Below are 877,254 nucleotides of genomic sequence, written 5' to 3' on the forward strand. Positions count from 1 at the left end.
ATATAATCTGCAAATACTCTGAATCACTATGCTGTATACCTGACACTAACACAATATTGTAAGTCAACTATACTTCAATAAGAGAAATAAAAAACCCAAACCATGCTAGGATTATGATTATGTAAAATGAATGCATGCAAATTCAGGGCATAAATGAAGCCTGGAAAATGGAACCCAGCGGACTTTTAGTGAGGTGGAATTGTGATGTCTTAACTCTTTAAAATTTTTAGCTAACATTGTGTTAGAGGAAACATTCTAAAGCACAAAATAATTTAGATTTACAACAGAAAGATCATTGTTAAAGATTGAGAGGAAATGGGAGAGAGAGTAGAAATAAAGTCTAAATCATCTTTAAGTCCTGGTGAATTCTACCTAATCAATTTTTCTTGCCTGGGAAAAAATGACAAGAAATCTATGATATTTAGAAATTACGTTAAAACAAAGTTCAACCATCTCTCACAAGTATGGGTTGTGTAATTAATTTCATTAAATGGGTATGCAGAAGGGAGACAGTTTCCTTTCAACCTAACAATTTAGATGTCTAATTTGAGGTCTGATCCCTTTTTGCAGAAGACTTTTTTTTTTGTCTGGTGAGTACAGCAAAAGCTGAGCCTCTCCTACTCGTCCTCTGTCTGGATTATTTGCTTACTCTGGGAAATGAAAGGATAGCATGGTTTGTGAATCAGGAGTTGTTATTCTTTGCCTGCATATCATGTTGGCTTTTTTCTGGTAAGAAAAATCACAGGAATATATAAAAGTTTTTGATGAATGGAACCCTTTATTTTTAGGAGAAAATGGATGGAACAGTTTGGGGCTTTGGGGCCGCCTGTTGCTTTAGTGTGAGCACCTCCCACTGCCTTGACTTTTTATTTCCCCATGTACTTGGTGCCAAGTTTTACATGGCCTCGGTGGGGAACAACTGGATTTAGCATAAGTAAGAATAACTGCTTTTCCCCTGGGGAGAGACAAAAAGGATAAGTGCGCAAGGTGCAGAGACAATATTATCAGGAGTTATATTCTTGTTCGGCTCTTTTATTCCTTCTGAATCCTGGATTCTGTTGCAAATAATAAAAGCAAGAAGCCAGTTGGCTTGGAGCCAAGGTCTGGGATTAGCAGAAGAGACTATTTTATTTGGGGCTAAAAATATGTTTGCCAGTGATGGCTCTATACATTACAAACATGGCCATTTGGATTAAAATTTCTTTCTTTCTTTCTGCAAATTGAGATTTTGCCAGGAAAGCACAAATTAGTAGCGATTTGAATTAGGCAGGGAAAGACGGATGGCTGTGAGTGCCTGGGAAGCCGCCCACAATCCAGGCACACCTGTTACTGCTTGCCACACTCTCTCAGTTTGCACTGGGTTCTCTGAATTTGGGCTGGGTTGTTATTATTCCCTTAATAACCTGCTTCTTGCTCTCTCCGTTAATTCAAATTGTGAGATACGTTTTATTCTAACACTCTAAACCAAACGATGTCATTTTTCCCTTTTCCCCCTCATTTCAAATGTTGCCCCCCCTTTCCCCTATAAAATACATCAAATTAGTTACAAGAACTTCATTTTGAATGCAGGTAGACCTGGGTTGGAATCCTTATTTCCCTGAAGGCTACCTATCTTTGTGATCCTAGGGAGATTAATTTTTCATTTCAGTTTCTTCATTGATAAAATGAGGAATACTGATAGTACACATCTCATTAAGTTTTGTGAAATTATATACAAAGAGCATTCTGTGTTGCACTATGTAATAGTAATGTTGGATAGTGATGGAAAACACTCAAAATTTTAACCTGAAGAATGAGATAAGCATTCAACTTTAAAAGTTAGGAAAAGACAAACAGAATGTTACAAATATGATGACTTCCATTTCTGGTTATACGGAAGACTAGATGTCCAGAGAAGTCTTCCCCTATGGAACTAAAAATTCTGCACAAAATAAACTTTAGTGAAAAGTGACAGTCGCTCAGTCACGTCCTACTCTTTGCGACCCCATGAACTATACATTCCTTGAACTTATCCAGGTCAGAATACTGGAGTGGGTAGCCTTTCCCTTCTCCAGGGGATCGTCCCAACCCAGGGATCAAACCCAGGTCTCCCTCATTACAGGCGGATTCTTTACCAGCTGAGCCAAAGGGAAGCCCAAAGGGAAAAAGTTGGGAAAAATCCTTAAAAGCACTTGGCTGGCCTATTGGGAAAAGGAGGAATATCCTTCCAATAAATAACAAGAAAGTAAAAATTCAGAGAAGTAAGCCTATGTGATGATGGTATTTGCCAGGAGGTGTCTGGCCATATGCCGAGGAGGACAGACAAAAGCATGAAGCCTGTAAAAAGCTGAGATGATAGACAGGAAAACATCCATATGAAACCAGAATTCCAGAAAGGTTGTTCTAGGTACATTCAAGAGTGTTGACCAGGGATGTGGTGGTGAGGGTGGGGTGCCGTAGAAAGGGAGATAGTGGAGGGAATTTACCTTTGTCCTTAGATCTAAATAAAATGTAAAAATGGGGAAAAATACTTGGAGAATATCTGACCACAAGTTTGTCATCACATGTGTTTGAGGCCAGAATTTATACCATCACTGTTATCCACCACCTCCCCCAGTCAATCTGAGCCCAATATTTGGTTAAAAGTGCCCCCAAATATTTGGTTAACAGGAACAGAATATCAGAATAATTCTTAAGAAGGCAGAAGGATGGAAATAATAAGAGAAAAAATTAATAAATAGAAAGTAAAGGAACAGTTAAGTATAGTCTTTTGAAAAGACTAATAGTAGTGATAACGGAGAAGGCAATGGCACCCTACTCCAGTACTCCTGCCTGGAAAATCCCATGGACGGAGGAGCCTGGTAGGCTGCAGTCCATGGGGTCGCTGAGGGTCGGACACGACTGAGAGACTTCCCTTTCACTTTTCACTTTCCTGCATTGGAGAAGGAAATGGCAACCCACTCCAGGGTTCTTGCCTGGAGAATCCCAGGGATGGGGGAGACTGGTGGGCTGCTGTCTATGGGGTCGCACAGAGTCAAACACGACTGAAGTGACTTAGCAGTAGCAGTAGCAGTGATAAAGCTTCAGAGTTGCCCAAGAGGAGAAAACACTAACAACATTAGCAATTGGAAAGAGGACATAATTTGCCAATAAATTTGAAACCAGGTGAAAGGCACAAACTCCTGCAACAGTGTTTCTCAGACTTCAGCTTGTATCACAATCACCTGGAAGCTTTTTAAGAAAACCGATTGACAGGACTCCTTCCTAGAGTGCCTGATTTAGGTCTGAGATGGAGTCTGAAAATTTGCAGTTTTAGTGAGTTCCCAGGTGATGAAACATTGAGAACACTGTCATGGGAAATATAAATTACCAAGCACATTCTGGAAGAAATGGAAGTTGTTTTCTAATCCAGTGCTTTCCTACCTTTTGCACATCGTGGCATGTACGCACAAAACCCAAGGACATCGTATGACACATGGGTAGAGAAATGAAACTGCCCTCGGCTGGCGACAATATGCTCTTGAATTCTGCTTATCCTGGGTGTGCCTTGACCTACCTGTTCTTTGCATCCCTGTGGATAGAAGGAGCAGTTTCTGGGCTCACTTGTAATCCACACTCCACATAGCAGTGTGCCTTGCTGCACTTGCTGGAGAGTGCTCTGCTGAGATTTACACTCAGATGTAATATTTATCTACTGCAGCATTAAAAACTACACCCCCCCTCAATTTAAACAGCTTAAAACAGCATTCATTTATTATCTCACAGTTTCTATGGGTCAGGAATCCAGATGTGGCTTAGTTGGGTCCTCTGGCTTGGGAATCTAACAAGGCTGCTGTCAAGGGGTGGGCCAGGAACCGCAATCGTCTTCTGGGGAAGAATTCACTTCCAACCTTACTCCACGTGGTTGTTGGAGGGAATTAGTTCCCCCGCAGGCTCTTGGGCTGAAGTCTGCTTGGTTTCTCTGTTCTCTTCAGGCCTTGGTTCCTTGGCATGTGGGCAGAGAAACTTTTCAAGGATTGTATATCAAGATGGATTGCCCAAACTTTCTTTGTTGGTCCTGAAAAGAATCATGAAAGAACAATAACTGTCATTCAAATTGAAGCTGAAAAGGCTGAATTATGGTTAAAGGAGCTGAAAGTATGAAGATTAATGCATACAAGAGGCAAGGGTCCCTGGTATCAGTATCCGGCCATTGATAAGGCATTTATTGGTCATTCTCCACAAGCAACTCCTGAAAACTAATATTTTATTTCTCTAAATACAAAATGTACTCTCTTTAGGCAAAAAGAAATCAATAAATATTAAACAAAACAAAACAAAACAAAACAACTTGCTTCTCGCAAGAAAACAAGAAGAGACAGAGAATAAGAGCTAGGCAGAAGTCCCGTTTCTGAAACCTAATCTCAGGATGGCATCCCATCCCTCTTGCTGTATTCTATTAGAAGCAAAGCACTAGGTGCGAGGGAATTGCACACGGCTTTGGAAACCAGGAGGTGGAGACCATTGGGAGCCGTCTTAGAAGTCTGCTTACTGCACGGGAAGAGATATCACTGGGTGGTAGCTTTAATGCACAGGCTCAGTTTTACTATTAATAGATAGTTCCAGATTACTACCTATCGCTGCAGGATGGCTGCCATTATTACAAATTCTCACCAACACTTGCCATTGTCAGACTAAACTTTTTGTCAATCTGGTGGGTATAAAACAAGAATTTGTATTTCTCTAGTAACTAATGATGGAGAAAGCAATGGCACCCCACTCCAGTACTCTTGCCTGGGAAATCCCATGGATGGAAGAGCCTGGTAGGCTGCAGTCCATGGGGTCGAGAAGAGTTGGACACGACTGAACGACTTCACTTTCACTTTTCACTCATGCATTGGAGAAGGAAATGGCAACCCACTCCAGTGTTCTTGCCTGGAGAATCCCAGGGACGGGGGAGCCTGGTGGGCTGCCGTCTCTGGGGTCGCACAGAGTCGGACATGACTGAAGCGACTTAGCAGCAGCAGCAGCAGTAACTAATGAAGTTTATTTACCATACAGATGTGTTCTTCTGTGCAAGAATGTTAATATTTGTCCATTTTTATATTAGAGTTTTATCTTTTTCTTATTGATTCAAAGGAGGTCATATGTCTGGTTACTAACCATGAGTCCACTACATGTGTAATGAGTATCTTCCTCCAGTTTTTGACCTCTATTTTCACTCTCTTGATATTGATATTCTTTGAGGAATAGCAGTTTTATTATTTTAATGTAGTTGAATTTATGCTTCCAGTTTTATGTTAAGAAATCCTTTGTTGCTTCAAAGCAAGAAAGGTAATGCTTTACGTAGTCTTCTGAAGTTTTAAAGTTCTATCTTTAAGTCCTGTTTCTCTGGAGAAGTGATTTCTGTGTACAGTTGTTAGATAGTTCACTTAACTTTTTCCCTTGTATGGCTAATCATTAACATTGAATAGTCCATCTCCTCATCCTAGTCCACAATGTCATGCATAAATTTTCCTTATATAAACAGATTCATAGGTCTTATTCTGTATGTGGTTTTGTTCCACTGAGCTATCTCTGAACTGATAACATGTTCATAATTATTAATTACTTTATAACAAATCTTCATATCTGGTAGTAGGACCATTGATTCTCTTGATTCTTCTCCAGGATTGTTTTGGCCATTCTTGGCTCTTTGCTCTCCTGTATCTTAGAAGCAGCTTGTCATGTTCTATGCATAGAATATCATTAACTCTATAGGTAATTTTAGCAAAATATTGTTTACTTCCTCACTAATGTCCTTTACTGATGTTTCATGATTTTTTTCCATAAAGGATTTGCCCATCACTTGTTAGATCTATTCCAAGTGCCTTAAGTTTTTTGTTTCTACTGTAACTAGTATCTTTCTTTTAATTGTGTCTTTTATATATTTATTGCTAAAGGGTAGATTTACAATTATGTTTTGTGTTTCGATCTAACAGTGGCCTGAAAACTTGTTTTCCCAGGTCTTTTCTGGTTTTAGTACCAAGGTTGTGCTAGCCTTAGGTAATGAGTTGGGTAATAGTCCCTTTATTTTTCTATTCTGCAAGATTTCATGTATGATTGGAACTGTCTTCAGTGTTCGACTGTGCTTGCCTTTAGAAATAGTGAGACCTTATGTTTACTTTGTTGGAAAATTTGTTACTACTAATTAAATTACTTTAATGATAATAGCAGAATGTTCTGTCTGGTGTGCCATGTAAGCAAACTCATGTGTTCTGAATGGGCATCAGTTTTTAAACTCTCACACCTGAGGAGGCCAAGGAAGCTAGGTAAGGAGTGAACATGGGCTGTAGGAGCCTCTGGCCTGGTTGTCTCTGGCCATAAGCATCCTCATCTCCTTACTTCACTGTGCCTTTGATGTATATTACTAAAGCTTTTTGATCTCTCTGTAAAGATCTTGAACAATTTTGTTAGATTTATTCCAGGGTACCATAGAACTTGTTGCCATTATAATTGGCATCTTTTTTCCAAGGCTGAGCCCCTTAGCTGTGTGACTCTGAGAAGGTTACTTAACCTCTCTGTGCCTCAGTTTATTCATCTGTAAAATGGGGTTAATGTACTCTTGCTTGACATGGGATAACTGGATATAATTATAGTGGTGTATTCATTTTTTAATTGCTCATGCTGCTGCTACTAAGTTGATTCAGTCGTGTCCGATTCTGTGCGACCCCATAGATGGCAGCCCACCAGGCTTCCCCATCCCTGGGATTGTCGAGGCAAGAATACTGGAGTGGGTTGCCATTTCCTTCTCCGATGCATGAAAGTGAAAAATCAAAGTGAAGTCGCTCAGTCATGTCCGACTCTTAGTGACCTCATGGACTGCAGCCTACCAGGCTCCTCCATCCATGGGATTTTCCAGGCAAGAGTACTGGAGTGGGGTGCCATTGCCTTCTCCATTAATTGCTCATAGACCATACTTTTTAAAAAGATTGGTACTTTAAAAATTTTTTTTTCTAATTATTTGTTGCTGAAACACAGATGTGCAATTTTACTTTATCAACTGATCTTATTTATGGCAAATTTACCAAACTCTCCTATTCTAATTATTTTTCTATGTAATAGCTTTTGTATGTGTATGCCGTGATAGGAGGAAGGTTAGGAATCATTGCCTTGGAGAAAGTTTAGTCTTGGTTTCTTCATCTATAAAATGCGATTGAAAAAGTATCTGCTTCATAAGATTGTTATGAGGATTAAATGAGTTAATCCAAGTCAGGCAACAAAACAGTACCTGGTAAATAGTAAGTGTTTAATTTCTGCTAGCTGTTACCCTGGGCTTCCCTGGTAACTCAGATAGTAAAGAATCCGCCTGCAATGGGGAGACCCAAGTTTGATCTTGGGTCTGGAAGATCCCCTGGAGAAGGGAATGGCAACCCACTCCAGTATTCTTGCCTGGAGAATCCCATGGACAGAGGAAGCTGAAGGGCCACAATCCATATGGTCCCAAAGGGTCAGTCCCCACTGAAGCGACTAAGCATGCACCTTATCCTGCCTCTTCCCCTCCTGCAGGCTTATCCTGATACACTAGGCTTTCAGCAGTGGTTTTGACGTTTAGGTCTGATACCCGCTTTTAGAACCTGATAGAAGTTTTGGATCCTTACCCCAGAAAAATGCAAAGATAGATAACTTTGCATGTAATTTGAGGAATCTCAAGATCCCCTTATCTTCCCCAACCTCTGAAAGGTTTATAGATTAAGGTTGGAAATCCTGCTCTAGAACATTTCTCCTGGCTTCCTGGAGGAGTTCAAACTATTCTAGTGGAATACCCTGTGCTGCTGATCCTGCTGCTAAGTTGCTTCAGTAGTGTCCGACTCTGTGCGATCCCATAGACAGCAGCCCACCAGGCTCCCCCGTCCCTGGGATTCTCCAGGCAAGAACACTGGAGTGGGTTGCCATTTCCTTCTCCAATGCATGAAAGAGAAAAGTGAAAGTGAAGTCGCTCAGTCGTGTCCGACTCTTATCGACCCCATGGACTACAGCTTATCAGGCTCCTCCGTCCATGGGATTTTCCAGGCAAGAGTACTGGAGTGGGGTGCCATTGCCTTCTCTGGGGATTAACCTGTAGATTGGGCTTAATGTACTCTGCTTCTAGTCTGACTATGACATTGTGCCCTGTCTGATTAGATGGGATGCCATCCTGCTCCTCTGACATGCGGCCCAGCTTGGGTAATCAGGGCCAGATCTTAGCTTCCTTTTCAAGCCTGTATCTTGGCAGACAGCTCAGCACCCCTGACATTGCTGAGATACGGCCCAGTGCTATAAAGGTTTATCTCCAGGGCAGGGTTTCTCTGTGTTGGCACTGTTGGTGTTTACGCTGGGCAATTTTCCGTTATGTGTCTGTGTGTAGGGGCTACTCTGTGCCTTCTAGAACATTTAGCAGCATCCTTGACCTCTACTCATTAGATACCATTAGCATCTCCCAATTATAATAATCTAAAATCTCTCCAGACATTGCCACATGTCCCTTGGTGAGCCAAAATTGCCTCTGGGTGAGTCACTATTCTAGGGTGCTTAAGCTTATGCCTGCTGCCTGGAGTCCTGCTGTCTGCTGAGAGACCTCCGCAATACCAACTGCAAGCCAAGTTCTGCAAAGACAGCTTGCTCCTAAGTTTCACAAAGCCATGTTCTGCCTTCCAGTACAGAGGCCACTGTAACTCTTGCAGCATCTTGCTGGTGCCAGTGGTTTGCCTGGACTACTAATTGTTCTGTCTCAAGATACAATTTTCTCTGGCTTGAGTGAATAGCTCTTCACAACCTACACACACCCCACCCTCCAGCCCACCTCCCCAACACCTGCTAGCTTTTCCACAGGGACGGGGTGGGGTTGATTTCCGTCTTTGAATCCAGTTGAGATCCGGTTAGTTCTTCTAAGAGTAGCTATGTTGTGAGATATGGCAGTGAGAAGTTTGTTTTCTTAGAAAAGTAATCTTCACAGTGGTTTTATGTGAGAGAGCCTGTCCTTTTCCCCTGTAAGTGGAGGCAGGGTTTTCTGAAGGCGATAAATTGCTCCATTCTATCGTGCCACAAGTCAGCTGGGAATGAAAAGCAGAACAACAGAATTGCAGCCTTAATAGATGCCAGCAACACAAAGGTGGTGAGCTTAATAACAGAGCCTTAGAGAGAGGGAGGAAGATTGATTGATTGACTGAAAGCTTAGAGCAGAGAACAGAACGAGAGAAAGAACACTGTGTAATGCTTTTCAAAGAGAACTTATCTAAGAACCCCAGGAGGGAGAGAGAAGAGAAAGAAAGTATAGAACAAATCGTACCTTGCAGTACCCCAAACCTGCCCTGGCTCATTACAGTGGGGCAGGGAGCACTGAAAGGTGTCCTCCACAGGCTGACACAGACTTTGACATGGGGAGAAAATCCATTCAAGCAGGCAGGAAGTGGTATCCAATGGCTTTGAGAAGTTAGAAGATTCTCTCTCTCTCCTGTGGAGTATAGTGACTTTCCTTGGCAAAGCTTTTCCCCTCTTGTTGCTCTGTCATCTTTTGGATGTTCCCCTCATCTTTGTGACCAGGATGGTTCGTTCTCCCACCCGTGTCCCTGCTAGTAGAAAGAGGGAAAGGGTAGACACACCCCTTACTCTTAAAGGCTTAACCCAGAAGCTGCACACAATATTTTGGCTCATGTCCCATTGGCAGAACCTAGTCATGTGGCTACACCACGTGGCCACACCTAACTGCGAAGGAAGCTGGACATTCTGGAAGGTCACCTGCCCAGATAAAATCAGATGTTCTCTCTGAGAGGTTTCTTCACCACCTCTAGCCTGAGGTCTTCTTGGCCGCAGACTTTCCTCCACATTTAATTTTCAAAATGCCCCCAAGAACCTGTCTGGGAGATCTATCCTCGGAAGACAGAAGATGGAGAGGCAAACAGTGGGCAAAGATGGAGTCCTCTTGAACAAAAATGGGGTGCTAAGCACATAGATTTTGTTTAAAAACTCCTAAAAGGGAGGTGTCTATAACGCCATCAGGCAGGCAAAGCCACCTCATCTTGTTAGGGCCCTGCTTCTATCAATACCCGAAAAGTTGCTAAAAACTGCTGTGAAACTCAAGAGAAGATAGAGGCAACGCTGTGGGCTGATAGCGAAGGGCACCTGCTTGTTGAACTAGGATCTGAAATGCACCCACTGTTCCAAGGCAGTCATCCCTGGTAATGTTCATCTTCCAAAGGAGTGAAATTTAATTTGTGGATGCTAGCACATTTCTGCTGCTGCTGCTGCTAAGTCGCCTCAGTCGTGTCCGACTCTGTGCAAACCCATAGATGGCAGCCCACCAGGCTTCCCCGTCCTTGGGATTCTCCAGGCAAGAACACTGGAGTGAGTTGCCATTTCCTTCTCCAGTGCATGAAAGTGAAAAGTGAAAGTGAAGTTGCTCGGTCGTGTCCAACTCTTAGTGCATTCTGAGACTAAAAGAATTCGAGACCTAGAGGGGGAATGTCTAGGCCATACTGGAAAAGATGCTTCATTATACTGAGAACCTCTGGATTATGCAGAATGTGGTCTCTTGGCTGGAAAATCACAGCAGTCTAGACTTCAGTGTCAAAAGATCCAGAGGTCTGTGGTTACAGGACGTCATAGGATTTGTAAAGCAGTGAAGACAGAAATGGAAATTAGGAAAGAACTATTTATATGAAAGATATTAAGGTCCGTCTAGTCAAGGCTATGGGTTTTCCAGTGGTCATGTATGGATGTGAGAGTTGGACTGTGAAGAAAGCTGAGAGCCGAAGAATTGATGCTTTTGAACTGTGGTGTTGGAGAAGACTCTTGAGAGTCCCTTGGACTGCAAGGAAATCCAACCAGTCCATTCTGAAGGAGATCAGTCCTAGGTGTTCATTGGAAGGACTGATGTTAAAGCTGAAACTCCAGTACTTTAGCCACCTCATGTGAAGAGTTGACTCATTGGAAAAGACTCTGATGTTGGGAGGGATTGGGGGCAGGAGGAGAAGGGGACAACAGAGGATGAGATGGCTGGATGGCATCACTGACTCGATGGACATGAGTCTGAGTGAAGTCCGGGAGTTGGTGATGGACAGGGAGGCCTGGCGTGCTGCGATTCATGGGGTTGCAAAGAGTTGGACACAACTGAGTGACTGAACTGAAGTGAACTGAACTGATATATAATTTTATGAGTTTTTTTTACATTTAAATCAACTTTTTAGAACAGTTTTAGATTTACAGAAAAACTGAAAAGATAGTGCAGTTTCCATACATATCTTATATATTAATTTTATTTTCAGAGATAAATGAATTTATTACAGCACAGCAGGAAGCATGGACATCTGCATATTTGTATCTTATATTTTTACCCGAAGACTTTCTTATTCTGAAATATTTTAATAAGGAAATAAAGAACAAAAGTTGGTCTGTAGTAGAAAATCAGAAAACGTACCATTTTCACTGTTTTGCCACTCCCTAAACGTGAGATTTTTTTAGCAAATCACTTAAACAACTTTGAATCTGAGTTTTGTCACTTATCAAACAGAAATAAAACTAGTGTTTCATACAGTTGCTATGGTGACAACATAATAAAGTACACCTGTGAAATGTCTGTATATGGACCTATTGTAAACTCTGGAACACTGGTCAAATTGTAGTTCTAGTAATTATTCTGCAGGGCCCTGTGATATTTTGAGTGATTGAATACAGTACGTGAGCTGACATTCAAGAGTTACTGTCATTAGCTTGTCGTAGTGTGGGCAGCTGACTCAAGTGAGGGTTGCTAAATTGATGTTGGAAAAATATTAAAATCATTAAACAATTGAATTTCTACTTGTAAAAACAAGTGAAGATTTTCCACTATGAAAATAAATATCATAAAATTTTAGGTGATCTAATAAAAATTTTCCCCAAATAAAACATTTAATATGAATGAAGAGTGTGAAAAAGAAATAGTCCTTAAGTGTCTCAAGTTTACTGTCCCTACCTCCTAGGATAAGGAGTGGAAACAATGTATCTGGAGGGGTTTTATGAACCAGAGGGGAAACAAGGATTTTCCTAACTTGCTGAGGGACTTGGGGAGGTTTGTAATAGATGGTTATCAATGGTTATCTCTGGGTGATGGGATTTGGAGGTAATTTTTTTTCTACTTTTTAACCTGCCTAAATTTCCTACAATGAACATGCATTGTTCTTTTGTAATAAAAGTTGTTTAAATGCTAAGTGTTGTCAATGTTCCAAGTAGATAGATGGTGGGTTACCTTACCCTGTTAAAACAAAAACTATGAATCCTTTACTTACTTTTTGCTGGCTAAAAAAAAAAGAGCTATGGATCTTGAAAAGCCCTAACAGCTACTAAGCATGTTCTTCACACTTCACGTTTCCAAGATAAGCCACCAAGAAGGTGGAAAGAGTCATAAAATCAGTGGACAAAGTGTACACTACTTCAGTCGCTTTTGAGATCCACAGTATCTCATCAGTCTCAGGTATACAAGCTTGAATTTTCTCTTTAATATAACAACTAGTCTTGAAAGAAAAGCTGCTTAACAGTCACCTGAAAATTCAAGAGAGCACTAAAAATAAAGAACAAATTTTTTTTTTTTTTTTTTTCAAAAGCACGGTCCACACAAACTGGCTTGAATAAACACATTATTGAAAGTAGATACCATAAGTTAACCCTGCCCTTTATTTGTGGAGGTCATTGTTTTACATGATTTGCTGTTGTTTAGTTGCAAAGTCATGTCTGACTCTTGTGTGATCCTGTGGACTGTAGCCCACCAGGCCCCTCTGTTCATGGGATTTCCCAGGCAAGAATACTGCAGTGAGTAGACATTCCATTCTTCAGGGGATCTTCCTGACCCAGGGATTGAACTGGTGTCTTCTTCATTGGCAGGCAGATTCTTTACCACTGAGCCACCAGAGAAGCCCATTTTATGTAATTGAAAGTGAAAATGAAAGTGTTAGTCACTCACTTTGACCCCATGTCTGACTCTCTGTGACCCCAGTGACTAGCCCACCAGGTTCCTCTGTCCATGGGATTTCCCAGGCAAGGATACTGGAGTACGTAGCCATTTCCTTCTCCAGGGGATCTTCCCAACCCAGTGATGGAACTCAGGTCTCCTGCATTCCAGGCAGATTCTTTCCATCTGAGCCAACAATTGGGAAGGCCCCAAATAAGACGCAGGTGTTGGGGATGTAATATTGGTCTTTGCTACTCAAGTGTTGTCCCCTGACCTTACCTGGGAGGCTGTTTGACAATCAAAATCTCAACCGCTACACCCTAGATCTGCATTTTGACAGGCTCTGCATGTGATAGGTGATTTGTAGGCACATTTAACTTTAAGAACCATTGATCTATTGTATGTTCAGCTCTTTCTGGGCTGCCCTATCTGATGGTATTGGCTAAGAGATCCAGCTGTTTTAGAAGCACTTATGGAATGTGGAGGTCAGTCATTGGTATCAGCACTTCCAAGAAGCTCATCTTTGTTGATTCATCTAAAAAAGCCTGTCCAAACCAGTCAGGAGTAAAGATGAAAGGTGGGGTAATCGTTTAAAGAAATTATCAGAGCTTTGTGCAACGCCCCCATATTTCAGAAATTCATTGTAATATTTTTAATAATAATTGAAAAGAATATAATGTTAATCAACAAGAAATTAAAGAAGTTATGGTGCATCTAATAGCTGCAAAGTAGCTATTAAAAATCATGTCACAGGAGAAAGTTTATTGGCTTGGGAAAATACCCACATCATATTCCTAAATGAACAAAGCTGACTACAAAATATGGCCTGATTCCATTTTCATGTTTTAAACAGTGGCTCAGATGGTAAAGCGTCTGCCTACAATACGGCAGACCCAGGTTCGAGCCCTGGGTTGGGAAGATCCCCTGGAGAAGGAAATGGCAATCCACTCCAGTACTATTGCCTGGAAAATACCATGGACAGAGGAGCCTGGTAGGCTACAGTCTATGGGGTCGCATAAGAGTCGGACAGGACTGAACAACTTCACTTTCATATGCGCAACAAGAAAAACTGAAAGAACATACTCCAATGTGTTAGCAATGGTTACAGATTTAAAGTGATTTTTTTTTCACTGCACTTTTCACATTTTCTGCATCAAAGCAATGTTCATTTTGTACAAAGAGAAAAAGTAAGTGTTATAACCAAAGGACAGAATCCTGTATTTCTGGCTATAAATGATAGAATTTTTTTTTTTTTTTCAAGTGGACACTCATTTCTGCTTTGAATCAACTAGAGCCAATATTCAATATTGACACTGACTTACTTTTGCACTAGAGCCATGGGTTTTCATCTTGGCTACATATTGTTGTCACCTGGGGAGCTTCAAAACAAACAACAACAAAAAAGAGCTGGTTTCTGCCCCAATACCCCTTGGCACTTGGAATTTTAAAAGTCTCCTCAGAGTTGAGAACCACTCAACTGGATGGAAGGATATTCATGGTTAGTTCATTTATGAAAACAACTTACTACATTATGTGTTTCAGTTATGAAACCCTAGGGTTATATATTTTAGGTTGTTTATTAAAGTATGGTTTTTAAAATCCTCCCACTACCATTTTATTTAGCAATATGCAACAAACATTTGGTGAACATCTAGACTATTTTGTCCCCTGTGAGTCCCACAGTAACCCAGAAGGTCCGTCGGAGAGGTATCAAGTCCATCGCATGGAGGGGATGGCTCGGATCTCACGGTTCTTTATGGAGAGGGCTCAAATCTGGATTCCCAGAAGCTGAAGCCACTGTTCTTCCTTCCATCACCACATGGTTCCTAGTGTTCCAAATTTATGTTCAGCTTTGAGAAGGCGTTTTTCTAGTTCACGGTTCTTTTTCTTTAAACACAGCTCAAGCATACTTAGTTTATATCTGAGGGATGTGCAAGAGTCTTACTTTACATTGAACATTAGGTTCTGTCAGCTCAGAGATTTCTGAGGACCTCTGTCATGATCATCATTTTGTTGCCAGAGCTGTCACCAGATCCTTGCTCAAAACTCAGCAACCCCCATCTTTAACAGGAGCCAATATAAATCTGTAAGTCAGAGAGTCTGAAAATAAGAAAGGAAGCTATAGGAAGAGAAAAACAAAAACCAGATGGAACCAACTGGAACCAAGATGGCAATGAATCTGACCCTCAACAGATCCTGAGTCTCATTACATGCTGATTTCACTACATTAGCATGTTAAATGACACACTTCCGGGTGTGGCACCAAAACTGGAAGTAAAGGACCAAAAAAGGATAAAAAGAGGGTGGCACCCCTCTTCCTCAGACAGCCCTGCCCCTTCCCTGGAAAACTACCTCGTGTACCTCCCCGTCATCAGCTTCACTCCTCCCTGTTTTCACTCTAAAATCAAATCCTTCTTGCCAGGAGTGCGAGAAGTTCATTTGTGAACAAAGTTCCCACTTCTCCATTCTCTGGCCATTGAATAAAGCTTGCACTGCTTCAGTCTCAGCTTTGGTTTTATTTTCAGCTGCACCAACCCTAACAGGAAAAGAAATTTCCCCACACAGGCAGAGGGCCATGGCCAGACTAGGGTCTGAGCAGGGTCCACAAGACTTAAATTGGTAACACTTTGGGGGGCTTAGGTGCTAAGGGGTTCAGAGCTGCTGAGTAAGACAACCGGAGACTTGGTGTGACATATCCCAGCTGAATTTGGATTTTAGCAATAGTGTTCTACAAGAAGAGTCCACTGGAACCAGCTGTAATTTACCTACTGTCAAACAATTCTGGTAGCTTAGCTGCTAAGTCGTGTCTGACTCTTGCGACCCTATGGACTGTAGCCTGCAGGGCTCCTCTGTCCATGGGATTCTCCAGGCAAGAATACTGGAGTGGGTTGCCATTTCCTTTTCCAGGGAATCTTCCCAATCCAGGTATTGAACCCAGGTCTCCTGCATTGCAGGCAGATTCTCTATCCACTGAGCTACTAAAATGCAAATTGTATAGAAGACTATTTCTCTGAATATTTTAGTAATTTTTAATGGAAAATGGTTACGGTGTTTTTCTAAATCCCAGCACTAAAAGAAGCAACCAAATCTGACTGAAACCACAAGTCCTCCCTGTTGGTGGTGAGTAGTCAAGGGCGGCCTTGGTTGCCCTTGGAGCCCGCAGGTTGACAGTCGTGCAGTTGCTGCCACCTCGTGGGCAGTTCAGATAGTGCAGCCAGAGAGGCAGCCTTGGCCACCCAAGGGAGCAAGTGCTCCACAACCCAGCTAGTCACTGACACTTTTATAATGCTTCAGCTGAGCTCACTTACTACGTTGGAAGCCGAAAAGCCTGTGTGGTTTATTATGGGTTTGTGGTGTTTATTAATCCACGATATTGTTTTTGATAGACAACCTAAGATTAAGACTAACAAAAGTCTCTGGGAATGTGGACTCAATAATTTTGTTGGCTTGGGAACAAAGAAGAAAGTCAGTAAATAGTACCTAGATCCTCCAGTAATTACTCCATCTTATAAATTACTGTTTTCTCTTATTCCAGCTCATAGTCTGTCATTCTAGAAAGTATGATATATTAATTTTTAGCTAAGAAATATCCACAGGGAGTAATCAGAGTCGGCACTGTACAGGTGTTTTTCCAAAGAAAAAAGATTACCATTGGAATTATTTATAAATGACATCAGAACACCGAATATTAACAAAGTGATTTTCACCTGCTTATTAAACATCCAGAGATACATACACACCGAATCATGTTGTTCTAGCTGACATATGAAAGGTTATATGTTATTCAAGAAAGAAACATCCACCTTCAAGGTGCCATCATGGAAATTCCTTCCTATTCTTTTTCTTTTTTTCCTTTTAAATTTTATTTAAATATTAATTATTATTAATAGTTAAGTCCTACACAATAAAAATATGAAATTGATCATGGCTGACCCCACCACTCAGCTTAAGAAGGGAAGTGAAGTCGTTCAGTCGTGTCCAACTCTTTGAGACCCCATGGACTATAGCCCACTAGGCTCCTCTGTCCGTGGGAATTCTCCAGGCAAGAAGACTGGAGTGGATTGCCATTTCCTTTTCCAGGGGATCTTCCCAACCCAGGGATCAAACCTGGGTCTCCCACATTGCAGGCAGACTCTTTACCCTCTGAGCCACCTGAGCTACAGCTTAAGAAACACAATGTAATCAACATGGGGGAACCTCTATGAACCACCACTGCGTGCTCTTCCTTCCCACCACTTCACACTCTCCACTCCCATGAACCCCTGAATTTGGTGTCTGTCCTTCCCATTTGTCTCTTTATGCTTTGTATACAGAGATATATAGTGTTTTCTATACATGTATATGTACATATATAGTGTGTTTTCACGTTTTAAAAACTGTGTTTAAATGGCTTTTTTTTCTGTAACTTGAATCTTTTTTCCTTCAATGTTATGATTTGTGAGATTCAGCCATTGCATTACCTTCCTAGGGCTACTGTAACAAGTTGGCATAAATTGGTGTCTTAAAACAATAGAAATTCATTCTCTCACAGTTCTGGGAGCTAGAAGCTGTAATCAAGATATCCTCAGGGCTTTCCCTCCCTCGGGACACGAAGGAAGCATCTGTTCGTTCCCTGCCTCCTCCAGCTTCTAACAGCTTCAGACGCTCCTCGGTTCGTGGCTCCACCACTGCAGTCTGTCTCCACCTTCACATGGCCTTCTGTCCTATGTCTGTGTCATTGGATTTAGGACCAATCCTATAATCCCGGATGATCTTCTCCCAAGATCATTACCTACCTGTGCAAAGCCTCCAGATATTATGTGGTGGAGGCAGGTTTCCAACCCACACATTTTGACTAACTCCTGATAGTTGGATTACACGTCTCTAAACTCAGGTGACTGGGACTTCTGGTTATTTAAATAAAAGGCATTTTGTGTGGCATTGGTTCTAAAGCTCAGCCCGAATAGGTGAAAACTAGTCCTGCGAGGTTACAGGTGGAAGCAATGGCACACTAGCTGGGGAGGCAAGAAATCTGGGTTCTGGAGTCAGTCCCCTGCATGCGCGCATGCTAGGTCACTTCAGTCGCATTCGACTCTTTGCGACCCTATGGACTGCAGCCCACCAGACTCCTCTGTCCGTGGGATTCTCCAGGCAAGAATACTGCAGTGGGTTGCCATGCTGTCCTCCAGGGGATTTTCCTGACCCAGGGATTGAACCACGTCTCATATCTCCTGCACTGACAGGCAGATTCTTTACCACTTGCGCCACCTGGGAACTCCCAGTCAATCCTCTCTTGACCCCAAAACTCAAAGGGACAGGAAGGCATTTTGTTCCTGTTCCTCTTCCAAACCATTTACCTGACTTAACTGGCAGGGAGGTTGAGAAGAAATAGCTACTGGCTCACTCCCTCAGTTTGGACTTGAAGTGCAGAGTGGGATTTTTAAAAATACTTACTTTTTCCTTTTTTATTACTAAAGTAAATAATCTTATGGAAATTTGAAAATGTACGGGAAAATTACTTTTAAGCCCACTACTCTAATCTATTTCTCATATGCACAGTTTTACAGTTGTAATCATTTCAATCTAATTTTATAACTTACAATAATATATCATTTTCTTTGTTGCTATATAATCTTCATAAATAATTTTTTTAAGACAAGTATTTTCATCTCCATTTTAAAGTTGCAGAAACGGAAGCTCAGGAGACCGACTTACTAAAGATCCCACAGTTAGTAAGTGATAAAGCTGAGGACCATAAAGAAATTGTAATTTATAGTGCCTAAAACCCTGTAATTGGTTCAAGGTTATATTCACATATGCGGATATTTCTAGTAACCATCCAGTAACATTTTTACAACAACTTCCAGTTGTCTATGGCCACATAACAAAGTACCTCAAAACTTGGTGCCTTAAAACAATGGTTGCTTTTATTTTCCTTGTGGATTTGTAATTTGGGTAGGGCTTGGCAAGGACAGTCTGTCTTCGCTTCCCGCGGCATATCTGGGGGTGGCTAGACTGGTGGTGGGACCACTCTGCAGACTTGCTTAGTCATAGGTTGTGGGTGATGCTGGCTGGGAGCCGGGACTGCAGCTGAGCTGTGACCAGCGCACCTCCACACAGCCCTTCCCTGTGGCTGCCCGGCCGCCTCCCACAAGGGGAGCTGGGTTCCAAAGGCAAACATGAAAAGAAACAAGGCAAAACTGCCTCCCCTTTTGTGGTCTTGAGAAGTTATACAGGATCACTTCTGCCATGTTGTGTTAATATTTGTTAGAAGAAAGCCATAGAGTTGAGTCATTTTCAAGAGAAGGGGAATTAGGCTCTATCTTTGGTTGGGAAGGATATCAAAGAATTTGCAAACATGTTTTGAGACCTCACAATCTGCCCATTGGACATGAATTATTTACATTTCCCACTACATGTACGATATACTCCCTCCCCCCTTTCTAGATCCTTCAAACATTGTCCCTATGGTAGCATCAGGTTTTAGGTCCGTGATCAGGTCCCGGGATGGTTGAGGCTCTTTGGGTTCTGTCCCCTGAGTGTAACTCCTCCCAGTCTGAAGATCTGTGAACCAAGAGAAAAGCTGTCTGCCCACCACACCCAATACACAGAGGTGGGTCAAGCAACGGACACTGATGTTCAAAACGGGAAGCACACAGCAGTCCCTGGCCCACAGCCATTCTGAAATCGCATGAGCCTGTGCTGCCAGTTCCCTCAGTCTTACTTTCTAGAAGTCGTTCGCGATAGCTGGACTCAATTGCACCCTCTGAGTCATTATTTTAGCTCATCTTTGCAGCTGAGTAGTTCTCTTAGACAGCTGATTCATTTTTTTTTAAAGTCTATTTATTTATTTATTTTTGGTCTTCCTTTCTGCGAGCGGAGGCTACTCTTTGTTGCGGTGCACAGGCTTCTCATTGCTGGAGCTTCTCTTGCTGTGGAGAATCGGCTCTAGAAAGTGGGCCCAGAAGTTGTGGTGCACAGGCTTAGCTGTCTGGTGGCATGTGGGATCTTCCCAGACCAGGGATCCGACCTGTGTCCCCTGCCTTGGCAGGCAGATTTTTTACCAGGGAAGTCTCCTCGTAGACTGCTTCTTGCCCTTTGAGGATTCGAAGGCCTGAATGTCTCTTTTGGCCTAAGCTGATAATAATTTTTTTTTAATGTAGGCTTCTTACCAATCAATTTATAACCAACTCCATTTAGCAAAAGCCATACACACGAATCTCATTTCACCTGTCTCTACCTTAGTGTATCCCAAACTGCTGTCTGAGAACATCCTTATGGTCTGCAGGTCTTTCGTACACTTGAAAGTATGTAGGAAGCAACACCTTAAAACTACCTGAGGTCTTTACCTGACCGCCTTTTTGGAGCAGTCTCTCAGAGCTATCTGAGGTGCTGCCTTCCAGGCTGCAGTCCTCATTTTGCCCCAGATAAAACTTAACTCACAAATCTCAAAAAAAAAAAAAAAAAAAACTGCCTGAAGTCTTAACAAAGAGCTCCATAGTCACACCCCTGGCTTATCTCCGGGCTGTGTTTCATGACCATGCTCCAGATTTGATCTTCACAGGAAGCCACTTTTGCTAAAAGGAGAGGTGAGGAAGAAGAAACTGTTAACCTAGCAATTCCTGTTTGCTAGATATTGAACAGTTCTTTCTTTAGTTTCTCTCTCCTCTTGCATTTTATTGTAGTAAGAACAACCAAGCAGCAATTCTTCAATTCTCTTCCTGAAAATCTCCTTAGGTCATTCAGGTAATTTGGTGTATTTTCTATCTTCCATGTTACCGTAAGTGTCGCCAAACTTTCAGTCACTATACATTTCCCCCAAGTAACATTTCCTCACTTTCCTGTCAGCCCTAACCAATAACATCTTCAAGAACCATGAGCTTCCCTCGGATGGTCTCTTGAAGACCCTCCCAAATTCCTGCCCAGTCTCGAAGTCGTTGCCATATATTTTCACTTTTTTTTTTGTCATGATACCAAAACCTGTTCTAGTTATCTGTTGCTACAAAACAAACCACCCAAAACTTTCATGACTTAAAACAGCAATGACGTTTATTTACTCATTAATCTACAATTTCAGAAGAACTTAGAGGATAGTTTCTCTCTGCTGAACTCAGTGTCAGCTGGGCCACCTCAAGAATTAGTGGCTAGATCACCCGAAAACTCACTCACTGATCTGTCTAGTGGCTAACACTGGCTGTCTGCTGGAAGCTCATTGCTAACCGTTGCTGGAATACCTACACTTGACAACGTGTGACCTGCATGTGAACTTTCCCTGCAACAGCTTGGCTTTGTCACTAAATGGTGAAGATATCCAAGAACAAGCATTCCAAGAGAGGGAGGCAGAGGAAAACTCCGAAGTCACTTAGTATTATTTCTGCCACATTCCATTCTTTAGACATGAGTCACTGAGTCTGGGCCATGTATAAGTGGAGGGGAATTGGACTTCACCTATTCCTGGAAAAGCAGTGTTAGTTGCTCAGTCATGTCTGACTGTTTGCAACCCATGGACTGTAGCCCATCAGGCTCCTCTGTCCACGGGATTTTCTAGGCAAGAATACTGGAGTGATTAACTATTCTCTTCTCCAAGAGATCTTCCCGACCCAGGGATCGAACCTGAGTCTTCCACATTGCAGGCAGATTCTTCACTGTCTGAGCCAGCAGGGAAGCCCACCTATTGCTGGGAGGAGTGTCAATTTGAGGACTTGCTTTAAAACCACCTATAAAATGGCATCCTTAACACCATTTTGCAGATGCAAAAGAGACTTCAGAGACGGATTTGCTGAAGCTCTTACAATTAGTAAGTGATAATATTTAGAACCATAGCGTGTACTCTCCATAGTTAATTGCAAAATACCTCATGTACAATCTGTAAAGTGCTATAATGCTACGCTTCACCTAGGAAAGCAGAGGTGTAGATGTGTGAAGGAGAGGGAGGCCATGGCAGAAACTTTCTAGTAGGCCTTTGCACACATAAAATACTCCAATAATGTTAGAATATACACAGAGCACTAGTTCATGCATGTAATATCTGTGAAAATTCTCAAATGGCACATTTCTGGTTTCATATGATTTCAATTGTTAATTGAGTGAACATTAAGATGATTTCAGTTGAACTTTTCTAGCTTCTTAACACAAAGATAATAACCCACCAGCCATATGGGTTATGAATCAAGGAACTTGATTATTTTTTGTGTGTAATGAAACAAGAATTTATTCTGCTGTTAGTGTTCTTTTTTAATATAATTTTTCTTTATTTAGATGGTTATTTTTGGCTGTGCTGGGCCTTCATTGCTGCATGGACTTTTCTCTAGTTGTGGCAAGTGGAGGCTACTCTCTGTTTGCGATGCTTGGGCTTCTCATTGTGGTGACTTCTCTTGTTGTGGGGCATGGGTTCTGGGCACTGGGATTTCAGTCGTTCAGGCTCCCAGGCTCCAGAGCACAGGCTCAACAGTTGTGCCGAACAGTCTTAGCTGCTCCAAGGCATGTGGAATCTCCCTGGACCAGGGATCAAACCCATGTCTCCTGCACTGGCAGGCGAATTCTTTACCCCTGGTCAGCTTCTTTTAATGATGTGTTAAAATTGTTCTTTTAGAGAATCAAACTGTCATAACGGCCAAAAACATCTTCAGTCCTGACTTCAGAGCACCTAACCAAGTTCTACACTTCTATCAACCACTCTCTAGTTTGATGTGCAATGCACTGGCTCCATATTGGGCTAAGTAACTGAACACAGGGAAGCCCTTTAATATGACACGATATTGGGCTTTTTGGATTCTCATAAAGAGCGAATATGGTCACCAACTTTTGCCCATTGGTAGTCTTGGTCTGAGTGATCAGTTTTCCTTGACAAATACCTCGTGTTTCTTTATCTTAAATGGCATTTACCTTTGTCTGTGTGTTTGCATTTGAACACAAGCGCATGTCCTTATGTGAGTGTGTTCCAGCTAGTTTCCCAGTTGTTTATTGCTGATAGGCCTTTGAATTTTCCTGGCAAGCCTGTTGTTTTGCAATGAGGAAAAACAATCAAATGATGATATATTAAATAAAGTGTTGTGTCCAGCAATGTAACTAAATATCTTCTGAGAAATAAAAATAACTTTCCCTGACACTATTATGTCCTTAATGATCATGTTTTGTCTGTGTAGTTTTTCTGGAACAAAACACCAGTGCTTATTGATTTTGGCTCATATTCCCTAAATTGGTCAAAATCTACAGTCTTAACCATTAGGTACAGTATTAAATCTCCAAGGACAAAGATATTTAGCTTAATCTCTCCCTCTCCCACAGCAATAGCAAACACAATCAGCATTGTTTGGTTCAGATTGTGGTTGCCTTAAAAGAATAACGTATTGTACCTCGAGGAAAGTAAGGCATTTAGACAATCTTGCTTAGGAATTTATCACCAGGATCTGCTATTTTCCCCATTGCTTTGGCTCAGGGTTTCTCCCTTTTGCTCCCTTCCTCCAAGCTGTTTTGAGACACATGGATTTGATTCTGGTCCATCTCTAACTCTTTCCTCCATTTATTCCTTACCCTAGTTTTATCTTTTCTGTCACCTTTACAAGCACCACTCACTTTGTCTCATTTCTAGAGTCCTCAATACCTAGATTACAAAGTTTTACTCCACCCTTGCTGCTGCTGCTGCTGCTAAGTCGCTTCAGTCATGTCGGACTCTGTGCGACCCCGTAGACGGCAGCCCACCAGGCTCCCCCGTCCCTGGGATTCTCCAGGCAAGAACACTGGAGTGGGTTGCCATTTCCGTCTCCAATACATGAAAGTGAAAAGTGAAAGTGAAGTCGCTCAGTCGTGTCTGACTCTTAGCGACCCCGTGGACTGCAGCCTACCAGGCTCCTCCGTCCATGGGATTTTCCAGGCAAGAGTAATGGAGTAGGTTGCCATTGCCACCCTTAAGCCTTGAGAATTCTAGATGATTCTGCTACAGAAAGATGGAAATGATTGTGTAAATTGAGTACAGTTTGTAAAATATCAGAGACTCACAGCATTCTAGCTTGAGCCTAGGGCTGTGCCTGTGCCCAGAGGAGGTCTTCAATAAGCAATTGGTGAGTGAATAAGAAGGACGCGTTTTGGGAGAGAATGGAGAGATCAAGTGACTTGTTTGAGGCTCCACTCATGGACAATGTTAGACTTCTTACCAGAATCCAGATCATCCTGTTTTATCCAGTTCTCACGCTTCTGCACTACCCAGCTTCTTGTAATTTGCATTACCTTTGCAAACTTCTGAATGTTTATGCCCTGGGGATCTGGGGTCAAGAGAGCTGCAAAGCAAAAGGACCCATGGGCCAGTCTCACGTCTGACCAAGTTGGGCTCTTAGCGGATGCTTCGGTTCCTCTTTCCTGGGGTTAAGAAAGCATTTATTTTACTTTTTAAAATATTGTCTCTGATTTCTTGTTAAATAGATTAGACCAAGATTTGGATAATGTCAACCAGGCCGAAGGATTTCTGACAATACATAATTTTAAGTACTTGTAAATGTTAATCTTAGTACAAAAGCAGCGCATGTTAATTATAGGAAATATAGGTAAAATAAAAATAGGTAAATTTTAAATGCCCATGTGTGCCTGCATTCAGTCATGTCTGACTTTTTGCTACCCTTTGGACTGTAGCCCACCAAGCTCCTCTGTTCATGGGATTCTCCAGGTAAGAATATTCGAGTGGGTTGCCATGCCCTGCTCCAGGGGCTCTTCCTGACCCAGAGATCAAACCCAAGTGTCTTATGTCTCCTGCTTTGGCAGGCGGGTTCTTTACCACTAGCGCCAGCTGGGAAACCCACCCATTATCCTACTCTGTCCCAAAGAGAACCATCATCAACTAATTAACTATTTGGTATATTATGCTTTGGGTTATATACTAATATATATGCATTTATATATATACACACACACACATATGTGTGTATATATATATGCACATTCACATTTACAATTGTTTTATATATTGTTTATTTTACTTCACAATATTTTTCCATATTAAGTACTCACCTACAACATAATTTTTGATGACATAATTTTTTATAGCATAACATTGTATTGGTCAAGCCTATTGGACATTGTTTCCAAAGACAAGAAAACTTTAAAGATGATTTGCATACAGACAGGGCAAGAATGATTCTCAGTTCCCACTTGCTTGCAAGCCAGTGTTCTGGAAATAAGAGAGTGCAGGGCGGCACGCACTGGGTTGCCTAAGGAAGGGTCTAGCAGATCGTCCGAGGAAAACAGCTCTTGACCATCCCATCCTCTGGGCCCCTCTTTTCTTCCTCCCTGAAGGAAGATCAAAGATTTTCACAACCTGCAGATCCTGTGGGTTTTCTTCTTGAAATCAGTCAAGTGTTTGCACTTGGGAAGGTCAGGGACCCAGGAGTTGAATGGGGAATGAGAAGAATAACTTCATACACTTACTATAATTATGGAGGGTGGAAATAGAATTTTTAAAGTCTTTTTAATGAAGCAAAGGAATATGTAGGCAGTTCTCCATGCTGATTTAAAATGACAAACTGCAGGTTAGGAAAGACATGTGTATGTGTATGTGTATGTGTGTGTGAGAGAGAGAGAGAGACAGACAGACAGACAGACAGAAAATGGGAGCAGAAGGCTAGGTAAAAAAGGAATGATTTTCTACACCATGGGAACTGAATCATAATCACTACTCCACACTCATGCACACATTTGAGTTATATTTGTTCTTTTGCTCCCCTGGGATAAAGTCACACTTGAAAGTTGTTACTACCAGGACTTCCCTGGCAGTCTAGTGGTTAAGACTTTACACTCCCAATGCAAGGGGCATGGACTCAGTTCCTGGTTGGGGAACCAAGATCCCACACGCTGCGTGGTGCAGCCAAGACAAACAAACAAACAGAGTTGGCCAATGTAGGTGCAGAAAGAAAATGAAACGGAGAAAAAAATAAGTTGTCACCACTCCCTTTATCTCAGCTCTCTTTTACTTTCCTTCTTCCATTTGAATGTTCTAGATAAGTTCACCGGGCCCAGAATCTTCCAGTCTGTCTGTTCAAAGGTCCCTTAGCTAGAGATTTGAGAGGAAGTCTGAGCTCTGATAGAAGAGGGTTGGGCTGAGAAGGGCAAGGCTGCTTCCAGCTCTCCGCCTGCACCCCGGCTGGGCCCCGGTAGAGGACGGAAAACCATTCAGTGGCCCCCGGACATCAGCTCGCCTGTGTTGCCAGGGCTAAGCTGGGGGCTGGCCCCCCGGAGTCGATTCAGTCCAGTTTCAAAGTCCTTGCAGTCCCTGAGCCACAGAACGGGGACATCACCTCAGAATCTTAACATTAGGGGAATCTCAGACCTAATCCAGCACAATGTTCATCCAACGCTTATGTTTCTTTCTTTCACTTTTATTCTACATGAAGGATATTGGTGACAAGTCTCAGTTTAGCCTCAATGTGATAGGTTCATATAAATAGCTATAAGCACACATTAGACACTGATTTGGACTAGGCTTCAGGCTAAATTTCAATCTTGTCATTTTGTCATTGTGTTCAGTTGCTCAGTCATGTTTGACTCTTTGTGACCCCATGGACTGTAGCCCCCAGGCTCCTCTGACCATTGGATTCTCCAGGCAAGAATACTGGAGTGGGTTGCCGAGCCCTTCTCCAGGGGATCTTCCCGACCTAGGGATTGAACCCAGGTCTCCCACATAGAAGGCAGGGTCTTTACCATCTGAGCTACCAGGGAAGCCCAAGAATACTGGATTGGGTAGCCTATCCCTTCTCTAGGAGTTCTTCCCAACCCAGGAATTAAATCAGGGTCTTCTGCATTGCAGGTTAATTATTTACCAGCTGAGCTACCAGAGAAGCCCAAATTTCAATCTTAATATTTACCAAATGGAGGAAATTGTTATTCAAGAGTCTGATCCTGAAGCTGAGGACCATATACCTTTCTAGTTGAAATAGGAAAACCTATGACCCCGCTCAGACTGGAAAGCTCCCAGTTATGTACCAGTGAATGAATCACTATCTACTTGAAAGTCAACCAGAAAGCCTCTCCCATTTCCAAAAATCCACCCCAATGACACACTCACCAATCAAATCCGTCATAAGATGTCCTTCTTTCACTCTATGTACCTCACTCCCTTTTCACACATCTTTGAGTCCTGACTAGGAGGAAATGATGGTAGCTGACTCCCCTCCTATAGTAAGATCTGAATAAACAGACTTGAAAGGAAAGCTATGACAAACCTAGACAGCATATTAAAAAGCAAAGACATCACTTTGCTGACAAAGATCCATATAGTCAAAGCTAGAGTTTTTCTAGTGGTCAAATACAGACGTGAGAGTTGAACCATAAAGAAAGCTGAGCGCTGAAGAATTGATGCTTTTGACCGGTGGTGCTGGAGAAGACTCTTGAGAGTCCCTTGGACTGCAAGGAGATAAAACAAAAGGACATCAGTCCTGAATATTCATTGTAAGGACTGATGCTGAAGCTCCAATGCTTTGGCCACCTGATGTGAAGAACTGACTCCTTAGAAAAAACCCTGATGCTGGGAAAGATTGAAGGCAAAAGGGGAAGAGGGTGGCAGAGATGAAATTTTTGGATGGCATCACTGGTTCTATGGACATGAATTTTAGCAAACTCCAGGATCTGGTGAAGCCTGGCGTGCTGTAGTCCATGAGGTTGCAGCATCGAACATGATTTAATAACTGAACAACAAGGTAATTTTATAGGTGTTCTTTGTCTTTCTGACAAAACACAAGTACACTCTTATCCAGATTTGCAATATAAATTAGCATGCTGGGCTCCCTCCAACATGAATAGACGTGGGCAGATTGTGGGGTCCAAGACTGTTCACTTATCCAGCATTCTCTCCACCCAAATTTGCCTGTCCCTCAAGAGGGTGGTCTTATGGGTCATACCTCTGTGGTAAGTGAAGGGAGCCCTTTTTCAGCATGCTCTCTCTCCTCTTCTTTCCTAGCTGCCTAAAGTCTAATGTTCTGTAATTAAAGATTTATTCCCTGGGCTCCAGGATTGCTCTTTATGACATTAGTAATCATGGAAGAAAGTCCACATCTCAGTAAGAAGAGATGTGGACCCAAGGAGGCACACAGAGAGAATCATCTTGGGTCTTATCTGGGAGGGCTACCAAAAAAGGTGTAAACGCTGTAGACGCCAACAGATTTCTAGGTGCTGGCTAAGGACAGAGGAAGTGCCTGGCTGACTGGAGATTTTTTTTTTTTTTTTTTTTTTTGCCCAACAGCTTCTGGAGCAGCAGGCCTCCTAGCCCAGCCTCTCCTTTACTTCCACCATTTGAGCAGCTGGCTAATTCATCTCTCCACTCTACACTTGCAAAGACAAGACTCCTTTGTGCTCCCCAAGGTCCAGGGACACATGTCAAGGTCTCTAAGTGGTCCGAGAAATTTCTTTCAGATTGAAGTGCCCTCTTCTCTGTCCCCATCTTGCCACAAGTTAGTGAGAATGGCTTTTGATAAGAGAAAAATGAAATGAGAGGTCACTAAGAAACAAGAAAGGCAAGACATGGGGGAAAAAAAGCAAGTAAAACAGGAAGGGAGGTTTAATGCAGCCCCACAACCCCCACTGTCCAGGCACAGAGGGGAGCAACTCTCAGCAGTCCTGCTCCCACGCCAGCTTCTCTTCCCCACCAACAGCTGTCTCTCTCACTATCTGCTATCTTTGTGATTAACCTTTCATAAACATCTGTCTATCTATTTGGCCCTACCATAAGCCTGGGGGATGCAAATTCCAACTCTCTAGCACTTAAAGAGATCAGGAAAAGTGAAAGTCGCTCAGATCAGATCAGATCAGTCGCTCAGTCGTGTCCGACTCTTTGTGACCCCATGAATCGCAGCACGCCAGGCCTCCCTGTCCATCACCAACTCCCGGAGTTCACTGAGACTCATGTCCATCCAGTCAGTGATGCCATCCAGCCATCTCATCCTCTGTCGTCCCCTTCTCCTCTTGCCCCCAATACCTCCCAGCATCAGAGTCTTTTCCAATGAGTCAACTCTTCACATCAGGTGGCCAAAGTACTGCAGTTTCAGCTTTAGCATCATTCCTTCCAAAGAAATCCCAGGGCTGATCTCCTTCAGAATGGACTGGTTGGATCTCCTTGCAGTCCAAGGGACTCTCAAGAGTCTTCTCCAACACCACAGTTCAAAAGCATCAATTCTTCGGCGCTCAGCCTTATTCACAGTCCAACTCTCACATGCATACATGACCACAGGAAAAACCATAGTCTTGACTAGACGGACCTTTGTTGGCAAAGTAATGTCTCTGCTTTTGAATATGCTATCTAGGTTGGTCATAACTTTCCTTCCAAGGAGTAAGCGTCTTTTAATTTCATGGCTGCAGTCACCATCTGTAGTGATTTTGGAGCCCAGAAAAATAAAGTCTGACACTGTTTCCACTGTTTCCCCATTTATTTCCCATGAAGTGGTGGGACCGGATGCCATGATCTTCGTTTTCTGAATGTTGAGCTTTAAGCCAACTTTTCACTCTCCACTTTCACTTTCATCAAGAGGCTTTTGAGTTCCTTTTCACTTTCTGCCATAAGGGTGGTGTCATCTGCATATCTGAGGTTATTGATATTTCTCCCGGCAATCTGGATTCCAGCTTGTGTTTCTTCCAGTCCAGTGTTTCTCATGATGTACTCTGCATATAAGTTAAATAAACAGGGTGACAATATACAGCCTTGACGAACTCCTTTTCCTATTTGGAACCAGTCTGTTGTTCCATGTCCAGTTCTAACTGTTGCTTCCTGACCTGCATACAAATCTCTCAAGAGGCAGATCAGGTGGTCTGGTATTCCCATCTCCTTCAGAATTTTTCACATTTTATTGTGATCCACACAGTCAAAGGCTTTGGCATAGTCAATAAAGCAGAAATAGAAAGTCGCTCAGTCATGTCTAACTCTTTGTGACCCCGGGGACTTAGCTTGCCAGGCCCCTTTGTCCATGGAATTATCCAGGCAAGAATACTGGAGTGGGTTGCCATTTCCTCCTCCAGGAGATCTTCCCAACCCAGAGATTGAACTGGGGTCTTCCGCATTGCAGGGGGGTTCTTTAGAGAGCTAAAAGCAACAGGTATGATTTGATAAGCTGGGCTTGTGGCAAGAGCAGGGTTCTGTGAACCCTCTGAGGGGAAATGCTCCACCCAGACCAAGGGGCGGTGGGAGCAGGGACATAGGAGGAGCAGGAGCCAGAGTGGGGCTGCCCTGGGTGATGCCTGACTCAGGTTTTATAGGAGATGCTGAATTTAGCAAGGCTCAGAAGGTGGGGTGATGTTTGGTCTCTTTTACCAGATGTTGACCATCTTGTAAGCTATTTCAGGGAGGTGGTTGGTGCTAAGCTTAGAAAGGAACCACTACTTAAAGCAGTTAATCTGCCATATCAGTGTAGTATTGTAAACCAGAATAGAGTTGCAGAGACTATTATGCTATACAATAGGACTTTAGGTACTGTGTGTACTTGATAAATTAGTAACCAGTATTATCTTCATAAGATTTTCCCATCTGTTTTTCCCTCTTCCTCTTCACAATCTTTTTATTCTAAAAAGAGATATTATTTCTGTACTAAAGGGGGAAATTAACTCATGCCAAAGATATCACCTGGGAAAAGATCAATTTAAAATTAAAAAATAGTGCTCGCTTCGGCAGCACATATACTAAAATTGGAACGATACAGAGAAGATTAGCATGGCCCCTGGGCAAGGATGACGCGCAAATTCGTGAAGCGTTCCATATTTTTGGGTTCGGGATGGGGAACACATGTATACCTGTGGCGGATTCATTTTGATATTTGGCAAAACTAATACAATTATATAAAGTTTAAAAATAAAAAAAATAAATAAATAAAATAAAATGTACAAATTGAGGAAAAAAAAATAAAATTAAATAAAATTAAAAAATAAAAAGTTGGGTTGCTCACTTGGAATAAAGTACTGAATTGGTCAGTAGTAGACTCCTTTCTCGGAGAAGGCAATGGCACCCCACTCCAGTACTCTTGCCTGGAGAATCCCATGGATGGAGGAGCCTGGTGGGCTGCAGTCCATGGGGTCGAGAAGAGTCGGACACGACTGAGCGACTTCACTTTCACTTTTCATTTTCATGCATTGGAGAAGGAAATGGCAACCCACTCCAGTGTTCTTGCCTGGAGAATCCCAGGGACGGGGGAGCCTGATGGGCTGCCGTCTCTGGGGTTGCACAGAGTCGGACACAACTGAAGCGACGTAGCAGCAGCAGCAGACTCCTTTCTGTTGTCCATGGGGTTGCGAAGAGTCAGACACGATTGAAGCGACTTAGCAGCAGTAGCAGACTCCTTCCAGAATCCAAGTAAAAAACGCCTTTGCTTTCACATGGTGCGTATCCTCTCAAGTAACCTGTCCTTGCATGTATTTGTTTTGTCTGTATTCCCATCTCAAAGTGTCAAGATGTTGGAATAAGATCTCAGATTCAGAATATTTATTTTGTCCAGTGACACAAACCTAGATGCTCAGACATTTTTAAGTGGAGATCACAATCCCTTAATATTCCCTTACAGTTCTTACCTTACAACAAAGGTCAAACTCTCACCTTAATTGCAGGCTATTTAAAACAGGTATGTTTTCTGCAGCATTTAGTTAAGTGAGAATTAAATCTAAGTGGATAATAAGCAAGGTCTGGTTTTGGCAAGAAGTTGTAAGGACACCTTGAATAAGGCTGTCCTCTGATCAGCTTTTCCCAACGCAAAGCAGTCATTCTGCAGCTATTCCATGAAAACAAACAGAAAAGATCTTTCTGGTCAAAATCAGTAAAATACTGCATATTATATACTCTGCCTTGTAGATTCACATCATATAAGCATGTTATAATGATATGCTAATTCATATCACTAGCAATGAAAGGGCTTCCCTGGTAGCTCAGCTGGTAAAGAATCTGCCTGCAATGCAAGAGACCCTGGTTTGATTCCTGGATCGGGAAGATTCCATGGAGAAGGAATAGGCCACCCATTCCAGTATTCTTGGGCTTCCCTGGTGGCTCAGATGGTAAAGAATCTGCCTGCGATGTGGGAGACCTGGGTTCAATCCCTGGGTCAGGAAGATCCCATGGAGGAGGACATGGCAACCCACTCCAGTATTCTTGCCTGGAGAATCCCCATGGGCAGAGGAGCTTGGCAGGCTACAGTCCATGGGGTCGCAAAGAGTCGGACACAACTGAGCAACTAGGCACAGCACACAGCACAGCAATGAAAAGTGTTGCAAAGTTCTGGTTTCTAGTAATGGAGGAGTAACTTCTATTAGACAAGCCCTTTCACAGATAACAGCTAAAAATTCTGGGAAAAAAAATTTTTTTAAACTACCTGAAGACACTAGAAAGCAATGAAAAGCAGGCAGAAATTTGAGTACAGCCTACATTTGGAAGAAGGGATTGGCACTAGGTAAGTTTCCATTTTTAGTTTTTCTGCTGAAGAGAGGCTCTGATCTCTATAAAGCACGGAGGCTGAAATTCAATAGAAAACTCTAGGCTTTATCTGCTTGAAGAACCAAAGGACAAAGTTCAGAGTGACCAGAGCAGCTTGAAAGAATGGAGAGAATCCTAGGCAGAAGAGAGGCTCTAAGGAAGAGTTTTAATTCCGCACAGAAACTCTAATCACATCTTTGGCTGCCCTTGAATTATATATGCATGAGCAGATGCTAAAAGAACTGAGCAGAAACTTCAGCTGCTGCTTGCTTGTCAGTCTGACCAAGTTTACTGCCTACTAAAGCAAAAGGTCAGTACTCTTAGAGTAGCAGTCCCCAACCTTTCTGGTACCAGAGACCAATTTCATGGAAGACAATTTTTCCATGAAGTGAGGAGTGGGAGGGGGTGGCTGCAGGATGACTGAGGCATGTTTCTTTTGTTGTGCACTTTATTTCTGTTATTATTACATCAGCTCCACCTCAGATCATTAGGCATTAGATCCCGAGTTTGGGGACCCCTGCTTTAGAGGAATATGATCCAGAGTCTCTTCAACCATTAACAGTGTCTAGGATACAATAAAAATTGGTAGACATACTAAGAAATACAAATGCAATCCACATTCAAGAGAAAAGGCAATCAATGGGAACTCATCTCAAAATGATCAAGACATTGGTATCAGTAGACAAAAGTTATAAAGCAGCTATGCTCAGGGATAGAAATGGAAACATGCTTGAAATGAATGGACACAGAAATCCATGCCCATACAAATCACAACCAAATTCCCAAAAACAAAAAACAAAGGAAAGGTCTTGAAAACAGCAAGAAAGAAAGTTACCTTACATATTTAAGGGAAAAACTATTCAAATGACCACAGATTTCACATCAGAAACCACAGAGGCCAGAAAGGAATGGGTAACATTCTCCAAGTCCTGAAAGAAAAAACAGTGAACCCAGAATTCAATATTCACTGAGAATATCCTTCAAGAATGCAGAGGAAATAAAGTCATTCTGAGATAAAAACTAAGAAAATGTGTTGTGAGAAGACCTACTCTAAAAGAATGGATATGGAGTGTTTCTTAAAAAGAAAGAAATCTTGGAACATTGGAAAGTAAGGAATAACAAAGGAGAGAGCAAATATTAATATATATGGAAAATGCAATGAATTTCTTCCTAATCTTGAGTCTTCTAAACTTTGGTTGGATGGTTGAATCAAAAATTGTATACTATCTGATGTGATTCTCAATAGGTAGAGGAAATACTTAAGACAACCATAATAAAATTTGGTGGGTGGGGGAAGAGAATATAAATGGTGTAGGGGAGAGGAAGTAAATTTGAATATAAGAGTTTTGTGAGAGAACTTTGTGGTAATGCACAAAGTTGGATCTTGATTGTGGTGGTGGTATCATGAATCTATACATGATAAAGTGGCAGAGAACTATAAGCTTGCATTGCACCATTGCCAGTTTTATATTATACTATACTTATGCAAGGGCTTCCCTGCTGGCTCAGTGGTAAAGAATCTGCCTGCAATGCAGGAGCCACAGGAGACCTGGGTGTGATCCCTGGGTTGGGAAGATCCCCTGGAGGGGGGCATGGCAACCCATTCAGGTATTCTTGCCTGGAGAATCTCATGGGCAGAGGAACCTGGTGGGCTGCAGTCCATAGGGTTGCAAAGAGTTGGGCATGACTGAAGTGACTTAGCATGCATGCACACACACACATATTTATGCATGATATCATCATTGGGGCATACTGGGTCAAAAGTACATGATACCTCTGTACCATCTTTGCAACTTCCTATGAGCCTGTATTATTTCAAAACTACACTTTTTTTTTTTTAAGTAGAAGAAGAGGGAATATAAAATACAGAAATATTCACTGACTTGAATTCTTACTTACTAAAAATATATATAATTTTAAAAAATGAACAGAGCCTCAGTGACCTGGGAGCAGTATCAAAAGCTCAAACACATTGTAAATGGAGTTCTAGAAAGAGAAGAGAGAATGAGGCAGAAAAATATTTGGAGACACAATGGCTAAAAATGCTCCAAGTTTGGTAGAAGACATACATTTATAGATTCAAGAGGTTCAGTAAGCCTAAAGTACAACTTTTTAAAAAAACATACACTTGAGTATATCATAAGTAAACTGCCAAAACCAAAGATAAAGAGAAAATCTTGAAAATGGCCAGAAACAAAAAAACACATTACATACAAGGAAACAATAACACGACTACTGCTGACTACTATCTTTTTTTTTTTTTTTTTTTCTCTATTATGCAATGTGCAGGATCTTAGTTCCCAGGGTTGAAACCCAACTCCAGCAGCAAGAGGGCCGAGTCCTAACCACTGGACCACCAGGGAACTCCCCTAACTACTGTCTAAACATCATAAGTTACTGAGGCAAAAACACAGTAGAATAACATCTTTAGAGTGTCAAAATGAAAAATCTATCAACCCAGAATTCTACACCCAGGGAATATATCTTTCAAAAATGAAAATTATATAGACTATTTTTAGAAAAATGAAAACAAGAATTTATCATCAGCAGACCCACACTAAAGAATTACTAAAGGAAGTTCTTCAGGATGAGGTAGAGGATGCCTGGTGGAAACTTAGACTTCAGGAGAGGATGACGAACACTGGAAAACTACTTGTGATTTCTTTCTTTCTTTCATAAGATTTTTAATTTGAAATATGGTCTAAGAAACACGAATGTAGTACATCTTCATTTCTTTAAAATACTTATGATTATATAAAACCAAACTGTAAACATTATATTGTGGACTTATAGTAATATGTATAATTAATTGTGACAGAGGAAATGCAGGTTGTGTGTGGTCAGTAAAATGGAGCTGCCTGGAGGGGCCAGGGCATGGTGGGCACTGTGACATGTCTAGACCACTTGGAAATTAAACTGAATGAGCTAATATATATAAAATTACATGACCATGTGCTTGAGTCATATATTTTAAAAAATGTCAAAAGTACTTGCCAATTAAGATCAATCTGAAATGAAATATGATATGCCTGAAATTGATAATATAAATCAGTGACAAAATATATAACTTATACAGATTCAATTTACCCAATATCATGGCTCTATCGCATAATAGGACATTCACAATTAGTGTTATTACACCTACGCAACATAAAATACCATTAACATTTCCCAGGAGACAAAAAGTAGGTGAAAAAGACTAAATGAACAATTAAATTAAGATTCAATGAATATTGACACTGCTCAGATGCTAATTATCTTTTTCTGTGTGGAAAAAATAAAAATCCAACCATTCATCCATAATGAATTATGTTTTCTCAAAGATTGTGTGTGTGTGCTCAGCTGGTCAGTCACGTGCAAACTCTTTGTGACCCCATGGATTATAGCCCACCTGGCTCCTCTGTTCATGGGATCCTCTGGGCAAGAATACTGGAGTAGATTGCCATTTCCTCCTCCAGGGAATCTTCCCAACCCAGGGATCAAACCTGTGTCTCTTGTGTCTCCTGTATTGGGAGGCAGGTTCTCTATCACTAGCGCCACCTGGGAAGGCTTTCTTGAGAATGAGTGAGTGAGTGAAGTCGCTCAGTCGTGTCCAATTCTTTGCGACCCCATGGACTGTAGCCCACCAGGCTCCTCCGTAGCCCACCAGGCTCCTCCTTCCATGGGATTCTTCAGGCAAGAGTACTAGAGTGGGTTGCCATTTCCTTCTTCAGGGGATCTTCTCAACCCAGGGATCGAACCCAGGTCTCCTGCATTGCAGTCAGACGCTTTAACCTCTGAGCCACCAGGGAAGCCCCCTTCTTGAGAATAATTTACTATAAATACAGAGTTCTGTAATAACTAGCAGTTTTATTATTTTTTAATATTTATTTGACTGAGCCAGGGGTCTTAGGAGGGGTAAGCGGGATCTGTAGTTGTGAAATGTGAGATCTAGTTCCCTGATCAAGGATTAAACCCAGGCACCTCTCTCCACGTTGCGAGCGTGGAGTCTTAGCCACTGGACCACCAAAGGAAGTCTTTTTCTAACTTACACTGCATCTGCTTTGATTGCTTAATTTTGGTTCCCTTCTATACTATAGAGTATGGTGCCAGCTTAGATCCTATATGGAGGAAAAACCATGACAGTTTTGAAACAGTCTCTGATCCTTCTGGCAATATAAAGGTACGGTACTCAGAGTACACGCTTTAGAGAAATCTGACAGCATTTTCAATAATAAACAAACTGTCGACTAAAAAATTAGTTTACAACCTGAAAGCAGAGAGTGTTTTATTCGGTGGGAGAATCTTAGGACTTCAAGTCTAGGAGACAGGATCTCAGGTAGACCTGAGCGACTGCTCCAAGGAGGAGGGAGTCAGGCTACACCCAAGTTTGTAACAAAGGGGGCAGGCGCTTGAACATCAAAGATTATTGTTAAGTAAGGAAAACCAGATAGCAAGGTAAGGAATTTATCATTCTTCTATGTATGGGAAGAAGCAAGAGTCTGGGATTTTTGAAGTCATTCCTTTCATATGCATCTCAGCTATCTGGGCCAGCGTCTGTATCTGTTTTTTGACTTTTCACTGCCCTCCTCCCCTCACTCCCACCCAGCTCCTTGGCAATCACCGTAGGGGGCATGGTGGCATGTGCTGGATTGCAGGTATTGTTTTCCCTCTTGGGAGACTTCATTCACACTTGGAGGCCTGAAATCGCTAATAGCTGTTACATCCTTATTTACTGATATTCCATTCCACAAAACTTAAAAAAATTCTTCCCCACTGAAAAACTAACAAAAAAAAACCTGGGAAAGAGACTTTCAGAACAATGTCTACAACACAAATAATATACACAAATAGCTTCCAAAATAACTTTTATTACTATATAAAAACAAGAAAAAAATAGATGCATATTTTTTCTACAAAATTACAAAATATTCAAGCTATTTAACATTTTTGCATAAATGTATTGAGATTAAAAAGGTAGATTTTAAACAGAGGAATCTTTCCCACTTAAAGTTTTCAGGTACTTTGTAGAGGATAAAGAAGTTTTCATTCTTCTATACTTTCCTATGTGTAGCTTGAAGACATAGCAGTTACAGTTTTCTGTCAGAGTTATCTAAAAAAGGACATACAAAGATAAAAATTCCATCTTGCTGCAATAAAATTAGCAAAAAGCTTTACTTCAGGCTTTCAAATTTGGCAGTTGCGGTCTATCAGTTTTGCACTGGAATTTCCAACTCAGCAGGGAAAGAGCCTAATTAAAAGCAAGACATCCTCTTTATTTTGTCCTTTAGAAACAAAAATCACTTGTCAGTATTCCTGAAAAAGCGCGATTATCTCCTTTGTCATTTGATCATAAGGTCTGAGATACTGTTTCTAACCCGCACAGCTTAAATGAAACCAGGAGAAGAAAGGGAGGAAGGTACTTTGGAGGGTGGATTCAGTTTGACACAATGAGCACAGGAATTTGTACAGTTTTGATAACATTAATTTAAAAAGTATAATCATCTGAGTTTCTCAATAAACCCTTCGAGACAAAAGGCTTTAGTGTTGATTTAGATGCGTGTTAAAATATAGCTTTTTTTCCTGAAATTATATTATGGGGTAAGGCAAGCCAGACTATCTCTGTAGATGATATAAGCTATAATTATTTGGGAAGATTTCAATCACTGTTTTGGAATTGACACCTAAGGCTTTCTTCTCCCGTGTTCTTTTTGAGGACTTTTTAATGAGATATTTTGGGGGGAGATGCTTTAGGTAGGAAATACCAGCTTTTGAAAGATAAAGGTATAATTATCATTAGAATAAAAGGTCCATTAAGAGAATCTCAAACAGAAAGGTTTCTAGATATATTTTACTATGCATTGTTTTCACAAAGGTTGAGAAAGAAAGAAAAGAAGTTCTTATAATATCTGTAAGATGAACCTCACATTAACCCACAAGAGGGATAAAATAAAGGGCTAAGATGAGGAGTGCTCCAATACTTCTCAATGGGGCAGCACAGCCTAGTGCCAAACCCATAATTAACTTTTCATTGATAACCTCTTTCCTGAACTGTAGGAAATGGAATGGCAGCTTCAATTCTTGGGGTGGTCATTAACCCCTTGCCCCCCAAAATACCTGGAATTTTGTGCACCTCTATGTAATGAAACATCCATTTACCAAAATATGTTTCTGTGTGACAATTCAATTCCTCCTTCCACTTAGGACCCAAATTGCAGCAGGCTCTACTTCTACTGAATTTATGTGCATATTGCATACATATATGCCAGGCACTGGGCTGGGCACTGGGGATCCCTATGACTATTGCCAAAATTTTGGAAACAGAATGAAGAAGACAACAGTGTTTTGGCGAGTGACTCGAATGATTATCATCAAATTTCAGGGATGTGATGAAGAGTAGCTCGTACTCAGTCTATGGGCATAATAACCAGTTACCCTAAAAGGAAATTTGCTAAACACCAAAAACGTTAAGTTTATTTGGTAGAAACAGTTTAAAATTGCAGGGAAACCAAAAATTAACCCTCAGATAAAAATGCATTGTTTCAGCATAGGCACCACTCTAGGTTTTACCAGGCCAGATTCTATACAGAGATCTCACGCATGAAAACTATCATCTCTGAGTCTTAATTCACTACTGAGAACCCAAAACACAAGATAGCCCCGAGAATTCCATCCAAATCAGGAAGGCCCTAGCTTTTGCTCCCTGGGAAGGGCAGACCATGAAATTCATCTCTCCTACCTCCAAACCCAAAGCTGTTTAGCAGCTAAGATTCTGAAGAACCGAATTGATAATTGATGAACTTTGAAAGCTATAGATGTTCTTGCCTAAACCTCTCTTTATTACCAAGACACAATTTTAAGATCAAAGGAGCATCAAGGTAAGCCATGGCTTGTTGGCAGTGGCAGGGTGCCCATGGTGAATCTCCAGGTAAGGGTAGGCCCTTTTCCTTGTTTATTTGAGGAATCTGCCTTGTAAACGGAGCCAGAAGGTAAATTTTAAAAACTCTACTGCATCCCACCAAATGAGGTTTATCCAAGGGTGGGTCAAAGCAGGTGTAAATTAGCAAGGGCTTCCCTAGTGGCTCAGAGAGTAAAGAATCCACCTGTAATGCAGAAGATCTGGGTTTGCTCCCTGGGTTGGGAAGATCCCCTGGAGAAAGAAATGGCAACCCACTCCAGGATTCTTGTCTGGAGAACCCCATGGACAGAGAAGCCAGGCAGGGACTTGGGGTCGCAGAGACACGACTGAGCAACTTAGGATGCATGCATGAAGACAACAATATGGTGAATCATGGACTGACCTGAGGTGCCAAAATGCCAGTTTTGGAGTCTCAGTTTCACTACTCATTAGCTGTGTGACCTTCAGGCAGGCTACAACCCTCTCTCAGATATCTCATCTGTAAAATGAAGATTTTAATGGTGCCTACTGCAAAAGTTATATCTGGGGATTGAATGAGCTAAGATTTATAAAGTGCTTAGGACAGTACTGGCACTTAGTAAGTTCCATGTTTAAAAACACCAGAAACTTGGGAGAAAGTGTTCTTTAAGGTTTGTAGAGCAGTTTATACTGCTTATGTATTCAGGTATATTCTCATCATAATTAGGTTTGGAATCTGGATCATAAAGTACACCAAACCCAAGGAAGCCTTGGGATTAAGTCAACTTGGAAAAACTTCTGGTCTGACCAGAGGAGACCTTCAGCTACCTACAGTCTTGTCACTGCTCCAAAGTGCCCTAAAATAAATCCTGCTCTCCAAGGCCAATCTAAGGACAAACCAGCCGGGGAGGGAGCAAAGGGCAGGTACAGGGAAAAGGGAGCCAGTTCCTTTCCTACATTTTTTTCTGGGCTCTAGTCATGATACCTGTGGAGCATTAACTCTGTCCCAGATAGTCATGATCTGATTCCAAAACTTTATAACTGGATTCCCAGAATAAACAGAAAATGACTACATGATAAGAGGCCAGGGAAACTGCCAGTTTATCAGATTTACCAACTGTAGACACATTTTGATCATTTGTTCTATGCAAGGCACTGTGCTAAATGCTTTGGTCCTCAACGAGAAAAAGGTAATATAAGCACAATTTATATCTACTGTTATTAATATTTACACTGATCATCTCCCTCTCAATTTTGGTAAGTTTATAAGCCTCAATCAATATAAACACTTTCAAGACATCCTATTTTTTGATTAGAATAAATATTGACTCTGTGGACCTCAATCATCTCACGGGTAAGTAGGAGAAGCTAAACTGGAGAGCTAGTTTTTTACACTGGAGTTATATGGCTACATTGCTACCCCATTTTACATGGTGGATCTCTGTCCAGCCTCATCAAGGGTGATGTTTCTTTTCCTTGCTGCTGCTTCACTGTTTAACTCTGAATCTGATTTGTCCACGTTGCCAAAGTTCATTGCCATGGAACTTTCCACTCCCTCTGGAGCACCTCCGTTTGGCTGAAGAAGGACAGAATTTGGTTCTTTAGGACGTTTCCATTGTGGTCTGGTGACTATCCAAAAAATGAGAGCCCCAAACACCAGAATCAGAAGGCCAAGGGTGTTTGTGAAAATACCTTCTGGTGGCAATGAACTGTATGAAGGATTTTTCCTATAGAAAAAGAGAGAGTATGTCCAGTTACAAACAGGGTGATACAGCAACATGCTAAACAGTCTTGAATTATTTGCTCAAAGGGCACACTGGTACAGTGTGTGTAAATTCAACATAAATTCCCTTAAAGCTTGATATTAAGAAATTCATATAATTCACTCAGTGGATTAGTACAAAACTGTTAAAAATTTCACAAAGTATGAAAATAATATAGCATCTAAAACATCTGTACCACTTAAAATCAAAAAAAGGATGATACAAAAATATGTATATCATAATTAGTTAACATAAAAACATGTATATCAAATTGTATATCATGTATATCATAAAACATGTATATCAATTGAAAGGGCATGTATAACTTCAAAGGTTGCTTTGTAAGAGTGGTACAATTTGTTGGACTGCTTGGTTTTTCTTTCAAGCATTATTAATGCTATATTACATGTATAACACATTTTTTAAAATAAATATTTAAATTTTTTATTTTCACCATTTAAAAAATTTTGTCACATTTATATTTGTCCAATGAGCAAGTATGTAATATTTTGTAGCTGAAGAATTGCATTTAGGAAAACTATGAAACTTACAGGGCAAAAATCAGTTTCTCAGTCAATCCCATAAGTACAGTTGCAATCACTGTTCCAAAGATGAAAAGTCCGGAATAGACGTGTATGGGCATGAGAAGTGCTCGGAGAGAAAGTGGAGCCCAAGGAAGCAGAAAGACAAAAAAACCTAGGAGAAGCTAAACATAAAAAATTCAGAGGTTATCAATTAATTGTAAGTTTTAACTGTTTTAAAATTATTGTTAGAGAAGCAATATGTGCACGAGAAAACATTTCATTTAGAACCAAGTTTCCCCATTCTAGTTCCACTCAAAACTGACACCTACTATGACTTTCTCAAGCATCTTTCCATAAAATTTCTATGACCAAACAAGCATGTGTGTGTGTGTGTTTAAAGAGAAAGTGAGTTAGACATAGAAAATGAACTTATGGTTACTAAAGGTTAAAGGGTGGGGAGGAATAAATTAAGAGGACGGGATTAAAACATACTCCCTACTATACATAAGATAGATAACCAAAAAGGCCTATTGTATAGCACAGGGAATTATAGTCAATATCCTGTAATAACCTAAAATGGAAAGAATCTAAAAAAGAGTGTGTGTGTGTGTGTGTGGCGCGCGCACACGGTCTCCCCAGGTGGCGCTAGTGGTAAAAAACCCGCTTGCCAATACAGGAGATGTAAGGGATGTGGGTTCGATCCCTGAGTCAGGAAGATCCCCTGGAGAAGGGCATGGCAACCCACTCCAAGTATTCTTGCCTGGAGAATCCCATGGACAAAGGAGCCTGGCAGGCTATAGTCCATAGGGTCGCAGAGAGTTGGAGACAACTGAAGTGACTTAGCACAGCACAGTACGTGTGTGTGTGTGTGTGTGTGTGTGTACACACACATATATATTTACATATAACTGAATCATCTTGCTGTATACCTGAAACTAACACAACATGTAAATCAACTATATTTCAATAAAAATTTTTTTAGAGAGAGAAAGAGGGAGTTTTTAAAAATGTAAGTGGGGTTTTATTGTACATATTTGTTCTGCATATTGCTTTTTTCTCTTAACAGTATATCTTGGAGATCTTTTCATATCAACTCATGTTAATCTAGTTTATTCTTTCTAATGGCTAATATTTTAAGACTAACAAATTATTCAGTTCCCTATTACTGGACATTTCTATTTCCAGGTTTTTGCAGCCATTAATAAGGCTACAATGGACATTCTGATACTTAATTGTTCTTATCAGTTTCCGTAAGATTGCCAAGTAGGAAGGGAAGTAAAAGACTTTTAAGTCACTAAATCTAAGTACAATAGTACACATTTTGTCAGTACAACCTAAAGAAAGCTATGTGGGAAAAACATGACAATTTTTGTTTTTTTTTTTATGAGGAAGAAATGAATTCTGCAGAAAATTCTCTCCATCTCCTCAATAATTAAATCCTTACTGGGATACTTCTCTGCAGTGAAGACAGTAAGATTCTTACAGAAACCAAAGTCTGTTAATGCTTTCACATTTGTTTTGTTGTCCCACACTCCTGCCCATTAAGGAATCACTTCGCCTCCAGAAAATAAAGATGACTTAATGACCACTGAGTTTAGAGGGGTATTGTTTTTTCAGCTATCTCTTTGGGATCTACCACCCTAACAAAACAACTATGAGAAGACACGAGAATGAGAAGAAACACTAGCATCACTGTTCATTTTTCCTGATTGAGATCAAAGGGGGATAGAGAAGAATGAAAACAGAAGGGGTTTGAAGCCCTAAAACACATTTAGAAATCAGCATAAAGGCAATAGTAATGAATGCAAAGTAACTGAAAATGCATTTTATAGGCTGGTTTGCATACTTTATTTTTCATTAACGTCACAAATGCCTGAATATATTAGAAAGGGTTCAGAGAGTCCTCCTTGGTGGTTCAGAGTGTTCCTAATCCTCCTTCAGTGCTCTTTAGTGATTGATTCTTTTAGTATTAATATCAAAGGGCAAGCATCCTAATGTACAGGTTGCACTTTCTATACAAAAATGGGGCTTAGGTGAGTGACTGCCAAGGATTTAGGACAAATATATTTCTATGAGTAAGTCACACTATCTTTTCTGTGACTAATCCATGGAAATATTTTTTTTTCCATATTCCTATTCTCCTGCCTCTTCTGAAATTTCTAAGATTCTTATTGTTTTAAATAATTCTTAATGTTTTCTCTTATTTCTTTCAGGATTTATCTTGTGTGTCTCTTATAATCCCATAAAGCTCAATGATCTAAGTAGATGGGACATCGGACTTACAGGACTCCAGGGTGATTGCGCTCTAAGTCTTACTTTTGCTATGAAAACATTTTTTTCAACATCAAGTTATTTTTAAAAGGAAAAGAAAAAAAATTACAGGATGCTTATCTTTGATTAAAAGTGTTCCAAATTATGCAAATTTATAACATAAAGATGTATAGTTTATATTAATCATTCTTTATTTCCTTTTTCTAAGCATTTCTCTTTGGGCCCATGCTTGTCTTATGGAACAATGTATCCCCCACAAGCTAGATAGGTATCCAATGCATAATTGGTATTTAATTCTGTTGAAAAATGGATAAGTATTTTTCAACAGAGTTAAATGGGGTCCTGTAAGCAAATTTCTGATGTCCCATCTACTTATATCATTGAGCTTTACGGGATTATAAGAGACACACAAGATAAATTCTGAAAGAAATAAGAGAAAACAGTAAGAATCATTCAAAACAATAAGAATCTTAGGAATCTCAGAAGAGGCAGGAGAATAGGAATATGGAAAAAATATATTTCCATGGATAAATCATGAATAAAATTTCAATGACATAAAATGATATTCTCAACCATGAAGGTGTTAATGATCTATAGCTGAAATGAAAAGGTCATCTTCAGGTTGTAAAGGAGCCTACCACAAGGCTTCCAGTTTTAATAACAACAGTTGACTTGTGTCATTCTAGTACGCTAAGCCCTAGTCTGAGCCTTTCGATGCATTATTTGTCCGTGGTTCCTATGATGTTGTGAAGGATGTATGAAAGTCTTACTAAGTGAGCAAACTAAGCCCAGAAAAGTTCAATAACAAGTCCAAAGGTCACAAATTACAAATGAATGAAACTGATTCAAACTGAGGTCTTCCGGATTCCAAGTCCTGTGTTCATAAATACTACCAGATATTTGGATGTAAGCAAGGAAAAAGTCAGGGACCACATTTTCTCCTGTTAAACAAAAGTTATAAAGTTGTGACGTGGCATTTCTGAGAAGCCTAGTTAGTACACAGATAAAACAATAAGAGATAAGAATCTGAATATTTCAGAGAGCAAAAGAGAATCTTGAAACAATTAAAAATGTTTTCAATTTACCCAAGTTTAATATTAGAATATCCATTGATGTAACTGACTACGTTAACAGATTAAAGAGGAAAAACCGAAGTCACATCTCAACATACACAAAAAACATCCAATAAAATTCTACATTCATTCATGATTTCAGGTCTTCCCTGGTGGCTCAGATGGTAAAGAATCTGCCTGCAATGTGGGAGACCTGGGTTCAATCCCTGGGTTGGGAAGATCCCCTGGAGAAGGGAAGCACTACCCACTCCAGCATTCTGGCCTGGAGAATTCCATAGACTGTACAGTCCATGGGGTCACTAAGACTCAGACGTGACTGAGCGATTTTCACTTTCATGATTTCAAAAGAAAAACAAAACCAATTCACAAACTGGAATAAGAGAAAATGTGAAGCATCTGTACTGAATAGTGAAATATTAGAAGTATCCTCTTCAAAAAAAGAACAGTACAAAGATTCTTATCTCTACCTCTATTTTATACCCTGTAAATACTTCTATATACTTCTGTGTACTTCAACAGCTTCCCTGGTGGCTCAGTTGTAAAGAATCTGCCTGCCAGGGCAGGAGATGTGAGTTTGATGCCTGGGTCAGGAAGATCCCTGGAGAAGGAAATGGAAATCCACGCCAGTATTCTTACCTGGAAAATCCCATAGACTACAGTCCATAGGGTTGCAAAAGAGTTGGACACAACTGAATGACTAAACGACAACAAATATATACTTTAATACTTCTATACTCTTCAATTCCACTGGCTTGGATGCAGAGAAAAAGAGACAAAACTGGCAGTGCAGATAAATGGCAAAGACAGGGACAATTCAATAAATGGTGCTGGGGAAAGAGCTTATCAATCTGCAGAAAAAATGAAGTTAGATAACAGTATCTCATCATGAACTAACAATTCTAGATGAATTAAGTATACTTCATATCAAAGACAAAACTTTAATACTCTTAATAGAAAACATAAAAGAAATTAATATTTCCAATAATATTATTGTAATGTAACCTCTTGGCTATTCATAGGTTTTTCTCTTCGACCAACTGTTCTCAAATATTAGTGTGTATCTGAGTCACTTTCAGGGACCATGAAAGCACATATTGCGGGGCCCACCCACCTTCCCCCTCCCCCACCCTCCATCGTTGAGTTTTTGATCTAGGAGGTCTGGAGTAGAACCTGAGAACTGGTTTGTTTTGACCTCACGGTACAGAAGGATTTCATAAACAAGTCATCAAAACAAAACAAAAAATGATAACCTAAAGGAAAAGATGATTAATTTGTTTCACTAAAATTAAGAATTTCTATTCGTCAAAAAATGCTAAGAAAAGAGAAAATACAAGCCTCAATGCTTGAAGATATATATAATACATATAAATGAACAGGAATCTGACACAGAATACCTACAAACCTTTAAGAAAAAGGAAAACAAACTCATTGTTTAAATGCACAAAAGACACAAACAGGTATCTTTTTTTAGAGGTGAACCCTGAGTAACCAGTGAAATAAACAAGAAAATCACAAGACATCATTTTATACTCACCACTTTGGCAATACTTAAAAAGTGAGAAGAGGATGCATGTTGGCAACAATGTGCCATATGTGAACTCTTATTTGCTGCTGACAGCAACATAATTGGAAACACTTTGGAAAACAAGTTGACACTCTTTTAGACTGAGCATACAACTGTTATTGTAAGAATACCGCCAGAGAAACCTTTGCATATGAGGGCCAAGAGATGTGTATGTGAATGATCAATTCAGCATTGTCAGAAACAGAATACAACTCAAAATCATCTAAAAGTGTAATAGCAGGAGAATAGATAAGTAAATGTGTGGCCTATTTATGCAGCAGAATACAAAAGTAGAAATGATTAAACTACAGCTAGAGGAGTCAGTATAGTTGAATCGATAGAATGAAAAAAATTGTAATCAAATACTTAATGATACTGTTTCTTAAAAAAATAAAAAATACAAAGTAAACAACATATTGTTCGGGAATTTACAGCATGTAGTAAAATTACAAAGAAAAACAGGAATGAGAAAAAGGTTCTGGAAAATGGTTACCTGCAGGAGTTAGGATAGGTAGAAAAATGTGGGATCAAGTTGAGGGGGAGAGGGGTTCTATGTTTTCTAAATTAAGGTGGATAGTGGAATTATGAGAGTTAATTTTATTACGATTCATAACTTCTACATACACACACACTGGCTTTTTTTTTTTTTAATCCCCCATAGGCTAGATGTCACAAGTAGAAAAAAAGAGCCTAAAATTTGAAATGCTTTGCAATTCATAGACAAACACAGGAAGCGTGAAGACTTTCAGCTTGTTTTGGTTGTATTGCTTTGTTGCTAGTCCCCTTTCTTGCTTCTTTTCATTTATTGAAACAGCCTGGACCCTGGCTTCATTTGGCCGGTAAATCTTGACTTTATAAAGTGGTTAAACCAAAGTTCAAGATCGCTAAGGTAATCTCTTGACAATCTCTTCCATGCTCTTCATACTCTGTGGTAGGTTTGTTTACTGAGTTGGTCTTGGGAAGAATGCAAACAGACCTCACAAACGTGGATGAATGGCCTGCACACAATTATACTTTGCAATTGAAGTGCACAACAGTTGGCGGCTGTGCAAGTGAGCAGCAAGCAGGCTGCTGTAGCTGCTCCAAGAGGGGGGGACTTCCTGTTCTCCACCTACAAGCGGCAGCTCTGAGAACCTCCACTTACGGAGAATTCGTCCTGATTCACGGAGAAAATGGTTCCCCTTTTTACTTCTAACTTAATCTGACAGAGGCACATCTCTGTCAAAGCATGTTTTTGTGGTTCATGAATTTTTACAACTAAGAATAGGGAGGGATCTTTGTAAATCTTAATAAGAAAGAGGCTTGAAAGTGAAAGTGAAGTCGTGTCAGGCTCTTTGCAACCCCATGGACTGTAGCCTACCAGACTCCTCCGTCCATGGGATTTTCTAGGCAAGAGTACTGGAGTGGGCTGCCATTTCCTTCTCCAGGAGGTCTTCCCAACCCCAGGAATCGAACCCAGGTCTCCTACATTGCAGGCAGACGCTTTACCGTCTGAGCCACCAGGGAAGCCTAAGAAAGAGGCTTAGCTCCTATCAAAAGCGAAGAAAGCAAGCTTAGAATTGGTTTCTTTCCATGGGGATAGGAAATATTCTTTCGTTTAATTTCTTCCTGAGAACATCTGGGTGATCTCTTCTGTCACTTCTTCAGGGAAGCAATGCAAGTAACTTAAAAACAGCTTGGATGCAATAACCGAATAAAGTTGGAATGTAGTCATCTTTCCCAGAAAAGGAATAGGAAGGAAATGGTTCATCTGGTCTCCAAACAACCAACCAGAAGTTACCACACGTGACATGAATATTCACAACCTGATTTGAGGGAACACTGTTTGCTTATTTAGTTTTAAAAATTGTGTATATATGATCTTTTGTGACATGTGATTTACTTATATTTTAAGACAAAAGAGCCACAAGTTCAAGCAAGAAAAACAAGATGCATTTAAAAATTTAATACCCTCCCCCAGAACAAATAATTCCCCAACAACCCCACAATAGTATTCTGGTATATTCTCCCATAACTTTCTTTACCCATCTACACATAAATGCTTTTTTCCCTTTCTTTCCTCCCCCCTTCTCAAATGACACTTTACTATACACATTATTCTTCAGTATTTTTTTACATTGAAGAACATATAGGAGATGCAAGAGATGCCGGGTTCAATCCCAGGGTCAGGAAGATCCCCCGGAGAAGGAAATGGCAACCCACTCCAGTATTCTTGCCTGGAGAATCCCATGGACAGAGAAGCCTGGCAGGCTATAGTCCATGGGGTTCACAAAGAGATACAACTGAGCATGCATACATATCACACACTAGACAGAACTACATTCTTTGTAATAGCTGTGTCATATTCAACAGATTTACCACAGGTTCTTATTGATGGTCATTTAGTTTGCTTCCCATTTCCTGCAAGCACTGCTGCACTAAAAATCCTTTTTTAGAGTTCCTTTTGTGACAGCATTTTATTTCTGATCTCCCCAAATGTGGGACTGCTAGGTTAAAGAGTAAGTATATATGTTACAATGTTGTGTAAAAGTATATACATATTTTTAAAAAAAATAATAGATATTAACAAACTACTTCCCTAATTTGGTGGCAATTCACTTTTCCATAAGCAGTGTAGGAGCGTACCCTTACCTCTCACCTCTATGCCAGCAATGGATATCATTATTGTTCTGTCTATTTCATGGGAGGAAAATTACATTTTATTGTTATTTTAACTTACATTTCTCTAATTTCTTAGTGAGGTTGGACATTTTCTCATATGCTCATTGGTGATTTAATTCTTTCTTATCTGAACTGTCCAAATCTTTTGTTCATAATTCTATTAGGTTGACTTTTTAATTATTGATTTTTAGGAGTTGTTTTGTATATTAAACACATTAAGCCTTAACACATAACAAGATTACTCCCCATATCTCCTTGAGCAGTTCCTGGTGATGGTCACATATACAAACAGTCCTCTATAGCCCCAGGTTCAGAATCCATAAATTCCACCAACCAGAGATAAAAAAAAAATGTTCAGAAAAATAACTGCAGAAAGTTCCGAAAAGCAAAACATGAATTTGCCATAGACCAGGAAATATTTATATAGGATTTACATTGTATTCACATAGCATTTAAATTGTATTAGGTATTGTAAGTAATCTACAGATGATTTAAAGTATATGGGAGAATGCATATAGGTTATATGCAAATATGTGCTTAGTCACTCAGTCGAGTCCCACTCTTTGCAACTCCATGGACTGTAGCCCACCAGGCTCTTCTGTCCATGGGGATTCTCCAGGCAAGAATACTGGAGTGGGTTGCCATGCCCTCCTGCAAGGGATCTTCCCAGCCTAGGGATCAAACCCAGGTCTTCCTCATTGCAGGCTGATTCTTTACCATCTGACCCACCAGGCAAGTCCTGTATGCAAATACCACACCAATTTTTACAAGAAGCTTGAGTATCTTTGGAATTTGGTATCTGAGAGGGTCCTGGAACCAATCCCCCAAAGATATTAAGAGATGAAAATAATTAAAAAAAAATTTATGTACCCATATATGTCTTTCTTTTCCTTCTAGATTTCTTGTCAACCTTATAGCCTGCCCTACCTCAGTATTATACAGATTACATACTTTTTAATTTTCTTTTTCTCTTTTGATTTTGGATTTTTTTATATCCGTATCTTTAATCTACTGTATCTGGTATCTTTTTTTTCTTTTGTGTGATATACATAGTCTTTTTGTTTGGTTTCCTTCAAATGGGCAGTCAGTTATGATGATAACATTGATTAAATAAGCATTCTTTCCCTGGTAAATTAAAATACTATAATGTCATAGAAAAAGTTATTATATATACTGTCTGTCTTCTGTGTTCTGGCCATGAATATATTTTGTTTATTCCTGTGGGAATACCTTGTTTTGAATAAAGCAGGTCTCCCTGCACTTCAAAATTTTCTTGGTTATCCTTGGGCACTTATTCTTTTGCATAAAGTTTAAAATTCTCATTGGGTTTAAAATTATAATAAAAATACAGTTGAAGAAGGAAGAATGTTTCTATATTAATTTTTCTCTCTCAGTAGCATGGTATTCCTCTCTTCATACCATATTTTCTGTTTTTTTGGTAGAATTTTATAGTACTGCACTGTAAAATTTACAGGATTCTACTTCCTATTCTAAGTGGTTATTTGTAGTATAGGGAAAAGTCATTGGATTCTGTTGGCTATCTTTTATCCAGATACTTTTCCAAATTCTTTCATAATTTAGTCATCTCTTGGATTTCTAGATATCATATGATCTGAAAACAGGAAAAAGGGTCACAAATTTTGTATTATTTATATGTATTTTTTTCATTAGCTGTACATTAGCTAAAACCTCTAAAATGAAATTGAATACAAAGGTTGCAAACATCAGTGTTTTATTTTTTAATGGAAATGTCTTCAGTATTTCAGAGTTTAAGCTTATGTTTGCTGTTAGATGTTGGTAAAGGTGTTTATTATTAAAGCCGCCTCCTTAGATATGAAGTATGCAGTACACAACGGGGCCAAGTTGAAGAAGAGCTTGTTTCCTCCCAGTGTACTGGATTGGTTTAAAGTATTAGTTCCTTGTAGGTCAAAGTATAAAACAATCTGGAACTGCTAAGCTGCTAAGTCACTTCAGTCGTGTCCGACTCTGTGCGACCCCATAGACAGCAGCCCACCAGGCTCCCCTGTCCCTCAGATTCTCCAGGCAAGAACACTGGAGTGGGTTGCCATTTCCTTCTCCAATGCATGAAAGTGCAAAGTGAAAGTGAAGTCGCTCAGTTGTGTCTGACTCTTAGCGACCCTATGGACTGCAGCTTACCAGGCTCCTCTGCCCATGGGATTTTCCAGGCAACAGTACTGGAGTGGGTTACCATTGCCTTCTCCTAATGTCTTTTTTAAATGATAGATTTCAAATGACCTGACGAATTGCTTATAATGTTATTGGTCTGCTTAGGTTTTCTAATTCCTCTTGGGTCAACTTGTTAGTTTATACTTGGCAAGAAAATAATCATTTTTTCTTTAAGATTTTAAAGAATATTACCATATTATTAAAATTTAATAAACGGTCCTAATTTTAAAATATTATTTGTATCTGTGATTATATTTTTAAAATTCTGAATGATGTGTATATTATGCTTTTTCTCAATCAGATTTGCAGTGGTTTATCTATTTTTATCCTGGGCTTCCTAGGTGGTGCTAGTGGTAAAGAACACACCTACCAATGCAGTAGACGTAGGAGATATGGGTTCAATCCCTGGGTTGGAAAGATCCCCTGGAGGAGGACATGGCAACCCACTCCAGTATTCTTGCCTGGAGAACACGATGGACAGAGAAGCCTGGTGGGCTACAGTCTATAGTCGCGAAGACTTGGACACAACTGAAGCAATTTGCTCACGTGCACTTTTATTTTATTCTACTTGTTTTAAAGAACCAGCTTTTCATTTTATCTATAATTTCTTCTATTTTTTTAAAAATTTATGGTTCTGATAGGCTAAATCATGCCTTTTCCCAAAGATGTCTACAGCTTAATCCCTGCAAGCTGTGAATACATTATAGTAGCAAAAGACACTTTCCTGATGTAATTAAGGTTATGGATGCTTCTGATTGGGGAAAAACCCTGGATTATATGGGCAGCCCAATCTAATCACATAAACCCTTTCAAAAGCAGAGAATTTTGGCTGGAGGAAGAAGAGATGAAGAGGAGAAAGAGGGAGAAGTCAGAGAGATTCCAAGCCAGTTTGATGGAGGGGGGCCATGTGCAAGGAACAGAGTGAGAAGCTAGGAACAGCCCTGAGCTAATAGCCAGTGAAAGACTAGCACCTCAGTCTTACAAGCACAAGGAATTAGATTCTGCCAACAACCTGACCTATTTTGCAAGTTGATTCTACCCTAGAGTCTTTCTATAAAAAGCCCAGGCCAGCTAACACCTTGACTTTGGCCTTGTGAGACCCTGAGCAGAGAAACCAGCCAAGCCAACATGGATTTCTGATGTGCAGAAACTGTGAGGTAATATATTTGTATTGTTTTAAGCCCCCATGTTTGTGGTAAATTGTTACGGCAACAACAGAAAATAATACAATTGTTCACAGATTTTTTTTGGATGGGAGGGAGGGGGTCTTTACTATTCCTTGTATATTTTGCTGTTCTTTTTTATTTCCTTTTTTTCCCTTGTTTTACTGAGATATAAACAATCTTTTATTTTCTTAAGTGAATACTTCATTTATATATTTTAAGTTTTTCTTTCCAATAAATAAACACATTTAAGCCTATATTCCTCTGAGAACCATTTTATCTAAGACCCCAAAATTTTAGAATAAATATTCTCTTTTTTGCTAATCCCGATATATTTCTTGCTGCTGCTGCTAAGTCACTTCAGTCGTGTCTGACTCTGTGCAACCCCATAGACGGCAGCCCACCAGGCTCCCCCATCCCTGGGATTCTCCAGGCAAGAGTACTGGAGTGGGTTGCCATTGCCTTCTCCAATATATATTTCCTAATCTTACATATTAAGATATAGAGCACAGCATAAAATTAGTTTTCAGAAATTCCAGTTTAAAAGATCTAGTGTAAGAAACTTTGTTTTCATTTTAAAAGCTTTTTATTGTTATACAAGAAATGCATCTATATTTAGAAGATGCAGAAAGTGAAAAGAAAAATAATCAACTAGAATACAGCCCCATAGAGATCATCAGCATTAACATTCTGATACATCTTTGCAAGTGTTCAGAGAATGCTTTGGTGTATAACTAACTTAGTAAAGGCATTTCATCTAATCCATTTTAACTTTGTACTCAGAAGCACAGAACCCTCTCACAGGGAAGCTACACAGAGTTGGGGTGGGTGGTTTCCATTCGGCTTCTCAGAGACACGGCCCTCCACCGAGGATGCTCAAACACAGGTGAGTGATGATGGGGATGTTGCGGAGGCAGCAGAAGCAAGCGGGGAGGGCTCAGGATTGGCAAGACCAGGACCTGAGTCCTAGCTCTGCCACCTGTTCTTCCTCAGTGACCGTAAAGGTTATCTCACTTAAGGGGTTACAGGAGGTAAGCAGAATGCTGTCTGCTGAATGCACAGTGGTATCTGCAGAATGCACTCTGGCTCTCTTTTACTGCGTCGTGGTGTGGCCCACAGGAGGTGAGGCAAAGTGAGGGGAACAGACAGCTGAAAGCAGAACAGCGAGCTGAGAAAGTCCCAAAAAGATGGTAGTAGGCCAAGGGGACCCCCAAAGCAACTGAGGGATGTCCCCTGCTCGTACCATCCTACTCTGAAGGGAAACGGCCCACTGACTGCAGCAGAGGAGGACACTGTTCCAGATGAGAACACTGAGGGAAAATCAACTTTGAGGGCAGGAGATCTGGGCTTGGCCCGGCCATCCAGCATGGCATCTTTTCCTTGTTCCTTCTTGATCAGGAAGATCATGTTTGATATAGGATTTTCCCCATGCTCCCCTCTTGTCTGGCACCTTTCAATCCCCTGATCCTTATCTCCTGGCATGCTGATCCAAATTAAATAATTAATAGTGTCCGTATAGCTAGCAACTTCTATTTAGTTAAAATTAAAGAAGACTTAAGGCTTTAAAATCCTTACTTAAGAAGAAGAAAAATGACAAATAAATGTCTTCTAAGAGATCCCTATTTAAAAAGGTCATACATTCATATATTCTAAGATATGCCTTGAGGCTTTACAAACTCACTCCCATTTCTTCTCCTATATCCACAGGAAAGTAAGTTCACAATGATGTCCCAATCAGGAGTTGGATATATGTACTAAGGAAGGGAAATGAATTGACATAGTTTACAAAGATTTTTCAACAAAATGGTTAACACCAAAAACTTAAAAAATTAACCTTTACTTTTGTGACCTTGAACAGCCAAATTCCTATCTCACTCCCTTAACATGTTTAAAAATAGTGCCCTCAAGAGTATGTGTTTTTAATAAATAAAGACATTTAATGAGTGAAATGAAAATAAAACAATCACTGAGCCTTCAAAATCTAACAAAGATGCAAAAATTCATCTCTTTACTCATAAACTTAGAAAATAGAAATGACAGGGAATGTGGGGAAGAAATATCGAGCTCTTGCCTGTGCTAGTTCATCCAGCACATGGAATTTAAAGAGCGAACGATGGCAGCCTAGAAATGGTGAGATGGCACTTTCTCAACATACATATGTCCATATTTGAAACCTCACAATCATGCTCATAACTGAATTCTGGTGCCCTCTCAAGGGAAAATACTTATAATGGAAACAAACTGAATGATGACTAGTGGAAATGAAATGATTTCCAAGAAACTATGAAAAACAGAAAACATCGACAGTATCTGAATTGTTTTACTTTTTGTATCTTGTTTAGAAATACACTGAGATACTGACCTGTAAGATGTAGAGAATGACAGCTGTCAGTCCAACCCAGCTGTGCAGACTGTACATATTGGGGATCTTCTTGGCATTGTGGAAATCAAAAACAGCCACCAGAGAAATAATTGCAAGAATGGCAGCAACAGTGTTTAGCCCTGCATGGATGGATTTCATCAGGAGCTTGCTGCATTTCCAGGTCCATGGCAGTCTGTATACAATGATGGCTGAAGAGAGAAAAAAGGGCACAGAATGTAGTGTTGCTGTTCTTTTAACCAACACGAGATGAACATTTTGACACAGTGAACACTCCCTTCTATGAAACCCTTTTCTGTTAACTTTGGCTTCTCCTCTCTTCCCTGCCTCTCAGTGGTTTCTTCTTAAGCTCTTTGCTGGCATCTTCTTTACTCCCAACTTACGAATGAACCTTGATGCCTCTCAGGCTCAGTCTTAGGATTTTTTCCTCTCTCTGTGGGTGATCTCATTCAGTCTCTCACTAAAATGCTACCTCCATGGTTGGGACTCCAAAATTCTCATCTCCAGCCCAGAACTTCTGAACTCCAGACCTACATATTCCAATGGCTTCTTGACATCTCTACATAGATGCCTCTCAAATATCTCAAACTCAACATGTCCCAAACTAAATTCCTAATCTTATGGTCTGGTTTCTTCATATAAGTGCCTTAATTTGACAAGAAAAAGACAGGCTAAAGAATAGAAAAAATAAGCGCAAAGATTTAAATAGACGAAAGAGTATTTCTAAGTATTTCATAAAAGAGTATATCCAAGTGACTAGTAAGCATAATAAAGATATCAACTTCATTGGTCAACAGAGAAATGAGAATACCTCTATCACACGTCTGAATGGCTGAACACGGAAAATACTGAGTACTGGAGAGGCTATGAAACAACAAAACTCTCATGCTCTGCTGCTGAGAGTTTAAAGGAGAACAAACACTTGGGAAAACTAGCAGTATCTACTTAAGCTAAACTTATGCATACCTTTTGTTGTTATTTAGTTGCTCAAGGCTGTATATTGTCTCCCTGCTTATTTAACTTCTATGCAGAGTACATCATGAGAAATGCTGGACTGGAAGAAACACAAGCTAGAATCAAGATTGCCAGGAGAAATATCAATAACCTCAGATATGCAGATGACACCACCCTTATGGCAGAAAGTGAAGAGGAACTCAAAAGCCTGCTGATGAAAGTGAAAGTGGAGAGTGAAAAAGTTGACTTAAAGCTCAACATTCAGAAAACGAAGATCATGGCATCTGGTCCCATCACTTCATGGGAAATAGATGGAGAAACAGTGGAAACAGTGTCAGACTTTATTTTTGGGAGCTCCAAAATCACTGCAGATGGTGACTGCAGCCATGAAATTAAAAGATGCTTACTCCTTGGAAGGAAAGTTATGACCAACCTAGATAGCATATTCAAAAGCAGAGACATTACTTTGCCAACAAAGGTCCGTCAAGTCAAGGCTATGCTTTTTCCTGTGGTCATGTATGGATGCGAGAGTTGGACTGTGAATAAGGCTGAGCGCCGAAGAATTGATGCTTTTGAACTTTGGTGTTGGAGAAGACTCTTGAGAGTCCCTTGGACTGCAAGGAGATCCAACCAGTCCATTCTGAAGGAGATCAGCCCTGGGATTTCTTTGGAAGGAATGATACTAAAGCTGAAACTCCAGTACTTTGGCCACCTCATGTGAAGAGTTGACTCATTGGAAAAGACTCTGATGCTGGGAGGGATTGGGGGGCAGGAGGAGAAGGGGACGACAGAGGATGAGATGGCTGGATGGCATCATTGACTCAATGGACATGAGTCTGAGTGAAGTCCAGGAGTTGGTGATAGACAGGGAGGCCTGGCGTGCTGCGATTCATGGGGTCGCAAAGAGTTGGACACGACTGAGCGACTGAACTGAACTGAACTGGAGTCATGTCTAACTCTTTTGCAACCCCATGGATGGTAGTCCACCAGGCTCCCCTGTCCATGGGATTTCCCAGGCAACAATACTGGAGTAGGTTGCCATTTCTTTCTCCAGGGAATCTTCCAACCCAGGCATCAAACCCATGTCTCCTGCATTGACAGGTGGGTTCTTTACCACTGAGCCATTATTATATATTAATTCTACTCCTGGGCATATGCCCCAAAGAAATATATACATACATTCACCAAAAGACATGTATTAAGAGTAGTATTATAGCACTATTTGTTGTGGCCAAAACCTGGGAAATTCCCAAATGTTCATCATGAAGAGACTGAATAAATAAATTGTGATATATTCATACCATGGCATGAATGATCTAAAACTAGAACTTAAAAAAATAAAATAAAATAAAAATAAAAAAATAAAACTAGAACTTCACTCAATGATATGGATCAATCTATAATGTCAATGCCAAGAAACTAGACATAAACAAATACACACTGTATGATTCAATTGATATGAAATATAAAAATAGGCAACACTCATCTTTGAAATAAGAAAAATCAAGACAGGAACTTCTCTGGCAATTTAGTGGTCAAGACTCTCCATGCTTCCAATGCAAGGGACATGGGTTTGATTCCTGGTCAGGGAACTAAGACCCCAGGTGGCCAAAACCTAATTAATTAATTGCCATATACTTTTAAAAAATAAATAAAAGATTTAAAAAATTGAAGAGTCAAGATAGTGGCTGCCCTTGTGAAGAAGGGGTATAGCAACCAGAAAGGAATGCACGAGGGATTTCTGGGCTCCTGCTAATAATCTGATTTTCAACCTGGCTTAATCAATAGATTATATGGCCACCCTATCCAGCAACCAGAAAGGAATGCACGAGGGATTTCTGGGCTCCTGCTAATAATCTGATTTTCAACCTGGCTTAATCAATAGATTATATGGCCACCCTATCCAGCATGCAATTAATTTTGTTTGGAAGGTAATATCCTGCCCCAACCTACCCTCATCCCACTCCTTATGTTCATTTCAGGGAAAATTTAAATATCTGGAAACGTATGGCAGGTTGAAAAGTTTAAAGAATACTCTCTTGGAAATAGGTCCCATTATATTAGCAATGGGTCACAGAAATTTCTTAATTCCAGAAAAGCAGCAGCAGCACAAGCTGCTGCCTTTTCCCTTCAAAGACATTTATATTTTGAGTATAAGAAACTTAATTGGATCATAAAATGTAAAAGATTATCTTGTCCATTTTCAGGCAGAAACACAAAAAACCTACAAAGATATTAATAGATGTGAATTCAGGCACTTTAAAGCTTTCAGCACAAGATGTCAATCTTCCTATTCTTTGGTTCCTTTCTAACATTTGAGAGGCAGGCACCACAGTTAGGACAGATTTCTTTTATCTAATCCAAATTCTGAAGGTTGACTACCTACTCATTTTAGTGCATATATGGCTATCTTATAAATGTTGATTGATTATATCAATATTTCCTTGAGGACATAGAAACTTTACAGGTAATCATTTCTATAGTCAATAAATCTTTTCAAGCCATTTAATACAACACCTTGAAAGGTATATGTTTAGGGGGTGCTTTGCCCTGTAGCTTCCAGGATCCTAGTTCCCCAACCAGGGATTGAACCCAGGCCTGATGGTGAAAGCACCAAGTCCTGGCCACTGGTCCCCCAGGGAATTCCAAAAAGGTATGCTTTTAAAAGCTAGTTCAGGAAGTTCCCTGGTGGTGTAGTGGTTAGGATTCCAGGCTTTTACTGTTGTGGCCCAGGTTCAATCCTTGGTCAGGGAACTGAGATCCCACAAACTGTATGGCATGGCCAAAAAAAAAAAAAATGAAATTAAAAAAATAAAAGTTAGTTCAACATCCTTTGTCATCCTACTTCAATGTCTTTGAGGGCAGAAATATGAGGGCACACACACACACACACACACACACACACGAAACCGAGCTCTTGTAAGGTAGTAGGCACCATACTAAGTGCTCTACTTGTTTTCATTATAATGATCAACTCAACTCTGTGAGGAAGGCATAGTTATTATTACTGCTACACAGAGGAGGAAGTGGAGGCACAGAGAGGTGAAGTAGTTTGCTCAATATCATTGTGTTTTTAAATTAATATCATTGCTATCACCAGCATCATCATCATCATCAGCATCATATCCTCCAGGCACCACCCAGGGGAAGGACTCTTAGATTGCAGGGCTTGAATGGATGAATCCACATGCATAAGGGAAATACTCAGGCTGTTTCCCTGAAAAGCAAATTATGAGCCATGAATCACGACAGCTTTTCCTCCCTAATCTGGGTCATATTATACCCAAAATTTCCAAAATCAAAACTAAGCTCAGATGTTAGAAATCAGGAATAGTTATCAAGGATGAGGAGAGTTCAAGGGTTACCAGGGGGATTCTGGGGTGCCTGGAATGTTGTCTCATGATGCGAGCATGAGTGTGCTCATGCGATGAAAACACGTCCCTTATGATTTAGGTACTTTTCTGCATGTATGTGGTTCTTGAACAAAAAGTACCTGAAAAATGTCCAAAATTCAAAGACAACTATGTTCCCAGTAAAGAACTTTCACTCTTCTCCATACTGCAAGAACCCCGAAAAATGTGTCAAATTTTTCACAAAACTGAAAGTCTACCCTCTTTGAGTGTCAAAACTTGATTTTTAAACTTTTCACATTTACCCAAATGATTTTCAAGTCAGTTGCCCACTAGCTTTCCTTCTCTAGCAATAGCAGGAGTGGGACACAATCCAATCTTTTATTGATGGTTTGGGGTTATCAGTAAAACATACTGTCCTATTGCTATGAAGCAGGAGAGGTACTTACCTCTGATCCAAGTGGGCCCAGATAATTACGTTTTTGTTTTCTCTAGTCCTTGAGTCTAGTTTTAGAATTTTCTATCTCCTCTTTTAGTTTCTTGCCCAGGTTAGGGTGCCTGCCTCCAACCTCTCCTCTCATCAGCCTGCACTATCTATTATTCCTACCAGCTTTAAGTTCTAGTTGATAAATTTTTAGGATGGCAAAACTCTTTTAACATCTTTAAATATGGATGGTGACTACATGGGGATCTATTAGTTTCTGTATGGTTGAAAGAGTTCATGAATAAAATTTCTGTAAGCCTGCAAACCTAATAGGCAATTAGTCTCACCTTCTAAGTAGGAAGCTTGTGGAAACCTCAGTGGCTCTCTCATAGGAGGCAGGCACGGAGTTTTCAGCACCTGTCCTGGTGATAGAGAAGTTCTGCACGGTAGCTAAGTTTCAAATGCTCTCTGGATAAATGGAGGATAACTCCAAAGTGATGCATTTGCATAATGTGTTTATGTGCCTTTTAAAATGCATAAATAACCCAAATATGGTGAACTTCAGGAGAAAGGGCAACCTTAACAAATCAACCACATTTCTTCAACAAGAAGCTTTTTTCAACAGCAGTAAAAACTGCCTGTAGAGTGGAATTTAAATATTTCTTGCTTCTCTGGCTTGGCACTTACCTAGACACCATTCCTGAGGTTCAGTGAGAAGGAAGAAAAAGTTCTCAGAAGCCCATGAGGAGGGGAAATGCTATCAGACAGCTACTTGTGACTGAAACAAGGGTTTTCTGTTACAGGTCCGAGATGGCAAAACCATTTGGGGCAAGAAAAGAAGGGGAAACATGAACACATGTATGAGAAAAATACGTTAAAAATTTTTTTTAACTTTAAACTTTTTATTTTGTATTGGTGTATAGCTGATTAACAACGTTGTGGTGATTTCAGGTGAACAGTGAAGGGACTCAGTCATACATATACATGTATCCATTCTCCCCCAAACACCCCTCCCACCCAGGCTGGCTGATGGTGGAACATGCTGTTGTGATAAACTTGAAAAGGAAGGAGGGAAGGCAGGCAGGCAAGAAGGGAGGGAGGGAGGAAGACCTGTCTACAATTATTCTTTCAATAATGAAGAGGGAAACGCAGTAACTTGAGTTGTATTTACTTATTAGAAATCTTCTCAGTTCCTAAGCAGCATAATCAACTCAGGGACATGTGAAATACATATTCTCCAAGATGTAATCTCTGGTTTGACACCAGCTTTCCATCCATATACCATTACAAAACTATCCACATACACAAATTTGTCTTGTAGCAAACAATGCAAATGTAGAATTTGTCAAAGTGAATGTGGGGACAAGGGCACTTAGAGGGAGAGAAATGTGCCCATACATATAAAACAATTTGACTCTAGTTCTTCTTTCTTTAAATCTTGTGATTTATGAAGATAGGAGCACATCTGTCTAGGTCACGGTCAGATCCCAGCATTTAGCAAAGAGCTCACAGAGCCTAGCACATAGCAGAAATTCAATAAGTATGTGTTGAATATATAAATCTTAATAAAGTACAGTAATTTATTATTTCCCAGAAAATGAGCAGATTCTCTTTTAAAATGCACAAATTAAAACTTCAACTGCCGACCCAAGTGTTGTGTGTATATGCTCAATCATGTCTGACTCTTTGAGAACCCATGGACTGGAGCCTGCCAGGCTCCTTTGTCCATGGGATTGTCCAGGCAAGAATACTGGAGTGGGTTGCCATTTCCTTCTCCAGGAAAGGCAGTCAGATCTAACTGCTGACCCAAGTGTTAGCTCATATAAAACCAAATGGTCCTTTCAAATCAGTAAAAAGTATTCTGCCCTTGGACCCACTTAATAGCTTTAGATAAGCTTTAAGTGAACCACAAAATAAGTTATTAAAAGTGAAGTACACTGGAAATTGAAGACCTTTATAAACTCTGCTTAAATATGGTGTGCCCATCACACTTTTCTCAACTTTTTGAATAAAGTATTATTTTGACCTCCTTGGTAGAATGTTCCAAACAGGACTATTAAAATTTATAATTTATTTCCTTGTGTACCCCAGAATGTAGCAGACTCAACCCAAAGGACCTCAAGTTTAAATGTACAAGCAGAGAACTCCCTTTAAGTACGCTTCCTGAAAAGATTCCTACAGCAACTATCAGGGCGAACCTGAGCTCTGAAACATGCCTGTGTACTCAGACTGTCTCACAGCATGAATGTCATGAAACTGAAAACCTCTGGAGAATCAGAATGAAGGAAGTGATCTGAGCGATTTGGAAGATTTGTTTTAGCATCTTGGTACTAGAAGCATCTCTTTGAAGTGACTAAAATCCTCACAAAGGTATCTTCTGGGTACCAAATAGTGTATGAAAAGAGAAAAATTCAATTAATTGGCTAGACATTTACAAATATTCAGAAAACTTGCATTGTTAACAACACCAGCCATATTTTCGCTATATTTTCTTGTGCCTCAATCAATATTATAACAGATTAGAAATAGTATTGGCTCTGATATCACTGTGGAGAGGGCGATGGCACCCCACTCCAGTACTTTGCCTGGAAAATCCCATGGATGGAGGAGCCTGGTAGGCTGCAGTCCATGGGGTCGCTAAGAGTCGGACACGACTGAGCGACTTCACTTTCACTTGCATGCATTGGAGAAGGAAATGGCAACCCACTCCAGTGTTCTTGCCTGGAGAATCCCAGGGACGGGGGAGCCTGGTGGCTGCCGTCTATGGGGCCATACAGAGTCGGACACGACTGAAGCGACTTGGCAGTAGCAGTTAGCTGATATCACTGGTGGTAAATTTAACCCTGGTCAGGCATTTGACCTCTAAAATTAGGAGCTGAACTTCAAGTCCTAGACAGCTCTAAATATTTAGGGCTCAGGTGGAGATAGGACTACATCTTACTCATTTGTTTTACACAGTGTCTGGCATACAGTAGTGGAGGTGATGGCATTCCAGTGGAGCTATTTCAAATCCTGAAAGATGATGCTGTGAAAGTGCTGCACTCAATATGCCAGCAGATTTGGAAAACTCAGCAGTGGCACAGGACTGGAAAAGGTCAGTTTTCATTCCAATCCCAAAGAAACGCAATGCCAAAGAATTCTCAAACTACCGCACAATTGCACTCATCTCACACACTAGCAAAGAAATGCTCAAAATTCTCCAAGCCAGGCTTCAGTAATATGTGAACCGCAAACTTCCTGATGTTCAAGCTGGTTTTAGAAAAGGCAGAAGAACCAGAGATCAAATTGCCAACATCCTCTGGATCATGGAAAAAGCAAGAGAGCTCCAGAAAAACATCTATTTCGGCTTTATTGACTATGCCAAAGCCTTTGTGTGGATCACAATCAACTGTGGGAAATTCTGAAAGAGATGGGAATACCAGAACACCTGACCTGCCTCTTGAGAAATCTGTATGCAGGTCAGGAAACAACAGTTAGAACTGGACATGGAACAACAGACTGGTTCCAAATAGGAAAAGGAGTTCGTCAAGGCTGTATATTGTCACCCTGTTTATTTAACTTATATGCAGAGTACATCATGAGAAACGCTGGGCTGCAAGAAGCACAAGCTTGAATCAAGATTGCCGGGATAAATATCAATAACCTCAGACATGCAGATGACACCACCCTTATGGCAGAAAGTGAAGAGGAACTCAAAAGCCTCTTGATGAAAGTGAAAGTGGAGAGTGAAAAAGTTGGCTTAAAGCTCAACATTCAGAAAACGAAGATCATGGCATCCTGTCCCACCACTTCATGGGAAATAGATGGAGAAACAGTGGAAACAGTGTCAGACTTTATTTTTCTGGGCTCCAAAGTCACTGCAGATGGTGACTGCAGTCATGAAATTAAAAGATGCTTACTCCTTGGAAGGAAAGTTATGACCAACCTAGATAGCATATTCAAAAGCAGAGACATTACTTTGCCAACAAAGGTTCGTCTAGTCAAGGCTATGGTTTTTCCTGTGGTCATGTATGGATGTGAGAGTTGGACTGTGAAGAAGGCTGAGCGCTGAAGAATTGATGCTTTTGAACTGTGGTTTTGGAGAAGACTCTTGAGAGTCCCTTGGACTGCAAGGAGATCCAAGCAGTCCATTCTGAAGGAGATCAGCCCTGGGATTTCTTTGGAAGGAATGATGCTAAAGCTGAAACTCCAGTACTTTGGCCACCTCGTGCGAAGAGTTGACTCATTGGAAAAGACCCTGATGCTGGGAGGGATTGGGGGGCAGAAGGAGAAGGGGACGACAGAGGATGAGATGGCTGGATGGCATCACTGACTCAATGGACGTGAGTTGGTGATGGACAGGGAGGCCTGGCGTGCTGTGATTCATGGGGTCGAAAAGAGTTGGACACGACTGAGCGACTGAACTGAACTGAAGTGCTTAAATATTGTATGCTAGTTAAATAAATAGGATAATATGTGAAGAAATTGAATGAATGAATAAACAGACTTAGAAAGGTACAGCTGAAGTCTGCAACCATTTTGAAGCCTGTTCTGACTTTTTAAGAAAGTTTCTATAGGAAAAAAAGTTATAACAAAGATATCTGGTCTATATTTCTTAAAAGGGAAGATTGTTCTACTTTTTAAGGGAAATGTTGAAAAGCCCACTAAGGCAAGACAGAAAACTCTAGAGGTCACTGGAAGATAGAGACTGGATTTGGTCCACAGAAGTGTTTTGTTTGATTAGCATGATGATGTGGAGGTTTTGGTTTTGTGGCTGGTTTACTTTTAGACTGAACCAGTTTGTTTTTTTTTTTTAAATCTGGATTCTCTTGGATAATGAGAAGCTCTGACCTCTGACAGGATCCCCACATTGCCCCAACCTGCTGGAGCTAAGAGCTTTCTATTTCTCCAGAAGGAGGCCATCTCTAGTTCCCTGCAGTTCCTACCCCTCACACAAAGCCCGTACCTATACCCTGTGGCCAAGCATCTGAACTTTGGTTAACTGTGCTCGTAAACACAGTGGCTTCTCCCGAGTGTTATTAGGCAACACTGCTCATAATAAAATGGACCCCTGATTGGTAACTGTGTCTGGACTGAGAAGAACAATGAAAAGTCTACACATACCTGAAGAAAATGCCATGCTTTGGGCTTCCCGGAGTGCAGTGTAACTGCCATATCCTGTATTGGTTTCCTAGGGCTGCCGTAACAAAGGACCAAAAACAGAGACTTCAAACAGAAATGTATTCCCTCACAATTCTGGAGGCCAGAAGTCTAAGATCAAGTTGCTGGCAAGACTGGTTCCTTCAGGAGGCTCTGAGAATCCATTCCATTCCTCCTTCTTAGCTTCTGGTATCTGCTGGCAATTCTTGGTGCTCCCCTGACTTGTCCACAGATGACTCCAATCTCTGCCTCCATTTTTACAAGACCCACCCCTCTGTGTGTCTGTGCCTCAAATTTCCTTCTCTTTTCTCTTAAAAGGACACCAGTTATTGGGTTTAGGGCCCATCCTAAACCCGGGCTGACCTAATCTTAAGATCCTTAATTACGTCTACAAAGGGCTTCCCTGGTGGCTCAGTGGTAAAGAATCCCCTGCTAATGCTTTGATCCCTGATCCGAGAAGATCCCACTTGCCATGGAGCAACTAAGCCCATGTGCCACGGTTACTGAGCCTGTGCCCTGCAGCCCGTGCTCCGCAAGGAGAAGCCACCGCAGTGAGAAACCCATGCACTGCCGCTGGAGCATAGACCCCCACTCACCACAGCTAGAGAAAAGCCTACACAGTAACGAAGACTCAGCACAGCCAAAGATGAGTAAAAAACAAAATTATATAAAAATATTACATCTGCAAAGATGCTAAGCCCCTTCAGAGGTCACTGAGATTAGGACTTGAACATGTTTTTTGGAAGTCACTGTTCAACTCACCATGTATTGTTTTCAGGGGCACTAGAAACCAGGTCCATAGAGCATTTACAAGAGATTTCGGTTCAGTAAATCTTAAGGTCCCATGCGGGCCATGGGACCTTAAGCCCCAATCCCATCAATGGAGATCTCATCTCCTGATGTCTGGACAGTCACCTGGGGACAGGAGAGCTGATGGAGGGATTTACGCTGCAAGGATGCCCACTAAGGAGCACCTGTCACTGCCCTGATAGCAAACTCCGGTTCTTGTCCTACATTCCTCCTGCATAGACTGGTGTCCAGTGTGGACCAGGAATTTGTGTGTTTGAATATTTAAAGCCAGGAAGACATTCTGGTGGGTGCTACACACCCAACCCACTTCACATATTCACTTTATATGCCATCCTTGTATCTATGACCCCCAGTTTAAAGGACTGGCCAAATTTTCATTAATTTAGTGAATATTTATTGAATGCCAATTACATGTTAGGTAATTTTCTGCCCACCATGGATACAGCAGTGAAGAAGACAGACAAAGGAGCTTACATTCAAATGGAAGATAAGAAAGAAGGGAGGAAGAGAAGTAGGGAGGGAGGGAGAAAATAGTCAGTGGTCAGAATTTGGTTAATATTATATTTTGAATTTAATATTATATTTTGAATTTGGAATTTATATGATTTCATATGGGCTGGATGAGAAGTATGGAAGAAGCAGAGGCATCAAGGATGACTATATAGTTCTGACATGAACATACATCTGGAAGGATGAAGTTGCCATTTAATGAGATGGGGAAGCCTATAGGAGGAGAAGTTTGGGGGGGTATGAGGAAGACGGAGAGTTGAGATTTGGACATGTCTATTTGACATACAAGTTGAGAGTTTGAGTAGATGGATATTTGAGTCTGGAGTTCAGGGGAGAGGTCCAGGTGAACATAAACATAGGAGGATTCAGGGGGATACATGGTGTTTAAAGCCACAAGACTAAATGAGATGACCAAGATTCTGAGTGGATCAGGAGAGGAGAATTGGTCAGAAAACTGAAGCTCAGGCTCTCTAACCTTAATGGATCAGGGAGATGAGGAGGAGCCAGCAAAGGACACGAAAAGGAGTAGGCAGTGAGGAGAGAAGAGCCAAGAGAGTCAGGGATCCTGGAAGCCCAAGTGAAGAAGTGTCCCAAGGAGGAATAGTGGGTCAGTTGCGCCAAATGTTGCTTTTTGGTCAAGCAAGATGAGGACTGAGAATTGATGACGGCTGGAATTAGCAATGTGGAGGCAATTGGTTATGTTAAGAGCAATTTTGGTGCAGCAGTAGAGAGGAAGCCTGATTGGAGTGGGGTCAAGAGACAATAGGAGGAGAGGAACTGGAGACTGCAGGTATTGACAAGTATTTCTAAAAGTTCTGTGATAAGGCAAGCAGGGATTTTAGGCAGTAGCTGAAAGGGGAGTAAGGGGTCAAGAGTATGGTTGTTTTTTAAGATAAAAGACATTATAACACATTGGAAATGATCCAATGGGGTGGGAACTTGATGCACAAGGAAAAAGGGAGACCTGCTGGAGTGAAGAGGTGCAGGCAGTAACACTCTAATAAGCTCAAGGCCTTTACAGTAGAGATGCAATTCCAATACACCATCATGCCCATTCTCCCCCAAGGCTGACTTAATCGGTGCTTCCAAACCAGCTATAAACAGCAGGATCACTGAGAAGAAAGGTGGGCACTTCTCCTTTAGATGCTACTATTACTATCCCTGAATTCCCAGGTGGTGCAGTGGTGAAGAACCTGCCTGCCAATGCAGGGGACACAAGAGACTGTGTTGAGGGTTCGATCCCAGGCTTGGGAAGATCCCCTGGAGTAGTAAATGGCAACCTGCTCCAGTATTCTTGCCTGGAAAATCCCACAGACAGAGGAGCCTGGCAGGCTACAGTCCATGGGGTCTCAAAGAGTTGAACATGACTGCACACACACACCCAACAATGCATTACTATCTCCACAAATGAGTGGCTGTAAAAGTGCATTGTTACAATTAACAATGGTACTGAGAACCATCATTCAACAGCTATTTATTGGCCTACTTTGTGCCAGTTCTAGGTGTTATTCTAGACACTGGGGACACAACAGTGAAATACTCATGTCTGAAACATTTTTATTAGTTACATCACAAAGAGATCTGTATGCACTTATTTTTAACAAAAAAGAAAAATGTGTTTGGGGTTGTCTTGAATATTTATGCTTTGTAAAAAGCCCCGTTTCTTTATGAGTGATAGGCTTTATTATCTATGGTGTTCCAAAGGCTGGTTTTGGAATAGGTATCTGAGGCACTTTCTCCACTCTCTGCCAGGTTTTACCCCAAGAGCCTTTCCAAATATATTTAAGTGGTCTTGGAATTTGGTCACTTTTAGGTACGTTAATAGATATCGCACTTGCCTTTTAAGAACCACTCAATTTCGTCTTGTTAGTCTTTTAAATGTGACTTAAATGAAGTTATAGTCTCTCACAAAACCAACCTGAGATCATTACACTATTGAATTTCTCTTCCCTCAGTTTATATAGTCAAAAGAGTTCTACACATGACAAACTAGGGAGTATAGGGTTGCTGAGACTTTTCACTACGTTTATATACCTGAATTTTCTACCTGTTTCTAAAAAACACTTTCCACCTTGCTGAACCTTTTAGAAGGTCAACAGCTACTTTGAGAGCATTTATTTGTTTCAGTCTTTTCTGTGGCCTTTTCAAGTTTTGTTCCTCTGATTTCCTGGCAGTATACTTATTTCATGGGAAACATTCCTTTCAGAGAAGCACAAAGCTCTTCTAAAGGTCTCTTTGAAACTTCCTCATTCATGTTTGCTAGATTTCCTACAAGTTTAAAATTTTATTTCAGCTTTAAATATCCTATAGTCTGTTATACTTTATTTTAGAACACGTATATTTTCCAAAAGACATACACAGACATTTATTTTGTAACTTTTGTATTACCCTTGCTTTCTTCAGAGCTTACTTCTTACAAGTATTTCAAAGGACATATACCAGTTCTCATACAGTTTTAAATATTGTTTGCTCTCTGCATTTGTGAAGCATTTCTCTAATCTCTTGGGCTTCCCTTGTGACTCAGCTGGTAAAGAATCCGCCTGCAATGTGGGAGACCTGGGTTAGCTCCCTGGGTTGGGAAGATCCCCTGGAGAAGGGAAAGGCTACCCACTCCAGTATTCTGGCCTGGAGAATTCCATGGACTGTATAGGGGTCGCAAAGAGTCGGACATGACTGAGTGACTTTCCCTTTTCTCATCTCTAAACATGTGTGCATCACAGAACTCAATTACATCATGTTCACTATTAGAGATCTGAAACAACATAGCCTAAAAATTTGCTCCTTGAAGCAATTACACACAGTACAAAAGGCTTTTATAATACGGATGGTCTATAACACGTGTGTCCCCTGTCCCCGCCCACCCCCCGTCTATAAGGTCAACTCTTTACTCCTACTCATTCTACGGGAGGCTTTCTACTGCGGGATGTGAGGAAGTGCAGGTGGGCCAAAACTTGCAAGAATTCATGAGGTCTATGTATGTGCCTATACGAATGAGAAAGTTTACATTCATGTCAATTAAATGTGTCATCTACATAGAGAACGGACTTGTGGCTGCCAAGGGGCAGAGGGTGGGGAGGGATGGATTGGGAGTTTGGGATTAGCAAATGCAAACTATTACATATAGAATGGATAGACAATAAGGTCCTACTGTATAGCACAGGATATATTCAACATCCTGTGATAAACCATGGAAAAGAATGTGAAAAATAATGTATATATGTATTACTGAATCATTTTGCTGTAGAGTAGAAATTAACACAACATTTTAAGTCAACTATACTTCAATAGAATACATTTTAAAAATAAAAAATAAATGTGTCATTTGATTAAAGTGTTTTGCATGCCTGGAATCCAAATAGTAAACAGGATGGGTAATGTTGATAGGACAAACATTCCAAAACTAATACAAATACAGCAGTTATGCTTAAATGAAGGCAGCAGATGAAAATTTCCAAAATATCCATGTTCATATTTTTGCTGCAAAGTGAATGTAAACAGACTTTTAAAAGCCCAAAGTTTAGACAAACTATAAATTCTTTTAGGAAAACTGTGATGGACTCCATCATGAAGAGTTTCAAAGTGTTTTTTAGATGAAGCTTTTTGCTTCTCTAAAAAGGGTATTTTACAGAGAATAAGCATATTGCCTTAAGAGTAGAGAAATAAAACTTGAAAATAAAACCACTGAAAACATGTATAGTACTTCTACAGGCAACTTACTTAGCTGCTCCATGCCTCAGTTTACGCTTCTATATATCTGTGAATTAATGCCCTGAGTGGGTGCACAGAGGCACTCAATAAACGATAGGCCATCTCCTTTTTAGAAGTCAAGAAACAAGTATTATCACCTGTTTCCATTACCTTAAATTATGAGAAGATCTTGTAGCCCCTCGGTAAAGTTTCTTAGTATTAGGTGCTGCTCAGAGGACTAGGTTGGAAGAGATGAAGAGTGTTTCTACTGCTTTGAGCAAACAGAAGATTTTGACAGCTCCAGCCAAACTTGAGGGCTCCACCAGGAAGGAAATAGTGCTTCTGCCAACAGTGACTTTGGAACTCGAGTATGTTTTTCTCATTTTAGTTTAGTGGCAAAATAACTTGAGACTTACGCAACGAACGACTCAGCCGTCCAGTGGTATTCACACCGGGGTGGATGCCAATCTCACACCAGGGAAGTCTCCATAGCTGGACACTGGCAGCAGCTTCCTCTACCTCCCAGAGTGGGAACATGCCACTATCCAGCCACACTGGCCAAGGCTGCTGCCCAAGTTTTAATCGGAAACAAAAATCTTTTCTTTAGGAATGAGGTCGGTGCTTTTTTGATCTCTTGTTTGTTTGGGGAAAGTTAAATACTGGTGGAGAAAAGGCAGCCTGCTCAGAGGCAAGGCTAGTGGTTTCAGCTGGTGGGCATCTGTTTCCCAGTCCTTTCCTCTCCTCTCCTTTCTTCTCTATGATATAACCCCAGTCCACTACTCCTGCCTTTTTCTAAATGCTTTCTCTGCCAAGGCCTTGACTTCACTTTTTGGAAAGTGGTTACAAATAAATGGCGCTTGCAGCACTAGCTAGAGGTTCCTCCAGCTCAACAACAGCTGAAAGAAAAGAAAGCTGTCAGCACATGCACAAAGATAAGAAGATCTGCCACTGACGAGAGAGGAGGTAGGCAGGGAAACAGTGAAGGTGGTCAAAAGGTACAGCCCTCCAGTTCTAAAGGGATGTAATGTAGCAGAACAGTGGTGACAAGTAATAATAATATATTGTAGATCTGAACAATGCTACAGAGACTATATTCTTTAGCAATGTTCTAAATGCTAAGTGAGATGAGATCTAGTTCTCATCCCATCTCAAAGGGGAAAAAATTGTAACTATGTGAGGTGATGGATGTTAATTAGTAATAGGTATTTCCATCTATAATCATGTTACACACCTGAAACGAATCTGTCAATTATAGCTCAAAACAAAAACAACCATCCACTGAGTCCCCCCTCCGTGCCAGGCTCATCCGAGAGAACGCAGGCCGGGCAGCAAACCCCAAAGAAGTCCCAAACATAAGCATTTCTCTCACTCAGCCAGGCGGCCACGGAACCCCTGCGGGCATCTCTGGCCCCATGATCCGGGCCAGTGCCCAACAGGAAGCCCTGCAGGGGAACTTTCGCCAGTCTGCAGCCGCAAAAACAAGTCGGGCTCAAGACTGTCCAGTAACCTGGAGATGCAGCGAAACACCGTTTTGAATCCTGGCAGCTTCTTGGGCTCGACTGAGTTTAACGCTCTAGGAGTGAAACCAGAGTTGATGCTTCCTTCACTCACTCGTGAGGCCACCCGCTGACGGGCCTCCCCTTCGCTCAGGGCTTTAGAGAAAATTAGAGAAGATGAGACAAGAGGCCAATTCTCCCCACTCCATTCGCCCCCGCCCCACCACCGTTGCCTTCCTCTCCTAACCCGCAGTCTCAAAGCAAGTTCAACGACAGGCCTAGACTAAAGAGATCTCCGCGCCCCTGATTGCGCAGGGTTGGTGCCACAGAGGGTGCTTTTCGGGGGGCTCGCGGGCTGCCTGGCTGCACCGCGCTCCTGCATCTCCCCCCTGCTCCCAAGCTTGGTGGAGTCTGGTGTAGCGTCCCAGCCACTCGCAGTACAGTTAACCTAGCCGGGTCGGTTGACCCAGCTACGCGTCTTCCAGCGAACCCGAGTCTCGCGCGCCCCGCCCCACCGCCGCGACTCCCGCGCTCGCCCAAGTCCGCTCGGCCCGCGGCCCCCGGGCGCCGGACCAGCCACCTCCCTCTGCGCTGCCGACTCGGCTCCCTGGCCCCCGCTACTCCTTCACCCCTTCCCTCGCCCAGCCTCACTCGGTTGGAACTGGGTCGGGAACCTCGGCCCCTCCTCCCCCGCCGCCTCCCAGGAGGTGCCAGTACCGATGCCCAGGATGAAGACGAAGCCGGTGACCACGAGCACCGGGTGCCAGTTAAACTCGAGCGCGGTCCCGTCCCAGCCGAGCCCCTCTCGGTGGTGGAGGACCCAGATGAGGGTGAAGATCACAGACAGGAAGCCGACCAGCAGCGCCGACACCAGCAGCGCCAAGAAGCCCCTGTAGCCCTCCATGGCCATCAACGCCCCATACTCCGCGCGGTGGCGGCGAAGGAACTCGGCGAGGCGGCGGCCCCTGGGTACTGGCCTGCGGCGGGACGCGGCGTCGACTTTTAGGAGCTGTCTCCGCCCCGGGGAGGGGCTTTGTCGCGGGCCTGCCTGGGATGCGGGGCCTCTGGGCGGGGGCAGCTGGCCCTTAGCTCAGAAACTAGCCCCACCCTGGGGATCTCGTGGTCGGTGTCTGCGCTTGCCGAGAGCTCGAGTAACCGATCTGGTTAGTTGTTGAGAGCAAGAGTCCAGAAGTTTCCACACCCACCACTTTAACTTTTCCCGTGTCTCTTCCTTCTCTGAGAGGAGGCTGAGTAAGGCAGTGGTGTGCACAATCGGTTAACAGAAGAGAGGGGTCCGTCGGGTGGCTTTGTGTGTGTGATTTTGACTTACGAAGCCTCCTAAGCTGCAGACCTAGAGGACTGGCTGTCTTTGATGCCAAGGAGGAACCTGTGAGACAGTGTGTACCTGGTCTCATCTAGCAAGAAAACTACTGGCAGTGAGCACCTAACAGAGAAAGCAGACACCTCTTGGACTCTCGACTTCCCCATATGTGATAAAAATGCATCTTAAAAGTGCCACCTGTTCAAACGTATTTGGACGAAAGCCTCATCTTGGTGGCCTGAGCTTACTCACTCCCTGCCCTCTTTCCAACACTCAGTTCACCCTTCTCCACTGGACAAGAAAAGCGACAGAATTATCATTCCTGTTGAAGAAGGCAGGGCTGTGGCTGCAAGGTCTCCCAGAATGCATTTGGGAACCTTAACTTCTAGCTCCTCCTGTGGCTCATCTCCAAAGAATTAATTGTTTACCATATTGTCTTGTTGCCATTGTGAAAGCCCTTAGAATGTGTAGGAGGTATATGGGCGTGATTTTCGATGGAAAAGACAGGTTTTAGGCAAGGAAGTAGGAGTGTCACGTACTGGTAGTGGTCCAAGATTAAGGTCTAAGAGTTAGAGGCTACAGACTTCACTGCTGTCACTAGTTTTCCATTGATGGTAAAAAGAAAGGAAGAAAAAGAGAGTAAACAAATGGGAAAAAAAGGACCCCTAACCACAGTATGGGGCTTCACCCGTGGCTCAGTGGTAAGAATCTGCCAGCCAATGCAGGAGACGCAGGTTTGATCCCTGGGTGTGGAACATCCCCTGGAGAAGGACGTGGCAACCCATTCCAATATTCTTGCCTGGAAAACCCCATGGACAGAGGAGCCTGGTGGGCTGTAGTCCATGGAGTCATGAAAGAGTCAGATGTGACTTAACAACACCCACAGTGTAAGGCTCTCTATGGTCTGGCCCTGTTGTCCATGGCTTCTCTCCCAGTTCCTGACCACTTCCTACGCATGTCCCTGCCTCTAAAATTGCCCAACACCATTTCCACCGAGAAACCTTACCTGTGTCTGCTTACACCCCTATCTTATACATGGACAGAGGAGTCTGGAGGGCTACAGTCCATAGCGTCGCAAAGAGTTGGACTAAAGTGACTTAGCATGCATGCACACAACCACCTCCCCATCCAGTGCTTCTCTGCATCACTCACCAAGGTGTGATATACCGATCTATTCCTGTGGCTGTCTCCACTCCCCAGACAGCCCCCTTGAGAGTACTCACTGTCTACTTTATCATTTTATCCTTCATTGACATAAAGTGGGAGAAGGAAATGGCAACCCATTCCAGTATTCTTGCCTGGAGAATCCCATGGACAGAGGAGCCTGGCGGGCTATAGTCCTTGGGGTCACAAAGAGTCAGACACGACTGAGCGACGAACACACTCTTGACATATAGTAGCTACACAGTAAATGTTGGGAGAAGAATGGGACTGACTGTGTCAGTCAGGGTGCTGGCAGGAAGAAAACGGCTCATTCCAGTTGGGCAATTTAATAATGAACAGGGCTATTTACAAAGTTGTGGGCAGGGTGTGGGAAACCACAAGGGGTTTGCAGTGCCCAGACCTGAATGGGAGAGGTCTGAAATCCAGAGAGAGAAAGAGAGAGACAAAGACAGAAAAGACACACACACACACACACACACACACACACACATGAGAATAGTGTAAAAAGGGCAGCCATACTGGGGCCATGGTCTTGAGTTGAGGGATGCAGCCAGCCTGCAGGGACCCCACAGGGAGGAAGAATGAGAAGGGGGCATGAATATTCCAGCCTTATTTTCTTCCCCTCCAGTCTCCTGCCTGGTCCCAAAGGACAGAAGCTAATCTGAAACCCAGAAGAAAGATGATGTAGCATATATAGGTCAGTATTCAGGACACAGCAGAGTGGAGAAAGGTGAGAGTAGATGCATAGGAATAAACAAATCATTGCCGCATCTTCTGGTTTTATTTTTTCGGACATTTGGGTTCCTGAGTGCTACAAAGATTCCCTGTTTAATTTTATACTGTTTCTCTTCCTCTTCGACCTTTAACTAGTACTTCTTTAACAACAATATCACTGTGTCCCTATTCTTCTCCCTCAAAGTATCTAGTTCTTGTCCCCAGGTAACTTCTTCACACCCTTAGCCCAGCACCTTCACTCCACTCTTGATTTGATTTTACTCTGCAGCAGCAGCAAAGAAGAATTCCAGATTCCATTTAACAAAACACCTTAGGAGAATGAAAACATGGCCAAATAAGATGGATGATGTTGAATCACGTTGAAGTTACCAGCTAAACTGAGAAAACTTTCAACTTTTAAGTTGTCCTTTAAAGACCTAACTTTGATAAAACTTGTCACTTTGATTGCTGTGGCTTGGTATGAATAACTTTTAAAAACAGAATTGTTGTCTAAGTTTCCCCCGGGGGTGAGTAACAGTTTGTCACCAAAGTACTTACTCAAATACTTTGTGAAGTACTTTATAAAGTTATTTTGTGTGCACAGACACGTGGTGTCCAACTCTTTGCAACCCCGTGGACTGTAGCCCGCCAGGCTCCTCTGTCCATGAGATTTTCCTTGCAAGAATACTGGAGTGAGGTGCCATTTCCTCCTCCAGGGGATCTTCCCAGGCATCAAACCCACACCTCTTACATCTCCTGCAGACAGATTCTTCTTTTTTCTATCTTTAAAAAAAAAATTATTTATTTATTTCAATTGGAGGATAATTACTTTACAATATTGTGATGGTTTTTGCCGTACCTTGACATGAATCAGCCATGGGTACACATGTGTCCCCCCTATCCTGAACACCCCACCTCCTTCCCTACCCCATCCCTCTGGGTTGTCTCAGGGCACCGGCTTTGAGTGCCCTGCTTCATGCATTGAACTTGCACTGGTCATCTGTCTTACATATGGTAATATACATGTTTCAATGCTATTCTCTCAAGTCATCCCACCCTCACCTTCTCCCACAGAGTCCAAAATCTGTTCTTTACATCTGTGTCTCTTTTGCTGCCTTGCATATAGGATCATTGTTACCATCTTTCTAAATTCCATATATATGAATTAATATATGTTGTGTATATATTATTATACACATATTAATATACAGAATGGGAAAGACTAGAGATCTCTTCAAGAAAATTAGAGATACCAAGGGAACATTTCATGCAAAGATGGGCTCAATAAAGGACAGAAATGGTATGGACCTAACAGAAGCAGAAGATATTAAGAAGAGATGGCAAGAATACACAGAAGAACTGTACAAAAAAGATCTTCACGACCCAGATAATCACGATGGTGTGATCACTCACCTAGAGCCAGACATCCTGGAATGTGAAGCCAAGTGGGCCTTAGAAAGCATCACTACGAACAAAGCTAGTGGAGGTGATGGAATTCCAGTTGAGTTACTTCAAATCCTAAAAGATGATGCTGTGAAAATGCTGCACTCAGTATGCCAGCAAATTTGGAAAACTCAGCAGTGGCCACAGGACTGGAAAAGGTCAGTTTTCATTCCAATCCCAAAGAAAGGCAATGCCAAAGAATGCTCAAACTACCGCACAATTGCACTCATCTCACACGCTAGTAAAGCATCTCACATGCTCAAAATTCTCCAAGCCAGGCTTCAGCAATATGTGAACCGTGAACTTCCTGATGTTCAAGCTGGTTTTAGAAAAGGCAGAAGAACCAGAGATCAAATTGCCAACATCCGTTGGATCATGGAAAAAGCAAGAGAGTTCCAGAAAAGCATCTATTTCTGCCTTATTGACTATGCCAAAGCCTTTGACTGTGTGGATCACAATAAACTGTGGAAAATTCTGAAAGAGATGGGAATACCAGAACACCTGATCTGCCTCTTGAGAAATCTGTATGCAGGTCAGGAAGCAACAGTTAGAACTGGACATGGAACAACAAACTGGTTCTAAATAGGAAAAGGAGTACGTCAAGGCTGCATATTGTCACCCTGCTTATTTAACTTCTATGCAGAGTACATCATGAGAAACGCTGGACTGAAAGAAGCACAAGCTGGAATCAAGATTGCCGGGAGAAATATCAATAACCTCAGACATGCAGATGACACCACCCTTATGGCAGAAAGTGAAGAGGAACTCAAAAGCCTCTTGATGAAAGTGAAAGTGGAGACTGAAAAAGTTGGCTTAAAGCTCAACATTCAGAAAACGAAGATCATGGCATCTGGTCCCATCACTTCATGGGAAATAGATGGAGAAACAGTGGAAACAGTGTCAGACTTTATTTTTGGGAGCTCCAAAATCACTGCAGATGGTGACTGCAGCCAGGAAATTAAAAGATGCTTACTCCTCGGAAGGAAGGTTATGACCAACCTAGATAGCATATTCAAAAGCAGAGACATTACTTTGCCAACAAAGGTCTGTCTAGTCAAGGCTATGGTTTTTCCACTGGTCATGTATGGATGTGAGAGTTGGACTGTGAAGAAGGCTGAGCGCCGAAGAATTGATGCTTTTGAACTGTGGTGTTGGAGAAGACTCTAGAGAGTCCCTTGGACTGCAAGGAGATCCAACCAGTCCATTCTGAAGGAGATCAGCCCTGGGATTTCTTTGGAAGGAATGATGCTAAAGCTGACACTCCAGTACTTTGGCCACCTCATGTGAAGAGTTGACTCATTGGAAAAGACTCTGATGCTGAGAGGGATTGGGGGCAAGAGGAGAAGGGGACGACAGAGGATGAGATGGCTGGATGGCATTACTGATTCGATGGACGTGAGTCTGGGTGAACTCAGGGAGTTGGTGATGGACAGGGAGGCCTGGCGTGCTGTGATTCATGGGGTCGCAAAGAGTTGGACACGACTGAGCAACTGAACTGAACTGAATATATATTAATAATATGTATTGGTGTTTCTCTTTCTGACTTACTTCACTTTGTTTAATAGGCTCCAATTTCATCTATCTCATTAGAACTGACTCAAATGCCTTCCATTTTATAGCTGAGCAATATTCCATTGTGTATATGTACCGCAATTTCCTTACCCATTCATCTGGGAGATGGATTCTTTACCACTAGTGCCACGAAAAATACTTTACTCAAGTGCTTTTACATCAGTGCTATGAAAGGGCTTCCTGATGTGTGGGAGATGAGGTGGGGCATGAACAAGATAGCCTTCCAAAAAGCCTGAGGTTCTAGAAACAGGTACATATTGGCACAGATTTGTATTGTCCCTGACAGAGTGAGGAGAGGTATGGAGGGCCGGGGAGAGAAAACCTAAACCCCAGTCAACAAAGAGATCAGGAACTAGCGCCCTGTTTGCAGTGTTGCAGTTCTGTGGTGTGTACAGAAGTCTGGTATTCTAATGTAAAGTATAATAAGCTGTTTGCTTATTACAAGCAGTAGCTTGCTTTGTGGAATAAGTGGACCATTTTTTTAAACTTCCAGATGTTGACCATGTGTTGGTTACTCTCTGTTTACCCCTCTCCGCCCCACCTTTCTTGGCCTTGCCCTGTGCCCCAAGAGGCTCTTGGCCCTTGGCTTCCAGCTGCCTTTGGTGGTGCTGGAAGATCAGAGGGCACGAAGAAAGAGGGGTCATTGACCCATTTATCCCACCATGCCCCCTTGCTGGACCGTGGTTTTTACAGTGCCTGTGTTCCTTTTTGCTGCCTTCCCCAACTACAGCTCTCCCAGGACCATTAACGCCAGGTCCCCTTGCTTCTACAGGCCGCGTGTGCTTGTATGTGTTCCTGGTCTTCACCATTCCTTGTGGGGTCCTTAACCTAAATGGACTGAAGAGTCTGCTTGCTATTTACCCTCTGTATTAATTCAAGTCCCTCTCTCGAATGAAAGACTGCAAACCAGCTGTTTCCTGCAGGACCATGACAGAGACAAGTGGAAAAACACTCTTGCCCAATACTCCTGTTTCCCCAGCCTTCCTGCCTGTGCCTTCTTAGGAAATGTTAAGAAAGGAGGACTATGCGAAGCAAGAAGAAAAATCACAAGCAGAAGTGAACTCCCACATCTTCGTCTCTCCTCTCCTTCTAGGCAAGAGATTTGGGAATCAAAAAGCTGTCTCAGATGACTAAAATAGAGTGACTCACAGCTGACACAGTGACTCATGGTATAACCCAAGCCCAGGCAATGGTCAAAGGCTCCTTAGCAAAAGAAAACTAGGGTTGCGGTTTTGAAAGGAACACAGTCAAATCCCTGTTATTGGGAGGAATATACTTTCCTCCTGTGTTGTCTTCAGGGCAAAAACCAAAGGTCTGTTTTTCTGAGGCGTTTCTGAAGGAACTGCTGAGGAGATTGGCCCTGACTCTGGCAGTGGAGCCGGCCCCTATCACCTCCCTGAGCCGAAGCTCCCAGAGTCCATCTGCACTCAGAGGGAAGCAAAGAAGGACTTCATCTGTATCTGGCACAGCCGAAGGAGCCCCAGTGTGGGAGGAGGCAGAAAGGAACTCTTTCCGAGGAAGCAGACCCAGGAGAAGAGGAAGATGTGTGGGGAGAGCAGAGGGAGTAAGGACAGCACCTGGAGAGGTGCCCAAGGAAAGGCTCAGCTCCCAAGAGCTTCTTCCCTGTGTCAGGGGAGGGAATGGAGGTTAGACCAAGGCATTGCTTCCACTCTCCATTGCTTTGTAAGATCTACCTTACAAAGTGTGTGTGTTCAGTTGCTCAGTCGGGTCTGACTCTTTGCAACTCCATGTACTGTAGCCTGCCAAGCTCCTCTGTCCATGGGATTTCTCAGGCAAGAATATTAGAGTGCATTGCTATTTCCTTCTCCAGGGGATCTTCCTGACTCAGGGATCAAAACTGCATCTCTTACTCTCCTGCATTGACAGGCAAATTCTTTACCACTAGTGAAAAATCTACTTAGGAAGCCCCAGATCTGCCTGACCCTTCACTTAATTTTTGAATTTGATAAAAGGAGCTGGGGGCTGGGGGATGGACTTCAAAGTAATCAGTCTGGACAAAAGGGCATGCTGGCAGGCAAATTATCTCTAGGAATTAGTTAACCCTGGGAGGCGTGGTTTCCAGTCTGCAAGGATCCAAATGCCAGTGAATTAAGAATACAGAAAAGAAAAGATGCTCAAAATGGCTAATTGTTAGAGAAATGCACATCAAAACTATAGTGAGGTACTACCTCACACTGATCAGAATGGCCATCATTAAAAAGTCAACAAAGAGTGAATGCCGGAGAGAGTGTGGCGAAAGGGAACCCTCCAACACTGTTGGTAGAAATGTAAGTTGGTGCAGCCACTATGGAAAACAGTGTGGAGGTTCCTCAGAAAACTAAAAACAGTAAGAGAGAGATCAGTCGCTCAGTCGAGTCCGACTCTTTTCGACCCCATGAATTGCAGCACGCCAGGCCTCCCTGTCCATCACCAACTCCCAGAGTTCACTCAGACTCATGTCCATCGAATCAGTAATGCCATCCAGCCATCTCATCCTCTGTCGTCCCCTTCTCCTCCTGCCCCCAATCCCTCCCAGCATCAGAGTCTTTTCCAATGAGTCAACTCTTCACATGAGGTGGCCAAAGTACTGGAATTTCAGCTTTAGCATCATTCCTTCCAAAGAAATCCCAGGGCTGATCTCCTTCAGAAAGGACTGGTTGGATCTCCTTGCAGTCCAAGGGACTCTCAAGAGTCTTCTCCAACACCACAGTTCAAAAGCATCAATTCTTCGGCGCTCAGCCTTCTTCACAGTCCAATTCTCACATCCATACATGACCACAGGAAAAACCATAGTCTTGACTAGACGGACCTTTGTTGGCAAAGTAATGTCTCTGCTTTTGAATATGCTATCTAGGTTGGTCATAACTTTCCTTCCAAGGAGTAAGCGTCTTTTAATTTCATGGCTGCAGTCACCATCTGCAGTGACTTTGGAGCCCAGAAAAATAAAGTCTGACACTGTTTCCACTGTTTCCCCATCTATTTCCCATGAAGTGATAGGACCGGATGCCATGATCTTCGTTTTCTGAATATTGAACTTTAAGCCAACTTTTTCACTCTCCACTTTCACTTTCATCAAGAGGCTTTTGAGTTCCTCTTCACTTTCTGCCATAAGGGTGGTGTCATCTGCATGTCTGAGGTTATTGATATTTCTCCCTGCAATCTTGATTCCAGCTTGTGTTTCTTTCAGTCCAGCGTTTCTCATAATGTACTCTGCATATAAGTTAAATAAACAGTAAGACAAAACTATAATTCCAAAAGATACATGCACCCCTATGTAATAGCCAAGACTTGGAGGCAACCTAACTGTTCATCAACAGATGAATGGATAAAGAGGATGTGGTGTCTATAGATACAATGGAATACTGCTGCTGCTGCTACTGCTGCTAAGTCACTTCAGTCGTGTACGACTCTGCTCGACCCCATAGACGGCAGCCCACCAGGCTTCCCCGTCCCTGGGATTCTTCAGGCAAGAACACTGGAGTGGGTTGCCATTTCCTTCTCCAATGCATTAAAGTAAAAACTGAAAGTGAAGTCGCTCAGTCGTGTCCAACTCTTAGCGACCCCATGGACTACAGCCTACCAGGCTCCTCTGTCCATGGATTTTCCAGGCAAGAGTACTGGAGTGGGGTGCCATTGCCTTCTCTGACAATCGAATGCTACTCAGCCATAAAAAGAAGGAAATAATGCCATTTGCAGCAACATGGATGCATCTAGAAATTATCATACTAAATGAAGTAAGTCAGAAAGAGAAAGACAAATACCATATTATCAGTTATATGTGGAATCTAAAATATGACACGAACCTGTCTATGAAACAGACTCATAGACATAGAGAACAAACTTGTGGTTGCCAAGGGGGAGGGGGAGAGCAGAGGAATGGACTGGAAGTTTAGGGTTAATAGATGCTAACTATTACCTATAGAATGGATAAACAACAAAGTCTTAAATATATAGCACAGGGAACTAAATTTAATATCCTGGGATAAACCATAATGGAGCAAAAGAATGTAGATAGGTGTGAAACTGAGTTACTTGGCTGTACAGTAGAAATTAACACAACATCATAAATGAACTATACTTCAATAAAATAAAGACTGTAAACTTCCAGTTGTTAGAAGAATAAGTACTAGGGCTGTAATGTACAACATGATAAATATAATTAACACTGCTGTATATTATATATGAAAGTTTTAAGAGAACAAATCCTGAGTTCTCATCACAAGAAAAAAAATTTTCTGTTTATTTAATTTTAGATCTATACAAGATGATGGATGTTCACTAGACATAATCATTTCATGATGTATGGAAGTCAAATCATTATGCTGTACACCTTGAACTCATACAGTGCTATATATCAATTATATCTCAATAAAACTGGAAGAAAAAAAGAATGTGGAAAAGAAGAAAATATAGTTAATACAGAGAAAAGGTTTTTAAAGACACACTCCTGGACAGACTGACAAGGTTAGAATAGAGAGCCTAGAATCAAGTCAGAGAATTAGCAAAGGAAAGAATGCTCTGGAACGCTTATGACCAAGCTTTCTTCTACATAAATCGAATTTTATAAGCATATTGGACTATTTGGATGGGACTTTACAGTATGTGAAGAACCAGGTTATATTACTATTAACGAGGAGCTAAAAACATTGTTTACTTTTGGAAAACTTAATGGGATGCTTCATTGTTTGCTTTGTAATAACAGGAATAAGTGCTCTAATTATAGTCTTCTCTCTCACTGATGCATTTTTTAAAGGGTGTTCACAGATGGAGTGTCTCAGAAACATATTTCCAGAATTTTGGCTCACAGATGTCAAGATTTTATTAAAGTATGAAGGGATCATACTTGTCCAAAACAGAACTCAGAAAGTAGACCAGACAGGATTTTTTTAATTGGCCAAATATTTGACTAAATAAATTTTATCTACAAATAGCTTAGACAGACCTCACTGAATCATGGAAAGCCTTGATTACAATTTCTGGAAGCAGGTAAAGCTCTATTTTAGAGAGAAAAACCAAATGGTGTAAATCCAAACTTTACTTTTGTTCAAGAATAATTTAGTATGGCTTCAGTTATTTATATATTGCTCCAAGTCTCAATCCTTGAAATTCCAGTCAACATGAAGCATTTTGGAATAAGGGAACATACACTGTTCCAGGACTTCAATCTCCTGTGTAATCAGACAATTTACATGGGTCAAAAGCTGGGAGACAGTTTGCTCATCTGTGACAGGATGGTTTCAGGCTAGATCAGGATTCTTAACTTGATGTCTATGGATAAAATCTGAATGGGAGAAAATTTGTACCTTTATTTCCATTCATTTCTAAGTGAAATTCAGCAATTTATTTCATTATGAATGCAGAGAGCAAGCTCAGTGGAGCATTCACAATGACTGTGATTTTGTCACCAACAGAAACCACTGTTAGCCTCCCATCCCATAGAGTGCTGTTGCAGGTATCTCAGCTCATCATTTGTGCTCAGCACTCTTAGAATAACAACAGTTATTAAATCCGTGGCTAGATCTTATAATGCATTAATAATGAAGCACCTATAGTGTTGTATCACAAACGCTTTCCTTTTTAATTTTGATACCCCCACTTCAATGTGACTGGTTTCCTTTGTAATCCCATGTTTAAAAATATTTATGCATTTTAAAACAATATTTGGAGGAGAGGTCCACAGACCTTATTAGGCCTTTTAAAGGAGTCCATGGCACACAGAGGTTAGAATCCCTTAGGTAAATGACATCTGAGGCTTATGTCTGCCCTTAAATCTATATTTTGAATAGTTGGATTCAGAAAGCCAGGGGAAGGCTATCAATTAAATCAACCTCACATCATACAAAGTGCAGTCACAATCTTTCCGTGATAGGAATACAAAAAACAACCCTCGAAGAACTTGATATATCTTTTGGAAAACAAACCTAGAAAAATCTTATATCTTCTTAATCCAGAGCTATTGTTAAATGCCAAGTTGTCCTGAATGCCATACTTCCTCAAGAATAAAAGTCTGTCTCTTGATTACTTTACATATTGATGGTCTGGTAAGTATGTTCTATAAGCATAGCCAATTCAGGCAAGAGCATCAGGCAGGCCCTGTTTGTTATGAGTATCCTGTTGTCGTTGTGTAGTCGATAAGTCATGTCCAACTCTTTTGCGACCCACCAGGCAGCAGGCTCCTCTGTCCGTGGGATTTTCCAGGCAAGAATACTGGAGTGGCTTGCCATTTCCTTCTCCAGGGGATCTTCCCAACCCAGGAATCAAACCTACGTCTCCTGCATTGGCAGGTGGATTCTTTACCACTGAGCCACTTGGGAAGCCCATGCCTCTCTAGTCTCCCCTACTTAGGCTGTTCTCCTTCCTAGTAGCTACATTTTGTACAAGAACGCCTAGTACTCAGACCTGCCTACTACTGTTAAGGTGCCAGATGAAGACTTGACCTTTTTTTTTTTTTAACCCCCTTTCAGTATAGGGGCTTCCCTTGTGGCTCAGCTGATAAAGAATCTGCCTGCAATGTGGGAGACCTAGGTTTGACACCTGGGTTGGGATGATCCCCTGGAGAAGGGAAAAACGTTTTTGTCAAAAACGACAGAATGATCTCTGTTCGTTTCCAAGGCAAACCATTCAATATCACAGTAATTCAAGTCTATGCCCCAACCAGTAACGCTGAAGAAGCTGAAGTGGAACGGTTCTATGAAGACCTACAAGACCTTCTAGAACTAACACCCCCAAAAGATGTCCTTTTCTTTACAGGGGACTGGAATGCAAAAGTAGGAAGTCAAGAAACACTTGGAATAACAGGCAAATTTGGCCTTGGAGTACAGAATGAAGCAGGGCAAATGCTAACAGAGTTATGCCAAGAGAACGCACTGGTCATAGCAAACACCCTCTTCCAACAACACAAGAGAAGACTCTACACATGGACATCACCAGGTGGTCAACACCGAAATCAGGTTGATTACATTCTTTGCAGCCAAAGAGGGAGAAGCTCTATACAGTCAGCAAAAGAAGACCAGGAGCAGACTGTGGCTCAGATCATGAACTCCTTATTGCCAATTCAGACTTAAATTGAAGAAAGTGGGGAAACCCACTAGACCATTCAGGTATGACATAAATCAAATCCCTTATGACTATACAGTGAAAGTGAGAAATAGATTTAAGGGACTAGATCTGATAGACAGAGTGCCTGATGAACTATGGATGGAGGTTTGTGACATTGTACAGGAGACTGGGATCAAGACCATCCCCAAGAAAAAGAAATGCAAAAAACCAAAATGGCTGTCTGAGGAGGCCTTACAAATAGTTGTGAGAAGAAGAGAGGCGAAAGGCAAAGGAGAAAAGGAAAGATATACCCATTCAATGCAGAGTTCCAAAGAATGGCAAGGAGAGATAAGAAAGCCTTCCTCAGCGATCGGTGCAAAGAAATAGAGGAAAACAGTAGAAAGGGAAAGACTAGAGATCTCTTCAAGAAAATTAGAGATACCAAGGGAACATTTCATGCAAAGATAGGCTCAATAAAGGACTGAAATTGTATGGACCTAACAGAAGCAGAAGATATTAAGAACAGGTGGCAAGAATACACAGAAGAACTATACAAAAAAGATTTTCACGACCCAGATAATCATGAAGGTGTGATCACATACACTCACCTAGAGCCGGACACCCTGGAATGTGAAGTCAGGTGGGCTTTAGGAAGCATCACTATGAACAAAGCTAGTGGAAGTGATGGAATTCCAGTTTAGCTGTTTCAAATCCTAAAAGATGCTGCTATGAAAGTGCTGCGCTCAATATGCCAGCAAATTTGGAAAACTCAGCAGTGGCCACAGGACTGGAAAAGGTCAGTTTTCACTCCAATCCCAAAGAAAGGCAATGCCAAAGAATTCTCAAACTACCGCACAATTGCACTCATCTCACATGCTAGTAAAGTAACACTCAAAATTCTCCAAGCCAGGTTTCAGCAATATGTGAACCGTGAAATTCCAGATGTTCAAGCTGGTTTTAGAAAAGGCAGAGGAACCAGAGATCAAATTGCCAACATCTGCTGGATCATGGAAAAAGCAAGAGAGTTCCAGAAAAGCATCTATTTCTGCTTTATTGACTATGCCAAAGCCTTTGACTGTGTGGATCACAATAAACTGGGGAAAATTCTGAAAGAGATGGTAATACCAGGCCACCTGACCTGCCTCTTGAGGAACTTGTATGCAGATCAGGAAACAACAGTTAGAACTGGACATGGAACGACAGACTGGTTCCAAACAGGAAAAGGAGTATGTCAAGGCTGTATATTGTCACCCTGCTTATTTAACTTATATGCAGAGTACATCATGAGAAACACTGGGCTGCAGGAAGCACAAGCTTGAATCAAGATTGCCAGGAGAAATATCAATAACCTCAGATATGCAGATGATACCACCCTTATGGCAGAAAGTGAAGAAGAACTAAAGAGCCTCTTGATGAAATTGAAAGAGGAGAGTGAAAAAGTTGGCTTAAAGCTCAACATTCAGAAAACTAAGATCGTGGAATCTGGTCTCATCACTTCATGGGAAATAGATGGGGAAACAGTGGAAACAGTGTCAGACTTTATTTTTCTGGGCTCCAAAATCACTGCAGATGGTGATTGCAGCCATGAAATTAAAAGACGCTTACTCCTTGGAAGGAAAGTTATGACCAACCTAGATAGCATACTCAAAAGCAGAGACATTACTTTGCCAACAAAGGTCCGTCTAGTCAAGGCTATGGTTTTTCCTGTGGTCATGTATGGATGTGAGAGTTGGACTGTGAAGAAAGCTGAGTGCCTAAGAATTGATGCTTTTGAACTGTAGTGTTGGAGAAGACCCTTGAGAGTCCCTTGGACTGCAAGGAGATCCTACCAGTCCATCCTAAAGGAGTTGAGTCCTGGGTGTTCATTGGAAGGACTGATGTTGAAGCTGAAACTCCAATACTTCTGCCACCTGATGGGAAAAGCTGACTCATTGGAAAAGACCCTGATGCTGGGAAAGATTGAGGGCAGGAGAAGGGGATGACAGAGGATAAGATGGTTGGATGGCATCACCAACACAATGGACGTGGGTTTGGATGGACTCTGGGAGTTGGTGATAGACAGGGAGGCCTGCCGTGCTGCCATTCATGGGGTCGCAAAGAGTCAGACACGACTGAGCGACTGAACTGAACTGAACTTCAATATGGAGTGAGTACAAGTCTCTTTCATGCTAAATATTGATGGCTCTTGATCATACTAACCATGAAAATTATTAAGTCTATGATCAGTTAGTATGTGCCAGGCACAGTTCTGTGAACTCTCCAGACACTTATAATTTTTACAACAACCCTATTTTATATATGGGAAAACTGAGCAACACAGAATGTAAGCTACCTGCACAAATGTCCATGGCATGGAAGTGAGAGGCTTGGGTTTCAAATCAAGCAATCTGATGCTACAGCCCTCACTCAGAGACACTGTGCTAAACTGCCACAATTTATTTAACAAATTCCCCATTTGTTGATATTAACATTTATGTTGCTTATAGTTTTTCACTACTAGAAAATGAATGATGTCTTTCTAAACAAATAATTTTATACATTTCTGGTTGTTTCTTTAGGGCAAATTTCTAAAAGTTAAACTGCTAGGTTAATTAAAAAAAAACAAATTGCTAGCTTACTTCATAAAAGATTATAGCTAATTTGATCAGAACTATTACTTCACTTTCACTTTTCACTTTCATGAATTGGAGGAAATGGCAACCCATTCCAGTGTTCTTGCCTGGAGAATCCCAGGGATGGCGGAGCCTGGTGGGCTGCCGTCTATGGGGTCGCACAGAGTTGGACACGACTGAAGTGACTTAGCAGCAGCAGCAGCAACATATGATCATCCATTTGCCTATGAGGCTTCCCATGTGGCTCAGCAGTAAAGAATCCACCTGCAATGTAGGACATGCAGGAGACTTGGGTTCTATCCCTGAGTTGGAAAGATGCTCTGGAGAAGGAAATGGTAACCCAGGTCAGTATTCTTGCCTGGGAAATCCCATGGATAGAGGAAACTGGCAGACTACAGTCCATGGGGTCTCAAAGAGTTGGATGTGACTGATTGACTAAAACACTTTGCCTTGACTTTGGTCTGTAAAAATACTGAATCACTATGGTGTATACCTGAAATTAATATGACATTGAACACTTGAAACTAATGATATTGTAAATCAACTATACTTCAATTTAAATATACATGTACAGAATACATACATACATGAATGGGGGAGAAAAAGAATGTTAGTTCTTCACTGAGCATGAGAAGACTGAGATTCTGCAACATCTGACAATGTTTTAGTGTGGTGAGACCTAAGGGATTATCTGGGTTACTTTAAGTCATCAACAGCATTCTCAGCTCTTTCTGAGTACCTCCTTGTTTGAGCAGGGAAACTCCGTTCCTCTGTCTTGTCCTTGAGATTCTCAAGTTCCTTTCTTCTGATTGCAATCCTGGATTGAAGAAAACAGGAAAAATAATTTCCTGCTATGCACATTTCTGTTCTCAATTTCCTTATATGTTGTAACTTTTTAGTACACATATGATTTTGAGAATCAAATGTGTCTCTTGAGAATCTCTTGAACTGCAAGGAGATCAAACCAGTCAATCCTAAAGGAAATCAACCCTGAATATTCACTGAAAGGACTGATGCTGAAACTGAAGCTCCAATATTTTGGCCACCTGATGCGAAGACATGACTCAATGGAAAAGACCCTGATGCTGGGAAAGATCGAGGGCAGGAGAAGGGGGCGACAGAGGACGAGATGGTTGAATGACATCCCTGACTCAATGGACATGAGTTAGAGCAAATTCCGGGATATGGTTAAGGACAGGGAAGCCTGGTGTGCTTCAGTCCATGGGGTTGCAAAGAGCCCGACACAACTGAGTGAACAACAAAAAATGATTACTATTACCCATGCTACCTAAAATTACACTTTGCCACAGAGCCTCAAATTTGCACACCATAAAGATCTATTTTCCATATGCTTCAGAAATCACCATGGTGAGGGTTACTTACCTGTTTTTTGAGATTCTCTCCCCTTATTAGACCCTACATCCGATTAATGGATCTATTCTACCCCCTTAGAAATCCATTCATTTCTCTCCATTTCACTGTTACTCTAGTTCCAGTCACCTTCATATCAAGCCTAGATCAGCAAACAACCATCCAATTGGTTTTCTTGTTTCTATCTCTTCCACGCAGTGCATTTCTCACATTTCATCAAAAGATAATCCAAAAATGTCCGCCTCAACACATTCCCCTGATTAAGTCTTCCAGTGGCTCCAGGTCTGGCAGTTTGGCATGACATGCAAGGCCTTTCTGACCCAGCCCCTGCTTATCCATCCCCCCAGTCTCACCTCTCATCACTCTCCTCCAGGAATCTCTGCTGCCATCATCCTAAATTATTTGGCGCCCCACAAATGCCGTTTTCTCCCTTACTTTCTGATCTTGCCTTTGCACACACTGCTGCTGCAGACTAGGATTTGGTGGCCACATGACCCCTTCTTCTGCATGATGACTCAGTCCAGCCTAGGAAGTTGCAAATCAGAAAAGCCATTAATATTGACTCAGGAATCTTTTGCAAATATAATCATGTTTGTTGCCACTGTAAAATTACACAGTTCTCAGGCCTATAGTAAAATAATCAAGGAAAAGACTGAGATGAATTTTCAGATATTTTTTGGTCAAAAAAATCAATTTGACATATAAAAAAAGATTTTAAGAATGATGAAATAATATTTAAAAGAAAAGAGAAATGAGAAGCATGATAAAAATCGTGCTGAGAGAAAAGTGTCCTTTAATCTCAGATCAGATTCCTTGCTTAATATGCATGGTGCTCACCCCAAACTCAGAAACAAAGAAATAACATTCCAGTTTCTCACAGGTTTGGGTTTATATTATGTTTATGATGGAAACTTGGGATAATTAACTACATTAAGATTTCAAAACCAGGTATCTGCAGAAGACGGGATATATATATATATATATATATATATATACATATATATATTTTAAATCACTCTGCTCCTGGGTGGTTGCATAATATATATTGAGCTGACATTTCTGAGTTTGGTTTGTTGGTCACATTTTGGTCAGTTACTGCATCCTATGCATTTTTTTAATATGCAAAATAAATTTATTCGTATTATAATTAGTAAGTTGTCTTATATTAGCATAAATTTGCAAAATATCAGTTATTCATATCTTTATGTGAACTTGAAGGACCTAAAGGTATATTTCAATGGGATATGTATACAGCCCAGGGCTTCTGAGACAAATTGGTGGGGAGGGTGTTATTTATTTATTTATTTTGAGAATTTTTTATTTTATTTTATTTTATTTTTAAACTTTACATATTGTATTAGTTTTGCCAAATATCGAAATGAATCCGCCACAGGTATACCTGTGTTCCCCATCCTGAACCCTCCTCCCTCCTCCCTCCCCGTACCCTCCCTCTGGGTCGTCCCAGTGCACCAGCCCCAAGCATCCAGTATTGTGCATTGAACCTGGACTGGCGACTCATTTCATACATGATATTATGCATGTTTCAATGCCATTCTCCCAAATCTCCCCACCCTCTCCCTCTTCCACAGAGTCCATAAGACTGATCTATACATCAGTGTCTCTTTTGCTGTCTCGTACACAGGGTTATTGTTACCATCTTTCTAAATTCCATATATATGCATTAGTATACTGTATTGGTGTTTTTCTTTCTGGCTTACTTCACTCTGTATAATAGGTTCCAGTTTCATCCATCTCATTAGAATTGATTCAAATGTATTCTTTTTAATGGCTGAGTAATACTCCACTGTGTATATGTACCACAGCTTTCTTATCCATTCATCTGCTGATGGGCATCTAGGTTGCTTCCATGTCCTGGCTATTATAAACAGTGCTGAGATGAACATTGGGGTACACATGTCTCTTTCCCTTCTGGTTTCCTCAGTGTGTATGCCCAGCAGTGGGATTGCTGGATCATAAAGCTTCTGCACAACAAAGGAAACTATTAGCAAGGTGAAAAGGCAGCCTTCAGAATGGGAGAAAATAATAGCAAATGAAGCAACTGACAAACAACTAATCTCAAAAATATACAAGCAACTCCTACAGCTCAACTCCAGAAAAATAAATGATCCAATCAAAAAAATGGGCCAAAGAACATCCTATGCATTTTCAGATTCATAGAGGGGAAATATAAATCTAGAAAAAGTCACTTCTTCACAATATGGTGATTAATTATAAATCTTTCTGCACACATGGCTGTGGAGCCTGGTGGTAGAGGACAAAGCCTTAGCTGTCAGGAGGGATCCTGGGTAGCAAAATCTCTCTGTATAGATTAGTTCCAGGCCCCAGAAGACTTCTGTCTGAGCTCTGTGGAGAGCATGGAGTGTGGAGATACAAAGTGAGCAAGACCTGTCTTTCCAGGGCACTTAGCAGCCACCTGAACAACTCAGTTCTGAGGGCAGGTTTGGTGCAATCCGGACTCCAGGCATCAGTATAAGCCTAGTGGAAGACTGCAGTACCCCCACAAGGCTGCTGCTAAAGTATTTGGTGAGAGATAAACTGCCTGGGAACTCCTAGAATTTGGGAGTAGGTAATTTAAAGGGGCTTCCCAGGTGGCACTAGTGGTAAAGAATCCGGCTGCCAATGCAGGAGATGCAAAAGATGCAGGTTCAATGCCTGGGTCAGGAAGATCTCCTGGAGGAGGGCATGGCAACACACTCCAGTATTCTTGCCTAGAAAATTCCATAGACAGAGGTACCTGGTGGGCTATAGCCCATGGGGCCGCAAAGACTAGGACATGACTGAGCGACTGAGCATGCAGGCATACACACAACCTTTGCATGAAATGAGCTCTAGGCAACAAAATTGAGCTGTTACTCAAAAGTAGATTGAGAAGGCCAGTAGTAGCTATAAATACTATAAGGAAGACTCTTCAAGTCATTTGGTATAAACCTAATGCTTTATTTTTCAGTTTTCCCCCTTTATTTTGAACACATAGAATTAGAACTCCTAATAAAGATAAAATTATATGAAAATGACTTTAAAAATTGAAGTATAGTTGATTTACAATATTGTGTTATTTTCTGCTGTACAGTGGTGGTTCAGTTATACACACACACACACATATACATTCTTATTCATAATCTTCCATTATGGTTTATCACAGAATATTGAATTTAGTTTCCTGTGATATATAATAGGATCTTGTTGTTTATCCATTCTGTATGTAATAGTTTGCTTCTGCTTGCATGCTCAGTTGCTTCAGTCATGTCCAACTCTTTGCAACACTAATAACTGTAGCCCACCAGGCTCCTCTGTCCATGGATTCTCCAGACGAGAATACTGGAGTGTGTTGCCATGCCCTCCTCCAGGGTATCTTCCCCCACCCAGGGATCACGTCTCATGTCTCCTGCATTGGCAGGCAGGTTCTTTTCCCCTAGGACCACCTGGGAAGCCCTTTTCTCCACTATCATGGGGCAAAAGCACCTCCTGCACATGTAAAGAAGAGATGGCCAGTGTCCTAGGTCCTTGCGACTCAAAATGTGGTCCTTGGATCAGCTTGTGAGAAGTATAGAACTTCAGGCTCCAATGCAATCTTCCTGAATCATAATCTTCATTTTAATAAGCTTCTCAGGTGATTCGCAAGCAATTTAAGTTTGAGAAGCGCTACCTTAGGAGAAAAGCACCACTTCAAGGAGTTTAACACCTAATAATCACAACCTAATGACCACAGTCTGGTCAGCTGTGACCTTCCCAGATGGTCATCTAGTGCCAGGTACAGGGATCTGTGTTTCTCCAAGGATCTGTATCTCAAATCAGTGAGATTTTTGGAAGGCTAGCAGTTATCCCGATAGGCATCGTCTAAGAAGCCTCTGTATAATTCTTGTATAAGTACTATCAGTTCAGTTCAGTTCAGTTTCTCAGTCATGTCCAACTCTTTGCGACCCCATGGACAGCAGCATGCCAGGCCTCCCTATCCATCACCAGCTACCAGAGTTTACTCAAAATCATGGCCATTGATTTGGTGATGCCATACAACCATCTCATCCTCTGTTGTCCCCTTCTCCTCCCACCTTCAATCTTTCCCAGCATCAGGGTCTTTTCCAATGAGTCAGTTCTTCACATCATGATGGCCAAAGTATTGGCGTTTCAGCTTCAACATCAGCCCTTCCAATGAATATTCAGGACTGATTTCTTTTAGGATGGACTGGTTGGCTCTCCTTGCAGTCCAAGGGACTCTCAAGAGTCTTCTCCAACACCACAGTTCAAAAGCATCAATTCTTTGGCGCTCAGCTTTCTTTATAGTCCAACTCTCACATCCATACATGACTACTGAAAAACCATAGCTTTGACTAGACAGATCTTTGTTGGCAAAGTAATGTCTCTGCTTTTTAATATGCCATCTAGGTTGGTCATAACTTTCCTTCCAAGGAGTAAGCGTCTTTTAATTTCATAGCTTAATTTCATGGTTAATTAATTTCATAAATACTATGGCTTTAAAAACAAACTGACTTACGTTGGAAAACAGGGTGAGATTTGGGGTTCCTAGTTTATCACCAGAGAATCACCAGAGAAATGTTAATGTTCTTGATGAAAATATATGCACGGGACAATGACCAACACACGGAAGCTACAGTGGCATTTTGCAACGGGCTGATTATAACCTGACAATTCAAAGCAGAAATCTGGTATGCTGAGCTAGATGATGTGAAAGGTTCTTTTTTCCTAAATTAGCCAAAGTATGCTTTGAGTGCTATGTTTCCACATTCATTCAATCAAAACAACCTTTCAATAGAAATATTTAGAGATTCTCTCTCTGTATGTCTCTATCTGTATCTACCTATCTCTATTTATCTCCCTATCTATCTATCTGTAATAGAGATGCCAAACACTATGTTAGGTGCTGAGAATATAATTAGGCAAAAACTGACAAGATCTCTGCCCTCATCGAACTCACAGTCCTCTCCAAGTACTAAACTTGAATCCTGGACCTGAAATCAGTTCAGATCTGAGGAAAGGTAGATCTAGTGCCTGCTTATAGCAGCAGGGGGATGGAGCCACAGGGTGAAAATGTAAAAGGAAGATACTTGAGGAAGGATCATTTCCTCAAAAACTGATATTTTACTGAGATTTTAACATCTGAAGCCTCTATTCCTAGAAATCTCAGCCTAGTCATTGTCCGGGTATCTGTCTAACCAGTCAGCAACTTCTCCTAGGGGAAGAGATAAAGAGGAAGGTTGAGAGAGGAATCACAGATGTCCTTGTCTAGAATTTAAAAATAAGAGATTTCTGTGTTGCCTATAAAAGACTAAGACATATTGTTCAATGTTCTAAGAGTATATTATTGTGCCAAGACCTTAGGACTACATCAGTGAACCGAAAAGGAAAAAAAAAAAAAAAGACCAATGCTTTATTAAAGCTTTATTAAAGCTTTATTAAAGCTTCTAGTTCATGATGGAGATTGGGGAAATACAGGTTTCTTCTAAAGAGTGAAATATGTTAATCTCCATGTTCCTGCCAAATACCTCAGGATCGAAGCCCTGAGTTAGAGCTGCAAGGCTGTCCCAAGCAGACAATGTCATAATTAAAGAGACTGTGTTGGCGTCCATCTGCCCTCTGGCAGGGCACAGGACAGCACCCTCCATGTGGGCACAGAGCAGAAGCTAGAGAATGAGGAGTCTGGGTCATGCCCCTGCTGCTAAGTCGCTTCAGTCATGTCCGACTCTGTGCAACCGCATAGACGGCAGCCCACCAGGCTCCCCCATCCCTGGGATTCTCCAGGCAAGAACACTGGAGTGGGTTGCCATTTCCTTCTCCAATGCAGGGTCATGCCCCTAGTAAGCTACATAATGGGATTGGAACAAGGCTTGTGAACCCAAGTCGTAAGACAGGTAGGATCATTATTATATAAACCTGGGTGACTTTTTTTTTTCTTGCGTCCTTTCCACAGTTTTAATGTTTAAATTGCACAAGTAATATTTGTTTATTTTGGAGGAAAAAGTCTGGGACGACAGACCGGTTCCATTGCAACAGCAGTTCTTCATCCTCTGAAACCAAAGCCGGTCACTGACTCATCTCTCTTGCTGTTTAAGTTTCCTGAGCCACAGTTAGACTTAGTCCTTTGTGGCCCTAAACTCAAGAAGACATACATCAAGCTCTTTAAGCCCTTCTAACTAGCCTTGAAGTGAAAGGACAGTTTCCTTCTGCCTCTCCTTGGAAAAGGAGAGAGCAAGTTTTGCCCAGCTCTGTCCAAAGAAAGCTTCCTCATAAAATGGTCTCTCTTCACTTCCACAGTCTTTGGACAGCTTCCTTGTGGGTTTTTGAGCTATATAACATGTCCTGGGTCACATACTTTGATATCTCTGGTACCACACTTCGGATTTTTCACATTTACTATTTTATGGAGCTGGTATTCATTTCCCACAGCTGCTGCAAAGAATCACCACACTCTTAGCAGCTTAACCAACACAAATTTATTATATTGCTATTCTGTGGGATAGAAGGCTGATATTGGTCTTGCTGGCCTAAAATTAAAGGGTCACATTTCTTTCTGGAGATTTTAGGGGAGGATTCCCTCTGTCTTGTTGTTTGCGGAACCCAGGGTAGGCAAGGTGCAAGCTAGAAAACTGGAAGAAGATGCGAGGAGCCATAGGAACTACCAACATGTTTATCCTCTCCCGGCTGGCACAGCAGCAAGGCAGCGGCAGCAGACATGCTGTCTTCTCTAGTGTTGACCCAGTGGACACAGCTGTGACTCCACACCACTCAATGCGACTGGACTCGACTACAAGAGCTTTTCAGGTGATGCTTACATAGGTCATTGCACATGGATGGTGCTATACATGATTTCAGCTGATGCATAACCATGTATCTACAAAACATGGGGCGAGAGCAAGAGGCCGTGGGGACAAGAGAGCCGTCTTGGCTACTTTGCTCTTTCCCTACACCCTTCCTGCCATTTCTAGCTTCTACCCGCTCCTCAGATTCCTTGGTTATGGCGCCCTCCTCCATCTTCAAAGCAAGCAAAGTCGTACGTCTCTCTGTGCTTTTCTCCCACCACCACATGTCTTTCTCTGACCCTCTTCTTCTGCTTCCCTCTTCTGCTTTTAAGTACCCTTAAATCTCCTATCTGGATAATTGAGCATAAGCTCCCAGTTTTAAGGTAGCTTTGTTATCAACCTTAACTCTATTCAGTTCAGTTCAGTTCAATTCAGTTGCTCAGTCATGTCCGACTCTTTGCGACCCCATGGACTGCAGCATGCCAGGTCTCCCTGTCTATTGGCAACCTCAATTCTCCTTTGCATGTAAGGTAAGGTAACATATTCATAGGTTCTGAGTGTTGGGATGTGAACATTTGTGGGAGGTTGTTAGTCAGCCTACCATAGAGTTTCAGTCAAAACTTTGTATTTATAAAACCAGATATGATAATAATTGTGTGGTGAACATAGGTTTATGGACATAAATATTCCTTTACATTTTTTGTAATAATTGTGTTCTAAGGGGTAAGGAGTTGGGCTTTCCTGGTGGCTCAGTGGTTAAGAATACACCTGCTAATGCAGGGGATACCAGTTCAATCCCTGGTTGGGAAAATCCCCTGGACAGGGGAATGGCAACCCTATCCAGTATTCCTGCCTGGAAAATCCCATGGACAAAGGAACCGGGTGGGCTACAGTCTATAGGCTCACAAAAAAGTCAGATATGACTTAGCAACTAAACAACAACATATTGGTATACCATAATGTTTAACAATTTCTGTATTGTTGGACAGTTAGGTCATATTCTATTGTTTATCGTAAATAACACTGCAGTGAACATCTCTGTTTAATTTTGGCACACATTCCCTGGTGACTTTTGTATTGTGTCAAGTAACCCACTCCAGTACTCTTGCCTGGAAAATCCCATGGATGGAGGAGCCCAGCAGGCTGCAGTCCATGGGGTCGCTAAGAGTCCGATATGACTGAAGGACTTCACTTTCACTTTTCACTTTCATGCACTGGAGAAGGAAATGGCAACCGACTCCAGTGTTCTTGCCTGGAGAATCCCAGGGACGGTGGAGCCTAGTGGGTTGCCGTCTATGGGGCCACACAGAGTCGGACATGAATGAAGCGACTTAGCAGCAGCAGCAAGCTGCTCTTACATTTCCCAGGACCCCTTTCCCTGCATGGTTTTGAGTTAATCAGAGCCATAAAACAAATTTTTTTTTTTTTTTTTTTTTGCATGAGATTTAGATGGTAGAAAGGAAGCAGCAAGTCATACGTATACCTGGAAGACTGGTGTAGGGTCAGACACTGTCACAGCTCAAGCATATCGTCCTGGCTCTGATAGTTCATCTTGTTAGAAGGGCCCAGCAGCCTGTGGCAACTCCAGTCAGTTCTTCATGGGACAGTACCTGGGCCTAACCGATCCAGCTCCCACCAGATCTCCTCTTTCAACTTCTCCGTGTATTGACCCAGGTACACATGCGCCCTGTGGAAACATGCTCTAGATCTTCTAGACGTCTTCCTCATCACTGAGGTAGGATGTTTGGAAGTTGTGAGAGGCAAACGCAAGTTCTGCTTCTGCTCTTTCAGTGTTGGCTCATCCTGCATGTTCCTCACTGTCTCCCATTTCATGTGCGTCTTCTCTTTCTAGCTGCTGCCCTGCTGACTGCAGGCCTGGCACCGGATGAAGAGCCACAGTCTTACACAAACTGCACAACCAGCTCCCACAACTGTGGAAGGCCTAATCTCTACACAGATCTCTCTCTCTATCACTCATAAGTGGTTCTGCTTCTCTGATCAAACCCTAATTGATGCTCATTCATAACTATTTTTTTTGGATAAATTCCTAGAAATCTGGGAGGAGATAGTACATTCCCTAAATATTTCTTTTTTGTTCATGTGTTTTATTTAGTGAAATCTTTTTTGGAAAAGTTCTAGCTTGTTTCTACTCTACTAGGAAGACTCAAAGAAAGGTATTTTTGTCCACACTTGCTTGCACCAGAACTTTATGGCAAAGCGTTGGACCCCTGGGCCACAGTGTGTATGGCAGTAGCAAGAATCTAGAGGAGATGAAATTCAAAAGGAGGTGGTCAGACTCACTTGCTGGATCACCCTTTGATAGCACTCCAAGGTGACAAAACCTTTACGACTCTCTTTTCTGTTAGAGACATGAATATTTCCTTTATGGTCTGTCTTCTTAGACTGGAGTCCTGTCTCTGAATTCTTAACTATTGGTAGACTTTGCTTGCTCCCACTTACTCCATATACCTATTTGGACAACCATTTACCTATTATTCCTGCATTCCCACCATCTGTGTTTGATTCACCTGCTGGGACATACCATTGACATAAATGGCATCATCTAGGTTTGTGCAGCACATGATCTGTACAACTATATTCATGAATTTTAAGTTACCCCAGGTTGTGTCTTCCTGTTGCTGACTTGATCTTTCTATTGTTTGTGGCCATAGCTTTTGGATACCATGATCTGTCTGCTGGCTGGACATTAATCCATGGCCATAATAAGTTAGGTCCATTCCCTCAGTGTCTTCCCCAGCTAGGAAGGCAGATTAACTCTAGGAACCAGTAACTATAAAATCAGCACATCCCAGACCACTGCAGGTTAGGCCACTCCAGGTCCAACTGTATTCCAAGCTATGACAAACTTAGCTTCTAGAAACTCCTCCAAATCCATCTGTTAGGTGATAAATTTCTATTTGAGCTGGGTCAAGATGATTATGTAAGTCTAAAGTGCTAAAACAAGATTCTAGTAACCTGCCTCCCCTTCAGTGACATTATAAAGGCTTTCCTTGCTTATGTAGAGAGTCATAAGAACCATTGGTTTGAGGACTTTGATTTGGCTGGCTATCTTCACTATAATAACAATTTCTGGCAAAGATATTTCAATTGTACCTACCAACTATGAAATGAGTTATAGTATTTATTTTTCATGTTTCTCATGTTTGCATTGACTCACATCTCCCCATATCTATCTTTGTGGGAATAGTCTTTATTTGGGGACAATTAGGTACAGGGGATTTTTTTAATTTGCATGATTCACCCAGGCTAAACTCATGGGAAAGTGTTTTATGGAAATATATAATGATCTGGAAGTCCAGTCTTAGCTCTCTAGTTTGACATGGACATTAAAACTGAGAAGAGGGTTTACCTGGTGGCTCAGTGGTAAAGAATCTGTCAATTCAGGAGACGTGGGTTCAGTCCCTGATTTGGTAAGATAACCACATGGCGGGGAGCAGCTAAGTCCATGCACCACAACTATTGAGGTTGTGCTTTAGAGCCCGGAAGCTACAACTACTGAGCCCAGGTGCTGCAACGACTGAAGCTGTGTGCCCACTTGTGCCCTGCAACAAGAGAAGCCACTTCAGTGAGAAGCCCGTGCACTGCAGCTAGAGAGTAGTCCTACTCACCACAGCTAGACAAAGAGCCTGTGCAGCAAAGAGGACCCAGTACAACCAAAACATAAATAAATTATAAAAATAAAAAGCTGAGAAGAATAACTCCATATACTTGGTCCTTAAATAGTTTTCCAAGATTAAACTTAGAACACTATACATTGATTCTAGAGTGGTATGATTTGGGGGGCAAGGATATTTGCCATCAAACTTAAAGTTGAGGAGGAAGTCTTTTAAGTGATGCTTTTCTATAAGTGCTAGAATGACTATTTTTAGTTGTTCAGAATGTTCTTCTTATCACTAAAATCCAGCTCCAAATAGATGGGGAAACAGTGGAAACAGTGTCAGACTTTATTTTTCTGGGCTCCAAAATCACTGCAGATGGTGACTGCAGCCAGGAAATTAAAAGACGCTTACTCCTTGGAAGGAAAGTTATGACCAACCTAGATAGCATATTCAAAAGCAGAGACATTACTTTGCCAACAAAGATCCGTCTAGTCAAGGCTATGGTTTTTCCTGTGGTCATGTATGGATGTCAGAGTTGGACTGTGAAGAAGAAGAATTGATGCTTTTGAACTGTGGTGTTGGAGAAGACTCTTGAGAGTCCCTTGGACTGCAAGGAGATCCAACCAGTCCATTCTGAAGGAGATCAGCCCTGGGATTTCTTTGGAAGGAATGATGCTAAAGCTGAAATTCCAGTACTTTGGCCACTTGATGTGAAGAGTTGACTCATTGGAAAAGACTCTGATGCTGGGAGGGATTGGGGGCAGGAGGAGAAGGGGATGACAGAGGATGAGATGGCTGGATGGCATCACTGACTCAATGGACGTGAGTCTCAGTGAACTCCGGGAGTTGGTGATGGACAGGGAGGCCTGGCGTGCTTCGATTCATGGGGTCACAAAGAGTCGGACACGACTGAGTGACTGATCTGATCTGATCTGATCTGAAAGACTGAGGGGATATTTTCTTTGGATGGTTTCCATCACTGGCATCCTTATAACATCAAAAGTGAAACTTAGAACAGAATGATAATTCTATTGATGTGTTGGAAGCAGATTTAATCAGAATATTTTGTGCGTTTGAGCTGCTTTTATCCATGGGAGCAAGGCACAATTTTCCTGTCTAACTTTTTATTTAGGATAAAGTAGGGGTTTAAAACAGGACTGAGCGACTTCACTTTCACTTTTCACCTTCATGCATTGGAGAAGGAAATGGCAACCCCCTCCAGTGTTCTTGCCTGGAGAATCCCAGGGACAGGGGAGCCTGGTGGGCTGCCGTCTATGGGGTTGCACAGAGTCAGACATGAATGAAGCAACTTAGCAGCAGCAGCAGTGGCAGCAGGGGTTTAAACCAGATATTCTTTGTAATTCCTCCAATCCTAAAATAGCTTAATCTTTAAAAATGGTATTCATCTGTGGCCCAAATATTTAAAATGTCTGGTTAGTGTTTTCAAGGGCAAGTGCTAAAAGAGTACATACGTTGCAAAGTCAATAACTTTAACTATCAGATTTTCTAACATAGTGTTAAGGCTATAGGTTTAGTTTGGATATATTCTATAGGATAAAAGTCAAATACTTGTCCAGTTTAATTAAACATAATTTAGTCAATGGCTCAAACATAAAAAATATAAGAATATATTCGGCTGGTCAAATATACATAAATTATCTAATCCCCAAAGACATTAAAAGTCTTTGAAGTAATGTGAGAGCGTGATTTGTTTTACTTTGAAAATATTCTGCATTTGATATGCTAGTGTCCTGAATTAGAAACCCTGATGATGTGAAAAATCATTTTCCCTTGTTTGCTTCCAAAGGAATTTACTACTGTAATTTTCAAACAAGAACAGAGTTCAGTTTCAATTAACAGTGTACTAAGTTAATGATTAGCCTTCCCAGGTGCCACAGTGGTAAAGAATCTGCCTGCAAATACAGGAGACAGAAGAGAGATGGGTTTGATCCCTGGGTTTGGGAAGATCCTATGGAGTAGGAAATGGCAACCCATTCCAGTATTCTTGCCTGGAAAATCCCAGAGACAGAGGAGCCTGGCGGGCTACAGTCCATGGGGTCGCAAAGAACTGGATGTGACTGAGCATATGTACACATGCACGTTAATGATTAGTGTTTATGTTCTTAAGTTTCAGCTGTTTTAAAGTTTATGAATCCTAAAGAAGCTGGGCTAATTTTCTATCAGAAAAATATCATTGGAAAGCGCTATTCGTTTAAAGTGCAGAGGAAATAAGATAATATAACCTGTTGCTCATTTTAGCCGTGTACCATGACATCTAGTCTATTAATATTAAAGAACTTCAGGCTTGCATACTTACTTAAATTAATTTGCAGTAAATGATTCACAAATTAATTGAGTAGATTAAAATTTTGGCAGCAATAAATCTTAATAAAGTTTGGTTCTTGATAGAGAAAGAAAAACAAGACAGTCTTTCATATGTAAAGAATAACACATGGGACAGTTGAAAACCAGTTTAGCTTAATATTCCATGTGTACTTACAAAGTTCTAGTTTTTCTCCAAACCCCATAAAATCTTCTTTTTAATGAGTCTGGTAAAATATCTAAATTGCAACACTGCATCTATATTTTGTCCAAAAATTTGTAGTATATTTCCTTTAAGTTTATAAAGCAAATATTCTGTGAACATTTAATTACTTATAAACAGTATTCTTTTGAATAGAAACATGGCAGTAAAGCATGAAGACCTTGCAAACTTCGGGATTCTTAAAAACCACCTGGAAAACAAGGCAAAGACCAAGATCAGAATATGGCTTCTCTGGTGGCTCAGAGGAGAAGGCAATGGCACCCCACTCCAGTACTCTTGCCTGGAAAATCCCACGGATGGAGAAGCCTGGTAGGCTGCAGTCCATGGGGTCGTGACGAGTCGGACACAACTGAGCATGGCTCAGATGGTAAAGAATCCACTTGCAATGAGGAAGACCTGGATTCAATCCCTGAGTTGGGAAGATTCCCTGAAGGAGGGCATGGCAACCCACTCCAGTATGTTTGCCTGGAGAATCCCCATGGACAGAGGATCCTGGTGGGTTATAGTCCATGGGGTCACAAAGAGTCAGACATAACTGAGCAACTAAGACAGCACAGCACAGCACAAGATCATAATAGTTCCAAGAAAAGGAAATACAAATTTCTCTTAGATGTATAAAAAGCATTGTCTTACCCTTAGTAAAAGATACAAATTGAAATTATGAGATATTATTTTCAACTATCAGATAGATAAGTATAAATGCATTTGGTGAGAATGTGAAAATATAGGCATGCTCCTATAGTTCTGGAGTTTAAATGGATACAAACTCTATGCTAGGAGTTGGGGGAGGGCATATGATCTAGTAATTCAATCTCTAGGAGGTTATAATACAGATATACTCAGGTGTGAAATGACACTGCACTATTGTAATGACAAATAATTGGATAGAATTTAAAGACCCATCTTTGGGGACCAGTTAAATAAATTTCATATAATAGATCCTTATGCAGCCTTTTAAAAGAATGAAAATGCTTTATATGTATGGATCTGGAACAATATGTAAACATATTATTAAGGACTTCCGAATGGTGTTATGACTGATTAGGTGCACAGAGGCCCCCTTTCTGCTAAGGAACAACTAGACCTTGGATAGGACCCAACTCTTTGAGGCATTGTTGGTCTCTCAAGAGATCGGGGAGGTTTCTGAAGACGCTCTCATTCCAAAAATCAAAATAAAACTAGAGTTGTTCTGAGGTAAATGATGATAGTAGTAACACTGTTATCAGGATACTGGGGCTTTGGCCAGTAGAGGATTGAAAAGAACGAACTGAACCAAGACCCTGAAGTGACCCCAGAATGATGGGTCCTTTGGCCACCCAAAAATAAGTTCCAGGTGGATTAAAACCTAAATAAGACAGAACTATAATGCTCTTAAAAGAATGGAGGAGAGTATATCACAGCCCCCAGACAGTAAAGAATTTATAAAAGATGATGCAAACAATTGCAAGTACAAAATAAAGATTGATAAATTTAACCACATTAAGATTAAGAACTTTTGTTCCTCAAAAGACTGTATTTTCAGTTATTGTTAGATATTATTAGAATAAAAAAAGAAAGGTCATGAGAAGGTATTTGCAGTACGTATAATCAGCAAAGCCTAGTGAGCATTACTATTACAAACTGATAGCAGAAACAGTCAAATAGAAAAATGGGTAAGACTTTAACAGGTACAAAAGGTGATATCCAAATGATCAATAAACATGATCCTTAGTAATTAGGGAAGTACACATTAAAACTACAATGGGCTACACACCTATCAGATTGGAAAAATAAAAGTCTGACAATATTAAGTGTTGGGGAGAAAACTTGGACAATAGGAACATCCAAACAATGTTGGTGAGATGTAAATTAGTATCATCTTCCTGAAAATATCATGTGGCGTCCAATAACGTTGAACATATTTGTAACCCCGGCCCAACAATTTAAATTCAAGATCTATACCTTAGAGAAATACATGCAGATGTGCATCTGAATATATGTATAAGAATGTTCACAGGAGTATTGTTATTAATTGGCCCAAACTGGAAGTAACCCAAAAGCCACCAACAGCAGAATGGATAAATAAAATTTTGGTACAACTGAATATTATACAGTAATACATATCAACTAAAATGCAGGCAAAAGGAATAAGTTGGAGATACATAAACAAATCTTACATACCTAATGTTGAGTTAAAAAAAAAAGCAGGATACAAAACAGTACATTCAATGTGATTATATACTTTAAGTTTAAAAAGAGGCAAAAGTAAGTCCTTATGTTTAAAAATGCACACAGAGGTAGTAAGGTAGTACATTTATAAAGAAAAGCAAGGAAATTACTAGAAGTCATTGGATGATGGTTATATCCTGGGGGATAGATAGAACTGTGATCAGAAAGGCACACACATGTGGGCTCCTCGAGTGCTGATAATATTCTATTTCTTGACCTGGAGGATGGGTTATGTGGTTGTTTTGTGGTTATTTTTTGAATTATGCTTTTTTTCCACAATGCATGTTATACTTCACAGTTTAATATTTCAAAAAAGAAACTAAAGGAAATCACCCACTAAGATAAACAAGCCACAAGAAAGAACCAGGAATGAATAGGCAAATTCCAGGGGAAAATAGAACTTTTCAAGTCTCCATGGAAAATTAAGGCAGAACTGACCAAATGCTGGACCACAACGCAAGTCTCAACAAATTTCAAAGTGAAATAATACTGAGCATATTCTCTGACCACAGTGGAAGTAAGCTAGAAATAAAATTATCAGTAGAAAATTCACACACTTGTAAATTAAGAAACACATCTCTAAATCGTCCATTGTTCAAGCAAAAAATCATAAGGGTGCTAGAAAATATTTTAAACAGAGTAACACTGAAAATACCACCTGTCACAAGTTGTGAGGTGCAGCAAAAGCCATGTTGAGAGGGATATTTACAGCATATAAAATGCACATATTAGGAAAGAAGGAAGATGGAGAAACTTATGGTCTAAAAATTTCTCATGAGATTAGAAAAACAGCAGAGGCAGGTGCAGAGCGCCGTGTAGCAGGCACGTGGTTGCTCGTGGGCGGAGGAGGCCAGGAAAGGCCCAGACATCCTCAGGGTGGCCTTCATGTCTGGTTGCACCACAACAGTCCCTCCTATCGGTTCCTTGAGGACACTCTAACTTGTCTGAGACTTGATGGCCTAGAGAGAGGAAGAAAATTTCTTCACTCTTAAAAATGCTAAAAGACTGAGACAAGAGTTGGGGGATTTACATAAAGTGAGGAAGATGAATGTACAGTTTCTCTCACTAATGACACTTCTACTCTGCAGCAGAAATTAGGATAATTGAGAGTATTCAGCTAAGAAACTTCAAGTGTCGTTTGATACTTAGACCTTTTAAATTTGGTTCTAATATCAACTTTATTGTTGGCAACAATGGAACTCAGCAGCTATCTCAATAACATTAAGAAACAGTGGAGGTGATGCCAAATGTGTTTGGCGACTCTAGCTGTGCGACATCCTGGCAGCATGGACAGAAAAGAAAGTCAGTCTTACAAACTAAAAAGTGAAACACGAACCATGGCTTCTACTAGGAAAGAACTGATTGTAGTTCTTGATCATTTCAACATACAGGTGGATAATCTCGTTTCAGTTTAACACAAGAGATAAGCAACCAGTTATAGCTGCCTAAATTGAGGGAAACAAATATAAATTCTCCATGAGAGCAACCCAACTTGAGCAGATGAAGGAAGGTTATTCATACATTATGGAAACAAAAGAAAGAACAAGGAGTAGATAGATCAAGGAAGAGTAATTTTTTGAGCTAAACCACCAGTATTTAAAGAAGAATATTTTCAAAGTACTGCTAGTTTAAGTACATTGAAGGCTAATTTAAAACTCTTGAAACATGAAATGGTTTGGGCAGTGGTCAATTAAACAGAAAAACAATGGACTGCTATGAGAGATAATATAAAAATTAGAGAAGATCCTGCTGCTAGACTTGACAGCAAAATGAAGAACAGCAGGTCAAACTTAATGAAGCAGAGAAAAAAAATACAAGGATATTCAAGATAAAACAGAAAATATTAGTGAAGAGACAAATGCATGAACACCAGAATGTATGGTATTGAAAGCAGATAGATGTTACTCCTAAGAAAAGAGCCTATAATGAAACTGAAGTTTTATACAATCATTCCCTAAAAAAAATCCAAATCCATATAGAACATTAAAGAAAGATGATGAGCAGCTTTTCAAAAGAATTGAAGAACTGAAAAAAAAGGTACAATCAATCTTTGGAACTTAAGCTGAAAGGCAAAAAAATTACCTTGGTTAAAAAAAGAGTGTAACCTAGTCATACTGAGTCAAGTAAATCAGACAAAGACAAATATCGTATGACATTGCTTAGATGAGGAATCTAGAAAAATGGTACAAGTGAACTCATTTACCAAACAGAAATAGAGTCATAGATGTAGAAAACATATTTATGGTTACTGGGGGTAAACAGAGGAAGGATAAACTGGGAGATCAAGATCGACATATATACACTGCTATATATAAAATAGATAACTAACAAGGACCTACTGAACAACACAGGGAATTCTTCTCAAAACCCCAACATGACTTATATGGGAAAAGAATCTTAAAAAAAAGTGGATATAGAAGCTCATACAGCATTTTAAATCAACTATATTTGAATAAAAATTATATATATATAAGAAAAGAGTGTAAAGGCCTTATAGGTTCAAAGAAGTTCAGTCAACCAAGAGATTGAACAGTTTCAGCAAGCCAAAGGAAACATACCAGAATTTAGGGAGAAGAATGAGATGTGAAGTATATACTGAACTATATAATCAGAGGCAACTGAAAGAAAGTAATAACGGTTGACTAAAAGGATTTGGCCCTCATGTTCTGACCCTTCTTGAAGCCAGAGATGATGCTTATTGATGTGAACATTTTACCTATAAACCTGTAGGCTCTTCAGGCTCTTTCATTCATCCTTGGGACACTGAGCTTGCTCTAGCTATTGAATCTTGCTTAAAGGACTTCTGCAAGCCTATTGTTGCCATAATCATGCTGAGGAAAGAATGCTTCAGGCACGGATGAAAAGGTTTTATTCACTAGGGACCTCACAGCCACAGACAATAGTTTCTGAGTGTGGGAATAAGATGTATGGTGTTAGATAGAGCTGCTTATCATCCAGTTTCCAACAGTTCTGACAGCTATAGAAATAGAAAATGCAGTTGTTACAAATAGTCTAACTGACATGAGAGATATAGAGACAGTGCTACTAATCAAAAATAATTGTGTAGCTTGTGCAGTAATGCAGTCCCAAAGCTACCCGAAAATTGTAGCTTTTATTGCTGATGGTGATCAAGTCTTTGTGGGATGTTATTATTTACCTGAAAATAAGACTTGAGTTTCTAAGCAGAAATGTGGGTTTATTTAAACTGACTTAGAGAAGAAGGTTGAAAATACATAAGCCCCGATAACAAATTTTCAGCAACACTTGTCTATTCCTGAAGAGTATATTAAACACAATGAAAGTTTTCTTAGAAGTTGCCAACTAGATTGTAAAGCGTTAGGATGAAATTAAGAAAAACTCTTTCTAAAATGTAGGAACTTGAGAATATAAAAGAATCCTAGTCTGTAGATGTTGAAACCTTGGAAGATGAAGTTCAAGAAAATAAAATGAAAGTGAAAATTGTTGAGAAAAATATGGAACAACAAAAGAAAGCATGGAGTCTCTTAAAAGTCTGAAATAAGAAGCAGAAAACAAGTATGTTGTAATTAAACTGAAAATTAAACAGTAGCAGATCCACTTAAAGATGAATTAAACCTTGCTGATTCTGAAGTGGCTAACCAAAAACAAGAGAAATGGCATTGTGAAGCAAAACAAAAAGAATGTTTGGATACTTTAAATATTTTTAAAGTTTTTTTTTTTCTATTCTTTGCAGCCAAAGATGGAGAAGCTCTATACAGTCAGCAAAAACAAGACCGGGAGCTGACTGTGGCTCAGATCATGAACTCCTTATTACCAAATTCAGACTTAAATTGAAGAAAGTAGGGCAAACCACTAGACCATTCAGGTATGACCTAAATCAAACCCCTTATGATTATACAGTGGAAGTGAGAAATAGATTTAAGGGCCTAGATCTGATAGATAGAGTGGCTGATGAACTATGGATGGAGGTTCGTGACATTGTACAGGAGACAGGGATCAAGACCATCCCCATGGAAAAGAAATGCAAAAAAGCAAAATGGCTGTCTGGGGAGGCCTTACAAATAGCTGTGAAAAGAAGAGGAGCGAAAAGGAAAGATATAAGCATCTGAATGCAGAGTTCCAAAGAATAGCAAGAAGAGATAAGAAAGCCTTCCTCAGCAATCAATGCAAAGAAATAGAGGAAAACAACAGGATGGGAAAGACTAGAGATCTCTTCAAGAAAATTAGAAATACCAAGGGAACATTTCATGCAAAGATGGGCTTGATAAAGGACAGAAACGGTATGGACCTAACAGAAGCAGAAGATATTAAGAAGAGGTGGCAAGAATACACAGAACTGTACAAAAAAGATCTTCACGACCCAGATAATCATGATAGTGTGATCACTCATCTAGAGTCAGACATTCTGGAATGTGAAGTCAAGTGGGCCTCAGAAAGCATCACTACGAACAAAGCTAGTGGAGGTGATGGAATTCCAGTTGAGTTACTTCAAATCCTGAAAGATGATGCTGTGAAAGTGCTGCACTCAATATGCCAGCAAATTTGGAAAACTCAGCAGTGGCCACAGGACTGGAAAAGGTCAGCTTTCATTCCAATCCCAAAGAAAGGCAATGCCAAAGAATGCTCAAACTACCGCACAATTGCAGTCATCTCACATGCTAGTAAAGTAAAGCTCAAAATTCTCCAAGCCAGGCTTCAGCAATATGTTAACAGTGAACTTCCTGATGTTCAAGCTGGTTTTAGAAAAGGCAGAGGAACCAGAGATCAAATTGCCAACATCTGCTGGATCATGGAAAAAGCAAGAGAGTTCCGGAAAAACACCTATTTCAGCTTTATTGACTATGCCAAAGCCTTTGACTGTGTGGATCACAATCAACTGTGGGAAATTCTGAAAGAGATGGGAATACCAGAACACCTGACCTGCCTCTTGAGAAATCTGTATGCAGGTCAGGAAGCAACAGTTAGAACTGGACATGGAACAACAGACTAGTTCCAAATAGGAAAAGGAGTACGTCAAGGCTGTACATTGTCACCCTGCTTATTTAACTTATATGCAGAGTACATCATAAGAAATGCTGAACTGGAAGAAACACAAGCTGGAATCAAGATTGCCGGGAGAAATGTCAATAACCTCAGATATGCAGATAACACCACCCTTGTGGCAGAAAGTGAAGAGGAACTAAAAAGCCTCTTGATGAAAGTGAAAGTGGAGAGTGAAAAAGTTGGCTTAAAGCTCAACATTCAGAAAACGAAGATCATGGCATCTGGTCCCATCACTTCATGGGAAATAGATGGAGAAACAGTGGAAACAGTGTCAGACTTTATTTTTCTGGGCTCCAAAGTCACTGCAGATGGTGACTGCAGCCAGGAAATGAAAAGACGCTTACTCCTTGGAAGGAAAGTTATGACCAACCTAGATAGCATATTCAAAAGCAGAGACATTACTTTGCCAACAAAGATCCGTCTAGTCAAGGCTATGGTTTTTCCTGTGGTCATGTATGGATGTCAGAGTTGGACTGTGAAGAAGGCTGAGCACCGAAGAATTGATGCTTTTGAACTCTGGTGTTGGAGAAGACTCTAGAGAGTCCCTTGGACTGCAAGGAGATCCAGCCAGTCCATTCTGAAGATCAGCCCTGGGATTTCTTTGGAAGGAATGATGCTAAAGCTGAAACTCCAGTACTTTGGCCACCTCATGTGAAGAGCTGACTCATTGGAAAAGACTCTGATGTTGGGAGGGATTGGGGGCAGGAGGAGAAGGGGACAACAGAGGATGAGATGGCTGGATGGCATCACTGACTCAATGGATGTGAGTCTGAGTGAACTCCGGGAATTGGTGATGGACAGGGAGGCCTGGCATGCTGCGATTCATGGGGTCGAAAAGAGTCGGACACGACTGAGTGACTGAACTGAACTGAACTGAAAGGATTTTTTCAATGTGGGTTATTTTGAAAGTCCTTATTGAATTTGTTACAATATTGCTTCTGTTTTACATTTTGGTTTTTTGGCCTCTGGGTATCTGAGATTTTTAGCTCCTGGCCAGGGATTGACCCCACATCCCCTGCACTGGAAAACAAAGTCAACCACTGGACCACCAGGGAAGTCCTCTGGATACTTTTAATAAAAATAAATGAAAACTAGATAGGAAAGAAAAAGAACTAGAGGAGAAAAAGAAGATAAATCTGCCCAGAGAAAATAGAAGAAAAAAAGTTTAGCTGTCATCGTGGTTAGCCAGCGGAATGTCCACAGTGCGCGGGCCTTCGCCATGAGCATTCCTGCGTTGCGACGTCAGTGAGGAAGATCAGGTTGCTGAGCTTCATGCTTATTTGAAATCTAAAGGAGCTGAAATTTCATAAGAGAACTCTGAAGGTGGACTTCATGTAGATTTAGCTCAAATTATTGAAGCCAGTGATGTATGTCTGAAGGAAGATGATAAAGTCCTTGAAATTGTGATGAACAGCGCAGTATCCCCCTGTTGGTCCTGGAACCAGATAAGCAGGAAGCTCTGATTCAAAGCCTGTGTGAGAAACTGGTCAGATTTCAGGAAGGTGAACGTCCATCTCTGAGACTACAGTTGCTAAGCAATCTTTTCCATGGGATGGATAAGAATACTCCTGTAAGATATACAGCCTCACTATAGTTGCAGGCTCTTGCGGGGCCATCCAGTATATTCCAACTGAGCTGGATCAAGTTAGAAAATGGATTTCTGACTGGAACCTCACCACTTAAAAGAAAAAAACAAAACACACTCTTTTAAGACTACATCATGAGGCACTTGTGGCTTGTAAGAAAAGTGATGCCGCATCAAAAGTTATGGTGGAATTGTTAGGCAGTTACATGGAGGACAATGCTTCCCAGGCTCGAGTTGATGCCCACAGGTATATTGTGCAAGCATTTAAGATCCAAATGCATTCCTTTCTGATCATCTTCTTACTTTAAAACCAGTCAAATTTTTGAAAGGCGAGCTTATGCATGATCTTTTAACCATTTTTTGTGAGTGCTAAATTAGCATCATATGTCATTTCATCAGAATGATACAGACTTCATTGATTCAGTTGGCCTACTACATGAACAGAATATGGCAAAAATGAGACTGCTTATTTTATGGGAATGGCAGTGGAAAATAAAGAAATTTCTTTTGACACAATGCAACAAGATCTTCAAATTGGAGCTGATGATGTTGAAGCATTTGTTACTGATGTGGTAAGAACTAAAATGGTCTTCTACAAAAGTGATCAAACCCAGAGAAAAGTAGTTGTCAGCATAGCACACATCGGACATTTGGAAAACAACAATGCCAACAACTCTATGACACAATGCCTGGAAACAAGACTTGAACAAAATGAAAAACAGCCTTTTGAGTCTTTCTGACACCTGAATTTTTATTCTGTATAATTTTGTTCTTTTTGGAAAATCTAAATCATAGTAAAACATAGGCTGAAATCTGAAAAAAAAAAGTTTAGACAAAGAAATGAATAGATTAAGACAAAAGATACAGGCTGAACATGCTAGTTTTGGAGATCACGAGGAAATAATGAAGCAGTACTGAGAAGCGTGAGAAACATATCTTGATCTAGGTAATAATGTAAAGACTTTTGAAAGGTTTATTAAATTACTAGAAGAAACAAGAACTCATAGATACAAAGCAAATCAATAATTTAGAAGGTCTTTGTAATACAAATTGTACTTTGACAATTTATCTCAGCCAGCCTATTTACAGAAAAATTAATTTTGTCCACAAGAATGACACTGTTACTGTATCAGTTCCGCCTGGGGAGAGAAACAAAGTTCCTTTCTATAACAGCAAGGCCTTATCCAGAGGTGAATGTTTTTGTTTTTGTTTTTTCCCATGGCTTGTTTCATTCTTTCCCTGTGGTCCATTGCTGAATCTCCTTTCAGATGGCTGGACAAGTCTGATGTTCTACATGATACAGTTAACTAAAGGACATAATGAGTATGATACTCAAGACAGCAGATTCCCAGTGTTTCAATTTATCTTGCTCACCCCTCAAAGCACAAGCTCACGTCTGTCAAGTTAACTGACAGACTGAGAATTCTTTGAATGTCTGATCCTGAAAGAGGGTAAATCCCATTGCCTTTGTCACCTGTAACTCAATAGGAACAAGACAAAAGTTGATTTGTAACTTAGATGCTGTGTCCTCATGTTGAAAGATTTGCAAAGGGAAAAAAATTCAGGACTATTTGATGAAATAAAATGAAACCAAAGATATTCTAAAATAAAAAACTCTTTTATGCATCTTACCAGAATAAAATATATAAATAAGCCTAGAAAACCAACTACAATCAGTAAATTAAAATTACTTTACAAAAATCAATTTCATAGTACTGGTTTTAAATCTTTTTTTTTTTAACTGCCTATTTTAAATTTTCTTTTCAGAAGTAAAATTTTGTACATACATTCATGTACATATCTGTTTGGTTTGGGTTCATTTCTATGATATTTTGTAAGAATTAAAAGTTTTAGCACCTGGAAACAAAAAAAAAAGAAAGAAAAATAGCAGAAATAAAACCCAAAGAAAATGAAAGAAGGATAAAATAAAGATAAAAGCAGAAATTCATGCAATAAAAACATACATTTGATGGAAAGAATCAACACAGCTAAAAGATGTGTGCTGTGTGATAAGTCCCTTCAGCTGTGTCCGACTCTTTGCAACCCTATGGACTGTGACCCACCAGGATCCTCTGTCCTTGGGATTCTCCAGGCAACAATACTGGAGTGGGTTGCCATGACCTCCTCCAGGGAATCTTCCTGACCCAATGATAGAACCTGCCTCTCTTATGTCTCCTGCATTGGCAGGCTGGTTCTTTACCACTAATGCCACCTGGGAAGCCCCAGCTAAAAGATAGTTCTTTGAAAAATGAGGAGAGTGAAAAAGTTGGCTTAAAGCTCAACATTCAGAAAAGGAAGATCATGGCATCTGGTCCCATCACTTCATGGCAGATAGATGGGGAAACAATGGAAACAGTGTCTTTATTTTGGGGGGCTTGAAAATCACTGCAGATGGTGATTGCAGCCATGAAATTAAAAAACGCTTACTCCTTGGAAGGAAAGTTATGACCAACCTAGATAGCATATTGAAAAGCAGAGATATTACTTTGCCAACAAAGGTCCGTCTAGTCAAAGCTATGGTTTTTCCAGTGGTCATGTATGGATGTGAGAGTTGGACTGTGAAGAAAGCTGAGCGCCGAAGAATTGATGCTTTTGAACTGTGGTGTTGGAGAAGACTCTTGAGAGTCCCTTGGACTGCAAGGAGATCCAACCAGTCCATCCTAAAGGAGATCAGTCCTGGGTGTTCATTGGAGGGACTGATGCTGAAGCTGAAACTCCAATACTTTGGCTATCTCATGTGAAGAGTTGACTCATTGGAAAAGACCCTGATGCTGGGAGGGATTGGGGGCAGGAGAAGATGGGGACGACAGAGGATGAGATGGTTGGATGGCATCACCAACTGGATGGACATGAGTTTGAGTGAACTCCGGGAGATAGTAATTGACAGGGAGGCCTGGTGTGCTGCGATTCATGGGGTCGCAAAGAGTTGGACACAACTGAGTGACTGAACTGAACTGAACTGAACTGAATGACCATAATAAACTTGTTATGAGAGTGAACAGGAAAAAAAAGAAAACATCTCATCTTACCACAGCTTGGATCAGCTGCGAACTGAACTTTTTGGTGCTTTACCTGTGGTTACCATTATTATAAATCTTTTAGATATTAAAAGATCTCAAAAGGATATTATGAGACTTTATAACTTTGAAAAATTAGATGAAAGGAATAAATTTCTAACAAGGCCCAGTTCTCCAAAATTGATACAAGAAGAAACCAGGTAATTCAATAACTCAAATTGCATCTGCAATTTAAAACCTTCTCAATGAAAGGAAGGGTTTGCTTCTATTATTAGTATTTTGTCTTTGTCATCGGTCACCTTTTCCTCCTTTACATGTCTAATAGTGTTTTATTATATGACAGACTTTGTATATAAAAGAAGGCTCCAGCTGATACCTTCCTTAGGCAGATAGATTGTAGAACAGATCATCTCAATCCAATCAGTGATTGAATTGATTCAGAGCTTCTAACTGAGAGTTTCTTTAATCTCTGTTTCCTCAGCCCTGTAGCTCTGTTCTTCATGTTTGAATTTAGCTCTTTAGTGTCCAACCCCATTATTAGAGACTAAATCGTGTCTCCCCCTGCCCTGCCTGACCACCCCCCACAAATTCTTATGCTGAAGTCCTAACTCTCAGTCATCAGCATGTGCCCGTATTTGGAGAGAGGGTCTTCAAAGAGGTTAAAATGAGTTCATCAGTGTGAGCCCTAAGGCAACGTGATGGGTGTTCTTATAAGAAGAGATTAGGACACAGACTCACACACAGAAAGAAGGTTGTGTGAAGACAGGGAGACCACCATCCATAAGCCAAGGAAACAGACAGTATAGAAACCTAACCCTGCTGACACTTGGATCTTGGACATCTAGCTTCCAGAATGGCGAGAAAATAAACTTTTCTAGACTACCCAGTCTGTGGTAGTCTGTTATGGCAGCACTTAGCAAACTTGCTGAGCTTCCCCAATGGTTCAACAGGAGACACAGGAGACAGGGGTTCTTTCCTGGGTTGGGAAGATTCCCTGGAGAAAGAAATGGCACCCCACTTCAGTATTCTTGCCTGGGAAATCCCATGGAGAGCAGAGCCTTGTGGGCTACAGTCGAAAGGGTTGCAAAGAGTCAGACACGACTGATGACTAAGCACAGCAAGCTACACACCCATGGACAGAAACCTGAGGGAGAGCCTCGTTGTGAATCTGTGAAAGCCTCTAGTAGGATTTTATCCCCTGTAGGCTTTTTCCCCTAAGCACCACAAGACAATGGAGATGAAAACCTGCCTTTCTGACCAGCACCCAGCCTCACATCACCCTCAGGAAATGTCTCAGGGGCAAAATTAGCCTTGCACTTGGGCTTTTCCAGTTTCTAATTGGTCACACCAGCTCTGTGTGACTGTCAAAAATTCTGCTGGCTTCTTTTTCTTCTAGTACAGTCTCCCTGCCTAAATCAAGCCCACCAGAGGAAAAAAAAAAGACAATCACTAGTTCACCTTGGATGGGTTGTTACTGTTGCAGAATTTTAGTTTACCCATTCCTCTTTGCTCCTCAACTCTCTGATAGCTTTACAAACATAAATTTGCAATTTACCCATTTTATTTTCTACTTGTTGCAACAAAAACATTGGGATACTGCAAATTAATATATCCTACTTAGAAGTTAAGGTTTTTATTAAACAAACCAACTGAATCCAGCAAAATATAAAAGGATATATCACAACCAAGTTGACTCTATTTCAGGAATATGACTGTTTCAACATAAAAAATTAATCAATGCCATTCACCATGTTAGCAGGAGAAATGAGGAAAACATGATTATTTTAATACTGTAAGCATTGATAAAATTCTATATGTAGGTATAAAAAAAAAACTCTTAGCAAACTATAGATAGAAGGAAACATCTTTAAATTGTTAAAGGGTATTTATGAGAAAGGGACTTACCTGGTGGCTCAGTGATAAAGAATCCACCTACAGTGCAGGAGTCGCAGGAGATGCGGGTTCTATCCCTGGATTGGGAAGATCCCCTGGGGGAGGGCATGACAACCCACTCCAGTATTCTTGACTGGAGAATCCCATGGACAGAGGAGCCTGGTGGGCTACAGTCCATAGGATCATATAGAGTTGGACACAACTAAAGCAACTTAGCATGTAAGTACACATTTACGGAAAAATGAAACTACAGGAAACAGTACCTAACAGTGAAATATTTCACTCTGAAACAAGGAATATACTGAAAGTCCTATCTAATACAATAAGGCAAGAAAAATAGATAACAGGGTTAAAGGTAGAGGAAATAAAATTGAATCTTTTGCATTCTTAGAAAATTAAATCCACAGATTGATACTAGAATTATTAGGTGAGGGCTTCCCTGGTGGTCTAGTGGTTAAGAATCTATTTGCCAGTGCAGGAGGCATAGGTTCAATCCATGGTCCGGGAAGATCCCATATGCTGCCAAACAACTAAGCCTGAGTGCCACAACTATTGAGCCAGCACTCTAAAGTTTGGGATCCAAAACTACCGAAACCCATGCGCTGCAATAAAGAGTAACCCCCACTCTCCAAAACTAGAGAAAAGCCAGCATACAGCAGTGAAGACCCAGCACAGCCAAAAATAAAAATAGATAAATAAAAAGAATTATTAGGTAAGTTAACAAATTTACAGGATACAGATTGCCATGCAAAAGTCAATGAAATTGTCCTTGTTGAGCATCAAACCATTAAAAAATGAAATCTAAAAAGATACCATTTACAATAGGATTAAAACATACCAATCACCTACAATAAATCTAAAGAAAGATGTGGAATACCTCTATACATAAAACCTAAAAACATTTTTAGAGAAATTGAAAATGATCTAAATAAATGGAGAGATATACTCTTTTGATGTATTAGAAGATTCAAATTAGTACAGATGTCATTCCTCCCTGGGTTTACCTGTAGAGTCAATGTGGTCCCAATCAAAATTGCAATGAGTTAATTTTTGTGGAATTGACAGGTAGATTCTGAAGTGGAATGGGCTTCCCTGATATCTCAGTTGGTAAAGAATCCGCCTGCAATGCAGGAGACCCCAGTTTGATTCCTCGGTCAAGAAGATCTACTGGAGAAGGGATAGGCTACCCACTCCAGTGTTCTTGGGCTTCCCTGGTGGCTCAGCTGGTAAGGAACCTGCCTGCAATGCCAGAGACCTGAGTTCAATCCCTGGGTTGGGAAGATCCCCTGGATAAGGGAAAGGCTGCCCACTCCAGTATTCTGGCCTGGAGAGTTCCATGGACTGTATAGTCCATGGGGTTACAAAGAGTCGGACATGACTGAGCGACTTTCACTTTTCTGAAGTGGAAGGATAAAGAATATGTCAAGGGTCAAAACTAACCGTGCACTCCTGTGAAAAATGTGTGAGGACAAACTCTACTGAATATTAAGATGTAAATCTAATTAATGCAGTATGATATTGGTGAAAACATTGACAAATAGATCACAGAATGGAGCAGAGGCCATATATAGACACCTGATTTATGACAAAGGTGTCACTGCAAAAGTGGTGATGGATTAGATTTTCCTATGAAAAGGGAAAGAAAAGAGACACCCTGCCATCTCACACCAGAAGCAAAAATCAATTCCATATTGATTGTAGCTTCAAACATAAAAGATAAGGATTAGAAAGAGATAGCCCAGAAACAGACTCAGAAAGCGGATGAGAGATTTGCTTCTTACTTTTGAACGTTTTTCAACTTTTGTGCTGGCAGTGGGATGGTGAGGTAGTTACCCTCTTACAACACATCTAAGTGATGCTGAGATTTAGACTCCTTTCTTGAAATACAGACCCAAACTTGGGAGAGACACCTTCAGAGACCACTTCAAAATAAGCTCCTTCCTTTGTGATGAAGACTTTGAGGCCCAGGAGCTTCAGTGAACTATGACACCCAGGTTTCTTCTCCTGAGTCATATACAAACACAGTCCTATCCCAAATGGAGCATTTCCAGCCACTTCCAACATCTTGGATCCTACTCCATTAAGGACATTCCCTACTGCTCTTTCATGAGTCTGTACTATTTTGCTGCTAAAAAAAAAAAAAAAAAAAGAATTTGGCAAATTCTCCTCCTTTCTAATATTTAATCTGTTGATTCTCCTTGGAGCACCAATATATTTTTGAAAACTTCAAAGGTGAGTAAATGTCCTAGGTATTAACTGTAGTACTATATCCCAACTGATACTGTTTATTAGAATGACTGTCAGTGAATATTCACTCTTGAATTCACCTAAATATAGGTGAATTCACCTAAATATTTCCCCTCATCAGAATTTTAGATTAATATCAGCAGATACACAAAGTCTTATTTCATTAATCTGTATGTAATTTTACTATTCATTGACATGGACATTTTATTACTAACTGCACTGTCTGGTCTAACATACGTTTCTTCTAGCAGGTAAAAGCACAATTAACAATGCTGTTCTTTGAAGACAGAGCACCTAATGGGTTCAACGATCAAACTTAGGAGATAGCCACAAAAGTTGCTGTATCTTAATGTTTCAGTCTTTATTTAGCAGGCACGTCCCTGCAATGACTCAAAAGCATTTTTAGACATGTCTGTGTAGTCTACTAAGTTTAAAATGGGTAACAGTTATTTATCATAACACATTATCAAAATTCGAAGATAGATTCTGAGACAGAAAAAGTTAATAATTGCTCAGAAAGCCACACAAGCCTCTATCACAGGCACTATTTGGCTGTTACCTATTAGAGTCCAGAACAGGCAACTCCATGGAGACAGAAAGTAGAGCAATAATCACCAGGGACTGGGTAAAAGGGAGAACGGGAATTACTGCAAATGTAGACAGAGCTTCTCTTTGGGGTAATGTAAATGTTCTTGAATTACATAGTGATGATGGTTGCACAATTTTGTAAATATACTAAAAATCACTGACTTGTATACTTTCAAACAGTGATTTTTTTAAATGATTATTTGGCTGCACTAGGTTTTAGTTGCATGACATGCAGGATCTAGTTTCCTGACCAGGGATTGAGCCTGGGCCCTCTGCATTGGGAGCGTGGAGTCTTAGCCACTGGACCACAGGGGAAGTCCCTCAAAGAGTGTATTTCATAGTATGTGAATTATAGCATAATAAAACTGTTATTAAAAGATCAATATCCTTTGTGCTACACAGGGAACTATATTGAGTATCTTATAATAACCTGTAATGGAAAAGAATCTGAAAAAGAATATATATGTGTAACTAAATCAATTTGCTGTACACCTGAAACTAACACAACAATGTCAATGATACTTCAATTTAAAAAAAATCAGTATCTCTCAACTGTAAAAATCAAAGAACTATCCAAAACTCAATCCTAATTAAATTAATTAATTAAAAATTGATCAAGGCTTAATCTTTTAGAAAGAATAAGTTCTGTTATCTGACATTATTGAGGAAGACTGGTCTATTAATTAAAAAGGAAGTCATTGTATAAAGATATATACACACTTTGTAAACATTTTATGCCAACTTAAAACATAAAAGGGTACACAACTATCTTTTATAGAAGGCCAGGAAGTTTCCTTTAGGTTTGATTTTGCTAATTGGTGTTCTGCTATCTTTCTGACATAGACCACACTCACAGATATAATTTCCAGAATCGGTATTTTTATTTATTTATTTTTATTTTTTATTTGAGGATGATTGCTTTACAATATTGTGGTGGTCTCTGCCATACATCAACACGAATCAGTCATAACTATACATATATCCCCTCTTGCCGCCCTCCTTCCCCATTCCATGCCTCTCTGTCATCGGTGGGCTCCCTGTGTTGTGCAGCAGCCTCCTGCTGGTTATTTATCTTACACAAATAGTGTATGCATGTCAGTGCACCCCAGTCCAGTACTCTTGCCTGGAAAATCCCATGGACGGAGGAGCCTGGTAGGCTGCAGTCCATGGGGTCGCGAAGAGTCAGACACAACTGAGCGACTTCACTTTCACTTTTCACTTTCCTGCATTGGAGAAGGAAATGGCAACCCACTCCAGTGTTCTTGCCTGGAGAATCCCAGGGACGGGGGAGCCTGGTGGGCTGCCGTCTATGGGGTCGCACAGAGTTGGACATGACTGAAGCGACTTAGCAGTCTGTTCTCCATGTCTGTGTCCCTATTTCTTCTCTGTAAATAGGTTAATCAGTACTATTTTTCTAGATTCCAAATATGTGTGCTAATATATATTTTTCTCTTTATGAGTTACTTCACTCTGTGTAATGGGCTTTAGGTTCAGACACCTCACTACAACTGACTCAAATTCCAGAAATGGTATTTTTAAAGCAGACCAGAACTCAGAGACACAGGTGGAGAAATCTGAGTTCAGAATCCTTCCGTTTTTTTTCAATTCCCCCTTTAGAAAGACACTCCGTGCAAAATCAGATTCTCTTGGCCTCACTCCTCTCTTGTTCCAGCCACTGCTCCCATCACCATTCTGTGTGGATGGACTCTTGCAGACTTTGTGCCGGCACAACCTGCCTAACAACCTCACTCATATCGTGTTGCTCTGAGTTCCCTTGCTTTCTGCCCATTGATGTCAAGGTGAACTCAGCCTTGTGCAGTCTGCAGACTCATGGGAATGATGTGCTGAGTGTGAGCTTTGAAGAATAGCAGATGATAAGAATTGGGAGGATAAATTATTATCCATTTCCCCCCATCTTGTCCCTCACTTACTGCCTCAGGGGTTTCTGTGACTTCTCAGAAGTTGATTCATGAGATTAAGCATTTAGTCACTCTTAGCCAGCTTGATATTAGGTTTCTTTCTGTGTCTCCTTCATTCCTCCTACCCCTCATTCCTGCAGGGATGTCACTCCTTATCACAGAAGCAGCACATAAGCTTTGTTTCAAGTTCTGTTTTTTAAAGCATTTATTTAGTTATTTTTGGCTGAGCTGGGTCTTCGTCACTGTGTCTTTTCTCCAGTTGCGGTGATAGGCTTCTCACTGCAGTGCTTTCCCTGTTGTGGAACATGGGCTCCAGAGCATGGGCTTCAGTAGTTGTGATGCACAGACTTAGTTGTTCTGTGGCGTGTGGGAACTTCCCTGATCAGGGATTGAACCTGTCTCCTGCACTGGCAGGCAAATTTTTATCACTGAGCCACCTGGGAAGCCCCAGGCTCTATTTTTGAGGGAACCCAAGGCTAAGACATCTCTCAATCTTTCACAGCTACTTTATCCACTCCTTATTTGACAGTAATTTTTAGTGACCTGATTATAGCAAGTCTTTTGAAAGTATATAACCTTTTTAATAGTAAAATTGAACTTTCCTTTTTTAATTGTTTCATGGATTAATTTAATAAATAAATTATGTAATGACAGTAACACACATAGCTGACAAAATGAGGTTTAGAAAGAGCTGGCCCTTGGTAGGTATACCCATGAATATGCTGGAAAGCAGTCATGAGTCTGCAGATTAATTTTTTTCATTTTTGTCTACAGAAATTACATTTTTAAAAACTATAGTTGATTTATAATATTGTGTTAGTTTCAGGTGGTGGTGTTCAGTCACTAAGTTGTGTCTGACTCTTTGTGACCCCCATGGATTGCACATACCAGCCTCCTCTGTCCTTCACTATCTCCCAGAATTTGCTCAAATTCATGTCCATTGAGTCAGTAATGCTATATAACTATCTCATCCTCTGCCACCCCTTTCTCCTTTTGCCTTCAATCTTTTCCAGCATGAGGGCTTTTCCAATGAGTCAGCTCTTCACATCGGGTGGCCAAAATATTGGAGCTTCAGCATCAGCATCAGTCCCTCCAATGAATATTCAGGGTTGATTTCCTTTAGGATTGACTGGTTGGATTTCCTTGCAGTCCAAAGGACTCTCAAGAATCTTCTCCAGCACCACAGTTCAAAAGCATCAATTCTTCAGCACTCAGTCTTTCTTATGGTCCAACTCTCACATCCGTGCATGACTACTGGGAAAAAACCACAGCTTTGACTACACAGATCTTTGTCAGAAAAATGATGTCTCTATTTTCTAATACACTGTCTAGTTTTGTCATAACTTTCCTTCTAAGGAGCAACTGTCTTTTAATGGTTTCAATCAGTGTCAAGCAGTGATTTTGGAACCCAAGAAAATAAAATCTGTCACTGCTTCCACTTTTTCCCTTCTATTTGCCATGAAGTGATGGGACAAGATGCCATGATCTTAGTTTTTTGAATGTTGAGTTTCAAGCCAACATTTTCACTCTCCTCTTTCACTTTCATCAAGAGGCTCTTCAGTTCCTCTTTGCTTTCTTCAATTAGAGTGGTATCATCTGCATATTTGATTTTGTTGATATTTCTTCCAGCAATCTTTATTCTAGCCTGTGATTCATCCAGTCTAGCATTTCACATGATGTGTTCTGCGTATAGGGCTTCCCTAGTGGCTCAGACAGTAAAGAATCTGCCTGCAGTGCAGGAGATCTGAGTTCAATCCCTGGGTCAGGAAGATCCCCTGGAGAAGAGGATGGCAATTCACTCCAGTATTCTTGCCTGGAGAATCCCATGGACAGAGGAGCCTGGCAGGCTACATTCCAGAGGGTCACACCAAGCCAGACGTGACTGAAGCGACTTAGCATGCACATGCATTCTGCATATAAGTTAAATAAGCAAGGTGACAATATATAGCCTTGTCATACTCCTTGCCCAATTTTAAACCAGTCAATTGTTCCATGTCCGGTTCAGGTGTCTGGTTTCAGGTGTACAACAATGTGATTCAGTTATAGATCTATTTTTTTCAGATTATTTTCCATCATATATTATTCCAAGATTTTGAATATAGTTCCCTGTGTTGTACAATAAATCCTTGTTGTTTATTGATTTTATGTGTAGTAGTTTGTATGTTGGAGAAGGCAACAGCAACCACTCCAGTACTCTTGCCTAGAAAATCCCATGGACAGAGGAGCCTGGTGGGCTGCAGTCCATGGGGTCGCTAAGAGTCGGACACGACTAAGCGACTTCACTTTCACTTTCATGCATTGGAGAAGGAAATGGCAACCCACTCCAGTGTTCTTGCTTGGAGAATCCCAGGGACGGGGGAGCCTGGTGGGCTGCCGTCTATGGGGTTGCACAGAGTCGTACAAGACCGAAGTGACTTAGCAGCAGCAGCAGCAGCAGTTTGTATGTATTAATCCCATACTCCTAATCCTCCTCTTCCCTTTGGTAACCATAAGCTTGTTTGTAAGTCTATGTGTTTTGTTTATAGATTCATTTGTATTTTTTTTAGATTCCACATATAAGGGATATTACATATTTGTCTTTCTCTGTTGGAGCTGTACTTAGTATGATATCCTCTAGGTCTATCCATGTTGCTGCAAAAGGCAGTATTCCATTCTTTTTTATGGCTGAGTACTATCCCATTGTGTGTTTCCTATATCTTCTTAAACCAACTGTCTGTTGATGTCTTGTTATTGTAAATAGTGCTGCTATGAACACTGGGATACTCTTCACAAATTAAGAGTTTTCATCTTTTCCAGGTATATGCCCAGGAGCGAGACTGCTGAATCATATGGTAACTCTGTTTTAGTTTTTTAAGGAACCTCTATATTGCTTTCCATAGTGGCTACACCAATCTACATTCTGACCAACAGTATAGGAGAGTTAACTTTTCTTCACTCTCTCCAGCATTTATTTGTAGGCTTTTTAATAATAGCCATTATGACAAGTGTGAGGTGATACCTCATTGTGGTTTTGATTTGCATTTCTCAAATAACTAGGGATGTTAAGCATCTATTCATGTGCCTATTGGCCATCTGGATGTCTTCTTTGGAGAAATGTCTATTTAGGTCTTCTGCCCATGTTTTGATTGGGTTTTCTGATACAAACTTGTATGAGCTGTGTGTATTTTGAATATTAACCCATCAGTTGCATCATTGCAAATATTTTCTCCATTCCATAGGTTGCCTTTTCATTTTTTTGATGGTTTCCTTCACTGTGCAAAAGCTTTTAAATTGGTTAGGTCCCACTTGTTTATTTTTGCATTTATTTCTATTGTCTTAGGACAATATTGCTACGAATTATGTCTGAGAATGTTTTGTCTATGTTTTTCTGAGTTCTATGGTGTCACATCTTATATTTAGGTCTTTAAACCAGGTTGAATTTATTTTTGTAGATGGTGTGAGGAAGTTTTCTAATTTCATTGATTTATGTGTAGCTGTCCAGCTCTGCCAACACCACTTGCTGGAGACTTTTTTCTACCTTGCATTTTCTTGCCTCCTTTGTTGTAGATTAACTGGCCATAGGTGTGTGGGTTTATTTCTGGGTTGTTTATTCTGTTCCATTACTCCCTATATCTAGAATGCTGTTTTGATAACCGTAGCTTTGTAGTATAATGTGAAGTCTGAGAGTTAGTTATGCCTCTAGCTTTCTTCTTTGGGATTACTCTGGCAATTCTGGGTCTTTTGTGGTTCCATATTATTTTAGGATTATTTTCTCTGTGTGAAATATGTCCCAGGTATTTTGATAGGGATCCATAAAATCTGTAGAGTGCTTTGGGTAGTATGGTCATTTTACTATATTAATTCTCCCAATCTGAGAGCATGGGATACCTTTCCATTCCTTTGAATCATCTTACATTTCTCTGATCAATGTTTTATAGTTTTCAGTGTACAGGTCTTTCATCGCCTTGGTTTAGTCGCTATGTTCAACTCCTGTGACCCCATGGCCTGTAGCCCACCAGGCTCCTGTCTATGGGATTCTCCAGGCAAGAATACTGGAGTGGGTTGCCATTTCCTTCTCCAAGGGATCTTCCCAACCCAGGAATCAAACCCGGGTCTCCTGCATTGCAGATTCTTTACCGACTAAGCTACAAGGGAAGCCCGTCATTTCCTTGGATATTCTTTTTTTTTCTTGGTGCAATTTTAAACAGAATTTTTTTGAAACTTCCTCTTTCTGATATTTCATTGTTAGTATAAAGAAATATAACAGATTTCTGTATATTATCCTTGTATCCTGCTACTTTTCTGAATTCATTTATTATTTGTAATAGTGTTGTGTGCTGGAGTTTTTAGGGTTCTCTAGATGGCAATGGTACCCCACTCCAGTACTCTTGCCTGGAGAATCCCACGGACGGAGGAGCCTGGTAGGGTACAGTCACGGGGTCGTGAAGAGTCGTGAAACGACTGAGTGACTTCACTTTCACTTTTCACTTTCACGCATTGGATTAGGAAATGGCAACCCATTCCAGTGTTCTTGCCTGGAGAATCCCAGGGACGGAGGAGCCTGGTGGGCTGCCGTCTATGGGGTCGCACAGTTGGACACGGCTGAAGCGACTTAGCAGCAGCAGCAGCAGCAGATAGAGTATTTACCATATCATGCAGAATAATTTTGTCTGGCCATTTAGGAAAAAGTCTGGAAGCTTCTTAAAAAGTTAAGCATATACCTAATATATGACTCAGCCATTCCTTCCTTAGTATTTAGCAAACAGAAATAACACATATGTCCATACAAATTTGTCTGCAAATGCTCATAGTAGCTTTATTTGTAGTAGCCAAAAAAAGGTAACAACTCAAATGTACATTAGCAGGTAAATATATTAACAAGTTTTGATTATGTAAGTATAATGAAGTGCTACTTAGCAACAAAAAAAAATCAACTATTGCTACATGCAACACAAATGGATATCAAAATAATACTGAGTGAAAGCAGCAGGAAAAAAAAGTACTTACAATGTAACTTCTAAATAAAATTCTAAAAATTCAAACTAATCTCAAGTGACAGAAATAGATTAGTGGTTGCCTTGGAAGGGAGAGGGGGCCCAGAGAAGCAGGAGGGAAGGATTACAAAGAAGCAAGAGGAGACTTTTTGAGGTGATAGATGTATTCATTATCTTGATTGTGGTGATGGTTTCATATACATTATACCTCAATAAACTTGTTTAGAAAATAAAAAATTTACACATGGGCAAACACATGAAAATGTGCTTACTGCCATTAGTTAATAAGGAAATATGAATTAAACCACACCAAATATAGCTGTTGGGGAAAGCATACAGCTTGTTTAATATGCTTTCATGTTAGCGTCAAAAATTCACCTGACTTAGAAATAACATGAACTGGTAACTGTTACAGGAAAAGCTCATATTCTGTTTTATTACAGTGTTTTGGTGCCATCCTGACCAGTACCAGCAGTCATGTGGAAGTCTAAAACATCTCTTCAACAACTCAGGTTTTTTCTCAGACGTTGGTCTTCATTATAGGAAAAAGAGTTCCTTGGTGAGTGATGTATTCCATGTTTGAGAAAGAATAACTCAAGCTGAGTTTTGGGTTTCTTAACTATTATCACAGAGAAAAAATGTTTTCAGCAGTTCCTAGCAGGAGGTGGTATTAAAAAGGATAAAGGGGTAGATCCGACAAGAGGGCTACTAGGCACAAGTAGAAATAGTCAAAGTATCGACTGGAAATAATACACCCACCACAAATACTAAGATGAAAAAGACTGACAAGCAGAAAGGTTGGAGAACATGTGGAGCGATTGGAAATCCCCATGGTTGCAGGTATGTAAATGGTACAATCCTTTGGAAAAAAGGTCTGGCAGTTTTTTATGAAACTATACACCTAATCAAGGACCCAATGATTTCATACTTAGATGTTTACTCAAGATGAATAAAGACATGTATTTACACACACACGTACAATTTGAATAAGAATGTTCATGGTAGCTTTATTCATAATATCAAAAAAAAAAAAATTGTAAACAGCCCAGGTATCCATCAACAGGAAAGTGGAAAAAAAGACAATACTCAGCAATGAAAAGAAATGAACCACTGATACAGGCAACATGAATTAATCTTAAAAACATGCTAAGTGCAAGAAGCATTATACTTTGTATGATTTCATTTATATGAAGTTTTAGAACAGGCAAATTTAATCTGTGAGGCAAAATAATCAGAACAGTAGTTTTATCTGAGAGGTAGGTGGGGACTGCCTCGGTAGGGGCATGAGGAAACTCTCTGGCATGATTGTACTGTTCTAAATTTTGAATAGGGTTTGGGTTACACGAGGTATATGGATTTGTGAAAAAAATCATCAAATTTATATACATTTGTGCGTTATGTTGCATGTAAATATACACTGAAAAAATTAAAAGCTAAACTATAATAAACTATATAATAAATATAAATGAAGTATTAGGGGGATGTATACTGATGTCTGCAATTTATTTTAAAGAAAGTGAAAGTGAAGCCCAGTCATGTCCGACTCTCTGCGACCCCATGGATTGCAGCCTAAGAGGCTCCTCTGTTCATGGGATTTTCCAGGCAAGAATACTGGAGTGGGTTGCCATTTCCTTCTCCAGGAGATCTTCCTGACCCGGAGATCAAACCCGGGTCTCCCGCATTGCAGACAGATGCTTTACCGTCTGAGCCACCAGAGAAGTCACAATTTATTTTAAATGCACCATAAAAATAACATGGATGGATAAATAATAAAACATGTAGAATAAAACAAATAATCCATGTGGTTGGTTATTTGGGTATTTACTATAAAATTTTGTCAATTTTGTTATATGTTTGAACATTTTTATAATAAAATGATGGGGGAAGATTCCCAGGTCTTATCTTCCTATTATATACCCTTGGCCTGGAATAAATTATTCTTTCCATAGGATAGAAACTCTATAGAAACTTAGGGACCAGAAATTAGCCCCTGCATACTTTCTGGGACTCTAAAAGGTAAGTCATACATGTAAACATTTTAAGAAAGGTAAGAAAATATAATAATTATTGAAAAGGAAGGCAAGTTACATTAAGAGTAATTACCAATACTGGTGTTTATTATTACCACAAAATCAGATGAGAGGATTACTTTTTGTACTTTTTAAAAAACTGACTTTTTCAACCATTGCAGAAAGAGCTATCTTTTATGTCAAGTTATATATATGAATTTCCTAAAGGAAATCAACCCTGAATATTCATTGGAAGGACTGATGCTGAAGCTTGGCCACCTGATGCAAAGAGCTGACTCATCAGAAAAGACCCTGATGCTGGGAAAGATTGAAGGCGGGAAGAGAAGGGGAAGACAGAGGACGAGATAGGTGGATGGCATCACTGACTCAATGGACATGAGTTTGAGCAAGCTCTGGAAGATGGTGCAGGACAGGGAAACCTGGCGTGCTGCAATCCATGGGGTCGCAAAGAATAAGACATGACTGAGCATCTGAACAACAATATATGAATAGGCCAATGTGACCAACTTTGCCCAAAATTTGGATATCTAATCATCATTTTCCTGTGGCGGATTCATTTTGATATTTGGCAAAACTAATACAATTATGTAAAGTTTAAAAATAAAATAAAATTAGAAAAAAAAAATAAAAAAATAAAAAAGACTTTTGAGCGTTTTTCTATATACCTAATATTATCATTGTTAACATGCTATATATGGGATAATATTACATCCTTTGCCTTTGGAGAGCTTTAGAGGAAATTTGGCGTAAGGTTGCACCAAACAAATCTGAATGCATTTCCCATCTCTACAGGACCTTGGGCAAATTAACTTCTGTGAGCCTCAGTTTCCTCATTTGTAACATGAGGAAGGATAATACAGGTCATACCTCATATGGTTAATCTGAATCTTAAGCGAGACACTTCATTTTACATGTATCACAGTGACTGACAGAAAGTGAAAGTCCCTCAGTCGTGTCTGACTCTTTGGGACCCCACGGACTGTACAGGTCATGGAACTCTCCAGGCCAGAATATTGGAGTGGGTAGCCTTTCCCTTCTCCAGGGATCTTCCCAACCCAGGGAGAGAATCCAGGTCTCCCGCATTGCAGGTGGATTCTTTACGAGCTGACCCACAAGGGAAGCCCAACTGACAGAAAACACCCAGTAAATATGTCATCATTAAGAGTAACGTATCACAAGAAACAAAACATTCAGCTGATGGAAAATGTAGAATACTTTAATTTGTTTAAACACAGCGGTATCATCTTAAGATAGTTCTCAGATGCCTTTGTGAACAGACGAGTTTCTATCACTTCCTCAAAAGAAGGCACTGACTTAAGCAAAGGGGAAACTCAACAAACCTCTTTTTAAAAAAATCTGATAGGACTGAAGTCTTAAGACATCCTTTTCTGAAATACTTCTGGAAATGGAGAGCAGGCTTTCTGCTTTTACATAGCACCGCGCCTGCTTTAAAACCCACACATACTGGTTTTTCTTTTCTCTGATTTTTTTAATCTATTTCCTCTTATCGGACTTGTTTTTGAAGATATACATTCACTGGACAGGACTGTTTAGATATAGCTCATGTTTTAGTTGGAAGGTTGGGGCAATGTTCTAGCACATTATAACTATCCAACCTCTTTGTAATCACAACTGTATCTCCAAAAGACTCTGAAAGCCTCAAATATTAAATAGTACTACTATGTATGCTATTGAGAATGGATTTTTCAACTAGTAGATATAAAATGATCAGAATTTAATAGATGAAGATAGTTTTATTATCTTGCTCATGAGGTAATCACTTCTACTTTCCCAAATGATTATACACAGGAGCAGATTCAGCAAGATTTATTTTTAGCCAACATATAAATACTTACCCCTATTCTAAAATGTTGGCAATCTTCTCTTCTATTGCACAAATGACACTTTTAAGTTTGCTCCCTTTATTTCTTTTAAATTTATGGACTCTTTTACTAATATCTTGACTTTTTGAATAGCTAACACCTTTCTCTCAGCAGCCCTCTTGAGCACAATAAGCTTAAAATTTATCCGCAAACTTCAAGGGCAGGGCAGAATTCATATTATTCTTAACATACCAAGCCAAAACTGAAGGAAGAACTGGATAATTTTAATATAAATCATCCAAGCTAAAATCCCATATTTTAACTTTACATTTGAATCAGCAATGATTTTTACTGCTGTTTTCTCCCCTTCTATTTTTACTTTTTTTTTTTTTTTTGAGTCTGAATCAGAGAATGTGCTAAACATGTGGCTTGCAGGCAGCTGGATTTCTCAAGTAGGAAGCACAAAGAAACATTTTCTCCCTTTACTTACTTGGGTTGCTTTTATTTACCATTCTTAAGAATGATTATCTGAGTTCAAGAATCATATTTCCATTGGTTCTAACAAAGAAGAAAAAAAATACTCATTTCACAATTAAGAGAGAACCAAAAGCTTTTTCTAGCTGTCAGTCAGTTTCCAAACTAATAAAAACTCCTGGGACTTTATCCATTCTTCCTACAGGGAGCAGAGCTGGTATAACCTGGGATACCTTTATCTTACTGCTTAGGTATAAAAATATTGCCTAAGCAGAACTGGCAGATTCACCAAATAAATAGAACGGTGAAATGAGTACAATATTCTTAGATGTATTAACAGCTAAACAGGCTATGTATGAGAAAAAAAAATCACTTAAAGCTTGCTTGAAATCTTTTAGATTAGTCTAACAGAAACACAAAAAACCAATGGGAACATCAAAGAGAAAAAAAACATGGAAAAGTCAACTTCTGCTACTACATATAATATCAAACACGTATACATATATCTATATTTTAAAAACCATGATGACACAGTTTTGTTTCCAAGTATGCTTTCATATTATAGATCTCATCTTCCATCCTTCAAGTCTGGTTGACAGGATACAGGATCTCCTTCTGTACGTTTTGTATCCTTCTGTCTATTCCTCCTAGTTTCACCAGTCAAAATTCCATGCCATCCTTTAATAACCATGCAAAACACCCCCTAATCAATGACCTCCAAATAATTAGAATTAACTTTCCTTCTCTGACCTTTAGTATTTTATATTTGCATCACCACCCACCTAAAAAACTGCAAAATGCTAGGCTTCTTGGGATGTTATTGTAAAAACCTTTATATAAAGTGAAGTCCTCACCACCTTGTATGGCCAGAGTTTAAAAAAGAAGTCACAAATGTCTGAAGTCAACACAAGACCTTTTCTGGAAAACACTGGAGAATATACTATGCAGATGATAAAAAAGAGGACTGGCCATGGCTCCTGGGGTGTTTGGCTAGAAGTCTCATAAGTTACATCTCAAAATGTAAAATTATTGTGATCTGTTTTATTCCTTTTGTCTGTGGTTTCTTCTTCTTCCCCAGGGTCACATACCATTTGGTAAACATAGCAGCTGAAGACCCTGCTGGGCTTCTGCTCTATGTGGAGCACCAAGTCTCTGTCAAAGTAGACTTCATGGCTATATGTCTGCAATGAAAACACAGGCAAATGGGATTTCCTCTTCACATAACCATGTTCAATACTGTTTCATTAAGACGTCACAGCATCTTTAGAGATGCTCAAATATATACTTGAAGGCAAAATAGTTGCCAGAAATAGTTTATTTTTCATTATTTATGGATATGCAGATGATTTATGAGAGAAGCATTACACAAAATACTAAGAATGAAGAGTTCTGGACTTAAGTGTCTGAACACCCAGATTTTACTGTCAACATTGCTACTGTGACTATGGGCAAGTTCATAATCTTTCACATTCTCCACTGACAAAACAATGACTGGATAAAGTAACATCTACTGTTCCTTACAACTTTTATATTCCATATTACTCAAAAGAGACAAATTTTCAAGAGTGCTTGAAAACTCTACATGATCAGAAGTCTCTATTAAGTAACTGTGGGGATTCAATACAGAAAACAGAATTTTTATTTTTCAAAACATTACCAAACTTATAAAATGGGAGAAAATCAGACTGTGGTCAGATAGCATGTCTCAGGAGAAAACATGAAGCTTCATCTTTAAGACCATTGGTAAGCAGGCATCCTCTACTTTCTAGGGGAGAAAGGCTAAAGAACTCATTTTGTCATGCGTGTAGGAAAATCTCTTTCACATGGTCATTGGTATAAGTGAACCTGGACTGATATGAACACAGTGGCATCTGTTCCAATAAAAGTCAGCTATAAAGAAAACTCTTACAACTTTGTATTCTGTGGACTCTACTCACCACATCCCATGACTCCATGAGTGGAATACTTTTAAGTAAAGTTCCATATTCATTACAGTGGAAATCCAGGTGAGCTTTTCCTTCAGCATCTATTTGAGTAACAGCTACCACAGAAAGCAAATCCAACTCATCTTCATAGTCGACAATTTTGAAAGTCTTAGGGAACAGAAGACAAAGTAAAATAAAAGAGGGGCAAAATCCAGTTTTGATTATTTCTACAGTTGTGGCTTAACTATTCTAACATTATAAAACTATGTAGAAAGAAAAAGAATGGGTGGGAGCATAGGCAGAAATGTATCTCCAAAGGCTGAGCTGATTTACCACACCCTCGCACCTTCTTCTTCTGGGCCATGAACACTGACAAACACATCTAAGTCTAGCAAGTGAAACATAAGGCAAAAGTCACAATCATCAGAATATAACTCAATAATTTTCTTAGAAGAGATTTCCCTAGGAAGCATACACATCAACACAACAAAAAAATAAACTAATAATTGTTTTTTCAAATTATTTTGGTCCTATGAACACTTCTACAAGCAAAATCTCATGAATAATTTCAGTATGAAAGGAGAGGATGATGGGGGTGCCCTGGTTCAAACAGCTTGTACAATTCTACTGACTAAGGTTGCATGGAGCTTCCTGACCTCTATCCCAGGGCAAGTTCATGCTAGTTTGGTTTATTATTTCTGGTTAAAGTCATACCGACTAGATGGACATGGGTTTGGGTGAACTCCGGGAGTTGGTGATGGACAAGGAGGCCCGGTGTGCTGCAATTCAGGGGGTCGCAAAGAGTCAGACATGACTGAGCGACTAAACTGAACTGAACTGAACTGCAAGTCATACCTCTTGTTCTGGGTCATCATCCAGAATGGTAAAACTTCTTTTTACCACCCGTCCAGAAGCTGTAACAGTGGGTAGGTTTTCATTCTATCACATGGAGAGAAATAAAAAGCTATGACAAGTACCGTTATATGTAGTTGATGGCAAGACTAAACAAATTTGTTAAAGCTAACCAATCCTTCTCCAACACCCGTAAGTCTTTCCTCAGTTGAGAAAATTCTGAATCAGGTTCCACATCCTCCAATTAGTAAAAATACTTTATTACAATAAAATCTCTAAAGAATAAAATACCAAAATAGGCAAAAATAAACGCAGAGGTTACAGATTTAGTATGTGACTTGCCCTTCTGATTTCTGCCTTAGTATAGTATACCAAATAAAAGAGTGGATCTGCTTTTTTCTCTGCATGATTTTCTTCATGCTCTTAATTTGTATGCTAAAGAAAAAGAATCATTTGGAATTAAAGAATGGTGTGTGATTTTTTAACCCAATTTACCCTAGGTTTGCATAATTAATTGAACCTAGAGGTCAATAACTTATCCAAAAAATTTAAAGAGAAACCCAGAAAGGAAACAGAAATAAGCAAAAGATAAAGTCAATATAATTGACTCTTTTCAAATCTCATAGGTATGTGGGGCTAAGACTGGCTACTCATATAGACAAAATGAACAGACTTTTACAGGACTGTGTTGTTCTTTTCAGCCACACTAAAAGGCAAACACATTTGCACATTATATTCTCCTATAGACAGTGATATACAAAGGATTTTAAAGTACTGCTGACTTACTTTGTTCCTCTCTCTGTTGGCCAAAATGACAAAATCTTCAGAGATCTGATGCTGGGCACTATTATTTTCTACTTCACTTAGCTTTAAAACTCTGAAAAGGTAAAAAGGATTCTAAGAACCTAAGACATCAACACAGCATCAAAGTGTCAAAGCTGATCTACTGAAAAGAAACTGAACAAATGAAACTTATACTAACAATCCTGAGTCAGTTCTCTTCTCATTACTCCAAAATATTAATATCTGATAACTTAAGTGTCCACAACTTTCTTCAAATTTAGAGATTTTATTAAACCAAAAAAACCACTGGACTTGTGGCGACAGGTGCCACTGAAGCAGCTTGCTGAGGCTTACACTAGCTTCCATGCTGAAAGTCATTCTAAAGAACCTCCTCTCTGCATCCTGCAGTAGGTCTTTAATGTTTCAGCTTTAACAGTGGCATTATAGTAGATACTTCATTTTTATTTCTGAAGATAGAATTAGTTATCAATGAACAACACTAAACGTTAAATATAATATAGACTGCATTAGCAACTTAGTCTAAGTTTTCATGATAGAGTAATATTTTAAAACTGCAAATGACTTAATACTTTTTTTGTCTTAGCATTATATTTAAAGACTTGGGTTTTCTGAGTGTAAATGGCCTCACAGATCAAGCTTGTTAAGCAAGTGAAAATAAAATAATTTTCTCACCACCCACACAAATCTTTTCACAGCATTAACAAGCATCAAAAGCACAATGTCCTCAAATCTTAGTCTCAAGTGCAAGTGAAGAGAGAACAGGGAGGAGCAGCCCCTGTGGCCAAGGAGAGCTGAAGGCCTTTGAGTTTTGCCGGAGACAAAGAAATCAGATTACATTTAAACTTCTTAATTAGTTATCTTAATTAGTGCCGATATTTAAGAGTGCCTATTTTTTAAAACCTGGCAAAAGGACAACACTCTTTGTGAAACTTATTTTCTTAAACTCAAACTAATATCAAAGATGGGTGGTAACAAACAGGAAGAGTAAGATTTACTAAAGCTGAACTATACTTTTTATGACATTCTGTTAAAAGTCAGTAATTTTTTTTCATTAAGTTCCTTCATCCTCCTATAAACTGACCCAGAGTAGACTAATTATCATGAGGCATACGAAATAAAGAATACAGACATTGCCCTTCTTATTCAATGGATACTCAGTGAGCACCTACTCTGCACTAAGACCTGTGCTCCATGCCAGAGTTACAGGTGTCAGCAAGACAGACCCTTTCCCTGTTACGGAGTTCATGATTCCAAAGTAAGATGTTTAAACAGAAAGCCAAACAAATAATTAGTTTAAATTTCTGTAAGTACTACAGAAGACTACATAGTAGACACAGTGAAAATATGATGGGGGAGCTAATCTAATGAAGGGCACCAGGGAAGGCCTCTTTGAAAAAGGGACATTTAAAGGGCCATAAAAGATGAACAAAAATTAGGCAGATAAGGGAAGCAGACTCCAAGCAGAGTGTACAGGTCCTCAGCTTTCTGAAAAGACTGCACAACTGAAGTAAACTGAGTGGGAGGAATCTTTCAGATTGGCTCACTATGTTGGTCTTTTATCTTAAGTGCAACAGGAAGCCATAAAAAGGTTAAACCAGAATTCACACGGTTAGGTTTCTGTGTTTGTTAATGTTTCTAAAAATCATTCTAGCTGCTAAGAAGAAAACAGACTTAAAGAGTAAAAAGTAGATTCTTGGAGTCTGGTAAAGAAGGCTATTACTAGTCTAGGCTAGGGATGACAGTGGTCTAGCCAAGATGGTGACAGTGGCCAAGGGTAGAAAGAGGCAGATTTAAGAAATGTTAGCATAATAAATGTTAGTAGCAAAATAAACTGGATTGATGGGATACACGGGGTGTGTGTGGTATGTGTGTGTGAGAGAGAAGAGTATACAGGCAAATGCAACTGAGTGTTTAAGTACATGTAAACTGATGAAAAACAATAAGGTAAGAAAGTGTTAAGAATGAGTCCGGACTTATGACATAAGCTCAGATGAGAGGTTTAGGCAAACATAAAAATTTTTTGGAGTTTTGGTGTATACATGATCTTTGAAGCCAAGGGAATAAACAGAAGAATCAAGCAGAAAGGGAACAAAAAAGAGGGGAAAGAGGGTCTAATCTTGAGGACATCTAGCAACTAAAGTCTGGGTTAGAAGAGGAAGAACATGAAAGGATATTAAGAAAGATCAAAGAGGGAGGGAAATATTCAGGAGCACCGTGGTGTCAGGGAAGCTAAATGAAGAGTGTTTTGATTATATGAAAGATGTGCGTAAACTAAATAAAATAAGGTTTACTTCAAACAACCTGCTACTTCTCCAGCAGTAAGACTGTCTTTTAGAACAAAGATAAATCATCTCTCATTAATCTTGGAGAAATGAATTAAGACCTGATGTGAAGGAACCAATCTGTGATCTCCTTTCCTTCATATGTCATCCCTTATCCATCAAAGAACTTACTCAAACGTAGTATTTATAGACAGTAAGGACAAGGTTGAAAGTATAAAGTAACATTTTCTAAATTGCATTCTCTGAGGAAGCACCCTACAAGCAGCTAATAATTCCCACAGTTGGCTCAGTAGTTAGCTGGCAAAAATAAAGTTGCCAATAAATACTACCAAAAGCTACTTTTAACTTTAAAGTAACTAAGGAAAATACTCACTTGACCTGATTTGGGCCAACATGTATTATTCTGCCAGAAGCATCAGGGTGGAAGTAGATCCAATCAGATTCTAAAGAACAACATTCCATTTCTTGGATCCCATTTTTTGCCTGAAGTTGGGACAAAATATTGAAAATAAAAATTAAAGGAAAATAAAATAATTTTCAAAACCAGTATCAGTGATAGTGCAGTAAGTTAAAGGTAAGGGAAGAGAAAATATTAACCAGCTGAACTGGGATGTATATTAGGGATAAATTAGAGGATACTCAAGCTTGAGAAATCCACAACATTTAAATACAGAAATTTCACAGGTGTACCATGCACCATGCCTCACAAATAATAACTTAAGTTACCATATTTCAAGCATCTAATTTGTGTCTGGCACTGGATTACATGTTTTCTACTCGTTATTTCTTTTGATCTCAGCAATTCTTGAAGCATATATTGCTATCCTCATCGTATGCATGAGGAAACCGATGCACAAAGAAGAAAAATCATTTGCATAATGTTCTGCACCTACTATTAATAAACAGCAGATTAGCCTTCAAGGTACATGCATTTTCCCTTGTTTAACTGTCATAATTATGTACTTGCAGTCTCCCTCAACTTTCTCCCTTTCCTATCCTCAACAGATTGTCAATCAGAAGAGTAGACAGCACAAAAATAAACATGCAATGAAACAGGTCGGACAGCCTCCCTGCGAAAGTCAGATACTAAACTAATGCTAAGGAAATGGTCTACTACTACCTAGCACTTAAGGTAAGTAGAGAGACTTATTTCATACTAGTATATTTAAACATTAAAATAAAGAAAACGATACTGCCATATGGATCACATATGTAACAAAAGTTTTACGTTACACGCAGGAGCACTAGGGACTAATACCATCATGGATACATTAACTTTACTGGCTTTATCCAAGTCATTCAATTTCTCCAATGTAAAATGAAACGACACCTTCTTTTTTATTAGATACTCAAAGCTTTCGACATATAAAAGTATTAATTCCACAGCATATACTGACAGGACACCATGTTCAAGGTACAACACTGGCTGTTCATACCTGACACGCACTGAACATAATCTCTATTATCCAGAAGCTCATATTCAAGAATGGAGACTGAAACAGAGTAAGGCCGTGGAGAAAACACAGTAGTCAAGCCATACACAGGTTATTATCAAGCATCCAAACCAGGTAAACAGAATTTCAGGAGCTGAACTCTGCCTTAAAATGAGAAAGTGGCTTGAAAGAAGAGATAGCACAATCAAAAGCACGGATATGTTCGTCCATATAGCATGCATGTGCAAAAACATGAGTAGCAGACAAAATTAAACTGAGAAGCAGAGTGTCCAGTCATGAGACTGGAGAGGCAGGCGAAGGCTACATCGCAAGCGCTTTGTATGCTGTGTTTTTTTAATAATCGGAATTTAGCACATTTTATGTATCAAATTAGCACAGGTATTTTAATTTTTCAAGAACCTAATGATTTCTAAGAGAAATGGTTGTATTATTGCATTTTACATATAAGAACGTCAATGAAATTAAACATCTTGGTCACTTTCACTGCAGGGGGTGTGAGTTTGACCCCTGGTTGTGGAACTAAGATCTTGCCTGTGTTATGCAATGTAGCCAAAAAAAAAAAGTTAATGTGTCCATTTTGGCATTATCTCCAAATGCTCCTTCATGTAACATAAAACTTTTTAATGTTTTTTAAAAATAAAACACACACATAAACATGCACACATAACCCATATCTTTCTTTAGGAGACCATTCTCTTTATTATAATATCTAAACACAACATGTGAAAGAAACATTATCTCTCTTTGTGTTAAATACTAGGCAGCATTATTATCAACTTCTGGAGTTATTATTTGCTCGAATGCTAGTTTAAGGCTCAGTTTAATAGAAAGTTACAGGTCATTTTCTGAATTCTTCAGTTACCCTGCACATATGTTTTTGGGTTGCCAACTTTTCTGCCTGACAGGTGCGGAAGTAACGCACATACACATCATTAAGGTAACGTCACTGCAATGAAGTTGTCCAGCAAAGTACTGAAAACTCCCCTGGATTCAGCAATTATTTATGAACATGCTAAAATACAGATCTGACTAAATGTTACAATTAGTAATTATACAAAGAGAGTACCAGATAGGCATGCCTGATGTAGATATTGAAGGCCATTTTATACACACACATAAGAGAATATATTACCAGTTCTTATTTGGGAAGAATATGAACTATGCAGGGTTTGACTGGATAGAAATTTCAACGAAAAAGCAATGTGACAGAGTCCTTGGTGGCTAAAGCAGTCCACTGCTGGGAGGTGAATAACCAAACCACAAACTCGTGGTAAACAGTCCCCAGAATCCACTGGAAAAGTGGATGTCACTGGGCTGAGCCAAACAGGAGGTGCCACACGTGACAGGCTGATGAGAAAACCAAAGGGAAGAATGCTTCTGCAAAAAAAATCCAAAGATACTACACACGATGTTTCCCGGTGGCCATGATCTATAGGGAAGTAGGTAAACAGACCCAAGACTGTGCCAATCTTTAGGGTGGTGAAAGGTGACCGACTGGTCACTCTCAAAGCCACTGGGTCCAACAGAGACTGACTGAGGAAGATTCTGGAAGAGAAGGGTGTGGAATAAGCTGAGTCTGTCTCACAAAAAGTTAATTTGATGTATCAAGAGGTTCCAGAACTAAAGTAAATCAACAATATAAAACAAGGATATATAAACAATATAAACCCCCCTCCTCTGTGCACTCCTTCTTCTGCACTCATCTCAACCACTGTACTGAATGGACTGCATTTTATTTAATCTACGTATCGGCTTTGTTTTGAACTTGTGAGAAGGGACTGTCTCCAGCCAAGTCTGGCATATAGTAGGTCCTCAATAATGTTTACTAAATGATAAATCAATGCCTAAATCATTTCTAAAAAGAAAACAAAGAAATTAATTCAAAGGGTAAAAATTTCTATTGTCTTGCTATACATCCTTTCTTCCCATTCTGCCATATATAACTTTAAAATATCCTTGAAAACTTGGTGTTTCAATGCTTATACTGTGACCAACAAAATACTACCTAATTCTGCTTGGAAAAACCAAGAGCAACAAACTGTGAAGAAGCAGAACCAACAACACATTCCACCAGCAATTTCAGGGGCAGCCTGAACACAATCCACCAATGATTCCCACTATGGAGCTTCTGAGATGCTTTACATGAGGTCAAGGAGATGGTAAGAAGAAAAACTAATACATCTTTGGTGCCCTGAAAATTTTCGAATGTTAATAATGTTTTAAATTCTGGGTAGTACACACAAGTGTTTGCTATATTCTTTGTGTTCTCCCGTACTTTACACTGTCTACAAATTACTGATACAAATTGAAAAGTAATTCCTGGGAATGTGGACCAATTAGAGAAAGTGAAAAGTGAAGTCACTCAGTCATGTCTGACTCTTTGCAACCCCATAGACTGTAGCCTACAGGCTTCTCCATCCATGGGATTTTCCAGGTAAGAGTACTGGAGTGGGGTGCCATTTCCTTCTCCAGGGGATCTTCCTGGCCCAGGGATCGAACCGGGGTCTTCCGCATTGCAGGCTGATGCTTTACCCTCTGAGCCACAAGAATAAAGAATTTCTGATATTAATTTACTACTAAAGCCTGACCACCATGATTTACCAAGGAATTGTCCTTTAAGGCACAAATATGGAAAACTCCTTTCTGTTTCTTCTTATTAGGTGTAATGATGTAGTGCCAAGGATGGCCTCCAATCTGAAAAGCATTCTCCAGCGAGGACACCTCAAAGAGCAGTGGCGGTGTATCTGCAGAGATGGGCGAGAGGAATTTGTTAGCTTCTTTGTTCTGGTAGCTTTGGAACATTCATTAACTGAATTCAACCTTTCTTTGCATGTATCATCTATTAATTTCTACCAATGAAAAATGACTATGTTCAAGGAAATAAAATACAATCTGGAAAGAGGCTTACTGATAAGAAAAGGCAAGTGGCAAACAGCTGTTACGTTATCAGTCAACTTTCTAGACACCCATTTTCAGGATATGTGTGACATGCAGCTGGAGGGCAATAAAGTGGGCTGAAGGTGCCTATGATGGCAAAAAAATGACAAGGTACACGTAATAAAAGCAGTTGCCATTTAATGAGTACCTTGGTTAGATACTATTTACAACTCTCATAAAAATCCAGCCAGGTATTAGGTCTAGTAATTTCTTCAAATGTGAGGAAGAGATCTTTCATATTCTAGACTAACAGGTTATATTTAGCAAACTTTACAAGAGAAGTATTGCTTAAGTTTATGCAGTAGAAGTGATATGAGTCATAATGAAAGTAACCACTTAGGATGGGTCTTGTGCAGTGGAAGTTTCATCAAAGGAGAGCCACTACTACTAGTATTAGACAAGTTAATTTTAAGGTTAAAGTACCTTATATATCTTGTCAGCAACTGTCTTTTGGAGGTTGACACCACAAAAGGACTATCTGTTAGTGCTTCCTAGTCCTCTTCTTTGATGATACTTAATTTTATACGGAGTGTAACAGACTTACTTTTGGAGACAAGCATAAACAGAAGGTGCTGCTGCTTCTGAAGACCAGAATTCTTTGGGGAGAGCCCTTATGAGGATACCGCTTAGCCTGTTTGGGAAGGTGGCTATTCTGAGTCCTTTGTTTCTAACTTCAGAGTCTAATCTTTGGTTTATGAGGCCACCACCATCTGTAAAGGGACTTGTCTTAGGAAGAGCATTCACTACAGAGTCACATGTTACATATAGAAGTGTGTGCCTGGTTAGTCCTCTGCATAAGGGCCACTTACTACTTAAAGCTACATAAAGGAGAAAAACAAATAATGAAATTTGAGTTCACAAACTGCAGTCTTCAGGAGAAAGAACAGACAGATACAAACAAATCAGGTACATTTAAAATACCCTTGAAGAAACCTTTCAAGAAAAGGGTGATATTCTTAATATATAAAAAGGATTTTTTTAAGCAATAAGAAAACTATTGACACCCCAATAAGATGAATGGGCAAAGTACATCAGCCAGTAAATTATGAAAGACATATAAACATCATATGTGATAACATGGTGGCTACCAAATGGTGGTGGATGAGGAAAAGAATTATGAAGAGAAAAAAGTATAATTAGTTTGAATTGGGGGTTAAAAATTTAAATAGGGAAGTTGTAGAGAATATAAAATAGGAACTCATAATGGAAAAAAATTAATGCAAAAAGATGTATTTAGGAAGAAATACTTTTCCCAGAAGTTGCTAAAAATGGCCCCAAAGTAGCATTAAGACTTGGCTTACTACAACTCTGGTGTGTCACCGTTAGCCCCAAGATCCCAAATTTTGATCTCTAATTCTATTCTCAATTGAAAGGGCTAGGAGTTTGCAAAGAATGGCTGATTTCACACCCTGTGATGAGGAAATCTCAGTATTATTAGTAATTACAGGAATATTCTTGTACTTTTTTATAAGCACAGAAAATTTTAAAAACCTAAATGTCCATGCTGCTGCTAAGTCACTTCAGTCATGTCCGACTCTGTGCGACCCAACCAGGGGTCCCAGCGGCAGCCCACCAGGTCCCCCGTCCCTGGGATTCTCCAGGTAAGAACACTGGAGTGGGTTGCCACTTCCTTCTCCAATGCATGAAAGTGAATGTCCATAGTAAACTGGTTAAATAAATTTACAGTTTATGCATATGAAAGTGAAAGTCGCTCAGTCGTGTCTGACTCTTTGTGATCCCATGGACTATTCATTCTATAGAATTCTCTAGGCCAGAATACTGGAGTGGGTAGCTTTTCCCTTCTCCAGGGGATCTTCCCAATCCAGGGATCGAACCCAGGTCTCCAGCACTGCAGGCAGATTCTTTACCAGGTGAGCCACAGGGGAAAGTTACACATATAATGGTTCATAAATTAAGTTCTTAAAACCTTGAGGGGCTTAATTAGCATGTGCACACATATACAGACGACTACTCTTTGGCAAAGATAATATGAGCACTGCATTCAAAAAGTATCAGAAAAAAATATAATGAAAACTAAGTTTTCCTTCCATGTGATTCCCTCAGAAGTAACTATCATTTATCATTTTTTCTGTGTGTCCTTCCAGATACTTCAAGCAATCCTCAAAGCATGTGCTCACATCTATATTTTTAACATATGCATATGAATACAACACAGATGAGGCTTTTTACACACATAGTTTTGCACTCCTTTTTTCACTTATTAATATATATTGGAAACTTCTCTATAAAGGAGCAAAAATAATTCCTATTTCTTTTTAATAATTAAGTTTATGACACAGCCAAACAATGAAAGAATACCAATGTCACCTATCAATATATACAGTGTTTCCAATCTTTTGTTGTTAGAAAAATGTTATAGTTATATGTTTGTCATTTTGTACACATGTGAATATATCTGGGATAAATTTTAAAAAAGGAATTGCTCAAGGAATACATGTATTTAAATTTTTGAAATATATTAACAAATTGTCCTCCACACGGGACTCCAACAATAAACAACCGTGTCTCTTCTATACTTTCACCAATCCTGTTACCTAACTTTTTGATATTTGAGAATCTAAATAGAAGTATCTCATGGTAGTGCTAACTTGCACTTCTCTTATCAGTGACATTGGGCTTTGTGCTCTCCTAATTAAAAGTCACTTATATTCCTCTTCTTCTGCACAATATCCTTTGCTCATTTTGTTGTTGTTGCTACGTTGTCATTTTTTCTTATTGGCCTGCAGAACTCATATACAGTGAGGCAATTACTCCTTTATAGTGTATGTTGCAATATGTCCCCTATTTGTTGTTTGAATTTTGGTTGGTTTGTGTGTGTGCTTTTATTTACTTTTGTTTTTAAACAAAAACATGAAGCACTTTATCTTTATGTAGCCAAATTTAGCAATCTCTTCTTTAATGGCTCTGTGCTTGGGTCAGAAAGGTCTTCTCAACTCTGCGATAAAAGGATTCTCTAAGTTTTCTCACAGAACTTTAAAATCTTTGATCCACCTATTGTTTCTTTAGATGTAAAGAGACAGGAGCCTAATTTTATTGTTTTCATAAGACCATCTATTAAATAATCCCAATGGAAATTAATATTTGTAATATATTAACATTTAAAAGTGGGTTAGGCTACAGATAACTATATGCAATGAATCTAAAAAATTATATGGTGAGTGAAAGATGCCAGACAAAAATTACATATCATATACTTCCACTTATACAAACTCTAGAAATCTAGAGTGAAAGAAAGTACATTCACTGGTTGCTGAAGGCTGGGGATGGAAGGAAATTGACTGGAAAGGGCGCTGGGGAACATTTTGGAGTGATTAAAGTATTCTAAATCTTGATTGTAGGAGTGGTTTCATGGATATAAATATTTGGCAAAACTCAAATTGTACAGTTTAAATGGCTGCATTTAAGTGCATGTAAATTACACTTCAGAAGAGTTGATTTTTGAAAAAGCAAGTTATGAAACAGTGTTCACAGTATGATTCTTTTTGGGTTTTAGGCATATATACATTTTAAGATTATCCAAAAAACACAGAGGTGATAGCAACTAATGCCATGCAGGATGCCTGTGAGTGTTTTAAACTTTCTCTATTTTTTTCATTAATTCCTAATTCTTCTATAATGAAAATGAACTGCTTTGCCTTAAAAAAGTTACTTAAAGTTAAAATAAGTATTTTGTATAGGTTTTACTGATCCTGAAAAACAAATCTAGAGAAATAAACTGGATTTCAGTCAACAGAGTCTGAAAAAATACACAAAGTTTCCAATATAATATGTTACTCCTCTAAGCTAAATGTCTAACAATTACTGTATTGTTTTACAATGGCACATGATTTCACAGATCATATTTTCAAATGTTATTATTTTAAAGCTGATAAAAGTGAGGCCCATAGAGGTTCAGTAATTGCTCACTACCATACCACCAATTAGTAGTGGAATTTCATTCTCATAGGAGCAGACCAAGACTATGATCCCAAGTCCAGTCTTCTCTCTGTAAACAGGGACCAAAATCACAGCACAATCAGAGGCTCCATGAGCTTTCTTTATCACCCTGTTCTTTGTTTTACTTGCTTATTATCTGCATTCCAAAGAGAACAATGCTACCATTTAGGGAAACTCTCTTCAAAATAATACATATTAGTTATCACTGGAGTCTGTAGTTTTCAGATTCCTGCCTTCTGTATTTGTATCAAATATAGTAGGAAACGGCAATCCACTCTAGTATTCTTGCCTGGGAAATCCCATGGACAAAGGAACCTGGTGGGCTGCAGTCCATGGGGTCACATGAGAGTCAGACATCACTGAGTGACTGAGCACACACACAGGAGGCATTGCGAAGGCTGAGTTTTTACAAAACTGCCTAATTCAGCTCGCCCAAGATGCCTCAAAATTTGAGTAATTTTTAAAACTTTATTTTGAGCTTCTTGGATAATTGGCTATACTCAACTCTCTCAGTCCTCATACTTTGTTATTTACTAATAAAAAGAACATTTCCTTTCTCACAATTAAGTCTTTCATTTGTTTCTTGATCTGTTGATGATGTAATATTGTATAACAATAGAAGAAAGTTGTATTTTGACCCATATTAGAAAAACCTTTGGAGTTTTACCTAAATATGTTTATTGGTTAGAAGTAAATGTCCGCAATATGATAAAAAATAATTTTTAATGAACTAAGAATAAAGATAAACAAATATTAGGATAACAAAATATATTTTCTTTTTAAATTTACTCATGATTTTTATATCTATCTGCATTAAGTAATCCTTGTATTGATGAGATGAACTCTGGTCAGTTATGGTTTATCTGACATACATTGCTCAATTTTATAGCAGTATTCTTTTCAACAAACTGCTGAATTTGATAAGCTAATTAAATACAGAACACATTTTTATATTTATAAAATTGTATATAATTTTCTTTACTGTGCCTTAATGATCTTTAAGTTGGATAAATGTCACTGAATTGTAAAACTTCAAGTTCTAAAGGAGCTAAGGTATTATCATTTGCTGCAACTTATTATTCTGTAGATAAGGAAATCAAGACCAGAAAGGTAAAGTCACTTGCCAAAGGTTACAGATCTCTGGCCAAGCAAGGCCCAGCATCCCCAGGCCTTTATTTCAGTGAATAACAGATTTCTGTGAACACTTAGACAAAAGCAAGGAATACTCTGCATAGGAGCAAAATGAACTGAATTTAGGAAAAAAACATTTGGATGATTACAATTAATCACTATCAATACGACCACTTAATTTTTAAGGTGAAAAAAGTACTATATTGTAGCCATACCTGTGATTTTAATATTACAAGGAATGCCAAAGGGAGCCTCTCCTACAGTTCCAGTAGTCCCACCCCATCTGCATGCACACCCTAAGTCAAGTTTCTGTTGCATGAACTAAAAACAAAACAAAACAAAAACGGTGGCTTTAGCACCTACTTATTTGCTGTCTGGAGAGAGAAAAAAAAAATCAAATTTACATGTATATGACAGAGAAAATGTCTTTATTTATTTAAGGGCTTTTCTATTTATCTTCCCACCCCTCTTTTAAAGGTTACTTTGTCTTTCTGCATTTGTACAGTTTTGTAGAGCTGAAATCTATACTAGAGCCTTATGTTAAAAATATCTCATTAAAAAAAAATCATACCTCCATCCAAATCTCAAGTTAATCTGAATATGGCAAATTTGAATTTTCTCTACCTGCTTGGTGATGGCTTGGAAGCTATAAAGTCTGACCAGTCCCGAGCTGTACATCACAATCAGTATTCCATGAGACAAGGTGGCATCCGTGACGTTCCCAAAAATCTGAGGGGAAAGGTAGACATCACCTGAGAAAAGACCAGAAGGCCAATCCTCTGAGTTTTCACCGTGGTATGTGTATCTGTTTAATATTCAGTTTACCATTACAATACTGCTGCCTAACATTCCAACTTCATTATAATTTAGGAACTTGCAGCTAATGTATTATTAGGGTGAGTGGTAACCTCCAGGGTCTCAAACTGAAGTACTAATGGGAATTTAATATATATCCTTCAAAATGATGCAGCAGCTTTCATTTACTTCCGTTTTGTAAAATCTTTTAATAACAAATCCCTTTCCTAATGGACATAGGTGTAAACTGAGCCCATTTAATTCTACCATGCAATATTTACATGGCTGAATAAGTACCGGGACCTTTTCTTTATAAAATATCGTTTATAAAGGGACCTTTTTCAGCCAGTGGTGAAAAGATTTGATCTAAGAAAGTAATTCTAATAAAAAACAGCCAACTCGAGAATTTTATCATTACCTTGTTCTTTAAACATCTACTACTATTTGATTTTTTAGTAAAAACCAAACATGTTAGAGACCAGATACACACAGAGACATTTAACCTAGCTGATCTTGATAAGGCTTTGGCTCCTTGTTCCCTGTCTCTGTTCTGTGTACTGGATCCTGTTGTGATGCTCCACAGAGCTCTGATAAAGAACTTGATTCTGTGCCTCTTTTAATATTTAACAAAAGCCAACCAACACAGACAAATACTCATAGCAAGGAAAGAACAAGTAGAAATTAAGTGAAAATCTGTTTCTGTTTCCACTCAAGATAAATCACTTAGTAAAGGTTTACTACCCCGGCAAAGAAAGAGCTTCAAGTACATTCTGAACCTGGCCCCTGGGTAGTCTTATTATGCATGGTAATTGAAAGATGTACTTTAGTTTCAAATAACTACAATCAAAATCAAATCCCTCAGATGATTATCTTGAACATGTAAGAATAAATAGAAACACTTTATGACTACATTCCTGTTGTAGACTGTAATAAGTATATACAATTACTTAATCCACAAGCACAAAGAGAACAATTAAATTCATGAGTTGTGTTTTTTTGTCATCTTTTAAAAGGATAATTATGGTTTGCTTTGTTTTTGACTAGCCCATGACTTTCTATTCCCTGATCCTTGTTCCCCACTTTGAAAAGAAGGATTTGTGTAATTCAAATGTATTTTCAAATAATGAATGCTAAAATAAAGTAGTCACTTTATTTTAAAATTTGGTTTAATCTCTGGAGTCAAATATAAGTTCAAATTCCAGTTTCTCCATTTACTGCCTTTAGATTTGGGCAGCTGCTTTTAACTTCTTAATTAAAAACTTTACCAAATACCTAATAAACAATTAAATAATAATATCACATCTTAATGTCAAAAAAATTAATATTATAATTAAATCAGAAATGAGTTCTTACCTTTTTGTTGATCTCCAGAATCCCTATGAGTGAAAAAGGTAGCACATGGAACACTGCAAGATACAGCAAAACAGGCTGTTGAATGCCTGCCTAAAAGGAAAGACTAAAATCACAGACCGCTCTCAAGAATATATTAACACCACTATTTTCCCAGTGGTTACCAGTGGGTAAAGAGAACAGGCAAGGGATAATACAAGAATTAGGGCATTAAGAAGCACAAACTACTATGTATAAAACAAGCTACAAGGATATACTGTACAACACAGGGAATAACCCAGTATTTTATAATAACTATAGTTGGAGTATGGGCTTCCCAGGTGGCGCTAGGGTAAAGAATCTGCCTGCCTATGCAGGAGACATAAGAGACGCGGATTCAATCCCTGGCGGGGGAAGATCCCCTGCAGGAGGAAATGGCAACCCATTCCAGTATTCTTGCCAGGAGAATCCCATAGACAGAGGCCCCTGCAGGGCTAAACAATCTATGGGATCACAAACAATCGGACACAACTGAGTGTCTGAGCACATAAATGGAGTATAACCTTGAAAAATCATGCATCATTACATTGTACACCTGTAATGTACACAATGCAGTACAACAACTATACTTCTATGAAAAATTTTTATAAAAAACTTTTAATTAAAAAAATAAAAACACTCTATTTTCATGAATTGAAAACCACCCTCTATCAAACTGAAAAGTTACTTAAACAGGAAAGCCTACATGTTCAAAATATGTCCACTAAACCTTTAGCCTTTCAGACACTACAAAATACACACACACACACAAAAATCTATTAAAACAAGCATAACAGTAAGCATTTCTTAACAACACATTTTGTAAAAAACATACTTTATAACAAAATGTATGTATGTACTATGTAATAGATCATGTTATAATATAAATTAATACATTGGATTATAAATATATTATAACACAATTTAATTTATATTATAAATTGGAATTCTAATCATCAAGAGCCTAATCAAAAGACACAGCATTATCATGGTCATATCATTTAGCATTACACTAACATGGCTAAATGAAATAGAAAAAATATCAACAGTTACAACTTGAGTGATTTCTCTGCTTGAAGAAGGTAGCTTCTTTACTTTGAAGAATAAGGTTTAGTAACTATTTTTCTGCTATGGAATGGAAAGTAATCTGTTGTACTTCCCCAGAGTGGCTTGAAGAGAATATTTTAAGTTCGTGGTAAACAATTTTGATAGCATGCTCCAGAAACCAAAGATCATTAGTTCTCTCATAACTAATTTTCAGACAAGTTCCTCTGGAAACAAATTCTTTATTTTACTGAATTTTTAAAGATGTCTACCTGTCGGGCCAATGTTGAACCTTTGTTCTGAGCTGACTTGACAGCAATGACTTCTTGAGGAGTGTCCCAGCTCAAATACCTTTTAAAAGAATAAAGAGAAGTTTACTCGTTTAGGTCAGGTCCTTATACTTCAAATCAAAATATAATAGATATTTTATAAGTGAACAGTTTTCCAGTTACTTAAATTATAAAAGTAACTTATTTTAAAAAATAAACAATTAAAAGAATTCCCTGAAGATCCTCATATGCATTTATTTGTTTATATATATATATAATTTTAATCCTTCTGGAGTCTCAGTGAATGAAAATTGTATTTGATCTGTCAATATTCAAAACTTAGAAAACGAAAAACCATTCCTGATGTAAAAAAGAAGTTACAAAAAACATTAAAAATATTACATTCACATTTTGCATGCTTATATTCATTCCAAAAATTTACATCTAATTTATAAAACTCTGAGTTTATAAGTAACAGTTCTTAGATTATACTAGGCAGGTAACTTAACTGCAACAGACTAGCTTTCAGAAAAATCTACCAAAAAAATACATCCCACATAAAAAATACTATTTGTAAAAAGTAAATTTTTTTAAAAAGGGTATCTGACAACTACTAGAGGTTAGTTACTTATGAGGAATACAAAGATAAATGACAAAGGGTCTCCATCCTTAGATCTTCAAAAGCAGTCATGAGGAGAGATAAATAGATTTATAACTGAGATCCACATATACAATGGAAAACTTAAAAAAAAAATCTTGAAATATCCTAGGCCATAAGTCTCAATTTTTCATAATCAAATTTTAAACAACAGAGTCACAGTTAATACCTGAATTTGCAATATGAAGCAAGATATATTTTCTCAAGGACTTTTCCTGTAGTTGCTGATATACGAAGCAGCCAATTATGAGCAGTCAGTGCTATGAGTGAAGATTTATAATCTGATGGACTGGGAAGCATTTCTCCCTTAAAAGAGATAAAACTGAAACTGCTTGATCATGAACAATCTACAGTAATCCATATCCAAAGAAAACTGCTAAACAGTCAAACAAGTAAATTTTAAAAAGAAATATTAGTGAGAAAATAAATAAGATGAGTAAAGATTAAAATTGTGAGAAATGATTTTCATTATTAATTTATTAAGTCAGCTTATTCACACAGAATGCTTAAGCAGTACCTGAAATAATTATTTTTTCATTTAGTCGCCAAAATTGTGCCTCTTTTGTGACCCCATGGACCGTAGCCTGCCAGGCTCCTCTTTCCATGGGATTTTCCTGGCAAGAATACTGGATGGGTCGCCATTTCCTTCTCCAGAAATAATTATTACTTATTAATTATTAATCATTAAGTATTCAACAAATGTTAGCCAATCATCATCATAATAACAACAGTAATACAAGTAATACTAATGATGCTGCTATGATAACAATAACAGTTCTTAAAACCAAGTATAACATTAGATAGCATAAGCAATTAAGAGTCATTTCCTAGAACAGATGTTTCTTTATTCCAAGACTTGTTTTCCTATTGATAGAAGTTAAAATGGGAAAAAAGCAATTTATCCCACTAGTCACTGTGGCTCTACTCTAACTCCAAATGGAAAGCTAACATCCAGAATCAAAGCAGCCAAAGAACAGAGATGGACCTACTTTTAAAGATAATCCTTGACTCCAATGAACTACCCTCCAAAAGGGCACATCTGCCACTTCCACCTCTAGGGCAGGAAGAGAAAGAGAAGCTAAGGGTTCTACTTTGATTTGCAGAATAAAAAGGAAGTTCAAAGATGAAAGTTAAGAATAGAGAAGTTAAAATTAATCTAATATTGCTTCGGCTGAAAAGGGAATAGAAAAGAATGCAGGCACATTTATTTTACTTACGTGCCTTAAGATTTGTCTCCTGTTTCAAATGTTAGGGAAAGAAACTAGGTTTTTGTGTGTGTTTGTTTCTTGGTTGTATGTGTGTGTTTTAACTTATTAGCTACTTAAGTCCTACACTAAAATCACAGGCAATGATGTAATTTTTTTTATTCTTTGATGTCTTACATAAGTATTACCTCAAGGAATTTTTAAAGTTTTAAAAAATGTATCACCTATATCTTGCCTATTAAAAAAAATTAGGTAGCAAACGTAATAGGTTTGAGCTATTTTCCTAAACTAAAAGTTGTATTTCACACACTGTCTCAGAAGAGAAGTTTAAAGAAGAGAAGAGAAGTTTAAATTTAGTTTCACAATGAGTATATTAACAACAATACTATATGCTTTGTTGTTTTTCTCAATGGAAAATCTTGGTTCACTTCAAATAAGACGAGCAAAATGTTCAAAGAGAAGTGAGATTAGGAAGTAGGTTACTAGAAACTTTATTTTTATAAAGATTGCTCTAAATTTTTGTTGCTTTGCATTGACATCTTTCAAAATTTTTCTCAATTAAGGAATCTGTCATCCTCTTCCCCTCATCAATGAAAGTGGATTAGAAGGCTTTAGATGTTGGGGGCAAAATAGTTATTTTTAACTTTCAATAAGGAGTTGGGGAAGAAAATGTAGATTTAAAGCTTCTTATTTTTAAAAAGGAAACTTCAATGAAAAGAGAGTAACTGTCCAGGAAAAATTACAATTTTATGTACAAACAAGTCTTTTTTATTCCTTTTAAAGAATTATAATAATAAATGCAAAGCATAGGCTATTAACTTTAAACATTATTTTTGGTGATACATCCTATTTTTCCTAAAAAACAAAACAGCCAGATTAAAAGACTGGATTAACTTGCTGCAGTACTCCTTAAATGTTTCTTACAACACTGATCCCATGGAAAATTAATATTTAGAAATATAACTCAAAATAGGAAGTTCTATGATCAAAAGAGTTGGGAAAATGGTTTGACAATAACCATCCACATTAGTATTATTATAAGTATTAATAGTATTAAAGGCTCTGTGAAGTAATTCTACAAATAAATTTGTTTCCCAACTCCTCTAACAAGGATAAGATGTTAATATCTTATGAAAAAAGTGTTCTGAAAAATACACACAGGGGCAATATGGATCTGATGGAATTAGCTTATCTGTTATTTTATTTTTCATTTTTATCTTATTATTTCCTAAGAAGATTAATAGAGGAAACCCATAAGAATCCACTCTCAGAGTCATGAAACATAACTCCTGCCCTAAATACTTATTGTCTCAATATATTAAGTAGAATAATCTCTTAAACATTGAGAATAACTGCAAACTAGCTTATATTGCTTATGAAACCTTTAATCAGTTCATAACATTTTCTAGTTTTCAAGATTAAAAAATGGTATTAAAAGTATATTCACAGTATTAACATATAATTTTTTAAGACAGAAGTTACTTCATGAGGAAAAATAAAAATAAAAAATATGCTCTCTTTTTGCTTCCTTTCAAGGTTTAAGAATCACTATGATACTTAAACGTTTTATTTCTTTATACAATATATTAACAATAAGCAGTTCTTCTAGACTACAAATGCTTTAGAAACATGCTACGAAAGCAAATCTTACCACTGGGCATTCCCATAATAAAGCATCTTCTATTTTTTCTGATTTGGAACATCTTGGCATTTCATAAAGTTTTCGTGGCTCTGATGCAACACTGGGGGGAAAAAAGATTATTCTTCTTCATAAATAAGATAGTGTTTGCTTGGATTTCAGCGATTTTTTTAATTCAGAGATTTGGAACACCAAAAATACAACCTGCTGCTTTGCTTTCCTCTTCTTAACTAAATGTCAACATTACTTTTTAATCACAAAATTCATAATACACAATCATAGAAAAAATATCAAATATGTAATAAATTATAATAGCACAAAACTATCCAATATTAATATTTTGGTTCAGTTATTAATATTTTGGCTCATTTCACTCTACTTTTTCTTTATACACTTATACCCACCTGCAGATCATTTTCCAAAATTAGAGCATATTGAATTGTTTCTTTTCCTTTTAACATTTACTACCAATATCTCTGTTGAATTTCACCTTCATAATCTGTTATTCCAACATTGTGAAACGAAAATTAAAGAGTTCCTTTCTTTCAACTAGTAGTAGAAAACCAGTAGATGAAAAAGATAAAAAAGGAAACTTCCCAAACCAGAAAGAAAAAAGAATTAAAAAAAAAAAGAACAGAACATCTTAGGACTGTGGGATAATTAGAAAACGTGTAATGTACACATAATGAGAATACCAAAAGAAGAAGAAAGAGAACAAAACAAATGTGGGAGGTATCAAACCAATTATATCAATGATCACTTTAAATGTGAATGGTCTAAAATATACCTGTCAGAAGACAAACTGATAGAGTGAATAAAAAACAAGACTTGAATATGTTATATACAAGTAACCCACTTTAAATATAAAGACACAGATATAAAAGCAAAGGGATGGAGAAAGATATACCATGCAAATACTAACTTAAAAAAAAAAAGCAAGCAAGCTGGAGTAACCATATTAATATCAGACAAAGTAGACTTCCATACTGAAAATTATCAGGGATAAAGAGTAGAATTATATAATGTGAATGCATCTAACAACACAATGTCAAAATACTGAGACAAAAATGGTGGAATACAAGGAGAAACAGACAAATCCACCATTATACTTAGAGACTTCAAAACAATCCATCAGTACCTGACAGATCCAACAAATAGAGTAGGTAAGAATATAGTTGAACTGACCAGTACCGACAATCAGCTGGCTCAAACTGACATCTTTAGACTACTTCAGCAATAATACATTCTCCTCAAGCCCATGTGAAGAGTTCACCATGACAGACTACACTCTGGGTCATAAAATACTAGAATTTAAAAGACTAGAAAAAAATATAAAATATGGTCTCAGACCATAATGGATTTACGTTAGATACCAATAACAGATAGCTGTAAAATCTCCAAATACTTGGAGCTTAAATGACACATTTCTAATTAACACAGGGGTCTGGCTTAGTGGTAAAGAATCCACCTGCCAGTGAAGGAGACTCAGGTTTGATCCCTGGGTAGGAAGATCCCCTGGAGTAGGAAATGGCAACCCACTCCAGTATTCTTGCATAGTCGGACATGGCTGAGCAGACTGAGCACAACTGAGGGAATGAGCTCGCACAAAGAAAAAAGTAGAAAAAAGTCCAGAGAACTTTTAAATCGAATATACAATGTTTCAACATTTGTGAGATACAGGAAAAAACCGTGCTTAGAGGAAAATGTATGGCATTTAATATATACTTTAGAAAAGGAGAAATGCTTCTGGGCTGGTGAACACATGAAGATTCAGGAAGAGTGATATGCTCAGAGGGCACAGAATTTCTGTGCTCCTTCCCACATACCTTGCCCTATGCATCTCTTCCATCTGGCTGTTCTTGTGTTATCAAGTTTTATAATAAACTGGTAATCTACTAAGAAGCCAGTCACCAAAAACAAGTCACACACACACAAAAGTCAAGTATTACATGATTCAATTTTTTGGAAATGCCCACAATGGGTGAACCTACAGAAACAAAGTAGTGTAGCAGGTGCATAGGGCTGAGGGTGGAGAAGGTACGCTGGTGACAGCCAAAGGGTAGGGTTTGGGGGTTTTGTGAGGTAAAGAAGTTGTTTTAAAATTAATTGTAGTGATGGTTGCCTATATGAACCATCAATGGTTCATCAAATCATTTTCACTGAATATGAATTTCAAGGATGCAAAAATTGAATTGTATGCTTTAAATGGGTGAATTATTAAGCTGTTAAATAAGAAAATAACCCTACTTTTTTAGAGGAGCAAACTTAAGTGCGGCATGTTTGGAATATGTTTTAAAATATTTAGCAAAGGTATAAAGGAAAAGGATATGGGGACAGATAAGCAAATGTGGCAAAAATCTTGATCCTTTCTGAGTCTAGGTAATGAATGTATGGGGGCTCACTATACTATTTATATATATACACTATATAGACTACATTAGCAAGTCTGAAATTTTTCTTTTAAAACAAAGGCAAGTACTTTCAAACCAAAATACAGAAATTCTTCCCTAAAACAGCATCTAATTAGTAGGTACTTGGATCTCCTGACATCTGGTATCCCTTAGGCAGAATAAAATACTACACTGTACTCAGCAATCTGTCATTTTGCCTACATTATAAATTCTCTTTAAATTGGTATTTACACAGATGAAACCTCAGCCTTTAGGTTTAACAAGATGTTAAATTACATGCATTTTATACCCTACCCTTATTTTGAACCCATTTTTCCATTGTTACACTAAGCACTAATGTAGACATGTGTTTCTATAAAAATTAAAGGTCAACAGTCAAATGAATTACATCAAAAATTTTCACCAAGATACCTGCTGATACAGCACCGATAATTGTTAAAGTATATTCTTCCTCTCTCATAGGCTATAGGTGATTTGGAATGAGTTGTCCAAACATTCTTAAATTTAGTACTTTCCTGAAAAACACAAGGAATTTCGGTTTAGGAAATAACTCATACGTTTCTACTGTGCACCAATCTTAAATTGGATATTTAAATTTACAGTTTTCAAAAAAACTTCAAGTACGTTCTTAAAAAATAGTATGTTCAATTATTCTTCACTCTGCCCTCACATTTCGGCTTAAGTGGGGTAATTAATTTTTAGAAAAATTGTTTGCAAGATATAAGAAAGTTAAAACTAAAAGCATGTGCTGCTGCTAAGTCGCTTCAGTCGTGTCCGACTCTGTACGACCCCACAGACGGCAGCCCACCAGGTTCCTCCGTCCCTGGGATTCTCCAGGCAAGAATACTGGAGTGGGTTGCCGCTTCCTTCTCCAACGCATGCATGCATGCTAAGTTGCTTCAGTCGGGTCCGACTCTATGCGACCCGTTAGACAGCAGCCCACCAGGCTCCTCTGTCCACAAGGCTCTCCAGGCAAGAACACTGGAGTGGGTTGCCATTTCCTTCTCCATAAAGCATGTGACGGTTCTGCTAATGGCTATTTACTAACCCCCAATTTCAAGGCCGTGATCACCCTGCCCATCACTTGCGATCTTCTTAAAAGGGAATTATACTGCGTAAAAACTGCAGCCCAGCAGCAAGTCTGCCTCTCCCCTACGCCCGCGACCCCCGTCGCCCCGCTGCTCTTCGTTCCCCTCCCGGCCGGCAGGCGGTCACCTGGCACACCAGCGCCCGCAGGATGCCCAGGTTCGTCCTCTGCACCATGCCCGCGTCGCGCGAGAAAAAGCCCAGCGCCCGGCGACTGAGCCGACCGCACACGTTGGGCTTCTGGCTTGGGCCCATGGAGGCGCGGGCCCGGCAGAGCGGAAGAGGGGCGCGCCCCTTACTCCCGCGCCGGGAAGCGGCCACTATCTCCGAACCTCCTGGCCCCAACTCCTCGAGGAGCCCAGAAAAACTGACACCGGGAGCTGGGCCCGGAAGGGCACAGCTGTGGGGCGAGGGACGACAGAGCCGGCGCCGCCTGAGAGCCGAGATTGGGCAAGGGAAAAAACCCCCTTCCGGGCTGGCCCGGCAAACGCTATACAGCTCCGGACCCAGCGGCAGACACTGCAACGTGCTTAACGCGCAGTCAGCCGAAGCCGTTCACTTGCCGGAAAACGTAGTTCCCAGTGTCCGCAGAGGGATCCTGGCTTGTACCCAGAACTACAATCCCCATCAGGCAGCGGGCAATGAGCCCTTGCCCAGGCCCCGCCTCCAACCCGCCTCGGCCCCGCCTCCAACCCGCCTCGGCCCCGCCTCCAACCCACCGCGGCCCCACCTTACCCCCCCTCTTCTGGCCGGCCGGAGGCTGCGCCGTAGGGTTGGCGTGGCTTTCCGGCTCTGTTCGCGACGCCTGGGGAGGATTGTGGGGGCGCTGTGCTGCCGCCTCTTGGTCTGTGTTCCGTGTTCGCTCCGTGCACTCAGGGGTCCGTCCCTTGCCGCCCCTGTGCCCCCACGCTTGTCAGTCCCCGACTTTCGCTCTGGGAGCCCTGGCTGGGTGTCGAGAGGGGGTCTGTGTCGTGTGCGACCGCCCCTCCCCTCCCCACAAGGCAGCGTCTTGTGAAAAAGAAAGGTACGCCCTCGGCTTTCCCCTCAGTCTTAACGTTGGATGTTGTGGATGGTTAAACATTTTGGGTCCTTGAACACTGTGCTTTGTAATTATGAGTTAGTGGTGAAAATACTGACATTACTACCGAAGTAGAGTTGAATTACTCTTCTAGAGGCCCGCCCCTCCGTGGCCCATGGAGACTCAGGCTGGTTTTGCGATAATTGCTGCATTTTCCTTCCTCTCGCCTTTTTCCCCTCCTCTTTATTGAGGAATGAAATATGAAATATTTACATTGTTTTTAGACTGCCTAAGATGTTCCACGTTGATTCCTCTGAGATAACTGTGAGTGGCCCTCCCGGTCGGGTCAATTTTCCTGTCATATCTTCAGGGGCTGTGTCACTGAGGATATGCCATTCCTACCACACTAAGTTTTCAGTAAGCATGTCCCAGACGAGACCCATTGCTTTGCCTGTAAGTCCCTTGAGCATGGTGCCTTTGCGTCTCCCACGTGGCCTCTTGTTCACACATGGGCTAGGGTGTGATTGCATCGGACTGACAAGGCAAAAAGTACAGTAACTCTGTGAGTGTGCTGTTTTTAAGCGTTTAGGATGAAACTTTTTAACCCTGCTAAATTTCCATCCTGCTAAATTTCCTTTGGGGCCTGGGCTTTTGCTGATTTTTCATGACTTATTTACAGCATACTGTGGAGTGCTTTGTATATTTTTAGAGAGCGCTATAATAGTTAATTTGGTAATTCATGAATGCAGCTGTCACTGAGAAAACAGACCCAGAAAAGATAACTGGATTTTCTTTGGCTGAAATGAAATTCAAATCACTGCTGAATTGAATTCATCTTTTTTTTTTCTCCTTTCCCTTCACCCCCATTTGCTTGTCTTTCAGTGGTCTCACAAACAAGTCACCCAAAGGACAGTCGTGCTAGCTGCCCTCTTTTCCATCACCTTCAACCAAGTACTTTTGATTCTGTTATCCATCTCCTCTTCATATCCCCCCTACCCCAAGTAATTTAGGGCCTCACCATTTTTTCACATTATTATGTTATGTAGCCTCCTCTCTGCCTTACTTAAATACTTCCAATTCCAACCCTCCACACTGCTGCCAGAGTGATTTTTCTAAAGCACAAATCTGTCATTTCCCTATTAAGTCTTTCAGTGGCTTCCAGTCACCCGGAGCAGAATTTCTCAAACCTACGTAGATACCTAGGATTTTCTATGGTGAACTTAAAATATGTTCAGTACATTAGATATATGCAAATATAAAACTGTATATAAACTCCTTATTGTTGTATCTTTTGAACAACTATAACGCTCAAACAGTTGTACATTAAATGAACTATGAAACAAACTCTGATGAATGCTTATTCACTGATACCAGTGAGACTGTTTGCCAGACCTGTCATGCTTCACTGTTCTTGGGGGCGTGAATTCCTTACAGAAAGACCTGTCCTTACTGCCCTTGCTGCTGCTACTGCTAAGTCGCTTCAGTTGTGTCTGACTCTGTGCGACCCCATAGATGCAGCCCACCAGGCTCCCCCATCCTTGGGATTCTCTAGACAAGAATACTGGAATGGGTTGCCATTTCCTTCTCCAATGCATGGAAGTGAAAAGTCAAAGTGAAGTCGCTCAGTCGTGTCCGACTCTTAGTGACCCTATGGACTGCAGCCTACCAGGCTCCTCCGTCCATGGGATTTTTCAGGCAAGAGTACTGGAGTGGGGTGCCGTTGCTTTACCCAGTGACTTCACCTCTTTTCTTTATTTAAACCACTGTAAAAACCTTCCTTTGTTCCTTGTGTAAAGATTTCATTTGACCTTCACTTGACAAACACCATTTACATAAAATAGTCTCCATGTCTCTCATTAACCTGTGCCAATGACAAATAGTCCCACTTGTTAGCCAGTGCAGTTCTAAACGCAAACGTGATTTGAAATCAATCAAATTTGATTGTGACAATGATTAATCAAAGGGATGATCCAGAGTATCCTTTTGTTCAAAAAAATTTTGTTTAGATTTTTATCAAATTGAAAATAAAAAGTATCCCTAGGGAAGTCTCATCATCTTGAGACTACATGTACCAATCCCTCATGGTCTGTATAGGTGCTTTATAGGACAAAGTCTGTAAGTCTCAGTGTAGTATACAGGGCACTTGTTATCTGCATCTTGCCCACATTTTCAGCCTCATCTTTGCCCATCCTTCACATTCGCTCCTGTGGTTCTGACACGTTTCCTCCTTGCTCAAGCCAGGGTCCCTTTACATTAAAATTTTTCTTTATCTGGATCTCCCTTCCTCTCCTCTTATCCATTTATCTCAAGACTCATGTCAGGTATCTCAGCTCCTCTCACTTGTCCTGACCCTTTGGTCTTAGTGATAACCTTGCCTCTTCTCTTGTGTTACTCTGCATTCACTGGCTGTAGCACTATATTAGAATTGTTTGTCTTTCCAACGTTTGTTTAGAGAGGTCCATTCATTCATTCAACATCCATATGCATTAGCCACATTTTAGGCACTGTGCTCTGGATTTCATATGTATGTTGGATGAATGTTAGTCACTCAGTCATGTCCAACTCTTTGTGACCCCATGGACTGTAGTCCATCAGGCTCTGTCCATGGGATTCTCTAGGCAAGAATACTGGAGTGGGTTGCCATTTCCTTCACCAGGGGACTTTCCCAACCCAGGGATCGAACCCAGATCTTCTACACTGCAGGCAGTTTCTTTACCGTCTGAGCTACCAGGGAAGCCATGTTGAATGAATGGGCTCTTCTAAAAACAATGTATGTATAGATTCTATTATCATTAACTAAATACTTTTAACATAGAACTATATTTAGTCTTTATTCTTTAAATGTAGGAAACCACAGAATTAATAAGAAGAAATGTTGTTTTATTTGCTGAATTGTGTCTGACTTTTGCAATCCCATGGACTGGCCTACCAGGCTCCTTTGTCTATGGGATTTCCCAGGCAAGAATACTGGAGTGGATTGCCATTTCCTTCTCCAAGGGATCTTCCTGACCCAGGGATCGAACCTGTGTCTCCTGCGTTGCAGACAGATTCTTTACACTGAGCCAACAGAGAAACCCAGCCAATAAGAAGAAATAACTTAAAAAAAAACTTTTATCCGTAACAGTTCTCCCTATAAAGTAGATATTTTCTTGTTGAAGGTAAAATGGCATAAACCCCTAGCTTAAGATTTGGAAATGACTTCTCTGGGAGGCCTGGCGTGCTGCAATTCATGGGGTCGCAAAGAGTCAGACACGACTGAGCGACTGATCTGATCTGATCTGATCTCTTAATTTGGGGCATAGAACAAACATTAATTCTTTTTTTTCATTCTGTGTCTATATGATGCTTTGAGAATACTTAACCATCCTTGCCACGATACTTTCAAGATGAAGAAGAGATAAGAGTTCAGAAGTTAATAAAATGCTTTTTGTTCATATATTTCGTTTAAAGAGGGCTAACGAATAAATATATAAAGCACTCTGATTATTAAACCTAAACATTTACTCAGAGACAAAAAAAAATTTGAACCAAGGCCACAAGAGGTCATTCATTCAACATGTAATTATTTTCATCTACAATGTGCTGGGAACTATTTTGGCATAGGGTTTAACTGATCAGGGAACAAGATCCTCACATGTCCAGGGAGATAGACAGTAAATAGATTTTTAAAATATTTTCAGGTAGTGATAAAGTACTGTGAAGAAGATAAAACAGGGGGATGTGCTTGATAGTGAGTGGTTGGGAGCCCTGCTGTACCCAGAATGGTCAAGAAAGGCCTTTCTGAAGAGTGGAGTTTTGAACTGAGCCTTGAATGAGGATGAGCCAATCTACACAGAACTAAAGTTAGAGTAGTTCAGGCAGAGGGATGTTCCAATACAGGGTCCCCAGGGCAATAACAACGTTGGATTGTTCTAAAACTATCAGAAGGCTAGTACGCCTTGTCAGGAGTAAGGAATTTTGGATTTTATTCTGTGGTGAAGGGAAGCCATGGGACACTCTGGAGAAGGAAAGTAACATGATCTGATTTGTTTTGATGAGATCATTGTGGCTATAGTGTAGAGAATAAACTGCAGGGGCACGAGAATGGAAACAAGGACATGGTGGCTGTGGCACTGGCCCAGATAAGCAATGGTAAATGAGCTAGAGTGGCAGGGGGAGAGGGAAAGAAGGTAACCGATTCAGGATATATTTATATTAAAAGCAGAATTGACAGGACTTCTGATGACTTGAATATTAAAGGTATTAAAAAATATTAAAGATACTAAATAAAAAGTGTCAGTTCAGTTCAGTCACTCATTCGTGTCCGAGTCTTTGCAACCCCATGGACTGCAGCACACCAGGCTTCCCTGTCCATCACCAACTCCCAGAGCTTGCTCAAACTCATGTCCATTGAGTTGGTGATGCCATCCAACCATCTCATTCTCTGTTGTCCCCTTCTCCTCCTGCCCTCAGTATTTCCCAGCATCAGGGTCTTTTCCAGTGAGTCAGTTCTTCACATCAAGTGGCCAGAGTATTGGAGTTTCAGCTTCAGCAAGCAGAACCACAAATAAACATCCCAAACTCGGCCCCCCCCCCGCAAAAAAAAAAAAAAAAATGGAAAGCAGGGAAATAGTAGATGTGCTGTCAATGAAGGAAACAAAGATTTTATTAAATTAACACATTAACATTGTAGACATTAATGCTGGAGAATGTTAGGATCTGTTCTATGGCTGGGGCATGTGGGAAGAGAGGAGTAAAATCAGGCCAGAAATAGGCAGGGGTCAGAGCTTGTTGGTCCATGGCAGTGTGATGGAAAAAAATTTCTATAGAGTGATGTGACATTCCCTTTAAGAGATAGTTGCATACAGCATCAGGGCAAGAGTGAAGCAGACCAGTTAGCAGGTTAATTGTGTAGTTTGGGTGAGAGTTTTTTTTTGGAAATTTCTTTTGAAATTAATTGAGGCTTTTTTAACTGTAAATTTGGTTCTTTTATTTTTCTCTGTATATTTTAATGATATGTAGTATCATTAAATGTACATTTAATGATGTACTACATTGTAGTACAAATATGTAGTATATTCATTCATATGCAAAATCCAGAAAGATTTAGGTTTAAAGGATTGGTAGTAAAGTTTGCAAGCTATTTATTTTAAAAATTTTACTTATTAAAAAGAATATGTATAGCTAACATGGCATAACATATAAATAATAAATAAAATGAATACCTAGATAGCTATCATTAACCTTAATAAAACAGAACGTTACCTAAAATTTTGACATGTATGTGCCAATCCTGGTTGTTGGATCCCTCTTTTCTCTTAATATAAATAAAACATTAAGGTTTGAATGTTTTTGAGCATCATGTAAATTGAATCATAGTGCATATATGTACTCTTATACAGGTTGTCTTTTTTTTTCTTCAACATTATACTTGACAAAGTACCTGTGGGTTAATTTCATTTATTTTTACTACTATATAGTAGTTAATTGTGTGAATTTTCTACAGTTTATTTATCCATTTTCTACTGACTGGGCTTTTGTTTCTTTTGGGCTTTTTGTTCCTAGAAAAGTGCTAAACCTGTCTTTTGGTCCACTCATTAAAGGTGTTCATTTTCTATTGCTATGTAGCAAATTACCCCAAACTAAGCACCTTAACTAACACCCATTTATTGTCTGTTTTTTTTTTAATAACACTGATAACTACTTGTCAGTATCATTTATCGAAGGGGGTCCTCATTTCTTTACAAATCTGTAGTGCTAACTCTGTTTATCAGGTTTACATTCATAGTCAATTTCTAGGCTCTATTTTCTGGTCTGTTTTTCTAACCCCAGGTTAATGAATACCTGACCACTTTTATAATAAGGCTTTCAAGCTAGTAGAGCAAGACCTCTATTGCTTTTCTTTAGGAGGGTGTTACTTTTCTTTCTTTTTTTTTTTTTTTAACCATTTGCACTTGCCCTTTCATATACATTTTTAAATCCATTTAAGTTCTACGGAAACCTTATTGAAATTTTGGTTGGGATGATATTAAATCCACCTGTCAATTTGAGGAGAACTGACATCTTTACCATATATCAAATTATCCTATCTCTAAAAACAGTATATCTCTCCATTTATTTGGATCTTTTTTAGTGTCTTAGCTCACTTCGTAAAGAATCCACCTGCAGTGCAGGATACCCCTGTTTGATTCCTGGGTCGGGAGGATCCCCTGGATGAAGGGGTGGGCTACCCACGCCAACATTTTTGGGCTTCCCTTGTGGCTTAGCTGGTAAAGAATCTGCCCACGATGTGGGAGACCTGGGTTTGATCCCTGGGTTGGGAAGATCCCCTGGAGAAGGGAAAGGCTACCTACTCCAGTATTCTGGCCTGGAGAATTGCTTGGACTGTATAGTCCATGGGGTCACAAAGAGTTGGACACCACTGAGTGACTTTCACTAATGAAATTTTATAATATTTTTTTACTGAATTGCATAATTTGCAACTTTCTAAGTACAGTGTATTTTTGGTCAGTGTTATAAATGGTATATTTTTAAGTTTAGATTTTCTAACTAAATTTTTGATAGTATATAAACATGCAGTTGTCTGTATATTGATCTTATATTTAGCAACATTGTTCTTCTATATTGATCTTTTGCTTGCCAATATTTATCTTTAATAGCAATAATTGTCATTTGTAAGGTTTGGGGGATTTTTCTACATAGCCAATCATGTCTTCTGGAAACTGTGACAGTTTTGTTACTTCCTTCTCAAGTCTTTTACCTTCTTTCCTCTTTTTTTTCTTTTTTTTGCTGTGTTGGCCAGGACCTACAGTGCAGTGTTGAGTAGAACCAGTGATAGTGGACCTCCTTGTCTTATTCATGTTTATAAATGGAATACTTCTAATATTTCACCATTAAGGATGACATCATACGGTTTTGATAGGTGCCTTTTGTTAGGTTAATGAAATTCTCATCCATTCCATATTTGCTAAAAGTCTTGTTCATTTTTTAAAAATATGAATGCGTATTGAATTTTGTCAAAAACTTTCTCTGTAACTGCTGAGGTGATATAGTTTTTTCCTTTAGTCTGATAATGTGATAATTACATGAATATATTTTCTAATGTCAAACCAAACTTGGGTTTAGATAAGTGTTTGTGATGTATTTTGTTTTTTAAAAACTGTGGGAGTTGGGCAACTACTGGCTTCATTACTCGCTCGGCTCCTTGGACCTTTCTGGCTCTGAGGGTTTCTCTTTCTATCTAGCTGGTTTACTGGTGTATTTAAAGTACTTGTCCAGCCTTTTAGGAATATTTTATAGCAGAAAGATTTTGGAGGTATCAGGTTCACCAAATTACCAGAACTAGAATTCCACTTCCTCATATTTTTAGTGTAAAAAGCTTCCATTAATGTGAAATGTGATCACCTACCACCGTTTCAGTCTTCTCTTCTTGTCTCTGTGCATAATCATGCCCTCCTTGCTGAAAACAAGGACGTAGAGTTGTACGGTAGAAAGCCTCACAGAAGGGTCAGAAGGCACGAGTTGCAGCACCAGCAGCATCAGTTGCTGAAAGCTTGACCAAGCCACTTACTCTCTCTGAATTTCCTTCAATCATCTGCTAAGTGGAAACAGGATTGGAATGAGAATCGCATAAATTTATAAATATGAACACATTGTTATGGAGAGTTTAGGGAGGAGAAAGTTTTGATTAAGTAGCACAGAGGATTTTTTTAGGGTGGAGATTTCGTATGGTACTGTAATGGTGGATACATAACACTATGTATTTCTTTTTTTCCAGTTGTGCTGCACATGGCTGGCAGGATCTTAGTTCCTCGACTAGGAATTGAACCTGTGCCCCCTGCAGTGGGAGTGTGGAGTCTCAACTAGTGGACTGCTGGGAAGTCCCACACTATGCATTTAGTAAAACTCATATAGCTTAACAGTGGGCTTCCCTGGTAGCTCAGCATTACTGAATACACCTGCCACTGCAGGAGATGCAGGTTCGATCCCTGGGTTGGAAAGATCTCTTAGAGAGGGAAATGGCTACCCACTCCAGTGTTCTTGCCTGGAGAATTCCACGGACAGAGGAGCCTGGCAGGCTACAGTCCACAGAATCACAAAAGAGTCAGACATGACTTAGCAATTAAACAGCAACAACAACATAGTTTTACAGCACAAAGAGTAAAGTTTAATGTATGCAAAATTTTAAAAACAAGAGGAAGAGGGGGTTCCAGGATATAATGCAGATTGAGACAAAATAATCTAACTGTATTACAAAAGTATGCAGTGGCCTACTGAAAGGGGTCCGGGAAAGGTGCTGACCTAAGGAACTTTGATACTGTGAGACTAAAAGCAGTAGGAACTGTCCTCTAGTAGTACTGTCCTCTAGTCGATAAAAGTTTCCCACCGATATGGGTTAATAATTCTGTTCATATGTGTACTGGAATTGAACAATTAATAATTGGTGGATGATGGCTGCCGGATTTCTTACTGTTGGTGTGGGCGATTAGAGACAACCAAGAGTGGAAGGCTAGTATGGTCAGGTGGTAATGGATTAGAGTCGGAGACATAAGTATAAGCTCTAGTTTAGCTTAACTGTAGATACAGATGGATATCTATGGAAACATTTGTAGATAAAGATATTTGCATATGCATGGTGTGGTATACACACATATATTTCCTTGCTTTGTCAGTTGAGAGGGCCCAGAAGTGAGGACAGCTTAAGAGCAAAGGGCACACCCAGCGCCCAGACCATTCTCCGATAAAAGGAACAAACACTCTGTAGAGAAAGGGCTGATTCTAGGCCTGGGTCAAGGAGTATGCAGGAGTCTGCAGCATCTTGTAGTGCCAGAAAGTAAGGAGATGCTCAAAAACACATTGATGAGAATGTGTCAAAAGGATATAGGAGGCGATTGAAAGAGGTTTTTAATGGCCACAGCAGGAAAGTTTGAACAACAAAATTAAATAGTATTGGGTTATAACCCAAAGTTTAAAAGTAAATATCTGTGAGTCCATACTGATATAAACAAGTGGTTGAATTAAATAAATGGGGAAGAAGAAACAAATCTGTGCAAAACATTTCCAAATAACTTATGTAGACACTCCACCCTTAAGAAGGTGGAGCATAACTCTCTCCTCCTTAAAGGTTGGCTGTGCATAGTAACTTCCTGCCTAAGAGTATGGTATGGAAAGTGGGGGAAGTAACTTTACAGTAGAAACCTGCCAGTCACTAACTCACCACTTTATCAAGGTTAACATCAGCAGTGGTAAGTCATGTTCATATCATGCACCCTTGATATGATGTGATAAGAATGACACTTTTTCCTCCCTAAAGCCTGTGCTGCTGCTGCTGTCACTTCAGTCATGTCCGACTCTGTGCGACCCTGTAGACGGCAGCCTACCCGGCTTCTCTGTCCCTGGGATTCTCCAGGCAAGAACAGAGGAGTGGGTTGCCATTTCCTTCTCCAATGCATGAAAGTGAAAGTGAAGTTGCTCAGTAAGTGTCCCGCTCTTCGTGCCCATAACCTCAGTCTAATCATGAGGAAAAATATCTGATGATGTTTTTCTAAAGATAACTGGGAGGCATTCTAAAGATAAATTGATCAATACTTCTCAAAACTGTCAAGGTTTTCAAAAACAAAGAAAGTGTGAGAAACTTTTAGAGCCAAAGAGGGGACTAAGGAGACCAGCTGACAAAGTGTCACGTGGTGTCGTGGATGGTAACCTGGAAGGGAAAAAGGGCTTTAGGGTGAAATGAAGGAAATCTGAATACGTTATGAACTTAAGTTCATAATTATGTATTAATATTGACTTGTTAATGGTAACAAATATACTGTACTAATTTAAGATTTTAATAATAGGGGAAACTATGTCAGCTATATGGGAATTCTTTGTACTATCTGAAACTTTTCTATAAATCGAAAACCGTTCTAAAATTGAAAGTTTACTTTAAAAATGCAACAGGACTATGGTAGATACCACTGAATAGAGGCAGCATTGCTTTAGTGATTAAGAAGATGAGCTCAGGTACCAGTCTGCCTGGGTTCACATCTGAACCTGGTTACCCTAATTAACTAGAATTACTTAATCTCTATGTGCCTCAGTTTACTCATCTGTTAGATTCTTCAGAGGACTAAATGAGTTAATGTATGTAAAGCACTTAGAATAATACCATACACATTCAGCACTATATAATTGCTTGAGTACATTTATTAATATCATTACTTCTTTACTTTCCAGTTTGGGGGATTTCTGATTATAGCTGAATTTCACTGAGTATCCATCAGCATACTGAGTTTTAGCTTGGCATTCTGACAAAACAGTATTCATAGTTTTGTTTGTAAGGGGGAAATCATCAAGATGGTAAGATTCCTTATTAAAATATCCATTTCCCTTGTTAAACTGGTGTTCTTTACAAAGCACTGCCCACAGCACAAACCCCTTAGATTTAGGCTTTGGCACCTAAAATTTTGGTAATATTTGAAACAAAATGGAATGAATGTATTATAGAAACATGTTTTTAGGCCTTTTACTTCTCTGCGTAGAATACATACCAACTCTTTAGAAAACCCCTTGTAGATCAGCAGTTCAGGTAGAATAGAATTTTGAGTAGAACATAGAATTTGGAATCAGGAGACCAACTTGGAGTGTGGGTTCTTGTAGCTGTGTAATCAAGGCAGCTCATTAATCCCTTTGAGCCTCTCGTCCCATCTGTAAAACAGTGATAACAGGAATGCGTCCTGCCTTCCTCCGTAGCTTATAGAATTGTTGTAAGGATTAGGTGTGAAAATGAATGTGAGAGCTTCTGTAAGTTGTAAAACCTGTACAAGTATTATTTGTTATAATAATCTCAGGTTTTCAACCAGAGTTCAACTCTAATGGAGTTTGATAGTCATATTAAGTGTTGGCGGTCATCTATATACCTTTACTTATTATGTAATAAACTGAAATCATTTGATTTTAAAATGCTTTAGATGGTATATTTTCTCACAGGACTTTAGTTTTTATGATGTTTTTCTTTGGTCTAACAAAGGAAGGCATTATTTTAATCTGGAGTTGTCTCTTTAAGGTGGCAGTTTGAGGATATGATTTCCAAACTCTTCGCTGAAATTGGCTATGTAGAGAACACAAAAGTGTGTCCCTGTGATTTAGGAAGTCTTCTACAGACACCTTCTTGTCCTGATGTGGAGCTGACCAGCAGAGGGTGCACAAGCTTTCCCAGAAGCTAGGCTGGGCAGACCTGACTGGAGCCATCTGTGATGATTAACAAGCACTACAAATGAAGAGGTTCTAGCACATCAGAAACACAGTTACCGAATGGAAAGAGACAGCCGCCATAATGTCACACAGCAATGTAGGAAGTACCTGCCCTAGTTGGTGAATAGGAAGTTTCTGGATAATTGGAATTTGACATTCTAAGTGGGTTATTTGTTTGATTGGCACCTCCTCCTGCTACTGTTTGTCATTTCAAAACTTCTCTTTCCAGGTTCTTTGCCTCACCTTCTCAGCATCTGTAATTATCTGCCTCACCCTGTCTAACAAGTTGGGGTTTTTAAAAAGTAACCTTTCCCTGGACTCCTTTGACCCTAAGGTATTTGGGTCCTGAATCCAGTCAGCTACAGCATCCTGTCAGGGTCCCTCTAACCAAACTCTTACAGAGTCCGTGGCATCTTTTTTTCCTCCATGGAAATGGGTGACCATCAGAAAATTTGTTAACTTTTTAGTGTTACCTCACTGCCCATATCATCTTTTCTCCTCTTCCTTCCCAAGAGTGGATAGTACATAGAATGTATATACTTGAAAGTGAAAGTGAAAGTTGCTCAGTTGTGTACGACTTTTTGCAACCCCATGGACTGTATAGTCCATGGAATTCTCCAGGCCAGAATAATGGAGTGGGTAGCCTTTCCCTTCTCCTAGGGATCTTCCCAGCCCAGGGATCGAACCCAGGTCTCCCGCATTGCAGGCGATTCTTTACCAGCTGAGCCCAAGAATACTGGAGTGGGTAGCCTATCCCTTCTCCAGGGGATCGTCCCGACCCAGGAAACTTACTGGGGTCTCCTGCATTGCAGGCGGATTCTTTACCAACTGAACTATGAGAGAAACCCATATATATACTTAATGGTTTTAAAAATATTTTTTTATTCTGATTATAAAAGTACTTTGAGTTTTCTTGAAAAGAATATTTAGAGACATTAGGAAAATGTAAGGATATCCTTGAGCCTTTCAATCAGAGGGAACTCCTGTTAACCCTTCCAGACTTTTTCTGTGCATACATATGTGTATGTATTGGGGGGTGTGTGTGTGTATACATATATATACACACACACATTGATTAACATATATATATTAATTTTTAAAGAGATATACCATAGGTACTCTTTTGTACCTTTTTAGCCCTACCTAATAAGTCATGTACTTCTTTCTATATCAACAAATTTAGGTTTTTACCAACATTTTAAGTACATAGGTCAGCCCTCTAAAGATGAGTATTTGGATTGTTTGCAACTTTGCACTATAATGCTGTGATAAATCCTTAATATATTCTTCTGATTATATTCTTAAGAATTATATTAAAAAATATATTTCTAGAAGTAGAGTGTCTATTAGATTTCTTATTTAAAAATGTTCACGTGTTGCCACAGTTCCCTCAGGAAAGGTCTCTTGGTGCAGTCTCCCTGACAGTGTTTGAGGATGCTTTTTACTGCACACTACTTATCACAACACCTTTTCCAGAATGATAGTGAATAACCCATTGCACCATTTTTAAAAAATTGGTGGACTTAAATTAATCTAAGGCAGTAGTTCTCAAGTTTTTTGGTCACAGGACCCCTTGACACTCTGAAAAATTACAGAGGACCTCCAAGAGCTTTTGTTTATGTGGATCATGGTTATCATTATTTACTGTATTAGAAATTAAACCTAAGAAAAATGTGAACATTTAAGTCATTTTAAAATAGCAATAATAAGCCTGTTACACATTAGCATGAATACCCTTTTTATTAAAAGTACCTATATTTTTCAAAAGAAAAAAATTAGAAGAGTAGCATGGTTTTATATTTTTGCAAATCTTAACGTATGGCTTAAAAGAAGATGATTAGATTCTTATATTTGCTTTTGCATTAAGTCTGTTATGATATGTTGTTCTGGTTGATATATATGAAGAAAATCTGATCTCACACAGATCTATAATTTTCTAGTTAAGAAAGGAGTGCTTGAATAGTCTATTCAGATAAATGTGAAGAATCTCCCTTGATCCTATACTGATCCCAATAAGTGGTAGTTTCTTAAATGTTAATTTCAATATAATATTTGAAATCATACCCATGCATTTTTTTAATACTCTGTTACATTAAAATCCATGGTCTACCTTGCACTTTGGATCTGCATGTTTTTGTGACATCATATGTTGGCCATCTGGAAAATACTGGTTCACTGTGTTGTGCAGGTCTTCCAAATGTTGACATGTTTCATTATACAATATCAAAAATACTTTATTCTCATAAGAACAGTGTTTTAAGTGTCAGTAAGCTCTTAAGCTCACAGTGGTGGACATAGGGTTTACAAAATTCTAATTTTTGCTTGGAAGTTTGAATTTTATCAGTGGCAACAAATGCTGTCCATTGTTTTCTTGACAGGTTACTTTGTTTCTGAGAAAATGCCAAAGTAAAAATGGTGTTCCATGAAAACAGTCTTTATTGCTTCATCAAGGATACGCTTAAGTAAAATTGGCCTTTTGGGTTTTTTTCTTCAAATGTATGGTTGGTGAAGAAGGCATGAAAGTGAAAGTGAAGTCACTCAGTCATGTCCGACTCTTTTCGACCCCATGAATTGTAGCCCACCAGGCTCCTCCATCCATGGGATTTTCCAGGCAAGAGTACTGGAGTGGGTTGCCATTTCTGTCTCCAGGGGATCTTCCCAACCCAGGGATGCCCTCCCCTAAAGTTTGGTGCTATTCCCTTGACTCTGACCAAGGTACTAGAAGTTTTATCTCATTGCCTATACACCATTAGTGCAAATGTCACCACAGTAAAAAGTGCAAATAACATGTTGATGGTATTATGAAAATATTTCCGACTTTTTGCAGACCCCCTTAAAGTGTCTTGGGAGTCCCTAGGGATCTGAGGACCACATTCTGAGAACCTCTCGTCTAAGATACCAGTCATAGTATCTTACCTGAGACTGGTTTAGAGATAGTCTGTGACCCAGTTCTGGCCAGTGAAATCTGAGAGCAAGTCTGTCTAAGAGCTTGTGAAAAAGTTTCTTCATTGCTAAAAAGAGACATAAGAAAGAGATGGTCCTTTTCTTCCTGTGGATATTGCCATGCCAGTGTGATGCCTGGAACCACTGCAACTATTTTGTAATTGACAAAGCCAACCAGCCTTAGAATGAAGGTGATGCTGTTCAGAGCAAGATGGAGAAATGAGATGAGCCTGGGTCCTTGATGATATTATAGAACTGAAGCCATACCTAGAACTTGCCGAACCTCTGGACTTACAGTTAAGAGAGAGAATATTCTCTTATTATCTGAGCCAGTTTGAATAGTGTCTTCTGTTACTTGCAGTCAAAAGCATCCCCAGAAGGTATTAATATTTATTAGTGATGAACATTTTTAAGTGTCAAAAATTAACATTTTTAGTGGCCATTTGCATTTCTTTTGTGAATACTTATTGATGGTATTAGCACATTTTCTACAGAGGTCATTTTTAATTATTTTCTAAACATTCCTTACATATTAATCATATTAACACATTGTAACATTTTATATTTATATCCACAAATGTCTTGCATAGTATGTTATTCTTATAAGCAATCAATTAGTCTTTTTTCTTTTACACTTTATGTTGGCTTTGGTGTCATGTTTAAAAGAGTCTTTTCTACCCTACTTTTTAGTAAGTGAAAAATTTCACATATATTTTTTCTAGGTCTATTAAAAAGTATTTTTACATTGAACACTCTAATTCATCTGGAATTGATTTTGGTATTGATGGAGTAAGGATATAACTTTATTTTTTCTAAATGTGTGGGTGTGTGTGTTAGTCACTCAGTTGTGTCTGACTTTTTGTGATCCCATGGACTGTAGCCCACCAGTCTCCTCTGTCCATGGGGTTTCCTAGGCAAGGATACTGAAGTAGGTAGCCATTTGCTTCTCCAAAGGATCTTCCTGCTTCAGTCCTTTAGTCTCCTGAATTGCAAGCAGATTCTTTACCATCTGAGTCACCAGGGAAGCCCAGGTAGCCCCTTTTCTTAATGTACTTTTTTGAATAGTCCAACCTTAACCTACTGATTTGAAATACTAGCTTTATTAGAAATGGAATTCTTGTATATAGGGAGAGGGAAGCCTGGCGTTCTGCAGTCCGTGGGGTCTCAAAGAGTCAGATGTGACTTGGCAACTGAACAACAAATTCTGACTAATTTTTGGACTTTCTGTTCTCTTCCAGTGCTTTGACTGTGTATCCTGGCACTATAGACATGGCTAGGACATTTTGCTTTGTAGAGTTTTGTAATGTCTGAAAGGACAAGGACTCCTCCCATCCTCCCTAACCCTACCCCACTACAATCAACAACACTCATTTTCCCTCCAGTATTTTCCTGATTCTTCCTATGTGTCTGTTCTTCGAGATGAAGTTTAAATTGTTTGTTCAGGTTCCCCAAACATTTTTGGAACGTTGATTGGAATTACTTTAATTTTGACCAGAATTTACATTTTTCACAATATTGAGTATTCAGTTCCAAAACCCACTGTCTTCCTTTTAATTATCTTCCATGCCCCTCTGTAGAGTTGTATAACTTTCTTCTTATCAGTCCTGTACATTTCTGGATAAATTTATTCCTAGATATTTCATATTTTTTTGTTACAATCGGAAGAAGGATCTTTTCCCCTGTATATTTTGTTTTGATTATCAATTTTAAAAAACCCTAAATCTAGCTCAACATTTCCAGATAGTTTTGGCTTCTCAAAACAGAATAAACAGAAAGGATACTATCATTTGTGGTAGTATAGTGTGGACTATGTGATTTATGAGGTATGACTGTAGAAGACTGTTTAAGGGAACAGAACTTCCCAGAAACTATATGCTAATGAATATGATCCTTCCAAGCTGGTTATGGTGGAAATCTATACATTTATGACAACAAGAACAATTTACTCTAAAGACAACAAAGGATATATATTCTTTAAAAAAAAATTACCACCACTGAAAAGATGAAAAAGAATTAATTAGCTTGCTATGAGGACGTTATCTGAAAATAATGTTTCAAAGATATTTTACTGTTATTGGAATAAATAGTAATCTCTTAACATGATTTATTTGAAAGGACAACCTTTATTTTGATGTAGAGGTGTAATTTTTAGTTAAGCAACATAACTTTGTAGATATGCCTTATGTTATCAGGTGTCAAAGAGATGGTTGACAGGTTTTATGTGTTTGCTGTTGTCGTTGTTGTAAAAGAATCATTTAATCAGTTTTTCTGTATTAAATAAGATTCCGTTGCCCCAGGCATTATGGATTGGCAATGTTTCAGCTGTTTGGGAAAATGGAATTTGGAATTTGCCAGTTTCCTAAGATCATTTAAAATAAACAAATTTCTTTTCATCTACATTATGGATTTCAAAAGCATGTGTAGTCTAACCTAGTATCTTAATCATCAATTAAAATGCTTCTGTAGAAAATGTGATTCTGAGCTCATAACACCTGACTTGTAGATGGTCTAAGAAATAAGACCTTTTGTATATTGAAGATTACTGAGGTTTCTCTACATGTTGTGGTCCTTGAAAGTTAAGACCATAATTAACATTCTCAATTATTCTTAAGCAACTTGCTGTGGCATTATTATTCATGGGCTATTTGTTTTAATAATTCTTAAGTGTATTGTTTTTTTTGTTTTTTTTTTTTTTTGGCTGCACCCTGCTGGCATGTGGGATCTTACTTCCCTGACCAGGGATCAAACCCACACCCCCTGCATTGACAGCATGGAATCTTAATCATTGACCTGCCAGAGAAGTCCCTGTATTGATGTTTTTGTTTATATGTAATTTCTTGGAATAAGTTTATTATATGTTAAGTAAAGAATGCCTGTATTCTTTTTTTTTGCCTTTGGGTGGGTGAGGAGTCTGGCTCTAGGTTGGAATTGGATGTGTGATCTTTCAGACCTGACTGTAAGCAATTATAAGTCTTTTCCTGCAAGGCCTCATTGAAAGAATTGGTACATACCAGTGTGCACACCAGAATCAGTACACAACCAGTGCATTGCCATTTTCTGGAGGGATTTCAGTCAAGACCTCCTTCCCTCTGTCCCGGGACTCACCTCCTGTGTGTGGCCATTGTCTTACGTACATCTGCATTCTGATAAAGTTGATTCATATATGGGGACTCATGAAATGGATGTTGCTTCAGTGGCCTAGTTAAGGTCACGTTTCTAAACCTTAGTCAGCCAGCACTTATAGGAAACACCTGTTGAGGAAACTTAACATACTCCAATCACAATCCTCCAACCTAATTTTAGCTTGCCGACAAAGGTCCCTCGAGTCAAAGCTATGGTTTTTCCAGTAGTCATGTATGGATGTGAGAGCTGGACTATAAAGAAAGCTGAAAGCCAAAGAATTGATGCTTTTGAACTGTAGTGTTGGAGAAGACTCTTGAGAGTCCCTTGGACAGCACGGAGATCAAACCAGTCAATCCTAAAAGAAATCAGTCCTGAATATTGTTTGGAAGGACTAATGCTGAAGCTGAATACTTTGGCCACCTGATTGAAAGAACGGATTCATTGGAAAAGACCCTGATGCTGGGCAAGGTTGAAGGCAGGAGGAGAAGGGGACGACAGAGGATGAGATGGTTGGATGGCATCACCAACTCGCTGGACATGAGTTTGAGCAAGCTCCAGGAGTTGGTGATGGACAGGGAAGCCTGATGTGCTGCAGTCCATGGGGTCGCAAAGAGTCAGACACGGCTGAGTGAACTGAACTGAATTGAATTTTAGCTAGCTTGCTGTACACTAGAAAACAGGCCCTGCTAGCCTTATAACAAAATCCCTGACCTCCTGGGCAGTCATGCCCTGTTTCCATATTGCCTCTTCTAATGTACTATAAAACCAGCCCTTCCCCAGAACAACTTGGGAAGAGTGCTCCACTGCTTGTGAGACACCGTACCCCCCAATCCATGTATGATTTTCCCTTGAAAAAAGACATCAATCTCATTACTGAATTGTTTTAGTTTTTTTCATTTGACAATTCCTAGACCAGATGCCTGCATTCAGAGGACTCCTTAGTGGGAGCCTCAGAGGAGACACTTCGGCTCTTTCCCTCTTCCTAACCCACCCCCTCACTGTCCATGGGCCCATAAAAAGGCATTAGTCTGTTTTTCAGGGGTCCTGGGCGGTGAGACAGTTTTTCCCATCGTGTTACATCCACTTGATCCTTCCCTAATGCCATTCCACTAGGAGAATGGAACACTGGGAAGGAAGCTAGGGCCTCTTTTTCCTCTTGCTTGCATTGTTATGGTAAGTAAAAGGCTTGATTGCTACTTTCCGTTGGTCTTTTTGTCCTAATGGATCACCTCAATACCTTGACTGCTTCACAGTGGGAAGTGGGAATGGTGTTCGTAATTCGTTAATTTGTTATTTTTTCTTTCCTTTTCAGGCTTTAAGGGTTGCCCATTAGAAATGTTTCTGGAATTCACTGAATAGTAATTTGACTTTACATTTGTGAAACACATTGTAGTTTTTACTGTTCTTTGTATAAACTTTGTGACTTAGGAATTGTCTCCATCTTACAAATGAGCCTTAGGCAAAGTATGTGACTTTCCCCAAAATCATAATTAATGGATTCACAGGACCATAGTTTAAATTTGAGGCTTATTCTTTTCTCAGTTCAGCACTTTCTACTCTACTACCCCACTTCCCTATGGCTAGCTTCCCTCATAGCTCAGTTGGTAAAGAATCTGCCTGGAATGCAGGAGACCTGGGGGTTCGATTCCTGGGTCGGGAAGCCCCTGGAGAAGGAACTGGCAACCCACTCCAGTATTCTTGCTTAGAGAATCCCAATAGACAGAGGAGGCTGGCAGGCTACAGTCCACGGGGTCGCAAGAGTCGGACACGACTTAGCGACTATACCACCACCACCACCACCCCACTTCACTGGTAAATTAGTCTTTCACTTTCTTAGGAAGTTGGGAATACTTTAGGGCTGTATAGTAAGCATAGTGGAAGACTTGACCCTCTAGTATTCATAAAGCTGTATGGAGATTGTAAGAAGAGCCAGACTAATGGTAGCAACAGCAATATCAACTATTGAGCACTTACCATGCACCCAGCAGTGTGCTACATAAATGCTAGATACATCACCTCCTATGTTGTTATTTAGTTGCTAAGTCGTGTGCAACTCTTTCCCGACCCCATGGACTGTAGCCTGCCAGGCTCCTCTGTCCATGGGATTTCCCAGGCAAGAATACTGGAATGGGTTGCCATTTACTTTTCCAATTGATTAACCTTCTCGTATTTTGCAGTAAACTTATTAGTCACATGTTACTGAGGAAATTGAGGTTAACAAAATTAAGTATCCTGTCAGAGGTTATGTGGTAGTAAGTGTCAGAGCCTGGATTCAACTTAATCCAAACCCTTTTTCTCATCATCTGAAATTGTTTTCAAAGGAGAATTGAGGTGATTCTGCCCGACTTGGAGCATTTCTGTGGTTAAGGAGAAGTGGGAGAAGAATTTTCTGGAACAGAATCTTCTAATACTATATTACTCAGTGTTGAAAATACATAAACCTCCATTTAAAGGAAAAATATTCTCCCTGAGTTGAGGTCTTGCATAAATCTGGATATAAGTTCCTTGTGCAGAGCTCGTATTCAACTATAAAGTCAAAATAAGCACAGATACAACCACAAAGCCAATAAAATTCAAATTAGCAACATTTTAATGTGACTGCTGATGTTTTACAGAACTAAATTGCAGCTCTCATTATAAACAAGGTACTGACCACCACCACATAGGCTCTCTTGACTTCAGCCTGTCTGTACGGTGTGCGCTCTGTATCTTCTTAATTCCCTTACCACTTGTCTCAATTCTGAATACTGTAGAATCTTTTTACAGTGTGCCGTGTACTCAGATGCATCATTTCCATCTGTGTTGCTTGTTGCAACAAGATCATAAATGCACATATAGGCCCTGAAATCAAGTAGCTTTTACACATTTGCTTGTATTGATTTTATTTTTGGGTTATCATAATACACAATTAAAAAAATTGTCATAGCATCTTAGATGTGTCTAGTGGGGATTGATCTTGAGGAGCAAAGGATGGAGATTTGTTATAATGACCTGCTAAATATTAAAATGAGGTAGTGGATGGGAGTCTGTATTTCAGCTTTTTGTCCATGCTAAAAAGTTTTTTTTCCCCCTAGGTGTTCATGACCTTGTGGTTCTCCCACACTATAAGAATCTCTCATTCAAAGCAATATTTCCATCTCCTCATTACAGTGTTACTGTTTTTGTTACTAGGTGATATCGGTTAACAGACTCAGAAGGCCTAATTACTAACCAGGACCTTCTGTCTGTCTTTGCTTCCCCTTGTTTCCCGTTCAACCCAGACTTCAGCCACATCTAGTCCTTCTTCCTCTCTCCTCTTTATTTTTAAATTTCCAGTCATTTTGGACTTTATGGTCCTCAGTTATAATCTCCCTCAATTCCACATCCTAAACCACCACTGCTTTCTGTACTACCAGCTTAGACAGGCCATAATATAGGTAAAACTGAATATTTTCCCTCAGACCACCTGGTGGTAGAGGAAATCACAACTGCTCTATTATTTCGGTTACTTTTGGTTGGAGATAACAGAAAATTCAGACTGCCCTAAACAATTAAGGGAATATATTGGCTCAATAACTGAAAAAGCCAGATGTGGGACTGGCTTCAAATGAAACTTACTCTAACTAACAGTGGGACCTAACTTTTTTCAATTTTCCCAGTTTTCCTTCTTCAGAGTTGGCTTCATCCTAAATTTGTACCATGCCATCATCGTTAGGCCACATAGCTTCAAGATAGCTTTTGTTATCTACTGAATTGTGTCCCCTCCCCCCAAAATCAGATGTTGAAGATCCACACCCGCCATGTGACTCTATTTGGAGAAAGGGCCTTTACAGAGGAAATAAAAGTTGAGGTCATAAGGGTAGAGCCCTAATCCAATAGAACCCTGTCCTTGTAAGAAGACTCGAGATATCTGAAATCTCTCCACAAGTGTGCAAAATGGAAGGCCATGTAAGGACACAGCAAAAAAACAGCAAGACACAGGATCGCACCAGAAATCAACCCTGATGCCACCTTGATCTTGGACTTCTAGCTTCTAGAACTGTGAGAAAGTGAATTTCTGTTGTTTAAACCAATCAGTCTGGTATTTTTTTAAGGCAGCCTGAGCTGACTAATACAGCTTTCAAGAGCTCCAGAGCTTCATGCTTCCTCTTTTATGTGTAATAGGTATGAGAAATCATCTTTGACCCAAAAGCTCTAGAACTAGACCTAAAAGATGCACTCTGTTGGCCAGACTTAGTCTACATCTGAACCAGCCTCAATGCCCCCAAATTTGGAATGTACTGATTGGCTTAGTGTAGGTTGTGCAGTGCATCTCTGGCTTTGATAGGTCCACTGTGGCTTCTCTGCAAACTCATAGATCCAGGTCTGTGAGCTCTTGCCAAGTCCATGAGCTCTTGGAATTGGGGAGTGAGTACTCAGGAGGCAGACAATAAATCATCATAATTTGAGTGGAGACTTCATATGGCCCAGTTATGTTGCTGACATCCTTTACTCGAGTGTTGTTAGTTTCCTTTCTCTCTCTTTTTTTTTTTTTTCCTGTTCCTTCTTTTCTCAAGTCCCATACCTTGTAGCCTCTTACTTCACAGAGAAGAGAGCTTTGGGAAAGGGCACTCTTAACAATCTGCCTTTCCACTACAAACACCTGTTCTCACTCATCAGAAGATGAGAATGTGCTTGACACCTTACATGGGTAGCTTGTTTTCTGTGTACTTCCCCTCCCTGCCTCCCGCTTCTTGAAACTTGTTTGTTAGCAATTCATCTCTTTCCAGTATCTTCCAGTCTGTTTTATTTCAAACATTGGGTAATTTTTCTCTCATCCTACTAAGATACTTGGGATTCTTTGTGTCTTAACAGATATTCTTCTATCTGCTTCCATTGTTTATTAAGGTTTTTAAAAACTTTTTACCTAATATCCTTCTTTGTCATAGGATCCCATTGAAGATACATTACATTTAGTCATCATGTCTCTTCAGACAGCTTGTGGCTCTGGCAGTTTCTCAGATTCAACTTGTTTTCGATGACCGTGACAGCTTGGGCGAATATGGTCAGGTATTTGGTACAGTGTTCCTCAATTGAGCTTTGTTTGATGTTTTTCTCAGATTAGATTGGAGGCAAAGTGCTGTTCTCATCATATAATGTGAAGAATGTGTGTGTGCTAAGTCACTTCAATCACGTCTGACTCTTTGAGACGCTATGGCCTGTAGCCTGCCAGGCTCCTTCCTCTGCCCATGGCATTCTTCAGGCAAGAATACTGAAGTGGGTTGCCATGCCCTTTCCCAGGGGATCTTCCCAACCCAGAGATCAAACTTCTGCATTGGCAGGTGGGTTCTTTCCCACTAGCACCACCGGGGAAGCCCCATATGAAGAAAATATACATATATATATATATATACACACACACACTATCAACCTGACTTATTGTTGATGTTAACTTTGATCACCTGACTGAGGTCGTGGTTGTCAAGTTTCTCCACTGCAGAGTTATTCCCCCACATCCCACACTGCTTTTTAGAGGAGGTAACTATGCATAGCCCACATTTAAGGAATGAGGAGTTACGTTCCACCTCCTTGAGAGTGGAATGTCTACATCAATTATTTTGAAAGTCTTGGAAGGTTTTTCTCTTCTTCCCCATTTACTTATTCATTTATTCAACCATTTCTATCAATATGAACACATGGGTATTTATTTTAAACCTTGGGTTATAAGCCAAAATTATTTCGTTGCTCAAAAATATTTCAGCTTTGGCCGTTGGGAGCACCTTCAGGTGGCTTGTGTGTCCCTTTGACACATCCTTTTTGTTGTGGGTTGTTTTTTTGTTTGTGTTTGAGCATTTCATTACTTTCTGGCACCATGCTACAGGCTCATTTTATATATTCCCTGCCCCAATCCCAGCATCAGCTATTTTCTCCAAGGAGCTCTGATTCCTTTTATTAGAGAATGGTATTAGAAACCAAGATCTGGGTCCCTGGTGTGCTTGTTGCTTCAGAACTAGCAGAATAAGGAAATATATGTGCTAACCCATGTTTATACACAAATCTCCAAATAGTTCTGTATGTAACATCTGTATTTAGATTAACCTAAATATGAATTCATACTGATGACTCCCAATTCTAATTCATCTCCATGTGAATTATTCTAGTTTTCTCCCCTCACTTATCTGTAACCTTTCACTCCTGGTGAGAAACCTGGTTCCTACCATCTATTTCTTAATAGTTCAGTTCCAGTATATTTGTATTGTAGCTTCTTCATACTGCCCTTAGTGTAACAGGTTCAACTCATTTCCAGACTGACTTAGCATCTTTTTTCAAATTATTTTGATTCCCTAAATATGTAATACTGTTGCAGGAAGGGGGACCCCTTCCAGGGCCCGAAACTGGGCTCTTGTCTAACACTCGGAAGTGAGTTGTCTGAGGAGACACGTGCTGACAAAGCAAGAGATTTTACTGGGAAAGGGCACCCGGGTGGAGAACAGTAGAGTCAGGGAACCCAGGAGAACTGCTCTGCCGCGTGGCTCGCAGTCTCGGGTTTTATGGTGATGGGATTAGTTTCCGGGTGGTCTTTGGTCAATCATTCTAATTCAGAGTCTTTCCTGGTGGTGCACGCATCACTCAGCCAAGAGGATGCTAGCGAGAGGGATTCTGGGAAGTGGACAGACACGCGGTGTCTCCTTTTGACCTTTCCCGAACTCTTCCGGTTGGTGGTGGCTTATTAGTTCCGTATTCCTGATCAGGCTCTCCTGTCATAAAACAACTCATGCAAATGGATACTATGGTGCCTGGCCAGGGTGGGTGGTTTCAGTCAGTGTGCTTCCCCTAACAACTCCCCCCTGAGAGGCTTTATATTTAAGATATTTTTTGGGAATTGGGGCGGAAGTCTCTTTTTCCTGTAACTTTTTTCTGCTGTGTATGGGCGTAGGCCTGTCTAGCAGAGCAGAAGTCTTTCTCTACCTGATCTAAGTTGGGGTGTTCTACATTTGAAACCAGCTTTTACCCTTGTAGTAACAGCAATTTAGTTTGAAGCTGTTGGCTCTTCTCAGAGATGAAATAGAAAGGGGCCAAACAGGAAACCTAACAGGATGCTCATCACTGGTCCCCAGAAAGAGGAGGCAACATTTGGGGTGAGGGCTGCAGGGTTTGTGATTTTTTTTTTTTTTGATTGGTTGGTGGTGAAGCAACAGAGCTATGTTCTAGGAATCTTGTGTTCAGTCTGAGGTTACCATCTTTCACGTGGGTGGGGGCTCTAGTTTTGTAGAACTCAAAGACATTGTTATGTATATTTTTTTGTGTAGGAACCAGGACCCTGTCTCAAGGCTGTACCACCATTTGATTGTTTTTCTTCTGTTTTTGTATCCCCTCTCTTCTCTGATTAGCAATTGTTTGAATCCACCCTTTGGAACTCAGGGAAGGTGAAGGAGGCTGAATGTAGTCTATATCTTATAGATAAGAAATGGAGAACACAGAACAGATCTCTACTCCAGAGCCCCACAGAGTCTTGTTCAGTTTTAATTTAGGGAACTAGGCAACTATGACTGTGATAACTTCCTGTCAAAATGGGGCTTAGGACTGCCTCAGCTTGGAGAATAGACACTGAATTGGAAGTGTTTTTGAGTTCCAAGTCGTAGATCTGAGCCTTGTGTGATTAAAATCTCAATCTCTTGGTCTGCCATTTTGTTGTAACAGACCCAATTAGAAGTAGCTGGAGGAGGGATAACTGGAATTTTAATAGACAAAATAAATTTAATTTTTTTTTAGAAGAATAGGCCTGAAACCCAGTCTGGACCTGGCACTTCGGGGAGACTTGTAGCCAGGTAGCCAGTTACCTAGTTTTATAAAAAGGTTGTTCAAAAAAAAAAAAAAGGTTGTTCAGTTCAGTTCAGTCGCTCAGTTGTGTCTGACTCTTTGCAACCCCATGAATTGTAGCACGCCAGGCCTCCCTGTCCATCATCAACTCCCGGAGTTCACCCAAACTCATGTGCATTGAGTCAGTGATGCCATCCAGCCATCTCATCCTCTGTCGTCCCCTTCTCCTCCTGCCCCCAATCCCTCCCAGCATCAGAGTCTTTTCCAGTGAGTCAACTCTTCGCATGAGGTGGCCAAAGTACTGGAGTTTCAGCTTTAGAATCACTGCTTCCAAAGAACACCCAGGACTGATCTCCTTTAGAATAGGAAAAGGTTGTAGTTACTAGCTTTTAGCAGACATTGTTTTGAGAATGGTGGCATCTAAGCCTGACAAAACTCAGAAAACTCAAGTGTTTAGCAATATAACGTCTAATCTGAAATTACACCCATAGTGTCACCTAGTTATTTCTCAGGATGTCTGAACCATAGCTATTTTATTTTGACTTTTAATTTAAAATTTTTTTTAATAGCCAAAGCAGATGTCACCATTAATGACGTCAGTGTTTTTTTAGGTATGAGAAGATGTAAGAATTGGAACTCGTAAAATCTTTTCCTGAAAAGATCTAACTATCTGAAGGCCTATTGTGCCAGTTTTTTCCAGAGCACAGAGTGCCTCATTTTTTATTTTTACCCTGAACTCTTTTTAGGGGCATTGAAAGTCACCAGTTGTAGTGGCCATGATTTAATCTTTGTAGATGTAGATGGCAAGTGTCAGTCTTTAGTTGGCAGAGCCCCTTTTTGTTCATAAACTTGACCATGATTTTGAGGGGGGCATTTTATGACCATTTTATCTCATGGTGTTGAGAATGTCCATCCTCAGGTTTGGCAGAGATTTTGTTGACAGGCCACTCAATGTGTTACTAGACTAGGCCATACAACAGTATCCAAAATTTTATGGACTACCTGTCTTATTAGCCTCTTGGTCCAGGAAAATATTCCTGCTTGTTGTTTTTTTTTCATATCTAGAGTTACACTGTTACCATTATCGATCTCATATGGGACTATATATTATTTTATTAGAGGCCTCAGACACACATTTGGCAGTGTAAGAAACAGCAATTTTGTAAAACAGGTGAAATATAAATAACATAGCCAGCAGTATTAGTAAAGTCACAAGTAAGACTTAAGAACTTTTATTAGATGTAGCCCAGTATATCTCAGCTCATCTGACTTGGTCTACTCTGTAGCATCTTTCTCTTTCAGGGAAATTATATATTGGCACCACCATCTATAAGGCACATAGACCAGTTTTTTAGTGTTACTAGCTGGTAGGCTGCAGTCCATGGGGTCGCTGTGGGTTGGACACGTCTGAGCGACTTCACTTTCACTTTTCACTTTCCTGCATTGGAGAAGGAAATGGCAACCCACTCCAGTATTCTTTCCTGGAGAATCCCAGGGACGGGGGAGCCTGGTAGGCTGCTGTCTATGGGGTCGCACAGAGTTGGACACGACTGAAGTGACTTAGCAGCAGCAGCAGCAGCAGACTGATTATCTTTAGTATGATTTAATTGTTTTTAACACAGAGGAGATTTTAAACCTAAATTACCACAGCCTGGTGTTATCTATATAAATCCATCTCATAATTGTGGGAGATTTTTTTTCTTTTGTTGAAACTTTTTTTTGTTGTTTTCGTTGAGTTTGAGTAATAGATAAAAGCTCAAATTTATGGCCAGAGTCAGAGCAGGCATTATTAATTGGCCTGGTGAGGGGATCTCATCTAGTAATATCACAGTGACCTGAATATGACTATAATTGTTTTTTAAGTAAATTTTTTCAGGGCTAACCAGTTAGAGTCTTGTAGTAGAGAAATTTACCAAGGTAACCCAGAACTAGACACAGGTAATTGGCCACAAACCCAACAATTGGATTGATTTTTAAAACTAGCACAGGATCAGGCCTATGATAGAAAAGTATTTGATTTATACGTAAAGGTCTAAGCAGTCAAGAAAACATTATAAATGATCATATGAATCAGGTCCAGCATCTTGGGCAAGTTGTCTACCTCTGATGTTGTCGTCCTCTCATCCTGGTGTAGTGTAGTTTTTTCTGATAAAAAAGTCTTTCTATCCAGGTTGGAGACAGTCCCTTAAATTATGTCTTTTTTCTGTCCTGGTTGCAGGTCATGAGGCATCTGATCTTTATCCAAAGATAGATTACTGAGATAAGCTTTAGAAATAAACTTAGGGTGTTCTTTAAGAATTTAATTAAATTTTACATTAATATTACATAACAGCAAAGAACTATCTAAGAAATGAGTCTTATTACATGCAGACCTCTATTAACAAACTGGGATTTAACATTTATTGAAACTTTTTTTTCTCTAAAATTATTTTTATTTTTATTAAATATAACCAAATTAAGGCTAGTTTGTTTGCAAAATAGGTCTGTTCTCACTAATTTTGATCTGATGGTTTATATAACCATAACTGATCATAGACTTTTTATTTTGTTGAAACATTTATAGAGTCTCAGACTGAACTTTTAAAATAAAACAGGGCTGGGAAACTCACACCAAAGGCTTATCAAAGATTTTGCCTAACAAATCTAAGTGAATTTTTTTTTTTTTTAAGGTCTTAATTTCTTGAGATTTTTGTATCTGTTAGTGAGATAACCTTTTTAATTTATTTGATAAACTTACTGGAAACCTAAGAGTTTTTAATTTCTGGAGGAGTAAGAGAGAAAATATAATTGTTTTGTTTGTAATGTATAATTTTACCAAAGTATTGTCATAATTAGTTTGAGAGGAAGGTTTTTCCCACTCCTGGAAAACAGAAGATTTAAACCCGTAATTTTTTTAGACAGAAACCATAAAAGTTATAAGCATATTTGCTGGTTCATTCAGTCCTTTTGTTAACTTTTGTGAAGTCATCAGGTTTTTCGTTAGAATATCAGGACATATCAGAATGTTAAGAACTCCATATAATTTTTAGGATATCTGTATTAGTAATTTTACTATATATTATGAGAGGATTTATTACTCATTTGATAATCTTTTTTATGTAATTTAACCAACCAAATAAACACAGTTTAATATCTCTCTTTGGGATGTTTTAGGGGCCCTCTGAAGCACCCCAAAGTTAGCTAGAGGTCAAAGGAACTTCAAAAGAATTCGATTCGAAGTTTTATTGAAAAGATCAATTAAAAGCATTTAGAACATTTGGTCACATTTAGTCAGTGTTGATGGGTATATCATTTAGCTTGTTGATATGTCACAATGGGCGTAAATACTAGGCTCAAGGTCTAGTGAAAGTCAGCTCCGCCATCTTGGACCTAGTTGGCTCTAACCAGTTTTTTTATGGCTGTGTCATTTCTAATAAAAATTAGATCTGATCTGATCTAATTACTCTAAGACATGTCTATATTAGATAGACATGTCTATCTAATATTCAGTATCAGGTATTTAATACTGAATATTTTTTAGTTTACATGAACCTGGAATTTATTGTTTAATTGTTTAATTTAGAATTATTTGATTTGTAAGCACTTACCTTTTTTTTAAGCCAATTAAATAGAGCTCCTTTACAAATTAACCTCAAAAATATTAACCAGAGATGAAGACATGCCAAGACATACTTAGACAGACACAGTGCAAGATCTAGCTTCATTTTTTTAAGTTTCAGATCAGATCAGATCAGTTGCTCAGTTGTGTCCGACTCTTTGCGACCCCATGAATCCCAGCACGCCAGGCCTCCCTGTCCATCACCAACTCCCAGAGTTCACTGAGACTCACGTCCATCGAGTCAGTGATGCCATCCAGCCATCTCATCCTCTGTCATCCCCTTCTCCTCCTGCCCCCAATCCCTCCCAGCATCAGAGTCTTTTCCAATGAGTCAACTCTTCGCATGAGGTGGCCAAAGTACTGGAGTTTCAGCTTTAGCATCATTCCTTCCAAAGAAATCCCAGGGCTGATCTCCTTCAGAATGGACTGGTTGGATCTCCTTGCAGTCCAAGGGACTCTCAAGAGTCTTCTCCAACACCACAGTTCAAAAGCATCAATTCTTCAGTGCTCAGCCTTCTTCACAGTCCAACTCTGACATCCATACATGACCACAGGAAAAACCATAGCCTTGACTAGATGGACCTCTGTTGGCAAAGTAATGTCTCTGCTTTTCAATATGCTATCTAGGTTGGTCATAACTTTCCTCCCAAGGAGTAAGTGTCTTAATTTCATGGCTGCAGTCACCATCTGCAGTGATTTTGGAGCCCCCAAAAATAAAGTCTGCCACTGTTTCCACTGTTTCCCCATCTATTTCCCATGAAGTGGTGGGACCGGATGCCATGATCTTAGTTTTCTGAATGTTGAGCTTTAAGCCAACTTTTTCACTCTCCTCTTTCACTTTCATCAAGAGGCTTTTGAGTTCCTCTTCACTTTCTGCCATAAGGGTGGTGTCATGTGCATATCTGAGGTTATTCGTATTTCTCCCGGCAATCTTAATTCCAGCTTGTGTTTCTTCCAGTCCAGCGTTTCTCATGATGTACTCTGCATAGAAGTTAAATAAACAGGGTGACAATATACAGCCTTGACGAACTCCTTTTCCTATTTGGAACCAGTCTGTTGTTCCACGTCCAGTTCTAATTGTTGCTTCCTAACCTTCATACAAATTTCTCAAGAGGCAGATCAGGTGTTCTGGTATTCCCATCTCTTTCAGAATTTTCCACAGTTTATTTTGATCCACACAGTCAAAGGCTTTGGCATAGTCAATAAAGCAGAAATAGATGTTTTTCTGGAACTCTCTTGCTTTTTCGATGATCCAGTGGATGTTGGCAATTTGATCTCTGGTTCCTCTGCCTTTTCTAAAACCAGCTTCAACATCAGGAAGTTCCCGGTTTACATATTGCTGAAGCCTGGCTTGGAGAATTTTGAGCATTACTTTACTGGCGTGTGAGATGAGTGCAATTGTGCGGTAGTTTCAGCATTCTTTGGCATTGCCTTTCTTTGGGATTGGAATGAAAACTGACCTTTTCCAGTCCTGTGGCCACTGCTGAGTTTTCCAAATTTGCTGGCATATTGAGTGCAGCACTTTCACAGCATCATCTTTCAGGATTTGGAATAGCTCAACTGGAATTCCATCACTTCCACTAGCTTTGTTTGTAGTGATGCTTTCTAAGGCCCACTTGACTTCACATTCCAGGATGTCTGGCTCTCGGTCAGTGATCACACCATCGTGATTATCTGGGTCGTGAATATCTTTTTTGTGCAGTTCTTCTGTGTATTCTTGCCATCTCTTCTTAATAACTTCTGCTTCTGTTAGGTCCATACCATTTCTGTCCTTTATCAAGCTCATCTTTGCATGAAATGTTCCTTTGGTATCTCTGATTTTTTTGAAGAGATCCCTAGTCTTTCCCATTCTGTTGTTTTCCTCTATTTCTTTGCATTGATCGCTGAAGAAGGTGTTCTTATCTCTTCTAGCTATTCTTTGGAACTCTGCATTCAGATGTTTATATCTTTCCTTTTCTCCTTTGCTTTTCGCTTCGCTTCTTTTCACAGCTATTTGTAAGGCCTCCCCAGACAGCCATTTTGCTTATTTGCATTTCTTTTCCATGGGGATGGTCTTGATCCCTGTCTCCTGTACAATGTCACGAACCTCATTCCATAGTTCATCAGGCACTCTATCTATCAGATCTAGGCCCTTAAATCTATTTCTCACTTCCACTGTATAATCATAAGGAATTTGATTTAGGTCATACCTGAATGGTCTAGTGGTTTTCCCTACTTTCTTCAATTTAAGTCTGAATTTGGCAATAAGGAGTCATGGTCTGAGCCACAGTCAGCTCCCAGTCTTGTTTTTGCTGACTGTATAGAGCTTCTCCATCTTTGGCTGCAAAGAATATAATCAGTCTGATTTTGGTGTTGACCATCTGGTGATGTCCATGTGTAGAGTCTTCTCTTGTGTTGTTGGAAGAGGGTGTTTGCTATGACCAGTGGATTTTCTTGGCAAACTCGATTAGTCTTTGCCCTGCTTCATTCTGTATTCCAAGGCCAAATTTGCCTGTTACTCCAGGTGTTTCTTGACTTCCTACTTTTGCATTCCAGTCCCCTATAATGAAAAGGACATCTTTTTTGGGTGTTAGTTCTAAAAGGTCTTGTAGGTCTTCATAGAACCGTTCAACTTCAGCTTCTTCAGCATTACTGGTTGGGGCATAGACTTGGATTACTGTGATATTGAATGGTTTGCCTTGGAAATGAACAGAGATCATTCTGTCGTTTTTGAGACTGCATCCAAGTACTGCATTTTGGACTCTTTTGTTGACTGTGATGGCCACTCCATTTCTTCTGAGGATTCCTGACCGCAGTAGTAGATATAATGGTCATCTGAGTTAAATTCACCCATTCCAATCCATTTCAGTTCGCTGATTTCTAGAATGTCAACATTCACTCTTGCCATCTCTTGTTTGACCACTTCCAATTTGCCTTGATTCATGGACCTGACATTCCAGGTTCCTATGCAATATTGCTCTTTACAGCATCGGACCTTGCTTCTATCACCAGTGACATCCACAGCTGGGTATTGTTTTTGCTTTGGCTCCATCCCTTCATTCTTTCTGGAGTTATTTCTCCACTGATCTCCAGTAGCATATTGGGCACCTGCTGACCTGGGGAGTTTCTCTTTCAGTATCCTATCATTTTGCCTTTTCATACTGTTCATGGGGTTCTCAACGCAAGAGTACTGAAGTGGTTTGCCATTCCCTTCTCCAGTGGACCACATTCTGTCAGATCTCTCCACCATGACCCGCCCGTCTTGGGTTGCCCCACAGGCATGGCTTAGTTTCATTGAGTTAGACAAGGCTGTGGTCCTAGTGTGATTAGATTGACTAGTTTTCTGTGAGTATGGTTTCAGTGTGTTTGCCCTCTGATGCCCTCTTGCAACACCTACCCTCTTACTTGGGTTTCTCTTACCTTGGGTGTGGGGTATCTCTTCACGGCTGCTCCAGCAAAGCTCAGCCATTGATCCTTACCTTGGATGAGGGGGTATCTCCTCACCGCCGCCCTTCCTGACCTTCAACGTGGGATAGCTCCTCTAGGCCCTCCTGCGCCCGCGCAGCCACGGCTCCTTGGATGTGGAGTTGGTCCTCCCGGCCACCACCCCTGGCCTCGGTCGTGGGGTTGCTCCTCCCCACTGCCGCCCTTGGCCTTGGGCTTAGGGGCGTGGGGTAGCTCCTCCCGCCTGCTGCCTCTGGCCTCAGGCTTAGGGGCGTGGGGTAGCTCCTCCCAGCCACGGCTCCTGACCTCCGACGCGGGGTAACTCCTCTCGTCGCCACCCCTGACCTCGGACGCAGGTAACTCCTCTTGTTGCCGCCCCTGACCTCGGACGCTGGGTATCTTCTCTCAGACGCCCCCCCGACCTCGGACGCGGGACAGTTCCTCTCGGCTGTTTCTGCGCCGTCACAGTCTGGTAGTCTCGGCCGCTGCCCCTGACCCTGGACGTGGGGTAACTCCTCTTGGCTGCTGCCCTTCGGGCATGGGGTCCTCCTGGCCCTTTTAAGTTTAGTCATGAATTAGTTATTACAATATAAAATTTACTAGTTTATTAAAAAAACAGTTGAAATAAATTTTTTAAAGTCTTTTTTTCCTTTTTCCTCAGTCTCAGGAGTTAAGAGATGGTCTAGATAAATGTTTCTGAGAGCCCTGGTCTCAAGGCACAGGGAAAGAAAATCAAGTTTTAACAAAATGGCGGCAGGTCTAAACCAAATGGTGACCAGACAAAGCAAAATGGCCATCAAAAATCACAACACAGAACACAGAGATAAAACACACACATACAAACCTGGCAGTCCTCATCAGACACTCCCTTAAATACAAGAATACAGTCTCTCAGAAGACTGTCTCCTATAGAGACACAGAACTTCAGATCCAAGTACTAACAGAGTAAAGGAAAATATCTCGGGTCTTCAAAGATTTCAAAGGGAGGAAAGGAAGCCAGGTTGAAAGAAGAAGGGGGAGGAGGTGGGAGAGGGGGCCAAAGGGGTGGCCTTACAGACGTCTCCTGCCACCTGCAGATACCCAGGCATTATGGGACTTTACCCTGGGCCTCCAGAGAAGGGAGGACTGGAACTCGGCCCTACCAGAAATCAGACCAGACCAGAACCAGGATTTGAGTTCTCTGCCAAGAGGAGGTGATCAGTCTCCAATCCTCAGCTCAGGTTGAGGCCCTTTGACCAGATTCCTGCATCTAGGACCGAGGGACTAGAAAAACAGGGAAGGATAGGAAGGGTTAAGGAGAGGAAAGAGAGAGGTCAATAAAGTCTCTTGTTCCTTACTGGTCGGGGCACTCTGGCCAGTTGTCCACGTCAGGAGGAGACCACGGACAAAAGGGTCCCAGTTGCGGCCGCTGAGTCTGGTCCATTGGCAGGCAAGCTGGCCCCTGAGTACCCCGAGTGGTCAGGATGTCAGTCTCAGTGAAGACGAGTCCCCACCAGAGTCGCCATTTGTTGCAGGAAGGGGGACCCCTTCCAGGGCCCGAAACTGGGCTCTTGTCTAACACTCAGAAATGAATTGTCCAAGGAGACACATGTGCTGACAAAGCAAGAGATTTTATTAGGAAAGGGCACCCAGGTGGAGAGCAGTAGGGTCAGGGAACCCAGGAGAACTGCTGTGCCGCGTGGCTCGCAGTCTCGGGTTATATGGTGATGGGATTAGTTTCCTGGTGGTCTTTGGCCAGTTATTCTAATTCATAGTCTTTTCCTGGTGGTGCACGCGTCGCTCAGCCAAGATGGATGCTAGCGAGAGGGATTCTGGGAAGTGGACAGACACGCGGTGTCTCCTTTTGACCTTTCCCAAACTCTTCCGGTTGGTGGTGGTTTATTAGTTCCGTATTCCTGATCAGGATCTCCTGTCGTAAAACAACTCAGGCACATGGATACTATGGTGCCTGGCCAGGGTGGGCGGTTTCAATCAGTGTGCTTCCCCTAACAATACCACACATTTTCACACTTCTTTGTCTTTATTTCTGCTAGTTCCTCTGTCTGAGGTGCCGTGGCTTTTATCCTTATCTCCTTGGAATGTTGCCACTCACTCTCCTAGACCCAGTACAGACGTTGACTCCACCAAGAAGCGTTCCCTAACCGCAAGCAAGAGACTTAATCACTCATTCCTCTGTACTCTAATAGCACTTTATGCTCACCTCTGTTACACATGTAACAGGACTCCGTTTGCATCTTTCTTCTTCACATGTTAGTAGGATTCTTGAAGGCAGGAACCTAGTAGACTTGTCCCTGGATTTCTAATGGATCCAGTAATGGAGATTATGTTTAGCTCCTCTTGGGTGATAATTACAGAAAACCTAATAGTGGCTAAAATATGTAAGGATTTATTTTTCTCATCTACTAGGAAATCCAGAGGAAAGTCATAACTATCATTGGTTTCCCTGTTCAGTGATACCATCAAGAACCAGGCCCTTTCTCTCTCCTATACACAGCATCACTTTCTTTTCAGGAAAAAGGCAGAGTTGAGGGTGCCAGCCAGCTGTCCTTCAACTCCTTTCTCTTCTGTATGGAAGCAAAGACTTTTGCCATTTAACAGATTTCTGTCATCTAGAACAAAACTGCAAGAGAAGATGAGACGGTGAATTTTTAGGAAGGCTAATCTTTTCAGTAAGAAGAAGATGTAGGAATTAAGCTCCAGGTAATCACACGGATTTCCCTGGTGGCTTAGACGGTAAAGCATCTGTCTACGATGCGGGAGACCCGGGTTCGATCCCTGGGTTGGGAAGATCCTTTGGAGAAGGAAATGGCACTCCAGTACTATTGCCTGGAAAATCCCACGGACAGAGGAGCCTGGTAGGCTACAGTCCATGGGGTCGCAAAGAGTCGGACACGACTGAGCGACTTCACGTACGTACGTAATCACAAGGCTACAAGGAAATCAGGGATCTGTTTCCTGTTGGATAAAAGGCCTGAGGGTGGAAGAAGACCAGGCTGAGAAAACTCTTGAAAACAAAAGGAGAAAAGGGGGTGATGCCAGTGGGAGCAACATCTAACTTTAATTGGTGGCAAGTGCAAGCATGCCTAATAAGGAATCTAACGTACTTTGTCCACCCACTCTATATCTATAGCATTCTGTATTGCTCCCTGGAAACTTGCAGCTTTTCTGTTTTCATGTAGAAGTTGTATCATTCTTGTGAATTTTACTTTCCATTCTCTGGCACCTTTTCTGACTGTGTCATGCCTCCTATGATGTGACAGTCAAAATTTTACCTGATAGATCATGGTGTATTTTGCCTTGATTTTTTGCAAGTTATAACTAATTATAGTTCTTTAAAGTAGAATTTACATAATGCTATAATCTCTGCCTACCTAAACCCCACATTCCTTTGAAATTATGGAAATACATTCATTTGGGTGCTTTTTATTCACTATTACCTTTCAGATTTTTTTTTATGGATAAAATTCACTTACAACTTGAATTCTTTATAATACTCCATTTTGTGCCAGGACAGCCTTATTGATACATTAGTCTAAACATGACTGGATAAATCTTGCCTACAGGTATAAGCATCTCCTGCTATCTAGTGTACTTAGGGTTAGAGACATTTGCAATTAATCAGAAAGGAGAAGCTTCATTAAGAGTAGAATTCCATTAACTTCATCCATGTGAGTTTTTTACTAGAAATTGTAAGGACTCATAACACATAAAATATGCATGTAACTTAACACCTTTTCTCAGTCCACCAAGTCTGATTACTACTTCCAGAAGCTACTGTAGTGCACAGAAATGTGAAATGCCAGGCGGGTAAGTTAAAACAGATTTCATTCTGGTCTCCAATTTTGGGAGACAAATTCCAGAGCAATTAGAACAGTATATCCTTCAGATATTGAGTATAAGGGCAGCTTTGAGATGGGTTTACGTGAAGTTCCTCATATAATGTGCGAGTCCCATAACCTCTTTGGGTGTGAGTGCGTGCATAGTGACACCTTCAAGGGTGGTCGTGCAGAGCAAACACAGCATGAGATTCCCATTTTGAAGCTGCAGCGTGACTGACGTCATAGTGTGATCAAAGTGCTCTGCAAATACTTACTGTAATTATTCTGTTCTTGCTAATAACCTTATTTATACTTTGAAATTATAATCATCCAAAGAAAGATTAAAACAAGATGTATGTGTTGCCTGAGCTCCTTGCCTTACAGATGGTCACACTCAGAGTTCCCTGAAATTGCTGGGGTTAATTGAAGCTTCAGTTTTCACTCAGGTGTAGTTGATACTTAAATGTTTCTTACCTGTCAGCTTTCACTATTTAAAACAGTACAACAATAGCCCTTTAATTTGCTTTCATTAATGGTAGCCTCTCAGGTAATGTTAGTGCAGGTTTGTCTAGATGATGTTTGTTCCTCTGAATGAAACCTTTGGACCAGCTTCCCAGCTGAGAAGAAAAGCTAAATAGTTACAGAGGTAAAAGCATGAATGTCTCACTAATTTATTCATTTAAAGGATGCTCAGAACCCAGGACACATCCAGGGGAAGTTAACTTTTAAACAAAGGGCAAGCATTTAGTGTATGATTAACGGCAGTTTCTTTCCTTGAAATTTCAGTGAGCTGAGACCGCAGGGAATCATTCTTAGGGAGGCAGCTCAGAGTCAGCCAAGTGCTCCAGGGATAATCATTACAGAGTCACACAAACAGCAGTACTATTTGCTCTAGTTCTTTGGTGCTCTTCCAGTAGTATTGAGATGTGAGAAAGCCGTATTAGGCTCAAGCCTAATAGCAAGGGAAATAAGCCCTTCTTTGCTTCTACTCCTCAGCTGTGTAAAAGTAGAGGGCCAGTGAAAAGAGCTGGGTGTTACAATCTTACGTTATTTAGGTGATATAAGCGTTCTTTGCCTGTATATTGAGATTTGAGTACTGAAAAGAGAATGACTTTGCTTTCCTACATCAGAGGACTGGTGTTTGCCAGTGGCATTGCTTGCTATTTGATTAAGGCCCAAGAGAAAAAGCACCCCACTCCAGTACTCTTGCCTGGAAAATCCCATGGACGGAGGAGCCTGGTAGGCTGCAGTCCATGGGGTTGCAAAGAGTTGGACACGACTGAGTGACTTCACTTTCACTTTTCACTTTCATGCATTGGAGAAGGAAATGGCAACCCACTGCAGTGTTCTTGCCTGGAGAATCCCAGGGACGGCGGAGCCTGGTGGGCTGCCGTCTATGGGGTCGCACAGAGTCAGACATGACTGAAGCGACTTAGCAGTAGTAGTAGCAAGAGAAAAAACAGAAGTGAGAAAGATGGAGGGAAGATAGTCTGGGCTTCCTTATGTCAAGTATAAGTTAGCAACCCCAATAAAGACTGGGGAATAAGTACTGTGATGCTTCTTGCATGTGTAGTACATAAAACTAGGACGCATATTGTATGTATATGCATAATAAAGATTAAAAATAAATAAAAGGTAAGTGTAGGTTCTCTCATTCATCTACTTGGGTTCAAGTTGAAGCCTTGTTAGTTTTTGATGGGGTAACTTTAAGCATGTTGCTTTATTTCATTCTGTGTGAGGTTTTCCTCTGCAATACAAATATAAAAATAGAACTCCTTTGATAGGGAAATAGAGATTAAGTAAGATAATACTAAATGCTTAGAACAGGGCCTCAAGCATGGTGAATGCTTAACTTTTTTATATTTATATTTAAATAAAAGATAAATGGGGATTGCTGATTTACTTCCTCAAATATTTGTTCAAATTGCAAAGTATGCTATGGAGTATTTCCCTTTACTAAAATAATCTTTTTTATTTAAAAAGTACTTAAAACAATTACTCTACAAAAATAATATTTTCAAGTACTTAGACACTTTTTCATGTTTGTAACATGAAATATCCTGTGTACCTCTTACCTAACTGGAAGAATACGATATAGTTTGTTGGTACGGTAAGAGCTGTCAGTCTTTGTGAAAAGGACTCCATTTTAGTGGCAAGCAAAAGCATTTAGCCAAAATTTGGAGGTAGGGCAGAGATCTCTTCTCAGCTGCAAGTGTAATATGGTATTAATGGTGAACTCAGAAAACGTATATTAACACCACCTTCTCCTTGGCATGTCATACGATATATATATGGAATTCAAGTCATTTTATATGTTTGGTCATTTCCTTGCATTCTAAAATGGATGCACCCTTACCTACATCTAATAGCTGGCAGGAAGTCTGTCAACTCTTCATGGCATTCCAGTGTAGTTATAGCATAATAGCTGCTGTTGATAATGAAATTCTGCCACTCTGACACCCATATGAGCTTCAGTTCCTTTCTGGATCTGTTCCTTAGTAATCGCTTTAGCCACTTGACTATTCATGCTCAAGTCGTGGTCTTGAGATCTCAGAGGACCGTGGCCCTAAAGCCGTATTCTTTCTTGGTTGTGTTTCGTTGTGACCTTGGCAGGACTTGAGAGGAAGAACTGTCACAGGATGGTAAGCTGCACGTGAGCACCCACAGGCAGGGGGGTCAAAACACGCCACGATTATATGTGGCCAAGAATTTAACATGGCAGAATTAGTTTGAGCAAAGTGAAGTGAAAGGTCAGGACCCCAAACCTTTTCAGGGGCTTCCAAGAATAAAGAAAAACACTCTCAAATACCTGACAAGGATTTGTGGAGATTCTTGTTGCCTTTGTATTTCTCTGCTCTGGACTTTTGTATCTCAAACTAAATATAAGCCTTAGCAATTAAAATTGCATACCAAGACATGCCTAGAAAACTCTTACCAGGCTTCCCCGTTTTGAATATCTGCAAGTTTTATTCCTGACAAACACTAGATCAGTTCAGTCACTCAGTCGTGTCTGACTCTTTGCGACCCCATGAATTGCAGCACGCCAGGCCTCCCTGTCGATCACCAACTCCCAGAGTTCACCCAAACCCATGTCCATCGAGTCAGTGATGCCATCCAACCGTCTCATCCTCTGTCGTCCCCTTCTCCTCCTGCCCTCAATCTTTCCCAGCATCAGGGTCTTTTCAAATGAGTCAGCTCTTTGCATCAGGTGGCCAAAATATTGGAGTTTCAGCTTCAATATCAGTCCTTCCAATGAACACCCAGGACTGATCTCCTTTAGGGTGGACTGGTTGGATCTCCAAACTATAAGTTCAGTTCAGTCACTCAGTCATGTCCGACTCTGCGACCCCATGAATCGCAGCACGCCAGGCCTCCCTGTCCATCACCAACTCCCAGAGTTCACTCAGACTCACGTCCATTAAGTCAGTGATGCCATCCAGCCATCTCATCCTCTGTCGTCCCCTTCTCCTCCTGCCCCCATTCCCTCCCAGCGTCAGAGTCTTTTCCAATGAGTCAACTCTTCACATGAGGTGGCCAAAGTACTGGAGTTTCAGCTTCAGCATCATTCCTTCCAAAGAAATCCCAGGGCTGATCTCCTTCAGAATGGACTGGTTGGATCTCCTTGCAGTCCAAGGGACTCTCAAGAGTCTTCTCCAACACCACAGTTCAAAAGCATCAATTCTTCGGCGCTCAGCCTTCTTCACAGTCCAACTCTGACATCCATACATGACCACAGGAAAAACCATAGCCTTAACTAGACGAACCTTTGTTGGCAAAATAATGTCTCTGCTTTTGAATATGCTATCTAGGTTGGTCATAACTTTCCTCCCAAGGAGTAAGTGTCTTTTAATTTCATGGCTGCAGTCACCATCTGCAGTGATTTTGGAGCCCCAAAAAACAAAGTCTGCCACTGTTTCCACTGTTTCCCCATCTATTTCCCATGAAGTGATGGGACCAGATGCCATGATCTTCGTTTTCTGAATGTTGAGTTTTAAGCCAACTTTTTCACTCTCCACTTTCACTTCATCAAGAGGCTCTTTAGTTCCTCTTCACTTTCTGCCATAAGGGTGGTGTCATCTGCATATCTGAGGTTATTGATATTTCTCCTGACAATCTTGATTCCAAACTATAAGGAGAAGTCCTAAGTCTGTGGGGAAACAGACTTAGGAAACATTGCAACAATGTTGCTAGTATTCAAAACCTTATTTCATACAAGTATACTGCTTTTCCACCGCACTATGCTGGTCTCATAAACAAATTGCGAAGTGTTTTCTCTAGTTTTTGAAAGAGTCTGTGTAAGATTGGTGTTATTTCTTCCTTAAACATTTGGTATTCATTAGTGAAGCCATCAGAGCTTCCAATTTTCTTTGTAGGAAGGTTTTTTGGTTTGTTTATATTGTGGTAAAATATACATAAAATTTACCATTTTAGCTATTTTTAGGTGTACAGCTCAGTGGCATTCAGCTTAGTCACACTGTTGTACAAACACCACAACCAGTCATCTCCAGAACTTTTTCATCTTCCCCAAACTAAAGCTTTATATCCATTAAATACTGAACTCCTCTTCCCAGTGCCTGACAATACCATTCTACTTTATGTCTCTATGAACTTTTGATCATTCTAGGAACTTCATATGAGGAATGATAAAACATTTGTCTTTTTGCAGTTGGCTTACTTCACTTGTCATAATGCCTTCAAGACTTATCCATGTTGCAGCATGTTCCAAATTCCCTTCTTTTTAAAGCCTGAGTAATGTTCTATTTTATGTGTGTATCATAAAAGGATGTCCATTCATCTTTGATGGACATTTGGATCGTTTCCACCTTTTGTCTGTTGTCAATAATGTTGCTATAAACATGATGTACAGTTATCTCTTTGAGTCCCCACTTTCACTTTGTTTAGGTATATATCCAGAAGTAAAATTGGTAGATTGTATGGTAAGTCCATGTTTAATATTTTGAGGAATTGTTGTACTGTTTTTCACAGCAATTGTACCATTTTACATTCCCACCAGCAACTCACAGGGACTCCAGTTTCTCCTTGTCCTTACCAACACTTGTTAATTTCTGAGCTTTTTAAAATGTGTTTTTGTTTAGTCACTAAGTCGGGTCCTACTCTTTTGGAACTCCATGGATTGCAACCCATGGGGCCTGATGTTTGTTTGCTTTTAACTATAAATTTAATTTACTTAATAAATTTAGGGCTATTTCTATTTTTTCTTGTACTATGTAAGTTATTGGTAAACTGTATTTTTCAAGGCATTAATCCCATTTAATAAAGAAAATAAAATTGTTCACCATATCTCCCTGTTACCTTTTTCCAGGCCTATAAGGTCTATGGTGATGTCTCCTCTTTCCTTCCTGTTATTAGAAATTTATATTTTCTGAAACACAAATGTTTAGTATCAGTCTTTCCAGAGGTTTATCAGTTTTATTCATATTTTCAAAGAATCAAATTTTGGCCTTGATCTTCCCTGTTTTGTCCATTTTCTATTTCATTGATTTCTGCTTTTATTTTTTATTATTTCCTTCATTCTACTTACTTTTCATCAGATTTACTGTTTTTCTAGTTTCTTGAAATTGAAGGCAAGATCACTGATTTGAGATCTTTCTTCCTTTCTAATAAAAGCATATAAAACTATAAAATTTTCTCTAAACATTGCTTTAGATACATCTCACAAAATTTGATATTTTAAGATTTGATAATTATTCAGTTCAATATACTTTCTGATTTGCCTTAAGATTTACTAACTCATGTAAATCTTAGACTCATAGGTTGTATAGAAGTACGTTGCTTAACTTCAAAACATTTGAGAATTTTTCTAGATATCTTGTGTTTGGATAAAAAAGGCAAGAATCAATAATCTGCTCCTTCTTTTAAACGTAAACACAGAATATTTTTTAAAAGACATACCCTACACAACACTACACAAGACAGCTGGTGGGGTTATATTAATATCAGACAAAATAGACTTCAATAAAATGACCGTTAATCAAAATAAGGAGGGATATTTATTAATGAGTATTAATGAGTCAGTTCATCAAAAATATTAATATTTTATATTGCTATTGTGGTCAGAAAGCATAGTTTGTATCATTTTAATACACTGGAATTGATTAGGACTTTTTTTTATACACCAGCATATGTGGTCTGCCTTTGCAAATGTTCCATGTTCACTTGAAAGAATGTGTTTTCTGCTGTTATTAGTTATATTGCTCTTTCTGTAAATGTCATTCAGGTCAAGTTGATAATGTTCAAATTTTCTGTGTCCTTATTGATTTTTTGATAATTTGTTTCTGAGTGCTGTTCTGTTTATTACCGAGAGAGCGCTATTAACCTAACCTAGAGTCTGTCATACAGATTGAAGTATGTCAGAAAGAGAAAAACAAATGTTGTGTTTTAACACATACATGTGGAATCTCAAAAAATGTACTTATGAGCCTATTTGCAGGGCAGGAATAGAGACACAGATGTAAAGAACGAACTTGTGAACACAGTGGAGGAAGAAGCAGAGTGGGGATGAGAGAGTAGTGTTGGCGTATATGCACTAGCATGTGTAAAGTAGATAGCTAGTGGGAAGCCACTGTGTAGCACAGGGAGCTCAGCTCCCTACTCTGTGATGACCTAGAAGGGTGGGACGGAGGTGGGTGTGGGAAGGAGGCTCCAGAGCAGGGGCTATATGTATACTTAACAGCTGATTCACATTGTTGTAGAGCAGAAGTTAACACAATATTGTAAAGCAATTATACTCAAATTTTTAAAAGTCTCAAGTATTGCTGTGAAATTAATTTTTTTTTAATTTCTATTTTTGCTTCATGTATTCTGAAGCTCTGTTATCAGGTACATGCACATTTAGGATTGTTATATCTTGATGAATTGGCTCATCATTATTAAGTGTACTAGTCTTTTTTTAAGTCTACTTTGTCTGTTATTATACCTCCACTGGTATTTTTCATGCAGTGTTTGGATGGTATCTCTTTTTTAATTGTAATATATTTGTATCTTTAAAGTGCTTCTCTTATAGACAGTACAGGTATGCCCTGCTTTTTGAAAGTTTGCTTTACCTACTTCACTTTGATGAAAGACCTATATTGGTACCTGTTTTCACTAAATGAAAGAAATCTGAAGAGGATTTTCACTTTTACAAAAAGAAGTGAAAAGTGGAAATAGCTTTCAGTGTTTGTTTTGCAGTGAGCTGTTATAGAGAGGCAGTGCAAACTCTAACCATCGAGAGTGGCATCTCTGAGCTCCTTCCCTGGGAACTACACTCAGCATCAAGCCACCATAACTTTGAGCACCTGTCTTTACCTTGATTTATTTTGTGCATCTGTTAGCAAGGTGTGTGCTACTTGCTTTTTTGCTTTACGCCATTTTGGCTTACAAAAGGTTTCACAGGAATGCTCCACTTTCAGATAGTGGAGGAAACCTGTATATGGTTGCTGCTACTGCTAAGTCGCTTCAGTCGTGTCCGACTCTGTGTGACCCCATAGACGGCAGCCCACCAGGCTTCCCTGTCCCTGGGATTCTCCAGGCAAGAACACTGGAGTGGGTTGCCATTTCCTTCTCCATGTATATGGTTGAGTCTTGCTTTTTTATACAAGTGAACAACCTTTGTCTTTTAACTGGAGTCCATTTACACTTAATATAATTACAGATATGGTTGGATTTAAATATGGCATCTTGCTATTTGTTTTTTCAATTGTTCCATCTTTAGTTTAGATCTCTAGTTTCTCCTTCCTTTCCTGACTTCTTTTGCGTGATTAGAATATTTTTAGCTGTGCTTCTTTGTGCTACTTCAAATAAAACACCACTTATCCATATAATTTCATTATGCATATAATATCTTAGTTAAACTTGTATTCAGTTTAGGGTATGCCAAAAGAGAGTTAATAGAGGGTACACAATGAGAGGGGACTCTCTGGTGGCAGAAACCAACATTCTCTACCATAATTCTTTTGGAAACTGACCCTGCCCTTCTTTTCCATCACAAAATGGAACCATGATCCAGTAAATGTTAAGCTAACACAATAGTCAAGACATTAAGTACATATTTATTTATCATTGCAGTGACTCTAACTGGAGTGTAGCCCGTGTACTGTGCACACAGTGTGCACTTAAAGTACACACTGTCACTTCCTTCTTCCTCTCTATTAGGATATAAGGAGCCCCCTTGAGAAATATGAAGTAACTTTCTTCCAATTAAATTTGTGTCAGACAAGCATCAATTTTGTGTAATCAAACAAGTAATTTGTGAGCAGCTTGATACCACCCTTAGATGTTTACAATTTAGTTGAGAAAGCATTTATGTAATTTTATTACATTTTTATGTTTATTATATAAATTTACTATATATTTAGGGCTTCCTAGGTGGCTCTAGTGGTAAAGAACCTGGCTCCCAGTGCAGGAGAAGTAAGAGACACAGGTTTGATCACTGGGTTGAAAAGATCCCCTGGAGGAGGGTATGACAATACACTCCAGTATCCCAAGGAGATACGAGAATCCCCTGGACAGAGGAACTTGGTGGGCTGTGGTCCATCAGGTCACAAGGAGTCAGACACGAGTGAAGTGACAGCATTCACATGCATGCACTGTATATTTATATAATAAAGATAAAGAGCAATGCAAGCTTGTTGCAGATAATACATAAATGAAATAGATAGATGTTTATGTGGTTAATTAGAGAAGCAGCTGCCTAAGCAGGACAAATTGCCACATGTTTAGGCGCTGGCCACATCATGTTTTTTCTATGGACTAGCTGTCTGCAAGGCACATGCTTCTCTGACATTTTCCTGAATTGCCTAATACCCAATCTGGTTATGGCTTTTTGTCTCCAGCTGTCTATAGAGGTTCCTGGTAATTTATAGTGAGAGAAACTCATATCTTTTTTCCCCCCTCTCTCCCTTTTCTATATATAGTAGATACAGATAAGTATCACATGATTATTTGAAGGATTGAAATTTCATTTTGATTTTTGCTTTCCTGGGCAGAAAACATTTATATCATTTTATACTTTTGAACATGAATTGCCTCTTTTTCTAGGTGTAATCCATTTCTACTCTTCAGCATATGGAAGATTTTATGAATAATATTCAGTGCAGAAAGAGAGCTCTAAAAATAATTGTGCTGGTAGGGTTTTGTTAGTCTTCTGTAGAGCAGTGGCAGGAGAAAAGAACAAAGGCACAGCAGAGGAAAGGTAGTGGTGGGCGGGGCATTGATTTCATTTGCCTCCACCAACGAGCTTGTATTTAGAGAAGGAAAAACAAATAAACAGAAAATCTGCACTAGCTATTGAATGTTTCATTTCTCATCACTGTTAGTCACATTTAAATGGAATCATTGCAGTCTTTTTGGTGTGTATAACTAAGCCTTTTTTCTCTGGAAAGAATATCTTGAATTTTATGTTTAAAAGCACTCTGAGATGTTTTTGACATTCTGCAGTTTGTTTTGAAATTCACAGTCTTAAAACCTTTTGACTTTTACAAGGTGGTAAAGGGTGTACAATACATGTCATTTTTATGCCTAATAGCACTTTGGATAGTGTCTAATGCATATTATATATACATACTTTTTAGCATCTGTTTCTACCTGACAGCTTACAGCATTAGGCTGAATATTGTAATGAACAACTGAATGAGGGTGAAATGCCAAGCAGTATTACAGTGGATTCGTACTAGACAAAATAAGCTCTCTAGAGTCGGACACGACTGAAGCGACTTAGCAGCAGCAGCAGCAGCAGAGCTTATTTTAATACTTTTCCATAAAGATTTTAAGCTGACATATATGCTGGTACATAATTAAAATAACATACTTTTTAAATGTTTAAGTTATTCTCCAGAAATGGAGATAGATTTGGCTAATCAAATGATTATTCTCCTTTTGACCTGGGATTTAAGCATGCTTTTTGTACAGGGAAATCTGTTTTGCAGATGGATTGATTATTCTTTAAAAATGTATGTATGTGTTATGACTGTTAGAATTAACTGATGGGATCTTAATATGGTATTCACTTGTTTATTTTACCAGTATTTATATTATTCAGCTCAACCCAAAGAATGAGATTAATAAGTTTGTTTTCTTATTTTGCTCCTCTACTTGGGTTTTTGGTCTAGTGGTCATCAAATATTTCCCAGAAATACATTTGCATAGAATTCCCAAAGCAAAATAATAACTTTAAAAAACTTTTTAATATACAAAATCCAGATTCTGGGCTTTCATGCTTTGGCCATGTGCTAAGAATTATATAAGCAAATACCAAGCAAAGCGAAGTTCGTCAAGGCTGTGACTTATAAAGAATGCCAGACAGTGTTGCACACTCCAGATACTCTTTCCCTTTCTCTTAAGTCTAAATACTTCAGGAGAGAAGCTACCATGCCCATCTTTCATTTAAAAGTGGTTAGTTTTCATGTCCTTTCTCAGTTTGTCATTCTTTTATACCAGTTTTTGGCTTTAGGTAAATAATACATTGTTTAATCCATATTGACTAATTAATTGTTTGAAACTTTCCAGGTACCTATTAGGATGAATGTGATTTGGAGAAATTATATTTCCTGTCCAAGGATGAGAAAAGTACCTCACAGATACCAAAGTGGTTGTCACCCAGTGGCCCCTCTGGGATCAAGGATTTTAACTGATCCAACAAAAGTTTTTGAACATAACATGTGGTGAGTTATCTTTTTAGGTGTGATATAATGTATGTACATTAAGTGTCAGCAGTGTTATTATTTTCATTTAGTGCCAGAAAAAGATTTTTAAAACTCAGCCCTATGTTGTTGAAGTCTAAAAGCCAGGGTAATTCATCCTTACTTGTATGCATGCCAAGTCACTTCAGTTGTATCAGACTCTTTGTGACGCTATGGATAGTAGCCTGCCAGGCTCCTCTGTCTGTGGGATTTTCCAGGCAAGAATACTGGAGTGGGTTGCCAGGTCCTCCTCCAGGGGTTCTTCCCTACACAGGGATTGAACCTGCATCTCCTGCATTGTCAGTTGGGTTCTTTTACCACCAGTGCAAGTAAGGATCTGGAGTGGCTCCTAACCCTACCTCTATCCCTCAGAAGCAATACTACGGAAAGATCAGCTGACAAATCATTACTAAACTCACTAGGCAACTCACTAGGCAAAAGTTGAGAACAAATCCTTGAAAATACATATTCTTACCTATTAGAGAAGAATTTTAGGTCTTAGCAGAGCAGGGGAAATCGTGGGGCTCACCATTTTCCAGAGTTCCATGCTGAATTGAGGGAACTGTCCAAAGCCCAGGGGAATCCCCCACTTAGGAATAGGGCACATCCTAACTAGGTAAAGTGAAACCTAGCATAGGACTTAATCTCAAAAAAGAAAAACGCAGACCCAGACCCTCATAAAGTCTGCCCACTACTCAGTAGAGTTTTCCCTTCTCCCCTACCTCTGACACCCTCAGATTACCAGAAAAGTGCAGAAAATACATAATACCCAGCCTTCAAACAGAAGCTTACTGAGAAAGATAAAAGAGAATTTATCTGCCAACAAAACATAAAGGAAAGAAGGAATGAAGGAGAAAGAACATAGCATGCATTATGGATTAGTTTGCATTTTCCAGTATTTTATGTAGAGGAAATCACAATATATGCTCTGTTTTTTGTCTGGCCTCTTTTACTAGGGATAATGTTTGTAGATTTATACATGTTGTTGCATATATCAATAGTTTGTTCATTTTATGACTAATAGAATATATAAAAAGCCCTCAAAATTCAGTAAACAAACAACCTTATAAAAATGGGCAAAATATTGAACAGACACTATACCTAAGAACATACACAGGTAACAAGCATATGAAAAGATACTCAAACACCATTAGTCATTGCTACTGCTGCTACGTCACTTCAGTCGTGTCCGACTTTGTGTGACCCCATAGACGGCAGCCCACCAGGCTCCCCCGTCCCTGGGATTCTCCAGGCAAGAACACTGGAGTGGGTTGCCATTTCCTTCTCAAATGCATGAAAGTGAAAAGTGAAAGTGAAGTCGCTCAGTCGTGTCTGACTCTAGCGACGCCATGGACTGCAGCCCACCAGGCTCCTCCATCCATGGGATCTTCCAGGCAAGAGTACTGGAGTGGGGTGCCATTGCCTTCTCCGCCATTAGTCATTAGGGAAGTGCAAATTAAAATCACAGTGAAATACCACTACATTTTCATTAGAATAACTAAAATTCAAAATACTGTACCAATACTGTTGGTGAAGATGTAGAGGAACTGGAATTTTCATACACTGCTGTGGGAACATAATACAATCACTTTGGAAAACAGCTTCGCGGCTTCTTTAAAAATTAAACAGGTACCCTGTATATGATTTAGCCATTCCATTCCTAGATATTTATCCAAGAGAAAAGAAAGCATATATCCATACAGATACTTTTACATGATTGTTCATAGCAGCTTTATTTGTAATAATCAAATTTGGAAACAATGCAAATAAATATCCATCAATAGGTAAATGGATAAACAAATTGTAATAGACAGTAAAGAATCGCCTGCAATGTGGGAGACCTGGGTTCGATCTCTGGGTTGGGCAGATCCCCTGGAGGAGGGCATTGAATGGAAGAAGCTAGAAATAAAGAATGTGTACTTTACTTTTACTAGACTAGAAAATGCAAACTAATCTGTAGAGGCAGACGACAGATCAGTGGTTGATGGTGAAGCAGTAGATGGGTGTAACAAGAAGGAGAAGGGTGGAAGGGAGGAGATACAAAAGGGCACAAGGAAACTTTTGAGGGTGATGGATAATAGTCATTATCTAGGTTGTGGTGATGGTTTCATGAAGATTACATTTGTCAAACTTATCAAATCGTACACTTTAAATATATGCTGTATGTCAATTGTATCTCAAAAAGGCCTTTAAAAATATGGTTTATATCCATACATTGGAAAATAATGTGGCAGTTAATAAAAATAAGAAAGATCCATGTGTATTGATATCAAGAGTTGGCTATGATATGTCATTAAACAGGAACAAATTGCAGAAGGGTATCTCTAGTATGGCCTCATTTTTATTAAGAAATTTCTATATGTCTACTACATGTATATTCATATCTTTGTTTTTAAATACTCAGAGAAATGTCTGAAAAGGTCCCCATCATACTGATAATGGTGTTTATCTCAGGGATGGGCATGGGGATAAGAGATAAGGTAGAGATAAAACTTTATAAGCATTAGTATTATTTGCATTTTGATTTTTTAAAAAGAATGCCCCCATATACCTATTCCCATCTTACTGTCTATCTTATAGTCTTTGTTTTTTAATAATCTGTTACAGCTCCTCATCGTTAACAATTCTGAGTTACACCAAATCTTCATCTTCAAATCCCCAGTTCACAGGCTAATAGATATAGGTTGTTAGTAAATGTTTAATGAGAGGAGTGAATTTTTTTTTCCAGCAACTGTGGACTCTATTACATTTTATGCAGAAATGAGAAGGCATTGGTTCTTTTGTGTATCTTTTGTAAATCATACCTTCCTAAGTGAGAAACTGAACTATTAATAAAAACAATCAATTTAAATGTTTATTACAGCCAAAAAGATAAGTGGAAATCCAGGAGTCAGAATTATAAATTAGTGTCAATAGTAGAAAAGATTTAATTGAAGTTAATTCAGTTATTGTCTGATATATCTATAACAGCTATCTTTTATCCACCCAAGATATTTTTTCACCAATTATCTCTAAAATCAGGATATTTCTTAAAATTGATAGCATCTTACTGTTGTAATTGGAAGTGTTTTTTCTTTCCTACTGGTACAGAAAATAATGGTATCTTAGATTTGATGAAATAGGATAATTATAATTTCAAAGTACATAATCTTAGTTGTATGCTGTTTTGAGAACTATTACACTTATTTTACTAATACTAAAACTGAGAGACACAGAAAATCTAAATTACTTTCCACTGCCATATATCAAGATTAACATTTGAGTATTTGTTATATTGTTAGAAAAGCATGAAAACCTTTTGTTATGTGGATAAATTGGCAACAGAAATAGAAAGTTGACCCAGAAAGAAGTACATGTGAACACATGGGAAAATATACAACAGTAAAAGAAATACAAATCAAAACAATTTGGTACCTTTTTAGATCTAGTAAACTAACGCCAAGAAAAAAAAAAGAGCGAGAAATTTAAGGTAACACCCAATCCTGGTAGCTTTGTAAGTTAATACAATCTGGTTATATTTCTGTTTATTTTTTGACTCATCTGTTCTTTTATTTTCCTCTACTAACTTTTTGACTATACATCTTAAAGTTATTTTTTAGATGTTATTTTAGAGCAACAGTTTCAAACATTGTGGTCTTAGGACCCCTGTACACTGTAAATCATTGAGGACACCAAAACTTTTTTTTATGTGGACTGTATATATTGATATGTTCCATATTAGAGATTGAAACTGAACATTTAAAGTATTAATTCATTTTAAAACAATAATAAATTCATTATATGTTCATATAAATTACATATTTTAATGAAAATATTTGTGTGTTCCCAAAAAATGTAGTTCAAGGAATGGCATTGTTTTAAATATTTGAGAGTCTCTTTAATATCTGACAATGGAAAAAGCTGGATTCTTATATCTGCTTCTTCATTCAATCTGTTATATCATGCTGTTTAGGTTGAATTATATAAAGAAAATTTGGCCTCACACAAATATGTACTTGTAAAGGAGAAGAGTTTTATAATAGACTTTTATGATGAGTTTATAAGCACGATAAGTTTATAAGTTTAGTAGCAGTTTCTTAGTTGCAAATATGGAATATGAAACCATATCAGTGAACTTCTGATATTCTGCTATATTATAAACCATTGTTGCACCATATACTTTGAATGAATCTTTTTTTAAACCTAGGTATCATTTTATAATATCACACATGGATAATTTGGAAAGTTTGGTTCCCTGTTTTATGTAGATCCATATGACACATTTCACTAATAATCAGAAATCACATTTATTAATACACTATTATTCCCATCAGGAAATATCTTTTTAAGTATTGAAAGCTATCAAACTCATGGCGGTGGACACAGTTTATCCAAGATTCAAATTTTTGTTTGAAAGCACAAAATTTATCTTTGACAGCAAATACTGTCCTTAAAGCTCATTTCATTTACTTTTAAGATGCCAAATACTCAAGTCTGAATAGCTGTAGTTTGTCTACGGTTGCTTTTTCAAGTAAAAATAGCATTCCATGAAAAAAGCACCTAATTCACTTCACAATGCAAACAATCGTACAAGTGCTTTTCTACAAGTCAGTCATCTGTCTTCAGTGTGCAGCTTTTTGCATGCTTCCCAACACATTCTCCAGTGAATTGAATTTTTTAAAACAAAAACTAGTACATTCTTTATCATCCCCTGACTGGTGGTATAGAATTGATGACTGCTAGTACAGATCTTCCTTGACTTACAATGGGGTTATGTACAAATAAGTTGAAAATATTGTAAGTCAAAAATCCAATTAATATATCTAACCTACCAAACAGAATTTAGCCTGTCCTACCTTAAACATGCTCAGCACATTTACATTAGCCTACAATTGGGCAATATCATCTAATACCACACATATTTTTTAATAAATTGTTGAGTATATTGTGTAATATATTGAAGGCTGTACTGAAAGTGAAAAACAGAAGGTTGTATTTGTACAGAATTGTTCTAAGTGTATTGATTGTTCATCTTTGTGATCACATGGCTGACTGGGAGCTGCAGGTCACTGCCAGTGCCTAGCATCATGAGACAGTATTATACCACCATGATTAGCCCAGAAAAAGACCACGATTCCAAGTACGATGTCTACTAAATGCATATCACTTTTGCACCATCATAAAGTCGAAAAATCACAAACTGAACCATCATAAATCAGAGATCATCTATACACTTTGGTGCTACTGCCTCGTTTCATACTTGGGCAGTTGCAGTTTTACCCATCGTTGCTTTTATACCATCAGTGCAAATGTTGCACAGTGAAAAATGCAAGTGACAGTATTATTATGAAAATAGTTTTGACTTAATGAACTACCTGAAAATGGGTCACACTTGGAGAACCACAATTCTAGACATTGCAGTGTGCTTCCTCAACTTCATACAAGTCCACTTAGAATTAATGTTTTACAACATTGTATGTCAGTAAAATGTAAAAACCTTACAACAGTGTGTTTCTACTTATTCATTCAGAGTTTGCTTTATTGTGGTTATATAGTTTACTGCTATAGCCCTCTAGTGGCTCAGACAGTAAAGAATCTGCCTGCCATGCAAGAGATGTGGGTTCAATCCCAGGGTCAGGAAGATCCCCTAGAGAAGGGAATGGAAACCCACTCCAGAATTCTTGCCTGGGGAAGGAATCTCATGGACAGAGGAGCCTGGGAGGCTACAGTGCATGGGGTTGCAAAGAATCAGACACAGCTGAGCAACTAACACATACTTTTACTTCTATACATGTCATAAACTTTGTAATTCCTTATTTTTGCTGTATATAGTTAGTAATTTTTAAGAGGAATTAAGAAAGAATTTTTAAAAATATTGTCTTTTATACTTCGTCACATATTCATCGCTTGTGGTCTCTTGAGTCTACCTCAGTGTCTATGTGGTACCATTCTCCTTTAGTCTGAAAAAATTTCTTGTCATGTAGATTCTGCTGGTAACAAATTCTCTCAAGTTTTATATACCTGAAGATATCTCTGTTTTTAAATTTTGAAAGATATCCTCACTGCATATATAAATCAAGGTTGACAGATGTTTTTCTTTTTTAAATTTTTATTGGAGTATAATTGATTTACAGTTTTGTGCTAGTTTCAGGTATACAGCCAAGTGAATCAGTTATACATATGCATATATCCACTCTCTTTTAGGTTCTTTTCCCATGTAGGTCGTTACAGAGTATTGAATAGAGTTCTCTGTAATGTATAGTCGGTCCTTATTAGGTATCTATTTTATATACAGTGGCATGTACGTGTCAGTGTCCCAGTTTATCCCTTCTCCGATCCCCCCACCCCCTCCCCCGGTAACCATAAAAGTTTGTTTTCTAAATCTGTTCTGAATCTAATGTGGTTCTTATTTCTATAGCGTGGCATTTTGGGGGTCTTAACTGAATACCCAAGGTGTTCAGAATGGTCTCTGGCTTAGCCAGAGGTCTAGCATCTCCAAGCACCGCACTGCACAATCTATGCAGACTTCAGTGGCCCTCCTCTTTGTCCAGCCCTCTCTTCTTCAGTATTCCGCCACACAAAGCCTCACCATCTCAGTGGCTCTGAACCCTGATTTCTGCCTTCTTAACTCACAAAGCTGTCACTCAGTGAGACAGCCAGGCTCTTCTTGGAGTCCCCTCTGTACCACAGTCTAGAACATGTCCTAGACAGAAAGCCAGAGTAAATTGGGGAATGACCTTTTGTCTTTCTCTTCTTTTAAGGATCACAGTCCTGTGCTGTCTGAAGTGTAGTCCAGTGCCTAAAAAGAGTTGCTTCATATACTATTTTATCCAGATTTATTATAGTTTATGCAGAAAGATAAGCCTATTTCTAGGTACTCTGTCATGGTCCAAATCACAGATCCTATACAACAGTTTTAAGTCCTGTTAATAATTATGAAGATTTTATAGCTCTATAGAAAAGTGTTTGTGTGTATCCAAACATATAGGAAGGGAACTTGAAAAATTAAGAATTGTTAATTGATTAGGATATTTAAACAAAAGGTCAGACTTCAGATTTTTCTGTTACTATAATTGTGACTACGTAATAAAAATGACTTTGTTATGAAATTAAAGATTATTGAAATAGTTTTAGGCTGAAACTATTTAACTTTATTTCTTCCTTTTACTTTAGAATATTTTATTTTTAATTTCACTAGGCACCTAATACATTCCTTAAATTTATCTTTAAATTATATTCTGTAATAACACTTTTACATACACAGTAAATGACAAAGACAAAACATTTTATATGCATAGCTTACACTGGGTACTTTGTTTTATATCTAACTGACTGTTAAAAATTATAATAGGAAGTGGCACCACGTTCAGCAGAGTTTTCTATAAGTAGGATCCTCAGAAACATTAGTACCCAAGCTAAGTGACTGTGGAGAGCATGTGTGTGTGTTTTAACTTTTTGAAACCAAACCAAATGCACGATTATTTAGATTGTTATTGTCATCAACTTAAAGCTAAGCAAGGAACCATCACTTGTACTCTGTATCAGTTCAGTTCAGCCGCTCAGTCGTGTCCAGCTCTTTGCGACCCGATGGATTGCAGCACACCAGTCTTCCCTGTCCATCACCAACTTAGGGAGCCTACTCAGACTCATGGCCATTGAGTCAGTCCAACCATCCAACCATCTCATCCTCTATCATCCCCTTCTCTTCCCACCTTCAATCTTTTCCAGCATCAGGGTCTTTTCCAGTGAGTCGGTTCTTCACATCAGGTGGCCAGAGTATTGGAGTTTCTGCTTCAGCATCAGTCCTTCCAATGAATATTCGAGGTTGATTTCCTTTAGGATTGACTGGTTTAATCTCCTTGCAGGCCAAAGGACTCTCAAGAGTCTTCTCCAACACCACAGTTCAAAAGCATCAATTCTTCAGCGCTCAGCTTTCTTTATAGTCCAACTCTCACATCCATACATGACTACTGGAAAAACCATAGCTTTGAAGAGATGGACCTTTGTTGGCAAAGTAATGTCTCCGCTTTTTAATATGCTCTCTAGGTTAGTTATTGCTTTTCTTCCAAGGAGCAAGCATCTTTTAATTTCATGGCTGCAGTTACCATCTGCAGTGATTTTAGAGCCCAAGAAAGTAAAGTCTGTCACTGTTTCCATTGTTTCTCCATCTATCTGCCATGAAGTGATGGGACCAGATGCCATGATCTTAGTTTTCTGAATGTTGAGTTTTAAGCCAACTTTTTCACTCTCCTTTTTCACTTTCATCAAGAGGCTCTTTAGTTCTTCTTCACTTTCTGCCATAAGGGTGGTGTCATCTGTGTATCTGAGATTATTGATATTTCTCCCAGCAATCTTGATTCCAGCTTGTGCTTCATCCAGCCCATCATTTCACGTGATTCATTCTGCATATAAGTTAAATAAGCAGGGTGACAATATACAGGCTTGACATACTCCTTTCCCGATTTGGAACCAATCCATTGTTCCATGTCCAGTTCTAACTGTTTCTTCTTGACCTGCATATAGATTTCCCAGGAGGCAGGTCAGGTGGTCTGGTATTCCCATCTCTTTAAGAATTTTCCACAGTTTGTTGTGATCCACATAGTCAAAGCCTTTGTACTATGTACTATGTATATAGAAGGAATATAAAATTGCACACACACGGACACATATGAATTGAACTCATAGGACTTATGACTACTCCAAAATTATGATTTTATTCTACTAGCCATGTTGTGAAAATTTTCTTTTTAAAAATCCTGTCTTTTTAAGATTTTTTTTTCTCAAATTCAAGTTTTCAGGAGAAATACTCAATATATTTTATATTTTCTTCTCAATTCTCTTATTTAGGAAAACATATTCTTTTTTATTATAAAGATTGCTGGGTTTTCTCCCAAAGGATAATGTAAAGTTTTAATGGCCATTGTTATATATCTTAAACATACAGTATAGTTTTTTATAAATATTTTTTAAATTATCTCTAATTGAAGCAGTTTTAAAATATTAAGGAAATTTTAAGGCAGTTAGTCTTTTTTTTAACTTTTTATTTTGTATTGGGATGTAACCAATTAACAATGTTGTGATAGTTTCAGGTGAACAGTGAAGAAACTCAGCCATACGTGTACATATATCCATTCTCCCCCAAACTCTCCTCCCATCTAGGCTATAAGGCAGTTATTCTTAATTCCATAATTCTACTATAATTGTTTTTATTTTACCCAGTGTGTGTGTGTGTGTGTGTGTGTGTGTGTGTGTGTAGTTGTGATTATAATACATTTACAGTTTGGGGACCTGCATTTTAACCTCATGCTATTTCATATACACTTTTCCATATTTTTAAATAATCTTCATATGTATCATTTTAAATGTCTACATAATATTCCTTTGAGTTACAATAATTTTTCCATTATCCTATCACTGAGGTTGTTTACAATTTTTTGCTATTATATTTGGTATTCCAGTGAATACTGTTGTACAGGTACTTTCCTGTTTTATTGGCTTCATTACAATAAATTCCCAGAAGTATAATTTGCAAGTCAAACAGTATAAACCATTTTATTCCTTTAGTTGTGGTGGTGGTGGTTGTTAAATACCTGATTATTTTCAGTTTGTTTGTTAGTTAGCTGTCTCTATGCTTAAATTGTATTATAGTTGTATTTATTATAAACCTGAATGATTCTTATTGCTGTCTGTTGGGCTTGGGTATACATGAATCAGAGTCTTCTAATATAAGAACAGCCATAAAGCAGCAGGTCTGGAGGAAGTCCCCATAAATACAGTAGAAACATTTTATAGGTTTCTGAGGGGATTCTGTAACTATATAGTGGAAAATCTGTTCTGTTGGGGCTTAGGGTATAATATTCTCCTCACTTAGCAGTTAAGAAAATGAAGCAACATAAAAAACAGTGTAAGGAAGTTAGAGAAGTTTAAGAAATAACTGAATCTATTAAATACTCAGGAAGAAGCAAGTTTTACAATTTAAAACAAATGTGTAAAGCTAAAAACCACATATACTCTCTTTGTCTCAGAGGTTGATTTTTTTAACAGGAAAATGGACTGTTCTATTTGCCTTCTTATATATTTTTAGAAATTTACAGATGAGAAACTTATCCCCAGCTTTAATAATACTATTTTTTTCAACAAATGATTTCTTGCCTTTAATGTCATAACTGTCATCTAATAATATTCTCTGTAATTTTTATGTACAGAATATAAAATGTACTTATCAAGTCCAAGTTATATATGTGATTGCTCACACATATTAAAATAAGTCAAAGGAAAAATTTGTTTCAATCTCATTCATTAAAGCAAGTGATAAAGCTGTTTAGTGATTATTTGGTTTGTAAGTAATTGGGTTTTTTAAATAACATCTGTGAAACTCTGATTTTTACATTATCATATACTTTTCCTAGGAACTTCAGTATATTGGTTCTGATTCGTCTAATAAGTAATTTCTCACCTTTCACTGGTGTATTTATAACCAGGTCACTAGAATATACCCTGTCATATCTGATTGCATAAGCATGACTTAAAATAGTACCAAGCTTGTCATCATTCCACCCAAAGCAACCCCTTATTCTGTCATTGGTGCCCCCACTTTCCTCAGTACTCAGTTTTAATACCTTAGAATCATTCCTGACTCTCAGTCTTCTCTCCCCTCAATATCTAGTTAATCTCCAGATCAACTCCCTCTACTCTTCCTTTCTGTTTTCCATTGCCACCACCTTAGTCCTGAGACTCATTACTCCTATACCACTGCAACAGACTTGAATTTTGCATATGTAATTTTATTGTTTAGAAAAGTGGTTTATTCCAGGAAATTGTATCACTTACTACTTATAGTCTTACCTATTGCAAAAAAAAAGAAATGCAGATTTTGAAAAACAAAACAAAAAATCACCTTTTTTGTATAAAGTTACTTATATTTCAAGAAAAGTATTTTGGTAGCAGAAAATAATATTCTCTCATATAGAGTAAATTATGAACCTGAAAATACTTATTTCTAGAAAGTGCCAGATCTTAGAAGGATGACCTTTTAATATGCTGTGTCAAGTAGTCTATCATTTAAACATAAGTAAATCCATACACAGAAATTAAGGCAGCTAATAAGAAAAGTGTAAAAGGACTATTAAAAAACTTTTAAAGAATGCTAATACATAGATTAACAAAAAGATTAAGCTTTAGAATAAAACACAGGAAACCATCATAGTGCTCCTGGGACATTACTTCAGCAATCAGTTCCAAAAGGTGGCTGGGGCTTGCAACACAACCAAATTTAAACAGAAGAACTGTAGGAGTTACAGGATTATACCAGCACTGTCAGAAGGAACATCTGACACAAAATACATTCATTTGGTATGGGATTTGTTTGTATCCTCTGTCTTTGACTAATCTAGAACGAAAGATGTATCCCTTGGCACTCTTTTTCTGCCTTCTTCAATTATAAAACACGTTTTATAATCTTTATTTTTTTGAAAGGGATCACATGCAATGGTCAAAAGAAGAAGAAGCAGCAGCCAGAAAAAAAGTAGAGGAAAACTCAGCTGTGCGAGTCCTTTTGGAAGAGCAAGGTAAGCAGCTATATGTAGCTCCTGGAGCCTGGCTTTTCTGTTTGACCTCCCACTGATTCAGTTCACACCTTAGTCTCTCTTCCTCCTGATTGCGTCACCATTTGTTCTTAGCTTCTGCCTATGCTAATTTACTTGTTCCTTTAGGATAATTCCCAGTCATTCCAGTGTGGTGAAACCAAAGTTAATGAAATAAATTACGTACTCACCCTATATGTACTTGCTCTTTTGGTAGTCATATTATTGCTTTCTCTGGGAGATAGGTAAAGGTGGCATTTCAAGCAAGATAGGAAAACACAATTTTAAAAATTTCCTTGTTGTTATGTATCTTTTAGTATGCTATTGTGCATTCAACTGCTGGGAATATTCAATGAATTCAAAAACTTTGAGCAAAGAAGGTAAAGTCATATCAAAATGTTGCTGGTCTTTTAAGATGAACACAAAGTTTCAATAATGATTTAAGTTATTTTTCTTGGAGGCCTTTGATATTTAGAGTTTAATTTAGGTAGGCCTTTCCAACCTTCAAAAATGGTCTCTAAAATATTGCCCTATTGTGTAATCACCAAGCCAGAAAATAATAAGTATGGGTGAAGATGTGGAGAAAGGAAACCCTTGTGCACTATTGGTGTAATTATAAAATGGTACAACCTCTACTGAAAACAATATTTAAGTTCCTCCAAAAATTAAAAATGGAACTACCGTATGATCTGGCAGCCCCACCTCTGGATATATAGTCAAAAGAATTGAAAGAGATACCCAAAAGGTCTTGAAGGAATATTTGCATACCTTTGTTCATAGCAACACTATTCACAGTAGGCAAAAGGTAGAAATAGCCCAAAATTCCAGCAGATAAATTGATAAACAAAATGTGGTCTATTCATATGGAATATTATTCAGCCATAAAAAGAAATGGAATCCCACATGCCATATAATCTGGATGAACTTTGAGGACACTATGTTAGGTGAAATAAGCCAGTCACAAAAAAGGCAAATACTATATGAGTCCACTAATATGAGGTATATCAATAACCTCAGATATGCAGATGACACCACCCTTATGGCAGAAAGTGAAGAACTAAAAAGCCTCTTGATGAAAGTGAAAGTGGAGAGTGAAAAAGCTGGCTTAAAGCTCAACATTCAGAAAACAAAGATCATGGCATCCGGTCCCATCACTTCATGGCAAATAGATGGGGAAACAGTGTCAGACTTTATTTTTCTGGGCTCCAAAATCACTGCAGATGGTGACTGCAGCCATGAAATTAAAAGACGCTTACTCCTTGGAAGGAAAGTTATGACCAACCTAAATAGCATATTCAAAAGCAGAGACATTACTTTGCCAACAAAGGTCTGTCTAGTCAAGGCTATGCTTTTTCCTGTGGTCATGTATGGATGTCAGAGTTGGACTGTGAAGAAGGCTGAGCACCGAAGAATTGATGCTTTTGAACTGTGGTGTTGAAGAAGACTCTTGAGAGTCCCTTGGAGAGTCCCCGCAAGGAGGTCCAGCCAGTCCATTTTGAAGGAGATCAGCCCTGGGATTTCTTTGGAAGGAATGATGCTAAAGCTGAAACTCGAGTACTTTGGCCACCTCATGTGAAGAGTTGGCTCATTGGAAAAGACTCTGATGCTGGGAGGGATTGGGGGCAGGAGAAGAAGGGGACGACAGAGGATGAGATGGCTGGATGGCATCATTGACTCGATGGACGTGAGTCTGAGTGAACTCCGGGAGTTGGTGATGGACAGGGAGGCGTGGCGTGCTGCAATTCATGGGGTCGCAAAGAGTTGGACACGACTGAGCGACTGATCTGATCTGATCTGATCTGATAAATGAGTTTTCACAAAAATCAGTGAATTTTCCCAATACCCTTATTAAGAAACAGAAAATTATCAGTAATCCAGAAACTTCCTCATGCTGTGTCCCAAATTACTTTCCTAAACCCCTAAGACTCCACATAGAGCACCCACTATTCTGGCTACTAATACCATAAATTATTTTTTCCAGAACAACTTGGTTCTGGTCACCATCATTTCTCAATCACTTATGTAGCAATATCAGTGTACCTGTTAGCTAGAACAAGAGGCAGCAAACTGTGGCCATGGGCCAAATTCAGCCCACTGTCTGTTTTTATAAATAAAGTTTTATTGGAGCACATACTCATTTGTTAACATTGCCCATGGCTGCTTTAGAGGTATATCTAAACAGCTGAATAGTTGAAAAGACTCTATATAGCCCACACAGACTACTTATTATCTGGCCCTTTACAGAAAAAGTTTGCCAACCCCTGAGATAGAATTTTGTTTCCACATTCATCAGCGGTCTTGAAATTCCCCAGGGAGAAATGTTTGCATTCCTCCTCTGTTCAAGCCAAGTATAGTAAAAATCACTAACCCCACTGGTAGTTAACTATTGTTCTGGTGACTTTAGTCTACACTTGAGGCTAAAGTTTGAAGCAAAGGGTGCTGTTGAAACTGAGCTAGTGAAACAGCCCTCATTAACTGTCCTTTACCAGTGAAGGGGGCAGTGTGGCCCTATCTTATCCTCTGCTATCATTTGCTGTCCCTCAGAGCTAGTTTTCCTTCCTTACCGTAAGCATGAATGTGTCCTGAAGGATGAACAGGAAAGGAGAGCACCTGATCCACAGTGGAACCATTCTATTTTTATGAGCTCCAGCCATGCAGTCCCAGAATGGGATGTGGCCAGGGAGTGTTGGGGTTGGATTTGAGAGTGCATACCAGTGGCAATTCTGCTTACAAATCAGCCAACATTGCATTCCTTTGCAGGAACTCTGTCACACTGTTTCTGAGGAAGTATAATTTTGCTTCTTTGCCAGCAGCTGCACAGACATATTTTCCACATTACTCAAGCTTCTGCTAGTGGCCACCTGGATATGACAGAGAGAATCAAGCCTAAACAGAATTAAAAGATATCAGTCATCTTAATTCTTTTCCAGGAAGTTAAAAATTATCCATAGTTTATTTCCTGAGAATATGAAAAACCAAGGATTTTTTTTCATGCTCTTTTGAATATTTCTGTTTAGAACATAAATAGATGAGCAGTGCTGATAATGTTCCCTTAAAGTGCTCTATATGTGGCTGCCTATTTTGGCCTATTTATGTTAACAATGAACTTGAGTGAGGCTAATGAGGAGGTTATTTTCAGGCCTTGGAAACCGCAGTAAAGGAAAATGACAGTTCCCACAGAACCATAATGTGACTGAAATAGAAAGGTGGTGACTGGCCCTTCTCTATAGAAGCAGGAAAAGCAAGCTGGAGAGGACTGATGATACTCCTTTGAAGCGTTTGGTTTGCGTATTAGCATGTCCAGTCTCTTTCTGAGCAAGTTTTCTGGCTGCTGTGGAGACACAGAACAAAAGAATTCATTTAAAAATGCCTCCCAGTGATCGAGGCTTCTGTTGGGTCCCTACCCCCATAACACTCCTCAGTGCAGTGGACTTTATACATGTCAGAGAACCGCTACAAGGAGAGGAACCCACAATGAGGGTGACCATTACATCACACTTAAGCAAGGTTGCACAGAGCAGCAACCAAGGCAACTGCTGCGCGTGGCGAAGAAAGAAAGAAAACTTCTGTCCTGAGGAACCATGTTGAGTGACAGGACGTTACAGTGAGACCAGATACATACCAGCCCCCCACTCCAGTCTCCACCAGGGATCATCAACCTGCAGGTCTGCAGAAGCCCTTGGTGAGGCTCCTAATTGGATATTTAATGTCTCTGATGTATATAGGTCAAGGTGAAGAGATCCATTTAAAAGCTCTATTCCCAAATGTTGTGAAAACCCAAAGGAAGCTATGACCCGGTTCTTCTCCCACTGCCCCTGTTAACCACTGTCTCTCTCTTTTTTGTATATATTTATTTTTATTTGTTTGGCTGCACGGGTTCGTAGTTGTGGCATGTGGGATCTTATTCCCCAACCAGAGATCAAACCCAGGCCCCCTGCATTGGGAGCACAAAGTCTTAGCCACTGGACCACCAGGGAAGTCCCTACCATCTCTTCTTATCCAGGAGGGTCCTAAATCTTTGAAAAAGCCAATTTTATCTCATCGCAAAGTATTCCACTTACAGAATAGTATATAGCATGAGCCTTGTGTATTGATTTTGTCTTACTTATTTTAATGCCACTAGGAGGAGGTGCTGATTGTTCTCCCATGCTGACCAGCTCTCTGGCACCTTCCTTTTGGTCTCTGTGTGTCAGTCTCTCCTGTCACTCCCATTTCCCATTTCTCGTCTATTGTCTCAGCTGTTGGTGAGAACTGAAGTCCGGAAACACCCTCACAATTCTGAAAGTAAGAACTTATCTGTCACGAGTGAGACAGTATTTTGCTGTACAGTGGCGGACATTTTCATTCCTGTGATTAAAACGTAAAGCATCTAGGCTATCATTAGCAATATTTCTTTCAATTAGATGCTCAGATTAATGATTTGTGATTCCACATTTCCTTTTGGTAATTTATTTTAAATTTTATAATAGTTCAGATTTCTTTTTAAAGCAGATTAATTCAGAGAAATGAGAAAGATACATTTGGCAGTTTTTGAGTTAATATGATTATGTTTTTAATTTCCTAAAAACATTTCCAGTGTGTTATATCTCAGCTGGTAATTTAGCAAGTGTAATGGGTTTTTTAAACTTAATAACAAATGCAGCTGCCATTTTTACTTTAAAATACCCTTGTAAATAACTACGTACCTAGGGTGAGTTACCTATGTCAAGAAAATTAGTAAAAGAATCCCACTATACCTTCCTTTGTGAATACCTTGCCACTTGAGAGTGTCCTGTGTGAGAAAAAATAAAGTAGCTTAAAGTTTTGTGTGCTGATAAATTTAGAGTACTTGTTTTTAGGTCAGCTTTGGTTGTTAATTTCATACTGTGCTCAGACTTTAAATTTCATAACTTAAGAGTTTTATTTTATTAGACAATTAACTTTATCAATGACATGTGGAAATTTCCAACTTTGACAGCTTAGGTGTTTGTGTAATTGCTGTACAAAAACAGCTTTAAAATGACTTTTGTTACATTGCAACTTAGAATAAATTTTCATAATTTGTACTAATATGTCAGATACATAGGTGGTTTAATTCACTTTTTTTAGTTGTGATATTCAGTGTGATTCAGAGTGAATTCTGAATATTTAAGTATGGTTAGTGTGTCATAGGCTTTCTTCCCCTCAGCAGTATTGAATTGAATAAATGAATAATTGAGAAGTTGTTTCATCTGACTGTGGTTAAACAGATCACTACACCCCTTTTATCGCCGTTGGCATAGAGCAATTAACTCTGAGTTGGTAACCTAAGAAAGTAAAGGGAAATTTTTCTCCTCCAGGAAAAATTGATATCCCTGTTTAAAAAGTCAGCTGGACAAGATATAGACAGGGCTGATTTCTCCACATTGTATTCTTTTATCATTATTGGATTTACCATGAGTGAAACAGAGGTTTAAACTAAACTTTTCTCTCATGGTCAGAAAAGTCGCTCATCCAGTTCCCCTGATACCACAGATACTCTTGCAGTTCACAAAATTAAATTAAACGTTGGATGTGTTTACCTTGTCTCACAGCCATAATTATGAGTTTGATTGAGCTTCCTTGGGGTCTCAGAAGCTGTTATACTTTGCTGGGAACTGTGGAATTGTCAGCATTGATTGAAGGTACTGCTGAAAGCACAACTTGAAAACACACACACAAAAAGAAACCCCCAAAACCCAGTTCCAGTCCAGTAGCCTTTATCCAAGCCCATTCTGTTTTGTTTCTGTTTTGTTGCTGTCCCACAAACCCATCTATTCTCATAGAACATTTTATGTTCCCATTGCTCATCATAATTTCATTATGCAGCCTTGCATAGTTTATTGTTTATATAATTCAAATGGAGTTTAATTAATTCTGTATTTCTGATCTGCCTTTATGTAGGTTCACTCCAATCAGCATTATTTTTACTGTTCTGTTATACTGATTATAAGTCATACTGAGGTTTTAATTTCAACTTGATGCTTCATAATATGAGGAAGTACAAAATCAGGAAAACATTATTTTCAGAGGTATTTTGGAGGAGGTTAATCTTGATTTTGTGTTAGAAGGCAATATAATGGTTAACAGCATAAAGTCTGATAGACTTAGTTCAGGTCCTAGCTCTGGTGGATGACCTTGGGCAAATTTTTTATCCCCTCTAACCTTGAACTTCTTTGTCTATAATAATATGTATGTCTGAGAGGTATTGTTAGGATTAAATGGGGAAAAAAATCCAAGTAAGACATTTGACATAGTGCCTGGCACAAAATAAACACTCAGTATATACTATTGTTGCTATTTTTAATGCTGCTGTTATTGGTACAATGATTTATGTGATTGTTTGTTTGTTTTCTCCTAATTCCTAAGTGGGAAATACTTGAAAAAGCTTGAAAGTATATATATTGGCAGACTGTGACCACCATCTTTTAGTAGTAATCAGATCCTTTTTAAAGATTGGATAAGCTCGGGTTGAATTTAGGTGCTTGATATATTTAGTATCTGAACCAGATTCTAGTCACCTCACTGCAGGTTTATTTTCATGATAAACTGTAGAAATTAAACAGTAGGACAAGCTCATATTTATGACAGCAGTCTGATTCAAGATTTTGCAGTTTGTAGAACTATAATGTTTGTTGTTTAGTCGCTAAGTCATGTCCAACTCTGTGTGACCCCACGGCCTGTAGCCCCCTCAGGCTCCTCTGTCCATGGGATTCTCCAGGTAAGAATACTGGAGTGGGGTGCCATTTGTTAATGTTCTCCATAAATTCATGGGATTTAATAGGAAAGTACATAGACTTTTTAGAACTTGAACATAGAGATATCTTTTAGGAAAGTAGAATGAAGACTTCAACCAAGATTCTTATCTTTGTATAAGATGCAGATAAAACTTTGCAGATATTACTCAGCCATAAAAAGGAATGAAATTGTGTCATATGTAGAGACATGGATATACCTAGAGACTGACATACACAGTGAAGTAAGTCAGAAAGAGAAAAATATCATATATTAATGCATATATGTGAAATCTAGAAAATGGTATACATAATTTTACTTGCAAAGCAGAAATGGAGACACAGACATAGGGAACAGACATATGGGTACCACGCAGGAAAGGGCGGGGGGCGTGGGATGAACTGAGAGGTTGGGATTGACGTATATATACCATTATGCATAAAATAGATAACGAATGAGAACCTACTATATAGCACAGGGAACTCTACTCGGGGTTCTGTAGTGACCTAAATGGAAAGGAAATCCAAAAGAGAGGGCATATATGTATACATATGGCTGATTGACTTTGCTGTACAACGGAAACTGACACAGCAGTAAAGCAACTGTACTCCAATTTAAAAAGCAAAAAAAAAAAAAAAAAAAAAACCTTTGCCAAAGAAGAACTACCTAATAATTGTTAAATTATTTTAACAATTTAACACTCCAGATTTCCATCTGATGGTTATAAATGAATATAAATTTTAAAATTGTAGTCAGTGCAATTTTAAAGATGCAGACCATTCTGTATGAAGTTTTTCTCTTAATATTATTATCCTTTAAATTTCAGTTGCTGCATAAGATTACTCTGTTTTGCCATGCATGGTTTGCTTGATCATTCCAAAGTTGAGGCTGTTTGAGTTATTTCCCATTTTTTCTTATAATAAGTAATACTGCTAGGAACATCTTTTCTTTCAAGTTACTCCCCTGCTGTCTATCTCTTCCTCTGCCAGTTAATTCTAAGGGGGATAGTGCCACAAATTAATCACTTGTAGTGTTAACATTCTAGTTACTAATAGGTTCAAACTCACTTCAAAAGTAGCTTGGTATTGGAAACTCAGATACTAGAGATTTGACTAAATATAGATCTTCTTAAGTGGGTTGCTTTTTATTAAACAGAAGAATCTTTTACCAGCACAGAGTGAGTTACAAAGAGAGTTTTTAAGATAAAAGGAAGAAGAGAAGGTATGAGAAGACTGGGGAAATTTGACAGTTTGCTAATTCCTCCTGAGTCTGATTTTCAGAATGTTGTTTTGTTTTCTTACACAGTATATCAGGCACACTCCCAATTTTTTTGAGTTGAGATAGAACTATTTTTAAAATATACAACAATTTTAGATTAACCATAAATAGCCTTCCTCCCATTATTCGGACACGGCTTAGCAACTAAACCACCACCACCACCCATTAGTACAGATGTGAGCGAGCATGTTTTGGACTTCAACATCACATAATTCTTTTGTTACAGAGATCTACTTTCATTTCTCAGACCTTAAATAAAGATAGGAGTTTCTGTCTTTCAAGCAGTCCTGCTGCCAGATACAATTCAGCCTTGATGGGAAGGAAGTCTTGTGGCTAAATGGGTGGAGATCCATGGTACAAGGCCATAAAGATAAAAGTGGAAAGAAAAGGAAAACTATAAGGGTTTCAGGACAGGGTTCTGTAACAAAGACAAAACTGACTGTAGGCAACTGCTTGTTCTCAGCATAGGAGCTTCTTTAAAATTATGAAAGAAAAGAGTCTGTTGTTTTTAGTTTTAGTTTAATTTTTTTGGGGGTGTTGAGAATAGATAATCAAAATTTACATGGATCAAAATTCAAATGAAAATTCTCTCTGAAACCCTGGTCCCCAACCACTCAGTTCTACTCTTCAGAGGCAACCAGTATGACTAATTATGTGATTATCCTGCCCAAAGACTTCTGTTCATGTAACACATGTGTTTTTCCTCCTTTTTTCCCCTAAAAAATAGTTTTTTTTCCCCTAAAAAATAGCATCATATACATACTGTTCTACATTTTGCTTTCTCGCATAACATTAAGTCTTGGAAATTATTCTACAACAACGGAACATTTTTAAAAATTTTTGAAAGCACTTTAAAAATGTCATGTGTCTCAGTTCAGTTCAGTTGCTCAGTCGTGTCCAACTCTGCAACCCCGTGGACTGCAGCATGCCAGGCTTCCCTGACCATCACCAACTCCCGGAGCTTGCTCAAACTCATGTCCATTGAGTCGGTGATGCCATCCAACCATCTCATCCTCTGTCATCCCCTTCTCCTCCTGCCTTCAATCTTTCCCAGCATCAGGGTCTTTTCCAATGAGTCAGTTCTTTGTATCAAGTGGCCAAAGGATTGGAGTTTCCGCTTTAGCATCAGTCCTTCCAGTGAATATTCAGGACTGATTCCCTTTAGAATTGACTGGTTTGATCTCCTTGCAGTCCAGGGGACTCTCAAGAGTCTTCTCCAATACCACAGTTCAAAAGCATCAATTCTTCAGTGCTCACCTTTTTTTATGGTCCAACTCTCACATCCATACGTGACTACTAGAAAAACCATAGCTTGACTAGACAGACCTTTGTTGGCAAAGTAATGTCTCTGCTTTTTAATATACTGTCTAGGTTGGTCATAGCTTTTCTTCCAAGGAGCAAGCGTCTTTTAATTTCACGGCTGCTGCACTGATTGAAAGTAATTCTTAAGCCAGGGTTTATGTCTGGTACATCATAGTATCCAAGAAATGTTTCTTGAATGAGTGTGTGAGAAAGTAAGCGAATTAGTGATTATGTTAATTTAACATACAGATAGAAAGAGGCAGAAAGCTAAGAATTTCTGGAAGGTCTGAGAATGTTGACCTGACCCTGATGCTGGGACCCAGGGTTAACATCTAAAGAATGACATCACAAAATGCATATCTGCTTTTAAATTGCATCAGAAATTCTCTTTAAGGCTTCATATTAGGAGATATCAATATGAAGAGATGCTCTGGAAGTGGCTGAAGAATGGAGTTGTGGGGTGGACGTGTGGTCCTGGTTCTACTATGACAGGGCTCCAGCACCCAGACAAGTGGGTTCATCTCTCTGTGTGTCCTTACTTCAAATGCAAAACAAGGAGGTTGGAGTAGATTATTTCAGTGCACCATTCTAGCTCAAGATTACATCATTTATTATTCCACAGTTTCCTGTTTGATTACCAGTTTGCACAGACATTTGTTATGTTGAAACTACATTTATAGTGACATAAAAAGTAAGGTTATCATTTCTCCAAGAAAATAAAGATACTTACAGGGTTATTGGTAAAAATGTGATTTTTTTTAATGTGATTATTAAGATTTCAAGATTACTCTAGAAAGTAGTTTGCAATTATTATATTCCTCACAAAAATTTATCAGCTAAACAATTGAGACAGAAGCAAATTTACCAGGAAAAGCCCAAGTACCCCACACATTGACACATTTTGAGAGGATTAATACTCTGTAGTTTTAACCTTTAAGAGGTTTTAAAAAAAATCAGATAAGTAAAAATTACTGTAATATTATTCAATAGTAAATATAATTGTTATAAATGAATAGTATATGTAATATATTCAATAGTATTTAATTATTAAATGCTTCCCAGGTGGCGCTAGTGGTAAAGAATCCACCTGCCAGTGCAGGAGATGCAAGAGACACAGGTTCGATCCCTGGGTCAGGAAGATCCCTTGGGGAAATGGCAACCCACTTCACTGTTCTTGCCTGGAAAATTCCATAGACAAAGGAGCCTGGTGGGTCACAGTCCATGGGGCCACCAAGAGTCAGTCACGACTGAGCGACTTTAATATATTTAGTTATTAAAATAATAACTAATGTTACATATAATTCATAATAAAATAAATCTTTGTTTTCCTCTTTATTTTAGTTAAGTATGAGAGTGAAGCCAGTAAATATTGGGACACGTTTTACAAGATTCATAAGAATAAGTTTTTCAAAGATCGTAATTGGCTATTGAGGGAATTTCCTGAAATTCTTCCAGTTGGTCAGAAAACTGAAGAGAAGGTGAAAGAATTATCATGGAATCATGTAAAAATTAATGCTGAAAGTTTTTTCTCAAAAATGCACTGCCCTACTATGCCTGAAGAAAAAAATCATTATAAAGAAAGTTCTGGCTCATCAGATGGTCAAAGCAAAGCAGGATCTGACTTTTCTAAACTGGACTCTGAAGAATACAGAGAAAGACCTCTGAAGACTGAATTGTTTCCTGGTAGCAATGCTGCTTTCAGAATCCTTGAGGTATGGTACTACAGGGGAAAAATTTTTTAATGTACATCACATATTACTTTATTAATGATCCAGATTCTTTAGAGGGAAAATGATCAAAGAACTGTATACTTTTGTGCATAAAAATTACGTAAGGGACTCATATCTTTAATCAGTCAGGTTTTAAGTTTGTGATTTATTCTTAAGTTTTTCTGCTTTAATTTCTAACTTGAAGGCAGTTTCTGTTATTACCCACTTGTAGATGAAATAGAAATAAGTGAAGTATGTAATTTGCTATAATCTGGTGTAGACCTTGATTTTCCATTTTAGAAAAAGAAAACTTTTCCTTCTGATTATAAACATAATAGATGCTGATTACAGAGAATTTGGTACAGAGAAAGAATAAACAATCCCATAAAGAAAGGATTTAACCACTGTTAACATTTAACTTTTTTCTCCCTTTGTTTATACTGTTTTATATAGTTGAGCTATACTATATCTGCATTTTAGGGTTTTTATTTGTATTTAACATAACATAAGCAGTTTTCCCTATCTTTAAAAATTCTCTATAAGCATTTTCATGGCTGAAAAATACTAAGTGAAATACTATGATTCTACTTATCTGTTTTCACTTGACTAGGCATTTAAATTGTTTTCAGGTTTTGTACAGCAAGTATCTTCAGGTGTAGACTTTTCTGTATTTTCTTTTATTATTTGGGTTCAATTGACTTGTTCATAACGTATTAAAATTTTTAATATTTTTAAAATATATTGCCATATTGCTTTCTAAGAAGTTGCACTAATACCAATTTACAGCAGTGTAGGTCTGTCTCGTCACACCCTCATTGATTAGAACAATCTTATTTTTAAGATTATTGTTAGACAAAAGCTATATTTTAATTTGCATTCCTTTGATTGTTAAATAGGTCATATAGTTCTTCAGATGTTTAGAAACCATTTGTTCTTCTGTCATCTACTTATTTCCTTTATTTATTAGGTTGTGTGTTTTTAATGAGCTCTGCCCTTTATCATATTTAATTCAAATATTTTTTTCACAGTGTGTTTGTCACCTTTTAGTTTGCTTCATTTGGGGGTTTGGTATGTAAAAATTTTAAATAGTCACATTTCTCAGTACATATTATTTTTGTGATTTATTCCATTTTGAGCTTAGACAACTCTCCTATAGACAAAGATTCAGAACATTTCTTTTAGTTTTTTTAAGTAAAAATCTGACATTGGTGAGGAAAATTTAACTTTATTTTCATGATACTTGTTTATTCTTTGATTTTAGGTTGGCTGTGGTGCTGGGAATAGTGTTTTTCCAATTCTGAACACTTTGCAGTGAGTTTTAGAATTTTCTCCTACAAAATTCTGCATATGTATGGAATATTGAGAAATTCTTGGAAAATGTTGTCATATATATACCAATAGTGTCCTTGTTCCCATATAAACAATGACTAAACCAAATTTCAAAAGAAGTGGCTTGGTCTTAGTATCTAATTTCATGTGAACTGAGAATTACTCTGGAAATAATATTTCACAGACATAGGTTGTCCACCATGAGTTGAAGTAATTTTTTAAGCTTGTGCTTATGTAGATGAGAGAGTAAGAAATGAGCAAGAGATTTGATCCTTCTGCTAAGCTGGGAGTTGCTGAACTTAGAGATTTATTTACTCCTCCAGGTTACTTAGGTGTCATTTTACACATAGAGAATTGAGTTTAAAGCTTACACTTTATTTTGTGTAAGGTTCAGACTCATTTTATTTTGTCATCACTTCTGGAGTCACACCAAGGATAAAACCTTCCTATAGAGTTGAAATGACTCTCTAGAGCTGAAATTTTTGGAGTTATAACACCTAACCCCAAGATTCATAAAGGGAGAAGTCCGTGATAGGAGCAGAGATGTTCTCTTGACCTGACCTTCCTGTTCACCACCTCACCAATGTGTTTTAGTAGGTGATGAAGAAGACACATCTTACAAAACTTTTACTCCTTTTACCTGTGGCTGGTCTGTCAAGTGCCTATTTTTTTTAAGTTTACACACTAGCTTTCTGATTATCATTTTTCCATTATAAAATTAACATAAGCACATTGTAGAACTTTCCCATTAGAGGAAAAGTAGGTGGGAAGGAATCACCCATTATTCCCACCATCAAAACATCAAAACATAGCTGCTGATAGAATTTACTATGCATATTTTAAAATTTATTAAAGTCTTTTTTTAACTTTCCATTGTGAACATGTATTTCAGAAAAATTGAGTAATACAGTATATTCTCCTATAGCTACCACCTTGTTTCAGCAGTTACTTACGTAAGGCCAACATCATGACACATTATTTTTATGAACTTATGATGGATCTCCAAAAAACAAGACATTCCTAATTGTTATTATAAACCTAACATAATAAAAAATAATTCCATAATATCATCAAATTACCAGTTAAAGTGTCTGGCCAGAAGTGATACTGGCCAATTTGCAGTTCTGAATGGCCTTTTTCTTTCAAGATTTATTTTCTTTGTTTTCCTTTTCCCATTTCTAGGCCAAAATTTCCTCTTCTTATACCACATAGCCAGATTCCTTCACCCTAGTGTTCTCTGAACTTGTAATACACGTAGATCTACTACATTGGTAGTTGATTATGTGTTACTCTGTGAAAAGCAAAGCAAAGTCGCTCAGTCGTGTCCAACTCTTTGTGACCCCATGGACTGTAGCCTTCCACGCTCCTCCGTCCATGGGATTTTCCAGGCAAGAGTAATGGAGTGGGTTGCCATTTCCTTCTCCAGAGGATCTTCCCAACCCAGGGATCAAACCTGGGTCTCCTGCATTGTAGGCAGACGCCTTACCATTTGAGCCACCAGGGAAGATATTACTCTATGACTCATCTCAAATTATTATTTAGCATATCATTTCCTTATATCTTCTTTATTCAGCTACTATTTATATATTTCTTGAGGTAAAGAGCATAACGTATTCTAATTTGGTTTTCCAGGTAGCCTAACAATGTAATATAGATAGATAGACAGAGCTCGGTACATACTGACTGGTTGATATCTCTGATTCCCCACTTGTTAGTTGTATTTTTTCCCCCTTCTGCTTCTCCATCTGACTAATAATTGCAGGCTCTTGCCTCCTCACCCCCTGACTCTTTCTTTTTGACTGGGTCTTTTTTTGGCCTCATATTCGTATTTTAGAAATCACTGTAACTCAATAACCTGAGATAATTGATTCATCTTTAAAAGGCAACTAGTGATTAACCTTCCAAAGGGAGGATTAAACTTTTTTTCCCCACCGAAGAAATTATGTTTTATTACTTTTGGAGATCATAGAATTAATATTTTACATTTTCAGAATATTTTACCATAATTAGATCTCCGGAATTGAGAGGTCATATCATTCTCCAAGGATCATTTAATTCTTAAACCTCCTGCCAAGAGAGTGCTTGATGGTGTGGTAGTAGTAGTGATATTTACACCTGTTTCCTGGGAGAAGGGCCAAGACAGTCAGCTGATTTTAAAGAAAAGCCCTGGAAAATCATTGAGTGGTCACAAGACCAACTTGGGCTGCTGATGCAGTGGGAATTCAGTCTCAGAGGTCATGTTGCTGTCTGGTAGGACACATGGCAAATGGCACAAGCTTTCCTTTAGCTACTAAACTGTTCTGTATCTTGTGGTTGTTTAATAATTTCTGCACAAGGGTAGATTGCATGCCTTTCATAATGAGCTAGATGTGCCAATGTCCAGAGAAGCATTTTGAGCTTTATGGAAGTTTTTACAAAAGCATATTAAGTTCTTACATTTTTAAGTTCCTGGAAGGCAGAGGCAGATATTCCTTTGATAATAATGATTGTGATGATGATAGCAAGAATAATAAAAATGACATTTTTTTTAACGTTTATTAGGTGCTTACTCTGAGTCAGGCATTTTTCTATAAACTTTACCTATCTGAGTCCATTCTATCCTCACAACCAACTTAGATGCCATATTTTATCTCTATTAGGAGTTTGGGACTGACATATGTACTACTACTATATTTAAAATAGCTAACAAGGACTTACTGTTTAGCACAAGGAACTCTGCTCAATATTCTGTAACAACCTAAAAGGGGAAAGAATTTGAAAAAGAATATATACATGTATGTGTATAGCTGAATCACCTTGCTGTACACCTGAAACTAACACAACATTGTTAATCAACTATACTCAAATATAAAATAATTTAAAAAATAAAGATGAGGACACAAATTACAGAGAGCTTACGTAACTCATCCATGGTTACCCAACTAAGTGGTAGAGCTGGGATTCAACCCTAGGCAGTCTGGTTTCAGAGCCCTTGCCCTTAGCCAGCATATCATGTAGTACTAATAATATATGTATCTAAGTATTTACTGAGACATTTCAAACATGTGTGACCACCCAAGAAATTACGAGTCACAAATATATGGGTTTCCTAGGAAACAATAAGGATGCATGCTGCAATAAAGCACTATTTTTATATGTGAAGTCACTCAGTCACGTTTGACTCTTTGTAACCCCATAGACTGTAGCCTGCCAGGCTCCTTCGTCCCTGGAATTTTCCAGGCAAGGATACTGGAGGGGGTTGCCATTTCCTTCTCCAGGGGATCTTCCTGACCCAGGAATCAAACTCTGGTCTCCTGCACTGCTGGCAGAGTCTACTGTCTGAGCCACCAGGGAGGCATTTTTAAATGGGTTGAATGAAAAAGAAAAGCAGCACAAGTTTTAACTTTGATTCAGTATTGGTTAACTTTTCATAACCAAATCCTATTCATCATATGTTCATTTATTTGGACAGATCTTAATTTGAATTAAAATTCCTAGTGCCACAGAGTGGCACTGTATGTGAATACTATACTGTATATGAGAATTCTATATGTTAATGTAGTATTCATCATTGAGTAGCCTTTAAGAGAGTAATGTCAGTCTGGGTGAGCTTTTGCTAAATGCATGTTTGGGCTTGTATTCCATATTTATTTAGAAATCCTCCTTGCCTAATATGCCTCCTGAATCAGATTAGAAGTTCTAATTATGTCCTTCAAAGCCCATATATCCTTCCTCATATTCTAAATCACCTCTGCTTCTCATCCCTGGTATGTGATTCCCACCTGTAAACCCTTCCCCTCTTCCCACTTAGCAATTCCATCCTCCCCCTTCAAAATTCTTAAACTTTGGCCTGACAGTGCCTGCCTTATCCACACTTCTATGGAAATTATGTCCCCAGCTAGGCTATAAAATCCACAAAAACCAATACCATACCTGTAATTACTGTTTAAGGACATACTAATCACTTGTCATTCAGACACAGTGTGAAGCAAGATGATTCAAGAATTCTTTTGATAGTAGCGTGTAAGATATGATCAGGAAGAGTACTGACGCACAAAATTCAAAGTCCAGTTGACTATTGAACACTGCAGGTGATTAATCCACAAAAATTTATACTCAACCCTTTGTATTTGTGGTTCCTCCATATCTGCAGATTCAGCCAACCACAGATCATATAGTACTTAGTATTTACTGTTATCCACGTGTAATTGACCTAGAAGTTCAAACTTGCATTGTTTAAGGGCCAGCTATATGTGCCGCCCGTTAGTAACCATGGCTCAGCCATCGTTAGTGAATTTCAGGCAAAACACTTACCTAAGTTCAGTGGAGGCCATTTAAAATTAGTCAAGATTTTTATATGGATAAATATCCCCCCTCAAAAAAAAAAACAACCCCTTAATTTACTTCATTTGCATATTCTAAATAAAGCACTGAGTCTTGGAGACGTTAAGTCTAATTCCGTGTTAATAAGTGGCAAATCCGGGATTTAAAAAGATGTACAATTGGCTGCCAAATCCCACACTCTTACTATTTTATTAGACAGTTTCATTTACTACTTTGTATTTTAATGCTTGGTCCATATATGGGGCTCAGTAGAAGTTTGAAAATCATTTGAAAAGATAACAAAAATTAATATACAAATGTTTTATTATTTTTAGAAGTTGTATGTACATGGTATTAATATAAACATATTTAATAGCATGTAACTACAACTGCTAAAATATATATATATATATATTTTTTCATATGTATATACATCATCTTCGGAGCATCAGAGCCTCTGTGAGAGACCCAGGAACAAATAAGTGTACACACAGGAAAAGGAATGAGGCGCCAACAGACATGGGGTTGAGGGTCCTTGGAGAGAAAAGAACTTGGCTAAGCTGAGAGGCGGAGAAGGCAATGGCACCCCACTCCAGTACTTTTGCCTAGAAAATCCCATGGACAGAGGAGCCAGGTAGGCTGCAGTCCATGGGTTTGCTAGAGTCGGACACGACTAAGTGACTTCACTTTCACTTTTCACTTTCATGCATTGGAGAAGGAAATGGCAACCCACTCCAGTGTTCTTGCCTGGAGAATCCCAGGGACAGGGAAGCCTGGTGGGCTGCCGTCTATGGGGTTGCACAGAGTCGGACACGACTGAAGTGACTTAGGAGTAACAAGCTGAGAGGAATTACAGGCCATGCCAGCTGGAGGCAGACAAGAAAGGGTGCCTGGAAGGGGTAGGAGCAAGATTGAGCACTGCTGATGGATGGCTTTAGAGGTTTCTCATGTGAGAGTATGCTGGAATATAGGGCAAGTAGGCCCAAGAAAGGGAGGGCTTTACAACCAGATCAGGAACTTGAAAGTTACCCTGTAATTGGTAAGTGTTTTGAGACAGTGTTGGTTCAGAAACAACATGAAGGCACTCACATGCCACTCTAGAGAACAGTACCTTAACAAAAGAAACAGCAAGCCAAGGTCATCCAAAATTCTGGTAAAGAGGTACTTATTAACAAGTTTCAACTACAGTTTCTTTCTTGTGTTGCTTCAGCTTATCTGAACTCTAGATTTAAATATTTCTTCCTTTTTCATAGGAATGTGCCGGAGTTCTTTCTTTATTGTTGTGATTTTGCTTCTGGAGCTGTGGAGCTAGTAAAGGTATGCCTTGTATTTTCTTTAAAGAGAGCTGTATTTTAAAAGAATCTTAATTTATTTACTGAAGTGATTTTTTTTAATGTAACTGCATCAAGTGTTATCTGTGACCATTTTTTTTTATTTTTGAGATGTGTCATTTTATTTTTTTATATTTTTTTGTTTATTTTTTGGCTGCACGGGGCCTTTGTTGCTGTGCACATGGGCTTTCTCTAGTTGTGGAGAGCGGGGGATACTCTCTAGCTGCAGCACGTGGGCTTCTTATTGTGGTAGTTTCTCTTGTTACAGAGCACAGGCTCTAGGCCACGCAGGCTTCAGTAGTTGCGGCTCCCAGGCTGTAGAGCACAGGTTCAGTAATTGTGGTGCACGAGCTTAGTTGCCCCATGGCATGTGGGATCTTCCACGACCAGGGATTGAACCCGTATTGTAAGGCAGACTCTTAACCACTGGACGACCAGGGAAGCACATCTGTGACCGTTTTTAACTGAGCTTTTACTATTTTGCAAATCATATCATCAAAACAATTGAAGTTGTTTGGGACTTAGAATTCAGGGGAGTGGCTCCTACAGGGTGGTATTTATATTTATACTGGAGAAGGCAATGGCAACCCACTCCAGTACTCGTGCTTGGAAAATCCCATGGACGGAGGAGCCTGGAAGGCTGCAGTCCATGGGGTCGCTAAGAGTCGGACACGACTGAGCAACTTCACTTTCACTTTTCACTTTCATGCATTGGAGAAGGAAATGGCAACCCACTCCAGTGTTCTTGCCTAGAGAATCCCAGGGATGGCAGAGCCTGGTGGGCTGCCGTCTATGGGGTCACACAGAGTTGGACACGACTGAAGTGACTTAGCATAGCATAGCATAGCATAGAGCTTTATACGTAGCCTGGCACATGGTAGGCACTCATTAAATTAAAAATTCTGCAAAAACAAAAAAAAAGGTCTGAAAAGGCATTATCACAAATCTAAAATGTCCTTGACTATAAGGAAAACAGTTGGCACTTGGTCTTATTTGACCAATTCCCAAATTCTAGTAAGCATTATCATAGCAAAAAGAGGTAATTTTAGAAAATTGAAAAGGAATGGAAATTCTGCTAACAAAAATGTTTGGTAAACATGGAACATAATTTCTGGTAATAAGGGTTACTAGTTTTTCATTGTAGACATTTTCTAAAATACTGAAAAGCCTAAAGGGAAAGATAAAATTTACCTATAGTCATGCTTTCTGGAGTCCTAGAGTGACTCAGAATTTTGGCATATATTCTTTTAGTATTGTTTTTATAGGCAAATAGTATGTGTGTACTCTAATGCATTTTTTTTTCTAATGCATTTTTAAAATAGCATCTTTAGTGAGATATAGTTCGTATATTATAATATTCACCATTTATAAGTATACAATCCAGTGATTTTTTTTCAGTATATTTACAGAGTTGTACAGTCATCACCATTGCCTAATGTTGATTACATACTATAGGATATTTACTGATTAAGCCAAAGGAGGCATGGAACAAGCAGTGAGAGAGAGTGCAGAGGACCATCTCAGTGCCTGCGAAGTAACATAGGGTGAGCTTCCAGCACTGCTGCCTGCTGACCCAGAAAGACTGCCCTACTCCACTTTTAAAGCTAAAGAAGGGTTGCAAAAGAATATTTTTTACCAAGTCCAAGTGCTAGACTTAATTTTTTATGACAGTTTGATATAAGCTAACAGAACACCTAATCAGAAAATCAAATTCATAGAAGAAAGGCTTTTGGGAGAAGTTAAATTAACCTTTTTGATTTGAAAAAAAAAAAAAATACTAGAAGTCTGCTAAAGACTTTGTCTTTTCATTCCTTTATCATGACAGTCTCATGCATCATACAGAGCAGCCCAGTGCTGTGCCTTTGTTCATGACGTTTGTGACCATGGCTTACCCTACCCTTTTCCGGATGGGACCCTGGATGTCATTCTCCTAGTCTTTGTTCTGTCTTCTATTCATCCTGACAGGTAAATGATGACGAAAGGGCAGAGCAAATATGTACAGCCCCTTTATCAGGAGTGGCTTTCAGATCTATCAAAGCAAAAATGACAATTCTTGAATTTATTATTTAGTGAACTACATTATGTGTAATATGCAGCCTTTTAAATGCAGTTTTTCCTTTCTTCAGACTTTTAGAAAGAAACTGGCCAAACTGTTTCATTAGTGAGCTTTCTGTCACTGTCAGAAAGAAGTGAGCATCTTCTGGCAAGACACATACCTATTAAAAGTGACAGTGCTTCAAGAAAATTACAAATTCAGAACAGCCTAATAGACTCCCAAGAGGGAAACTGTACTTGGTGATCAGAAACAAACATCTTTGATTTAGCTTCTTGCTGAATGTTCGTAATGAGGTGGGCTGTGAATCTGGCTTCACATAGGTCTTTAAAATATTTGTTTTAAGGAAGCCCACTAGGGAATTAGGATTTATCAAGATTTTCCAGATTAACCTTGGACCTTTATAATCTAAGGTTGGTCTAGTGCCATCATTTAAGTATTTATGACTTAAATATTTTTGTTCACATAGTGTTCTGAAATAGTAAATATAGCTTTTCTCCAAAGAGGAAGCACAAAGAGATATTACAGCAATTAAAATGATCACTTTTCTTAAAATTTTTCCACTCTGTATGTATTAAGACACAAGTGTGCTAAACGTCTGGGGTTGTCCCTTCAGAATGTGTCTTAAAATTGGGTTTTTGTGATCTTCTGGTTAGTAGGTGCAGACTTGGCATCGACCACTTTGGTGAGTGTTACTCTTTCCCAAAGAAATCAAGCACTGTGTACTTCTTTCTTTGCTATAAGATCACTAGGATCCTTTACAGGCCTTTTACTTCTCATTCAGAGATGTTCACTTTGATGACTTGTAGGAAAAAAAATTAGGTTTCCAAATAATGAATGAAATATGTAATTGCACCTAATGAGATCTATCAAGTTCCATGAAGTTACTTCCTCCCAGTTTCTGTAACCTATTTCTGCTAACCTGTTTAGGCTATTGGCATTATTTAGGTACTAGCATAAAGATGTCATCTATATTTTGTTTCACAGCTAAAAGGATAGAGGAGGTGGATAATGAACAAGATTTTCTATCTAACACATATAACAGGAAATGTTTCAATTCAAAATAAACCTTCAAAAAAGCTATTTATATTAGTTTAGATTATATGTTTTTTCATGATTTGAATTGAATGGAAAGGAGAAGGGGAAGCAGATATCTTGAAAAGATTGTTTTTATAGTACATATATTCATTCTGTTTATTATAAAATAGATTCAGATGTATCATGTCAGTACATTACATAGCTACTTTCTTACCTACATGGAAATGATCTAAAAATGAGGTAAGTGAGTAAGTTGGATAATAGTAAGTGAAAAGTGAGGCAGTATGTTTCAGGTCATCTAGCACTGTGATAGTAAATTTAGCCCCAGGAAAATTCTAGAAAAGTGGCTTCTTGCCAGCTTGGAAAAGCAATTCAGCAAGCCGTTGAGTCTAGGGGGTCCCAGCTTAAATGGGAGTAAACCATAGAAGGCTACAAAACAAGAAGTAACTGTCCTTCTTATCATTGAAATAAAAATATAATATATTTTCTAAAGATCTACACAGAGATTGTATAGATAAACAACTTTTTAAAAAATCTCTTCTTTCTCATCTTAAGAGAAAAGGGGCTTTCCCCATTCTTGTCTTGTCCCTGTCATCCCCAACCCACTCCCACCTGCATTTCTTAGGAACTGGCTCTGGAATTGCACTATGAGCCAAGATGTACTGATAAGAGAAGCAGTTCCCCACCCCTTGCCTTGACCCACATTGCAGACTTTAAAGGACAGTTGGGAGCAAAGGGTTTGCAAAAGGAGGCTATATTTTGAAGTATTTGACTCTTTGCTTTTCTGTGTTTTCATTTCATGCTTGTCTTGCTAATAATTGCAGAAAGAGATTTTTCTCTGTACATAAACCATTTATCCTAAAAGTGAATATTTTAAGCTTTAGATATGGTTTTAATTGCCAGATCCTAAGGATATAAGCACAGTGTGAAAATAACCTGTAATAAAATAAACAAGGAAAAATAGTTTTATTTTTCATGCACTTATGTTCGTTTGTTTAAATGAGATCTTCTCCTAGTCATGCCACTTTTTTTTTGTCTCTTATTTTCATGGTTACTTTCAGTTTCTCATTACCTACTTCATTACCTGACATACTCTTTCACCCCATTATTCCACTGAACAATGTTTTAATTGGAAGGAACTTAAAGATTATGTGATCCAAACCTTTCATTTTTAAAATAAGAAATGCTCAGAAGCTTTAAGTAGTTTGTATAAAGCAGAGACAGAAAGGACTTACTACACAGGCTGCCATTTACCATTCTCTGCCCAGGGCCGACATTGATAACTGATTTTGTAGATTGTCATTCCCAGCAAGTCTTGAGTCCTTAATAGAGCTCTGTTGGCAGCCAGTGTCAGTCACTTGGCTTGTTATGAGATCTGAAATCTTTGCCATCTCTGTACCATAATCACACGTAAGGCTTTGAACACTTAACCAAAAAACATTAAATCAAGAGCAGTCACAAGAGGTCATGTCTGATTGGGAGCCAGATGGGTAGAATAAACAGTAAAAGAAAGAAAGGCTTCCCAGTATTGAGCTGGGGCTTAGAGTGTGAACAGAATTTAAATAGGCAGAGAGTAAGGAGGAGAGAATTTTTTCAGGGGAAGCCACGTGAGCACAGTCATGGGCGGCTCAGAATGAAGCATGTAACAGTTTGGCTAGCGATGCTTCAGATTAAGAAGCAGTGGGAAAGATGTTGGAAAGATTAATTGAGGCCAGTTGTAGGTGATCTTAAGGATTCAACTAAGAAACTAAGAGAACTAAGATTTTTATCCTACGGATTAATATCATGAAAATTTGCACAAAGGGATGATTTGAGAAAACCATCTTTTTAAGCAGAATAACTCATCAATAATGTACAGGAAGGATTGGCAGGGAAAATAATACAGCTAGTTAGGAAGAAATTTTCTTTCCAGCCAGAGAACGATGGAGTTTGTACTAAGGGAGTACTAATGGAAACAAAAGAGAGAAAATACCAAATATGTAATAACAATAATAAAAAGACATACAATTTGATGATTGAATAGTTGTGAAGAGTATAATGGAAAAAGAGAAAAGTAAAAGAGGTCAAAGATTTTTCTGAGGTGTTACACTTCAGTGAATGATGGTACCTTTGAACTAAATAAAGAAGTCAGGAGGGAAAGCAGCTAGTTTTGGAGAAAAAGATGTCCCTGCTTAGGTATATCTGATTTGGGACAGCTCTGGCATATTTTTTGTCATGCAAGGAAAATGAAACGACTTCGGTTTTTTCTGCCTTGTAACTACCTGAATTTGCTGTAAATATCAGGAATGTCTGTGTGGTTTTGCTGTTCAGTTTTGACATCATACATCAAGCTACGTGAAGTTACCACTCTAGTCATCTGGGTGATTTCTTGATATTCTAGACTCTTTGAATCTGGTTATTGAGCAAATTGCCATCCTTTTTTCTTTCTATACAAAATACTTTTGTTTTTGGTGCCCTTATGTTTGTGGCTTAGATTTCTTTGGCCTTCTCAAGCTATGCTTATTTTATCATGAAGAATGTTAAATGTGGTGTAGAAAACAAGACTTCCACAGTCTCCTGCTTTGTCTTCAAAGGATGCAAGGTGTTATAAACCGACTGTCCAAGTTACTGAAACCTGGGGGAATGCTGTTATTTCGGGACTATGGAAGATATGATAAGACTCAGCTTCGTTTTAAAAGAGGTAATGATATATTCAGTTTGGAATTATTTTCATGTGTTTTAAATAATGCTGTGTTTACATTTCATGTCAGTTTTGTTGTAGGTGGTGGTTTTTTTTTAAGGAATACTAAGTTTCTCTTGTCACAATTTTTTTTAGGACATTGTTTATCTGAAAATTTTTATGTTCGAGGAGATGGCACCAGAGCATATTTCTTTACAAAAGGTATGCATATCTATAAGAGGAAATAATTAGCTGTAGAAACTTTTCTTGGGTATAATTTGCAGGGAGAAACTCAAAAGCTCTAAAATGAGGCTTCAGGAGCTGATTAAACATTAGATGTCTTTACACTTTAGTGATTATAACTGTTGTGTGTAAAAGCTTGAAAATGGCCTTTTGCCTTTTAATCTCTTTCCAATTGAAACTGCTTTAAAGAATCACTTGTTTCATTCTCATGCCCAAATGAAGTTTCCGTTTTGGAGGTACCATTAGCCCAGACATAAAAAAATTGATGACATGCCACAGTCAAAAGAGGAAGTTTGATTTTAAGAGTCCATAGAAAATTACTTATCGCTTGTCAATTTCTCATTTTAAAAAAAGCATTTAAAATGAATTCTGCATTCAAGTACTTTCCCCAAACTTACATGAGTACTTTTATAATGTGCCATTTGGGATCTCTGCAGACCAGCAAGAATTCAGACCTAGGGCATGTCTCAAAATATTGAAAGCTGCAACCAGTACTGTTGTGTATCTATTAATACCTGCTGTGTTCAGCTGTTTATACTTGGTGTGTTTGTGTGAAGTAGAGGAAGCCTACTTGGTGTCATAGGTTTCCTTCATCAATTTGTACTAGAAAATGTTTCTTGGTATAAGTGAAATTCATATGGTCAGTCATTCCATTAATGTTCCATTGTTCTTGACTGCCCCTCCCCCCGCCCCCAAGTCACATGTCATATATTTGATTGCCATTTTTGTCTCACAGGGGAAGTGCACAATATGTTCTGTAAGGCTGGGTTAGATGAGAAGCAAAATCTGGTTGATCGTCGCTTACAAGTTAATAGGAAAAAAAAAGTGAAAATGCACCGAGTGTGGGTTCAAGGCAAATTCCAGAAGCCATTACACTTGACTCAAAAAAGCTCCAACTTGGTATTTTCAGTCCTTTCACATGAATGAACTATGTATCATGTTAAGGTAAAACCAGAGGATTACACTATTCAGAGTCTTCAGTAAATCTTTCATTTTTGAAAAGACAGTCAGAAGAAGAGAATTTATGTATCCTGCTGTTTATCGTGGATGGACTGTTTTATGCATTTTAAGCACACAGAAGTGACTTGGAAGAGAGCACAACATTCTGTGTTTTCAAAACTTAATATGCTCAAGCTTGTTTGGATTTATTATGTCTTAACCATTTTGTTTGTTCTCTGAGTTTTAAAAGCATTTAGGTAAATTACTGATATAAGTCAGATGATTCTGAGAAACCAAAGCCTGCCATTTTTTAGAAGTGAAAAAAACCATCTCCTTTATTTATACATTAGTTGAACACAGCTGAACTCTCCTCCATTGTTAACTGATAGCAGAGTCAGCTTGCCTTGTTTCCAAGGAAAGTCACAAGACCAAGGCAAAGGCCTATTTTTTTGTTTTGTTATTGTCTGTTGTCCATCCCCAAACCTTTTTTTTTAAATTTAGAGACTAATGTCTGAAACAGAATTTTAATTTATCTTTCCTTTCCTAAAATAGGGGAAGTATGACTAATGCTAACATTATTTTCAGGCTATTCTTTGGTGTACAAGTTGAAAGCCTTCTTTAAGAAGACTATTTACCCAGGAACATTCTTAAATTGTAGCAATTAAAAATTTTTTACTATTTGCTGGTGGTCCAATAGTTAAGAATCTGCCTGCCAATGCAGGGGACGTGAGTTCAATCCCTGATCCAGGACTTAAGATCCCATATGACATGGGGCAACTAGACCTGCACACCCTCGTGCTCCACAAGAAGAAGAAGCCACTGCAATGAGAAGCTCGGGCACCAGAACTAGAGAGCAGCCCCAGCTCAGTGCAACTAGAGAAGGCCTTCGCACAGCAATGAAGTGCCCGTGTGCTGCATCAAAGACCCAGTGCGTCCAGAAAAATAAAAATGGTATTTACCACTTTGCCTCAAAAAAGATATAAATTGGCTTGCAAATTGCATTTAGTAAAAATGGAGTTTCTAAGACTGGGCTTTCATTTGTTACACAATGTATACTGAGTACTTACTTTGTGCTGAATTATATGGAATAATACAATAAATAAATAAAGTCCCAGCCCTGTGTTTTGAGAGCATAAGTAGGTTCTAGCTGGCAAAGCAAAATGTGTGCATCCCAAGCCTCTAAATCATGACCAAGATAATATATGAGCAAGTACTCCTGGTAGCTCAGTGGTTAAAGCGTCTGCCTGCAGTGCTGGAGACCTGGGGGGTTTGATCCCTGGGTTGGGAAGATCCCCTGGAGAAGGAAATGGCAACCCACTCCAGTATTCTTGCCTGGAGAATCCCGTGGACAGAGCAGCCTGGTGGGCTACAGTCCACAAGGTTGCAAAGAGTCGGACATGACTGAGCGACTTCACTTTCTTTCTTTTCTACTCAAATAGGGAGCTTTTCAGCTAACAGACTTTGATTATGAACCACAGAAATCTGAAAGACATGGACAATCTCTTGAAAGGACCTAGAATGATCATTCCAACTAGTTTTCCTTTTTGAACTCACTTAAAATTCAGCTTCCTGGCAGGATGTGATTAATCCAAGCTGGGTCATGGATTCTTTTATTGACAGACTGAGTCAGGGCAGGTTATTTGATGGTTCCACCAGACCATAGTGAATGGAGGAAAGTTCCTCAAAGGAAAATGAGGACACTGATCAAAAAAAGAGGGGAGGGATGCTGCCCAGTCAGACATTGCGTGGTATAGTAATAATGTTCTGAAGAGAGAGAAAGATTAGCTGTGGGATGGAAGGAAAGAATTAGGGCTGTGGGAGGAGGTGGTCTCAGACTAGTTCTAGAACGTACGCTCTCAGAAGATGGTGAGAAGACGAGTATGTTTGATAGGGCTGTTCATGGTTCAGAATAGTGGAGAAAAGATGGGGAGGGCATCAGCTTGTAGACAGCCTTAAATAAGAGGGTGCGTTGGGTTCTCACCTCTGGACTGGAGCCATTCAAGATTGGTTTGTTTCTGTTTTATCCTAGCCACAGCGTGCTTTAAATATATTTATAGAGAGATTGATCAAGGAGTCGTCAATAGAATGGAATGCAGTGAGGTCAGAGATGGGGGCAAGGAAAATCCCGAAAGGTATCTGCATACATTTGCCTTGGTAGCAAATCCTCAGAAGTACAATATCAAGGTTTCCATTTAAACATGCAGTAAATGTAAAAGTCAAAATTTGCCTGAGACTCTTAACTCAGTTGTTTTTCCTAATTAAAGTGTGTATTTTAAAGCCAAACTAGTATTGAAAGTATTACATACAAGGGCACTTAGATAAGTTAATGTTGCTATGGGAACCCCCCCTCCCCCCCCGCAAATCTTCTTGTGTCTCAATTTAAAAATCATGGCCCAAGGTGGTTTTAAAAACAACAGAAGGTAAAATTATTCCCACATTCTCACACATGTAAATTGTACTGTCTCTCTCAGTCCTAAATAGCAGATTCAAGCCAGCTTCTTGACTGGCACAGTAAAATTCTGCTTCGTGTCTTTCTATAATGTATTACAGCATGTAGTTAACCTTTAGAAACTTCAAAAATACATCAAACCAAATTTGGACTGTGAGACACAAACTGGGCTCTTTTGGGCTCTGTCTAGCATAGACCTCCTATTCCACATGGCTGCTCATTGGGCCATTTCTATCAGTGTCTTCTGCTTTCTCTCCTTTAGCCTACCTGAATCAACCCCCTATCTAGAATTTGCTACCAGACAAAATATAGATTTTTGGCAGAGGAAAAAAAAAAAAAGAGAAAGACCTGATTTGGGATATTGCCTATAGATATTAAGAAATCATGAAATGTTACAAATGTATCTGCTTGGGTATTAGTTTAAAAATAATTGATAGCTGCATGAAATTCTCATTTTTCCTCATCTATAGCGGTAGGACTAGTTAGGCAGAGTTTGATATTTAAAAATTCATCTGCTGAGGGAGCTGAATTTCAAAAGGACCATTTTCTTTCTAACAAAAAGATGTATTCATTCATTTTATAATACAGAAATAATGAAATATGCTATATTAAAAATGCACCCTCCATTTTCCTCCGTTTCTAAAAATTCACTTTTGAGCATTTTCCAAATGTAAAAATTCTCACGCACATGAAGTACTGTTTCAGAAGGTTGTGAGAAAGCCAAGGTAACAGTTTCTATTATTAAAACTTTTGCATTTCAGTATGACACATTTGTAGTATTGAAACACCCATTTAACGCTGACTTCTGAGAACTTATTTGTTTTGCTTGTCTCAGTTCCATATGCTTTGTCTCTAAATTATGAACACATCGAGGTTTCTACCATCGTGCAGTCTATATCATTGCTATACTCATTTGTACGTGAAAATTATTCACCCATGTGTGAAGAGCTGCCCTCCTGGACATCCGAAGCATTTAGACCATTAAATTTCAGGTAACTTAAATTCTTGCCCCCAAACTCCTATGCTGTGTTCTTCTGGTTTTCTAACTCATGAAAGCCAAGTTCTGAAGCCAGAATATATCATGCACTGTTACTTCCAGTTGGTGTTAATGCTTATTATGCTTCTCACAAGTGCAGATAACTTCACATTTGCATCATTAATAGACTTCTTTCAGAGCCTCTGTTCCTTCTGCTTCCTGCCTCTATTAGTCATCAGTAGACATGTTGGCGTGGTTATTCACCTCCCCGCTTGTGAAAGTGCACTGTAAAATGTAAAGTACTGAATATGTGTGAGATGTTGTTACTAATAACAGCATCTACAGTCTACAAGGCAGCATACAGAGTACTCCAGCAACAGAAACGTTTTCATTGGGTTTATGAGACCTTGTGAGAAAGACGGTAAAATATGTGGAAAAGTATTGCCTGTCAGACAGGAAACATGGGTCATGGTTCCTATTGAACCATTTAGCTGCTCTTAATTTAGTTCTGAGTGCTAAGTCTTTTATATACTACACTTTTATATACCACATTATTCCTTCATTTAAACCTCAAACTCCTACAAATTAGTTTTTATTGTAACCATTTAACAGATAAGACTAGAACTCTGAGGTATTGGGTAGTTGGCCTAGGATATCACCACGAGTCAGTGGCAGAAACACAGTGTGGACACAGAACAGTCTTGATTCTAAAAACTCTGCCTCTCACCAGTCCACTTTTAATTGATAGGCTACAATGCTGCTCGGGAAAGCTGCTGGAGAATAAAAAGAGCTCCTGAATCAAGCGAAGAATTACTGCAGTGGGTGGGAGTGTGGATCAGACGATCTTCAAGGAGACAGCTCCTTCTAGATCCAGTGATTCTATGAAATAAGTAGGTAGCACTTATCCACATTACACACTGGGAAGGAAGGGGAGGAAAGGAAGGGAGAGGAATGACAAAGCAGAAGCTTGCAGTCAGCTCTTTTCAGCATTCTGCATATGTTTACTTCTGCTCTGGCCCCACCCCCTTGGGGCTTCAGACTTCTATTTGGCTCCCCTCCAAACAAGCAGAGCACCCATCACTTGCATACTCCTCACTTAAAAAAAAAAAATCAGTCTGTACTGCAAGTGGAAAGAAAAACTCTTAAAGTGTCCTCAAGGGCTCAGCTCCAGCATAATCTAAAATATGTGATCAGAGAGTGTCAATAATAAAATATGAGTGAAAACATCTTTATTTAAAACATTGTATGTACATGAATGCCACATTAATGCCAATTCAAGCATGAAATGTTGAGCATTTCTTGGAATATGGTTTGAGATTTGAGAGGCACAAAGGTACCTGCAAGATGGCTTTGGTGTAGTTATAAATATAAATAGAAATAAAATAACAGTTGCATCTTCATTTATAATGAATATATACTGTGGCCTCAAAGCTGCAGAGGAGAGTGGATGCCAAAATCTGTCTTTCATTAACATATGCCTTAAATGACAGGGAAGAGGTGTTAAGACAAAATTACATTTTCCTCTGCGTATGAATCAGCAACATGCAGTAACAAGCAAGTAATAATAGTTCTGCTTGTGAGTGCCTGCAGAGGGTAAGAAAAACAGCATCAAATTGAAAGTGCAAGTTCATTTGCGAGAGGGCCCAGGTGGCGGCAGAGCATGGCTCCCTTGAGCACCATTCTGAAGTGTCTCAGGGCACAGTGACCCTGACTCTGGCAAGCCAGGTTGGCATGAGCTGCATGGGGCACATTAAAACCTCCAGATGGCTCAAAGCAGCCCACCCTCAGCTGCTCCCAGAGCTCGTCAAAAGCACACTACAAGGCACCACCACTAGCCAAGGGTTTAAAACAGGTGCTTTGGATTCTACAGTGCATGTGGTTTCACAACCACTTAACCTTCAGTCAGGAAGAGCTAGAGGCAGGTGAAGAGATAAATAATGTTAACATTACATAGGGAGCAAAAAAGGATATTTAAGAGCACATAGATGCAAATCGGAGAAGGCAATGGCAACCCACTCCAATACTCTTGCCTGGAAAATCCCATGGACTGAGGAGCCTAGTAGGCTGCAGTCCATGGGGTCACTAAGAGTCGGACACGACTGATCGACTTCACTTTCGCTTTTCACTTTCATGCATTGGAGGAGGAAATGGCAACCCACTCCAGTGTTCTTGCCTGGAGAATCCCAGGGACAGGGGGGCCTGGTGGGCTGCCATCTATGGGGTCACACAGAGTCGGACATGACTGAAGCGACTTAACAGCAGCAGCAGCAGATGTCAAATAGTCACACATAGTGTTTGGTTAGCAGTGTCCTTGGCGTCCCTGTAATTTATGTCCTTATCTTTGATTTTCTTTCAGCAGATAGGCACTAAGTAGAGCCCGGACTCCAGAAAATACATGCTTTTCTATCAGGTGTTACCTGCCAAATTAGGTGAGCTATTGATTGCCTCCTACAAAAGGCCCAAACATCTCTCCTACTTGGGCCTACTCAAGAAAACTATTATCCTTAACACAGATTCTTTGGCAGTGTTTTCAACCCATTGCTCCTTTACATGAGACTTCTAGTTCTTTGCAGGAAAAGCAGAAGTTAATTTTTTTTTTCTTACGTAATCTTTAGATATCAATTGTTGGTTGGTTCAGAACATTTTGGGGAAGGACAATCACCCCTTTCAAGTCTTTTAAGACTTTATCATTGGTAAAAAGCTCTAAAACTGTGTAACTTCCTGACATTAATGAGATGTTGTTGAGTCTCTTGCATTAGTTTGTTGCTCAGTCGCTCAGCCGTGTTTTGTTTTGTTTTGTTTTGTTTTAATGCTGTGTACTTAACAAAAGCAGCTATGGTTGCTGCCCCATTTCTCTCACCTCCAGCCTCTTGAGAGAAACTTGTCTTTCTCCTGAGTCTATCCTGCTGAACAGAACGTAATAGCTCTCCATACATCTTTAGTTATGCCCCCCTCCTTTAGGTGAGCTGAGACAGCATCCCAGTAAGCAGCATTGGAACTTGCACTGAAAATTGCCTGAAAGAGAATGGCTGAAATTGCCAGCGTCACATGCCGCATTGAAGCAAGGAAATTTCTGCCTCCGAGGATAATAGCTTTTCTCCTTGCTCATACATCTTCCTTCACAGCCCTCGTTTATTTTAATGTATATATTCCACTTTGACTCTCTGGAAGATATTCTTTAAAGGTTTTTAAAAAATCCAAATGAAAGATGAAATTCAGGATCCAGAAAGGCATCTATTCTATTTATCCTGTCTTGAATGTATTCTTAATCAACCAGTCTTTCTGAGCGTCTCTTCATTTGCTGCTTTGTTTCGTAATAGAACACTCGGGCTCTGGAGATTAGTGAGACAAAGCTTCATTATAACCATCCTTGTTTTACTCCCATGTCTTACAGGCTTTCTCTTCCTCACTCACTCTCCAGGTGCTTCTTTCTCTTGCCAAATAGTGCAAGGAAATACTTATGCAGATCTTTTGTTTACTTTAGAAAAAAAACACTGATCCAGGCTTTCCCATTTGGGGGAGTGCTGCTCATTTCCTGACTGGCCTTTAAAGTTTGGCTCAGTAGCAACCTGGGGATTTGTTTTCTACCCAGAGTGAAAGGAGCTTGGTGCCCAATGGCCCCATGCTGGAATGAGAATTAAAATTCTACTCATTCCCTGGATAAGCAAGCTGATGCTTTCCTCATAGATTTTTTTCCCCCCCATTCCTCAAAGTTTTGATGTTTAGTCATTTAGCTTTGGCTTTTGAGAGACATTTTAATAGGATTGTTTCTCCTCCAAGTGCGTTCAGAAGCTGATCATGGGTACAAGGAAACTCTCAAGAAGAATTCCCTGTTTGCTGTTTTTTACCTACAATGAAAATGATACACAACACGTGCAGTGTTCACCCCTACTGCATGCAGCTCCATACCCAACTGCCTGGCCTGGGAAAGAAGAAGCTGTGACACCCAAAGAATCGCTTGAGCCACCTCCCTTTCTAAGTCCGCAAGACTGCCGAGTCAACAAAGCTTTGGTTATCACCCAGTTGCATTTTCTTATTTCATGTAAGCTTTGTAAATCTTGTGCTTTCTTCTCCTGGCACATTTACATTAAGTTTGATTCTAGTTGTCCATCTTTATCTATACTAGAGTTATGGTTATATATAAGTTACTCTTCATTCATTCTACCATGGGGAATTTATCCATAGTTTGTTATGAGGTGTCAGTAACTTTCTAAACCTGGAGACTATACTTTAAATATACTGATGGATTTTTAAATTAAAAGATGTTTAAACTAGAATAGTTGAATGATAAAAATAGAAAACCTTGACTGATAAAGGTCTTCACTACATTGGGGGGGTGTTGTCTTTAAGGACTTAATCTATAATAGAAAATAATATGGCAAATAAAATACCATATGGGGAGGGAGTTACAGACAAAGTTATTGGCATAGACAAGGTCCAGTTAAGGAAGCATACCATGTCAGTATGGTGACAAGGAATCCAGGGTCAGGCACATAGAGACAGTCACCACCATGGAAGGCTACCAGTAGAAGCAGCTGGCACTCTGGCCTAGAGAAAGTAGGCAGTGTTCACAGGCAGAGTGGCCAAATACTGTTCCAGTGACCCAAAGAAAAATGCAAGGTCAGGGAAGATTGTGGCAAGAGTGACTTGTAATTGAAATTCAGAGAACTAGACTGCAAGCTTAAATGCCTCCTAACCTGGCCCAGGAAGAACCAAAGGCTTCAGAGGCCATGAGCTGTTTTTTTGTTTACCTGAATCATATCACAGAAATGGCCATTAAGATATTTTGTTCTTAATACGTTTTAGAAGAGCAAAGACCTGCTTTTATCTAATTCTTACTTTTGATTTCAGAGCCTTGTGTTTGTTTTCACAAAGTATGAGTTTATTGATATCCATAAATCTGGAAAGATGGGGTGCAGCTTTAGGATAAACACACCCAGAAAGGTGCAGGCAGAAGGGGACGTTGGCCAAGCCAGCAGATTGTCCTCATTTACCAGTGTGACAGAGGAAAGTCTAGCTCCTACTTGGCAGAAGGGAACATATTAGGTATCAGTATAATAGAGTCACCAAATGATTAAGATGTGCTGGCCTTCTACAAGGAAATGAGGGCAAGTAAATACAGGCCAGAAGAGCCTGTGATACAATACCACAATATGTAGTCACCCCCATCTGGTGAAGTTCAAGAGGCCCCCAGAGGATCCCTGTGTTGCTTGCCCACATTTTAAACCAACTGAGAAAGACCAAGGTGCCAAAAGATGAAAATTAAAACGTGAAGCTGATATTGGAGAGAATGGCTCAGGGTGCGTGGAAACAGTTGTCCCCTTAGTACTGAACCCCAGGATCAAAACCTGCAGCTGGACAGCTGGGCCAGGAGAATCTACCCATGAGTGAATGCCCCCAACCTTTTACAGAGTACCTGGCTTCCAAGAGACAGTGAAAAAGGACTAGGTTAAACATGCCTAATTCACTTCCCAGATTCACTTTTCATCTAAGTCACTTCACCTCTCCCAGGAATGAGGAAGACAGGACTCAAGAGACCATTTGCTGTCCCTCCACATGGCAAGAAACAACAGGAGTGGAAATTACCCCAACGTCTTATAAGTACTGGGTTAAAACATACCCCACATCTGCTGAGACTAGAACAGTGTGGAATGGACTCTACTTTGCCATTTTGTCACTTGCTGAATCATCTGCTCAGCATTTACCTGTAAGCCTGCGGCAGCTTACCTGGTCTGTAAGCATCTGCCTTAGTGATGGGTAGAATCTGCACAGTATGCTTTGAACTGCAAACAAAATGAATTTCCAAAGTTAAAACCAGTGACTTATTCTGGGAACCCCACTACACTTAAATCTTTACTAGACATCACTAAATAAATGGCCAGGAGGTCTTGCAACTCTGCCAAGCAGCACTTCTACACTGACTCACTGTCCACCAGCACTTCTCAAACTATTCGAAGTGAAGAACCGCTGGTTGCTTTTTTTTTTTTTATCAATTTCCACATGTCCCAGATCAATAGTTTCATAAAACACAATAATGGTAAATTAATAGGAAAAAAAAAAAAATTACTCCAGTTCCTGGCATTGTTTCCCGGTTCCTGCCCTCTCCCCACAATCTCCTTGTTACTGCCCATTCAGTCAGTGTGTGGGGCTTCCCTGCTTAGTGGTGAAGAATCCACCTGCCAATGTAGGAAAGGCGAGTTCAATCTCTGGGTCAGGAAGATCCCCTGGAGAAGGAAGTAGCCGCCCACTCCAGTATTTTTGCCTGGGAAGTCCCATGGACAGAGGAGCCTGGCGGGCTGCACTCCATAGGCTCTCAAAGAGTTGGACATGACTCAGCAACTGAACAGCCAAGAACAACTACAGCCGATGTGTACCAGTTACATGTCAGGCATTCCCCTTGGTATGGGGAACGAAGGGGTGAATGGGAAAAGGTAAAGTTAGGAAAGCCCAAGATTTTCATTAGACACCATATACAAATTTACTCAGTCTCTCTGCCGACCCCATCAGGAACCGGGAATGAAACACCAGCACCCGGACACGACCTTCCCCGCCCTTGACCTGCCCTGCTGTAAACCATAGGAAGAGGACTTCCCTGGAGGCCCAGCGGTTAAGACTCCACGCTTCCTCTGCAGGGGGCGCAGGTTCAGTCCCTAGTCAGGGAACTAAGATCCCACAAGCCGTGTGGCACGGCCAAAAAAATAAATAATAAGCCACAGGGGGACTAAAAACCTATGTCTGACTTTGCCTTCTGAGCCCTGTAGTCTCTCTTTACCTCAGAGTGTGCTGTGCCAGGACCTAGGCTCCTGCCCCTAGAAATGTTTGGTCCAATGCTCAGTGATTTTTGCTGCTATCCTCATCAAGTTGTCTGTGTGAAGTAAACAAAACCACCCCTCACCACCCTGCTGTCACCAGGGTTTTTTTTTGTTTTTTATTTATTTATTTATTTATTCTTTATTGAAGGATAATTGCTTTACAGAATTTTGCTGTTTTCTGTCAAACCTCAACATGAAACAGCCTTAGCTATACATATATCTCCTCCCTTTTGAACCTCCCTCCCATCTCCCTCCTCATCCCACCCCTCTAGGTTGATACAGAGCCCCTGTTTGAGTTTCCTGAGCCATACAGCAAATTCCTATTGACTATCTATTTTACATATGGTTTTTATTGGTTCACTTTTTAAATTTTTGACTTTTTTGTGAATATGTGAATCGGTGCAAAGTAGTCTCTATGCTGATGTAAAATGGAAAGAGAGATGATTCAGTTCTTTTGTTGAAATCAAAACCTGTGATATTTCCCCCCCACTCAATAGTATTTAAATGCTGGGTTGATGCCAAACTCAAAGAACATGGAGAACTTGGGGGAAGGCCAGTGACAGATAAAATATTATTAATAGTTTTTTAATAGGAGCCATGATTAGAGAGGCTGAAGAAAATGTGTTTATTAACCCTGGAAGAATATCACATTAGAAGATGAGAATGCTAGCTCCCAGGTAGAAACAGAAAGAGAGTCCTCAGAGAAGAAATATGGGACCTGTTTAGATATAAATCCTAGCTGTGCTCCTGCTGGTTGTGTAACCTTAAACAAGATACTTAACAACTCTGAGCCTCAGTAATTGGAGATCATATTGCATACCCTAAGATTGTTGCAAGGACTAAATATAATGCACATCAAGTCAAAGGTATGAGGCCTGGAGATAATTGGTCCTTCAGTTCAGTCGCTCAGTCATGTCTGACTCTGCGACCCCATGAATTGTAGCATGCCAGGCCTCCCTGTCCATCACCAACTCCCGGAGTTCACTCAAACTCATGTCCATTGAGTCAGTGATGCCATCCAGCCATCTCATCCTCTGTCGTCCCCTTGTCCTCCTGCCCCCAATCCCTCCCAGCATCAGAGTCTTTTCCAATGAGTCAGCTCTTCGTATGAGGTGGCCAAAGTATTGGAGTTTCAGCTTCAACATCAGTCCTTCCAGTGAACACCCAGGACTGATCTCCTTTAGGATGGACTGGTTGGATCTCCTTGCAGTCCAAGGGACTCTCAAGAGTCTTCTCCAACACCACAGTTCAAAAGCATCAATTCTTCAGCACTCAACTTTCTTCTCAGTCCAACTCTCACATCCATACGTGACCACTGGAAAAACCATAGCCTTGACTAGACAAACCTTTGTTGGCAAAGTAATATCTCTGCTTTTGAATATGCTATCTAGGTTGGACATAACTTTCCTTCCAAGGAGTAAGCGTCTTTTAATTTCATGGCTGCAATCACCATCTGCAGTGATTTTGGAGCCCAAAAATATAAAGTCTGACACTGTTTCCCCATCTATTTCCCATGAAGTGATGGAACTAGATGCCATGATCTTCATTTTCTGAATGTTGAGCTTTAAGCCAACTTTTTCACTCTCCTCTTTCACTTTCATCAAGAGGCTTTTTAGTTCCTCTTCACTTTCTGCCATAAGGATGGTGTCATCTGCATATCTGAGGTTATTGATATTTCTCCTGGCAGTCTTGATTCCAGCTTGTGCTTCTTCCAGCCCAGTGTTTCTCATGATGTACTCTGCAAGTTAAATAAGCAGGGTGACCATATACAGCCTTGACATACTCCTTTTCCTATTTGGAACCAGTCTATTGTTCCATGTCCAATTGTAACTGTTGCTTCCTGACCTGCATATAGGTTATCAAGAGGCAGTTCAGGTTGGTTCTTAATAAGTGGTATTAATAGATTTTTTAAAAACAAAGGATGGTGATCAAATCTTTATCTTTTTGAAAGGAGGAGAAATGTACTCTTCCTGTAATATAAGTATTGTAAATTAGGCATAAGAAACTTTTCCTAACTATAAAGAGTTGAGTTTTCTTACTTCAAATTATTGCTGTCTCCTTGGCTTACATTCAGTTCATTTCAAGCTTGTATTAAGCATCTGTCCACCATGTGCCAGAAACTGCTGGACACAGCATACTGGAATGAATAAGACTTGGCCCTTGCTCTTTAGATGCCCACAAATTAGGATGGGTGCCCATCTGTTTGAGATGTGGTATCTCCTACTTAAAGTCTCTTGGCTTTAGCTGGCCACTACCATTTGACCACCATAGTCTACCCAACCCAAAAAAGATCAATTAGCATCCTAATTTTTCAGATGCTTTTCAAAGCCCTCCATGAATAAATCTAGTCATGTGCTACCCAGCAAAAACCAAACAGCATGTAAACCAAGTCCTCAAGATGTAGCCCCTGTGTCACATACCCTCTGGTGTCCAAGTCCTTTAAAACAAACATTTTTAAAATATTTATTTATTTATTTGGCTGAGTCAGGTCTCCCATTGCAGCTCGTGGGATTTTCGATCTTCATTGCAGCATACAGGATCTTTTAACTGCAGCATGTGGGATCTAGTTCCCTGACCATGGATTGAACCCAGGCCCCCTGCATTGGGAGAGTGGAGTCTTAGCAACTGGATCTCTAGAGAAGTTCCAAGCCACTTTTAATAATGCTACCTATGAAAGCCTTCCTCAGCGATCAATGCAAAGAAATAGAGGAAAACAACAGAATGGGGAAGACTAGAGATCTCGTCAAGAAAATTAGAGATACCAAGGGAACATTTCATGCAAAGATGGGCTCGATAAAGGACAGAAATGGTATGGACCTAACAGAAGCAGAGATATCAAGAAGAGGTGGCAAGAATACACAGAAGAACTGTACAAAAAAATTCTTCACATCCCAGATAATCACGATGGTGTAATCACTGACCTAGAGCCAGACATCCTGGAATGTGAAGTCAAGTGAGCCTTAGAAAGCATCACTATGAACAAAGCTAGTGGAGGTGATGGAATTCCAGTTGAGCTATTTCAAATCCTGAAAGATGATGCTCTGAAAGTGCTGCACTCAATATGCCAGCAAATTGGGAAAACTCAGCAGTGGCCACAGGACTGGAAAAGGTCAGTTTTCATTCCAATCCCAAAGAAAGGCAATGCCAAAGAATGCTCAAACTACGGCACAATTGCACTCATCTCACATGCTAGTAAAGTAATGCTCAAAATTCTCCAAGCCAGGCTTCAGCAATATGTGAACCATGAACTTCCTGAAAAGGCAAGTTTTAGAAAAGGCAGAGGAACCAGAGATCAAATTGCCAACATCCACTAGATCATGGAAAAAGCAAGAGAGTTTCAGAAAAACATCTATTTCTGCTTTATTGACTATGCCAAAGCTTTTGACTGTGTGGATCACAATCAACTGTGGGAAATTCTGAAAGAGATGGGAATACCAGACCACCTGATCTGCCTCTTGAGAAATCTGTATGCAGGTCAGGAAGCAACAGTTAGAACTGGACATGGAACAACAGACTGGTTCCAAATAGGAAAAGGAGTACGTCAAGGCTGTATATGGTCCCCATGCTTATTTAACTTATATGCAGAGGACATCATGAGAAATGCTGGACTGGAAGAAACACAAGCTGGAATCAAGATTGCCAAGAAAAATATCAATAACCTCAGATATGCAGATGACACCACCCTTATGGCAGAAAGTGAAGAGGAACTAAAAAGCCTCTTGATGAAAGTGAAAGAGGAGAGTGAAAAAGTTGGCTTAAAGCTCAACATTCAGAAAACGAAGATCATGGCATCCGGTCCCATCACTTCATGGGAAATAGATGGGGAAACAGTGGAAACAGTGTCAGACTTTATATTTTTGGGCTCCAAAATCACTGCAGATGGTGACTGCAGCCATGAAATTAAAAGACACTTACTCCTTGGAAGGAAAGTTATGTCCATCCTAGATAGCATATTCAAAAGCAGAGATATTACTTTGCCAACAAAGGTCCGTCTAGTCAAGGCTATGGTTTTTCCTGTGGTCATGTATGGATGTGAGAGTTGGACTGTGAAGAAAGCTGAGCACTGAAGAATTGATGCTTTTGAACTTTGGTGTTGGAGAAGACTCTTGAGAGTCCCTTGGACTGCAAGGAGATCCAACCAGTCCATTCTGAAGGAGATCAGCCCTGGGATTTCTTTGGAAGGAATGATGCTAAAGCTGAAACTCCAGTACTTTGGCCACCTCATGCAAAGAGTTGACTCATTGTAAAAGACTCTGGTGCTAGGAGGGATTGGGGGCAGGAGGAGAAGGGGACAACAGAGGATGAGATGGCTGGATGGCATCACTGACTCCATGGATGTGAGTCTGAGTGAACTCCGGGAGTTGGTGATGGACAGGGAGGCCTGGTGTGCTGTGATTCATGGGGTCGCGAAGAGTCGGACATGACTGAGTGACTGAACTGAACTGAACTGATAACCTCTACACAGATCTCCTCATGCCACAGCATTTAGGGCTTCCACTTAAATACCTCTCAGTACCATTCTTTCATTACCTGAGTCCATCCAACCTGTCACTATTGGATGAGGTCTAGGCTGCCTTCAAGAGAACTGTATTCCTCTATTAGTGCTACAAAACACCACTGTATAAAAAATGATTCATCTGAGCTGGTCATCCAACCAAAGAACCTGATTTGGCTCATCTCTTGCTATAATCATCACCTTATCACATTAAAAAAAAAAAAAAAAAACTAGTCTCTGTGGAGGCCAGAAATAAACCCTTGCATACATGGTTGTGATTTTTCCAAAGGGTGCCATGACCCTTCAGTGGGGAAAGGACAGTCTTTCCAATAAATTATGTTGGAAAACTGGATTTCCACACTCGAAAGAATTAAGTTAGACCCTAACTTTAGATCACATAGAAAAATTAATTCAAGATGAATTTTTTAAAAAACCCTAATGTAAAACCTAAAACTATAAAACTCTTAGAAGAAAACATATGGGAAAAGCTTCAAGATGTTGGATATAGTAATAATTTCTTGGAATATGACACCAAAAGCATAGGCAACAATAATAGAAAAATGCTCACCTGGAACACATCAAAATTTAAGACTTTTGTACATCAAAAGACACAACAGAGTGAAAAGGCAACCCACAGAACAGGAGAAAGTATCTGCAAACCTCATATTTGACAAGGGGTTAATATCCAGAATATAGAAAGAACTCCTACAACTCAACAACAACAAATCAATTTAAAAAATGAACAAAGGAATTAAATAGACATTTCTCCAAAGAAGCTAGGAAAAATGGCCAGTTAGCATATGAAAAGATGTTCAGCATCACTAATCAAAACCACAGTGGCACAGTACCTGACACCCATTAGGATGGCACTATTAAAAACAGAAGATGACAAGTGTTGGCAAGAATGTGGAGAAATTGGAACACTTGTGCCCTGTTAGTAGGAATGAAAAACAGTGCAGCCACCTACGGAAAACAGTATGGTGGTTCCTCAAAAAGTTAAAGGTAGAATTACCATGTAAGCCAGCAGCCCCACTTCTGGATATATATCCAAAGGAATTAGAAGTGGGGACCCGAAGTGGTATATATTCATAGAAGCAATATTCATAATAACCAAAAGGTGGAAGCTACCCAAGCATTTATCAGCAATGAGTGGGTAAACAAAACATGGTATATACATACAAAGGGATGTTATTCAGTCTTCAAAAGGAAGAAAATTCTGACACATGCTACAACATAGATAAACCTTGAGGACATTATGCTAGCTGAAATAAGCCAGTCATGAAAGGACGAGGTATGATTCCACTTACAGATACATGTAATTCATAGAGACAGAAAAGCTTCATGACTGGATACAGCAATGATTTCTTAGAGTATGATACCATATTCAAATTTACAGAGACAGTAGGTAGGCTAGAGTTGCCAAGGTTTTAGTTTTGCAAGATGCAAAGTGTTGTGTAGATGGATGGTGGTGATGGTAATACAGTGTGAGTGTACGTAATGCTACTGAGCTGTACAGTAAAAATGGTTGATGGTAAATTTTATGTGTATTTTTAGCACAGTTAAAAACAAAAACCAGCCTTTGTGTTGAGCCTGGTCTTCCCAAATCATGAATTTGCGGTCTTCTGTCACTAGCTCTGTTCTTCCCGCCCACTTTCCATACAGATTACCCTACCACTGTTGTTCACTATTCCCAGCCCACTTGGATTCAGCCTGGCACTTTGCACACACTCTCATCATCCACTCCATAGAGAGAAGAGTTAAGTACAAGAGATCCTGGGCTCCCACCACCACAGTACCTTCTCATAATGCCCACCACTAAGAATACTCTAGAATTATCAAACCCACCAAGCAGACCTGGGAAAATCTCAGACCTTCCACCAACCCTTGTGGCTGGAAGTGATGGGTAAACAGAGAGTGTTTAGAGCAAAGGTGTTACATTGACTTTCCCCACACAGTGTGCTGGCACAACAGGAAGAAGCCGCCCTGGCATTTAGGGTCTTAATGAGAATTCCAGGCACTGCCTCTACTCCCGCTCTCCATCGCCTGCCTTCAGACAAAAATGTTCATTTCCCTTTTCGTGATCTTACATCTCCCTTCAGAGTTCATGTTCATCTTCTTACCTGCTACCTTGGCTTCCCTGCTATTTCGGTCCAAAGATCCCTTTCAACCGTGCTCCCTAAGGCTTGGTCCTAATGAGTGTCTGGCACACCTGGGAGGTAGGAAGCAATATTGGATGTACATGCTATCAAATTCAGTATCTTCTTGACTTTAAAGAATATTTAGGTGACCAAGTTAAAAGTTTTGGTCATATAAAATGAAGCCATATACACTTTCTGTTTTGCCCTTTTTTATTGAAAATGTGTATTATTTTGTTACTATCTCTGCCCACCAGAGGAGTCTGTTGGAAATACAGAATCTGTCCCCACCCCAGATGCTTTGAATCAGGATCTGTATTTTAATAAGATCTCTAGGTAATTCATATGGATATTAGAACAAAAACTGTTCTAGAAAGCCTCTAGCTGCTCCTATTAGAGCAATGGATCTCCACATTGGCTGTGCCTTAGAAACACCTGGGAAGCTCTTAAAACATATTGATCGTTGGGTCCTACAATGTTATTATGATTTTATCTATACATGGGGACCATGAGCGTTGGTGTTTATTTTCGATTCTCAGAGATTTTGATACCTAGGCAGTGTGGAGAACCATTAAGAGTATGATTTAAAATATCACAGAGAATTCCATGACTTTTGAACTGATTTGGAGCTGCAAAACAGTAGATTCAGACTGTAAAGTGTAAATAGGTTTTGAATCTAAATATATGAATATTAACCTGAAACTAGAGATTGTATTTATAAATGACTTTTAAAGTCTTCCTCTCTTATTCTTGAGCTTCCCAAGTGGCACTAGTGGTAAAGAATCCACTTGCCAATGCAGGAGACACAAGAGACATGGGCTCGATTCCTGGGTCGGGAAGATCCCCTGGAGTAGGAAATGGCTCCTACTCCAGTATGCTCCTATTCCTACTCCTACTCCAATGGCTCCTACTGGCTCACTCCAGTATTCTTGCCTGGAAAATTCCAGGGACAGAGGAGACTGGCGGGTCACAGGCCACTGGGCTGTGGAGAGTTGAGCATGACTGAACAATTAAGCACACACACACTCTTATTCCTTATTTGTGTCTCATTGTCTTCTCATTAGAGTGTCTCAAGGGCTTTCTTCCATTAAATGGCATCCAGGGCTTTTCACCAAGCCCATGCTCCTGTCCCAGGGACCGAAGCTGGTGCTGCTGTCAAGGGCTCAGGTACAAAGTACTGGTGGGAGCAGCCAGCACTAGCAGTTTGGCTGCTGGTACTATTTATTTGAATACTCCAGAAACTCACTGTACTGATGCACACTGCTCAGGCATGCTAGAATCCCAGCAGTGAAGACCTTGTGGCCTCAAATGTCCTCATATACACTTCTTGCACATCAGCTGTGGGGGCTCAACATAACCATTCAACACAAACACACAAACAACTTTAGTATCACCACACCAACCTACAGCTTCCAAAGTTTCTTTAGCCTCTTCCCATGTGTTTTGATTTTTATTTGTCCTTTCAGAGACCCCAGTCCAAATTGATAATCATCTAAATGGGTTTAAGAGCAGAGAACTTCACCTGCCAAGTGGGTCTACTTTTCCTCAAGATATGCTTTTCTTTTGTGGTCATGGGTAAGAAATGGGGGCCTCTTTGCAAGGCCTGAGTAAATATATATTCACTTACACTCTTCATTCCTATCCCAGGAATTAGTTTTAAGATATTTAAATAGATTTTTTAAAATCAGTGTTAGAAAACATATTTTAAATGCTTTAAAGTGAAATTCAATTTAATTGATTTATCAAATCTTAATTGAATCCCTGCTGTTACCATCAGGGGAAAATGACTAGCAGCTTCTCCATTGTTACTGAAATACTCATCTTCTTGATAAATATTTTGACATGCTTTGAAATGCCAAAAATATGCATGATGTGTACCATACAGTTGAGAATTAGAGCTCTTGCTTTGGCATAAAGCTTATTTCAGGTGGGGAAAGAGGGCAGTTGATAATGCAGATAAGAAAGTAGAATTACTAAAATAGTAATTTTTTATGGATATGATATATTTCAAGATATGGTCCTAACAACTTAATTTCTCTGCAACAAATGTACCCTAAATGACAGTGAGTCATTATGAGGTTGTAATTTCTAACTCCTAATTAAATATGAGCAATTGAGCAAGTCAATCTTTTTCTGCCTCAGAGTATTTATTTGTAAAATCAGGAAGTTGAACCAAGAATCCAATAAGGTCCCTTTCAGCTCTTCATGTCAGTGATTCTATAAATTCTCAGTTAAAGTATATATTATCAAAAGGCAAAGACAACATCTTCTATCTTTCCCAGCTCCTGGTTTTGCCATCATGTAGAAAATAACAGACAGTACTCTTGCCTGGAAAATCCCATGGGTGGAGGAGCCTGGTAGGCTGCAGTCCATGGGGTCACTAAGAGTCGGACGTGACTGAGCGACTTCACTTTCACTTTTCACTTTCATGCATTGGAGAAGGAAATGGCAACCCACCCCAGTGTTCTTGCCTGGAGAATCCCAGGGACGGGGGAGCCTGATGGGCTGCCGTCTATGGGGTCGCACAGAGTTGGACACGACTGAAGCGACTTAGCAGCAGCAGCAGCAGAAAATAACAGAAATAAAAACAATTAAAAATCTGAGAAAAAATTCTGTTATCCCAACATTTGAAAGTATTTTCATTTTATGTTCCATTCTTGTCCTTGAATATATGGATACATAATTTTATATAATTGCAAATAGGTAAAATTTTATATTTGACTTACCTTACTCAACATTATCTAACATTATTATATTATCATTATCACTCACAATTATAGTTTAAGTGGCCACGTAATATTCCATTTCATTAATGTACCATAGTGTAAGTATTTCTATATTTGTAAATTTAGATTGCTTTTAATGTTTGATAAATGCTGCAGAAAACTTTGTATTCATATGAGTCTTCTTTTGAATAATTTTCTAAGAATAAATTCTAGAGATGTGATTACTGAGTTCAAGAGAGTCTCTTTACAATTGCTTATAAGCAATGACAAGTGGCTTTCCTAAAAGCTTAATGTTTACATTATTTCCACCATATCTGAGAGTGACAGTTTAACCAAAGTCTCACCAAAGGTGTGGTATGAAATGACACTTAATGTCAATGTACATTTCTTTGACTACAGGCAATCTTGAACATTTTTCCATTTGTGATTGCATTTTAGCTTCTGTGAAGTGTCTCAGTTTACTTCAGTTCAATCTCTCAGTCATGTCCGACTCTTTGTGACCCCATGAACCGCATCACACGAGGCCTCCCTGTCTATCACCAACTCCTGGAGTCCACCCAAACCCATGTCCATTGAGTCGGTGATACCATCCAACCATCTCATCCTCTGTCGTCCCCTTCTCCTCCTGCCCTCAATCTTTCCCAGCATCAGGGTTTTTTCAAATGAGTCAGCTTTTCGCATCAGGTGGCCTAAGGATTGGAGTTTCAGCTTCAACATCAGTCCTTCCAATGAACACCCAGGACTGATCTCCTTTAGGATGGATTGGTTGGATCTCCTTGCAGTCCAAAGGACTCTCAAGAGTTTTCTCCAACACCACAATTCAAAAGCATCAATTCTTTGGTGCTCAGCTTTCTTTATAGTCCAACTCTCACATCCATACATGACCATTGGAAAAACCAGAGCCTTGACTAGACGGACTTTTGTTGGCAAAGTAATGTGTCTGCTTTTTAATATGCTGTCTAGGTTGGTCATAACTTTCCTTCCAAGGAGTAAGTGTCTTAATTTCATGGCTGCAGTCACCATCTGCAGTGATTTTGGAGCCCCAAAAAATAAAGTCAGCCACTGTTCCCACTGTTTCCCCATCTATTTCCCATGAACTGATGGGACCAGATGCCATGATCTTAGTTTTCTAAATGTTGAGTTTTAAGCCAACTTTTTCACTCTCCTCTTTCAATTTCATCAAGAGGCTCTTTAGTTCTTCACTTTCCACCATAAGGGTGGTATCATCTGCATATCTGAGGTTATTGATATTTCTCCTGGCAATCTTGATTCCAGCTTGTGCTTCTGCCAGCCCAGTGTTTCTCATGATGTACTCTGCATATAAGTTAATTAAGCAGGGTGACAATATACAGCCTTGATATACTCCTTTTCCTATTTGGAACCAGTCTGTTGTTCCATGTCCAGTTCTAACTGTTGCTTCCTGACCTGCATACAGATTTCTCAAGAGGCAGGTCAGGTGGTCTGGTATTCCCATCTCTTTCAGAATTTCCCACAGTTTATTGTGATCCATACAGTCAAAGGCTTTGGCATAGTCAATAAAGCAGAAATAGATATTTTTCCAGAACTCTTGCTTTTTTGATGATCCAGTGGATGTTGGCAATTTGATCTCTGGTTCCTCTGCCTTTTCTAAAACCAGCTTGAACATCAGGAAGTTCACGGTTCACATATTGCTGAAGCCTGGCTTGGAGAATTTTGACCATTACTTTACTAGTGTATGAGGTGAGTGCAACTGTGCAGTAGTTTGAGCATTCTTTGGCATTGCCTTTCTTTGGGATTAGAATGAAAACTGACCTTTTCCAGTCCTGTGGCCATTGCTAAGTTTTCCAAATTTGCTGACATATTGAGTGCAGCACTTTCACAGCATCATCATTCAGGGTTTGAAATAGCTCAACTGGAATTCCATCACCTCCACTAGCTTTGTTCGTTGTGATGCTTCCTAAGGCCCACTTGACTTCACATTCCAGGATGTCTGACTCTAGGTGAGTGTGAGTGATCACACCATCGTGATTATCTGGGTCATGAAGATCTTTTTTTGTACAGTTCTTCTGTGTATTCTTGCCACCTCTTCTTAACATCTTCTGCTTCTGTTAGGTCCATACCATTTGTGTCCTTTATTGTGCTCATCTTTGCATTAAATGTTCCCTTGGTATCTCTAATTTTCTTGAAGAGATCGCTAGTCTTTCCGATTCTATTGTTTTCCTCTATTTATCTGCATTGACCCCTGAGGAAGGCTTTCTTATCTCTCCTTTGGAACTCAGCATTCAAATGGGTATATCTTTCCTTTTCCTTTGCTTTTCGCTTCTCTTCTCTTCACAGCTATTTGTAAGGCCTCTTCAGACAGCCATTTTGCTTTTTTGAATTTCTTTTCCATGGGGATGGTCTTGATTTGTGTCTCCTGAACAATGTCATAAACCTCTGTCCATAGTTCATCAGGCACTCTGTCTATCAGATCTAGTCCCTTAAATCTATTTCTCACTTCCACTGTATAATCATAAGGGATTTTATTTAGACCATACATGAATGGTCTAGTGGTTTTCCCTACTTTCTTCAATTTAAGTCTGAATTTGGCAATAAGGAGTTCATGATCTGAGCCACAGTCAGCTTCTGGTCTTGTTTTTGCTGACCGTATAGAGCTTCTCCATCTTTGGCTGCAAAGAATATAATCAATCTGATTTCGGTGTTGACCATCTGGTGATGTCCATGTGTAGAGTCTTCTCTTGTGTTGTTGGAAGAGAATGTTTGCTATGACCAGTGTGTTCTCTTGGTAGAACTCTATTAGCCTTTGTCCTGCTTCATTCTGTACTCCAATTTGCCTGTTACTCCAGGTGTTTCTTGACTTCCTACTTTTGCATTCCAGTCCCCTATAATGAAAAGGACATCTTTTTGGGTTGTTAGTTCTAGAAAGTCTTGTAGGTCTTCATAGGACTGTTCAACTTCAACTTCTTCAGTGTTACTGGTCTATTGTGAAGTGTCTAATTGTACCTTTTTCCATTTCTCTGGCTGTGCAACTGTGGATAAGTCACTTAACCTCTCTGTTGCTCTGTTTTTTTATTTGTAAACAGACTAATAATTAATAGTACCTTTCTATAGAGTTGATGTTGGATTAAATGGGTTTCTAATTGTAAAGCATATAGAATAGTACCTGATATGGAGGACCTTCAAAAAAATGTTAGAATTAGAGCTAGTAGTAGCATTGGTATTAGTTATCTCATAGATACTAGTGATTTTCTTTATAATTCATATCAAAAATTAAAATATTTTTCTAGTCCTTGTATAAATGCATACTTTGATAAATTAATGGGCAACCTATTTATCTAATATAGATGTACCTTTTTTTGGCCTACTGGGTTTGGTAGTTTCCTGTTTCTTGTTTTAATTTCTATTTTAGTTTTACATGTGTATGTGTACACATACAGGTGTATGAGTATGTACTTTTTCACAAATCCAGACACAGTGTCTGTGTAAAAGGGACAGCTCATAAAAATGTTGATTGCAGACAGTGCTTAGAATGGCACACCCAGCTCAGTTGAAGAACTGTTCAACCAAGTCATTTAGAAAAATAACAGATAAACAAAACCAGAAGTGAAATCAAACTGCATACATACACTCACTTATAAAACCGAAATCAAAAACAAGCCATGTAAATACATGCACATTACAAATAAAACTGTGAAGGTTTTACGCCAGAGAAAATAGCCAGATGTAAGCCATGGAAATTTCTCTTTAAGAGTAATTGATTCTCCGTGTGCAATCATTGCCTGATTCCTGGCACACTGAGATCTGAAATAGACCACTCAGAGGAAGAACAAAAAGGCAGCATCAATAAATCGCCTTTGGGAGTATGAGAACTCAGTCTACAACAGCATGGATGGAAGAAATCCTTAGGGTAGGAATTCAGAAGGGATACAGGGAGCTCAGAAGAGCAAAGTTAGCCATGTTCAAGACCCAAGTTAATCATCTACACAGTGAATGAATTGAAAGAAAAGGATAGAGAGAAATTTAAAAACCGTAATATGAGTAGTGGGAGGAACTGAAGAAGCCCACTGCACAAATGAGGATTGGAAACTATTTAAACTGGATAATACAGTATGTGTTTTGGCTCTGAGAAGACAGAAGTTGAACTTTTGAGTAGTAATCAAGGACTTGGTCTCAAAGTATTTGCAAATAGCGCCAGTATGGAGAACAGATGCTGACATTATTGCCAATGGAAATCGCAACATGATAGTTGGAGTGTGAGACCGAAAGAAACCACAGGGAATTTTTGTGGAAAGCTTGGTATTGAAAATGATTTATGGTTGACTTAAGGAGGAGACGAGGAAAATAAGGCTACAGTATATATACCTTCTGACTGCTGCAGACAAAGGATGTATAAACAGCCATAGCTCTCCAACCTCTTGGACATCAGAGCTCTGCTCACACAGAAAGGCGCCAGAATGTTTGTCTGAGTTAAGTGGATACTTCTTTTTCAGTATCTAAGAATAGTTATCGTCCTTTCCTCTCTCATTACTGTTTGGGTATCCTTAAGAATCCTCACCAGCTATTAGGCATTGTGGAATCACCCAGAGATCTGTGGGATGCTTATTACCAAACAGGATCAGCATTGCACGAGGCCCTAGGCTTGAAAGGTGAGCAGCTCTATTTTGTTATTGTTACATGTGTAAGATACTTTTTTATTTATTTGGTTGCACTAGGTCTTACTTGTGGCATGTGGGATCTAGTTCCCTGACCAGGACTCAAACCCAGGCCCCCGGTATTGGGAGCATGGAGCCTTAGCCATTGGACCACCAAGGAAGTCCCTGAGGTATTTTTATGCTAGAAAACAAGTTGGTGAATTCAGGAGAGTCAGGTGACTCTTCCAAAAATATCTGATGATCACACTTTGATTTCTCTTCAGGTCATGTAATTCTTTCTCCTTTTACAAAAATATCTGATGAAGTATGCTGAGGCAGGAAAGATGTGGCCATTCCTTACTGTCCCTTAAGTTATATCCTTTATTCAAAGGGCAAAGAACCAGCAGTGTCTCTCAGATAGGGAATACAAACTTTCTGAGCTTTCCTAGAGGGTGTCTGGGCTTCCTTGGTGACTCAGAAGTTCGATCCCCGGGTGGGGAAGATCCCTTGGAGAAGGGAATGGCTACCCATTCCAGTATTCTTGCTTGGGAACTCCCATGGATGGAGGAGACTGGCAAACTACAGTCCATGGGGTTGCAAAGAATCAGTCAGGACTGAGCGACTTTCAGTTTCACTTCAGAGAGAGTTTGCATATTGAAATGGAAAAAGAAAGATATGTTTAGCAAAAGGCAGTAGGATTTTCATATGAGACACAGACTTAAGCCATGTTGATTTGGGGCCTTAAGTCCTGAGAACCACTGAAGAAGAAGTGAGGTTCATCATGAACAACAATAACAGCAAAAAAAGCATCTCCAAAAGACAGAAACAATGAGTTTTAATATCTGTCTTGTGACAACTCTTACAGCAAAGGAAACAGATAAGGAAAATAAATCTGGGTTCTGTGCCCAGGAACCTGAACCAACTAAGCTAATCAGTGGCCAGATTTGTTACCCCTGAGAATGGATCCAGGTTCTCTCAATGTCTGTGTATGGACATTCTCCCCACACACATTATCTCACCAGCACCCTCCCCATTATTGCCTAGTTGAGTTTCCTCTGAAAACTTCATCCCAGAGCCTAAGAATAAGGGATCTACCCAAATCTGTACCAGAATAACTATGGAGATTCAAGTGTGCCCTGAGTGGTCAGCATGTCCATTTCAGGTCCATTTATTTGGGACTGTCTATGCCAGTCCAAAAAGACCAGACACAGCCAGGGCAGATGAAAAGGTGAGGACTATCTGCTTGCATTGCTCTTTCCACCCTCCTTTCCTTGGTGGAATCCTAATCAGTGTTCAGGATTCCCTCACATGTCTCCTATTATCTTCTCTCTCTAAACCCCGCTGGTGGAGAGAGCTCTGTTTCCATAGCATCTTGTGCATAACACAGATTATGGATTTACTACATTGTTTTGTAACAGTTTGCTTGTCTACCTTTTTTGCTGGGCCATCCACTCCATGATTGGAAGGCTAAAATTTTTTCATATCTGTATCTCCAGTCCTAACCCAACATCTAGAATTGTATTATCCAGTACAGGGGCCACTAGCCACATGTGGCTGTTGAGCATGGGAAATGTGGCTAACTAAAATAGAGACATGTAAAATACACTTCAGGCTTTGACATAGGAATAAAAGAATGTAAAATAGCTCATAAGTTTTTGTATTGGTTACCCATTAAAATGATAATATTTTGGATATGAGTTAAATATATTATTAAAATTTTATGTTTCTTTTTACTTTTAAAAAGTTTAAAATTATATTTCAGTTGGACAGGAACATAGCAGCGGTTTGTTCAAGTCAGAGTTTTAGCAAGAAAAAGAAGATATAGTCAGTTTGGATTTTGAAGAGATGTTAGTGAAGGGACAATTTACAAAAGTGTGGGCAGGTTAAAGAAATCCACAAAAAGAGGCCTGGCAACAGAGGGGAGCAGTTAAAACTCAGCCTACAAAAAGAGGGGAGGAAATGATGTTACTGGAGTTGGTGATCACCAGAAGTGCTCTTAGGCTCACTTAGCATCCATGGTGGCTCAGATGGTAAAGAATCCACCTGCAATGCTGGAGACCCGGGTTCTATCCCTGGGTCGGGAAGATCCCCTGGAGAAAGGAATGGTTATCCACTCCTGTATTCTTGGCTGGAGAATTCCAAGGACAGAGGTGCCTGGCAGGCTACAGTTCATGGGGTCACACTGAGTTGGACACAACTCAGTGACTTAACACCACCGCTAGTTACAGAGGGACCCAGTTGCCACCGGAACCAGGAGCCAAGCAGAGAACTCACCTTTGATCTCCAGCTCTGCTCCCACCAACTGCAAGGAACCTGAAGCCTAAGGGCAAGGGATGCTGAGTGATGCACCTTCCAGAGCCCTGAGTAGCACAGAGAAAAGTGGAGGCTAAACAGGTTAGAGCAGGAAGGGGGCAGAGGTTGAAGAATAACCAGCAGAGCTTAATAAATATGTGAATGAATGAATGAATAAAAGTAGACAATGGAGAACAGTGATAAATTAATTTTTTCCCACCTGGAATATTTTTGCAATAGTACTGTTGAAACTGTTCTGTGACACTAGGGGTTTAGTGAATTTAGGGGTTCCACAGACATTTCTTCATTTAAATATGTATATATTTCCTAATATTTAAAAGACTTTGCTAAAATACAACATGCACACAGGCACACATGTTGCCTATCAAAATTGTGAACACACTGGAAACAAATCATCATCAGCTTGTGCTGCCAGGTAAATCTGCTTTTGTGCAAACCTAGGAATAAGAATTGGAGAAGGCAATGGCACCCCACTCCAGTACTCTTGCCTGGAAAATCCCATGGACAGAGGAGCCTGGTAGGCTGCAGTCCATGGGGTCACTGAGGGTCGGACACGACTGAGCGACTTCACTTTCACTTTTCCCTTTCATGCATTGGAGAAGGAAATGGCAACCCACTCCAGTGTTCTTGCCTGGAGAATCCCAGGGATGGGGGAGCCGATGGGCTGCCATCTATGGGATTGCACAGAGTCGGACACGACTGAAGCGACTTAGCAGCAGCAGCAGCAGCAGGAATAAGAATCCTCCTGCCTCTTCTGTACTTTAATTGAATGTCTTAAATGATTATTAATTAGGCAGGCTTAGGTCTGCATTAATATTTTATAAAAATTCGGATCTACACATGTTCTCCTATATAAAATGGTGCACTTTAGTAGGCCACTTCACACTTAAGTACACACTGTAGCACACATAACTCAAGGAAGTGCCCAGCAAGGTTCAGTCGTGTGTATATGGCACATGTTCTCACATCTCATCATACATAATTTTACATCATGTTTCTGTAAACATAACATATTTATGTTAAGGAATGTTATGATTGTGGATATCATTAGGAATTCAATTTGAAATGCTCTTCTGGCCATTGTGTCTTCTGTTCCCTATGCCTAAGAGGCTTTTCCTTCAGGTCTTGGTAAGGTTAAGACTGGGATATTCCTCCTTTAACTGTCAGTTCAGACGTTTATTCCTCAGCAAAGTCTTCCCTGACTATCTGATACCTTAATTAGGTGTCCCTTCCCATTCTCTAGTTCAGCCTTATTTTATTGCCTTCATAGCACTTATCACAATTTGTAATTTTGTTTAATTGTCTCTTTGTTGCTTTTGTCTTTTTCGTTAACAAAAATTTAAGTCTTATCATTGCAGGGACTGGCTACTTAGTATGGGAAGGGCACTATTATAAGAGCTTTGCTTACATTAATTCATCTACTCACAATAACCTTGTGAGGGTCTTTCTGATCCCGATTTTAGAAATGAGGAGACTGAGACACAGAGAGTTTAAGTAGTCTGATAAAAGTCACAGAGCTATTATGTGGGAGAGCAGGGATTCAAACCCAGGAAACCTTGCTCCAGTTCTTTCATTCAGTGGGAGCCCAGGAGTACTGGAGCATGCAGACTGCTAAGTTGCTTCAGTCGTGTCCAACTTTTTGCAACTCTATGGACTGTAGCCCACCAGGCTTCTCTGTCCATGAGATTTTCCAAGCAATAATACTCGAGTGGGTTGCCATTTCCTCCTCCAGGGGATCTTCCCTACCCAGAGATCAAAATCATGTCTCTTATGTCTCCTGCATTGGCAGGCAGATTCTTTACCACTAGTGCCACCTGGGAAACCTGTACAGCAGCATATTTGATATTAAAAGCCTCAGACTCCAGGCCCCTGAGTGCTAACTGTAACACTGGTAACATTTATTGAAAGCTTCCTGTGGTGCTGTGTTTTATGTGATTATTATCATTATTGCAATAATCTTATGGTACTATAATCATTCCCATTTTAGGAAGGAGGAAATTGAAACCTAAGGAAGTTAGCACCTTTCCTAAGATCATGCTTCCAAAAACATGGCAGAATAAGGATTTGAACCTAAGCTCTTAACCATGATGATATATGGCCGTCCCAGAATCCTGATTCGGCTATGTGCCACGTCTTTCTGTGTCTGGGATCATGTGTGATTGAACATGTAGTTGATCTATATTTTGGAAGAATATGCCCCTGCTGAACACATCTGGGTTCTCTGGGTGGAGAGCTGGAGTGCAGTTTTATATAGATGTGCTCATTTTGAGCAGAGATTACCAGGAACCTCATGCTTATTCTAATCTGTACACTTACATCCTCTCCACCTCCCAGATTAAAGCAGTTTACATTATCATTTTCCTATGGAAAATCTGGGAAAGTCACACATATGTGGAAATTAAACAATGCACCTACATAACCAAGGTGGGTCAAACCTTGGGTCAAACAAGAAGTCAGAAACTGCTTTGAGATGTATGGAAATGAAGATACAGCTCACTGTGTACAGAATACATAGGCTTGTAGAACTTATTTCTGACCTCTCCTTCACTTGATTCATTTTCTTACTTAACCAGCACTTACTGGCCAATCCATGGGCCAGGCACTGTGCTAAGGTTGGAGATACAGAGGACCAGAAAGTGGTCACAGCCCCCAGCTGAAGGGATCAGTTAGGCCGATGAAGCACATAAACTGGTTACACCAGCTGGTTAAATGCTTACACCAGGATTCTAGTCAGCAAGGCTGGAAGAAGGGTGACATTCTTTCGGTCTATTACTATCTGACTTTGTCTTTTCTTTTGCTCTCCTCCAGCTTGCCTTTTCTCTTGAGAACTTCCTTTTCTGCCTACCTCACATCCGCTTTCTTTACCTACTTTTAACTGTTTGTACTAGAGTTGATTACAGATGATCTCTTTTGTGGGTTTTTTACAATTGATATTTGAAACTTGATTACTGGAATCTGGATTCATCTTTGCCACCATCCCCCTCCCCCACCCCCAGCTGATGACTGCTCAGGGAACAGGGATTAGTTGTAACATTAGCCTAAGGAAAGTTGAAGTAGATGAACATTAATCCTTCACCACTCCCTATTCCCCTGTTCTCCACAAAATTTAGGATCTCTTCCAAAGTCACATAGCAATGAATTTTTTTTTAATTTTCTGAATTCTCTGCTCCACCTCCATTGGTACAATATTCCAAATAGATGTCTTCTGACTTCTTTTCTACTGTCCCTAGAATTGTGGGATGTTGTTTTAAAATTCTTCTTTGGATTTTTTTTAAATTGAAAAAGTAGGTTTATAATCAAGATTTTTGTTATTGTTGTTTCTGCCATACATCAACATGAATCAGCCATAGTTGATTGGATTTATAGTTCTTTGGATTTTTGGATCCAAATTTATATTCCCAGTTCCTAGCATACTTCCTGCCACATAATAGACCTCCAATAAATACATGTGAAAATAAGTCCAAAGTGAAAACAGAGAAAAAGTCAGATCATTTTTGCATGAACAGTGTTGCTATATTTAGGAGGATAAGTGTCCATTTCATCCCTGAATTATGTGGTCTTAAGGCCAGGGACTTGTCTTCCATCTTTGTATCCTTCCCTGTGTGTGTGCGTGCTCAGTCGCTTCAGTTGTGTTCACTCTTTGCAACCCTGTGGACTGCATTCTGCCAGGCTCCTCTGTCCATGAGATCTCCAGGCAAGAATACTGGAGTGGGTTTCCATGCCCTCCTCCAGGGGATCTTCCTGACCCAGGGCTCAAACCCGGGTCTCCTGCATTGCAGGCAGATTCTTTACCTCTGAGCCACCAGGGAAACCCCAATCCTTCCCTACCCTGTGCCCAACACAATACCTGGTGCAGAACAGAATGTTAATCCGTGTTTGTTGAACAAAGAATGAATAAATATCATTAAATATCTAGTTGATGTGGATGAGGATTTATATAAATAATATTTCCTTAAATATTTTCTGGAACAAGGCATAAATAACTTAGGTAAATAAAGTATAAATAGTATTAGAAGAATATCTGTGGAGAAGAAGAGACTACACTGATGTTAAGTCCTACTCTGGGAACCTATCCCTTAAAATGGGTGTGTCTACTTCTGTCTTATTTCCCTTGAGAAGAACTGGAGCCAAACTTTGGAAATGGCTTTGCACATGAAATGGGAGTATAAGAGTGTGAACATGTGGCTGTGGGATTTTTGTTAATGTAGTCATTTCTTTCCAAACACTTGAAAAATATTTTTCTTTTATATTTTTCATTCTTTTGCCATTGCCTCTGTGCTTTCTCCTCATTTCACATTTAAATGCTAGAAATCGTCCAGTTAATGTGGACATGCATAATAAGTGGGTCCAGATCTTATTCTAAATGGAAGCCAGAGCCAGTGTCCAGGCACTAGGAAAGCATAATTACCCCGAGAACAGAGTTGTGTTTTCTGCAAGGGCTTTTATCAGTGCCTGTGAAGGCCCAGATATATGTTTCAGCATCAGACAAGAAAAAAGATTTGTGAAACACATATCTCCTCTTTCCTGGGGAAAAAAATCTTTTCTTTTGCAAAAAGACTTTGTGTGTGAGTACATTCCAGTCCTTTAAGGGAAAGAAAGAAAATTATATCAGATATCTATGCATGCTAAAATAATATTCACTCAAAATGGGGAATGAGGGATTCTTTCCATATGTTCTTATCCTATTTCAATTTAAATTAATTTTGCAGGAGTCATTAACCAGCTCCACAAAATTTGCTGGGTTTGCTCCTAACACAAGCTTCGGCACACCTGCATCCAGTGCATGTCTTTTTGGTTAATCTATAGGAACCAAAATTAATTTCAGTGAAACGGCCAAATGGCCCTCAGGATCCTTTACTCATATGTCTGGCTAGCATTCCCCAGGGGCACAAAACACAGCCTGACAAGGGTGATAGAAATGTTTCAAAGGAACTTTCCTAAGCTCTCTCAGTACCATCTTTTTTTTTTTTTTTTTTAATTTGCAGGTGCAAAAATTCCATTTGTAATTCTTTAATTCCAAGGGCAATGCGTGTCTTGGGGTCTCAGAATTCAGGACATGTGGCCAGCTGGGACATGATATTATGCTTGCAAGTCATGGCAGGTGCAGAAGGGGGGTGAGCAGTTGAAGTTTGGCCCACTCCCTTTTTCTCTCTTTTTGTGCTTCCTTTTGCTCTTCCAGACGAGTGTACAATTACACGAGCTGAATTGGTTATCTCCCAAAGCTGTGCTGTTGTACATCCAGGAAAAGGACTTGATTACTCAACCAGTGTTTCCAGGAGCCTTATTTGGGTTCTTTGTGCAGCAGAAGCAAAAGTGCTGAGTGCACCCTCTTTTTGTTTTGCGATTTGCCTGCTGGGTGCATTACTTGCTATCGCTCTGGTTTCAATAGATGATCTTTCCACTGTGGTTTTAGCAAGTCTATATTTAGAAAACAGTAAACGATGTATAAGATGGAAAAATTAGGGGAGAGCAAAAGTGCACTCAGGAGAAGAGAGAAGGGCAAGAGACAGTCACAGATCCCTTCCAGTGACTTCCGGGCTTGATTTCTTTCTTACCTTGCCAAGGATTTCACTGTACAACGTGGAGTTATTAAATGTGGAGATGAGGGAAAGGACAATAGCCAAGGAAAACATGGCTGCCGTGCTCCACAGTGTCCTCGGAGTGAGCTCTGCCAGGGCATACAGCAGGCACAGTGTGAGAATCCAGGGACTGATGTGTCAGCTACAAACTGCATATCCATGTGGCTATTATGCCCACGTATAATCTCCTTTGTGGGGGCTTTGTCAGCACATGCGCTGCTAGCAGGTCGATGCCTTCCCTCCCCACCAGGAGTACTTTGTATGGCTGTTCTGCAAGCTGTTGCCAGATGGGTTTGGGGATTCCTGAGGTGGATGTAACCAGAATAGGCATTGCTTTATCTCCACTGATACTGATGATTTGAAAAGTATGATTTTTTAATGGAAAAGAAAGAGGGAGGATAGCCTGAAAGCAAACAAGGAATGACAGGTGAGATGGGCTAGTTCCTTGACCTTTAGAGCTATAAATATTTCATTGTCTATTATACCAGATAATAAAAGGTTTATTTTATTGTCTGTGGGTTTGGTATAAGTTTGTCTCCTTTTTCATGACCTTTTTATTGCTATATAGAATATTGTAAACTTTTATTTTCTTATGTATATATATTTACTTACTTGTTTTACACTATACCTAGCATAGGGACATATCCAGCTGGGTACTTAACAAATCAATATAGGAGTTGGCATAGCTACTAACTTATAATAACATTGGGATATACATAGACACTTTCTTTGGCATTCAAAATAAAAAAAGAGTAGAAAAATGTATTTGGCAAAATGTTTTTATGATGTTTAAATAACCTTGAGATGTTTAATTGAACACATATCTCTTCTTTGAAAAAATTTAAGGTCCGTAGACCATTTGAAGCCTTAAATAATATGATTAAGAGAGGAAAAAAAAAAACCAACAATTGTGTGATAAAGTAGCTACTGTATTTTATGTCTAACTAGGCAGGTCTAACCAGGCTAGACATTACCATGAGACTAGCCCTGTCTCAAAACATCAAATTCTGATATAATAAGAAAGTAACTCTCAAATATCCACTTATCTATTGGGGGACAAAATTTTCTTCTAGCATCAGGCTGTCTTTTGGTTCCTAGACAGAAAGACTTGGATGTCACTTTTTTTTTTTTAATTGAAGTACAGTTGATTTACAAGATTGTGTTAGTTTGGGCTATACAGAAAAATGATTCTATACACACACACATATATTCCTTTTTCTAATTATTTTCCATTATAGATTATTACAAGACATTAAATATAGTTCCCTGTGCTACACAGTAAATCCTTGTTTATATATTTTATATATGTTAGTGTGTATCTGTTAATTCCATATTCCTAATTTATCCTTTCCCTGCCCTAACTCTTTCTTAACTGTTTCTCTTCAGGCCAGGCTCCTTGGATTTTCCTGAGGGGAGAAAGCGAGCTATAGGTTGTGTCTGTCCCATGGCCTCCAGGCAGACTAGCCAGCAGAAAATACTGCCAGGACTCTGGAACCTTGAGCCCCAGTCCTGGCACAGCTATCCTTGTTCAGTTCAGTTCAGTCGCTCAGTCGTGTCCGACTCTTTGCAACCCCATGAATCGCAGCACGCCGGGCCTCCCTGTCCATCACCAACTCCCGGAGTTCACCCAAACTCATGTGCATTGAGTCGGTGATGCCATCCAGCCATCTCATCCTCTGTCGTCCCCTTCTCCTCCTGCCCCCAGTCCCTCCCAGCATCAGGGTCTTTTCCAATGATTCAACTCTTCGCATGAGGTGGCCAAAGTACTGGAGTTTCAGCTTTAGCATCAGTTCTTCCAATAAACACCCAGGACTGATCTCATTTAAAATGGATTGGTTGGATCTCCTTGCAGTCCAAGGGACTCTCAAGTCTTCTCCAACACCACAGTTCAAAAGCATCAATTCTTTGGTGCTCAGCTTTCTTCACAGTCCAACTCTCACATCCATACATGACCACTGGAAAAACCATAGCCTTGACTAGATGGACTTTTGTTGGCAGAGTAATATCTCGGCTTTTCAATATGCTATCTAGGTTGGTCATAACTTTCCATGTTAGCTGTAGGCAAATTAACTTTATCTCCCAGAACCTCAGTTCCTCATGGGTGTAAAGAGGGTGCTACCTCTGGATTCTTAAAAAAAATTTTTTTTTTTTTACCAAGTAACAGGTGACATTACAGAGAGATCTAAGGCTTTGGAGTCAGTCAACCAGGTTAATTCTTCACCAGATATTTGTTTAGCATCTACTATGTACCAGGTACTGTTCTAGGAGCTATAGATGCTGCCCTCATGAAGCCCATATGTTAATGGGGGGAACGGTAATCAGTATTGGTCTGTGGCCCTGGGCAAATCATTTAGTCTGTCCAAGCTTATTTTTTCCAACTATAAGATGAGCACTGCCATAACATTTCAAGATTTGTTGTCAGGATCAAACACAATGGTATTTAACTCACCTATTGTACAGTAAGGGTTCAATTAATGCTATGCAATTAATACTAAATAACATATGGGGAAAATGTTTTTGCAATTGTGTAATGCTATCCAGATATGTGAATTCTTAGTTTTTCCATCTTTCCTATGGACTATTTGCCTTTAAAGCCACAGACCATCACAAAATCACACTGCAGAAATCATCACTTTCCTTCTCTTTATCTCCTTAAAAGGAACTTTATTAAAGAAAGACTTTTTGAGTACCTGTGAAGCTGGCATGGGGACATGGAAATAAATGAGATTTTCAAAACTTTAGGATCATAACAGTCAACACTTGGATTTCATCAGGGTTCTCACTTTTGGAGGGCTTATCCTTCTGTAGTTTATACTGGTTGTTAACTGTTTAGAAAGAAAGAAAGGAAAACAGCCCTCTCTTTGGCAAGTGGGTTGAGTTTTACTAGCAAGATTTAAAGTTTTTGTCTATAAGACCCCTGGCAATCTCACTTATTCAAGATGAAACAGACGATAGAAAATATTTTTCCTGCAGCGGCCCCAGAGGTAATTGTTCAATCTATCAATATCCTTTACAAGAAGAGAAAGCCAGTCATGTTATATACTTTGCCCAATCAAGTGATCATTATTGTTACAAATGTTTCAGAGGACACAAATATAGGGAAGCAGATATTCCAGGAGATATAGGTCAGTATAAGATGTGATGCCTGCTCTGGAGCAAGAGGTGGAATGCACTTGTTAATTTACTCATTCATTTATTCAAGAAAAATATGCTTAGAAACCATGACCTTGAAGGAATTGCTCTGAGTACTGCATCAAGTGAGACAACAAGGTGAGAGAACATTTATTGAACACCTGTTATGCACCAGACACTATCACTTTACTTACATCATCTCAATTTATTCTCCCATCAACCTTAAAAAAGAATATTGTAGTCTTTGACCTCAGAGGGTTAACTGGGATTGTGACAGGACAAAGAACAATACACAGTGTGAGAAGCAATGATGCGAAGGAACAGGCCCAGAACTAGTGAGCTCAGTAGGGAGGACATGACTAGCTGTCCTCAGAGAGTAGGGGTGGGCTTCACAGAGGTGGTGATATTCTACTTTTTAAGGAGTAATGAGACATGTGAAAGAGATCACCACTCAGTAGGCAGAGATACAAACAACAGACAGGGATTGATCACACAGACTGTAAGCCCTGCAGGAGCCAGGGAAACTCCAGGCTGTCAGATCACCAAGCCACCCCTCCCTTCCTAAGATGTCACCTGAGTTGTAGTCTTAACTGAGATAATGACACTGGGACACAGGTTTCTAGCCCAATTCATGGTATGCATGGGGCCTCTTTTATAACCTCTTCTCTGTTTTATGAATAAAGTAGGTCCCTTCTGCCCTATGTTCTATTTTAGAGTCAGGAGCTGATTTTTGTACAAATGCCGTGCTAAATCTTGATTTGTTTTATGCTGATGACATTTAGGAATGAGAAGTGGGAAACAAACTGATCCTCTCTATGTCTCACTGTTGGGTCTTGGATAAAGTGGCCTTCTTGAAATGTCTCATGTTTCAGTTGGTAGCCAGTATAATATATAAATTAAATACTGACATGTGGAGTCAGATAGACATAAGTTCAAATCCCAGATCTGTCTCTTATTAGCTGGGTAATAGAGCAGGGAATCTCTTCAACCAAATTTGGATTGTGAGATTGAACTGAATTCTTAGAGGTAGAGACACAGCTCTAAATTTAGAGCTTACCAAAGAAAATTCAGACAGAGCTCCTTTAGCCTTCTACTCTGAATAAACAGGTTTAACTCAGTGATCCCACCTGGAGCATTAAAGTCACAGAAAAAGAGGAAAAGCACCTGTAGCTGCTCTCTAGCCACAGTTTGCTCTCTGTTGCCTAATTGAATACCTAAATACCCAATCCTCAAGGAAATTGTTATAATTCTTTGCAGTTATATTGTATGCAGTCCCCTTGGTCTTGGAGGTCTGTGATTATATTCAGAAAATAGCCTTGATTGAAAGAGCTAAACTCATAAATAGGTAAGAGGATGAAACTTTCAATCTACAATAATAATAGTAGTTGTTGTTGTTTAGTCACCCAGTCATGTCCAACTCTTTATGACCCCATGGACTGCAGCATGCCAGGCTTCCCTGTCCTTCACTATCTCTGAGAGTTTCCTCAAACTCATGTCCATTGAGTTAATGATGATATCCAACCATTTCATCCTGTGCTGCCCCCTTCTACTCCTGCCTTCAATCTTGCCCAGCATCAGGGTCTTTTCCAATGAGTCAACTCTTCACATCAGGTGGCCAAAGTATTGAAGCTTCAGCATCAGTCCTTCCAATGAGTATTCAGGGTTGACTTCCTTTAGGACTGACTGCTTTGATTTCCTTGCAATCCAAGGGACTCTCAAGAGTCTTCTCCAGCACCACAGTTTGAAAGCATTAATTCTTCGGCACTCAGCATTCTTTACGGTCCAACTCTCACATCCATACATGACTACTGGAAAAACCATAGCTTTGACTAGATGGACTTTTGTCGGCAAAGTAATGTCTCTACTTTTTAACATGCTGTCTAGGTTGATCATAGCATTTCTTCCAAGGAGCAAACCTCTTTTAATTTCATGGCTGCAGACACCTTCTGCAGTGATTTTGGAGCCCAAGAAAAGAACCTCAGTCACTGTTCCCATTGTTTCCCCATCTATTTTCCATGAAGTGATGAGATCGGATGCCATGATTTTCGTTTTTTTGAATGTTGAGTTTTAAGCCAACTTTTTCACTCTTCCTCTTTCACTTTCATCAAGAGGTTCTTTGGTTCCTTTCCACTTTCTGCCATTAGGATGGTGTTATCTGCATATCTGAGGTTATTGATATTTCTGCCACCAATCTTGATTCCAGCTTGCACTTCATCCAGCCCAGCATTTCACATGATGTACTCTGCATAGACGTTAAATAAGCAGGACAATATACAGCCTTGACCTACTCCTTTCACCATTTTGAACCATTCCATTGTTTCATGTATAATAGTAGTAATGATAGATTAATTGGTAGGTGCTTACTACCAGGCATTATGTTAAGTACCTTATTATGAACTAACTCATTTAATCTTATAGTCACCCTATTAGATGCTATCATTTGTACTTCCCTGGTGGCTCAGACGGTAAAAGCGTCTGCCTGCAATGCCGGACACCCGGGTTTGATCCCTGGGTTGGGAAAATCCCCTGGAGAAGGAAATGGCAACCCACTCCAGTATTCTTGCCTGGGAAGTCCCATGGACAGAGGAACCTGGTGGGCTACAGTCCATGGGGTCGCAAAGAGTCGGACAGGACTGAGCGACTTCACTTTCACTTTCATGTCTGCTTTAAGATAAGGAAATTGAGACCCAAAAAGGGACAGGGGCTTGCCAGCCTGGCTGAACCAGAATTTACATCCAAGTTGTCTGCTTCAGTGCCACAAACCACTCTCCAGTTCTGTAAGACAACTTCCTTAAAAATAATTATAATAATAATATTGTGTGTGTTCTAATTATAAAAGTAAGTCATGGTAGAATTTTTGAAAATAGCAAAAGGGTAAAGAAGCCAAAATTATTCATATTTTTATCACCCAGGGATAATGTTTATTAATATTTGGGTCTATTTCCTTTTGAAAATTAAATTACATGTATAATTCTCTTTTGAAATAGCATAACACTGCATGTAACTTTTTAGATTTAATGTTAAATTTGAGCATTTCCCATGTTATTAACTATTCTTATAAACAACAGATTTTAATGGCTGCAAATATTCTAATTATCTGGAGGTACCATGATTTACTTTTAAAATCCCATAATGTTGGGCCATTAGGTTGTTTCCAGTATCCCAGAGGCTTCTAAGTTGGTTTCTTGAGCCCTGTTCATTTAAGACCTTCCTGAGTTGTCTGAAGAGTGGCAGCTTATCCTCCACTGAAAGGAATGTACCCACATCCCGCTCCCCAGGTAAGAACACCTCTGAGCTGTTAAACATGGGTGAGAATTTTGAAGTCTTCTGAGTGTCCAAATTCTTAATGAGAATGCAGAATTTCATTCAATTTAAAAAATACTTTTGTAAATACAAAAAAATGCCTCTTGTAAAGGAAGTAGAACATACAAATGAGCAAATAGGAAAAAAAAAAAGTAAGTCACACCACTCACCTTGATATTTTTCTTGCCACACACCATACACTATCTTATTACCTACTTGTTTTACTCAATATTCTTTCACAATGCATACATATGTCAAGTCGTTACAATGTACATTTTAAATATCTTACCATTTTATTTGTCAATTATACTTCAACAAAGCTGAAAAAAAAACAGGTACCAAGTGGTAACATATTTCTTCCCAGCCCCTCTCTATCCTCCTGGCTTGATCCCTACAATAATTTTTTAGTTTTTGGCCACATTGCATAACCTGCAGGATCTTAGTTCCTCAATTAGGGATGTAACCCGGGTCCTAGCAGTGAAAGCACCAAGTTCTAACCACCAGACTTCCAGGGAATTCCCTACAATCACTTTTTAACTCATTTGTGTTTACAAAATATAAAGCATTTTTCCTCCTCATTAATTTTGCCACACCTACTGTGAACCAGTTGCTGTACTTCCAGAGAGGTCAAAGTGGGATCCCTACCATCAAGGAGTCTGCTGTCTATGTAGGGAAGCAAAACCCATATTCTTGGAAAAAACACAAATAACATAAGGCTGTAAAAAATGACCCAAGGAAGAGAACAAGATGGCAGAGGAGTAGGCGGACGTGGGGTACATGTCTCTCCATAGATACATCAGGAATACACCTTCAGATACAGAAGTGCATGCAGAACACCAGCTGAGAGCAGACAGGAGTCCCTGACTGGAAAAAAAGAACATATAGACTCACGCAAAACTCGGTAGGACAAAGGAACTAGGGGGAAAAACAGGGGCATTAGTAGGACTGCACCTGCTCTCCGTGGGTCCGAGCCCCACAGCAGGGCAATTGTCTGAGTCAGAGGAGAAACATTTAAGGCTAAGAGTGAAACAGCTAGTCTGTGACAGCCTAAATGGAATGAGAATCAGACAGTCCTTGCCACAGCCTGGACAAGGACGTAGATCCTCTGGAAGGTGCAGTAGCTGAGAGCTGGAGTTTAGGGATTGTGGAGCAAGAGCTGCTGTTGACTACAGAGAGACAAATCGAGGAGATGGGAGGGAGGAGATTGTGGTGGGAAATGCTGGTGGAGGAAAGTCGGGCAGCCATGGAAGCAAGGTGATAGTACTGAGCCACGCATAGGTGCTGGAGCCATCACCATAGCCTCTCTCTCCCCACATGCCAGTATCGGCAGCTGAAGGACAGGCTGGCCCATCAAACTCCTGATGCACTGAACTACAGAGTAAGATCCCACCCAGGGTGCACCTTTAAGTGCCTGACGCACCAATCTACAAAATAGGACCCCAGCCAGGGTGGGGCCCTCTATGTGCCTGATGTGCAGAACAACAGAGAAGGACCCCAGGCAAGGGAGCCCTCTAAGTGCCTGAACCAGCAGAGCTACGGAGAAAGACTGGCCAAAGAGGCCTTCTGATCGCCAGCTACAAGAGCCTCAAAAAAAGACTCTAATAGGGCCATAACTCCTGTGGCTGAGGCAGTCTGTGTCCTTGCACACTTAGCACTGCCAGGGTACCCACAAGTCAAGCAGCTGCGCCACCTTCATGCTCAACTCTCACTGGGGCAGAGCTGCCACAGGTAAAAAAAAGTCTTGCATCTATCCACGCAGGTTCACTTTGGTAGTGTCCAACTCTTTGTGACCCTGTAGACTGTGGCCTGCCTGGCTTCTCTTCAGGGAGCGGGGTTCTCTAGGCAAGAACACTGGAGCGTATTGGCCAATACTGGTTGGCATAACCTTCTAGAGCACTATATTTCCTGCTGCCCTAGCCGCCAACCCCCCTGAGTACCTGGTGCTGCCAGAACCCCTGCAACCCAAGCAGCTGCACCACCTCCACACCTGGGCCTCACAGGGCAAACCCAAGTCCTCCAGGGCAGCCCCAGGAGCAAACCCCAGTGGACAACCCACATGCAGAGGTGGAAACAAAACCGCAATTGAAACCCAGGGGTGGTGTGACTAAGGAAGAAGAACCAAAACCTTCCCACCAGCTGTACAAGCTGCAGATTAAATCCACATGCTCAACTAGGCAGACTCTGTGTTTATGGAATATATAAAAGGACATTGATAGCGCCCACAAAATAAAACACACTAGTTCTGATAGCTACGGACATTGGAGGCAAGAATGCAGAGGAGTAGGACCAGATTAGAATCTGAACTGCCCCCACAACAGGTCCAGAGATCAGGACAGTGTTGGAGGGCATCCTAGGGAGGTGAGGTGGACTGTGACTCCCAGCGAGGGAAACAACTCTGACAGCAGTGACTGAAGAAAAACATTTATTATTCTTATGTTTTGACTTATTCTCTAGATTCTTCTGGATTTTTTTCTTTTTTCTTTCCCCCCCTCTATAGTAGTTGTCAATTTTATTGGCACTATGAAATCTAATTAAGCTTTTGAGCTTTTTTTTTCTTTTTTTTCTCAGTCACATTTTTTATTGTTGTTATAAACCTCTGCTGTATCTTGTGCTTTTGTAGTTCTGGGGAGTTTTCCTTTTTTTTTCTCTCTCTTTTTTTTAATTTTAATTTTTTAAACCTATTATATTTTTCTACATTTATTCCTTTTTTTTTTTTTTTTGCCTTTCCTACTGTTCTTTTTCCCTTGTAGTTAATCTTTAATGTATATAAATCTTCTTCATCTACTTCTATTTAACTTTGCATATCTATTCTTTCTTTCCTTTCTTCTCAACATATTTGTTAGTTTTGTTTTCATTGTTTTATTCCCCACATGGCACCTTGCTTTAGTTTTGTTTTCCACTTGGTGCTTTAATTAGTTTTGTTCTTAACTGATAAACATAATTTTTTATTTCCTTGGTTCACTGGATCAATCTATTGTACTTTATTATTGTTGTACTGTTTTGACTTTCCTCATGGGTGTATATGTATATGTGTATATTCCGTTATTTTAATTATTACTTGCCTGATTTTGTAACTGCCATTTGTCTGGAGTTCATCTTTGGTTTCTCGTTTTGGGATATTTGTTTTAATATCACTTAATGCCATAAGAAACCACTTGTGGAATCTTCATTTCTGACCAGAGATTAAGCCCTGAGCCTTTGGAGTGGGAGTACTGACTCCAAGACCCTAGACTACCAGAGAACTAACCCTAGGGAGTAGCAAATAGTGAGAACTCACACAGAGGAAACCACTTTAATACAAGACCCAGCATCACCCAACCACCAGTGGCATCCTGTGCAGGACGCCTCATCTAAACAACAAACAAAACAAAAACACAAGTCCAATCATCAGCAGACAGGATTACCACCTCACTCAGCCTTCCTCATCAGAGGAAAACAAACAAGCAAACAAACAAAAACTTGCACAAATCTCACCCTATACAAAGCTTACACAAACCACTGGACCAACCTTCAGTTCAGTTCAGTTCAGTTCAGTCACTCAGTTGTGTCCAACTCTTTGCAACCCCATGAATAACAGCACGCCAGGCCTCCCTGTCCATCACCAACTCCCAGGGTTCACTGAGACTCACGTCCATCGAGTCAGTGATGCCATCCAGCGATCTCATCCTCTGTTGTCCCCTTCTCCTCCTGCCCCCAATCCCTCCCAGCATCAGAGTCTTTTCCAATGAGTCAACTCTTCGCATGAGGTGGCCAAAGTACTGGAGTTTCAGCTTTAGCATCATTCCTTCCAAAGAAATCCCAAGGCTGATCTCCTTCAGAATGGACTAGTTGGATCTCCTTGCAGTCCAAGGGACTCTCAAGAGTCTTCTTCAACACCACAGTTCAACCAACTTTAGGAGGGCAGAAACCAAAAGGAAGAAAGAATTCAACTCTGAAGCCTGGGAAAAGGAGATCTCAAACACAGTAAGTTAAAAAAACATAATGAAAAGGCAGAGAAATACTACACAAATGAAGGAACAAGCTAGAAACACAGAAGCCCAAATAAATGAAGAGGAAATAGGCAAACTCCCTGAAAGAGAATTCAGAATAATGATAGTAAAGTTGATCAAAAACCTTGAAAACAAAGTGGAGAAAACACAAGCATCAATTAACAAAGACCTAGAAGAATTAATGAATAAACGTACAGAGACAAACAACCCAGTTACTGAAATTAAAAATATTCTAGAAGGAATCAATAACAGAATATCTGAAGCAGAAGAACAAATCAGTGAGCTGGAAGATAAAATGGTGGAAATAACTTCTGAAGAGCAGAATAAAGTTAAAAGTAGGAAAAGAACTGAGGATAGTCTCAGAGACCTCTGGGACAATATCAGATACACCAACACTCAAATTATAGGGGTCCCAGAAGAAGAAGAGAAGAAGAAAGTGTATGAGAAAAAATTTTTAAGAGATTATAGTTGAAAATTTCTCCAACATGGAAAAGGAAATAGTCATTCAAGTCCAAGAGGCACAAAAAGTCCCATACAGGATAAACTCAAGGAGAAACATGCCAAGACACATACTAATCAAACTAACAAAGACTAAACACAAAGAAAGAATATTAAAAGCAGCAAGGGAAAAGCAACAAGTAACATACAAGGGAAACCCCATACACTTAACAGCTGATCTTTCAGCAGAAACTTTGCAGTCCAGAAGGGAATGGCAGGATATATTTAAAATACTGAAAGGGAAAAATCTACAACCAAGATTACTGTGAAATCCTCAAGGATTTCATTCAAAATTGATGGAGAAATAAAAAGCTTTTCAGACAAGCAAAAGTTAAGAGAATTCAGTACCGCCAAACCAGCTTTACAACAAATGTTAAAGGGACTTATATAGTCAAGAAATACGAGAGAAGAACAAAGATCTACAAAGTCTACCCCAAACAATTAAGAAAATGGCAATAGGAACATATATATCAATAATTACTTTAAATGTAAATGAATTAAATGCTCCAACCAAAAGTCACAGACTGACTGAATGGATACAAAAACAAGACCCATATATATGCTGTCTACAAGAAACCCACTTCAGACCTAAAGACACATAAAGACTGAAAGTGAGAGGAAGGAAAAATATATTCCATGCAAATGGGAAGGAAAAGAAAGCTGGAGTAGCAATCCTCATATCAGACAAAACAGACCTTAAAATAAAATTACAAGAGATAAGGAAGGACACTACATAATGATCTAAGGATCAATCCAAGAGGAAGATATAACAATTGTAAATATCTATGCATCCAACATAGGAGCACCTCAATACATAAGACAAACACTAACAGACATAAAAGGAGAAATTGACAGTAACACAGTAATAGTAGGAGACTTTAACACCCCACTCGCACCAATGGACAGATCATCAAAATAGAAAATTAATAAGGAAATGCAAGTCTTAAATGATACATTAGATGAGATGGATCTCATTGATATCTTCAGGACATTCCATCCAAATGCAGAAGAATACACCTTCTTCTCAAGTGCACATGGAACATTCTCCAGGATAGACCGCATCTTGGGTCACAAATCAAGCCTCAGTAAATTTAAGAAAGTTGAAATCATATCAAGCATCTTCTCCAACCACAATGCTATGAGACTAGATATCAATTACAAGAAAAAAAAAAAACTGTAAGAAACACAAACATATGGAGATTAAGTAACACATTTCTAAATAACCAACAGGTTACTGAAGAAATTCAAAGGGAAATCAAAAAATTTCTAGAAACAAATGACAATGAAAACATGACAACTCAAAACCTATGGGATGCAGCAAAAGCAGTTCTAAGAGGGAAGTTTATAGCAATACAATCCTACCTCAAGAAACAAGAAAAAACATTGAATAGACAACCTAACTTTACACCTAAAACAACTGGAAAAAGAACAAAAGCTCCCAAAATTAGTAGAAGGAAAGAAATCATAAAGATCTGAGCAGAAATAAGTGAAAAAGAAATGAAAGAAACAATAACACAGATTAATAAAACTAAAAGCTGGTTCTTTGAGAAGATAAACAAAACTGACAAACCCTTAGCCAGACTCATCAAGAAAAAAAGAGAAGAATCAAATTAACAAAATTAGAAATGAAAAAGGAGAGGTTACAACAGACAGTGTAGAAATACAAAGAATTATAAGAGACTATTATGAACAGCTATATGGCGATAAAATGGATAACCTGGAAGAAATGGACAGATACTTAGAAAAGTTCAATCTTCCAAGACTGAACCAGGAAGAAATAGAAATTATGAACAATCCAGTTACAAGCACTGAAATTGAAGCTGTGATCAAAAGTCTCTCAAAAAACAAAAGCCCAGGACCAGGTGGCTTCACAGGAGAATTCTATCAAACATTTATAGAAGAGCTAATGCCTATCCTTCTAAAACTTTCAAAAAATTGCACAGGAAGGACACTTCCAAACTCATTCTACAAGGCCACCATCACCCTGATACCAAAACCAGACAAAGATAACACACACACACACAAACAAACTACAGGCCAATATCACTGATAAACATAGATGCAAAAATTCTCAACAAAATTTTAGCAAACAGAATTCAGCAACACTTCAAAAAGCTCATACACCATGATCAAGTTGGGTTTATTCTAGGAATGCAAGGATTCTTCAATATACACCAATCAATGTGATACACCATATTAACAAATTGAAAGATAAAAACCATATGATCATTGTAATAGATGCAGAAAAAGCCTTTGACAAAATTCAGCACCTATTTATGATTAAAACTCTTCAAAAAATGGGCATAAAAGGAACCTACCTCAACATGCTGCTGCTGCTGCTGCTGTCGCTTCAGTCGTGTCCGACTGTGCAACCCCATGGACAGCAGCCCACCAGGCTCCTCCATCCCTGGGATTCTCCAGGCAAGAATACTGGAGTGGGTTGCCATTTCCTTCTCAAACATAGTAAAGGCCATATATGATAAGCCTACAGCAAACATAATTCTCAATGGTGAAAAACTGAAAGCAGTCCCCCTAAGATCAGGGAACAGGGCAAGGGTGTCCACTTTCACCACTATTATTCAACATAGTTCTGGAAGTCCTAGCTTCAGCAATAAAAGAAGAAAAATAAATAAAAGGAATCCAGATGGGAAAAGAAGTAAAGCTCTCACTGTTTGGAGATGACAAGATACTGTACATAGAAAACACAAAAAATAGTACCAGAAAATTACTAGAGCTAATCAGTGAATTAGCAAAGTTGCAGGATACAAAATCAATACACAGAAATCACTTGCATTTCTATATGCTAACAATGAAAAATCAGAAAGAGAAATTAAGGAATCAATCCAATTCACCATTGCAACAAAAATAATTAAATATCTAGGAATAAACTTACCTAAGGAGACAAAAGAACCATACACAGAAAATCATAAGACACTGATGAAAGAAATCAAAGATGACATAAAGAGATGGAGAGATATTCCATGTTCCTGGGTAGGAAGAATCAATATTGTGAAAATGACTATACAGCAAATGCAATCTACAGATTCAATGTGATCCCTATCAAATTACCAATGGCATTTTTCACAGAACTAGGACAAAAAATTTCACAATTCATATGTAAACACAAAAGACCCCGAATAGCCAAAGCAGTCTCAAGAAAGAAGAATGGAGCTGGAGGAATCAACCTTCCTGACTTCAGATTATACTACAAAGCTACAGTCATTAAGACAGTATGGTACTGGCACAAAAACAGAAATGTACACCAATGGAACAAGATAGAAAGCCCAAAAATAAACCCAGGAATCTATGGGTACCTTATTTTTGACAAAGGAGGCAAGAACATTCAACGGGCAAAGACAGTTCAGTTCAGTTCAGTCGCTCAGTCATGTCTGACTCTTTGAAACCCCATGGACTGCAGCATGCCAAGCCTCCCTGTCCATCACTCCCGGAGTCTACCCAAACCCATGTCCATTGAGTCGGTGATGCCAAACAGATGGGGAAACAACAGAAAAAGTGACAGACTTTATTTTCTTGAGCTCTAGAATCACTGCAGACAGTGACTGCAGCCATGAAATTAAAAGATGCTTACTCCTTGGAAGAAACGCTATGAGAAACCTAGACAGCATATTAAAAAGCAGAGACATTACTTTGCTGATAAAGGTCCATCTAGTCAAAGCTATGGTTTTTCCAGTAGTCATGTATGGATGTGGGAGTTTGACCATAAAGAAAGTTGAAAGCTGAAGGATTGATGCTTTTGAACTGTGGTGTTGGAGAAGACTCTTGAGAGTCCCTTAGACTGCAAGGAGATCCAACTGGTCAATCCTAAAGGAAATTAGTCCTGAATATTCATTGTAAAGACTGACCCTGAAGGTGAAGTTCAATACTTTGCCCATCTTATGTGAAAAGCTGACTCATTAGAAAAGACCCTGATGCTGGGAAAGATTGAAGACAGAAGGGCAGGGGGATGACAGAGGATGAGATGGTTGGTGGCATCACCAACTTGATGGACATGAGTTTGAGCAAGCTCCAGAAGATGGTAAAGGACAGGGAAGCTTGGTGTGATGCAGCCCATGGGGTCGCAAAGAGTCAGACATGACTGAGCGACTGAACAACAACAACCATCCTAAAGACCCTATCTCAAAATACAGTCATTTAGAGGGTTAGAGCTTCAACATATGAATTTTGTGGGAGGAGGGAGACACAATTCAGTCTGTTACAGAGAAGAAAGTGAGGGGAGGACCATAAAAATTTTTTTGTAGAATAATGGCTTAAAAATTTCCAATCTTGATGAAAATTCTAAACTGACAGATCCAAGAAGCTCAAGAAACCCAACCAAACACAAGAAACTAGAAGAGAAGTATACCAAAACACATCATCATAATCAAATTGTTCAAAATTAGTGAAAAGAAAAAAAAACTTAGAAGTCTGAAAAGAAAAAAAAGATACAGAGTAAACAAAAATAAGAATGACAGTAAACCAGCAAACTCTTGTCAGAAAAAAGGCAAGTCAGATGCCAGTGAAGCAACGTCTTTAATGTTCTGACACAAAACCAAAAACTCTCTTATCCTAGAATTTTATACCATGCAAAAGCATCTTTCAGAATTAAAGGCCAAATAAAAACTTCTTCAGGTGTAGAAACATCAAAAAGCTTTTCACCAAGAAATCTTCACTATGAGAAATGTTTAAAAAAATCCTTCAGGCACAAGGAAAATAACAGCAGATGGAAACCTGGATTATACAAAGGAAAGAGGAACACCAGAAATGGTAACTGTGAGGGTAGATGTAAAAGACCTTTTCTTTTCTTTTTTTTTTTTGGTTTCTATTTTTAAACATCTCTTTAAAAAATGATTGAATGTGGGGATTAAGAGATACAAACAACTATGCTAAAAATACATAAGCAACAAGTATACATTGTACAGGACAGGGAAATACAGTGATTGTTTTACAATAACTTTAAATGGAGTATAACCTATAAAAATATCAAATCACTATGTTGTACACATAATATTGTAAATCAACTATACTTTGATAAAAAATAAAATGTAACTGATTTTTTAAAGAAAAATATATTGTGGGGTTATAGTAAACACTTATAATAAGAGTGAGTTCAGAGATAGATATTTTCCTGAGATTCTCTTGCTTTTTCTATGATCCAACAGATGTTGGTGATTTGATGGTAATTTTGGCATGGTAATTAAGGTTAAATGAGGTTATATGAGTGGGGGTCTAATCTAACCTCATGGTGTCCTTATACCAAGAACAAGAGACACCAGAGATCAGTTTCTTTTCACCCATGTGCACAGAGGAAAGACCACGTGAGGACACAGTGAGAAGGAAGCTGTGTACAAGCCACGAAGAGAGATCTCACGAGAAACCAGGCCAAAGAGCACTTTGATCTTGGATGTCTTACCTCCAGAACTGTGAGAAAATTAATTTCTGTGGTTTAAGCCACCAAAGCTGTGGTATTTTGTTAGGACAGTTTTAGAAGAACAATATAGTCGTGCAGAAACTTCCCTTATTACCCACCGCATTCAACCCCTACTCCACATCCAGTTTCCCTATTATAAACATCTTACTTTAGTATGGTATATTTATTACAATAACGAACCAATATTGATATGTTACTATTAGCTATAGTTTATCATTTATTCAGATTTCGTTAGTTTTTCCCTAGTATCATTTTTCTGTTTCATGATCCCATCCAGTACACTAAATTACATTTAGTTGTCATGTCTCCCTCTTCTTGGCCATGACAGTCTCTCAGATTTTCCTTGTTTTTGCTGATCTTGATAGTTTTCAGAAGTATTGATTAGGTATATTGTAGAAGGCCCTCTATGGATTTTATCTGACTTTTTTTTTCATGATTAGACTATGGTTATCAGTTTGGCCATACCAGAACAATACCTCTCTGAGCATCCCATCTGAATTATTTCCATATCCTATAACCTGATTTTTAGAAATAGATAAAATATTTGAAGGGACGTCTTACCAAAGAAGAATACAGAAAATAAGTGCATGAACAAATGTTCAATACCTTTAGTCATTCAGTTCAGTTCAGTTCAGTTCAGTCGCTCAGTCGTATCCAACTCTTTGCGCCCCCATGAACTGCAGCATGCCAGGCCTCCCTGTCCATAGGGAAGTGCAAGTTAAAATAGCAATGAAATACCACTACATCAGCACAAAAATGGCTAAAATAAAAAGGACCAACAATAACAAATGTTGATAAGGATATGGAGCAACCACAGAGTTTGTACACTGCTGGTGGGAAGCCAAAATGATACATTTACTCTGGAAAACTGGCCATCCTATAAAATTAAGCAAACACTTACCATCAGACCCAGCAATCCACTCCTAGATATTCGTGCAAGAGAAATGAATATATATTTCACTGAAAGATTTGTACTTGAATATTCCTAACAACTTTAGGAATAATCAAAAACTGGAGACATCCAATTTCTTTTTTTTTTTTTTTCCTGGTTGTGCTGGGTCTTCCTTGCTGCATGCAGGCTTTCTCTAGTTGTGGCACTCAGGCTTAGTTGCCCCAAGCCATGCAGGGTCTTAGTTCCCTGACTAGGGACTGAGCCCACATCCCCTGCATTGGAAGACAGATTCTTAATCACTGGACCACAAAGGAAGTCCCTGGAAATACACAGATGTTCATCAGCTTGTGAATGGGTAGACTGTGTGCTATATCCACATGATGGGATACTGCTCAGCAATAAAAACCAACATACTACTGAATCACGCAACAACATGAATGAGTCCCAAAATCATTATGCTAAGCAAAAGAAGGCAGACATGAAAGACCATACACTGTGTGATTCCATTTATGTAATAGTCTAGAAAATTCAAAAGTAGAGTTACTGAAAGGCAATGATGAGTGGTTGCCAAAGATAAGGAAAAAAATCACAAAGGAGCAAAGGGAAACTTTTGGGTTGATGGAAATTCTCTATGCCATAATTGTGAGGGCAGTTAAACAATTATATGCACTTAAAAGAATTCATTAATCATATACTTAGATTTTGTGACATTTATTGATATCAATTATACCTCAATAATATCATTTTTTAAAAACTTTAAAATTAAGTCATTTTTTGATTGCCCCAGTATTTTTCTCCTAGTGGGTACTTGATATTAGAACCATAGTAACTGCTACTGGAAATTAATAGTAAATAGCATCAATTCATAAACGTTTAACATGGGGCATTTTGAATGACCTAAGTTGCCAACTTCACTTTTTTCAGGATAAATTAAAAATAAGAAAGAGGGGGCGGTTGACATAATGAATTTTGCTTCGACAGAAGGCTGCTTTGGTGTTTTATTTGATCTGAAATGGAAAGGTGACAAATACGGGGATCAGTTTAGTTCAGATATATCAAATCTCCTTTTTTATTCTAGAGCAAATATTAGTGGGTTGAATGAATCTCAAGCTAGACATTTCTCAGGTCTATTTTTAAACTCAAACTGGCTCTTTCCCAGAAAGAAGAGAAACAAAAATTTACTGGCAGTAAAGCCTTTACCTTTTTTCATTGAATTTTCTGAGGAGATTTTTATAAAAAAGAAAAAAAAAAAGCCTCTGAAAAATCAGAACAGATGGAACATTATGAGAGCATTGCAGAACAGAATACTTTTCTGACTACTTAGAAGAAAATAAAGTGCTCAAAGAGACCTTGTCTTTTTAAAACATCAGTTGACTAGAGACAAAGTATCAGATGTAGTAAATATTTGCCTTTCTTTGAAAGCACTGAAAACAATAAAAGCCCAATCACATTAAACTGTTCTCAAGGCTGGTCTGTAAGGCACCAGTCCAAAGGATTTCCATCTGAAAAGAGTTTGTAGAATCCTTCTTAGCAATAAGATAGTTGAGTGATGTGGTAAAGCTTGAGAGAGTTGATTAAAATATTGCTCATTAACATTCATGCTTTCTTTGGCCTAACCAGAAAAGTAGCCTTTAGATATCAGAAAACTTAAATTTTAAACAGTGCAAACTCCACATGGGGAAAGGGGTAGCTGAGAAAATCCTCGATATGGCAGCCATGTTTTGTATTCACTAAGGTTTCATAGTCTTTGACTAAGGTTTCTACAATCTCATCTTGTAGACAGATGAATAGGTATTAGAGTAAGTTGCATAGCTCTTTGCAGCAGAAAACGGATATGAGGTGGCCTATACATGGTTGAGGGAGAGTGTGGAGGACTCCAAGTGTTAACTCTGATTTCCAGTTCACCAAAACACATTCATCACACAGACTTGCTACCAAACCACTGGGGATGAGACAGTGTAATGGAACACAACACAGCAGCCAGTGAAACAGACCAAAAAACTGTCAAGTCCTGGGGAAAAGTAATGGAGGGAAGCATCACAAATACAGCAGTGACTCTCTGCCAAACAGATAAATTGGTTTTTGTTTTTTTTTTTAAAACGTCACACTTGACAAATCCTTCCTGAGTTTCAAAGGGAAGAGACAAATAAGCTACCATTTTGTTATCAATAAAGGTAGCAGGTATCAGAGAGTTAAATAACATCATAAGAACAAAATTGAGAGGGAATATGGCAAGCTATCATAAGAAAAAAAGAAAGAAAAATAAGTGCAGTAAAAACAATAAAAGCAAAATCTTCCTCGAAGGGAAGCTGGGAGTACATTTTCTTGGCTGCAGATCTAGTGTGAATAAAAGGGAAAAAAATAACATCTTGAAAAGGCCAAATGAAATGGTAAACCAACCTTCAGTACTAATGAGATTGTCAAGAGGCCTTTAGATGGGTGATAAGGAGTGCTGGTCTTTTGACACCTGAGGCTGTTGACAAAGCTTAAAGAAATTGGCAAAATTCTCAAAAATGCTTTCAAAATCACTTCATTGTGATTCTTTTTAGTTCAGGAAAATCAAATATATGCCTATAGCTCTTAGGTGAGTGGGGAGTGAAAAGGATAAATGTAGTGTTGTAACAAATCCAAAATGTTTAGAAACCATTGTGTCTGTATCTTTGAATGTTTGGAATTGCACAATGTTTGCAGAGATGATCTAAAAGTGGATAGTTAGACTGGGCTGCAGATGGCTGCCTGTATAAAAATGGGGATCCTAAGAAACCCAACACAAACTTCTCTGCACATCAGAAACAAGTGTGGTTTAATGAGGTCACCTCCTCTAAGACATACAATTGATATATAGCTTTGATCATTTGACAAGCATGACTTCTCTAGGGACAGAGTGTGATCAAGAAGCCAGGTCTGTTTCGGGAACTGGATCTAGATGCTGGGAAGTTCTGGGAACTGGACTGGGAACTGGACTTTGGCTGTCATGGGAGAAGACTTCTTAAGAATTACTTTTTCTTCCTGGCTAAAGAGGCACTGAGGATGAAATAGCTTTTTTTCTGCTGCCATTGGATGCATGTATCTATCTATTTACCTACTGAAACATCATAAGAACATATTAAGGTGAATAATGTCAGATTCGTGATCTCCAAAGATTTAGCTTTGGAATCAGGGACCAGGCTTGATCACTCAAGAGTTTTTGTGTCAGTTCAGTTCAGTTCAGTCGCTCAGTCATGTCTGACTCTCTGTGACCCCATGGACTGCAGCATGCCAGCTTTCCCTGTCAATCACCAACTCCCGGAGCTTACTCAAACTCATGCCCATAGAGTCAGTAATGCCATCCAACCATCTCATCCTCTGTCATCCTCTTCTTTTCCTACTTTCAATCTTTCCCAGCATCAGGGTCTTTTCAAATGAGTCATTTCTTCTCATCAGGTGGCCAAAGTATTGGAGTTTCAGCTTCACCATCAGTCCTTCCAATGAATATTCAGGACTGATTTCCTTTAGGATGGACTGGTTTGATTTCCTTGCAGTCCAAGGGACTCTCAAGAGTCTTCTCCAACACCACAGTTCAAAAGCATCAATTATTTGGTGCTCAGCTTTCTTTATAGTCCAACTCTCACATCCATACATGACTACTGGAAAAACCATAGCTTTGGCTAGATAGACCTTTGTTGGCAAAGTAATGTCTCTGTTTTTTAATGTGCTGCCTAGGTTGGTCATAACTTTTCTACCAAGGAGCAAGCATCTTTTAATTTCATGGCTGCAGTCACCATCAGCAGTGATTTTGGAGCCCAAGAAAGTAAAGCTATCACTAATTCCATTGTTTCCCCATCTATTTGCCATGATCTTTGTTTTCTGAAGTTGAGTTTTAAGCCAACTTTTTCAGTCTCCTCTTTCAATTTCATCAAGAGGCTCTTTAGTTCCTCTTTGCTTTCTGACATAAGGGTGGTGTCATCTGCATATCTGAGGTTATTGGTATTTCTCCTGGCAATCTTGATTCCAGCTTCTGTTTCTTCCAGGCCAGCATTTCTCATGATGTACTCTGCATATAAGATAAATAAACAGGGTGACAATATACAGCTTTGATGTACTCCTTTCCCGATTTGGAACATATCTGTTGTTTCATGTCCAGTTCTAACTGTTGCTTCTTGACCTGAGTACAGGTTTCTCAGGAGGCAGGTCAGGTGGTCTGGTATTCCCATCTCTTGAAGAATTTTCCACAGTTCATTGTGATTGCACAGTCAAAGGCTTTGGTGTAGTCAATAAAGCAGAAGTAGATGTTTTTCTGGAACTCTTTTGCTTTTTTGATGATCCAACAGATGTTGACAATTTGATCTCTGGTTCATCTGCCTTTTCTAAATCTAGCTTGAACATCTGGAAGTTCACATTCTGTGGAAACCTGGCCTGCAGAATTTGAGCATTACTTTGCTAGCGTGTGAGATGAGTGCAACTGTGTGGTAGTTTGAGCATTCTTTGGCATTGTCTTTCTTTGAGATTGGAATGAAAACTGACCTTTTCCAATCCTGTGGCCACTGCTGAGTTTTCCAAATTTCCTGGCACACTGAGTGCAGCACTTTCACAGCATCATCTTTTAAGGTTTGAAATAGCTCAAATGGAATTCCATCACTTCCACTAGCTTTGTTTGTAGTGATGCTTCCTAAGGTCCACTTGACTTCACATCCCAGGATGTCTGGCTCTAGATGAGTGATCACATCATCGTGGTTATCTGGGTCATGAAGACCGTTTTTGTACAGTTCTTCTGTGTATTCTTGCCATCTCTTCTTAATATCTTCTGCTTCTGTTAGGTTCATACTATTTCTTTCCTTTATTGTGCCCATCTTTGCATGAAGTGTTTCCTTGGCATCTCTAAGTTTCTTGAAAAGATCTCTAGTCTTTCCTATTCTATTTTTTCCTCTATTTCTTTGCATTGATCACTGAGGAAGGCTTTCTTATCTATCCTTGTTATTCTTTGGAACTCTGCATTCAAATGGCTATATCTTTCCTTTTCTCCTTTGCCTTTTGCATCTTTTCTTTTTTCAGCTATTTGTAAGGCCTCCTCAGACAACCATTTTGCCTTTTTGCATTTCCTTTTCTTGGGGATGGTCTTGATCCCTGCCTTCTGTACAATGTCACGAACCTCTGTCCATAGTTCTACAGACACTCTGTCTATTAGATCTAATCCCTTGAATCTATTTGTCACTTCCACTGTATAATCATTAAGGATTTTATTTACATCATACTTGAATAGTCTAGTGGTTTTCCCTACTTACTTCAATTTATCTGAATTTGGCAATGAGTTCATGATCTGAGCCACAGTCAGCTCCTGGTCTTGTTTTTGCTAACTGTATAGAGATTCTCCATCTTTGGCTGCAAAGAATATAATCAGTCTGATTTCAGCATTGACCATCTGGTGATCCATGTGTAGTCTTCTCTTGTGTTGTTGGAAGCAGGTGTTTGCTATGACCAATGCATTCTCTTGGCAAAACTCTATTAGCCTTTGACCTGCTTTGTTTTGTACTCCAATACCAAATTTGCCTGTTATTCCAGGTATCTCTTGACTTCCTACTTTTGCATTCCAGTCCCCTATAATGAAAAGGACATCTTTTTGGGGTGTTCATTCTAGAAGGTCTTGTAGGTCTTCATAGAACCGTTCAACTTCAGCTTCTTCAGCATTAGTGGTCAGGGCATAGACTTGATTACTGTGATATTGAATGGTTTGCCTTGGAAATGAACAGAGATCATTCTGTCGTTTTTGAGATTGCATCTAAGTACTGCATTTTGGACTCTTGTTGACTATGAGGGCTACGCCATTTCTTCTAAGGGATTCTCACCCCTGTAGTAGATATAATGGTCATCTGAGTTAGATTCTCCCATTCAAGTCCATTTTAGTTCACAGATTCCTAAAATATTGATGTTCACTCTTGCCATCTCCTGTTTGACCACTTCCAATTTGCCTTGATTCATGGACCTAACATTCCAGGTTCCTATGCAATATTATTCTTTACAGCATCAGAATTTACTTCCATCACCTGTCACATCCACAACTTGGTGTTGTTTTTGCTTTGGCTCCATCTCTTCATTCTTTCTGGAGTCATTTCTCCACTGATCTCCAGTAGCATATTGGGCACCTACCAACCTAGGGAGTTCATCCTTCAGTGTCCCATCTTTTTGCCTTTCCATACTGTTCATGGGGTTCTCAAGGCAGGAATACTGAAGTGGTTTGCCATTCCCTTCTCCAGTGGACCACGTTTGGTCAGAACTCTCCACCATGACCTGTCTGTCTTGGATGGCCCTACATGGCATAGCTCATAGTTTCATTGAGTTAGACAAGGCTGTGGTCCATATGATCAGATGGGTTAGTTTTCCGTGATTGTGGTTCTCATTCTGTCTGCCCTCTGATGGAAGAGGATAAGAGGCTTATGGAAGCTTCCTGATGGGAGAGACTGACTGAGGAGGAAACTGGGTCTTGTTCTAATGGGCGGGGCCATGCCCAGTAAATCTTTAATGCAATTTTCTGTTGATGCTTGGGGCTGTGTTCCCTCCCTGTTGTTTGACCTGAGGCCAAACTATGGTGGAGGTAATGAAGATATTGGTGACTTCCTTCAAAAGATCCCATGCACACACTGCTGCACGCAGTGCCCCCAACCCTGGAGCAGGCCACTGCTGACCCACTGGCTTCTGCTGGAGACTCCTGGACACTCATGGGCAAGTCTGGGTCAGTCTCTCTGGGGTCACTGTTCCTTTCTCCTGGGTCCTGGTGCACACAAGCTTTTGTTTGTACCCTCCAAGAGTCTGTTTCCCCAGTCCTTTGTAAGTTCTGGTGGCTCTATGGTGGGGTTAATACAGTAGACCTGGGTATGGCATAAGCCCTCTTGGAGGAGGTCGCCATTAACCCCACCATAGAGCCACCAGAACTTACACAGGACTGGAGAAACAGACTTTTGGAGAGCTTTAGTGTAGCAGAGTTTTATTAAAGTGAAAAAGGGACAGAGAAAGCTTCTGACATAGACATCAGAAGGGGGACGGAGAGTGCCCCCCTCACTAGTCTAAACAAGGGCATTATATACTTTGTAAATTGGTTATGTGAACTGTGAACTTCCAGATGTTCAAGCTGATTTTAGGAAAGGCAGGGGAACAAGAGATAAAATTGCCAACATCCACTGGATCATCGAAAAATCAAGAGAATTCCAGAAAAACATCTATTTCTGCTTTATTGACTATGCCAAAGCCTTTGACTGTGTGGATCACAATAAACTGTGGAAAATTCTTCAAGAGATGGGAATACCAGACCACCTGACCTGCCTCCTGAGAAACCTGTATGCAGATCAGGAAGCAATAGTTAGAACTGGACATGGAACAACAGACTTGTTCCAAATAGGAAAAGGAGTATGTCAAGGCTGTATATTGTCACCATGTTTATTTAACTTCTATGCAGAGTACATCATGAGAAACACTGGGCTGGATGAAGCACAAGCTGGAATCAAGATTGCCAGGAGAAATATCAATAACCTCAGATATGCAGATGATACCACCTGTGTGGCAGAAAGCAAAGAGGAGCTAAAGAGCCTCTTGATGAAAGTGAAAGAGGAGATGAAAAAGCTGGCTTAAAGCTCAACATTCAGAAAACTAAGATCATGGCATCTGGTCCCATCACTTCATGGGAAATAGATGGGGAAACAGTGGAAACAGTGTCAGACTTTATTTTGGGGGGATCCAAAATCACTGCAGATGGTGATTGCAGCCATGGAATTAAAAGAGGCTTACTCCTTGGAAGGAAAGTTATGACCAGCCTAGATAGCATATTAAAAAGCAGAGACATTACTTTGCCAACAAAGGTCTGTCTAGCCAAAGCTATGGTTTTTCCAGATGTGAGAGTTGGACCATAAAGAAAGCTGAGCACTGGAAAATTGATGCTTTTGAACTGTGGTGTTGGAGAAGACTCTTGAGAGGCCCTTGGACACCAAGAAGATCAAACCAGTCAATCCTAAAGGAAATCAGTCCTGAATATTCATTGGAAGGACTGATGCTGAAGCTGAAACTCCAATACTTTGGCCACCTTATGTGAAGAACTGACTCATTGAAAAAGACCCTGATGGTGGGTAAGATTGAAGGCAGGAGGAGAAGGGGATGACAGAGATGAGATGGTTGGATGGCATCACTGACTCAGTGGACATAAGTTTGAGCAACCAGGGTTGGTGATGGACAGGGAAGCCTGACATCTGCAGTCCATGGGGTTAGCAGAGTTGGACATGACTGAGCAACTGAACTTAACTGAACTGATAGGATTAGCAAATACACATTACTATATGTAAAATAAACAACAAACACCTGCTGTATAAACAGGGAACTATATTCAGTATCTTGTAATAACCTAATATGGAAAAGAAACTGAAATATATATATGGGTCACTTTACTGTACACCTGAAACTAACACAACATTGTAAATCAACTATACATTAATTTAAAAAAATTGAGGTGGTTTGTTGCATAGCTATAATAACTGGGGCACTGGGAGAGGGGAGAAATTAAGAGATACCAAAGAAAATTGAGGGCATTCCAGTGAAACAATCAAGTAGTGATATCAAGTAGTTAGTTGGATGTATGAATGTAAGCAGACAATTGGGCTGGAGAGATGCCCTTGAGAAACAGCGTGTGGATCCTATTTAATTTCATGGGACCAGGTGAGTTCACCTAGGGTAGAGAAGAGCAGCTAGTTCAAGTCTTTACTCTGAGCAAGTCCAATATTCAGAGGTAGGGAAGAGAAGGAAGAGCCAGAAAGGTGAGACAGACAGGCAAAGAAGCTGAGAGAATGGTTTGTCACAAAAGCTGAGAGAGAAAATTATTCCCAGAACAAAGGCAGTGGTCAACTTTGTAGAAAGCTATCCAGAGTCAAAAAAGATAAGAGAAAAATTGTTGTTAGATTCAGCAACAGAGAGATCACTTGTGACATTTAAAAAGAGCAGTTTCAGCGGGAGTGGATGGGGCAGAAATATAATGGGGATTTTCATCTCTGAGAGAATGAAAAACAGTATATTATTTCAGAGAAAGTTGGATCAGCCATGCCATATGCAGCAAGCTTATGTACTATCAAAACAGCCCAATTTACCTGCTTCGAAGAACAGACAGGCAGGCAGAGGGTTACGTCTCTCGGTCGTGTCTGACTCTTTACAATTCTATGGACTGTAGCCCGCCAGGCTCCTCTGTCCTTGGGATTCTCCAGACAAGAATACTAGTGTAGCTAGCCATTCCCTTCTCCAGGGGATCCTCCTGACCCAGGGATAGAACCCAGTTCTCCCATGTTACAGGGAGATTCTTTACCGTCTGAGCTACCAGGTCTTTAAGAAACAGGATAATGTATTTAGTAAATAGCATAAATATTTGGCATCAAAACTGAGTTGAAAGAGCTCTGGGCAAATTAAACTCACTGAATTTCAGTTCTTCATCTATAAAATAAGGATGAGAATACTTCTTCATAGGGTTATTATAAGCACAAAATGAGACAACATTTTAGTACAGTGCTAGGCCTGTAGAAGTCTATTCAATGCTCATTCATTGAAAACACATGTATTGAATTCCTACTGTGTGCCAGGCCCTTTGCAGATGCCTATGATCCAAGGATGGGAAGGCTCAGTCTGTGATCTCCAGAAAGTTACAGGCTAGTGAGGAAATAAGGACTTCTCAGGTGGGCTAGTATAAAGAACCCACCTACCAATGAAGGAGACATGGATTCAATTCCTGGGTCGGGAAGATCCCCCGGAGGAGGAAATGGCAACCCACTCCAGTATTCTTGCCTGGAGAATTCCATGGACAGAGGAACCTGGCAGCCTAGGGTCCATAGGGTCACAGAGTAGGACTTGACTGAAGCAACTTAGCACACACTCACAGTGAGGAGATAAGCAAACAATTGCATTAGTGTAAGATTATTGTGTCAGTAAGTAACAACGGAGTGCTTAAGAAAACCTGAAGTGTGTCTAAGGGAGTGAAAGAAAGCTTTGTAGGAGGGCTAGCATTTCATCTGTGACTTGAAGGCACGGGGCAGGCTTGCTGGACAAACTGGGGAGAGTATTCCAAGCAGAGAACATCATGTGGAAAGGCTCAGGAATGGGGCTGAACTAGGATGTTCTGGAATTGTAAGTGGCTGAGTGTTCGTGAGGACTTCCCTGGTAGCTTAACTAGTAAAGAATCCACCTGCAGTGCAGGAGACCCCAGTTCAGTTGAGTGTTCCTGGAGTATAAACTATATGAAACAGGCGGAGGTAGTTGAAGGAAGGTTCTACTATGAGCTCAGGCCAGTGAGAAGGAATTAGGAGGATGAAGAGACTCATTTGTCATGTGCAGAAGTTGAGACTTTGTCTTGAAGGGTTAAGGAGCCATAGAAGTGCTGGGCATAGGCAGTGACAAAAGCATTCTTAAGCATAGAAGATGTACTGAGAGTTTCCTTAGCTTTGTAAAATGCTCGGGCCTTTACTCTTAAAAATGGTACCTCTGACCCGTGCTCAACAGGGCAAGTGCTACCATTTGTTCTTCTAACTGTGATACTGGACTATTCTCATTCTCTTGTAGGGAGGAACTCATGGGTCAATTGAACAGAATAGGGAACCCAGAAGAGACTATGCTTGGGGGAAGTCTGAATTAGCTTCTGTTCTTTCTCTGGAGGATGAAGTCAATGTCATGTGAAGATCAAAGACCATGTAACGAAAAACAAAATAACTAGGGAAAAGTATTAAAGAAATATAATCAATTTACTAGTAATATGGTGATGATATTTGTGATTTTGTAGTATTTGTGGTATTTATAGCTTTATCTGTTTGTGATTTGATGCTTTCTTTCTCATTCTAAATTCATTTATATACCTTCTTTTATATCAAACATTTGACCTTCTTTTCCTTAATGCTATGCTAAGTCACTTCAGTCATGTCCGACTCTGTGTGACCCCATAGACGGCAACCCACCAGGCTCCAGGCAAGAACACTGGAGTGGGTTGCCATTTCCTTCTCCAATGCAGGCAAGTGAAAAGTGAAAGTGAAGTTGCTCAGTCGTGTCCGACTCTTAGTGACCCCATGGACTGCAGCCCACCAGGCTCCTCTGTCCATGGGATTTTCCAGGCAAGAGTACTGGAGTGGGTGCCATTGCCTTCTCCGTCTTTTCCTTAAAGAAGGTTTTAAAAACCCGAATAGAACTTTAGAACGCCACAAAACCTGGATAAACCATCGAGTACTCCATTACCCTTATTGGTTCCTCAAAACCTGCTTGCAACTTTGAAAGTAGTTATTTTATTCAGCTTGCCTTGATTTCCCAGTTTAAGCATGCCATCTGTTTCTAGGACCAAGACTGATACAATAGTGTTCATGTTAGTCATAATCTTTACCCATCATTTATACATTATAATCTTTTGTATATATATGAAGAAATTTACAATCTAAAAAAGAATACATGAGATATCTATATTTATATACTTATCAATCCATCTGTTCTCTCTGTATGTGTCTGAATATATATAATATACACATAAATGTCAATACCATGTATAGATTAAGTAATTGTTAACAACACTTTCTGGAAGAGAACAAGGGGCAGAGATTAGATGAGGAATTACTATTCCCCTTTTTTATTGTTGAATGTTCTTCATGTTTTATATATTTATTTTTCAAATTACATTTTGGTTTCATTTTTTTCAAACTAATTCACTAGGTACTTTTTGGCGGGGGGGGCAGAGCATAGAGTTGGGTTTCATTCAAGTTTAGTCAGTATGATTTATTTTAATGTCCACACAAAATTTTCCTATACTGAGAAGACTTCTGGGACTAGTGACCAGTCCCTAACGAACAGAGTAGCCTAACATTGCCCATCAAGTAATGGGGATAAAAGTAACACTTTTCATTTTATTCAGATCCTAGCTCTGTTAGAAAATATTCTCTGAGGTCCTATGAGGAGAAACTACATTATCAGAGGATAATTTTTACTTTTATGCTCTTTTGAAGCTCTCCCTAGAGTTCTATAGTAATTTTCAGGCATAACATGAAATGCTCACACTATTTTTCACACACCTCCCAAGCTATATAGCTGATCTTCAGTTTCATACTCTCATGAAGCAGGAACGAATATCCTGGGAACCTGGATATACAAAATACATTCCAGCCCCATCCAGCTGATTGAGGCCAAAGCCCCATTCCTTGGCAGGGAAACTTACCAGGAGTAGGGAAGTGTTGATCTTAAAACTAAAGTAACCAGTTATTTTACCACAAAATGGTTTATTCAGGAATAGCAGAAAATTGCAGATCAGGTAAGCATGCTGCAGCAAAAACTATGGACAAGTCTTGTGAAACAAAGGAGTGGAACATTTTTCTAATAGAGAAAAAGAGGAAGCTAGACTGTTATAAATGAAGAGTCCATTGCAAGGAACTGGAAGCTCAAAGTGTAGTAGCTTTTAATTGGTTGAGTTATGTCCGTCTCTCATTGGCTAGGTTGTTGCCAGGCCAGGAGAAAATCTTTCCTACTGCTAGGGTAGTAAAGTACTAACGTTCTTCCTGTTGGAGATGCAGGGTTCAGTTCAGTTCAGTCGCTCAGTCGTGTCCGACTCTTTGCAAGCCCATGAATTGCAGCACGCCAGGCCTCCCTGTCCGTCACCAACTCCTGGAGTTCACCCAAACTCGTGTCCATCGAGTCGGTGATGCCATCCAACCATCTCATCCTCTATCGTCCCCTTCTCCTTCTGCCCCCAATCCCTCCCAGCGTCAGAGTCTTTTCCAATGAGTCAGCTCTTCTCATGAGGTGGCCAAAGTACTGGAGTTTAAGCTTCAGTATCAGTCCTTCCAATGAACACCCAGAACTGATCTCCTTTAGGATGGACTGGTTGGATCTCCTTGCAGTCCAAGGGACTCTCAAGAGTCTTCTCCAACACCACAGTTCAAAAGCATCAATTCTTCAGCACTCAGCTTCTTTCACAGTCCAGCTCTCACATCCATACATGACCACTGGAAAAACCATAGCCTTGACTAGATGGACCTTTGTTGGCAAAGTAACGTCTCTGCTTTTGAATATGCTATCTAGGTTGGTCATAACTTTCCTTCCAAGGAGTAAGCAGGGTAGTCTGTTCCTATTAATATTTGGGGTCTGCAGCTATCAGTGCATGGTAGGGCATGAGAGTTCTCCCTTCTGGCCTTCTTGACTCCAATTTAAATGAGGTTCCCTTTTTTATGTTCACATGAGTAACTCCGCTGTGAGGATTCCCCTCACACACTTCCAGTATGCAGAAAACTAAAAAGATGGCTGACCCTCCTCCCCTGTGACAACCACAAGTCTGTTCTCTGTGTGAGTCAGTTTCTGTTTTGTAGGTAAATTCATTTGTGTTATATTTCAGACTCTACATATAAGCACTATCATATGGTATTTGTCTTTCTCTTTCTGACTTACTTCACTTAGTATAAGAATCTCTAGGTTCAACCAAGTTGCTGCAAATTCATTAAAATGAATTTCATTCATTTTAATGGCTGAATAATATTCCATTGTATATATATACCACATCTTCTTTATCACTCATTTGTTGGTGGACATTTAGATTGTTTCCAGGATGTCTTGGCTACTGTAGCCAACACGTATGCTATTGTTTTCTTGTGTTTTACTTATGCATATGTTATAATCCCCACAATACGTTGTTACTATTTTTTTAAACCATCAATTATCTTTTAAAAGATATTCAACTTATAAGAAAAATAAATTTTACATATTGGTCATGCAGTTACCATCTTTGTTGCTCTCTGTTCTTGTGTATATCCATAAATTTATATTCTCCTTTATTGTGCTTTACAGATATTTCTTGTTTCCTTACAAACTTAAGGTTTGTGACTACACTGCACCTCTCAAGCCTGCTGCTCTTGCTGCTGCTAAGTCGCTTCAGTCATGTCCGACTCTGTGCGACCCCACAGACGGCAGCCCACCAGGCTCCCCCGTCCCTGGGATTCTCCAGGCAAGAACACTGGAGTGGGTTGCCATTTCCTTCTCCAATGCATGAAAGTGAAAATTAAGTCGCTCAGTCACGTCCAACTCCTAGCGACCCCATGGACTGCAGCCCGCCAGGCCCCTCCATCCATGGGATTTTCCAAGCAAGAGTACTGGAGTGGGGTGCCATTGCCTTCTCCGACCTCTCAAGCCTATTGGCATCATTTTTCCAAATGCATTTTCTCACGTCATGTCTCTATGTCACATTTCAGTAAATCTCACAATATTTCACACATTTTTCTATTATTATATTTATTACAGTGATCTGTGATCAGTGATCTTTGATATTACTACTGTAACTCACTGAAGGCTCAGATGTCAGTTGTTAATTTTTAGCAAAAAGTATTTTTTAAATAAGGTGTCCACAATGGCTTTTTTTAGACATACTATCACACACTTAATAGACTACATTATAGTGTAAACATAACTTTAATGTGCACTAGGAATTCAAAAAATGTGTGTGACTCACTTTATTGTGATATTCACTTTAGTGCAGTGTTCTGGAACTGGGCCCACGATATGTCTAAGATGTTAAGCATTTTCGTCTGGTGATATTTACCTTCTGCCTGGAAGATTTCCTTTAACATTTCTTATACTGCAGGTCCATTAGTGACGAGTTCTTTCAGTTTTTGTATGTCTGAAATAGCCTTCGTTCTAACTTCTTATTTGAAAAATATTTCGCTGGATATAAATTTCTATGTGATACTTTGTTTTCTCTCAAGTATTTAAAAATGTTGCTCCACTGTCTTATCTTTGCATTGTTTTCTATGAGGAATTTTCTGTTGTCCTTATCTTAGATTTTCTGTATATATTGCATCTTTTTTCTGTTGCTGCTTTTAGAATTTTTATTCATCATTGATTTTGAGGAATTTTGTTCTGATGTGCTTTAGTGTAGTTCTCTTCATTTTTCTTGTGCTTGGAATTCATTGAGCTTCTTGGATCTGTGAGTTTATAGTTTTCATCAAAAATGGAATATTTTCAGCTATCATTTCTTCAAATAGTTTTTCTGTCCCTCCTCCAGCTTGAGTACACAATTACATGTATTTTAGGATGCTTGAAGTTGTCCTAAGTCTCATTGATGGTCTTTCCCTTCTTTAAGTCCTTTTTTCTCTCCCTGTTTAATTTTCGGATCATTTCTGTTGCTATGTATTCAAATTCATTAATCTTTTCTTCTGCCATTGGTCTCATCAATGTAATTTTCCTCTCAGATACTACAGTATTTATCTTTAGAAGTTTGATTTTCCCCCCATATTTCTACTAATTGTTTTGAACATTTAGGATACAATAATAATAACTGTTTTAATGTCCTTGCCACTAATTCTTATATCTGTGTTCATTTCCTATCAGTTTCAAGTGGTTAGTTTTTCTCCTCATTTCCTGTGTCCTTGCATGCTGGTAAGCTTTTGCTGTATGCAAATATTGTGAATTTTACTCTACTGGGTGATGGATATTTTTGTTTTCTTATAAATATTCTTGGATTTTGTTCTGGGGTGCAATAAAATTATTTGCAATATTTGAAAACAGATTGAATATTTTGCACCTTGCTTTTAAGATTTGTTATGTGAGACCAATTCCCCACTAAGATCTTATTAATACTTAGTACTTTCCTAAATGCCCTGTGAAATTTGAGGTTTACCAATCTAGCTGGTGGGAACAGTCAGTATTCAAGATCTTGTGTTACCAGTGAACACAAACACATACTTCCTGGGTTCCTCCTCCACGTGCTATTATCTAGAACTTCTCTCAAGGTCAATCATAGGGCTCATCTCGTATCTTTCTTTTGTTAGTAGTCTTTATTTGGCTGTGCCAGGTCTTAGTTGTGATATGAGTGACCTAGAGTTGGGACATGTGGGATCTAGTTCCCTGACCAGGGTCAAACCCAGGCCCCCTGTATTGGGAGCACTGAGTCTTAGCCACTGGACCACCAGGCAAGTCCCACATCTTTTATCTTTCAGTGCTTGATGTCCAGTGCTTTTAGAAACCCATCTTAAAATATGTTTGGGGTTGATTTTTTGTAGGTTTGGGGTGGGGGTGGAGGTGGTGGAAAGGGGGAAATCTGGTTGTTCTCAAATAGAAGGCAAATGTGGTCTCTGTTACCCTATCTTGGCTAAAAGTAGAGGTTCTCCTGACATGGTACTTTAAAGAGAATAAGGGGACGTGAGACTGAGTTTTTTCGTTCTAGTTCTCCCAAACTTCTCATGGTGCTGTAATCAGAAAGAATTAAATTTTGACCCAGATAGAGGAGACACATCCTAATTCCAAAGTAGGGAGCAGTGATAGCAACTCATCTCTGATACAGAGAATGTAACAAGGTAAGGAGGAAAAGACACAAGCACATCATGTCACTGCAGAGTAGCTTCTCATCTCTGAGACCCACTTTTCCCCAAAATGGGAATTTTGTTAAAAACAAACACTGGATCCAAGAAACTGGGTCAAATAAGTTGTCAAATATTGGGATGCAACATGGGGATATTTCCCAAGGAGAAGAGGGGTTTATTCAAGAGGTAACAATCCTCAGAGGAAACGGTAGAGGACAAGCAATGTTGGAAGAGGCATTTTAACATTGTGATTTGCTATTAGATAGTCTTTTATGAGGGCTTCTCTGGTGGCTCAGTGGTAAAGAATCCTCCTGCAATGCAGAAAACACAAGAGACGTGGGTTTGATCTCTGGGTCAGGAAGATCCCCTGGAGAAGGGCATGGCAACCCACTCCAGTATTCTTGCCTGGAGAACCCCATGGACAGAGGAGCCTGGCAGGCTACAGTCCATGCAGTTGCAAAGAGTCAGACATGACTGAAGCGACTGAGCACACACACACAGTCCCTTTTGAAGGCAAGAAGAGAAGGGGGCAGCAGAGGATGAGATGATTAGATACCATCACCAAATCAATAGACATGAATGTGAGCAAACTCCGGGAGATAGTAAAGAACAGAGGAGTCTGGCATGCTGCAGTCCGTGGGATCACAAAGAGTCAGACATCACTTAACAACTGAACAACAACAGTCCTTCTAGGGAATTTGCCATTTTATGGGTTTCCCATCCCTATTCCTGCAGTAGTCATTGTCTCAGCATCTCTTGCAGCTGTAGGTAACACAGATATGCGTTCTTGGATCGACCAATCAGATTCACCCACAGCAAACTTTGAATCAGAAGCTTATATGCAGACTTCCCTGGGTGCCAGTGTTTAAGAATCCACCTGCCAATGCAGGGGACACAGGTTCCATCCTTGGTCCAGGAAGACCCACATGATGTGGGGCAGCTAAGCCCTTGCACCACTACCGAGCTGGTGCACCCTGGAGCCTGTGCTCCCCAACAAGAGAAGCCACGGCAATAAGATGCCCGTGCACCGCAACTGGAAAGTAGCCCCTGTTCTCTGCAAAGAGAGAAAGTCTGTATGCAGCAAGAAAGACCCCGCCCACCCAAAAATAAATGAATTTAAAAAAGAGCCTTATATAGAAGTAGCAGTCAGTGGCTGAATGCATTCTGGTGAGATACAAAGAGCAACACTCCAGTTTACAGAGGCAGCGGTGGCCAAGGCTCCTAGCAGTCCTGTCCAGTGCTGGGTGCTGGGAGTATTGGCAGCACCTTGGTGGTAGAGGTGGAATCTCCCTGATTTGCAAGGTGTTTATGAATTTCCTGGCTGTGTTGCCTCCAACACACCATATAGCCTGGTTCTCTGGCATTCTTGGGAGAGTCTGCATGTGTCCTAATACCCTTTAGTACAGAGATTAGCAAACATATTCTGTAAAAGAATTATTAGTTACTATAGATGGAATTGTGTTCTTCCGAAACCCGTATGTTGACGTCCTAACCCACAATGTGATGCTATTTGAAGATAGGGCTTTGGGAAGTAATTAGGCTCAGAAGAGGTTATGAGAATAGGGCCCTCATGATGGGCGTAGTGTCCTATAGAAAGAGACACCAGAGAGCTTGCTATCTCTTTCCTCCATGCGAGGACACAGCAGGAAGGCAGCCGTCTGCAGCCCAAGGGGAGAGCTCTTGCCAGAAGTCAACCACCACTAGCACCTTGGTCTAGATCTTCTAGTCTCCAGGACTCCGAGAAAATGAATTTCTGTTGTTTAAGATACTCAGTCTATGGTGTTTTATTGCCTGAACTAAAAGATATTAGTAAATATTTTAGGCTTTGTGGGCCACATAGTCTTTGTCACAACTGCCGAATTCTTCTACTGTAGAAATGAAAGCAGCTATAAGACCGTATGTAAACAAAGGAGCACGGTTGGCTTCCAATGGCATTTGATTTATGGACACTGAAAAATTTTGAATTTCATATGTTTGTGTGTCAGGAAATACTCTTTAAAAATTTTTTTTATCCAGCTATTTTAAAGTATACAATTATCCTTGGCTTTCAGGCCATGTAAAAGTAAGTGGCTGGTCACAACCACTGACCTCCACAGAAACATTCCTTTTGTGTTCAAAGGACCAACTGGAGGTGTCTGATGTTCAACCAGGAACCCTGACTACATTTAGCCAACTCCTGTTTCAAGGAAAGTTTATTCTTAAGCCACCAAGATAGACAAACATCCATTCTGCTTTTCTTCAACTGCCAGCGAAGAATTTTCTACGTAAACGTCCGTGGGTCACCTGCTGCCATTTTAGCAACCCATAGTCTCCTTGCACTGACAATATATTCCCAGAGTCTCCTCACAAGGAAGGATTTTAAACAGGTTTCGATTTCCCCTCTCCTACCGATCACCCTGCTCTGGAGAGCCCTCTCTCATCTGAGTGAGCCATTTGTTTTGTCGTCACCTGAGCCGCATGACTGTGGAGACACAGCCCAGCAGCCGCAGTCGTAGCCTCTCGGTAGCTGACGGGAAAGATCTATGAAATAAGACACGCGGAGATGGCAATAAAATCAGGGAGGCTGCAAGATGAAAACAGGTCATTCCCCGGACTCATCTGTGAGGTGGATTTAGGAAAAAGTACCACACTCGTCTGGAAGCTCAAACTGACCCAAGTCACTGACATTTAGAGTCTGTCCCTTTTTTTTCCAGGCGCTTTGCTACAAGACTCAGACTGTTTGGATTTTCAAACAGAGTACCTCGCCTAATAAAAATATGATGCTTAGCAACAGAAATGAATTACAACTATATTTAGCCGAATGAAATCTGTATAAAAATATACTGGACAGTGTGATTGACACAATTGGCAATTCCTCTTGTCCTTTACTGACAGTATCACCTGGTTTGTACGCTGATGTGGAAGAACCTCCTCAGTCTGAGGTGATTTGATTTGTCAGGGGAACAATGAAAAGGCAGAGGCTTAGACAAGAAGGCTTCTCTCTTGCTGCCTTCTCTGCTGTTACAGGTTTGGAATTTATAGAATTCCTGCCTACCTTAGGGACTCTCTCTCCCTTTGAATATTAGATCTTCAATTTTATTTTTGAAATTACAATAATTCAGTAATTGGAAAGGAAAGCAAGACAGTGTTATTTGGGGGCCTGGAAAAAGGTACCTAAGTGTGAGAGAATAAATGGACTCTTCGAACTTCAGCAGTGACGGGTCATGTTGATCATATGATGCAACGAGAATGAGACTTTACCTCTGTGGTTTTCCTCCCCCAAACCCATTCTTGTGTGCGTGCTAAGTCTCTTCAGTCATGTCCGACTCTTTATGACCCTATGGATGGTAACCCACCAGACTCCTCTGTCCATGGGATTCTCCAGGTAAGAATACTGGAATGGGTTGCCATACCCTCCTCCAGGGGAACTTCCCAACCCAGGGATCAAACCAGTGTCTCTTACATCTCCTGTATTGGCAGGTGTGAACTTTACCACTAGCACCACCAGGGAAGCCCCCCCAAAACCCATAACCCCAGTCTCATCATGAGAAAAATAGTGGGCAAATCTCATTTAGGAACATTCTATAAAATGCCTGACAGTCCTCCTCAGAAACCCTTAAAAATGAGGAAAATCTGAGAAACTGTCAGAGCCAAGAAGAGCCTAAGGAGACATAAGAACTGAATATAATGTGGCATCCTGGATGGGATCCTGGAACAGAAGAAGGACATGAGAAAAACTGAGGAAAGCAGAATAAACTGTGGCCTTTGTTTATAATAATATGTGAATATTGATTTATTAATTATAACAAATGTAAGATGCTAACAATAGGGGAAATTGAGTGTTGGGTATATGGGAACTCTGTACTATTGAAGTAGGACCCTATAGTCCTTGCACCCACCCCATGTCAGACCACCGATGACCAATTTCAAGATACAAAGCTAACTGTGCTATTTCTGCATGTAGCCCCCTCCTTCTGTATATAAAGCTCTTGCCCCACTGGTTGTCAGTAAATGGGGAGTCAACCTTTGCATAGACGTCAGCCCTCGCCCACCTAGTTGCCACATCTGAAATAAAGCAAGCTTTCCTTTCCACCAACCAGACCTATTTATTGGCTTTTGGGTGGCAAGCAGCTGGACCCCAACACCTTTTGGTAACGCTATCTTCACAATAATTCTATGAATCCAAAACTTTTAAAATAAAAGCTTTATTAAAAAGGAAAAAAAAAAAGATTTTCCCTTTTCCTAGACTTATTCCCTAGCCTTCCACAGACAACCAGAGGCAGCGGTTGCTTTCTGCATTGCACTCATTCTGCAGTTTATTATCTGCGGTGGGGTGATGGAGGATATAAAGTATCAGCCACACATCTGTAAACTAATTTAGAGAAAAAATGGAATTAAATAGAGAAAAACTGGAATTAAAGCAGTACATACTCAAAAAAACAACTTCCCAAAGCATTTTGTTATTTGTCTGTGTGAATAGAACATAATCTGTGAGAAACTCCAAGATGGAATCCGACCTTTTGTTTTTAACACAACAGCTGAATTCTCAGTGGTTGCCTGCAATAACTACAGTCATTGCCTATAGACAGTACCTCTTCCAAATTAAGGAACATTCCTTGAAGTTCTCATTAAATGCATATGACTGTTTGGGGGTTGATATCCTGGGAGCCATGATTGCTCAAGTTACTTTTTACAGAGTTGAGTTTTATAAAAGCAGAAGCATTAAAAGGAAACTGCAATGTATTCTGCAAAGTAGGTTTGCTTTAAGGATGTTATTCAGTACAAATATCTCCTTTGGGAATTGTATTAGAGAAAGCCTTTCTGATTACTACTCCATGAGTGTGTTTTTAGCAGTAATTGCTCCCCTTAAGATAATCTGACAGAGGTTATTCTTAAACACAGAGAATTGATGATTTTCTATTTCGTCACTGCCCTTCACAATTGGTCACAGTCTAAGTTGGCCATAGAAAAAGGCGGAATCTCTTGATTTGTCTTTTTTGCAGCAGAACAAGTGAGGAAACTGAAAACCCTCTGTGCTGCATTCAGGTCCCGTTTTGAGTTGAGGGGCTGCCTTGACAAAAGCAGCTGCCTCAAGTCATTTTGATGCCAGTTTTACCTTTCTGCTCTCTATATGAATCGACTTCTGATCCTGGACCTTTCTCTCTGCTTTTCTTTGGCTTTCACAATAAAGATTTAGCAAAGAAAGAAGAGGAAGATCTGGGGCTGGGTTTCAACATTCTCAGCTTTGCCATCAAGTGGACCTGCTACTTGGGCAGAGCACTGTGGTTCACTGTGCCTCTGATTTCTAAGATGTAAAATTGGATTTATAATACATGCACCAATTATTTAAGTGTTACAATGAGGATCAATGATCAAAATAGATGTCAGCATCCTTTCTAAGGTTTAAATGCAGGATAGAGTCGTATTTAATGCTTAAGAAAACTACTCAAAATTTCAAAGTGCCCTTCAGGCCCCCTAAAATAGCAGTTTACATGCAACTGGGATGTCAGAGCTACAATTTGATCACAAGTTTCACACAACAAATCTAATTCTGGCTGATTTCAGAGAAAAAAAAATTTAAGGGAGTGTGTGAGAAAGAAATTTTTTGAAACAATATTTGGTAATTCCCACAAATGTAAAACAGATAAGAATGGGGAGGGCAGGAAGCAGCTGGGACCATGGCCAAAACCATGTCACCTAAAGCTGCTCCCCACTTGATGTTGCTGCTGATGCCACTATCAAGGGGGACTCTCTGCAATATATATATCTCTTTGGGCCCCCGAGGCAGGTATTTCTCATTGGCTTTACCCATATTGCGGCATAACGTTCCAATAAGGAAGCTGGGGAATAAGCATCTGGCATTTTCTGCCTCTAAAGTGAGAAATAGGAACTGTTTCCTATTGAGACTCATAACATAACATTTGTTCCCCAAAGTAGGAGAGAGTTTCAGATGCTGAGTATAAACATCAATGACAATAAACATCACCCATGTGAGATTTTTAAGGAGGGGTGACTGACCACCTGATATTGGAGAAACTACAAATACCCATCCAGCAGAACTGGCCTCTAACCTGGGTGTATGTTCCCACAGCGCCTGTTTATGACTTCTTATTTTTTAAATAGCCTATTCTATTTTTTTTCATTGAAGTATGGACACGCTCAGTCGTGTCCAACTCTTTGCAAGCCCGTGGACTGTAGCCCAGCAGGCTCCTCCGTCCATGGGATTCTCCAGGCAAGAATACTGGAGTGGGTTACTATTCCTTCTCCAGGGGATCTTCCCAACCCAGGGACTGAACCCAAGTCTCCCGCATTGCAGGCAGATGCATTTTTTTTTTCATTGAAGTATAGTTAATTTACAATGTTGTGTTAGTTTCTAGTGTACAGCAAGCTAACAGACTCAGTTATACATATATTCTTTTTCATATTTATTATAGCTTATTATAAGATACTGGATATAGTTTCTGTGCTATACAGTAGGACCTTGTTGTCTGTTTTATACATGGTAGCTCTCATCTGCCAATCCTCAAATCCTATTTTATCCCTACCCCCAACATTCTCTTGTGGTAACCATATGTTTGTTTTCTTTATCTGTGAGTCGGTTCCTGTTTGTAAATAAGTTGACTTGTATCATATTTAGATTCCACATATGAGTGATATCATATCACGTAGTATGATAATATTTAGATCCATCCATGTTGCTGCAAATGGCATTATTTCATCCTTTTTTATGGCCAAGTAATATTCCAGTGTGTGAGAGGATGGATAAAAATAGCTATACATCTTCTTTATCCATTCATCTGTCAGTGGACATTTAGGTTGAATATTTAGGTTGCTCCATGTCTTGGCTATTGTAAATAGTGCTGCTATGAATACTGGGGTGCATGTGTATTTTTGATTTAGAGTTTTCTCTGGATATATGCCCAGAAGTGTGATTGTTGGATTATATAACAACTCTAGATTTTGAGGGACCTCCATACTGTTTCCACAGTGGCTACACCAATTTACATTCTCACCAACAGTATAGGATTCCCTTTTCTCCACACCCTCTCCAGCATTTATTATTTGTGGACATTTTAATGATGGCCATTCTAACTGGTGTAAGGTGATACCTCATTGTAGTTTTGTTTTGCTTTTCTCTAATAATTAGTGAAGTTGAGCATATTTTCATGTGCTTATTGGCCATGTAAATAGCCTGCTTTTATTAGCTTTAGTTTTCTCCAATTTTGGACCTGTTCTTGCTAGTCAACTCCAAAACCCACTTCTGACTTCCAACGAGGTAACAACCACTTACCCCCCAAGTCACAACTTGGGGCGTAACCCAGAACTGAGCCTGTAAGAGGAAAAGGAAACCACACAAGCACACAGTATGGTGTGTATATATACCATACTGCATAACATATATGTGTGTATATATAACTTTATATATGTATAAATACTCTATAACATTAACAAATAACTCATTTTTCAGCTAGGATGTAATGGCTTAAATTATTAGGATGGGGTATGCTTTTATATGAACTCTTATTCTTTCAGGCCTTGGAAATGTTGGTTATTTTCATGATCAGAAATGTTCCTTAGTCAATTTGTGAAGGCATTTTCTTGACGGTGCCTAGGATTGCCAATTAAATTTTTGAAAAGCTTCTTTTCACATTTGAATTTGATGAACATAAAACTTAAACCTTGACCTCAAGATGAGAAAGACCTTATCATATCTAAATTTTTAAAGAATGGCCCAAATTATAGAAATACTCACCAGGGTGATAAGGCTAAGTGACTAGTGGGATATTCAGAATCAGCTCAGGAAGGAATTGGAAGGCCTCCTTATCTCTCAGTGGATTTGCCAGTCCACTCTGCTTTTACGCAACAAGAAGAAACTATGAGGTATGTGCTGTAAAAGTTATTTTCAGAGCTGTTAGGATTTAATCACTTCACTGTTTTTAACTGGAGGAACCTTTCATTTCTCTTACTACATTGGAATAAATGTTTAAAAGGAAAGATAAGACAATCCCTGACTTAGAATAATTAACTCAAAGCACTTAAGTGAAGCACTCCTTCCCTTCCTGTGTTATCATTATTGCCCTTCCACAGGCTGCACAGAGATGAGCTCTCTCATTCACTCCTGCACTCTTAAGGTACTTGTTAGGCACCTGCTTTGTGCCTGGCACCATGTTAGGGAATAGATAATTTGATATGAAGGGGAAAAAGCTTGATCTTCAGGGGCTTGACATTTCAAGGACCTCTTCCAGGCTACATCTAGCAATATATTCACTGATCATAAATTTTTACAAAATTTGCAGAAGTCAAATATTTTAGCCACAATTAGTTAAGACTATTATCTCTTTCCAATCTGACATCCCTATTGTCATAAGTTTTTCTTGTGTCTGATGACTCTGGAGAGTCTGTGGTCATTACAGAAATTCAACTAAGGGAAGATAGGAACATATTTTGTTTTAATTTAGTGGGATAAGTATGTGTAGTTGGTAGTCATTTCAGTGAACTGTTAAGTTATAGCCGGCCATCTCCTCTTAGGAATGGCTGGTAGGAGTACCTTTTCCTTCTTTGTGCCAGCTCACCTTCTGTTGTGTCCTAAAGGTGCAGAGGCATTGATAATACACTGGTTAATACAAGTATGGTCAATTTGAAGAATATTTAAGATTATTCACTGCACAGCATAACTTGAAATGCCCTGAGACACTACAACCCACATATGAAAGAAAGTTTGTAGAGGTTTTCCCAAATTCAACCATATTCCTATAAAAGCACATATGCACATATATATAACTTATCAATAATGAGTTGAGAAACTGAAAGAAGCTTTTTTTTTTTTAGAGTATTTATTTATTTGGCTGCACCGGGTCTTACTTGTGGCACATGGGATCTTTAGTTGTGTATTCAGGATCTTTGTAGCTTCCCTGGTGGCTCAGATGGTAAAGAGTGTGCCTGCAATGGAGGAGACTCGTGTTCAGTCCCTGGGTTGGGAAGATTCCCTGGAGAAGGAGATGGCAACCCACTCCAGTGCTCTTGCCTGGAGAATTCCATGGACAGAGGAGCCTACAGTCGTGTAGTTGTAGTCTCACATGGAGTCACAAAGAGTTAGACGTGACTGAGCAACTATCATTCACTCATCATCATTCAGGATCTTTAGTTGCAGCATGTAAGCTCTTAGTTATAGCACGTGGGATCTGGTTCCCTGACCAGGGGTCGAACCTGGGCCCCCTACATTGGGAGCACGGAGTCTTAGCCACTAGAGCACCAGGGAAGTCACAAAAGAAGCCTTTTGAAATGATCAAGAATAGAAAATATGTTGATCAACTGCACTAGGGAAAAGCGTAAACTATACTTCTAATCACTGTAGAAAATGCACTTATAAACCATTGTCACAGGAGGTGATCAAAGAATAAGAGTCAAAAAAGTAGGGAAAAATGTATTAAAGAGATGTGTCGAGCAGTTAATAAATAAAAATATTTCATTTTTATAAATTTGATGGTATTTATCAGCTTTTTATATTTGTAATGTGTTGTGATTTCTTCTCACCGAATTTTATATTCCTTTGAAAAATCCTTTCTTCCTCAAATTATATATGCTGTAGGCCCACCGAACTTAGAATTGTCTATGATATGTGGCTTTGGGAATGCAGATGCATTAAAGCCCAATTTGGCCTTCCAAGTACTCAGAGTGGGTCAGATGGACAGGAAAACACAGTTCATTATTGTGATACAAGTGCTACAAGGTGGCATCATCTGATTAATTGGGAGACAATGGATCCTGTCTTACTTCTGTAACAGAGTACTGTAAACTGGGTAGTTTATAAAGAACAGAGATTTATTGCTCACAGTTCAGGTGGCTGGAAGTCTAATATTAGGGTGCCAGCACCGTCAAGTTCTAGTAAGAATGCTTTCCTGGGTTGCAGAGTGGCAGCTTCCCATTGTAGTCTCACATGGTGGAAAGAGAAAGCTCTGGTCCTTTCATCTTCTTATAAGGTTACTATAATCTCATTCATGAGAACAACACCCTCATCAGCTGATGAATTCCCAAAGGCCTCGTCTCCAAATGCCATTGCATTGGAGCATTAGAATTTCAACATTTGAACTCTGAGGGGACAAAATTTGCATATATCCATGTGTCTTTTTTTCTGACAACAAATGTATGGTTTCTTTCCAACAACAAATTGTTGTCATTCCAATACCATTCTCTAATTCTCCCACGTGAGCCCAGTGTCCTGCAATTCCACTCAATTCTGACACTAACTATCCAGAGTTAGTGCAGACCCAAGTAAAGGGCTCAGTTCCAAAAGACCACCCCCACTTCAGATGCCAGTTACAAGTCCTTGGCCCCAGACTACCTGCACTTGGCTACAAACTCAACGGTTCCCATTACCCTCTCTGTGCTGTGCTTAGTTGCTCAGTCGTGTCCGACTCTTTGTGACCACACGGACTGCAGCCCACCAGGCTCCTCTGTCCACGGGGATTCTCCAGGCAAGAACACTGGAGTGGGTTGCCATGCCTCCTCCAAGGGACGTTCCCAAGCCGGGAATCAAACCCAGGTCTCCCGCATTGCAGACCGATTCTTTGCTATCTGAGCCACCAGGGAAGCCCATTACCCTGTCTCAGGTATGATAATTTGCTAGAGCAATTCATAGAACTTAGGAAAAGGCTTTACTTTTGTTCACTGCTTTATTGTAAAGGATACAAGTCAGGAACAGCCAAATGTAAGTGATCCAAAGGGGAAGGTATTGGAGGAGAGGGTGCAGAGTTTTCATACTTTTCCTCCCTAACACATCAAAGGCACCAACCCAGAACTTCTGAATTTCAGTGTTTAAGAGTTTTTATTGAAGTTTCATTAAATAGGCTAGATTAATTAAATCATTGGCCACTGGTGATTGAACTCAATCTCCAGCCCTCACCCTCTCCCTGGAGGGGAGTGTTTGCTGAAAGTTCCAACAACCCTCTAATACCCAACCCTGAATCATCTCATTAGTATAAACTCTGATATTTGTGAAAAGGGCACCTTATGAATAACAACACTCCTATCATTCAGGAAATTTCCCAGCATTTTAGGAGCTCTGTGCCAGAAACTGGGGACAAAGTTCAAACATACATTTTTATTATACCACAATCCAGCACCATTAATTTGATTCATAAAGGTAGGAAGTTGGACAATGAAACAAATTTCCTGAGCCAGGTACCCAAACTCTCCCCAAGATATTCCTTAAAGTCGCTTTCCCAAGAAGCTTTCTCAAAATCTCTTTTAGAAATTATTTGGCTCCAGGTGTAACAATCCTTATTTTTGGTTTGCTACAGTAAAAATAGGGAACAAATTATGAGATACATTAAAAAAGACTTTTTATAGTGTGTTTATATGTTGTTATCATGAAAATTGAAGTTGGATATCATGAATTACTGTTGATATTTGGATTATATATATTTTTGAAAACTATACACTTAAGCATTAAATATATAATTTACTGATTGTGAAGTGTGAGCTTGCTATTCCATATTTGTAAGATGGAAGAAATGGAGTCTCTAATTGATTTTTAAGCTTTCTTTTAGTTTCACACCTATTTCTTTTTAATGAATTCCTAATGAAACAGGAGGGAAGGGAGCAGGGCACAACCTTTATAAGAATGACACAGCAATTGAGGTTAAGACATAACTGGTTAGAACCCTTTAGGCCCAAGATGGCAGAAGATTTCACTTCCAGTGGACCTTGAGCCTCATTGTACGTTCATTATAATGCATTAGCGTGCTAAATGACACACCCACAGGCGCCATGAGAGTTCCAAAGCTTACCATAAAAGATAAAAAAGTGGACGGTGGGTCAATTCCTGGGAGTCTCTGCCCCTGCCTTGAAATAGTTGGAATATTCTTCCCACTTGTTAGCCTGTGAAATTACCAAGCCCATAAAAATTCCAGGCCAGAATACTGGAGTGAGTAGCCTTTCCCTTCTCCAGGGGTTCTTCCCAATCCAGGGAATGAACCCAGGTCTCCCACATTGCAGGCAGATTCTTTACCAGCTGAGCCAAAGGGAAGCCCAACAATACTGGAGTGGGTAGCCTATCCCTTCTCCAGTAGATCTTCCTGACCCAGGATTCAAACCGGGGTCCCCTGCATTGCAGGTGGATTCTTTACCAACTGAGCTATCAGGGAAGCCCCCCTAAAAACTAACCACCTCATATTCTGGGGTCTCTCATCTTCTGACATAGCCCCCACTCTCTCTGTAGAGTGTGTTTCTCCCAAGGCTGTACTCACCTTTGGAAACAGACTGCATTCTGTCTATGGAATATGTATCTCTCTAAATAAATCCGCTTTGACCTATTACTTTGTATCTCACTGAATTCTTCCTGTGACAAGACATAAAGGGCCTGAGCTTCATTAAGTTCTGAGACCAGGTGTGTGATTTCAATGAAAAGACAGTGGGTCCAAGTCTCAATCTGAGTTGTGCAGTTTCACTGTGCGTGTGCAGGAGTGCATTTTAAGTTGCTTCAGTCGTGTCTGATTCTATGTGACCCTGTGGGCCATAGCCTGCCAGGCTCCTCTGTCCATGAAATTCTCCAGGCAAGAATACTGGAGTAGGTTGCCATGCCCTCCTCCAGGGGATCTTCCTGACCCAGAGATCAAACCCACATCTGTTACATCTCCTACATTTGCAAGCAGGTCCTTTACCACTAGCGCCACCTGAGAAGCCCGGTAGCATTCATTAAATCATGGGCTTCAGTCCTTAGATGCTTCATCTCCTTCCTACAACTTTCAAGGGGAAAATCAGAGTCAACTTACAATTCTATAAATAGCACCATTTTTGAGAATATGAATCAAGTGAGGTATGTGGACTAAGTATGCCTATGTCACTCAGTTATGTCCGACTCTTTGTGACCCCATGGATGGTAGCCTGCCAGATTCCTCTGTCCCTGGGATTCTCCAAACAAGAATACTGTGTTGCCATTTTCTACTCCAGGGGATCTTCCCAACCCTGGGATCAAAGACTCATCTCTTGCATCTCTAGCGTTGGCAGGCGATTCCTCTACCACTGTGCTACCTGGAAAGCCCATACCTTCATCATAGATAATTTTAAATGGTTCTCTTCTGTTAAGAAGTATAATATTTAAAGTGTGTCTGATTAAGCTAAAAAGTATTTTTGAAGATGCAGTTTAGCCAGAACAGGTTGTAAAACTATAGGATTTAGCAATGAAGTCACTTAAACCAATTAAGTCACTTAAACCAAAATGATGGAGGAGGAAGTTAATTGAGTGAATTAGTTACTTGGTTACTAGGGTAAATGTTTCCTGGTTGAAAAGAAACAAAGTGGTTAGACACAGACTTTGGACAGTCCAGGAGAGTGAAGGTGTTGAAACATGTAACCTCAAAGTATGCCACTTTGACTTGCAGATTGTTTTTAGCTGAAGGCCCAGAAATCTCAGGAAAAAAAAAAAAAAGCTATTCAACAGTCTCCTCCCTGAAAACTACCTAAAGAAAGTGAAAGTGTTAGTCACTCAGTTGTGTCCAACTCTTTGCGACCCCGTGGACTGTAGCCCTCCAGGCTGCTCTGTCCATGGGATTCTCCGAGCAAGAATACTGGAGTGGGTTGCCATTTCCTTCTCCAGGGGATCTTCCTGACCCAGGGATCCAACCTCGGTCTCCTAGAAGTAAATATAAATTTTCCCATTTGTGGGGGGGGGGTGGAAATCTACATTTGTAAAGGAAATTTTCACTAGAAAGGGTAACTGGACCAGGAAGAGAATCACTAACAGAAATAACTTTTTTTCACCTGAGAGGCTTAACTGTGTAACAAGGCATTCATTATTTACCATGTATTTCCTCCTTTCACCTTTCCAGAAATTACCTCCTCACCACCACCACCTAGAAACTCCAAACCCCTGTCTCTCTTCACCTCAGGATAGTAGGTGTCTTAGTTGTCTGGCTGCTGTTTTATGATTGACATATGTTGATTTACATTGTTCTGTTAGTTCTGGGTGTACAGCAAAGTGATTCAGTTATATATAGTCTTCAGATATATATATATATATAAGATTCATTTCTATATATATTCAGATATATAATATATTCTAGTTTGGGGTATATAGCAAAGTGATTCAGTTATATATATATGTATATATATTCTTCAGAAATATATATGATTCAGTTTTATATATATATAAAAAGAATCTGATGAATATATATATTCTCCAGATTCTTTTGAAGGAAGTTGCCTTTTGAGCCTCATACTTTTGTGAGGCTCCTGTGCCCATAATTTAAAAAAAAAAAATGTTTTCCACCTGTTAATCTGTCTTATGTCAATCAAATTCTTAGACCAACCACAGAACCTACAAGGGTGGAAAGGAAAAGTTTTCCTCCCCTGTAAGAACATGACATATTTTTCTGAGCAGAAAGAAGAAAGAGCAAGGAAAGAAGATAGTGGAGAAAAATTGACGTAATAAAGATATGGAATTCATACTACTCACAATTCTGAATTAGCAAATACAAAAGAAGAAAGAAACACTGTGATGTCCACTATGATTTTTAAAGAACAATTTATTCATAGCCTGCCATGGGCCTGAAAGTTTTAAAGCTGAGGGAGGAAAAAGGGTTTTTTCCTCTTTTCCTGAAAAGCAAATGAGAAAAGTCAAGATTTTGTTGTTTATGACATAGTAACAAACTTTTGTATCTGAACTTATTTGACTACCTTTAAAGTTCACTTAATTTTGTATAGCATCTTTTCAGCAGTATTTCAGTTTCAGTTCAGTTCAGTTCAGTTCAGTTGCTCAGTCGTGTCCGACTCTTTGCAACCCCATGAATCTCAGCACTCCAGGCCTCCCTATCACCAACTCCCAGAGTTCACCCAAACTCATGTGCATTGAGTCGGTGATGCCATCCAGCCATCTCATCCTCTGTCGTCCCCTTCTCCTCCTGCCTTCAATCTTTCCCAACATCAGGGTCTTTTCAAATGAGTCAGCTCCTAGCATCAGGTAGCCAAAGTATTGGAGTTTTAGCTTCAGCATCAGTCTTTCCAATGAACACTCAGGACTGATCTCCTTCAGAATGGACTGGTTGGATCTCCTTGCAGTCCAAGGGACTCTCAAGAGTCTTCTCCAACACCACAGTTCAAAAGCATCAATTCTTCGGCGCTCAGCTTTCTTCACAGTCCAATTCTCACATCCATACATGACCACTGGAAAAACCATAGCCTTGACTAGACGGAACATGCTATCTAGGTTGGTCATAACTTTCCTTCCAAGTGTCAAAGACATTCTTTGACATCAAAGACAGATGAGACTGAATTTTAATTAAGACTGGCAACCTAAATTCTCTGAGCCTCAGTTTCTTCCTTTGTAAAAGTGAAGTAATAACTGATACTGGTGGTCAACAAGTGATCCTGCTGGTGATCCAGTGGCTAAGACTGTGCTCCCAGTGCAGGGGGCCAGATTCGATCCCTGGTCAGGAAACTCATAGATCCTGTGAGCCGCAACTAAGAGTTTGCATGCCACAACTAAAACAAACAAAACATCCCACATGCCGCAACTAAGACCCAGTGCAGCCAAATAAATAAAAAAAATTTTTTTTTAAATAACTGGCTTACTGAGAGGATTAAGTAGTGAAAGCCTTGACAATGTCTGATGAGTCAGGATATCCAAATGAGAATTGGTTTATGCCCGAGACTTTTAACAAGTCACCATGATCCAGGAGCTCTCTTTAGGATTGATTGTCAAAGCACAGCTGTTCCTTTGCTCATCAAGTGTCATGGAATCATAGAAAGTCTAGAGGTCACCTCATCCATTCTCCCCAGCAAGACAGGAATCTGCTCTGCAGTATGCATTACTTGCACCTGAACTATTTCAGAAAAGTCTCTACTTAGTACAGTGGCCCTTCTTGTTTTAGTCACTCTATCAGGAAATGTTACCTACAGTCAGCCAAAATCTGCCCTGCGCTTCTGCTCTTGGGGCTTTGTTCTGTCCCCTGAAATTCACATAGCCACTTCCTTATTTCAAGTCAGCAAATGACCCTGCTCCCTGTTGCAGTAGGCCTTCCCTTTCCCAGACTCTACCCTCCACCACTAGTCACACTGTTGCATTTTGGGGTCTGTGAATAGAAGGAAAATCTTCATGGGGGAGTACTTTTGAGCATAGGATTTGAACAGAGGATTTTTAGCAAATTTTTGTTTAGGAACAGGACAGAGGGCATAATTTAAACTGACACAAGGGTTGTTCACCTTATCAATCGTCTGCTACATAATAAAATCAGAACAGAGCTGCTCTTTTCTCAGACAAAGTGTCAACTGAAGAGATCAGAGACTCCCCTTGACACTGACCTAGACTTCACTACAGAAATCAAAGAATGTTGGCTTCTTTAGCCAAATAGAGCCTAATCAGGAGCATGGGAAAATAGAGCAGAAACAGGTCTCTTGGTTACTAAGGGATGAGAAAACAGTGGATGAAGGACCGTGGTGTGTGTGTCTGTGTGTGTGTCTCTCCTCACTTTTCTCTCCTCTCTTCTCTCTTTGTTTTACCCACTCAGACGAGGTCTTTTGGTAGACAAAAACATCAAGAATTAGAGTTCAAGAGAGTTTGGGTTTGCAAATAATTTAACCTTGTCTTCTTTTATAGCCCTCTGGTGGTTTTATTTTCCAGGGTCTGATTTTAATACTAATAGCTACAATTTATCAACCCCATTCCAGTACTCTTGCCTGGAAAATCCCATGGACAGAGGAACCTGGTAGGCTGCAGTCCATGGGGTCGCTAAGAGTCAGACACGACTGAACGACTTCACTTTCACTTTCACGCATTGGAGAAGGAAATGGCAACCCACTCCAGTGTTCTTGCCTGGAGAATCCCAGGGATGGGGGAGCCTGGTGGGCTGCCATCTATGGGGTCGCACAGAGTCAGACACGACTGAAGCGACTTAGCAGCACCAACCACTTACCAGGAGGCACAGAATTGTTCTAAACAACTGAGCGTATTAACTCACTCAATCCTCAAAGCAACCATTGGGGGAGAGACTATCATTATAATCAGTTTATAGATGAAATAAATCTGAACGGGAATGGTTAAGTATCCTTAAGGATCCAAGATCGCATGCATAGGAAAGGGCCAACGAAGCTTCAAACTTCGGCCGTCCAGCTCCAGAACCTGTGTCGTGTCTCTTACACAGCAGCCTCTTCTCTGTAAGGGGGAATGTTTTTTTCTAAGCCCTAGACTAACAAAATGACCAAATGATTGTGAGAAACTGTACTGTACTTCATGGAAGAGGATAGGCTATCCAACAAAATCTTTGCTGTGACAATCTTCTGTTGGAGTTGTTTTGTTTATGAAACAACCTAAAGTGAGCTGAATGGCCTTGAGTTTCATTTTTTGACTACTGAAAGGAATTGAATAAGGAACAGTTATCCTGAACCACCGTTAAAGATGCATATTTCTTCAGGTTCAAGTAAGGCAATCTTTATGCTTGGACCCCAGACTCAGTACATTATGAGGTTCTCAAGGAATTCCAGTAAGATACCTTTGAAAGTGAAGAGAAAGTGTTAGTCACTCAGTTCTGTCCAACTCTTTGCGACCCAATGGACTGTAGTCCACCAGGCTCCTCCATGCATGGAATTTCTGCCATTCAGTAAGTCATACACCCTGCCCACTCCAACATGTTGACTATCAGTATAGAGGGACTGGCAGACTCTTCCATGATTACTCTAACTCAGCCCTTGGGTAGTGGCTGCTCCATTACCTCTGCTATTCCTGTATCATTTAGAATTCTCCTCATCTTTTGCTACCCGTTCCCTCATTACACTGACTCTCTATTATGGTCAATAATTCTTTATATTAAACTTCCTCTGTTGAAATTACTTTCTGTTGTCCCTATTGTACAATTTGAATGTTGATCCCCCTCAACTATATAGTTTAGATAACTAAAGGACTCTGTTTAGTCAGGACTCTTCTGGTTGCAGTAGAGAGTAATCTAATTCAAATTAACTTAAATAAGAAAGAATGTATTGGTTCAAAACACCAAACCGCAAAAAAGACAAAAAGGAAAGGTTCGGGAAACAAACACTACCATGCCTTTGTCTTTTCTTTCTTTCTTTTTAATTGAAGTATAGTTAATTTGTAATGTTGTGTTAGTTTTAAGTATATAGCCAAGTGATTCAGTTATATAGACATACACATACACACACACACACACACACACACACATATATATTCTTTTTCAGATTCTTTTCCATTATAGGTTATTACAAGCTATTGAGTACAGTTCCCTGTGCTATAGAGTCAGTCCTTTTGTTTGTCCATTTTACACAGAGTAGTGAAGAAAGCTGAGCACCAAAGAATTGATGCTTTTGAACTGTGGTGTTGGAGAAGACTCTTGAGAGTCCCTTGGACTGCAAGGAGATCCAACCAGTCCACTCTGAAGGAGATCAGTCCTGGGTGTTCTTTGGAAGGAATGATGCTAAAGCTGAAACTCCAGTACTTTGGCCACCTCATGTGAAGAGCTGACTCATTGGAAAAGACTCTGATGCTGGGAGGGATTGGGGCAGGAGGAAAAGGGGACAACAGAGGATGAGATGGCTGGATGGCAACACCGACTCTATGGACGTGAGTTTGAGTGAACTCCGGGAGTTGGTGATAGACAGGGAGGCCTGGCGTGCTGCAATTCATATGGTCGCAAAGAGTCGGACACGACTGAGTGACTGAACTGAACTGAGTGTGTATATGTTAATCCCAAACTCCTAATTTACCTCTCCCAATCCCCAGCTATTCCCTTTGGTAACCATTAATTTGTTTTCTATAAGTTGGCTTCTCTTCTGTACAGAAGTCCATTTGTATCACTTTTTAGATTCCTCATATGTGATATCATACGATACTTGTCTTTCTCTGCCTGACGTACTTTACTTGATATGGTAATCTCTAGGTCCATCAGTGTTGCTGCAAATGGTATTTTATTCTTTTTATGGCTGAGTAGTATTCTATTGTATATATGTACTACATCTTCTTTATCCATTCATCTGTCAGTGGACATTAAAGTTGCTTCCGTGTCTTGGCTATTGCCCATGAACACTGGGGGGCATGTATCTATTCAAGTTAGTTTCCTCAAGATATATGCCCAGGAGTAGGATTGCAGGATCATATGGTAACTCTATTTTTAGTTTTCTAAGGAACCTCCATACTGTTCTCCATAGAGGCTGCTCCAATTTACATTCTCACAAACAATGTAGGAATGTTCCTTTTTCTGTCCTCCTTTCTACCCCATACCTTGCTTCTGATTTTTTTTCCCTGCATGTGTTCTCATTATTTCAGGACACCTATAACTATCATCCAGAACCATGGCTACATTTGTCTCCAGCCTTTATAATGCTGTATGTGACTCCCACCCTAACCCACAAAAAAAATTTTTTTCTATCATCTCCTGTTAGAAAAATCTTGAGAAAGACACTTGACCTAGCCCGAGCCACATGCCCATCACAGACCAATCACTATAGCCATCCTGTGTCATATGCCCAGCTCTATGGCCAGCTCTATGGCCAGAGAAGTAGGTAGAGTGTTTTGTTTTGTTTTTTTTTAAAGAAAGAAGATGGTGTTTTGAGCTGACGAAACTATAGTTTTTTTTTGTTTGTTTTTAGTATTATAGATTCAAGCTTCATGAACTAAAAAAGAGAAAGTATTTCTGGTTAAAAACAAAATATTATTCACAGCTCTTTGGTGGATAAATAATGACAATCACCTTCATCAACCAACTGACCGAGAGGTAAAAACTGTTAGCACATTTTCCCAGCCCAACAAGACATACATGTAGCAAGTGTTCTTGGTTACCTGTTGAAAGCTGGTCGCTCCCATGTTGCTTACCAGTAGAACCCTGATTAGCTTCATCCTTATCATGGCCAAATAAGCCCTCTCTAGCCTGCAAAAATGAGCCTCTGTTAGCAAAACCCATTGTATAATTCCATTTTTCTTGCCATTGATTATTTAGGAATGGGTATATGAGGCACTTCTAGCAAATGATTTGTGAAAAAAACTTCTGGAATGAGTGGTAGCTTCTGGGAGTTTCTTCTCTACCTGTGAGGAAAAATTTCCCTTTTTGATGCCTCTACTTTGCTCTATGAAGGAAAGATTCCTGCAGATGAGGCAGCCATCTTAGAACCATAATGAGAAGAGCAAGGTAACAGAAATCAGCACATTGGGGATGGAGCAAGAACACATGGAAAGAGCTAGTCTTTGACGACATATTTGAGCTCTTAAATTGACCAGGCCGAAATCACTCTACTTTCAAAATTCCTGTTTGGAAAAATTAATTCCTTACTGTTTAGCCACTTTCACTTAGGTTTTTCTATTATATACAACTTAAAGCTTTAGAATTAAAACCTGAGACATCACTTAACATCAGCTTTACACCAGGAAATAGCATGTTTGCTTGGGAAATCAGATCCTTTTATCTTATGAAGAAATAAGGCAAATATTAGGGGTAAAAAAAATCAATTGGAGTGGACTTCCCTGGTGGTCCAGTGGTTAAGAACTACTTGCAAATGCAGGGGACAAAGGTTCAATCCCTGGTCCAGGAAGATTCCACGTGCCATGGGGCAATTAAGCTCATGGGTCTTAACTACTGAAGCCCATGCACCTAGAGCCCTTGTTCTGCAACAAGAGAAGCCACCCCAATGAGAAGCCCGTGCACTGCAATTAAGAGTGGCCTACACTCACCACAACTAAAGAAAGCCCATGCACAGCACCAAAGACCCAGCACAGCCAAAAATAATTTAAAAGCCACATTAATTAATTTACTAATTTTAAAAAATCAGCTAGAGTACCTCTAACCTCAGAATCACCCAATATAATTGGGTCAACTCACACACACAATCTGATGTGTCCACACAGATTTAGATCCAATCCATATAAAGCAAATGTGCCTCTCTTTACAAGTAGATACGGCCTTCAAACGACAAAGAAAAAAATCCACCTTTTCAAGGCAATGTCATTTGCCAGAGAGACAGACATAGATGAAATCCATTATAGCCTTTACAGCCCATGTGGGCATCTCTCATTTGGAATGCCATCTGCTGAGCTCTTCCAAAACTGTTCTCGACAGGTAATCCTATCTGTGAGAAATGCATTCAACTGACATGCAGCTATTTGATTTCTCTCAACAGGAGTGAAGTGATATATATCTATATATAATATATACCCCACATTGATATCTTCCTTTTATAATTTTTTCTATGCTACACAGCTTAGCCCTTAAATGTATCCTGATTCTTTAATTTTTACCTTTTTAAAATGTCTTCTTGTTATGCAGATTACAATTTCCTAGGAGGCAACATAATAGGGGAAATGTGGGCTTTGTTCTCAGAATCATAGCTTAAAATCTTAATTTTTTCACTTACTACCTTTCTAACTTTGATCAAGTTACTTAGCTTCTGAGCCCCAGTTCCTCCCCTATAAAATGTAAATAATAACATATTCTTTCACAGTGGCATCACTTAATTTTATATAACATTTTACTCTGTACGTCATCACATTTTTAAGGTCACTGACCTTAAGTCAGACAGGGATTTTGAATGGAAGAGAATATTATCCCCTGATTCTCAGTGCTGGGCTCTCAGTGGAAAGCAGTCGACTCCATATTTTTTCTCCTGATCTCATAGAAGAGTAAAGGGGGTTTCAGAGCCTTCTGATTCATCAGTAGTGATGACAGAGCTGACATAGAAACTCTTCCCACTATAATCACATAAAAATTCTGGATAAAATATTACTAAATCATTTTAATGTGAAAAAATGAATAAAGAAAAAAGAGAAATAAAATGATGAATTCTGGAAATAAAGCAAAAACTCAAAGCCAGAGTAATAAGAGCCAGAAGTCACCAACAGCTCAGTAACAGTGACAGTCACTCAGTTGTGTCCGACTCTTTGTGACCCCATGGACTGTAACCCACCAGGCTTGTCTGTCCATGGGATTCTCCAGGCAAGAATACTGGAAGGGGTTGCCATTCCCTTCTCCAGGGGATCCCAACCCAGGGATCAAATCTGGGTCTCCTGCATTGCAGGCAGATTCTTTACCATATGAGCCACCAGGGAAGCCCACAGCTCAGGGTCAGGACAAGCCAGGATATTGGCCTAGGGAATGGGTGCTGAGTGGCAGCAGCCATAGTCTGAGGACTCTGTAAGATTTCCATGTAGGGTAATCTACCTAGAAACTTCATAATGAAATGGTAGAACATTAAAGACAAAGGGAAAAATCAACAATAAAGAGAGACAGATTGCCTACGTTGAATCAACAATTGGATAGACAATAAAATAGAGGTCAGAGGCAAATGGAGTTAATGTCTTAAAAGTGCTAAGAGAGGGACTTCCCTGGCAGTCCAGTGGTTAAGACTTAATGCTTCCAATGCAGGGAGTGTGGATTCAGTCTCTGGTTGGGGAACTAAGATTCCACGTGTTACAGGGTGCAAAGAGAAAGTAACTGTCATCTTTGTATATGCCTGATAGCCAAGTTTCAAAATATGAAATGCAAAAATGAACAGGGTCAGTTTACAAATCCAGAATCATAGTAGATTTTAATACATGTATCTAGAATTGATAGATCGAAGAGTCAAAAAAAATCAATAAGCTTCTAGAAGGCTTGAACTACACAATTATCAGCTTCATATAAATACAGTACTTAACCATGAAAATCATAATATACCCATTCTTTTCATGCACACATAAACTTCTTCAAAAACAAATCATACATTAGGCCATAAAGAGAAATACTATAAAACTAATGTATTTTCTCTAAATAAAATTTTAAATGAATTATTTAAAAGATGGTAAATAAACAGAACCCTCCTGTATTATAGATACTAAAACACATACTTTTAAATAATTTACTTTTCAAAGAAACATTTAAGATAGAAATAAAAAATATGTAGAACCAAATGACAATGAAAATACCTTTTATTAAAATTTGGATACATCTAGGAGAGACTAAACTTAAATGTACTTATATCAGATAATAGAATGTTAAAAAGCCATGAGATCAATGTTCAAGAATCTAGAAAAAGAGCAAAAGGGTAAATTCAAAGGTCACATGATGGCAGCAAAAAGGAAAAATAAAAACAAGACTCAGTTCAATTCAGTTCAGTCGCTCAGTCGTGTCCGACTCTTTGCGACCCCATGAATCGCAGCACGCCAGGCCTGCCTGTCCATCACCAACTCCCGGAGTTTACCCAAACTCATGTCCATCGAGTCAGTGATGCCATCCAGCCATCTCATCCTCTGTCGTCCCCTTCTCCTCCTGCCTCCAATCCTCCCAGCATCAGGGTCTAGAAATTCATGAAATAAAAAATGAAGAAACAGCTGAGATAATTCTTACATTTTGAAAGACTAATAAAATACAGAGGTATTTGGTAACAAACCAAAAATACAAATAATGATATTAGTAATGAAAGAGACTCATAATTATAAATGAAGAAAGAACATTTAAAGCCACAAGAAATTTTTATGTCATCACATGAAATTGCCAATATTCAAATTTTTGCCCTTATAAAACCCCAATTCCATGTTATTATGAACAGCAATAAACTAAAACATTTGAAAACATAAAGTGAATAATTTTCCAGACAAATATAAAAGACCAAAATTTTAAAAAGAAATTTTAAAGATATAATATACTTTCAGTCATTACGGAAATTAAATTATAGTTTAAAAAAAAACCCATCCCCCAAACAGAGTAAGATCCAGATAGTTTATACCCTAGTATTTGCAAACTTTCAAGAAACAACAGTTGATGTCTACATATTCCCTTCAAGAAAATAGAAAAATGGAGGGAAAAAAAAATGGAATCTATCCATTCCACTTTAAGGTATCAACCCTAGAGAAATTCTCACATGTGTGTGTATACAAGGATAGGAGATACATCCTGTAATGATCATGACCACTAAGTTTATAATATCCAAATCATAATAATATCCAAATGTCTTTCAACAGAGGAATGGAGAAATAAACTGTGGACATTCATGCCATAGTCAAAATAAGTAAATCATAGCTATGTGTATCTGCACAGGTAAATCTTAAAATATTGATATTCAGTAAAAAAAAAAAAGTTGCAAAAAATGTACACAGTGTTGCCATTTATAGAAATCTTTTAGTCTTATAAAAGTAGTGTCTATATATAAACAACTGCAAATTCTTTGCAGATATAAAGGTAGTTAAAGTATTGAAACATACATAGCAGCAACACTTAGGATTATTGTTAAAATGAGGATGAAATGAAACAGAAGAAGGTTGAGGAAGGAATTTCAACTATATCTGTGCCATTTTATTTGTAAGGGTTAAGGTAAATAGTTGTAGTGGGTTGAAGAGTGCCCCCACCCCCTGAAAGATGTGTTCCACCAAAAGCCTGAGAATGTGCCCTATTTGGAAAAAGGATCTTTGCAGATGAAATTAATATAAGGATCTTGAGATCCTGATTTCGGGTAGGCCCTAAATCCAAGGACAGGTGTAGTCACCCTTCAGTGTCCACAGATGTTTGGTTCCAGGACCTTGTGGTATCTACCTAAATTCAGGGATGCTCAAGTCCCTCACATAAAATGGTGTAGTATTTGCATATAACCTATATACATCCTTTGCCAGTATAATTTTAATCATCTCTAGATTACTTATAATATCTGCTGCTGCTGCTGCTAAGTCGCTTCAGTCATGTCCGACTCTGTGCGACCCCATAGACGGCAGCCCACCAGGCTCCCCCGTCCCTGGGATTCTCCAGGCAAGAACACTGGAGTGGGTTGCCATTTCCTTCTCCAATGCATGAAAGTGAAATGTGAAAGTGAAGTCGCTCAGTCGTGTCCGACTCTTAGTGACCCCATGGACTGCAGGCCACCAGGCTCCTCCATCCATGGGATTTTCCAGGCAAGAGTACTGGAGTGGGGTGTCATATCTAACACTATGTAAATAGTTGTAAATACAATGTAAATGTTATGTATATAGTTGCAGGCTGTTTGGCAAATTAAAGTTTTGATTTCTGAAACTTTCTAGAAATTTTTTTTTTCTGAATATTTTTCTATCTGCAGTTAGTTGACTCTGTGGATGCAGGACCCATGGATACCAAGGACTGACTGTATCCTTAGAAGAAGAGAGAAGGCAGCAGACACCAAATCCTGGCAGCCGCCACAATGGGATGGCAAAGATTCTCCCTCTGAGCCTCTCCGGAAGGAATCAACTTTGCTGACATATTGATTTTGGACTTCTGGAATAACTGTAAGAGAATACATTTTTGTTGTTCTAAGCCATGAAGTTTGTGATAACTTGTTATAGCAGCCCTAGGAAACTAATACAATGGAGCAAAAAGTGAAAATATGTTAAATCTGGGAGGCTTAGGAGTACTATTATCTGTATTTTCTATGTATTTCAAATAACCTATATATGCTTTAAAATCATGAGTTATTTGAAATACGTAAAAATACAGATAAATATCATAAATATATAATATATCATCAAGCCTACGAAAAAATTCTTTTTCTTGTCTCCCAACTGCTTTTGGCTCTCAAAATACACACAGACTGTACAGTGGGGGATACTGACCGACTTCTGCCCCATTTCTCCTTTATATAACTGGCCATTTCACCAAATAGTGTTTATAGTTCTGGCTTTTCGTGTTCTCCATAGAACATTCAGTAATTCTTGCATCAAGTCCAGCATTAACATTTTCAAGAATGGTTACACAAAGTTTTCTTTATTCTGTTATTGTTTATTCAAGACAATGGAGTGTTATTTAACGTGTTTGTGGCAGTTAATGGGTGAAAGGAGGGTGAGCTTCTGGAAATGTATGTTAATTTTTCATAGTAATCATTATGGAAATAATTACCTTTTATTAGCCCTTTATACTACGAAGTTGCCTTCCCCTGGAATATAAATTTGACCTGCAGTATGAACTCCTGAACAGAGGTGGCCCCTTACTAACATGGGTGGAACTTAAGGAAGGGCCAGAAGAATAACAAGGTCTTAGGCATCAGAACTGGAACTTTAGGCAAAGTCAGAAAGTCAGTCTCTTTCTCTGTCAGTCAGCCTGCTTTACTAACTAACTTGTCGAGCCTCTGACTCAAGATGGCATAGGGTGCCTGGTGAGGTACCATTTTAGAAAATCTTTTAGCGATGTCTGTGTTCTTGGGTGGGGACAATAACTAATCCAGGAGTTTCATTATTAATGAGGGAATCCTTTGAATGCACCCTCCTTAATCATGCAAATGTAAAGGTCATTAGCACCTTTCTCTTAATGGAAAGACTTCTTGAGACAGAAGAGCAGAGACCTTCTGTTTTTCGAATTAAAGTTCAATAGCCTATCAAGGTCAACCAACATGGGCCTGTCCTCAGGAAGAACCGGACACTACAGCTTCCAAAAAATGTGGCACCAAGAAGGAAGGGCAAGTATAAACTGGTGACCTGGATTAAACACAAACTTCCAACAGCTGGATTCTCTGTGAGACCCAGCTCTCCCGCGTTGTGTTGAATAAGTAAATGCAAGTCAACCAAGGTTTGATCTTGGATGCCAAGAATGAGAATCCAGGCTAACTGAGATGGGCAGGCATCCACCAGCCAGCACGAGATCAGCGCTGAAACATAATGCAGTGTAACAGGGACAAGACTGATACTGCTAGAGAACCAATCACATTTCCAGTTCTTTCTTTTTGAGGTTTGACTAAGTGGATCATTTTGTACCAAGAAAGACCCTGAGAGTCTCGGACAATTCAAGGGGAAATCCTCACAGGGGAGATCCTAGAAAAGTTATACGTGAGAACATGAGAAAATTACTGAAAAATTTAAAGGTGTAGGACGATATTGTTCCTTACATTAAAAAAGTACACCTTACCAGTAGCATTGACTTTTCAGGTCAAGAATCTAGCACTGAGTGAATATCCTTCTGGATCCTGCACTTAAATATCCAAATGAACAGATCTAATTACCTTGCCCAGGTAAGGTGTCCGATTCACACAATGCAACTAGGACTTTAGGAGGCAGAAGGCCAGTTGTCAGTGGTGAGTGGGCAAGTATCGATAGAAAGGCTAATATTGACATAATATTAGCGTAAATAAAGAGATGAGCAATGTTGCATAAAAGAGCACAGACTGAGCCAGAAAGACATGAGTTTAAATGCTGGAGAGGTCATTTCTGAGCTGAATCACTTCAGGAAAATAAATCTTTCTGTGCCTCAACATCCCTATCTATAAAGCGGGCAAAATAACACCAACCTAATAAAATAGTGAATGTTAAATAAGGTAAAGCTATAAAATACCTTGTACAGTTCTTGGTACATAGCCTGTTCTCAGGAAAAGATCGATGTTATTTTCAACTCGATGAACAAGAGTTAGGTCTTCTTTTCAAAGTGTCTCTTCCGTTCCAGGGTATTGTTTTCTGAGGTTGTAAATGCTTTGAGATTCTTTGGGAAAATGTACTATATTGGGAAGAAATTTTATTTGTATTGTGTTTCTGGCTCAATGACTTGTCATTGAGATAAGTAAGACCAGAGAGGACTATATTTTTCTGGTTGTTTGTCCTGTAACTGTGAGTGCGTTAGTCAGAATTCTTATGGTTGCAAATGAAAGAAAGTCAACTGATTTAAATGTAAAAAGGATATTTACTGACTCATCTAAATGAAAAAAGCTCCAGGTTGTAGTTTTGAGATTATTTGGATCTTGGGCAATGGCACCCCACTCCAGTACTCTTGCCTGGAAAATCCCATGGACAGAGGAACCTGGTAGGCTGCAGTCCATGGGGTCACTAAGAGTCAGACACGACTGAGTGACTTCACTTTCACTTTTCACTTTCATGCATTGGAGAAGGAAATGGCAACCCATTCCAGTGTTCTTGCCTGGAGAATCCCAGGGATAGGGGAGCCTGGTGGGCTGCTGTCTATGGGGTCGCACAGAGTTGGACACGACTGAAGCGACTTAGCAGCAGCAGCACACAAAAGAGAGAGTCAGGAATCTCTTAGTTGTGCTTTCCTCTACAGCTGCATTGTCTGACAGGCTCTGCTGAAGTGGTAGCAAAGATTCCAAAAACAACTCCAGGCTTGCATTCTATCCACTGGAAAGAAAGTATCTTTGTAAAGACTTCAGCACAAAACCTGAGGGGAGCCTCTCATTGGCCCAAGTTGGTCACGTACACGTTTCTGAACCAGTTATGACGACAGGATATATTGACATTCTAATTGGTCAACTTTGGGTCCTGTATTCATCACTAGAGCCTGAGGATAAGGGTGGGGGTCAGCTCTTCGTGTTGAAAGGCAAAGGGAGCCTCAACGTATTACTGGGACATTTTTACTTAAAGAAAGAGGATGCGGATGGTACTCCACATGGGGTACCATGCGGATGGGGAGGGAAACAAACAGTTCCCTGCAGAAGGAACTGAGGCTGTGGGAGGAAAGTTAAAACAAAGTGACTACACTCTGGTTTTTTGTTTCAACAAAATAAATATATATCTGTCTCATGGTGGCTACTGAAATATATTTTCTAATCCTATTTGAAAGAAATTATGTAAGTCAGACCAATACTGTATTCTTAGATGACAAACATGAGGCCAGGGACATGAAAACTGACTTACCAAAAGCTGTGAATACATTTCATAAGAGTAGTTTCACTCTTATCTGGTTGATTTTTGTGTGTGTACATGACCACTACCCTAACCAGCTCATCCTGTAACAAAGGAAATTGCCTTCTGTCACTTTGCTTGTATGAAATATTTCTGGAGGTGGCTTGCCAACTTCAGCCAGAATTATAGAACTAATGAGTTTTTAGCTACCATATGCACAGAATGTAATAATAGCAGGTTCTAGGCAAATGTTGTCTACTTGCTTCTGGGAGTGCTTTCCCTCCATGATATGAGCAGATGCCCGAGGCTCTATTAAGAATTCTGTTTTCTTCATAAATCTGTACAGTGACATGAAGTCCTCATATTCTAGTGAAGAGATTTTTATACGGAAAACATAGCCCTTGTTACCCTGTTTCTCCTAGAGATTTAATCTCTGTTATATAGAAACTGGCCCTTCTTATTTCAGAATTGAGTACCAGATGCTTTTTACAAAATTTGGCCAGTTTGAAATTTCTGATGGGACTTCTACTCTGCTGATGCCTTACTGATCTATGTGAAAGCAAACAAGATTTTAACTTCCTAATATTTCTTCTTTTTTTTTTTTCCTAATACTTCTTGATACTTATATTAAAATGGCTATTTGGATCTAGCACAGTGCTTTGTGCATAATTACTGTAACAGTCAGATTAGGCTAGATTAGGTTGATTGTAACAAATGATCCCAAATTTCAAAGGCTTACAGTAACAGAAGCTTATTTCTCATTCTTACTACATGTTCCACCATTTTCCATGTATTACCATGCAGTCTGCTTCCTGGGGGCTCTGGTATATAGGACTCCATCAAAGGAAATCCCTAAATACTCACAGAAGACTGTAAGGGGTGGGTAGATATCATATAAATTTATAAATTAGGATGCATTACTTTTAGAACTAAAATGAGAAAATTCAGCTCTATCCATTGATAGTACCTAGAAGCAACTAGCCCAGTAGCAATGAGTATACTTAGTGATGAGCCTTGGGTTCTAAATTCACTAATGAAAAATACCAGAACTTGGAGAAATGGCTGACTCTAAGTTTGGGTCAGGTAAAGATTATTCCAGAAATTAAGGAGGCCTTAAGAACACATGTGTAGGGGCCTTCCTGGTGGTCCAGGGGTTGAGAGTCTGCCTTGCAATACAGGGGACATCAGTTCAATCCCTGGTCCTGGAAGATCCCACATGCAACTAAGCCCATGTGCCCAACTGTTGAGCCCATGCTCTAGAGCCTGGAAGCCACAACTCCTGAAACCTGTGCACCCTAAAGCCTGTACAACAAAAGAAGCCACTGCAATGAGAAGCCTGTGCAATGCAACAAAGAGTAGCCCCCATTCGCCACAACTGGATGAATCCCAGGTACAGCAATGAAGATACACCCAGCCAAAAATAAAATAAATAAACAACAAATCTTAAAAAAAAAAAAAAAAAAGAACACATGTGTATCCACTCAACAACTGATGGACATTTGGATTGTTTCCACTTTGGGGCTTTTATAAATAATAAGGTATGAACATCCATGTACGGGTTTTTTTATTGATATATGTTTTCAATTTTCTTGGGTATAAACTAAAGAGTGGAAAGTTGGGTCATGGTAACTCTATGTTTAACTATTTAAGGAAATGCCAAACCATTTCCCAAAGTAGCTGCACCATTTTACATTCCCACTAGTAAGGTACAAAGCTTATAATTTCTCTACATCCTCTCCAGAATTTTTTTTCCTTTTTTTCTTGCAGCCATCCTAGTGGGTGTGAAGTGGTTATCTCACCATGGTTTTGATTTGCATTCCCTGATGACTAATGATGTTAAGCATCTTTAATGTGCTAACTGGCCATTTTAATTTTTTCTTTGGAGAAATGTCTGTTCAGATCCTTTGCCCACTTTTTTAAATTGATTTTTTTCTTTCCATTGTTGAGTTGTAAAAGTTTTTTATATATGCTGCATATAAGACCCTTATTACATATATGATTTGTAAATATTTTCTCCCAGTCTGTGAGTTGCTTCTCACTTTCTTTTTTCTTTTTTTAATTTTTGGCTACAATGAAACTTTGTTGCTAAATGCGGGCTTTCTCTAGTGAGTGGGGGCTACTTTTTGTTGCAATGCTTCTCATTGCAGTGGCTTCTCTTGTTGCAGACCATAGGCTCTAGGGTGCATGGGCTTCAGTAGTTGTAGCACATGGGCTTAGTTGCTCTGCAGCACATGGGATCTTCCCAGACTAGGGATCAAATCCATGTCCCCTGCATTAGCAGGCACATTCTTAACTACTGGCCCACCAGGGAAGTCCTGGATTCTCAATCCTATTCCATATACATATATATCTAGCCTTATGTCAGTATCATACTGTCTTGATTACTGTAGCTTTGTAGTAAGTTTTAAAATTGAGAAATGTGAATCCTCCAATTTTGCTCTTTTTTTCAATATTGTTTTCAATATTTTCAATATTCTGAAGTCCCTTGTATTTCCATATGAATTTTAGGATTAGCTTGTCAAATGTGTTTTTAAAAAGTGAGATTTTAAATAGGAATTGTGTTGAATGTATAGATTTGGGGAATATTGCCATTTTAACAATAATAAAGACTTCAGATCCATGAAAATGAACCATCTTTCCATTTATTTAGTAATTCCAAGGATAAGGATTAAGAATTAGGAAACACAAGGTTTTGCTTAACTACAAATTCACCCTGATATCACAAAAGCTTAACATCACAAAGACTTATTTCTCATTCAAGATATATGTCCTGTGCAAGCTGATGGGGGGTGGGGGCATGGTGGGGGAGAGTTGCTGCAGCATAGTCATTTCAAGACCCGTGCTAATGGAGGCCATGTCATCTTGTACCTCACCAACTGGAATATATGGCTTCTGAGTCATTAAGAGGAAAATAGAACTAAAGGTTGTGCACCAAGCTTTTAAAATCTTTAATCAGAAGTATCTTTTGCTGCAGCTGATTGGCTACCACTAGTCACATGACCCTGACTGACCATAAGGAGCCTGGGAAATGGTAGGAAACACATGGATATTTAGTGAGCAGTGAATATCTGTCATGGACTAAATTATGTCCCCCTCTCAATATTCATATGTTGAAGCCCTAACCTCAAGGTGACTATATGTGGAGACAGAGCTTTTAATGAGGAAATTAAGGTTAAATGAGGTCCTAAGATTGAGGCCCCAACCCAATAGGACTGAGATCCTTATAAGAAGAGGAAGAGACACCAGAGATCTCTCTCTTTCTCTCTCTACTACATTCGTACAGAGAAGAGGCTATATGAGGACACAGTGAGGCCATCACACAGGTGATTGTCTACAAGCCAGGAAGAGAGGTCTTACCAGACTACCAACTCTGCTGGCACCCAGATCTTGCATTTCCATCTTCCAGACTGTCTGTTATAAATAAATGTCTATTATTTCAGCCACCCAGTCTATGGCACCTTGCGATAGCAGCCCTGAGCTGACAAATACCATGTTTTAACCACAGAGAGGGAGGGAATACTAGATAATGGATTTAATCATATTGTAGAATGCTTTAAACTAATCTATACTTAATTGTGAAGCAGTGGAAAGCTTTGGGTTTTTTAACAGCTTGTACGTCTTCTTTTTTTATCCAGGGAGTTTATGAGGGTTAGAAGAGGAGTGCGCTGGCATCATACACACACAGCTAAGCTCTCCTTTAAATGTGTGACTCACACAGATGATTGAAGTTATAAGTCCAGCATCCAGAGGCTTCCTTTGTTTATTTATTTGTCAATCAATTCTGCCTTCAAATAGGCTTTTTTTTCATTCCCTTGCTCCTTTATGTTCTCCCAGAGTAGCTCCCTAGAGGAAAAGTGGAGCACTATTACTGGAAGGAAAGAGGATGTATACTGATAAGCAGTAACAACCAATACTAATTATACTCCTCAGTATGAGAAGAGGCAGAGTAACTACAACAAAACTATGGGCTCTTTCCTCTCTGCTCCTGAGAATGTAGAATGTTCTGTGTCGCTCAAATCTGTCTCTTTTCTTAGAGATTAATACCACATGAGCCCAAACTATTCTCTGTGAAATTTTTAAAAAATATAATGCTAGGGGTAGAAAGAGGAATTTGGCGGGGGGGATAGTTTTGTTTGTTTGGCTTGGTTTCTCCTTCTCCCATATCACTATCTATGCTGCAAATTATCCCACAATTTAATCATCAAAACAATAAACATTATTATGTCTCATATGTTTTTGTGGCTCAGGAAATCTTGGCTGGGTAATTGGGCAGTTCTGAGAATGCTCTCATTATTTGAGACTTGTCTGGGGCTCCAGGATCTACTTCCAAGGTGGCACACTCACATGGTTGGCAGCACAGTACCTGTTGTCAATGGGAGACCTCAGTTCCTCTGCAGATGGGCCTTATCACAGCACTGCCTGCGTGTCCTCACATGATGGTTGGTCTCCCTCAGAGCAATCTGTCCAAAAGAGCATAGCAGAAACTACACAACACCTTTAGTGACTCAGCCTGGAAGTCACACACTGTCACTGCTCCACCACATGTTGAACACAGAGACCACCCTCATTCATTGCGGGAAGAGATTACAGAAAGGCTCACATATCAAGAGGATAGGATCATATCAAGAGGAAAGGATCACCGGGGCTCATCTTGGAGGCTGGAGACCGTGCTGCTCCTTCCCCTGTATCTGTGGTGGGCTGGAGAATGGCACCCCCAACGATAGCAGATTCTTATTCTGAAACCAGTGTCATCTTACATGGAAAAAGGACCTTTGCAGATGCGATGAAGTTAAGAATATTGAAGTAGAAGATTATCCTGGATTATCCAGGAGTGCCCTAAATGCAATCACAATGATTTTGTAAGAGAGAAGCAGAGGGGGATTTGGCACATACAGAAGAGGAGAAGGCAGTATGACCACAGAAGCAGAGATTGGAGCAATGTAGCCACAAGTTGGGGAACACCAGCAACCACCAGGATCTGGAAGAGGCAAGGAATGGATTCTCCCCTAGAGATTCCAGAGGCACTGCAGTCCTCCCAGTACATTAATTCTGGCTCAGAACAGCTGATGGCAGACTTCTGGCCTTCAGAACAAAAGAGAATCACTTTGTGGGTGCTGTTTTTTCTAGGGATTGTCTTTTTCTTTTTGTCTTTTTTTTTTCCAATAATTAGAGACTATTTTATCTTTTATATATCATAGTGATTACGAGGAAGATCTTGAGAGTCGATTGTCCTGGATTTGAATCCCAGCTTTGCCATTTACTGGGTTTTCCTGGTGGCTCAGAGAGTAAAGAATCCGCCTGCAATGCAGGAGACCTGGGTTCGATGCCAGGGTCAGGAAGATCCCCTGGAGAAGGGAATGGCTATCCGTTCCAGTATTCTTGCCTGGAAAATTCCGTGAACAGAGAAGCCTGGCAGGCTACAGTCCATGTGGTCTCAAACAGTCAGACACAACTAAGTGACTAACCCTTTCACTTCACTTTCACTTTGCCACTGACTATGATTGTAATCTTGGGCAAGTTTCAGTGCCTCGTTTCCTCCAAAATAGGGTTAAAAATAATACGTATCTGAAATGTGTCAAGCTTTTTTAAAAATTGTGGTAAGACATACAGAACATAAAATTTATCATCTTAACTATTTTAAAGTGTACATTTAGTTCTTAAGTACATTCATATTATTGTGCAGCTAATCCCCAGAACTGTTTTCATCCTGCAAAACTGAAGGTCTATACCCATTCAGTAACAACCCCCACTTTCTCTCCGACTGGAAACCACCATTCAACTTTCCATTTGTGTGAATTTAACTACTTTCTGTTGTTTTCCGACACCAAGTTTGTGTTAGTTTGTAATAGCAACCACAGGAGACTAAAAGAGCATACTTTTACCTTTTTCTCTACGCTCACACAATCTCAAATATACATAAATGTACATAAACAGTTCCTGCACACACATACATACACAGGAATTTTTTGTCATTGTTTTATAAAAATGAGACTGTATGACATACTTTTCTTTGCTCTTTTCACTCCATATGTTCAACAAATTTACTCTCAGAATACTCGTTTCATTCTTTGTCTTTGGGCAAACCTTTTTCAAGTACCTTGATAAGCCTTCGTTGGATACTAACGTCTGCAGCATGCTCAGAGTGCTTGTTCTACAGTTTGACGGTGGTGCACGGTCTCTCGTGATCAGCTTTGGGGTGTGCTTCTCCCTCCTGCCATCTGCTTTTCATACCTTCCTCCATTCTTTAGCACCTCCACCAGAGGGGGGCAAGGAATTGGAAAAGAGGTGGAGCATTACTTGAAGATAGATGAGTGGAATAGGAAAGCCCAGAAAGCAAATCAACACGGTCATGTTTACATGTGTGATGGGGATTCTGAAAGACATTTTGATGACTAATATTTATCAAGCTGTCTGTCACTTTGAAAGGTGGAATGTTATTCACTGTCTACTCTTGATTTTTAAGACTTATTGTCACATTTTTAGATAGTCCTGGCAAAGAGTAGTCCCTTAGTAAATGCTGGAAAAGTTCACTCAATCCACAAAGATTTATTCATCACCTACAATGTGCCAGGAATCCAGCCAAGTTCTGAATGAATGAACAACTCAGGTTCTCCTCCTTGTCCTGCCAGTGCTGTTCTGTGACACTGCTGTCATTGGTAGTCAGGAGGGAGAAGGGAGAGAAAGGCAGAATGAAGGCCTCAGTCCGATGTCAGTTTCCTTGGGCTGCCACAGCAAAATGCCACAAAGCGGGAGCTTAAAATAACAAAAGTGCATCGTCTCCACAGTTCTGGAGGTTAGATGTCTGAAATCAAGGTGTTGGTTGGCAGAACCACATTCTTTCTGAAACCTGGGGGGACTCCTTTCTTCCTAGCTTCTGACTTTTCATTGGCAATCTTTGGTGTTTCCTGCCTTGTAGCTGCCTAACTCCAACACCTACTTTTGTAGTCACATGGTGTTATCTCTGTGTGTATCTGTCTTCAAAGAGTCATCTTTTTCTTTGTTTTTTAAATTGAAGTATAGTTGATTTACAATGTTGTGCCACTCTCTGCTGTACACCAAAGTGACTCATTATACACATATAAACATTGTTTTTTAATATTCTTTTCCATTATGGTTTATCACAGAATACTGAATGTAGTTCTCTGTGCTATACAGTAGGCCCTTATTGCTTACCCATTCTAAATGGAATAGCTTGCTTTACCGACCCCGAACTGCCAAGCTTTCATTCCCCCCACCTTGACAACCACAAGCCTGTTCTCTGTGTCTGAGTCTGTTTCTGATTTGTAGAGAAATTCATTTGTGCCATATTTTAGCTTCCATATGTAAGCGATGCCATGTGGTATTTGTCTTTCTGTTTATGACTTACTCTACTTCGTGTGATAATCTCTAGTTGCATCAATGTTGCTGCAGATGGAATTATCTTGTTCTTTTATATGACTGAGTAGTATTCCATTATGTGCATGTACCACATCTTCTTTATCCATTCATCTGTCAGTGGATTTTTAGGTCATTTCCATGATTTGGCTATCGTGAAAAATGCTGCTATGAACATAGGGATGTGTGTATCTTTGAATTACAGGTTAGTCTGGGTATACCAACAGGAGTGGATTGCTGGATCATGTGGTAATTCTATTTTTAGTTTTCTGAGGATCCTCCATACCGTTTTCCATAGTGGCTGTACCAATTTACAATCCTACCAGCAGTATCAGAGGGTTCCCCTTTTCTCCACACTGTCTCCAACATTTGTTATTTGTTGACTTTTTGAAGATGGCCATTCTGACTAGTGTGAGGTGGTTCCTCATTGTAGCTTTGATTTGCATTTCTCTAATAATTAGCAATGTTGAGCATCTTTTCATGTGCCTACTAGCCATCTGCATGTCTTCTTTGGAGAAATGTCTATTAAGGTCTGCAAATGGCCATCTTCTTATAAGAACACCAGTCATATTGGGTTAGGGGCCCTCCCTATTGCAATATTACCTCATCTTAACTAATTGCACCTTCAACAACACTATTTATTTTTATTTACTTATCTATTTGGCTGTGCTAGGTCTTTAGTTGCAACATGTGAACTCTCAGTTGCAGCCTGTGGGATCTAGTTCCCTAATTGGGGATTGAATCTGGACCCCCTGCATTGAGAGCTTGGAGTCTAAACCTCTGAACTGCCAGGGAAGTCCCTGAAATGACTCTCTTTCTAAAGGTCACATTCTGGAGTACTGCGGATTTAAGACTTAGAGATATTGGCAGTGGAGAGCGGGAAGGTTGGGCACAATTCAGCCCAGGACAGTTTCTGATTGTTAAGTGGTTCAATAAAATATTGAATCATGGATTTAATTAATCTGGAAGATTGTTGTCCTCTGTTAAAAAAAAAAAAAAAGCAGCACAAAATTCCACCCAAGGGCCAGAGTTAGTTTGAATCCCACCTTTACCTTGTACTGAGTGGTGTGATCTTGTCCAAACTAATTAATTCTTGGTACCTCAGTTTTCTTGTCTATAGCATGATGATAATAGTATGTATGGGACTGTTGTAAAATGAAATAATACCAGGAAAGTCCTTATAATAATTTCTGGCACACAAAGAACCCTCATACATGTTAGGTTTTGTGGGTTTTTTTCCTCAATTAAAAATGACTTACCATGAGTTGACTGTGTGAATGCACCTACAAGAGCCTCCTTCTGAGAGAAACTGGACCTAGAGTGAAGGAACAGCTGCTCAGTATACTTCTCACTGCCTATTCTGCTAAGCTGTCTTTCCTGGCTTCTGGCAGACTATAAAGCCAGTAGACTTCCAAAGTTCCCAGAGAAATGTTTCTTCTTTCTTTTAGACCATCACCCTCTAAAGAACAATTGATTAAATATGTCACAGGCAATATGTTACTGTTAGGTGTTCGTGTGTGTGTGTGTTTGTATATACAATTGAAATTTTCTTCAGTTCCTTTTGGATGGCAACTTAAGATGCCCTGTAGGCTTTATCAGAGAAAGAGCAATATATAACCGCGGTGCCCATCTTCCCTGCATGCTAAGTCATTTCAGTCATGTCCAACTTTTTGCAACCCTGTGGAATGTAGCCCACCAGGCTCCTCTGTCCATGGGATTCTCCAGGCAAGAATCCTGGAGTGGGTTGCCATTTCCTCCTCTAGGGGATCTTTCTGAGCCGAGGATTGAACCCACATTGGCTCCTGCAATGCAGGCAGATTCTTTACCACTAGTATCACCTTGGAAAACTGGTGCCTGTGTTGGACATTGTTGAAAGCAAATTGCAGCATTTGCTCAGCCTGGAATGACCTCCCTCCAGCCTCAGGAGCGCCAGAATGTAGATGTGATCCTCTTGGAAAGATCCCCGAGGAAAACAGAAGACCCCTCTTACAGCCGACAAGACACTCCATGTTTATGCAGGAAACCAAGACACCGTGCACCATCCTTGGTCCCTATGACACTGAGTGTTAGTCTTTAGATAGGTGGGGTCGACGGGGTAATGGGAAGAATTGAAAGATTGCAGAGGGAGTCAGGCTTCAACAAAATTAAGACCCACTGTCTTGTCTCACCTCACTTAAACATCAAAGAATTGTTTAGCTAGAAGGCCCTTGAGGGTTCACTAATTCAGCAGATAAGCCAAAGTATAGTAAATAATTTGTTACAAATACTAAGAGCACAGTTTGTGAGTGATTGACTGTTGGATTGATCACTACATTCTACTTTGATTACTAAATTCAAAGTTCTTAGCTTACAATGGTTTTCACAGTGAGGTTCCAGGACTACCAGCATGAGCAGCAGCATCTCATGGGACTTTAATAGAAATGCAAATTTTCAAGTCCTTCCTCAGACCTACTGAATCAGAAACTCTAGTGTGGGTCCTGGCAGCACTAGAGGTTACTCTGGACTTCCCCGTAGCTCAGATGGTGAAGAATCTGCCTGTAATGCAGGAGACCCAGGTTCAATCCCTTGGTCAGGAAGATTTCCTGGAGAAGGAAATAGCAACCCACTCAAGTATTCTTGCCTGGAGAATTTCACGGACAGGGGAGCCTGGTGGGCTGTAGTCCATGAGGTCACAAAGATTACTCTGATGCCCACTCCTGTCTGAGAACCACTATTAAAATGGAATTAATTTAACTCAGTTGCCATCCAGGTGTGCTTTATCAAAGGAGAGTGAAAGGGATGAAGCTGTGTACAGCTAGTGCCCAGGGAATGGAGCCCCAAGAGCTATACAAATATACATGCCATTTTCAGGAATCCCATGTTAAAGAAAAAGTTATTCATGATACTTGTTAAAAGAAAGACTGTTCAAGGGACTACCACAATAGGGTGTGTTGGAAGGGAGGTCTGGCTCACTTCCTAACACAGCAAGGACAAGTGGAGATTTATAGCCAAAGAGCAAGATGGGGATCAGTGTCTGGAAAATTACTAAGACGGAATTCCAGTTGAGCTATTTCAAATCCTAAAAGATGATGCTGTGAAAGTGCTGCAGTCAATATGCCAGCAAATTTAGAAAACTCAGCGGTGGCCACAGGGTTGGAAAAGGTCAGTTTTCATTCCAATCCCAAAGAAAGGCAATGCCAAAGAATGTTCAAACTACTGCACAATTGCACTTATCTCACACGCCTGCAAAGTGATGCTCAAAATTCTCCAAGCCAGGCTTCAACAATATGTGAACTATGAACTGCCAGATGTTCAAGCTGGATTTACAAAAGGCAGAGGAACCAGAGATCAAATTGCCAACATCCACTGGATCATTGAAAAAGCAAGAGAGTTCCAGAAAAACATCTACTTCTGCTTTATTGACTATGACAAAACCTTTGACTGTGTGGATCACAACAAACTGTGGAAAATCCTTCAAGAGATGGGAATACCAGACCATCTTACCTGCCTCCTGAGAAATCTGTATGCAGTTCAAGAAGCAACAGTTAGAACCGGACATGAAACAACAGACAGGTTCCAAATCGGGAAAGGAGTACATCAAGGCTGTCTATTGTCACTCTGCTTATTTAACTTATATGGAGAGTATGTTATGTGAAATGCCAGGCTAGATGAAGCACATGCTGGAATCAAGATTGCTGGAAGAAATATCAATAACCTCAGATATGTAGATGACACCACTCTTATGGCAGAAAGCGAAGAAGAACTGAAGAGCCTCTTGATGAAAGTGAAAGAGGAGAGTTTAAAAGCTGGCTTAAAACTCATCATTCAGAAAACTAAGATCCTGGCATCTGGTCCCATCACTTCACAGAAAATAGATGGGGACAATGGAAACAGTGACAGATATTATTTGGGGGGCTCAAAAATCAGTGCAGATGGTGACTGCAGCCATGAAATTAAAAGATGCTTGCTCCTTGGAAGAAAAGCTATGACAAACCTAGACAGCATATTAAGAAGCAGAGACATTACTTTGCCAACAAAGTTCTGTCTAGTCAAACCTTTGGTTTTCCCAGTAGTCATGTATGGATGTGAGAGTTGGACCATAAAGAAAGCTGAGCATCAAAGAATCAATGCTTTTGAACTGTGGTGTTGGAGAAGACTTGTAAGAGTCCCTTGGACTGCAAGGAGATCAAACCAGTCAATCCTAAAGGAAATCAGTCCTGAATATTCATTGGAAGGACTGATGCTGAAGCTGAAACTCCAATACTTTGGCCACCTGATTCGAAGAGCTGACTCACTGGAAAAGACCCTGATGCTGGGAAAGATTGAAGGCAGGAGGAGCAGGGGATGACAGAGGATGAGATGGTTGGATGGCATCACTGACTCCATGGACATGAGTTTGAGCCAGCTCCAGGAGTTGGTGATGGACTGGGAAGCGTGCATGCTGCAGTCCATAGGGTTGCAAAGAGTTGGACACGACTGAGTGACTGAACTGAACTGGACTGAATGCGATTGTTGCTAGACTGACTCAACAGGATTCTTGCTGAAGGCAAGCCAGGGTAATAAGATATTGAGGGTGGGGGATGAGGAATTTGATCAGATATCAAAGGTGCCAGATTTTCCACTAAACTGACCCAGCAGGATTCTTGCTTAAACTGGACCAGTGTCTCAAGGACAGAGCCTGGGGTCAGGGCCTTGAGAGTTTAGAGGAGCCAGACTAGAGTTAGGTTAAGAAGAGAATCTTTGTTACCCATTCAGATAAAAGCTGACCTCTCTCAAGCCCATTTTATAGATGAGGAACCTGAGGGGAAGAGGAGCTAAAGGACTTACCCACACTGAACAGACGCTAAAAGGTGGCACAGACACTAAGTCCTCACTTGCTCAGAGACTGCCAACTCAGAATGTGGTGAAACTACACACCACAGAGCCTTGAAGTGGAAGATGACTTCTCGGGGGGATGAAAACACTTTCTCAAGGGAGATATGGCCCAACCAGACCTCGGACTTGAAATTCCCCCATTATGAAAATCTATCAGAGATAAATTTTTTTTTAAGTAAAATTTTATTTTGGTGAGGGCAGTTTTAGAAGTAACATTTAGTATGACCATAATTTCATAGAAGAAATGACATTTTTCATAATAAGATGACATTTTTTACACCAAAAATATATTAGATTTAATCTTTAAAGGACAGATTTTTTAAAATATTAAATACATTTAGCTTAAAAAATTTTTTTTTTACTATGTGTTTTCCTCTTATTTCCCCAAAGAGCAGTAAAATTTGTGCTCAAATGCTCATCTGAGGCTCAAACTCGCTGCTTTAGACCCCTAACTAACAGGGGCTCTGACTGCCTGCCGCACCCTGCAAGGTGCCGTCACCAAGTAGGCATTTGATAAATGTTCTTTGATGATAAAAATGATGAGGACAGAATGGATTTATAATATTTATTACAGTTGGGAAACTACATGCTAGAAGTACAGAGGACTTAAATTGCTTTTCCAAGGTCACATAACCAGTTATAAAAAGAGTTGGTGCTGGAATTGAAGTCTTCTATCTCCTGGTTCAGAATCCTTTTTCCCTTAGACCATACTGACGTTGATAAAGGAAGTGTAATAGGATGTCTCTTATTTGCTTGAGGGAACGTATTAACTTACCCAGGCAAGAAAGAGATGATGGAATCAAACGTCAGGACTTATTATAAGATATAAAGATAATATCAACCCCAGAGATCTCAGGAAATGTGGAGATGTTAGGTTCAAGCGGCATGAAGTCAGCATAAGGAGGAGTGGGGACTGGGGGGAGGGAATGAGGAATGTTTTCCTATGATAAAACACAACCGTTGGAGTGGCCAGGCTGCACTTAGGCAGATGCTTATCAATTTCTGGAGTTCCAAACTGACAAGGCTTGTTATACAGGCTTTAGACTGAGAAGAAAGGGGGAAAGAGCCTCCATTTAACTTAGGTATCACCAAACATATTTATGCTATAGAATATTAGGCTGAGAGTGTCCGTAGAAAATAGCATTGAAAAATTAAGCTCAGTGAAGTATTATAGTTATATTTCTGGTATATTAGAATGTGGGGTAACCACACTGTAGTACCTTAGATGAGTTTATGCAAGAAAAGGAAGAGGAAGTGAATTTACCATGACAAACGGTTTGAAGTAACTCATGGTGAAAACCAAAAGACTTCCTACCACCAAAATCTGTTATACAAAGTGAACCAGGTAAGTAACACAATGATATTTTTTAAATTTTATTGTATGAAAGTTTCTGCAGCAATATGTACTGTGTTACGGGCACTGACAATTGTGTAAGATTTGAGTTCTCTGAGCTGTTGAGCATTTGTCTTCAGAGCACTTTTCAGTTTCTAAGAATGTAACATGGGGCAGGAAGTAGAGAAAGAAACCAGAAGTAAGGTTTCATGTGTCCAAGGAGGTCGCCGCAGAGATCTTATGAGATAAGTAGATGCATCTTTAGAACTACCTTCTGGGCTGCCTGCTCATAACTGCCCTCCTTGGTCTGTCCAGCTGTACATACCTTCTGGGTGAAGTTACTCTCAGCCTCTGGGATATATTCAGGTTCAAATACACTTCCATTCTCCTGCTGCTAGCAGTCAGAGAAGCCTATTTCCTGTTGGTTCCTAGCTTCCTTCTTCACACTTCATGGCATTCTCCATGAATTAACCTTGTCCTAATTTAATCAGCCAGCAGGTTCTCCCTTGTAAAGCATGCTAGTTTAGCCTCAAGGTGCTTCAGATGTAAGAATGTTGCTGCTGCTGCTACTGCTGCTAAGTCGCTTCAGTCGTGTCCGACTCTGTGCAACCCCATAGACGGCAGCCCACCAGGCTCCCCCGTCCCTGGAATTCTCCAGGCAAGAACACTGGAGTGGGTTGCCACTTCCTTTTCCAATGCATGAAAGTGAAAAGTGAGAGTGAAGTCGCTTAGTCATGTCCGACTCTTTGCGACCCCATGGACTGCAGCCTACCAGGCTCCTCTGTCCCTGGGATTCTCCAGGCAAGAACACGGGAGTGGGTTGCCACTTCCTTCTCCAATGCATGAAAGTGAAAAGTGAGAGTGAAGTCTCTCAGTCATGTCCAACTTTTTGCGACCCCATGGACTGCAGCCTACCAGGCTCCTCTGTCCATCGGATTTACCAGGCAAGAGTACTGGAGTGGGGTGCCATTGCCTTCTCCAAAGAATGTTGCAATACAACACAAATCACTTCTGAGTCCAAAGTATCTCTGAGTTTTAAGACTGGGTTTTGGGTTTTTCGTTTGTTTGTTTGTGGTGCTCAGCCCATTAGATGTGCTCATTATGGAGATTTTTCTGAGTATTTCTGGGATTGAAATACTTGCCTCTTCCACATACTTTCTTAGGTGTGGTTTCTGGAAGCGTGTGTGTAAGCGTGGTCAGTCATAACCCACTCTTTGTGACCCCATGGACTATAGCCCACCAGGCCCCTCTGTCCATGGGATTTTCTAGGCAAGAATACTGGACTGGGTTGCCATTTCCTCCTCCAGGGAATCTTCCTGACCCAGGGATTGAACCCACAGCCCTTGTGTCTCCTACACTGAGCAGGCAGATTCTTTACCAACTGCGCCACTTAGAGAAGCACCGGTTTCTGGGAGAATTGGTGTTAAAAGTGGGAAAACAGTAGTCACAGTGAGTCTTGGGGGTGGAAAGATGAGAAATGGTGGGGAGTAGCCCTAGCTAGGACTGTCACACATGGGGGTGCGATTGTGACCATGAAGGTGTGGGTGGCATGATAACTGATTCCTTCTTCAGCGAGGCACAATACACCTTGTTCACCAGCTCAGCCTTATTCATTTACGAGTAATCAGTTGGTTCACTGATCATGGCAGTGTAATGACATCCAAATTCAGAAGAGTCCTACAATGTTTTAACATGAGGAAAACACTAATTAGAATGGGATACTATATTTTGGCTGACTAATTACTAGTAGAAGGTATGAAACAGGCATTCTCATACCGCACTGGTGGTACAAGCTCCTGAAAATTTTGACAAGGTGGATCCATCATGTATTCATTTGCTAGGGCTCTCATAACAAGCTACCACAGACTGGATAGCTTAAACAACAGAAATTTATTTTCTCACAGTGCTGGAGGCTGTAGCAGTCCAAGTTCAAGGTGTAGGCAGGAGTGGTTTCTTTTGAGGCCTCTCTTCTTGGCTTGTAGATGACCTTTTTTTTTTTTTTTTCTGTGTCTTCATGTCTTCCTTTTGTACATGTCTGTGTCTAGATTTCCTCTTCTTATAAGGACACAGGTCATATTGGGTTAGGGACTATTTTAAGGACCTTGTTTAAACTTAAATTTACATCTTTAAAACCCTTCAAGTACAGTAATACTGGGGATTTCTGAGTTAAACTGCATTTGTAATTTTGACAGACACTACCAAGTTGCCCTGCATAGGTGCTGCACCATTTTGTAGCCCCAAACAACAGTGGGCAGTGACTAATTCTACATAGCCTCCTGTAGGATGAGTTGCAAACTTTCGAATGTTTATCAATATCAAATGCCTCATTTTTGACCATTTAAGTTGTTTCCACTTTTGCTACACTTGACAATGCTAAAATTAATATTCTTATAGCTATCAGGCACATAATGCTCAGTTGTGTCCAACTCTAAGATTATTGGGGCTCAGGACTTAAACAAGTAAACTTTTAAAAAGGACACTTACTGAGTTCAAAAAGGACACTTTACTGAGTTTTAAGAAGTTATACTAAAGAAGTAAATATACTTCTTCAAATTATAGGGTAATACATTACCTTTTTACAACCTGCTTTTCTTACCCATTATATATTTTGAACGTATAAATACACGTACATCACTTTTAATCACTATATAATATTCTGTCATATAGACACATCATAATTTATTTTACAGTTCTCCTATTTTTAATGTAATTTTTGAAGAAATATATTCATATCATTGAAAAATCAAAACAATATTAAAAGTAAACACCAAGAAGTATTATTCTCATCCTACCCACCTTTCTTCACAGCTAACTCTTTTTATTAGTTCCTTGTGTAGCCTTCCAGTATTTTCTTATGCAAATAAAAAAATGCAAATATACATTCTTATTTCCCCTGCTTTTTTATACGAAAGGAAACACACTATTTACCCTGCTCTGCATCTTAGCTCTGTATCTTACTTTTTTTTTTTACTTAATATATTTCTAGAGCTTCTCCGTTATCAGTACCACAAAAACATCCTCATTTTCTCCTACAGCCACAAAATACACAATTGTGTGGATGAACCATAGTTTGTTTAACCAGTGTCCTCTATAGAAGGCTGCTTCTCACCTTTTATAAATACAAAGAGAAGGGCAAAGAAGAAGCTTAAACATATGTTACTTCCAACAAGTACAGGTATATTGCTAAGAAAAGTCCTAGGAGTGGGATTTCTGAGTTAAACTGCATTTGTAATTTTGACAGACACTACCGTGTTGCCCTGCACAGGTGCTGCACCATTTTGCAGTCCCATCAACAGTGGGCAGTGACTGAGTCTACATAGCCTCCCATGGGATGAGTTGCAAACTTTCGAAAGTTTATCAATATCAAATGCCTCATTTTTGACCATTTAAGTTGTTTCCACTTTTGCTACACTTGACAATACTAAAATTAATATTCTTATAGCTATCGGGCACATAATGCTCAGTTGTGTCCAACTCTTTGTGATCACATGGACTGTAGCCCACCAGACTCCTCTGTCCATGGGATTCTCCAGCCAAAAATACTGGAGTGGATTGCCATTTCCTTCTCCAGAGGATCTTCCCAACCCAGAGACAGAACTTGGGTCTTCTGCATTGCAGGCAGATGTTTTACCCTTTGAGCTAAAGGGAAGTCCTTCTTATACCTATAACTTTGTCCATATTTTAATTATTTCCTTAAAATAAGTTTCTCAAAGTTGATTATTTTTTTCCAGGAGTATCTGCATTTTTGGGTTTTTGATGTGTACAAACTATTTTGGGGATTCTTAAAGTCTCATGAATGTTTAAGCATGGAAAGGAACATTCTCCACTCCTGTAACATAATTAATGCTCTAAGCTTATATACCTAATAAATAAAACTTAGAAAATCAGTTTTTTTAGGCATTTAAAATTGATTCTAAACAACTGAAATGTCTTCAATAATTTAAATTTTAATCACAAATGTAATATAATATGAAGGATTACTTAGAGTATTTCACATGCCTTAAACAGCAGTGATAATATTTAAAAGTTATACTTAATATTTTTAAATAGCATCATTAATTTAATTCATTGAAAAAAATCAACCTCTATTTGTTTCTGTACCTTCCTAAGGTTGCAATAATACAAATTTCTATACTTTCCCAGGATTTTATACTTTTCTGGTAATTTTATGAGAGCCAAAAGTAAAGGAAAAAAAGAAAATAAAGGAAAAAAAGACTGCTTCAGACCAGGCCTGAGTTGTCAGTTTGATTAACTTGTATCTTCCGAGATGATTCAAACCTAAATCATGTCATCAGAATACCTTCCCACCCTTTTTAAAATAGATTGCCTTTTATTTATTTATTTAAAATATTTACTTTTGGCTATTTATTTGGCTGCACCAGGTCTTTGTTGTGGCACTTGGGACCTTCGTCTTCATTGCAGCATTAGGGTCTTTAGTTGCAGCGTGCAGACTCGTAGTTACAGCTTGTGGAATCTAATCCCTTGAGGGATCAAATCCAAGCCTCCTGTATTGAGAGCACAGAGTCTTAACCACTGGACCATCAGGGAAGTCTCATTAGAATTTCTTTTTTTACAGCAGTTTTAAGTGCACAGCAAAACTGAGTGGAAAGTACAAATAATTTCCATATATTCCCTGTCCCCCCACAACACACCCTCCTGCACTATCAATATCCCCACCCCCAGAGAGGTAAATTTGTTACAACTGTTGAATCTACATTGATACATCTTTATCATCCAAAAGTCCATGGTTTACTTTAGGGTTTACTCTTGGTGTTAGACATTCTGTGGGTTTGGACAAATTTATAATGACACATGTCCACTGTTATAATGTACAGAGTAGTTTTGCTTCCCCTCAAATCCTCTATGATCTGCTTATTCATTTCTCCCTCTCCCTCTCACCTAACCTCTGGCAACTACTGATTCTTTTTTGTCTCCATAGTTTTACCTTTTCCAGAAAGTCATGTAGTAGAAATCAAAAAGATAGAGCATTTTCAGACTGGCTTCTTTCACTTACTGCTACTGCTGCTGCTAAGTCACTTCAGTCGTGTCCGACTCTGTGCGACCCCATGGACAGGAGCCTACCAGGCTCCCCCATCCCTTGGATTCTCCAGGCAAGAACACTGAAGTGGGTTGCCATTTCCTTCTCCAATAATATGCATTTAAGGTTCCTTCCTTTATAGCTTGATAGCTCATTTCTTTTTAACACTTATTAATATTCCACTGTCTAGATGTACCACAGTTTATTTATCTTTTCACCTACTGAAGGACATTTTTGTTGCTTCCAAGTTTTGGCAATTATAAATAAAGCTCCTATAACACCTGTTCAGACTTTTGTATGGACACACATTTTCAATTCATTTGGATAAATACCAAGGAACAAAATTGCTCGATCATATGATAGGAGCATGTTTAATTTGTAAGAAACCTACAATTTTCTTCCAAACTGACTGTACCACTTGCATTCCCACTACCAATGAATGAGAATTCCTGTTCTGCATCTTTGCCAGAATTTGGAGTTCCCAGTGTTTTGGATTTTTAGCCATTCTAACAGTTATATCGGAGAAGGCAATGGCACCCCACTCCAGTCCTCTTGCCTGGAGAATCCCGTGGAAGGAGGAGCCTGGAGGGCTGCAGTCCATGGGGTCGTGAAGAGTCAGACACGACTGAGCGACTTCACTTTCACTTTTCACTTGCCTGCATTGGAGAAGGAAATGGCAACCCACTCCAGTGTTCTTGCCTGGAGAATCCCAGGGGCGGGGAGCCTGGTGGGCTGCCGTCTATGGGGTCGCGCAGAGTCGGGCATGACTGAAGTGACTCAGCAGCAGCAGCAACAGTTATATGGCATATCTCATTGATGTTTTAATATGCATTTCCCTAATGACATGGATCTTGAGCATCTTTTCATATGATTACTTGTCATCCGTATGTCTTCTGGGGCAAGGTAAGTACCTTTGTGTAGTTAGGTTTTATTCATATCAAGGGGAATTTTCATGTCTACACTTTCACATGGATTTTAGCTTCCTGCAAGATGATCTCTTTTCCTGAAATGGTGTACAACTGACCCTTGAATAATGTGGGGTTAGGGGTGCTGACCCTCTGTGTATTTGAAAATCTGTGTGTAACTTACAGATGGCCCTCGGTATCCGAGGTTTCTTTGTATCTTTGATTCCACATCCTTAGATTCCATTAATTGTGGATGGTGTGGTCCTGTAGTATTTACTATTGAAAAAACATCTGTATATAAGTGGACCCATGAGGTCAAACTCATGTCATTCAAGTGTCGACTATGTTTTTTGGTTAGCTTGATCAGCATCATATAAACAAGTATCATGTCCCCTATTAAAAGTCCTGGTCTTTAGCACTGTTGGGGAACTAGATAAGCCTTATTAGGTATTTGAAGTAATAAGTCCTTTAAAGGTTCATTTCTATGGAGACAGAAATGGAGATTGTATTGCCCCTTGCCTCTTTGGAATATGTGGCTAATCCACCATCTTTCAACCCTCTCTTGGACTGTCTTTTCTCATTCTTCCTATCCTTGTAGAGTTGCTCCTTTTTCCCCATTACTATGTGGCTATCTCATAGTTCTATGACATTTTCTTTCCCTTCTTAATCAAATAGAGAAAAAATGCATACCATGCTTTATTAAGCATAAGATGCTACAGTCAGCTGCTCCATTATTTTATACACCTTTGTATACTTTCCCTTATATAAGAAGGAAAAAACTAATTAAGCTATGACACATGCCTTTAAAAATCCTAAATCCTTGCATGACTTAGGAATCAGTTCAACTATCCTCTTATTGCTCCAAAACTATTACAAGTGATTTGGCGAGTTTTCCTGCCCTCGGTTTCATTTCTTGTTGAGTAATAAGAATCTAAGAATCTCTTTTTATGTATCTTGGGCTTCCCAGGTGGCGCTAGTGATAAAGAACCCATCTGCCAATGCAGGAGACATACAGGTTTGATCCCTCAGTCAGTATAATATAACATGATCTGCTTGTGGGTATCTCTCTTTCTCAGTTTCCATAAAGTATTTGGTTGTTGCATTGAAAGAAAATATGAAAAATATGTTGACATTCCTCCAAATATGAAGCCTTCACTAATGTCAAAGGCACATTCCACTGCTCTGTTTCACTGTCTCTCTGTGTACACAATACCTCATTTCAGTGCCAAAATTACAGTAGAAACTTTTAAAAAGGCATTTCAAATGGTGGTTAATTTCAACCTGTAAAATACCAGCAATGCACATTACTCAACTGAAGTGAAATGTTATAAACAGCTCTGACCAAGTATGAACGAACATACAGCTCTTCACCAACAGCAACTGAAAAGGCCATCCACTGTAGAAGCACAATTTCAGATGCATTAAAATCCAAAAAGAAACAAGGTATCTTAGAATCACAAATATGTATTATAATTTATTAATTGTGATGTTTAATATAAAAAAAGGACATCCACAGATGTCATTTTCCTACTTATTAAACTATATTTAGATATGTTTATATACATTCAACTAAATATATTTAAATATGTTTTTAAAATTAAGCATATTCCATTTAATTTGCAGTGTTTAGGTCACAGTTTCCTTTTATACAATATATATAGATTTTTCTTTTTTGAGTACCATTACAGACTCATGGATTTTCATAGATGTAGCTCTTTTCAGTTAGCCATAATTATCTTTTTTTCATTTTTAAAGTTCAAATTGAAATAAGTTAACCAAGACTAACTTTAAGGTGGCTCCATTGTACTTCCAACATTGCAGTGATGATTAAAAACATCCTTCCTTTCTGAAAACGTTAAGATATATTAAGCCTATGTTAGTTTTCCTCCCTGTTGTAGGACATAGAATTAGCTACTTGTAATGGGTGCTAGTTAGACTATAAAGAAAGCTGAGTGCCAAAGAATTGATGCTTTTCAACTGTGGTGTTGGAGATGACTCTTGAGAGTCCCTTGGACTGCAAGGAGATCCAACCAGTCCATCCTAAAGGAGATCAGTCCTGGGTGTTCATTGGAAGGACTGATGTTGAAGCTAAAACTCCAATACTTTGGCCACCTGATGCTAAGAGTTGACTCATTGGAAAAGACCCTGATGCTGGGAAAGATTGAGGGCAGGAGGAGAGGGGATGACAGAGGATAAAATGGTTGGATGGCATCACCAACTCAACGGACATGGGTTTAGGTAAACTCCGGGAGCAGGTGATGGACAGGGAGGCCTGGCATGCTGCGGTTCATGGGGTTGCAAAGAGTCGGACATGACTGAGCAACTGAACTGAACTGAACTGAATGGGTGCTAGAATTAAACACTAAAACCTGGGCGCACACTCAAGTTACAAATTGCATCATTTCATGTCCTGGTGTAGCCAAGATGATAACACTGCTAGGCCACCTTAGTGCAGAGCTGGAAAAGATGTTTCTCTAGAAAATCTTGAGTTTATATGGATTTACCCACCTTAACAGTATTATTCCAGTCTAACTCTAAATTCTTCAAAATTCTGCCCTAATATACACATTTTTAATTTGTTTTCAATACAACAAACTTAAAAGTTTAACCCCTCACTTCACCATAATTTTATCATCCTCTCTTTTATAATCCTTATTTAGCTCATCAGTTGCGAGTTTGTAGTAATTCTATTGACATGACTAAATTTCCTCTAAGAAATTTTGTATGAACTTTCACTCTCCACACTCATGCTCATAGCAGCATCATTCACAATAGGCAAAAGGAGGAAGCAATCCCAGTATCCATTGACAGATGAATGGATAAACAAAATGCAGTATATACATAAAATGGTATATTATTCAGCCTCTAAAATAAGGAAATACTGATACGTCACAACAGTGAATCTTAAGGACATTATGCTAAGTGAAATAAGCTAGTCTCAAAAGGACAAGTACTGTATGAATCCACTTATATGAGTTACTTAAATTAGTCAAATTCATAGAGCTAGACAATAGAATAAACTCTCTGAGACTCCATGGCCAGTCTCCTCTGTCCACAGTTTTCCATGCAAGAATACTGGAACAGGTTGCCATTTCCTACTCCAGAGGATCTTCCCAATCCAGGGATTGAACCTGTGTGTCTTGTTTCTCCGGCGTTGGCAGGCAGATTCTTTACAACTGTCGCCACCTGGGAAGTCCTATGTGAGTTACCTAAATTAATCGAATCCATGGAGCCAGACAGTAGAATGGTGGATGCCAGGGGCTGGGGCAGGGGGGAATGAAGAGTTGTTGTTTGGTGGGTATGAGTGTGTGTTTTAGTTGCTCAGTCGTGTCCAACTCTTTGTGACCCCATGAACTGTAGCCCACCAGGCTTCTCTGTCCATGGGATTCTCCAGGCAAAAATACTGGAGTGGGTTGCCATGCCCTTCTCCAGGGGATCTTCCTAACCCAGGGATTGAACCCAGGTCTCTTGCATTGCAGGCAGATTCTTTACCATTTGAGCTACCCAGAAAGCCCCTTGATGGGTATAGAGTTTTATTTTTGCAAGATAAAGTGTTCTTGAGGTTGGTTATGCAACAGTGTAAATGTACTTAACATTATTAAAACTTACACTTAAAAATAGTTAAGATAGTATATTTTATGTTAAGTATATCTTACCACAGTTAAGATGTTTTTAAAATTTACACTTTCAACAGTAGCATATGAGAGTAACCATGTCTCCTAAAATTACTTTTATAATGGAAAAAGCACTAGCTTTATTTCTCTAAGTTTTAGTGGAGTTAATTGAAAGGTTAACAATATTAACAATATATCAAATAGCTCTTTTAGTAAATTTTACACAAACCATTGTGTAAAATGGTCCCAGCTTCCCCCCAACCCCACCCTCCATCTTAGACTTGCTTTGTTTGAAATACCAACAAAACCTCAGGTTTTTTGTTCACAGATATTCTGTATGATGAAGACATGAAAACACCAACACTCATATTCCATGCGGAGAAGGCAATGGCACCCCACTCCAGTGTTCTTGCCTAGAGAATCCCATGGATGGAGGTGCCTGGTGGGCTGCTGTCTATGGGATCGCATAGAGTCAGACACGACTGAAGTGACTTAGCAGCAGCAGCAGCAGCATATTCCATGATTTCTACCCTGCAGAACCTTTTCAAGAGATTAGGCTCTGAAACTTCCCGATTCTGAATTTGCAAGATAACTTTTCCCCAGATCAAAAACTTTTCCCACAACAAAGAGTACCTCTGGATCTACTGCTCTGGTAGATTGGGTGCACCACCCCCAACACATATCTACAGGAAGACCCACTGTCCGAGGGATCCTTCCAGCTTCAGAGTGACTTTGGGTTTTACGTCTCAAGGCTCAGAAAGACCCCCTACCCCTGGGGACTTTTGAGTTCCGAGTGACCCTGGCATGATTTTGTGGGCTACCCTAGAAAACTAATCTAAAAGGTACAGGTGCACATGGCTAACATAACACTACTTTTAAGAGAAATAGTCCCAAGTGGCAAACATCTTAGTTATAGACACCCTTAAAAAAAAGAAAGAAAATTTATATTGTTTTAAAATTAATTTCAGTATATGACTCTTTCATTAGAAACTTATTGAATGGGCAGGACTTGATTCTTATTTTTAAATAATTTGTAATATATAATTACAAAAAAAGGTAGATGCTGGCACTATCAGTGCATGCTTTGTACATTTTAATCTGTCACTTCAATTCCTTAACCTAAGAAATATACTGTAAATTTACTTTAAAATTGATTAATAGGTAAATGAATGGTAAAGACTTTAAGTTGTTATCAGAAAAGAACTAAAATAGACAAACATTTTCTTTTGGAGATTGGAAGATAAATTTACTAGGGTCAGATTTTTCTGATCATGCAGGATTTTAGGGACCATGTGCAATCATTTCTCATTTCCATCCTTCAGTCAATCAGACCTACTTCTGGTACATCTTTGGATACTGGTCTAACTTTCCATTCTCATCACCGCCAACCCAACCACCAACTCTATCCAGCCCAGCTGTCTCACAACCTGCTAATTGAATAGTCTTAATGGCCCTTTTATATATCCTATCCAAACCCCTCAATCCTCTACTTTGGCACATTCATTTTAGGACCTTTCCATTGCTGTCTTAAATGTGCTGATTTTTATCTTGAAAATTATCCTACTCATCATAAGATGCAAATATTTTATGTATTTTTTTGCAATTGAAATGCTGGGACTATGTTGATCCATTGCTATTTCTTAAATGGTGCCTCTGAGCAGAAAAGTTTCATGCTTTAATTAATTGAGCTGACACCTTTATAGCACATTAATTGAGCTTATACATTTATATCACACATTAAATATGCACATCAAATACATTTATAATCTTCCAGTTGGCCAGCCCATGTCCTTTGCATTTCACTCTTTTCTTCTCTACTTGTAATTGTAGGACATAGATGAATATTTTTGTTGGGTAAATGCCTGGATTTGAGCTACAATTAGGGCTTCATAAGTGGGGCTTGTGGTAAAGAACCCATCTGCCAATGCAAGAGACACAAAAGCCACAGGTTCAGTCCCTGGATCAGGAAGATTCCCCTGGAGGAGGCGATGGCAACCCACTCCAGTATTCTTGCCTGGAGAATCCCATGGACAGAGGAGCCTGGTGGGCTATAGTCCATAGTGTCAAAAGAGTCAGACACAACTGAAATGACTTAGCATGCAGGCATGTAAGCTATGATTAAGAAGAGAAAGACCATCTTCTCTTTACAAGTTGCTTAAGTAAACATTTATTGAACATCTGCCCTAAGCCAGACAGAATGCTAGGTACTGAGGACACAAAAAATGGATATATCGTGTCTATTCTACTCAGAAGATACTTTGGTGCTGTGGCTCTCATAGCTTAGTGTTCTTAGAAGACCTGTCTGAGAGTATTAGTTTAAGTGTGGATTCTGGAGTTCTCACCTCCCCAGGTTTTAAGTTTGGTTTGGCCCCAGGAATTTGCATTTTAGTAAATCCTCCCAGTGATTCTGATGCAGGTAGTACATTGACAAAACTTTTAAATACCACATTAAACCCTATTGAATGTTGCATATTTGTGCCTGTAGTTCTGGATTGTTATCACAAAGTTTTTTGTTTTTTTACATATGCTATTTAAGGGGAAATGTTTAACCAGTTTCCTTTCCATTAATGCTTTTTCTCTGTCACTTTTAACTAAGAAATCTTCTCATATTCCGAGATTACCAGTCAAGTATGAGAAGATTTAAAGTATGAGTACTTTGCTAAAAATCTAGATATTTAATATATATCTTCTCTTTTCCTTCCTCCCATTAAACCATAAAATTAAAAACTGTATAACACTATTATGGTATCACTTTGTAAAAGTGCAGATTTCAGGTTTGCTAATCTGACTCAGTTCTTTTTCTACAGATACTTTTCCTGCAAGTAGTATCTCCTGCTTCCAGGAAGAAAGGAACAGTTAGTTTTTTTCTAGTCCAACTAAAGACCCAAATTAGGATTTACTTGAGATGCAGATTCTAGCCATATGCCCACTGCTTTGAAAGAGACTATGAAACTAAGTCTTAACAAAGCAAAATATTAAATAGTCTCACCAAGTGAAATTTTAGAGCCATATTCACATATACATAATTTGGGTTTTTTCCACTAATGCTTAAGTTCGATCAGGCAGAGTCCACCCCCCGCCCCGGTACCATAATTCCAGTCTTAAACTTTTTTTTCCCAATTCTTTGTGAAATCTTTCTTAAAACCAAACTGATGACCTCCATCCTTGCACACCTTTTCTGTATTTCAGTTGCTAGCTGCTTAGTCTTTTAAAACTGATTAAAGCGCTGACCTAGCTCCCTATACAGAGAAGAAATCCATTCCCTCCACCTTACTTCTCTACAAACTCTGTCCGTGCATCTGAGGAGATAATATATACATATTCATATACATGTACGTATACATGGAAGTCCTCTGTACATATATACACATATATAAATTGACAGTTACTTAGCTGTCATATATTATATATATGGTTATATGTATAATACTGGCATATATATGTCAATTTTTGACACCATCAAAAAAATCTTCCTGGATTTGATGTTTTCCAATAAGGAGGATACAGCTGTCCACATTACATTTAAACAAAGCAGAACAGTCCCACCACATCTCACTTAGAGCAGCTACAATGCCTTTGAGCCAACTTAGTTCTCACCAGAGAATCTTATAAGATCAATCACTGTTTGTTGTTTCTCTATATGCTCAACCAAAAAGAGATCTAAGAAGATAGATCACAAAGAAAAGTGTATTATTCAGGGACTATACATGTAATTTTGGGAGCAAAACATGAAGGCATATCTAATTACTGTCCTCTGGAAAATGATATATATATTTAACTATAGAGCTAGCTCAGGTACTGTTCTCTTCTTAATGTCTGAGATTATCTTGCTGGGAAAAGGGTTTTTGGGGTTGTGAAGGGTATTTCATGTCTGGAATGGCTGGAAGAATCTCACTAGTTTCATGTCTACTGACAGCAAATATATAAAAATGCATCTCAGAAATTTTGCTGCTGACTCCACTTGCCAGCCACAGACGTTCTGCATTTCGAACCGATTGAGGAAAAGGGTGTGTTAGAAAAGGAGCAAGGATGAGTAGGATGATGATTCAGATAGTGATTGCCAAGAGCCTTGTACTTCAATCCTCCCTGATTTTTTCCCTCTTAATAGAAAAATGAATACATTGACTTTCACTTCAAAATTTTATTCAAATTTTATTTCACTGTACTTTTTTTTCTCAACCCCCTAAATGTTGTTTATTCCATAATAAAGACTGGAACCTAAAATTACATAATGAATGATAAACTTTGCCTCATGTGTGGGGGAAGAAAAGCACAGGATTTCATAAGATTCCTTTACATCCCACTCTTTCAGTCAGCTTATTTTTGCACGGATGAAAGACTGGAGCACGGGGCCCTATTGACGATTGCAGCACAGAGTTGCTGTGTACAGTTGTGTAAGTTGTACAGTCCACAACTTGCACAATTGTATATGGCAGCCCTAATAGAAGGAGCTCATTTTCCTACATTTCCTGAGCATTGTGTTTGCAGATTAGAATGAACAGAAACTAAAGAAATAGTTTTATTAATGGAGATCCCCAACTACATCCACCACAAACTGGCATGTAAACCATTTGCTTTTAGCACAAGAGAGAAAAAAGATCCAGACATGCCACAACCAGGGAAACTGCATTATTAAAACAATAAATAAATAATAAAGTCAAACAAAAATTTTAAAGTCACCATGGAGTTGTATTTTATGTTATTGAAGACATAAGGGTTTTGGTTAGGATTATGAAGTCCTAGTGGTAGTGAGTCCATTCCACCTAAATTAGGCCTTTTGTTACTGCCTGTATTAATTTCTAAGCATGGTTACTAGCTCCATGTACTTGATTTATCTTAGCATATGGTTGAGCTCACAGATTTCCTTCTTTTGTCAAATGTGTGGTTACCAATACTGTACAAGTTTATACCTGAGCAGAATGTGTTAAAGAGCAACTTTAAACAAAATTTCTCATAACGATTTAAATTGGCTTTATTATTAAGCAAGGAAAATTAGCAGGCTTTACATCTTAATCATCCTATAGATTTTGTAACTAAAAACTAATAAGTTTATGTGTTAAAGTCTTATTGATCCATTAGGCAACTAATTTCAAATCTGAGTATAATAGCATGGAAACATAATCAAGAAACAAATAACATCCTGCATCATAAATTCTTTGTTTTGTGAACAGGTTCAAAACCAGCCTTATGAATGGCTAGGACAACAGCCATAAAGATGTCAGAATTTAAAACATGTTTCCTGATATTGTCTTAAACTTCTCTAGCATTGTGGCCATAACCCCTTAAAGTTCAATGTAACAGATTGGTTTCTTTTGTTACCAAAAGCTGTTCAAAATCCAAATGTCTTTTTGGAGGCTTGCCACTTGTGTTATGAAGCTAATTAATAATAATAATAGTAATACTGTTTGTATGTGTATTTAGAGCAAAAATTCTAAAGATGTATTCTGGATTGTAAAGGATTCTATGGACAAATGAGATTAGAAAAATGTGGAACTGAAGTCAACTGACTTCTGTTCTGAAATTTTGAAGATGCCAGTGTGCATTGGGAATGTTTGGGGAAGATTCTAGCATGCAGGATTCCCCCGGTTTTTTTTTTTTTAATTGAAGTATAGCTGATTTTCAGTGTTGTGTTAGTTTCAGGTGAACAGCAAAATGATTCAATTATATAATTGCACCATTGCATGCGTGCTCAGTCATGTCTTATTCTCTGTGACCCCATGGACTGTAGCCAGCCAGGCGCCTCTGTCCATGGAATTTTCCAGGTAAGAATACTGGAGTGGGTTGCCATTTCCTACTCCAGGAGATCCTGGCCCAGGGATCGAACCCTCATCTCTCACGTCTCCTGCATCGATAGGTGGATTCTTTACCGCTATGCCACCCAGGAAGCCCTTCAGTTATATATATTTTCCTTTTCAGGTTCTTTTCCCTTGTAGGTTACTACAAACTAGTAAACAGAGTTCCTTGTGCTATACAGTAGATCCTTGTTGATTATTTTATACATAGTAGTGTGTATGTTAATCCCAAGCTCCTAATTTATCCTTCCTATTGCCTTCCCCCTTTGGTTACCATATTTGTTTTCTATGTACCTGGGTATATTTCTGGGGTTTAGTTTTCAGTGAAAGGAGTAAGAGAATTTAAGACTTACTTCCCTTTTGCTTCTTCTTGTGACCCTCTCTTGGCTGCTGTGAGATGGCTGACGATGACCTTCATCTAAGCAGGCTAAGTGAACTCAGGATGTAGCTCAGGATAAAGGACACTTCAAGTAGGCATCTCTGGCCAGCTTCAGTTCTGACTCAGGAGAACGGCACTGTCCTTACAATTTCTTCCTGCAATGGACATGGAGGTAAATTTGGAAGGCCTTAAGGAGTGCTTCTTGTTAGAGGATTCATGAGGGTCCCAAGGGCAGAACTAGGTTTGATGGAGCTTGAAAATTACCCAGTTTGGAGATTGGGGAACTTGATAAGAGAAAGAATACAAAATTAGAAGCAAAAGTGACTATTTAAAATGAGGAAAAGAATTATAACAAATTAAAAATTTAAAACTGTCAAGTACTGTGAATGTTACAAGACCCAGAAAAACAACGCAAATTTTATTAACTGCCTGACACATGTCTCTTTTTAAAAAATATTTTTTGCTGTATTCTTGTTGTTTGCCTCTTCATATGAAGATTTCAGATTCTGAAACAACGTTTTGTGTAGAATAAAAAGCTAATCCAGAGGAATTCCCTGGTTGTCCAGTGGTTAAGATTCTGTGCTTTCTATGCAGGGGGCATGAGTCTGATCCCTGGTCAGACTCCCGCACGCTGCAGGCAGCCAAAGAAATAAATAACAGTCCTTACCTCACTGAACCTTAATAAAAACAAAAAGCTAATCCAAGCTTTCCTCTAGCAAGTTTGAAATTTTTTTAATTACTGGTCAATTAGAAAAGTTTCTTTCAGCATTATAACTTATTGGAAATAGCGTGTAGCATTTTAGGAATTATTTGCAAAGTTTGGACTTTAGAGCATTTCAAGTTTTCTGTTAGTGACTAATCTAAGTAATCTTTGAGTCGAAGACGCTTGTTGAACAGTTTGGCACCAGCATCCTATTGTAGTAAACTAATAATGACCTTTATGTTGAGCCAGATGAGTTAACACAGTGGGCAGTAGGCATATTCCTGAAAATGATTCTTATGTTTTGATGGCTGGTGGTAACTCCACTATACACAGGATCACCCGCAAACCCCCTTAAAATAGCTCACTAAATCCAAACTGATTGTACCCTCAATTTAGCCTCCTCTTAGCTTGATCCTCCAAATATCCATGGCCACTCCAACAAAGCCACCTTGTGTCCTAAGAGTGGGAAAGTCAGAACAGAAAACAACAGTAGTATTAATTAATTGCAAACTTCATTGTGCAATTCTACAAAAATGTATGACCTCATGAACATTATTTCCAAAAGTTCTTCCAGGGTCTTAGCAGGGTCCATATAAGTGCAGGAAGCTGAAGTTGAAGCTCCATTAGCATCAGGGTAAATTTGCCTCTGAGTTTCACACCCTTTCTTACCCAGTTAGATAGTCAATACTTTAACTTGGAACAGTTTACTATGCATAAATCTAAATCCAATAGAAATGAAGAGTGGCAATATGCCAGCTAAACAGTACATCTCACAGCTTTCCTTGCAGCTTGGGGTGGCAATCTAAGACAAGTTCTAGTCAATGAGAACTTAGTGAAAAGTCACTGAATTGAGGCTTCTGATAAATCTCTTTCCAAGTCTTTGCTGGCATATGCCTTTTGCCCTGTCATTTCTTCCTGCTTGGAACTCAGGTGCAATGCTGGATGTCGAGCAGCCTTCTTGTGACCACAAAATAAAAACATGAGGGCAAAAACTGTATGCTAAGATGGAGATCCAGAAAGATAGAAGGTGCCGAGCTTCAAGTCACTCTCTACCTTCAAACTCACTGGTACATAAAAAAAAAAAAAATTGATCATGTTTTCTGTTACTTGCTGTAGAGTGCAATCTTGAATTAAAATGGTTCCCTTTATGTTGATTTGAATTAAGGATCCAGGAGACAGAATTTCTTTTGCAAATCTCTGTGGGACTTTGAACATTTTAAAAGTTGGTTGCCTATGCAATGACAAATGCATGTTTTCACAAGTCTTTCTCGTGCTTCTTATTGACATTTCATTCATTTATTTTTTCATTGACATTTAAAGTCAGGAAACATTTGAAGTTTTAAAATTATATTATCAATGTTTGAGTTGATTTTTCAACTTTATTGAAATTCCCTCAATGTTGTCTGGTTACATGGAAATTTCACTTAGTATGTGGTATTGATTTAAGATGATTTTCATGATTGACTTGTATTTCATTTACCTTTATTTTGTCTTTCTGTAAAATGGAAATAATTGCTGGTTCCCACTAAACATAAGTGAGGTAAATGCGTTTGTTGTAATTTCTTTGTATATTCTCAGTAAAGTATTAAACATTACTTCTATGAGGTATTTTGCTTTGGCTTTCATGTGCATATTAGGATCTTGAAAAATAATATTTTAAGTATGTCTAGAAGGAAATGGCAACCCACTCCAGTGTTCTTGCCAGGAGAATCCCAGGGACAGGGAAGCCTGGTGGGCTGCCGTCTATGGGGTCGCACAGAGTCGGACATGACTGAAGCGACTTAGCAGCAGCAGCAGAATTATTGCTTAAGTTAACAGACTTAAGACTTGTCAGAATAATACATTAAAATTAATTGTAGTTTTGCTGCAAACCTACCAGATATTCTTCACCTAAATCAGACACAGGGATAAATGAGTTTCACTTGACCTTTGCACCATGCTTAAGTGCTCCTTATAATTCAGTGATATCCATTTTTATATTTCATGTTATGCATATTGATGGTTCCTGCTTCTCGCCCCGTGACTTTGCAATTCAGTACAGAGTTCACAATATGTTATATGATCTCCTCTTAGTGGAAGTTTCCTTTTGTTGTAGAATATCCATTGTAGAATACTGGTAAATTATTAAATCTCTACTTATAATAAATTACTTTTTCATTCAACAAATATTTAATGAGTATCTCTATAGAGTAGATATGGTTTTAGGTGCTGGGGATGCAGTATAGATAAAGTTGACAAGGTTCTGCCATGAAGTTGACATTTTAGCAGAAGCAAGCAATAAACAATGTTGTTTTAAAACTAGGAATGAACCTAGGGAATGGTGGTTAGCTGGTTACCTAAAAATCATAATTAGAGGAACCCCAAATCTGGCAGTTCAACAAATATGTCCCTTTTGGCTGAAATGGCCTTGTGCCCCCTTCTCCTTACACTTCAACTCATGGCACTGGCACAGTTCTTATAAAAACTGTTAATGCTGATAACTCTTGTCATGAGTAACTTTGAAAAGGACTTGTGAAAATACGGTAGACTCTCAACTGTACTGAATCACAGAATGTTAAAATTGAAATGGAGTTTACATATAATGTAGAAACTCTATTATCTGCTATCTGAATTATCAGCTCAAACAATAGAGGACCTTGAACCCTGAAGGAATGGCATTATCAGGAATACATAATCAGAAATACATTATCCAGGCCAAGATATCTATTTCCTAGAATGGTGCCAAATTGGGGAGGTTCTTTGAGGTGGATGCCAAAATATGACGGAGACTCCAAGAGATGAGCAGATTGTTGGAAGAAAGTATCGAAGATGAACTTTAATTTTTTTTTCTGCTGTTTTGATTAGAATTAACCTTAACTGAACCAACCAAAAACAGAAAAAGAAATAATTGAATTTAAGGACTTTATTCTTTAATCATTTACTTTTCATCAGTTATATGAGAGAAATATAGAAGTAACTATGAAAGGTGAGTACAGAGTAATGGACTGATTATTTAAGGCCACATAACCTACAAACTATAACTAAGTATTCCTGCCCCTATCCCTTCGCGGTTTCAGTTCAGAGTGACGTTTATTGCTAGGCTTTCCAAGTCAATGGAAAGTCAAAAAGTAAAAAAAAGAAAAGTCAGCTTCTTAATGGAGTCTCTGTGGGCAGTTTTGGTAGGATATTTTTTTCTTCCAGTGTTATTGAGATTTAATTGACAAATAGCACTGTATAAGTTTTAGGTGTTTTTGCCTTGGCTCCATCCCTTCATTCTTTCTGGAGTTATTTCTCCACTAATCTCCAGTAGCATATTGGGCACCTACTGACCTGGGGAGTTCCTCTTTCAGTATCTTATCATTTTGCCTTTTCATACTGTTCATGGGGTTCTCAAGGCATGAATACTGAAGTGGTTTGCCATTCCCTTCTCCAGTGGGCCACATTCTGTCAAAACAATACCCAGCTGTGGATGTGACTGGTGATGGAAGCAAGGTCCGATGCTGTAAAGAGCAATATTGCATAGGAACCTGGAATGTCAGGTCCATGAATCAAGGCAAATTGGAAGTGGTCAAACAAGAGATGGCAAGAGTGAATGTCGACATTCTAGGAATCAGCAAACTAAAATGGACTGGAATGGGTGAATTTAACTCAGATGACAATTATATCTACTACTGTGGGCAGGAATCCCTCAGAAGAAATGGAGTAGCCATCATGATCAACAAAAGAGTCCTAAATGCAGTACTTGGATGCAATCTCAAAAACGACAGAATGGTCTCTGTTCTTTTCCAAGGCAAACCATTCAATATCACAGTAATCCAAGTCTGTGACCCAGCCAGTAACGCTGAAGAAGCTAAAGTTGAACGGTCCTATGAAGACCTACAAGACCTTTTAGAACTAACACCCAAAAAAGATGTCCTTTTCATTATAGGGGACTGGAATGCAAAAGTAGGAAGTCAAGAAACACCTGGAGTAACAGGCAAGTTTGGCCTTGGAATACGGAATGAAGGAGGGCAAAGACTAATAGAGTTTTGCCAAGAAAATGCACTGGTCATAGCAAACACCCTCGTCCAACAACACAAGAGAAGACTCTACACATGGGCATCACCAGATGGTCAACACTGAAATCAGATTGATTATATTATTTGCAGCCAAAGATGGAGAAGCTCTATACAGTCAGCAAAAACAAGACTGGGAGCTGACTGTGGCTCAGACCATGACTCCTTATTGCCAAATTCAGACTTAAATTGAAGAAAGTAGGGAAAACCACTAGACCATTCAGGTATGACCTAAATCAAATCCCTTATGATTATACAGTGGAAGTGAGAAATAGATTTAAGGGCCTAGATCTGATAGATAGAGTGCCTGATGAACTATGGAATGAGGTTTGTGACATTGTACAGGAGACAGGGATCAAGACCATCCCCATGGAAAAGAAATGCAAATAAGCAAAATGGCTGTCTGGGGAGGCCTTACAAATAGCTCTGAAAAGAAGAGAAGCGAAAAGCAAAGGAGGAAAGGACAGATATAAGCATCTGAATGCAGAGTTCCAAAGATAGCAAGAAGAGATAAGAAAGCCTTCCTCAGCAATCAATGCAAAGAAATAGAGGAAAACAACAGAATGGGAAAAACTAGAGATCTCTTCAAGAAAATTAGAGATACCAGGGGAACGTTTCATGCAAAGATGGGCACAATAAAGGACAGAATGGTATGGACCTAACAGAAGCAGAAGATATTAAGAAGAGATGGCAAGAATACACAGAAGAACTGTACAAAAAAGATCTTCATGACCGAGATAATCATGATGGTGTGATCACTGACCTAGAGCCAGACATCCTGGAATGTGAAGTCAAGTGGGCCTTAGAAAGCATCACTACGAACAAAGCTAGTGGAGGTGATGGAATTCCATTTGAGCTCTTTCAAATCCTGAAAGATGATGCTGTGAAAGTGCTGTACTCAATATGCCAGCAAATTGGGAAAACTCAGCAGTGGCCACAGGACTGGAAAAGGTCAGTTTTCATTCCGATCCCAAAGAAAGGCAATGCCAAAGAATGCTCAAACTACGGCACAATTGCACTCATCTCACATGTTAGTAAAGTAATGCTCAAAATTCTCCAAGCCAGGCTTCAGCAATATGTGAACCATGAACTTCCTGATGTTCAAGCTGGTTTTAGAAAAGGCAGAGGAACCAGAGATCAAATTGCCAACATCCACTGGATCATCAAAAAAGCAAGAGAGTTCCAGAAAAACATCTATTTCTGCTTTATTGACTATGCCAAAGCCTTTGACTGTGTGGATCACAATAAACTGTGGAAAATTCTGAAGGAGATGGGAATACCAGACCACGTGACCTGCCTCTTGAGAAATCTGTATGCCGATCAGGAAGCAACAGTTAGAACTGGACACGGAACAACAGACTGGTTCCAAATAGGAAAAGGAGTACGTCAAGGCTGTATATTGTCACCCTGCTTATTTAACTTATATGCAGAGTACATCATGAGAAATGCTGGACTGGAAGAAATACAAGCTGGAATCAAGATTGCCGGGAGAAGTATCAATAACCTCAGATATGCAGATGACACCACCCTTATGGCAGAAAGTGAAGAGGAAATAAAGAGCCTCTTGATGAAAGTGGAGAGTGAAAAATTTGGCTTAAAGCTCAACATTCAGAAAAAGAAGATCACAGCATCCGGTCCCATCACTTCATGGGAAATATATGGGGAAACAGTGGAAACAATGTCAGACTTTATTTTTCTGGACTCCAAAATCACTGCAGATGATGACTGCAGCCATGAAATTAAAAGACGCTTACTCCTTGGAAGGAAAGTTATGACCAACCTAGATAGCATATTGAAAAGCAGAGACATTTCTTTGCCAACAAAGGTTCATCTAGTCAAGGCTATGGTTTTTCCTGTGGTCACGTATGGATGTGAGAGTTGGACTGTGAAGAAGGCTGAGCACCAAAGAATTGATGCTTTTGAACTGTGGTGTTGGAGAAGACTCTTGAGAGTCCCTTGGACTGCAAGGAGATCCAACCAGTCCATTCTGAAGGAGATCAGCCCTGGGATTTCTTTGGAAGGAATGATGCTGAAGCTGAAACTCCAGTACTTTGGCCACCTCATGCGAAGAGTTGACTCATTGGAAAAGACTGATGCTGGGAGGGATTGGGGGCAGGAGGAGAAGGGGACAACAGAGGATGAGATGGCTGGATGGCATCACTGACTCGATGGACGTGAGTCTGAGTGAACTACGGGAGTTGGTGATGGACAGGGAGGCCTGGGGTGATGCGATTCATGGGGTCGCAAAGAGTCGGACACGACTGAGAGACTGAACTGAACTGAACTGAAGTTTTAGGTGTAGAGCATAATGATTTGACTCACATACACCATGAAAGGACTTCCACAGTAAGTTAGTGAACACGGGCAGGATAATTCTTTGCTGTGCAGGACTGTCCTGCCCAGTGTAGGATGTTTAGCATCTCTGGTTCCTGGCCATGAAATGACAGGGGCACCGCCGCCACCCCACCAACCCGGATCACTAGGATAATCAAAAATTTCCCCAAACACGCCTACAAGAAGGGGAGCTGTATTATTTTCCTGATTGAAAAACACTGGCAGTTGGGGAAAAGATTCAGGGTGAAATCCCTGGATGTGGAACCAGGGTCACCAAGGGTCAACTGTGCCATACAATTGAGCACTGCAGATTTTGGTAACCACAGGTCTCTTGCAACCAATACCAAGGGATACGAAAGGAGATGGCACATCACTTCCATATGCTATGTGCTAGGATCACAGTTTGTGTTCATATCTATGGGAGCACAGAGGAGGGGCACCTAAATGAATCTGGTGGTTCTCATAGGCATCTAAGGGTTAGTCCTATCAAAACAATCCAATAATGCCATTCTTACTCAAAATATTTTAGAAATTCTCTTCTGAATTACTTTTAGAGCCTGAGTCACGTTCTTTTGAATTTATTCAACATAGGAAACTTTCTTTCTTTGGAAACATCCCAAAGTCACTTGTAACCAAGCCATGTGAATAAGATGAGTGAACAAGCTGGACAATATTATTTTTAGTTAAAAGCAGTTTCACAAAACACAAAATTATGAGCTGACACTTCATAGTTATTGAATTAGGAAAAGAACTTAGTCCAAGTTATAATAGCAGGTACCACTTATTTCATTGTTTTTCATATTCTTCTTATTATTACAAGGTTGTTAGCAATCTATTTTAAGTACTGTGGATACAGAAGTGAAAAGAAATTCTTGCTCTTAAGGAATTCACTATCTAGTGAGGGAGGGATGCAAGTGAAGCAATGATTGCAATACGAACATAGAAGTGCATGCTAGAAAGGATATAATTATGCAGCTATAGGAATGCAAAGGAAGGGCACTACTCAGTCTCATGCTGAGGAATGTGAAAAGTTAGCTGAGGGAAGCTGATGTATTATCTGAGTTTTGAATGTACAGTGTTCATGGCTTGGAGGAGGAATGAAAGGTACTGTAGGCAGAAGCAGTAACACAGACAAGCTATGAAGGATTGAAAGTTTGCAGTCTACAAGCCTCCAGTTCTCTGGCGTCTGTTAGGAAGGAGCAGGAGATGACACTGGTGAGATAGGCAGTATCATTTGTCCTAACACTTTTATGTACCATGCTTAGGAACTTGGACTTTGAATTAAGAAAGAACGATGGCCATGAAGGACTTAAAGGAAAAAAGTCTGATGATATTTGGATTTCAAATCATTCTAGCAATAGATTGGAAAATGAACTGGAGGAAAAAGAAATCCAAGATAGAGAGTGGTTAAGATGCCAGAAAAGAGGAGAGAAATGAAGAGATCCTAAATAGAGAGGTAGGAGTGAAGATTTAAAGGAGAGGAAGGATTTCAGATTTTTTAAAAAATTATAAAGTAACAGAAATTAAACAATAAGGTTACAGATCAGGAAAAGAGATCCATTGTCAACGGATCATAATAGAGTTCAGAAACCAGCATTAGTAGGAACAGGATGAAATATTTTAAAAAGTGTTGGTTAGAGGCATATATTGGTTTTACAATTAACAAATTACCAAAAACCTGGTGGCTTAAACACTACAAACTCATTATTTTATAGTTCTGTAGCTTAGAAGTCTGACGTGGGGCTCACTAGGCTAAAATCAAGGTGTTGGCAAGACTGTATTCTGTTCTGGAGACTGTAGGTGAGAATTTATTTCCTTGCCTTTTCCATTTCTAGAAACCACCCTCATTCCTGGGTTCTGGGCCTCCCTTCCATCTCCAAAGCCAGCAACAATGCGTTTCTCTAATCATTCCTCTCTATACAGTCAAATTTCTCTCTGACCACAGCCAGGAAAGGTTTTCCAATTTTAAGGACTCATACAATGAATCCAGGATAACCTCCTCATTTCAGTCCATAACCTTAATCACATCTGCAAAATCTCTTTTGCTGTGTCAGGTGACATTTACAGGTTCTAGAGTTTAGGGTATAGACATCTTATGGGCCATTATTCTGCCTATCACAGGTGAAAAATGTCAATTGAGATCTCTACTTTACACCATAAAGAAAAAATAAGTTACTTATGGATTAAAGATCTAAATACAAAAATAAACAAAACTACCAAAGTAATAGGAGAAACCACAGGAGGATATCTTTAAATAAGGAAGACTTTCCTGGACAGGATAAGAAATCCAGAGGTTGTTATAAATAAAGCTATCAACATACTTGGCACAATAAATACTCAAAAAGGCTATAAAATGAAAAGCAACACACAAAAAAATGACAGTTAAAAGAAAAGCATCAAATTAGGAAAAAATTTGGCCAGGTGTATAACAGACAAAGAAAATATCCATAGTATATGAAGAGTATTTACAAACCAATAAGGAAGAAACTCAATCAGATAGAAAAATGGGCAAAGGATAAAAAAGATGATTTAAAGAAGAAATCAAAGTAACCAATAAACAAAGGAGGTGGGAAGCTAAATGTCTTTAGTTATTAGAAAATATTATTTAGGAATTTCTATATATCTGGTAAATCCTCAAAGAAAAGCAAGGGAATGATAAAATATATTCAGGATAATATTTTTGGGGTGGGGGGTGGGGTTAAGGTGGAGGGGAGCACACTGGAAACTTTAACATTATTGATTAATATCTAATTTCTCAAATTGAGTGTTAAATTCATAGGCGTTCATTTTTATTTTTAAATGTCATAACTTACTTGTAAATTATACTTATTTTTTGTGTGTATGTATCATGGGATTAGATACGACTGAGAGACTGAGCGCACAATACACATCCAATGATTCATGATTTAAAAAATGGGAAAGCAGATTTGTTTTTTACTTTTTATTTTGAAACAACTTATTTGAAATAATTTCAGACTTACAGTTAATTGCAAGAATGTGCAAAGAACTGCCATATATCCTTTGTCCAGAAGCCCCATATAAGTTTGGCAATTGCCCCAATAATATTTTTTATAGCAAAAGGGTTTAGTCTAGTTTCATGTGTTTGTGATATTGTAATTTATAATAAGAAAGATATATTTGATCTTCATCCCATTGTTTGGCACAAAGGTCCTAAAACCCTTGGAATTTTCTAAGCCATAAAGGTATCTTGATATTTATAAGAATCACCTTTCGATTGTATTCAAGATTATGTTCATGAAGTGAGTTGGAAAGCCTAGAAGGAAGGGGGATGTTAGTAGGGGAATGAACCATGCGAAAGAAGGTTGGAAATTTCAGACCTACCCCCTGACTTCCATGAGGGAGAGACTGGAGATTGAATCAATTACCGATGATTTAATTAATCATTTCCACTGCTAGAAAACTCCAAAGGACAGAGTTCAGCTGGTGTACACATGGAGATGTGGGAAGAATGGCATACCTAGAGAGCATGAAGAACTCTTCACTCCTTACCATGTCCCTTATCCTAGACATCTTCTCCACCTTGCTGCTACTGCATTATATCCTTTGATAATAAACTGGTGTACATAAGCAAATGTTTCTCTGAGTTCTGCGAACTAGTCTAGCAAATTAGTTGAACCCAAGGAGAAGGTTGTGAAAACTTCTGATTGATAGCCAGTTGGTCAGCAGTACAAATAACAACCTGGATTTGTGATTGGTAACTGAAGTAGGGGAGGCAGTCTTGTTGGACTGAGCCCTTAATCTGAGGGATCTGATGCTGTCTCCAGGTAGATGATATCAGAATTAACTGCTTGGTGATGCTGCAAAAGCACATATTTTTTATGTGCTGTAGGCAGTTGTCATATTTCTCTAGTCTCTTTCACCCTGAAACAGTTCTTCAGTCTTTCCTTGACTTCCATGACCTTGACGTTTTTGAAGACTGTAGGCCAGTAATTTTGTAGAATACCTCTCAGTGTCTGTTTACTTGAAGTTTCCTTATGATTAGACCAAGATCATCCAGGAACACCATAGAACTGAAACTGGATTCTTCTTATTCAATCCCAGTGTGTAGCCTATGATGTCAGTCTGTCCCATTTCTGGTGGCATTAGTTTGATTAGTTGCTTAAGATGGTTTCTGACAGGTTTCTCAACTGAAAAATTACTCCTTTACCTTTTTGCTATTAATGGGTATTTGAAGGAAATACTTTGCGACTGTATAAAACTCTGTTCCTTATTCCTCTTTCACACTTTAGCATTAGCATCCATTGGTGTCCCCTTTACCTGAATTGTTACTATGTGGATTGCCAAGAAGTGATTTTCTAATTCCATCATTCCTTCTACATGTATTAGCACAGAGAGTGAAATTTCCCTATATTCTCAGAGATAGCCATTACTAATATCTTTTTTTGTAGTAATTGAAGTATAAATAACCTACCACACCAGGTTACTTCCAGGTATGCTGCTCCTGCTACTGCTAAGTCACTTCAGTCGTGTCCGACTCTGTGCGACCCCATAGACGGCGGCCCACCAGGCTCCCCCGTCCCTGGGATTCTCCAGGCAAGAACACTGGAGTGGGTTGCCATTTCCTTCTCCAATGCATGAAAGGGAAAAGTGAAAATGAAGTCACTCAGTCGTGTCCGACTCTTCATGACCCCATGGTCTGCAGCCTACCAGGCTCCTCCGTCCATGGGATTTTCCAGGCAAGAGTCCTGGAGTGGGGTGCCATTGCCTTCTCCAGCTTCCAGGTATATAACATAGCAATTTGATATTATATAGAATATATTACAAAATGATCTCCAGTATTAATTTTTGATAGTTCGATGATTCTTATTTTTCTAGACATTCAGGTATAAGAGGGAGAAGCCAGAGGTTGGATTGATGCAGAGTGAGTTCAATGAATGAAGTTTAAAAGAGTAAGGAAATTGATGGTCTTGGCAAGAATGGGGTTGAAGAGGACTGTGGGGTCTGACTGGGTAAGGCAGAAAGTGAAGCCAGAGGGAACTGACAGATTAGGAAGAGATAGAGCACAGAACCTTGGTGATGTTAACATGTTGAAGGGCAGCTCTGGAGACAAGATAAAACATTCGAGCACTTGGGTTTAAGTGTTGGCATGGCTTTTTATTTTGGATTTCTCAGATGTTCAGTAATGCTTTAGAGTCTTTCCATCTCACTGCTCAAGCACATGGAATGATCCATACTTATGGGAGTAAAAAAAAAATCAACATTGCCTTCACTTGTGAGTATGACAGTTTGGAGGTCTTGGTGATGTTAGAGTTTTACACTTTGATATTTTCTTTCCATTTCTTAAAAGAAGCACCATATTTTGTTTCAGCTACTATTTGCCTTAATGAGACATTAATTTTTCCAGATTCTGTTGAAAGATGAGAACAAATGGCAGACCTTAATTGTTCTTGTTCGTAATCCAAAGAGAAACTTTCTTGTGTTCAAGGTTTCTTACAGAATTAATATGTTCCTTCATCTAAATACAACTCCTCAATCATCAATACCAGAGTTAATCATCTCTGAACTTTAAAACATTTTAATTAGGCCTAGTTTCATATCTTATGAGTGGCATCTTCTCTCACTTTGAACTTTATGTTATAGTAAAAAATACTTCCTCTTGTTGTTTTCATGCCTTGTACTCCTTCTAACGTGTACAGTGACTCATTTGCAGAATTTACGTGTCTGAAAATTTGGTTTCTAATCTTTGTCTCAATAATAATCATTCATTTTTAAGCCAGTGTAGAAAAGCCTTGTGTACTGCTGAAGCAACAAGTTAAAACATGTTGCAGTCTTCTCTGCTCAGACAGTTCCTCCTCTGTTTCCAGGAATGGTAGGCGAAAACAATTGGTCTTCTTAGTTTGCAGCACTGCTATGTTGCTAACCTGTGATTTCAATTATCCGCACTCCGGGAGAAAGAATACAATATGGATAAAACAACTAGAAGTATGCGAAGGCTTGCTTTCTCATCAGCTCAGCTAGATTTCATATGACAAACACCACCTACTAACACGCTAGGACCTGGAGGGCAGATGTGTTCCTCTGCCTTCTCAGATGACTCATCTTTCTTTTTCTTCCTTTCTTCCAATTTTTATTTTATATTGGTTAACAATGTGTTAGTTTCAGGTGTACAACAGGTGATTCAGTTATACGTCTATCTGTTCCTTTTTCAAATTATCTTTCCATTTAGGTTATTACAGAGTGTTAAGCAGAGCTACCTGTGCTATGTAGTAGGTCCTTATTGGTTATCTGTTTTAAATATAGTAGCGTGTATGTGTCAGTCCCAAACTCTCAATCTATCCCTCCCTCACCTCCCTCCCTCCCCACACCCATAAAATCTTTCTCTGTCTGTGAGCCTGTTTCTGTTTTGTAAATAAGTTTATTTGTATCATTCCTTTAACTTTCTACATATAAGGGATATCATATGATATTTGTCTTGGTCTGACTTCACTTAGTATGATAATCTCTAGGTCCATCCATATTGCTGCAAATGGCATTTTTAAATTTTTTTAATGGCTGAGTAATATTCTATTGTATATATGTACCACGTCTTTGTGGTTTCCCCAGTGGCTCAGTGGATAAAGAACCTGCCTGCAATGCAGGACACGCAGGTGATGTGGGTTCGATCCCTGGGTTGGGAAGAACCCCTGGAGGAGGGCATGGCGACCCACTCCAGTATTCTTGCCTGGAAAATTCCATGGACAGAGGAGCCTGGTGGGCTACAGTCCATGGGGTCGTAAAGAGTCAGATACGACTGAGCACGCACGTACACACCACATCTTTTTCCATTCATCTGTCATCGATGGACAGTTAGGTTGTTTCCGTGTCCTGAGTATCGTAAACAGTGCTGCAATGAACATTGCGGAGCATATATCTTTCAAGCCATGTTATTCTTTGGATATGTGCCCAGGAGTGGGATTGCTGGATCACATATTAGTTCTATTTTTAGTTTCTTAAGGAACTTCTATACTGTTCTCCATAGTGGCTGTACCAATTTACATTCTCACCAACAGTGTAGGAGGATTCCATTTTCTGTATGCCCTCAGATGACTTTTCTTTAATGGCTCCTTTAAAAATTCCTTATTAGTAAATAATGACATTGATATATAGAGCAAATACTGTCTGCTTGATTGTCAAACCAAAAATGATTTCCTTCTCTCATCTTTCTTCCTTCTTCCTTTTTCATAAAAGGAATGGAATGGACTACCTGCTTAAATGTCAGTCTCACAGCAACAAAGAGCCTGACCACATTTCAAAGCCTCTGAAAGACGTCTAGAGGACAAGTTGGGGGCAGCAGAGAAACCCTTGCCTTCTCTAACCTTTTATTCCTCCTAGCCAGGATTCCAAGTCACGTCTGTCCGATGCTCTTAACGGCAGATTATGAAAAATTAGGTCTTTCAAATGAGAACAAGAAAGAAAAAAATGTCATCATGTATATTCATTTGATTTGGGAATAAACGGGTGCCCTATAATTTAGAAGAGACAGGGATGACTCATTACATCTATGAAGGTTATTAAGGAAATGAATAAATCGGTCATACCACTACAACTGTGCTTGTCATCACAGTAACATTGCCAATTTCCCTTTACAGTTGGTAATTGCTATTCTATACCTTCTTATATGGAATATAAGACCTATTCTGGTGTAACAATAAATATTAGAATAGTCTTCAAATCCATTATTAGTTGAGGCTATAAAAAGCTGTAGCTAGAGCAGGTGCAAGCTACCTCAGAACCATGGAAAGAGTCATTCAAAATTATAGCACTGAAAATACTCTGAACTGTCCAATGCAATAAAAGTATATATAAAATTTAATAGTCATCAATGTAAAAAGCTATAATACTTGAAAATTAAGACTATTTTGATAATGTTAAATTGATACCCCAAACTAGAAAAGTGGTACAAAGCCTAACTCACACTTATATTTCTTCAGTTTAATAAGCATATAAATGTTTAACAAAGAGAATAAGAGTGATATACATTATAGCAGCTTTATTTGAATCTATTTAGGAAGTAAGATCTTAAGCTTCTCTGTAGTTTTCCTTATTAGCTGATTGATTTTCAATCAATTTCAGCTAACACTTTGCTTAACTATGTCTGGTTGCTTTGATCCTTAAGCTTGGAGTTTTCTTTCTACTGTGGTTTTAACTATTCTATAGATTTTATTACCTCTATTGTCAAAAAGTATGCCTACATTCAAGCCTGTTTATCTTATATTTCTTCTTCAAGCAAGAAGGTCAGGAAGAAGGAAAGGGTAAAAAGCTAAAAAGTACACTTCCTTTCAGCTCCAGTCTGTAATTGAAAGGCTCCATGACATTCAGAAATTTAAAAGCATAGTCTTTGGGGATGGAAATATATAAAAGGCACTATCCAGAGCGGTCTAGAGAATAGACTTTGGCCTCAAGCCGCCCTGGGTTTCAAGTCTGGTTTCTTCCCTTAATACCTGCATTACTTTGGACAAGCTCCCTAATCTCTCTAAGCCTCAGCTTTCTCATTTGCAAAATAAGGATAACAGTAATACCTGTCTCATAGAGTTTATTGTTAGAATCAAATTAGATAATGCATATAAACACTCCAAGTGGTATTTGGCATATGATAAGCATTTAAAAATGCTAGCTAATAAAACATTGATGCTATTAATATAAAAACATATTTGTTTAAAAAAATTCACTAAACCCTTGAGGATGCTTCCATATCCTTTGGGGGCCTTATTCAGCAATAACTTTGAACCAAAAAAAATTTATACTTGCATCACTTTGGTATTTGAGAAGAGACAGTTTCTGAACAAACTTCTGTCCAATATCTCTGATGGTTCTTTTTCTTTGAGCTGTTCTGTTTCAAGTTTGATTTCTCTTTCCAGTGACTCTCCCTCTGCCCTCGAGACACTGACAGTTCTGCATGCCAAGGACTCCTACAGCAGTGTTTGAGGTGCAACCCAGGGTTTTCTGTCCCTCTGAGAATGATGAAAATTTCCTATTTCTTTGGTTCATTTCCACCTTATATGCATTATTGTTTTCATTGTTCAGTTGCTAAGTTGTGTCCAAAACTTTGCAACTGCACGGACTGCAGCATGCCAGGCTCCCCTGTCCTTCACTATCTCCTGGAGTCAGATTCATGTTCATTGAGTTGGTGATGCTATCTAACCATCTCATTCTCTGCCACCCGCTTCTCCTTTTGCCTTCAATCTTTCCCAGCATCAGAGTCTTTTCCAGTGAGTCAGCTCTTCGCCTCAGGTGGCCAAAGTATTGGAGCTTTGGCTTCAGCATAAGTCCTTCCCATGACTATTCAGGGTTGATTACCTTTAGGATTGACTGGTTTGATCTCCTTGCAGTCCAAGGGACTTTCAAGAGTCTTTTCCAATACCACAGTTCAAAAGCATCAACTCTTTGGCACTCAGCCTTTTTTATGGTCCAACTCTCACATTCATACCTGACTCCTGGAAAAACCATAGCTTTGACTTTATGGACCTTTGTTGGCAAAGTGGTGTCTCTGGTTTTTCAGCCTGCTGTTGTCTAGGTTTGTCATAGCTTTCCTTCCGTGGAGCAAGTGTCTTTTAATTTCATGGCTGCAGTCACCTTCCATGATGATATGTGTTAACCAGGATATAATTCTTTTGACCCAGATCTATAACATTTATTCTAATTACTTATATGTTTATTCAGTTCCCCCAACTCATTATTTTTATTTATAGAGTGCATGCATGCTAAGCCATTTCAGTCATGTCTGCCTCTTTGTGATCCCATGGACTGTAGCCCGCCAGGCTCCTCTGTCCATGGGATTCTCCAGGCAAGAATACTGGAGTGGGTTGCCATGCTCTCCTCCAGCAGATCTTCCTGACCTACTGCTTCTCCTGCATTGATAGGCAGGTTCTTTACCACTAGTGCCCCCTGGGAAGCTCTATTTACTGACTACTTACTACCATATTTCATTCAGTCTGAAATACATCGACTATTGGTGGGGGGTGGAGGAATTGGAATAAGGGGGTCAAAAGGTACAAACTTCAAATTATAAGATAAATAAGTATTGATGATATAATTTACAACATGATGACTTTAGTTAACACTGCTGTCTGGCATATATATACCTGGAAAAGGGAATGGAAACCCACTCCAGTATTCTTGCCTGGAGAATTCCATGGACAGAGGAGCCTGCAGGCTACAATCCATGGAGTCGCATAGAATCAGACATGACTGAGTGACTAACACATGCCATGGATATATATAAAAGTTACTAATAGTAGATCCTTAAAGTTCCCATCACAAGGAGAAAAAAAATGGAGGATAGGAATGCAGGAGTGGAAGCAGGAAGCCTACCTAATTATAGGTATTGCTTTAGCTCTATGAGAGATTATGCTGGCCTAGGTTAGGGCAATAGCTTTGGAGGAGAGGGGAAATGGTAAAATTTGGAAAATATATTTAGTGCACAGTAGATCAGGACTGAATTATGTGAAAGTGAGAAGTGAGAGGGATGTGGATTAAAAGGTGATTCTCAGGATTTTGGTGGCAGCAACTACTAAATGATGGGACCATTTGCAGAGATGGGAAGACTAGGAAAAGAGCAGGTTTGAGGGCAAAAATCAAACACTTAGTTTTGGACACAGTAGTTATTAGACAGCACAAGAGAAGCTGTTGAAGACTAACTGGATATTTGAGGTCGGGTCTCAAAGAGAGGTCAGAGCTGGAGACACATATTTTGAACTAATCTATGTACATGTTATTTAAATCCATTCAATGTGATCCTCAACACTGGTCCCACATTAGAATCACTTGGGGTGCTTTAAAACCTATAAAATCATAGCTCTGCCCCCAGAAGTTATGGTAGAAAAGGGATTTGGTGTTTCTTTTTAGAAGCGTCTCCGATGATTCTAATGTGTAGCCAAGCTTGAGAACCAGGGAGAAAGGGACTCAGGTAGCTGGTTATAAGAGAGAAAAGAGGGGACTCATAGATTGAAGCCTTGGTGGGCTCCAGCATTTAGTGGATCAGAAGAGAAAGCAGAGGGTCCAGCAACAGGACTGATCAAAAGAAGGTGTTAAGTTAGGAGGGAAACCAGGAGAATGTCCCAGAGGTCAAAGAAATACAGGAGTTCAAGGAGGATGGAGTAATCAGATGAGTCAAATACTACTAGAAGGATTAATAAGATAAGGACTGAGTATTAACTATTAATTAGGTACAAAGAAGTGTGTTGCAAATAAAGCAAGTGATAACAACTGCTCCTCTAGTCTTTCTTCATTGTGTGTGTGTGTGTGTGTGTTAGTCGCTCAGTCGCACATTCTCTTGTACTAAACATTATTTAGCATGCATTCAGTTTTATTTAGTGAATTCCTACTCTGCAGCAGACTCTATGCTGGGGATGTAGAAATCAGCACCACAAAAATCTCTGCCCTTAAGTAATTCAGGGCCTCTTTGGGGAGGTGAACACATGAAAAATGGCTACAAAACAAAGTGATAAGTGATGTAATAAAAGTTATATAGAGCAGATGGTGGGAGCAAAGAAGACAGAGAACTTATTGCATGTTGAATGATGATTATGAACAGCACCTTGACAAACTAGAAAATTGCTCATGCTTTCATGTTAGTGATAGAAACAAGATGGAAAATTGAGTGTACCCCATGATTACAATCATATAAAAATATGATCCCTGAAACTTTCCCAGTCAAGAAAAATCTTGAACTGAGACTTGAATGGTGGGCCAGGTAAATAAGGTCAGGAAAAGGTGGAAGAAAGAAGAGAATTCTGAGCTGGAAGAAAGCAAGTGAGACAGAGTGTACAACCTGTTTGGCCACTGTAATAACTTTAGTGTTGTTGGAGTGTGGGTTGCCAGTGAGGGAGTAACCAGACTTAAAACTGGAAAGACAGGCAGGTGATAACAAGATAAAAAAGAATCACACAGGCTGTGTAGAGAGTTTGAACTTTATTCAGTCACTTATGAGTAGCCACGGAAGAATTTTAAAGTAGAAAACACACTCAGATTTGATATTACAACTATGACCACAGCAGCTCAACTGAAAGAGGCTGAAAGCAGGAAGACTAGTTAGAGAGGTCTTTCAGTAATCTAGGTGGGAAATATTAATTAATAAAGACAAGAGCAGAAGGATGGATGGACAGATAGGGATGAATGGAAAGGACTCTTTAGGAGACTGAGTAGACTTAGGGAATGGTAAGGGATGGGAGCATTAGGAATGTGGAGTGAAGGAAAAGAAGAAAGATTCTCAGATCTCTGATTTAGATAATTATCCCTGTTCTTATTCTCAGCTGAGTTTCAACCAAGACAAAAAAATATAGGAGTAAAATTGAGGGACCTGTGGAACATCCAAGGGAAGACTGATGAGTTTGAATATCCTGGAGCTCAAAAGAGATATGTGGGCTAGAGATACTGATTTAAGAGGCCTCATTACCTATGTGATTTGTGGAGTGATTGAGACTGAGCAAGGATGTTGTATACATGCCTTTGTGTGCTTTCCTTTCTAGTCATTTTATTCTAAATTATATCCTCATTTAATTTTAATAATTCAGTCAGTTCAGTTCAGTTCAGTCGCTCAGTCGTGTCTGACTCTTTGCGACCCCATGAATTGCATCACCCCAGGCCTCCCTGTCCATCACCAACTCCCGGAGTTCACCCAGACTCACGTCCATCGAGTCAGTGATGCCATCCAGCCATCTCATCCTCTGTCGTCCCCTTCTCCTCCTGCCCCCAATCCCTCCCAGCATCAGAATCTTTTCCAATGAGTCAACTCTTCGCATGAGGTGGCCAAAGTACTGGAGTTTCAGCTTTAGCATCATTCCTTCCAAAGAAATCCCAGGGCTGATCTCCTTCAGAATGGACTGGTTGGATCTCCTTGCAGTCCAAGGGATTCTCAAGAGTCTTCTCCAACACCACAGTTCAAAAGCATCAATTCTTTGGCGCTCAGCCTTCTTCACAGTCCAACTCTCACATCCATACATGACCACTGGAAAAACCATAGCCTTGACTAGACGGACTTTTGTTGGCAAAGTAATGTCTCTGCTTTTCAATATGCTATCTAGGTTGGTCATAACTTTTCTTCCAAGGAGTAAGCGTCTTTTAATTTCATGGCTGCAGTCACCATCTGCAGTGATTTTGGAGCCCCCAAAAATAAAGTCTGACACTGTTTCCACTGTTTCCCCATCTATTTCCCATGAAGTGATGGGACTGGATGCCATGATCTTCGTTTTCTGAATGTTGAGCTTTAAGCCAACTTTTTTACTCTCCTCTTTCACTTTCATCAAGAGGCTCTTTAGTTCTTCATTTTCTGCCATAAGGGTGGTGTCATCTGCATATCTGAGGTTATTGATATTTCTCCCGGCAATCTTGATTCCAGCTTGTGCTTCTTCCAGCCCAGCGTTTCTCATGATGTACTCTGCATATAAGTTAAATAAGCAGAGTGACAATATACAGCCTTGACGTACTCCTTTTCCTATTTGGAACCAGTCTGTTGTTCCATGTCCAGTTCTAACTGTTGCTTCCTGACCTGCATATAGGTTTGTCAAGAGGCAGGTCAGGTGGTCTGGTATTCCCATCTCTTCCAGAATTTTCCACAGTTTATTGTGATCCACACAGTCAAAGGCTTTGGCATAGTCAATAAAGCAGAAATAGATGTTTTTCTGGAACTCTCTTGCTTTTTCCATGATCCAGCGGATGTAATTAGATTATGCAATTTCCTTTTTCAACTCACATTATAACAAAAGTTTTTCTTATGTTGCACTAGAGTTTTCAAAACAGTCAAAACTGTGGCTGAATAAAAATATACCAAGAGGATATGCTATAGTTATAGTTGAGCTTATCTCTGTGATAAAAATTTCTGTTCATAGTTTTTCTCCCATGTTTTGGATTTTTTCCTTAGGCAAGATTCTCAGAAATGAGAATATATGTATGTTGTTCTATATTTAATGTTTGTTGCACGTATACATCCAAATTATTTTCCGAAATGGTTGTACAGTTTCTCCTTAATACCAACAATGTATGAAGATACAAATTTAATTAGGTACTTGCTATAATTTGGTATTATGTATTTATCGAATGGGGCTTCCCAGGTGGCACAGTGCTAAAGACTCACTCATCAATGCAAGAGACACAGGAGACTTGGGTTCATCTGTGGGAAATGGCAACCGACTCCAGTATTCTTGCCTGGAAAACTCCATGGAAAACGGAGCCTGGCAGCTTACAGTCCATGGGCTGCAGAGTAGGACACAACTGAGCACACGCGCAGGATATAGGATTTGTGGAATGTGTATAGACGTCCTGGATTCTGAAGTCAAGTGGGCCTTAGGAAGCACACTATGACAAAGCTAGTGGAGGCAATGGCATTCCAGTTGAGCTATTTCAAATCCTAAAAGATGATGCTGTGAAAGTGCTGCACTCAATATGCCAGCAAATTTGGAAAACTCAGCAGTGGTCATCTCACACGCTAGCAAAGTAGTGCTCAAAGTTCTTCAAGACAGGCTTCAACGGTACGTGAACCATGAACTTCCAGATGTTCAAGTTGGATTAGAAAAGGCAAGGAACCAAAGATCAAATTGCCAACATCCACTGGATCATCAAAAAAGCAAGGGAGTTCCAGAAAAACATCTACTTCTGGTTTATTGACTATGCCAAAGCCTTTGACTGTGTGGATCACAATAAACTGTGGAAAATTCTGAAAGAGATGGGAATACCACACCATCTCACCTGCCTCCTGAGAAATCTGTATGCAGGTCAAGAAGCAACCGTTAGAACTGGACATAGAACAATAGACTGGCTCCAAGTTGGGAAAGGAGTACGTCAAGGCTGTATATTGTCACTCTGCTTATTTAACTTATCTGCAGAGTACATCATGTGAAATGCTGGCTGGAAGAAGCACAAGCTGGAATCAAGATTGCTGGGAGAAATATCAATATGCAGATACCACCACCCTTATGGCAGAAAGTGAAGAGGAACTAAAAAGCCTCTTGATGAAATTGAAAGAGGAAAGTTTAAAAGCTGGCTTAAAACTCAACATTCAAAAAACTAAGATCATGAAATCCGGTCGCATCACTTCATGGAAAATAGATGGGGAAACAATGGAAGTAAAGTTCAGACTTTACTTTCTTGGGCTCCAGACGCTTCCTCCTTGGAAGAAAAGCTATGACCAACCTAGGCAGCACATTAAAAAGCAGAGACATTACTTTGTCAACAAAGGTTCGTATCTTCAAAGCTACGGTTTTTCTAGTAGTCATGTATGGATGTGTGAGTTGGACTATAAAGAAAGCTGAGCGCCGAAGAATTGATGCTTTTGAACTGTGGTGTTGGAGAAGACTCTTGAGAGTCCCTTGGACTGCAAGGAGATACAACCAGTCCATCCTAAAGGAGATCAGTCCTGTGTGTTCATTGGAAGGACTGATGCCAAAGCTGAAACTCCAATACTTTGGCCACCTCATGCGAAGAGTTGACTCATTGGAAAAGACCCTGAAGCTGGGAAAGATTGAAGCAGGAGGAGAAGGGACGACGGAGGATGAGATGGTTGGATGGTGTCACTGACTCTATGGACATGAGTTTGAGCAAGCTCCGAGAGTTGGTGATGGACACGGGAGCCTGGCTTGCTGCAATCCATGGGGTCGCAAAGAATTTGACATGACTGAGCAACTGAACTGAACTGATATTTTTATTATATACATTGCAGTAAGATAAACATACAACAAAGTATACATATCTAATCGTATAGCCTGATGAATTTTCAGAGTGAACATACTATATAATCTGAACCTAAATCAAGAAACAGAGCATTATCAGCATCTCAGAATTCCCTCTCATATATCTATCCCTCAAAGGTACAACCACTATCTTGATTTTTGACGTTATAGGACAGTTTGAGCTGTTTTTGAACTTTCGATAAATAGAATCACATAGTGTGTAATCTTTTGTGTCTGTCTTCTTTTGTTTAGCATTATGTTTGTGCAGTTCGTCATGTCACTGGGTTATCTGTGGTTCGTTCTCATTTCTGTATGGTATTCTACCGTGTGAATGTTCTACAATGTACTTGTTCTGGTAAGCATTAGGGTAGTTTCTGGTTTGGGGCTATTATAAACAGCACTGGTTTATGAACATTTTTGTTATATCCCTTGATGAATACATGTATGCATTTCTATGGGGAATGACTTAGGAATGAAATGATGGATCATAACGTGTTTGTTTTCAGCTTTGGTAGTTACTGCCCTGTTTTCCCAGGGTACCACTTTGCACTTCCTCCAGTATATGAGAGTTCCTGGTGCTCTACATGCCGTCTAACATTTTGTCTTTTTCATTTTAGTCTTCTCATAAATGGTGTCTTATTTGGCTTCAATTTGGATATCCTTGTTAACCAAAAGTGTTAACCATCTTTTCATAAATTTTTTAGCCATTTGGATATGTTGTTTTGTGAAGTTGCTGTTCAAGCTGTCTACTTTTCTGCTGTATTCTCTTTTCCTTATTGATTTGTAAGAGGTTATTATTGTTGTTATGTTGCTATTTTACATGTTCTGAATATGAGTCCTTTATCAGGTATATGTCTTGCAAGTGTTTTCCCACTCCATGTTTGCTTTCACTGAAGAACATCTTCCCATGATTAGAAGTTTTTAATCTTAATGTAGTTCAACCTGTCTATTCTTCCATATGGTTAGCACATTTTATGTTCTGTTTAAGAAATCTTTGCCCACCTGTAAGTCATGAAGATATTTCTCTATGTTTTCTTTTAAATGCTTTATCTTTTATTTTCATATTTAGATCTGCAACCCATTTGAAATGTATTTTTGTATTTTGTGTAAGGTAGGGGTCAAAATGCATATTTTTCTATATGGATATCTATTTGACACAGTCTAATTTATTGCAAAGATTATCCTTTCCCCCACTGCACTGAATATTATTCAGGTCAGATCAGATCAGTCACTCAGTCGTGTCCGACTCTTTGTGACCCCATGAATCACAGCACGCCAGGCCTTCCTGTCCATCACCAACTCCCGGAGTTCACCCAGACTCACATCCATCGAGTCAGTGATGCCATCCAGCCATCTCATCCTCTGTCGTCCCCTTCTCCTCCTGCCCCCAATCCCTCCCAGCATCAGAATCTTTTCCAATGAGTCAACTCTTCGCATGAGGTGGCCAAAGTACTGGAGTTTCAGCTTTAGCATCATTCCTTCCAAAGAAATCCCAGGGCTGATCTCCTTCAGAATGGACTGGTTGGATCTCCTTGCAGTCCAAGGGACTCTCAAGAGTCTTCTCCAACACCACAGTTCAAAAGCATCAATTCTTCAGCGCTCAGCCTTCTTCACAGTCCAACTCTCACATCCATACATGACCACTGGAAAAACCATAGCCTTGACTAGACGAACCTTTGTTGGCAAAGTAATGTCTCTGCTTTTCAATATGCTATCTAGGTTGGTCATAACTTTCCTTCCAAGGAGTAAGTGTCTTTTAATTTCATGGCTGCAGTCACCATCTGTAGTGATTTTGGAGCCCAGAAAAATAAAGTCTGACATTGTTTCCACTGTTTCCCCATCTATTTCCCATGAAGTGGTGGGACCGGATGCCATGATCTTCGTTTTCTGAATGTTGAGCTTTAAGCTAACTTTTTCACTCTCCTCTTTCACTTTCATCAAGAGGCTCTTTAGTTCCTCTTCACTTTCTGCCATAAGGGTGGTGTCATCTGCATATCTGAGGTTATTGATATTTCTCCCGGCAATCTTGATTCCAATTTGTGTTTCTTCCAGTCCAGCGTTTCTCATGATGTACTCTGCATATAAGTTAAATAAACAGGGTGACAATATACACCCTTGACGAACTCCTTTTCCTATATGGAACCAGTCTGTTGTTCCATGTCCAGTTCTAACTGTTGCTTCCTGACCTGCATATAGGTTTGTCAAGAGGCAGATCAGGTGGTCTGGTATTCCCATCTCTTTCAGAATTTTCCACAGTTTATTGTGATCCACACAGTCAAAGGCTTTGGCATAGTCAATAAAGCAGAAATAGATGTTTATTTAAGGGTTTTTTTTTTCTCTTCAGTTTAACACATGGAGAGTGAGGCCTCATTGTTTAACTCATTTATTGATTATTTGGGCAATTTGCCATTTCTCTATTGTATTAAGACAGGACAGATTCTGCTGCAGTAGCAAATGAAGCACCAAATTTTAGAGGCTTAAAATAACATGGCTTTAGTTTTCCAAAGTCCAGTTGCCAGTTGGCCAGTTTATAAGGCAGCCGGTCTCCCTGCAATGACTGAGAGATCTAGGTCTCTTCCATCTTGGGACTTCACAGTAGTAGGTGGTCTCTACAATCTGCTAGAAGAGAAGAGAGCGTGATGGTGGCACTTTGACTCTTGAATTCTTGGCCTGGTTGGGAGACACCCAATTTCAGCTTACGTTCTGTTGTCTGCATCTGTTAACGTGGCCTCACCTCCCTGAAGGGAGCCTGGGAAGTATAGTTTTCCCGTGTGCCCAGGGTGGAGAGGAAAGACAGATACCAGAGAGACGGTGATCCCACCACATTCCCTTGACTAACTAGTCATATTTTCCACTGTGCAAATGGATTGTGTCTATTAACACTTTTGTGTCTATTAACACTATTTATCAGAGAAGGCAATGGCACCCCACTCCAGTACTCTTGCCTGGAAAATCCTATGGATGGAGGAGCCTGGTAGGCTGCAGTCCATGGGGTCGCTGAGGGTCAGACACGACTGAGCAACTTCACTTTGACTTTTCACTTTCATACATTGGAGAAGGAAATGGCAACCCACTCCAGTGTTCTTGCCTGGAGAATCCCAGGGACGGGGGGGCCTGGTGGGCTGCCGTCTATGGGGTCGCACAGAGTCGGACACGACTGAAGTGACTTAGCAGCAGCAACACTATTTATTTGGGGTATCTAACGTGTATATTAAATTGAAATAACTTTTAAGATTTCTTGCTTTAATGCTTCTCTAATTTATTACAAGCTTGCTTACCACATTTCACTCAACCTTTTCTCTAGACTTTTTATGTTATTTTATTTAGATGTACTTTTTATAAGCAGCAAAGATTCTGATTTTCAACACAATGTGCGAGGCTTTTTCTATTAATAGGGGATCTAAATTTAATAAGTGAACTGATCACGCTTAGTCTCAGGATTGCCATGTTTTTGTGCCTTTGTTTTCATCATATATGTGTTCTGTTTCTTTTCAGTTTTGTCATTTGCGCTGAAGATTTGGTGTTGTTTGCTCTTATTCTTTACTGTGATGTTTTGAAAGTAGACATTCCTCTGATTTTGCTAGTGGGTTCCTGAGAGCTTTCCACAAATACTTTAAAAAAATCTTTGTTTGTTTAATTGTAAAAGTAATAAGTCAAATAATAACCTTTAGGAACTATGGAAAAGGAGGCATCAAACATTTTTTATTTCCCTATCCCCTGTTAATCTTATCTTTTGTTTGTGTTAACTATCTAATCTGGGGTAGTAAACTAAGTCATTTGAAAAAATAGTTTTTTTCCCTCATAAACTAATTGCTCTTCCTATAAAACATTAGGACAATACCCTAAAGTACAAAGGGCAGCAACAAAATCTGCCATCATTTTACCACACAAAGACAACGGCTGTTAATATTTTAGCATATTTCCCTTCAAACTTTTTACTATATACATTTTATATGATTGAGATTATATTGTATATATGATTTTATATGCTGCTTTTTTCACTGAAATGTTTTTATTAGCAACTAGTTGTTTTTGGTTATATAAAAACTTCACAATCATTTTGAAGACCTTATCATATTAGATGAGCCATAAGTTATTACCATATCATTATTGTACATTTAGATTATTTTTAACTTCTAATTATCATAAATAATGTTGAATAGAATTATCTTTGTGCAAAAGGGGAAAAAGCACACTTTTTGTCTAATTTAGGATTATTTCATTAGGACAGATTTCCAGAATAAAATTAGTAGGTCAAAGGACTACCTTTTTTTTTTTTCGATCATGCTGTACAGCATGCAGAATCTTAGCTCCCCTACCAGGGGTTGTACCCATGTCCTGGGTCTTGGGAGCAGGGAGTCTTAACCATTGGACCATCAGGGAAGTCCCAAAATGAATATATTTTTTTAAGGATTTTTGGTTCATATTGCTAAATTGCTTCCACAAAGAAATTGCATCATTATAAATGAAATCTCAATATAGCTATATTGTTGCTATAGTTCTTTTAGCATTTCAGACTTAGCATCAATTCATTTCTCATTATTGGTGTTTATATTAACTTATACTATAACTAAAGTCTGTTTTGGGCATTTCCACCAATTCTTTCCAACCCCTATCTTCCAAATCATGAGTTCTTTTTATGATTCAGTGACTCATTTTATGATTCATCAAATTGCATCAAATACATGGAAGAATGTGTGTTTTTTTTGTTGTTGATTACCAATTAAGTCAATGCTTTATGTAACTTAATTTGGTTTCGTTTCTGCATATTGCATAGCAGGTGACTTATTTCCACTTAGGAAAATTATTATTATTTTTAAGTTAAAAAAAATTATGTATTTTTGGCTGTTCTGGGTCTTCATTGCTGCACACGGGCTTTCTCTAGCTGCAGTCAGCAGGGGCTACTCTCTCGCTGTGGTGTATGGTTTCTCATTGCAGTGGCTTCTCTTGTTTTGGAGCATGGGCTCTAAGCGCTTGAGCTCACTGGTTGTGGCACACAAGCCAAGCTGCCCCACAGCAGGTGGGATCTTCCCAGACCAGGGACTGATCCGTGTCCCCTGTATTAGCAGGCAGATTCCCAACCCCTGGACCACCAGGAAATTCCCAAAATTACTTTATGACACTAGCTGTGTCCTTTCCAACCCATCCCAATCCATAGAGCAAGGGGAAAATGAAGGAAGTGAAAGTGAAAGTCGCTCAGTCGTATCTGACTCTTTGTGACCCCATGAACTATACAGTCCATGGAATTCTCCAGGCCAGAATACTGGAGAGGGTGGGTGTTCCCTTCTCCAGGAGTTCGTCCCAACGCAGGGATCAAACCCAGGTCTCCTGCACTGCAGGCTGATTCTTTACCACCTGAGCCACCAGAGAAGCCCAAGCCTATGGTAAGTTGAAAGATGCAATTCTAGGAGGGGTTGGAAAAATGTGTCGAGGCCTCTAAACAGGGAAAAAGGGGCAAATAAGCAAAGATTTAACTAGGTGCTCAAGACTATCCTAAATTGAAGACACAATAAAAAATAGAATAGAGTCTTAAGTTGGTGTATGGAATAGATCCCGACTCTGATGGATAAGTTTTGAATCTTGAAAAGGAAATAATTTAGATCACTTTGATGCACTACAAGGCCCAGCTAAAATTGCTCCTCATTTAGACACCTCAAATGTGATCTCTCCTGCCTCCAAATTCTCCCATTTTTCTAGAAAATGCATCATTTTCTGCTTTGGATAGTAATTTGCCAGACTACTCTTTGATCATTACCTCCACGTTACATGTGTGACTCACCTCTGTGCTTTCACAGCACCTGGCAAATTGCTTTATCCTAGATAGGTGTTCAACAAATAATTCCTGAAACCAATGCTTATCAGTTGGTAACTGTTTTCAGAACCAATGGATATACAGATTATAAACCATTCCCAAATAACTTTATTAAGTGCTCAAAGTGAGCAACAGTTAAGTAGATAAATATTTACCTGAGGACTTTTTCACAGTGGCAGTTTTGGAAATTTCATTGTGTATTTATTGATTTTAAGATACTGTTTTCTTCATCTCCCCTCACATTAGCAATGTTACATTAAAAAAAATACTCCCTTTTATTTTCTCATTAAACAACAAATCCCATTAGAATGTGTTCGTGTGTATGTGTGTGTGTGTAAATACTTAGAATCACAAATGCTAGGTTATTTTTGCTAAAATTTTTTTCTAATTTTTTATCATAAGTGTGCAGTGTAATTTTCACAAACGAGACACTTGCTTCTAACCAGTGCCTGGATTAAGGAACAGAATATTACTTTCATCTCTGAAACCCCTCTTCTTGCTTCATGATGACTTTTTTTCATGGTGATTTTTTGACTTTGGGAGGGAAGGGGGAGAAATTTTCATCAATATTTGATGTTTTTGTATTGTTTCAAAGTTTCTAAAATGTATGAGGTTATATACATCTCACATTATTTTTGTCATGTATCTAAGGAAGATTTGTATTTTTTATTTGTTAGGAAAGCATTTAGTGATTTTTGCTTGGATTAAGTGATTTTGAAAGTCTTGAAACCATACAGTTGGAAAGATATTGTCAAAAATCAAGGATATTTGATGTTTATGAAAAGGAACATCAATTTCTTTGCCTACAAAATAATTTGCAGGACTTCTCTGGTGGTTCAGTGATTTAGATTCCCTGCTTCCAATGCAGGGGATGCAAGTTCGATCCCTGGTGGGGGAACTAGGATCCCATATGCCATGTGGTGCAACCAAAAAACAAATTCCTACTGCAGAAACCAAGTCCAGGGTAAATAAGGTTTTGGAAGTCTTTGTTCTTCCCTCTATAGCGATGAATTTATATTTCAGTTCAATTAGTAAGACTTAGGATCTAAGTGAAGTGGAACACTAGATTACAATTGATTTGACATGTTTTCTCAATCATTTCTCAGTGGACTGCTTTATTAAGAGGTACACTGTTGATTTAAAATCTGCTATGAGCACTGTTTGCTTGTTGTACTTTGTTTTTGTAAACATTTCATAATACTCATGCCCTTGGAAGATTGCCTCTAGTGCACTTTGGGGGAGGTAATATTGTTTGAAGCTGATTGTAATTTTTTAACCTCAGGCTAAATGAATCAGTTTTGAGAATCTAGTAATTCCAGTTTCGGTGATGTATGGATCAAGACGAGCCTCCCCCAATGAATTGACAAACCTGAAGGAAACCACTTTCACAGCTAAAGAGATCAGAGGAAGAGTAACCTAGCCTATTACCCACAAAACCCTGAAGCTATCACTACAGGGATTTGGAAATCATCATCTTCAAGCAGCCGCTCTGTGAATTGTGCAGGACAGGTAGAACAAACTCAGTGAAAATAGAATTCCTCATAATCCAATGCAATGGAGTCATTTGTCTAAGCCTCTACCAGAAAGGATACTACTAAGGTGGCAAGTCACGAAGGTAGGGCAGGTATCTTGAGAACTCTTGTCTGTGTGCATATGTTCAGACAAAGAAGGAAATCAAATCTGGCGGTGAGTCCAGGCAAGAGGAGACAGGCTGGGTGTTTCAGTTCATTCTAATGAAAAGGCCCAGCACGCTCCATTTCCTAAACATTTGTAATGGAATATTTCATACATATGAGAGCAGATTCTGATATATATAAATAGCTTAAAGAAAAAGAGTAAGAAAATCATACGTCTACACTCCCACCCAACTTAACAGCAGTGCGTTTACTGATGCTTTTGAAGTCCCTGTGAGTCCTCCACGGTCACATCCTGCCTTTTCCTGGATGGAACTAGCGACTCTGATTTTGGCTTCTCATTCCTTTTTCTTTTTTCTTTCTAGTTTTGCCACACATACTTATATATTCCTGAACACTATGTTATTTAGGTTTGAATGTTTTATAAATGAATCAAACTGACTTCATCTTTCTTTAATTTGGTCAGGTAAATCAGCATCATGCCTGTGAGAATTTTAACTGTATGTATAGTATCCTATTGTGTGAATATACACAACTCTATTTATTAATCTATTTTCTTGTTAGCAAAATTTGGGTGGTTTCCAGTGTTTGGCTGCTGTTAACAGTAGTGTTATGGACATGCTTGTTCTTTCTCCTGGTGCACATAAACAAGAACTACTTCAAGATACAGTTTTTGGAATGCAATTGCTGGGTCGTAGCATCTTCAATTTTACTAGGTAATACTTCATCAACTTTTTTTTGGCTTAGTTAAAAAGGGCTAGGGTTGCCAGCTGTAGCAAATGAAAATACAGGATTCTCAGTTACATTTGCGGAGAAGGCAATGGCACCCCACTCCAGTACTCTTGCCTGGAAAATCCCATGGACGGAGGAGCCCGGTAGGCTGCAGTCCATGGGGTCGCTCAGAGTTGGACAGGACTGAGCAACTTCACTTTCACTTTTCACTTTCATGCATTGGAGAAGGAAATGGCAACCCACTCCAGTATTCTTGCCTGGAGAATCCCAGGGACAGGGGAGCCTGGTGGGCTGCCGTCTATGGGGTTGCACAGAGTCGGACACGACTGAAGCGACTTAGCAGCAGTTACAGTTGAATTTTATACAGACAACGAAAACCTTTTTAGTGTAAGTATGGCCCATGCAAAATTTGTATTTCATCCGGCAACCCTAACAAGGTCAGTGAACTTTACCAAATCACAGTCATTGGCCAATGAAGTGTAAGTGTGAGGGGGTGGGGGAATATTTGGCCTTTTCTTCCTCACCTAGCGTGGCCAACACAGTTGTTTACCAGCAGATTAGCCCAGGGGGCTCAGGTGCTTGCTAATCAGCTATGTGGGTAATTGATCAGCTCAACAAATACGTATCAGCACCAGCTGTATGCCAAGCAGGTGCTAGATGTTGGGAGTATAACTGTAAACATGACAGACAAGGTCCTTGCCCTCACTAGGATTTTAGCCAGGGTGGGGAAATGGAAGATAATAAGGCAATGATCTATGTACTGTGGGAGCAGTGGTGTGTTGGCAAAGAAGCCTTGATATGCAGATTTTGCTGACTTTGGAGTTGTAAATACTCTTACCATGGCCAGTTTCAAGCTACCAGTGTGGGGGGCATTGAACTCTGAGTTGAGGGAGAGACTTTTACAATCTGCTCTCTGGGCTGTATGAACTGGCTCCAGCAGGCCACTGTCTGGAACAGTACTTAGAAAGGACCTTTCATCCAATTTCTGGGCTCTTTTCTGATTGGTTTGGGGGAACGGGATTTAGAGATTAATTATCTCCTCAAATTTAGAGGGAATCAAATGCTAAGAGGTATTAGCATTTATTATATATATATATAATATTGGATGCTTTGGAAAAATTTTTTTTACTGTTATATAAATAGAAGAGTCTCATAAACGTAGTTGTAAATTATGACTAGCCTATAGATCAGGGCTAAGATCTCCCTTTTTGTATATGATCTTATATCAGAAGACCCTTGAAGACTTCTGAACTGCTCCATTCCTCATCATCCATTCCGCAAACATTGACAGAGCCCTTGGTTCTGTGTCAGGCATTGTATAATGGGCTTTAGTCTCTGTCTTCATGGCGCTCTCAATTCACAGAAAGAACACTCTGCCTGATTCTTTGTAGGCAGTCTTACTGCATTCTCCTTTTACTTGCTTAGTTCATTCCTGTGCTTCCATCTTGCTGTAACCCCCTTCCAATGATCTTTCCTTGCTTTTCTTGATATTTCTCCTCTCCCAGAGTGGCCGAACCTAGACTCTCCTGACTTTCCTATATCTTGTTCTATTGGGCAAGCTATCACTCTAACCATTCCATCTGTCTCTATCAAACATTATTCAAATGCCCGTGTCCTTGCCGGTGTACAAGGTATGCGGGAGCCTCTACTCACTATTTAAAAGTTTTTACAATAATTCAATAAAATTATGTTTTTGCACAACTTGTGTCCATATCCTTTTTATGCTTAAATTACTTAATACGAGATTCATTGTATAACATTTGGAAGAGCAGAAAGGAATAATTATGCAGTCTTACAACCCAAGGCTAGCTATACACTTTTGGGGGTGCATCCTTGCAGTCCTTTGCTTTTCATACTTACAAACGGATTGGGATCATACCCGTGCTTTCACTTACAATATACAAGGGAATTTTTTATCATCTTTTTAAGTATTTTTCAAAGACATGATTTTAAGTGATAGCATAACATTCTATTTTCAGGCTAAGCCACGGTTTATTTAAGTAGTTCCTTGTTGCTGGCAGTAGCCTCTCTGCAAGTCAGTCATGTTGACTATCTTTATCATAAGCTGCAAGAAAGTAGGAATCAGTCATTTAATTGTCTTTCCAAGGCAGCACTCATAACAAAAACAAACCGAAAGAAATTGTATTATGTATTTGGATTTGTTGTGATCCTCTAGTTACCATTTAAAATACAAGGAGTCAGTCTGCATAAAATGTAACTGGTGTTGGTGTACAGGTATCCTGAGGCTCTTGGGAGGATTGGGAGGCAGATAACCTATCAAATCTCTGGTTGGGTTTTGTTTACTACTCTCCAGAGGAGCTGAGCTCTGGGTAAAATCTTGAAACTGGTAGGAGCTTTAGAGATCACCGAGTGACTCTAACCTGTTTTTCACAGATGAGGAAATTAAATCAAGAAGGATTGCTACCTGCTGAGACTAATATCCAGGTCTCTTGACTTCTTTTCTGTCCTTTTCACCACAATCAGCTGACTAAGCTTTCTCTTTTAAAATACTGAGAGCATACAGCTACCTATTACCTATCTTACAGGAACTCTTGTTTTGCCTTAGGGTGTATGCACTTTGGTATAAAAATCTAATGTAAGGTTCTAGATATGTATCCAAGAGAAAGGAAAGCATATGTCCACACAAAGACTTGTACACAAATGTTCATACTAGCATTATTCACATTAGTAAAACAGTGGAAACAATCCAAATTCCATCAACAGGTGAATGAAAAAACAAAGTGTGGTATATTCACACAATGGAATACTCAGAAAGAAAAAGAAATGAACTATTGATAAATCCAACAATGTAGATCAATCTCAAAATAATTACATTGAGTAAAAGAAGTCAGACAAAAGAGTTCAAATTGTACAATTCCTTTTATCTAAAGTTCTGGGAAATGTAAACTAAGTGACAGAAAGCAGTTCTGTGGTTACCTGGGGATGGGGGTGTAGGGAAAGAGGAATCAGAAAGGTGTAGAGGAAATTTTGGAGGCAGATGGATATATTCACTATCTTGATTGTAGAAATGGTTTCAGGGTTGTATACACATGAAAACATCAAATTGCACACTTTAAATATGTGCAGTTTATTGCATGTTAATTATACCTCACTGAAGTTGTTTAATTTGAGATTACCCCAAGTATGAAAAGCAGAACATAACTAAAAACTCACTGAAGAATCTGAAGCACAAGAAAACTAAAATTACTTCTGGAGATAACTGACAACCAAGGTTCTATTTTAATATGATAGTTTATCTGAACAAAACATTACTATGAGAAGCGCAGAGTCATAAAAATAAAAAATAGAAGTGACATTTTTGTTCCCCTGGCAATGCCATTTCCTCATGCCTGTACAGTTACTCTATATCATAATCTTTTTAGTGTTCTATTCAATTTGTTTTTTTTTTTTTTTGTACATAAAAATTCTAGTCACTTTATTTGGAACAAAAAAGAGAGCAATAACTTCGTTGTATTTTTCCTGAACTATTAGAAGGCTCTTTTATGTACAAGATGCCCAATCCCTGATGTGTCTGTCCCTGTGTGGGTGTGTAGAAAGTTACATTGTAACCATAAATTTTAACAGATGCTGTAGTTCGCTTCAATATTTTGTAGTCACGACTCAGCAGTGGCAGTCACTGGAACTTTCTAGAAACCATACCCTCTTCATACCCTAAAAATGTGAACTCGGTGATCAAATTTTTCTATTCAGACTTTCCACCTACTGTTTTAAAACAAAGAACTGCCAGACCACACATACAGTGCATACACCAGTAAAGATTGTCTTTCTTGTTGGAAAACATTTGTAAAGTTTTATTTCCACCCAACTTATTTTGTTAGCTCTTTTATTCGATAACCACTCCCGAACGGGGAGGCGCACACCGGTTTTTTTTTTTTTTTTTTTACACAGTAGAGAGAGGAAAAAAAAGCAACTCTCAACTTTGCAGTTCCATTTTGAGAAATGATCACATCGAACTCCTGAGAAACGACAGCCCACAGAGAGAGCAGAAGCATTTCTCCCCAGGCTGGGTGTGGGTCGGGAGGCAGGCGCGCTTCCGCGGGAGAAAGGGGGAGTCAGGTGGCAGCGGAGCGGGAGCGGGAGCCGGTGCAGCGCGGCGGGGGCGCGTGCGGGGCGCGCCTCCCTCCGGCCGGCTCCGGGAGGCCGCCCCCGGCGCACGCCAGTCCGCCGGCCCCGGGCTCCCGCGCCGAGCAGCGATCCGCGGGTGAGCCCGGAGCGCCCAGCGCCCGCGTCTCCTCCCTCGCGCGCTCGTTCCCTCCCCAATCCCCCCCGCCCCCAACCCCTGGCAGGTCCCTCCCCCAAGCCTGGTCCCGCGGCCGCCGCCGCCGCCGCCGCTACCGGAGGCGCAGGAGCCTCGCGATAGTGTTTGCACAGGCGGCGCGTGACGCCGCCGCCGCCCGTAACTGATGCAGAGGTTACCCCGCCGCCTCAGCCGCCACCCACCGCCCGCCGCCGCCGCCACCCGGGCGACGCCGGGGGCCGACGCACTGCAGAGGTGCCGGCAGGTTCCGCCCGCGGAAGTCTTCTCGGCTGGCGCAGCCCGCGCTCCGCCCGCGCTCCGACCCCGGCCCCAGCGGGCGCCCCCTCGACGCCTCCGCCGCGGCGCTCCTTCCCTCCGCCTCTTCCCCGGCGCGCCCGCCGGCTCCCTTACTTCTCCCGCTTTTCCTCCTCCCCGTCCCCTCTCCTCCCCTCACCTCTACCCTCCCCACCTCCCCCCTTCTTGGTTTCCTCCCCCATCCCCTTGACTCTCCCCTCCCTGCCCTCGCTCTCCTGCTCGCCCTCAGCGCGGCCCCCGCCATGACGGAGGCGGGTGCCGGTGCCGTTGCCGCCGCTGCCGTCGCAGGGGGGGAGTCGGGTTCCCAGAAAGTAGCTTGATGAGTGTCCAAAGTAGCAGTGGAAGTTTGGAGGGGCCGCCATCTTGGTCCCAGCTCTCCACGTCTCCAACCCCGGGCTCGGCGGCGGCGGCCAGGTCCCTGCTGAATCACACGCCGCCATCCGGGAGGCCCAGGGAAGGTAAGTGCCGTCGCGCCCGCGCCCGCTCGCTGGCCTCCCTTCCCCGCGCCGCGGCCCGCGCGCCCCCGGGTCTCCTTCCCGCGACCCCGGGGTGGGGGAGGGGGACGAGGTGGACGCGAGGCCGCCCGGCCCAGGGGAGGTAGTGCTCCGGTTGTGGGTGGTGGTTCGCGGGTGGCGAAGACGGACGAAGGGGTGCGCGCTGGAGGGGACGGGGCGAGGCGCGGCGCACAGACTCGCTTGGGGTTCCTAAGAGGCAGTCCTGGCTAGGGTGGGAAGCCTGACCCCGGACGCGAGCCCCTTTCTGCTCCATTTGCTAGTACTCTCAGTACTCTTAACCTCCCGGCCTCCGGTCTCTGGTGGGTTTTCCCTCTCGGTGAAGCATTCATCCTCGAGCCCCCTCCCCTTCCCTCGCGCACTCCTCCCCTAGAGGCGGTCCCCGCTCTGCGAGCTTTGCTGCCCGGGACCTGAAGGATGCCCCTCACTGGCAAGATCTCTGCCTTTTGGGGAGAGCCGCTGAAATTATCAAAGCCGACTTTGATCCCTGGCCTGCCCCGCCACCCCCACCCGGAGCAGTTTAAACTAGAGACCGATTCGTGGGCAGGCTTTTAAAACCACCCAGATGGTTGCAACTTTGCTTCGCCATCACCTCCTGCATATTTGTGTGTTACCTCTCTGTTACAAGTAGGCTACTATTCTTCTCCGACAGGGTCGTGGGTTTTGTGGGAAATCGCTGCGTAAAGGTTACTGCAAACATTCACCAGATCGGTTACAATTGTTTTCTAAGTTTTCTGGCTTCCTGCATGCAAGTGTGCTGCCACCAGATGTAGCAGTTACACAGCTAGTAAGACACCGGAGTGCTTTTGACTAAAATTTTAACTTGCTGTATTTAACTTTAAGTATACGACGTAAAATTAAATTTAGGAGAACACATATTTATGGGGGAAGAATAAATGTGTGTAGAATCGCGTTTAACGTTCTTTTGTCTGGAAAACGTTCAGCGGTATTCATGAGCAATTGGTAAATGGGGTGTTCACGGCCAGTTGTGTCACACAGGAAGATTGTAGCCACATTTTCGAAAAAACGTCGGGAAGTCCAGTAGTCTAGTGAATCCTTTAAAGATACCAAGAGCTTTGATTTATGTAGGAGTCGGTGGGATTAATTTATTTTGAAAATAGCTATCAGTATTTATGACTCAGAGTCTTGACATTTGTTAGTCAAGTGGTTTGTGCCCTGAATCCAGTGGTTCAGGCATAGCGTTCTTTGTCATTTTGTTCCTGTGAGCATGTGTGAAAGTGACAATAGGCTCAAAGATTGGCATGAATTTGCTCTGGAAAATTCACGGGAAGATTTGATTTATGGCATCCATTAAGCGTTCTGAATACTTTGACAGACATTTCCTCTTTCCATCTCACCCCCAACCCTGAGTTCTGATTATTAGAAGATAAAAGTTTATTTATTGACTAACTCGAATTTAGTACACCTGGTGATTTTTCTTTCTTCACTTGAAAATTTGTAAATGAGTGTCTTAAAATCTATTTTGAGAACGGCAGTTGGTGCTTTTAGCATGCTTTTACTTTTGTCTATACTTTCATTAAGATGCTAAATGGCAGTGTTAGGAATGATAGTATAATGAGTGATATTCAGTGATGTCTTGGGAAAGACTTTTTTTAAGGCTATACCTTTTTTTAAATTATTCATTTCTTAAATATTTATTGAGACATTTTGTGTGAGCCAAGCACGTACTTGTTAATGAGGACTTAGTGTTGAATTGTTCATCTGTTAACATCTGTAATCAGTGTTAGTAATTTTGGGTCTGTAGAATCTAGATTTTGTGAACTTCAGAGGTTACTTCAACTCATTAAAAAACTTGTGTACTATTCTGCACTTTTCCTGATGTTTTAAAATTTTGAAAGATTGGAATAATTTAGCTTGAACTTCCAAATAAGGCAAATTTTTTCCAGCAGTTTGGATTTTTATGTAACCTAGTCTCAATTTATGAAATAACAAGACATGCTGTTGTGTAAGTTATACTTCACACCCAAATACCTGTATGGTGACAGTGGTATATTGCTTTTTTTTGACCAACCAGGAAATAAATTAAAACTTTTAATGCTCTGTAGGGTTATGTATTCATCTTGAAGCTATTGTTTCAGATTTCACTAATGCGAACACTCAAGGTGTTACCATTGTCTATTGAGTGGGATCCCAGTTTTTATTTTAACAAGTGCTTGGCATCTTTTCCAGGTAACATATTAGTCTGTTGTATAAATTGATGTAAATTAACAGCTTTTTTTAAAAAAATTATTTTTGGCTATGTGGGGTCTTTATTGCTGTGCGGGCTTTCTTCTGGTTTCCATGAGCTGGTGCTACTCTTGGTTGGGGTCCACAGGCTTCTCATTGCTGTGGCTTCTCTTGTTACAGAGCATGGGGTTAGTGCTTGGGTTTAGCTGCTTTGCAGGATGTGGGATCTTCCTGGACCAGGGATTGAACCATGTCCCCTGCATTGGCAGGAGGATACTGAGCCACCAGGGAAATCCAAATTTGATAGCTTTAATTGCTGGTGACTGATAGCTAGTGAAAAGCATTACTATTAATGGAACTTGAGTGTACGTATCGAGGAGAGAACAAACTTTGTTTCTTGAAAAATTGAGCCAACTTAATGTAATAGAGAATATAAAATTTTAAACTTAAAAGAGATACACACGTATATGTACATATATAAAGTTATATATGTGATGAACTCCTTTTAAGCAAACTTAACTTTGAAAATGGGCTATTTTTAAAGATAAGCCATAAGTATCTTATCCATAAGCCTAAATCATAAGATTTAGGAATTTATTGGAATTCAGGAATTTGTATGGTAGAGTGTAGACTATTAATTGGAGAAGGAAATGGCAAGCCACTCCAGTATTCTTGCCTGGAGAATTCTATGGACCAAAGAGCCTGGTGGGCTACAGTCCATGGGGTCGTGAAGAGTCGGACACGACTGAGTGACTAACACACACAGACTATTAATAATTTCTTTCCTTGGAGTTCCAAAGCTTTTCCTTTATCAGTCTTAAAATTCTCTGAGAGGTGCTCAGCAGTGTAGCTCTAGGTTTCACAGTAGATCTTTTAAACCTGTGGCTAAATTCTCTATCCCACTTTATCTTCTAATAATTCTGTGAATAAGGATGTGAGAAGTTAAGAAATTTTCAGATAAGGTCAGTTTTGTTTGCTGAGGCCTAGGAATGTGTTGGCTAGATGAATAGATTTTTTTTTTTTCTTCATATCAGTACATAAGTACTTTTGAATGGGTTACTGCTGTGAGTCAAATAAATGGTTATACAAAAGACTTGTCTTTTTTATTCCATTTTTCCAGATATAAATAATTTGCTTTTTACTTTTATATAAATAGCAAAAATAGTTTGGCCAAAAAGATAATATCATAGTCATAAACTTGCTCTGTTTCTGTATTTACAGACTGCATCTTTAGACGGAAGAGTTAAAAGTATTTGATTCCAGATGATTGCATAATACCTGTAGGAAGATGTTAAAAGTTATGCATCAGATGGCACTTTAATTTTTTGAAGTCACCTGCTGCAGCAAGACCGAGTTGTATGTTTAAGGATTCTAGCTCGTGAATGCATAGATATGTGGTAGGCGCCTCCCTTACAGAGGCATTTTTATGTATTAGAGGAGAAAGGGAAATTCAAGATAGAAGCCTGGGAATCTGCCCTTGAGAAATAGGTTATGTTTTAGCCTTTTTGGTCTCTGGACCCCCTTTACTCCTTAATTATTCAGGTCTCTAAAGAGATTTTGTTTATGTGGGTTATGTCTTGGTATTTACTATATTTGTAATGAAATAACTTCAGAAACATTTATTTATCTAAAAACAATTTGATTACATGTTAACGAATTTTAAAATGATAAATAAATATGCTAAAATAAAAACTTCAGTGAGACTAGTGGAATTGTTTTATATTTTTACAGACCACTTTAATTTCTGGCATACTAGAAGGTAGCTGGATTTTCTTCTTTCCGTCTGTTGAGATATATTTTGAGGCATGTGTTGAGAACCCAATTTCACATAGATATGTACTTAGAACTATTTTACTAGCCTTTTGGGAAGTTATTCTTTGATATTACACCAAAATTCAACAGTTGGCTGTTGTTTTTAAAGGTTACTTGCAATGTGGAAGTACATTTTATCCCAGAAGTGTCTTCAGGACACACAAGAAATCTGTGGACCATACATTTAGATTCAGCAAGAGACTAGTTGAAGGGTGGGGAAGAGTATAGCTGTTTTCAGATATTTCAAAAACAAATAGAAGAGAATGTATTTATTATGCTGTTACAGAAGATAAACTAACAGGTGAAAGTTGCAAAGGCATAGAATGAATTCTGTATTTTTTTTTTTGACAAGGCTGTAAGAACCATGTAACAACTAGACTTGACCAGCAATGGAAAGACCAGTCTCTTGAAATATTTAACTATGAGAATTTAAAGCAAACTACACTGCTGGTGCAGAAGACATAAGAGACATGTGTTCGATCCCTGAAGATCCCCTGGAGAAGGAAATGGCAACCTACTCCAGTATTCTTGCCTGGAGAATCCCATGGACAGAGGATCCTGGCGAGCTACATACAGTGTATAGGGTTACAAAGAGCTGGGCATGACTGAGCACGTGCATGTACATGGACTTTTGGGGTGGGGTGGAGATAAATTCAATAAATTCTTATTTTGTGTGGTATTGGATTAAGTGACTTAAGGTCCCATCCAATTAAAAAATGCAAACATTCTGTGATTCTTTGAAAATTTGTAAATGTAGTTAAACTACTTATATATCCATGAATGTTTTTGAAAATCCTCAAATTTCAGTAGTATGAAACTGCTGTTGACTTTATTGCTGTTTTGCGTTTTTATTGTGCTTCTGCAGTTTTTCCTGTATTTTCTGGAATCAACACTGTCAGTCTTCCTGAAATCTTGATAAATTCCCTGCAAAATATAATAAGCTTTGAAGACATTTTAGGGAATCAGATGCTGCTTATGATATAGTTTAGTAGAGTTGCACTTCTGGGGGCTGATTTTCAGTTTTAAAAGAGAAACTATCAGCATTCTGTATAGTCTTTTATTTTTAATTGTTTATGTGATTTCAGAGGTAATGTGCTTAATCTAATGGTTTAAAAGCTAGAGAGTCTGAAAAAAGGATAGCTAAAGGAAAAGTAAGTGTTTAAATTGATCTGTCTTGAATAAAAAAGTGCATATTATAACCAGAACATAAAAAGAATTTTAATTCTCATCTTATTCAGAGAAGTATGTATGTAATAGTTATGATTATCTATAACAATTCATATTTTAATTTACTATGGAACATAGTCTCTTCTGTGAAATGTATTGAAAGGTTAGATTTTAGGTACTTGGAAGTTTAAGGATAAACTCCTTTAACTTTCCTGAGGTCAGTTTTAGTGAAGTAAGTGACACAGAGCTTGAGAGTTCATGTATTTGTTTCATTTAGATTTAAAGCTCATTTTCTATAGAAGAACTATAGGAATAAGTAATTTAGTTTTGTAAACTCCTTCGTTCTCTTTAATAATTTCCACATATCTTAGAATAATTTAGAGGAACGGTGTTATGAAGTGGGAGAAGCAGTATGCTGCAAAAGAGAAAGTGCATTGATAATTGGAAAACAAGTGTCCCTACTTTGCCCTTAACTAGATGGGTGATGTTTGGGCAAGTTGCTTATCTGCTTCAGTTTCATAACATGAGAATTATAGAGCTGAAAGGGACCCTGGAAGCTATTGAATTCAAACTTCTTATTTTACCGATGAGGAAACTTTGCCCAGACTTTCACTCTAGGAGAGTTGGGACCAAGATGCGGTTTTCTGATTTTCAACTTACTGCTTTCCCATTATACTTTGTGGCTCCTCTAACTCTGTAAAGTGGCGGGGTTGAATTCAAATCCTTCAGAGGTCTTTAACAGCTGAAAAATATTCTTTGACATCAGTTTCATTATAATTTACTGGAGGAAAGTTTGTAGCTTTTATTTATTGGTAAAATAAATGTTTTTTTGAGGAAGCAGTGTGACTCTTTCAAGGTTATGTTATAATTTGTTAAGATAGTCATCTTCATTATTACCAAAAGATTTTTAAGTTTGTTTATGAGCATAGTTAAGTAGTAGTGTACTAGGTGATCTTGTCTTTTTATTGATCTGCATTCTAAAACGCTGTGTAAATTATGTAAATAGCAATGTGGTGTCCTGAAGTGGAGGAAACTAGGTGATTGTTTCTCAGAAATTCTTTCTAGGGTGTCTCCCCTGCTCCCCCTGGTTAGATGCCTCTGTTCCTTAGTGTTCTGTTTGTGCATGTGTGCTAAGTCGCTTCAGTCTTGTATGACTCTCTGCAAGCCTGTGGCCCCTAGCTGACAAGACTTCTCTGTCCATGGGATTCTCCAGGCAGGAATATTGGAGTGGGTTACTGTTCCCGCCAAGGGATCTTGCCCACCTAGGGATTGAACTTGCGTCTCTCATGTCTTCTGTGTTGGCATGCGGGTTCTTTACCGCTAGCGCCACCTGGGAAGCATAGTGTTCCGTAGTGTCCTGCAGACAATTCTTGTCTGTTTCATAGCACCTCTGTTGTCATACCTTTTATTATAGACTTTTTTTTTTTTTTTTACCTACTCTACAGAAAGGTCTTGAATTCAGAGACTTTCTTTTGTTCATTTCCATATTCTCATTGCATAGTAGGATGTCCTCTATAGAGTTGGCATCTAACAGAATGTTTTGTCAAAGGACTGTTTTTTTTTTTTTAAACTGAATGATTTTATACTTAATATATACATATTTGAGACCCAGGAAGACACTCATTTTAGTATTTTATAGGCAAGTTGTATTTTCAGTTCAGTTCAGTCACTCAGTCGTGTCCGACTCTTTGCGACCCCATGAATCGCAGCACACCAGGCCTCCCTGTCCATCACCAACTCCTGGAGTTCACTCAGACTCACGTCCATCTAGTCAGTGATGCCATCCAGCCATCATCCTCTGCGTCCCCTTCTCCTCTTGCCCCCAATCCCTCCCAGCATCAGAGTCTTTTTCCAGTGAGTCAACTCTTCGCATGAGGTGGCCAAAGTTATATTTTAGAGAGTCATAATAGTAACAGTAATAGCTGAAGTTTAGTGTTTGTACATGTTAATTCATTTAATTCTCATTAACTCTTTGAGGTATATACAGTTATTCTCATTTTGCCTATGAGGAGCCAAAGCCCAGAGAAGTGAAGAAACTTGCCCAGTATGACACACAGTAGTAAATGTTAGAGCTGAGATTTTAATCGTCTGCATTTTAACCACTCGGATATATTGCCCAAGATAAAGAAATTTCATTTTGAGTAATTTCTTAGTTTTTCCTTAACAAATTTTAATTTACTAATCAGTCATTTTGGCTCATTCAGTTTACTGATAAACTTTTTTTTCTTTTTTTGGCGTGAATTTTGTATGTGTATGGAGATAGGATTAAAAAAACGAAAAATTCAAAATCAGTTTGTGCAAATCTTAAATTTTATGAAAAATGTTAGAAGTATACTAATGAAAAATCTTATTTTCATGTTTAATAATTAAAGTAGAATGCTGTTTATCTTAATATTTTGGCCTCATAAACTCACTACAGTTGTAACAAATAAACATTAGAATTTGAATGAAGAATTTTCGAAGTCCACTTATTGTGAAGGATTTTAACCTGGTGCATGAGGTGCTCAACAAAATTGAGATGCTTTAGTGGCAGATGATTTAGTGTTCATTATGGAAGGGAAAGGAGGCTTGACTCTCAACCTGGTTCATCTTACAAGAAGTGTTTTTTTAAAACACTTAAAGCTTTAATTACTTTATTTCATACAAAACAGATCTCTTCATAACATGTATTACTTAGTGTATCTAACGAGCGACAGAATTTGAATGGTTTGATAGGAATTTAAAGCATAATGTAGAAAGATGCAGAGCTGAAACAAGTGTGGGTTGTGAAACAAATCTTCTCAATGTGGCTTCATTATTAGATTTGAAATTTGTGAATTTAAAGACGACAGGTTATATACCTCTATTTAAGTTAAAAGGCTTGTATTCTACAAGATGCAGTATAAAGCCAAATATGAGCAGTTTTAGGGGATGACATGGGGCTTCCCAGATGGCTCAGACAGTAAAGAGTCTGCCTGCAGTGTAGGAGACGTGGGTTTGATCCCTAGGTTAGAAAGATCCCTCGAGGAGGGCACAGCAACTCACCTCAGTATTCTTGCCAGGAGAATCCCATGGACAGAGGAGCCCAGGGGGCTACAGTCCATTGGGTCCCAAAGGATTGGACACAGCTGAGCACACACACACACACGCGCGTTAAGTGTTTGTTGTGCTCATAAGTTTGTATCTTTCCTGGGAAACTAGTTTAGTTGGTGAAATGACATTCTTCTAGGTTTAAATTAAGCTTTAACCTGGTACTTGCTGTTACTGTTAAATGGCATACATTGTGTTAGCTCTGCCCTCGCCACTATGTATGTGCTTCCTGTCTGATGGTAAATACAGCTATGGTGCCTCTGGAGAATGTCAGGGGATTTGTATGAAGCCAATCAGAGTCATCCTGTCTTTCATAAGACCTGAGGCATGTTTCTTGTTTTTTCTTCTTTTTTGACAAATAGGGTATTTCTGCCTTTTTAAAAAAAAAAACATAGTTTTTCCTATTTCTGTGCACAGATTTTAAAAAAAATCAGTGAATTACTTTGTATATATATTATTTTATATCATATATATATATGAAAGTGAAAGTGTTACTCAGTCGTGTCTGACTCTTTGTGATCACATGGCTCCTCTTGTCTGTGAAATTCTCCAGGCAAGAATACTGGACTGTGTAGCCATTCCCTTCTCCAGGGGATCTTCCCATCTCAGGGACCAAACCCAGGTCTCCTGCATTGCATACGGATTCTTTACCATCTGAGCCACCAGGGAAGCCCATGTATATGTATGTATGTATATAAACTCATTTATTTAAAAGATACATATACTTAATGGTAGGACTTGTTTTAGGAACTTTGTAAATTGTAACTCATTTACTTCTAATGATCATGCAGTAGGTATTATTGAGTCCCTGTTTTACAGATGAGGAAATGGAAGCACAGAGGTTAACTAGTTTAACCAGGGACACATGAGAATCTGTAGTAGAGTCAAGATTCAGACTAGGCTCCTGAATGCATCTCTTTAACAGTTTATGCTATTCTGTCAGCATTATTCCATTGAATTTTATCCACAAAGATACCGAATAGGTGTACTCAGTGTATTTTATTTAACCATTCTTCTTTTGGTAGTGTGTTAATCATGATTCTTTTGCTTACCTGTGATAAAAACTTATCACAAGCTTTGGTAAGGTAAATAATTTACTGGTTCACATAATTGAGAATAGTAAATATGGAGAAGGATGGAATAGCTTTGGAAGCAGCTTAGCTCCAAAGTCTCAAATGATGTCACTGAGCCTCTTTGACTCCATATCTGGGTTTTTCTAGCCTCTTGCTTCTGGAGCCTCAGTCACATACTCTTTGGCTTAGCAACTATACTTGAAAGACTAACTTTTTCCTGATGTCCACATGCCATCTGGGTTGATGCCGATGTATTGTGATCATCAATTCCTTAACCAGTCATTGGTAGCTGGGAGATGAAGTACAGCAAAGTGGCCACCATGGCTGTAGATAGGATGAGTTGGGGAATCCACAGAAAGCCATGATTAACAGATGCCTGAAGATCACAGATTAGGTGAGTGATAGTTTTCCTGAATAGTGGATCATGGTGAACAAAAACATCTTAACTACTGTATTAGTTGTTTAGGTTATTTCTTTTCTTTTTCTTTAACTTTTCTTTTTGGCTATGCTGCTACTGCTAAGTCTCTTCAGTCGTGTCTGACTCTGTGCGACCCCATAGATGGCAGCCCATCAGGCCCCGCTGTCCCTGGGATTCTCCAGGCAAGAACACTGGAGTGGGTTGCCATTTCCTCCTCCAGTGCATGAAAGTGAAAAGTGAAAGTGAAGTCGCTCAGTCGTGTCTGACTCTTAGCAACCCCATGGACTGCAGCCCACCAGGCTCCTCCGTCCATGGGATTTTCCAGGCAAGAGTACTGGAGTGGGGTGCCATTGCCTTCTCCCTTTTGGCTATAATAGATATTAATATAGTGAATATCTCTGAGTAAAAGTTTCCCCCAACCCCTAACATGATTCTCAGTCATGGAATATCAGGGCAAAAAGTGTAAAACAGTTAAGGGCTTTTGATAACTATTACCAAATTATTATTTAAAGAATTGTATTCAGCTCGTATAGTACTGACATATGAGTTAGGCATGTCTTTTTGAACCAGGGAAGGTTCAACTCATCCTGGGGATTGCTAGGCTTAAATATTGTTAACACAATGCCTTTCAGTTAACAAAAGTTTCCCTGATGGCTAAGAGAGTAAAGAGTCTGCCTCCAATACAGGAGACCCAGGTTTGATCGCTGGGTCAGGAAGATCCCCTGGAGAAGGAAATGGCAACCCACTCCAGTATTCTTGCCTGGAGAATCCCATGGACAGAGGAGCCTGGTGAGCCACAGTCCATGGGGTCGCAAAGAGTCAGACACAACTGAGCGACTGACTAACACATGCTTTTTAGTTAACAAAAGGATTGAGATCCTCACACTGAACATATGTCTAATCCAGTTTATCAAATGCTTTATTATTTTTCATTCTCACTATTTAAAAATCTTCAAAATTGAAAGATGGTTGCTCCTTGAAAGGAAAGCTATGACCACCCTAGACAGCATATTAAAGAGCAGAGACGTCACTTTGCCAGTAAAGGTCCATATAGTCAAGGCTATGGTTTTTCCAGTAGTCATGTCCAGATGTGAGAATTGGACCATAAAGAAGGCTGAGCACTGAAGAACATGCTTTAGAATTGTGGTGTTGGAGAAAACTCTTGAGAGTCCCTTGGACTGCAAGGAGATCAAACCAGTCAATCCTAAAGGAAATCAACCCTGAATATTCATTGGAAGGACTGATGGTGAATCTCCAATACTTTGGCCACCTGATATGAAGAGCTGATTCATTGGAAAAGACCCTGATGCTGGGAAAGATTGAAGGCAAAAGGAGAAGGAGATGGTAGAGGATGAGATGGTAAAATAGCATCACTGACTCAATGGACATAAATTTGAACAAGGTCCAGGAGACAGTAAAGGACAGGGGAGCCTGGCATGCTGCAGTCCATGAGGTTGCTGAGGCTTTCAGGATCCTGGTTCCTCCATCCAGGATCCACGCCATGCCCCGTGCAGTGGAAGTGAGTCCTAAACACTGGACTGCCAGGGAATTCCTAGATTTTCTTGATTGTAGGGTGGAATAAGAAATAGTAACTGTTTCATAAGGTTGTGAGAATTAAATGTGAAATTTGTGGCATGGAAGGAAAGTTATGACCAACCTAGATAGCATATTCAAAAGCAGAGACATTACTTTGCCAACAAAGGTCCATCTAGTCAAGGCTATGGTTTTTCCAGTGGTCATGTATGGATGTGAAAGTTGAACTGTGAAGAAAGCTGAGTGCCAAAGAATTGATGCTTTTGAACTGTGGTGTTGGAGAAGACTTGAGAGTCCCTTGGACTGCAAGGAGATCCAACCAGTCCATTCTAAGGGAGATCAGTCCTGGGTGTTCTTTGGAAGGACTGATGCTAAAGCTGAAACTCCAGTACTTTGGCCACCTCGTGCGAAGAGTTGACTCATTGGAAAAGACTCTGATGCTGGGAGGGATTGGGGGCAGGAGGAGAAGGGGATGACAGAGGATGAGATGGCTGGATGGCATCACCGACTCGATGGACGTGACTCTGAGCGAACTCCAGGAGTTGGTGATGGACAGGGAGGCCTGGTGTGCTGCGATTCATGGGGTCGCAAAGAGTCAGACACGACTGAGCGACTGAACTGAACTGAACAAGTCAGTATATGTTAACTGCTGCTGCTGCTAAGTTGCTTCAGTCGTGTCCGACTCTGCGATCCCATAGATGGCAGCCCACCAGGCTCCTCCATCCCTGGGACTCTCCAGGCAAGAACACTGGAGTGGGTTGCCAATTCCTTCTCCAGTGCATGAAAGTGAAAAGTGAAAGTGAAGTCGCTCAGTTGTGTCTGACTCTACGTGACCCCATGGACTGTAGCCTACCAGGCTCCTCCGTCCTTGGGATTTTCCAGGCAAGAGTACTGGAGTGGGGTGCCATTGCCTTCTCCAATATGTTAACTATTACTATTATATTTAGATACAAGGATACTTTAGAATTAAAAATTTTTCTCCTTTTTAAAATATCAAGAATAGAGAACAGGACCTATCTACATTGAGATCTTTTGGCCAGAGCACACTTGACATAGATTGTCTCCATGGCTTGTTGAAGAATTTTAGCAGGGTTGTGTATGACAGAGGCAGATTTTAAGTGATAATTATAGTTGTTAATCTCATTTCTTTTCACTATATAATATTATGGCATTTATTTTACATAAAATTTTTCTTCCTTTGATTTCTTTATTTTACATTTTAAAGATTTGTTTTACTGTACAAAAGCACATGATTTTTTAAAATATCATTTAATGTGTATTGTCATTATTGTTTTCCCTATTGAATAACTAGGATTTTAAAGTTTGTTATTTAGTTTCTCAGAAATTAATCAGTTGTCAGAGTTCTAGAATTTTATAGAAACCTATTGGCATAGTTTGTTTAATCATTCTGCATGTATTTTTGGACCTAGAGCCTAGCACTGGGAAAAACAAAGATATGTAAAATAATAGTCCTTGCCTCCTAGGAGCATGGCCAAAGTCTAGTGAGGAAGACTGTAATTCATAACATGTAATTTATACTTAAAAACCACTTTGTGGATCAGATGAAACAGTTCATGAGTTGCCAATTTTTAACTTCTGATATAAACAGAACTCTTGTATAATGGGGCTTCCCTGGTAGCTCAGATGGTTAAGAATCTGCCTGCAATGTGGGAGACCCAGGTTCGATCCCTGGGTCGGGAAGATCTCCTGGAGAAGGGAATGGCAACCCAGTACTTGCCTCCTAGGAGTTTGGCCAAAGTCTAGTGAGGAAGACTGTAATTCATAACATGTAATTTATACTTAAAAAAAATACTTTGTGGATCAGATAAAACAGTCTGTAAGTTGCCAATTTTCAACTTCTGATGTAAATAGAACTATTATATAACATGGTTGTAACATATCCTATATCACGGTGTTATATCCATTGGTCATTTGATTTCTAGGAACAAACTTTAGCAATACAGATTTATTATTAGAAGGATATAGGGCTGAGTATCTCTTAGAACCTAGTTAGACTTCAGGGGACTGAACTGGAAATTCAGGGACCATGTTCAGTGGATCGTAGAGCAACCCTTTCTAGGACTGTAAAGGAAGGTTTCTTGAAAATGAAAAGTGAGAAGGAAGGTAATTGTATTTCTATCAGTAGGTGTGAACAGAGTATTCCCTAGAGAAGGGAATTAGCTAGGTTTCCTCCACTTTAACTATTTTCAAATGGTATCATCTTGTTTCAGTTGATAAGTCTTGATTGCTTGTGAGATTGAACTTAATATTTATATCAAAAGCTCAGTCTTCAAAAAATTATTACCGTCTAAGGTTCAAGCACTCTAATTTTACTATGATTCAATTGATTTTATTTTTTAATGTTATGTGGTGCTTTAGTTTTCATTATTGAAGAATAATATTAATGCAGAAAACACACACAGACAAATTGATGCTCAGCGAGCTACTGTAAACCATGGTGTGTGTAACTACCACTCACTCAGTCAAGAAGAAGAACACTAGCAGCATTTGAGAGCTCTCTTCCGCTCTCATCAGTCCTTTACTACCTTCTCCCTCCCTCCAGAGCTGTCGCTGTGCTGTGCTGTGCTGTGCTTAGTCATTTAGTCGTGTCTGACTCTTAGCGACCCCATGGGCTGTAGCCCACCAAACACTATTCTGACTTAATATGCTTGTTTTTGAACTTAATATAAATGGACTCATGCAATATGTATTTTGTTTGTAGCTGCTTTTGCTTCACATGTTTTTGAGTTTTATCCATGTTAATTCCTTAACCGTAGTTCACTTTCATTGCTCTGTAATATTACTTGTATTCATTTACCACATTTTGTTTATACAGTCTGTTGATAGATGTGGATCGTTTCTACTTCTTGATTATCACTAATAATGCTGTGTGAACATATTTGTACCTGTCTGTTCATATAGTATTAATTTCTATTGAGTTTAGACCTAATAGCAGATTTGCTGGATTATAGGCCTAATATAGTATTAATAGATACTGCCAGTTTCCCAAAGTGGTTATAACAATTCACATTCCCATGAACAGTGTATGAGAGTTCCCATTGCTCTGTATCCTCACTGACAATTGGATTGTTATTTATTTCTGGTGTTCTGATGTGAGGTGGTATTTTTGGTTTTCATTTTCCCGGTGAGTTAAAAGGTTTACCATTTTTTCATAAGTTTATTGACTTTTGGATATCTCTTGTGAAGTGCTTATTCACATCTTTTGATCAGTTTTCCTTTGTGTTCTCTTCACAAAAACTAAAATTAATTGAAGGAATTCTTTTTGTATTTTGGATAGGTACTCTTTTATTACCTCCCCCAGAGGTTTCTTTGGCCTCCTGCCCCCCTTTATTGTGTTTAAGAAGTATCTCAAATTCATACAAAATGTTTTCCCTTTCTTATCTTAATATGGACATTTACAAGTGTAAATTTCCCTGCAAGCACGCAGTTGATTGATCCCGTTAAGTTTTGATATGTTGTGTTTTTGATTTTACTCATCTCAAGTGTTTTCTGATTTTCCTTTTGATTTGTTCTTTTGGTCTATTATTGATTTAGGAGTATGTTAATTTCCTATATTTGTGAATTTCCTAAATTTCCTTCTGTAACTGATTTCTAATTTTGTTTCATTTTGGTCAGAGGACATATGTGTGTGCTTGCAGTCCTTTTAAATTTGCTGATGCTTGTTTTGTGGCCTAGCATATGGTCTGTCTTAGAGAGTGTTTCATGTGTACTTTAGAAGAACGTGTATTCTACTGTTGAATGGAATATTCTCTAGATGTCTGTTAGGTATAGTTGGTATATTGTGTTTATGTTTCTTTGTTATGTTCTGCTTAGTTCTGTTTGTTATTAAAGGTGAAGCGTTGAAATATTCCAACTAGTGTTGAATAGTGTTTTTCTCCCTTTGTTTCTGTCAGTTTTGTTTCATGTATTTTGAAGCCCTGTTATAAGGTACATATGTATGTTTACAATTCTTTTAAAATGTCTGTGGACATGCCATTTATTGATTGATTGATTGATTTTTACAAAAGTCTGTTGATTTGTTTTGGTTGCACTGGGTCTGCGTTGCTGTGCATGGGCTCTCCAGCTGCAGAGACCGGGCCCACTCTCCAGTTGCAGTGTGCGAGCTGCTTCTGCAGTGGCCTCCTGTGTTGCAGAGCACAGGCTCCGGGTGTGTGCCCCTCAGTAGTCGTGGCATATCAGCCTCAGTAGTTGGGGCTCTTGGGTTCCTGAGCACAGGCTCAGCGACTGGTGCATGGGCTGGCTTAGCTGCCCTGTGGCATGTGGAATTGTCCTGGACCAGGGGTCGAACCCATGTCCCCTGCATTGCAAGGTGGATTCTTAACCACTGAACCACCAGGGAAACCTCTGTGTCTATAATTTTTTTATCTTACTGATGAACTGACCCTTTTATTGTTATAAGACATCCCTCTTCATTTCTAAAACCATTTTAGAAGTTGTCTGATATTAGTGTATCTGCTTCAGTTTTTCTGTGGTAGTTCTTTGCACAGTGTCTTTTTCTATCCACTTATTTTTATCCTATTTGTGTTTTTGGATCTAAAGTGTGTCTTCTGTAGACAGCATTTAATTTGATCTTGTTCTTTTTTGATTGACTCCTACAGTCCCTGCCTCTTGATTATATTGCTTAATGCATTCACAGTAAATGTTTTTTGGGTATGGTTGGATTTATGTCTGCCATTTTGCATTTTGTTTTCTCTCTGTCTCATGTCTCTGTCCTTCTGTACCTGCATTTCTATTTTCTTTCCATTATTTCCTAGGGTAATGTTTTAATTCCTTTCATGATTTTTATCTTCTTTTGTTATTCTCTTAAGGTTTACATTATAGTCTTATCAGAATTGACTTCAGATTTACATTAACTTAATTCCAACATTATATAGAAACTTTGCTCCTATATAGCTCTACTCCATTCTTCTCTGTTTTGGTTATACATGTTGCTGGGTGCAGTTCAGTTCGGTTGCTTAGTTGTGTCTGAATCTTTGTAACCCCGTGGACTGTACCACGCCAGGCCTCCCTGTCCAGCACCAACTCCGGGAATTTACTCAAACTCATGCCCACTGAGTTGGTGATGCCATCAACCATCTCATCCTCTGTCGTCCCCTTCTCCTCCTGCCTTCAATCATTCCCAGCATCAGGGTCTTTTCCAATGAATCAGCTCTTTGCATCAGGCAACCAAAGTATTGGAGTTTCAACTTCAGCATCAGTCCTTCCAATGAATATTCAGGACTGATTTCCTTTAGGATGGACTGGTTGGATCTCCTTGCAGTCCAAGGGACTCTCAAGAGTCTTCTCCAACACCACAGTTCAAAAGCATTAATTCTTCGGTGCTCAGCTTTCTTTACAGTCCAACTCTCACAGTCATACACGACTACTTGAAAAACCGTAGCCTTGACTAGACGGACCTACCTTTGTTGGCAAAGAAATGTCTCTGATTTTTATTTTATTTTTATGTATTTATTTATTTATTTTTCAATAAATTTATTTATTTTAATTGGAGGTTAATTACTTTACAATATTGTATTGGTTTTGCCATATATCAACATGAATCCGCCACGGGTGTACACGTGTTCCCCATCCGGAACCCGTCTCCCTCCTCCCTCCCCCTTTCCTCCCTGTACCATCCCTCTTGGTCATCCCAGTGCACCAGCCCCGAGCATCCTGTATCATGCATTGAACCTGGACTGGCAATTCATTTCATATATGATATTATACATGTTTCAATGCCATTCTCCCAAATCATCCCACCCTCTCCCTCTCCCACAGAGTCCAAAAGACTGTTCTATACATCTGTGTCTCTTTTGCTGTCTCAGGGTTACCGTTACCATCTTTATAAATTCCATATATATGCGTTAGTATACTGTATTGGTGTTTTTCTTTCTGGCTTACTTCACTGTGTATAATAGGCTCAAGTTTCATCCACCTCATTAGAACTGATTCAGATGCATTCTTTTTAATGGCTGAGTAACACTCCATTGTGTGTATGTACCACAGCTTTCTTACCCATTCATCTGCTGATGGACATCTAGGTTGCTTCCATGTCCTAGCTATTATAAACAGTGCTGTGATGAACATTGGGGTACATGTGTCTCTTTCAATTCTGGTTTCCTTGGTGTGTATGCCCAGCATGGGATTGCTGGGTCATAAGGCAGTTCTATTTCCAGTTTTTTAAGGAATCGCCACACTGTTCTCCATATTGGCTGTACTAGTTTGCATTCCCACCAACAGTGTAAGAGGGTTCCCTTTTCTCCACACCCTCTCCAGCATTTATTGCTTGTAGACTTTTGGATCGCAGCCATTCTGACTGGCGTGAAATGGTACCTCTCTGATTTTTAATATGCTGTCTAGGTTCATCTGAACTTCTCTTCCAAGAATCAAGTGTCTTTTAATTTCATAGCTGCAGTCACCATCTGCAGTGATTTTTGGAACCCCCAAAAATAAAGTCTGCCACTGTTTCCCGATCTATCTGTGATGAAGTGATGGGACCAGATGCCATGATCTTTGTTTTCTGAATGTTGAGTTTTAACCCAGCTTTTTCACTCTCCTCTTTCACTTTCATCAAGAGGCTCTTTATTTCTTCTTCACTTTCTGCCATAAAATTGGTGTCATCTGCATATCTGAGGTTATTGATATTTCTTCCGGCAATCTTTGATTTCAGCTTGTGCTTCTTCCAGCCCCGTGTTTCTCATGATGTACTCTGCATATTAGTTAAATAAGCAGAGTGACAATATACAGCCTTGACGTATTTGTCCTTTTCCTATTTGGAACCAGTCTGTTGTTCCATGTCCAGTTCTAACTGTTGCTTCTTGACCTGCATACAGATTTCTTAAGAGTAAGGTCAGGTGGTCTGGTATTCCCATCTCTTTCAGAATTTTCCACAGTTTATTGTGATCCACATAGTCAGTGGTTTTGGCATAGTCAATAAAGCAGAAATAGATGTTTTTCTGGAACTCTCTTGCTTTTTCCATGATCCAGCGGATGTTGACAATTTGATCTCTGGTTCCTCTGCCTTTTCTAAAACCAGCTTGAACATCAGGAAGTTCACAGTTCACGTATTGCTGAAGCCTGGCTTGGAGAATTTTGAGCATTACTTTCCTAGCATGTGAGATGAGTGCAAGTGTGTTGTAGTTTGAGCATTCTTTGGCATTGCCTTTCTTTGGGGTTGGAATGAAAACTGACCTTTTCCAGTCCTGTGGCCACCGCTGAGTTTTCCAAATTTGCTGCCATATTGAGTGCAGCACTTAACAGCATCATCTTTCAGGATTGAAATAGCTCAACTGGAGTTCCATCACCTCCACTAGCTTTGTTTGTAGTGATGCTTCCTAAGGCCCACCTGACTTCACATTCCAGGATGTCTGGCTCTAGGTGAGTGTTCACACCATCATGATTATCTAGGTGGTGAAGATCTTTTTTGTACAGTTCTTCTGTGTATTCTTTCCACCTCTTCTTAATCTGTTCTGCTTCTGTTAGGTCCATACCCTTTCTGTCCTTTATTGAGCCCATCTTTGCATGAAATGTTCCAAGGGAACTTTCTTGAAGAGATCTCTAGTCTTCTCATTGTATTGTTTTCCTCTATTTCTTTGCACTGATCACTGAGGAAGGCTTTCTAATCTCTTCTTGCTATCCTTTGGAACTTGGCATTCAAATGGGTATATCTTTCCTTTTCTCCTTTGTTTTTTGCATCTCTTTCTTTTCACAGCTATTTGTAAGGCCTCCTCAGAGAGCCATTTCACTTTTTTGCATTTCTTTTTCTTTGGGATGGTCTTGCTCCCTGTCTCCTGTACAATGTCACGAACCTCCGTCCATTGTTCATCAAGCACTCTATCAGATCTAGTCCCTTAAATCTATTTGTCACTTCCACTGTATAATTGTTAGGGATTTGATTTAGGTCATACCTGAATGGTCTAGTCGTTTTCCCCATTTTCTTCAATTTGTCTGAATGTGGCAATAAGGAGTTCATGATCTGAGCCACAGTCAGCTCCGGTCTTGTTTTTGCTGACTGTATAGAGCTTCTCCATCTTTGGCTGCAAAGAATATATAATCAGTCTGATTTCAATGTTGACTATCTGGTGATGTCCACATGTAGAGTCTTCTCTTGTGTTGTTGGAAGAGGGTGTTTGCTATGACCAGTGTGTTCTCTTGGCAAAACTCTATTAGCCTTTGCCCTGCTTCATTCCGTCTGCAGAGCCAAATTTCCTGTTACTCCAGGTGTTTCTTGACTTCCTACTTTTGCAATCCAGTCCCCTATATTGAAAAGGACATCCTTTTTGAGTGTTAGTTCTAGAAGGTCTTGTAGGTCTTCATAGAACCGTTCAACTTCAGCTTCTTCAGCATTACTGGTTGGGGCATAGACTTGGATTACTATGATATTGAATGGTTTGCCTTGGAAATGCACAGAGATCATTCTCTCATTTTTGAGATTGCATCCAGGTACTGCATTTTGGACTCAATTTTATTAACTATGATGGCTACTCCATTTCTTCTAAGGGATTCTTGCCCACAGTAGTAGATATAAACTCCAGAATAAATTGTTACAATTACTTTATGTAATTTAAAGTCTTTTTTAAAGAAACTGAGATAAGAAAACATATTTATAGTTTTTGTACTAACCTTATTATATCTGGTTCTCTGTTTCCTCATGTAGATTTGATTTATAACATATGATGTTATTTCCTTACTTCAGTAATTTTTTTCCAACTGTCCTTGTGCTGTTATTGTCAGATATATTGCATATTCTGTATGTTATATCTCACCATGCATTTGCATTTATGTTGTATGTGTAGTTGCTTTTATTTTATTTATTTATTGTGCAGTTGCTTTTAAAATTAGGTGAGAGAAGAAATATGCAGTTATGTTCTCTTTATTAGCATACATGTTTTCTCATTTGCTTATTTTTTATAATTCCTTATTTTTCATTGATATTCTGTATTTGACGAGTCCTTATAGTAATACCTTCCTTTAATTATTTAAACTTCAGCTTCTTCAGTGTTACTGGTTAGGGCAAAGGCTTGGATTACCGTGATATTGAATGGTTTGCCTTGGAAGCGAACAGAGATCATTCTGTTGTTTTTGAGATTGCATCCAAGTACTGCATTTTGGACTCTCTTGTTGACCATGATGGCCACTCCATTTCTTCTAAGGGATTCCTGCCCACAGTAGTAGATATAATGGTCATCTGAGTTAAATTCACCCATTCCAGTCCATTTGAGTTTGCTGATTCCTAGAATGTCGATGTTCAATCTTGCCATTTCCTGTTTGTCTACTTCCAATTTGCCTTGATTCATGGATCTAACATTCCAGCTTCCTATGCAATATTGGTCTTTACAGCATTAGACCTTGCTTCTGTCACCAGTCACATCCACAACTGGGTATTGTTTTTGCTTTGGCTCCGTCCCTTCATTCTTTCTGGAGTTATTTCTCTACTGATCTCCAGTAGCATATTGGGTACCTACCGACCTGGGGAGTTCCTCTTTCAGTATCATATCATTTTGCCTTTTCATACTGTTCATGGGGTTCTCAAGGCAAGAGTACTGAAGTGGTTTGCCATTCCCTTCTCCAGTGGACCACGTCTAGTCAGGACTATGGTTTTTCCAGTAGTCGTGTATGGATGTGAGAGTTGGACTGTGAAGAAAGCTGAGTGCCGAAGAATTGATCCTTTTGAACTCTGGTGTTGGAGAAGACTCTTGAGAGTCCCTTGGACTGCAAGGAGATCCAACCAGTCCATTCTAAAGGAGATCAGTCCTGGATGTTCATTGGAAGGACTGATGGTAAAGCTGAAACTCCAATACTTTGGTCACCTCATGCTAAGAGTTGACTCATTGGAAAAGACTCTGATGCTGGGAGGGATTGGGGGCAGGAGGAAAAGGGGACGACAGAGGATGAGATGGCTGGATGGCATCACCGACTCAATGGACATAAGTTTTAGTGAACTCTGGGAGCTGGTGATGGACAGGGAGGCCTGGCGTGCTGCAATTCATGGAGTCGCAGAGAGTCGGACACGACTGAGCGACTGAACTGAACTGAATTATTTAAACATGATTTTCTTTAGTTCTTTGAATATATTTATAATAGCTGCTTTGAACTCTTTGTCTGATGAATCCAACATCTGGACCCTCTCAAAGTCATGTGCAGTCTACCAGCGATGACTGGTTTTCACCTTGTTCTCTTTGCCTCTTTCCCTGATCTCCACATAAACTTTTGGCTGGTCTGCCTCTATAGCTGTTATACCTAGCTGTCAGCCTCCACTAACTGCTAACTGATTGCTCTATTGTTTTCACCAATATCCCAGGGCATGATCACAGTAAGTCAGATCTCTATAGACGCTAACAAGTTTGCTAAATTGCCAGCCTTTGAGACTTGGGCTTATTACCCTGAGGAATCTTCCTGCCTTTTTCTTTGTCTAGTTCCCTCCGTTAAACTTTTAGCTGGTTTGCAGTTTTGCATGTTACTACTGTCATGGAACTACCAGCTTTCTTTTAGTTATTCACTCCCAAGATCTCCATAGTTTTGGACGTTGCCCTTTATTTATTTTTTTTGCCGTCTCTACAGTGTTTTATTAGCCTCACGCCCATCATTTCAGTCAGTCCCACAGACCAAGCAGTCAGATCCAATGGTGTTGCTTGAAAACTTCCGTGTAGGGAGAAAAAAATTTTCTTTCCACTTTAAAAAAAAAATCTTTTTGCTTTCTGCACACTGACATAGAGGTAAAAGAAAATGACTGCAACTTAAATATGAAAGAACTCTTTACAATTAAATCCACAAGTTTACACATGTATCTCAATCACGTGTCAGTGAAAAATCACCAACTATTTCAAAACAGGAAAAATTATATGACAGAAGAAACAAAAAACTTGATAAAAAATATATCTCGGTATGAAAAGTACTGTGTCTTGGTGTCTTCACATCCTCCTCTTCTGCGTACTTATATACAACACATTGTTTCCTTGGATAAATGCATCCCCGTACGTATTCTTCAGCTGTCCATTTACATACTCCTCTGTCTGCTCCAAGACTATATTCATGTAGCCATCCAGGCAAGCCAGGACCCCTCGATAATCCACTCCCGAATTTAGCTTCACCACAACTGGTCGCCCAGTGATCTGCTTCAGGAAGTCACTGGGCGTTTGCTTCCACAGACTCATTGTAGCAATCCTGATCAGAAACCTCGCGGCCGGGATCCGAACCCTTACTCCGGTCACCCCACAAGCCCAGCCTCCGCCCGGACGTTGCCCTTTAAAATGAATATTCCCACAGTCTGTTCCAAGTAAAGTAATTCCATTAGGTGGAGGACAGAGCTTTCTGTTCTTAACTGTCTACCTTTTCCCCTGGGAGGACCCTCTACCTTGCCTTAGTGAAATTAGGGTCAGAGGCAAAGAGATCACTTCACTTTGAAGGGACACTGCTCTCAGAGTAGAGCACGTACTTTTAACTTGCCCCTTCTGGTAAAGAACCTCTGTTTTAGGAGTGCGATTGGGACTTAATACTTTTGGCTTACTACACTGGAAAAAGAGCTTTTCTGCCTTATACGTGGGCGCTGGTTGGGTGAAGGGACTCTTTTACTCTTCTTACGTGGGCCTGCCTGGCATAGCGTTTCTGCAGCATGGAGGTGGGGGAGTGGGGCAGGTGGGAGATGCCAGCAGCATTCCCCTCCAAGGGTGAAATTCATTCCTAGGCTGGAATGTGGGAGCTCCTGCAGCACCTGTTTGGTGTAGAACATTGGAGTTATCCTGAGTTGTGGGGTGTAATTGAAAGTGGTTTATGGCTCATATGTCATGGATACTTGCTGTTCTCACCTCTGTTTAATGTTTTCTTGAATAAATGTTCTTTTTTTTATTTGCTATGCGTCCTTGAGACAATTTTCAGAGACATTAAATGGTTGACTTTAAAAATTTTCTTTCTACCAGTTTAGTTCAGTCAATTCAGTCACTCAGTCATGTCCGACTCTTAGCGACCCCATGGACCGCAGCACACCAGGCTTGCCTGTCCATCAACAACTCCCAGAACTTGTTCAAACTCATGTCCATCGAGTTGGTGATGCCTTCTAACCATCTTATCCTCTGTTGTTTCCTTCTCTCACCTTCAGTCTTTCCTAGCATCAAGGTCTTTTCCAGTGAGTCAGTTCTTCACATCAGGTGGCCAAAGTATTGGAGTTTCAGCTTCAGCATCAGTCCGTCCTTCCAATGAATATTCGGGACTGATTTCCTTTAGGATGGACTGGTTGGATTTCCTTGCAGTCCAAGGGCCTCTCAAGAGTCTTCTCCAACACCACAGTTCAAAAGCATCAATTCTTTGGCCCTCAGCTTTCTTTATGGTCCAACTCTCACATCTTATACATGACTACTGGAAAAACCATAGCTTTGACTAGACGGACTTTTGTTGCCAAAGTAATGTTTTACTAGAGAAATGGTCCACCTAGCTCATCATGCCACTATTCTTGAAGTCTCACTCTCCCATGTTATCTTTCAGCTTTTTTGTTATGCTTTTCATATTTAGGTCTGTAATCATTAGGAAGTTGATTTTTTTCTGTGTGGTGTTGGATTGAAATAGTTTTCATTTTCCTATGACTGTCCTGATATCAGAGCACAATTTACTGAAAAGAATTGTTCTTTCACACTGTTTTCCTTTTTTTTGTAAGTCAAATGTCTATGCCCAGCAACAGGTCTGTGTCTAGGCTTTATATTCTATATTATGTTTGTCTTTTTTGTGTGTGTGCTGGTATCATGTTTTATTATTACTATAGTTTTATAATTAGGTTGATGGTCAATAAAATACTTTTGCTGCTTTTTGATAGGTGGAATTTTAAAGATATTTTTCCAACATTTCCATCTCAATTATTCAGTGAACTGCTAATCTAGAAAGTGATGTGAAGGGATTTTGCAGGTGTAATTAAAGTTACTAATCAACAGACCTTAAAATAGATTATTTTGGATTATTTGGTTGGGTCCTGTATAATCAGACAAGCCCTTAAAAATAGAAGAGTCAGAAGCAAAGAAGACAGAAGAGGGAAGCAAAAGAGAAGGGGCAGAAGGAGAGATCAGAGGGATTTACTCAGAAGCATTGAATAGGACTTAACCTGCTGTTACTGCCTTTGAAAGGCGGTGATCATGGGTCAGGGAGTGTAGGCAGTCTCTAGAAACTGAGGCCAAACCCCACTTGAGGGGTAGCAGGGGAATGGGGCCTCTGTCCTGCATCTGCTTGGCACTGATTGTTGTCAACCTGGACCATCCTAAACAAACCTGGAAATATATTCTCTCCTAGAGTGTCTGGACAGGGACACAGCTTGGCTGATACCTTGATTCATTCTTGTGAAACTCGAAGGAGAGAACCAGCTGAGCTGTGATGTGCCAAGATATCTGACCCATAGAACTTGGAGATAATAAATGGGTGCTTTAAGCTGATAAGTGTATAGTTAACTTGTTAGGACAGCAGTGGACACTTTATTTTAGATTTTCTTCAAAATTGCTTTGGCTGTTTTTGGCTAAGTTAAAAAATCAAACACCCATCTGTTGGGACTTTCATTGAGATAACACTGAATATATTGATTATATCTTTACAATAATGAGTGTTACAAAAGGCAATGCCAGAGAATGTTCAGAGAATGCCAGAGAATGTTCAGAAGTTATGTATGCATAACTTCTATGCCAAGTACATCATGCGAAATGCCAGGCTGGATGAATAACAAGCTGGAATCAAGATTGTTGTGAGAAATATCAGCAATCTCAGATATGCAGATGATACCACTCTAATGGCAGAAAGTGAAGAGGAATTAAAGAGCCTCTTGATTGAAGGTGAAAGAGGAGAGTGAAAAAGCTAGTTTAAAACTCTGTTCAAAAAACTAAGATCATGGCATCCAGTCCCATCATTCATGGCAAATAGATGGGGGAAAATGTGGAAACAGTGTCAAGTTTTATTTTCTTGGGTGCCAAAATCACTGCAGATGTGACTGCAGCCATGAAATTAAAACAACACTTACTCCTTGGTGAAAAGCAATGACAAACCTAGATAGTGTATTAAAAAGCAGAGACCTCAATTTGACAGCCAAAGTTCGTATAGTCAAAGCTAGGGTTTTTCTAGTAGTCATGTACAGATATGAGCATTGGACCATAAAGAAGACTGAGCACTAAAGAATCGATGCTTTAGAATTGTGCTGGAGAAGACTCTTGAGAGTCACTTGGACAGCATGGAGATCAAACCAGTCAATCCTAAAGGAAATCAGTCCTGAGTATTGATTGGAAGGACTGATGCTAAAGCTCCTGTACTTTGGCCACCTCGTGTGAAAAGCTGACTCATTCCACTTTGATGCTGGAAAAAGTGCAGGCAAGAGAAGTGGGTGGCAGAGGTTGAGATGGTTAGATAAGCATCACTGATTCAATGGACATGAGTTTGAGCAAACTCCAGGAGATAGTGAAGGACAGGGAAGCCTAGTGTGCTGCAGTCCATGGGGTTTCAAACAGTGGGACACAGGTTAGTGACTGAACAAAATAATTTATGCCTGTAGTGTATTCCTGCCATCTTAATAATGTTTTATAGTTTTCTCTGTAATAAACTTGTATAATTATTGTTGCATTTCTAGGTATTTTTACTTTTTGATGTTATTGTAAATAAGATACCTATTTTAGTTTTATTATTCTTTGTTTATTGATGATATGTGGAAATTCAGTTAATTTTTGCATTTGACTTGATAACGACCAACTTTGGTTATAATTCTGATAATTTATCTTAGCTAGATTTGTTTTCTATAAACATATGGCCTATGAATGATAATTTCATTTCATCTTTTCCAATCCTTATATGTATTTGTTTTTTACAGCCTTGTGGTGACTACGACTTCTAGTACGGTGTTGAATAGATTGGTTATTATGGGAATACTTGTATTGTTACTAATTTTAGAAGTAGGGGGGAGAATTTTTCAGTATTTCACAATTTATTATATGGGTATTTTGGATCTGCCCTTTTTCAGATCAAGGAAATTCCTTTCTATTACTAGTTACTAGTTTTTTGTTGTTGTTGTTTGTTTAAATCACAAATGGATATTAAATTTTATCAGATGCTTTTTCTGCATCTTTTTGGACAATCTAATTTTTTTCCAGGTTTTTTTTTTTTTTAATGTGATGGATATTATTTTATTGCTCTTGAAGTGTTAAACCAACCTTGTTTTCCTGGACTAAACCCAATGTAGTTTTGAGCTCTTATTTTTCTACAAATTAATTTACTGATCTTTGTTTAGTATTTTTCACCTATGTTCATGAATGAGATAGGTCTATTACTTCTTACAGATTTGTTCTCTAGATTTTGGAACAGCTCATGGGAGCTGTATTTCCCAATTTGGGGCATTTTGATAACAGGTTGTGTCTTTCATGTGCTAAAAATAAATTTTACTGACTATAAGACACCTTATACTTTCCTACCTTGATTATCTGGAATATGTTACTCTGTTTTCTTGTGGCATAAACTATTGCCTTTGAAAATTAGATGTTGGCCTTCTGGGCTGAATTCTTAAGTGTACATGGTGCTCTTTCAGTAAGCAGTTTTATTTTTTTTAACTTTTAAGAAAGCTTTCTTGAATTGTGGTTTTTACTATTTATTCTGGTATGGTAGTGCTCTTTAAAGACTTGTTTTCTGAATGTTGGATCCCTGTTACCTCATTAAGTAGTTGCTTTGTCTTATCTTTTTAATCTCTTCATTTCTTTTGATTTCAGAAATGTTGCTCCTTTTTCTTATTTCCTTAAAGCATTATCTTTTTTCTTGGATTCATTCAGGCTTAATTTTCATTTCTGAAAATGTTAGGTTTTATATCAAGGTAACATTGGCTTTATAAAAATGAGTTGGGAAGTACCTTTTCTTTTACCATTTTCTCAAGTAATTTATATAAGAAGGGTGTTAGAGCATCATTAAAATACTTGGTAGAATTCACTGAAGCATCCTAGACTTGGAATTTTCTCTGTGAAATTTTAAGTAGATGGCTTCAGTTTCTATAATGTCATAATGCTCTTTAGAATTTTAATTTTCACATCAGTTTTGGTAAATTGTGTCTTCTAGGAATCCCTTCATTTTATGTAAAATTTCAAATGTGTCTGCATAAAATTGTAAATAATACTCTCGTGATCTTTCTTTGTCTAGAGTCTATTGTGATGTCTTTTTCATTCCAGATGGTCACTGTCTGTGTCTTGTCTGTCTTCTTGATCCATCTTACCAGTTTATGCCTTTACGTGGAACCGTCTTTTAGTTTGTTCACTGGGCTATGGTTTATTCAGAAGTATCTTGCTTAATCTTTAAACATGAGGTATTTCTAAATGTTTTTTTCTTACTAATTTCTATCAACTCCATCATAGTAAGAAGTAAATCTATAAGATTTCAATTTTTAAAAATTTGAGACTTAACTTTATGGCAGAGATATAGTCTGTCTTGGTAAATATTCCTTATATAGGGCTAAGATTTTTTTTTTTATTGGCTGTGGTTACTAGATGCCATGTAATATGTGTATCAGTTATATCCAGTTTGTTGCTTTTTAAAATGGTTATCATTACTTTTTGAATTTGCTCTTATTCAGAGAAAAGTTTGTTAAAATGTCCAGAAAACAATTGTAGCTTTGTCTGTTTCTCTGTATAGTTTCTGTCATTTGCTTTATATATTTCAAATATGTTACATAGGTGCTTAGAAATTAAGCATTTTTGTTTCTACCTGCTAAAACAAACCTTTTATTAACAGGAAATGTCTGATAACAATAATAATGCATATTTCCTAATAGAGTACTTTATTAAGGGGTTTCCCTGGTGGGTCAGTGGTAACAAATCCGCCTGCCAATGCAGGAGACATGGGTTCGATCCCTGGGTTGGTAAGATCCACTGGAGAAGGACATGGGAACCCAGTCCAGTATTCTTGCCTAGGAAATCCTATGGCTAGAGGAACCTGCTGTGCTACAGTCCATGGAGTCACAAAAAAGTCGTATATGACTTGGCGACTAAACAACAGTCTAGTGTTGTGACAGATAATGTTAGCTTCAGGTCTTAAATGTTTGCATGGTATATCTTTTTCTATCCTATTATTTGCGACTTTTGGTTATAGAAATTGTAAGTCTCTTGTAAGTAGCATAAGTTCTTTTTAAAAAATGGGCTTGACCATGTTTATGTTTTAATTGGAACATTTAGTAAGTTTACATTCATTATACTTACTGATATACTTGAGTTTAAATAGATATTTCTAATAAGTGATTTCTAGTTATACTGTTTCTTTGAACTTTCTTTCATTCTCCTTTTCTGCCTTTGGATGATGATGATGATGATGATGATGATGATGATGATGATGATGAATATTTTGTCACTGTGAGATATTACTTCCTTGACCAAGGATCAGAGTCAAGCTCCATGCATTGGGAGGGCAAAGTTATCTCCCACAATTGGCTTAATAATATCCTAATCTGTTTTTCTTTGTTTGTTTATTGGTTGGCTGATTCTTGGTGGTTTTATGTATTTAAGTGGTTGTCCTAGAAATTGAAAATGCTTTCTTGATTTGTTAAAGTATTATATGTCTCAGTACATTTTCTTCTTCATCAGCATAGCAACTTCAGAAGATATTAACTGTGCCCTTCCCTCTCGTGGACTATATGCTGTTTACCGCTCTGTAGTTTAGTTCCATGTACGCTTTTGAGCACCCAAAAGATATTAGTGTTTTATATAGTTACGTTGAGTTTTTATTTTCTTTGTGTTTACTTTTTTTTTTTTTTTTTAGCTGAATTGATTTTCTGTTTTCCTAAAGAATACTCTTATAATTTTGGAGTCTGTCTGGTGAGGAATTGTTTGGGATTGCTTCTCTGATAATGTCTTTTTTCCATGTTGATTCTTGAAAGTGTTTTTGTTTGTTGTTTTTTTGGCTGGACATGGGGAATCTAGGTAGGGAGTTAGTTGGTTTGGCCAAAAAGTTTGTTTGGTGTTTGCTGTACGATGGTTCTAGTAGCAATTTTGTTAGATTGTGTTGTAACAGCTGTCCTATCAGTGCTCATTTTTTAAAAAAGCCTTATCAGAATTGGTGAATTTTTGTATAGCCTTTTTAGTATTGAAGATGGAAGAAAGACAACATTTTTGGCATGTTGTGCTTTATATTTAAAGAAAACTGAAAATGCAACACTGAAAAAAAGATTTATGTAGTGTGTGGAGAAGGTGCTATGACTGATGGAGCACATCAAAAGTGGTTTGCAAACTTTTGTGCTAGAGATTTCTTGCTTGATGATGCGCCTCCATTGAGTAGACCAGTTGAAGTTGATAGTGATCAAATTGGGACATTAATTGAGAACAGTCAACGTTATACCATGCTGGAATAGCCAACAGACTCAAAACATTCAAATCAACCAACCATTGAAAATCATTTGCACCAGCTTGGTTATGTTAATCCCTTTGATGTTTGGGTTCCACATAAGTTAAGGGGGTGCAGGAACGGGAACCTCCTTGACCATATTTGTGCTTATGATTCTCAACTTAAACATAACGAAAATGTTCTGGTTTTAAAACAAATTGTGACAGATGCTGAAAGTGTAAGCTGTACAAAAATGTGGAATGGAAGAGATCGTGGGGCAAGCAAAATGAATCTCCACCAACCACAGTGAAGACTGGTCGTGAACGTGGTGTTGTGTATGTGGTAGGATTGGAAGGGAGGACTCTGTTATGAGCTCCTTCAGGAAAACCAAATGTTTAATTCCAACAAGTACTGCTCCCAATTAGGCAAACTGAAAGCAGCACTCAACAGAAAGTGTCTGGAATTAGTCAACAGAAAATGCATAACCTTCTATCAGAGTAACACAAGATGAGGAGCAGACAAAATCTGTTACAGGCTGACTGAGAAGTTCTGATTCATCCACCATATTTACCAGATATTGCACCTTTGGATGTTCATTTATTTTGGTCTGTATAGAATTTTCTTAATGGAAGATTGTAAAAGGCACATGAAACAGTTCTTTGCTCAAAAGATAAAAAGTTTTGGGAAGATGAATTATTAAGTTGCCTCAAAAATGGCAGAAGGTAGCAGAACAAAACAGTGAATGTTGTTAAATATGTTGTTCAATAAAGTTCTTGGTGAAAGTGAAAAATATGTCTTTTATTTTTACTTAAAAACCTAAAGGAGCTTTTTGGCTACCCCAATATTTTCATTTAGCACGTTGAGTGTTACACCATTGAGACCTGGTTTCCATTGTTTGTGTTCAGAGATCAACTGTCAGTCCTGTTGTTGCTGCTTTGATGGAATCCTGCTTGTAGTGTCTTTGCCCCTCAGGTTTTGGGGGGTTTATCACTGCAGATGGTGACTGCAGCCATGAAAGTAAAAGATGCTTACTCCTTGGAAGGAAAGTTATGACCAACCTAGATAGCATATTCAAAAGCAGAGACATTACTTTGCCAACAAAGGTCCGTCTAGTCAAGGCTATGGTTTTTCCAGTGGTCATGTATGGATGTGAGAGTTGGACTGTGAAGAAGGCTGAGTGCCGAAGAATTGATGCTTTTGAACTGTGGTGTTGGAGAAGACTCTTGAGAGTCCCTTGGACTGCAAGGAGATCCAACCAGTCCATTCTGAAGGAGATCAGTCCTGGATGTTCATTGGAAGGACTGATGGTAAAACTGAAACTCCAATATTTTGATCACCTCATGCTAAGAGTTGACTCATTGGAAAAGACTCTGATTGGGGGCAGGAGGAGAAGGGGACGACAGAGGATGAGATGGCTGGATGGCATCACTGACTCAATGGACGTGAGTCTGAGTGAACTCCAGGAGTTGGTGATGGACAGGGAGGCCTGGTGTGCTGCGATTCATGGGGTTGCAAAGAGTCGACACGACTGAGTGACTGATCTGATCTGATCTGATTTTTGGTTTTCAAGCAGTTTTACTGGGATATATCTAGGTACACTCTCCCTTGTTCTCCTTGGTGTTTGTATGACTTCTTAGGTCTGTGACTTGGGACTGCACTATCAGTGCCACTAGCCATGTGTGGCTGTTTATTTAATTATCATTAGTTGAACTGATTATCAGTAGTTAAACGTTAACAATTAGTTAAAAATCCATTTATTCACATTTCAGGTTCTCAGTAGCCACATGCGGTTATTGGCTGCCTTATTGGCAGGTGGATGACATATCCATCGTTGCTGAAAGTTTTCTTGAACAGCACTGTTGAGGGGCTTTCTAAAGTTTTGTAAAATTCTCATCCCATATCACTTCCCATAGTGTTCCTGTCCTGTTGTCTTCTCTTCTTTTGGGACTCCAGTTTACATGTGTTAGACCTTCTTATCTTGCATCCTCTGTTTCTTATGCCCTTTCCTGTATTTTCATCATCATATTCTTGTGTGTGTTTTTAAAATTGTATTTCTGAGCTATTTCCTAGTTCATTAATTCTCTAAAGCTATATCTAATATGCATCAAGCTTGTCAACTGAGTTGGTTTAGGTTCTTTTGCTTGTTAGTTCTAGGAGCCAGTTTGGTTTTCTTTCTAGTTTCAGGCTCTCTGCCAGAGTTCTCAGTCTTACTCTTCAGCACAGTTATTTAAAACTCTGTGTCTGATAACTTAATTATCTAGATCCCTTTGGGTCATGCTTCATTTGCTTTTCAGTTATGTTATTTTTTTGGGTTTCTCTCTCTTTTTTTTAAATTGGCAACTATAGAACTATTTTGGGGCCTTTTAATAGAATGATAGCAATCTTCTGTGACAGAGAATTTATAAGTCATTTAATTTTGGCAAAAATATAGGGGCATTATAAATCTCAGGTTTCTTGATCTACTTTTAAGGATTAAGATTAGAAGCTGAACTTCATTTAATCCCAGTCATTCTTGCTCCAAGATTGGGATACCAGTTCAAAGTTTGGAGGTGCTCTGCATTTCATTTTTTCTCTGGCTAGCTCAGTGATAGGACTTTCCTGATGGCTCAGTGGTAAAGAATCTGCCTGACTGTGCAGAAGATGTGAGTTTGATCCCGGGGTCAGAAAAATCTCCTGGAGAAGAAACAGCAACCCACTCCACTGTTCTTGCCTGGGAAACCCCATGGACAGAGGAGCCTGGTAAGGCTGCAGTCCATGGAGTCAGAAAGAGTTGGACATGACTTAGTGACTAAACAACAACAAGCTCAATGATGCTGGCAGAGTTTTGTTTAGATTCTCAGCATCTAAGTCACTAATTTTGGAATCAACAGATGCCTCCAGAGGCAGGAAAGCCTATATACCAAATCTCTCTGGAATGTCGTTTCCTGAATTTTGGACTGATGTTCTTTACTGCCTTATGTCTATAAGCAGACTTTTCTTTTTAAAATTTAGTCCAGTTTTTCAGGTTTCCTCAGTCAGAAGATTGGTGTGATGTACCTAATCATGACTAGAAACAGAAAGTTCTCTTTTTCTATAATTTTTTAAGTTTAATGTTTATTACAGTGTACTTGATTTACAGTGTTGTGTTAGTTTCTGCTGTAAAATGAAGTGAATTAGTTATATCCACTCTTCTAGATTTTAGTCCTGTGTTGGTCATTACAGAGTTTTGAGTAGAGACTTCCTGTGCTATATGGTAGGTTCTTATTAGTTATCTGTTTTATTGTGGTTTAGAAGGTAAAGAGTTTGCCTGCAGTGTGGGTACCCAGCTTCAATCCCTGTGTTGGGAAGATCCCCTGGAGAAGGAAATGGCAGCCCACTCCAGTATTCTTGCCTGGAGAATCCCATGGACGAAGGAGCCTAGCAGGCTATAGTCCATGGGGTTGCAAAAAGTCAGATGTGACTGAGCGACTTCACTTTGACTTTTCTTTTTTTGTGTATAGTGGTGTGTATATGTCAGTCCAATCTCCCAGTGTATCCTTCTTACCGCTCTTTTCACCCTTGAACGGTTCTATGAAGACCTACAAGACCTTTTAGAACTAACACCCAAAAAAGATGTCCTTTTCATTATAGGGGACTGGAATGCAAAAGTAGGAAGTCAAGAAACACCTGGAGTAACAGGCAAATTTGGCCTTGGAATACAGAATGAAGCAGAGCAAAGACTAATAGAGTTTTGCCAAGAAAATGCACTGGTCATAGCAAACACCCTCTTCCAACAACACAAGAGAAGACTCTACACATGGACATCACCAGATGGTCAACACCGAAATCAGATTGATTATATTCTTTGCAGCCAAAATGGAGAAGCTCTATACAGTCAGCAAAAACAAGACCAGGAGCTGACTGTGGCTCAGACCGTGAACTGCTTATTGCCAAATTCAGACTTAAACTGAAGAAAGTAGGGAAAACCACTAGACCATTCAGGTATGACCTAAATCAAATCCCTTATGATTATACAGTGGAAGTGAGAAATAGATTTAAGGGCCTAGATCTGATAGGCAGAGTGCCTGATGAACTATGGACTGAGGTTCGTGACACTGTACAGGAGACAGGGATCAAGACCATCCCCATGGAAAAGAAATGCAAAAAAGCAAAATGGCTGTCTGGGGAAGCCTTACAAATAGCTCTGAAAAGAAGAGAAGCGAAAAGCAAAGGAGAAAAGGAAAGATATAAGCATCTGAATGCAGAATTCCAAAGAATAGCAAGAAGAGATAAGAAAGCTTTCCTCAGCAATCAATGCAAGGAAATAGAGGAAAACAACAGAATGGGAAAGACTAGAGATCTCTTCAAGAAAATTATGATACCAAGGGAACATTTCATGCAAAGATGGGCTCGATAAAGGACAGAAATGGTATGGATCCAGCAGAAGCAGAAGAGATTAAGAAGAGGTGGCAAGAATACACAGAAGAACTGCACAAAAAGATCTTCATGACCCAGATAATCACGATGGTGTGATTACTGACCTAGAGCCAGACATCCTGGAATGTGAAGTCAGGTGGGCCTTAGGAAGCATCACTACGAACAAAGCTAGTGGAGGTGATGGAATTCCAGTTGAGCTATTTCAAATCCTATAAGATGATGCTATTAAGTGCTGCACTCAATATGCCAGCAAATCTGGAAAACTCAGCAGTGGCCACAGGACTGGAAAAGGTCAGTTTTCATTCCGATCCCAAAGAAAGGCAATGCCAAAGAATGCTCAAACTACCACACAGTTGCACTCATCTCACATGCTAGGAAAGTAATGCTCAAAATTCTCCATGCCAGGCTTCAGCAATATGTGAACCGTGAACTTCCTGATGTTCAAGCTGGTTTTAGAAAAGGCAGAGGAACCAGAGATCAAGTTGCCAACATCCGCTGGATCATGGAAAAAGCAGGGGAGTTCCAGAAAAACATCTATTTCTGCTTTATTGACTATGCCAAAGCCTTTGACTGTGTGGATCACAATAAACTGTGGAAAATTCTGAAAGAGATGGGAATACCAGGCCACCTGACCTGCCTCTTGAGAAATCTGTATGCAGGTCAAGAAGCAACAGTTAGAACTGGACACGGAACAACAGACTGGTTCCAAATGGGGAAAGGAGTACGTCAAGGCTGTATATTGTCACCCTGCTTATTTAACTTCTGTGCAGAGTACATCATGAGAAATGCTGGACTGGAAGAAACACAAGCTGGAATCAAGATTGCCGGGGAAAATATCAATAACCTCAGATATGCAGATGACACCACCCTTATGGCAGAAAGTGAAGCGGAAATAAAAAGCTTCTTGATGAAAGTGAAAGAGGAGAGTGAAAAAGTTAGCTTAAAGCTCAACATTTAGAAAACGAAGATCACGGCATCTGGTCCCATCACTTCATGGGAAATAGATGGGGAGACAGTGGAAACAGTGTCAGACTTTATTTTTTTAGGCTCCAAAATCACTACAGATGGTGACTGCAGCCATGAAATTAAAAGACGCTTACTCCTTGGAAGGAAAGTTATGACCAACCTAGATAGCATATTCAAAAGCAGAGACGTTACTTTGCCAACAGAGGTCCATCTAGTCAAGGCTATGGTTTTTCCTGTGGTCATGTATGGATGTGAGAGTTGGACTGTGAAGAAGGCTGAGCGCTGAAGAATTGATGCTTTTGAACTGTGGTGTTGGAGAAGACTTTTGAGAGTCCCTTGGACTGCAAGGAGATCCAACCAGTCCATTCTGAAGATCAGCCCTGGGATTTCTTTAGAAGGAATGATGCTAAAGCTGAAACTGCAGTACTTTGGTCACCTCATGCAAAGAGTTGACTCATTGGAAAAAACTCGGATGCTGGGAGGGATTGGGGGCAGGAGGAGAAGGGGACGACAGAGGATGATGGCCGGATGGCATCACTGACTCGATGGACGTGAGTCTGAGTGAACTCTGGGAGTTGGTGATGGACAAGGAGGCCTGGCGTGCTGTGATTCATGGGGTCGCAAAGAGTCGGACACGACTGAGCGACTGAACTGAATTGAACTGAGGGTAATTTAATGCCCAATGCTGTTTAATCCCAGAAACAGCCTGAGCCTTTGATAGCTTATGGTGAACGATGTCTTATTCATGATCTCCAAGAAAGAAGATTTAGCTTTGCAACCAGGCTTAATCACTCAGAACTTTTGTGTGTCAGAGTTCTATTAAAGTGAAGAAGGGACAGAGAAAGCTTCTGACATAGACATCCGAAGGGTGGAGAGTGCCCCGCTTGCTATCTTATCAAGGCCTTACTTTTACCAGACCCACTCCCACAACATATATCTTAAGATAACAAGATTAGTCAGAAAGTTATTGTTGAGAAGGAGAGACATGTCCTGCAATGCAAGATACATTGTTGTTATATAATCATTAGTACAGAGCTTACAGTAAAATATACCGTTGCGCAAGATGAGTTGTTTTGTTGTGTAATTATTAGCTCTGGGCTTAAAGTTAGTCCTAAAGATTGTTGTCATAACAACTCAATTTAACAAAATACTTTTTTTGTAACTAACAGAAAGCAGTGTAGAAAAAAATATTTGTCCCTTTCTCCTTCTTGAAGGCCCTGGACTCCTTATCAACCTAAGAATTAACTCTTTCACCTTCTTGGCCTTTGGAAAATTTTCAGACATTATAGTTACTGAGTTAATTTGTTAATCATCAAAGAGTGATAATGAATGTACAGTTGAGTAAATGATATCTGGTACTACTATTTTCTTATTATTAGCAAGGAACAATATATTGATAAAATTCAAAAATAACATGTGGTGTATAATCCTATTACTCAAATACAGCTTTTTGATCCTGGAAAAGACTGTTTTCTAATGAATTATGTTTGATGAAATGGAGTCATGTCTGGTTTAGGAATCTGGTTTAAAGAAGCCGTAGTTAATGATTGTACCTTTCATAATTCAGTAACTAGGGTCATTTTTGTTTTCTTTAATTTTCATTTGTTTATTTTTAGCACCCAAGACATTTGTATTGGTGTATAGCTGATTAACAATGCTGTAATAGTTTCAGGTGAACAGTGAAGGGACTCAGACATACATATGTATCCATTCTCCCCCAAACACCCCTCCCATCCAGGTTGGCACATAACATTGAGCAGAGTTCTCTGTGCTGTACAGTAGGTTTTTGTTGGTTATCCATTTTAAATATAGCAGTGGGTATATGACCTTCCCAAAGTCCTTAACTATCCCTTCCCCCTGGCAATAATGAGTTCATTTTCTAAGCCTGTGAGTCTCTGTTTTGTAAGTTCATTCATTAGTATCATTTCTTTTTTAGATTCCACATATAAGGGATGTCATATGATATTTCTCCATCTCTGTCTGGTTTATTTTCACTCGGTATAACACTGCCTAGGTCCATCCATGTTGATGCAGGTAGCCTTATTTCATTCTTTTTAATGGCTGGGTAATATTCCATTATATATCATATATATGTATACACATACATACATAACACATACATGCCACATCTTCCTTTTCCACTCTTAAGTGGATGGACATTTAGTTTGTTTCCATATTTTGGCTATTATAAACAGTGTTGCAGTGAACATTGAGGTGCATGTGTCTTTTCAGGCCATGTTTTTCTCTGGATATATGCCCAAGACTGGGACTACTGGTAGCTCTACTTTTAGTTTTTTAAGGAGCCTCCGTACTGTTCTCCATAGTGGCCGTACCAGTTTCATTCCCACCGACAGTGCAGCAATGTTTCCTTGTCTCCACACCTCTCCATCATTTGTTTGTGGATTTTTTTGATGTTAGCCATTCTGACCAGTGTGAGATGATAGCTAATTGTAGTTTTGATTTGCATTTCTCTAATAACTAGTGATGTTGAACACCTTGTGCTTATTGGCCATCTGTATGTCCTCTTTAGAGAAATATTTATTCAGGTCTTCTGCCCATTTTTTGAGTGAGTTATTTGTTTTGATGCTGTTAAGTGTCATAAGCTGTTTGTAAATTTTGGAGACTAATCCCTTATCAGTCACATCATTTCCAAATATTTTCTCCAAATCTGTGGGTTTTTTCCCTTTTGCTTATTATTTGAGGTCAAGTAGGTCCCGTTTGTTTTTGCTTTTATTTCCATTATTCTGGGAGATTTATGAAAAAAGATGTTGCTGTGAAATATGTCGGAGAGTGTTTTGCCTATGTTTTCTTCTAAGAGTTTTACAGTGTCTGGTGTAACATTTAGGTCTTTAATCCAGTTTCAGCTTATTTTTGTGTCTGTAGTTAAGGAATGATCTAACTTCTTTTTTTTACATGTGGCTGTCCAGTTTTCCCAGCACCATTTGTTGAAGAGACTGTCTTTCAGTCATTATGTAATCTTGTCTCCTTTGTCATAGATTAATTGACTGTTGGTACATGGGCTTATTTCTGAGTTTTCTGTCTTGCTCTGTTGATCTATGTTTTTTTATTTTTGTGCCAGTACCATACTGTTTTGATGACTGTAGCATTGTAGTATAGTCTGAAGTTGGGGAGCCTGATTCCTCCAGCTCCGTTTTTCTTTTTCATGACTGCTTTGGCTATTTGGGGTCTTTTGTGTCCCCGTGCACATTTTGAGTTTTTTGGCAATTTAAATTGCCGAACGCCATTGGCAATTTAATAGAGACTGCATAGAATCTGTCGGAGAAGGCAATGGCACCCCACTCCAGTACTCTTGCCTGGAAAATCCCATGGACGGAGGGGCCTGGTGGGCTGCAGTCCATGGGGTTGCTAGGAGTCGGACACGACTGAGCGACTTCACTTTATTTTTTCACTTTCATGCACTGGAGAAGGAAATGGCAACCCACTCCAGTGTTCTTGCCTGGAAAATCCCAGGGATGGGGGAGCCTGGTGGGCTGCCGTCTATGGGGTTGCACAGGGTCGGACATGACTGAAGCAACTTAGCAGCAGCAGCAGCAGCAGCAGCAGCACAGACTCTGTAGATTTCCTTGGGTAGTATAGTCATTTTGACACCATGAATGTGGTATATCTTTCCATCTGTTTATGTCTTCTTTGATTACTTTCATCAGCATATTACAGTTTTCGGAGTATAGGTCTTTTGTCTCCTTAGGTTTATTCCTAGGTATTTTATTCTTTTTGATGCAGTGGTAAATGGAATTGCTTCTTGAATTTCTCTTTCTGATCTTTAGTTGTTAGTGTATAGGAATGCAACAGACTAATGTGTATTAATTTTGTAACTTGCAACTTTACCAAATTCATTGTTGAGTTCTAGCAGTTTCCTGATAGTGGTTTGAGGCTCTTCCATGTATAGTAGTGTGTCATCTGCAAACAATGACAGTTTAACAACTTCTTTCCAATTTGGATTCCATTTACTTCTTTTTCATGTCTGATTGCTGTAACTAGGACTTCCAAAACTATGTTGAATGAAAGTGGAGAGAGTAGATACCCTTGTCTTGTTGCTGATCTTAAAGGACTTGCTTTCAGCTTTTCTCCATTGAGTATGATGCTAGCTGTAGGTTTGTCATATATGACCTTTCTTATGTTGAGGTATGTACCCTCTTTGCCCACTTTCTGGAGAGTTTTTATCATAAATGGGTGCTGAATTTTGTCAAAAGTCTTTTCTGCATCTATTGAGATGATCATATCGTTTCCATTCTTCACTTGGTTGATATGATGTATCACATTTGTGGATGTTGAAAAATCCTTGCTTCCCTGGGATGAATCCCACTTAATCACAGTGTACGATCTTTTTAACATTGTTAGATATGGATTGCTAGTATTTTGTTGAGGATTTTTGCATCTATGTTCATCAGTGATATGGACTGTAATTTTTTTGTGGTATCTTTGTCTGATTTTGGTATCAGCATAATGGTGGCCTCATAAAATAAGTTGGGAAGTTTTCCTTCCTCTGTGACTTTTTGGAACAGTTTCAGAAGGATAAGAGTTAACTCTTTTCTAAATGTTTAATAAAATTTGCCTGTGAAGCCATCAGGTCCTGGACTTGTATTTGTTGGGAGGTTTTTAATCATGGTTTCAATTTCATGCTTGTGATTGGTCTGTTCACATTTTCTCTTTTCTTCCTGGTTCAGTCTAGTGAGACTGTATCTTTCTAAGAATTTGTCTGTTTCTTCCAGGTTGTCCATTTTATTGGCATACAGTTGTTCATAGTGGTCTTGTATGGTTTTTGGTATTTCTGTGGAGTTGGTTGTAACTTCTCCTTTTCATTTCTAATTTTACTGATTTTAGTCCCCTTTTTTTCTTGATAAGTCTGGCTACAGGTTTATCCATCTTGTTTATCTTTTCAAAGAACCTTTTAGTTTCATCGATCTTGGTGATTATTTTCTTTGTCTTTGTTTCATTTATGTCTGCTCTGATCTTATGATTTCCTTTTTTGTATTAACTTCAGGTTTTGTTTGTTCTTCTTTCTCTAATTGTTTTAGGTGTAAGGTTAGGTTGTTTATTTGAGATTTTTGTTATATCGTGAGTTAAGATTGTATTGATATAAACTTCCATCTGAGAAGTGCCTTTGCTACATCCCTTAAGTTTTGGACTGTTGTGCTTTCATTTGTCTCTAGGTTATTTTTTTTTCCTTCGGTGATCCAATGATTAGTAACATGTTGTTTAGCCACCACATGTTTGTGTTTTAGAGTTTTTTTATTCTAGTTTAACTCTAAACCCATACCGTTGTAATCAGAAAAAAATGCTTGATATGATATCTGTGTTCTTAAATTTACCAGGCTTGCTTTTGTCGCCCAGCTTGTGGTGAGTCCTGGAGAATGTTCCATGTGCGCTTGAGGAAAATGTGTAGTCAACTGCTTTTGGATGGAATGCTCTATAAGTAATAATTATGTCTAAAATGTTATTTAAGGCCTACGTTTCCTTATTGGTTTTCTGTCTGGATGATATGTCCATTGATGACAGTGGGTATTACAGTGTTTTAATTATTGTGTGACTGTCTATTATTGTGTGACTGTCAACTTCTCCCTTTATGTTTGTTAGTATTTGCTTACATATTGAGGTGCTCCTATGTTGGGTGCATATATATTTATAATTGTTATATCTTCTTGGATTGAACCATTGATGGTTATGTAGTGTACTTTGAATCTTAATAACAGTCTTTGTTTTAAAGTCTATTTTTTTCTGATATGAGTATTGCTACTCTAGTTTTCTTATGATTTCCATTTGTGAGAAATACTTGCTCCCATCCCCTAACTTTCAGTCTGTAAGTGTCCATAGGTTTGAAGTGTGTATCCTGTAGACAACATGTATGTGTGTGCTGTGCTACGTCGCTCAGTCATATCTGACTCTTTGTGACCCCATGGACGTAGCCTGCCAGGCTCCTCTGTCCATGGGATTCTCCAGGCAGAATACTGGAGTTGGTTGCCATTTGTTATTTCCGGGGATCTTCCCAACCCACGGATTGAACCCAGATCTCTTGTGTTGAGGCCAATTCTTTACTGGCTGAGCCAGCAGAAAAGCCCAAGACAACATATATATGATCTTGTTTTTGTTATCTACCCACCCAGTCTGTCTTTTGGTTGGTGCATTTAATCCATTTACTTTTAAGGTAATTATTAATATGTGTGATCCTATTACCATTTTGTTAATTTGTGTCCAACTCTTTGTGACCCCATGTAATGCAGCACGCCAGGCTTCCCTGTCCATCACCAACTCCTGGAGCCTACTCAAACTCAGGTCCATCGCGTCAGTGATGCCATCCAACCGTCTCATCCTCTGTCATCCCCTTTTCCTCCTGCCCTCAATCTTTCCCAGCATCAGGGTCTTTGCCAATGAGTCGGTTCTTCACATCAGGTGGCCAGAGTATTGGTGTTTCAGCTTCAGCATCAGTCCTTCCAATGAATATTCAGGACTGATTTTCTTTAGGATTGACTGGTTGGATCTCGTTGCGGGCCAAGGGACTCACGAGTCTTCTCCAGCACCACAGTTGAAAAGCATCAACTCTTTGGCGCTCAGCTTTCTTTGTGGTTCAATTCTCACATCCATTAATGACTACTGGAAAAACCATAGTTTTGACTAGACAGACCTTTGTTGGCAAATTAATGTCTCTGCTTTTTAACATGCTGTCTAGGTTGGTGATAGCTTTTCTTCCAAGGAGCAAGCATCCTTTAATTTCATGGCTGCAGTCACCCTCCACAGTGAATTGTTTTGGGTTTATTTTTTATAGATCTTATTGTTCTTTTGTATTTCCTGCCTAGAGAAGTTCCTTTAGCATTTGTTGTATAACTGGTTTAGTGGTGCTGAATTCTCTTAACTTTTGCTTGTCTCAAAGGTTTTGATAGCTGCATCAAATCTGGATGAGAGTCTTGCTGGGTAGAGAATTCTTGGTTGTGGGTTCTTCCCTTTAATGACTTGGAATATATCATGCCATTCCTTTCTGGCTTGTTAGAGTTTCTGTTCAGAAATCTGCCAATAATCTTACGGGTTTTTTCCTTATATGTTGTTTGTCTTTTTTTTCCTCGCTGCTTTTAATAATTTATCTTTGTTTTTAATTTTTGTCAGTTTGATTACCAAGTGTCTCAGTGTGTTCCTCCTTGGATTTATCCTGCTGGGGATGCTCTGTGCTTCTGGGACTTGGTTGACTGTTTACTTTCCAATGTTGGGGAAGTTTTTAGCTATTTTCTCTTCAAATATTTTCTGAGATCCTTTCTCCCTCCTCCTTTGGATTCCTCTATAATGTGAATATTGGTACATTTAATGTTGTCCCAGAGGTCTGTTAGGCTGTCTTAATTTCTTCTCATTGTTTTTATCTCTGTTCTGTTTTGCAGCATTGATTTTTTGCATTCTATCTTCCAAGTCACTTATCAGCTCTTTTTGCTCAGTTATTGTGCTGTTGATTCTAGTGTGTTGTTCATCTCTGTTTGTTTGTTTAGTTCTTTGCAGTTCAGGTCAGTTCAGTCGCTCAGTCGTGTCTGACTCTGTGACCCCATGGACTACAGCACGCCAGGCCTCCCTGTCCATTACCAACTCCTGGAGTTTACTCAGACTCATGTGCATTGAGTTGGTGATGCCATCCAGCCATCTCATCCTCTGTTGTCCCCTTGTCCTGCCTTCAGTCTTTCCCAGCATCAGGGTCTTTTCCAATGCGTCCGTTCTTTGCATCAGGTGGCCAAAGTATTGGAGTTTCACCTTCAGCATCAGTCCTTCCAATGAACACCCAGGACTGATTTTCTTTAGGATTGACTGGTTGGATCTCCTTGCAGTCCAGGGGACTCTCAAGAGTGTTCTCCAACACCATGGTTCAAAAGCATCAATTCTTCGGCTCTTAGCTTTCTTTACAATCCAACTCTCACATCCATACACGACTACTGGAAAAACCATAGCCTTGACTAGATGGACCTTTGTTGGCAAAGTGATGTCTCTGCTTTTTAATATTCTGTCTAGGTTAGTCATAACTTTTATTCCAAGGAGCAAGCGTCTTTTACTTTTATGGCCTCAGTCACCATCTGCAGTGCTTTTGGAGCCCCCCAAAATAAAGTCGGTCACTGTTTCCATTGTTTCCCCATCTATTTGCCATGAAGTGATGGGACCAGATGCCATGATCTTAGTTTTCTGAATGTTGAGTTTTAAGCCAACTTTTTCACTCTCCTCTTTTACTTTCATCAAGAGGCTCTTTAGTTCCTCTTCACTTTCTGCCATAAGGGTGGTGTCATCTGCATATCTGAGGTTATTGATATTTCTCCCGGCAGTCTTGATTCCAGCTTGTGTTTCTTCCAGTCCAGCATTTCTCATGATGTACTCTGCATAGAAGTTAAATAAGCAGGTGACAATATACAGCCTTGGTGTACTCCTTTTCCTATTTGGAACCAATCTGTTGTTCCATGTCCAGTTCTAACTGTTGCTTCCTGACCTGCATACAGATTTCTTAAGAGACAGGTCAGGTGGTCTGGTATTCCCATCTCTTTCAGAATTTTCCAGTTTGTTGTGATCCACACAGTCTAATAATAAGTCTTTGTAATAGTCAATAAAATAGAAAAACATTTCTTGCATCTTCTAAATGTTTTTCTCCATTCTTTTTCCAAGGTCATGACTCATGTTCACTGTCATTGTTCTGAATTCTTTTTGGGGGAGGTTGCCTGTCTCCACTTGATTTAGTTGTTTTTCTGGAAATTTATCTTGTCCCTTCATTTGGGACATAATCCTTTCTTTTCATTTTGAGTAGCCCTCTGTGATTGTGGTATTAGTTCTGGAGGCTGATGGGATTTTAGTTCTTATTTCTTCTGTCTGCTGCTCTGGTAGATGAGGATAAGAGGCTTGTGCAAGCTTCTAATGAAAGGGATTAGCTGTGGGGAAAATTGTGTCTTGTTCTGGTGCACAGAGTGAAGTGAAGTGAAGCGGCTCAGTCGTGTCCGACTCTTTGCGACCCCATGGACTGTAGCCTACCAGGCTCCTCTGTCCTTGGGATTTTCCAGGCAAGAGTACTGGTGTGGGTTGCCATTTCCTTCTCCAGGAGATCTTCCCGATCCAGGAATCGAACCCAGGTCTCCTTCATGGTAGGTAGAGGCTTTACCATCTGAGCCACCAGGGAAGTCCCACAGGGTAGAGCTCTCTACAACTTTAATCCAATTTTCTGCTGATGGGTGGGGCTGTGCTCCCTCCCTGTTAGTTTGCCTTGAGACCCAGTCCTGGAGTTTATAGGCTGCTAAAGTAGGGCTATTGGTGATCTCCAAAAGGACTTATGCCAAGACACATCTCCCAGGATTGTTGCTTCCTGTACCCGTGTCCTCTTGGTAGGCCAGTGCTGACCCTTGTCACTGCAGGAGACCCTCACACATTTACAGGTAGGTCAGGCACAGTCTCTGTAGGGGTCATTGCTCCTTTTCCCTGGGTCCTGGTGCACGCAAGATTTTATTTGTGCCCTCCGAGAGTCTCTGTTTCCTCCAGTCCAATGGAAGCTGTGTAGTCAAATCTGTTGGCCTTCAAAGTCAGAATCCTTGGGGATTCTCAGTCCCTTCACCAGATCTCCAGGCTGGGGAGCCTGATGTGGAGCCTACAAGCTTCACAACAGTGTGAGAACTTCTTTGGTATTGTTCTCCACTTTGTGAGTTGCACACCCAGTGGGCATAGGATTTAATTTTATCATAATTGTGCCCCTCTTACTGTTTCATTGTGGCTTCTTCATTTTCCTTGGATGTGGGGTATCTTCTTTTGGTGGGTTTCAGTGTCTTCATGTTGATGGTTGTTCGCCAGCCAGTTGCGATTTTGGTGCTCTGGCAGCGGAAGATATGTGCATGTCCTTTTACTACTCTGCCATCTCAAATAAGTCTTGGCTCATTTTGTTGATGGATGTACTTGCTGTTCCTTTAAGGTTGGCTGTTTTCTCAGTTCTCTGTTTTTAGTTCTTTCCACTATAGGTAAAAAATGTGACACATGCCTTTGTTTTGTTACTTTACTTTTAGATTATCATATTAAGCTATAAACAACAGCTTATTATAAAGAACTGTTATGGCCTCAGAAATAGACTTCTAGAGTTGTTAAATACAATACTTAAGATGCTTTTATCAGGCCTGATACATTGTACTTATTTCAGTTCAAGCTATTTTGTAAAAAAAAAAAAAAAAAAATGTGAATTTCTTTCTGGATGTTACTGTATTATAAGAGTTGTACCTGTTTACAGTACCATCAGCAACACATATGAACCAGTTTACTGGACCATCACTGCTCTAGTTTTATTATATTTTACAAGTATCAGATTTTTTAAGTGGAATTCCAGGTTGTTTTACTTGTATATGTTTAATTACCAAGAATATAAGCAGTTTGTCAATGTTTTTATCACATTTTCTCTTTGTAATGTGTTTTAAGGATTGTTCAAGTTTCTTAAAATTTACTGTGAGGAATGACATTTTGAATTGTTTGGTCATAAAATTTAGGTCAGTGTGTCTTTTTAGGAGAGAGCAAAGTTAATTAGCTGAGGTCATATCTTTGATATTATGGACCCTTTATTTTAGCTTATTACTGCAAAAGTTTGCTTTTACTATGGTATTTATTGACTACAAGGATTGTGTAGTTCATAAGTAAAAATTACTTGCATTTATGTGCATTGTCTCATTTAGTTTTTTACATTAGGCAACAGCAGAGGGAAAAAATGATCAGGAGTTTTAAGTGGGTGTAAAATATTTCAGCTTGTTCCCAAAACACTGACGTCTGAAATTTGAAGATTTGAAATAGAGATTTTTTTAGATCAGTATGCCATAGTATGATGGTCTCCTTGCTGGAATCAATTTTTAGTAGTTACTTACTCTTTACTTTCTGAATCCAAAATAAATATATTAAGTATGTTGTTTTAAGTCCATTCGGTCATGTCCCACTCTTTGTAGCCCTGTGGGGTGTAGCCCACCAGCCTCTTCTGTCCATGGAATTCTCCAGGCAAGAATACTAGAAAGGGTAGTTATTCCTTTCTTGAGGGGATCTTCCCAACACAGGAATTGAACCCAGGTCTCCTGTATTGCAGGCAGATTCTTTACCATCTGAGCCACTAGGGAAGCCTCTGAAGTATTTTAAGTTTTAACAACTTTTTTTGACTATGTCCTGTGGCTTGTGATATCTTAGTTCCTTTACCAGGGATTGAACTTGGGCATTTAGTCCTCACCACCACACCACTAGGGAATTCCCAGATGTTGTTGTTTTAAATTTTCTATAAATGAGTTATCAACTAAAACATAGATACTTGGATGTATAGAAGACTGTCAAAAATTTGATGTTTGAAGCATTTTAGTTATCATTATAGTTAACATGATTAATGACAACCTCCACCCATACCCCATTGAACTTGTTTTTAGCAAGAAAGTGATATAGTTGATGCAAACTTTTCATTTATTAAGTTCTGAGCAGTTTTATTACATATTTTAACTATTATTTAAGGATACCTTTCTAAATTTGTACAAGATATAAATAACTTTGATTCCAAGATGGCAGAGTAGAAGGATGTGCACTCATCTTCTGCAAAAACTCCAAAATTACAACTCACTGCTGAACAACCATCAACAGGAGAATGTTGGATCCCACCAAAAAAAGATACCCCACATCCAAGGACAAAGAAGAAACCCCAGCAAGACCATAGCAAGGGTGAAATTGCATTTAGAATCAAACACCATACTGGCCTGAAACACTCAGGGGGCTGAAACAAGCCTTATGTACACCAGGACCCAGAGATCCCATAGAGACTGAGCCAGAACTGTGTTTGAGTGTCTCCTGCAGAGGTACAGGTCAGCAGTGGACTGTTGCAAGGGCAGGGGCTCTGGGTATGGCATAAGCCCTCTTGGAGGAGGTGCGCCATTAACCCCACTATAGAGCTACCAGAACTTACATGACTGGGGAAACAGACTCTTGGAGAGCACAAACAAAACCTTGTGTGCACCAGGATCCAGGAGAAAGGAGCAGTGACCCCACAAGAGATTGACCCAGACTTGCCCATGAGTGTCCAGGAGTCTCTGGTGGAGGTGTGAGTCGGCAGTGGCTGGTGCAGGTTTGGGGGGCACTGAGTGTAGCAGTGCCTGCATGGGACCTTATGAAGGAGGTCACCATTATCTTCATTACCACCACCATAGTTTGGCCTTAAGTCAAACAACAGGGGAGGCAACACAGCTCTGACCGTCAACAGAAAAGTGGATTAAAGATTTATACAGCATAGCCCCACCCATCAGAAGACGACCCAGTTTCACCCCAGTCAGTCTCTCCCATCAGGAAGCTTCCATAAGCCTCTTATCCTTCTCCATCATAGGGCAGACAGAATGAAAAACCCAATCACAGACAACTAGCCAATCTCATCACATGGACCACAGCCATGTCTAACTCAGTGAAACTACAAGCCATGCCGTGTAGGGCCACGAAGACTGACGGGTCATGGTGGAGAGTTCTGACAAAATGTGGTCCACTGGAGAAGGGAATTGCAAACCACTTCAGTATTCTAGCCTTGAGAACCCCATGAACAGTATGAAAAGACAAAAAGATAGGATACTGAAAGATGAATTCCACAGGTCGGCAGGTGCCCAGTATGCTACTTGAGATCAGTGGAGAAATAACTCCAGAAAGAAGGAAGGGATGGAGCCAAGGCAAGAAACAATACCCAGCTGTGGATGTGACTGGTGATAGAAGCAAGGTCCTATCCTGTAAAGAGCAATATTGCATAGGCACCTGGAATGTTAGGTCCGTGAATCAAGGCAAATTGGAAGTGGCCAAACAGGAGACGGCAAGAGTGAACATCAACATTTTAGGAATCATTGAACTAAAATGGCCTGGAATGGGGTGAACTTAACTCAGATGACCATTATAGCTACTACTGTGGGCAAGAATCCTTTAGAAGAAATGGCGTAGCCATCATAGTTAACAAGAGAGTCTGAAATGCAGTACTTGGATGCCATCTCATAAACAACAGAATGATCTTTATTTGTTACCAAGGCAAACCATTCAGTATCATAGTAATCCAATCTGTGCCCTGACCAAAAATGCTGGAGAAGCTGAAGTTGAACAGTTCTGTGAAGACCTACAAGACCTTCTGGAACTAACACCGAAAAAAGATGTCCTTTTCATTATAGGGGACTGGAATGCAAAAGTAGGAAGTCAAGAAACACCTGGAGTAACAGGCAAATTTGGCCTTGGTGTACAGAATGAAGCAGGGCAAAGGCTAACAGAGTTTTGCCAAGAGAACACACTGGTCATAGCAAACACCCTCTCCAACAACACAGGAGAAGACTCTACATGTGGATATCACCAGATGATCAACACTGAAATCAGACTGATTATATATTCTTTGCAGCCAAAGATGGAGAAGCTCTATACAGTCAGCAAAAACAAGACCGGGAGCTGACTGTGGCTCAGATCATGAACTCCTTATTGCCAGATTCAGACCTAAATTGAAGAAAGCAGGGAAAATGACTAGATCATTCAGGTATGACCTAAATCAAATCCCTAACGATTATACAGTGGAAGTGAGAAATAGATTTAAGGGACTAGATCTGATAGAGTGCCTGATGAACTATGGATGGAGGTTCATAACATTGTACAGGAGACAAGGAGCGAGACCATTCCCAAGAAAAAGAAAGGGAAAAAAGCGAAATGGCTCTCTGAGGAGGCCTTACAAATAGCTGTGGAAAGAAGAGATGCAAAAAGCTAAGGAGAAAAGGAAAGATATACCCATTTGAATGCCAAGTTCCAAAGGATAGCAAGGAGAGATTAGAAAGCCTTCCTCAGTGATCAGTGCAAAGAAATAGAGGAAAACAATAGAATGGGAAAGACTAGAAATCTCTTCAAGAAAGTTAGAGACACCAAGGGAACATTTCATGCAACCGCTACTGCTTCTGCTAAGTCCCTTTCATGCAAAGATTGGCTCAATAAAGGACAGAAATGGTATGGACCTAACAGAAGCAGAAGATATTAAGAAGTGGTGGCGAGAATACACAGAAGAACTGTACAAAAAAGATCTTCATAACCCAGATAATCATAATGGTGTGATCACTCACCTAGAGCCAGACATCCTGGAATGCGAAGTTAAATGGGCCTTAGGAAGCATCACTACGAACAAAGCTAGTGGAGGTGATGGAATTCCAGTTGAGCTATTTCAAATCCTATAAGATGATACTGTGATGATGCTGCAGTCAATATGCCAGCAAATTTGGAATACTCAGCAGTGGCCACAGGACTGGAAAAGGTCAGTTTTCATTCCATTCCCAAAGAATGATCCAACTACTGCACACTTGCACTCATCTCACACACTAGTAAAGTAATGCTAAAATTCTTCAAGCCAGGCTTCAACAATACTTGAACCATGAACTTCCATATGTTCAAGCTGGATTTAGAAAAGGCAGAGGAATCAGAGATCAAATTGCCAAGATCTGCTGGATCATTGAAAATGCAAGAGGGTTCCAGAAAAACATCTATTTCTGCTTTATTGACTATACCAAAGCCTTTGACTGTGTTGATCACAATAAACTGTGGAAAATCCTTCAAGAGATGGGAATACCAGACCACCTGACCTTACTCTTAAGAAATCTGTATGCAGGTCAAGAAGCAACAGTTAGAACTGGACATGGAACAACAGGTTGGTTCCAAATAGAAAAAGGAGTACCCCACTCCAGTACTCTTGCCTGGAAAATCCCATGGACGGAGGAGCCTGGTGGGCTGCAGTCCATGGGGTCGCTAAGAGTCAGACATGACTGAGCGACTTCACTTTCACTTTTCACTTTCATGCATTGGAGAAGGAAATGGCAACCCACTCCAGTGTTCTTGTCTGGAGAATCCCAGGGACGGGGGAGCCTGGTGGGCTGCCGTCTATGGGGTTGCACAGAGTCGGACACGACTGCAGTGACTTAGCAGCAAGACTGTATATTATCACCGTGCTTGCTTAACTTACATGCAGAGTACATCATGTAAAATGCTGGGCTGGATGAAACACAAGCTGGAATCAAGATTTCTGGGAGAAATATCAATAACCTCAGATAGGCAGATGACACCACCCTCATGGCAGAAATTGAAGAGGAACTAAAGAGCTTTGTGATGAAGATGAAAGAAGAGAGTGGGAAAGCTGGCTTAAAACTCAAAATTCATACACTCTTATCACTTTATGCCAGACAGATGTGAAACAATGGAAACAGTGATAGACTATTTTGTTATGGTCCAAAAATCACTGCATTTGATGACTGAAGCCATGAAATTAAAAGACGCTTGCTCCTGGAAGAAAAGTTAGACCAACCTAGACAGCATATTAAAAAGCAGAGACATTACTTTATAGACAAAGGTCTATCTAGTCAAAGCTATCTCTGTCGATATAGGAACTGGATCTTAAAGAAGGCTGAGTGCCTAAGAATTGATGCTTTTGAACTGTTGTGTTGGAGAAGACTTTTAAAAGTCCCTTGGACAGCACGGAAATCAAACCAGTCAATCCTAAAGGAAATCAGTCCTGAATATTCATTTGAAGGAATGATGCTGAAGCTGAAGCTCAATATTTTGGCTCCTTGATGCAAAGAGCTGACTCATTAGAAACAACCCTGAAGCTGGGAAAGATTGAAGGCAGGAGGGGAGGACAGAGGAAGAGATGGTTGGTGGCATCGCTGACTCAATGGAGATGAGTTTGAGCAATCTGGGAATTGTTGAAGGACAGGAAAGCCTGGCGTGCTGCAGTCCATGGGGTTGCAAAGAGTAGACACTGCTGAACAACAGTAACAACCCACTTATCTCTAGGAAATTATAGTTCCTTGCTTTTCTAAATATAATCTGTCACGTCGTTTGTCTGTTCCTATGCTATATGGAGCTTATCCATACGTAGTATTACATTCATCTTCAAAGTGCAAGTTAGATGGCTATTTCATTTTATGAATGAGAGAACAAGTTGAGAATTACTAGGTGGTGGAACTGAGATACGAATTTAGTTGTTGACTAGGTTTCTTGAATTTGAGGATTTTGTAATAGCATAACTGAGAATATTCATTTATTCATTCAACAAATACTTACTGAGAGTCTTCTACATGTTGGTCATTCTTTAATAGATCTGGATATTTCAGAGAACAGATCTAGATCTGTTCAGCTGCCCCCTTCCCACTGCTCTTCCTCTGGAGCTGTATTCTTGGGAGAGGAGGATGATAACCCACTCTTTGATGCAGCTGCAGACTCAGAATGACTTGTCTGCCAAGGAGCTTCAGAACTAAGAAGCATTAAATGTGTCTTGGCATGGGAGGAGATACGTAAGGTTACCTTACTTCCAGGGTTCTCCGTAACCTCAAAAAGTAGGATAATTGCCAGTTCTTGCCTAGAGCTATGAACCTGGGGCCTCACTAGTGACCAGGTGTCCTTTCAGCCTGTCTTGGAGTTGTCTTTGGGCTTCAGATACTGTGTCAGTTTTGATAGACTAGTGGGCTTACACTATAGTTGTATTCATAGTTGAGATATATTATGGTGACATAGTAAAGATGAACAATTGGATCATAAGGGGAAAAAGAGTAGGTAGAGCCTGTTGGGATCCATATTTAGGCTTCCCTGTGTTCTCTCCCCTATAAGAGAGGGTGCAGAGAGTGAACACACTTCCCCCAGCAGTGAAGTTTGAGCAACCTGTGTGCAGTGTGTCTGTCGAGGGAAGTCCACTGGAGACTACCCTGCACTTGAAGGTTTTTACTGGAGCATCTGCTTCCTAGCTATGGTACATTGTATAATTTCAGCACTGTGAGCCACCCTTATTAGTTACAGAAAGGTGAGAATTTCTTTGCTGGGATAGCATCCTCAGGTCCACTGTGTTAATCTTTTTCTGCATAGTTACTTAGTGTGGATGGAGATAGCTGGGGTGAGTCTGGAAAGAGATAATAAATATTTACAATTGTCTTTCCTATCATGCTTTAAGAGTCATTGTTTTAAGGAAATAATCCTAGGTTCAGACAAACATTTTAGGTAGGATGGTGTTTGTTGTAGCACTATTTTTAATAACAAAATATTAGAAACCATTTGAGTCATCAATAATAGGATAATTAAACATTAATGTACATCCTTTTAATGGAATGTTAGGTAGCCATGAAAATTATGTTCATGAAAACATAATAATGTGGCAGATTGTTTTTGTATGACTGGAAGAACACAGGGTAGAGAGCAGTAAGCAGTGTAGTGTCTTGGGCTTCCCAGGTGGTACAGTGGTGAAAGAATCTGCCCGAGGTGCAGGAGGCACAAGAGACATGGGTTTGATCCCTGGGTCAGGAAGATCCCCTGGAGCAGGAAATGGCAACCTACTCCAGTCCTCATGCCTGGAGAATACCACAGGCACAGGAGCCTGGCAGGCTGCAGTGCATGGGGGTCACAAAGAACCGAACGCGACTGAACGCAAGCTGAAAGTGCCGTGCTCCCTGATGTGTAATGTCCTAGACCCCCAGGTTTTGCTTGAACTTAGAGCATCATCTATTTAAGAAGGAAACAATGAAAAAAGGGAAGAAGGGAGAGAGAGAGTAAGAAAGAACAAGAAAATATAAAAGAACAGGAAGTAGTGTATGGTCTTGATGGTAGTAGTGGGTGCCAAGTAACTTTGTTTCTTTTTTGTTTTAACTATTTATTTATTTTTGGCCATGCTCGGTCTTTGTTGCTGTTTGTAGGCTTTCTCTCGTTGCAGAAAGCGGGGGATACTCCGTAGTTTTGGTGCTTGGGCCTCTTGTTGCAGTGGCTTCTCCCATGGAGTATAGGCTCTAGGGCTCAAGGGCTTCAGTAGTTGTGGCACACAGGCTTAGTTGTCCTGGGGGCATGTGGAATCTTCCCAGACCAGGATTCGAACCTGCATCCCTTGCATTGGCAGGCGGATTCCTAACCACTGTACCCCCAGGGAAGCCCCAGATAACTTTCTGATTCTTAAATTTGCAAATGCCCTTAAAACACAAATTTCTTCACAAACCTGTGGAAAAATATAAAAGTTACTTTTTTATTATGAGAAAAATCTAATTTATTGAAGTAGAGTGAATATTGCAGTGAACCTTAATGTACCCGTTAGGCAGCTTCAGTACTCATCAATTTTAGCATAAAAGTTGAAGTTAAGTTTGTTAAGAAATTTAAATTTTATTAAAATACATACATGTATTATATTATTATGGTAGATTGATGTAATTTTAGAGAGTATTCCTTCTTACATGTGCAATCACGTGCTGTCTCTGCATGCACTCTTTCTCACTCATACCCTTACCCCCTCCTTTTGGATTGTTCTTTTTGGAACACGGATGCTTAGTTGAGTGGGTGTAAGTTCTAACAAAAGGCATTAACCTCTTATTGTCTCAGTCTCCTTATTTTTTAAAGAAAGTGAAAGTAAAGTTGCTCAGTCGTGTCCGACTCTTTGCGACCCCCTGGTCTGTAGCCCACCAGGCTCCTCTGTCCATTGGATTCTCCCGGCAAGAATACTGGAGTGGGTTGCCATTTCCTTCTCCAGGGAATCTTCCCGACCCAGGGATCGAACCCAGGTCTCCTGTATTGCAGGCAGACACTTTAACCTCTGAGCCACCAGGGAAGCTCATAGTATATGGTAAAATAGAAAAATAGACTAGTATTAAGATTATATATATGTGTGTGTGTATAAATGGAAGCAGAGATTGATTTTTATTTTTTTTTAGCATGTATTTTTTTAAATTTATTTTAATTGGAGGCTAATTACTTTACAATACATATAGTGGTGGTTTTTACCATACATTCACATGAATCAGCCATGGGTGTACATGTGTTCCCCATCCTGACCCTCCCTCCTACCTCCCTCCCCATCCCATCCCTCAGGGTCATCCCAGTGCACCAGCCCTGAGCACCCTGTCTCATGCATCGAACCTGGACTGGCGATCTATTTCACGTGTGATAATATACATGTTTCAATGCTATTCAGAGATTGATTTTTAAAGTATATTATTTTAAGCTAGAGGGAAAGGAGTTAGTTATGTTATTAATACATGAAAGAAATTAGGCATTGAAGTATTATGCCATTCTACCTACCAGGAACTTCTGACTTAAGGGGGAAAGCTAGAAGAGAGCTTATATACATTATACATGGCAGTGTTTACTTAGCACTTGTATTTTAGCATACATAGATGTTTACATTATTGACTGCTTAGTGTCAGGTATAGTTCAAAACTCTTCATATTAACTTGTTTTACTTTAGCAACTATAAGGTATATACTTATATTATCGCCATTTTATACATAAAGAAGCTGAAACATGGAGAGGGAAAGGAACTTGGCCTCCTGTGTGTGTGTACAACTTGTCTGTCTGTGTGTGTGTTTTTATTTTTGATGAAAGAAAAATTAGCTCAGACTCTTTTTTTATTTATAAGAATAAAATTGAAATTAAATTATTAAATTAAAATTGAAGCTTAAATGAAAACTCTTGTGCCTTACTTCTGATGCACAGTACATATATTAAAATTTGGTCTAGGGTTGTGTGAATCCTTTGCTGGAAGTGTTATAAATTAAAGTGTTTAATATCTCACCCCTTATCTTTAAGCATTTTAATCTGATTTGGAGTGATTCTAGATCAGATCTGTTTTCTCTTTATCACAGGCTTATCTTACTGAATGTATATCAATAGAATAGATTCAGGAATCTGGCTTTGTATGCTTACTTTTTTTCAGTCATTGTAGGTGAAATATTTACGTGTATATATACAATACACAAATATTTGTGTGGAGAGATAGGATGGAGATATATATGGTTCAGAAATAGTTCAGGGAAACAGAATTGAATTAAGTACAGAAATACATCCATGTTTATATTGGAATGTGATACTTGACTAAAGAGGTATTTCAAATCAGTGAGGAAATGTTGAATTTGTGAGAAATTATTAACTGTTGAAAAAAATTCTAGATATATATAGTTAAATTTTAAATGGATTAAATGTCCAAATGTTAATATTTTAAATCATTATAAAAATGTAGGTGATATTTTCATTGGATTCCTGGGAGAGAAAGTTTATTAGGAAATAAATTGGGCTACTCTTGTGATAGCTCATTTAACATGTTTATTTAACTGCCAAAAAATTAGAATATTTGATTTTAAATAGAGGATCAGACAGTGGAATAAATGATAGAATGCAGTGTATTCAACAAAAATAATAAGTATATCCATTGAATACATGATACAAAATACTGTATATGAAAATAGGTATGTTCTGTTTATTAGCAGTGCTAGAGTAGATGTTTAAAGATGAGTCAAAAGTAATTCTAGAGTGTTCAACAGTGTAAACTTGTTGAATTCTTTTTGTTTCCTGTACTTTCAAATGCATTTTAAAAACTAATGAAAAGGAATTATTTAATTGGAATATTTTATCTTGTTGAAAAATTTTCTAACTTTATTATATTTCTAATCTACAGTTCTCTGCCTTGTAAGGCATAATGTGAAAAGTATTAATTGAAGAAAGACTTTACTGTTCTGTATAAATCAGTTTATCATATGTAATGTGAAAAGTAACAAAATCTAGAATGAATTAAAATATTTTTAGAGTAAAGGAAGTTTTGAATTAAAAAAAATGTGAAGTAATAGCTGAGTAGCAGTTGACTCTAATATTAAAAGTGTCTTACTGAACAAACTCATTTCTTTACTTTTTGTTAACTAGTGTTCTGGTTTTAACCTTTTGAAAACATGCTTTCTAGATTTTTTTTTTTTTGACCATCTGCTAAGGAAGATGAAGAGTTCAGGTAATTTAAAAATGGCATAATGAAAAATTGATTCACCGTCTAAAAATAGGTGCTAAGTAAAGTAATATTGACCAACCAGAGCTGCTAATATGTTCAAATAATGGTATCTTGTTTCAGAATGACCACCTTGGGAGACCATATTTTTATAGTTAACATTTATTGAGTGAGTTTGGGAACGTATGTATGAAAGAGAGGGGGAGAGAGAGAAAACCTACTAGAAGGGACCATGACAGACTCTAGTGGGTCAAATTGTGGTTTTATTTTTGTTGTTTTCTTAAAGTTGTTCTTCATAAAATAGGATGTGATTGAGCTCTAATTTGAGTAGTGACGTCTCTTGTTTTATGTTTTATGTGAAGTTTATGGGTTTATGGGTTTATGGTAGATTGTGGGGGGCAGTTTAGTAAGAATAGTAGCATAGCTAGGAGATAGGTGGTTGTATTTTGGGATGGGGTTTTCTTGTAAGGATGATGTGGTCTTTATAGTGTCTTCTGTAATTTTTTCTTTTTCAAAAATATAAACCATTATTGTATATTGAAGAATTTAATGGATCATGGTAAAATTACCTATTCTTAAGAAAAATCTCACTTCTTATAATTAAGGATCCAAATTTTGGATGTATCAGAAGTGTGTTAGCTATAACAGGAGTCAGCAAATGACCTGACTCCTGATTTAAAAAATAATCAAAAGACAACATTTTGTGACATGTGAAATTCAGATTTTAGTACCTATGAATAAAGTTTTATTGGGACAACAGCTGCTTTTGCTTTATAATGGCAAAGCTGAGTAGTTGTGACAGAGCTCCTGTATGGCATTCTCTTCACTTCCTACTGCTTTGGTTCACTACGAATTTCAGTGCTGCAGTTACACCTTGACAGTATTTTGAATGTCATGTGTATTTCCAGTCTGTAATATTTAGTTTTTTTAAATAAAATTTTCAATATTTATATATGCATATACATCATGTCAGAACAAGAAAAATAGAGAACAATGAACTCTGAGTGGTGTGCTTTTTAAGGCACAGTTGGAGCATGTATTATTTTATTATTGAGTTAGATAGCAAAAAATTGTTCTTATCTTTTGCAGTGACACTGTAGCTGTGGTAGAAGAATAAAGTATATATTGACATTACTAGACTAAGCATACATCACAGTATTCTTAACTCTCAAATTTTTAAAGTAACAGTCCATTTAAAATGGAACATTTCATTACAGTGTAACTTCATAAAAAGTTGAAAATGAGGCTGCCACCAAAATAAGTTTCTGAGCAACTCATTCATTAGCCAAGCAAAGAAAGCTGTTTACTGATGGTGAGTTAATTAAATTGTGTTTGATTGCAGCAGTCAAAGAAATGTGTCCAGAGAAAATAAATCTGTTTTAGACTATTAACTTTTTGGTAAGAACAGTTGATTTAAGAGTTGAGGACATTTGAAGCAATATCAATAGTCAGTTTAAAAACAAGGCGAAAGATTTAGAATGGTTTTCCTTGTCTTGATGAATCCACAGATTTTATTGATGTTACTCAGTTGTTGATTTAAGGCATCAATACCAAGTTTGAAGTGGCAGAAAAATTAGCTTCTGTGAATAATCTGTGTGGAACAACTTCAGGTAAAAATATTTTCACAGTTGAGAAAACACTAAGTACAATCTGAAGTGGAATCTGGTAAGATGTGCTACAACTGATAATGGTAAAAATACGTGTGAAAGAGAAAGAGGCTTAGTTAGACACATCTACAAAGCTTGTAAAAATGTGAGGTGTTCAGAGCCTACTGTTATACGTTGTACAATTCATCAGCAGGTACTTTGCTGAAAATATGTGAATTTATTACGTGTTACAGAATCAGTATGGTCAACAGTGAACTCGATTTGTTCTCATGGACTTAACTAGCACCAGCTGTACACATTTTTGTTCGAAGCTGAATATCCTGACTGGCTTAGCAGTGGTAACATTTTATTGCAGTTTTTTGATTTTAGGACTGAGTTTGAGATTTTTCTGAACAAAGAGGCAGCCCTCAATCACTATTATCAAATACTGATTGGTTTTGGAAACTAACTTTTTATATGGAGTTGAAAATATTTTTAAATGAATTTAATGTAAAATTACAAGGCATAAGAGCATTCATTTATGAAATTTAGCTGCAGTAAAGTCTTTGAGTGGTAACTGATGTTTGAATTACAAGTAACATCAAGCTGCTTTATACAGTTCTCATCCTGTCAAAATGAGAACTTCATTCCCACATGAATTTGCTTGAATATATTTTCCAACCCCAAACTACAGTTCCAGCAGCATTTTTTCAGACACTGATGCAAGCACAAAGAATGTTTCCATAATTCAGAATCAATTTAATTGTGCACTTGAGGAACTCTATCTAACCTTCAATTGGAAGTGATTAATCTGCACTGTAATGACAGAGCGAAAGGCAAATATCACAAGAATAATCTAATAGACTTCTCTAACTGCCTTTGAAATAATGAATATGCTAATTAAAATCATGTGCTTCCGGGTTAATATCAGCATATGGCAGTACTTATTTTTCAGAAAAGATTTTTTTCAAAGATAAATCCTTAAAATCTGATCATCATTATCAGAGGAGTACTTATATTTTGATGATAGGAAACTTGAATTAGGCGGAATGTTCCTTTGCTGCTCCCCTCCCCCCCACCAAGTCCATTCCATTAGCAGACTGATCTGTTATAAAATACCATATACAGATATCATTATACCTTACATTTTATCATTAGAAAATATGTAGGAGGCTTTTCTCTCCTGTTACATAAGTCTCTTCATAAATTTTGCCCAGTGGCCTGCAAGGACCAAAATACCTTGTGATCAAGCTCTTTATAACAGTTGTGGTATCCCCTGTTGTATAGCAGTGCTTCTCAAACTTGGATGTACATAATTTTTTGAGGATCTTCTTAAAATATGGATTCTGATTTGGTAGGTCTGGGGTGGAACCCAAGGTTTGCCTTTCTTATGCATCTGAGGTGATAACAGGTGTTGGTATCAATGGACTGCATTTTGAGAAGGAAAGCTCTAGTAGTCAAGTTTGTTAGATTTTTATACAGGTATTCTAATATTTGTTAAGCATATGTTATGTGCCAGGAGTTATACCAGGGGCTTTTGGACATACTGACTCTTTAAAATGTCACAGAAACTTGTTAGAAGGTATTAAGGACTGCAGTGAGGTTGGGAACTCTAGCAAGGGTTTTCTGTGTGTTTATTCACTCAGTTGTGTCCAACTCTTTGCAACCCCATGGACTGTAGCCCGCCAGGCTCCTTTGTCCATGGGGATTCTCCAGGCAAGAACACCGGAGTGGGTTGTCATGCCCTCCTTCAGGGGATCTTCCCAACCCAGGGATCGAGCCCAGGTCTCCCACATGGCAGGTGGATTTTTTAATCAGGGAAGCCCAGTAAGGGTTTTGAATTAGAAACTAATTGTTTTGTTTTCCCTTGATTGATTAGCTTCCTCAAGCACCTCATGATGGAGAAGGTGATGGCACACCACTCCAGTACTCTTGCTTGGAAAATCCCATGGATGGAGGAGCCTGGTGGGCTGTAGTCCATGGGGTCACCAAGAGTTGGACACAACAGAGCGACTTCACTTTCACTTTTCACTTTCGTGCATTGGAGAAGGAAATGGCAACCCACTCCAGTGTTCTTGCCTGGAGAATCCCAGGGACATGGGAGCCTGGTGGACTGCCATCTATGGGGTCGAACAGAGTTTGACGCGATTTGGCAACAGCAGCAGCAGCACCTCGTGAAGGGGAGAGGAAGCTATACATCTTAAGAAACAGAAACAGTGGGAAGCAAAATACTGCATTGGTGGCTGGTACGATAGTAGGGACTGATGTCCTCTTCCCTGCTAAATTCCACGGGGCCAGCAACCAGTTTCCAAGCCAAAGAGTAGACATAGTATGAGTAAAGTGAAAATGTTAGTTGCTCAGTCATGTCCGACTCTTTGCCAGTCTATGGACTGTGGTCCGCCAGGCACCTCTGTCCATGGGATTCTCCAGACAAGACTACTGGAGTGGGTAGCCATTCTCTTCTGCAGGGGATCTTCCCAACCCAGGGATCAAACCCAGGTCTCCTGTATTGCAGGGTGATTCTTTACCATTTGAGCCACAGGGAACTCCATAGTATGTATAGCACATACATATTTTGTAAACATTTTCCCTCAATCTCTTGCTTGCCTTTTTTATAATTTTTTTAAGCTAGCCAATTCAAATTTTTGACAAGTCCAATTTATTTTTTCTGTTTTATTTTTAAGAGTTGTAAAATATACATAAATAAGATTGACCGTTTTAACCATTTTAAGATATATAGATCAGTGACTACCATCTCCAGAGCTTTCTTTGTCTTCCCCAAGCAAACCTTTGTACCCATTAAACACTACTTCCATATTCCCCCATGCCCCTCATCCCTTGGCATCCACCATTCTACTTTCTGTCTCTATGAATTTGACTACTCTAGGAATCTTGTGTAAACAAAATCATACAGTATTTGTCTTTTTATGTCTCACATATTTCACTTAGCATAATGTCTTCGGAGCTTATTTATGTTCTAGCCTAAATTTCCTTTAACTATAGAAAGTAAATTTCCTTCATTTTTCACACCAAATAATATTTAATTTCACTTTATGTATATACAACGTTTTATTCATTCATTCATTCTTTGATGGACACTATGAGTGCTCTTACCTTTTGGCTGTTAATAATAATTCTATCAATATGGATGTACAAATATCTATTTGAGTCTTTGCTTTTACTTCCTTTGGGAGTGAAGCTCACTCACACCTACCTCCACACACTTAGAGGAGAAACTTTCTGGATCATGTAATAATTATGTTTTTAATTTTCTGAGGAACTGCTATACCATTTTCCATAGTGACTGCCCCAGTTTGCATTCCCACCAGCAACACGCAAGAGTTCAAACTTATCCACATCCTTGCTAACAGTTGTTATTTTTTTTTTTTTTTTTTTTTGACTATAGCTATCCTAATGCATATGAAATTGTATCTCATTGTGATTTTGATGTCCATTTCTTTAATCTGTTGGGCAGCTGTATGTCTTCTTTGGAGAAGTGTCTGTTCAAGTTCTTTGTCCATTTTTTTAATTGGATTGTTTTTGTTGTTGAATTGTAGGATGTCTTTATATATTCTAGATGAAAAGTGAAACAAAGTTTTTCAGTCATGTCCGACTCTTTGCGACCCCATGAACTGCAGCACGCCAGGCCTCCCTGTCCATCACCAACTTCCGGAGATCACTGAAACCCATGTCCGTTGAGTCAGTGATTCCATCCATTTCATCCTCTGTCATCCCCTTCTCCTCCTGACCTCAATCTTTCCCAGCATCAGGGTCTTTTCAATGAGTCAGCTCTTCATATCAGGTAGCCTACGTATTGGAGTTGTAGCTTCTACATCAGTCCTTCCAGTGAACACCCAGGACTGATCTCCTTTAGGATGGACTGGTTGGATCTCCTTGCAGTCCAAGGGACTCTCAAGAGTCTTCTCCAGCACCACAGTTCAAAAGCATCGATTCTTCTGTGCTCAGCTTTCTTCACAGTCCAACTCTCACATCCATACATGACCACTGGGAAAAACATAGCCTTGACTAGGCGGACCTTTGTTGAAAAAGTAATGTCTCTGCTTTTGAATATGCTGTCTAGGTTGGTCATAACTGTCCTTCCAAGGAGTAAGCGTCTTTTAATTTCATGGCTGCAGTCACCATCTACAGTGATTTTGGAGCCCCCAAAAATAAAGTCAGCCACTGTTACCCCATCTATTTGCCATGAAGTGATGGGACCGGATGCCGTGATCTTAGTTTTCTGAATGTTGAGCTTTAAGCCAACCTTTTCACTCTCCTCTTTCACTTTCATCAAGAAGCTCTTTAGTACTTCTTCACTTTCTGCCGTAAGGGTGGTGTCATCTGCATATCTGAGGTTATTGATATTTCTTCTGGCAATCTTGATTCCAGCTTGTGCTTCCTCCAGCCCAGCGTTTCTCATGATGTACTCTGCATATAAGTTAAATAAGCAGGGTGACAATATGCAGCCTTGATGTACTCCTTTTCCTATTTGGAACCAGTCTGTTGTTCCATGTCCAGTTCTAACTGTTGCTTCCTGACCTGCATACAGATTTCTCAAGAGGCAGGTCAGGTGGTCTGGTATTCCCATCTCTTGCAGAATTTTCCACAGTTTATTGTGATCCACACCGTCAAAGGCTTTGGCATGGTCAATAAAGCAGAAATAGATGTTTTTCCGGAACTCTCTTGCTTTTTCGATGATCCAGCGGATGTTGGCAATTTGATCTGTGGTTCCTCTGCCTTTTCTAAAACCAGCTTGAATGTCTGGAATTTCACGGTTCACGTATTGCTGAAGCCTGGCTTGGAGAGTTTTAAGCATTATTTCACTAGTGTGTGAGATGAGTGCAAGTGTGCGGTAGTTTGTGCATTCTTTGGCATTGCCTTTCTTTGGGATTGGAATGAAAACTGACCTTTTCTAGTCCTGTGGCCACTGCTGAGTATTCCAAATTTGCTGGCATATTGAGTGCAGCATCATCACAGCATCATCCTTTAGGATTTGAAATAGCTCAACTGGAATTGCATCACTTCCAATAACTTTGTTCATAGTGATGCTTCCTAAAGCCCACTTGACTTCACATTCCAGGATGTCTGGCTCTAGGTGAGTGATCACACTACTGTGATTATTATGGAGTAGCCATCATAGTCAACAAAAGAGTCCGAAATGCAGTACTTGGATGCAATCTCCAAAACGACAGAATGATCTCTGTTCGTTTCCAAGGCAAACCATTCAATATCACAGTAATCCAAGTCTCTGCCCCAACGAGTAATGCTGAAGAAGCTGAAGTTGAACAGTTCTATGAAGACCTACAAGAACTTCTAGAACTAACACTGAAAAAAAGATGTCCTTTTCATTATAGAGGACTGGAAGGCAAAAGTAGGAAGTCAAGAAACACCTGGAGTAACGGGCAAATTTGGCCTTGGGATACGGAATGAAGCAGGGCAAAGGTTAATAGAGTTTTGCCAAGAGAACGCACTGGTCATAGCAAACACCCTCTTCCAACAACACAAGGGAAAACTCTACAGATGGACATGACCAGATGTTCAGCACCAAATCAGATTGATTATATTCTTTGCAGCCAAAGATGGAGAAGCTCTATACAGTCAGCAAAAACAAGACCAGGAGCTGACTGTGACTCAGATTATGAGCTCCTTATTGCCAAATTCAGACTGAAATTGAAGAAAGTGGAGAAAACCACTAGATCATTCAGGTATGACCTGAATCAAATCCCTTATGACTATACAGTGGAAGTGAGAAATAGATTTAAGGGACTAGATCTGATAGACAGAGTGCCTGATGAACTATGGACGGAGGTTTGTGACATTGTACAGGAGACCGGAATCAAGACCATCCCCAGGAAAAAGAATTTTGCAAAAAAGCAAAATGGCTGTCTAAGGAGGCCTTACAAATAGCTGTGAAAAGCAAAGGAGAAAAGGAAAGATATACCCATTTCAATGCAGAGTTCCAAAGAATAACAAGGAGAGATAGAAAGCCTTCCTCAGTGATCAATGCAAAGAAATAGAGGAAAACAATAGAATGGGAAAGACTAGAGATCTCTTCAAGAAAATTAGAGATACCAAGGGAACATTTCATGGGAAGATGGGCTCAATAAAGGACAGAAATGGTAGGGACCTAACGGAAGCAGAAGATGTTAAGAAGAGGTGGAAGGAATACACAGAAGAACTGTACAAAAAAGATCTTCACGATCCATGGACTAGAGTCTATGGAATTCTCCAGGCCAGGATACTGGAGTGGGTAACCTTTCCCTTCTCCAGTGGATCTTCCCAACCTAGGGATTCAACCCAGGTCTCTCGCATTGCAATCTCTAGATAGCAATCCGTTATGAGACGTAGGACTTGCAGATGTTTTCTCCCATTTACAGCCCACTCCAGTATTTTTGTCTGGAAAATCCCATGGATTGCGGAGCCTGGTAGGCTACCGTCCATGGGGTCACAAGAGTCGGACACAACTGATCGACTTCACTTTCACTTTTAAGAGGGTTAACAGGTAGGAAGACCAGAAGTTCCCAGGTGGCAGGAGGAAATACACTACAAGTGGCAGGCTTTTCCCCTTCTCTGTTGAGGTTACCTGGTTCTGCCTCAACTTAACTTTTCTCAAACCTTGAGCTAACCAATGGGTTTTTCTTATGTAAATGTTTTCCTTAAGCTGTATTACTGAAACTATGTATTTGCTTTGCAGTCTGCCTTTCTTCAAATTGGTTCAGCCTAAGACTAACTTTTTTTTTTTTTTTCTTTTCTTTTCTTTTCTCAAACCTGGGCTGATAATGGCTAAACAAGCCAGTATTCAGGTCATTTTTTGGGGGGGAGGGGTGGAGAATGACACACCTTTGGTATTCTATCTTAAAAATGCATGTTGTGGGACAGGGGCCTGGTGAAATTCCCTCAACCTTGACGTTTCTCTCTTATCTGATTAGCAGCTTGCTAACAGACATATGCCTTGCTAAAAACTACAGTGGGGCATTCTTTCTGCCCCCTTCTAATGTCTGTCAGAAGCTTTCTGTATCTATTTTACCTTTAATAAAATTGTTACATAAAAAGCTCTGAGTGTCAAGCCTCGTCTCTGGCCCCGGATTGAAATCCTCTCCTCCAAAGGTCTTGAAGCCTTTGTAGCACAGGCTTCAAGTTCGGATGTGGGATCTAGTTCCCTGACCAAGGATTTAACCCTGGTCTCCTGCATTGGGAGCTTAGAACATTAGCCACTGGACCACCAGGGAAGTTAATTTTGATAAAGTCCAGTTACATATATTTTCTTGTGTTGCTGAGCTTTTGTTTTTATATCCAAGAAATCATTGCCAGATCCAGTGTCTGAAGATTTTCTCTTGTTTTTCTTCTATGAGTTTTACAGTTTCAGGTCTTTATATTTAAGCATTTGATCCATTTTGAGTTAATTTTTGTATTTGATGTTAGGGAAGTGTTCAACTTAACATTTTTGCGTGTGGATATCCAGTCTTTCCAGTGCTGTTTGTTGAAAAGACTGTTTTCCCCCCCCATGGAATGGTCTCAGCATTCTTATTTCTGGGCTCTCTATTTTATTCCATTGGTTTACATGTTTGTCTTTATATTAGTACTGTATATAATATATATATATATTTTTTTGCTCCTGAGAAACCCACCAAAACTATTGGTGAATGCAGAATTTTGCTGCTTCTGTTTTTTGATAAGTGGTGATTAATAAAACAGGAAAAGCATATGGGAAAAAATTCTGACCCCCTACCATACACAAATATTAATTTAGGATAAATCATAGACCTAAGTGGAAAAACATAAAACTTAAAAAGATTGTTTTTTCACTTTGGGACATGCAAAGTTTTCTTGGTAATAGAAAGATAATAACCATAAATAGAAAAATTAGATATTTTCACTTCAAAATTAAACATTTCCTCTTCTCAAATCATTATGAAGAAAATGGATAAAAATCAAAGACTTACAGAAAATGTTTTTCCTGTCTGTCAACCAACTGACAGTTTTTTTTTTTTTTAAGATGTATTTTATGTTTTGGTTGCAGCGTGTCCTCATTGCTGTACACAGGCCTTCTCTAGTTGGGGCGGTAGGGGCTGCTCTTGGTTCAGGGGGCAGGCTTCTGTCGCAGTGCTTGCTGCTGTTGTGGAGCTCAGGCTCTAGGCATGCGGACTTCAGAGTTGCTGCATGTTGGCCCAGTAGTTGCAGCTCGTAGGCTGTAGAACGCTGACTGGCTGGTTGTGGCACACGGGCTTAGTTGCTCCGTGGCATCTGGGATCTTCCTGGACCAGGGATTGAACTGGTGTATCACAATGCAAGGTGGATTCTTAACCACTGAATGACCATGGAAATAGGAAGTACTAGTGATACTTGACGGAGAAGGCAGTGGCACCCCACTCCAGTACTCTTGCCTGGAAAATCCCATGGACAGAGGAGCCTAGTAGGCTGCAGTCCATGAGGTCACTAAGAGTCGGACACAACTGAGCGACTTCACTTTGACTTTTCACTTTCATGCATTGGAGAAGGAAATGGCAGCCCACTCCAGTGTTCTTGCCTGGAGAATCCCAGGGACAGGGGAGCCTGGTGGGCCGCCGTCTATGGGGTCACACAGAGTCGGACACGACTGAAGCGACTTAGCAGCAGTGATACTTGAAAGTACATTGTCAGGAGTATACTTATGATAGAAACTAGATTCTAGGGACCTAAAACTAGTTAGGGTTATAAATCACCAGTGTAAGGAAATAATTAAATTTTCTGATATTAATTGCACAAAATTCAAGCTTCAGTTTTATTTTTTTTAAAGGCATATGTGAGACAGAAGGAGGGAGGGAGGGGAGAGATGCACAAGAGAGCAGGGACACATGCAGATGCAAGATTTCTTGAATATTAAGAAGGAATAGGATCAAAAACAAGAAATGAAGGCTTTAGGTTTTTGGACTTAGCTACCTTTTTGTCTAAGATGGAAGAATGAAGAATGGACAGGGCAGATACATACAGGCAGAGAAACGCTAATAAACATGAAAGGGTGGCCATTATCTCTCTAGCCCTCCATCCAACTGAAGGTGGAAGATAATGAGGAAACTTTAAAGGGTTAAGGACTATAGGAATAGCTCTTAAGTTTTAGAAGAAAAACATTACGGTGTGTGAAAGGGGTCTAGTGTAGTTTGAATATGTTTCACATGTGGTTTTGGATTCTGATAATATCCTCCAGCTCCCTTTGACTCACTTAGGTCACTCCTAAAGTTTTATCAGTAGAGAATTAGCAGACATGGAGGAGAGGATTTTTAAGAGTTTAGTTGAGCTTTAACTAGAATTTGTGGTGCTTTAGTCTGCTTCGTTGAAATTACACGAGGGAGTTCATTTTCCCCTCTTTAATTCTTAGGGTTGTTGTTTAATAATAGATGATATCTCAGTGATCTGCTTGATATTTGTGTGTGTTTGTGTCTGCCTGCTAGAAACTGAAAACACTGTACAAAAAAATCTTTGGACATGACAGTAATAAGAGTCTTCCCAGTTTCAAATACACTTAGTCATAAATTGAGTGCTTCCCAGGTGGCTTAATGATAAAGAATCCGCCTGCCAAGCAGGAGACATGGATTTGATCCCTGGATTGGAAAGATCTCCTGGAGAAGGAAATTGCAACCTACTTCAATATTCTTGCTTGGGAAATACCATGGACAGAGAGCCTGGCGGGCTGCAAAAGAGTTGGGGTTGCAAAAGAGTCAAACCGTGACCTAGCAACTAAATAACAACAAAACAACCAAGTCATGAATTATATATAAGCAAAATATTTAAGTAGTAATACCACTTAGTGCAAAATTCCGTAAAGCTCAGAGTAGGGTGATTATATTATGAGAAGTGGACTTGGGTCCACTAATGGCTCATCAAATTAATTTAATAGCTCACAAACAGCATTTTTTCCTTTTTAATGGATTAGAATAAACTAGAAAATATTGGAGCTTGCAGCATATAGTAATAAACAGTTGTGGAACTTTTAATATAAAATGTATGTATGTATGTGTTGATTTGGGTGAAAATATATTTGTTACTGTGGATTGCAGTCAAAAAGTGTTGGAAATCCATCATAGGTTATTTTGATAAATAATTGTGGACATTATAAAAACCTTTAAAGTCCTTACATTCATCTGCTTTTAGATTCATTAAGTTTATGTTTACATTTCAACTAATTGTTGTTGTTCAGTCGTGTCTTGACTCTTTGCGACCAGATGGGCTGCAGCACACCAGGCTTCCCTATCCTTCACTATCCCTCGGAGTTTTCTCAAATTCATGTCCATTGAGTTCATGATGCCATCCAACCATCTCATCCTCTGTTGCCACTTCTCTTCCTGCCCAGCATAAGGGTCTTTTCCAAGAGTCGGCTCTTCACATCAGGTGGCCAAAGTATTGGGGCTTCAGCCCAGTATCAGTCCTTCCAGTGAATATGCAGGGATGATTTCTGATTTGATCTCCTTGCAGTCCAAGAGACTCTCAAGAATCTTCTCAAAAGCTTCAGTTCTTCAGCACTCAGCCTTTTTTATGATCCAAATCTCACATCCATACATGACTACTGGAAAAACTATAGCTTTGACTATATGGATCTTTGTCGGAAAAGTGATGTCTCTGCTTTTTAATACACTGTTTAGGTTTGTCATAGCTAATTACATAAATATATTTTAGATGTAAGTATATAAATACATATGTAAGTGTGCTTTTTTTTTTTTTTTGGTCTTAATAGGTGCAATGGATGAGCTTCATAGTCTGGATCCAAGAAGGCAAGAATTATTGGAAGCTAGATTTACAGGAGTTGCAAGTGGGAGCACGGGGAGCACGGGCAGTTGCAGTGTTGGAGCTAAAGTGAGTAAAATTGTAATCTTTATTTGACATTTTTTCTTTGTATTAAAGTATGCGTATTTTGTAAAGGATTTATATTTAACAACAAGTTAGTACTTACTATTATTTTTATAATGTATAGGAAAAAGTCCAATGTTTTTATACCTGATTTCTAGTATAGCATACTATATTTTGCATACCATTTTACAAAAAGGCAAAATGGTTCTCTGAGGAGGCCTTACAAATAGCTGAAAAAAAGAAAAGAAAGTGAAAGTGAAAAGCAAAGATATACCCATCTGAATGCAGAGTTCCAAAGAATAGCAAGGAGAGATAAGAAAGCCTTCCTCAGTGATCAATGCAAAGAAATAGAGGGAAACGATAGAATGGGAAAGACTAGAGATCTCTTCAAGAAAGTTAGAGACACCAAGGGAACGTTGCATGCAAAGATGGGCTCAATAAAGGACAGAAATGGTGTGGACCTAACAGAAGCAGAAGATATTAAGAAGAGGTGGCAAGAATACACAGAACTATACAAAAGAGATCTTCATGACCCCAGATAACCATGATGGTGCAATCACTCACCTAGAGCCAGAAGTCATAGAATGCGAAGTCAAGTGGGCCTTAGGAAGCATCACTACAAACAAAGCTAGCGGAGCTGACAGAATTCCAGTTGAGCTATTTCAGATCCTAAAAGATGATGCTGTGGAAGTGTTGCACTCGATACGCCAGCAAATTTGGAAAACTCAGCAGGAGCCACAGGACTGGAAAAGGTCAGTTTTCATTCCAATCCCAAAGAAAGGCAATGCCAAAGAATGCTCAAACTACTGCACAGTTGCACTCATTTCACACGCTAGCAAAGAAATGCTCAAAATTCTGCAAGTCAGGCTTCGACAGTATGTGAACCGTGAACTTCCTGATGTTCAAGCTGGATTTAGAAAAGGCAGAGGAACCAGAGATCAAATTGCCAACATCTGTTAGATCATAGAAAAAGCAAGAGAGTTCCAGAAAAATACCTAATTCTGTTTTATTGACTATGTCAAAGCCTTTGACTGTGTGGATCACAACAAACTGTGTAAAATTCTTAAAGAGATGGGACTATCAGACCACCTTACCTGCCTTCTGTGAAATCTGTATGCAGGTCAAGAAGCAACAGTTAGAACTGGACATGGAACAATGGACTGGTTCCAAATGGGGAAAGGAGTACATCAATGCTGTATATTGTCACCCTGCTTATTTACCTTATATACAGAGTACATCATGAGAAATGCCAGGCTGGATGAAGCACAAGCTGGAGTCAAGATTTTTGGGGAAAATATCAATAACCTCAGATATACAAATGACATTACATGTATGGCAGAAAGCAAAGAACCAAAGAGCCTCTTGATGAAAGAGGAGAGTGAAAAAGTTGACTTAAAACTCAACATTCAGAAAACTAAGATCATGGCATCTGGTCCCATCACTTCATCACAAATACTTAGGGAAACAATGGAAACAGTGACAGACTTTATTTTTTGGGGCTCCAAAATCACTGCAGATGGTGACAGTAGCCATGAAATTAAAAGACACTTATTCCTTAGAAGAAAAGCTATGACCAACCTAGATAGCATATTAAAAAGCAGAGACATTACTTTGCCAACAAAGGTCCATCTAGTCAAAGCTATGGTTTTTCCAATAGTCAGGTATGGATGTGAGAGTTGGACCATAAAGAAAGGTGAACGCTGAAGAATGTGGTGTTCGAAAAGACCCTTGAGAGTCCTTTGGACTGAAAGGAGATCAAACCAGTCAATCCTAAAGGAAATCAGTCCTGGGTGTTCATTGGAAGGACTGATGCTGAAATTAAAACTCCAATACTTTGGCCAGCTGATGCAAAGAAGTGACTCATTGGAAAAGACCCTGATGCTGGGAAAGATTGAAGACAGGAGAAGAGGATGACAGAGGATAAGATGTTTGGATGCCATCACTGATTGGATGGGCATGAGTTTGAGCAAGCTGAGGGATTTGTTGATGGACAGGGGAGCCTGGCGTGCTGCAGTCTGTGGGGTCGCAAAGAGTCAGATACGACTGAGTGACTGAACTGATACTATATTTTGAGTATTTATGTTGTAATATAGCATAATAGGTTTCAAGAGTAGAAATGAATTTGTTAGAGGTACTGTCTTTTCCCCATTACATAATTTTCACCTTTCCTTATCCTTTTTGTTTCTTCTTTGCCCCTGTAACTCATGTTGCTGTTATATATGTTCCTATCTGTACAGTAGTCCACTGCTGCTACCTCCTGCATAAAATGAATAGTGTATCTGTTATGGCTTCCAGTGATCAATCTCAGGGTGTCTCCAACTCCCCGCTACCTCACATTGTGGTGAATTTCTTGTAACTGTTCTCTTTTGTGACTTAGTAAACATTTTTAAAAAATATATTCCTAACAGCAGAATTGATAGAGCATAGGACATGTATAGATTTAAATTGAATAAATAGTGTGTGCTGTTTATAACGGTTGTATAAAACTTATTTGCATTCAGCAGAGTGCATGAGTATTTCTGTATCTCTGTATCCAAGAAACCCTTGGCATCATCCAGATTCCTCATGTTTGATAGCCCAGAAGGTATATTTTGCTGTGCTGTGTGTCTTGCTGGGCTGCTGTGCTGCGCTAAGTCGCTTTATCATGTCTGACTCTTTCCTACCCCATGTAACCCACAAGACTTCTCTGTCCATGGAGTTTTCTGGGCAAGGATACTGGAGTAGGTTGCCAGGGGACTTTCTCCACCCAGGGATTGAGCCCATGTCTCTTTTGTCTCCTGTATTGTTTACCATCAGAGCCACTGTTTTTCATATGTCCCTTGTATATTCTATATATTCCATGTTGATTACATACAGTGCAGATAACTTCTTTCATTTTGTCATGTCTGTTAGCTTTTTTTATAGTATCCATCATATCCACCATAAATATGGTACAGAACTCTTTAATGTTGTTATATTCAAACTCACTAATTTTTTTTGCTTTATGGTCTATACCTTAGTATACCAACTTTTGGTTTTACTAAGAAAAACAGTTGTCACCAGTAACCATCTAGGTCAAATGATCTAGATCTATATCTTTTTTGCTATGTTTATATTTTGTTATTTTACTAATTTTCAGCAATAAAAAATATAATAGCAACTTTATTAGAAATTTTAATATGAATTTAAACATATTTAAAAATCTCTTTGTATCAAGTAAATCTTGGTGCACAAGCATCATAAAAGATGAAGGATATTGTTGTGCATCCTTTGAGCTTAAAAATGGCCCAGGTTCTTGTTGCAGAACATTGTATGATCAAGTCCTTCAGTTGAATGAATTAGTGGATGAGAATACAGTGTTTCCCTTTTTCCTCCTCTTAGAAATGTATTGTCCAGTTCATTGATTCTTGAATTTGAGAAAATTCATCTAAGATACTGTCATTTGAAGACTCAGATTTTATTTATATGTTTATTGTCACCATCATCAGTTTTAGGTGCTGTTACCTCTTTATATTTATTTTCTGATTTGTTTAATAGATGTAAATTATCATCTGTCATTTTCTTCTCCTGATCGTCTTAAGTAGAAAATGAAAATTTTTTATTAGCTGGAGTTGATAAAAGCTAAAATCAGACTCCAAAGATAGTTTCTTAGTCATTTATATGTTTTTGAAAGATGATGCAGTACTTTGAGGTAAAGAAAATAACTTTATAATTTATTTATAAATTTATTTTATAATTTATTCACTATTACATCATCCTTTTAGTCATTAAATCTGTACTGTTTTTCTATTTCTACTATAAATTATCACGAAGTTGCTCAAGACAGTACGCATTTATCATCTTATAATTCTGTAGCATCTGAAGTCTGACCCAAGTCTCACTGGGCTAAAATCAAGCTGTCTGCATTGCTGCATGTCTTTCTGGGGTCTTGAAGGAGAATTGATTTGCCATGCCTTTTCCAGCTGTGAGAGGCTGCCTGCATTTCTTGGCTGATGGTGTCCTTCCTGCATGTTCAGAGCCAGCAGTGTTGCATCTCTCTTAATCTTTGACAATCACATGTAATGGACCATAGCCTAGAAGGGCTCTTCACTTATAATTGCTAATATGATTAGATTGGGCCCACCTCAATCTGGATAATCTGGTATAATTTCCCCATTTTAAAATTCTCATCCTTAATCACATCTGCAGAGTCCCTTTTGCCGTATACAATAACATTCTGGTGTTTAGGGCATAGACATCAATGGGGAGCCAATATTCTGCCTATCATATAATCATTCTTCCGTTTTATTTTAGAGGCTTCTCTTTGTTTCAGCATACTTGAATAATTGATGAACAATGATAAGTAATGACTTCCTTTTATGATATAATAACAAAATATAGGAAAGATAAGATCAGTAAGATCCCATAATGTATTTTGGATTTATGAAAGCCAGTGGACATCTGGTAATTAATTGCAAGGTAGAATGTGTTATATTCTATTAAAAATAAATTCCTATTTTTATTCTGTGGATGGTCTCAAAGAATAAAAGTCCTGAAATATTAATTATTACAAACTGACTTGAAAAAGAAGCCAGAAAGCTAAAGTTGGGTCCAGTGGACTCTGATGGTATTCTAAAAGTGAAATTCTTCTTTCCCACCCGTGAGGCACAAATACAATTGCTTCTGTTTTATAGTTTTACTTTTATATTTATTCTTTAGCCCATTGAGGCCTCATCTTTTATATAATATTGGTAAAGATCAGGTTTTATTTTTCTCCACATAGTAAACCAGTTTTCTCCACTTCTTAAAGCATCCATGTTTTCCCACTAATGTGTGATGCACCTGTATTATGTGTTGATTTGCCACGTGTATATTCTGAGCTGTCTGAAATTTACCTTATGTTCCGGTGGTCTTTCTGTGTTCTTCTGTCAGTATCACGTAAAGAATATGGTTGTGTTTTGGTTTGTCTTGTTTCTGTGGTAAAGCAAGTCTCTCCTTTAATCTTCTTTTGTAAGATTGACTCAATTATTTATGGATCTTTATTCCCTCATGTAAAATTTGAGCATGTCTTTAGTTGTTAGCACTTGGGGATGATTCTTCTTTAATAACTCATTTGTATCTTTTTCCTTTAAAGATCAAATGGAATTTTTGTCCTAAATGCAGATTGATTTTTGGAGTATTGAAATGTTTGTAAGATTAGGTTGTCCCATCTAAGTACCTGAAATGTCTCTCCATTTGTTCAGTTCTCTCTGTAGAGTTATACAGAATTTTTGGCTATTTTTATGAATTTTTTGGGCTTATTTCTGGATACTTGAAAGTTTTTGTGGGTGAAGTATTTTTTATATTTTCTAGTTAGCTCTTGGTGACCTAGGAGGTTTTTTATTTTTATGGACTGGTGTTGTATTTAGTAGTCTTACTTAGGTCTCTTTTATTGGTTATACTACTTTGTTGATTATTTAGATTTGTCCAAGAGAAATAGTTATTTTCCCAAAATTACAGTTTTATTTCTTATACTTCATGTTTGTGTGTGTGTGTATGTGTGTGTGTGTGTTGGTGATGAGCTTCAGTACTATGTCTTGTCCTGTTCAAGAGGAATCATCCAAAGTTTGTCTATTAAGTATAATGTTTGCTGTAGGTTATGTGTATATAACCATGACCACATAGCAGAAGAACTTTTCCATTCCTGGTTAGTTAAGAATTTTTTTGTTCATTTGTCTTAAAAATAGTAAGTGTAACAAATTTTAAAAAACATTGAACTTTGCATTTCTGGGATAAACCCAACTTCGTCATGATATACTATTTTAAAAATTTATTAGATTTAATACATGACTAGCTATTTTAGTTAGGATTTGTACTTGTATGGTTGTAAAAGAAATAGATGCACTGACCTGAAGAGTAATATTTTAGTGAGTTTTGACAAATGTATACACTTGTAGGAATCCACATCTTTTTAAGATATAGAACATTTTCATCACACCACCTTGTCTGTTTTATAAAACAGTATCACACTAGCCCCATAAAGTGAACTATTTTCTTGCTGTTTTTAATTTTTTCAACATCGTATATATGGTAGAAAATGTTCATGGGAAGATGAGTAGACGTTTACCTGTAAAACTGTCTTGTCCTGGGGTTTGTTGTGAAGAAAGGTCTTTCATTATCATTTAAATTTCATTAATATTAGTTAGTTTAATTAATCTATTTCAGTTAAGCTTTTCAGACTTATTAGTGGATAGTTATAACACATGAAAAAAAATCTCAATTCTTATTCATTTCTGTTTATTCTTTCAGATTCTGCTTTTCTGTTCATTCCTGCCAGAGCTCTAATTAAGTAACTGTTTCAAAGAATTTGGTTTTAATCTGTTTCAGTTTATTTTCCTCATTGATTTCTGTCATCATAATTTACTTGTTGGATTTGCTCTGTGGCTCTTCTTCCAGCTGTTGAGTTGAATGAGTTAGATTATTTATATGGCAACATAATTAATATACAGTAAAATGTATGGATTTTAAGTGACTTGTGCTGTAAGTTTTGTGAATGCATAAAATTGTGTAACCTCCACCACAATTAGGATGTAATATAGTTCTCAGAATATTCCCCCATGCCCTTTTGTACTCTGTCCTTTAGGTTGCCTCTGGTAACCACTGATTTATTTACTGTTTTTATAGTTTTGTCTTTGCAAGCCTGTCATACAAATGGAGTCAGTATTATAAATATGTAACCTTAGATTCTGACTTCTTTTATCTTAGAAAAATGCATTCCTTTGAGATTCATCCATTGTTGTAATATTATCAATAGTTAATTTTTATTGTTAAATAGTGTTCTATTGTATAAAATATTGATACATTTGTTTTTTAAATTTTTATTAAAATATAGTTGATTTACAGTGTTGTGTGTCAGGTGTACAGCAAAGTGAATTCAGTTATACATGCATACATATATATATATTTTCTTTAGATTCATTTCCATACAAGATACTGAGTATAGTTCACTCTGCTATAGAGTAGGTCCTTGTTGGTTATCTGTTTTTTATACTGTAGTGTGTAAAAATAAACCACAATTTTTTTTAAAATCCATTTCTACTAGATAAAGAGCATCTAGGTTATTTTAAGTATTTTAAGGATTACAAATACACTTACTATAAACATTTGTATGTTCACTCCTCTTAAGTTTAGTTATTTTGAGCTCTTCTTTTGTTATAGAATTAAATTTTTTGCATTGTTTTTTGAAAATACAGTTTGTGTGACATCAGTGCTGAAATGTGCCCTGTTTTATAAACATTTCATATCTAATAGCTTCTAGTTGTATTAGTTCAGATCTTGGAGATCTCCTTGTATTGTCGTATTTTTAAATCTTTAATTGTGATTATTGAGGTATGCATTTCAGCTTGTTGTTTATCAGTTTTGGCTTGATGTATTTTGATGCTACCTTTTTACATGCATATATCTTTTTTGGTTCTTTTCATGGCTACATAATTATTTTTTAGAAAATACTTGTTTTTTTAGATCTTAAGTACTGTCTTTGGCTTTGTTTTGGTTCATATTTGTCTTAGGTATGTTTTTCTGTTCCTTTATTTTTATTATTTTTAATTGTGTTTCTTATAGACAGTATGTCTCCTCTTTTGGACGGAAAATGAGCATTTTTCTCAAATGGTGGATTCAGTCTGTTACACCTATTATAATTATTTTTATTTTCTGACTTGGTTCTGCCATCTATTGGTTGATACCTTCTAATTGATATCTTCTTGACTTTCATTCCCTTCCACTCCTTGCTTTCCATTGGACAGATGCAGTTTTTCCTGATGTTTTAAAGGTTATATGTTTAAAAAAAAAGTTACATGTTCTGTTTTTAGTTTTATGATGAAACTCTTTAGTCATTTATTTCTGTTCTCTCTCTAACTGGTATTTATGCATTCCTGCATGGTCGCCTCTGCCCACCCCCCTCCCCCACCTTTTTGAAACAACTTTTTACTTTGAAAAGTAATACTATACTTATAGAAAAATTGGAAATATTTTACAAGAATACTTCTATACTCTTTATCTAGATTTAAGAAATATAAGCATTTTTGTCAATTTTGTGTTCATGCGTGTATACACATCTCCATCATCTCTTTCAAGTATCGTCTCTGTGATAAATGTGAACAGACCTATGGCTGATTCATGTTGCTGTTTAGTAGAAACTTAACACTGTAAAGCAGTTTTTCTTCGATTAAAAAAAACCCCCCAAACTGTAAACAGACCTTTTCAAGGAACCTTATTCACTTTAGTGGGGACTAGGACTTAGGAACCAAGCTGCTGCTGCTGCTGCTGGTAAGTCGCTTCAGTCGTGTCCGACTCTGTGCGACCCCAGAGACGGCAGCCCACCAGGCTCCCCCGTCCCTGGGATTCTCCAGGCGAGAACACTGGAGTGGGTTGCTATTTCCTTCTCCAATGCATGAAAGTGAAAAGTGAAGGTGAAGTTGCTCAGTCGTGTCCGACTCTGAGCGACCCCATGGACTGCAGCCCACCAGGCTCCTCCGTCCATGGGATTTGCCAGTCAAGAGTACTGGAGTGGGGTGCCATTGCCTACTCCGAGGAACCAAGCTAGGTATGCTTAATGTTATGTGGCAATCTCTTAGAAGAGTGTCAGCTAATGTAGGAAGAATATAGACTCAGAAAATCAACATAGTGTTTCCCAGTACTGATTAAGTTAAGGATCATCAATGGATGCTAAAACCATTTAGTAAAACGTTTTGGAGAACAGTGTTTTACAGGGTTTCAAAGTTTCACCCTATTGTTAGTTGCCAAGTCCTGTCAGAACTCTCTGTGATCTCATGAACTGTAGCAACCTGGCTTCCCGGTCCTTCACTATTTCCCAGAGTTTGCTCAAACTCACATTCATTGAATTACTTATGCCATCCAGTCCAACCATCCTACTGTCTGTTGCCCCTTTCTCCTGCCCTCAGTCTTTCACAGACAGGGACTTTGCCAGTGAATCATCTGTTCGCATCAGGTAGTCAAAGTATTGGAGCTTCAGCATCAGTCCTTCCATTGAATATGCAGGACTGATTTCCTTTATGATTGACTGGTTTGATCTTGCAGTCCAAAGGACTCTCGAGTCTTCTCTAGCACCAGTTCAAAAACATTAGTTCTTCAGCGCTCAGCCTTCTTTATGGTCCAGCTCTCACATTGTTATATGACTGTTGGAGGAACCATAGCTTTGACTATACGGACCTTTGCCTCTGCCTTTTAATATGCTGTCTAGGTTTGTCATTGCTTCTCTTCCCAGGAGCAAGCGTCTTTTAATTTAATGATCACAGTCATCATGTGCAGTGATTTTAGAGCTCAAGAGAATAAAATCTGTCACTGTTTCCATTTTCCCCCATCTATTTGCCATGAAGTGATGGGACCTGATGCCATTATCTTCGTTTTTTGAATGTTGAATTTTAAGCCAGCTTTTTCACTCTCCTGTTTCGCCTTCATCAAGGGGCTCTTCTGTTCCTCTTCACTTTCTGCCATTAGAGTGGTATCATCTGCGTATCTGAGATAGTTGTTATTTCTTTTGGCAATCTTGATTCCAGCTTGATTCATCCAGCCTGGCATTTCACATGACATACTCTGCATAGACGTGAAATAAGCCGGATAACAATATACAGCCTTGACATGCTGTTTTCCTCAATTTTGAACCAGCCCTTTGTTCCATGTCCAGTACTAACTGTTGGTTCTTGTCCTGCATGCAGGTTTCTCAGGAGGCAAGTAAGATGGTCAGCTGTTGCCAACTCTTGAAGAATTTTCCAGTTTGTTGTGATCCACACAGTCAAATGCTTTAGTATAGTCAGTGAAGCAGAAGTAGATGTTTTTCTGAAACTCCCTTGTTTTTTCTGTAATCCTTCAGATGTTGGCAGTTTGATCTCTGGTTCCTCTGCCTTTTCTAAACCCAGCTTGTACATCTGAAAGTTCTTGATTGACATACTGCTGAAGCCTAGCTTGAAGGATTTTGAGCATAATCTTGCTAGCATGTTAAATGAATGCAATTGTATGGTAATTTGAACATTCTTTGGTGTTATCTTTCTTTGGGACTGGAATGAAAACTGACCTTTTCCAATCCTGTGGTCACTGCTGAGTTTTCCAAATTTGCTAGTGTATTGAGTACGGCACTTTAATAGAATCATCTTTTAGGATTTGAAGTAGCTCAACTGGCATTCCATCACCTCCACTAGCTTTGTTTGTAATAATGCTTCCTAAGGCCCACTTTACTTTACACTGTAGGATGTCTGGCTGTAGGTGAGTGACCACCATTGTGGTTATCTGGGTCATTAACACCTTTTTTTGTGTAGTTCTTCTGTGTATTCTTGCCAACTCTTCTTAATCTCTTCTGCTTCTGTTAGGTCCTTGCTGTTTCTGTCCTTTATTGTGCCCATCTTTAAATGAAATGTTCCTTTCGTATCTCTTTTTCTTGAAGAAATCTCTAGTCTTTCCCATTCTGCTGTTTTTCTCTCTTTCTTTGAATTGTTTACTTAAGGCTGCTTTCTCATCTCTCCTTGCTATTCTTTGGAACTCAGCATTCAGTTGGGTTTATCTTTCTCTTTCTCCTTTGCCTATTTTTTTTTCTTCTTTTCTCATCTATTTGTAAGGCCTCCTCAGGCAACCACTTTGTCTTCTTGCATTTCTTTTTCTTGGGGATGGTTTTGATCACTGCCTCCTGTGCAGTGTTACAAACCTGTCCATAGTTCTTCAGGGATTCTGTCTACCAGATCTAATCCCTTGAATCTATTCATCATCTCCACTGTAATCATACAGGATTTGATTTAGATCATACCTGAGTAGCCTAGTGGTTTTTCCTACTTTCTTCAATGTGAGCCTGAATTTTGTAATAAGGAGCTGATGATCTGAGCCACAGTCTGCTCCAAGTCTTGTCTTTGCTGACTGTATAGAGCTTCTCCACCTTTGGCTGCAAAGAATATAATCAATCTGGTTTCAGTATTGACCATCTGGTGATGTCGATGTGTAGAGTCATCTCTTGTGTTGTTGGAAGAGGGTGTTTGCTATGACCAGTGTGTTTTCTTGGCAAAACTCTGTTAGCCTTTGCCCTGCTTCATTTTGTACTCCAAGGCCAAACTTGCCTGGTACTCCAGGTATCTCTTGACTTCCTAGTTTTGGATTCCAGTCCCTTATCATGAAAAGAACATTCTGGGCATTGGTTATAGAAGGTCTCATAGGTCTTTATAGAATCGTTCAACTTCAGCTTCTTTGGCATTAGTTTTTGGGGCATAGACTTGGATTACTGTGATGCTGAATGGTTTGCCTTTGAAACGAACTGAGATCATTCTGTCATTTTTGAGATTGCACTAAGTACTGCATTTTGGACTCTTTTGTTGGCTGTGAGGCTACTCCATTCCTTCTAAGCGATTCTTGCCCACAGTAGTAGATATAATGGTCATCTAAATAAAATTTACCCGTTTCCATCCTTTTTAGTTCACTGATTCCTAAAATGTTGATGCTCACTCTTGCCATCTCCTGTTTGACCACTTCCAATTTACCTTGATTCATGGACCTAACATTCCAGGTACCTATGCGATATTGTTCTTTATAGCATCAGACTTTACTTTTACCCCCAGTCACATCCACAGCTGGGCATCCTTTCTGCTTTGGCCCAGCCTCTTCATTCTTTGGAACTATTTCTGTAGTCTTTCCCGGTAGCATATTGGACATCTGTCATCCTGGGGGGCTCATCTTTCTGTGTAATATCTTTCTGCCTTTTTATACTGTTCATGGGGTTCTCAGTGCAAGAATACTGAAGTGGTTTTTCATTCCCTTCTCCACCCTATAGATTAGTTATTAATTATAAAAGAGCAAATGTGCCTTTAAAGTAGAGAGATGTGTTGATTACCACCATAGTAAATAAGGTTAAGCTTTGCACTAGTCATGTCACAGAGAGCTTGATATGCGCATCTCGAGGGTGATGTAATAAGAATAACACTGATCACTTCTAGTTTTCATTGCTTTGAATTTAATCATGAGGAAATACCCCTGGGGCATCCTGGTGGCTGGTGCCATGAAGAGCAAACAGAAGTAGAGGGACCATTCTAAGTCGGATGAGACAAAAAAGACTTATTAGCCAAATGCAGTGTGTGACTCTAGATCCTGATTTCTTCCTGGATTGGGAGAAAAACAATTTTAAAGGACATTTTTGAGACAACAGGGAAAATTTGAGTGTGGAGTGTATGTTGGATGATGATACTGTACTAATGTTGGTTTTGTTGTTCTTTGGGGGATAAGCTTGTATTATAAAAATACTTACTTAAATTTAATAGTACAGATAAAGATTAGAGAGGGCTTCTCTGGTGGCTCAGTGGTGAAGAACCCGCCTGCCATTGCAGGAGATGTGGATTCGATGCCTGGGTTAGGAAGATCCCCTGGAGGAGAAAATGGCAACCCACTCCAGTATTCTTACCTGGGATTTTGCATGGACAGAGGAGCCTGGCAGGCTACAGTCCATGGGGTATCAAAAGAGTCTGACACGGCTTAGCAAATAGACAATAACAAACAACAGAACCTTACAGGATGTCAGATAGTGGTGAGCAATGACTCTTACAGTGTTTTTTATTTGAATTGATAGTGATAACGTGCCTGTGAAATGCATTGTTAATATGAGTCAGATTTTAATAATAGCAACACCAGGAGTTTGTAATGTGGAAATAAACCCATTTGAAGAATCAAATTTCTGATAATGATCATGCTCTGAGAGAAGAGGAATGAGGGAGAAAGATAAGAAAATCATCTAGGAATATAGAATAGTTCATTAAGATTTGATTTTTAGGGTTATATGTTTGCTGAAAGTAAGAAAGTAGTAAGCAGAAGAGCAGAGATACTATACATAGAACTTATACTATGATGGGGTATAGGAGGAAGAACAAAAAGAAACTTAGTCTAATAAATATGAGGAAGAAAGAGGAAACATTTTTACCTGCTTTTATACAATATAGTAGAAGTAAAGCCAAGTGTATATTATGATAAAAAAATGAGAATCTTATCTTTAGGCAGTTGACAGGAAACATACCCCCAAAATGACAAAGACTGGAATTAACCGGAAAGAAAATATTTCAGATAATCATAAAGTAAAAGACAGTAAAATCAAATACAAATTTGAGATTAGTATCTCCTCAACTTCAGACCCTTCCGAAGACTTACCATCACAGTTAAAATGAAATGGCCATAGTAGATCTTCTGATCTAGCTCTAGACTACCCTATTTGACTGTCCCGATACTGCACTCAAACTGGTTTATTTGCCAGTTGTCTCAAATACACTTACCTAACTTCAGGTTTCTGCTCAAATGTCACCTCTTTATATAGGCATTCTATGATGCTCTGTGTATGATATTCCTATACCATTCTTCCTTCCTCCACTTAGTTTTTAAGAAGTACTTACTGGTTTCTTCAGTTCAGTTTAGTCGCTCAGTCATGTCTGACTCTTTGCTATCCCGTGGACTGCAGCACGCCAGGCCTTCCTGTCCATCCACCAGCTCCCAGAGTTTACTCAAACTCATGTCCATCAAGTCAGTGATGCCATCCAACCATCTCATCCTCTGTCATTCCCTTCTCCTCCTGCTCTCAATCTTTCCCAGGATCAGGGTCTTTTCTAATGGGTCAGCTCTTCACATCAGGTGGCCAGAGTACTGGAGTTTCAGCTTCAGCATCAGTCCTTCCAATGAATATTCAGGACTGATTTCCTTTAGAATGGACTGGTTGGATCTCCTTGCAGTCCAAGAGACTCTGAAGGGTCTTCAGTACCACAGTTCAGAAGCATCAGTTCTTCAGTGCTCTCATATCCATACCTGACTACTGGAAAAACCATAGCCTTGACTATATGGACCTTTGTTGGCAAAGTAATATCTCTGCTTTTTAATATGCTGTCTAGGTTGGTCATAGCTTTTCTTCCAAGGAGTAAGCATCTTTTAATTTCATGGCTGCAGTCACCATCTGCAGTCATTTTGGAGCCCCCAAAAATAAAGTCTGTTGCTGTTTCCACTGTTTCCCCATCTATTTGCCATGAAGTGATGGGACCGGCTGCCATGATCTTAGTTTTCTGAATGTTGAGTTTTAAGCCAACTTTTTTACTCTCCTCTTCACTTTTCATTGAGAGGCTCTTCAGTTCTTCTTCGCTTTCTGCCGTAAGGGTGGTGTCATCTGCATATCTGAGGTTATTGATATTTCTCCTGGCAATCTTGATACTGGCTTGTGCTTCATCCAGCCCGGTGTTTCTCATGATGTACTCTGCATAGAAGGTAAATAAGCAGGGTGACAATATACAGCATTGATGTACTCCTTTCCCCATTTGGAACCAGTCCATTGTTCCATGTCCAGTTCTAACTGTTGTTTCTTGACCTGCATACAGATTTCTCAGGAGGCAGGTCAGTTGGTCTGGTATTCCCATCTCTTTCAGAATTTTCCACAGTTTATTGTGATCCACACAGTCAAAGGCTTTGGCATAGTCAATAAAGCAGAAATAGATGTTTTTCTGGAACTCCCTTGCTTTTTTGATGATCCAGTGGATACTGGCAATTTGATCTCTGGTTCCTCTGCCTTTTCTAAATCCAGCTTGAGCATCTGGAAGTTCATGGTTTATGTACTGTTGAAGCCTGGCTTGGAGAATGTTGAGCATTACTTTACTAGCATGTGAGATGAGTGCAATTGTATGGTAGTCTGAACATTCTTTGGCATTGCCTTTCTTTGGGATTGGAATGAAAACTGACCTTTTCCAGTCCTGTGACCACTGCTGAGTTTTTCAAATTTTCTGGCATATTGTATTGAACGCAGCACTTAATAGCATCATCTTATAGGATTTGAAATAGCTCAACTGGAATTCCATCACCTCCACTAGCTTTGTTCGTAGTGATGCTTCCTAAGGCCCATTTAACTTCGCATTCCAGGATGTCTGACACTAGGTGAGTAATCACAGCATTGTGATTTTCTGGGTCATAAAGATCTTTTTTGTATAGTTCTGTATATTCTTGCCACCTTTTCTTAATATCTTTTGTTTCCATTAGGTCCATACCATTTCTGTCCTTTATTGAGCCCATCTTTGCATGAAAATTTCCCTTGGTATCTCTAATTTTCCTGAAGAGATCTCTAGTCTTTCCCATTTTATTGTTTACTTCTATTTCTTTGCACTGATCACTTAGGAAAGCTTTCTAATCTTTCCTTGCTGTTCTTTGGAACTCTACATTCAAATGGGTATATTTTTCCTGTCAGTATAGTAGGACTGATCAGGGAGGGGAAAATTTACATTTCTATAATGAAATTTTTTCTGTGTGCTTGTGTTACTTGTATGTTTTAAAAACCATCTTGTGAATATTTGCAAAAATTTTTTTCTGCTTTGAAGACTTCAAAAGTCTGTGAGTTTGTGCTTGCATGTGTGCTTACTGTATATCTGAATGTATAATAATTACATAATCATTTATAGATTCTGTTAAGCTTTCACCCCCACACTCTTTTCCTTAACAACTTGAAACTTTTTGTATTGCAATATAATTCATAGACTGTAAAATTGACTCTATGAAAGTGTATTTTTCAGTGATATCTAGTATATCACAAGGTTGTTCAGCCGTCACCACTAATTCCAGAATATTTTTATCACCCTCAAAGGAAACCCTATAAAAATTTACAGCAATTCCTCATTTTCCTGCTTTCTTCCCCTGCTCTTTGTCCCCTGGAAACCACTGGTCTACTTTCTATCTCTATGGATTCGCCCCTTCTGAATGTTTCACATAAATCGAATCAGTCATACAGAACATTGCGTTTAACGTCTGTGGCAGGTTTTTTCACCTAGTTGAGTATTTTCAAGGTTCATGAATATTGTAGTATGTGTTAGTACTCATTTCTTTTTATTACTGGGTGTTTCATTATATTGATGTGTTTCACATTTTGTATATTCATTCGCAGTTGGTGGACATTTAGGTTGTTTTTATTTTTTTTTTACAGGAATAATGCTGCTGTGAATATTCTGATACAAGTTTTCGTGTAGACATATGTTTTCAGTTCTCTTAGGTATATACCAAGGAATGTAATTACAGCATTGTGATAGTGACATAGGAAAGAAAATAGACGAGTGGAAGAGAATAGGCTCCAGTAGCAGAGCCATTCATATATACTAACTTAATATATGACAAAGGTGATACTGCAGTGCAGTGGGGAAAGGGTGGTCTTTTAGAATAGGTAATGCTGGATCAGTTGAATATCCACATGGGAAAGAAAATGACTCAGATCATCACTCCTTGCCATCATAGAAAAATCAATTCCAAGTGATTTGTAGATCTGAATATGAAAAATAAAAACAGTAAAGCTTTAATAAGAATAATGACAGATTCATAAATGGGTCACAAAAGGCTGTAGTCATAAAGGAAATCATTTGATAAATGCAGCTATGTTCAAATGATACCAGTATATGAGTGGAAGGGAAAATCATAGAGGATTCATACCCAGAATATGTAAAGAATTCCTACAGCTCAGGAAGGAAAAAGACACACAAGGGTCAGAGCTTTAAAAGCCGTAAGGAAAATTAGATGAAGCATGCCCCATTCTTTTAACCCTACATTCATTCTTCATAGAGGCAGTACTTCTCACCTGTAGTTTTTTATTATACCACATATGTTTTACCTTTTTATGTTTATATTTCTAAATAAGATTATTACAGTTCTTTGTGGGTTTTTTTCAGTTTTTTTGGTATTTATTGACTTCCTTTTATAAAAGATGCAGTGTAACACTTAACATTATCCAACCCTCAAGCTTCTACAACCCTATCCTAATTTAGATATATTTTAGTTTTTGGTTAGATCATTATTTCATTGTTTATATTATGACTAAATTTTATTCACAGCTTTGAGATTCCATAATTATGTTTCTGTTAATACTTTTGTACAACTTTTTGTTTTTCCTAGAGTTGACTTATTTCTTTAGTTTATTAGTATTCATGTAAGCATCCATATAATCTCTAGCAGATATTATCAGTCTTTTTTTCAAATATGTTTATTTACCTGTTTTCATCTTATTTTTCTGTTGGCATAGCCTTTGACCCATAGCTCAGTAGGTAAAGAATCTGCCCATGATGCAGGAGACCCAGGTTCGATCATTGGGTCAGGAATATCCCTTGGAGAAGGAAATGGCAACCCACTCCAGTATCCTTGCCTGGAAAATCTCATGGACACAGGAACCTGATGGGCTGCAGTCCGTGGGGTCGCAAAGAGTTGGGCACGACTGAGCAACTTATTACCTACTTACTTACAGCCTCTGAAATCTAGACTAGTTACTCTCTGTGTCTTCTGGGTGCCTGTCGTCCTGGAATCACTCTTATTTTTCATCATGGGGATTCATTCTGTGTCTGTCCCATGTTTGAGCTCGTTTCTTAAATGCCCTATTTTCATCATTCTTGGTTTATTCTTTTGTTTGTTGGTGCAGATTTTCAAGTCATTTCCTAAGAAAAGGTAAATGGGTAGTCAGATATGTGAGACCTTGGGTATTGTCATCTTCTCACTTAGCTGTTAGTTTGGGTGTAGGATTCTAGGTTGGAAATCATTTTAACAGAGTTTTGAAGGCATTATTCCATTGCCTTCTAGCTTCCAGTGTTACTCCTGAGCACTCCAGTGCTGCTCTTATTCCTGATCAATGTAGATTTTCCTGTTTATTCTTCTCTAGAAGCTTCACATCCTTGGTATTTAAATTTATTATAATGTGTGTTGGTATAGATTTTCCTTGAACCAGTGTGATTCAGAAGTGTATCCTTCCAATCCAGAAACTAATGTTTACTTGTTCTTTAAAAGTTTCTTCAATTATTTCTTTGATAATTTTACCTCATTAGATTTCTTTCTTTTTTCTGGAACTCTTTTTTTGGAACAGTACCTCTTGGACAGATTCTCTAGTTTTCTTTTTTTCTTTTTATTTTTTTCTCTTCCTGGGAAGGTTTCTTCAGCTTTATCTTTGAATTCATCCAGTTTATTTTCTGTGTGTTTCTGCTATCATATTTTTAATTTCCAGGAGTGGTATTTTGGGTTTTTTTAGGGGGAAGGGAGGAGTGGGGGTGGGTGGGTGTTCACTCTCTCCTTTTTTTTAACTTAAAAGTTATTTATTTATTTATTTGATTTTGACCACACTGTGCAGCATGCAGGATCTTAGACTCCAACCAGGGATGAAACTGGCTTCCCATGCAGTGGAAGTGTGGCGTATTAACTGCTGGACAGCCAGGGAAAGTCCTTTAGGATTGTTCTTAAAATGTTTCATTTTCGTAGTTTGCTGTTACTAGGGTATTCAGTTCAGCTCAGTCGCTCAGTCGTGTCTGACTCTTCGACCCCATAAATTGCAGCATGCCAGGCCTCCCTGTCCATCACCAACTCCCGGAGTTCACCCAAACTCATGTCCATCGAGTCGGTGATGCCATCCAGCCATCTCATCCTCTGTCGTCCCCTTCTCCTGCCCCTAATCCCTCCCAGCATCAGAGTCTTTTCCAATGAGTCACTCTTTGCATGAGGTGGCCAAAGTATTGGAGTTTCAGCCTCAGTATCAGTCCTTCCAATGAACACCCAGGACTGATCTCCTTTAGGATGGACTGGTTGGATCTCCGTGCAGTCCAAAGGACTCTGAAGAGTCTTCTCTAGCACCACAGTTCAAAAGCATCAATTCTTCGGCCCTCAGCTTTCTTCACAGTCCAACTCTCACATCCATACATGACCACAGGAAAAACCATAGCCTTGACTAGACGGACCTTTGTTGGCAAAATAATGTCTCTGCTTTTTAATATGCTATCTGGGTTGGTTATAACATTCCTTCCAAGGAGTAAGCGTCTTTTAATTTCATGGCTGCAGTCACCATCTGCAGTGATTTTGGAGTCCCAAAAAATAAAGTCAGCCACTGTTTCCACTGTTTCCCAGTCTATTTCCCATGAACTGATGGGACCAGATGCCATGATCTTAGTTTTCTGAATGTTGAGCTTTAAGCCAACTTTTTCACTCTCCTCTTTCACTTTCATCAAGAGGCTCTTTAGTTCCTCTTCACTTTCTGCCATAAGGGTGGTGTCATCTGCGTATCTGAGGTTATTGATATTTCTCCCGGCAATCTTGATTCCAGCTTGTGCTTCTTCCAGTCCAGCATTTCTCATGATGTACTCTGCATATAAGTTAAATAAGCAGGGTGACAATATACAGCCTTGATGTACTCCTTTTCCTATTTGGAACCAGTCTGTTGTTCCATGTCCAGTTGTAACTGTTGCTTCCTGACCTACATATAGGTTTCTCAAGAGGCAGGTCAGGTGGTCTGGTATTCCCATCTCTTTCAAAATTTTCCACAGTTTATTGTGATCCACACAGTCAAAGGCTTTGGCATAGTCAGTAAAGCAGAAATAGATGTTTTTCTGGAACCCTCTTGCTTTTTCCATGATCCAGCGGATGTTGGCAATTTGATGTCTGGTTCCTCTGCCTTTTCTAAAATCAGCTTGAACATCTGGAAGTTTATGGTTCATGTATTGCTGAAGCCTGGCTTGGAGAATTTTGAGCATTACTTTACTAGCGTGTGAGATGAGTGATAGTTTTATTTTGTATGAAGTTTTTTTTTCTGCTTCCTGGGTTGTCTTTTGCCTGTGGGCTTAAAAAAATTTTTTTTGTTTATATTCTTCCGATATCTGGTGATATGGGGCCTTCTTCATATCTGTACGTTAGGCACTGGAACACTTACTGGAAGTGTTGTTTGAGTAGGCAGGATTTACTTCAGTAGGATGAGTTGACTGGGTCCTTCTTCTGAGAGATTTTTGATTCTTGGTGTCTGTAAGTCTTGTCTCTTAAACCATGGTTTGTTTTCCTAGAGAGAAATTCTGTAATCTTCAGCCTGAAGAGTTTAAGTTTGGCTGCCGCCTTTCTAGTTTAGCACAGAAAGGTGCCGAGTGTCTTCATGTAGTGTGTAGCTGTGCACCCAAGGCCTCTCTTTCCTCATCTGCGCCTTACGTGTCTCAGTACAGAGTTCCCCTGGCTTCCATTTCCAGAGATGAAGTCTGACCTCCAGTACCAATTGTGACAAGCTAGCTGTCAGTCATATCCTTTTTTGTTCTCATGAATGTAATATGTGTTCTTTCCCTGGCTGCTTTCAAGATTTTATTTTTTTTTAATTGTAAGGTTTTTTTTTTTGAAGTATAAGTGATGTTTAAGATTACATTTAGATTAGATCACATGTATACAATATAATGATTCCATATTTGTGTATGTTGCAAAGTGATCATCACAGTCTAGTTAACATCACCATACATGGTTACAATTGTTTTCCTTGTGATGAGGATTTTTAAGATGTACTTTCTCAGCAACTTTCAAATATGCAAATATAATATTATTAACTATTGTTGCCATGCTGTACATTATATCCCCAAGACTTATTTATTTTATAACTGGAAGTTTGTACTTTTTGACCCCATTTATCCATTTCTCCCCCATCCCCCACTTGTCTCTGGAAACCACCAATCTCTTCTCTATATCTTTGAGCTTGGGCTTTTAAATTTTTATTGTTTTTTTAAGATTCCACACAAAAGTGCGATCAGAAGGTATTTGTCTTTCTCTGACATATTTCCCTTAGCATAGTGTCTTCAGGTTCTATGTTGCCACAAATGGAAAGATTTCCCTTTTTCTTAATGGCTGAATAGTGTTCTTATATACATATATATACATACACACACCACATTTTCCTTACCCACTCATCAATTGATAGACACTTAGGTTGCTTCCATGTCTTGTCTGTTGTAAACAATGCTACAGTGAACATTGAGGTGCAGATATAATTTTGAGTTACTGTTTTTATTTTCTTCAGATAAACATGCAGAAATGGAATTCCTAAAACATATGGTAGTTCTTGGCAAGGATATGGAGGCTTTCCAGGTGGATCAGTGGTAAAAAAAAATCTGCATGCTAATACAGGAGATGTGGGTTCTATGTCTGGGTCAGGAAGATCCCCTAGAGGAGGAAATGGCAACCCACTTGAATATTTCTCCCTGGAGAATCTCATGGACAGAGAAGCCTGGTAGGCTACTCTGGGGTCACAAAGAGTCAGACATGACTGAGTGTGCACACATGCGCGTGGTAGTTCTGTGCTTTTTTGAGGATACCCCACAGTGTTTTCCCTAGTGGCTGCACCAGTTTACATTCCAACCAGCAGTGTAGGAGAGTTCTCGTCTCCACATCCTCACCAGCACTTGTTATTTCTTGTCTTTTTGATGATGGCCACCCTAATAGATATGAGGTAATACCTCATTGTGGTAAGATTTTTTTACTTTGTTTTTCAGCAGTTTGACTGTGATATAGCTATATATGATTTTCTTTGTACTTATCTTGCTTGGGATCATCAGTGTGTAAATTTATGTCTCACCAATGTTTAGAAGTTTCTGCCTATTTCTTAAAAAAATTTTTTTTTGTCCTTTTCTCTCCTTCTGTGACTCCAAATTCATGTGTTAGACTACTTAATAGTGTCTAGCAGATAACTGCTTTTCAGTATTTTTCTCTGTTTCTTAGTTGGACTAATTTTTGATCTGTCTTCAATACTTTATCCATTCTCTGTTAAACCCATACTGTGAATTTTTATTTTAGAAAGTGAATTTTTCAGTTTGGTATTTCCATTTGGCTCTTTTTGATATTTTTATTTCTCTGCTGAAATTTCCAACTTGTTCATTTAGTTACAAGTTTATTTTCCCTTCTTGCCTTGAGCGTATTTACAGGTGGCTGCTTTAAGATCTTTGCTAATTTTAATATCTGGGTTGCCTTGTGGTTGTTCTCTATTGATTGTCTTTTCTCTTGAGTATGGGTCTCATTTTCTTGTTTCTTCATATGCTAAGAAATTTTGTATTATATCCTGCATACTGTAATGATACATTGTAGTAACTCTGGGATTTAGTGTGTTTTTATGGAGAGAGTTAGTATTTTGGTTATTATTTGTATTTGCAAGCAGTTAATTTGGCTGAACTGAAATCTAAACTGTGCCTCCCTGAAGAGGATGGCAGATCTTACTGGATGCTTAGAATCTGTTCCACTCTTGCATAGGTCAGTGACCAGCCAGAAATATGGGTACAGTTCTTTGTGGTTCTCTCTCTCTTTGTGGTTCTTTATTTTCCAGTATGTATCTTCTCACTTTCCATTACTGTGGCAGCTTCAAACTCCCAATTTTCAAGCCAGTAAGACTGTATCTTTTGATTCAAATTTCAGCTGCTCTGTGCAGCTCAATCTAGGGGCCTTCTCTCAGGCAAAAGCTGTAGAAATAGGAAACCCATCCAATTCTGTTTTTTCCTTCCAAATATTGTCTTCTAACCAGATTCTGCCTGTTTTTGATTGCTCAAGTGCCTTTAGGTAGTTGTTTTATATACTTTTTTTCTGGAATTTATTGTTATCTGTGTGAATGTTGTTCTGATAAGAGATATTGGGTTATTACTCATGGCAGGGTCTGTGGGGTGTGTGTTTTTTTTGAAAGGTAAAAATCTCATGTTTTTAAAATAATTTAATTAATTTATGTATTTATTTCCTCCTTTCTGTATCTCACACACAGCAGTCTCAACAATGTGTGTACTATCACAATGACCACAGAGATTATTGAAAATAGTGTAAAAATTTGCTTGTGCTTTCCATGAATTTCCATACCATAGTTTTCAAAACATTTTGTATACATTTAGCCATTAAATTTTATACTCTATTCCATGTACTTCTTATCTAATCTGTGTCAGCAAGAATGTTACTGCTTGCCATCATGGGAGCAGTGTTTCCCAATTTTTGGCATTTTGATAAGTTTATCTGTGTCTTCCATGTGATGAGAAATCAATTTTACCAAACATAAGATACTTTATTCATAGTTTTTTCCTTGAATAGCTGAAATATGTTGCTCGGTTTTCTTCCGACAAAAGTAAAGTGTTGCCTTTGGAAAATCAGATGTTGGCCTTCTGGCTGAATTCTTAAGTGTTCGTGGTGCTCCTTCAGTCAGTAGTTTCAGATTTTGGTTTCTGTTTTCAAAAAAGTTTTTTCAAATTGCAGTCTTTACTAATTTGTTCTCTTGTAGTGGTGTTTTTTAAAGACTTCTGTTACTGGAATGTTGGATCCTTATTACTTTATTAAGTGATTGCTTTCTCTCACCCTTTTAATCTCTTCAGTTCATTTGATTCCAAAACTGTTCCTCCTTTTTACCTTCTTGTTCTTTTAAAGCATTATCTGTTGTATGTATTTTCTCTTGGGTTCATTCAGGTTTAATCTTTATTTTTGGGGAAAAAAAAAAAAATTTTTTTTTTTTCAATTTCTGATACTTTCCTGAATTCCATTACCTTCTTAGTTTTTTGACATCTGATTTGTGTTATTATTTCATGTCTTGAGTCATTTTCCTAGCTCATTTTGAAATGGTTGGTTATAAATTCATCTATTTAGTGGGTGTATTTTCCTGGTATGCTTTTATTATCAGGATGTAATTCTGTGTCTTTTGCTTTTTTCCCCCTTATAATTTCATGTGATTGATCTACATCATTTTCTTGCTTTGGTTTAGGGTGGCATTTCTTACAGAGCTCCCTCTGCTGTTGTTTTTGGGAACTCTTCAGAAGTGTGGCATTTGCTTTCTAAGATTTCTAAGGCTTTGCTCTCTTCCCCACTGTTCCTATTTCTTTATATTCATTATACTTAATGTGCTCAATTCCGATTGCATGCTCAGTAGTTTATGCTCATTGGGACGCTGTTAGTGAGAGATCAGTTTACCATAGAGGCTAACTGCTCCAGCTTTAGACTTCAAGTAGATGCAGAAATCCTTCCAGTTATAGCTATTTGGGGAGTCTCTCTTCTCAGATGTGTCAGACACTCTGTTTCCTTCTGCTTCTTCTCATACAGTGCAGGTTCTGTTGGTGATTTGTTCCCACGTACTATTTTAGGGAGATTTATGGAGATTCCTTGTCACCTGGTTTTGTTGTAAACATAGGTTTGGGGGTTTAGGGATGCTCAGAAACATTGTCACTGCTTCCATTGCCCTGAATCTTTCTAATTTATCACTCTTTAATTTCTGTTTATGGTGTTGCCTGTTTCTAATTTGATAATCTTGTCTTAATTAGATTATAAATTCCTCTTAAATAGTGCTTGAATCTTAGTTCAAGTACTGTTTTGTGTTAAAAATAGCCTTTACAGCATAGCCCTGGACATATATGCAATATGTCCTATCAGTCATCAATTGGAAATTTGTCAGTCTAGCGTAATTATAGGCTAATTTGCAACCTCGTAATGGTAGGATTAATAGTTACTCTTACAGATTGAAGGGAAACATAGAGCTATCAGCTGGCCGACCTGTCCAGGAAGTTCATTCATATGTCCTCTTTGGCATATATGCTCTAGTCTGGTCTAAACATTCCTGCAAGATATCGATCTAATGTACTAATATTTCCAAAAAGTCCACAAAATAATAAGCATCATAGAAACATATAGTAACATAGAAAATGTTATTTGACAGAGATAGCTCATTACTGTCACAGTCCAAAATATTGTAAAAGAAATTTAGAAACTCTTCAGTGAAGCAGTTAACATGGTCAAATTAATAAAAGATTCTTTTGAAAGACTAATCCCAAACAAAGAGAAACTGAAGATTGACCAATTTGTTTATATGAAGAGGCAAAGGGGTGAGGATGAGATATGATAGAATTTGCTAAGATTGTGGTGGGAATTAAGGAACACAAATAATACTTTTAGTTAAAGGAAGCATTAGATTAGTTTTTATTGGGAAGTAATTTTAAGGCTCTTTTTATCCTAATAACGTCTCACTTCTTTTGCTCCTGAATCTGATAATCTAAAAAATCAGCTAAGAAGTCAGTTCCTGAAACACGATAGAACTTTATTGATTTAATAAAACATTCTAAGCTATATTGTTATGACGTTGGTGTTTTTTTTTTTTTAATATTTCTTATTTTTACTTCATTTGTCTTCCTTATTTAAAGGAATTAGGTTTTTAATTCTAAAGATAGATTGTTTACTTTGTAATATGTTCCATTTAAAATTACTCCTAATTTTTACCTTTAAAAAATCTTTCACAGGCCTCAACAAATAATGAAAGCTCTAATCACAGTTTTGGAAGCTTGGGATCTTTGAGTGACAAAGAATCAGAGGTGAGTAACTTCATTTTAAATATGTTGCTATTGAAGGAAAAGTTGGAATCACCTTTTTTAAAATTAATTTTTTTCCTCCTTTAATACTTGTGCTAAATGTTAATCTTTGTTTTTTATAGGAGCATTTTATTCTGTTTTAGAAGCATAACATTAGACTGAAGACTATTTGACATTAGAAAGAAAATGTAATTTCTTTGGTTATGTAGATGAACTTTTATATTAATGGTATAGATGTTCTTCAGTTGCTAGCCATTCATGATTCTAAGAGATGAACGTGATTTTTGTAATATGTTGTTTTTCACCGTTTTCTACTATTTCTTGTTATACTTCCCTCTTAGTTTGGTCCTGAGTAAAGGTTTGTTTACTTTTTGAGATACAGATACACGTTTTTTGTTTTCTTTTTGAAATTTCTTGTGGGATTTCATGCTATTGGTTTTCACTTTACATGGTTAAAAATATCTGAAAAATTCCTTCCTTTCCCACCCACTTACTCTTCCCACTAAGAAAATACATGGAATTTTATAAGTAGGTATTTGGATCCATGGTATAGTTCACATTGAGCATGATGTTCTTGATGGCATTTTAAAAAATATTTAGACAGGAGGTTCTTTGAGTATTAGCATTCATTTGTTGATGCTACAACTTCACTTTTTGCAAATAAAAGTCTGTAATACTTCTTCTCAGATTACAGAGTTCTGTCACTTACTTTTCAACATTTGTGTGTGTGTGTGTGTATGTATATTTCCCCTGTCAGTGTTAACTTATTTCTGTTTGACCCATTTTAGTCTTTTTTCTGCTTGGTTTAGTGTAGATTTATCACATGATAATAATACCAATAGGTCATTAGCATACTCTTAGCCATTTAGTGTGGTGTTCAGTGGAAGGAGAATATTAGCAGCGGCATCTTTTTAAGCCCTGTTGTATTGAAAGCATCTAGGAATCTCTAGGTAGACAGTTTTGTGGAGTTCTGTGCAGGCACCCTGACACTCCAAAGGAGTGTGGCATAGGGCTCTCACTCATCAGGCTTTCCCTTCCACAGAGACAACTGGCAGGCAGCTGAAAGGACTGTGCAAGTGACGGGACTTTATCTGCAGTAGGTTCCCTTGAGGTAAGCGTTAGTAGCCCCTGTAGCACCAGATTATCACAGTTTAGCTTTTTTTTTTTTTCCAAGTTAATACACACTGAGTCCTGAAGAATTGTAGGTTTAGATCTTGTCAAAGTACATTTTTTCAAAAACCATATCAAGAATGTTTCTTGGATTTTGGAACATTTCTTGATATTTCCACAGGTTTGGGTCTATGTAGTAATTTCACATGCCTCCTCTTTCATAGGGTTTTATGTTATGAAGGATAATAAAATAATTTTAGATATTTCTCTTTTATGTTAACTAAACCTGGTGTTTTTGATAGATTTTTCTTTTTTTTTTTTTAATAGAAAAACAGGAAAAGTTAGATCACCTGTAATGGTTATATATTTATGTCTTCCTTTTAGGTACCCATATTCCCAAATAAGTTGTAGATGCAATATTTGAATTCTTCCAAAAGAATCAGTTTGAAAGAAAATAACCAAAGAATTCTAAGGCTCACTTTTGGCTATATTTTTATGTTAAAAAAAAGTTTTTTTAAGACCTTAATGGTATTTGCACTGAAATACAATTTGGTTAACCGTTGGATGTACTTGGCTTTCTTTTGACATTTGGGGTCACAGTAGAAAATTTTCAAAATCTTTTGGCTCTTGCTGTTTTGTGTTCAGCATCTGGAATTTTTACAAAATAATGGTTAAGTGGCATAATATTTTGGAAATGACTACAGATTATATGTTTTCCTTAAAATTTGAAGAAGGAAATTTGGGGGCAGGGGTTTGTCTTTTAAGAAGTGATTTGTCTGGAAGACTTTGTTTCACTATGAGATGGCTCAATTAATGATTTCCCTTGGGGTGATACTTCATATACATCACAGAACAGATTCTCATAGGTCATGAAGTAAAGTTGTTGAGAGCAAAGAGCTACAGGATAGAAATACTTCTTTTTTCCCCAGTACACGTAATAGTAAAGTTTATGTAGTATTCCATTGTCTGCTGATGTCATTTTATTCTTTTGGTAATCCATCCCCTGAACCATAACATTTTTTATTTTTTAAGATAATAGTTTTTGTTTTTATAGACAGCAGTAGAAGGTTTATTAATTTTTTTAATAGCATTCTCTACCATCCACCCCTACCTCACCCTGATCTCCATTCTCTTAGCTTTTCTTCCTGCTATTTATTTCCACATTATAATATAAATATTATGCGTATCTTGCATTTTTGGTTCATTGATTGGGTATTTTACTTCCTTTTAGTATTTATGAAGATTTTAGCCTACTAATAATATCCCCCTGGTTTCTAACCTCTTCCCAGTACTGTTTTTCAGACACTAAGAACCTCTTGTTTTCATCTATCCTTTTACTATTAAAAGTGAAAAACATCTGATATTCACTGTTAGGTTGATTACTTCAGCTGAAATTTTCATTGTAGTTTATATGTGAATCACTTCATGCATGAGCTTGCCTTTTATTTCTAAATGTAAAATTGTAAAACAAAAAGGGTTGTCTTTTAATGAAATTGTCCAGTCTTGGATGAAAGAAATTGCATCAGTCTTGTTTTGCTTTATTTTACATCACTCTGGGGCTGTTCAGCAGACTCTAAAAATGTAGTTTCAGTAACCATTTATTACATATCTGTTATCTTCTAACCTCTATGTCTAAGCACAGAGAATATAAAAATGAGTAGGACACAGTTCTTGCTTTCACATGAGATCAGTGTCTAGTAGGACAAACAGTTCCATAACCAGTGTGGGCTGTGCTACAACAGATGCAAGCACGAGGTACTATGGGAGGAAAGAGCAAGAAACCTCTAATTCCATCTGCCTGCAGGGGAGAGGTAGGGAAAGAGGAAAGAGAGGTCTTCCCTCAAAGAAGAGATGATAGTTGAGTCCTGAGGAAAGCCTGTGGGCTCATCTCAGAGGACAAGGACAAAGAATGAGAAGAAAGCAGGCAGCGGTACTAGGGTGTGCTTTTGCGTGGAAGTATGGCGCATGGCAGGCTGCAGTCCATGGGCTCGCAGAGTCGGACATGACTGGGCGATTGAACAATGACAGCATGGTTTTGTTCAAGATGTAGGGCCGTGATTATCAGTCCTAACTGTCCTTTAGCTCATCTGAGGAGCTTGGGGGAAAAAACAAAAACAAGCTGCCTAGGTGATTGACCTGGTTTTCCGACTTCTTATGTAGAGAAGATAATGCAAAAATGCTGAAAGATAGGCAAAGTCAGAGTTTGAGTGCCCTTATATTTCATTTCTAGAAGATGACAAGAAGGGAAACAAGACAAGTAGAGATGAAGAAGGCTCCTTAAGGGGGCAGTGAATAGGATGAAATGAGAGGACGACGAAACCCAAGTTGGGAAGATCATTTAGTTAAGGAATGCTGTTGCCTTTACAAAACTCCAGGCTTAACCAGAGAGAAAATTTCAAGTGGGAGTTCTAATTACAGTGCTCTCAAGTTTGTGTTTTGGACTCTGCCTTCTTCGGATTCTCTCAACTATTGATACTATAACCACCCAGGCCCATGCTGCTCAGACTTTAATGTGCAAGTGAATTACCAAGGGTTCTTACAGATCTGGAGTGGGTGTTTGCATTTCTAACAAGCTCTCAGATTCCACTAGATTTTAAAAGAACAGGCTTATGGACTCTGTGGGAGAGGGAGAGGGTGGGAAGATTTGGGAGAAAAAAAAAAGACCATATGTATTGTACTATGTAGTTTTCCAAAGAGCATTGACAACGTATATATTTCTGTATAACTATTTCCTATAGTATATTAATTGTGCCAGTGGTGTGATATACTTGACTTATGACTGTGAAATCAAAAAAGTTTATATTTAAGTGAATGAGTCTGCTACTATATAATGTTTTACATAATTAAAATAAATTTCCATGTGTATGTAAAAAAAAATAAATAAATAAAAGTAGGTTTTGATGACTGAATGAGGGTAGAGAAGGAGAGGGAGGAACCTCAGATTATTTATAGGTAGTTAGCCTGGAAAATCCCATGGACAAAGGAGCCTGGTGGGCTGCAGTCCATGGGGTTGCTGAGGGTTGGACACGACTGAGCGACTTCACTTTCACTTTTCACTTTCATGCATTTTAGAAGGAAATGGCAACCCACTCCAGTGTTCTTGCCTGGAGAATCCCAGGGACTGGGGAGCCTGGTGGGCTGCCATCTCTGGGGTCGCACAGAGTCAGACACGACTGAAGTGATTTAGCATCAGCAGCAGCAGCCTCAGATGAATGATAATGTCTTTGAGTGAGATAGACAACACAGAAGGAAGATGAATGGGTTAGCATAAAAGGTAACACATTAGATTCTGGACAGTGCTGAGTTTGAATACCTGTGAAATGGCCAAAGCAGAGGAAGCTATCTGGAGCTCCAGAAGGAGGTTAGATTGAAGATGAAGACTTAGTGGGTTTTGGCACACAATAGTGCAAAGACATTATTTGCCTTTTTTATAGTATCGCTAAAACATATTTGGCTTGTAAATTTTCATTTCATCATGAGTTTACAGTGAAAATTTCCAAAGGCTGTAAGATTTGTGATGACATCATTACTGATGATTTATTGATTGTGTACTTGTGTGTTCTGGTGTTTTTAGTTTTAACTACTAAAATGTTAAAACGATAGTTATATCCCACATAAACAAAGACTCTTTGGGGTCCTCAACAATTTTTAAGTTTGTAGACAGGTTTTGAGACCCAGAAGTTTAAAAACCGCTTTTAAAGATGAACTCATAGTATATGTAATGCTAGGAAATGTGAGCAGGCAAGATGGGTGTGCTGGAGAAAGAGTAGGAGAAGGTAAAGGGGTGGATACAAGAGGAGCCAGCGGAGAAGGAGAATAACAAGGAGGATTAAATGTCATGAAAGTCAACTAAGATAACAACTAAAAAGTGACTAAGAATTTGTCACTTAGGCTTAGTGTTAGTAGCCTAATGAGAGCAAGATGCCAGATAGTAGTTGATTAAGGAACAATTGGACAGTGAGCAAATATTGACTGCTCCTGGAAGAACCTTGACTGTGAAGAAATGGAGGTGGTATCCAGAGTCTTAACAGACTTGACTTATTATGTTCTAGGGAGAGGATCATAGCAGACCTTTGATGGGACAGGGACAAGCAAAGTGCTGAAGAGAGAGGAGGAACTAAAGTAAACTTTGCCCAGAGGTGGTATGAAGTTACAGACTCAGTGGACAGGGTTAGTTGTGGATAGGACTGACTAGGAACAATCTTTCCTCTGATCAGTGAACTTCCATACCTGATAACCTTTCTCTTTTTTCAGAATGAAAATAGAGAATATCAACTGAAGGAGAGAATCTTGAGTGGATTGTGGGTGTGAGGAGAATAATAAAAAAAAAATTTATGGGAGAGACAAGGAAGGAGCTTACAGGGGAGAGGAGTCACTCACCTTACTTAAGTGTCTTAGGATACCTGAAGGAATTAGAGACATGGTCTGTGTGCCTTACCTCCTGGCAGATAATTATTATTTCTGGCAGAAAGTACAGATTATTTTATGAGGATTAGATAAGGAGCCCATGTTTCCTTTTATCAGTGTTTTCCACCCATTTGCCATTCTCCTTGCAGGATCCTTTTGTCTCCTTTTATACAACTTCTTTATAACCTGAATCATAGTTGAACAGTTTAAAATACATACTATCCTTTTCTAGAACTAAACTTTTTTCTCCCCTTCCTTCTGGGTAATTATCAGTTCTTTTACCATGTATCCACTGGCATTGAATTATTGTTTATTTTTTGATCCAAGTGCATTTGGGGGGATATTTGATTTATTTAGGATTAAGGATTTTTAAGTTACAGATACACAGAAGCTGGAACAGTTGTTGCATCTAAACATTTAAACTTTGGTGCACTTTCAGAATTGTAATGATTGTAATGAGAGAGGAATATGGTATAGATACATTGCCTTGATTGTCTTCAGAGAAGTGTCAACAACCTCCGATATGTAGATGATACCACTCTAGTGACAGAAAGTGAAGAGGAACTAATGGTGATTAATGAAAGCCATTTTATGAAAGAAGATCTAATTAACTTTCTCATTTGAATTTAATTTCTAGAAATAGTCGTGATATTTAAATCCAAATTTTCCCCCTCCTTATTTGAAATGAAGTTACGGTGTTGAAGACACTTTGAAGCATTAATGCTTAGTTTTATTCTTTTCTAAAAATAATTTTTAAAGGGCCACGTTGTGTGTGTTCTTACTTTCATATTTTGGAGGAAGTAGAAATCAAGAACACTAGGGAGTCAGAACTAAAACAACCTTACTTGGCTTTGCTGCTGCTGCTGCTGCTAAGTCGCTTCAGTCGTGTCCGACTCTGTGCGACCTCATAGACAGCAGCCCACCAGGCTCCCCCGTCCCTGGGATTCTCCAGGCAAGAACACTGGAGTGGGTTGCCATTTCCTTCTCCAATGCATGAAAGTGAAAAGTGAAAGTGAAGTCACTCAGTCGTGTCCGACTCTTGGCGACCCCATGGACTGCAGCCTCCCAGGCTCCTCCGCCCATGGGATTTTCCAGGCAAGAGTACTGGAGTGGGGTGCCACTTGGCTTTAGGGGTGCATTATTTTCATGTTTAGAACAAGTCATATTATTTATATAGTTCTTTAATAGTTTTTTAATTTAAAAATCTCCTTTTTCGTATTAAATTATGCATAGCCATATATGAATTGATTAAATGGTATGATTGATTAAATATATAAATTGATTCCCTGGTATTTGTGAATTGCCTGGATTAGGAGAGCATTTTCTGTTTTTACCTTTGTTTTAATGTACATCCCCATCTCTACGTTTTTATATTTCCTTTTGTCCTCTACATATTCTTTAGCTGAAATGTTTCCTCCATGAACACTTAGTGACCTTAGATTGATTGGAAGTTATGATTTTATTTGAAAGTAGAGGTAATACTTGGAGAAGGAAATGGCAACCCACTCCAGTGTTCTTGCCTGGATAATTCCATGGACGGAGAAGCCTGGTAGGCTGCAGTCCGTGGGGTTGCACAGAGTCGGACATGACTGAAGCGACTTGGCAGCAGAGGTAACACTGGCCTTGAGTTTCAGGTTTTAGATTGATTTTTAAAATTCATATAAGTTTTACTTCTCTCTCTTCCTATATACATACATACCTACACAAACACACATTATAACCTGGACAGACCTTTTCTTTAAAATTCATTTAAGTTTTACTTCTCTCTCTCCCTACACACACACACACACACACACACACACACACACACACGTTATAACCTGGACAGACCCCCTACACACACACACACACACACACACACACACACACACACACACGTTATAACCTGGACAGACCTTTTCTTTAAAATTCATTTAAGTTTTACTTCTCTCTCTCCCTACACACACACACACACACACACACACACACACACACACACACACACACACACACGTTATAACCTGGACAGACCTTTTCTTTAAAATTCATTTAAGTTTTACTTCTCTCTCTCCCTACACACACACACACACACACACACACACACACACACGTTATAACCTGGACAGACCTTTTCTTTAAAATTCATTTAAGTTTTACTTCTCTCTCTCCCTACACACACACACACACACACACACACACACACACACACACACACACGTTATAACCTGGACAGACCTTTTCTTTAAAATTCATTTAAGTTTTACTTCTCTCTCTCCCTACACACACACACACACACACACACACACACACACACACACACACGTTATAACCTGGACAGACCTTTTCTTTAAAATTCATTTAAGTTTTACTTCTCTCTCTCCCTACACACACACACACACACACGTTATAACCTGGACAGACCTTTTCTTTAATGTCCTAGTTTGAGGACCCAGTAAGAAAGAAAACTTGAAAAATTAATTTAGTGGTGTATAGTTAAATGTCAATGAAAGTTAGATTTTTATACCTGTTTCTCCCTAAATGAATTACTTTGTTTTTTACTTTATTCTGTTTAAACCTACTCAGTTTCTAAAGATTGTTAGATATCTAGTTTTACTGTCCTCATCAACTTTAAGAAATATTCTTTGTGTCCTGTAACCTGCATTATTTTCTGAAATGTTTTAGCCTGATTAATGACCTTTGTGGTGTTCTGTTTGATTTAGTTCCTCTGTCTTCTTTACTTATCTTCCACTGGCAGTATTTTCTCACGGACTTCTTACTATAGTACTTGGTGAGATTAGTAGGATTTTGTATCACCAATAAAGACATTTTCTCAGTAGGGGAATAAATGTGTTTTTTTCTCTATTAAGACTAATAGTCAAACTTAGAAATTATAGTTTCTGTGAAATACTTGGAATTACTTGGAATTTCCTTTTATTTAAAAAGAAAAAACTGTATTCAAATAGTCTACCACTAAACATGAAAGAACATGGTTTTTTCTTCTTTGACCTCATCCCATGGCATGTGGGAGTTAGTTCCCTGACCATGGATTGAACCCACGCCACTCCAGTGAAGGGTGGTGGAAGTCCCTAAAGGACATGTTCTTACAGGAAGTATATTCAGTTAGAGTTATGGAGTATCCAGTGCTAAAATATGTTATATGACGAGTTCACAGCAAAGGATGTGGTCTATCCTGGTTGACTATATGTCCTTAGTGTCTTGGAAGGAAAAACACTGGAAGTCAAATGTTGGCCCAATACTGACTGGCTCTGTGTTCCTGTTTCCATAAAGGTGGAGGACTGTGTGTGTCAGAATCACCTTTCCAGAATAAACACACTTAGGCTCCCTTCTTAGAAACTCTGATATACTCTGTCTAGATTATTTTTGATTTCTTGTAAATCAATAAATCTTGATTCTGTAGGCCAGTTATTTAGTTGGAGAAGGCAATGGCACTCCACTCCAGTACTCTTGCCTGGAAAATCCCATGGACAAAGGAGCCTGGTAGGCTGCAGTCCATGGAGTCACTGAGAGTCGGACACAACTGAGCGACTTCACTTTCACTTTTCACTTTCATGCATTGGAGAAGGAAATGGCAACCCACTCCAGTGTTCTTGCCTGAAGAATCCCAGGGACGGGGGAGCCTGGTGGGCTGCCGTCTATGGGGTCGCACAGAGTCGGACATGACTGAAGTGACATAGCAGTTAGCAGTTTATTTAGAAAACAAACAGCTGTTAAAGGTCCCCCCACCCCTTTTTTTTAGTGTTTTCTTTTTTTAAAAAAGTACATTTTTAGTGGGGGTGGGTGATTTTTAGAGCAAGAAAATTCTAAGCTGATAAATGAAAACAATATTTGAAGAGAAAAATTCCAGGTCACTTTAACAATGAAGACATACTTTAAAGTGGACTCTGGTATAGCACTTAAGCATCATAGAGGCATAGTAAGTATTTGTTGAATAAATAAATTTGATAACAGCCTTTAGTTGTCACATAATACACAAGCAGTTTTTGTGTCAACATATAATTCTAATGTATTCATCAAACCAAGGTTTCTAAACATTATTGACTTTGGGGGTGGGGAGAGAGTTGTCATGTGTAACATAGGATACTTAGCAGCATCTCTACATGATACATTAGATATCTGTAGCCCATCCCCCGGCCCCCACCCCGAGTCGTGGCAACCGAAAATGTCTCTGGATATTGCCACGTATCCTTTGGGGTAGAGGCAAATGTCCTCTGGTTGGGAACCACCCCATTAATGAAGGAGGGAAAATAAAGTTTTAGCATGTTACATGTGGAGCTAGATGACATTTCTGTTTAAGTTTCACCTCTCTTCTGTGAAAACAGAAGCCCAGAGAGGTTAATTTGCTACATATAGTAAGTTAATTGTTAAAATTCTCCAGCGTCTTATTTGAAAGTGAAGCTTTCAACTATTGTTCTGTGCTCTCTCTGTATAACTAAAGTGGTATATTACTTATAAGTTAATGACCCTAGTTAGTCTTTTGAAAAAGAGTGGTATTCTTTTTTGGAAATATTTAGTTTTAAGATGATTTATCATATTCATCAAATTTGCCAATCCAGGATATGCTGGACTGACAGAACTTCACAAATGTTTTTTTTCTGACAAATATGTTTTCACACTTAAGTACATTCAGCACCAGTTGACAATACTGAGAAATTTGGTTTTAGTATCTTATACAGGCATATACCTCAAAGATACTGCCGGTTTAGTTCCATACCACCACAGTAAAGCAAATACCAAAATAAAGCGAGTCACATGAAGTTTTTGGTTTCACAGTGTGTATAAAAGTTATATTTATACCATAATCTGTTAAGTGTGCAGTGGCCTTATATCTGAAAAAGCAGTGTACATGCTTTAATTTTTAAATACCACTTAAAAAATGCTCACCATCTTTTAAGCCTTCAGCAAGTCATAATCTTTTTGCTGGTGGAGTGTCTTGCTTCAATACTGATGAGTCAGGGTGATGGTTGCTGGAAGGAGGCTCTGGCCATTTCTAAAACAACAATGATGTTTGCACATTAATTGACTCTTCTTTTTGCCATTGATTTCTCTGTAGTAGTAATGCTACTCAGTTCTGTCCAACTCTTTAGAACTCCATGAACTGTAACCTACCAGACTCCTTTGTCCATGGGATTTTCCAGGCAAGAATACTGGAGGGGGTTGCCATTTCCTACTCAAGGAGATCTTCCCAACTCAGGGATCAAACCCACATGTGCATCTCTTGCATTGGCAGGTGGATTCTTTACCACTGAGCATGAAATTTTATCATGAGATTGCAGCAGTTCAGTCACATCTTTAGGCTCCATTTCTACTTTTAGTTATCTTGCTGTCCATCACATCTGTGGTTACTTCCTCCACTGAAGCTTTAACCCCCTCAAAGTCATCCATGAGGGTTGAAATCTATCTCTTCCACATTCCTGTTAATATTTTGACCTTTTCCCATGAATCCCAGATGTTCTTAATAGCTCTAGAATAGTGAATCCTTTCCAGAAAGTTTTCAGTTTACTTTGCCTAGATCTATCAAAGGAATTACATCGAAGGAATTTTATGGCAGCTGTATTTTATGTGCTCAGGCGCTCAGTTGTGTCTGACTCTTTGTAACTCCATGGGCTGTAGCTCGCCAGGCTCCTCTGCCCATGGAATTTTCCAGGCAAGAATACTGGAGTGGAATGCCATTTCCTTTTCCAGGGGATCTTCACAACCCACGGATCGAACCCACATCTTTTTCGTCTCCTGCATCGGCAGGCAGGTTATCACTGGTGCCATCTGGGAAGGCCACAGGTGGCTTATAGCCTTACAAAATGTATTTCTTAGATAATAAAACTTGTAAGTTGAAATTACTCCTTGACCTGTGGGCTGTAGAATGGATGTTTTGTTGGCAAGAATGAAAACAACATTAATCTTGAACATCTCCATCAGAGCTCTTGGATGATCAGGTACATTGTCAGTGAGCAGTAATATTTTGAAAGGAATCTCTTTGTTTCTGAGCACTGGGACTCAACAGGGGGCTTAAAATATTTAGTAAACCATGTTGTAAACAGATGTGTGATCATCCAGGTTTTGTTGTCCGTTTATAGAGCACAGGCAGAGTCGTAGTATTAGTTGTTCAGTCGATAAGTCATAGCCGACTCTGCGACCCCATGGATTGAAGCACGCCAGGCTTCCCTGTCCTTCACAGGTTTGCTCAAACTCATGTCCATTGAGTTGGTGATGCCATCCAACCATCTAATCCTCTGTCACCCTCTTCTGCTGACCTGAGTTTTTTCCAGCATCAGGATCTTTTCCACTGAGTTGATTTTTCATATCAGGTGGCCAAAGAATTGGAGCTTTAGCTTCAACATCATCCTTCCAATGAATATTCAGACAGAATACAGGCAGAGTAGATTTAGTAATAATTCTTAAGGGTCCTAGGATTTTCGGAATGGTAAATGAGCATTGGCTGTAACTTCAAGTCACCAATTGTAAAAGCCCCTAACAAGTGAGTCAGCCTGTCTTTTGAAGCTTTGAACCCAGGCACTGACTTCTCTCGAGCTACGAAAGTCCTAGGTGGCATCTTCTTCCAATAGAAGATTGATTTGTTTACATTGACCTGTTGTTTACTGTTGCCACTTTCAGTAATTATCTCAGCTGGTCTGTTGGATGACTCATTGCAGCCTCTACATCAGTACTTGCTGTTTCACCTTGTACTTTCATTGTTAAGGAAACAGCTTTTTTCCATAAACCTCATGGACCAACCTCTACGTCTTCACACTTCTACTCTTCCTCACCTCTCTCAGCCTTCATTGAGTTGCTCTGGATTAGTCTTTGGCTTAAGGGGATGTTGTAATTGGTTTTATCTTCTGTCCAGACCACTCAAATGTTCTCCATATCCCCAGTAAGGGTGTTTTGCTTTCTTACAGTTTGTGTGTTTACTGTAGTAGTACTTTTAATTTCCTTCAAGAACTTTTTCTTTGCATTTACAACCTGACTAACTGGCTCAGGAGGCCTAGCTTTCAGCTTGTCCCTTAGCTTTCAGCATACCTTCCTCACTAGGCTATGTCCTTTCTAGCTTTTGGTGAAAGTCAGAGATGTAGAACTCTTCCTTTCATTTGGACTCTCAGAGGCCATTGTAGGGTTACTAGTTGGCCTAATCTCAGTATTGTGGTGTCTTAGAGAATAGAGAAGGCAGTGGCACCCCACTCCAGTACTCTTGCCTGGAAAATCCCATGGATGGAGGAGCCTGGTAGGCTGCAGTCCATGGGGTCACTAAGAGTTGGACATGACTGAGCGACTTCCCTTTCACGTTTCATTTTCATGCATTGGAGAAGGAAATGGCAACCCACTCCAGTGTTCTTGCCTGGAGAATCCCAGGGACAGGGGAGCTTGGTGGGCTGCCGTCTATGGGGTCGCACAGAGTCGGTCATGACTGAAGTGACTTAGCAGCAGTAGCAGAGAATAGAGAAGTGCGAGGAGAGGGAGAGAATGGCTGGTCAGTGGAGCAGTCAGAAGACACACAACATTTTATCAATTAAGAGCACTGTCATATGGTCACAGTTTGTGCCACCCCAACACAATTACAGTAGTAACATCAAAGATCATGGATCACAGATCACCATAACAAATATAATAATGAAGAAGTTTTAAATATTGTAAGAATTACTAAAATGTGATCCACAGAGAGAAAGTAAGCAAATGCTGTTGGGAAAATGGGATCAAAAGACTTGCTAGATCAAGATTGCCAGAAACCTTCAATTTGTAAAAAATGTTACATCTGCAAAGTGTGCAGTAAAGCAGAGCTCAATAAAATGAGCTATGCTTGTACTATAGTACAATTTTTAAAGTATTGGATGTGTTTTTATGTCAGGAGAACATAGTATTTTACTAATTTTCTTTAAGAATAATTCTCATTTTCTAAAATAACTGAGTAACCATAACAACCCCTTGGACTTCTCATATCCTAATGAAGTTTCTGCTGTAGGTCACAATTTTGGTCTGTAATTTTTAATGGAAGAGTATATAAAGAATAACAACTAATTTTAGAGATTCTCTAAAGTGGAATGTGCAGGAAATACATGCTGTGTTACTATATATTAGATTGACTATTGCTAATCCTGATGATGTATTAGCATCACTTGTGGAGCTTTTAAAAACATACAGATTTCTTTGATATCCTTTAATAGATGTTTAAATTTGGGATGGGGATGCCAGCATGAGCTTTAAATAACAGCTTTGTGATTATGAAATATAGTCAACATTGAGAATTGGTGCTAACAGATAAATTATAGAACAATTTCTTTTAAAAAATAGACTAAAAGAAAAGGATTTTTTTTTTTTCTGGTTATAGTGCAGTAGTACTGCTAGACAGAAAATAATAACAATGAAATATCACTTTTAAAAAGTCAGGTAGTTAACTTTCTGAATTTAGTATTTATAATAGTATTTTGTACTATAATAATAGTATTTGTAACAGGCATTCTCAAAATGTCAACATTCTCAGACTACAGTATCTTGAAGATTTGCTTTTCCTCCCATAGTATTTGCTCCCTGTGGCTGTTTTATCCAGATTGTATGATTTTAAAACTACTTTTCAGATCATATGAACAGAGGAGAAGGTCCAACTTGATTCTAATTTTATGGTTTATAGTATTTAGTAAATAAAGCCTTAAGTCAAACAGAAAGCCAGAAGAGAAAATGCCAAGAAATAGTTATGCCATGTGAATGAGAAGAAAATGGCAAACAAAACTGTACTTTATCGGTATCAAAGATGTAATATGTTCCTTTTAAGCAAATGTGAATATAAATTAAAATAGGTCCAGGTAATAGGAGCATAAGAAGTATTCAGTTCAGTTCAGTTTAGTCGCTCAGTCTTGTCTGACTCTTTGCGACCCCATGAATCGCAGCACGCCAGGCCTCCCTGTCCATCACCAATTCCCGGAGCTTACCCAGACTCACGTCCATCAAGTCAGGGATGCCATCAAGCCATCTCATCTTCTGTCGTCCCCTTCTCCTTCTGCCCCCAATCCCTCCCAGCTTCAGAGTCTTTTCCAATGAGTCAACTCTTCGCATGAGGTGGGCAAAGTACTGGAGTTTCAGCTTTAGCATCCTTCCTTCCAAAGAAATCCTAGGGCTGATCTCCTTCAGAATGGACTGCTTGGATCTCCTTGCAGTCCAAGGGACTCTCAAGAGTCTTCTCCAACACCACAGTTCAAAGGCATCAATTCTTCGGCGCTCAGCCTTCTTCACAGTCCAACTCTCACATGCATACATGACCACAGGAAAAACCATAGCCTTGACTAGACGGACCTTTGTTGGCAAAGTAATGTCTCTGCTTTTGAATATGCTATCTAGGTTGGTCATAACTTTCCTTCCAAGGAGTAAGTTTCTTTTAATTTCATGGCTGCAGTCACCATCTGCAGTGATTTTGGAGCCCCCCAAAATAAAGTCTGACACTGTTTCTACTGTTTCCCCATCTATTTCCCATGAAGTGATGGGACTAGATGCCATGATCTTCGTTTTCTGAATGTTGAGCTTTAAGCGAACTTTTTCACTCTCCTCTTTCACTTTCATCAAGAGGCTTTTTAGTTCCTCTTCACTTTCTGCCATAAGGGTGGTGTCATCTGCATATCTGAGGTTATTGATATTTCTCCCGGCAGTCTTGATTCCAGCTTGTGTTTCTTCCAGTCCAGCGTTTCTCATGATGTACTCTGCATATAAGTTAAATAAGCAGTGTGACAATATACAGCCTTGTAAGAAGTATTAGGTTGGTGCAAAAGTAATTGCAGTTTGCATTGTTGATCTTTGCCTTTTGATATTGGAATGCATTCTTTAATAAATGTGGTTATGTTACACATCATTTTAATGCACATTTCTCGCTTTGTTTTTTTGCCAATGACTTACTACTTGCTGTTTATATTTAAGACTATGGAAATGATGTTAGTCAAAAAGCAAATTTCTTTCGTTTGAGTTCAAAATGGGTCATAAAGCAGCAAAAACGACTCACAACATCAACACATTTGACCCAGGAACTAATAACGAACATACAGTGCAGTGGTGCTTCAAGAAGTTTTGCCACAGAGATGAGAGCCTTGAAGATAGAGGAGCACAGTGGTCTGCCATTGGAAGGTGACAAGGACCAATTGAGAGGATCATCAAAGCTGATCCTCTTAAAACTACAGAAAGTTTTGCTGAAGAACTCAATGTTGACCATTCAGCATTTGAAGCAAATTGGAAGGGTGAAAAAACGTGATAGGCGGGTGCCTCATGAGCTGACTGCAAATCAAAAAAAAAATCATTTTGAAGTGTGGTCTTCTCATTTTGTGCAGCAACAGTGAACCATTTCTCAATTGGATTGTGATGTGCGACAAAAAGTAGATTTTGTATGACAATCAGTGGCGACCAGCTCAGTGGTTGAACCAAGAAGAAGCCGCAGAGCACTTCCAAAAGCCAAACTTGCAACCCAAAAAAGGTCATGGTCACTGGTGATCTGCTGCTGAATTTTGGTGATCTAGAGTTTTCTGAATTCTGGCAAAACCATTACATCTGAGAAGTATGCTCGGCAAATCGATGAGATGCACCAAAAACTGAACACACCTGCCACCAGCATAGGTCAACAGAAAGGGCCCAGTTCTTCTCCATGACAACGCCCGGCCACATGATGTACAACCAGCGTTTCAAAAGTTGAATGAATTGGTCTATGAAGTTTTGCCTCATCTGCCGTGCTCACCTTACCTCTCGCCAACTGACTACCACTTCTTCAAACACCTCTACAGGACACAGAATGGTTTCCAAAACCTGACCTCTATCCAACTGACTACCACTTCTTGAAACACCTCTACAGGACACAGAGAATGGTTTCCAAAAATTTGTCGAATCCTGAGGCCTGAATTTTACACTGTAGAAATAAACTTCTCTTTGGCAAAAATATGTTGACTGTAATGGTTCCTATTTTGATTAATAAAGACATGTTTGAGCCTAGTTACAGTGATTTAAAATTCATGGTCTGAAACCACAGTTACTTTTGTACCAACCTAATACAGCTGTGAGGATGGTAGGTATAAAGTAGCTTTTAAAAATTGAAAATGAGATTAAATATTATATATTTTTAGGTATTGAAATGGTTATGGATGCTGTATGTTTGTGGAGGGAGTCAAAATCCTTCAGGCTCTTAAAAATGTTGTGAGCTGGTGCACTTTAAGTTAACTTAAGGTAGCATACATTTTAGTTGAGGGTTGCCTAATTTCTTTTTGGCTGTCTACCATCTTTGACATTACATATTATTAAATGATAAAGGCAATACAGCAGAATAGGCTACACTCAAAATTGCTGATATGTTGATTGGATTTCCTTTGAACAGCAAGGAAACAGCTTTTATTTGGTGAACAGCTTTTATTTGGTGATAAGATCCCAAAATGTTGCATATATAAACTTTTCATATTTTTTATATTGAATTCTGCAGTATAACGTAGATCTTTTGGGTGTCAGAGATTCAAGCAAAGATTTATATATAATTGTTAGTATTAAAGTTTGACTCTTGGGCAGAGAAAGACTGAGAATTTTTCAGGTCATGCTAACTCAAAATCATCCTGGAATTAGGGTATACATGTTTTGTGATAGATTTTATCTAAATGTAAATCGGATACAAAGCTGCAAGGAAGTTCTCACTACAGAATTTCATTTTTCATATAGGGCATTATTCTAACCTAATCTTTACAGCAAAGGTTGGAAGAAATAGTTTCTTGTACATTTGATATTCTTGACTGGAACATCTATTTTACATTGATTATTGTTATAAGGCTCTAGATGTCCCTTTTAGTTCAGTGCTGTTTTGGTATGTGCTATAAAATATCAAAGATTTCTTCTGTCTCAAAACTAATTTGAAAGATTTTGCCTAGAAATGTGAATGAAACATTGTTATTACCAGCTGTGGGCAAAAAGGTTTAAGTGCCATTTGTCCAAAGTATAATGACCTTGAATTTGGTACCTCAGTAACTATATGAATCATTGAAGTAGCTAATGAGTTGTATTTTTTAAATCAGTCTTTAGTAAGTGAATCAGTCAGAAAAAATTCATTCTGACAAGTTTGAGGGTTGAATATTTTATTATACAGATATTACTTAATATTAGAGCAACTTTTCTTTCTACCTTATTTTCTCATTTAACAGAAAGAAATTAAAAATATTTGTGTCCGTTAACTCAATAATTTTATTATATGTGATGCTGTCTGACTTTTGTTTTTGTTCCATTCAGTTGGAGCTTATGATCTCTACCTAAGGTAGAGGTGAAGAATAAATTTTAATACCCACTCCTCTTTTATTGATATTATAATATCTTTCCACAAACTGTTAAAATTTTCTGTCATGCATTTATTCCAGTGATTTTAAAATACCTCTTTACCCAGGGAGACCTGGGTTCTATCCCTGGGTTGGGAAGATCCCCTGGAGCAGGGAAAGGCTACCCACTCCAGTACTCTGGCCTGGAGAATTCCATGGACTGTATAGTCCATGGGGTCGCAAAGAGTTGAACACGACTGAGTGACTTTCACTCTAGTCGGAGGCTTGTAGAGGTGGTGATCAATTTTCAACAATCCATGTTGCTTTCCCTCCCTCACTCTGTGATAGCATTAAGGTTCTTATTTTCTTATATTTGGTCTGATTTGCATTGATGAAAGCAGATTTATTTTTAAGATAAATCGAGAGGCCACATGATTAGATATAAAAACCTTGTTTAATAATCATTGACTTAAATTTCAGATGAAATAGAACATTAGATATATCACTATTGCCCCTTGAGTCCTTTAGATTTATCTGTTTTTTTTTGTTTGTTTGTTTGTTTGTTTTAATTTACTTCTAACTCTAGAAAATGCTGTATAAACTCACCCTAATATCTTGGAACATTTAAATGCCAGAGTAATCATTCAGGTTTTGGTATGATTACAAACTAGAACTTTTAAAACTAAATGGATTTGAAGAATACCAATTTCTCCTTTCATCATATCCTCCTAACCACTGTTCCACTGAATGCCAGAATTCTTTGACTTTTTATAATTACTGTAGTCTTTCCATCTTTACTTTAAAGCCAAGTCATACTATTTTGCCTTCCATAATGATCCTTCCCATTGTGCTCAATTGTAGCGCAGTAACTGAGAAAAAATAGAGGAAAGAATGACAGTGTTAGAGCAGTAACAAGTTTGAAAGTGTTCTGTATAAAATGCTCAATGTATACAAGTTTTATACCTTACAAAATTAACAGTGGTGACCTGATTGATGTCCCTTAGATTTTCTAGGAAACTGATGTTTGGTCAAGATCAGGGGTTTTTAAACATTTTTGAAGTCATTGATCTCTTTCTTTGAAGTAAATCTGGTATACAGTATTGATCTTAAGATATACTCTGTGTTCCAAGGGATAGGGTATGGGATAGGATGTGTCTAGTGGCTAGACACTGGAGACGGGAATGGCAACCCACTCCAGTATTCTTTCCTGGAGAATCCCATGGACAGAGGAGACTGGTGGGCTATAGTCCATGGGATCGCAAAGAGTTGGACAAGACTGAAGTGACTGAGCACACACGCACTCACTGGTGGCTGGAGCCTCAGCTCAGCCACCTGCTCCTTCCTTTCCTTCAGTAACTTTGGAGACACAACCTCCTTTCCCCTGAGGTGTTCCTGGAGTACAATGTGAAAGTCGCTGATAGTATTCTGAACTTTTTTTCAGTGATTAGCCATTTTAGAGGTTAAATACTTGCTGAGTTTCTGCCTATCCTAAATCCTCAAGGTTCGAAATCTCAAAATAAGTCCATACACAAAGAATGACCTAGGAAAATTGGCAGCATTAGGCTTCATTGAGAGTTTCTGTTTTGTTTAATATACGTGTTGCTCAGATTATTTAAATTCAAAACCAGAAAACTGTTTAAAGTACATTTGTCTTAGAGTTAGTGATGTAATCTTTAGGTCCTAGACTGAAGGCCTTAATTGGCCTATAGTTGATATCAGAGTTGACTGGGGACCTTAAAGAAGAAACATTGTTTATTTTGCAAACCCTACAAGTAATTTGTAAACTATTAGGTCAAAAGCTGCTAATCATTTAATGAATGACATTTGACTGAAGTCTTGAAACATACAAGTGCACAGATATTTAGAGTAATAGGATAGCCATTCAGATAAGCACAGCTTACTGATACATACTATACACTGTTCTAGATGTTATTTTAGTTATGTTTCTGATTTAGTCCCCACAGTCCTTTTATGCCCCTGTTATCACATTTAAAATTGATGAGAAAATTGAGTCTTGGTTAAGGAACATGCTGAAAATTATGGTAAATAGTAGACCCAGAGTTAGATTCTTAGTCTGTGTGTTTTCAGAGATCCATGGTACTTTTCTTCTGAGAAAATTATGGTCTATTGGGCTGACAGAGGTGAGAATGAAGTCATAGGTCAGCACTAGGTAGTGGATGTGGGTATATACTAGGTATATACCCGCTAGGATGTAGGTATATCCTACATACTAGGATGTGGGTGCAAAAAGTTCATGGGAAGGCAAAATGGTGTGTTTATAATGCCTGTGTTTACTTTACAAGCAAATTTAGGTATATCTAGGTTTCCCTTTCTCATCTTTTGCTTTGCTCTGCTTTTCAGTTACTAGCTATTTCCAGCTGCTTACCCACATTAGTCTTAGATTACAGTCTTAAAATTAATTTTAGTCCTGTCATCCTTTTTTCCCTTCATTCTCCTTCCTCAAATTCTTCTCTGATTTAAAGGAGGGAAGCCTGTTGCCTTTTTTTCTTTACTGTAATCATTATGCATTTGAGGGTTTGTTTGTTCTGATAAACAGAATGACATTTCTCCCAAAACTGTCCCACTTCCCTATTCCAGAAAAAATTTTAATTCAGGGAAATTTTGCCTTGGAGAGAAAGATTTTACTCAGTTACCCTATATGTCTTTTAAAAAAAGGAAAAAAAGGACCTTAAATGTCTTGAAGTCTATATCCAGTAAAGTATTCAATGAATGTTATCCCAAATAAGTTTGAGAATACCTACCTATACCGTATCTTTCCATTCCATCCCCACTTGGAGGTAGCCAGTGAATGCTAGCATTTTAATGGTTCTTAGAAGCATTTTCAGAAACTGTTCTGAAAAACCATATTTCCTTGACCTTATATTTTTACATAGATTAAATTGGGAAGGATATGAATAAATTATTATTTGGGATGCCTCCTTTGTTTTAAAATCCATTATAGGATTCCTTATAAAACTGTTAACTTAGAATTTTTCTGATGATATTTTTATTCCAACAGAAATAGAAGATTAGTTATCATTTAAGTCAAGTAATAAACTGTTTATCCTAAATTGCGTGTATGTCAGTCTGTCTCCTGAGTAGATTTTTAGTTAGAGTGGCTCTCTTTAATCTCTTAATTTATCATGTGAAAACATATGGGCAGTTTATTGGACATAATAAATTTTATTTATGAACTTAATGACAATTTTGAAGTATTTTTGTATAGTTGATATATTCAGTTACTTCTTGATGTAGGACACATAATCATGACACATAGAAGGAGGGGAAAAGCATATTTAGGGCTTGGAAATACACAGAATTGAATCTGATTTGAATCCTGGTTACCTTGAGTAAGTTATTTCATATTCATATATTTATAAGATAATATTAAATAACTATGCTAGGCATGAAGGGTGGGAGGAGGTGGTGGGGAGAAGATGTAACTTCTGTCTTTAAAGAATTCATATATCAGTAGCATTCACTTAAACCTCTCTAAATTTGTTATGTTGTTGGCAAAATGGCAATGAGAGAACTTAAAATTCCCCAGATAATAATACCTTGAGGAACCAAAGAGGTTCAATATGAGTTAGGTTGATATTGAGCACCTATATAAACCTCAAGGTATTATACCTCAAGGTATTATCTGTCATTGTATTTTGTCATTCGTACTATTTAATCACAGAACTACCCACAAGAGACATCAAAATGTGGGTTAAGTCCCTTCCTTGTTGGAGGACTCCATTGCCTTTAGAGAATTACTTTAAGTTGCCTGATGTTTCATTCATTCAGATATTCTGTGTTCTGGCATCAGATATATTTGCCAGGCTTCTAGAATTTGAGGGCCCTGTGCCATTGCCTTTTGCACATTTGGTTTTAATTTTTCACTAAACACAACATTCTGTCAGACTCCACAAAAATTGTTGTTTTAGCCTGATGAAAGTACTTCCTATCAGTTAAAAGAACAAACCTGTAATTTAAGAACAAGCCATCGAGTAGTACAGAGCTCTGCGAACCTTTTTTTTAAAGGGCCAGATATTTTAGGCTTTATGTGCCATACAGTTTCTGACAGAACTACTCAACTCTGCTGTTGCGGTGTGAAGGGAATTATAGACAGTACATAAATGAAGGAGTGTGACTGTGTTCCAATAAAACCAAATTTATGAACACTGAAATTTGAATTTCTTACAATTTTCATATGATAAAATAGTCTTGTTTTGTTTTTATATTTTTCAGTCATTAAAAAATGGGCCTTGAGAAAAACAGGTGGCTAGCCAGATTTGGCCAGCTGACTGTTAGTTTGCAGATGCCTGATTTAGGATATAATCTATGAATTTGCTGTTGTTGTTGGATAATTTTCAAGCATTTAGGTGATTTCAAGCATGTAGGGATTATATATGTTAGGATTTATGTTCTGCTCTTTTTTTCTTGCCCAAGTTTATAGAATATATGTTTTTATATATATATATATAAATACTTTATAGAATATATGTTAATAGTAGAAAACTAATGGGAAAAACAAATGATGATTTGTTGTTACTGTGTGGAGGTTTTTTAAGAATTTGAAGGACATCTTTTAAGGCTGATTACTCTCAGATTTCTCATCCACCTCAAATCACATTCTATAAATTTCAAGTAATATGTGCAAGGCCTTCTACATTTTGAATTTTAAAAATTTATACAATAGCTATGGAAGTTTATCTTTTAAAGAAATTGTATGTAAGTAATTAGACATTCACATTGCATGAACGCTATTTAGCAAAATTTCTTAATTAGAAAATAAAAATGACATTTATAGTGATTATAACATTTTGTTTGTTGAAACTATAAAACTCTGTTAACTTGCTTTCCGTAGACACCAGAGAAGAAACAATCAGAATCATCCAGAGGAAGAAAAAGAAAAGCAGAAAACCAGAATGAAAGTAGTCAGGGTAAGTGAAGCAAAATCCTCCTTCATACCCAAAGAGGTATTTGCAATTAATTATTCTGGTTTTTAATCAATTAATAATTTGTTTTAAAGTTTTCTGTTCTTGTGATTTCTATAGATACCGTGTAATATCTGCATTAATAATAGCTTACATATACTTTGTGTAAAAAATATTATGAAGTTGGAGTCTTTTTGTACCACAGGTAGTTTGCTTATGGTTACTCTTTTTAACATTTCCTTTATTTTTTTGAGAATTAGAAAGTGTCATGTCCAAACCTGATATGCATTACCTTTATCACCTTTCTCTGTTCTCTCTTTATATGAAATATGGTGTTGGAATGACTTCTTGTTTTTGGATAAGAATTTTATATCTTGCTTTGAAACAAATACCTAAATTTACTCATCCTTTTTGTTGAAAAAAAGATTATATAAAAATGATTGAGGAGCTTCATTAAAACATCATCTTTTTCTTTCCATACCTTTTCTTCATCCTTTTTTGCTTTCTTTCCATATCCTTTCTTCATCTTTTTTTCTACATTTTATATTATAAACTAGTAAGGAAATTACTTTCATTAGACTACAAAACTTCTTATAATGGATAAGATAGTATTATCATTTAATTTGGTTTTTCAAGATTAAACACAATAAATTGGACTCTTGAATCATATGTAATGTTGATTTTATGCATATATTATGTGTTTTGGAGCCATTTTTAGCTACAAAGTCTAGAGCTATGAACCCATGGCTTACTAGTATTTACATGTGGCACTGGGGTCAAGAAATAGATTTGCAGCAGCTGTCTTTGTGGAAAGGGGAAGTTGGGTCACTCTAGCGCCTTTCTCTAAGTTTGTGCTATTTTGTATTTCAGCCTGGCCTGAGGTCCTTTTTGATCTTAGTGTAGTTTCCTCATCTATGTTTAGTGAACTTGGATTTATTTAGTTATATTAGTTATGATAGTTTTAACATTAAATTTTAAAGCTCACTTAAAAGCAGGTTTCAATATAGTGTGGGACTTCTGGATTGGTTGAGCCAACTTATGTCTTTAGGAAGCCACATCATTTTCTCTGTGATCTGCCATCTACAGAATTGTCTGCTTTTTTTCTTTTATGATTTTAGGACTGTGGCCATTTTAAATTGTATCTCCTCGTTTCATCCTCCACACTTGTATTTGCTTTAGAGAGAGGCTGGTTTTCTATGTGCTTTTCTTTTTTTTACCTCTCTTTGATGTAGGTTATTTAAGTTCATAGCAAACCTCTCCTGTCATCTTCTTGGTCAGAATTTGGTTCTGTGTCCATTCCAAAACCAATTATGTCCATGAGAGGTATTATTGCCCTTAAAATCAGGCCTGTCTCTGAAATTGAAAATGTGGTAACATTCCCCTTAGAAATATAGATCTGTGCAGAAAGCGTGATACCTGAGAAAAACTGAATTTCTGATTAGAAGGAGGAGAGATAGGGAACTAGGAATGGAGGCCAAATAGGAAACAGCCTGGGAAGAAAAGCTATGACCAACCTAGACAGCATATTAAAAAGCAGAGGCAATACTTTACAGACAAAGGTCCATCTCGTCAAAGCTATGGATGTGAGAGCTGGACCATAAAGAAAGCTGAGTGCCAAAGACTTGATGCTCTTGAACTGTGGTATTGGAGAAGTACTCTTGAGAGTCCCTTGGACAGCAAAGAGATCCAACCAGTCCATCGTAAAGGAAGTCATTCCTGAATATTCATTGGAAGGATTGATGCTGAAGCTGAAACTCCAATACTTAGGCCACCTGATGTGAAGAACTGACTCATTAGAAAAGACTTTGATGCCGGGAAAGATTGAAAGTAGGAGGAGAAGGGGACGACCAGATGAGATGGTTGGATGGCATCACCGACTCAATGGACATGAGTTTGAGCAAGCTGAGGGAGTTGGTGATGGACAGTGAAGCTTGGCGTGCTGCAGTCCATGGGGTCGCAAAGAGTGGATACGACTGAGCAACTGAACTGAACTGAAATTATATGGTCTATGCAGGGGAGAGAACGTTAACAGAATAAAATTTGGATTCAATCAGGGAAAAAGAACTGGGGAAATAGTTTCTGGTAGGCAACCAAAAAATGTCTCTGTCTTCATTAAAAGATGGCACCACTTCAGAATCTGCAAGAAAGTTGTTATAGGCAGAAGGAAAATTCCTTTGGTATTTAAAACCTTACAGTCCTCTCTGACCTCTGAATAAACCTATACAAAACTATTGAAAATTTCTAGGTTGTATTACTTCTTAGTTTTTTTTTTTTTTTTTTTAATGCCCCCTACCTTGTTCCAGGAAGGAATCTGAGGTTGTTGAACCTTTAAATGTATTGTTTGTTCATCTTGGTAATGCCTGGCAAATAGTAACCACTCAAGAAATGTTTGTTGAATAAAATAAGTGAATGGATGATGTGTCAGTATTGAATTGATAAATGTTTATATTATCCAATGCTTTTGACTCCATGCTATCATTAGTTTTTCTTTTGTAACTTGAAGAAATGATGTATTCAGTGTAATTCTAATGAAGGATGGATAACTCCCATCCAAAATGCTATATTTCTTAGCAGCTTCTCAGTTTAGTATTTATAAAATTGATGAAAAAATTCATCTTATTTGCTTTTTGTTTTTTTAAAAGTCCATTTTGGAGCAAAACTTTTAATGATAATTTTGACCACTTTATCAAAGTGGCCATGTAAGCACAATATTTAAAATCTAGTTTATTTTTGAAAAAAATCCTATTAATTTGAAAATACCTTTTAGAAAATCAAGTATTTTACAAAATAGTGTTCATATTAAAGCATGTTATTGTCAGTTTGTTATGGTTTGTGTTGACCGAGCTTTTTTATTATTTATAGATATAAATTGGTTTGTCAGTTATACAGCTGCCACTTGTCTTTTTTAATTGATATATTTTTCATTGATACACTTTTCTCAAGTTATTAACCATGAAGCAATATGAATAATGTTGTTTTAAAAGCAGGCAGTCTTTTAATATGATTTATTTTTCTGATTTTCCCATAGTTGAGACTTTTAAAATTGACATGTATCTATTGGAATATCATTTGATTTTTGGAATTGTGAAGTTGGCATCTGACCCTCTGAGGAATCTTAGTATTCTTTTAATGCCCATCACCACCCAACTAGAATATCATATTCTTAACATTATTTTTGTGTGTATTAGGGGAATTAAGTTTGGCACATTCTCTTTCTCATATAATATGTGATAGATAGTCACGACTGACTTTAAATCTGTAAAATTTTTTACTTTTATATTTTAGGAAAAAGTATTGGGGGACGTGGCCACAAAATTAGCGACTATTTTGAAGTAAGTTCATTGAGGAATATCTTCAGTTCTTAATATAATTCTGCCATAGGCTGTTTGAACCACCAAGTCTGCTTTTGTTGATCTACTTGATTAAAGCAGAACTTAGGTACTATGTGATGTCCTGTCTTCCTAGGAACATTAAAGTTTACTTTTACTTTGGTATGGCACATCATAATTTTCAAAGGATTTTCTCCCATATTTTCTTGTAATAGGTCAGGAGATGATCAAAGCAGGTATTAGTATTCCTGTTTTAGGTGAAGAACCTGAGAACCAGAGATGTTAAAGTAGCCTTGTTGTTTGGTCATGCAGCTGTGTCTGACTCTTTTGTGACCCTGTAGACTGTAGCTCGCCAAGGCCCTCTGTCCATGGGATTTCCCAGGCAAGAATACTGAATTGGGGTGCCATCTCCTTCTCCAGGGGATCTTCCTGACCCAGGGATTAAACTCTAGTTTCCTGCACTGGCAGGTGTACTCTTTACCACTGAGCCACCTGGGAAGCCGCATAAAGTATCCTACCTAAAGGCAAATTTTAAATGGAAGAGCCTCTAGAATTCTTTGTACTGTCAGTCAAGATTTTATTATACCAAAGCAACAGCTGAGGCCTGTGGATGGAGATTAAATAATGATAGAGATGTGAATCTAAAGAGTCCCTGAAAATAATAAACAGTGGTAAATTTAAATTTTTACCCTATCTGAAATGTTTCTTTGCCTGTACACAGAAACACTTTTACCTACCATTATGATATTAATGTGATTAATTATAAAATATTAGTGTGATTAGTAAAATAATCTAGTCTGTTGAAAAATATTTATATTTACTTGAGAGAGCAGAATTTGCTCGTTGGGAGAAGGGCTGTATTTTTTATATGTATATATATATAAATGCTGGGTTGAGAAGATCCCTCGCAGAAGGACATAGCAACCCACTCCAGTATTCTTGCCTGGAGAATCCCATGGAGGGAAGAGCTTGGTGGGCTCTTCTCCATGGGGTTGCACTGAGTTGAATATGACTGAGTGACTAACACAGTCGCTCTCTTTCACTCATATATATATATATATATATATATATACACACACACATATATATATATGTATATATCCTCCATTGTTTTTCTTTTTTGAGTTTACAGAATCTAAGTTAAAACAGTTGCAGACTATAAAATACACCTAAAGCTCTTTAGTTGCTGTCAGTCCCTTAGTGTTAATGTCATTAAAAATCTTTGCCAAAGGTAGGGTCTGTTCAAATAAACACATCTCAGGTGTCTTGAATGCGTACTATGTGCTGAGCATTATGCTAGGCACTGTAGATTAAAAATCTAGAATAAGTTCTTTAGTTGTAGGAAGTTGTTTAATGAACACACTAGGAAGTCTCCTTTTCTGCTGTTCATACCTAATACCCAAAGATGAAGCCATTAGCAGCAAATTATTTTTGCCTTCCATTCTTGGTTCAGAAACATGAGACTTGAGAAAGCTATGGAACAGATAGGTGGCTTCTCTTCATACGTGATTAAGTCATTCACTATAATGCATGTAAGAAAGAATCAATTTGTATTAGACTTTGTGCTGTTAAGAAGGGGCTTGGTCCAGTAGTTCTTTTATAGTGCTATGAACATTTGGATACTTAACAGATCTTGGGAATGACAGTTCTGTCTTAAGATAGTTGATTAACATCTACATATCTACTTGTAAAGAGATTAAAGTTTCTTGGGATTAGAGCTCCTGCTGGCTTCACAAGCATAAGGGAACTGCTAAAATTTGAAGGAAAAATAAGACATGTTCTTTGCTTTGGGGAAATTTGTCTTTGAGTCTGCCACAAAAATAATATATATTTAAATTAATTCGTAATGCCATGTCTAAAACATCTTTCTAAACTTTGGTTTTATATGTGTGTATATATATGTATATAGTGGTGTTTCCTTTTACCCTCAGTACCAAGGTGGAAATGGCTCAAGTCCAGTAAGAGGCATACCTCCTGCAATCCGTTCGCCTCAGAATTCACATTCACATTCCACGCCTTCTTCATCTGTAAGTTTTTCCATGTGTTTTTATGTCTCAGAGGTTATATGTACTGAATGAATAATTTTTACAATTTGTCTTTATTGAGGCCTTTTATATATATGTGCTTAGTCACTCAGTCGTGTCTGACTCTTTGCGACCCCATGGATGTAGCTGGCCAGGCTCCTCTGTCCGTGGGGATTCTCCAGGCAACAGTACTGGAGTGGGTTGCTATGGCTTCCTTCAGGGGATCTTCCCAACTCAGGGATCAAATATATATATATATGTGTATGTATATATATATATATATATATATATATATATATATATATTAGCATTTACCTTTTTTAAAAAGTCTTTCATTCTATTGAGGTGAGTTGAATTCTTTTCAATGATTTGATGCTGTTAAAACTTTATTTCTGAAAGTGAGATTCTTAAAGATTTTCTGAGTTAATTAGTTCCAAGAAGTAATGTTTCTATAAAAGAATGATAGGATTGGGAATTCCTTGGTAGTCCATTGGATAGGTCTCAGAACTTTTTATTGCCGGGGCCAGAGTTCCATCATTGGTCAGGGATCTTATCAGTTAAATAATTCCTTTCTGGGAATCCTTGAGAAAAGAGTAGGCAGCTGTCAGTCTTGGATAATATAGTTTGGGGTAAGAAAAGGATCTTGGATCTAAAAATTCACTTAAAACTTTTTAGTTTGTTTCTAACGTTTTTAAGATCCAGGTATGCATTGCTCTACATATTGGATTTTATTTACTGTTTTTTAACTTTCATTATGTGAAAGTTCATTGTATAACCATAATAGCAGTGTTGGCTTTCAGTAATTTAAAGATGAATTAAGAATTTTTAAAAATTAGAGTATGTCATTTATTCAGTTACACTGTTGTAACTTCCAGTGTTGCTTTCTAGTCCTTTCTGTAGATACATACTTTTTAATGTCTTACTCATTTTGTATCTTGGAGGACATCCTATTGCCATATACCAAGTAAAGTGTAAAACTCAAAAATAGCTTGGAATTGTAGTGATAGCATTGGAACATGATGTAATCGACTGTTTTCAGCAAATGTATTTTAAAACTAGTGACTAAACTGTGCAACTTATCAGTAAATTCATTTTATACTACACATGGGCATGCATTAGGGCTTCCCTGATGACTCAGATGGTAAAAAATCCACCACGGTGCAGGAGACTGATTTTGACCCCTGGGTTGGGAAGATCCCCTGGAGAAGGAATGGCTACCCTCTCCAATATTCTTGCCTGGAGAATTCCATGGACAGAGGAACCTGGCAAGCTAGAGTCCATGGGGTCATGCAGAGTCAGACACGACTGAGCAAGTAACATAACAGCAACAACATGGGCATGCATTGTTGTCCCTAGTTCTAAAAGAATTCTACTGATATATTAAAGTCTTTCAGTTTTACTTTTTGAACCGTCATAAGCTGTTTTTGATAATTTTGTTTTAAAATGATGTATTTGACATTGTTATATTTAACAGATTGAAAGCATTCAGTTTTCTTTTATGGGACCAGATTGTAAACTCCTTGAGGGCAAGGCATATATATATATATATTATAAAGTTTATACATGTGACAGTTTTTGGATGAGTTTCTGAGACCAAGGCTCATACCTGTCTGTCTATTTTATCTATCTATCAAATGGCTGGTTGTTTCTTTTACTGGGCTTTGTAAGAGGGAGGTACTCAATGAATCCTTATTAAATAAACAATGATAAAAAGTTTTTAAAATTCAGTTATGTTTTGAGTTATTATCCTAATAAACACGTAAGAAATATTTAGTTGTTGTTAAGCATAAATCTATTTTTAATTCTTTTTTTTAAATTTATTCATTTTTTAATTGAAGGAAAATTGCTTTACAGAATTTTGTTGTTTTCTGGCAAACATCAAGAAGAATCTTTCTATTGTATTTTTGCTAATGTAAAATTTAATATTTTGTTAAGGTTCGACCGAATAGCCCTTCTCCTACTGCGTTAGCTTTTGGGGACCACCCTATTGTACAGCCAAAGCAGTTATCCTTTAAAATTACTCAGGTAAATAGTAATTGAGATTTCTTTGTATGACTTAGGGATAAAAAACCAGTGACCAGTTTGTGCACACAATTAAGATGTCTTCTCTTTTAAACATAATCATAAAGTAAAATTCAATATCAAGAAAGCTAATTACTGAATAACAACAAAAAAAAATTTGTAGAGAGAGAAATTAAAACCCAGTTTATTGTCAGTCTGTCCTTTGTTACACTGGTTAAATATATATTTTAAGCAAATTAAATAACCAAAACAACCATAACATGTCAGTTCTGCTTACTGATTCTTTTTTAACTTAACATCCAAGTACATATAATTGATACCTTCTTGAAGGTGTTATATTTGTTATAAGTGGATATTAAAGCAGTTTGTTTTACATGTCTGTATTTTTGTGTATCATATATGCCACACAATTGAAAATTATTTGAAAATCAGACATCTTTTGCAGTTACTTTGTTTTATGAATTTTGAGTATTGGAGTTTTCGTTTTAACTTTATATACATGTGACAGCTTTTGAAGGAGTGTCTGAAACCAAGGATTGAAAAAGTAGGTCTTCTTGCTTGCCACCTTAATTGTGCAGTTTATTGCCGTTACACTCTTCCTGTCAGGTCATGGCCAGACTCTGTGAATGCATCAAAACTTCTTTCTTTGGATAATCTTTAGACCAGGATTTACAAGTACATTGCTTTGAGTCAGTGAACAGCTTGTGAATGTTTTTGCCCTGTTCAAAAATCAGCTAGAGTTGATATCATATAACAGTGATTATACTGAATTTTAATGAAGAACAAACATATCAATATTCTAAAAATTTAAATGATTAACCTTTGAAAATAATTTTTTTAAGTCTGTGTAGCACTTACATTTCTGGAGATAATAAAACTTAAAACTACACTAAGACCTTTTGGGATACCCTTTACATACACAAACTCCAGTGCTATGATTTTTAGAATCATAATTAAATCTAATTTTATGTTTACATGCAGTGATATATAGAATGGAATAATAAAATAGCTTTCTTTTATTTAGACTGATCTTACGATGCTGAAATTAGCAGCATTAGAAAGTAATAAAAACCAGGACCTGGAAAAGAAGGAAGGTCGCATAGATGACTTGCTCAGGGTAAGTAAGAAGTCGTCATTGCCAAGTATTTGGCAATAGTAAAACAGTTGAGAAAATACTTACCATTTTAAAATTTTTCTATTATTGGGAGAAATTAAATCTTTTAGTGTTAAGGACATAATTGAAAATATCAACCATTTAAAGAAAAAGCTTTTATTAGCTCTTTAAATTTGAACTGAAAAGCAGTTGGAGAAATAGAAGTTTATAAAATTTTATTTTTACTTGATCAGCTATCCTAAGACAGATATCCATTTCATGGTGGTTTTAAAGTTACTTGATTTTGTTATAAACCTTTTAATGGAAACTTATTAAAGAGACACATCAAAAAGTATGCCTTATATGTTAGTAAGAGATGAAGTAGTTGTTCTCACCCCTTGCTGCTCATTGAATCACTGGATGGAAAATATGGGAGGTACTTTATAAAAGTAACAATGATTATACTTTACCCTGAGGAATTCTGATTCTATTGGTGTGACGTAGGGCTTGGGCGTTGGTAGTTTTAAAAGCTCCTACATGGTCCAGAGGCTAAGACTCCATGCTCCCAATGAAGGGGGCCCAGGTTTGATCTCTGGTCAGGGACCTAGATCGCACATGTTGCACCTAGGATCCAGCTCAACCAGATAAATTAAGGGGGAAAAATAAAAACCTTCTCCAAATGATTATAATTTAGCTAACAGAACTGTTGGTGTAGAAACTCAGTGAAACCATCATCTATGATCATCCCATAATTACCGATACCTCTAAAACATCTAGTGTGCCTCTCCCGTTCCCATCCTATTCACTCTCTTACATCCCTTTACCATTGACCACTGTTGTAAATTTTGTATCTGTTTCTTCGCCTTTGTGTTTCTTATAGTTATCTTATATGTATCTTAAACATTCTTAACAACATATTATTTCACTGTTTTTGAACTTTAAATTACAAAATTATACTGTATGCCCCGCTTGTTTTCACTAAACATTATATGTGGGATTGTCATTTTCATTTCACTGCAGTATAGTAAGGCGTAAATGAATATACTGTAATTTATCTTTCCTGGTCTTGCTGGACGTTTTATTTCTACTTTTTGCTAGTATGAACAGTTCTGCTAAGACACACTCTTGTACATGTCTTCTGCGGCACACATGGAGAATTTCTCTGTGGTATATGCTTAGAGAGACATGGCTAGAGTACAGGGCATACATCTCCACTCTATAAAAGCAAATTTTCCCCAAGGTGGTTGGATCAGTTTACATTCCACTAACTATAAGCAGAGAATAATCTTATTGCTCATCATCCTTGACAAAGCTAATTAGAATCATATTTAATTTGGGGGTTCAGTTTAATGGATATAACAAGGTATTAGTTATTATGCATTCACTTTATTTTTTGAATATCTTGTAAAATATTTATTAACTGTATTTCTGTGAAGTAAATAATCATTTTTTTTGCTCATTTTTCTTAATGACTTGCTGTCTTTTTAAAAATTGTATCAGTTTTTTTGTTGACCATATATATTGATTTTTCTCCCAGTGTGTAAATTGTCTTTTTTATTTCTTTGCACTATCTTTTGATTAGATCGTTTAAAATTTATATGATTACATGTCTTTTTTTATGGGTTTCCCTGGTGTCTCAGATTGTAAAGAATCTGCCCACAGTGCAGGAGACCTGGGTTTGATCCCTGGGTCGGGAAGATTCTCTCGAGAAGGACGTGACAGTCCACTCCAGTATTCTTGCCTGGAGAATCCCATGGACAGAGGAGCCTGACAGACTACTGTCTATGGAGTTGCAAAGAGTCGAACATGACTGAGTGATCTCTTTGTTTATAGTTTGTTCCAAATTATTATCAAGGGTATACCAAAATAACTCATTGTTTTTGTCCCTAAGACCATAAAAATGTTCGTCTGTATCTTCTTTAAAAAAATTTTATAGTCTGCTTTTTCAATACAAGTTATAAATCTCACTGGAATTCATTTTGGGGTATGATGTGAAATAAGGTTTCATTTTAATTTCTATATAGAGAACCAGTTATCTAGACCATGTAATTAAGTCTGCTCTCTACTGCCAGCTCCATCATACAATCTCATTTTTATAATCTCATTTCATAAGTACCGTGTTCTCTTTGTGTATTCCTGTACTGGTGCTACAGCATCTTTTTATCATTTAGCTGTTGTCTTTGGTTGTTAGTAACAGAGAACATAAACAACAGTCCTTTAAATAATATACAGGATTACTTTTTGAGAGAAGAACAGAAAGGCGGGGGGTGTTCCAAGTCAGAGCTTGAGGGTGCAGTGTCTTCCTGCCCACTGAGTTACTTGCCCCACACTAAATCCAGTTGGGGGTGGAGCCCAGTCCTTCCATAGCAGGCCCAGAAGGAAATGGTGCTGAGATAACCCATGGAACACAGTGCCCCTCACTAACATATCTGAGATAGGTTTTTCTTTTCTCTGCATACTGCTCACCTCTGAGGGGACAAGGGACCGAGTGTTTCCCTGACCCCCAAGCTAGTGATGGAGGCTAGGCAGGACCCTGCAGTTGTGGCTCCTGGTGCCACACTGACCATTCATCCCAGATGTGACTGAGGAGGCCCTGGAGACTGTTCATCTATCTAGACAGCAATGTCTACACGTGTGCAATTGGGCTGTTGCCACCCTGGACAAAGCCTAAGAGGCCATAGGCCTTTGAATGGAAGATGGTAAGTTTTGTGAAAATGCAATTTTATCCGTCCTGCTTTATTTCCAGCCAGGCAGAGCTTTGCTAGCAAGTAGAGACGACTGAGCTATGCAGGCCATAGGCATCTGGACAGGTTTCCATAAACAACAGTACTTTAAATGAAATACAATATTATTTTTTAAGAGAAGAACAGAAAGAGGTAGCCCAGGTGTCATATGGAATCTTGTCTCCCTCAGTTTTTCTGCTCCCTCCCCTTAGTACATGGCCTTCATCTTGAAGATTATATCAAGGTACAAAATATTTATCAGAGTCACAGTTATGGTATCTGTGTTCTTAAGCAGAAGAGGAAGGAAATTAAAAATACAAAAGTTTTCTGCATAGTGTTCTTGAGTATTCCATTGAACAACTTCTGCTTACATTTCACTGACCATCATTAGCTGCAAGGAGATGGGAAATACACTAGCTAGTGTTAGATTTTCAACTCACACATACACAATTTGTTGGGTTTCTGTTCGACTTGCACATAATGATAAGGGTCTGATGCTAAATTTCATATATGTTCCTCTGAAACTATTTTATTTTACCCTTTTCCTTGGAAAACAGCTTTTTGTTAGATACATACTTTTAGATTGGCAGCTGTATTTTTCTCCCAGCATTTTTTATTTATTATACTGCTCTCTTTTGGCTCATACTGTGATTGGCATAGACCTACGGTTTTCAAAGAATGATCCCCAGACCAGTAAGCATCAACCTTACTAGCGGACTTATTAGAAATAAAGTTTCAGACTCTACTCCAGAGCTACTTATTCAGAAACTGGGAATGGATTCCCGTAATCTGTGTTCCAACAAGCTCTCCAGGTTACTTCCTGGTGACTGTACTAGACTAATCAGACTCATCTTCTGAGCTTAGAAAGAGGGACTGAGCATATGACTGCCTACAGAGTTAACAAAATTTGTATTCATGTGGCTGAGAAAGATGGTGAGAACAGTTAGCTATTGGATAGGCATCTGCAGTGTTACCCACGTGTTGAATGGAGATGTTTTATTACAAAAGATGGAGAACTCACATTCATTTCTAAGTGTTAGACACTTTGTATTTCAGTTATTTCAAATGAGATAGAATGATGTTGCTCTGTTTTAGAAATAAGATAATAGAGCAGACCTTTAAGACAACTTTAGAAATAAGGTTCAAATAATTTATTAAACTTAGCCCAGATTATATAACCTAGAGTGTAGATTTGAACCTATGGAGTATGATACATGTTCCATGTACTTTTCACTATACAACTAAGCAGCATGTAACAGTGTAGTTATTCTCATGGTAAGTAAGTGTTTTAACATTTTTTTTTAGTATCACATTCAAATACTTAATCTTATTAATCCTTCTCTTTATGAAATTTTTCAAAATGTATAAATATTCTTAAATGTCTCATATACACAAATTCTAGACCTTTTTCATTATCTACTTATATTGTAGGCTAATTGTGATCTCAGACGGCAGATAGATGAGCAACAAAAGCTACTTGAAAAATACAAAGAGCGATTAAATAAGTGCATATCAATGAGCAAGAAACTGCTTATTGAAAAGGTGAGTTCCCTGGCAGTCCGGTGATTAAGACTTCACCTTCCAATGCAAGAGTGTGGGTTTGATCCTGGTTGGGAAGCTAAGATCCTCACATACCCCACATGCCTCGTGGTCAAAAAACCAAAAGGTAAAACAGAAACGGTATTGTAACAAATTCAGTAAAGGCTTAAAAAAAGTCCATGTCAAAAAAAAAAAGTTCAATAAATTTTCCCTCTCCTTTCACTAGTCCTATGTTTTTAAAATTTAAATGAATAAAGTTGAATGATGATTTCCCCCCCCTTTTTTTTCAGAGTACACAAGAAAAACTGTCAAGCCGAGAGAAGAGCATGCAAGACAGATTACGCCTTGGGCATTTCACAACAGTTAGACATGGTGCTTCATTTACTGAACAATGGACAGATGGTTTTGCATTTCAGAATCTTGTAAAGTTAGTCACTCTTACATTTTGAAAGATTTAGTATTCCTTTGGGTGTTTGTTATTTTCAAAGATTATAGATTTGAAATTATGTTCTATATCTACTCCTCACTACTCTTTGAAATCATAGAACTTAATACATTTGAAAGGAACATAAAAGAGGCATTACAGTTTTAGCTTTAGCACACTCCTTGATTAGTTAGTATTCATCTGTATAGTATGATGTATTATTTTAAATATGACTTTCCAAAACATAAACTGACCTAGCTTTTGTAGGTCAGTTGAGAGGGAAATTGTTAAAACTTTTAACTTTAATTGCAAGATTTGTATCTGTGTATCTTGGGGTTTTCTGCTTAGTTTTTTGGGTTTTTTTCCCTCCCCTCTCCCATTCTTCAGTCCTTCCTTTGGCATTTGTCTGCTCATTATTCTTGTGGGAAAGAGAGACATGTTTTCTCTCCAGTGTCAAACATAATAACTCAAAAGTCAGTTGAACTGAACATGTATGTGGCTTTAGCACTTCTGAGGTAAACTTTAAAATGGAGAAATCCATTTTCTCAAGTTGGTGGTAGGAAAGGGTAGGTTGACTATTTCTGTGTTAAGGAGCCAGGATCTATTGCTGCCCCTACCCCTCTTTTTTTGCTGGAAAACATAAAAACCTGCAAAGCAAGAGTAGTGCCAGCATCTAAATCAGCTTTCCCAGAGTCAGTCCAGTTAAATGGAGAATGTAGGCAAAGCTTTATTTCACATAGTATCACATAAACATTGCTGTTTCAAACATTAGTTCCTAGGACTTAAGTATAGAATGGTCTTGTACCTATCTCGGTTGATTTACCCAGCTTATGTTCAACAGAACTGTTTCTGGGTGTTAGGTATTGAAGGACAGTGTCTTTGTGATGGTAGGAAGTTTGGATTTTAATTCTGTTGATAAAAGGGAGCTGTTAAAGTTTTATATAGTGTGGGGTCAAATTTGAGTTTTTGAAAGATAACTGATAGTAATGTGGGAATAATACTTAAAAGAACATAAATTGTTGACAATTTAGATGGAGAAGCATCCAAATGAAAGGTGATTAGGCTTGAGCTAAAATATTAACAGTAGAAGTAGAAAGTAAGAGAGTTGAGATACAACTTAAAAATTTTTAGTGTTTTTCTGAGCTGCTAAACCCAGATCTACAGTTGTCCTGGTAATGAATAAAAGAAGGTTACATAGTATAAGATTAAATATAAACTAAAATACAAATGCTGCCAATTGTTAAAATTTCTCCATTAAGCTGTCAGAGAGTAAAATGGGAGCTTATGGATTGGTGAATGTGTGGAGATCTGGGAAGGTTATCAGGCTCAGAGAGGGTATGGAAGCTCCGTGTCTCTTCCCCCATACCTCGCCCTGTGCAGCTCTTCCATCTGGTGGCGACTGCTGCTGCTGCTAAGTTGCTTCAGTCGTGGCCGACTCTGTGCGACCCCATAGACGGCAGCCCACCAGGCTCCTCCGTCCCTGGAACTCTCCAGGCAAGAATCCTGGAGTGGGTTGCCATTTCCCTCTCCAACGCACGAAAGTGAAAGTGAAGTCGCTCAGTTGTGTCTGACTCTTAGCGACCCCATGGACTGCAGCCTACCAGGCTCCTCCGTCCGTGGAATTTTCCGGCAAGAGTACTGGAGCTGTTTCTGAGCTATATCCTTTTATAATAAAGCAATAACCCAGTTTTAAGGAATTGCTTGTATATTTTTCTTACTAATAAGCATTTACTGAGGGCCTACTGTATGTTGTTACATATATATTTAGTATCAAACGGTTAATCAGTGTATATTTTTTAAGCTGTGATATAACCCAAAATAGTTGGAGGATAAGAAGAGAAATAAAAATTAGTAATACTAAATTAATAATCTCTAAACTGTATGGTCATTACTGAATAATCAGTCACTATATATATATGTGTGTGTGTATATGTATATATCCATTAGACTAATTCTTTCATTATTTCAGTAGGATTATTGCTGCTTATTTTTATTAATCTTGATTGTACCCTAAACTAGCTTTAAAACTAATTTTTTAAATAAACTGAAATTATTCCTACTTCCAGTAGAAAACTGGATTAAAGTCACATTCTAACCTTGCTCTTCTTGAGACTTTTCTCCAACATTTTGCTCTTTTACTTGGGTGCTCCTTCATTCCTTCCCTTCTTTCCTGTTCTGCATTGCCTTAACTGGGATCATGGGACTCTGAAACATGTGTAAAACAAGTCTTTGTCGGTAGAGTGGAAGTTCTCTAGTCCTGGTCTGAATAGGGGTGAAGGAGTGAGGAACTGAAATTTTTGACTTATTCTAAATCTGAGTACCATCACCATGGAGGTTATGTGTTTTGGGTTTTTTTTTTTTTTTCTTTTTTTTTACATTAAAAGAATTATACACTGTGACAAAGTGGGATTTATTCCTGGTTTGAGAATGGGTCAGCAGAAAAAATCAGTGTGATATGTCACCTAATACAATGAAGGAAAACAAAATCATCTCGATACAATTAAAGAATTAGACAAAATTCCACATCCTGTCACAATCACCGTTTAGTTTTTTAAAAATTTTTCCTAGTGTGGTAAGGTGACCTAAGAGGGAAGATAATTATATTAGAACAGGCTTAAGATGTTGTATGAGAGGATGGTTTTTAAAAGCTTCAATTGGAAACAGTAATATTTTTAGTTAAATTAGTTGCCCATTTTTCAATGCCATCTAAATTTTTCTTGGTGTTTTCTCTCTTTAAAGTGTCAAAATTCCTTCTTTCTTCCTAAATTTCTAAGGTCAGTTTTTGTTTCATTTCAATATACCACTTAGCCTTCCCTGAAATTTAACAGATACATTTAGAAAATAACACTTTATTAATAAATTCACATTTGTCTTTTATAAGTTTTTCTTTAAACAGTGGTGAGATGAATGTATAAAACCTCCTTAATTCTGTTATTTCTTTTTTTCAATAGTTGATTTATTTTATTCAAGAAATATTTATTGAATGCCTAGCATGTGCCAGTCACTGTGCTGGGCACTTACGGTACAATAGGGTATAAAATAATTGTCTTCTCATGGAGTGATTTAGTCTAACCACACATATTGAGATCAAGTGTCCATAGATATATGTGTTAGAAAAGAGAAGATGGGGAGCTACAAGGTACTGTGAAGTTATATGTGGCAACACATCTTTCTCATCCAGGGGGTTTAGGGAAGACCTCATTTAAAAATGTATGTTCCCAATGAGAAAAGGACAGTGAGAAGGTGTTGGTTAACAAGAGTGGGACCATAACGTTACATGTTTATATTATGTGATTTTTCATGTTTACTAATGTATTTTCATGTTTTAAATGTGAGAAGTAAAGGAAGGTTAATTTTTTTCCACATTTATTTTTATGTAGGCAACAAGAATGGGTGAATCAGCAAAGGGAAGATATTGAAAGGCAAAGGAAACTTCTAGCCAAACGCAAACCTCCCACAGCTAATAATTCTCAGGCACCCTCTACCAATTCTGAATCAAAACAAAGGAAAAACAAAGCAGTCAATGGAGCAGAAAATGATCCCTTCGTTAGACCAAATTTACCACAACTGTAAGTTTGCATTTTTAATTTCTTTTTTTTTAAGTGTTGCCAGTGAGCATGAAGGTTAGTAGTGGGTGTTATTAATAATTAAATAGTAAAAATCATCATGGCCAGGAAGGAAAACAGTATTGCAAAAATTTACTTCTAAATGAATAATAAGCCTCCAAATCTGAATTCTACCTAAGTGGAGATTTAGTAATCCTGTTTTAAAATGGAGACTTGGGTAGCTAAGAGGAAGCTAGAGTTCACTTTTTCTTCTGTGTCTGTGAATGAAGTAGAGTCACTTGTCAATTTTGATTATACTAGTTCAGTATTCCTCTTAATGTTCCTTTTTCTGAGAAACTGTTGGCTTAAGTAAGCTGACATATTTTTGTCAACCTATGAAGGCAGCACATTCAGAGGTTATAGGTATTGTTTTTCCCCTTCCTGCTTTAGTTTCTAGGTTTCCTGCTTTAATGGTGAACTACTTTTTATAATTCAGAAGTTGGAGACATTTAAAAAATAATTATATGCTTATCATAGGAAATTTGAAAAATATGAAAAAACAATAAAACAGTAAAGACCATGATCCTATCTCACAGAGAACAATTCAGTTCAGTCACTCAGTCGTGTCCAGTGCCTTGCGACCCCATGAACCACAGCACGCCAGGCCTCCCTGTCCATCACCAACTCCCAGAGTCAACCCAAACCCTTGTCCATCGAGTTGGTGATGCCATCCAACCATCTCATCCTCTCTCGTCCCCTTCTCCTCCTGCCCTCAATCTTTCCCAGCATCAGGGTCTTTTCCAATGAGTCAGCTCTTCGCATCAGGTGGCCAAAGTATTGGAGTTTCAGTTTCAACATCAGTCCTTCCAATGAACACCAGGACTGATCTCCTTTAGGATAGACTGTTTGGATCTCCTTGCAGTCCATGGGACTCTCAAGAATCTTGTCCAAAACCACAGTTCAAAAGCATCAATTCTTTGGCACTCAGCTTCCTTTATAGTCCAACTCTCACATCCATACATGACCACTGGAAAAAACACCATTGTTATACTTTCTGTATATAGATGCAACCTAATTTATATAGTTTTTCTGTTTTATAAGACTTTATATAAGTTTACGTGAGTGGAAAATACATACACACACCCTCTGCTTTATGTTTTAATATGCTTCTCCTTTGTTGAAAGATACTGTTTCATCTGTGCTTTGAAGCCCATCCCCTGCCACATCAGGGACCTCTTCTGTTGATACCTCCTTTATCGTATATCTTCACCCTTGTGCTGTCCACTGGTTCCTTCCTTTTAGGAAACAAAACAAAAAACTCTCTATCAATTAGAAATCTCTCCAGTCTCCATATTGTCATCTTTATAACTAGGTTTCCTGAAAGACTTTCCGTTGCTTACAGTCTCTGCTACCTCACTTTCCATTCTCTCTTTTATTGACTGAAATTGTTCTTTTAAAGATTATGTCCTTGATACTAAATGCCACAGACATTTGAGTCTTTAACTTGGCAACATTGGATATTGTTGACTACTTATTTTTTCTGGAAAGACACTTTCTTGCCATAGTTTTTGATAACCTTTTTTTCTGATTTTCATTTTAACTTAATCTGACTACATCTTTTAAGTCTCTTCTGTGGACATCATTTACATTATCAATTTGTAAAGCATAGGATTTTTAAGGCTCTGTCCTAGGCCATCTTACCACTTGCTCTGTGTATTCTCCATGAGTATTAGCTACTCCTAGGGTTTCAGTTGCCCTGTTTATGCTACTGACACCTAAACTTCTGTCTCCAGCCTACTTTTCTCTCTTGAGTGTCAAATGTTTATATCTCAGTCTTGAATGTCATATCCTTGCTTAATTGGTATTGGTACTTAAATGCCTCACAAGTGCCTCTAATGGTAGCCTATTCAAAACTGTATTTACTAAACACACAAAACAAAAATGGTATTTATTATTATCTTTCCCATTTCTGTCCTCCCCAACCCCCTTTTCCCCCCCCTCTCTTTTTCTCTTTTCTCTCTATGCACACACATACACACACTCCTTGCCTCCTCCTGTTTTCTTAGTTAGTAAATGGTACCACCATCCTCTCAATTCCACATACCAGAATTTTGGTTGTTACAGGTTTTAAATCAGTATTCCATTTATTTTTCTTAATCCATTTTTATTATCTTTTAGTTAATAAATAAGTGGTGATAATCTTATATTTTAAAGTCCAAAATGTGCTTCCATCTTTTAAGTCCTTCCTGATTTGGGCAAGGATGGGGAGGGGGTGGTTGTGACTTGCAATTAAATCCTTTGGCTATTGATATTTTAAAAAAATAACATGACTTCATTTTCAAAGATGGGTAAATTTGTTGCTTTTAAAAGAGTGGATGGATAGGTGAGCAATTATACAGAAGGTGGTGTGTAAGCTTAATTCCACCCCATAGACATCCAGTCTTCACTCAAATGTGTCCACTGCCATTTCTCACTTGGGTTCTTTCTTCCCACCCCCACCCACTCTGACATCTTTCAACTTTGGTCTAGGTCATCTTATAGTCAGAGTCCTTTTTTTTCCAAAATAAAAATACAATCCTTTCTTTTTCTTCCCTGTAAACCTAACATAATTCTACATTGCTTGGATAATATAGTCCAGAAAGTACTTTTGACCTGGCAGCTTCTGACCTCTCTTGCCTCATCTTTTATCATTGACCAGTGCCTCCCATTCACCACCAACTTTTAAACTCCAGCCCATTGTCATAATTTCTGTTCATCTTTTAAATCCCATACTAAATATTGATTCCTCTTGAAAGCTTCTCCTTGACCCTTGAAGGATAGGACTCAGTTATCACTTGAGGTATTCAGTGATAACCTGATACTCATACCTCTGTATTCAGTCACAGCATCATCATCCACTCAGTTAATGACACTGGAAACATCCTAGATGTTTGCCTTTTCCTTGTTCTCTGTGTCTGTTTACATAACGTTTTTGTATCTTGTCCATCTTCACTACCACTATCTTACTGTACGACTGCTGCTCTCTCTCTTTTTTAACATCAGTTACTGTTTCTTACCTTTCACCTGATGTCTTTTTCATGTCTAACCTCCTTCACCAGCGTTTAAGATAAAATTCACTCTCATGAAGACCCTTTATAGGCCTTCTGATTTCTCTCCTCCAGTGTCTTCCTTAGGCATCTGCATTAAATTCTTTCAGTGCTTTAAATGGACTCTGCTTTACTTGTTTCTGCACCTTTGTATATCTTGTTCTTTGCCTTTCTTTACCTGTTCCATTTTGTATTTATCCTTTATGACTTGCCTTGTATGTCAGTTCCAGTAGTAAATCCTTTTTGACCTTTTTTCTTCCTAGTTTCTTCCCCATTTCCCCTCGAGTTAGGTACCTTTTGTACCTGCGCCTGTCAGTATTGGAGCTCTTATCTCTCCATCTTCTCTCTATGCCCCCAGTATCTAGTACAGTGCCTGGCATATAGAAAATGGTCAGTAAATACTAAATTATAGTACATAAGCATATGATTGAATTTCATTTTCTCCTTCTCAAAAGACCATTTTTCTAGTTTGCCACAGGTGTTTTGCTTCTCTAGCTCTAACAGTAGTTTATTAGTCGTAGATTATCTCACTTCCATCTCAGTTAATTGCATATGTTGACTTAGAACTAACTCTGAAGTTATACTGCTGTGTTCTTAGAGTGGCAGATGAAGTAATACAACATAGCAGTTGTATTGCATCCTTACATAAGTACAGATTTAAATAAGGAAAAAAGTGACAGAAACACTTTGATTCATATATATTAATTTGATTTTATCAGCCATGCATTGCAGTAGTCTTCTAAAACTTCTTTTATATCTGTTTGTGCAGAACATCTAGTAAAGTAATTAGAATAGAGGTCATGAATCTTTCATTATTTCTTTATCAAGAAATTAAAGTAGAAAATAGGACTTCCCTGGTAGTCCAGTGGTTAAGAATCCGCCTGCCAATGTTCAGCCTCTAGTCGAGGAAGATTCGACTAAGGGCAGTTAGCCACAGGGCAGCTAAGCCCGTGTGTCACAGCTCCTGAGCCTGTGCACTCTAGAGCCCATGCTCTGCAACAGAGAAGCCACCGCAGTGAGAAGCCTGCACACCACAACTAGAGAGTAGCCCCTGCTCACTGCAGCTAGAGAAAGCCTGCACAGCAACAAAGCCCCAGTGCAGCCAGAAAGTAAGTACTATTAAAGAAGGTTACTGCTGTGTAGTGCTTAGGATTTTAAGCTCTTTAGTCAGATGTGGAATCCAACCTTGACTTTTCCAGTTTTATTTTTTATTTTTTGGTAAACTGTTTTATGTCTTAGAGCCTCCACTTCCTTGTGAAAGTACCTATGTCATAATGTTGAAAAGATGAAATGAGATGAAGCTTATATAGTACTTGCATGGTTCCTGGTTCTTAACTAATTTTTTTTTTTTAATTTTATTTAATTTTTAAACTTTACATAATTGTATTAGTTTTGCCAAATATCAAAATGAATCCACCACAGGTATACATGTGTTCCCCATCCTGAACCCTCCTCCCTCCCCATACCATCCCTCTGGGTCGTCCCAGTGCACTATCCCCAAGCATCCAGTATCGTGCATCGAACCTGGACTGGCATCTCGTTTCATACATGATATTTTACATGTTTCAATGCCATTCTCTCAAATCTTCCCACCCTCTCCCTCTCCCACAGAGTCCATAAGACTGTTCTATACAATACTGTCTCTTTTGCTGTCTCATACACAGGGTTATTGTTACCATCTTTCTAAATTCCATATATATGCGTTAGTATACTGTATTGGTGTTTTTCCTTCTGGCTTACTTCACTCTGTATAATAGGCTTCAGTTTCATCCACCTCATTAGAACTGATTCAAATGTATTCTTTTTAATGGCTGAGTAATACTCCATTGTGTATATGTACCACAGCTTTCTTATCCATTCATCTGCTGATGGGCATCTAGGTTGCTTCCATGTCCTGGCTATTATAAACAGTGCCACAATGAACATTGGGGTACACGTGTCTCTTTCCCTTCTGGTTTCCTCAGTGTGTATGCCTAGCAGTGGGATTGCTGGATCATAAGGCAGTTCTATTTCCAGTTTTTTAAGGAATCTCCACACTGTTCTCCATAGTGGCTGTACTAGTTTGTATTCCCACCAACAGTGTAAGAGGGTTCCCTTTTCTCCACACCCTCTCCAGCATTTATTATTTGTAGACTTTTGGATCGCAGCCATTCTGACTGGTGTGAAATGGTACCTCATTGTGGTTTTGATTTGCATTTCTCTGATAATGAGTGATGTTGAGCATCTTTTCATGTGTTTGTTAGCCATCTGTATGTCTTCTTTGGAGAAATGTCTATTTAGTTCTTTGGCCCATTTTTTGATTGGGTCATTTATTTTTCTGGAGTTGAGCTGTAGGAGTTGCTTGTATATTTTTGAGATTAGTTGTTTGTCAGTTGCTTCATTTGCTATTATTTTCTCCCATTCTGAAGGCTGTCTTTTCACCTTGCTAATAGTTTCCTTTGATGTGCAGAAGCTTTTAAGGTTAATTAGGTCCCATTTGTTTATTTTTGCTTTTATTTCCAATATTCTGGGAGGTGGGTCATAGAGGATCCTGCTGTGATGTATGTCAGAGAGTGTTTTGCCTATGTTCTCCTCTAGAGTTTTATAGTTTCTGGTCTTACATTTAGATCTTTAATCCATTTTGAGTTTATTTTTGTGTATGGTGTTAGAAAGTGTTCTAGTTTCATTCTTTTACAAGTGGTTGACCAGATTTCCCAGCACCACTTGTTAAAGAGATTGTCTTTAATCCATTGTATATTCTTGCCTCCTTTGTCAAAGATAAGGTGTCCATATGTGCGTGGATTTATCTCTGGGCTTTCTGTTTTGTTCCATTGATCTATATTTCTGTCTTTGTGCCAGTACCATACTGTCTTGATAACTGTGGCTTTGTAATAGAACCTGAAGTCAGGTAGGTTGATTCCTCCAGTTCCATTCTTCTTTCTCAGGATCGCTTTGGCTATTCGAGGTTTTTTGTATTTCCGTACAAATTGTGAAATTATTTGTTCTAGCTCTGTGAAGAATACTGTTGGTAGCTTGATAGGGATTGCATTGAATCTATAAATTGCTTTGGGTAGTATACTCATTTTCACTATATTGATTCTTCCAATCCATGAACATGGTATATTTCTCCATCTATTAGTGTCCTCTTTGATTTCTTTCACCCGTGTTTTATAGTTTTCTATATATAGGTCTTTAGTTTCTTTAGGTAGATATATTCCCAAGTATTTTATTCTTTCCGTTGCAATGGTGAATGGAATTGTTTCCTTAATTTCTCTTTCTGTTTTCTCATTATTAGTGTATAGGAATGCAAGGGATTTCTGTGTGTTGATTTTATATCCTGCAACTTTACTATAGTCATTGATTAGTTCTAGTAATTTTCTGGTGGAGTCTTTAGGTTTTCTATGTAGAGGATCATGTCATCTGCAAATAGTGAGAGTTTTACTTCTTCTTTTCCAATTTGGATTCCTTTTATTTCTTTTTCTGCTCTGATTGCTGTGGCCAAAACTTCCAAAACTATGTTGAATAGTAATGGTGAAAGTGGGCACCCTTGTCTTGTTCCTGACTTTAGAGGAAATGCTTTCAATTTTTCACCATTGAGGATAATGTTTGCTGTGGGTTTGTCATATATAGCTTTTATTATGTTGAGGTATGTTCCTTCTATTCCTGCTTTCTGGAGAGTTTTTATCATAAATGGGTGTTGAATTTTGTCAAAGGCTTTCTCTGCATCTATTGAGATAATCATATGGTTTTTATTTTTCAATTTGTTAATGTGGTGTATTACATTGATTGATTTGCAGATATTGAAGAATCCTTGCATCCCTGGGATAAAGCCCACTTGGTCATGGTGTATGATCTTTTTAATGTGTTGTTGGATTCTGATTGCTAGAATTTTGTTAAGGATTTTTGCATCTATGTTCATCAGTGATATTGGCCTGTAGTTTTCTTTTTTTTGTGGGATCTTTGTCAGGTTTTGGTATTAGGGTGATGGTGGCCTCATAGAATGAGTTTGGAAGTTTACCTTCCTCTGCAATTTTCTGGAAGAGTTTGAGCAGGATAGGTGTTAGCTCTTCTCTAAATTTTTGGTAGAATTCAGCTGTGAAGCCGTCTGGACCTGGGCTTTTGTTTGCTGGAAGATTTTTGATTACAGTTTCAATTTCCATGCTTGTGATGGGTCTGTTAAGATTTTCTATTTCTTCCTGGTTCAGTTTTGGAAAGTTGTACTTTTCTAAGAATTTGTCCATTTCTTCCAAGTTGTCCATTTTATTGGCATATAATTGTTGATAGTAGTCTCTTATGATCCTTTGTATTTCTGTGTTGTCTGTTGTGATCTCTCCATTTTCTTTTCTAATTTTATTGATTTGATTTTTCTCCCTTTGTTTCATTGATCCTGGATCTCTGATTTTTACCTCTAGTGAGATCTTTTTGCCTAAGAATACCCTTTAGTAATTTCCTTTTAGTGTGGGTCTGTTGGTAGTGATGTCTCTCAGTTTTGGTTGGTCTGAAAATAACTCTTTTGCCTTCATTCTTGAAATATTTTTACTGCTTTTAGGTTGGTGGTTATTTGAAGATAGAATCTTACTGTCTTCTAACTTAAATTACTACTATTGACGAGTCAGATGACTCTGTAGAAAATGATCTTAAATGGAGCAGAAGCAATATTTGGAGATTAGGTAACTGAGAATATTTTAAATAAATGAGCAAGATCAGTCTATAGATTCATGAAGGCCAGAGAATTCCAAGTAGGATGAATAAAAAGAAGTACTCAAACACATCATAATGAAATTTCAGAAAATCAAGGAAAACAGAAAAAATTCTCAAAAGCGGCCAAACAGGGGGACTTCCAGTGGTTTAGACTCTGCTTCCACTGCAGGGAATGCAGTTTTGATCCCTGGTTAGGTGATGAGGGAACTAAGATCTGACAGGCCATGAGGCACAGCAAAAAAAAAAAGGGGGCCACCAAAAGAAAAAAATATTAAATGTAAAAATTAAGGGAAAAAACATTCTAGACAGATGGCAATTGAAAGAAAACCATATTTATAGCAGATACAGTAAAATTTAAACCAAAAAATTATAAGAAATAGTGATTATTTCATAACTATAAAAGTTTAAAATCACCAAAACATACAATAATTCTAAATTTGTATGCATAACAACATGCCCTCAAGATAAAAAATTGACAGTATTTTAAGGATATATGGACATATACACAAATTATAATGGGAGAATTCAACACATACATTTTTTAGTAATAGAACATATAGATAAAAATAAAACAATATAAAATAGAAACACAGCATGAGTATAGAAAATTTCAGTGGGATTGACAGGCTTGACTTAATGAGCATGTTACCCCCTAACATTTATAGAATATATGTTCTTTTTAAAAATGGACTTTTATAAAAATTGACCTTGTCGAGTCGTAGAACAGGTCTAAGCAAAGTTCAAAGGATTGAAAGAGTTTTATGTAAGACTGACATTGTTTCTTCCTTTAAATGTTAGATAGGACTCATGGGTGAAACTTAATGGATTGAAATCATATAAAATATGTTCTCTCATCACAGTGGAATTAAACTAGAAATCAGAAACAAAGATAGTGCAAAAGTCTCATCGGAAATGAGAAGATATTTTTAGATGAATGATGGTGAAAGTGCTGCATGGCAAAAATTATTGAGGTAAAACTTTTATCAGAGAATGAGCAGAATTAACCAAGAAAAGGAGGAAGAGAAAAATAAGAGCAGAAATTTTGATACAGGAAATAATCATAAAATACAGAGCATCAGCCAGTCCAAAAGGGATGTCTATGGGTTTTATGTGGGTGAGGAAGGACTAATAAAATTGAAAACAAGAAAGAGAGAAAAGAATCATCATCAGGAATGAAAGAAACAATGTTATTATAGAATGTACACATACTTAAAGAAAAAAATATTATAAATGACTTGAATTTAAAATTTTTGTGAAATGGATAAATTTCTAGAAAAATACAAGTTACCAAAATTGACACTAGAACAAACAAAATCAGATAGTTCTGTAACGTTAAAAAAATTGAATCTATAATTAAAATCTTTGATCATAAAAAACTCAGGTACAGATGATTTCATCTATGAATTCCACTAGCCATTTAAGGAAGAAATAGTGCCAGTCTTTCAAAACCTTTTGAAGAACAGCTAAGGGAGAAATACTTTCAACTTAATTTTAGGCCAGCAGTTGTGTTGAAATTCAAGAAAGACCATACCGGAAAGGAAAGTTATAGCCTAATTTGTCATGGTGTTGTTTAGTGGCTAGTTCAGTTCAGTTCAGTTGTTCATCAGTGTCCGACTCTTTGCGACCCCATGAATCGCAGCATGCCAGGCCTCCCTATCCATCACCAACTCCCAGAGTCTACTCAAACCCATGTCCACTGAGTTGGTGATGCCATCCAACCATCTCATCCTCTGTCGCCCCCTTCCCCTGTCCTCAATCTTTCCGAGCATCATGGTCTTTTCCAGTGAGTCAGCTCTTCTCATCAGGTGGCCAAAGTATTGGAGTTTCAGCTTTAGCATCAGTCCTTCCAATGAACACCCAGGACTGATCTCCTTTAGGATGGACTGTTTGGATCTCCTTGCAGTTCAAGGGACTCTCAAGAGTCTTCTCCAGCACCACAGTTCAAAAGCATCAATTCTTTGGCCCTCAGCTTTCTTTATAGTAAAACTCTCACATCTGTACATGACTACTGGAAAAACCATAGCCTTGACTAGATGGATCTTTGTTGGTAAAGCAATGTCTCTGCTTTTTAATATGCTGTCTAGGTTGGCCATAACTTTCCTTACAAGGAGCAAGCGTCTTTTAATTTCATGGCTGCAGTCACCATCTGTAGTGATTTTGGAGCCCCCAAAAATAAAATCAGCCACTGTTTTCCACTGTTTCCCTATCTATTTGCCATGAAGTGATGGGACCAGATGCCATGATCTTAGTTTTCTGTATGTTGAGCTTTAAGGCAACTTTTTCACTCTCCACTTTCACTTTCATCAAGAGGCTCTTTAATTCTTCTTCACTTTTCTGCCATAAGGGTGGTGTCATCTGCATATCTTAAGGTTGTTCATATTTCTCCAAGCAATCTTGATTCCAGCATGTGCTTCCTCCAGCCCAGCGTTTCTCATGATGTACTCTGCATATAAATTAAATAAGCAGGGTGACAATATACAGCCTTGACGTACTCCTTTTCCTGTTTGCAACCAGTCTGTTGTTCCATGTCCAGTTCTAACTGTTGCTTCCTGACTTGCATATAGGTTTCTCAAGAGGCAAGTCAGGTCTTGTATTCCCATCTCTTTCAGAATTTTCCACAGTTTATTGGGATCCACACAGTCAAGGCTTTGGCATAGTCAATAAAGCAGAAATAGATGTTTTTCTGGAACCCTCTTGCTTTTTCGATGATCCAGCAGATGTTGACAATTTGATGTCTGGTTCCTCTGCCTTTCCTAAAACCAGCTTGAACATCTCGAAGTTCACGGTTCACATATTGCTGAAGCCTAAGTTGTGTCCAGCTCTTCTGCAACCCCATGGACTGTAGCCTGCCAAGCTTCTCTGTCCATGGGATTTCCCAGGCAAAAATACTGGAGTGGATTGCCATTTCCTTCTCCAGAGTATCTTACTGACCCAGGAATCGAACCCATACCTCTTGCTTTAGCAGGCAGATCTTTTACCACTGAGCTGCCAGGGAAGCCCTATTGATAAATGATAGTCTAATATCATTTATAAAGTAAATGCAAAAATATTAAATAAAATATTAGCAACCCCACATATAATACATAAAAATGAGAATTTATCAAGACCAGTTTGGATTTATTTTAGGTATGATAGCTTGGTTTAAAATAAGAAAAATCAGTGTAATTTTCACATGAAGAGAAAGATTATATGGTTATCTTAATAGATTCCAAAATAAAAAATAATAGGTAAAATTCAGCATCGATCTGTCTAAACTCTTAGCAAGCAACCGATAAAAGATAATTTCCTTAATCTGCAGTATACATCCAGTTTTCTTTTGGCTTGCATGTCTACATGCTGTGTTTATGGGTCACCATGTCCTTGTGTGCCCTGTTTCTTCCTCCTGGCTGCTTTCTGTTGCTTCTGTTAAACCGGTTCAGATATTACCACTTACGTGCCTTTTCCCAGTTTCCTTCCGATAAAAGTTGTTTTTCTTTACACTGTGTACTCATAGCTGTATCATCCAAGATAATCACTGTATTTTAAGGTCAGCTAATTAGTGATATTAATCCCATTTTATCCTTTCTGTTGAGCACATTCATAAGTCCTGAGGATTAAAATGTGGCATTTTTGGAAAGTCATTATTCTACCTACACAGCCTCCCCTCTGACCTAAGATTCACTTCTTTCCCACATGCAAAATTCATTTATCCTATCTGCAAAGTCTTGTCAACCTCATTATAGCCTTAACTCCACGTTAAAAAACCTTACCTAAATCTCATCAACTTAGAGATTCTAAATTTTGTTACCTAAATAAATTATGAGTGAGACTTTTGTATAATCTGCCCTGAAAATAATTCCTCTTAACCTATGAACCTGTGAACATCAAGAGACAAGTTACTACCTCTTTCCAAAATACAGTGATGGAGACAGCCATAGGATAAGAGTTATAGACATTTCCTTTCAAACAGAAAAAGATTAAAGGTGTCACTGATCCTGGCAGTTTCAGAATCCATCCAGGCAAACTCAGGTTTCAAGATCTGGTAATAATTTTTCTGTAGCTTGTGACTTTTCAAGCTTCTGTCCATTTTTTTATAAAGATTTCTTTTTCGTGAAGGTTAGCATGTATTTGCTGCTGAGTAGCTTTACAACCAGTTTCTTGTTTGTAGAGTTTTGACTCTTTGACAGCCTTTCACTTTGTGCTGTCTGTGTCCCTTAAAATCCAAGCTGGCAGTGTTTTTGTTGGTATAAAGTTCTCAAGAATCTTGTGGGTCTCTCATGTGTGACACAAGCATTCATTCCATTAGACAAGGGGCTCCTCCAGGTTTTTTTTTTTTTTTTTTTCCCTAGATAATTTTATCACTATTTTTGACTTCTGCTAAGAAGGCTGAAGGGATCTGTGAGTCACACACTTCATCTTTTTAAAGACTTTATGTGAGGAATACTCTGGCTTCTCTGGAATATTAGCAAAAGGTTGTTCAACTACACCTTCCGTTTTAAGAGGAGCTTTGACCATGAATCTCAATTTTGGTGTATTTTGCACTCTGAATAAAATGAAAATTTCTTAAACCATTAAATCTTGGTTGGATTAAACCCATTAAATTTTTGGTTGAACATTTCTTATTTCTTACCTTTGATTTATCTTTCCTCACATTTTAGTGTAAACAGTGAGAAGAAACCAGTCCAGACTTTGAACACTGTTTGGAAATCTGCAGAGTTCATTTCTTACATACTTGGCTTTCTGTATAACTACAGGATACAGTTTTGCTAAGCTTTCTTCCATTGTAACAAGGATTCCTCCAGTTTTCTATAACATATTTTTCATTTCCTTCTGAGTTTTCACCAGTTGCACCTCTCCTATCTACCAGATGATCCATTCATGACAATTTAGGTGTTCTCTTAAGGCAATAGGTTTTCCACACTGTGTTCCTTGTGGAATTCCTCGAATCCTCACTTGGCAGAGTTGTTAATATTCATATTTCTGCTAATAGCCTATTCAAGGCAGCCTAAGGTTATTTTAAAATCATGCTCCTCTGAATTCTCCTAGCCTCTTGCTCACTGCCCACTTCCAAGCTCACTGCCCACTTCCAAAGTCACTTGTATATTTTTAGGTATTTGTTATGGAAATATCCCCTTTCTAGGTACCAGGATCTATAGTAATTTCATACTGCTGCTGTAACAAATTGCCACAAATTCAGTGAGTTAAAACAACACAAATTTATTATCTTATATTTTTGGAGATCACAAATCCAAAATGGATCTCACTGGGCTAAAATCAGGGTATTGTCAGGGGTGCATTACTCATGGTGGCTCTAGAAAACAATCCTTGCTTTTTCCAGCTTCTAGAGCCTGTCCACATTCCTTGGTTCATGATCCCCTTCCAACTGCAAGCCAGCAGAAGCAAGTCAAGCCCTTGTCGTGTCATGTCACTGTGATTCCAACACCTTTGCCCATCTCCTCGCATTTTAAGGCTTCTTGTGATTACATTGCGTCCACAAAGGGTAATCCAGAATAAATCCCTATTTTAAAGTAAGCTAATTAACAGCTTTAATTCCATCTGCTACTTTAATTCTCCTTTGCTGTGTAACTTAGCATACTCACATCTCCAGGAATTAGGATGTAGACATCTTTATGAGGCCATTATTCTACACATCATACCAGCACTTGGCATAAGTCATTAGTCCTCTTTTTTTTTTTTTTTTGTATATTGAATCCTGGGCTCTTCAGAGGAAACTAGTTTCATCCTTCCCATATTCCCCCATTTCTTTTTCCCAGTGGTACTTAAAAAGAAAAAAAATTAGGTTAAATTGGCATAACATACAGTTAGCCATTGAAAAGCATACAGTTCAGTGGCACTTGGTGCATTCACAGTGCTGTGCAGTGTTGTGCAGCCAAGACCTCCCTTTAGTTTTGGAACATTTTATTCATCCAGAACACCTAATGCCCGTTAATTAATCACTCCCCATTCCTGCCTCCCTGCATCCTCCTGGTAACAAATAATCTCCTTTCTCTATGTATTTGCCTCTTCTGGATAGTGCATTAAAGAGAATCATACAGTAGATGTCTGTCCTTAAGGCAGTACCACACTCTTTTGATAACCATAACTGTATTAATTTTTTAAATAGGAAGTATGAGTCCTTCTTTTTCAATATTGTTTTGTTTATTTGAGGACCCTTGCACATTGCATTTTACTAAAGAATCAGCTTTCCTGTTTCAGCAAAATCGTTGATAATTTTGATCAGGATTATGTTGGGTCTGTGGGTCACTTTGGGGAAGAATTGCCCTCTTAACAATAGTGAGTCTGCTAATCTTAAGGACATGAGCACTGATGTTCTTTCATTTAATTAGTATGCTTTCATTTCTTCAGCTATATTTTGTAGTTTTTAGCATCCAAGTCACTTCCTGAGTAACTTGATCCTATGTATATTACTGTTTTCAGTTCTATTATTAATTGAATTGTATTCTTAGTATTGTTTTTACATTGTTCATTGCTGATGTATACAAACACATTTGATTTTTGTGTGTCGATCTCATGCCCTGCAACTTTGCTGAACTTTTTAGCTCTTGTTCATTTTTAGAGATTTTCTACATGTAGAGTTAAGTCATCTGTGACTAGAAATAGTTTTACTTCTTTCTTTCCAATTTCAGTGTATTTTTTTTTTTTAAATCCTCTGAGAGGACTTCCAGTACAATATTGAACAGCAGGGGTGAAAATTGTTCCTGGCCTTAAGGGGAAAGTTTTTACTCTTTCACCATTGAGTATGATGTTAGTTATGGTTTTTTAAATAAATGCCCTTTACCATGTTAAGGACATTTTTTTTTCTATTTCTAGTGTCTTTTTAGGGCTCTTCAAAGGCAGAGTAGTCTCATCTATTTCCTCCCTCATTTAAAAAAGTCTACTCCTCAATGTGTGACTTAGTTCAGTATTCTGTAAAGGTTTGCTAAATTGTGCCCAAAAACCGGCTTGATATTTTTTTTCTTAAGTGCCTTTAACATTCTGTTTACCAGATCTTGTATTCCTTAACTCTGAGACTTCAGATTAGTTTCCAGCTTAAACAGAATACCCTTAAAAAATTGGATATCAGTTTCTTTGAAATGAGTAATCTCTGTTTTCTGCAGATACCCTACATTTCTATTAAACTCTTGGAAAACAATTTTTGAATTAAAAATAAAATTCTCATTCATTCATTCAGTTCAATTCAGTCACTCAGTCGTGTCCGACTCTTTGCAACCCCATGAACCATGGCACACCAGGCCTCCCTATCCATCACCAACTCCTGGAGTTCACCCAAACTCGTGTCCATTGAGTTGGTGATGCCATCCAACCATCTCATCTTCTGTTATCCCCTTCTCCTCCTGCCCTCAATCTTTCTTCCTAGCATCAGGATCTTTTCAAATGAGTCAGCTCTTCTCATGAGGTGGCCAAAGTATTGGAGTTTCAGCTTCAACATCAGTCCTTCCAGTGAACACTCAGGGCTGATCTCCTTTAGGATGGACTGGTTGGATCTCCTTGCAATGCAAGGGACTCTCAAGAATCTTCTCAAACTCCACAATTCAAAAGCATCAGTTGTTCAGCACTCAGCTTTCTTTATTCATTCATACTCACTGTGAAAGGTTATCAGTGGTTAAGTTTTATGTTTGAGTTTTAAATTTCTTGGCTTTTTGAATAATTTTGTGTTAACCTCCTGAACAGTTTTTATGATTTTTAGCTTCTCCTAAATATATATACATAAATGTGTAATAAAGTTAATATTCAATCTATAATATGAGATATGATTCATAAAGGGAGAAATTGGACTTTGCATTCTGTGAACAAGAGATTTGCTAAGTAATTTAAGCAATTGACTTGCTTAAGAGGGTGGATGTTTTTTAAGCATCTTAAAAAGCACATCATAAAATTAATTGATGTGGCAATTAAAAGTCATCAAAATTAGTATTTTCCTAGCTTACCTCTTTCCATATATAAAATAAAATCCAATTTCTTTAAGTAAGATCCAATTAATTTTATCTAAATAAATTTAATCTATAAGTATTTTTCAGTGGAAATAAATAGCAGATATCTAAAGTGCTAAATGGCCCATGGGGTCGCAAAGAGTCGGACACAACTGAGCAACTTCACTTTTCAATTTCTAAAGTGCTAATATATGTCAGGTGCTTTCTGATAAGGAAGTGCAAAGAAATGTAAGAAATGTCTTTTGCTGTTTGGTGGTTTGCATTCTATTTTGTGAGACAGGAATAGGAATTCTTAAACTGCTGTTTGAACCGCAAAGTTACGTATATGTGAAATTGGATACCATGATCATAAAATGGTAAGAATTACTGTCCAAGAACTTCCCTGGTGGCTCAGATGGTAAAGCGTCTGCCTATAATGCAGGAGACCTGGGTTCAATCCCTGGGTTGGGAAGATCTCCTGGAGAAGGAAATGGCAACCCACTCCAGTATCCTTGTCTGGAAAATCCCATGGACGGAAGAGCCTGGTAGGCTACAGTCCATGGGGCCGCAAAGAGTTGGACACGACTGAGCGACTTTCTTTCACTTTCACTGTCCAAGAAAGTCAGTAGCCTAGTATTTAGTACTATCTGTACATTTGTTTATTGATGCTTCAAACCCAGCAGAGAGAAATTAGTATGTATATATTTTGCTGTTTATTTGGAGCTTTATAGTGGTAGTAATCAAATGCAGTAAAGAAAGCAAAGTTCTGTTGCTGCCGAAAGTTACCATTAATCTTTACTGAGAATTGCATGTGTTTCATATTAGGATTAGACCTATAAAATAATGCTCTGGGGTCAAAGCTTTTGAAATCAATGAGGTATCATTATACTAAGTAAATTTAGGGAAGGGACTATTTGTGTGTATTTGCTTTTATTAAAGGTATGTAGATGATGTATATTTGAGCCACAACACAAACATATTAACAACTGGAACTGAATGCTAGTTAATAGCCAATATGTATTACATTATAAAATGTATACCATGCAGTATTCAACAGACTAAGATACCATGGAACTAATTGACACTGATTTATTATTAACTCAGAAGAACAATAGCTATTGAAAACTACTGCCAACTTAAGACAGTCAAAAATTTTAGTAAACTAAATTTTAGCCATACTAATTTTACCTTATGAATAGTAAATTTAGCTGCATTTTAACTCAATAAAAACCAAAGTATAGAACTGTATTTTATTCCTATACAGAAACAAACAAAATATTTACATATTTAAAAAAATTAGTTCTGAGCCCATCCTATGGTCTACTGGTGGGCCTAAAACCTTATTTTAAGAGTAGTAAATTACTATATTGTTATACAGGTAATTTCCATTGATGGCATATATGCATATCCAGAAACTATTTGCCAAAATTCCTATGGCTTTATTTTAGTGAACTAGTTGAGATATTATCAGCTTTAGTTTCCAAACCTCTTTTTTAAAAAAATACCATGTTTCCCTCTTCTTGTTTCATTGCATCTGCATACATGTTTCACATTCACAGTGCAGTGTTTAGTTCTCTAAATTTATGTTAGGCAACTGCTGGAACTATATTGCTATATTCAGTATAATAAAATCCAATGGTTATGTTAACCTAAGACTGGGTAGAGAGAGTTAATTTTAAATGTTTGTTTTTTACTCTTAAGATATTTCTAGTGGAATACTAACTGAATTTCTTGGAGGTTTTTGATTATTTCATTTGAATGCCCTTTCTATGATATTAATATTTTAATTACCATCTAGCTTAAGGGAAATAGCATTTATACTGAATGTTGCTGAGGGATATAAACCAAGCATAAATAAGTTGTCCTTGGGGTTTGGAGCTTAACCAAATAAACCCAGAATACATAAGTAAACAAGGGCCTAAATATGATAGATAAAAGCAGTTCTTTCAGTAATGGGTATGAATGGAAGTTGTTTTGTTGTGGGGGGGGGTGTCTGTGTGTGTGTGTGTTTTCCTCTTTCACTTTATTGATACAGAATCATGTTTTCTTATGAAATATTATAATAGGTACATATCCTACTAAAGTTCTACATAAACTACAGTTGAACCCTAAACAACATGAGGGTTTGGGACTCTAACCCTCCCTACAGTTGAAAATTTGCATATAACTTCACAGCTGGCCTCTGTATCTGCAGTTCCACCTCCACAGAGTCAACCAACTCCAGACTATGTAGTGTACTGTAATACGTGTTTATTTTAAAAATCTTCATGTATGTGGACCTGTGCAGTTCAAACCCTTGTTATTCAAGGGTCAGCTGCAGTGATTTTTTCTAATTTACAGGAGAATATTTGAAATTAATAATACCACAACCATAAAGTACTCTCACGTGTGTATATGTTTGTATTTATTAATAATTTGGTGGGTTTTGGCAGCCCTGTCTCACTTATTCACTAGCACATGGAAGCAGAGAAGAGAAAAATGTCTTCATTTCTTTCTTTCTTAAACCAGTGCCCAAATTGGACCAATTACCTTTGCAGTGATTTCCCAGTACTCTTAAAGTAAAATGAAATTCATTTCTTGGTCTAAAATCCATCCTGCTTTTAGATGCTGTGCCCCTGCTTTATCTCTTTTGCTGACAGCCTCTTTGACTATATTCTGATACTTGTGTTTTTTTTTTTTCCTCTTCTCAGTATCAGTCTATTTCCATCTTGGTGTCTTTGTACCTGCTTTAACCTGTGTCTAGAACGTACTCCCCTAGGTCCTCTTGTGGCTGTCCTTTTGACATTCAGATCAAGACTATCTCCCTAAAACTTGGTGCAAATTAGTGTAGTACAGACAGTTATTATCACACCAGCCTTTCTGATTCCCTTTATAACACGTACTGTTACTTGGGATTGTTTCATTTCTGGACTAAATTGTTTCTCTTCTGCTTCCTTACCCCCTATACTCCCACTATGAAGTGTAAGTTCAAACCAGAGTATATTGAGAAACTGTCCTTTTCATTGCATCCTTAGGATCTAAATTCGTGGTACTGATTAAATAGTTGTTGAATTTATAAGTCAGTCAGTTTTTCCATCTGTATTAGATATACTCTGAAGAATACCTTCAGGCACTTTAGGCTTATGTGTTCGGGGCTGAAATTTGTCAACATTTTTAGTATTTTTATTTGATTAATTTTATTTTGCTGGTTGTTAATAAGAAACAATAAGTATTAATCTTAATATCTAGAATTACAATTTCATTTTGACAGGTTGACTTTGGCAGAATATCATGAACAGGAAGAAATTTTCAAACTTAGACTAGGACATCTCAAAAAGGTACGTGAAGCATATGCTGGCCATTTCATTTTACCAGAGGTTGTGGAAAGTTGTGTTTTCCGTTTCTTATTAAAGAAGGCAAAACTTACAGAGAAAAAGGACCCAAATTTAAAACTTCAGACCAAAAAATAAAAGAGGGGCATAAAAGTTGCATTTTTATGTTGAATACATTAAAATAACGTTCCTTTACCTTGTGGTAATTTACAAACATTTCAGATGCTGATAATACCGTGTCCCTGGGACTTCTCAATGCAGGGGGATGCTGATTCGATCCCTGGTCTGGGGAGTAAGATCCCACATGACGTGTGTGGTCAAAAAGTTAAAAAACAAAAACCCATGTCCCTATAGTGGAGGAATGATCCTGGACAGAACTCCAGGTTTTTAAGATTACTGTTAAATACTATCTGTTTTTTTTAAAAAAAAAAAGCTTTATTTTTAAGATAAAATGTAATATTCTATGTTGTTGTGTCCATTTCATAACAAATTGAAACAATTGTAAATTAATAACAGGTTTTTTTGACTTAACTTTAAAGTTACCAAATACCTGATTAAATGTTTCAGTTAAAACATATACATTGGCAAATTTAGAAGAGCCTGATCATCGGTAATAATATGAAGTGATATAATTCAGAAAAACATTGTTATATTTTAGTAAGTTTTATAATGTAAACTGTGTACTTGTTTGTAAACTCTGAAATTATATTCAGTTCATTGTTTTTTAGTTCATATTTTTAATTCAAACCATTTCAGAGAAATAATAGATTTTCCCCCTCAAAATGAAATTACTGACAGCTGTAAAATTCTTTTTCTTTGATCCAGTTTTTAAATTGTCTGGTCTGCTTATCACATAACTTACATTGTTTAAATAGGCTGAGTAATAGCTAAAACTAAGTTAGTGAACTAATTGAGGATAGTATCTATCAAGTCATCTCCCTGGGGTAGGGTGAGGTATGTCAGAGAAACCCATTCTTGTAGCAGCCACCATCTCATTATAGATGTGCTTATTTTTGGAATGCTATCAACATGCTTCAGAGTCCTGCCATTTAGGTACAGGGAACAGAAAAAAATTATATTTTATATACATACATATTTGTATATTGGAGAAGGGAATGGCAACCCACTCCAGTATTCTTGCCTGTAGAATTCCATGGACAGAGGAGCCATGGGGTCGCAAAGAGTCGGACACAACTGAGCGACTTTCACCTCACTTTTGTGTATATGTGTGTATATATAGACACATACATATACATGTAATTTGTATTAGTGTTCTTTACTGTGCCCCTGTTCAGAAAAGTTTCAGCCCAACTACTTGAACAGTAAATTCTAAAATGAATTTATTCTGATCTGTTTTGTTCTGTTTTCTGTTCTGTTGTAATTATTGATATTTCTCTTGTCCTTTGATATAAGTAGACAACTTCAACCTGTTTTGTAACTGATGGAGTTGTAACGGGACTATAGAAGGGAAGTGGGGATTTTGAAGTTCAGAATTCATACAAGTATTTGTCTGCCCACCTAAGCTATTTTGATAGAGACCTGTGTTTGATGTTCCATAAAAAGAAAGATTTATCAATTATTTTCTGACCAGCCTTTCATGATAATGGGATGCTAAAGTGTATAGTCAACTGGAGGATTATAATTTTCACACATAATAGTAAATTTCAGATTACTCTTTCTAATGATGAGTTTTACATGTCTTATGGAAACCTGTTATAAAATCTGAAATGATAAAGTAGTTAAATTAGGAATCGGCTGTTTGTATCACAAAAATACTTAAAAGGATTCAGAGGGCGGTTTGTTTTTATTTTTTGATTGGTGGGTGGTTGGTTGATTTTAAAGCTTTCCTGGTACATTGAAAATATTTTATTTCTCTGAAACATTTCTATTTTATAAAGTAAGGTACATATACTTAAATGTCTAGATATTATATAAACAGTTGTAAGCTTTTGTAGTTTACTACACCTTCTATTCTAACTTCCGTATTATCTTTTTTCCCAGTGTTTGACTTCTCCATTTTTGTATTTACTCATTCTAATAATTGTCCCATCCATAATCCTTTTCCTGTTTTATTGTTTCAGCTTTTATCAAATTTACTGAGCAGTTTTATATTTCTAACTTTATCTTCTTCTTAACCAATTTACAACATTACTTTTCTTTGATCTCCATCATGGAATATTTTGGAAGAATTGATGAATTAATGCTGAAATATACTCTCATGTTTTGAATTCTCACATTTACTTCTGACTTTTTTGGTTGAGAAGAATGAATGCATTATGAAGAAAGTTGCTAGTAGTACATACAGAGAACAAAATTGAGTAAGTAGTGTCACCTTAGAGTACAAATGAATAGTAGTAGTCTGCTTTCCACTGGGTATTATTTTTTTTAGTTGTACAGTTTAAGAATAATAGGCATTCAGTTACATGTGTTAAAAATAAGTTATTTGGCATTCTAAAGCATAGTTGGAAAGTAGGTCATTAAAAATAGGTCATTCTGGTTTCTAAAACACAAGTAGATTGAACACTTCATCACCTCTATCTTAAGCCAACATGAACCATACCCCGACATGTAACTATATAGTTTCTACCATAGGCTGGATCTGATCTGTAAATATTTGATGTCCATGTAACCTGTGCAGGAATTAATCATGTGACCTACATCAGATTAGGGTTTAGATGTGGAGCCCAGTATACCTCCTGCATTACCAAAGGTGACTTTCACTCTCCCTTCAGTAAAAACTCTTGAAGTTAGATAGAGTTATTAAATTTGTTGGCACCAAAGGAAAAAACTTCCATCATTGCTGAAGCCCATACCATTTGGACATAGAAGACTAGAAGGCCTAGTTAACTTTTTCTTGAGATAATTTATGATATACATTGTATTTTATAAAGATAATCATCATAACTGAATAGGTAAACCGAAATATGAAAAAGTATTTACCACTGAGTAAATCATAAAGTTCAGTTCATATTCTGTAGGGCTAGAAACATAATGATCCAAATCCAGTGAATCTGTTAGTGTGATAGAGTAACAAATGAGAGTTCAGCAGTAAGTCCATGGCTAAAATAAATTCTCATTCCTGTAACCACCAAATAGTAAATGTAAACTTACTTAAGGGCTTACTGTCTTCTGAAATTAGGAAAATTATTGTTCAGCATCATCTTTTTTAATATATTAAGAATTAATATTGTTTTAGTTATCAGTTTATGAAATTATTGCTCACTCATTCACTAAGTGATTTATTTCCACATTTCAGGAGAATTACATAATATTACATTTTATACACTTTGAATTTTTAACCATTCTAGAGTGAACATTAATGTTAAATTTGAATGCCAAGCTCTTCTCTGTTTGCTTTGTCTAAATTAATATAGCTAGTAACTAGCAAAGCCAAGACTTGAACCTTTTCTCACTGCTACTTCAGTGGAAGTATCCTTACACTTTATTCCTACAATTCTCTAGTTGTAGATGGAGAGCAGGTTGATCCTTCTGTAATCAGAATTGATTCCCTTGTAGCTTTGCATTTTTCTTAGAGTAGTAGGAATGTTTGCTTTCCTTTTTTCCCCCAGAAATAGACTGTTTTATTTTCATCACAGATAAAGTAGAGCAATTAAATTTTTCACACACGTATTTCTTTCTCTCTTTCTCTCATATATTACTTTCCTTGGGTAGCCTGTTAGTGACTATTCTATCAACTAGAATATTTCTTTATTATTAATTGGTTCACTGTTTTTCATTATAAATTTATCTTTAAAGGTCAAGAGGAAAAGCATGTTTTGGGAGGTAAAATGTGTAAATACTCTCTAGTGTAATTTTACCTTTATACAGCTAAAGATTTACTAGAACGTAAAGGAAGTATATAGTCAAATATATGTATATTATACAGATTACTCCTGAAACTTACACAAAATAACTTTTTGCTACTAGTCATTATGCATAAACTTCTTTGATTATCGCTTATAAGCTTATAGTTGTAATGAGAATAATTTCCTATGTTTAAAATTTTGTTTCTTTAAGGTAGAGCAACTAAATCCGATAATGTACCTATGCCACATGTGGCATCTCTGGCTTTAAGAAAAACTAATAAGCTGTGTACCAGTTAGCTTTTATAGTTGATCCTGTTTTGATACCGGTCTTGATAAATTCTAGTTATGAGAAAGTCGTTTATCTTTGTAATTTGAGGAGTTCTACTAGGTGGTTGTTTGTATAACTCCAATCTTAATTCTAGAATTGAACAAAACTATGTGGATGTGCTTTCCAAGGATTATTACTAAACTAACATAAACAACTTTTTAAAAAATCCCTGGTAAACCATCTTCCTTGTAATAGATTCTCTCTAGTCATAATATTATTTTAAAAATATAAATTACCAATCATAATACCCCAAAATAAAGAGAAAGTAAGAATTTTGAAAGTTATCAGGACCAATAACTACATCACACCACTGCTGTTTGACCCAAGTTTGTGATGTGAACAGCGTGTGGAGGTGTTTATTCTAGTGTTCGAATTTTTGGTCTTCTGGATTTAAAATATTTGATTAGTTGGAGAGAATGCATATAGAAGATTTGACGTCTCAGTATGGAATATTAGATAGTGTAGTAGGGATTGACTTTAATGTATGTGTTTTGGGGTGTGTGTGTGAGAGAGAGAGTTATAAACCCTGAATTTAAATACCACAAGCTTTTAGGAAAAACATAACCAACTTGTAATTGAAACAGGATTAGTCAAGAACCATCAGCACCAACACAAGTGTATCTTTGCAGACCGAAGGAATCAGCTAAACAATTACGGTCATCTCAATCTCTACTAAAACAAAAATCGCATCCAACATGCCACCTGACACCATTTCTTTCTCTCTTTCTCCTTTGCTCCTTGCGATGTGGCATTCATCTCTCCTTGTGCCTCCGTTCTGAAGAGATAACAGTATAGCAACAACTCTGCCACTGAAATCCTGTTCTCTGACCGATATTGGCACCTGCAAAGAGAAACAACCAGTAACAGGCAGCAGCAGCATCAGTATTAATCTTCCATGATGAAATCTTTACAGGTCAAGAACAAGCACACAGCTCTTTTCTCACTCCTTCACAGTGGACCATGCAACTAGTTGAAATGGAAGACAATGGATTGTCTGCAAGCCTTTTGAACAGTGGAGAATACAGGGCATTGGTTTTAGGTGAATTAATCCCCAAATATTCTTGAAGTTTGATATCTCCTTTGGTCTTTCTTTCTAGAATACCATTGTCATCTGATTTATCAAATCCTTAGTATGACCACAAAGAATACGTTTGTGTATGTGACACCTCTTGTCACTTTAGGTATGAATAAAAATGTGAAAATAGTTAATGCTAGAGGGCTTAAACTGCATGTGCACCTCTATATTCAAGAAAATTTTCTCTCAAAGCCAACCACATTGTATGTTACATTTCTCTAGAACAATACACAAGACGCTACTTGTGTAGGAAGTAGTTTTCAGTGAAGTCTAGCGAAAATGCATTCATTACGCTAGAAAAAGTCACCGTTAAGCCCACAAAGAATATACGAGGTTCCCAAGTTCTTGGTATGTGTGGGCAAGAAAAGTGCCAAGAGTGTTGGAATTCTAAACTTGACACCTTGTGCATAGTTCTGCCTCTGTTTAAAAACGAGTGCTAGTCTGTGAAAGCGATGCCTGAGAGAGCACGTCACTAGCTGTAGATAGGAAAGCTACTGGTGTGTGTACTCTGCGTCCTGCTCTCCTTGTGAACCTGCAAGCATAGTTCTGGCTCACCCCATCTGTAGTTACACATCTTTACCCGGTAATAGATGGTGTTCACTTACCAGAGTGAAAATTTAGTGATAAAATGTATTTCACGTTTGTAGATTTTTATATTAATCCAGTTGTGTAAGCAATGGTATTCTTTGAATTTTGGAAAGAATCTTAGAAGTCATGTTAACCATTGGGCAGAGTTTATTCAGGTTTGTAAATTCAGTTTAGAGGTCATAATTTCACAAAAAAGAGAAGGCAGTTGTTTGGCCAGTGGCCAAAAACTGTAACTCCATGCTGTTTATATGCATATACATAGAGTCTAGAAGATTAGGCTCTTCTCATTATTGTATAGAATGTTAAACCTTTCCATACTTTTAAAAAATATGGAATCCACCAGAACCCTGCAAAAGGTTAAAAGGAGGCAGAAAGCTGGAAGAAAATGTAGTAAGGCATCGTACCTGTAGGTGCTAGGGTTTGGTGTCAGCATCTTAGCTAGTTTCAACATCAAGAAATTTCATCCCCTTAATACAGAAGCTGTGATTTCTTTTTCAGGAAGTGTACTGGATATTTATAATTTGCCAGTCAGTTGAACTGTTATATTTATTTGCTGCTGAGAATATAGGGTTTGGTTTGTTTAAATAGAATGGGGGAACTGACAATCCCATTGTCCATTTTAACACTTACTCCCATTTAGGGTTTTTGATGTGTGTGTTTATTCATCGAGGAGAGGCGAATGACCCCCAGCCCACCAAAGAAGGAAATGAAATAGAGAGAGGAAAACATTAAAGTTCTAAAGTAATTATCTAAGCCAGTTAAACACACTTGAGGGAGACCCAGTACGTTCCCCTCGGTAATATCCAGCTCAGCGACTCAGGATCGACAGAGACATCATATACATAGTTAGGAAAGAGTCCCCCACCAGGAATTTCACAGTATTTGTCCTTTTTCCTCTTCCTACCCTACTCCCTCGATCTGTACGGTCATACTTGAGCAAAGAGAGTATTACGGGCAGTAGTTTCAAAACTGATCTCTATACGTTCAATGTAGTTTTTTTATTGGTTCATATTTCCAATGGTTCGTGTCTCTTATATCCATATGTAGGATATATAAAAGAATATAATAGAGAAAAATTACAAATTTGAAGTAAATTGGTAATAATTTTCTTAATTCTTTTCTGCACTGCCCTTTCTGTTAGCTTTTAATAGCGCCTTTTGTTAATTTCACCTTTCACTTTCCTAGTGATAGACTTTCAGAATGACATTATAAATATTTTATGAAATTAAAACTTATTTGAGGACTTGGAGATACTAACTTGATTGTATCATTACATTACTAAAATTAATTTGGTATTAAATATGTTGAAACCTCATTCTGAACTATTAATAGTTTTCTCAAACGGACTAATGTTGTTATGGTGCTCCCAAATATACTATTGTAAATGATAAGCTTTTCCCTGTTTCCACTATCTTCATAATATACCACACAAACTCTTTTCTTCTCCCAACTCACATGGATTATAGGCAAGCTGAGAATGATACATCAGAAATTCTCAGATTCTCAAATTCTATCTTATCTTTTATAGAAAGGCAGCTTTTCAAAATTGAGGGGTTTTTGTGGGGCTAACATGTAATATATTAAAGATTTGCTAAAGAAGTTTAAACTATTCAATAGTATGTTCAACTTTTACAGGAAATGCATTAGCTTTACTGGTAAAATGCATTACTATATAACTTGTAAGTTTTATAGTTTAATGCCTACACACCCCTACTTTAAAAGAAAATAATTGCCCTTTTAAAAACTGCCATTAAGAGAAATGCTCAAAAAATACCCCAAGTCTGCCTAGCAGTTTTAACCTGCATTTTATTTAACTTGGCATTTTACGAAGATTCTACATTGCTGTAGCATACTTTTAGCTTAGAATGTTGAGCCAAGGGGATATTAAGTTGCCGGAAGGGACTCTTGAGTACAAATAGAAAGTATTTGTATGCTAAATATCTATTGAGGGACAAACTGGTTTTACTTTGCATATAAATTTTTAAAGTTAAAAATTTTGGAAGGTGCTATGTTTTGCAGGTTACTTAAATGAGGCAATATTGAGGTCATTGTATACTTGTCTAACCTGGGTTTTTAAAAATATATATTCAAGTAATTCAGATATTAGATCTTATTTTAAAATACCGTTAAAATAGCTGTAGTATGTACTGTTAAGGTTTATTGCCATATCTTTTTGTCTAAACCGGGAAAGAACGATGTCCTTTTATTGTATGTGATTACCAAACCTACCTCCCTCTCTCTAGTAGGATCTTTTCTTATTCGTGTTCCTTTAACACCATAATTGCCTACAGAGACCAATTCTTTTCCAGAGATGCTGTTTCTTCTTAGACCTTTTCTGCTGTAAATTGCTTAGCTAGTGGCTGACTAGAGTATTGAACTTTAGTGTTCTTACTAAGCATGATCTCCATTCTGGACTACCTCTCTTTTATTTTAGTAATTTGACCTACCTTTCCCATGTGTTTGAGGATTCCATTCCATAATGGAATTCCCTTCTATAAGGAGAGAATAAGTAACAGGCTCAGGCTGTTGTAACAGAATACCATAGACTGGGCAGCTTAAACAACAGAAACTTATTTCTCATAGTTCTAGAGGCTGGAAATCCAAGATCAAGGTCCCTTGGGGTTTAGTTTCTTTTTTTTCTTTAATCATTCATTTACTTTTGGCTGTGCTGGGTCTTTGTTGCTTTGTGAGCTTCTCCTTGCGGTGGCTTCTCGTTGTGGCTCGTGGGCTCTAGGGCATGCAGGCTTCCAGTAGTTGCGGCTCCTTGGCTTTAGAACACAGGCTGAATAATTGCTGCGCATAGGGTTAATTGCTCTGCCGCATGTGCGATCTTCCTGGATCAGGGGTCGAACCTGTGTCTCCTGCATTGGCAGTCAGATTCTTTACCAGGGGAGCCTCGGGTTTAGTTTCTGTAGCTTTCTTCCTAGTTTGTAGATGGTCATCTTCTCACATCCTCATGTGACTTTTCTCTGTGCTGCCACAAAGAGGTGGTGGGGTTGGGAGGAGAGATCTCTTTCTTCCTACTCAAAAAGCCACTAGATTTCATCAAGAGGGCTCCAGTCTCATTACCTAAGCTAACGCTTAACTTACAGAGTCCCCTTCTCCAAATACCATCACACTGGGGGGTTAGGGCTTAGACATACACAATTTGGGAGGAACACAAAGCCTTCAATCCATAACAGAATATATACTTTTACTCAGTGGGATTTGAGAGAAGGTACTTAGAGTTGCTGAATTATCTTTCCCCTAGAAATATGTCAGTTTGTTTTGAGATCCAAGATACTGGAATAAATACTGAATTACAATATGGAATATGTAAATATATTTACTGATGACTATGGAAGATTTACGTGTATCTGCATATAATCAGTTATAGTTCCTTCCCTTGACCTTTCCTCTTAAACAGCTAGGATCCAGCTGTTTGTTTTAACTAGTCCTCCTGACATTTGGGGGTTTTTTCCTGTAAATTTTACAGTTCAGACTGAATGAAGCTTGCCTGTCCTTTTGTATTACAAGATCTTATGGGGCATGTGTATGTGTGTGCTTAGTCGCTCAGTCTTATCTGACTCTGTAACCCCATGGAACCTGCCAGGCTTCTCTGTCCATGGGATTCTCCAGGCAAGAACACTGGTGTGGGTAGCCATTCCCTTCTCCAGGGGATCTTCCTGATCCAAGGATCAGACTGGTCTCCTGCATTGCAGGCAGAGTCTTTACCATATAAGCCTCTAGGGAAGCCCATACTTGGCATGTTTTATAGAGGAATAAAAGCTTGTTTAACTGGCACATACATGTATTTTATTTTCTTTAGTAACTGTTTCGTAATATTGATTACTGCCATTGTATAAACATTTGAAGATTACCAAAAATTATAAAACAAATGTAATTATGTGTGAACAATCTAGTTGTCTCAAAATTATATATTTATAATAGAATTTCTATAAATTCACTTTTCAAATAAGTATCCCCATACCACAATTTCAAGTAAAAGTTGAAACAAGTATTTTTGCTGGCAATTCTAATAAGCATTTCACTGTTTTATCAGATTATTTAAAATTATACCAGTTTACTAAGTGTTTAGTAGCTTCATACATGTGTAAGAAATTAACAGCAAATGTTAAGGCAGCAAATGTTAGTAATCTGAAAAAAGTAAGTTACCTCTTTCTGTGTTCTGTGATATAATTGAATTTGAATTTTTTCATATTTATGGACACACCTATATAGCCATTTTCTTATTCTGCTTTATGTAACTGAATTGAGATAACTGAACTATGGTTTGACTTTATTGTTGCAAAGCTTTTGAATCTATTTCCTGTCCTTATAATGAAACTATTTAATCCCCTGGAACATTATCTTACCTTTTTTTCTTATTTTCATTAAAATTAGAAATATTTGTGACTGAAGCTACACTAAATGAGGAAATTTCAGAGAATTTAGTGTATTTTAGAGAACTCTCCCACAAATTTTAGAAAAGTTCATCTTCAGTGGTTTCTGTGTATTATCTATGGAGAAGGAAATGGCAACCCGCTCCAGTATTCTTGCCTAGAGAATCCCCTGGACAGAGGAGCTTAGTGGGCTGCTGTCCATAGGGTTGCACAGAGTCGGACACAACTGAAGCGACTTAGCATGTATGCATGCATTGGAGAAGGAAATGGCAACCCACTCCAGTATTGCCTGGAGCATCCGAGAGACAGAGAAGCCTGGTTGGACTGCCGTCTATGGGGTCACACAGAGTCGGACACGACTGAAGCGACTTAGCAGCAGCAGCATGTATTATCTAATGCCTAATTTACATTAAATATCTGCAACAAGTAGGGGTTGCGTTTCATTTTTAAATAACTAATATAATCTTAAGGTCAAGTAGAATATAAACATACTTAGTTTTTTAATCTGTGAACATTTGTTTTTCTTTATGACACTGAGACTATAGATAATGGCGTAATAGACTTTATACCTCTGTTATCTTGCCTTACAATGAAATATACTTTCAGAGTAAATTTCAGAATTGTTGATTTTTTGAGACAAAGGATTTTTTTTAATTTTAGAAGATAAATCATTATGAGACAGTGCTAATGAAAAGCAGAAATATTTAAGTATAATATTCAGAAATGATCCCTATTCCATGTTGTATATAGATTTATAATGGTTATACATTTAGGCCAAGGCAGTCTGTGTTTACTTAATAGTTCTTCAAAAATATTATAAAATGGGCATTTCTAGAACTTTTCACTGAAATTTGGTTATGTTCTTGTCTTAATAGTATTTATATTGACAAAGAGGTGTGTGTAATGGGTGGTTTTGTTTGTTTTGGTGTCTTTTAAATGTTCTAAAAATTGTATATATTGAGACATGAAAATATCAGAATTTTTAGATTAATGAATGTTAAAGTAAATTCCTTTAGGATTTGCCTAGGTGTGCTCTGATGACTAAGGATCTAAATCACAGCTAGTCACATAATTTTTGTTTTAAGAGTCTCTTTAAAATTGTAGTGGAATTTATCCAAAGTGATTGGTCTGATTGTACGTGTGTGTTTGTGTATTCCAAATGTTGTGAGGTCTCTGAATAATCAGTAGTTTTGTGTTTTACCTTTCTTCCTCTTTTATCTATTGTGAAATATCTTCATTTATTTTGTATTAGTAAATTATTCCCTCATAAATTAAAATTTGAACGTATCAGAAATAAAACTTAAGCTCATTTTGTGTTATAAGTCAGTTTCAGACTACCTTGCAGTCATTTTTAGTTTAGACATTATAAAAATAGATTTCTTGTAGTACAGAGATTTTCATGTGGAGGTTGGTTTCTTGAAATAGGCTTTTGCCTTATCTCTTTCTTATCTTTCAGGCATTGAAAAGAGCACTTCGATCTTTTAACTCAGTGGTACTTTATAATACACTATTCTTTCCATCACTGTTAAAAAAAAAATTGGTGCATGAGTAAAAACATCTTTTTTATATCACCAATAGATTGAGCTTGTTATAGTCCCCTCTTTTCATTTTCAGGAAGAGGCAGAAATCCAGGCAGAACTTGAACGTTTGGAAAGAGTCAGAAATCTTCATATTCGAGAGCTCAAAAGAATAAATAATGAAGATAATTCACAGTAAGTCATTATTTGTATTTTACAGGATTACATGATAAAAGATTATCTCCCCTTGGAGATCATAAACACAGTATTTCCTTGTTGAGGGACTTCATCATAGAAATAAAGTCCTTCCCATGACTCAGAAGGCCTTGTATGATCCGGTCTCAGGCACCTCACCACCCCACCTCTCTCATCTGCCTCTCACTTATATGTCATATATACACTGGCTCCCTTGATCACATGTCATTCCTATCTCAAGGCTCTTCTGTTCTCCATTTTCTCTGCCTGAAATATTCTTCCTCTAGACATATGAGTGGCTTACTTATTTCACTCCAGGTGGTCACTAGAAAGGCCACCCTGTCTAAAATATCAGTCCTGGCGTTACTCCATCACCTCTCTCAGTATCCTTACCTTGCTTTTTATTCTTGGCATTTATCAGTATTTGGAATTACATTTTTTTTCCAGTTCTTTTATCTGTTTCCTTCACTGGAATGTAAGCTACATGAGAGCAGGGATTTAGTTTTGTTCTTGCTATATCCCCCAAACCTAAACCTGTTTCTGGCGTATGGTAGGCACAGAATAAATATTTGTTGACTAAATACCAAAGTTAGTGTTACAGTAGTGAAGAAGAAATCGTTTCAGCTAAAGGGATTTCATTAAACCGTGTATCCAGCATTGTGTAAAGAAGAAATAGAAGAGCAGTTTAAATGATAGTCTCTGTCCTTAATCCCTAATCAAATTTATTTAAACGCTAAAGGAATTCAAAGAGAAAATGCCTGTGGACAGGTGGGAGCTTTATGAGGAAGACAGAAATAAAGAAAGGCATTAATTGGATGTAGTCTATGTAGAGGACAGGAAGGATGTCTTATTTACACTTTCAGATTTATATAATTTAAATCTTCATGACCTAAATGAGTGTCAGAATTGGAAGTGGCCTATTTCTGCCATGAAATATCTTGCTTAAAAGAAGGCCTGTTTATGAACATAATCATTCCAATATATAAGGTAAATGAAATAACATAGTTATGGAATATACTTAATTATACCAGATAAATTCTAATAAAGCAGATAAGTCAAAGCTAATTTATAGTTGACTGTTCTGAAAATTATGCCCAAGCTTGTTTGTGGATATAACTTAATCCACTTGATGAAAATTAAATGAATTGTTATATTTCCCTTTCTTTTTTTTTTTTTTTTTTTTTTGGCTACATGGCTTGTGGGATTCTAGTTCCCCAACTAGAGATTGAACATGGGCCACGGCAGTGAAAACACTGAGTCCTAACCACTGGACTACCAGGAAATTTCCTACATTTTGCTTTAAAACTAAACAGAAATCTCTAATAATTCTCAAGAAAAACTTAAATTGTCAAAGTTGTGTTGACATTGAATAAAATACCATGTATATTTTGTATCTGAGACTATAAAACTGTCATTGACTTTTCCCCCTCCCGTTTAAGAATCAAGAGTGTACATTTTGGAACCATGTTTTTCTGTGAAACCCTGCCATGTATTAGCTGTTGACCCTGGACAGTTACTTAACCTTTCTGTGCAGTAGTGCCCTCATCTGTAAAAGAGAGGTAGTAGCAGGGCCTACTTCAGAGGGTTAGTTAAGAACCAAATGAGATAATACATGTGAGTGCTTAGTGTGTAGCAGGTGTGATAAACCTTAAATAATTTTATTTGTGGTGGGTTTTTTTTTTTTTTTAAGCATTTCTTTTTTGATTGGGAATTAAAATTTTATTTGTAAAAGGCAAAGACTATAAAATTTAACCATGAATGAAAGTCAGCTTATAATTATTTTTAATCCTCTGTCAGTACTATAAAACTTAATTAAAACTCCCAGATAAAAGTATGTTTTCATAAGGGAAGTATTTCCTGATGAATAGATACAGGATTTTATAAAGCTCTTAGTAATACAGTAGTTGGTAGGTCTTTATCACAGTGCTATAATTGGTCATTGAACTTGAATATTCAGCTTAAGAGCTGAATGTTGGGCTTCGTGAACACCAAAGCGCTGAGATGGGTGATAGTCATGCAGGTAGAGAAAGAAGTATGGAATAGAATTCAGAATAGCAGGGAAGAGAGCCAGGAGTAGGGTAGAGCACAGCTGTGCTGTGGACAGGACCTTTTCGTGTGTGTTTTCATGTGCATGAGTGTTTTTTTCCCCACCCTTAAGGTTCAAAGATCACCCAACGTTAAATGAAAGATATTTATTGCTCCATCTGCTTGGTAGAGGTGGCTTTAGTGAAGTATATAAGGTAATGTACATATTTTTTTCTGTTCTTCACACTAATATAGCAAAGATATAGGAGTATGTGGTTAAGAAGTACATGTTTATTGTTTTTATGATTTTTTGACTGGGAAATTATGTCTTCTCATTGCAAAAAGAGTCTGTGATGGCTTATGTTATCTCGAGAGTCTATAAACTATCCTTGTGCCTTTACAGACCCTCTGATATTTGGTAGCTGATTACCACTGACCAACCTGATACAAATAATAACAGCCATTAGAATCAAGATGGGCAGGTAGCCATTTAATATAGTACATATATGATAAGGTTATATCCCTTAAACATGTGTTACAAGTCCTTATATTTCCTGGATTTACCCTAAGTTCTACCTATTTCAAGGCCAGTGTTTCTCAAATATATATGAATGCAGAAATTTTTATTCATCACATTTAATACTTTATACCTTTTTTTTTTTTTGCTCTGTATTGTCTTTCTGACCAACCTTTAAATACTGTGTTCCCAAATTTCTTTATCATTCTTAATCTCCTTTTCAAATATATCCCCCTCCTCTTCACTGAGTTATCACCTATTTGGTTTCAGATATAGATACATATGTATACATAAGTATATATGTAGCTATCTACCCACACTTCTTTCTGAGCCCCATACCTGCGGATTTACATGACCTCATGTGGATGCTTCCTAAGTACTGCAAACTCACATGTGAAATAGAAGCTTATCTTCCTCTCCTCCCACACCTTCCTCCCTTAAAAAAAAAAAACAAAACACCGCTCCCCACTTTAATACACAGCACTGCCTTTTATCTACCCAGTTCCTTCCCTGAAAAACTTGAATGAAAGCCGTTTTTCACTACATCTTTCCCCTAACCCCCTTCCTCCAGCATAACCAGTCTCTGGTGTATGTCATTACTAGTGTCATTAAGCTCTCTTAAATCCAGCAAGGACCCTTCTCTGTCTCAGCTCAAAGCCTCATTGTCTCTTGTTTGCTTTGCTGCTCTAATCTCCTAGCCAATCACCTCTTGCTGGACATTGAGTTTCTCCAGTCCATTTGTGTGTATGCTGCAGCTAGAATGGCCTTGTTAGAAAATGCAGTCTGATCATCTCACTCCCCTGCCTTATAAGCCCCAGTGGCTTTCCCATTTGCTCTTAGTTAGGATGAAGTCATAATGAAGGTAATAGTCTCACCTTAAACTTTAGTTCCTATTGGCTTCCCTATTAATCTGCCTTTTATAAGCTCTTTGTAACACTTCGAGCTTCATTATGTATTGGTATAATCAGTGATTAAGACCTCGGGTTCTGAAGCCAAACAGGCTGAGTTTGAATCCTAATTCTGATTGCTGTTTACCAGCTGTCTAAACTTTGGCTTATTGCTTTATCATCCTGTCTTCATCTGGGACTGTTTAACAGTTACGTACATCATGGGATCATTGTAATGATTAAATGAACTATCAGGTAAATCACATAGAATTTTGGTGTTGAGTAAATGTAAGCTTATCAAAGTGTTACTAGAAATCCTCTCTGTTCAAGAGACAACCTGTATCCAGTTCTGACTCTGGAGAAATGATGGGATTTGGATTCAGAGAACTAATTTCTGATCTTGGTTCAACCATGAACTAGTTTTTGTTTTGTTAACTTGGATAAGCATTAGTATCACCCATCAAGAGTGATTTGTGAGCCCTCTTCCAGTTCTTGTTTCTTTGATTCGAATGGTAGTTTATCTGGGCACTTAAGTGTTGAGTAGTCTTACCCAGGCCACAAGGTAGAAAAAAGAAGATCATAATAGCTCATGGTGGATCTAAAATCACCATAGCTAGCACTGGCTTATCCTAAAAGTAGCCCAGTCTCTGTTGCTTCTAATAGCTTTCATGGCGGTCTTCCGCCACTGCCCAGTAGTATTTCCACTGTTTTTAGTCTCACAGATAGGGGCTAAAAGAGACTTTTCTCTTGAAGAAAATCTTACATAGAAATTAGAAAATGCAGATTGTTGGGGCCCTAATGTCTTAAATCCCTATTGTTGATTTAAATACTAATGACAGCTGCCTCTGACCCCTTCAAAGTCCTTTCTTTCTTGCCATGTCCCTTGGGAAACAAAGCAGCAGATTGTAAATCAAAAAATAGACTTTGTGGAAAATATTGAATCAGTTGCTTAGTGATTACCATCTTAGCTTTATGGGAAGGTATACTTTGAAAGATGTGTCTTACATTATAATCAGTATACACTAATGATAACTTTAGAATTTCATTTTTTACTTTTTTTCTTCTTACTGTGATTGCTTGTAAGTTCTTTAATAAACTTATTATGTTCTTTTTGCTTTCTCCTACCTGAACTTTTTTTCTTTTCTGTTGTTTAAAACTTAGCTAATGTCTATTGGGTATTTATTGTGAATCATGTATTATTCTAAACACTTTATATGTTTCACCCCATTTAATTCTCTTCAACAATCCAAACTTTGAGACTTTGTTAGCACAAAGTAACACATCTAATAATAAGTTTATCTGACTCCAAAGTGAATATTCTTAATTACTGCATCCTTTGTGATTTCAGATCTCATGCTTTTATAATTTTGTGACAAGCAGTTTACCCCCCTGCTTATTTTAAGGTTAAATTGATAGAGGGAGTGGAAGCTATGAACCTTCTTCTTAATAAATATGTAAGCTATTTAAGTGTTTTCTTAAAGGAGCACTTTTTGTATATAAGTTACAGTAGAACCTAAACTATTAAATTTTTCATGATATGCAGTGTTTTTTAGAAAAAAAGAAAAAGTCACCTGAAGCCTTAAAAAATATTGATCATTCATTCTTAAGAAATAGGCTGATAATTTGAACAAACCAGTATAAAAACGTATCTTGAGATGAGATTAAGGAATAATTGCTGATATGGTATAATTATATATGGTTATGTTTAATTTTGTAATAAAAGTTTAGAACTTTAATAAACTAATTTTCAAACAAGTGGGGAAAAAACATGGAGTCTGTAGGAAAAGATAGAGGAAAAAGTTTACTTCATCCAATCCACCAAAAAAGTATTAAAGTCACCTGTTTTCCTGGCTGCTTACTGCTGCTGCTGGTATAGAGGAGAAGCTCTATGTTTTCTTTTTTTTTAAAAAAAGCTTTATTGTTTTATCTTAATTCAGTATATTGGCATTTATAAAACTTGAACATGAAAATTCACATTAAGGTTTACTCTGATTTAACATCATGAAATTTGTATCTTGTTTCTGATAATAAATGTGCCACTGAACTATAATCTTAGCAGAGATGACTACCAAAAGTAGTATATTTTATAGTATAAAAGTGTATATTCTAGTTCCATATTACTGCAAAATTATTACCCCCCCAAAAAAGTGAGCTCTTCAGTTGGTCTTTGGTTCAAAGTCTTCTCTGTTCCTTTAATCCTAGGCTTTTGACCTTTATGAACAAAGATATGCTGCTGTGAAGATCCACCAGCTTAATAAAAGCTGGAGGGATGAGAAGAAGGAAAACTACCACAAGTAAATATTAATTCTTTGATTTTTATCAATTTTGAAAATACATTTAATGGCCATGGAGAATTAATACACTCTCTTTCTCGTAGACATGCCTGCAGAGAGTATAGAATACACAAAGAACTGGATCACCCCAGAATAGTTAAACTCTATGACTATTTCTCCTTGGATACAGATACGTAAGTGAATGTAAACAGACTTAGTTTTTAAGAAAAGACATGTTGGCATTTGCTTCCCCTATTCTGTAGTGATGATACAAATACTCATTTGTCCATTGTGACTCTGAAGTATTGGCTAATATTTTGTGTCTGATTTTTTTCTTTTCTCCATTGTAGGTTTTGTACAGTGTTAGAATACTGTGAAGGCAATGACTTGGATTTCTATCTGAAGCAACATAAGTTAATGTCAGAGAAAGAAGCTAGGTCTATTGTAATGCAAATTGTAAATGCACTAAGATATCTCAATGAAATAAAACCCCCTATTATACATTATGATCTTAAGCCAGGTAATTAATAAAATTTGTCTTAAGTTTTTAAGCTTTAAAGAATATAATTATCTGAAAATATGCTTTGTGATGTAGTTTTTAAGAGACAGTGGCATACTAATAGAACCTGAAGTGTTTTTAAAATAATATTGCTATATTTTGCAATTATATTTTAAATGTGTATTTTAATTAAAAATTTTACATATGTATACTAAATGTATTATTTATTTCCCCCAAATCAGCTTTCGTAGTAAACATAATGTTTTTCATCTTTGTATCATTAAATAAACTTTGTTTTAGGAAACATCCTCCTGGTAGATGGAACAGCATGTGGAGAAATAAAAATCACGGATTTTGGTCTGTCCAAGATCATGGATGATGACAGCTATGGTGTAGATGGAATGGATCTAACATCCCAGGGGGCAGGCACATACTGGTAAGTATATTATTAAAAACACCAAAATTATCTAGGTCAGTGCCCAGTCTTTTCAGAGTTTATTTTCGTGTGCCTTTGAGAGTACTATGGTGTGATAAGGGTGGTGATACGAAGTCTCTGAGTTGAGACTACTGGCATCAGCCCTCTTTTCTCATCCTGCCTTAACTGTAAGTATCAGGAAACTGGAGGAAGAGAAATTTGGCATCAGTGACTACCAGCCAGAAATTCCTAATGTGAAGAATTTGTGAATCTTGTTCTGTAATGTTAGAGTGAGTGATGTTTATTTTGAATCAGTTCAGTTGCTTAGTTGTGTCTGACTCTTCGTGACCCCATGGACTGCAGCACGCCAAGCCTACCTATCCATCACCAACTCCTGGAATTTACTCAAACTCATGTCCATTGAGTCGGTGATGCCATCCAACCATCTCATCCTCTGTCGTCCCCTTCTCCTCCTGCCCTCAATCTTTCCCAGCATCAGGGTCTTTTCCATTGAGTCAGCTCTTCTCATCAGGTGGCCAAAATATTGGAGTTTTAGCTTCAACATCAGTCCTTCCAGTGAACACTCAGGACTGATCTCCTTTAGGATGGACTGGTTGGATCTCCTTGCAGTCCAAGGGACTCTCAAGAGTCTTCTCCAGCACCACAGTTCAAAAGCATCAATTCTTCAGCGCTCAGCTTTCTTTATAGTCCAACTCTCACATCCATACATGACCACTGGAAAAACCATTGCCTTGACTAGATGGGCCTTTGTTGGCAAAGTAACACCTCTGCTTTCTAACATGCTGTCTAGGTTGGTCATAACTTTTCTTCCAAGGAGCAAGCGTCTTTTAATTTCATGGCTGCAGTCACCATCTGCAGTGATTTTGGAGCCCCAAAAAATAGTCTGCCACTGTTTCCCCATCTATTTGCCATGAAGTGATGGGGACCGGATGCCATGATCTTAGTTTTCTAAATGTTGAGCTTTAAGCCAACTTTTTCACTCTCCTCTTTCACTTTCATCAAGAGGCTCTTTAGTTCCTCTTCACTTTCTGTCATAAGGGTGGTGTCATCTGCGTATCTGAGGTTATTGAGATTTCTCCCAGCAGTCTTGATTCCAGCTTGTGCTTCTTCCAGCCCAGCGTTTCTCATGATGTACTCAGCATAGAAGTTAAATAAGCAGGGTGACAATATACAGCCTTGATGTACTCCTTTTCCTATTTGGAACCAGTCTGTTGTTCCATGTCCAGTTCTAACTGTTGCTTCCTGACCTGCATATAGGTTTCTGAAGAGGCAGGTCAGGTGGTCTGGTATTCCCATCTCTTTCAGAATTTTCCACAGTTTATTATGATCCACTCAGTCAAAGGCTTTGGCATAGTCGATAAAGCAGAAATAGATGTTTTTCTGGAACTCTCTTGCTTTTTCCATGATCCAGTGGATGTTGGCAATTTGATCTTTGGTTCCTCTGCCTTTTCTAAAACCAGCTTGAACATCTGGAAGTTCACAGTTCACATATTACTGAAGCCTGGCTTGGAGAATTTTGAGCATTACTTTACTATGAATAATAATACTTAATATAACATCTTAGCTATTAAAAGCAGTAAGTATTAAGCCCTCTCTGTACAGGTTTTGTGGTTACAGTTTTTGTTTGAGATGGATGTTTTGTTGATCATGAATGAGAAGAGAAATTTGGTACAATCTTGATCTTTTGGACATGAGTCTAAATGAATGCCATTCCTTCACAGTTACCTAGGTGTTGACAAAAATTACTTCATTGTGAATTTTCAAAAAAAATTTAGTTTTCAGAATGAATGAATTTAGCAAAAGGAGTGAAATCTTAATTGGAAGGGAGATAGCTGTACTCAGCCTCACTGAGCAGGATGGTGATTACAAACATACATGTGACTTTAGGGTTTCTAGAATATAGTTAGCCTGGGCAATAGAAAATGCTACAAGTTTGTATGCATTTTTACTTTTCAGAATAGGGATTAGTCATATCCATGTATTCATGTAAAGCCATTTTAGAGCTTTAAAATTATGCTTGTGGCATTTTTTATGGAATATAATACAGTATGTCATAGATTTTTAAAATACATGTTTAAAGAAAATTATCATTCAAACCGGTAACTCCTTGAAGGTCGGAACCCTCAATCAGTAAGTAATCTTGAGTCTTTCTTCTTTTAGCAACAAGACTCCTTTTTTCACCACAAAATCTTAGAATCCTAGTTGCTTGGTAGAACCCTAAATTCTGTGGAAAACAGCTTGAAACCATGTTCTATATAATAGATAATCCTTTGCAGAGATTCCCACATGCCGTTTTCCTCTCACTCCGGTTTCCCTAGTGTAGGGCAAGGCAATGGAATTTCCCTGGCAGATGGGCAGCAGGGACGCTTATGTTTAGGGTACTCTGTAGTAAAGTCATGGCATTTCCATGTTAGGAACCTGGAATTACACTTCTTATAGAAACAATGTTTCCCAAAATGGTTAGTTTCTAATCATTAGTTTTTTAAGATATGTATTTGGTAAACAATGTCCTATACAAACTTTTAAAATATGTGTCATGGTGCCTTTACAAATTGCCTTTCATCCCCTGTCAGTATCACTTAGAAGAAAGTGAGTTTTATTTCTTCTTGCCTCTCAGGTCTCAAATACAAGCATTCACTAAATCCTGTTGGTCATTTTTCCTGAAAAGCTTTGGTATCTATTCCTATACTTTCTCTCCTTGCTTACACCCTTTTACCTTGAGGGACAGTATAGCATAGTGTTTGAGAGGCATTCTTGTTTTCAGTTACACACACACACATAAACCTACAGAAAACACATACTTTTCATAGAACAAACCTGGCTTTTTACTTGATTTGGAAGGTAGGAAAGGATTACATCACATACAAGCTATTGGTCATCTGTGAACGTTCTGCTGAAATTTAAGTGATTATTAGTGTAGTGAGTATAAAACAAAAAAACCATAGATTCCCATTTAGCTGTATTATTGCTTTTAAGGACTTTGTAGTTTATCCAAATTTTAGATGGGGGGAGATGCTTGCGTCCTGGTGGAGCTGTTTAAATTTATTTAAAAGGTAAAAGTAAATATTACAATCTATTTTTACCTTTTGTCTAAAATTATGACTTTATAAATTAAAAAGATAGTATTTTTGAATGCTCCATATATTTCTGTTGCTGCAACCATTCAAAACTGCACAAAGATTAATGAATTAATGTAACAGAGGTCCCTGGAGGGAAGCAGAGAAGGCTTGTGATAGTTAGGCAGATTTTGAAGAAAGGGTGGCTACCATGTCAAATGAGTATGATAAGTCGCTTCAGTCCTAACTCCTTGTGACCCTATAGACTATAGCCTGCCAGGCTCCTTTGTACATGGGATTCTCCAGGCAAGAATACTGGAGTGGGTTGCCATGCCCTTCTCCAGAGAATTTTCCCAATCCAGGGTTTGAACCCCCCATCTCCTGCATTGCAGGCGGATTCTTTAACCTCAGAGCCCCTGGGGAAGCCCAAACTGGGGTAAAAGCAAGCGTAAAAGGTATTCATAAAAGCATAAAAAGCATATTCAGAAGCATGTGGGGAAGCACAGTGTGGGACCAAATGAATTGGCTTTGCCTAGCCAGTTTGAGCGGAGAAGGCAATGGCACCCCACTCCAGTACTCTTGCCTGGAAAATCCCATGGACAGAGGAGCCTGGTAGGCTGCAGTCCATGGGGTCGCACAGAGTAGGACACGATTGAAGTGACTTAGCAGCAGCCAGTTTGCGGGGGTCAGGGGAAGAGATTTTGGAAATTTAAGTTGCTGCTAGACTAAGACAGGTTGTTTGTTACAAGCAAGAGATACAAGGTCTTACCTTGCTAGCCAGTGATGTTGAGGTTCTTTAAACAAAAGAACTGGCTGATCAGATGTATGTTTTAGGAAGAGTTTGAACACTGGTGAAGAGGGGGATAGGAAGAGTTTTTTCGTCCTAGTGGATACTTACTCAGAACACTGTAGTTTTAACAATAATTTGTCATTTCTATAGATAATACACATTTATAATTGACCCTTAAACAATGCAGGGATGAGAGGCACCAGCCCTCTACACAGTCAAAAATCTGAGAGTAGCTTAAAGAGTTGCCCTTCATATACATGGTTCCTCCAAAGGCCCGAAATTCACCCAACCAGGGATTGTGTAGTGCTGTATGTAGTATTTACTATTAAAAAAAAAATCCTCATGCAAGTGGACCCATGCAGTTCTAACCTGTGTTGTTAAAGGGTTAACTGTATCTTACACACTTTATCACAAAGTTGTTTGTTTTGGCGCTAGAGTCAGATGATACAAATGCTTTAAAAGTTTAGGACATCCTTCAATGTATGGATAAAACGAAAGTTCTAAGATTTTACATTTACAAGTTATAAATTGTTAATATCCTTTCCTTTTTTCTGTCTCCCCGCCTCCCCCCATCCCAAACTAGGTATTTACCTCCCGAATGTTTCGTAGTTGGAAAGGAACCGCCGAAGATTTCCAACAAGGTTGACGTGTGGTCAGTTGGAGTCATCTTCTTTCAATGTCTTTATGGTAGAAAGGTAAGTTAAAGTATAGCAGATTCAGCCATACAGAGAGAAGTTGAATTTTCTCTTCTTCTTGAAGTTTCATTAATTTGAAGTCAGTTTAGTCAAGAATGGAGACCTGGTTAAGGCAGGAACAACAGCAACAACAAACCCCAAATAACCACTGGGGTTAGGAACAGCCTGGAAAGCAATAATCCAAGAAAGCACTTGAACTGTGTTGCAGCTCTACACAAAGGAGGGAGGGGTGCTTATAGGCAAAAAAACTGCAAGGTTACATAAATTGTTAAGAATTAGGATTGGAGCTGGCCAGAAGTAAGGGTGCTGTGCTGTTCACATAGTTGCAAAGTGGGGGTGACTTCTAAACTGCAAGGTTGCAGCTAGCATTGGCTAATTGGTTTTGAAAACAACTAGTAGTGTCCTTTGGTTTGATACAGTTTGGAAAGTTCAGGTTTTCTGTGATGCAGGGATGTGTCTGAAACCACACCCATAATGGCTACCCAGCTCCATTTTGGATGCCTGAACCATAGTTACCCATGTTAATTTTTTTAGGTGATCTTAAATATATCATCACTTACTAAAATTTTTATGGATCAGAATTACTTTAATAACACTGCTAATGTTTCTGTAGCATTAGAAATAATGGAGTCAAAACTATTTTCTTCACTTTCTCACATCCTCTACCCCCATTCTCCCCCAACCCCCCAAAACACACACACATTGGCCTGAGCATGTTTCGCCCGTGCTTCCTCAGGGAAATTCTGTCAAACCTAGTCCTAATGTTTCTCAAACTTCTTTTTATATTGAAGTCAGAACTACAAACTACCATGGATATTTAATCCTTATCCCATTCAGTCCCTTCATCAGTGTGAAAAGTGATCCAGGGACTTCTCTGGGAATTCACTGCATGTTAGGACCAAAGCCAGAGCTGTTTCATTTACCTTAATTTGTCATGCTCAAGGTGTTTTACTCTGGACTTTTCACAGATGTTTCCACTACTTTTCAAACTAGTTTGAACTGTATCAAACTGAAGGACATCACTGCTGCTGCTGCTAAGTCGCTTCAGTCGTGTCCGACTCTGTGTGACCCCAGAGACGGCAGCCCACCAGGCTCCCCCGTCCCTGGGATTCTCCAGGCAAGAACACTGGAGTGGGTTGCCATTTACTTCTCTAATGCATGAAAGTGAAAAGTCAAAGTGAAGTCGCTCAGTCGTGTCTGACCCTCAGTGACCCCATGGACTGCAGCCTACCAGGCTCCTCTGTCCATGGGATTTTCCAGGCAAGAGGACTGGAGTGGGGTGCCATTGCCTTCTCCACTAGCTGTTTTCAAAACTATATCTGCTAGCAGGTGCCAGCTGTAACCTTATAGTTTCTTCTACTAAGAAGTAGTTCTTAAACATTTTAAACAGAATAAAATATTTAATGTTTTTATCTTAATTGCTTATTTATTGTGTTTTGGCTATGTGGAGGATTGATCAGATGGTCTTTCTCAGCCTGCTATATCAATTATAGCCTATGAGAATACATCCCAACCTGGAAGTAACTAAGAATAAGATTTTTTAAAACACAAATCATTTGTACTGCAGGGATTCAGTGATAACATCTGTTTAAATATTTTGTGAGATAAATTTTTCAACATTTTATTCATTTCTTTTAAAGCCATTTGGTCACAATCAATCTCAGCAAGACATTCTTCAAGAAAATACGATATTAAAAGCCACTGATGTCCAATTCCCTGTAAAACCTGTCGTAAGCAGTGAAGCAAAGGTACCAAATTTATGTAAATAAATTTTGTGAAGTGATTTTTTTATTTCATAAGTTGTAGTTAAAGTAAACATTAATAAGTAAAGCAAAAGGGACTGCAGCCACAGGCAAGTCTGTCCAATAGGGGTGGGCGATTTGCTCTGGAGAAGAGCTGCTTTGGTTGTGATAGTTTTTAAGGACCCAAGTATAGTCCATGATTTCTTTTAAGAAGGCAGGCTAAAGAGACCATAATCTATTACTATATTTACATAAAGTTCAAAAGACACAAAACTCAACTATGGTGTTTAGAAGTCAGATAGCTTCTTACTCCAGTAGACTGGGGCAGAGGCAGTGCCCGTGACCAAAGGTGGGCATGAAGAGTCTTAGGTGGTTCTGATAAAGTTCTTTTTCTTGATTCATTTGCCAGTTATATAGCTACATTCATTTTGTGCTGTATGCTCCCTTAGGGAGAAAATATTACAGCAAAAAATGGCATCATTCTCTGGGCTAAACTAAATTAACAGGAAAATGGAATGACTGTTTTACGAAAGACAAATTTCAGAAAAAGAGGACTCTGGAGTTTTGTAGGGAGCAATGCAGTATTCCATATTCAACACAGTTTACAGGCATACCCCAGAGATGGCGTGGGTCTGATTCTATACCACTGCAATAAGGTGAATATTGCAATAAAGGAAGTCACACACAATTTTTGGTTTTCTGGTGCACATAAAATTATGTTTACATGGTAATGTTGTCTGTTAATTAGTGCAGTAGCATTATACCTAAAAAAATACTGTACATACCTTAATTTAAAATGCTTGCCTGCTAAAAACTGCTAAATAGACGTCATCTGAACCAGTCTTTTTGCTGGTGGATGGTCTTGCCTTGCTGTTGATGGCTGCTGACTGGGCATGGTGGTGATGCTCAGGCAGCTTCACATTGATGGGACTCTTCCTTTCGGGAATAGTTTTTCTGTAGTGTACAGTGCTTTTGAGAGAAGTTCTTCTGTGAGTAAAATGATTTCAAAATTGAGTCAGTCCTCTCAAACCCTGCCACTGCCTTATGAAACTAAGTTTATTTAATATTCTAAATCCTTTATTGGCATTTCAGCAATTAAACTTGCGGTCTTATATGGGCACAGTTCATGGCATCCCCCAAACAGTTACAGAAGTAACAAGTCACTGATGACCACCACAAATAAATCATGATGCAAAGTCAAAACCTGCTAGGATTACCAAATGTGACAGAGCGAGCACATGCTGTTCGAAAAATGGTGCCAATAGGTTTGTTTGACGCAGGGTTGCCACAAACCTTCAATTTGAAAAAAACAAAAAACACAATATTTGCAAAGTGGAATAGAACAAGGTATGCCTGTACTGGAAGTCCTAGCCAGAACAGTTAGGCAAGAAAAAGAAATAAGAGGCATATAAATCAGAAAGAAGTAAAACTGTCACTAATGGTAGACAAGGGTTTTTATATATAAAATGATATTAAATATGTAGACCAAAAAACGCGGCAGCAAGGACTCAGATATTGTATATCAACTTCACAATAATTAAAAGTAAAACAACCGAAAAGTCAACCAACAGATAAATGGGTAAACAAAATGTAGCATATACACGCAATGGAATATTAGCCTTAAAAAGGAACAAAATTCTGATGCATGCTACGACATGGATGACTCAAGCATCACACTTAAGTGAAAGACACAGAAGGACGACTGCTGTATGATTCCACTCACATAAGGTGCTTAGAATAGCTGAATCATAAAAGAACATACTGGTTACCAAGGGCTGGGGGAAGGAGGAATAGGAGATATTGCCTAATGGGTACAGATTTCAGTTCTGGATGATGAAAAGTTCTGCAGATGGATAGTGGTGATGGTGTACTGCGGTGTGAGTGTGCTTAATGTCACTGAATTGTATACTTGGGTTAAAAATGCTCAGTTTTATGTTACGTTTATTTTATTCTCCATAAAAATTGTTTTAAACAAAAGAAATAACAGCTTTCAAGCCATAAGTGGTAGCAATAATATTTAGTACTGTGAACAATTAGAGGCTGAGAATTGAGAGTTGGATTTGCAATAATTTTATTGCTGGTTTCTTTTAATCTGATTCCCTAGTGAAATGAGATCTATTTTCTGAAATGTGTCCATCATCTGTATTATTCAGTTTATTAATACTTAGAAAAGATTTTAATTTTTTTTTTAAGGCCTTTATAAGACGCTGTTTGGCATACCGAAAAGAAGATAGGTTTGATGTGCACCAACTGGCAAATGACCCCTACCTTCTCCCACACATGAGAAGATCCAATTCTTCAGGCAACTTACACATGGCTGGGCTGACAGCATCACCCACACCCCCTTCTTCAAGCATACTTACTTACTGACTTTCCTCCAAAATCGGCATGATGTCTTTGAATTGCTTCCAGATGCACACTTGAGTTTGAGAGCTTCTGAGTGTTTTTGTTGTTTTTTTTTACACAGGATATGGTTGAGAACTGTTTGTGAACTGAAGTTTTTCATAGAGTCGTTTGTATGAGAGTGGATCATGGACCCTGAATAAATGTACACTTCTGACTGTAACCTAAGCAGTGAAGGGTGACTGCCTGTTGCACAGAAACAGGAATACCATGTTGAAGAAAAGTGGGTTTTGTTGGGGAGGGGAACACTGTAAATAACGTTTATAATACTTCAGTACATTTGGTTGTTACTCGAGAGTTCTAATACGAAGGGTAGTTTTTCATTATTTAAAAACACATGGAAAATGAGACATATTTCTAACACGAGAACTATACAGTGCCTGGATACATTATTCAGCATTCAGCAGTTTATCTGCTGCAACCAAAGTAAGAACGGAATGATAGTGGCCGTTGTGTTTTACAGTAACAGGATGTGAGAGAATCTTTGGGCAAAGTTAGACTTCGTCATTTGCCTATTCTGGCTTGTACCAGGTTGTACCTCGAAATCACATGTCTGCTCTTTTCACTGGTTTTGTTAAAGGGAGAACTGTTCCTAGATACTTTAGACCTCTGACAAAGTGCGCTGCTTATTTTGGAACCAATTGAAGTCACTAAATTATGGTATCTCCAGTGTTCTCAACATGTTAGAACTGTTAACAGGTATTTTTATTTTGTTACCAGGCCTTGTTCATTCAAACAAGTGACAATATATAACCAAATGCAGGCCAGTTCTATGCAGGATAATGATAAATTCCCTTCTAGCTCTATTGTAAATTGTTGTACAGATGTCATATTTCAACTAGCAAGTTTCAGCAGCTTATTCTTGTACAAATGTTTAAAAATATGGCTTTTCTAATTGGATATTGTATTTTTTTTAAGTCTTCTTGAAGGCGCTTTAATTGCTGCTAAATGGTGTTGCTTCTTTGCTTAAAAAAAAATCAAATGACCTCCTTAAAAGGTGCAAGTTGACTGTACATCATAGAAAGATTATTAAAAGCAGGCATTTGTTAACAATCAAGGCATGTAAAAATGATCCATGTTGGACATAAAGAGTTCTTGAAATCAGTTTCTTGATTTCTAGGGCTGTGGGAGCACATATGTAGTAGATTTATAAATTGTTCATGGTAATTCTACATTTCTAGCAGGTTCTAATCAGCAAGGTGGGATGACAGTCCCTTAAACAAATTTCTTGCGGTTTGTACAGATTTGTTAAAATGTGAACATTTTCTAACTGCCTTGTATGGTAGAAACCGTTATTTTTCAGGATGCTGTATTTCACTCCTTTAAGAAATTTCTTTATCATCACGTTCATAATGCTGATTCTTACATGTAAATTGTCCATGTTGCTGAAAAAGGAGGCTATGTTTAACACAGATTCTCCTTAATATTGTACAGTTAAATGGTGGCTCTAATTTCTGATATTGCAAGCCATTTTGTTCTTTCATTGTACATAGACACATTGTCTCTTTAAGATGCTGCTGAAATTGTAGAGAATGTAGCCAAAACAGTAATAAACAATGACAGTTAAAATTTAAAGACTATGAAATTACATTTGAAGGGAGCTTTCAAGACTTAGGACATTGACTGGGCTCCTTTACTTAAGAATCAGCTGAGTAAATTCTTGAAGTATACTTCAAGATAAGTATGAAGGGGTTTCAAGCTGTTAAAGTATACCTAATAACCATTATCAAGGCTAATCCTAGGTAAGTAACACTTAGCCCTATTGGGAATGGCTTAAGGGCTGTACCTGTTCCTCTGTAGATCAAGATAGAAATCCTATTTTAAAAATTATTGACATAGTAATGGAATGTTAGCATTAATTGAGTGCTTTAGGTGCTGTCTGCAAATTTTTCAGTTTTGTTGTTTGAGTTTTCATCCTTCTGAATCCTGAAATACTATGTTCATTATAGTAACTGTTATTTAAAGTCCCCAATTAAAATACCCAGTTTTAAAATTTTAGTGAGGTATATAAGTGGATGTGTATGTGTAACATGAGATTGAAGAAGAGGTACAGACTTAGATCACTGGCCTTTATCATATCATTTTCAAATAAATGGAAGTGACTGCTACTGTCAGAATGCAGAAGAGGAGGAGAATAAGCTATAAAATAAAATTGCTTCCCTGGGCTTAGGTAATCATCTGTTTAGAATCCAAGGTGTGTGAGTGATAAGCCAGCTTTGAGACCCTCTATTCCTCTTAAAGTTTTTCCAAAGAAATGACAGAAATGACACAGCTTTGGGATAGTATGTCCCTACCCCAGCAAGTACAAGATAGCTAACTGAGCCAAAGTGAGAACTGTTACCTTTACCTGGGACACTTCTATTTATCACTAATTTCAGTCACGCTGATAATCTTTTACTCTAATTAGCTTTTGAGGCTTAAATTGTTTTTTGGTCTAAATTCTATCCTCAAAATTAAAGCATTTCCTTTACCCTTAGACAGTAGCCAAGGTCTCCTCGCTTTAAGAAGCACTGCAAGGTAAATGTATAGTTTTTGCATATAATTTATAATATTTCTCTGATATGAATTAGCTTTAGTGCATGCATGCTGAGAGGAAATAAGTGTAGAAACCACACTAATTTATTAAGTCTGGAGTTGGGTAGCTACTTGGTTGTTTTTCAAAAATGAAGTTTTAAGTCTGTTTTTTACTTACTGGCTGCCATCCCCTTCTCCTAAAAAAATAATTTTCAATTTAAATGGTACATAAAATGTGAACAAATACTTCTACAAATACCTCATTACATGAAACCAAAATGGTAGAATTTCAGTGAAACAAATTTAAAGAGTATATTGTGTGTTTTGCTGTTGTTACTGATTAAATACAATAATGCTGATTACCATCAGATGTTATTAGCTGTGTTTTGCAGCAGTAGTGCAGACTGTCCAGTCCTATTAGATTGTGAGTTTAACTTACATTACTGTTTGTGTGTGGAAAAGGCAGACTTACACACATTTTAACATCACACGGGCATGTCTTAAAATAATCCCACTTTAAATTTTGACATGTTACCTGATCATTTTCCTCCCAAATATACTAAACTTTAATGTTCTTAAGGCTTAATTTATTTAAAAATTATTTTTGCAGCTAGCTTTAGAATAAAATTATTAGAATTCTAGTTCTTGGGTTCCAGGAATGCTGTAAAAGTCTTAGAATTTCTACAACTTTCCGTTGATTTGAATTATAACATACATATCTCCATTTACCTTCCCCTGCTTTCATTTCCCTGTTCTTTTTTTGAAGATTCTTCTTGTTGAGAATTCTTGGATTTTTGAATGGGAAAGATTTGAGTAAATGTGTATCGACTAACTTCAAAACAACTGCATAGAGCCAGAGGAGAATTCAGAGGAGTTATCTTTCATTAGGATCAAGATGCATGATTTTCACCTGGAAATTCTCACTCATTTAACATACTAGAAATGTGTATTACCTACATACATATGACAGTTTTTAAAAGGCAATGGCAAGAATGCTGGTTAAGAACCCAGTTTAGAACCAGGTTCTTTGGGTTTAAATGTTGACTGCCATTTACTGCCACTGTGTTTCAAGTTCATCCTCTGAAAATGGGGATAACAGTACCTACCACACAAAGTGGTTGCAAGGAATAAATGAGTTCATGCGCATAAAGCACTTGGAACCACACCCAGCTCATTGTAATACCATGTGTATAAAGCTATTATTCTCCTTTAAGACTCAAAGGTTACTCTGTTGTTTTTATCCTACATTTGTAGTCCACTTTGCTTCCTGTGAAATACTATTTCCCCCTTAAGAAACAAGTTCTGTAGTATTTTTTTTACTTGTTTTAAGCAATTAGACTACCTGAAAAGGGAAGGTGGTGGAGTGTGGCAACAAAAAGTAACGTCTCAACTGTAGTTACCAAAAGGATCACACTCTAACCATTCAGGCTATTTCATCAGAGCAAATTCTACCATACATCCCAGGGGGTTTTCCTTGATAGTACAAGTCATCTGAGGTAGAATAGGTACTATTATACCAGTTTTACAGAGGAGAAACATTTGGAGAAAAGAATGACTTGGTAAGACCACATTAACTAGTAAATGACATCAGAACTAAAGCACAGCTCCTGGAGTTCTAAAGCAAAGTACTTAACTGTGCTAACATCTTGCTGCTTTATTAGAACACATTAGTGTGTTAAATCATGATTGTTCAAAATAACAAAAATGAACAGATACAAATCTAACTGTCACCATGAAAGAGCAATAAAGAGAATTCTTCAGTTGTTAGATCAGGAATGATGTCTGAGCTGAGCCGGGATGGCTGAGAATCACTTGAGAGAGGGCTTTTTGTCCAGACTCGTCCTAGGCAAGGCAGAGAGTGGGGTTACAAGCCTTTTCCTATTCTCACACTTGTTTTTCATTGCATTTTAAATTTGTTAATAACTTACAGAGATCAGTTCACCTTTCTCATTCTCAGCCAACTTTCAGGAAGGTAGAAGGTATATTCTCCTTCCTCTCCCTGCAGTGGTACCAGCTGGTCTCAGAAGAAATCTGGAAAAACTGATTATTAAGTAAAAAACTTGAGAAAGTCTTACAAATCTAATGAAATTATCCATGAATGCTGCTCCAGTGCCATGATCACAAGTGAGTAATCCTGACTTCATGTGACTCTTGATTTTTTTAAAAGCCTGCTTGTGATGTAAATTTTTCTTTATGTGATCCATTTTCATCTGAAAACTTAGGCTGTTCCCATAGCCAGATACCTAAGCTAAAGAGTAGATGTGCATGACCAGCACTGTCCTGTTCTTAATATATGGTTTATTTGGTGTAAATACTTTATATGAGAGATCATGATTTATTTCTAGGATATGACAAACTTAGATTCTAAAACTATGACAAACTTAAGATTCTAAAACTACCTGATCTAAAGAATGAGTATGGCTCATATATATCATTCATTTTGATCCTATTTCATCTCTTTATAACTTTGGTCTGCTTAGAACAAAATTCATAACCTCCTTTTACAGAGGTATTCAGAAGAGTGAAAAGCAGGGAAAGCATGGGTTTTGAAGCCTGACCTGACTGTGCATTTGTCTTTGTTCCTTAATAATTGAGTGCCCTTAGAGGAGTCACTGAGAGCCTCTCTTGGCTTACCTTCCATATCTGTGAAGTGTGTATATGAAGAGTACCACCTTGCAGGAAGTTCCTCCAACTAACACGGCATGAGCTTTGACCAAGCAGATCAAATGCTGGCCGTAGTGCACTGAGAGGCTCAAGAGTAATTGTAGGACACCCTGAGGAAGGGATAAGAACACTTGGGGTGAGGAGTCCAGTAAGCAGCAGCCATTTATCAATATGGAGCTGTTTCTGTATTTTAACCCATGAATCTGTGCATAAGTGCTTAGGATGAGCCTGAGTGTCAGCAGTGACAAGACAGGCTCCATGAACGATTCCCCTCATTCCAGCACGTGCAGCTGCATGAACGATCCCCTTCCTTCCAGCATGTGCAGCTCCATGAACGATCCCCTTCATTCCAGCACATGCAGCTCCATGAACGATCCCCTTCCTTCCAGCACATGCAGCCGTTTTGGAAGTTGCACATCCTAGGTGCAGGACTGCTGTGGGTTGGAGGCCTAATCGATTTGTTCTCAGAACTCTTGTTTTCTTCACTTTAGAAATGCTGTTTGGATCTCAAGACTGTTTCTGTTCAGGCCACCCTGAATATTAAATAAAGTCATTGGTGGTTGCTGGAGTGATGCAAAAAAAATTTTTACTGTTACTTTTTGACAATTTAAACTTCAGTAGGAATATTTTAGAATTTCATCCCTGTGGGCTTCTTTTCCCAGAGATACATAATATATTCATATGCAGTTATTAGTTAAAAAAAAAAACAAAAACCTTTATTCCTAATGGTAACCACAAAGCAAAAATCTACAGTAGATATACAAAAGATAAAGGAATCTAAGCATACCACTATATAAAAGTCACGAAGAGAAGAACTACCAAATAGAAAAAAATTAGCAATAATTACATACTTATCAATTACTTTTAATGAAAATGGACTAAGCTTACCAATCAAACGATGCAGAGTGGCTGAATATATGCTGCCTACAGGAGACTTCAGATGTAAGGACACACATCTCAAAGTGAAGGGCTGAAAACAGATACTCATCCAAGTGGAAACAAAAAGAAGCTGGAGTAGCTATACTTGTATCAGACAAAATAGATTTTTAAGACAAAGGCTGTGGTAAGAGACAGACAAGGTTGTTACTATGTAATAATAAAAGGATCAACCCAATAAGATACAATGTTTGTAAATATTTATATAGCCAACATAGAAGCACCTAAGTATATAAAGCAAGTATTAGCAGACCTAACCTGAGAAACAGTAATACAATAACAGGGAATTTTAATATCCACCTTCATGAATAGGTAAATCATCTAGACAGAAAATAAGGAATAACATCAGCCTTAAATAACATGTTAGGCCAGATGAACTTAATAGATCTGAAAAACACTGGCCAGGGCAGCATCCCCCCCATGCAGTCAAATTCACCAAAACTTCTCACTCCTCCAAAACTACTAATAGCCTTGTATTGACAAAAAAAACCTTGCTGATAATAAACAATCGATCAAGACATTTTGTATGTTAATTATATACTGTATTCCTAAAATAAAGCTATAGAAATGCTAAGAGAAAATATATACATTTACTACTGTATTTGTCAACACAAGTTTACAAGACAAATCATCTGTCAGTACCTAGATCAATATTGTCTTTTGTGTAACACTGTAGATATTACATGTATTATCAACAGTAGACCTCAAAAATGAAAACATTTATTTACAGGTATAATCATGTATCAGTAATGAAGCAGTAATACTGCTTTCTGGTAGTCTGTAATCCATAGAAAGACTTAACTAGCCTATACACTATGAATGAATCATTGTGAAAATTTTTTGGCACAAACTAGTAGTCATATTCATAACATAGTATTGGAAACACTGTTACACATTTTAAAAAAATTTACCTATGATGATAGGCTGTTATGCAGTTTCTCCAATTACAAGAGAGGTAGCCACTGCTGCTGCTAAGTCGCTTCAGTCGTGTCCAACTCTGTACAACCCCACAGATGGCAGCCCACCAGGCTCCTCTGTCCCTGGGATTCTCCAAGCAAGAAGAATGGAGTGGGTTGGCAATTCCTTCTCCAATGTATGCATGCATGCTAAGGCACTTCAGCTTTGTCCAACTCTGTGCGACTCCCACCAGGCTCCTCTGTCCACGGGAGTCTCTAGGCAAGAATACTGGAATGGGTTGCTATTTCCTACTCTGCAAGAGAGGTAGACTGTATAGTAATATAATTCTTTGAATGCAAAGTTATAAAGCAGTGAGAAAACTAACACGTTGGTTTCATAATAAATACCACTCACCTTATGTCTATGTAAAGACAGGCTATCCACTTCAGTACATCTTGCGCACAATGTTCTACAGATATAATTGAAAAAAAAAAAATCTATGTATAAGTGCCCCACACAAGTCAAACCCATGTTGTTCAAGGATCAACTGTATACAGAACATTCCATCCAAAAGCAACAAAATACACATTCTTCAAGTTGTACATCCAACATTCTCCAGGACAGATCATATTAGGTCACAAAACAAGTCTTAATAAATGTAAGACTGAAATTGTAACAGGCATCTTTTCCAACCACAATGGCTTTAAACTAGAAATCAATTATAAGAAGAAAACCAAAAAAAATCCACCAGTATGTGAAGATTAAATAAGATACTACTGAAAAACAAAAATGAGTCAAAATAAGTTTTAAAAATATCTTGAGCAAATAAAAACAAAAATGCAACACAGCAAAACTTAAAGAGATGCATCAAAAGCTGTTCTAAGAGGGGCTCGTGGTGATAAATGCCTACACCTCAATAAACAAGAAAAATTTCAAATACTAACTTCATACCACAAGGACCTCAAAATTTCAAACACAACTTTACCTTCAAGAAAACAAAACAAACCAAAGTTAGGAGAAGACAGGAAATTATGAAATCATCAGAAATAAAACAGACTTAAGAAAACATGAAACTAAGAGCCAGTTCTTTAAAACGATAAAATTGACAAACTTTTGGCTAGACTGACCAACAAAAAAGAGGACTCTAAATCAGAAGTGAAAAACTGGTGTTAAAACTGATGCCACAGAAACACAAAGGATCATAAGAGACTGCTATGAACAATTATACACCAAAAAATTGGACAACCTAGAGAAAAGGATAAATTCCTAGTAACATAAAACTGGCCAAGATTGAATCGAATGAATAGGAAATCTGAACATACCAATTACTAGTAAGAAGACTGAATCGGTATCAAAAACCTAATGAAAGGGAACAGATGACTTCACTGGTGAATTCTACTGAATATTGAAATGATACCAATCTTTCTCAAACTCTTTCAAAAAGAACAGGAGAGAATATTTTCAAATTCCTTTTACAAGGCTAACCTTACCCCCATGACAAAACCAGATGATGACACAAAAAATAATTACAAGCAAACATCCCTAATGTACATAAAATATGAAAATCTTCAACAAAATATTAGCCAACCTAATTCAACAACTCATTAAATAATCATACACCTTGACTAAGTGGGATTTACTTCAGGAATGCAAGGAATAAATCATCTGCAGGCAATATAATACACAGTATTAACCAAATGAATAAAAATGATTGAAGGTACTTCTAGATGGGCTTACGAGATTAGCATTGTTGATTTCCAGAATGTGCAGTGATTCAGGAGCTGGAGACAAAGTGGTGGAGTAGAAGGATTTGAGCTCGCCTCCTTTTACAAAACACCAGAATCAACTAACTGCTGAACAATCATCAACAAAAATAGACTTGAATCTACAAAAAAAAAAAAAAAGTTATTCTACAACACAAAGAAGCCACAACAAGATGGTAGGAGGGGCACTGTTCTGATATAACCAAATAATGTATCTGCCAGGTGGGCAACCCACAAACTGGAAAATAATTATATTGCAGAGGATCTCCCACAAGAATTCCCAAAAGGAACTCCCACATCAGGCTCCCCAGCCTGGCGGTCTAACATCAGGAGGAGGAGAAGCCCCCAAAGCATTTTGCTATGAAGGCCAGTTGGCTTGAGCTGGCCTTCAAAGGAGCTCCACAGGAGCTCCACAAGACTAGAGGCAACAGAGACTCCACTCTTGGAGGTGCACACAAGTTTTCATGTGCACTAGGTCTCAGGGCAAAGTAGTCATTTGATAGGAGATGGAGCCAGACATACCTGCGGGTCTTGGAGGGTCTTCTGGGGAGGTGAGGGTTAGCTGTGGATCACTGTGGAGGCAAAGACACTGGTGGTTGCCTTGGAATATCCATTGGCATAACCAAGACCTAGCCCCACCCAACAGCCTGCAGGCACCAGTGCTGGGACACACCTCAGGCCAAACAACCAACAGAATAGGAACACAGGCCCACCCACCAGCAGACAGGCTGCCTGAAGTTCAGTCCAGTTCAGTCCCTCAGTGTCCAACTCTGCGACCCCATGAATTGCAGCACACCAGGCCTCCCTGTCCATCACCAACTCCCAGAGTTCACTAAGACTCACATCCATCGAGTCAGTGATGCCATCCAGCCATCTCATCCTCTGTCGTCCCCTTCTCCTTCTGCCCCCAATCCCTCCGAGCATCAGGGTCTTTTCCAATAAGACAACTCTTTGCATGAGGTGGCGAAAGTACTGGAGTTTCAGCCTCTGCATCAGTATGGTCTAAGGACTGGTCTCCTTTAGGATGGACTGGTTGGATCTCTTTGCAGTCCAAGGGACTCTCAAGAGTCTTCAACACCACAGTTCAAAAGCATCAATTCTTCGGCGCTAAGCTTTCTTCACAGTCCAACTCTCACATCCATACATGACCACTGGAAAAACCATAGCCTTGACTAGATGGACCTTTGTTGGCAAAGTAATATCTCTGCTTTTTAATATGCTGTCTAGGTTGGTCATAACTTTCCTTCCAAAGAGTAAGCGTCTTTTAATTTCATGGCTGCAGTCACCATCTGCACTGATTTTGGAGCCCAGAAAAATAAAGTCAGCCACTGTTTACACTGTTTCCCCATCTATATCCCATGAAGTGATGGGACCAGATGCCATGATCTTCGTTTTCTGAATGTTGAGCTTTAAGCCAACTTTTTCACTCTCCTCTTTCACTCTCATCAAGAGGCTTTTTAGGTCCCCTTCACTTTCTGCCATAAGGGTGGTGTCATCTGCTTATCTGAGGTTACTGATGTTTCTCCCGGCAATCTTGATTCCAGCTTGTGCTTCTTCCAGCCCAGCGTTTCTGATGATGTACTCTGCATATAAGTTAAATAAGCAGGGTGACAATATACACCCTTGATGTACTCCTTTTCCTATTTGGAAGCAGTCTGTTTTTCCATGTGCAGTTCTGTTGCTTCCTGACCTGCATATAGGTTTCTCAAGAGGCAGGTCAGGTGGCCTGGTATTCCCATCTCTTTCAGAATTTTCCACAGTTTATTGTGATCCACACAAAGGCTTTGGCATAGTCAATAAAGCAGAAATAGATATTTTTCTGGAACTCTCTTGCTTTTTCGATGATCCAGCAGATGTTGGTAATTTGATCTCTGGTTCCTCTGCCTTTTCTAAATCCAGCTTGAACATCTGGAAGTTCATGGTTCACGTTTGCTGAAGCCTGGCTTGGAGAATTTTGAGCATTACTAGCATGTGAGACGAGTGCAATTGTGCAGTAGTTTGTGCATTCTTTGGCATTGAAATGAAAACTGACCTTTTACAGTCCTGTGGCCACTGCTGAGTTTTCCAAGTTTCCTGACATATTGAGTGCAGCACTTTCACAGCATCATCTTTCAGGGTTTGAAATACCTCAACTGGAATTCCATCACATCCACTAGCTTTGTTCGTAGTGATGCTTACTAAAGCCCACTTGACTTCATATTCCAGGATGTCTGGCTCTAGGTGTGTGATCACAACATCGTGATTATCTGGGTCATGAAGATCTTTTTTGTACAGTTCTGTGTATTCTTGCCACCTCTTCTTAATCTCTTCTGCTTCTGTTAGGTCCATACCATTTCTGTCCTTTATCAAGCCCATCTTTGCATGAAATGTTTCCTTGGTATCTTTAACTTTCTTGAAAAGATCTCTAGTCTTTCCCATTCTGTTGTTTTCCTCTATTTGCATTGATCGCTGAGGAAGGCTTCCTAATCTATCCTTGCTATTCTTTGGAACTCAGCATTCAAATGGGAATATCTTTCCTTTTCTCCTTTGCTTTTCACTTCTGTTCTTTTCACAGCTATTGTAACGCCTCCTCAGACAGCCATTTTGCTTTTTTGCATTTCTTTTCCATGGGGATGGTCTTGATCCCTGTCTCCTGTACAATGTCATGAACCTCCGTCCGTAGTTCATCAGGCACTCTATCAGATCTAGTCCCTTAAATCTATTTCTCACTTCCACTATATAATCATAAGGGATTTGATTTAGGTCATACCTGAATGGTCTAGTGGTTTTCCCTACTTTCTTCAATTTAAGTCTGAATTTGGCAATAAGGAGCTCATGATCTGAGCCACAGTCAGCTCCCAGTCTTGTTTTTGCTGACTGTATAGAGCTTCTCCATCTTTGGCTGCAAAGAATATAATCAGTCTGATTTCGGTGTTTAGTTGACCATCTGGTGATGCCCATGTGTAGAGTCTTCTCTTGTGTTGTTGGAAGAGGGTGTTTGCTATGACCAGTGCGTTCTCTTAGCAAAACTCTATTAGCCTTTGCCCTACTTCATTCCATATTCCAAGGCCAAATTTGCCTGTTACTCCAGGTGTTTCTTGACTTCCTACTTTTGCATTCCAGTCCCCTATAATGAAAAGGACATCTTTTTTGGGTGTTAGTTCTAAAAGGTCTTGTAGGTCTTCATAAACTGTTCAGCTTCTTCAGCGTTACTGGTTGGGGTATAGGCTTAGATCACCATGATATTGAATGGTTTGCCTTGGAAATGAACAGAGATCATTCTGTCGTTTTTGAGATTGCATCCAAGTACTGCATTTCGGACTCCTTTGTTGACCATGATGGCCACTCCATTTCTTGTAAGGGATTCCTGCCCACGGTAGTAGATATAATGGTCATCTGAGTTAAATTCACCCATTCCAGGCCATTTTAGTTCGCTGATTCCTAGAATGTTGATGTTCACTCTTGCCAGTTCCTGTTTGACCACTTGCAATTTGCCTTGATTCATGGACCTGACATTCCAGGTTCCTATGCAATATTGGTCTTTACAGCATTGACCTTGCTTCTATCACCAGTCACATCCACAACTGGGTATTGTTTTTGCTTTGGCTCCATCCCTTCATTCTTTCTGGAGTTATTTCTCCACTGATCTCGTGTAGCATATTGGGCACCTATCAACCTGGGGAGTTCCTCTTTCAGTATCCTATCATTTTGCCTTTTCATACTGTTCATAGGGTTCTCAAAGCAAGAATACTGAAGTGATTTGCTATTCCCTTCTCCAGTGGACCACATTCTGTCAGACCTCTCCACCATGACCCGTCTGTCTTGGGTGGCCCCACAAAGCATGGCTTAGTTTCATTGAGTCAGACAAGGCTGTGGTCCATGTGATCAGATTGGCTAGTTTTCTGTGATTATGGTTTCAGTGTGTCTGCCCTCTGATGCCCTCTTGAAACACCTACCATCTCACTTTGGTTTCTCTTACCTTGGACATGCTGTATCTCTTCACAGCCTGAAGTTTCCCTGAGCCAAAAACTACCTATAAAGACACCCTTTGACATGGCTCTGCCTACCAGAGGGTTAAGATCCAGCTTCACCCACCAGTGGGCAGGCACCAGTCTCTCCCACCAGAAAGTCTGCACAAGACCAATTGCACACACTATGGAGGTAACACCAGAACCCAAAGAGTTACAATCCTGCAACCTGAGGAATGAAGACCACAAATACAGATAATTAGACAAAATGAGACAGCAGAGAAATATGTGTCAGATGAAGGAACAAGATAGAATCCCAGAACAACAACTAAATGAAGTGGAGACAGGCAATCTATCTGAGAAAGAATTCAGAGTAATGACAGTAAAGGTAATCTAAGATTTTGGAAAAAGAATGGTGGCACAGACTGAGAGGATACAAGAAATGTTTAATGAAGAGCTAGAACCTTAAAAAACAAACAGAGCTAAACCATACAATAACTGACCTGAAAAATACACTAGAATGAATTGATAGCAGAATAATTGAGACAGATGAATGAATAAGTGAGCTGAAAGACAGACTGATGGAAATCACTGCTGGAGAACAGAATAAAGAAAAAAGAACGAAAAGAAGTGAGGACAGCCTAAGAGACCTCTGGAATATTAAATGCACTGACATTCACATTATAGGGGTCCCAAAAGGAGGAGAGAGAGAGAAAGGGCCTGAGAAATTATTTGAAGAGATAATAGCAAAAAACATCCCTAACATGAGAAAGGGACACTCAAGTCCAGGAAGTGCAGAGTCCCATGCAGGATAAGCCCAAGGAGGAACACACTAAGACAATCAAATTAACAAAAATTAAAGACAAAGATAAAATATTAAAGGCAACAAAGGAAAAGAAACAAACAACATACAAAGGAATTCCCATAAGTTTATCAGCTCATTTTTTCAGCAGAAATGCTGCAGGCCAGAAGAGAGTGGCATAATATATTTAAAGTGATGAAAAAAAGAAACCAACCAAGAATACACTACCCAGTAAGGTTTCATTCAGATTCAACATAGAGATGAAAAGTTATACAAAAAAGTAAAAGAGAGAATTTAGCACTACCAAACCAGCTTTACAACAAATGCTAAAGGAACTTCTCTGATGGAAAAGAACACAACTAGAGACAAAGAAAATTACTAATGGGAAAGCGTACCAGTAAAGATAAAACATACAGTAAAGCTAGGAAATCATCAGCATACACAAATACAATATCAAAACCAGCAGCTGTGAGGGGAGGAGAATACAAATGCCGGATATTGCATATGCATTTGAAATAAGAGACCAGCAACTTTAAAAAAAATTGTATATACATAGACTGCTATATTAAAACATCATGTAAACCAAAAATCTGTAATAGATACACACACAAAAAAGAAAAAGCAATCCAAACACAACACTAAAGATAGTCATGATATCACAAGAGAAGAAAACAAAAGAGGAAGTGAAGGGGAAAGACCTATAAAAACAAATCCAAATAATTAAGAAAACAATAAGGACACACCACCCTTATGGCAGAAAGTGAAGAGGAACTAAAAAGCCTCTTGATGAAAGTGAAAGAGGAAAGTGAAAAAGCTGTGTTAAAGCTCAACATTCAGAAAATGAAGATCAGGGCATCTGGTCCCATCACTTCATGGGAAATAGATGGGGAAACAGTGGAAACAGTGTCAGATTTTATTTTGGGGGGCTCCAAAATCACTGCAGATGGTGACTGCAGCCATGAAATTAAAAGACGCTTACTCCTTGGAAGAAAAATTATGACCAACCTAGACAGCGTATTGAAAAGCAGAGATATTACTTTGCCAACAAAGGTCCGTCTAGTCAAGGCTATGGTTTTTCCAGTGGTCATGTATGGATGTGAGAGTTGGACTGTGTAGAAAGCTGAGCACCAAAGAATTGATGCTTTTGAACTGTGGTGTTGAAGAAGACTCTTGAGAGTCCCTTGGACTGCAAGGAGATCCAACCAGTCCATCCTAAAGGAGATCAGCCCTGGGTGTTTTTTGGAAGGAATGATGCTAAAGCTGAAACTCTAGTACTTTGGCCACCTCATGCGAAGAGCTGACTCATTGGAAAAGACTCTGATGCTGGGAGGGATTGGGGGCAGGAGGAGAAGGGGACGACAGAGGATGAGATGGCTGGATGGCATCACCGACTCAATGGAGGTGACTTTGAGTGATCTCCGGGAGTTGGTGATGGGCAGGGAGGCCTGGCATGCTGTGATTCATGGGGTTGCAAAGAGTCCGACATGACTGAGTGACTGAACTGAATTGAACTGAACTGAAGGACATACATGTTGATAATTACCTTAAATGTAAATGGATTAAATGTTCCAACCAAAAGACCCAGACTGACTGAACGGATACAAAAACAAGACCCGTATATATGTTGTGTATAAGAGACTCACTTCAGATCTAGGGACACATATAGACTGAAAGTGAAGGGATGGAAAAAGATATTCCATGCAAATGGAAATCAAAAGAAAGCTGGAGTAGGAATACTCATATCAGACAAAATAGAGTTTAAAATAAGACTGTTAAAAGAGATAAAGGACAATACATAATGATCAAGGGATCAATCTAAGAAGATATAACAATTGTTATTGAATTTGCACCCGACAAAGGAGCATTTCAATATAGAAGGCAAATGTTGGCAGCCGTAGAAGGGGAAATCAAGAGTAACATAATAACAATGGCGGACTATACCACCCCACCTCTTTTTCAGAATTTTCCACAGTTTATTGATTGGTAATGGACAGGGAGGCCTGGCGTGCTGCAATTCATGGGGTCACAAAGAGTCGGACATGACTGAGCGACTGAACTGAACTGATACCACCCCACTAACATCAATGGACAGATCATCCAGACAGAAAACCAGTAAGGAAATACAAGCCTTAAATGACATAAAAAACATCATGGACTTAATTGATATTTACAAAACATTCCATCTTAAAGTGGCAGAATATACATTCTTCTCAAGTGCACATTGAACATTCTCCAGGGCTGGGCCACAAAGTAAACCTGGGTAAATTTAAGAAAACTGACACCAAAATAACCAGCTTCTCCAACCACAATGCTATGACATTAGACATCAACTACAAGAGAAAAAAAAAACTGTGAAAGAAAAACATGTGAAGGCCAACAATATGGTATTGAACAATCAATAGATCACTGAAGAAATCAAAGAGGGAATTTAAAAAATGCCTTGAGACAAATGAAAATATAACAATCTAAAATCTATGGGATACAGCAAAAGCAGTTCTAAGATGGAAGTTTATAGACTGCCATAAACTTCTATTGCTATAAGCTCATGCTCAGGTTGAATTCTGCTGAAGTGGGATAACTCATTCACAAGACATTGAGGCTTTCTCTTTGGGGTGTGCCATGTTAGAAGGAAATGGCTGCTGCCCCGAGCTCATCTCCCAGCCAGTAACCGTGGGTGACTGAAGCAATGAGGAGGGCAGGACAGAGGAGGAAGGGGTGGCTGGAGGGGAGAGGCAGAACGGCCAGGCCGCTGCCCGCAGCCTTACTTCAGGAAACAAGAAAAACCTCAACCAACCAACCTAACCTTACACCTAAAGCAACCTAGAGAAAGAACAACAAACAAAACCTGAAGTCAGTAGAAGGAAAGACATCATGATGATCAGAGCAGAAATAAATCAAACTGAGATGAAGAAAACAATAGAAAGGATCAATGAAACTAAACACAGGCTCCTAGAAAAAATAAAATTGATAAACCTTTAGCCAGTATCAAGAAAAAAAAAAGGGAGAGGGCTCAAATCAGTAGTATTAGGAACGAAAAAGGGGAAGTTACAACTGACACACAGAAATACAAAGGATCATGAGAGACTACTACAAACAACTATATGCCAATAAAATGGACAACCTAGAAGGAATGGATAAATTCTTAGAACGATATGATCTTCTAAGACTGAACCAGGAAGAGAGAGAAAATATGAACAAACCAATCACAAATACAGAAATTGAAACTGACTTTAAGACTTTCATAGCTTCGGTGTTGTGCCGGCAGTGGCCACATCTGGCTTGACTGCACCTTCCTGTGATCCCAGGCCTGGTGGCGCTGGTCTCCTCTGAGGACACTCTGCTTCCCACCCACCATCCCTTCCTTCTCCCTCTTTCCCCTCACCATCACTTTGCCACCCGGGACCACCAGCCAGGGGACAAGCTTGGGACAACAGACAGTTCCTTCTAACCTGGCACACCCCAAAGAGAAAGCACCAATGTGTCTTGTGAATGAGTTAGCCCGTTTCAACCAGATTCAGCCTGAGTATAAGATTTAGTGTGAGCAAGGTCCAGTTCACTGTAAGAAAGCGTAACCCCTACTGTAGAGCTGCGTGCACTGTGCGTGAAACTCGGGGGGAAAGCCAATGGGTAAGCCTGTCAACCCTTACTCTTGGATGCAGTCCACCTACAGTTACAACATGAGAGGAAGTGCTTATCCCCTCAGGTACTTTTACCCATTTCCAGTACTATCTTTACTTTATCGAACTTTCTGTTGGAGGACAACAATTTAATGGGAAAGACGAGACAGGCTACAAAACATGATACTGTTGCAAAAGTTTTGAGGATCCTGCAAAATGAACCCCACACCCACACCCCAAGAAGCTGGAGATGAATGGAAGAGAAGCAGAGGAAGAAAGCTAAGATCATGGCATCTGGTCCCATCACTTCATGGGAAATAGATGGAGAAACAGTGGAAACAGTGTCAGAATTTATTTTGGGGGGCTCCAAAATCACTGCAGATGATGACTGCAGCCATGAAATTAAAAGACACTTACTCCTTGGAAGGAAAGTTATGACCAACCTAGATAGCATACTCAAAAGCAGAGACCTTACTTTGCCAACAAAGGTTCATCTAGTCAAGGCTATGGTTTTTCTTGTGGTCATGTATGGATGTGACAGTTGGACTGTGAAGAAGGCTGAGCACCGAAGAATTGATGCTTTTGAACTGTGGTGTTGGAGAAGACTCTTGAGAGTTCCTTGGACTGCAAGGAAATCCAACCAGTCCATTCTAAAGGAGATCAGCCCTGGGATTTCTTTGGAAGGAATGATGCTAAAGCTGAAACTCCAATACTTTGGCCACCTCATGTGAAGAGTTGACTCATTGGAAAAGACTCTGATGCTGGGAGGGATTGGGGGCAGGAGGAGAAGAGGACAACAGAGGACGAGATGGCTGGATGGCATCACCGACTCGATGGACGTGAGTCTGGGTGAACTCCAGGAGATGGTGATGGACAGGGAGGCCTGGCGTGCTGCGATTCATGGGGTTGCAAAGAGTCGGACACGACTGAGCGACTGAACTGAACTGAAGATTAAAAAAAAAACAAAACCCTTCATGGATTACTGCCTTGTCATGGCAAAGTGATGTGCATAACTCAGTGAAGCTATGAGCCATACCATGTAGGGCCACCCAGAATGGACAGGTCATACTGGAAAGTTCTGACAAAATGCAATCCAGTGGAGGAGGGAAGGCAGACCACCCCAGTATACTTGCCGAGGAGCTCATGGACTGTACAAAAAGACATAAAAGGTGACAGCAAAAGACGAGTCCCCCAGGTCGGAAGGTATCCAGTATTGCACTCGGGAAGAGTGGAGGGCAACTACTAACAGCCCCAGAAAGAATGAAGTGGCTGGGCCAAAGTGAAAACAACGCTCAGTTGTGGATGTGTCTGGTGATGAACGTGATTTCCAATGCTGCAAAGAACAGTACTGCACAGGAACCCGGAACGTGAGGTCCATGCTGCTGCTGCTGCTGCTAAGTCACTTCAGTCGTGTCCGACTCTGTGCAACCCCATAGATGGCAGCCCACCAGGCTTCCCCGTCCCTGGGATTCTCCAGGCAAGAACACTGGAGTGGGTTGCCATTTCCTTCTCCAATGCATGAAAGTGAAAAGTGAAGTGAAGTCACTCAGTCGTGTCTGACTCTAGCGACCCCATGGACTGCAGCCTGCCAGGCTCCCCCATCCATGGGATTTTCCAGGCAAGAGTACTGGAGTGGGGTGCCATTGCCTTCTCTGTGAGGTCCATGAATCAAGGTAAATTAGATGTGGTCAAGCAGAAGATGGTAAGAATAAATGTTGACATCTCAGGAATCCGTGAACTAAATGAACGGGAATGGGCAAAGTAATTCAGATGACCATTGTATCTACTACGTGGGTAAAGATTCCCATAGAATAAATGGAGTACCCATCATAATCAACAAAAGAGTCTGGAATGCAGTACTTGGGGGCAACCTCAAAAATGACAGAATGATCTCAGTTCGTTTGAGAATGACTCAATGCAAGGCATTCAACATGATAGTAATTCAGGTCTATGCCCCTACCACCAATGCTGAAGAGGCTGAAGTTGATCAGAAGACCTAGAAGACCTCCTAGAACACACACCAAAAAAAAAAAAAAAAAAAAATTACGTTCTATTCATCATTGGGGATTGGAATACAAAGGTAGGAAGTAAAAAGATTCTTGGAGCAACAGGCAGGATTGGCCTTGGAGTACAAAATGAAGCAAGGCAAAGGCTAACTGAATTTTGCCAAGAGAATGCTCTGGTCATAGCAAACACCCTTTTTCAACAACACAAGAGATGACTTCACACATGGACATCCCCAAATGATCAATACCGAAATCAAATTAAAGAAGCTGTATACAGTGAGCAAAAACAAGACTGGAGCTGACTGTGGCTCAGATCATCAGCTTCTCATAGCAAAATTCAGGCTTAAACTAAAGAAAACAGGGAAAACCACTAGCCCAGCCAGGTAGAACTTAAATCAAATCCCCTATTTCATGCAAAGATGGACACAATAAAGGAAAGAAATGGTAACAGAAGCAGAAGAGATGGCAAGAATACACAGAAGAACTATGCAGAAAAGATCTTCATGACCCAGATAATCATGAAGGTGTGATTACTCACCTAGAGCCAGACATCCTGGGATCCAAAGTCAAGTGGGCCCTAGGAAGCATCACTACAAACAAAAGTTAGTGGACGTGATGGGATTGCAGTTGAGCTATTTCAAATCCTAAAAGATGATGCTGTGAAAGTGCTGCACTCAATATGACAGCCAGTTTGGGAAACTCAGCAGTGGCCACAGGACTTGAAAATGCCAGTTTCCATTCCAGTCCCAAAGAAAGGCAATGCCAAAGAATGCTCAAACTACCGCACAATTGCACTCATCTCACATGCTAGTAAAGTAATGCTCAAAATTCTCCATGCCAGGCTTCGACAGTATGTGAACCATGAACTTCCAGATGTTCAAGCTGGATTTAGAAAAGGCAGAGGAACTAGAGATCAAATTGCCAACATCTGCTGGATCATAGAAAAAGCAAAAGAGTTTCAGAAAAACATCTATTTCTGCTTTATTGACTATGCCAAAGCCTTTGACTGTGTGAATCACAACAAACTGTGGAAAAATCTTAAAGAGATAGGAACATCAGATCATCTTACCTGCCTCCTGAGAAATCTGTGTGCAGGTCAAGAAGTAACAGTTAGAACTGGGCATGGAAAAACAGACTGGTTCCAAATTGGGAAAGGAGTACGTCAAGGCTGTATATTGTCACCCTGCTTATTTTCCTTATATGCAGAGTACATCATGAGAAATGCCAGGCTGGATGAAGCACAAGCTGGAATCAAGATTGTCAGGAGAAATATCAATAACCTCAGATATGCAGATGACACTACATTTATCTCAGAAAGCGAACAACTAAAGAGCCTCTTGATGAAAGTAAAAGAGGAGAGTGAAAAAGTTGGCTTAAAACTCAACATTCAGAAAACTAAGATCATGGCATCTGGTCCTATCACTTCATGGCAAATAGATGGGGAAACAATGCAAACAGTGACAGACTTTATTTTGGGGGGCTCCAAAATCACTGCAGATGGTGACTGCAGCCACCATGAAATAAAAAGACGCTTGCTCCGTGGAAGGAAGAAAAGCTATGACCAACCTAGACAGCATATTAAAAAGCAGAGACATTACTTTGCCAACAAAGGTCCATCTAGTCAAAGCTATGGTTTTTCCAGTGGTCATGTATGGATGTGACAGTTGGACTATAAAGAAAGCTGAGCACCAAAGAATTGATGCTTCTGAACTGTGGTGTTGGAGAAGACTCTTGAGAGTCCCTTGGACTGCAAGGAGATCCAACCAGTCCATCCTAAAGGAAATCAGTCCTGAATATTCACTGGAAGGACTGATGCTGAATCTGAAACTCCAATACTTTGGCCACCTGATGTGAAGAGTTGACTCACTGGAAAAGACCCTGATGCTGGAAAAGATTGAAGGCAGGAGGAGAAGAGGACGACAGAGGATGAGATGGTTGGATGGCATCACTGACTCAATGGACATGAGTTTGACTAAACTCCAGGAGTTGGTGATGACAGGGAGGCCTGGAGGGTTAAAGCCCATGGGGTTGCACGTTGGACACGACTGAGCAACTGAACTGAACTGATGAATATACAATGAAGGTGATGAATAGATACAAGGGATTAGATCTAGTAAACAGTGTGCCTTAAGAACTATGGACAGAGGTCCATAATACGGTACAGAAGGCAGCAAACAAAACCATCCCAAAGAAAGAAGAGGAAGAAGGCAAAGTGGTTATCTGAGGGGAGGCTTTACGAATAGCTGAAGAAAGAAGAGAAGCAAAAAGGAAGGAAGAAAGGGAAAGGCACATCCAACTAAACAGAGATTTCCAAAGAATAATAAGGAGAGACAGGAAGGCTTTCTTCAATGAACAACGCATAAAATAGAGGAATACAACAGAAGGGGAAAGACTAAAGATCTCTTCAGGAAAACTGGAAATATCAAGGGAATACTTCACCCAAAGATGGGCAGAATAAAAGACAGAAATTATGGTAGAGACCTGGTGGAAGCAGAAGAGATTCAGAAGAGATGGAAAGAATACAAAAACTGTACAAAAAAAGATCTTAATTAACCAGATAACTATGATGGTGTGGTCAGTCACCCAGAGCCAGACATTGTGGAGTGTGAAGTGGGCCACAGCAAGCACTGCTGTGGACACAGCTGGTGGATGCAGTGGAATTCCAGCAGAGCTAGTCAAAACCCTAAAAGATGATGTTATCAGAGTGTTGCTTTCAACATGTCAGCAAATATGGAAGACTCAGCAGTAGCCACAGGACTGGAAAAGGTCAATCCTCATCCCAATTCCCAAGGAGGACAGCACTAAAGAATGTTCAAACCATCGGACAATTGCAGGCATCTCCTATGCTAGTCAGGTCATGCTTACAATCATGCATGCTAGGCTTCAGCATTATGCGAACCAAGAACTTCCAGATATCCAAGCTGGGTTTAGAAAAGGAAGAGGAGCCAGAGATCAAATTGCCAGCATTCGCTGGATCATAGAGAAACCATGGGAAATCCAGAAAAACATCTACTTCTGTTTCATCAACTACACTAAAGCCTTTGACTTTATGGATCATAACAAACTGTGGAAAGCTCTTAAAAGAGATGGGAATACCAGACAATCTTAACCTGTCTCCGGAGAAAGCTGTATTCAGGTCAAGAAGCAACAGTTAGAACCTTGCATGGAACAACTCATTGGTACAGGATTGAGAAAGGAGAACGACAGGGCTGTCTGTTGTCACTCTGTTTATTTAACCTATATGCTAAGCACATCATGAGAAATGCAGGGCTAGATGAGTTACAAGCTGGACTCAAAACAGGTGGGAGAAACATCAACAACCTTAGATATGTGGATGACACCACTCTAATGGCAGAAAGTGAAGAGGAACTAAAGAACCTCTTGATGAGGGTGAAGAAGGAGAGTGAAAAAGCCAGCTTAAAACTAAAACTTAAAAAAAAAAAATAAGATCATGGCATCTGGTCCCATTACTTCATGGCAAGTAGAAGGGGAAAAGTTGGAAGTGGTGAAAGATTTCCTCTTCATGGGCTCTAATATCACTGAAGATGATGACTGCAGCCATGAACTCAGAAGATGATTGCTTCTCAGCAGGAAAGCTATGACAAACATAGAGTGTGTGTTGAAAAGGAGAGACATCACTCTGCCGACAAAGGTCCACAGAGTCAAGGTTATGGTCCTTCCAGTGGTCACGTATGGTTGTGAGACCTGGACCATAAAGAAAGCAGAGCGCCAAAGTTTTGATGCCTTTGAACTGTGGTGCTGGAGAAGACTCCTGAGAGTCCCTAGGACAGCAAGATTAAACCAGTCAGTGTTAAAGGAAATCAACCATGAATACTCATTGGAAGGACTGATGCTGAAGCTGAAGTTCCAGTATTTTGGTCACCTGAGGCAAACAGTGACTCATTGGAAAAGTACCTGACACTGGGCAAGACTGAGGGCAGAAGAGAAGAGGGCATCAGAGGGTGAGATGGCTGGATGGCATGATCTATGCAATGGACATGAACTTGGGCAAACTCTGGAAGATGGTAAGGGACAGGGAGGCCTGGCATGCTGCAGTCCATAGGGGCGCAGAGAGTCTGACACGACTGGGTGACTGAAAAACATAATTAAAAAAAAAAAACTCCAGAAACTGGGCAAAGAAGAAATCTTCCTAAACATAACAAAGGCCACATATGACAAACCCACAGATAATATCATACTCAAAAATGAAAAGTGAAAGTATTTCTTCTCAGATCAATTCAGTTCAGTTGCTCAGTCATGTTCAACTCTTTGTGACCTCATGGACTGCAGCATGCCAGGCTTCCCTGTCCATCAACAACTCCTGGAGCTTACTTAAACTCATGTCCATTGAGTCAGTGATGACATCCAATTATTTCATCCTCTGTCGTCGCCTTCTCCTCCCGCCTTCAATCTAGGTAAGTGATCACATCATCGTGGTTGTCTGGGTCATGAAGACCTTTTTTGTATAGTTCTTCTTGTGTATTCTTTCCACCTCTTCTTATTATCTTCTGCTTCTGTTAGGTCCATACCATTTCCGTCCTTTATTGTGCCCATCTTTGCATGAAACTTTCCCTTGGTATCTCTAATTTTCTTGAAGAGATCTCTAGTCTGTCCCATTCTATTGTATTCCTCTATTTCTTTGCACTGATCACTGAGGAAGGCTTTCTAATCTCTCCTTGCTATTCTTTGAAACTCAGCATTCAAATGGGTATATTTTTCCTTTTCTCCTTTGCCTTTAGTGTCTCTTCTTTTCTCAGCTATTTGTAAGGCTTCCTCAGACAGCCATTTTGCCTTTCTGCATTTCTTTTCCTTGGGGCTGGTCTTGATCACTGCCTCCTGTACAATGTCACGAACCTCCGTCCATAGTTCTTCAGGCACTCTATCAGATCTAATCCCTTGAATCTATTTGTCACTTCCACTGTACAATCATAAGGGATTTGATTTAGGTCATACCTGAATGGTCTAGTGGTTTTCCTTACTTTCTTCAATTTAAGTCTGAATTTGGCAATAAGGAGTTGATGATCTGAGCCACAGTCAGCTCCTGGTCTTATTTTTGCTGACTGTATAGAGCTTTTCCATCTTTGGCTACAAAGAATACAATCAGTCTGATTTCGGTATTGACCCATCTGGTGATGTCCATGTGTAGAGTCTTCTCTTGCATTGTTGGAAGAGGGTGTTTGCTGTAACCAGTGCATTCTCCTGGCAAAACTCTGTTAGCCCTTGCCCTGCTTCATTTTGTATTCCAAGGCCAAACTTGCCTGTTACTCCAGGTATCTCTTGACTTCCTACTTTTGCATACCAGTCCCCTAAATGAAAAGGACATCTTTTTTCAGTTTGCTCTAGAAGTTCTTGTAAGTCTTCATAAAACCATTCAACTTCAGCTTCTTCAGCATTACTGGTTGGGGCATAGACTTGGATTACTGTGATACTGAATGGTTTGCCTTGGAAACAAACAGAGATCATTCTGTCATTTTTGAGATTGCAGTCAAGTACTGCATTTCAGACTCTCTTGTTGACTATGAGGGCTACTCCATTTCTTCTAAGGGATTCTTGCCCACAGTAGTAGAAACAATGGTCATCTGAGTTAAATTCACCCAGTCCAGTCCATTTTAGTTCATTGATTCCTAAAATGTCGATGTTCACTCTTGCCATCTCCTGTTTGACCACTTGTAATTTACCTTGATTCACGGACCTAACATTCCAGGTTAGGAGGTACAGGTCAGCAGCATCGGACTTTACTTCCATCACCTGTCACATCCACAACTGGGTGTTGTTTTGCTTTGGCTCTGTCTCTATTATTTCTGGAGTTATTTCTCCACTGTTCGCCATATTGGAGAACATACCAGCATATTGTGCACCTACCAACCTGGGGAGTTCATCTTTTAGTGTCTTATCTTTTTGCCTTTTCATACTGTTCATGGGGCTCTCAAGGCAAGAATACTGAAGTGGTTTGCCATGCCCTTCTCCAGTGGACCACGTTTTGTCAGAACTCTCCACCATAACCCATCCATCTTGGGTGGCCCTACATGGGATGGCTCACAGTTTCATTGAGTTAGACAAGGCTGTGATCCATGTGATCAGTTTGATTAGTTTTCTGTGACTGTGGTTTTCAGTCTGTCTGCCCTCTGATGGATAAGGATAAGAGGCTTATGGAAGATTCTGATGGGAGAGACTGACTGAGGGGGAAACTGGGTCTTGTTCTGATGGGCGGGGCCATGCTCAGTAAATCTTTAATCCAATTTTCTGTTGATGGGCAGGGCTGTACTCCCTTCCTGTTGTTTGACCTGAGGCCAAAATATGGTGTAAGTAATGAAGATAATGGTGACCTCCTTTCAAAAGGTCCCATGCATGCACTGCTTCACTCAGTGCCCCAGACCCTGCAGCAGGCCACCGCCGACCCATGCCTCCGCTGGAGACTCCTGGACACTCATGGCAAGTCTGGGTCAGGCTCTTGTAGGGTCACTGCTCCTTTCTCCTGGGTCCTGGTGTGCACAAGATTCTCTTTGTGCCCTCTAAGAGTCTGTTTCCCAAATCCTGTGTAAGTTCTGTAGGCTCTATGGTGGGGTTAATGGTGACCTCCTCCAAGAGGGCTTATGCCATACCCAGGTCTGCTGTACCCAGAGACCCAGTGGCAGGCCACTGCTGACCTGTACTTCCGCAGGAGATACTCTAACACTCAAAGGCAGGTCTGGCTCAGTCTCTGTGGGGTCTAGGATCAGGAACAAGACAAATGTCCAATCTTGCCACTTTTATTCAACATCATCTTGGAAGTCCTAGCGATAGCAATCAAAGAAATAGAAGGAATCCAAATTGGAAATAGAGAAGTGAAACTGTCACTGTTTGCAGAAGACATGATACTATACATAGAAAATTTTAAAGATGTCATCAGAAAACTACCAGAGATAATCAATGCATTTGGTAAAGTTGAAGGGTACAGAATTAATGTACAGAAATCTCTTGCATTCCTATACACTAAAAATAAAAGATCAGAAAGAGAAATTAAGGAAACAATCCCATATGCCATAGCCAAAAAAGAAAAATAATAAAATAACTTAAGAATAAACCCATCTAAGAAGGGAAAGGACCTGTACTCAGAAAATTATAAAACACTGATGAAAGAAATCAATGATGATGCAAACAGAAGAGATATCATGTTCTTAGACTGAAAGAATCAACACTGGGAAAATGACTATACTATCCAAAGCAATCTACATATTCAATGTAATTCCTATCAAATTATCAATGCAGTCTTTACAAAATTAGAACAAAATTTATTTATAATGTGTATAGAAACACAAAAACCCTGAATAGCAAAAGCAACCTTGAGGAAGAAAGATGAAGCTGGAAGAATTAGGCTCTCTGGCTTCAAACTATACAACAAAGCTAAAGTGATCAAGACAGTATGGTATTGGTACAAAAACATCATTGGTACAGAATATAAATCCCAGAGATAAACCCACACGCCTATAGTCACCTTATCTTTGACAAAGAAGGCAAAAATATACAATGGAGAAACGACGGTTTATTTAATAAGCGGTGCTGGGAAAACTTGGACTGACTGAGCTTTTCACTTTCATGCATTGGAGAAGGAAACGGCAACCCACTCCAGTGTTCTTGCCTGGAGAATCCCAGGGATGGGGGAGCCTGGTGGGCTGCCGTCTATGGGGTTGCACAGAGTCAGACATGACTGAAGCGACTTAGCAGCAGCAGCTAGGAAAACTGGACAGCTACATGTAAAAAAATGAAATTAGAACAAAACCTAACATCATACACAAGAATAAACTCAAAATGGATTAAAGACCTAAGTGTAAGACCAGACACTGGAAAACTCTTAGAGGAAAACATAGGCAGAATATTCTTTGACATAAACTGAAGCAATAATTTTTTTTTCCACTCATCAACTAGAGTAATGAAAATAAAAAAATAAACAAATGGGATCTTATTAAATTTAAAAGCTTTTGCAGAGCAAAAGATACCATCAACAACATGAAAAGCCAACCCTGAGAATGGGAGAAAATATTTGCAAATAAAAAAAGGATAAAAGATTAATTTCCAAAATATACAAACAGCTCAATGCATCTCAATATAAAACAAAAACAACCTACTCAAAAAATGGGTGGAAGATCTGGACATTTCTCCAAACAAGATACACAGATGGCCAAGAGGCACATGAAAAGATGCTCAACATCACTAATCATTAAGCAAATGCAAATCAAAATTACAATAAGTATCACTCTCAAAGTCAGAATGGACATCATTAAAAATCTACGAAAAATAAATGCTGTAGAGGGTGTGGAGAAAAGGGAACCCTCTTGCACGAATGTATGGAACATAAATTGGTACAGCCGCTGTGTAAAACAGTACAGAGGTTCCTTTAAGACCTGAAAATAGAACTACCATATGACCCAGCATTCCCACATTTGGGCATATATCCTGAGAAACTCGTAATTCAAAAAGACAGAAGCACCCCACAGTTCACTGCAGCACAATTCCGGTTATAGCCAGGACGTGGAAGCAACCTAAATGTCTGTTGACAGATGAATGAAAAAATACAAGGCATATATACACAATATCTTACTCAACCATAAAAAGGAATGAAACTGTATTTTTATGTTTCTACAAATTTTTATGCTTCTTCTATTTTTATGTCTCTACAAATTTGTAGAGACAGAAATGGACTCAGAGTCTGTCATAGAAATCCTGAGGTAAGTCAGAAATAGAAAAACAAACATCATATATTAATGCATATATGTGGACTCTGGAAAATGGTACAGATAAGCCTATTTTCAAGGCAGGAGTGTAGATGCAGACATACACAATGACATGTGGACACGAGGGAGCTGGGGTGGGATGAACTGAAGATTGGGACTGGCAGACACTAGCATGTGTAAAACAGATAGCTAGGGGGAAACTGTTATAGCAGAGAGGGCTCAGCTCAGCGCTTTGTGGTGGCCGAGATAGGTGGGATGGAGGTGGGTTGGACGAGGTCCAAGAGAAAGGGGATGTATAAATAAATATACAAATGGTTGATTCATTTTGTTGTACAACAGAAATCAGTACAACACTGGAAAGCAACTATACCCCAATTTAAAATATGATCATCTCACTAGATACAGAAAGAGTGACTGATGATATGACATGCATTTATGATAAAAACTCTAGAGAAAGAGGCAAAGAGGGAACCTTCCTCAATACAATAGAGGCCATACGTGACAGGCCACAGCTAACATCATATTCAACAGCAAAAAGGTTGAAAGCATTTCCTCTCAAGGAAGAAGACAAGAATGCATACTCTTACCACTTTCATTCAACTTAGTCTTGGAAGTCCTAGCCACAATAATCAAAGAAAAAGAAATAAAGGAATTCACATGGGAAAAGTAAAACTGTCACTGTTTGCAGATGACAGGAGACTACAGGATGGCGATATGTATTATACTATATATAACTAGGATGTTAGAAAATTCTAAAGATGATACCAGAAAGCCACTGATGGGCAGTGTGTCTTTCTCGACCTCATGGACTGTATGTAGCCTGTCAGGCTCCTCTGTCCATGGAATTCTCCAGCCTAGAATACTGCAGTGGGTAGCCATTCCCTTCTCTAGGGGATCTTCCTGACCCATCTCTGGGGGATCTACCCGGCCCTTCTCTGAAGGATCTACCCAACCCATGGATCAAACTAGGGTCTCCTGCATTGCAAACCAGGGAAGCCTGAAAACCACGAGAGTTCATCAATAAATTTGGTAAAGTTACAGGAGAGAAAATTAACACACAGAAACCTGTTACACATCTATATACTAATAACAAAACATCTATACACTAATATTACGAATGATCAAAAGGAAGAAATGAAGGAAATAATTCATTGACCATTGCAGCAAAAAGAATAAAATACTTAGGAATAAACCTACATACTTAAGGTGGCAAAAAGACCTATACTCTGAAAACTTTAAGACACTGATGAAAGAATTTGATGATACAAACAGATGGAAAGACAGATCAAGTTCATGGATTGGAAGAATCAATGTTATCAAAATGAATATACTACTCAAGGCAATCTACATATTCAGTGCAATTCTTATTGAATTATCAATGGCATTTTTCACAGAAAACAAAAACTTTATAAATTGTATGTAAACACAAAAGACACCAAATAGACAAAGCACTCCTGAGAAAAAAAATGGAGCTGGAGGAATCCATGGCATTAAACTAATACAAAGCTACAGTAATCAAACAGTATGGAACTCACACAAAAATAGACATATAGATCAAATGTGACAGGACAGAAAACCCAGAGATAAACTCACACCCCTAAGATCAATTAACTACAACAAAGGAAGCAAGAATATACAATGTAGAAAAGATAGTCTCTACAAGAAGTGGTGCTCAGAAGACTGGACAGTTGCATATAAAACAACGAAAATAGAAAACTAAGAAACACCTTACACAAAAATAAAGTTGAAATGGACCAAAGACCTAAATATAATGCTAGATACTATAAAACTCCTGGAGGAAAACATAGTCAGAACACTATTCCATGAACTGCAGCAATATCTTTTTGAATCCACCTCATTTTGCATAGCAAATTAAACCATAAACAAGATAAAAAGACAAGGCTCAGAATAGAAGAAAATATTTGCAACTGAAATGACTGACAAGGGATTAATTTCCAAAATATTCAAACAGTTCATGAAACTCAGTATTCAAAAAAAATCAAACAATCCAATCAAAAAAAATGGGCAAAAGATCTATATAGACATATCTCTAAAGACGAAGTACAGATGGCCAAAAAACACATGAAAAGATGCTCAGCATTACTAATTATTACATAAAATGCAAATCAAATCTATTACAATTATCACCTTACACTAGTCAGAATGGCCACTATCAAAAAGCTTACCAATAATAAAAGCAGGAGAAAAGCGAACCCTCTTGAACAGTGGGTGGGAATAAAAATTGCGACAGCCACTGTGGAGAACAGTATAGACGTTCCTTTGAAAACAGAAAATACAACTATCATATGACCCAGCAATCCAACTACTGCATATATAACCTGAGAAAATCATGATTCAAAAAGACACAAGCACCCACAAAGGTCACTGTAGCAGTATTTACAACAGCTAGGATGGAAGCAACCTAAATGTCCACTGACAGGCAAAGGCATGAAAAACATGTGGTACATATATAAAAAATGATATATTACTCACCCAGCACCAGTGCTAAAGAACCTGTCAATGTAGAAGATGCAAGAGATGCGGATTCAATCCCTGGGTTGGGAAGATCTCCTGGAGGAGGGCATTGCAATCCATTTCAGTATTCTTGCCTAGAGAATCCCATGGACTGAGGAGCCTGGTGGGATACAGTTCATAGGGTCACAAAGAGTTGGACATGAGAGAATCGACTTAGCACACACGTGAGGAGGAATGAAACTAGGTCATATGCAGAGATGTGGAAGGACCTAGAGTCTGGTATACATAGTAAAGTAACTCAAAAAGATAAAGACAAATATATATCACACATATGTGTGGATTCTAAAAAAATGGCACAGATGAACTTATTTCCAAGGCAGGGATAGCAATGCAGACCTAGACAATGGATATTTGGACATGAGGCTGGGAAGGAGGGTGGGGTGAACTCAAAGACTGGGATTGACATACAGTACCATTGGTGAAATAAACAGCTAGTGTGAACTGCTATGGCAAAGGGAACTCAGCTCAATGGCCTGTCATGACCTAGATCAGTGGGATGGAGGGGCTTTGGAGGGTGGCCCACGAGGAAGGGGATATACATATACATATAGCTGATTCATTTCATTGTATAACAGAAACCAGTACAACATCATCAAGCAACTTTATCCCAACTTTAAAAAAAAATTGTTGGGAATAGATACAGAAAGAACTCTTGACTACATTTCACATTCATTTATGATAAAAACTCTCAAGAAAGGGGGAAGGAGAAACCTTCCTCAGCATAATAAAGGCCATATATGAAAAACCCAAAGATAACATCAACTCAATGGTGAAAAACTGAAAGCATTTCCCATATGATCAGGAACAAGACAGGAATGTCGACTCTTACCATTTTTATTCAACATAGTATTGAAATTCTAGTCACACTAATCAATGTAAAAGAAACAGAATTCAAACTGTAAAAGAAGTAAAACAGTCCCTGTTTGCAGATAACAAAATGCTATATGTAGAAACTCCTAAGGGTGCTACCAGAAAATCACTAGACGTCATCAATAAATTTGATAAGGTTGTAGGAGAGAAAATACACAGAAATCTGTTGCACATCTATACATGAATAACAACAGATCAAATGGAGAAATTAAAGAAACAACTCACTTATCATTGCATAAAAAAGAATAAAATACCAACGAATAAACCTATGTAGGAAGGGAAAAACCTATACTCTGAAAATGATAAGACACAGATGAAAGAACTTGAAGACAACACAGATGTATGGAAAGAAATCATATTCTTGGATTGCAAGATCCAATACTGTCAAAATGACTACTACACAAGGCAGTCAACATGTTCAGTTCAATTGCTACTGAATTACCAATGTCATTTTTTACAGAATTAAAGCATTTTAAAATTTTTATGGAAATACAGAAGATCAGAAAAAGCCAAAACAATCTGGAGAAAGAAAAATGGAGCTGGAAGAATCAGGCTCCCTGGCTTCAAACTATACTACAAAGCCACAGTAATCAAACAGTATGGTACAGGCACAAAAATAGACGTATAGATCAAATGGGCCAGGATAGAAAACCCAGAGATAAACCCACACCCCTATGATCAATTAATCTACAACAAAGGATGCAAGAATATACAATGGAGAAAAGATACTCTCTTCAAAACGTAGTGCCCAGAAGACTGGAGAGCCACATATAAAAGAATGAAATTAGAACACTAACAAACACCATATGCAAAAGTAAACTCAAAATGGATTAAAAACTAGAATTATTGCTAGACACCATAAAACTCTCAAAAACATAGGCAGAACTCTTTGATATAAACTTCAGCAGTATCTTTTTGATCTACCTCCTACAGTAATAAAATTAAAACAAAAATAGACAAATGGGACTTATTGTTCTGTCACTCAATCATGTATCTTTGCGACCCCCATGGATTGCAGCATGCTAGGCTTCCATCCTTCATTATCTCCCAGAGTTTGCTCAAACTCATGTTCATTGAGTCGGTAATGCCATCCAATCATCTTGCCCTCTGTCGTCCCCTTTCCCTCCTGCCTTCCATCTTCCCCAGCATCAGGGTCTTTTCCAATCAGTCAACTCTTTACATCAGGTGGGCAAAGTATTGGAGCTTAAACTTCAGCATCAGTCCTTGCAATGAATATTCAAGGTTGATTTCCTTTATGACTGACTGGTTTAATCTCCTGGCAGTCCAAGGACTCTCAAGGGTCTTCAATAACACAGTTCAGAAGCATCAGTTCTTCAGTGCTCAGCCTTCTTTATGGTCCAACTCTCACATCCATACATGACTACTGGAAAAACCATAGCTTTGACTAGATGGACCTTTGTTGGCAAAGTAATGTCTCTGCTTTTTAATATGCTGCCTAGGTTGGTCATAGCTTTCCTTTTCTTAAGGAGCAAGCATCTCTTAATTTCATGGCTGCAGTCACCATCTGCCGTGACTTTGGAGCCCAAGAAAATAAAATCTGTCACTGTTTCCACTGTTTCCCCATCTATATGCCATTAAGTAATGGGACCAGATGCCATGATCTTTGTTTTTTGAATGTTGAGTTTTAAGTCAGCTTTTTCACTCTCTTCTTTTACCTTCATCAAAGAGGCGCTTTAGTTCCTCTTTGCTTTCTGCCCTAAGGGTGGAATCGTCTGCATATCTGAGGTGATTGGTATTTCTCTGGGCAATCTTGATTCTAACTTGTGCTTCATCCAGTCCAGCATTTCGCATAATGTACTCTGCATAAAAGTTAAACAACAGAGTGAGAATATGTAACCTTGACATATTCCTTTCCCCATTTTGAATCAGTCTATTGTTCCATGCTTGGTTCTGTAGCTTCTTGACCTGCATACAGGTTTCTCAGGAGGCAAGAAGGTGGTCTGATATTCCCATCTCTTTAAGAATTTTCCACAGTTTGTTGTGATCCACACAGTCAAAGGCTTTAGCGTAGTCAATGAAGCAGATGTTTTTCTGGAATTTTCCTGTTTTTTCTATGATCCATCAGATGTTGGCAATTTGATTGCTGGTTCCCCTGCCTTTTCTAAATCCAGCTTGAACATCTGGAAGTTCTAGGTTCACATACTGTTGAAGCCTAGCTTGGAGGATTTTGAGCATGACCTTGTTAGCACGTGAAATGAGTGCAATTGTGCAATAGTTTGAACATTCTTTGGCACTGCCCTTCTTTGGGATTGGAGTGAAAACTGGCTTTTTCCAGTCTTGTGGCCACTGCTGAGTTTTCCAAATTTGCTGGCATATTGAATGCAGCACTTTCACAGCATCATCTTTTAGGATTTGAAACCATTCAGCTGGAATTGCATCATCTCCACTAGCTTTGTTTTTAGCGATATTTCCTAAGGCCCACTGGATGTCACACTCCAGGATGTCTGGCTCTAGGTGAGTGATCACACCATCACAATTACATGGTCATTAAGAGCTTTTGTAACAGGAACTAATTAAATGTTAAAGTTTCTGCATAGCCCAGGAACCATAAACAAGACAAAAGACAACCCTCAAAGTAGGAAAAGTATCACCAAATGAAGTGACAACAAGGGATTAATCTCCAAAATATACAAACAGCTCATATAGCTCAGTATAAAAAAAAACTGAACAGTCCGATCAAAAAAATTGGCAGAATATCTACATAGACATTTTTCAAAGAATGTACAGATATCCAGAAACATCTGAAAAGATGGTCAACATTACTAATATTAGAGAAATGCAAATCAAACCTACAGTACAATCATCACTCCACACAGGTTAGAATGGCCATCATAAAAATTCCACAATAGCAAATGCAGGAGAGGGTGTAGAGAAAAGAGAACCCTCTTGGACTGTAGGTGAGAATGTAAATTGGTACAGCCACCGTGAAGAACAGTATGGACGTTCCCTTAAAAACTGAAAATACAATTATCATATAAACCAGTAATCCCACTATTGGTCATATAACCTGAGAAAATAATAATTCAAAAAGACACATACACCCTCAATGTTCACTGCAGGAGTATTTACAACTGCCAGGACAAGGAAGAAACCTAAAAGTTCACTGAGAGATAAATGGATAAGGAAGATGTGGTACATACATATAATGGTATATTACCCACCCGTAAAAATGAAACAAAATTGGGCCATTTGTAGAGATGTGGATGGACCTAGACCTAAAATATAGAGGGAAGTCAAGAAACAGAAAAACAAATATCGGTTATTAATGGATATATGTGGTCTCTAGAAAAATGGTACAGATAAACCTATTTCCAGGGCAGGAATAGAGATGGAAACCTAGACAATGGATATGCGGGTAGAGGACAAGGGTTTGGCAGGGTGTGTGGAATGAGTTGGAAGACTGGGACTGACATATACTTCCATGTATACAATAAAGAGCTAGTGGGAATCTGCTATAACACAGTGAGCTCACCTCAGTCCTCTGCGGTGACCCAGGTAGGTGAGCTGGAGGGTGGATGGACAGAGGTCCAAGAGGGAGGGAATTCATAGAGCTGATTCCCTCTGTTACACAACAGAAAGCACTACAACACATAAAGCAACTGTGCACCAATGAAGAAATATATGATCTCAACAGATGTATAATAAGCTTTTTACTAGACTTCACACCCATTTATGATAGAAACTCTCCAGAAAGGGGTAGAGAGGAAAGCTTCATCAACATTATAATGGCCATATACGAAAAACCTACAGCTAACATCATACTCAATGGTGAAAAGCTGAAATCAAGAATAAGACAAGAATGTCTACTCTCACAACTCTTATTCAACATAATCCTGGAAGTCCTAATCACAGTAATCAAATTAAAAGAAATAAAGAAATTCAAATTGTGTAAGAAGGAGTAAAACTGTCACTGTTTGCAGTTGACCAGATACGATACACAGAAAATCCTAAGGATGCTACCAGAACATCACTAGAACTCATTAATAAATTGATAAGGTTATAGAAGAGAAAATTAATACATAAAAACCTGCTGCACTTCAAAAGACTAATATCAAAAGATGAAAAAGAAAGTAAGGAAAAAACTTATTTTATTCACCATTGCATCAAAAGAATAAAACACCTAGGAGCACACCTACATCAGTAGGCAAAAAACCTGTACTCTGAAAAGTATAAGACACTAATGAAAGGATTTGAAGATGACACAAATAGATGATCTTCTTGGATTAGAAGAATCAAAGTTGTCAAAATGACTATACTATCCAAGATAATCTACATATTCAAGCAATTTCTATTGAATTACCAATGGCATTTTTCACAGAACTGGAACAAAATTTTCAAAATTTGTATAAAAACACAAAAGACCGAAAATTGCCAAAGACATTCTGAGCAAGAAATATGGAGCTGGAGAAATCAGGCAGCCTGGCATCAAACAAATACAGAGTTACAATAATCTAAACAGTACAGAACTGGCACAAAAATAGACACACAGGTGAAATGGGACAGGACAGAAAAACCGAAGAACCACCCAAATCCCTGTGATAAATCAGCCTACAACAGAGGAGGCAACAATATACAATGGAAAAAAAAGTCTCTTCAAGAAGTGGTGCTCAGAAGACTGAACACCTAACATGTAAAACAAGGAAATTAGAAAACAAACAAAAATAAACTTGAAGTGGATAAAGACCTAAGTGTAATGCTGGACACTATAAAAATTTAGAGCAAAACATAAGCAGAACACTCTTTGACATAAACTCCAACAATACCTTTGTCAGCAGTATCTTTTTCAGCTGTTCTCCAGCTGTAAAGAACAATGTTGCATAGGAACCTGGAATGTTAGGTCCATGAATCAAGGCAAATTACAAGCGGTCAAACAGGAGATGGCAAAGTGAACATCGACATTTTAGGAATCAATGAACTAAAATGGACTGGAATGGGTGAATTTAACTCAGATGACCATTGTATCTACTACTGTGGGCAAAAATCCCTTAGAAGAACTGGAATAGCCCTCGTGGTCAACAAGAGAGTCCGAAATGCAGTACTTGGATGCAATCTCAAAAACGACAGAATGATCTCTGTTCGTTTCCAAGGCAAACCATTCAATATCATAGCAATCCAAGTCTATGCCCCAACCAGTAACGCTGAAGAAGCTGAAGTTGAACGGTTCTATGAAGACTTACAAGACCTTCTAGAAGTAACACTGAAAAAAGATGTCCTTTTCATCATAGGGGACTGGAATGCAAAAGTAGGAAGTCAAGAGATACCTGGAGTAACAGGCAAGTTTGGCCTTGGAATACAAAATGAAGCAGGGCAAAGGCTAACAGAGTTTTGCCAGGAAAGAGCACTGGTCACAGCAAACACTGTCTTCCAACAACACAAGAGAAGACTCTACACATGACATCACCAGATGGGTCAATACCAAAATCAGACTGATTGTATTCTTTGCAGCCAAAGATGGAGAAGCTCGATACAGTCAGCAAAAATAAGACCAGGAGCTGATTGTGGCTCAGATCATGAACTCCTTATTGCAAATTCAGACTTAAACTGAAGAAAGTAGGGAAAACCACTAGACCATTCAGGTATGGTCAAATCCCTTACGATTGTAAGTGGAAATGACAAATAGATTCAAGGGATTAGATCTGATAGAGTGCATGAAGAACTACAGACGGAGGTTTGTGACACTGTACAGGAGGCAGTGATCAAGACCATCCCTAAGGAAAAGAAATGCAGAAAGGCAAAATGGTTGTCTGAGGAGGCCTTACAAATAGCTGAGAAAAGAAGAGAGGCTAAAGGCAAAGGAGAAAAGGAAAGATATACCCATTTGAATGCTGAGTTTCAAAGAATAGCAAGGAGAGATTAGAAAGCCTTCCTCAGTGATCAGTGCAAAGAAACAGAGGAAAACAATAGAATGGGAAAGACTAGAGATCTCTTCAAGAAAATTAGAGATGCCAAGGTAACATTTCATGCAAAGATGGACTCGATAAAGTACAAAAATGGTATGGACCTAACAGAAGCAGAAGAGATTAAGAAGAGGTAGCACGAATACACAGAAGAACTATACAAAAAAGATCTCATGACCCAGATAACCGTGATGGTGTGATCACTCACCTAGAGCCAGACATCCTGGAAAACGAAGTCAAGTGAGCCTTAGGAAGCATCACTACAAACAAAGCAGGTGGAGGTGATGGAATTCCAGTTGAGCTATTTCAAACCCTAAAAGATGATGCTGTGCAAGTGCTGCACTCAGTATGCCAGCAAAACCCAGTAGTGGCCACAGGACTAGAAAAGGTCAGTGTTCATTCCAATCCCAAAGAAAGGCAATGCCAAAGAATGCTCAAACTACTGCACAATTGCACGCATCTCACATGCTAGCTCAAAATTCTCCAAGCTAGGCTTCGACAGTATGTGAACCATGAACTTCCAGATGTTCAAGCTGGATTTAGAAAAGGCAGAGGAACCAGAGATCAAATTGCCAACATCTGTTGGATCATAGAAAAAGCAGTTTTTCTATGATAGAGAGTTTCAGAAAAACATCTACTTCTGCTTTACTGACTATGCCAATGCCTTTGACTGTGTGGATCACAACAAACTCTAGAAGATTCTTAAAGAGATGGGAATACCAGACCACCTTACCTACCTCTTGAGAAATCTGTATGGAGGTCAAGAAGCAACAGTTACAACTGGACATGGAACAACAGATTAGTTCCAACCTGGGAAAGGTTGTATATTGTCACCCTTGTTATTTAATTTATATGCAGAATAGATCATGCAAAATGCTGGGCTGGATGAAGCACAAGCTGGAATCAAGATTGGTGGGAGAAATATCAATAACCTCACATACCCAGATGACACCACCCTTATGGCAAAAAGCAAAGAAGAACTAAAGAGCCTCTTGATGAAAGTGAAAGAGGAGAGTGAAAAAGTTGGCTTAAAATTCAACATTCAAAAACTAAGATCATGGCATCTGGTCTCATCACTTCATGGCAAATAGATGGGGAAACAATGGAAACAGGGAGAGACTTTATTTTCTCGGGCTCAAAAATTACTGCAGATGGTGACTGCAGCCATGAAATTAAAAATGCTTACTCCTTGGAAGAAAAGCTATAACCAACCTAGACAGCATATTAAAAAGCAGAGACATTACTTTGTCAACAAAGGTCCATCAGTCAAAGTGATGGTTTTTCCAGTAGTCATGTATGGAGGTGAGAGTCAGACTATAAAGAAAACTAAGCACTGAAGAATTGATGTATTTGAACTGTGGTGTGGGAGAAGACCCTTGAAAGTCTCTTGGACTGCAAGGAGATCAAACCAGTCTATCCTAATGAAATTAGTCCTGAATATTCATTAGAAGGACTGATAAACTCCAATACTTTGGCCACCTGATGCAAAGAATTGACTCATTGAAAAAGACCCTGATGCTGGGAAAGATAGAAGGCAGGAGGTGAAGGGGATGACAGAGGACCAGATGGTTGGATGACATCACTGACTTGATGGACATGAGTTTGAGTAAGCTCTGGGAATCGGTGATTGGACAGGCAAGCCTGGCGTGCTGCAGTCCATAGGGTTGCAAAGAGTCGGGCACAACTGAGTGACTGAACTGAACAGAATTATCTTTTTAGATCCATCTCCTACAGTAATGAAAATAAAAAGAAAAATAAACACATTGGACCTAATAAACTTAAAAGCTTTTGCATAGCAAAGAAAATAAAAAAACAAGATGAAAAGACAACCCTTAGAATAGGGAAGAGTATTTGCAACTGAAGTGATCAACAAGGGATTAGTCTCCAAAATACACATACAGTTTCTGGCTTACTAGCCAAAAAAAATCAAACAACCCTATCAAAAATATGGCAGAAGAATTATACAGACATTTATTTCTCTAATATGAAATTCAGATGATGAAGAAACATGTGAAAAGATGCTCTACATCATTAAATATTAGAGATAGTCAAATCAAATCTACAATACAATTATCAATTCACAGTAGTTAAAATGGACATCACCAAAAATCCAAAAACAACAAATGCAGGAGAGGGTGTGGAGAAAACAGGACCTTCTAGGATTACTGGGGGGCATAGAAATTGGTATTGCCACTGTTGAGGTTTCCTTAAAACTGGAAATACAACTATCATATGACCCAGCAATCCAACTATTGCTCATATAATGTGAGAAAACCATAATGCAAAAAGATAACGTACCCACAGTTTTCACTGCAGCATTACTTACAAAGCTGAGACAAGGAAGCAAATATCCATCAATATATGAATGGATAAAGATGTGATCATATATACAATGGAATATTACTCAGCCATAAAAAGGAACTAAACTGGGTCATTTGTAGACAGCTGGAGGAATCTAAAATCTGGCAAACAGAATGAAGAAAGTCAGAAAGAGAAAAGCAAATGCCGTGTATTAATTCAAATACATGGACTCTAGAAAAATGGTACAAATTTCCAATGGTACTCTATTTCCACATCAGGAATAGAGATGCAGACCTAGAGAAAGGATATGTAGATACTGGGCAGGGGGGTGGGATTAACTAGAAAATTGGGATTGACATACACTACCAATAGTAAAATAAATAGCTAGTGGGAACCTGCTGCAGCTCAGGAAGTCCAGCTCAGTGCTCTGTGGTAACCTAGATCAGTGGGATCCAGGGGGTGCTGGAGAGACTTACAAGAGGGAGGAGATATGTGTATACATATAGCTGATTAGCTGGTGGCTCAGATGGTAAAGAATCTGCCTGCAATGTAGGAGATCCAGTTTTGATCCATGGGTGGGGAAGATCCTCTGCAGAAGAGAAGGGCAACCCACTCCAGTACTCTTGCCTAGAGAATTCCATGAACAGAGGAGCCTGGCAGGCTACAGTCCTGGGGTTGCAAAGAGTCAGACATGACCAAGTAACTAACGCTTTCACGTATTTTCACTTTCATGGCTGATTCACTTCATTGTACAACAGAAACCAATACAACATTGGAAAGCAACTGTACCCTAATTGAAAAAAAATGATAATCTCATTAGATACATAAAGACCTTCTACTAGACTTTACACCATTTATGATGGAAACTCTCCAGAAAGAGGTACAGAGGGCACCTTCTTCAACATATTAAAGGTCACATATAACAAACCCATAGCTAACATCATACTCAATGGTGAAAAACTGAAGTCATTTCCTCTAAGATGAGGAACAAGACTAGAAGATCGTATCTTACCACATATTCAACATAGCAATCAAGGAAAAGAAATACAGAAATTCCACTGGAAAAGAAAAACTGACACTGTTTGCAGTTGACAGGATACTATACATAGAAAATCCTAAAGATGCAACCAGATAACCACTAGAACTCACCAATAAATTTGATAAGGTTGTAGGAGAGAAAATTAATACACAGAAATCTGCTGCACTTCCACAGACTAATATCAAAGGACTAAAAGGAGGAATTAAGAAACAATTCATTTACCACTGCATTAAAAAGAATAAAATAATTAGGAACAAACCTATCTAAGGAGGCAAAAGACCTGTACTCTATCTGAAGATGACACAATGGAAGGGTAGATCATGTTTTTGGATGGGAGCAATCAACGCTGTTAAAATGACTATACCACCAATACAATCTACATACTCATGCAAATCCTACTGAATTACCAATGGCATTTTTCACAGAATTCTAACAAAAGCTGTATAAATTTGTATGGAAACACAAAAAACACCAAATAGACAAAGTAATTTGAGAAGAAAAAAATGGAGCTAAAGGAATCAGGGTCCCTGGCTTCAAACTAATACAAAGCTATAGTAATCAGAGATACACCCATCTGAATGCAGAGCTCCAAAGAATAGAAAAAAGAGAAGGGAAAGAGACACGTGTACCCCAATGTTCATCGCAGCACTGTTTATAATAGCCAGGACATGGAAGCAACCTAGATGTCCATCAGCAGATGAATGGATAAGAAAGCTGTGGTACATATACACAATGGAGTATTACTCAGCCATTAAAAAGAATACATTTGAATCAGTTCTAATGAGGTGGATGAAACTGGAGCCTATTATACCGAGTGAAGTAAGCCAGAAGGAAAAACATAATTACAGTATACTAATGCATATATATGGAATTTAGAAAGATGGTAACAATAACCCGGTGTACGAGACAGCAAAAGAGACACTGATGTATAGAACAGTCTTATGGACTCTGTGGGAGAGGGAGAGGGTGGGAAGATTTGGGAGAATGACATTGAAACATGTAAAATATCATGTGAGAAACGAGTTGCCAGTCCAGGTTCGATACACGATACTGGATGCTTGGGGCTAGTGCACTGGGACAACCCAGAGGGATGGTATGGGGAGGGAGGAGGGTTCAGGATGGGGAACACATGTATACCTGTGGCGGATTCATTTTGATATTTGGCAAAACTAATACAATTATGTAAAGTTTAAAAATAAAATTAGAAGAAAAAAAAAAAGAAAGTCTTTTTAAGGGAACAATGCAAAGAAATAGAGAAAAACAATAGAATGGGAAAGACAAGACATCTCTTTGAGAAAACAAGGGATACCAGAGGATGAGATGGTTGGGTGACATCACCAACTCAATCAATGGGCATGAGTTTGAGCAAGACCTGGGAGATGGTGAAGGACAGGGAAGCCTGGCATGCTGCAATCTATGGTGTTGCAAAGAGTTGGACACAACTGAGTGACTGTAACCCTTATGGCAGAAAGTGAAGAGGACCTAAAAAGCCTCTTGATGAAAGTGAAAGACGAGAGTGAAAAAGTTGGCTTAAAGCTCAACATTCAGAAAACTAAGATCATGGCATCTGGTCCCATCACTTCATGGGAAATAGATGGGGAAACAGTGACAGACTTTATTTTTGGCGGCTCCAAAATCACTACAGATATTTCAGCCATGAAATTAAAAGACGCTTACTCCTTGGAAGGAAAGTTATGACCAACCTAGACAGCATATTAAAAAGCAGAGACATTACTTTGCCAACAAACGTCCGTCTAGTCAAGGCAATGGTTTTTCCAGTAGTCATGTATGGATGTGACAGTTGGACTATAAAGAAAGCTGAGTGCCGAAGAATTGATGCTTTTGAACTGTGGTGTTGGAGAAGACTCTTGAGAGTCCCTTGGACTGCAAGGAGATCCAACCAGTCCATCCTAAAGGAGATCAGTCCTGGGTGTTCACTGGAAGGACTGATGTTGAAGCTGAAACTCCAATACTTTGGCCACCTCGTGTGAAGAGTTGACTCATTGGAAAAGACCCTGATGCTGGGAGGGATTGGGGGCAGGAGAAGAGGTGACAGAGGATGAGATGGCTGGATGGCATCACTGACTCGATGGACATGAGTTTGGGTGAACTCCAGGAGTTGGTGATGGACAGGAAGGCCTGGCGTGCTGCAATTCATGGGCTCACAAAGAGTCGGACATGACTGAGCAACTGAACTGAACTGAGTGACCAAACAACAATAACAAAAGGGAATATTTCATGCAAAGATGGGCCAAATAAAGGACAGAAACAGTAAGGACCTAACAGAAGCAGAAGAGATTAAGAAGAGGTGGCAAGAATACACAGAAGACCTGTTTAAAAAAAAAAGTCTTAATGACCCGGATAACCACGATGGTGAGGTCACAAACCTAGAGCCAGACATCCTGGAGTGTGAAGTCAAGTGGGCCTCAGAAATCATTACTACAAACAAAGTTAGTGGAGGTGATGGAATTCAGATGAGATATTTAAAATCCTAAGAGATTAGGCTGTTAAAGTGCTGCACTCGATACGCTAGCAAATCTAGAAAACAGCAGTGTCCACAGGACTGGAAAAGCTCAAATTTCATTCCAATCCCAAGAAGGGCAATGCCAAAGAATGTTTAAACTATCCTACAATTACATTCATTTACATGCTAGCAAGCTTACACTCAAAATCCTTCTAGTCAGGCTTCAACAGTATGTGAACTGAGAACTTTCAAATGTACAAACTCGATTTAGAAAAGTCAGAGGAACCAGAGATCAAACTGCCAACATCCATTGGATCAGAGAGACAGCAAGAGAATTCCAGGAAAACGTCACTTCTGCTTTACTGACTACGCTAAATCCTTTTGACTGTGTAGATCACAACAAACTGTGAAAATGTTTCCAAAAGATGGGAATACCAAACCACTTTTCCTGCCTCCTCAGAAATCTGTATGCAGATTGAGAAGCAACAGTTAGAACTGGACATGGAATAATGGACTGGTTCCAAATTGGGAAAGGAGTACATCAAGGCTGTATACTGTCACCCTGCTTAATTAACTTATATGCAGAGCATATCATGTGAAATGCTGGGCTGGATGAATCACAAGATTGGCTGGTGAAACATCAATAACTTCAGATATTCAGATGACACCACCCTAATGGCAGAAAGCCAAGAGGAACTAAAGAGCCTGTTGATGAAGGTGAAAGAGCAAGTGAAAAAGCTGGCTTAAAACTCAACTTTCAAAATACTAAGACCATGGCACTGGGTCCTGTCACTTCATACAAATAGATGGGGAAAAAGTGGAAATAGTGGCCAATTTTATTTTCTTGGGCTCCAAAATCACTGCAGACAGGTATGCATCCATGAAATTAAAATACGCTTGCTCCTTGGAAGAAAATCCATGACACACCTAGACAGCATATTAAAAAGCAGAGACATCACTGTGCCAACAATGGTCTGTATAGGCAAAGCTATGGTTTTTCCAGTAATCATGTTTGGATGTGAGTGAAAGTGAAACTCACTCAGTTGTGTCCGACCCTTTGCGACCTCATCAACTATACAGTCCATGGAATTCTCCAGGCCAGAATACTAGAGGGGGTAGCCTTTCCCTTCTCCAGGGGATCTTCCCAATCCAGGGATCGAACCCAGGTCTCCCACACTGCAGGCAGATTCTTTATCAGCTAAGCTATAGAGGAAGCCCAAGAATACTGGAGTGGGTAGCCTAATCCTTCTCCAGCAGATCATCCTGACCCAGGAATCGAACCAGGGTCTCCTGCATTGCATGCGGATTCTTTACCAACTGAGCTATGTGGTTGGACTATAAGGAAGGTCGAGTGCCTAAAAATTGATGTTTTCAAACTGTGGCACTGGAGGAGTCTCTTGAGAATCACGTAGACAGCAAGGAGATCAAACCAGTCTATCCTAAAGGAAATCAACCCTGAATATTCATTGGAAGGACTGATGCTGAAACTCCAATACTTTGGCCACCTGATACGAAGAGCTGACTCATTGGAAAAGACCCTGATGGTGGGAAAGATTGAGGACAGGAGAAGAAGGGGGCCACAGATGATGAGATGGCTGCATGGCATCATCGACTCAGTGGACATGAGTTAGAGCTAAACTTAGGAGATAGTAAAGGACAGGGAAGCCTGGCATGCTGTAGTCCATGGGGCTGCAAAGAGTTGGACATGATTGAGTGACTGAGCAACAAAACAACAGTAATCAAAACAGCATGGTATTGGTACAAAAACAGATATGTATCAAATGGGACAGGATAGAAAACCATGAAATAAACCCACACCCCTGTGATCAATTAACCTGCAACAAAAGAAGCAAGAATATACAATGGAGAAAGGACAGTCTCTTCAAGAAGAAATGCTCAGAAGACTGGACAACTATATATTAAATAATGAAAATGGAACACTATCAAACACTATACACAAAAGTAAACTCAGGATGGATTAAAGACAAAAATGTGATGCTAGACACTATAAAATGCTTAGAGGAAAACGGAAAGAACATTCTTTGACATAAACTGCAGCAATATGTTTTTGGATCCATCTCCTATAGTACTGAAAAAAAAAAACCAAAAATAAACAAAAGGGGCCTAATTAAACTTAAAAGTTTTTGCACAGCAAAGGAAACCATAAACAAGACAAAGAGACAACCCTCAGAATAGGAGAAAGTTTTAGCAACTGAAGCAACCAACAAGGGATTCGTTTCCAAAACACACAGTTTACGTAGCTCAGGATTCAAAAAATCACACCCAATAAAACGGACAGAAGACGTATCTTTATAAACATTTCACTAAAGACAAAGTACAGATGACCAAAAAACATATGAAAAGATGCTCAACATCACTAATTATTACAGAAATGCAAGTCAAACCTATAGTACAATTATCACCTCACACCAGTCAGAATGCACATCATCAAAAATCTAAAAACAATAAAAGCAGGAGAGGACATGGAGAAAGGTGAACTCTCTTAGACTGTGGGTGGGAATAAAAATTGCTAAAGCCACTGTGGAGAACAGTATAGAGAGGGTCCTGTGAAAACTGAAAATACAACTATTATATTACTCAGTAATCCAAGCACCACACACATAATCTGAGAAAACCATGATTCAGCAAGACGCGTGCACCTGCAAAGCCACTGCGGCAATATTTACAACAGCCAAGACATGAAGCAACCTAGATGCACATCGACAGATGAACAAATACAGAAGATGCGGCCCATATCTATAATGGCATGTTACCCGTAAAAATGAACGAAACTGCGTCATATGCAGAGATTTGGCCCGACAGTCTAGCATACATAGTAAAGTAAGTCCAAAAGAGAAAATCAAGTATCGTATATTCACACATAGGACTCTAGAAAAACAGTACAGATAAATTTATTTCCAAGGTAGGAATAGAAATGCAAACCTAGAGAATGGATATTTGGACATGAGGCTGGGAATGAGGGTGGGATGAATTGGAAGATTAGGACTGACATACACTGCTGCTGCTGCTAAGTCACTTCAGTCATGTCCGCCTGTGTGTGACCCCATGGACAGCAACACACCAGGCTTCTCTGACCACAGGATTCTCCAGGCAAGAATACTGGAATGGGTTGCCATTTCCTTCTCCATGACATACATTACCACGTGTAAAATAAATAGCTAGTGGATTCCTGCTGTAGCACAGGGAGCTCAGCTCAGTGCATGTTATGACCTAGATTGGCGAGATGGAGGGGCACTGGAGGATGGTCCATGAGGGAAGGAATATATTGTACATACAGCTGATCCACTTTGTTGTATAACAGAAACCGATACATTGTCAAGCAACTTTACTCCAATTAAAAAAAAAAACACATAATCTTGGCAATAGATATAAAAATAACTTTTGACTAAATTTCACACTTATTTATGATTAAAAAAAACTCTCATGATAGGGGGATAGAGAAAATCTTCCTCAACATAATAAAGGCCTTATATGAAAAACCCAAAGATAACATCAACCCAATGGTGAAAAGCTGAAAACATTTCCTATAAGATCAGGATCAAGACAAGAATGTCTACTCTTACCACTTTTATTCAACATAGTATTGGAAGTCCTATTCACAGCAATCAATGTAAAAGAAATAAATTCAAATTGTAAAAAAAGAAACAAAACAGTCACTGTTTGCAGATGGCAGAATCCAATAAGTAGAAAAACTTACAGATGCTACCAGAAAATCACTAGACTCAACAATAAATTTGATAAGGTTGCAGTAGAGAAAATTAATACATAGAAATCTGTTGCATTTCTAGAGACTAACATAAAAAGATCAAAAAGAGAAATTAAGGAAACATCTCTTTTACCACTGCATCAGAAAGAATAAAATACTAGAATAAATCTTCCCAGGGAGGCAAAAGAGCTATACTCTGAAAACCATAAGACACTGATGAAATAACTTGAAGATGATACAAACACATGGAAAGATAGACCACATTCCTGAATTGGAAGACTCAATATTGCTAAAATGACTATACTAACCAAGGCAACCTACATGTTCAGCGCAATTACTATTGAATTACCAATGACATTCTTTACAGAACTAGAACAAAAAATTTAAAAATTTGTTTGGAAACACAAAAGATGCCCAATAACCAAAGAAATTCAGAGAAAGAAAAATGGAGCTACAGGAAATCAGGCTCCTTGGCTTCAAACTATACTACAAAGCTACAGAAGTCAAAACAGTATGGTATTGGCATCAAATAGACATATAGATGGAATAGGATAGGAAACCCAGAGATAAACTCACAGCACTATAATCAATTAGCCTAGAACAAAGAGGGCAAGAATATACAATGGAGAAAAGACAGCCTCTTCAAAAAGTGGTGCTCAGAAGACCACACAACTACATGTAAAGATTGAAACTAGAACAGTACAAAACACCATACACAAAAGTAAACTCAAAAAGGATTAAAGACCTAAATATAATGCTGCTGCTGTTCAGTTGCCCAGTCATCTCCAACTCTTTGTGACTCCATGGACTGTAGCACACCAGGCCTCCCTGTCCCTCACTATCTCCCGAAGTTTGCCCAAGTTCATGTCCATTGCATTGGTGATGTGCAAATATAATGCTAGAGATTATAAAATTGTCAGAGGAAAACAGGCAGGATACTGTCTGACATAAACTCCAGCAATATCTTTTGGATCTACCTCCTACAGTAATGAAATTAAAATAAACACAGACAAATGGGACCCAATTAAAATTAAAAGCTGTGGCACAGTGCAGGAACTATAAACAAGACAAAAAGACAACCCTCAGGTCAGGATCAGTTCAGTTCAGTTCAGTCACTCAGTTGTGTCTGACTCTTTGCGACCCCATGAATCGCAGCACGCCAGGCCTCCCTGTCCACCACCAACTCCCGGAGTTTACTCAAACTCATGTCCATTGAGTTGGTGATGCCATCCAGGCATCTCATCCTCTGTTGTCCCCTTCTCCTCCTGCCCCCAATCCTTCCCAGAATCAGAGTCTTTTCCAATGAGTCAACTCTTCACATGAGGTGGCCAAAGTACTGGAGTTTCAGCTTTAGCACCAGTCCTTCCAATGATCAGGATAAGTATTACCAAAAGAAGTGACTGACAAGGGATTAATCTCCAAAATATAAAAACATTTCATGTAGCTCAATATCCCAAAAAATCAAACAACCAAATCGAAAAAAGGGGCAGATGACATATCTCCAAAGACAATGTACAGATGGCCAGAAACGTCTGAAAAGATGCTTAACATCACTAATATTAGACATGCAAATTGAACCTACAGTACAATTTTTACTTCGCACTTGTTAAAATGGCCAACATCAAAATTCCACAAAAATAAATGCTGGAGAGGGTGAAGAGAAAAAAGAACCCTCTTGAACTTTTGGAAATGTAAAATGGTATAGGCACTGTGGAGAATAGCAAGGAAGTTCCCTTAAAACCTGAAAATACAATTATCATATAACCCAGTAATCCCATGACTGGTCACATATCCTGAGAAAATGATAATTCAAAAAGACATACACATCTCCAATGTACACTGCAGGACAAATGAGTAACAACAGTCAGGATAAGTAAGCAACCTAAATGTTCACTGACAGATGAATGGATAAAGTAATCGTGGTACATATATACAATGGTATATTACCCATAAAAAGGAACAAAACAGGGTCATTTGTAGAGATGTGGATGGATCTAGAGTCTGAAATACAGAGAGAAGTCAGAAAAAGAAAACCAAATGTCATATATTAATAGATATATGTAGTCTCCAGAAAAATGGTACAGATAAACCTATTTCCAAGCAGGAACAGAGACAGAGACCTAGAGAATGGATATGTGGACCCAGGGCAGGGGGTTGGAAAGGTGGGGTAGAATGAATTGGAAGACTGGGATTGACATATACTATAGTATGCAAAATAAGTATCTAGTGGGAACCTGCTATAGCAGAGATCTTAGCTCAGTGCTTTGCAGTGACCCAGGTGGGTGAGATGGAGGGTGCTTGGAGGAAGGTCCAAAAGGGAAGGTATATACGTACACATATAGCGGATTCACTTTGTTATACAACAAAAACCAATACAACATAGTAAAGCAACTGGACTCCAAATAAAAAATTTTATGATCACGAGATATATAATAAGCTTTTTACCAGACTCTACATCCATTTATGATACAAACTCTCCAGAAAGGGGTAAAGAGGGATGCCTCATCAATATAATAATGGCCATATATGAAAAACCCATAAATAACATCATATTCAATGGTGAAAAGCTGAAAGCATTTCCTCTAAAATCAAAAACAACCCAAAAATGTCTACTCTTAGCACATTTATACAACATAATCTTGGAAATCCTAACCACAGTAATCAAAGTAAGAGAAATAAAGGAATTCAAATTGTAAAAGAAAAACTGTCACTGTTTGCAGCTGACCAGACACTATACATAGAAAATCCTAAAGGTGCAAGCAGAAAACCACTAGAGCTCATCAATAAATCTGATAAGGTTGCAGGAAAGAAAATTAAAGCATAGAAATCTGCTGCACTTCAGTTGACTAATATCAAAAGATCAAAAGGAGGAATTAAAGAAATAACTCATTTACCATTGCATCAAAAAGCATAAAACAACAAGGAGTAAACACCTACCTAAGGAGGCAAAACACCTGTACTCTGAAAAGTATAAAATACTAATTAAAGAATGTGAAGATGACAGAAATAGATGGAAAAACAATCTTCTAGATTGGAAAAATCAATATTGTCAAAATGACTATAGTATCCAAGGCAATCTACATATTCAGTGTAATTCCTATTGGATTACCAATGGCATTTTTTACAAAACTAGAACAAAATTTTTATAATTTGTATGAGAACACGAAAGACCCCGTAGTGCTAAAGCAATCCTAAGAAAAATTTGAGCTGGATGAATCAGGCACCTTGGCATCAAACTAATACAAAGCTATAGTAATTAAAACAGTACGGTACTGGTGTATGTGTGTATATATATCTCAAATACGACAGGATAGAAAACCCAGAGATAAACCCACATCCCTATGATCAATTAACCTACAACAAAAGAGGCAAGAATACACAATGGAGAAGAGAGTCTTTTCAAGAAATGGTGCTCAGAAGACTGGACAGCCATATATAAAACAATGAAATTAGCAAACCACCAAACACCACACACAAAAGTAAACTAAAACTGGTTTAAAGGCCTAACTGTAATACTAGACACTAAAAATCTATTAAAGGAAAACATAGGCAGAATACTCGGAGATAAACTGCAGCAATATCTTCTTGATCCATCTCCTACAGTAATGAAAATAAAAACAAACAAATGGGATCTAATTAAACTTAAACGCTTTTTCATAACAAAGGAAACCATAAACAAGAAGAAAAGACAACCTTCATAACAGGAGAAAATATATGCAAACGAAACGACCGACAAGGGTTTAATCTCTGAAATATATAAACACTTCATGTAGCACAGTATCCAAAAAAAAAGGAACAACCCAGTAAAAAAGGGCAGAAGATAATATACTGATGGCCAAAAAAACACCTGGAAAGATGCTCGACATCACTAATTATTAGGAAATGCAAATCAAAACTACAGTACAATTACTACCTCACACAAGTCAGAATTCAGTTCAGTTGCTCAGTCATGTCCGACTCTTTGTGACCCCATGGACTGTAGCACGCCAGGCCTCCCTGTCCATCACCAACTCCCAGAGTCCACCCAAACCCATGTCCATTGAGTCAGTGATGCCATCCAGCCATCTCATCCTCTGTCACCCGCTTCTCCTCCTGCCCTCAATCTTTCCCAGCATCAGGGTCTTTTCCAATGAGTCAGCTCTTCGCATCAGGTGGCGAAAGTAATGGAGTTTTAGCTTCAACATCAGTCCTTCCAATGAACACCCAGGACTGATCTCCTTTAGGATGGACTGGTTGGATCTCCTTGCAGTCCAAGGGACTCTCAAGAGTCTTCTCCAACACCACAGTTCAGAAGCATCAATTCTTCGGTGCTCAGCTTTCTTTATGGTCCAACTCTCACATCCATACATGACCACTGGAAAAACCGTAGCCTTGACTAGACAGACCTTTGTTGGCAAAGTAACGTCTCTGCTTTTTAATATGCTGTCTAGGTTGGTCATAACTTTCCTTCCAAGGAGTAAGCGTCTTTTAATTTCATGGCTGCATTCACCATCTGCAGTGATTTTTGGAGCCCCCAGAAATAAAGTCTGTCACTGTTTCCCCATGTATTTGCCATGAAGTGATGGGGACTGGATGCCATGATCTTAATTTTCTGAATGTTGAGCTTTAAGCCAACTTTTTCACTCTCCTCTTTCACTTTTCATCAACAGGCTCTTTAGTTCTTCTTCACTTTCTGCCATAAGGGTGGTATCATCTGCATATCTGAGGTTATTGATATTTCTCCCAGCAATCTTGATTCCAGCTTGTGCTTCCTCCAGCCCAGGATTTCTCACGATGTACTCTACATATAAGTTAAGTAAGTAGTGTGACAATATACAGCCTTGATGTACTCCTTTTCCTATTTGGAATCAGTCTGTTGTTCCATGTCCAGTTCTAACTGTTGCTTCCTGACCTGCATACAGATTTCTCAAGAGGCAGGTCAGGTGGTCTGGTATTCCCATCTCTTTGGCCATCATCAAAACCTCTACAAACAGTAAATGCTGGAGAGGGTAAGGAGAAAAGGCAAACCTCCTTCTCTTTTTAAAAATTACTTATTTTAATTGGAGACTAATTACAATATTGTGGTGTTTTTTGCCATACATCGACATGAATCAGCCATGGGTGTACATGTGTCCCACCATCCTGAATCCCCCTACCACTTCCCTCCCCAGCCCACCCCTCTGGGTTGTCCCAGAGCACCAGCTTTGAGTGACCCACTTCATGCATGGAACCTGCACCGGTCATCCATTTTACATACGGTAATATGCATGTTTCAATGCTATTCTGTCAAATCATCCCACCCTTGCCTTCTCCCACATAGTCCAAAAGTCTGTTCTTTACATCTGTATCTCTTTTGCTGTCTTGCATATAGGGTCATTATTACCATCTTTCTAAATTCCATATATATATGTGTTAATATACTGTATTGGTATTTCTCTTTCTGGCTTACTTCTCTGTATAATAGGCTCCAGTTTCATCCACCTCATTAGAACTGATTCAAATGTGTTCTTTTTGATAGCTGAGTAATATTCCATTGTGTATATGTACCACCACTTACCCATTCAACTGCCGATGGACATCTAAGTTGCTTCTGTGTCCTGGCTATTGTAAACAGTGCTGCAGTGAACACTGGGGTGCATGTCTCTTTCAATTCTGGTTTCCTTAGTGTGTATGCCCAGCAGTGGGATTGCTGGGTTGTATGGCAGTTCTATTTCCAGTTTTTTAAGGAATCTCCACTCTGTTCTCCATAGTGACTGTACTAGTTTGCATTCCTACCAACAGTGTAAGAGGGTTCCCTTTTCTCCACACCCTCTCCAGCATTTATTGTTTGTAGACTTTTTAATTAAATTTATTTATTTTAGTTAGAGGCTAATTACAATATTGTATTGGTTTTGCCATACATCAACATGAATCCTCCACGGGTGTACACGTGTTCCCAATCCTGAACTCCCCTCCCACCTCCCTCCCCATACCATCCCTCTGGGCCATCCCAGTGCACCAGCCCCAAGCTTCCTGTATCCTGCATCAAACCTGGACTGGTGATTCATTTCTTCTATGATATTATACATGTTTCAATGCCATTCTCCCAAATCATCCCACCCTCGCCCTCTCCCACAGAGTCCAAAAGACTGTTCTATACATCTGTGTCTCTTTTGCTGTCTCCCATACAGGGTTATCATTACCATCTTTCTAAATTCCATATATATGCGTTAGTATACTGTATTGGTGTTTTTCTTTCTGGCTTACTTCACTCTGTATAATCAGCTCCAGTTTAATCCACCTCATTAGAACTGATTCAAATGAATTCTTTTTAATGGCTGAGTAATACTCTATTGTGTATATGTACCACAGCTTTCTTATCCATTCATCTGCTGATGGACATCTAGGTTATTTCCATGTCCTGGCTATTATAAACAGTGCTGCGATGAACATTGGGGTACACGTGTCTCTTTCAATTCTGGTTTTCTCAGTGTGTATGCCCAGCAGTGGGATTGCTGGGTCATAAGGCAGTTCTATTTCCAGTTTTTTAAGGAATCTCCACACTGTTCTCCATAGTGGCTGTACTAGTTCGCATTCCCACCAACAGTGTAAGAGGGTTCTCTTTTCTCCACAACCTCTCCAGCATTTATTGCTTGTAGACTTTTTGATGGTAGCCATTCTGACTAGTGTGAGATGGTACCTCATTGTGGTTCTGATTTGCATTTCTCTGATAATGAGTGATGCTGAGCATCTTTTCATGTGTTTGTTAGCCATCTGTATGTCTTCTCTAGAGAAATGTCTGTTTAGTTCTTTGGCCAACTTTTTGATTGGGCCATTTATTTTTCTGGTATTGAGCTGCTTGTATATTTTGGAAATCAATTCTTTGTCAGTTGTTTCATTTGCTATTATTTTCTCCTGTTCTGAAGGCTGCCTTTTCACCTTGGTTATAGTTTCCTTCGCTGTGCAAAACTTTTACTTTTAATTACGTCCCATTTGTTTATTTTTGCTTTTATTTCCTTTACTCTGGGAGGTGGGTCATAGAGGATCCTGCTGTGATTTATGTCACAGAGTGTTCTGCCTATGTTTTCCTCTAGGAGTTTTATAGTTTCTGGTCTTACATTTAGATCTTTAATCCATTTTGAGCTTATTTGTGTGTATGGTGTTAGAAAGTGTTCTAGTTTCATTCTTTTACAAGTGGCGACCAGTCGTCCCAGCACCACTTGTTAAAGAGATTATCTTTTCTCCATTGTATATTCTTGCCTCCTTTGTCAAAGATAAGTTGTCCATAGGTGCATGGATTCATCTCTAGGCTTTATATATTGTTCAATTGATCTATATTTCTGTCTTTGTGCCAGTACTATACTGTCTTAATGACTGTAGCGTTGTACTATAGTCTGAATTCAGGCAGGTTGATTCCTCCAGTTTCATTCTTCTTTCTCAAGATTGCTTTGCCTATTCGAGGCTTTTTGTGTTTCCATACAAATCGTGAAATTATTTGTTCTAGTTTTGTGAAAAATACCATTGGTAGCTTAATAGGGACTGCACTGAATCTATAGATTGCTTTGGGTAGTATACTAATTTTCACTATATTGATTCTTCTGATCCATGAACACGGTATATTTCTCCATCTATTTGTGTCATCTTTGATATCTTTCATCAGTGTTTCATAGTTTTCTATATATAGGTCTTTTGTTTATTTAGGTAAATTCATTCCTAAGTATTTTATTCTTTTCATTGCAATGGTGAATGGGATTGTTTCCTTAATTTCTCTTTCTGTTTTCTCATTGTTAGTGTATAGGAATTCAAGGGATTTATCCGTGTTAATTTTATATCCTGCAACTTCACTATATTCACTGATTATCTCTAGTAATTTTCTGGTGGTGTCTTTAGGATTTTCTATGTAGAGGATCATGTCCAAGGCAAACCTCTTGGACCATTGGTGGGATTTAAATTGGTACAGCCCCTGTGGAGAACAGTATAAATATTGAAAATTTAACTGCCATATGACCCAGAAATGCCACCACTGCACACATAACCTGAAAAAACAATTCAAAATGACACATGCATGCCCCCACCCCAATGGTCACTGCAGCACTATTTATAATAGCCAGGACATGGAAGCAACCTAAATGTCCATTGAGAGATGAATGGATAAAGAAGATACAGTACATATATACAATGGAACATTACTTAGCCATAAGAAGGGACAAAACTGGTTCACTGTAGAATCTGGCAGACAGGGTGAACTATGTCAGAAAGAGAAAAACAAATATTGAATATTAACATATGTATGTGGACTCTAGGAAAGTAGCACAGATAAACCTATTTCCAAGGCAAGAACAGAGATACAGAAGTGGTTACTGGAAATGTGGACATGGGGATGAGGGTGGAAAGGGGGTTGGGATTAACTGAAAGATTGGGATTGACATATACTACCATGTGTAAAATAAATCACTAGTAGGAATCTGATACAGCACAGGAAGTTCAGTTCAGTGCTCTGTGGTGACCTAAATCAGTGAGATGGAAGGGGCTGGAGGAAGGTCCAAGAGGGAGGTGATATATGTACACATATGGCTGATTGACTTCCTTGTACAACAGAAACCAATACAACATTGTAAGGCAACAGTAGCCCAGTTAAAAAAACCAAACACACACATGATCATCTCAGTAGACACAAAGATTTTTTTTTTTTTTTTACCAGACTTCACATCTATTTATGATAAAAACTCTCCAGAAGGGGACAAAGACAGAAACTTACTCAACATAATAAAGGCTATATATGAAAAACCTAGAGCTAACACCATACTGAAAGCATTTCCTCTAAGATCAGGAACAAGATGAGAACGTCTATTCTTATCACTTTTCAACATAGTCTTGGAAGTCTAACTATTGCAATCAAAGGAAAAGAAATAAAGAAATTCAAATTGGAAGAGAAGTAAACCTCTCACTGTTCTCAGATGACATGATACTATACATAGAAAACCCTAAAGATGCTATCAGAAAACCACTGGAGCTCTTCAATAAATTTGGTAAGGTTACAGGTGAGAAAATGAACATACAGAAATCTGCTGCACTTCTATATGCTAATAACAAAATATCAAAGGGAGAAATTAAGGAAATAACTCTTTAACCATTTCATCAAAAAGAATAAAATGCCTAGAAATAAACCTACCTAAGAAGGCAAATCAAGACTGCAAATCAAGAATCAAGATTGCCAGGAGAAATATCAATAACCTCAGATATGCAGATGACACCACTCTTATGGCAGAAAGTGAAGAACTAAAGAGCCTCTTGATGAAAAGTGAAAGAGAACAGTGAAAAAGTTGGCTTAAGGCTCAATATTTAGAAAACGAAGATCATGGCATCTGGTCCCATCACTTCATGGCAAATAGATGGGGAAATAGTGGCAGACTTTATTTTTTTTGGGCTCCAAAAATCACTGCATACGGTGACTGCAGCATGAAATTAAAAGACGCTTGCTCCTTGGAAGAAAAGTTATGACCAACGGAGACAGCATATTAAAAAGCAGAGACATTGCTTTGCAACAAAGGTCCGTCTAGTCAAGGCTACGGTTTTTCCAGTGGTCATGTATGGATGTGAGAGTTGGACTATAAAGAAAGCTGAGTGCTGAAGAATTGATGCTTTTGAACTGTGGTGCTGGAGAAGACTCTTGAAAGTCCCTTGGACTGCAAGGAGATCCAACCAGTCTAACCTAAAGGATATCAGTCCTGAGTGTTCATTGGTAGGACTGATGTTGAAGCTGAAACTTCAATACTTTCGCCACCTGATGGGAAGAGCTGACTCATTCAAAAAGACCCTGATGCTGGGAAAGATTGAAGGCCGGAAGAGAAGGTGACGACAGAAGATGAGATGGTTGGATGGCATCACTGAGTCAATGGACATGAGTTTGAGTAAACTCTGGGAGTTGGTGTGGACAGGGTGGCCTGGTGTGCTGTAGTCCATGGGATCACAAAGAGTCAGACATGACTGAGCAACTGAACTGAACTGAAGAAGGCAAAAGACTCATACTCTGAAAACTATAAGATTCTGATTAAAGAATTTGAAGATGAAGAAATAGGTGGAAAGACACATCATGTTCTTGAATTAGAAAAATCAATTTTGTCAAAATGACTATACTACTCAAGCTGCTGCTAAGTAGCTTCAGTCGTGTCCAACTCTGTGAGACCCCATAGACGGCAGCCCACCAGGCTCCCCCATCCCTGGGATTCTCCAGGCAAGAACACTGGAGTGGGTAGCCATTTCCTCCTCTAATGCATGAAAGTGAAAAGTGAAAGTGAAGTCACTCAGTCGTGTCCGACTCCTAGTGACCCCATGGACCATAGCCCACCAGGCTCCTCCGTTCATGGGGTTTTCCAGGCAAGTACTGGAGTGGGTTGCCATTGCCTTCTCCATACTACTCAAGATAACCTACATATTCAGTGCAATTTCTATTGAATTAACAATGGCATTTTTCAAAGAACTAGAATATTTTAAAATTTTGGAATGGAATGGAACAGAAATTCAAAAGACCCCAAACTGCAAAAGCAATCCTGAGAAAGAAAAATGGAGCTGGAGGAATCAGGCTCTCTGGCTTTAAACTCTATTACAAAGCTACAATAATCAAACAGTATGGTACTGGCACAAAAATAGACATATGGATCAATGTGACAACATAGTAATCCCAGAGATAAACCTACACACCTATGATCAGTTCATCTTCAACAAAGGAGGCAAGAATATACAATGGAGAAAAGACAGTCTTTTCAATAAATGGTGCTCAGAAAACTGGACACATACATGTAAAAGAATGAAATTAGAATACTACCAAACACTATACAGAAAAGTAAACTCCAAATGGATTAAAGACCTAAATGTAATGCTTTGGCAGTACATAACTCTTAGAATAAAACATTGGCTGAAGATTCTTTGACATAAACTGCAGCAATATCTTTTTGGATCCACCCCCTACAGCAATGGAACTAAAAACAAACATAAACAAATAGAACTAATTAAAGTTAAAAGCTTTTGCACAGCAAAGGAAACCATAAGCAAGATCAAAGACAACCCTCAGAACAGTAGGAAGTATTTGCAAATAAAGCAACTGACAAGGGAATAAACAGTTCATGCAGCTCAGTATCCAAAAAAAGCATTAAATCCAAACTAAAAATGGACAGAAGACCTATACAGACACTTCTCCAAAGACAACATACAGATGGCCAGTAAACACATAAATAGATGCTCAATACTGCTTATTATTAGAGACATGCAAATGCAAACTACAACGAGGTATCACCTCACAACAGTTAGAATGGCCATCATCAAAAAGAAAAAAAATCTACAAACAATAAATGTTGGCCAGGGTGTGGAGAAAAGAGAAACATCTTGCACTGTTGGTGGGAATGAAAACTGGTAGAGCCACTGTGGAGAACAGTACAATGGTTCCTTTAAAAATCAAGAACAGAACTACTATATGACCCAGAAAGTCCAATGCTGGGCATATATTCTACAAAAACCACAATTCTAAAGACATCTGCACTCCAGTGTTCACTGTAGCACTATTTACAATAGCCAGGACATGGAAGTAACCTAAATGTCCATCGACAGATGAATGGATAAAGATGTTGTGTGCGGGTGTTGTATGCTCAGTCATGTCTGACTGTAGCCTGCCAAGCTCCTCCGTCCATGGCACTTTTCAGGCAAGAATACTGATGGATGGATAAAGAAGATGTGGTACACACATAAAATGGAATATTACTTGGCCACAACATGTGGAACAACATGGCTGGACCTAGAGATTCACACTAAGTGAAGTAAATTAGAGAAAAACAAATAATATGATACATATCAAGTGATAGATATGATATCACTTATATGTGAAAGCTGAAAAAGATACGAATGAACTTATTTACTAAGCAGAAACAAGACTCAGTTCACAAACAAACTTATGGTTATCAATGGGGAAAGGTGTGGCAGGAAAAATCAGGAGTTTGCGATTAACATACACACTGCTATATATAAAATAGACAGTCAACAATGACCTACTGTATACCATAGGGAACTCTACTCAATATAGTATAATAAGCTATATGGGAAAAGAATTTGAAAAAGATGGATATATGGATATGAATAACTGAATCACTATGCTGTACACCTGAAGCTAACACAATCTTGTAAATCAACTGCTAAGTCGCTTCAGCTGTGTCCGACTCTGTGAGACACCATAGACGGCAGCCCACCAGGCTCGCCCATCCCTGGGATTCTCCAGGCAAGAACACTGAAGTGGCTTGCCATTTCCTTCTCCAATGTATGAAAGTGAAACATGAAACTGAAGTCGCTCAGTTGTGCCCAACTCTTAACGACCCCATGGACTGCAGCCTACCAGGTTCCTCCATCCATGGGATTTTCCAGGCAAGAGTACTGGAGTGGATTGCCATTGCCTTCTCCGGTAAATTAACTAGACTCTAATAAAATATAAAAAACCTTATGATCGTCTCAATACACATAAAAAACATTTGATAAAATACAATTTCCACTTATGATTAAAAAATCTCAACAAAGTGGCTTTCAGGGAACATATTTCAACATAATAAAGGCCATATATGAGAAGTCCATGGCTAACGTCATGCTCAACAGTGAAAACCTGAAAGCTTTTCCTCTAAAATTAGGCATAAGACAAGGATGCCCACTCTCACCACTTACTCAATGTAATTTTGGAAGGCCTAGGCTGAGCATTTAGCCAAGAAAAATAAAAGGCAGCTAAATTGAAAAGGAAGAAAACTCCCACTATTTGCAGATGACAGGATATATAGAAACCCCAAAGACTTCACAAAAACAAAATTGTTAGAATTACAAATTCAGTAAACTTGCAGGATATGAAAACAATAAGCAAAAATCTACTGTTTCTATTCAATAATAACAAACTATCAAAAAGAGAAATTAAGGAAACAAAACCATTTACAGTTGCATCAGAAAGAATAAAACATCTAGGAATAAATTTAACCAATTAAAAACATGTACAGAAATCTACTTAAGACATTGATGAAAGAAACTGAAGGCGGCACAAATAAATGGAAAGATATTCCACATTCATGGACTGAAAGAATAGAGTTGAAATGTCCATACTATTCAAAGCAATCTAAAGATTCAATGAATCCCTATCAAAATTTCAATGGTATTTTTCATAAAAATAGAGGAAAAAAATCCTAAAATTCATATGGAAACAGAAAAGCCCCAGAGAACCAAAGCCATCTTGAGAAAGAACAAAGCTTAAGTCTTCATACTTTGTGACTCTAAGCTATATTTCAAAGCTCTAGTAATCAAAACAGTATGGCATTAGCATAAAACACACACCATAACAGAATATGGAGCCCATAAATAACCCCATGCATATATGATCAATTTATTTATGACAAAGGAGCCAGGAATATACAATGGGGAAAGAGTCATCTCTTCAATATATGATGTAGGGAAAACTAGACAGCCACACACACAAGAATGAAACTGGACCACTAATTTAGATCTTACACAAAAAGTAATTCAAAATGGATGACAGCCTTGAACATGCTTGAAATCATAAAACTCTCAGAAATAAACAGGTGATAAGCTTCTCAGCATAGGTCTTGGTGAGGACCTTTCTGTACTTGACAACACAAGTGAACAAGTGGGACTACATGTAATGAAAAAGCTCCTGCACAGCAAAGGAAACCATGAACAAAGCGAAAAGACAACCTACCAAGTGGGGAAAATATCTGCAGATGTCATATACCTCATTAGGGGTTAGTATCCAAAATATACAAAGAACTCAAAACTCAGCAGAAAAAAAAAATCCAGTTTAAAAAAAAATGTACAAATGATCTGAATAGACTTTTTTTTCCCAAGGAAAACATTCAGATGGCCAACAAGTACATGAAAAGGTGCTCAACATCCCTAATCATTGGGAAAAGGAAATCAGAACTGCAGTATCACCTCATACCTCTAGAGTGTCAATTACAAAAAGACAGTAAGTGTGTCGGTGAGATGTAGAGAAGAGGAAACCTTCATGCCTGTTGGCGGGATTGCAAATTGGTGCAGCCACTATAGAAAACAGCATGGAGGTTCCTCCAAAAGTTAAAAAATTACTCTCTGTTATGATCCAGCAATTGTGCTTCTAGATATTTATCCAAAGGACATGAAAACACTAACTGGAAAAGGTATTTGCACCAAGATGTTTATTGCAGCATTATTTACAATACGTAAGACACAGAAGCAACCCAACTGAATGAAAGGATAAAGAAAATGTGATACATATATCTGTAACTGAATATTATGCAGCCATAAAAAGAATAATATCTTGCCAACTGCAACAAATAGATGGACCTTAGGGAATTATGGTTAACGAACTATTAATTGGAGAAGGAAATGGCAACTGACTCCAGTGTTCTTGGCTGGCAAATCCCATGGACAGAGGAGCCTGGTAGGCTGCAGTCCACGGGGTCGCTAGGAGTTGGACACGACTGAGCGACTTCACTTTGACTTTTCACTTTCATGCATTGGAGAAGGAAATGGCAACCCACTCCAATGTTCTTGCCTGGAGAATCCCAGGGACAGGGGAGCCTGGTGGGCTGCCGTCCATGGAGTCACACAGAGTCGGACACGACTGAAGCGACTTAGCAGCAGCATCAGCAGAACTATTAATAAGGCAGACAGAGAAAGACAAACACTGTATGACTTCATTTATGCACAGAATCTAAACCAATGAAGAAAAAACCATGCTCATAGATACTGAGAACTGGTGGTTACCAAAGGTGTCTGGGTAAGGAGTGAATGAAGGTGTGAAGAGGGTCGAAAGGTATAAGTTTTAGTTTTTAAAAAAAATAAGGGGAGGTGACACCACAGCATGATGATTACAGCTGATACTATTGCATATCTGAAAGCTGCTAAGAGAGTACCTCTTGAAAGTTCTCATCAGAAGAAAAAAATTTCTAACTATGGTGTCAGATGTTAGCTAGACACTGGTGGTCACTCTGCAATATGTACAAATATGGAATCATTGTATTGTACATTTGTAACTAATATATCAACTGAATCTTAAATATTACCTTGCCCCAATTTTCATCTTGATATAAAGTCAAAGTGTCATATATTCTTTTCTTTAAGGCAAAAATGTTGCTTGGAAAAATCAGACAAGTTAACATATCTAGTTGGTTTCAGTCATGAGTGAATTCAAGTAAGTCAAACAAGGATTTGCAGCTTGTATCATTTACAAGGTATTTTAAATAAGTTATTTTTCTCTTTTATTTGTTAAATTGTGGAAGTATGGTAACACATTTACAGGAGACTTGGAAAATACAGAACAAAGTTACATATAGTTCCACTACAATTATTTTAATGAAGTTTAGTTGGACTTTCATTATCCAACTCTCAAAAATTAATAGAATGATAGAAAGGAAGATACAGTGGATACAGCAGAAGACCTAAAAGGCACAATGAACCAATTTAACACAATTAAGATTTATACAATCTTTACATAACAGCAGGATACAAATTCAAGTTCCCACAGACTTAAGCAAGGTGACACTGTAAACATAAAATAAAGTGAAACATTTAAAAATATGTTTGATATTAATTTCTCATTTAAATGCTTTCTTCTCTGCAATTACCCTTTGTTTTTTCAGTCTTAACATTGGTGAGGCTTTCAATGGCTAAGCCAAAGATCTCTCTTGCTAAAAGTCACATTGCACTTGAAAATATGTGGATTATTTTCAAATATCTTTTTATATTGATTAAGAACATAATTCCACAGTGATAAGAGAACAGACTCTGTATGATTTCAAAACCTTTAGACCATAAAAATTTTATACCATGAAAAGATATCTCTCAAATGATATAAACCACTACATGAGAATCCCATCCTTTACAAATGCTTTTTGAGTATTTAGAAAATAACACAATTCAGTTCAGTTGATCAGTTGTGTCTGACTCTTTGCGACCCCATGAATCGCAGCATGCCAGGCCTCCCTGTCCATCATCAACTCCCGGAGTTTACTCAGACTCACGTCCATCAAGTCGGTGATGCCATCCAGCCATCTCATCCTCTGTTGTCCCCTTCTCCTCCTGCCCCCAATCCCTCCCAGCATCAGAGTCTTTTCCAGTGAGTCAACTCTTCGCATGAGGTGGCCAAAGTACTGGAGTTTCAGCTTTAGCATCATTCCTTCCCAAGAAATCCCAGGACTGATCTCCTTTAGGATGGACTGGTTGGATCTCCTTGCAGTCCAAGGTACTCTCAGGAGTCTTCTCCAACACCACAGTTCAGAAGCATCAGGGATGCTGCAAAATGGGTTCTTATCTAGCCTAGTCTAGAAATTCCTCAAAGACCTTTCTAATTCATTCAATAAGAATTTACAGAGCATACAGTGCATGTCAGACACTCTGGAGTCTGACAATACGGAAGAAAGCAAAGTGTCCTTCTGGAGCACAGAATCCAACAGAGGAAACACACTAGATCACACACACAAAAGTGCAACTCCATTGTGGTAAGATAATGTGATAAATGCTACTGAAAAGAATAAAAAGAAGTATGTAAAAAAGTCAAAGTCTATGCTACTCTAGTATAAAATAACTAAAATAACACTTTAAAAACTCTTCACTTTGGAGATGAAATACTGTGACAGAGTCATACCCCCCAAATTATCAAATGTACCAAAGCATACTTTGAGCTGAAAGCTGAGAATATTGACAATAATAGCTGACAATACTCTGGGTGTTTAGGGAATTCTAATCTGAAGCAGCTCATAGATATAATGATATCCATTCTCCCTGACTCTTCACAAGAGAAACTTCTAAACAAATCTTAGTTGTGAAAAATTGGAAATCACTTAAGACAAAAATCTTTCCTGGTAATTCTCCAAAAAGGTACTCAAATAATTTGAGTCATTTTTATTACAAGTATGAACTTAAATCCCTCCATGATTATGTTATTGATACTTTTGCCAATATTCATCTGCTGCTGCTGCTGCTAAGTTGCTTCAGTCGTGTCCGACTCTGTGTGACCCCATAGATGGCAGCCCATCAGGCTCCCCCATCCCTGGGATTCTCCAGGCAAGAACACTGGAGTGGGTTGCCATTTCCTTCTCCAATGCATGAAAGTGAAAAGTGAAAGTGAAGTCGCTCAGTCACGTCCGACTCTTAGTGACCCCATGGACTGCAGCCTACCAGGCTCCTCCGTCCATGGGATTTTCCAGGCAAGAGTACTGGAGTGGGGTGCCATTGCCATCTAATGCATTTCTTTCCAGACACCACTCCATTCTCCTAAGCTAACAAAGAGCTACCAGTTTCTCACATGTACAGATACTTCAAGGTTTTTATTTTTCTCAGTGTTAAGACGTTTTATGAATTCTCCCAACCTGTTATAAGCAAAAGAATAAACCTCTGAGTATCACCTTCTGAAAGTGAGAATCCCATCAGACTTTCTTTAGATTTAATTCCTTCCCATAACTTACTGTTTCCTCTTGAGCAAAGAGCGAAGTCCCCTATTTTTCAGACAAGAATACTGGAGTGGGTTGCCATTTCCTTCTCCAGGGGATCTTCCTGACCCAGGAATCAAACCTGTGTCTCCTGCAGCTCCTGCATGGGCAGGTGGACTCTTTACAACTGAGCCACCTGGGAAGCCCCAATCATAAATCAAAACCAACCCACTGTTTTGAACTCTGCACCCCGCCCCCCATTAGACAGGAAATGAGAGACCACAGAACCTGTGACCTGGGTGTCAGGGCAGTGGAGAGCAGCTTCGCCCTTCTGTCGCCCTCGGCCACTAGAATAGCACACCTCCACCAGACCCTCCGCTTGTCCCCACTGGCAGCTCTCCCCCCGGAAGCAGGGAGGACTGTGGTCTTCACTGTAACCCCCATTCTGTTATTCCTCCAGGAAGGCGTGCCCTCACCTCACATTCCTGTTGAGGGTACCGGCCTGGGGTGGGTGCCCTCTGCTGCTCGTCCTGCTCTAATGTTCACCGCATGGACTCGCTCTCATCTGGGACCCGCAGCCAGACTCTGAGCTACATGAGGACACATCTTGATGGTAGCTCATTCAGCAGAGGTCAGGTGCCTGCTGTGAGCCAGTGATGTGCTAGGTGTTCCAGAGGCGATTGAACCAGATAGGGCGATTAAACCCTGCCACCAGTGTGCGACAACAGATGGTACAACCTCAGAGGCGGCCTCCCCGCCTCAAATGTCACACTGCTGCAGCACTTTCTCACAGGAATCATCCCCTCCACGTGCATTCACCCTCCAGTCTGCAGGGGTGGAAAGATGCCAGGACCCAGAGAGAGCAGCTGCCCAGGCATGTGGCTCCCCTCTAGTCCCAGAAGCTCCTCCAGGAGCCCGGGGTTAAATGGCCACCGATTGACTAGGCTGCTTCTAACTGGGTTCTTATCTCAACTAAGAGCCCTGATGACTACACTGTCTCATTGTTGACAAAATCACTGGCATTTTAAATTTGGATAAAAATGAGGGTACCGTTAGCTCTGGTGTGAGCTAAGAGCATCCCCTCTGTGCCAGCAGGGACCTTGAGTTTGCCCCCTCTACCCCAGCTCCCCTGCAGCCTCAAAAGGCTGGGAGCTGCCCCACCCACTCCATCCCCTCACCGCACAGATTGTGGCCCGGCTGGAAGAACAAATGAAAGATTCCTATTTTTGAGGCAGGAGGTAGATGCCCCCTGCCCCGACTCCAGAATAAGCAACTGGAGTTCATCTGTGGACAAACTCCAAAATATCAGTAGCATGACAATCAAGAGAGGATGTTGGGCCTTGCCCAGATAAGAAACCACATATTTTTCATTCTTGAAGTCCAGGAAACCTTCCCAACTAGAAAGCTCCTTGGAGGTTAGAAGGGGAATGGTGCGAAGTCTACCCATAGGCCTTGAGATGCACACCCAGGCACCCATGGGAGGATCCTGAGATACACCAAATACCGGCTCAGAACCAGGCAAATCCGGATGACTGGCCAAAGGAAACCCAGAAGAAATGCCCCACAAAAGTGAATCAAACCACCAGAGGGAGCAGCTCTGAGTCCACCTGTGCATCTATCCACACATACTGTACTTTTTCCTTTTAATAAATACTGTCTTTGTAGGAATTGTTTTCTGCAAAGCAAAGGGGCTAGGACCTTATCACTGACCAGCGGTCTAGCGGTTAGGAGTCGGCTCTCACTGCCACGACTCAACCTCAGTCTCTGGCACGGAACTGAAGCCTTGCCTTTAGCCACTACAGGCCAAGACAACACAAGATTATTTCTACCTGGGTACCAGGCCCAGCTTTCTACCATCTCTACAACTGTGAGCCTGAGGGAGAGTCATTAACCTCTCCGGATTTCAGGCTTTATCTGTAACATGAGGAACTGAGGAAGACGATCTCTGAGCCTCCCTGCCCAGGCTCTGGGCCATAGGCATACTGGTATTTTGTTTTTTAGGCACGCAGGGCTGAAAAGCACTGGTGGGGAACTGCTTTTCTGCGCCCAGGTGTAGAGGGTTGCCTTGCCTGGAGAGGGACTACAGAAGATGAAGATGCCTCACCCCGCTGGGCTTTCACCAGACCTCCACAAACCAGGAGACAGTGAGGGGACGCCCCAGCCGCTAGAGAGCAGGCGCTGGGGGTGGGAATGGGGTGGACTGGGAGGCAGGAGGCCCGGGCAGCACAGCACTTCTCTGGGCTTGAGTCTCTTTGTGGATAAGACGAAGTCTTAGTTTTCCCCTAGGCGGTGCAGCTCTGGGGGAGTTGGGGACCCTTTCCTCAGAGATGCCACCCACACCTTTCTCTCCTGCTCAGAGGGCAGCAACCAGCAGTTCCATCCCAATTTTTCGTTTTTAACTCTATGTTCCGCATATTTCATTTTTAAAAAGCTTGCTAAAAGGTAAGATTTTTAAACCTCTGATCCTTGTTAAGGGGCAAACTGTTTACTTCCTTGCAAAAACAAAACAGCTTTTATCGAGTCCCCAGTAATGTAGCCTGAACTCCTGGGTTTCCCAGGCCCTTTCTGCAGCCCCACCCGCACCTGCCGCCACTCCAGACATCGCCCTTCCCATTCCAGCCACCCGGCGCGACGTGCGGTTCCAGAACATCCTGAGTGCCACCTACCTTCACGTCACTGCGGGTGCTGCTGCCTCTGACGACAGCAGGCTTCCACTTGGCCCGGAGCTTCTCTCCTTCCTCCAAGGCGCAGAAGCACCTCCCCAGAAGCCAGCTCAGGCCTCGGTCTGCGGAGCTCCCGCCTGTGCGTGCTCGTTGTGCCTTATACACGCATCTCATTGCTCGTTGTCAGCAGCGTGGGGAGGGGGAGGCCTTTGAATTCAGACCACCTGGGCCCAACCTGGCTGCTCCACGAGGTGTGCCCGGGGCCTGTGAGGCAGGAACGTGTGCCTTCACAGAGTTCTGGGACGGATGAGCGGAGGCTTGTTGGACAAGGGGTTCACTCACTACCAGAGAGCCAGGCTCTAACCTCAGGGCGGGGAGCCTGGGGTTGGGGGTCGAGGGTAAGGGAGGATGTGTCTGGGAATGATGGAAGCAAGACCCGCCCCCACCCCCCAATCAGGATCTCGACTTTATGATGTTTTTGGAAGTATGAGGGGTTCACAGTCACCTGCAGGGCTTTTCATTTCTATCTTAACAAGCCTCAGGCTGATGTATTTACTTTAAAATTGTGTTGCAAAGGGACTCCTTTTGGTGAATGCACCCAGGCTTTTCTGCATCCCTACCTAGCTACCTGTGCGGTGGAAGGGAAGTAAGGGACTAAGTCCCAGCTAGCCCTTTTCCAAAGGAAAAAAAAAACACGTCCCCACCCTCGCGGCCGCTCCTGCGACGTCCCAGCCCCGCCCAAGGGCCCTGCGAGGTTGGCCCGGAGACCCCGCGGCCTCCGACGGGGCGCGGCTTTCCCAGGCTCGCTGCGCCACCTGGTGGCCGCGGCGCGCGCTGCCGGCCGGGCTCCGGCTCCACGTGGCCTTGGAGACAACAGAAGTTGCTGGACGAAAGTCAGTTTTGGGTTCTACGGCTCCTAATCGGTGTGTGGTAACAGAACTGAGACGTGGGAGGAGACAGACCTACAGCAGTCAGCTCCTATCCTAAAGCTTCCACTGTGTGAACTGGAAGTTACTTATTTGGCAAATGGAGATATCAGTACCACCTACTGGGAGGCCAGGGAAGGTTGAAGAAAAAATTGCCCTGCTTGACACCTGCTGTCAACTCAGTACTTCTCTTTAAGTTGATTCCTTTTTGTCAATAAAGTTGATAAAGGAAGCTACTTTAGCCTCATCCTACAAAGCAGATCTATTTTTTCAACACATGTTAAAATAAATATATAGGTAATAAAATTAGAAAACAAAAATGTCTTCCATGTACATTTGGCAACACCAGTCCATGGGATCAAGCCCAGAACCTGTGCTGCCCAGGGCCCCTCTTCTCTCTCTCTTCTGCCTCCTCCATGTCTACTGTCACCCCTCATCTGTCCTCTCCAGAAGACCCCCAGCTGGTGGGGTTTTCACCTCAGGTGACCCCATTTGCCTAGTAGAGATCTGAATTTGGAAAAATATATTTCACTATCTCTGAGGCTACATGCCCTTTTTATTTCTGGTCATTCCAGGAAAAGAAAAACAAAAACTTTGCAGAGAGCAAGTTTGGCTTTGTTTATTAAAATCAGACTGAGCTCCAAGCCCCTCAATTTAGGCAATAGGAACCCGTTTCTCATTTTTATTCAGCTCCGCAACTAAAGACAGATGGAATTTGCTCTCACATTTATGTTCTCCACCACCCCAAAGCACACAGGTTGTTCAGTTGCTGATCTCAAATTAAACAATGTTAGAACTGCGAATAGTTCATGTACCTGACCGCTAACGTGATTTCCGGAGATCTAAATGCCAGAAGGGAGCCCTAGAGACGATGTGATCTCTTGCCATCGTGTCTGTGCTCAGTAGAGCTGTCTGAACCACACAGGGACATTTCTGGCCAAACTGATTTACAAACACAAAATAATGTTGCAGATCATCAAAGTACAGGTCTACTAAAGCAAACATCACTAATAATTCTCACCTAGGGCCAGTGTTAGGGATTTCTTAGCAGGGAGCTTTTAAATGCCACTGGACAAGGCCAGCACCTTCCCCTCCCCCAGGCTAGGCAGTCCTGGCTCTTTTAAGTCCCATTTGTCCTTTACATGAAAAATAACCGTTGTTTTTGTTGACTGAAAAGTAATTCAAATACATTTTTAAAAATTATGCTGATATAAAAGTGCATAAGAAATGAGAAGTCCCCTCACCCGAGCCACTCTAATGCAGGCGTTCCCTGAAGATGCTTCCCCCACTCACCCAACCTCAGGTGAACATTACTTGTTCCAGTCTCACACCGGGCCAGAGTGGCCAGAGCTGGACTCTAAGCGGCTTCCCTCTCACCGGGATTCGAGGCCACGGCATGGACGGCAAGGAAGCCACTTGGGAATTCAGGCAGGGCCTCTCTTTACATACTCCTTGGTCCCTAAAAAAAGAGAACTGATGACATAATTCAATAGATTTGGTTGTCAAGGTAAATTCAACTAATGGGTTTTTGTCCCAGACTTGGCTTCCGGGAGAGGCTGGGGAAACCCAAATCCCTGTCATCATCTTGGTCACGGTCCAGAGACCTATTTCTCCCCAAGGTTTAGAGTTTAAGTGACTGCTTCAACTTCTGTCAACCTTAGCAACCATTTCACCATGATTCATGGGTCGAAAATAATGAAGTCCATGAAAATTCTTGTTTTCTGATCCTGGGTTCCCTACGTTCTGGACCCTCCAGCTTTTTGAAGCCCAGGCTTCCCACCCATCTCCACCAGGACAATACTTGATACATTGTGACTTCAGATGCCTGTGGACCAGGCAAGTGGCAGAAACCAGCAGGCCAGGTGGCAACCTGGTGGTGTCGGCTCAAGGGGGCTTGCTTCCTTGTGGGGCTGAGGACCTAGTGTTGCCAGATAATGGGAAAGAGAAACCAGACATCTGGACTTCTGTGAAATTTTCTGGTTTGGGAATGTTGGCAATTAATTCACATTTAAAAAGGTACAGGGTGGCTCAAGGGTGTCTGCGGGAACTCAGTTTGCTACCTCTTGTTCCCTGGGTAGACTACCCTACAGAGGGCTTGGGACAGGGCTGGCTCAGCTCCCCGTTACAGTATTCACCCCACACGCCGGGGCCTGTTCCCATCCAGGAGTGCCAGGAAACATGGTGCAACCTTAACTCTGATAACACGAAGTCCCCGGGCCCACATGACGGCATGTGCTCTTGTTGTTTGCGCTGGCAAAGATGGCTGGCCAGAGGGCACTGTGCTTGTGTAACTCCCCGACCAGGCAGCTTTTCCTACACTGGTCAGTCCTGAACTGCTCTTTAATGGATAAGAACTCTGTCCCCAGCCCCATCCCTGAGAACATCTCTCCGTCCCTCTCCAGCTCCCAGAGCGCTGCAAGCCAGGAAGCAGTTTCACCTACCATTCCGCTGGCCTGTGGCTTTGGTGTTATTTCCCCATTCTTGTAGTTATTGGCTCATATGCAAGGAGCTTATAAAGGAACACACTTGGTTAGCAAGACCAGAAACTGTTCTTCCAAGATCCACTGCAAACGGTATCATTGATAAAAGACCCCTTTTCCAACGTGTGCACTTTGCTAGGTGGTGAAAATGTCTCAGTAGACAACGGACTTTCTATTGCCTTATTTCCCTTGGACTGCGAGGAAATCCAACCAGTCCATCTTAAAGGAGATTGGTCCTGTGTGTTCACTGGAAGGACTGATGCTGAAGCTGAAACTCCAATACTTTGGCCACCTGATGCGAAGAGCTGACTCATTTGAAAAAACCCTGATGCTGGGAAAGATTGAAGGCAGAAGGGAACGACAGAGGGTGAGATGGTTGGATGGCATCACCAACTTGATGGACATGGGTTTGGGTGGACTCCAGGAGTTGGTAATGGACAGGGAGGCCTGGTGTGCTGTGGTTCATGGGGTCGCAGAATCTGACACAACTGAGCGACTGAACTGAACTGATTGCCTTATTACTTCAGGTTACAGACCAGCCTGTCTCAATGATCACCTAGGATATGGTTCAGGGCCTGCTGCTAACTGGAGCTGGGCAGGGGCAGGTACAGTGAAGGAGACAAATGTCAGTGTGTAGTGATTCTCATCCCCTGGAAAGCTTTTCAGAACTCAGGGGCCCAGGAATCCATACTCTGAGAGGTGGTTCTAATTTGACCCCCTTGCTGGGTGGTCAGATAATTAAACAGGAGGCCTTTACCCTCAGGCCCAGGCAGAGCCATTTTACTTCAGCCTCACAAATGGGGAAGGTCTTTTTCAGTTTTTAGGAAATGATCTAAAGCTGACTGTTCTAAAGCAAGCAAATTTAGTAAGGGACTAAGCATAAAACAGGAACACAAGATACAGTCATCATCACAGCCTTACTGCCAGCTACCAACACGGCCTTCAGATGACACTGCCTCCTCAGTCTCCTCTGTCCGCTCATTTCAGGGCTGGCCACTCCTCCATCCTCCACTACTAGAGAGGCTTCCTCAAATGCAGATGAGCTTGTCCTCAAGGAAATCCCCCAGTGACTCCTGTTTTTAAGACAAAGCCCCAACCCCCTAGGCTGGCACTCAGGACCCAGCCCCCGTGTGCTCCACTCCTCACCGTTCTTCTAGCCTCAAATGCTCTCTGCCCCTCCTTTGCCTGCACGGTTCTTCAAGTCACGTCCTCGCTCAGAAATCTCCCTGCTCCTGCCCAGCACCCTGGCAGAGTGCCTCCATCGAATCTTCAGCAAACGGTGGCACTGTGTGGGGGATGCGCATGGGGCCTCACTAGTCACTGCTTCCTCCTCAGTTCCTGCAGCACAGCCTTCACGCTTCAGCCTTTCAGCCATGTTACTCCACAATAGCCTGAAGAATGTAAGCCAAGGTGCTGCGTGAAATCTCTGAACTGTCCCCCAAAGAAGGGGGCTGGCCCTTTTCTTCTGGCTAGAAGGAGGAGGGGATGGCAGGGGTTCTGGCTGCCATCTGGGCCCATGTGATGACCGTGGAAATGAAAACCACGCTAAGCAGCACTACAGGACTGGAGCTGCAGTCTCTGACGTTACCAAAGGTCGGTCCTGCCTCAGCCTGACCATCTCCAACTCTGAACGAGAGCAATGGTCCTGGTGGTCCAGTGGTTAAGAATCTGCCTTCCAATGCAGGGGACATGGATTTGATCCCTGGTTGGGGAATTAAAATCCCACAGGGCATCTAAGCCTCTGTGCCTCAACAGGAGACGCTTCCATGCTACAACTGGAGAGAAGCACCCCGCTCACCCCCCTGCAACTAGAGAAAGACCATGCACCCTAACAAAGAACAACAAAAAAAACACCAACAAAACCAACCGTGGAAGAGAAGACAGACTGTGCTTAAGCCACTGTATTTTGAGAGTTGTTCTGATAACCGAGCCTATTCGAACCAGCATTCTCTGTTCTCCCCATTTCTGCCTCATGCCTCACACCCTGAGTGACCCAGGGTTTCAAAGATGATTCGACTGTCATCCTCACTGAGGGCTCATCTCAAGTGCCCAGAGGACTGACCGAGACACCATCCCCTCTAAAAGGTCACGGTGAGTGGTCTCATGGCAGCGACTCTCTTTCACATCTGTGTTTCTGGCCCCTGAAATAGAATACGCGGTGTAAAAAAAACACCCACAGCTGAAGGAAGAAGAGAATATCTAAAATAAGTGTTTTCCATCTCAGGAAGGCCGGATGAGCCTGTCTGGGCCAAGTCTGTGCCCATCTTCCAGGTGAACACTGAGAGCCCCCCTCTCCCCAAAGCTCAGTGTGCTTCCTGTGCTTAGAGACCCTGTCCTGGGAAGATGGTCCAGGGCTGCTGCCATCCTCAGATGACCTCACAAGAGTTCAGAATCGCTGCTCTGGAAAAACTACAGTTAAAAAATTTGTCTTTAAAGCTCAAAAATTACTTACTTGCTTCCCATTAAGGTAGCTCCTTAACATTTTTAAAACACAGGAATATCTTTTAAAAATAACAACTTGCTCAACTTTACCTGAGCTGGAGCCTTCTTTTGTCATTTACTGGAAATATAAACCTGGCCCTGGAGATGGATCTATCCTAAAAACCGGTGGTCACTGATAACTCTAGTTTCCAGGTGGGTTTTAGCAGCCCTGTTCTACTCACTGCTCCTTGGCAACATTCATGCCAGTGCCAGGTCAATAACTGACGAATCGCTTTCATCTTATTTAAGAAGCAGAGACATAATATGCATTTAATTTCATTCAATAAATCAATGCCACATAACTTAACCATCTCTTAGAAAATTTAGGAGAAAGCAAAGGTCAGACATGGAATTACATGAATGCATTGTGATGCACTGGAGATTAATGACTGCGCCATGGCAATCAGGAGTTGTAATTTAAATGTACCACAAGAAGAAAAGCAAAAGTACTGTAATTTATTGCTGTGTCTATGCTTCCCAGTACAGCTGTAATATTGTAAGCAGCTATAAAGTGCCACCTTCTGGTTTAAAACTGTGTAACATCTCCTTTATTTCTTTTTAAATGCCATTTTTTAGTGGATGTATAAAGCAACAGCAGCAGTTATAAAATGTTGTCTGAGTACTTCTGAGAGCTCAAAACAAAGATCTGTGTATAGGCTGAATAAAAAGATGTTCAATTAATAGTGCACATTGTGTTAACTTTAATTAACATCTTCTGTTGGAATTTTCGTGTAAACCTTAATAGAGATGTGACTCACAGAGACCAAAAGTAAAATATCTTTTCGTTTCACGGCTTAGTGAGGTGGTCTGCATTCTTGCAAATGATTTACAAAATACAAGAAATGTTGCGAGTGGGTATTAGGCATAAAATATTACATTTCCTTACAGAAGGAGCAGCAGGAAGACAGGGAGCCTAGAGAACACCCTGTCACCACCTTTCCCAAAGAGCTACACCCCCAAGAATGGCAGTGGAAACCTGGCAGCAAGCCACCCTTACAATTCTTTTTGGTTGTTTTAAAATACAAGCACTTCCTGACGTTTCCCTCCCCGGCCCGTGAGCCGCACTCCCACTTGGCAGAATACAAGCCCACATCCTCTTGCTGAGTTTTCCCTTAGAATTATTTACAGGATGCCTACAGAAACGGTACAAACTAGTAAGAAATTAAAGAGAGTTTGCATTTCCAGACACGCTCCTGTGGTGAAACAAGCACACCACGCCAATTCTGAAGACCGGTCCAAAGCTAAGGTGACTCAGAAGCAGATGCATCTGTAACCGTAACCGCTGAGATGGGCTTCTCGCTGGCTGCGGCGGAGTCGCTGACTCTGTCCTCCACCGTGGCCGGGGCCTTGGGAGGGGGGGGTGTCACGTCCACAGTGAGTGCGGAGGCGGTGTCTGCCCGTGCAGTGGTCGGGACGGGGTCGGAGGGTGGGCTGCTGGCGGGTGGGACGGAGGACAGCAGGTCTGCGGAGCCTGCTGCAGGAGAGACCTCTGGAACCAGAGGGAATGACGGGAGGAACTCGGACGGCATGGGGAGAGGTGCAAGGCCTGGTAAATTTCGGGGAGGCAGGGAAGGAAGAGGTGGCAAACCTAGGACAAAAAGGCAGAGATCACACATCCTCCCGGCACAGAAGGGCAACAGCCACAGTCACACAATCATCTGCATTTGCCTTTCACTAAGGAAATGGAAGCTGAGGAGCAACAACACAAATCACCACCTCTGATTATCCTTGGCTGGAGGCTCGGACAGAGTTAAATATTCACCACAGGACCAGCTGGCCAGAGGAAAGGTTCCTTCATGTGACTCAGCCCAGCTCAGGGAAGAAATGATTCTCCCAGCCAGGATGGACAGGAACCCATCTGCCTGCAAGGCAACACATGGAGTGCTGAGCAGGACTCTGCTCTTCAAGCAAACTGTAGGTTGACTCTCAGCTGCACTCTGGACAGACAAGAGGAACAGGAGACACCGGGGCCAGGCCTGAAGCCTGAAGTACTCGGCCTTTTTTCAAGCCCTCTGATTGATAACTATTTATAGTATACTTGGCAGATTTAAGAATTTTAAAATGCAGAATGAAGGGAGAGTATTATATCTTCAAGAAACAAAAGGCAGGCAGGTTGTAAAACAGGTTTTGGGCAACCTGTGGCCCAGTCTGTCAACCTGGGGAAAGGGCAAAGCCAAAAGTCTAAGAATACAGGGCTACCCCCCAAAAAAGACAAAGGGAATGCTAAGACAGTAACATTAGCCTGAATTTACTGACTTCATTTGTTTTTTAACCCATTGTGCCAAAAAGCAAAAAACAGGTTAATGAGGACAAGTAATGAATAAATACAGATGATAAGTGTTACAACAGGGGCTGTTATGATCTAAACAGAAACATGACAATGTATACCATGATGTAATAAGATCATTCACTGACATCACTGATGGGCCCAATTCTTGAGAACAGCAATGAAAAGTCAACCCTGATGTGTGGCCATCTCAAAGCTAAAACTACTCTGGGTAATCATTAACCAGAAAAGCAGACTCGTGGGGACACTCTGCCGCTTCAGTTTCATCAGTGCATAAAATCTGACTGTAAATACTTTGAGTATCTGTGAACTTAACTATTTGTAGCTAAAACCTTGCAGTTTTTATTATAAAAACATTAATAATGAATATTTCTATAAAGCAATTATCCTTCAATTTAAAAAATGAAGAATATTTATCAAGTAGCAAGAGCAGCAAGCCCAGCCAGCCTGAGCCACGTAAAACACAGGAACCACCAGTCCCTGGATGGCAGCTGCCCAAAATACAGGGAGAATCACAGGGAGTTCATTCACTGCCACCGGGCGAACTGCACACCTCCCATCCCACTCAGCTCAGCGAGGCCATACCACTGCTCTTTATTTCTACAACTGGCCTTTACAGAGCCTGAGCTGTCAGGGGCAGGAGGGAGAGGAAGGGAGGGACAGGCAGCCAGGCAGAGGAGCATCACAAAGACATTTCTCCTCTTCTTTTTCAACCCTTTTAAATAAAAAAGATTAATTTATATCTGAAGCAGCTGAAGTTTGTTAAAGAATCTGCCCTTGCAAGAAAAAGACTGAAATAGAGGACTGCCTTTCCTGGATAAAACTTTTTATTAGACAGAGTCCTATGGCAAGATGGGCAACATACCCGGGTTCACGAGTTCTGGTAAGCTGACGCCTGGCACGACAGGCGGGGTGGGTAGGTTGAGATTGGGGAGGACAGGCAGGCTCGGGAGACCGGCTGGTAAAGGCATCAGACCTGAAGAGAAGGCAGAGAACAAAAGATAAAGTGCCAATGATAAACCCTTGCATATTGAAAAAAATACCACCCACTTCGAAGTGAAAATAGCAGAAGTCCACTTACCCTGTGGCAGTTTTGTACCATAACTACAGTAACAACAATAACAAAAACCTCTCCCCAGTGAAGCATCTTTCTGTACCTAAGTGATTAGATGGCTAAGCGAGTAAGGGTTAAAACAAACCTCTGAACCCAAGGGCAAGAATGATGCTGGCCCAAGTGTCTTAGAGAAGAAGCTGATTTATTTCAGCAAATATGGGACTGATTTTCTTTGATGGTTGAGGTTTACACTCTCTCAGCCTTTTTTTTTTTCCTTTTCCCTTTTTAATTTCGGACTCACAGTTGCTAATAGAGAATCCCTATGTATGTTTGTCACTCAAATTTCTCAAATATTAACATTTTATCACACTTGCTTTATCATTCTGTGTGTGCTCACATTTGGTTAATGGCTTAGTATGTCTGTGTAACAGCATCTTTAGCCATACAATTAAAGGCTCTCACAAGCCAACTATACTTGATCACTGAAATAATATCTGATCCCTACCTGAGAGATAAAAGGACTTGGTCTTCACTGGGAACAATAAGCGAAATAAACAAAAATCTCACCTAACATTAGAGTTACTGAGGACCCAAGCAAGGAGTGCTCGTCTCTAGGATACAATGTCGTATTCATTAAGCACTGACCAGAATGCCCTAAGTAAGGAAGTGCTGACGAATGGAACATCTACACACTCCTTATTCTGGCCTCAGGCTGCTTGGACGCAAAGAGGATGGTGGGCTAGGTTTAAGGAGCCCAGGGCTCAGCAGCTGACTCGCTGGTGACTGCAGCTCACTGCCAGTTGCTCTCACTTATCATGAACTTACAGTAGAGATAAAATGAGAATGAAACAAGTAAAAAGTCACCACATAGGGATAAATTTTTTTCATTGTTTCTAAGATGTAAAATACCATTAAAGCTATTATTATGTTACATGTATGTCTCCTGCGGCTTACCTGGTAATGTAGTAGTTGGGTTCATTGGCGGCATAGATGTGAGGGACTGGTTTACTTGTGGTGGCAATAATGGTACCGTTGGTACACCTAAAATAAAAGCACAGCCTTTGAAACATTTCAGTTGATAAAGAACGAGCAGACCATCGTGGACAGTCTTCAGTCCCTTCCCTCCCACCACGGTCAGGTCTTCCCTCAGTGAGACTTCATTCAGTCAGCTGGTCTCTAGCTGTGTCACTCCACAGCTCATCCACCTGTTCTGCCCTCTGCTCTTTGCGAGGGCTGTTAGTAGAGCATGGGCCAAGGGGGCGGGGGGCTCTTTACAGAGCCCACCCCAGCTAAGTAACACCAGGTATGAGTTTCACCCCTGAGAAGGGCTGGATTGGAAAACTTTTGGAATTTTGGAAATGAGATACAAAGATTCCAGCTTTACTGGGCTCCTGACCTAAAAGGTCATGTAACCCTATATGCCCCGTGAAACAGTGAATGCTGGTCTGTGAGAGAGAATGATGGAGATAGCCTGAAAGAGACAAGAGCATGTGGAGCTCCAGAGATGGGGAGAATGACCTTCCTGAACCTCGGTTTCCTTCTGGCCTTGGTTCTGTGACATGCCTTTGAAGCCTAGTACATTTCCATTTCTACTGATGTTAGCTTGAGGAGTTTATGTTCTTTATATTCAAGTACCTCTTAGGATACCACCTAATAAAGGCTATGTATTAATGCCTACCAGCTACTCAAGTGCGAAGTTTCACTGATATCCAAACAACAGTAATACTGCACATGGATTTTGATTTTGTCTTACAGAGATCTGCTTAAAGCCAGAATGAACTGTGCCTAAAAGTATGAAGCAACTATTTTCAGACAGTTTTATAAATTTATTTAGTCACATATTTACTTTTCTGCGGAAACTGGAGGCATGAAAAATCCGAAGGGAGTTCTTTGTTTTATCTGATTCTCAAAGGTGTTGGATGGTTGGTTGGTATGTTTAAGTCTTTCAAGTTTGGGGGCAGGGTGGGCACCTGTTATATGTCAAGACATTGTTCTAGGCACCAAGGAACTTACAGAATAAAGAAAATAAAAAAATCACTACTCCCAGTAAATTTACATTCTGATGAAGTGCAGAAAAAGAAAGGGAGACAGGAAGTGTGAGGAGGTCATATCGATTAATGGCATTTCAAAATGATATATTCATTTTCTGAAAATCCAAATTTTTCAAATCCACAGTGAAGTTTTTTTAAAAAACACATACTTTTATGTTTCTACAGTTACTGTTTGGGCTACTTTCCAGCAATATAATCAAAGCAAAGATTGAAAAATAAATACCTAACAAAAAGTGGTTTCTCATGTCACAATGCTAAATTTACTTACTCAAAGTGAAAATGCTGATTTCTTTCAATCTCCTTTAGGAATTTCTGATTTATTGATACCTCTTTTACTATTCAATAACCCATTTCTCTACAGTGTAATAAGACCAGGAATCTCAGTACATGTGCTTATAAGACAACACAAGTGTAACTGTCATGTATGAGGGCAGATTTAAAATAGAAACTGCAACTTGAAGACACATCAGCTATCTCCTGAAGCCAGAAGCGCTCTCATATGCACTGGAACGCTCACTGTAAAGCCAGGTGAGAGCCATCAGACACAGACTTGGTTGCTGCCTTGGGAAGTCTATTCAAGAATAAACTAAAGGACCATTTCTTATATCTGATGGGATATAAGTGAAAAAACTCAATCTCACTCAGGACTCAAACATTACTTGATGAAATAAACTTTAAAATCTCTTCCAGATATATCTATGACCTGATACTGATGACATTAATATTTAATTTCATTTAGGAAATATTCTAAAACTAGACTGTGGTGATAACTGCACAACTCCATAAATTTACTAAAAATCATTGAGTTCTATACTTTCAGTAAGTAAATTTTATAGTACACAAATTATACCTTGATAAAGCTGGGAAAAAATTCAGCAAAGAGTAGGGGGTAGGGATGAATGTCATCATACTGATAATTGGTGAAGGTGGGTGGTGGGGGTCTGTTGTACTTCTCTTTACACAAATGAATATCTGTATTTATTAACATTCATCTATTTTTGAGTATGTTTCAACTTTTTAATTTTTTATAAAATATAAAAATTTCAAACTTATCTTGGAAAACAAAGACTCTGAAAAGATTTGGGATTTCAACCGAGGGGACAAGCTCTAGGGACCATTGTTGACCTTAACTGCATCTTGATGGGTGGTTTTACGTCCATTCCAGAACAGAGTGGAATATGAGCAGATCTGGAGACAAATATTAAACAAAAGAGCTCAAGAATAAACGGATACTAATAAAATAAAATGAAACCATGGCAGTGTTTTATCCACTTATTCAACACTGATTGAGTATACAATATACTCTTGGTATGATGAAGATATTTAAAAAAAGGAAAGGGAAAAATAAACTATGTCAACATACCAAGTTAAGAACTGTATCATGTGACCAAGCAATTCTAATTTCTGGGTATATAATCAAGAAAAATGAAAACATATGTCTATGCAAAAACTTGTACACAAATGTTCATAGCTGCATTATTCAATAATAGCCAAAAAGCAGAAACCACCCAAATGTCCATCAACAAAATGTGGCATACCCATGCAATGGAACATTATTTAAACATAAAAAGATAAAGTATTAACATATGCTGTGACATCAATGAACTTGGAAAACAGAACACTATTCAAGGTAAAAGAAGCCACAGAGAAAGGTCACAGACGACCACACAAATTTTATGAACTATTTAGACTAGAAGGAGAACGTAGATTAGTAAGTGCCTAGGCCTTGGGGGACTGGGGGAAACGAGTGACTGCGTACAGGATTTCCTTTGGGGCAGTGAAATGTTCTAAGCTGAGGTGATGGTTGCAAAACTCTGCAAATATATTCAAAACCCCACTAAATTGTACAGTTTGAAATGGGTAAACTACATGCTATGTGAATTACATCTCAATAAAGTTGTTGAAAAAAACCTAAAACATGCAAAAATGGAGTATAGCAGGTAGAACAAGGAGTACAGAAAAAGAAGAGACAGGAACATGTCCCCTGAGCAAGACTGAGCCCCTAGGAAAGGAATGGTAAACTGCTCACTTTTGTATCCCCAGGGTACACTAGTTAGGGGATATGCAATCGTCTGCTGAGTAAATAGAGCAATTAAACAGAATTTAAAGGTAGAACACGGAGAAGTCCAAGGTCTAAAACTGGCTGAGAAGAGGTTTAAACGCATGTGATGATTTAGTACCCACCAGCTTTCAGACAGGGCCTGTCAATGCAGAGCACGGTTACAGTTCTCAAAGTACACTGGAATTAATTTTTAAAATTCTACAGCTTGAGGCAGAAAAGAATATCATGTAAAACAAAGCAGACTGAAAACAGAAATCTTATTTTCTGCATACCTGTACTGAGAACATTACTGACAGCTGGTGGAGTTGAACTAATAGAAAGTCCAGACAGACTCTGTTCAATTTCTGTAGTTCCTGGTGGTGACAAAGACGGGGGATTGACTGAGGACAGCTGGACCTTCCAAAAAATAGAAAGAAAAAAGGAAAATTACTCAAGTTTACTTAAAATATACATATTGGCTCTCACTGGTCCTACTGATACTTTTTTGATCATGTACAAACCGTCAAAAGTTTTCACCTGGCACTTTGGCTTTCAGATACTCCTTCGTAATTTTGAAAGGCGCCGAGGATGTCACGCTGTAGACATCTCCCCATCCTGTCACTTCTGGTCTCTTAACACATGGCATCTAGCCCGTCACACACACTGTTTTAGCCACTTCAACACCAGGAGATTCTTTCTTCTCCTTCCTAGCCAAAATGATTACACTCAACCCTTAAAACACCACTTTTTTCTTCTTCTCTGATTTCTCAGCCAGATTTTAAATTTTCATTGTTCATGGAAGAAGTCAGCTGAAGTCTTAATACCATGAATGATTCCTTAGAAATTTCGTATGATGTCTAACGTCACGAGTCCCCCTTATCTTTTCTCATCAATGAATGAATGTGGGAACTAGATCTCTACCTTCGGGAGCATGGGGTAGGGGTATGAATGAATCTATATGGACTCTACAAACGGGTGGATGGGTGATTTTCAGATTTCACCCCTGAATCCTCCGTCTTCCTCCAGCTCCAGTGTCCTCCGGCACTTTTCAACACGACCTGTATTACGGTCCTTCTCCCCAGCTGCCATTTCACCATCTGGTTTCCTGACTGCCTGTGGAGCCTTACGGGGCAGAGAGCACTGACTGGGGCGGCATGTATAATGGTAGGAGTCTGAATATGTAACGACACTGGCTCTGGCCGTGAGCCAAGGGGTGGGGTGAGGAGAGGTTACACATTCCCACGGCTCCTTTTCACTTCCTCTAGAATTAGGGATGGCCCAACCATAAACCATAAAATGACAGCAGCCCTTTCTTTACAACCACAGCATCTTCTTTCTGATTGTTTGGTTTTTATTTAGTCATGCAGGCAAGAGTTAACTGTCCTGTAAGGCCTGCACAGGAAACATTTTAAAAGCCCCTAAGCCTGTACAAATACCTCTCGTACTCCTTAAATAGCCTCACGTTGATCATGTAATTGCTCCCATCCCCCTAGCTCTCCTTGCGTTCTCAATCAGGTCTCTTGAAATCGTAAGCACCACCTGTCATCACTGTATCCCGCAGCAGTCACCCTCTCTCACCAGCAGGTCGGCATCTGCATCCCTGCCCCAGCCCAGGACATGTTTGTTCACTCCTCCCCTCACCCGACTTCTCCGCAGTTCCTCACACAGCTGCCCGAGCCCGCTTTCCTGACGCTCTGCTTTCTCCCTTTGGGCGTCTCCTGACCATCCTTTGCTAAATCTCCTGTCTCTGCCTGTCCATTTAAATACTAGGAACGGTCAGGATTCCAGCCTTGTTCCTCTAACCCACCCAAGCCCAGTCCGTTGTTTGTTTTTTTTTTTTTTGAATCAATGTCCATTGGGTAAATTACCCTCTCTATGTTGATGATTCCCAAATCTGTATCTCTAGCCCTGCTCTCTTTCCTGAAATCTAGAATCAGAGGATACCCATCTAGGTATCCTACAAGAACTTCAAATCCTACACGTCAGTATTTAACTCATCTGCCCAGTTTCAGTAAGTGCTATCACCACACACATCAACTCATCTCGGTGGAAAGTTATGACATAACCAGGCAGTAAAGTTACCTTACCTCTGTAAACCCATCTTTAAGAGGAGTAATCGGTGTACCGGTCATCTGTCCTGGAAGAGAAATTTTCTTTCCTTCTTCAAATGGGCGTGTAGGTATTCGATGCAAATAACCATATCCAATGCCACATCCTAGGCTGAGAAAATAATTTTTTCTTTGAAGTTATTGTTATCAATCACAGCTTATGTTTCTTTAAGGTTTTGAAACAAAAAAACACATGTCCATTCTTTTAAATACTATCTCTTATCAGAGGTCTCATCTGACCACCCTTTATGAAAAGCACACTTCCCTCTACCACAGAAACTAACTTTACTCTCCTTTATTTCCCTTCAAGTATTTATCTCTATCCAGCACACTGTATATTTATTTTCTGTCTCCCCCAGTAAAATGTTAAAGGGGCAGAGACCTTGTTATGTTTACTGTCTTAACGGTTCCTGGAACATGGCAGACACTTACTGATTATTTGCTGAATGAATGACATAGTCTTTCTATTCAAGAGCTCCAAACACTCGTGCATGCTAATGACATTCACACATCCCATAGGTCTACTTTAGAACCAACACACATCAATCCAAATGAATCCAGATTTCTTCTAATTCAGCACCCTAAGGCTGCCAGTGACATTTTTCTAACTAGATACAATCACAGTGCTTCTTTCCAATCCACTGATTCCCCCAATTCTTGCTTCCCTTTTCCCTTTGGAGAACTCCTCCCCAGTCACTGTGCAATGCTGGTGGGACCGTTGTCAATCAGCGCCTGTCCTGCCCCAAATTAGGCGTGTCTCATGACCAGAGCCAGGCCAATCTACCCATCTTGCTCAGGACCGCAAACCTTAGGAGTGACAGAAAAAACAAATGGCTATATCCCTTCACTAGAATACGGATGAAACTGCCAATTAGTTCTTCCTTTCTAAGGCCCTATTTAAGACTTTTCACAACTAGGTTTAAACTTATGTTTCCATCACAGTTGCTTATACTTTCCCAAGTACTTGTTCTGAGTAGGACATGTACAGATACCTCTGTGCCTATCCCATTAAGACATCTATTATTTCCATGGCTACTACCACCACCACCAAAAGCTGAGAGAGAAAGCAGTTTCTTATCTGAATCTGATTCCGTAACAGTGCTTCACATTACAAAACTACTTGTTTCCTCACTTTGTCTCCCTTATACCATCAAGCTGCAATTTTTACTCAACTGGATCTCAGACTGATTTCGAAGAAAGAAAGATGAAATGTACCGATCAATAAAAGCCTTTCAGAGGTAGATGCATTTAAAAACATTTAAAATGCATTTAAAATTTACTTATCAATCAAAAGAACTAAGTGGTGGTAGAGAAGGCACTTGAGGCAAGAGGGAGGCCCTCCAAAAATTTAAAGACAGCCGAAGAATGAAGCTAAGAAAAATTCTGTGCTGTAGTGAATGCAACATGGTCAGCCTCTGAGGAAGGAATGAAAACCAGAGACACACATATACCAAATGGTGGCAGACTGAGGAAGGAGGTGTATATGAGCCTGTTCTAAAGCTGATCAATGGCACAAAACCATGTCAAAAGGAGAAATGTCTTCCACAGAAAAAGAGAAACTGCTAGTCTAGAAAAGAAGGGTGCCAAGAACAAGCATGTAGCAGTATTTAGTCAGCATAACTAAAAATAAACAAACTAGTAATGTTTTTTGTTGTTGAACTTCATCTAGAATCTCTTGCTTAGGACACGATTTCATGCACACCAAGCAAGGTGGAGGTAGTAATGGGATCTAAGAATTCTAACTGGAGAGGAGGCATTTTTCTATCATAAACTGAAAATCCACCATTTATAAATACAGAAGTTTATTTGCAAATTTAGTTTATATGATACAGTCCCTCTAGAATGAAATGAATTTGGAATACCTTGAGAAGATCACCTTTCTGACAAACCTGGACATTGGAACACCATAACTTGATCAAGTATGGGCCCCAGACAGGCCAGATTCTCTGTTCCATTTTCTTAAATTGCAGTAAGTCAGCATTCTGGTGGCGGAATACATTCAGCTGGAGAATCTCAGGTTTGTGGGTTAGGGTACTGTGAGCAAATGGAGGCCTTCTCTGTCTGCATCAACTAAGGTCATCCTTTACCTGGCAAGTACTACAACTTTTACAAAACACTGGAAGAAGTTGCCAAATCCTAGCCTTTCTTATAAATCTAGCTTATGCTCAACAACTCCTCAAATTTAAAAAGGTTCTTAGAACTTTTGAAATAATGAAAAATTTGTACAATTTAAACAATAAAAGACCTACAGATATAATATTAAGTAGGAATGCTGTGCTTTGACTTTTTGAAATTAGGAAACTAACTTGAAGAAAAGTCCCAGAAAACTGATTTTATAAAATTTGCTTTTCTGTTTGGCTTGACCCTCTTCTAAACTGCTTTTTGCTGTTTCAATTTTGTCTACATTTTAGTGGAAATTGGTCTGTTCATTTCTGAAAGCCAACAGTTTCCTCCAAGTGCTAAGAAATTTTCCCAGCAGCTAGAGAAAGTTACACTGTATTGTCCCACTGCTGAGGAGAGACCTGGGAAAATAAAACTGAAAACTATTTTACTAAAATAACAAAATGAAAAAGTTGGTTTGTGCTTCAGTTCAGTTCAGTTGCTCAGTCGTGTCCGACTCTTTGCAACCCCATGAATTGCAGCACACCAGGCTTCCCTGTCCATCACCAACTCCTGGAGTTTACTTAAACTCATGTCCATCGAGTCGGTGATGCCATCCAGCCATCTCATCCTCTGTCGTCCCCTTCTCCTCCTGCCCCCAATCCCTCCCAGTCTTTTCCAATGAGTCAACTCTTCGCACGAGGTGGCCAAAGTACTGGAGTTTCAGCTTTAGCATCATTCCTTCCAAAGAACACCCAGGACTGATCTCCTTTAGGATGGACTGGTTGGATCTCCTTGCAGTCCAAGGGACTCTCAAGAGTCTTCTCTAACAACACAGTTCAAAAGCATCAATTCTTCGGCGCTCAGCTTTCTTCACAGTCCAACTCTCACATCCATACATGTCCACTGGGAAAACCATAGCCTTGACTAGATGGACCTTTGTTGGCAAAGTAATGTCTCTGCTTTTGAAGATGCTATCTAGGTTGGTCATAACTTTCCTTTCAAGGAGTAAGCATCTTTTAATTTCATGGCTGCAATCACCATCTGCAGTGATTTTGGAGCCCAAAAAAATAAAATCTGACACTGTTTCCACCGTTTCCCCATCTATTTCCCATGAAATGATGGGATTAGATGCCATGATCTTCGTTTTCTGAATGTTGAGCTTTAAGCCAACTTTTTCACTCTCCACTTTCACTTTCATCAAGAGGCCTAATTAGTTCCTCTTCACTTTCTGCCATAAGGGTGGTGTCATCTGCATATCTGAGGTTATTGATATTTCTCCCGGCAATCTTGATTCCAGCTTGTGCTTCTTCCAGTCCAGCGTTTCTCATGATGTACTCTGCATATAAGGTAAATAAGCAGGGTGACAATATACAGCCTTGACGTACTCCTTTTCCTATTTGGAGCCAGTCTGTTGTTCCATGTCCAGTTCTAACTGTTGCTTCCTGACCTGCATATAGGTTTGTCAAGAGGCAGGTCAGGTGGTCTGGTATTCCCATCTCTTTCAGAATTTTCCACAGTTTATTGTGATCCGCACAGTCAAAGGCTTTGGCATAGTCAATAAAGCAGAAATAGATCTTTTTCTGGAATTCTGTTGCTTTTTCCATGATCCAGTGGATGTTGGCAATTTGATCTCTGGTTCCTCTGCCTTTTCTAAAACCAGCTTGAGCATCTGGAAGTTCACGGTTCATGTATTGCTGAAGCCTGGCTTGGAGAATTTTGAGCATTACTTTACTAGTGTGTGAGATGAGTGCAATTGTACGGTAGTTTGAGCATTCTCTGGCATTGCCTTTCTTTGGGATTGGAGTGAACACTGACCTTTTCCAGTCCTGTGGCCACTGCTGAGTTTTCCAAATTTGCTCACATGCTGAGTGTAGTACTTTCACAGCATCATCTTTCAGGATTTGAAATAGCTCAACTGGATTCCATCACCTCCACTAGCTTTGTTCATAGTGATGCTTTCTAAGGCCCACTTGACTTCACATTCTAATATGTCTGGCTCTAGGTGAGTGATCACACCATCATGATTATCTGGGTTGTGAGATCTTTTTTGTACAGTTCTTCTGTGTATTATTGCCACCTCTTCTTAATATCTTCTTCTTCTGTTAGGTCCATACCATTTCTGTCCTTTATGGAGCCCATCTTTGCATGAAATGTCCCCTTGGCATCTCTAATTTTCTTGAAGAGATCTCTAGTCTTTCCTATTCTGTGCTTATGAGTTAAAAAAAAAAAAAAGGACTAGAGTTTGTGTACCATGCTCACTAAATTGTGCTTTAAAAAAATGAATTATTGGATCCAACATTCTAGGTTGGCTCTTTCCTTTTCTCGAGAAGTTTTACTATAAACCAGTAACTTATTTCAAACTAAAAACAATGCTTACAACATACCTGACTGGTAAATTTAAGCAGTTGTAACTTAGTCTAAAAAAAGTGACCTTACCTGCCTTCTCCACCCCATGCAGAATTTGGTGTAATAATCACTTCTCGACAGTTATCAGTGTCTGTATTATACACATAAAGTTTCAATGGTTTTGCTTCATGTGTTTCAATAAGGCTGAACAGATCTTCAGACTGCAAAAGCATTACAGAAGAAAAATGTTTTTGTTCCTGAATTTTTGAATAAGTAGGTCTCAAATAGTAGATATCAAACCTAGTTAATATTTAAAACAAACAAACACACACTTAAAAGAACAACAACAACAAAACACACACAAAAACCAGATCCTGGGCCCCGCCCCTAGGCATAAAAAGCATTTCTTAAATCAGTATTATTAATGCCTACCTATACAACGCAAGGCCTCATGTTCAGTTCTGTAAGACCTAGTCAGTAATTGAGTAAAAGTTTTCCACACCCAAATTCAACATATTCTGCTTTCTTCCTATTATTAAGAGCTGGTTATCTGGGCACCTTTTTTTCCTGTCATTTGTAATTGAGTAATACATATTTCCATTAGCTAACAGACAAGGAAAAGGATCCAACTAATAGAGCTAAGCCAATTTTGCTACCTTAGAAAAAGAGAAAATGAAATCAATAATCAAAATGAGGATTTAATTTAATCTTGAGGTACAAGAGACATCTTCCATATTTCTGTTTAACACCCTGGAGCATAAGCTATCTTGATTAGCAAAGACCTAAATTTCAACTCTGAATGTAAAGTATGCAAATATACTTGAATTTATACATTAATGAGAAAATGTTAAATTATTTTTAGTATTAATAAACAAATTAATTACCTCATTCATGACTGTATCTGCTCCAATGATATAATCACTGTGAGGTCTAAGACCAGCCAGTGCTGCAGGAGAATTTGATTCCACTTCCTAGGATGAAGTGGAATAAAACCTGTTGTTATTGTTTAGTCACTAGGTCTTGTTCAACTCTTTTATGACCCCATGGACTGTAGCCGGACAGGCTCCTTTGTCCATGAGATTTGCTAGGCATGAATACTGGAGTGGGTTGCCATTTCCTCTTCCAGGGGATCTCCCTGACCCAGGGACCGAACCCATGTCCCCAGCATTGGCAGGAGGGTTCTTTATTGCTGAGCCACTAGCGAAACTTCCCCATTAAATTACTGTATATAAAATAATCTTCCAAACTGTATAGTTCAGTCCTTCATTAGAGTAATTTAAACTCTATATTTGTCTTATTAGAGACAATGTCAGATCAGAAGCTATAGGATACACCTATTTAAATCTCCCAAACATAAAAAAACCCAACAATATTTTTATAAATATTTAAAATATTTCTGCAGCTATTTGCTTTAATTTAACTTCTTCTAATGGATAAATCATTAGAAAAAAATTTTAGGCATTATATTTGCTTTTCTTTCTCAAGCTGTTTTTCTTTTTTATTAAGACATATTTTAAAAGCAATTTTGATTTTCAGAAACTAAAAGTAGCCTAATAATAATAATAGCCCTACAGTCTCCCAAATTGGAAACAACCACTATTAAAACACCTTTCTACACTGTTTCTTAAACTGCTAACAGCTCACAGTTGATACATACCAACACATGCCAAACGTTTTCATTTGCCCCATCAAAGCTGCAGAAACGAATGCTGACTCCCAACAAGCCCTGGCCACCCCACATGTTACTTGGTGTAACTGAGGTCTCTCGCAGCTCCAGTGTTTTACTACTGTAGATAAGCATCTTCACAGGTTTTTCAACATTTGCTTTCAGTAGATCTTTAAGAGTATCATTGTCTTTATTCTGTAAACATAGAAATTTTTCTTAATAAATAAAAATCTAATGCTAATTAGCTTAAGCATACAATGGCCCTACTGGAGAAATAATAACTAATGTAAATAAAATATTCAATAAGTAGAGGTTTCATTAACACTCAAATATTCCTCAAAGTAAAAGAATGTCAAGAAATTAGGAACTTATGTTAGTGTAACCGAGTAGGACTCTACAGGGCCTCTGGACAGGCCTTCCTCCATATCCTCTGCTGTAGCTCCTCTCTCAAGTACCCAGATTATAGGATCTCATGCATATTTCCTAAGTTTTTCAGATGCTAAAAACTACCACCAAAAGCAAGAAACAACGACTTGAAGATTATAAGCAGGCAGCCACAGACCTTCAACCACCAACCAATCAGGGAACTGTGCATGAGTTGACCACAACCCTGGGATACCCCTCCCTCACCTTGACTTCAAAAATGCTTTGCTGAAACCCTTCAGGGAGTCTGGGTTTTTCTGAGCAGGAACCACCAGTTTTCCTTGCTTGGTCCTGGAATAAACCTTTCTTTGCTGTACACTCTTAACATTTCGGTGTTGTTTGGCCTCACTGTGTGTCAGGCACACAAACTTGTGCTCAGTAACATTAGCAACAGCTTCTGACTTTTTTCTAATAGAATTATGGAATTTGCAGCCCAGCATTATTTGAAATGATCCAGGGCTTCAACGATAAAAAACTCTAAATACTCCACAAGAAGACATATTACTAACAGAGTTGGAGTGACTGATTTTAAAATCTAAAACATTGCTGGAGTTAAAGTTTAATTTTGGACTTTACTCCTCACATATACACTTAGTACAAACTGGTAGGAAATAGTATGTTAAATATTTCACTATGAAATGAATAAAGGCCATTGTGTAAGAGATGTCAGTAAGTAATGAACAAAAACTTAGACTGTTGTGAAAAACCAACCAAATAGAATCTACTGTCATAAGAATCTACTGAAATTATAATACAGTTTCCTTCCTATTGGACTTTCCTACATGTAAACTAAAGCAACTTTTAAAACTGGTTTTAAGTCTGCACTTTTGGAACACATCTCTGTCTAGTTTTATAACACTATTTCTATATGAGGGGACTGAGTGACAAGAAAATTGGCAAGTTATTTGAGAATGAGTCTTTACTAAATCATTTGTCAATAACCTACAAAAGTCTGACATTTTTGAAAAAGCAACAAAATCACATCTTTCTGCTTAAAAAATAAATAAATAGAAGTCTCCAGTGTCTTTCTTCCTCCCCCTAAACTAATCACTGGAGTGTGAGGTGTAGTATTCTATCAATATATTTGACATTCTCACCTTTACTAACACATGGTTATTTTATTGATATCATACTCTATGTACTGTTTGTAACTAATGAATAAATAAATATCCATCTCAGATAATCTGAAAAACTCTATTTTCAAAAGATGACAAAATATCATAGGTGAAACTACAAAAAGCTGAACTTACTAATCTTGAACCATTAATAGAAACAATAAAATCAAAGAATGGCTCCAGTCCAGCTCTATGTCCTGGGGAATTTTCTTGTACCTGTGAAAACAAAAATGAAAAATGCAAAGCTTAATTATGAATTAAAAGCTAAAGTTTAATATCTATCACTTCAGTTAAAACAGATTAATCTCATTTAAGAGAAAATATAGGTACTCAGTAGTTTTCTCATTTCTCTTATCTTCCAGATAATGTCTCTGCAGCTCCCTAAATTCTACTCATTCTTTAAACTCATCTCATGTATGAGGTTTTCCCTCTGGTTCTATTTCACATACTTTCCACTTTTTAGGGGGTGGGAGGAGACAATGCTCCCAGCATTTAGCACACGACATAGCAGACAGTTAATCATCACAACCAAGTGGCAAATTCAAATTAATTTATTCTATTTATCGCATGACTACTACTAGCAAGGTACCATTTGGTTACAAAACTAATGTAGGAACACAGCTACTGTTAGGAAAACATTTATCTGCTGAGCAACAGGCAAGAAGAAGGGGAGACAGAGGACACACGGACCTCTAATAACTGTAATACGAAAGCCAACAGGTTGAGAGTCACACGCACAAAGTTCTAAGGGAGAGGTTAAATCTGAGTGAAGAAGTTTCCTAGGGAAAAAAATGACATTTGAATTGTGCTTTAAAAGGAGGGTAGAACTAAGGAAGGATAAGGGGGATGAGAAAAAACACCTGAAAGCTGAAAGAACAATATGAGTAAAAACCCAAAAGAATGAAAAATGAGGATACTGTAGCTAGCTGGAGACAACAAGGTGGGAGGGGACAGAAATGAACTATGTGCAACATTCTGTGCGAATCAGCAGTTTTCAGGCTTTCATCAGATTCTTAAAGGGTGTCTCCATGACCCAAATAAAGTGTTAAAACAATGGATTTTTGCAATTCTTTTATTTTACAGGTGAAGATATCATTTTAGGACTTGCCTATGGACGGAGGAGCCTGGTAGGTTGCAGTCCATGCGGTCGCAAAGAGTCGGACACGACTAAGCGACTTCACTTTCCCTTTTCACTTTCATGCATTGGAGAAGGAAATGGCAACCCACTCCAGTGTTCTTGCCTGGAGAATCCCAGGGACGGGGGAGCCTGGTGGGCTGCCGTCTATGGGGTCGCACAGGGTCGGACATGACTGAAGCGACTTAGCAGCAGCAGCAGCAGCATGGTCTCAAAGTAGGGAAATGGTAGGGATGAAATTCAAAAGTTTATCTTATTAACCATTAGTCCAGTAAGAAGGATGGAAAGAAAGAATGGAGCTAGACTTACAGAGGATTTTACTTGGAAGATTAAGATTTACCTAGCTTCTCAACAACTCAAATGTTTAGCATCTCAAATTTGAAATGCATTAAAATAAACTATTAAACTTCCTAAATCCGCAATAACACAAATATCAGGAGCTAGTAATGGCAGTGATATGACAAAAGAGCAAAAACTTAATAGAAACAATTTTGCATTTCCTCTAAAATATTTTCAAAATGTTTTAAGAATTTTTATTCTGCTTGATGTTACTAAATACTGTCAAAACTACCCCATGAAGAGAGTTTGCATTGATATTTGTAGGCTGATCCTCTGTAATAGCCCAGTTTTAATAATCAATTCTGAGGCTAATGCAAATAAAAGATTCACATCCATCCACACACAAATCTGCAGCTATTCACACAGTAACAAATCATATGAATACTTTCAAAACAGAACCCAAGTTGTTCCCAGAATATGTTCTTCTAATACCAGACTTCACAAATGAGACTTAATCTTGAACTGATGATACATTCATTATTTTTGAATTAATACTACCTTTTATTCATTTAAAGCCAAATTATACTATTATTGCCTCCAAAGAAGTAAAAACTAGATTTTCTTCATTTGTCATAGTAAGGAATAGTTATAAAAATGGCTCAATGTTTAACTTACTAAAACTGATCTTGCTTTAAGTAAAATTTCCTGCAAATGTGGGACTAAAACCATTTTTGTAAATTAAACAAGTTAAATATCAAAAAGATTTATTATTTAAAGGTGTTGGTTCTAATAATCAGTACATACCTGCTAATTTTCTTTATACCCTTTTCTTAAATGGGGCTTATTTTATATTCCATATTTTATCAAGCAAAATGTCTAGAACCCAAAATGGCACACAGATTTCTCCTTAAATGGCAACTCAAAAAGGGAAAGGGTGGCTGCCTAGAGCTGCTATAAGAACCGAGAGGTTGAGTCACAGCTAGCTGGCAAAAGGTCACGATCCTCTAGGTGTAAAATGCCTGTCTGTTAGGTTCCTATCATTTAGGTGTGAAATGCCTGAGGTGTGAAAAGAAGATAGCTACTGTAGACCCTAGAAGCCCCCTCAGAGAGGAATTTCTCATGTAATAGGGTCCACATCTAATCAAATAATTCTCTGATTCAGAGTGTTTCCAAATTACCACTTTTTTTTTTTTTAAAGAAACCAAGTAGTCCGTTGATCAATTTCAGACTTCTCCGCTGAGGCTGCCAACAGTTTACCTTTACCAATACCTTTGTAATGTCATCAGCCTAGAAAGGTGATCCCACACACTGATTCTTATCGTGCCACCCTCTAAGTATCAAGTTTTACCACTATCTGTTTGAAACAGAAAGTCTCCAATACCATTAGGATTATTCTTCCCCAGAATTCAAAAGATTCAATAGCTAAATTTGGATTCTAACATAAATAAACCAAGATAATCCTTTCCCTAGTTTTCATTTTCATCTACGACAAACATCAATCTGTTTCTAATGGACCCTGAAATTAATTTCTTTCCTAAATTTATTTACATTGTTAGTACAACTCTGGCAATGAGGTATTTTACTTAACTATGGCTAGGAAGCCAGCAGAGGGAGCCCTAGAAAATGCTCTCTTTGACCCTGTTTAAAGCAGAACTTCCTACATTTTATAGCATGGAAAATAAACTCTACAACACCGCAAACTAAACATCCACACAGGCAAGTTTCTCTGGCAATATTATCCACTGATGAGACTCTTTCAGGCATTTAATCTCTCAAGCATTAGATTATCACTCCACTACCTTGTCCCCTGTGAGAGATCTCTTGACTGTTGATTCATCGCCAGCTTCCTGAACCATCTTAATTACAAAAGAAAAAAGAAAAGAAAAAATACATATACCTGGCTCCATGGGCTAAATACCATGGGCCAAATATCATGCAAGTTTAAGATGGATAAATTAAATCTGAAAGTTTAATAATTAAGATTTTACATGACTTTGAAAAAATGTACAGTGAAAAGATAAAAGAGTTTTAGAACAAAAACCCTCTTGATTTTGAGTCATGGTTTGCCTACTTAATAGCTTTTTGAGCTGGGAAAAGTTTACCATCCTGGGTCTCAATTTCCTCATTTGCAAGGAAGAGAGAACAACATCTACTTTGGAAGAATAATGTAGAGATTGAGTGAGTTTAACTTCATGAAATGCCTAGTGAAGTCTCTGACATATGATAAGAGTCATACAAATCTTAAGTTCAACTTCCTATCTCCACAAACTACCACCTGAGGGCAAATTTTTTTAAGCTATTAATTCCTGGACACTGCATTATTTTTCTGGCTATGTACTAATTCTCTCACTCCTTAAAAAAAAAATAAAAAGAGGAAAAGACACAGAACATTAGTTAGCTAAGAGGAGACAAATCATTTTCTTAATGTTGTCTCTCAAAACTCAAATCTGTATGGACAGCAGATCTAAACATAAAAGGTAAAACAAAGAAGCTTTTAGAGAAAAACAAGAGAACATCTTTTGGATCATCAAGTATGAAGACTTCTTAAACCGAACACAAAAAGCTAACCATAATTTTTTTTTAAACTTGACAAACTTTACTGAAACTATGAACTTCTGCTCATCAAAGACACAATTAAGAGAGTGAAAAGATATGCTACGTATTCAACAAAGGAATTGCATTTAGAACAAATCCCAAACTACTACAAATCAAAAAGGAAGAGTGAAACCACAATAAGACACCACATCACGTTCACAAAAACTGCTAAAGTAAAAAGACAGTAACAAGGATTGGTAAGGATGTAGAGAAACTAGAATCCTCACACACTGATGGTAGAAATGTAAAATGGTGCAGCCTCTGTGGAAAACAGTTTTGCAGATCCTCAAAATGTTAAATACAGACTTATTGCGTGACCTAGCATTTTCATTTCTACGTATATAACCAGGAGAAATAAACGTGTCTGTGTAAAAACCTGCACACAAATTTCATATCTGTGCTATTCATAATAGCCAGAAAGTGACAATAAGCCAAATGTCCTTCAACTGATGAATGAATAAACTAAATGTGGTACTTACAGAATGGAATATGATTTGGCAATAAAAAGAAATTAAGTATTAACACATGCTAAGACATGAGTGAACCTTGAAAACACTGTGCTAAGTGAAAGAAGCTAGTCACAAAGATCATATAATATGTAATTCCATTTATAAGAAATGTCCAGAATAGGCAAATCCACAGAAAGGAGATTACTAGTGACCAGGGGATGGGAGCAGGGGGAACAGAGAGCAGCTGCTAATGGGTATGGAGTTTCTTTCTGGGGTGATAAAAAGGTCCTGAATGAAGATACTAATGATGGTTGCACAACTCTGTGAATATACTAAACAACCACTGTACTGTAAAGTTTAAAACGTGATTTTAAAGGTATGTAAATTATAAGCTCAATAAATCTGTTTAAAAAAGAAGACAGACAACTTAAAGAAATGGAGAAAAGGTTTTAGCAGATACTAAACAAAAGAACAATGGACTGGTTCAAAATTGGGAAAGGAGTACATCAAGGCTGTATATTGTCACCCTGCTTATTTAACTTACATGCAAAGTACATCATGCAAAATGCCCGGCCAGATTAATCACAACCTGGAATCAAGACAGCCAGGAGAAATAACAACTTCAGATATGCAGATGATACCACTTTAATGGTAGAAAGTGAAGAGGGAACTCTCATCTCTTTGTGAAGGTGAAAGAGGAGAGTAAAAAAGCTGGCTTAAAACTCAACATTCAAAAAACGAAGATCACAGCATCTGGTCCTATCACTTCATGGCAAACAGGTGGGGAGAATGTGGAAACAGTGTCAGATTTCATTTTCTTGGGCTCAAAATCACTGCAGATGGTGACTGCAGCCATGAAATTAAAAGACGCTTGCTCCTTGGAAGAAAAGTTATGGCCAACCCAGACAGCATATTAAAAAGCAGAGACATTACTTTGCCAACAAAGGTCCAACGACTCAAGACTATGGTTTTTCCAGTAGTCATGTATGGATCCTAGAGTTGGACTATAAGGAAAGCTGAGCGCCGAAGAATTGATGCTTTTGAACTGTGGTGCTGGAGAAGACTCTTGAGAGTCCCTTGGACTGCAAGGAGATCCAACCAGTCCATCCTAAAGGAAATCAGTCCTGAACATTCATTGGAAGGACTGATGTTGAAGCTGAAACTTCAATACTTTGGCCACCTAATGCAAAGAACTGACTAATTTGAAAAGACCCTGATGCTGGGAGGGATTGGGGGCAGGAGGAGAAGGGAACAACAGAGGATGAGATGGTTGGATGGCACCACCGACTCAATGGACGTGACTTTGAGTAAACTCCGGGAGTTGGTGATGGACAGGGAGGCCTGGCGTGCTGTAGTCCATGGGGTCGCAAAGAGTAGGACGCGACTGAGCAACTGAACTGAACTGAACTGAAGGGTGTGACCAGAAAGGGAAAGAATGCTGGTTACATGAGTGTGTTGTTTCTGAAAAATTCATCAAGCAGTACACTTACGTATAAAAAGTCTTAAGATATGGTCCTTCTATCCAAAAAGTAGAAATGAAATCACAATCTTAAGCACATACACCTAACACCTCACCTACAAGGGACACAGTTTGAAAGCCAGCAATTAAGTCTAAAAGGACTGAGCCCAATGTAAAGGCCACAAAGTAACTTGCTCTAACACTCATTCTTTTTAACACCATAAAAAGAAACACTTCTCCATAAGCACTCTAGAAAAAACAGCTACAATAAGCAACATGGCATTTGCTACACATTTTATACTCTTCCAAGAAGCAAAACGTGAGTTTATGACAGAAACTGCATAGTGAAGGGGCAGCCATCTCTACTACATAAAAATAAATTAGCACCAGTGATTGGAAGCTGGATTCTGAATCACCAACTATACATAAATAATCCCTAATGTGGATTCACTCAATCACTACAGGCAGTTTCAGTGGATTCTGAGATTGATTTAGTGAATCATGACAGAACTGACAAATGTCAAAATAGAGAAGTACCCAAAACTCATGCCTTAGTAAGGGTCACCCCAGGAAGAGTCTGTACCCATTAAACAGCCGCTCCTCATCGCCCCAGACCCTGGTAACCACTATCCTAGTTCCTGTTTCTATGGATTTGCCTATTCCGGACATCTCATATAAAATCATTCAACATGTGATCTTTGTGACTGACTTCTTTGTGTACAGACCTAATCGTTCCATACTGGGTTGATTTCCAGTGAGGTATTCATCTCTTTACTTTGCACTTCCATCTAAAGGATCAGAACTAATACCTTAAAGCAAGGAAAGGAAACCACACACTACTTTCTGAACCCAGGATATCACCAGACGAGCTGTTTTATAAGCTTATATGCAAAGATATCCAAGCTTCTGGCTGGTATACAGGAGATGTGGGTTCGATCCCTGCATCAGGAAGATCCCCTGGAAGAGGGCATGGCAACCCCCACTCCAGTATTCTTGCCTGGAGAATTCCACGGCCAAAGGAGCCCGGTGGGCTGCAGTCCATGGGGTTGCAAGGAGTCAGACACAACTCAAGTGACTGAGCACCCATGCATGCACTCACAATTGTGTGGTAAATAATTTTGAAACAGACTAGAAGAGTTCAAGGCTCACCTGTTAAAATATTTCTTCTCACATGCTCTACCAAAATAACTCAAAAGATATTGCTCTCCTGATTCTGACCCTATAACTTGTAACATATAGAGCAATTGGAAATAAAATTCGGATAACTAAATGAAGTAAAAACCCATCACTATATAATAGCTTTCTAGAATAGATCTGTAGGTTAGAAAAACGATATTAAAAGAAATCAGTCTGCTCCAAAAGAAACTAAAACTCTGACAACATGCCACCTCCTTTTATACTCTTCAAATACCAACTCAGGTACTTGTCTCTTAGGGAAAGAAAACTTGCTTTGTGACCTCAGGCAATAATCTCTCCTGCTCCTTTTCTTTAGCTGTACAGTGAGGAGGCTGACTAGATAGTTTTTAAGATCTAATGACTCAGCAAGAAAGAAATCTCTTGCTAAGCTATCTACTGATTCTATAGTGTAGATCAAACTCAACAAGATCGTTTTAAATCATATAGACTTTTAGTCATTTTAGTTCACATGTTCAGTAACAAAAATGGCAAAGCAATGAAAAGAACACTGGCACTCATCTGATTTTAACATACAGATATAAAATTTCCTCCAGAACGAGGGTCTTCAAAAATTAAGCACATTTATAAAAGAATGGGTCAGATCTGATCCAAAACTTAGAACAGCATTAAAGTACATGGTTAGGTACACGGACAAAAGTAGCTGCTGAGTGACTAAGTGGAAATACTATTTAAAATGTTTACAAGTTTAACAGTATTGTCACTACAGTAGTGGTTCTCAATGGGTGACAAAATACTGTAAATGCTCATAAAGGCACCAGCTAACATTTATTGAGTTTTAATAACATTCCAGACCCTATGTTAAGTGCTTTACATGGAATATGCCATTTAATCTTCAAATTAACCAATGAGGTGGTGGACGGCACAGTTTTAATAAACAATGTGCTCAATGTTTTTCCAAAGTATTTTCATATACACTATTTGATGTGGTTTTTAGTTTTTTAAAAAAGGCATTACTACTGGAGGAGGCATTCCTACTCTCCCCACTTTTCAGATAAAAAGAACAAAGCTCAAAGAAGTTCAACGATTTGTCCAAGGAAAAACAATGAATTGGTGGAATGACACTAGAATCTAGTGATTCGTGAGGGTGGTTTCCAATGGTCGGTTAGGATAGTTTCTCAATGTATCCATCCATGTCCACAAGGTTCCTTGTTGCCGAAAATGTGCTTAAATGCCTTCTCACTAGTGCTTAAAAAAAACAAACACACAAGCAAAACCCAAAGAACCCCAGCACCATTCTCTTCATGCTGTAGTAAATTTATATGCAATGTCAAAAGGAAGTACAGTCTCCCAAAGTAAGTCCTTTAGCTTTGCATATATTGTGGAGAAAAAAATGATCTTACTTGATAATCTACAGCTCGCAAGGCAAGCTACAGTCAGATTCTAAAGCACATGTCAAATCTTTATGGATATTTTCTACTTAGATTGCTACCTGATATTTTACTAGTGTTATCAAGCAATATAATTAACCATTTTGGTAGAATATTAAAGCCAACAAAATGAATATACTGATGTTAGTGGTTTTTCTAAGTTCAATTCTTATGAAAACTTCACGGTAATTATTTAAAAGCCCTGTCAATATTTGACCCAGAAAGCCACTAAAGCCACTTCTGTGTACTTTACTACTTAATGACCAGAGCCAGAAACCATAATCACCCACCAAGAACAGGTCTCTCCAAACGAGGATCCTTAAGTCCATATGTAAGAATACTCTTCATCATAAAAAATATATAAGGGTATACAAACAACATGACGGTATTAATTTGTTTGAGGCTTTTTAATATTGGAAAAAGTTTATGGTCAATGATACTGACAACTCCTAAAAGTGTCCTAAGGTTCACCTACACTGTATTTCTTATAATGAACAAAACACTCCTGTGTGCCTGTGCTCAGTCACTCAGTTGTGTCTGACTCTCTGTGGCCCCATAAACTGCAGCCCGCCAGGCTCCTCTGGCCATGGAATTTCCCAGGCAGGAATACTGGAGTGGGCTGCCATTTCCTTCTTCAGAGGATCTTCCTGACCCAGGAATCGAACCAGCATCTCTTATGTCAGGTTCCTTACCACTAGCGTCACCAAAGCTTAAGTAAAACATTCAGGGAGGAGCCAAGATGGCAGAGGAGTAGGACGGGGAGAACACTTTCTCCCCCACAAATTCATCAAAAGAGCATTTAAACGTCGAGTAAATTCCACAAAACAACTCCTGAATGCCGGCAGAGGACATCAGGCACCCAGAAAAGCAACCCAACTCTTCGAAAGGAGATAGGAAAAAATATAAAAGTCAAGTAAAACATTCGTAATAAATGAAGTATTCTGATTCTACATTTGAAAGCAAAATATGTTTATGAAACAATTCATAGCCTTTTACTAGCAGAGGTCAATTTTGGGAGCAGGTTAAAATCTTTAAATGGTGCTTATAAAACTTTTTTCATTATAAGATCATATTTGGAAAATATCAAATAACCCACTGTTTTCTTTTTGCACCCATTGTTTTCAGAGTGAGTGAAAAGAGAAGGGGCTAATAGTGAGATTTTTATGTTTTTCAAATGGGGGTATGAGTTAAAAAAGTTAAATACCGTGTTAGAATAAAAAAAATTATGACTATGAAATAATGGGATTTCATTTTCTCAAAATAAGAATGAAGTTGAAATCTTGCAGGATGTAATGTAGATTACTTAGGTACCATTAAGAAAGAGCACATCTATATAACAGTAGATATGGTCTTGGTATTGTTTTCTATAGAAATAATTTCACTTACTGTCCCTTTATCCTCTAAGGAGAATACCTAATACTGCCCAGTATCCAGCAAATGGCTCAGAAGATAGAGGCCTGTTATTACACTAGAGCCGCAATTCATCTCAATGGCCTTTCCTTCAAAACTTCCATCATCTCAAAATCTCTCTCGGAGGAAATTATAAGGAATAGTGAACATGACATTTTCCATGTCCCCATACTGTTGTGAACATCGGCTCCAGAATGTCCTCAGATATCCCCCATTTCAAAGAGTATGAAGTGCAGAGTAGAATTAATTTGAATATTTTAATTTAGAAACATCTTACAAGGGGCACCCATAAGGCAACTCCAAAAATTCTGAAAATGGCCTTGACGGTTTCACTTGATAACAGAAAATCTAGGCAAGAATTCTCTATTAAATACAGTTACTTCAACTGTAGTAACTTCTAACAAGGCTGAGAAGTCCTGGCTAACATTTCTCCTGCTTTATGTTAGGATTAGAGAATGGGAATAAAAGTGGTATGCATGGTGAACACAGAATCAGACCCAATCCATATGGAAATCCAAAATATAATGTTATTTTTCTTTTCTTTTTCTTTTGGGCTTACCACGCGGCTTATGGAGTCTGCCAGGAAATTTCCTATAACGGTGTTTTTAAAAGGAAGCTTCTCACCAAATTTTAAAATCTTATACTGGTAGTCCACTTTAAAAAATAATTTTTATAACTATATTTTAAAAAAATATATAAATATTTCAGTCACTGTGAACATGTTGGGAAAATAAAAGAATAAAAATGTTGCCATCCACCAATTATCCTTTTAATATCCTGGCTTTTTAGCTTTCCATTTTCCTGGGCACTTGAATGTATATGCACATACACATACATGAAGGCACATCTATGAACCCACAGTGTTTTGAAACATAGTTTTCACTGAATGCATAGCATTCCAATTTGCAGTTAGGCCCGAATTTATTTAACAGTTCCTCAGCTGTTGGATAAGTTGTAAAGCTAACATCCTATGATAACTTTTGGCCGTACTGTAATATACTTAAATATGTTAAATTACTCAAAATCTTTGTGAAACATGGCTAAGGGGCAATGTTAGTCACAGGAAAAAAAAAAGGATAGGAAAAAATTTTAACAGTAGTTACCTTTAGATGGTAAGATTACAGGTAATTGAGGTTCTTTGTTAAACTTTTTGAACTTATCCAAATGATTTCTAATACACATGCTGATAATCAGAAAACAATGTAGCAATTTACTAAAATGGAGACCAATGTTTATATAACTAGACATTAGAATTCACTAATATGGGGAAATACAATTCAGTGAAGATAAAAGGTAGCATTTAAGGTTGTAGATAAATACCTGTAACAACAAAAGACTAGAAAAACTAAGTGTCTAACACCAGGGGGTGGTGCTTAACCAAACTATATTACAACAGATTCACTAAGGAGCTAAGAGAAAGTGAGAAGCCAATCTCTGTGTGCTGCTACAGAAAGACAGAGACGATGCTCTTCCACATTAAGAAGACCAGGATGTTTAACAGTATGTATCATGTGATTCTAACAGTTATAAAAGAAAACAGAGTTAAAAGTTGGGGATGGGGTGTTGATTGTTTTACATGCATAAAGCACTTTTGAAAGGATACATAAACTGTATCGGTCACTTCTAGGTTAAGTATGGAGAGTTGGGTATGTAATACGATCACAACATGAAAATGTGCATTAATACATAAAAGATAAAAAGTAAATTATTCATAGCAGAAAATCTGGAATCACTTCAAAGTTGTCTCCTAAGTACTTTTTTAAAGCAGAATCTAACAACAGATCTAGAAAAATAATGGAAAAAACAGAAAGTTCAACCTATGAATTGTAGGAATACAATTTAAAAATAACATAATAACTAGCAATGGATATGTGTGCACTATAAACTGGTATTTCAAAACACTTACACAAGTTTTTATCACTAGCAAGGAAACAGCCAAAGAATTACTAAAGAAAACTAGCTTTTAATTAAACCATTCTAGAACTTATTAAACATGGGTGATTTTATTCCATGATTATCCTGTCATATTCACTCTGGTTTACAAGCTCACTAATCCAGAGACAGAATATACAACCACAATTTAGGCAATAACAAATGGAAATAAGATTTTTATATGTTGAGATTTAACATAGTACTTTCCTCCTCTAAAAACAAAGATAAAGAAACCAATTACAGAATGGGGCAGAGTGGGTTAGGAACTCTGAAACATTTAAAAAAATTCTAAAGTAGATGATCATTACTATTTTTAAAGCTCCCTCTAATAAAACTCAAATGAAAGAAGAATTACTTCATCTTTTGCAACATTTATGCTCCAGATGTGGACTGGAAACTAAGGTTGTCCTTACTAATTCTAAAAACCATATTTATAGATTAATAATATCTGCAGTACTGAATACGAATGCTGATTTACTGAGGTGCACCTATGTAAAAAAAAAAGAAGAAAAAAAAAATACTCCAACTTGTTTAACATCCCACAGTCATTAACAGAAGTCACCGAACTGGAATCCTTTTGATGTGTACAGCTTTCATACAGACTTTTAGATTCCTTAATACTGTGCTTTACCTAGAACACGTTATCATAAAAATATCATGAATCCCCAAAGATTCACGGCCACAATCAGCTCGTAATACTGGATAACAAACCCCACAGCAGAGAGCTGGGAATCAAACCAGAGAATACAAAGAAAAATACTGCCACTAACTTTCACTTCACATCTGGGATCTGACAATTCTCCTTCCATTTCCCCCATCAGTGTGGCACCTGGGGATTGGCTTAGCTAAAGGGAACAGGAAGGTATTATGATTTATATATAGATTCCCCTTATTTTCTGGGAAAATTATCCTTTCCACACACCCAGAGTGTGGCTTCAAGAGGAATTTTTAGCAGAATGGAGGGACAACTAGCTGTGATAATCCTGAAGATCAGAGAGGTGACCGATCACAGCCCCATTAAGCAGATGTCTGGTAATTTAGTTTAAGAGATGTTCTCTCACCTGAAACATGGGACCCAAGGCAGAAGATGAGCGCAGCAATAGGAAGTGCACTTTCCCACTTTCAGTAAAAACGCTCTTGTGAGAAGCTGAGGAGCTAGTATCTATTTACACTCTATTATGTCCTGAAATAGCACCATGGATCGGGGCCACTTTGTTAACAGTCCATCATGTTATCACTCACGCAGGTGTCACAGCACACAACCAACACTGCCACTTCCTTGAGGAAAGGACTTCCAATTCCTTGAGGAAAGGATCAGCTCTGTACAACCCAGGCTGTTCATAGCTGGGCCTGAGCAAACGCCTTTCGAAATACTGTTTCTCTGCATCCTGGTGACTGCACTTGCTTTCCTTTACTTACCTGGATTTTTTTAAGTTCCTTTCCATTACCTTTTACACTGTGGATCTAAATCTTAAAATCCACTGAGCAGCCTTAGGAAAAAGGAGAACGGAAGTTGCCCCCGCCAGGAAATGTGGAAAAGGAGGGTTGGGAAGGTCAACAGCGGCACAGGAGACAGAGAAATCCAGTGAAATTCAAGTAGGTTTAAGTCCGTTAAACCTACTTCTAGGCAATTCGTTTCGTTGCCTAACTGGCTTTTCCGGACATCCAGGCAGCGCCGAAGTGAATTAACTCGAGCCGTCTCAGCCCCCGCCTCTAGTCTGCGGGTTCCAGGTTTCCTTTTCTTGGAAAATTCAAATGCTACCTTCACCATCACCTCTTTTGCAGACTTTGCTCCTCCCACCCCCTCCCCGAGCCTTCCCTAACTTTGAGAGCTAAAATAAAGGGGAGGGGGCTGAGAAGGCCGCGAAGAGAAAAAGGAGTCAGGGTTGCCCTCTCGCCTGGGCCACCCCCGGCCAAGTCGCCTGCTGCCTCCTCGGTTTCTAGCCCGTCCTCCCAAAGCGGCGGACCCCGGGCGCTCCAGGGAGGCAGGATACGAGCGGCCTCCCGAGCCGGCCTTGTCCAACGATGCGCCCTAGACCGCCGCTCCTTCGCGGGGTCGGGCCTGGCTGCCCCGGGAAGAAGTCCGTCGGGGCCTCCGCCTCCCCGCGGCCGGGCCCCGCCTCCCGCCCGCGGCCCCCGGGCCGCTGTCGAAGCCCTTACCCGCAGGACGTGGTAGCCTTCTGTGCCCCCGCCTGGGATCTCGACGCTCTGCGAGGAGCCCATGGCGGCGGGCGATCAGTGTGATCGGGCTGGGTTCCGCGCTGCTCCCCGCCCCCCGCGCGCCGTCCGCTCCGCTCCTCCGCGTAGCACTTGGGACGTGGCACTCACTGCCTCCGGAGAGCCGGGCCGCACTGCCCGCTGGGAGATGGTCACCGCGGCAGCCAGGGCCGCTGCGACGCCGCAGACAGCGCCACCTGCCGCGAGTCACCGGGAGGGGTCTGAGGCGCCACGCGGGCCAGGAAGGAGGGAAGCCTGGAGCGGAGGGCGGGGTGAGGCCTACTTATGCTCGCGAGAGAGCAGAAATACGGTTCATCCGGCCTTGGTACCTTGCTACGGGTCCCTTGGCTTGACAAGATTCATCTAGACGCGTTCCCGCTGTTCCGAAGAACGGTTGCTCGACTGTAGCTCCCCCTGGTGGCCAGAGGCCGGAAAGGGGCTCCTGCTGAAAAGAATAGCTGCTGCTACTGCTAAGTCACTTCAGTCATGTCCGACTGTGTGTGACCCCATAGACAGCAGCCCACCAGGCTCCCCCGTCCCTGGGATTCTCCAGGCAAGAATACTGGAGTGGGTTGCCATTTCCTTCTCCAATGCATGAAAGTGAAAAGTGAAAGTGAAGTCGCTCAGTCGTATCCGACTCTTAGCGACCCCATGGACTGCAGCCTACCAGGCTCCTACGTCCATGGGATTTTCCAGGCAAGAGTACTGGAATGGGTTGCTATTGCCTTCTCCGAAAAGAATAGGCCCGATGCAAACACAAGGAGCTCCCTATTCGCGGGGTTTCTAAACTTGTATGTAGGTCACGTCTCCGGGTTATACAGAGGATCCTGGTAGTGGCTCTCCGTGAGTGGACTACCGCGTCCGCTCAGCTCAGCTCAGTTTTATAAAGGAGAATGTTCCCTTTATAAAACACCTGTCCTAGAGAGTCATGGAGGACCCGTCAAAGTTCTCTTTTTGTTTTTTGCCTTCCCTCATTGTGAAAATAAGATCAGTTGGTCACAACCTGAGCGATGCCAGTGTGGGAAATCCAGTTGGATGACCTTGGCGTTGCACTGCCGACTGAGTTCCCCATTCCACTTCCTTTAGGTTGTTGTAGTCACACTTTTCCTATTCTGTTCCTCCTTTTATCCCTTCCCCCCGCCCCAAATCCCCAGTTACTGCCCACGGGCCAATTTGACCATCAGCGACGAAAGATCAACCAAGTATCAGAACAAATGTATTCTAATATGAAGCAACGTTAAGTACCCATGAAGTATTCCAGCTCAAAAGGTTTACTTGCTCCTCTCACGCCTTTAGTTAGATCTTCCTGTTTCTGTTTACAGGAATATAAAGAATAGAAGAACAAGTAAAATGACTTCACAAGGAAGGAAGCACGCAAAAAAAAAGAAAGAAAGAAAGAAAAAAAGAAACTGGCTATTCTCTAGAACAGCTAGCCAGTTCTTTTCATCAAGTCAGAATAATAAGAAAGAGTTTAGACTTCCCTGAGGGTCCACTGGTTAAGAATCCACCTGCCAATGCAGAGGACATGGGTTCCATCCCTGGTCCAGGAAGATTCCACATGCCTTCGGGCAATTAAGCCCATGTGCCACAACTACCAAAGCCCCATGACCTACAGCCCATGCTCCGCAAGGAGAGAAGCCACTGTAATGATAAGCCTGTGCACTGCAGCTAGAGAGTAGCCCGTTTCCAGCAACTAGAGAAAGCCTTCACACAGCAATGAAGACCCAGCACAGCCAAAACAAATTAATAAATTTTTTTTAAAAAAAGAAAGGGTTTATACTGGGTTAAGAGATATGAAGGAAATAACCAGGACATGCAGTGAAAGGTGCTGAGTTGGGGGCTGATTTGGAGAAATCTGCTGTAAAAGACATTTTGGGCTTAATTGGGAAAATGTGAATATTGTTTGAAGAAAAGCATTTACTGTCATGGAAAAGTGGAAATTATTGACTGAAAAAAACAGGTTATAAGACAGAATATGCCTATAAACAATATGAAACATTTTTGTAAATAAAATACATGTTAATATATAATATCCATATAAAAATGTGGCATGATACCAACCAAGGGTAAGAGTGGTGATCTCTGGGCAGTGTCAGAGATGTTTTCTTTTTTGTTTTGGCCAGTTCTACATTCTAAAATGCTCATAGATTGCTTTTGTAACAAAAGTATTTCAAATAGAAAAACAAAATATTTCTTTCTTGGCTGTCAATAGACCAATACCAGGTTTTTAGGAAACCAGTACATACACAAAGAAATGAAATCTCCAGTTATTAGGCTCCTCAAGGACAGGAAAGCTAGTCAAGTCAGCTCTGTGTTCCTAATATTCAGCAGAGTGTTTGTCAGCTAATTCAGCAAATTAATGAAACTAATGCAAAGGAGTAAGTATAAGAACTATATTTGATGATTATTTTCTTGTTCTGCTTGGCAATTATAATCCTCTTCGTGGTGAGGTCGTAAGTTATTGCTATGTCCAACGGTCAAAATTTTTGTTTCCCAGATGTCCAGCATGAAGCCATGGTTCGTGGAGACCCAAGGTAGCCCATGAGCAAATTCCACCCTTCCTTAGAGCTGTAATATGTCTCAGCGCTACGAGTGACTACCTGCTATTTCCCATACAGACCATTTAGTGTTTTACCTTCTTGACTTTATTTAAGCTCATCCATACATCTGAGATGCTGTTTTCCACATTTTCTATTTCAAAAAATTCTAACTAATTCCTTAAGACCCATCTCAAATGTCACTTATTTACCCTTAAATTCAGTATGACTCTCTCCGTGCTCTGAGTTCCTGGAGTAATTACTCCCTTCATTTCTGGTAGCATCATAACACGACCCCGCTATCTTCCACCATTTATAGTCTATTCACTCAGACTGCAGATCATATTTTTCCCTTTTAGATTCCCAGTTCTTGTTTGAGCGTTGGGAACATGGTAGTAATGTTCATTGATTTGAATGTGTGTGATGAAGAGTTTCCAAACCTTTCCTTTTCAGGATCAATTAATAAGTTACCTCTGCTCTTCCTGTTTGTGCCTCATCAAACCCTGTGTTATTTCTTTAGTGGCAACTGGTAGACGGTGAAGTGCAAGGCTCACCCAATTTGGACCTGAGAATATGTGATAACCGTTGCTCCTATTTTCCTAGTGCCATTCATTTTCCTCTTTTACTTGGGGAAATATGTTCAGAGGGCAGAGAATAAAATCCCAAGGATGTTGCCAAAACTAATATAAATTGATGTCATGATGGAAGGGAACACTTGGGAGATTATTGTCCAAATCAGTCTCAATTGAAGTAGGAATCTGCTGCAGGCAAGTTGGTATTTTGAAACATCACAGGCAACAGAAAAATAAAGCCCAACAAAAGCAAATATCTATAGACTAAAAGAAATCAAATAAGATGAAATCTATTTTTCTGGAAGAAAAAGCATCTGAGATACAATTTGTATGTCTATTCTGGGTTTCATTAATTCTGAGTTTCCATAAATAAGCAGTTCATGATACAAGGGTTATTTGTGACATATTGGCTAGTACAGCCTAATATTTTTGCCTCCAGACTATTCTGGGAAAGGTTGGCTCCTAGGGCATTTGGAGGGCAACCACTCTGCATAGTCAAATAGCAGGGCCTCCATCTCTAACCCTTTCCTGACCTGGATTGTTTTGTTCAGGAGGGGTCATGTTATATGCCTTAGAACCCCAGTCATAGCTAACTGGAGTAGAGGGGACCCCCTGACTTTTCAGCAACCAATACCTACACTAACCAATAACCTGTGGGGTGGCTATTAAGAAAAGCTCTGCCTCCACACACCCTACCCCAAAAAACAAACAACAATTGATGGTGACTAGCTAGGTCAATAGATTTTCTCTTTGGGCACTGGGAGCTGAGAAATATAAGCAGAGACCTTCTCTCAATGTATGCTTATTTGCATATTAGAATGTAAACTCCATGAGGTCTTTGCCTTTGACAGTTTCAAAGAACACTGGTCAGGGACCTCCCAGTGGTCCAGGGGCTGAGACTCCACACTCTCAATGCAGGAGGCCTAAGTTTGATCCCTGCTCAGGGAACCATATCCCATGTGCTGCAACTAATACTCCGAGTGCCACAACTAAAGATTCTGCATGCTGAAGTGAAGATGATAGTCCACATGCCACAACTAAGACCCAGTGGAGCAAAAAAAAAAGAGCATTAGTCAGGTACTTTGCAAAATATACATGCATTTGGGTGTCTCTAATGTTTTCTTGAGCAAACTCCAGGAGACAGTGGAAGACATGGAACCGGAAGTGCTATAGTCCATGGGGCCACAAAGAGGCTCACACAGCTTAGCGACTGAACAACAATAATGTTTTTTTCATGATTAGACTTGGTTTATGGAATTTGGGGAGCAAGGCCAAGAGGTGAAGTGCCCTTTTAATTACATCATATCATTACATCATTGCATCATTCACTATAGCATGACATTACTGGTGATGTTAACTTTGATCCCTTTGTTAAGATGCTATCTGCCTTAAGAGTGAAGTTACTGTTTTTCCCTTTCCCCTGGAAGCAAGTTACCAAGTCTAGCTTACCCTTCAGTTCCACCTCCTAGATGGGGGAATATACAGAAATAATTTGGAATTCTTCTGTAAGAAATTTTGCCTTTTCTCTCCTATTTATTTAATCATTTTACTTATATAAAATGATTAGGCTCATGTACATTTATTATTTGACTATAATCCAGTACCACGTTATTCAATGCTGGTAGGAAAGCAAAGTGGTGTATTTTGTTGTTCAAATTGTTTCAGCTTTGCTAATTGGGACTGCTTTTGGGTTGGCCTCTGTATCCCTTTGACAGGCTTTTGTGTGTGTGTTAAAATACAAATAACCTAAAATTTACCATCTTCAGCATTTCTAAGTGTGAACCTTAGTGGTATCAAGTACAGTCACATTGTTGTGCAGCCATTCTTTTGTTATTTGAGCATTTCTGTACTTTATGGCTCAAAGTGCTTTATGGTTTTATGGCTACAAAATGCTCCAGGCTTATCTTGTATTGTTCCTGTTTCAGTCCTAGTCTCAGCCATTCCTCCAAGGAGCTCTGATGCCTTTAAGTGGAAAATGGTATTTAGAAACTAAGATGTTGGTGCTGGGTATGCTGTTTGCTATTGAGGTGTCACCACTCTGATCTCCTCAGCAGACAGACCCAGAAAACATGTCACTATATACTGATCTAAGTATATACACATATTTATAACATTTCTGTATTTATCTGTGCATATTAAACTAACCATGAGTTCACACTGTCTCCAACTCGAATTGAGCACTACAGGATTCATTCTGGCATCTGCCCTATGTTTATTTGTAACTTCTGTCCCTGACAGCGAGAAGCCTATCTCCTATTACCTATCATTTATTTACTCTTTACTCACTTTTTCAACTCTTTACTCACTTTTTCAACTTGAGTACATACACAAGGTAGGTTCATAATTGTTAACATGGACTCCTGTGAGAAACTATTTATCGACTACAGTATTGTATTTACATACAGTTTTTTATCTTTTGCTTTACAGTTTCCAGTCAGAACACCATTTCCCAAAGTAGGTCAGCTCCTCTGCCCCCTGACCCCCTTCAACAAAGTGAAGATATATGGTAATCTTCACCTGTGCAATACAGTTAGATTCATTAGTCCCAGGCTGGGACCCTGGATCCATCAGGATTTTCTTTTCATTTGCACACAGTATAATTTGTTCTTTGTGATGTGTATTTCTATGAATTTTCACAAATGTGTGTATCCAACACCCTAATACCATATAGAACACTTCTATCACTTTAAAACTTCCCTTACATGGCCCCTTTGTGATAAGCCATTCCCCCTTGGCAACCATTAATATGTTTTCCATCCTTATAGTTTTGCACTTCCCAGAATGGCATATGTATGGAATTACACAATATCTAGAATGTTGGGTCTATTTTCATTCATTTAGAAAAATGCATTTAAGGGGACTTCCCTGGTGGTCCACTGGCTAAGATTCCATGCTCCCAATGCAAGGGGTGAGCACTGAATCCCTAGTCGGGGAACTAGATCCCACATGCTTCCCAGCTGGGCTTCCCAGCTGGGCTTCCCAGCTGGGGCTAGTGGTAAAGAACCCACCTACCAATGCAGGAAACATAAGAGAAGTGGGTTCGATCCTTGGGTCAGGCAGATCACCTGGAGGAGGGCATGGCGACCCACTCTAGTATTCTTGCCTGGAGAATCCCTTGGACAGAGGAGCCTTGCAGGCTACAGTCTACAGTCTTGCAAAGAGGTGGACACAACTGAAGCAACTTAGCACATATGCATGCTGTCATTAAGAGTCTGCATGCCGTAACTGAGAGCTTGTATGATGCAACTAAAGATCCCACATGCCACAAATAAGAAAGACTTGGTGCAGCCAAATAAACACATAAAAATTTTTTTTTAAAAGAAAAACTCATTTAATATTCATGCATGTAGCCTACTCCTTTTAATGATAGTATTTCACTGTATGGATGTACCATCATTCATTTTTCCATTTACCTGTCAAGAAACATTTTGGTTGGTTTCAGATTTTGGTGAGTATCAAAAAGCTGTTATGAACATTCATACGTAGGTTTTCTGTGAATACAAATTTTTAATTCACTTGAGGAAACACCTAGGAATTGATTTACTGGGTTGCATGGTAAATTTTTGTTTAACTTTATAAAAAACTGCCATATTGTTTTCCAAAATGTCTGCATTCCCACCAGCAGTGAATGTGCATTCCTATTGCTCTGCATTCATACCAGCATTGGGTATTGTCCACTTTGGGATTTTAACCATTCTCTTAGGTATATCGTGGTGTCTGATTGTGGTTTTCACTAGCATTTCTCTAATGACAAATGCAACTGAACATCTTTCCATATACTTATATGCCACCCATATCTCTTTCTTGTCAAAGTGTTCAGATATTTTATCCATGTTTACATTGGGTTATTTATTTTCTTATCATTGAGCTTGAAGTGTTCTTTTGTCTTTTGGATTTGAAACCTTACAAAATATGTGACTTACACCCAGATTTGACTTGTCTTTTCATTCTCTTAACAGTTGTCTGTAAAAAAAAAAAAAAAGGCAAACATTTTTAATTTTACAAAGTCCAGTTTCTCATTTTTTTTCACAGAGTTTGCTTTCAACATGGAAATGCAAGGTCACACAGACTTTCTCCTGTTTTCTTCTTGAAGTTTTATAGTTTTCCACCTTATAGTTAGGTTGATGATGCATTGTAAGTTAATTTTTGTATAAGGTGTGTGTTGAGGCTTATTTCTTTTGCTTAGGAATGTTCAATTGTCCCAGAACCATGTGTTAAAAAGAGAATCCTTTCTCCATCGAATTGTCTTTGCACCTTTGTCAAAGAAGAAACTTTAGAGCTGGATCTGATCTTCCCAGCAAACAATTTCAATAATAAGGCCCCAAATGAACTAAAGCTCTTGTATTTCTTTCACATTTCATCATCTTTTTATCACCACAAGTATTTTAAACTAATACCTCTATTACTTGAGATAACCTGCATATGTATGTGTGTGTGTGTGTTTTAACAGATAAAAGAACTCGCTTAAAGCTTTCCCAGGTTACTTCTTTCAACTGTCTCCTCCATCTGAGTCCTTCTAGTAATTTTATGGGTGTCTAATTTTAGGGAATGAGTCCTTTGGTTAATTATTACTTATGGGCTCTTTGAAGATGAAAGGTGCTCGTAGGGCCAGTAATTAGTTCAATAAGAACAATATTGACCTCCTGATATCTGCCTTTCTTGCCAACATATACATGAAAAGGTACTCAACATCATTAATCATTAGAGAAATAGAAATCAAACTACAATGGGGTATAACCTCACACCAGTCAGAACGGTCATCATTAAAAAGTCTACAAACAATAAACACTAGAGAGGGGATGGAGAAAAGGGGACACTCCTACACCGTTTGTGGGAATGTAAATTGGTACAGCTACTATGGAGAACAGTAGGGAGATTCCTCAAAAAAATTAAAATAAAGTTGCCATATGATCCAGAAATTCCACTCCTGGAGGAAACTCTAATTCAAAAAGATATATGCATCCCTGTGTTTATAGCATCCCTCTTCACAATAGCTAAGACATGGAAGCAACCTAAATGGCCATCAATAGAAGAATGGATGAAGAAACATGCAAAGACTACTACTTAACTATAAAAAGGCATGAAATAATGCCACCTGCAGCAGCATGGATGGACCTAGATATTACCACACTGAGTGAAGTGAGTCAGAGAAAGACAAACATCGTATGTTATTGCTTATATGTGAAATCTAAAAATGATATAAGTGAACTTATTTATGAAATAGTAAGACTCATGGACATAGAAATTTGAAATAGATAAACAAGAACCTACTGTATAGCAAACTATATTCAATATCTTGTAATAAACTATAATGGAAAATAATCTGAAAAAGAATATATGTGTGTGTGTGTGTATAGAAGAGATATATATATATATATATATATATATATATATATATATATAGGATAGAGTCACTTTACTGTACACTTGACCTAACACAATGTTGTAAATTAACCATACTTCAATAAAAAACTATTAAAAAAGCCAACAAACTTGCTGTACCATTTAACACTTCCAAAAAAGAAGTGATTACTAGCGGTATCTTACTCCTGGTTTAAATAGAAATGTATTTAATAATTTATTACTTAACATGATGTTTGCTTTCAGTTTTTGCTAACTAATCTTTCTAATGTTAAGCTGGAATCTTCATAAGCCCGCTTTACTTCAGGGTTTTGTTAGGAAAAACTGCTGAATGTCAGCTTATATCAAATGCCTTTGGACATAATTCCACTTAATCCACGTTTTTTCTCATTTAACTTGTTATGGTTATAGGTTTTTTTTTTTTTAAATGTTGAAACATTTTACATTTCTGAAATAAGTAGTTTTTGGATATTGTATTATTTTTCACCATGCTACTGTATTCCATTTGTATTTTATTTATTTAGAAATTTAAAATCTATTCCTATAACTGAAATTGCTCTGTAGTTTTTTCTCTATTTATCAAGCCCTGTGCCTCTATAGCACACGAGTCATAATTCTATCATAGAGCTTATTACCCTGATGCAAATTGTTTATCTAATTGTGTATGTGTCAACAAGTAGAGAGCAGGGACCAGGTCATATTCGATTTTCTGTTCTTTGTGTCAAGCATGATGCCTGGGACATGGTAGAGTCGCAATGAATCTGTGTTGAATGAAGGACACAACGGCTTTTGGAAATATTTTCCTTTCATCTAATTGGTTCAGACAGTAAAAAATCTGCCTGCAATGCAGGAGCTGCAGGAGATGTAAATTCAATCCCTGGGTTGGAAAGATGCCCTGGAGGAGGGCATGGCAACCCACTCCAGTATTCTTGCCTGGAGAACCCCATGGACAGAGGAGCCTGGTGGGCTACAGTCCACAGGGTCACAAAGAGTGGGACGTGACTGAAGCGACTTAGCACATGATGGTTGTTAGCCATATATTATCTTTATATCTCTTTTTATCAATGCTATGTTTCTATCTTCAATTATTTGCTTACAGAAATACCATTAGGGAATGTAATACTGCAGTTAAAATGAATAAACCAGAGCCATGCGTATGGATATAGATGCACCTCAAAAGTATCAAGTTAAACAGAAAAGCAAGGATATGTACAGCGGGTCACTATCTACACAAAGGTTTTAAGATTGAAACAATATTGTGCGCTTATGCTATTGAGTCTCAACCCCATCCCAGTTCTTCTATGCACCCTTATGTATTGCAAAGGGCTAGAAACCTGTGAACTATTAATACATGTCGCAGGTTCCCTTATCTACTGGCTCCTAGTTAGGTTGTGCAGGAGATTAGAAAACTGAAGGGAAACACAGTTTTCCTTTCCATTCCTGGCAGTGCTTCCAGCCCTGGTGGCAGTAGCAGTAATAAGAGGTGACTGAAAATAAGCATTTCAGTCACATCAGCGGCTGTACTAGCAGCAGTAGTGCCAACTTGTAGCATCCCTACAGGGAAAGCCAAGTAAGCAAATACACTGAGGTCATTTTCCTCTTCTGCCCTACTTCCTGCCAGCACTTTCCACCTGCCAAAACCAACCGGAAATCAGAGGTGAAAAGAATCCAGTGAGGCAGTCTGTACAGTTCAGCTTTCTGAGCTCAAAGAAAGGTACAGAATTGACTTGGAAGGGCGAATGGACGAAACTGGTCATAGCCTCCTCATCCTGTTTACATCTTCAGCCCTTCCTGAACCAATTCGCAGTATTAAATCTCCCTTGTGTCTAATACATAGAGTGGTTTCTGTTTTCCTGACTGCACAATGACTGATTCAGTATAGTTTATGGTTATACAGATATGTAGCAAAGGAACAATAACTTGCACGGGAATGATAAACTCCTTGTTCAAGATAATGGCTCCCTCTAGATGGAAGAGAACAGAATGGAACAGGGGACGAGTACATAGGCATCATTTTCCTTATCTGAAATATTTAACTTCTTAAGCTGGAAAGTGAATATATGGGTATTTTGTTCTCTATGTTTGTTATATGATTCTCTATTTTTTCATATGCCAGACTATTTTAGTCATCCTCACAATTATACATATGTTTATATATATATATATATATATATATATATATATATATATATGTTCTTATATGGGCTTCTTTGACAGCTCAGTTGGTAAAGAATCTGCCTGCAATGCAGGGGACCCTGGTTTGATTCCTGGGTTGGGAAGATCCCCTGGAGAAGGGATAGGCTACCCACTCCAGTATTCTTGGGCTTCCCTTGTGGCTCAGCTGGTAAAGTGTTTATATATATTTATATATACATACTTTTATACATGTGTTTATATATATATCCAAACACATATGTATGTATGAACAAATGAATGAATGAAAACGAATGAGACCTGACTCTGAATTCTGTCAGTTATCTGAACTAAGTTAAGCTTCTTAAGTTCTCTCAGACTTTGCATCCTCACCCCTAGAATAAAGAATAAAGATAATAGTATTTACCTTTCAAGACTATTGTGATGATTAAGTGGCATAATATGCAAAATGTCCCAGCATAGTGCCAAGAACATGGCCATAGTTTCCTTCCTCCTGAAACTTCAGGAAGAATAAGGACTTGACTTTGTGATAAACTTTAACTTCCAACAGTTGTGCTATGTCTCAAGGAGGTGACTTGCTTTCTTTTATTTCTTTTTAAAACCCTTTAATGTTTCTTCTCTGAAGAAACAGAGTGATAGCTGTTCAGTGTAGAAAGTTTGAAAAATATAGAAACATACAGAGATGAAAATTAAAATACCATGGTAGTTCTTTCCCTCCTAAGTGCTTAAAAATTAGAACAACACTGTATAGGTCTCTGACAGTTCTTTAACTTCACAACACAAGGGAAACATTTTCCAGTCTCATATATTCTATGGTATCACTTCTGCTGGCTGTATAATATTCAGGTGGCTGGGATGGCTGGGTTTTTCTAATACTTCACAACTAAAATTACCACTGTAATAAACTTCTTTGTTGATAAGTCTTTGCCCACATTTCTTATTATTTCCTTGGACAAAATATTTGTGGGAATCTTGAAAGTTATGACCAACCTAGATAGCATATTGAAAAGCAGAGACATTACTTTGCCAACAAAGGTCCATCTAGTCAAGGCTATGGTTTTTCCAGCGGTCATGTATGGATGCGAGAGTTGAAGTGTGATGAAAGCTGAGCGCTGAAGAATTGATGCTTTTCAACTGTGGTGTTGGAGAAGACTCTTGAGAGTCCCTTGGACTGTAAGGAGATCCAACCAGTCCATTCTAAAGGAGATCAGTCCTGCGTGTTCCTTGGAAGGAATGATGCTAAAGCTGAAACTCCAGTACTTCGGCCACCTCATGTGACGAGTTAACTCATTGGAAAAGACTCTGATGCTTGGAGGGATTGGGGGCAGGAGGAGAACGGGACGACCCAGGATGAGATGGCTGGATGCATCACCGACTCGATGGACATGAGTTTGAGTGAACTCTGGGAGTTGGTGATGGACAGGGAGGCCTGGCGTGCTGCAATTCATGGGGTCGCAAAGAGTCGGACACGACTGAGTGACTGAACTGAACTGAACTGAACTGGTCATACTGCATGTACATTTGATGGCATCTTATGCCTTTGGCTATCTCACTTTCAAGAAAGATTGTACAAAAGAAAGAAAGTCTGTGCCAACTGATACGGCCTTTAGTAGTGTTGGAGTGTGCCACTTTACCACATCGGGAAGTTACTTTAAGAGAGAAATTAGACCAGGCATAGATTTAATAGAGGAATCTTCTACAATTGATTCTAACTAGTTTGCTGTTTAAAAAATAACAGCAAAGAGCCACATCTTCACAGAGCAGAGAACTTCCATAGGCCACTGAAATCCGGCACTAACAGGCTGCTGTGCAGAGGGATTCCAGTGATGCTTTTAAGGGTTAACTTCTATTTGGAAACAACTAAACATTGACAAAAGCTAAAGGTGGTTTGGGATCCCACTGACCTGTGGGTCCACTAAATGTGACTGATAGTGATATACTACTTGGAAAACAAGCCAAGTACTCCATTCCTAGGTGAGGGCTGACACTTGGGTTTCCTGGGAGTTTCTAACTTTTCTCTCCGTCCGGATTGAAGGTCTTAGACCCACTCTAAACTGGTTAAATGGGGGGAAAAAAGGAAGATAGCAAAAAAAATTACAGCTAATAAGAGCTTTCATTCTTTGTTAATTAATTTCTGCTACTCTAACCCTCTGGCACCTGCCAGCCTCGGTGTATTGGAGCCAGTGATTTTCAAAAATAATTAGTTAACGAGCTGCTCTCTGTGACAGGATGCTGAAAACTTCACAGCCTCCCAGCCATAATTAGTAGCACACACAAAGTGGGAAAGTGTCACTTGCTGATAAACAGAATATCCTCATCTTGTTGACACAAGAATCCTGCCCATATGTGAAAGTGATGCTCTATTGAGTCAAAGAAGATGTATGACTAGGTTTACAAAATGGAAGTAAATTGAAGAACAAGTACCAATCTTGGAAATGATGTCCCTAGGCTAAAATCAGACCTCTGCTCAAAAGTCCCAAAATCATTGTGTTAAAACGTTGGTAAGGATTCATGGCAAAGTGTCAGGCAACCTTAGAGAGTCAGTCATTACAGCCAAAGTAGGGCACTGACTTTCCATCCTTTGATAATGATAATAAAAAGGAATTATGGGGAGTCAAACACTAAATTGGCAGCCACTCTCTCTGAGTTCAGATTGGGCAGGATTTTTCAGCATGGATTTCTTAAAGGAGATACAAATGAAGTCTGGAAATGGCTTAGTGGCTGTGAGGAAGTAACGAATCTGAGCAGGTAAAATCACATATAAATGTGGGATTTCCCTCAAGGGACCTTCATTCTATTTTAAGATGAATTTAAGTGATAAAAAGTCAAATGTGTTTTTTTCATTTTAATGTTTATAAATTTATTGTAAGTCATATTTAACCATTTGACTAGCAATCAAAACCTTCATTTTATATTTATAACAATAGTGTATGTTTTATTTCAAAATAATGCTTTTAGGTTTAAAAAAATGAGACCGAGTGTGAAAATTAATGAAATAGGAATTTAGGTGGAATGTGGTTCTGCCTCAAATTGAAAATTTGGAACGTTGGGGAAATTTTCAACATAACTATCTTCAGTTCAGTTCAGTTCAGTCTCTCAGTCGAGTCCGACTCTTTGCGACCCCATCAATCTCAGCACTCCAGACCTCCCTGTTATCACCAACTCCCGGAGTTCACTCAGGCTCACGTCCATCGAGTCGGTGATGCCATCCAGCCATCTCATCCTCTGTCGTCCCCTTCTCCTCCTGCCCCCAATCCCTCCCAGCATCAGGGTCTTTTCAAATGAGTCAGTTCTTTGCATCAGGTGGCAAAAGTATTGGAGTTTCAGCTTCAGCATCAGTCCTTCCAATGAATATTCAGGACTGATTTCCTTTAGGATGGACTAGTTGGATCTCCTTGCAGTCCAAGGGACTCTCAAGAGTCTTCTCCAACACCACAGTTCAAAAGCATCAATTCTTCAGTAGTCAGCTTTCTTTATAGTCCAACTCTCGGATCCATACATGACTACTGGAAAAACCATAGCCTTGACTAGATGGACTTTTGTTGGCAAAGTAATGTCTCTGTTTTTAAATATGCTGTCTAGGTTGGTCATAGCTTTTCTTCCAAGGAGCAAGCATCTTTTTATTTCATGGCTGTAGTCACCATCTGCAGTCATTTTGAAACTCCAAAAAATAAAGTATGTCACTGTTTCAATTGTTTCCCCATCTATTTGCCATGAAGTGATGAGACCAGATGCCATGATCTTAGTTTTTTGAATGTTGAATTTTAAGCCGACTTTTTCACTCTCCTCTTTCAATTTCATCAAGAGGCTCTTTAGTTCTTCGCTTTCTGCCATAAGGGTGGTGTCATCTGCATATCTGAAGTTATTGATAATTCTCCCGGCAATCCTGATTCCAGCTTGTGCTTCTTCCAGCCCAGCGTTTCTCATGATGTACTCTGCATATAAGGTAAATAAGCAGGGTGACAATACACAGCCTTGATGTACTCCTTTTCCTATTTGGAGCCAGTCTGTTGTTCCATGTCCAGTTCTAACTGTTGCTTCCTGACCTGCATACAGATTTCTCAAGAGGCAGGTCAGGTGGTCTGGTATTCCCATCTCTTTCAGAATTTTCCACAGTTTATTGTGATCCACACAGTCAAAGGCTTTGGCATAGTCAATAAAGCAGAAATAGATGTTTTTCTGGAACTCTCTTGCTTTTTCAGTGATCCAACGGATGTTGGCAATTTGATCTTTGGTTCCTCTGCCTTTTCTAAATCCAGCTTGGATATCTGGAAGTTCTCAGTTCACATACTGTTGAAGGCTGGCTTGGAGAATTTTGAGCATTACTTTGCTAGCGTGTGAGATGAGTGCAATTGTGCGGTAGTTTGAGCATTCTTTGGCATTGCCTTTCTTTGGGATTGGAATGAAAACTGACCCTTTCCAGTTCTGTGGCCACTGCTGAGTTTTCCAAATTTGCTGGCATATTGAGTGCAGCACTTTCACAGCATCATCTTTCAGGATTTGAAATAGCTCAACTGGATTCTATTACCTCCACTAACTTTGTTCCTAGTGATGCTTCCTAAGGCCCGCTTGACTTCACATTCCAGGATGTCTGGCTCTAGGTGAGTGATCACACCATCATGATTATCTGGGTCATGAAGATCTTTTTTGTATAGTGTTCTGTGTATCCTTACCACCTCTTCTTAATATCTTCTGCTTCTGTTAGGTCCATACCATTTCTGTCCTTTATTGAGCCTATCTTTGCAGGAAATGTTCCCTTGGTATCTCTAATTTTCTTGAAGAGATCTCTAGTTTTTCCCATTCTGTTGTTTTCCTCTATTTCTTTGCATTGATCACTGAGGAAGACTTTCTTCTCTCTCCTTGCTACTCTTTGGACCTCTGTATGGAAATGAGTATATCTTTCCTTTTCTCCTTTGCCTTTCTCTTCTGTTCTTTTCTCAGCTATTTGTAAGGCCTTCTCAGACAACCATTTGCCTTTTTGCATTTCTTTTTCTTGGGGATGGTCTTGATCATTGCCTCCTGTACAATGTCATGAACATCCGTCCATAGTTCTTCAGGCATTCTATCAGATCTAATCCCTTGAATCTATTTATCACTTTCACTGTATAATCGTAAAGGATTTGATTTAGGTAATAACTGAATGGTCTAGTGGTTTTCCCTACTTTCTTCAATTTAAGTCTGAATTTGGCAATAAGGAATTCATGGTCTGTGCCACAGTTAGCTCCTGGTCTTGGTATTGCTGACTATATAGAGTTTCTTCATCTTTGGCTGCAAAGAATATAATCAATCTGATTTTGGTATTGACCAGAGTCTTCTCTTGTGTTGTGGGAAGAAGGTGTTTGCTATGACCAGTGTGTTCTCTTTGCAAAACTGTGTTAGCCTTTGACCTGCTTTGTTTTGTACTCTAAGGCCAAACAGAGAATGTTGCTAACTAAACTATGGCCCTTGCTTTCCTGGCACTTAGAATTTGTTTTGTATTCAGTGAAAGCTCTCTTTTATTCTCCCTAGGTGCAATTTTAAAAATCATATATTACAGTACTCTGTTTCTGTGCCTTTCCATTTATACAGTAACTTTTAATCTAAATCATACTGTAATCTATTTGAAGGCATTTGAACAACGATAAATTTCATGTCTTATGGTACTGACAATGTACATAAGTCAATTAAAGAGACAGCTGAGCTCTTCTGACCACGTTTGCTCACAAAAAGGCAATGGCAAAGCTTTCTAGCTGCATCGACTTCAGAAGCACAAAAAGGTTAAAAAAATAATGCTCGCCTTAGAATCTGTGACATACAATAACACCTTTTAAAGGTCAGTAGGAATTGTTTCTTTTCTTGTGCCCCAGGCCTTTTTTTTTCCCCCAAGAGCAGATATCACCAACAAAGGTGAGGTAATTTAGAAAGTCTTAAAGGAAATAGCAAGTTGGCTATCAGAGCCCTGTGACCCTTCACAGATGCACCAGGTCCTGACTGGCCCCAGCCTAGCTGGCGCAGCAGCGGGATTTCACACAGCGACGCATCACACAATTCTGACGTACGTGCAAAATCCCCAGCCACCTCGAGGGCAGAGTTTACGTAAGATTCACCTCTGTGGCTTCATCACTCACATCGTACCTTGCACAAAACAAGTAATAGATGAATCATAGTTGACAGGACAATTAGTTGTAGACAATTTACAATCTCCTTTCTCAATGAAATACTGATCTTTCAGTAGTGATAGTCTTGAATAAATGCTCACTATGAGGAGTACTACGAAGGTATACTATAAGCCAGGGCACTATTCTAACTGCTTTACACTTGTCAGCTAAGTTACGAACAACCCCAAGGTAGATCCTGTCATTATTCCTATTTTATATATGGGGAAACTGAGGCACAGAGCAGTCAATTAACTTTCCCAGGATCACACACCTGTGAGATGTCAGAGCTATATTTGAACCCAGGCAATTTGATGTAGCATTCATGCACCAAGCCATTATAGTTTATTACCTCTACCACATAACACAGAAGAGCTATAATAAAAGAATAAAAATGCATATGATTGTCTAAATCCACAGCTACTCAGTAAATGTACAAAGCAAACCATGCTCCCTGGCTTCTCAATAAACATTTGTTTATTGGTATTCAAAGAGTGAGGCAAGAAGAAGTACCCCACAGTGTGTTAAGATGAACAACAACAAAACCCACGCTGGCAGCAAATGTGTTGGAGAGGGAAGGAAGACTGATCCTAAAGCTTTGACCATGAAATTGAGGCAAAATGTCAAACCAAAACAAAAAGTTTCAGGCTCTCCAAAATTCACTGACAAGGGAGTGCTTACATGAGCTCACCAAGGGTTAAGTCCAAGCCTGATCCTGACCCCACAGCCCTGAGACAATGTTTAGAGAACTACAGCCGTGATTTACCTTGAACTGAAATCAAGTATTATGAAATCTCAAGTTAGGCATCTGGATTCTGGCAGGTGGTGGTGAATACTATGTTAGGGAAGTTAATTAAACTGAGGAATTGACTTTTTCTTTTTTTAAGAAATGGCCATTGGGTGTTAATCTGCTGTAAAGTAGAAAGCAGGAAGCCAAGGGAATCCATAAAAGAGCTTTGCCCTGTAAGCACAGTTGCCTCACCTCTGACCTCCATAACTGAGAACGATTTTGGCTCCTGCAATACTCTCTGTGAAGTTAGCAGCTTGAATCACTGTCACCAGCAAATGAGTTTTCTCTACCGAGAATGAATTCTCCTGAACTGCTGAAACAAAGGTCTATGTTCCTGAAAGGCAATTATTTATTTGGAAGATGGCAAGAGATACTGCAAAATCTGTTCCCCACCCCCACCTCCTGGCCTGGAAGGTGCTTGCTGTGGCATTCAGCCGCTGGCCCTGGTGGCTCAATGGTAAAAAAATCCACCTGCTAATGCAGGCGATGTGGGTTCAATCCCTGGGACTGGAAGATCCCCATGGAGGAGCAAATGGCAACCAACTTAAAAAACTCCATGGGTAGAAGAGCCTGGTGGGTTACAGTCCACAGAGTCACAGTCAGAAACAACCGACAACACACACACCCCTGTATAGAATAAAACACACAGAAAGGAAGAACTGGCCTGGCAAGTGACAAGCCCAGGGTGAAAGGTGAAACCTGCCTTATAAACACAGGGACACATGAAATGTGGGACATATTTATTGTACTGCTGCTGCTGCTAAGTCGCTTCAGTCGTGGCCGACTCTGTGCGACCCCATAGACGGTAGCCCACCAGGCTCCCCCGTCCCTGGCATTCTCCAGGCAAGAACACTGGAGTGGGTTGCCACTTCCTTCTCCACTACTCCATACCTTTGAGATACTCCGTGTAACTGAATTATTGTTTTTTTTTTTTTTTTTTGCACCAGGTATTTGGGGGCAGGCAAGAAAGAGGGACTGAACTGTACTGATTTTGAAATCTGAGTCCGCCATAGTGAATTACTGAACAGCTGCCACAAGGAGTATCCACAAGTTTCCATCTCTCTCATGTCAGTAGTCTGGAGATTTCACATTAAAAAGTTATAATGCACATCACTGTAAAAACCAATAGATGTTCCACAACCACTGCTAACACTATTTCTATCACCAGTCAGCACAAACTCTTGATAAGTTTGCCTTTTGCGAAAACATATTCCCCTCTGGCAAGTTGGCTGGGAATGGCAACCCACTCCAGTAATTCTTGCCTGGAGGATGCCATGGACAGAGAAGCCTGGCGAGCTACCTTCCATGGGGTCGCAAAGAGTCAGACACGACTGAGCAACCAACACTATACTAAGGGTAATATCACTTCCTCTGGCTCCAAGGAAACCATTGAAAGCATTGTTGCAAATCCTCCTGGCATCTCCAGGTCCTGTCTAATCACCTGGTTTTATACAAACAACATACCCTTTGGAGAAGGGGTCCCTCTCCATCCATTTCAGACCCTATTTCATTTACTGTTCTGATTATGGGTCCTATTTCAAACGAAATACTCCTAGTTTGCTGAATGCTGAAAATGGAATGCTTTTGAAGAAACAAAGACCAAACAGTTACATAAGTAATGATAGTTCTGCTGGACACTTATCTATTTTGGCAAGGGCAGTCCCTGGCTCAAAGGAAATGCTCAACAAACATTTATCAGATGACAAAAGCAGAAATGTATGGTGGATCTCAGTGATGCAGCTGGATACTTTGGAGACACCCAACCCCACGCCATCACTCATTGTTTCTTCTGATGACTTTTTCGCAAAGATGGCTCCTGAACTGCTCTGGGTCTTCCAGTGCCCTGACCCTGCTGTGACAGCCCAGGTTCCATTAGACACCTGGAAAACTGCTTCAGTTTCCCCCACATTTTTAGGGGCATTATTTGTGTATGCCCTCTCTGTGTTCTGGTGCGGGCTACCCAGGGGGTAAGAGCACAGGATGAGGTTTTGGGGAGCACAGGGGCCTATCCATTAGCTCCAAACCTCCCATGGTGACTCCCTCCTGTTCACCCCTTTACCTGTCATGTCTTATCCATCTGTCATGTTAAGGGGGCAGCAGTTATGCCTACGCATAAGAGAGTCCAGAGACAGTCTCAAGGGGAAAATGGACAAAGGACACAGACAGGTTTCTAGGGAAAACACACAAATGTCCAAGAAAAATACACAAAGAGAACAGATCCTATTGTTTATCAAAGAATGCTAAATTACCAGTAATAGGATGTACCTATGAAAGACAAGGGCTTCCCAGGTGGCGTTAGCGGTAAAGAACCCGCCTGCCTACACAGGAGACATAAGTGGTGTGGGTTCGAACCCTGGGTGGGGAAGATCCCCTGGAGAAGGGAATGGCAACCCACTCCAGTATTCTTTCCTGGAGAATCCCATGTACAGAGGAGCCAGGTGGGCTATAGTCCATAGGATTGCAAAGAGTTGGAACGAGTAAAGCAACTTAAGCACAGCACAGCACAGCATGAAAGACAAAAAGTAAACAGAATGAGGGAAAGTGAATTCTTACTGTTTGAGGTATGTAAATTTATACAATTTACTAGAGGATAATTTTATGTATAAAATGTATACTATATTTTATGTATAAAAATCCCTAAAAAGAAGTTTACTCTTAAACTCAGGGGTTTCACTCCTAGGAAATTTCCTAAGGAAAAAGAAATGAGACAAAGTGTATATCCATGGATGTTCAACACAACAATATTTACAGTAGCAAAAAATGGGAATTTGGTTAAAATTTGCTACTTTTTTAGAATACTATGTGATCATTACCATATAAATATATATGTGTATATATTTGAGAAGTAAAGATGTTTTAAATATTGTCTTCAGTGAAAAAGTAGACCACTGATCAGATGTGATCTATCTGATCTAGACCACAGATCAGATTTTGCAAAAATATTTCTAACATATTTATGCTTAGATAAAAGTCTATTAGCATATATACAAAATATTAAGAGTGGTGAGAATATGGAAGATTTACAGTTTAATCTTTCTGCTAATGTGTATGTGTTCTTTCTGGCAAAATATATACATTAATTAGTATTTAAATACTATTTAATTAAGAAAGAGTGCTATTTAAGTAAGAAAAAATAATTGGTCATGTGCAGTGAAAAAAAATAGATGTTTTCATTTATAAAATAAATGAACATAAATAAAAATAAAATCTACTATAAAATACTATAAAATTAGTTTTTTAAATTAATTTTTTATTGAAGGATAATTGCTTTACAGAATTTTGCTGTTTTCTGTCAAACCTTGACATAAATCAGCCATGAGTATACATATATCCCCTCCCTTTTAAAGCTTGCTCCCATCTCCCTCCCCACCCAAGCCCCTCTAGGTTGATACAGAGCCCCTGTTTGAATTTCCTGAGCCATACAGAAAATTCCCGTTGGCTATCTATTTTACATATGGTAATATACATTTCCGTGTTACTCTTTCCATGCATCTCACCCTCTCCTCCCCTCTCCCCATGTCCATAGTCTATTCTCTATGTCTGTTTCTCCACTGCTGCCCTGTAAATAACAGTATTTTAAAGCTGAAAGCTTTCTTAAATTTTCTTTTCTTATTTTACAAGTAAGTGGACTAAGGCCCTGCGATGTTAACTGACTTGCTCGAAAGTGAGGGGCAAGTCAGAGTGAGGGGCTGAAAAGGAAAAACCTACCCAATTTTCTGTCTCAGGTAAAACCCAGTTCTCCCCTACTCTTGTGTCTTTCTTTACTCTCCTGCCAATTTTCCCTGGTGGCTCAGGTGGTAAAGCGTCTGGCTATAATGCAGGTAGACCCAGGTTCAATCCCTGGGTCAGGAATATCCCCTGGAGAAGGAAATGATAACCCACTCCAGTACTCTTGCCTGGAAAAATCCCATGGACGGACGAGCCTGGCAGGCTACAGTCCATGGGGTTGCAAAGAGTTGGACACGACTGAGCGATTTCACTTTCTTTCTTTTTTTTCTTACTCTTACACAGAACACTTCACTTCTGGTCCCCAAATTTGCGGAAGTTTTCCCCCACACCAAGCAATTCTCTGCAATGTGAGCCAGGAGTCCAGCAACTTAACCAAATTCTGAAACTATCCGCTGGAAACAGCATCAGTTCCCACCGGTTTTTAAGGGTGTGGTCCTGCGAGCCTGCTGCCACCCCACCTATCAACTGCAAGTAGTAGGTCCCCGGTTATTCACAACTTCTGTCCAGTTTGCCTACAAATAAGTGGTTCCCATAACCCTCTCCTCAGCTTTGGTTAATTTGCTAGAGGCCCTCATAGAACTCAGGGAAACATGTTTACCATTTTCTTAAAGGAGATGATAAAGGATACAGTAGAATAGCCGGATAAAGAGATACATAAGTGTGGGGACTGGGGGGTTCCCACACACAGGAGTCTGTATCCCCATGGAGCTGCAGTGCATCAACTCTTTATGCAGATATGTTCACCAACCTGGAAACTCTATGAACTCGGTAGTATCATCACATAGGCATCCCTTTTTGCTTCTCAAGAGAATGGGAGTGGGGGCTGATAATTCCAGGCTTCTAATCATGGCTTGGTCTGTCTAATAACCAGCATTCATCCAGGAGCCTATCCAGAGCTGACTCACTGGAACAAAAGACACTCCTATTACCCAGGAAATTATAACGGTTTCAGGAGTACTGTGTCAGGAACCAGGGGCAGAGACCAACATAAATATTTCTTACTATACATCACAATATCACAGGGGCAGAGTCAGTCAGAATTTGAACCCGGGGCGGCAGCTTACTGCTCTTTTTAAAGCGACACAGGACCTCTGAAGGGGGCCCACGGCCACAGGAGGGCTGTGTGGCTTATGCAGCCGGGTCTGTGGGCACAGCCATTCACTGGCGCTCAGTAGATCTTGAAAATGACCCAGACCACAGCCTACCGAACAGCTGAAAGAAAACTCTCAGAGCATGAAAAAATGCTCCACCAGTCTGCCTGACAAGCTGTATTTCACCATGCGGCAGATGAAATTCTCTCCAGAAAAATGCTGTACTATAAAGGACTCCTTTCTCTGAGGTGTCAGTGACATCTTTCATAGAGAATGCTCAAAGGTGATGAACTAGACAGCAAGAATAATTAAGCAAGCTCCTCAGCCACGAGGAGACTAAATGGACCAGTCTCCATTCAATGCAGGTTGGAACCAATGAATAGATCAGCCAAGATCAATAAAAGAAAAAAAGTAATTAGAGATTCTCAATGAGGTGTGTTGCCCTTGCCAGGAGGTTAGTTCTCGAGGTGACATGGAGAGGCCTCACTAATTCAACTTTGGGATCGGGGTGACACTTTGAATTGATCCCTACATCTTCACATCTTTATATCTATATAGGGGGTAATTAGCCTACATGTGGCAGAGCTCTTAGGTGGTGCAGCCTCCCCTTGTCCCTCCACCCAGCCTCTTTCTATTACTCCCAGCCTCCCTTAAGCTTCTTCCAGGGACTTGGACCAGAATCCAGTCAGATTTAAAATCATCTTCTTCTGGTCAGGCAAAGGGCCATCTTAACATCTTTGCACTGGCTAGAGGAATATTTCAGCTCAATAACAATAAAATCTACTGAGTTGATCTGACAGCTATATATTTTTCCTGAACTGGTCTTCTGTGCTTTTTCCTTGAATTGATCATTTTTCCTTGCTAGCCAAGGGACCTTGGGCTAAGAGGGCTCAAGGATGCCTGGGGAATTTATCCACATGGTGAACCCTACTTGCATTAGTTTGGATTAGATTAGGCTGCATATACAGAAGAATATGCATAATATCTGGCTTAAATTGAGAACAGTTTCTCATCAGTGGTTCTCTATCCTGGCTCTACCTGACTGTTATCTGGGGGGCTTAAAACTACTGATGCTTGAACTTCAGCCACAGAGATTCTGATTCTGCAGGCCCTGGGTGTTAGATTTTTTTAAAAAAACAACCCACTATATTCAATTGCTTTTAACCTTGGTGACACATTAGAATTACCTGGGGGTGCTTAAAAAAGAAATGCCCTGCTGAGCTGATTCAATTGGCCTGTGGAGGGGCTCAAGCATGGGTAGTTTTAAAGCTATCTTGGGTGACTCTTATGTGCAGCCACGGTTGAAATCCACTGACCTAGACACTCTAAATGAGCCTGAATGACCTGACCTGGAGGAGTGCACGAGTATTGAAAACACAAATGAAATCACTGAACCCCTCTGACCATCTTTAAGGAACTGTGAAGAATGTTTTGGAGGAATATTAGGGATGGTTTTGGAAAGGTCTGAGATGAGCAAATATGATTCCATTTTTCAAAAAGTCAAAAAAAGAAGATGCTCTAATCTGTAGTCCTGGCATCTTGGCATTAAGCCTCAACAATATTTCTTTCTATTAAAATTATGGTTTATTGGAAGGCTCCAATATGTGCTTACACAGGTTCAGCAAGAAAATGATGCACCAAACTAATTCCTTATTGCAAAAGGGCTGCCTGATTTTCAGACAAAGGGTGTGTGTGTATAAGTTCATTAAATTTTAAAAGGCATATGGCAAAAGTGTGTGTGTGTGTGTTAAGGTAAGGATCCTCAGGTATGGAAGATCCATGTTTCTCAAGCTTTGTTGTGCAGTGAACTCCCTGAGGATCTTGCTAAAACACAGATTCTGAAGGTCTGGAGTGGCCTGAGAATCTGCATTTTCACGGGCTCCACTGTGGTGTCCAAGTCCTGACTCTACTTCTTAAGCAGCAAGGGTGCAGACTGCGAAATAGTATACTTTGTGGGTTAGTAAGCAATTAAATAACTGTCTCAAAAGAAGATTGGCCAATGGGTCATTGTCATTATGGGGGGAGTTTTCTGTGGTTAGGATCTTGTTTTATTTAAGAATACTAACAGTGGCTTAGACTTGGCTCAGATGGTAAAGCGTCTGCCTACAATGCAGGAGACCTGGGTTTGATCCCTGGGTCAGGAAGATCCCCTGAAGAAGGAAATGGCAACCCACTCCAGTATTCTTGTCTGGAAAATCCCATGGATGGAGGAGCCTGGTAGGGTACAGTCCATGGGGTCGCAAAGAGTCGGACACGACTGAGCAACTTCACTTTTAGACATTTATAGGATGCTTATCAAATTTTCTAATGATATGAAATGAGAGAGCTAATGACTGAAGCCAAATAGCTTTAAACAGGGTCTTTTTCTCTGACCCAGCAAGGAGAGATGGCTCATATCACATTCTTTTAGAACCTACTTTCTGACTGGCCATATAACTAACTAGATAAGTGATCGTAGGCAAATCATTTACTCTCTTGGCTCCCAGTCTCCTCTGTAAAATGAATGCGATTATTAGTTTGAATTCTGTAAGTTGCATGTGACAGGAAATTCAGCTCAAACTACAGTAGTCTCTCATCTCTGAGGGATATTAACACATTCCAAGAACCCCAGTGCATGCCTGAAACCACAGATAGTACCCAATCCTATATACAATACTATGTATTTCCCTATGTACACACACCAGTGATAAAGTTTAATTTATAAATTAGGTAGAGAGATTAATAACTAAATAAAAATAGAGCAATTACAATGATATACTGTAATAAAAGCTATGCAAATATGGTCTCTCTCTAAATATCTTACTGTACTAATTTAATGCCTTTCCCATTTTAACAACATTTATCATGCATGATGGCCATAACTTTTGCAATCTGAGGTATAACAGCAAAACTGCCTACATTTTTTCTCCCTTGTCATGATTTCATGGAGAAAAGGTTGGTTTTTACCTAGATCTTAGCAGCCTTAGCATATAATAATTTTTCTTCTTTCCTTATGAAGTGGATAATTTTCACCTTTTCACTTGAAGCACTTTGCAGGCTTTTCTTTGGCAGATCCAAACTGCTAGTATTACTACCCTTGTGCTTGGGAACTTATAAGTAAAATAAGAGTGACTTGAACATAGACACAGTGAAAACAGAGATGGCTAAGTGGCTACTGAGCAGGATACGCTGGAGAAAGGGAGAATTCCCACCCCAGGCAGATGGAGCAAGACAGCATGACTTCATCATACTACTCAGAAAGGCACACAACTTAAACCTTATGAATTGTTTATTTCTTGACTTTTCCATTTAATATTTTCAGACTGAGGTTGAACATGGGTAACTGAAACTGCAGACAGAGAAACTGTGGATAATGGGGTGGGGGTATGGTAGTTTGAGGGGAAAAAAGGAAAAAAGGCTTCTTTGGGCATAGTTAGATCCAGTAGGTCAAACTGTATTATTAAGGTTCTGCCTCCTTGTCTCCTTCTTCTTCCATCTCTGTGCTCTACAGCAGCTGTTCCCAACCTTTTTGGCACCAGGGATCAGTTTCTTGGAAGACAATTTTTCCATGGATGGGGAGGGGGGTGGTTTTGGAATGGTTCAAGTGCATTACATTCATTGCACACTTTATTATTATTATTGCATCAGCTCCACCTTAGATTATCAGACATTAGATCCCAGATATTGGGGACCCCTGTTCTACAGGACCACCCTTGTCTTCAGCCCTGCAGTCTTTCTCATGCCATGGGGAAGAGGGCATCTGGCAGCCTCAGGGTTTGTTAGTTTAACAGGACATATCTATCAGAGAAAGGACTCTGAGTGGTCCTGCGGGGGTCGCTTATCCACCTCTGCACCAATCACTGAGGACAGGCTAGAATAGATTCAGTCACAACTGTATATTCACCTCTGAGGATGAAGGGACAGGTCACCAGAAGGGACACCCCAGTCCTGCACTGACTAGAAAAGGGTAGGTTTCCCCAAAGAAATGATGCTGAGTGACTCAACACATCCAGGTAGATAGCCAGCACATCCTCACAACTAAACCTCACAGAATGATGAGGGCACAGTTCTTCATAATACAGTGCTGTCAAGCTGACGAGATGAGTGAGGTTAGATATCCCTGGCCTCCAAAGTCCCATTTTGCTAGACACTAAACTGTGCTTGTGTAACACATCCTCCAGTATCAGGATTTTTTTTCTGGAGAAAATTCCCTGAATTCCAAAGATTGATGGGGTAGATATTTAGGCTGTTGGGTGACCCTCAAATCACACTTTCCCTCTTGAGAGGCAGGTCTTGGTGGAGAAATGACATTAAAGGAGGCCTGCCCACCCCTCACCCTTCTGGAAGAACACTTGCCCACAGCCTGCAGAGGACCCTGCCCCCAGCCCCTGATGGCCCCAGATGCCTCCGTGTGGAGATGATCCACTGCTCCCTGATTGGCATAACTTGGCTTGAAAATATGATCTGAATTCTCACACAAACTGTCTGGAAAACTAGAGCTGAAATGTCAGTGAGCTGTGGGTGCTGTGGTATTTGCTCCTGTAGAAATGAGGTACAGGCTGAGCCTTGTAGAACTTAGGGAAACAGAGGAAGTTGGCTGAGAATGAAAAAGACAGAGGGAGCATGAGACCAGTGGTCTTGGGAAAGTGAGGGGTAGATAAAGACAGAGGATGAGGGGTAGCTGTGGCTATCTATTCATCCGCATACTCCATGGGGTCTGCCCGTGAAGCGGCCATGCTTTTTGAGGTCATCCGTGTCCTCCTCGGGCTTAGGCCCTGCTGTATGTCCTGGCTGAAAGTGAAAGTGCTAGTCACTCAGCCATGTTCGACTCTTGGGACCCCATGAACTGTAGCCTGCCAGGCTCCTCTGTCCATGGGATTCTCCAGGTGAGAATACTGGAGTGGGTTGCCATTTCCTTCTCCAGGGGATCTTCCCAACCCAGGGATGGAACCAGGCAGATTCTTTACCATCTGAGCCACCAACTACTTGTGACGAAAAGCCACCTTACCTGTGGGTGACCCTAAAGATACTTACTGAAGCTGTAAATATCCTATTAGGTAAATAAGAGACATGAGATGGGAGTCTGTGGGCCAGTGCTATTGGCACTACTGAGTCTGAGAACACAGGAGAGTGAGGCCCCTGGGGAGGCTCTGCGTGACCTGGCCGGGAGGGGCTGGAATGAGAGGGACGAGGGAAGAGCGCCCTCCGGTGGCCTCAGGGAGCAAAGCAGGAGAGGGAAGAGCTAGGGAGCCTCATGCCAGGTGCAGAAATCGAGATCATTCTGACACTGGGATGAGCGTCAGACCTGTTGCTCTGAAAATGGCTGGAAAGCCAGATTTGCTGAGTCTATGGCGGAAAGAGGGAGCTGCCAGAGCATCCTGTCAGGGCTGGTGCTTTTGATTCTCAGAAAGAATCTTGCCAGTCTGTCCAAGGCTTTTTATCTGTTTGGCCTCTGACAAGTAACTCCTTGGGCTTGTGGGCCCTCTTAGGTGATATCTACCTATCCTAAAGATATCTTGGGAGAGAGAAAATTTAAAAAACAGCCTGGATAGGGCATTTGGCTTTTTGAAAACAAGGAAACAGAATCTGGGTCCCCTGGCCCAGGGTTTATCTGTTGGGCCACTAGTAAGGCCTCCTTGTGGTGGTTTAGTTGCTAAGTCATGTCTGACTCTTGCGACCCCATGGGTCACCAGGGTCCTCTGTCCATGGAATTCTCCGGGCAAGAATACTGGAGTGGGTTGGCATTTCCTTCTCTAGTCATAGCTAATGGAACCCATTTCACTTACAGTATTTATTTCACAAATACTGCTGAGAGTCTACTGTGTGCTTGGCCCTCTTACAGTGGAAAGACAAATATCAACAAGAAAACTCCAAATCAAATAAATACATAAGTTATAGTAAACATCTATGAACACAGAGAACAGAATATTGTGAGGGAATGGGATAGAAGGATAATTTGGATAAGGTCTCAGTAAGGTTTCTTGGAGGCATTGTCATTTAAGCTAAGACCTAAAAGATGAGAAAGTGTTTTTGTGCGAAGAGGACTTCAGGCAATGGAAATACTAGGGTGAAGGTTGTAAGGAGGATATGTGGTTAGAGCATAGAAAGCAAGGTCAGCAGGGGCCAGAAAAGAGGTTTGAGAGGGATCCCAAATAGTGTGGGGCCTTGAAGGCTGCTGCATACAATTTACCCCAACCTTACTGGCTTAAAACAATAAACACTCACATCCTTATGGTTTCTGTGGGTCAAAGATTTGGAAGAAGCTTAGCTGGACAGTTCTGGCTAGGGAATCTCATGAGTTTTTATTTGAAGCATTGGCCAAGAATTGACTGGGGCTAGAAGATCCACTTCCAAAGTGGCTCACTTAGATGGCAGGTGAGAAGAGCTAGTTGAGAGTGGGAGGCCTCAGTGCCTCTCAATTTGAGCCCCTCCATGAGCTGCTTGAGTGTCCTCAAGACTTGGCTCCTGGATCCTCCAGAGTGATCGAGACGCAAGACAGCAAAGTGTGTGGCAAGGCCCTGTGTGACTTGGTTTCGGAAGTCTTACACTCTCCATTCCACCCCATCTCTCTGTTAGAAGTGAGTCACTATTTTGCAGCCCACATTTCAGGGGAGGAAATTTATCCTTCACCATGAGAAGGGAGGAATAGCAAAGAAGTCGTGGCTGCATTTTTAAAAGTACCACCTACACTATGATAAGAGGCCAGTTGAAGCAGAACTTAGGGCTTTGTTATAAGGCTGCAGGGGGAGTTCATGGAACCCTAGGGAAGTGAAGCAGAGCATCAGCCAGAGATGAGCTCAAGGGTTGGAACGCCCTGTTCACTTCATTCCCCTTTCTCTTCAGATTGGCTTTCCTGCTTCCGTTGTCTACAAGGTGGCAGGTAGCATGCACTTCCCACCCCAGCCCCTGCTCTTGAGATTGCAAAACATACACAGACCAACTAAGTGCTCAGGCTGAGTTCCAAATTCCTGGGACAGAGATCTGGATTGGTCTGACTTTGGTTAGATGCTCCCCTCAGGCCCAGGCAGCTGTGACAGATAGTGGGGAACTTGTAGTATAAACACGGCTGCCAGTACTCAGCTCTGTGAAAGGGGGTGAAAGAGTTTCCTGAGAGAAGGAGAGCTGGGTGGCACCCTAGTAGTGTGAAGCCTCAGCCTTTCTGTCATGTCATCCCACACAGGCAGGAGATTTTCTACAGACAGTGTTTCCTTCAACTGGAGCCTTCTAAAAGTAGATGAGTTTGATCACAAGAAATTTGAAAGGTATAATAGCTCTTGCTCATTAAAAAGGCCCCCCAAAAGGACTCATGAGGCATTTTATTGGGTACTTTTGGAGAATGTTAAATAAAATGGTTTAGTCATAAAACAGTTGGAGTTAATCAGTTGAATAAAAAATGTAAGAGGGCTGTTTCAGTGAGCTAGCTAGTATAAGTCTTATTAAAACTAGAAATGGGAGCCAATACCAGTAGCCACACAGCACATGAACAAAAATTGTAATAGATGTACTAAAGTGGTTCCCAGGGCAACCTATCAGTGAAAGGCAGGAGCTTTTATTTTGGAATAGCTGCTGTGGAAAATGAGGGCACCAAAGACTCAACCTGAATGCTGTCACTGGGGTGTTTTCAGGCAGGAACTTCCATTCTTCCAGCAGGGAAGTGAGGATGGTGGGCAGTTTCACTGGCTATACCAGAGTTGCAAAAAAGTAACTTGACATCAGATTTCAGAAGCTATGTGACTTCACCCTGATTGAGGTATTTGAAGATTGGGAGAGAATCTTTTATTCACTCCCTAGAAGTAAATTTTACAGGACAATTATCACTAGTAAAGATAGCACAGGGCCTGGCACCAGAGACGATCATAAAAGCAAGCTTTGCTCAGATGTGCCCTGAATGTATTAAGGTGAGAGGAGTGGGAAGGCAGGAAAGAAAGTGAATGGGACTGAAAGCAAGCTTTGAATCCCTAATACTTCAACCCAGAGCCAGTTTTGGATGAGAAAAATGTTTTCCTGCATAAAAAATGTCTGGGAACAAAATAAACAACAAGGTCCTACTGTATAGCATAGGGAACTATATTCAATATCTTATAATAACCTTTCATGGGAAATAGTCTAAAAAAGAATAAATATATATGTGTATAACTGAGTCTTTTTGTTGTACATATGAAATACTGCAAATCAGCTACATGTCAATCAAAAAATGGAAAAAATATATACAATAAAAACATATTATATCCCAAATAAAAAATGAGGAAAATCTACTACAGCTTAGTTTTAAAGGAGAAAAAACAGAGGAAAAATACTGGCTTTAGGTACTTACAAGCTAAAAATCTTTTAATGGGCTTCATCTATAGAAAGTCAGGATTTTCTGAGATGTGGGCCGTAGTAATACATTCCAGTCCAGGTCAGATGACTGAAAGGAAATGGTGGTAGGTGTGGGCTCCATATTCAAGGAGCTGTGAAGGGAGGATAGAGCCAGGTTTGTTTCGGGTGAGGTAAGGGAAGCTGACACATTAATTGAGTCTTGGTGGCCTATTGTGCTTTCACACGATAAACAAAATCTCAGAAATCTTCCCTTTAATTTCACTGATTGTCTAATGCCATTCAAGAGTCAAGGCAATGCATCTAATTAAGTGTGCTTGTATAGGCAGGTGTTCCCATTAGAGAAATAAAGAGCAATGCAAGAGCGTGTTAATTTTCACAGCCAACGATATTGGCCCACATTATTGGACGGTTATTATAGTTTGCTATCTATTTATGTGCTGGTTACTTTTTTTTTAATGACACCATCAAGTATAATTATCAAGTAATCTTTAGGGCATAAAAGGAGCTTCATTCAACTTCTCAGTAATAACAGTCATTACTGTACTCTTCAAAAACAATTGGCTAGTTACTTTCAGCTTCCAAAAGGCTCCCAAATCTGAAAACTGCAAATTACATCATAATGATTACTGAGGTTCTGCAGTAACTTCTGTTATAATTTCAGTGTAACTGGTAGAGCACAAACGACTATGAATTATGTCACATATACAACCTATTTACAGGGAATTCCCATAATTATTTGTGGAATGAATAAAGGAGAGCTTAAACTGAATGTTAATTTTAATAAAAATCACTTTTAAACTTCATTTTCATTTGAATGGATCCATCTGTTTCAAGGTACTAGCAGGGAGCAAAGTAAAAATGAAAACTTCAAAACTACAACTATTTGTTGTTTCCCACCTTCTCAAACCTCATGCTGAAAGTCCATGAATGAAACAAGAGACATTGATCCAGTATCATTTTCCAGGGCAGGGGGTTATCGAAGACATCAACAGATGTCCATTTAGAATATTAGGACAACAACAACAACATCAACAAAAACAACCCAATCAGAAAACAGGCAGAAGGTCTTAAGAGACATTTTTCCAAAGTAGACACACAGATGGCCAGTAGGCACATGGAAAGATGCTCAACATCACTATTATTAGAGAAACGCAGATCAAAACTACAGTGAGGTACCGCCTCACACCGGTCAGAATGGCCACCATTAACATCTATAAATAATAAATGCTGGAGAGGGTGTGGAGAAAAGGGATCTCGCCTACACTGTTGGTGGGAATATAAATTTGGGCAGCCACTATGGACAACAGTGTGAAGGTTCCTCAGAAAACTAAAAACAGAAAGACCATATGGTCCAGCAATCCCACTACCGGGAATACAGCTGGACAAACTGTTATAAAAGATAGAAGCACCCCTATGAGAGTTCCAGAGAAAACATCTGTTTCTGCTTTCTTGACTATGCCAAAGCCTTTGACTGTGTGGATCACCACAAACTGTGGAAAATTCTGAAAGAGATGGGAATACCAGACCACCTGACCTGCCCCTTGAGAAATCTGTATGCAGGAACCAGACATGCAACAACAGACTGGTTTCAAATAGGAAAAGGAGTACATCAAGGCTGTATACTGTCACCCTGCTTATTGAACTTATATGTAGAGTACATCATGAGAAACACCAGGCTGGATGAAGCACAAGCTGGAATCAAGATTGCCGGGAGAAATATCAATAACCTCAGATATGCAGATGACACCACCCTTATGGCAGAAAGTGAGGAACTAAAAAGCCTCTTGATGAAAGTGAAAGAGGAGAGTAAAAAAGTTGGCTTAAAACTTAACATTCAGAAAACTAAGATCACGGCATCTGGTCCAATCACTTCATGGGAAATAGGGAAACAGTGGAAACAGTGGCAGACTTTATTTTTGGGGGCTCCAAAATGACTGCAGATGGTGACTGCAGCCATGAAATTAAAAGACGCTTGCTTCTTGGAAGAAAAGCAATGACCAACCTAGACAGCATATTAAAAAGCAGAGACATTACTTTGCCAACAAAGGTCCATCTCGTCAAAGCTATGGTTTTTCCAGTAGTTATGTATGGGTGTGAGAGTTGGACCATAAAGAAAGCTGAGCGTCGAAGAATTGATGCTTTTGAACTGTGGTGTTGGAGAAGACTCTTGAGAGTCCCTTGGACTGCAAGGAGATCCAACCAGTCCATCCTAAAGGAGATCAGTCCTGAGTATTCACTGGAAGGACTGATGTTGAAGCTGAAACTCCAATACTTTGGCCACCTGATGTGAAGAACTGACTCATTTGAAAAGACCCTGATGCTGGGAAAGATTGAAGGTGGGAGGAGAAGGGGACGACAGAGGATGAGATGGTTGGTGGCATCACCGACTCAATGGACATGAGTTTGAGTGAACTCTGGGAGTTGGTGATGGACAGGGAGGCCTGGCGTGCTGCAGTCCATGGGGTCGCAAGGAGTCGGACATGACTGAGCAACTGGACTGAATTGAATGTTCATAGCAGCGCTACTCACAAAGCCAAAACATAAAAACAACCTAAATGTCCATCAACAGATGAATGGATAATAAAGATGAGGTACATATATACAACAGAATACTACTCAGCCATAAAGAACAAAATGTCATTTGCAGCAACATGGATGCAACTAGAGATTATCATACTGATGAAATAAGTTAGAAAAACACAAATACTACATGATATCACTTATATGTGGAACCTAAAACATTGCACAAATGAGCCAACTACAAAATGAAGGGGTGGGCAAGGGAGAGTCTGGGAGTTTGGGATTAGCAGATGCAAACTATTACATATAAGATGGATAAACAGTGAGGTCCTACAGTAATTGCCTTGGGAGGCTGAACAAATCATAATATCCTTTTTTTTTTTGAGGTATAATAGATTTACAGTGTTGTGCCAATCTCTGCTATATAGCAAAGTGACTCAGTTATATACATATATTCTTTTTTTAATATTCTTTTCCATTATGGTTTCAGACAGGATACTAAATACACTCTCCTGTGCTATACAATAGGATAGTTACTTAAATATCCTGTGATAAACCACAGTGGTAAAGAATATTAAAAAAGAATGTCTATATGTCTATAACTGAGTCACTCTGCTATACAACAGAGATTGGCAAATGTTATGAATCAAGTATACTTTAAAAAAAAAAAAAGAATATTAGGACTTGTTCAGTCTCCCAAGGCAAAATAAGTAAAAACATAAATATACAAATGGCACCTAACAAACTTACAAGGTTTTGCACAGCAAGGGAAACCTTAAAACAAAACGAAAAACCCCAAAACGAAAAGTCAGCCTATAAAATGGTCAGCCTTGCAGACGATGTGTACAAGGGTTTAATTTCCAAAATATACAAACAGCATACACAACTCAACAACAGAAAAACAAATAACCAAACTGAAAAATGGGCAGAAGACCTAAATAGACATTTCTCCGAAGAAGAAATACAAATGGCTAATAGGCACAAGAAAAGATGCTCAATATCACTATTATGATCCAGCAACCCCACTCCTTTTTCCTGTGAACCAGTTAGAAGAGAACTCTGAGGCTACCAGAGAGGGTAAGTATATGGAAGGAGCCTGGGATTCTGAGTTACCATGTAGAAAGCTGCCTACTACACATCATGTAGAATTGTAATATGAAAGAGAAATAATTAACACAGCACTGTAAGTCAGCCACACGTCATAAAATTTTTTTTTACAGAAAGAGGAATAAGTATTCTTTGTGTTAAGTAACTGAAATTGAGAGTTATCTGTTACAGCAGTTAGCGATACCTTGTGTGTGCTTAGTCACTCAGTTGTGTCTGACTCTTTGCGATCCCATGGACTGTCGCCTGCCAGGCTCCTCTGTCCATACGGATTCTCCAGGCAAGAATACTGGAGTGGGTTGCCATGCCCTCTTCCAGGGCATCTTCCCAACCCAGGATTAAACCCAGGCCTCCCGCATTACAGACAGATTCTTTACTGTCTGAGCCACAGGGGAAAGCTGTACATCAGGGTCCCCCTTCCTGATCTGCACTGGCTGCCTGTGGGTAGACTGTATCACTGTTTAGCAATATCTGGTTTCCTTCCCCAAGGAAGGATTATACTTTCCACCCCCTTGATTCCGGCCACGTGACCTGCTTTGGCCACTGAAATGCAAATACAACTGATATGCTTAATACGCAGATGGAAACTTTTTAAAAATCAAAGCATGATTTATCACCACAAAGGAAAAGATTACCAGCTGGCTTGAATCTATTCTCCTTCTGGGGATACCAACATGTAGCAGGGGGCAATTCAAAGAAATTATTCCTTATTAGTGTGCTATACACACCTCCTAATGGCAGATAATGGAGAGTCTTCATGTATAGAATGTTATTAACAAGAGGTACTTGGTCTGTTTGGTTGCTTATCATCAACAAATCTGGAATATATGCATTCATGGGGCATGGCCCAGTGGAAAACTGTCTATCAGCTATGTCATGACTGGAGTATAAGTTGGAGATATTTCTTAGTTGAAAGGCTCCTTTTTCCCAAGTGGTGCCCTTCTTAAAACCTAGATTTAGATTTTAAATCTAAACAAGAATATCCTCTAACCCAGAAAGAAAGGGAGAACTGTAGTGATAGTCCCCAATTCCTCCATGTTCACTTATATCTTAGAATCGCCTGTATCTTTTGAATTATTAATACATTTTAGTATCATGTAGGATCAATGATCCCTCTATGTTCGATCTGACAATTCAATCCCTTGTATTATGTCAGCCATTTTCTTGCTTTTGTTTCATTTTTTGTTTTGCAGTGACCAGCAATGCTCTAAAATAAGTGACTACCCCTTCAACCTCTCCTGGATTGAGGACAACATAACATGACATGTTATGGACAGGGAGTGTGATCAGGAAATAAGCCCATGTTCCTCCCTCTGTTCCATGTTCTTTTAAGCCACTAATAATGTGGGTGTTATTCCTTAAGGTAGCATAACCTAACCTATCTTGACTGTCCTAGGATCAAGCACCTGGTCCTGGACAGCTCAGGGTTGGAACAACATGCTTAGATCCACATCTTCATCAAGATAGTCTAGACAGGACTGTCCCTGAGAAGGGGATGTGGGCAGGTAGATATAGATCATGTTTACTGCTGCCTTACTGCCACTTTATTTCTGACCACTGGCCCTCTCCAAAGTCCTTTGCAATAAGACTGAGTAGATGTATTAGTTAGGATTCTTTTGATTGTGAGCACCAGAAACTCAATTCAAATGAAACTGGACCACTATCTTAGACCATACCCAAAAATTAACTCAAAATGGAATCAATACTCAAATATAAGACCAGAAACCATAAAACTCTTGGATGAAAATATAGGTGGCAAACTCTGACACTGGTTTGGTGAGGATTTTTGGGATCTGACACCAAAAGCAAAGGCAACAAAATATTTGGGAAAATAAGCAAATATCAAAATAAGCAAATATATCAAACTAGAAGCTTCTGTGCAATAAAGGGAACCATCAACAAAGTGAACAAGAACCCTACTGAGTGGGAGAAAATATTTGCAAATAATATATCCGATAAGGAATTAATATCCAAAAAATATAAAGGAGGCATACAACTCAACAGCAGAAAAACAAGCAATTCAATTAAAAAATGGGCAGAATATCTGAATAGACATTTTTCCAAAGAAGATACACAGATGATCAGTTAACACATGAAAATACCCTTAACATCACTCATCATTAGGGAAATGCAAATCAAGATCACAATGAGCTATTGCCTCATACCTGTTAGAATGGTTTTCATCAGAGATAAAAGTAACAAGTATTGGTGGGGAAATGACAAAAAGGGAACTCTTGTGTACTACTGGTGGGAATGTAAATAAAATGTAAATAGTGGCTGCACGCCACTATGGAAGGCAGTATGGAGGTTCCTCAAAAATTTAAAAATACAACTACCATATGATCCAGCAATTCCACTTCTGAGTATTTACCTGAAGAAAATAAAACTAACTCAAAAAGATAAATACACTCCCATGTTCATTGCAGCATTACAACAGCCAAGACATGGAAGCAACTTACATGTCCATTGATGGATGAGTAGATACAGAAAATGTGATATATATATATATATATAAACACACACACACACACACATATACTATATATATATAATAGACTATTATTTAGCAATAAAAAAGAAAATCTTACCATCTGCAACTACATGGATGGACATATGCAACATGAGGGCACTATGCTAAGTGAAGTCAGTTAGAGAAAGACAAACATCATATTATCTCACTTATATGTGGACTCTAAAAAGCAAAAACAAAAATTCCTAACCTCACAGCTGCAGAGGACAGATTGGTGGTTGCTAGAGTTGGGGGTTGGGGAATGAGAAAAATGGGTAAATGGGGTCACATGTACAAACTTCCAGTTCTAGAAAAGTCATGAGGATATAACGTACAACATGGCAACTATAGTTAATAATACTGTGCTATTTGCAAGCTGCTAAGCGAGTAGATCTTAAAAGTCCTTATCAGTTTTTTTAAACTATCTATGATGATGCAAGTTAACTAAACGTATTGCAGTGATCGTTTCACAATAAATCCAAATTTTGAATCATTACGTTGTACACCTGAAACTAATATGTCGTATGTCAACTACAACTCAGGAAAAAGACACCTCAATTCACACTGGTTGAAACGTTCCTTAAGCCCATGCTCCTACGGGCCCCAGAAGTTCTCTCCAGGCCCAGGATGCACACGCAGTGGTATAAACTACAGAATGGGCCAGAGAACTGACGGTCCCTGGCTAGAATGAATCTCTTCACTGTATTTCTGCTGGCTGGTGCCACTGCCTTGAATAACAATGACCTTCTAAATGTCAGATCTCTGTCTTGAGGACCAATGAGTTCCAACGTGCCTCAGCAGGCACCCCAGGTTCCGGACCCTCAGCTTCCTGCTGCCCACAGCTAGCTGTAAGCCCTGGCCAGTCTTCAGCCTCTCTGGCTCCCAAGTCCTGTCTTGAGTCTGGCAGCCACCGAGGCCCCTGTGTCTACCCCAGCTCTCAGGGCTCTCTGGCTCTCTTGGGCCACTTTCTGCTAGCCTGAATCATCTGCTGCCTCTACCCAAGTAAGGGGCAGCTTTTGAGAGGCGAACACACCATTTACACCTCTGGATTTCGTAGGTGAAGCAAGGTAAACAGGAAATATCAAACCTGGGCTGGCCACGGTTGCCGGCTGAGTGCGAGTCTGCCATTTGCCCACTAGGTAGCGTCTACTGAGCTTGAGGCGAGAAGGAGAGCTTTTCTGTTAAACAGCACAAAGGAAGTGTTCTTTTGCTTTTCTTTTTTTCCACCACCACCATCGCCACCTCCAACCTAAAAATAACATTAACACAAGGCACCTTTCTACGTCTGCCTTCCGGGAGGACTCAGCTTCTCTGACTGCCCGGACTAGATTAACGCAAGAAGGCTGTTCTTTTATTAAGCCTGAAACGACTGCCCAGTCAGTTTTGTTCTCTATTAGGTTGTAATTGGAGCCAGCTGAGCACCCGTAACCCTCACCCCGTCCCATTCCTTCCTTTCACCTTATTTTCTCCAAGGCTCAGGACTAAGTTTAGCCACAGATGTTACTTTTTAAATCTCTTCTCTCCCTCTAACCTTTCTTCCCCCATCCACCCCTCCCCCTTCTTTCTTGTCCTTTCTCTCCAGATATTTTGTTGTTTTCCTTCCAGGAAAGGGCAGGGCAGCTCGCCTACTCTCAGGAGAAAATACGATTCTTGGTACTTATTCTGCCATTATTGTAAATTAGTAGTGAACATTTTTGACAATCTTAACTCTGGGGTAAAACACGAACCCGCTTTATTTATCTTCCAATCTCTAGCCCCACAAACTGAAACTTTCTCACTATGTAGGGGGTCCTTGGCAATAGTTTAGATTCTGTTACTTCCTTGTCATTCTTGATTATTAAGACAATCCAGCTTTTCAAAGCTGTCCTCTCCCACTTTGGTGGCCTACCTGGAGGCTCACCGATCTGAGTGGGAGGGGCAGAGCAGAGAACCGCTGGTTCCTCTTCCTTTTGCCCTCTCCTCGGGTTCCATCCCTGGGTCTGGAAGATCTCCTGGAGGAGGAAATGGCAACCCACTCCAGTATTCTTGCCTGGGAACTCCCATGGACAGAGAACCCTGGCGGGTTACAGTCCATAGCGTCTCAAGAGTCAGACACGACTCAGTGACCAAACAGCAGCAGCAGTGTGGAGGAGCTTGCATCTCCTCTGGAAGGCCTCTTCCCTGTCAACCTCCAGGCTCCTACTGCTCCGGGGTGTTGGGTCTCAGCTCACAACCCTGCATCCCTTCCTCTCTGGAAAGGTGGTGGGCTTGGATGAACATAGTCTAAGCTTTCACATGGGGCCTCTGTTCCCTCTGTTGTGCCAAGGCCAAGATTGCTTAGACTTCTCACATGTTACTTCGCTGGTAGAGTTCTTGTTGACTAGAGCTTCATCACCTCACCTGTCAGCCTGTCCCGGGTCAAAAGGCCATCCCTGTAGCCAGGAGTGTACACTGATTGGCCACACTTAACTCAGAAGACCAGCTCTGGAATCAGAGGGTGGGCTTATTTCTCCAATTACCTGGGGCAAGAATGAAGAAAGGATATTCTCTCAAAGCAAAATTGGAATGTTATGATCAGAAGAAGCAAGATTAGATGTCCGACAGGTAAAAACACATATGTCCACTATGGACACTGAGGGAATCAGAAGGAGTTTTGAAGTGGTTTTATTGGAATAGTAAAGCAAACTTTGTATTATAAGAAATTCTAACCTTCAACCAAAAATAAAGTGAAATTCCCTTTGTTAAATTGCTTTGTGTCATTTGGTCAGATTAAAGGATTCTAAGATTCTTGCAGGTAAATTTGATGCATGTATCTAGTTTCTTTTATCTGTGAGACAACAGAATCCCCATCATGCCTAGAAGAAGGGTCCCTTGATGTGACGGGAACATTTCCTGTTTAACAAAGTCTGCCTTATCTAAGAGTTACCTTTTTCAGCTTCAAGGCAGCAAATAGCTTAAATAACTATGCTTTCAAACCAGCCTCACAAATGATGTCCAGGAACCAAAGTTAGAGAGTCTATTCTCAGAGAGGGGTTATTAATAAGCTTCAATAAAGAAAAGTTCAAACACATGCAGATCAAGGAGAAAGAAAATGCCACAAATGGAAGGTCTGGGATGTAAAAGGAATCATGCCTAGGGGGCTGGTAAACACGCAGGGGTATCTAAGCAAACATCGATTGAATACAACTATTAATAATGTATAAATTATAAAGTTAAAAAAGAGATCTAAAATACTGGATAACAATGGTATATGTATCAGGAAGAGGATGATCAGAGCAAAAGTATCTAAGGTTCTTTTGTAATTCATGAGAAGGGTAAAATTATTAACTTTTGAAGTGACATGCATGCCAATATCTTTAGGGTAGACATAGGGAGTATAATTTATGAGCAGTTATACTCTCATAAGTTAAAACTGAAAAATAACAGAAACAAAAAACAAACCTCAATCCAAATCTTTTACAAAAAAAGAGAAAAAAGAACAGAAAAGGTGAAACAAATGGATAGCACAAAATAAGGTGGTAGAATTAAATCTAAATATTCACTAATCACAATCAATAAAATCTTTCAGTTAAAAGACAAAGCTGCTCAGATGGAAAAGGTGTTGAAACCTAGCTGTTTATATGAGACACATCTAAAACATAAGGACACAGAAATATTATAGTTCAAAGAAGAGAAAATATATATTAGGCAAAGACTAAAGAGTGCGGTGTATCTGTATTAATATCAGACAAATAGATGAAAAGGAAAAAAAAAAAGTGTGTCACTGCATAATAATAAAAGTTTTAGATCACCAGAAAAATATGGCAATTAGAAATTTGTTTATATCCAATAACAGAGCATAAGTGAAACTACAAGGAAAAATAGACAAATACAATATATTTAGAATTGGATGATAACATTATTGTGTGCCAAAGCTTATAGTATATAGATGAGAGAGGATGCTTGTGGGAAAATATATATCCTTAGATGCTTCCATTAGAAAAGAACAAAAGCACAGAATTTGAGAAGTTAGAAAAACAAACAGCAGATAAACCTTAAAAAAGTAGAAGAAAGGAAGTAATAAACACAGAAGCAGAAATTAATGATGTAAAAAGCAGTTAAATGATTGAGAGTATTGACCAAAACAAATATTTTTCTGAACAGCTTAATGAAACTGACAAACTTCTGCTAAGATTAATCAATTAAAAACAAAGAAGATACAAATTACTCCTCTGGGGAAAAATGGAGACTATAAGTATAGATGCAACATATTTTTTAAAAAAGAAAATATCGTGGACAACTTTATAATAACTTGAAAACTTCAAAATATGTATAAATTCCTGAAAAAAATGCAACTTGCAAAAATAGACACAAGAAGATATGGAAAACTTTAGTATTTTATGAATAATAACACAAACTGAATATTCATTTATTATAGAAACTCTTAGCAAACTAGGAATAAAAGGAAACTTCTTTAACCCAATAAAGTGTATCTTAAACTTCTTTAACCCAATAAACAAAGCTATCATTATCCATAGATGGTATATTTCTGTATTTGGAAAACACTGAAGAACCAAAATTATGTTTCAATAAAGAAACATAAAACTTCATGGTGTCTGCTGAAAACATTCCCTCCGACATCTGGAATAAGGCAAGATGCCTGCTACCAACCCTTCATTTCCTCATTGTACTAGATATTCTGGCAGTGTAGTATACCAAAGGAAAGGGGGGAAAGGTATGAAGGTCAAAAGGATCAAAAGTATAAGGATCAAAAAGGAATAAACAGTCAGGAAGAGGAAGATAATATTATATATTAACATGTGTGTACGGAATCTAGAAAGATGGGTACTGATGAGCTTATTTCTGCAGGGCAACAATGGAGACATGAACAGAGAGAACAGACTGGGGACACAGTGGGGGAAGGACAGAGTGGGAGCAATTGAGAGAATAGCGCAAAAACATGTACATTGCCATATGTGAAAGAGATGGCAAGTGGGAATTTGCTGTGTGACAGAGGAAGCTCAACCCAGTGTTCTGTGACAATCTAGAGGGGTGGGATGGAGTGGGAGATGGGAGGGAGATTCAGGAGGAAGGGGACATGTGGAGACCCGTCGCTGATTCATGTTGATGTATGGCAGAGGCCAACACAATATTGTAAAGCAATTATCCTCCAATAAAAAAAAAAAAGAGAGAAGGAATAAAAGGAATAAACAAAGCTCTCATTATCCATAGATGGTATATTTCTGTATTTGGAAAACACTGAAGAACCAAAATTAATTGAGTTTTAGAAAGTTTTCTGGAGGCAAAATCATTACTGAGGAGTTACATTTCTATACATCAGCAACAATGAGTTAGAAAATGTAGTTTTAAAAAGATGCCATTAAAATAACTATAATATAAAGCACATAGGAATAAATCTATCAAAAGCTGTGCATGTCCATTATGAAACTTTACTGAAAGACATTAAAGCTGACCTAGTTAAATGGAGATATAAACTTTGTTTAAGGTTATTATATTCAATATTGAAAATATGTTAATATTCTTAAAATTGATTCACAGATTCAATGAAACTCCAATGAAAATCCCAACAAGACATTTTGGTGGAACTTGATGAATTAATTCTAAATTTATATGGAAGAGAAAAGGGCTAATAATAGCTCTTTCACTCTTGAGGAAGAGCTAAATACAAAAATCAATTCTAGGTGGATTGAAGACTTAAATGTGAAAGGTATAAAGCCATAAAACTTAGAAGTCAATATATACATGAGAATATCTTTATGACTTTGGTATAGGGAAGAATTTCTTAAAGAAGACAGACAAAAAACCAAAAACTGTAAAGAAATATGTTGCTAAATCCAACTACATTAAATGCATGTTTTCAAAAAAAGACCATTAGTTAAGTGAAAAGTCAAGCCCCAAATTAGGAGAAGATATTTATTAAACATACAATCAAAAGGAATTAGTGACTGGAATATATAGAAAGCTTCTAAAGACTATATGAGAAAGGCCAACATTTAAATTTAAAATTGGACAAAGAGTGTGATTTAGGCATTTCAAAGAAGAGAGAACACAAATGGTTCATAAAATGTGAAAAGATACCAACCTCATTGGTAATTAGGGAAGGACAAATTAAAACCACAAGGAGATACAATTTCATACCCACTAGACTGGCGAAAAATGTAGGCAAGGGATGGTGAGGTATGGACAATGAGCGCTGCTGGTGCAAGTGCAACTTGGTTTGCCCACTCTGCTTTACTCAGTTAAGTTCAACAAGTATTCTATGATCCAGCAATTTCACCTCTAAGCATTAAGCCTTAGAAAAGATTTTGCACATGAACACCAGGAAACAAGTGCAAAGAATGCTCCTTGTGGAAAACAGTATGGCGGTTCCTCAAAAAACTAAAAGTAGAGTTGCCATATGATCCTTCGATCTTACTCTTGGGCTATATCCAGAGAAAACTATGATTCAAAAAGATACATGCTCCGCAATGTTCACAGCAGCCCTATTTACAATAGCCAAGACACAGAAACAACCTAAACATCCATCAACAGAGGAATGGATAAGCAAAATATATCAAAGTCTATATATAAACACAGGATATACAATAAACAGAGTATATATATTTTTATATATATATACACACCATATTTTGTTTATATATAAATATAAATATATCTATATATACACACACAATAGAATACTACTCACCCATAAAAAGAATGAAAAAATGCCATTTGCTAACATGGATGGACCTAGAGATAATCATGCAAAGTGAAGTAAGTCAGAAAGAGAAAGACAAATACATAAAATACCACTTATATGTGGAACCTTAAATATGACACAGATGAACTTATGTATAAAACAGAAACAGTCTCACCGACACAGAGAACAGATTTGTGTTGCCAAGGGGAAGGAGATTGAGGGGAGTGTGGAGTGGGAGGTTGGGGTTGACAGATACAAACTATTAGATATAGAATGGATAAATGACAAGGTCCTACTGTGTAGCATAGGGAACTATATTCAATATCCTGTGATAAGCCATAATGACAAAGAATATGCATATATGCATATATATGTATATACATATATACACATACATATATATACATACATGTATATGTATATGGACATACGTGTATCACTTTGCTGTACAGTAGAAATTAATACAACATTGTAAATCAACTATTCATCAATAATTTTTTTTTAAAACTGAAGAAAAAACAAAAACAAGACTACCCATAGCAACATTGTCCCTAAAGGCAAAAACTGGGGGAAAAATCATATACTACCCTCCTAGAAGAAATAAACCAACTTAAGTATATTCATACCAGTGAAACAGCATTACAACCATAAAAATGAATGGATTATCACATCATCAAAAGTGAATCTCAAAAACATGAGGCTGCCACACAAGGCTGTGCTTGCAGGCTGTGGAGTAGGCTCAGTAGGTGCTAGAATCTATTATGCGCACCACATGCCAAGCTGAAAACACTCGCACAGGGAAGTCTATCCCTGAAGGAAGGGGTGCCTTTAGGCTCTTTATGGGTGAGCACTGGCCCTACAAAATCATAATGTTGAACAGATGGATAAGTCATAAGTGTATATATTCTGTAATATTTCATTTATATATAGTGCAAAGCCAAGTAAAACTAAACAATAATGATTTATATATACATATTAAAACTATATAGAAAAACAAGAGAGTGATTAACACAGAATTCAGAATAATGAATCTAGTTCTTGGGGAAAGGAGAGCATCTAGTTATGGAAGAGTTCATTATGGAGTTGGAGAGCTCTTAAGGTTCTGATGATGTTCTATTTCCTGGGCTGAGCAGGGAATACTCAAGTATTTTGTGATAGTCGTTCTTTATCCTGTATGTGTATATTTTAAAAGCTCTCCTTATGTAACCCACATAATTGATTTTAAATAAAAGAGATTCCACCGAAGAGTACTATCTAGAGACGGGGTACCAATATAGGGTCTGGACAGGGTGGATGGCCAAGGACCCAGGGCTGAGAGGCTGAGTCCTAAGTGGTTACAGGAGGAGAGACTTTGATGCCTCATGTGCGATGAGGTAGAAGGACTCCAGTGGGATCTTTCAAAAGTGCCCCATAAAAAAGCAAATTAAAACCAAAGCAAGATACCACTATTAGTGTAAAAACAATACAAAACATAATGTCAGTACAAAAACCAGTACACAAATATTCATAGTGAAAGTGAAAGTGAAGTCTCTCAGTCGTGTCCGACTCTTTGCAACCCCATGGACTGTAGCCTGCCAGGCTCTTCCATCCATGGAATTTTCCAGGCAAAAGTACTAGAGTGGGTTGCCATTTCCTTCTCCAGGGGATCTTCCCAACCCAAGGATTGAACCCGAGTCTCCCGCATTGCAGGCAGATGCTTTACCATCTGAGCCAAACCGCAAAGCCTAGTATTATTTATAATAGTCAAAAAGTGGAAACAACCCTAATGTCTGTTAACTGATGAAGAGATTAAAAAAAAAAAAGTAGTGTATCCGTGTGATAGGATATTATTCAGCAATAAAAGGAAAGAAGTAATGATGAATGCTTTATCATGGATAAACCTTGAAAACACCTGAAGTCACATTTGGTCACAAAAGACTACACATACTGTGTGATTTCACTTATATGTGATGTCTAGAATAGACAAAAAGCCAGGTAGTGGAGTCCAGTGGCTGGAGAGGATACGTATATAGGAATGAGGAATGTCTGCTGATGGGTATGAGGTTTCTTTGTGGGATGATTAAAATGTTCTAAATTTGACTGGAGTGATGGCTTTAGAGCTGTGTGAATAGTTTACAAGCCAGGGAATTATATACTTTAAAATGAGTGAATTACATGGCATATGAATTATATTTCAATAAAACTGTAGCAACAACAAAAGAATGGTTAAAATTTTTAAAAATCAACAACACCAGATGTCAGCAAAATATAGAGCAACTAGAAAATTTCTACAATGCTAGTGAGAATACAAAATGGTACAGCCACTTTGGAACTAGTTACCTCATAAACATACTCTTGCCATAGGATTAAGCAATCCTACACCTAGTTATTTACCCAAGTTAAATGATAACCTATGTTCACACAAAAATCTGTACCCTACTGTTTATAGTGGCTTTAATTGCCCCAGGCTGCAAACAACCCAAATTTCCTTATATGAGAGAACAGATAAACTGTACATTCATACAAATGGAATACTACGCAGTACTAAAAGGAATGAACAAATGATACCGACAACAACATGGATGAATTCCAAATGCATGACGTTAAGAGAAAGAAGCCAGACCCAAAGGTTACATATTATATGATTCTATTTACAAAATGGGAGAAACAAAATTCTGCTGCTGCTGCTGCTAAGTCACTTCAGTCGTGTCCGACTCTGTGAGACCTCATAGATGGCAGCCCACCAGGCTCCTCCGTCCCTGGGGTTCTCCAGGCAAGAACACTGGAGTGGGTTGCCATTTCCTTCTCCAATGCATGAAAATGAAGTGAAAGTGAAGTCGCTCAGTCATGTCCGACTCTTAGCGACGCCATGGACTGCAGCCTACCAGGCTCCTCCGTCCATGGGATTTTCCAGGCAAGAGTGCTGGAGTGGGGTGCCATGGCCGTCTCTGAAACAAAACTCTAGACACAGACAAATCAGAGGTTGCCAAGAATTAGGGGTTGGAGAAGGTGCTGCTCACAAAAGGATGTGGGACAATGTATGGGTGTGATGGAACTGTTCTAGGTATTGTGATAGTTACATTATTGAATGGGTTTGTCAAAATTCATATTACACTATAAAGAGTGAATCTTACAGTATCTTAATTATATCTTAATTTAAAAATTTCTTCTCAAAATATTGTCCCATGAGAAAAAAAATGTCATAGACCAGGGGCCTGGAGGCCAACTGACAATTTAACAATTATCTAAAATTGTGCCTTTGTTACTCTGACCCCTTCTCTCCCTAGATCTGACTGTAGATGGGAAAATACAGTAGCTGAAAAGAGTAAAAAAAGAAGTTGACTGTATCTTGACCATCAGCCTTGCCACACTGGACACACAACGTACCCACCACCCCCAGTGGATTGCAGCCTGAAACAGTACCAGCAGGATCAAGGGAGGAACTCTATACTGGATACCAATTTGAGGTCCTGCTTATTACACAGAGTTGGACATTCAGTTTCTAAAATGAGGCTGTTCTGTGCCTGAGAGGCCAGGAAAGCTATGCGATTAGCCTGAACTCAAATAGAGGCATGGAAACAATCAACCCCTCCTTCGGAGGGGATATGAAGGAACAGTTAGAGGAAAAAAGTGACTTTAAGATCACTTTCCTATGGAGTCTAGTTTGTTTAATACAATGGTTACTTGTGCAGTTGACATGCTATTAAAAATGACATTTAATCCCTACAAGCGCCAGATAGGGAACTCCTTATATTCCAAATGAGTGAGATGGTATTATCATGGCTTAACAGAATATTCATAGAGAATGGTCTCTATTTCATAATGACCCAGCACCAAAATATATTTCTTGAGGAAGTGAACTGGGCCCACTGTACAAGTATAAGCAGCTGGAAGGCACAATTCTGTGCTCTTAGAGGTATTCAGATACTGTAGATACCAAGTGGTGGAAGATGCCCATGAGAAGCAAAATTTTTCAGCCATGCACACTTCTGCAATCCTAGTTCTAGAACAGTGCCTGTAACAGAAAAATAAAAATTTGTTGAATGAATGAATGGAACTCCAAGATACAGATAGGAAAATGAAAAATAGGAATGATTTTTCTTTTTCTGAGTGTGAACCACAAATTTTATTTAATTAGAATCCCAATGATTTTTAGATAAGGGGCTTGGGAATCTTAAGACTGTGGATTGAGTCCCAACCTAATAAAGGTATTGACCATCACCTGAAGTCAGCTGGTGAGCATTAATGGGCTACGGTGATCCCAGCAACCATAACTGGAAACCTCTCTCTTCTGCATGAAACACATACTGAAAGAAAAATCTGTTCAAATTCTCCACAGAGAATATTTTTATTTATTTATAGTCTTCTTGCATACTCTAAAATGCACAGTGTGAATTTCCTTTCTTCAAAAACAGTTGTGAGCCTGGTCAGTTTGAGATCTTCAGAGTCTTCGGAAACATTGCCTTAGGTTTGTGCTAAGGGAGTCACAGAGATTGGTCATGAACTACTACAAAATTACAGAAGACCTAGTTATTATCCAACAGTTACTAGAAAAGCATAGAGAACACCCAACATACAGCCAGACAGAGTAATAGAAGAGCAGATGCTATGTAAGTCTCGGGATTTCCATATATAGGATGTTATGTACAGTATCAGAATTCTTTTATAGATGGTAAAGTTATGCTTAAATCATTATTTTAAGGGCACTCTAATATAATACAAGTCTTACTAATTTCAGTCTTTTCTCTTTGGCTCACAAGTGCACGAAAATACCATAAACAATTTTCAGAACTTACTGCATTAATATATAAATAAGATACATTACAAATGAGAAGAAAATACAAGACACCTCTTTAACATGGTAAATCTCTGAATATAAATAAGCAAATATTTCATTTACCTACAAACAGTCATTGAGATCATTACATATATTCTTCCCCTCCCCCTCCTAAGGACAAACAACAGAAATATGCACAACCTACACAAATTAAACTAGAAATATACAGCAATAGCACACCTGGAACGACGACTCTGCTACTGTTTCCCCCTAACAGGATCCTAACGGGGAGGGCGGGACGCTTGTCACCCAGTGGCTCTTTTTCTCATCCATCATGACTTCAGACGGGAGAAATACTGACGGTGAGGTCAACACCTGCCAACAGCATTTTCCTTGATCCCCAACACACAGCATTTTGAAAAAACATCTTTTCTGGGGCGGCTGGGCAAGCTGGTTTGCAGCATGTTTGGCCCCTCAGTTACTGAGGAAGAAGGTAAAATGGATTCTCTTGGAGCGGGAGACATGCTGTGATCTATTACCACACTCACTAGACAGACGTGTATTTATAGAGAGAGGTATATATAACTGTACATATATACTGTGTTCCTAATGTGCAACTTTTGAAAAAGAACATTATTTCCGGCTAACTCTAATAAGCTTAAGGAAGGTTTTAACAGTATTCTTCAAGATATTCTGTTTTCCCTCAATGAAATGGCCTATGTGTTTCAGCAACGTATAGAGGTTTGTTCTAGAGTGCGGAGGGGAAAGGGAAGTCCCAGAAACTGATGTACTGTGGGTGGCAGTTACAGATCCTGGCCCAGCCTCTCTATCTCCTCAATGAGGAAGTCAATATCAGATTGGGTAGCGGCTGGGTTGGAGATGACCATCCGGAAGAAGTTGGCCTTGTCCCCCTGAGGCTGGTAGCCAACCATGGTTGTGCCAGATTCCATCATCAGGGCTTTGATCTTTGGGGCCACCTTGTAAGGGAAAACACAAGACAAAACTCAAGGTCGATACGAACACCATGCTCTTTTTCATAATACAACCCATTTCTTAGTTGCAAAAAAAGAGCAACCTGCTTTTCATTATGTATTTACACTGACACAATGGCAAAGAAGTATTTTATACCCAAGTTTCTTCAATGGCTAGTATCTAATGACTAATTTTTAAATTGACATAAATAGTTGATTTATAAAACTGTGATAGTTTCAGGTGGACAGAAAAGTGATTCAGGTATACACACACACACGTTATTTTTCAGACTCTTCTTCATTATAGATTATTACAAGCTATTGAATATAGCTCCCTGTGCTATACAGCAGGATCTTGTGTTTATTTTATTTATAGTAGTGTGTATCTGCTAATCCTAAACTCCTCGTTTGTCTTTTCCGCCTACCCTCTTTCCTCTCTGGTAACCATAAGTTTGTTTTTTATGCTTGTGAGTCTGCTTCTATTTTGTAAGTTCATTTATATAATTTTTTAGATTCCACATATAAGTGATATCATGGGATATTTGCCTTTCTCTGTTTGACTTACCTCACTTAGTATGATAATCTCTAGGTTCATCCATGCGGCTGCAAATGGCATTATTTTATTCTTTTCATAGCTAACTTTCATACCGTTCTCCATAGCGGCTGCACCAATTTACATTTCCACAAACAGTATAGGAAGATTCCCTTTTGTTCACACCCTCTCCAGCACTTATTATTTGTAGGTTTTTTGATGATGGCCACTAATGACTATTTAAGTCTACCCAATCATACATTCCTACAGAAAGCATTGTGCAACTGAATTTCAAAAGTCAGACACAGGACAATGATAATAAAGTCAAAAAAACAAAAATGAAAAATTCACAGGGGCAACAATACAAATTAAGACTTCCATACAGTAATCCAGCACCTGGGATATTGTCTGGCACATGAACTCTGCTCACCAAATATCTGTTGAATGATTAGATGAGTGAAATAGTATATAAGTTAAATACAAACAACTATAAGTAACATATAAACTAGATATAGAAACCAGTAACTAGAATGAATCAGCATTAGAGTTGACTCAAACTTAGTAAAAGATATTTTAATAGACATGGTTTGGTATGGAAGTTTCAAGGAATATGTATATTATTCAACTGCACAGCACATAAGCCCTCTGATGACAAACACCAACCTAATGCAGGGATGCATTCCCTAGAAATTCCCACTGCATCTGAACCACAGTGGGGACAATTCAGACCCAAGGAGAAGAATATAACAAGATGTCTCTGTATCATCCCAAACCTTTAGCTTTCATTTCTTTCTGTTCAGACAGACCCCTAGAATGAGGATGTTCTGACCAGCCAGAGAAACTGCAGAGGGTTAGAAGAGACAAGGAGAGATTCCATACCCTGTGTAGCTTTTCCCGTCGTTCAGGGCTATCTGGAACACCCCTGAGGCTTTGTGGAATATACCAGAAACAGACGTTCGTATGCTCAGGCTGTAGCGATTTTCACAAACAAGCATGCAAAAAACAAAACAGAAAATTAAGAGAACTTGAGAGAAAGCTGTTCTAACTCCCCACCCCATCCCTCAAAAAGGCTTCATGTTACTTCTATACTTGGGAGAACAAAGCCCGGTTTATCCCATCATATCTGGGAAGAGAGCTATTTCCCATAACCAATTTTCTCGATGATTAAAGTTACCCACCTTTGAACACCGAAATATTAAAAAAAACTACATTTGGATCATTTCAATAAAGGCTATTATCCATCTTGCCATCTTGTAGTGCCTCATATATAGAAGATGCTCACAGCATTGTTAATTTTTTTGGTCCTGAATGTTTTGACTTTATTCTATCAATACTAAACCTTCTCCTGATTACTCAGGATTATCATAATGAACATTGATACTGGTTCTAAACTGTAAGACAGGGCTTACTGAGATGTACTGGATTGTTTAGTGGTCCTTCTCTAAGGACCCTCATGCTTTTTGAGTCCTTCTGCATTCTTGCTACAGTTTTCCAGTTTCCTTCCTAATTGCTGTCTGCCATCACTGTGCCTACCTTTCATGGGTTGGAGACATCACATTCGTCTTAACCTGCTAGTGGAACATTTAAAATAGTGTAAGTGATGAGTGTGAGGCCCCAGAGGTGAAACGCACGAGCACTGTATGATGGATTTGAACAGCTTAGGGCTCTTTCTTGTTCACTTGGCGACTCTCCAGAGTGTTACAAGTAGTTTAGGTGCCTGATAAATAGACTGAGTTGAATGCAGGCAGTGTTTTATTACACTGGATTATGAGTGTAATTCCTTCTATTCAGCACTGGCTCCTATTCCAGCTTTCTTTATTCAGCTGTGAGCTCCAATAGGGGAGAGATGGTACCTGTTTTGGTCACTACTCTACAACCAAGGTCCCAGTCTGGGGCAAGACACACAACAGGCACTCAGCCAACAGCAGAATAACAAGCACCTGACTGCGTGCAGTGTGGATCTGAACTCAGGGCAGAGACCATTTTATCTTGCTCTCCTCATAACGAATCTATGTAAAGTACAACTTCATTTTAGGACCAGTCTTGGGAGACAAGGGTCTGGGATCGGTATACCCATCCCACAAGCTTCTTGGAACTGAAGAACACTTTCTCACGGAGGTACAACACCACAATAAGTTCCAAGAATGATACAGGATTCAGACCTGCCAAGGAAAGCCCTCTGGTCTATGAAGGACTGGCTGAGAACTACACCTTTCTGGAAGAGGCGAAGGGGAAAAGTTGTCCCAATGCTACTGGAAGAAACATTTGTGAACACAGAGAGAAGTAAACGAGAGTGCATAGAATGAAAATTCAGAAGCAGCTTCTGGTAATGTGGGACACTACAGCTTCAGAAGCTTCCCTCTGTAAACTTCCCTCAATAGATATTTGATATAGCTAGTCCAGACAGCTTACCTCACCATCAAAAACCATCTCAAATTCTTCTCTGTTTTTAATCTTGGCATAGAGGTATTCAGCCAGTTCCAAGCATTTGTTGATCTGATTTTCAAAGCCCACTGTACCCTGTTTTTTTAAAAAAAAAAAAGAAAGAAAGAAAGAAAGTCATATTTGTTGGTGAGAATTTGCATTTCCCTGTGATGGCATTGAGAGGGCTTTGCTGTCTTTATCTATCAGAAATATACAGAAGAGTATTCTTGGAGATGGTTAGCAAGAACCATCTCATTGAATGTGTGTGGCTTTCTCACAGCTCTGTATGTGATAACATGTGCCAAATCTCTTTTGAAGGCATTCTAGTCTCTGGGCAGTTATCCTCAACAGGGCTTTTAGATTCTTGCTAGTAATTCACAGCCTGAGCCTGAAGCCCATTTTTGGTTTGCCTTAGGCTGCTGCCACCCAAACTGTCGTCTACGGACATACACTGTAACCAGTCCACGATGAGATGAGTTGAGAAACTGAGATTAAGCAATAAGAAACTTCTATGACCGTTTGACAGAGTAATTTTACGTTTACTGAATCTCATTTTTAAAATTGATGTTTACATGTGTTCCCCCTCCTGAACCCTCCTCCCTGCTCCCTCACCAGGATCCCACCTTGGTAACCAATTCACTGTGAGCCAAACTTCCGGGAACACATGTATACCTGTGCGGATTCATTTTGATATATGGCAAAACCAATACAATATTGTAAAGTTAAAAAATAAAATAAAATAAAAATTACTTCATGAAAACATAGACACTAAAAGGTTAAAAAATGATCAACACACCACTCAATAAAATTTTCATAACTTGTTCACAAAAAAAATAAAATAAAACTGATGTTTATATTTCATATGGCTTTCTATTTCATTTTTCTAGCAATTCATCTTTATTGTATTGGTCTATGACAGGTTAAAGAAAAACCCAACTGGTTCTTCAGAGAGTTGGAGAAATAGTACTTTGGAACCTACCTTCCCCAGAAGGAAGTCCCAACCAAACACATCCCCCTCACTCCCAGACAGGCTCCCCTCCACATAACATCGTATTACCCCTTTGTGGTGACAGGCAGGCAGGCAGAAGGGGAAGCAGTGGTCTTAGGACATGCCCTGAGACGGCAGTAGCTCCAAGTATTGACAGACTGACTGAGCTTGAGTTTCCAGAGCTAGCGTGGCTGATTAGTGACAGCAGCGCGGGGGGTGTTGAGTGGGTCGGCGTCAACAAGGAGAGCAGATGCACAAGGCTTGTGGCTTGCTAATGCACCCGGGCCAAGCCAACACTGGCAAAGCAGCAGTCATCGCGGAGCACGTGCCTGGGCCAGTCTGCCTTCCTCTTGGGAATGAAGCCCACACCAGGATCCCACCTTGGTAACCCAGTCACTGTGAGCCAAACTTCCGGCAGATGGTTCAAGGGGTTATTGTTAGGCAAAACCAAGGCACAAATTACTGAGACAGGCCATGTGGTTATTATATTTCTGAATCATAGGGCTCTTTCTTTTCCTACAATTCATGGCTATTTATATGCTTAAAATACCTGTGATTACTTTGTGGTAGAAATCAAATTCAGACTATTTCTATATCAAGACAAAATGACTTAGTGAGGAAAAACACTAATAATCCATCAAATTCTTCCTACAGAAGAACATTTAACTAGATGTTTGGCTGGAAAACTTTGTTGTTTTGGTATCAGTAGACCTAATCTTGAAACTTACTAAAATTAATTTACAGTAGATAAAGAAAAATGATGGTGGTGATCTAAAGCTGTGAAATCAAAATTGCCTTTACTTGACTACATAAAAATACTTTTGAAACAAATAGTCACATAGTATTCCTTTTCCTCATCCAAAATTTGAGGGAAATTCCAAATGCTTGCTTTTTTTCTTCTAGACATAGGAAAGCAGCCGTAAAGACTGATGAATACAGACACAGCATGCTTCGGTTTAGGATTTCTTAGAATCAAGTATGCATTTTCTAGAAGAGGGTATGAAATAGGTTGTTATTTATATAGAACTTAAAACTGGCATATACATCCCATCATTCGAGACCTCATAAAACAACTCAGGGTTCTGCACAGAAAAATGCAATAATTTTATCTTTATCTCTTTCTCAACATCTGCACTAAATAATTTCAGTATCCCTAAGAACTGCTGTGGAAGCCCTTGGCAAAATTTTTAGTGCTTATAAGAGAAAGTTAAAGAAAATGTCATGCTAATTCAAATTGAAACTGAATGGAAAGAGAGAGAATTTGACATAAGGGATAAAGTTATTTCATTCACCAGCAAAGAAAATACAGTTAACTCAATTATCTAGATATTGATTACACACATAATGAATTATCTGTGATACAGCTTTGCCTCTCTTTTGCCAGCCAGCCCGTGCACATTACACTTCTGCTCTATTTGCTGAAGGCCACTCTTCGTACCTTTGCTTTCCACATCAGCCAGAACTTGAAGATGTCTACGTGGCGGCCACACTGAATGGCCTTGTCCCCAGTGTCATAGGAGACATCATACTGCTTGTCCGGCTGGAAGAGGTATCCCGCACACATCTGGTTGCATCCTTGGAGGATACCCTGCCATGAAAATCAACACATGGAAATCTGTATTCTCAGGACAGAAGTGTGGATGGCTTGGAAACAAGGCATGCTGGACTTGGGGTCACATACGACCTTTCTTCTAATATCTCATGAGGACTTGCACTTGTCCTGATGTCCTTCTCTAAAACCACCATTGGAAGAACCTTTGCCCCTTCTCCTCTGTCACTCTACTTGGAAAACTATCTTTTGTCTCAGATGCCAACCATGAGGGCCCACCCTATTGTCCCTCTAAGGGGCATTTGGAAATGTGTGTGACTGTTTCAGGTTATTTCACAGACTGGGAAGTGCTATGACATTCAGTTGGCAGGAGTTGGGGATATAAACTTCCTATAGAGGGTGGGACGGTCTCATGTGTAGAAGAATCTTCCTTCCCAAAGTGCCCCCTAAAAGGTGTTCCAGTCCATTCCCAGATCATCTATGAAGTTAACAGGCACTCTACTTAGGAGTGGAGTAAGGAGCATCTGCATTTGTGGCTGCCACAGGACAGAGACAGGCTTTGTGAATGCTTCAGTGTGCAAAAGTTTTCCTGAAGGAACAAAACTCTCCAGGGCAGGGTTCCATTATTAGATTCTTAAAGAAGAGAACAGGCTACTAACTCACAGCTTTTTGGTCAACGTTCCTTGTTGCCCTGAGTTGACATTTGTAGTTGTGGTTCTGAGTAATTTGTTTCAGCTCTTGGGGCCACAGACTCACGCTCAGAACCTGAAGTATGTCCCCACCACCTCTTTTCATCCTAAGGTGAGAGGCGGCAGCTCAGCCAATCACTCTCACTTTTGAGAGAAGGAATGTGGGATGAAATAATGCCCTTGTGGTTTCCTCCACTGGCAGGGCCTTGAGCACTGAACAAGGAAGAAGGAATAGTGCAGAGCAAGAGCCAAGTGAAGGTGCTGGGTTAGCTGAAGCCTAACAGACACAGGAGGGAAACAATAGCTGTGGCAGGCCTAGCCAGGCTGTCAGCCTTGTGAGTTCCTCAACAGGTACTGTAAGAAGACCTCCAAGCGTTCCCCTTCTCATGCCTTCTAAAAGGTGTGCAGGCCACTAGCTCATCTCTAGGGGAAGGACAGACCTTTTCTTTTACAAGAATGGCAGAGCACTGCAGCAGCACACCCATCATCTTGTGAGGGTTCCAGGTGACAGAGTTGGCCCTGAAAGAAGCATATGACACTCTGAGGAGAAGGTGCAGGGGTCAACAAGCGGCAACTGTCCGCTTGAGGAAACCATCACCCCCCACAACTCAAGTCAATGCACATTTTCAATGCCCAGTCCCTAAACTGACCTCATACTGGAGTGCATAGCCTTTCCCTTCTCTAGGGGATCTTCCCAACCCAGGGATCAAACCCAGGTCTTCTGCATTGCAGGCAGATTCTTTACCAGCTGAGCCACAAGGCAAGCCCCCTAAACTGATCAATAAGTGGTAAATAAATACTTTGTGGGCAGACTCAGAGTACTAAGTAGCAGACTGCCTCTTCTAAAAAACTGCTATTAATACTAGCTAACATTTATGAAGAGCATTTATTATGTTTCCTAGTATACCAAGAGCATTACAGGCATTTTAACAGTGTGGTGTCATGGTTATAAACTCAAGCTTTGAAACCAGATTACCCAGGTCTGAAACCTGGCTCTGACATTTGCTGGTTTGGGGAAGTTACACAACTCCTTTGTGCCTCAGTTTTCCTGACTGTAAAGTGGGGAGAATAACATCTACTGCAACGAATTGAATAAAGTTAGTAAAATGAGTTAGTAGATACAGTGCTAATAACCATGCCTGAAATACTTAATTCTTACAACAACCCTATCATATAACGACTACTGCCACCTCTATTTTAGATGCAGAGAGTGAGGCACAAGAGGGTTCAATATATCACCCAAAGTCACACAGCTGGGAAGTGTTGGAGTCAAGATTCAAATTCAGGGAGTCTAACTGTCAGTCTACTGTTCATAACCTCTCTACTAGACTGCCTGCCTCTAGGCAACAGATTCAGGTTCTTTCTGCCTTCCTTTTCTTATAAATCGGACTGGTGATGCTGACCTACTTGCTTATAAGGTAGTATGAAGGCTGACACACAAAAGCAAGGATCAGCTGGACAATTCTGGACTTGGACTACTTAGTAGCATTGTTTAAATGCTAAATAAACATAATCTTGCCTGTTTAGTCTGCAGTGGTAGTTTAATAAGCATGGTCTCCTAGCAACCGCATCACTCCGTCAGACACAATTAAATGGTTAAGGAGCGCACTAGCTAGGACATTATAGAAACAAACAAGTGTAATGTATGACGATTAAAACTTGGGTAACTCCTTCCCAATGGCCTAGCCCACAGCTGGGCTCTGTGCTTTAGTACCTGTGAAGAATGTTTTCCCCAGACATAGCAATTGGCTTGGAATTACACTGCCTCTGCTCTCCCCGGAGCTAAATTCCTGCTGAGAATTTTTAACCTCTTCATCTTGCTTAGATCCAATAGAGGGAAAACAATGTAGTGTATACTTGACTATGGAGTCTATACTGTTGTTCAAAGAGGGGAAAGGCTTGAAGTACCTTCCACCACATGAATAAAGAAAATCTTTATGAAAGAGACTTATGAAAAGTTGTAAGGTGACTCAATGTTATCTCATTAAAAAGCATCAGCATGAAGCCATATTTTACAAGGTAGTGAATTTAATCCAGTTTCTCACAGTTATCATGCACTGAACCATTAAACAATTATACACAGATCTCACAAAATATCTGACATTTTTTTTGAATGTCCTAAGGGACCGACGTAAATCATTCTTCGGTGCTACAAGTGGAAAGTAGTAACATATGATGTAGATTCAGTTTCTTTCAGAAGACATACGTGCTTTAAAATGTTAGAAAAGGAAAAGTCTAGTGCAAAATGTTTCAAGTTTTCGCTTGACTCACAGATGGAAAATGGAAATTGCCTGAGAAATTTAAAGTACAGTTGGACCAGCCCATCTACATATAAGATCTTGTCCTCCAAGTTAAGGCTCATATAACTATGCTTCAGCAAGTTACGCTTCATCCACTCACTCAGATATTGGCCCCTCCAAGCTGAAAGGCAGGGGGTGAGGCACAGGAGAGGTAAGAACACTTGGCCCCCTGGAGCGCCTCTCTGACGTCTGCTGCCGGTCCGCCTCTCCACCCTCATCTGCTCTTGCTGCTCTCTCATTGCTCCAGCCACAGTGGCCTCGATGATGGTCCTTCCTCCAGCTTGCCATGAACATCCTTCTTCAGGGCCTTTGTATTTGCCCTTCCCACCACCTGGAACATTCTTCCTGTATTGTCTTTCTATCTCCATTTATCCCAGAATCTGCTGAAACGCTACCACCCTAGAAGGGCCTCTGACTATCCTGTATAAAATACCACACCTCGGCAGATGAAATATCTCCTTGTTTATGTCCAGTCCACTGGACAGTAAGATTCGGGATGGGAAATCTTTTCATTGACACCACCTTCCATATATTGCCTTATTTTTTTTTAATGTGCCAGGTACACATTTTTAGAAGAGTGCCTGGTGGTTGGGCTGAAGACAGGTACCTGGTTCATGACAGGTGCTCGGTAAATAGTTGCTGAACGAATCATTGAATCTATGTGAGTTCATTTCAGGTCAATATTTAGGAGTTAGGTCAAAATCATATTTGGCTTAGAACACCCACTGAATGTGAATGGTAAACAAGAAAATAAGTAAGTAAGGCATGCTGACTGTCCTGCCCTATCCTCAGTTTAGTGGGAAATGTAAGCTTAGTGAGAAAGAAGAATGAACTAAATCAGCACCTCTTCATGTGCCCTCAACGAACTCTCATTTAGCCTCCAAATGCCCACCCTGGTAAGTCTCTCGTCTCTCCTGCTCAGGCACCTTGCAATCAGTCTGCTGTTGAGCTTATCACAGGGTGTGGTAACTCTTTGTTTGTCTTTCTCTTTTACTAAACTGTGAGCTCACTGAGGCGAAAACTCATTTGACTAGGAAATCCATCATCTTTGATTCCCCAGTGCCTGGCATACAGTAAGTGCTCAATCAGTGCCTGCTGAACAAAAGTGAGCTTCAACAGAATAAGATGTTGGGAATCAGGGCAGACACATCAGTGGACCCAGCACACCATGTGCTGCATGGCCTGGATGGAGGAGGCCCTGTGCTCAGCCCTTACCTCTCGATGCCACTGAGCTTATGGCGGTGCTTCTGGGACATGAGCAGCCCGCCACCCCAGGCAGCCTGTGAGGACAGAGAAAAGAGAGGGAAAGGGACACTGAGCAACACTGATGAGTCTGAGCCCGGTCACACCACACCTCTAGCAAAACATGATGAGAATGTAAATGGTGAAAAACATGAGCTCCTCTGACAAACAGAACCCACACAGACTGTTCCACCAAGGGCAATTGTACTTATTCATCATTTATCACATCTTCTTCAAAAGTTCCTCCAGATTAATGTCAGGGTCGCCATGCAAGTAATACAGATAAATGGGGCTGAGCCTGTGGAGCTGAGATCCAAGGCCTAAAGTGCTCTAGAAAGCCAGGGACACTTGAGATGACCCCGTGGGGGGCTCTGGGAGCAGGAACACACAGGACTAGAGGTTGCCATCTGAGTCTACCCAGAGTAGAACTCTAAGGGCTTCTGAAAACCTTGGAAGGCAGCAGCCCTGGTGGGCTTGGATTTTCCGCAACTGCTCCTTCAAGAGCAGGACATTTTTGCAGGTTCCCTGATGCATGTTGATCAAATAGCCTGGGACACCATGTGACATAAGAACAGACTTTGTAATCACTTGTCCAATATCAGGGCAGATAATCCCATTGTCCACTTGTAAGAAGTTAAACCCATGAGAGAATGGAGAGAGAGAGAAAAAAAAAAAAAACACAGTCACACATGTGAAAATCTACCTCTTATGCTCCTAGGAAATGGAACAAAATCTCTTAATTGATACCACCTTCCATATACAGCCTTATTTTTCCTACATGTACCAGATATGCCTGTCTTTTCTTTTCATTCCTTCCTTTCTTTTTAAGAAAAGTGTCATAGATGGTTGGACTGAAGGCAGACAGCTGAGTGTCCATATTCAGATTCATGGCCAATTTCTACACATTGTATCTTACATTTTTTTCCCCTTTGAAATCAGTTGTATTTTACTCTACAGCCATTTGTTCAGAAGCTTTCTGGGAAAGTGATAGAGTTGAACTTGTAGGTTGAACCACAGAAGACAGAAATTGGCCAGGAAGGACTGAATAAGCCCAGGGCACAGACAGGCCTGGGTGTACGCCTGTCATGAACAGCCTGCTGGGGACAAAAGAAATGTGGTGGGGAGAGAGGCTATGGGAGAAGCTGGAGGAAAATCATAAAGCAGAGCTGCTTCTACCCCTCTAAGGGCCCAGGCCACTCTGAGTTACAGCACTTACATCGACATGCAGCCAAAGGTTGTATTTCTCACATATATCTGCAATCTCCTGTATCGGATCAAAAGCGCCATAAACAGTGGTGCCAGCAGTTGCATTGACGTAGAGAGGGACGTAACCCTATAAGAAGGACAGGCTGATTAGTCTTTCTAACCTCCCTCCTTTCCACACAACGAACTGCAGTAGCATTCATTTCCAACAGAGATCAGCTAAGCTGTTGTGTATCTGATACTATATGTGGGACTACTCTCCGTTGGTGCATTCACTCATTCCTTCATTTATTCAACCAATATTTTTAGTGACATTCATGTGCCAGGCCCTGCTGAGGATGCTGGGAACACAGCAGTGAGCACAAAAGACAAAGACTTCTGTCTTCGTGGAGTCTGCACTTTAATGGTGAGTGACTGACAATCAACAAATTTAAATAAGAAAAATAAATAGTATGTTTAAGAGTGACAAGTTCTATGGCAAACAATAAAGCAAGAAAAAGTCACAATAAATGTCTGGAGTGATGGCGGGTATCTGAATGCCATCTGGACAATACTACATTTTAGAACCTGTGCTGTTCTAAGTGTATTGATGTAATAATAGTATGGAAGCATTGTTTGGTTATTGAAAACAGATCTATGCACTATTTCCTTAAGGATAGATACAGTAAAATTTTGGTGTGAACAAGAAATAAATGAGAAAGCAGAGTAATAGCACTCAGACAGGCTTGGGAAAGTCTGTGAATCCTAGGAGATCCTCCTCTCCCTTTGCTCAGTCCTCGCGACATTTCTATTTCCTCTGCTGCTGCTGCTGCTAAGTCACTTCAGTCGTGTCCGACTCTGTGTGACCCCAGTAGATGGCAGCCCACCAGGCTCCCCCATCCCTGGGATTCTCCAGGCAAGAACACTGGAGTGGATTGCCATTTCCTTCTCCAGTGCATGAAAGTGAAAAGTGAAAGTGAAGTCGCTCAGTCGTGTCCGACTCTTCGAGACCCCATGGACTGGAGCCTGCCAGGCTCCTCCATCCATGGGATTTTCCAGACAAGAGTACTGGAGTGGGGTGCCATCACCTTCTCCGAATGCCTCTGCTGAGACCCAGGCAAACAACCACAGTTAGAGAAAGAGGTACAAGAATGTAACCAAAACAACTAAGAGTTGGTAAATGGCCTGACAGCTGCCTGGCAGTGCCTAGTGATATATCTGTTCTGTGTGATTTTTCTGTTTAATAGAACTTATTGAGGCTGAATTCACCAATTATCATGGGCCATCTGCCAGAGCATGGAAGCAATTTGCTAAATAGAATCCTAACCTTAAATAATATTTGTTAAAATGAGATTACACCTAACAAATAGCATGTAAAAAAACCTCAATTAGGCTGTATCTTTGTGAGACTTGGATAATGGATTTATTGAAGTACATCAAACTAATCATTTTGCACAATGAATATAGAACCAGTGGATTAATGACTGAATTTCTCATTTTTCAAAATTAAAAAATTGATACTTTGTAGACACAGCTTTAAAGCCAAGTCACCACACAGGCTAAAAATAAGCAAACATCTGAGAAAAGAATTTTAGAAACACAATAAAATTATCTCATATCATCAAAGACTTTTATTGTCAGAGGCAGAAAGATTATTTTTAAAAATCTGTATTCACCAGTATTTAGATACATCATAGAGTACATACCTTTTGCTTGGCTTCAAGAATTTTTGTCTCTAAATCAGCTGGAATTATCTTCCCCCTGTAATTATAATAAAAGGAGAGAAATTAAAATGAAGAATCAATGAGATTGCACATGGAAAAAAACTTCAGCAGCAGCAAAAAGTAATTTAATCGGATATTTTCAACAGACCATTAGCAGCTTGGCACACTGTACTGAGTCAGTTCTTAAGCACAATAAAACAAATTTAACAGATGAGCACATTTAATACATCAAGAAGCTAATATTCACTCTCCCCTGCCTACCTTTCATTGCACTTTATCAAAATCACGTTGTCGGTTCCAAAGCCAAGTGCAGCCCCAGCTTTCTTTATGGAATAGTGACTCTGCAACAAACAGAAGCCGGACATTAGATGTTAGAGAGTTCCTTGGAAAACACCACAGTCCATGAGCAAGTGCACCCAACTCACGTGTTCTGAGGTGAAGAGGACAAGCTTGGGCACAGCCGCCATACCCTTGGTCTTAACTTCCGGGAAGTACTTGAAGCGAGCAGCCATGATGCTGTACATGTTGGATATGGCTCCCCCTATCGTCAAGAAGACACAGTAGGAGCTGTTGGGACGCCCTCGTTACTGTTCTTAACAACAAAGGCTGATGTGGTATCTTAAGAGACAAGGGAAGTCAGAAAGGGGAAGGAAAATATCCTGATAGGTTTTGCTGGCTTCCTTATTGCCAGAGCTTCCCTCTTGTCCCTTTGCCTGGAAATACAAATAATCACACTCATTAACAAAGCCATGAAGGCAATTTGGCTGGAGATGATTCATTTACTCTGGTGCCCGTCCCACCTGAAGCCTAGACAGCAATGTAAGAGATGGCAGCAGCAGCGGCTGCAGAGATAGGTGAGTTACAACCTTCCTGCTCCTACATTCTGCTCAGACTATTTACTGGGCAAAGATGAATCTTTTCTCTGAGCCAGAAAGACAGAGAAAGAGAGAGTAACAGAGCCTATGGAAGCAGTGACACTGCCTGGGTACCGTCCTGAAAGAACAGGCCAACTGAGTTATTGAGTCATTTAGGAGAACTCCAAGTGTATTAAAATAAGACCAAACTCATATTTACTTAAGTCAAGATGCAAGGAGAACTGAGCTCATCAGGTATGTCTGGACAACAAACGATGAGCCATGTTTGCATTAGTTACCTATTATTAAATGGCAAATTCTGTGGATGAATTGCCTGGACAATTGCAATTTTTATTTCTCTTCTTTTCCTCATAGTGGCTCAGATGGTAGAGAATCTGCCTGCAATGCAGGAGACCCAGGTTCAGTTCCTGAGTCAGGAAGATTTCCCTGGAGAAGGGAATGGCAATCCACTCCAGTACTCTTGCCTGGAAAATTCCATGGACAGAGGAGCCTGGCAGGCTACAGTCCATGGGGTCGCAAACAGTCGGACACGACTGAGTGACTAAGCACAAGCACAGCATATACAATCACGCTGTCTCTGACACCACTCCAAACTCCCTCCTACTTATAAAATTATCTGTCCTTGTTTTAAAGATTCTTATTGTATCTATACTGAACTACAGATTTAAAGTAAATATACTATTTTGGCCAAAATTGATCAAGGCACTGATAATCTTGATTCCCTAATCCCCAGCTTAATCAAACTGCTGTCATCAGACCAGAGTTGTTTAGCACGGTTTAGACACAGCCTTTGTCAGTTTGTACAGGTTTAGAACAGCCTTTGGTTGGTTAGAACACAAAGAATGTAGTGTTCTTGCTAGCCTTTGCTCTGACAAAGAAGGCAGAACTATTGAAAAATCATATTTTTCAGGTCATTGTTCTCCTACAAACTCACTTTGTGTTTAGTGTTCTCAAAGATCCTAAGGATCCATACTGCAAACCTTGAGGAGAGTCTGGAAAAGAGAACAGAAACCTACCAGGAGAAAATATCCCATCACCATCTTTACTTGACCATCCAACTATCTCTCTCATCTTCTTAAGTGTTATTTGCTCCATGAGGACAAACACTGGTGCAATTTCATATGTAAACCTGGAAAGGTGGTGAAAAAAAAAAGAAAATAAAGAAGTCAAATCTTATTTGGAGAACACAGATCACTGGTTTAGTTTTGTACTTAGGTTTGAAAAAGAGATGTTCAAAACCACTAAAACAATTCATTTCCTAGTAGGGTATTGACTCACTAATCACAAAATATCAGAAACCAGCCTGGGTTACTGAGAGAGGTGGTGGAAATACCTGCTCTGTGATACTTCAGCAACAAAATAGACTTTCATCTGAAAGGAATGTCTTAGGTGTGGTCCACCCAGAGAAATAGAAGGAAATAAAATGACTTTTCTGGGTTCCTTTCACTTCTAAGAGCATAGGATGATGGAAATGCTAATTGAAAAAATATTCTAAGTTCTATATAAAATCTGCTTGCAACATTTTTTAAAAAGAGACTGCCAATTTCATACTTGTAGAATCTATAAAACCCAGAACCAAAGTTTATCTTTTAAGAACAATGTAAACATCCGAAAGCTAACCATGAAGCTAATTGGAAATATGGACCATATTTTAAAGATCTCAATATAATTATCTACATAGTTTTTTACTGATGATCCCTAAGGACAGTTAGGTTTCTATAACTCTCTGAAGTCAATACCTGTCAAGAATAATTACAAGTGATGATTTCTAATGACCAATTACCAAAACACCAAGAAGAATGTCACCTGGCACACAGCTGACTGAGGGCATCAGATATACTGGTAGGTTAGCTTTGACTTCTTATTTAAAGGTAGAAAGCCATGCTCTTCTCAAAGCAATTCAAACACAAGCACAGTGTAGTGAGTAGTCATTGAAACAAGATCATGGTACCAAGGCACAGGGCTTAAAAGAAATCAAAGAAGGTCAGTCTGTAGAAAATTAAGCCAGAAAAAAAAAATGATATTTACTGTGAGGCTTTTTGTCTTTCTTCTTTTTGCTTGGCCTTCTTAAGCATTGGAGTTTGTGGGCTCGGCTCAGGCCATGCTCCCTGAAGAGAGATTCCTAGATTGACTCAGCCAAATGATAAGGGGATATTTTATCCCTGGTTAGGGTATTCAGGCTGAATGCCAATGCTGAGGACTAATGAGAATTTTTGCTAGCTTAATGATTTAGAAAAGCTGTTTGCAAGAATGAGATAGCAATGGTTGTACAAAGACACAGGTGAAGACACTAAGTTTTAAACATGGAGAAAAATTAAACAATCCAATTAATCACATGGTGGTAAAAGAGGACAAAAAGATCCTGCAGGATTCTCAGGGTATATCTCTTGGAGGAAGAATTCTGTTTTCAAAAAGAATATGTCTGTTTTCCTTGGGAGGACCCTTGAAATTTAGGAGAAAGACCCTTGGAAATCATGTGTTCAGTTACCATCACCTCTGGAGGTCACAATCATGCTTTGGTTCTGCTCTGAGCCCCATCACCGTAGCAACCAACACTCCCTCATGTCTGATGGCCTGATAAAGGAAGAAGAAGAGAAGGATTCCTGATTTAGCCTGTGCTGCTGAGTGTACCAAGGGGCAAACTCATGATGTGGTTCTATCCATTCTTGAACAAATGCGTTATAAACAGTGCCACCAATTGTTGGCAAAAATGTATGCATGGTAAAGAGGTACTGGTGGCCAGCTGTGTGCTGGAGTCTCAGAGTACCAAATGAGAAGGCTCTCTAGGGTAAGGCAAGGAATCAGTGGAATCATATACCATAATATCAGAACCTTGTCAAGGACCGGATGAAAGCTGGACCAGAACCAAGTCAGTGCAGGAACCACAGGGGGAAGGGAGAAAGGATGGTGTGGAAGACCAGAGGGTTGGTCCACTTCATGATTTGAATCAATTTAGGCCCCAGATTTGCATGAACTAGTCTTACCAGGAATATGACCATTACTCTCAGGATCAGGAGGAAGAATCTAGAGAGTTCGATCATGAGACCATCTGATCTCATCAACCTCAGGTTCCTTATTTATGCCAGGTTCCTTTTTTATTCCAAAAGCCTTAGTTCTGTTCAATAACTAGTTAATGAATGAATGACTATTCTCTGCCAAGTGGCTTTTTATATACTGAGGAGACAAAGTTGTCACAAGACACCATTCCCAGTCTTGAGGAAGAAGTTTACTAGGATGAATCCAGCATCTTGGCCTTAGCTTCATCCTATTTGACAGCCCTTGCCTGGGTCTGAAGGACTAGTTTAACCCCACAGCTAACACCGAAACTTACTCTGATTCATGATCTTAGTCCTGACATCCCCTCCTGGAAGCTGGTAGCTTGCCCCATGGTTGTCGATCCTCAGCCAGGCCTGTCACATGGGCTGACATGGCGTCCCCATTCTTGACACTCCCTCTGAACTTGCTTTCTCATCCGGGCCATGTTTACAACTGGGAGTTTGCTTGCACCCAAAGCCTCAGAGAAGACTGTGAAGTTCAGCCTAGAGCAGTGGTTCTTAACTGAGATCATGGATACTCTTAGGACTTCCAGGAAAGCTACAGTCCCTCTCTCCAGGAAGGCAACGAGGATACACACATCACTGTGTATACACTTGGAAGAGACTCTGCTCTTGCAGCCAGGACTCCAGGTTTGGTAACCCTTTCCGTAAATGACAGATGAAAGTGGATAAAGTCAAGAGATCAAAGGTCAAATATGGATTCAGAAGAAGCTGGTTAGGTGCCAAAGTCATAGTACAGGATGATATTTCAGAATCAGGGGATAAGAAGCTAAACCTGCCAAAAGCTCTAGGTTGAAGCATAAGAACACAGGACACAGGATTCAAAGTAAGGATTTAAAAACAGTATGATTTTGACATTCAGGAGTGACACTAAAGGAGAGTTTCTATATTCTGAGTAGGGGAGTGAGTCAGCCTGTTTTAGTAGTTCAACTCACCTTCCCAGTGGGTTTAACTCTGAACCAAGGCAAACTGATTGTTAAGCTGATTTTCTCTGGTGGCAGAATCTGCCAGTTGCTAACCAATATAAAAATTTCCCTTACTTCATTCAATTTTATCTGGGGTTGCAATTCATTCAGATCAAAGACTATTTTCTATCTTCTCTAGGTGTGACCATGGGATTAAGTTCTGGCTAAAGAGATGCTATGAGAAATGTCATATGGAGCTTCTGAGAAGGTTCTTGGAAGGAAAGAGTGTGTTTCCCTTTTGCCCTTCCTCCCTCTTTTCTTTCTTTCCTTCCTTTGTCCTTCCTTCCTCTGCCTGCACTCCTTTATGAGATCTAGAGCATATAAGTGATGGCTAGAACTCCACTAGCTAGCTTGCACCATGAAGGTGCGGATACTGAAGATGAGAGCCACATGCCTCAGTATGGATCAGAAAGGCACAAGGACGCTGCATCTTGGTGACTGCTAAGACAGGAACTATTTTAATGAGAGGAAGAAATAATTTTCTATGTTGACTCACTAACTTGACACTCCTCTTGGATTTTATCCTCCTTTTGGATAGAGTGGTTACCTTAAAAGTGGTTACACACCTGAGGGGGAGCTTAGTGAGCTCCTCTGATGTCCAGAGATGATGAGAGACAGAAAGAAAAGAGCTGGAAGGTGGAAGGGAGGAGGGGTTGCAGATGTCGAACAGTGACCTGGGGGGTGGCTGCCTTTCCTGGGTGTGTGCATTGTACCTTGTACGCACTGGGCACTTAACCCTGGCATCCTGGTTAGTCTTCAGAACTACTCTGTAAGATGGATATAATTCTTCTTCTTTTTTTTTTCTGAAGAAGAAACTGAGGTTCAGAGAAATTCAGTGAGTTGTTCCAAGATCTCATGTTTAGGGTGTTTTCCAGCCTGGATTCCAAGTCCTTTACATCAGAGCTGCTTTTCTATGACAAACGAGGAACTACTCACTACAGGCTCCTTTGTAACAACCTGCCTACTAGTATAAAGTGATGGATAACCCGCACAGAAAATTCCATCTGTGTAATTTTTATGAAAATAAAGTGCTAGAGACTTGAAATCATAACCTCATAACAAAGGGCTGTGATAGATCTTGCCACTGGGATTATGTATTGTCATCAGGTCCTTGAAGGCAGGCTGTTGTTTATACCCGGGCACTGCTCTACCTGCACAGTTGTGATCAGTGGCCATGTTTTGGAAGAAAAGAGCTGTATATGCTGTGGCCAACTACACACTGGTGATGTTTTCTCTGAATCTTCACTGAGTCCTTTGCTTGGAAGAATATATCTCCAAGCTGAATGCACAGGAAGGTGTGAAAGCATAAACATGAATGTTTCTTCTGTTCTAACCATCAGGTGCCTTATACTTTGTCACCGGGATGGAAACATTGGATGGTTCTTTTAAAGAGACTATACTGAGGAATGTAGTTATTATTCTGTATTTCCAGTGCCACCCAAACTCAATGAATATTGCAGATCAAAAAATGAGTATATCCCTAATTAAATCCTACTCAGTCAGAAAAGACCTTTTTGCCATTCTTTCCTAAACTTATTTTGAACACTGTTCCCAGTTGGAGAAGGTACTGTCACAAGGGAGCCAATTTCTACACAAGCTCCTGACAGTGCTGCCACATTTCATGGTCTTCCAGGGGAACTGGCTTAGAACAATTTCTAGATAATAGTTATTACTTCTTCAGACAATGCCTTGTCTTGAGAACTGACAGAAACGATTTCACAATTGTAAATAACCTTTGCGATCGATCTGTTGGAATCGGATCATATTTTATAAATATCCACTGTTCAGTACAGCTGCAATTACTATGTGCCATTTAGTTGGACTGGCCTTGACCTCAGATGGCTGGGCAATATTTTAGCATTTCATGGCTGAGCTAAGGAAAGAGTAAGGGACTTTGATTTTATGAACACATACCAAAAAAAAAAAAAAAAAGAATTTGTGAGATCGCCTTGGTTAAAGGAAAGCCTTTTAGGAGAATATGTGGTCCTAAATGGTTCAACAGGGTGAATTTCTTTTATTTACCTTGAGATTGAGCTATATATATATATATATTAGGAGATCACAGCCAAGAGGCCTACAGAACACACATTTAAAGACACTGAGAAAATTCGGTGCTTATATATAATTAAGGGTCCTTGGGCCTTAATGTGTATATACCTTTTACTCTATTTTTCTCATTTATTTTCTAAATACTTAAGTTTCTTTTAAAAAGCTAAACTTTCTAATTAAAATAATTCCTTACTGTGAGATGTTCAATTAAGCATTAGCATCTTTTTCAAGTTATAATTAATATATTATGATGTCTATGTTTGCTGATATGTTTTTTTATCTCACAAACCACAAAGATTATAAAGACTGGAAGAGGAGGTTTTGTTGAGGAGATCATACAGGTGATTGTATCTTTGACCCGAATTCCTCCCAGTTCTCCAGAGCCTCAGTGATCCAACACGGACAATCCATGAAGTTAAACTTGATTTACAAGCAGGGAGCAGGAAAACCATTTTGCTTTTCAATCAATTTAATCTTTTATGCCTTTTAGCACTAATGGCCTTGGTTATCACATTTGCTTTTTAAATTTTGTCATTGTTTTAAATGAATAAACAAAGAAGGAATCCTTAATTAATAGAAATTTTTCTGAATGTAGTTAAGTATTTTGAGTCACATCATTAAACAGCTTTGGAACACACACAAATCAATATAAGTTTAAAATGCCCTTTCAGGCTTTGTGGCTGGTAGTAGTTTATTTAAGAAAAATAGAATACCTAGAACTTTAATAACTTACATTCTATCTTGATGTCAAATGAAATTTATCTTTTTAAATAATACCACTCTTTAAGCTAAATTTAATTTTCAAGCCTACTTTACCACAAACTTAAAAAGTAGATAGTTATTTTCCAAATATTTCTAGTGATTAAAATCCATATAACTCTTATAAAGTCACTTAAAAATTGTTGCAATAACCATATTATTTCCCTCTGGATACTTTCATAGAATGTAGTACCATTGTCTGGATATACAGAGAGTGGTAAACATTATCATAAAGTTAAAGAAAAAACAGTACTCAGTAGGTTATGATGACTTTCCATCAACTAGTAATCTGTCCTTGTCTTCAGAGAGGGCATGTGCATGTAAGAATAAACTGTAGGGTGATTACCAGAAGAGTACCCAAATATTACTTGCACACACACCCCTCATACCCACCAGGACTTTAGATCAGTTTCAAATACATTTACAAGAACTTAGAAGCAAAGGCTTTGGAAGACTTTGGCTTTGCCTACTTAAATAAATATGAAAAAAATTTCACATTCAGAAAAACAATCAATTATTTTGAAAGGAAGATATAATTCCTTTCAAAGCAATATACAATTCCTTTCAAATGCATATATAATTCCTTTCAAAGGACTATCACTACATGAATTGTTTTAGAATTTCTGGTTCAGCATAGGCTGATCAAATTGGTTTGTGGCTTTACAGTCCCCTTTAATTTTGAAGAAAATATGACTTAAATGATAAGGAGCAATATCCTTGGGTGGGAAAATGGACCAAGATTGTACCCCAAAACATGACTTCTTTAAACATATCACTAAGAAATGCTAAGTCTTTTAACATGAAGTTTCACACTAAACTTTAAAAGTTAGAGTTATTACTTCTTATGACCATGTTCTTATTAAACTGCATTATTCAATTAAAATATAGTTTATCAACCATCCATCATTAATTCAGAACTGTGATAAACCTAAGATTTTAAGAGAAAAGATGACGAAGGCAAGTGTCATAAAAATTTTTATAGAACCATTGGAATTGGACTTTTACCCCAACAAGCCATATTCAGACAACATGGTTGCTTACATGAAAATAATATGTGGGACTTACATATTGGTATTGGCAGTTGATGTCAGCCACTCGCCAGCTAAACCAATGATATCCAATCCTGTGGAGAGCTGGTTGAAAAATCGTGGATGACCTAAAGAGGTGAGTAACAGACAAGTATCAAGGCATACTCAGATTTTTCACTCTGTCTTCAATTCAAAAGTTCCACTCCACTATGCCACAGTGATGGGACCTCCATCCCAATGGCCTAATAGGGTTGCCCAAGAATACTGAAGGAAGGGGAGGTTGACCCACACTTTATCAACATTTAGCACTGAAGATGGCTCTCAAACTCATGTTTCTAAAGCATAATGCTTTTAAATTAAAAATCCAATGTCATAAAAAGAAAAATCTGTCCAGTATCTTATTTGTTGATTTCCAGATGAGCTCTGCTGCTGTGTTTAAAAAAAAAAAAAAAAAATACAAATCTGGATGTGGTGGTCAAATTTTTCTCCATAAATATTTCAATTTTTAATTTAACATCTCAAGCTTTTAATCCCCAAGTCAAGGTATACTCATGGAGAAGAAGAGGCTGCAGGCCTCAGAGGGGGCCTGTGCCTGTGCAGAGCTGATGCCAGCTCTGTGGCTGGTGCCAAGGCATGCCATCACTCTCTGGGCCTCTGTGTCAGTCCAAAATGATGTCAGGCACTGGTGTATTTTGCCCACATATAGTTGGATGACTGTTAAACTACATATGTTGCTGAGGTGACCTGGCATCTGCTCTGTGAAACAGGGGCAGACACAGCCTCATTCATTCACTGACTTGTTGGTAGAATAATTTATATTATTATATAACTTAAAAGCCATTTTCAACCCACCACATGCTTTATCAGGCTTTGTTCTCGCCAACGGCAAATTCAGGATTATTGCCAAATTTTGGCCAATTTGGTGTTCATGGGAAAACTCAACCCCACACAGCAGGTTTGGCTGTCATGAAGGAGCCATTGCAATAGATTACCTAGGGGTGTCTGACAGAGAACTGGTGTTAGAAAGATGTGCTGACTGCTGTGTTTCCAGCGGAAATTGCTTGTGCTTCTGAAATAACTGTCAGAGAGCTAATGTTGGAATGTTCCTGATCTGAGTCCTTCTCTTTGAAAGTCTGCCCTTCCCTCCATGTGACGAGGACTCATTCAGAACATCTGGACTAGGACTTCTTATAGCAGAATATACCAATCCCTGCACTCCAAGAGTCCTTGAAAAATAATACTGATCTTTAGAGAAAATAAAAGAAGCATAAATAGTAAGCTTAGTGTAAGTTCAAGGCCAGATTCCAGACATTCATGTAGATTACTCTAAATAGCTTAAACTAGTTCATTTTGTTCTACTTATGTCAGTGCCAACAAAATCTGTATCTCCTACAACATAACTAATTTTGTTGAAGTCCATTTAAATAAGTGTGTGTGTGTACATATGTATATATTTAATACTCACTTGAAAATAAATATTTCATTTTAATACAGGTTTGAATCATAAATAAATGCAATCACACCAGTTGACAATATATCCAAATCATGTTGCATAGCAAAGACAAAAGATGGACACAGACTAACAAATGCCTTCAGACAAAAGAGAAACAATATCCAGGAACAGATTAGCCATCAGACCAAGGCGAGATATAACTGAACTGACAAACACACTTTTCTTTAAAAATCAAACGCAGACTTTGTAATATAATTGAGTCTTGGCCATTTTGCAGTTATTCAAGGAAGCTACCCTTATAACCAGTGGTGTTGGCAGACTTCAAAAGCTGTTTGGGAATTCTTTGGCAAGCCTCGTTATTTCATTATAACCCTTGTTTTTAACATCCAGTAGTCTTACTCAGCTCTATTACCACACCCTCCCCAGTCATATCTTCAAATGACTAGGAAGAGTGAGCAAGATAATAAAGGGGAGAGAGAGAGAGAACAAGATGCTATCAGTCATGGCCCCGGGGACTTCCCTGTGGTGACAACTATGCCACCGACTGCCAATTCCTGTCCATCTGTTTGCCCAAGAGCTCAGGAAAGCCAGGATGCAGTGGGGAAAGACGGTAGGAAGAAGAAACCACTGCTTGATTCCTAGGCTTAGAAAGAGCCAGACAGAGATCCTCAAAGTCTTTGAACCTGAGGTACTTTGGCCAGGATTACCAAGTAGAGAGAGCTCCTATAACACAGAAAGGAGGAAAGAGGGTATCCTCCAGGGCTCCCCACTGGAGACAGCATTTGGTGCCTCAGAACCTCTAAACTCCACAGGATGGAACAGAATGAGAAGAGTGTCTAAGTGTGTGACCATGGGGCCTGGAAAATAGAAGGTGCGGTGAGTTGAACTGTGTCCCGTAAAAGACACGTTCAAGTGTTAACCCCTGATTCCTGTGACTCCATTTGGAAATAGGGTCTTTGTGGATGTAAACAAGTTAAGATGGGGCCACACTGGATTGGGGAAGCCCCTAATCCAAAGAAGACAGAAATCTGGACACACACATGGAAAATGTCATGTGAAGGTGAAAGCAAAGACTGAGTGATGCATCTACAAGACAAGGAATGCCAGGGAATTCCCACAACAACTGGATGCTGGAAGAGGTAAGGATGGATCCCACTCAAGAGTCTTCAGGGATAGCATGGCCCTGCAGACACCTGGATCTTGAACTTCTAGCCTTCAGAATGTGAACCTTCAGAACTGTGAGAAAACATAAATTTCTGTTGTCTTAAGTTACCCAGTTTGTAGCAGCCATAGGAAACTAGTATAGAAAGAAAAGGAAGTGGGCCCAATACTCCCCAGTTTCAGGGACAGGCAAGCGTAAGATTCATCAGAAATGAGGCAGGGATGAAAACAGAAGAGAGAAAAGAAGTGAGGGATGGACCATTCTGCTCTCTTTAGGTTGTGAAGAACCTAAAATCAACAATGAAACTCTATATAGAACTTGACACAGCACCATGTATCTGTATCCTTTAAGTCTATTTTTACAACAATAAATAATGATGGGCTTTTACAACAATAAATAATAATAAGGCCAAGGTTGGGCCTTCCCCCAACTGCTGGTGCCTCTGGAGGTTCTGTGGTCAGGGAGTACTTTGCTGCTTCCTTCACCAGGGTCTGTGTTTCTCTTTCAACATGACTTTGACATCCTGACCACTGGCAAAGGTCTGCCGCAGGGCAAAGGTGCTTCTGCAGGTCCACTTGGCCCCCAACATTACCTGTGCGGACCCCATATTTCAGGGTGTCTCTGCAGTCAACCAGGATCTGCTCCAGGGACTCGGGGTGGTCAGAGAGTTCCAAGTTGAAGCCCTCCATGCCTTCCAGCAGCTGGTGGGGGTGGTGGAAGTCCAGCACTTTGGTGGAGCGATCGAACGTCTTCCGGACATAGTTGAGGAGTATGTCCACCACCTCCAACAGGAATTGCACAGTTTGCTCCTCCCCGTTCTTAGCCGGAAGCAGATCTGAGGGGGAAAAGTCAATGAGTGGTTATTACCTGACTACTATCTGGATTCCCTCAGCTTAGAAATCCCTAATATCCATGGTATCTTTATAGGCCTAATTTCCTTCCAGGATACATATGTGCATTATCTGTTGTACCATCTTTGCAGAAAAATGTACATAATCGCATACACAGAAGTGTTGCTTATACTCCCTGGGAGTTCACAGACTTTCTGACAGTTAATATGCTCATAAATAGAAAGCTTTGAGAAGCCATGAGCAGCCTACCACTGCTCAATACCACTGTTATTCATTTGGGCACCTGTCAGGCATGTGATGTACAGGGCTTCTGTCTTGCTGCCCTAGAACCAGGTATGTCTCTGTACATCTGGCTCAGACACTGGGCTTTTGGTTTGGTGTTATTATGATGTGCTTGATCTATTGCTGATGGAAGGTGAGGCTTCTGTGGGTAGAGGCTGAGGACTCCCTGAAGACGGTGGTTCTTTATGTCCTTGGACTGAAAACTAGAACTGGAAGATGAAGCTTAGGAGGGTGGGAGAGGGAACTCCTGCCTGTCTCTTGACCTTATCCTTTGCAGCTCGGCCTTTGGGATGCCAGGACATGATTCTGTGTTCCAACTTTTGTTAGGCAGAGTCAGACAGGCAAGGCAGCCACGGAGAAAAGCTGAAGTTGTCAGTCACAGCTCAAGAACAGACTGGCTGTAATGATGTTCTTTGTCTGTTCTTCAGATTACCCCTCTCATATTTTGTTAGTCTTGTTTACTCTTCCTGTTTGGCCTCCACGGCTTGTGGGGAGCTCATGGAAGGGTGTGGTGATGGGTTTACCTTTGAGCTCATCGAGAAAGACTGGGAAAGCACCTGCTGAGACTGTTGTAGGGGCAACAATAGTGACTGAAAGATCTTCAAAAGAAAAACGAGCTTTAGGACAGCAATTTGGTCATGAGGCCCAGTTACACAGCTCTCCACAGGGCGATTTTGTTGTTGTAGTGGCCACTACTCTTGGAGCATAAACGCTATTAAGAGAATCACTGGATTTTCTTATATGTAAGCTTGTTCTGGATTTTCAGATTCTATGAATCTACATTTGTCCCTGCAAGTATCTTTAGAGTTGATTGTTTTACTGATTATCCTCATCCAGCTTTCAAAGGATGGCGACCTGGACAGTATGGAAGGAGGGAGAATATTCTAATCAGATGTTGGGAAAGCAGTTTCATGATGCTTCAGAGGGAATAACAACTTCTTTTGGTAAGATCAGTAAAATTTCAGGAGAAAGTAAAGAAACTCCAATAAGGAGCCTACTGGCTAGCGCTGGGGCTGGGGTGGGGGTGGGGAGTACCTCGGGCGAACAGGTTGGAGAAGTCTGTCTCTGTGCGGCGGAAGCGGCCATCCTTGTCACTGTTTTCACAGGAAAGCAGGTTCTTGGAGGACTGCCTCTCCTTGAAGGCGCTCACAAGCCTGCTCTTCTCTTCCAGGCTGTTGGTCCTCTGCAAGAAGCCTGTAGCACAAGAAGCTGGGTCAGAGGAAGGGCAGCGAACTCCCAGCCTCACAGGATTAGCTGCCGGCCCAGGTTGACTCTCCAAGCAGGATCCTCGCATCCCCTGAGAAGAAGCCACGTGTCTGTGTTTTCAATGTAAGGGCCCTGGCACTGCTCGCCTTCAGGCGGGGAGGGGGCAGTGTCAAGTGTCATCAGTGGTACAGACCCAGTCATGCAAGAGAGAAAAACAGTAAGTGAAGCCCATTCTCCTCTCTGAACATGACAGTGAATGCAGAATTAAGACAATTGGACAGCTTCCACTCCAGTAACCAGCCCCAGGATGGGGTTTTAAGGGAAGGGATGCAAACAGAGAGGATGCTGCCAGTACTGGGTTTACGGGCTGTGCAGCCAGAGGGAGGAGGAGGTGAGGACCAGCACTGAGCACTGGGGAAGGTGCTTTCCTTGGGTACACCAGGCAAATGCTACCAGGGTTGAACCTAAGTTTAATTTTTCGGACCCAAACCTGAAGTACAGCTTTCCCTGTTCCCTCCCCTCTTAAATAAAGGTATTGGATAAAGAGACAAGAAAGCCTAAAATTTTATGTCTGGTGACATTTAGTTCTATAAATACGTATTGAGCACCTATTGTGGAAAAGGACTTAAGCTAAGCATTTAGGATGGTGGACAAATAAAGATAAATGAGAGAGATCCCCTCTTCTCCAGGAGCTTACAGTTTGGCAGCTGGTGACCAACAATGTAATACATTGAGAAGAACTCCATGGAGACGAACTCTGAGTCCAGGGGGGAGTCAAAGCCCTCCCCTCTGCTCTCACAAGGGGTGGAAATCTCTCCTGCTTGAGGAGAGCAGTGCAAACATTAGCAGCGGCAAACCCAGAAGCAGGCTGAACTGAAAGGGCTGGAGACTCTGCCAGCCAAGAGCACTATTTCCTCCCTCAGTACCTCCACCCATCCCTACTTCTGTTCCTTCCCTCATCTCCTTCAACTCAGTCTCAATCTTAGTCAGAAATACAACACCCTGAAAAGAGGAAGAAAGTTCTAAGTTTCTTGGTGACCCCAAAGCTGTATTTGTAGATTCCAAGATCCTTGGGGAGCCACAAATGTCACAAGGCAAGCTTGGAGGAAAGTCCCAAGAGGTTGGAAGAGAGGCAAGTTATTCTGGGAAATTCAGCTTTACTTCCCCAGGACTGCAATTCAGTGGTGAGGGGTGGAGGAAGGAGGAATGCAGGGGGAAGGTGGGGGTGATTAGAATCCTCCCACATGCAGGAGCAGGGTCTATTTTTGGAGGGAAGACTAGAAAGGCAGAGGTACCAGGACTTCAACTGTTCCCAGCACTTTTTAAAAGTATCACTAAAGCTCCAAAGGACATCAGAAGGCTGGGGATACCCTATAATAGAGCTCCACACTTAGATATGAAGATAGGGGTTGCATCTTCTCCCTCACCTCTTCTCCTACTTTGAGTTCCTCCTTCGAACCCTTAGAGTCCTAAACCAGAAGCCCTCATTCACTTACCAGAGGGGTGCAGGATCACCTGGCTCCTGGGTAAGACTGCTCCCCTACGCCCAGAACTGGCAGCTGTGGAATCTCTCAGGCTGAAAAGACCATGTCCAGGTGCCCTAATGGAGATGAGGTCCTGCCTTGCTGAACTCCCGCTCTCCAGGTCTCTGACTTCTGGTTGGCTCTGACTCACTCCCTGGAAAAGTCTCTGCCTTGAAACCCCTGAGCATCTCCTTTCCTCTGGGAAAGGACCAGGACCTGCATTTGTGCTTTGGGGATTATCTCCCAAGGATTTCTTGACACAGGCATTCCCAGAGGTGTCCTAATAGGAATGGAAGATGACAATTACAACGCAACTTTAAACCTGCATCCCATTCCTGAACCACACTTCCTGGAGTGCACTAGGAACTAGTGTGTTCTATACATCTTGTAATTATCTCATGCATAGCACAACTTATACTACATTATGAAGGTGAAAGTCACTCAGTCGTGTCCGGCTCTTTGTGACCCCATGGATTGTAGCCTGCCAGGCTCCTCTGTCCATGCAATGCTCCAGGCCAGAATACTGAAGTGGGTAGACATTCCCTTCTCCAGGGGATCCTCCCAACTCACGGACTGAACCCAGGTCTCCTGCATTGCAGGCGGATTCTTTACCATCTGAGCCAATACTACATTATAATCCATGATAAAAGCCATTAATTTGCTAATGTAAACATTTAATGGATATGATTTGCACAATAACACTTCTTTGGGAAGGTATATGTTTTCTAAAGTATTGGGAGCCTCAAAAAAAGGTCAATAGCCCCAGCCTCTCTGGGCTCTGAGAGGTTCTGGAAGGAACTGTATGCTTCTCCAAGGATGATGAGGTGGTGGACAATGTCCTCAAGGACACTGAGGTTAGTGCTTTGACAACCTCCCTGGCTAGCAAGTGGTCTTAGAAGCAGAGGCCCCTGAGACTGATGCAGACTGTACTCCCTTTTGCTCTATATCTCAGCTATAAGGACCTGGTTTCCCTGGTGGCTCAGACTGTAGGTAAAGAATCTGCCTGCAATGCAGGAGACCTGGGTTTGATCCCTGGGTTGGGAAGATCCCTGGAGAAGGGAATACCCACTCCAGTATTGTGGCCTGGAGAATTCCATGGACTGTATAGTCTACAGGGTTACAAAGAGTCAGACACAACTGAACGATTTTCACTCACTTTAAGCCTGTGAACAACTGGTCACTTAACAGTCTTAGGAGGCAAAGAGGTGCTACAACCTGATCAAAGCTGACCGCAGCTTCGGCTCTCTTCCACTTGCCTCAGTGGGGCCTCTCTGGGCTCTGCTGCTGGTTCCTCACAGCCGACCCCACACTCAAAGGCCTAATCAGCCCCATGAGTTGGGGGAAGTGTGAGGAATTAGAAAGCACTGGGTTCAAGCTGGTTGTTTCCAAGTGGGGCTTTGAACTGAGCCTGGCATAAGGCTTACCTGGCCAAGGGAGCAAGTGAGGCCTGAAGCCCAAGCCCATGCTGTCACCCATCAAGCTATAGCATGGAATTGCATCTCCCTAGAGGAAGGGGTCAGAGAAGGCAATGGCACCCCACTCCAGTACTCCTGCCTGGAAAATCCCATGGATGGAGGAGCCTGGTAGGCTGCAGTCCATGGGGTCGCTAAGAGTAGGACATGACTGAGCGACTTCACTTTCACTTTTCACTTCCATGCATTGGAGAAGGGAATGGCAACCCACTCCAGTGTTCTTGCCTGGAGAATCCCAGGGACGGGGGAGCCTGGTGGGCTGCCGTCTATGGGGTCACACAGAGTCGGACACGACTGAAGTGACTTAGCAGCAGTAAATCAGAGAACGGGGTTCTTTTCCTGACTTTTCTGGGATATGAGTACCCTGCCAGATCTCTCCCCCACCTCAAACACTTTTTTTTTAGTTTCAAGAAACGTAAGCATAGAGAATTCGAAATCTATGTTTAAAAGCTGGTGACTGACACAAAATAAGACACACACGTAAACACACTGCACGGGGCTAAATGAAACAGCTCAGGGGCTGTAACTGGGAGCCAGTTTGGGAGCTCTGCATAAAGAAGTGGTTGAGCCCCAAGGACTCACCAGTAAGTCAGCAGAGCACAGTAACAGAACTCAGGGCTCCCTGTATCTCCTTCTATTTAGGTCACACCATCGTACCTACAACCACCCTGCTTTCCACCTCTTGGCAAGTCCTGGGGTTTCTCCTGGCTGACTGCTCTCCCAGGTGATTCTGCCTCCAGAACTAAGGGTCCCACCAGTGAGACCAAGGGCCTTCCTAGCAGCTTTGTTTTTCTGGTTGGGGATGGGGATAGGAGAGTGAAAGAGGTTGAATCTTGGCAAGGCACTGAAACGTTTAATAGGGGTTACCCAGGGCAATGGATTTGGAAATGAGAAAATGACCATTAGTCCCCTCAACCATCTTAAGGTGAAAGGTCAAACCAACCTGGATAGTGTCAGGCCAAGAGGGCACCTTACAAGCCCACAAAGGCCTGGGATGAAAGCGGGGTGGGTATCTGTGTGAGGAGGAGGGGACCGGCTGTGGATTCAGGTCAAAACCAAAGACTGCACTTTGCCTCCGGGAGCTAGACTAAAATGGAAAGCCCAAGCTGGCTCAAAGTACGGAAAAACAAATCCTCTCGGTGTTGCCTTTCAGAATCCAACTTATTGTAAAGCCTTCTAGCCTGTGGCCCCCAAAGCTTGCATACTAGCAGAAGCCAGTTTCCCGTGGGCAAACTGCCAGCCCTCTCCTGTTACAGGGGTTGCAACTTTCTTGAAATTAGTGTTGGGGAGGAGGGTAAAAACAGAAGAAACTCCCAGAGGATGCTAGCCCCCAAATTCCGCCAGAGCTCCTCTTCCGAGGAAGTTAATGCAAGCCTCTACTTCCCAGTTCGCGGACCCCAGTTCCGGGACACCTAATCCCGGATCCAGGGATGCTCCTGCCCCTCTACCCTTTCGGGGCACTTCGGGTGTGTCTCCCGAAGCGGCGTTTAGATTTTTTTTTCTCCCAGACTCCGAAGGGCTGTAGTCGGGGCAACAGGGGGCACCGCCCGGGACCGAGGCCAGGAAGCTAGGACCAGGATGGACGAGGGCCGCCCTCCAGGCAAAGCTTGCATCGCGGGGAAAGCAGCTCTCGGCCCCAGCCGCCCGCACCCCGCCCTCGACCGTGGCGGGCGCCCAGGGCCCGCTCAGTTCTGCTTGCCCAGCTGCATGACAATGACGGCTGACGAAGCCAAGCGCCGCGGCCGCCGAAGGGACCTGGCGCGAAACGGGCTATTAAGTCGGGAATGGCGGCGGGGGGAGGGGGTTATTTATAGAACAAAGCTCGGCCGCCGCCTGGTGCCCCCGTGCGGGGACGCGGCCCCAGGACTCGCGTGCAGGGGAGAGGGCCAAAGCCAAGGCTGGGCTTTTCCCGCAGAACGCCTAGGTCCTGGAGTTGAGCAACCCTTCCTCGCCGTAATTGCTGCTCCTAGGATCAAGGGGACGAAGCCCCAGAATCGCAGGGAGGGCGCCGCGCGGTCAGGCAGGGGAAAGTGGGTTTCTCCCAGAAACTGCTAAATAAGTCTTCTTGCTCAGGCCACCAACTGCCGCCGCCCTGGGGCCCCAGGATGCAGGGCCCCAGGAAGATCTGTCCCAGAGGCCACGGGCTCGCCGGCTTGCTCGCGGGGCTGGGTGGGCGCACGCGCCCACGCCTGCGCCGCTGCTATCTCCCGAGCGCAGCAGCTGAGCGACTGCCTTTGAATAAGCCCCTCGTTAATCTTCCCCCGCCTCTCCAGCCCCTGCCCGGGGACGTCCGTATTTTCTGGGCCCGATAAGCCTAGAGATTTTAGACGGTGAAATGTAGCAAGGAAAGCAAGTCCTCATTGTTCAGCCGGAGCCACTCAGCTGTGTCCCTTCGAACAAATCTTTTTTTCCTTAAAAAAAAAAAAATCACACCCCATTGGGCGTTTTCATTTCGGATCCTCACGTCTCTGGAGAGCTGTTCTTTCCTCCCCTCCAGCTCCCAGATCTATTGTTCCTTCCTTTCTGACGAATCGTGCCCGACACCCCCTCTTTCCCTCTTGCGGCCCCACGCCCCCTTGGCCCCCTTTCCCTTCCCTCTCCCTTCAAGGGCAAGCTCCGCAAAACCTCTAGCTTGCACTGCCCGCACTTCCTCCAGGCAGGCCACCTAGGGCTGCTGGCAATCCTTTCTTTTGGTCTCCAAGGCCTCAAAGAACGCAAGCTGAATCCGTTTTGACATCTCGGGGCAAAAATGTCCAGCCGAGAAGCCCACTTTCAACCCGCAATGGTGGAGGCGGAACAGGTACGACGCGTTAGCCACCGTCTTAGCCATGTATCTCGTCTTAGGCCTGCTCTCCAGGAAAGCCAGACCTTTTTACTCCACCTTCGCGACACACAGGCCGAGCGCTCCGGTCAGAACTGCCCCAGCGCGGGGCACGAAGAGCGAGCGAGGCTGTAGTGCTGGGGCGCTGTGCTCGTCCCCAGCCAGGGGAGCCCCGACCCCTGGACCCTATCGGAAAAGATCCCTTGGGAACAGGTCAGAAGAGGGCAGATGAAGGTCAAGAGCCGCAGAGGAGCGTCTCCGCCTGGCGTCGGGGCTGTAGACACTTCCGAAAACATTCAGAAGCCAGGATTCCCTTCCGCTTACATCCCACTCTCCCAAACCCGCCAAGCCAGCTCGCCTCGAAGCCCTTTGGGGCCCAGCGGGCCCTTTCACTCACCGCAGATCTTCAGCCCCAGTTTTCTGGTGCATCCATGGGCCACGCCGCACCAGGTGTCATACGCTAGAAAGCAAGAGACGTGCGTTCAGTGAGGCTCGGACAGTCTGGGACCCGCTCGAAGGCAAAGGTGTTCTGGGGAGGGTGGGGGCAAGTCTTTGCCAGTGCGCCTCATTAAATAGCTCTTTCCCCAACGAGCTGAGTCTGACCTTTGGGCTGACAGGGAGACTCGTGCCCTCAGAGAACCCACCACAGTCCCTTTCCGATTCTACTTCAGATAGGGAACAGTGTCTCTGAGAGGCCGCGCGCCCCGCGCTCTGCTGGGCCTCCAAGCGACCCCAGCCATTCAAGTCGGGTGGCCGCCGAGGGGTCGCGGAGTGGGACAGGGCTGGCTCCTCAGTTGGCCAGCACCCACCCGCAGGCCCTGTCCCTTGGTCTCTGCCCGAAGGGCGACCACAGCAGCCAGGAAAGGGAACACAAGAGACATCTGGGACCAACGCGTCTCATAATTTCTTGGCGGGTCTCCAGCCGAGTGGCAGCTTAAAATAAACTGGCATGAAATGGGGTCGCGGAAGAGTTCAGGAATTAATTGGGTGAAAAATAGTATTTGACTAGATGATCGGGCTCGCTTGGCTGCTCTTCAGTGGGACTGGGGAGTCAGTAAGACAATAGTGCGCCTGGGGTCTTCATCCCTGCCCCCTCTTCCTAACCTGCCCCTCATTAACCCTTCCCTCCGGCATCTCTAGAAGTAAAGGGAATCAGACACTTTTTCTCGAGGTCTAAATCGGGGACTCAGGAGCTGCCGTATTCTCAGACTCCTCAGTGTCTAGCCTGCCTTCAGGATTCAACTTCCATCTAGGAGTGCAGGGGTGCCTGAGGAGCCCGCGTGCGACCTGGTGTGGTGGGCCTAGCGAGAAATTCTCAGATTCCTCATAGCAAGGCGTCTCTAGTCCCTCCCATCCCCCACCCCATCCTGGCCGGTGCCTTCAGCCCCGCACGAATGTTGGCTGCGATAAGGAGAATGACATCCATTAAACCCGAGGCACAACAGAGCCTCAGCGGGGAGAGGAACTAGCCCAACGTCAGAGAGACAGCGTGTCAGAGAGACAGCGTGTCACAGATGGAGTTCCTGCAACAGACAGTAAATCAGTGCGAAAGCTAAACCCCAGTAACAGCACCTTTAAGGTAAAGTGCTATTTCCACCCGGTGCAGTGCTTTCACTGTAAACTGCTTTCATCCCACCTAATCCTCATAATCTTATAAAGCAAGAGGAGTGTTAATCTAAGACTCATTTTCACAAATAATAACAGTGAGGCTCAGAGAGGTGAGGAGAGTTTTCCAAGGTCACTCAGCTATGGCTTGGAGTTCAGACCCATTGCACTGCCTTTTAGAGTTGGGGATTACAGTGAAAGAAAGGGAGTGAGATGGGAAGAGGAAGTGAGAGAGCCCCTTTGATGTAGGGAAGACTGAGTGGTCTAGGGCAAAGAGGCGGGGTCGCTGCAGTAAGAGGTTGTGTAAAATTGTGTGAATTAAGCAAAGCCACTTCCCAGGAGACCTTGGAGGGGCAGAGAAGCGGAGCCAGCTGGGCAGGCAAGAGTGGGTAGAGAGCCAGGTGAGTGAGTGCAGCCTGGGATGCTCACCGCAGCTGGGCTGTTGGGGCGGGAAACAAGACAGGTGCTTCTCAGAACCTGTGTTTCAGGATCTTCCCTCTGCCTTGGCGAATTCCGGGCGCGACCTCCAGGCCACAAATGAATTCGGGTCAGTGCCTCTACTGGGTCTGGACCTAGGTTTGGGCACATGGGCTCCACTGGGGGCTGCCTCTGGGAAGTAGGGGCGTGATGGGGGTGCAGGACTCGAGGGTGGATGAACACTATGGATACCCACCCTTGCCAAGGCAGCAGAAAAGGGGCGGGAAATGTGGAGAGAACTGGAAAAGAAATCCATCTGTGCCTCAGCAACAGACAAAGGCACTCAGGCCTCCGAGCAGCTCTGGTGGCCAGTGTGCAGCTCATGAGCCACCAAGGCTGGCGGCTCTCTTGAGTCTCTCTTTATTGTGTGGGTAATTGTAGCTTCCCTGGGGGTGGGGCATCGAAGCTGCAAAGGGAACTGGAAAGCAGTCTAAAAATTTAAGAGGAGGTCTTCTGCCAAGAAGCCAAGGGCAGCACCTATGGGTAGGATAAAGGGCTTACCTGACCACTCCCTCCTCCGCCCCCTGCCAACCTTCCTTGTTGAGAACAATTGATGTTTTCTCAAGCTTATAGAAAGTGCCATAAAAGCGAAGCAATGAGCCCTCTTTCCAATCACAGTACCACCCTTAAGCCCCCTTTTTATACAAAAATTTTGGGGCCCTTACTCTCTGGAGCTGATAGATTTGGAGGGAGACCATTTCAGTCTAAAGTGGAAAACGGAAAACAATTTCTCCATCTTCCCACCTCTACAAAGAGGTAGGAAATCAATCCGAATTATGCCCAGATTCTACAAATGGGTTGAAGAGCCACGCCGAGCTAGGGATGGGGAAACATAAATCTTCCCACCACCTTTTATCTCGTTCCCCCTTTCACTCTTTGGGAGGTGTCCACTGCTGACAGGTCTCCTGGCCCGGAAAAAAGAGAGGGCTGCTCTGTCCTTCTTCCCTGGCAAACCTTCTGGGCTCCTCCTTGTTCCCCACTTCTTGCCACTCAGAATGTGGCCCACTTTTTTTTTTTTTTGGTCTTTGAAATGTAATTAATTGTCTAAAATGTAGAGGCTTAATCTCAGAACGTTTTATGCTCCTTTTTCGCCACTGGCTTCTCCCTCACTCGTCAATAGCTCGACGCAAATTTGGAGCAATTAGGGACCCCGAGTTTTCTAAAAGCTGCAATTAACGTCGAAATTTCCGCTGATTATAGACTTCCAGGGGGAAAGACGGAGGGGGAGGGGTCAGATCTCGGCTCAACGAAATCTGGAGATAGAAAACTCTATTCCCGCTGAGTCTCCCAGCTCCTCACATCTCCCCGTGCACCGACCCCGGTCGTCTCACCTAGCAAAGAAACCACACACAACACAACACAACACAACACAACACTCACCGCGCGTCCTTCACCCGTAGCGAAAGATCGCCGCCGCTCCGACCCTGTGTGGTTCCCACTCTCTTAGCGCCCTGGAATCACCTAGCATCCCTGGCAGTCGAACGACCTCTGGTTGAGACCTGGGTCAGGGCCCCATTTCTTTCTAGCCTCCATCATCTCCGCGCTCCCCCTTCCCTTTACGCCAGCGCAGACTCCTCAGGTCCAGCGCCCCCATCATTTGATAGGAAACTAGAGCAGGACCTACTTGTGGGGCGCAGGTTGGTAGTATTGGGGTCCGCTCCCGCGTTCGAGGAGGTTGCGGACGAAGAAGGGGTCGAAGACGCCATCAGCTCGGTCGTCCCGAGGCCTCTGCTGTCCGGGGTCCTCGGCCGGTCGGGCACTAGAAAAGGCTGCAAAGAGATTCGAGAGCTGTATGGGGAGGGCTTCCGGGGTCCAGGAGCGCGAGAGGCGATTGAGCGGGCGGGGGCGCGGACGCTCCCGCTTAAGTCTGGGCTAGAGAGAGGCGAAAGGAAGGGCAGCTGGCGGGCTGGGTTGGGGGAGCGCCAGGCTGGGGACTGGGGGAGGAGGAGACGTGCACGCGAGCTCTGGGATTCGGGCGCTCGCAACGTAGCCCCGGGCTCCTCTCCAGTCTGGCGGCGCGGTGGCGCGACCTGGAGCGCAGCGCTGAGACTAGGGGAACCCAAGGCCAGTGCAGGTCGCGCGGGTTCGGGCGGCTGGGCTAGGAGGGCTAGGGAGACTCAGTGCGCGATTTTCCAGCCCAGCCGTGACAAGCCCTATTGGGTCTCAGCAGCCGGCTGGCGGGCAGGCGGGAGGGGCGCGGGGCGGGTGGGGGGGCTGGTGAGCAGGAGGAGGGCGCACAGGGCGGGCACGTCTGGTTCGGTGTCTGGTTCCCGTTGTTGTGTCTGGCTAATTCCCTAAAAAGAAGGAGGCTAACTGCTCCAGGGAACGGGGACTTTGGTGAGACAAGGTGAGAGGAGAAAAAGGGGTTTGTGTTTTCACGGTCTCCCTCGGATTTGGCTGGGGAAGATATACAGTCACCTTGTACTCCAGACAGCCAGAAAGCAGCGAGTCGGAACCTCGCTCGTCTCCCTCTTGCCCCACCCGCTTTAAGCCATTTCGAAGCCAAGAACCGGGCTCCATTCTTGTTTCTGTATTTCCCCTCCACCCCGGATTTCTCTCTGTACAGACCTGGGGAGGGTGAGGGAGGCAAGAAAGGGGAATATCACCGGGGAAACCAACTTGTGCCCAGCGGGCGGGAGGCGGCAGATAAGGATAGGTGCGCGGCGTCCCTTCTCCGCGCTCAGCATTGGTGCGATGGCTTCCGAAGGCCAGGGAACAGAGAGAGTGCGGGCAAAGCTGGGTAGATACAAGAGCCTGCAGAGTAGCGCCCGCAGGCCACCGCCTCCACACTCTCCATAGGACCCCCATACCTAGCCCCGCGCGCGCACTCGCACAGCAACGTAGGCAGCTGGGAGACAGCGGTTTCTGGGGAAGTAACAGGTTACCGCTCTGAGTCGCGCCTTCGGCTGCTGCTGGCCAGGAGCCCGTTGGTGAGACCGGTGCTCGCAGCCGGGAAGCGGAGGAGAAAATCGCTCTCTCTCCACTCCTGCGTGAGCCTCAGCCTCTGTGCGTCCTCGGGGCATGAATCTCGCTGATGGGGATAGGATGATTGTGAAGGCTGAGGTCTCTGCATCGCGCAGGAACCGGGAGCTAAGACTGGGGCGGGCGGGAAGCTCTCGGTTCAGGAGGGTATAGACGACAGACTCTGGGGGTGGGGGTTGGCCATGAAACCGCGGCTGAACAGGACCCAGCTGAACAATCACAACTGGGCACTGGGAAGGTCCCGGCGGTTGCGCGCGTACCCACCTAGGCTGGGAGACAGCAAGCCGCGCGCTCCTGCCGCTCTTCTGCGTAGCGCCCAGCGATCTGCCCGGCTCGGCCCGGCTCTGCCTCAGGCGTAATCTGCCCGGCGTCACCTCCAGATGCAGCCTCTCTTTTGCTAGCACCGTCCCGCACGCGAGCTCCTGGAAGAGAGGAGAGCGATCCGAAGAGACGGCTGCTTGGCTTTGGGGGAGGCGGAGGCGGAGTGGGGAGGCGGGGACCGGCTCAGCAGGGGAATCACGAGGCCGCTGCTCGCGGGGGCAGCTCGTGGGCAGAGCGGCGGGGCTCCTTGCAGGTGCCTGACCGCCTCTGGAGCTTTATAGGGCGATTATAAACCCAGATCACGGGTTTGCACCCGGAAAAAAAGAAAAGAAAAAGCCCTATGAGTAATCCAGAACGTACTCAACACGCTCTGTTTTTTGAGCTAGGCAGAGGGTCGGGTAAGGAGAAGGAAAAGAGAAATTCTGTGAAGAATTCTGCCTCGCTGAGTGCTTCTCCCTCCCTTTCCTCTCCCCCATTACCATATCCTCGAGAAGACAGGAGCTGTAGCTTTGCGTCTGTTACTTGCCCCGCGGCTCCCCCAGCTTTCTGATGCCTCCAAGAGCGGAAACCTCTCCCTGGGTCATGTCCTTGCTGGCTCTCTACTGAGCCAGGTTCGTTGTAAAAGCAAAGGACGCAGAGATGAGGAGAGAACTCGCAGACCCGTAGAGGACTCCATCTCTTTTTCACTTCAGTTTTCTCATCCTGCTCGGAGCTTCCCCAAGTACTCCACCGGCGCACACTACCGAGTGCCTCCGTAGAGAAAAGGGTCCGATTTCCAACCCACTATACGCTCCCCCCTAGCTTCTGTTCCCTTGGTGATGGGGAAAGGAGTCCTCCTGATTGATCACATCTGAAGGTTAATAACACGCACGAGCGCCGCTCCACACACAAGGGGAACCCGAGCATAGAGGTGGCCCGGGGCTGGGCTGGGGGAAGCGGACCGGCCATCTCTGCCCAGGCCCGCACCCCTCCACTCTCCCTTCGTCTCACGCTGTTTAAGGATTCTCTTTTTGCAGTATTTAGACGGATTGAACAAACTGCCGCGTTCCGAAAGCCCCTCGCGGTATAAGGCGTTCACGGAAAAATTTCCACCAGATGGCGCCAGGCGGCCAGAGACCGAGAGGCCCTGTGCTGGCCGGGTCTTTCCTTGCGCCCCAGGGTCAACACCTGGAGGGGCTGGCGTGGCTGTTTTTCTCCCGCCTTTTCAAGCCAACCCTCAGGCACCCTCCTCTCTAATTTATGGTGTCCTCTTTCCTCCACCCCAGTTTCTTTTTCTTTAGGGCAAAACTGAGTTGATCATTGTGTCTGGGTGACACAGTGTAACCAGTGATTTCTTTCCTCGTTTTCACAGTGATTTTGTTGTTGCGATGCTGCAGGCAGGGGTTATTTATGGACACTTCTTCGACCTTGCTAGTCCACCGGAATCCTGATTCTTCTCTGAATGTCTTATTGCCTTTCACCATTACACAGTGGGAATGCTGAAAATCTTACAAAGCACTGAAAATTCCATAAGGGAGACGGAAGATTCTGCCCTTCCGCCTGGGAAGATACAGTCCGATTTAGTAAGAGGGTTCTCGTTGTGAGGTTTGAAATAACCGCGTTGCCCTTGATACTAAAGAAAATACTGTCGCCCTCTCTCAATCTTACAGTAAGACCTCGGGCACTTTTTAAAAACGGAAGAGCATGCAGAAAGGCAGGCGTAGGTCACTGCAACTCTGGGTCCCAGAGCTCAGGACTGGGCAGGTGGGCGTGCCCACTCCGCGCAGAAAAAAACCCTCCAAACCGTGCACCGCGCAGCATCTCTGCCACGCTTGAAAAACGCAGTTTACTAAGAAAAAAGGCTCGGAATTCCACCCATGCCCGCTCCTCAGCTCTCCCTAAGAGAAATGGTTGTGCCAATCAAGGACCCAGGTGCTAGTGATAAATCATTCGAGATGGGCTGGGGCTAGGAGGCCAGCAGGAGGAGGCTCCTCTCAGGGTGTGCTGTACCAGGAAGACGCCTGCTCACCTTCTGTCCCTTCCACCTTCTCCCAAGACCCGAGATTCCCCAGAAAGGAAGATTTGTTTACCTTCACCTGTGGCATCAGACACTTCCAACCACTCCCTCTTCTGATTTCTGTGTTCAAAACTCTCACCTCTAAGGTTTTTAGCCAATAAAATATTCTCGCCAGAGAAAGAAATCTACAGGACTGTGTATAGCAAATTAAAGCTGAGTCCGTCCAGCTGCACGGATATCCCTCCCTTTCTCCTTTATATAGAGGGAAGGGAGGAATGAAGGGTCCTGCTTGTCCTTAATTTTAAAATGTTTAATATGATATTAGTAAGTAATATGTTAAATGTTTATTAATCACATGCTTGGTGTCAGGCTCTGTTTTCAGGGAACTTACACTGTCTTGGCAACTTATATTATCCCTGCATTCATGAACATTCCAGTTAGGAGGGGAGAGAAACAGTCTTGGGGACTTCATGGGTTTAGTTTGGTTTCCAATTATCTTCCATTCCAACCCAGGCTCTTGGGCTCAGCGGAGATGGTAAAGAACTGAGGGTCCAGAATCCCACAGTTTCAGCACAGCGAGTTCGGACGTAGGGCACGGCTCTTTCAGCACCAAGGACAGAGCCCACGGTTTGGAAGCTGAAGCCTCCAGTTCGTCGGCTTAGGTCGCCAGTATCTAGCAAACCCGCCTCCCTCGCACCATCCGCCTCCAGGCAGTAAATGCAGGGTTTGTTTTCCCCTTTTGGGGCGGGGTGGTGGTGGTGGTGGTGGAGTACCTCGCCCCCTACTTGCCTCCCCAGTAAGAATATGCAGGGAGGGTGATTGTGGTTGTCTTTTGGCTCTTCAGAATATTTGGGATCTATATTTTTGTTTATATTTTTCCACTCTTCTTTTTATCTTTTATTACTCCCGGGGGAAGATGCTCTGGATGATGGGGGTGGTAAAAAGATATCTTCTCTAGGGACTCGAACCGGTGGTGAGGGGTGGCCGGGAAGGGAGTGGTATCCGCCCAGCTGTTTCGTTTGCTTTTGATCTAAGGTTTAGCACCTTGAAGAAAAGGGAACAAGATGCCCAGAGGCAGAAAAAAAGAGGCGGCGAGTGCGACCCCTCTGTTCTCTCTCTTCCGGGCGTGGAGGAGTAGCCGGGCTGCAGCTCCGGCTACTCGATTATGTCTTCAGAAGTCAACTTTCCTTTGGGTCAAGGATGCCTGGGGCTTGGGAACATGACCCTCCGCCCACAGTGCCCCTTCTCTGGGAGGTTTAAAGATACTCCAAGTGGATTTGGAGCCAAACCTTTGGGCAAAGGGAAAAAAGGAGTGGGTGAAGTAAGGAGTGGAAGGGGCACCCGAATGGGCTGCGGGGGAGATTTTTATGCGTAAAATACGGTCCACGTCAAGGTGAGTAAATATGAAACGTCAATCTCTCTTTTTGACGCATTTAGCTTTTTTAGCCTTCAGAAAAGGTAATTTTGGAGCCCCATTGTGAATTCATTTTTGCTCGTTAAGGTCTATTTTAAGCATCTAATTTATGACCAAAAAAGAGAGGGGAAAATAGCAGTGCTCACCGTTTAAACGTCTGTCTCCCGAGACGAGGGCTGTGGAAGGCGTTGTTAACCGTACACTCAGCTTTTCTTAAGTGGGAGCGAATTGTGATTGTGTTCTTTAAAGATAGTTCATTCTGGACTTTCCTTGGGAACCATAGCTAAATCGACACCCCTACCCACAACAGGCACCCCTGGAAGACACTCACACTCACCCCTGAAAGACAGGAAGGGGTTAAAAATTGTGGCAAGCGAGAGAGAATTCCAGCCGGAATTGAACGCAGCCAAGAGGACTCCGGAAATTACAACCTTTTCTTCTGAAGAACAGTGGTGAGTTCCTCAAATAATGGTCACATGGTCCCTTCCCTTTCAATCACATGGTCCCTTTCTGAAGGTGAAAATATTCTAATAATAAAGAAATTAATCAAAGAGGATAGAGTAATTTGTATTTGGGCAAATCTTGTGCACATTTTAAGACGCCCTATTCTCGCTATTTCCAACACGACGACGACGGAGGGACCACCAGATGGCGACAGACTACTATTTCTGACAGGGGACAACGGATTCCACAAGAGAGCAGTACTTGAGGGAAAACTGCTGCTGGCAGGCCTTTTCCAGTTCACACTCACACTCTGCCATATTTCACAAAGCAGGGTCTTTTTTTTCTTTTTCTTTTTAATGCTTAGAGAGGCTGCCGGAAGTGGCCAGAAACATTCAAAATCTTTGTCCCTTTGGTGAAAGAGAGTCCCTTTGGTGAAAGAGAAGGGGATGTAAAGTATCTGATTCTTTCCCACAAAACTGCTCTGTAAAGGTAGCCTCAGGACAGAAACTCTGGTATTAGGCAAGGTGTTTCACTGTGAAACAGGACACCAAGGAAGTAACAGTCCTCAACTGCAATTCTGACAGAGCTTCGAAAATGTATCTGTTTTCAATTCTCTTAACAGAAACTTGGAGAAGGCAATGGCAACCCACTCCAGTACTCTTGCTTGGAAAATCCCATGGATGGAGGAGCCTAGTGGGCTGCCATCTATGGGGTCGCACAGAGTCTGACACGACTGAAGTGACTTAGCAGCAGCAGCAGCAAATGAATGGGATGCAAGGAAGATGATTTCCTGTATGTTTTTTTTAGTGAAACAGTATGTAATAGCAATACAGCTGAGGCTTGAAGGACCACTGGGGGCTGGGGTGGCCCTCCTCACAGTGGAAATCCACATGTAACTTACAGTCCCCATATACAGAATTTCTCAACATCCATGGTTCCTTTGTATCCTAGATTGCATTCACACTTTCAACCAACCTGGAATTGTGTAGTACTATAGTATTTATTAGGAGAAGGCAATGGCACCCCACTCCACTACTCTTGCCTGGAAAAGCCCATGGGCGGAGGAGCCTGGTAGGCTGCAGTCCATGGGGTTGCGAAGAGTCAGACATGACTGAGCGACTTGACTTTCACTTTTCACTTTCATGCATTGGAGAAGGAAATGGCAACCCACTCCAGTGTTCTTGCCTGGAGAATCCCAGGGACAGGGGAGCCTGGTGGGCTGCCGTCTCTGGGGTCGCACAGAGTCGGACACGACTGAAGCGACTTAGCAGCAGCATAGTATTTATTATTGAAAAGATTCTCATCTAAGTGGACACTCACAGTTCAAATCTGTGTCATACGACCAGGTCAACCATATATATATATATTTTTCAACGTAAAACCTCTTGAACTATTTAGAATAACAGGTATTTAGCCCTTGTTTTCAGAATTAGGTGCCTAGGACCACTGCTTATGAGAGGTTCTTTCCGGAAGGTTCTGACTTACTTGTGGAGAATCTGATAACTTAAAGCTCTATTCTTGATCAGATTCCTTCCCTATCTGGCCTAATCCTGAGTCAGTTACTCAGGGAAGAAAACAGAACCTTAACAGATGGGGTTCATCATTGCTGTTCTAGCTCAGTTTCTTTCTTGTTAACAAGAGCTCACACCTAAGGTTCTCAGCTGTGTCAGCTGCAAATCAATGCCTTGGGAACTCCTTCTTTCTATCTTTCTCTTGGGTGCACAGCTGATGTCTTGTTTTCTCTGCCTCTGGGTAAGTCAGGGATCCTTTAGATCTACAAGAAGGTAAAATCTCAAGAAGCCCCTAAATATGCAGATTAAATGATAATCAGTATCTTTTCACTGGGGCTATAAGCACATTGTCTCAACTACATAGCTAGGGATAAACCACATACATGCATTGGAGCATGGGAAGACTTTAACTGGTAAAACGTTTCTTCTTCTCTAAATTTGAACTGTATACTCTTCACCCCCACTCCTTCCTGCCCATCCCCACCAACTTTGATAAGGACTTGGCCATGTAAGTTGCTTTGGACACAGGAATGGAGCTGAACTGCAGATCCATGAGTTAATGTGTGATGCATCATTTCTGTGGAAGTAACTGACAAATACAGCATTGACCAGGGAGAACCAAGGTTGGACACAGAGAATGGCCTTGGTATTGGCTGCCTAGGCTTACTTATTGTGTGTGGGCCCTGTGCATGTGCATGTTCGGTCGTGTTGAACTCTTTGAGACTCTATGGACTGTAACCCAACAGGCTTCTCTGTCCATGGAATTTTCCAGGCAAGAATACCAGAGTGGATTGCCAATTCCTATTCCAGGGGATCTCCCTGACCCAGGGATCGAACCTACAACTCTTACATCTCCTGCACTGATGAATTCTTTACTAGTGGAAAGCCCAGGCTGGGTCCAGTGTGGCCTACTTAGTGGTGGTGCTGGAAGGGGGTGGGGTCCCAGTCTGACCTACTTCTAGTGGTGGTGGTGGAAGAGGGTAGGGGCATGTTAGAGACCTCTATCTGTCTCCCTCTCAGTGTCTTTCTCTCACTTTAGAATCATGACTATAGAAATAGTTAGAGATGAAAAATCTATCTCATGGCAATTATGTGATATGTTCATTGTCTGAACTCTCATTTAATCATCACCCAAGATCCTCTACTTTGTAGACGAGGAAACTGAAGTCCAGATAAGTTTCAGGGTTTCCCAGAGCACACACTTAACTGAGAACCAGACTGGAAACTGTTCTTTCTTCAGTCTCAGTTCCCTGCACATGGCTCAGCAAGACCTTCTGGCTCTCCCACCTAACAACTGTTTGACCTTGGAAAATCACTTAATCTCTTTGGATTCCCATAATGGGATGGGTGGGGTATCAGATGAGACCAGATAAGACTTCATTCATCTGAAATAATTAATTAGTAGTGTTTGTTTCATGATTCCTCTCATGGGGGAATTTTCTGTTGTGAATGCTATGAACTCGAGGAACTTTTGAGCCAAGGCAGTGTTACAGGAAGAAAAGCAAAAACTTTAAAGATATTCAGACTTGAATTCAAATCTGAATTCTATTAGCTATTATTTAAATGCTCTCAGTCTAAATTTTCTCATCAGTAAAATGGGAGCTAATCTTAGCTTTTGGGCTGTCCTGTTTGATGTCCATAAAACCCATGTTCACAAGTTCAGTGGTGCCCAAGTTTATGGCTTTCAGTGTATGTCAATTCTTGCTCCTATTCCTTCCCCTTAGTTCAGCAGTGATTTTGATCCATTTAAATATTTTCTCCTTGGAGGCTAAGCCTAATATGTGTTTTATTTCGTTGCCCAGTTCAGTAGAGCTTCACCATCCCTTAACATGGACTTGAGGCCTTCCTCTTTAGTAGTTTAGATAATCTACACAGTTTTGATTCTTAGAGGAGAAAACTTTCTGATGGAACATTCAGACTCAGCAGAGAAGGGGTGAAAGGGAGCCAGTTTTGTGCTGAAGTCTTCACTCTGCCCTGGGGATTCTGGCTTTCTTGTTATTTCTTGAACACTTCCGGCATGTTCCCGCCTCAGGGACTTTGCAATGAATATTCCTCTGCTTGGAAAACTCTTTCCCCATGTTCCATAGGATTTTTCCTTCTCATTCTGGTCTTTGCTCAAATGTTCAAAAATTTTCTTGATGCCCTTCCTTTATCCTTCTATTTTAAAATTACAGATCTCCCCTAGTCTTGGCACTCCCTATTCTTATTTTTTTCCTATAGCACTTTTTTTTTTTAAACTACTTCACATAGTGTATATTTTACTTATGTATTGCTTCTTTCTTCTCACTAAAACAAAAGCTTTGTGAGAGCAGGGACTTCTTTTTACACCAATGTATCCCCAGAACAGAATGGTTCCTGGACACTATAACCATCCCATGCATATTTGGCTGGTTTTTATATTTTGTGCAGCTGAATAGACAATATATTCCTACGATCTTCAGGTGGCCATCTGGAAGGCAGCTAGCGCCTACAGAATGAATATAGGCAGTTGTTTTGCATCATTTTCTTCATCTGGATTTACATAAGGAGGTGAGAAGAAAAAGTAGACAAGGATGAAAATAAGTCCCTCAAAGTCAGAACCACTTAGGAGACTTCATCTAGCCTATGAAGGAGCAGCCAGTATACGAACCACTGTTTTAACAGGTGACAAAAGATGACTCAATTTAGCAAGTTTCAGTTTTGAGTCAAGTTTCTCAAAAGTATAATTGTAAGTTCATTTAGTACATAGGATTTTTAACATTTTTCCTTTTATTTTCTTGCACTGGTGGGATGTGAGCTAAGGGAAGGTGGCTATAGGCTGATGATGTTGTCTGCTGATTTAAGTATTCTGCTCTACGTTTGGCTCAGTTCTTCAATTGCCATCAGGAATAAACTGAATTTGGTGCCTGTTATGATGGGGAAGAATCTTTTCTCCTATCACACTGTCCAGTGGTAGACAGGGAACTGTGAAATTTACCTTCTTTACAGAATGATTGTTTTCAAGTAATCCTTTTCATGGCAAGACATTCAGAATAATTTTTCTTTGAGGGGAAGATACATTTAGGGACCAAGGGGCATGAAATACCAAAAGCCTTGTTACAGAGTAGAAGGCAAGCCAAGTGTTCAAAAAAGGCAGGAAAGGGCTCAGGAAAGTTAACCAACTATTAAAACTTTTTTTTTGTAGTTACACAACAATAGGAACTACACAATCAATTCAAAGAAAACAAGGGCTTTTTTAGGCTCAGTTCAGTTCAGTCGCTCAGTTGTGTCTGACTCTTTGTGACCCCGTGGACTGCAGCATGCCAAGCCTCCCTGTCCATCACCAACTCCTGGAGTCCACCCAAACTCATGTCCATTGAGTCAGTGATGCCATCCAGCCATCTCATCCTCTGTCGTCCCCTTCTCCTCCTGCCCTCAATCTTTCCCAGCATCAGGGTCTTTTCAAATGAGTCAGCTCTTCACATCAGGTGGCCAAAGTATTGGAGTTTCAGCTTCAACATCAGTCCTTCCAATGAATATTCAGGTCTGTTTTCCTTTAGGATGGACTGGTTGGATCTCCTTGCAGTCCAAGGGACTCTCAGGAGTCTTCTCCCATACCACAGTTCAAAAGCATCAATTCTTCAGCGCTCAGCTTTCTTTATAGTCCAACTCTCACATCCATACATGACCACTGGAAAAACCACAGCCTTGACTAGAGGGACCTTTGTTGGCAAAGTGATGTCTCTGCACTTTAATATGCTGTCTAGGTTGGTCATAGCTTTTCTTCCAAGGAGCAAGCGTCTTTTAATTTCATGGCTGCAGTCACCATCTTTTGGTGATTTTGGAGCCCCCCAAAAATAAAGTCTCTCATTGTTTCCCCATCTATTTGCAATGAAGTGATGGGACTGGATGCCATGATCTTAGTTTTCTGAATGTTGAGTTTTAAGCCAACTTTTTCACTCTCCACTTTCATCAAGAGGCTCTTTAGTTCTTCTTCATTTTCTGCCATAAGAGTGGTATCATCTGCATATCTGAGGTTATTGATATTTCTCCTGGCAGTTTTGATTCCAGCCTATGCTTCATCCAGCCTGGCATTTCTCATGATGTACTCTGCACATAAGTTAAATAATCAGGGTGACAATATACAGCCTTGACGTACTCCTTTCCCAATTTGGAACCAGTCTGTTGTTCCATGTCCAGTTCTAACTGTTGCTTCCTGACCTGCATACAGATTTCTCAGGAGGCAGGTCAGGTGGTCTGGTATTCCCATGTCTTGAAGAATTTTCCAGAGTTTGTTGTGGTCCACACAGTCAAAGGCTTTGGCATAGTCAATAAAGCAGATGTTTTTCTGAAACACTCTCGCTTTTTCAATGATCCCACGGATCATTTCGATGATCTAATGGATGTTGGAGGCTCAGTTAAGTTCAGTCACTCAGTTGTGTCCGACTCCTTGTGACCCCATAAACCATAGCACGCCAGGCCTCCCTGTCCATCACCAACTCCCAGAGTCTACCCAAACCCATGTCCATCGAGTCGGTGATGCCATCCAACCATCTCATCCTCTGTCGTCCCCTTCTCCTCCTGCCCTCAATCTTTCCCAGCATCACAGTCTTTTCCAATGAGTCAGCTCTTTGCATCAGGTGGCCAAAATATTGGAGTTTCAGCTTCAACATCAGTTCTTCCAATGAACACCCAGGACTGATCTCCTTTAGGATGGACTGGTTGGATCTCCTTGCAGTCCAAGGGACTCTCAGGAGTCTTCTCCAACACCACAGTTCAAAAGCATCAATTCTTCAGCGCTCAGCTTTCTTTATAGTCCAACTCTCACATCCATACATGACTACTGGAAAAACCATAGCCTTGACTAGATGGACCTTTGTTGGCAAAGTAATGTCTCTGCTTTTAAATATACTGTCTAGGCTGGTCATAACTTTCCTTCTAAGGAGTAAGCATCTTTTAATTTCATGGCTGCAGTCACCATCTGCAGCAATCTTGGAGCCCAGAAAAATAAAGTCTGCCACGGTTTCCCCATCTATTTGCCATGAAGTGATGGGACCGGATGCCATGATCTTAGTTTTCTGAATGTTGAGCTTTAAGCCAACTTTTTCACTCTCTTCTTTCACTTTCATCAAGAGGCTCTTTAGTTCTCCTTCACTTTCTGCCATAAGGGTGATGTCATCTGCATATCTACTGATGATTATTTGCAATGATCTCTTTAAATTATCCAACAGCATAAGAATAAGCCAGTTTGTGAGTGTTCTAAGTGATTAATGTTCTATGAAGATCAGCATTTCTGTCTCAGTTGACATCTTTTCTGAACTTAAAGACCTACTGATTTACTTGTTAGTGTTGATCCTTATTGGGCTTCCCAGGTGATGCAGTGATAAAGAATCCACCTATCAATGGAGATGTGGGTTTGACCCCTGGGTCAGGGAGATCCCCTGGAGTATAAAATGGCAACCGGCTCCAGTATTCTTGCCTGGAAAACTCCATGGAAAGAGGACTCTGGCAGGCAACAGTCCATGGGGTCACATAGAGTCAGACATGACTGAGCGACTGAGCACACACACACACACACACACACACACACACACACACACACACTGATCCTAATGGGAAGCTTCTAGCACACCAAGACGTGTACTAAGGCCTGCTAAAATGCCTCACATACAATAGGCAATTCATGAATATTGCTTTGTTTCTTCTCTTCCTTGTGTAAACTTTTCTGTTCCTAAGGTCAGTTTTACTTTTTCTTGGTCTTTTTTATTTGTTTGAAGTATAGTTCATTTACAATGTTTTGCTAGTCTCTGCTGTATAGCGCAGTGACTGTTATACATATATATTCATTCTTTCCTTAATATTCCTCTCCATTATGGTTTATCCCAAGAGATTGGACATAGTTTGGTATGCTATATAGTGGCAACTTGTTGTTTATTCTAACTTCCTTTTTAAGTTTCTTTTTAAAGAAAAGCAAAACATTGTAAATAAGCTATATTTTTTTCCCTTAAAGTAATATATGCTTGTTTAAAAAAAGTATATGACTTTATAGCAGACAAAAATGAAAAAAATCTCATGACACAAATGCAATCATGGTTAACATTTTCATTAACTTTTTCCCCCCAGGTTTTGTCCTACCTCATGTATAGGCTTAATTTAAAAGTTTTTTTTAAACTTTTAATTTTATATTGGGGTGTGTGTGTGTGTGTTAGTCGCTCAGTCGTGTCCAACTCTTTGCGACCCCACGGACTGTAGCCCACCAGGCTTCTCTGTCCATGGAATTCTCCAGGCAAGAACACTGGAGTGGATTGCCATTCCCTTCTCCAGAGGAACTTCGCAACCCAGGGATTAAACCCTGGTGTCCTGAATCACAGGCAGGTTATTTACCATTTGAGCTACAGGGAAGTCCTAATTTTATAATGGAGTATAGCCAATTAACAATGTTGTGATAGTTTCAGGTGGACAGCAGAGGAACTCAGCCATACATATATATGTATCCATTCTCCCCCAAACTCCCCTTCCATCCGGGCTGCCACATGACATTGAGCCGAGTTCCCTATGCTATACAGTAGGACCTTGGTGGCTATCCATTTTAAATACAACAGTGTGTAATGTAGGTCCCAAACTTCCTAGCTATCCCTTCCTCTCTTCCTTTCCCCTGGCAACCAAAAGTTTGTTCTCTAAGTCTGTGAGTCTGTTTGTTTTACGAATAAGTCCATTTGCATCATCTTTTTAGATTCTGCACATATAAAAAAACTTTTAGTATAGAATATTTATTTGTACATACACGTTCACAGCAGCATTATTCACAATAGCCAAAAGGTGGAAGCAATCTAACTGTCCATCAATGGATGAGTGAATAAATGAAATGTGATATGTACACACAATGGAATAGTATTTAGCCATAAGGAGGGATCAGGTATTGAAAGATGCTAGGGCATGGAAGAACCTTGAAGACATTATGCTCAGTGAGACAAGTCAGTCACAAAGGGACAGATACTGTAGGATTCCACTTACTTGTGGTACCTGCTGCTAAGTAGAGTAGTCAAATTAATAGAAAGGAGAACAGTGGTTGCCAGGGGCTGAGGGTAGAGGGGGATGGAGAGTTACTGTCTAGTGGGTACAAAGTTTCATTCTGAGAAGATGTAAAAATCCTTGAGATGGATGCTGGTAATGATTTTACAGTATCAAAATACTAATGTTACTGAATTATATACTTTAAAATGGTTAAACTGGTAAATTGTATATCTTACCAATAAGAAAGACTTCAGTTATAAGTGACACATGCCCATGAAAAAAAATTAAAATGCATACATTGAAAAGTAAAATTCTTCTTACTTACCTCCCCTCCTCACTTACACAACGCAGAGATAACCATTCTAGCTGCTTTCGTATTTCTGCTTTTCACTTACCTGCACCTGTAACTGGAACAAGGATCTGCCAGTTCCTCTTCCTGCTTTGGGTGGCCATGACCCACTGGGGACCTGATGGTAACCTAGAGAGTCCAGTTAGGCTTAAAATCCTAGAGGATGTCATTGTTGTCATTATACTTGCTATGCGTCGCAGATACATACAGTAGGGTGCTCTTGGCTGCAAAGTAATAGAAAGTAAGAAACAAACTACAGTAAGACAATTTATTGTTTTACACAGGATATTCAGAGGTAGGGAAAGGACTAAACCAGAGTTGACTGTCACTAAAAATGTCATCAAGGACTAGTTTCTTCTTTTCTCTCCTCCACTATCCTTAGCATTGGCTTCAGCATAAAGCCTCCCATGGTTCTAAGTTGCTGCAAGTATCTGTGAAGGCTCTATGCTTTCTGGTCTCATGTTTTATTAGCTGAGACTGGCTGAGTTCTGTCCATGTCTAGTAATAACCAGCAGTAAAGGGATATTGGTCAAAGGGTACAAAGTTTCAATTATGCAAGATGAATAAGTTCTAGACATCTAAAGTACATCATGGTGACAATAGTTAACATTACTTATTATACACAGGCCTACCTTATTTTATTGTGCTTCACAGATATTGCATTTTTACAAACTGAAGCTTTGTGGCAATCCTGTAGCAAGTAAGTCTTTCGGGGCCATCTTTCCAACAGCATTTACTCACTTTGTGTCTCTGTGTCACAGTTTGATAATTTTTGCAATATTTCAAACTCCACCAGCAAGAAGGATTATGACTTGCTGAAGGCTCAGATGATGGTTAGCATTTTTTAGCAATATTTTAAATTAAGGTATGCATATTATTTTTTATACATAGTGTTACTGCACACTTGATAGACTACAGTATAGTGGTAAATATAACTTTTATACACACTGGGAATAAAAAACTTCACATGCCTCAATCACATTAATGTGATATTAGCTTTATTGCGGTTGTCTGGAACTGAACTCAAAATATCTCTGAGGTATGCCCATACTCGAAATTTGCTAAGAGGATAGATCTTGAATCTCCTCAACACACACACACACACACACACACAAAGTAACTACGTAGAGGTGATAGATATGTTAATTCACTTGATTGTGGTGGTCATTTCACAATGTATATCAAGTTGTACCTGTTAAATACATATAATTTTTATGTGACCTTTCAAAGCTGTTGCAAACAAACTAGTAGCAAGTGGGATGGAAGTACCATAATTAGCTTAGATGTATCACCTAGGTTGAAAAGGATGGAGGGGAAATCAACCAGTGCCTGCTCTAGGCTGTCTCCTGGTGCAAAAGGGTACATTTGAACAAGGCTACTGTTAGGGAAATTAAATAGTCTTGTTTAGGCTTCAGAGACAAAGTAGGACAGGCCTCTGACCGTGCTTCTAACCTGCCTGGACACTGCCCTGAGTGACCTGCCTGCCTGCTGTGAGTATAAGATTTACAGCACCATATATAAGGGGACAATCTTGAGATTGTGGAGCCCTTGCAGGAGCTCTGGCCAACCAAGCCCCAGGCTTAACATTCCAAGTTGTATAAGACAAACGGCATTAATATGAAAAGAGCTGAAATTTGCTCACAGACTGATGATGGTATCAGTTTGCCTCCTGAAATTATAAGTGGGAACCCTGAACTGCAATCTTTGAAGTCTTACCCACAGAGCAGATGCACTGCCTGGGAACTTCTGCCAACTGGGACTCTGGATGTGCTGTGACACGGGACTTCCCAGCGCTGTTTGAGTCTGGATGTTGGTCAAAACCCAGTTTGGTGATATATCCTCTGCTGTTTCTAGTTCTCTTTTCTTTTAATGTTAGTATATTGAAAGTAAGCTAGATAATTCTCTAATAAATATTGGCATTATTCATTTGTATAGAACAAGTGGCTTATTCTTTTAACAAATCCTTTGAACCTGAGATGAAAGTGAAAACTTTTGGCACAACAACTACCCAAGCCCATCTCATGTCCCAGTGTTTCACTTCACAAGCCTCTCCAACTTTGGCACACCCACCCCACCCCCGCCCAGCATTATAACTTACATCCCATGTTAGCTGGGTAGTTTATTAGGAAACCCAATCAGAGAGACCTCTGTCCTCCTCAGACTGGTCTTGGAGGCTACATCTCACCTGCCTCTTATGAGTTCTCAATACCTCCCAATATAGGACATTTGCCCAGAACCCCAAAACATTTCAAGTGGATCCAGGCTTTCCTTCACATCTGGCACCATGAGCCCTGGTCACATGCTCCCCACTGCCCACCCCCACCTGTCCAAGATCAATATTCCAGGCAAATAATCAAAATCACATATACCTTACATTAACCAAGGGAAAAAACACACTTCAGTTAAAGGGAATGTAGGTTATCACCTTGTATAATATATGGTTGATCCTTGAACATCATGGGGGAATAGGGTGCTGACTGACTATGCAGTCAAAAATCCGAGTATAACTAATAATTGGCCCTCTGGATCTGTGGTTTGGCATCCACAAATTCAACCAACTGCAGATCGTGTAGTACTGTAGTATTTATTACTGAAAAAGTTCACATATAGTAGACCCCACACAGTCCCAATCCATGTTGTTCGAGGGTCAGTTGTATAAGGAGATGCAGGAGAATTGAAGGCTATATGAAGAAAGGAGAGGCCATTCTGACTCCACATTTGGATGCTGGGGCAGTTGTCCAGATGGAAGCTACTGCCACACACTAACGTTATGTCATATGCATTCTCCACAGCATTAGATGGTCTTTACTTCATTAGTTATTCCCCTTTCTTCAATCTGTCCCTCTCTACTGGAATCTTAGGGAGCAAAGTACAGTGGAGGGTAGGGCATTAGAGTAAAATGGTCGGGATTTGGAATACTTGATGCCCTTCCTTTCCAACCCACTCCAGTCTGTTCTCTATGCTTCATAATTCTTTTCTTTTTTTAAAATGGAGATCCTTAGGAAGAAGAAACACATTTCACATCAAGATTGAGGACATATACACAAAAACTCTGAATGAAAAATCTCACAAAACTGTAATTCCCATATACTCTTTTGCAATGTGTGCTATTTTATGTATTTAAGAAACCCAGCTATTTTTTACTCATTACAGTGATTTCATAACTGACCGATGAATCATCACCTGTAGTTTGAGAACATGTTTTTCTATCTGGCTACTAGAATGCTCTTTCCAAAATACAGTCATTATTTTCTTTAAAATCCCTCAATGGCCTCCCACTACTTTAACGATAAAGTTCAAACTTTAACATGGCTTGGAAGATCCTCCATTCCCCAGCCCTTTATTACTATAGCTTCATCTGTCTTGGCTCTAACTGGTCCGTTTTCCTTCTGCAATCCAACCATGCCTACTTGCTCTCCGGACTCAGATGTGTCTACTAATAGAACGCTCTTCCCCACATCCTCTCCTTGTAGCTAATTTCTCCTCATTCTATCTTCTTAGCTTAGACTCCACATCCCTATGAATGCTTTCCCTGGACACCTAGCCCGGTTTAGGTGCCCCTCCTGTGTTCTCCCTTAGCACCCTGGCCTTCCTCAATGGCAGTGTCTGTCACCCTGCCAGTACTGTTTAAAAGCAGGGACCAGGTTTTGTTCTCCATAGGCTTTCAGTAAATATTGATTGAATAAATAAATGAAATTATCTTATTGGGTTCCCATCTTAAGTCCATTGAGTGGATATTCTCATACATTTGCAGGCTGTTGAATGTTTGGGTTCCTTCCCACCACTGTAATGTTCTGAAGAAGGCACAGGTCTGGACCTGAACTGTCTTCACAGACACCGCTTGTGTGCTGATTCACCTACAGTTTAGCTGTGTGTGAAGCAACAGGAAACACTGGGTTCAAGATTCACTAGATCTCTCATACTGAAACACAACCTGCATCTCATAGTCTTGATTTCCTCATCTGAATTCCAGTACCCCAGTTAACATTTACCCTTGGATACACCCAGCATCCCAAATTCAATTTGTGTAACCAAAAGGGAAAATATAGTAACATGCTCTTAGGACTGAGAAGCCAGTAAATTAAATATATAAAATGCTTATATAAAATAATACAAAAAATACTTTGCAGATTATGTTTAGCTATTATATTATTTAGCTACCACGTTCAGATGTGCATGCCTGTGTCAGGTTATGCCAACACCCTGAATTACACTGGGTAAGGAGTGCAAGTAGGATGAAGACTATGGATAAAGGGTACATATCCATAAATACGGATTATTCTGCATGATCCAACTTCGAAAATTCTTAGATTTAAGCTATAATATGACCTATGGTATCATGGCTTTTTATTCAGAGAGCTTCTTCCTCAGAACCTTCCTGGCCTTTAAAAAGAAAACTAAAATTTTACCAGTGTAATTCATTTCATCTGCAATATCAGTTTTAGGATATTTAAAAAACTTCTTATGGGGGGGACTTCAAAGTCAGGTAAGTGGCATTAGATTGACATATGCTTAGTTGGTCAGTCATGTCCGACTCTTTGCGACCCCTGGGACTGTAGCCTGTTAGGCTCCTCTGTCCATGGAATTCTCCAGGCAAGAATACTGGAGTGGGTTGCCACGCCCTCCTCCAGGGGATTCGAACCCAGGTCTCCTGCATTGCAGGCGGATTCTTTACTGTCTGAGCCACCAGGGAAGCCCTGATCGACATATGGTGGTGGTTATAGGAGGAATAACAAACAACTTACAAATGAAAAGAACAAGCAGCTCTCGCGGTCTCTGTCAGCCAGCCCTGCAGTGCTATCCAACTAGTTACGCAACTAGATGATTATACATACCTGTCTTTACTTCTTTCAGACAGTTCTATAAAAATGGTGCAGCAGGATTTCTTCCTCTGAATGTTAGCATGCTACAAAATGCCCAAAGAATGAATTATGTTTCAAGCATTTTGGATATGACATGATATTGTGCTGATATAAGAATAAAAACTCAAACTGCCTAACCCCAAATCAGATTGGCACACTCAAAACAAATTATTTAGGAATATTTTTCTCATTTTTACCTCAGTTACCTTATAACCTAGTTTGAAGGTGGCAGAAATTCATCAAGGAATACAGAATCAGAAAAATAATGTAACAGATACAGAAAAGTGTAATAAAGTCTTACAAATGTTTTAAGAAAGAATATAAACATTGTCCTTAACTTTCAGTTCATTCATTCCCTTGGTATACACATCGCATTATTTTCCAGGCACCTGTCCAGTTGCTAGTGATATAATGGTAAAAAAGACAAAGTCCTGCTTATGTGGAGGTTACATTTTCTGACAAGCAGGGAAAAGATAAAAAGAACAAGTTGGGGGAGGGATAAATTGGAAGTTTGGGATTGACATATATACACACTACTATATTTAAAATTGATAACCAACAAAAACCTACTGTATAAGCACAGGGAACTCCGCTCAATACTCTGTAATAACCTAAATGGGAAAAGAATTAAAAAATAAATAGGTATATGAATCTGAATAACTGAATCACTTTGCTGTACACCTAAAACAACATTGCAAATCAAATATACTCTAGTATAAAATAAAATAAAAACTTAAAAAAAAAAGTAAATAAGAATTTCAGGTACTGATACATGCTGTAAAGAACATGAAATAAGTGATGTAAATAAAAGTGCCTGGACATGGTAGGGACTAAGAGTATGCTTTTGGAGCCATAATGTTCATATAAAAATTGAGGCTCTACTGATCAACAGGGATATGATGCTGGGCAAATGACTCACCCTCTATGTGCCTCAGTTTTCTCATCTGTCAAATGGGGACAATGATATTGTTATTCGCATGGTTTTGTTGGATTCAATAAATTAATGTGTATACAACAGTACCTGGCACATTGTGCTTTTAAGTGTTTTCAATGACTATTTCCCTTTCTGAGTAGCTCACGTTGAGTTGAAATCTAACTATTAAGAAGAAGCTCAAGCTAATACAGATAAATTAAAGGAACTCTATGCCAAATAAAGAACCATTAGACTGAAATGCAGCTCTCTTCTTTATATTTCCACCGTACACAGTAATGAACATACATGAAGACTGAACTACAGCAGCAACTGTCGTCACCCATCTTCACACTCATCAGAGCTTTCTTCACTTGGGTCCTCTGTGCTCTCTCCTTCACTCTCACTATTGTCTTCTTCACTCTCGTCATCATCTTCCTCGAGATTCTGTGCTTTCTCTGCCACAGAAAGGAAGAGACTTGTTTAAAATATTTCTTAATATGTCTACCCTGAAACATCATAATCCTCCTTGTTTCCCCCTCCATCAAGAAGTACATAGTTTTAGAATGTGAGAACTGAGCGGAGGGTCAAAGCAGTGGTACACAGAACATATTTTTACTAGCATAAAGATGTTTGTGGATTAAAACTACATTTAAAACATTGGTATAATTTTTTTTTTTTTTTTTTTTACTACTGTCAACTTCTGAAATAGAATAAGAGTAAAGTGAGATTCAGGGTAACGTAGAGGGTACAGACTTTGCTGGGAACCGTGGGATAATCCTTTCAGTTCCTGGGGTACTGTTCCCTCTTCAGCAGGAACTGTTCCCTCTGGGGACTCTGTCAGTGCCCAATACTGTCTGCCCAGGGAGCCTGCTCTGTTTGGGCAGTTCCACCCCACAGAGGAAATGGAGTCAGCTTGACCATCTATAGAGGAAAAGCCGGTTTCATGAAACCATCTGAGATAATCATTTCGCCTTTTCTTAACCACTTCCTGAGGAGGTATTTTGCCAGTTTCCTGGGATAATGGATTTTTAAATAGTGACTGATCATGATTCTATGAGAAAGAAGGAATTTCAATTTTTAAATTTACCCATCAGCAGCATTTCTTCAATCAGTGAGAAAAACTCCTTGGCCTCAGGATTTTCTGGTTCATAGATTAGGACTGCAAATGGACAACAGAATGTGTGTTATTAACATTCTAAGTGTTTCAGCAAACAGCCTCTTGAGTGTGAGATTGAAACTGTCTATCAGTTAAGTGAAAATGCACAAAGCAAAAACACCAACAATTATATCACAGGAATATCTAAGTGCAAACAGAGAAAATGCTCTACTTATCTTAGGTACTTTGCAAGGGAAATAATCCTCATTATATTTTCTACCACCTGTCCAAAAAAATGCAATCTCCATCACTATGAGACATCCCTCAAAGGCTTTAGCCATGCTGTTTCTTGACTATAATCATTCCCCAAACAAGGTACAAATCCTGTAATACATGGAGACTTTGCCAATGACACCCAGTCATCACCTACTGAACAGTATTCTCACCACTTCATCGGATCCATTGTTTTTAAGTGCTATTTATTCCTTTTTGCTGATCCTTTATGTGAATGTGTCATCTTTCCTTTGGACTAAATCAATACAAATTTTTAGGCCTGTTGGTCTAATGTACCAATGTCCTAGAAGCCAGAAAGCTTTATACCTTTTGTTTCAGAGTTTTCTAGACTAGTTAACTTATTTTTTCAGATCCTGCTCTACAGATCTCTCTCTGCTGTCTTCTTACCTGCCTTCAGGCGTATTCATAATTCTGCATTATCCATTGAGTGCTGTGACTTCTGTGTAATATCTTGGTGGCCCCCAGGGGGCACCGAAACATCAAGTGTGCTATTCGCCTGGCTAAAAGTGAGACTTGTGGGATGGTTCAACTGGGCCCCAGTGGCTCAGAGGACCTCACCCCATATGACTTCCATCCTGACACACTAAACCAATGTCTTTATTTTCTAATCCACTAACATAACAATGTACCATCAATCTGGGTCAGCATGAGTGTGTGCCTGCTCAGAATCTGCTTTTAAGGATTCTATGGGTATTTATACATCTTTTAAGGCTTTAATAAAAGTGACTTTTTACACATTTTAACTTGAACTAAAACATGCTTATCATTAGCAGTCTAAATCTTTCTCTGAGGTTAAGCCTCCTCCTAGAGCAGAGTTTCTCCAACTTGCTCTTTGAGACACTAGTTTCTTAAGATGTTAATATGTATGTGGGAAACTAGGTTAAATGAAGTTAATCAAAGCTTACAGTAAGGAGCAACTGCAGGATTTTACATAGCCATTAACATGCTCAGAACTAGCATGTATCTTACAGAGAAGAGAATATGGTTTCCCTAATTTGTTATTCCCATGGAATCCTTCTTGGTGAAATATTTATTAAGCAATCTTGAACTAATATTCCCTGGAACACAACTTAGAAAATTTCATGCTGGAGTTAGGATTATTCCTTGGGAATGGACTATGAGATCAGCTATTTTCATGGTTTAACAAAAACTGCTGGCAGCTGTCAATTTTCAGAGGGAAAGTATCTGCTTTGAAATTCAGCCCTACAATATCCATACCAGTGGTGGTGGGTTAGTTGCTAAGTCATGTCCAACTCTTGTGATCCCAACTCTTGTGATCAATAACAAACACTACTGATCACATTAGGATATCTGATGAATAAAGGAGATAATACAGACAAAGTACTTAGTTTAGTTCTTGCTGCATGGTAAGTACTGAATAAATGTTGACTATCAGTTTTCCTGGAGTGACTCTGGGCCTGGAGAAAGGCTTGGTTCCTTCCTAAGCGTGCAGCCGACGCTTCCTTCTAGCTGAAGGGCTGGGGCAGGGTGCTGGGGCTGGGGCTGGGGCAAGCTCTGAGTTCCACGGGGCTCTAGGGCCCTCAGATGGCAGGTGATTTTAGGGTAGACAAGACGCTGGTCTTGTTCACTGTTGCAGCTCTAAGAGAGTACTTGACAGAGCGGGAGACCTCAAAACATTAAAAAAAACAATGGAATAAATGAATATAGATGACTGGGTAGGAAGCAGTCTTTTATGCCTTGATAAAATTATACCCCAAGAAAGGGTGATTTAGTTTACTCACAAAGAAATAGAAAACTTTACAGAAACTCTCTTCTGTATCTGAAGCTACGTCTGTTTTTGTGTTAGATGCATAATGATGAGAACCATTTTGGTTTTCAGGCCATTATTCTTAAACATTTACAATTATTATAATTGATGAAATAGGTCTTCCAGGCTTACACGTTATTTTTGTAGAATCTCAGACTGCCTGTGAGCAAAAGCATTGGCACCCTGAGATGACTCGGCTGCAAGTAAAGAGACCAAGAAATGGGAAGACTGACAGAAAATCTCTCAGTCAGTCATGAGATGAACTAAGAAAAGTACCTGGTATTCCTGACTTTCAGTCTCACTTAAAAACCACTTTTACAAGCCTTCACCAGAAAAAGTTTTAGAAGAGCAGATAAAAAATAAACCATTTACACCTGGGATGCAGGGTGGGAAGCCCTGCACCCAAGTAAAGATACAAACGAGCACACCTTGATTGGACGGCAAGGAAATATACCAGGAACTGGAGGCTATTCAAGAGAGCGAATTTGTAAGACACCTCTGAAGGGACAAAGATGTATTACTTCATATAAATTAGGTGCCTTAGATACAAATAAAAATATATATTGGTCAATTTATAGGAGACATTTCAATCCGATTGATTCATAAAAGCACCTCTTTTTCAAGTCTCCGCCTGCTTGACCAGAAATATAAACTTATTATTCAAATGAAGAAATGGAAATATAGCAAGAAATCACAGGCTCTCAAGTCAGACTTGGGATCTAGCTTTACCACTGGGAAGCTGTGTGACTTTGGGTAAATCAATTCTCCAGGCTACCTTCACTTTCCTCATTAGTAAAATAGGGTTAATCCTATCTGCTCCACATAACTGCTATAAGAATTAAAAACTGTATGCAAGAATGTTCCCATAGTAGGTGCTCAATACATATATATATAAATACATAAAAAGTAAATACATTATGTTTACATGAGTAAATTTATAAATATATGGATATATATATAGAGAGAAAAAGGTGGATTGTTCTGTGGAAAAGTTAGAAGATGGGGGAACAAAAGAGACAAAAGAATATCTATTGCTGTAGAGAACAGACTTGTTACCAAGGGGGAGGAGGGGGAGGGAGGGATAGGATGGGAGTTTGGGGTTAGTAGATGCAAACTATTATATATAAAATGGATAAACAACAAAGTCCTAGTGTATAGCACAGGGGACAATATTCAACATCCTGTGATAAATTTTAGAAAATAATATCTATGCTGTAAGAATTTATAGATAATATTTTTGGGCGCATGCTAGATGAAAAAAAATTGTTCTATTGCTTTGAACACAGAGAGGGACTTTAGGCAGCCCTCAGCCAGCGTTCCTACTGGCATCAAAGAAATAGCACTTTGTTTTCCCTGAGACAGTCTACAACTCTGCCTTCTGCCTTCAATCTGCCTGGCTTTGCAAAACCTGGGCTTCTCTCATTTCATATCCTTGACTGGCAATCTGTGTCAGGGGTAGCCAATCTTACTTTGCACTCCCTGTGCTCTACCCCCATTCTCTGGGCCCTTGCCCACATTTCCCTCTTCTTCCTCTTGGGAGCAATTCTTTTTCATCTGGCTCCCTGGAAAATGGTGCCTGTCTTAGGACCCTCCATCCATCCTTTCCTAGAATTTAACCCTCAGTTGTAGAGGCACCACTATTTGCCATGGGTAGAAAAGAGTAAACAGTATTACTGGATGAGTCAGTCAGTAAGGGTGCAGACCACACCAAACCATGTCTGATGTCAACCCCAGAAGGGTTTAGAGCACTTTAGAAGGTGTGGTCTGATTTCTGCTTTCTCTCCAGCTCCCAGCATAATGTCTGGTACAGAGTTAGTGCTCAATGTATATTGGCTGGAAGAAAGGAAGGGAGGGAGTTTTTAAAGGAATATAATCCCATTAAGGTAGATCAGTTTGAATTTTTTCATCCTTATTTACCTGGCACCTAATGAGTATGCATTGCCTTTTACTGAGGCCCACAAGCATCTTATTGAGCACCTGCTGTTTACAGTGCGGGGCTAACAGCTAAGACTCACTGACAAATGTGGTGATGTCAGTGTCTATATTTTGTAAGCTTTAGCCAGAGGCTTTTCTAAAATAACTGATAGGTATAAAAACAAAAATAATATATACATTTTCTATATATAATTAGACTCCACAAGAAAAACTCACGAGAATTGGGAGCTAGAGCTAGAGCATCACTCCTTTCTGTACCGGCCACACAGAGAAGAAAGGCAGTTGTGGGAAAAGGAGGCTTGGGTTCCAGCTCCAGCTGTGTCACTTGCTCCCTGAGCAGGGCTACACATGCTGCTTAACCTTCTCTCTGCTTCTGTTTCATTACTTATAAAAAGGGAGGACTGGACATGATTCTCTAAGGATTCCTTCTGATTGGAAATTCTATGTTTGTGGGCCACCAAAAATAGTTTTGATCAAACTATTTTATTTGATAGTTCTAAAGGTCAAAAGTGCTTGAAAGGATTAAACAAGGCAAATTATTCTGGATATAAAATAGGTAGTGTTAATGTATTCAAGAAATCGATTTTAAAAATTAGCTTAGTACTTAGGAAGTACTGTATCCACAGTGGGGACTCTGTGAGGCAAGGAAGAGTAGACCCCACGTCCCTACACCACATTGTCACTAAAAGATTTCAACCATAAAACAGGTCTACAATAGTTAATATTTCAAGACCTGTCATTAATAAAGTTTAATAGTAGAATTGGCATTTTCTCCTTTAAGACTAATGAAGAGAAAAAGATGGGTAAAATAGTTGAAAAGACTATGGATTTTGACAGAGACCTGGAATCTAACCACTAGTTGGACTTTCTAAAATTGGAAAATGAAATCCTTGAAATGAAGAATTCACTGTATAGTTTTAACAGCACACTGGACACAGCAAAAGATAGGATAAATTAACTCAAAAACAGGTCAACAGAAAATATACAAGCTAAAGCATAGGAATAAAAGGAAATGGAAAAAACAGAGTATAAGACACATGTGGGACACCAAGGAAAAAAATCTAATTTGTGTGTAACTGGAGACCCAGGAATAGAAGAGAGGGAGAGAATATGGCAGAAGTAATCTTTGAAAATTAATGGCCAAGAAGTCCTCAAAGCTGATGAAAACATCAACCCACAGAGTTAAGAAACTCAGCAAATCTCCCAAACTTCTCTTTGCTTAAATACAAACAAAAACCACCACCATTTTGAACATCGAATCAAACTACTAAAACTCAGATAGAAAAGTAAGGTTGTTCATATCATTTATCTACTCAAAAGTATCTGGTGGTTTCTCTGCTCAGAGAGAAAGCTAAGGTCCTTAAGCTGTGGTAAGATGCTCTGCAGTCTGCACGGTCCCTGACCTGTAAGCTCTCTGACCTCATTTCCTATCACACGTCCCCTGGCTTAATCTGCTCCGGTTCTGCTGCCTTTCTTGCTGTTCCCAGTCAGGTACACTCATCTATTGGATATTTGCTATTAGTCCTGCCTGGAATACACTTTCTTCAGATGACAGGACTCATTTCCACAACTTTTTCACGGGTTTGCTCTAGTCTTCCAGTGAGCCTTGCTGGACCGTCTTACTTAAAACTGCTTTGCTTCCTCCCAGTACTTTCTACTCCTTCTTCCCTTTTCCTCCATAGCACCTGTTACCTCTGACATGCTAATTATATGTTTGTTGTCTGACACTAGATTAAGTGTGGGATTATTGGCCCAGTGCCTAAATAGCAGCACTGGCACACAATTTTTTAAATTTTTATTAAGGTTTCCCCAGTGGCTCAGTGGTAAAGAATCCACTTGCAATTCAGAAACACAGGAGACGTGGGTTCGATCCCTGGGTCAGGAAGATCCCCTGGAGGAGGAAATGGCAACCCACTACAGTATTCGCGCCTGAAAAATTCCACGGACAGAGGAGCCTGGCAGGTAGGTAACTCAAATATTTGTGGAATAACTGCATGCTAAGGAAGGCTTGTGAAGTCACTTTAGTCGTGTCCGACTCTTTGTGACTCCATGGACTGTAACCCACCAGGCTCCTCCGTCCATGGGTTACAGTCCATGGGGTCTCAGAGTTGGATACGACTGAGCGGCTTCACTTCTTCACTTCTAAGGAAGGCTTTTTTTTACTACATGACACTTCTTTGAAACTAAAGGCATATGTTACTAACCCATTGTCATGAAGCTAATGATGTTGACATACCTTCTAATGGCGTCCTTGTCAGTTTATCCCACGCAAAGTTACTCTGGAATTCTAATTTAAATTAGTCCTTATACCAGTTTTTACTATCAAGGATTCGCCAAGACACTATGAGGGAATTCACTAGCTGTATAGTAACCAAACCATCTTATATATTAGGGAATGTATTTAGAAACAAAGAGAAGACTGGGAAAAGAGAATTATTTTGTACTTACTCATCTGACATAATTTTTTTGCCAAATGGTAGTCGTGGCCCATTTCTGCTCTCAGGAACTGGAAAACATTAAGAAATTCTTCAGCTATGCAGTTTTACAGAGAATTTAAATGTCAGTTATAAACTCCCTAGAAAATATTCTACTAATGATTAACTATTTTGCTTTTAACTTTTACACATGTTTTTCCAGGAGTGAGTCTGTAATCAGTCAGTGAAGAATATTTAAGCACTTCTAGTGGCAGGGCCACAGAGTAAGCATCTCACCTCTGTTTTACTGCAGCCACACTGTGCACACACTACCGAACAATCTGAGAACACTCAGGTTGATTCAACTGGCAAAGCCACGAACACTTTAATCACTTCAATATCCCTTAGGTTCAGATACAGTTTTTATTTGTGAACTTAGTCCATAATTATATGACAATACAATTATGTATTTTCAGTATTTTCCAATATTGATTGCTCTTATCCCATCTGTTTTTCCTTTTACTATTTTATTGTATTTTTTTGTTATAAAGTAACATATTAAAATTTTTTTTTAAATTGAAGGATAATTGCTTTACAGAATTTTGTGGTTTTTCTGTCATACATCAACAAGAATCAGCCATAGGTACATCCATGTTCCCTCCCTCCCAGACCTCCCTCCCATCTCCCTCCCTCCCCCACCCTTCAGCCTGTCACAGAGCCCCTGTTTGAGTTTCCTGAGTCGTAGAGCAAATTCCCATTGGCTATCTGTTTTACATATAGTATTGTACATTTCTATGTTACTCTCTCAATACATCTCCCCTTCGCCCTCCTCTCCTCCCACCTTGTCCATAGGTCTGTTCTCTATGTCTATTTCTCCACTGCTACCCTGAAAATAAATTCATCAGTGCCATCTCTTCAGATTCCATATGTATGTGTCAGTATACGATATTTATATTTCTCTGACTTCTTCACTCTGTATAACGGGCTCTAGTTTTGTCCACCTCATTAGAATATATTCAAATGTGTTCTTTTTATGGCTGAGTAGTATTCCATTGTGTGTATGTACCACAGCTTCATTATCCATTCATCTACTGATGGACATCTAGGTTGCTTCCATGTTCTAGCTACTGTAAATAGTGCTGCAGTGAACACTGGGGTACATGTGTCTTTTTCAGTTTTTATTTCCTCAAGGTATAAGCCTAGGAGTGGGATTGCTGGGTCATACGGTGGTTTTATTCCCAGCTTTTTTAAGGAGTCTCTCCATACCGTCTTCCATAGTGGCTGTATCAGTTTACATTCCCACCAGCAATGCAAGAGTGTTCCCTTTTCTCCACACCCTCTCCAGCATTTATTATTTGTAGACTTTTTTGATGATGGCCATTCTGACTGGCGTGAGGTAGGTTCTCACTGTAGTTTTGATTTTGATTTCTCTGATAATGAGTGATGTTGAGCATCTTTTCGTGTGCTTGTTAGCCATCTGTATATCTTCTTTGGAGAAATGTCTCTTTGGGTCCCTTTCCCACTTTGGTTGTTTGCTTTTCTGGTATTGAGTTGTATACGCTGCTTATATATTTTGGAAATTAATTCTTTATCAGTTGTTTCCCTTGCTAGCATTTTCTCCCATTCTGAGGGTTGTCTTTTCACCTTGTTTGTGGTTTCCTTTGCTGTGCAAAAGCTTTTAAGTTTAATTAGGTTCCACTTGTTTATTTTTGTTTTTATTTCCATTACTCTAGAAGGTGGGTCATAGAAGATCTTGCTTTATGTCATTGAGTGTTCTATGTTCTTTGTTCTTTGTTCTATGTTCATTGAGTGTCTGCCTATGTTCTTCTCTAACAGTTTAATAGTTTCTGGTCTCACATTTAGGTCTAACCCATTTTGAGTTTATCTTTGTGTATGGCGTTTGGTAGTGATGTAATTTCATTCTTTTGCATGGAGCTGTCCAGTTTTCCCAGCACCACTTATTGAAGAGGCTGTTTTTGCCACATTGTATATTCTTGCCTCCTTTGTCAAAAATAAGGTACCCATAGGTGTGTGTGTGTTTATCTCTGGAATCTCTATCTCATTCCATTGGTCTGTATTTCTGTTTTTGTAACACATATTTTTCTATGTGTTATAAATTTTTTCCTTATTAATTTGGGTATAGTTGCTTTACAACGTTGTGTTAATTTCTGCTATACAACAAACTGAATCAGTTATAGGTGTACATATGTCCTCTTCCTCTTGGACCTCCCTCCACCTCTTCATCCCATCCCTCTAGATCACCATAGAGCACCAAGCTGAGCTCTGTGTGGTATACAGTAGGTTCCCACTAGCCATCTATTTCATGCGTGGTAGTATGTACATGTCAATTCCAGCCTCCCAATTCATCCCAACCCTCTTTCCTCACCCTGTGCCCACATGTCCATTCTCTGCATCTGTGTCTCTATTCCTGCCCTGCAAATAGGTTCATTTGTTGTATGTAGGAAATTTAAAATGCTAAATAAACACATCCTGTCCCCAGTTAAACAGCATCTGTATTTTTACCATCCAGAGAATTTTTTTCTAGATAATTTTAGTTATTTTGGGGGCTGTGCTGGGTCTTTGTTGCTCCACGAGCTTTTCTCTGGTTGTAGTGAATGGAGGCTACTGTCTAGCTGCAGTGTGCAGGCTTCTCATTGCGATCGCTCCTCTTGTTGGCTGGTCACAGGCTCTAGAGAGCGCAGGCTTCAGTAGTTGTGGCGTGTGGGCTAAGTAATTGAGGCCCATGGACTCTAGAGCACAGGCTCAATAGCTGTGGGGCACGGGCTTAGTTGCTCTATGGCATGTGGGGTCTTCCTGGACCAGGGACTGAACCTGTGTCTCCTGCAATAGCAGGTGGCTTCCTTATCACTGAGCCACCAGGGAAGCCTACAGAGATGTTTGTTTTAAACATCTCCATGTACATCATTTTAGTTTTTTTTTTCCATAAAGGAACACATATATACTTACAAAAACTAAGATTATTCAGTAACTTTAAAAAAAATATACCACATATCATGATCATCCTCTCCCCATGGAATTAAACATTATTACATATTTTTTACTTACTTAGGCTCCACAATTGACTAATCTTCCATTATTATTTGGATAGCTTTTATTAAAAAAAGAACAGTACACTTGGGGGACTGTTCTTGCTTATATGTGACATTCTGAGCCATTTGCATGTACACTAGGCTTACATGTAGGAATTCATTTGGTAAACAAATCAAGAAGGCAATCCTGGCATAGGAAACAGCATTGGCAAAACATAGGAAACAGCAAAAGCATGGAGGCCTGAAACGTCACATGTAAAAATTGCTCACAAATGTTTACTGATAATTCTATGGAGAACAAGACAGTTTTACTCACATGTTGTGGTATCAGTCTAACTTTTATTAATATCACACAACTTCATGTATACAGTAAGAACTTGATAACAGTGCATTTTCACTTCCCCCCTTCTCATCCTTTGTATTATCATTGTCACGTTTTACTTGTACATAGTGGGTCCCTCGCTTATCTGGGCTATAATTATACATGTGTTAGACCACCCAACAGTCTCCCCAAAGTCTCTGATGTTCCTTTTTTTCCCTATGTATTTTGAGAAATTTCTAAGGCTATGTGTTCAAGTTCATGGTTTCTTCTCTGTTGTTATACTCGGTTAAGCCCATCTCCCTCCACTCCCTCTCCCTTCTTACACCCTCGGTATGTGTGTGATACACACATCCAGTGCTATTTCCTACGCCAGGAGTGCCATTTTGTTTACCAAATGAGTTCCTACATGTCCCTCTTCCTTTAAGTTTCTAAGATTCCGTTCTTGTCTCTTCCTCTTAATCCTTCCTTTACCTCCTTGTTTCTCCTGCTTCATTTCTCAATTAGTCCCTTTATCCTCCCTGTTCCCAGAGAATTTTATGAACATCTCTACTGGCAATATTATAAATTGCATTAGATAACATAATAAGTGTTTGTTAGTTCTCAAGGGTAAAGACATGTCTTTCTTATCTATCTCTAAATATCCCAAGTAACTAGCATGGTACCCAGTAAGTAGAAAGTTTTTCTAAAAGAGGTCCTTGAAGAGTTTTATGCCGAAACTTCTCTTATTCCTGTTTCTGACTTTACCAGAATAATCTGAGTCACTGCCAGAATATTCTCTCATCTCTACCCTCATCATAGTAACAAAGATGAGTAACCAGGTAAGCATCTGTGTGTGGGCAAGGATATTTTAACTATTTTTTTAGTCTTCAAGGCTATATACTATTTAGCTACTTTAATATTTTTGAGTTATAGAAGCAAAACTTACTTCTGTCATTAACTCTAACGGGGCATGAGTATCCTTATTCGGGTTGCTGTCTTCCTCCTTATCTTCATCACTGGTATCCTCACCATCATCATCTGTTGATTCAGATAACTTATCATTGATATCCTCAGGGCAATGTTCATTATTTTTCTCCTGCTCTGCAATGACTACATTTTTGCTCATTTCACCTAAAACAATATACATAATTTAGTAAATATTGCAACGTATTCATGAATTTATAATGGTCACTCCTAAATTACAATGTAGCAGGTGCTCATGTTACCATGTGTTCTCCTGTCCTGGACTTTTTTTTTCATGACTAAACAGCACTGCAATAAACTTACCTGATTTCCATTTCCCAAAAAAAGGTAATAAAACTGCTGAGTGAAAGAGGAAAAAATACAAACTGATAATACTGAGCTGATGTTAATGTTAATTGTTTGGTGATTGAAACTGTAATAAATGGAAACAGTTTTGTTTATAAAGAATATAATTTCAAGAAAAAATTAATTCTCTTTTATCCATAGAAATATATTTCTTAAATTGTTCTTATAGGAATATAAATGTAAAATAAAGACTAAAAGTAAGACTAGAGAGGCTGAAAAGTAATTCTTCTTAGGCAGATAGTCACTGTGCAGATACTTGAGAATAAAATTGTCCCTCTCCCTGGACACACACACACACACTAATTAGATATATGTGAAGTATTCTAGATATGACCAGAGGTTATATAACATTATTAATGGTTTTTCTTAATGTCAAGTCATAGATGACTGAAAAATAAAACATAAGCACTACTTTGACTACCCATTCAATGTGTGGCACTATACTGAGCCCCACGAACACTAAAATGGACAGTCACTGATCTCAGGGTACTCACTCACACTCTAACTGGGGAGTCAGAAACATAATGGATAACTGTAAAACTATATGGCAGTCCAGTGATAAAGATGTATACCAGGTACATGAGAGAACACAGGAAGAGAGCAGAGACCCATTCTGGTCTGAATGGATCAGTTTTTCCAAGGAGAGAGGACAGCATGAACCAGTACAAAAAGAATGCATGCAGAGCAACACTTTGATGTGTTTATTATGGGTCAAAGTTGAGGCTGAAATGGTGACAGATGTGGCCAGAGTGGTACAAGCTGGATAATAGATTCTTGCGGGCCAGTAGTCTTGGAATTAGAACTTTAAGAATGAAGGGGCTAGTCATAAAAGGTTTAAGTAGGGAAACAAGTATGATCAATTTTTAATTTCTAGAACTCTTGGAGGGCAGGGTAGAAACTGTATTTGGGGGCAGACCAAAAAAATAAAGACAAAAAGAGCAGAGGGAGAGGTGGCTAGGAAAAAAAAACAACCACCTTTAAAAAGTCCAGGTAACATTCTGGAAGGGGAGTGAGATGGGGAAACCATAACATCTTTCAGTCTTCTGTCATAACCCTCAGAAAGGCTGTGACAAAATGAAACACCTTCACATTTTCTCAAGGCTTATAGGTGTCAGAGATGTTTGAAGATTCCAGGATTCGGTATAGATTCACAGCAGTAACTTTACTGAATAAAACTGTGGAAGAGGAAACTTGCGGATTCCCACCTCTTACTTTGTTTCCTTATTTTGCATTCAGAGGCCCTATGGGCGGTTAAAAACCAGCTCTAAATGAATTCTAATAATGGGAATTTTCTAAGCAGGTTTTAGACTGCATTAACTGACAACTCACAATAGCACTTGCTGTTTGACTACAAATATGCCAAAAGACAGCAAAAACTAGAAAATATCATTCTCAGGAACAAAAGCCAGAAACGGACACGATGGTTGTGTATATAAGTGTGTATGTCTTGCTCTTCATCTAAATTGGGGAGACAATCTTACATATTGGTTAAGAAGAAAATCTGTTTCCTGAAGTTCATTAACTAATTAAATTGTGCTTTTTCTTAGAAAATACATGTTGACTTAGGGTAAAGGATCATGAGATCTCTACCCTTTAAATCAACAGTTGCTTGTATATGAAGGGTTACTGGAGTACTTATACTATTTCTGGAGAAGGCAATGGCACCCCACTCCAGTACTCTTGCCTGGAAAATCCCATGGACGGAGGAGCCTGTTAGGCTGCAATCCATGGGGTCGCTAAGAGTCGGACCCGGCTGAGCGACTTCACTTTCACTTTTCACTTTCATGCACTGGAGAAGGAAATGGCAACCCACTCCAGTGTTCTTGCCTGGAGAATCCCAGGGACGGCAGAGCCTGGTGGGCTGCCGTCTATGGGGTCGCATAGAGTTGGACACGACTGAAGTGACTTAGCATAGCATATACTGTTTTTGCTCATTTTCTATAAGTTGAAATATTTGAAAAGAAAACATTTTTTAAAAAGTCCAGGTGAAAAAGATGGTTGATAGTACACTGTTAAAACAGGGATAAAGGAGGAGAGATATTAGAGAAATATTTAAGAGGTAAAATCTCCATGGCAGACATTTTGCAAATTTTAGTAATTCTTATAACACTGTATCCATTTTGCCATATGAAAGTAAGCTATACTATTTACTTAGTATCTTTTTTTAATCGACCTTTTTAACTTAGAAATTTTGCTAGATCATAACAATTATCGGGGGAACTTCCCTGGCTGTTCAGTGGTTAAGATTCCATACTGCCAATGCAGAGGGCACAGGCTGGAACCCTGGTCAGAAAACTAAGATCCTACATGTCATGCAGTATGACCAAAAGATAACAAGCAAATAAAAAATTTTACAAATGTACCCCAAATTGACAGAGGTATTAATAAAAGACATAACAATCACAGCAAATATTGTATCAGTACTCTTTTGAATACTACATATTAAATTATATAATTCTGTCAACATCTCAATGAGGTGTGTACTGTTTTTATCCCATTTGTAGATGAAACTGAGAGACAGGAGACAGGTTAAATAACTCACCCAACTTAACACCACTAATTAAGGTAGATCTGGGAGTCAGTTTGGCTCCAGAGTCCACATCCTTAACCACGTTCTTATTTTTTTTCTAATACACATTAAAATATACTACTATTGTAAAAAGTTTACCCTGTGTTTCCTAAAATTATCTCTTTGGGAAACACTATTGAGCTTGCCAACTCTTTTGCTCTGTAGATGAATTTCACAGTTTCAACCTGAACTTGTGCTACATCATCCCCTGCTTTTAGAATTCTGAGTGTGTGGGAAGTCTTGTGAGATGTCTTCTTTGATGGGAGTGTGGCCATGAGCTACTTTAAACATGTAGAAACACTGGTCTTAGAAGGAAGAAAATAAGGAAATCCAGGAAAGGTTGACAGAAGACAATGTTAAGAAAAATCAGGCTTTCCCCTCTCCAAAGAAAAAGTTGGGAAAACTCCTCATTCTAAGCAAAAGATAACGTCCTCAAAAGAGATACCCAGAGTGTGATGCCTGGGCTATTCAGGCCATCTACCTGTTTCCTTTACAGTCTCCGTCAGCTCACAACCACTCTAACCTTACAGCGTGTACCCAGCCAATTCACGGACTCAACACGCTGGTGTCATCAGAGGTGGTCATAATAGGGAATTAAGAACTTCATGTGATGTCACAGGGACTCATTGAATTCACAAACACTGAGGATCATGAGAGGCTCCCTGATCCCCAGATGGAAGGTAGTCCTCCCGCTGCCATTTACGTTACAGTGCCCAGCCCGACCTGTCTTTGTCTTGTTTGTATTATTATTATTTAATAGTTGGCTATCTATGTGAACCTCATAGGGGCAAGCGTCTTTCCTATTTGATAACTATTGTACCCACAGCTTCTAAACAAGTATCTGGCACTCAGTAAACCACTGTTGAATGACTGGAACTTGTTATTGCTTTCATAGGTATTTCAATCCATTCTAAACTTTAATATTTTATAGTTATCATTTTATGTAATATACACCCCTGGATCACACCTGACTGCATATCAGAATCATCCCATACATGAGTTTGAAAAATTACTGATTCCTAAGACTTGCCCCAGACTTACAAGTTGTCAACATCCCAAAGGTCCTAAAGAAGGAAGGCTGAAATAGAAGCTACGGTTACTCAAATAAAATAAATGTTATTACCTGTGCTTGCTTTTAAGAAGGAAGATGACCATAGCTTAGATTGTAGATTTGTTTCTATTTGTTTGTTTGAAATACTCTTTGAAGATATTCTATTTTTAGTGTTATTTGAAGAGATTTTATTTTCAATATTTTTTGAAGAGACTTCCTTCCTAGATGTTAAAGTATATAGTTAAAAAATACTTTTCTAGGTTACAATTCTGTTAAAGGTTCTATATGGGTTCATATACAAACACACATTTAAAATAAAAATACAGTATATCAATAATAGCTAAAATGCAATATCTTCTTTGTGAAAAAGCATTAAAAATAAGTTTTACTAATGTTTAAAATTCTGTTTCTACCAGCCATTTGTCATTGTGTAATGATTCTTAGAATCTTTTCAGAGTTAACATAGAACATATAAGCAATCCATTATATGAATGTCCCTGGCATATCATTATGATATGGTGAAATAAAACTATTTAAGGAATACTAGACTTTGGGTTTTTTTTTTCAAGTCAGTTCTCACCACTGTTAAATGCTAATATTAACCCTTTGAGTCTGATGCTAATATTAACCCTTGCTCACAATATGAAGTAGCCTGTTTTTTTATTAAGTGACTAAAATAAAGATGGGTTAATTTTCTCTTTTAGCCTTTAAGCCTGAAACCTTACGTCAACAGATAACGTATTGAGACGGGATTTTTGTGTGGTACACTGACAGGTACCCATGCTGGTGGAAAAACAACCTCATGTTCATTTTTTGTGGTCTTAAGATCATTTTAGTATGTCTCCTTTACTGAGTTTAAAAAATTCAACTTTAGTTTGCATGACCAGATATAAAAAGATGTAAAGTATTATTTTTTCCCCTAAAGTTATGATGGCTCTGTTTTATCCCCATTGAAATATGACTCTATAACATTAGTATTCAAGTTTGTGGTTTTGTACAGTGATTTAGCAAATAGGCTGAACAGCTTCTTACATTCCTAATACTATGGAGGGAATGGAACCTTTACATTCCCAGTATATGCTGCTAGAGCAAAACCCCTCTCTGGTGATGAAAAATGCACAGCAAAGAAGATTTACAGTTGTTCTTCTTCTGCCCTCCTTGATTTTCTAATTGTGAAAGGAGACATCAAAGAAGAAACGCTACATGTGAAAAGTTGAGAAGTCACTTAAGTATTCAGTTTCTAGCATGATAGAATCCTATTATGCCAAAGGTCACCACAAATGATTACTAGAATTCATATGCTTTAATATCTATTCCTTTTATCTATGAAAGGAGGGCTTTTATCTAGATTAGATATACTGTCTTTTTATTATTACAGAATTTCATTGAATTTAAGAGCATCTATTTCTTTTTTAAAAAAGATTAAACTATAGTTGGTTTACAATACTGTTAGTTTCAGGTGTACACCAAAGTGGTTCAGTTAATATATGTGTGTGTAAATATATATATATTTTTCATATTTTTTCCATTAAAGTTTATTATAGGATATTGAATATAGTTCCTTGTGCTATACAGTAAATCTCTGCTGTTTATCTGTTTTATATATAGTAGTGTTTATCTGTTAATCCCACACTCCTCCATCTACCCCTTCCCTCTTTCCCCCTTTGGCAACCGTAAATTCGTTTCCTATGTCTGTGAGTTTGTTTCTGTTTAGTAAATAAGTCCATTTGTATTATATTTTAGATTTCACATATAAGTGATCTCATATGATACTTGTCTTTATGTCTGATTTACTTCACTTAGTATGGTGATCTCTAGGTTCAGCCAAAGATACCACCTATTTATTATAAGACATACTAATATTTAAGAAAGAAAAATCATTGCCAGTATAAGATGCCATCAACTGTAAGAAATGTTACAATATGAAGAAAATATGCATGCTTCAGAATCTATGAAATATTGTACTTATATATTCACTAAGTTACATCCCTAAAGAGGGGAATTTAGCTAATCTAGTTCTGGATATTTGAATAGTATGAAATGCCTTTAATGATTTTAATGACAGAACATGGAGGAAGCGTGAAGATAAAAAGGATATTACTATTTGAAAGCAGTGAACATCCCATAAAAACATATATGAGAAGGGGCCAAATGATCAACGGTAAAATATGAATTCCTCTTTTGCTCACTTTCTGATATACAGTGTTCCTTATACACAGTTTCAAACAAGAGGCCCAAACTCCAACCTCCTCTTCAACTATAGTCTGTTGACTTCATCTGAGAAAGTGACTTATGGCAACAGTGCCTCTAACCAATTAACATAAACAGATAACCAGAATACTCTAAAAGATCTGTTTCCTTTATATACAGTTACAGTTGAGGAAAGATTAAAATTATTACTTTTTGGAAGATGGAAAGTACTTAATTTAGTATCTACTAAGGTTAAACAGTCAAGTTAAATATCCCACTGGAACGTATTTATGCTAGAGGGCAGATAATCCAGGTTTTACAATTAATTCGTTATGTTAAGTACATTAAATGTCCTCAAGTTTATACTGAATTAATAATTCCTTAAAGTTCATATTTTAAACTTTGTTTTAAAATTATTTATATTTATCAAATTATTTATATTTATATTCACAGAGCCTGAAGAACTATGGACTGAGGTTTGTGACATTGTACAGGACACAATGATCAAGACCATCCCCAAGAAAAGGAAATGCAAAAAGGCAAAATGGTTGCCTGAGAAAGCCTTACAAATAGCTAAGAAAAGAAGAGAAGCAAAGGCAAAGGAGAAAAGGAAAGATATACCCATTTCAATGCAGAGTTCCAAAGAATAGAGATTAGAGAGCCTTCCTCAGTGATCAGTGCAAAGAAATAGAGGAAAACAATAGAATGGGAAAGACTAGAGATCTCTTCAAGAAAATCAGAGATACTAAAGGAACATTTCATGCAAAGATGGGCACAATAAAGGACAGAATGGTATGGACCTAACAGAAGCAGAAGATATTAAGAAAAGGTGGCAACAATACACAGAAGAACTATAAAAAAAGATCTTTATGACCCAGATAATCACGATGGTGTGATCACTGACCTAGAGCAAGACATCCTGGAATGTGAAGTCAAGCGAGCATGAGAAAGCATCACTACAAACAAAGCTAGTGGAGGTGATGGAATTCCAGTTGAGCTATTTCAAATCCTGAAAGATGATGCTGTGAAAGTGCTGCACTCAATATGCCAGCAAATCTGGAAAACTCAGCAGTGGCCACAGGACTGGAAAAGGTCAGTTTTCATTCCAATCCCAAAGAAAGGCAATGCCAAAGAATGCTCAAACTACTGCACAATTGCACTCATCTCACTCGCTAGTAAAGTAATGCTCAAAATTCTCCAAGCCAGGCTTCAGCAATATGTGAATCGTGAACTTCCTGATATTCAAGCTGGTTTTAGAAAAGGCAGAGGAACCAGAGATCAAATTGCCAACATCCGCTGGATCATGGAAAAAGCAAGAGAGTTCCACAAAAACATCTATTTCTGCTTTCCTGACTATGCCAAAGCCTTTGACTGTGTGGATCACAACAAACTGTGGAAAATTCTTCAAGAGAGGGGAATACCAGACCACCTTACCTGCCTCCTGAGAAATCTGTATGCAGGTCAAGAAGCAACAGTAGAACTGGACATGGAACAACAGACTGGTTGGTTCCAAATTGGGAAAGGAGTACGTCAAGGCTGTATATTGTCACTCTATTATTTAATTTATGTGCAGAGTACATCATGCGAAATGCTGGGCTGGATGAAGCACAAGCTGGAATCAAGATTGCTGGGAGAAATATCAATAACCTCAGATATGCAGATGATACCACCCTTATGGCAGAAAGTGAAGAACTAAATAGCCTCTTGATGAAAGTGAAAGAGGAGAGTGGAAAAGTTGGGTTAAAGATCAACATTCAGAAAACTAAGATCATGGCATCTGGTCCCATCACTTCATGGCAAATAGATGGGGAAACAGTGACAGACTTTTTTTGAGCTCCAAAATCACTGCAGATGGTGACTGCAGTCTTGAAATTAAAAGACGCTTGCTCCTTGGAAAAAAAGTTATGACCAACCCAGACAGCACATTAAAAAGCAGAGACATTACTTTGCCAACAAAGGTCCATCTAGTCAAAGCTATGGTTTTTCCAGTAGTCATGTATGGATATGAGAGTTGGACTATAAAGAAAGCTGAGTGCTGAAGAATTGATGCTTTTGAACTGTGGTGTTGGAGAAGACTCTTGAGAGTCCCTTGGACTGCAAGGAGATCCAACCAGTCCATCCTAAAGGAAATCAGTCCTGAATATTTATTGGAGGGACTGATGCTGAAGCTGAAACTCCAATACTTTGGCCACCTGATGTGAAGAGCTGACTGATTTGAAAAGACCCTGATGCTTGGAAGGATTGAAGGTGGGAGGAGAAGGGGACGACAGAGGATGAGATGGTTGGATAGCATCACTGACTCAATGGACATGAGTTTGAATAAGCTCCAGGAGTTGGTGATGGACAGGGAGGCCTGGTGTGCTGCAGTCCATGGGGTCGAAAAGAGTCAGACATGACTGAGTGACTGAAATGAACTGAATTGATATTTATCAAACATGAGCCTAAAAACAAAATTAATTTAAACTTACTTTTCTGAGACTGTCTTTGCTATATTTAGAGAGACTTGCAAAAGTCAGTGAGGTATAAATTTTGCTTGCCAATATTGGTCTATGTCTAAAGAGGCATTTACTTAAAGAGTAAAAATGGGAATAAAAATTGTGTCATACATTTTATAAAAGATAAAATACGATTATGGAATAATCTATAGATACTATTTTATCAACCTCAAAGAGTTGAGTTCTGTGGGATTCCTTTAGCCATTTTCCCCACACATCTATGAACTTGAAAGCTTGACCAAATAACCCAACAGATCGAAGGTCCAACATCTATAAGACTTTATCCAGCATTAAAGATACACTTTACTTTTACTGCTGAAAATGGTTTGTTAATTAAGTGCCATTTGTTGGGTAGACAAAATCTCTGACACATGGGATCCATGAGGAAAAAAGGAAATCAGTTATTTGGCCTTTGTGTACAGATAACTGTGAAACTCCTGGTTTATGAAAGTTCATACACTGCTTGTGGCTCAGATTAGAATGAAGAATCCATCAGAAAATCAAGGCAAAGACCTGGTGGGGAAAGAAAACGCCAAGATTTCCCTAATCCAACCTGGATAGAACCTTTCAGGAAATTCCACTTGCCAGTCAGACCGTGAAGCTAGAAGAAGGGTGGGGAGTAGAATGCAGGCTACGCTGAGAAAATACATCAATTCTGTGGGTCAGTCACACTGTTGCTCAGCAAAGGTCCCCCATGGTTTTCTGTGTTCCTACTTGATCTTTTACTTTTTTTTCCCCCCAGAACTGGCTCTGTTTACCTTCAACTCTCGGTGAGACTGGGCTTCCCTTGTGGCTCAGATGGTAAAGAATCTGCTTGGGTGAGCTAGCTGAGTTACAAAGCCATGCACTTATGAAGCTTACTGGCTATCGACCTATCCCTCCTTCTGCTGCTGCTAAGTCACTTCAGCCGTGTCCGGCTCTGTGTGACCCCACAGACGGCAGCCCACCAGGCTCCCCCGTCCCTGGGATTCTCCAGGCAAGAATACTGGAGTGGGTTGCCATTTCCTTCTCCAATGCATGAAAGTGAAAAGTGAAAGTGAAGTCGCTCAGTTGTGTCTGACCCTCATCGACCCCATGAACTGCAGCCTACCAGGCTCCTCCATCCATGGGATTTTCCAGGCAGGAGTACTGGAGTGGGGTGCCATTGCCTTCTCCATCCCTCCTTCTACTACCCTACTCCAAATAATAACCAAACCAAACCCAAACTCTTCTCTACAAGTGAAGTGAACAGAACATGATCATACTGCTCTTGCAAAAAGTAGTTTGATAACCAGATGCAATTATTAATGAGATCAAAAGAACCGGCAACCACTTAGGCTTTCTGGGTGGCACAGCACTATAGAATCCTCCTGGCAATGTAGGAGATGTGGGTTTGATCCCTGGGTCGGGAAGATCCCCTTGAGTAGAAAATGGCAACCCACTCCAGAATTCTTGCCTGAAAAATTCTAGGACAGGAGCCTGGTGGGCTCCAGTCCATGGGGCTGCAAAGAGTTAGACACAACTGAGCACACATGCACGCTGCTTTTCTATCTTGGCCCAGATTGCATCTGATTTACCCCTGGGGTTTAACTACCTCAGGATATGGGTTACCCCCTTGCTCCAGTTTCAGCATTGCTTATTACAGTCTATGAACACTGGGGTTTATAGACACAATATTTATTTTCATTAATAGCTACTAACTCTCATTATTAAAGTTATATCATATTTCCCTCAAAGACTACTAACATTTTATTAGATTTTTTATTTAAATATTTTCAGCCATGTTAATAGGATACATAATATACAATTACATTTAGATTAATATAGTTAATGGGGCATTTATCTTTTCCTTGTTGTCTATAACATTTACTCTGAAACAAGCACAGATTCTGTCATTGATCTGTAATTTATTACCTTCTCTTTAATATAAAGACATGTATTTACTACACAATTTGCAAAAGTCAAAGTGAATCCTAATTTTAATTTTCAGCTTTGACAGTATATAAGTTAAAACATATGTTGTATAAGGTATATTTTCCCCAGCCAATAATATTCAGAATACTTCAAAATAATTTTGATTTGAATAGAATTCTACTAGAAGTGTACTACCAATTTGTCAATAATTGAACCCTATGAATGTGTTTTATGACCAACTTTCAAAATGCAATTTTTCATGGAATAAATAATTGATTTTTTTTCAGTAGATAGATGATTATGTCAGGAAGGACTCTGATGGTTTACCAGAATCAGTGCCTTGAACAAAACAGGTACTTAATATTTAGCTACTAAATTGAAACTGGGCAACGATTCTTTCAACACCAATCTCTTCAACTAGTTGGGGTGATTATTTTCCTTATTTAGTAGTAATTGTTCTTCTCATAGTAAATAAAAATCTGATTTTAAGGTAAATATTCCTTTAAAATGATATTCTCAAAGAAACGAGCAAGTATCAAAGTGAAACAAGAATGAGCAATGAAAGTTATATAAGTAAAATTCAGAATACTTGGCATTTAAGCAGTTGAGAAATAGGTTTGAATATTATCTATACCCCTACATTTTTTATCAAAATTCATTTTTCATTTAAAATGTCCTCTTATCTAAGAAACAGTTGCTTTGACTGAAGCAAAAGCTAAGTGCTAATCCATGCATTTCTGGCCTTTCAAATTTAATTGGGTGACAAATGATTGCATTATCTACTTCTAATTGCTTAAAAGGCATGATAGATCAGATGCTCAAGGAGAGACATTGTCTTACTCTGACATTCCTTCATTTGGTTCAATCATCACTTTTTCTGAAAGAGAAGAAAAAAAACTCAACCCAGTATTTTATCAATAGTGATGTTCTTAATAGAAATTCCTGACTGGCAAATATTTAGCATTGTTTGAGTGACAGGCAGTATAATAAAGGATTTAATTGCTAACTCAACCACACTCAACCATTCCTACAGACTATCTTCTTAGTACTTAGGACAAAAGGGTGATCAAATATATTCTTTTAAAGTAATAAATCATTTACCCTTTGGATCAAACACTAGCAATCTCCCATTCTGTCTATCTTTTGATGCCTATGAGAGAAGCAGAAATAAAAACTAGCATTATCAATATTATTTTAGCTTGAGGTACTTGAATAACTTGTTCACAGCCTTTATATGAACATTTTTATTATCTAGGCTAAAATATAGGGGGCTTCCTGATAGCTCAGTTGGTAAAGAATCCACCTGCAATGCAGGAGACCCCGGTTAGATTCCTGGTTAGGGAAGATCCATTAGCTGGAAAAGAGATAGGCTACCCACTCCAGTATTCTTGGGCTTCCCTTGTGGCTCAGCTGGTAAAGAATCTGCCTGCAATGCAGGAAACCTGGGTTTGATCCCTGGGTTGGGAAGATCTCCTGGACAAGGGAAAGGCTACCCACTCCAGTATTCTGGTAAAGAATCTGCCTGCAATGTGGGAAACCTGGGTTTGATCCCTGGGTTGGGAAGATCTCCTGGAGAAGGGAAAGGCTACCCACTCCAGTATTCTGGCCTGGGTTGCAAAGAGTAAGACATGACTAAGTGACTTTCACTATCAGGCTAAAATATAATTTTATACTGAGGTCAATTATTCCAAAACTATATAAATTGATGGTAAGAAAGAACTAGAGCATCCTAAAAATTACTTTATATTCTCTTACCTTTACAGCATATGTCCTGTCTAGATGATTCCTGCAAAAACCCAAAATATTTACTTTGTAAGTCTTTAAACATTTTTATAAACTTGGAATATAAATAAAACAGAATGCACAACTTAGTCTGTCAGCAGGGCAGTAAGCATGTATTCTGGTATTGTTTTTAGTAGCATTATTTTCATACTAAGTGAAAAACATTATTCCTCTGGATTATGAAATCTGATTTTAAAAAAGCATAAAGAAATTAAAGCTTCCTCTTCCCATTTCACCTTGAAGTGAAGTGAAAGTTGCTCAGTCATGTCTGACTCTTTGCAACCCCATGGACTATACAATCCATGGAATTCTCCAGGCCAGAATACTGGAGTAGGTTCCTTTCTCCAGGGGATCTTCCCAACCCATGGATTGAACCCAGGTCTCCAGCATTGTAGGCAGATTCTTTACCAGCTGAGCCACAAGGGAAGCCCAAGAATACTGGAGTGGGTAGTCTATCCCTTCTCCAGTGGATCTTTCCGACCCAGGAATCAAACTCGGGTCTCCTGCCATTGCAGGCAGATTCTTTACCAACTGAGCTATCCGGGAAGCCCTGGAGTATATGTAAAAAAGAGCTATAGGGATAATTTTGCAAGTTAGAAAAGTGATGTACTAAATTAGCCTCTAATTATGTTACCTTTTTGGTTTTATGTAACTCGGACTCTAGATCTGGATCCAAATATGGTTATGATACAGCAAGTTAAGGGTATCACTTTCCTACTCAGCTGACCCCAGAAACCACAAATTCAGTGTGGCATGTGTTTACAACACTGCTTTCCTTTCCCCCTTTAACAAAGAAAAACAACATGTGAACCAAACTACCTGCCACACTCTAGTTCATCTGTGTTATGAAAAACACCTTTATAGATGTATATTAGCCAGAACAAGTTTTTCAATGATATCTCAAGATGCAGTATTTTTAGTAAAATATTTCAAAAAACACATTTAGAAATAAACCTTTGATTTTTTCCAAAGATATAGTTTAAAATATAATTCTTACCTGATAAAAGTTCCCTTATGAGTTTACCAATACTTACAAGTTACAATGTTTTCTCTTGGAATGTTTTATCTTTTTAAAATTAGCCTATGTAGACTGATTTTCCTATAACTTAGGTCTTTATATATCTGAATAAATTTCATTCTAATTGTAAAGAGAAAAATCAACTTTTAAGTTTTTTTTTAAATTCACTTGCCCTTTCCTCCCCAACAGTCCCCATATTCCAAGCCAGGCTTTCTGGAACATAAAATTCAGGACCAAAACTGTAGACAATAAAAAGAGAAGCTTCATTACTTTGCATTAAGTTTTTCTCTTTTTAAATGTGTCTTAAATTCTGTGGACAGCGGAGCCTGGCAGGCTACAGTCCACCAGGTTGCAAAGAATCGACATGACTGAACAAGCACTACTACTGCTGTTCCGTCTCTGACAGCCTTCAAGACAGATCCCCGCACAACAGGCAGATGTCACCCCTACTGATTGCTAAGCTTACCTGAAGCTCCACCTTCAGTCTGGAGTGGCCACCCAGGAATACACTGGGAGGCCCTTCAAGTTGCTAAACGGACTCTCCCGTGCATGTCCTAGGGTCTTTGTTCATCTACAGAACGGTACAGCATCTGTGTGCAGGGGGCATTCCCTCTAACACTAGGGTGCCACTAAAGACTCTGTGGGTAAAAAGGATGAAGGATGCCTGTTACAAAATGGAGTCAGGAAGCCACACAGCGGGGGTCCTCATGCATTCCCACTGGTCTCAGTATTCACTATCAGCAGGAAGAAAGAAGATTCCCACACACCTTAGCAACAGCAAACTCCCCACCACTTGGTGCCAACAAGAAACCGCCACAACTCTGAATTCTCATTCTCCTCCAGTGAGCTTTAGTTCAAAACAACCCTCCCCAGCTCCCTCCCAGAACCTAATAAAAGCCAGCCTCCAAAAAAACATACAAGCACCCCAATATTCACTGCAGTACTATGGCCAGGACATGGAAGCAACTTAAATGTCCACCAACAGGGGAATGGACAAAGAAGATATGCTACATATATACAATGGAATATTAGTCATAAAAGAGAATAAAACCATGCCATTGGTTAGCAACATGGATGGACCTAGAGATTGCCATATTGAGTGAAGTAAGTCAGACATGGAAAGACAAATATATAATACACTTATAAGTGATATCTAAAAAAAAAAAAGAGGGTACAGATGAGCTTATTTATAAAACAGAAGTAGAGTCACAAATGTAGCAAACAAACTTATGGTTACCAAGAGATAATGGAGGGAGGGATAAACTGGGAGATTGGGACTGATCTATATATACTACTATATATACATAGATAACTAATAAGAATCTGCTATATAGCATATGGAATTCTCAATACTCTAACACCCCTTATGAGAAAAGAATCTAAACAAGAGTGGATACATGTATGTATACAACTGATTCAATTTGCTGTACACCTGAAAGCAACACAACATTGCAAATAAACTATACTTCAATAAAAAATTGTTTTAAATGGGCAGAAGACCTAAATAGGCATTTCTCCAACGAAGACATACAGATGACCAATGAGCACATGAAAAGATGCTTAAAATCACTAATTATTAGAGAAATACAAATCAAAACCACAATGAGGTTCCACTTCACACTGGTCAGAATGGCTCTCAGGAAAAAATCTATAAATAATAAATGCTGGAGACAGTGTGAAGAAAAAGGAACCCTCCTACACCGTGGTGGGGATGTAAACTGGTGCAGGCACTATGGAAAACAGTACAGAGGGGCCTTAAAAAAAACTAAAAATAGAGTTACCATATGATCCAGTAGTCCCACTCCTGGGTATATATCAAGAAAAAACTCTAATTTAAAAAGATACATGAACTCCAATGTTCACAGAAGCACTATTTACAAAAGCCAAGACATGGAAGCAATCGAAATGTTTATCAACAGATGAATAGATAAAGAAGATGTGCTACATATATACAATGGAATATTACCACTCAGTCATAAAAAATGAAATAATGTCATTTGCGGCAACATGGATGGACATAGAGATAATCATACTAAGTGAAGTCAGTCAAAGACATATCATTTGCTATCACTTATATGTGGACTCTAAAAACATGATAAAAGTGAACTTATTTACAAAACAGAAAGAGACTCACAGACATAGAAAACAAACATGGCTACCAAAGGGGAAAGCAGGGGGTAGGATAAATTAGGAGTTTGGCATTAGCAGATACAAACTTCTATTCATAAAATAAACAACAAAGCCCTACTCTAGCATAGGGAACTATGTGCAGTATTTTATAATAAACCATAATGAAGCAGAATATGAAAAAGTATACTGTATGTACATGTATGTGTGTGTATATATATCTGAGTCACTTTGCTGACACCAGAAACTAACATGACATTGTAAGTTAACTATACGTCAATTAAAAAAAAAAAAGTTGGGCTCTTGAGTAAAGACACTAGGTCCATATTCCATTCTGCCGCTTCCCAGGTAAGCCTGGGTGAGTTAAAACTTCTGTAGGCCTCACTGCCTCCATCTGTAAAGCAGGGGTCACAGCGGTGCCAACTTCATTGGCTCATTATAAGCATTAAGTAGGTGGGAAAGGGGTTTAGTACAGAGGCCGGCACCTAGGAGGGACATGGTAGAAACAACTTGATGTTTTATCCAAAGGAAAAACTGAGATGATGTCTTAAGGGGCTGATTAAGATTGCTTAGGGAAACAAAAAGCAGGCTTTGCTGTGATTGAGACAAGCAGGCTAGCTCTAAGGACTTTTAATTAATCAATCACATAAGCCCTAAAGTAATGATACTTGCTTAGAAAGATCACTGACTCCAGGGAAAAAGCAGAGTAATTGAGAACACAGGTAAAGTTAGAGCAGAGACTGATAATTTGTCAGAAAAAGGTACAGCCATCACATAAGTATGTCTTTTTCAAATGTACTTAATGTCTCTTAGCTGTATGAGCCTGAACTCCCAGTTGCAAGTTCCAGAAACCATGCTCAAGGTAGCTTAGGCACAAACAGGAAAGCCCTGGCTCGTAGAATCCAGGAGTTGAATACACGAGCTGTGTGGAGTCAGGACACAGTGGCTACAGCTGTGGTCACGAGAGTGTGGCGCTTAAAGTGGGGACTTTCCCTTGCTCATCTCTCCTTCTCCTTTCACATGGGTCTTATTCTTCTCTCTCTCAATGTAGACAGATTTTCTACACATGATGCAAAACATAGCTCCCAGCAATTCTTAGGTTTTATCAGATATAGCCCTAGCTTTTAAGGAAAAATTGACTGTCAACAACCAAAATCCCAGTCAACAACTCAGTTAATTCAGCCAGTTTTTTGGGCTACAAAGAACAGATAAATTTAAGCCATTTAAGAAAAAAATGTACTAGTACTTAACATACTCCATGTCACAGAAATTGGTCCTTGGTAAATATTAACATTTATTAAATGAATAGAAAAAGAAATGTAACAAGTGAAGTGAAAGTGAAAGTCGCTCAGTCATGTCCAACTCTTTGTGACCCCATGGAATATACATGGGGTCCGTGGAGTTCTCCAGGCCAAAATACTAGAGTGGGTACCTTTTCCCATCTCCAGGGGATCTTTCCAACCCAGGGATTGAACCTAGATCTCCCACATTGTTGATGGATTCTTTACTAGCTGAGCCACAAGGGAAGCCCAAGAATACTGGAATGGGTATAGCCTATCCCTTCTCCAGAGGATCTTCCCGACCCAAGAATCGAACCGGGATCCCTTGCAATGCAGGTGGATTCTTTACCAACTGAGCTATCAGGGAAGCAACGACAAAGTAAAGGAAAAGAACATATTAAACTAGAGCTTTGCAATATGGTAGCCACTCACCATATGTGGCAACTGAGCACTTAAAACTGATTAGTTAGATTTGAGATATGCACATCAGATTATAAAGACTTAGTACTGGACTTCTTTGGTGGTAAAGTGGATAAGAATCCATCTGCCAATGCTGAAAAGAGTTCACATGCCACGAAGCAACTGAGCTCATGCGCCACAACTAGAGTCCACGCTCTAGAGCCTGAGAGCTGCAGCTACTGAAGCCCTTGTGCCTAGAGCCTACGCTCTGCAGCAAGAGAGGCCACCGCAGTGAGAAGCCCATCTACTGCAAGTAAAGAACGGTCCAGCACAATGAAAAATAAATAATAAGAAAACCTTAAAAAGACTTAGTACCAAAAAAAGGTAAAACATCTCATATTTCATTATAATAAAAAATTGAAAGATAAATATTTTCTTCATCCTACATGTGTAGTTATTTCATCCTTTTGTGCTATTTGTTTTTATAAATTACCTTTTATTCGAACAGGCAAAGGGAGAGTTACAGGTAGACAGCTACATGCTCAGGCCCTGAAATTGTGAGGAGAAGAGACAGCTAATTAAGCACCATCCTCGAGGATGGATGGGTTTCCTTGTGCTTTGGGCTTCCCTTGTGGCTCAGCTGGTAGAGAATCCACCTGCAACGTGGGAGACCTGGGCTTGATTCCTGGGTTGGGAAGATCTTCTGGAGAAGGGAAAGGCTACCCACTCCAGTATTCTGGCCTGGAGAATTCCATGGACTATACAGTCCATGGGGTCGCAGACAAACACGACTCAGTGACTTTCACTTCCATCCTAGAGGAGCTTAATGGGGAAAGCGGGCAGGGAGGCTAATATCTCACTGCAAAGTCTCAAGTGTGTATAAAATGATTTCAGTGATCATCTTTCACTTACATTCATATTTAAAGGTGACTACCTATAAATTTTATATATTACCTTTACAGCATAATACAGTGCGAGGAATTCAGACTCTGGAGTCAGACTGCCTATGTTCAAATCCCAGCAAATGGTGTGATCTTGAGCAAGTTCCTTAATCCCTGTATGATTCACTCTCCTCAAGTGTAAAATGACAAAAATACTGAAAGGGACAGGGTGATTAAATAGTTAATCACATTAGGGGATTGTAAATAAAGAAGTATGGGAGACTCCTGTAAATTAATGATCACTCAAGAAAGTAGGTTTGCTTAGCAACAAAACCATGCAACAGAAGCATGAGACATGTCCCCAAACAATAAAACAATGGTGGAATGAGACCCACATTCTGCCCAGTGAGCTCAGCAAGTGAATGAGTCCTAGGACACATTCTTCTGCATGCAGAGGAAACAAAAATATAAGGAAAAGGTGACATAATAAAATAATGATTATGAGATATGCCATATGTTAGTATAGGTGGTGCTAGAGGTAAGGCAATGGCACCCCACTCCAGTACTCTTGCCTGGAAAATCCCATGGGCAGAGGAGTCTAGTGGGCTGCAGTCCATGGGGTCGCTAAGAGTCAGACACGACTGAGCAACTTCACTTTCACTTTTCACTTTCATGCATTGGAGAAAGAAATGGCAACCCACTCCAGCGTTCTTGCCTGGAGAATCCCAGGGATGGGGGAACCTGGTGGGCTGCCGTCTATGGGGTCGCACAGAGTTGGACATGACTAAAGTGACTTAGCACAGCACACCACTTTTTGCTCATTTCCACTGCACCATGACAATCCCAATTTGACCACATGGGGACAAAAAAACTCCCCTGCCAGATGTGGAGGAGGAACTGATGCTGGAAACCTGATGTCTACTCAAGAATGAAGAAGAAAGTGGTCGTCTTTCCCTCCCTACTTTTCTTTTGACTATAAAACTGTAGACTACTTAGCTCTGGCTCTGGTGCCCTCTCCAACTTGTCACCCTCAGAAGCATCCTATTCTAGTAAGTCACTTCTTACCTATTACTTTGTCTCTTGCTGAATTCTTTGTGTTGAGACATAAAAAACTGGAATTCCTTGAAGCCTCCAAAATGCCACCCAGCAGTTTCAGTACTACCTGCTTTACAGAGTACTTCAAGGATTAATATAAACAGTTCACAGTACTAACCACTCCAACTCTTCCTCCTCCCAGACAGCCCTGAAGCTGAACTCTGACTTAGAGTTCTAAGTGCACAACTGAGCCTGGACAGGGCAATGAAGGGGGAGAAAACGTTGCAAATTGAGCCCAAATTGTGTGTGTGTGTGTGTGTGTGTGTGTGTGTGGTGGGTAGTGGAAGTTCTGGAATTCTGGAATGATGCAGCTGAGTCCCTACAAAGGTGTTGGAATTCAGCTCTGGTAAACCCAACACTTAAAGAGCAGTGCTGTTGTTTTCCTGAGAGTTAAGACAAAACTTCAAATACAAAAAAAAAAAAAATTAACATGGAGGATTTGGGGATCATTTGTATTTAGTTTTAGGAGAATGAAACAAATCAAAAGACACTTTCAGTGTCTTTCTCTATTTTTAAAAAGCAACTTTCAGGACTCTCTTCGGGGTAAAAACATACTCGTCCATTTCACTTATGCCCTCTGGGAAGTCAGACAATTTATAATTACGCCAGGTATTAATTTAAAACGCTACCGGGGCACAGTGTAGTTTGAACAGGAGCTCGATTTTGGAAGTTTCAAGTCAATTTGATTATCTCACAGAAGAAGGAAGACTGGATCTTAGAAGTGATCCATTGTCCAAACCTATCATTTTGCAGAAGATGAAAATAAGGTCCGGGGAGGTTAAATGATTTGCTCAAATTCCAAAGAAATTTCTTCATGGCTAAGCAAGTAGTCTATCGAGTAATGAAGTATTATTCACAAGCCAGCTGAGTCCCTGCTCCTCCTATTTATTGGCCATTAAGCTGTCCTCTCCCCACCTCCGCCTCGCCCCACAAAAGTTAGACGAAAAAAAAGAGGGGCGGGTGCCTGAGGACCGAGGGAAGGAGCCAGAAGCCCTGGGATGGAACGTGGCTATTTTCATTGTTTTTGGGGGGGGGTAAGCAGGGGAGGGAGTTGGCATGTGCGAATCGGCAGGTCAGAGAATGGTGGTGTAGATGCGCCTGTCAGAACCGCTTAGCTATCACACCCACAGGGACACAAATATCCCTTCCTCAGCGCCGAACTACAGCCAGAGGAAGACGCCAAAGTACGAGGTGCACCTCCGGTCGCGCGGCCCCAACCTTCTCGTGCGCTGCCTGGGCTGTGGTGGGACGCCAGAGCCCGAACCTGGAGCGGTCAGAGAGGTTGGCGGGTTCAAGCGCCGGGCCTGAGGGAGTCCGAGGTAAGAACTGGGTCAGGTTGCTCGCAGAGATGGGGAGACGGCGACCGTGCTCGGTGCGGCGCCTCTTACCCGCCTGTGGCCCCCTCACGCGGAGCATCGGAAGGGTTGACATAGAAAGCTAGCCCAGCTCCTGCTTCTCTCGGTGTTGGGCGCGTGGAGCAGTAGACGTCGCGTCGCCATGGAGACGAGACGGCGCGCTGGCGCGTGCGCGGTTGGAGCAGAGTAAGCTGAGAAGGGGCATGGGGTAAGGGGCGGGGCGAACCTTGGGCAGGGCTGACGGGGCGGGGCAGGGCTGAGGGGGCGTGAAGGGGGCGGAGCGGGATCCAGGAATCTAGGAACTTGGGCAGCCCACGTGCCAGGGAGCCACGGGGTCGGGCTCCTACCGAGTGCGTACACGGTCCGACGCTTCCCTCATAGCTCAGTCGGTAACCTATCTGTCTGCAATACAGGAGACCCGGGTTCAATTAATGGGTCTGGAAGAGCCCCAGGAGAAGGAAATGGCAACCCACTCCAGTATTCCTGCCTGGAGAATCCCACTGACAGAGGACCCTGACAGGCTACAGTCCATGGGGTCGCCAAGAGTCGGACACATCTTAGCGACTAAATCACCACCAGTCTGACACATTCGTTTGAGAGTCCTCACGTTCACCAGTTACCCTGAGAAGGGCAGATTGGAGGGGGATTGATTTCCTTGTCCACATCTGATCATGTTTTTGGTGAGGAGAGGGGAAAAGGCTAGGTGGCCACCTTTGTGTTTTAAACCTGTGGAGTAAAAGATGAGTTGGGAGAGAGGATTGTCCCTGGATGTGGATGAACAAATGCCCCTGCAGGATTTCGTCCCCTAACCTAAGATCGCCCCGAGAAGATTATGGGTTTCCTGGCATGGCGGGGGGCGATCTCTGGAACGCGTTTCCCTACATCAGCTGCTGCTGCTGCTGCTAAGTCGCTTCAGTCGTGTCCGACTCCATAGACGGCAGCCCACCAGGCTCCCCCGTCCCTGGGATTCTCCAGGCAAGAACACTGGAGTGGGTTGCCATTTCCTTCTCCAGTGCATGAAAGTGAAAAGTGAAAGTGAAGTCGCTCAGTCGTGTCCGACTCTTCGAGACCCCATGGACTGCAGCCTACCAGGCTCCTCCGTCCATGGGATTTTCCAGGCAAGAGTACTTACTGGAGTGGGGTGCCATTGCCTTCTCCGAAGTAGCCATATTATATGAGGTATAATCGCTATTTAACCTCTTAGGTGCTCTCAAGGAATATGTGCCTTGGTAGAAGTTTGTCAGCTTCAAATGACAAAGTATATAAAGTTCTGACATGTAGACAGGCTTAAAAATGGTAAATTTTATAATTATATTTATATAAAATGGAGCCAGGTGGACCATTTCAGGAACTGAGTGTATATAGAGATTCTGTTATTTTAAAATTCTCTTAATCATTTGTTCATATTCATTCTAAACCTCCTTGGAGCCTAGGATGGTAGGAAAGAGGTAAAGGGAAAAGACCAGAAATGGAAGTTTCAGAATGGAAGTTTTTTAAAGAACTCAATTAAGTCATTGACAGATATACTCCTAGTTTAAAAGGACATAGCAAACCACTCTCTCCTCTATTTTAGGAGCACCCTTATGTCTTAAGTTTGGTTGAAGACTTTTTGTTCAGTAAAGGCAAAGGAAAATTCATTATACTTCTTGATCAATACCTTTTAAAACATTAGTTTTGATGAATTTTTCTTACTACTGATACATGGGTAATGTCTAACTGGCTATTCCCATCGTCCTGCCCCGAGGAAATGGAAGAAACCCCCAAATCTAACTGATTACTCTTCCTACCCCTCTTCCCTGCAACAGAAGAGTCCATTTGTTGAAAACAGTGTTTTCAGTATTTATTGTTCCTGAAAGAAGGGGCAAAAATGGTTTAATGATCTTGGAGAATAAAAATATTTCCTCCACATGAAGGAGTAAACAGACAGGACTTCTACTTTGAGCCCCAGGGTCTTCAAGTACAAAGTGGGGATGATCAAAGTACTTGCTCAGAACAGGACCTGAGAGAAAATAGGCCCCTGACACAGAGCATGGCACATGACAATTGATCAGTAACACTTAGCTATCATTATTACTCCTCCTACACTATGTATCTGAATAAAAGTCCTTGTATCCAGAATAGCTATAAAAATTAAAGATTAGATAAAGTGCCTGGTCCAGGGCCTGTTTGAACCCATGTTGGTTATTCTATTTCTCCCTGATGAAAAGAAAAATTACACTTCATCTTTGTGTGAATAACTTTAGGAATAATCCACCTAAAATATTTTTCTTTTCTAGAAATTTTGCATCTACACAAGGTGATAGATGTTCACTAAAAATATTATGGTAATCATTTCATCATGTATGTAAGTCAAATCATTATGTTGTACACCTTAAACTTATACAGTGCTGTATTCAATTATATCTCAATAAAATTGGAAGGAAAAAAAAAAAGAAAGAAATTGTGGAGAGAAAGAGGCCCTGTCCCTCAATATCCTGTGATTAGATGTCACCACTGGTATACAATTTCTACAGGTTGTGGCCTTCTGTGTAACTGTTCCTCAAACACTAAGTGAATTTGGCCAGTTCTGGGGCCCTAGAACTTTGAATACTTTGGAGCTTCAAAGTAGCCATTATGTAGGTATCCACTTATGACCAAGTGTGGATATAAGTGGTATGAAAGTGAAAGTCGTTCAGTCATGTCCAACTCTTTGTGACCTCACAGATTGTAGCCCACCAGGCACCCCTGTTCATGAGATTTTCCAGGCAAGAATACTGGAGTGGGTTGCCATTTCCTCCTCCAGGAAATAAAAGGAGGGTAAGCTATAAAAGGGGCTTCCCTGATGGCTCAAGTGATAAGAAAAAAAAAATCTGCCTGCAGTGCAGGAGACACAGGAGATGCGGTTGGATCCTTGGGTCCCTGGAGGAGGAAATGGCAACCCACTGCAGTAGTCTTGCTTGGAGAATTCCATGGACAGAGAAGCCCATCCCATGGGGTTGCAAAGAGTTGAACATGACTCAGTGCGTGTGCACACTCGAGCTACAAAAAGACAGAAAGAAATGAATTAACTCACCTATCTCTCTAACTTTTGTACAGAATTTATTTTTGGTGTTAAAAGTGGAGCACAGTTTAGCTCTGAAGGTGCATTCAGGCCACTGAATAAATTATAAAAATATGTATCTAGTGATGGTTTATTCTAACAAAGTGAAGGGGGAAAGCCAAATACGCTTATAGAAACACTGAATCTCCCAACAACTATCTTTTATTCAACTCCACAGTTTTTAATGGTTAATTTTTGTATCACATGTCTAATTGTTAGCAGAGCATGATGAAAAATGTTTAACATTTAGTGTTTTTCTGATTATAAAAGTAATACATGCTCATGACAATTTGCAACATAAAGAGAAACACAAAGAAAAACCAACTTAGTCAATAATTTTACTTTTCCTTCTAGCCTTTTGTGTGCATGTATATATTTACTTTATAAAACTTGTATTAGATAGTGTATACACTGTTAGCATCCCTCTTTGCTTAACACTCTCTCTAATGTCTATTTCCCCAATCTTAATAAGTTTTCAAAAACATTTTCAGTGGTCATATGTTATATAATATGTACAAGCCACAATTTATTTGTAATTTACTCCTTCTTTCAAGAATAATTATTGAGTATTTACTTTACATTAGACACTATGCTAGGCATAAGATTTAAGTGATGAACAGTGACTATAAAAATAAGGTTTTGATGAACATCTTTGTAAATAGGTCTTTAATGGCATCTTTCATTCTTAGACTGAATTCCTAGGATTATGAAAACATAACTTCAAAAACCAATTTTCCAGCTTCAAAGGCAAACTTAAGGAATAAAATTCTGAACTGTAAAATATTAACTTTTTGGAAAATTACCAACAACAGAATTAATATTTATTTTATGCAATGTGTGAACTTACCCAGAAGATGCTTTCTTGTTAGTGTCTGTGAAACATCAAGGGTATTTGAAGTGTATTGACTTTGGCTTTTCCCTCTAATTCTTTGCAGGATTTGCAGGTTTTCTCAACAGTGTGAGATTGTTTGAAGTATATGCAAATTGCCCTACTTCCTCCTCTCAGAGTTAAAATGTTAACTATTTTATTTCCAGCTTTCCTCTTGTAAACATAAGGCTTTTCCGCATTTCTTTCTTTTGCCTTCCGGTGTGAAACATTTTGTATCTTTACACTTTTTAACCTGAAGGCAGATTTCTTTTTCCTAACCCCAAGTTATAACATAAACATTCCTATAAGACACTAGATTTAACATATTTTATAGTTAATTTTGGCCAAGAAATATCATGTAAGTTAACCAATGTATTTAGGGAACTTCATGAGAGATTATTAAGGGTAATACTCCCCCAAACACACACACACCCTACTATTCTTTGATGATTACATGTTCGTACATAAGGATGAAACGTATGAAATTGCCACTTGTGGATTAAAAATGGTCAACCAACTTCATATAGTTCTGTTTGTATAAATATTTCATTAACTAGTTTATTATAGTCAACTTTCTCCAAATAGTGAACTTTCTGATTATCATATTAAGGATAGCCTTTATTATTATACAAGATTGTGTTTTGCTTTGATTTTCATAAATGTTGGAATCCAGTCAGGAGAGTGCCATAAAATGTTTGTTTATTATTGCAGAGACAGTAGAGGGAGCCTGGAGCCAAAACACTGTTATTTTAGGTCTCATGTAAATGATGATTATCTTCCAATTCTTCATGTGTGGATGAATTTAAATATGAGTAAATATGTGAAATAACAATCTTTTCTTTTTTAAAGGCTGGTTGTACTTAATCACTTTAATAAGATGGGAAGGGGAAGACTGGCCATCAGTTCAGGCTAGACTCCATCAGAGTGGATCCAACCTGAATCCCACTGCTCTCTGCTCTTCTCTGAGTCACTCTGGAGACAGCACATGGCCACAGTGACAAATCTGTGCTCCACAGATTTCCCTCCTTCAACCCCTAATGTGGATCATCCCATTACCATGGGCATTATATCCTGATTCTTCTTCTTCTTCCTTTTTTAATTTTGGCTGAGCTGCAAGACATGTAGGATCTTAGTTCCTAGATCAGGGATTAAAACCCTGCCCTTTGAAGTGAAAGCATGGAGTCCTAACCACTGGACCCCCAGGGAAGTCTCTCCTGACTCTTCTTTAGTCCATCAGAATTTCCAAATGCGTTACCATCTCAAATTGTTTGTATTAATTTAAGGTGTTTGTTTCCTCCAGACACATAAGGAGGCACTTTGATCCTGTTTTCAACTTACATCCTTCTAGGAAGGTTTGTAATAAATGACCAATCCTTTCACAGAACAGGAAACTTCATTAGCCTTAAAGACATTGTCTCTTGCTGACCTCTCCTCAACTATCTTTATCCTGAATCAAATCTTTTGTTAATTCCACCCCCTACCCTGGTGTTACAGAAGGGTCCCCAAGGTAATTGGTGGTGACATCATTATTCTTCACTGTAGGTAGTCTACAGTGGGCTCCAAGTCCCTGGGGAAAGATGAGTCCCTAAATCTAGAGGTAAGAGGAAGACCCTCTCTATTGTAAAACCTTATGGGAATCTACAGAACTTAGAACCAATTTGCTGTGGCAGGGTTTCATATACTGGTGTTAGGCGAAATTCTTCTGATGTGTTAATAACATCCAGAGAAAAAAGCATTCTCTGGGTAATTAGTTTAATGAGATGGTGGGTTTTTTTGGTTTTTATTTTGTTTTTTTTGCTTTTTTTTTTGCATAAGGTAGGAAGTCTCGGATGGAGATTTTATCAGTCTAATATACTCTGTCAGTCTCTCAGAGGGAAATTTCAAATGTATAGTCTTTTTCAAATTTTTTTAACAGGAAATTTCACTTATTTTCTTAGCATCATTTGAGAATTCTTAGAATATTAGATAATTCCTTTGTGATCTGGAAAATAGCTCCAAGTTAGAAAAAAAATGCCTTGTCCCTCCCCAGCTTAATTAAGAGTCATCTAGCCTAAAATTCTAATGGAAAAAGCAAACAAATCTGTGAATTTTAACCAACTATATGTCAAGAGAAAGGGTGATATGGTAAAAACTAAATAAAAGTAGAAGAACTTGTCATTAAAGTTGGAAAAGCAAATGTTGGAAAAAATATCCCATTATGGTATAACCCTGTCTTTTCAAACTACTTCTTTTCTCTCATTTAATAAGCAAGCTTAAGGCAAATAGCCTTAAAACAAACTAAAATGAATAAAAAGCAAAATACTTGGTCCTCGAAAGTGCCCTCTTTCCCTCTCCTCTGTGTGATTCTCTTTACCCACTGGCATCCACCTTCTAATTTTCAGCCATTGCCTAGTGTTGCTCAAACTGCTCTAGCAAATGGTGCCACATTCAAGGGGGGACTTTCTGGTTCCTGCCTTACTAGAGCAGAGGCTGCACTTGACACAGTCACTTCTCATCCCTTTTTTGAAACACTAGTACTTTCGCTCTCATACACTTCTTTCTCCTAGTTCTCCTAATCCATGGACTTCTTTGTATTTCTACCAGTGTGGATCCTCTAAAACCCTTGATATGCCCCAAGATCCTGCCCCCATCCCACTCCACATCCTCTCCCTGGGGAACCTCATCCACATTAATGGTCCTACCACCTACACGCTGACTAGCCCTAAACTTTCCACTGGGCTTGAGGCTCGTGTAATCTAACTTTGTGCTGGACAGACGCATCTAAATACCCTACAGGCATTTCAAAGTCTGTCTATACCTGAACTTATCGATTTTTCCTCTATCCTAAATGTCACTGAGTGACCATGACCTTCATGTCATTAAATCCAACAGGAATTTTTCATTTCATCTTATTTGACCTTTCAGCCATATTTGACACTATTGATATTCCCTCATTCACCAGATACCTCTTGGTTTCTGTGGGTCTACTCCTTGTTGCTGTGACCCTATACCTTCCTGATTTTCATCCTATCTCTCCAGGTACCACTTTTTTTTTTCCTTTTTCTTTTCTTTTTGACCACTTTTATTTCTCTACCTGAAATTTAAATATTAGAGTTACTCCAGATTCATTTCTGGGCTCTTGCATCAGCGAGTGGTCTATTGCTGCATAACTTCAAAATTTAGTGATGTAAACCTAAAAAATATTTTATTTGTTCATGATTCTATAGGTGAGCAAATTGAGAGGCTTGGCTGAGGGGTTCTGCTGTTCTTGGCTGTGGTCACTCATGCAGTGATAGTCATGTGAGAGCAAACTCAGGCCTGGCTGATCTAATATGAACTTATGTGCATGTGTGTTGGTTAGCAATGGCTATTGGCTGAGCCTCCTTCTCATCATTTATCCTCAAGAAGGCTTAATCTAGACTTCCTAACATGGCAGCTTCAAGGGCAAGAGTGGAAGCTGCAAGGCCTCTTGATATCTAGATTCTGATTCTCCCAACATTACATTTCTTGTTTCCTGTTGGTTCAAGGAAGTCACAAGGCTGGTTCAGGCTTTAGAGATCTGGAAAAATAAATTCCACCTCTTAATGGGAGGCAACATCACATAAAGTCATGCAAACCCAGATGAGAGGAATACGCACCCCCTTTTTTTTTTTTTATAACAATATACTCCAATCTCCTTCTTACTCTGTATTACAGTCTCTGTATTCATTTCCTAACAGAGCTCATCCATTCATTTGGCTCATTGCCCATGGATATCACCATCAACACCCTAATATGTACGTCCTTCTCAGACCTTACCTCTAAACTGGTATAGCATATGCCTCCTTGATCTCTTCACTTGATATATCAATGATACTTCAAGCTCAGTAGCACTAAAAATATAGTAATAATTTTCCTCCAGAAATGTTTTCCTACTTCAGTGCTTCCTATCTTAGTGAGTATAGCCATTAACAAGGGGACTTCCTTGGTAGTCCAGTGGTTAAGAATCTGCTTGTCAGTGCAAGGGACATAAGTTTGATCCCTGGTCTTCGAAAATACCACATGCCAAGGAGCAACTAAGCCTGTGTGCCACAACTACTGAGCCCATGCTCTAGAGCCCACATGCTGCAACTGTTGGGCTTGCTTGCCATAGCTTCTGAAAGCCCATGCTCCCAGAGCCCGTGCTCTGCAACAAGAGAAGACCTCTCAATGCAATTAGACAGTAGCCCATGTGTAGCAATGAAGATCTAGTACAGTCAAAAATAAATACATAAATAAAAATTTTACCCATTTAAAAAAAACATTAGCAAGAGGCCTGGACAAATCTTTCTTTTTCATTCCCCATTTCTATTCCGTAACCAAGTTAAGTCACGTCATTTTGAATATCTCTTCACACCATGTACTTTTCTCCAGGTCCACTTCTACCACTTTAGACCACACTTTAGACCAAGCTGCCACTACCCGTTACTTGAATCTGGTCTTAGACAGTATGACAAGGCAGGAGCTAAAATCTACATAAAAATGGATTGCTACACAGTCTAGTAGTGCATTGTGATTACATTTCCTTTCCTGAACAGTCTAGTTTCTTTTTATTCTGTTGTTCATTATCTGCCTGTATCACATCTTTGAATTCTCAAAACTACTTGCTTGGTTAAATCCATAACCCTGGTTAAATCCAGTTCTCTACCTTCTTCCTGCCGGTATCAGCCCAGCAGACTGTGGCTAATGGAAAACACATGACTAGTTTCATTTTAAATTCATTATGGTTAACCTCAAGGGGGTCCTGAGTGTTGCCCTTACCATCATGCCACATGCCACATGTCCTCTGTTCTCCTCTCCTGCACCAGTGGTCTTCAAACTGTGGTTGCTTTCAAGAGGAAAACAGTTAAGGGAATTGGCTCCTGGATCCTTAACATCTGTCTGGACTCTTTCCCAAAATGTTTCTGCTTCTCCTCTCACTTTACAAAAAAAAGGCATACCCCTCACCCATCTTAAATCTCAGAAGTGACTGCCATGCTGTACAAGCCTTCTGGACCAAGTCAAAAGGGCAGTTGCTTTTTGTGATGGATCAAGTCCTCCTGAACATGGACTGTCTGTCTACCTCTGTTCTAAGTATATTCGGTTAAAGTGAAACCAACATTAGAAATGGGGTGTTCAGCCACACTGAAATGGTTTCAGTTGTGATACATCATAGAGTGGGGTGGTGTAAGTGATGACAGGTTTTGACCTAGTCTCCTCCACCCCCGGACTATTGTCAAGGTCACAAAGCATTCTTGGGGGGACTCCAGGAGAACAAAGAGGATTGGTGAAAAATACTGGATGCTAAAAATGGCTTTTAAAATGTATTTAATATTGGCAAATCTTTTTAGCTATTCTCAGTATTCATCCTTAGGGCCATGCCATTAGCTAGAAAGAAAAGAATCTGAACAGCAAATCAGTGTAAGTTAATAATGCTGATTCTTTACAGTGTAACTGGAATGATTTCTGGGACTACTAATTTTTAATAGATGCATTAGATAAAGGCTACAGATGAAACTTTTATGTGATTTCCTTCAGATTGGGTGAACATTATTAAATAATGTAGTTAGTATCTATTTTATTAAATCATATCATGAAATATTGATTTCAGTTACAGTTAATCCTCATCTTCTAAAATGTTAAATATTGTCTGCTGCTGCTGCTGCTGCTAAGTCGCTTCAGTCATGTCTGACTCTGTGCGACCCCACAGACAGCAGCCCACCAGGCTCCCCCATCCCTGGGATTCTCCAGGCAAGAACACTGGAGTAGGCTGCAATTTGTCTACCTCCTATTAAAATAATGGTTGCTGGATTCAAATTTTTTTTCTAGCTGGGTATGCATTTCAATTTCATTAAACAAATAGGAAAAATGTAATTATGAAGTCTAAGGAAGTGGGGTTATTTCTAATTTTTATTTGAAATTTTTATTAAATTATTCTCAAAGGCAGAATGTTAGAGATCAATATATAAATATAGATGCTATTATTTAAATAATAATAAGACTAGTTACCAATGGCAATTAGAAGTGATTAATAGCAGGCTAATTAAATAATATGTAGAAAAATGTAACAATATTTTAATAGTTCTTTTCCTTTGATATAGCACTTTATCTTTTTAAAAAACTCTATATTGGATATTTAAATTGTATAGGCTATGTTATTGTATATTCTTAAGATCTATAAATATATTTTAAAAGGAGAACATAAATACAAAGTACTAATTAAACAGATATTATCTGTTTTTAATGAACAGTAACAATGACATGTTTTCTTCTGTCTCATGATATAGTAGGTTATTTTTAATCTCCCTGTTTTCTTTTCCAGTAACATTTCTCTGAACTTCCTGTGGCCTTTAAGACATCCATTTTTTCTTTTATGTAGTGGTAAACCTGGATATAGTCAAATGTAAATTCATTCTGACTTCCAGCTCAGCTATTATCAAGTCCACATTATATATATTTATAGGCTGAATAGGATTTGCCAAGATTTACATTTGCACTCTCTGCTGAACCTACAGACAGGTGAGCAAACTCTAGTGTTTATGTGGACAAGATAGCAACAATCGTTTGTTTTGTGTTTTCTACAGTTTTATTAAAATCATAGAAATCAAGAAAATGATTTGAAACTCCATTTTCAAATGCAAATACCTAAGAGTGGATAAACTCTTTTTTTTTATTGCTATTATTTGACTCCTTTCTGTATAGTGTAGAAAGCATGATCACAGGTAAGATTTGACAGAATGGACTCAACATGGTAAGCGGCTGATTGGGCTGATTAATGTCTCCCTAAAAGTCATGTCCACCTGGACCTGTGACTGAGACCTTATTTGAAAATAGGGTCAAGTTAAAAAGAGGTCATACTGGGGGTGGTGGTCCTCAATCCAATATGGCTAGTGTTCTTTTTAAATTTTTTTTTGACTTTTTAATACTGTCTACAAGAGATTATTTATTTATTTAAAAAAGTATTCTATTTCTTTTGGCTGCACTCCACAGCATGTAAAATCTAAGATTGAACCTGGTCCCCCTGCACAGGAAGTTCAGCATTTTAACCATTGGACCACTAGGAAAGTCTCTGTGCCTGGTGTTCTTATAAGAAGGAAATTTGCACATAGACACAGAGAGAGAGAGAGAGGGAAGATGGCCATGGGGAGATGCAGGCAGAAACTGGAATGATGAAGCTACAAGCCAAGGAATGCCAAGGGTCACGAGAGCCACCAGAAACTGAGTGAGGCATAAAACAGATTCGTCCCTAGAACCTCAGAGGCAGCATGGTCCTGCTGACACCTCGATTTCAGACTTTTAGTCTCCAGAACCATGAAGAATGATTTTTTGCTTGTTTGTTTTAAACCACCTGGTTTGTGGGACATTGTTATTGCAGCCCTAGCAACATAATAGAGGCTAGCATACTTGTTCTCAAATTTCCCCACAGGACATTTTAGTTCCAACCTATGAATCAGTAAATGGTACTCTACTCAGTTCCACAGAGCCATAAAGGGAATGATATAATAATGCGTGATGGCCGTGTGGTATGCCCAAACTAATTCTGTGCTCACTGTTTTCCACTGAACATTGGAGTCTTTGGGAGACAACAGAACTGTTTGATTAATTCAGAGGGATTTCTCTGTCTAATCCCAGACTCATGGGCTTCAGTCTCCATATGTCTCTCCCATCTCCTCCTCTGCCCTGTCCAATCCCAGACTCCTTTCTGCATACTGTACAGCATGCTCTGCTTTGGCTATTTCCCTCCCTAGTCTAGTTGTATGTGTCTTTCCTTCTATCATTAAAAGAACCCAGCCACTTAGCCCCTTGTTTCAGTGGTATCCGGGTCAATGCCAGTGATATTGCAGTTGTTCCCATCTTCAGGATCTGAACTTTCAAAAACATTGTCACAATATTCACAACCTTAAAAATTACGGGGCAAGGAGAGGGTGGGACAAATTGAGAAAGTAGCACTGACATGTATACACTGCTGCTAAGTCACTTCAATTGTGTCCGACTCTGTGCGACCCCATAGATGGCAGCCCACCAGGCACCGCTGTCCCTGGGATTCTCCAGGCAAGAACACTGGAGTGGGCTGCCATTTCCTTCTCCAATGCATGAAAGTGAAAAGTGAAAGTGAAGTCGCTCAGTCGTGTCTGACTCCTAGCGACCCCATGGACCACAGCCCACCAGGCTCCTCCATCCATGGGATTCTCCAGGCAAGAGTACTGGAGTGGGGTGCCATTGCCTTTTCCGATGTATACACTATCATGTATAAAATAGATACCTAGCAGGAAGTGGCTGTGTGACACAGGGAGCCCAGGGTGCTCTCTGACAAACTAGAGGGGCGGACTGGTGGGTGGGGGAAGAGTTTCAAGAGGGAGGGGACATGTATATATAACTATGACTGATTTGTATTGATGTACGACAGAGATCACAACGTAGCAAAGCAATTATCCCCCGATAAAAACAACTTAAATTAGCACCATCTCTGCTACAAGGGATTGACTCTGTTTTAATGTTTGACTACCATCAGCTTTAGATCTCATCCTCCCTCTACCCCTCTGCCCTACAAGCAGCTAGCAAAGCCGGAGTGCTCTCTCCTTTGGTGCTGGCAGGAGATTAGAGACACACAAGCCCCTTCCCGTACAGAGAACCCTCACCCCACCCCTATCCCCTCACCACAATAAAAACCCCACCCCTATCCCCTCACCACAATAAAAACCCCACCCGTCCCCTCACCACAATAAAAACCCCACCCCTATCTCCTCACCACAATAAAAACCCCACCCCCTCCCCTTACCACAATAAAAACCCCAAGCCAGTATTATGTCTTCTGTACCAGCTCTCTCAAAGCATTCTAGACCTGCTTGAAAGGCCTGCCCTGCCCTGCCCTCCCCAGAGACCTCAGTGATATGAATAATCTTTTCACAGCCTCTTGCTGTGTGCATCAATATCAACATCTGACTGAACCAAATTTGGGGATGGTGATCTAGCCTGATTATTCAAGGTGGCCTCTGTAAATCTTAATTCAAAGCACCACAGTTAATTCATCAGTTCAGTTCAGTTCAGTCGCTCAGTCGTGTCCGACTCCTTGTGACCCCATGAATCGCAGCACGCCAGGCCTCCCTGTCCATCACCAACTCCCGGAGTTCACTCAGACTCACATCCATCGAGTCAGTGATGCCATCCAGCTATCTCATCCTCTGTCATCCCCTTTTCCTCCTGACCCCAATCCCTCCCAGCATCAGGGTCTTTTCCAATGAGTCAACTCTTCGCATCAGGTGGCCAAAGTACTGGAGTTTCAGCTTTAGCATCATTCCTTCCAAAGAAATCCCAGGGCTGATCTCCTTCAGAATGGACTGATTGGATCTCCTTGCAGTCCAAGGGACTCTCAAGAGTCTTCAATACCACAGTTCAAAAGCCTCAATTCTTGGGCGCTCAGCTTTCTTCACAGTCCAACTCTCACATCCATACATGACCACTGGAAAAACAATAGCCTCGACTAGACGGACTGGCCAAGTCAAACACAGACTGTCAATGCCTCAGTGCCATGATAACACACACTTTTATTTCACACTTAACTTACATCGCTCGAAATGAGGCAGCAATGCGTGATCCATTATTGTGAACCACAAATTGTGGTTGCCAACATCAGCGGTGAGGGGAAGATCAGTGACAGTGACTAAGGGCAGTTAGTTCATATTGTATCCATTTAACTCTATTAACAGCCTGGTTTTCAGTCCCTATATTTTGGCCACAGATTTTCTGTAACTTTTAGCCAAATGCATTCCTAACTGGTAGGATTATTTACTCATCATTATTCTCTCCATTTTCAGACATAATTCCCTGGGATCCTCTTTATGGCTCAGACAACAAAGACAGCTATTGAACATTTGTGTTAGTTAACTAAGTAAAGAAGATTTATGCAATTCTTTCTTGGGCCTAAAATTCTCCCAATTTAACTTTACCTCACTGTGATCATAGATTTGGTAATTTTAAAACTTAAATATATTAATCTTCTTCCATCTGGGTCAAGAGAGGAAAATGAAAATAAAACTTCCTAAGGCAAAGTAGGAGGAGATCAGCCCTGGGGTTTCTTTGGAAGGAATGATGGTAAAGCTGAAACTCCAGTACTTTGGCCACCTCATGCGAAGAGTTGACTCATTGGAAAAGACTCTGATGCTGGGAGGGATTGGGGGCAGGAGGAGAAGGGGACGACAGAGGATGAGATGGCTGGATGGCATCACTGACTCGATGGACTTGAGTTTGAATGAACTCTGGGAGTTGGTAATGGACAGGGAGGCCTGGCGTGCTGCGATTCATGGGGTCGCAAGGAGTCGGACACGACTGAGTGACTGAACTGAACTGAACTGAAGGCAAAATAAGTAACTTCAAATTTAAAATAGTAAAATAGTAAAATAAACACAAGGTTTCTTTTTCCATTGTTTTCATTCACTCAGTCTGTCAACCATTTATTTGAAAGTCTTTGACATGACACACACTGATTCTGAGGTTGCAGTAGCCCCACCCCATGATTCTGCACTCATCACTGAAATCTAGAACTTTTTGCATCCTTGGGAGGGGCTTTCTAGGACACAAGATTTTCAGTTCTAAAACTGGGACCATTTCAATGAGAGACCTTAAACAAGAACTGCTTGGTTGAACACCATCTAATAACTGGCCAGCAGAAATAATCAGACATGATAATTATTCTTGTTGTTTTAAGACACTAAGTTTTGGGGTGATTTGTTATGCAGTGATAGAGAACTAAAACAGCAACTCAAACTGCCTACGTTGGGTCCCTGACCTTTTCCCTCAAACCTGTTCTTTTCATAGTCTTCCCTTCTCCTAATATGACAGCTCCTTTCCTTGGCTCCCTTTTTTCCCCTCTCACATCCAACTATTCAACAATCGCCTTGGTTTTACCTTCAAAATATATTGAGTCTGACCACTTCTCCTATCCTTCACTACTTCCATCCTACCACTGTTATCTCTTGCTTAGATGATTTCAATCATCTCCTGACTAGTTTCTCTACTTCCTCCCTTGCCTCTTTCAGTCTCTTTCCAACACAATATCCAGAGTGATTCTGTTAAAATGTACATGAGATCCTGTCACTCCATTGCTCAAAACTCTCTCAAGGTTTCCCATCTCTCCTATGATAAAAGCCAAAGTCCTTGCTGTGACTCACACAGCCCCACATGACCTACTCCCCGTCTCTTCTTTCATTATTCCTCTCTAAGTCTCCCTCTTGGTCAGTCTGCTCCAGCCACATGAGCTTCCTTGCTCTTGTGCAAACACAATAAGAACATTCATGTCGTAGGGCTACGGGACATTCTGTCCCCTTTGCCTAGAATGTTGTTCTTTTCACCAAGATGGTCATTTGTTTGGTTCCCTTGCTCTCTGGAGGCTGCCTTCTCACTGAGAAGGGCCCCGAGGCCCTCCCTGCTCAGAGCACCTAAAATTTCAGCCTTCCAGGCTCCTCCTACTCTCCTTCCTTGCTTTATTTCCCTTAGAGTACTTTTCATTATCCGCCATACCATACTTTCTACATATTTACTTTGGTTATTGTTTGTCTCCCCACTGAAACGAAAGCTACATGAAGGCAAGGATTTCTGTTATGTTCACTGTGTTATCCTCAGAGCCTAGAGAACAGGACCTGGGACACAGCAAACTTTCAAGAAACTTATTGTTCAATGGATCGTCATCATAGTATACGCACTGTATATACCAATACTATACACAATATATACATGCATGGCTTTTCAAATATAGAAGCAGCACTTAGGAAGATAACAGAAGACAATCATGATTACAGAAGAGAATGCAAGTGCTATCAACCTTAAGGATGTGAGAGTGTGATGCAGCAGTTTGGAGATGAAAGGAGAAGTACAAAGAAGGGAAGGGATGCCAGTATCTTCATCCTGCAAAATATCAGAGACAAAGAGGTACTCTATCTGGTGGCTGGAAAAAGAAGTAAAGTCATGAGCACCAAATTGAGAAGCAGAAGCAGAACTAAAAGAACTAAGAACAATGAATTCTTTATAGGAACATGGGAGATGCAAGTGATGATGTTAAGTCATCGCTGATGAGTCACTTGGCCTGATTTCCCTAGAACACAGAGCCTGAGGCAAAGCTTAAGGGCTAATCTTTTATTAGGAGGTACAACCCCTGGCCTGAGAGTTAGAAGGAAGACAAGACAGGGAAGGATTGGCAGCAAGTACAATGAGCTACTGCATTGGTGAATGATGAGTTACTGCACTGATGAATGATGTTACTACATTGATGAATGATGAGTTACTGCATTGGCCACTGCTTCATAAAGTGCCATGAATAACCATAGCTGGTTCCTCAGCTGGTGACCACTCAGTCATAAAGAAGCTCTTCAGGCAGGCTGGTTGGTAATGTTGTGCCTGGAACAATCCATCAGAGGGAGAAGGGTAGAGAAATCGTACCTACAATCTGCCTTTGCTTTCTCTCTTCCACTGGTTGGAATCTGCTGCCTGGAGAGTTGACTCTCCCACGCATGCAGGCTGTGTCACTGGCCCCTGTAGGAGTCACTGGGGAAGCAGATCTGTGCATGTGGCCTGATGGCCTCCTGGGGTGGAAACAGCTCAGACTCAGCTGGTGACCACTGGGACGGCCTGGGCGGGGTGAGCTGAGAGATTGGGAGGAAGGTAAGGCTGAAGAAATCTGAGTAAATCCATATGATATATCTGATATAGTGCCCCAATCTGATAAATCAAGAGACACAGATACAAGCATTTTTTTTGGAGATAAGAAGGAAACTATCAGAAGAATAAAATCAGCAAAGAGTTAAAGTGGTTGCCTCTGGGACAGGGAAGAGGTTGGACAGTAGAATGTTGGTTATTATCATTATTAGCTTTTCTAGACAATTGTTTCATGCATGAATTACATTGACAAAAATTATTTTTTAATATCTCACAAACTCGGTTTTATTACTCCCTTTTCCCAAATTCTTCAATCATATTCCATTGCTTCTAGGACAGTTAAATGTGTTGAACAAACTTATTTCCAAAGGAAATATTGGTTCTCAGACACTGCAGGCTAATATTCTTGCTATCTGTATCATCTAAATTTCTTCTACTATGAATGTACTATTCAAATTCCAGGGTTTTGTACTAATCCTGCCATAGACACAGCATTTAAAGGAAAAAAAGTGCAACTGCCCATGTTGAGTTTCGGAGATTTCAGTTCTGAACTAAAGTCCCTGACTCTCAGGGGCCTGCAGGCCTCTCCAGCTCACTGTCAACTGTGCCTTCCTGCTTTCCACTCAAGCCATATTGGCCACCTTTTTGTTTTGTGGACCCCCCACTCTTCTTCCTCAGAGCTTTTGCATCAGAATGCTCCCTTCACTGACCACGACCCCCTCCCACCCCATCCCTCGACACATCTACTTCAGTCTTTACACTGAGCTTCAGGTATCCACATATCACCTACGTGATATTTGCCTTTTTTAGTTAATGCCAACTGTAGCATGCCAGGTTCCTGTCCATGGGATTTCCCAGGCAAGAACACTTGCCTGGAGTGGGTTGCCATTTCCTTCTCCAGGAGCTCTTCCAGACCCAGGGATTGAACCCGTGTCTCCTGTGTCTCCTGCATTGCAGGCAGATCTTTTACCACTAGTGCCACCTGGGAAGCTGGCATTTTAATCACCACCTTCCTTTAAACTGATACTTTGTTAAACATAAAGACATTTATTTTACAAGGAAACTTCAACTGCCAACAAAATGGGAAACCAATATCATCTGTCATAAATTGCAAAACTGTAAAATAAATATATAATGAGGATAATAATGTATTTCTCTATCACTCAGTTCAGTTCAGTTCAGTCACTCAGTCGTGTCCGACTCTTTGTGACCCCATGAATCGCAGCACGCCAGGCCTCCCTGTCCATCACAAACTCCTGGACTTGACTCAGACTCACGTCCATCGAGTCAGTGATGCCATCCAGCTATCTCATCCTCTGTCGTCCCCCTCTCCTCCTGCCCCCAATCCCTCCCAGCATCAGAGTCTTTTCCAATGAGTCAGCTCTTCGCATGAGGTGGCCAAAGTACTGGAGTTTCAGCTTTAGCATCATTGCCTCCAAAGAAATCCCAGGGCTGATCTCCTTCAGAATTGACTGGTTGGATCTCCTTGCAGTCCAAGGGACTCTCAAGAGTCTTCTCCAACACCACAGTTCAAAAGCATCAATCCTTCAGCGCTCAGCCTTCTTCAGTCCAACTCTCACATCCATACATGACCACAGGAAAAACCATAGCCTTGACTAGACGAACCTTTGTTGACAAAGAAATATCTCTGCTTTTTAATTTGCTATCTAATGGTCGATATAACATGCTTTGCAACATGCTTTGCAACACCCTAGACTAGTTACTTGACTTTTTCTTCCTCATCTTTGAGTTATTAGCTTAAATATTCCTTCCCCACCCTCCCAGCACCCCCCGCCCGCCGCCGGGGAAATCTAACAAGCTCCTGTGCTGTGCATCTTCCAGGCCATTGCTACATAACATTTAAGAGCCTACAATACCTGTGGTTATCTACCTGTGGGATTGTTTTTAAATGGCTGCTTCTCCCACTGGACTTAAGCTTCGTGAGAATAAAACGTGTGTCAATTTTGCTCACCTCACATCTCCCTTATGTCTCCAGTGTAGAACCCATTGTTAACGCTTTAAAAAGACGTATGGGATGAATAAATCAGTACCTGTATGAGATTATCACTTGACATCAACCAACTTCCTGTTTGTTTTCATGCTCGCCAATCCATATTCTAATTGCGTGTCTCCAAATTCTTTCCGAAAGGAAGAAGAGGGTGGCCTGGGGTGGCAAGTCAGAGTTACCAAAAATGCTACAAAAGCATCTCCTACCCTGTGTGTCCTTGTGCAGAGCGACTTTGTCACCCTCCCATTACGAGATGAGTTTAATTCCCTCCCCTTGAATCTAGGTTAGACTTAGTGACTCACCTGAACCAGCACACGTGACTTCCAAGGCAGGTCAGAAAAGGCTTGCAGCTTTCACCTCGTTCTCTCAGCTCACTCACTACCTGGCTGCGTCTCTCGGGGCAAGCCGTCACAGAGCCCAGCCAATGGCTATAAAGAGCTGCGAAGAGCCCAGCCAATGGCTGTAAAGAGCTGCGAAGAGCCCAGCCAATGGCTGTGAAGAGCTGTGAAGAGCCCAGCCAATGGTGGTGAAGAGCCCAAGCCAATTGGCTGCCAGACTCAGCTGAGCCGGATCTTCAAGTACCAGGGCTCGGTCATCAGGATGGTGAGTGAGGCAGCCTCTAGGAGCGTCCCACCCCCAACCATCGAAGTTTCCCTGGTGAGGCCCCAGATGTTGTGGATCAGAGCCAAGCCATCCTTATTTACCCTGTCTGAATTCCTGACCCACTGAATCTGTGAGCATAGTAAGATAACTGTTGTTTTATGCCATTAAGTTTTGGGGTGGTTTTTACGCAGCAGTAGATAATGAGAATAGAGTTTGGTACCTGAAAGTGGGATTCTCCCAAAACAAACCCCCAAACCACAACCCACTGGCTTTTGACTGGGAAGCTGGAAGAAGCTTGTGGAAACAAAGGAAAACCAATAAAATGAGAACAAGCAAAGGCTACTTATTCAAAACTTGAAAGGAGTCAGCCACCACCATTTGCATTTTGGCACACAGTCAAAGGCAGACAGAGGAGTGGGACAGTTTGTAGTGGAAAAAGGGGGAAAACTTCAACTATGCCCTGGTTGGAGGCTGTTGGCATGGAGATATACTGTACACAGACTAATTAGAAGTGGAAAATCCTATGTGATTGGTTAGGGTGAACATTTGGCTTTCACTGGTTGGTCCTAAATTGGAAGCAGGGATAAAAATTAGGGACGCTGAAGTTATTAATCAAGTTCTGGTCATTTTGGGCCAAATGTTGCAAGAGATAGCTATTTACTTTTCTATAGTCTGTCTTATAGCAGGCTGGATTTCTGGGCTGGTTGCTGCTGCTGCTGCTAAGTCACTTCAGTCGGGTCCGACTCTGTGCGACCCCATAGATGGCAGCCCACCAGGCTCCCCCGTCCCTGGGATTCTCCCGGCAAGAACGCTGGATTGGGTTGCCATTTCCTTCTCCAATGCATGAAAGTGAAGTTGCTCAGTCGTGTCTGACTCTGCAACCCCATGGATTGCAGCCCACCAGGCTCCTCCGTCCATGGGAGTTTCCAGGCAAGAGTGTTGGAGTGGGTTGCCATTGCTTCTCTGGGCTGGTTGCTATAGTTAATAGGTTAGTTTCCTAGGCTGGCTGCTGCAGATTGTGGGTGAGAATTTTTATGTATTATCCGGCCCTTATCTGTTTGTATATTCAGTCTCTCAGTGTCTTGAGAGGTTTGTTAATGAAATCTGGATGAACCTTGAGAAGACTGTCAGTGAAAGCTAGAGAGATGAGGAGGAAATTGTTATTGGAAGGTGGAAAAAAGATGACCCTGCTAAGTTGTAGCAAAAGGTTTAGCAACATTATCACCTGTGATTAACATGAAAAATAGAAGATATAGCAAATGAACTAGTGGATCTGGCTAAGGAGATTTCCTGAAAGAATGCTGAAAGTGTCAACTGGTTTCTTTTACTTACTGATGACAAAATATAGCTATGCTTAATTTTGCAACAACATTTAGAGGAAGTATAAAGAGCTCCAGGCAGCCTTTCTAAGCAGCAAAGCATCCTCAGAGTTAGGAAAGGCCCTCGGTGTAAAGGTCAAATCAAGGGTGCAATCAGGAAAACAGTGTCTCAGAGTATAGAGGAAGCCAACAGTGTGGCTTTATTTTTTTAAAGGCCTCGGGAAGATGTAAGATGGTGCCTCATGAACCATTTCAGACCGATAGATAATAGGCCTTGAAAGGACCTTAAGACTAGAAGACTCGTGTCTTTGATCCACAAGTCTTCAGACTGCAAGGAACTGCAGTGACGAGACTGTGCCCACGAAAGACAGAGACGCCTGAGAAACCGCTGTGCGGATCTCAGAACTGAAATCCTAAATCACAATGGACAGTTGTATTTTTCCCCTTAAAGACTGTATCTGAGGCAGTTTAATATTAAAATCATTAGTATTCAAAGAGGACATTTTCAATCACAGATGTAGACTGTATAGAGAGTGGCATTAACTTGTAGGGTTTATGCAGCACATGTGTCTTCTCAGTAGTGGTACTTTAGATGGATACAAAGTGAGGAAAATGTAAACAAGGACACAATTTACAGAGGAAATCAAATAGACCTTGTGAATAAACAGTACAGAAACTCTGATTTTTAAACCCTGAGCTGGGAAGGTACCTGGGATTGTTTAAACTCAAGTATAGAAGCTGGCCATTAGCCCTGCTCCAGTGAGGAGCTGGAAGTAAAATGAAATTAAGTTTAAACGTAGTAAAACTGTTGGTTTTCAGTCTATGTGTTTCTGTTTTTGTCTGTTTTCTAGAAATCTTTCCCATTTCTAAGAGAAAGAGATGGTGGTGGTTTAGTCACTAAATCGTGTCCGACTCTTATGACCCCTTGGACTGTAGCCCACCAGGCTCCTCTGTCCATGGGATTCTCCAGGCAAGAACACTGGAGTGGGTTGCCATTTCCTTCTCCAGGGGATCTTCCCAACCCAGGAATTGAACCCATGTCTCCTGCATTGCAGGCAAATTCTTTCCTGACTGAGCTTAACCCACAGATGGAAGGATTGTAGCTAAGAGGCGAACTTACATGATCAAGTCAAGGACGGCCTATTTTAATCACAGTCCTGTTTGTGGATTATGAATCTTTTCAGAATGCAACTAAGTTCTGTATCCACTGTCCAGAGGAAAATAAAGGTACAGAAAGAACTTGGTATACAGTACCCATTCATGGACCCCCATGTCCATGAATCTCTTGGCCAAATATATTAGGATAAATACAAACGACAGAATTCCATAAAGCAGTTAATGAACTTCATGTTCTATACTTTGAAATGGAAAAAGAAATATCTAAAGGGTTCAAGAAGTAGACCATAGCTGCATTTAAGTAATATAATCCTATTTATAAAAAAGCAAACATTTATATTATATATAAAACAACAGTAACAGATTTTTTTATTCTAAGTTATTTAACTTATATTATCAAATTTAATCCCCCTGCCTCAACAACCCTATAGAGCTTACCAGGTGGCACTAGTGATAAAGAATCTACCTGCCAATGCAGGAAAGTGAGTGAGTGAGTGAAGTAGCTCAGTCGTGTCTGACTCTTTGCGACCCCATGGACTGTAGCCTACAGGCTCCTCTGTCCATGGGATTCTCCAGGCAAGAATACTGGAGTGAGTTTCCATTTCCTTCTCCAGGGGATCTTCCCGACCCAGGGATTGAACCCAGATCTCTCGCATTGTAGACAGATGCTTTACCATCTGCGCCACCAGGGAAGTCCAAAAATTTTTGACTTTTAATTGTAAACTTTTCCTTAATAGCCAAAGCAGATTTCACCGTTAATAACGTCAGTGTTTCTCTAGGCCAATGCAGGAAACACAGGTTCAATCCCAGGGTTGGTGAGATCCCCTAGAGAAGGAAATGGCAACCCATTCCAGTATTCTTGCCTAGAAAATTACAAGGACAAAGGAGCCTGGTGGGCTAGAGTGCAAAGGGTTGCAAAGACTCAGACACGACTGAGTATGTACACATGCCCAACAACCCTATAAATTAGGTACTATCATTATATCTATTTTGCAAATGAGGAAACCAAGTCTTGGGGAATTAAGTAGTTTTCCTGAAATTATATAGCTAGGTATGGGTACAGGCAGTTTCCAAACCCAGAAGGAGACACACACACACTCAAGCTAGAAGCCACATAGGTTAGGAACCTCTGGCATATTCAGCATCAAGGTCAGGGCCAGGAACGGTGCAGGAGATCAATAAAGATGTGTTGATTGAATGAAAGAACCGAAATATTAACAGTGGTTATCTATGAAGGGAAAGGATAAAGTGGCCCTTTTATTTTCTGCTCTTTTATTTGGATTTCTATGAGTATGTTGGTGAAACATTGTTAGTGTTTAATAAATAGCTATGTGCATCTTTATATTTTCCATCCCTCGTGCATACAGGTGTGTTTGTGAAACTAACTCTCACCAAAGGGAAGCAGGTAGAGATAATGTGTCTCCTTTAGTCTGAGGCAGATATGAGACAAGGATGACTGGGGACCATTCTTCAGGTTGGAGACTATGAGCTATCTAGCACTGCAGATAGAGGCTGCAGCTTTGTCTCCCTGTGTGATCTTGTAGGGTAAAGGAAGATGAATTTCAAGTTATTGTTTATGACTCCCTGAATTATCTTGTTGGTTTATTTGTCTATTGTATCTTTACTGCCCTACTAGAATATCAGTCTCCTAAGAGGAGAAAGCTTATCTATCCTGTTCACTGCTCTGTCTCTGACTGCCACATGAGAAAAGCCCTATAAATAGTGGAATAAATGAATCATTGAATGACTAAAGTCCTCTGGGTACCCAAGCATGGGCAAAGCTGGAAAGCAGTGATGGAGTTTTCCAAAGCAACAGCCTAAGAGAATACCCTTTTGGGGGTGAGAACTCATTTTGAGGACTCCAGCAGACATAGGCTTGGAGGAGCTGGTAAGGTGACACCATGTGACATCTTTTAAAGTGATGTAATTCACAACTGCCACAGGAAGACTCAGCAGGAGCACTGCTAATGCCTGCCCCTGGAAGCACCATGTGATCCGTCAGGATACTGGTTATGGTTTAGTTACTGTAACAGACAGCAAATAACAATGGCTTAAACAAGATGGTTTATTTCTCTCTTAGAAGTCTAGCAGGTAGGCAGCCCAGGAAAGTTGGGCTGTTCTGCTTCAAGTGATGGTCTTCGGACTCCTATTCCTTCTGTTTTTTTATTTTTCCAAGGTCTTTTAGGATGTTGCCCTTATCTACATGACTGACCTGGAAGCCCACCACATATGCATTCCAGCCTCAGAAAAGGGGTAAAGAGGAAGGGGAGGACATGCAGCTTTCTTTTGAGGATGTTACTGAGAGTGGCATATATCACTCAGGCTCACATTCCATTGGTGGGAACTTAGTCATGTGGCTACACCTGACTACAAGGGAGGCTGTGATATGTCATCTCTAGATAGAGAGTCATATGCCTCCCTAAAACCTGGGCATTACTATAAGGAAGAAAGGAACAATGCATGCTGGGGGATAATTAGCAATCTCTTACCAGTGAGGAGGCATCACAGCTGATGCTGAGAAACTCTTTGTCCAAACCTTAATGGTCTATATATGTGACTCCATTATTTTTTTTATTATGTTTGACAAGCTGTGTCACAAGATATGATAGTCATCCTCTAAAATGGTCTCCAGGGATTCCCACCTCCTGGTATTCAAATCCTTATATAACCCCTTTCTCTTGAGTAGCCTTCTTCAAGTGAACAGAATGTTGATAGGCTGTACTTCTACTTCTTGAGGAGATTACAAAAGATTTACTTCCATCTTCCTAGCATATTTTTTTTTAATTGCCTTCCCAGCTTGCATGTTTTGATGAAGGAAGTGGCCATGTTGGAGGGACTCATGTATTAAGAAACCGTGGGTCGTCTCCAGAATATAGCCAACAAAGAACCGAGGCCCTCAGTCCAACACCCCACAGAGAACTGAGTCCTGCCAGTAGTCACTTAAGTCTGGCAGTGTATCATTCCCTGGGCCAGCCTTCAGATGAGGCCCTGGTCCTGGCCAACACCTTGATTGCAGTCTTATGAGAGACCCTAAGCAGAGGCTACAACTAAGCTCTGCCTAGACTCCTGGTGCTCAGAATCTGTGAGATAATGTGTGTTGTTTCAAGCCTTTCAGACTGTGGTATTTGTTATGCAACAAAAGGTAACGAATACAGAGGAATCTTTGCCAAGACTGTTGCCAAATGCCCTGGATCTAGCCTCTCAGGACTGCCATGCCTGTTTCTTCTGAGGTATGGTCCGTCTGTATTCCTGTGGTGCTGGAGAAGATTCTTGAGAGTCCCTTAGGCAGTATGGGGATCAAACCAGTCAATCCTAAAGGAAATCAACCCTGAATATTCATTGGAAGGACTGAAGCTGAAGCTGAAGCTCCAACTTTGGCCACCTGATGTGAAGAACTGACCCATTGGAAAAGACCCTGATGCTGAGAAAGACTGAAGGCAGGAGAAGGGGACGACAGGATGAGACGGTTGGATGGCATCACCGACTCAATGGACATGAGTTTGCACAAACTCTGGGAGATGGTGAAGGACAGGGAAGCCTGGTGTACTGCAGTCCATGGGGTCACAGAGCGTCGGACATGATGGAGCAGCTGAATAAGACAAGATACCTTTTCCTCCTGAGGTATGGTCTTCCCATATCATCAGTCCCTCAGTCCTCCACATGACGTACATAACTATCAGCTCTTTTCCATCAGAGAGGCTCTCCTTTTCTGCTCAGCTCTGGCTTCCTCTACTCCCTACCCTTCTAGTTTTTTCTGTTTCCTTTGAATAGTCACTTAGCACAACCTTCTATATGAACTTAGATTTTGATAACAGTAGTCAGAAAGATGCAAGGGGTTGACTGCTAAGGCACTGGGAAGTTGAGATTGTCTCAGAGAAGGCAGGAGACCCAGGATACTGGGAAGGGCAGAGGGAGCCAGTTAGAAGCCTCTGACAATTACCACCCTACCTCTGCCCAAACAGCTCAGGGTAGAGAGAGATCCTGGTGTCATCCCTGAGTCTTCTCCCACTCTTCATGATCCTTAACTCTGTCCTCCTTTTCTAGGCTGCTGGGTTTCCATTGAGTATACTTACTCATTAATGTATCATAGATAACCATTGCTCCATTTGATCAGACATGCCCTCACCTATCTCCTCTGATAAATGAGAAGGTCAAACTGGATGATTTTAAAGTTCTCCAACTCCAACGTGCTAAATTCTCTCTCTCTAAGTACCGGTTGGGGGGATTTATCTGGTCACAGAGTGCACCCTTGATCTTTCAAGGTTCTGGGGAACTCCTTGGGAACATGCCATAGTCAGCATCAACCTAGCTTTTTGTTGTCATTCACTAAGTGTTCTCCTAAAGTACCCCAAATCAGTGATGGACAGTTCAGGTTTGGAGGCAGAGAAAGAGGCTCATTCACTGGAAAAAACTTTGAAGCTATTCTCATTTACGTTACAAGCTTCTCTTGAACTTATAATTCATAACATCTTTCTATAATTCCAAAGGTCAGAAATAAAATGTTTTTCAAAGAAATGCTTTGGTTTGAGAAACAGACCTGAGATGAGCCAAGAAAGATTTGGTGGAGAAGGAGAAGATGGGCTGAGGAGGATAGCAGAGAAGTCAGAGGAATTGAAGACTCTGGGTTTAGATAAATATCTAGGGATTCCCTGGTGGCTCAGAGGTTAAAGCATCTGCCTGCAATTCGGGAGACCTGGGTTCTCTCCCTGGGTTGGGAAGATCCTCTGGAGAAGGAAATGGCAACCCACTCCAGTATTCTTGCCTGGAGAATCCCATGGACGGATGAGCCTGGTGGGCTATACAGTTCACGGGGTCACAAAGAGTCGGACATGACTGAGCGAATAGTCTCTACATAAATATCTACAATTTCCTAAATTTTGGCCTCCATTGAGAAGCCCTAGGGCTCTGCACTTGCTTTAAAAAGGCTTTTTTTTTTTTTAAGTAAAACAAAGGCTTGAAGCAACTGTGCTTGTGTTTTAGAAATGCCATCTTTGCATTTCTGCAGCATGGAGTGTACCTGTATTTTCCACTCATAGTGGTATAATTTATACATGCCCTATTATAATTAGTTATTAATCATCCAATGACACTAGAAAACAAAACTGCTTATTTAGCTGAGTATTCCTTTGAAGGAAACAGATGTTGTTAAAAGTCATTGTCCCACGTGTGGAGGAAAATTCCACTAACATATGGAATATGATTGGTGATTCAAAAATGTAAATCTTCTGTGTGTATTCAAATACTATGATAAAAGGACAATTGTCTACATAACTGTATACCATGCACAAAAGAATCACTCTACATACAATTAAGACTATTGCTGTCTTTTCATCAGGAGTTAGAAGATTGTCAATTGAGTCTCTCGACTGGGTGAGGGATTTCAGCCAAGTGGCCTGTCCATTCTCTATTTCCCCAGAATAGTTTGTGAGTGGTAGGCTTGAATTTGCTTATTTCCATAGATTAATCTTATGCATTATTAAAGGTACAATCTTCTAAACTGAAGTGAAGTAGCTCAGTCGTGTCCGACTCTGTGACTTCTAAACTGCTGCTGCTGCTGCTAAGTCGCTTCAGCCGTGTCTGACTCTGTGCGACCCCATAAACGGCAGCCCACTAGGCAAGAACACTGGAGTGGGTTGCCATTTCCTTCTCCAATGCATGAAAGTGAAAAGTGAAAGTGAAGTCGCTCAGTCGTGCCTGACTCTTAGCAACCCCATGGACTGGAGCCTACCAGGCTCCTCCGTCCATGGGATTTTCCAGGCAAGAGTACTGGAGTGGGGCGCCATTGCCTTCTCCAGACTTCTAAACTAGTGGTTCTCAAAGTTTAGCGTGCATTGCAATCACCTGCAGGACTTATTAAAACACATTTTTCTGGGTCCTTTCCCCAGAGTTTCTGATTTAGTTAACTTGGAACTGGACCCAAGAATCTGCATTTCTAACAAGTTCCCAAGTGATGCCAATGTTGCTGGTCTGGGCACCACACTCTCTTGAACTCTCAGCTCTATGTAAAAACCGAAATGATTTCCGAATGCTACAAGTGGAGTTTGTGGACTGTTTGTGAAAGCAGAAATATTTAAGGCATAAAATAATTTAATATTGTTTTACCTGCAGTAATTTAATTTATCTTTCCTTTGTGTTGTAATAGGAGGTTCATTAATTGCTTTTTACTTAGGCCTTGTATTACATTCATTTGTATACATGTCTTATCTCCTTTATGATTGTGAGCTCTTTGAAGGATTGTGTTCATCTTTGAATCCTCAACGAACCTTAGTCATCAAATAAAAAGTGAATTGAATTTAGTTATGTATACATGTTTTGAATTTGTTTTGCCTGAGTTTTCTGCATCTAGTATTATAAATAACAAATAATGAATTAATTATGCAGCTCATATTCTTAATTATATATATCAACATAACTGACTTCAAGGGTATGATGTCTTTAAATTTAGTTCGGTCAAAGCTTGTAAATCTACATAGTTATATTAACATAATTATTGAAAAGTTGCTTTTACTTTTCAGTTCTGTCACTGTACTATGAAATTTCCATACATATAAACAGGACTTGGCGATGTGCATTATGGTACAGCATTTATGAAGACTGACACCCCCAGAAATGTTATTGTCAAAAACCAACATTAAGAGCATGGAAATACATTCTGATAATACTCTGCAGAGAGGCTAACTGATTTACCCCAAATTACTTTGCTCCTCTTCAATGCCTTTAACTATATATTTTCAAAACCTGGATTTCTGAAAGCAGTTGCCAGAATCCCAGGAATACCCATACTACTGTTGTATCTTTAGTAGCCTTAATAAAATGTATTTGGATTTTTTAGTTTACAGATTTTAGATTTGAAGCATTTCAGCTTGAGAAGAGCCTGTAAAGATCCTCCAACTTCAACTTGTTGAGGTCCACGTCTCCCTGACTGCCTACTTATACTCAGCTTAGGTTTAAAAAGAAGAAACCATTAAAGAGAAGAACCAACCTGGGGTAAGGAAGGCACTTTCCAGGGGTCCATTCTAACTGAGAAAGTGATCAAGCCTTTTTCCTTCAGCTTCTACACAGTGACCCTATTTCCACCCCTTTAGGAACGTCCTGTCTAAACAGGATCTTCCAAATGTCTGTTATACCCCATGGTCCTGTTATTCCCTCTGATCTGCTTCCCTTTCCCCCACTTCAAGATCTCCATGCTACAGAAGCAAGGGGGCAGCTGCAGCCCCGCACCCAGCTTCCAGCTCCTAGCTGCTCAGGATGGGCGGGCCTGCCGTTCACAAGCCTGAATAACGACTCATGAAGGAGTACTTTCTCCTTAGAAAACTCAGCAACCTTCTATTCCAAACCCAGACTCAGTATAAAACTGTCACCACAATGACTTTTCTTGGCAGTTGTCTGTGGTACTATGGAGAGATGACATGAACTTCATCAAGGATCAAACAGAGGAGAATAAAGACTTTGAGAGAAAATGAAGTCTGCATTAAATATAAGAACATTAACAAGGAATAAAAACAGCCAAATGCTTATAGGTCCTTAGCTCAATAAATAAAGAGCTGTGTTTATAAATTTAGGTAATCGTCTTTTTAATGCTTTTTACTAATTAAAATTTATCCAACTGGGTATTAACTCAAACCATAATCCTCTACCATATTTGACAATTTTAGTCTCAATTGTGACGGAAATACTTTTTCATCAATTGGAAGTAAAATGATGTTCACAAATCCACAGTAAACAGCAGTCATATACTGCAAAAATAAAACGTGATTTGAATCTATAAACAGAACTCTAAATTTCACTCACTCACATGTAAAATTTAGACCAAGGAATATAAATGTCTATTAAAAAGACAATAGGTTTTAAATAACTAGAGTTTAGAACCCTTCAAGTCCTGCATAATAGAGAACAAAATAAAATAATAGGCATAAATACACCAAGAAAAGGAAGAAAGACATATGACACAAAATGAGTTTCCATGCTAGAGATGGACACAGATATATCAAAGACATGTGGCAACCACAAGCAGAGACATACAGAATATAAGAATAAAACTTGCAAAGGCAGAGATAAGAGAAATAAGCTTTCATGGTACCTTACATAGAGTTTTAGGAAATTGCTACTGAACACTTTTCAAATTAAGACACGTTTTCCCAACTGTAAGCATAAATGAGGATTTACCTTTGATACTTGCCTTGTGAATTGGCTGAAATTAAGCTGAAGGCTAGATGTTTTTCACCCATGTTTCAGATTATGCTAAACACAAAATCATTAGAAAGCAATCACGCAACTGAACAGTTTAACCTTTTTTAACCTTGTATTAAACATTTTTAATACACTTTTTAACCTTATATTAAAAAATCAGGTGACATCTAGATATAGCCTTAGACCTCAGAAAATTTTAGTATATTTTTGATGTTATGGTTTTGGCAAATAATGAAAAAATAGTTTTGCTATAAAACAAACTTTCATGTTACAGTAGGCAGACCAAATATCATGCTGAAACAACTTTTTGAGAACTGAAACCCTGCAGATTTTTCATATACAGACTTTCCCAACTTACGCTAGCTCGACACACAATATTTTGATTTTCTGATGGTGTGAAAGTGATACACATTCAGCAGATACCAAACTTCAGATTTTGATCTTTTCCTGGACTAGCAATACGCTGTAGGATGTTCCTGTGATGCTGGGCCGGGCAGTGAGCCACAGTTACCAGAGAGCCACACAGTCACCAGAGTAAACGAACAAAACGCAATCACCCTGTACCTATACAACCATTCTGCTGTTCACTTCAGTACAGGATTGAATAAACTGCATGAGATAATCAACACCGTATTATAAAATAGCCTTTGTGCTACATGATTTTGCCCAGTTGTAAGTACTCTGAGCATGTTTAAGGTAGCCTAAGCTAAGCTAGGTTAGGTGTATTCAACGCAATTTCAATTTATGATATTTTCAACTCATGATGAGTTTATAGGGAGGTAACCTCATTGTAAGTCAAGGAAGATCTGTATCCAACTAGGAACTTGATTTATTTCCCTGAATTGAATTTTGGTATTAGGTAGACAATCAAAATATATTAGTTAATATACTTTATTATGTGTTGTGTAGAAACTACTGCAGTTCACATGCATGGGTTGAATTATGAATTAAGTGTCAAATACCCTGTTAGGGATTATGCTTCAGCATAATTACTAAAGACATGGAAGGAGAAGTATATAAAGTCTAGAAAGGGAAGTCATCAAAATGTCAGCATGAAAATGAATACTATACCAATCATCACATGCAAATCTTCAATTGATAAAAAACTGTTAACAGTGAAACTGTGAAACTATTTTTAAAAACTTTAAGATTGTCCATAACTGTTTGATTACCTCTTTGCTGAACAATATCACTTATTCATTATAGAAAGGACCATTATATAAGTTACAGTGTCCATAAATTAATTTGAACAATGCAGACTCTTTAAAAACAATCGAGGAGCAATTAACACAAGGATCTTTATGCAAAAATGTGCTGAGTCTGAACAACAGAGAAAAATTTACTGTTTACACATATATTGAATGCTACATGAATCAGGTTACCATTATAGTGGCCCAATAATGAAACCTGTCATTTTGGTGTATTAATCCAAATCTATGTCTCATTACCAACATTCACCTTTCTATCTAGATGTTTTCCTTATCCGTTCCTAGTTTATTAAACTATTTTGGCACATGTTTTCATTTCAAAGCTGCCCTTGATCTCATACTCTTTTAAGTTCCCCATTACACATTAGTATGACTTGCTTTGAGTGGCCCTCAATTTGGTACATTAGCAAAGCATAATTACATTTACCATAAAACAAAGCCTACGGTTTGAATTTGATTCCCCAATCGACGGTTTTCTAGTGAGATAGTGTTAGTTTATATAACTAGTCATGATTTAACGAGGTGAGCCAACACAAATAAAAGTAGTTCGCAATTTCTGAGCTCTGAACAACTTAGTAGGTGTTAATGTAGGCAAGTGACCGCTTTAGTGACATTCTGTGAAACTCTCACAGTAGACCCAAAACAAATGGGAAAGATGCTGCTTTAAACTGAATACCTACAGTCTAGAAGTATTAGAATAGAAATCGAGGGCAAATTGTGGTGAAAAACTGCCTTTTCTACAAATACTGTTTGACATAGGTTTCTGCCAGAAGCAATCTCATCAATATTAATTTTTCAAATAGGTATGTGTTATTAGGTTGACTTAAAGGAAAATATAGCAACATATACAACACAGTGAAAAGACTAGTACAATGCTGAATAATGCAGTTGTATTTTCTTTAACATAATTTACTTTCATTACCAAAACTATTCCAAGTTAGTGGTCAGCTAAAGGTAAATTTGCACAATTATCCCTCAAGAAAAGCAGAAAACTATAGAGTTGTTAACAAGTTCAGAAACATGTAACTCCAAATTACCTAAATTAGTAATAACTCAGTTTCTCCATGTTCTCATGTTTTCAAATAGTTCATTTATCAATTGTGTTAAATGTGACATGACTTAATCATGTCACACTTATTTTAGAATTTTCTGAAATATCTTTATATTATATTTGCATGCTACTAAAACAGTTGCTTAAAAAATGTCTATTGAAAAAAAAAACGTCTATTGACACTTGAAGCCATCATTAACATAGTTTCTTCAATTGGTTTTTAAAACTCAGTTGAATTGGGTTCTGGGGTCTTTAAGTAAAGCCTTGAATCCAGTTGGTGGATTCAACTGGATTCAAACTTTCTTTTTGGATGATGGCTAAGTTCCACATAAAAAATAAATTTTAGTTTACATTAACAGTAATTTGCTTCTGAACTTTTAAATTTGAATTTCATTAAAATTTCTGCTAAGTGTGCTTAATTTACATAATTCACGCATATTTTCTTGCATACTGATGTATTTTAAAATAATTTTTGGAAGTCCTAAGTGGTTAATACCATAGTAGGTTGCAGTTCAATGAAACAAATAAAGCATGCAGCAGCAGTTCACATTTTAACAGCTTACATAATCTAATACATTTCTTCACTGTCCAATTTGTATTTCTGAGAATTTATTAGCTTATTTTTCAGTATAAACATGAAATGCTTTCCTACACTTGGATAATAATATCACATTATTGTGACTTCCTGGCTTCTACTTGAATAATGGCATAGAATTTTTTTCTAAAGTAATTGAAACAGATTTGCACTGAGAGGAAGGAACAGTCTTTCAGCTGTACCAAGTTAATCTAGAGCCTGTACTTTTACCAAGCTTTTAAAATTTGCAGGTTCAATTAAGTAAAAACAGAAGAAAGTGATCTTTCATCAGATGACTTCATTCTACTTTTTAAAATTATAAATATTGTATTTTTATATAAATTCCAAATATATTTTACCTTTCTCTTCACCATCACAAAGTTATAAGAAAACTGTCTTCAACACCTTATCTGTTTAGAGACTAAATTTCATACATTTTACCTTTTTTTTCTTAATGACAAAGTTAAAGTTATAAGGAAACTTTATCTTCAACACTTCATCTGTTTGAATGCTAAACAATCATAGCTGTCAATAAGCTAGTAGATTCACTACAGTATTGTCAGTTGTATTTCTTTACCAAGGGCATTCTCTTCCACATAAGAGAATCATTTCAAGCCTAAAGGAAGCCCTTGGTGTTTTTTACTCTCTAACAAGGATTCCTCTTTTCCTACCATCTGCCAAAAAACCTTTTGGGCTCTGAAGTCAATCCCAGGGCATGGTTCAGGTGTGAGAGTTTCTGTACTTCTTCCTAGAAATGATTCTCAAGAATCTTGATGTAGATTAAGATCACACATTAGATGTATATTAGTGTTACTGTGCAGCATCTTTATTACTATCACTTGCAAATGTCATAGCCTTGAGAATTTAGGCAGCTCAAACTGCCCTTCCCAGGTAAAGAATTCCAATCTGTCATTAAATAATCCCCAAATCCCTAACAAGAGTTAACTGGTTCTAAGACCTATTCCCATAATGATTTTAGTAGTTATTACCTTGTCCCAAATTACAAAGTAAAAAATGCTATTTCTTAGGAGTGTAAAAGTAATTTTCATCTCAATTATGTTGCTGGTTGAGTTTTACTTAATACATTAGTTCTCGGAGCACAACCCTCCTGCTTTTCAAGAACTTACCCCTAAGTTTGACTTCAAACAAAAGGCAAGGTAACACAGTGTGTTAACTGTGAAATCCTATCAATTTATATACACCTCTACTACCATGAAAAAAAACTAGTCCCATGGAAATTTGGCATTAATGATACCAGTCAATTTAACACTGACAAAATTGAGAGCAATTTCTGTTCTTTGCTAGTTCTAAGTCAGAAATTGAGGTTTCAGTTTCAGGTTAAAAACTCAAACAGTTGTAAACTTCACATTTAAATTTTCACATTTTAGAGACAGGTGAAAAACCTAGAGATGAGTATTCCTGGCTCCTCCCTGAGAAAAATCTTAGTCTACTGCAGTGATTGAAAAAATAAAGTCCCAAGACACAAAAGGGAGCTAAACTTCCAGGCCTAGGGAGAAATCCCAAAGTGGCTGTTGTGAAACAATACTGGTATGATTTCCACGGCAAAAGAATTAAGAGAACAAGCAAGACAAAGTTGTGTATCATAACGGGGCTGAAATACAGAGAGGCGGTTCTTTCCGGAGCAAAGACCCATCTGAAAAAGGGCCCCCAGTTACTCTGTAACTGTCCAGAATCTCATCTTGAACAGATCCTTGAGTTACTAGCACTTCTGCAGACCGCAGCATGGCCGGCTGCCAGGAGGAAGCCCAGTTTACCTGTGAACTCTGAGAGTACCAACAACCAGAAAGACACAGGCAATTCACCAGATAAAAAGATCGCGTACTATATGTACAGCAGGTATCAACTTTTAAAAGAAGCCCGACAGTCTCCGGTCAAGTCCTAAGGCCGCGCGAGAAACTCAAGGTGTGATGGGAAAATCTTACCCTAACCTCTTAACCACAAAACTGACCCTGCCCTCCTACTTTCCGCATCTTTGCGCCCAACTTACGTGCCCAGAACCTTCCAAACCAAAGAAGCCTCGGACATAGGCAGCCCACAGGAGCCTTCAAATTCCTGGCGAAACCTGACCGCTTTGTAAAGCCTCCCGGAAGAAGAAAAGATCAAGTGAGACCGGCTCAGCGGGGTCTTGCCGAGGTGACCCCGGAGTTAACGTATTTATTTTCACGCTGCAACTGCTGATTGCTTTACAGAGACAATTCATGCTGTAGCTCTGCATGGAGCTGAGGACAAAAGTAACATTTTAATTAATATTATAATTATTAAGAAAGCTATTAAATAACCTGTACAGAGCCCGGCCCAAGTCCTAGCAAAAAACTCTGAGCACTATTTCAAATCTCTCAAGGTCCTTCCGTTTTGATTTCAGTAGCGTCTGCTATACACAAAGGTCAGCCCAGGATGGGTCCCCCTAAATTCAGGTCTCCCAGATTGGGGGAAAATGGTTCAGAGCCTCTTTTTCCTGGCGCCGAGCTCTCAACTCTACCACCCCTGCTCCTCCTGGATACAGGGTCCGGTCCACAGGCCGGCCAGGGAGTTGGAGGCCTGGCGTCGCCCTGGGAGGCAGGCAAGCAGGAAGAGGCAAGTGCCTCTCTTAGGTCTCCCTTTGGCCGGCTGCCCACAGGCCACCCGCCTCCCCGCACCCGAACCTCCCCGAAGAGGTGCTGGGTAGGGAGCCCGAGGCAGGAGAGGTCTCGATTAGCCCCTAGATGGGCTTACAGGTCCCGCGGGTCCTCCCGCTTTACTCCGGCCTCAGCAACTTTGAGCTTCTTATTCTGGTGCGTCTTAACGTGCTTGGCGAGGTGGTCGCTACGCATGAAGCGCTTGCCGCACTCGGGGCAGGCGAAGCGCTTCTCGCCCGTGTGAGTCCGCAGATGCCGCTGCAGCTCGTCCGAGCGCGTGAAGCTTTTACCGCAGAAGAGCCAGTTGCACACAAAGGGCCGCTCGCCCGTGTGCCAGCGCAGGTGCGCCTTCAGGTGCGACGTTTTGCCGTACACCTTGCCGCAGCCCGGCACGTGACACACGTGCTGCTTCTTCTTGCCCGGCTCTGCCTCCGGGGCACCGCCCGCCGCTTGGCAGTTGGGGCAGCGGCAGCGGCGGCACCTCCTGGCCGTGGCCGCCAGGGGGGCCTTGGTTTGCAGCAGCGCAGCGATTTGGCTCTGGTACTGCGCGAAGTCCGACGGGCCCAACACCAGGCCCCGCTGCAGCGCGGCGGCGGCAGCTGCAGCGGCGGCCGCCGTAGCGGGGAAGCGCGGCGCGTGGGGGCCCCCGGCGCAGGGGCCAGAGAGGCTGCTCCCTGGAACCCCCGAGGTTCCCGGACCGCTGCCGGCCTGCGGGATACTCCACCACGGGAGGTCGTCGGGGGCCGAGTTGGGGGACAGCTGGCGGCACGTGGGCGGCGGTGGCGGCGGCGGCGGGGGCAGCAAGTTGGAGTAGCCGGGGGGCAGCGCGGCCTGGGCCGCGTAGGGCACGTAGGCGGGCGCGCAGCTGGCGGGCAGCGCCGCCATGCTCGAGGGCAGCATCTTGACCGGCGAGAACTCGTAGGGGTACGAGGGGTCGGCAGGGGGTGTAAGCGGCAGCTCGTGCGCCGCCCCGAAGGACGGCTGCAGGTGCGATTTCTGTGGTGTCAGCCCCAGGCTGGGGTGTGGGGGCGGCAGTGCGCCGGGCGAGTGCGCTGGCATGTCAGCGGTCCACGGGTGAAAGAGCCTGGAGGGCGAGCCCAGCGCGGGGTCGTAGGACACCTGCAGGAAATCCGGGGGCGCCGTGGCGCCCGGCTGGCCGATACGGCTACAGGTGGCGGCTAGCAGCGCCAGGGGCGAATGCTTGCCCAGGTCCGGGGAGGCGCTGGGGGTGCGGTCCTGCATAGGCGGCGGCAGGGGAGGGCGGAGAAGAGACAAAAGGTTAAGCGCTCCAAGCGCGGTCTCCGGGTCGGCCCGCCTCCCGCACGCCGGCTGTAATACCGCCGCCCCTCCCCTGTCCCGGCAGTCCCTCCCCTGGCCGCCGCACCCTGCGCACGCACCCACCAGTTAGGGGAAACTTTTGGTGCCCTCGCTACCTGGATGCAGAAAGCGCGAGCGCTTCCTGTTAAACTACTTGGTGCAGAGAGTCGCTATCCAGTCTCAAAGGAAGCAGGCACAAAGTAGGAGGGGAGCGATCCGACGGGCCACTCCCGACTCCGCGGTCAGAAAGGGTCTGGAAACACCCACAGCCCGGCTGCTCATCTACCTTCCCTCCCATCTTTTAAGCTCTCATTTCCACTCTACTCTCGCGCTCCTCCTCCGCCCGCCCCAGGAGGGCCCAGCGCTGTGAGCTGGGGCCGGTTTTCAGCCAGAGGCGCACCTCCGAACAACCCCCGCATACGCGCGTCCCTCCCCGCAGAGGCCACACTCCTGACACCAAGGTTGGGTGTGAAGTTGGTACGGGCACCCCTATGTCTCACTTCATTGGCACCCACCTAGCGGGATTCTCTTTGAAATTCAGGAGGCACAGAGTACCAGGAAAGATCCAGACACGGCCCTTCCCACCTTTCCCTCGCCCGCCTCCAAGCCCAGCCCTGACCTGTAGGAAGGCCTGTAGCGAGTCGTTCCGGAGGACGGCCACGGCGGCCATGGCTACGGCTTGCGGGCCGCTGGCTGCGGAGCAGGGCGCTGCTGAGGCATGGAGACCCGAGGGCGAGGACGAAGGGCCGCCTAGCGTCCCTTCCTGGCGCCCGCCCTGCGCGCTGGGGCCCTCCCTGCCCGCGCCCCTCGCCGCACCCCGCTCGCTCGCCCCGCGCGCGGTCTGAGCGCTTCAGGATCACCTCCAAGAATTTGATAAGGACTTTGCTGGGCCGCCAGCCAGTCAGAGGGAAGATTTATGGCTTTGAAGTTTGCCGCTACCCAATCATCAAAGAATAGCGGCTCTTTCAGAAGCGAAAGCAAATCCTTTGAATCCACAAAGCTCCTATGGTGTGTTTGTTGGTCTGGATAAAAGAACTGATTATTAGGGGGGATGGGAAGGGAGGAGATAAAGGCGGGACAATTAATGAAGTAATCACTATGTGGGAAATGTATATACACAAATAATTGGATTTTCCTGATCAAAGGGGGCCTTGCCGCCTGGAGACCCGCGCTTGGGTTGCTTGAGACACTCGATCCCCCTCTTTCCCCTACTCCCTTGCAATTAAAGATTTGCACCGAGGCAGCGCCCAAAGTGACAAAGTGTCTTTGTTATCTCCAGAGAAATCTGCCTTCGGCTTCCAGGCGCGGGACTTGGAGACGAAGATGAGGGTAATTCTCTTCTCCCAACGTACTTACACACCCTACAGCCGGACAGCAAAGGCAGAGGCCCGAGCACATCCTCACTCCTAGCACACCTTGGACCCGAGGGAGTTCCCGGGGCTGGGCACGGGAAGCCCCGCGCCCCGCTGCCGCGTGCTCCCGCCTCCATCTCCAACCGGGCGGCAGCCGAGAGGCCGGCAGCTCTGTGACCCTGGGCGGGGCCGGGCGGCCGCCCAGGGCGCTGGATAGTAGCGCACACGCTCCAGTGCCTCCCGCCTCTCTTGCGACGTTCCTCCTGGCGATCTGGAAGTTCTCCGGCCACAACTTTTGCAAATAGTGAGCCTGGGAAAAACCCAAGCCGTGATTACCGCCAAAGCTAAGCTTGGCAGGACACCCAGGACAACCCGAGGGAAAAATATTTGCTATCTCGCTTTTCTCTCTCTGGGCAGGGCCCTGACCTCTATGAGGCCCCACTGAAACCCCCAGAGATACTAGAAATCCCCACCGCCGCGCTAAGGCCCACCAGGCGAGTGCGCCCTCTTGCAAGCTGCACACACCTGCAAGGAACTACCGGGAGAAAACAGTAAGGCGCGGGGGAGGAAGCCTGTAGATGCTGTCTTTGAGCAAACCAGAGGTTGTACGAGGGTGGCTCTCTAAGTGGAAAGAAAAGTCCATAAAAACTGTTGTTCCTGTCACCTTTGTAAAGAAAAAGTTCTTCAGTCTCGGGACACGCTTCCTTGGGCTCAGGAAAACGCTCCCCACAGTGTATACTCCCCCAAACCTTCGCTGCCAGCCATTGCCCGGCCCAGGAGGGACAGCTGGCCATCTGCCTGCCTCCGGCCCAGGAAGCGTCCTGCGGGGGCCGTCCGGACACCCAGATCTCATCCGGTAGGGCAGGCGGGGCTCCGCGGTGTCTTTACCGCGTTGGAAGGCATTAGAGGCCGGGAATAGCCGCTGAGGCCTCCCGCCGGCGGCCACGGTCCGTGTGACCGCTCAGCAGAGTGGGCCTCCTGGGCTGGGCCTACTCCGCTCCGCGTACAACCTCCGGGTACACCGCTTCCTCTCTGAGAGGCCGCAGACCGTGCAGGGATCCTCTGAACCATCTTGCATCCAGCCTTCCTGGGTACGGTTCTCCCGGTACCGCAGGAGACTTACATGAGAAGTCGGATGAGGTGGTCCAACTTGCCGTGCGGCGCCAGCGGTTAGCCCAACCAACACCAACTTCTGATTCGGAGTCTGGGCCGTGTATTGGTGCCCTCTGCACTCACATTGTATGCTGTGTGCTTAGTCGCTCACCTGTGTCTGACTCTTTGCGACCCCATGGACTGTAGCCCACCAGGCTCCTCTGTCCATGGGGATTCTCCAGGCAAGAATATTGGAGTGGGTTGCCATGTCCTCCTCCAGGGGATCCTCCCAACCCAGGGATCAAACCCAGGTCTTCAGCACCGCAGGCGGAGTCTTTACCGTCTGAGCCACGGGAAAGCCCAACACCAGGCCATCCTCCATGCCCAAAGCCAGCAAATAGAAACATCTTGCTGAAGAGGAATGGGCTGAATGCAGCCCAAATACTATGTTTGAGCACTTTGCAAGCCCTGTCCTTGCATGCCCGTCTTCTTTCCAACAAGGTGCCACCCAAGATCGGTGAGCAGTGACTGCACAGCTCGGCTGACACAGTCTGACTGCTGAAGAGGTGGTCCCAGTGCCCTGGGGGCCAGCAAAGAGAGGGGACTTAGTGTTTTGCTCCCGAGTCCGGGCAGACCTACATCTTTCCACAGGAGACCAGAAATCAATTACCTGCGAAACCTGGGACAGGAAGGAGCCCTTTCCCGCATACGTGTCAGAGGCCAGGGAGTCCTACGGTGCACACTCATGCAGGCACCTTTCCGCACTGTGGAAGCGGACCTGGTCCCTTAGTGTGCTTCCTTTTGAGCTACTGTAAGCTCTTCGACCTCCACTATGGATGCCTGGGGGGAGTGCCGCCCAGGCTGGGACAAGCAAGCTAGAGGCATTCTTATTTGCCAAATCTGATTGCTATTTAAACAAAAAGGCTGCTGCTGCTGCTGCTAAGTTGCTTCAGTCGTGTCCGACTCTGTGCGACCCCATAGACAGCAGCCCATCAGGCTCTGCCATCCCTGGGATTCTCCAGGCAAGAATACTGGAGTGGGTTGCCATTTCCTTCTCCATTGCGTGAAAGTGAAAAGTGAAAGTGAAGTCGCTCAGTCGCGACCAACTCCTAGAGACCCCATGGACTGCAGCCTACCAGGCTCCTCCATCCATGGGATTTTCTAGGCAAGAGTATGGAGTGGCTTGCCATTGCCTTCTCCAAACAAAGGCTAGAAAACCCAATTCACATCTCCATAGTTGTTACAGAAGAGAACCTTTTCTCCAAGATGCCCCATTAGCCAATAAACCTCCATCAATGGCCAGCAGGGAGAGAGTACTGACTTGGTGTTAATAGCTCCAACTCTGAAACTCTGAAGGCCGATTTCAAGATGCCACTTTTCAGTTGGTGACATTGGCCAGCAAGTTACTCAACTGCCTTGTACTTCGGTTTCCCAGTTTGTAAAATGGGGGTTATAGAACTGTTCACCATGTAGAGTCTTCATAGGCTTAAAAGAGGTGAATATATTCAAAGTCTTTAGGATACTATGGATGCACAGTAGACCCTCCCGTGACTGAAGTCCTGGCTCTGGGCCTCCCCTCCATTTGTGAAAACCCTCGGGGATTCCAGCCCTCCCAGGCGCAAGCTGAAGTTTGGAGAGAGACTTTTACAAAGTGCTGTTTATCCGCTCTACCTTTGCACTCGGGGCTCCTGAAAAACTTATTCTTAATGAAGTAATGTTCGGTGCGTCCATTAAAAATGCAATGCCGGGAGATCAAAGTACAATATTTATTTTAGAAATTTGTTGCAATCACCAAGAGATACAGGTATCAAGGCCAAATGTCAGTTCCGTTACACAAAGCCCCGCGCCCGGGAAGAGCGTGTGGCTGCTCTGCCATAATGTAAAGAGACATCAAAGACCAAGCGCGCGGCAGAAGTGCGCAGATGGGAGGAGGGAGTGAGCCCGGGAGGGCCCGGCGAGCCCCAGACGGCTAGGGGGCTGCGGGGGCGGGGGTCAGTTCAAAGAAGTATCCGCTGGGGCGCGAGTTCGCAGGAGGGAAGATTTAATGGGCTTTCCTTTGTTGGTGGGTGTGTTTGTGCATGGAGGACCCAGGAACTCCTCTGTGGTCCTCCCGCCCGAGGGCGGAGGCGGGGGGTGCGGGGCAGGGGTGGGAAGCGGTGAATGGGGAGCAAACTTTAACCGCGGCGGGGGGCGGGGAGGTTGAATACTAGCCTCGGGGCGGCGCCTGGCGCAGTGGAGCGGCTCTCGCAGCAGCTCTCCAAGCAGCAGGGTTCCCAGGCTGCGAAGTTTGCCTGGCGGTTTCTTCGAGGGAGGGTGGCGAGCGCTGACTGGGTGCCACCTGCGAGGAGAGGCGGGTAGGTGAACCCGCACAGGCATCCCTGCTATGGACGGACCTGCTGTGCTCGCTCCAGAAACTACTACAGAAAAACGTGTTTACTGAGAGCTCTGGGGTTGCAACTTCGTGATGGGCCTGGTACCTCTCAGGCATTTTCTTTCAGCAAAGGGGACCCATGCCCCTGGGATCAATCCAACAGGTCTCCCATCTTCGGTTGACTTTTTAAAAAATCTATACATAATTTAGGTCATTTCAACAAATTCTTAATTCACTGGCTCTTTAGAGCAGGGTGTTGTTTGACTGCCCAGTCTCGCCCCCACTCTGCGAAAGGCTTTAACCTTGCAAGATTCTGCATTCACCTAGTTAATACAGTACCAATCGTTGGTTTATTAAAGGTGCTGGGAGGGGAGAGAAGGCAGAATTTTCCTGGTGGTAGTAGAGCAGAGTCGCAGGAGGATGCCTGTGCGTTTTCTTCAGCCATCTACAACCAAGCATTCTTAGAGCAGTTACTCGGCAGCCTTTTGAAGTCCTGCTAGAGCAGAAAGCTGCTATTGTTGTTTTCAACTCTCAACAGAAAAGGGATCAAACTTTGCCCCTTCAATTTGAAAGTTTTTTTTTTTTTAATGGTTGGTGGGTGGGTGGGGGTTTCAATCTGACACACTCTAAGTTAACTTTGAGGATTTGGAGAACTTCTGCAGTTTAAACTGCAGACCAAATCACAGATGCCCTAATACTTGTGTCTGAAACAGGGCCTGGATCATTATTACAGCCAAGATGATTCAGTAACAAGGAATTACAATTCTAGGAATCTTTGGAAAACACAAGCTTAGTTTGAAAGTTTCTTGAACTGGAAACCTTGAATTAACTTTAAGCTTAAGTTTCAGTGGGCTTCCTGATAGCTCAGTTGGTAAAGAATCCACCTGCAATGCAGGAGACCCTGGTTTGGTTTCTGGGTTGGGAAGATCCCCTGGAGAAGCCATAGGCTATCCACTCCAGTATTCTTGGGCTTCCATTGTGGCTCAGCTGGTAAAGAATCTGCCTGCAATGTGGGAGACCTGGATTCGATCTCTGGGTTGGGAAGATCCCCTGGAGAAGGGAAAGGCTACCCACTCCAGTATTCTGGCCTGGAGAATTCCATGAACTGTGAAGTCCCTAGGGTCACAACAAGTCAGACAGGACTGAGTGAATTTCACTTTCATTTTAAGCTTCAAATTTGGATCAGTATGTAATGGATGGATAAGTGGAATTCTAAATGTGGGAGGGATAATTTATCTCATCCAGTTAGACTCCTCCATTTGATGGCAGAAGGAAACAAGAGTTGCATAAGTGTGTCATGCCCGTACAGCGCTGTGAACTTCAGTAGATGCTTATTGGTGTTGGGTGGTAGAGTAGAATTGTGTGTAACAGTGTCATCTGCCTAGTGGTTGGTGCTACAGAACACACAAATGCAGTAGGGACTCAAAGGAGAGCACTACTGAGGGCTGGAGTAGTTAAGGGAGGCTTATTAGGGAGCTGGCATTTGAAGGAGACTTTAAGGACCTATGGAATTTTAATTCATAGAGAGGGTAAAGTACAGCAATGAAAGAGAACTCCCCTTAGGGGAGAAGCTGAATAACCATGAAAGATGAAATTCTACATCTTGGATTTGCTAGTGTAAACACAGTGGAGCCAGGTTAGAGAATTAAGGAATAGAGTTTGGCCCAGATGCTATATGTAGTAGGGCTTTAGTGTAGACTTCTTAGCAGGGGAATTACATAAATTCAATTCATTTATTAAATTTCCTGCTTTAGGAGGGTTGGCTTGCTGAGCACTTGGAGGGATAAATGCAGATGCAATTATCTAAGTGTGAGATGGTAAAGCTGTAATCTGGGAACTAGTGTGGGTAGTGAAAGGATGACAAACATTTTAAAGGGAAAAAAAGCAAAACTTGATTGACAGGTTGGAATAAGATGAAACAAAGGGAAAAATAAAGGTCCCTCTCTTGACAAATGGTGCTGGGAGAACTGGATGTCCACATGTAAAAGAATGATGTTGGGCATTTTATTTACATCACACACAAAAAGTAAATGGATCATAGATCTAAATACAAGAGTTGAAGTATAAAAGTCATAGAAGAAAACATAGGATTAAGGCCTCATGACCTTGGGTTAGGCAACACCTTCTTAGATACACCAAAAGTGTAATTGGCAAAAGAAAAAATAAATTGGACTTTGTAAAAATTTATAACTTTGTGCTTCAAAGGATACTATCAAAACTGAAAAAACTCATAGAATAGGAGAAAACATTTACTGATGATGCATCTAATAAGAGACTTGTATCCATAATGTATAAAGAAATCTTACAACTCAACAATAGAAAACTAACACACTTTTTCAAAAGGCAAAGGATCTGAATAGACTTTTCTCCAAAGTAGATATGCAAAAGGAAAATAAGCACATGAAAAGACGCTCAACAGCATTAGCCATCACTGAAATACAAGTCATTATTTGGCTTTCACAATAGCCAAAAGGTAGAAACAGCTCACATGTCTGTCAATTGATGAATGGATATACAAAACGTGTTACATTTATATGATGGAATATTATTCAGCTGTAAAAAGTCCGAAATACTGACACCTGTTACAACATGAATGAACTTTGAAAAGATTATATTATGTGGAAGAAACCAGTCACAAAAGATCATTTATAGTATGTTTCCATTTATATGAAATGTCTAGACTAGACAAATCCAGAGACAGAAAATATATTAGTGGTTGCCAGGCTCCGCGGGGTGGTGGGTAGGAAGAGGAGGGAATGATTGTTCTTGGACTGCTTTTTTCTTTTGGTGGGGGTGAAATATTCTAAGATTGTGGTGATGGTTGCACAACTCTGTGAATATACTAGAAACCACTTTAAATGGATGAATGGTATGATGCATGGTTATATTTCAATAAAGCTGTTAAAAATTCAAAAGGAACCGAAAGCTTAGCCTGTGAAGCAGTAAGAATGGTTCAGTTGCTGATGAAAATGGGAGATTAAGGAAGACAGACAGACTGGTAGTACTGAATTCAGTTTGGGGCTGTTGAGTCTAAACTGTGAACTGGATGTTTGGGGGAAATGCTTGCAGAAAGCCAGAAGGGTGGAGAGTGGGCAGTGCAAGTGAGCGATAAGACTAGAGATAAGGAATTACAAACTTTTGAAAAGCAGTGATGGTGGAATAGGTGAGCTCACTGAAGTGAGTGGAGGTCAACCAGGTAGAGAAAAGCTATAGAATTTGTGAGGAAACTCCAATTAGAAGATGAACAGAGGTAGAAGCACCATCAAAGCAGCCATGGGAAAAAGAGTCAAGAAAGCCCAGAGAAAACAAAAAATGTACAGGTAGGAGAAGAGCAAGACCACTGGACATGACCAAAGGGGTAAAGAGCTAGAGGAAAGGGTAGTAAGAAAAAGAGTTCATCGGATTTAGGAGGAAACTTTTGAGGATCCATCTTCAGAGCTGAGGTGGGGATAGGAAGAGGATTATGAGTCTAAGCAGCGGCTGGATCGGACAGCAGGGTCAAGGCAAAGCGCTGCATTTGTGTTTTAGGGTATGGATAAAAGGAAATGTTAGAAAGAGGGCGTGGTTGTAGGTGGAGAGCCTAGAGACTAGGGGCTTGCAGCAGAGATGTGAGGGCTTCCTTTAATGAGGAGCAGAGAGAGGTTAGCAAGTCTAACTGCAGGAAGGAACTTCTGCTGGGGGCCATGCCAAATGAAACTCAAGGGGAAGCTCCTTATTTATTCATTTAAAGCAAAAAGTATGCAGCAACATGGATGGACGTAGAGATTACCATACCAAGTGAAGTAAGCCAGGCAGAAAGACAAGTAATCATATAATGTTACATATATGTGGAATCAAAAAAAATGACACAAATGAACTTATTTACAAAACAGAAGCAGACACACAGACATAGAAAATAAAGTTATAGTTGCCAAAGGGAAAGAGGGGGAGGAATAAATTAGGAGTTTGGAATTAAAAGATACATATTTATATAAAATTAACAACAAGGACCTACTATATAGCATAAGGAACTGTATTCATATCTTATACTAACCCATAGCTAAGTCGCTAAGTCGCTCAGTCGTGTCTGACTCTGTGCAGCCCCATAGACGGCAGCCCACCAGGCTCCCCCGTCCCTGGGATTCTCCAGGCAAGAATACTGGAGTGGGTTGCCATTTCCTTCTCCAATGCATAAAAGAGAAAAGTGAAAGTGAAGTCGCTCAGTCTTGTTCAACTCTTAGCGATCCCATGGACTGCAGCCCACCAGGCTCCTCCATTCATGGATTTTCTAGGCAAGAGTACTGGAGTGGGGTGCCATTGCCCCATAATACAATAGAAAAGAATCCGTAAAAGGATAAATATGTATAAATATATATGTATGTATAGTTATTACACATCTGAAACTAACACTTTGTGTAAATTAGTTTCACATGTGCTGTGCTGAGTCACTCAGTCATGTCCGACTCTTTGTAACCCCATACACTGCAGCCTGCTAGGCTCCTCTGTCCATGGTGATTCTCCAGGCAGGAATTCTGGAGTGGGTTTCCATGCCCTTCTCCAGAGGATCTTCCAATTCAGGGATCGAACCCAGGTCTCCCGGATTCTTTACTGTCTGAGCCACCAAGGAAGCCCATGAATACTGGAGTGGGTAGCCTATCCCTTCTCCAGGGGATCTTCCCAACCTAGTAATTGAACTGGGGTCTCCTGCATTGCAGGCGGGTTCTTTACCGGCTGAGCTACCAAGGAAGCCCAAATCAACCATACTTCAATTTTTTTTAAAAAAAGGTACATGGTAAAGCCACTGCTGAGAGTGAAGGGGGTGGGGGAATTCCACACTAAAAGTGCTGTAGGATATGATTCGCAGATCAGGAGACGCTTACACCTATCCGTGCCGGGCCTTGTCCTGTGTGTTTTACTCCACCACACCATTAAGCCCTGCCTTGTAGTCCACTCTACTGGCACTTGGACTTCCTCAGACAAGAATGTGGCCCCTATCCTTACCCCTCCTGTCTCGTAAGGAGATGGACAGTGCAGATGTCCTGCTGTGGGGGCTGTCATATGGGGCAGGAGGAGAAGTTTTGGGGTGCTACCTGCCTCTGTGGGAGGGAGGTCCCCACATAAACCTGCTGTTTTTTTTGAGGCATATAAAATTGCCTTGGGCTGTAAGCAAAAATATTGCTTTCAACAGCATGGCTATGAGTGATCTTTAAGTGCAGACAAGGCCCCCCTTACACAAAACATCCTAGAAAAGATAGTACCTAGCTTCTTTTCTTAGAGGCTGGCATTGGTGGTACAGTGGTGAGCATAGCTGGCTTCCAAACTTCCTTTCTTAAGAATATCGTTTCCTATTTTAGTTTGTCTATTAATAGTCATGTTTTAAAATGACCCTGTGTTTTGATTTGTGACCATAATCACTTGATGCCAGGAGAAATAGTGGCACAGAGAAGTGCTAGGGCTGAGGCCATTGCAGGAGCTGGCAGAAGCTCAAGCTCCTTCTGCTCATTTCCCATCTTTCGCGGCTCAGGGAACCCCGTCTGTATGAGTGCAGAGTCCGTGCACTCAGGCACAGTGGGGGATCCTGGACATAGAGAAGATGTGCCCTGCCTGGGGGGTTTGGAATCCAGTACTGAGGACAGAAGAACTCGCAGTGGAACCACAGTTGGGTCGTGGGACCGTGGGGAAGACATTGATGGCAGATGAAAGAACTGAGGCCCAGAGACGTGAGTGGTTGGCTTCCTGAGGTCACACAACACAGTGGAAAAACTGAGTGGTGCCTAAGTTGTTTCTCCAATGCTGATAGAAAAAGGGACTATTGAACGATTTTCCTTGTCCTGTTATTTGTGGGATCATTTTTCCCCCCTTAAAACAGAAGAAAGTGATAAATCTTTCTGCTAAGCTACACAATAATTTTATACATAAATTTCTGGGGATTTGATCTGGACATAGCAAAAAATGAAAACATGCATTAATTGGATGCAGGTCTAATAAAGATTCTGTCTGCATAACAAGAAACAAAAAACTCTGGACTCTCTCTGTTTTTTAACCCTCTGAGTCTAGCCTCACCCTGGATGGAGGGGTGGGGGTAGCTCATGGGCTGGAAAAAAGGAGTGCTATGAGGTGGTGGGTTTGCAGCACGATCTCTCCGGCATGCTGGTAGTGGCCTCTGGGTGGTCACCGCCTGTGCCCTGTGTACCAGGCACTTTCACTTGCTGTGTGCGTATGTGGCCACGTCCTGGAGGCTCATACTGCTGCTGCCCATCACAGCGATGTGGGGTCTCATCAAATCTCTTACAACCCTATTTTATGGATGGGGGGAATGTGGCACAGAGGAGTTAAGTTATTTGCCCAGGATCCTACATCCTGTTACTGGATTTGGATCCAGGTAACGGAGAAGGCAATGGCAACCCACTCCAGTACTCTTGCCTGGAAAATCCCATGGACGGAGGGGCCTGGTAGGCTGTGGTCCATGGCGTCGCTAGGAGTCGGACACGACTGAGAGACTTCACTTTCACGTGTTGGAGAAGGAAATGGCAACCCACTCCAGTGTTCTTGCCTGGAGTATCCCAGGGACGGGGGAGCCTGGTGGGCTGCCGTCTATGGGGTCGCACAGAGTCGGACACGACTGAAGAGACTTAGCAGCAGCAGCAATGTTACTTCAGAGGGCATCCTTTTAACCTTCAGGATGGAGTGCCACCCTGAGGAATGCAAGTCTTTCTGTTATCAGAAAAGCAATGTATGTGTCTGTGGTTCTGCAGCGGTGGTATTTAACAAGAAACCTGGGTAATTTTTTAGCCACGTAACAAGGTGTTTGTTATTTGCCTCATGGTTAAAGTGTCAGACCCACATGAGATGTCTGCTCTCTGTGTCTCTCAAGGAGAAAGACAGTTTGACCTCAAGGAGGATAGTGTGGACCCATGACCTTTCCTTTCCTGGCTAGAGTACACTTCTCTCCCCTTACCCTCATCCCAAGCCACCAGGGGGCACACAGAATCAGCTATTTACCTTGGAAGGTTAAAGGCTCCAATTCTAAGGATGTAAGTATTAGTCCAGTATCTTTAGGGGTCCAGCTGGGGAGGGACTAACACAAACATCAGGTCTCCAAGTGTCCCTAGTTCCATTTAAAAGATCAGCTCACCCATGGGGCTTTTGGTCTTGAGAAACAACACCCTTTTCTGTGGGTTCTAGGATCATGATTTGGTTTCAAGTAGGAACTGTTACCTTATCCTAGCCCTCCCCCTTCAGGATCACTCAGACCTAGTCATTCCCTTTGGGGACCCTCACTGATCCTTGTCTCCAATTGTTCTCTTCTCTCTCTTTTCCCTTTTCTTGGCTGCTCTCTTAAGTCTTTCTTGTTTATTATTTTCTAACAATTGCACTCATCTCTCATGCTAGTAAAGCAATGCTCAAAATTCTCCAAGCCAGGCTCCAGTAGTACTTGAACTGTGAACTTACAGATGTTCAAGCTGGATTTAGAAAAGGCAGAGGAACCAGAGAACAAATTGCCAACATCCATTGGATCGCTGAAAAAGCAAGAGAGTTCCAGAAAAACATCTACTTCTGCTTTATTGACCACGCCAAAGCCTTTGACTGTGTGGATCACAACAAACTGTTGAAAATTCTTAAAGAGAGATGGGAGTACCAGACCACCTGACCTGCCTCCTGAGAAATGTGTATGCAGGTAAGAAGCAACAGTTAGAACTGGACATGGAACAACAGATTGGTTCCAAATCAGGAAAGGAGTACGTCAAGGCTGTGTATTGTCACCCTGCTTATTTAACTTATATGCAGAGTACATCATGAGAAATGCTGGGCTGGAAGAAGCACAAGCTGGAATCAAGATTGCCGGGAGAAATATCAATAACCTCAGATATGCAGATGACACCACCCTTATGGCAGAAAGTGAAGAAGAACTAAAGAGCCTCTTGATGAAAGTGAAAGAGGAGAGTGGAAAAGTTGGCTTAAAGCTCAATATTCAGAAAACTAAGATCATGGCATCTGGTCCCATCACTCATGGCAAATAGATGGGGAAATAGTGAGAGACTTTATTTTTGGGGGCTCCAAAATCACTGCAGATGGTGACTGCAGCCATGAAATTAAAAGACGCTTGCTCCTTGGAAGAAAAGCTATGACCAACCTAGATAAGCTTATTAAAAAGCAGAGACATTACTTTGCCAACAAAGGTCCGTCTAGTCAAGGCTATGGTTTTTCCAGTGGTCATGTATGAATGTGAGAGTTGGACTATAAAGAAAGCTGAGTGCTGGAAAATTGATACTTTAGAACTGTGGTGCTAAAGAAGACTCTTGAGAGTCCCTTGGACTGCAAGGAGATCAAACTGGTCAATCCTAAAGGAAGCCAGTCCTGAATATTCATTGGAAGGACTGATGCTGAAGCTGAAATTCCACTACTCTGGCCACCTGATGAGAAGAACTGACTCATTGAAAAAGACCAAAATGCTAGGAAAGATTGAAGGCAGGAGGAGAAGGGGATGACAGAGGATGAGATGGTTGGATGGCATCACCAACTCAATGGACATGAGTCTGAGTAAACTCCGGGAGTTGGTGATGGATAGGGAGGCCTGGCGTGCTGTAGTCCATGGGATCACGAAGAGTCGGACACGAATGAGCAACTAAACTGAACTGAAGATTTCCCTAGGTGGCTAGTATATGAGGCTCTAAGACCTACACCAGGATTCATACTTACCTCTTGCTTACTGTATTGGTCAGGGTTCAGTTAAGTGAGTAGAATTAGTTCTACCTGATTTAAGCATAAAGGGACTTATTCCAAGGTTGCCAGTGTCTTACAGCTTGACTGGAGGGCTGAAGAAACAAAGTCTCAGCTGAGCTTTCAAGAATGACTCCCAAAGCAACACCACAGACCTGGGTGGACAAGAAAGCCACTGCCTCTTGCCAGGATCAGAAGGTGGTGGCATTAGAAAGCTGCCTGCCTATTGGGAAGCCAGTGACACCTGCCCAGCTTCAGAATTATGCCAGCTGCACTGTGATCTCTACCTTGTCTCTTGACAACTGTGTATGTAGGGCTGTGACATTAGGACCTCTGTTATAACTGGCATAGAAAAAACAAATATACCACAACCGTACTTACTGATAGAAGCAGCAGAAACACAGTTTCTGCCTCACAATTATGTACTTCTGTCTCCTAAATTTGGTATGCTGCATCTGAGTGGCTTAATCTAAATCACAGATCTGGAACCCTAGCTGCAAGAGAGTCTGGTAAATGTAGATTTTTAACTTTCTGACCTAGAAAGAAATTGGAGTAGCTACTAAGTGAGCCATTCCAAATATCTGCCATGTTTGCTGCTTATGAGGTTGCTTCACTTTGACTCCTGGTCTACATTCCCAGGTTCTCACTTCTCTTTCAGGGAATTGCCCAAGGACTGTTAATCTCTTTCTTCTCATTATAAGTACTAATTTCAGTTCAGTCACTCTGGTCCCGCTACAGTGGAGTTATGTCATTCAGCCAATATTTATTGAGTCCCTAACATGTGTGCTCCCTTAACCATTTCTTTACCTCATGACTCCTGAGTCCCTCTCCAGCTTTAACCTTGATCTTTCTCTAGAACTCCAGCCCATTATTAACTGACATCCTTGAGATTGCCTCAAGAATGTCCTGCCAGATCTCCAAAATAAATATATCCTCAGGAAACATCTCCCTGCTTTCCAAACCAACTCACTGTTCCAAGATTTCTGGTTGGTGGTGCTTAAACTGGTTCACATACAAACTCAACTGAACTCCTTCCTTCACTCCCCACTTCCATCACTGCTCATTGCATTTCCATGCTGTTATCCAATTCTTACTTCTTCCTTCTCCCACTTCCATTTTCCTGTTTGAAGCTTTCATTATTTTTCAGCTCCCTTTTCACAGCCTTTGTGGCAGACTATATTTTCCAGAGATGATCCCAGCAATATCTCTCATCCCACAATCTAACTGGCCTGAGCAACTCACTTACAACCAATAGGTGACTTCCACCTAGATCTCTTGGAGTGCTTGCTTTCTCCTTGGAATATTCCCTCTTGGAACCCAGCATGAGACCACCAAGCCACATAAGAGGCTCCCTATAGCGGCTCCGGTCAACAGTATCAGCTGAGGGCAGTCTCTGGGTCATCCCAGCCCAGGAGCCAACATGTAAGTGAAGAAGCCTGAGAGTGATTCCAGTTCCTAGATGTTTCAGTCAGCCTAGCTGAGGTCCAGACATTATGGAACAGAGGTGAGCCATCTTTTCTGTGCTCTGTCCAAATTCTTGACCCAGAAAATCCATGAGCACAGTGAAATGGCTCTTGTTTTACTTCACTAATTATAGGGTGGCTTGTCATATTGTAGAGCATTAGGTAAACAGTCCTCAAAGCCATGTTGCACATCATTTGGTGATTACCTTGCTAAAACACTGAGCAGCTCATATTTTCACTTTGCTCAGAAACCTGAAATGTCTCCCCACTGAATACGAAATTAATTGTATGTTTTCCAGGCTTGCATTCAAGGCACCACATAATTCTGAATCTTCTTGCCTTATTTTCCACTTTAACTCATTACCCACCTTTCATTCCAATCTTACCAGATAGTAACTCTTCACCTGGCCCTGCCTGAAGCTTTCCTACCTCAATGAATTTTCACAAGAACCAGCCTTTGTTTGGAATTTTAATTTTATATATCCAGCAAAGTCCTACCTTAAAGCCAGCTCAAATCTCTCATCCTCTAGGACTGTGCTGTACAGTATGGTAGCCAGTAGCAACCTGTGGCTATTTACATGTAAAGTTAAACTGATTAAAGTGAAAACTCCTTTTCTCAATCTTACTAGCCACATCCTATTGGACAGCACTTGCTCTAAGAAACCTCTCAGCTTTACCTTTTCCAATTAATTTCTCCTTTCCTATAGAATCTCCTTTCCTACAGAATTATTTATTTGGGCCTTTGTCATTGCTCACAGTCTTTCTCTAGTTGCACCAGGCCTCAGTAGCTGCAGCATGGGGGTTCAGTAGTTGTGACCCATGGGCCTAGCTGCTTTGTGGCATGTGAGATCCTCCTAGACCGGGGATCAAACCAGTGTCCCCTGCTTTGGAAGGCAGATTCTTAATCATTGAACCACCAGGGAATTCCCCACTATAGAATCTTGAACTGCTGTTAGCAATTTTGATCTGAATGACATTTTGAAGGTCGTATAATCCAATACCATAAAATTACAGATGTATTTTGGCTTTCCACTATTCTAGTGCATTGCTCTGTATACGGTAGGTGGGCTCAAACATTTCTTGAGTTGCAAGGAAGCAACAATGAATCTATCTGTCCTAAGGGGTTTGGGTTAAATGATCTCTTTCAACATTTTCCAGTAAAAGACTCAACAAACAACAAATCATATGTCTTTGACAATATATAATCTCCCCGGAGAGCTGCTTCTCAAATTACAAATGATTTGGGAGGAGGGTCTTTTGGGAGGGGCATCTAGGTATAGACTGTTAAATACTGTAGGGATTTAATTATTTAGGAATGTGTGTATGTTTTGTCTCAAAGGATGCCAATTTTTGCCCAGTCCTCATGACACCTTAACTTACATGTCAGCTCTACATACCACTGAACAAGGAGGAATTTCCTTCATGCCATTCCTTCTTTGAACAAGGAGGACATGATAACAGATAATTACCAGAGAGATGAAATTCCATTCAGTTTAAGTTTTTACCAGTCCTCAAGTTATTAAATTCATACAAATTAGACACATAAATCTATGGTGTTTCCAGTAGTCATGTATGGATGTAAGAGTTGGACTATAAGGAAAGCTGAGCACTGAAGAATTGATGCTTTTGAACCACATGTGGTGTTGGAGAAGACTCTTGAGAGTCCTTTGGACTGCAAGGAGATCAAATCAGTCAATCCTAAAGGAAATCAGTCCTGAATATTCATTGGAAGGACTGATGCTGAAGCTGAAACTCCAACACTTTGGCCACCTCATGATAAGAGTTGACTCATTGGAAAAGACCCTGATGCTGAGAGGGATTGGGAGCAGGAGGAGAAGGGGACGACAGAGGATGAGATGACTGGATGGCATCACCGACTCAATGGACATGACTTTGAGTAAACTCCGGGAGTTGGTGATGGACAGGGAGGCCTGGCATGCTGCAGTCCATGGGGTCACAAAGAGTCAGACACGACTGAGTGACTGAACAGAACTAAAAGCTAAACTCTAAAATCATATACTATGTAATAAGATACTTTTTCATGTGTGTGCTTATGTAGAGAGAGAGAGAGAGAAATTTTAAGTCTAATCATCTAAATTTTCACTCATATAATATAACCTGCTAATGAGGGATGCAGTAAACTCACTGTGTTTAGAACACAGCCTTCCACAAGCCCCAGCAGAGCAAAGCTTTGATGATGTTTATGTATGACACTACGCGTTCATGTTAATAAGTATTGATTATTCCCATTTCCCTTCACTCATTATCATAGAGTGAACCACCTATTAAACCTGGGACATTTTTGAGGTTAATATTAACTTAATCTCAACATTCAGTTTTAACCATAAAACCTGGACTCTGTACCAGAAGCAGTTTTTCAGTTACTCAATAACTTTATTTCAATCTGACAGTAATACATGGGGATCTATTTACCTGTTTCTGGAATAGATGATGAAAATTAGAGTATTGCTGCCTGTTGACTCCTTTGGACCACTCTCCTAACTTAGTCATCCCTTTAGAATAGTAATGATTTCACCCATCATGGCACTGTTTTATGCTTCTTTAGGTAGGATGGGTTTTTAAGATGCAGAAAGCATTTCTTTTTCTTGATAGTTTAGAAAGGTGCCCTCAGGTCTTAGCACTATTCTGCAGCACTTTAGGGAGATGCTTTCGGGCCTGAGGCATCCCAGCGTGGTCCAGGGCAGGGAAGTCACCCTCCCCAACTCCTGTGTGCCTGCTGAGGGGAGGGCAGCCTTGTCCATCTTTACCAGTGAACCTCTGTCAAGTGGGCCATGCCCTGAGCTCCCATCCTAACACCAAGTCAAATAAAGTGAAAGTGCTAGTCGCTCAATCGTGTCTGACTCTTTGAGACTCCATGGTCTGTCCATGGAATTCTCTAGGCAAGAATACTGGAGTGGGTTGCCATTCCCTTCTCCAGAGGATTCTTCCTGACCCAGGGATTGAATTGAACCTGGGTCTCCTACATCGCAGGCACATTCTTTACCACCTGAGCTACCAAGGAAGCCCCAAGACAGGGTTTTAATAGCTTTCCAAATCATTTGCCCTCATCTCGGTATTATTCACCAGATAGCAACTTAAGAATACAATGGCTTAGATTTAAGTCTGGAAGGAAGAGCTATGTAAAATACCTGTGTATTTTGTTCTCCACAAACCTAATCAACAATTGATAAAAATATATATTGCTCTATTCTTCTGGCATAGCATACAGAGTTAACATTTTCTTCTAAGTAACTTCCCTGGTGGCTCAGATGGTAAAGAGCCTGCCTACAATGAAGGAGACCTGGGTTAGATACTTGGGTCGGGAAGATCCCCTGGAGAAGGAAATGGCAACCTACTCCAATATTCTTACCTGAAGAATCCCATGGACAGAGGAGTCTGGTAGACTACAGTCCATGGTGTCTCGAAGAGTTGGACATGACTGAGTGACTAACACTTTCTTCTAAAAGAAACTTCACAGCACAGACATATGAAGTTCTTTAACCTTATTTCAGTTACAAAATAGTAACAAGTCCAGCCCTCTGTGCATGCACACAGCCATAGCTGTGTGATCCTGGGCAGAGCTCTTGACCACTCTAGGCCTCATTTTCTGCACTTGTGTAATAAAGGACTTTTTTTTTTTTTTTGCCTCTGCTTCTCTTTCTTTCTTGTTTCCAACACATAGTAATAAACTTTTTTTTGATATGTTAAATGTGAGGGCTTTTAAATAAGCTTAAATTGGGCAAAAATACATAACTAAAATTGACCATCTTAATCATTTTAAGTATACAGTTCAGTTGTGTTAAGTAGATTCATATTGTTGTGCAACCAGTCTTCAGAATATTTTAATCTTGCAAAACTAAAACTCTATACCCATTGAACAGCAACTCCCCATTTCCTCCTCATTTCCTTGGCAACCCCCATTCTACTTTCTCTGTGAATTTGCCTACTTTAGAGATCACATATGAGTGGAATCAAACAATATTTGTCTTTTTGTGACATAATGTCCTCAACTTTCATTCATGCTGTTGTGTGTATCAGATTTCCTTCATTTTTGAATCTGAAGCAATTACACTTTTAAACAAAGAAACAAACAAAAAAACCCCACCTATTCCTAATGATGGATAAGATTATAACCTTTTAGAGTAGAGATAGGCCTTGAAATTCAATCTATTATTTTACAGATGTGGATGCTGAGGCCCAGAGAAGTTAAGTGACTCATGCAAGGTCGCTCAGCAGTTTTGTGTAGGAGTCGGGGCCAGAGCTCAATCTCCTGGGACTTTTAGACTAAGTACTTTCTCTACTATGGGGAATTTGCACGTGTACTCAGTCATGTCTGACTCTTTGCGACCCTATGGACTGTAGCCCACCAAGATCCTCTGTCCATGGAATTTTTCAGGCAAGAATACTGGAATGGGTTGCCATTTCCTCCTCCAGGGGATCTTTCCAACCCAGGGATTGAACCTGGGTCTCCTGCATTGGCAGGGAGATTCTTTACCACTGAGTCACTGGGGCTCCCACTGTAGGGGATGAGGGACTGCATTTCAGTATATTCTAAAAGAAAGGTTATGGGGTTTAAAATAGCATTATGTTTAAGCAGGGACTTTCCGGTGACTGAGACTCTGAGCTCCCAGTACATGGGGCCTGGGTTCCATCCCTGGTCAGGGAACTAGATCCCTCATGCTGCAACGAAGATTGAAGATGTGTGCTACAACTAAGACCTGGCACAACCAAATAAATAAATAAATAGCGTTAGGTAGAAGGGAACATAGCATCAGTTGTGCTGGAAAACAAGGTCTGCATCTGGTAACATGGGGCAGAGCCACAGGAAGAGATTATGGTCTGTGAGGGATGGGAGAGAAGGAGGAGCAGGAAGATTGACATGGGAAGAGCAGGGGAAGGGAGGAGTGTGGGGAGAGAGAAGAGAGGGAGAGGGGAAGGAAGGAGAGGGGCCAGATGGGAGCTCAGTGATGGTCTAAGACCCAGGCTTTAGAAGAGGCTAAGGGATCCAAACTGCAAAGACTTCTGCGCTACAGCAGCCAAACCACTTTGACTTCAGGCCCACCACCTCGAATCAGCTAAGTTTAGTGAGAAATCATGGAGTTCTCGATTCCATGTCCCATAGTCACCTGTCGACGGATGCATCAAATATTTGAACATAGGACAAAGGCTTAAAGTCTCAAATTGCAAATACTTGGTTTGGGCAACTTGACTGACATGCTGTCCATGAAAGTATAATCAACCAATCCCTCAACAAGTGTAAGTGATTTTTATCAGAAACTTTCTAGTTTAAGGGCAGAGAGTGAGTGGAACAGACAAGTTGCTGGGATTGATAAAAAGGCAGGTATTAACGCAGGTGAGTGAAGGAAGGGGAAACCAGGAGTGGGGAGATTTGTGCATCTCTACCTGTGCTCAGCCTCAAATGCCTGCAGTTGTTATGGGCCTGGGTATTTGGAAGCAGGTCTGCCTTGACTAGAACAATGAGTATGGACCCAGAGGTTCACAGGATTTATGAAGATTTTACTTTTTCAACCCAGTTAATTCCTTTCACAAGGAAGCTTTTCCCCAGGTGATTCATAAACAACGGATCAGGCAACATGTTCCATAATATCTATGTTTTCTGGATACCCAGAACGCTTTGGTGCACACCCTGGGAACTCTAATTGGATGTTCATTTATTCTGAGAGTCTTTGTTTTCCAAAAAATAATTCTTCAAAGACTTGTACAAGACAGCAGAAGCCACCTTCACGGTGGACACAATTTTCTTTCTCTCCCAGGCTCTGAATCCTGGCTGGCTAGAAAGCTACCGGGCTCATTTCCATATCAAACAAAGAGAAGGCAGGAAAATACTCCCCTGATCGACATAAAAAGACACATTACAGGAGATTGTCTAAGAACTTGTTTTTACAGCCAAAATTAGCAAATTATTCACAGTAATAGGTGAGTCGGATGACAATAGTGTTTAAGAGAACAAAGCCGCTCATCAGGACTCCGACCTCAAATCCGCCTCACGGCGGGTCCCCAGCTGCCAGAACATCTCTGTGCACAGACAGCCAAGAGGCTGTAAAAAAGAAAAAGAGGCAGCCAGGAAGTCTGCCACTTACCCAGATGCAGCTACCAGAAAATGCGATCCAGGGCCCGCTCTCATAGCTGCTCAGAAGGCTCCGTGGGTGGCCACTGCGTTAATGTCGGGGCACACGTGGCTCCCATCTCGATAGGAGTTCCAGGGAAACCAGGGAGCTTCAGATGCCCCATATCCACTTCCTTTCTTGATCTGAAATTCTTTGGAAGTTTTGGAGACTTTCAGTGGAAACCCGAGCTGCCAGCTGCCAAGTGTAAGTGCTTGATTTCCTGCACTTAATCAATACCAATTTAGGAACTCCTTGGAAAAGCTTAACGTACGCCGGGTTTCAGGGTGGTGGAAACACACTTGGCACCTTTCTGTGTGAGATCCGTCTCAGAGACAGCTCATCACCTGGTAAGTCAGTGTGGGCCATCTGGGACTCAGGAGCCTTCCTATGAGGCGGTGGGAAAAAGATTAAATAGACAGAGACTTGAAACTGTACCTGGGAACTGGGGCCTCCAGAAGGGGAGGAAAGTCTTAAGGCAGGACTCAGGATCCATCTGTGAGCACCTGGGTTAAGCCTTGCAGAGGCAACATCCCCAAGGAGCTCAGCCAAGTGAGCAAATTGGGAATTTAATGAAATCAAGCACTTATACTTGGCAGCTGGCAGCTCAGGTTTCCACTGAAAGTCTTCGAAACCTCCAAGAGCTTCAGATCATCTAATTCCCCCCTGCTTTAGGACATCCCTTCCTCCCGTCATAATTAATGAGGATCTGTCTGTTGTCCTGCCTTTCGGGGACACGTCCTCTGCCAGGTGACAGCTAGAGCATCTCATAAACTTTCTCTTACATTCATTTAGGGCCTCTTGAAGATAACAGCTCAACTCAAAGAGTGCCTGCAACCATAGGATTCCAGGTACTGGCTCAAAGGTGCTCAACTCTGACTGCAGGTAAGAATCATTTAGGAAAATTTTCATGACACTCAGGCCGCACCCAGACACACTAAATCAGAATCTGTGAGGCTCAGGCATTGGAATTTTAAAGAAATGTTTTATTTAAAAATAATTACAGCTTCATAAGACATTGCCAAAACAGTGCAGAGATGCCCCATGTACCCTCCATCCAGCTATTACCTAAGTATAACACATAAGACCAGAAAA

The 877,254-nt window shown here is 39.8% G+C and overlaps 7 protein-coding genes, 2 non-coding genes and 3 pseudogenes across 30 annotated transcripts; 6 read left to right on the plus strand and 6 right to left on the minus strand.

The window, feature by feature from the left end:
- Positions 1-30,499: 30,499 nt before the first annotated feature.
- On the plus strand, positions 30,500-30,606 carry LOC139179322 (U6 spliceosomal RNA). Its single transcript, XR_011563683.1, has one exon. It is a non-coding gene; the product is annotated as a U6 spliceosomal RNA (small nuclear RNA).
- A 6,521-nt stretch (positions 30,607-37,127) lies between these two features.
- CYBRD1 (cytochrome b reductase 1) lies at positions 37,128-72,095 on the minus strand. The gene is made up of 4 exons (XM_019970959.2): positions 71,827-72,095; positions 54,722-54,930; positions 41,468-41,622; positions 37,128-40,880 (listed from the first exon to the last, which is right to left on the minus strand). Exons 1-4 carry the CDS (start codon positions 72,017-72,019, stop codon positions 40,580-40,582), a joined length of 858 nt encoding a protein of 285 aa, XP_019826518.1. The 5' UTR covers positions 72,020-72,095; the 3' UTR covers positions 37,128-40,579.
- Positions 72,096-104,447: 32,352 nt separating this feature from the next.
- On the plus strand, positions 104,448-111,555 carry LOC109576433 (structural maintenance of chromosomes protein 6-like; annotated as a pseudogene).
- LOC109574816 (eukaryotic translation initiation factor 3 subunit M pseudogene) lies at positions 109,742-110,894 on the plus strand (annotated as a pseudogene).
- A 14,169-nt stretch (positions 111,556-125,724) lies between the features above and the next one.
- On the minus strand, positions 125,725-155,434 carry DCAF17 (DDB1 and CUL4 associated factor 17). The gene is made up of 14 exons (XM_019970982.2): positions 155,011-155,434; positions 154,207-154,310; positions 151,397-151,487; positions 148,710-148,846; positions 147,886-147,964; positions 146,555-146,644; positions 145,031-145,135; positions 144,622-144,727; positions 138,983-139,125; positions 135,301-135,410; positions 132,628-132,718; positions 131,845-131,928; positions 131,002-131,157; positions 125,725-130,245 (listed from the first exon to the last, which is right to left on the minus strand). Exons 1-14 carry the CDS (start codon positions 155,134-155,136, stop codon positions 130,078-130,080), a joined length of 1,590 nt encoding a protein of 529 aa, XP_019826541.2. The 5' UTR covers positions 155,137-155,434; the 3' UTR covers positions 125,725-130,077.
- Positions 155,435-155,654: 220 nt separating this feature from the next.
- On the plus strand, positions 155,655-329,717 carry METTL8 (methyltransferase 8, tRNA N3-cytidine). 3 transcript variants are annotated; one of them, XM_070799098.1, is made up of 10 exons: positions 155,655-155,905; positions 202,304-202,458; positions 213,931-214,022; positions 224,691-225,061; positions 226,320-226,369; positions 231,943-232,006; positions 233,846-233,985; positions 237,685-237,791; positions 237,927-237,992; positions 329,587-329,717. In XM_070799098.1, exons 2-10 carry the CDS (start codon positions 202,316-202,318, stop codon positions 329,592-329,594), a joined length of 1,041 nt encoding a protein of 346 aa, XP_070655199.1. In that variant the 5' UTR covers positions 155,655-155,905; positions 202,304-202,315; the 3' UTR covers positions 329,595-329,717. The 3 variants fall into 3 exon arrangements, with proteins under 3 accessions (XP_070655199.1, XP_019826553.2, XP_070655194.1); XM_019970994.2 differs by lacking the exon at positions 329,587-329,717 and adding an exon at positions 238,750-240,088 and having other exon boundaries at positions 155,656-155,905; XM_070799093.1 differs by lacking the exons at positions 155,655-155,905; positions 202,304-202,458; positions 213,931-214,022; positions 329,587-329,717 and adding exons at positions 218,362-219,679; positions 238,750-240,088.
- On the plus strand, positions 329,638-578,657 carry TLK1 (tousled like kinase 1). Of its 6 annotated transcripts, none has more exons than XM_070799047.1 (21): positions 329,638-329,773; positions 466,331-466,449; positions 491,433-491,504; positions 514,113-514,188; positions 517,468-517,514; positions 519,443-519,538; positions 521,471-521,560; positions 522,582-522,674; positions 526,805-526,915; positions 527,203-527,339; positions 530,717-530,905; positions 549,808-549,874; positions 561,662-561,759; positions 563,918-563,999; positions 567,391-567,482; positions 567,566-567,655; positions 567,812-567,981; positions 568,261-568,396; positions 572,826-572,937; positions 574,578-574,685; positions 576,873-578,657. In XM_070799047.1, exons 2-21 carry the CDS (start codon positions 466,336-466,338, stop codon positions 577,047-577,049), a joined length of 2,157 nt encoding a protein of 718 aa, XP_070655148.1. In that variant the 5' UTR covers positions 329,638-329,773; positions 466,331-466,335; the 3' UTR covers positions 577,050-578,657. The 6 variants fall into 6 exon arrangements, with proteins under 6 accessions (XP_070655148.1, XP_070655132.1, XP_070655141.1 ...); XM_070799031.1 differs by lacking the exon at positions 329,638-329,773 and adding an exon at positions 397,959-398,331; XM_070799040.1 differs by lacking the exons at positions 329,638-329,773; positions 521,471-521,560 and adding an exon at positions 397,959-398,331.
- On the minus strand, positions 420,188-420,870 carry LOC109566540 (U6 snRNA-associated Sm-like protein LSm6 pseudogene; annotated as a pseudogene).
- TRNAY-AUA (transfer RNA tyrosine (anticodon AUA)) lies at positions 546,958-547,029 on the plus strand. The gene has a single exon. It is a non-coding gene; the product is annotated as a tRNA-Tyr (tRNA).
- Positions 578,658-650,177: 71,520 nt separating the features above from the next.
- Positions 650,178-681,121, minus strand: GORASP2 (golgi reassembly stacking protein 2). 2 transcript variants are annotated; one of them, XM_019971040.2, is made up of 10 exons: positions 680,920-681,121; positions 667,072-667,152; positions 665,390-665,593; positions 664,617-664,703; positions 663,823-663,953; positions 659,263-659,395; positions 657,469-657,592; positions 654,038-654,124; positions 652,895-653,005; positions 650,178-651,330 (listed from the first exon to the last, which is right to left on the minus strand). In XM_019971040.2, the coding sequence occupies exons 1-10, from the start codon at positions 680,980-680,982 to the stop codon at positions 650,984-650,986; spliced, it is 1,368 nt and encodes a 455-aa protein (XP_019826599.2). In that variant the 5' UTR covers positions 680,983-681,121; the 3' UTR covers positions 650,178-650,983. The 2 variants fall into 2 exon arrangements, with proteins under 2 accessions (XP_019826599.2, XP_019826590.2); XM_019971031.2 differs by lacking the exon at positions 680,920-681,121 and adding an exon at positions 680,381-680,801.
- A 47,613-nt stretch (positions 681,122-728,734) lies between these two features.
- On the minus strand, positions 728,735-768,477 carry GAD1 (glutamate decarboxylase 1). Of its 3 annotated transcripts, XM_070803399.1 has the most exons (18): positions 768,160-768,477; positions 767,624-767,781; positions 766,002-766,146; positions 762,693-762,755; positions 756,309-756,467; positions 754,733-754,975; positions 751,563-751,653; positions 744,685-744,797; positions 743,219-743,334; positions 743,055-743,134; positions 742,776-742,830; positions 741,104-741,220; positions 739,861-739,925; positions 736,786-736,864; positions 735,546-735,695; positions 733,108-733,215; positions 731,575-731,664; positions 728,735-730,169 (listed from the first exon to the last, which is right to left on the minus strand). In XM_070803399.1, exons 3-18 carry the CDS (start codon positions 766,081-766,083, stop codon positions 729,996-729,998), a joined length of 1,785 nt encoding a protein of 594 aa, XP_070659500.1. In that variant the 5' UTR covers positions 766,084-766,146; positions 767,624-767,781; positions 768,160-768,477; the 3' UTR covers positions 728,735-729,995. The 3 variants fall into 3 exon arrangements, with proteins under 3 accessions (XP_070659500.1, XP_070659494.1, XP_019840637.1); XM_070803393.1 differs by lacking the exon at positions 768,160-768,477 and having other exon boundaries at positions 767,624-767,932; XM_019985078.2 differs by lacking the exons at positions 767,624-767,781; positions 768,160-768,477 and adding an exon at positions 767,263-767,397.
- Positions 768,478-786,400: 17,923 nt separating this feature from the next.
- Positions 786,401-859,607, minus strand: SP5 (Sp5 transcription factor). 12 transcript variants are annotated; one of them, XM_070803419.1, is made up of 9 exons: positions 818,497-818,570; positions 811,793-811,964; positions 810,282-810,312; positions 809,367-809,403; positions 802,021-802,169; positions 797,946-798,130; positions 793,683-793,740; positions 787,229-787,300; positions 786,401-786,596 (listed from the first exon to the last, which is right to left on the minus strand). In XM_070803419.1, the coding sequence occupies exons 4-9, from the start codon at positions 809,393-809,395 to the stop codon at positions 786,478-786,480; spliced, it is 612 nt and encodes a 203-aa protein (XP_070659520.1). In that variant the 5' UTR covers positions 809,396-809,403; positions 810,282-810,312; positions 811,793-811,964; positions 818,497-818,570; the 3' UTR covers positions 786,401-786,477. The 12 variants fall into 12 exon arrangements, with proteins under 12 accessions (XP_070659520.1, XP_070659542.1, XP_070659514.1 ...); XM_070803441.1 differs by lacking the exon at positions 811,793-811,964 and adding an exon at positions 809,628-809,676 and having other exon boundaries at positions 818,497-818,521; XM_070803413.1 differs by lacking the exons at positions 811,793-811,964; positions 818,497-818,570 and adding an exon at positions 855,676-855,869.
- Positions 859,608-877,254: the final 17,647 nt, after the last annotated feature.

Source organism: Bos indicus, chromosome 2 (assembly GCF_029378745.1).
Source record: "Bos indicus isolate NIAB-ARS_2022 breed Sahiwal x Tharparkar chromosome 2, NIAB-ARS_B.indTharparkar_mat_pri_1.0, whole genome shotgun sequence".
NCBI lineage: Eukaryota > Metazoa > Chordata > Mammalia > Artiodactyla > Bovidae > Bos > Bos indicus.

Excerpts from the sequence above, each read along its gene's own strand:
- SP5 (XM_070803403.1), bottom strand. The coding sequence starts at position 855,726 with ATGGCCGCCGTGGCCGTCCTCCGGAACGACTCGCTACAGGCCTTCCTA. Across the intron at positions 854,976-855,675 it reads CGCTACAGGCCTTCCTACAG|GACCGCACCCCCAGCGCCTC; the intron begins GTCAGGGCTGGG and ends CCGCCTATGCAG.
- DCAF17 (XM_019970982.2), bottom strand. The coding sequence starts at position 155,136 with ATGGGCCCAAGCCAGAAGCCCAACGTGTGCGGTCGGCTCAGTCGCCGG. Across the intron at positions 151,488-154,206 it reads TATCGGTGCTGTATCAGCAG|TGTTGCATCAGAGCCACGAA; the intron begins GTATCTTGGTGA and ends TTTTCCCCCCAG. Across the intron at positions 135,411-138,982 it reads CCTTAAAGGACAATTCCTTG|GCAAAAAATGGGATCCAAGA; the intron begins GTAAATCATGGT and ends TCCCAACTTCAG.
- METTL8 (XM_019970994.2), top strand. The coding sequence starts at position 202,316 with ATGAATGTGATTTGGAGAAATTATATTTCCTGTCCAAGGATGAGAAAA. Across the intron at positions 214,023-224,690 it reads AGTCCTTTTGGAAGAGCAAG|TTAAGTATGAGAGTGAAGCC; the intron begins GTAAGCAGCTAT and ends TCTTTATTTTAG. Across the intron at positions 237,993-238,749 it reads AGCATATTTCTTTACAAAAG|GGGAAGTGCACAATATGTTC; the intron begins GTATGCATATCT and ends TTTGTCTCACAG.
- CYBRD1 (XM_019970959.2), bottom strand. The coding sequence starts at position 72,019 with ATGGCCATGGAGGGCTACAGGGGCTTCTTGGCGCTGCTGGTGTCGGCG. Across the intron at positions 54,931-71,826 it reads CGTCTTCATCCTGGGCATCG|CCATCATTGTATACAGACTG; the intron begins GTACTGGCACCT and ends TTCTCTCTTCAG. Across the intron at positions 41,623-54,721 it reads TCATTCTCTACATCTTACAG|CTTCTCCTAGGTTTTTTTGT; the intron begins GTCAGTATCTCA and ends TTTTATGTTTAG.
- GORASP2 (XM_019971031.2), bottom strand. The coding sequence starts at position 680,530 with ATGGTGAAGGTAGCATTTGAATTTTCCAAGAAAAGGAAACCTGGAACC. Across the intron at positions 667,153-680,380 it reads ACGAAACGAATTGCCTAGAA|GTACAAGAAAATTCCCCAGG; the intron begins GTAGGTTTAACG and ends TTGTTTTCACAG. Across the intron at positions 659,396-663,822 it reads GCATGGGGTGGAGAAGGCAG|CCTAGGATGTGGCATTGGAT; the intron begins GTAAGGTCACTT and ends TTATTTTCTCAG.
- GAD1 (XM_070803399.1), bottom strand. The coding sequence starts at position 766,083 with ATGGCGTCTTCGACCCCTTCTTCGTCCGCAACCTCCTCGAACGCGGGA. Across the intron at positions 756,468-762,692 it reads ACTGGGGCTGAAGATCTGCG|GCTTCTTGCAGAGGACCAAC; the intron begins GTGAGTGAAAGG and ends CTTGTGCTACAG. Across the intron at positions 743,335-744,684 it reads TGATGGGATATTTTCTCCTG|GGGGAGCCATATCCAACATG; the intron begins GTAGGTTTCTGT and ends TCTTGACGATAG.
- TLK1 (XM_070799031.1), top strand. The coding sequence starts at position 398,193 with ATGAGTGTCCAAAGTAGCAGTGGAAGTTTGGAGGGGCCGCCATCTTGG. Across the intron at positions 530,906-549,807 it reads AGACCAAATTTACCACAACT|GTTGACTTTGGCAGAATATC; the intron begins GTAAGTTTGCAT and ends TCATTTTGACAG. Across the intron at positions 564,000-567,390 it reads GCTTTAGTGAAGTATATAAG|GCTTTTGACCTTTATGAACA; the intron begins GTAATGTACATA and ends CTTTAATCCTAG.